We start from the raw sequence: 1153433 nt of genomic DNA, 5'->3' as shown, positions 1-1153433 counted from the left end.
ATCATTCTCCACCATCAGTATGCATCTTTACGCCATTTTTAAAGACAAAGATAAGTCATCTGAAATGTCAGTGTAATCCTAAACAGAATGATACCCAAATCATTCACTCCAGTAGAATTGGAAGGGTATAACTCTGCTAAAGACTAGGGGTATGCAAAAAAAAAAAAATCAGAATTAATTGGATTCGGAAATATACGGGACAAAATATTTGGAATAACGTATATTTCTGAATACCGGTATTCAGAATAGTTGTATATACGGAAGATATACAGCTATTTCCGAATATACGGCCCCATTACACCCCATGGGTCATTGAAATCAATGGAAAAATAGGGTATATTGGAAGATGCCTGGAGGAGAGGGGTTTGAAGGAGAGCCCCAAAATTTGCAGGGGACTCTCCCCTACAAACTCCCCAAGTCCCAAAAAGATTGAGCTAGAGGTTCCCATTCCAGGGGCACCCAAAGAGGGTGCCCCTATCGCATCATTATACGCCATGAGCCATTGAACTCAATGACAACATAGGACATAATCAGAGGCTACTGCGAGGCAGGGGGTTTGAGGGAGAGCCCCCAAAACTGCATGGAACCTGCAGGGGACTCTCCCCAACAAAACCCCCAAGTCCCAAAAAAGATTGGACCAGTGGGTCCCTGTCTTTGGGCTCCCCAAAAGGCCCATTGCCACCAATGCTGGGGAAAGCCCAATTAGCCACTTCCTCCACTATAATTGATGTGGGGAAAGTGGCTCTGGACAGAGGGAGTGGCTCTGAGGAGCAGGGGGTTTTGAGGAGAGCCCCCCAAACTGCTGTGCAGCTTCAGGGCACTGTCCCACACAAAACCCACAAGGCCAAACAAAAATTGGACCAGGGGGTCCAATTCCTGGGGCACACAAAGCCAACCCTAACTTCACACCAGAGAATCTCTATAGGAACCAAATGCACTACATCCAGCTGTCTACTCTATGAACCCTGTCGGCCTGGAACCAATATAAACCAAGTTGCCACGTCACTGGCACACAAAACACAATCTGCTCAAGGTCTGCTAGCTCTTCAGCCCTTCCAGAAACAATGCGGGGACAGCTGCCCAAGCATAACAGGCATGCTGGTTCTGGGTCTCTCACCCAGATGCCAGCTTCCCTGCCACAATGCACAACCTACAGATGCCAGTTCTCCAGCTCTGCCCCAAACAACGTGGGGAGAGCTGGCCAAGCACAACAAGCATGCTGGTTCTGGGTCTCTCACCCAGATGCCAGCTTCCCTGCCACAGAACATGCAATCTACAGATGCCAGCCCTGCCCCAAACAACACAACTCTCAAACAAGAGAAGTGGTGGACCACCACACCTAGCTCCACATCATTCTGTATCTGACACAAAGCAAGAAGCATTTAGACTTGCCTTAAGTGATGGATGGTTGGCTGGTCCAGGCTCTTTTGCGTTACCCAGGGTGTACCACGAGGAGGCGAGCCAGAGTTGCACCCCAAATGAGGAAGATCACTGGGAGGGCCTCAGATTGTATGAGAGGAAAGGAACTATTCCTTCTCTCTCAGCTCAGCAGCAACACACCAGCTATCACTGTCCCATTAGAGGGACCTCAGCATTGATATGGCTGCTAGCTGCCTTTCATCATCACTGGCATCTCCCTCTTTCTTCCTCCTGCCCCTGAAAAAAACCTGGGTTATCCTGGCCAGGCCTGTGGGTGCTGTCAGTTACAGTTGGGGTCTGCAATGGCCCTTTCAGTATTATTAGGCATGTGTGGATGGGGACTGGGAAATTTGGATTGCTTTGCATATTTTAAATCAGCATTCACTTTTGGTTTGGGGATGGATGACGGGTGTGGGGGGAGGTGCACTGCCAATCAATTTGTGAGTGAGTTTTTGGGCTGTCTTTGAACTCTAGTCTATGTTTAGTGGAAGAGCGTTTTACAACCACCTTCCAAGCGTAGACCAAGAGAGGTTGCAGGCACTAGTAGGTGCTCACTTCATTCACTCTCAAAGTCTATGTTTGGGGAGCCGAACAGAGGCAAGTTGACCTTCAGGAAGACCAACTGCTCAACTGTCCAGGATTGCAAGCAATTGCGATGTGGGCAGACAATGTCGTCCATATGTGAAAAGATGCACTCACTCTGCAAGCTCGTCAGTGGGCATGAGAGGAATGCCTTGGCCATGGAGGAGAGGGCTGGCCAGACCGCCTCCTTTGCAACCCAGTAGTCCAAAGGAGATGTTTCCTGCAATTCGTTGGGCTCTGAAAGATAGTCCCTCACCATCGCAGCACCTGTCTCCGCTCTCAGGGGCCTATCGCTCCCAGAGGAGCCAACGATCCGCCCGATTAGTGTCATCTCGGCACTCTTATTGGCGTGAGTCTGGTGAGAAACATTGCCAAGCTGGAGAGGTTGCGGATGAACAGCAGTGGAAGTGGCAGATGAGCTGCTTTCACCCCCCTCCTCATCAGCTACCAGCACTGGACCTGCTCTGACTCTGGGAGAGCTCGACTCACCAGCAATCGAGCTCGTTGGCCCACTCGGTGATCGTGCCCTTAAGGCACGGGTATAGCATGGTTGCCATCATGTAGACCTTATCCCGGGTGAACTGAAAACAGGTCTCAAGCCCTTCCTGCAGCCTAACAACCAGGGCGCACACTACTGGAAGAACGTTTGCAAGGCCTTGAGCTGGCACTAGAAATGAGACCAAGTTCTCAAGGGCCATGTGGGCCCTGGGGATGACCAGTGCGATGCTCGCCATGTCAGACAAGAGTATTTCTGCTTTTCTAGGACTGGAGAAGCGCCTAGTCTCTTCTGCATGTGTGATTGATAGGACTGCTGGGAAGCCCAAATAATATTCCAGTCGCAACTGACGGGCCATGTCCTTCGCTAGTTTGAATCTTTTCCTGGCCTCCACAATATGTTTTGCATAATCAGGAAAGATCATAATTTTCCGTTCATTTGCCCCCCAGCACAGAGGCTCCTTAGCAGTATACTGTCGAAACTTAGCCAAAATATCGTCTCGGGTTGCAATTTTGAGAAATTGGACTGAAATAACTTGTATTCCCTCCCCCTCACGATGGGGGGAGAAGAATCTATTTACTTTTTCAATGTCCAAGGGGTATGCTTGGTCCAACTTGAAGACTTGCCTGAAAAAAAGGTCCATGAAGTCTACCCACTCGGCGTTGGTTCTTGCCTCCACACCAATCAACCCGAGTACCTTGAGAGAACGGCGCCTCAGTGCAGAGTCAAATTGATCCACCCGACTAGTTAATGAGGCAATTTTTTCATTGCATGATGTCTCGTGGGTGGCAAGTCTTTCCTCCACTTCAATGCATTTGGCACTCACTGACTGGAATTTTTCTTGCATGGCAGAAAGTTCAATTTTTAGCTCTCTGATATCAGCTCGAAGCTGTGTAATATAGACTGGTATATCTTTCAAAGGCTTGAGTTCTTGCCGCATAGTTTCTAACATGGCCGCTAATGAGTCAAGTGTAGCAGAAGGAGCTTCAGCCGCCTCCCCAGGCTTATCTTTGTTGTTTTTCCCCATTCTGGCTGCGCTCCTAGTTCCAGACGCCACCTTTCCAAGTTCTTTCCAAGTTCTTCTCAAAACCAAGAACAGAAACAGAAACAGAGACAGCCACCTCACTGGGTCTTAACTCCAACAAGGACGAGTCAAACAGCACAAACGGCCAGCTCAGAACACAGGAGCACAGAAGCACCAGAAGCACCAGAGGAAATTTAACAGCTCGCAACTTAAACAGGTTGCCAGGCGGCTATAAATCACCAGATAAGCGCAACTAGGCACTTAAGCAATTCATCACTTGTAAACTGTGAGCAAAAAAGTTCAATGTTTTCTTTTCGGGCAGTACAGCTGGAGAAAGCTTTAAACTTTACCGGAGCAGGGAGTAGACGCGTCCTTCTCAGCCCGCCATAGACCGGAAGTCTCAATTAAGTCAGATTAAGGACCAGTCTTAACATGTCCTTAGTCTAACTAATGAGAGTATTAATTCATTTATTAATCTATTAATTATTTGAGTTTCTGAGTCTCTAGGGATTTGTTATTAAGTGTAAAAACTGTTATATGTATATATATGTGGAGGGCAAATGAATTAAATTAATTAAGCATTTAAGTTGCCGGTTGGGTAAAAGAAAATGGGTATTTATGAAAGCAGATTTCTAATTTAAAATGGAGTGTGGCAGATCTAGTAGCGGGGAAATATATATATATATGGTGTGAACTGTTTTTCTGTGTATGAGTTGGGCAGCAAAAATAGCTAAACAGCTGGAGGTTTTATAGATACTTCTCTAAGGGGGTAGGGAGTGGCAGAGATCCTGGAAGCACCCCATATAATCGGAAGTCCTTGGGAGTATCACAGGGGTGGGTCAGGGGTGGGGGGGAAAAACACACATGTATTAAACAAAATGAAATTGATAGGCTTAAACACTATATGGTTAGCTTTAAGTTCTAGAAATGGACAGAAACAAGAAAGAAGGCACTCATCTAATATTATAATCTATGGTATATACAAGATTAAGTTGAAAGTATTGTTTCTTTGTTTACATGTTTCATAATTAAGAATAAGGGTGATTTAAGATGGTAAAGATTCTAACGGTTAATATACATGGCGCTAGGACTACAAAAAAGAGAATGTTGCTCTGGCAAACGTGTAAGTCCATGGGTGTAGGGATAATATTTATTCAAGAAACCCATACCTTAAGTTCGGAATGTAGTTGGTTCTGTCAGGAGAAAGGAACTCAGGTTTTTTCCACCGATTATAATATTAATTCACGTGGTGTGGCAATTCTAATACGCAAGATTGCTAATGTGTCAGTTCAACAAGTCATCTTAGATCCAGAAGGAAGATATATTGTGTTGCATACTCATATGTATGGAAAAAAGGTTTTATTGATTTCAATATATGGTTCAAACCGTGATCAACCTGCTGTTCTTCATAAAATAGGAGAAAGTATCCAGAATATGGAGTGGGATGACATTGTTTTTGGTGGTGACTTCAACGTAACTATGGACCCGCTTCTGGATAGGAGCGACGCTAATATAAATAGACTCCCACAAGTTAGAGCAGTGTTGAGTGGCTATATGAAGGATTTGAGGTTGACTGATATATGGAGATTGTTACATCCTACACTCAGGGAATACACATTTTATTCAAGGGTTCATAACCTGATGTCTAGACTTGATTTCTTCTTGTTATCTCCCGATTTAATTTCAAAGGTGAATACTTGCGAGATAATCCATTCAACAATCTCTGACCACAATATGGTCCTGTTAGATATTCACTTGGCTCTTCAAGAAAAACCAAAAACAGCTTGGTGCTTTAATGCTACTTTGTTAGCGGATGACACATTTGTATCACAAATGCGAAGAGAAATCAATGAGTTCTTTGAGATAAATGAAGGCTCGTCATCTTCTAGATCTATAGAATGGGAAGCATTTAAAGCAGTGATTCGTGGGAAAGTTATTACCTATACTGCACATAAAAAAAGAACAAGCGAAGAGCGGCTTGTATCTTTGGAGAATGAGTTAACTCAGGCTTGGACAATAATGTATCAAAGCCCAAATGTGCTATCCTATAAATTGATCCAAAATTTGAATTATCAAATTAATTTATTAAAATATTATACACTTGAGCAAATCATGTACAAATCTCGTCATCAGCACTGGGAGTCAGGTGATAGAATAGGAAGAATATTATCAAATAAATTAAAAAGGGAAAAAGCTGATAAAAAAATCATTGCGATTAAAAATAGACAGAATAAGATCTGCATAGATTCACAGGAGATTGTTAACTCTTTCTTTGAGTTTTATCAACAATTATATAATATCCCACAGATAGCAGAAGAGTCACAAATATCTAGCTTTCTGAAATGGGTAGAACTAAGTAAATTAAATAGTGAACAAAAAGTGGATCTTGCGCAAAAAATAACTAGTCTAGAGATTAAGGTCGCAATTGATTCCTTAAAACGCCGTACAGCCCCTGGCCCAGATGGTTTTATATCTGAATGGTACCTTGAATTTCAGGATGTGCTGATTCCTAAGTTACATCAGTTATATATAACTCTTGGTATCAAAATGACTCTATACCAGAAGTAATGAATGAGTCTTTGATAATCGTGATCCCGAAACCCAATAAAGATCGGTTGGAATGTACTAGTTACAGACCAATTTCTCTAATTAATCTTGATATAAAAATCTTAGCAATAATTTTGGCTAATCGGGTTAAGAGAGTAGCGGGGTCTTTGATACACAAAGGCCAAACAGGATTTATGTACGGCAGAAATGGGCAGGACAATATCCGGTTGGCATTAGACATAATTGATCTGCAAAGAGATTCTATGGAAAACTCAGCGTTAATCTCTTTGGATGCTGAAAAAGCGTTCGATTCAATCCATAAGAACTTTATTTTTTCGGTTTTATCACATTTGAATTTTCCTCAATCATTGATAAAATGGATTAAATTACTATACCATAATCCATCATCCCGATTAAAAATTAATGATAATTTATCACCTCCTATTCGATTAAATCGCGGTGTGAGACAGGGGTGTCCTCTCTCACCTCTTATTTTCAATTTGTGTATTGAACCTTTAGCGGCAGCCATTAGAAAATCTAAGGACGTCATAGGGATTAAATTTAAGAGTTTGGAATATAAACTTGCTTTATACGCAGATGATCTATTGCTGTTTGTGTCGAACCCTGAGCACTCTATCCCAGCTGTAATGACAATAATTGACAATTTCGGCAAGTTAGCTGGGTATAAAATAAACTGGTCTAAATCTGAGCTGATGCCATTAGGGCGTGGAAGTTTAGATTATAGCTCTTTCCAGTTAGCAGTTACAATAGGGCAGGTGAAATATTTAGGCCTTTTTTTGCCCAACGATCTATCGCAGCTAGTTAAGATTAATTTAGATAGGGTATTAACCAATATAACGACAGATCTAGAAAGGTGGAAGGGCTTGACCCTGTCATTATGGGGGAAAATTAATACTTTAAAAATGTGCATATTTCCAAAATTAATTTATATTTTGAGAGGCATTCCTATTCTAATCCCTAAGAAATGGTTCAATAAAATCGATGGGATCCTATCTAAGTTTATTTGGGGCTCCAGTCGACCTAAGATCTCTATGCTTAAGCTTCAGAGAGAGGTGAAGGAAGGTGGTTTTGGGGTTCCGAACCTGTTATTATATCACAGAGCCCTTTTATTAGCTGCAGTTAAATGGTGGAATCTTGTCAGCTTGGATAACGCACCGACCTGGGCATCGCTTGAGGGCGCAATGATATTTCCATTGGAGGGATGTTATGCACTAGGTTCGACGTTCTCTGTGATAAAACATCCACTGAGATCAATTACTTCAGCTAGAAAAGTATGGGAGCTGACACTGAAACTGGTTAACGCTGACCCTTTCTCGCATGAAAAAGCCTCTTTGTGGGGCAATCCTTTAATTAAGATAGGCAATAAGCCGGTTTTTTGGCTTCGGTGGATGCACGCCGGTATTGTTTCTTTGGATCAGTTAAAAAATCAAGAGGATGAGTTTATTGCACACTATGAACTTCCAACTCAAATAACATCTTTACCATTATATCAGTGGAATTTTATGCAAATAAAACAAGCCTTGCGAACTGTGTTCGGGCCTGATGCGTTGGCGGCATCACAGTGTCCGCCATTGTTTGGTCAACTGTCTGAGGCATTTGAGCAGAAGAAATCCAATTTAGTGTTGTATAATATACTGAAGGAGATTACAATACCTGACCTATCTGCACTAAATCAAAAATGGAATCTAGAGGTTCAATGTCACGTGAACTTGGACCAATGGGAAGATTGTTGTAATAAAATTAGGAAGTCCACTCTGGACATCAGGTTGATAACTATACAACAGAAAGTATTGCATAGAGTCTATTGGACCCCACTTCGTATGTTTAAGAGAGCAATGCTATCCTCAGCAGAGTGTTGGAGATGTAAGAGCAGAGAGGCGAATCTCACACATATGCTATTTAACTGTGAGGTGATTCAGAATTTTTGGCAACAGGTGTTATTGAAAATAAAGGATACAATTAAACGTCAACTACCATGGCAAGATAGTCACTTAATATTAAACTTTTTTCCGAAAGAATGGAAATTAAAGAAGGGGCAAAAATTATGGTTAGGAAGGGCTCTGTTGATAGCAAAACGCCAAATTCTTAAACACTGGAAACAAAATGATGTAATTTCAATTCTTCTTTGGGAAGATGACTTATTGAAACTTGCAGCTTTTGAAAAAATATCGTTTTCTGGTCGTAGACAAATGTGTCGTTTTAATGAGATTTGGAGTCCATTTATGCAAATGATGAATGTTTAGCTGATTTGATTTGATATCGTTGTAAACTGTATCGCTTTACTTTTCTTGTATTCACTATATGAATGTTAGGTTGATGTTCTTCTTTCTGATATTTATTAATGTTTAACTTGAGTAACTATTGTAATTTTATGCACTGGGGTTTCACATGTGGGGTTTTTAAAACAACAATAAAATTTAAAAAATTTTTTAAAAAAAATGTCAGACAAGAGTATTTCTGCGTGGGTCTTGAAGGGCCCAAGAACCTCTACAGTCTGAGAAATGACCACCCAATCCTCTTGGGTGAGACAGTTCTCATCCTGAAAGACCCTTGTCTCAGAGACAAAGGTATCCACGACTGCTCTCTGCTCCACCTTGCACAGGTGGAGTTCCATCGTGTGTTGACATCACCAATCAGGCAGTGCCCTGGCACACATGTTGGTGTCTGTTTCTCACACAGCAGATACGAATCCGTATTGCTGTGTGAGAAATGACCTGTAATGTGCCAACACTTCTGGAGCAGAAGTTGGTACTCATGGGTCGCTGCTAGATACCGAAGATCCTGACTTTTCATCTGGCCGAATGCGTCCTTAACCATGAGGTGGAGAAGGTGGGCCATGCAAGGAAGGCGTTTTAGGCCTGATGCTGGACAGCCGCCTTGATGTTGCAGCCACCATCAGTCACCACGAAGCCTGTGGCGATTTCCTTGCCTACTCAGCCCTCTAATTTCCATGAGAGGATGGCTCTGAGCGTGTCCGCTGTGTGTCGTGCATCAATTGCTTCGGCGTGCTGCAAGGCCCAGCAATAGCCGGCCTGGCGGCCCTGATCCTTCCAGCCGCTACTGCCACCCCCACCCTGCAGCTCACTGGGTTGCCAACAATGCGCAGTCAAGGAGAGATACCCCTGGAACGCATGTTGGGAGCTCCAGATATCTGAGGTGAAATGAACTGTCCCTCAGACAGCACCGGACAAATGCTCCTTCACCACAGATCTGGTGACCCTGAAAACAAATGGCACAATGGTCCTGCTAATCGTGGTTCTAGCAGGAATTTTGTACCAGGGTGTCAGGTACTCGAGCAACTCTAGCACCCCAGGATTCTCAACCACTAAAAATGGAAGCTCATGGGTGACCAACCTGGCGAGGTTCCAGGCAATCATCCTCCTGCCGTACCTGATTCCCCCTCTTGGCACACAGGTGCCACCCCCACCAAGCATCTCAGTCAGAGATGCCTGGCATCCCTGCCCTGTCGTGAAACTTTCCTGAAGAGCTCTGGAGGTAGTCGCAGTGGAATGGACCTCCTGGCTGGGTTGTGTTGGCTGCTTGGGCACCCCAGCACCAGCCTGCTTCTCTCCCTTAAGAAGCACCCCCGGGTGGAGCTTCTGCAGGTGGTTCTGCATCCCCCCGGAGTCAGGTGGGCAGGGTCCCACCCATGACTGATCCAGGCCCTGCACAGCTAGCACTGCGCATAGCATGGATCCTCTGTAAGTCGGAAATGCTTCCAGACTTTGGAGGTGTATGGCTGCCCAAGCTGACTGGCAGCTTGGGTGTTCGGAGTCACCTCCTGTGATGTGCTCGGGGCAGACACATCATGTCTCGGGGTGGCAGGAGGGACTGGACACTGGGGAAAAATGGCTGGAGATGGAGGCACCTCTCCATTTCTCCCCCCTCCACCTCATGCGGCCTCCTGTCCTGGCCATCCCCCAAAAGACTGCTGCTGCCTGAAGGAACCGAAGAAGGAGGCTGGTCCTCCTCAACCAATATCTCCTTCAGCTCCTGCACAAAACTCTGCACCCTCCTTGGGGTGATTGTTTTGGACAGAAAACTGTCCCCAAAGCTCATCTCCAAAAAGGGCTGCTCTTGTTGCCCCTCTTCTGGCTGCTGAGGTTGAGCAACATCAGCTGGAGGAGAGACTACCTGAGCAGCAGACCCCTGCTCAGTGCCAGCAACTAATGGCACCTCTGCTGGGGGCGCCCCAGCAGCAGCCTTGATGAAGGGCTCAAGGCGGGACTTCTTCATCACACTCCAGTCAGAGATTGGAGTATTAGAAGGCAGCTGTGGAGTGGCCCTAAGCACAGGTGGGAGGGAAAACTGGGTCCTCCCCCTCCCCTCCACTCCTCTAGTCTTCTCCTTGGCCTTGCCCCCGGTGCTCCTCTTCTGCTAAAGTTTAGGAGACTAGGTGATCCTGCCTCTACCTGGCTACAGTTTTTAAAAGGCTACCTTGAGATGAAGGCAATCCTTGTTATATCCTCCTAGTTAAATTTCTCCTAACTAGATCCTAGGACAGACCGGATTTCCATGCATAGAAATCAGGTGTCCCCTATAACTAGAGAGAAGCTGTGGTTTACCCTATGGAAACCTAAGAATGCACCGGCTTTCAGTGGCTGAAAGCAAGATGCACTGCTACCCTAGTCTCTTTAAAAGGGAGCCTGATGTGGCCTAGTAGTCACGCTGCCTTTTATGAGAAACCTAAAATCTTTTTAAATTCTCCCTATCTGACCTAGTTGAATTTTGAAAGAAGATAAAGCCATAAACTGGATTAATTTTTTTTTAATTTCAAAAAACACAATCCCTAAAAGCACCCTTATTAGTGGGGCAGCCTATTTAGTGGCCCTAGCCAAATTGAAAGCACCCTCAGACTCCAAAAATAGCTCTATAAAAACATGAAAGTGACCCACTCCTCACAGCCCACACACCAACCAGAGGTAATTAAAAAAAACCCAAAACATGACAAAAAACCCCTTAACTTTTAACGCCCCCCCCCCAAAAAAAAACAGAACCAGGAAAAGAGACAACAGGACAGGATGCAAAACCAACAGCAACAGATCCAAACAAATCCTACTGAGAAAAGGCCAACAAACTCAACTGTTAAAAAACTGAATTTTTTAACAACAAAAAACCTCAGGCCAAATCAGTCAACAGCCCCCCCCCCCCCAAAAAAAAGGAAAAGAAAACCAGAACCAGGAAAAGGGAAAGCAGGACAGGATGCAAAACCAGTAACAACAGATCCAAACAAACACAACTAAGAAAAGGCCAACAAACTCAACTGTTAAAAACTGAACTTTTTAACAATAAAACTTAGGCCAGACAGCTCCCCCCCACCAAGAACCAGAACCAGAAGAGAAAAGAAACAACAGCAGCACAACACAGCAGCAACAAATCAAACACAGAATCCTCTTAAAACAGTAAAAAACTTGACTTTTAACAATATAGAAACTTAACCAACCCCTCCCCCACAAAAAACCTTCACCCTAACTCCAAGAAATCCAAGCCACCCAAATCAGGAAAAATAAAAGGACACTGCACTTTTAAAAGGCCTCTCATTAAAGTAAAATATAGGCAACTTGGCAACCCCCCCACCCCAGGCCCCCACCCCCAGCAGAACCCCCTAACCCCAAATAAGCTACCCACCCACCCAAATCTGGATAAGTAAAGGGACTCTGAGTCTTAAAAAGCCCTTTTACTTTTATCCTAACTACAATAAAAACAAGAACCCCAAGACTGTCTTACCTTAGATGTTTTCTCCAGGCAGGTCAGGCAAGGCTGAGAGACAGCAGCAGCAGCTGAGGCCAAGGGCCAGCGCAGCACAATCTCTCTCACACACCAACACCAACAGAGCAGCAATGGAATGGAGTCCAGCCAGGCAAACTCCTTAAAAAGGTTCTCTGGCCCTACACAGAGCAGTTTCAAAAAATACCACTGCTCTGCAATTGGCCAGAGAACACTGTTTTCTTGGATACCCAAGTAAACAAAAGAACAACAATGTTGCTGATGGCTGGGGGATTAGCCCAGCCACCATATGAAGCTGCCTTATACTGAATCAGACCCTCAGTCCATCAAAGTCAGTATTGTCTTCTCAGATTGGCAGTGGCTACACAACAGCCTTGCAAAGCATGCAGTTGCAATGCATTTTGCAAAAGCATGCTTTGGATTGGCTGCTGGGGCTTCTCTCCCCCTCCCTCCCTGATTCCAGGGAGGCTATGGGAGAGGTGGGAAAAGGCTTTCAAATGTGGGAAAGGAGGCAAGCAGCTTCCCTGAGGCTGCAGAAGCTCCTTTTCCGCCTTTTACATTGAGTTATGTATACTTCCAAATATTGATTCGAAAGTATTCAGGGAGCCCTATATGGCTCCCATATAATGCATGCGAGCTGGATTTGGAGGTATACTGCGTTGTATACTTCTGAATCAGGGGGTATTCGGCGGTCTATTTGGTTCAGCTGAACCGAAAACACATCTCTACTAAAGACACCATAGTTTATGTCTGATCTAAAGAAGAAGTGCTATGACAATGGAGTTGGCTCATGACATCAAATTTTATTCAGCAGTAAATAAAAATTATGCTTTAAATTCTTCTTAGGAAGAAACTTTAAAAAAATTGTTGGACATACTGGAAAATCTTACTCATGGCTATACTTGAACTCTGATGGCAGATTTTAAGCAAACCAAATGCTTTAAAAAAAATGTTCCATTTATCCATTAAAATGGAAAAGGTGACACTAAAGAGAAGTGAATCTGAGATGATTTCTGAAATATAAGTGATTAGAAAAGACTGAGAATACCAAAATATGCACAACATGTCAGACAAAATTCTTTTTAGCTTCCATCTGTGATAGTTCATTTTACCATAGTATAACAAGAAATAATTATAACCATTGAGAGTTAATTAAAATTTTCCAAGAAAACTGATGATGACTGAAAATACATGAATGATGCCATAATAATAAATTGATAGATTTACATGAATGATTAGATAAGAACATAAGAGAAGCCATGTTGGATCAGGCCAATTTTTTAAAAAATCAGTAGAGATACATCAGGAAAAATGTAATATTTTAGGACTTAAATATCAAGTTTAAGAGAGTACCAATTCACTTATGCTCCAAAAGGCATAGAAATCTGTAAGCTGATGCTTATGCATTAGCTTCATTGTATGGCACATAAGCAGTGAAGCATTATATAGTTTCACCTACTGCATTCTCTACTGTACATATCTACTGTTGCCTGCCTCCAGATTCTAGGAAATGGGGTGAAGCCCTCAGTGTTACTGACCTTTTATTTATTTAATAGATACATTTATTTCCTTTGTTGTCTTCTGTGATTGTATTCAAGACAGCTTACAATTCAAAATAACTGTGTATAGCATAATACACAAAGTGGAAGAAAAAGGGGGGGGGGTGAAATGAAAGAAATTAATCAATAACTGCCATAACATAATCACATGTGATCTTCTTCTAAGAAGCAGTTCTGGAAAACTGAAGAGACAAATGACAGTTGCTCTCAAGCAGACAGAGGGAGAGAATCTTGTCTGCCTCTTGGAATTTGAGTTCTTAATCTAAAGACAACAGCCATTGTACATTTTATTTTCTAGACCATCTGAGCATGCTTAGAAGAAGTTAGTAGAAGCTAGGACTTTAACATGAGACCTAGATGCTTTTGAAAAATGGTACATTCCATATCAGCTCTCCATGTTAACACACCTTTTTACCACGGTATGTTTTAGGAAGGGAAAGGAACAGTGCGAAAGATATGAACTCTTCTCAGTTAGATATTTTCTCAGAAGAAGCTAAACGGGGTTTTTGGGATATACACAGAGAAAAGTTTGGCTCATGGAGATGATTAACGTTTTTATTTTTAAAAGTATAGTTGGAGGCCTTATGACATAGCAACCCTGCTAAAATTAAACTGGTTAGAATTTGGGTGATCCAATGTGTCTAATGCTGAATAGAGTAATGATGATTAGGCTTTTGATTATGAGTGACCCCTGAGGAATCTTGAATCTGGAAGAGATAAGGACTCTGCAAAGTAATGCCTGAACAATAAATTGTACTTTAATTTGTCTGGCTTTATTTATTTAAAACATTTGTATGTCATCTTTCCACTCAACTTAAAGTTCTCAAGGTAGTGAAAAATAAAAACAGCATTTAAAATACAGACAAATTCTATATTTGTGTAATATATACAAGGGGGGATATTACACTGGAGAACCATGGTCACTCTGAGTAGATCAAGGCAATGCCCAGCCATTTAATGTTTTCCTAGGGTCAGAGCATTTTTTATTTTTTGTTTATATTTTTAGTTTTTGCTGTGATCCTTATGCTTTTTCTTGATGATTTATTTTAACGACTGCATTGCCAAATCTCACTATTTCCCCACCTTTCCATTTTAAACAAAATATTTCAAGAGTTTTAAGCAGTTTTTTTTTTTTTTAGCAGGAATGCACAAGAATGCAGTTCTGGCTGGCTTGGTGTCAGGGGGTGCAGCCTAATATGCAAATGAGTTTTCTACTGGGGTTTTTCTACAGAAACAGCCCTGTGTGAAACAATGGTGATGGCAGGGGGTGTGGTTGAACATGCAAATGAGTTCCTGCTGGTCTTTTTCTACAAAAAAAAGCCCTGGTTTTAAGCATGTTTGTATTTTAAGTAAAAAATAATATCTTTGTGTCTGTCTGTAGCCTTTGTAAAGTTTATATCTCCACTATCTGGCATTACATTTTATGATACACATGGTCTGGCCTCACAAAGTCCCATTTATGTCAGATCTAACAAATGAGTTTAACACCCCTGCCATAAGGTTTACAAGAAAAGATACATGATTTGCCATTGCCTGGCTTTATGTAATGACACTGGACCTTCCTTGGTGACCTCTCATCCAAGTATTAACCAGGTCCAATTCTGTTTAGCTTCCAAGATCTGATGAGATTGGGCTAGACTGGGCCATATAGGTCAGAGCAAGGGAAGTGTGCAAGCATCAAAAGAGTCCTTGTGTGACCACGGATTCGAGGGAAGCTCTGGCACCCCCTAGATGGCTAATTGCATCACACACAAGGGCTGCTGTGACTGGTTGCCATCATGTGATGTGTGCTTTGCCTTTTAAAAACCTCAAAGCAGAAGGAAATGAAATTCTTCCACTACAGCGATTGCTCTTCCAGAAAGCTGTTCATCACCATGCGCTAGTTAAGTGGCAGTGAGGCAAAGGGATTCCAGGCTCAGTTTGTCAATGATTGCAGTATATTTTTCTTCTGAACAAGTTTGGTGTGAAATATATGGCATCCCTAGTTGAAGTACAGACCAAACCCAAATGTTTTATGTTTCACTCTCCTTAAACAGTGATTGCAAAGTTTACATAGAACTGACTTAGTGATTGTGGAATTTTTTGAAAACTACAGTTACTATAAAGGGTACAAATCCAAATATACTCACTTCCTATGGCATAATGAATGATTTTATTTGAATATGACAAGAAAATGTGAATAAAGACCAGGCCTATTTTTAAAGGGTTTTTAGAGTTACCCTTTAAAAAAAAACCTGTTTAATATAACAGTATATGACAAAATATTTGCAATCCCACATACATTTCAAAATGTAGTTGGGTAAAATTGGCACAGCGTTGTGAAGTGTCATTTTCACAAAATAATCAAATGTGTTCTAGAAAAGCTGTTACTGCTCTTTCATTTAAATCATGGTGTTTTGTTCTGTTTTGTTTTTAAATCCCAGCTGGGCACTATTATAAAAATCAGCATTCTGCCATTTCATTACCTACCTTGTCACTATTTGTGTGAATGACAAAGGAATGCAGTTGCCTGTTCTCACACTAAAATATATTCACTTTTTATGAGCCATATAGTATTTATAGGTACATTATTTATTAATAAAAGGATTTATATCCTACCTTTTCTTTTGGTTCAAGGTGACTTACAATAATAGTTAAAAAATCCCCAGTTAAAACAAAAAATAAAATAGGAAGCTTCAAATCCCTCCCCCCTTAAAAGATGTTGGCCATTCAAAAGCTCTAGCAAACAAACATTCCTAGAAGTGCCTTCTGGAAATTTCCAATAAGGAGGCTCCTCTCACCTCTTCAGGAAGCCCATTCTTATTGAGCCATAGCAGCTATGGGAAATGATGGGGCTCTGGTCAATGCCAGATGGACCACCTGAAGTGGTACAATAGCCCACAAATGGCTTCCTGATGTCCACAGCTGGTGCATAGGAACATACAGAAGGAGATGCTCCTTCAGATGAGGGTCCAGGTTATGAAGAGCTTTAAAGTCATTATCAGCACCTTTAACTGAGCTCAGAAAAAGACTGGCAGCCAATGTAGCTGTTTCAAAATAGGCAATGTACATTTCCAGTGGCAGGTCTCTGTCAACAGTTAGGCTTCCACTTTATGTACCAGTTGTAGTTTCTAGGTTGTCTTCAATGGTAGCCCCATGTGCGATTATCTAACCATGAGGTTTCAGAAACATGGGACAGCATGACCAGATCAGTTTAGTCTAGGCAATGAGAAAGTTGGCAAATCAGATGCAGCTAATAAAAGGTGCTTCTGGCCACCATGCCATCTGCTTTTCAAACAGCAAGGCAGAATCCATGAGCACTGCCAAAGCTCTAAACCTGCTCTGAAAAAGCCAACATTCCATCTAGAACAAGAGGATTCAGTCTCTCTAGAATAGCTGGCTTCCTCACCAGCATTACTTTTGCCTTGTCTGGATTCAGCCTTACTTTATTCTACCTTCATCATCTGACTACAGCCTCAAAGCACTGGTTTAGAATCAAGATGAATACACCTGGAGACTTGGATAATGAAATATAGAGCTAGGTGCTATTTGCATATTGATGATGCCCCGAAACTCTGAACAATCTCATTCAGCAGCCTCATGTATATCAAAGGACATGAATAAGAGACTAGAACATTGTGGTACTCCACAAGATAAATTCCACTCAGTTGATTCTGCGTTGCCCCCCCAGTCGGAATGAAGAGGCAGAGACAGGAATTGGGTTTAAAACCGGGCCGCTTTATTAAACACATAACCTTTAACTGGCAGGGGGGGAAACCTGAACCAGACAAGCCCTGGGGTCAACACCTGGACCCCGCCTTGTCCAAAGGGCGAGCCACCCTGCCCCCAGCACAAGCCCGCCGTATTCGGGTTGTAGCTGAGCGGCCAGGCCACCAGCCATCACCATCTGGGCTGGCATCAATCCCCATGGAAAGATCCAACCAGGTGAGGCTCCCTGTGATCTGCATTCCCCGCACTGAGCCGTGTAGCCCATCTACGGTTCCTGCAGACCACCGCACCGAGGTGCTAGGCCATAGGTGCTCCCCTGGAAACCCTGTGGCCAAACCTCCTCCAGCCTGCGACCTTAACCATTACCAATAACAAAACTAACCTAACTGGCAGTACAAGGTAGGCAAAAAACACCCCCACAATAGCCAATTGCGTGGAGATGAAAAAATTCCTACCTGGCCCCTAATAAGGCGACCGGCATACGCCTGTACTACCGAAAGGGACGGGTGGGCGGGCAGAGAGCCAAAGGAACTGCGTGCAGAGAGGGCGGGGGCCGAGGCTTATATAGCCCCGGCTCCCGCCCACAGCAAACACCCGTATGTGGTGTGATGCTGCCCCTCCCTCCTTCCGGGGCGGCAAAGGCGGCCCCCAGCCTGAACGCCGGCAAGCCGGCTTGGCTGGGAGGGGCCGGACATTGCCCCCCCAGTCGGAATGAAGAGGCAGAGACAGGAATTGGGTTTAAAACCGGGCCGCTTTATTAAACACATAACCTTTAACTGGCAGGGGGGGGAAACCTGAACCAGACAAGCCCTGGGGTCAATACCTGGACCCCGCCTTGTCCAAAGGGCGAGCCACCCTGCCCCCAGCACAAGCCCGCTGTATTCGGGTTGTAGCTGAGCGGCCAGGCCACCAGCCATCACCATCTGGGCTGGCATCAATCCCCATGGAAAGATCCAACCAGGTGAGGCTCCCTGTGATCTGCATTCCCCGCACTGAGCCGTGTAGCCCATCTACGGTTCCTGCAGACCACTGCACCGAGGTGCTAGGCCATAGGTGCTCCCCTGGAAACCCTGTGGCCAAACCTCCTCCAGCCACCGCCAATGCCAAGCCTCTGCTTAGGCATTAGCGCCCCACCGGGTGGCCCAGAGCCAACCGAACCCCCTGCCGTACCACTAAAAGGCCCGGTTGCCCAATCGAAAATTAAAAACCATCTGGCCGAATGGTTGGCCTACTAGAACAGCAGGGGCGTGATCCCAAGGCCAGCACAGCCCCTGACAACCCAGCCAAAACGGCAGCCCAAGCCGGGGTCCACAGGAGACCGTCGGCAAGAACTCTAATAAATCATCTGCTCTGTCTCAGATGGCCTGGACTGCTGTCTCACCCAGACTTCTCTCAGTCTGATCTCCTCTGGAGCTAAACAGGAACTCAACTGAATGACAACTCAGTCTGCTCTCAACTGAGGAGAGTTCTCTTTCCCTGCCTTCTTTAACTTATAAAAATCATATAACTTTTTAACTTATAAAAAGATTAAATAAAACATATTATGTTTGCTAAAAAGATGAAAGCATATCTCTTGAGAATAAATATGGAAAAAATAGAATATTCAAAGTAATTAATGTATGAATGATGTAACAGCATATTTTCTATAGTTTTTAACATACTAAACAGTAAAATAATTGCAAGCTAACTATATCATTTATTATACAGACCCAAAGCATATAAGTAATCCTGTTAGTTCTGGTTTACATGCTAGTTGAGGTAAATTCATTGCAGTGGCATGGTGACATTCAAGGGAACAGTGCCAACCCCACATATCCATCTGTTTCCATGAATGTTGATATGCCTGCCTAAGTGACACTGGCCATCTCCCCATCTCCCTCTGTCATAATGAAAATGTTTCAGATGAGTAGTAATTTTTGTTTTATAAGAGAGAGCTAGGGTCAGTGGGCAAAGGAGACCACTTGGATCTTGTAACACCTTTTCCCAGTACCTTAGGAGAACTAAAATTAACCTTGTCAGAAATAAATGATGGCACAGGTAGCAGTTTAAAGTTCAAAACAAAGAATAAGGTTTATTATGTACAGAAAGGCTTGGGAGGCAATAATATCAGAAGTTGGTATATTTAAAACAATGAGCAGGCAGGAAATCAAGCTATAAAATGCACAAAAACGCTTTTTGTGTTGGCAGGCTGTTATTAAAATATAAAAACAGACAGTGTTTTCCTCACGCAGGATAACACTCAAATATGGAAAGACTTTTGACTTGGATTTAGCTTCTCAAATATCTCCACACACACTATCTCACTCCCAGAGAGGACTGTCTCAACTTGTGACAGAACTTCCCACCACAGACCCTTTCCCTAGCAAACTCGGTATCCCCTTATCTGAAGAGCTATACCCTGGACTGTGGCACACTTCACACTGACACTTCACACTGGCCCTTCACACTGACACTTCATTCATTTGTGCCAAGTCCTCTTTAACTGCTAGGGTCTCTGTCTGTCTTCTGGAATCTTCACACAGCCACAAGAACCTTTTGTCCCTCTCTCAATGTGTGTTTTGTGATCTTTGTTATTACAAGGAGCCTGTCCTTGTTGACTCTGACAGATCTCCTTAGCAAAGCCTTAAAATCTCACTCTGCGGCGGCTGTGAGGCGCAGCGAGGCTGAAGCTGTATTTGGGGCTTGGTCAGGAGGCCGGGTCGGGAGGCGGCGCTGCGGCTTTCCCATTGCGCGGTTGTTGTGGGCTGATCTCGCAGCGTTTTTTCTTGGGCCGGAACCCTCTGCCATTATTGCTTCCTTGGCGGGGCAACGCACAGCGAGCCCTCGTTTAGGAGAGCGCAGGCGGCTGGCCATTATAGGGCGGTAGCCTCTCCTGGGTCGTGGATCCAGGGCTGCCCCCCCCCTTTTTTGGAGGGGAATTAGAGCTTTTGTTGCCAGTGGTGTATCACTCCCCCCCCCTCTTTTCTTTTGGTGGTGAAGTCGTGGCCATCTGTCTAACCGCTGGTGGCTGCTTGGTGCTGGGGCTTGTTTTCAAGTCCCCCCCCCCTCCCTCCACCCTTCCTTTGGGGGTAGGGAGTTAGTAGACTTGGGGTGGCTGTTTTGGGGCGGTGCAGGGCCCCTTGTTATCAGACTGGTGGTCTGCTATTGTCCCCAGTACCACACTTCCCTCCTTTCATATTAGCGTAGGTGGGGGGGGCGAGAGGGGCCTCTGGGAGAGCTGGTGGCGTGTAACCCTCCTTACAACTTTTGGCCTGTGCTCGAGCCCTAGCTGGGCAACAAGTCTCCCCCCCCTTTTTTCCACCCCCTCACCCCCACCCCAGGCAGGCAGTTCTAGCTTCCTTTCGGGTGGGTTGTTTAAAAAGCTCCTTGGGCGCTTGTGGTATTATACATTGCTATCTGGTGATTTGTTCAGGATGGCTCCAAAGAAAGGCCAGGGCAAGTCGAAGGGAAAACAGCCCGCCCGCCCACCCCGTGGGCGGGGCCGGCAGGGTACTCCAGTCGAGGAGCCTGGCCAAGGAGAGAGGGTGAGGCTCGCTATCATGAGCCAGCTGGATGCTTTAGAACACAATAGATTGGCTAGGGGCGCTCCCATTTGGGGGGGGGGGGCGTCGCCGGGCCTCCGGCCGTTCGGCGCGCCCGACTTTTGAGGCAGAAGTGCTTGCTCGTTTATCTGCTTTGCAGGGTGGGCCACCTGAGCCTGAATTACCGACGGTATTGGACCAGGAGGAAGATCCACAGGAAGGTCCATCAGGTACGGCGTTGGTTAGTGGTGCAGCCGGAGGTAGCGGGCAGCGGCCCTCTGGAGGGGCTGGCTTTTTTCCCGGTGACGGTGGTGAGTCTCCTCTCCTGCCAATTCAAGGGTGGCCATGGGGTCCCATTCGACTTCCTCCCCCCACGGGGGCCCCGAGTGGGGCGGCCTGGGGTATGGGGCAAACGGGAGTAGTTGCACAGCCGGGTCCTGTCCAGCCTTGGGCTTGGGTTTTTCAGGGAACCAACCCACTCCCCGGTCCGGTTTCTTCCACAAGCGGCCAGTTGGCAGGCGCTGCGGCGCCGCCCACGGCCCCTTCAGTCCCGCCCACATCGGGTTTTTTGCCATGGGGCGGTCAGCAGTTGGCGCCTCAGAGTAGCGGGTGGTTTTACCCCCCCAATCCATATGCTAGTATCCCCTTTCATGCCCTTCCATACGGCGATACCTCTCTGCCGTTGGGGGATCATTTAACGGCGGCCACGCGCGAAAAAATCCTTCGTGGCGAGTACGTGGACGTTTTCGGTCTCCTTTTCAGAGAGCTCGAAAAGAAAAGCAAAGATGAGCTCGATGACAAGGAGAAGGAAAAGCTGAAACGTCGGAAGGTTGATAGGTCCTGGGCGAACTGGTTGCCTGGATTTTTGATTTACGCCGGAGTAATTGCGAGAGCGCAGCCGGCTCGGGCGGCGGCCCTTTTTCAGTATATAGACATTGTTTATAGGGCTTATACGGACTTCGTGGGCGCAGCTTGGCTGCAGTACGACGAGGCTTTCCGTATGAGGGCCGCCGTCAATCCAGGGATGCCGTGGGATCAAATAAATCAGCAGCTGTGGCTACAGCTGATGTCCCCGGCGAAACCAAACGCCGGAGACAGGTCTGACAGTGGCCATTTAGTGCAGAGGTTGCAGCAACAACAGTGCTCTTCAGGGGCCTGTGATACCTCGGGCCAGTCAGTTCAGTCCCGGCTGTTATGTTGGGAATTCGCATCCAAGGGTGCATGCCCCAGGAAACCAATATAATAAGTTAAAGAAGGCAGGGAAAGAGAACTCTCCTCAGTTGAGAGCAGACTGAGTTGTCATTCAGTTGAGTTCCTGTTTAGCTCCAGAGGAGATCAGACTGAGAGAAGTCTGGGTGAGACAGCAGTCCAGGCCATCTGAGACAGAGCAGATGATTTATTAGAGTTCTTGTCTGTGAAAGTTCCTGTTTGTTAAAAGGGGCTAACAGTGGCCTTTTTTTGAAAAGAATCTCAAGTCTGTGGCACAGAGTGTCACAAGGCAGAGTGAGATTTTAAGGCTTTGCTAAGGAGATCTGTCAGAGTCAACAAGGACAGGCTCCTTGTAATAACAAAGATCACAAAACACACATTGAGAGAGGGACAAAAGGTTCTTGTGGCTGTGTGAAGATTCCAGAAGACAGACAGAGACCCTAGCAGTTAAAGAGGACTTGGCACAAATGAATGAAGTGTCAGTGTGAAGGGCCAGTGTGAAGTGTCAGTGTGAAGTGTGCCACAGTCCAGGGTATAGCTCTTCAGATAAGGGGATACCGAGTTTGCTAGGGAAAGGGTCTGTGGTGGGAAGTTCTGTCACAAGTTGAGACAGTCCTCTCTGGGAGTGAGATAGTGTGTGTGGAGATATTTGAGAAGCTAAATCCAAGTCAAAAGTCTTTCCATATTTGAGTGTTATCCTGCGTGAGGAAAACACTGTCTGTTTTTATATTTTAATAACAGCCTGCCAACACAAAAAGCGTTTTTGTGCATTTTATAGCTTGATTTCCTGCCTGCTCATTGTTTTAAATATACCAACTTCTGATATTATTGCCTCCCAAGCCTTTCTGTACATAACAAACCTTATTCTTTGTTTTGAACTTTAAACTGCTACCTGTGCCATCATTTATTTCTGACAAGGTTAATTTTAGTTCTCCTAAGGTACTGGGAAAAGGTGTTACAAGATCCAAGTGGTCTCCTTTGCCCACTGACCCTAGCTCTCTCTTATAAAACAAAAATTACTACTCATCTGAAACATTTTCATTATGACAGAGGGAGATGGGGAGATGGCCAGTGTCACTTAGGCAGGCATATCAACATTCATGGAAACAGATGGATATGTGGGGTTGGCACTGTTCCCTTGAATGTCACCATGCCACTGCAATGAATTTACCTCAACTAGCATGTAAACCAGAACTAACAGGATTACTTATATGCTTTGGGTCTGTATAATAAATGATATAGTTAGCTTGCAATTATTTTACTGTTTAGTATGTTAAAAACTATAGAAAATATGCTGTTACATCATTCATACATTAATTACTTTGAATATTCTATTTTTTTCCATATTTATTCTCAAGAGATATGCTTTCATCTTTTTAGCAAACATAATATGTTTTATTTAATCTTCCATATATGTATGGCTGAGATAACAAAATATTACTATAATGTCAGTGCATGTTACACATCCAGAGAATACAAGTGAGCTGGAATCATTTATTAGCCTGCTAGAATGGAAAAAAAACCAGACTGAAAATAGTTGGTGAAAAATGAATAAGTATTGTTGGGTACAAAAATGTGGAAATAAAAGGTTGAAAATTAGATCATTTATGAAAAACTCTAGACAATATCACTCCCACATAATGGATGCATCTTAAGACAGCTGTTGCTAAATAATCTCTTAGGCATATTTTTGGAGAGTGAATAAAAAGTTGTTTTGTATTATGGAGTTTGTGCCAAATGAGTTCAAGAACACTGTACGTCTGGCTTTTAGCACAGTATCTCTTCCTACATAAGCATGTAGTCATATATAACCCTATTACTCCTAGGTCATGAAGACTACTCAGCAAATAGAAATGGAAGATCTGAAGCTAAATCCCACAGCTAATGCTGGTCACATTGATGGTCATATTCAATAACAGGTAACATTTGAATCCAGCAGCTGGCCAGTGGTGCACCTAGGTAACTTTAGAATCTAATATAGCCTGTTCCCCATTGCCATAGAGCCTGTGAGCTGAGCCCTGGAATTCTGCCTGAAGTTCAACTTTGATGGCATCACTGTCAGTGGCCTTATACTGAGGTTTGTATGTTTCTTTCATTATTAATTACAATGAGTATGAAAATGACTTGTGTTGTAATTATCAAAAATAACGTTAAAACAATCACATTCCTGGTCTAACTATTTAAACTATTTTCTTTTGTTCTCTTTCATTCATTGTTGCAGTCTTGCCTTTCTCTTATTCTACTCATTTATAAGGTAGATTTTTCCTAATAAGGGCATAAACTATGTTCCTTAAGGAAAAGGGGAAGATAGATGCTCCATGGAAATCCTAGCTATGAATCTCATTCTGTGAGAGCAGCTTATCAGCCATGGCACAATTGTCCCCAGTGAAAGGGTTTACATGGGCTTTGAAATTAATTTCTCACCTATAAGTGGATGTAATCATTCATCAGTAATTCTAAACTGCTTCACTCATCAAAGTTAACATTTTTATGCCAAGCGTATATTACTGGGAATTTAATTTCACACAGATTCTCAAACAATGATTTTGTAACAAAGTAATTAAAATATGCAGTTTGGCTGTCATTTTTTAAAGGAAAACAATGTTATAAGTATCATAAAATTGTTATACACAGCACCATCTGTTGGCTGAGGTATTTGGAACACACAGAAAATTCCTGATGAGGGTTGGACAGTGCCAATATTAGATGGTGAAAAAGGCAAATGCTTAAATGTGAATTGGAAGAAAGTGTGGATTTCTGAAATCTGTAAAATCTGATTCATATATACACTCCCCATAACAATATAAAACTTGTAATTTATTTGCAAGGATGCAGAAATAGATATGTAAAGATTTATTATGTATGAACAAGTTTTTTCAAGCAAAAATGGAGTTTATCATTATACAATAGCCATTTTCCCCCTCCTCAGTGAAGCAGCTATATTATACCTACTTTGAATTTTGTTTGCAAGTTTCGAACATGGCGAGTCAATTTAGGGTAGTGGCTCTTGAACTTTGACTGAGAAGACCTTGGTTTAAATCCCTGTCAGCTCTGCTGCTATCTTCAGTAAAAGACACTCTCCATGTAGTAAAGATAAGCATTTATTTTGAATAATAGATGACAGAAACTTCCAAGGAAAATGTCTAAACTGAGAAGGGATAGGGTGTACCCAGGTTATATACCTTTATCTGCAACCATTACTTCCCCCTAGAATTCAAGCAAGAAAAGCACACCTTAGCAAGACAAATATTTCTCACAAGAAAATCAGAGAGAAACAGTTACATACACCATGAGATATCTTTAAGAGCCAGCTTGTGCTAGTGTATCTGTGGGGCCCAGCTTGTTTTGATACTAGTTATACACGGTGGGCATTTTCCCACAGAGCTTACCTCGGAGCGACGTCCTTCTTCACCGTGCAGCGTCTGCGCGGATTTCCCACCAACTGCTCCGCATAACCAGGAAGTGCTGGACCTTTTGCGTCGCAGATGTAAACTGCTAAAAACCAGTTTACGTTAGCGACACAAAAGCCACGGCTCTTCCTGGTTATGCGGAGCAGTTGGTGGGAAATCCGCGCAGACGCTGCGCGGTGAAGAGGGACGTCGCTCCGAGGTAAGCTCTGTGGGAAAATGCCCAATATCTGCAAAGCAAGCAAGCAGTCTAAAATGCATAATAATACAGAACATGGCAAGGGATCTTGACAATCCCCTCTTATCCACCAAGTGCACAAGGTGATCCTGGGCCAGTCTTTTTTTTTTTTTTTGACTGAGCTATCTTACAGGCCTATTGTGCAGGCCGTGCAGGATAATTATAATAGACCCATCAATTGTATTAACACTGCTATCACTTTAAAAAACATGAGACCTCTGCTGAACGGGTTGTGGAAGTTCTGTTAGTGTTTGAGACTGGAACCTATTTAACACTGTACAAATTGCTCTTGATACAGATTTCTTTTTGATGATAACTGAGCAGCTCTGCATGTTCATACATAGCCTTTCCCATACACAGCAATGCAGTGAGGTAGTTTTAGATTTGACTTGATCTGGGCTTGATGTTCTTATAGAGTATCCCCTTAGAATAGTTCTGTATACTTCTGAAGCAAACTACAATAGAGCCAACAATTTTATCTTAATTTCATTCCATAATATTTGGACACCAAGCAACAAAGCAGGGATGTAACTCTGTTTTATTTGTGTCACAGTTCACAAGTTATCCTTTTTGAAAACTAACCATACAACTTCTGCCTTCCCTAGAAGGATGCCTGGTTTGCTTTCTAAACAGAAGTATCGGCTGCATAGTCATAGCCTGCAACAAATATGAACATATATTGCACATCCCATCAACTCCCCAGAAAAATGAAACTTTGTACATTGAATTGTATGCATACTTACTACAAAGTATGTTCCATTGTGTTCCATGGAACTTTCTATCTACAGCCTGAATTTGAGGCTCCACTGCTAAGCTCATAAGAAGGGAGCCCCGGGGACTTCCACCCAGAATCCAGCCCTCTAAGCTGAGTTAGTGTGAGCTAGCTCACAGTTTTTTAGCTTCTTGCTTACACATTTTTTGTCTTAGCTCAGGAAGGATGGCCCCAGAGCAAAATAATTTATGCAGTAGCCGAATTGCTCACTCACAACTTTAATGCTAGTAGCTTCACAGCTTAGACACTGATCCAAACCTGATAGCACCATTGCTCATTTGCTTCATAGAGGAAGGAGTTACACATATGCAGCCATTTGTGCTTATGGAACTGTTCCCTTAACTGACAATAATGGGAACCTTAGTGACTAGAAAAGTCACATAACATGTGGGCCATGTGCATCATAACATGTGGGCCAGATGTAATCACTGGATAAGAGTGAAAGCATTGAGGTCACTCACAAATGAAAAAAAAAATGCTGTTCTCATGTTAGTATTAAACCAAAGAACCTTAAATTCAGAACCAAATACACTGCATTTAAGGGATTATTAACCCAGATATGCTCTTAAGGTAATTCCTTTAATGTACAGTATTAATATTTGTAATTGCATTGACTGATTAACTGAACTAATCTGAAGAGCAGTACTTTGAAATGGAGAATGGTTATATTTGAAATGGAGAATGGTTGTATAGGATAAAAGGCCTATCCATCCTGGTGCTTGAGAGGCAGTGTGGTGTGGGCCCACCTTGAGTTGGCAGTCCTAATTTGATTTGGTATGAGAATAGTTATGGCACTGTTGACACTGTAGTTATCATATAAGAGTCAAATGTCATTTCCCCCTGGCATAACAAATGGCACTCAAGAGGTACAAAAATGTCATGCTTTGATGATTGTTTTGATGACAGTCAATACAGACATTTGATTTAGTCCATCAAATCATGATTTAGTATCTATCAGTCAAAAGAAGTCCATAATGAAGTGAGAAAGTTAGATCTAGTTTGCCCACCCCACCCCCCAGTTGGAATAAAGAGGCGAAAACAATGTTTTGGGAATAAACAGGGCCACTTTATTAAACCATTTAAATGGCATGGTGGTAATTAAGCCCGGCAAGCAAAGGGGTGGTCCCACCCCACCTTGCCAGGCATAGGATGAGCCACCCTGCCCCAGGCATGAGCCATACTCGATGGCTAAGGCCTGGCCAGCTGGGGTAATTGGATGCCCTCCCCCACCTAGGCCACACTTGCCCAGAAGGAGCCTTCCTAGGAGAGGGCAGCCCCATGGTGGGCGCCCCCCAGCAGAGAACCATGTAACCCAGCTGCCAGTTAAGCCCACCACCTTTCCCGTAAAACCAGGATGGCCCCTGGGTGCTCACCGGTATGAATTCACATGCCCAAAACTCCAGCCAAGAGACTGAACTTAGGTTCCACACCTCAAAATTCCACACCTAGCAAGTAGTGCAAGGTAGGTGAAAAACCCCCAACATGGCCAATTAGTGAAGGTGAAAAAATTCCTACCCGGCCCACAAAACAGGCAACCAGCAAAGCCTGCATTACTGCAGGGTGAGAGGGTGGGCCAAAAACTCAAGAGCAACTGCGTGTTCTGTGGGCGGGGCCAGGGCTTATAAAGCCCTGGATCTCCGCCCTCCCCACATTCCCAGATGACTGGGAAGGCTGGTTAGCCTCCGTTCCTTCTGGGGAGGCAAACCCGGCCCCTGGCCTTAGCCACAGAGGTGGCCAGGATGTGAGGGGGCCGAATTGCCTCCCCAGTCAGAATAAAGAGGCGAACACAATGTTTTGGGATTAAACAGGGCCACTTTATTAAACCATTTAAACGGCATGGGGGCAACTAAGCCCGGCAAGCGAAGGGGTGGTCTCACCCCACCTTGCCAGGCATAGGGTGAGCCACCCTGCCCCAGGCATGAGCCGTACTCGATGGCTAAGGCCTGGCCAGCTGGGGTAATGGGATGCCCTCCCCCACCTAGGCCTCGTTTGCCCAGAAGGAGCCTTCCTAGGGGAGGACAGCCCTGTGGTGGGTGCCCCCCAGCAGTGAACCGTGTAGCCCAGCTGCCAGTTAAACCCACAACCTTTCCTGTAAAACTGGGATGGTCCCCAGGTGCTCACCGATATGAATTCACATGCCCAAAACTCCTGCCAGCGCCAAGCCTCAGCTTAGACGCTAGTGCCCACTGAGTGGCCCAGAGCCACCCAGAGTCCCCGCTGTATGTCCTGCAAGAAGGCCCTGTTTCCCTCCAGGGACAGGTGGACACCGTCCTCCTTGTACAACTCCGCATGCCCAACCTGTATTGCGGGATGCGGCAGAAAAGTGCCCAAACCCCCGTCTACAGCTCTTTGCAGGGCCCTATTGGCCTTGCGTCTCACCCACTCAACCCCTGCTGGGTCCCATGTGGCCCGCCAGACACGGGGCAAAATGGCCAACCTAATAATTTGCACCCCGGCCACCTGTCCCGAATGACTGGCAGGTCCACCAAGTCCTGTAATGGAAGGGGCTTCCCCTTCAAAAGGCCTAGGTCATTCCTACCCACGTGGATGAGCAGAATATGAGGTGGAGGGCCTTCCTTTCCCTGAAACAGCAATGGCAGCAAGCCAGTCCAATGGAGGCCACGGCGCCCCTGCCACTCCACCATGGCCCATTTGCTGAGCCCGAGCTGCGACCTCACTGGCATCCGCCGGGCCTGATGGGCTACCCAGAACACCATGTTATGCCCAGTGATGAGCACTCTTCACCTCTCCTGCCAGGCCACAGCACCTGAAAAGAAATAACAGTCAGAAACAAGAAAGAACGAGCGCAACGGGGCAACACAGCGAACAGGGCAACCAATCATGGATTGCCCAAAGGACAAACGTAAGAATGATACTCTGCAGACCGCCAGCACCCGACCCGCTGGATTGCTTGGCTTGAGTATTCCATGGCTGCCGTGGTAGATGCCACCCCGCTGTGGAAAGAGTGGGTGCCAAACGACCCCACCCAATCCCAACTACTCGAGCGCCCTGGTTGTGACAGCCCAAAATTGGAATTTGGTCTAGGAGGAGCCATCATTATGATGGAATAGCATCCCAGGGGAACCCCCCCCCCCAAGCTGCCATATAATTCTGCAATGCCCAGACTGGGCAAAGGTCCACTAGAGCACAAGGGCCTAATGTAACCACTGTGCTCCTACCCCTCTCATCCATCTTAGATAATTGAATCGTCAGGGTCAACTGCTCTCCACTGAACCTAATGTCACTTGAGGTGAGCATCCTGCCTGACAGGTCGTTCCATGACTGCACATCCAGGTTGCTCACCCGCAGGGCACCAAAAAAGGCAGAAAGGGCTGCAGTGTGAAATAACAAAACTTCAAAATTGTCAGCACAAACCTCAGGCTACATGAGGTATAATACCTGCAGGAAAGTGGGGGATATGGGCTGCCTGTCATCCACTCTCCTGCCTCGCTCCCTCTTCCACCCTTCCAGCAATTTCTGAATGCGGAAGTCACTGGTATTTCTAAAAGACACTGGGCTTTGCTAAGGAAGGCCAATGCTGCCTTCCTTAGCAAAGGAAGGGACCTGATGGTTTTTACCTGAAGGCCCCTTTCCTTTAAAAAGTGCATTAACTGTGGCATTGGGATGGGTCAAGATTCCTGCAGCTCCACCTGCGCTAGAAAGGCCCAGAACTGTTTAGCTGCCCAGAGATAGGATTGCCTGGTGCTCAGGGCCAGAGCTAACTGAATCATCCTTTCTGCCTCGGCCCGCCAAGCTGCCACAGCTCTGGGGGCATACTCACCGGTTTGAGGTCGGCTTCCGGGGCATGCTGGTGGAAATTCTCCATCTGTCGACAAGACAGAATAGCCACCATCCCGTTACTCACTCCCGGGACGTGTTTGGCCAAAAAGAGCAAGTTCAAGTGCATGCAATGCAGCGTAAATACCCTAACCAGGTTCATCACCTCTGCGGACTTAGAGGAGAGGGTATTTATTACGTGCACCACAGCCATGTTGTTGCACCAAAAATGCACGACCTGATTCACCAGCTTGGCTCCCCACAGCTGTACCGCCACCACTCTAAAAAGGTCACATTTTGAAAATGCTGCTGACCTACCATTCCAGGGGCCACTCTTCGGTGCACCAATGTCCGCAAAAGTACACCCCAAACCCTATTGACCCAGACACATCTGAAGTGATCTGCAGGTCAGCCTCAATCAACATATCCTCCCCCCAAAATAAAACACCATTAAACGAGGCCAAAAACCACTCCCAGACCTCCAGATCATCTTGCATGCCCCTGGTCAAACGGATTCTGTGATGAGGCAGTCGCACCCATGGCATCACTAAGACACTGGATAAATGCCCGACCCGGTGCAACCACCTTACAGGCAAAATTCTGGTGGCCCACAATTTGCTGCAACTCCAGAAGGGACACCTTATTTTTTAGGTTTCCCAAACAGGACCCAAGGTCCTCGACCTTCTGAACCAGCAGCCGTGAAGCCTGCTGGATGGTATCCAACTCGATACCAAGAAAGGTCAGGACTGTGGCAGGGCCCTTGGTCTTCTCGTGAGCCAATGGAATGCCCAGGTTGCCTGCCAGTTTAATGAATGAACCCAAAATATGGGCGCACTGCCCTGTCCTGGAAGCACCAGAGAACAAAAATCATCTAAGTAATGAACCATGTCCGCTGACCCCGCCCAGGACCGAAGGGCCCACTGAAGTGCTCAAAGGCCGAACATGACATGGAGCATCCCATTGGGAGTGCCCTGTCCATGTAAAACTTGCCCTCAAAGGCAAACCCCAGCAATTCAAAGTCATTGGGGTGTACCGGGAGCAGGCGAAAGGCTGACTTAATGTTGCATTTTGCCATCTCCTCACCCCTACTACAACGCTGCACCACTTTGACCGCCTGGTCAGAGGAAGTATAGCGCACTGAACACAGGTGATCAGGAATGGCATCATTCACTGACCCCCCTTCCCCCCAAGGATATGAAAGGTGGTGAATCAATCTAAATTCACCCGCTGCCTTCTTTGGCACCACGCCCAGGGGGGAAACTCACAGATTTGGAACAGGCCACGCTGCGAAAGGACCAAGGGCCCGGCCCTCGGCGCACTCCTTTGCAATCTTATCCTGCACTACCTGTTCCATACCTACGACAGATCGGAGCTTGGATGCCATAATGGGACTCCATGGGCCCTGAAAAGGAATCTGAAAACCAAAGGCAAAGCCCTCCAACAGGTAATTCCTGTCGGCAGACCTGGAGTATTCTTGGAGAAGCTCCCTAAGTAGCTTCAGCCTGATGGGACTGGGCCCCTTTTCCAATCTGCTGCGAGGGGGCTTAGGCTGCTTACCTCCACCCCTGGGCTTTGACTTGTTACACACTGAAAATGCGTGTGCCCCAACGCACAGCGGGCATTCATGTTTATACTTACACGTCTTCCGTGCACATACCCCTTGTGAGGTGCATTCTTAGCATAGCGGGGTTGAACTGACTGCCCTGCTGTAGCGCGGGGTCCCTGGGTGTTGGCCTGCTTACTGATCAGGTGCCCACTGTCAGACCTATCTCCAGCATTCGGCTTAGCCGGAGACATCAGCTGCAGCCACAGCTGCTGATTGATCTGATCCCAGGGGATGCTGAGGTTGAGGGCCACCCTCATACAGAATTCCTTGTTGTACTGCAACCATGCAGTACAACATGAATTAAAACATGCAGTACAATACAGAATTCCTTGTTGTACTGCACCCACAAAATCTGTGTAAACTTTGTAAATTATATTGCAATATTGGAACAGTGGTGCTGCCCGTAAAGGCTGTGCATGCGCTATTACCCCTGCATAGATAAGGAAGCCCAGCAGCCAATTGGCCCAGGTCCTATCGACCTTCCTACGCTTCAGCTTTTCTTTATCTTTATCGTCCAACTCTTCTTTCTCCTTCTTTTCCAATTCTCTGTAAAGAAGGCTGGACACTTCTACATACTCCCCCCTCAGAATCTTCTCCCTGGTTTCACTGTCAGGTGATCCCCTAATGGCATGGCCGTTTCCCTAAAAGGGCGATATTGAAAAGGAATGGCTCCATAAGATCCCGGGGGGAAATCCCATGGCCCCCACTGGGGGCAGGGCCAACCCTGAGGCCACTGCATCGGTGTATACATCCCCCATGGTAAGGTCCCATGGGCGGACTGGCCAAGCTTGGTGTGTGCATTGCCGCTGGGGGCCAAAGGCCCCAACACCATGCCCTGCTCAGCTGTGCCATGTCACCCCTACCTTCCATCTCCGACGGCTTCACCACCACTGCCACCAGTGTGGCTTCTGCACCTCTCCTGGGCCTGGGCAACAAGTCCAGGGCCTCACCTTCTTCTCCCAGTCCTGGATCCTCCTCCTCCATGGCGCCAGGCTCTCCCTCGGCCTCTTGATTGTCCTTGTCCACCAACCCCTGAAATACAAATAAGCGGGCGAGAACCTCCTTTTCAAAGGCTCTAATGGAAGTCCTGGCCACCTTCCACCCTTTTGCTGCCAGCCCCCACACCCTTGTCCCTTTCCAGGGCCTCAAGCTGTTCCATGATGGCCTGCCTAGTGCGGGACTCCTCCTCTCCAGGGGTGGGGTTACTCAATGGCCATTTAGGAGGCCTGGGTAAGGGCTGCTTGCCCTTGGGTGTGCCTTGCCCCTTTTTGAGTGCCATCCTCAAGCTGCTCGCTAGGCCCTAAAGGCTTCTGCACCCAACTATCCCCCCTGAAAGCCAAGCTCCTGACTGCCCAAGGTGCAGGCCTGTCATGAGGTCCTCCCGCTGCACCACTCTATGGTAGAAAAAGGAGGGGTGGGGAGAGGCAATGACCACTCTCGCTACCCGGGCCTCAGCCACCCTGATCGCTATCCTGCTCGCCCAGCAAGGCCCCCGCAAACCACTGCCTTATGCTGCCAATGGCCGCACCGAGTCCCACGCTGCCTCTGCTTGCTGCCTCTGATGAATCCCATGATGCCGCCGTGTGCAGTAGCTGCCGCTCAGGCGCACCCGCTGGCGCACGAATGCCAACGCTCCTCTCGGGGCCTTCCTCGGCCCCCGCTCCCGGTTCCACCCTCGGCCTGACGGAGGACTGCCAAAACATGTCCTCCCGGCCAAAAACTCAGGAGCAACTGTGTGCTCTGTGGGCGGGGTTGGGGCTTATAAAGTTCCAGACCCTCACCCTCCCCACATCCCCGGATGGCTGGGAAGGCTCATTATCCTCCCTTCCTTCAGGGGAAGCAAACCTGGCCCCCAGCCTTAGCCACGAAGGCGGCCAGGCCGGTTGGGGGCCGAATTCCTATAATTCTTTTGGCTGCAAAAGGAGACCTGCTGGAAATGCATTAACAGCCCCACTCTCTCCACATCTAACTAGGTATCATTAGGATCTACCAGTATGCTGGCAGGGCAGTCCTAGGAGGTGCATGCTCACAGTATCAAGAATGGCTGGAAAGGGAAAGCTTGCTATACCTTTTTTAGTCTTTCTTGGGGTTCTGACAGCTCCTTTCTGGGACTACTCCTCAAGGATGGGAACAAAAGTGGGTCCAGACCCACCATGCCTCTTGTCCCTTCAGTGGAGTCAGCAGAACTGCCAGAAGAACTCTACACATTCCTGCTACTGGGCACTGTTAGCCTCCCTGTTTCCATCATTATCATTGCTGCCACTTACTTTGTCTGTTTGCTTGGTTGTTTAAAGTCTGCCTTTTTGACTGAGACACAAGGCAAATTGCACCGTGTACATCAATGCAATCAACAGGATAAGATGTCTAATAAGCAATGTATTAGAACTAAGATTAGAGAAATTTGGAACAAGGACAGAATATTAGACATGATACAGAACCATTATACTTTGCAGAAAAATTGTATTACATCACTAGAGAATAATGCAGTGACAGACAATGCATACAGCAAAGAGTTAGAACGAGTCCCCATAAGGCTTGTTCCGGCGTCGGAGCTCTCCTCCCCCCCAACACTTCTATCCAATTTTGCACACATTGCCTCACAGCTGCAACTTGGCCCACCTCTTTCCAGCGACAAGCAGAAACTGGTTTTCAGAAGATCTTGCTTGTCGCAGGAAAGAGGCAGACCAAGTTGCTGCAGCGTGGCAGCTTGTGCAAAATGGGATGGAAACATGGCGGGAGGGGGGGGAGAGCTCTGATGCTGGAACAAGCCTAGTGGATAATTGGTCTCTCTCTTCCTTCCCCTAACTGCTTCAGCACCTGCTCTTCTCCTGTTTCTGGCTTTCTCCTTTCCCCCAACCCTTTCACTGCTGTTTTCTCTTTCTCCCCTTGGCTGCTCTTTTCTTGTGTGTCTTTTCAGTGACCAGTGGCATGAGATTGGTTTCTGTGTTTGCATGAATTATTTTGCCTCTGTGGGTCAAAGGCTTTGCTTTTGCCACAGGTTTTGAAATTCAATTTCACCATTAATTGTTTTATTTTCTTCACCATACATTGAGACAGCATGACTTCCCCACTTTCAGCCAGTTAGTAATGCAAATAGCAGGAGAAAGGCTAAAAAGGTGAGAATCTCACATCCAAAATCTCTTTAAGTACCGTACTTTGTATAGAATGAAAAAAAGAAGAATGTCCTACAAAGAATCAGATTATTTGAACCACCAGCAGTTAATAGATAGAACTGTTTGGTTCCTTCCTACTAAATGTCAGTGAGGGTAATGAGGTCATGCACAAATGCTAAAACCCAATATTCTAAATAATGCCAAAGTTCAATAGTATCATAGTTTAAAAATGTCTCTAGCAGTACTTTTATTTTTCACAGTCCTATTCAGACAAACAACTAATACTTAATAAGTATCCTGTTTGCAATGACCAAACTCAAATAGCATTGGTGATATTAATAGTTTAGATTTTAAATGGCTAAGAATTAATCTACTTGTCAACCAGACAACCATATTATATTAAAAAATATTTCATACATTTTGATGTAAAAAAGAACCACTAAATATCCTCTCATTTTCTTTTCATATCAGACACAACAGCTATTTGTCAATGGTGGCCATCAGATTTTAAACAACTTCTACTGTTGCATCAGATTCTGTCCCAGAACCACCACCATTGAAGTCACTTAAGTGAATACTGCACATCGAGCAAAGCTCAATGTCAAGGTAGAAAATCTATTATTAATTTCATTGTTGGCTGGGCAAGATAGTAATGCTCTATTTTCCATTGTAGTGTGAATAAAATACTCTTGTAGACACTACAAACAGTAGAAATTCTGCTTATGAGTAACAGATCTAAGAGTACATTTGTAGACATACTGCTATAACAACACATTAATTTTCATATTTCAAAACTGATGCTTGCATCACATATTCTATAAAGCAAATCACTTGATTAATTTGTATGGATACACAGAGAGACACACCACATATATATCTAATTCTGAAACAGGCCATAGAATGAGGATTAATAGATCTGCAAAATGGAGGTAGGAACAGATTGGGAGGAACTTCTCTACAACCCTGAAGGAAGTACCAGGTTTGCAGAAAAATCTGAAATATTTTTTTTTAAAAAACACGATGGGATTAAAACTCCCAAATAGAAGAGAAACAACACCTGTAGCTTTAAGAAAACAAGACTCACTGAGCTCTTCATCACCATTTTGGAGATTGCTACACAATCATAACAATATAGTTGAGACTTAAAAGCCATGGTTTCTGTAAAGATGCATGGATCTTTGTACAAGGTGTCCCCAGTTGTCTTCCATTGTTTCATAGAGGAAAAAGAATTACAGCTTTCTCCAGGGCTAACAATAACCAAACACATGAAAGCAACTGTTGGCTAAAAGCCTCCCTATCAAACACAACCAGCAAGCCCAAAGAACCAATACAGAACCTGGAAATCCTAGCAGAAGCATGGTCACTGTGGCAAGCCTAATACAACAAACATCAAACCAGAGAGTCAAAGCAATGTCAAACCAGAGAAAAGTCAAACTTTGCTGAAGGAAATCTGCTGTAATCTCAACAAATCTCAAACCAGAGAATTCATGCTATGATGGCTCCATCCACTTCCTTCCCTCAGAGGCGAGATTTTCCCTTCATTTTACTTTCCCTTTCTGACTGAGCAGCTCTAGTGATTTGTTTTCTTTTTTGCTGAAGAACTTTGACTGTCCCACCCAGCCCTGAAGTCTAAGGGAAGGGTTGAGATTGGCCTTTTACTTAACCCACTGAAAATGGCACTTGAGATGTTTTAATGTTCAAAATTAACAGAATATTTTATTCAACAGAGGGAAATGGTCAAGTGAAATCAGGGGTTGAGGTAAATTCTCTGAGGTAACTCAATATGGTAACTCTGAGGTAAAACCAGTACATGCATAGACTTTTGTTCTTGTATTTCAGGCTAATTAATGCTTCTTAAACTATTCACAGTTACTTAAATCTTTATGTTGAGAGACTTTTGTTCCAGAGTTTCCCCAAACAGCCCATTTAACTTTCTTTTAGTATTATCTGACTCTTCTGGTTTCCAGAAGGCTGGTACACTCTTTCCAGTACCCAAATCCCTTCTCTTGAAACACCAGAACTCATTTTGATTTTTTAACTGACTCAGTTTCTAACCACATTAGACCAGGGATCTCTGCACTATTCAGAGCTAACTCCCTGTTGGACTGGGTAAGGAAATTCTTCTCTCTGTTTCCTTTCCTTGGCCCAAATGGGAGTCTCCATCTAATTACCCCCTGATCTCCAGTTCTCCTGACTGTGTTAAACTGATCTCAGTCAGGGCTGAATTCTGAAACTGTCCATACTCAACTCTTCTCAGCTAGGGCTAAAATCAGACATAATTCTCCTCAGCATCCAGTTCAGAAGTCTTTCTCTGCTCAGCTGATGCTAACTAATCAGATCTCTTGCAACCAATCAGATCTCTTGCCTGTCACTCAAGGGTCTCTGACTCTATGAAGAATAAACTCTTTGCATCCCTTTATGTTTACACAGTACTAAGCTTTTAAAAGTGCAGTCTGTCACATATGCCAATCTCAAACTAGAGAATCCATATGAATATCAAATGCAAGAATTCAAAGCAAACTAACTTTAGCAAAGAACACAATGTTGCGACTTGAAAGACCAACAGAACTAATTTTAAAACATAGAATCCAAACTAAACCAACCTGGCAAGCTGATACCAAACCCTGGCGATACAACAGTAAAACAGACATATACAAAATTAAAGTAGGGGGTGGGGGGATTGTGGGGTTTTTTTAAACGATTCTCTCTCTCTCTCTCTCTCTCTCTCTCTGTATATATATATATTTGGACTTTTTTAAATTAAAAAACCAAAATATATATGGACCAGAAAATGCACATCTTGAGAGTATGTTTAAAAAATCAATCAATACAGAATTTGGTCATTGGTAGTCATCTCACCCTGGTTTGATCTCACAATATTGTTTTTCTGGAATCACTATCACACAGTATTTCAGAAACTGCCAAGAAGAAGAGGAACCATCTGTGAATTTTTTGGTGGGGTTTATTCCAGATTTATTCAGTGTGTCCCAAGAGGCTGCCTGATCATATAAACCTGTAAATATTTAGTGATACATGCAAACTTAATATTGCTTGTTGAAAGGTGTTTATCTATTATTAAGGAGATACATAATGCAAGATATTTGGGTTTTATAGTGTTGTTGAGGAGATCCTAAGAACTATTGACCTTTTATATCCTTCAAGACCTCTTTGAAACCAGAACTAAACTAACAACAACAGATTCTGGCTGAATAAAATTATCGCTTTGTCCACCAAGCATTCACTAAGAAAGCAAACATGAATTGGAGAGAGAGTGGGGTACATACTTGGGTGAGTCAAGTTAAAATACATTCCTAACTAAGATTACTTGGGTCAGTTACTAACCTAACCTGACCTAACCTACATCACAGAGGTTTTATGAAGAAAAAATGAAGGGGAGCATATTTTTACTACCTTTTACTACCTTCTTGAGTTTCTTATTTTTTTTCCTTCAAGGTTTTTTCTTGTGTGTGTGTATTTTAGTATAGAAAAATGTCTGTAGTTTCATTCCATATGTTGCTACCTTGGAATTAAGATCACAGGAAGAGTCCCTCTTGATTGTCATACCAATCTAGGAAGCTCATTTGTTGGGAACACAAGAGCGAGTCCTTTCTGTAGCAGCCTACAATTATGGAATAACTTCCCCAGGGATGTGTGACAGGCTCCCTTACTTTCAATCTTTAGGAGGCAGCTGAAGATGATTTTATTTGATTAAGGCAGTCCTAAATTATGATTTTATTTTTAAATGCAACATAAGTGAATATAAGAAGAGCTTTGTTGGATTACACCAGTGATCTGTCTAGTCCAGCATACTGTTTCACTCAGTAGACAACCAGTTGCTATGGAGGGACAATAAACAGGCCAACAAATTGTTACTGCTTCCTCCCATTGGTATTCAGAATTTTCCTGCTTCTTATTATTCTGCCCTCACAACTGCTGTACTTTGATCCTTATAGGTTTCATAGATATTTTCCTGATTCCTTATTTCCTGATGTATCAAACTAATTTGCTACTATACATTTTGTTTTGTTTTGGATTTTTTAATATGGCAAAATATTAAATGCAGTTTTTTTAATGTGGGAAAATATTAAATATAAACATATACAGACTGCTAGGATATATTTCAACAGGCAAAGGAGTCAGCATTAGAACCAGAAATTTTGTTTGTTTGTAGATTACACAGAGTGAGTCAATAAAATCAACAGGTTTCATACCCAACAATCACAATTTACTAGGAAATGGTCATATAAAATACAAATTGTCATGACTATTCTTGAGGCAAGAGGTTCAGCAGCAGAGCAGGCTCAATTCCAGCATCCCATTTTAAAAGATCACTAAGTAGGAGATGTGAAGGACACTGGAGACCATTTCCAGTCAGAGCAGATTATAGTGGCTTTCTGAGACCAGGCATCTAAACTAAATACAAAAGAGGTTCATGTGTAATAATTACAAAACACTGTTGCTATATTTTGTGAATGTTCCCTTAATTCCATTGAATCTAAAATTAGTTCTATGATCCAACAAAAATACGTGCACTGGGGAAAGGACAGATAACTATACATATGTCCAGAGCTTTCTTTGAAGTGGCCACCTCAGCTAGCCACAGTGCTGAAATGACAAAGTTCATTTAAAACTGGAAAGTGACTTGCCTCTTCAATGCAACATGCAGCTGCCATGGAAATGCCAATGAATGTTGCTTCTATGTGTGCAGCTCTTCCCAAGAGAGAGTTTTGTTGAATCACAGACATTTATAATTTATTTCCAACTGCTGTTTTATTGCTGTTATTTTTTTAAAAAAAGTTGTAAGACACTTTGAACTGTCAAAAAGAATTTAGAATAAATAAATAAAATTAAAATTGGTAGAGAATTTATAGTCATTTCTCGCTCAGAGAGCTATACTGGTGCTATGTAAATTTAATTCAGGTTTGGTTCTCAACAGCAACATAATATGAGCCTCTTACCAATTTTTTTATTTCTATTTCAAGTTTATGGAAAGTGTGGGATCTGAGTTACCTTCTTAGTCATCACAATATGGCATACTTCTTTGAATGCCATATTTAGCTGATCTTTGGGACATGGAAATGAAAAATTTCTTAGAGCTAGGGAATGTAACTGCAATATATTTTTGGCAGTGGTCACTTTGTATTACATTATGGTTATTTTATTACAAAGTATATCACAATAGCATCAACATTCTTGAAAAACATCCCAATATACCAGAAGGACTTTACTCCAAGAAAATAAGTATTTGTAACATAACTGCTGGAGGACTATTATCTAAAGTAATTAAATTATGCTTAACAATTATACAATGCAATATGTAATCTGCCAATTATAATAGATGGCAGAGAAATAATTATTGCAACTATTGTAATATTGTTACATTTCCCTATGAAAATAAAAGTGAATAAATCTAATTTCCAATGCAGGTGAAAATAACCTAGCTTGAGTTTTGAAGGTATCTCTAGCTTTAGTGTGTATCAATGCAATTCCATGGAAAAGAATAATATCAGGGTTTTGTTTCTTTGTTTAGGAAAAGAAAATCACTAAATAATTATGACTTTTTCTGTTCTTATGTTTATAATAAATTGTAATCTATCAACTAAATATGTATCTGCTATTATATACAAGTCCAATGATCAAGGCACCAGTATGTCTATCATTTCTTCACACCTACTTTTACTAAATGCACTAAACTGTTTTGCATATTGTGATTTAATCTCACAGTTAATGATATACTAGAAAACCCAATATGGTGTATCCAAAAGTGTGTTGGACTTGCTTTGGGAAGATCTGGATTACGTAGCACACTATTAGCTAGGGATGGGCACAAAACCACATTTTTGCAGTTTGGTTTGTGGTTCATGGTTTACAAACCAGGTACCAATACGGCAGTTCAAAAACCAAACCCGTTCATACTGGCTTGTGAGCCATTTAAACTTTAAACCCCTACTTTCTGCTCTCTGCAACTTTTCATGAGGATCAGGAAACAGCTCCGAGCCATTTAAACCCTGCTTCCTGATCTTTTGTTTTTTACAGGGAGAAGAAACAGGGTTTTCCAAATGGTTGAGCAGTGAAGACCAACATTCAGCCATTTGAAAAGCTGTGGGGAGTAGAAAGCAGTGGTTTAAATGGCTGAGCTTAGCTGTTTGTTTGTTGTTGTTTTTTTGTGAAAAGCAGAAATCAGGGGTAAACCCCTGCTTTCTGCTCTTCATGAACTGTCACAAACAGCATTAACATTCATGGCAGTTTGTGGTGGTTCACAAAAATCACTTTGCAAACTGGCCAAAATTTATGACAAACTTTAATTTATCAGCTGGTTTGTGCCCATCTCATATTAGTTCTCAGCATTTGCTGTATCCTAAGGTTACAGTGATAATAATATTGAGCGACCTCATGTGCACTGCATTGAGTTCCTTGGAATAATAGGTATGACAAGCAAACAATATATTCATTGCAGTGGTGCCATCAGGGCTGGACTTAAGGAAGTACATATTGGGACCAAGCTCAGAGTCTCAGGGAAGGAATCCTCAAAAACAGTCCATAGCTTTGCATTTTAAGGGAGCATGACACAATTCAGTATCTAAAATTACTAAACTGCATCACTGAATTATCACAAATCAATGAACCCTGGTATGTTACTGGTGAGTCAGAGGTGTTCCATGACTTCATATATTCTTTCAGAATCAAGGGATTTACTTTAAACACTTCCAACTGATAAGAAATATGCAAGCATATAAATGAAACTAAGTCCTCAGAGCCAGATGAACTGCATCCAAGAGTTCTAAAAGAGCTTGCGGATATAATTTATGAGCCTCTGACTATTATTTTTGAGAATTCTTGAAGAACAGGAGAGGTGCCGGAAGATTGGAGGTGGGCGAATGTTGTCCCCATCTTCAAGAAGGGGGAAAAAGAGGATATGGGTAACTACTGACTTGTCAGGTTGATGTCTATACCTGGAAAAGTTTTAGAACAAATCATCAAACAGTTGGTCCTGGAACATTTAGAAAGAATGGATGTGATTACTAAGAACCAGCATGGGTTTCTCAAGAACAAGCCATATCAAACTAAACTGATCTCTTTTTTTTTTTTTTTGAGAAAGTGACTGCCTTGCTGGATCAGGGGAATGCTGTAGACATTGTTTATCTTGATTTCAGTAAGGCTTTTGATAAGGTTCCACTATCCTTGTTGACAAGTTTGTAAAATGTGGTTTGGTTCCTGTTACCATTAGGAGGATCTGTAACTGGTTGACAGATCGCACCCAAAGAGTGCTTGTGAATGGTTCCTTGTCCTCTTGGAAAGGAGTGACAAGTGGAGTGCCTCAAGGATTTGTAGTAGGACCTGTTTTGTTCAATATCTTTAAAAATGATTTGGATGAAGGAATAGAGGGAATGCTTATAAAATTTGCCAATTATACTAAATTGGGAGGGGTTGCAAATACAGTAGAAGACAGAAACAGGATACAGGATGACCGTGACAGGCTGAAAAACTGGGCTAAAGCCAATAAAATGAATTTTAACAGGGATAAATTTAAAGTTCTGCATTTAGGTAGGAAAAATCCAGTGCATAGTTATAGGATGGGGGAGACTTGTCTTAGCAGTAGTATGTGCAAAAAGGATCTAGGGGTCTTAGTGGATCATACACTGAACATGAGTCAACAGTGTGATGCGGTGGCTAAAAGGGCAAATGCAATTTTGGGCTGTATCAATAGAAGTATAGTGTCCAGATCATGTGATGTGATGGTATCACTTTACTCTGCTTTAGTAAGACCTCACCTGGAGTATTGTGTTCAGTTTTGGGCACCACATTTTAAGAAAGATATAGACAAGCTGGAACGGGTCCAGAGGAGGGCGACAAAGATGGTGAGGGGTCTGGAGATCAAGTCCTATGAGGAAAGGTTGAAGGAGCTGGGGATGTTTAGCCTGGAGAGGAGGCAGCTGAGAGGTGATATGATCACCAACTTCAAGTACTTGAAGGGCTGTCATATAGAGGATGGTGTGGAACTATTTTATGTTGCCCCAGAAGTTAGGACCAGAACAAATGGGTTGAAAATAAATCAAAAGAGTTTCTGGCTCAACATTAGGAAGAACTTCCTGACCGCTAGAGTGATTCCTCAATGGAACAGGCTTCCTCGGGAGGTGGTGGGCTCTCCTTCCTTGGAGGTTTTTAAACAGAGGCTAGATGGCCATCTGACAGCGATGAAGATCCTGTGAATTTGGGTAGGTATTTGTGGGTTTCCTGCATTGTGCAGGGGGTTGGACTAGATGACCCTGAGGGACCCTTCCAACTCTATAATTCTAAGCAGGGAACCTGCAAGGACTTGTGGAAGCATCTCATTCCCTTCTTTCCCACTCTTTTCTTTTTACCATAGCTTTTTCCTGCTTCCTTCTCTCCTTTGCACCCACCATCCAAGCTACCTTTCTCTACCTCCTCTCTTCATTTGCCCCTCCTTCCTCCCTCTTGGCAGACTCTACCAGGAAAAGTTTGCTTCAGTTGTGTACCCAGCCACTGAGGAACCTGTAAAGAATTGCAAAGAGCTCCTTGCTTTCACTTGTATCCCCCTCCCTACACTATTTCTCTACTCCTGATAACCCCATATCTTCATCTTTCAATATTCTGTTTTTTTCCTCACCACTCACCAACCTACCTGTTATGTATTGAACATAAGTGGCCGGGCCGCATGGCGATGGCCACCGAAAGTGACCCTCAGGTGCCAGATGTGGCTCGCCAGATGCCCCACCCCTCAACATCTGTGGCGGGAAGTTTAACCAACCAGTATTGGCCTGGTCGAACCAGGGGGGCTGTCCGGGGAATGTATATATGCGGGACCCCAGCCCGCGTGCTCTTTCTCTTGTAATGTGCTTCCATTAAAGTATGTTGCCTTCAAACCGTCTCGGTTCTCAGTACATTACACTACCTTTTACCTGCCCTCTATCTTCATCTATATTTATTACTTATTTACATCATTTATACCCCAATTTTCTTCAAAATGAGGACCCAAGCAGCTTGCATTATTCTCTCTTTAATTTTATCCTCATAACAAGTATGTGAGGAAGATTAGTTTGAGAATGTGTGACAGAGTTATCCAGTAAACTTCCACTAATGTGTGGAAATGGGCAGCTGAAGTTTTTCAAGGCATGGTAATAAATAATATACTCTATTAAAGGGATGAGATATTTTTTCTTTAGGTGGTTGATAACTGTAACTATCTGGTTCCTCCTGGCTATGACACAGGCTTTGCTTTGCTTTCCATCTCCATTAATCCATGTCCCCTCTCTTTCTTAATCCCTTCATCCTCCCTTCCCTTTCTTCTCTGTTTCTAGACTGCTACCCGTGATAGCCACAAGTAAATATGCAGGGGAGGGAAAATCATAGAGTTGGAAGGGACCTCCAGGGTTATCTTGTCCAGCCCCCTGAACAATGTAGAAAATTCACAGATACCTATCCTCCACACATACATCCCCAGTGACCCCTGCCCCATGACCAGAAGATGGCAAAAACCTTCTTTCATCCAAATCATTTATGAAGATATTGAACAAAACAGGTTCCAGGACAGATCCTTGAGGCACTCCACTGAGCTTCCCTGAACCTGCTGTGATGGGGAGGGTGGGATATAAATAAAATAACTAAACTAAACTTGTCACTCCTCTGAAAGAGAATGAGGAACCATACAAAAGCACTCTTCTGTTGTGATCTGTCAACCAGTTACAGATCCACCTAATAGTAACAGATACCAAACCACATTTTACCAACTTGTCAACAAGGATCAGGCCTCAGATTCAACAGAAGATAACAGGAGCACAGCCCCTGAACCTTTTTGAGGGTTCCCCCTCCTCCTCCCCACCTTGTCCATTGAACAGTAGGTGCAGCTGCGTAACAATCCCTGGATGAGTTCCACCACCTGTTTTTCTACAAAGTGACCCCTGATAAGGATAGTATGTGGAACCTTATCAAAGGCCTTACTGAAATCATGATAACCTATGTCTACAGCATTCCCCTGATCCAGTCAAGGTAGTCACTTTCTCAAAAAAAAAAAAAAAGAGAGAGAGATAAAGTTATTCTGACGTGGGACTTCCAGGGTTGGGAAATGGAGAGCTGACATGCTTCTTTCAAGAGGAGCGGACCAGATCCTTTGTTTTGGGCATAAAAGGCGACCCCAATGCCTGCTGCCTACTTTTTCCAGAAAGGGAACTACCTAAGACATGCTTGAAGAATTTTGAGGGGGTTTACTTTGGTGGATGAGAAGTCCCAGTGGGATTCCTTTTCAGCTTTGAAGAACCCCTGGTGAAGAATTGCATTTCATCATCTACAAAGGGTCTCTGGAGTCATTAATTTGACATAAGTTCATCCAAATTCCAACTTCCTATGGATTACAATAACATCTGAAAGGGAAGAGATCGGTGCACAGGAGAATAGACGTTCATTAAGGTAAAGATTTTTATCTACCACTCCGGGACTGAAATAAACTTTTTAAAATTAAAAGATTAAGATCGGGGACTAACTGTGAGAGCATAAAGTTAAGAAGAAGAAGAAGAAGAAGAAGAAGAAGAAGAAGAAGAAGAAGAAGAAGAAGAAGAAGAAGAAGAAGGGGGTAAATTTGGAACTTTTTGGGACCTAAAATAAACTGAAAGTGCAGAAAAATAACTGTTGTTTGACATACCTGAGGTTTTGAAACACCCCCCCCCGACATAACAGAGTTGCTGTTCTTCAAGATAAAACAGGAAGTGATGTTTTACAACTATCGTGAGATTATAAATCATTGAGAATGTGACTTCACGGCCAGAGAGTCAGGAAGTAGAAGCTGGAAGAAGGGAAATCTTCAAGCCTCCAGAGACATCTCTAGAGCCAAAAACCATAGAGAAACACCGGCAGCCATTAAAGAAAGGTCAAAGGTTTTATATCTTTAAATAAAGAACAGGACTTTAAAAGTTTTTAAAACCAGCAGGAATTATCCTAAAGAGGAGAGAGATTTTGAACTATATGAGTAAAACTAAATTTTAAGCATTATTGAAAAAAGGAAAACTTTTTTAAAAAGGGGCTTGGAAAAATCATGGCCGCCATTTTGGATTTTATATAAACTTTAAAAATTAATATCTTGAGCTAGGAAACTCAAAGGTCAGCGGTTTTGGGCTTGTTGGAAAGGACATGCCCTAATTTATTGAACTCTGTACTTGGTTTGCTGATTGGTGAGAGTCAGAGCCTATTTTATGCAATGGGAGGAAAGTGATGTCTGATCAAAAGCCGGTAACACGTTTGAGATCAGGCTTATATGAGGAAAGGAAAAATGGGAAAACAAGTTCAAGAGCAACTGGATGCAATGGAGGCAATATTGGCGAAGGTGATGCAGGATTTGATAATTGGAAGTGAGAAGAAATTAACTAAAGAAATTAATTCTAGTGCTGAAGAAGTCAAGAAAGAAATTTAAAAAGAGATTGAAGATCTCAGGAAAGAGTCACAAGCAACAGTGCAGAAGACACAGGAGATTGAAGCTAAAGTTAAAGACCAAGATGTTATTATTAAGAAGATGCAGGAGAAGGCAACATTACAAGATTGCAGATTAATGGAAAACTTGATTCGTTTAAGAGGTGTTCCTGAAAATGAACAAGAAGATTTAAAGAAGTACATTTCAACAATCATTGCTGAGTATATGGGAGAATACCCTGAGGGAATGGGACATTTATATGACTATGTTTACAGGGTTAACTCTGAATTTGCTAGAAAACGTAAGCTACCAAGAGACGTGGTAGTAAAATTTGCTACAAGAGATATGGTGGGAAGGCTCTTAAGTCAGCAATTTGAAAAAGCAATGGTGGTGGAGGAAAGCAGAGTAACAATAATGAAGGAATGCGCATGCTCTAGAGGAAGAAGCCTTGGCTTGTCCCTCTCTGAGACAAGGAAGAGATTAGGACCAAAAGGAATGTAAATATTGTGATTACGGGGGCATAAATAACCTGTAGAGTTGTTAAAGAAGCAAAAGGTGTCCTGAGACAAGAAATAGCAGTTAGTAGAGAGTATTTGTGTAAGTGAGATAAAGCTATACGGGTGGTGATTAACAACTCAGAAATGGCTGCCACAATGGTTAAACAGCTTTAAGAACAGATAGCACAATTTCAGGCGTTGATGTTAGAAGCTAATAACAAGATACAAGAGGCCATTGACGAAATAAAAAATGAGGTTAGTCAGTCAAATAAGGAATTAAAAGATGTTAAAAAGCTGGCTAGCCAGGCAGAAAAGACGGCTTCAGCAAATAAGCAGGACATAACTTATTTAAAGGAACAGCTCAAAGGGCTGTCAGACAGGGTGAGGAGGGCGAATTTAATTTTCCATGGCATTTCAGAAGATGTTGATTCATGATAGTTGGAAGATGCTATGATAAAATGGATTTCAGAACAAGAGACAGGAATAATGATTAACGCTGACCACGTGGAAAGAGTTCACAGGATAAGGAGTAGGAGGACTGGCGGGAAGCCCAGACCAGTAATAATTAAATTTGCAAGAGAAAAAATTCAGCAACAAGTGTTCCTGGCCTTGAAGAAAAAGAAAGGATTGGAATTTAAAGGGGGAAAAGTATTTATAAGACAAGACTTTTGTAATGAGACACTGGAGGAAAAAAGACAAATGAAGCCATTTGCAGACAAGCTTTTTCAGAACAAGATACTGTTTACATGGGCTTACCCAGCCAGTATTGTGATTTATAAAGAAGGCAAAAGACTTATAGCAAGGAATCCAGCTGAAGCGGTGAAACTCCTGGGGAAGCTGGGTCTTGACCCAGGGGAAATAGGAACTCAACCAATGGAACGGTCAAGCACAAAGGAACCAGAAGAACAGCCTTCTACACTCCAGGAGAAACGACAAAGGACGCGATTATAAGATGTTCAAGGGAGGAGGAAGAAGCTTCTAAGAAAGGGAAGTACCCGATAAATAAGAGGGAGGGGGTCTTACGGTCTTAAATGAAGGAAAGGATAGAGAATATGGGAGGGGGAGGAGATGTGCCCACCCCAAGGTACAGGGAGGGGAGAGAGAGCCCTATGACAGTGTGTGCGTGGGAAGTTCACCTGTATGAGTAAACTGAAGAGTGCAACTCCAGAAGCTGTGACAGAAAGACAAACTCCAAACAACCAGTCAACAGTTATATTTGGGTAAATACGTTAGAGGCAGTCACAGGCAGTCCAATGTTTCATACACATGAAGCAGTCCTTCCAAGATACAGTACCAAATCAGTGTCCAGTTAGAGAAGTCAAGAATCCAGTCCATACATTACATAAGCCAGTTTTATCCAGTCCTCCAGAATAACAGTATAACAGCCAAGATGTTTCTCCTTCTCTCACGCACCATCCTTATCCTCCTTATCATCATCCCACACTAGCTGAGAGTAAGGCTTGTACTATTATAGTGCAGCTATCCAATCCCCATCACTGATTGCTAACAAGCTGCACCTGTTACTCTCGTGACATTCATCACTCCTGTATAGCTTAGTTACATAATCATTACTCAGCAGTTTTGTTCCCTTAAAGAACCTAACTCTGACATTCTCCCCCTTATGTAACTATACATGCTATACAGTCATATAAACTATTTAACATTCATAGTCTATACACAGCCTTATACAGTTCTGTAACATTGTAGTATTGTTGCCACTTTACTTCAGACCTAGCCTTAGACAATTCTCTCTATGCTTTACATGCGTCTGAGCTTTAGTAAAGATATCTGCAATGTTGTCATTAGTAGCACAATATTCAAGAGTGATTAACTTATCCTCTAAACATTGTTTCACATTATGAAATCTGACATCCGTGTGTTTTGATCTTGCTTTCACACCAAGATTAGTAGCTAGTTTAAGAGCTGCCTGATTATCTTCATAAACAGTTATTGGTTCAACATAATATAAACCAAGGTCAGATAACAATTGTTTATACCAGGTAAGTTCACTGCACACTGTACTAAGTGCTGAATATTCGGCCTCACAGGTCGATAACGCTACGTTTCTTTGTTTTAATGACCTCCATCCCACCAGTACTCCACCTAAGAAAATAGCTAAGCCGGTGGTTGACTGTCTGGTGTCTTGGTCGTTGGCAAAACTTGCATCAGCATAGGCATGTATTCTTAGTTCTCCAGCAGGAGTTATAAACAAACTAACATCTAAGGTTTGTTTCAGGTACCTAAGAATATGTTTTGCTGCTATCCAATGGCACTGTCTGGGCTGTTTCACTGCTCTGGCCAAATGGTTGGTTGCCATCGCAATATCAGGCCTAGACCAGTTAGCTATGTATAACAGACTACCAATCAGAGATTGATAAATGCTCTGATCAAACAATGGACTCTGATCGTTATCAGCATCATAGTTTTGTAACATAGGACATTGAACTCCTTTGCTTTGATCCATTTTATAACTCTTCAGTAGCTGAGCAATTTTGGCTCTTTGTGAGACTCTATATCCACCATTTACACTCTCAATTTCCAAGCCAACATACTGTCTAATGTTGCCAAGATCCCATACTGTAAATTTTTTAGAGTAGGGTTTTTAGAGTATCAACAATAGTGTTCAAAATTTTGGCACTTTTACAAATGATTGCCAGATCATCAACAAATACAAGTATCATGCATTGCTGCTCCCCCTTTCCCTTGGTAAAGATACATGGGTCTGCTACACCCTGTTTGAATCCCAACTTTTTCAAACTGTCTGTTAAATACTGGTTCCACTGGTGACCAGATTGTTTCAAACCATACAATGATTTCTTTAGCTTCCAACATACATTTACATTACCATTCCCACCAGAGGCACCTGGTGGTACTTTCATGTACATTGTGTGTTCAAGAGGAGCGTGTAAATATGCAGTTTTAACATCAAGATGTTTAACAAAACAATTATGCTTGGCTGCCCAAGTCAAAGCACAATAAATTGATGTTGCTTTGAGCGTGGGAGCGAACGTTTTGTCGTAGTCTTGCTCAGTTTGCAAGAACCCTTGTGCAACAAGCCTAGCCTTGTACTGCACATTGCCATCTGCCCCAGATTTTAGCTTATAAACCCATCTACAGCCTATGAGTCTTTGGTTTGGTGGTAAAACAGTTTCTTCATAGACGTGTAGACTTTTCAATGAGTCAAGCTCCGCTCTCATAGCAGCTGTCCATCCTGCTTGCTCATCTTGCGATAAGTGTTTGATGCCTTCATAGCAAGAAGGTTTCGCAAGAACTGCACATGCTTGCCCCGGGCTGTAACGATCTGGTGGACGTGACTCTCTAGAAGACCGTCTGAGCACCGGTTCTGTTGCCCCGTCTGACACAGCCTGCTGATCCGCCGTCTGCTGTTGCTGAGACACTCCAGCTGCCGACGATGGAGGGGTTACAGGTTCTGGTTTGATTGTTCTGCTGCTGGGTGAAGGACTCCGCCTCTCGCCTCTAGATGGCAGCTGCGTGTCAGTTTTCACCGCTGTTGGCAGGAACACTGCAGAAGACGTTCTTTGCCAGCCCACAGAATTTTCCAGAAACTTTGCAGAACTGCTAGTGGTTATTTTCTTCTCTCCTACTTGAGAAAATCTATAAGCTTGGTGGTTATTTGCATAGCCCATAAATAACAACCTCACAGCTTTATTTTTCCCCTTCCTTTGAAGCTCTTTTGGGATATGAACATAAGCTGGTATCCCAAAGATTTTAATGTGTTTAATGGAAACTTTCCTGCCATACCACACTTCTGCAGGTATTTTCCCAGTAGCTGAAGACCAAGTTAAATTTAGAACATGGGAAGCGCACATAATACTCTCACCCCAATAGCTCATTGGGAGCGCACTATCTCTGAGCATAGAGATACACATGTTGTATAAAGTCTGGTTCCGCCACTCACAGAATGCGTTATGTTGCGGTCTGTATGGAGCTGTACGCTGGTGACTGATACCATATCTCCTAAATAGAGAAAAGATTTTCTCGTTACAAAATTCACTCTCATTGTCAGAAATAATAGATTTTGGAACCTTATTTGTCTTCCTCTTCACAAAACGAAGCCAGTTGTTGAATGCTTGGTACGTCTCTGCTTTTGATCTGAGAAGAAAACAAAAACCGTACCGGGAATGGTGATCTTCTATACACAAACAAAACTTTGCTCCGCCCACACTTCTGGTTGGAAAAGGGCCAATCAGATCGAGAAATACAAGGTCCAATATTTCTTCCATCTGGAATTTTGTAGGAGATATTGTAGGAGCAGCCTTTGATTTTGTTGCTTTACATATTTCACAGTCAACAAAACAACCACAAGACTTGGGGGTAATTCCAGCTGCTTGCAAGGTTTTTTTCACAGCTTGAAAATTAATATGCCGCAATCTTCTATGCCACAAATGAATACACTCATCGTGAGGAGGCTTGTTCATACTCACATGGTGTACTACATTTTTTTTCTCCAGGAAATAAAGATTATCTTTCCTCTTTGCCACAACAGAAATGCCTTCTGCACATATCAAGCAGTTTTCAGCTGAAAAAGAAACTTTAAAACGTTGCTCAGTCAAAGCAGAAACAGAAAGCATGTTGTATTTTATACTTGGCACATGAAGCATATGTAGTTTCCTTTTAAGATTAGGAATGTCAACAAGACCACTGCCAGCTACCTTGGCACAAATCCCATCTGCTAGTTTGACACACTGACCTGAAACGGGGGTGTAAGTGTCAAAAAGATTCCTGTTTTTAATTATGTTGACCGTAGCCCCGCTGTCTATCAGGAACTGCTGGTTGCTGCAGGAAGAGTTGTTAATAACAAGGTTCACATGCTTTCCTCCCTTAGGAGTAACAGGAGACTGTTTCACTTTGATACGATCACATTGCCGTTTGAGAAGCTTAGTGCTATTACACACATAACATTTCCTCACTGAGTACGCCTTATCAGCTGCTGCCTTAATGTCTGCCCCTTTAAAGACCTCCCGGGCAGGAGACTTTGCTGAATGAGCTGGAGACTCCCGGAAAAGGGCTGCGTCACTCCTCCTCATGGCCTCATTCAGCAGCTGGTGAGCGATGTTGGACACTGTTATCTCAGTCCTTGGCAGCAGTCAAGGTTAGCCACAAACTGGTCATAACCTTCATCCAGGGAACAGAGGATAATATATGCTTGCTGCTGTGGAGAAAAAATTACTTCTTTTTCTTGCAGCTGGTGCAAGGTGCGTTGCATGCATTCTAGGTGGTTACTCACATCCCCACCTGACTCATATAGTGCACTAAGGAGCTTTTTCATCAAATAGATATGGGACCCCACACTCTCCCTCACATAAAGAGCTTTAAGAGCGTCCCAACATGACTTGGCACTGTTGGAGGTTTTTATATGGATAAGCTGAGAGTCTTCCAGAGTAAGCCCAATTAAGGAATAGGCTTTATCATCGTTACTCTTGTGCTTAGCAATTACGTCTGCATCAGCAGCAGCGTTTAAAGCAGCTAAGTTGGGTGGATTCACCACATACTACCACAAACCTTGAAATTTGAGCAGCATAGTGACCTTCTCTGACCACGTACTGTAGTTCTCTCTGTTGAGCCTCTTGATAAGGAAACCGGAGACTTGTACACAGGACTCCATTGTGCTGACCTATGTATATACAAAACTGCCACACCCAAATAACGGCTGTTTACTCATGAGTAGACCACAGGAACTGTTGGCACAGACAAAGCTTACTCTCCAGGAGACCATGCTGGGCCCATAACCGATGACAGTGTGTGCGTGGGAAGTTCACCTGTATGAGTAAACTGAAGAGTGCAACTCCAGAAGCTGTGACAGAAAGACAAACTCCAAACAACCAGTCAACAGTTATATTTGGGTAAATACGTTAGAGGCAGTCACAGGCAGTCCAATGGTTCATACACATAAAGCAGTCCTTCCAAGATACAGTACCAAATCAGTGTCCAGTTAGAGAAGTCAAGAATCCAGTCCATACATTACATAAGCCAGTTTTATCCAGTCCTCCAGAATAACAGTATAACAGCCAAGATGTTTCTCCTTCTCTCACGCACCGTCCTTATCCTCCTTATCATCATCCCACACTAGCTGAGAGTAAGGCTTGTACTATTATAGTGCAGCTATCCAATCCCCATCACTGATTGCTAACAAGCTGCACCTGTTACTCTCGTGACATTCATCACTCCTGTATAGCTTAGTTACATAATCATTACTCAGCAGTTTTGTTCCCTTTAAGAACCTAACTCTGACACCCTATATCTGAAGAGGGGAGTGGGGAGGGGGATGAGGGATAACGGGGAAAGGGGGAAGGAGGGGATAGAGAGAAGGGAGAAAAGTATATCAGAAGTAGCTATTCAGCCAGGGAAGGGAGAGAAGGGTTACGAATATGGTTAGAGTTTTGAAAATGCTCTCACTGAATGTCAATGGGTTAGGTTCAGATTTGAAAAGTTACAGATTAGCAAGATTTGCAAGGCAACAAAATATAGATACAATATGTGTACAGGAAACACATAAGGCAAAGGATGACATTAAACCATTGATCAAGCACCCAGGGTGGAAGGTGTTAGCTGAAGCAAGGAGTAGGGTTAAAGCGAGAGGAGTAGCAATTTTAGCATGTACAAGGATTGATATCAGGCTACTAGATTTAGTTAGTGATAGGAAGGGAAGATTTTTGTTCATTAAAAGCAAGTTTCAAAATAGGGTGATAACCTTGATAATTATATATGCCGCAAATACAGGACAGAGGAAATTTTTGAATAAGGTAATGCAAAAAGTCCAGAGATTCTCAGAGGGAGAGTCATAATAGCAGGAGACTTCAATATAGATATTACTAAAGAGGGGGTAAGGCAGTGGAAAAGGAATTTGATAGAAGCGCATGAAGCTTTGAGTTTAGTCCCCAAGCCGACACACTTTTCAAGTAGACATAAAACAGCTTCTTGTATTGATTATATATTTCTTTAAAAAATCAAATAATTGGGAACTGAGAAAAATAACCCATCCAATATGGATTTCGGATCATGCCCCACTGATTATAGAATTGGAGACAAGAGATGAGCAAATTAGAAGGATATGGAGATTTAATAGTATGGTTTTAGCAAAAAAAGAAGATAGACATTATATGGAAAATCAGGTGAAGCAATATTTCAGAGAAAATAGGGGAACAGTGGCCACGGATATTCTGTGGGAGGCGGCAAAGGCAGTACTAAGAGGACAATGTATGATGAAGGAGAAAGAAATTAAAAAAGAATGGTATGCTAACAAGACACAGAAACTCCAGGAATTAGGTGCACTACAGAGTAGTCAAGGTATAAGATTTTGCCCTGAAAGGAAAAAAAAGATTGAAGAGATTAGGAAGCAATTGGACTCCCTTGACTTTAGGACACTATGGAAGAAGCAAACTATGGTTAGGAACGAGTTTCAAAGGGAATCAATAAATTCTGTTAGGGGATTGGCTAACTATTTTAAGACTAGGAAAGAAAAGCAAAGGGTGAAAAGTATTAGAACGCAAGGAGATATTACGCAGAATCCGAGAGAAATCAGGCAAGCATTTCAAGAGTTTTATAAGACGTTATATGCCAGAAGAGACATAACAGATTTTATGGAAAGAAAAGGGGAATGTTTGAAAGACTTAGATAAAGAGAGTTTGGAGAAGGAAATCACACTTCAGGAAATAGAGGAGGTAGTGAGCAGTTTAAAATTAGGCAAATCCCCGGGGCCAGATGGATTTACTGTGGATTTTTACAAAGAAATGAAGGAGATATTGATCCCGGAACTACAACAGGTGTTCAATATGGTACTGAAAGGAGGGAAGGCTCCCAACTCTTGGAGGAAGGCCGAGATAACTATAATATTAAAACCTCAGAAAGACCCCCGGGAAGTTGGATCATATAGACCAATAAGTTTACTTAATCAGGATTACAAAATATTTGTTAAAATATTAGCAAATAGACTACGAAATATATTACTGTGCATAATAAAAGAGGATCAATATGGATCATGACGAATAGGAGTATAGCACATCCTATAAGGAATATACTAAATGTACTTCATCATAGACATTCTGGGCAATTGGGATTGCTTAAATTGGATGTATATAAGGCATTTGATACGTTGTCCCATGAGTTCCTGTGGTCCACAATGACGAAGTATGGGATAGGTTCATTATTTTTAAAAGCTATACAGGAGGTTTATAGGGAGGGTACAGCAGTAGTAAGGGTAAATAATGAATACACGGAACAATTCCCAATTGGGAGAGGGGTAAGGCAGGGGTGCCCGCTATCCCCAATCTTATTTATAATGGCAATAGAAGAATTGGCAAAAAGAATTAGGAATGCAGGTAGAATAGAAGGTTGTAGGATAGGTAAGGAGGAAATGAAAATTAACTTATTTGCAGACGACATCATTATGATAATGTCAAACCCGAAAGAGGCTATTAGGGAAATTAAAATTATATTGGATAATTTTGAAGCATAGTCTGGTTTAAGAATTAATATGGAAAAATCAGAAATAATGTATTTTAATGTTAATTGGGAGGAAAGGAAAGAAATTAATAGGTTAACTAATATGGGGATGGGAGTTAAGAAATTTAAATACTTAGGAATAGAAATATATAAAAATATTAATAAGATAGTGGAGGGTAATTATAAAAAAGTGTGGGAGAAGATAGCGAAGGATATGCAGCAGTGGGGGGCAAGACATATGAGTCTGACTACTAAAATAAGAAGTGTATTGATGTTTTGGATGCCAAGGTTATTATATTTATTTCAAATGATACCATTGGAGATTGATAAACAAAAAATGAGTAACTGGAACACTAAAATAAGGGAATGGATATTTGGAAATAAGAAATTTAGAATTGCGAAAAAGCTAGTATACAATCATCAATCGGATTTGGGATGGGGAGTTCCGGATATAACTAATTACTATGAAGCTTGCCAGCTTAAAGCATTGTTAGAGATAGAGAAGGAAGATGATCAGAAATGGGTAAGGTTTGAGAATGAGGCTAATAACGGAGTAGGAAAATATGGTATCTTTACGAATATGGAGAAGAGGGACTTTAATTTAAATGAGGGTCCAAGGAAGAGTGGGTTAATGGTGTGGGAGCCAAAATGGTTAAATCGGGTATCTAGATGGACACCATTAGAAACGTTAATGGACGAAGACAGGGACTATAGGTGGAGGGAATCACTCAATCTTAAAGGATATAGAAGGGTAGAAGATTTGTTAATAATGGATAGTTAAAACCATTACAAGACTTGCAAGAAGCAGTAGGGGTACAACATTGGCTTAAAGCTGTAGGATTGTATACTAAAGTTAAAAAGAAAGTGGAAAAAAGTAATTTAAATGAAGAGGAACCTATGGAAAAGATTTATAAATTAATGGGTAAAACAAAAAAAGGAATAGTAAGCATTTTATACAGGTGCATGACCTCAGACATCGAAGGAGTAATAGGTTACCTTCAATGGATATGGAGTTCAGAAGGCCAGATAACAAAACCAACAGTAGAAAAGTTAATAGAAGGCTTAAAAAAGGTTAAAATTTATAAAGTTAGGGAAATGGAATTGAAATTCTTTACTAAATGGTATAGAACTCCGGCTACCTTAGCGAACATGTTTCCTGGGTTGAGCCCTAAATGCTGGCACTGTAAGAAAGAGAAGGGATGGTACACCCACATGTGGTGGGAATGCCCCGAGGCTAATAGATTATGGGAAATGGTAGTGGGAATGATAAAGAAGTTCTTTCAAGTTGAACTGAGAATAGACTTTGAATTGATGAAGATGAGTATACTAGGGAATGCGATAATAGGGAAGAATAATCAAGACCTATTAAAAGCAATGATATCAGCGGGTAAAGCGGTAATGGCGGTAGGATGGAAAGATAAAAGTAAATGGAAGGAAAGAATTTGGCATGATTATCTTTTTGATTTTGTTCAGTCAGACATAGCCGCCATAATGACTCAGGAAGGGTCATGGAAGGACAGAAGAACAAGGATTAAGGAAAAGTGGCTGATCAACCTGAAGTGGGCAAAAGAAGAAAAGAAGGCAGACATTCAGTGGAAGCTCCGAGTCCTTTGTCCCTGGCTGGAAGACGACGTATAGACTAAGGGGGGTGGGATGGGGGAAAATATGTTAAATGGAATGAGAAGAAGAGTGTAAGAGAAATGGACAATCAATAATAGCCCTCTGTATTAGGTTAGCAAGGCTCTTAATAAACACCTTTTTCCCTACCTCCATGAGGTGCAAACCATCTCCTGATAGATCTTCATCTCAAAAGTATAAGCCATGGTCCAAAAATCCAAACCTTTCCTGATAACCCCATCTACATAACCAGTCATTTATGAGCAGTATTCTTCTTTCCCAACCTAAGCCACAGCCTTCAACAGGAAGAACTGATGAAAACACAACTTGTGCTATCAGCTCCTTCACCTTCTGACCCAGAGCCACATAGTCTCTTTTAATACGTTCCAGGTTGTGACAGGCAGTAACATTTGTTCCCACACGGATCAGTAAGAAAGGATAATAATCCATGGGTTTGATCAGTCTTCCTACCTTTTCTGTCACAACCCAAATGTGTGCACCCAGAAGACAGCATACCTCTCAAGATGACAAGTCTGAGAAGCAGGACTCATTAGGCAAATTAGGTGGCTGCCTAGGGTGTAACCTTCAGGGGCACCAAATTAGGTGCTCCGCACATGATTTGATTTATTAGATTTATATCCTGCCTTCCCTGCCGAAGCAGGCTCAGGGCGGCTGAGTTGGGGCAGAAGCAGTGGTGGACTGGCAATGGAGTCAGTGGGCAACCATGGGCACTGGGACAGGCCTGGGGACTAGTGGAGAGAAGAGCCTGGCTGCCTTTCTGGCTGCCAAGGAAGGAGGAAGGGAAGGAGCCTGGCAAGTCAGGGCCCCAGGTGAAGGAGCAGCATGGGAGCCACCAGCAGCTGAGGGGGGTGGGGGGAGCAGCAGGAATCTGCTGCTGGCCTGGACTTTTCTGCAGGGTGCCGCTGCCACGCTCCCTCCTGGTGCACTGCCCTTTATGCTATATGGGTAAATCTTATACTGGGGAGTAGATTAAAAGAATTGTAAATTGGGGTCTGGTGTTTGTTAGTTAGTGTTAACTGGGCTGAAACAACAAATAAAGCAGATTGATGTCCATGTATTAAACCCATTAGTTAGTTTTCCTGAAGTTACAATCCTGAAGTAACATTACAACAGTCATTTATTGCACTTCACTTCAGGATAACTAATGGGTCTAGTACATGGACATCAATCTGCTTTATATTACCTTTCGTTGTTGTTTCAGCCCAGTTAACACTAATTAACAAACACCAGGCCATCACATGAGACCAGTGTGTTGGCACCCACTCTCCCTGTGTGTTCTGTGAACCCATGGGGCTGTTATGTAAACTTGGCTTCTGCCCCCATCTCTCACCTATGTTTCTCTCTGTTATTTGCAGGAAAGAAAACATTCGAGTTTCTTTAATAGAAGTTCAATTAATGGAAATTGCCAGCTGAAGATTTTCACGGTGTGAGGTTAGATAATGTTACTTGGTAATTGCTTACAGATCAAACTGATATTAAAGAGGAGAGTTAAAGGGACCATCTTAAAAGTTGGCAATCCTGTGTGTTGTGCAGGTTTCACAAGCTGTTGTGTGATAACTTATGTTTTTGGCACTTGTTAGTGAGTCCAAAACTGTACTGAGTCCTTGGGTGATGCTCTTGTGGGATGTTTGTGGGATGTTCTTAGTGCCCCCAAGGAATCTTTTGTTAAATTTGGTTATCTATTTGTGTATTTAACAATATTTCCTCTCCATTTTGTCTGCAATAAGATCTCAGTCAGAATGAGTAATGAAGCTCTATGCCATCATTCTATCATTCCCAATTTTGTGTTTTAGAGCATGGTTTCCTGGAACAGGTTACTGCATTCGTCTGAAATTCACTTTATTTCCAAGACAGAATGAATTGTGTGCTTGTATACAGTCTTGTCTGGCAAGTGGAGGCAAAAGATTTGTCCTTTCTATGTTTGTTTTGAAGTTGTACATGAAAAAAAGCTTTTAAATCCTGGTAATGATTTAATTTGCTTCCTGTGTCCCTAAAGAAAGGAAGGAAGACAAAAGTTCCAATAGATAATGCTTTATGGAAACATTCATGATTCTAAATTAGAAGTCTAATTAAATAATAAAAGACAATGGAATGTAATCTGATTCAGTATGACTGGAATCATTTAACTACCTGGCTAATAAGAGTGCAAATGGAGTTCACCACAGATTCAAATGTACTGGTAAATTCTAAAGTAGAGAACAATGCGAAATTAGATAAATGTAGTAACACAAGGTAACAAATTGACAAGGAAACTGGTTTGAGCAAGATAGATGGGAAATAAGATATTAAAAGCCATCAGACTGTCAACTGCAATGAAGAAATCACCTGGAAACATGGCTAGAAAAAAAAAAAACACAGCAGAAATTTAATGTAGAAGGCACATTATAAAGAGTTCTGCATCAGTGCTTACCATAGATGTAATTGCCTGGTACAAAACTAAATTTCCCAGATTTATCTAATCAGAAAATATGAAGAAAATTAAACTCTTTCTCCTTGGAAAAAAAGGAAAGAATGTTTATAATAATGTAATTTTAAGAACTCTAAAGTCAATTGAGAATATTGAACATCATACACTAAGGCTTTAATCTTAAACCCACTTTCTGAGCTAAGTCCCATTTTAAAAGGTGAAACATTTCTGAATAGACCTGCTAAGGACTGCTCCATAAAAAGCACTTTCCTGGGAGTGGGTCCCATTGAATAAACTTGAATAGGATTCCAAGTACACCTGCTTAGGATTGTTAAATGTGGTTCTGTATTAGCAATTTTTCCAGTCAATAACCTATAAAAGAAAAATGGATTAAGTATCTCCTACTCTAATCTGCATTTTACCAAAAATAGTTAATTCCAAATGACTTCTAGCTAAGGATTGAAATTTATCCTTGTATTAATTTTACATGTGTGAATTAACAGAATCTTTGCACATTTTTAAAAGTAAAATTGAAAAGGATAAAAACAATAAATTGTAACAATGTAGGTTGCACATCACAAGGAGCTAAGCTTCTGCCTTTTTTCTAGAAAATAATGATCATAGAATCATAGAGTTGGAAGAGACACCCAGGGTCATCTAGTCCAACCCCTGCATAATGCAGAAAATTCACAAACACCTCCCCCTAAATACACAGGATCTAGAATGTGTCCTAGAAAATGTGTGGCTCAGATTCAGCTGGCTCAGATTTTCCCAATCCATGGTAAATATACTGCAAGAATTGCTTTTCTGCTTCAGAGCTCTTGCATGCTCAACTCTGACTTTTAATTATTTGTATTTTGCAATTCAGTGCTTCAGTCATAAGGTATTATAATGAATGAGAATAAAAGAGTCTTGCCAATGCAAGCTATGGTGAATTCCCCTGACAATTCTTCTGCTGAGTGCAAAGTACATGATAGAAGGTACAGCATGGGTCCCTCCCGGGTTCAATCCCTGCTATGTCAAGTAGCAAGTGATAGCAGAAACTCTGCCTATACACAATACAGAGCTAGATGGATCAGTAAAGGGTAACTTGTCTCTTTATCATTTCATATAGTTGTTTATTTGCTCCTAGAACATGTCAGCCTGAACAGCCTCCAACAGTTTGCTATTAACAACTATTCATATTGAAGACAGTAATAAACAGAATTAGGGTGGTGGTACACCAATATCTTTTTTTAAAAAAAATCTCTTACTATAGACAAAGATGTTGTGATGATTCAACATTTCTCCAAACACTACTTGTTCTGGCTGCTGCAGTTTCTTCCATTATTGTTGGTTAGGTAAGAGTGCTCTTCTACTTGGTCGAGATGCTGTTGAGCAGAGTTGGACAACACATGGTGCTATTCCTCAGAGTTGTACACAGAAGTGGGGCGGGAGGGGAGAGGCTCCTCTATAATAGACTTTGAAGCTATACACACACACATGCACACATGCAAGAGGTGTTTGATGATCTTATTTAAAAATATAACCAGTTCTGTCAAGACACTTAGTAGGCATGCTTTTCTTCAAATTTGCAAACATGATGCTAAAATTACAACATGCCTAGTAAGACTGAATCATAAACCAAAAGAAATAGTTAATCACGACCACATGCCATAGTTACTAATAATCTATGTGCCTTTTTACAACTTGTCTCTGGCCTTTCCCACTTTTTTAAAGGTCAATAGGCTGTATACGCCATGTGCAGATTGCTCACTGACTCTGCAGCTAGATTTATAAGGGCTGAATCTGGGCTTGCAGGTGTCTTGTTCAGAAGTGATAAGAAATATTTCTGCCTTTTGTCAAGACTGGCAGAATTACTGCCGGTAAATTGCCAGACACATTGTTTAAAATTGCCAGATGGATAAGTATTCTGTTGCTGTCACTCAGTATAATTTCATGGAACTCAGTACTATCTTTTCTTTAATGTTTTTTGCCTGCCTATTTTTCTTACTCCAGGAATAACATGTGGTGTTCATCTTCCTTGCACTGATGTCTTGAAGTTTCCAAGCTAAATACAAAAGTTCAAAAAAGTTCAGCAGACAACTTCAGTATGAAACTGAAGTGTTAAATCCTCAAAGGCAAACCAGAAGGCAGAGCAAGGGCTTAACTCTTATTTACTTGGGCCATCAAAAGAAGGATTCTCTTTTATTCAGTTCAGTGCAGGTTAAGTCAGGCTGCACAGTTATTGTCATTTTTGTTTCAAAAACTGTTAATTTGCATTTTTAATTAGAGATGGGCACAAACCAGTGCATGAAGCAAAGTTTGCACTTAACTTGGGTTGGTTAGGGGTTATGAAGCAATGTTCATGAAAGCATGTGTGTCATGAGTATTTCCTGAAATTTGTGGACAGTTCAGGGTGATTTGGGAAATGAATACATTTCCACAGGCCATAGCTATAGTGGGCCCTGGGGCGTCCAGGCCCCACCAATTAAACCCCCATGGAAACTTTATGGTCTCACCACTCCTTGCCACTCCATTCAAGCAGCACCCGCTGCCACCACCAGCACTCCAGGCTTTGAAGCCAGATGGGTTTTGTTGGGTGGGGGTCTCCTTTTGTGCCACTGTTCCTCTGTAGTCTGAAGACCTACAACTGACATAAGGGTTAATTTGCCAGGCACTGCAGTGGTTGCAGGGAAGACTTACTTCTGAGTAGACCCCCACAGGTGTCATTGTTTCCTGGGGGATCCAGCTTTAGTGCTGAGAGCCCTGGCCCCTCTAAAGAAAAAATTCCTGCCTGTGGCCCAAATCTGAAATCCTGGCTATGGCCCTGTTTCCCAGAAAACCTGGCATTAATTGAGCAGACTCAAAGGCAACAGTGGGGGCAGAATTCTCTCCAGCCTTGGAAACACCAACAAGGACTTTCCATTTGACAGGTACTGCTTGCTGCCAGTCACAGAGCTTCAGTTAGGTTCTATGGGATCTGAAAACTATATAAACCCCAAACCGCAGCCTAGATCTCTTTTGTTGGGTTTTGCAGTGAGTTGGAAAGGATCAGGATAGAGAGTGTTATAAGGAAGTTGATCAGCTTTGCTGGGCAGGGGATTGCTCTTTGCTCTGCTCACATTGAACAGTGGACTTCACTTCTGCTGTGGGTTCCTCTGAAGAGGGCCTCCATTTCTACTTCCCTAAGCCCCCTTTTTGTGATCAACTCTCTGGGCTGGGATTTAGGTGTATGGTGGGCTTAGATGTCAGGATTCAGGGGTGGTCTAAAGGTTTCAGTACCAAGAGGGTGAGAGGTGATGGAAGGGGTGGTCATCATGGGGGGAAGAACCCCTCATCTTTTTGTGTACCTCTGGTGCATTCCCATCCATTGCCAGAAAGCAGCTGTGCTTCCCACTTCTTCAAACTATGACCATGGGGTCATATTTCCAGGCTACTGTGTGGAAATACTTCCACACCTTCCCCAGTGACCCCTGCGGTGGAATGCCAGGTGTGCCATGACCATGCTAAGAGAGGCAGGGGCACTCAACAACTATCTTCCACTGTTCTTTAGAGATATCTGCAAAGGGTACATCCCAGTGTGTTGATGCCAGAGGAAGGAGTGGCAGCCAGTGGGAGGCTGAGGAGACCCTCTCCGTCTCAGCAGGGAGAAGCAGGAGGGAACAGGAGGTTAAACGCCTGGGGCTCTTTAGCTTTGAGAAACGTCGACTGCGGTGTGACATGATAGAGGTTTACAAGATTATGCATGAGATAGAGAAGGTAGAGAAAGAAGTACTTTTCTCCCTTTCTCACAATCCAAAAACTCATGGGCATTCCATAAAATTGCTGAGCAGTCGGGTTAGAACTGATAAAATGAAACACTTCTTCACCCAAAGGGTGATTAGCATGTGGAATTCACTGCCACAGGTGGTGGCGGCTACAAGCATAGACAGCTTCAAGAGGGAATGGATTTTTATTTTATTTTATTCGATTTATATCCCGCCCTACCCCACCGAGGGTGGCTAAACATATAGAGCAGAGGTCCACCAGTGGTTATTAGCCACAGCGTATTGTTGGAACTCTCTGTCTGGGGCAGTGATGCTCTGTATTCTTGTGCTTGTGGAGGGGACACAGTGGAAGGCCTTCTAGCCCCACTGGTGGACCTCTTGATGGCACTTGTGGGGGGGGGTGGATTTGGCCACTGTGTAACACAGAGTGTTGGATGGGCCATTGGCCTGATCCAACATGGCTTCTCTTATGTTCTTATGCTTTGAGCAATCAAGTCTGAAAGACTATATCTGGGTAACAGCATATGTTCCCATTTCAGTCCCTGTTATCAAAGGCTAGGAATTGCTTCAAAATTCTAATAGAAGACAGATTTGTAAAAAAAACAAAACAAAAAACCCAAAAAGAAATGTGTGTGTGTGTGTGTGTGTGAGAGAGAGAGAGAGAGAACAAAAGTAGTGGAACCCATTGAAACACAACCAAGCAAAAAGCCATGTTCTGCTTTTAATTTTATGAATGAGTTAACTGTGAAAACAAAATCTGTTCATTCATTATGTGTATTTCTCCAAGGCACAGTTGAGAAAAAGTCATTTAAACTAAAGAGGGTATCAGTAAAAAGGTAGCAAATTCAGTTGCACAAGACAAATTTGATGTTTCTAAAAATTCTAGACAAAAGGAAATGGCATTGTTAAGGTCAGACAACTGCAATATTCAAATATAGCACTATACTTACAGATATCCCTTTGGAATTGGTAGTTTGAGTATTGTCTTAAGTTTAATTCTGGGTATAAACTTTTGTGGGAATGCACAATTCTTCAGATGCCATGGAATTAAACTTTGTTGGTCTTAAAGGTGCCACTGGACTCAAACTTTGTTCTATTGCTTCAGACCAACGCAACTACCCACACTTCAGTCTAGTTATCTGTATGTGGATATGAAGCTCCCTCCATTTCACATGTATAAAATTTAGGCTTATTTTTGCCTACTGATTCCTTCTCACTGAGAGGGTGCTGGTTTTAAAGGAGGAGAAGATTGGATTAATACCCCACCCTTCACTACCTGAAGGAATCTCAGAGCAGCTTACTATCTCCTTTCTCTTCCTCTCCCCAGAACAGACACCCTGTGAGGTAGGCAGACCTGAGACAGTTTTGACAGAAACTGTTCTTGAGCAGAACAGCTCTGCAAGAACTTGTGACTGATTCAAGATCACATCAGCAGGTGCAGATGCTCTTATCGGTTCTCCCTGATAAGAGTCCATGCACTAAACCACTACACCAAACTGGCTCTCACTCCAGTCTTGTTACTCTTTAACTGAGTAACAAGCCTCTGGATATCATCCAGACCCCCAGAATTGCTTTTTCTTTCTGTGTACAGAATACTTTATTATATAACCATTTGTTTTACATTGGTATTATAACTGATGGTCTTTTGGTTTTGCAAAGGTCTACAAAATCATATATCGAAAGTTTCAAACGAACAACAAGGAAACATCAATGTAGCAAAATAGGACCTGCTGTAGTTGTAGGACCTGCTGGCATACAAACATTAGTACTACTTGATCTTTATATCTATATGTGTTTTCAATGTTCTAATTGTTGTGCTGTTTTGTAAAAAAAAAGAAGAAAAATCCAATAAACAGAAATTGAAATAAGCCCAAATTCTTTACTATAGGTAGATAAAGGGAAACTGCTATTTCTATCAGCCTTCCGGACCTTACTGTTAAATAAAGGAAATTAGGCCATAGTACAATCTTCTAGGACAAAAGGGTTTACAATCATCCCCAAGCTGTTGAGAAATTTCTCTTTGTTAGTTCACTGAGGCCCTAGATTCTAATCTAGAAATTTTTTAAAAAGGGCTTTACTGAAGACATCTGCCTATCTACTATATAGTGAGTCCAGCCAGCTTGAGGTAAGCAAGAATGTTTATTGAACAACAACAGAACTGAACACAAGCAGGCAACACCACTCATGATAGATATTTGGCCTGAGTTAAACATGCCCCCTTATGTGGGCAGCAATCCACCCTATTGGTCTCTCCAGGATCCTTCATTTGCATTTCCTGAGAGAAATGCCTCAAATCCTGATTGGCTGGTTCTAAAAGAACAGCCATTAGAATGTAGACATCAGGGTCCTGGAGGGCAATGAAGTACGCTTCAAGGTCAACTAACAGACATAACAAACCAGCAGTCAAAACAACCAATACACAACACTATCTGTCTGTCTGTCTGTCCGTCCATCTATCTATCTATCTTGTCTGTCTGTCATCTATCTATCATCCATTTATCTCTGTCTGTGTCATCTATTATCTATCTAATTTTACCATACTCTTTGTTCAATGAGCTCAAGGTAGCATACACAATTTACCCTTCCTCCATTTTTTCACACCAAATCTTGCAAGACAGGTTAATTTGAGAGAGACAATGAGGGTTCGAGAGAGTTTTAGGGTTAAGTGGTGATTTTGACATGTCTAATCATATATAATATACTGGCTGTCTTTAAGAAGAAATTACTTTTTCTACTTGATATTAGTAAAACTCTTTCAAGCATTTACTATCGGTAAAGTCTATAGTCTGGTCTCCCCATTTAATGTCTGGTTCATGCTTCGCCAAACAACCCACTCCTAATACCACTCTAAAAGATGCAGAAGCGGCTATTACCTCCAGGAGGATTGGCTACATCAGGGATGTGTGGCCTAATATGCAAAGGAGTTCGTCCTACAAAAAACAAAGCCATGGTTGTGCCCTACCCTGAGTCCACTTGCGAGGTGGGTGGGATTGAAATCCAAATAATAAAATAAAATATTAATAAATAATAATACCTGATACTTTTGATCCAAATACAAATATCTTGTATCCAGTGTGAGTTTAGTGGTTTGAATGTCAAGCTAGGATATGGGAGACCCAGTTTGAATCTCCATTCTGCTATGGAAGCTTGCTGAATGACCTTGGATTCGTTACACTAAAAAAAGGCAAGGTAGTCAGTCCCCTGTGCAAGCACCAGTCGCTTCCGACTCTGGGGTGACATTGCTTTCACAAAGTTTTCACAGTAGACTTTTTACGGAGTGATTTGCCATTGCCTTCCCCAGTCATCTACACTTCCCCCCAGCAAGCTGGGTACTCATTTTACTGACCTTGGAAGGATGGAAGGCTGAGTCAACCTGAGCCATCTACCTGAACCCAGCTTCCACTGGGGATCGAACTCAGGTCATGAGCAGAGCTTAGGACTGCAGTACTGCAGCTTTACCACTCTGCACCACGGGGCTACATTCAGCCTAAACAATCTCACAAAGTTGTTGTGAGGATAAAATGCAGGAGAGGAGAAAAATGTAAGCCACTTTTGGACTTTGGATATGTGAACATAAGAACATGAGAGAAGCCATGTTGGATCAGGCCAATGGCCCATCTAGTCCAACACTCTGTATCACACAGTGGCTGAAAATGTATACACACACACACATATACATATATATATACACACTGTGGCTAATAGCCACTGATGGACCTCTGCTCCATATTTTTATCTAACCCCCTCTCGAAGCTGGCTATGCTTGTAGCCGCCACCACCTCCTGTGGCAGTGAATTCCACATGTTAATCAAAGAAATTGAATGAAATCGAAATAAAATAAAATCACCCTTTGGGTGAAGAAGTACCTCCTTTTATCCGTTCAAACCCGAATGCTCAGCAATTTCATCAAATGCCCACGAGTTCTTGTATTGTGAGAAAGGGAGAAAAGTACTTCTTTCTCTACCTTCTCCATCCCATGAATAATCTTGTAAACCTCTAACATGTCACCCCGCAGTCGATGTTTCTCCAAGCTAAAGAGCCTCAAGCGTTTTAACCTTTCTTCATAGGGAAAGTGTTCCAAACCTGTAATCATTCTAGTTGCCCTTTTCTGCACTTTTTCCAATGCTATAATATCCTTTTTGAGGTGCGGTGACCAGAATTGCACACAGTATTCCAAATGAGACCGCGCCATCGATTTATACAGGGGCATTATGATACTGGCTGGTTTGCTTTCAATTCCCTTCCTAATAATACCCAGCATGGTGTTGGCCTTTTTTTTTACAGTCGCACAATGTCTTGACATTTTCAATGAGTTATCTACCATGACCCCAAGATCTCTCTCTTGGTCAGTCTCTGCCAGTTCACACCCCATCAACTTGTATTTGCATCTGGGATTCTTGGCCCCAATGTGCATTACTTTGCACTTGGCCACATTGAACCTCATCTGCCACATTGACGCCCACTCACCCAACATCAACAGATCCCTTTGGAGTTCTTCACAATCCTCTCTGGTTCTTACCACCCTGAACAATTTAGTATCATCCGCAAACTTGGCCACTTCACTGCTTACTCTCAACTCCAAATCATTTATGAACAAGTTAAAGAGCATGGGACCCAGTACTGAGCCCTGTGGCACTCCACTGCTTACCGTCCTCCACTGCAAAGACTGCCCATTTATACTCACTCTCTGCTTCCTATTAATTAGCGCGTTTTTGATCCACAAGAGGACCTGTCCTTTTACTCCATGACTCTTGAGCTTACTAAGGGGCCTTAATGAGGAACTTTATCAAAAGCTTTCTGGAAGTTAAACAATATCTATCGAGTCTCCTTTGTCCACATGTTTGTTCACCCCCTCAAAGAAATGTAACAGGTTAGTGAGACAAGATCTTCCCTTACAGAACCCATGCTGAGTCTTCCTCAATAACTCGTGTTCATGAATGTGCCTACTCAGTCTGTCCTTGAAAATGGTTTCTACCAACTTTCCTGGTATTGAAGTCAGACTGACTGGCCTGTAGTTACCCAGATCTCTTCTGGAACCCTTTTTAAAGATGGGGGTGACATTTGCTACCTTCCAGTCCTCAGGAACAGAGACAAATGTCAATGAAAGATTACAGATTTTTTTCAGAAGATCCACAAGTTCAACTTTGAGTTCTTTCAGAACTCTTGGATGTATGCCATCCGGACCTGGTGACTTATTAGTTTTTAATTTGTCCATCAGTTGTAGGACCTTTTCTCTTGTCACCTTAGTCTGGCTCAGGTCTTTCAACACCCCTTCCAATAGAAGTGGTTCTGGAGCAGGCAAACACTTCTCATCTTCCACAGTGAAGACGGAGGCAAAAAAATCATTTAGCTTCTCAGCCATTTCCCTATCCTCCTTCAGTAATCCTTTGACCCCCTGGTCATCCAAGGGCTCCACTGCCTCCCTAGCTGGCTTCTTGCTTCTAATATATTTGAAGAAATTTTTTATTGTTGGTCTTTATGTTTTTTGCAATATGCTCCTCATAGTCCCTTTTTGCCTGCCCGATCACAGTCTTGCATTTGATTTGTCATTGCCTGTGTTCCCTTTGATTAATTTCACTTGGACTAGCTTTCCACCGATTAAAGGAGTTCTTCTTACCTTTTACAGCTTCCATTACTTTGTTTGTTAACCATGCAGGCCTTCTCTTATACCTGTTTGTACCTTTCCTAACTTGTGATATATATTTTATCTGTGCTTCTAGAATTGTAGTTTTAAATAGCCTCCAAGCTTCCCCAAGGGTTTTCACTGTATTTACCTTTCCTTTCAGTTTCCTCTTCACATGCCTCCGCATCTCAGAGAATTTACCCCTTTTAAAGTTAAACGTGGTTGTGCTGGTCTTTTGGGGCAACTCCCTATTTATACAAATAGTGAAATCAATAACGTTATGGTCATTGCTCCCAAGTGGTGCGATCACTTTTACATCTCTCACCAGGTCTTGGGCATTACTTAGGACCAAATCCAGGATTGCCCCACCCCTGGTAGGTTCTGTGACCATCTGCTCTATAGCACAGTCATTGAGAGCATCTAGAAACTCAGTCTCTTTCTCTCGACCAGAACACATATTGACCCAATCAATCTGCGGGTAGTTAAAATCACCTATGACGACACAGTTTTTTTGTCTAGCCACCATCTTTAAGCCTTCCATCATATTATAGTTGTCCTCTGTCTTTTGATTTGATGGGCGATAACAAACTCCCATAGTTAAATTGCCTTTTGGGCCCTCTATTTCAACCCAAAGCATTTCTATAAGGTAGTCTAATTCTCTGACCTCAGTCTTACTGGACCGTATGCCCTCTCTGACATACAGAGCCACCCCACCTCCAACCCTTCCCTCTCTATCCTTCCGGTTATAACTTATATCCAGGAATCACCGTGTCCCACTGATTCTCATTTCACCAAGTTTCTGAAATTCCCACAATGTCTATGTTTTCTCTCAACACTAAACATTCCAACTCTTCCAACATTCCAAACTTTACATTTACTTTACATTTGGTAAACCGACAATTTTGGTGACCACATATGAAAAAAGATATCTTGAGTTGTGTAGCCACCTGCCCAATGTGCATAATGGCTAAGAAAAGGGGAGGAAAACCCCCAGGATTACTACAACCTTTAAAAACTCCCGGGAGACTGTGGGCAGTAGTCTTGATGGACTTTATTGTACAGCTCCCAATGTCCCAAGGAAAAACCGTAATATTGGTGGCAGTGGATACTTTCTTGAAACAAGCCCATTTGATTCCGTGCCCACAACTGCCTAATGCAAAAAAGCTAGCCTACCTGTTTTTCCAACACATAGTTAAATTACACTCTTCCCCTGATAAGATTATTAGTGACAGAGGACCACAGTTTGTTGCCAACTTCTGGCAAGAGTTTTGTAAGTTAATAGGCATGGAGCAAGGTCTGAGCTCAGTGTACCACCCTCAGACGGACGGACAAACAGAGAGAGTGAATGCTCTTCTAGAACAGTATTTACAGTGTTATGTAAATTACCAACAATCTAATTGGGTAGATTTGTTTCCATTTGCAGAGTATGGATATAACAACAGTGTCCACATTTCCACAAAGACCTCTCCTTTCAGAGTAGGGAATGGTTACGAAGAAAAACCTTTCCCCCTGTTACCAGGGGGAGATGCCCCAGAATTACCCTCATCCTTTGAACATTGGTGGGGAAACATAGGAAAAGTATGGAAAGTAATACAAGAGAACTTGGAAATGGCTAAAGACACTTACAAAAGACATTATGATAAAAATCATGTTCCAGTATGGGACTTCAAAGTAGGGGAGACCATTTTCCTATCAACTAAGAATTTACCATTGTCTCAGCCTTCAAGGAAACTAGCTTACAAATTCCTGGGCCCATTCAAAATAAAGAGAGTCATCAATAAAGTTACTGTGGAACTAGAGCTACCAAAAAATGTTTAGTAAAATCCATCCTGTCTTTCATTGCAGCCTGTTACTCCGGGATCCTGGAGCTACGTCTTGGCACCCTCGACCACAAGCTCCACAACCTATCCAGATTGGGAATCAGAGTCACCATGAAGTTCAAGAAATTCTAGATGCCAAATTAAAAAGAGGGGTGTTGTACTTTCTGATTAGATGGAAACATATCCCACCAAGTCACAATGACTGGGGGAGGCTTCAAATGTGAGAGCAAATTTGATAAAGAAATTCTACAAGTTAAATCCAAATAAACTCCAGAAAAAGTCTTAGGGGGGCAGTATGTCAAGCATGTTATTTTTGTGTATTAGATTAATACCATTATTGTGATCCAAATCCTCTCTCTCTGTTCTAAAATCTCCTCTTTTCCAGAGTTGCATTTCAAAGCTTACTCCTGCTTCACTTCTTCTCACCTTTCTTTTCCTTTCTCACCTCTGGGAAGAAAATGTAGGAATGCAGATAATTTTGATGATAGAAAGAAAGGAGGCGCCTCTCCCGAATCGCTCCCATTCATGCCGCTTATCAAGAGAAGCAAGAATGTATGGAAACCAGGGAAGTTGTAATCACTTGATAGCAGCAGGTAGTATTTTTGAATATCTGTAGTAATTCACATATGTATGTTATGGCTTGAAGCTATCTTTTCTATTGCCTTTGAAGTAGCCCTTAAAACACTATGCTGTGTGAAACTCTGTATCACTCTCAGGATATCCTACCTTGAGCCAACAACGGATTATCAATAAAACGAGGTTTTGTATCAAACAACTGCTTGTTTATTCGAAATATCGATGCTTGACAGTTCATGTATATGAAGTTAAGCAATAAAATCAGGAAGTTTTAGATATTACAATTTTGTAGGCACAGGTTCTACAACATCATGGTAAAAAAACCTTGGCAACCCCTTTTAATCAGATCTGAAAGAAAGGGGATTAACTACTACACATTCCTTCCTCCTCCTGTCTATCCCTGTCTACAGTTTCTCAGAGTGGGAGGCAGAGAGTTTCTTCATTGGCTGCCTCCTAGCTTTTTTCAAAGTGTACACAAGAAGCTGTGTATGTCTCATGGAGGGGTCCATCCTTTTGTACATGGATGAGATCAGTCCCAAATGTCTACAGTATTGACTTTTTAAAGAGAGACTCCTGAGATCTTTGAGTCTTTTATCCCCTGCTAAGCATTTTTTTCTTCCCCCAATTAAAAAAAAAGTGCAATTTTCTTCCACATAGGAAGTGAACCATTCAAAATTAAAATGTCATCAAAATGTAGGGGGGGATAAACAAAAATAGAAAAAGTGGATCTTCTTTTGTTGTTACTGTGGGGCAAAGTACACAAAGTGTATTGATAAAACTGAGAACAAGTGTACCCCAAATAGCAGCCATATGAAGTCTGCTTTAAAGTGTCAATCATCGGACCAAGATATATGTTACATTTTTTTTAATGAGACAACTCACTTTCCCCACAGTTGCATAACAGCTACAGGAAAAGCATTTTTTTAAGTCTGCAGGAGTCCATTTCATCTTAGGACAGAGGAACAGGGAGAGGAAAGGTTATGTCATACCCTCTACACTGTTTTCCTGAACTGAAATGACTGGGTGAAACAATTTGCTCATTTTTGGAGCTCCACATGGAAGATTCTCAGACCAAACTTTTCAAAAAATGTAATGTTATTTCACCTATAGTGCAAGCCCTCGGCACATTAACCAGAGCTGTTTATGAGTCACAGCTTGACATCTGAATTTCTTGCATTTATGACAAACCTTTGTTTTATTGCCCTCACTGCAAACCTTTGTCCTGATGGGGAGAAAAATTATGCAACATTCAAGAAAAACCATAGCAGATAAGCATATTTCTTGGTGTGTTTTCTGAGTGCTAACTGAATATTGTATTTCACACACTTAGGATTAGAAGATGTCCAAAGATGATCACTGGAAGAAATTCCTGTCATTATGACAGGAAAAAGTGAAAGCAGTAGGAAAAGAGGAAGACCCAACATGAGATGGATTTACTCAATAAAGGAAGCCACAGCCCTCAGTTTGCAAGACCTAAGCAAGGACACTTTGGAGGTCACTAATTCACAGGGTAAGTTGGAAATGACATACACAAAGGTAATCAGGATGCATTTTCAGTTTCTCCAGATGAGACTACATCATCCTAATCATAGGTGGTCACTAACAGGCAACCATATTTTTTTCAGGCAGCCACAATGTAATCATTTGTACCTTGCTCCATTTGAATAAAAGTGTAATAATGGGATATTATTCCTTCTCTCATTTTTTGGATTTTAGTTCCTCTGAATCAATGCAGCATAACAAAAATATGATCTTTCGTCTTTTCCAAATTCAAAGTGCCTTATAATGCCAGCTGGTTCTGTAACTGTTTCCATGGCAAATATATGGTGAAGTACCCTTCCAGAAGAAAAAAACCCAAAAATCAATAGCCATTATCTTTGTTATTTACCATCATCAGAATCCATCATCTGCTGTTGTTTCACACTATGTTTTTGAAGCCAAGAGTGGGCGTGCAATTCACAGCTGATGAATAACTGTGAATTACTGTTCCAGAACTACTGAGCTTCTGCAGACCAATGTGGTTGGATCCTGAAAGATTCCATCCCAGTGGCCTTTTACAAAGATTCTCTTCCAGCATTTCATTATTTTTTTACCCTCATTTGATACAAGGTGCCAGAGTAATTATTCCAAATGAAAGCTTCAACAAGAATATGTGTAAAGGCTGAATAATTTCATGGCAGTGGCTACTGATGCTTTTACCAATGACAGAGTAACAGATCTCAGACTGCCTTTGCAATGCCTAGAAAAAAACACAACACCGTTTCTAATGTGGAAGATTGGGGTGTTGCCCCCACAGACGAAAGGAAAAGATAGACACAAGGTTTTGGGTAACTAAGGGCCACTTTATTATTAAATTAACAACAAGGGCTATAAACATAACAGGCAGCATGGCAGGGCCAGGGGACGAAATACCCTTCCCCTGCCACATGAAGGGCAAGCCACCCTGCCCCTAGGTATAGTCAAAATGCATGGCTAGTACCCGGCCGGCCTAACAAAGGTTATGCCCTTGAGTTCCAGCCCCCATCTGCACAGCTGAAGGGCAGATCAATCCATGCAAACCCAAGGGAGTCTGCTTCATCACTCAACTAGTCCACACAGGCCAGGAATGATTTAGCTAGAACCCATGCCCAAAACTGGGGTGCTATTTGTGCTCACCGAGCTGCATAATGGAAATGAAGCAAAAAACCCAGCCAACCTGAAAGTGACCAGCCTACTTAAACCAGCCGCACACTAGTCAATTCCACAATTCCTTCTAAAAGCAGTGTGAGGTAGGCGAAAAACACCACTGCCAACAGCCAAACAGGAAGAGATGAAAAAATTCCTACCCAGTCCCCTATAAATTAAGAGCAACCAGCTATCACCCACACTGCCTCAAGGGCAGGAGGGTGAGCCGAGCACGAGACGAAGACTGGGAGGCAGAAACTGAGACAACTGTTAAGGCATGCCTGCTCCACCCTCACCTCCCATAATGCCCTGCCCACTCCTCCTCCTCATGAAGGGGCTAAACGGCCCCCGGAGACAAGGCTGTGCAGCCTGCCTGCTATCGTGTCCAAGGAAATGGACAGCATGCCTTGTGATTTTCAAATTTGATTCAAAGTTTCAGGAATCTCCAGCCTGGAGCTGGCATCCCAAAGCTCTACTTACAGCCAGTCCTTCTCTGCTAGAGAAAATCCCCTGCCTGTAAACTGCCCTAATACTAAGAGATCTCCTAGATTAGAAGCTTGCTTTCTGTTACTTATTTTTGCTTTACCTTTTAAGTCTTAATTTTTTTTCCTAGTGACTGGTACCCATCTCCCCTATACTTAGATTTTGTAGGTTTGATTTTAAGGGAAACACTTTTAAGAAATTGCTCCTCAAAGTCTATTGGGCATTCCCAGTGCTTTGCTTTGCAATCTGTGGACCCTTTGTTGGGCATTGGAGCTCAGAAAATTTTATCTCACAAATTTTGGTTCCTACAAGAAGTACAGAACATCTGTACACTCCCTTGGGGTAAAATTACCCTCTCCCTGTGCTTTTTCTCTCTCAAGCCTCAAGAATTAATACTCTTGTTTTGACAGAATTCCTGAAGGTTTTTGGTCTCCATTAGAAATTTGGATTCCTCAAATGTACTTCAACTATTGATATCTTCATTTTCTCTCTGAATGCCATTTGCATCATCAATCTTCCCTTTTAGCTATTTGGTGAATCTTGAGTTTTAATTTTAGTTTAATCCAGTCTGCCTGCGGAAAGAGGTATCCACATGTTCTTAAGAGGCCCCACTTTGTGGGCTCAGTGTCTTTTTTTTTTGGTCTTAAGCAATATAATGACCAATGAATGGTTCTGCCTCCACCTACTGTATATTTTGTTAGAACTAGACTCTTTCTGAGTGAAAACCCTTTTCTATTTTCCCATGTTCTCAAGGAAATGAGCAATAACCTGTTAGATTCTTAACATAGATTCCCCAGGGTTCATTTCTGATCATGATTTTCTTCTTGCCACTAAATGTCCTTTGTGTTATTTTTGCATCTATAACCAGTTGACTGAGCCTATCAAGGCTCCCCAATTTAAGTCTTGTTGTATTATGCTCAAATTTTGGTCTACTTGGTATTTCTGACAGCATGTTGCCTTCCAGCAACACATTCTTTGCACTCTGTGTATGCACAGAGGAAAATCGTTCTCTGGCACAAGCCTTAAACCTGGAGCATTGTGCCATCATCCTCGTTCCGCCTTTTATTCCATGAAAGGCTTCTTCTTCAGGGGATATGCTTTCGTGCTTCCAAGTCTTTCTTTTGACTTGTCCTTGCAACAACTAAGCATTTTCTCTTGGTACCACAGATGCCTTGCCACATCTTTTCTCTTTTTATGAATTGTTTTAGTGTGTTTGTCAAGGTGAATTAACCATAATTTGATTTCTAGGATTTGTTTTGTTAAGTTTGCTCATCTTTTCTTTCAATATAGATGTGCAGGGAATCTGGACCTGCAAATCAAGCCTAATGCATGCTCAGTAGTTCTAATTGTTGATAGTCCTGTTAAGAATTGTTTTATGTATGTGTAACCATTATGTTGCTTTTCAGAATTCTTGTTTTGTTAAGTTTTTGTTGAAATCTGTGCTCACATGTGAGATCATTTTAGCTGAACTAGCCTAGAGAAAAACTGGATTTAGTGGGACCTGATCACCTCACTTATGTCCAGGTTTTAATTTCTCTGCTCTAGCTCACCTGTCATTTGGGGTATGATCCCTCTCATATAAAGCTAGCTAGCATTGTTCTATTGAGGCCTCAGTTTTTGTTTTTGAAGTTTTATATTGTTTTGACAATTTATTATATTCCAAGGCTATAGCAAAAGTTTTCTTTTGTCTCTTCTTTTTGGAACTATTTTCATCATATGGGGGACGCCCCAAACTATGGTCATTTTCCTGGATTGTGCACAATGTTTTATTTTAAGTTTTATGTTGCAACAAAGAATATTTTGGGTTGTGTTTTCTGAATTGTGTATATTCCTTTCCTTCCTTGACAAGGAAAAAGCCTCCTAAAGTCCTGAATGCTTAGTGTAATAGGCAAACTGGCCCAATGCAGGCCCCTAACATGACATATGTAAGCTTGTGACGTAAAAGCTCACTGGTCACCATACTCTGGACAGGAGGACACTTCACTAATAGCTTTTTAAGATTCCTTTCTTCATGGTTGAATGTATGCATTTTTGATCTGCTTTCACTGCTCCCTACAATGGTACAGAATCATCTCTATGTTGTCATGTGAATGTTTACGGTTCCTTTTTGGTTCTTTCCTCAAAGCCCACTGTTGCTCTATGGACCATCAGTGAGACAGGAATAAAAGCACCATTGCCAATTACATGCTGGGTTACAGGAAGACTCCCTTTTAGCAACAATAAAGACAGATTTCGCTGGGTGCTAGGGGGGGTGGGAAGACTCTTTAGTTCACCCTCCACTAGGACTTTCACATACCCAATAGGTACCTGGAAGGAGATCCTCTTCAAACCCCAGTATAAGAAGCTTATCAAGGGGGGGAGAAGAAGAAAAGAAGACTCAAGATTAAGATATGGATTCACTTGTAACCATGAACTCTAATGTACCTGTGTGTTTTCCTAATCAATTATTGTCATGATTGTGTGTGATTTATAGATCAATTCTTGTTATTTATCTGGTTTAAATGGCAGTAATAATTTTATGAACTCAACTTTTATTTCAATGGTTGTAACCCTGTGTTTTAATACCGTATGCCCTGCAACGTTGCCAATGCCTGTTATCCCTGCATCGTAGTATTCAAAGGAAGGAACCTTTGGCCTATTGGAATGTTTTTCCAAATTGATTTTTGAGTAGTTTAGATAGTGGCTCCAACCTTTTTAGATAGACGGTACACCCCGGTAGACCCCTGAAGCTACGTGGACTCGCCGCCTGTCAACTACAGATATGGACATTGTGTTATTGCAAGACCTCGCCACCAGATGGTGACATAGGTCTTGAGGGGGGGAACTGTGAGGAAAAGCCCCCTACTTTTCATACATGTGAACATCATGATCACCAGCATGGTTGCCAGGGTGCCTGGAGATTTGACTCTTACACCTCTGCTCTAAGAAGTGGACTTTGCTTGCAGTTTCTGGCTTATGTGGATACCATAAGCCTCAGCTTTGCATTCTACGTCTCTGAAGAGTGTTAGCCAGAAATACAGACATGCTCCAGCTGCTCCTTGTGTGCCCAGTCTTGGCCACTGCAGTGGAAGAAGCCACCATGTTTCCAGCCTGGCTCCATGGACCTAGAGCTAACAACAGCAGAAATCCATCTTGCTTTCCTGATTCCATCTCAAGCATCTGCTTCAGCTTTTGCATAAGGCAATCAAGCTTGTCCAAGCATACCCTGCCAGGCTGGAGACTCCATTCCTTCCTAGTGGGAAAGTCACAGGTACACACCCTGAGCCTGCAAGCAACCCATTAACTCATGAATGGATTAATAGCTCAACTGTTGATCCTAATTGCTCAGCAATACCAGAACAATTACTCTTGCCCAGCAGAAGATGAGAAAAGAGGAAGGACATCTCCTGTCTTCATCAAGTCTTTTGTCTACACCGGGTGGTACCTAGGCCATGTATTTTATTCCCTATTGTCACCCTCCTAGTTAATCCCATTTAAACTTAAGTACCCAGCCATTCCCATTCTCACTCCAGCCTAAGTACCCTGGGGCCAACCCAGGCAATATTGCAGCTTGGAAATTTCCAGGTCCACTGGACTAAGGTGAAGTTCATTGGCCAAAGCAGGCATCCAATTAGGTGTCAGTAAGGAATGTCCAGCCCTCTTGAACCTCCCATCTCTCCTCCCTTGGACCTCCCAGTCCCAAGGGTCTGAGGAAGCCTATTTAACCTCTGACCCAACTCCACTCATGTGTGCTTTCTATTCAGCAACCCCTATTACCCGCTGTCTAGATCCATCCCCAATTCTGGCCACAGTGTTGGGTCCATTTCCCCTGTCCTCTTAAGTCGCCATTGGAAACCTTCCTGGAAGACTACGATGGTAAATATTACCCTGTCTGTTTATCCATATATGTTCCCCTATTGATCTATCTATATTTCCTAGACCTGTGTGAATGTGTGAGTGTTTTGTATTTTTACCTTGTATGAAAGAAATATTATTCTAAATAAATTACAATTGGTTTTTACTAAATTAGAGTCTCTTATTGAGCATTGACTCTCTGAACGGTTGAGCCTGGTATACAATTGATAACAAAGATTCCTTTTTGGGGCTAGCTGTCTCTCAGTCTAATTCCCCCAAGTTATTTTGAGAGCAGTTTCCCTAACATGCCTCTGGTTGGGAGCTGCATTGCCTCCATAGACAGAAGGAAGAGATGGACACAAGGGTTTGGGTAACTAAGGGCCACTTTCTTTATTATTAAATTAACAACAAGAGCTATAAACATAACAGACAGCACAGCAGGGCCAGCGGATGAAATACCCCTCCCATGCTGCATGATGGGCGCGCTACCCTGCCCCTAGGTATAGCCAAAATGCATGGCTCGTACCTGGCGAGCCTAGCAAAGGTTATGCCCTTGAGTTCCTGCCCCCATCGACATGGCTGAAGGGTGGATCAATCCATGCAAACCTGAGACAGTCTGCTTCATCACTCAACTAGTCTGCACGGGCCAGGAATGATTTAGCTAGACATCGTGCCCCAAAACTGGGGTGCTATTGGTGCTCACCGAGCTGCATAACGAAAGTTAGCAAAAAACCCACTCACCGTGAGGTCAAGCCTCTGCATAGGCAGCTGCGCCCACTAAACGCCTAGCACTTCCCAAAGTTTTAAGTCATCCAAAAAAGCGTCTTTTCCCTTATCGGAAAGATGGATGCCATCAATCCTGTATAAATCCATGCAATCAGCATGGATCCTAGGATGAGGGAGAAAGTGGCCTAACCCCCCTTCAAGGGCTTTTTTAATTTCTAAATTGGCTTTGCGGCGCACTCACTCAATTGCCCATGGATCCCATGCCCAACGCAATTGCCCATGGATCCCATGCCCCACGCCATGGGATCATGGCCGACCACACAATCAAAACCTAAGGCCAATGACTCCTAATGACTTGAAAGTCATCCTTGGCCTGCAGCACAAGGGCTTTACCCTTGAGCAAGCCTAGATCGTTTCCTCCCAAATGTATCACCACAACATGTAGTGGCAAAACATGAACATTTTCAAAAAGCAAGGGCAATAGACCCGACCAATGGAGACCCCGCCGTCCACACCACTATATGGTAGCCCACTTGCCACCACCCTGCCACAGCTGTGACCCGGCCGAAGTCCTCCAGGTCCTATGGGCAGCCCAGAACACGCAGCTGTGCTTGCATATGAGAACATGTCGTCTCTCCTCACAGACAACAGCACCTGAGAAAAGAAGACAACAGTGAATAACTACACCCTCAATAACCTGATGCCAGTTACTGCAGCGCCAACAGGCGGACATAGCCTTTATAGGCCGAGGAACGCCACCTACCAAGCTTCTGAATGGACAGTGGGGAGTAACCCCGAGACACTGCCGTAGAATCTGCCGCTATGCAGAAAGAATGAGTGCCAAACTTAACCCCCACCAGGCTAAGCCTGGCGAGAGCTTTGACAGTCAGAGATCAAAACTGATGCTTCGTCAGCAGACTACTGCCCCCATGCCAAAACAACAGACCAGCCCCAGAACCATGGGCAGCTAGATAGCATGTTAAAGCTGCTGCAGGACACAGTTTCCCCTCAGAACAGGCACCAAAACGAATAGGGTTCCCCTGCAATAACTGGTCAGTCTTAGAACTACACGCTGTGATATATGCCGCTCCATCAGCAATGTGGATGACTTCGGCCAATAAGGCCCTTCCAGAAACATCCCCTCTGGACTGAGCTACCAGCTCACTTACCCGGAGAGCCCCAAAAAATGCCACAAGGGAGGCAGCATGAAAGAGAAGTGTTTCATACTCCGACCGATACACCTGGCCCCAGACTGACCATAAACCCCTAAGAATTACGGGTGAAATCGGCTGCCTTGCATCTGACCTAACCCTGGCCTCTCTGGCGCACCCTTTGAGCATCTTCCAAATGCGGAAATTCCTAGTCAGTTCCTGTAACCCCATGGCTTTACTAGAAAAAGCCAAAGCAGACAACCGGCCCTGAATGGATCGAACTGCCAGGCCCCTGCGCTGCAATGATACGCAATAGTGGAGTAAATGCTCCACTGGAAGAGGCTATTCAATGCTGTAACCTATGGTGCTCCTAAAATTCTCAAACCGGCTCACTGCCCTTGTGTATGATTTTCTAGTGCTAGGAGCAATAACGATACTTATTGCTCTGCCGGCCTTGACCCGCCAATCATCCAAATCTCCAGGGGCATCCTTGTAGGAAGAAGATCTGCCTCTGGATCTGCCTCAACACCTAGGAATGTCAATTGCTGGGTAGGGCCCTCTGTCTTCTCATTGGCTCACATGTTGCCAGCTCAGCACCCATCCCACAGAGCCTCACCATGTGAACTGCTGCATCAAAAGATGTGTACCGCATGGTACACAATACCTCAGGTATGGCATCATTCACCGACCCCCCACGAGGGTAAGATAAATGGTGGATCGATCTAAACTCCCTTTGGGTCTTTTTAGGCACAACGTCCAAAGGAGAGACTCGCAGAGAACTCACAGGAGGTGCAGGAAATGGACCAATCACCCTGCCCTCAGCCAATTTTTTCCCTATTTTTTGTCGAACTATATGCTCCATACCTGTAACTGACTTCAGGTTATTGGCCATAAACGGCCTTCTGGATCCCTGACAAGGAATTCTGAAACCGAACTTAAAACCGTTGAACAAGTAAACTCTTTCCTTGACCTTAGGATAATTACGGAGCCAGGCCTCAAGCACTGTCACCCTTATTGGGTTGGGGCCCTTTTCCAAAAGGCTTATTTGTCCCACCAGAGCCTTCCCTGCACAGCCCCCTACTGGGTTTCCCCTGGGAACAATTCGTAAAGGAGTGAGACCCTCCACACAGAGGGTCTTGTGCTTAAATGGGCAGTTTTTCCTTCCACACACCCCCTGCGACCCAAACTCCCAGCAGAGCAAGCGGGGCTGAACCACCTGCCCCTCATTACTACGGGAACCTGAAGCAGCAGCTGCGTGCTACACAACATGGCCACTGTCTGACCTATCTCCAAGATTAGGTCTCGCTGGAGACATAACCTGCAGCCACAACTGTGGCTGAATTTGATCCCATTGAAGGGATGGGTTCAAGACAGCCCTCATCCTGAATTCCTCGTCATACTGAAGCCAGGCAGGGCCATTAAAGCTGGTGTAGTTCTTGTAGAGCGGAGCATAGGCGTTAGGCTCCGACGAATTCAGTATTTAATATCAATAAGCTATGGAAATATAACAGGAAACATCAGCAGTAAGAACATCGGAACGACTGGAGCGACTAGAAAGAAGAAACCAACTTACACCGAAGTAGCGGTGGCTTTCTGTCGCGGGTGAAACAAGCTGGGAGCTGGGGCGTTGCACTGACCGAGCCGGGCTGACGCAGGCCGACGCGGAGGTGAGACGTGGCCACGGGCTGGAGTCGTAGAACGACCCGAGAAAATGCGGAGCTGTGGGCTGGAGTGCACGGAGTAGCCGATAAGAACGAGAGGCGTGGCGGTGAGAGGTAAACAGTGACGAAGGCGAGACGCAGCTCGACTGGCTTGTTCCAACCAGAGCCAACGGAAGCTGTGGGGGCGACGCGACTGTGATCGCTGCCGGGGTGTGAACGAAGCGGACAGCCAGACGCCCGCAACCAGGAGGCCCTGTACGGGGCGAATGGTGCACGGAGACCTGGTGAGCCGAGCACAAGGGACCAGACTACACCCCGAGGCAGCGACAGCGGAGCCAGAACCCCTTCTGATTCAGCCCACTAGGGCTCAACCCGGGCTACTGGGGCAATACCGGGGGAGTTTTAGCTCTCCTGGGCCCCCTAGCCGCTGGAGAATATTGGACCCTGGACAACAGACAGACTGTGCCAACAGAAACTCCAGTCGGAAGCTGTGAACATTTAAAGGCACTAGCACTTTAAGACCTGTAAGATCACTACCCAAACTAGTAGCTTTGTCTACCACTCCCCACTGAGTTAAATTTTATATTGCCGGTAATTTAAAAGATTAGATTGTTAATTAGTTATTTAATTGGTGATTTTACTAATTGCTTAGCTTGATTGATTGTATATTTATTATTATTGGCAGATTAATTGAGAGGTTTAATGGGGGGGATATATTCATTTATTTATTAATATGCCATAGATGATCAAAGTTTTTAGCTAATCAAATTAAGGAGATAGGGTTGGGGTTAATTTAAGTAACTACAGACTAAATTAATAGAGGACCAGGCAATTCGGAATTGTGAAATAGAGGAGGGTGAGGGGGGTGAAATTCTGGATAAGACAACTGGGTAGCAAGCTAACTGACACTAGTGAAGGATCAGGTACAGAGTGGATGTCTGGCCTAGGGATCCCAGTGCTCATGGGGAGAGGAAGGTATGACGGTGGGAGCAGACGGAACTATATGGGAAGGAGGCGGAGACAAAACAGTGCTCGGCCCTCTTCCGGTCTGCGTCCCATCCCGAGGGTGGCAGGTAGTGGGGCTAAGAGGGAAAGCCAGTCTCCGTCATTGGTGTTATGTAATGCCAGGTCCATAAATAATAAGACCTCAATCCTCAGGGATTACCTGCTTAAGCAGGATATGGACCTGGCTTGCGTGACGGAGACCTGGGTGCGGGATGGAGAGACGGTGGCTCTCTCCCAGATGGCGCCCCCAGGTTACTCGGTCTTTCACCAATCACGGACAACTGGCCGGGGGGGGAGGGGTGGCGCTATTCATACGGGAGGGTTACTCCTTTAGGGCTCTCCCGGCTCCAACGATCGATGGCTTGGAATGTGCCGGTCTGGCGTGGGAAGTGGGGGAGGGGTTGGCGATTTGGTTGGTGTGCCGTCCGCCTAACGCACCAGCCAGCGCCTTACCAGCCCTGATGGAGGCGGTGGCGGGCTGGGCGTTGGAGTTCCCAAGGCTTATGGTCTTGGGTGACTTCAACGTCCATACAGACGACATGGCCTCCAATCAGGCACTGGACCTAATGTCTTCCATGGCGACACTGGGACTCTCCCAATTTGTTACCACCCCCACACATCAGGCCGGGCACAAGTTAGACTTGATCTTTGCATCCGGGATTTTGGTGGACGGTATCGCAGCAGAAGCGGTGCCATGGTTGGACTACCTAGCCCTCAAGGCTCATGTGGGTGCGCCTCCTCAACCCTGTATGGGCGGCGAGCCTATTTTGGCTCGCCCGCAGAGTCAGATGGACCCTGAGCGGTTCCAAAGGGCTCTGCGGGACCCCTGGCCCCCTAGCAATTCCCTTGATGACCTGGTAGATACCTGGCATGACAGGCTATCCAGGACCATCAACGAGATTGCACCCTGGCGTCCTCTGCACCCCTGAAGTAGGCTGGCTCCTTGGTACACCTCGGAGCTACGCCAACTGAAACAGGGACTCAGATGACTAGAGAGGCGGTGGCGGCATACTCGTGACGAAGCGACAAGAACATCCTATAGAACGTTTATGAAGTCTTATGAGATGGCAGTCAAAGCCGCAAAGAAGGATTACTTTGCGGCTAGGATTGCATCTGCAAATTCGTGCCCGGCACAATTATTTAAGATAATTGAGAATTTGACCACTCTGCCTCAAGGCAGACCAAACATGAGAGAATTGGAAATAGGCTGTGAGGCTTTTGCGAAATTTTTTGCAGATAAAATCTCGTCGCTCCGCCAGGACTTTCCTGCCACATTGGATGCAGTACAAGAACCTGGGGCTCCGTGCCTGTCTTCTGATGTTATCTTGGATCACTTCGACGTGCTTAGTCTTGGGGAAGTCGATGAAATCCTCTCAACTGTACACCCTACAACTTGCGACCTTGACCCATGCCCCTCCTGGCTAATTAAATCTTGCCAGAGGGAGCTTAGATATCCTGTACGGGATATCATAAATAGATCCCTCTTGGAAGCACAATTTCCAACTTCTTTGAAAGAGGCCATGGTCCGCCCTCTCCTAAAAAAAGAGTACAGCAGATCCGGCCGAATTGGTGAACTACCAACCGGTCTCGAACCTACCATTCTTAGGTAAGGTTATAGAGAGGGCAGTGGCGTCACAGTTGCAGAGTTTTTTGGATGACACTTCCGCCTTAGACCCCCACCAGTCCGGCTTTCGTCCGGGTTATGGGACGGAGTCAGTGCTGGTCGCCTTGGTAGATGACCTCCAGCGGCATCTGGATCGAGGCGGCGTGGCGGTGCTGATGCTGTTAGACCTGTCGGCCGCATTTGACACGGTCGATCATCAGCTACTGGCCCGCCGGCCCGCCGGCTCGCCGACTCAGGGATTAGGGGGTTGGCCTTACAGTGGCTTTCCTCCTTCCTTGATGGACGGGGACAAAGGGTGGCTATTGGGGGAGAGCGGTCCCGGAGGCATCCACTAGTGTGTGGGGTGCCACAAGGGGCAGTTCTCTCCCCGATGCTGTTTAACATCTATATGCGCCCCCTTGCCCAGATTGCCCAGAGGTTTGGGCTTGGGTGCCATCAATATGCTGATGACACCCAGCTCTATCTACTAATGGACGGCTGGCCTGACTCCGTCCCAGAAAACCTGGACCTAGCACTGCAAGTCGTGGCAGGTTGGCTCAGACTGAGCGGGCTGAAGTTGAATCCAATGAAGACAGAGGTCCTTTGCTTGGGTCGCGGTGCTCTGGGAAGGGAAATCCCCTTGCCGGTCTTTGACGGTGTGCTGCTGAAAGCAGCCCATAAGGTCAAGAGCTTGGGGGTTCTTCTGGAGCCTTCATTATCAATGGAGGCACAGATAGCGGCCGCTGCCAAGTCTGTGTTCTTTCATCTTCGACGGGCGAAGCAGTTGGCCCCCTTCCTGGAGCGCCGTGACCTAGCAATGGTGATCCATGCTACGGTCACCTCGAGACTGGATTACTGCAACGCCCTCTACATGGGGCTGCCCTTGTGCCGAACTCGGTGGCTGCAGCTGGTGCAGAATGTGGCGGCTAGGCTGTTGCTGGGGTACCCAAGGTGGGAGCACATACAGCCGGGGCTATGCAGACTGCACTGGCTGCCAGTGGTATACCGAGTTCGCTACAAAGTGCTGGTTATCACCTTTAAAGCCCTATATGGCCAAGGACCTACCTACCTGAGGGACCGTCTCTCCCCATATGAGCCCCAGAGAGCGCTGAGGTCAGCTGGAAAAAACCAGCTGAATGTCCCTGGGCCAAGGGAGGCCAGATTGAAGGCCACCCGGGATCGGGCCTTCTCTGTCGCAGCTCCACTGCTGTGGAATCAACTCCCTGAGGAGGTGCGGGCCCTAGATAGATAGATAGATAAATTTCATAGGGCCTGTAAGACCCACCTTTTCAAGATGGCCTTCAACTAATGACAAAGCTAGGAAATGCTGCTGAAAATGCTTTTAGTTACTGAATTCCACTGAAGATCTAATGTTTATAATGCCACATTGTTAAATGTTAATTTTAATAATCTATAATTTTGTTTTAACCATGTTTTTTTAAGTATAATTGATGTACAGTGTATTTTATGTTGTGAGCCGCCCTGAGCCTGCTTCAGCGGGGAGGGCGGGATAGAAATAAAATAATAATAATAATAATAATAATAATAATAATAATAATAATAATAATAATAATAATAATAATTATTATTATTATTATTATTATTATTATTATTATTATTATTATTATTATTATTATTATTATTATTATTATTATTATTATTATTATTATATCAAAAGGGAAGTGGCCCTCCATGGATGAGACCTGGAAATTATTCCAGCGTAAATAATGAAACCAGGCACCCAATTTGCCCAGGTCCTATCAACTTTACTCCGTTTGATTTTCTCCTTTTCCCTATCATCAAGGTTCTCCTTATCCTTTTCCTCCAGCTCCCTGTACAGCAGAGGAAAAAAGGTCCACAAATTCACCCTTTAATATTTTATCCTTGGTGGCTGGCAAAAGGTGATCCCCTAAGGGAAGAGCCAGATCATCAAAAGGTAAGGCCTTAGCAGGCACCGAAGTGTATGATGGGCCCCAGGGATAAGGGAAACCCCAGCAACCGCAAGGGACCAAGGATAGTCCAGGAAACTGGCCAGGCAGGCCACCCCAAGACACTATAGAGGGTTAGCCAAATAAAAACCCCAAGCCCAAGGCTGAGGATTAGTAAACGCTGCAGACTGGCTATTAGCCACAGGCCCAAATGTATCTGACTGCCCCCCACGGCCCCCAGGGTCAAGCTACATTAGTGTGTTGTACAGACTTGCCCCTACCAAACTGCACACCTTGCCAGGCTTCCACATCAGAAACTTCCACCGGAAGAGGGGACACTCCATCCACCTCAACAGGGCCAGACCTGCTCTTAAGAGAAGACAAGTGGTTAAGAATCTCTTCTTACAATCGTTTCCTATCAGCAGCCTTGACAGCTTTGGATGAAATGCCCTTCTTACCCTTAACATCCAAAATAGGGGGCTTGCCACTAGAACCCTCCAAAGCAGCCAACCTAGCTAATACAGACTGTTCAAAGGAGTCAATGGAGACGACATAGGCTGAGGTGCTGGGCGCTTATAAGAAACTGGCCGGCGAGGCTGGGATTTTGGTGCAGGGCACTTGCCCTTTGATTTTTCTTTGCCCCTTAGGCATGGCTAGCAAGCCCAATATCTAGCCTGTAAAACTGGGGGGAGGGGGGGTGCTTCCTGCAGAGACTACTAAAAAATGGTTCCAGAGAAAGATAGCTGCCGCCCTGCCCAGCAACAGGGGTGTAAAGAGTAGAGAAAAATGGCCACTGCCCTGCCCAGCAACCGGGAAGTAATATGCAGAGAAACAGTCCTTAAAATGGCTGCCCAAAGACAGTCACAAAATGGCCTATGCCTCACCACAGCAACAAGAGGGGGAGGCAAAAAACCTCCTTTAAAATGGCCACCCAAAACAACCGTGTAATGGCCGACCTAAGAGCATTGCGGACTTCCCCTCAACCAAGGACAGGGACAGGGGGACTGAAGAGAACCCAAAGCTGGACCCCCCAAAACGGCCAGGACAGCTGCACTACAAAAGAGAATATTAGTGGGGAGTGAGGGGTTGCAGAACCCAGGTTGGCCTTAAAGCAAAAAAGCGCTGCAAGAACTGGCGAACCGCCAAGCCCAGTGCCAACGTTCGACAGCAGGCCTGCTCCTGCTATTCCCCAGGGAGAGGGAGGGAATATGTAACAAAACACTGGTTGCGCTAAAAGCCCAGCCAGCAGCAAAACGCTGCACCAAAAGGCGCTCCTGCTCTGTACCTCGACGCTCTGGAGTGCCGCGGCTCACTTAAAAGCGGCTGTGGCCACCAGAAAACTGACCTGAAGAGGTTTGGGCAGAAGAAAGAGCACCGCCACGGCTCAATCTAAGTCAGCTGCGGCAATGCTAAACTGATGCCAAAAGGCCCCGTACCGGAAAAGACAGGAGGAGCTCGCTGAAGCTCTCCATTCCCCAAGTACGAGGCGAAGACTGGGAGGCAGAAGTGGAGACAGCCGTTAAGGCATACCTGCTCCACTCTCACCTCCCATAATGCCCTGCCCGCTCCTCCTCCTCACGAAGGGGCAAAACGGCCCCCGGAGACAAAGCTGTGCAGCCTGCCTCTGGTTGGGAGCCACATTACATTTATTAATTGACTGATTGATTGATTGACTTATGCTACCTGTCCTAGCTGCTCTGTATAAGCTCAGGCTTTTTAAATTTCTTAGAAATAGTTTCTTCCTTTATGTCCATTGCAAGCTTTAAAAATTATGAAAACGATCCTGTTACAACTACATACTAACTATTGATGAAAAGGCAAGTGAAATAGCATTCTTAATATCTTCTCAGTAGTTTGGAACTGTCAGTACAATCCTAAACAGAGTTATACCCTAAATCAGTTGAAGGGTAACTCTGAGGCTCCCCTCTAGACAGGCCAGAGCCCGGAACAGGCTTGCTCTCCAGCCTGTTTTCTTGTGTTGGCCTGGGATGAGCCTCAGATGTAAGCCGAAATGCCCTCAAAATGAGGTTGGGGAATTAGTCAGGTGGGCACCTGGCTCACTAGGGATCGTTTTCCCAATGTATACAAGATTAACCAACCAGAGAGTAATGCTTAAATAATGGGGACTCTAATTTAGCAAAACCAATTATAATTTATTGAGAAAAATATAGTCTTCCATACAAGATAAAAATACATATACAATCACACATACAGTCTTAGGAAATATAGATAGATGGATAGGGGAACATAAAGGGTAGACACACAGGGTAATATTTACCTATCGTAGTCTTCGAGGAAGGCTCCAATTGGCAACGAGTGAGGAAGTGGGTAAGGGACCTGAAACTGATCAGGAATTGGGGATGGATCTGTGCAGCAGAAGGTGGGATACTGATAGAAGCACACAAGAGTGGAGTTCGGTCAGAGGTTAAATAGACTACCTTAGACCCTCAGGGGCTGGGAGGTATGAGGGAGGAGAAAGGGGAGGCTCTGTAGTGACCATAAGGGCTGGACTTCTGCAGTAGCCAATAGCAAGTTAATTGGTGGCACCTAATTGGGTGCTTATGACTGGCCAATGAACAAGCTTGGTCCCGAGTAAACTTTCAGTTTGAAACGGACCTGGGGGAGGCTCCAAAATGACAGTTGGGAAGAACAGAAGTGATTACTGGGTGGGGAACACTTAAGATTATATGGACTTATCTAAAAGGGTGACAATAGAGAGTCTAATTGTGGCCTAGGTAACACCCAGCATGTACAATAGAACTTGGCTCTTGGCTGAAGATGGTCTTCCTCTTGTTCAGTCTTCTTCTTGGCACCAGTCTTTGTCTTGAGCTCCATTAGACAAAGGCTTGAGTGGTCTGGCAGGATATGCTTGATTGCCTTATGCAGAAGTTGAAGCAGCTGTTGGATATGGAGTCAGGAAAACAAGATGGATTCTGGTAGTGTTAGACTTTGGTTCATGGAAACAGGCTGGAAACAGTCTGCCTGTACAGTTCATGGTGACATGGCTTCTTCCATTGCAGCGGCCAAGACTGGGCACACAAGGAACAGCTGGAAGCTCGTCTGTAGTTCTGGCTAACACCCATGCAGAGATGTAGAATGCTGCTGCAAAGCTGAGGCTTATAGGATCCACATAAGCCTTAGAAACCATGGACAAAGTCCACTTCTTAGAGCAGATGTGTGCGAGTCAAAACTCCAGGCACCCTGGCAACCATACTGGTGATCACGATGTCCATGTGTATGAAAAGTAGGGGACATTTTCTTACACAGAAGTGTGAGAGGGAGGGGAGTTCACCTTCACTCCAGTCCCTCTCTCTAAGCTGCTGTCTTCTTCCAACTTGCTGTTCTTATTGAACTCTCCCTGGCCAGCCATTTAAAGAGTAGCCTGGAATTGGGCGAGCAACCTCTGCTAGTCTCCTCAACAGGGCCTGGCACCAGTGGCATCCTTGACACCCCCCAGTCTTTGCTTCTCTTACCATATCTTTCCTCCTACTTGACTCAAAAGGACATATACTTGGCTTGCACAACCTCTAGACTGCCTTCCTCTTCATGTTGGGTTGTCTCTTGGCTCCTGCCATGACTGCAGCCAGCATAGCCACTCTTGGAGCACCCCCTGGAGCCCTCTCTCCGGTGTTGCCCTGCTGCCACCCCCTGCTATGTGCAAGGAACACTTCCCCTGGGAGCCGCAGAACTCAGAGAGTGAGCCGCTGGGCATGCATCCATTTCGGCGCCCCCCCAAGTGCCCAGCGCACAATAGCTCTGTACGGTTGGGTAGGCCATCAACCTGGCAGGCTGAGGGTTGGCACACACCCTCCCCTGTCCAGCCACATGGGGGGTAGCGTGGCAGCTCATAACCCATTCCCCCCCCCAAGAACCAAGTCTGCCCACCCTCCCAGGCATTCCCTTGGAGAGGCCACTGATGGGGGGTTGCCCCGAGAACGTGCAGCAGATGCCAAGAAGGAGAGACAACAGAGGGCACAGCTCAGACTTTATTTTTCCGGAATAGAGTGGAACAGTTTTCAGAACAGAGCGCGCTGGGCAGTCTCACTGTGGGCAGGGCTCCATTCCGAGCGGCAGGCAGAAGCAGCTGAGGGAGTGGAGGGTGCGGTGGAGCAACACACGTGGAAGCTTCTGTGTTGCATTCCCACCTGCAAAATGGAGACAGAGATCAAGAGCACCTGCAGGGGTGGCAGTTGGAAGAGCAGGCTGCATTTCAGCCAGGTGCTCTCTTAAAGAGACAGTCTTTGACCCACCTCCCTGCATCGGGGCAGCTGCCACACCCCCCCATGCCCTTCCAGGGGTTGGGAATGCAGCAGAGGGCAGACCAAAGGGAAGGGAGCAGGCAGCAGCACAGGGGAGTGGGGTTAGCAAATGCCCCCTGCTGGAGCTCACTGCCAGGTTCAAGTGCCAGAGACTCTCACACACTGAGTGGTCAAGAGCAAGGGGAGAGGGAAGACGCGGGGGGGGGACAGTGGAACTTACCCAGCCATGGGCAATAGTCCTCGTATGCAGAGCCTTTGGGAGCCCGGAACCTGTGGATACTTGGAAACAAGAGCAGTTAGCCCCAGGGGAGAGACCTCTCTCTTCCCCTTACAAGTCAAAGATACTGTCAAAGCAACCATGCGGTGCAAAACCCATCACCAACATGCCTGCCTGTCCCTCACTCTAAGTCTGTATGGCCGGGAGCTCACTAGCAGAGCTTCCCGCCACACAAACCTGTCCCTAACAACTGAGTTGTGTGAAGCAGAGCGGAAGTATTTCTAGGAGGAGGGGCGGTGATTGAGTGCCAGAGAGGAGGCTTGCCAGGCTGAGGCGCGAGGGGATTGGTGAGGCAATCACGCCACTCCCTAAGGGGTTTGCAAGCTTCCGCAGCGGTGGAGACAACCTTTGTTTTTGGTTTCAACGAGTGCCTATGGGACACGCCACTGTTTTTGCAGGCGTAACGTTGCACCTCTCGGGGGGGGGTGCATCATGGGCCAAATTGCTTAGGAAGCCACCTAAGCTTGGCCATGCCCCCGACTCCACCCCCTCCTCCACCTGAACGGTGCAGTCCCCCTCTCTTCCGCTTGCACTCGAGCACAGCCCTCAGGCGCTTCCCATGTTACTGTGCCCATGTAACACCCTCCACTGTGGTGGTGTCGGTCGTATGTTGGCGCAAACCCTTCCTGTGCCCACGTAGTGACTGGTCTGCTCCCAAAAGACTTTCTACCCCCCCACTGATTGTGCTGTAAGTTCTTAACCTGTCCTCCTATGCCTTAACGGATAGGGAGAGACAGGTTTTAAATTTAAGTTGGGTTTTGTACCTACACCAGGTTATGATCCGTTCCAAACTAGATTAGACTTGTACAAGTTTATATGTCACATTAAATTGAAGGATTTTTTTGCATCTACAAGGAATCAGATCAATGAAATGGTGCCTTTTAAAAGTAAATCTACATTTATGCCTCCTCACTTTGACCCGGCTATTATGGTGTTTGAGAAATTGGTTTTGCAGGAAATAGAGAAAATTGAACAGACTGCTAATTCACGATGGTGTAACTTTTTGAAAGCTAATGGAGCTTGTTTGGACAACTTAGCTAGAAATGACCACATTGTAATTAAAAGAGCAGACGAAGGTGGGAGTATCGTTATTTTAAAATAAGGAGGATTGCATCAAAGAGGTTGAATGCCAATTAGCAGACACTTCTTAATATAAACGACTGGAACAAGATCCAACAGAAAAGGTATCCAGGATCATAAATGTCACTACGATAGAAGCTAATGAGATGGGAATTATAAATGAGAAGGATAAAAACTTTTTGATTAATAGATATCCCAAGGTACCTATTTTTTACATTCTATTGAAGGTACACAAACTGGGCTTGCCACTTCCCAGTTGCCCCATTGTGTCGGCCATAGGCTCTGTACTGAAGCCTTTTAGTCAATATATAGATTTTTTTTCTTAAAGCCCTTTGTTCAACTAATACCTACTTATATCAGAGACACTTCTGATTTTATTTTAAACACTGAAGGACAGGAAGTTGACTTGAAAGCCGTACTAGTATCTATCAAGCCGTACTAGTATCTATGGATGTCAGTGTGTTATATACAAATATTCCTCATTAGGATGCTCGTTTGGTCATCCAGGATACCTTGGACCATCGGGAAAACTTTGAACCACCCATTGAGTTTCTTATGGAACTAGCAGATATTATTTTGGACCATAGTTTCTTTAGATTTCAGGACAAATTTTATTTACAAACCAAAGGGGTAACTATGGAAAGTGTTTTTTTTGCCACATGTGCCATGTCTATTTATGGACAAATTGGAAAGGGTGCAGTGTAACAGTTAGAATGTTGCACTAGGACCTGGGATGGCTGGTTTCAGTTCCCCTGTTCAGCCATGGAAGCCTCCTGGGGTGACCTTGTGTACATCACAAACTCTCAGCCTAAGCTATCCTCTTAAGGTTGTTGTTGTGAGGATAAAGTAGAGGGAGGAGAGCAGTGTGAAAAGCCATTTTGGTCCCCAATCAGGGAGGAAAGTGGGATATAAATTTAAAATACAATAAAGCATGACTAGGTGGATCTTAAGAATGCAGAAGAGAAGGAAACATTCATCTGATCACACAATCTCATTGTCATATAATTTTCCAGCAAATTGTGGGACACTTTACATTAGCATGCTTTGAAAGCTCTTCTAATCTTGCAATGGAACAATCTGATGACCTCTTCTCTGTGCAGCTACTGGTATTTCAAAATGGACATTGTGGGGTTAAAGTAAGGTTTCAGTCACATATTTAGAAGTAAATGATCTGGGAAGTGGTGTATTATAGAATATTTTTTGAAAGGTTTAAACTTACTTTCTTAATTTTTAAAAACTTCCTTTGTATGTTTTAAAAGGTTTAGGATAAAGACTTTCACAGTATGTTAACCACGGCTTAATTACAGAGCTACATTGCTTCACTTGGGCCTTTTCTGCTTTTGTGTTTACTATGGCTCTCACCTCCCACCTCCATCACTTCAAAAACTTGCTTCCATAGTCACTCACACACTCACCCCACTCTCCCATCAGATTTTGAAATTCCTTCCACATCATTTCCCCAGCATTCTGCTATCACTCCGCTGTATCTCCGTAGTTTCCAAGAGTGGCTTTTCAGAGCAGTATTTCCAGCTGATGGGGAATTTTCTTTTTTTTTTTAATAGACAATCACTTTTTCTTACCCAAAACAACCAGACACTCCCAGGATCTAATACATAAGACCCAGTAGCTTTTCAAAAACAACATATAAGCTTTATTGTACTCCAGTTTTCTCTCAGGACAGCATGCTTAAAACTATATATAAAAAAGCAAAACTTAGATGGCAAACTCACTCTCATAGTTTCCTATAGAATAATTTCCAGTTTCAGTAGTTAAACTTACAAATGTTATGTCTTTAGTTAGCAAATTTCATACAGTCTGATACCTGCTAAGATTCTAAGTTTTCTAAAGTTCTAAAAGCTCCCAATCTTTGTTAGAGATCTCTAACCCAGTTTATGGCTGACCTGCCCAGAGACACAGTTTGGCTCTCTGATACAAGCAGCAAGATGGTGGGAAATTTCTGAAGCTTATATAGGTTCTTGCCCTGAGAACTTCTCATTTATCTCTGATAGATATCTCTCTTCTGGGTCAATCTGACACTTTTCTCAACAGCTGCAACTGCAGATGGGCTCTCACACTCTGGCCAATGTCCATCCATCTTTAGATCTCAGACACTGTCCAATGAGAACTTCTCCTTTTATCTTATTCTTCCCATTTACTAAATCAAAACATCTTTCTCACCAGAATGGTTTTTTCACATCTAAGATTGTCCTCAGATAAACTCTCTCTCACTGACCTAAATTCAAAGCTTTTGCATCAAGCAAGTTATCAAGTGCTTCAAACAGTGAAAAATTACAAAGACCCTTCATAGGTGGCTTTCATAAGGGAACCAGCTCTGATTTTTCCCACAACTCCCCCTCCTCCTCTTAATTTGCTTCCAAGCATTTAAAAGTAGAAATATTTCCTCTGATTTTTCCTGTCCCCTCCCCTGGCAGGCTAATTGGTCTGTTCTTATTGGTCAGTTTCACACTAGGCATGATTTTTTTGAAATAGGAGATTAGGTAAATTATTGCCTTTGTTTGACTCATTTGCAAGAACATCAAGTTATTTTGGTTGGTTAAGATACTGAGCTATTCCATGCAACTTTGATTCTTCTTCGGGATAATTTTCCTTTTAAATTGACTCTGACCACAAACTTTTCAAATGTGAGAATAATGCTGCAGAACCTGCTTTGTGGCAGCAGCAACCTCTTCTCCTTTTATCATCTCATTCTAAATAACAATGGGAGGAACTCAGGCTGCGAAGCACTGACGTCTCCACCTCCCCCCTCTCTCACTAAATTCTTAAAGCAGTGTCTGCCAGTGGTTTTTTTTTTTCTCCAGCAAACTTCTTGACTACTGATAAGGGGGAGAGGGACAGTAATGGCAATTAACCAGGTTTTCTTATTGGTATGTAGAATATATACACTGCAATTCTCAGTAGAAATCAGAGAGAGAGAGAAAGATGTAGAATGCAGACACAGCATTCAAAGTAAACCCCTACCAGCTGAACTTCAGTGAAAATCAGAAGTAAGCTGTATATGCATAATGGACCTTAGTCTATGTCTTTCCTTGGTGTCTCTGAAGCTAGAAAGGGAGACTTTTTTCAGTTCACTAGGTGATAATACTGGACCATTTTTATGATGCTAAACTTAGCCATCAAAAGAGACCCTTTTCAAACCATAGACTTTATAGAGAAGGGCTCTAGTTCATCAAAGTACTGAAACAGAAGACATATATGTAGGCCATTACTGTATATGACCTTAGCACTAAGTGATCAGTAGATGAAAAATCATTATAGTTCTATAGACCAGAGTCTTTTTGCTACATCAAATATGGCTTTTATAAGAAATGGCTACTTTTCAAATCTAAGAAGGGCAATATATGTAATTTACTCCTTATATTAGCCATTTTTCATGTGCTGTGACAGTGAAAGTTTCTTTCCACCCGCTTGGTTTTATTTATACCTGTGTAGGAAGTAACAAATAATGTTCAGACCATACTCTGTCTCCTTGGCAATGAGTAGGTGTCTATCATAGATTATATAAATAAGATGCTGACTTTTATCTTATACACAATTTAAGTTTTAGAAACTTTTAGTTGTTCAGTTTAGAAATAAAATGTCTCGATCCATCCAGACCAATGCTATCCAGGCCAAATGTTCTCTCAAATTGGATTTTAACTTTGTACCACTTCGCATTCTAAACCACTGCCCACCAGCTATATGCAACTCTGCTCACTGTACCTCATTCCTTGTTTGAAGAAGTATGCATGCATACGAAAGCTTACATTCTGAGTAAAACTTCATTGGTCTTAAAGGTGCTACTGGACTCCTACTTTGTTCTAATGTCTTGATGATCACTGCTAAATGACAAGTGAAAATATTAAACATACTGTGACCTGAAGAGCAGAGCTCTGGCCTTAACAATACAGAGAACACTTAGCAGCTCTTCCTGGGTTCCAGACTTCTGCTCCAAGTGGTAATTTTGCCACTGAGAGAAAGTGCATGTCCATTAGAGCCAGAATCTCTATTGGGAGTATGACTGTGGGCTCCAGGATGCCATTCTGTCAGTAAGGAGCAGAATTGCTTCCTGGAACCAAGGTTTGCATGCCCAGCAGTGAATCTGGCACCTACATAAGTGTCAAAATCTCTGCTGAGTGCAGTTTATGGGCTCCAGGATGCAATGTTACTTGTGACAGAAGATTCTCTGTGTTACTTGTGACATCTATCAGCCCATAGATATACTTCCTGCAGTTATTTAAATGCTAGTATCTCTTCTGTAAGCACTGACAACTAGTGTTCACTCTAAGCTGATTTAGTGTGAACTAGCTCACAGTCTTTTACCTTCTGGCTCATGCAGGTTTGCCTTAGCTCCGGAAAAATGGCCCCAGAGCAAATTAATGTATGCAGCGCTCACAACTTTAATGCCACAAAGTAGAATTTTTGCTCACAAGACAGCTTATAGGGAGCACTGTGTGACAACTAAAACAGGTGCAATGTAGGGTAGTCCATACTGCGAGCTTCCAAGGGCATTAGTTCAAATTATTTCCATGATGCAGGGGTGTGTGAAGTTTAGTCCATTCCCCATTGTGCTTTTGTGACCTGAAACAGTTCACAGAGCTGCTCTTTTTCCCAATGAGTTAAATATACAACTCCTGAGACAGCCCCGCATGTTAGCTAATATAAAAAGGGGGGGGGGGAAATGCTTTCCCATGTTTCCAACTTTCCACTTGGGAGCTCAAATACTTAATCTGGTCTGTCCATTGAAGAGTGTGTTATAAGTGCCAGAATGCTTGCTAAGAGCGCAGTTGTAGACTCCAGGAATCAATCTGTCACTTACAGAAGGCTTTATAAGTGGCAACATCTCTGCTTGGAGTGCAATCCTGGGCTTAAAGAATGATTTCTATGTTTTTAAGGAGCATACTTGTAAGATCTCAAAATGGAATAGGTACCTAGACAAATGAACACATGTTGCTTCTGCAAATTTCATTCCAAGGGAAATGACAAAAACACATTTACCAAAGTGACTAAACTATGAGATCACTCAAGTCCACTCTCAAATTAATTAGAAATGTTTTTCAACATTGTATACAGAGTCTGCAGGAACTGTAGGAATATTAGTGAATTTATTTGGAATGTTCATCAGCAATCTTCTGAAATCGGATTTGATCACATAAGCTGTCCAAAACAAGGAAGATCATGATTCAGTTGCAAAATATAATTGAACTGGCATCTGGACCGAGGAGGCTCGGCGGTACTGATGTTGTTAGACCTATCGGCAGCGTTCGATACGGTCGACCATCGGTTGCTGACTTGCTGTCTTGCCGACGTGGGGATTCAGGGGTTGGCTCTACAATGGTTTACCTCTTTCCTCAAGGGTCGGGGATAAAGAGTGGTGATTGGGGGTGGACTGTCCCAGAGGTACCCGCTGGATTGCGGGGTCCCTCAGGGAGCAGTTCTCTCCCCGATGTTGTTTAACATCTACATGCGCCCTCTTGCCCAGATTGCCCGGAGATATGGGCTGTGTTGCTACCAGTATGCTGATGACACCCAGCTCTATCTACTTATGGACGGCCGGCCTGCCTGTGTCCCAGAAAACCTGGACCTGGCATTGCAGGCCATATCTAGATGGCTCAGGCTGAGTGGGCTGAAACTAAATCCGTCGAAGACAGAGGTCCTTTGCCTGGGTCGCCGTGGTCCGGGGAGGGAGATTCCCTTACCGGCCCTCGATGGTGTGCCTCTGTCAGCGGCGCACAGGGTTAGGAGCCAGGGGGTGCTATTGGAGCCTACTTTAACTATGGAGGCCCAGATAGTAGCCACTGCCAAGTCCGCATTCTTTCATCTTAGGCGGGCAAGGCAGTTGGCTCCTTTCCTGGAGGACGACGACCTGGCAACAGTGATCCATGCAACGGTCACCTCGAGGTTAGACTACTGCAATGCCCTCTACATGGGGCTGCCCCTGTGCCAAACCCGGAAGTTGCAGCTAGTGCAGAATGCCGCTGCCCGGCTGTTGTTAGGGCTCCCTAGACGGGAGCACATTCAGCCGGGGCTTCGGAGACTGCACTGGCTGCCGATAACATACCGAGTTGGGTACAAGGTGCTGATTATGACCGTTAAAGCCCTTTATGGCCTGGGACCTGCCTACCTTAGGGACCGTCTCTCCCCACATGTTCCCCAGAGAGTGCTGAGATCGGGGTCTCAAAACCTTCTTACAATCCCTGGGCCAAAGGAGGCCCGTCTGAAAGTGACCAGAGACAGGGCCTTCTCGATTGCAGCTCCCTGTTGGTGGAATCAGCTCCCGGAGGAGGTAAGGGCCCTGCAGAACCTTGAACAGTTCCGCAGGGCCTGCAAAACAGCCCTCTTCCGGTTGGCATATAATTAATTGTTATCGGAATGCCTGAATATTCAAATCTCGAACATCAGATTTTTAATACTCGAATACTGAAGAATTGATTTAAGGAAGGTAGCATAGTACATACCGAAGTGAGTTTTACATATTTTTATGTATTTTATAGGTATTTTATGTATTTTATTGTACAATTATAATTATTAATTTATTATTAATATATTTTAAATTGAGTTTGTTAGTTTTTTGTGTTGTAAGCCGCCCTGAGCCCACCTCGGTGGGGTAGGGTGGGATATAAATCGAATAAAATAAATAATAAATAAAACTGGGTTTCACAATCATCCCTACATTGAATTACCTCTATATGACGCAACTACCTCTACACAGGAAAAATATTCCTTGTCACTATTAAGACTTTGAGCAAGTCAGAATGCTCAACAGGGGCAGGGGTAGTTAAAGATGTTATTTTTATCCAAGGAAGGCATTCATGATCAGTAATTAAAACCTTTTGCATTTAAAGCCCATTATCGTTATTCGCCTTAAACAATACTTTTTGCTAAATATTCATAGCCACTAAAATACAAAGACACTTGGTCTTGCTGGCCAGAGGCTGCTTGTATTTTCTGTTGCTTAAAGTGAAATCACTGGGTTTTCATTCATTTCTTTGCAGATCCACCTGGAATTGTGATCTCCCCCTCCAGTGTGGAAGGCTGGCAATGGCCCAATTGTGTTCATCATGAGATGACTATGGCTATAGACAGACTCCAAGTGTTCTAAAACTGTTGTAAAATGATGTAACTCAGTAATGCTGGAATGAGACATAGTGCCATAAAGCTTAATAGCAGCAGGATCAGAGATCCTGAGAACTTCTACATAAACATGATTTAAGATAAACTTACTGAGTTAGAACTCATTCTTTACATGTGAGTCAAACATGTGAGTGCCTTGATGTTGTTGTTTGAAGTTCAGCTTAAATAGCATGCTGAGAAGCTTTGCAGCTGTGTGGAATCTGCTTGTGCTCCAGGGCTGGTTGGGTCATACCTTGGAAAATAAACTGCATTTGGAATTTATTTGCTGCTCCTTGTGGCTGCTTTTTGCACCAGTGCAGTTGCAAACTAAAACTTCTTGATTATGAGAGAAGGTAGCCCATGACCCTCATGTCCGGGGGCCTTCATGTGTCCTGCATTGTGAGAAGAGACTCATTGGGTGGTTTCACACAGGAGATTTGACCTGACCTAGGAACGCCTCCCATTCGATTCAAAAATGCACGTTCACACAAGCACATCTGCCCTCCAAGCCCACCTGCTCCCATCCCCAGCCAGTTCCCATCTGCATTTAAAAGCTACCTGGATTGTCCCAATAGCATCCCCCTGAATTGATTGTAGGTCACATAATTGGCTGCTGTCTGAATGTCCTGGTGCGACTCATGAGCGGAAGAGTTGTGTGATTGTGCCAAGCTGTTTCCAGCACAGCCAGGGTGTTTTTTGTTCTCTAGCCCCTCTCCAGTTTGGTGTAGTGGTTAAGTGTGCAGACTCTTATCTGGGAGAACCAGGTTTGATTCCCCACTCCTCCACTTGCAGCTGCTGGAATGGCCTTGGGTCAGCCATAGCTCTGGCAGAAGTTGTACTTGAAAGGGCAGCTGCTATGAGAGCCCTCTCAGCCCCACACACCTCACAGGGTATCTGTTGTGGGGGAGGAAGATAAAGGAGATTCTGAGCCGCTCTGAGACTCTGAGATTCGGAGTGGAGGGCAGGGTATAAATCCAATATCATCATCCATGGTGCGCTTGTGCACTTCTCTGCATGAGCGCACACCCAGGGATCCCTCACAGAAAAAACACCCTTTCCGCACCAGAGGGGGGCTAGCAGCATGAAGAGGGAAGCATGGACTGCTGCCGGGATCCTGCCGCTTCAATGGCAACTGTCTAATCTCTCTTAAATGGATCTGCCTGAGTTGGGGGTTTTCGCCGCAGGATACTATCGTGTCAATTTCCCAGTGTGATAGCACCCATTGTAGTTCAGGAAGCAATGTTGCTTGTTACAGTTTTTATGCCTATGCAGTCAGATGCATTGCTTAAGTGACATACAATTGATAAGTTGTCTATGAGCACATGTTCATCTGAATTTATCCCAGTCAGGAAACTTTGGCTGCTTTTTGTTGTCGCTATTAATGCAAGTGTTCTGTGTGCCAATGCTACTACAGCAACAAAATCCTGAAGCAACTTTTTTATTAGTCAAAATGTCTGAAAAACAATTTGTGTGTGTGAATGTAAAGAAGAAGAAGAATTGCACTTACCATGAGTCAATGCAAGAAAGCACATATGTGATTTCAGATGCATGCACTTCAGCAGCCATTAGCAAATATCAAGTGGCTTTGCCACAAGGGACACAGAAACAGCACGTGACCAGGAATTACATCTCAGCAGCTATAGAGAGAATGATCTGTTATGCAAGGATGTTTTCCCTTGTTTTCTCCATGAATGTCTGTCAGGTTTTCTTTGTCATTCTGCATTGGTTTTCCTCCCTTCAGTGCTCAGTTCACTTTCTGGTTGCTGTTTCTGTGGGTTTTCTGAAAATGCTCTTGTGCCAATTTTCCCCTTGTTTTACTTCCAAGCCAAAGGTAATTCAAAAGCATACAGACTCCCTCAGATTTCCCCCAGTCCTTTTGCTACGCCTCAAAGGTCACTCTCTGACCACATTGAGGTCATTCCACCCACTCTGCACCTTCTGCCATCCTTCCCTTTCATTGGTGTACAAGCTCCATTAGTGTACAAGCTCTTGTTTTAAATTTTTTTTTAAATGGACCTGAGTCTAATGATATGAGACTATCACAAGTTTTGAATCACAGAATTAAATAAATTGTTAGCTGCCCTGAGCCCATTTGGGGAGTGCGGGATATAAGTGCAATCAATCAGTCAATCAATAAAACAATGGGGGAACAATTAAAAGATGCTGTGTGATGTTTAGTTCCCTGCTGGTATTGACTTGAAAGGGGGAATTGAAGAGGAGGCAAATGGCAGCATCCCCAGTGTAAAAATAAAAGGATTTCAGTTCTGCAAGCAAACAAAATAAAGGGGGGGGATCATCAGTATGGAATAAAATTGACATGAGATGTAAAGAGAGAGAGAAATCTTTTACAGTTTTACAGTTTCACAGGGCCTGTAAAATGGAGCTGTTACACCATCCTTTTGCTCCTGGTGCTTCTCACCATTTTCACGCAAGCTGCTGTGAAGCTGCAAGTTGGCATGCCACTTTCCTGCAGCCAGCAAGATCCTCTTGCAAGCAGTTTCTGCTTGCCACAGAAAAGCAGCGTGGCAGCTTGCAAAAGGGCTCTCCACCTGGAACAAGCCTAGTGAAAAATCGGTCTGTGAAAAAAAAAAATTAGACCTCCATCTTGTTTCTAGGGACTAATGTTGTTGTTTTAAAGTAGTTCTATACTTGGTTCTATGGTCTTCCATGTTGTAACCTGCCCTGCTTTGAGGAAGGGCAGGATAGAAATTAAATAAATAAATAAACATTTCCCCCCTTTAACACTTTAGTGAACAATATTGGTGGGAAACATTTTGGCAGTCTCTGGAAGCCTAACACCTCATGTACCTTCTGCAAACTGCTGAATTTAAGAATTGCTTGGAATCTATCCATTTGGAGAAAGAATGCAACCCACACTGGATAGGCTTTAAAAAATTGCCAAGATCACAACCAGTGTGCAGGATCAAATTAGAGAATCACAGAGAAAACAACACAAATTTGCAAGGAAGAGCAGGAAATTAGCATTACTAGGCAGCTGTGCTAAACCATCAGCAAAAATACCCCCTTCATTTTTTTTCAATTTAGTGGCACAAGACTAATAAAGCTCTCCAGAACTTCTGCGAGAGGTCTCCTCCCCCCATACGAATTTCAGTCCTGTGCAAAGCATGGTGGAGTTGCTGCTGACTTTGCACAGGTACACACACACACACACACACAGACTTGCACACACATTGCCAATGATCACAGCTTTATTTTATTTTATTTTTGCAGGCTTGCAATGCCAGTGTCAGTGAGCTCTGCCATGCATTCTGTAAACTCAACATGTTTTCCCATATTATGAGACTGTGTGATTCTTTCCCATTTTTCACAGTGACTGATAACAGAGCAGATAATCCCCTAGTACTCTGCAGCATGGAAAATGCTGTGCTTTTCAGTTTTTAAAAAAAGTCTTGTTAATTTCAACACTGGGTTTCCCCCTTTGCTTGTGTTCCTTTCTGTTCCCTTTCATTCAATGAACTACCACTGAAATGCATGATGGGGGGGATTTAATTGGAAGGAGCTTGATGGACACTAATGTGCAGGTGCAATAGGGCAGTTGCATAATTTAAAATAAAAAAAAAACTTTGAACACCACCCCCACACATCACAAGTGACATCCCACCCCAATTTAGAAGAGTGCATTTTTTAATTGTAGCTGTAGAAGAAGATATTGGATTTATATCCCGCCCTCCGCTCCGAAGAGTCTCAGAGTGGCTCACAATCTCCTTTACCTTCCTCCCCCACAACAGACACCCTGTGAGGTGGGTGGGGCTGGAGAGGGCTCTCACAGCAGCTGCCCTTTCAAGGACAACCTCTGCCAGAGCTATGGCTGACCCAAGGCCATGCTAGCAGGTGCTAGTGGAGGAATGGGGAATCAAACCTGGTTCTCCCAGATAAGAGTCTGCATACTTAATCACTACACCAAACTGGCTCTCAGAATAAATACATCGGAAGAAAAGAATGGTATGTAAGGCAAGTGCAGACTCTGAAATCAAGATTAAAAGTTTACTGCTCTGAAAATTTTCAGCATCCATGAAACAATGGCCCACAAAAGAAGCCATTTTAAATCAGTCCCATAACTTTCCATAACAATATACTTCCCATAACAGTATGCAATGATAGAAAATTCATATAGAACTCTTTTTTTCCTCCTGTGGATGGAGTGGAAAGTAGAAATATTTGAAAGGAGCTTTCATTTTATTTATAATATTTAATATAATAATACAAAATATGATCAGTCTATACATAGAACACTTACAATAGAGAAAAAACTCAAAATCCCTAATTTCAACTGATAACTATTAGATAATTATTACCATAAATAAATCTCTACCTTCTTTCTCTAGTCCAAAACTAAGGAATATTCAGTCATGACTAACTTGTCAACACTTATCCTTCCTGTAATTACATCAGTGCCAGTTTCATAGTTCTTAAATATCTACACCATCCCAGTGACAAATCACTCCACAGTTCATAGAGCTACCACCTGCTAAAGCGTATTGCATTAAGACATTTGGGTCTTTAGCACAATATCCTATTTAGATATCAATGTTCCGAATTCCTTTGAGAATAACTTAAAGAATTACAAAAGTACCAGAGAAATGGCAATAGAGATTTAAAGGGAACAGCAAAAAGAAATAGAGAGAGCATGTTGTTGGGAGTGGGGCTCCATTTTTCATTTATTTCTCCTTCTGAAAAAAAATACAGCACTTGTCTATCAGGCAGACATCTTGGGCCAGTTTAGGGCATGATATCTATGAGAAGGCATTAAGCTTTCAGACACAACTGTCACAAGATGATGCATAGAAAAAGTAATCATTGACAGCTTGCCACAAAAGTCACTGAATCAAGCTAACCTCAACAGGTCACTCAGTATGAAACACAGCACTGGGCTTCTGTAGAGGTCTCTTATCTCATGTAAATAATGCCATGTTATATGACAAAGAAACACTAGAAAGAATAAACATAATGTGTTATCATTTATATTACTTAGTATCCAAAATCCAACAAAAGTCTATTTGCTCTTATTTACAGTAGGAGAAAAAACCCCAAAAGCTGTAATTTCAATTCACAATACTCCAATAAATAATTACGATAAATAGCTTTACGACTTTTTTGTTAGTTCAATGTATAAGAAATTGTCTCAGATATTTGACCTCTTTAACACATTTCACCATTCCTTTCTGGAAAGTATGTATATCTCAGTTTCAAGAAAATTAAATGTCCGGCCTCTTAGTCTTCATGCACAAACAGTTGGAAGGCCACTTCTTTTCCAATATGGAGTAACTAAAATCCCAGCTGCCGTAAATAAGTAATAAATATTTTCAATCTGCTGCTATATTGCTAAATGTTTTAAGACTCAGGGGTATCAAATATGCGACTGTGGGCCAGATCAGGCCCCTGGAGGGCTCCTATCAGACCTGCAAGCAAGTCTGCATCCTTCTCCCTCTCTCTTGCTTCCTTCTGCATTACAGCTTGCTTAGTCAGGATTTCTCAGTCCCATAGGAGCTACAGAGTAAAGCCTCTATTTTCTCCACTGACTGAGGCTCCTCTCTTGAGCAGGGAGGGAGAGTTTGCTTTGATACTGGCCACAATACTTAAAACATGTTTTATTTTAGTTTTTTTTTAAAAAATCTTTAATTGTGCCTGTGTTTGTCCTTTATAAAGTTTATATATCCGCTACCTGACAATTCATTTTATGTCACACATGGCCCGGCTCGGCAAGAGCTTATTTATGTCAGATCCAGCCCTCATAACAAATGAGTTTGATACCCTGTTTCAGCCTCGTAGCCAGTATTTGAAGAATTGGGGGGCCCTGATTTTTTCAGGGGGCATATAGTGGCCCCAACCTCCATGGCCTTCTCTCCTACCACCGCTGGGGAGGAAAGCTGCCAGCTTGCTGTCAGAGATTTCTTCCAGCCCCTAAGCAAGCAGAAGCAACTCGGAGCTTAACTTTCAGTCCTGGGCACTGAAAGTGCTCCATTGTTTCTGCTTGCTGAGGGGTCAGAGATTTCTTCCAGCCCCTAAGCAAGCAGAAGCAACTCGGAGCATAACTTTCAGTCCTGGGCACTGAAAGTGCTCTGTTGTTTCTGCTTGCTGAAGGATCAGAGATTTCTTCCAGCCCCTAAGCAAGCAGAAGCAACAAGGAGCTTAACTTTCAGTCCTGGGCTCCGAAAGTGCCCCATTGTTTCTGCTTGCTGAAGGGGTCAGAGAATTCTTCCTGCCCCTAAGCAAGCAGAAGCAACTGTGTATGATCACGTCCCCTAAGCAAGCAGAAACAAAGGTGTATGACGACAGCAGAATGGAGAAGGATGCAGCTGAGGCACTGGAGGCTGGTTAGGGGCCCCAAGTCAGGGGGCCCTGCCTATAAGACAGGGGGCTGTGCCCCCACAGGCCCCCTCGTAGTTACGGGCCTGTTTTAAGTGGTCCAAGAAGAATAAATGTGGGATCTTTATCTTTAAACTTATTTTTTCCAGTTATTAATTTCCAGAAATACTGGATCAAAGAATGTGTCCATAAAATACAAACTATACAATTTTCTAAATGCCCTAGCCAATATTTTGAAGATACGTTTAAATATATTTTAATTTCTCATGGAGTGAGATACCATTGTTCTTTAAGTAATTTTCTGTGAATAATACACAAGATGGCCATCCCATTCCAAAATGCATAACCAAAAGCTCTAGTTCATGTTTTAGCTAGATCTTTCCCTCATTTTTACTGTTTCCTTTTTTATCTGATACAGAATTTAAAACATGATAAAAAAGACAAGACACAAGAAGACAAGCTATGGCAGGAGAGAAGCTTCATGAACTTGATGATTTAGGAATAGATATCAGTCAGACAGACTCGGGTAGGTGATGGATATGATAGGTGAAATTCTATAATGTATGAGAAATAGTGGTGCGCACTTCAAAATTATAATTTTACTTAAGTTTCAGAAATTACAGAAAAGCTTGATTATTGTTTTCATTAAATTCATTGTTATTGTTATCATTCTGGAAAGTCATGCTGGGAAGAATTTCCATTATTGTTGTGCTGTTGTTGTTTAAATTTAATTGATCACCCACCCCAGCTCACACCAGGCTCTGAGTGATTTACAACATATATAAACATACAGGCCGTTTTCACACTAGCGTTTACTCCGGCGTAGCACCCCATTTACCTCCGGATCTTTTCCTGGTTTTCGCACCTGTTGCTCCGGCGCTGCGTCTTGCTCCGGTGCTGCAGGGGTTTCACGCCGGAGTATCTAGATCCACCTCCTTCCGGAGTTTTTGAAAACCTCCGGATCCACTCCTCGGAGTTTGCTGTGGGAAATCCATCCACGCCGGATCGACTGCTTTGTGGGCGTCACCCTCTCCCTTTCCGTCCTCCCACCCCATCCACCCCCTTGGCCAATCATCAGCCGTTCGCGGCGCTTCCCAAAAGTGCCCGCACAGCCATTTTTTTTTAAACTTCATCTTTCTTGTGTAATAGCGATATTTCAAAATTAACAAATAGAAAAAAAAACCCTCCTGAAGCGGCGGGTATGTGAGGTTGCTTTTCCGCTGTTGCGTTATTTCGCAACTTCGAAATTGCATTATACATTATACATTGTTGGGGGGGGGAATCTAGTGCCGGCGTGGGCCAAAGCATTCATGTGTGTGTGTTTTAAAAAGGCAATGCCTCCCTCAGCTGTGCCACCAGCATTTCTGGACCTGCACAAAATCGCCATGTATAAAATGGGAAGTTGGAGTCCTGCATTCTCCTCCCTGGCTACATTCCGCTCGGTTAGAAAACAGACGCGAGCTCGCTCTTCACACGCGCCACAGAAGGGGAAGGAGAGAATGGGGCGGGGGGGGGGAGCTCTGGCAGCAGGAGTCAGTCAGGTCCCCGTTGCGGCTGCAAGCGCCAGCCGGGGAAGAGGAAGAGCGCGGAGGAAATCCCAGCTTCACCACCCGGGAGGGAGCGAGGCTGGGAAAGGAAGAAGCTGCCACATACACACACACACACACGCAACTCTGGAATTTGTGTTGGGGGGGGGAATCTAGTGCTGGGATTCTCCACTGTGAATGCTTCTGTTAATACATAAAGGGCTGTGGAGGATACTACAGCTGCAGCCACTCCATAAGCAGAAGCGGCACACGTGATGCGGTTTACGTTGTTACGTTGTTACGTTGTTACATTGTTACGCAATTAGACTTGCGCTTAAAAAAAAAATGATTGACAGGGCATCGAACTCAAGTCGATGCTAGTGCAAAAACGATTTGAGCCGGGGCTTCATGGAAAGCGACTCCACTAAAGAGGCAATGTGCGAAAACGAGGAAAATGATCCGGACATAATTGCGCCGAGGAATAAGGGGAGCAAACGCTAAGTGTGAAAACGACCACAGATTAATATTCAATTTAAAACAGCATATAACTTAATGAAAATTATAAAACACAGATGGTGTCCTATAGATTTTTCTATATCATTAACTGCCAGGGTGCCCTGCTGAGAGTGGAAGGAAAACTTTAAAAGTGTCTGGTGGGAAGGGGGAATGGAAAAGGAAGGTGCCAGCCAAGTAATAAACTATTGCTGCCCTCAACTAAAAGCCTGGCAGAACATTTCTGCCTTACAGGCCCTGCAGAAATGCATAAGGTCCTGCAGGGCTCTGGTGTCATCTGGCAGAGAGTTCCACCATAACATGAGAACAATATTTCAGATTAGTGAATATGATAATAATGTCCTTACTGAATTTAGAATAGGAAAAGAATAATATAATTTTGAAGTGCCTCCTCCTACAGAAACAGAAGGAGCAGGGAAGGAGAGAGAGAGAAATATACCCTGGCTTCTAGCAGGTCTATGGTTTATCAACCCTTTAAATGGTCACAGTGCCAATGGACCCCAGAAGGCATGTTTAAAGGGCATTAAATGGGCTGATGCTCCATAATCTAGCTGAGGAGCACTTGTCTGTCTCTCTGTGACCCTCCCCCCCACTTTCTGCAGTATTGGATTGCACACCTGTAATAATAAATGTCAAAATGTCTTTAAAGTATATTCATTTCAATTGTTTCAAGATTAGGATTAACACAAATGTTGTCCAACAGACATTTCAAATGCAAAAAGTGAGCTTTCACAGGGGACCAAATGGTTCCTTACTGAAAGACATTTTTATTCCTTTCTTTTCTACCCTACTTGACTGCTACTTTTAAATTAAGTATAACTAATGAAAACCTTACAAAGCTTATATGAAAATTAAAAATCTCAAGGGAATTGGGCATCCAATGTAGCCAGTACAATTCAACCATGAATCTATATCCATTAAAAGATAATTTCCCCAAGTAATGTCCAAACATTCTGTTTCATTTGGCAAAATTAGAACTTTCTGAATTTCCTTATTCACTAGAAACAAGCCCACCTCTTTTCAAATTTAATCAATACTTTTGTCTTTTCAACAATATAAACATGAGTTAAAATTTTCACACTTTCTCTTATAAGCAGCTGACCAAATATAGTGGCAAGGCTTTGATTCAAATGCAGAACCACAGATGGCCTGAAAATTTTTGAAGACTTCTATCTAAAGCTATCTGAGGTTTCCTCAGAAAGTATTTATTCAAAACAGTTAAATAATTTCCACAGCTATATTAATATTTAAACATTCTGTTCCAAGGGTGTATACTCATTTATCTGTCTGTTCTGAATTCCTTCTAGCAGCAGACTTCCTAAATCCATTAAAGCGAATTATTGAAAAAACATACAACAGAAACATCTCTACTATCCTCTGATGCTGTGAGTTAGCTGTGCTGGTTGGAGTTATCCTAGCATGATTTTTGTATACATACACACACATCACTTGGATCAAAATTACAGAGGCGCAACCAAATGATTAAGCTCTGCCATGTATAGCATTATATCAGCCTAGGGTTACCAGGTCTGACTCAAGAAATATCTGAGGACTTTGGAAGTGAAGCCAGGAGACTTTGGGGGTGGAGCCAGGAGCAAGAGTGTGACAAACATGACTGAACTCCAAAGGGAGTTCTGTCAATCATATTTAAAGGGATCACATACCTTTTAAATGCCTTCTCTCCTTTTGGAAATAATGAAGAATATGGGCACCTTCTTTGGGGGCTGAAAAAATTGGAGCCCCTGGCCCAATCTTTTTGAAATTTGGGAGGGTGTTTTGTGGAGAGGCACTGAATGCAATACTGAAAATTTGGTGCATTTACCTCAAAACAAGCATCCCCCTCCCAGTCCCAGATACCCACAGATCAATTCTCCATTATACCTTATAGGAATTGGTCTCTATAGGGTATAATGGAGTGCCCAGCAGACATTTCCCTCCCCCTGCTTTCTAATAACCCTGAAGTGGGGGAGGGCCTCCAAACCAGGTTATCCCCTGTCCCCAACTGGGGATTGGTAGCCTTATGACAGCCAATTTGTCAATTAGAAAATAAGTGATGGTAACTGTTACCAAGCCTAGAATTCGCTTCAGATACATTTGGTCTCTATCTGTGCTCTTTTCCCCCTCTTTCCTTTGATTTCCAATGTTAAGCTGCTACGTACTCTGGTTTCCATTTCATCTGTATTCATGGTTTGTTTGTTTTTCCCAAACAGAAAGTTGGAGCCTTGGTAAGCACTTCAAACTATTTTTCATTCAAATGCATATTTTTTCACTTTTTCTAGCTGTATTACAGAGAAGCCATAATAATTTTCATTTCCTTGTTGATTTCCCTCCTGTGTCATAATGAAACCATAATTTGCCTTTCAAACTCCTACAGGCTATTTTGTGAGAAGTTTTGTCTTTGTTTATTACTTTAACAATTTCACACATACATATTGTCATATGATCACAAGAGACTTGTCCTTCCCTCTACCATCAACAATGGTACTAAAGGGAGCTGGTGGGAGCAAAAGATCAAATGTCTGCTTTTGCTTTCCTGTTGCTGTTAGTATCCTCTGTTTTGCTTCTCAGGGGTTATCTTGTGACTGGTGGAACATTTTATGTCAATGCACCCCATATGTGGTAATGCAAGCTGCACAGTCCAAGCAAGTGTGAACTCTTATTCTTCTTACAATAAATTGAATTATATGTGCATTATTTTAATACCAGGATACAAGGAAGGAAGTAGCAGAAACTGTTGGGATTTTAAAGATGGGGGCTCCTTATGTATAAAATCAGTGTTATTCTGAATGAAGCTCATTGGCCTCAATCCCCAGGAAGAAGCACTGGAAAGCGATCTGAGTTACCCATGAAATCCCAAGTTTATCAGAAGAGTACACCAAAGCTATAATCAGGGAAGTCACAGCATCCCTACCTCAGCCATGTCCTAAAAGTAAAGAAACAATGGAAGCAAGGGCCAGATGGAAATAACCTGGCTTCAACTTTATGCTCGATGATGCATTCGCTGAACAGACAATTGTACACCAAGAGCCATCAATTCAAAATTGTAGGTTGAATCTAGGAAAGCCATATACACCACTAGCACAAAGCAAAGAAGAAGATTAAACAAGGAAGAGATGATAAAGACCAAGACCAATTTCTCACTAGGCTTGTCCCGGTCTCAGAGCCCTTTCCCCTCCCAACACTTCTGTCCAATTTTGCACAAGCTGCTGTGGGGCTGCGACTTGCCCTACCTCTTTCCCAAAACAAACAAGATCCTCTAAAAAATGTTTTCCGCTTGCCATGGGGACAAGGGTTCAGAGATCAAAACAAGCCTAGTGAGAAATCGGTCCAAGAATCACGTCCTATTACCATTTACGAATTTTACATGAAGGCTGCATGTTAAATACAATCATCTGAAAGATTCTCAATTATTTTAACACACTTTGGCTAAGAGTTTTGTGGCCTGTTGTGATTTGTTTGGAGAGTACTTTTTCTCAGACAGTAGCAGTTTGTACATAGAATTAGTATAATGCTGAAGATTTGACATTTCTCTTTATTAACACTGGAATGCACTGAGCTTCTTGATTAAATTGCTCCTTGTCTCATTTGAACATGTTTCCATAGGCCTATTTAAAGCTGAAGGATGCAGTTCTGAATACTGTAGACAGGTCTATTTGTTCATGTGAACTTGAATTTATAAAACACTATATACAGTCTAGTGTTTGCCTACCACTTCAGTTACAAGTCATTTCAATAGTTCTTATATGTTAAGGAATGCTATGTTTCCCCATTATCAGAATCTAGTGTCTCACAATTGTTCTTTTGTATTCCTCTTCCTTGCACTGGAAGCATAAGCCTAAGCAGATGAAGTCCCAAATCTGTCTGCATTCCATTTTCTCACAATTTGAGAAAATCACTAGCTGCTAACCTAACAACATATATTGACCAAGGTCTGTTAATAATTTCCTGGCAAGGAAGCAGAAGAGGTGCGGATTCCACAGCTGTTATGACAAGTTGAAAATTCTGTTGCTTTACTTTTAAAAAATGATGCAGTTTCCAAATCATTCCTAAGGTTTTCAGAGACACAAAACATTCTTTCAAAATAGTTATCATCTTTTTTCTAAAGTGATAATTGGAACTTTAAGCCTACACATAATAGTAAAACATTTTTAATAAAATGCTTTTAAGCCTTTGAAAAGAACTCTGATTCTTTTTCACACTGGGCTTCAAAAACATTAGAAACACTAATAATGTTTTAATTCAATTAGGGATGCTCCATACAAGTTTATTTACATATGGAAATGAAGGGGTAAGTAGGGATGAGCACATTCCATAACTGATCAAAAAATCATTTTAAAAAGGGACTTCCGGGGAGGAAAATGCCGAGCTGAGCTGCTTCTCATAACGGGAGCAGGCTGGAACTTCTGTTCGGGGTAGTGAAAGGCAAATTAATGCCTACTGCCTACTTTTCTCAGTTAGAGATTAGTCCAAGATATGCACAGAAAACTTTGAGGAGATTTACCTTGGCTAAAGGGGAGTCCTGGGCGGGGGGCTCCTTTGAGGCTTTGAGGGGTCTCCGGAGAAGAGTTGCATTTTCATCATCTGCAGAAGTTCTCAGAGTCATTTATTTGACATAAGCTCAACAGAATCCTAACCTTCTTGGACACTGCTAAACATCTAAAGCTACACAAGACCAGTGTGGATCTGGATCTGGCAGAAAAGGTACAGATTACTATCTTTCATTCCGAGACTATTTATGATTGAACAGAATAAATTCAGAATGTGGGAAATGGAAATCTAGAAAGCTTGGAAGAAGAAGGGAGGAAGAGGTGAAATTTGGACTTTGTAAATTAAAAGGACAGTGCTAAAAAGTGCGAAGGAATTTATTGTTTGATCTACTTGCCGTTTTGAAAAAAGAGCACCATCGTCACAGACCTGCAGCATATACAATCAACACAAGAAGTACGTCAAGTATCGTGAGATCTCTTTACCTGAGAAAATGAGATTTGGTGGCAAGCAAAGCAGGAAGTAGCAGATGAAAAGCCTACTCTAGGACTATAATACCATAGAGAAACATCGGCAGCCATTGCAAGGAGGTTAAAATTAAAATAATATTTTTAAAGTGTTCAGGACATTAAAAATTGTTGGAAATAATTGAGGTGATGATAAGATGAAGTTCTATTGGACATATTGTTTATAATGGACTTTAGAAGCCTTTAAAAGGAAAAAATCTTTAAAGAGAAGCAAAAAGTCGTGACCACCATTTTGAAGGATTTTAAAAAAAATAAAAATTAATATCTCGGTCTGGGAAGCTCTGAGGATGGCGAAATTAGGCTTGTTGTAAAAAGCAAGCTCTAATCTTTTGAACTTGATAGTCAAATTTGAAATTGGTGAGATCAAAATTTTCAGTGTTTTTAAATGTCAGAACACAAGCAAACCCGTGCAAGGGCTGCTTCATTGGAGAAAATGCAGGATCAATTAGAGGCAATGGAGGCCAGAATGATGAAAGGCATGAAAGAGATGACAACTGCATCTAAAAAAGAAATTATTGAAGAGATTTAAAAAAGATATGAAAGATCTCAGAAAAGAGACAGAGGAAACATCTAAGAAAGTGCAGGAGGTAGAAGCGAGAATGAAAGTACATGACTCCACCTTGTTGAAAATTAAAAAAAAGTGACAATCCATGACTGTAAACTAATGGAGACTCAGATACGTCTGAGAGGAGTACCTGAAAAGGAAGATGACGACTTGAAGGAATATATAATAAAAATAAGATGACAACTTGAAAGAATATATAATAAAAATAATTGCAGGATTTTTAGAGGAAGATCCTGAAGAGACTAAAAATATGTATGATTATATGTACAGAGTGAATTCACTCTATGTAAAAAAAAAATAATTTACCAAGAGATGTTGTCATAAGATATATGACAAAAGAAATGGTTGAAATGATCATGAACAAAAACTTTCAAAAGACATTGATAGTGGGGGGCAGCAGAGTAAGAATTATGAAGGAGTTGCCAAGGTAAGTGATACATGATAGAAGAACATATAAAAAACTGACAGAAAAATTACGGGACAATGAAATGAATTTAGATGGATTATACCTGAAGGTTTGAGCTTTGAACTTCAGGGGAAAAGAATCACAATAACAAATGCACAGGAACTGCGTAGATTTTATGAAGAACATAAAGAATTTGCACCATGATGGATTACAAATTATTGTCTTGGAATGTAAATGGACTAAATTCACCACAAAAAAGATTTTAATTCACCACAAAAAAAGATTTTAATTGGATTAAAAAGCAAAATTGTAATATAGTTTGTTTACAAGAAGTGCATATTAAACAAAAGGATTACAAATGTTTATGGAATAAACAATTGGGACTAGAATTTTATTCATTCGCTGAACAGAAGAAAAGGGGAGTGATTTTTTATATTAAACAAGAATTGGAGCTAAAATTAGTGTTTAAAGATAAAGATGGAAGATTTGTAGCAGTAGAGATAATATTAAATGCAAAAAAACCTTTGTTATTGGGACTGTATGCACCTAATGGTGCAAAGGATGCTTTTTAAAAAGACATTATACAACAATTTGATGAACTGACATATGACCAAGTTTTGATAATGGGAGACTTTAACGGAACAATTAAGAATACACTGGATAGGTCTGGGGGAAAAAATAATAATAAAGAAGGAAAATTGCCAGTCTTTTTTTGAATTGGTCAAACAAGAAAATTTGGAGGATATATGGAGGAAGTTTAACCCTGAAGTGCGGGACTACACTTTTTTTTCAGCAAGACATAAAACTTTTCCCAGAATTGACATGTTGTGGGGCACTAAAGATTTAGGTCTTACAACAAGGAAAATAGAGATTTTACCTAAAATTGGGGCTGATCATAACCCAATAATGTGGATTACAAAATTGTCTAAAAAATTGAGAAGATGGAGATGGAATGAAGATTTACTACAGAATAAAGAAATAGTGACATCCCTAGAAAATGAAACTAAATCTTTCAAATGAATGATAAAGAGGATATTGAATTTCAGACGGTCTGGGATGCCTATAAAGCAGTATTGAGAGGAATATTGATTACTTTGAATAATAAAGATAAGAGAGCAAAAGAAAAACAGTTGTTGGGCATTCAAAATGAAATAAAGAAAAAAGAAGGGGAGTTGAGAAAAAGGCCACGGAAAAAGAAAATTATAAGGGAAATTACAATACTACAAATGCAAATGAGACATTTGTTAAATAAAGAATTGGAATGGAATTTGAAAAGATTGCAGCAGAAATCTTTTGAGGGGGCAAATAAACCTGGAAAATATTTGGCTTGGCAACTGAAGAAAAAGAGAGAAAATAAAATTATTAATAAAATTGTGGTAGATGGAAGAGAGGTGGTTAGCCAAGAGAGAATAAAAAGAGATTTTTTTAAGTATTATGCCAAGTTGTTTAAAGGTGTTAAAATAAAGAAAGAAACATGGATGAGTATTTTCAAAAGATAAAAATAGAACCCTTAACAGAAAATATGCAAAAAGTTTTGAATGATCCAATTGAAAAGATAGAAATTGAAGCAGCAATTAACACAATGGAAAATGGAAAGGCACCTGGGCCAGATGGATATACAGCTAAATATTTTAAAACTTTTAAAGAGGAGTTAATACCGAAGTTGCAGAAGTTGATGAACATGATAAGAATAAAAGGGAAAATACCAAATACACGGAAATAAGCTGTTATTTCATTGATTCCAAAGGAAGATAGAGATGTCACGAATGTAAAAAAATTACAGACCAATTTTGCTTTTAAATAATGATTATAAAATACATATGAGAATCTTGGCAGAATGGCTTAAACAACATTTGATAAATTTTATAAAGGAAGATCAAGCGGGGTTTCTTCCCAGAAGGCAAATAAGAGACAATATTAGAACTGTTGTAAATATTGTAGAATATTATGAAAGACATCCAGAAAAGGAAGTAGCATTATTCTTTGCGGATGCAGAGAAAGCATTTGACAATTTAAACTGTGACTTTATGTTTGCAGTAATGGAGAAAATGGAGTTAGGAGAAAGCTTTATGATAAAAGCAATATATACTGAACAACGTGCAAGGCTATGTATAAACACAGATCTTACAGAAGATATGATAAGTATCAAAGGTACAAGACAAGGGTGTCAGCTTTCCCCATTATTGTTTATAATGACTCTTGAAATATTACTGGTGCAGATTCAAGAAGATAAAGAAATAGAAGGATTAGAAATAAAAGGATTTACTTACAAATACAGAGCATTTGCAGATGATATAATGTTTATAAATGAAAATCCTATACACGTTACACCTTTGCTGTTAGCCAAAATACAAGAATATGGGGAGTTTGTAGGACTTTGTATTAACAAAGAAAAATCAAAAGTTTTATGTAAAAATATGCAAACAAATAAGCAACAGGCCTTACAGAGATTGACGAGCTGTGAAGTTACCTCCAAGGTAAAATATTTGGGTGTGGAGATAACTATGAAGAATATTGATTTGTTCAAAAATAAGTATGAGAAGCTATGGCGTAAAATGGATGAAGATATGTTAAAATGGAATAAACTTAATTTGTCATTGCTGGGTAGAATAGCTGCAATTAAAATGAATATTCTACCAAGAATAATGTATCTGTTTCAAACTATTCCTATTGTGAAAGATAGTAAATAATTTTATAAATGGTAAAGAAAAATTTCAGAATTTGTGTGGGCTGGGAAGAACCCAAGGATTAAAATGAAAATTTTGACAGATGCAAAAGAGAGAGGTGGATTTCAATTACCGAACTTAAAATTATATCAAGAAGCAGTTTGTTTAGTGTGGATAAAAGAATGGATAATGCTGTTAAATAAAAAACTCTTAGGGCTGGAAGGTCATGGAAATAAATTTGGCTGGCACATGTATATGTATTATGGAAAAAAGAAGATGGATGGATTTTTCTCTCACCATTATATAAGAAATAATTTCCTAAATACATGGATGAAATACAGAAATATGGAGATGAGAGAAGACCGTTATGGATAGTGCTAGCTGAAGAAATAAAGATAACAGCTGAGATAGGTGAAGAAAAGTGGTTGTCATATAATCAATTATTAAAAATACAAAGTGGCAAAATAGAATTGAAAACTGTTGAAGAGCTGAATAATAAATATGATTGGTTCCAAATGCAACAAATAAAGAGTTTGGTGGATAATGATATCAAAACTGAAGGAATAAGAAAAGAACAAACAGAAAAGGAAAAAGTTCTGCTTGGAGACAATGAAAAATTAATTTCAAAAATATATTAATTACTTTTAAAATGGTCTATGGAGGATGAAGTAGTGAAATCTCAAATGATTAAATGGGCAATTAATGTAAATAAAGAAATACAGATGGAAACTTGGGAATACTTGTGGAAGAATTCTATGAAGCTTTCGACGTGTCATAGTATTAAAGAGAACTGTTTTAAAATGATGTATAGATGGTATATGACTCCTAAAAAATTGGCAAAGATGAGCAACAAGATGCCAGATAGATGTTGGAAATGTAAAAAACATGAAGGTTCTTTCTACCACATGTGGTGGACTTGTGAAAGAGCAAAAAAGTATTGGCAGATGATTCAACAAGAAATTTCTAAGATCTTGGGATATGAATTTAAGAAAGTTGCAGAGACTTTTCTGTTGGGATTACAAATGGAAAAATTTCCAAAGAAGATAGAACTATAATTTGGTACTTGCTTTCAGCTGCTAGGACTCTGTATGCGCAGTTGTGGAAGCAAGAAAAAATACCAGAGAAATGGGATTGGATTGTAAAAGTTATGACATGGAGTGAAATGGAAAAATTAACAAGAACTTTAAGAGACTATGATTTAGAAGTTTTTAAGATGGAGTGGAAAAGTTTAGAAGATATGTAGAAAAAGAATGGGAAATAAAAGGACATTGGACAATTTTTGATAATGATTAAGTTTTAGAAAAAAGAAGAATATTAATTTTTGTTTTTATTAGTTAAGGGTACCTTTAAATATTAGTATTTTAAGTAAATAACACCGGCGGGGTCAAGTAACGGGGGGAGGGGTGGGTAAAAAGTAATATATGGGATAGATAAGAACATAACAACATAAGAGAAGCCATGTTGGATCAGGCCAACGGCCCATCAAGTCCAACACTCTGTGTCACACAGTGGCAAAAAATTTTATATACACACATACACTGTGGCTAATAGCCACTGATGGACCTGTGCTCCATATTTTTATCTAAACCCTTCTTGAAGGTGGCTGTACTTGTGGCCGCCACCACCTCCTGTGGCAGTGAATTCCACATGTTAATCACCCTTTGGGTGAAGAAGTACTTCCTTTTATCCGTTTTAACCTGTCTGCTCAGCAATTTCATCGAATGCCACACGAGTTCTTGTATTGTGAGAAAGGGAGAAAAGGACTTCTTTCTCTACTTTCTCCATCCCATGCATTATCTTGTAAACCTCTATCATGTCACCCCGCAGTCGACGTTTCTCCAAGCTAAAGAGTCCCAAGCGTTTCAACCTTTCTTCATAGGGAAAGTGCTCCAGCCCTTTAATCATTCTAGTTGCCCTTCTCTGGACTTTCTCCAATGCTATAATATCCTTTTTGAGATGCGGCGACCAGAACTGCACACAGTACTCCAAATGAGACCGCACCATCGATTTATACAGGGGCATTATGATACTGGCTGATTTGTTTTCAATTCCCTTCCTAATAATTCCCAGCATGGCGTTGGCCTTTTTTATTGCAAACGCACACTGTCTTGACATTTTCAGTGAGTTATCTACCACGACCCCAAGATCTTTCTCTTGGTCAGTCTCTGAAAGTTCACACCCCATCATAAAATAAGTTATTAATGATGTAAGAAATATAATTTGTTACCATATGTTACAAAATAAAAATTGTTTTAACACAAAATATTCATTTTAAAAAGCATCTCATAATATGTGTCTAGGCTTAGAAACTGTTGTGCTGCTTCTCTAAGCTTAAATTACACATTCCTCATGAACAGTCAAGTGGAGGAAGGAAATAAAAAGGGTCTTGGTCTAAAGTTTTATCTTATCATACCAGGGTCAAGATACTACAAATACATTCCTTCTTGTATATCCTTATACACCCTAGGCTCACAAAGCCTAGATGTAGAAAGCTGTTTCCATGAACAGACAAGAGATTAAAAAAAATAAATCTGAAGAGCCCCAGGTGGCCATTATTGTGGTTTCTAGACAACCACAACAGCTTTCAAGCCTAGTTTTTGGAAATCAACAAATGGTAGGGGAGATCAGGCCTATTTGCATTTACTGCAGAAAAATCAATACCAAATTCAGACAACGTCCAGTTCATTGTGCCAGTAAAATGTGTTTCTGATGTCTCTTCATATTATGCTGATCATGATGAGAATCCCAGTGTTTGGTTTTTACTTGACTTATGTCATCATGACCCAGTGAAAGTGCCTTAGGAATTAAAGGACAGCATTGCCAAAATTTTTGAAGAGCAATCTAGATTGTTGAAAAAATTGATCTCACTATTGTCATATAATTTCAGCACCAACTTATATTCTTATATTTTGAATATATGCTACTTTTTATTTCAACATTTAAGTATAATGAATTATTAATTATTAGGAATAAGTCCTGTTGTGAGGAAAAATACAACAGACTCTAGAAAGAGGCTGTAGTAGAGTACCCTCCCTTACCGTCTTCCCACCCACCCAAGGCAGTTGTTTTCTGTAGGGGAATTGATCTGACTTCAGCGTTCCATCTCCCCCCCCCCCCGCAGCCTCTACCTAAGAAAAATAGTGGGGACCAAAGCAGTGGGGACCAAAGCAGCTTACATCATTCTCATCTACTCCTTTTGATCTGCACAACAAACCTGTGAGGCAGGTTGGGCTGAAAGTCTGTGACTGGTCTGGGATCACAGTGTGGCCCAAACCAGGAATAAAGCAACCTCAGCAGGGTATAATGACACAGAATCCAGCCTGCAAAGCAGCCATTTTCTCCAGGGCAGCTGATTTCTGCCACCTAGGGAGTATTTATGAGTGATCTTCAGCCGCCACTTGGAGATTTGCAACAATGTTTGCCCGAGAGGAAATGGCTGGTTGGCTGCTGCTGAAAAGCAGCAAGCAGCCAGGCCCAGGGTAGCCAACCTCCAGGTTGAGCCTGAAGATCTCATGTTATCACAACTGAACTCCAGTAAACAGATCTCTCTCCCCTGGAAAAAATAACTTTTTTGGAGGGTGGACTCCATGGCATTATATTCAGCTGAGGCCTCTCCCCTCTCCAAGCTCTGGCTTCCCTTGACTCCACCACAAAATCTCCAGGAATTTCCCACCAATCTGGAACTGGCAGCCCTAGTCAGGACTATGCCCAATGAGTTCTCCCTGAAAGGTCAAAATAGGACTGGAAAGGGCCTCTTCCCCTCACCTTTTACAGGCAGAACCAAGCTTGGGTGAAACACACAATCTAATCAAATCCATGATTTTAATAAGATATTTAGTTTGATCATTGAAAATGAAATTTAACAGTCAATAGGCTGGATTCAAAGAAAGTGTTGTTTGAGCAGATGGTGGGGGGGCATTTTTGTGGATTTTCCACTTCACATGTAATCCTTGTGTGTTGCATCCCACTGAATTACTAATGTTTGCTTAAACCTCAGAAGCAGCTTCTAAGGTAATGCTGGCAGTAGTTGTGCATGAGAGGGGGAAGGATGAAAAACAATTGTACAATTGTACAAGCTGAACTCCAATTTACATCTCTTAGAATTCAACAACAACCCTTTGGTCGGATCATGCTGACAGTCAAATGTATTGCATAAACTGGAAAAGCTGCAGGAGTTGTGGTGGGGGAGAGTTGTTGGGGCTGTGATGGGGGAAGGAGGTTTAGGAAGTGATGGGAGGGAACGTGGCAGCCAGGGTGATGAATAGGTAAAGGTAAGTGGGAGGGAAGGAAGGAAGAAAAGCCTCAACTACCCCTGCACTCTTGGCACTCCCCTGCTCTTCTACCCATGACCTTCATTCATCCTCCGCCATTGTTGTATTCCTCTCACACCCAAACCTTGGCATTCACTCACCCCCCACCCTGTCTTCCCACCCAACTCACAGCTGAAACAGATGCTGGCTTCCTACTCCCCCTGCATGTGTGTGTGTGTGTGTGCGTTTGAGAGAGAAAGAGAGAGAGAGACCCTGTGTCTGTGGTGGTTAAATACAAATTAGCAAAATTTGGCTGGCTTGCCACAAGAATAAGGAAAACTCTAATAATTCAGTCAGGAAATGGCTAAACATCTTTGCCAATCTGTTTGCTGTAACTGCCATGTTTTGTTATATGTGTAGCTTTATAACAGTATTTTATATCTTTTATGTATGATTTTATGGTCAATCAATTTTAATTTTGTATGATTTTACTGCTTTAAATGCTGGCTTAGGTAGTGAATAAATTATTTATTAAGGGAAGAAACAAAGAGGTCTAGACAGGGTTTTTAGTTTATCCTTGGTTTTAACACTAATTTTACATCTTCAGTGTCTTAAAGTCTGTATTCGTATTTTATGTATATTTTAGATAGTACTATTTTAGTATTGTATAATAATTATTGTATATTTATGTCACCTTTTATTGGTTATGAATTGGACTTTTATAAATTGTTTGCTGGTATATGACTGTTATAAATAAATAAATGTGTGTGTATGTGTTTGAGAGAGAGAGACCCTGTGTCTGTGGTGGCTCAAAGCCCTGAAACAGGCACAGAATGGAGAGGACAAATAATTATGGGATGTGGGGGACACGACAATGGTCAAACAGATGCTGAAGCTCAGCATTCCTTTTGTTTACTTTTTATTTGTTTACAGTTTATTGCTGCATTTTCCTGTCATATTCAGCCTTGCGGCATTTAGCATCAGCTTGTGATCTGTGTTTTTTGGCCTGGCATGGTGGTGTTATGGTGGTATTAAGGTATACCATAGAGTATGCCCCTCAAGGCAGCCATTTTCTGTAAGGGGACTGGTCTGACTTCAGCATTTCATCTCCTCCCCCCCCTCCCTGCAGCCTCTACTTAAGAAAAGTACAGTCTTTCTCTGCAAAGCAGGAGGAATTGTCTCAGCAGGGTATATGACACAGAGCCCACCCTGCAAATCAGGTGTTTTCTCCAAGGGAGCTGATCTCTGCCATTTGGAGAGCAGTTGTAATTCTGAGTAATCTCCAGTCCTCAACCGGAGATTGTCAACGATGTCAAAGATTGTCAACGATGATTCTCCAGGCAGAAATGGTTGATTTGGAGGATGGTGTCTATGACATTGTACCTGTCTGAGGTCCCTTCTCTCCTCAAATCCCATCCTCTCTAGGCTCCACCCTCAAATCTCCAGGAATTTCCCAACCTGACATTGGCAACCTCTCTCCTTTTCAGTGAACTATCAATTTAACATTATCTGAGTTCAACTTTCCATCTCCTCCCCCATCCCTGCAGGCTCTACCTAGGAAAAGAACAGTCTTTTTTCACAGTGGGGATCACAGCAACTTACATCATTTTCGTCTCCTCCATTTGATCTGCACAACAGCCCTGTCAGGTTATCCCCCAGTCAGCTTCCACAGCAAGAACTTGGGTCTGGCAGATCCTGCTCTTAATCACTAACTGCTACATCACACTGTATGTCATAGTGGGGCTGCTGAACAGTAGCACACAATGTCAAGTCAATTAACAAACACAATCACTGTGACCAAAATTTAATATGGATAATTGCTAATAATAGAACATTAATTTTATTACAATAAATGCCAAGCAATATCCGAAGTCCAGTTCATACAACAGTCATATTCAAAATGAGTGCAAAGTTAAGCAAGATCAAAAATCATTGGCAAATGCCACGTATACTGAAAGCTCCAATGTGTCAAGCATGCGGGTTCAATGATGAGTCGAAGTTGATACAAAGACTACGTTTATTGATAGACCGATACTTTCTGTGTAACAGGTTATTGAGAGTGATGCTGCATATACATTGATACAATACTTTTAAGGCTTACTTCAAAAGGATTCCAAAGGATGGGCGTGCGGGGTAGTTTTCACACATAAACTATCATAAATGTCTACATTCTCATAGTGTTATCAGAACTCTGTCCTTGCTTTCCCCAGATGTGTCGCACTCCCTACCAGTAATGTATGGGAAGGTGCTGATTATTTCTTCTCAAGTTAGTTTCATTTCTCACTACTTCTACTTTTCAGGCAATAAAGAAGGGGGGAGGGAAAGAATAACAGAGCTAGCAAAGCTGGGTCCTCCGTGATACTTCACAGACCAGTGTTAGGCAGGACCCTATAACAATCAATTATCAATGGAATTTCACCATGCTTGACACAATGATGATATCCATCCAAAGTCAAAGATATGACAAACATATTCCTTTAATCCCATGAATATGCAACAGGACTGCCAGCTTTCTTCACCTATTTTCAAAAATTATTTCCTCAGGCACAGGATTATTAAAACCATCAGACAATACACAAATTATGCTCACACTTTCTCAATCCAATATTGACAATGGCAATTAGTAGTCTCTGGGACACAAAAGTCTCCACAAGTTTCTCAATTAGGCTAATGTTGCTGCTGAACAGCAGCAAGCAACCATGCCCAGGGTAGCCAACCTACAGGTGGAGCCTGATGGTCTCCTGTTATCACAACTGAACTCCAGACAACAACTCTCTCCCCCCTGGAGAAAATAACTCCTTTGGAGGGTGAACTCTAGCATTATATTCAGCAGAGGCCTGTCCTCTGCCCAAGCTCTGGCTTCCCTAGACTCCACCACAAAATCTCCAGGAACTCCCCACCAACCTGGAATTGGCACCCCTAGTCAGGACTGTGCCCAATGAGTTCTCCCAGAAAGGCCAAAATAGGCCTGGAAAGGGCCTCCTCCTGCCTGTTACTTACAGAATCAAGCTTGGTTGGCTTTTATTGACAAAAGGATACTTGGTTGCCTAGTAACAGCCATTACCAAACAGTTTCCCCAGTGGCCAAGCAGGAAATAGACAGGAGTGGACTCAACCTATAGGAGGTAAGTACAGTTGACTGACAGTTGCCATGCCAGTAGCTGATATGGTACGCTCATGGGCCAAAGGAAAGAGCCTGAAAGTGCCAGAACTCAGTTCTTTTATTATTTATGATAAGCTCTAACAAGGATTTTCATTTTTAATCATATTCAGCAATTCCAAACCATACCCCAGCACAGAAATATACATTGAGAGCATGTAGTTTAGCTTAACGTAAAATATCCTTTCCTATATTAAATCATTATTTTTACTTAAACCAGCATAACACATATGCAGCATGGAGCATGAAAGCAACTTAAGAACAAAACAAGCGGCATATGTATCTCACTAATTTTCCAGGAAAAACAGTAGCAGAGCACATTAAAAATTGGCCAAAAGGTGAGCTGATAGGAAAAGGCCTGACCTCCATGAGGCTTTCCTTCAGATTAATACCTGAAAGGCAGGAAGTAAGGGAGAGAGGTTTGGATCCTTTTCAGCTGACTTCCATTGGATATTCCCTCTAGCCTTATACTCTATTTGGCTCATATGCCCACTTTCCTAACCCAATCAGATTCTTACAACTATTCTTGGATTTCTACAAATTTGGTGTCATATCATTATTGGCAAAAATTATTGTATGGTCATGAAAAAGATGTGTATCCTATCTGGGTATCCTCTTGCCAAGGTCACCCAACTCTACTGGGTCAAGTTGCCTTGTACTGGAACCATTCCCATACCCACTTCTACTTTGGCCCTGTACTGTCAACTTGGAGTGTGCATTTGATTCAGCCAAACTGAAGACAACCCAGAAGAACAGCTGAATAGGCTGTATTTGGGTCATATACAGCTGAATCAGATTCTCTAATCTGGTTCAGCTGCTGAATGCAGCAGCCACAAATAGCCACCAAAATTTGGCAGCTATTCAGGTCCATTATACCCTATGGACCTATGGGCCATTGAAATCAAAGGCAACATAGGTATAATCTAGGGGAGATGGAGAGAAGGGATTTGAGGGAGAGGCACAACATTTTCTGGGCTGCTGCAAGAGCCTCCCCCCCACAGATCTGCCAAGTTTCAAAAGGTTTGGACCAGGGGGTCCAATTCTAGGGGCACCCAAAGAGGGTGTCCCCATCCCACCATTGCTCCCTATGGGCCATTGAAGTCAATGGCAAAGAGTACTGCATGGGCAATGGGAAGGGGGGGTGGAGGGAGAGGTCCTAAATTGGAGGGCAGCTGCAGGAGCCTCTCTCCCACAGAACTCCAAAGTTCCAAAAAGATTGGTTCAGGGGATCCCATTCTATGGGACCCCAAAGTGGTTGCCCCTCTTCCCCATCATTTCCTATGATGGGAAAAATGCAAACACAGGCAGCAGATTCTCCCCCTAGAGAATCTCTGCAGTGGAAAGTCAACTGTGGTGAAGATACTTGTTTGCAAGGAGTATAACAGTGCTATGTGCCGTGTAGAACTAGTTCCGCTGTGGCAGTGGCAGTGCCACACACAGGACCTTAGTTGAAATCGGAGAATCTCTGAATTACAAACTGGGAGATGCTTTCTTCAAGGACTGCAACACAGAAACAGTGCATTGAATGCACTGGTGATGAGCAGCAGAGCCCTGTGCCAACCTAATAGTGACTAGCCCAGTGCCACAACCCTACCAACTACTGCCCAGCAACTGAACCCAGTGCCCTTGTGGCCTGGGTATACCAAAAGATGAATGGACACAAATTTGACATAAAATTTCACAAAGCTTAGCAACCTGTTATACTGCAACGTCATTTCAGAAACAGACTGGAACAAGTGATTGCTGATTTACAATAATTACAAAACTCAGGACAATGGAACCCTCAGGGCCCAACAGAGATATTGGATTCTCATCTCATTACACAAGTTCTTGCTTATACACAGAATTTTAACTTTGTTAGTTTTAAAGGGGTCACTGGACTCAAATTTGGTTCTCAGACCTGTTTTTAACTCCTTCATTATCTATCCATTTGCTGCCATTTACATGTCTCAGCAAATATGTTATTCTAATCTTGACTGTGTTTATTGCTCTGTTACTTATGCATAGTAACTCTGATCAGCTCTTTCTGGCTAGTAACCCACTCCCACCTGTATGTAATATTTGTAGAACTCTGATTTACTGTGTGAACTTGGGTGCATACATTTTTATTGCAGTGTATCTGAGGAAGTGTGCTTGCACACAGAAGCTTATACTTTAAATAAAAATGTGTTTGTCTTAGAAAATCATAGGAGGCTATGGAGGAAATGGGGGTAACCTCTTTGGGTGCCTGGGGATTCCATTGACCTGAATTTTGTGATGAGTGTAATGATTTAGAATTTAGCAATCAACTGTTCTAGTCTGTTTCTGAAATGATGCTGCAGTAAAACAGGTTGCTCAGCTTTATGACTCTTGATTTCAGATTTGTGTCCATTCATCTCTTGATATACCCAGGCCACAAGGGTATACACACCCATATTAATAACATGACTGAGAACAAAGTTTGAGACTAGTGACACTTTTAAAACCAACAGAGTCTGAATTCTGGGAAGAATTAAGAACTGAGCAAGCAAACGTCTTTTAATTTCACTGGAGAAGATCCTGATTTCTTTCCACCCCACCATCATAAGGGAAAAGGGCCCTCTTTGGGTGCCCCTAGAATTGGACACCGTGGTCCAATCTTTTTGAAACTTGGGGGTTCTATTGGGGAGTTGTCCTGCAAATTTGGAGCCTCTACCCCAAACCCCCTTCACCCCAGCCACAGTTCATTATATCCTATTTTTCCAGTGACTTCAATGGCATTTAGGGTATAATGGGGCTGTATTAGCTGGCTCAAGGTTGACTCAGCCTTCCATCCTTCTGAGGTCTGTAAAACGAGTACCCAGCTTGCTGGGGGGGGGGGAGCGTAGCTGACTGGGGAAGGCAATGGCAAACCACCCCTTTAAAAATGTCTGCTGTGAAAAAGTTGTGATGCAACATCACCCCAGAGTGGAAAACGACTGGTGCTTGCACAGGGGATTGCTTTTACCTTTTTATATTTGGGAATAGCTGAATATCTCCTAAATCTGATTCAGCTACTGAATGTGCTATTAGAAGATATTCACACACACACACACACACCTGAATTTTTAAGCCCTGAATATCCCTGAATCTGAATTTTCCTGATTTTTTTTGGCACGCCCCTACTGATCATGTGGTCTGTCTTCTAACAGCAACCATTTTAGAATTAAACCTTCTATGATAATAATTACTCTTTATTCCTTTCTTTCCCCAAAATTATTCCTTCAGGAATTCCAGGTTACTAGCAGTAATTGATACTATAGTGTATAGTGTGCATACTATAAGTAAGCATGTATAGATGTATAACATAACTTTGCATGGCATAGCATAGCTTCACAATTTGTGGTTATATGCATGTGGCATTCAAAATACATCACAAATAAATTTCAAACAGATAGAGGGTGGAGAGAGAGACCTGTGTGTTGTTCTGCTTTGGTCAATGTTCAACTCTGTCCCCAAAACCTTCTCCTCCTACCTTGCTATTCACAACTCCAACATCAGCTGTCTGGTCATGAAGACTTTTAAGGAAACTAAAGCCATTTCTTTTGGAGAAAAAACTTTAATTTTTTCTTACTTCCCCATTCTATGTTGAATCAGGGATTTTCTTTAAAAAACCCCAAACCTTTAAAAGGTTTGAAATCTGTTTTAGTTGGCAAAGTTTCACTCTCTCTGGCCTGGTTCCTGATGATTAGGTAAGTTGATGTTGTAGACCTTGCTAACCTGTTCTTGCTTCTCCAAAAGCGTGTCTGATTTCTATAGGGATAATTAAACTATAATTAAGGTACTATGGTGGCTAAGTGAGCTTCCTTTTCCCTCTTCATTTCTCTGTCCATTTCTTCAAAGTACTTGTTGAACTCCTTAAGGTACTTTAGAAATATATGTTAGCATCAGGCACTTTAAGATGAAAACTGCTGATGCAACAGTATGTAACTCCAACTATACTAGCTAATGAGAGGCATGTGAAGCTAGTTAAGTGGGGTGTAACATGATTGGCCAGCTGCACCATAAGAACAAGGAACCTAACTCTTAGTCTTTGTTGGGTTGATGAGGAGGAAGGACGTGTTGGAGAAGTGGAGAGCTATTGTTATCAGAGACTGTTATTCTGTCCGTTTGACTGATGATGGTAATGACCCTGGTATGTGTAGACTATTCTCTGGATTTGTGACTGTGTACTTCTGACCTGGATGAACTGAACTAACTGTGCTTTGACTATCTTGGACTGCCTTTAACTACTCTTTTGCTGTAACCCCAATACAACTGTTTCAACCGGCTTACTGAAGTTGTGTCTTTGTAGACTTTTACTAGAGGCTGCACTTATCAGCATACTCATACTGCAGAACTCCCACGCACTACTGACAATATATGCATACTATATAAAACTATCATTCTCATTATCTACAGCCTCCCCCATTTCCCTGATTAGGGGCTTTTGTTTTGTTTGCAGTGATTCCTGCTGTTTGTGTAGCTCAGAGTGATTTGTTTGCAAGAGCTTTCGACTTCAAACATTGTGGGTCAACTTGGTCTGGAGTCCCAGCCAAAATGTATATTGGCTTTGGTCAGATGGAACAGTGAAAAGTTTCACTCTTGTCTCTTTACAAAAATGGCCTTTGTCAAGGAAAATGGCTTTTGGTCTTTCTTGTTGGTATCAGGCCTTCCTTAGTCTAACAAGAATAATACCCTGGATTCCACCACCCAATAAAACATCATCCAAATCACAATCACACCCCAGCCCTGAGCAACCCCAGGTCATTGTCTACTATCCCAGAAACAGGGCTGACCACAGCTATCTGGTACTCAGCAGTACACATGCCCTCCAGCACTATGGCCTCATTGGTAAGGCCATCCCCATAGGCCACACTGGAGAAATGGGGGGGAAGTGGGAAGGGTAGCTGCAATCCAGGCATAGGTAAGAATTTTGAAACCCAGTGATATCAATATATAATCATTGCTTAATTTTCCCAGCTGAATCAATGAGACAACATGGTGAACCATGTCTATAAATTACAGTCATGGAATTGTTGAACTTGTGTCAGCCATACATTATATGTAGTTCCTCGTAGGTGAAACTTATTGCTAAATAATAACTGCAGTATAATTTACATGAAGAATTCAATAATTGTGGTATTTTTCTGTAATTCAGTAATATCTAATTAGACCAGGAGTTGTCCTTTAAAATCAATTTATTTGAAAATAAAAAAAGGATCCAGATACTGTTGATAGCTAGATACATTATGGCTAATAATGTTAAGGTGCTTCATTACACTTACAAACTCCACAGAAATCATTTTTCCTATAATTTTTTTCTAAATTTAATCATGAACATCCCACTTATTCTGCATTATTAGCCCCTAAACACTGCAATCACACAAGTTCTACCCATAAAATATTGAAAAAATAGATTTTACTGTCCTTTCCCCACCACACTTCTAAATCAATAGTTCACTAGCTAAGTTTACTTTATTTTGTTTTAATTTGGTTCATGTTGGGCTTTTCAAACAAAAGAAAATTTACATCATTTTTGACCCTGCTAGGTAATATTATACTGTATTCTCAGCAAGGTTTTTTGTTTGTTTTTTTAGCAGGAATGCACAGCAACACAGTTTTGACTGGCTTGGCATCAGGTGTGGCCTAATATGCAAATGAATTCCTGCTCTCAGCCATAGCTATATGAAGAAGGCTATCTCAGGAGTTCTGGGATTCTGTGGTAACTTTATACATTCCTCTGAAAAGCCAGTCCACAAAAGAGAGAGAGAGGTGCACAATATTACAGGGAGGGTATAACATTCCATAAACTCAAAAGAGGAATTCAAGAGGTATTCAGTGTCTAGGTGTCAGACCATTCTAGCAGATAGAATCAGATGTGTTTGCATGACAAAATATTGTTACTGTTAAACTGATATGATTATTACAACTGTAGAGAGTAGTAACTAATTCAGGATACATAGCAGATCCATCCTTCTGAATCAAACCACCAATTGATTCAGAAGGATGGATCTGCTATGTATCCTGAATTAGTTACTACTCTCTACAGTTGTAAGGAATTGTATTGTTGACTCAGTGGAAGTTATTATATTCCTATAGCTGAACTCTCTCTATATATACACACACACACATACAGTCTTTCATACACAGCTAATACGTGTTTACTTTGTACATATACATACACAAAACAAGTCTACGTTTGTCATAGAATAGGATGCTTAGATACACCAACATCATCAAACCAATATTCTCATTGCCTTATTTGTTCAATTATAGAGTAAGGATGTTTTACATCAAGGTCACAAACTTGAATTAACTCAGTAGTGATTAATGACCATATGGAAATCATGTTGGTGGGCTTAATCCAACTCTTAATGTACAGCTGTCCACCTAGCAAAAGCCATCTGTAAAACAGATACTAATCTGGCATTTCTTAGACAGAGTTCAATGATTATGTGTATATAGCATATTGCCCCCAAATGGGCACATCAGTTCTTGCTTCTGATTAATACGAATTCACCATTTTAAATGTTTACTCATTTTTTATTTAATAATGTTTGTATAAACCTAGATTTGTGTGTGAGTATGTGTATTAACTACCTTTAAAATATTTGCCCAGTAGTAGGGTTCCTTAGTAACATTTAACTAGCTTATACCTAGAATTAAAGTGGAAAGATATCAATGCTGTCACAAAAGTCTTTCTGGTTGTGGCATCAAAACTTTAGAAGTCTCTCTATGAGGAGATTCATCTGTCTCTCACTATTGGTGTCTTCTGCCAGAGGGTGAAGACTTTTTTTGTTTTATAGTAAAGTAAATTTATTTTTATATCCCGCCCTCCCCCACCAAAGCGGGCTCAGGGCGGCTCACAGACATGGAACACCATGATTAGGATAAAATACAATGTAAACAAGAATTTAAAATACAATTCAATTATATAAATTAATTAAAATAGATAAACAGGTGCTATAAGGTGCTATAGGTCACAATCATACCTAAGATGGCTAGATGGCTACAGGTCAATTTCAATTTAGCCAGGTTCTGTCTTAAAGGCAAGCTGAAAGAGAAAGGTTTTGCAAGCCCTGCGGAACTGATTCAGGTCCCGCAGGGCTCACATCATCTCTGGAAGTTGATTCCACCATCGAGGGGCCATTGCTGAAAAGCCTTGCTCCCTGGTTGTCTTCAGTCTAACTTCTCTTGGCCCAGGGATTTTTAAAAGATTTTGAGAACTAGATCTCAGTGCTCTCTGGGGGACATATGGGGAGAGGCGATCCCTAAGGTAGGCAGGTCCTCGGCCATATAGGGCTTTAAAGGTAATGACCAGCACCTTATAGCGAACATGGTACACAACCGGCAGCCAGTGCAGGTCTCGCAGCCCAGGCTGTACGTGTTCCCACCGAGGTAGTCCCACCAGCAGCCTGGCCGCCACGTTCTGCACTTCCAAAAACAGTTACTGACCCTCCTAACTAGATCAGGCATTTTTTGTTTATGTGCTTTTACAGAATTATTTTATAAATAATTTTATAAATTTAAATGTTTCAGTGTTTTTATATTTGCTGGCTTGGAAACCCTAATCAGGAAAGGCAGCACATTTTTTAAAATAAACACAGTGTCGCATCTCTTATTTCCACAATGTGATCCGTCATGCAAATGAAGAATTGCTCCAGCATCCAAATGAAGACTTGACACAATATTTTATATTCTATGTTGTGCTTTATTGATCATTAGCCGCCCTGATCCTGTTACAGGGAGTGCGGGATATAAATCCAATTTAATTTATTTTTATTAACTAGTTTATTTAAATGTACTTAGATCTGCTGAGCTATGAGGGTGTACAATCCCAGCTGTGTCCTGATTCTACTGCCTGCGACCTTCTACTGGTCCAGACTATGATGGAATATCCCAGGACTAGCACTCTGACTGAGCTCCTCAGTATTCCTGGACTTGAAAAAGAAAATCAAGCTGCTTATCTAACATAGGATGTGTAAGCTTTTACTTCCATTTCTCCATTCTTTGAATATCTTGATCGAGCATTCTAAAGCTGACTGCCGTATGTGCCACACCTTTGTGGAATGAATAAGTGCCATATTCCACTACTAGTATGCCTGCTGCTGCAAATGCCTCTGTTGATCATTAGTGGGATACTGTTGGCCTGCTGGAAAGGATAGCCTGAACACAAGCACCTTAACACCAAGAACTCAGGCAGCACTCACACCAACCATAATTGGGTGCATCTGTGTTCCCAACTACAGCATGCCCCTACCATGCTGAGAATGAGTCAAGGGCTGAGCTACAGCAAATAAAATTTGTATAAAAGGAAATATATTTATTATATGGTATATACGATAATACAATTAAAAATTTAAAAGCCTAGGGCCTGGATATCAGGTTACATTAAGTATAATCAAGAATAAACTTTACATAAGCTGTTACATATAATAAGCTATTATAAATTCCTATACAAAGTCGATGAAAATATCAAATGACCAACACAAGACAATGAAGGCCCTCCTCAGTGGTCGATAGTATGCAACAAAGATTTTAAAAACACATCCAGAAAATAAGCAGTATAAATCAATCCTGACCAGGTGATGATTTCTCATATATTGTGTGGTTTGATGCTATACTATAATCTGATATAAAGTTCCAAGGATTTCCAGATGTGTGTATCATCAACAAGCAAATGAAATCCATTGTTGGATTTCCATTTGCTTGTTGATGACGCACACATCTGGAAATATTTGAAACTTAATTCCAGATTATAATATCAATGGATGATTTATGTGGAAATGCAGTTACTATGTGAAATGATCCATGGTCTGCTGTATTAGCTTACATCAATGGTGGTGTAACTTGATGAGTGAACTCAGAATTCATTTAAAGTTTAAAAACATTTTGAACTTCATTATACCCTATGGGGATGGTCCCCATGGAATATAATGGAACTGAATAAATTTGCTTTTCCAAATTCGTATACAATACTGATATTGGGATTCAGGAATATTTTTTTGGGTTCAATAGACCCAAATTGGGGGGGGGGGATGTGTACACTCTTAATCAGCATACAGACATCTCCTGCAGCCAGCTTCAAATCCACCACTTGCAGAGTTGTCCGTTAAATATTCCCATGCAGTGCCTGCAGCAATTCTGTAGAGAGCTGCATAGAACACTGTTAAACTCCCACATAAGATCCCTAAATTAAACTCCCTAAAACCTACTGCCCCAGGTAAATCTCATTGCTGCTAGATAACCCTTGAATACTCTAGATGCCAACCTTTATCCTTATACCTTATACTCTACACTATACCTTCACTATACCTTCCTGGTTGTGAAAAGATTGAGAACCCCTTACATTGCTTCCCCTCAGCCATCCTTGTGCAAAGTGCCAATGAGGTCATTATTGCCTGCCACACTTCAAGCTCCCAAGATGCCCAGGCTTAAGTGGCATTGGCATCCAGCCATGGTCTACACACATTGCCAGCTCTCTAAAACACTGCTTCTGAAAATGAGATAGCACATCAGCAATTCTGTTATCAAGACTGAGAACATGTTTTGCCTTGAACAAGATATTAAGCTCTAAGCATTTCCAAACCAATGCCCCTGTCCGGATTCGAGACAGGGGCAGCCCCAAGTAGAGGGCATTACAGTAGTCCAATCACAAGGTGACCATTGCATGGATCACATTTGCCAGGTCGCCAAGCTCAAGGAAGGGGACCAACTGCCTCACCCACCTAATATGGAAAAATGCGGATTTATCAGTGGCTGCTATCTGAGCCTCCATTGTCAAGGCAGGCTCCAACAGCACCCCTAAGCTTCTGACCTTGTGCACCATTGTCAGTGGCTCACCATCAAATGCTGGTAAGGGAATTTCCCTGCCCAGACCACCATGACTCAGGCAAAGGACCTCTGTCTTCGTTGGATTCAGCTTCAATTGACTCAGCCTTAGCCATCCTGCCACGGCTTGCAGCGCCAGGTCCAGATTTTCTGGGACATAGCTAGGCCGGCCATCCATCAGCAGATAGAGCTGGGTGTCATCAGCATACTGATGGCAGCCCAGCCTGTACCTCCGGGCAATCTGAGCAAGGGGGCACATGTAGATGTTGAACAGCATCAGGGAGAGTACCGCCCCCTGAGGCATCCCACAATTAAGCACATGCCTTCGGGACGACTCTCTCCCAATTGCCACCCTTTGTCCCCAACCATCTAGGAAAGAGGAAAGCCATTGCAAGGCCAGCCCCTGAATCCCTGCGTTGGCAAGGCAGCAGGTCAGCAACTGATGGTCGACCGTATCGAACGCAGCTGATTGGTCTACCAACATCAGTACCACCGAGCCACCTTGATCCAGATGCCATTGGAGGTCATCCACCAGGGCGACCAGTACCGTCTCCGTCCCATGACCTGGGTGGAAGCTGGACTGGTAGGGGTCTAGGATGCAATTGACACAAGAAATAATATTAGCAAATGAAAGGCTGACTGTCACATTTTACGTAATTGACACAAGAAATAATGTTAAAATGGAATATATTTAATAGGATACATTTATTATGAGGAAACAGAAAATGGCATGAACATACTTATGTGTTGACTTCCATAAATGGATAGCAAAAACTAAACAGGGCCTTTGAGTTGAAGCAGTGGGAAATCTAGTAGCATCCTTAGTCGGACAGACTTAGATATGTTTTAATCATACCTTGAGATATTAACTAGGTTATTCCTTTGACCATTGTGCTCACAATCAGATTTACTTCTACAAGCAGATGATGCAGCAAATCATTTATCCACAGAGGTCAGCTATTTTGAAACCATGTATATACTATTAAAAGCTTATTCAAAAGCATCAAACAAAAACCTATTCATCTAGCTGATTGATCATGCAATGTTTGTTTCAACATTTCACCTTGTTCACCAACATTTCACCTTGTTCACCAACATTTCACCTTGTTCACCAACATTTCACCTTGTTCTGATAAGACATAGAAGTTTTCAATGGCTTTGTGGGCTTAAAACTTAGAATATTTTCAAATTAAATTTGGAAAATGGGGTATGATTTTATAGCAAGAGAATTTTTGCTTAGGGAATATTATTCTAAGTGCTATCATTGCTCTATAATTTTCCCCTTGAGAGTCTCTTACTTTTCTTCCAATGTTTTTTCTTTCACCTTTTCTTTTATGCATATTTTGCTTGCATGCACGTTTCATGAATGCATGAGGATAGTTCTTTAATACAAATTTTGGCATTATTAGGACGCACATGTTTATGAAGTTTGCAAAGGTAATTTTTCTTTCATAACATGTTTTTATTTAAATCCATGGACCCACTCTTGCTGGTCAAATAAAATCTCCTGCAGACCAACAGCCTTATACATAACTAATCAGATTTCTGGGCAGTCCAACTATGGTAGGGCTGGTAAGTACTTTTATGCAGTTTCTGATCATCATTGGAAGGTATATTATTTTATTTATTATTTATTTCTGGGATTTCTATCATGCGCATCCTGCCATGGCAGGCTCAGGGTGGGTTAGAAGGTGGTCCTGTGTGAGAAATGAATTATAAGGTCAACTGGGAGACCAGAAGAGCTGATCAATAGGGATGGGCACAAACTGAACCCAGAAGAAAAATTCATCATGAACTTTCATAAATGTTTAAAGCAGTTTGTGGTGGTTAGTGTATGGAGTAGAAAGCAGAGATTTAATGGAACTCCAAAAGCAGCTGAGAGGAAGGGTTGCTGTCCTACCAGTGGGTGCAGTCACACTCTAAATAACATGCTTTGCAACTGGATTTTTACTGTGTAAGAATAGTAAAATCCACTTGTAAACAGTCATAGTGTGAAAGGACCCAGTCTCTGTTCTGCCTCAAATGTCCTTAGACCTCATAGACCATTCTTCTTTCTTTCTGCCTTAGCATTCCAATCATGGGAGTCTTTCCATTAATGGTCATCTTGACACCCATTGATTCAGATCCTGTGACTCAGTGGGGTAATCTTGACTCACAAATATTCTGGAGCGTTGTTATCATGCGCCTTTATTCATTGGATCTGGACTTTCCTTTTTCCCAGGTAGGGAGCTGATAATAGCTCTTTTCTAATAACTAGGGTGTAGTTCATCAGGGTCCTTTCAGTTGGTGCGCTCTTCAACCCTATCACCTCTGGTCTTTGTGTGGTTTACACCCATGCTTCCATTTGTTTCATCATTCACTTAGTGGGTATTGTCAACCATACCCCCTGTTCACTCAACAAACAGTCCATTGGTCATCATTGGTTCCGTTTATTTAAGGCTTCAGGTAGTTCAGACAGGTCAGACCAAGTCCAAGTTAAGACTAACATACATTGGAGCATTAGGAGTATTATACTTTTGAAAAAATGAGATAGCATGCCCCCTCTACTCTACTTCCCACAGAGCCTTTTGCTTTGGGAACAATAGCGGTTCACACTACATTCCCAAGGTTACATTCTTGATAACCATTGCTGCAATGGGACATCTACTTTTAGTCTAAACAGCAGGTGCAAGATGTGGGAATGTCAAGAAGCAAGAGAAGCAAGATAAGGCCACAGTATAGTATTCACAAGCAGACATTTCTCAAGTTGAACTCTATCTTGGCAAGGCACTTGACAGGTATCCACACCTGAACAGATCAGGTACTTATAAATTGAATAGATTATATAGTTACATGAGATTATTTATTTATTTATTTTATTTGATTTATAACCCGCCTTCACCACTAAAGAAGGCTCAGGGCAGGGAATGAGAATGAGATGAGAATTACTTTTCAAGCCTCATTTCATAATCCGGCCCCTTCTCGCCCGATCCGCCGTTCGGTGGCATAGGGTGGGGGCCGCGTTTGCCTATCAGGATGGAGCCGAGGCAAACAGACCCCCACCCATCCAGGGACGTGTAGGGGGGCATGGACTGGGGCTTTATTAGCCCAGCCACACCTTCCGTTGCGCAGTTTCGCAGGTGATTTCGGTGTGGTTGGGAGCGTTTTTCAATGCTCCCGGCTTGAGTGGCCTATCTTCGTCGTCGGCCCGTGTTCGGGGGAGAGGCTTGGCTGCAAAGTGGAGAGGCGTGCTGTCGCCGGCTTCTCCTCCCTCCTCTGAAGTTTTCGCTGGCGGCGTGGCCTTGGTTTGGTCCCCCCCTCCCCCTTTAGTGGGAAGATTTGGCTCCTTCCTCCCTCCTCGTCAGAGGGTCTTGGCAGGCTGTCCGTGCGGCGACGTGGCCTCTGTCTTGTGTTGTCTTTGTGTGGGCGGTGAAGGAACCTCCCCCGCACCCACCCCCATCTCCTCTCATTATATCCTGGGAGTTAAGCAGGGTCAGCTCTGGCTAAGTGGTTGGAAGGGAGACCACGAAGGAGGTGCTAGGTTTTTGGCCGCTGGGATTAATTAGTGAAGGAAGAGGTGGTTGTGATTGATGTTATTCTTTCCACCCCACCCCCCCTCCTTTCCCCCCTGGGATTGGGTGTTTGAGGGGACACCTTTTACCCCCCCACACTACTAGTTGTTAGCGATGCCCCTCCCACTCATGGGTGTTGTTCTGAGGGGTGAAGGGTGTGCTATGGCTCCCAAGAAGGGGCAGGAAGTTTCTAAGGACAAGCAGCCCATTAAGGGTGCGCATAAGAGGCACACCCCCACTGAACCCCCTGGGGAGGAGGAGGAGGTGCACACCAGGAGTGCTATCATTGAACAGCTTGCGGCTTTGGAGCGGCAACAGGGTTTGGTCCCTGGGTCAACTGGGCTCGCGAGGGGGCGTAAAGCGGCAAGGACTTCTACCAGGGCCTTCAAGCCAGAGGTTCTGGCCCGTCTTTCTACTTTGCAGGACTTGGCAGGTCCTTCAGGTGTGCCGACATAGGATCCACCAGACAACAAGTCCGATTCGGATGAGGAAGCTAATGCTCCAGATGGGGCAAGTCTTTCTGGTGGCGGCGGGGGTTCGGCTCTGGTTGTTTTGGCGGTTAATGTTCATGACTTGGATGGTAAGTATGTAAATCCAGGTAATAGCGGGTGGCCATGGGGTGGTTGGGGGCGCCTCGGCACACCGGGAGCAGCTGGCTCCACGGCTATGTTTGGTCACGGTGTTGTTAGGGGGTCACCTAACTTGCCTGGTGTATCAGGGGCTTGGAACCCTAGTGCCATTGGGCAGGCTTTACCTTGTGGATCTAATCAGGTTGCTGCAGCTGTGGCTATTCCATCTACCTCTCAAGGGCCTGAGTTGCAGCAGTCGTCAGTGGGGTCTTTACCTTGGGGGCATCAGTTGGGTGGTCAATGGCCAGCTGGTTGGCCGGCAACCCATTGGGGAGATTGGGGTTGGGCTCCAACTCCTTATGGAGCAGTCCCTTTTCAGTGTCGTCTGTTTGGTGACCCCGCCATGCCCCTAGGCGATCATTTGACGGTTGCTACCAGGAAAAAGATTTTGCGGGGGGAGTATGTGGATGTTTTTCGCCTTCTTTATAGGGAACTTGAGAAGAAGGACAAGGACGAACTTAAGGATAAGGATAAGGAGAAACTCAAGTGGAGGGAGGTTGAGAGGAATTGGGCTAATTGGTTGCCGGGGTTCTTGATTTATGCAGGTGTAATAGCGCGGGCACAGCCTTTATGGGTGGCTCTGCTGTTTCAATACTGCAACATCATTTATAAAACTTATATGGACTTCGCGGGTGCAGCGTGGTTGCAGTATAACGAGGAGTTCCATATGGTAGCATTGAACCCTGCAATTCCTTGGGACCAGATTAACCAGCAGCTCTGGCTGCAGCTTATGTCCCCAGATAAGCCCAATACTGGTGACAGGTCTGACAGCGGTCACCTTGTGAGTAAACAGGCAAGTGTATCAGATCCCCGCGCAGCAGTGGGGCAGTCGGTTCAACCCCGGCTGCTGTGTTGGGAATACACGTCACAGGGGGTTTGCAATAGAAAAACCTGCAAGTATAAGCATGAGTGCCCGCTGTGTGGGGGTTCACATGCATTGTCGGCATGCAATAAATCCAAGCCCAGACCAGTTGGTAAGCGGTCGGGCGGCAGTGGGAATACCAGTCAGCTAACAAAGGGTCCCAGCCCCATCAAACTAACGGTACTTAAGGACCTTTTGGCTGAGTATCTGAAGACTGGTGACAGGGAGTATTTGTGGGAAGGATTTCTTTTTGGGTTTCGGATCCCTTTTCAGGGCCCTAGAGGACCCTGTATGGCAAGAAATTTACGCTCAATTCATGGAATGGAGCAGGTGGTGAGGGATAAAATCGAGAAGGAGTGCAAGGAGGGCCGGGTTTTAGGCCCTTTTGATGCACCCCCTGTTCCTAATTTGCGGTATCCCCTTTGGGTGTGGTGCCCAAAAAGGCACTGGGCGAGTTTCGGCTTATTCACCACTTGTCCTTCCCAAAAGAGGGGTCGGTTAATGATGCCATTCCTGACTTCCTATGTACAGTTAGGTATACCTCTTTTGACCAGGCGGTCAAGGTTTTACAGAGTTGCGGGATTGGGGCGGAGATGGCGAAATGCGACATTAAGTCGGCATTTCGCCTTCTGCTGGTGCACCCTGATGACTTTGAACTTTTGGGTTTTATGTTTGATGGTAAGTTTTATATGGACAGGGCCCTGCCGATGGGCTGCTCCATTTCCTGTTCAGCTTCTGAATGTTTTAGCACTTTTTTGGAATGGGTCCTGCATAAACAGTCAGGCTCTGCTAATTCAGTTCATTAGCTGGATGATTTTTTGTTTGTGGACCCGCGGGGGTTGGGCCAGTGTGCCCGGCTGCTGCAGTCTTTTTACGGTTGGCTGAGGACCTTGGGGTCCCACTGGCGCATGAAAAGACCGAGGACCCTTCTTTAGTTATTACGTTCCTGGGTATTGAGCTGGACACTGTGCAGCAGTCTTCACAGCTGCCGGCTGAGAAAATCAGGGGTTTGCGGCTGAAACTGGCATCTTTGAAAGGTAAGCAGAAGATTTCGCTACTTGAGCTCTAGCAGATGGTGGGCCATCTCAAATTTGCATGCAAAGTGGTAGCCCCTGGGAGGGCATTTTTAAGGCTACTGTGTGACGCCATGGGGGCATTACGTATGCCCCATCACTGGATTAGAATTAGTAATGGAATGTGACAAGACCTCGAGGTATGGGACCAGTTTTTGTCTTCATTTAATGGTGTGTCCTTTTGGCGCGAGGACATGAGAATTGAGGCTGATCTTCAGATTACCTCGGACGCTGCGGGGTCCATTGGTTTTGGGGAACACTTCCGAAGGCATTGGTGCGTGGAGAGTTGGCCCAGCCAATTGTTGGGCAGCGAACTTTGTCGCAATTTAACCTTTCTTGATTTTTTTCCAATACTTGTAGCTGTTCAGTTGTGGGGCAATGAGCTGGACAATCATGTTGTGCATTTTTGGTGCGACAACATGGCTGTAGTTCATGTTATCAACACTTTGACTTCTAAATTTGTCTTGGTCATGAGCCTGGTTAGGGCATTTACTTTACGCTGTTTACGTGTGAACATTTTATTTCTTGCTAAGCATGTGCCAGGTGTGTGCAACGGTGTGGCGGACACTCTGTCTCACCAGCAGATGGAGCGATTTCGACAGCTCGCACCGGAAAGTGACCTGCCGACACGGATGCTTCCAGAGATTGGAGAGTTGAGGCTGACCGGGCAATGATGTTGGCACTGGCACCCAGTACCAGGAGTGCTTATAATCGCTCGGTTAAGCAGTTCCATGCATTTAGGGAACAGGTAGGGTTGGGCAGGCTTTGGCCCATTCCAGCATCTCACCTCATGCAGTTCTTCATCTATTTGAAAGGTAAGGGGCTGGTAGTTAAGTCCATAAGGGCTAAGTTGGCAGCATTAGCTTTTATGAGTAAAATAAACGGTTTGGTGGACGCTTCTGGCGATTTTAGGCTTTGCAAGATTTTGGAGGGTTGGGCCCAGGAGCAGGGCCCCTGGCCCGACACCTGGCAACCCTTCTCGCCGTCTGTTTTAAGGGGATTGCGGGCTGTTTGGCCTGGAGTTTGTTCCTCAAAGTTTGAGGCGTTATTATTTCACGCTGCAGCTTTGACAACCTTTTTGGGGGTGCTCAGGGTTAGTGAGCTGGTGGTTAGCTCGCGCCATGATTCTTCTGGCCGTTCCCTTCAATCTGGTGATTTAAAAATCAAGGACGATGGTGTATTTATTAAGATACAACGGTCCAAGACTGATCAGAAGCAGAAGGGTACTGTTATCACCTTGGGCCCATGTCTAGATCCAGGAATCTGCCCCGTGCTCGCCCTGAAGAGGTACATTGCAGTAAGGGGTGATCAGGCAGGTCCCTTATTTTGCCATGAAGTCCGGTCACCGTTGACCAAGTTTCAGTTCTGGACCATCACCAGCAGGCCTTGGATAGGCTAGGGCAGGGTGGGGTCAAGTTTGGGACTCACTCCTTTTGCATCATGGTGGCGTCTACTGCAGCCGCCATGGGTTACCCTGGACAGGTCATTCAGCGGGTGGGCCGCTGGCGGTCCTCGGAATATAAGGGTTATGTTCGCCCTTTGGATGCACAACAGGCTGAGGTTTGAGGCTCCTGCCTCTCCTTTTCCAGGGGAGGAATGGTCCTCCGCCTCACGTTTTAGTTATCCACCTTGGTGGTAATGATCTGGGCTTGCTGAAGGGAAAGGCCCTTTCACTGCAGGCGATCAAAGACCTCAAGGTGATACGGAACAGGTGGCCCAAGGTGCTGATTTTATGCTCCGCCATCCTTCCTCACAGGGTTTGGAGGGTGGCCTGAGACCCTGCTGGGATCGAAAGGGCTAGGCGCAAGGCCAATAAGGCGATCAAGAAAGCTCTGGGTGGAGGCCTGGGTATTTACTTGCCTCACCCTGCTATTAGGTTGGATTTGGCGGATCTGTATAGGCAGGACGGCGTCCACCTGTCCGTAAGAGGCAACAGGGCATTTTTGCTCAAACTACAGCTGGGGCTGCGGTTGGCTTTCGGCCAACTGGTGGGCCCAAGTGCCTACGCTGAGGCTTGGCATTGTGGTGGCAGGAGTTTGATTTGGGCTATGTAGGTAACCAGTGAGCTCCCTCGGTTTTCCCTGTTTCAGGGGAAGTAGCGGGATTGGACGGCAGCTGACCTGTATGATTCTCTGCTGTGGGGCCCGCTATAGGGTTCCCTCCTCTGGCTGGCCGCTCCTGGGTGGGCGGCATTGCCATTTGGGGGTATTCCCAGCCTTCGTCAGCCTGGCAGTAGCCAGTATAAATTGGCTGCTGCCGGGGGCTGGGTGGCTCGCCCATCCGGACAGGGAAGGGTCAGGGGTTTTCCTTGGCCTGTCCAGTAGTTTTAGGTTGCCCCATGCCGTGGTTGTTCAATAAAGTTGCCCTGTTTGTTTACCCAATATACCGTGTTAACTCGTTCTTCCGACTGGGGGGTGGGGCAAACTACTGGTGCTTATTGCAATATTCTTTTGCTCTGTTCCTTCACCAGGAAGTAAAAAAACAAATAGCTAGCTGTGCCATTGGTTACATGGTACATTTATTTTCAGCTTCTGCTTTTGTAGGTCCCTTAGCTTTTGGCATGAAAGGCATTTAAAACTTTGCACATATTTGGCTGAAGGTTATTAAAACAATGGGGTCCAAATTTTATATTCCACATTTGGGAGACTACTGCTTCATTTGGTTCCATCATGCATCCTATGGTGTTTAATATCAAAGCAAACAAACAAACAAAAATCATTTTGGGATCAGTTGTCCATTTCATTAGTCTTCTTATAATATTCACCTCTATCTGCCTTTTTATCAAGCTCAGGGTTGTTGTCACTGACTAGTGCATGGGTGGCCAAACTGTGGCTCGGGAGTCACATGTGGCTCTTTCACAAATATTGTGTGGCTCTTGAAGCCCCCACTGCCCCATCAGCTGGCTTGGAGAAGGCATTTCTGTTTTAAATCACTTTTCTAAGCCAAGCCAGCTGGCGGCTTGGAAAATGCATGAAAAGTTAAAGTTGCTTTATTTACACCTCACCTCCTTCAAGGATCCAAGGGCTCCAAGGATTGAAGGTATTGAATGTGCCGGTCTGGCTTGGGAGGCTGGGGAGGGGTTGGCGATCTGGCTGGTGTACCGGACGCCTAACGCACCAGCCAGTGCCTTACCATCCCTACTTGAGGCGGTGACAGGCTGGGCGTTGGAGCACCCAAGGCTGGTAATCCTGGGTGACTTCAATGTCCATGCTGATGACCTGGCCTCTAGTTAGGTGACGGACCTAGTGTCATCCATGGCGACGCTAGGACTCTCTCAATTTGTCACAACCCCCACTCACACATGTTAGACTTGATCTTTGCAGCCAGGGTTACGGTGGACAATATAACCGCCAAAGCGGTGCCATGGTCGGACTCGTGTAGATATGCCACCTTAAACCTGTTTAAGCGACGAACTTATTATGGCTCGCCCACGGAGCCAGATGGACCCGGAACGGTTCCAAATGGCTCTGTGGGATCCCTGGCCCTCTGGCGATTCTCTCAATAGCCTGGTTGAGACCTGAAATAGCCGGCTCTCTAGGGCCATTGATAAGATCGCACCTCGACGCCTTCTACGACCTCGGATTAGGCTGGCTCCATGGTACACCCCGGAGCTACGCCAGCTGAAACAAGGTCTCAGACAGCTAGAGAGGCAATGACGGCATACTCGTGACGAAGCGACCAGAACATCTTACAGGGAGTTTATGAGGTCCTATGAGATGGCAGTCAAGGCCACAAAGAAAACATACTTTGCGGCTAAGATTAGGTCTGCAAATTCGTGCCCAGCACAATTGTTTAGGATAATTCGGAATTTTACTACATTGCCACAAGGCAGGCAAATGTTAAGGAATTGGAGATAGGCTGTGAGGCTTTTGCAAATTTTTTTGCAGACAAGGTCCAGTCGCTCCGCCACGACTGCCCTGCCATATTGGTGAACTCGAGGCCCCGTGCATGTCTTCTGGTTTGATCCTGGACTGTTTCAATCCACTCAGCCTGGAGGAAGTCGACAGAATCCTTGTCACTGCACACCCAACTACTTGTGATCTGAACCCATGCCCCTCCTGGCTAATTAAGGCTTGCCAGGAGGAGCTAAGATGTCCTATATGGGACATCATAAATAGATCTCTTTCGGAGGGCTCTTTTCCAACACCCCTGAAAGAGGCAGTGGTCCGCCCTCTCCTGAAAAAGGTCACATCAGATCTGGCCAAAATGGCTCACTACTGGCCGGTCTCAAATTTGCCCTTTTGGGGCAAAATTGTAGAGAGGGCTGTGGTGTTGCAGTTACAGGGTTTCCTGGATGACACTTCCACCTTAGATACATACCAGTCCGGCTTTTGCCTGGGCCACGGGATGGAGACAGTGTTGGTCACCCTCATGGATGACCGCCGGCGACATCTGGATCGAGGCGGCTCAGCGGTATTGCTGTTGTTAGACCTATCGGCTGTGTTCGATATGGTCGACCATCGGCTGCTGACCCACTGCCTCGCCGACACAGGAATTTGGAGGCTAGCCTTACAGTGGCTTTCCTCCTTCCTTGAGGGTTGGGGACAAAGGCTGGCGATTGGAGGAGAGCTGTCCCAGAGACACCTACTTAATTGTGGGGTGCCTCAGGGGGCAGTTCTCTTCCCGATGTTGTTTAACATCTACATGCGCCCCCTTGCCCAGATTGCCCAGAGGCATGCCCAGTACGCTGATGACACCAAGCTCTATCTATTGATGGACGGCCGGACTGACGATGTCCCTATAAACCTGGACCGGGCGTTGCAAGCCGTGGCAGGTTGGCTTAAGCTGAATCCAGTGAAGACAGAGGTCTTTGCGTAGGTCGCGGCGGGCTGGCAGAGGAGATCTCCCTACCAGCCTTTGACGGTGCATCACTGATACCAGTGCGCAGGGTCAAGAGCTTGGGAGTGCTACTGGAGCCTTCCTTGACAATGGAGGCCCAGATAGCAGCCACTGCTAAATCCGCCTTTTTCCATCTTAGGAGGGCGAGGCAGTTGGCTCCCTTCCTGGAACGTAGTGACCTGGCAACAGTGATCCATGCAACAGTCACCTCGAGGTTGGACTACTGTAATGCCCAATGGTGGAATCAGCTGCCAGAGGAGGTGCGAGCCCTGTGGGACCTCAATCAGTTCCACAGGGCTTGTAAAACCATCCTCTTCCAACTTGCTTTTAAGGTGGAATCCTGGTAATGACATCTAGCCATCTTTATATATATGTATTGAACTGTAGCACCTTCAATTTATACTGGTTTTAATTTATTTACTTTATGAATTTGTAATTTAATTGTATTAACTGTATTTTATTGTAATCATGGTATGCACCATGTCCTGTGAGCCACCTTGAGCCTGCCTCGGAGGGGAGGGTGGGATATAAATAAAAAATTGTTATTATTATTATTATCTGTTTGCCTGCCTGCCTGCCTTCCCTCCCTCCTGGCTCTCAAACATCTGACATTCATGTCTTGTGGCTCTCAAACATCTGATGTTTATTCTATGTAGCTCTTATGCTAAGGAAGTTTAGCCAGTCCTGGAGTAGTATTTTGAGATCAGTGAGGGAATAGGTATGGGCTAACAAACAGAAAATTTTAAAAAATGGTATATTGTGGCCAATGGGGTGGCTGTTGTATGTTCAGGTGTAAAACCTGCTTTAGATGGGTGTTCCTTCCCCATGAAACATCAGTTCACAATTTGGCACTGTTATGCACTATCTCTTCTGGGTATACTATCACTGGCTATAAGCAATTTGCTGCTTCAGACAAATGTACCAACTGTACCATGCCTAGAGAAGGCAGGTTTGGCCGTTGGCACACATGCCTTGGGGAACGATTAGATCATAGTAATACATAAGATTGCCTTTGAAGAGTTTTCAGACAATCTCTTTTGAGTAAAGTATGTCAGCTAGAGTTTCTTTTTCATATTATATTATTCAGTTATTGTATCATGTTAATTAGCTACTAGTTAATTTCCAAGGTAAAGTTTAAGAGCTTAATTACTTTTTAAAGCCTCAGTCATGATACTTTTCCTCCCATATATTTTGTTCTTTTTATTTATTAAAGAAGATATGTATCAATCTGTGCTAGCACAAGTTCTCCAAAGCTAAAATTTAAAAACAGTATAAATAGGCAATACATTAAAAATAGCCTCATTGCATCTCATCAAAAAGCAACTAACATTCCAAAACATTTTTTAAAAGAATACATTAACAATGGCATTAAAAACACAGGAACAGCCAGATCCATGATTTCACAGCACAACCAAGTTAAACTAATTACAAGCCAAAGGGGACCATCTTTGCATTCAGCAAAAAAACAGTGGGGATGGGGATAGCCAGAGCAGCCTTGCCTAAAGATCCCAGAGTAATAGTGCCACGATTTAAAAGGTCTGTCTTTCCACCTACCATATTTCATGTATTGGACATGCAGAGAAGGAATTCTAATGATTGCCTCTTCTCAGTGCTCAGGGAAGTTTATATGACAGGATGGAATTCTTGATATATTGTCCTAAGACTATTTAAATGGCAAAGGACTATTTAAATGGAAGGGTAGAACTAACATGCTTCTGACAGTTTATCATTACTGACAGTATGGCAGTCACATTTTGTATCACCTGGAGTTTAAATATGTTCCTCAAAGTCAACTACATGGAGAACATTACAATAATTTAGTCTGGGTATTGCTTAGATGTTAGTATCACAGCTAATTCATTCCTCTCTAGAAAGGAACACAGCAAAGCCATGAAAGTTGATTAACAAAGCAATCCCGAGGGGGAGGGGGTGGAAAATTTTTTGGAAGCAGATGAGCTGGTACGTGGGTGCAGGAAGGGTTTGTGCCGACGCATGACTGATGCTGCCACAGAAGAGGGGAGGTATACGGGTGGGGGGCCGCCCGAGCGTCGTTCCATCCAAGCGCAGCAGTGCCTGAGGGCTATGCCCAAGTGTGGGCGGAAGTGAGGCAGAGCGCAGCATTCAGGCCGAGGAGGAGGTGGAGTTGGGGGCACGGCCAGGCTTAGGTGGGTTCCTGAGCAGTTTGCCCATGACATGCCTCCCCTGAGAGGCGCAACCTTACATCTGCAAAAACGGCAGTGTGCCCCATAGGCATTCGATGAAACCAAAAACAAAGGTCGCCTTCACTGCTGCAGAAGCTTGGAAACCCCCTAGGGAACGGCGTGATTGCCTCGCCAATCCCCTTGCACCTCAGGCTGATGAGCCCCCTCCCCAGCACCGAATTCTGGTCTCCCCCCTACTAGAAATACTTCTGCTCTGGCCTTGCACAATTCAGTTGTTAGGGAGAGGAGCATGTGTTGGGAAGCTCTGCCAGCGAGCTCCCGGCCATACGGACTTAGAGCAAGGGACAGGCAGGCACGATGGTGATGGGTTTTGCACCTCGCGGTTGCGTTGACGGTATCTTTGACTTGTGAGTGGGAGAGAGAGGTCTCTCTCCTGAGGCTCAATGTTCTTGTTTCCAAGTCTCCACAGGTTCCAGGCTATGCATGCGCGGACTGTCATCCATGGCTGGATAAGTTCCACTGCCCCCCCCCTCAGCCTCCCCCTCCCCTCTCTCTCAACAGCTCAGTGTGCCAGCATCTCTGGCACTTGAACCAGGTAGTGGGCTCCAGCAGGGGGCATCTGCTGACCTCGCTCCCCTGTGCCGCCTGCTCCCTTCCCTTGGTCTGCCCTTTGCCATGTTCCCAACCCCTGGCGGGGCACGGGGTGTTTGTGTGTGGCAGCTGCCCCGTTGCACAGAGGTGGCTCAGAGACTGTTTCTTTAAAAGAGCGCCTGGCTGAAACACAGCCTACTCTTCCAGCCGTCGCCCCTGCAGGTGCTCTTGATCTCTGTCCCCATGTTGCAGGTGGGACTCCAACACAGAGGCTTCTGTGTGTGCTGCTCCACCATCCCCTCACTCCCTCAGCTGCTTCTGCCTGCCGCTCAAAGCGGCGCCCCACCCACAGTGAGACTGCCAAGCACGCACCAGGAAAACTGTTGCACTCTGTTCTGGAAAAATAAAGTCTGAGTTGTGCCCTCTGTTGGCTCTCCTGCTTGGCATCTGCTGCACGTTCCCAGGGCAACCCCCTCCCCCTCTGTCAGTGGCCTCTCCGAGGGAGTGCCTGGGAGGGTGGGCAGACTTGGTTCTTGGGGGCGGGGAATGGGCTATGAGCCACCACACTGCCCCCCGTGTGGCTGGACAGGGGGGTGCCCCCCCTCAACCTGCCCAGGCTGATGGCCTACCCGACCACACAGGGCTGCTGTGCGCTGGACACTTGGGGGGGGGTTGCTGAAGTGGATGCATGCCCGGTGGCTTATATTCTGAGTTCTGCAACCCCCAGGGGAGGTGTTCCTTGCACATAGCGGGGGGGGGCAGCAGCAGGGCAACACCAGGGAGGGCAACACTGGGGGGGCCTCGGCAATGGGCCAATGGCGTGCACCTGGGTGGAATCACTATGGCAATGGGTTCTCTCTCGTTCATCGGGCCCCTCTTCCCTCTCCCAGCATGGCGTACCATGTTCCCTTTGGAAGTCAATGAGCGGCGCCGTAAATTCGCCCATGCCCAAGCCCAAGCATCCACCAACCACATATGTCTGGATTGCGATGTACGGTATTCATTAATGCCAACCAGCTATCCAGAAGCAGTATTTAGAAGGACTGGTCTAAATGTGATGGGCACAAGGCAAATGAATGCTTCTTTGTAACTTGTCAGGCACCCAGTATCTGCTACCTATGCAAAGGAACTATGGATGCTTAACTAATAGTTAGGAATATTCATTCACCCATTAATAGCACAATTTTAGGCAAATGAATGCCCTTCTAATTCTATTGAAGTCAATGGACCCATTTTTGGATTACTTCAAAACCAAAGTGATATAGAGCATGCCAAACCTCATTATAGCTGTATTCTTCACTATGGTGTCTCATGTTCTTGCTAATAAATTCTATTTTTATCAGAATAAAAATAATAAATTCCACTTTTATCAGAATTTGAGGCAGATTGTTCTCATTAATGGGAAAAGATTTAATTTACATACTGCAATGGAAAACTCCTTTATTTAATCAGGATCTTGCTTAAGTAGCAAAGGCGGTTAAATCAGTATAGCAAAATAAAACTATATTTCATATTACTTTTGTTAAGTGATCATTAAATAAATTAGTGACAATAAGATCTGCCTTCTACCTCCTGAAGCTTTTATGTTATTGCAGTAGATTTAATTTGATGTTGTGGATATTCTTGAAACTGTTCCATTCTAGTTCAATTTGGTAGATTTTAGTGGGTTCCTCTTCTCTGATTCTATCATTTTACTCAAAGACCAACAAGACCAACATTTTATTCCAGTCTTGATGATGTCTCAACACTCCTGTTTATTTTTGCTGCAAGAGTCTAACATAGTCACCCCTCTGGAGTTACCATTTTAAAAAAAAAATTAGCATCACCACAATTTCTTTGCAGTCAACCACCACTGCATCTATAATAACTAATCAATTTGTTCAAAAGCACTTTTGTGATTGGAACTTATCTCCACCACAGTGTCTTGTGTATCTATTACACAAGCATAAATGTTAAGGTATATTTCACTTAGTAAACATGTAATCAAAGTGTATCAATCAAAAGTGAAAATGTCATGGTTTAAAGCAGGGGTGTCAAACTCATTTGTTATGAGGGCCAAATCTGACATAAATGAGACCTTGTTGGGCCGGGCCATGTTGGATTGGGTCGGGCCGTGTCAGACCAGGCCATGTGTATACCTATATAAGATTAGGTAGCAGAGATATAAACTTTATAAAGGAAACAAACACAATTAAAACATGCTTAAAACGTTAGCACTCATTGGTTTAAAGGTGCTTTCTTTGTTTTTCTCCCATGGGATCCAGGGAACTGGGCAAAAGAAGCTCTGGTTCTTTCTTCCTTTCCCAGGGGATCAGGTGGGGGAGGAGACTCAGCCAATAAAAGGAAGAGAGGCTTGGCTCAGTAGCTCTGCTGTGCGATTGAGAGAGCCTGGCAAAGCAAGTTCTCCCTCCCCCCCTTCCTCCCCAAGGGAGGAGCCTCAGCCAATGGAGAAAATAGAGGTTTTGATCTGTAGCTCCGGTGCGATTGGGCAAGCCTTGCAAAGCAAACTGTGATGCAGAAGGAAGCAAGAGGGAGGGAGAAGGAAGCAAATAACAGCCAGTTGCTCGGGGGCCTGATAGGAGCCCTCCGGGGGCCTGATTCAGCCCCCGGACACCCCTGGTTTAAAGTCTCAGTTTAAATGCAAACCCCGCCCCCCACCTTAAAATATACATCTATGTTATGAACTGTATAGTTTTTGTTCCAGCAAACAGATAGAGGTTAGTTTTATGTTCAGCTATGTGGGGTGAAGGTGGTTTTTGCGATTAAAGGACATTATCAAGCTTAGCATTCAGTTTCCTCTCTGTAAAAGATTGCTGATGGAGCAAATTTATTCAATCTGTCAGTTGTTCAATTTCCATAGCTATAAAGGCAAGATATGAAATGTCCTATTCTAGTGAGGCAAAATGCACAGTTTATTTTTCTTCTTTGTCTTTCAAGCCATCCAGAGATAATCTAGGGCTTCATACTATATGCATAAAACAGGCTTCATTCTTTCATAATAAACCAAAGCTGTATATGAGTCAAAGGAACAATTCATAGACTAAATATTCTGTTCCTAAATAGTATCTGGCCCCTTCCCGCCCGTACCGCGGATCGGCGGCATAGGGCGGGGGCCACGTTTGCCTCCCCGGATGGAGCAAGGCAAACGGACCTCTTTCCATCCGGGGATGTTTGGGGGTGTGGACTGGGGCTTTATAAGCCCAGCCACGCCTCTAACTGTGCAGTTCTTTTGCGCTTTCGGCTGGAGCGGAGCGTGTTTCATCGCTCCGTCAATCGGCCTGGGTGCTAGCAGCATCGGCGGTTTTCTGCTGTGTCAGCCGAGCGGAGGAGCATGCCTCCGCCTGCCTTTCTCTTCTTGCTCCCGGCTGCTGTGTTGAGGGGTCTGAGGCTGCTGGTGGGCCGCGCGTTGCTGCAGTGATGGGTTTGATTACCCCCCTCCCACCTCCTCGGCTGCGGTGTGACAATTGGGGGCTAGGCCAGGGGCGGGGTTGATACCACTCTACCACCCTTCCCCCCCTCGCCCATCCACTGGAGTCCCTGGGTTTGGGTGGGACCTTTGAGGTCTGGAGGGTAATAGGCAGCAGTACTGCAATACTGGGTGTTGAACCTTGTTGATTTTCTCCTCCCTCTCCCCCCCACCTCAAGATTAGCTATTGGGTCACCTGTCCTCTTTAGGTACCAGTTAAGGTGTTCTTTGTGTACCTATGGCCCCTAGGAAGGGTCAGGGTGGGTCTAAGGGCAAGCACCCTCTTAAAAGAGTGCTGGGGCGGCGTGCGCCCAATGAGCGCCTGGGGGAGGAAGAAGAGGCATGCACCGGGCGTGTGATAATTGAGCAGCTTTCTGCATTGGAGTGGCAACAGGGTCTGGTCCCAGGGTCAACTGGGCTGGCTAGGGGGCGTAAAGCTGCTCGGACCTCTACTAGGGCATTTGAGCAGGAGGTGCTGGCCCATCTTTCTACCTTACAGGATATGACCACGCAGCCTGGTCCTCCTGGAGTGCTGAGCTGTGAGCCATCGGACAACAATACAGATGATGAGGAAGAGGTCAATAGTCCGGATGGGGCAAGTCTTTCGGGTGGAGCCGGAGGTCCGGCGCCGGTGGTGCTAGCTGTTAATGTGGATGACTCTGATGGTAAGCATGTCTGTCCTGGTGATATTAGGGGGTGGCCCTGGGGGAGTTGGGTGCCCCTCTGCACTACAGGCTCATCTGGCTCTACGGCTATGTTCAGTCCAGGTGGTGTAGGGGGGTCACCTAGCTTCCCCTGTGTTTCAGGGGCTTGGCCCCTGGGGGTCATGGGCAGGTTTCACCTTGGGGACATACTCAGGTGGCTTCTGCTGCTGCTATTCCATCCACATTGTCTGGGGTTTCGACCCAGCATTCGTCGGTTGGGTCCTTACCGTGGGAAGAGCAAATGGGTGGGCAATGGCCCAGTATGTAGATGTCTTTAGCCTTCTCTATAGGGAAGGTCGAGAGGAATTGGGCCAACTGGTTACTGGGGTTTTTGATTTATGCAGGGGTAATAGCGGGGGCACAGCCTTTATGGGTGGCTCTGCTTTTCCAATACTGTGATATTATTTACAAGGCTTATATGGACTTTTTGGGTGCTGCGTGGCTACAGTACGACAAAGAGTTCCGTATGAGGGCAGCATTGAACCCCGCAATTCCCTGGGACCAGATTAACCAGTAGCCGGGGCTGCAGCTCATGTCTCCGGCTAAGCCTAATACGAGTGACAGGTCTGATAGTGGTCACCTTGTTAGTAAGCAGACAAGTGTAGTGGGTCCCCGCGCAGCAGCAGGGCAGTCGGTTTAACCCCCGGCTGCTGTGTTGGGAGTATACGTCGCAAGGCGTGTGCAACAGAAAAACATGCAAGTATAAGCACGAATGCCCGTTTTGTGGGGGTTTGCATGCGCTATTGGCATGCAATAAATCCAAGCCCAGGCCTGGGAGTAAGTGGGCTGGAAGCAGCGGGAATAACCAATCAATTAACAAAGGGGGCCAGCCCCATCAAGCTGATGGTACTTAGGGACCTTTTTTGGCAGCATACCCGAGTATTTGTGGGAAGGATTTCTTTGGGGGTTTCGTATCCCATTTCAGGGGCCTAGAGGACCCTGTATGGTGAGGAATTTGCGTTCAATTTGGGGGATGGAGCAGGTGGTGAGGGATAAGATAGGGAAGGAGTGCAAGGAGGGCCGGGTTTTAGGCTTTTTTGATGCACCCCCCCATCCCAAATTTGCGGGTATCTCCATTGGGGGTGGTGCCCAAGAAGGCACCGGGGGAGTTCCGGCTGATTCACCACTTGTCCTACCCAAAAAGGGGGTTGGTGAACGATGCCATTCCCAACTTCCTATGTACAGTTTGGTATACCTCCTTTGACCAGGTGGTCAAGGTGGTACGGAGTTGTGGGATTGGGGCGGAGATGGCAAAATGCGACATTAAGTCTGCATTTCGCCTTCTGCCGATGCATCCTGATGACTTTGAACTTTTAGGTTTTATGTTTGAGGGTAAGTATTATATGGACAGGGCCTTGGCGATGGGTTGTTCCATCTCTTGTTCAGCTTTTGAACGTTTTAGCACTTTTTTGGAATGGGTCCTGTGTGAACGGTTGGGTTCTGCTAATTCAGTTAATTATCTGAATGATTTTTTGTTTGTAAGCCAGCGGGGGTCGGGCCAGTGTGCTTCAGTCTTTCTTACGGTTGGCTGAGGACCTGGGGGTCCCATTGGCCCATGAAAAGACAGAGGATCCTTCATTAGTTTTGACTTTTCTGGGTATTGAGTTGGACACTGTGCGGCAGGCTTCACGGCTGCCAGCTGAAAAAATTAGGTGTCTGCAGTTAAAGTTAGCATCTTTGAAAAGTAAGCAGAAGATTTTGCTACTGGAGCTCCAGCAGATTGTTGGCCATCTCAACTTTGCATGCAAAGTGGTGGCCCATGGGAGGGCGTTTTTGTGGCGACTGTGTGACACCATGGAGGCTTTACGAATGCCCCATCACCGGATTAGGATCAGCAGCAGAATGCATCAGGATTTTGAGGTTTGGGAGCAGTTTTTGTCTTCATTTAATGGGGTTTCCTTTTGGCGTGAGGATATGAGAATTGAGGCTGATCTTCAGATTACCTCGGATGCAGCGGGGTCCATTGGTTTTGGGATATACTTTCGAGGGCATTGGTGCGCTGAAGGTCGGCCCAGCGAATAGTTGAGCAGTGACTTGTGTCGTAATTTGACCTTTCTTGAGTTTTTTCCAATAGTTGTAGTGGTGCACCTGTGGGGAACAGAATTGGCCAATCATGTTGTGCACTTTTGGTGCAACAACCTGGCTGTAGTTCATGTTATTAATACATTGACTTTTAAATCCGTTCCAGTTATGAGCCTGGTTAGGGCATTCACCTTACACTGTTTATGTTTGAACATTTTATTTCTTGCTAAGCATGTGCCAGGTGTGTCCAATGGTGTTGCGGATGCTCTGTCTCGCCGGCAGATGGAGTGATTTCGACAGCTTTCACCTGAAACCGACCTCCTGCTGGCCCGGATGCCCCCAGAGATGTGGCGGCTTGGAGAGTTGAGGCTGATCGGGCAATGATGTTAGATAGATAGATAGATAGATGAATTTATTGTCATTGTTCTCAACAAAAAGAGAGCAACGAAATGAGGTGCTCTTCCACAAACATACCAACACATCAAACACACATATTCATAAACCATTTAAATACATCTGAAACCATTAAACCATTTAAACCATTAAAACCATTTAAGTTCTGGCTCCCAGCACCAGGAAGGCCTATAATTGCTCTGTTAAGCAGTTCCGTGCATTTAGGGAAAAGGTAGGGTTGGGCAGACTTTGCCCCATTCCAAGGTCACACCTCATGCAGTTCTGTGTTCATTTGAAAGGTAAGGGGTTTGTAGTTGTCGATAAGGCCAAGCTCTCAGCATTAGCATTTACTAGTAAAATAAAAGTTTGGCAGACGCCTCGGACAATTTCAGGTTGCGTAAGATGTTGGAAGGTTGGGCCCGGGAGCAGGCAACCCTTTTCTCCTTCTGTTTTAAAGGGATTGCAGGCAGTGTGGCCTGGAGTTTGTTCCTCAAAGTTTGAGGCTTTATTATTCCAGGCCTCAGCTTTGACGGCCTTTTTCGGAGAGCTCAGGGGCAGTGAGCTTGTGGTTAGCTCGCGCCATGACGCTTCTGGCCGTTCCCTTCAGTCTGGTGATTTGAAAATAGAGGGTGACTGTGTATCTCTTAAAGTTCGATGGTCTAAGACCGACCAGAAGCAGAGGGGTACTGTTATCACCTTGGGTTCCTGCCATGATCAGGAAATTTGCCCTGTGATCACCCTGAAGAGGTACATTGCAGTAAGGGGAGATGAAGTCGGCCCCTTATTTTGTCATGAGGACCGGTCACCTTTGACCAAGTTTCAGTTCTGGACCATCACCAGCAGGGCCTTGGAAAGGCTTGGATTGGGTGGGGTCAGATTTGGGGCCCCTCTCTTTCCGCATTGGGGCTGCTTCTACTGCAGCTGCTATGAGGTATCCTGGTCCGGCCATACAGTGGGTGGGTCGTTGGCGGTCCATGGCATATAAGGGTTATGTTCGCCCATTGGATACCCAACGGGCTGATGTTTGATACATTCTTTCCGTTTGGTTTGGTTCACTTTGTTCTTTTCTATTTTTTAAGTGCTGTGGCACGGCGAGAGAGGCAGAGGATTCTGATTGCTGGCTACAGCATGGTGTTTTGGGCAGCCCACCAGGCACGGCATTCACCAATTGGATTGCAATTGGGGCTCAGCGAGTGGGCTGTGTTCTAGTGGCAGGGGCATCATGGCCTGCGGTGGTCCGGGCTCCTGCCCTTCCTTTTCTGAGGGAGGAATGGTCCTCTGCCTCATGTTTTGGTTATCCATCTTGGTGGTAATGATCTGGGCTTGCTGAAGGGGAAGGCCCTTTCACTGCAGGCGATCGAGGTCCACCTGTCCGTAAAGTGAAACAGGGCATTTTTGCTTAAACTACGGCTGGGGCTACGGTTGGCCTTGGGCCAACCGGTGGGCCCAAGTGCCTAAGCTGAGGCTTGGCATTGTGATGGCAGGAGTTTGATTTCGGCTATGTAGGTAACCGGTGAGCACCCTCGGTTTTCCGTGTTCAGGGGAAGTAGCAGGATGGGACAGCAGCTGGGCTGTACGGCTCTCTGTGGTTGTGCCCACTATAGGGTTTCCTCCTCTGGCAGGCCGCTCCTGTGTGGGTGGCATTGCCATTTGGGGGTAATCCTGGCCTTTGCTGGCCTGGCAGTAGCCGGTACAAACTGGCTACTGCTGGGGGCTGGGTGGCTCGTCCTATCCGGACAAGGAAGGGTCAAGGGTTTCCCTTGGCCTGTCTGAGAGTTTTAGGTTGCCCTATGCCGTGTTTTGGTTCAATAAAGTTGCCCTGTTTGTTTATCCAATATACCGTTTTGTCTCGTTCTTCTGACTGGGGGGGCAATCCGGCCCCTTCCCGCCCGCACCGCCACTTGGCGGTATAGGGTGGGGGCCGCATTTGCCTTCCCGGATGGAGCGAGGCAAACGGACCTCTTTCCATCCGGGGATGTTTGGGGGCGTGGACTGGAGCTTTATAAGCCCAGCCACGCTTCTAACTGCGCAGTTCTTTTGCACTTTCGGCCCACCCTCCCACCCTGCAATAGTACAGGCTTCTCTGGTCGCTTTTTTTTCTGGGGCCAGATAGGAATTTTTTCATCTCAACCTATTGGCCATGGTTGGGGTGTGTTTCGCCTACCTTGTACTGTTTGCATTTGGGTTGGGGTTTGGTAACTTTAATTGGCAGGAGTTTGATTTGGGCTATGTAGGTAACTGGTAAGCACCCTCGTTTTTCCCTGTTCAGGGGAAGTAGCAATATGGGACAGCAGCTGGGCTATACGGCTGTCTGTGGTTGTGTCCGCTATAGGGTTCCCTCCTCTGGCAGGCTGCTCCTGGGTGGGCGGCATTGCCATTTGGGAGTATTCCCGGCCTTTGCCGGCCTGGCAGTAGCCAGTACAAACTGGCTACTGCTGGGGGCTGGGTGGCTCGTCCTATCTGGACAGGGAAGGGTCAAGGGTTTCCCTTGGCCTGTCCGGGAGTTTTAGATTGCCCCATGCCGTGTTTTGGTTCAATAAAGTTGCCCTGTTTGTTTATCCAATATACCGTGTTGTCTTGTTCTTCCGACTGGGGAAGCAAAAGCTGATTTCATTATCTATTGTAAGTCAAAGCTAGAAGGCTTCTTAGCAGGAGTATGCTAAATTGGTGCCTTGTAGAAATAAAATCTTGTTTATCTGGAGAGAATCTGTGCAAATCCTTACCCACCTGCCCAGCTTTTTGACATGCTACTAATGTGAGGTTGGCTTCAGACAACTGTGCCAGAGATGGGGATGGGGTGTATTTTACCTGAACTGCTAGTGGTGACTGCAAAAGGAGAGGGCAAACCTATTACTTGTCTTGCTCGCAATATGAAAGAGTCCATAGGATATCATGTTTGGAAACTTTCACAAAATTTGTTTAAAAGGTAGTTTGATTATACTTCAATTGGATATGCTTGACCAGTCACCCATTCAGCTCATGTCCTATTTGCCAGTCATTAATGGGAAGCTAATTTTTCAATGGACTATTCATATGTTTGTTGACTCATTGTGGCTGCCTTGTAAATTGTTTCAGCATCTTCCTTCCTAACAAAGCAGTATAACACAATTAGCTTTCCACTCATGCATATTCTCACACAGCCTGGTTAAGTTTTATTTCTCCATCTTTATTGTGCTACTGCTTGCTCACCAGACACCTACTTCCCCTATCACCATCACTAGAAGGCTTTTAAAAATTAGCAAATATTAGTTCTTAATAATGCAGTAACATTATACCAATCTATTTCCATGATTGACTAGCTGCTTTGAATTCCTAGCTTACATTTTGTAAAAGTCTATAGCTTTTTCCATTGTGGATATATAAGGAAAGCAACTTTCCCTTTGCAATGCTAGAGTGGGATGTGATCTAGCAATTTCTCGTTTTTAAAAAAAGTCTTGAAAAAGCCATCCAGTGGCATGGGATGAATACATAGATAAGTAATGAATTACAAATAATAAAAAGCAATGATAAATAAATGTGATTTAAAAAAAAAATCCTAGAATTCATCAGTATAGTACTTAGCTACTTTAATGGTTTGGCACATACACAGTTTAGAAGAAAAAAGATATTAACCTGTTCAGTACTCCCAGCCCCAAAGATCGAGGGCATTGAATGTGCTGGCCTGGCGTGGGAGGCTGGAGAGGGGTTGGCGGTCCGGCTGGTGTACCGTACGCCAAACGCACCAGCAAGCGCCTTACCGTCCCTGCTTGAGGCGGTGACAGGCTGGGCGTTGGAACACCCAAGGTTGGTGATCCTGGGTGACTTCAACGTCCATGCTGATGACCCGACCTCTAATCAGGCGACGGACCTAGTGTCTTTCATGGCGACGCTAGGACTCTCTCAACTAGTTACAACCCTCACTCACCAGGCCGGGCACATGTTAGACCTGATCTTTGTGGCCGGGGTTATGGTGGATGATATAACCGCCGAGGTGGTGCCATGGTCAGACCACCTCGTCCTCAGGGCCCGTGTAGATATGCCACCCCAAACCTGTTTTGGCGACGAGCTTATTATGGCTCGCCCACGGAGCCAGATGGACCCGGAACGGTTCCAAATGGCTCTGCGGGATCCCTGGCCCTCTGGCGATTCTCTCAATGGCCTGGTGGAGACCTGGAATAGCCGGCTCTCCAGGGCCATTGATGAGATCGCACCTCGACGCCCTCTACGACCTCGGACTAGGCTGGCTCCATGGTATACCCCGGAGCTACGCCAGCTGAAACAAGGTCTTAGACGGCTAGAGAGGCAATGGTGGCGTACCTGTGACGAAGAAACTAGAACATCTTATAGGAAGTTTATGAGATCCTATGAGATGGCAGTCAAGGCCGCAAAGAAAACATGCTTTGTGGCTAAGATTGCGTCTGCAAATCCGCGCCCGGCACAACTGTTTAGGATAATTCGGAATTTTACTACATTGCCACAAGGCAATCCAAATGTTAAGGAATTGGAAATTGGCTGTGAGGCTTTTGCGAAATTTTTTGCAGACAAGATCCAGTCGCTCCGCCACGACTGCCCTGCCAATTTGGATGCAGTAAGCGAACTCGAGGCCCAATGCGTGTCTTCTGGTTTGATCCTGGACTGCTTTGACCCACTCAGCTTGGAGGAAGTCCTTGTTTCTGCACGCCCAACAACTTGTGATCTGGACCCATGCCCCTCCTGGCTAATAAAGGCTTGCCAGGAGGAGCTAAGATGTCGTATATGGGACATCATAAATAGATCTCTTTCAGAGGGCTTTTTTCCAACACCCCTGAAGGAGGCATTGGTCCGCCCTCTCCTGAAAAAGGCTACATCAGATCCGGCTGAATTGGCTAATTATCGGCCGGTCTCAAATTTGCCCTTTTTGGGCAAAATTATAGAGAGAGCTGTGGCCTTGCAGTTACAGGCCTTTCTGGATGACGCTTCCACCTTAGATCCATGCCAGTCCGGCTTCCGCCCGGGCCATGGGACGGAGACAGTTTTGGTCGCCCTCATGGATGACTCCGGCGACATCTGGACTGAGGCGGCTCGGTGGTATCGCTGCTGCTAGACCTATCGGCCGCATTCGATATGGTCGACCATCGGCTCCTGACCCGCCGCCTCGCTGACACAGGAATTCGGGGGCTAGCCTTACAGCGGCTCTCCTCCTTCCTTGTAGGCCGGGGACAAAGGGTGGTGAGTGGAGGAGAGCTGTCCCAGAGACACCTACTTAATTGTAGGGTGCCTCAGTGGCAGTTCTCTTCCCGAAGTTGTTTAACATTTACATGCGCCCCCTTGCCCAGATTGCCCGGAGGTATGGGCTGGGTTGTCACCAGTATGCTGATGACACCCAGCTCTATCTATTGATGGATGGCCGGACTGACGATGTCCCTATAAACTTGAACCGGGCGTTGCAAGCTGTGGTGGGCTGGCTCAGGCTGAGTGGGCTAAAGCTGAATCCAGCGAAGACAGAGGTCCTTTGCGTGGGTCGCGGCGGGCCAGGAAGGGAGATCTCCCTACCAACTTTTGACGGTGCGTCACTGATACCAGTGCGCAGGGTCAGGAGCCTGGGAGTGCTACTGGAGCCTTCCCTGACAATGGAGGCCCAGATAGCTGCCACTGCCAAATCCGCCTTCTTCCATCTTAGGAGGGCAAGCCAGTTGGCCCCCTTCCTGGAACGTAGTGACCTGGCAACTGTGATCCATGCAACGGTCACCTCGAGGCTGGACTACTGTAATGCCCTCTACATGGGGCTGCCCTTGTACCGAACACAGAAGCTGCAGCTAGTGCAGAATGCAGCGGCCAGGCTGTTAGTGGGACTACCACGGTGGGAACACATACAGCCTAGGCTGCGGGAACTGCACTGGCTGCCGATTGTGTACCGAATTCGTTATAAGGTGCTGGTTATCACCTTTAAAGCCCTATATGGCCAAGGACCTGCCTACCTCAGGGACCGCCTCTCCCCATATGTTCCCCAGAGAGCACTGAGATCTAGTTCTCAAAACCTACTACGAATCCCTGGACCAAGAGAGGCCAGATTGAAGGTAACTAGGGAGCAGGCCTTCTCCACAATGGCCCCCAAATGGTGGAACCAACTACCAGAGGAGGTGCGAGCCCTGCGAGACCCAAATCAATTTCACAGGGCTTGCAAAACCACCCTCTGTCAACTCGCATTTAAGATGGCACCCGGAGATGACACCTAGCCATCCTAATGTATTGATGGATTTTAGTGTAATCATGGTGTAAACCATGTCATGTGAGCCGCCCTGAGCCCGCTTCGGCGGGGGAGGGCGGGATATAAGAATAAATTTATTATTATTATTAGTAGTAGTAGTAGTAATTTGGATCATTCAGTGATTGATAGACCTGGTGATCAGCTCATGTATGATTATCACAGCTGAGCAAGATGAGTGAGACTGTGGAACACATTTACACACACAATTCAAAATATTAGGCCTAACAACCTTTATGCATGGGATTCATGAATCTAACAGAAAATAGTTCCAAATAAGCATTCCTAGGACTGTCACCATATGATACCTTATGATGTTACCTCAGTGATGCTGGCACTATGGCATTATGTCCCACCCACCCCAGTACAGTAACATCAGAAAGGCAACTAGTTCCTATTCTAACTTCATACCACCCAAGGGAACACTAATGTTAATGAACCATGTCAGAGATTTCTAACATGTGAACTGAGATCTCCACATACACAGCAGCAAAGGAAGGAGACACAGTGTAATGGGTGTATCAAAATCTAATTTGCATTTTATTTGTCATATTAAGTTTTTATAATTTTGGTTATTCTTTATTCTGATAGTACTTCACCCAAGGAATCCTCTGAGCAAGAAATGGTCCCTGTTTTATAGGGTTACATCCTCCCTTGCATGATAGACCACGAGAAGACATGACAGCACTGTGATATGAACTTTGCTTCCTTTTCTGGGATCCTCAAATATATGGTAGGGGAGGGTTACAAAAATGAGTTTTCTTTCCTTATTGCATTCAGCTGATTACAGGATTTTTATTCCTGCTTTCTTCCAGGCATCCTGAGAGAGATGTTCTTCAAGGAGCAGAATACTAAAGAACAGGAGGGAGGCGTGTGTAGGGGAGGGGCTTAGGCCTTAATTGCCCTTTTTTGTGTTTTGTTCCTGCAATAAGCAATCTGTCCTATGTAACAAATTAAAGGATCGATTTTGTGCATATTAGAATTTTCAAGTTTATTTATTTATTTAGAATTTATATCCTGCCCTTCCCACGAATGGCTCAGGGCGGGATATAAGGGTTTTAAAGTTGGGCTGTAACCAAAAAAGTAAAATGTCCCATTTTAAATCACCCCTTTTTTCAGATTCTTTTCATCCTCCACCAAATGGCATTTCTCTTGTAGCAATTGTGCCCTTGAAAAACACACCCCATCACAGCTACTTCCATGTAGTGATTGTAATCTGGAAAATGGAAAATGCTCGCAATGGCTGCTTTCAGTCTGAAGTATAACTGTGGAAGATCTGATTATGAAGAATTCAGTGTCATTTGGCCTTCAGACAACACCCAAATCAAAGCTTCATTGTAACCTGATATTAGACTAAATCACCAGACATTTTGGATATTCTTAATAGAGGTTACATTGGTTACATACGGTCTAACTTTGACAGCCAAAGGGCTGGTAATTGCTTACACAATGAAACCATTTACAATGTACAATTCCTGACCTAGCATTAAACATAGGAAATCAGATTCTGAAATGGTCTGTAACTCCCTACCATAGATCTTGGATAAAAAGGATTCATTTACTTCTTCTTGAATAAAACCTTATACACTGCTTTAAGAGGATAATGAATAAATTACTGTAAAAGAAAAAAGTCAAAAGAAACAAAAAGTACTTGAATGTGTGTCTCTACCTAATGAATATTTTGTCTAGCTTTACAGAAAGAAGCAAAAGAATACTGAACTTCTAAAGATGTATGGCTAAACCTAGCCCTAAATGTTAGTACCCTGGCTCTCTGCGATTACCTCCACGATCATAAGAGCAAAGTCTCTTGCCTACCACATTCCCTGGCTCAACCTCTTGCTCAGAAGCTCCCCTTTGTCTAACTGACAATTTGAGCTCTATAGGGTAGGAACACTAGAAGGACAAATCTACACATATCTGCTTCCTGCAATAGTTGGGTCCATAAATTCCCAGAGTTTCTGTTCCCAGGAACAGTCCTTTAGTAGTTGTTGTTACATGCCCCTAATAAATCGCTGTGTCAATTTTTTTGCTATTTGTGGATACCTTGTGAAACATTTGTTGGTGTGAGAACCTATATATAGTTGTCATAGTGCAGGTTTTCCCCCAGAGTTTCTAGAAGCTAAATTTCTGAGTAGGAAAGGAACACATCTTACCTTCAGTGCATATTCATCCAAACATATTCATCCATATTCATGAACACTAAGACACCATACACATCCTATCATTTTACACACTGCCACTACTGAGATACAGTCTGAACTGCTGACAGCATTTTTAGCATAATTATGATTTTTTAAAACTATGTTATCCCCCACCCCGCACTCTCTTTGTGGATTTATCAGTGTACTGTTTTTCCATCAGCTCTTACCTTATCTTCAGATGATCTATAGATTCTAAATAAATTAGAAAAGAGTGAAGATTTCCTATTGTGTTTATTTTTGCTTTGGTGTATAATTCTGTTGAAGTTTTCCATTCTGTTTATACTATGTGGATGTTCAGTTTTTATATGAAATGTGTAAGGTATTTCCAAATAACAAAACATATCATTTATATCCCTAATGTGTGTATAACATAGTTTCAGTGGGTAGATATGTTGGTCAGCAGTAGAACAACTAAATTTGAATCCAGGAGAACCTTAGAGACCGACAAGATTTTGGGCATACAAGCTTTCAAGACTATCTGCTGAACCACTCAAATCCTGTTGATCTCTGAGGTGCTACTGCACTTGAATATATGTGTATACATACCATATATACAATGCTGATTTATTTATGCACAAATACATTTAAAACTGAGTCATTCTAGGGAAATGTTTTGGTGTGAGGAAACAGAAAACGGCACAAAAATAAATTACATGTTTCATTCAGATAAAGAAGAGGTGGGGATTTGGAGATGAAACAATATGTATGATCAATTTGAAACCCTCCCTGTAACAGATATACAGGTATATATTACTTCCATTTTTGAACAACAGTCTTGGCACTACTATAGAACTAACTATGATCATAAATATGACAGACATATTCTGATCACTATATGTTCTGATCACTATTTGTTCAGGCAACCCACAGGGAATTGAAGCTCCGACAGCCTGCCGCCTCATGGCTAAGCTGTCAGTGATCTTTTGCCTCCCTGGAGGGAGAGCGGACCGTGAGGTGCGCTTTAGGCGTTTCTTTTTGGGGGCGGGGCTTAGGCGTGCCTTTTGCAGCCTCCGCACCCCTCTCACACAGTCCCTTGACTATCGTTGGTAAAAGAGCATCGTATGCAAGCTCTTGACCAGCGTGGGGGATTGGGCTCTTCATCAGGTGGCTGCTGGCTTCATTGGATCGGTTTAGCATCGGGTTGAGGAATCACGGCATTTGAATCACAGGCTTTTGATGCTGTTTTGTTGGTTATTGATAGGGGTGTCGGGGGTTTCTTTAGTGCAGCGTGGCTGGGTGCCCAGGCCGGTGGGGGGCTTGAATTTAGGGGCCTTTGTAGATGATCCTTTCTGGTTCTTACCCCCCCCCCCCCAAGCCTTCGTTGAAGCTTCTTGGCCAGTATTTTTTTTTTAAATCATCCTGCCAGTTATGAGGGTGATCTGATATCCTGGCATTTGCATTAGAGGATTCCAATTTTATTCAGGCCATTTTAATTGTACAGGGGGGGGGCGGTTAATCCTCACCTCAGTTTGACACATTTCTTCAGGGGGCATTTTGAATTTAATTTCTTTGCTCGGATACAGCAGCTCTGTAGGCTGTTCTTTGGTGGCCATTTTAATTTAATTTCTGCTCGGATACAACAGCTCTGAGGCTGTTATCTCGTGGCCATTGTGAATTTTAATTTTTCTGTCTGAATACAGCAGCTCTGAGGCTGTTTTGGGGCGGACATTTTGTGCGAAATTGGGGCAGCCATTTTAGGTGGGGTTGTTGGGTCCTTGTTCATATGCCTCTAAGGAAATTAGGACCAGCTGGGTTTGTGGTGCATTTTGAAATGTCTGGTAAAAAGGGAGCAGGGAAGTCAAAGGGGGAGCAGCTGGCGCGTAAGGCGCCTAAGCCCGTGCAGAAGCGGCCTCTGCCGCCTTCATCTTTGGATGAGGAGGGGGAGGATGAGGTAAATGCAGCCATTGTTTTGAGGCTGCGGGCATTGAAGCAGGCGGCGGGGTTGCCACCTTCGTTAGTTCCTCAGAAGGGGGAGTTTCAAAAAGGGCTTTTCAAGCTAGTATTCTAACAAGATTGTCCATTCAAGAGGGCAGGTCTGCTGCTGGTGCTGGTGGAGTCGTGGGTGTTGATGCTGGAGCAGGTCCTTCTTCTTCAGTTGTCGGAGCAGGTGCTGCTGTGGTACCTGCTGGGTTGCCAGGTAAGGCTGGTGATGGTTCCATGGCATATTCAGGTCTTGTTTGGCCATGGGGGCCTTTCGGACTTGCGGCTCCCAATAGTGTAGGTAACGTGGCTGGGGGCTCTAGCACCCCTTCCGCTTTGGGTGCAGGGTCCCAGGCTAGCTGGGTGTGGCATCAGGGCCAGTTTGGTCCTTGTGAGAATTGGACTGGAGCTGGGTAGCAGGGTGCGGCTCCTGCCCTAACTGGGGGCTGGGGTTTCCCATCCCCATATGGGGCGGTCCTGTTCGGAGCTATGTCTTTTGGTGAGGTTGCTTTGCCTTTAGGAGATCACCTGTTGCCAGCCACTAGGGACAAGATCCTCAAGGGAGAATATGTGGACATTTTCTCCCTTTTGTTTAGGGAGCTAAAAAAAAAAGGATAAGGAGGATCTTGATGAGAAGGAGAAGCTAAAGAAGAGGAAGGTTGATCAGACCTGGGCCAATTGGCTTCCAGGGTTTTTTATTTATGCAGGAGTGATAGCGCATGCTCAGCCCTGGCGGGCGGCAGTGCTGATCCAGTACATGGACATCATGTACAAAGGGTATACGATGTTCAGCGGCCTAGCCTGGAGTCAATATGACCAGGAATTCAGGATGAGGGCCGCCTTGTACCCTTCCCTTCCATGGGATCGGATACATCAGCAGTTGTGGCTGCAGGTGATGTCACCGGCATGGCCCAATTTGGGCGACCGTTCCGACAGTGGCCATTTAGTGGCTAAGGCTTCCTCTTCTCCTGCTACCTCTTCAGCTTCAACCCCGCTTGCTTTGTTGGGAGTTTGGATCACAGGGGGTGTGCAATCGGAAAGGTTGCACTTTCAAGCATGAATGCATAAATGAGTGTGCACACTCATTTAGCAACTGTCCAAGAGTTCGGCTGCGTAAGGGTCAAAAGAGGCAGGGCGAGAGTGGGGGTTCCTCCCAAACTGGAAAAGGGTCCCAGCCCGGTAAAGGCTTAATAGGTACCAACATAGGGCTGACAGTTTGTATTTGTTTGAAGGTTTTACATTGGGTTTTAGAATTCCTTTTCAGGGTTCTTGGGTGCCAACTTGGTCTCGAAACCTAAGTTCGGTTAAAGGTTTAGAACATGTAGTGGAGGCTAAGATTGCCAAGGAATTGGCTGAGGGCAGGATTTGGGGTCCATTTTCTAGTCCTCCAGTGGTTAACCTTAGGGTTTCTCCTTTGGGGATGGTACCAAAGAAAGCGCCTGGTGAATTTTGTTTGATTCACCACCTTTCTTACCCCAAGGGTTCTTCCGTTAATGATGGGATTCCTGGGGAACTATGCTCAGTTAGGTATACTACCTTTGATCAGGCCGTGGGCGTCGTTCAACGCTGTGGTCAGTGGGCTGAGCTGGCAAAATGCGATAGCAAATCTGCATTTCACCTTCTCTCTGTCCATCCGGATGATTTTGAGCTGTTGGGTTTCTCTTTCGCAGGGAAATTTTACATGGACAGGGCGTTGCCTATGGGCTGCTCTGTCTTATGTGCGGCTTTTGAGTGTTTCAGCACATTCTTGGACTGGGCTGTGCGCGAAAAAGTGGGCTTACAGGATGTGGTCCATTATTTGGACAACTACTTGTTTGTGGGTCCTTTAGGGACTGGGCATTACGCTCAGTTGTTGTCCGACTTTATTGAGCTGGCCGCTGAGTTGGGTGTGCCTTTGGCCGAGGAGAAGACTGAGGGCCCAGCCCGATGCCTTGTGTTTTTAGGTATTGAGTTGGACACCCTGGCACAATCATCTAGAATACCCCTGCAGAAGCTGGAGGATTTGAAGAATAGGATTAGTATTGTCCTCCTTAAGAAGAAAGTGACACTGCTTGAGCTTCAGCAGTTGGTGGGGCATCTTAACTTTGCTTGCAAAGTGGTTGCCCCTGGAAGGGCCTTTCTTTGCAGGTTCTGTGATGCTATGGTGGGCCTTCGCTTGCCACAGCACAGGACTAGGGTTACCAGCAGCATGAGGGAGGACCTGCGGATGTGGCAGGAGTTTTTGGAATCCTTTAATGGGATTTCTTTTTGGAGAGAGGACATGAGACTTGAGGCAGAGCTTCAGGTTATGTCCGATGCTGCTGGGTCATTAGGTTTTGGGGTTTACTTCCGTGGACATTGGTGCATGGAGGTTTGGCCTGATTCATGGTGCAGGCTAGTTTGAGCCGGGATCTCACTTTTTTAGAGTTTTTTCCAATTTTGGTTGCGGTTTAGTTGTGGGGAAGTGATATGGCTGATCACACCGTACATTTTTGGTGTGATAACATGGTGGTGGTTCATGTTATTAATTCCCTTTCATCCAAATCGCAATGGGTTATGAGGTTGGTGAGGGCCTTCACTCTGCGTTGCCTGCGGCTTAACATTTTGTTTTTGGCCAAACACGTTCCTGGGGTGAATAACGGGGTGGCTGATGCTCTCTCTCGTAAACAGATGGAGAGGTTTCATCAGCTGGCCCCGGAGGCCAATCAAGACGTGGCACCAATGCCCCAGGAGCTATGGCTGATTGGAGAGCTGAGACCTGCAGAGCGATAGGCCTAGCCATTGCGCCTAGCACCAGGAAGTCTTACGAACGTGCTGTGCGGCAGTTTGAAGACTTTAGGGCTGAGGTAGGGTATCGCATTGTCTGGCCCCTCCCGGTGGAGCAGTTGCTCCGTTATTGTGTTTCCTTAAAAGGTAAAGGATTGGCCGTGCAGTCCACCAGAGGATGCCTGTCTGTGCTGGCTTTTGCTAGCAAGGCGTTAGGGTATAAGGAGGAAACAGCAGACTTTCGTCTTCGAAAGATGCTGAAGAGGTGGTCCAGAGAGGTTGGGCCTAGTTCGAACAACAGGAACCCTATGTCCCCCGAGATGCTCAAGGGTTTGAAGGGGGTTTGGAGTGCAGTTTGTGCATCTCATTTTGAGACTGTTTTGTTTCATGCAGCCTCTTTAGTGGCATTTTTTGGGATGCTTAGGATAAAGGGTCTTAGCTTGGTTGGGGTTGTCTGGAGTGAATTTTGGTACCCACTCCTTTAGAATTGGGGCGGCCTCTACGGCCGCGGCCTTGTGCTATTCTTCTTTGTCCATCCAGTGCCTTGACCGTTGGTGTTCTTGGGCTTATAAATGTTATATTCACCCTTTGCTTTGTTATTGGGAGGTGGGGTAGTTTAAGGTTTGGTTTTATAACTTGTCTGTTTCTCTTTTTAGATGCTGTTGTTCCTGGCCGGAGGAGCCGAGTTCTCATCTGCGGGCACAGTTATGTGTTTTGGGCAGCACATCAAGCTCGGAGAACTTCTGTTGGCTCTCAGCTGGGGCTCAGCCAATATGTTACTGTGGAGTGGCGGGGGCGCTGAGGTCTTCAGTGGCCTGGTTTGCTTCCATTGTTGTTTCATGAAAGTGTACTCCCTCCCCCTCAGGTTTTAATTATTCACCTGGGGGGGAATGATCTCGGGCTGATTAAAGGCAAGGCTTTGATCTTGCAGGCTCGAGATGATTTCAAGTACATTAGGAAGAGATGGCCTGGTACCATCATAGTCTGGTCGGCTATGATTCTGCATTTGGTGTGGTGCAGTGCTTGGAATCCTGCTGGGATAGAAAGGGCTCGTTACAGAGCAAATAAGGAGATTCGTAAGGCATTGGAGGGTGGTTTGGGCCACTATTTGCCCCATCCAGATACTTCTTCGGAATATCCTGACCTTTACAGAGAGGATGGTGTGCATCTCTTGAAAAAGGGTAATATGCTTTTCCTGAGGGATCTTCGGCAAGGGCTGGTGTTGGCTTTGGGTGCTAAGCCCTAAGAAGAGACTTAGCCTTAGTTGTGGCAGATTTTACTGGGTTTATGGTACCATGTGGCCTGGGGAGGACCAGTTAGTCTCCCCCTTTTGGGGAGTTAGGGGTCTGGCAGGATCAACCTCTGGATATTGGTGACCCAAGGTGTGTGAATGCAGACTGTCCTGGAGACTCAGTCGGATGGGTGCCTTTTGCTGAGATGCATGTCTGGTGACTGGGCCCTCCGACATGGGCCTCCCTGACGGGAGCTGTGATACACAGCTCCGGCTAGGGGGCCGGGTCTCTCACCTGTGAAAAAGGCAGGGGAGCGGTCTGTGGTGACCCCTGGCCCTGACCTGGCTGCAGTTGGTTGCCCTTGCCATTGTTAGGTTATTTAAATAAAGTGTCCCATAGTTCTACAAATTCACTTGTGTCTGCCTCTTTATTCCGACTTGGGGGGCAATGGATATTTCTATCAATCCCTGAATGAGACCTTCTTGAGGCAGCTGGTAGAATCCCTTTCTGATGAAAACAGAATAGAAGACTAGATTGTTAAATCCACCATGTAATTTCTGAGTTATTAGCACTCTTTTTGTGGCATATTAACTGAAATACATGATTACAGAAGAAAAAGATACAGATGATATATATCTCTGTAGCCTTTATGAATAACAGTGACCCATCATTCTAGGGTTTTGTATGTATTTCTGAGATGGTCTGTGTGAAGTGATCTCAGCACTAAGTTGATGACAAGGATTCTACACAAGACTACTTCCATATTCACTTAGCTTGAGAATCACAGATGTTTTTCCTTAAAATATCCTATTGAGCAGCAGGCTTTTTTCATTTCAAAATCTTATCAGTTGGTGTAATGGCATAAAATATATGTTTCATTCAGGCAGCAAGAAATTAGTCTTGTCTGCCATTTAGTCAGTATTTCTCATTATCTGATTGGCTAGTCATACACAGAATTAATAATTGAGGGTTATAAGGCAAAAAACCTGTATTACTACCATATTTAAAAATCATGCCTCATATACACTGGTATCCTTTTAAACAACAGGCCTGAAGCATTATGAGTAGTTTGAATCATGAGCATTTTTTAAAAAAAGAGCTAGGGGACAGAATTTGCTATAGGAAGAATATCAAAATGCTTATTTGAAATCCTTCTCTAAGTGGTGGAAAATTCATGACACCTTTGGCAAGGTAATGGAAATTCCTCAGTGTCTAGTGTCCTGTAATTACCTGTTTACAATTGTAAAGGTATAATAGGCATTACCGGGTTTGAAGAAGCAAGCATATAGGTGTTCTTTACTGGTTCTACAGGAAGATCTTTCCAATAAAACAAACAAACAAAAACAAATAACTTCTATCAACTATAATCCAAAATCTTGCTGCATAAATTCTTCCCAACAGTCGGACAAATCAGATTTTATACTTCCACCTATCTTTGTAGATAGATGCAACCTTCTAAAAATGTTTTAAACTCAATTTTTTTTTATTTTTCAATATTACTTCAAATTTCAAACACACACATTTTAGATACAAGCAGTAATACAAAATATAACATTAAAGAGGAGAAAAAAAGGGGGGGAAGGGGAAAGAACCCACCTACGGCCTGTTATTACTCCAATACCCACAGCCGGGCACGAAGGTCTCGCCCTAAAGAAATTATACATCCTAAAATAGAATGAATTTTAAATATTTTCTTGGCATTTCATTTTTCTTCGATGAATTAGCATTTACATAATCAAAGAAAATAAACCATTTTTCCATAAAGTTTTCGGCTGCACTAGGGTTGTCTGTAAAGATAAGTTGTGAGGTTATTTTATCTTGAATGATTATATCCCACACTTTCTGGAACCATAAGGTGAGCGAAGGAGTTCTAGCAGCTTTCCAGTATTTTGCTAGCAGAGTTTTCCCTGCCAGTATCAAGAGAGCAATTAGATCTTTCTTTTGTTTAGTAAAGTTGTTGTTTGGCCAGAAATTAAATAGAATAGACTCAGGGGTACGGGGAATTGATTCATTTGTAATGGCTTCAATTTTGTTTATCAAGGCATTCCAAAAAAATTGAAGTTTTGGGCAAGTCCACCAGCAATGAAAGAAGGACTAAACATCTAAAAATGTTTTGATGTTTGTTTAGATATACAATGGCCTAAGAAAATATTTGTGAACACTGCATTCAGGAACTCAAAATCTACTATCCATAACTGGACCAAGGGAGGCCAGACTAAGCTCTACACGGGCAGGGCCTTCTCAGTGGCAGTACCAATGCTGTGGAATGCTTTCCCTGAGGCCATAAGAGCCCTGCAGGACCTTGCCGAATTCTGCAGGGCTTGTAAAACTGAACTTTTTAAACAGGCTTATAACAACTGGGGGAAAATGCTGCTGCTTTTATGCTGCTGGGCAATTCCACCAGAAGGACTACCAACAGATAAATGGAAGGTTTAGTATGACCTCAGCTGCCTATGTTTTAACATTCTGTATAGCACCAATACCATGTTTTAAATTGTTTAAAATTGTAAATTGTTTATGTCTTATTGTTTTATACCTGAAATAGACATGTTGGTTTTATTCTGATTGTTAGCTGCCCTGAGTCCGTTTTAAATGGGTGGGATATAAATAGAAAGTAAGTAAATAAATAAATAAAATAAAATAAACCATTGAGCCCCATCAAAGAACAGGAAAGAGAAGCAGAAAAGTACCGTGTTTAGATTGCTTATATTAACAAAACTGATAATGTTGAATTCCACCACTTCAAATGTGTAGCTTTAGTCCAGAGGAAGATGCTGACTTAGTTGAGCAGGATGGTAGGATCTAGACCAGAGGTATCAAACTCTTTCGTTACAAGGGCCAGATCTAACATAAATAGGGCTTTGTGGGGCTGGGCCATGTATGTCACAAAATGTAATGCTAGATAATGGAGATATAAACTTTATAAAGGATACAAAAACACAATTAAAGATTATTTTAAAACTTAAAATACAAACATGTTAAAACTCTAGTGGTATTTTTTTTAGTGGAAGAATAGTGGGCTTTCGCAATGCAATTTTAAGAATAAAACATCAAGAAAAAGAAGAAGAATCACAGCAGAAACAAAAAAATATAGTGCGCTGAGTCTAAGAAAACGTGAAATGGCTGGGTATTGCAAGATTCTTTCCCCACCTGGGTCTACTCAGATTGGCAATGGCTCTCCAATATAATGTCCCCCTTTGGCTGTAGGTTCCCAGGTTAGAATATGCAGTTCTCAAACCCATTCAGCAGAGACAAGCTGGCACGCCCTTTATTTTCAAGAAGATAACTCCAGCAAGCAACAGCTTCAACTGGCCATACAAAAGCTGGAAAGTGAAACTACTTGACCTCTGATCCATTGAAATATATTGCAGCACAGAGTAGTCTATCTGGGCTCAGAGACCTTAATGGAAAATCCATTCTGCATTTTCTTTGCAGTTTTGCAAGCCCAGAAGAGCTTCCTGCTGAAGCAAGCAAGGACAAGGCAGAAGGAACCGGGAACTTTGGCAGCCTCAGAGCTGCAAGGGTGAGGACAGGGGGGGTGGGGGTGGGGGAGAAAAGTAAGGATGAAGTAGCCCTCTCTCCTTACTATGCCTTTTGTAACATGTATTGCCAGGGAACAGAAATCAGACTTAGCATTCAAGTTGTAAGTTTAATACAAGAATCATACACTCATTCCAGATTTCTTATAGGTAGCAGGACTGCTAAAAAGATGGAAAATAAAACGGCAAACTGTAATCCATCTCACCCTTAGACTTGTCCCTAACTGATGTAATTAAAGGAACAGGCACTTTATTCTTAGAGTACCAGCCTTCACAGAAGTTCTATTACCTTGAATTGAAAGCTTGGGATTCATTGGGTGGCTACACATGCTGAAAATGGAGTCCAAGTGAGTCATAAGAACATAAGAGAAGCCATGTTGGATCAGGCCAATGGCCCATCCAGTCCAACACTCTGTGTCACACCATGGCAAAAAAAAAAAAATTATATGACACCATCTCCTATGGCAGTGAATTCCACATGTTAATCACCCTTTGGGTGAAGAAGTACTTCCTTTTATCTGTTTTAACCTGACTGCTCAGCAATTTAATTGAATGCCCACGAGTTCTTGTATTGTGAGAAAGGGAGAAAAGGACTTCTTTCTCTACTTTCTCCATCCCATGCATTATCTTGTACACCTCTATCATGTCACCCCGCAGTCAACGTTTCTCCAAGCTAAAGAGCCCTAAGCGTTTTAACCTTTCTTCATAGGGAAAGTGTTCCAGCCCTTTAATCATTTCTGCACTTTTTCCAATGCTCTCATCTCACCTCGAGATTAGATTACTGTACATGGGGCTGCCTCTGTGCCGAACCCGGAAGCTGCAGCTAGTGCAGAACGCGGCTGCCAGATTACTGCTGGGGCTCCCAAAGTGGGAGCACATACAGCCGGGACTGCATGAACTGCACTGGCTACCAGTCACTTACTGGATTCGTTACAAAGTGCTGGTCATCACCTTTAAAGCCCTATATGGCCGAGGACCTGCCTACCTTAGGGACCGTCTCTTCCCACATGAACCCCAGAGAGCACTGAGGTCAGCAGGGAAGAACCTGCTGACTATCCCAGGGCCAAAAGAAGTAAAACTTCAAAGCACCCGTATCCGGGCTTTTTCTGTTATGGCCCCACAGTTATGGAACCAACTTCCAGAAGAAATGCGGGCCCTGCGGGACTTGGAGCAATTCCGCAGGGCCTGCAAGACCATTCTGTTTCGAATGGCCTTCACAGACTAGACCTGCTAAGCAAGTTCGCCGTCTAGGTAATAGCACAAAATAATTTTACTGTTTTAGAATTTTAATAGTTTTAATTAATTGTGATTTAAAATGTTCTTTTTTATTATGTATACTGAACTCTGTTGTTAGCCGCCCTGAGCCTGCTTCGGCGGGGAGGGCGGGATATAAATAAAAGGTGGTATTATTATTGTTGTTGTTGTTGTTGTTGTTGTTATTATTATTATTTTCTCCATCCTATGCATTATCTTGTAAACCTCTATCATGTCACCCCGCAGTCGACGTTTCTCCAAGCTAAAGAGTCCCAAGCGTTTCAACCTTTCTTCATGGGGAAAGTGTTCCAGCCCTTTAATCATTCTAGTTGCCCTTTTCTGGACTTTCTCCAATGCTCCAACGCTTTTTGAGGTGCGGCGACCAGAACTGCACACAGTACTGCAAATGAGACCGCACCATCGATTTATACAGGGGCATTATGATACTGGCTGATTTGTTTTCAATTCCCTTCCTAATAATTCCCAGCATGGCGTTGGCCTTTTTTATTGCAAACGCACACTGTCTTGACATTTTCAGTGAGTTATCTACCACGACCCCAAAATCTTTCTCTTGGTCAGTCTCTGCCAGTTCACAACCCATCAACTTGTATTTGTAGCTGGGATTCTTGGCCCCAATGTGCATTACTTTGCACTTGGCACACTGAACTGCATCTGCCATGTTGACACCCACTCACCCAGCCTCAACAGGTCCCTTTGGAGTTCTTCACAATCCTCTCTGGTTCTTACCACCCTGAACAATTTAGTGTCATCCACAAACTTGGCCACTTGACTGCTCACTCCCAACTCTAAATCGTTTATGAACAAGTTAAAGAGCATGGGACCGAGTACCAAGCCCTGCGGCACCCCACTGCTTACCGTCCTCCACTGCGAAGACTGCCCATTTATACTCACTCTCTGCTTCCTATTACTCAGCCAGTTTTTGATCCACAAGAGGACCTGTCCTTTTACTCCATGACTCTCGAGCTTTCTAAGGAGCCTTTGATGAGGAACTCAAGGTAAACAACATCTATTGGGTCTCCTTTGTCCACATGTTTGTTCACCCCCTCAAAGAAATGTAACAGGTTAGTGAGGCAAGATCTTCCCTTACAGAACCCCTGCTGAGTCTTCCTCAATAACCCGTGTTCATCAATGTGCCTACTCATTCTGTCCTTGATAATGCTTTCTACCAACTTTCCTGGTATTGAAGTCAGACTGACTGGCCTGTAATTTCCCGGATCTCCTCTGGAACCCTTTTAAAAGATGGGGGTGACATTTGCTACCTTCCAGTCCTCAGGAACGGAGGCAGATTTCAATGAAAGATTACAGATTTTTGTCAGAAGATCCGTAAGTTCAACTTTGAGTTCTTTCAGAACTCTCAGATGTATGCCATCCGGACCTGGTGACTTATTAGTTTTTAATTTGTCTATCAGTGGTAGGACCTCCTCTTTTATCACCTCAATTTGACTCAGGTCTTTCAACACCCCTTCCAAAATTAGTGGTTCTGGAGCGGGCAAAAAGTTCTCATCTTCCACAGTGAAGACGGAGGCAAAAAATGCATTCAGCTTCTCAGCCATTTCCCTATCCTCCTTCAGTAATCCTTTTACCCCATGGTCATCCAAGGGCCCCACTGCCTCCCTGGCTGGTTTCCTACTTCTAATATATTTGAAGAAATTTTTATTGTTGGTCTTTATGTTTTTTGCAATATGCTCCTCATAGTCCCTTTTTGCCTGCCTGATCACAGTCTTGCATTTGATTTGCCACAGCCTGTGTTCCCTTTTACTAATCTCACTTGGACTGGTTTTCCACCGCTTAAAGGAGTCCTTCTTACCTTTTACAGCTTTCATCACTTTGTTTGTTAACCATGCAGGCCTTTTCTTATGCCTGTTTGTGCTTTTCCTAACTTGTGATATGGCTTGGTGGATTGTGCAGATTTTAGGGCACTTTGCTTTTCCTTGTATCTCTTTTTTACTTCATAGAACTTAGGGTATAATGATGTTGAATCAAAAAGAAAAAGAAAAGGTAACTGCTTAATATCCAGCTTTTGTAATGAGATTTTTCATGTAGGAGTTTGTGCAATGCAATGCAACAATATCCTCCTCATTTCTGTGTAGCTCTCATTTTGGGACATGAGAATTGCTTGTTTAACTAAGCTGCCCCTTGTCTATAAACTGAAGGGCATATTGAACAATGATCATTTTCAAATTACATGGTTGGCAGTTTTCAGTTCCACTGGATTTACAACTGCTTTCAGATTCAGTGAACTATGTTTGATAAGGCTGTATTTGTCCAGAACCTTTCTTTAAATGCCTAATTGAAATTGTTCTACCAAATCTGTTTCATTTCTTCACATACAATTATCTCTCAGCCATTCAAAAATACCTGATCTTGCCATGAACATTTAGCTATGAAATTATCCATTATTAGTTTGCTTGTTTTGATTTTGTTTTTGAAGCACTGGCATACACTGTAGATGCCTTTATGGAAACCAGGATACATCTCGGCATATAAACTGCCTGTTCCAATATACATGAAATTTCATGGTGTTATGATAATAAATTTAGAAGCACAGATGTCACATAAAGAGGTAGGTCAGCCTATCTGCACCCATTTAGAGAATGGCAGGTGTCTGATAAGACACTCAGCAAGGCTTTTTCCATCTGTCCAACCATCTACAGTTTTTACAGTCCTCTTCCAATAGTAATGCTGTGATATATCTGAGACCTTAAAAGAGTAATATGAATGCACAATTATGTCAAAGGAACGTTGTGGGCATATTTTTGTGAGTTATACTCTCCATGTGATTTGCTTACTCATTCAGTTGGCCTTTCCATAATAATCTGAATTTATTATCCGGCTGTATTAGAGACATTGGTTTCCCTTGGTGATTCCTAGTCTTCTTCAATAAAAGTTGTTAGATGAAAATCAAGAACCAGCTTCTGTTCACCATATTTCAGAGGAATGAACAATGAAGGCCTTATTGGGTGGAATTTTGCTTGTTTATTTTTCTAACTTCCCTATCAAGATGTACAAGTAGAAAAGTGGATTATGGTATTACATGCAGACAAATTAAATGACTTAAAAATGGATGGAGTACTGTCTTTAGATCACAATCATTAGAAATGTCATAGCAGATCAGCCAGCTTCTGAAATAAAAATATGAATCCTGGAAGTTTAATACAGCTTTCTATACAAAGAACATTATATAAACTTTATTCAATTGTAGAATGTTTTATTCTCATTATAATCAAATTGTTCAATCCATTCAGCTGAAGGCACAAAACATTTGAAAATCCAAGGAATGAAAGGATCCTATAACAAGACCATGGGTTTTCTGCTGTATCCATAATGGTTCATGTCAATATTTCTTATTATTGAATCCAAATTGCTTCCATTCATTTATTTATGGCATGACTAATTTGTATTACATTGCTTAAAATGTGAAGAGATGGGAAGACAGCTGTTCTTTCACATAGACTGAATTCATCTATAACTCTATAGCTACTGTTCATAAAATAAATACTCCCTTGAAACAGTTTTTTTTTTAATTACCATTTTTCCTGAGATTCTGATTAGTGATTAACAGGCACTAAAATTTCAAAATTTATGAAAGTTTTCCCTTGTTGCTCTTCTTTTGCTCACACATGAAGAAATGATTAATGATTTTACAAAACTGTCTGTATAAGTCATGCATCTTTTTGTTCATTCCCTGATGCACACATTTGACTAAGCAAGAACTGTTTGAAAATATACACCATTTCATTTTATTTCAATGAATATTCATGAATCTGAGCTTCAACCTGATATGCCATTTATTTTATGACAGTTGAAGTCAGTAACGTGAATGCTAGTGGAAAGTGAAAAGAAGAAAGTTGCAAATATGCTGAAATATAGATTTTACTTTCTAAGGGATTTCCATAGATCATTTCCTATTGTGCTCAGAAATAGCTGCCAGCCATTGAAATGGTTGGAGAATCTAGACCTAATCTGCCATGTACTATGATGCTAAGAGAATCCAAAAACATGGCTTACAAGAAGGTTTATGTCTAGGGATGGGCATGAACAGAACCATGAAGTAAAATTTGTCATGAATTTTGCCCTGTTTGTGGTTCATGAACCAAAGTTGTGATGGTTTGTCAGGTTCTGCATTCCAAGATAACAAAGGCAAGGGGGTTTTTGAAGTCCATTATCATGCAATCCAAGATCAGAGTTTTCAGAGTTCAATCAAAGCAGTGTCATTCAGTCCAAGGTCAGGGGTTCAGAATTCACTCAAAATTCTACCCAGAGTTAGGTTTCCAGAAGTCAGTTAGGCAAGTAGTTCAGTTTCTCTCAGTAGTTCTTTATAGCTGAACACCCAAATGCCATGCTTCCAGCCAGCTGCTCAGGAGTAGTCCTGCAAGGATTCATATTCATAATCAGCAGGCAGATGGTGGTGGGTCAGGAGGTGTGCACTTATCATCTGACCTGTAGTTCAACTGTCAACCTTCTGTCCCAGCTGTTGGCTAGAAGTCCTGGCATGGCAGCTCATTTTCATACTTTGTCAGCTTTTGTCGACTATGGGCTGCCTACACAGGATTCCTCTTCCTCTGAGGAGACCTCACTATCATGGGTTAGCCCTGGCTGACCCATGACACTCAGTCCCTTTAAACCATTCCTTTCTGTTCCCCATGAAAGCTGTGAAAACAGCTGAGCTTTTTGGGCTATAAAGCCCAAAACAACTGAGTGGCAGGGAGAAGACTGATCCTTGCCTCTCAGATGTTTTTTGGGCTTTCTTCAAACCACATTTAAGGGGACTGTGGTTCAGTTTGTGAACTCGTTCAGTTTGCAAACAAACCTCCTGGTTTGATTAGGTTCATAGTTTTGTTTGCGGTTTGGCCATGAACCAATATGAAGCACATTTTTCTGATCCTGGAACCAACCCTGGTCAGTAGTACCCAGGGCATTTCCAGAAGCCACTTCAGTGTCCAGAAGAACTTTGAGAGATCAAAATGTCTCTCATCCCTTGGACTTCACTTACTCAGACTCAGAACCCTCTTACCCAAAACTATCTACAGGCCCATAGGGATGTCAAATCCCCAAACCTCAGTAACATCCCAATCCCACCTCATGATAAAATGAGACATTTCTAATTTACAACAGAGAGAAGCCTTGGACACATATACCTTCTTGTAGGACCACTGTAGCCTCTCAGTTTCCAGCTGGAATAGCAAACTAAAGTTCCTACTGGCCTGCATTCAGTTTCAATGATCCTCAGTTTGCTTTGCCAGGCTGTTCTGTAATTTGCCATTTTGCTATGTCTGTCTATTCTGTGGACCTCAGCCTAGAATGGGACAAAACCAAAGTTTTACCTATGTGTACTGCCAAAGTACTGAATAAAATAGGTCATTTCCCCACCATTTCCTAAATTTTCATTTGGGTATTAACAATTTGAGCAAAAACTAGAATTACCCACTCACTAAACATTTTGCTAATTTACCTTAACTAGTGAATGATCTCTGTATTTTCATTGAATTTTACATAATTTGAATTTTACATAATTACATTTCATAAAGTACTTTCTGGATTTCACAGCCCCTTGACCTTGCTGGTTTTAATACATCCTGCATAAAAGTCTGCTCATTGCATCTGAAGAAGCAGGATTAGTCCCTTAAAATTTATGCTGGAATAATATTTTGTTAATCTTTAAGGTGCCCAATTTATTCAGACTAACATAGCTACATATGTTTTATGCAGTTATGATGTATAAATTATACACACTATAAGTACAGATTTGATACAGATTGTGCACAAAGGCCTGCAACATATGTACAGTATATCATCTACAGAACTAGCAATGAAAAGTAGAGAATTGAAACTTTGCAGAGATATAAAAAATACTAAAATAAATTAAATAGAAAACAGGTGTTCATTGCTAATCTATCTGGCAAAACAAGGAACATCTGGGATATGTTGAAAGTCTAAAGCAGGACTAAGAATAAGGAAATTGTCTTGTTTGCTTTCACTGAAACCTGATAAAATACCCTTTTCCCATCTCTGTTTTGTCAAAAGAAAGTAAGTACAACCCATATTTAAGTCACAAAACTGGTATAGTATAGTCACAAGTATAGCCACCTTCAAGAGGGGTTTAGATAAAAATATGGAGCACAGGTCCATCAGTGGCTATTAGCCATAGTGTGTGTGTATATATAAATTTTTTTGCCACTGTGTGACACAGAGTGTTGGACTGGATGGGCCGTTGGCCTGATCCAACATGGCTTCTCTTATGTTCTTATGTATTTAAAATCTATGATTGGGACTCTTGGAATGTGGGAAATTTTATTTGGGGTTATCTGGTTGGCCTCTACTGCAGACAGAGTGCTGCCCACTTTGTCTCATCAGATAAGGTAGTAATATGTTCTTATCATGACACTTCATACTTGAGAAGAGACAGATGGAGCATAACAACAGGTTCTTAGTTAATTACTCTCAGCATTCCACAATTAAGAAGGGTACATTTACACATCTTCAGTTTTGATATATTTATTTGCTTCACTATGTTTCCCCCTGGAATTAAGTCCAAACAAATGGTGACCATATAAACTAAGCTTGTTATTCCAGTTTGGTCTTTGCATCTGTTAAACATTTTTATTATGTTGTATGCTAATTTATTGCTTGCCCTCTACCTCTATGTATAGAGTGGTAACTCATTTCAGTATATCTGAAAAACTGTGCGTGCACACGAAAGCTTATATCTTGAATAAAACTTTATTAGTCTTAAAGATGGCACTGGACTCGAACTTTGCTCATATGCAATAACACTCTTCCAAACAACAGTATTTCAAGAACTACTCATAGAAACAGATAATATGTAAATGAACAAACCATCAATACAATATGTTTTTGCTTTATTCCGCAACAACAAATTACAGACAATATCCATCAAACTTTAAATATCATCCAATATGGCAAATTCCAACCATATGAATTATGTATCTTGCCTTTAGACATTGAGAAAGTTTTCGATAGCTAAGAACCCACTTACTTATTTTCAGTTTTAAAAACCATCGGATTTGGCCCTAAATTTCTCACAATTATAGATTCTTTTTATTCCTCGCCAAAAGCTATGCTACATATCAATAGGGTCTCGACACCCAATTTTTCTCTTTCCCGGAGGACCCGTCAAGGGTGCCCCCTATCTCCTCTGTTGTTCTCTATAGCTATCGAGCCATTAGTGAACTATATCAGACAATTTTCATCAATCCTAGGTTTTAACATCAACAATACTGAATACAAAATCAGCCTGTTCGCTGACAACATGGCTTTTTATTTGTGAGACCCCTTAGTGTCATTATCAGCATTGCCTTCTTTCTTCTCAGAATTCAGGAAATACCTGGTTTGTCATTCAATTTATCTATGATTTTCCCAATGAACATTTCCCCAGCTACTCAATCCTCTCTTACAGCCTCTTACCTTTATCGCTGGATTAGCTCCTCTTGGTCATACCTGGGAATATAGATTCCTGTGGATCTTAAAGATCGTCTTAAGTCTAACTATTCCACTGTATATCACCAAATCTAAACAACTCTTAGTTCTTGGAACTCTTTAGCTCTGTCTTGGATCGAACAGATTAAGTCTTTTATTTTTCCAAAATGTCTCTATTTATTTCGGGCTCTCCCCATTAATATCCCTTTGTCTCTTTTCAGAAGTGGCAGGCTTTATTGATGAATTTCATATGGGGTGATAACCCCCCAAGAATCCGCTTTACCACTATCTGGAGACCTAAAAGTAAGGGTGGGCTAGCTTTCCCCGATTTACGGTATATCTTTATTATAAAGCTTCTGTTCTCTCTTCCATGGTAACTATACTGTATACACAACCATGCCCATTGTGAATTCACATTGAAGAGACTCTATCTCTCTGTACAAATACCACAAATTTTTGCGGTTAAAGAAGAAAGATCGTCCCTCCTGGGTTATAATCAACCCATTCAGTCAGGCTCTAATTAATATTTGGGACCAAGTCCAGACGGTTTTGGCCCCAGATCTATCTATTCTCTCCTTTTTAAAACAGCCTTGGTTCCCTCCAGTTCTCCATTTGTCTTTTTTTTAACATGTGGGAGTCTGCTTCATTGGTCTTTCTTTTTCAACTCTTCAGTAATAATAAAATTAAGACCAAAGTACAGCTTGAAAATGCTGCATCTATCAAGATCCCATGGTTTGAGTACCTACAAATCTGTCATTTTCTTAAAAGCTCCCTTTTCTAAAAGACCTAAAGCTGATTTTGAACATTTAATTTCTCATTCCTCTTTAAAGACCAGGGGTCTCATTTCTAAAATCTATCATATTCTCTTACAGCATTTTTATATTTCTTTGCCCTCTTATTGTGACAAATGGCATCAGGAATGTAAGGTCACACTCACAGTCATACAATGGGAGGCTATATGGGAATCCGATGCTTGTAGAACTAAATCTATAGTCACGTTTCAACAAAATTACAAAGCAATGTCAAGATGGTATCACACTCCTGTGCACTTTGCCTGCATAGACTCTCGTAACTCCCCTCTCTGTTGGCGAAACTGTGGCCTGATGGCCTCTCCAGTCCATTGTTAAGGCATCGCTTTCCAAGTTATCTGTTATTATTTTGCTCATAACAGCTGCCAAAACTATAATTGCTCAGAACTGGAAATCCACACTTAATTTGTCTATAGACAGTTGGATCCTTCAAATTTGGGATTTTATGATGATGGAAAAAATCACTGCTGATATTGACATTTTAGACCCGGTAAAGGCAGCTCAGAACTTTTATGCAAAGTGGTATCCAATTTTGGATAAGATAGATGTTGACATCACTCTTTCTTCCTCACTCAACCAGAGAAACCATAAGAAAATTATCTTTTCTTGACTGTCTCCTCTCTAATAATTATTTATTAATTATATTTATTTTTTGTGTGTGTGTGTGTGGGTGAGTGTAGTGAGTATTCATGTATTGGTTATTGTGACTGTATCTCATTGTTCCCTAAGTATATCTTTGATATTTCTTATATAAATGTGTTGAAAATGTGTTGAATATAAATAAAAATAGTTTGTGAAAAAAAACAGATTTATAGAGCTGCTAGAAACTGTAAGGTAGTATTTGATTGTTTTATTTGAGAGAAGGTCAGAAGGTCAGAAGGCAAACAGAAAAGATGTGAAGAGAATTGAGTCCGGGAATAAATTAACTGCAGACATGAGGTTACAGACGGTGGAATCAGCATGGGAGAGTATTCTGTGTTCCTACAAATGGGGGAGGGAGGGAAAGGGAAGAGAACAGGACAAGGTTACAAGGTCAGTGAAGAGTGATGTAATACTGTAAATCAGTGATATAGTCTTGCTTCAGGAGATGGGAGGGGCCATATGCAAAAAACAAAATGAGTAGGTATAATGAACAGTCTTGCTTCATAGGATTAATGCCCTTGTGTTGTTCTTGCCCTTTTGCCTCCCATTGACCTAGCCCAGGAAACTGAGGGAAGAGACAAAAATCACCTTCTTATATTCTGCTTTTGAAATAGCACACAAGAGGCTTGTGAAAATTCCAAATAAAATGTTTTAGTTATCTTGGAGGATAAAAGTTCAGATGGAATCAGGTGTAGGATGTATAAGGTAAACAGATAATAAGACTGAAGTAACTTTGTAGTCACACAAACACCAGATAATTTGTTAACAACAATTAAGTGTTTTGGCTATTCAACAAGGTCTTTAAAACTTTGAGGAGAGAGGCTTTCTTTTCAGTTTTTGCTTATACATTCAAACATAGGTTTCTGAACTTCACTGACACATAAAACCAAGTTCCCAAAATCATATACAGACCAGGGATCACTCCTCTTTCCTAGAAGCTATTTCCTTTTGTAACTGGTCAAGGATCACTTATTTTTATTGCAACCTGTTTCTCTTTTACTAGAAGCGATTTCCCTTTGAATGAGGATACTCTTTGATCCACTCATTCATAACTTGACATGGAACTTGTATTCAGATTGCATATCATTGTATTACTCAATCTCTTAAACTATTTCTTCTTAGATCCAGCTTTGTTTTTATCTCAGTGAAACACAACATGTTAAGTTTTCACTTTTCAAACTGAAACCAGAGGCTTTGGTATACATTTTTTTGCAGCCATCTTAACCATGCTTGGAGAAGAGGGGAATCTTTTTGCATACACAATGTAGACTTAAATTCTTCCTCCATCAAATCCCTTCAGAACACAGTACAGAAGCATGAAATGAACCTGAACAAATAAATACAGCTCTGCAGCCATGATCACCTGCAGGAGTTATTGCCCCATGGGGAGAAAGTGCCTTTTTGGCAGGAAATTCAGATTGCACCTTTTGTCTGCCAACTGTCTTCCTATGGAGCTGTAACACATCCAGGTAGCCATGAGTGCATCCAATAAAAACAAAGAAAAGGCAACATTCATTCTACAAATTGACCCTCAACCTGAGGATAGTCTGTAATGACCAAATATTAGAATTATTATCAATATTGCCACATCTGAAACATTTTAAATACATATTGGCTAGACTGTGTACCATTGTATGTACCATTTACTGCCATTTGTTCCCCAAAGCTAGGAGCCTATGTAATACTTTTTTATATAGCTTCGTGGAATGTGTGTTTTACTTCCCTGATTTTATTTTATAGCAGTATTAAATGTTCTGAAAATGGAGACACATCTTCAGTTTAATTTTTAATGTAGTGAGCAAGTTTTAATGATAATTGTAGCTCTCCAGTAGATCATCCTGAGACTGTGTATATATTTAGTGGAAACCTTCCCATTAGTGAATACAGGGGTTTTATATCACTGAAGGCAGAAGGAGGAGGAATGGAACCCAAATGATTCCTGCAAATGAGAGCAACAAAATTAATCTCACACTGTACAAGTCTTGGAGGGTATCCTTGAAAACCATTAACCTCTTCTGCTGCAGAAATATCAGTACTGACAGGTTCCAAGAAATTTGTATTAATTGTTTTGGTTAAATTTTGTTTAGTTGTGAAGCAAAAGGAGGGAAAAAAGGTCACTGAGGATGATTAAAGGGTGAGCATACTTCCTGATATATAGCTGATTTTCATTTACTGGACATCCAGGCTAATTGAAGTTCACCCACTTTGAGATACATTGAGATGTGTCTCCATTTTGGGATTAAGAGAGATTTGTTGCTTGAAGGGGGGCATAAAGGATGGAGCTACTAGGAGAGAAACTTCTAGATGGATTTGAATTGAAACAAATTTTTGCAGCTACTGCCTGATTATTCTAACTGTGACACAGAGAAATTCACTGTTACAATGACTCCCTCTGTTCAAACAAGGTCAGTGTGAGATCTTTTTTTTAATGGTCAGCATCCTTTGTTAGCTAGTTATTTGTTTTAATGGACTGCTGGTGTTTTTCTGCACATGACATTTGCTTTTATTCCACATAGTAACTGTTTATTTCCCCATTTACTTCTCATATTGGGGGTCCAGAGATATGGAACTAGACTCTTAACAGCACATGGAATTGTAGTTTGAACCTGATATGAAAGTTTTGTTGTTTTATCTTACAATTACAAATTCCATGCACAGGTTTTTAAACAAGGCTTTTTAATCTTCTGAACATTCCCTTCCTGGAATCAGAATCACAGAGTGGTAAAGAACCATACAGACCATCTAATCCAACTGCCTGTTCAATGCAGGATCAGCCTAGAGCATCTCTGACAAGTGTTTGTCCAGCCACTGCTTAAAGGTTGCCAGTGAGGGTGAGCTCACCACTTCCCTAGGCAGCTGATTCCAATGTTGAACAACTCTTACTGTAAGAAATCCCCCCCCCCCCCCCAATATCCAGCCGGTACCTTCCCACTGCTAATTTAAAGCCATTATTGCTAGTCATGTCCTCTGCTGACAACAGGAATGGCTCCGTGTCCTCTGTCAGCCCTTCAAATTCTTAGAGAACAATCCCCCTCAACCTTCTCTTCTCCAGACTGAAAATTCCCAAGTCCCTCAGCCTTTCCTCATAGAGCTTGGTCGCCAGGCCCCTATTCATCATCATCACTCTCCATTGCATCTGCCCCATTCTGTCCACATCCTTATTTTTTTAATATTTTAATAAAGTTTATTAATAAAAAATACAATACAGAACATAAGAACATAAGATAAGCCATGTTAGATAAGCCAATGGCCCATCCAGTCCAACACTCTGTGTCACACAGTGGCAAAAAAAAATTATATATACACACACACTGTGGCTAATAGCCACTGATGGACCTCTGCTCCATATTTTTATCTAAACCCCTCTTGAAGGTGGCTATGCTTGTGGCCGCCACCACCTCCTGTGGCAGTGAATTCCACATGTTAATCACCTTTTGGGTGAAGAAGTACTTCCTTTTATCCTTTTTAACCTGTCTGCTCAGCAATTTCATCAAATGCCCACGAGTTCTTGTATTGTGAGAAAGGGAGAAAAGGACTTCTTTCTCTACTTTCTCCATCCCATGCATTATCTTGTAAACCTCTATCATGTCACCCTGCAGTCGACGTTTCTCCAAGCAAAAAAGTCCCAAGCGTTTCAACCTTTCTTCATAGGGAAAGTGTTGCAGCCCTTTAATCATTCTAGTTGCCCTTTTCTGGACTTTCTCCAATGCTATAATATCCTTTTTGAGGTGCAGCGACCAGAACTGCGCACAGTACTCCAAATGAGACCGCACCATCGATTTATACAGGGGCATTATGATACTGGCTGATTTGTTTTCAATTCCCTTCCTAATAATTCCCAGCATGGCATTGGCCTTTTTTATTGCAAACACATACTGTCTTGACATTTTCAGTGAGTTATCTACCACGACCCCAAGATCTCTTTCTTGGTCAGTCTCTGCCAGTTCACACCCCATCAACTTGTATTTATAGCTAGGATTCTTGGCCCCAATGTGCATTACTTTACACTTAGCCACATTGAACCGCATCTGCCACGTTGACGCCCACTCACCCAGTCTCAACAGATCCCTTTGGAGTTCCTCACAATCCTCTCTGGTTCTCACCACCCTGAACAATTTAGTGTCATCCACAAACTTGGCCACTTGACTGCTCACTCCCAACTCTAAATCATTTATGAACAAGTTAAAGAGCATGGGACCCAGTACCGAGCCCTGCGGCACCCCACTGCTTACCGTCCTCCACTGCGAAGACTGCCCATTTATACCCACTCTCTGCTTCCTATTACTCAGCCAGTTTTTGATCCACAAGAGGACCTGTCCTTTTACTCCATGACTCTCGAGCTTTCTAAGGAGCCTTAGATGAGGAACTTTATCAAAAGCTTTCTGGAAGTCAAGGTAAACAACATCTATTGGGTCTCCTTTGTCCACATGTTTGTTCACCCCCTCAAAGAAATGTAACAGGTTAGTGAGGCAAGATCTTCCCTTACAGAACCCATGCTGAGTCTTCCTCAATAACCCGTGTTCATCAATGTGCCTACTCATTCTGTCCTCGATAATGGTTTCTACCAACTTTCCCGGTATTGAAGTCAGACTGACTGGCCTGTAATTTCCCGGATCTCCTCTGGAACCCTTTTTAAAGATGGGGGTGACATTTGCTACCTTCCACTCCTCAGAAACGGAGGCAGATTTCAATGAAAGATTACAGATTTTTGTTAGAAGATCCACAAGTTCAACTTTGAGTTCTTTCAGAACTCTCAGATGTATGCCATCTGGTCCCGGTGACTTATTAGTTTTTAATTTGTCTATCAGTTGTAGGACCTCCTCTTTTTTCACCTCAATCTGTCTCAGGTCTTTCAACACCCCTTCCAAAATTAGTGATTCTGGGGCGAGCAAAAAGTTCTCATCTTCCACAGTGAAGACGGAGGCAAAAAAATCATTCAGCTTCTCAGCCATTTCCCTATCCTCCTTCAATAATCCTTTTACCCCATGGTCATCCAAGGGCCCCACTGCCTCCCTGGCTGGTTTCCTACTTCTAATATATTTGAAAAAATGTTTATTGTTGGTCTTTATGTTTTTTGCAATATGCTCCTCATAGTCCCTTTTTGCCTGCCTGATCACAGTCTTGCATTTGATTTGCCACAGCCTGTGTTTCCTTTTACTAATCTCACTTGGACTGGTTTTCCACCGCTTAAAGGAGTCCTTCTTACCTTTTACAGCTTCCATTACTTTGTTGTTAACCATGCAGGCTTTTTCTTATGCCTTTTTGTGCCTTTCCTAACTTGTGGTATGTATTTTATCTGAGCTTCTAGGATTATAGTTTTAAATAGTCTCCAAGCTTCTTTAAGCTTCCCCAAGAAAAACATAATGAATGCAATTTAAAGTAAACAAAAACAAAATAAATTTAACTATTAATAATATATGGCATAGCTTATCATAAATTAAAATATAGTATAACTTCCAAAGCATTACACATTTTGAATTAACTAGAGTATCCTCAATACAGGTACCATTTATTAATTAAATTTGGAATCTCACCCTGAAAAGTTAAGTGTTCTAATATTGGGAACCAGATTGCTTCAAAATTTATAGGAAAAACATTGTTAGTTAAAATTTTTATATTTGCTGTTATTTTGTTCTTTGTATAAAGGTTCCATAGTTTTTTTGTACCAGATGTCTTTTGTAGATTTTCTTTTATCTTTCCATAGTAGGGCAATTGTAGCTTTCGCCGCATAAAGTAACAGTGCTATAGTTTTTTTTCACTGTATTGGGAATCAAAATAGATGAATATATATTTAACAACAATGATTCTGGGGACTTCTGGGCTCTGTCATCTTGCCTCCAGAGGTATCCACAGATCATCCTCCTGTGGCGCATTTGTTTCTGGCTGTTGGAGGGGTGTCACCGACATAGTGCCCCCATAGAAAAGCCCTGGAGGGGTTTTTCTTCGGCATGGGACTTTTGTGGGGAGCTAGGGGTACAGCGGCTGCTACCCCTGTGCTTCCTGCATGTCCCGAGGCTCCATAGCCATGAAAGCTGGCACACCAGCAGAAAAAGATGAACACCCGATTGCTTTCTTTCTTTCGCTTTTCTCAGTATGCCTTTGATCTTTCTACTCCTAATGTGGCAATTCTACTTGACAAGTAAATGATTTTTCAATACTGCTGGCTAATGGGTCACTTTGCATATCAACGAGAGGCCAACTCAAAGGAAGAGAGAAATGAGGCCTCGAAAAGTCTATGAGCAAGCTTAAGTTTCAGTAACAATTTAAAGTGGATTGAATACAAATACTGAAATCGACCCAGTTTATAATTGGACATATACTAAAGAGACTCTTATTAGGCTGCAAAATGTTCTGAACATAAAGCAGATATATTTTAGAGAGATCTTTCTCTGTTGCCTGACTGTATTTGAAATGATAACATTTGAAATCTCAGCTGGACAGGATCTTGAAGCTACTTTTCAACTTGGATTAAGAGACTGAGTTTGCTGTCAGAGAAAAATGGCACTGCCTAGCGAAATGTCTTATAAAAAAGATATCTTATGGAATATTAATTCTCTGAGACAGGATCTTGGCTCATTAATGCAGCTTATTAGAAAGCAAATGGGTTTTCTTATGCTGAAAGCTAGTGAAATTGCAAATTTACAGGAGTTGAGTGCTAAAGAGATTCTGCTGATGTCCGTGGAATTGGAATACACTCCGAAACAAACAACCCCCCCCCCCCAAATGGATCCCTATGTCTCAGCAGTAAAACAAGACCGAAAATTAAGATTCAGTGAAGTCATGCTGAGAGGGAAAAATGGCACTGAATTCTTCCTCTCATTATCAAGGGGGCAGGCCACGTTGGGAAGAGAAAAGGTACATCCTGACCAGCAAATTAAGATGTGAAAAGCTTTCAAGAAGGATCTTGAACTTTTCTCATTTTTGTGGATGGCTGGATATAGAACCCTCATTAAGAGTGACATGTGATTTCAAAAGACAAAGTGTGATGTTTGGGTCACATTAAGTGGGTTGTCTCTGGTGTAATATGAATATAGAAATTAAAGGGATCCAAAAGTTTTTATTTTGGGAAGAAGAATTCCTGAACTTTAATTTTTCTTTTTTTTTTTTGTTGGTAAACAAATATGCAATTATTAATAATGAATAGATATGTGATTTTAAAAGAACAAGGGAGATTCTAAAGAAGGAAGGGAGTTGTTATTTTTTTTAAATATATAGTTAATTTGGATTAATGCTAGTGTGCAGATAACACATTTTTTTATATAGCAGTTATTCATAGTATGTTTATTTGGTAAAAATGATCATATTGATGTAAGAGTTGGATTAATTGCTGAAAAGGCAGATAGCACAATTGTTTTGTAATCTGGTAGATTTGTTTCTAACATGCCCCTTTGGAGAAACTGTTTAGACTGAGATAGACAAATTATTAAGTTGTATCTTTTGTAATTTGTTAAAGATAAAGATATGATTTTTATGTGTTTATTTTAATAAGGATTTTGTTAAATCAACAATATAATTTCTGCTTATAATAGGGTTAAGCTAAATCAGACAAAATTGGTGTTGAGATGGTTTTGAATTTTTTTAAATTTTATATACTTATTTGTGTTCAAGAAGAATTGTTTAGATTCATATTGCTAGTATTAGTTTACTAAAAAAATTCTGTAATGAAAGAAAGGATGGTAAAATATATGGAGATCTTTATACTTGCAGGCAGAATGATCTGGGTATTTTATTTGGAGGTAGAATTATAATTTATATATTTGTACTTTTTTCTGTTTCTGCTTTTCCCATTATGTAAATGCCCCTTTTTGTGTATCTTTTGCACTGCTTTTTCTTTTTGTAGTTAAAATCAATAAAAATTATAAAATCCTAACAATGATTCCGGGGAGATCTCAATTACATAGCCTGTAATATTTTTGATTATTTTTATTATACTTTCCCAGGAGGATATACTGATGGACAATATATCCAGCAGTGTGTATAGGATCCCTTTTCATTACAATTTTTCCAAAAATTAGTTGAAAGGTGTATTATAAAATAAGATAATTGACTAGGAGTGCTGTGCCAAAAGGTCCTAATTTTTAAAGTTTGTTGTCTGATTTCTAAAACTGATGTTGTAGCTTCATAAGATTTCCAAATTTGTTCCCAATGATCAGGGGTAAGTTTTGTTTTGCAAATAGTCTGCCTCTTTTTTTTTTTTTTTTGATACATAGTCCTTTGGTTGTCTCTAAGGCTGAGTACTGTTTAATATATTTGTGATAAAAGTCCTTTAGAATTGCTATATGGCTTGGATGTTTTTTTCTAGAGAAGTTAGTGGTTGTTTAATTATTGTTTCTAGTTGGATAGAGTCACACAAACTTTTCATTTGAAGATAGGAAAGCCCACATAGTTTCAAGCCCAGTCTTGATTCTAGTAGTGTTTTATCCATTAGCTTTCTTTTATGGCACAAGTCCAATAGTGTATTTATTCCAGCTTTACGCCAAATGGAGCATTGCTGAAGGTCTTGTGCTGGTAGATACCATGTCTGTCCAATAAATGAAGAGAACATAGATATTTTTGGTAGTAATTTCATTTGGGCTTTATCCTAGATATCAATTGAGGCCATTAAAATTACTTTAGTTTTTAGCCAGTTTGGTGTAGTGGTTAAGTGTGCGGACTCTTATCTGGGAGAACCGGGTTTGATTCCCCACTCCTCCACTTGCACCTGCTAGCATGGCCTTGGGTCAGCCATAGCTCTGGCAGAGGTTGTCCTTGAAAGGGCAGCTGCTGTGAGAGCCCTCTCCAGCCCCACCCACCTCACAGGGTGTCTGTTGTGGGGGAGGAAGGTACAGGAGATTGTGAGCCGCTCTGAGACTCTTCGGGATATAAATCCAATATCTTCTTCTTCTTCTTCTTCTCTTGTGGCCTTTCTTTTGAATTTTTGCCATATTATATCCTTTATATGATATGGTAGAGAATATGTTATCATTATATTAATCCAATCAGGAGTATTGTCTTTTTTAGTATAAGTAAGAGTTAAGTGCAAGACCTTATAGTAGCCCAAGAGTGATGGAAAGTGCATGCCTCCTTGTGTTAGTCTTCGACATAATGTTTCATGTTTTATTCTATGCCAGTTATGAGCCCATAACAATTATTTAACATTTTTGCCAGATATTTAATTGTTTGAATGAGATTTGTATCAGAATGGTACAAAATAAAAATATAATTTTTGGCATAATAAGGCTTTTATTAAATGATATCGTTCCATCCAAGTAAATTGATTTTTCTCCCATTTCTGTATTTGTAAAATAAGTTCATTTTGCCATTTTAAATAGTTATCATTAAATGGATTATTTAAATTTGATGGCAATTGAATACCTTGGTAAGGAAGTTTATTTAACACTCACTGAAAGAGGAAGGTGTTTTTAATTTTTTGATTTTAAACAATTTTATTGATAACATATGGTAACAATATCCATTTATATCATCTCTATCTTTAACCCATATGATATTTTCTAATCCCTCATTGCACCCTTCTTAAATCTTCGTTCGCGAAGTCAAGCCGAGAGAGAAATCCCCCCTCCCTCCATTTCTTCCTGTTGTGCTAGGCCCCAAATCTTGTTCTCAATGGTATCCAAAACTCACAGTCTTTGTTAGTCTCATTTCAGTCTTTTCTTCTTCTCTAGGCCCCAGTTCACATTTCGAAGTAGACTCTCAGTCTACTGAGTGTCTTTTTGAGGTTTGGGGATTACTGTGATGGCAGCTTGTTTCCAAGATTGAGCCATACTGTCTGTCGTTAATATGTAGTTGCAGACATTGAGCAAAGGTTCTGTTAAACTGGATGCAGAAGCTTTATAAAAACTAGCAGTGAAGCCATATGGGCCTGGTGCCTTATTAATTTTAAGTGATTGTATAGCTGCTAAAGTCTCTTTCTTAGAAAAAGGTCTTTCCATAAATTCTTTATGTTCTTTCATTAAAGTTTTGGGTTGAAATTTTTCAAAGAACTTGTTTTATGTTGTTGTTGTGGGATATCATTGGATGAATATAAATTTTTATTGTAGTCAAAAAAAGTCCGGCATATTTGTTCAGTTCTATTTAGAAGTTTACCTGATTTTGTTTTTTATCACATACATTCAATTAATACCTTGTCGTTGTTTTGCTAAATTTTTAAGTAACTGGGAGAATTACATCAATTTTCTTGTTTTAATGTCAATAAATCTTTTGGAATTTGTTCCAAATCCAATATTTCTAGCCGTCCTCTTTTGGCATTTAATTGTTTAAATATTTTTGGTACATTTTTTTAATGCTTTGTTTCAAGAATTTGAATAGATTTTGTTAATTCCTTGTCTATTTTCTTTATTTATATTCTTTCTTTATTTATATTTTCTTTATTTATTTAGATGAATATGAGATGACTTAGCCTCTAATAGTTGGTTTTAAAGTGTCCCAAAGTGTCAAAGGAGTGATTTCCTCAGATGTATTTTCCTTAAAATAATTTTGTATTTGTTTTGTTAGCTCCATTTTATATTGTTGATTTAACACTAAAGATGAATTAAATGTCCAGGTTCGTGTATGGTGTGTTTCCTTATTTAAGGGTAATATAGGGTAACCTGAAATCTTTGATAAGGGTAATATAGTTTCTACCCAGGCGTGATTGCTCCATAATTTAAAACCTATCTGTGCTGAAATTAAAAAGCGTATTAGACGTTGGGAAATCAATATATAGTCAATGAGAGTATGTATTGCATGCCTAGTTGAATAAAATGTGAAATCTTTTTCTTTTGGATTTAATGTTCTCCATGAGTCAATTAAACCAAATTTTGTCCGAAGTTGAGCTAATTTTGTATTACTATTTTCCTTCTTTCTTTTTTTATTTTCTGCTTTATAAGTTTTGTCCAATTGATAATTTATTATATAATTGAGATCTCCATCAGCTACTAATTCACCTTTCCTGATTTGATCCATTTTTTTCAAAAGTGTCTTCTAAAAATTGCATTTGTTCCTGTTTAGGAGCATACAAAGAACATAAAGTAACTTTTTTATTCTCTAATAAAATAAATCTTTATTTTTATTCTCTAATAAAATATTCACAAAAATAAATCTGTCCTTTTGATCTTTTAGCATGTCTTCACAAACAAAATGTACATTTTTTGACAATAATATCGCCAATAATATCTTGTCCAATTCCCTCCGGAAGCCCACTGACAGAGTGGCGAAGGAAGGACACAGAGAACGTGAGGCAGACGCCAAGCAGAAGAGACAAAGGAGGGCACAGCTCAGACTTTATTTTTCTGGAACAGAGTGCAATGGTATCCTTTGGTGCACATCGGGCAGTCTCGTCGGGGGCGGGGCTCCATTCAGAGTGGCAGGCAGGAACAGCTGAGGGAGTGGGGGAGGGGTTAGTGCACCACACACAGAAGTTTCTGTGCTGGATTCCCATCTGCAAAACAGAGACAGAGATCAAGAGCACATGCAGGGGTGGCAGCTGGAGGAGCAGGCTGCATTTCAGCTGGGGGCTTTCTTAAAGGGACAGTCTCTGACCCACCTCCCTGCATTGGAGCAGCTGCCAGACCCCCCCTCATGCCCTGCCAAGGGTGGGAACACGGCAGAGGACAGACCAAGGGAAGGGGGGCAGCAGCAGCACTGGGGAGTGGGGCCAGCAACTGCCCCCTGCTGGAGCCCACTGCCTGATTCAAGTGCTGGAGATGCTTGCACGCCATCCAGCCTTGAGTGAGGAAAGAAGGAGGACAATGGGGGTGCACAGTTGCATTTACCCAGCCATGGGTGACCATCCTCGCACGCTGAGCCTCTGGGAGCTGGGAACCTGTTGAAACCTGGGAACAAGAGCAGTTAGCCCCAGGGGAGAGATCTTGCTCTCCTCCTTGCAAGTCAAAGATTGTCTAAGCAATCGTGTCTTGCAGTGCCTGTCACTAATGTGCCTGTCCCTTGCTCTAAGTCCACGTGGCAGGGAGCTCCCTGGCAAAGCCCCCGCCCACATGGCTGTCCCTAACAAATGGGTCATGTGAGGTGGGAGTGGAAGTATTTCTAGGAGGGGGGAATGGTGATTGGGTGTTGGGGAGGGGGCTCACCCAGCCTGGGGCATGAGGGAATTGGCGAGAAAATTACACTACTCCCTAAGGGGTTTGCAAGCTCCTGCAGGGGCAACCTTTGTTTTTGGTTTCAACGAGTGCCTATGGGATACACCACCATTTCTGTGGAAATAACTTTACACCTCTTGGGGGGGGGGCATGTCATGGCCCAAAGTCCTTAGGAAGTTGCCTAAGCCTGACTGTGCTTGATTCCATTCCCTCCTGCATCAAAATGGCTTGCTTTGCTGCACTCCCACCAATGCTTGGGCGCAGCCCTCAGGTGCTGCTGCTCTTGGGTGGGGCGGCAGCCCCATGCCCACATAAGTCCCCTCCGCTGCAGTGCAACTGGACTTACGCAGGTGCAAGTGCAGTTTGCGCCAACGTGGGGGATCGTTCACTCCCAAAGCACTCCCCCTCCATAGGATTGTGCTCTTAGATGGGTTTCTTGAAGAAAAAGTATATTCGGATGTAATTTTAATAAACTAGAGTAAACCCTTTTACGTTTAATTGGATTATTAACATCTCTTGTGTTCAAAGAAAATACTTTAGATTGTTGAACCATTCTGATTAATAATGAATTCTACAGTATGATTGATAAAATGAAATTATATTGCTATTAATACAAAGATAAAACAAAGACATTATAATTTAAATAAGCAATCACCTGTTATTTTTGTAGTTTCTCTCAAATCACCAAAATCACTAAATAATAAATTTTAAATAGCAAAACATAAAAATTAAATATTGTTTTATTTCACACAATTAAATTATGGTTACACTATTCTAAAACTATTTGTTCTATTATATCTAAGCTATGCCTTTATAATTAACTATCCTTATCTACAATAATAATATCCTATCACTAAACTTATCATATAAACAACAAACTATCTTATACCTAATTCTAATTTAATATCTATCAGTCCTAATTAATCTCTTATATTCTATTATAAACTTTAATTCTAACCTTTCTAGACAATTCTATTCTAACACAAACTAGTTTTAAACCTATGGCTCCTGTTAACTCACAGGAGTGTAAAAGCTAAACTTTTACTACCAATTCTGGGTTTAATTAAAATAAAATGGAGGGCTTTCAGTTAAACAGTAAAAAATTTAAATCCCTACTTCTGACTAATGTAGAAGAGATATATATAGTCTCTCTTATACATTTTATCAGATATGAAGTACAGTTGCATATTTTAGTCTTTTTCAAGTTACTTTTGATTTTGGAGATAAAGGCACTGAGATTCTGCTGGTTTTGAGTTTCGGTGCAGTCTCTTCCTTTTAGAGTCTCTTCCTTATCTTCCTTTGCAGTCTCTTCCTTTTAGAGATTTCCCTGGAGATATCCAGAGGTTCGGTTAAATTCAATTTCTTTTCTTTTAAAATTCTTTTCTTTTTAAATTCAGTCCTTTTCTTTTAATATCATTAAGCTGGAATCAAAATCTAAAGCTTGGAGCCTGATATTATTGTAGATTACTTGGAAAGTGTCCGGTCTAGTCCATTTATATCTTTGCTGCGCTTTTTGAAGTTGTTATATGATAGGTTTCAGTTCCCTCCTTTCGGTAATGGCATTAGGGGGAGATCTGGAAATGCTTCAGTTTTGAGATCATGGTGTTGAAATACCTTTCTTTGACTTGCTTCTTGGAGGATTCTATTTTTGACTCTGTAGTCTAGGAAATAAACTATTATGTCTCTTGGTCCTTTTCTTTTAGGGTTGATTGGAGGTCCTAGATGATATGCCATAGTTATAATAGGCACTATATCTTCTTCTAAGCATAATTCTTTCACTATCCAATGTGCCATGAAGGATTGTAAGTCCGCCATTTCTGCCAAATTTTCAGTAAAACCTCTACATTTTAAGTTATTCTGTCTGATTTCAGTCTTTAGCAGTAGTATTTTATCTAGTTTCACAATTTATTAAGATTTTAGAATAAGAGAATTTAAAAAAAAAAAAAAATTAAACAGAGAAAGAAAAGCAGAAAAAACCCACATTCAAAATTGTAACTATAACCTTACACATTTCTCCATCTGCTAGCTAGATTTCCCTTTATATTTTTCCAGCTCCCAACAAACAAGTCCTGAGTCTTTGCACTATTCATCTTACATCAACTACATTACATTATTGCTGTGCTTTTCAAGCCATACATAGAAAGGTGACCATATTTCTTTTAAGTTTGTTTTTACTATCTTCCATCAATAGGTCTGTGAGCACATCCATCTCTGCAGTCTCCAAAAACTTCATAATTAGTTCTGCTCTCATTGGTATATCTGGTTTCTTCCAAGTCTTTGCATATTGACTTCTTTCTGTAGTAGTCAGTGTAGACATACATGTTGCACACCCTTGTCAGTTACATCTAACATCATATTCAATAGAAAGAATTCAGGCTTAAAAGGGATTACAATATTATACATTTTTTGAATGATTTCATGAACTATCGCCCAATATCTCTTGGCCTTCCTGCATGTCCACCACATATGGTAGAATGATCCCTCCTTTGCCTTACATTTCCAACATAGTTCAGAGACCCCCTTATACATTTTGGATAGTTTGACCGGTGTTACATACCATCTAAAAACATGTTGTATATGTTTTCTTTGAGTGTTACAGTTTTTGTCATTTTTATATTAGTGGACCAGATTTGATCCCACTGATGCAACTGAATATTATGCCCCAAATTTTGTGCCCACTTTATCATGGATTCTTTTATTATCTCATCCACCATTTTCATTTGTAGCAGAAAGGCATAAGTTTTCCTAGCAGTAGTATTTTAGAGGCCATTTGTTCATGGTCCTTTTGAATCATTTGATTCTTCTCTTGAATAGTTTCAGCGAGGGTCATTGCACCTTCTGCCGTTTTACTGACTTCTAAGAGTTTGTTTTGATTGCTGCCAATTGAGTCTGCATTGACTCAAATAACATTTTGATTTTTGTTAAAAGATTATTTTCCAGTTCATTTAAGACAGTTTTATTTATTGGGGAGAGCTCTTCCTGCACATCCATCATCCCGTCCATCATTTTGTTTTCATCCCTTTCCCAGCCCACTACTTGTTTTCCAAGGGGATTTTTGTAAAAGTAATTGCTTACCAGCTACGATGTTCTTTCAGGTCCGCTAGTCTTTTTTTCCATTCAAGTGCTCTGAGAGTGCTTTTTAGCTGATTATTGTCGAGTTTGGGAATGAGTGGTTTCTTTAGGTGTCCGTCTTGTCAGCTCCAATGTCACACCGACCCTGTCCACATCCTTCTTGAAGCAAGGCCTCCAGAACTGCACACAATACTCCAGATGTGTCCTGATCAGTGCAATCTACAGTGGGACTAAGACATCCCAAGATCACATTAGCCTTTTTTGTCACTGCATCACACTGGCTGCTCATATTTAATTTACAGTCCACCAGTACCCCAAGATGTTCACACAGACTTCTACCCAGAAATGTACCTCCCATCCAGTATGTCTGTTGCTCATTTTTGTTACCCAAATGTAGAACTCAGCAGTATCCTTGTTAAATTGCATCTTATTTTCCAGTGTGTTCCGATCTCATTGATGTCTCTCGCTTATCTTCTGATGTGCTCCCAATTTGGTGCCATCTGCAAATTTAATGAGTAGCCCCTCCATGATAACCAGAAAAAAGGCCACAGGAAAAAAATGTGACAGACAAAAAGTCCGCAGAAAAAAGCCCACTGTCATAAATGTTCACAGGGAAAAAGTCCACATGGGAAAATGTCCACATGGGAAATATCATGTCCACATGGGGAATACCATTTAGAGAGGAGTAGCACTTTCTGCTTTCATGTTTTTCCTCATTTTGCTTCTGGCAACAATTGCTGTTTTTTGAGGACAGGAGTCATGACAATGTTCTGTCAGTTCCTGAACTATGTTGCCATCTTTTGTTTTTATAATTGAATGGCACTTTATAGAGCTATTCTGTCTGCATCTCCAAGTCACCACTCCATTGATAGTGCAAAAAGAGAGATATTCAAATCCCAAGTAAATCATAACTTTGTTGTTCTTCTGGCTTCTTGAAAGCTCCATTGTTTGCACTATGAGAAACCACAGAGTAACCCAGGAGTTGGAAATAAGGGCAAGTTCAATGTTAAGACCAGGGATGTCAAACATGCAGTCCAGGAGCTGAATCAGGCCTCCGGAGGGCTCCTATCAGGTCTCTGACAACTAGAGTTTCTCCATTTTCACCCTAATAGCTTTCTCTACCATTTGATGATGGAAATTATTCAGTAGATAGGTCAGGAACATATGTCGCTGTGGATGTTTTGCAGAGTTTGTCTCCTAGGACACATCAGGAAAGTTGAAGTCACCCCTAGCTACCGGGTAATGCTGTTTGGATACCCTGTCAAGCTGTTCAAGGAGGGCAGCATCCTGGTCAGGAGGTCTGTAGCAGACTCCAACCACAATACTATTTATCTTTCCTCCCCTCATCCTAACCCAGATACTTTCCACTGGGCTGCTACCCTCCTCCTCCAGTGTTTCCTGACAAACCTTCTGTTCACATACAGTACCACTCCACCTCCTCTTCAACCATTTTGGTTTTTCTGGGCATGGTGGTCTCTTTGCCATGATTAAATATTGTGCTTGCAACATTATATTACAGGTTTTATTTCCATCTGCATCTTACATTAAGGAGCATTTTTTAAAATAAATTAGACTGAGAAAATGACAGAGTCAATGACACTTCAGACAGTTCCTGGTTATACAGGAATCTGAACTCTCAAGCAAAGTTCAATTTTAGTAGGTGCTATCCTATGCACTTTCTTTTACTACAGATATATTAAGGTATGTCTATGTGTGAACTCTCTGTTATCATTCTGTGGCCCAGCACACCAAAGGGTAGTAGAAGTTTCTCAAACATGTGCATTACATAGTACAGGTGCTGTAACATCATTATACTGATTAGCTTCTTAGCTTATGGCAACTGTATGACTGTGTAGGTCTTATTCCACAATTCTTATCTTTTGTGTGAAATGTCAAAGGAGCTTTAGTATATGCAATGCAATATAAAACACTGAAAAGTGCATCTGAGATCCAAAGAGGGAAATAAAATCATAACTTTAGAACTTGGAAGCAAGTGTGATTAATATTATGAAAAATGCTGCTTATATTGAAACCAGTTTTTCACCCACTGTAACATAACCATAGCATCCATTTTAAAAAACACATAGCAAAAAAGCTGATTTCTGAGGAGTAATAATTTGTACAGTGAAGTCAGTTTTAAGGCCAGTTTTTGCTTCAATAATTGCTTCAGCAAATAAATGGTCAAGAGGAGTTACAGTGACATCTGTACTATATAAAATCATGACCTGTGGCATTGCAGTGGCTCCCCCCCCCCCCCCACAAAGCAGTCCTTGGAACACACACCAAAGCATAAATGCTGGGCCAGTGTTTCTCTGCTGAAAATCACCTGACAGATATGGTGTTGCTTACACTAGTATGTGACAAAGAAATGCGTAAAAATGAATGCAGTGGCAAGGAAAGGACTGGGTATTCTGTCTCCCTAAGGCTTCTCAGGCAACATAGAGTTAACTCGGTATAATTTTGTCCATTAGGTATTGAGCAATAAGAAGTTAAAATGAGGTAGCCATGATCATGATGCTTGGCCTTGACTCATCTGTCCTTAGGGATGATTAAACACCTGCCAGTTTGGATTGCACCAGTGATGATCAGGCAGCCAATTAAACAATGGGCTGTTCACAACAAGGTCACATCTTATTCACATGAACAAGCTGCTTGCAGCCATCAAAAGCCAGCTCCCAGCAGATGAAGGATCATCTCTCGTCTCTTGCTTGGAAAATTTTGCTTTGTACAAAGCAAAGTGGTTTTGGGTTTTTTGTTAGTTTGTTTGTTTTAAGATAGAGAGGAATCTAGAGAAAACTAGCAGCTGATTGCAGGGATCAGTTGAAAGTCAGATTCATCTGATATTTCAGCCTGAAATCTTTGCTACATCCCAGATTTGCTGATCAGAAGATTTGCTGTTTCCCCTCTATCCTCTCCTCTCTGCACTGAAGGGATTAGAAACCAATTGATCCTGATCTTCATTTTCAGTCTAGCAGTCTAGCAGTCCAGTCTGTGAGTCAGCTTTTTAGTTCCCCCTGAAGCTTTCCTATTACAGATGTGCAACAACAACAACAACAACGGTAAATTCAGATTCAGGTATTCAGGGGCAAAAATATTCAGGAGGGGGGTGGAATATCCCTGAATATCAGGTTTGGTGCCTGAATCTGATTTAAAAGATATTCAGTTGTTCCTGAATATATGGCTCTATTATACCTTATGGCCATTGAAGTAAATGGCAAAACATAGGGTGTAATGTCTGGGGGATGGGGGACAAGGGTTTAGGTAGAGGCACCAAATTTGCAGTGTTGCTGCAGGCACCTCTCTCTCAAAGACTCTCCAAGTTTCAAAAAGATTGACCCAGAGGGTTCAATTCTAGTGGCAACCAAAGAGGGTGTCCCCTTCCCACCATTGTTTCCCATGACAGGAAATAAGTAATCTGTCAATTTTCCAACTTTAAAAAACCAAACCTTCAAAAATGCCTTCAAAACCTTCAAAACACTACAACCACAACTGCAACCACAACAAAAACAAACCACTAGCAACTAGCAAGGAAAGCAAGCAGACCCACAAGGCAACCAATACTCCAGCAGCTGCTCTCCAAAGCCAACAAGAGGACCAAATATCAAAGGAAACAACAGTCAACTTGTAAGAAATATAAAAAAAAAAAAAATCAGAACATTAAACTTTGAAGTCACTACCACAGGCTGTGAACAAAACTTTAACTACACAATTAACAACAGTGAACAACAACACCCCACGGTTCCCCCACCAAGCAACTATAAGGAATAACAACAATCCAACAATATTCCAATGCTAAAAAGAAAAACCATCTTTTAAAACATTTGGAACAACTTTAAGAGAGTAAGCCATCCCCCACCCCAACAGAACTCTACCTAACACACCCAAAGCAAACCATCCACCCACTCCAAACAAGATAAGTAATAAGGGCAAGGCCGGCCTGCCCACTAGGCAAATTAAACATTTGCCTAGGGCGCTGGGAGAGGGAGCACCGAATTAAGCTTTCCTCCCCTCCTGGTGCCCTAGACAAATGTCTAATTTGCCCCCCCCAATGCCGTTTAGTTGCCCACCAGCCAGCAGGCCAGCAGGTTATTTTCCACACACACCCCCCCATGCTGCACTGTGGTAAGGGCATGCTCTGAAGAGTGAAGCTAGCGTGTCCTTGCAGGCTCCAATGGTGGACTTCTGACTATGGTGCTCTCTCTAAGACTGCACAGACTGGGAGAGCCTTGCCCCTTCTCCCTTCTAGTTCCAGAAGGGAGGGGGAGTGGAGCTCTCATGGCCTGCATGCTTTTAGAGACAGCACTAAAGTCAGAGCCCTGTCAAAGCCAGTAAGGAGCCTGCTAGTGTCGCTCTTCTGAGCATGCTATGTGTGTGTACGCACGCGCTCTCTCGGCAGGGCACAGCACCTTGCAGTACTACAAACAAGAGCAGGGGAAAGTGGGGGAGGGGAGGCAGTGCAGAGGAGGCAGTGGAGCCAGGGAAGGACCCCGCAGCCCTCAAGTCATGGGGGCCCCATACTGCCATGGGGCAGCCCCACGGAAGGGGGAAACAGGCAGTGAGTCTGCCAGGGAGCCTAGGGCTGACCCTGAATAAGGGACACTGTTTTAAAAGGTCCTTTTACTCCTTAATCCTCCTTTAAAAAAAAAATCCCCAAAACTTACCTGTCCAGGAGTCCAGTCCAACACAGTCTTCACAGCCAGGCAGGCCAAGGCACAGAGCAGCAGCAGCAACTGAAACCATGGGCCAGCAGCTACAGTCTCTCAACCAAGCAGCCAGCCAGCAATGGAGTCTTGCCATTAGGCAGCAGGACTCCATATGCTCCCTGCCCACGCACAGAACATTTTCAAAAAAGAATACTGTCCTGTGACTGGACAGAGAGCATTGCAACTTGAAATTCTACTGGCAGAATTGCAAGTTTTCGCTCTCCCCTTCCAAACAAGGTAGGTGGTGCCTAGCTGGGCTGGCATAGCCCAGCAGCAACACCAGCCTCACAAAGCTGCACATGCCTTTTACAATTTGCAAATGTGTGGCAGTGATTGGCTGTCAGGGCCCCTCTTCACCTCCACCTCCCATCCTAATCCCAGGGAAGCCTAGAAAGAGGTAGGGAAAGCCCAGAATCAGTGGTAAAGGAGGTAAGTGGCTTCTCTTTCCATTTTAAATCCCCTTTTCTTCCATGATTCAGGCAGCTGTATTTAGCAACCAAATAACAACAGAAAATCTGATTCAGCTGCATTCAGTGCCGAATACAGCCAAATCAGCTGATATTCAGGGCTATATTTGGTTTGGCTGAACTGAATGTAGACCCCTATTTCCTATATCCAAGCATAACATGGTTAGAATACATGGAAGTGCTGCGAGACCAGAACTAGTCAGCTATCATTTGGTTTCTGACAAAGAGGCGCCTGCAACGAGGTTTGCCAGCTGTTCAAGATGTTTCATGAAATACACATTAGGGTTGGGTATGAACTAGGAAAATGGTGGTTCATGTCAGTTTGTTGTTCATTTGATTGCATGAACCACAAACTTATACGTACAATTTTTTTTTTCTGGTTTGTGGTTTGTTTGGTTCAGGACATGGCAGAACAGCCCTCTTGCAAGTTAAAGATGCCAAAATCAAAGGGAGTCTTCAGCAGGCTCTCTTCCACCCATTCTCCAAGTCTGGCAAAGATTGGATTTGGGATATGAGTTATAGCCCCCCCCTCCCAGCAAGTGCCCCCAGGAAAGTTCTGCTCTAGCTTCAGGTTGAGTTCTTGAAACCATAGCAAGGAACACCTTCCAAGCTAGGAGAGGTATTTTAAAAAAATGTCTCACTGTATGTGAAAAAAAGGAGTCCTTCAAATCCTCCTCTAATCAGACACACTGCAAACAATTCTTCTTCTGCTCTCACAACAGTGAACTATTCTCTCTTTGTGCTGCAAAGTGAAAGCAGCTGAGTCAGGATATGGTATTATACTGGTTCAGAGCTTTTTTTGTAGCAGGAACTCCTTTGCATATTAGATCCAATGTTCCTGCTAAGATGTGGAGTCTTGTGAGTAAAAATTCTACTTTGTGAGCAACTGGCATTAAAGTTGTGAGCTACTGCATCAATTAGTTTGCTCTAGGGCCATTTTTCGTGAGCTGAGACAAAAATGTGTGAGATGGAGGCTAAACAATTGTGAGCTAGCTCATACTAACTCAGTTTAGAAGGAGCACAGACACACACCCCTGATGTGGCCAATCCTCCAAGAGCTTTCAGGGCTCTTTGTACAGGGCCTACTGTAAGTTCCAGGAGGATTGGCATCAGGGCTGTGTGGTCTAATATGCAAAGGAGTTCCTGCTACCAAAAAAAGTCCTGATACTGGACTGCTCCCCTACAGCAGAATGTTAGTTCCCAGAGCTGCCAATCAAGCTATGGACAACTGCTTTGGGTGTTTCTAGGGCTCTCCACGAGTCCACCCCCAGCTTTCCCAAAAATATTGACTGAATCAGCACCAGGCTGTTTGGAGAACAAACCACAAAAATAATCCACCCAAACCTCCATGGGAAAAAGGTGGTTCATTTTTGGGTTCAGGAATGATGCAACCAAATGAACTGGCCCTGTTTGTGCTCAAACCATGGCTCATTTTTCAGTTCATGCCTATCCCTAGTACACATATATTCCTGACTGGCTTACAGTCTGATTATGTTCAGATTTTTACTCTGCCATAGAAGCTTGATCTGGGTCCAGCCACACACTCAGCCTAATCTACCTCACAAGTTTGTCATGAGGGTAAAATGGAGAAGGGGAGAATGTTGCAAGCCACTTTGGGTCCCCATAAGGAAGGAAAATGTGGTGGGAGTTGGTGAGAAGTATGGTGGGAGTTGGTGAGAAGTATGTCTTAAGCAACTCTATATTCGTTAAATGTCTTCTTGACATAAGCAACAACAACAACAAAATAGATACAGTGTTAGAGCCAGGACTGCATGTTTCAGCTATTTAAATTTCTATTAACTGCAGCTATAGGATACCTTGAATTGGATGCTAGCTGTACAATGTCCTTCTCTGCCCACCCCAAGTAACTAGCCATTTAAGAGGAGTGATTTATATCAGAAAAGAGAGCCAGCCTGATGCAGTGGTTAGGAGTGGCAGGCTCTAATCTGGAAAACCAGGTTCAATTCTGCACTCTGACACATTAAGCCATCTGGGTGACCTTGGGTCAGTCACAGCTCAGAGCACTCTCAGCCCCCACAAAATAAATCTAGCTTGCAAACACTAAAAAAGTTTGAACTTATGGCTCCCAGACAGTCTTTGGATCTCCTGACTGTACCATGCCATTTAACAATTAATTCATTATATAAGAAAAAATGGTTCAGGGAAAAGAGCTAGCCACCCACCCACAGTATTATCTGTTTCAGTGCAATTCTTCCCCCATTCACTATTTCTAGTAATAAACATATAAAAAGGCAGATTCACTCAGGGATCTCCAGCATCTTGACTACATTGCTTAGGGCACCAATTGTATGATGTCTGAGCCCTAAAAATTGTCAGTTTAGGTCCATCTTTCTCTTGTTTCCTCCCTGAAGGAAAGCAAACTGAGTGATATCTAAAGCAGTATTCCCAGGACACAAATCCTAACTATGGGGTGAGTTGAATTCTTCTCCGTTATGCTTATGAACCATAGTTGGGTGACACCACTCTTCTTGATGGTTTTTTGCAGTAAAACACTATTCTTGAAGGCTGTTAAAGTCTTATATTGAGACATACTGGAACACCAGCAAATGAATGGATCTTTTCTGTTTTATTTAACTTTATTACAATGTAACATGTCAGAAAGCTCTTCATAGCAACCAGTCCTGGAAAAAAAATAACCTTAGGAACTCAACTTCTCTAAGAAAACAAAACCTGACTTAATGATTTTCATATGCGTGTCTTGGCATATCTAATTACTTCAAAAGTGTTTTACAAAGGGGCTCGTTTTTAAAAGCAAATCTTTGTTATGACTGAAAACACTGATGTAACAAAATTAAACCAATCTTCAAATTGATGCATTTGGCAAAGAAAACTAATAAGATGGGCTTTTTCATTGTCTAAATCTTGTTTCTTTACATCTATATATTTTGATCTGTGGGGAGCAGAATATGTGGGATATTTTCTAAACCCTAACAACAATAACAGATTGAAATGACGTATAAAAATAACTGGAAAATATCAGGTTTTTAAAAGATTGGTATAACTAATTTCCTTTGTGCTTCAGTTTTCATTTAAATATAGGTTACATTTTATTTTTTCTCACATAGTATAGAGTGAATAAGAAGAAAGAGAATTCCATTTAACATTATAAAGATATTTAAATTCATCTTGTGACCTTTTAGATCTTTCATTGCCCTGGTTAACATATGACTGTTATTATGTTTCATAGGTTGCTGGATGTGATTCACAAAAGTTATGCAGATAGCACATTTTAAAGCAACCTGGTTGATAGCGTCTAGCACACATGACATTTTAATCAAGTCCAGCCTATTTAATGGAGCTGCAACTGTGCTTAGCTATTAGGCAGCTGGATTCTGCAAGAAAAAAGAGAGAGTGCTGAAAACATCTTGCCAATGGCACCAAAATCTCCTGTATTCTCCACTAATGTTCTTGAACCCTAACCTGCAGTAATCATAGAACTGCACACTAAAGGTAATGAAGTTAATGCAGTTTCACTTCCTTCAAGGTCGCCTTCACTTTACATGACATAATAGGTTTTATAGAGCTGAAGGCATGTCTATCATAGTCTAAATGAAAGTGGGGATAAGTTTACTTTCTCTTCACTGTGAGGGACCACCGGAAAAAAATGATCAAGGAAGCAATAGACTAGTCTTATGGACTTGGATTCCAGGGTCAAGGCATATAGAATTATTGCATAATAGGTAGCAAACTATCCTCCCAAAAAATCCTCAGACCAAAACCAAACTGTTTGTAGAAGGAAGGGAAGTACAGACTGAAACTTGTAAAGTAAAAATGCTATATAGCTATAGAGAGAGAAAAATAAATGCCTATACACTATATTATGCTGGCCATCTATAGATTAGTACTAAGCCCGTAAATATATTATCTTGAAGCTGACTCGGAAAGTTAAATAAAATGAAGTTTTGGCCTTCTTCTAATTCAAAATAGAGGATAACAATCTTAAGGATTTTTATTCTTTTTTATTCATTTTCCTTAGAAATTTCAAGGCAGCTAAGAAACAACATGGGCATCAAAGATATTTTGCTCAGAATGCATTCTCCTCTAGCTCTCTATTTCTAAGATATATAACAGCAGGGAGTAGATATGCCCTGGAAATGGTTCAGTGAACCTTAGCTGTGGCATTTTAACAAGCTGAGATGATTTAAAGTTTGCACAGAGCTTGTTATTTGATTGGATGCAATTAGTAAGAGGGAAGCGTTGCTGGAGTGCACTGAGTTGTGATCTCTTCTGATCTGACCCATTGGAGGTGGTGCTACTACAAGGCACTGCATTATTGCAAGCAGATAAGGACATTCATTACTTTTAGTGATATCTGTGAAAAGAACACGAGGGAGGCCCTCGGGTATTGGTGTTCTCCTCCCCTGCTTTTTGTCCTGACTGTCATCTATATTGAATTTTTCACTAAGTCTGAGAGTTCATAGACAATGAACAGCTAACAAGTAATCTGCTCCATAATTAACATACAAGACAAGATGAACAAAAACTATCCAAGCTAATGTTACATTGTACAGCATTACAATATATCATTATGCCATTTTTTTTTTTTAAAAAAAAATATTGCTTTCTCTTTTCAAGCATTAACCTAATTTTAGACTCTGGGAGATTCAAATCTTCTTTGTTCCCAGTTGATGTTAGAAACTGAATGCTCAAATAAAGTCTGCAACCATGTTCATATTCACCACTACAGTGGTGGCGGGCAGGCGAGCACCGCGCCAGGGGGGTGGGTGGAGCACTGTGCCAGGAGGGCGCTGGGGGGCCACCTGCCTAGGGTGCTATTCACCCTTGAGCCACCACTGGTTATATGGAATATTACATACATAATTGATATCAACTGCAGTCTCTTTATCACATTTTGCTACAATACTGCAGAGAGGTATAAATTTAGATGGCTTAGATAGTGCATAATTCTCCAGTAACTGGAAGAAACATAAAGAAGTAAAAACATACATTGGTCATTTCAATTGGACCAAACTATATTGGTGAAATTATATTTCCAGCTTCCTGGGGAAGGTAATGGAATGAATGCAGGCTAATAAACTGAAGCTCAGTTCAGGTAAGACTGAGGCGTGTTGGTCCTTGACAAAGTTGCTTGAGGACTTCAGAATCATCTTGTTTTGGAGAAGACTGCAGTTTCCTTGAAGGAGCAAGTTCATAACTTGGGAATATGGATAGATCCTTACTTACAACTGAAGGCTCAAGTCATAAAGCTGATACATCAGCTACAGTTCTTCCTCAGAAAATATTACCATGGTAATCCAGTACTGATCATATCCAAGTTAGATTACTGTGAAGTGCTATATGCTGTGGCTAGGGATGTGCATCTAAAAATAGTATTTTTCAGATTTGGATTTTCAGACAGGCATAAATACTGGGGTATTAGGGTTCCTTGATACCATTTGTAGATTTGGGTTTGGGGTTCTTGGACTCTAGAATTATTTGAATTCCACTATTCCCTATGGGAAACGGGGGGGTTTGTGGGGGGTGGGTGGCTATTTTACCACCAAATAAAACCAAAAATGCAAGGAAGGTGGTCATGTCTGTCTACTAAAGACCCACTAAGTTTTTCAAAAGATAGTTTTTTATTTCAAAAATGGAAAAAAATACAATATCTCATTTTTTTTCATTTTGAAACAACTCATCCTCAACAACACAAATTTGAATAATTACGTTATAAATACAAAATTTAAAGTTTGATTATATAACAATTAATTAATGCTCAGTCTTGACTATTTACTCATTTCCATTATCCTATTTAATGTAAAAGTCAAAACTGTATGTCTAGTGCCATATTTAGTTCTTGCTTCCAAAAACAGATCTCCAGCAATCAGGAAAATATATTTAATATGATCATTTCTTAGTTGAACAAGTTCTGACAATTTTGATAGTTTCATAATACCCCATACTTTTTGAATTCAAGATGTGATTGCAAGATGTTTACTAGTAATCCAGGTTGTTTGCTAATAGCAGTTTTGCAGCTGTACCCATGTCAAGAATCATCCTTACATTAACTTATGGACAATATGCATTAACTAATCCTAGTAATATCACCTTAGGATCTAAAGAGATAGTAATATTTATAATAAAATTTTTGTAAGAATCCTAGGCCAGAATCTTTCACCACTGATCCACCAAGTTTCAAGAAAACTGGATCAAGGGGTCCAAGTCTACCAGTCCCTGAAAATGGTACTCCCAGCCATCCTATTTGTCTCCTTTCCTATGGGGAAAAAAATTAATGAATTGTCCAGGGCAAAGAAATCAGTAGTCAAATACACAAGAGCTACTACTGGCTAAAAGCCTCCTAAAGCAAATGGAACCAACAAGCCCCAAACATTTCATATTTATTTGGCAAAGAGCTTTAATCTCTATAAATCAATTAACAATTACACCAATTAATACAGGTACATTAATTAAAATAGTACAATGATATAATAAACATCCAATAAAATCCTGTATAATAATAAAAACAAAACAATAATAAGGGGACAACTGATCTCTCTTGCTTCATTCTGCAAAAAAGAGAGACAAGAGTTAAGAGAAGAATTAATCACCAATATTAAATCCTTAGAACTCTGATATGCAAAGCATGGAGGGGGCAAATTGTTAAGGCTACTTGAACAAGAGCATCATAAACTAGATCTAATGGAGACAGCTCATATTCAGAAAACATTAATGGAATTTAGACAAAAATTCTTCACTAAAACACCAAGATCACTTAAATGTAGGGCTACCCAGAATGTAACTTCCAATCTTATTCATGTAGTACGTAATTCACAAGGGCAAATGGTATATACTTCGGCAGGAATTGTTAAAATCTTTCATGACTACTACTAGCAACTTTAGGAGACTGACCAGCCAGATAAGTCTAAAATTCAACAATACCTAGACAATATTTACAAAATAAAATTAACTCCAGACCATTACCAATATTTAGAGCAAACAATAACACCTATGGAACTTTTAGAAGCAATAATGAAACTTAAGAACAATAAGGCCCCAGGTCGGGATGGAATCCCTAAAGAATTTTACAAGAAGTTCAAATTACTGCTAGTGGATCCTCTGGTACAAACCTGCAATTCTATTAGGGAAAACAGACCTGCAATTCTATTATGGAAATGGGCTCTATGCCGAAAACGTGGTCAGATTCCAGAATAACGGTTATCCCCAAACCAGCGAAGGACAAATTAACCCCAGCCTTGTACAGGTCAATATCAGTCCTGAATCATGATTTTAAAATCTTTTCCACCACCCTGGCAAACAGATTTAATAAAATAGTAGTTGATTATGTCAACATGGACCAATTGGGTTTTATCCCTACTAGGACCATCACGGACAATATAAGGAAAACTCAAAACTTAATTCATCATGGCAAGCAACAGTCAAGTGAATCAATCCTCCTTGCTATTGATGCTGAAAAGGCATTTGATAAGGTAGAGGTCCCATACTTACTAATGGTCCTACAACATATGGGCTTTGGCCCCAAATTTTTAACTTCAATCTCATCAATTTACAAAGCTCCACAGGCACAGATCTCAATTAATAATTTTAGATCAGCAGAAATTCACCTTAAGAGAGGGACAAGATAGGGTTGCCCTCTTTTGCCCATCCTGTTTGCCCTGTCAATAGAACTTTTGGCCCATGCTATTTGGCAAGACAACACTATTACTGGGTTATGTGTGGGGAAGGAAGAATACAAAGCAAGTCTTTTTGCAGATGACACAATTTTTTTATTTAACAAACCCTGTACAGTTGGCAACAGCCCTTTTGCCACAAATCAAAAAGTTTAGTCTTGTATATTAACATTTCAAATGGGGTTACAATAAATTATTCAAAATCAGAACTGTACCCACTATACAGCCACTATAGAGCTCTTGCAGACCTTCCCATTTAAATGGGTACCAAAATCATTGGGTACCAAAAAAGGGGGGTGGGGGGGGGTGGGCTCCCTCTGGGAATCCTACCCCCCCAGGGAAAGTGCATGCGCAATACATAGCCTCTCCTCTCCCGGTGTAGTGAACGCCGCGTGGTCACTGTCTGGCTATGCCTGGCAGATGGTCACTGCAATGGCCTCTCCTGCATTACTGCATCCGTAGCAACACCTTCTCGCTGGTCCCCCCCGTTTTCACAGAGTTTGCTACGTCATGGTGCGACCGAAGTGTCCGGCGGTATAACCGGTTGGGCAGGCTGGGCCCACCAACCTCGTCAGCCTAAGAGAAGGAAAACTCTAACATCAAACCCGGGCAGATAGAGCTCGTTAATGTAACACCTACCACCTGGAGGACTCACTGCCGGCGTCCCGGCTTACTGGGCCATGGCAGATGACCCCCAGGTGAAAGGGTGGAGCCAGTACCGCGCACACTGCGCTTCACCTAAAAAATTCCTCTGCGCAGGCCTGAAGGGCATATCCACACACACAACTCACAACGCATCAAGTCCTGCAGCGATAGGCAAGGGGCGAAACGGCAGGTGGAAGGTGCCACTGGAAGCCGCAGTCCCGATCCTGCATGTAGGCGGTTCAGGATATTGGTCGCCTGATGCTAACCCGGAGACGAAAGCATCTTTCGGCAGCACCCTGAATGACCAAGCAGCCTTATCTAGGGACAGCACTGCTTGCTCCACACGGAGAGGGGCCTAGAAAAGGTGGCCTAAACAAAGCTCGTCTCCCCCACCCCAGTTGGCTAGCCGCGGTCAACGGGCATCCTTACTTGCGGTCGAAAAATAACAACATAGAAAAGGCATGCACCTGCCTCACAAAGTGTGCAAAGACTAAAGCTTGCGTGTTGGAACATCAGAACCATGCTTGACACAGTAGGCAGTGGTCGCCCTGAACGACGCTCTGCTCTAGTTGCCCATGAACTTCTCAGGTTGAATATCGACATAGCAGCTCTCAGTGAGGTCCGTTTCCCTGAGGAAGGTAGTCTTCAAGAACACGGTGCTGGCTATACCCTCTACTGGTCGGGTAAGTCAAAGGCTGAGAGCCGCCTTTCTGGCGTTGGCTTCATGGTCAGGAACTCCATTGCCTCCAAACTCGAAAACCTTCCAACAGGTCACTCAGATCGCATCATGTCCATGCGCCTCCCACTTCAAAACAAGCAGCATGCAACACTCTTCAGTGTGTATGCCCCAACCCTTCAAGCAGATCCTGCAGAAAAGAACAAGTTCTATGCTGATCTACGCAACCTCGTACGGAAAACCCCTACAGAGGACAAGGTGATCATCCTTGGCGACTTCAATGCCAGAGTAGGTAAAGACTCGGAAGCCTGGAAAGGAGTACTTGGCAAACACGGCATTGGCAACTGCAATGACAACGGGCGCCTCCTGCTACAATTCTGCATGGAGCACCAGCTCACCATCACCAACACTATCTTCCAGCAGAAGAACAGTCTGAAGACAACCTGGATGCACCCACGGTCCAAGCATTGGCACCTTATCGACTACATTCTGGTGCGCCAGAGAGACCTTCGAGATGTCTTACACACCCGAGTAATGCCCAGCGCAGAATGTCATACGGATCATCGTCTTGTACGCTGCAATCTCCGTCTTCACTTTAAACCCACACCCAGGAGAGGAGGTATCCCTCGGAGGAAGTTTCAGGTTGGCAGCCTCCAGTCAGCCGAAGTTAAAGCTGCCTTCCAGGCAAAACTCCAGTCAAGAATTGAGGACCTCAGTTGCCCCACAGACCCTTCTCCAGAAGCACTCTGGGAACACCTAAAAACTACCGTCCTGCAGATCTCTGAAGAAGTCCTCGGGTTCTCCACAAGGAAGAACAAGGACTGGTTTGATGAGAACAATCAAGAGATCCAAGAATTACTGGCAAAAAAGAGATCTGCCTACCAAGCACATCTTGCTCAGCCCTCCTGTCCTGGGAAAAAAGCAACCTTTCGCGCTGCATGTAGCAACCTCCAGCGCAAGCTTCGAGACATTCAGAACGAGTGGTGGACCAAGCTTGCAGAGAGAACCCAGCTGTGTGCAGACACTGGTGATTTAAGAGGGTTCTACGAAGCCCTGAAGGCAGTATATGGTCCATCATATCAGGCTCAGAGTCCCTTGCATAGTGCAGACGGCCAAGTGCTCCTCACAGACAAGGCATCCATACTGAACCGGTGGTCAGAGTATTTTCAGGTTCTCTTCAGTGCCAACCGCGTAGTTCAAGATTCAGCAATCCACCTCACCCCACTTCAACCGGTGAAAACAGAGTTGGATGAGATCCCCACCCTAGAAGAGACTGTTAAAGCCATCAAGCAACTGAAAAGTGGCAAGGCAGCAGGAGTTGATGGAATTCCACCAGAGATCTGGAAGCATGGGGGCACAGTACTACATAGCTCACTTCACAAAGTACTTGTCACCTGCTGGGAACAAGGCAAATTACCACAGGACTTTCGCGATGCAATCATCATCACCCTATACAAGAACAAAGGGGAAAAGTCTGACTGCTCCAACTACCGGGGGATAACCCTGCTCTCCATCGCAGGCAAAATCCTTGCCAGAATACTCCTGAACAGACTGGTGCCCACCATTGCAGAAGAACTCCTCCCAGAGAGCCAGTGTGGCTTCAGAGCTAACAGGAGCACCACCGACATGGTATTTGTTCTCAGGCAGCTCCAAGAGAAATGCAGGGAACAGAACAAGGGTCTGTATGTGACTTTTGTCGACCTTACCAAAGCTTTCGATACCGTTAGCAGGAAAGGCCTGTGGCAAATCTTGGAACGTTTAGGATGTCCCCCAAGGTTCCTCAGCATGATCATCCAGCTACACGAAGACCAGCGAGGCCAAGTCAGACACTGCAACGACCTCTCGGAGCCCTTCCCAATAGGCACAGGTGTAAAGCAAGGCTGCGTTCTCGCGCCAACTCTCTTTACGATCTTCTTTAGCATGATGCTTCAAAGAGCCGCAGTAGATCTAGATGAGGACGATGGTGTCTACATCCGCTATCGCACCGATGGCAGCCTGTTCAACCTGAGGCGACTAAAGGCACACTCCAAGACAATGGAAAAACTCATCCAAGAGCTACTGTTTGCTGATGATGCTGCACTCGTCTCCCACTCGGTATCAGCTCTGCAGCATATGACGTCCTGCTTTGCAGAGGCTGCCAAGCTATTCGGCCTAGAAGTTAGTCTGAAGAAGATAGAAGTTCTCCACCAGCCTGCACCCCAGGAAGATTATCACCCTCCCTGCATCACTGTGGGTGAATCAGTTCTGAAGACAGTCCAGCAGTTCAGCTACCTGGGGTGCATCATCTCCTCAGATGCCAAGATCGACAAGGAGATTGACAACAGGCTGGCAAAGGCAAACCGTGCATTTGGCCGACTGCACAAAAGAGTGTGGAACAACAAGCATCTGAAAAAAGGCACAAAGATCAATGTTTACAAAGCGGTTGTGATGACAACCCTCATCTATGGCTCCGAATCGTGGGTTTTATACCGTCATCACCTGCGACTCCTTGAGCGCTTTCATCAGCGCTGCCTTCGCACCATCCTCAACATCCACTGGAGTGACTTTGTGACCAACACTGAAGTCCTCAAGCGGGCAGAGGTTACCAGCATCGAGGCACTGCTGTTGAAGACGCAGCTGCGCTGGGCAGGGCATATTTCTAGGATGGAAAACCACCGCCTTCCCAAGATTGCCCTGTATGGCGAACTCTCCACCGGCCATCGAAATAGAGGGGCACCAAAGAAGAGGTACAAGGACTCCTTGAAGAAATCCCTTAGCACCTGTCACATCAACCATCACCAGTGGTCTGACCTAGCCTCAGATCGCAAAGCATGGAGGCACACCATCCACCAGGCTGTCTCTTCCTTTGAGAACACACGCATAGCTGGTCTTGAGGACAAAAGGAGATTGAGGAAGAATCGCACTGCTACAGGACCAACCCTAAATCAGACTTTTCCCTGCAGCCGCTGTGGCCGGACCTGCCTGTCCCACATTGGTCTTGTCAGCCACCAGCGAGCCTGCAGCAAACGTGGACTATTGCACCCTTCTTAAATCTTCGTTCGCGAAGCCAAGCCGAGAGAGAGAGAGAGAGGGTACCAAAATCATTACAGCACTTGGGAATAACTATACCTCTAAATCTATAAGAGCTTTACAGCTCCAAATTCACTCTTTACAACATACTCATTGAACATAAGACTCCAAAATTACAAGCTCTTCTCCAGATGATATTTAACCCCTAGGAAAATGTTTCTCTCTAGAATGAAACACTCACATGAGTGTTGGAAAGGCTGTAAACAACAAGGTTCTTTTCTCCATTGTTGGTGACTGCCCAGGAATCAATGCCTTCTGGAACACAATAGTAAAACTAAGTCAGCCCCCTCCCAGCCAAGTGGCATCGCCGCTTTAGGCTGGGGGCCGGTTTTGCCCTCCTGGAGGGAGGGAGGATGACGCAGCTTCCTTGTATATGGGAGCTTAGAGGGGCATGGCATCGGGGCTATAAAGCCCCGCCCCGAGCAACGCAGTTCTTTTTTCGTCTTTCGGCACTCCCTCCCTCCCTTGCAGTACAGGTTTTAACCGGTCACCTTATTAGGGGCCAGGTAGGAATTTTTTCATTTTCAGTGGATTGGCTTAAGTGAATTTGTTTTTCGCCTACCTTGTACTGCTGGTTAGTATAGAGCTTGGGGAGGAGTTGTTAGTTGGTCGCTTGGCAGGATGAGGTATTGGCTACAGCATTTTTGGGGAGCACCTATGGCTCGGCACCAGTCGGTGCTGGTGGTCTGTACGGACTGCAGATGGGCTTTATAGCTCAGTGCGGGGAGTGCAGATCACGACAAAGCCTCACAGTGGCGGATCCTTCCAGTAAGTTGGATGCCGGCCTAGGTGGAGGTGGAGTTTGGGCCTGGCTGCTCAGCACCAGCCAGATGATATTTGGCTTGTGCTGGGGGCAGGGTGGCTCGCCCTCCCAAGACAAGGCGGGGTCCAGGGTTTGACCCCACGGCTTGTCCTTTTAGGCCTAGACCTCTTGCCATTCCTGCTCATTCAAGTTGTGTTTAATAAAGCAGCCCGGTTTTCATCCAACATTGTGTCAGCCTCTTCTTTCCGACTGGGGGGGGGGCAATAAATAATATGTTAAATTGTGAAATACCTTGTGCCTCAGAGGCAATTCTCCTAAATTATTGGCCAAAGTTGAAGCTTACACCACAAAAAAAGGACTTAGCAGCCCTATTATTAATGGCTGCCAAATTTATAACAGCCAAGCAATGGAAGACAATGCGGTCATGGACAAAATAGCAATACAGATCTATGTAACAGAAACCCCTACTTATGAGAATAATTTTGTAGAAAAATGGTTCCCCTTTTTTGAATATATTAACACCAGTACAGAAATTAAATCTTCTATCCCTAAAAAAAAATCTCAATTTTTCATTTTTCTGACATTGCCTTCTATGACATTGATATGGGTTTCATTTTTGTGCATAGTAAACAATGATAATGGTAAGATACGATGGTAGTGCTTTGTGAGTTAGTTTATATTTTTATTATTATTATTATTATAAAAATGTTCATTACCACTATGACAAATTATTGTGAAGAAGACAGTTGTATTGTGTTGTATATTTTTGAAAAATTAATAAAGAAATTATGTATTTTAAAAAAAACGCATAAAACCAATCAAATGTCATACCTAAAGCTGTGGGGACCCCTGCAAGTAACATTAAATATTAAAATACCTACAAGTCAACTATATAATAAAGATACACTATGAATCAAAAGCATGCCAGAATAATTCTGCCTTACAGAATCTCAGAAACATCATCTGATCCTGCTGTGCATGAATGTCTTCTGACTGTGCATTCCAGAAAGAGGGTGCCACAATCATGAAGGCCCTCCCCCTTAGTGGAAGAAAATTGTGCTGCCTTGGGTCCCAGGACCACCAGCAAGTCCCATGAAGATGAATAAGAAAGAAGAAGTTTATACCCAACTTTTCTCTACCTTAAGGAGTCTCAAAGCAGCCTACAATTGCCTTCCTTTCCCACAACAGGCACCTTGTGTGATGTAGGTAGGGTTGAGAGAGTTCCTAGAAAACTGTGCCTGGCTGAAGGTCACCCAGTAGACTTCATGTAGAAGAATGAGGAATCAAACCCTGTTCTCCAGATTAGAGTCTACCACTCTTAACCACTACACCATGCTGGATGAAGGGACCAAAGCAGCCAGTCAGACATGGCAAGACACGGACACAGACATGCTAACATCACTTCCTGAAGGAAGGCCTCAGAAAATGAGAAGGAGGTGGTGTGGGGCACCCAAGTTCTCCTCTGTGATCAACAGCCTGTGCTGTTACTGGCTCAGAGGAGCATAGAGACAGGGCTTCAACTGCCCTTCATCACATGTGCTCCTATTCTTTCCCCTCTCCCCCAAAGAAGAAACACACAAGAGCAATGCAGCATGCATGAGCTTCATTTTAGGTGCCTGTGTATCTTATTTTTGTTTTATTTGACATACATTGTTCTCCTGTAGGCATCAGGCCAAATGTTTTTTTGGGACAAAAAAAAAACTTGGGTTGCCAGTTCCTCTCACCACTTTGGCAGCAGGGGGTATTCCAGAGATGGGCAGGGACATTGTGCAATAACATAACCTCCGGGTGATGTAATCACATCAGGTACCTCACATGGGAATGTCCCTGTTTAGGGGATAAGCTTCCCCCACTGGCCAGCTGGTCTGCAATGGGGAAAAGCCCCCAAAACTGGGGGATCCCCTGCTGGAATGTGAGGACTGGCAATTCAAATTTTATTTATTTTTATTTTATTTATTTTATGATTTTTATCCCGCCCTTCCCAACAAGTGGCTCAGGGCGGCTCACAGCACAAAGTTCCACGTAAGTACAATTTAAGCATAAAAACTGTTAAAATAATTAATACATTTAAAATTTTAAGACATTTAAAACATTTAAAACATTTAAACCATTAGGGACAGCAGCCTCTATTATAACTACACCTGGTTTCTTGTACCAGCTAGTGATAAGCCAGCCGGAAGAGGGTTGTCTTACAGGCCCTGCGGAACTGGGCAAGGTCCCGCAGGGCCCTCACCTCTTCCGGCAGCTGGTTCCACCAGGAGGGGGCCATAACAGAAAAGGCTGGGTCCCTGGTAGATTTTAAGCGGGCTTCTTTCACCATGATTCACCATGCCCAAATTGCATCCAAGTTTTATTAATTAAGGGCTTATATAGAGACTCTGTCCTGTGCATCTATGTATATCTCCCACCCAAGCGATCCAAAGCCCATAACAAATGTAAGTTATGGGAACAATTATCCAAAACACTAGAAGCACTGGTGTTTCAGTATCCTTGTGCCAACATGATCCACGGGGGGATTTCAATGCCAGGATTGGGCCAGGAAATTATGAGATCTCTATGGATATTAACACTGAAATTGCTGTACAAGCATTCTTACTTGAATGCAGTTCAATAGATCCAGTAACTAATAAACCGGGTTTAAAGTTTCTAGAGTTACTATCCTCATTTAATCTATATATGGTTCAAAATTGGATATATCTAAAGGCCCTTTTACGTACCTATCAACTAAGTCTGCCAGTATGGTAGACTACATAGCCATTTCCCCTGTATTGTTAGAACAAGTAGATTTCTTTATAGTTGGAGAAAGTGCACTTAGTGATCATAATCCACTGGAATTAGTACTAAATTCCAAAGATCCTGTCTTTTTGGCACTTTCTCCTGAAGTTTTTTTTCCTCTCAAACCTTCTGGCCAAAGAAGATATAAATGGTCAGACCATCTACAAATAAAAGTAGATGAACCCCTAGAAGGAACTGAATTAAGGGACAAAAGACAACCTCTTCTTCAAACAGATGCCAATACCATCCAACAATATGATGAGATTGTTCAGTCCATCAAGCCACTCCTTACTAAGGATGAACTCAAAATTTACTTGTGCCCTTTGAACAAATGGTATGATTTGGAATGTAGAAACCTAAAAAAAATCATAAACAAACAAATGAGAAAAACTAGACAAAGCAAGTTGGTATGCCACCTTCAGGAATTAAATATAAGAATCTAATTAAAAGAAAGAAGTATGAGCATGCTAGGCAGCAATGGAATGAACTAGCCCATGCTACCTCCAAAAAGAATGAAACCTGTTTCTGGGAACTAGTTTCACGTAATCTAGGAAAAACTCTTTCAACTCTGGAAGCCCAGATAAATGGGAACATTTGGCTGGAGTATTTCACTAAAGTCTACGAACCCCTACCCAGTCCTACATCTGATGGAGCTAATGTAAGTCTCATTACTACTCTGGTTCCTGAAAAATGTCCTGGAAAAGACGTGATTCCAACCAATCTCATCAAGTCCTTTCCTGGATGGTGGACTCCGGTATTGATCAAAGCATTCACCCAAATTAGTAATTCAGGTATATTCCCTACAGGGTGGAAAATTAGTATCATGATCCCCATTTATAAAAAGGGGGATAAGTCAAACCCATAAGCCTCCTAGTTACAGCATCCAAACTTTATGGGAAGCACCTGTTGAGAAAACTAGATGATTGGATCCTTGAAAACAGCATTATTTATCCCCATCAGGCAGGTTTCAGGGAAAGCCTAGGTACAATAAAACATTGCCTCCCCAGTTGGAATAATGAGACAGATACAGATATGGATTAAAGGGCCACTTTATTAACTTAATTCAATGGCAAGGGCAACCATGGGGACAGGTCAAGCCAGGGGTCAAAACCAGACCACCTCCTTAACCTGAAAATGGGTGAGCCCCCAAAGCCCCGAGTGTGAGCCAATCCAACGGCTCAGACGCGGCCAGCCCAGCAACATGATGGCCGCTCACCTAAGCTCCACCGTCCCCAAAGCCGTACAGCCTGGAATGTGGACACTATCCATGTGACGGGATCCTCAGGCTCCCTGGAGTTAACCTTGGGCTGTACAGCTTAATGGTTACCACAGGGAAGCCATTTACCACAAATGGTGGGATGCCACGGGAGCTCACCAATACCCCACAAACATATACCCAACAGTAAACAGCCACTAACAGTGCCAAGCCTCTGCTTAGGCCACTGTACCCAAACCGCCTAAAGTCTGCACCAGCACTTGCCGTAAGCCGGCCAAAAAGGCCTCATTGCCCTTTTTTGAAAGATGGACCCCATCCTCCCTAAACAAATCCTCAAGACTAGCCAGAATGGAGGGATGAGGCACATATCCTCCCAGACCTCCACCAAGGGCTTTACGCAAGGCCCTGTTGGCCTTAATCTGAGCGCACTCCAAACCCGCTGGATCCCAAGCGGCCCGCCATTCCCGGTGTGGCAGCTTGGCTGACCACAGGATGAGGACGCCCGGCCACCTTTTGCCAATCAAGGTGATATTAGCCTGGGCCTGTATCAAAAGAGCCTTTCCCTTCATCAGGCCCAAATCATTCTCTCCCAGATGTATCACCAAAATCTGTGGAGGAGGACCCCTCATGCCCCCAAACAGCAGTGGCAGGAGCCCCAACCACCTCATGCCCCGGCGGCCCTGCCACTCAATGATGGCTCTGTCACTCAGACCCAGCTGCAAACCAACCGGCGTCCATCGGGCCTGATGTGCCGCCCAAAACACAATACTGTGGTCACATATAAGGATCCTTTTCCTTTCAACACCAGCCACAGCACCTAAAAGAAAAAAGCCATTAACTGTTGAACAATAAAATGAACGTTAACACAACAACTGGGAAGTAAATGGCAACAAATCAAGGAGGGGCCCCGGCTTCACAGCCACAACAGCCAAACATATGCTCGATAAGCACCAGACCTCCAACGTCCCACGCAACGAATGTCCTCACCCTTGTAACCCATCGCTGTGACTGTGGAAGCAGCTCCAATCCTGAAGGATGCAAAATTTTACCCCCCCCCCCAAGCCCTAGCATTTTCAGTGCTCGGCTTGTGATAGTCCAAAATTGATACTTAGTCAATGGTGACATATCTGCATGGCAAAAAAGGGGGCCCACCGACACAACTCGCAGCTCCACATAATGTCCCAGTACAGCAACTGGGCATAACTCCCTCTCCGAACAGGGCCCTAGTGTAACCATACACCCCCACTGCTTCTGATCCGTCTTTGACTGATGGACCCGTAACCACTTGGTCGCCGGAAAATTTTAAGTCCCCGACAAGCAGGGCCCTTGCTGAATCATCATTGCGCGAGAGCGCCATTAACTCAGACACTCTAAAAGCCCCGGAAAAAAGCTGTCAATGCGGCTGCATGAAACAGCGCCTCCTCGTAAGCAGAAGCACAAACAGATGCCCATGTGGCATGCAGCCCCAAGAGGATCGATGGGAAAATAGGTTGCCTAGCATCAGCCCGGTGACCTGTCTCCTGTGACCAGCCCTCCAACATTTTTTGAATAAGAAAATCCTTAGTCGCATCCTGATACCCCCGTGCCTTGCTAAGGAAAGACAATGCAGACATCTGCCCCTTAATGGATTTTACTGCGAGGCCCCACTCCCTTTGCCAGACACAGAATTGCAACAGCTGATCAACGGGGACCGGCCAAACCTCCGGCAACCTGGCCCCTTCCCTGAAAGTTAAAAACTGACTGGCCACCTGGTCATATGACCTTTTAGTGCTGGGCGCTATGGCGAGGTGGATTGCCCGGCTAACTTCATCCCTCCAATCTGCCATAACTCCGCTGGGATGCGCACAAGAAACAGGTCGGCCTCTGGAGCTAACTGCCGAAAGCACTCCATCTGTTAGCGAGACAGGGCATCCGCCACACCATTACAAATGCCGGGAACATGCTTCGCCAAGAACAAAATATTTAACCTCAGGCAGTGCAATGTAAATGCTTTAACCAGCCTCATCACTGGGGGGGGGGGACTTAGATGTCAAGCAATTAACAACATGTACCACTGCCATGTTGTCGCACCAGAAATGCACCGTGTGATTGGCCAGAGAATCGCCCCAGAGAAAAATCGCCACCAGTATAGGAAAAAACCGCCCCCTGAGGCACCCTGCAATCAAGCGTGTGTCTCTGGGACAGTTCACCCCCAATCGCCACCCTTTGTCCCCGACCTTCAAGGAAAGAGGAAAGCCATTGTAAGGCCAGCACCTGAATCCCCGTGTCGGCGAGACGGCAAGTCAGCAACCGATAGTCGACCGTATCGAACGCTGCCGATAGGTCTAACAACATCAGTACCGCCAAGCCGCCTCGATCCAGATGCCGCTGAAGATCATCCACCAGGGCAACCAGCACTGTCTCCGTCCCATGACCCGGGCGAAAGCTGGACTGATGGGGTTCAAGATATAGCTCATAAACTGCTTTTCAAATTCTGTAAGTATTTTTTCTTAACTGGCTATTAAACTCTTTTTTAAAAAAAAGATTCCTTAATGCTGTAAATACCCATAGTTGAATTAGACTGAATAACGTTTTTCCATATTCATAATGTGTTTTTTTAGTCTAATCTAACTGGGTATTTTTATCTTTGCAACCCCATGGCACAGAGTGGTAAAACTGCAGTACTGCAGTCCAAGCTCTCTGCTCATGACCTGAGTTTGATCCTGGCAGAAGCTGGGTTCAGATAGCCGGCTCAAGGTTGACTCAGCCTTCCATCCTTCCGAGGTCAGTAAAATGAGTACCCAGCTTGCTGGGGGGAAAGTGTAGATGACTGGGGTAAACCACCCCATAAAGTCTGCTGTGAAAACATTGTGATGCGACATCACCCCAGAGTCAGAAACGACTGGTGCTTGCACAGGGGACTACCTTTACCTTTATTTTTATCTTTAGGAATCTTTTTTTTTTAAGTTAACCTGTTAGAAAAAAATTACTTATTTGTCACTTAGTGGGCAAATTACCAGTTCTGGTCCAAAATGCCCAGTTTTTGTTTTAATTAATATTTAACATACAAGGAACTCACTAGCACTTGTGACAAAATAATTATCCTTCCTCTTCTAGCTACCAAAACAATCTTCTATGTTGCTTTTATCTATTGCTAGCAAGTGCCTTCAAGAATGACTGTGGGTGACCATGTAAAAATGAATTATTATTGTGCCTTTTCCATCAGATATTAGATGCTTTCATAGAATTTGCTACACCATATGTATCAAAATTACAAATATAATTAAGTAGCAGAATGCTTGTCCAAATGTTACACCAAGCACAGGATGACACTTGGGAACCCGAATCCCCCGCAAACTCAGTGCTGCAGAATGATGGCATTTGCTCCTAAACACTGGATTTCAAATTGTGCTGTTAGCTGATTTAAATGTTCAGGAGGTCTAATCCTTTCCAGAAGTTAATCAAAACATTCTTACTACATCTCAATGCTGGTGATATGATAAAAGTTTTTAATTAAATCTTGTGGAACTTTAAAAGCTAACAAATCCATTGTGGCATAAACTTTATTCAGGTGTGGTAAAATGGGCTCTGGTTCATGACAACTTGTATCACAAAAAGTCCTATGTTGTGTGCTGTTTTCAAATCCTATGAAAACAGCACACAAGCAGGATATCTCTTCTGTTCTCCTAGTCCTCCAGCACTACTCTATGACTGCTGAAACACCAGAACTGGCAGTGAGGAGACCATCATAAACAAAATGTCATGGAATATGGAGGGCAATTTCAGCTAAGCACCTTTCCTTAATGCCCACAACCACCATGGCTCTTGAGAATTTGGCTATGACAATGCCCCCCTCCCACAGCACTGTCTTTGCAGGGATCAAAGATGGTTCCAGGAAAAAAGCTCACAGGAAAAAGCTCACAGAAAAAAAACACAGTCATAAATGCTCACAGGAAAAAGTCCATACAGAAAAAGCCCACAGAGAAAGAAGCCCACATGGTCATAGTCACATGCAACAATTTGTGTTGTAATTTTATCAAGTATAATTAAATAATAATTTTACTAAGTTATTTGTATATTTAACAGACCGCAGATATCCTGGCTTGCCCATGACTGGCATGTGGGAGTAGGAGAGGTAACTGGCAGTCTGGGGCACCACCTCACCTAGGGGCGCTGCCAGGTGTCCCCTGCTCCCACCCTGCCGCTCTTGGTTCCTGGGTCACAGCAGGACCAGCAATTGCGGCACCGCACTGATCTCACCCCACAACAAGCTCTGCCTTCTGTAAAAACCCCAGATTTGAAAAACAAGTTTCCCTGACCTTGCAGCCATGCTTCCATAAGTAGGAAATAGTTTTTTGGGGTGTGTGAACTGCTGGTCTGGGAGTCTGTGGTTGCTTTCTTCAGCTGGAGCACAGGGCAACCCAGCTAAAATGCTATTCCAGTGGGTTCCAGCTCAAAAAAAAGCCCTGTTTTAAAGTATGTTCTTATAAGAGATACAGTTGTTCTAATTTTACTGACACAGCAAGAACCAGGCTCTGGCTTATGCTTTATAGCTCAACAAAACTGTATTTCATTTATTCAGTTTATACCCCGCTCTACTGTAAAAATGGGCTATCTTTGTAGTCTATGCCACTGTTATGGTTTCCCATACCACCAAGCACATATCATTAAGGCTAGGATAGGGTTGTTAGCTCCAGGATGGAAAATACCTGGAGATTTTGGGGGTGGAGTCTGAGGAGGATGGGGTTTGGGGAGACTTCAATGTGGTATCATGCCATTCCAAAGTAGCCATTTTTTTCAGGTAAACCAATCTCTGTCACATGGAGATCAGTTGTAATAGCAAGCAATCTCCAGCCACCACCTGGAGGTTGGCAACCCTTGGCTAGGGCCAAGCAGAGCGGCTTCTACTTCCATTAATACACCACAATTGGTTACTATTGTAGCGGGAGGGCTATACGTTACCAATTTCAGTTGGATCAATCACAGAGGCAGCGTGAGGCAAAGTCAGGAAACACAGCTTCTTTATTTAACGTGCACGGGCCCTGTACACAAGCTACAGGCTCTCAGGAGAGACTGAGCAACAAGCACAGAAACTCACAGCCTTTTATTCACTTTACCGGTAGTGATGCCTTTTATACTAGTGCCAAAAATACCTCTCACATGACCCCTTTACATCCATACTACAGTATACATCTCCACTACACAATACATCACATGGCCCCCCTTAGAACATCACATGACCCCCCCTTAGAACATCTTCCTGAGACACCTTCCTATATGTGGACCTGAACAGTAGGGATGCCTTGCCCATATTTAGTTAGAGGAACTGAAGCCACTATTCTGACTTGGTGTTACTCGGTGTTACTTGGGGTCACTTTGTGGTTGGGTATCTGAACCTGTCTGGTTTTAACCGGTTTCTTCCCATGTACTTCAATAGTATTCAGAATTACTACCATGAGACAGTATCTCATAAACATTCAGAGTTACTAACAAGTAGCTCAGGCCATATAGGGACTTCCCGTTAGCAGGGACTTTCCATGGGCCGAGCACGAGCTCTTCACGGGCCTGTTTCCTTTGCAGTAAACACCTGTGGTATGTGGTTTAGCTATGTATCCTATGTAGCAATCATTTTAGCAATCAGTGTATAGCTTGCTAGGTTAGTTCCTCTTTTCGCTCTGCTGAAGCTCTGCCTCTTAATAAAGCTCTTATGTTTGCCTTATCAAAGCTTGCGTTACTGCTTTCTATATTGATTATATATTATTAAATCATTTATTCTGGGGTTCCGCTATACTATAACATTGATGCATGATTTTGTGCAAGTTATAGCATTTGTAAACTGGGACTGAAAACTGGATGTAGCTGAGGAATTCATTAATAATAGAGTGTTTAATAAATAAACCTATTCAAATGTATGCAAAGCAGTGATACCAAAGACTATTTTTCAATACTGTTTATGTTCTTGATAAAATGAGCACTTGAAAGTATATGTAGATATTTCTGCAGTCTTAGATTTCCCATTTCAATCATTGCATTACAAACAAGCAGCTGGAAATGCTCCCTTGTAAGTGACTGTTTCATACTAAACGTTCTCTTCATGGTCCTATATCTAGGTACATAATTATATGGGGAAAATGATATATGCTACATGATTCTTGAGTCATGCTTAGTGTTTTGTACTTAATAAAGGGCAGAGAATTAATTATGGGCTGAGCATGAAGACTTTGCACACTACATATCTATTTCTTTCACAGTGAAATTTACTGGTTATGTTAAAAGCCCAAGAAAACAGGATACACAATGGGAACATAAATGCTGACAGTCTTAACTATGACTTCTTTGATAAAGCAAACTTTAAAAAAAACAACCCTTTTCCATTACATTTAAACCAAGTGTTTTCAGAGGCATAAATCAGGGACAACACTGATTATATTCTTATTCGGCTGCAATGCATCCTGAGATTTTTTTTAAAAAAGATAAACAATTCTGAAATATTTATCACAGTTCACAGGCATTAACTGCTATAAAAGGTGAGCAATGGGGAAAAAGGCTTTGTGTCTATGCACATGCAGTTGGGAAAATAAATTGTTAATCTGTATTTGCTGGTGTTAGTTTGCAAATCAAATATTTAGTCCTGCAATTTCAGTTGTAGATTTCTTCATCCCCTTTTCTGTAGTACATGGAATAAAAAATAAGGATTTTTTTTAAAGAGTCAACACAGGAGCTAGCATAAATTGTCTGTAGTTCCAGAACTTTTTAATAAAAGCAGGAACACACAGGAAGGCAGGAACATACAGGAAGGCAGTTCCAGCTGGCTGGGTCCCCGGGGTGTGGCCTAATATGTAAATGAGTTCCTGCTGAGCTTTTTCTACCAAAAAAAGTCCCGTGTAGCTCCATAGAAATCAGTGTGAATACACCAGTTAACACTAGTTTAGGTTTCAGTGCAATGCTTTATTTATTTACTTTGAGTATTTTTACTCTGCTCCAGAATCTGTTCAAGGTAGCTACAATTACAAAACAATAAATAATGCAAACCAAAACAATAATGTTACTGTAAACAGCTGGAAGCAATTCAATATCAATAAACTGTCCATCAGAAAGCCACCCTGGTCTGTCAATTACACCAGTAATCAATAATAAAAAAAGGAAAATCACCAGCATAAAACAGCCCAGGCCATAAACCAGTGGTGAAGCAGTGAAAACAGGGCAAGATCTATAAAACAGCAAGAGGATGAGATGAAGTTTCTAAAAGCCTGAATAAACAAGTGCTTTACCCTAATGCCTAAACACCAGCAGAAAACTTCTGAGGTGATCTCAGTGGTTTCCTTGACATTAGCATCTCATCCTGTGATTATAAGCTATATGTCAGAAAAATTTCCTTCTGAGAAAGAAATGCCCTGTCTTTGGTCCAGGCTTATCTCTCGCTCTCTCTCTCTCTCTCTCTCTCTCGGCTTGGCTTCGCGAACGAAGATTTAAGAAGGGTGCAATAGTCCACGTTTGCTGCAGGCTCGCTGGTGGCTGACAAGACCAATGTGGGACAGGCAGGTCCGGCCACAGCGGCTGCAGGGAAAAGTCTGATTTAGGGTTGGTCCTGTAGCAGTGCGATTCTTCCTCAATCTCCTTTTGTCCTCAAGACCAGCTATGCGTGTGTTCTCAAAGGAAGAGACAGCCTGGTGGATGGTGTGCCTCCATGCATTGCGATCTGAGGCTAGGTCAGACCACTGGTGATGGTTTCTTCTTTAGCATGATGCTTCAAAGAGCCGCAGTAGATCTAGATGAGGACGATGGTGTCTACATCCGCTATCGCACCGATGGCAGCCTGTTCAACCTGAGGCGACTAAAGGCACACTCCAAGACAATGGAAAAACTCATCCGAGAGCTACTGTTTGCTGATGATGCTGCACTCGTCTCCCACTCGGTATCAGCTCTGCAGCATATGACGTCCTGCTTTGCAGAGGCTGCCAAGCTATTCGGCCTAGAAGTTAGTCTGAAGAAGACAGAAGTTCTCCACCAGCCTGCACCCCAGGAAGATTATCACCCTCCCTGCATCACTGTGGGTGAATCAGTTCTGAAGACAGTCCAGCAGTTCAGCTACCTGGGGTGCATCATCTCCTCAGATGCCAAGATCGACAAGGAGATTGACAACAGGCTGGCAAAGGCAAACCGTGCATTTGGCCGACTGCACAAAAGAGTGTGGAGCAACAAGCATCTGAAAAAAGGCACAAAGATCAATGTTTACAAAGCGGTTGTGATGACAACCCTCATCTATGGCTCCGAATCGTGGGTTTTATACCGTCATCACCTGCGACTCCTCGAGCGCTTTCATCAGCGCTGCCTTCGCACCATCCTCAACATCCACTGGAGTGACTTTGTGACCAACACTGAAGTCCTCAAGCGGGCAGAGGTTACCAGCATCGAGGCACTGCTGTTGAAGACGCAGCTGCGCTGGGCAGGGCATATTTCTAGGATGGAAAACCACCGCCTTCCCAAGATTGCCCTGTATGGCGAACTCTCCACCGGCCATCGAAATAGAGGGGCACCAAAGAAGAGGTACAAGGACTCCTTGAAGAAATCCCTTAGCACCTGTCACATCAACCATCACCAGGCTTATACAATGGAATGATTAACAGACATTCTCACATTTTGACATATTACTGTTTTATTGCTTTCTCATCCTCACGCTATCCAGATCAAAGGTTTGCTCAACTGGTTAATTTTACTATTCTGTCATTGGATCTTAAATTGTACCATTTTGCATCCTAAACCACTGCCTACCAGCTATATGCAGCTCTGCTCATTGTACCTGATTTCTCATCTGATGAAGAGTGCTTGAAGCACACGAAAGCTTACGTTCTGAATAAACCTTTGTTGGTCTTAAAGGTGCACTTGAATCCTACTTTGTTCTATTGCTTCAGACCAACATGGTTGCCCATTTGGATCTACCTTTGTAATAGTGTATTTATGTATGAATTGCAATCTGAATTCAAACACAGGACACAATTTTCTGAACGGAAATACTTCTTGACAAGTCTCGCAGCCCCCTCACCAAAAATTTTATCCCCTAGGCCCCCCACCTGAAATTTTCTGGCTATGGGCCTGATTTGCTAATGTTCTGTTCTTCCAGAATATTATTGTCTACCATCTGCAGCTACTTTGTTGTAGCGGGGTAGAGATTTTTGGTCTTTTACTCAGTTCTAAAGCATTCAGGCTGCCCCTCATGCAGGCCTGCAGCCATGGGGGAGAGCACGGGGAGCATGGCCCCTCTATTAACCCCCCTTCCCCATGTAGGGCCCTCCATTAAGCACCATTGAACTTGCACCCCACCACCACCATGCCGCCTGCCCACCACCTGTGCCTCCTCTGCCGGGCCCTTGCTGCTGCTCGCCCCTCCTTTCCTTTCCTTTCCTTTCCCTTCCCTTCCCATCACCTTCCCCCCGGTACAATCATGGCAGGGCCTAGGAGCAGTGTGCTCTGATCACGCATATGGGGGGAGGGGAAGGGAAAGGAGGGTGGGTGGCATGCTGGGGGGGGGGTACAAAGGGAAGGGAAAGGAGGGGTGGGTGGTGGTAGCAGTGGGCCGGTGAGGGAGGCATGGGCGGTGGGAGGGCGGCACATTGTGGGGGCATGAAGGGAAGGAGCAGGTGGGCAGGCACCACACCTGGGGGGGTGAAAGGAAGGGAAGGGAAAGGAGGGTTCAGTGGCGGTCGGCAGAGGAGGCAGGGAAACTCGTGAAGTTTGCGCAAAGTTTATCCCCTGGGCCCCCCACCTGCCCCCCTCCGTGCAAATGGGGCCATCTGGCCCTGCTCCCCCTCCATTTCTTACCTTGCAGGCCCCTCCACCCAAAATTTTCTGGCTACAGGCCTGTCCTCATGGAATGATGTCTTGTTTCCACATACTGGTGCTGCGATCTAGTTCCTGCATGGGAGCAAGCAGAGCTATGAGTCTCACTGTGAAAGTTCCTCTTTCCTTTGCAATCACAACTATGGCATGTGATAGGCATTTATAAGACTGGCCAAACTGCAGCTCAAGGAGGCACATGCAGCTATTTCATGTAGATTGCATGGCTCCCAGAGGTTGAACAGGAATTTAATGCAGGCTTACTCTCAAGTAAGCATACTTAGCATTAGGACATCAGTCAGCCTCTGAGCACTGACCCATAGGTAGGCAACTATTTCTACTGTGTGTGAAGTGGGGAAGGAGAGGGAAATAGGCAGACTTGCAAGCTCTTCTTCTCCACCACAGAGGTCACCCAGAGACCTAGAGTAGGGAAAGACAGCACAAGAGCTGAGGGAGCCACTGGAATGAGGGACAGAATTAAAGAGGGTGGCACAGGGACCCCCTTCATTTCAGATATTGTAGAAGCTGTATTTACTAACCATGGTGTCAAGGCAAAGAGAGATGCATAATGATGCAAACTGTGGTCAGTGATTTATATGGTACATTTATATTTCCTTCTCCCATTGGTGCCAAAAAACAATTCCCTAATCTTTCCCTATGCTAGACTTCTGGAAACTATTATTCCCAGCTTGTTTTTTTTATTATTATTATTATTAAATCTCCTTCTAGCATGGTCATGTATAAAGTGCATATATATGCATTTTATTTTTATGTGCAAAGAAAGTATCAAGCATTTTAATAAAAATGTGTGTAATATTTGTTCATGTCTTGCAGCTCTCAAACATATGATGTTTATTCTATGTGGCTCTTGCATTAAGCAAGTTTGGGCACTCCTGCTCTATGCTCTGTGCTTTATGTTCCTAAACCAGAAAGAGTATGTTAACCACAGATTCAAACCCTCCTCCAATGCAGCCCAAAATGATACAAATTGGCTTCCACAGATTGTCAGGAAATCCTATATACCAGCAGAAAAGAAATAATTATAATTCAGTTTTCATACATCCACCCAATGTTTGAAAATCAAATTTATCTTACTGGTAATGATTGTTTTCTCTCAAGCGGACTGTCTCATACAATTACACTGATGAATGGGTTGTCATTTCAAGTGATCTCAAGATTTCAAGGACTTTCTTGTCCTTTTTAGTGGTAGCATTCATCAGTCTGAGGCATTTATCAAGCCACTGCCTGCACAGAACTACACTTCCAAGGCATCACCGACAACTGTGGGCCCCTTCCAACTGTATGATTCTATGATAATGTCTGCAAACTATCTGTGCTTCAATTTAGAATACTGGATGAACACAAATACATACAGATAGATCCAAGTTGGCAGCCATGTTGGTCTGAAGCAAAGAACAAAGCAGTAGACAAGTGCACCTTTAAGACCAACTATGTTTTATTCAGAATGTAAGCTTTCGTATGCTCTTAAGCATATTTAAGTAAGAGCATACGAAAGCTTACATTCTGAATAAAACTTAGTTGTTCTTAAATGTGCACTTGTCTACTGCTTTGTACAAATATTAACAGTTTCGGGACATGCCCAATGGACAAAACAGGAATGCTAGTGAATCATGCCATATGGCTTCCCATCCACCCTTCACCTGTAACAGACAAACTAAGAAAATAACTTGCTCCTTAGATTATTTTTTTCCACTCCATGGTCTGACCAGATGGTAGATGGGAGGGGACAAAAACATTCAGAAAAGCAATGGTAGAATGTGTATATGCAAAATATTTAGAATGCTATTGAGATAACTGAAAGTATTTGGTTACAAGAAGCCCAGGCAAGCCCAATCTCATCAGCTCTTGGAAGCTAAATAGAGTTTACTGTGGTTAGTACTTGAATGAGAGACTTTGAAATGCCCAGGGAAAATATGCATATTGTTCCTGTAGGTAATTCTCAGTGGTTCAAATAGCAGTTCTAAGGATGGTCATTTGCAGACACCAAAATGGTGGTAAAAAGGCATTCTTGAGCCACAGTCCATTTATAGATATTCCCACACTGGATATGTCCTACCCCTAGCAATCCCCTAAACTCAATCGTACTGCAAAACATGCAACTGGGAGCTAAGAAATGATTGCCAGAGCTGACTTGAGTATGGGCCTGGCAACAGCATGACCTCTTATGGCTGAGGCATAGACCAGAGGGACAACTGGCCTCTCAGGTCCTCCACTGGCTAGACCCTCTATGCCAACCCAGGCCACCAGCAGTTGGCTGGCTGAACACCAGCACACTTAGAATTTGGAACATTCCTCACAACCATTTAAAAAAAAGGATCAGGGGGATCTGGGAAATTAAAAGCTAGTTAGCTTAATGTCTGCTCTGGGTAAATTGATGGAAAGCATTATTATAGATAAAATTGTCAAGCATATAGAAGGGCAAACCCTGAAGAATTAGAACCAACATTGCTTCTACAAAGATAAGTCCTGTCTCACCAAATTTTAGAATTTTTTGAAAGTTTCAGGTTTAAAAAAAAATATTTGTGCATGTGTATGCGCACATGTGAGCGTACTCCTGGAAGTTCTGGTGACTGACCCATACTAGGGCGTGTAGGGAAGATATTCAGAGAGGTGATCCTGCTCCTGCCTCCAGCTCTGGTATTCTAAGAAGGTAGCCCATCTCAGTGCTTAGCTTCAAAGATCTGATTGTCAATAAAATGTGTCTAGCCAATGATTTTATGTTATTTGGTTGCAATGGCTTTATATTGATTCTTGGCATATATAATGTGGGTTGCCATGGCTATATAGGGAAGGTGTTTAATTCAAATAACCTTAAGAACCTTCCGAGAGTCTTCATGAGATAAACACCGCATCCTTTTTCTCTGACCTTGAATACCAGACATTTATCAGAACTGTTGGAGAAACAGTTTTAAGTTTCACTTTCAGTAGAAAGATACCTAGCAGCTGTGGTGTGTGTGTGTTATGGGAATATGTTTGAAATGTTTTTGTCAGTTTTTCTTGCATATCTAGAAATGCTTGCGTATGTTAATGACCATGCATAGTGTATAAGTACCTGACCCTACCTTAGGTGGGCAGTTCTAACAAAAATGTCTTATGCTATGAACATGTCTCTTTCAATAAACACCATATTTGATATGAATCAAAGAGGCTGAGTTAATGAGAACTGCACATAAGCTGACACTGACAAGACTGGGCTTGCCTGGGCTATCCAGGCCAGGGCAAGTTCTTTGAAAGTTTCAACAAGCAATAAATGGAATGAGCCACTAGAAATTTTATATTTGACTTCTGAGCAAACTTTAGAGTCATGAAATAAGAAGACAAGACCTTTTCTGGATTGGAAATTAGCTAAAAAACAGGAAGCAGAGCACAGGAATAAACAAGTGGAGACCCACAAGAAACTTGCATGGAGGGGGCATTCCACAACCTTTGGTTTCTTCCCTCTCTCCCTTCTTTCCATTTCTTTCTCTTACCAAGCCAATAATTCCTTCTTCTTTCCCCTTCTCACTACCAAGTCAACCCCCTTCTTTCCCTTTCTCCCCAATACTCCCCCTCTTTGTTTTCTCTCCCACCCCGCCAATCTCTCTTCTTTCTCTCACCAAGCCAATATCCCATTCCTTTCTCTCTTCCCCCAAGCTAATCTCCCTTCTTTCACTTTCTAAGCCAATCTTTCCTCCTTTCTCTCTCTCTCTCTTTCCACAGTCAACCCCCCATTCTTTCTCTCCCCAAAGCCAATCTGTACTTTTCTTCCTTCTCTCATGCCCCTTTATTTCCCTCTTTTTATTTTCCCCTACTTTTGAAGTGGCTGCAGTCATGTTACCTGGGAGATGTTCCAAGCATGGAGTTGTTCCTGGTAGTGGCCAGGTCCAGAACCTCTCCTGGTAGGTTGCCAAGTCCAATTCAAGAAATATCTGGGGACTTTGGGAGTGGAGCAAAGTTGTGACAAGCACAATTGAATTCCAAAGGGAATTCTGGCCATCACATTTAAAGGAACCTCACACTTTTTAAATGTCTTCCCTACATTAGAAATAATGAAGGATAGGGGCACCTTCTTTTGGGGCTCACAGAATTGGACCCCCTGCTCCAATCTTTTTGAAACTTGGAAAGCATTTTGAGAATAGTCATCAGATGCTATGCTGAAACTTTTCTGCCTTTACCTCAAAAAAACAGTCCCTCCAGAGCCCCAGATACCCCCAGATCAATTCTCCATTATACCCTATGAGAATCGATCTCCATAGGGAATAATGAAGTGCCTAGCAGACATCCCCCCTCCCCCCATTTCTGATGACTCTGAAGCAGGGGATTGGCATCTCTAATCATGAGTTGCTGAACTTCCAACTTCTTCAAAGTAACACAGAGCAACCAAAGGTTCAAGTTTACCTTGCCTATGCAAATGGCCTCTGAAAATATTGTTCAACCAACAGAGGGTCTGGGCTGCTATCACAGCCACTGGGAGCAGCCATGCTGTTCTGCCTCCTTCCCCCACCCCCATTCAGCCTTAAAGATACAGACACATCATCCAAAAAGGAAGCTTTTCCAAGTGGAGTCTGAAGCCTCCGGAGGTGGAAAGGCACATGGTGGCTGTAAGGGCGGGGCTTCCCCCCACTGGCCAGCTGACTGGGAGCGGGAAGGAGTCTGGGAAAGTGGGGGAACCCCCGCTGGGATCTGGAGATTGGCAAGCTCAAGGAAGATGTTGATCCAGTGTGCTGCTGCCATGGGGGTGGGGATCTCATGCTTGCCATCACTACAACAGGAATAGAGAATAAAATTGCTTCCATCATACATCTATTATACAAATCTATGATGAGATCACACTTGGCATATTGCAAATAGTTGGTCACTGCACCTAAAAGGATATTGTAGAGCTTGAAAAGGTTCAGAAAAGAGCGACCAAAATGTTCAGAGATCTAGAACAGCTGCCTTATGTGGATAGGTTAAAACACATAGAGCTGTTTAGGTTAAAAAAAAAGATAAGGGGAGATATATTAGAGGTCTATAAAATTATGACTGGTGTGGAGACAAGGACAGGGCTTCTCCCTCTCCCATAATACTAGAACCTGGGATTATCTACTGAAGCTGAAGATTCAGGACAGACAAAAGGAAGCATCTTTTCATGCAGCATATATTTAATTAGTGGAACTTGATGCCATAGGATGTGGTGATGGCCGCCAACTTGGCATGCTTTAAAAGAAGAGTGACAAATTAATGGTTGACTGGGCAATCAATGGCTGCTTGTCATGATGTATATCTGCTCCACCCAGCACCAGAAGCAGTATTCCTCTTACATCACTTGCTAGAAAGCATGGGCAGGAGGATATCATCCTGCTTGTGGACTCTCCTAGAGGTAGCTAGTTGGCCACTGTGTGAATAAGATTATGGCCTTGAAGGGCCTTTGGTCTGATACAATATTGTTCTTCTTATATTCTTATGTTCTTACTCTATGAGCAGAAATCCTTGCATCCCTTCTATTTGATAAAGTTCAGTTAAAGATTTTTCTTTCTCCTTTCCCCTCAAAATGTTGCCCCAAGTACACACTTTTATTTAGATTAGATTCCAATCCAAGGTCATAAGCTACACATGGAGGGATGCCTATGTAATTCCAACTTTGTGGTGCTGGTTGGACAGTAACAACTAGTCTGACCTTTAGCAAACTCTAATAAGTTACAGAGGAAACACAGAATATGCTGCAAGCATTAAAATCCCTATAAATTACATTAGAAAATAATTTGTTTTCAGGAAAAAGTGTGACATTACCAGATTTTGCTTATGTATGAGTAGTAGCAAGATAATAAAATTGTGCCAAGGTTTTATTTTTCTGCATGTGTACATGTGATCAGTTGGCTGAAGAAGCCAAGAACTGAGTCAGTAGCAGATAGCTTCACTATCTATACTTGAAAGAAAGTGGAGGTTAAAACAAAAGTGGAAATTTTAACCCGTGTAATAAAAGAAAGGGCAATCACCTTTATTATGTAGTTTCTGGAGAAAGTAGTTTATGAGGAATAATTTTGTTACAGTATATGCTTGCTTGATGGATTATTTTGATACCAAAATATTTTATAATTCATTCTACTAAATATTCTATTGAGATTTCATCTTTTATATGGTGCGCTGGTGCTCAGATATTCATTGCAATAACCCAGATAGAAACATATTTGGTGGAGAGCAAATATTAACAGTTCTATAAATCTTCAGTTCATAGAACCCCCTCCCAAAATTAAAAATTAAAGCTTTTCGTATTTTTCAGACCCATTTCAGAAAGGCATCTTGAAACTATAGGGTGTTTTTACACTGACTTTCTATCACTACATTGATAGAGACTTTTACATTGGACTCTCTATCACTGCGTTGGAAACTCACTTTTTACATTACCTAACATTCTCACAACTGTTTTGCATTGTTGCTGCCCGAAGCATCTACATTTATCAGATATTTCAGGTTTTCACAGCTGGTAACATCATTGGGGTTTGCCCCCCAAGGACGAAATAACGAGACAGACACCAAGTGATTGGAATAAAATTGGGCCACTTTATTAATTAACCTAACAAACAGCAAGGGTACCCCACATGTGGCCTGGCCAGGGCTAGGGGTCACCGCGACCGCTCCCCTGCCATAACGGGCGAGAGACCCAGCCCCCCGGCCAGAGCTGAGCGCCTCAGCTCCCTTCCAGAGGGCCCAAACCCAGATGCACGTCTCACCAGAAAGCACCCTCTAGCCGAGTCTCCCGGCAGTCTGCAATCTCCACCCGGGTCTTCAAACCCTAGGGTTGATCATGCCAGACCCCAAATTCCCCAAAAGGGGATGCTTCACAGTCCTCCCCTGGCCGCATAGTGCCCTAAACCCCAAAAACCTGCCACTACTAAGGCCAAGTCTCTACTTAGGGCTTAGCGCCCACCGAGAGGCCCAAAGCCACCCGCAACCCTTGCTGCAAATCTCTCAGGAAAAGCACATTACCCTTTTCAGAGAGATGGACCCCATCCCCTCTGTAGAGGTCAAGACATCTCAGAATATCCGGATGGGGCAGATAGTGGCCCAACCCTTTCTCGAGCAGCTTTTAAAGCTCCTTATTAGCCTTGCACCTGGCCCTTTCTACCGTTGCGGGGTCCAAAGCACAATGCCATACCAGGCGGGGCAGCATGGCTGACCACACTATGATGGTCCCCGGCCATCGCTCCTGAATGTGCAGAAAATCATCATGGGCCTGCCAAACTAAGGCCTTGCCCTTCAGTAACCCCAGATCATTACCTCCCAGGTGAACTATTAAGACCTGAGGAGGAAGACCCACTCTATCACGAAACAGTAAAGGTAGCAGGCCTGACCACTGAAGGCCATGGCGCCCCTGCCACTCAATTATGGCATGCTGGCTGAGTCCCAGCTGAGAGCCCACCGCAGTTCTCCGTGCTTGCAGAGCGGCCCAAAACACGTGGCTATGGCCGCAGATGAGAACTCGGCTCCGGCTCTTCTGGCCAGGAACAACAGCATCTAAAAAGCAAAAAACAGTTAAACACCAACCGAACAGAACATTCCCTGAAACCCAACTCATTCACGGCCTAAGCAAAAGCCGCACAGAGGCCTTATAGGCCGATGAACGCCAGCGCCCCAACCTCTGAATAGAGGCAGAAGGATACCCCATTGCAGCAGCAGTAGAGGCTTCCCCGATTCTAAAGGAGTGGGTCCCAAACCGCACCCCTGACAGCCCCAACTCACCCAAGGCCCGAGACATCACAGCCCAAAACTGGTGCTTCGTCAAAGGGGCACCCCCAGAATGAATAAACAAAAACCCATCCTGACTACCCCGGACTGCCACATAAGCAGCCAAAGCTGACACGGGACACAAATCAAGCCAGACCCCAAATCATGCCAGACACGGGACACAAATCAAGCTCAGAGCAACTGCCCAGCTCCAACACTGTACCCCGCTGCAACTGATCCATCTTAGAACGACGGACAGTAATAAATGCCTTATTCCCAGACAACCGTAAATCCCTCAACCGCAGTGCCCTACCAGAAACATCGTTCCTAGATTGGGCCACCAACTTGCTGACCCTAAGCGCCCCAAAGAAAGCCACCAAGGACGCAGCATGAAACAAGCATGCCTCGAATAATGAGGAACATACCCCATCCCACACCCTCTTCAAGCCACGCAGAATCAACGGCGACACCGAATTCCACGTATCAAACCTAGGCCCAGCCTCCCTGGACCAACCTTCCAGCATCTTTCGAATACAAAAATCTGCTGTATCCTCCCTATAACCTAGCGCCTTGCTGGCAAAAGCCAGCGCCGACAGGCGCCCCCTAATAGAACGCACCACTAACCCCTTACCTCACAGCGACACACAGTAATGGAGCAAATGCTCCACCGGGAGAGGCCAAACCCTGCGATACCTTACCTCTGCCCGAAAGTCCTCAAACTGCCGCACAGCCCGTTCATAAGACTTCCGAGTACTAGGTGCAATGGCTAGACCTATCGCTCTGCACGCCTCGGCTCTCCAATCAGCCATAGCTCCTGGGGCATTGCAACCGGCTCTCTGTCGGCCTCCGGGGCCAGCTGACGAAACCTCTCCATCTGTTTGCGAGATAGAGCATCAGCCACCCTGTTACTCACACCCGGAACATGCTTGGCTAAAACAAAATGTTAAGCTGCAAACAGCGCAGAGTGAAGGCCCTCACCAACTGCATAACCCGCCCAGATTTGGATGTAAGGGAATTAATGACGTGGACAACTGCCATATTATCACACCAAAAATGCACCGTGTGATTGGCCATATCCTTCCCCCCAGCCAAACCGTGACTAAAATGGGAAAGAACTTAAGAAACATGAGATCTCGGTTCACACCCATCAGCACCCAGGAGTGAGGCCAACTATCCGTGCAACAATGTCCACGAAAGTAGACCCCAAAACCTAACGATCCCACAGCATCAGACATGACCTGGAGCTCAGCTTCAAGCCTCAAATCGTCCCTCCAAAAAGAGACTCCATTAAAGGACTCCAAAAATTCCTGCCAAACCTCCAAATCATCCCTCATGCTGAGTGTGACCCTAGTGCTATACTGAGGAAAGCGTAAGCCTGCCATAGCATCGCACAACCTTCTAAGAAAAGCCCTACCCTAACCACGTGCTCTAAACCCAGCACAGACTTAAGGTTACCTGAAAGAAACGGAACTCTAGGCCCCTGAAACAGGATCCTAAAACCAAACTTAAAACCATCCAACAAATACAAACCATCGGCCCTTCTGGGATACTCTGCCAGCCACCGTTCAAGAGGTCCCACCCTTATCGGGCTGGGGCCCTTTTTTAGCTGGATAGGCTCCTCCACCTCCCCCCGGCTTTTTTGGGTTCTTACGCCCCCTGGCTCTGGGGCAGCTGTCAAAGGAATGCGTGCCCCTGCACAAGGGGCATTTGTGCTTAAACTGGCACGCTTTCCTGTTGCAAACCCCGAGGGAACCGAACTCCCAGCAGAGCAAGCGGGGTTGAGCCTGACGCGGGGAGAGCCTGACGAAGCTGACACAGCGGAGGACCTATTTACCAAATGACCGCTGTCAGAGCGGTCACCCAGATTAGGCCTAGCAGGGGACATAACCTGCAGCCAAAGCTGCTGGTGGATCCTGTCCCATAGAAGAGACGGATAAAGGGCAGCCCTCATCCAAAACTCTTCGTCATACTGCAGCCACGCTGGGCCACTAAAGGCCGTATAGCCCTTATATATAATATCTAAATACTGAAAAAGGGCTGCAGCCCTCCAAGGCTGGGCCCGGGCGATCACCCCTGCATATATACAGAACCCTGGAAGCCAATTGGCCCAGGTTCTGTCCACCTTACGCTTCTTCAATTTTTCTTTCTCTTTTTCATCTAAATCCTCCTTGTCTTTTTTCTCCAATTCCCTAAAGAGCAAGGAAAATATATCTACATACTCCCCTTTTAATATTTTCTCTCGCGTTGCAGGGAGCAGGTGGTCACCCAATGGTAGAGCAACATCTCCAAAGGGTAAAGAAGCAAAAGGCACCATCCCATAAAGGGAAGGTGCCCCGCTGAAAGGGCTGGCCGTACCCAATTGACCAGCACCCGCACAAGCCCCGCAAGGCCCCCCTTGCCCACTAAACCCAGGCCAGGTAACAGGGAACCCAAACCCAGAGGCAGAAGGCATGCCTGAACCAGATGAGGGGCACCCTTGTCCTGCCAATAAGGTGGGGCCACAAGGACCCCATGGACAAGCCTGACCACTAACCACCTGTAAATTTCCGGTCAACTTACCAGCCCATCCAGAAGGAGCAGCCGCGTTCCCAGACCAAACGCTCCAGCAGCTGCTGCTGCATCCACCCCACTGGACCCAGCATCCATAGATGCACCAGCAGACCTGCCCTCAAAGAGAGAAAGCCTAGATAAAATATTAGCTTGGCGACCCCTTCTGGATGTCCCAGGACCATCTAGCCCCCCAGGACAAGGCAGACCTGACACCTGCTCCAGCGCCCTCAGTCTGCTCATAATACTAGCCTCCACCACCCCATCACTCTCCTCATCAGACGAATCTGCAGGAGGAGGAGGTCTCTTAGGCGGTGCCCTAGGTGCCTTGGGCGCCGGCTTCTTGTCCTTAGACTTCCCAGACCCCTTACCACCAGCCATGATGACAACACAAAACTCTTAAGAACTTTACACAAACCCTTCTAATGGATGAGCCCCAAAATGGCCAATGCCTTGTTACCGGGCAAATTGGAGCCTAAAATGACCGACAGCCCTGTTACCGGGCAAAACCGCAACTTAAAATGGCCGCCGCCACCCCCACTGCTGAATAAGCCCAAGATGGCTGACAGACCTGTTGCTGGGCAAAATGCTGCCTAAAATGGCCGCCGCCGTCCCTTCAATTGAATAGACCCAAGATGGCGGCCCGCCCTGTTGCCAGGCAGAAAATAAGGACCACAATGCCCGCCTGGAAAGCTCTAATGGTACTACCAGGCCACACCCTAAAGGAGCTGCCTAAAAGGCCACAAACCAGTCCCCCAGCCAGCAAAAGAATGGAAGGCTGAGTCAAAATAATTAAAGCAGAACAGTGGCAGGCAATTTGAAGACTCTAAAACTCTGGATCAAACTGAATGTAAAAACACCCATAATGATAATCCTAATGGGTGTGATTTAAAAACAGAAAACTTCCACCAGGCAAAACTGTGACTGAGTTCCTGTTCGGCTGTAAAGCTCCAAAGGTGTCACTGAATGTGTCACTATCTAGTTAACCTACCTGATAGAACTGTTGTAGGCCACCTTGATATTATTCTAGGACAAAGGGTACTAAAGACTATGAATTACCTCTGTCCAGCTAAAAGTAGTTATCATCAAGTTTCATTGAAAGCAATTGATTTAAAATTAGTCACAAGAGGTATCCAATGCCTGAATTTAAAAAACAAACCAACCCAACAACCATGTTTAGTTTGGGCATCCAAATTCAGAATAAAGGTGATAACACTGAAGTAAGGCTGTGAAAGCCAGAGAGAAAGAAATTAGGAGACATGACAAGACCATGAACCAATTGTCTAAGGCCAAACTGAACATCTGCTTTTCAAAAGAGTTGAGTCTGGGTTCTTCAGACTCAACTTAGGCCCCAATGTCTGCAGGGAACAGCTATTAAAAACAAAGCAGATAATGTTTGGCCTCAGAACACTGCCATTGGAGGAGAACACTGCCACCCTCCCACCATTTTCTGCTCCAAAACAGTGCTGGACTGGGGAATCGGCATGCAGAATGACTGGAGGAGGGGAACAGGAGCCCTTCCTCCTCCCACAGTGGTATTCAAGCCTAAACTGGCTCCATTTTATGTTTAATGGTTATTCCCTGCAGCTGCTGTGAGGCTGTGGAAAATCCAGGTTGGGTCCTGAGCTGGGGAACTGCCCCAAGTCAAGTTGTTAAAAAGCAAACATTTAGTTTGGTTTGTTTCTCTCTTGTGAGCCCCATATTCATTTGTCATTTCTTCATGTGCAACACTGTTAACAATTCCTCTCAATCCTCTTGGCTATAAGAAACAAACCTAAGTAAAGGCAAGGTTTATCAATTTCTGCTGGATTCCTTCACCCCACTTTTTGGAAGGGTTGCATCAAATGGAGTTGATATGTGATATATGGTGCACAGAGATGTACATGCACATTCATGGGCTTTTTGCAAGTTTCTTCTGCCTTTAAATTCCAGCTTGCAGCCAAGGGTTTCCATACTCCCTCTGATTGTGAATACTTCTTTGTCAGACCCAAATAAGAGCTGCCTGAAAAACATCTGCCCATAATGCAGCTCACCTTTTGATCTCAACACCCATTTGGGTCTCTTGAGAAGGATCATGGCTTGGATAGGTCATTTTATGAATCACTATAGTCATTCTTTGTTCTCCAACAATCAAGGGAAGCTAATTTTCAACAAAATGTTTTCCTCTGATATCCGTGTGCTATATTTAATATTATCTTTATTAAATTCTCATCTTCCAACATTAGACACTTTATAATCAGTTTGCAATATAGAAGACAATGGAGGGAAAGTCACCATCCAAAACGGGGGGGGGGGAGGAGAGGGGGGAGATAATCATTTATTGCATCCTTTGAGGCTTAACAACTTGTTATAAATTTATTTTCCATGTAAATGTGTTCTTTAAAAAAAAGATGAAGCCATGTGCTATGATTGTTATTCACTTCAACATCAAAAGAATTTCATGCTTTGACTTCCCCTATTATTATTAATTCTTTCCTTTGAAATAACCTAATTTTTCATCAGTGTAAGATATTTGTATTATGAATTTTATTGTTGTATTACTGTAATTATGTATTTATGTCATGTAAGCCGCCCTGAGCCTGCTTCGGCGGGGAGGGCGGGATATAAATTAAAAATAATAATAATAATAATAATAATAATAATAATAATAATAATAATAATTATTATTATTATTATTATTATTATTATTATTATTATTATTGGCTTGCCTGACAAAGCACAGTTCACATGCAGAGATTTAATAAGAACACCTCAGTTTACTGGATATTTAAAGCCCCAAAGTCCACTATTTCAGAAGAAGCAGTTCATATCAGCAATTGAAGGTCTCAACATTTTTTACCTTTGATGGGCAATCCAGCTTTCTAGAATCCTTCCAGTTACTGTAATGTAAAGCTTAATTTCTACTTCACTCAGCTAATTATGCAGCTCCACCATACGTTTTGGTTCTTGACAGTTCTTTCTAAACATACCTTGGATAATACCTTTCTTCATATCTGATTACCCATATTTTAATAAGAGAAAAGCCATTCTTAGATTGGCTATAATCAAGTAATTAGACCAACAATTAGACCAGTAATTAGATACAATAATGTGAAATTTGAATGGAAAATCTGTGAAGTTACAGATGGTCAGGGCTGGCTCTAGACTGCCTTGCACCCTAGGCAAGGCTAACTTCTGGTGCCCCTTCCCGCACTGATAACATCACCAAGACACATGGGAGTGCCCAATTCAGTGCCCCAGAAGGCCGGTGCCCAAGGCAATCTCCTAGTTTGCCTAGTGGCAGGGCCAGCCCTGCAGATGGTAACGGAGTTTTTAGAAAATACAAGCAGAAAATCTACAAAGACCTGATGAGTCAGAGATCAGTTCATTTCCCCCTGAAGCATCTGGGCCTCATTCCATGCCCCCTCACCCTGCTGGTAGGGTTAGCAAGAGAGACTTCAATAAGCTTGACCATGTTCAGCTCATCATTCATCCATTAAATAGGAACCCACAAAAGAGGAAAGTGGCTTTCACAAACCTTTACTTTTGTAGTTTCATACAAGGGTTATTCAGGGTGGTTCTACTCATTCTCTTTCTCCAACCACCTTCAGTCACTCCCTTCCCTTAGGGGAGGGATGGTGGCTCAGTGGTAGAGAATTTGCTTGGGAAGCAGAAGGTCCCAGGTTCAATCCCTGGCATCTCCAAAAAAGGGTCCAGGCAAATAGGTGTGAAAAACCTCCACTTCAGACCCTGGAGAGCCGCTGCCAGTCTGAGAAGACAATACTGACTTTGATGGACCAAAGGTCTGATTCAGTATAAGGCAGCTTCATATGTTCATATGTTCCCCACACTCACATTTTACCTTCCACAGAGCTGGGACATGTTATATGCCCCCACTTTCAGCTACCAAACTGCACTCCAGATTGTGATATCATCACTTCAGATCCAAACACAATCCAGAGCTGTGTTTCAGGCCTGGCTTGACTGTATTTCTCCATTTGGGTTGGAGCAAAGGGGTGTTGAGCAAAATGGTCTAATGAGCTGCCAGCTGCCTACCCTGATATAGGATTATGCTTCTAGTACTAGCATGACAGAAACCTTTTTTTAAAAAACTTCTTGCTTGAACTGTAACCAGTTAATGCTTCTTGGTGCTGTAGCCCATAAGAGCAGGTCACAATGTGAGAGGTTAATAAAACAACAGTAACTTTACTAGCCTGTTATTTTTTTGGATAACACATTATCTTGGCATCTTATATCTCTCTTCTTATTTTATGGTTAAAGCTCCAATAATCTCCACCTTTTGACAGAAAGCGTGGTGCCTTCTGTATCACATTTGATAGCATATAGTGGAGTGGCTGCCATATACATTTATAAAACAATCTATGTAAGTTTATGTGGGTTTATTCCATAACCTTAACATGATGAAATGATGGTGTAAACATTGTCTGATTTCTGTCTATTTCTGCCAGTACCTACAGAAGAGTCAGTAAAGATTCATGATCCATTATGTGGAAGATCACAGATAGATGTAATTATGTTAGCATAGCCATTTTTATCTCTCTATGAGAGAGAAAAGATATATGCAGCAGCATAAAAAACATTTTAATTTTAACGAGTTTTATTGATTCAGCATAAAAGTTATGTAAGAGACAACAAGCTGAAGAAACAGAATAGAACACATAGTACAACAAATAAAAAGATAAATGAAAAACAAAAATGCAAGATTATAACAGTAATTGACATCACATGAGTATTGCATGGTATGAAACATTAGAACTTGCATTTACAGTTGAGACTTTTTCAATAAACGGATGCCTTTTCTCCAAAAAGAACGAAGAAGCAGTTTGTTGAGGACGGTGGGAGTCTATGTCATAGGTAAATTTATCTAAAACAGAGTAATCCCATATTTTCAGCCACCAAGCACGTTGTGATGGGGAAGAGTTCTGTTTCCAGACTGTGGCTATAATAGACTTGGCAGCCACTAACATGTATGAGATCAGTTCTGCTGCAGGTTTGGGAGTGCTAGAGAAGTCATCAAGGCTTAGGAGAGCATATTCAGGCATGAATGATGGTGAGTGTGATGTGAGTGTGCATATTTAATTAAATCCCCCCCCCCCAAAAAAAAAGCATTGGATGATAGGACACGACCACCATGAGTGGAAGAATGTACCCCTGTGGCCACAATTCTTAAAACAAAGAGGTGAGACAGAAGAAGAAAAATGTGAGAGCTGCATTGTGGTTCTATACCAACGTGTGAAGACTTTGAGAGCTTGAAGTTGTACGTTCATCGCCCTGGTTTTGTATATAGAAGAGCTCCAAATGGCCTGCCACTGATCATTGCTTAAGTCTATCTGCAGGTCATGGTGCCAAGCCATTTGATAGGAGTGAGGTTTTTTGTGAAGAGGTTGAAGTAGGATTTTATAAATTTTTGAGATTTTATAAATTTTTGAGAAATTTTAATGATTTTTTTGATAAAATCCTTTTATTGGGATTAAATCACAGTATAAGAGTCTTTCAAAACCTCCTTCGGCTTTTGTGCACCATCCCCTAGGTTGGTTTGGGTTTCTTTTTTCTCATCCATTTATTGTTCATGCACATGTGTGCCCATGCTCTTGGAAACAATAGAAGTGGCTTGGGGTGGCCTGGCAGGTTCACACTACCAATGTACCTCACATGTGGTAGCCTTTGAGTCACGGCAGAGATGCCTAAGGATGGGGTGAGTATTGGAGCAGGACAAGAGGCATCATATTGGCTATCATAGAAGGGCTGCTGCTCCCTCCTTCCTTTTACTATACTATACACACCATTGGAGAAATTTACTCACCAGAGTTGCTGAATGTAACTGTCTGCTTTATTTTAACCAATTTCTTCAGACTAATGGGAAAATGAAAGGGTAGCAGCCTCGAGGGTGGAGCATTCCTCCATCCCATAATCATGTTCTAGTTACCTCTTTACTATCCATTTTAATATACTAGTATGATGTAGCTCTGAACGTAGCAGCCCCGTTGCTGCCAGAGAGCGAGAGGGTCGAGAGGGAACAGGGCACCATGCTGAGGACAAGGGGAATGCGCCCTCAGAAGGGACCTCTTCTTCGGTTGGTGAGCGGGAATCCTTTTGTGCCAAGGAACCATCCCTGAGCAGGGGGAGAGGGGGGGTTGGTAGTTGGTGATTCGATCCTTAGGCAAGTAGACAGCTGGGTGGCGAAACCGCGTACTGACCGTATGGTGACTTGCCTGCCTGGTGCGAAGGTAGCGGACATTACGCGTGTAGTAGATAGACTGATAGACAGTGCTGGGGAGGAGCCTGTGGCCGTGGTGCATGTTGGCACCAACGATGTGGGGAAATGCAGTCGTGAGGTCCTGGAGGAAAAATTTAGGCTGCTAGGCGGGAGACTTAAGGCCAGGACCTCCAAGGTAGCCTTCTCGGAAGTGCTACCTGTTCCACGTGCAGGGCAGGAGAGACAGGCACAAATTAGAAGTCTCAATGTGTGGATGAGACGATGGTGTAAGGAGGAAGGGTTTAAGTTTGTTAGGCACTGGGATGCTTTCTGGAACAAGCGGGAGCTGTACAAAAGAGACGGTCTCCACTTGTCCCCGGATGGAACCAGGCTGCTGGCGCTTAAAATCAAAAAGGTGGCAGAGCAGTTTTTAAACTAAATCTTGGGGGAAAGCCGACAGGAGATGAAATGTCTCTGATTTGGGAGGACTCGTCTCAAAGAGATGAAGGGTTGGCTGCTATTTTTCTACCGGGTAACAGACCAGAGTTGTCCACTGTGAAGGTGACAAACAATATGGACTGTCTGCCAGAGTCTCGAGGTGGCAGGAGGAAGGTGGCGGGCCTAGCTCGCCTGGGAAATTATAGATGTTTGTATGCAAATGCTAGAAGTGTTCGAAGTAAAATTGGTGAATTGGAATGTTTAGTGTTGGGAGAAAACATAGACATTGTGGGAATTTCAGAAACTTGGTGGAATGAGGAGAATCAGTGGGACACGGTGATTCCTGGATATAAGCTGTATCGGAAGGATAGGGAGGGAAGGGTTGGAGGTGGGGTGGCTCTGTATGTCAGAGAGGATATACGGTCCAGTAAGACTGAGGTCAGAGAATTAGATTCACTTTTAGAAATGCTTTGGGTTGAAATAGAGGGCCCAAAAGGAAATTTAACTATGGGAGTTTGTTATCGCCCACCAAATCAAAAGAGAGAGGACGATTATAATATGATAGAAGGCTTAAAGATAGCGGCTAAATGTAAAAACTGTGTTGTAATAGGTGATTTTAACTACCCGCAGATTGATTGGGTCAATATGTGTTCTGGTCGAGAGAAAGAGATTGAGTTTCTTGATGCTCTCAATGACTGTGCTATGGAGCAGATGGTCTCAGAACCTACCAGGGGTGGGGCGATCCTGGATTTGGTCCTAAGTAATGCCCAAGACTTGGTGAGAGATGTAAAAGTGATTGCGCCGCTTGGGAGCAGTGACCATAATGTTATTAATTTCACCGTTTGTATAAATAGGGAGTTGTCCAAAAAGACCGCCACAACCACGTTTAAAAGGGGTAAATACACTGAGATGAGGAGGCATGTGAGGAGGAAACTGAAAGGAAAGGTAAATACGGTCAAAACCCTCGGGGAAGCTTGGACGCTATTTAAAACTATAATCCTAGAAGCTCAGATAAAATACATACCACAAGTTAGGAAAGGCACAAACAGGCATAAGAAAAGACCTGCATGGTTAACAAACAAAGTAATGGAAGCTGTAAAAGGTAAGAAGGACTCCTTTAAGCGGTGGAAAACCAGTCCAAGTGAGATTAGTAAAAGGGAACACAGGCTGTGGCAAATCAAATGCAAGACTGTGATCAGGCAGGCAAAAAGGGACTATGAGGAGCATATTGCAAAAAACATAAAGACCAACAATAAAACTTTCTTCAAATATATTAGAAGTAGGAAATCAGCCAGGGAGGCAGTGGGGCCCTTGGATGACCATGGGGTAAAAGGATCACTGAAGGAGGATAGGGAAATGGCTGAGAAGCTAAATGAATTTTTTGCCTCCGTCTTCACTGTGGAAGACGAGAACTTTTTGCCCTCCCCAGAACCACTAATTTTGGAAGGGGTGTTGAAAGACCTGAGTCAGATTGAGGTGACAAAAGAGGAGGTCCTACAACTAATAGACAAATTAAAAACTAATAAGTCACCGGGTCCGGATGGCATACATCCGAGAGTTCTGAAAGAACTCAAAGTTGAACTTGTGGATCTTCTAACAAAAATCTGTAATCTATCATTGAAATCTGCCTCCGTTCCTGAGGACTGGAAGGTAGCAAATGTCACCCCCATCTTTAAAAAGGGTTCCAGAGGAGATCCGGGAAATTACAGGCCAGTCAGTCTGACTTCAATACCGGGAAAGTTGGTAGAAACCATTATCAAGGACAGAATGAGTAGGCACATCGATGAACACGGGTTATTGAGGAAGACTCAGCATGGGTTCTGCAAGGGAAGATCTTGCCTCACTAACCTGTTACATTTCTTTGAGGGGGTGAACAAACATGTGGACAAAGGCGACCCGATAGATGTTGTTTACCTTGACTTCCAGAAAGCTTTTGATAAAGTTCCTCATCAAAGTTCCTCCTTAGAAAACTTGAGAGTCATGGAGTAAAAGGACAGGTCCTCTTGTGGATCATAAACCGGCTTAGTAATAGGAAGCAGAGAGTCAGTATAAATGGGCAGTCTTCGCAGTGGAGGACGGTAAGCAGTGGGGTGCCACAGGGCTCGGTACTGGGTCCCATGCTCTTTAACTTGTTCATAAACGATTTAGAGTTGGGAGTGAGCAGTGAAGTGGCCAAGTTTGCGGATGACACTAAATTGTTCACGGTGGTGAGAACCAGAGAGGATTGTGAGGAACTCCAAAGAGATCTGTTGAGGCTGGGTGAGTGGGCGTCAACGTGGCAGATGTGGTTCAATGTGGCCAAGTGCAAAGTAATGCACATTGGGGCCAAGAATCCCAGCTACAAATACAAGTTGATGGGGTGTGAACTGGCAGAGACTGACCAAGAGAGAGATCTTGGGGTCGTGGTAGATAACTCACTGAAAATGTCAAGACAGTGTGCGTCTGCAATAAAAAAGGCCAACGCCATGCTGGGAATTATTAGGAAGGGAATTGAAAACAAATCAGCCAGTATCATAATGCCCCTGTATAAATCGATGGTGCGGTCTCATTTGGAGTACTGTGTGCAGTTCTGGTCTCCGCACCTCAAAAAGGATATTATAGCATTGGAGAAAGTCCAGAGAAGGGCAACTAGAATGATTAAAGGGCTGGAGCACTTTCCCTATGAAGAAAGGTTGAAATGCTTGGGACTCTTTAGCTTGGAGAAACATCGACTGCGGGGTGACATGATAGAGGTTTACAAGATAATGCATGGGATGGAGAAAGTAGAGAAAGAAGTACTTTTCTCCCTTTCTCACAATACAAGAACTCGAGGGCATTCGATGAAATTGCTGAGCAGAAAGGTTAAAACGGATAAAAGGAAGTACTTCTTCACCCAAAGGGTGATTAACATGTGGAATTCACTGCCACAGGAGGTGGTGGCGGCCACAAGTATAGCCACCTTCAAGAAGGGTTTAGATAAATATATGGAGCACAGGTCCATCAGTGGCTATTAGCCACAGTGTATGTGTGTATATAAATTTTTTTGCCACTGTGTGATACAGAGTGTTGGACTTGATGGGCCATTGGCCTGATCCAACATGGCTTCTCTTATGTTCTTATGTAGCAGTTAGTGCTTCAGAGCAGGGTCTGCCAGACTCAGGTTCTTGCTGTGGAAGTTGACCGGTGATTTTGAACCACTCACAGACAGCTTAACCTACCCCATAGAGTTGTTGTGCAGATCAAAAGAAAGAGAGGAGAATGATCTAAACTGCTTTGGTCCACCCTGCAGAGAAAGACTCTTCTTATCCTAGGTAGAGGCTTCAGGGAGCAGGGAGGAGATGAAAAGCTGAAGTCAGAGGGGCAGCTAAAGGTAGGTTGTTGGTTGACTGGGAAGGAGATAGGGTTGCCAATTCCAGGTTGGGGAATTCCTGGAGATTTGAGGAGTGGAGCCTGGAGAGAATGGGTTTGAGGAGGGGTAGGACTCCATCCTCCAAAACAACCATTTCCTCATGGGGAACCATTGTTGCCAATCTCCAGATAAGGACTAGAGATCACTCAGAATTACAACTGCCCTTCAGATGGCAGATATCAGTTTCCCTGAAAAAAATGGTGGATTCTGTGTTATTATTCTCTGCCGAGGTGAGTCCACCATGACAGTCAGTGTGACACAGCAGTTAGTGCTTCAGAGCAGAGTCTGCCAGACCCAGGTTCTTGTGATGGAAACTGACTGGGTGATTTTGGACCACTCACAGACTTTCAGCCTAACCTACCTCACAGGGTTGTTGTGCAGATGAAAAGGGGAAGAGGAGAATATTGTAAAACGCTTTGGTACCCATAGCATCTGTGTGACTGTTGTCATGCCCCCCCCCCCCATTATTCTTCGTTATCTCCATTCTGGGCCTGTTCCAGGGCTTTGAGCCATCACAGACATGGGACACACACACAAAAATGTAGGCAGGGGGAACCAGCATCTGTTTCAGCTGCAGGGTGGGTGGGAAGGCAGCAAGAGTGGGGGGTGAGTGAATGCCAAGAGTCTGAGGGGGGGAGACAGCAAAGGCGGGGAAGTGAGTAAAGGCCGAGAGTTAGGGTGAGTGGGATGACAGCGAGGGTAGGGGTGAGTGTATATTGAGGGTGGGGGAGTAGTGGAGTGTCAAGGATGTGTGGATAGTTGAGAGGAAGAGGTGGTTGGAGGTAGTGGTTGTAGGGGGTGGGAAGACACCAAGGATGGGGGGAGTGAATGCCTTCACTTGGGTGGATGGATGGGAAGATAGCAGGGGTTGGATAGTGCTCACTCAGAGCCTCTTCCTAGAGCCCATTGTATTTTTCTTCACAATGGGCCTTATTCCTAGTCATAAAATAATGATCCAACCTTCTGTACCAACCAGCTTTCCCTAATTCCTCTTTCCATTTTATCATAGTGAGAACAGTTCTCATAGAATATCTCGGCAAAAGATCTTTCACTCAGATCTTTCACTCAGATCTTTCACTCAGATCTTTCACTCAGATCTCGGCAAAAGATCTTTCACCTTCCTATAAAAAATAAAAATTAATGGAACTGGCCTGCATGTAGCTTTTTGAAGGCTGAATACTCTGCAATGGAAAAACTGAAATGGCTCAGGTTTCCATGCTTTTGCCCAATGTGTTGTATTTTGTGTGGCATGACCATTGGTCAGGAGGTGAAGGCAGCACTGAATAAAATGAGACTTACTTCTGAGAAGGCCTGCTTAGGCATGTTTCTGAGGACACTTACTTGACTAGTTGGATGCTTGTGGTTTCTCAAGTACACTTAACAACTCTCACCATGACTATCATGTTTAGAGTGACTTATAGGATATAAAACAAAGGGCTTTTCCACATGCTTGACTTAGTCCTGATTTTCTTGGGAGTTGATCTACAAGCACTGGAATCAGTTTGAGCAGGGTTCTTTCCCACATCTGCCCTCCCTATGCATTTTCATAGTTGTGGAATTGTGATGGACTAAAGCAGTTAGCATGGGTGAGTGTGTAACAACTCACTCTGATTGGCTGAGTTGCTTCCATGGATATGGAATGTATCCATTGGAAGAAGGCTAGCAGTGGGGTAAATTGGCTCACAGTTCAGTTCAGTTTTAGTTTTGAAGGAGATAGATTGAGGAAGGAACTAAGAGCAGTCTATCAGCTCAGTTCCTTGAGAAAGAACTGGTGAATTAAAGATTCTGTCTGAGAGAGTTTTATTAGTGAGAAGGGGCAAAACCAAGCCCTTACTGAGGGGAAAAACTCTCCGAGGTGTGTCACACTGTGTCACTGGAGCAGAGGTAATTTGAAGGCTCTGCTGAGGAGTTCTGTCAGTGCTACAGAGCAGACTTCTGGTTCAAACACAGAATACAAACATACTAGGAGAGGGGCTAGATATCTTGTGGCTGTAAGGAAATCCCAAAAGTCAGTCAAGGAGACTAGCTGTGTGGGACTGAACACAGGGAATTGAGGGGCTTGTATGATAGCACTCAAGGGTGTTTGTCCAGGATATTACTCAACATCTGGAGTGCACCCGTATGCTAGTGGAAAGTGTCTGTGTAGGGATATTGCGGTTACAAGTCTGACAGTCCTCTGAGTGAAAGACAAAGAATGCATGGATTTTATATTTAATAAGCCTGAGCATAATTTTATAATCTTTCCCTGATAAGTGTGTTTTCTAGTGTTGAGGAAACACTGCCTGCCTGTTGTTTGTTATATTTGTATATTACTTCAGCCTGCTGACATCTCTAGTGTTAAGAGATCCTTTATTATTTTAAATCCTGCTTGCCAGATGATTTAATAACCAACCAATAATTATTATTTACTCCCTTCCTTGCCTTCTGTAAATTAATAAATGTAATGTTTTGGTTTCAACTTTAAAACATCTTGGTGCTTTGTTAATTTCTGACTAGATCTTATTCTGTGTCTGAGGTACTGGGTGAAGGTGGCAAAATTTTTATAGTGGTCCTTCTTTCAACGCTGACCCTGACTGTTTCTCAAAGGAGTCAATTATGTTGTTCCGCACATACCTTCAATAATGAGAATTTTCAAGAGAGGATTCAATTGTCGTTGATGGTATCACAGCATCCCCTTTTAAAAAATTGCACTAAAATAACTGAATTCCCAACTTTTTTTTTTTAATAGTAAATTTCTAGTTTCTTCCCTTATGGAGATACAAGGAAAAACCCATCACTCATTTTCAGGTGGAATGGGAGGAAAAGGGATTGTTGCCCCCCCAGTCGGAATGAAGAGGCAGACACAAGTGTTGGGTTTTAAACCGGGCCGCTTTATTAAACAATTAACAACTGTAACTGGCAGGGGGAGAAAAACCTGAACCAGACAAGCCCTGGGGTCAACCCTGGACCCCATCTTGTCCAAAGGGCGAGCCACCCTGCCCCCAGCACAAGCCCGCTGTATTCGGGTTGTAGCTGAGCGGCCAGGCCTCCAGCCATCACCATCTGGGCTGGCATCAATCCCCATGGAAAGATCCACCCAGGTGAGGCTCCCTGTGATCTGCATTCCCCGCACAGAGCCGTGTAGCCCATCTACGGTTCATACAGACCACTGCACCAACGGTGCTAGGCCATAGGTGCTCCCCTGGAAAACCCTGTGGCCAAACCTCCTCCAGCCTGTGACCATAAGAAATACCATTAACAAATCCTAACCTACTAGGCAGTACAAGGTAGGCAAAAAACACCCCCACCTGCCCAATTGTGTGGAAGTGAAAAAATTCCTACTTGGCCCCTAATAAGGCGACCGGCATACGCCAGTACTGTCAAAAGGGAGGGTGGGCGGGCAGAGAGCCAAAAGGAACTGCGTGTTAAGGGGGCGGGAGCCAGGGCTTATATAGTCCCAGCTCCGCGCCCCAGCTCCGCGCCCCAGACAAGCACCCGTATGTCGGGTGATGTCGCCCCTCCCTCCTTCCAGGAAGGCAAAGACGGCCCCCAGCCTAAGCGCCGGCAAGCCGGCTTGACTGGGGAGGGACCAAACCTTTTAACCATAACGGTCCAGTCCTCAAAAACTGGGATGGAAGTGGTTGAGAGTAGGATGGACAAGGAAACTGAGACTAGCCATGTGGGACTGAACACAGGGAATTGAGGGGCTTGTATGATAGCATTATGCACAAGGTAAAGGCTGACTTGAAATCAGCTTCCAGAAAGAAAGAAAGATCAGGGCAAAGTGGTCTCAAAAGAACCAGGAAAAAACGGGAGGTTTTTAAAAACACAAAGAGAAAACTAAAGGCACAAAAATGCATGCGATAATCAGAGGATAAGCTAAAGCAGTTTGGGGTCAGAACTGATAAGCAGAAACATGTGGAAAAGCCCAAAGTCTATGGAACATTTTTATTTTAAAATTCAGGTATCATAAACATGACATGTGCCCACTAATGAACAGCTCTGTATCATCATTCATTTTTAATATATTTAGGTGCAATTATTTGCTTTATTTCAAGAACTTTTTTTTTACAAAGAGGCATAAAATATTTTAAATAATTTTTCTGCTTCTTTTTCCTATTATATAGCATATTATATATAGCATAGTTTCTTGCTCGTTGCACTGCAGATTTTGTTCTAGACAATATTAAAGAATCTCTAAATGTGTTAGTTTCCTTTTCACATGCACACAATATGAAATTATTGCAATTTTTTTACATTTTTACTATTGCACATGAACTACATTTCAGAAATACTTATTAATTCCCAAATCCATAAATAAGAGCTATCAGCTGGTCCAAAAGAAACAAAACCAACATACTTTGTAACAAGACAATCTCAACTATAAGAAATTGTGCAGATGTTTCCTAACTTACTGCAAACATACTGCATATTTCTCAGATGTTCAGTGTTCTTCAAGGTTACAAGACAACTATCATTACCTGAAATAGACCTAGTGGAAAAGCAAGGAGTTCCTTTACATCTGCTCAGTCTGTTTGTGCAAGACATAATTAATTCCCACAGTTTTAAATCTTTCTTCCTTCCTTCTTTTATTTCTACACAGCATATTCTCTTAACAGAGAACCAAAGTTGCTGTATAATTTAAAATGTAATGTAACATGTATATATTTAGAAAGGTATTAACATCTGGAATCCACTACCAGATGATGTAGTGATGACCACAGGAACAGACAGCTTTGAAAGGGGATTAGATAGATTTATACAGGATAGTTCTATGAATGGCTACTAGTGTTACAGGCAATGCTTTAAAGTCTCTTATTTTAAATGGAGAAATTAGTTAAGAGACTTGGTAGAGCGAATTAGGAGCGAAGATCTTTGCTTTCAATAATACGGAATTCGGGTTTTCAGCCAAGAATAGTCTAAGCAGTTATATTTTATAGTGCTTACTTAGAATATATAGCAAAAGGATTTACAGAGAGAGAGAGAGAGAGATGTTTGTACAAGCAATCAAGAGACTAAGAACATAGAGGTTATCAATAGAGGAATTCATGGGTTGTTGAAGTGGGTAATATTCACCTGATCCAGAAGAAGAGATGTCCGTTCAATGGGAAATACACGGAGAGGAATGCAAACGACCAGCGTAACACACCCTATAGACCTAATTACAGGGGTAACGGGTGGTACAGACTGCAATGGCACCCTACAGAATGCACACCGAGGTGGGTTTTTGACCCATACTATATAGGGGTTCGATGGATGAGGGGGTCGTTAGTTACCAAGGGGCTTTGATGTTCCATTGATGGCTATCTTGAATTGCTATGTTGGGAAACTTTGCACATTTTGCTAGGATGATAAGCTTGGAGGGACTGCACAATTTGTTACCGGGTTTTGGCTGACACTCGGAAAAGGGATCAAAGACTTTTAAGGGTAGGATCAATCAAATTATGCATTTGATTGGATTTAGCAAGGTAGAGCTGATAGACTGGAGGAAGAGACAATTGTCAAGTAGCAAAAGATCAGAGTGAGAGTAGTATTTACCTGCAGTTCCCATGTTATTATGCGTCTTGTTTGGGCGGAGGCGCTAGAGAGGGAATGGGTGAAATTATACTGAGAGACAGACTGCGGGCATCAACCAAAACAAGCTCTCTACTGGGTCCACTCCACCTGTTTAGATGGAGTGTTTTCTTGGCCTGTCTTTGGTCAGACTCCATTTTGTTTAACAGAAGTAGGAGACCCTCTCTCTTTATTTGCACTGGGGCACTCCATTTTATCAGGCAGTGCCTCTCAGTAGCACTAGGCATGGTTACTGAAAGGAATTTCCATGTTCAGAGGCAGTTAGATAAAAAAATAAAACTGAATTTGTATTTTTAAATGCTGGATAATACTTGTTTCTAGCTCTTCGCAAGGATCAGGTAGACCTTTTCAGACTGAAACTTCCACTCCCAGTTCCTGCATTAGAATATTAACCTTCTCTAGTGCTGACACCAATCATGGAACCTTCTGAAGGGTCCAAGCCAATCAGCCTCTGAAGTGCTGGCAGATGGGGTCTAAATTAGCTTGCTCTTGACTGCCAGTGGTCCAGTGGGAACATTCCCTGGAAGTTAAATGGCCAGTCCACCTCTTCCCTATGACCATAATCAAGAGAAGTTTCCAGTTGTGTGGACCATAGCTATTATCTGAAACCTGATCTAGATATGCGAGGTCAAATAAACATAATTCCAAACACAATGGGACTTTCTCCCCTCCAAACACAATGACATCTGGCTACACTGTTGACCTGGAAAAACCACAGTGTTTGGAAAGGATGAACATAACATTTTGCATATATAGGAAAAGCCAGCTTTATTTCACTTAGCTTCAGTCCTGAGATCACATTATGAGCCATTCTTGCCTTCTAAACACATTGCAAATGTAGCAGCACTTAGCTGTTTCAGCAAAGATATTGGCAAAAACCTAGCTTCATCTAGATTTTGTTAATATCCATGTTATGTGGTACTCATTTATTCCAACAAAATGTATCATTTACATAGAAATGAAAAATAGACAAGTTTAAATTGGAGGATAATTAGTTGAAATGTAGGACTGATGAAAAGGATCTGAGAGCTAAAGCTATCGTTAACTGAATATAAGTAAGCAGTACAATAATGTCAGAAAGAAAACTAACATTGCTTTAAACTGTATTTGTTGCAAGCATCATAGTGAAGATAAAGGAAGTAACTACCACTTTACTGAACACTGTTGAGGTTGTCTCTGAAATTTTGTATCCAGTGTTTTTGAACTCCCTTTCAAAATGGATATGGATAACTTACAGCTCTTTGAGGCTATTATTTCATTGTGCAATAAATGTTCAGCTGTTCCTCAGTTGCTTTGTCAGATCCAGATGTCCTCCCCCAAGCTAATGCTTTTGTGGATATATCACTTTTTCCTAGTAGTCAAAGCACTTTCTCAAAACTTCTTGGGAAAATACAGTGTCCAGCCCCAAAGTTAACATATTTATTGTAATCTGAGGTGATGTGTGAAATGTGGCACCATATGGAATTAAAATGCATAGCATAGGTAGATTCTGTAGACAGGCTATGGGACTTGGCCATAAATGTCCACTAATTCTACATATGACACTGCTTCATTGGGTGTTCTTGTGAAAAATCATTGATTCATATGTCATCTAGGGATGGACACAAACCACAAAGATGTGATTCAGTTTTGTTCATGAGTGAATCACAAACCAAACCATAAGCCCAGTTGGCTTGCATACAAAACCAACTCAGGTTTGTGAAGTTTGTGCCCCAAACAGCTGAGCAACGAGGGTAGACTGCTCCTACAGCTGTTTAAAGGGACTTTCTTGGATAGTTAGCCCCAGGGTTCAGCTGGGCAAGAAAGCCCCTTTAAACCGCTGAGCACAGGGGAGCAACCTGCTTCTTTGGCTCAGCTGTTTAAAGGGGCTTTCTTGCCCAGCCCACCCCAGGCTTGGAGCCATTTAAATCCCTGCCTTCTGATTGCCACAGCTTTTTGCAGGAAGCAGAAAACAGTAGTTTAAATGGCTCCAAACTTTTAGTGAAGAGCAAAAAGCAGGTGATGAAAGCCTTCCTTTCTGCTCTTCACGAGCCACCATGAACTGCATCATAATTCATGAAAGTTTGTGGCCATTCTTAAATTTGCAAACATTGCTTTATGAACTATGAACTGGCCAAAATTCATGAAAAACTTCATCAGCCAGTTCATGCCCACCCTAGTGCCATCTGTGAATATCAACACTATGGCCTAACAAATCTCCTGTAAATATGGATTAAAACATCTCACATAAAATGTGAGAAAGAAAAAAAAATCATCCACAACATTACTCTTTTATCACTGGCAAGTGCCAATTCTACCTTTGGCAATTCCAGTGGAAATTATTGTGTTAGAATGTTGATTGTGTTGATTTCCACATGGGAATGGGCTTGTTTGATTTCCCCGTTACCAATGTGGCTGCTGCTACAGTGCAGTGGCAACAGGGCTTCCACATGGCAGGGTTCCCTTCCCTGCTGTTTCCCTGCCTTAATCCTCGAGCAGCAGCCATTCTCCTTCTTTCAGGCCACTGTAGCTTCTTCAGGTTGTTAAAGCCTCTAAAAAGTAAACCTCTATTCCCTTTCATTGTGGAGATACATGTTTCCCTTACATCTCCACAATGGAAAGAACTAGGCACTTTTTTAAAAAAATGAAGGGTAGGAATGCACAGAACTTGTTATACATATTGTTATAACAGTATGAAAATGATTTTTTTTTTCAAAAAAGCCCCTATGATGGGAGTAGGAAAAGGTCACTGTGGGAACATGATTAGGGAAAATGACTTCCATATGGGTCGAGAAATCCAAACTTTTCCCCACAGAGCAGCCATCCCAGCTTTGCTGCAATATTGTGGGAAAGACTGTAGTGGGAGAATGACCAGATAAAAGCCATGGAAACCATGGGAAGTGGATGAATGCACCATGATGCTGTAAGGAATTGGGGGCCCACTTCCCAACAGCATTGAACTGAGATTGACAACCCTTGTGGATATGTCCCATAGAAGGTTGGTTAAAGGCTGAAAAATAGTCACTCTTTTTGTTCAAAATAGTAGGATCCAAACCTGGGTGGTATATTCATCCTAGGTTCTTGTTAAATGTTAGAGAGAGAAAGAGAGGTGACCTCCTTAGTGCCAGTACTTTTTACTCAGCTCATTTGCCCTGGGAAGCTATATGATCTTTTCTCAGTATTCTCTGTGGTGCCATCAGGCAAAAGTAAGATGAAATAACTTTCTTCTACCTTGTGGGTGAGTTGAGAAAAGTACTTTGAGAGTTGGCTGCACTTTCATGAACATGCATAAATTCAGCCTTGGGAAGTAAAAAGAGAGGGTAATACCAAACCATTCCAATGTTTTGAAAAACTGATCTTAAGAGCAAATATCAGTAGAGTACATATAAATTTAACTAGTTGCAACTGGGAACTCTTAAGCTCATACTTAACTCTCCTACTAAAACTAATAGGACTTTCACTGGGTCATGCTCATTACCTTGATGTAGGGCAGTTAACTTGTAATTTGCCAAATACCCCTTTGCTCCCTACCCCAAATATCAAAAAGCACTGCAGTTTTTCTCTTTATTGCATCTTATCTTTTATCTATAAATGGTGGTACAGTCTTCTAGTGGCAACACAACATTTAAGAATTATAGACTGAAAATATAAGATTACTGAAAGGAAGAAATATAAACTATTTCTTTCTTACATGGCCAGGGACTATTCCTTTTCTTACACATCCATGGAAATGCTGATTGCCACTTTGGGGTCAGTCAGCAATTTTTTCTCCAGGTCAGTTTGGCAAGGGATCCTGGAGATTTTTGCCATCTTCTGGGGTCACTAGGGATATATGTGTGGGGTGGGGGGTTGGGAAGGTATTTGTGAAGTTTCTGCGCTTTGCAGTGTGTTGGACTAGATGACCCTGGAAGTCCCTTCCAATTCTGTAATTCTATGATTTAAAATGTTTAATAAACAAAAACAGTGAACTAGTTTTTTTTAACAGGATGCAATATAACAAAATAATCAAATAATTAACACTGCATAGAATCATAGAGTTGGCACGGATTCCTAGGGTCATTTAATCCAACCCCCTGCATAATACAGGAAATTCACAAATACCTCCCCTAAATTCACAGAAACAGTTGTCAGATGGTCATCTAGCCTTTGTTTAAAAACCTCCAAGGAAGGAGAGCCCACCACCTCCTGAGGAAGCCTGTTCCACTGTGGAACTGCTCTAACAGGAAGTTCTTCCTAATGTTCAGCCGGAAACTCTCTGATTTAATTTCAGCCCACTGGTTCTGGTCCTACCTTCTGGAGCAACAGAAAACAATTCCATATCATAGAGGACAGCCCTTTAAGTGCTTGAATATGGTGATCATATCACCTCTCAGCCACCTCCTCTCCAGGCTAAACATGCCCAGCTCCTTCAACCTTATTCATAGGACTTGTCTCCAGACCTCTCACCATCTCCGTCGCCCTCCTCTGGACCCGTTCCAGCTTGTCTATATCCTTCTTAAAACGTGGTGCCCAAAACTGGACACAATACTCCAGGTGAGGACTTACCAGAGAAGAGTAAAGCAATATCATCACATCACATGATCCGGACACTATATTTCTGTTCATACAGCCCAAAATTGCATTTGCCTTTTTAGCCACCACATCACACTGTTGACTCATATTCAGCATATGATCCACTAAGACTCCTAGATCCTTTTCACACAGACTACTGCAAAGACAAGTCTCCCCCATCCTATGACCATGCATGTGATTTTTCCTACCTAAATGCAGAACTTTACATTTATCCTTGTTAAAATTCAATTTATTGGTTTCAGCCCAGTTTTCCAGCCTGTATCCTGTTTCTGTCTTCTATTGTATTTGCAACCCCTCCCAATTTAGTATCATCTTCAAATTTACTAAGCATTCCCTCTATTCCTTCATCCAAATCATTGATAAAGATGTTGAACAAAACAGGTCCCAGGACAGTTCCTTGAGGCACTCCACTTGTCACTCCTTTCCAAGAGGATGGGGAACCATTCACAAGCACTCTCTGGGTGTGCTCTGTCAACCAGTTACAGATCCACCTAACGGAAACATGATGATGATGATGATGATGATGATGATAATAATCTTTTATTTATACCCCGCCCTCCCCGCCTAGGCAGGCTCAGGGCGGCTAACAAGACATGGTAAAACCATGATACAATAAAACAGTATATAATATAATTAATAATTTAACAATAAAACTAATAAAGCAGTATGACATTATGGTACAATCAAATTATGTATAAGATGGCTCGGTGTTATTGATATTAACAGGAGTTCCATCTTAAAAAGCTAGCTGAAGAGGCAGTTTTGCAGGCCCTACGTAACTGGTTAAGATCCCATAGGGCCCGCACCTCTTCCGGCAGTTGATTCCACCATTGGGGAGCCTTTGTAGAGAACGCCTGTTCTCTGGTAGTTTTTAATTTGGTTTCTTTTGGCCCAGGGATTTCGAGGAGATGTTTTGAGCTTGATCGCAGTGCTCTCTGGGGGACATATGGGGAGAGGCGGTCCCTAAGGTAGGCAGGTCCTTGACCATATAGGGCTTTAAAGGTAATGACCAGCACCTTGTAACGAACCCAGTAAACAATTGGCAGCCAGTGCAACTCCCGCAGCCCAGACTGCACATGTTCCCACCGAGGTAGTCCCAATAGCAGCCTGGCTGCTGCATTTTGCACTAGCTGCAGTTTCCGGGTTTGGTACAAGGGCAGCCCCATGTAGAGGGCATTACAGTAGTCTAACCTCGAGGTGACCGTTGCGTGGATCACTGTTGCCAGGTCGCCGAGCTCCAGGAAGGGGGCCAACTGCCTCGCCCGTCCAAGGTGAAAAAAGATGGACTTGGCAGTAGCTGCTATCTGGGCCTCCATTGTCAGGAAGGCTCCAGTAGAACTCCCAAGCTCTTAACTCTGCGCACTGCTACCAGTTGTGCCCCGTCAAAAACTTGGAGAAAGACCCCATTCCCTAAACCACCGTGACCCAGGCAAAGGACCTCTGTCTTCACTGGATTCAGTTTCAACCCACTCAGCTTAATCCAGTCTGCCATGGCTTGCAACGCCCGGTTCAGATTTTCCGGGGCATTGCCAGTCTGGTCACCCATGAATAGATAAAGCTGGGAGTCATCAGCGTATTGATGACAACCCAGCCCATATCTCCGGACAATCTGGGCAAGGGGGCGCATAAAAATGTTAAATAGCATCGGAGAGAGAACTGCTCCCTGTGGCACCCCACAATTAAGTGAGTGTCTCTGGGACAGCTCTCCCCCAATTGCTACCCTTTGTCCCTGACCCTCAAGGAAAGAGGAAAGCCACTGTAAAGCTGACCCCTGAATCCCTGCGTCGGCGAGGCGGCAGGCCAGCAGCCGGTGATCGACCATAGCGAACGCAGCCGATAGGTCTAACAGCAGCAAAACTGCCGTGCCGCCTTGATCCAGATGTCTCCGGAGATCATCCATGACAGCGACCAAGACTGTCTCTGTCCCATATCCCAGGCGGAAGCTGGACTGGAATGGATCTAAGGTGGAAGCGTCCTCCAGAAAACTCTGCAGCTGCAACCCAATAGCCCTCTCAATAACTTTGCCCAAAAAGGGCAAATTTGAGACCGGCCAGTAGTGTGCCAATTTGGTCGGGTCTGATGTAACCTTTTTTAAGAGAGGGCGGACCACTGCCTCCTTCAGAGGGGCAGGAAAACGGCCCTCTGAAAGAGATCTATTTATGATATCCCATATAGGACATCTTAGCTCCTCCAGGCAAGCTTTAATTAGCCAGGAGGGACACAGGTCAACATCACAAGTTGTTGCACGTGCAGCAAAGAGGACTCTGTCAACTTCCTCCAAGCTGAGCAGGTCGAAATGATCCAGGATCAAACTGGAAGGCAAGCACGGAGCCTCGAGTTTACATACTGAATCCAATATGGCAGGGCAGTCACAGCGAAGCGATTGGACTTTGTCTGCAAAATATTTCGCAAAATATTTCGCAAAATGATCCAAATCACATTTTACCAACTTGGACAGCAAGTTTATCAACAAGGACAGCATTTGGAACCTTATTGAAAAGCCTCACTGAAATCAAGATAAACTATGTCTACAGCATTCCCTGGATCCAACAAAGTAGTCACTTTCTCAAAAAAAGAGATAAATTTAGTCTGACATGACTTGTTCTTGAGAAACCCATGCTGGCTCTTAGTAATCACAGTCACCCTTTCTAAATGTTCCAGGACTGACTCTTTGATGATTTGTTCTAAAACTTTTCCAGGTATAGACATCAAGCTGACAGGTCAGTAGCTACCCGGATCCTCCTTTTTCTCCTTCTTGAAGATGGGGACCTTACCTGTTATCCAAGAATTCTCAAAAATAATGGTCAGGCTCAGAAATGACACCACAGTTCTTTTAGTACCCTTGGATGAGGAAAAGTAGGAATTGAGCAGTTCTGCCCTTTCTTTGTCACCTGTTTCTTGTCCCTGCAATGGGCCTACCATGCCCTTGCTCTTTTTCCTAGCATCTTTTGCTAGCTTAAGCTTATATTAAGCTTTAGCTTTCTTAACTCTTTCTCTACAAGCGCTGGTTATTTATTTATATTCATCCTTGGTTATAAGGATCTCCTTCCATTTCCTAAATGAGTCTCTTTTTAAATACCTTAATTTGGTTGGAGAAAAGGTACATACAGGGACACAACTCCCACTGCATGTATTTGCTGTCCAGTTGTAACTGACATATGGCAACCAGAGCAAGGAGCTGAGTTTTGCTCAGTGGTCTTCTATCCAAGTACCAACATTGCTTAGCTTCTAAAATTTGATAAGGCAAATCCCCAGTGATAGGGCAAAACCCTCACATCTGGGATAGGAAGAGTTAAAAGATCTATAAGGCATGTCAGAAGTGCACAAGCCAAGGAACAAAGAGAACAATGGAGAAGTCTGCCATGACCAGACTTTATTTTCAAAGTTCTGTCAGGCTTGCACCTGTTCCAGGGAAGGAAATGCCAAGGAAGCACCAGTGATGGCACAACTTAGCCTCATGTTTGATTTCTTCTCTTGTCCGTAACACCCTTTACTGATTTGATATAGTTCCCAGAGCCTTGTTTTCTAGTGAATTGAGATTGTATAGAGATTTTTTTTTCTTTTAGAGATTTCAGACAATGTTCAAAGATCTCATCTAGGGCACTGACTGCTTATCCATGCAGTAGAATGAAAATTCTAGACTGGTTTACAGACAAGTAACTGGTCAGGGAGGAGTGTATGTGTAAAGCAGCAAACAGACATGCACACACAGCCCCTGTCAGTGCCTCAAGTTTCAGACAGAGAAAGAAAAAGCATAGCTTGAGTTGTGGTGGGAAGACTCCAAATACATTCACACAAATTTCCCACTGCCTCTTAGGCAGAAGCAAAGGAAAACCCCATCTTAAAAAGCCCCAGGGGAAACTGGTGCCCCAGAATCTTGTCCTTCTGGTTCCTCTCTTGGAAGTTCTGATACTATAAGGAACATTGACTGTTGTATTAAATAATGACTTAATGGGTGCATTCACACACACTATGGCTGCATTCAAATGGACTGACACAGCTACCCAACCCCCAGATTTAAAAGTTGCATTTACATGTGCACACCTGGGCCCTGAGCTGCAAGCACACCCACCTTGTCTTCCCATGGCTCTGCTCCACCTCAAAAAGCCACTGACTGCTTTCCAGTGGCAAACTGCTGAAGTGCTTGCATGGTGCATTTCCAGCCAGCCTAGGCATGCCATGCAAGTGCCTTCCAAGCACATGAGCAGTGCCTCTATTGGCAGCTGGGCATGTGCCATCTGCTCATGGTGGGGTGCCACAAACTGCACTGGCTTTTTTTAAAGCTGAGACACTGCTGTCGCAAGCTACCCATCTGAATCCAGCCTAAATAATGTGCTTTGAAACTGGATTTTTACTGTGTTAGAATACCAAAATCCACTTGCAAGCAGTTGCCATGTGAAAGCACCCAATGTTAGGACATCCTGAATCATTCAGACCGCCATTTTATTTCAGAATACTTTGCTTCTGGTTCTGATAGTGTAGTGCTGTTCTTATTGTATTTACTAAAAATAGCTTCTAATAATGAAGAGCAGTGAGACAGATTTTACAAAATGTCTGCTGTACAACATTATACTAATAAGACAATTTTATTAACTTAAAACATTACTGTGGGTTCTTTTCCCCACCACTTGGTGCTACCCCCTTGGGTTTCTACCAATTTAAGCCTTGATAAGCATCATTCTGTAGGTTACTGATCGTTTCACTGGAGAATGATCATAAATCAGCTTTGAAAATAAGAACAGGGCTTGATGGGATTTAAATGAGATTCACTAAAAGCAAAGATAATGAACCAGCTTTCCAACACTGTAACAAAAGGACTTAGAAACCAATAAGGTGATCATTTGAGGAGAAGTTTGCAGAGAGCCCACATCTGCAAACCAGCTGCTCATTGCAATACACAATGATGATAAAGCTAATACCTTGCATTTTGATATCTTGTTACTTCAGGGATTTCTTTATCTTTTAAGAATGATTCAGGGTAGGAGTACATCACAAATGCCTGGAGGACATTAGATATAAGCCACCACATGTTTTTGTTAATTATAATTAACTTTTAAACTTACAAAAATTGCACCATTTAACCTTAAAGAGCCAGTTTGGTGTAGTGGTTAAGTGTGTGGACTCTTATCTGGGAGAACTGGGTTTGATTCCCCACTCCTCCACTTGCACCTGCTGGAATGGCCTTGGGTCAGGCATAGCTCTGGCAGAGGTTGTCTTTGAAAGGGCAGCTGCTGTGAGAGTCCTCTTAGCCCCATCCACCTCACAGGGTGTCTGTTGTGGGGGAGGAAGGTAAAGAAGATTGTGAGCCGCTCTGAGACTCTTTGGAGTGGAGGGCGGGATATAAATCCAATATCTTCTTCTATCTTCTTCATCTTCTTAAAATCAGCTAGTACTATTAGCCTGTTACATGATTTTTTAGAACAATGCTACCAGTTGTTTATTGGGCTATAGTAAGAATATAAAGCTAAGCACTAAAACTTGCTCAACCAGATTAAACTAATTAAACAAGTCTAATATTGTAATTTTCCAAAGAGTGGGCACTTTGAGCTCCAGCACTAAAGATTAAAAACTCCACTAGTTATTTCACTTTAAAAATGGGTCTAAATTCTTTATTCAGACAGCTCAGTTCAGCAGTGATCAGCTGGATTTAGTTTAAATTCAGAGTAAACATTTAAAAGAAGGTCAATTTATTTTTAGTTTCTTGGGGCATAAGCCATTTTAAGAAATATACTGAAATTTGATTGGTGGTATCCTACAATGTTATAACAGTCAAAGCTAGTGGGTCTTTCCATCTTTTCCTCCCCGCAACTACCCTCTGTGATTTCAAAGATGGCACTGATGAATCAATGAACAAAAATACACCAATAATTGGGGGGGGGGGGGTGTTACACTGAGGAGAGGAACTGGGCATCATATTCCCTACCGTACACTTGGACCAAAGGAAAGTTTGTTTCACCATACTTCCTATGCCAGAAGAAGTTTGAGTGGCAGTCTATTTTACCTGAATCCTGCTCCTCATTTTAGCCCTCCCTAAACCCAATGAATTTTTTTGACCATCATGTTTCCAATAATGTCTTTCCAGAGATCAATAGTGGGTACTCTATGAAGAGAACTGTAGGGAGAATTGTCTTCTGCAAACATTCTTTACTCATCTAACCATGTTTTCAACTGATGCACGTGCTTCCAGTTGAAATAAATAGGGCTTATTTTGTTTTGCCTGCACCTTTATTTTGTCATTTATAAAAAACTTAATTGTGGTGTAAAGTGTTTTGTTATCCTCCTGATTTCAGTATGCATCCTAGTAACTCAATTTCTTTTTGTATAATCTAATTATATCTAGGGATGCTGGAAGATGATGCTGTGTGTACATATTACTGTCTGAAACAACTACAGCCATTGAATAGTTCATTCATAAAACATATATTAGATTGATCTTACACTTGCAACTTGAAAATCTTCAGTCATCCTTGCATGAACTATGAAAATTAGGTCAAGGATCTTTATAGAACAAGGCTTGTGGATATGAGTAAGAGGTGCCTCCATAAGGACATGCACTGCTGCATTTTGAATCAGTTGCAGTTTACAAGTCAACCTCAAGGGCAGCCCAGCATACCTGGAGGTGACCATCGTGTGGATTGCTGTGGCAGGGTCATGAGGAGGGAGATAAGGAACCAGTTGTCTGTCCAGCCAGAGGTGGTAGAAAACTGTTCTGGCAATGGCCATGACTCGGGCTTCCATAGAAAACAAGGCATCCAGGATCATGCCTAAACTCCTTACTATCAGTGATGGTGTCAACAGTGCCCTGCAGAGGGCTGGAAGTTGGATCACTAAGTCCACCCCTCTGTCTTTGATGGGTTTAATTTCAGGTGGTTTCTATTGCCCTGGCCAGAACCTCTGGGATGGTGTCTAGTTGGCCATCCATATATATACATATACATATACAGATATAGCTGGGTGTCATCAGCATACTAGTGGCCCCGTGGCACAGAGTGGTAAAGCAGCAGTACTACAGTACTGTGATCTGAACTCTCTGCTCACAACCTGAGTTCGATTCTGGCGGAAGCTGGATTCAGGTAGCCAGCCCAAGGTTGACTCAGTCTTCCATCCTTCCGAGGTCGGTAAAATGAGTACCTAGCTTGCTGGGGGGGAAGTGTAAAAAGCTGGGGAAGGCAATGGCAAACCACCCCGTAAAAAAGTCTGCCGTGAAAACTTTGTGAAAGCAACATCACTCCAGAGTCGGAAACAACTGATGCTTACACAGGGGACCTTTCCTTTCCATCAGCATACTGGTGACAATCCAGCCCAAACCTCTGGATCAACAGAGCAAGGGGGTGCATGTAGATTTTAAATAACATAGATGGAGGATTGCCCCCTGTAGAACATCACACACCAAAGGGTATTTCCCTAATTGCCACATTGTACCCCTGTGGATGGAGAAATGAATGCAGACCCATATCCCCACCTCAGCAAGGCAGTGGGTCATAAGGTCATAGTCAACTGTGTCAAATGCTGCTGTTAGATCCAGTAGCAATAGCAACAGCAGTGTTGATCCACCTTGGTCAAAGTTTCTCTGGAGGTCATCCATGAGGGCAACCAGAGCCATCTCTCTCCCATAGCCAGGGTAGAAACTGGACTGGAATGGGTCGAGGATAGAGGAGGCATCCAGGAATGTCTGGAGCTGCTCCACTACCTTACCCAGAAATGGGAGTTTTGACACTGGGCGGTAGTTGGTCAGATCCTGAGGATTCAAAGATGGCTTTTTTCAAGAGCAGTCTCACCACTTCAAAAACCCTGGGAAGATCCCCGAACTCAGAGACAAATTGATAAGATAACCCAGGAATGCCCATGTTCTGTCACCACTGGCCTTCACTAGCCACAGACACAGGATAAAGGGGCAAGCAGTGGGCATACCAGCATCCAGAATCATGTTCAGGGGTCATTTTGTAGAAAAATAGGTGGTGGAACACATTAGCATATGCTGCCCCCTACCATCCAACAGCCACCCTTGAAGACAAACTGCAGATAGCTGTTCTTATTTGCTGCGAGATGGAGCCTTTTGGGGAAAATAGAGAGCTGGGGACAGGAGCACACAAAATTCAAACCCTTGTCCCAATTCACTTTGGGGGTTCTTTAGTAGACAGGCAGCATCTATTTTGCTGCAGTTTGATTGAAATTCAGTTGAAAAAACAACTACTCCAGCTCCCTCGTAGGAAATAACAGAAGTGCATTACAATGACTGTGGGAAGCTTATTCAGGAGATCATAGAATTTGAAGCCTTGATCCAATTCATTTGAAACTTGGGAACTTAAGTAGACAGGCAGTAACTACTCTTCTGCAATATTTGTATCAAGTGATTGAAAAAACAACTATTGCAGCCCTTCCCACCAAGATTTCCCTTCAGAAATAATACCACACCAGTGGGAAGCAATAGGGGTGTCCTGTGAATCAAACCACTCATTTTGTGGAAAAGATCAGATTATAATAAGGAAGGATGGCAAATGCAATTTTCAGTTTTGTCTGTCAGTCACTGTAAGAGTAGTAAAAAGAAATGAATGCAGACAGACAGGCATTTTAATTAATAATTTTTAATTCATTTATGTCCTGCCTTTCTTCCCAATGGGGACCCAAAGCTGCTTACATCATTCTCTTCTCCTCCATTTTATCCTCAAAATAACCCTGTGAGGTAGGTTAGGCTAAGAAAGTGTAACTGGCCCAAGGTTACCTAGTGAGCTTCCATAATGAGTGAAAATTCAGATTCGGTTAGGCTGCTACTTGATTGTCATTTTAGGGATCAATAAAGAACTGTAGCTGCCCAGAGAGCCACTATTTTGGTGGTCTGTTAACCCCTTTATTTAATCTGCTTGAAATAAGAGGTCTTTAGGCTAGTAGGAGAAGAGTGCTGAGTGTGAACTTGGTGCCATTTTCTTTATATTCTGCTGACCTAGAACTTCATTTGGTATGTCCCCAGAAGGGTGTACTGAAAACAGCTTACTGGTGATTCCTGGCACTAAAGATATCTGGCTGATCAAATGATGATTAGCAGACAACCTAACATCGAAGACCACCGCCAATAAGGGTGTCAAACAGGGTTGCATTTTGGCTCCCTTTTTATTCAATCTCTTCCTTAATGACCTGGCTATTCAGTTGTCTGGTCCTGATTGCCATAGTCCAAAACTTGGTGCATTACACGTATTCTTGTAACTTTATGCTGATGATACAATATTGTTGTCCTGCTCTAGAGTGGGCTTAAGACATCTGTTGTCCCATTGTGTTCTGTATTTTACTAGTAATAAACTCCAGCTCAATTATGAGAAGTCCAAAATCTTAGTTTTCTCAAAAAAGTGGAGACTTTACAAATGGGTTATTGATGGTAAATAGATAGAGGAAGTCAAGTATTTTAAATACTTAGGTGTTTATTTTCAATATAATGTGACTTGGTCTACCCATCGCAAGTATGCAGTGAAGATAGCTAACAGTGCATCTGCCATAGCTCACTTTTTTTAATTGCAGAGGTAACCAATTTGTGCCAGGTGCCATAAAAATATTCAAAGCCAAAGTGATTTCGCAACTTTTGTATGGCATCCCAAACTGGATTGGATCTTATGAAGATGCTATCGAACGTGTCCAATCCAAATTCTTGTGTAAAATTCTGGGCATGCCAAAATGTGTCCCATATGCAGTTATCTGCTTAGAAACTGGCATGTCTTTAATGGTTACTAGTGCATGGCTCATGACCTTCAAATTCTGGCTACGCTTGCACTACAACTCTGAACCGGGGAGGTATATCTCTCAAATGCTCTCTGAATTTAATTTGTCAAATTGGTCAGCACAAATTGAGAGAAAAATCAAAGCAATGGGTTTATCCCTAGAACTATTGTCCATGCAGTCCTTCACCACCGCAGTCCAACCAATTAAAAACAGGTTGCTAGATATTGAGCACCAAGACCTATACAGTCTGGCTAAGAAAACTTGTTCCCCACTGAGTTTTGAGATCTCTCTTAGTACTGGGAAAATGGCCTCATATCTATCTGTCTTGAAGGTGCCACAGCAGCATAGAGCTTTTTCCTTTGCAGATGCAATGCCATGCCCTCTGCCATTCTTTATGGCAGATTTAACAAGACAGCCTACTCAGTTAGATACTGTCTCTGTAAGCAAAAAATGTGTGGAGTCAGTTACTCATATTCTTCTTTATAGTAATTTAGATACAGATCTTTGTCACAAGTATTTACATCCTCTTTTAGTTAGCATAGTTGATTGTTCTGATGCACTTAAGGTCTATAATCTTTTGAACAATACTTCATCTAGTGTCACTGAGAAAGTGGCTAAGTTTCTTTATTTTTAGGGCTTGTAGAATCTTTCGGGCTCAAGTGCCGTGTTCTACTGGAGAAAGTTTTTCTTCCAGACGTTTCGTTCTCAGCTGCGGAGAACATCCTCAGTGGTGTTGCAGCCGGAGCAGGCGCTCTGACCTTCTTGGCTGCTGTGCATTGAGTGGGGCCAGGGCTGCTGGAGAGCTGCTATTTCTAGGCTGGAGGGGGTGTGGTGAAAGGGCAATTGGTTTGTGGATGTGTCCATTGTTTGGTGGGGCTTCCTGGAAGGGTAGTGATAAGGAAACTGGCTGTTGAATGTGACCATTGTTCTGTGTTAATTGCTGGGAGGGTTGGAAGGGGTGTGAAGATAAGGAAGATGGTTGTTGACGGTGCTGATTGTTCTGTGGAATGTTCTGGTTGTTCTGTGACTTTCTGCAATTTATAGTCTGTAGGGTGTTTTGCAGAGCTGAATACCAAGATTGGTGGATGAAAATGCCTTCTTCCTTTCTGTTAAAATTGTACTGGTGTTTGTAAATCTCAATAGCTTCTCTGTTCAGGCAGGTATGATAATGTGAGACCGTAGAAAGGACTTCAGTTCTTTCAAAGTGGATGACGTGGTCTCCTTCTTGAAGTGCATGTTCAGCTACAGCTGATTTTTCTGGCTGAAACAAGCGACAGTGTCTCTTGTGTTCGGTGAGGCGGGTGTTGATACTGCGTTGGGTAGTGCCAATGTAGACTGCACCACAGGAGAAGGGTATTTTGTAGACTCCAGGGGTTGAAAGTGGATCTCTCATATCTTTGGCCAAGTGCAGCATGTGGCAGATCTGTTGTGTGGGCTTGAAGACTGTTTCAACATTGTGGCGTTTGAGAATTTTGCCAATGAGGTCAGTGACAGATTTTATGTAGGGCAGGAAGGCTGTACCTACATTTGTGTGTGGCTTGGGATTTGGTGTGGATGGTTTCCTGGGATGCAGGACTCTTCTAATTTCTTGTTGGGAGTATCCATTGGCCTGCAGTGACTGGTTGAGGTGGTGTAGTTCCTGCTGGAGTTGGCTTGGTTCACAGATGCATGATGCACGGTGAATGAGGGTTTTTACAACTGTGCGTTTTGGCGAGGATGATGATTGGAATTCTTATTTAGATAGCGGTCGGTGTGTGTGGGTTTCCTGTGTGTGGCCGAGTTTTCCGTCATCTTTCCTGGTAATGAGGACGTCAAGAAAGGCAAGTTGACCATTGTTTTCTTTCTCCACGGTGAACTGGATACGAGGATGGACTGAATTCAAATGAAGGAGAAAGTTATTCAAAGCAGCCTCTCCATGACCCAGATGGCAAAAACACATATCGGAGCCAGCAACATGGTTTTAGGAGGGCAGATCTTAGTGCTTTATCTTCGAAGGTTTCCATGTAAAAGTTAGCGATGACAGGGCTAAGGGGGCTTCCCATGGCAACTCCATCAATCTGTTCATAAAAGTTATTGTTCCATTGGAAGAAACCCTTGTTCAACTACAACACATCTTTCCTGATGACATCACTGCCCTATTCTACCACGTGCTCACCACTACCTACTTCCAATGGAACAATAACTGTTAACTGTTAACCTGGAAGAGTTGCCGGCCAGTTCCTCAGCTGAACAAACAGCAGCTGGCCCATCAATCATTCTCCAGACACCAGTGTCAGCTGTTGACAATCAATCTCCTCCAAGCTCTCCTCCCATCTCAAGAGTTCGAAGCAGGCTCCAGAAAGAACTTTCAGAGCAAAGACATGAGGCACATCAATGCTTCTGATCTCTCAGTCCTGAGTTCTAGCAGAGTCACTGCCACCCAGGGAGCAGGCTGATTGAGACTCCCATATAGTTCCCACCCAGGACCTGGTAACCTTGTGGAAGCAACAAGTCTATTCTCCAGCTTGCATCCACGTTCCTTCCTGATTCCTGATCCTGACCTGCTTGATTTCCTTGGCACTCTGACCTTTTGGTTTTTGGACATTGACTTCTGATTCTGGTTTGTGATTCTGCATTGGTGACTTGGCTCCTGCTTGACTTCCTGGACTCTGACCTTGAACTGGCTTTGGACTCCTGCCTGCTTGCACCCTGAAAACGTGACAGATTGCTTCCACCCACACACTCACTCCACAAGATGGATGAGGAGGCAGGCAGAGGCTCTGAGCAGCTAGCAGCCTTGCTCACTCAGCTACAGCACCTCACTCAAATGGTGGCTCACCTGCAACATCAGCAAGCCACTATTGCTGCCACACCCAAGTGCTCGGTGCTTTCCCCAGAGAAGTTCACTGGGAAGGTGAAGAAGTTTCCTGCATTCCTGGCACACTGCAAACTGTATATTGAACTACGTGCCAGAGACTTCCCCAACGACAAGACCAAGGTATGCTTCATTGTCAGCTTAAAGGGGCAGGCAGCTAAATGGGCTACCCTCTTGCTTCTAGCCCTATCACCCCTGCTGACTGACTACCAGGGCTTTCTGGATCATATGGCGGTAGCTTTTGCTAACCCCCAGCAAGCAGCCACCGCCAATCAGAAGATAGGGACCCTGAAGCAGGGTAGAGACTCGGTTTCCCAGTACTCCACTGAGTTCAAGCTTCTGGCCCAAGACCTGAGTTGGAATGAGGCTGCCCTCATGAACCAGTATACAAAGGGACTGGCTGATGAAGTTCTTGATGAGCTGGCACAAGTAGACCAACCGACCACGCTGCAAGGCCTAATCACGCTGTGTCTCTGTATCGAGGGCTGCCTGGAAGGCCGCCACCAAGGGCAAAGCAGCACCCATCCCTCTCAGCTGCCCCACCACCTAGCGACGGTGACAACCCTGATGTACACCAGTCCTGAAACTGACGACCCCGAGTCAATGCAACTCGGGGTTGCACAGCCGTGGCTCACCCCCAAGGAAAAAGCACAGTGCCGCTCACAGAATCTCTGCCTGTACTGTGGAGGAGCGGGGCACTTCTCCTCTGGCTGCCCCACCAAATGCACCCAGCCCAGTACCATGCCACCACCGCCAGTTCATCCCTGCCTATGCCAATGTAACCATGCCTCTGACCCAGCTGCTCCAGCCCAAAGAGCCATTTCACTGGACTCCAGAGGCAGACCATGCCTTCACCACCCTGAAAACCTGCTTCACCACCGAGCTGCTCCTGCGTTACCTAGACCCACAGTTGTTGTTCACAGTAGAGACCGACGCCTCCAGTGTGGCCCTTGGCGCAGTGCTATCTCAGCGGGAGGACCCCTCCCAGCTGCTACAACCCTGTGCATACTACTCGTGGCAGCTGATGCCCGCAAAGGGCAACTACACCATCTAGGAGCGGGAACACCTGGCCATCAAGGCTGCCTTCGAGGTTTGGAGGCATCACCTTGAAGGGGCCCGCCACCCTGTCCAGGTCCTGACCACCAGAACCTGGATCATCTACAGACTGCTTGAAGCCTCACCCAGCATCAGATCCGCGGGTTCCCATGAACGGTCCTCTTCTTTTCCTGGTTTGACTTCTGGATTACCTACATCTTGCAGAACCAGAACCAGAAAGCGGATGCCCTCCCCCAAAAACTGGAGTACGCTGTGCCTCTAACGGAGGAGACCCCAACTAGGCTCATCTTTGCACCCTCAGTCTTTGCTGCCACCACAGCTCACCCAATATTGGCTGCAGACATCCAGGCCAGCCAGGCCCAAGACCCCTCAGCTCAGCAACACCTCCTGGAAGTGCAAAATGGCATGGCCAGAGACTTCTCTACCCGCCAAGGTCTCTTTCTGTACCGTGAGCGCCTATATGTGCCTCCAGGACCCCTCCGAGCTGATGAGCTCTGCCTGTCCCACGACTCCCCTCCTGCGAGGCACTTTGGCCAACACAAGACCCTGCATCTGCTCATGCTGGAGTTCTGGTGGTCTCGCGTCCGTGTCAACATGGCCCACTATGTCGGTTCCTATGAGGTCTGCCAGTGGGCCAAGGATATACTGGTCAAACCCCCAGGGCTTTTGCATCCCCTACCCACGCCTGCAGGACCCTGGGACACCATCTCCCTGGACTTTATCACTGAGCTTCCCAGGTCCAAGGGGTATACCTGCATCCTGGTGATGGTGGACCTCTTCACCAAGATGGCTCACTTTGTTCCATGTCCCAAGCCGCCCACGGCTCTTGAAACAGCCCAGCTCTACCTCTGCATCTTTCCAGCCCAGCTCTACATCTTTTGCCTGCATGGGCTCCCGGCACACTTGATCTCAGATCAAGGCCCCGAGTTCACCTCCCGATTCTGGCAAGCCCTGCACTCCAGCTTAGGTACCCAGGTGCATTTGTCCTCAGTGTATCATCCCCAAACGGATGTGCAGACTGAACGCACCAATGCCATGCTGGAACAATACCTGCATTGTTACACCAGCTACCAGTAGGATGACTGGGCTGCCTTACTACCCCTGGCCAAGTTTGCCTACAACAACGCCATACATGCATCCATTCAACAGACCCCATTTGCTGCCACCTATGGGTACCACCCTCGCTTCTTCCCTGCAGTCCTTCCCCCCACAGCAGTCCCTGCTGCTGATGCGCACCTGCAGGAACTCCAGGTTCTCCAGGACTTGCTCCAAGAGCAACTCCAACAGGCTAAAGAGGCCTACAAGACAGCCACCGACCGAAAGCAACAGGTGGGGCCCCCACTGAAGCCCGGGGACCATGTCTGGCTCTCCACCCATTATCTGCGTTGGCCTGGCTGGTCTCGCAAGCTGGACCCTCGCTTTGCGGGGCCTTACCTGATCATGGACCAAATCAACCCCGTTGCTTTCCGGCTACATCTGCCGGCCACCCTCTGCATCCACCCAGTCTTCCACCGGTCCCTCCTTGTTCCTGCTACACCACTGGATCCCATTTGACTGCCACCTCCAGCACCTCTTCCTCCTGTCCTGGTCAATGACAGGGAGGAATATGAGGTCCACCAGCTCCTGGACTTCCGAATCCACCACGGGGACCTCCAGTACCTCATGGACTGGGAAGGCTATGACCCCAAGGACCGTTCATGGGAACCCGCGGACAACCTACACACCCCTGACCTCATGCAGCAGTTCCACATGGCCTACCCTGACCGGCCTGGCCCGTCTGTGGGTGGGAGGTCCTGTGGGGGGGGGGGTAATGTCATGAGTCCTGAGGAGGAGGAGCTGGAAGGATTAACAGACCTGGAAGAGTTGCCAGCCAGTTCCTCAGTTGAACAAACAGCAGCTGGCCCATCAATCACTCTCCAGGCACCAGTGTCAGCTGTTGATAATCAATCTCCTCCAAGCTCTCCTCCTCTCATCTCAAGAGTTCGAAGCAGGTTCTGGAAAGAACTTTCAGAGCAAAGACATGAGGCACGCCGATGCTTCAGATTTCTCAGCCCTGAGTTTTAGCAGAGTCACTGCCACCCAGAGAGCAGGCTGATTGAGACTCCCATATAGCTCCCACTCAGGACCTGGTAACTTTGTGGAAGCAACAAGTCTATTCTCTGGCTTGCATCCACGCTCCTTTCTGATCCTGACCTGCTTGATTTCCTTGGCACCCTGACCTTTTGGCTTTTGGACATTGACTTCTGATTCTGGTTTGTGATCCTGCATTGGTGACTTGGCTCCTGCTTGACTTCCTGGACTTTGACCTTGGACTGGCTTTGGATTCCTGCCTGCCTGCACCCTGAGAATGTGACACCCTGCTGTTTAGATACGCCCCCGAGCCTTTCTTGAAGACTATGATAGGTAATTGTATTGTCCTGTTTGTCCAGCCTTTGTGTTACCCCTGTAATTTTTCATGCTTTATTTCTTAGGCCTGTAAGTGTGGTGAATAATTTTAGTCCCTTGTATGATTGTCTTTATTTTATAATAAACACCCTTGATAATTAGACAACACCTCCTTGTTATTGGGTGGCTTCCAAAGGAGACATCTTCTGTATACATAGATCCTGATTTTGCTAAAGCCCAGTTGCCCACCAAACTAATTCCCAAAACCTAATTTTAGGGCAATTTGACTAACACTTTTTTTTAAATTGTAGTTAAGTCTAAAAATTAAAGGCCACTGTGATCACATAGCAGTCGCACTATTTTCATCTCTCTTTATACATCCATCTGTCTAGATTTGTAGACATTAAAAAAAATCTCTAAAACAATCTTCCCCAATCAAGCAGGAAAAAACCCTCACCAAATTCACAGAAATTTCTGTCTTAACCTTGATCTTCAAAAGCAGTCCAAATAGGGTCTTAAAAAGCTTTTAAATGTGTGTAGCCTTGAACTTTTGCAAGTCTATAGAGGATGGCAATTCCATAGTTGAAGGACAATCATAAAGAATGGTTCTACTAGTGGCTTGCTGTGTGAACCTGATGGTCTCATTTAAAGTGTGGACCATTGTGGATCTCAGAGATTTATTATGGGATTACAGGAGGAAATTTTACTAAGACCTAAGTAAGAGGGTTGAAGGGAAAAAAAGAGATCCATTTTAAATAAACTAGACCAGTTCTTTTTCAGTCTTCTAGATTCTAAACTGGATGACTCACATTATCCAATAACTCTCCAATCTGAAACATAATTTGTGAACTTTCATTTGTTTCAACAAAGGCGTAGCTCACTAGATTACTGCTGTGTCTATCATCTGTAACTCAGGACTTAATGCAATTCTGCATTTAATTCTGGAACATGTAGTTCACTTTGTTATAGTATAGGAATTTTAATATAGCTATGCAAAAATGTGTGTCTACATTGTCCATTAATTGTGTGTGTGCGCACATGCATTAATAAATTCTGAATTAATAAATTCTGCTACTATGCAGACTCAACAAACAGACCTATGCAGTACATACAATGACAGTCATTTAAAGGGTTCATCCAATGAGTAGATGAACTGCAAGTAATCCTGTGCTTCACAAGTAGGTAAGAGGGTGTCAACTAGGTACCCCTTAACCTGTGGAGTTCCTCAGTGGGCAATCCTCTCCCCAATGTTATTTAACATCTATATGTGCCTACTTGACCAGCTAGTGCAGAGTTTCAGGGTGGGGTGTCACCAGTATACTAATGACACCCAGCTATACCTGTTAATAGATGGCCACCCAGATATAGCCCTGCATAATTTGGCTGCAGGCTTGGAGGACATGGTAAGATTGTTAAAAGAAGAAGAAGAACCAGTTGAGACTGATCCAACAGAGACAAAGGTTCTGTGGTGGTGGGGCTTCAGGGTTGGGGCAAAAACTTCTCACCCTTGACAGGGCATCAATGACAATGGAGCAAACAGTTAAGAGTTTGGACATGATCCTGGATACCTCCTTATCCATGGAGGCCCTGGTCAGGAATGCTGCCAGGCTGGTGTTGTTCCATCTATGCAAGTGTGGCAACTAGCCCCATGCAACAGTCACTTCCAGGCTTGACTACTGTAACTCACTCTATGCTAGCCTGCCCCTGAGACTGACCTGGAAACTCCAACTGATCAAGAATGTGGCAGTGCAAGTCCTGATGGGAACATCATAGTTGTCATATATTCATCCTGTGCTGTGCAAGCTACACTGGCTTCCAGTGAAGTACTGAGTCAAGTTCAAGATTTTGGTGTTGACCTTTAAGGTCATGAATAGTCAGGGACCCAAGTATCTTCAGGACCACGTCCTCTGGTATGTCATCTGAAAAGTATTATGCTCTGCAGAGAACAATCTGATGGTGATCCCTGGTCCCAAAGACATCTGGATGTCCTCATTCAGAGCCAGGGATTTTTTGGCCTTGGCTCTGACCTGGTGGAATTCTCTGCCAAATAACATCAGGGCCCAGTGGGATTTAATGCAATTCTGCAGGGCCTGCAAGACAGATGTTCCACCAGCCTTTTAGTTGAGGACAGCAATGGGTTTTATCATGGCTTGCACCACCGTCCTTTCTTTCATCTTTTCTTTTATCTTGGTATCCTCACTACTCTACCTGTGAGGCAGCAACACAGTCTGGAACTGGCTAAGAATATGATTTATGGATGCCATCTGGGAACTGTTTTGATATCGAATGATTTATTATTTTGACAATGATATTTATATTGTATTTTATTTACTGTTGTATATTGCCCAGAACCCTGTGAACTCAGGGATTGGGTGATCCATAAATTTAGTTTTTAAAATAAATAAATTTAATAACCAGATCATAATCCCAAGGGATACATGTAAGCTAAAACCCTGTAGCCAATTGTGCTATTTGTTACTTATTACCAAGGTACAACCTTGGTAATAAGTAGTGTGGTGTGTAGTGTCGAATGATCAAATACACAGAAGTTTCAGTATCTTTTCCTTGAGGCAATCCAGTTAGGAGCTCAGCTCATATGAAATCAAGAAATCTCAATCAAAATGAATTGACCTGATGATCAGGATCTTGTGGAAGTTCTCAGAATTCTTAGTTTGATTCAGTTGTCAATAAATTCAGGTGTTACTCCTTAGTAGAACATGCCATGCATGTCGAGTACTGATGCACATGAAAATGTAGTCGGTCAGGGAGTCCTCAACAAGCTAACTTCCTAGATTCAGAATGTTTGTTGGTTTGTTTAAATGCAATCTCTTTCTTGTGGATTATCTGATTATGATGGACTTTTAAATACTCTTACATTGTCATTCTGCTTTTGACACTGAGCAGTTTTGTGAGCTCTCTTACAGAAGTATACATATCTTGAACTAGAACTAAATAGATGTGAGAGGGTTATTTTGAGTTCTGATCCCTCAATGACCCACACTATCTCCAGTTACCATCTATTCACTTGCAAATCAGGAATATGGTACTCAGGTTCCTACTATTAGATTCACATGGCAGAAATGGGTGCATTCTACACAACATGGACATATTAGCAAGCGAATACAGGGATCGGAGCAACTGGTTTCAGCACAAGGGGGCTTGTGAAGTCTAAGGAGAAGCAACACCCAGTCTGGCCTCTACTCCATGAGATTAAACCAACACAAAAATATCAGAGGGGGAGGAAGACTGTTCCATTTTAATGTATACAATAAATGCATCACAATCTATTATATGATTTTAAGATGGCTGGTCAGACATTTGGAAATGTAATATTCACACTGAATTATTACTTTGTGAACTTTTGCAAAAACAGGAAGAACATAATCATAAAACTGGAAGAACATGGAATAACTAAAGACTAGTTGACTACAAATTTATATAAAAAAAGAATTGGTCTTGAATACAGTTTGAAAATTTTTATTGATTTTTCTAGAAAGTTAAAGGGAACGGGTAAGGGGGAATAGAAAATTGAAGTTACAGATATCAGTATTATTATGATCTAATCTGCATATAGTATACTTTCTTAAGATACAGATATTATCACGTTATTATCTCTTTACATTAAATCATCAACGTCTAAATAATATGTTTTAGTGATTGTAAGTCTTCTTGTTAAAATGTCTATTTAAGCTTACGTTTCCAATAAAAATGATATTATAATAAAGAATACAGGAGAAAGGAGATAGAAATTCACACCAAAGAATCTTAAGAGTTTTGAGCATCTAGCCAAGCATATAGTTTCACCCAATATTTTTTTGCTTCTTCCTTAGATTTCCCAGCCAGCAACTGGGATAAATAGTCCAGCTCAGCCATTTCCAGAATTTTCCCCACCAAGTCCATTCTCGTGGGGATCTCCTAAAGCTTCCATCTCTGTGCCAAAGGAATTCTAGCTGCTGTGTTAATTTGCGCCAACAAATGTCTCATCTCTTTAGAATAGTCACTAGGATATATGTTCAATAAAAATAGTTCTGGTTTAATGTATCTTCAGAATTTTCTGTAATAGTTCATGGACCACCTTCCAATAGTCTTTCACCACCCCACAGGGCCACCACATTTGATAGAAGGACCCAACATGTTTAGTATATTTCCAACATTTGTTAGATTTGTTAGTATACATCTTACACAGTTTCTGTGGAGTTATGTACCATCTATAAAACATCTTGTACAGATTTTCTTTAAAAGTTACTGACTTAGTTAGTTTGATATTGAATTTCCATAGCATCTTCCATTCTTCTAGCATAATATTACGCCCCATATTTTTTGCCCATTGGACCATACAGTCTTTTACAATCTCATCTTTCATCTTCATCTGTAATACGTATGAATATAGCCTGGAAATTAATTTTTCTTGAGGACCTAAAAAGATTTTGTCAAATGGATATTGTTCTGTATTAAAGTCTGTTATCTTGTCTTTGGCATATCTAGATTCAAATTGTGTTCTCAACCACCAACTCATTTTAATGTCCATAATTTCTAGCTCTTCCCTGGTTTTCAGTTGGTCATCATTTTTCAACAGTTCTTCATATCTATAACACTGGTCAGGTTTCAAAAGATTTGGAGGAGTGAATGCTTCCATTGGAGATATCCATCTTGGAATTTTCTGATAGATTCTCGGTTTTAGCCACGACCTTGTATGATACAGTGATTTCTGGAACCAATGGTTTTTAAAGTAAGAGTATCCTTCTAGTCTTAGGTACCATAAATACTCATGCCAATCCAAATTAAGGTTATGACCCTCTAACAACAACTGTCTCCTGTCATTCAGTAGCACCCAGTCTCTTACCCAAGGAAGCACAGAAGCTCTATAATACAATTGCCAATCTGGGAGACCCAAGCCCGCTCTCAGTTTAGAGTCTTGCAATATCTTTAGCTTAATTCTTAGTGTTTTACCTTGCCAAATATATTTAGAGATCATCTTATTCAGTTCTTGAAAAAACACACTAGTTAAAAGTACTGGAATAGTTTGAAATAAAATAAGTCTTATATACAATAACAGACTGCTCTTATATACAATGGAACAGCAATTACCAGAACCTTCATTCACAGGAGTCAGGTTGCAGAAGGCAGCCTTCTTTCTCATTGTGGATAAAGCAGTGTTAGTGTTCCTTGTGCAATTGGCAGACTGCAGAGACCTATTGTAACAGAATACCACTCACTGTTTAAAACAGATTATTGAAAAATGAATAATGGCTGCTCAAGGCGCAAGTTATCTATTCCTGCAATTAGTGGAGAAATCTTGCTGTAGGATTCATTTTGAGCATCAATTTTAGTGCCACAGAAAAGTAACAATGTATTTTAGCTGTGCTTGGCTAGGAGCCTGTCAAGCTTTCTATTAAGAAGGGCTCTTTTTCATACCCTTGTAATTCCTGTAATTCCTAGAGCTGCACCCCATTAAGCTACATTCAACATCACTGGTCTACATTTAGAACTCTTTCCATCCAAACGGGTTCATTACAGGAAGATTTTTAGATCTTTTGATTGCCTCTAATTTTTTAAAACACAATCTGCTTCAGATGTCACCAATATTGCATAAAAACAAGCCTTTTATCAAAACACCATCAGAAAAACAATGAATTTTAGGTTTGTATTTTTCACCTAGAGTAGCTTGGAGATGAGTTCCAATGTGCAATCAAAGAATTTGGCCCCTTCCCGCCCGCGCTGCCACTCGGAGGTATAGGGCGGGGGCCAAGTTTTCCTCCCCAGATGGAGCGAGGCAAACGGACCTCTGCCCATCCGGGTAGTTCTGGGGGGCGTGGACTGGGGCTTTATCAGCCAGGCCATGCCTCCAGAGGAGCAGATCCCGGGCATTTTTGGACTGACTAGGAGCATTTTTCGATGCTCCAGTCGGTCTGCTGGGGCTTTGCTTCGGCGGCAGCAGCGGCAGCGTTTTTAGTTGTGAAGAATGTGCAGTTGGCTGCTTCACTCCTTCTTCTGAGTGGGCTGAGGCATTTCGGGAGCCATGCGTTGGCGCGGTGTCAGGTTTCCCACCCCCCCTTCTTTCGGCCTTGAAGCTGCGGGGCCTGGGGCAATTCAGGGGTGAGGTGAGGAGCAGGGCCTCGGTAGTGCAGAGGCAGCATGTCAGGTTTCCCCCCTCCCTTTTCAGCCGCGGGGTCTGCGTGGTCTGAGGTGATTCAGGGGTGAGGAGCAGGGCCTCGGTTGTGCGGAGGCAGTGTGCCAATGCATAAGGGGGAAGGTCGTGATTTTGGGCCTCACGTGGAGCCGGCCTGGTCCTTTTTTGGCACACACTCGAGGCCGGCCCCTTATTTCCACCCCCCCTGGCTTTGGAGTTGGGCGTGGCATTATTTTGGGGGCAAGTTACACGGCTGTAGTTCTGCGGCCTGAACTTTCTTGTTCCCCCCCTCCCCCTCATCCCCCTAATAAGGCTACCCTTCTACTGTTTTGGGGCATTACAAGTAAAACGAGTATGGCCCCTAGGAAGGGACAGGGAGGGGTCTAAGGGTAAGCAGCCCCTGAAAAAAGTGCCCGGGAAGCGTACGCCCCTGGAGCATCCCGAGGAGGAAGAGGAAGCACGCACCCATCGTGCTATAATAGAACAGCTTGCAGCGTTAGAACGGCATCAAGGATTGGTCCCCAGGACAAGCGGGCTGGCTAGAGGGCGTAAGGCTGCACGGACATCTACCAGGGCCTTCGAACAGGAGGTCCTGGCACATCTTTCTACTTTGCAGGATATGGCCGCTCGGCCTGGGCCTTCAAGTGTGCTGAGCAAGGATCCACTAGACTCAGATGTCAATAGTCCGGATGGGGCGGGTCCTTCTGGCGGAGCTGGGGGTCCGGCACTGGGGGTGTTAGCTGTTAATGTGGAAGGCTCTGATGGTAAGCATGTCTGTCCCAGTAATAATAGTGGATGGCCCTGGGGGGGGGGGTTGGGTCCCCTCCTGTACTGCAGGCGTGGCGGGCTCTCTGGCTATGTTCAACCCATGCGTGGCACGGGGGTCCCCTAACTGGCCCGGGGCATCAGGGACTTGGTCCCCTGGGACTCAAGGACAGGTTTTACCTTGGAGATCTACTCCGGGGTCTCCAGCGGCTGTTATCCCATCTACTTCGTCCGGTGCTTCAACCCAGCAGTTGTCATTTGGGCCATTACCGTGGGGACACCAAATGTCTGGGCAATGGCCAACCGGTTGGCCAGCTGCCCAGTGGGGGGGGGGGGTTGGGGCTTGCCCCCAACTCCCTATGGGGCTGTTCCTTTTCAGTGTCGTCCATTTGGTGACACCGCCATGCCCCTTGGGGATCATTTGACAGTGTCTACCAGAGAAAAGATATTACGTGGGGAGTATGTGGATATTTTTAGCCTCCTCTATAGGGAACTTGAGAAGAAGGACAAAGAAGAAATGGATAAGGATAAGGAGAAACTCAAGCGCAGGAAGGTCGACAGGAATTGGGCCAACTGGTTACCGGGGTTTCTAATTTATGCGGGGGTAATAGCACGGGCACAGCCTTCACGGGCGGCTCCGCTATTCCAATACTGTGACATCATTTACAAGGCTTATACGGACTTTTCGGGTGCTGCGTGGCTGCAGTACAACGCGGAGTTCCGTATTAGGGCAGCATTGAACCCTGCAATTCCCTGGGACCAGATTAACCAGCAGCTTTGGCTACAGCTCATGTCCCCGGCTAAGCCTAATACCGGGGACAGGTTGGATGGACATATGGACATATGAAGCTGCCTTATACTGAATCAGGCCCTTGGTCCATCAAAATCAGTATTATCTACTCAGACTGGCAGCAGCTCTTCAGGGTCTCAAGCTGAGGTTTTTTCACACCTCTTTGCCTGGACCCTTTTTTTTTTTGGAGATGCCAGGGATTGAACCTGGGACTTTCTGCTTACCAAGCAGATGCTCTACCCACTGAGCCACCGTCCCTCCAAAATAAGGGCTATCTTGAGACTCAACACATATGAACATATGAAGCTGCCTAATACTGAATCAGACTCTCGGCCCATCAAAGTCAGTATTGTCTACTCAGACTGGCAGCAGCTCTCCAGGGTCTCAAGCTGAGGTTCTTCACACCTATTTGCCTGGACCCTTTTTTAGTTGGAGATGCCGGGGATTGAACCTGGGACCTTCTGCTTACCAAGCAGATGATCTACCACAGAGCCACCGTCCCTCCCCAGTCATCTTGTGAGCAAACAGGCAAGTGTAGTGGGTCCCCGCGTAGCAGCGGGGCAGTCGGTTCAACCCCGGCTCCTGTGTTGGGAATATACGTCCCAAGGTGTGTGCAATAGAAAAACATGCAAGTACAAGCACGAGTATCTGCTGTGTGGGGGTTCACATGCGTTATCGGCATGCAACAAATCTAAGCCCAGACCAGGGAATAAGCGGTCAGGTGGCGGTGGGAACACCCCTGCAGCTAACAAAGGGGCCCACGCCCATCAAACTGATGGTACTTAAAGATCTTTTGGCTGAGTACCCGAAGGTTACAGATAGGGAGTATTTGTGGGATGGATTTTTTTGTGGGTTTCGTATCCCATTCCAGGGCCCTAGAGGCCCCTGTATGGCATGGAATTTACACTCTATTCAAGGATGGAGCATGTGGTTAGGGAAAAGATTAGGAAGGAGTGCAAGGAGGGCTGGGTGTTAGGCCCTTTTGATGCACCCCCTGTCCCAAATGTATGGGTTTCACCTTTGGGTGTGGTGCCCAAGAAGGCACCGGGGGAGTTCTGGTTGATTCACCACTTGTCCTACCCAAAAGGGGGATCGGTGAATGATGCCATTCCCAATTTTTTATGCACAGTTCGGTATACCTCCTTTGACCAAGCGGTCAAAGTGGTACGAAGTTGTGGGATCGGGGTGGAGATGGCGAAATGCAACATTAAGTCTGCATTTCGCCTTCTGCCGGTTCACCCTGATGATTTTGAACTTTTGGGTTTTATGTTTGAGGGTAAGTTTTACATGGACAGGGCCTTGCCAATGGGTTGTTCCATCTCTTGTTCGGCTTTTGAACATGTTAGCACTTTTTTGGAATGGGTCCTGCGAGAGCGGTCGGGCTCAGCTAATTCAGTTCATTATCTGGACAATTTTTTGTTTGTGGGCCAGCGTGGGTCAGGCCAGTGCGTCCGGCTGCTTAAGTCCTTTTTGCAGTTGGCTGAAGATCTGGGGGTACCCCTGGCTCATGAAAAGACAGAGGGTTCCTCGTTAGTTTTGACTTTTTTGGGCATCAAGTTGGATACTGTTAAGCAGACTTCACGTTTGCCGGCCGAGAAAATCAGGTGCCTGCGTTTAAAATTGATGGCTTTGAAAGGTAAACGAAAGATTTCGCTTTTGGAGCTCCAGCAGATTGTGGGCCATCTTAACTTTGCATGCAAAGTGGTGGCCCCGGGCAGGGCATTTTTGCAACGACTATGTGATGCCATGGGGGCGTTGCGCATGCCCCATCACTGGATCAGGATTAATTCTGGAATGTGCCAGGATTTTGAGGTATGGGAGCAGTTTCTGTCTTCATTTAATGGGGTTTCCTTTTGGCGTGAGGATTTGAGAATGAGGCTGATCTTCAGATTAACTCGGACGTGGCTGGGTCCATTGGTTTTGGGGTATACTTTAGAGGGCATTGGTGTGCTGAAAGTTGGCCCAGCGAATGGTTGGGCAGTGAACTATGTCGCAATTTGACCTTTCTCGAGTTTTTTCCAGTAGTGGTAGCTGTTCAGTTATGGGGTGCAGATCTGGCTAATCATGTTGTGCATTTTTGGTGCGACAACATGGCAGTAGTCCACGTCATCAATACGTTGACTTCTAGATCTGTTCCAGTTATGAGCCTAGTCAGAGCATTCACTTTACATTGTTTAAGTCTAAACATTTTATTTCTCGCTAAGCATGTGCTAGGTGTGAGCAACGGTGTGGCGGACGCTCTGTTCTCGCTGACAGATGGAGCAATTTTGACAGCTTGCACCTGAAGCCGACCTCCTGCCGGCCCGGATGCCCCCAGAGATGTGGCGGCTTGGAGAGTTGAGGCTGACTGGGCAATGATGTTAGCTCTGGCGCCCAGTACCAGGAAGGCCTATAATTGCTCTGTAGAGCAGTTCCATGTTTTTAGGCAGCAGGTAGGGTTGGGCAGTCTTTGGCTCATTCCAACATCACACCTTATGCAGTTCTGCGTCCATTTGAAAGGTAAGGGGCTTGTGGTTAAGTCTATCAGGGCCAAGCTCACTGCCTTGGTGTTTACAAGTAAAATAAAGGGTTTTATGGACACCACAGGCGATTTTAGACTTCATAAGCTGTTGGAGGGTTGGGCCCATGAGCAGGGCCCTCTGCACAACACTCGGCAGCCCTTTTCACCTTCGGTTTTGAAGGGATTGCAGGATATGGCCGAGAGTTTGCTCTTCTAAGTTCAAGGCTTTATTATTTCAGGCGGCAGCTATGACTGCCTTTTTTGGGGCGCTCAGAATCAGCGAGCTTGTGGTTAGTTCTCGCCATGACTCTTCAAGCCGTGCCCTGCAGTCTGGTGATTTGACAATCCAGGGTGATAGTGTGGCTATTAAGGTTCGACGGTCTAAGACCAATCAGAAGCAGAGGGGTATTGTTATCACCCTGGGTTCGTGTTGAGATAAGGAAATCTGCCCGGTGATTGCCCTGAAGAGGTACATTGCAGCAAGGGGAAATGAGGCCGGCCCATTATTTTGTCACGAGGATCGTTTACCTCTGACTAAGCTTCAGTTCTGGACCATTACCAGCAGGGCCTTAAATAAGCTTGGGCTGGGTGAGGTCAGATTCGGTACCCACTCTTTTTGCATTGGGGCGGTGTCCACAGCGGCTGCTAGGGGGTATCCTGGTCCGGCCATTCAGAGGGTGGGCCGTTGGCAGTCTAGGGCATATAAGGGCTATGTTCACCCTTTGGACACCTAAAAGGTTGATGTTTTATTTGTGTTTACAGTTTGGTGTGGTTCGCGTTGTTCCTTTCTTTTTCATTTTAAACAATTTTATTAATAACATATGGTTACAATATTTAATTATGTCCTTACTATCTCTAACCCCTATGATATTTTCAACCCCCCCTCCCTCCATTACTAGACTTCCGCCGAAGTTATATACTTAAGTTCAATTAAAAAGGCACCCCTAACCAATCAAAAATCAATGTCTTTCTTTTCTCCCATTCACATTAAAAAATTGTCCAATGTCTTTTTACATTCCACTCTTGCTTTATGTATTCTCTAAATTTCTTCCACTCCTTTTTAAACAGATCCAAATCATAGTCTCTTAAAGTTTTTGTTAGCTTGTCCATCTCACTCCACGATAAAACTTTCACAATCCAGTCCCATTTCTCTGGTATTTTTTCTTCCTTCCACAACCGCGCATACAATGTCCTAGCAGCTGAGAGCAAATACCAAATTAAAGTCCTATCTTCTTTTGGAAATTTTTCTATTTGTAGTCCTAGCAGAAAAGTCTCTGGAACTTTCTTAAAGTCATATCCCAAAATTTTAGAGATTTCTTGTTGTATCATCTGCCAAAACTTTTTCGCTTTTTCACATCTACGTTGTTCCTTTCTTTTTTAGGTGCTCTGGCACGGCATGAGAGGCAGAGGATTCTGATCGCTGGCCACAGCATGGTGTTTTGGGCTGCCCACCAGGCCCGGCATTCACCAATTGGATCACAACTGGGGCTCAGCAAGTGGGCTAGGGTCGAGTGGCAGGGATGTTGGGGCCTTCGGTGGTCCGGGCTCTTGCCTCTCCTTTTCTGTGGGAGGAATGGTCCTCCACCTCATCTTTTGGTTATACACCTTGGTGGTAACGATCTGGGCTTGCTGTAGGGGAAGGCCCTTTCACTGCAGGTGATCGCTTCAGGGTGATACGGAGCAGGTGGCCCGAGATACTGATTTTTGTGGTCTGCCATCCTTCCTCGCAGGGTTTGGAGGGCAGCTTGGGACCCCGCCGGGATCGAAAGGGCTCGGCGTAGGGCCAATAGGGCAGTCAAGAAGGCTTTGTGTGGTGGCTTGGGTATTTACCTGCCTCACCCCACTATAAGGTCAGAGTCGGCGGACCTATATCGGCAGGACGGCATCCACCTGTCCATAAAAGGCAACACGGCATTTTTGCTTGAACTACGGCTGGGGCTTCGGTCGGCTTTGGGCCAACCAGTGGGCCCAAGTGCCAAAGCTGAGGCTTGGCATTGTGGTGGCAGGAGTTTGATTTGGCTAGATAGGTAACCGGTGAGCACCCTCGGTTTTCCCTGTTTTTAGGGGAAGTAGCGGGATGGGACGGCAGCTGGGCTGTATGGCTCTCTGCGGTGATGCCCGCTATAAGGTTCCCTCCTCTGGCTGGCCACTCCTGGGTGGGCGGCTTTGTCACTTGGGGGTATTTCCGGCTTTTGCCAGCCTGGCGGTAGCCGGTACGAACTGGCTACTGCCGGGAGCTGGGTGGCTCGTCCTATCTGGACAGGGAAGGGTCAGGGGTTTCCCTTGGCCTGTCCAGGAGTTTTAGGTTGCCCCATGCCGTGTTTGGTTCAATAAAGTTGCCCTGTTTGTTTACCCAATACAACATGTTGTCTCGTTCTTCCGACTGGGGGGGGCAAATGCCAGTAAGACTATGATTAAGGCACTTTTAAAAAATATAAACTTTTTTTCTGAATAATAGACCTGCATGATTACAGGATAATCAATACAGAAGTATGAAACACAGATCCTGACTCTAGAGTAAGTGCACAAGCCATGCTCTTGTACTGGAAGTATGGCTTGCCCCAGCCATTATAAGTGTTATAAGTCACCTGCTTACCTGAACTCTTTATTATGGCTGTCCTTTGTAATTCAGAAACACCAGCCTGGTTCAGAATAGGGAGGGGAGTGACAGAAATAATAATGTCATGTAGATAGATCCAAATGGGCAGCCATGTTGGTCTGAAGCAATAGAACAAAGCAGTAGACAAGTGCACCTTTAAGACCAAATAAGTTTTATTCAGAATGTTTCATATGCGCTTAAGCAGACTTCATCGGACAAAACTGGAATGGCAAGCCATCTTTAAATATAGAGAAAGTGGGCAGTGAGTTGGTATGTAGAGTCATGGGAATGTTTTTAGCAGATTAAAAGAATCACAAATTGGGGTCTGTGTTTGTTTGTTTGGTATTGTTAACTGGGCTGTAACAGCAGTGGAGGGTGATAAAAAGCAGACATGTCATAGGTGTGAATTGCCATAAATCTGGGTGTCATTCTGGCTTCTTAGTTGTGGGTTTAAATGGAGGGCATTAATATCTCAAGAGGTTATAACATCATTATAGTTTGCCATTAGAAGAAAAGAATGCATTAAAATATAGTGGAAGATGGGTTATTATATGTAATAAGATAAACAGCCAATATCCCTATTTGAGTATGTCAATACAAAAAATCAAAATATTCTGATATACTGTTCTAAAAGAGAAATACATTCTAGTTTGCCATTAGAAAAAAAGGGTACATTAAAATATAGTGGGAGATGGGTTAGTATATGTAATGAGATAAAAAGCCCATATCTCTTATTTGAGTATATCAATACAAGGGAAAAATATTATTCTGATACACTGTTCTAAAAGAGAAATACATTGGAATACTGTGGATGTATAGCTATACTCAGTGAGAGTTGGTTTAATATATGTAATGAGATTAAAAAAAAAAAACAATATCCCTGTTCAGTCCTGGGGAGGTATTTGTCTCAAGTTTCATAATAATTTGTAATTCAGCAATTTCTCTCTCCATTCTGTTCTTGAAGTTCCTTTGCAGTAAAACAGCTACTTTGAGGTCACCCACTGAATGCTCTGGAAGGTTAAAATGTTCTCCAACTGGTATCTCAGTTCTGTAATTCCTGATGTCAGATTTGTGTCCATTTATCCTTTGGTGTAGGGTTTGTCCTGTTTGCCCTATGTAGAGAACTGTTGGGCATTGTTGGCATTTAATGGCATATATAATGTTGGAAGATGAACAAGTGAATGAGCCTGAGATGGTGTAGTTAATGTTGTTGAGTCCAGTGATTATGTTGTGTGGGTATGTGGCAGCAAAGTTGGCACTTGGGTTTATTGCAAGCTGTGGTACCAGTGTTCATGCTCAGATGTGATGTTGTATTGTTGTGGGTGAGGAGTTGTTTGAGATTGGGGGGCTGTCTATGTGCAAGAAAAGGTTTACCCCCCCTGTACTTTTGAAAGAGAGCTGTCACTGTCCAATAGAGGTTGTAAGTTGTTGATGATACGTTGAACTGCTTTCAGTTGAGAGTTGTGTGTGACCACTAGTAGTGTTCTGTTATTGTCTCTTTGGGGTTTGTTTTGTAACAGGTTTTCTCTGGGTATCAATTTGGCTTTGTTAATTTGTTTCTTGACTTCATCAGGTGAGTACTTTAGTTCCAAAAAGGTTTGTTGTAGACAGTACTGACAGAGATTCTCACCTGAGGGATCTACAACAAACCTTTTTGGAACTAAAGTACCCACCTGATGAAGTCAAGAAACAGATTAACAAAACCAGATTAATAATGTCATATGCTATTCTATAAATTCACATATGCCAGTTTCAACTAAGGAGCAAATTGGCTCCTCCTGAACCCTGATACATTTTCTGTAGGCAAATCAATTGGGCAAAAATTCATTTCAGACATACCATGATCCTATGGTTTAATTAAACTAGCTATAATTAATGTGATTCAGGTCCCTACAATAACTCGGGCTAACTAGTGTCCATTAAACCAGAACCTGTAATCATCGGCTGAAGTTAGTTTACCTATGGCTTCTTGTGATATACAAGCATTGAGGACAATGAAACCAGCATTTGTTGATGAATATCAGGATACAAATGATCATCTATGAGGCAGATTCTAGTTTTATATAACCACACTTAAAATAAACCATGGTTTTGCATTGTCTTAAATGAACCGTTCACTCTATTCCATTTGCTAACATAAGAAAGGGAATACCACTTTAACAAATAATCTCTTAATAAAGAGACACAAGTCTGCTCAGGCAGCATTACAATTTTAAAAATCTCCTCTTATGAAGACCCCTTGCTTCAGTGCTGCTTTGCCATGAAGTGCCTAAAGGAAATGGTGCCTTGGGGCAGGGCTTAAGGTAAACTCTCTGGCTATTAGATCTCTTAGCTGCTATCCACACATGAAAATGCTTTAACTATTTATGAAGTAATTATTATTTTGTATTAATTTCAAGCCATTGCAGAGGCTAAAAATTTAATTCCTGTTGCTGGTGGACTTGATCAGATCTCCGAAGTATAGCTTGGGATCCATGATCTGTTCTGTTATACTGGGCAGTTAATTCCTCTGTTTATACTGAAAGGTAAATTGCAAAGCATGTGAGACAAGCAGCAGGCTGAATACCGAAAGGGAATCTACAATTACAAGATCTTGTAACATCATCTCAGCATTTAATACAATGTGATGTGATTTTACCTTGGAGAAAATCTAATACAACATGATGTTCCCATCTTATTAAGTGACATCACAAAGTATTAGGTTTTCATAAAATATACTAGTGGCTAGGTAGACTTTGGATGTATTATATCATTCCAATTTCAAATTTATACTAAATGAAAAACCATACACAGTACTTTTAGTTCTTTATAATTGTATTTCCACAATTTACCCTTGACCTGAACATTTAAAATTGGCCTGCTGTATATTCTAGATGAAAGGATAAGTTAAAATCAATGGGTGAAATCTTTATATCTATGTTCCCTGCATTGGTTATGGCAAAATCCATTTTCTACCTGTAGGAGCAAATTAGAGTTTGAGGTGATGGATTTCGACATATCCTTCATTACTGAGAATCACAAGCCCATCATGTACAAAAGAGAGTTACGTGAAATAAAACTATTCATATTTACTTTCCAGATTGCAGTAAAAAATTCAGTCCTAGAAGCCAAATTTGTGTCCTCCCTCCCCAGAAAATAAATAAATAAATAAACAGGATTGGGGAAGATTTTTCCTGGAACAGGAAAGCAGTAAGTTTGAAACTGTCTGACCCTATGCATAGCTGTTTAAAAGTACAATGGACAATTATTAGCTAAGTATGCTTTGAACTGCAGCGTAAAGTCCAATTTCAATGTTTTCTAGGAACTAAATCCAGTGTTACTCAATGGATCTTGTTCCCAAAATTGTCCAGGGTTGCAGTAGAAATAAAAAGAGTAAGACAAAGAAAAGTCACTTTTTCCTTTCACTGGTGTCCTGAATAAACATAGTTTTATGCCTATTTCCACTGTGAAACAAATGATTCCATTATAACAAGATTGTAATGCCTTTATATACAATTAAAGTGGATTTCCAGTTCCTTTGTCAAGCTGACACAATTATTGTAATTAGATAGTATATACTTGAGGTTTTAGATCCTTAAAGCATGTCCAAACAGGAGATTCTCAACAATCACACAGATTGGGTACTATGGGGAACATATTACCTTTGGCAGATCAGGCAGCTGGCACCCTATTGCCAGGAAGTAGCTACAATGACCCATGCAATGGTCATTTCCAGACTGGACTATTAGAACTCACTCCATGTGGGCTTGTCCTTGTGGCTAATCCAGAAACTCTAGCTGGTGCAAAATGCAGCAGCACATCTGCTGACAGAGCTGTCTGTGGACACATGTATTCAGCCAACACTTCACCATTTGCACTGGCTACCTATTGAGCACTGGATTTTTTTTCAAGGTCTTGGTACTAACCATCAAAGCCTTGTGCAGCCTGACTGACATAACTGTATGTGCCCCAAAGGGCTTTATACTCAGAAAACAAACATCTACTGGTTTTTCCCAGCACTAGGAATGTCTGCTTAGTCTTGACTAGGGCCAGGGCCTTTTCTGCCCTGGCCATAGCCTGGTGGAACATGCTCCTGTTAAAGGTTAGAACCCTACCAGATTTGCTACCTTTTCACAGGGCTTGCAAGATGGAACTATTCCACCAGGCCTTTTGAATGAGGCAGCAGGCATCCAAACTATGTTAAATCAGCCTCTCTCTTCAATGGCCCATTTGAAATATGACATCATTGATTTATTGCCCAGCTGGAAAGTGCACTAATTAAATCATTTCTGTCTCCTGCTCTCCAGCCAGGAGGTTTAATTGTTTTAATGTATTGATTTTATTGGTCCTAATGTAACAATTTAACTGTTTGACTGTGCTGTAATCCACCCTGATCCCTTTCATGGGGTAGGTCAGAATATAAAATTACTAAATAAATAAATAACATCACAGCAAATATGGCACCTCTGGGGATGGAAAGTCTTCCTGGCCCCACCCATAGTGGTCTCAGCTCCAGGGGCTTTTGAAAGAGACTTATTTTCTGGACCATTTCAATCTGGCTTTAGGTCAGGCTTTGGAACATAGACTTTTTCAGTTTTATTTGATTACCTCTTCCAAGAACTAGGCAAAAGGAATGTGACCCTGCTAGTTCTGCAGAATTTCTCAGCAGCCTTCAATACCATTATCCATAGTATCCTACTGAGACACTTCTCAGTACTGGGACTAAGGTGCATTGTGTTACAGTGGTTCAAGTCCTATCTGGGAAGTTGGTCCCAGAAAGTGGTGCTGGAAGATTCCTGCTCTGTCCCACGGCCATTGACCTGTGAGTTCTTTTGGGTTTGATATTATTGGTCACCAGACCTACCTTTTCCCCCCACCTAATTCTGAAAAATCTGTTCATGTTCTAAACCAGTACTTGTAGTCAGTAATGGGCTAGATGGGCTAAAATTTAATCCTGATAAGGCAGTGGTTCTGTGGGCTAGTAGAATGGTAAACTTGAGATTTCCCTTATCCTGGATGGAGTTATGCTGCCCTTGAAAAGCCAGGTTCACAGCTTGGAAGCGCTGCTTGACACAACAGTCACCTTTGAAAACAGGTGGCTGCTGCAGTTCAAAGTGCTTTCAACCTTCTTTGGCTGGTGTACTATGTGCATCCATTCCTGGTTCAGCCTGATCAAACCACAGTGATTCATGGCTTAATTGCATCTAGAGTAGACTACTGCAGTACTGTCTACTTGAGGCTACCCTTGATGAGTGTTCAGAGGCTGCAGCTTGTGTAGAATGCTGGTTAGGAATACAAACAAAGGAAAATCATAGTAATAAAGCTACAAAGCAAAATCGAAACACCTGTGGTTATAAAGTACTAACAACTCATGGCTTCACACTGCATAATAAAATACATGCTCTGTAAATGATATAGAATGTATTTCATAAAGTTCTGCTCAACTTAAAGTCATAGAAAAGTAAAACACAAATCTCAGAATGTTGACAAAAGTCTCAGTAGAATATAGAAGTCCACACAAATCCAATGTATTCCTAGTAAATCTTATGTCTTCCAGTTGGGAATCCAGTCTTCTCACATGACTTCTGGATTTAAACCCCACGTTTTGTGATTCTTCTTCAGAGAAGGCTCCCCAAAAAGTCACATTCATAAGGGATATACATAAATCCTCAGAAATACAATGTTGATCTAGCAAGGTTTCAATACCCGAACATTCTAAGATGGCTGCAGCTCTCGTACGTCAGACAGGATTGAATAAACCTCTGAATTGAAACCTTACTAGATCAACATTGTATACAATACAATACGATAGCTCATCTCCCTTTTTAAAATCCAACAGCCATATTTTTAAAACAATGGTCTTTTATAATTAGGGATGGGCAAGAACTAGTTCACAAACTTGAGTTCATAAGAAATTTTGGCTGGTTTGTGGTTTGCATGAATTTTACATGAGCTTTTTGTTTGTGGTGGTTCATGGCAGTTTGTGAATTGATACATTTCCAGACCAACTGTTTCCACTCAATCCAAATGTTTTCAAAATATCAAAGCAATAGGTGGGTGGAACTTGGAGGGTACGCAGAGCAGCATCTGGGGGAGGTCCCCTGCACTTCGATGTCTCTAGTTTGCACAGGATCCACATTATACACTCCTGAATCTTCACCTGTCGAACTGTCATTTCCCTAGAAAGCACTTTCTTGGGGGCACCTTCTTTGGAGGCCATAATTTGGACCCCATAAATCCAGTCCTCACCAAATGTGGGAGGCAGGAAAAGGAAAGTCAGCTGGAGATCTCCTGTGAGTTTAGTAACTTTGGCATGCTTGGCATGGGGGACTCTACCAGGTCACAAACCTCACAAACCAAACAAGTTCATTTAACTCCCAAAATGTTTGTGATGGTTTATGGTTCACAAATTGGGCATGCCACAAAATTAATTGTATTTTCCTATCATAGAAATGGTGGTGCCAATGCATAGTTAATGGCTGTGTCCATGCACTGTGTCCACTGATGCTCATCCTTGTATTTCTAGGCACAAGGTGATGAAGAAGGGCAGCAACTGCTCCTATGAACCTCAAACAGACTGCATGTATAGGTCTCAGATGATCATGAGTTACATGTGGGTTTAAGTTGCAAGTAGGATGTGTGGTAAAGTGATTATATTAAAAACAAGCCCAGATGAAATCCTTTTGCTGCACACTGGAGAGACATTCAGGCTTCAGCTTTGTTTCCTAAGGAAAGAAAATACAGTTGTGAGATAGCAACCAAGCATGGATCTCATTATGGCTCCTAAGCCCTGACTAACACAGATATGTTATCTTAAAAAATGGACATCTCTGCCCATAAAAAGTTGAGTAGAAAGTGTGTTTTATTATTTACTTACTTTATTTAATTTCTATCCTACCCTTCATGCAAAACAGGTAGAAGGTCTTCTGCAGAGCTTCTGATTCAAGGGCTATTATGTATAAAGTGTGTGTGGGGGGGGGGGGCAGGAATCTGTCCTCAAGTTTGTACCTCGAGGACTAAACCCTGAAAAAATCCTGACCACAGCCTTCTTATTACAGGATATTACTCAAAATAACTGTTGCTGACTTCAGAAGCCACAATTTACAGGCAAACAAAATCCAAGAGCACAAGCACTGTCCTGGAACTATGTCAGGTAACAGCTAGACTGGCAGCAGTAGAGAAAAAAAATGATATGATCTAGGTGTACCTAAAGCTGCAGAGCAAACATTCCCCTGATAATCTGCTCCTTCAAATATATGGTTGGACACAGACCATTGATATCCAAGTTTGACTTTTTGAGCAGGCTTTGAGCAACTGCAGAAATGAACCATGACATATTTTCATGAAAACTGTATCTCTTACTTAACTTTATGTTCTCTTTTAACTATGAACAGAAAATAGTATAGCAAACTATCTATAGGAACAAATACATACAATGGTTTTAATTATTAAAATATTTCTGCAGACAGAATATGTTTTCACAGAAAGCAACTTTTTTGCATCCCCTTCCTGCAGCAGCTTGAAATACTCCCCAAAATCTTTTTCCTGACTGTCAGGAACAGAATTTCAGGGGCATTTCAGGCTGTCACAGGAGGGGGAAGGAAGAAAATTGCACTACAAGAGCACTCTGACTCCCCTGGCTGACAGCCATATGGCCAAGAAGGTGCCTTTGCCTCTTCCGAAGGAGGGAGAGGCATCTGTTGGTGGCTATGCTGCATCTGGGAGTCAGGTAGGAATTACTCACCCTTTCTGAATCGACCTACTGGAAGGGGTGCTGTTGCCTACCTTGTACTGTTGCAGTGGATTGGGCAATTGGCATGGGATGTTGTTAAATAGGTTGGTCAATTTTCAGGTTGGCTGGATTTTAGTGGGCAATAAATGCAGTTTGGTAAGCTACAACTGAATAAACCCATTTTGGGGACAGAAGTCTAGTGAGTACAACCCTTGGGGTATAAAGCTCTGGGCGAGGAAAGCAAACTGCCTTCAGGGGATCCCTTGGATTGAACCTCCCTTTGAGTTATATGGCATGGGGCAGAGAGTTCCAGGGTGATTTCCCTTTCACTGAGCTGGCCAGATTTGAACCATGTCCAGATGGCTTCTGCTCAGGGCAGGGTGGCTCAACCTTTATATGACAGGGGAAGGCTTTGGGTAACCCTTGGCTTTGTTCATACTGCAAGTTAGTTGGCCCTTGCCATTTCACTTAATGTTAATAGCTGAATAAAGTGGCTTTTTAGTTAACCCAACACTTGTGTCCATTTCTTTCTCCCAACTTGGAGGGGGGGATATTTTGTTGCCCATAGAAATACTCTAGGGGATCTAAGCAAGTATTTATTATGTTAAATATTCATGTTATAAGAGCAATGTATTAAGTCCTCAGTTAACATTATTATATGCCATATGTATCCAACTAAAAATTAAATATTCTCATAATGTTACAAACTTATTTGGTTATGAGTATCATATTTGTATCTATATATAAGATATGATTCCAGGAAACAGTCCAAACCATAAAAACAGATTGCAATAAAATAGTTGAGTTAGTGACTGGTTTTTAAATCATGTATTTTCTGATATGTCCAAGTTAGACATAATTTTATCCACTGAATCCCTGTCCTGCTGTGGAAGCTTGCTGGGTGTCCTTGGGCCAGTGCTTGTTATACCTCATAGGGCTGATGTGAGGATATAATGTGGGAGAGAAGAATGATGTAAGCCACTTTTGGTCCTTAATGTGTAGAAAGGTGGGAAATGAATTAACAAGAACAAATAAATATTGTTTTCTTAGAAAGTATAAGGTGACTTTTTAACTATTATTTTGCTATGGTGGCATTAAAGACAGCACAGCAGATTTTTATACTTGATTATAGACAGGGGTCATTTTGTAGAAAAAAAGGTGCTGGAGCTCATTAGCACAACTTATTTGCATATGCGAAACACCCCTAGCATCACTGGAAGGTGTACTAAATTATATCAGCTCAGCATCTACCTGAAAATACTTCTTGAATTGTAATTGTCATAATACAACCTTACTCTCGTTATACTTTTAAAATTGCTTTCTCCTATGTGGCTACAGTGGCATGATGAAGATTTTCATCTGTTTGCTTTATGTTTTGGTTATTTTCCCATTTTTATGGGGAAAATATTAGAAAGTTTAGCGTTCAGCAAAATTCTCACGAGGAGGATTAAACAATGGAGCCCAGAAGCAAATTTTTCAGGAGGGGAGGAGAAAGAAAGAGCACAATAAAATTTAGAGGTTCTGGAGCTCCACTCCCATGAGCTCCTGCCCAAAATGAGGCCTGATTATAGACAATGGTCATGCTTTAAAAATAGAACAAAGCATTACATAAATTAAATTAACTATTTTAACTGTCTCAGTATACTAGAGCATAAGAAAGAAGAATCTTCACTTTCCAGATCTGAAGATCTGCTTATTATAACATTATTTGTCTCTTTCTTACAATTGCCCACTAACTCTGCCATGCCTCTGGCAGCCCATTAGGTAGGTGCCTACACTATGCATTGGATATTAAAATGCTCAGATCAGTTTAAGAAATAAATCCTAGCTGAACCCAAGTTTGTTTGTGATGTCTTTATTTTGGGGAGAGTAGGGCAAAGAAGTATTTATTTATTTCATTTCATTTCATTTGTATCCCCCTCTACCCTGCAAGTGGGCTCAGTACATGAGACCATGTCTGTGAAGGAAATCTTTCACATAGTATTTATATTTTCTTCCCATTTCCCTCCCTTAAGCTCTAGTCTCTTATATATACCTCCTGACTTACCAGATGTGTTCTCTTTTTACTATATATTCTTATATACAGTGTTATTCTCCAATCCTGACAGGCCTGACTAGTGCAGAAATGGTTATGTCCAGATTTACTTGATAAACTACCCTTTACTTCTTATTGCTGTCTCAAAGTGAGAACAGAAAGCTCGGTCTTAGTCAGTTACAAAACATCTTAGTCCTTTGCTCAGAGCCATCTGTTAAATATTAAGCTTACATGCCATAGATCTCCAGGCTCAGGACCATTGATAAGCCCAGAATAGGGTTTAGAAAGGCCTGGTGATTTGTACATAAACAATGGTTTATGACTGATCTATCTTTAACAAATGGTGGTTATTATGATTTATGTAACCTAAGTAGGACTGAGAAATAAATTTATTCAATGATTTTATTTACAAAACAGGGGACAGCAAGGAAACCCCACCCCATCTTTCTTTTTAGTTTTTTATAAGCTACCAGCAGGTGAAAAATAGAAACCAATGACACCTCCTGTGGCAGCGAATTCCACATGTTAATCACCCTTTGGGTGAAGAAGTACCTCCTTTTATCCATTCTAACCTGACTGCTCAGCAATTTCATTGAATGCCCACGAGTTCTTGTATTGTGAGAAAGGGAGAAAAGTACTTCTTTCTCCACCTTTCTCTACCTTCTCCATTCTCCAAATGTATAACTGGATCTCTTTATGGATTGTGGCCATTTTCCTTTAGTTGCTTCTACATTATTTCTATAATTCAAAGCTGCATTCTAAGTAAAAGACTTATTCATTTTGTCATAGATGCAAAAACCCCCATCCCCGTTTAGCCTTGTTATGGAACCACTTGTAAATCTGAGTTAAATCCTCCCTTGAGACAAACAAAAGGGAAATTTCAGCCTGAAATTTTGAACCCAGTTGTATTAAATTCCTGTTATGCCCTTATAATCCTATATGATGAATCTTATCTATTTCACCACATTTGGGAAGCTTGGATTTACTGTAACATTGAAGTCCCAGGCTAAAATATTCCATAATCCTATCAATAAACATTTGAAGAACAAAAACAAAATCCTGTTTATGACTTGGAAGAACACTGCTAAGATAATCACTTGCCCCGCAGATGGATACTTAAAACATTTCAAAATGCTTTCATGTTGTTTCAGATAATCTGACAGTAGACTGCAGGCTCCCCTCCCCCTTAGCCTGTAACCTCTGATTATTATTTTTTTTCATATGTTAACTTCTGTAAATGTAAAGGGACATAACAGGAAAGATCAGAGCTTTGGCTGAGCTAGCATTGCAATTCTCAACAGTTCTACTTGAAATGTTCAAGTTCATGCTATATTAATAATGTAAGCTTTGTATCCCATTTTAAAATTAAAATTAGGTTTCCTAGTATGCTATGTTCGAATGTGGGTAAGGAAAGGAGATTTCTCACAGGCACAGGGAACAGCTTGATCAGGCTTCTAGATGTTTCACAACCCAATTTAGGAAATTATTGTGATTCCCCTGGGTTTTGGATAGCTTTTATCCTCTTCAGTCCGTTTTAGCTGTTCTTAATCAACCCTAGACATGCAGAAGACACCAAAATGACAACCACCATTGAAGAAACTACCACTGAAATCAAAAGAACTGTTAGCTTGTATCAAGTCAAACATTCATCTGCCAAATGTCACCAAGAAGAGCAGAAACTAAAGTCTCTTTTTCTTCACCCATTTGTACAGAGTACGCTGAATCTGAAGAGCTTCCAAAGAAGGAACTGTGGAATAGCTAAAAAATCTTATCAATTTTGATGTTCAGTATGTAATTTTTGGTTCATTGTATTTGGGGTATGATGAAATGGTTGTAGAAAAGATTATAAGATTCGATAAATGTTATTCATTCCAGTAGTCCATTAACATCTTTAGTGCGCCAGCGGGCTGGCAAGATAGGTGTATGCAGGGGGTGGAGGAGTTCTTCTCTACATGACAAGCATCTCAGTAGTCCATATACTTCATTAGGATAACCTATTATGGATTTCTATAAGTATATTTTACTGTATGTGCACACGATGCAGTTTTCATACATATTTCACATGCATGTAATACATTTTCAGTATTGTTCAAACCATATCGCCACAGTACTTCTAAAATGCTAATACATACTCCAAAGCATATTAACTGCATACCCTCACCTCCTCCAAAAAACACAGTACACACCAATTAACATGGTTAAAAGTAATATGTATTCAGTTCCATTCATCACTTTCCCCACACGAATAAACTAATGTTTCCATCACACAGCAGCCTATTATCAAGGAATCAGAAGAACAGCTGTCTGTTTTATGTCATATCTTCTATAAATAAGTTTCTCCCAGAGCAGCAATACATTTACACAGTCTTTCTGCAAGAGGAGTATTCTTTTTAAATTGATAGAAATCAGTAGCCCTTCAATATAATGAGAAATGAGTACTTGGGCTCAAAAGGCACACAGCAATTTGAATTATACCGTAACAATGTGCCATTTTTATATTCTATGGCCAGTTGTTACACATTCAAAGACAGCATAAGAAAATCATGTTTCTTTAAAATACTTGTGGAGAGGAATGATGAGAAACTGGGTGTGCCTATGGGGAGAGATCTATATAAAGAACAATAGATTCAGGCTCTTGTTTTGTTTTCTTGGTAAAATATTGACTGAGTTTTGGTTTATACATTTTAAAAATGTAAGCAGACATGAGATCAGTGGCATAGTGCTCAGAGAAAAACTTCTGTAGATTGCTCCAGAGCCATTCTACTATAATGCAGACCAGTTACAAATGTTTTCTGACAAATGCTCCTAAATATCAAGTAAATATTAAACATATTTAACCAACCCATTTTCCTTTGATGGAATTCTGCAGTTCCCAAGAATTCTGCAGTTCCCAGGCCCCAAACTCTTTAGACTTGAAAAACTTAATCAGTTCTGGGACTGGTTCTTGACTAAATAAAGCACCTTTAGGGTTGCCAGCTGTGGATGGAGAAATTCCTGGAGATTTTGAGGTAAAGCCTGGGTAGGGTGAGATTTGGTAGGGAAGGGACATAAACAAGTACAGTTCTATAAAATCCATCATCCAAAGCAACAACATTTATCGAGGAGAACTGATCCATGTAGTCTGGAGATCAGCTGTAAGACTAGGAAATCTCACATGAAGGCTGGCAACCCTATTAAGAAATTGCTTTCTTCTCTCAGATAAAGGAGGGGTATTAATAGGGGTGGACACAAACTGGGAAAATGTGGATTGTATTGGGTTGTGGCATGCCCAGTTTGTGAGCCACAAACCATTACAAACTTTTAGGTGTGTAACAAACTGGTTCAATTTATGAGGTTTGTGATATAGTAAAATAGCACCATTGAATGCTAGAGACACCAAATCATGGAAGATCTCTGGCCAACTCTCCTCTACCTGACTTCCAAATTTGGTAAGGATTGGATTATGGAATCTGAATTACAGCCCCCCAAAGAAGGTATTCCCAGGAAAGTGCTTTCTGGGGAAAGAACAGCTGCAGGTACAAGAGGTTCAGGAGAATGGATCCTGTGCAAGACATCAAACTCACATTGGACCTCCCACTGATGCTCCTCTATATACCTTCCAAGTTATGTGCAGATTGGATTTAGGAGATCCAAGTTATGGCCCCCAAAGAAGATGCCGCAGGAAAATGCTTTTGGGAGAAATGTCAAGCACAGGTTCAGAAGTGTATAGAATGGATGCCTTGCAAGCTACACACAACAAATGCACAGGGAACATCACCCTGCCACTCCTCCCCTACAATCTCTACATGTTGGGGGTGGTTTACATTTTTGCAATCCTAGTTATGGACCCTCCAAAAAGGTCTCCCCAATTCTGTCTCTGGAAAAGACAACTGCACTTACAGGAGTCTATAGAATGGCACAAGAAAAAGCCAGTGACACCAAATTCTTAGGAAAACTTCACCTGGATAGATTGCCCCCCACCAGACACTAGCAGCAATGACAATTCTTAACTTAGGGACTGGATATATATTTCAGATGCATTGCTAGATTGTTCTCTAATACTAACATCTAAAGCAGCCCCCCTGGTTTACACTAATCAAATCTGATCATCTGAGATCCCCATACTTGGTTAATATCGCCAGATTTAACATCAGAATTTCCTTCACAGCTCTCCGTTTTCAGGCTATGCAAACAACTCTGTTAACCAGTCAATATTCTCAGACCCCACCAGGACAATGTTTCTGCATTTGTGGTTCATCTATGAGAGAAGCTTTCTCATTATATCCTATCTTACCTACTCTACAATGCACCCAGAGTCAAATTTCTGGATGGCTACTAACCACCTTAAAAACACTTTCAGAAACTCAAACGATTATATTTCTGTTATCTGATAATTATGCTTGAGTATCCTATAGAGTTTTTTTGTTTGCTCTTGCAGCTAAGAAGATAACAGCAAGAGTGATACTGAACATTGTAAATTCTTGAGGTTGGTAATTCTGGGAACTTTTAAGATTTTATCTGGGAATTTTGTGTTTGTTTTCTGTTTTGTAATGGCTATACACAATAAAATTTTGACTGACTGACTGAGCAAAGTAATAGAAATACATGTCGAGCTGGCAGGACCACCTCCTAAGTCTCCAAAGGCAAGTTCTGAAGGACAGAAAGGCAGATATCCCAAGAGATAGAATCATAGAGTTGGAATCATAGAATCATAGAGATATCCAGGGTCATCTAGTCCAGCCCCCTGCACAATGCAGCAGAATCACAAGTCCCTCCCCCATCTTCCTTTTCATGATCTGCCTAAGCGCATAGAATCAGTATTTCTGTCAAATGGCCATCTAGCCTCTGTTTAAAAACCTAAAAAGGAGAGTCCACCACCTCCTGTGGAAGCCTGTTCCACTGCTCTGTCAGAAAGTTCTTCCTAATGATTAGCCCAAAACTCTTTTCATTTAATTTCAACCCCCGTTGGCTCTGCTAGATCTTCTACAGCAGCAGAAAGCAACTGCACATCATCCTCTGTATGACAGCCTTCAAGTACTTGATGGTGATCATATCACCTCTCAGCTGCCTCTTCTCCAGGTTAAACATACCCAGCTCCTTCAGCCTTTACTTATAGGACTTGGTCTCCATACTCCTCACTATCTTCATTGCCATGCTTTGGACACCTTCCAGCTTGTCTATATCTTTCTTAAACAGTGGTGCCCAAAACTGAACACAATACTCTAGATGAGGTCTAACCAGAGCAGAGTAAAGCAATACCATCACTTCACTTGATCAGGATGCTATACTTCTGTTGATATAGCCCAAAATCACATTTGACTTTTTAGCTACCACATCACACTGCAGACTCATGTTCAGGGTATGGTCCACTAAGATCCTTAGATCTTTTTCATATGTACCACTGCCAAAACAAGTCTCCCCCATCCTATAATTATGCATTGGATATTTCCTCCCTAAATGGAATACTTTACATTTATCCATATTAAAATTCATTTTATTTGTTTTAGCCCAGTTTTCCAGCCTGTCAAGATAATCCTGTATCCTGACTCTATTTTCTACTGTATTTGCTACCCCTCCCAATTTAGTATCATCTGCAAATTTAATAAACATTTCCTCTATTCCTTCATCCAAATCTTTTAGTAATAATTCTCCAGCCATGGTGGCAAATCTCATCATTCTGATTGGTTGGGGCTTGGTGGGACTGTGGGGCATCAGTCTTTGCCCATCAAACTATCAATCAAGAGTACTTGCATGCCATTGGTTGAGTCCGCTCCTCTCTCCTGCCCGAGTAGCTGTTGTTGATTCTGTCAGTAAAATGCAACCAACATTAGTTCTGGCAGTTACTGTGGGAACACACTATTGACTCATCACATGTTGGTCATTGTCTCTGGCCTCCCATTGGCTGACTCCCCTGTGCCTACTGCAGACCCAGGAATGTTGAATATCTGCCAAAAGCAGTCTTATCTCAGAGACAGCCACATCTCCAACCCTGCGTCCTCTCTGTCAACTGGCCTCAGAAAGGGCTGCAGAGCTACTGCAGCTTCACAAAAGACTTCCCACCACACACAGCCTGCAAGAGCCACAGAAATAGCCAGGGAGGCCGGGCTCTGCTGGGAGTGTTTCTTTAGAGCCCATAGCTGCCTCCTGGGAAATGCTAGTCAGAGGCTGTTGCTAGGCAACCCAGACTGCTTTTATTTGGAAAGGGAGAGGTCTTGGGAATATAATACCATACAGTCCATGCTTCAAATAAGTTATTTTTTCCAGGATGGAGAGAGAGATCTGTTGTCAAGAGTCCAGATGACACAGATCAGCTCCACTTGAGGTGGGTGGAAGTAAATGCCTTCACTTGGGTGGTTGGAAAGACAGCAAGGGGGGGGGCACTCACGCAGAGGCCTTTAGTGATACTTTTCTGGGTTGCTGGGAAATCCCTGGAGATTCTGTGGTGAAGTTTGAGGATGGCATAGAAGTTAGGGCTTCAGAGTGGGGTTTGCCAAACCTAGGTTCCTATTATGGAAACTGCCTGGATGATTTCGGACCAGTCACACACTTTCAGCCTAACCTGCATCACAGATCGCAGGGGGAGAAGAATGATGTAAGCTGCTTTGGTTCCCCCCTCCAATGTGGACAAAGACTGTGCTTTTCCCATGTAGAGGCTGAAGGGAGGGGGAAGGCCATGAAAATCTGAATTCAGAGGGGCAAATAAGGAGAAATAGGGTTGCCAATTCCAGGTTGGGAAATTCCTGGAGATTTAAGGGGTAGGGCCTGGAGAGGGTGGGGTTTGAAGAGGGATGAGTCCTCAGACAGGTACATGGCCATTTCCTCCTAGGGAACCATTGTTGCCAATATCCAGGTGAGTGCTGGATATCACTCAGAATTACAACTGCTCTCCAGATGGCACAGATCAGCTCCCTTTGAGGTGTTGGAGGGGAGTGAATGCCTTCACTTGGATTGGTAGGAAGACAGAAAAGGTGGGGAGGGCATTTGCCCAGAGCCTCCTTCTACAGTCCATTTTTTTCACAACAGGCCTTACTCCTAGTCATTAAACAAAGTATTAAACAAAACAGCACAGATCCTTGAGGCACTCTACTTGTCACTCCTTTCCAAGAGGATGGGGAACCATTCACAAGCACTCTTTGGGTGCAATCTGTCAACCAGTTACAGATCCACCAAACAACAACAGGAAACCACATTTTACCAACTTGTCAACAAGAATATTATGTGGAATCATAATCCTTACTGAAATCAAGATAAACTATGTCTACAGCATCTCCTGATCCAGCAAGGTAGTAACTTCCTCAAAAAAAAAGAGATCAGGTTAGTCTGACAGGACTTTGTTCTTAAGAAACCCATGCTAGATTTTAGGAATCACAGCCATCTTTTCTAAAAGCTCAAGGACTAACTGCTTGATGATTTGTTCCAAAATTTTTTCAGGTATAGACATCAAGCTGACAGGTCAGTAGTTAAATAGATCCTCCTTTCTCCCCTTTTTGAAAATAAGGACATTTGCCCGCCTCCAATCTTCTGGCACCTCATCTGTTCTGCAAGAATGATAAAAAATAATGGACAGACTCTGTCAAGCTTGCAGTTTTCAATGACGAGTCAAGTGGATACAAAACTACGTTTATTGATAGACTGATATGTTCTCCTGGTACAGGTTCTTGAGAGTGATACTGCAAATACATTGATACAATTCTTTTAAGGCATACTTCAAAGGGTCCCCAAAAGTGAGGGCTAGGAATGCTGCAGAGTCAGGGCGGGCTCAGTGCTGGTAGATGAAGAGGAGGGGGGTGGAAGCAGCTCATCTGCCACTTCCACCGCTGTTCATCCCCAACCTCCCCAGCTGGGCAGTGTTTCCTACCAGACTCACACAAAGTAGAGTCCCAAGATGAACTCATCAGGCAGCTTGTTGGCCCCTCTGGGAGCGGTAGGCCCCTGAGAGCAAAGACGGGTGCTGCGATGGTGAGGGACTATCTTTCAGAGCCCAGCAAGTTGCAAAAAATGTCTCCTTTGAACTACTGGGTCATGAAGGAGGGGGTCTGGCCGGCCATCTCTGCTGTGGCCAAAGCGTTCCTCCCATGCCCACTGACAAGTGCGCAGAGCAAGTGCGTCTTTTCAAATATGGGCAACATTGTCTGCCCACATTGCAATCGCCTGCAACCCTGGACAGTTGAGCAGTTGGTCTTCCTGAAGGTCAACTTGCCTCTGTTCGGCTCCCCGAATGTGGATTTTGAGAGTGAATGAAGTGAGCACCGATTTGTGCCTGCATCCTCTCTTTGCCCATGCTTGGAAGGTGGTTGTAAAACACTCTCCCACTAAACATAGACTAGAGTCCAAAGACAGCCCAAAACCTCACTCACAAATTGATTGGTAGTACATCCCCACCCACCCATCATCCATCCCCAAACCAAAAGTGAACGCTGGTTGAAAATCTGCAAAGCAATCCAAATTTCCCCAGTCCCCATCCACACATGCCTAATAATACTGAAAAGGCCATTGCAGTCCCCAACTGTAACCGACAGCACCCACAGGCCCAGCCAGGATAACCCAGTTTTTTTTTTTCAGGGGCAGGAGGAAGAAAGAGGGAGGTGCCAGTGATGATGACAGGCAGTCAGCAGCCATACCAATGCTGAGGTCCCTCTAATGGGACAGTGATAGCTGGTGTGTTGCTGCTGAGCTGAGAGAGAAGGAATAGTTCCCTTCTTCTCACACAATCTGAGGCCCTCCCAGTGATCTTCCTCATTTGGGGTCAACTCTGGTTTGCCTCCTCATGGTGCACCCTGGGCAATGCAAAAGAGCCTGGACCAGCCAACCATCCATCACTCAAGGTAAGTCTAAATGCTTCTTGCTTTGTGTTAGATACAGAATGATGTGGAGCTAGGTGTGGTCCACCGCTTCCCTTGTTTGAGAGTTGTGTTGTTTGGGGCAGGGCTGGAGAGCTGGCATCTGTAGATTGCGTGTTCTGTGGCAGGGAAGCTGGCATCTGGGTGAGAGACCCAGAACTAGCATGCTTGTTGTGCTTGGACAGCTCTCCCCACATTGTTTGGGGCAGGACTGGAGAGCTGGCATCTGGGTTTGCTGCAGCCAGGACTGCAGAACAGACCTTGAGCAGATTGTGTTTTGTGTGGCAGTGATGTTGGCAACTGGGTTTATATTGGTTCCAGGCCAGCAGGGTTCATAGAGTAGATAGATGGATGTAGTGCATTTGGGTCCTATAGAGATTTTCTGGTGTGAAGTTAGGTTTGGCCTCGGGTGCCCGAGGAATTGGACTCCTTGGTCCAATTTTTTTTTGGGGGGGGGGGCTTGTGGGTGCCTTGAAGCTGCACAGCAGTTTGGGGGGCTCTCCTCAAAAAACCCTGCTCTCCAGAGCCACTTTTCCCACGACAATTACAGTGGGGGAAGTGGCTCTAATTGTTTTTTTCTCACCATTGGGAACCGTGTTCCTTTTGGGGTGCCCACAGATGGGTGCAGTCTTTTTGGGCCAGGGGAGTTGCATGCGGGGGAGTCCCCTGAAGGTGCCCTGTCTTTTTTGGGCCTCTCCCTCAAACCCCCCTCTGACCAGAGCCCCTTTCCCCACAGCAATTATAGTGAAGGAAGTGGCTAATTGGGCTTTCCCCAGCATTGGTGGCAATGGGCCTTTTGGGGAGCCCAAAGACAGGGACCCCCTTGCCCAATCTTTTTGGGACTTGGGGGTTTTATAGGGGAGTGTCCCCTGTGGGTTCCCTGCAGTTTTCAAGGCTCTCCCTTAAACCCCCTACCCCCCAGCAGCCTCTAATTATGCCCTATGTTGCCATTGATTTCCATGGCCCATAGGGTATAATGGTGGGATAGGGGCACCCCCTTTGGGTGCCCCTGGAATGGGACCCCCCGGCCCAATCTTTTTGGGACTAGGGGGTTTGTAGGGGAGAGTCCCCTGCAGGTCTTCTGCAAATGTGGGGGCTCTCCCTCAAACCCCCTCCCCTCGAGGCTGCTTCCAATATACCCTATTTTGCCATTGATTTCAATGGCCATAGGGTATAATGGGGCCGTATATTCGGAAATAGACGTGCATCTACCACATATACAGCTATTCCGAGTACCGGTATTTGGAAATATAAGGTATTCTGAATTTTTTTGCCCCATATATTTCCGAATTCGATTAATTCCAATTTTTTTTTTTGCACACCCCTAGACACCTGTCAACATATTTCTTTCTGCCTACCTAATATTTTTAGAAAATAGATGGGGCTCTTGTCCAGCAGGAATTCTGAGTGGCCATTGGAGATCTGATTGGCTGTACAGATGATACGAACTTTGATTCAGTTGCAGCTGCCCCCCGGTGTTGGTTTTATTCTCTCTCACCAGTATATTTTTAAATTACTCCTTTTTCCTCTGCATTTGAGCTTCCTTTGTGTGGTTGGCTTCACCTTCTTCAGCAACCATTTTGTAGTTGTGCCAACTTTCCTATGTCAGAATTCAGTTTTCAAAAATTTTATTGGTTTCAGAAAGAGTGAGGGTAGGGGATAGGGGAAATAGAAAGCACAATACATTTTGACCTTGTTCTGCATAAAAATACTTTCAGAAAGTACAAGCTTAATTCTACAATACTTTCTTTACATAAATTGTCCCATATTATTATGTCTAAACTAAACGTCATCCACATTTTAAAATTTTATAGCATAAATCTTTTGTTAAAATTATCTATTAGTTTTGACAATTCCAGTAAAGGTAATTTTATAATATAAAATACAGCGGGGAAAAAGGAGAAATTAGTTCACACCAGAGAATCTTAAGAGTCTTGAATGTCTAACCAGGCATAAAATTTCATCCAGTATTTTCTTGCTTCTTCTTTAGATTTCCCAGCCACCAGCTGGGATAGAAAGTCCAGCTCTGCTGTTTCCAGAATTTTTCCCACCAAGTCCATTTTCATGAGAATTTCCTGAGATTTCCATCTCTGTGCCAAGAGAATCCTAGCTGCTGTGTTAAAGTGTGCCAACAAATGTCTCATTTCTTTGGAATAGTCCTCAGGAAATATGTTCAATAAAAATAGTTCTGGTTTGAAATGGATCTGTGTCTTCATAATCTTCTGTAATATTTCATGCACCATTTTCCAATAGCCCTTCACCATCTCACATGTCCACCACATATGGTAAAAAGAACCAACCTGTTTAGTGCATTTCCAACGTTTGTTAGACATATTAGAATAAATCTTACACAATTTCTGTGGGGTCAAGTACCTCTATAAAACATCTTATACAAATTTTCTTTAAAAGTTACTGACCTAGTTAATTTAACGTTAAGCTTCCACAGTCTCTACCATTCTTCTAATGTAATATTATAACCAAAATTTTTTGCCCATTGGACCATACAATCTTTTACAACTTCATCTTGTGTTTTCATTTGAAGTAGATGTGTATATAATTTGGAGATTAGCTTTTCTTGTGGACCCAAAAGAATTTTGTCAAATAAATATTGTTCTGTATTGAAACCTGTCACCTTTTCTTTGGCATATCTGGAATCAACTTGCATTCTCAACCACCAGTTCATTTTAATATCCATATTTTCCAGCTCTTCTTTGATTTTCAATTGATTATCTTTTCCCAACAAGTCATCATACCTATAATTCTGATTTGGTTTTAGGAGATTTGGATGAATAAATGCTTCTACAGGAGAAACCCATCTTGGAATTTTTTGATAAATTCTGGTCTTTTGCCATGACTACGTATGGTACAAGGATTTTCAAAACCAGTGATTCTTAAAATAGGAATGGCCTTCAAGTCTTTGATACCATAAATATGCATGCCACCCCTTAGTAAGATCATGTCCTTCTAACATCAATTGTCTCTTGTCATTCAGCAGTATCCAGTCTCTTACCCATAGAAGCGCAGAAGCTTTATAATAACAATTGCCAGTCTGGAAGGCCCATACCTGCTCTTAATTTTGAATCTTGCAGTGTCTTTAATTTAATTCTAGGTTTTTTGCCTTGCCAAACATATTTGGTGACCATCTTGTTCAGTTCTTGAAAAAATCCACTATTTAAAAATATTGGAATAGTTTGAAACAGGAATAGTAACCATGGGAGGATATTCATCTTTATTAAGGCTATTCTTCCCATTAAAGATAGGTTCAAGTTGTGCCATTTTTCCAAATCTTTTTTTAATTTCTTTAAGTGGTTTGTCATAATTATATGTTTTTAAGTTGCTACACTTATTTGAAATAACAACGCCTAGATATTTAATTCTTCTTTTCATACAAAACCCCTGATTTTTGCTGGAAGGATTGAATTTGTTCTATCGTCATATTTTTGTCAAAAATTTTGTTTTGTGGTAATTAATCATTAATCCTGCCCAGTAACCAAATTGTTTAATCTTCTTTATAAGACAGTCTATTGAGTCCAAAGTAGAGGTGACAATGGACAGCCTTGTCTTGTACCTTTTTGAATGTTAATACATCTGTTAGTTCGCCGTTCACTGTCACCCTTGTATTTTGTGAAGAATACATTGCTTCTACTGCTCTCAAGAATTTTCACCACATTCCTTACCTTTCAGTTGCTGTAGCATAAAGTGCCAACGAACATTATCAAAGGCCTTCTCAGCATCTAAACAAATTAAAGCCAGTTGTTTCTTTGGATGAGTCTCAAAATATTCCAAGATATTACAAACTGTTCTGACATTATCTTTCAAATATCTTTTAGGAAGGAATCCTGCTTGATCATAATGTATTATAGACTGTAGAACTTTCTTCAAACATTGTACCAATATTGCAGCAAAAATTTTATAATCTACATTTAAAAGGGAAATTGGACAATAGTTTTTAATATCTTTCAAATCATTATTTTCTTTTGGGATCAAAGATATTGTAGCTTATTGCCATAAAACTGGTATTTGGCCTTCCTCTTGAATCTTTTCAATAAAACGCTTAAACGGTAAGAGTAAAGACTCTTCATAAGCTTTGTAGAATTCTGCAGGTAATCCATCTGGACCCGGAGTTTTACCATTCTTTTGAGATGCCATTGCACCTCCAAGTCCCCTTATTGTTATTGGCTCATTTAAATTTTTTTGTTGTTCTTCTGTAAATTTATTGAGATTATTTTGGTTGATATATTCTTCTAAATCTATTTTATGAACTTGCTTTTCTTCATATAATTTTCTATAGATCTGTTCCGCAATTTGACATTCTTCTTGCTTTTGAGTTTTCTCTTTGTTGTTCTCATCTTTCAGTGTTGTAATTATTCTTTTGGCCTTTTCTTTTCTCATCCTATAAGCCAACCACCTTCCAGGCTTGTTGGCATGTTCAAAAAATTTTTGTCTAGCATATCTCAATTTAATCTCCATCTCTTCCATAAGAATTAAATTCAATTTGTGTTGCATTTCTTTCAGCTTTTTTGAAATTCATATTTTGTTGGCTGTTTAAGGTTCTTTTCAGCTTCTCCAGCTTGTGACATTAAGTTTTGAAAATTTTCAGTTCTTTCTTTCTTTTTCTTGATACTATATCTAATTGCAAGGCCCCTATAATAAGCTTTAGCAGTGTCCCAAACTACTTGCATCTTTACCTCTTGTGTTATGTTCTGTTTTAAAAAGGATTCCATTTCCACCTTAGATTCTTTGAGAAAGTCTTTATCTTTCAAAATTGAAATATTTAGTCTCCATGAACTTCTCGTCCATGGGCCTTTGAGCTTTATCATTACAGGGCTATGGTCTGAAATAACTCTTGTTTGAATTTCTGTATCAACTAAGTCTTTAGTCATACTTGCAGAGAGCCAACACATATCGATTCTTGACCAAGTTTGGTGGCTATAGGAATAGGAAGTAAAGTCTTTGGAGTTGGGGTATCTTGTTCTGCATACATCAACCAAATCCATTTCTTCTGCTAATTTCCAAAACCTTGTTGGCAACTGAAGACATTTACTTTTCATCTGTTTGTGCATTTTTTTTTGTCCAGTTGTCCATCAGAAACTGCATTGAAATCTCCTATTAGACAGTATTCTACAAATTTGATAATTTAAGATGTAAATCTTGAAAAAATTTCTCTTGATAATCATTTGGGGCATAGATATTTGCAAGTAATTTTTTTTATTATTATCCACTGTAATTTCCACTAACAGAATTCTTTCATCTTCAGAAGCGTATTGCAATTGTGGGTTAAATTTATCTTCAATATATTGCCACTCCCTTTTTCTTCTTGTTCATGTCTGTTGATGTAAATAAATTACCAAGTTTTTTTATTTTTCAAAAAATGTTGATCTTTAGTTAAAATCTGAGTTTCTTGTAAGCAAATTATGTCCTTTTCCATTTTTGTCAAATATCTAAAGGTCTTCCTCCTTTTGGCAGGAGAGTTGAGTCCATTCACATTAATTGAAACTATTAAAGCCATTATGGGTTTTGCTTATCATTATCTTTCTTATCTTTTTTGGAATGCTGTCTTGTATGGTATCTCTGTGGTTCATTTGGATTTTCTTCACCAGAACTTTCTTCTTCCTCCTCATCCCTTCTTTTCCTTTCCTTCTTTTTCCTTCACTCTATCCAGAAAATTCTGAGCTTTAAAAATTGAGTTAATCCTGTATCTGTTCTCCTGGTAGGTAAAAAGAAGACCTTCTGGCATTAGCCACATGTAGGATATTTCTCTTCCTCTCAAAAATCTGTTAAGGCTTGATATTCTCTCCTCTTTTGTCTCACTGACCAAGGTACCTCTCTTAGAATTTTCACCATATTTCCAGCTATCATTATAGGTCTGTCTCTTACTTGCTTCAAGTTCTCTTTCTTGTGAGTCTCAAATGAACTTCACTAGGTAATTTGTTTCATCTTGTATAGCATGATGGCACCCGTCTAACTTAATCAAATTCTTCTTTCATCCTCTGAGGAGTCACCTGTAAAATTTCAGCCAAGGCTTCACTTAAAATTTTCTGTAAATCTTCATTTTTCTCTTCTGGTATATTTTGAAACCTCAACATATAGGCGGCTCTGTCTACTTCCAGCTGCAAGAGTCTAGAATCCTGTATGTTCTTTTTCCAAATGTTCCACCTTTTGGCTATTTTCTATCACCTGACCATCAAGTACATTTAAGACTTTGTTGGTCTCAGCTGTCTGTCTGCTATTCTCCAAAAGCTCTTGTTTAATCCCTGCCATCTATTCACCAATATTGTCTACTTTACTAGTCAGCTGTGTTATAGCAGTCATTAAAACAATTTAAAACAATTGTAGGTAAAACAATTCAGTGCACTACAACAACAACAATTCACTGTTACAAGTCGTCTAGCAATGCTGATTCAGTTGAAATCCAAATCACCACAACATCTTTCAAATAACTTCAAATTTCAGAAACTTCAAGGTGTAAATTTGTAATCCAATGATGAATGCCCTATTTGTAATCCAAGAGTGAGATCCAAAATTAAAAATAAGCCAATAATCCAAACAAAAGAGAAGGAAAACAGGCACTCCCAAAAGAAAAGGCAAAAAATAATAGAAAATAGGAAAAAGTTCCCCTATTTGGTGATAGAAAAATGAATGAAAAATGAAAGGTGCATAAAAAAGGAGTCCAAAACCAAAAAAAATATTTAAACCATGTCAAAAAAATATTCCAGCCACAGATAAAAAAGGCAAAGAAAAAATAAAAACAAGTTTAAAAGGTTATATCCATATCCAACAAGAATAGATAAAAATCCACTTTGGAAATTTGTAGAGGTATTCTTCTTACAGCCAGAGATCCTGTTATGTCTTATAAGTCAATATCAAGTACCCACCAGCCTTTAGAAGTTAATTAAAATTCTTATAAATTCATTCAGAGCATTAGGGTTTGTAGAATCTTTCGGGCTCAAGTGCCGTGTTCTACTGGAGAAAGTTTTCCTTCCAGACGTTTCGTTCTCAGCTGCGGAGAACATCCTCAGTGGCGTTGCAGCCGGAGCGGGCACTCTGACCTTCTAGGCTGCTGTGCATTGAGTCTCAATGCACAGCAGTCAAGAAGGTCAGAGCGCCCGCTCCGGCTGCAACGCCACTGAGGATGTTCTCCGCAGCTGAGAACGAAACGTCTGGAAGGAAAACTTTCTCCAGTAGAACACGGCACTTGAGCCCAAAAGATTCTACAAACCCTAATGATGTTACCAACCGTGAAAACCTGAAATCATTCAGAGCACTTCAATTTAAGCTTCAAAGTATTTTTAAGTCAGCTATCTTTCACATCCATGTACACTTGTAAGCAAACATCTTTTCCAAAATCCAAAGCATTTTTCTCCCCCAAAGGGGGTTTAAAGTAGATCAGATAAATTCAGCCATCAAGTCTCTTATAAACCTAAAAGTTGGTGTGATCTCCTCATGCAGGTATTTTCAATGTTATCAGGTTAGGCAGAAACTTTTGCAAGCCTTGAAAAAGAATGAGGGAGAGTTTCTCCCCCCACCCCTTCTCAATCTTTTGCCCCACTTGAGATCTGCTTCATTCCTGATTCTTCTCTTTCCTGCTTGTCAGAGATGTTACCATTCAAAAAAATAGTATAGGAAAAGAACACTTACAGTAGTAGGAAGATCACTGTCACTTATCTTGATATTAAAAGGTTTTAAAGTCCAAAATGTAGCGTGCTGAAGAAAAGGGAAAGAAGCCAGTGGCTGACCCTCTTGCCATTTAAAATGGTGATCAAGGTGATGAAGCTAGAGACAAGTGGGATCGGGGAGTAGCCGCCTTTGCTAACACCCCCGATCTACCGCTCAAGCCCCCTGCCTTCTGGGACCCTTCCTGGGTCCCAGAGTCGAGTCATCCTTCGGGGGCAACCCCTCAATTGACCGATTTGAAAGTGGCTCTGGACACGTCGGTCCGAGCCGCTTTTAGCCGCGCATCGCTGAAACCAAAAGTTCCTATGTCAGAATTCCAAAGCTCAAAAAAGTTGGGGAGGGGACCCCTGTCATAGACTTTTCATCAAGCATTTGTAGGCATACACTTGGGGAGAAAAGCTCCAGGCTGTTCACGTATAGGAAAATGTGCTATATGAACTGGACCTGTGATTTTGAGTGTGTGGAAATATCTTATAGTTTTCATTTTAAGTCATTTCCAATATAATGTGCGCCCAGATTCAAATAAACCCTATGGCAATGAGGCACGCTGCTGATTTTTTTTCTCTGCCTTATAAGATAAATAATTATGAAAGGGACCTTTCATTTATGTTAGCAGGCACTTACAGAAAAGAGAGACTTCTAAATTCTGTTTTGACAAGAACTTTGAATGGTTCATATTAAAAAGAAAAAAAAACTGCTGTGTTTTCTGTTGGTTTATTTGTGTGAGCCATTTCAATTTGTTCACTAAAAAAAATAGATGAAAAGTTTCTTTTGTATTTTGAGCTAGATGGCTTTAGTCATAGGTGTGGTACCTCAAAGTCATGTGCACAGAAGAGTGCCAAAATATATACTAAAAGCCTCTTTTGATTATTGCAAGTACAGTTCCATTCACATATACATGATTCTTTACAAGCAAGAAATTATACATTAAAATAAGATAAACAGGTTTGGAGACTTACATTTTATATTAAAATCTTTATATAATATATAAAAATTATATTAAAATCTTCATTTCTGAAGATCTGGTGGTTAATTTCAAGAAGCAAATATCAAACTTCACATTCTTACTCTATAATACTTCAGAAATGTGAACTTTTAGACTTAGTAATCTGAATATCCTCTTTCATAGACACAAATTTTTAAAATTCACCATCCAAGAGAAACAATGATTACTAAAATATCACATGCGGTGGATTCAGCAGAATTTTTAGCTTTTTAAGTTTTACAGTATTAATATTTCATTATAGAAAATGTAAAATCTAATTGATCATTATTGGATATCAAAGGAATGTAAACATTTTGTAACATTCTCATCTGAATCTGCTAGGGGGGAAATGCATGATTCAGAAACTATGTTCATGCGTCTCTAAACAGGTCAGTCTACTTTGCAATTTCACTTGCTCTAAGACAACCATTTTACCATTTGGTGCCCAGGGACACATCAATAACATGCTGTTTCAGTGTATGTTTTAAAATATAAATAGATTTTTAGCAGTTAGTTCCCAATGCTTTGGAGTTAACAACTACAAATCTGGCCTGGATAATACTTGGGAGGGGAGATCTTTGTATTACTTCCAACTGCTCTTTCCATAAAAAGTCTCTAAAATACATCTTTGATGTCTAATGTATGAGCCAGAGGCCAAGGTTAACAAGGGGGGTATCTTTTTCTTTTTCTGATGATGACTTCTATAATTGTATAAACTCAAAGGAAATATGATAATGTCTACTAGTAGAAGAAAAGAGATCAGAATTTTGGAAGTAATGTTTATAATATAAGAGCTAAGTATAGACACTAGTAATGTAGGCATATACTGTTCTTGTTAAAAAAGGTAGATCCTAATTTTATAAATGTAGTTTAAATTACATACAGAAGGCCACATTCATTCCAGATGTTGATCATGTACTGCAAGGTATTTCTTGACAGTACTGTTCACTGTTCTCCAGACATCATATGTGAATATACAAAGCATTTGCATCAAGAATGAATTAGGCAGCCAAACTTGCATCTATCCAGTACAATTGTAGTGGAATTTTTATGGCATAAGATAAACAGCCATGCACACACAATATCCTGAAACTATGGTCTTATTGATTTTGGTTCTCTTAGGTAGTTGCAACCAGTATCATTCTGCAACAGTCTACACAGGGCTTTGTTTATAGAAAAAGCCCAATAGGAATTCATTTGCATGTTAGGTTTCACCCCCTGACATGACTGGAAGTGACATCACCAGTTCAGGAGGTTACTTTCTGCATATTGACACAGAACAGTACAGTGCCCTCAGCTGCATTTCATGGATGTGTGTTCTCACACAGCCCAATGAGAGACCTTGTTTCGCTCCCCTCCCCCCACATATAGCCAGAGAGAAAAAGCCATGTGTGGTGGAGCATGCAGCAGTAGGTCCAGCTTCTCTCGGGAGGAGGCACTTGTGGGTGGCTCCACATCTCTAGCTCTCTTCACAAACCCATTGGAGGCTGGAGGTGGCAGAGAGGATGGACTGCATGGTCTGGGAGAGCGTGGCTGTCCAGTGCCTTCCCTCTGCTGGAGACTTTTTTTGAGCTGGACCAAGCTAGCAGGAACTCCATTTCTGTGCGTTTCCTGCTCAAAAAAAAAGTCCTGAGTTGACATATATATTGAGACAAGCTATCTAGAAGAACCTAGCATTCCAGATCTGTCCATTTTTCTTAAACAATAAAAGCAAGTTAAGGTTTGTGTGATAGAAGTTCTGTTCTATACATGCAAATCCCATATTATATTTATAGAATTGTTAGATTGGACTGAGAATTTTAAAGTATTTCAGCATTGCCCCATTGTTTTTCTATTAGAACTCACATGCAGATTTTGAATCCATGGAAATATATCTGAAAGAAGACTGTTGAGAAATTTGACACAGGGGGTGTAGCCGTGTTGGTCTGAAGCAGCAAAACAAAGTTTGTATTCAGTAGCACTTTTATGACCAACTATTCAAGGTATAAGCTTTTGTGTGCATGGATACTTCTTCACTTAAATTGAAATGGAAGTTATCAGTCCTTACATATAGGTATATATATAGAGAGGATATAGAGGATGAGCAGCAAATTAGATATAGAGGATGAGCAGCAAATTAGCATACAGCATAATAATAACATAATAACAGATGCATAATAATAGCATACAGCATAATTAACAGATGCGAGGACCAAACTGGAATAACAAGGTTAGTTTATATGGTCACCATTTGGTTGAGTTTAATTTCAGGGAAAAACATGGTAAAGGAAGTAAATATATCACAGTTAAGGAGGATGCATTTGCCTATCAAACTCCAATTTTGCATCTATTAAACACTTTTGTTATACTGTATGCTAATTTGCTGCTCACCTTCTACCTACATGTTTTGTTGTTCAGTTGCACTCTTTGCGACCCCATGGACAAAGTCACGCCAGACCCTCCTGTCTTCCACCATTCTCTGAAGTCTGCTCAAATTCATGTTAGTTATATCAGTAACACTGTCCAGTCATCTCATCCTTGGCTGTCCTCTTCTTCTTTTGCCTTCTGTCTTTCCCAACATCAGGATCATCTCTAGTGAATGCTCCCTTCTCATTTGGTGATCAAAGTATTTGAGCTTCAGCTTCAGCATCTGACCTTCCAGGGAACAGTCTGGGTTGATTTCCCTTAGGACTGGCTGATTTGATCTTCTTGCAGTCCAAGGAACTCTCAAGATTCTTCTCCAGCACCACAGCTCAAAAGCATCTATTCTTCTATGCTCAGCCTTCCTTATGGTCCAACTCTCACAACTATACATTACCAATGGAGATACCATCACTTTGACTATATGAACATTTGTTGGCAGGGTGATGTATCTACTTTATATTATACTGCTTAGGTTTGCCATAGCTGTCCTCCCAAGGAGCTAATGTCTTTTAATTTCATGGCTACTGGGGAAGAGCAGAAGGCAAGTACTAGTAACCACAGAAAGAGTGAAGTGGCTGGGCCAAAGCTGAAAGGACACTCAGCTGTGGATGTGTCTAATGGTGAAAGGAAAGTCCGATGCTGCAAAGAACAATACTGCATTGGAACATGGAATGTAATATCTATGAATCAAGGTAAGCTAGATGTAGTCAAACAAGAGATGGATGTAGTCAAACAAGAGATGGATATAGTCAAACATTAGATAGCAAGACTGGGAATCAGTGAACTAAATTGGATGAGAATGGGCGAATTTAACTCAGACGATCACTACACCTATTACTGTAGGCAAGAGTCCTGTAGAAGCAATGGTGAGGTCTTTATTTATTTATTTATTTATTTATTTATTTATTTATTTATTTATTTGGGATTTATATCCCGCCCTTCCCACGGATGGCTCAGGGCGGCTTCCAACAATTAATCAAACTTAAAAGTAAACAATTTCAAATGTAAAACAATTAAATAATTTAAGCAGTTAAAACATTAAAACAGAGTAATTCAGTTTCCTGTGAACAGATGGCTGGCCAGTTTCCTCCGGTTGTTATCCTAGCTAAATGTAGGCTAGGTATAGGCTAGCCGGAAGAGGGTCGTCTTACAGGCCCTGCGGAACTGCGCTAAGTCCCGCAGGGCCCTCACCTCTTCCGGCAGCTGATTCCACCATACGGGGGCCATAACGGAGAAAGCCCTTTCCCTGGTGGCTTTCAGGCGGGCTTCTTTTGGCCCGGGGATAGTGAGGAGATTTTGTGTTCCTGACCTCAGTGCTCTCTGGGGAACATGTGGGGAGAGACGGTCCTTCAGGTAGGCAGGTCCCAGGCCATATAGGGCTTTAAAGGTAATAACCAGCACCTTGTACCGGACTCGGTATATCACTGGAAGCCAGTGCAGAGTCCGAAGACCCGGCTGAATGTGTTCCCACTTTGGGAGACCCAATAACAGCCGGGCCGCGGCATTCTGCACCAGCTGCAGTTTCCGGGTCCGAGACAAGGGCAGCCCCATGTAGAGGGCGTTGCAGTAGTCCAACCTTGAGGTGACCGTAGCATGGATCACTGTTGCTAGGTCGTCGCGCTCCAGAAAGGGGGCCAGCTGCCTTGCCCGTCTAAGATGAAAAAATGCGGACTTGGCAGCGTCTGCTATCTGAGCCTCCATCTTTAAAGAAGGCTCCAATAGCACCCCCAAGCTCCTGACCCTGTCCGCCGCCATAAGCGGCGCACCATCAAAAGCCGGCAGGGGGATCCCCCTCCCCAGGCCGCGGCGGCCCAAGCAAAGGACCTCTGTCTTCGTAGGATTTAACTTCAGCCCACTCAGTCTGAGCCACTCAGCCACGGCCCGTAGTGCCTGGTCAAGGTTTTCCGGGGCGCAGACAGGTTGGCCATCCATCAGCAGATAGAGCTGGGTGTCATCAGCATACTGGTGACACCCCAACCCATACCTTCGGGCAATCTGGGCAAGGGGCCGCATGTAGATGTTAAATAACATCGGGGAGAGAACCGCCCCTTGGGGCACACCACAATCAAGTGGGCGCCTCCGAGACAGCTCCCCCCCAATTGCGACCCTTTGTCCCCGACCTTCCAGGAAAGAGGAAAGCCACTGTAAGGCCAACCCCTGAATCCCTGCGTCGGCGAGGCGGCACGTCAGTAGCCGATGGTCGACCGTGTCGAACGCCGCCGACAGGTCTAACAACATCAGCACCGCTGAGCCACCCCGATCCAGATGCCGTTGAAGGTCATCCACTAAGGCAACCAACACTGTCTCCGTCCCGTGTCCCGGGCGAAAGCCGGACTGAAATGGGTCGAGGACGGAAGTGTCATCCAGGAAGATCTGTAACTGCTTCGCCACTGCCCTCTCAATAAGTTTACCCAGAAAGGGCAAATTTGAAACCGGCCGATAGTGTGTCAATTGGGCCGGATCTAGAGATGGCTTTTTTAAGAGGGGTCGGACCACAGCCTCTTTAAGTGGCGTTGGAAAGTGCCCTTCCGTTAGGGATCTATTTATGATATCCCGCACGGGATATCTAAGGTCCCCCTTGCAAGATTTAATAAGCCAGGAAGGGCATGGGTCTAATTTACAAGTTGTTGGGCGAGCAGATACAAGAATCCTGTCAACTTCCTCCAGACTGAGGGGGTCAAAGCCATCCAGTATATAATCCGAGGACCGGCTCGGGGCCTCAGGTTCGCTAACTGTCTCCAAACTGACAGGGGAGTCGGGGCGGAGTGATGCGACTTTATCCGCAAAAAATTTCGCAAAAGCCTCACAGCCTATTTCCAATTCAGTAGAATTTAACCTGCCTTGCGGCAGCGTAGTAAGTCCTCTAATTACGTCAAATAATTGTGCCGGGCGCGAAGTTGCGGATGCAATCTTAGCCGCAAAGAATGCCCTCTTTGCGGATTTGATTGCCATCTCATAGGCCTTCAAACTCTCTCTATAAGATGCTCGGGTCACTTCATCTCGAGTACGCCGCCATTGCCTCTCTAGTCGTCTGAGCCCCCGCTTTTGTTGCCGCAGCTCCCGGTTAAACCAGGGCGACGGTTTCGGGCGGGGGCGCAGAGGGCGCCTGGGTGCGATCTCCTCGATGGCCCTGGAGAGCCCATTGTTCCAGGACTCTACCAGACCATCCAGGGAATCACCAGTGGGTCAGGTATCCCGTAGAGCCATTAGGAACCGTTCCGGGTCCATCAGGCTCCGCGGGTGAGCTAAAATACGCTCTCCGCCTAAACGGGTTTTGGGTGATACCTCCATACGGGCCTTGAGGGCAAAGTGATCTGACCATGGCACTGCTTCCATAGCAATATCAGTCACTGATATTCCGGCCGCAAAGACCAGGTCTAACATGTGTCCCGCCTGATGGGTGGGTGTTGTAACAACTTGGGAGAGTCCTAGTGTCGCCATGGATGACAACAGGTCCATCGCCTGGCTGGATGCCGCGTCATCGGCATGGACATTGAAGTCACCCAAGACCAAAAGCCTTGGGTGCTCCAAAGCCCAGCCCGCCGCGGCCTCCACCAGGGATGGTAAGGCGCCGGCCGGTGCGTTAGGCGGTTGGTACACCAGCCAGATCGCCAACCCCTCCCCAACATCCCACATCAGGCCAACACATTCAACACCCGGGATCTCTGGAGCCGGAAGAGCCCTAAAGGAGTAAGCCTCTCGTATGAAGAGTGCCACCCCGCCCCCCCCCCCCGCCCGCTAGTCCGTGACTGGTGAAAGACCGAGTATCCCGGGGGAACGGTCTGGGAGAGAGCTACCGTCTCCCCTTCGCGCACCCAGGTCTCGGTCACACAAGCCAGGTCCATATCCTGTTCAATCAGGAACTCCTGCAGGACAGAGGTCTTATTATTAATGGACCTGGCGTTGCATAACACCAGTGACGGAGGTGAGTAATTCAACCTGGCCCCACTACCTGTCACCGTCGGGATGGGACGAAGGCTGGAAGGGGGTCGAGCACTGTTGCGTCTCGATCTCCTTCCTTTATAATGCTGCCTCGTCCCACCGTCATATCTTCCCCTCCCCAGGAGCACTGGAATCCCCAGGCCGTTCATCTCCAATTAATGTCCCCTTAAATTGATGGAACCGTCCAGCTACCCTCTCTTCCGCCCCCTCCTCCCAGCTGATCTATCTATTTTAACTAATCTGCCATTTACTAATCAGCTATTTTAACTAAATCCGCTCTAAACTTCTCAACAATTATTAGCTAAATTTAAATTAATTTAATCTACAGGCTTATTAATTATAAAACCCTCCCCAATAATTATCTTCCCTAATCAATTTGCCACAGATCAATTTTTAATATCAGAAGATCCTTAATCATAAAAAACCCTCCCAATAAATTCTTCCTTAATTAATTCGCTATAATCAACTCTCACTTTAGCCAATAAATAATTTCCAATTTAAATAGCCTATAACCACAACTAATAATAAATAATATCTCTCAATTGGCAGTTCAGATCTGATGGGACAGGGGTTGGGGGGACAGAGGGATGTAAACAGTTGAGTAACAAGCAATGATTTTAAAGTGCTAATGCCTTTGAGCAATGGTTTTAAAGTGCTAATGCCTATGAGTGCAGTGTTCTTATTTTTGCCGTGTTCTTATCCTTTTCCTTCTGGCGTACTGGTATCCATATGGAGCCTGCTTCTTGTCGAGCGGTAGGGGGGGGGGGTTGCCGAAAAATAGATAGCTGGGTAAGGGTCATTGGAATGTTCTTATGTTGGTCAAATGGCCGACTGGCCGACCGGCAGACTCGGGCAACTCTCCGTGCAGACTCAGGGGGCCCGGCGGGTATGAGCCCTCCGCGTCCCCTTCTTCCCACGGCCTCCGCCCTAATCCGCCTGTCAGCAACTCAATTCAGCCCTTCCAATGTTCTTCAGACTCTCAGTCACCAATCCGTCCCACACTTCCCCCAGTCAAAGTCACACTCCCATACAGGGAGGGGGTGAGGGGGACAGTTAGTCCGGCGTCTCTATTATCTCCCCGGCTCACAGTTCAAACTCGCGGCTCGGCTCCTCCAGCCCTCCACTCCGCCTCTCAGCCTCCGCGACCGCCTCAAAGATGTCCGGGTACGGTCCGGTCGGCTCGGCTCCTCCACCTCCGCGTTCACTTCAGTTGCGCCCGGTTACGGCCCCGGCTGGCTTTGCTCGCTTCTCCTGCAGCACACACACCGCCCACAGCAGGTCCCGTCGCCGCCGCCTTCCCACTCTACTCCGCGGCGCGACTCGGCCCGAGCACCCCAGGCAGGTTAGTCCGTTTCAAGGGGGGGGGAGGACGGATTGATGGTCTTCAAAATCCTCACCTCCCTTTCTCAGCTGCTTGTCCCTCCGTCTAGGTTAGAAAACGAGTAGCTTGGCTTAGCTTGTATGGCGGTGAGAGCTGTTTCTCAAGGAGCTCTAGCGCTAGGGCTCCTCCACCGCCGCCATTTATAATTAACAAGAGATTGGGGAAGGCAGTAATGGGACACAATCACAAAAATAACAGAATGATCTTGGTCCATATCCAAGGCAAACCATTCAATATCACAGTAATACAAGTCTATGCCCCAACCAATGACACAGAAGAAGCTGAAGTGGACGAGTTCTATGAAGATCTTCAACAAATTCTAGAACTAACACCAAAAAAGATGTCCTCATCATCATAGGGGACTGGAATGACAAAGTAGGAAGTCAAAAGGCAACCAGAAGTGAAAAGTTTGGACTTGGAGAATGTCATGGGTGCTGGGGACCCTGCAGAAGAAACCGAGCCTGCAGAGCCTGCAGAAGGAACTGTGCCCCTGCCACCTGCACCAGTGCCCCTGCCTCCTGCTGAAGAAGATCCAAGCCCCCCTGCCTCGCCCTCTCGGGTGGCTCGTGTGCGTGACCGCCTTCGTCAGGACCTCAGGGATCGGAGGAGGGCGGCACGCTCACAAGCAAGACGCTCCCTGAGCCCTGAGTGGTGAAAGGATTCTGGCCCTTCTAAGTGTGAGGACGCTTAAGTTTCGGCAGGATCCTGGCTGCTGCTCTGAGACAGCAATTAGCCCAAATGAGCAACAGGCAGCAGAGGGCTATATAGCTGTGGGCTTTGGGAGGAGGCTTTGTGGAAGCAACTAGTCACATACCTGACATCCTAGCATCCACTCCGGCTCTTGACTTTGGCTTTTGGATTCCTGACTTTGGCTTGGACCTCTGGACCCCCTGACTTCGGCTTCTGAACCTCTGACCTGTGATACCTGGATTACGATTCTGTTTTGGCGCCTTGGACCCTCCTTGCTCACGAGTTGCCGACCTTGGACTGCCCCTGGACTTTGCCTGACTCAGCCCCAGCTCGTGACAGATTGCTTCCACCCACAACCAACACCCATTCCACAGGATGGATGCTGAAGCAAGTGGAACCACAGGACTACTGGCTGCGCTCCAAGCCCAGGTACAGCAGCTGACACAGGCAGTAGTACACTTGCAGCAACAACCTGTGGCCAGTGCTCCAGCCAAGTGCCCAGTTCCCCCACCTGACAGATTTGGGGGTGCCGTGGAAGAATTTCCTGCTTTCCTAGCGCAGTGCCGGCTGTACTTCGAACTAAGAGCTCGGGACTTCCCCGACGACAAAACAAAGGTGTGTTTCATCATCAGCCTGTTAAAGGGGCAGGCGGCCAAATGGGCCACACCCTTGCTGGCTGCGTCCTCTCCCCTGCTGACTGATTACCAGGGGTTTGAGGCCCACCTGTCTGCTGCCTTCTCAAACCCAGTCCAAGCAGCCACAGCCAACCGGAAGATCAGGGTGCTGAAACAAGGCAAATCCTCAGTGGCTCAGTATGCCACCGAATTCAAGCTCCTGGCCCAAGACTTGGCGTGTAATGAGGCTGCCCAGATGGACCAGTTTACCGAGGGGCTGGCAGAGGAAGTCCTGGATGAACTGGCCAGGGTGGAGTCGCCACCCACGCTCCAAGGACTTATCACCCTCTGCCTCCGCATTGATGGCCGCCTGGAAAGTCGCCGCCAAGCCAAGACCAGAGGGCGCCAGCTCCCTGCGCCGTGCCACTTGGCTCCTCGCCCATCCCCAGTTAGTACCAGAGCCAAGGAGGAGCCTATGCAGCTTGGAGCTGCTCGACCCCGCCTGACTCCAGAAGAAAAGGCCAGACGCCGCACGCAGAATCTGTGCCTTTACTGCGGTACGGCAGGCCACTATGCCTCTGGCTGCCCTGCTAAGCATCGGATACCCGGACCCTCGTTGCCACCGCCGCCAAAAGAGCAGCCCCAGGCGTAAGTGGGCCCTCCAGCCTGGGGCGATTAGCTGGGTCCTCCGAACAACAGACTGATACCCCGGGCCCATTCCTGCTACCAGTCAAGCTCCGTCTGCCTGATGAACGCTGGCTGTTTGTGTATGCCATGCTGGACTTGGGAGCGGCCCACTGTTTTGTAGATGCTGCCTTTGTAAAGCAGCACCAGATACCAGTGCAGACAAAAGAGACTCCAACGCTGGTGGAGGCTATCGACGGGCGCCTCCTCCGTTCTGGCCCCGTCACCCAGGAGACCTGCCCCATCACCTTCCACGTCCAGCAGCACCAAGAACAGCTGCAGTTTAATGTCGCCCGCATGCCTCGCTTCCCGCTGATTCTGGGCCTTTCCTGGCTGAAGCTGCACAACCCCATCGTGGACTGGGCCCAGCAGGAACTACGTTTCCGAGACCCATGCCCCCATCTGACTCCTCCCACCACTCTAGCAGCCGGCATCCCGAGTGGTGGTCCTCAGCTCCCTCAGAAGTATGCGGACTTCGCCGATGTCTTCGAAGAGACAGGAGCGGATCAGCTTCCCCCTCACCGGCCCTATGACTGTGCCATCGACCTAGTACCTGGGGCACCACTCCCGGTGGGGCGTCTGTACCCGATGTCGGAGCCTGAGTTGGCAGCTCTGCGAGACTACCTGGACAAGAACCTGAAACGCGGATTCATCCGACCCTCAACCTCTCCCCTGTCTGCTCCAGTCCTCTTCGTGAAGAAGAAAAGTGGGGAGCTGCGGCTGTGCAATGACTACCGGGCCCTGAACAAGATCACCATCCGCGACCGGTACCCTCTACCACTGATCCCTGAACTCTTGGATCGCTTAAAGGGGGCCCAGATTTACACCAAGCTGGACCTCCGTGGAGCGTACAATTTGGTGCGCATACGGCCCGGAGATGAGTGGAAGACCGCGTTTGGGACCCGATACGGGCAGTACGAGCACCTGGTGATGCCCTTCGGATTGACCAATGCCCCCGCTGTCTTCCAGAAGTTCATGAACGACATATTCCGGGACCTGCTCGACCGCTTCGCGATCATATACCTGGATGACATCCTAATTTACTCCCGCAATCCTGCCCAGCACGCCGAGCACGTCCGCCAGGTCCTGCAGCGCCTACGAGCCCATGGCCTCTACGCCAAGCTGGAGAAGTGCGACTTCGACCTGCGCTCCGTCGAGTTCCTTGGGCACATTGTGTCACCGCAGGGGATCCTCATGGACCCGAAAAAAGTAGAAGCGGTCCTGACCTGGCAGGCTCCTCAGTATCGCAAAGACCTGCAGCGGTTCCTTGGTTTTGCCAACTACTATCGGCAATTCATCCCGGCCTACGCATCCCTGACCACACCCCTGACTCAACTACTCCGCCCCAAAGAACCCTTCCGCTGGTCCCCAGAGGCCGATAACGCCTTCTCCACCCTGAAGACTCGCTTTGCCACCGGGCCACTCCTGAGATACCCTGACTCCCAGCTTCCCTTTACGGTGGAAGCTGATGCCTCCAACGTGGCCCTGAGAGCAGTGCTGTCCCAGCGCGAGGAGCCGTCCCAGCCACTCCAGCCCTGCGCCTATTACTCGCGCCAGCTCACTGCTGCAGAGAGGAACTATACCATCTGGGAGAGGGAGTTGCTCGCGATCAAGGCGGCGTTTGAGGTTTGGCGACATTACCTCGAAGGGGCTCGCCACCCTGTTCAAGTGCTCACCGATCACCGGAACTTGGAACACCTCCAGACCACCCGCCGTCTCAACCAGCGCCAGATCCGGTGGTCCCTATTCTTCTCTCGCTTCGACTTCCGGAGCTCCTACATCCTCCATACCCAGAACCGGAAAGCAGACGCGCTCTCCCAGAAACCGGAATACGCCCCTGCCTCAACTGAGACCGTGCCCGCTGCTCCAATCCTGCCGCCCTCAGTATTTGCAGCCACCTCCACTTCACCAGCACTCGTGGAGGACATTCGGGCTAGCCAGGCCAATGATCCCTGGGTCCAGCAACACCTCCAGGCTCTCCAAGATGACCCAACAGGTGAGTTCACGACTCGAGGCGGCCTCTTGCTACACCGCGAACGCCTCTATGTGCCGCCCGGGCCCTTGCGAGCAGAAGTGCTACGCCTGACCCACGACTCTTTACCCGCCGGGCACTTTGGACAGCATAAGACCACCCACTTGCTGACAAGGGAATTCTGGTGGCCACGAGTTCGCGCTGATGTTGCCCGTTATGTCAGCTCCTGTGACGTCTGCCGACGGGCCAAAGACATCCCAGCCAAACCCTCAGGGTTGCTACAGCCCTTGCCCACATCTTCAGGACCCTGGGAGACCATCTCGATGGACTTCATCACGGAACTTCCGCGCTCCAAGGGTCAGACTTGTATCTGGGTGGTCGTTGACCTATTTACCAAGATGGCCCACTTTGTTCCGTGCCCGAAACTTCCCACAGCTCAGGAGACGGCCCAGCTTTACCTGCAACACATCTTTCGTCTGCACGGACTCCCAGCCCATCTGATCTCCGATCGGGGCCCTCAGTTCTCCTCTCGGTTCTGGCAAGCCCTCCATTCCAGCCTGGGTACTCTAGTGCACCTGTCCTCAGCCTACCACCCACAGACAGATGGCCAGACAGAGCGCACCAATGCCACGCTAGAGCAATATCTCCGCTGTTACACCTGTTACCAGCAGGATGACTGGACCACTCTATTGCCCCTAGCGGAGTTTGCATACAACAACGCGGTCCATTCATCCACCCAAATGACCCCGTTTGCTGCAACCTACGAGCACCACCCTCGGTTCTTCCCGGCAATCCTACCACCCACGAATGTCCCCACCGTCGATGCCTACCTGCAAGAACTCCGCGCCAGCCAAGACTTGCTCCGAGAGCAGCTACAGCAGGCCAAGGAGGCATATAAACGGGCTGCGGACCGAAAGAGGCAAGAAGGCCCTCCAGTGCAGCCGGGGGATCAGGTGTGGCTCTCAACTCGCTACCTGCGCCGGCCTGGTCGGTCTCACAAGCTGGATGCACGGTTCATTGGACCCTACCCCGTCGTAGAACAAATAAACCCCGTCGCCTTCAGGCTCCAGTTGCCACCCCACCTCCGCATTCACCCTGTGTTCCATCGCTCCCTCCTTGTTCCAGCTGCACCCCCTGACCCAGCTCGGCCTCCTTCCCCACCGCCGCCACCACCAGTGTGGGTGGATGACGAGGAAGAATATGAGGTGCGCCAGATTCTGGACTCCCGGTACCATCGTGGAGGCCTCCAGTACCTTGTGGACTGGGAGGGATACGGCCCAGAAGACCGGTCCTGGGAACCTGTGGACAATCTTCATGCCCCGGACTTGGTGCAACGATTCCACAGCGATCACCCCGACCTCCCAGGCCCCTCGACGGAGGGGGGCCCTGGGGGGGGGGATAGTGTCATGGGTGCTGGGGACCCTGCAGAAGAAACCGAGCCTGCAGAGCCTGCAGAAGGAACTGTGCCCCTGCCACCTGCACCAGTGCCCCTGCCTCCTGCTGAAGAAGATCCAAGCCCCCCTGCCTCGCCCTCTCGGGTGGCTCGTGTGCGTGACCGCCTTCGTCAGGACCTCAGGGATCGGAGGAGGGCGGCACGCTCACAAGCAAGACGCTCCCTGAGCCCTGAGTGGTGAAAGGATTCTGGCCCTTCTAAGTGTGAGGACGCTTAAGTTTCGGCAGGATCCTGGCTGCTGCTCTGAGACAGCAATTAGCCCAAATGAGCAACAGGCAGCAGAGGGCTATTTAGCTGTGGGCTTTGGGAGGAGGCTTTGTGGAAGCAACTAGTCACATACCTGACATCCTAGCATCCACTCCGGCTCTTGACTTTGGCTTTTGGATTCCTGACTTTGGCTTGGACCTCTGGACCCCCTGACTTCGGCTTCTGAACCTCTGACCTGTGATACCTGGATTACGATTCTGTTTTGGCGCCTTGGACCCTCCTTGCTCACGAGTTGCCGACCTTGGACTGCCCCTGGACTTTGCCTGACTCAGCCCCAGCTCGTGACAGAGAACAAAATGAAGCTGGTCAAAGGCTAATAGAGTTTTGTCAAGAGAACAAGCTGGTCATAGCAAACACCCTCTTCCAACAACCCAAAAGACAACTCTACACATGGACATCACCTGATGGGCAACACAGAAATCAGATTTATTATATACTCTGCAGTCAAAGATGGAGAAGCTCCTTACAATCAGCAAAAACAAGACCTGGAGCTGACTGAGGCTCAGATCATGAGTTACTCATTGCAAAATTCAGGCTTGGATGACATACTCCTGCAACAGATTCCAAAGTTCTCCAAGATAAGGGATACAGTGATCATGGGAGATTTCAGTTACCCAGACATCTGTTGGAAGTCCAACTTTGCTAAAAATGAAAGGTCAAATAGATTCCTGGCTTGTCTTGCTGACAACTTTCTTTTCCAGAAAGTGAAGAAGGAAACAAGGGGATCTGTTATCTTGGATTTGATTTTCACCAACAAGGAAGAATTGATTGAAGAAGTGGGAATAGTGGGCACCCTGGGCAGTAGTGACCATGTGATTTTGGAATTTACAGTCTTAGGGAAGGGGAAAGCTATACATAGTCAGACTTCTAGGTTGAACTTCAGAAAGGCAAACTTTGATAAACTTAGAACTATGCTGGGTAAAATCCCATAGTCAGAAATACTTAGGAAGTAGGGGGCTCAGGAGGGGTAGGAGTTTCTTAAAAGTGAAATACTGAAAGCACAATCACAGATGATTCCTATGAGAAGAAAAAATGAGAAAAGCCTAAAGAAGCTGAAGTGACTCCATAAACAGCTCTCTAAAGACTTGAGAAATAAAAAAGACTCCTTTAGGAATTGGAAGGAGGGCCTTTTAACCAAGGATGAATATAAACAGTGCTTGTAGAGAAAAAGTTAGGAAATCTAAAGCTCAGTATGAGGCTTTACAAATAGCTGAGGAAAGAAGGAAAATGAGGCAAAGGTGAAAAAGAAAGATTCACCCAACTGAATGCAGATTTCCAGAGAACAGCAAGGAGAGATAAGGAGGCTTTCCTGAAGGAACAATGAAAATCAATAGAGGAAAATAATACAATGGGAAGGATAAGAGATCTCCTCTAGAAAATTTAGAGAAATCAAGGGGACATTTCATGTAAAGATGGCCATGATAATGGACAAAAACAGTAGGGACCTAACAGAAGCAGAAGAGATTAGGAAGAGGTGGCAAGAAGGATCTCAGTGTCCTTGAATAAGTACGGTATCCCAGTTGAGCTATTCAAAGTCCTATAAGATGATGCTATTAAAGTGATGCACTCATTATGTCAGCAAATTTGGAAAACGCAACAGTGGCCACAGGATTGGAAAAGGTCAGTTTATATTCCAATCCCAAAGAATGTTCCAACTATCGCACCATTGCAATCATTTCACATGCCAGCAAGGTAATGTTAAAGATCCTACAAACTAGGCTTCAGCAGTATGTAGACTGGGAAGTACCAGAAATTCAAGCTGGGTTTCGAAGAGGTAGAGGAACTAGAGATCAAATTGCCAACATTCGCTGGATTAGGGAGAAAGCACGGGAGTACCAGAAAAACGTCTATTTCTGCTTCATTAAAGCCTTTGATTGTGTGGATCACAACAAACTGTGCCAAGTCCTTAAAGAGATGGGAGTACCAGCCCACCTCACATGTCTCCTGAGAAACCTGTATAAGGATCAAGAAGCTACTGTCAGAACAGGATATGGAACAACTGATTGCTTTAGAATAAGAAAAGGAGTTCGACAAGGATGTATATTGTCACCCTCTTATTTAATTTATATTCAGAGTACATCATGCAGAATGCCAGCCTGGATGAAGCACAAGCCAGAATTAAGATTGCCGGGGAAAACATCAACAACCTCCGATATGTAGATGACACCACTGTAATGGCAGAAAGTGAAGAGAACCTAAAGAACGTCTTGTTGTGGGTGAAAGAGGAGAGTGCAAAAGTAGGCTTGAAACTTTACATCAAAAACACTAAGATCATGGCATCTGGCTCCATCACACCTTGGCAAATAGAAGGGGAAGACGTGGAAGTAATGACAGACTTCACATTCCTGGGATCCAAGATCACTGCAGAAATGTGGTTCAGTGAGGTTATGGTAGAGGTGTGCAAAAGAAAAAAATTCAGGAAAATTCAGATTCAGGGGTATTCAGGGCTAAAAAAATTCTGGAGGCCGTATATCTCCTAATAGCTACTGAATCTTATTCTGGAGATATTCGGCTATTCCTGAATATACGGCCCAATTATACCCTATGGGTCATTGAAATCAATGGCAAAATAGGGTATAATAAAAGGTGGCTGAAGGGGAGGCAGTTTGAGGTAGATGCTCCAAATTTGCAGGGCTGCTGCAGAAGCCTCCTCCCTATGTAACCCCCAAGGCCCAGAAAGATTGGGCCAGGAGATCAAATTCTGTGGGCTCCCAAAGGGGGTGCCCCCATCTCTCCATTATATTTCATGGGCCTTTGAAGTCAATGAACCTCTAAATTCCAAAAATATTAGACCAGGGGTTCCCATTCTAGGGGTATTCAAAAATGCCCATTTATTAGCAAAGGTGATATTTGCATGCCACTTGGCATGTCAGTCAAAGTCCCCTTGAGCAGCCTTGATTTTTCATTAGCTTCTTTTAAAACCCAGTGCCTAGTTTCCAAGTTTTCTTTCAATGACAAACAAGAAGTAGAGTGTTGAGGGATTCCACACAGGTATTACTTCTGTGGGACTGTGGTTTAGTGGGCAGTTGTTTAGTTATCAGCTTTTCACAAAAAACAGATTATATTGGTCTTAAAGATGCCACTGCAGTCAAACTTAGTTCTCAGGCATGTTATTAACCCCATCAGCACCTGCTCTGAGTCCAAAATTGCAGGTTTTTTGCTCTTGTTTAATATGTTTATTCACTTCTAGCTGCAGTTACCACTCTGCCATTTTGGCGTCTAGATTCTCATGGTGCTTCCTGGCAACAAATCCCCCCCATATGAAATATGAGGGGACACCCTTTTCATTTAATCTCATAGAGCTCTGGTGTTGCTTAAACCACCTAGCATTGTCCTTTGCTTCTCTTGAGGTGCCACTGGCACACTTCTAAATGTCAATCTCTCACATTTACGTGTTCAGGTTTGTAGTTGTATGCTGCTGTATTCTTCTCTTGCTCCATTCTTAGTTGTACTCAGTGAACACCCAGGTCTGTGTGGGTAGAAAGGTGACATACAAATGTTTTAAATAAATAAATATATCTATCATCTATAGACTTAGAAGGCAAGCCCTTATGCAAGAATGCTGAGGGCCTTGGAATGTTCTGCCCTTTCACCTCCTTCCTGAAATACACATTTGGGGTAAAAAGCTAAGGTAAACATCTGTCTTCTTATTTTGCATACCTCTAGTAAATGATTGTGCAAAGAAAAGTGTATAAAATAAACGACCAGCACTGTCACACAGACAGAGACAGACTGGTGCGATGAACCTCAGCCCTGAGTTGTGTGACATTCCTACACTGGGAAAGTTGGTAAAAAGCATTATCAAGGACAGAATGAGTAGGCACATTGATGAACACAAGTTATTGAAGAATACTCAGCATGGGTTTTGTAAGGAAAGATCTTGCCTCACTAACCTGTTGCAGTTCTTTGAGGGGTGAACAAACATATGGACAAAGGGGACCCAATAGATGTTGTTTACCTTGACTTCCAGAAAGCTTTTGATAAAATTCCTCATCAAAGGCTCCTTAGTAAGATCGAGAGTCATGGAGTAAAAGGACAGGTCCTCTTGTGGATCAAAAACTGGCTAATTAATAGGAAGCAGAGAGTGAATATATATGGGCAGTCTTCGCAGTGGAGGACGGTAAGCAGTGGGGTGCCACAGGGCTCAGTACTGGGTGCCATGATCTTTAAATTGTTCATTAATGATCTGGAGTTGGGAGTAAGCAATGAAGTGGCCATGTTTGCAGATGACACTAAATTGTTCAAGGTGGTGAGAACCAGAAAGGATTGTGAGGCACTCCAAAGGGATCTGTTGAGGCTGGGTGTGTGGGCGTCAACATGGCAGATGAGGTTCAATGTGACCAAGTGCAAAGTAATCAAAGAGCACGTGCCAAATTCCCAGTATGATCCCACCCAGTCACTTTCTCAGAATAAGAAGTTTACTTATAGCTTACACTTGTGCTGCAATGCAATCAATATTTTTGATTGCTTATTTAGTAAAGAGATCTTTTCTTCCTAAGAAAGTCAGCATCTTAAAGAGAATATTTAATAATATACTAATGCACTGGGTTCAGAGGCTTTGAAGACTAGCTCTCTACACATACACTTTCAAATACAATAGTAAACATTTTTTTCCCTTTAGATAGAGAGGTATTAAGCAGTAAAACTCAGTGTTTTCTTTCAAATAGAAATACTTTCTACACCACTTCTGTCACAGCTTCATCTATAATTTTACCACATTTTAACAAACACTTCTGAACAGTAACATAAATTTTACAGGTTTCTAGAAAGATTAGCCATATATTCTATATATCCCCTTCTCCTCCAGCTTTTGTGCCCCTCCACAATTTAAATTTTGCTTATTCGTTTTATTTTATTTTTTAAAAAAACTTTATCTAAAATATGATTCTGAAGAGTCTGGGGCTTTTCAGTTAAGAAAAAAAGGGGACAATAGAAGTTCATAAAATTGTGCATGAGGTGGAGTATCAAAGATTTCAGAGGGGGGGGAGTAACCCCTCACACAGCAGCTGTTTTTATTGTTATTATCACACAGCAGCTGTTGTTATTATAAGTTAGCAGCCCAGATGCTAACTTATAATAATAAACTTAATAAAATACTACCTAGGTTCTTTCTGGTCAGGGTGTTACCAGGTCGCAGGTCTACCAAGTAAAAGACAAACTTATAGAAAAATATATAAACTTTATTTACAAGATAAAGGGAAAGGGAAACACAAAATGGGATGATAAAACACAATTAAAACAAACATACTGTGCACAAAGGAACACTAAACAAAACCCTAAGGCAATTTGCCTGCCTCCCTACACTGGACTGTGTAGTAATTGGCTAATTCCCTAGACTAATACTCACTAATGCTTTTATGCTGTCAGGCCCACAACACCGGAGAGACGTCTTGGAAGTCTCGTCCTCTTTAACCTTCTTCTAGATCCCCTGAAAAAGATTCCTGACTTCTGGCTTGGAAAAGTAGAAGCTCCACCTTTTGTGGGCACCTAGCCTGATTTTATCCAGACTGGCTGATTGCTCAGCCTATCGCTGACAAGATCCAATTTAAAAGCTGTCATCTAGCCTTGACTCTAGATGCTAACCTGTCAAAGCTAGGTCTTAAACAATCTATGTCACTTTTGGGCTGACTTCACAGGTGTATCCAGTTAGTCTCCACCTGTACTTAATTAAGTGCCTATTATCTTTGACATACTGCTGGTGCAAACTTTGAATGACTTAGAACACTCTGAATGACTTAGACATTGAAACTACAAACACTTAAGTGTCTCACAGTTTCTTGACATGGAGAAGATGGACAGGAAGATTTTTTTTTCAGGCCTCTCATACTAGAACTTGGTGGCAATAAGTCATGTTGGTAGGCAATAGATTCACAGCAGACATCAAGAAATATTTCTCTACTTACTGAATAATTGTACTGTGGGATTTACTGGGAGAGAACATAGTGAAAGTCATGAATATAGATGGCTTTAAAGGGGGATTAGATAGATATCATGGAGTATAGGCTCATGAGTGCCTACTAACCATGGTGACTGAGACAGTATATCTCTGAATACTGATGCTAGTAGGCAGCTAATTACTGATTGCTATTGGGGGGGTTGACTAGCCACAGTGTGAAAAAGAATGTTGGACCATATGGACCACTGGTCTGATCCTGCAGGGTAACTTATGTTCTTACATTCATTATGAAGTCATTAAAACATGATATATCATCTCAGTGGTTTATTTTTCATTTGAATATGTAGATATGCGACCTTTGACATTTAGCACATTATTTAGTACTGCTTTCAATTAATTAACCACAGTCTAGGTCAGAACATAGTAAATATCTATTCATGCAATAATTTAAAATACAAAGAACAATAACAGGACTATGATCAACTGTGACTGGACTGCAACAAATCTGGATGAAAAAGTTAGCACTGGACACTCATTTTATGTATATAGAATTTCTCCTGGTTAAATCAAATTCCATTTATTTAATGAAAAGGATGCCCAATAAGAAGAAAGGAGAGGCCTGAACTCAACTCAGCAGTCTGCATTGTGTTAAATCATTAGTCATTAGTTGCTGTTTTGCCTTTTCAAAGCTACAATCAAAGCTATATTCAGTAGGTTTGGTCTAAGAGTCTTTTTAAAAAATGAAGCTTTTTTCTGTGGAAGCATGAATATTCTTAGCAGTCTTAAGCAGTTGTCTGTTGAGATATGTCAACAGCACAGTAGTGAATGCTGCTACTGTTGTTCCTTGCATCACATATGAAGAATCACATGATTTGAGCATCTCCCTTGTCCTTGCTTTGAAACATACAAAGAAAGAGATCTTGAAACAAAACTAGAACTGCCCAACTTGAAATTTTGTGTCACTCTTCTTCCAAAGTAAGAAAATGTATCCTTCTACATGTCCTGCCCACTAGAAGGGACAATAAAGGAGCAACTGTTCATTCCTTAAATGTATCGAAATGCATTTCTAGCCATTTTAGATATTTAGCCATAGAACATATATCACTGGAACTATCACATCAAATAATATGAAAATCTTAGGCATTAACAGTTTGTACTGACCAATTTCTTTAATGACATATATATATATATATATATATATTGTTATAGACGTAGGTTTAGGAAAAACACAAAGTACTAATCCATGGTTCTGCTCTGATTTATGAATAATAATTGAAGAATTCCAGGCCACAGCCCAGATTTTGAAGTAAATTCAGTAGATAAGATCATGTTATATTATCAAACACTTTCTCTGCATTCAAAAATAAAAACACTTTTTTTTCTTGCTTCAAAGATCTTTATTTGATTTTTAGGAACAGAGAAATAATGAAAAAAAGGATATAGTAAAATTGAAATAGAGTATAAATGTACATAGAGATCCCCCCTTTTACAATTACAATTTCAGTAGGTATGGGCACAGACCAGAAAATGCTGGTTCGGTTCATGAACAGAACCAGACCGGTTCCTGGACTAGTTCGCAAACCGAGCCACAGCTTGGTTCATGAACCAGTTTGCGAACTGGTCTTTTTTTTTTAAAAGCCTCCCACAAGGCTTCGAGGCTCCAAAATGGCAGGTTGTCTCCAGATCACTCTTCTCAAATGCCCACCAAGTTTTGTCCACATTGGACTTTGGGGGGCTGACCCCTAAAAAAGGTCATTCTGTGCAATGCTTTTCAGTGGGATGTCACCTCTGCTGGTTCAGGAGTGACAAAAACTGACCTGGGTGAGCTAGAGGCCTTCAATGCACACAATTCCTCCCTGGGATGACCCTCCACATGGCCCACATATGTTACATACATGTCAGATTTGGGGAGATCCAAGTAGCAGACCACCAAGCAAGGTGTCGCCAGGAAACTGTTTTGGGGGGAGTTGTCCAGCATCAGTTTGAGACACTACAGTGTGAACCTGGCTAAGCTATAAGCATCAGACTCCCAGAGTACTTCCCCAGGGACCACCCACATGGCTGCAGGTGGCTGTGTCATCTTGGGACCAGCCACCCAGCCCTGGTGACATGATGACTGATTGGGGCCAAGCCTTTCATCCTACCTGGGAAGGTGACAGAGACAACCAAGCCTGGCTACTGGGACTCACTGAACAGCTGTGGGAGGGGGCACTGGTGGATTAGCTAAGAGAATGTGTGGAAATATGTGGCAGAGAAGAAAGGATGCTTTTTTGGAGGAGCAAAAAGAATACCCCACAGCCAGGGAAGAGGGCAGTTAGCCAAGCCCCCCAGAAATCTGTAGGTAGTTTGGGTGCCTGAGTGGGAGAGGAGAAAGGATATTCAAGCAATGCAGGAAGAAACGGGGTGCTTTTTGGAGGAGCAGAAAGGGGGCCCCACAGCCAGCATTCAGAGAAAAGGGCAGTTTTCAGAACTCGCAAAAGTGAACAGTCCACCCCCAAATCAAATCAAAAACATGTTTTAAATGAAAAATATCTATCCATGTTTCCCACTCCTCATAGCAAAGAAAAAGATGGCTGGGGGGCAGGGAGAAATGTAGCTCTGAATGCAAGGAAAGGAGAAAAAAGAGAAAGGTGATGCTTTTACTCTGGCAGTTTGTATAGAGGCCAGGAGATTCAACAGGTTTCTCCACCCACCCCAGTTATCCCCCCCTCAATCCACTAAAAGATATTCTTTCACATGCAAGAAGAGCAAGACTTGCAAAAACCAGTCACAAACAGAGTACAGGAATGTGCCTCCAGTGATTATATACATCCCCACCCCCATCCTGAGGAAGTCAGATCGATGCCTGTCTTGGAAATCAGACTTACCTGTCAACTTCAGACTGTCACTATTGGTCCCTCGATGACTGGAAATATCCCACCCATACCCACTTTTCAGCACGAAACTCCATGGGTGGAGTTTCTTTGCCAAGAGTGCACAAGAGGTTCCAAACTGGGCAGAAAGTTCGGATACTTCCTGGTCTGAACATGTGACTTTCAAACTGAGTTGTCCAAACATTGAACTAAGTAAAGTCTGGGCCAGATTTTAGTTAGGGTTCGGGTCTGTGTCCATCCCTAAATTTAAGCACAGCTTATCCAAACACTAACAATGCATTTAATTATTGTCATAATATTACAAATCCACTCTTCTAAATCTTTAGTTCCTCTTAAACACAGTTTGATAGCATTATTTCCTTAATTCCATTATTATAATTATCATAATTTTCTTCACTATTACTATCAATCTTGATCAGATCTTAAAAAATTTAAAACATTTTTTAAAAAAAAAACCATAGGAGCTTCTATAAACTAAAGTACATTTTTTTATACAAACAAACTTATAATCCAAGATTCCATTTATATATGAATAATATGTTTTATATTCTCTACCAAATATATATATATTGTTACACATTTTACATTTCCCCCCCATTTTTTTTCAAATTCTCTAATCAGCCTCTTATTTATGTAGGTAGTTAATTAGGCCATAGGCACATATTCCACCATTCTGTCTTTCCAACTTCTTTGTTCATACATTCCTCAGCTTTCCACTTTGCTGCCCATACTATTCTAGCTGCAGTCATGCAACTGGACAGTTCTTGAAGTGTGTATTCCATCATGTCTGGTAAAATTCCTAGTAACATCATCTTCAGTTTCATTTCAAATTGGATTTTTAAAATTTTCTGCATCTCTTCATGAATGTCTTTCCAGAATTTTCTTGCTTTTTTTGCAAGTTAAGTACATATGATAGAAAGAGCCTTCCATCTCTTTGCATTTCCAACAGGCACCTAAGTTTGTTTTTCTTACTTACAAATTCAGTTGTATCTATTATAAATTGTATATTGTCTTTCATATACCTCTTTAATACAAAACCCATTTGGTCCATATGTATTAAACTTGGTATGCATTTTCTTAATATTTCTGCTATTATTGTAGTGAAGATTTTATAATCTACATTCAATAAAGAAATAGGTTTATATGGCTGTGGTAGTGTTGCATCACTGCCTTCTTTATATATTAAAGTCAGGCCTCAAATTTAGTGGGAGCTCACAGGAGCACAGCCCCTGAACCTTTCTGAGTGTTCTGCTCCTCCTTCGACAGTTCCACCTCCTTGTCCATTGGATAGTATATGCAGCTGCATAACAATCCCTGGATGAGCTCCACCACCTATTTTTCTACACAATGACCCCTGATTAAAGTTATATACATCTTTTGCCATGTTGGAGATATTAACTTTCCTTCTTTTATATCATTCATAACTTATTGTAATGTATCATTAAACCTTCTGTAAAGTGTTTATAATAGTTTGCTGTCAGCCCATCCAAGCCTGGTGCTTCATCCTTTTTCATATTTTTATTGCCTGGGAGATTTCTTGAATTGCTATTGTTTGATTTAATTTTGTGTGTGTGTGTGTTCTGGCATAAACTTTGTAATTAGGATATCTTAAATATTCTCTTATTCCAACTTCTGAAACAGACTTCTTTTTATATAATCTTGTAATTATAGTGGGAAAGGTGACTCGGGGGGGGGGGGGGAGGTTTGAGTGAGAGCACCAAATTTGCAGGGCTGCTTCTGGTACCTCTCCCCCACAAAACCCCCAACTTCCAAATGAATTGGACTAGGGGATTCAACTCTAGAAGCACCACCTATGATGGGAAAACCTACCCTAGACAGCAGTCAAATTCTCCTACAGAATCTCTGCAGTCAACTGTGCTGAGGGTGCTAGCTTGCAATGAACATAGTTGTCCAGCAGAACAAGTGCTACTGTGGCAATGGTAGTGCAATGCACAGGACCTTAGTTCAAATTAGAAAATCTCTCAGTTTTAAAAATTGGGATGGAGGCTTTCTGTTGAGACTGCAGCACAGAACCAGCACATTGAATGCACTAGTGCCAAGAAGCAAAGATGGGGCATGGACTTTTCACATGCAAAGGAGTTGCATACTGAATCACAGTCCTAAAAAAGAAATATCTGTGAGGAATCCTGTAACACTGCAATGTAAGATAGAAAATTTTGGAAACCAGGACAGTACACTTGGATTTTAAAAGAAACTTCTGAGAAGTCAAAGCTGCTCAAAGGGAACCTTAACTTACATGGCAATAAGTTGCACAAATATCACCGTTAGGCTTTGGCGGGAAGGGTGGGATATAAATACAAAACATAAATAAATTAATTAAAAGCAAGTAGTCTGGGAGCCTGTCATTGCACCATACTTATTCCAGTTCTTGGTTCTGGCATGGTACACACCTGAAGAAAGAAGCATTCCGATCTATCATGACAAATATCACCTCTAGTCTTCTTTTAAAAGCAAGTAGCTTGGGAACCTGTTACTGCACCGTATTTATTCTAGTTCTTAGTTCTGGCAAGGCATGCATCCAAAGAAAGAAGCATTCCTTTCTATCATAACAAAGCCTAGGAACCAGTCACCACAAAAATGCTCAAGACACAGGAACCCCAAGGATTTAATAGAGATATTGGCTTCCTATCTCAGTGGACACAATAACTTGCTCAGCTCTTTTCTCAAAATTCAGACTCCGTTGGTTTTAAAAGTGCCACTGGTCTCAAATGTAGTTCTCAGGCATGTTACTAATAGGGACTGGAACAGAAGATTGCTGAATTACAATAATTACACTCATCACAAAACTCAAGAATCCTTGGGAGCTCTGTATGGGAGAGAGTCCTGGAGCTGCCCTACAAATTTGGAGATTCTACCTCAAACCCCCTCTCCCTCCTCAGCCACAATTCATTATACCCTGATTTGCCATTGGCTTCAATGGCCCATAGAGTATAATACTGACATGGGGCACTCTCTTTGGGTAACTCTAGAATTTGACCCCCTGGTCCAATCTTTCTGAACCTTGGGGGTTCTATGATGGAGAGGGTCCTGCAGCTTACCTGCAAGTTTGGAGCCTCTTCCTCAAACCCATCTCCCCCAGCTAAAATTCATTATACCCTATTTTGCCATTGACTTCAATGGCTCATATGGTATAATGGGGGCATATATTCAGGAATAGCCAAATATCTCCCAAATCAGATTCAGCTATAAAATCTGCTATTAGGAGATCCCCCCCAATTTTTAATACCCCCAAACCTGAATTTCCCTAAATTTTATTTGTTTGCACACCTGTACTAGCTTCACTTTTTTTGCAAGACTGAAGCAAAGGATTAGTTATTGTGTTGCATTGAGATGAAAGTCTTTCCCTTTCTTTTCCTTATTTTTTCTTCCTCTTTTTAGTTCTTTTTTCTTTCAGGTCCCTCACTAACTTTTCTGTGCCCCCCCCCCCCAATTTATTTTCAAGTTTTGGTCTCAAATCCTTTTCATTCCTATTCTACTCCTATTCTACTTGGCAACAGAATGTACTAATGGTAGTATAGTAGCAAACATTTATTAATATTATGAAAGGAAAGGAGGGTAAAATTTTCTCACAATGTAACAAAGTAGTAAAAGGATGCTTTCCCCCAGCTTCACCCTTTATATGAATGGTAATTAAACATCAATCTGTTTCAGTAGTTGTACTTGTGGAACAGAAGTTAGAACTCCCAGTTCAGGCACTGGGTTATTATCATTATTATTGTGTTGGTGAAAGATCTAATAGCCCTTTGCAAAGACTACTTTGCTATATGACAAATGATATAATCTTTTTATGGCATTAAAAATTAGATTTATAACAAACAAAAGACTCACGTGAGGGGGAATCCCCTATTCCCCCCATTGCTGTGCCAGTGTGGCTCCAGGCCCCATCACTAAACACTGAGCCCAGCAGCCCACATCTACCATCACCACTCCTGGGCCAGAAGCTGCTACTGGCATCTGCTGCCACAGCATTTGAACCTGGAGCAGCTGCCAGTGTTCACTGCCACTGTGCTTCAGCCTGGAGTGGCTGCCAGTAGTGTTCCCCCTAAGCTGAGTTAGCATGAGATAGCTCAGTTTTTTAGCCTCCAGTTCACACATTTTTGTCTTCACTCAGAAAGGATGGCCTCAGAGCACAATAATTTATGCAGTAACTCACAACTTTAATGCCAGTAGCTCACAAAGTAGAATTTTTGCTCAAAAGATGCCACAGTTTAGAGGGAGTATTGGTTGCCGGCATCCTCATTTCTTGATGTTGGGCTCACAGTGGCTATCAGCACCTGCTGCTGTGGTGCTCAGGCCCTCAGCAGTTGCCAGATCTTCTGTTGTGGCTGCGCTTGCAGTGATTGCAAGTGTCCCCTTCCGTAGGCTTCCCAGTCCACAGGTCCCGATGGGAAATCCCCTGGTTTTGCAGACTCCTCCCCACTGCTAGCCAACTGGCTGGCAGGGGGAAGCCCTGCCCCAACAGCCACAATATACCTTTCCACCTGGGAAGGCTTAGAAGAAGCTTGGAAATACCTTGTATTTTGGAAGAGGTGTGTGCCTTCAGTAGAAGCAAGGCTGAATGCACAGGACAAGCCAGCAGAGTCACATAGGTCTTCCTGGTAAGTCTGGGAAACTGTGAGGAAGTAGCCTCCATTTGTTTTGTATTCATTTTAGAAGTTGTTTCTAAAACAGTAAAATCGATAGTAAACTAGAACCTTTCATTTTCCTATGTTAGTCTGAAGAACTTGGTTGAAATACAGCAGATGGTTACATTTGACAACTCCTGTGAGTAAATTGCCCCATTGAGATCACAAAAATATGTGTGCTTGAAAACTATTTTGGCTATTTTGTAAGTGTGCGTGTTCATTTTCATTTAGTGGCTGTGGAGCTGCTAGGGGACAAGGAAATGAAGTCTGTATTTATGGGAACTGCACTGCCATATTTTTATTTATTTAGGGAATCGGAAAGTCTCCTGGCTCCACCCCCAAAGTCCCCAGGTATTTCCTGAATTAGACCTTGTAACCCTACTCTGCCATCTGGCCTGCAGCAGCTGTTAGTGCCCACTTGGCCCAGAGCAATGGTTGGAATCTTCTTTCACCACAGTCACCTGCTGGAGTGTTGTCCATAAGTGCATTGTCCATGCATGCACAGACAATGCAATTTTATTTTTGAGGGATTTAACCCCCCCCCCATTTGTTTTATTTTTTAAAAGATCTTTCTGCAAACCTGCGGTGTACCCAAAGTGTAAAAAAAAAATCTGTTGAGCCTATGTGTGGCCCTGATCCATGGATTTAGCTAGCCACAGATTTTCTTCCTAGTGGGGACCCCAAAGCAGCATTGTTCCCTTGTCCTCCATTTTATCCTCACAACAGCCTTGTGAGGTCGGCCTGGATGAGAGTTCATCACCCAGTAACCTTCTATGGTGAACTGGGGATATGAGTATTAGAGACACATTACAGGTTGCTTAAAAGTTCTCCTATTACATGAAGCTGAACACATTGACACATAAATCATAGCACTGGTCCATCAAGGTAAATATTGTCACTCAGCCTGGCAGCAGCTCTCCAGAGTGTCAGATAGAGGTCTTTCACATTACCGTTTAACTTCAGATGCTGGAGACTGAATCTGGGACCTTCTGCATGCAGAACAGAGGCTCTACCACTGAGACGTAGTCCCTCCCCTACATGTTGCCATTTCTGAAGATATCCTAGTTCAAGGAGTTCAAAGTCTCTTCATTTTTGGTACTGCAACTTCCTTCATCATTCTGGGGTTGGTGGCCAGTTTTCAAATGTGTAGCATTATTTTCTGCTGAGTTATTCCTACCACAATCAGAGACCTTTAGCTTCCATTGCAAATAGCATGACAGATATCTCGCCTGGGCTAGAATATTCCCATGCCCTTCAGTTTTGGCCCTGGAACTCCCACAATCATCCTAAAGTTGGTGGCCAGCTTTGAATCTCCTAGCTTTATTATGTGATGAGTTATGTCTCACATAAATGGACAGAAGTTAATTATTTTAATACTATAGATGAATGGCAATAACAAGTCAATTTTTTTTCATTATGTTCTTTGGTTTGGATCAGTGTCATATAGGGGGGCCAGGGGGAATGTTTGTCTGAGGGCTCTTGGATCCTCATATGAGAATTACAGAAGATATATTGGAGATATGATTTTGTCCAAAGACTTAGCAATCATCCCCAGTTCCCTGTATCTTTGTTGGATTCTGGTGTATAGTTAATTCAACATAAAATTGTACATTGGCTTTATTGGATGCCTTTGAAACACAAAATAATAGACTTTCACTGGTTAGCAAAAGAATCCAAGAAAGCTACTTTATAATAGTCCTTTGGGGATATTGCCAAAAGATACTGCTGAGAACCAAATACAATTTCACATATAAAACCATATGTTGGAGTATATTACCAGTATGTAAAACATATAATGAAAATGAGTGGCTTCTTTAGGCCTCCATAATGGTAACACATCTGATGTCACAACAATGGTCTGATCTAACAGGAGGAAAATGGGTGATTTACAGTGCAATCCTATGCAGTTATACTAGAAGAAGAAGAATTGCAAATTTATACCCCACTCTTCTCTCTGAATCAGAGACTCAGCGGCTTACAATCTCCTTGGCTTAGCCATAGCTATTGCAGTGGGTGTCCTTGAAAGGGCAGCTGCTGTGAGAGCCCTCTCTCCCCACAACAGACATCCTGTGAGGTGGGTGGGCCGAGAGGGCTCTCACAGCAGCTGCCCTTTCAAGGACAACCGCTGCAATAGCTATGGCTAAGCCAAGGCCATTCCAGCAGGTGCAAGTGGAGGAGTGGGGAATCAAACACGCTTCTCCCAGATAAGAGTCTATGCACTTAACCACTACACTAAACTGGCTCTCACTAGTCTAAGTCCATTGAAACCAATGAGTTCAGACTGGAGTAACTCTGCATGGGGTTCCACCATTAGCTGGTGATACTAGCTCCAACATTAGAAAATGTATAAAGCAGTAAGGTAGGTCAGTTTAGTGTAGTGGCTAAGTATGCAGACTTTTATCTGGGAGAACCGAGTTTGAATCCCCACTCCTCCACTTTGTTAGGGAAACTGCTCTCAAAATGAGATTGGGGAATTAGACTGAGAGACTGTTAGCCCCCAAAAGGAATCTTTGTTATCTGTGTATACGAGGCTCAACCGATCAGAGAGTCAATGCTCAATAAAGGATTCTAATTTAATAAAATCAATTGTGGTTTATTTGAAACAATAGTTCTTTCATCCAAGGTACAAAATCAATCACACATTCACACAGGTCTAAGAAATATAGAGAGATCGATAGGGGAACATAAAGGATGGACATACAGGGTAATACTACCTCTCGCAGACTCCAAGGGAAGGCTCCGATGGCGACGAATGAGGAAATGGGGGAAAGGTCCCGAAACTGATCAGGAATCGGGGGTGTAACTACACAGCGGGAATGGGGGTTACTGAGTAGAAGGCACACCTGTGGGTAGCTAGTCCACAGGTTATATAGAGTCACCTTAGTCCTGAGGGGATGGGAGGTGACTGGGAGTGGTAATGGGAGGTTCTGCTGATGACCAAGAAGGCTGGACATCGGCTGGACCAATGGCGAGTCAATGGTGACACCTGATTGGATGTGTGCTTCAACCAATGAACATCACCTTCATCCTGGGCATCCTGGAAACTTCCAGGTTGCGACAGGGCCTAGGGCGGCTCCGCTGATATCAATATGGGAATGGTTGGGTGATTGGGAACAGATGGGATTAACTGGGAAAGGGACAATAGAGAATCAGATATGAGCCTAGGTATTCCGGTGTAGACAAAAGGGCTTGGATGTGACAGGAGAGATCCTTCCTCTTTCTCATCATCTCATGGGCGAAGCCTGTTGTTCAGGATATTACTTGGCAATCAGGATTGATTGTGGAACCATTAATCCATTTATAAACTAGATAGGTTGCTTGCGGGCTAGGAATGACTCAAGGTGTGTACGTGAGGTTCCCACTTAGAAGGAATGAGATCCAGCCAGGCAGGAAGATGGCTACATGTGGTGTAAGCGAAACACAGTGGTTTCCATGCTTAGCGCTTCAACACCGTCCGCCTGGATAGCTCCGTTGCGGCGTAGCCTCCTCCTCGCCATGGCGGCTTCCACGCGGTAGCGGGGAAATGTTTGTGTGCGGCTGCAGACACTCTGTGCCCGTCTCAAGCACTTGTATAATTAGTAATAGGTACACGGGAGTCTTACACAGTCCCTGGATAGCTTTGCTCGCAATCACTGGCCAGGCGGACGCAAGCTTACTTCTCCAGGCGCCCTGGCAACCATGTTTGTGACAGAGGGGTCATTTTCTCACAACTTGCAGCTGATGGAATGGCCTTGGGTCAGCCATAGCTCTTGCAGAGTTTGTCCTTGAAAGGGCAGCTTCTGGGAGAGCTCTCTCAGCTCCACCCATCTCACAGGGTATCTGTTGTGGAGGAGGAAGATAAAGGAGATTGTGAGCTGTTCTGAGACTGATTCAGAGAGAAGGGCAGGGTATAAATCTATGGCCTTCTTTTTCAGTATATAATATCTGGTGGAATTTCTGGAGCACAGCCATGTACACACACAAACACACACTCCTTCACATTTTCTATGAAAAATGCTACAATGCAAGTTAATTGCAGGATGCTGTATTTCTTTCATGTACAAAAGCAGTTCAGTAGTGACTTGTTTACGTGAAAGTTACAAAGCTGCACACCAGCACTGCATATTGCTTAAGTCTCAGGAACCATAACATAATAACACTGATGTAACTCTAACTGATGTACAACTCTTGCAAAGCAAAATGTTCCTATGCCTTTGTGAGAAACAGCTGGGTGCTGATAGGGAGGGAAGTACAAGCATTTTTAATAGTGCATAGAAGAATATTGTCTGGGCTGAGTATTCCCTTCCCTACCATTTACTTAATAACAGCTAGTTACATTCAACTTGGTTGTGGGCAGAATTTTTACAAGATTTTTACAGAGCTGCTCGCCAACTTTCAACAAATGTGCTTATGTAGTGGGAGATAATTATGTGCACTTTTCTTTTTTTAATGAAAGATAAATAATTTGGCAATGCTGCCTTGGGTAGTACTCTCTGTTTCTGTACAATGCATTATTTAGATACTGGTGTATTCTCAGAGTGAAATTGTTATACATTATAAAAACTGCTTCTTAAATCAATTCTGAAATCTGGAACAGCAGAATAAGTCCTGGACTTCGCAGCTGCTATTAATATTATGGCTGTATACCACAGTATTAAAGACTAACATTACACTATTCTGAGTTTATAAAGGTGTAACTTTTTTGTTTAAAATTAATGTTATTTGCTATGCAGGCAGAGCATAGGGAGGAATAGGGGAAGAGCAAAAAGCACATAATGAGGGGGAGCTTTTTACTATATTTTGTTGCTTTTTCATCAGCCTTTGCTCTTTCATTAGTAAATTTCATTACACTTAATTTTCCCCTTTTCATCAAGATTGTAAAAGAAAAAAGTTGAAAAAAACTGGGAATATGAATAGTAGACAATTAGTACTTATATTATATGAGGGCCAAATTACATCCCTGATCAGTTTACTTGACATTTTTTTATTTTTTAAAATTAAAAGCAGCTGTGGAAGACTCCAAACTGGATTTCAGTGGTTCTTTGACATTTAGTATCTGTAGTGTTTTTCCTATATGTACCTGAATTTCGCCCTGCATTTTGCCTTCACATATCAGTATTTTTCCCCAAGCAAGGCCTTTAGAGCTTCATGGTAGGTAGCATTCAAATGAGGAAAATGGTGCAGGGAAAACTGGAAAATTAGATAAATGTCTTCTCTCTTAACATCACTGCTCAGGACCTAAAATTTTCTCCTGTGTCATCCAGAGATAGAACTTAATTAGATGTTTAGTGTAAAGCTTGCTCAAGATAAAAAATAAGCTAATTGGCCTGTAATTAGCAGGATTAGTGTGGTCACCTTTTTTAAAGATTTTAAAGCCATGCTGAGGGGATTATACCGGTTCTGTTTATGGTTGTAAACAGGGATGCAAGAGGAGAGTCCCACCAGTCTGGGTCCAGTTTCAGGATTTCAGAGGGGATGGCATTGGGGCCGGCAACCTTTCCTGGTTTCAGTTGCGCTATCAATTCTTTGATTTCCTCCAGTGGCACAGGATGTCAGTCAGGTAGCTCTGCTAAAGGGAGTTCAAATGGTTTGGCACAGATTGGTTCTTGATGAAACAGAATTGAAAAATGCTGGAACCATACATATTTATACCCTGTTTTAGCCAGTATGATCGACTGCTCTGATGCACTTAAGGTCCATAGACTCTTGAATGATTTTTCTATCAATGTTACTGAGAGGTCAGCCAAGTTTCTGTACTCTGCTCTATAGTTGCGCCAAAGGATATCAAATAAATAATTTCTGTTCATACAAGTGTACATGAAAGTTGTGTTTCTACCCTGATTTACACTATATTAATTTCTACTGTTATTTAATGCCAATAAAGGCTGACTTGACTTGACTTAACATCAACTGCTCTAACACCCATACACATATTTTTGGGCTAGAAATCAAAATGAGAGGTATGATCATGGCTATTCCATGCAATGTATAGTTCAGTTTTGTTGTACTAAATACTTTGAAGCATATACTTAATGCACAAATAGTTGTGCATTATATATAGGTGCCAACATCAAAGTCAGGGAGGGAGAAACTGGGAACATCTGGAGAAGCAGAATAAGTCCTGGGCTAAGCAGCTGCTTCCTTCCCCTTTTGCTGCTAGTTCTGACTACTGTTCCCTCTAAGCTGAGTGTGAGCTAGCTCACAGATTTTTAGCCTCCGGCTCACACATTTTTTGTCTTAGCTCAGGAAGGATGACCCCAGAACACAATAATTTATGCAGTAGCTCACAACTTTAATGCCAGTAGCTCACAAAGTAGAATTTTTGCTCATAAGACTTTATAGCTTAAAGAGAACATTGGTTCTGACTTGGCCAGAGGTACAAGCTTTTGGCTTTACAGTATGCAGGGCCGGCCCTGCCACTAGGCAAACTAGGTGATCGCCTAGGGTGTTGGCCTTCTGGGGGTGCTGAATTGGGTGCCTCAATGTGACTCAGTGATGTTATCAGTGCAGGGTGTGTGTGCCAGAAGTTAGCCTTGCCTAGGATGCCAGACAGTCTAGGGCCAACCCTGACAGTACACTGCTTTATAGGGATGGCACTCATAATTGGAATACTAGGATAGAAGGATACAACTTATTTAAAAGGGACAGACAAATATGGAAGGGCAGAGGAATAGCATTATGTCTAAAGGAGGTATATACTTGTGAGGAAATATCTGAATCTGAGTGTGGAAGTTCAGCTGAGAGTCTCTGGGTAAAAATAAAAGGTGTAAGAAATAATAGAGATATTATGGGAGTGTCTGCTATATACCACCAAACCAGACAGAGCACTTGGAGGAGACATTCCTAGAACAGATTACAAAGTTCTCAAAGAGATGATGCACAGTGGTCATGAAAGATTTCAATTGCCTGTTGGCTATCTCTTGAAAGTCCAACTCTGCTAAAAATGAAAGGTCAAATAAATTCCTGACTTGTCTTGCTGACAACTTCATTTTCCAGCAAGTGGAGAGGGAAACAATGGGGATCTACTATCTTGTACTTGACTCTCACCAGCAGGGATGAACTTGTTGATGAGGTAAAAGTAGTGGACACCCTGGGTAGTAATGACCATGTAATTTTGGATTTACAGTCTTGGGGAAGAAAAAAATACTGTACATAGTCATATATACAGATTGGACTTTAGGAAAACAAATTTTGACAAACTTAAAAGTTATTCTGGGTAGAATCCCATGGCCAGAAATACTTAAAGAGAAGGGGGTTAAAGAGGGGTGGGAGGTTCTTAAAAGCGAAATCTTGAAGGCACAATCACAAACAATCCCTATGAGAAGGAAAAATGGGAGGAGCCTAAAGAAGCCAAAGTGGCTCCATAAACAGCTTTCCAAGCATTTGAGAAATAAAAAAGACTTGTTTAGAAGATTGAAGGAGGGCTTTATAGCCAAGGATGAATATAAACAAATAACTAGTGCTTGTAGAGAGAGAGAGTTAGGAAAGCTAAAACTCAATATGAGCTTAGGCTAGTGAGATATGCTAAAAACAACAAAAAAGAGTTATTTTCCTATATTCCAAGTACAAAAAAGAGCAAGGACATGGTAGGGGGCAGAACTGCTCAATTCCTACTTTTCCCCAGTTTTATCTTGCAATGGAAATGGTGCTCAACATGGAAAACATAGAACACATGATGAGGGAAGGGAGTTGTAGCCTAGGATCAGTATGGGGTAGTACATAAACACCTAGTTTCTTTAAATGAAACTAAGTCCATGGGGCCAGAGGATCCAGTTAACTAGTACCAACCCATCAGCTTGCATCTATACATTATGGAACAGGGGATACAGGGATGGGAGGCATTTTTGAATTTCCTGCATTGTGCAGGGGGTTGTACTAGATGACCCTGGAGGTCACTTCCAACTCTATGATTCTATGACCCTTAATATTACAGACATATGTCCTGACCTGGATAGACCCGGCAGGCCTGTTCTCAACAGATCTTGGAAACTAGGCAGGGTTGACTCTGGCAAGTACCAGTACTTGAATGGGAGACCTCCTTGGAATACCAGAGCCCAGAGACAGGGACAGGTTTTATTCGGCCACCTCTCTGAATATCTTTCATGCTCCTAGTAGCGGTCAATCACCAAAAGTTGTCAGGACTTCCAGGTGCACACACACACACACATAAAATACAAAAATAAAAAATATATATTATGGACATCTAGCATTCCTAACCAAATAACCAGTTCTCCAAACAAAGAAGAAAAAAATATTCCCTGAAACATCAGTGTTCAGTTAGGTAAGTGACAGTGTGGCAGGGCTACTGAAGAGCAACCTCCAGAATTTCAATATCATATAAGCATTGTCTGAATGTCTGATTTGCAGTTGGATAGGATATTCCCATCAAGATATACTGTCCATGGGAAGAATTACTTATACTAAGTGCTGTTCAGTTTACAAGCTAAAATGAATTCATAATCTCTTATGTTTGGGCTATTTGCTTTTATGATCTGTAGGAACTAGAACATGTATTTGCATCCATATGTATTAAGTGTATTTATTAAAATATTTATACCCAACCTTACTATGGGGACTCAATGTAGGTCAGACATTCTCAGTCTGCTAAATGTACCAAATAAAGACATTTCTCTGTCATCTGTAGAATATTTTAAATGGTCTGGTACCTAATCTTCACATGATGCTTATTTATTTGATGTAATTTTCCATACCAAACATTGCCATCCACCCAGTACCTGAAACATTGTAAAACATGATGACAAATACAAGCCGCTACTGCAAAACAATTCTTTCAAAAATCACTAAAAACTATGCACAGTTAGAAAACAGCCCAGAACAAAAACTGAGAACATCAGCATGGCTATGGCTATGCAGCTGAATAAACCCCTGGATTAAAGCACTGCTGTGAAGCAGCCTCTTGTACATTAAGTCAAGCTGTGTTGCTTCATGCTGGATAAGGAAATTCCAGACATGTAGTTGCCTAAGGCCACAGTCAGTCTGAACCAAGCTAGTGATGAGGAGGTTACAGAAAAGTCAGTGAAAAGAAAAACAGCCCTGTTTGGGTGATTGACCAGCTAATGTCCTGCTGCTCAAAGACATCATTGTTCCTGGTGGTCATTTTCAAAGTTGGGTTTAAGGTTTCAATCTGGAGAGCATTAAGCAGCAGTGTGTGATGGGGGTGTGCTTTTACTCTTTGAAAGCCTTGTATTAGACAAAATCTGTTTGGATAAATGAACCTCAGTCAAGCACATATTTTAAAATGAATGTAATATATTATAAAATGCAGAACATTATTTGGAAGAGATCTGAGGAATATATTCAAGGAAACTGAATGGAAGAGCACATTTGTAGATAGGGAATACAGTAATTAAACACACTCAAATATCCCACAGAACCTTATTTTTCAGTGATCAGGAAGATTTAATCTACGTTTTCCCAGAGTCATTCCTGCTTGTCCTGTGCCACCTTGTATTTCTTGTATGTCCTGCCATCTAAAGCATCTTTTCCACCTGCTCCTTGTGCATTACTTTAACATTCTTGCAGTATTTTCACTACAATAGAATTTAAGAATTCTGGGCACATACTAATCCTTTTGATGCAGCTGACAATGGGTGCATGAAGTCTTAAGCAGCTGAGCATTGATTTTGAATGGAAGCATCAAACTGACAACAGCTGCAGAGACTTTATTCAGCCATTCCTAAACCCATGTAAATTCTAAACCCATGTTTCCTGATAAACTGCCAGGTTGCAATAGATTTTAACAAGCAAGAAGTTTGATGGAAAGCCATCTGCTTTTTGACTTGGTGATTACCCAAATAAACATGCATGCCCACCTCAATCAAAGTAGAATCATTTACTTCCCTCCAGCATTTATAAATCTGAAAGTTCATCAGAAACTACACTTCACTGAATCTGTTTGTTACGACTTCTGCACAAAAGTGAGCTTTCTATGTACATGAGAAGTTTTCTTGCAATTGTCTTTTGCATTTCCCTGTTGCATTTGAACCATTTTTTCCCAGTCATCTTTCATATCCACTGTGTGCTCCCAGCCAATCAAGTAGTGAATGTGATGATGTCATGGAGTCAATTAGATATGGCTGTTGAACAATGTCTCTGAAGGTAAATGAAACCTCTCCTTGTACCCATTCTGAATGGGTGTAAGAGGAAATGTGCTTTAATGTTCAGGCAACAGAGATCTGCAGCCAATCTCAGCATGCTAATGAATGCACTTCCACAATATGTATACTCTGTCAATCACATATCTTTTACATTCACATCACATCTTTATTTTATTTTACAATTTTAGATGTACCCCTAATAAATATAATAAATGGCATGGCCTTAGGGTTATGCAAGCATTTTTAGGCAAAACCAATGACCATATGCTTTTCCGGAAAACATTCTTATGTTTTATACTTGCTCTCAGTACATTTTTTTCATTTATATTCATAAATTTTAATACATATATGGCTGTATACACATAACAGTAAATATATGGCAAATGAGACTCAGTTGAGTTCTATTTCTAGTGCTAGGCTATAGAATTTGAGAGATAGCTTTCCAATAATGTCCCAAAAACCTCATTCCGGGCTATCTTCAAAGGAAGCGTCTTCCCAGCAATGTAAAAACCTTCAAGGTTGCACTGCCACTTGGAAGCAATGACATTGCAAACTTTAAAAGCATTCCCAGTGTTGTAGTGGGGTTTTTTTAACTTTAAAAAAAGACTTTGAACTTGCAATTTGCTAAAGGAATAGAAATCCCTAAGTGACAAGAAGCCTTTACAGCAAAGGCTTGCAAAGTTTAAGAATGAAATGGAGGCTCAAAGGTTAGGGAAGGATAATTGGCATTGTATTTAAACTCTATGATTTAGACCTGGCTTTTAGTACTGTGGGGCAAACTCATTTTCTTTCATTGAAAGAAATGCCTCCCATTTCATACTTGCGTTGGATTCATGTAACTTTATTAAAAAGAAAGAGAGAAAGCTAGAAAATGAATTTCCAACGCAGTTAACTATTTGTGTTTGTGCGCATTTGTTCACCTTTGTGAAGGAATAAAAACATTTTTAATAGGCAAAATGAAAAACAAGAAAAAAATAAAGTCAAAATACTAAATGATAATAAAATTACTGTTCCATCAACAACAGAAGTTAAAATAAGCAGGAGAGTGTTAGGTTTACAATTTTTGCAATTGTAAGGCATTTAAATACGAACACAGAATTTAACAAAGTCTACATTTAAATGCCAGAGCCTTGTTAAAAAAAGGAGTAAATTTGGCATTCTGCTTTGTTATTTTGGCTTATGTTGTTTGGTACTTTGACTTTCATTTTCTTCTCTGTTTATCCTCTTGATTCAGGTGAAGTCATTCTAGGACACTGTCAAGTCTCACTTTCTAAATCCATTTTATTTGACAACCTTCTCCTTTCCTGAGTTTTCAGTAACTGTTTCCAAGAGTTTAACCTAAAAGAACTCTTTTAGGTTAAACAAACTATTGTCATATTTTGTTACTGAAACATTTCCCACCAAAACAAGAGTTCCTGGACAATCTTAGCTTGTGTTTTATGCTTTCCAGACACTGCAAGGAAAACAGTGGAAATCAATTGGCATTCTAATGGGTTGCTCAGGCATTACATTAAAACTCCTTTCGGAGACTGTGTTGCTTTCTGTGTTTGACACATCTTCTCAACTCTTTGAAGTTGGATAGGCACTGGAAAAGAGTCAGGGCCTGAGGGAAACGTTTTCTAAAAGTGCTTTGCCTTTTTGTTTGTATGTGGGGGGGGGGGGGTTGGGGAGTGGAGTGGAAAATAGCTATCCCTATTGCCATTAATAGAGTTCTGTATATTCAGAAATTCTGGATCTTCTAAATTCTGAATTCCAAATCTGAATGGTCCTAATTCCAAATTAGAAATCTGGATTTTGCTGCTAGTGCACATCCTTAACTAAAATATTTCTGTTTCCACAAATCTATTTGTTTGGATAGTGCAGGGCATGCATGTGGCTTTCTTTTGATTTATTTTAACTTCATTTTCAATTTAGTATGTTGAAGACATAGCATTATCCACTCAAGTCGATAGTATTTTAACTACATGCTATTTGAATGTGATTTTTAAATTTGTTTTACTATTGTTTATTTGACTTTCTTGTTTCAATAAGTGATAATGAAATTGTCCAGACATTTGTGGCAGGGTGTCATCAATGTGCTGATAACATTCAGCTCTCTATTTTGCTAGATTTAGAACAATCCTATTTAGAGTTGATCCAGTCTAACCCATTGTTTTCAGTGGGCTTAGACTGCAGTAACTGTGCATATAATTGCACTGCAAGCCTTGAGAAACAGCTGTCACTGTTCTGGTTTGATACCTAGATTCTGTAGTCAAATGGCTAAAAGAAAATAAGGTGGAGGCCAATGACAAGAGAGGTAATACTGGTCAGAATGGAGCCTCCAGCAGCCCACTGCATCACGGCGTGGCTGCCGGGGAGATTTTGCCCCCTCCAGAGGAGAGAGCGGGCAATCTAGTGCGCTTTTGGCGCGTTTGCAGGGGGCGGGGCTTTTGTGTGCCTTCGGAAGCCTCCTCTCCCTTCCTCGCAGTCCTTTTGAGTTGCTCGGCGAGAGGAAGCGTTCTTTCGACGCGGAGGATTAGGCCTCCCTCTTACCTTGGGAGGCTGTTCATCAGCTTGACGTTTAGTCACGTCGTGAGGGAAATTGCATCATGGGACCCTGGTTTTTAGGAAGGCTCGTTCAGTAGAACGCAGCTTCATATGTTTGATCTGGGCCCTTGAGGGAGCCACTATTTGCAGAGCGTTCTCCCTTCACTGGCTGTGTTGCAGCCCTTGTTTTGTTGCCCTGAGTAGCATGGGCTGCATTTTTAGTTTCAATTTTGGGAGAGGGATGGTGGTTCAGTGGTAGAGCATCTGCTTGGTAAGCAGAAGGCCCCAGGTTCAATCCCCGGCATCTCCAACTAAAAAGGGTCCAGGCAAGTAGGCATCAAAAACCTCAGCTTGAGACCCTGGAGAGCCGCTGCCAGTCTGAGTAGACAATACTGACTTTGATGGACCGAGGGTCTAATTCAGTATAAGGCAGCTTCATATGTTCATGTTCAATCTTTTTCCTTGTTTGTGTTTTTTTGGGGGGAATTGAAGGGGCATTTTGTAAGGGCGGCGGTGCGCTGCCTTGTTGGAGGGTTTGAATTGGTGTCTCCCCCCCCCCTTCCCCCCAATTTTAAAGTGTATAATTTCTTCTCTGCATGGCCTCATGGGCTTAGTGGCCATTTTAGGTGGGGTTTAAGACAGGGGCCATTAGGTGTGTTAGATTCGGCCATTTTGGAAGGTGCTGGTGCTTCTTCCTCGTCTCTTGTTCTTGGTGGCCGTTTTAACTTGTCCTGAGATGGCATTTTGTGGGCTTCAGCCATTTTAGGTGGGGGGAATAAAAAAAAAATTCCTGCCTTTGGCTGAGTGATAAGCTGCTTTACAGCAGTTCAAGCTCTTCTTCATTCTCTTTGGGCGCATTAATCCCTTAGGGTTGCGAATATGTCAGGGCATAAAGGTGGTGGAAAATCAAAGGGGAAGCAGCCGGCGCGCAAGGTTCCTAAACCGCCCCAGAAGCGTCCTCCACCCCCCTTGTCTTCAGATGAGGAGGGTGAGGATGAGGTGAATGCGATCATTTTCCAGAGGCTGCAGGCCTTGGAGCGAGCATCTGGACTTCCACCTTCTCAGATGCCAGGAATGGGGTGGGTTCCTAAGCGAGCTTTGCAGGCAGATATATTGACCCGTTTGTCTATTTTGGAGGGCAGGTCAGCTGCGACTGCTAATGGAGGAGCTGTGGGGCTCGTTGGCTCAGATGCTGGATCTGGCCCATCATCCGGTGTGGTTGGTGCGGGAGCAGCATTGGTGCCTGCTGTTCCTCCTGGTAAGTCAGGGGATGGTTCTTTACCTTATTCTGGGCCTGTGTGGCCCCGGGGGCCTTGGGGATCTGCTGCACCCAATGGAGCCGGTGCTGCTTCAGGGGCTGCTGGGACTCCGTTAGCTTCAGGTGGGGGACAGCAGAGTAGTTGGATGTGGCCATATGGTCAGCTTGGCTCAGTAGGCAACTGGCCTGGGGTAGGGCAGCAGGGGTGGCTGCTTCTTTAACTGGTGGTTGGGGTTTCCCATCTCCTTATGGGGCGTAAACAGATGGAGAGGTTTCATCATCTGGCCCCGGACGCCGATCAGGAGGCGGCGCCAATGCCCCAGGAGCTATGGCTGATTGGAGAGCCGAGGCCTGCAGAGCGATAGGCCTAGCCATTGCACCTAGCACCAAGAAGTCTTACGAATGTGCTGTGCGGCAGTTTGAAGACTTTAGGGCTGAGATAGGGTATCGCATTGTTTGGCCCCTCCCAGTGGAGCAGTTGCTCCACTATTGTGTTTCCTTGAAAGGTAAGGGATTGGCCGTGCGATCAATTACGGGGCGCTTGTCTGCTCTGGCCATTGCTAGTAAGGCGTTAGGATATAAGGAGGAGACAGCAGATTTTCGTATTCAAAAGATGCTAGAAGAGTGGTCCAGAGAGGTTGGGCCTGAGCCTGATACCAGGAACTCTATGTCTCCTGAGATCCTTAGAGGTTTGAAACGGGTGTGGAGAACAGTTTGTGTGTCTCATTTTGAAGCTATTTTGTTTCACGCAGCCTCTTTGGTGGCATTCTTTGGGGCTCTGCGGGCACAATTATGTGTTTTGGGCGGCACATTAAGCTCGGAGAACTGCTGTTGGCTCTCAGCTAAGGCTCAGCAAATATGTTACGGTTTAATGGCAGGGGCGCCGGGGTCTTCAGTGGCCTGGCCTGCTCCTCCTTTTGTTTCATGGGTGTGTGGGCCCTCCTCCTCAGGTATTAATTGTTCACCTGGGAGGGAATGATCTCGGGTTAATTAAAGGCAAGGCTTTGATCTTGCAAGCCCGAGATGACTTCAAGTACTTAAGGAAGAGATGGCCTGGTACCATAATAGTTTGGTCGGCCATGATTCCGCGCTTGGTGTGGTGCAGTGCTTGGAATCCAGCTGGGATAGAGAGGGCTCGTTACAGAGCGAATAAGGAGATTCGCAAGGTTTTGGAGGGTGGTTTGGGCTACTATTTGCCCCATCCGGATATTTCTAGGGAATGTCCCAACCTCTACAGAGGGGATGGGGTGCATCTCTCGGAAAAGGTTAATATGCTTTTCCTGAGGGATCTGCGGCAAGGGCTTGTGTTGGCATTGGGCCTTTCGGTGGGTGCTAAGCCTTAAGTAGAGACTTGGCCTTAGTTATGGCAGGTTTTACGGGGTTTATGGCACCATGCAGCCTGGGGAGGACCAGTTAGTCTCCCCCTTTTGGGGAGTTAGGGGTCTGGCGGGATCAACCTTTGGGTGTGGCCCAAGGTGTGTGAATGCAGACTGTCCTGGAGACTTGATTAGATGGGTGCCTTTCGATGAGACTCGCGTCTGGTGTCTGGGCCCTCTGGTGCGAGCCTCCCTGCTGGGCCTGCCTGATGAGAGCTGTGGCACACAGCTTCGGCTGGGGGGCTGGGTCTCTCACCCGCTGAAAAGGCAGGGAAGCGGTCTGTGGAGACCCTTGGCCCTGACCTGGCCGCAGTTCGGTTGCCCTTGCCGTTGCTATGTTATTTAATAAAGTGGCCCATAGTTTTTACCAATCTAATTGTGTCCGCCTCTTTATTCCGACTTGGGGGGGGGGCAAAGGCTAATATTTTGGAAACAGCTGTGTTAATTACTCTGGTTAGGTTGACTTTATCATGGGCAAGGTAGTGAAGAGCCTGAGGTAATTTTGGATCTGGCTCTGCTAATGGACAGGCAGGTCATATTGCTGCCAAAATACTTTTCTCTACATCTTCTGTGCATATTAGGTCCGTCCTAAGCTCATCTGAGACAACTTAGAAATACCAGTTAGTTCAGAATACAAATAGCTGTTTTTGTTAAATACACTTTGATATAATTGCATTGGCTACATCTGAACTCAATTTAAATACTGGATGTGACTTTGATGTATTTCATGGCCTAGCACCTTCTTATCTGAAGATATTTCCCAGTGTAATACATTGATTTTTTTATCAATGTTCCTCTGAAAGAGAGGTTAAATCTGTGATGATTTATTTGTGGTTGCTTTGGCTGCCAATGGAAATCAGGACTGTTCTTCCCCAACCTGCATTCAGGAAAGCCTGTCAAACAATTTTGTCCCAGCAGGATTTCTGCTGCATTTCTTTTTGTAATTTTTGTAGACTTATATCCTGCTCTGGAAACTCCAGCGGGTGCAGAACGCAGCAGCCCAGCAGGATCGGGGACAAAGGGTGGCAATTGGTGGCGAGCGGTCCTGGAGGCGCACACTGGATTGTGGAGTGCCTCAGGGGGCAGTTCTCTCACCAATGTTATTTAACACCCAACTCTACTTACTGATGGACGGCCGGCCTGACTGCGTCCCTGAGAATTTAGACCGGGCCTTGCAGGATATGGCAACATGGTTGAGGGGGAGCGGGCTGAAATTGAATCCAGCGAAGACAGAAGTCCTTTGCCTGGGTCGGGGCGCCTGGGAAGGGGAAATACCTCTTCCGGTCTTCAACGGGGCGCCGTTGAAAGCGGCACACCGGGTTAGGAGTCTGGGAGTCTTACTGGAGCCTTCATTATCTATGGAGGCTCAGATTGCAGCCACTGCCAAGTCAGCCTTTTTCCATCTAAGGCGGGCAAGGCAGTTGGCTCCCTTCCTAGAGCGCCAAGATCTGGCAACGGTACTTCATGCAACGGTCACCTCAAGGCTGGATTACTGTAATGCCCTCTACATGGGGCTGCCTCTGTACCGAACCCGGAAGCTGCAGCTGGTGCAGAACGCAGCGTCCAGACTGTTGCTGGGGCTCCCTAAATGGGAGCACATACAGCCCGGGCTGCGCGAGCTGCACTGGCTGCCAGTTATATACCGGGTTCGTTACAAAGTGCTGGTCATTACCTTTAAAGCCCTATATGGTCGAGGACCTGTCTACCTTAGGGACCGTCTCTCCCCATATGAACCCCAGAGAGCACTGAGGTCAACTGGAAAAAACTTGCTGACCACCCCCGGACCAAGAGAGGTGAAGCTGCAATGCACCCGCAACCGGGCCTTCTCCTCTGTAGCCCCGAGCCTATGGAACCAACTCCCAGAGGAAATGCGGGCCCTGCGGGACCTTGAACAATTCCGCAGGGCCTGCAAGACCTTCCTCTTCCGACCGGCCTTCGCTGAAGAAAGAAGCTGCTAAGGATAACCGCCATCACAAAAGAACGAATAGCAATAGCACTTTTATTAATTTAATTTAATTGATTGATTGATTTTAAACTTGTCAGAATTTTGAATGCTGGATATAACTTTGTTTTTATATAATGCTGTTAGCCGCCCTGAGCCTGCTCCGGCGGGGAGGGTGGGATACAAATAAAATTATCTAATCTAATCATCTAATCTATTAACATCAAGGCCTATATGGGCACAGATGCACCTGGTGCTGCGTGAACTGCACTGGCTCCCTCTCAATACTGGATCCATTCCAAGATGTTGGTTCTCACCTTTAAGGCCCTTTACGACCAAGGGCCTAAATATTTACAGGACCGCCTCTCCCCATATGAGCCCCCCTGGGCTATGAGGTCTGCCTCACAACATCTACTTGTTGTCCCTGGGCCTAAGAATGCTCGACTGATTTCAACAAGGACCAGGGCCTTTTTGGTCCGGGCCCCTACTTGGTGGAATGAGCTCCCCTTGGAGATTTGAGCCCTGTGGGACTTGTCAAAGTTTCAAAGGACTTGCAAGACGAAACTCTTCCACCAGGCTTTTAATTGATCTGGTGGGCGTCCCTTTGAATGGCATCATTTCCTCCACCATTTTACACTCATGGTGCTTATATAGAGCTGACAGTCATTGGCCATACATGCTGTTATATGTTTGTCGCTTATACCTGAAATAGTGTCTGTTTCTTCTAAATATGCTGTTTTGACTATTGAAACTGTTTTTATGATGTTTTACGATGTTTTAATTCTGATGTTTATTTTTTTGCTTCTGTAAGGCGCCCTGAGCCCACTTGCAGGATGGTGTGGGGTATAAATTAAAATAAATAAATTAAATTAAATTAAATATGATGATTTTAGCCTCATATTTATTGCAGTCATGAGGTTTTGTGGTTTTATCATAGTGCACAAGCTTTTTTTGTAGAAAAAGCCCAGCAGGAACTCATTTGCATATTAGGCCACACCCCCTGACAGCACCATTGTTTCACACAGGGCTTTTGTAGAAAAAGTTCAGCAGGAACTCATTTGCATATTAAGCCACACAAACCATGCCAATCCAGATGGAACTGCATTCCTGTGAGTTCCTTCTCAAAAAAAGTTCTGATAGTGCATCCTTTCTGCATGCTTTTCTCCAAAGAGTGATCTTAAAGTGATTTACAAAAATGGTCAATAGATATTTTAAATTAGGGGTCATTTCATGGAAAAAGAGGTGCCAGAACTCATTAACACAACTCATTTGCATAACTCATTTGCATATGCCACACACCCCTGACCACACCAACTAAATTATATCAGCTCAGCACTTACCTTAAAATGCTTATTGGATTATAATTGTCATAATAAAACCTTACTCCCATCATACTTTTTAAATTACTTTCTCCTATGTTGCCATAGTGTCATGATGATTTCCATCTGTCTGCTTTATATGTTTTGGTTATTTTCCCCATTTTTTGTGGGGAAATATAGTAGAAAGTTTATAAAATCTTAGAGTTCATCAAAATTCTCACAGGAGGTTTAAACAATGGAGCCCAGAAGCAAGTATTTTGGGGGGATGTGGGGGGTAAGAAAGAAAGAGCACAATAAAATTTAGAGGTTCTGGAGCTCTGCTCCTGTGAGCTGCCCAAATTGAGTCCTGTTTTAAATGAATAAATTATACATTTGTGGCTGTTTCAGCTGGATCATGTAAGCAAGCAGGATAGAGAGCAAAAATAAAACAAAACATATTATTATTATTTGACCTGCCCTGTTTCCTTTCATCTTTGCAGCTCAGCCAACATTATTTGCTTCTTGAATATAACCACTCAAAAGCAAAAAAAAGTATTTTGTGCAAGTACTCTGGTGACAGTAGAAACTGGTGTGTGTGTGTGTGTGTGTTTTGAAGGTCTATGGGGAATATATGATAATCAATCACTATCCTGCAAATGAAATTGCCCCTTTATACCATTCGATTTTAAAAGTTCCATTTTACTCTGCAGGTTCTAGGGAAGGATTTAGAAGAACAAATTTCATTATTTATTATAGTATCATTTGCAACTAAAATGACTTTCTCCCTCTTGCTTTTCAAAAACGGTCAGATTATTTGTTCAGCTCATATTGCTGCATTTAGGTTCCTGGATGACAAGTGAAATCAAGTAATAACAAAAAATAAAGAAAACAACATAATATGTAGAAAAATAATGCCTCAACCAAGCATAGAATAAAGAATTTTAAATCCTCAGAATTAATTTAATGCAAGCATGAAAAAAGCAAATTTTGATGGCATGCATTTGGTACAATCGGGATTAAATGTACCACTCAAAGTGATGCCCATACAATGTACCCACTTCAAAACAGCTGCAGTGACTTAACCACAAGTCACTGACTGAAATTAAAACCAGACATAACAAAAATGATGGAAGCTGGAATGAAAAGAGCTTTCATATAAACACAATCATCCTCTTCACTCTCTGCATACATTTTTCAAATGGAATGCAAAGTTTTCATAGATGTATGCTTCCTGTTAGGATATGAGTGCTTATTTACACATTGATATTGGTTTCACCAGATACAGGGTAGCTTATAAAATCATACAGAAGCTTAGAATGCTTCCAAAATGAAGCTTATCCAAATTTCTGTCTGGATCTTGGATTTCTAAATTACCCTTTAAAAAAAAACATTAACTGGAGCTAATGTGTCTGAAGCCCTTTATAGTTTCACCTTTTGTTTTCAATGTTTGTATAGAGTGTTGTGCATGTGGAACATGCCTCCATGCCCAAAATGAAGACTCAAGATAATTGTCCTGTAATTGTGTAAGACACAACTGTATTAGATAACTTATCTGTAACTTATGTTCCTCATTAACATTGAATTTGTTTTGTGTAAAATTAGCCTTTTCTTCCTCTAATATATCCCCAAAATAGTATGAAAAATAGTAGTTGAAACTTGGTATCCAGTTGTTTGTTATTTGACTCAACATGAGATAATATATAAAAAACTCATTGTATCATAATATGATATTCTTTTAAGTTAATTGATGTAAAACACAGCAATTTAAGATGTTTTAGGTTGATCAGAATTATTCCTTTTGTATAATTTGTTATAAGATTTTATAAATTGATAGAATATTATCTTGTATAAACATTGTAAAACACTTAAAATCGTTAATAAAAATTGAATTCATAGAGACAATGGAATGCATCCAACCACTTGTGGACTCTCTGGAGGAGATCTTTCCTGTTTCCTTTTTCACTGCAGTTCCTTGGAAGTCTGCCAACCTCCAAATCCCCAATTTTGTTTCTAGGGGGCAGCATCTTTCAAAGCAGCATCTGGAGAAAAGTGAGATCTGTCATAACAGTGATTCTTAAGTGCCACTATCAGTCTAATCCTTGGTGGGGGAAGGCAAAAATCACTCAGGGTACCAACCAGCATCTATGCTGATATATCTTTGAGATACACCAGAACTGCTTGACATGGCACTGCTTGGCATGGCAATACCACAAATCTACACATGAAGCCAACAGGTTCTGTAGCTCAAACACATTGCCTCCCCAACCCTGCTGCCACAGCCAGTGCTGACTTCTGGAATCCAATCTAAAACTTGGTTCATATGCTAGTAGTCCAGATGCCAAGTCACAGAGGACTTGGCTACATCAGTTGGCCCCATAACTATGGTAATACCTCACACCAAGTTGGTGAATCAAACACACACTTGGAGACTGGGCACACCATATGGGAATAAACTCACCATATGGGAATAAACTCACCAACAGGACAGAATTCGTTAGAACCAGGCACTGGTGAGTTGATTTCCCTCATGGAGGATACCAGTTGACACTGTAGCCAGGAGGCGCTGCCTGCCTCTTTGGCAGTACCCCATAAGTAGTGGAACCCCCAGTTCCTTAACTAAAATGGAAGCTGCTTATCAGAAAGCAGGCCAAGTGAAGCCACTCTCTGGAAAAGAACAGAGAAACTTGCCTGGGTTTGTTCTGATTGCCTAAAGATTACAACATAGGCATCTTCTTGGCAGGCTCCTTTCCCTCTCCCAATGGAATGTATAGAACAATAGGGTTTTCAGATAATGTATTATTCGTGTCTTAATCTCTGGCTAGCTACTAATGGCCAATCTTCCCATCTTCCTGTCACAATTCAGCATGTTTTGTCTTATCTGTATGCTAATGTAGACCCTGTTGCATAAATCTTTTGTCTTCATTCCTGACTCCTCCTCAGAGTATTGAAACCAAATTGATACCTAACATAAAGTCCATCATGGCCCTTCCTGACAGACTTTAAGGGTCATTCTCATCTTTTGTCGTGAACTGGGAATCTATTCAGGTACTCAGGAAAGACCCATCAACAACCACTAAGAGTCAGCATAGCACTGGAAGGGTCTCCACCCCTCCAAATGCTATAAAACATGAGAGCAAACCACACCTCAAACCACACTCAATCTGGGCACATAGGTTGTTTCCCCATTACTCTAAATTACTGGCCTCTTAGATGTGGCACAATGGATGTGCACATTTCCATCTTTAATTTCTAAATGGATGTCTTCACATCTGGACAGGTAGTATTGCTTTTATAATTGCCAATCGAGACAGAAGTCCTGTATCTGACTTCCAGGATTGGAAAATGGTGAGTTGAGCTGCCTTCCTTAACGGGGCAGGCTAGCACTTCTGTTCGGGGTAGTAAAAGGCAAACTAATGCCTTCTGCCTACTTTTCTCAGCTAGAGAATTGTCCAAGATATGCACAGATACTTTGAGACTTACCTTGGCTGAAAGGGAGTCCCGGAGGGGGCTCCTTTGAGGGATCTCCGGAGAGAAGTTGCATATTCATAATCTACAGAAGTTTCCAGAGTCATTTATTTGACTTAAGCTCAACAGGATCCGAGTCTTCTTTTACAACTTTAAACATCTAATCTACAAAAGACGTGTCGATTTGAATAAACTACAAAAAAAAGTTATTGATGGCTATCTTTTCACTCCGGGACTAATTAAAGCTAAACAAAACAAAATTAAAAGGTAAGAGTTGGATATAATGGAAACCTGAAAGGAGGAGAAGAAAAGGGGCTAAATTTGAACTTTGTAAATTTAAAAGACAGTGCTAAAAGGAGAAAGGAATTTATTGTTTTGTCTATCTGCGGTTGAGGAAGTAGCCCCATCGTCATAGACCTGCAGCACTCACAGTCAACACAGGAAGTACGTTAGACATCGTGAGATTTCTCTACCAGTGAAACGAGATTTGTTGGCAGGAAAATCAGAAAGTACCAGAGGAAGAAGAAGGAAGCAAGAGAAGTAAACAGTCTACTCTAGGATTATAATATCAGAGAGAAACATCGGCAGCCATTGTTGGGAGGACAAAGTTTTAACAACGTTTTTAAAGTGACTGGGACATAAAAAATTGGTGGAGTTAATTTTGTTGGTAATTTTAAATAAGAACTATTGGGCAGTGGTGAAGAAAATTTGAATTGGATAAAGGGAAAAGAAGGAAAATTTTTAAAGTGAAGCAAAAGTTGCGTCTGCCATTTTTGGGGAAATAAAAACTTTAAACATTAATATCTGAGCCTGGGAGGCTCAGAGGATGGCGAAATTGGGTTCATTGGAAAGGGCAATCTTCACTATTAAACCTGATGGTCCATATTTAATTTGGTGAGATAAAAATCTCACCTTTTTTACATGTCAGACCCAAAGCAAATTCGTACTAGGTCTGCTTTGATGGAGAAAATGCAAGCCCAATTAGATGCAATGGAAGCCAGAATAATGAAGGGGATGAAAGAAATGATAACTGCCTTCAAAAAAAAAATAAGAAAAGATATTGAGCACTAAAAAAAAAAAGAATTAAAAAAGGGATCGAGAATCTCAGAAATGAGACTGTAGTAATAACAAAAAAAGTACAGGAGGTGGAAGAGAGAGTGAAAACACATGATTCCACCTTATTAAAATTTCAAGAAAAGATGATAATACATGACTGCAAGTTGATGGAGATACAGATTTGTCTGAGAGGTGTACCAGAAGATGAAGAATCCGATTTGAAAGAATACATAATAAAAATAGTTGCAGAATTTTTGGAGGAAGATCCTGAAGGGAATAGAAATATGTATGACTATATGTACAGAGTGAATTCACTCTATGCAAAAAAGAACAATCTGCCAAGAGATGTGGTCATAAGATTTATGACAAAAGAAATGGTGGGAAAAATCATGAACAAAAATTTTGAAAAGACATTGATAGTGGGAGGTAGTAGGATAAGAATTATGAAAGAGCTGCCAAGACAAGTGTTAACTGACAGGAATGCATATAAAAAACTGACAGAAAAATTATGTGACAATGGAATGAGATACAGATGGATAATACCTGAAGGTTTGAGCTTTGAACTTCAAGGAAAAAGGATTATAATTACAAACACACAGGAACTGCGTAGATTTTACAGAGAAAATAAAGAATTTGCACCATGATGGATTACAAATTAATATCTTGGAATGTAAATGGACTAAACTCACCACAAAAAAGAAGAGCAACATTTCATTGGATTAAAAAAACATGTAATATAGTTTGTTTACAATAAGTGCATATTAGACAAAAGGATTATAAATTTTTATGGAATAAGCAATTGGGACAAGAATTTTATACATTGGCTGAACAGAAGAAGAGAGGAGTAATTTTTTATATTAAAAAAGAATTAGACCCAAAATTGGTTTTTAAAGGTAAAGATGGAAGGTACATAGCAGTGGAAATTTTATCGAATGCTAAAAAAACTTTGTTGTTGGGACTTTATGCTCCAAATGGTGCAAAGGACATTTTCTTTAAAAATATTATGCAACATCTTGATGAAGTGACTTATGATGGGGGACTTTAATGGAACAATTCAGAACACAATAGATAGATCTGGGAAGAAAAAAAATTGACAAAGAAGGGAAATTGCCAAAGTCTTTTTTTGAGCTGGTTAAACAAGAGAATTTGGAGGATATGTGGAGGAAGTTCAATCCTGAAGTATGGAACTATACCATTTTTTCAGCCAGACATAATTGTTTTTCTAGAATTGACATGTTTTAAGGTTTTTAAGGTTTTTAGGTTTTTAAATGTTTGATTTAAATGTAACTATCTTATTCTGATTTTATTGTTTTATTGTCTGTTGTAAGCCGCCCTGAGCCACTCGTGGGAAGGGCGGGATATAAATCCCGGAATAAATAAATAAATAAATAAATAAATAAATAAATAAATAAATGTTGTGGGGTACCAAAGATTTGGGACTTATAACAAAGAAGATAGAGATTTTACCCAAAATAGGAGCTGACCATAACCCAATAATGCGGATTACAAAATTGTCTAAAAAGTTGAGAAGATGGCGGTTAAATGAAGATTTACTACAAAATAAAGAAATAGTGACATCTTTAGAAAATTAAACTAAAGCTTATTTCCAAGTCAATGATAGAGAAGATATAGAATTTCAGATGGAATAGGATGCCTATAAGGCAGTAATGAGAGGAATATTAATAACATTGAATAATAGAGATAAGAGAGCAAAAGATAAGCAGATCTTGGACATTCAAAATGAAATTAAGAAAAAAGAAGGTGAATTAAGAAAAAGGCCAGGAAAAAAGAAAATTATAAGGGAGATTACAATATTGCAAACACAAATAAGACATTTGTTAAATAAGGAAATGGAATGGAATTTGAAAAAAATCACAACAGAAATCTTTTGAGGGAGCAAACAAACTTGGAAAGTACTTGGCTTGGCAACTGAAGAAAAAGAGAGAAAGTAAAATTATTAACAAAATTGTGATTGATGGAAAAGAGATGGTGGACCAACAAGGAATAAAGAGAGAATTTTTTAAGTATTGTGCTAATTTATTTTAGGGGTGTTAAAGTAAAGAAAGAAAGGATTGAAACGTATTTGCAAAAGATCAAAATAGCACCCTTAACTGAATATATGGAAAAAAATTTGAATGATCCAATTGAAAAAGTAGAAATTGAAGCAGCGATTAATGTAATGAAATCTGAAAAGGCTCCTGGACCAGAAGGTTATACAGCAATTTTTTTTTAAATGCTTAAAGAAGAATTAGCACCGAAACTGATGAGTGCGATAAGATCTAACAGGAAAATACCAAATACATGGAAAGAAGCTGTAATTCCATTGATTCCAAAGGAAGATACAGATGTCACAAATGTAAAGAATTATAGACCAATTTCATTATTAAATGATGATTATAAGATATACACAAGAATCCTGGCAGAACAACTTAAACAATATTTAATACATTTTATAAAGGAAGATCAGGCGGGTTTTCTTCCCAAAAGGCAAATAAGAGACAATATTAGAACTGTTGTAAATAGGAGAGACCGGAAGATGGCGCAGTGAACGGAGCGGATTCCCATAGCTAGGGGAGATGCTCCGAGTTTGCAGGTCTTAGAGGGGGCCCGCATTTGGGGGTGCCCCTTAAAGGAGTGTCAGAAGACACCCCAAAGCCAGGAGAGCGAGTGGAGACACGGGGAGAGCGGCGGAAGCCTCTTTCTCCGAGCTCTGCTTATCTCTGGGCCAAGGCTGCAAGTGCTTATAGCACCAACTGGGCTGCCGGATTAAGGGACGTAAGAAGATTTAAGCGACTATCTATCACTCAAAAAGCTACCCATATTCAGAAGAGTGGCGGAGAAAAAACAAAAACAAAGGAAACACTTACTGGTGATTGACGGAGAAGTTGGCATGGAGGAGCGGCAGAGCGGCAGACGGGGAGAGCGGAGAGAATGGCAGAGAGGAAGGAGACGAGGTGCATGGCGGTGTGGAGATAATTGGGCGAGACTGAGTGACTGAGAATAAAACGGAAGGCTTGGATGTGCTAAAGAGACGGTCGAGAGGTGGTGAGAGACAGAGATAAAAGGAAGAGGGGACAGGAAAGTCGTTGAAGGACTGAATGGAAGTCGTTGAAGGATTGAATGGAAGTGATTGGGGGCTGGGGGAAGAAGAAGTGGAAGGAGGGGGGGAGTTATTCATTGACTGAGTTTGAATGGACAAAAGCTAAACTTTTAATAAAGCGTGAGAAGAGAGATGGAAGAAGGGAGAGGGAGAGGGAGAAGAAGAAGAAGAGTGAAGAAAGGGGGCAAAGAAGGGGGAAGTGCAAGACTGTGACGTCAAAAGAGGAAAGCAAGGACTGAGTCTGAAGAGGAGGAGGAGACAGTTTTTAGCAGCAGTTTCTCTGCTGCGGCTGTCTCCTTCTTGAAGAGGGGTTTGGAAATACTACAGGAAGGAATTTTGTTCGTGAGACGTGGTTTGGACCTTAAGACATAAGACGTTTAATAAATGAGTTCATCACTCTGGACTTAGATGGGCTATTTTCAAGAGAAAATGGAGGAGGCTCTGGTTGTATAATACTTGCTTGAGCTTGCTGCGAAGAAGAAGGAGGGGTCAGGTGAAGTCTTAAAGGGGCAAATTATATTTGGTTACAACTATTTAAAGGTACTGGTGTATTAAGTAATGGGAGGGAGGTAAAAAGGTGATTGTTAGAGATATATGCTTCTATTTCCTTTTTTGACTGTTTTTTGACTGTTAAGTATTTCTGTAGTGTGATTAAGTATGAATTTAGAGGTAAAAATTGAATTGCATTAACAGGTGAAATTTTGAGGGTACTGTGGTGAGAAGTTTTGAGTATAGTGGAAATAACACTGAGATTAAATTCAGAGTTTAGGGCTAGAAATAAGATAGGTTTAGAAGGAATAAGTTAGTTTAACCTGACTAGAAAATGGAGACTAAAGCTAAAAAGATAGCCCAAGGCACATTCCCAGGTTTAGGGAAATCAGTTACTGCAACTATAAATCAAGATGCAATAGAAAAATTACAAAACATCATGGTTGCTGGTTTTAAACAAAACCAAGAAGCACTTGATGAATTAAAGATGGAGTTGAAAGAAGAAATAAGAAAAACAAATGACAAAGTAGAAAATTTCCAGCAACAACTACTGGCCAATACACAACAAATACACAAACTAGCTGCAAAAGTTGGAGTAGTGGAAGAACAAGGGAAAGTGGCTGCTTCTAGTTTGAGAGAATCTAAAATTCAAGCCCTGCAATTAGAAGATAGAATAACCAAGATAGAATGGGACAAAGCATTATATAATTTAAGGCTGCAAAATATACCAGAAGAAAAAGGGGAAGACATTTATTAAAAAGTCATAGAAATTCTAACGTCAGGTGAGGAACAAACAGATGTAAAGGAAATGGAATTAGAAATAGACTGGGTCAGAAGAGTGACATCCACGTACACGAACAAATTCAATTTACCTCGAGAAGTACACATTAAATTTATGAGAGCATCCACGAGTGAGAGAATTTTGAAGGTCACAAGAGAGGAGGAGCTGATATGGAAAGGACATAAAATAAAAGTGTTGAAGGATGTTCCATGGAGTCTGAGGCGCAGGAGAACAGGATACAAGAAGCTAACGGCTTGGCTAATGGAGCAATCTATTCCATTTAAATGGCTAGTCCCGGAGGGGGTCTTCTTTACCTACCAAAGTAAAAGGTTCAATTTAACATCATTAGAAAAAGTGCAAGAGTTTTGGAGCAGATATGTTGAACTGGATAGTCAGGAATCTGAATTGGAAGATAATAAAGAAGAAGAGGACTTGAATAGAACTGAAGAAGAGGAAGCCCCAAGAAGGAAAGAAGATAGGGTAAAGACTAGATCACAAGTATCCAAGGAAAAAAAATACTAGATAGTAATAAGGCGAAGGAAAATGAGTAAATCAGGCTTAAAAATTACATCGATAAACATTAATGGACTTAATGAACCGAAAAAAAGAAGAAAGACTTTCCTCCAACTCAAGAAAACACATTCGGACATTATTTGCATACAAGAAACACATATTAAAAAAGATGACTCAAAATATCTACAAAACAAAAATTTGGGACAGGTGTATCTATCCGCAGACCTGAAGAGAAACAGAGAGGTCGCTATTTACATTAAGGAGCATATAAAATCGAAATTACTCTATAGTGAGGAATTTGGAAGGATCGTTTTGGTAGAAATAGAGGTTGACGACAGAAAAATAATAATAGGGAATATGTATGCTCCTAACAACGGCCAAGAAAAATTCTTCGACACATTGCATAAGAAATTGCTGGAATTTGGGACTGCAAACTATTGTATTTTAGGTGACTTCAGTGCGGTTTACGATGCACATAAAGATAGGAAACCGGGGAAGAAAAAGATTAAAAAGACAAGAGGTGTCTTACCAAAATCCTCCTTTAATATGATGGAAGAGTTAAGTCTGGTGGATGCATGGAGAACAAAAAACCCTACAACGATGGATTTTACTTATTTTTTGCATGTGCATAACTCCTGGTCCAGGATAGACATGTGTTGGTTGTCAACACCCTTAGCCACATTATTGAACCAAGCAGACATTTTACCAGGAACTTATTCAGATCACAGCCCAATACAGATTATTTTACATAAAACAGTAACTAGATCACGTTGGACATTAAATACCCAAATATTGAAAGAGCAAGAATTCCTAAAAGAGGCAAAAGAAAAGATTAAGATGTTTTTCGATCTTAACCAAAAAGAAGACTCACCAATACAAGTAATATGGGACGCTTTAAAAGCCTTTTTCAGAGGTATTGCCATTAGTTATTCTGCCAGAAGGAAAAAAGAAAGATTACGAAAGTATAATGAATTATTGGAGAAATTAGAAAAACAGGAAAAAGTGCAGAAGGAAAGAAGTACGGAAGAAATTAAAATGAAGATTCAGAAGACACAACATTAAATTAATTTGCTTTTGGCGGAAGAATTGGAGAAGAAACTAAAGTGGACCAAGCAAAATTACTTTAAAAATGCAAATAAGACTAGCAGATGGCTAGCATATAAATTGAGAAAGCAAAAAGAGAAGAAAATAATTGGATCTCTGAAAGATGAAAACCAGGTGGAAGTGACGCAGAGGGAGCAAATAGAAGAAATCGTTAAGAAATTTTTTCAGAGGCTCTATAAAGGACAAGAATTATCAGAACATCTGCAAAGAGAATATCTAGAACAAAGTAAAATGAAACAGATATCAGAAGAGCAGAAAAACTCATTAGAAAACTCAATATCTATGCTCGAGATAGTTGAGGCAATGAAGAAGCAGAAGAAAAATAAAGCTCCAGGTTTAGATGGCCTACCTATCGAATTCTATACATGTTTTGAAGAACTATTGATGGAGCCATATAAAAGAGTCTTGGATGAAATATCAGAGAAATCAAGGATCCCTGCGTCATGGGAGGAAGCATTAATATCATTAATTCATAAAGAAGGATCAGACTCAACAGAAATAAGAAATTATAGACCAATTTCCTTACTAAACATAGATTACAAAATTTATGCGACTATTTTGTCAAACAGATTGAAAAAAATTATACCAGATATTATAGAAGAAGATCAGACAGGCTTCATTCCCGGAAGAGTGATGAGACAAAATTTAAGAATTATACTGAATGTGTTGGAATACTATAAAGAGCATCCAGAAAAACAATTTGCAGCGTTTACTTTGGATGCTGAAAAAGCATTTGATAATGTAAATTGGAAATTTATCTTAAAGACCTTAAAGTCAATTGGATGTGGAGATGGATTTGTGAAAGTAATAAAGACTATATATACTAACCAAAAAGCAAGGATTAATATTAATGGATCCGTTTCAAAACAGATAACAATAGAACAAGGCACGAGGCAAGGCTGTCCGCTTTCTCCTTTGCTCTTCGTATTATCATTAGAACCTTTCTTAAATGTGATAAGAGAAGACAGGAGATCACGGGAGTTAAAGTGAAAAAAGAAATTTATAAAACACAAGCGTTCGCAGATGATGTTTTGCTTACCCTTGAAGATCCTAACAATTCGATTGAAAATTTTAAAAGAAGATTAGAACAATACAGGGAAGTTGCGGGGTTTAAAGTAAATTATCAGAAAACTAAATTTATTACTAAAAATATGACAAAAGATCAGATTGCAGAATTGGCAACAAAATCGGGATTTTCCTACGAGAAGACAGTTAGATATCTTGGCATTCACCTAACTGCGGATTTGAAAACTTTATTAAGAGATAACTATGAAAAAATATTAAAAGATATAAGAGCTGATTTAGAAAGGTGGTGCGATATGCAAATCTCGTTATTAGGAAGAGTCGCCTTGGTAAAAATGAACATCCTACCTAGGGTATTATTTCTGTTTCAAATGATTCCAATCTCAATTCCCCAGAGCTTTTTCCAACAACTTAACAAATTAGTGACAAAATTCATTTGGCAGAATAAAAAACCAAGGATCAAATTAAAGGTTATGCAAGATTCTAAGCAAAGAGGAGGATTTGCGCTTCTGAACTGGCAGATGTATTACAAAGCATGTGCCTTGACTTGGGTGAGAGATTGGCTACTATTAAAAAATAAAAAAGTGTTAATTTTGGAAGGTGCTGACTTGACAAGAGGATGGCACTCTTACATTTGGTATAGCCCTCCAGCAAAGGATAGCAAATTTCTCAGACATGAAATAAGAAGAGCGCTTTTTAAAGCTTGGTGGGAAATAAAAATGTTGATATATAGATATACACCTAAATGGCTCTCGCCGGTGGAAGCGGCTTTACACCCAAATCTTTACTTTTGGGAGGAAAGCTATACATATGAATGTTTATTAGACTCGAAAGGAGAATTAAAAATTGAGGAATATTCTAAATTAGACTGGTGGTTAAAGGTACAAATAAAATCCAGGTATAAATCCGATAAAGAAAAAGGCTTCTCGAACAGAGTAAACGAATTTGATGCAATTATTTTTGAGTCAGATCGGAAATTAGTCTCTAGAATTTATAACTGGTTACTAGAATATAAAATGCAGGATGAAGTGGTAAAAGAAGCTTGGGTGAGATGGATGAAAGATTTCGGATGCAGTATTGAAATTACCGAATGGGAAAAGATTTGGAAAGAAAATTTGAAATTGACGAAATCTGCTTTATTTAAAGAAAATTTGTACAAATTGATTTATCGCTGGTATTATACCCCAGATAAACTGTCCAGAGCATATCCAGAGGTTTCAAATAAATGTTGGAAGTGTAACAAAACAAAAGGTTCTCTCTTCCACATATGGTGGCTCTGTGATAGGGCAAAGAAATACTGGATTCAGGTGTCCATATGGATTCAAAAGATATTTAAAAAACAAATCCCCCATCTACCCGAACTTTACTTATTAAATGTCTGTAAAATTGATGTGTCCAAATCAGAAAAAAAAGTTCTGCTCCATATACTAACTATTGCCAGAATTCTGTACGCCAGATATTGGAAGACCTACAATATTCCAAATAGGAATGAGTTTATAGTTAAATTAATGGAGACTGTAGAAATGGATCTCTTAATCACGAGGTTGAGAGATAGTAATATTACGGAATGTAATGATACTTGGAAATCGGTTTACGAATGGGTGGAACATTTAAGATTTGAATAGATAGAATAAGATATAAGTGTTAGAAAGTTAACTATACGTTCCTTTGTAAATGGTGGTGGGTATGTTGAATTCTCTGAGTATGTATGTTTGGCTATGTTATATGTTGTATGTATAATATAATAAAACAACTTATTTTTCTGGGGGGAAAAAGAACTGTTGTAAATAATTAGAATATTATGAAAGACATCCAGAGAAGCAAGTTGCACTATTTTTTGTGGATGCAGAGAAAGCATTTGATAATCTGAAGTGGGACTTTATGTTTGCAGTAATGGAAAAAATAAAGTTGGGGGAAAATTTTATAAGAATGATAAAGGCAATATATACTGAACAACATGCAAGGTTATAAATGAAGATCTCACAGATGAAATGAAAATTAGCAAAGGTACAAGACAAGGTTGTCCGCTTTCGCCATTGTTTATAATGACTATTGAAACCTTATTGATGCAAATACAAGATGATGAAGAAATAGAAGGAATGAGAATTAAAGGTTTACCTATAAATATAGAGCATTTGCAGATGATATAATGTTTATAAATGAAAATCCTATACAAGTAACACCTTCGTTGTTAGCTAAAATACAAAATTTTGGAGAATTGGGGGGACTGTATGTTAATAAGGAAAAATCAAAACTTTTATGTAAAAATATGCAAGTAAATAAACAAAAGGAACTGCAGAGGCTAACGGGATGTGAAGTTACTTCTAAAGTAAAATATTTGGGTGTGGAAATAACAATGAAGAACACTTATTTGTTTAAAAATAATTATGAAAAGTTATGGCGTAAAATGGATGAAGATATGATAAAATGGAACAAGCCTAATTTGTCATTGCTTGGGAGAATTGCTGCAATGAAGATGACTATTTTGCCGAGAATACTGTATTTATTCCAAACTATCCCGATTGTGAAAGACAGCAAACAATTTAATAAATGGCAAAGAAAGATTTCAGAATTTATATGGGCTGGAAAGAAACCAAGGATTAAAATGAAAGTTTTAACAGACGGTAAAGAAAGAGGAGGATTTCAATTACCAGATTTAAGACTATATCATGAAGCAGTTTGTTTGGTGTGGATAAAAGACTGGATGATGTTATCGAATAAAAAACTTTTAACGTTGGAAGGTCATGGAAATAAATTTGGCTGGCACGCTGATATGTACTATGGGAAGAAAAAGATGGATGTTTTTTTCTCTCACCATTACATAAGAAGTAATTTGCTAAATATCTGGATGAAGTATAAGAAATATGGTGATGAGAGAAAAACACTATGGATAGTGCCTGCAGAAGTAATAAAAATAACAGCTGAGATAGGAGAGGGAAAATGGATGTCATAAAATCAATTATTAAAAATACAAAGCGGTAAAATAGAGTTGAAAACTGCTGAGGAGCTGAATTATAAGTATGATTGGTTTCAAATGCAACAAATAAAGAGTTTGGTGGAAAGTGATCTTAAAACTGAAGGAATAGGATGAGAACAAATGGAAATGGAAAAAGTTCTGCTTGGAGATAATGAAAAATTAATTTTGAAAATTTATAAGTTACTTTTAAAATGGTCTATGGAAGATGAAGTAGTGAAATCTCAAATGATTGTGGGCAATTAATGTAAATAAAGAAATACAGATGGATACATGGGGATATTTGTGGAAGAACTCTATGAAACTCTCAACATGTCAGAGTATCAAAGAAAACTGTTTTAAGATGATGTATAGATGGTATATGACTACTAAAAAGTTGGCAAAGATGAATAATAAAATGCCAGACAGATGTTGTAAATGTAAAAAACATGAAGGTTCTTTCTTTCTACCATATGTGGTGGACTTGTGAAAGGGTGAAAATGTATTGGCAGATGATTCAACAAGAGATTTCTAAGATCTTGGAATACGAATTTAACAAAGTTGCAGAGACTTTTCTGTTGGGATTACAAATGGAAAAATTTCCAAAAGAAGATAGGACTTTAATCTGGTACTTGCAGCTGCTAGGACACTGTATGCGCAGTTGTGGAAGCAAGAAAAAATACCAGAGAAATGGGATTGGATTGTAAAAGTTATGACATGGAGTGAAATGGACAAGTTAACAAGAACTTTAAGAGACTATGATTTAGAAGTATTTAAAACGGAGTGGGAAAAGTTTAGAAAAAGACTGGAAAATAAAAGGACATTGGACAATTTTTGATAATGACTTATAAGAGGGAGGAGGATATGAATTTTGGTTCTTATCAATTAAGGATACCTTTAATACTAATATCTTAAGTATAGTACACCGGTGGGGGTCTAGTAACGGGGGGAGGGATAGGTAGAAAGTAATATATGGGATAGAGCTAAAAATAATTAATGATGTAAAAAATTGAACATACTACCATATGTTACTAATAAAAATTATTTGAAACATAAGACAGAAGTCCTGTACCTAAACCATGGGGGACTAGAGTTGGACCTCTGACTCCCAACCCTGGATGGTGCATCTCTTGTGCCAGTTCAGAAGGTGAGGAGTCTGGGGGTGATACTGGATGCCTCACTTACTATGGAGGCTCAGGTCACAGCAGTTGCTCGATCTGCCTTTCACCATCTTCGACAGGCCAGGCAACTGACGCCCTGCCTATCCCCCCAGGATTTAGTTATTGTGATCCAAGCAACCGTTACTTCCAGGTTGGATTACTGTAAGCTCTACGCAGGCTTATCCTTGCGGCTGATCCAGAAACTCTAGCTAGTGCAGAATGCGGCAGCACAGCTGTTAACTGAATTGCCTTTACGGGCAAGCATTCGGCCAGTGTTGCGCCAACTGCACTGGCTACCTATTGAGTACCAGATCCGCTTCAAGGTTTTTGTACTGACATTTAAAACCTTACGCGATCTGGGACCAACATACCTAAGGGACCGCCTTTCCCCATATACGCCCCAGAGGTCATTGTGATTGGCTACGCAACACCTCCTGACCATCCCTGGCCCTAAGGACATCTGACTTGCCTCAACCAGGGCCAGGGCCTTTTTAGCCCTGCCCACTACCTTGTGGAATCAGCTCCCTGTGGAGATCTGGGCCCTACCTGAATTACTGCCATTTCGTAAGGCCTGCAAGATGGAGCTGTTCTGCCGGGCCTATGGTTGAGGCAGCGGGCTCCCTATTACTCCATCATTTGGCCTCCCTTGTGATAACACATTCTTATTACAGTGCAACTGGTTATTGATATGCTGTGCCCTGTCTGCCAGTGGTGCGTTTTATTTATTGTTTTTACTGTTAATTTTAAATTGGTATTTTAACTTTGATATGTAGGTTTTTATTGCTATTTTTATATGTTGTGATCTGCCTTGAGCACATTTAAGGGAAAAGGTGGAATATAAGCCTATTAAATAAATAAATAAATAAATAAATAAATAAATAAATAAATAAATAAATAAATAATCAACCCTAAAAGTCCCTATCTCTCACCTCTATTTTCCTAGCATCTTGATTGTATGTGTATTCTGATTGTTTTATGTGTGATTGTATTTTTACATATTTTTTCTAAGTAAACTTTAAAAAAAAACTATTTTAACTCTGAAGTCTTCCTTCTGATACTGGACCTTCATATTATTGGTAAAAGATCCCTGCAATAGCTCTAACCTAGGTCTACCTCTTGCAAATTCCCCCATCAAAAAGAGGAGACCCCCCAGCAACACTGCAAGGGCATACCCTAGATATTTTCCACACCACACTTACCCAAAGCAGCTAAGGCAGCAGGCCATCAACCAACAGCAGGATCACAAACCTGTGCACACAACAAGGATGCCCCAGCGCTGACCCAAGTTCATTTAAAGTAACCCAGTCTGTGCTAGTCCCCTTCCACACCACCATCCCAGCCAGGGGCAATGGACGCACCTGAAGATCTGCAGCAAACATTTCCAAGGCAAATGCTGGCACAGTGTTGAGCCATTGGGAGTTGCCACTGAACATAGTCACCAGAGGTGCCAGACTGAGTCCCACCCACTACTGAGCTAGAGCCCCTATATAATAGGGGCCCTACTCAGCCAATTCTCCAATGCCCAGCCACAGCCAGGCTGCGGTTTCAATGAAGGCCATGGGGTTATGCAGCCACATATCCCCAAGGGCCCAGCACTGTTGGCCTATTGCCCTTCAGGTGGGGCCTGTCCAGCTATCTGTCCACATGCTACAAAGCAGCTGGCCATGGTAGGAGAAAGACCAGACCAGCCTTGGGTCCACCAAGTGATGCTGTAGCTGGTAGATCAGGGGTGTCAAACATGCAGTCCAGGGGCCAAATCAGGCTGCTAGAGGGCTCCTATCAGGCCCCCAAGCAACTGACTGTTCTCTGCTTCTTTCTCCCTCTCTCTTGCTTCCTTCTGCATTACAGTTTGCTTTGCAAAGCTTGCTCAACTGCACAGGCGCTACAGAGCAAAGCCTATATTTTCTCCATTGGTTGAGGCTCCTCCCCCTCCTGGTTTCCTGGGGAAGGAAGGAAAGAAAGAGCCAGAGCTTCCTTTGCCCAGTTCCTTGGATCTCATGGGAGAAATACAAAGAAAGCGCCTTTAAGACCAGCGAGTGCTAATGTTTCAAGAATGTTTTATTTTAAGGTTTTTGTTTTTGTTTAAAAAAATATTTAATTGTGTTTGTGTTATTTTAAAGTTTATATCTCAGCTATGTAATCTTAAATAGGTACATACATAGCCCGGCCTGACATGGCATGCTCAGCCCAACAAAGTCTAATTTATGTCTGATCCGGCCCTCATAACAAATGAGTTCAACACCTCTGTAGACCAAGCAAATGGGGCAAGGCAAACTGTGTGACCCACCTCATGGTTGAGTCAACATAATACACAAACATCAATAAACAATCAAATTTAATGTGAACATATGAACAACAGTGTTTAACAATAAGTATAACATGGACAACCTAGAAATGCTTGGAGCCCTAACCTCAGGGAATGACAGGCCAGGTCACATTGATGTCCTCTCTTAAACGTGTCCTCTCGCAGGATACTGTCTCTGCAATGCTTATCACTCTATGGTGCCCCAAGGAGGCCTAAGAGTCTGCCCCTGGTCCCACAAAGCTGGTGTAAATACCTACTATGTTCTAGAGACCCATAGACCTATGACCTGCAATGGCTGCCATGGGGCTGCTTATGTGCTGCTCCATCTCATGCAAGAGCATTTACATTTGGCCACTTCCAAGTCCAGGTGCTTCTGGATGGTTGCCATCTGCTCTAGCTGTGCCTGTAATCACAACAGGACCACCAGTACACCTGTGAGCAACATGGTTTGGGAGAAGAAAGCTTGAAGCAGCAGAATGACACCTTTGGGCCAGCTCAGAGGCATGCACATGCCCTCATGGCTTAGAGTATTTTCTACAACTGAATAGTGGTTGAACATCTGTCCGGTGCTGAGGCTATGGTGTGTTTGGTGATTCCACCCATTACGGTGGGTAGCTGCAGCGCTGAAGGCCTGTCTTGTGGGTATGGTTGGATACATGCCAATTCCTATACCACTAGATGCATGCATTTGAGCAGGAAGATATGTGAAATATAATGAACCACTCTGAGGATTACAGGTCAGTGCTTTATCATATTCAAGGTACTCAGTTGTCACCTTTTGTAATGGCTTTTGGGAAACATACTAATGTTCAAAGACAAGTTAATTTCATCTTTTGGATACGTAATGTTATACTGGAATCAGTCTTCAAACTGTATCCAATATGTGCAATCAATTATTTTGCATGAAACAATCCAGTGCCATATGGTGATAAATGTCCTGAGGGACTTTGTTTTAGATGGCAAATCATGGAATGAAAGCTAGTTTAAATATGTTTTTTTCCCACATTGGCATCCCAGTTGTTAGCAGTTAGACTCCTCCTTTCACTGAGGGGCAGTTTATAGCTTAGAGAGGCAAAAACACCCTTCTTAATACATCACTCCCCAAAAATATAAGTACAAGACACTGCCTGGCCAAAATGAAACAAAATGGATGACTCACCCTTGGACTAATCCCATCAATTCGAACCTGCACCCACTTTAGTGGTAATTTAGCAATAATTAATTCTATCAATTTAAACCATTAGCCATTCCTGCCAGGTACTTATAAGGTCACCAAACCTCTCACACATCATTGTCCACCACAGAAAAGCCCAGTTAATTATTACTTTTCCAACAAATACATCATTTTGAGATGATTTTGCTCTATAGCAGAAGTACTGTGCTTCTCAGCAATGTGTGTGCCTTAGATCCTCCACGTATACCCCTACTTCACTAGGATCTTTTCCCGTCTGGTCATTTTGCTGCTTCCACTGGTCTTTTTGCTGCTTCCACTGACCTTTTTCTTTGAAACTGGTAGTTATCACCCTACCCTAAGATCACTCTCCCCTCTTTGGAGTAGTAGTTTGATGTAGTGGTTAAGTGTGTGGACTCTTATCTGGAAGAACTGGGTTTGATTCCCCACTCCTCCACTTGCAGCAACTGGAATGGCCTTGGGTCAGCCATAGCTCTCATAGGAGTTGTCCTTGAAGGGGCAGCTGATGTAAGAGCTCTCTCAGCCCCACCTACTTCAGAGGGTGTCTGTTGTGTGGGGGGGGAGGTAAAACGATATTGGGACTGCTCTGAGACTCTGAGATTCAGAGTCTAGGGCGGGATATAAATCCAATATCTTCTTCAACATCTTCTTTCTGTGTTTCTCTTAGATAGCTCTTGTATGTGTGTTTATTGAATGCATTTTGTTTTATTCTTTTTTGCGCTTTTTCTTGATGCTTTATTCTTAAAAAGTGGATTGCCAAATTCCACTGTTTGCCCATCTCTCCATTTTATGCAGTAGGGTTGACTATGTACCCTCTGGTCACCATTGGGGGATGGTGGTTATGTTTGCTAGCTCCAGGTTGGGAAACTCCTAGATATCTGGAGATGAAGCTTGGGGAGGACAAGGATCTCAGTGGGTTACAATGCCATACAGTCAATCGTCTAAAGCAGGGGTGGCCAAACTGTGGCTTGGAAGCTACAAGTGGCTCTTTCACACATATTATGTGGCTCTTGAAGCACCCACTGCACCATTGGTCAGCTTTGAGAAGGCATTTCTCCCTTTAAATCACTTCTCCAAGCCAAGCTTATGTTTTATGACACACATGGCCCGGCCCGACAAAGTCCCATTTATGTCAGATCTGGTCCTCAGAACAAAAGAGTTTGACACCCCTAATCTAGTAGATAGTTCCCCCACACACAAGCAAAATGTAAATGTGTCAGTTCACCCCCAAATTTAATTGTATATGAAATATTTTATCATCTCCAACAGAATCAGAGAGGTCATCTTAACCAGCTGGAACAAAAGTACATGTCTCACTGGTACACTCCAGTGGGCAAATGATTCATAACCCAGCATCCCAAATGTTAATGCAATATTAAATGGACAGAGAAATTATCATAAGAGGAAGTCAATGGCAAACGTAGCTTGAATTTCTGCTATATGCCTCAAAGGTTTATTTTCCTTGCTTGCTCTTTTGCTATCAATGGGATTTTTTTCATTTGTAAATCTTAGATTCATTTGTTTCATTTTCAGTACATTTACATATCTCATCAGGTTTTGCATTTCCCTATATAACCAGATTTATACTCCTTTGAGCTTCTGTAAAAGCCACAAAGATAGAAATGTGTGTATTCGTTGAATAGCGAAGGTATCTTTCATTTTTTAAGAAGCCCCAATCTATTTGTATTATTTGAATTGCTGAAAATGTAGTTTGAACATTAAACGTTTGTTTAGTTAATAGTAAATGCACACAGATTTCACATACAAGGTAATGAGTTGTAATAATGTAAAGTTGCCAATGAGAGTTTCCTGAACATGAAATTGGAGAAAGCTAGAATTTGAAGAGAGGTGACCACTAGTGATATTTTCAGAGTGTTTCTGTACATCCATATGATCAGAAGCATAACTTAAAGGGGGGGGGGGGTTGTAGCAGGAACTTCTTTGCATATTAGGCCACACACCCCTGATGGAGCCAATCCTCCAAGAGCTTACAGGGCCTACTGTAAGCTACAGGAGGATTGGCTAAATCAGGAGAGTGTGGCCTAATATGCAAAGTAGTTCCTGCTACAAAAAAAGCCCTGATAAATTATATTTTCAATATAAGGTGGAAGACATTGCTGGTCACTTAAGTCTCACACTTGGACTCAACAAATCCCCGCTTTCACAACCATTTCAAAGATAAGTACTTATTTAAAAAAAAAAATTCTCAGTGGATCTTCTTATGCCCAATCTTAACACAGCTCTCTACTACTTTTTTATGCCTGACATAATGTAGCTTCCTTCATTTCTTTAATAAGAATAAAATGATGTGTTTTTGCTCTAAACGAAGCATTGGGCAACTTTCTGTAGAACCAGGCAAATTAGTCTAGACTTGTGCAAATTAAAATTATATTAATAATGTATAAATATCAAGGATAAGATTCAATGGCAAGAATGTTTGGCCACCACCACCTTCATCCCCCTTCTCCCGATTTCATACCTACTTGTCTGGCTCAGTATTAGAATGGACTCACCAAAATGTATCTCTACATCTAGGCTTTGCTCAGTTGTTCCCTTCTCTTCATTCTTTCTCTGAATAAAGTGTCATTTTCTCAGCATGTAAAACCGTATGAAGGTCCATGATGGCTGAAAATGATCAGTTGGTAATAATAATATTTTCAGAAGATCTCTCAAACTTGGATTTTGAAGTTTCTTCAGACAACAGAATGCGTAAAAAAGAACCATGGATCAAATAAGCACTGAATTGGTGAAAATGGCTTACAAGTATTTTAGGAAAACCAAGAGATCTATATCTTGCACTGCTGAAACAGTCTGAGATGACCCTAGCAACTGATCTAAATGCAGTTAATAGCACAGAGGTCTGCTTTAGCATACACAGGGTAGAATTCAGAGTAGACCAAAATTAGCCTGGCCTTCCTACTGATTTTAAAGGTTGTGTCCACAGTTCCTAGTTATTATCTTGGAATTTCATATAACTTTTTTGCTTGTACTGTTTGTATTAAGTACCATCAAGTCACTTCAAACTTAAAGTGACTCTATGAATTAATAACCTCCTAAACATACAACAGCCTTGCTCAGTTCTTGCAAATTGAGGATTGTGGCTTCGTTGACTGAGTCAATTCATTTCATATGGCATTTCACTCTTTCCCTCCTACCATCAACTTTTCCTAACATTATTGTCTTTTTCCAGTGAGTCTCTCATCTCATAATGTGACCAAAATATGATACCATCAGTTTGGTCATTTTAGCTTCTATGGAGAGTTTGGGCTTGATTTGATCTAAAGCCTTCTTACGTGCCCTTCTGACAGTCCACAGAATACATAAAGCTTTCCTCCGATACCACATTTCAAATGAATCCTGCATTTGTACTACATTAACATAAAACAACAAAAATATTTAGGAAATTCAATTTCTAGTTATTCTTTCACCAAAAATATTACATACAATCATCCAGCCTACAGTTATTGACTATGCATATATTTCTTGTTCTTGAGAGCCAGTTTGGTGTAGTGGTTAAGCGGGCCTCTTATCCGGGAGAACCGGGTTTGATTCCCCACTCCTCCACAAGCACCTGTTGGAATGGCCTTGGGCCAGCTATAGCTTTCATAGGAGTTGTCCTTGAAAGGGCAGCTGCTGTAAAAGCTCTCTCAGCCCCACTTACCTCACAGGGTGTCTGTTGTGCGGGGGAAAGGTAAAAAGAGATTGCGACTGCTCTGAGACTCTGAGATTCAGAGTGCAGGATATAAATCCAATATCTTTTTCTTTGTTTGTGTACTACTCTGAATTATGGCAGATTAATAATAGAGACATACCTTCTTCTTGAGTTAGAATTCCACTTTTGAGCAGGTCTCTTCCAAGAATAATAAACTTTAATAAAACTCAGGGAGGATAAAATTCCAGCTCTAATGAGAGTGAGATATGCACAAATACTGTTAAAGAACAGGAAAAGAGAGTAGTGGGACAGATAACCAGAATTAGCAGAAACCAAGTGGAGGGACTGACTGATGTCCATTGTCTGAAAAGGACTTCCTTGCCTGGCATTTAAGCAGAAATGGGTATTTGGAGATGTAAGGGAGAGGAGGCAGATGCTAGGATGAGACATGTCTTAGACTTCTAAAGGGATAGATGAGATTCCTTTAATAGAACATAAGACAAGCCATGTTGGATCAGTCCAATGGCCCATCCAGTCCAACACTCTGTGTCACACAGTGGCCAAAAAAGAAAACAAACAAACAAACCCAAAGTGCCATCAGGAGGTTCTCAATTTGGGCTAGAAGCCCTTCCACTTTGCCCACCCCTCCCAAGCACCAAGAATACAAAGCATTACTGCCCCAGACAGTTTCAACAATACACTGTGGCTAATAGCCACTGATGGACCTCTGCTCCATATTTTTATCCAGTCTCCTCTTGAAGCTGCTATGCTTGTAGCCGCCACCACCTCCATTCTAACCCGACTGCTCAGCAATTTCATTGAATGCCCATGAGTTCTTGTATTGTGAGGAAGGGAGAAAAGTATTTGTTTCTCTACTATCTTTATCCCATGCATAATCTTGTAAACCTCTATCATGTCACCCCACAGTCGATGTTTCTCCAAGCTAAAGAGCCCCAAGCGTTTTAACCTTTCTTCATAGGGAAAGTGTTCCAGACCTTTAATCATTCTAGTTGCCCTTTTCTGGACTTTTTTCCAATGCTATAATATCCTTTTTGCGGTGCGGTGACCAGAATTGTACACAGTATTCCAAATGAAACCGCACCATTGACTTATACAGGGGCATTATGATACCGGCTGATTTGTTTTCAATTCCCTTCCTAATAATTCCTAGCATGGCGTTGACCTTTTCCTATTGCAATGGCACACTTTGCGATATTTGCAGTGAGTTATCTACCACGACCCCAAGATCTCTCTCTTGGTCAGTCTCTGCCAGTTCACACCCCATCAACTTGTATTTGTAGCTGGGATTTTTGGCCCCAATGTGCATTACTTTGCACTTGGCCACATTAGCCTCATCTTGTTGGTGTAATGAATCTATGTAAACCCAGTCTGACAGCTATGTTTTGACAGCTGGTGATCTAGCAGGCATGCTAGGTCACAATGACCTTATCAGCAGGCCGGTTTGAGCCGGCAGAAGCCAAGAGAAGAAACCTGCTGAGTCAGCATGACAGTGCACAGCCAGGATTGGCTAGTAGGACTATAAGAAGACTGTGTGTGGACCACACAGGTCTCTCTCTGAGAGTTGGTGTGTAGGCGGAGCATTTTGTCTGTTGGAGTAAGATATTGGACTGCACTAGTGAGCACTTATTGTATATATCTGTAAATACACTATTTTGGCACTAGTTGCAGGTGTCTGGCTGATTTCTTTCCTGGAGCCCTGTGTCGGGCAGGTCACCAAGCTCACTCTGCTAACTCCCGCACCGACACATCTGTCATGTTGATGCCCACTCTCCCAACCTCAACAGATCCCTTTGGAGTTCCTCACAATCCTCTCTGGTTCTCACCACCCTAAACAATTTAGTGTCATCTGCAAACTTAGCCACTTCACTGTTTACTCCAAACTCCAAACCATTAATGAACAAGTTAAAGAGCAAGGGACCCAGTACTGAGCCCTGCAGCACCCCACTGCTTACCATCTTCCACTGCGAAGATTGCCTATTTATATTCACTCTCTATTTCCTATTAATTAGCCAGTTTTTGATCCACAAGAGGACTTGTCCTTTTACTCCAAGACTCTCGAGCTTACGAAGAAGCCTTTGACGAGGAACTTAATCAAAAGCTTTCTGGAAGTCAAGGTAAACAATATCTATTGGGTCCCCTTTGTCCACATGTTTGTTCACCTCCTCAAAGAACTCTAGCAGGTTAGTGAGGCAAGAGCTTCCTTTACAGAACCCATGCTCAGTCTTTCTCTATAGCTTTCTCAATAGTCCAGGCCTCTTGCCAAACCAAGTTTGAAATGGAATGAAACCTGTTGATTTTGAAGGTATTCTATTGTGCAGGTATTGCTGTATTCACAGCTTCAGCCCATAGACCTTTAGGCAGTCCAAAATACATTAACATAGCCCTGGTCATTTCCTGCAAAACATGATTAAGTGTCTCTGAACACCCGTTCTGTTGAGGGCTGTATTTTGACTTGCTTTCTGTAAAGGTTACAAAGTATTTATTTTGTCCATTTGAGAGTGATAGAGGACCTACTAGATCACTGTAAACAGTTTCCATTGATGTGGTCACTCCTCTGCATACTTTTTGCCCCTGTACCAACTTGGCTCCTTTGTATTCCTTGGAGCTGAGGTGGATAAAATTGGGGCTGTGTTGCCACCACCTTCTTCACTACTTTACGCAGGAATAGTAAATTTGATACTGGGTGGTAGTTACTAAGAACCGTAGGATCCAGATACGGTTTTTTTTAGGAGAGGGCGGACCACTGACTCCATTAAGGCCCCTGGGAACACCCCTAATGACAGGGGTGTGTTAACAATCTCACACAGGGGAATCCCAATTTCCTCACCTCTGGCTTTAATCAGCCATGATGGGTAGGGATCAAGAGGGCAAGTGGTCGGTTTCACAGCCACCAGGATCTTGTCAACCTCCTCTTGAGAGACCGGGCTGAGGTGGTCCAAAGTCAGAACCAAAGACAGACAGGGGGCCTTCAGTTCACATATTATATTAATCTTGGCTGGGACTGAAATTTTATCTACACATTGATTCACAAAAGCCTCACAGCCAATAGCCAATTCTCTAGCATTTGGAATGCCCTGGGGCAAAGAGGTCAAAGATCAAATTAATCTAAATAATTGGGCTGGGCGCAATTTTGCAGATGCAATGGAGGCTGCATAGAACTCCTTCTTCGTGGCCTTTATGGCCATCTCATAGGTCTGAACTAAGAACCTGTAGGATGCTCTCATAGCCTCATCATGAGATCTTTGCCACACTCTCTCAAGCTTTCTTAGTTCCTGCTTCATTTGTCTCAGCTCCATGGAATACCAAGAATCTGAATGATCATGAGGACAAAGTGGGCACCTGGGGGTGACCACATCAATAGCCTCGGAAAGATGAGCATGCTAGGCCATCTTCCACTAGGCCATCTAATGGGCCACCAGGGTGAATTGGATCCTGCAGGGCCTTTTGGAATGCCTTATGGTCCATCAAACTCTCCAGACGAGCATAAATGTGCTTGCTGTCTAAACAGGGAGAGGCAAAGTGGTCCCACCATGGCACCATATCTGTGGAGATACAGTCCACTATAATCCCTGAGGCAAAGATAAGATCCATCATGTGTCCTGCTTGGCGTGTAGGAGCTGAAACAAATTGCGATAGCCCTAATGCTGACATGGATGGCATTAGGTCCTTAGCCTGCAAGGAGGTTACATCCTCCACATGGACATTGAAGGCTGGGATACCTCAATGCTCAGGTGGACACCGCCTCCATCAGGCCAGGCAGGACATTGGCTGGGGTATTAGGCAGATGGTACACCAGCCAAATGGCCAAACTTTCCTTGGCTTCCCACACTAGGCCCACACATTCAATACCAGCAATCTTTGTATCAGGGAGTGCCCTGAAGAAATAAGAGTCCCAGATCAACAATGCCATGCCCCCCCAGCCCTTCTGTCCAAGACTGGTGGAGGACTGAGAAACTGGGGAGGGGGGGTGGCCAGCTGCCGCAAGGCAACCGTTTCACCATCCTGCACCCAGGTCTCGGTCATGCAAACCAGGTCTATCTCCTGTTCCACCAAGTAATCCTAGAGAACTGAGATCTTATTATTGATAGACCTGACATTGCACAGCAGCAGTGTTGGAGAGGGGTGATTGTTCCTATCCCCACAGCTTGCACTTCTCAGGATGGGATGAAGGCTGGAACGGGACCAAGCATATCCATATCTTTGCCCCCTTCCAACATTATGCCTTCTCCCACAGCTATATCTCCAATGTCCCACCAGAACTGGGATCTCTGGGCCTGATGTTCCTTCCCCCATTCAATTTATTTGCCAACAGGCCCTAAACCAACCAAAATAACATACCCAAAAACCTCCCTGAATGAAGGCAACTAAAGAAGATTTACTTATTCACTAAGCTCATCAAACCATCTCCTTGCTTAAATACAACTAAAAAAAAAAATGTAAACAATATTTAACAAAATTTAAACTGATCCCAACTACTCATGTTATATTAACAAGCTAATTAACATTAATTTCCCTCGCTCAGATTCCTTCACCCACCCCTTATTTAATCAACCCAACCCAACTCAACCTTCCTGACTGGCTAACTGAATAGAAAGTTCTATAGACAAACAATGGAAAGGAAAGGAAAGGTCCCCTGTGCAAGCACCAGTAGTTTCCGACTCTGGGGTGATGTTGCTTTCACAACGTTTTCATGGCAGACTTTTTACAGGGTGGTTTGCCATTGCCTTCCCCAGTCATCTACACTTTCCCCCCAGCAAGCTGGGTACTCATTTTACCGACCTCGGAAGGATGGAAGGCTGAGTCAACCTCGAGCTGGCTACCTGAAAACCTAGCTTCCACTGGGGATCGAACTCAGGTCGTGAGCAGAGCTTAGGACTGCAGTACTGCAGCTTTTTAGTTGGAGAGATGCCGGAGATTGAACCTGGGACCTTCTGCTTACCAAGCAGATGCTCTACTATTGAGCCACCGTCCCTCCCCTTTAACACTCTGCGCCACAGGGCTCTTAGCCAAACAATGGCCATTCATAAAAGAGTACCTGTTGTTCTTATTTGGCCTACACAGTGCCCACCATTATGGTTGAAGTTGCAAAGAAGAAAGTAAATCAAAGTATTGTGAATGCTGTATCCTGGATACTTCACTGGGGAAGAGAGCAAGAGAGCAAGATACAAAATGACTTAATCCAGAAGCAACAGTTCTGCAATACTGTATGTCAAAGAGGTCGATAAGGATAAAGGTCACATGTGATGGAAATAAAAGATATTGCCTTTTCTTGTAATGTCACAAAATGGTCTATCAGGATTAGCCTTTTCTGAGGGTAAGATTTTATATACTAGCAAACTGTTTTTAATCTCATGTTTTCTCTGTTCTTAATTTTTCCTCTTTTCCAGTTTCTGTTTCTTAAACTTCATCTTTTCTCAGATCACTTCAAAACAGCTTTCAGTCTCTTAGAAATAACAGGAAAAAACAATTCCCACACTAGATTCTACATGAAAGGGGATAATCCTCAGCTAAGTATAAATGAAGCATGGAAAAATAATATATGATCACAGCTTCCCCGATATTTAAGAAGTCAAAGGTGACAACTAAGCGACATATGTTTCTCAGAAGCATATGAACAGCTAATCAAAAGCAAAGTGTAAATCAAAATCCACCCACCCAGGTACATTAGCAATGCACTTTAATTGTTCCACTGTGAATAAAGTGGCATTTCTAGCAATGCATTCAGCCAAGTCATTGGATTGCTATGAACTGCTGTCCAGATTTAGCCATCAAAAAACAGAAGTCCACAGGGAGGATATAGAAAAAAGACTGGATATATTTCCCATCAAAAAATATCCAAACCCATGGGATGAGATTTGCCTCTAAGGGAAAATTACAAAGAATCCTTTAATCCCTAGAAAATACAGTTGAATTTGGTTTAATTTATTTCTTGACTAGCGTATTTTAAAATTAATATATTTTATCATTAAAAATTTGCTAATTTTTTTCTCCTTTTTTGTCATTTGTGCCTTCAGAACTTTGTAAAGGCTGAATGCCACTGGAAACATATGCATACCTTAATTCTAACTGTGCAAAAGAGAACACATGCATATTTTTACTGCTTTGGCCCGGCTAGCTGAGTTGGTAGAGCATGAGACTCTTAATATCAGGGTTGTGGGTTCGAGCCCCATGTTGGGCGCAAAAACACTTCTTTGTCACAAGACACCAGATTAAAACTTCATGTTACCATCATATTTGTACAGACAGAAATCATAATGCACATACTTGAAAGCATTTTTACCATCTTTTATTTTGTTCTTAAAAATGAGATTCAGATTCAGTGTTAATCTCATGACATTTGGTAATGGAGCAAGTAAAACATCAAACTTGGGGGGTGGGGTGTCGCTTGACAATGGCGGACGCATACTTTTGAGTGGGCTCCCACTTTCCCAGCATTAAATCAAACTGCCATAGATCGGACCGAGAGAGATGAATAAAAACAAACACAGGAAATCAGCAGTTAAAAAGAACGCCAGAAACTTACGACCAACAACAGTTAAAGAATTCTTTTGGCCTGAGGAGCAGGGAAAATCTCAACCCCCCTCTACACAAGAGCAGTTAAAAATGGCGCCAACCATTAACGAAGAAAACGACGGAGATAAAGAGCAAACAATGCAAGACTCCAATACCCTTACAAAACAAGATCTTAAGGAGCTTAAGGAGGACCTGCGTTTGTACATAAAAGAAGCAGTCGATGACGTCCTGCAACCAGTTAAACTGGATATAGATCACTTAAAAGCTGCAATGCATGAAACAAACCAAATGGCAGAGCATGCAACGGAAATCAGCCAAGCAGCAGCATCCCAAGTACAAGCACTTCAAAGGTCAGAAAAAAATCTTGCAGACAGACTTTTAATTGTGGAGAACAGATGGAGATCGTGTAACCTTAAACTAAGAGGGGTGGAGGAGGACGTGGATCATAAAGGAGATTTAGCAAGCTATGTGTCTGTGTGGCTTGGAAAGGCGATTGGTGCGGAAGACAGGGTAGCTCCAGCCATTGTCAGAGCCTATAGACTGGGGGTCTTAGCTAGAGCGAAAAGGAATAGGCCTCGGGATATTTTGGTGCAATTCTTATACCCAAGAGCAAGAGATAAGATCTTAAAAGAGGCCAGGAGAACCGGAGGTCTTTTACATGAGGGAAGGAAGATACAGGTCTTACTGGATCTTCCCCCAGAAGCAATTCAGAAACGTAAAACTCTTAACTTCTTTGCTAATAAGCTTTTTACATCCAATGTGAGATTCAGATGGAGTGCGTCTTCAGATATATACGTCTTTCGCAATGACTCTCTCATGGAGGCTTCGGATGTCGCTTCAGGAAGAAAGCTATTGAAAGACCTGGGGATTGTACTCACGCCAGAAGAAGAAGGGAAGATACCCAAAAACGTCCCAGAGGATAAGTGAGAAGTGAAACACTGACAACTTTCTTTTAATAACAATGAGACTGTACTTAATGTGATGTCTGCAACATGGCTATATATTTTGTTTTAAAGTATTTTATGTTACCACCTACAGACTTTAGATATGACTTTCAATAATATTAGACTTTGGAAAAAAAAAACCTTCTACTGATGATGATACTTCTGCAGCTGGAACACTAATGAAATGAACAGCGTGTATAGGATGGGAAGATACATAACAAGAAGCTTTCCTTCTCATGTTTTTATTTTTATTTTTATTTTATTATTATTATTATTTTACTTATAGGGTGACATACTACAACTCATAGAAGCAACTGTTAAAGATATGATGATGTTAAAAATGAAGATATCTTATAGTATAAATATCTGACTAGTTTAAGTGCCTGATGTGTGTGGATGTATATATGAACATATGAAGCTGCCTTCTACTGAATCAGACCCTCCTGGGTCCATCAAAGTCAGTATTGTCTACTCAGACTGGCAGCGGCTCTCCAGGGTCTCCAGCTGAGGTTTTTCACACCTCTTTGCCTGGACCCTTTTTTGGAGATGCCAGGGATTGAACCTGGGACCTTCTGCTTACCAAGCAGATGCTCTACCACTGAGCCACCGTCCCTCCCCATGTGTAGGAGTATGAATGTGTGTGTGTGTATATATATATATGGGTGTGTGTGTGTATATATACATATATCGTGTGTGGGTGTATATACATATATGGTGTGTGGGTGTATAAACCAGTAATGAATTAATTGGATAACTACAAAATTAAACTAAAAAAGAAATGAATTGATATAAATTAATGATAAAAGGTTTTATCCCCCTCCCCATTTCTCCCCCCTTTTTATTTCCTTTTCACGCCTCATTTCTTTTACATAGGTTTCTCCCTTTCCCTCCCTCCTTTTTTAACCCCTTCCCCCTCCCCTTTCTTTTTTCTTCCTTCTCTCTCAGCCAACCCTCTCTAAAGGCATATGTGAATGGATAATAATAAATAAGAGTGAACATATGAACATATGAAGCTGCCTAGTGCAATGAGAGGGCTGGGTGGTGTGAATATTTATAGAAATAGATCCATATAAAGACGCATAAAACTCATAAGGATAACTGGTACAGATATTATATGGAGTTATTGGACATTATAATTATCTGACTAAAGTGTTTTAGATATATTCAAATTAGAAATGAATTAAGTAGGTAATTAAATACTTTGTGCTAAATTGGAATGAATTATCACAAATTAATGATGAATTATGTTTATTCTCTCCCCTAACTCTTTCTGTTTCATATTTTCATTTTTACTTTATTTGGCCTATGGACTTGATCTTTGATATTTTTGATACCTATTTATTTATTTATTTATTTTATCTCTTATTGCTTTCCATCAGTCCCTTTCTATGGAAAGATACGTAATTGATTAGTTAATTGAATTTCGATGGGAAGGTTGGTGTTTATATCATTAAGAATAAAAACATGCATGGAAATATAAGTAAAGGCAGAATGTATAGAAAGGAAAATATAGGTATGATAGATTATTGTTATTCAAGTATTACAGTTGCTAAATATAATTATAGATGTAGGTGGGAACGAAAGTTTAAATATGCATATAAGGTTTAAAGGACATTAAATGTAATGTAAATGTGTAGGTTTTATTAAAATGTCTTATAGGGTCTTATATAGTATTGGTATATTTAAGAGGTTATTGGAAAATTTATGAAAGTTTTACAAAATTCTTAAAATTCTTAGAAGGTTGACGTAGGCAGTAATAATACTTCTGTAAGAGCAAGGGAAGGTAGAGGACTTAACAAAGCAACTGGTTTATTTGTTTTTTATATACATAACAAAATTAAATTGCTTGAAATAAGCCCCCCTGTAGGGTAGGGTAGGGTAGGTTAGGTGAGATATTCTTTTCAGACAAGGAAGTTTTTTACTAGCTTCCTTTCTCTCCCCTTTATATAGGGAAGGAATTCTGAGAAGTATCCCTATTTAGGGGAACCACGTTTGAAGTTTTCGTGTTAAGTTGTGTTAGGTTATAATACAGTTGAGTACTCTTAAGCCACATTAAAGATGGCACATATGTACAAACTTCTTAGTTGGAACTGTAGAGGTCTTAATAACATTGTAAAACGCAAAAGGCTTCTTAACTCTATGCAAAAGGAAAAGGCAAACATTGTATGTCTTCAGGAGACACATCTAAAAAATGCTAATGAAAAACTGTTATCCTCCAATTGGTTTACTCAAAGTTATTTGGCTGCAGGGACTTCAAAATCCAGAGGTGTAGCAATTCTGTTCTCAAAATCAGTACCTTTTCATTGCCAAAAAATAAAGTCGGATCCTAAGGGTCATTATATTTTTGTCAGAGGGGAAATAGAGGGTCAGCCACTTACAGTAGCATCCCTATATGCCCCAAACGTAAACCAGAAAAAATTCATAAAGGCCACTCTTAATCTCCTAGCAGAATTTCAAATTGGTGAAACCATTATTGGGGCAGATCTAAATTATATAATGGACCCTACAATGGACAAAACACACAAAACAGGAAAAAAAAGCAACAAAAAGCACTGAATTATCAAATATGATTGAGTCATTTAATTTGGTAGACATATGGCGTTTATTGAACCCGGAAGTTAAACAATACACTTACTATTCTAGTTTACATAAAATTCATACCAGAATTGACTATCTTCTTATAACTAAAAGGCTAGCCAATCAGATACAAGAGGCAGACATTGGCCCCCGCATAATCTCAGACCATTCGTGGGTAACATGTACACTTTCCACTCAAAATGATGACACGCAAGGATATCATTGGAAATTGAATAAATTGTTATTGCAAGATGAAGGGATATGTGAAAAAATAACAGCTTCAATACAGGAATACTTTAAATTTAATTCAACCAACGATGTATCGCAGGAGACATTATGGGACGCATTCAAAGCTGTTATAAGAGGGCAGTTAATAGCAATCGCATCCACCTATAAAAAAGAGAGACAAGCACTACTATCTGAAATAACCAGTAATATCAGGCAGTTGGAACTACAATATGCTAAAAAAGGAGGTAAAAATTGTTAAGAAAGCTAGAGCAGGAGCGTAGAAAACTAGAACTATTAGAGACTTCTTAAATACAAAAAAATTTAATGATAATCAGAAATATTTTACTAAAACACCAAGGTTCATTAGGTTACTTAGGCAGAGGACCATCCAAAAAAAGGTATCTCATCTTATTTATAATATGCGTAATCCTCGAGGACAACTTGTTAATAAATCTAAAGAGATAATTCAGATTTTTTATAATTATTACCAACAGCTGTATAAATCAGAGGAACCGGATCGAGCCAACATTAAAGAATACCTTAATGCTATAAACTACAATGTCAAAATAACACCTGAACATCTTTCATTTCTAGAGCAAGAAATAACACAATTTGAGCTGGATGAAACTTTAAAGCACATCAAAAACAATAAGGCACCAGGTAGAGATGGTATACCCATTGAATTCTATAAGAAATTCAAATCTGTGTTATTAGCTCCCTTAGTACAAACTTGTAATTCAGTAATGGTTAATGGAACTATACCTACTACATGGACAGAAGCTAGAATCACAGTGATACCCAAACCAGGGAAGGATAAACATTACCCTGCTTCCTATAGACCCATTTCTGTCTTAAATAATGACTTTAAAATATTCTCAGCTGTAATGGCTAACAGATTAAATAAAATAATTGCATACTACATTCATAGTGACCAATCAGGTTTTATTCCCACTAGAACTCTTACAGACAATTTCCGTAAAACTTTAGATTTAATCTTTGTAGGAAAGCAAAAAAAAGTGGAATCAGTTCTGTTGGCCATCGATGCGGAAAAGGCCTTTGACAACGTGGAGGTCCCATATCTACTTACTCTATTACAACATATGGGCTTTGGACCAAAATTCATGACCTCTATTGAATCCCTGTATGCTAAACCAAAAGCACAAATCTATATTAATAACTATAGATCGGAGGATTTTAATCTACATAGAGGCACAAGACAGGGTTGCCCCTTATCCCCCATCTTATTTGCCCTCTCAATAGAACCATTAGCGTTTGCTATAAGAAACGATAAATTAATCAGTGGTATTCAAGTAGGAGAAGAGGAACATAAATTAAGTCTTTTTGCGGACGATGCAATTTTCTATTTAACTAAACCCTTTCAGTCAATTAGCTCATTACTCCATCAAATCAAAAAGTTCAGTGTGGTATCCGGATTTACTATAAATTATACAAAATCCGAATTGTACCCTATAGTTCTGTTGCCAACCTCCAGACGGAAATTAACAAACGCTTTTCCTTTTAAATGGGTACAAAAGTCTTTTAGACACTTGGGAATTCAGATACCATTGAATTTACAAGACCTTTATTCTGTAAATTATAAGCCTCTTGATAGCTCTATAAAATCAAACATGGAACAATGGGGTAAAATTAATCTTTGTACTTCCTAGATATTTATTCCTATTCTATAACTTACCATGTTATATCCCTTCTAAAGAATTCAAGGATAAACAAAACCTTATTTCTAAATTTTTATGGTCACATAAAAAACCTAGATTTCAATTTAAGTTAATGACTAGACCAACAAAACAGGGTGGGTTAGGCTTGCCTAGTTTAGAGGCTTACTATTTGGCTGCTAACTTAAAAAATATATTATGGTATGCAATGAAGGACTGTGATAAAGCTTGGGTGAATATTGAAGCATCCTATTTATTAGGGGACCAACTGTGGGAAGCCATCTGGAATACTCCAAATGATAGGCACTTCATTTCCAAGGACAATCCTTATTTAACCCTAACATTAAAGATATGGGACAAATACAAAAAAACTCTAATACCATCTATTTCACCGATGGCAAGCTTCCTAGGACAATCCTGGTTTAAACCAGGTCGGGGTATATATGATTTTAAAATCTGGAGGGAGGCTGGTATACATCAGTTTCAAGACATTATTAAAAACAAACGAATGTTGACTAAAACGCAACTAGAAACCCAATATAACATAAATATACCATGGTTTCAATACCAGCAACTTCATTATGTCCTACACAATCCTAGGATCATAGATATAATAGATAGACCGTTAACACCATATGAAAACCTGTTAAAAAGAAGTCCCAAACAGGCTAGAACTTTAACTTCAACTATTTATAATCTTCTTAATTTTAAAAGTTGGTCCGAAATTACTAGTCAACAAAAGGCTTGGGAAAAGGATTGTGGTATACCATTTACTTTAGAACAATGGCAGACTATATGGGAATCCCCTCTCTATAATACTTACTCTTTAAAATTAAAACTTCAGAATTATAAACTCTTCTCAAGGTGGTATCTGACGCCTAAGAAGCTATTTCTGTCACATATAAAACCCAACCCTGAATGCTGGAAACACTGTAGGCAGGAAGGGTCCTTTTTACATATTATACCTATGACACCAAGTGTATCACTAATAAATACATTAATTGATGAAGGTCCTACCCTGAATATCATTCCTATACAGCAATGCCTCCTATAATGCTAAATATATGTTTAGGAAATTTTCTGGTCAACATAGCATTATGTGAAACTGCAGGAGTTAATTGCAGTGCTGTTCTCACAGAGATGTGTTCACAGTATTTCTAGTTCTTGTGTGAATGACATAATAGGGCTGAGCAGAGGAGTCAGAAACCATTGGTTAACTGCTTCTGTTAGATTCCTGTGCTATAGCAACCCCAGGAAATGTCCCTGGCTGTATGGTAGAAACCAATTTTACCATAGATTTTTTTGCACCCCCAGACGGAATAAAGAGGCAGACAACTGTAGTTGGGGAAACGGGCCACTTTATTAACATTAACATTAACGAGACAAGGTGAACAGAGAGGACGAGCCCTGGGGTCACCCCTGACCCCGCCAAGTCCTGCAAGGGCGAGACACCCAACCCCTGGTCCTAGCCATCCTCATGCGGGGGCGGCAAGGGATGCATGAACCCGATCCGTATTCCAATGCATTGAGCCGTCAAGCCCATCTGCCTATCATACGGATCACACGCACAAAACAGGTGCCAAGGCCTGGGTGTTCACCGGCAAGGTCTGAATGCCATGCAAATTCCGCCACCGCAATGCCAAGCCTCTGCTTAGGCATTCGCGACCCCCGGGAGGCCCAACGCCTCCCGAAGACCTTGCCTCAATTCGGACAAGAAGGCCCGGTTCCCGGTGTCGGACAGATGGACTCCATCTGGCTGGTACATCTCGGCATTATGAACAATAATGCCCGGGTGCGGGAGGTAAGTACCCAGTCCTCCATCTAGGGCCAACTTCAGGGCCCGATTCGCCTTTCTCCTGGCCCGCTCGAGCCCAGCCGGGTTCCAAGTGGACTGCCAGTACCTGCGACGCAGAATCGCAGACCAGATGATCCTGACCCCGGGCCACCGCCTCTTGATGGCCCGCAGGTCCGAGATCGCTTGCAATGAGAGGGCCCTGCCTTGCAACAGGCCCAAGTCATTCCCACCTAGGTGATGACAAACACATGGGGCGGGGAACGGGGTCGACTGTCAAACAACAGTGACAGCAACTGGGCCCAACGGAGCCCCCGTCTCCCCAACCATTCAACCGTGGCCCATTCGCTCAGCCCAAGTTGCGAATCGAACGACGATCGTCTGGCGAAATGGGCCGCCCAAAAGATCATGCTGTGCCCGCATATGAGGATCCTCAGCCTCCCATGACGAGCCACAGCACCTGTAATGCAAAAAACAACATCAGAACAACATAACAACTCCCCCCCCAAGGGGGCAACAATGGTCTCACATAGGTGCGGTAAGCAGAAGACCTCCACCGCCCTACCCTCTGGATGGTCGGCCCTGGATAACCCATGGCCGCGGCAGTCGAGGCCGCCCCAATCCGGAAGGAGTGGGTGCCAAACCTGACTCCGCCCAGACCTAGTTTGCCAAGTGCCCAAGTGGTAACTGCCCAAAACTGGTACTTAGTCAACGGGGACCCGCACTCGTGCCAGAAAAAGGGGCCCTGGGCGGTACCACGGGCCTGAACATACTCCAATAGGGCTTGGACCGGGCAAAGCCCAGGCTCAGAACATGGGCCAAGCTTGACCGTCGTGCCCTTTCTAAGTTGATCCGTCTTGGACCGGCGGACCTGGAGCAACACGTGCCCTCCCTTGAAAGAAACGTCACCGCTTTGCAGAGCGGTGTCCGAAGTGTCCCTGCGCGAAGCCTGTACCAGCTCGCTAACCCTTAATGCGCCGAAAAAGGCCGTAAGGGCCGCGGCGTGAAACAAGGCCACTTCGTAGCCAGAACTACAGACTTCAGGCCAGACAGCACCCAGGCCTTTTAATATAACCGGGGATATGGGCTGTCTGTTGTCAGCCCCAGCCCCATGCTCCCTGGTCCAACCCTCAAGCATTTTCTTAATTCTGAAGTCCTCTCCTGCGGCAGGAAAACCCAAGGCTTTACTTAGGAACGCCAGTGACGCCAACTGGCCTCTAATGGTTTTTACCTTGATCCCCTTGGTCTTCTGTAGAACACAAAACTGCATCAGATGGGCGACCGGGATGGGCCACACCTCACCCAACCCTGTGTTGCGGCAGAATACCTTAAACTGTGAAGCCGCGCGCTCATAAGCCCTCCGCGTGCTTGGGGCCAGTGCTAAAAGGATTGCCCTCCCGGCTTCGACCTGTCAAGTTGCCAAAGGTGGGGTGGCATCCGCAGAGGGTGGGCGTCGGCCTCCGGGGCAAGAAGGCGGAATCGCTCCATCTGTCGGCGAGACAGGGCGTCCGCCACCCCGTTATTCACACCCGGCACGTGCTTGGCTAAAAACACAACATTTAAGCGAAGGCACCGCAACACGAAAACTCGGGCGAGTGACATCACTGGCTTAGATTTCGACGTCAGTGCATTAACTACGTGCACAACCGATAGGTTGTCACACCAGAAATGCACTATTCGGTTGGCAAAATGTTCACCCCACAGGAAAACCGCCACCAGAATAGGAAAAAATTCCAAGAAAGTCAGGTTCCTGCAAATCCCGGAGCGCTGCCAGTCCTCAGGCCACTGTTCGGCACACCACTGCCCCCTGAAGAAGACCCTGAAACCATTGGAGCCGGAAGCGTCGGACGAGATTTGAATATCCGCCTCAACTTTGAGGTCCTCTCGCCAAAAGGAAACCCCGTTGTAACCCTCCAGGAACATCTCCCAAACCTCCAAGTCCCTGCACATGCTCTCAGTTATCCTGGCCCTGTGGTGGGGGAGCCGGAGGTTTGCCATGGCGTCGCATAGGCGCCGTAGAAATGCCCTGCCCGGGGCTACGACCCGGCAAGCGAAATTCAAGTATCCCACGAGCTGCTGTAGCTCAAGGAGGGACACTTTATGTCTCACTTTCAATGCTTCCAGCCTGACCCTGAGCTGCCGGACCTTATCGTCCGGCAACCGAGAAGTTTGCTGTTCGGTGTCCAATTCAATGCCTAAGAATGTGATACGCATTGCCGGGCCCTCGGTCTTTTCGTTGGCAAGTGGAACCCCCAACACCTCTGCCAACCTCACAAAGAGGTCAAGCAGCTTGGCACAACGGCCGGACCCAGGGGCGCCTACAAACAGGAAGTCGTCCAGGAATGAACCACTTCGTTGCAGCCTGACTCGCGTTTAACCAGCCATTCCAGGAAAGAGCTAAAACGTTCAAAGGCTGCGCAAGACACCGAACACCCCATGGGAAGCGCCCTGTCTACATAGAAACTGCCCTCAAACTGGAAACCTAATAACTCAAAGTCATCTGGGTGGACCGGCAGACTTGATGTCGCACTTAGCCATCCCCGCCCCGGCCCCACAACCTCGGATAACTCTAACAGCCTGATCAAATGACGTGTAACGTACTGAACATAGGTGGTCAGGGATGCCATCATTGACCGATCCCCCTGCGGGATAAGACAAATGATGGATCAACCGGAACTCGCCCACAGCTTTTTCAGGGGCTACACCTAGCGGTGAGACCCTAAGGTTGGGAACAGGGGGCGCTTCAAAAGGGCCAAGGACCCGCCCTTCGGCGCATTCCTTCCGAATTTTGTCCCTGACCACGTGCTCCAAACCCACAACAGAACGCAAATTGGACGCCAAGCTGGGTGCCCGGGGGCCCGAATAAGGGATGCGAAAACCAACATAAAACCCTTCAACAAATACTTCTTATCCGCGACCCTTGGGTAGTCCTCAATAAACTGTTCAAGGACCTTCAGCCGAATGGGGCTGGGGCCCTTTACCCAGCGGCTGGGAACCGCCACCGCCTCCGGGGTGCTTGGGCCCGCCCTTTGGCTTGGCCTTACTGCACGCCGAGAAGGCATGGGAACCACCGCATAACGGGCACTCATGCTTAAACCTACAGGCTTTCCACGAGCAGACTCCCTGCGGGGTGTACTCCCAACACAACAGCCGGGGTTGAACCGGCTGACCCGCCGTAAAGCGGGTTGTTGGGTTAATCGCCTGTTTGTGGACCAAATGCCCGCTATCGGCTCTATCCCCGAGGTTCGGCTTAGCCGGGGCCATCAGTTGTAACCACAACTGTTGATTAATTTGATCCCAAGGCAATAGAGGGTTGATGGCCGCCCTCATGCGGAACGTCTCATCATATTGTAACCAAGCTGACCCCGCAAAGTCGGAGTAGGCCCGGTAAATGATGTCGCAGTATTGGAAAAGAGTGGCGGCCCTGTTCGGCTGGGCCCTAGCAATAACCCTGGCGTAGATGAGGAAGCCTGGAAGCCAGTTGGCCCAAGTCCTGTCCACCTTCCGCCTCCTGAGCTTCTCCTTCTCATCTAGCTCCTCCTTGCTCTTCTTTTCCAATTCCCTGTACAGGAGACTAAAGACGTCCACATACTCCCCTCTCAAAAAATTTTTCCTAGTGGCGGGAGTCAGGTGGTCACCCAATGGCATTGCAGGGTCACCGAACGGGATAGACAGAAGGGGGATGGACCCGTAAGGGTTCTGGGAGTAACCCCAAGGGTTGCAAGCCACCGCCGGCCACCCAAAAGGATAGGCTCCGGGCATTTGACCGCCCCAAGGCAGAATCCCCGTAGCCGTGATGGCCGCCCCCGAGCCAGGAACAGCTGGCATCCCCCGGGGCACAGGCAGTGACTGACCCCAGTATGCCAGAGGGGACTGCCCACGCCCCGGCAGGCAACCGCCCGCTGCCCACGAAGGCCCTGGTGTTGCTGGAAGCGGCCCCTGTCCGCCTTCGGGAGAGGTGGGGGCCCGTCCACGCCCACCAGTCTGTGGAGGCGACGTAGGCCCCCACACCCCCCAAGGCCAGTGTGAATGTTGTGTAGGCATCAACGCCCTACCTTCCTCAGATGCAGGAGTCACTGCCACAGCCAAAGGTGGCTCAATCTGCTGGTGTTCATCAGCTCCCTCTTGTTCACCGCCCACACCGCCAGGCGCCACCTCCTGGTCTGTCTCCACTTCTTGTGCCTGCTCCGGCCTAGCTCCGGCGACCATGTTCTCCTGCAGGAAAGAAAGCCTGGCCAACAACTCACGCTCAAAAGTGATGGTCCCTGATCTTCCCGTGGCACTGTGGCGCCCCAGCCAAACTGCCTGGGAACCGGACGCCCCTTGTTCGTCCTCCATCACCCGGACCCGATCTAATATAGCCTGGCGTATAACAGTGGTGTCCAGATCTTCGCCAGGGGGGTCAGAGCTCCTTCGTTTAGCCGCAGTCTTGGCCGGCTGTTTTCCCTTAGAAGGGCCCTGGCCTTTCTTGGGTGCCATGTTAGGGTGGCCCAAAAACAAAGCTAAGCCAATGGGCAAAGCAATAAACTGCAGCCAGGCTCTAATCCCCCACTCTGCAATAGTAATTACAGCTCCACAATAATGTGCAACAGAAGAGGATGGGGGTGGGGGGGAGGCGCTATGTTCCCTTAAAGAACAAGAAAATGGGGGGGGGGAGTGATGAGCCTCTGACCCACGCAATAACAGACAAGGGGCCTGCCACCCAGCCCACAATCCCCAAAAGCTGAAGAAGAGCGCTCCTTAATAGGTGCCGCAAAGCAGCATCCACCAACCCTCTTTCCGCGCTTACAGCCCAGCGAGAAAAGAGAAAAGGGGGGGGTGAAAACCGCCCGCTCACAAGCCCTCCCGACAGCTGCGCCGCGCCCCACAAGCCTTTTGCATCAACAAGGTGTGCTCAGCTGAGCCGGTTCCAGGAACCACGTCGCCGTCAGCTGTCTCCTCCCGGCCGCAGACCCCGCAAGGCGCGTCCTCCTCGCGTCGCTCCAGGCGTCCTTGCCACCGCAAGCCAGGCCGAGCCGATGACGCAGTTCCAAGGAGCAGCCGCAAATGCTGCTCCCGTCCCAACGACTCCACGGAACTGCGTGGAGACGCCTGGGGCAGAGGCTACTTAAGCCTTTGCCCCCGCCCCCCAGTAAAGTCCCCAGATGCCCGGGAAGCTGCTCTCTCTCCTGTCGGGGCTGCAAAAGACGGCCCCACGGCGCACAGCCGCATTGCGGCGCGGCCGGGGGGGGGGCGAATTGTCCAAATAACAGAGTATCACTTGGAAATCACTAGCATGGTAACATCCCTTCCTGTGTAGGGTTGCCAAGTCCAATTCAACAAATATCTGGGGACTTTGGGGGTGGGGCCAGAAGACTTTGGGGGTGGAGCCAGGAGCAACAGTGTGACAAGCATAATTGAACTCCAAGGGAGTTCTTGCCATCACTTTTAAAAGGACCGCACATCTTTTTAAATGCCTTCCTTCCATAGGAAATAATGAAGTATAGGGGCACCTTCTTTTGAGGCTCATAAAATTGGGCCCCCTGGTCCAATCTTTTTGAAACTTGGGGAGTAGTCTGGGGAGAGGCACTGAATGCTATATTGAAAGTTTGGTGCCTCTACCTCAAGAAACAGCCCCTTCAGAGCCCCAGATACCTGCAGATCAATTCTCCATTATTTCTTAGGGGAATAAGTTTCCATAGGGAATAATGAAATGCCAAGCAGACATTTCCCTCCCCCCACCCATTTCTGATGACCCTGAAGTGGGTGTGGGGCCTCCAAACTGGGGATCCTCTGCCCCCACCTGGGGATTGGCAACCCTAACACATACTAACTTGCTCTGAAACGAAAGCAAAACAAATGGAGGAAGGCTGCTGCTGGCCCTTCCCAATGAAGTACTTCCTGCTTCCTGCTCTTATTTAAAGGCACACACACACACATTTTAAAATGGAACCTATTTGCAGGTTTCTAAAGCTGCTGGAGATCTACAGGTAGGTGGTGACTGGGGGGGGGGCAGCTTCCCCCCACTGGCCAGCTGACTGGGGGCGGGTGGAAGCCTGTAAAACTGGAGGATCTCCAGCTGGGACCTGGGGATTGGGAAGCCTATTCCTGTGTGACACCAGCAGTGTGACATAGGCCTTCTTTCTAGTGGTAAATCCCCCCACTGGCCAGCTGATCAGCAAATGGGGGCAGGGCCTGGAAGTTGGGACCCCCACTGGGAAGATCTAATAACCATACCTCTGACCCATATCAGAGTAGGTTTGCAAGTTTTTTTCTAGGGTCAGGGGAATTGCTTGCTCCCAGCTACCATTGCACATCACTGCTCAGCTAGACAGTAAAAGGAAATGCACAGATGAATGGGGGGGGGGGGGGCTGATCGACATCTCTGTTGTGACTATGTCACTTCTAGTATGACCCAGAAGTGATATCATTGTAGAGGGAGACACTCTAGCATTTACTAAGATTCCATGGTTATGTCAAGCATACAAGTTATTCCTAATATAAAGCTGTATTATTCGTGTTGTTACTTTGCTACTGCTGCATATCAAAGCTATGTAAACCCTTCCTTAGTTCTCACCTTCTGTAACAAATGCAGGAATGCCTGCTTTGAAGCCTGGGACTCAGGATGTTTCTAACCGCAAAAGAAGTAGTAGGACCAACCAAGAGAACTGTGGAAGCCTTATCAACCAGTCTCTACTGAGGCCACATTCCTTGGATGCACAGATCTTTTATGGCCCTCTGAGATTGGGGAATGGGGAATAACTATCCCACCCAGGGCAGCACCTTGCCACTTCCACCCACATCAGACGTTTATAAAATACCAGGAATGAGGCCTCACTACAAGTTGACAGAGAAAGCTAATACAAGTGTCCCAGTAGGAAAGTTGATATAGATGGTAAGCCAGAGAGGTATCCAGAATACTTCAGCACAAGAGCTTAACCCCCATTTTCAGTCTATGAGTGCTGTAATGAAAAGTGCAATCAGAAGCAGCTCTGTATGAAATTTTCTAGTAATCACAAAAATGAGATGAAACCAATATTCACTTAAAAAGTAAATATCTGGCAATTTTCATATATTACAAAAGAATTCAGACTGAGATTCTGACAACTGTATGGTCAAATGTAGACCCATTTATACCTGATTATTCCAGAATGATAGCTTATACCTGCCTGTTGCTTTTATTGTTGTTGTTATTATTATTAGAGGAGGAGGAGATTGGATTTATACCCTGTGCTTCACTTGGAGTCTCATAGTGGCTTACAGTTTCATTCCTCTCTCCATAACAGAAACCCTGTGAAGTAGGTAGGGCTGAGAGAACTCTCAGAGAATTGCTGAGAGAAAAGCTCTGTGATCGTTGTGACTGACCCAAGGTCTCCCAATTGGCTACATATAGAGGACTGGGGAATCAAACCTGGTTCTCCCCAGATAACAGTCTGCACATTTGACCACATTGTTGTTGCTGCTACATCATCATCATCATCATCCCCTGTGAGCAGGGCCCAGGCTAGCTTACAACAGGACAAGAACAATACATACATTGAAGTTAAAACCAAAGATTAAAATTCCAATAGCAGATCAACAATAAAACACTGCAAATTTCAAGACGGCTATGAAAGCTTTACACAAACCCTATGCTGAAGTTAATTTGCCCCCCAGTCTCCTTGCATTCTGTTACTGAGAGACAGTGCCGGATATAAACAGAGTATCCCAGTGCAAATAGAGAGGGTCTCCTATTCTTGGTAAACAAAATGGAGTCCAACCAAAGACAGGCCAAGACAACACTCCATCTAGAATGGGTAGAGTGGACCCAGTAGAGAGCCTGGTTTGGTTGGCGCCTGCAGTCTGTATCTCAGCACAATCTCACCCATTCCCCCTCCAGCATCCCCGCCCAAACAGGATGCATAATGACATGGGAACTACGGGTAAGTAGTACTCTCACTCTGATCTTCTGGAATTTGCCAAATGTCTCTTTCTCCAGTCTATCACTTCTACCTTCCTAAAATCCAATCTAATGCATAACTTGATTGATCCTACCTTTAAGTCTTTGATCCCTTTCCGAGTGTCAGACAAAGCCTGGTAACAAATTATGCATTTCCTCCAAACTTATCATCCTAGCAAAATGTGCGAAGTTTCCCAACAAAGTGATTCAGGATAGCCATCTATGAAACATCAAAGACCCTTTTGTAACTTCCAGCCCCCACCCTCATACCCCTATAAAGTGTGGGTCAGAATCCCGTTTCGGTGTGCATTCTATAGGGTGCCATTTGCAATCTGTACCATCCGTTACTCCTATAATTGGGTCTATACGACGCGTTACACTGGTCATTCGTGCTCCTCTTCCGTGTATCCTCGGGACGGACGTCTCCTCTTCTGGATCAGGTGAATATTACCCGCTTCAACAACCCTTGAATTCCTCTATCGATAACTTCTATTTTTCTTAGACTCTTGTTTGCTTGTACAACATGTTTGTGTGCGTGTATAAATTCTCTTGATAAATACTCTAAGTAAACGTTATAAAAGATACAATTGCTTGGTCTATTCTTGGATGAGAACCTGAACTCCGTATTATTGAAAGCAAAGATCTTCGCTCCTAATTTGCTCTACCAAGTGTCTTAGCTAATTTCCCCATCAAAATAAGAGACTTAAAGCACTGCCTGTAACAATTCCAGACACCAGTTTTTCAATAGCCTATGCTCATCCACCCAAATCTGTCTTGACGCTGCAAGCAGAGAAAGGCAGGATAGATAAATATGGTCCCTACATTAATTCCATATTCAGTGAAAAGTAATGGTGTAGGTCATATATAGAATGCATACATGCATTTAAGTTATAACACAAAGATCCTGACTGCTGCTGTAGTATGAATGCATGGGAATTAGGGATTGAGCCCCTAGGCCCAATTCCTCCTCCATGCACTTTGATACAAAATTAACATGTACATATAACAACTTCTCTTCAAAGCAGTGTAAATATGGAAAGGCCAGTACCCTCATGCTTCAAAAGGAGCCTAACTAGAGTTGCTAGCTATGGCTTGGGGAATATCTGGAGATTTTGGGGTGCAGCCTGGTAAAAGGGTGGGATTTGTGGAAGGGAGGATCTCAGCAGGGTATAATAATATAGAGAATCCACCTCCAAAGTGGCTATTTTCTCCACCAGAATGGAACTTGATCATCTGGAGATCAATTGCAATAGAGGTAAATCTCAGATGCTACCTAGAATTTGCAGTCCTAAGACTAACAGACAGCCCATGCAGTTGTGTTTGTGGGTTGTATAAAGGCATATTGATACTTTAATTGCTTAGTCAGCTTCGGCTGTGAGATACTCAGGATCAGATACTCAGGATCAGAGCCGAAGGCTGTACTAGGCCACTAAATTTTATTTATTTTCCATGCATCTTTAAATTTAATATGCACCACTTATTTTGTTTCACTATTTCATTCTTTAACACTCTTTGGGATACAATTTGACTGAAATATGCAATAAAGCATAGTGCCTTGGGTAAAGTTTTCCCAGTCTCTGAGTCCAATTTATATTGTTTACAATGGTGATTATATATAGGCATTTCTTTTCCTGAGGCAAAGGAAAGTCTCGGTGCAATATTATTTTGGCATCCATATGTCTTCTGTTTGTTAGCTTAGATAGATAAACTTGCTGAAAATAGGATAGTCTAAAGAAACTCTAGTCTATACAATCCAATATCATTTCTATAATCACAGCTTAAGTCCTTTGACTTCATTTTGACTGACCATGCTTGATTCAGAGTCAGAAGCATTTAAATAAGCAAAGCAGTTAGAGACAGGGGTTTTCTGAGAAGTAGCAGCTGCCTACCCATGAGTTACAAAAACAATTACATTTAATAAATACCACAATTCAAATATGGCTTAAGCACTGTAACAGTTCATAGACATTCTTGACTTATGTTTGTCCATTATCACAGCTGCTCACCTTATGACCCTCTCAGGCAGGCCTGCCTGCTAATAAGTAACTCATACAAGTCTCTGAAATCTTTCCTCCAGAGGGAGAAAAAAAGAAGTAGCAGGGGAATTGATGCAAAAATAAAATAGAATCAGTGATTCATGGCTAAACTATGAATGCAAACATCCCATCTGGAGTAGTCAGCCTTGCAAGAATCAGTGACCCCCTTTCCCCAAATTACAGTTGTTCTGAAGAATGACAGTCTAAAGTCTGAGACAGTGTAATAAAAATATCATTGGAATTCAATGACTAAGGAATGATTAAAAAAACGAACATAAGAATTATTCATGTTCTTTTTTATCAAGCAACGAACAGAACATATGAAGGAGAAGGCAGCAGATATGATCCACAGCCCACTGGGTGTATGCACAGGTGCTTCCACTTATATGAAGAAAAATGCTTTCCACATATTAGAAGGAATGAGAGAAAAATAGAGAGACTTCAGCAAAGTGCACACAGACATCACAATCACAAAGAGACTTATCCAGAAAGATTTCAGAAAAGGTCATAGGTTAAGACATACATTGTCCTATGAATGCACAAACCTGGGCAGCACCAATTATTTTTAATTTCAACAATGGTTTTAAATTTAATATATTCGATATGTATGTTGCAACTGACTTATAGAGAACCCAGCAAGGGATTTTCAAGGCAAGTAGGAAGCAGAGGTGTCATTGCCTTCCTCTGTAGACTTTATCTTAGTGGGCACTCATTCAAGTACTGACCTGGCTTACCTGTTGAGATCTGATGAAAGGCTATACTATTCCTTTTCAAATCCCCAGTATATTCAACATATCTCAACAAATTAGTGGAGGGAAAATCCTTATCTGTGTTGTTTCAGTGATGTTTACATGTTCTGTTCACTTGGCTAGATCCAAGTGGGTAGCCCGTGTTGGTCTGAAGCAGTTGAACAAAGCAGGAGTCAAGTCCATCTTTAAGACCAACCAAGTTTTATTCAGAACATACGTTTTCATGTGCTCTCTAAGCACACACTTCATCAGATGAAGGGATCAGGTATTTTGGGCTGAAAAGACCAAATGGACAAGCCACACTGTTTCACCAAGTGATCACAGCCAGTTAGCCAACTTAAACAATGGACTGCATGTATTTCATCTGATGAAGTGTGCTTAGAGAACACACGAAAGCTTACGTTCTGAACAAAACTTGGTTGGTCTTAAAGGTGCACTTGACAGTGCTTTGTTCACTTGGCTGTTACTAGTTTTGGTTCATTTTTCTCATTTTTCCTCTCATTTATTAGCTGTCATGCTACTTACAAAACTCAGGGTGGCTTACAATTAGATAAAATACATAAAAAGAATACATAAAATGCATAAAAATAAAACCACTATTTAGCAGTAAATTTAGCCAGTAAATTAATTAAATGTGGTCCTAAGTAAAACAATCTCCAAATACCTCTTAAAATAAAGATCAGGGTGGTCCTAGTCCCTTGAGAGGTTGTTCCATAACTGTGGGGCTGACACTGAAATTCACTTGGTTTTGTTAGCAGTCATCCATAACTTCACCATCACAATGACACTGACAGAACTGTGTGAGTACTCACAGCCAGTTGGATTTATAACAAGGGAAAATGTAATTTAGGAATTGAAGACAAAGAAGGAAAAAGGAAATGGGAAGAACAACAATGAAACAATTAATGAGTATATTCAAAATGAGCATAAAATCACTTTAAAAGACAGATACCTGTTAACACTCACAGTAATGGCCACAGAATAAGACAAGCAGTTTTGGTTCAGTCTAATCTAGAATAGACTTTTACCTATGGCATCTTTATAATGTTCTTCATAAAGGAACTCAGAGTAGCGCAACAAGTCCCTCAGAAGCACCCTGTGAACAAGGTTACACTAAAATGGAAGATTGGCAAGATTTATGCCTGAATGGAAATTTTAACCTGGGTCTTCCAATTCCTATATTGCCACATCTGCATCATAAATATATAATCCCATATTTCTTTGTGTATATTGTCCTCCTGCCCTTGGACCAGTAATTCACAGGCATCCCAATGTTAAAAAACTATAAAATACTCACTTCAAAAGACTAAGAAACCACTCAGCATAGGAGTTTATAGCCAGAGGCCTTGAAGAGACCTTTTAATTTCTTCCTAAGATCTACCAGACAATGGATGAGTCAAACAAGAAAATAATTTAGGCAACACATACAAGGACATTTGAGGTCTGCTATATGAAGGCAGAGAGAGTCATCTTTTTTTCTTCTATAAAACAAATCATATTCTCAGAGTAAAGGAATGCACAGATGCGTACTGGCCTTCAAATATGTGAACCTGAACTTCTGAGAGCCACAGAGAGCACAGGACTATTCAGCTTTGCGGAAAACAAAGAAGAAGAAAAACCAGCTCAAGCATAGGTGACCTCTACTGCCCCACTCTGTCACATAATACTCTATCTGAACAAGAGATTTTAGGCTTAGCAAGATAAATTTGTGCTGACTATGTTGCCTTTTCCCTATCAAAAATATATTTTCTTTTCAGATGACCTGCAACTACTTCACCCCAAATTGTTTCTGCACTATTGCGTTCGAAGCTGTATTGCGTTTGAAGCTGTTACCCATGCTGAGGGCTGCTTCTATGATTTGTGTCTTTGTGCTGAATTAGTATAAACTGGCGCAACTGACTAGTATGCTCAGTTTTTTTTTTGTGTGTGTGTGTAGCTATTGGTACGGTGAACCAGTGTCTCAGTTTATAAATTCTACCCTGTTTCATCTAGATTTTCCCATGCCAGAGCTGTTTGTGCCAATGAGTCTGGAACAGGCAGACAATGAAGAGGCTGATACTTGATGCAGCAACCTTTTCAATTTCAGTTGTTATAGGAAGCTCCACAAGTATCAATCTTTCATCAACTGTACACAATTGATCAGCTTTAGTAAAAGAGCAACTTCACTTTTGTACATTTATTGTAAAAAATCCAGAAACCACAGATATTACAATTGTTCTGCATAATATCCAACAAGGATGAATGCAGTTCTAGAAGTAGTGGTTCTTGAAAAGGGTTACCTAGCATATGACAAAGGCAGACAACTTTAAAAGCAACTTTATAAACTTATATATTAAAGCTATGTTAAATAGATGTCTGGGGGACAGGACAGCAAGAATGTGTTCTTCCTGTGACTAAATATCTGAAGGCTAGAGTCACCAACCTCCTGGATATCTCAAAGAATGGCAGCTGATTACCAGATAAGAGATCTGTTTCCCTGATAAAAAAGCTTCTTTGGAGAGTAGACTCTATGGCATTATACTATGCTGAGATATACCATCCCCAAACTCCACCTTTGCCAAGAACTGCCCATTAACTCTCCAGAACTTGCCCAGCCTACAGTTGGCAACCCTACTTAAAGGCAGTTTGGTAAGGTAGATTGGACAAACCAAGACTTCTTTAGCCATTAAGTTCTACTGAATTGCTGAATGGGCCAGTCAACAGTCATTGTGTTCAGAATTACTCTGCTGAGAACCAAGTAATACTCCTAGAAGAGGAAGGCACAGGTAAGTATAACCAATGAAAAAATGACAAAAGATCCTGGAATTTTTTCAAGTCAAAACTGAGACCCCAATAAAAGGTCAGATAGAAGAGAAGCAATTACTTTCTCCTTGGGGAAGAATTAAAATACAAAGCCAGAGCCATAAAGTTTCAGTGGATATGATTTCCAAAACCTTTCAAAAAGGTAGATTATGGTGGTTCTGATGAGACATAGAGGTGGAAAAGCATTGGAATAATATATCACTTGTCAAATGCTATCCTATGCATAATCTTGATATTTAACATTGCAAATTAATAATATTAATATTGCTTTTGGACATCTGGCAAATGTGTAAGCTTGCATAATATTGGTGCATTCACAAAAATAAACAATATATTTTATGTATTTTCCCTTTACTTGGGGTTTTTATTAATGAAAAAAAGATTTTAATAAAACCTAGAGGACAAGCTGAAATAGGTTACATATATATGTGTGGAACCTATCTACAAATATTGGCTGCAGGGAATAGAATCCAATATCCGCAAAACAGATACATTTAATAAAGTACCCAATGCAAACAAAACGCTTTATAGACATATGTTATATCATTTTTCCTTTTGCTACAAGCAAAAGCATTCACCCATTACAGACAAAGAAAGTTCAGCTTAGTTCTGTCTGCTAAGTCAAACTGTTCTTTTTTTGTATGTACACAAGAGAGAATTATGTTCCACATGGCAATGTTTACTTTTTTATTTTAATTTGTCACTTACCCTAGAGATAATAGGCTTGTCTTTGTTCCAGACCCATTTTGCAATAATTAAAGCAAATGAAAATGTTTGCAGCTGAGCTCACAGAAAACATTTTTACTAAAGTGATCACAACTTGTTTGTTCAGGTACAGAAATTCCAACCTGCCATCCTTTTTAGTTGTTAAATACATAAGAATTTATTCTCAACAGTCAACCATCACAAAAATAAAGTATAGATTATTTCTTACAGGAATATTTCATTGTGTGTTCATCAGAGCAGCTAGTAGCTATAAATACTCTTGCACCAAGATCAAAGGCAGAATTAGATTAATCCCAGCAGAACCTAAACATTCTATCAACAGAAGAGAGGGAGTTCTAGACAGAGTCATGAAGTGGGCTCAGATATCTAATTTGCCATCTATTAAGTATGCTTACTTATCCCTTTCCTTTGTGTTTCCTAAACATCTTTTGTGAAATCCCCTCTGGCATCTCAACTGATTCATAACCAAAAATGAAGCTTTTGGTCAGGGCAGTATTTACACCTCAAGAGTTGATATTAATACTTTCCTGATTTCTTTTATGTCACTTCTTTGAATAAACTGGGTGGTGGAGAGGCTTAATCTAGGCTTCCCAACCCCCCCCCCCCCCGCTTTGGCGGGAGACTTCTGGGTTCGCAGCTTCATCCCCCGGTCTCCAGAAATCAGGAAGCAGGGGGGTGGAGGGGGGAGGAGAACATACCTGTAGGGTTCATGTTGGTGTAGCAGTTTGTAAAATGTCTGTCCTGAGCAGTTTGTAAAATGTCTGCCCCTTTGAGGCTGGGCAGGAAGGAGGAAACAGGAAGGGCTTCGGAGAACGGCCCCTCCCTTTCTTTGCTTTCGTTTTCACAGCAGGCAGAGGGAAGAAGACCAAGTACGTATTTGTGTGTGTGAGAGACGGAGGGGGCAGGAAGGGGGGATTTCCTGGTATGGAGGCCCTCCCCCCTTTAGAAAGCGTGTGTGGGGGGGGAGGGAAATGTCTACTAGGCACTCTATTATTCCCTATGGAGAACAATTCCCATAGGGAATAATAGGGAATTGATCCGTGGGTATTGGGGGCTCTTGGGGGGGCTATTTTTTGAGGTAGAGGCACCAAATTTTTTAGTATAGCATTTAGTGCCTCTCCCCAAAATACCCCCCAAGTTTCAAAACGATTGGACCAGAGGGTCCAATTCTATGAGCCCCAAAAGATGGTGCCCCTATCCTTAATTATTTCCTATGGAAGAAAGGCATTTAAAAAGGTGAGCTGTCCCTTTAAATGTGATGGCCAGAACTCCCTTGGAGTTCAATTATGCTTGTCACATCCTTGTTCCTGGCTCCACCCCCAATGTCTCCTGGCTCCACCCCCAAAGTCTCCTGGCTCCGCCCCCAAAATCCCCAGATTTTTCTTTAATTGGACTTGGCAACCCTAGCTTAATCCCTTCCAAAGCAGATTAAATTTTGACAGAACTGAATATGGCAGCAATGACAATTGCCGCACCATTAATTTTTAAACTAGAATTTTTTTTTCTTAGATGCTGCATCAATTTACAGTAGAATTCTTTCAGAGGCTCACTAAAGGATTACTGCGTGGTTGTTTTTACAACTCCATTGAACCCTGGCTACCTGAGCTAAGGACAGCCGGGTGAGGAAGGCCAGGAAGGGGAAGCAGCCAGGACCAAGGTGGATCATTCTGACACAACCAAGAACAAGGCCAGAAGCCAGTCAGCAGTGGGGAAGTATGGTCAGAATGCAAAACTAAGCCCATAACTGGGGAAGGACAGGATGGAGCTAAGAGACAACCCACAGCAGCAAGGGGAAGGAACTGGACAGAGACACAGGCAACAAGGGGAAAAGTCAGGGCAGGTTTCTCTTTCCTTTTTCAGCCTCCCAGGTGGAGCAGGTGGAAGGGGATTGGATTGCAGGCTGAATGGGGGAGAGGCCATAGAATCCCATAAAAGGGAAGGCACCACACTTAGCCATGGAGGGAAGCTGGGACTGGACTCTCAGAAGATGAGAGAGAAGACCAAAACAAGCCAGTGCAGGGAAGGAAGAGGATCAGGGTGCCAGAACCCCATCTCCTTACAACTGCTCAATAGCAATTTTCATATATTGTGTAAATATACATAACACAACTTTATATTTGACTGGTTTTGTCTAAGTAAACTAATGCTGCTATTTTATGCTGGAAAACTATTTTATTTAACAATTTTAATTTTCATCTTGTCTAAGTGCTTTAAGAATAAGAAACATATGTAAGACTACTGCTTCTGGATTATTATGGACATTAACAATGGGCACAACAAGAAGTATAAGAGAGAAGAAAAATAAAAAAGCAGCTCTATTCAATGTATTCCAGTAAATAGCTATAGCTAATCACTACAATACATGGGTTTTTTTTTTTCCTGGGGAAATGTGGTGGAATAAAGTGCTAAAACCTCTCCATGGAAACAAAATTCTCAAAAATTGCTTAGAGGTTCATGAGGAGCACCTATGCGTTTCTTCTTCACTTCCCTTGAGAGTTCCAGGGGAAAAAAGCACTACTGTAATACAAATGTTTGTGTTCTCCAAATCAAAAGATGTTGCAAATCCTTGGAGCCTATTCTAGGATTGAGTAACTTTGGGAAGGAGCATAAGTACTTTACAGGTGTTAATGTAACCTAGTCTGTGGAAACATCCTCTGAGGGACTCCATTACTTCCCATGGTGACTTGTTCTTCTAATAATTTATCACGAGGTAAGTCAGTCAGTAGAACAAATTACAAAGGGAAGCCCATCAATCTGGAATAGATGTGATTAAATTCAAGCCTATGGAATGTACTGTTTTCACTGGTGTACCATAACTTGTCTATTTATAGTCCAGCACAGCCTGATACTGAATTACCATAACCAGGGCTTTTTTAGAAGAAAAAGCCCAGCAGGAACTCATTAGTATATTAGGCCACACCCCCTGCTGCCAAGCCCGCCAGAACTGTGTTCCTGTGCATTCCTGTTCAGAAAAAGGCCTGAGCATGTGTATATACAATCCAGAGAGAGATATTACCCATTGTCTATTTTTAATTCAAATATGCCTCAAATATAATAATGCAAGAGGAATTTATTATTTTATTTATTTATTTTTATTTACTTTAAATTTCTATCCCGCCCTCTCCACAAGTGCACGCAGGGTGGCTAACAACATTCATATTTACAAGTTAAAACTAATAACATATAGTTACAATTTAAAACCATTTCATGGTGCTGTACCACTGCAATATAAGCGAGTTCTTCTTTTCTGATGGTGATCACATAGTAACTCTATAATGATGTGGGGTGGCAGTTCTCCCGGCTAGATATCAAAGGCCTGTTGGAACAATTCAGTCTTACAGGCCCTGCGGAAAGTAGAAAGATCCTGCAGGGCCCTTATGGCCTCCAGAGAGAGCATTCCACAGTTCTGGTGCTGCCACCAAGAAGGCCCTAGCCTGTGTCAACCACAACCTAGCCTCCTTTGGTCCAGGGATGGACAGTAGATTTTTTGTCCCAGAATGCAGTGCTCTCTGGGGAATATGTGGAGAAAGGCATATTGATAAACACAAGTTATTGAGGAAGACTCAGCATGGGTTCTGTAAGGAAAGACCTTGCCTCATCAAAGTCTCCTTAGTAAGCTCAAGAGTCATGGAGTAAAAGGACAACTGCTGTGGATCAAAAAGTGGTTAATTAATAGGAAACAGAGAGTGAGTATAAATGGGCAATTTTCACAGTGGAAGACAGTAAGCAGTGGGGCAGGACTCAGTACTGGGTCCCATGCTCTTTAACTTGTTCATCAATGATTTGAAGTTGGGAGTAAGCACTGAGGTGGCTATGTTTCCAGATGACACTAAATTGTTCAAGGTGGTGAGAACCAGAGAGGATTGTGAGGCACTCCAAAGGGATCTGTTGAGGCTGGGTGAGTGGACGTCAACATGGCAGATGAGGTTCAATGTGGCCAAGTGCAAAGTAATGCACATTGGGGCCAAAAATCCTAGCTATAAATACAAGTTGATGGGGTGTGAACTGGCAGAGACTGACCAAGAGAGAGATCTTGGGGTCATGGTAGATAACTCTCTGAAAATGTCAAGACAGTGTGTGATTGCAATAAAAAAGGCCAATGCCATGCTGGGAATTATTAGGAAGGGAATTGAAAACAAATCAGCCAGTATCATAATGCCCCTGAATAAATCGATGGTGCAGTCTCATTTGGAATACTGTGTACAATTCTGGTCACCGCACCTCAAAAAAGATATTTTAGCTTTGGAAAAAGTGCAGAAAAAGGCAACTAGAATGATTAAAAGTCTGGAACACTTTCCCTATAAAGTAAGGTTAAAACACTTGGAGCTCTTTAGCTTGGAGAAACGTCGACTGTGGTAGAGGTTTACAAGATTGTGCATGGGATAGATAAGGTAGAGCAAGAAGTACTTTTCTCTCTTTGTCACAATACAAGAACTCATGGACATTCAATGAAATTGTTGAGTAGTTGGGTTAGAACGGATAAAAGAAAGTACTTCTTCACCCAAAGGGTGGTTTACATGTGGAATTCACTACCACAGGAGGTGGTGGCAACTACAAGCTTAGCCAGCTTCAAGAGGGGATTGGATAAACATGTGGAGCAGAGCTATTAGCCACAGTGTATTGTTGGAACTCTCTGTCTGGGGCAGTGATGTTCTGTATTCTTTGTGCTAGGGGTGGGGTGCAAAGTGGAAGTGCTTCTAGCCCCATTTGTGAACCTCCTGATGGCACTTGGGTGGGTTTTTTTTGGGGGGGGGGACCACTGTGTGACAGAGTGTTGGACTGGATGGGCCATTGGCCTGATCCAACATGGCTTCTCGTATGTTCTTAAATGTGCCTGGGGAGAATCCCAGTTACGCCGTCCCCGTTCATAGTTCGCAACTTCCGGAAAAGGGGGGTCGCTGTCCTGGGGGGTGGGAAAGGTCCATGTAAGATACGGCAAGTTCTCAAGCAAGTTCCCCTTATTGTAGTGGAGGGGGGTCTGTGTAGGTAACATTTAAATGAATAAACTTACAGGTTAAGATAAGTTTTGAGGTAAGGAAGAAGGGACCAGATCAGTAACTTTTTTATTCCTTTGCCCTGAGACAAGTTCTCTCTCTCTCTTAAAAATGGTTTATGTACTAAAAATGCAGACATAAGATAAGTTTGTAACCTGCTCAGATATAAAAAAGAAAGCTCTACAGATACTTGTTAATCTTCAGATCCTTCAACCTTTAAACCTCTTCTTTTAAAGAGTATAGTAAAACAGTAACTAGAACATTATAATACAGTTAATGTTAAGCAGGATATACTGCCATAGATTCCACCCACCAATGCAGCCATTTTCTCCAGAGAAAATTATTTCTATGGTATAAAGATCAGTTGTAATTCTGAGAGATCTCCAGACCCCACCTGGAGGCTGGAAACTCTTCCCAGTGATCATGTCTGTCTTTTAAAAGCTCCCAGGAACATATGATGCAGTCATTGCATGTAGCCTGTTGCTCTTTGCTCACTTCTGCTGTTCCTTGCTCTGGGATTACCTGAATCGTGCTTGCTATGACATTAGGGGGTGTGTGTTAAAAAAAAACTGCTATGATATACTGTACCCATGTTTAAGGACACAGACTATAATAAAACTATAGTGATGAAAAATAAGTTGTTATAAAGCATAAAATACACAAAAGGAGGAGAAAGAGATGTCCTAAATGAGTTATTATTAGAGTAAAAAAAAAAAAAGCTATTACTTCCAGCCACCTGTGTAGTTTCTACCTATGCAGTAATGATCACCACCACCATTATTATATGTGCACTGATGCCATAAATGTGAGGCTTTTAAACCATCCATTAGTCATGTACAAAAATGAGAGGCGAGACCTGTGCAGATGATGTGTTCATTATAAATGAATAGAAGGAAATGGGATTGCACCTACTAGCCCTCCTAACATCCGCCCATACAGCTGAATAGCAGCTAGCACTGGGTCCTAAAAAGTAGAAATGATGTCGATTCTTCCACTTTAAGCAACTTTCCTAATTGCATGGAACAACCTAAGATTCTTCATATGTAAGGCCTACAGAAAAGTTCAGCTCCTTCATACATAAGGCCCACTGAGAAGTTCAGCTGAATCTGTGAATATTAGAAGTGGAGCCAGGACTGAAACATCCGGGTTTTGGTCATGGTGGATTGAGCTGCTCTTCAGTTGAGGAGCAGATCAGAATCTCTGTTCTGGGCACCTGCTGCCTACTTCTTCCAGGAAGGGAGAAGGCCAAGATATGTATATTAAGTTCTGAGGGGATTTACTTTGGCTGACGAGGGACTCTAGTGGGGTTCTTTTTGGCTTTGAAGAGTCCCCCAAGAAGGACTGCATTCAATCGTCTACAGAGGATCTCGGAGGTCATTAAGTTGGCTTAAATCCACCAAGATACAAAGCTTCTTTGGGACTAATCAACATCTAATATCTAAAGGAGCAGTGCGCAGAAGGATATCAGAATTGAAGGTAAAAGATCTATATCTATCACTCCGGGACTAATATAAGACTAAATTAAAAACAAAGGTCTGGATCTAGATATACCATCTCAAATTAAGGAAGATAAAGGAGGGGCTAAAATTGGGACTGGTGTTATTGGAGAAATAAGATTAAAAGAGGAAAAACAAATATTGTTTGGAATACCTATGGTTGGGAAGAGACAACCCCCTCTGAGAAGAGCTGCTGACTTGATGAATACAACACAGGAAATGGTATCATTGAAATAACATGAGACCTTTTAACCACTGAAAACGAGACTTTGTGTCAAGAAAAGAAGGAGGGTAAAGGAAGGAGCCATTAGGAGAAGGGAAAAATAACAAGCCTCCCAACCCTCTCTAGGACCTAAAATCATAGAGAAGTACCAGCAGCCATTACAAGAAGGTCAAAAGTTTAAAAACTAATTAAAAGAAAACGGGACACTGAAAAATAGTGGAGCTGGCATATATTGTCATTAAAAGGTAAATTCTATTGGATTATATAGTTAGAATTAACTTTGGTACCATTTTGGAGAAAAAAAAGGAAAAAACTTTTTAAAGGACAAAAAAACCGCAGCCACCATTTTGAAGAAATTTTTTTTAAAAATTAATATCTGGGCCTAGGAGCATCAGAGAACAGCAATTTTGGGCTTATATAAAAGGTCTAATCTATAGGACTGTGTATTTGAAATTTGAATCTGAGAGGTCAACTTTTGAGCCTATTTAAGCAATAGGCAAACAGTGATGTCAGAGCAAAGACCAGCAGCAAAGCAGATCCAAATGAGGGCTGGGTCACTTTAAGAAGAAAAAATGGCTAAATGGCAAGATGAAATGGATGCTATGGAAGCAAGATTGGCAAAGAATTAGAGAAACAAAAATAGAAATAAAAAAAGAATTAAAAAAAGATATTGAGTCCAGCACAGAAGAAATTAAAAAAGACATCAAAGATCTCAGAAAAGATACTCAAGCAGCATTACAGAAAGTGCAAGAGGTGGAGGAAAAGGTGAAAGGCCAAGGTAGGAGAATGAACAAAGTGGATTCCACTATTCAAAAAATGCAGGAGAAAGCACTATTACTAGACTGTAAACTAATGGAGAACCAGATACGGTTAAGAGGGGTGCCTGAATCTATTGAGACTGACGTAAGGACATATATAATTAAAATTATTGCTGAATTTCTAGAAGGAGACCCAGACGAAACCATTTTTATGACTACATCTACAGGGTATATTTGAAGTACACCAAAATAAATAAGCTACCAAGAGACGTGGTGGTGAGATTTGTTACGAGGCATATGGTGGGAAGGATTCTTAATAAACAATTTAAGAGCACACTGGAGGTGGATGGCAGTAGAGCAAGAATCATGAAAGAATTGCCAAGGAAAGTCATCAACAACAGGAGACTTTATAAAAAGTTGACAGAAAAGTTGAGAGAGAAAAAAATGAGATACAGATGGGAACTTCCAGAGGGTTTAAGTTTTTAATTTAAAGGACGGAGGTTTACAATCACAAATACTCAGGAAATGACAACGTTTTGGGGGGAGCATAAGGACTTTGGGGGATCAGATCAAGAATAAAAACCATTATGGATTACAAATTAATATCTTGGAATATAAGTGGACTTAATTCACCACAAAAAAGAAGGGCAACTTTCATTGGACTGGGAAACAAAAATGTAACATAATTTACTTGCAAGAAGTACATATCAAACAAACAGATTACAAATTTTTATGGAACAAACAGCTTGGTATGGAATTTTGTTCATTGGCCAAGGAGAAAAAAAGGGGTGTAGTTTTTTACATCAAACAAGAATTAGACCCAAAATTAATTTTTAAAGATGATGATGGTATACATATTGAGGAGGAAGTGACGTTGAACTACAAAAGAACGTTGCTGGGAATATATGCTCCAAATGGAGCAAAAGACTCTTTTTAAAGATATTATGCAACAATTAGACCAAGTGGTGCATGAACAAATTATGATAATGGGAAACTTTAACAGAACAGTAAAAAATACTCTGGACAGATCTGGGGGAAAAAATAATGAAGGAAAATTACCAAAGTCATTCTCTGAATTGGTAAAACAAGAGAGTTTAGAAGACATTTGGAGGGAACTAAACCCCAAAGGACGTGACTATACTCACTTTTCAGCAAGGCACAATTCTTTTTTAAGAATTGATATGATATGGACTACAAAAGATCTTGGACTACTAACAAAAGAAATAGAGAAACTTCCCAAAATAAGGGCAGACCACAATCCAATAATGTGGTCTGCAAAGTTAGGGAAAAAGACTCCAAGATGGCGGCTAAATGAGGACTTGCTACAGAAACAGGAGATAGTGGTGTCTCTGGAAAAGGAAACTAAATGCTTCTTCCAAATAAATGAAAATGAGGATACTCGATTTCAAATCGTGTGGGATGCTTATAAAGCGGTAATGAGGGGCATTTTTATTATACTGAATAATAAAGATAAAAGAGTCAAAAATAAGCAAATGATGGACATTCAGAAAGAAATTGGAAAAAAGGAGAAAGAAAAAGCAACCTGGAAAAAAGAAGATTATAAAAGAGATTACAATATTACAAAGTCAACTGAGACATTTGCTGAATAAAGAAATGGGATGGAATTTAAAAAGATTCCAACAGAAATCTTTTGGAGCGAATAAACCTGGAAAATATCCTGCTTGGCAAATGAAAAAAAAAGAAAGGAGAATAAAGTAATTAATAAAATCATGTCGGGAGGAAAAGACATTGTTGATCATGAAGGAATTAAAAGGGAATTTTATAAATATTGAACCAAGCTGTTTAAAAGTGGATAGAAAAAAAAATTGATGCGTATTTACAGAAATTTAAGGTAAACTCTCTCTATCCTGGACGATGTACAGCCGGGGCTGCGGAGACTGCACTGGCTGCCAATAGTGTTCCGGATTCGCTACAAGGTGCTGGTTACTACCTTTAAAGCCCCATATGGCCGAGGACCTGTCAACTTTAGGGACCGTCTCTCCCCATATATTCCCCAGAAAGTACTTAGATCTGGATCACAAAACCTATTAGAAATTTCCGGGCTGAGGGAGGTGAGATTGAAGGCTACCAGAGAATGAGCCTTCTCTATTGCGGCCCCCCACTGGTGGAACCAACTTCCAGATGAGATTAGAGCCTTGCGGGAACTTGTCCAATTCCGCAAGGCCTGCAAAACAACATTATTTAGAATGGCCTTCAACCAAAGTACATAGCTGCTCAACATCATGGAATGGAACTCAGCACCAAAACTGTATTAAAATTGTATTAATAATTTTAAATTTTAAATTGTTTAATTTTAACTGATATTATTGTAATTGTTTTTATTGTTCTATGGTTTTATGGTTTTATTGTTGATATTTGGTGTTTTTAGACACCCTGAGCCTGCTTCGGCAGGGAGGGCAGGATATAAATATGAAAAATAAACTAAATTAATTAATTAATTAACAGAAAACATAGAGAATGTGTTGAATAAACCAATTGAGAGAGGAGAAACAGAGGAGGCGATTAATTCAATGAAGTTAGGAAAAGCACCCAGTCCAGATGGCTTTACAGCAAAATTTTATAAAGTTCTCGTGGAATTTGTATGGGCCAGAAAAAAACCAAGAATGTTCTGTTTCCTGTGCCACGTTCTAACGTTTTAGTACTTTCCTGGAATGGGCATTACGTTTTAGAACGGGGATTCAGGACACGGCTCATTATTTAGATGATTTCCTTTTTGTGGGCCCCGCGGGTTCCGGGCAGTACCTTTCATTGTTAACGGCTTTCGTGAATTTAACCAAGGAACTAGGAGTACCGCTGGCTGCTGAAAAAACCAAGGGCCCAGCTACGGTTCTTACCTTTTTGGGCATCGAGCTTGATACGGTGCGTCAGTTTTCAAGGCTGCCCGAAGACAAGCGAGTGAGCCTGTTAGCCCGGGTCCGTTCGGTGTTGGTTAAGCGTAAGGTCACCTTATTGGAGCTGCAGCAGCTTGTGGGTCATTTGAACTTCGCTTGTAAGGTCGTGGCTCCTGGCAGGGCCTTCTTGAGGCAATTCTGTGCCGGAATGGTCAACCTGCGCTTGCCACACCATTTTACCCGCGTTACGAGGGAGATGCTGGAGGGCCTTGCAGTCTGGGAAACATTCTTGAAGGACTTCAACGGCATTTCTTTTTGGCGTGGAGATATGCAGCTTGAGGCCGAGTTACAGATAGTTACGCTGGTTCCATCGGTTTCGGGGTTTATTTTCGGGGGCACTGGTGCGCTGAGCCATGGCCACAAGACTGGTTGGGTTCTGAGTTGTGCCGGAACTTGACGTTCCTGGAATTTTTTCCGATTGTTGTTGCCGTTTTTCTTTGGGGCGAGGCCCTGGCCAATTGCACAGTGCACTTCTGATGCGACAACATGGCCGTTGTTCATGTTGTCAACAGTCTGACATCTAAGTCCCCTGCGGTTATGCGGCTTGTCAGGGTGTTTACTTTACGCTGCTTGAAATTGAACATCTTGTTTTTGGCTAAGCATGTTCCTGGCATTTGTAACGGGGTGGCGGACACTCTGTCTCGCCAACAGATGGAATGTTTCCGCCAATTAGCCCCGGAGGCCGACCTGTTGCCCGAACGCATCCCGGCAGACTTATGGCAGATTGAAGGGAAGAAGTGAGCCTGGCGATTCATCTCGCCATTGCGCCCAGCACTAAAAGGTTGTATGACCGGGCGGTTAGCCAGTTTCTGGTTTTTAGAAAGGGGGCAAGATTACCTGATGTGTGGCCCGTACCTGTCGAGCAGTTGTTGCAATTTTGTGTGCATCAGAAGCAGCGGGGTCTTTCAGTTAAATCTATTAGAGGTCAGATGGCGGCACTGGCTTTTATGAGTAAGGCCAGAGGGCATGGTGATGCAACTAAGGATTTTCGCATACAAAAAATGCCGGAAGGTTGGTCCCGTGAATCTGGACCCCGGGTCGATGGTAGGCAGCCTATCTCGCCATCTATTCTTAGGGGGCTTCATGCCTCTTGGGCCCTTGTTTGTGGGTCAGCTTATGAGGAGGCTCTCTTTCACGGTGCCGCATTGACGGCCTTTTTGGGGGCCTTTAGAGTATCCGAGCTGGTAACACTCTCCCGCAACGATGTTTCTGCAAGGGCTCTCCAGTTTAGGGATGTTAGTTTATCCAGTGACCAGGTGGCGTTTAGGGTCCGCCGTTCAAAGACAGATCAGAAGCAGCATGACTGCACAGTGATGATTGGAACTTGCGCCGAGCAGGAGTTGTGCCCAGTGGCTGCAATTAAGCATTACATTGAATGGCGTGGGGTATCTGACGGCCCTTTGTTTCGCCATGTCGATGAGGCCCCGTTGACGAAGTACCAGTTTTGGGCCATCACGAGTAGAGCTTTGCAACATTTAGGACTCAGGGGTCACAAATTTGGTACCCATTCCTTCAGAATCGGTGCGGCTTCCACAGCCGCAGCGCTGGGCTATGGGGGAGAGGACATTTGTCGAGTGGGGCATTGGAAGTCTGGGGCTTATCGAGCTTATATTCAGCCATTGCAGTCTTAAGGATGATCTTTCTACCACCATCACCTCGGGGAACGTTTGCTGCGGTTTATGTTATATTACTAAGAAAATAAGAGAAGCCATGTTGGATCAGGCCAACAGCCCATCAAGTCCAACACTCTGTGTCACACAGTGGCAAAAAATGTTATATACACACATACACTGTGGCTAATAGCCACTGATGGACCTGTGCTCCATATTTTTATCTAAACCCCTCTTGAAGGTGGCTATACTTGTGGCCACCACCACCTCCTGTGGCAGTGAATTCCACATGTTAATCACCCTTTGGGTGAAGAAGTACTTCCTTTTATCCATCTTAACCTGTCTGCTCAGCAATTTCATCGAATGCTATTCATTCATCGAATACTAGTTCAACAGTTTTTAATAGTTTTTTCTTCTAGGTGCTATGCGGCCACAGCATTGTTTTTTGGGCGGCACACCAGGCCTGATGGACGCCGATCGGTTCGCAGCTGGGCCTGAGCTGTAATTACATGGCATGGCCGCCGTGAGATGAGGTGGCCTGGGCTCCTGCCTCTGTTGTTCAGGGACCTGGGTGGCCCTCCTCCACAGATTCTGGTAATACACCTGGGAGAGAACAACTTGGGCCTGATGAAGGGGAAGGCCCTTTCGATTCAGGGCCAGTCAGATCTGGCTTTGATCGGCAAAAGGTGGCCGGGCGTCCTTATTCTGTGGTCGGCCATGTTGCTGCGCTGTGTTTGGCGGACAGCTTGGGACCCAGCTGGCTTGGAGCGTGCCAGAATAAAGGCCAACAGGGCCTTGCGCAAAGCCCTTCATGGCGGACTCGGGGGTTATGTGCCCCATCCTTCCATTCAATCTAGTATGCTGGAATTGTACAGAGAGGACGGGGTCCATCTGTCTGAGAAGGGCAACGAGCTATTTTCAGCTGACTTGCGGCAAGGGCTGGTTCGGGTTTTATAGTTTGGGGTACAGCGGCCTAAGCAGAGGCTTGGCGCTGTCCGTGGCAGTTTGTGGTTGGGATTATGTTTTGGGGATTGGTGAGCTCCCGTAGCATCGCACCATTTTGGTGCATGGCTTCCCTGGGGGACCGTTAAGCTGTACGGCCCAAGGTTGGCTCCAGGGAGTCTGGGGATCCCGGCACGCGGAGAGTGTCCGCATCCCAGGCTGCACGGCTGTGGGGATGGCGGAGCTCAAGTGAGCGGTGATCATGTTGCCAGGCCAGCCGGGTCTGAGCCGTTGGGTTGGCTCATACCCGGGGCTCTGGGGGCTCGCCCAGTTTCAGGTCAAGGAGGTGGTCGGGTTTGACCCCTGGCTTGATCTGTCCCCATGTTTTGCCCTTGCCGTTAAGTTAAGAAAGTGGCCCTTTAATCCAATCCGGTGTCTGTCTCGTTATTCCGCCTGGGGGGGCAATCTTCAGCATAAGCTGCCCAATAACCAGCTTTGCTCCAGAAGTTCCAGCTCTTCTTCCACCTCTCCATCTGTATTCATCTATGTTCATATGAAATGGTCCATTCTGCTTCAGCATAGAACTAGCAGTATCTAAGATATGACTTGTCCGAAGCAAAACATTAAATATTTTTTAAAGCACAATTGTTCCAGGTAATGCTACAGTCAATTTCCTTTTCTACAATTGATTTTATTATACCCCATAGTTAGGCACCTTTAATGAATTTAAAGATTATCAGCAATATATATTTTTGGAAGCAAAACTCGTGCAGTCTTTGAAGTAGTTCTGCTGGCTCTTCCTGTAAATACAATTTACAATTAAATTAATACAATTTAATATGCCCAGATTAAAGGAAGTGTCTCTGTGCATTTAAAATGCTGAGAAAAGCAAGATTTTGTAATGAACTAATAAATGATAAACCGTACAATGATGCTTATAAAAAGACCTATACATTCATCTATGGTACACAGCTTAAAAGGAAATTGAACTGAATTATTTGGAACACCTTGTTCTGGGAAATCTCCTCCATGCCATTTATATGCATGCTATTCTTTATTCTAAAAACAACCTTGCCTATTCTCTGACTCCATTTAGACAAAGGAGCTACATATGAATAAGGATAAGCAGCAGAACAGACATCATTTCAATTCCCTTTCACAGCATTAAAGCAGACAAATTGCTCTTCTTTAACCCCTACATTCAAGCAATCATTCAACAATGGATTTTTAGACAACCTTGGGGAGAGCTAGGACAACCACATCAGTGTCTTTGCCTTGGGCTCATACACAAAAGATAAAGCACTGAATGGAAGAAGTAATGACTGTTCAGGAAAATGGCTTTGTATTACACTAAATATGTTTTAAACAGGTGATTTCTTTCTGATTATTAATGAGTGATTGTAGTCTGGCTCACATATCACTCATTGTATGGCTGTAAACAGTTGCCATGTGATCACTGCTTTCTAACCTACAATGATGCACATATGGTAAAGAAGCTAGCCATATAGCCAATTGGTGAAACAGTTTCACACATGGGGAAAACTCTATGGCAGAATAGATACCAATGGCTAGGGTGTCTGGGAAAATCATAGATTTTTCCTGGAAATGCCTAGAGTGGCCACCGCGCAATGTTGGCAATGCAATGACATCATGACTGGGTGACATCATTGGGGGAGGTGGGCCGGTAGTTTGGGAACTTCCTGGGTGGGGGAACCCCCACCCGGACTGGGGGCTTGGCAGCCCTAACCAGGTTTGATTCCCCACTCCCCCACTTGCAACTGCTGGAATGGCCTTGGGTCAGCCATAACTATCACAGAGGTTATCCTTGAAAGGGCAGCTGCTGTGAGAGCTCTCTCAGCCCCACCTGCCTCACAGGATGTCTGTTGTGAGGGGAAGATAAAGGAGATTGTAAGCCATTTTGACTCTGATTCAGAGAGAAGGATGGGGTATAAATCTATGGTCTTCTTCTTAAAAAGGAGGGTATAAATATAATTTTAAAAATAGATCACATATATGGAGTGACATGGTTACTGACACTGCTCCTGCAATTGCGCCAAGAATGTTTGGAATCACAATGCAGTTCAATATTCAGGAAATTAAATACACTCATTATATGTCTCCCAGGAAGAAGGGGATCCCTTACATGTGGGGTAAACATGTAATTGAAATGTGATAGACGTACATTTTTTTTAAAAAAATAAGCAGAATAATGTAGTAATAGGGGAGATATAAATGGGGCTTCATTTTAGGATTACCAGTCAAAGCTTTGCAAACAGCAGGAAGGTTGAGGACAGGGATATGGGGGGGGGGGGGCACAATATTGGCTTCATTGCACATCACTTCTGTAAAAAAACTAGATGTGGCAGAGGGTAGCTCTAGGAACCGCTAGATACTCTACATACCATAGAGTTTTCAGCAATTACTAGAGCTATCTAATATCACTTGCAAGTTTTCTACAGAAGTGATGTAGCAATACAGCTGACATTGCCTTCCCCCTTCTGCAGTTCCTAACAGCAGCAGGCAAGTAGAGCTGCCTATGGGAGGCCTCTGCACTTCCACCAATTATGCCATTGGAAAGAGTCTGTAAGCAACCAATATCACATCACTTGGTGACATCACATTGAAAAGTGTTGTGTTTACAGCAATGTTAAATGATTAGAATGCTTAGTCTGTAATTTGTTTGACTTTTCAACACTGGAATACCCTGGCATACCCCAGAGGTGCCTACTCAGCCAAAGAAAGTTGCTATTTCATTAATCAATGCCTGGTTCCTTTTCCCCTTGTTTTACTCAATCAAGAAGGGCACTGATGTCATTGATTATGCTCCATCATGTTTCAGGAGTTACCTTGACTCACTCAGACTTTTGTTTCATGGCAGATCTGACTCACTTCATCCTAATTCAAATATGTTAATCATGTTGCCTCACCTAGGCTCTTTGTGCCCATTGGGGATGGCAAAAACCAGCCCCATAGCCAGAACATTTTGAGTGGAGGGGCCCAGGATATAAAAAGTTTTGTTTTTTTTTTTTGGAGGGTAGGGCATGGGGCTCGGCTGCTTCTTCCCTCCAGCAGCCAGCCCTCCTGGCCCCAGCTCTCTCTCCCACCCCAAAAAAGAAAAAAAAGGTGGGAGGGAGAGAGTTCCTGTTGTGTGCTTGACACCTCAAGAAATAAAAAATGGGGTGAGGGGGGTGGGGCAGGGGGGTTACTTTACAGTGTGTCTTCTGTCCTGTGGACTGTTCATTTCTGATTGGACCCCAGGCTCTCTCTCTCTCTTGCTGTTCCTCTCTCGCATTTGCTTTCTCCCCCCTCGCTGTCACACTCTCCGTCTCTCTCTGTTTGCTCTCTATCGCTGCTGCCCTTTCACAGTTTCTCTCTCTCTCTCTCTCTGCCACTCACCAGCTGTTTCTCTCTCTCTGCCTCTCTTTCACTCTTCCCCTTGCTCTCTCTCTCTTTCTCTGCCACTCCCTTGCTGTTTCTTTCTCTCTCTGCTGCTCCCTCGCTGTCCCTCATGCAGTCACTCTCTCTTGCTGCCACTCTTTCGCCATTTTCGCTGTCTCTCTCTGCCGCTCTTTCACTCTCCCCCTTGCTGTCGCTCTCTCTCTCTCTGCCACTATCTCTTGCTGCTGCCCTCTCACTGTTTTTTCCCTCTCTGCTCTCTCGCTGTCCCCCGTGCAGTTGCTCTCTCTGGCTCTCTTGTGCTCTCTCTCCCTCCCTTTTCCTCAGGTTCAACAGAGAAGCCCTACAGAGAGAAGGGGGGGTTAAATAGAGCAGCCTGGCCCCTCCTGCCCCCCCCCCCCAAAGCTACAAGCCTGGGACAAACTGACTCACAAAGTCTGTTGTGAATTTTGGCTGGTTTGTGGTTCATGAAGCCATATTTGAAAACTGAAGAACTGCCACAAGCTTCCATGAATTTTGATGTAGTTTGTGGCAGTTCATGTAGAACAGAAAGAAGGGATTTAAATGACTCTTGTTCTTCATGAAAAACAGCTGAGCTCCCCAGTGTTTCTTGCTCCCCACTAAAAGCAGTGGGGAGCAGAAAGCAGAGCTTTAAATGGCTCTGAGCCATTTAACCCTTTACCTTCTGCATGCCATGGCTTTTATCAGTGAGAAGAAAACAGGCGTTGAAATGGATCTAAGCCATTTAAACCTCTGCTTTCTGCTCCCTGTCATTTTTTGCAAGGAACAGTAAGCAGGGGTTTAAACTTTAAATGGCTCACAAACTGAAATAAACTGATTTGTTTTGCAGAGCAGCCTATCAGTTTGTGGTTCAGACTGGCCTATTGGTTTATGGTTCAGCTGAGCCACACCAAGCAAGCTGCTTCCACAGTTCAGCTGTTTAGATGGGAAACAGCCAAGCTTTGGGGACAGCTTGTTCCTGGGGCTTGGTTTTTTTGCAAGCCAACTGAGTTCACGGAGTTTGTAGTTTGGTTTGTGGTTTGCCCATGAATCAAACCTTTTGTGTCTCTGTATGGTTTGTCCCCATCCCTATGCCCAGGGCTTTTTTTGAACAGGAAAGCACAGGAATGCAGTTCCGGCTGGCTTGGCATCAAGGGATGTGGTCTTATATGCAAATGATTCCTGATCCTGTGGGAAACAATGATGACATCAGGGGGTGTGGCCTAATATGCAAATGAGTTCCTGCTGGGGGGGTTTCTACAAAAAAGCCCTGCCTATGCCTAATAGTTAACACTGAGCACTCTGAGAAGTACAGTTCCCAGAATACATTGAATAAAGGAGGTGGAGGAACAAAGAAAAATGTAGGAGAGTGGAGAAGTATGCAACATGCAGTTGGGACCCTCCCCCATTTTCATCATAAAGGCTCTGATGGCACCTGTATGTACTACTGTGTTGCAAGTTTGAGATTCTAATGTCCTGATTTTTAAAAATATTTTTAAAATATTTCATCACTTGGTGTTATACCTTTCCCCTTAGATTCCTCTGTATCAGAAGTTCCTTGTCTCAGCATTTAATAATATCTGTGAAAAGTTTTGTTTTTAAAAAATAGTATTTTGATAATTGCCTTCATAAAGTCAAGAAGGTTAATTTATTGCTTATTCTAATTTAGTCAGTAAATGAAGCATTTGCATCTTCAGTGAATCTATGAGATGCTGCTGGTTGCCTAGTAATTGCAGCTTATTAGGAAGCAGGAGGCAAGACAAAAATGTAGGCATACTTTTTTAAAGAGAAGTTTACCTTCCTCCAGAAGCAAATGAAAGGGCAAAGCCATGACATAATTTCTCATTTTATAATGGCAAATTTAGTCAAGGTCATTTTCCTTACCATTTATCACTGAGGACACTGCTATTAAAAATCACATTTTCTACATAGATATCCCTAACATTCTTTAAATTTCTAAGATGGCCCATGCATATTATTCTTCATTTCTCTGGCTTCTCATTAACACAAATGGAGTTATTTGCACTACTAAAATTAATTTATTATGCTCATGTTTTCAGAAATATTCTGGGAGTACTGGTGGTATTATCAGAATGAAAATAGACCCCTTAAATGTACAGCATATTTAAGTATTAGGGGAAGAGGAAAAACTGAACTTTCCATTTACAATTGTTCCATCCTAAGCAGGGCTGCATCCTTCAAAGTCTGTTTAAATCAATGGGGTTAGAAGGGGTTAACTCTGCTTAGGATGGCCCTGCAAATGTACTGGTAAAGTGAACAATTATTTTTCATTGTGTTCTTGACAAAAGATCAGGGACTGCATAAAACCATAAAAAGGTTTACTAATGGGAGATCTATGACACATTCAGGTAAACATGACACTTTAATTCCCTTGAAGGCAAAATGATCTTATAACCCTAATGGATTGGTGACACACATATTTATAAACATGTTCCTTTTCCCATCATTTTTTATACAAAGCCTTTATTACTGGATTGCTTGACTGGACTGCCAAATTTCAACTGATATTGACAAGATATTTTAATTTACTTTAAAATGGTTTCCTCTTTCACAGCTTTTTATGTCATAATGGTCCATTGAAAATTCAAAACTGAAATACATTCCTCTGTGGATGGTTACATTCCTTCCTGTGCCATGCTTTTTATTTCCAAGGAAATCCTCATCCAGAATAAGCCAGTACATTTTACTTTGGAAAAACACAGCATTAAAATGTTCTGTGAAACTTCATTTTTTGGTATAACTTGTCCCATCCCATCATTAAGATGTAAATATTCTGCATGCCTTTGCACAATTTTATCTCCTACAGCTTCTCATGGAGATAGATTCATGAGGCAGATTCCATTAGAGAGCCAGTTTGGTGTGGAGAGCCAGTTTGGTGTAGTGGTTAAGTATGCGGACTCTTATCTGGGAGAATTGGGTTTGATTCCCCACTCCTCTGCTTGCACCTGCTAGCATGGCCTTGGGTCAGCCATAGCTCTGGCAGAGGTTGTCCTTAAAAGGGCAACTGCTGTAAGAGCCCTCTCCAGCCCCACCCACCTCACAGGGTGTCTGTTGTGGGGGAGGAAGGTAAAGGAGATTGTGAGCCGCTCTGAGACTCTTCGGAGTGGAGGGCGGGATATAAATCCAATATCTTCTTTTTCTTCTTCTTAGTGGCTGCAAACCATGCTGAATTAAAGAATCTCCATATCCAAAGTAGTACACCTTTGAATATCAGTGTTAGGAAGCAACATCAAAAAAGAATCTTATTTGTTGGTCTTCCAGGGCAACTAATTTGCCACTTTGTGAAACGGATGCTGGACTGCATTAAACACTGGTATGATCTATCAGGACTCTTATTATGGTCAAATATTTCATTTCATAAAATAATAATATAACAGTAGTGTGTACAAGGATAGGATTGGGGAAACTGTGCCTTCTAATGCTGTTACACATTTGCCAAGCAGCGTGGTGGCCTTAAGAGGCTACACTGGCAGGAGGTGGGGATAATGTTCTCTCTTTGGTGCAGCTTCATATCCCCCCTTGGCACTTGGAACAGAATGTTCTTTTAACCCCCAGCCTCAGTTTAAAGAAAAAGGGAAGGCAGGAAATGTTTATGACAGTCTTCCGTTTGTGGTTGGTGCAATCCAAATTATATTATATTTAATTTTATACATATCAAAAATATTGTAATCTTATCAGCTCAGAATAAAGTTATTTTCATTTGTTGTTTTTAATATAAATATTTGTGCCTTTAGCATGCACCTCTGTGGGCTGAATTCTATGGAAATTTCTACTAATGGTGGTGTTTTCCTCCAGCCATACTAAGCAAGCAAAAGTTTCCTTATACAAGATGAAATGACACCATTACAATAAAAGTTCTATTGAATCCAGTGCTATTTTTACTGTCTATGAAAATGTTTATGAGGTCTTTAGTAGTCATTCAATGTTCATAAGCAGTGAACTGGCCAGATAGTTGGGTAGGGGAAGGTTCTACTATCCTCTCTCTATATATACTGCCAATGAACTTACAACTTGTTGACAGAACTGCGGAAATAAACCAGTCCCACACAGGCAGAGGTGCATTCTGTAACCAACATTTACTACTACAACAGGAAGGAGAAGAAGGAATCACAAAGCAGCTTACAATCTCATTCCCTTCTTCTTCCCAAAACAGGCATCTTTAGAGGTAGGTGGGGCAGAGAGAGTTCTGAGAGAACTATGACTCACCCAAAGTCTCCTAGCAGGCTTCATGTGAAGGAGTGGGGAATCAAATCCAGTTCTCCATAGGGTTGCCAGGTCCCATTTTATCCCTGGTGGTGGGATTTGGGAGTGTTTCAGGAGACGGCAGGGACATCCCTGAAATGATGACATCACACAGAGTGATGACATTATATTGAGAATGCAGCACTGTGTGTGCACCCTCTACTTTCCCCCAACCATTTAAAGAGCACTTACTCTTTAAATGGTTGGGGGGAAAGTGGGCACCACGTATGCCTGTCCTACAAGCAGTGAATTCAGTGCTTGCAGGTAGATGCAAGTGACAAATTTGCTGCTTGCAGGACAGGTGTGTATGGCCCCCACTTGAAAATAGCAGGACTCCCACACGCCTGCCTTGCATGCCACAAATTTGCCACTTGTGGAACAGATGCACATGGTGCCCACCCTTTTCAAGTGGGGCCCTGGAGGACTTTTGGGGGAGTGGATTCCCCAACAGCCAGCTGGCCAGCATCTGGGGGGGGGGCTGAAAAATTGGGGAATCCCCTGCCCCCACTTAGGGACTGGCATCCCTAGTTCTCCAGATTCAAGTCCAGCTCTCTTAATCATTACCACATTGTATAGTGCACTGTAGGCCTTCCAGTACATGAGGCATCCGTACACTGTAGACCTTCTAGCGCAAGAAAGACATTCAGGCTATATTGAGCTGAAATGAGACAAAATTTTCCAATAGCAGAATGAAATTTTTCTGCCTTCCACAAAATCTTCATCTCCACAAAAGTCTCCACTTTTTTGCACACTGCTTTGTGGGGGGTGAGGGCCCTGAAGAATTACATGAGGGAGGTCTGCAGCAGGAAGGAAAAACTGCCAGTTTGGTTAAAATCAAACCCATTACTTGTAGGCACACAAGGAACACAACAGAAAGCAAGATAAAACAAATGGAACATTCAACAAATGCTGAACAGTAGCAAGAATAGATTACAGATTCCCCTGGATCTGGAATGGACTAAACACACTCTGTATTAGGATATCAACCTGCCCACATGCTGTTGCTTCTCCAAAACTACCATTATCTCTTTTATATATATTTATAATTCCACCAATGAAGCTTTACCAATAAGTGTGCTGGTTTAATTTTCTGTAAAGAAATTGCTCATAATGTAAAATGGTCACCACAAAAGCTTGGCTGTCTACTTGTGAAATGAAGAATAAAACAAACAGTGGTGGCAGACTTCAATTAACTTTCTGAATCCACATGGGGAAAACCTTGAATGTAAAACATTTGCTAAAAGAAACAGATGCTGACATTGGCACTATGAAAGTACTATTCAGTTTACCTCCTTGGTCCTTCTTGTGGTTTCAGAACTGGTCTCAGCTGCTGAATGGGTTATTCTTTTCCCATTCATAAAGTAACACTGAATACTGCATTATTCCATGAACTCTGGAACCTAAGCTTGGCTAAAGACATTCAAATAACAATAATGAATGAATCTGAAAGGTTTTGAATTTGACTCAAATTGCAGTGTGAAAAAGTGGAACTCATACTGACAGTGTGACAAAGCAAATGCATCACTTACTGTGCAATATTTATATTAAGTAAACACAGACTTTTCATTTACAAAAAAAATCAGTACCATGTACTACTTACTTATTTTATGTCCAGAAATGTGAGAAAAGAATAGGCTTGAGTATAATGCATTGGAAGTTCAAAATTTCTGATTTCTAGGCTAGAAATATCTCTCTTTGAGAAAAACAGTTTTAAATACACCATTTCTATGGGCTTTCCCAGGTGTTTAAAATAGATTCTTTATTTACATGAGTGTAAATCATGGCTGGTAGTGTGATACCCTGCTCTACTTTGAATAGAGTGATGGAGCACAACCATTCTCCTTTTGTTATTTATTTCTTGAAGAGGACAAATCTGCATTCCAAAATTAATGTAAGGAACTGCACAGCATTCAAGGCAAAACATTTAAAAAGGAAAGGGGCAGCAAAAGGCAAGAATACATGAAATATGTGACTGACAGGACATGAGTACCCAGGGCTATTTTTGCAGAAAAAGCTCAGCAGGAACTCATTTGCATATCAGGTCACACCCCCTGACATCACCATTGCTTCACACTGGACTTTTTTGTAGAAAAGCCCAGCAGGAACTTATTTGCATATTAAGCCACACATCCTGACACCAAGCCAGCTGGAACTGCATTCCTCTGTGTTCCTGCTCAAAATAAGCCCTGTGAGTATCTGATGCAACTTCTGATACAGGCCAGTCAGTCTGACTTCAATACCGGGAAAATTGGTGGAAACCATTATCAAAGAGAGAATGAGTAGATACATTGATGAACACAAGCTATTGAGGAAGACTCAGCATGAGTTCTGTAAGGGAAATTCTTGCCTCACTAACCTGTTACAGGGGTGAACAAATATGTGGACAAAGGGGACCCAATAGATGTTGTATACCTTGACTTCCAGAAGGCTTTTGATAAAGTTCCTCATCAAAGGCTGCTTAGTAAGCTCGAAAGTCATGGAGTAAAAGAATGAGTCCTCTTGTAGATCAAAAACTAGCTAATTAATAGGAAACAGAGAGTGGATATAAATGAGCAATTTTCACAGTGGAAGACAGTAAGCAGTGGGGTGCCGCAGGGCTCGGAACTGGGTCCCATGCTCTTTAACTTGTTTATTAATGATTTGGAGTTGGGAGTAAGCAGTGAAGTGGCTATGTTTCCAGATTACACTAAATTGTTCAGGGTGGTGAGAATCAGAGAGGATTGTGAGGCCTTGAATGCTGTGCACTTCTTTGCATTAGTTTTGGAATGCAGATCTGTCCTCTTCAAGAAATAAATAACAAAAGGAGAATGTTGAGGCTGGGTGTGTGGGCACCAATGTGGCAGATGAGGTTCAATGTGGCCATGTGCAAAGTAATGCACATTGGGACCAAAAATCCTAGCTATAAATACAAGTTGATGGGGTGTGAACTGGCAGAGACTGACCAAGAGAGAGATCTTGGGGTCGTGGTAGATATCTCACTGAAAATGTCAATGCAGTGGGCAATTGCAATAAAAAAAGGCCAATGTCATGCTGGGAATTATTAGGAGGGGAATTGAAAACAAATCAGCCAATATCATAATGCCCCTGTATAAATCGATGGTGCAGTCTCATTTGAACATATGAAGCTGCCTTATACTGAATCAGACCCTTGGTCCATCAAAGTCAGTATTGTCTTCTCAGACTGGCAGCGGCTCTCCAGGGTCTCAAGCTGAGGTTTTTCACATTTATTTGCCTGGACCCTTTTTTGGAGATGCCAGGGAATACTGTGTACAATTCTGGTCACCGCACCTCAAAAAAGATATTTTAGCATTGGGTAAAGGGCAACTAGAATGATTAAAAGTCTGGAACACTTTCCCTATGTAGTAAAGTTAAAACGCTTGGGGCTCTTTATCTTGTAGAAAAGTTGACTGCGGGGTGACAGGATAGAAGTTTACAAGATTATGCATGGGAGAAGTACTTTTCTCCCTTTCTCATAATACAAGAACTTATGGACAATCAATGAAATTGCTGAGCAGTCAGGTCAGAACGGATAAAAGAAAGTACTTTTTCACCCAAAGGGTGATTAGCATGTGAAATTCACTGCCACAGGAGGTGGTGGCAGCTACAAGCATAGCCAGCTTCAAGAGGGGATTGGATAAATATATGGAGCAGAGGTCCATCAGTTGCTATTAGCCACAATTTATTGTTGGAACTCTCTGTCTGGAGCAGTTATGCTCTGTATTCTGGTGCTTGGGGGCGGGCACAGTGGAAGGGTTTCTAGCCCCACTGGTGGACCTCTTGATGGCACTTGGTTTTGGGTTTTTTTGGCCACTGTGTGATACAGAGTGTTGGACTGGATGGGCCATTGGTCTGATCCAACATGGCTTCTCTTATGTTCTTATTTTCTTGTCACACATAGGACTGTTACAACTCACACTGAAAGTGTTGTGCTGCTCTTTGTGTCTCCTAAGCACTCACGGGGGGAGGAGGAGCAATGCTGCTTTTGTCACTGGACACATGGATCCCAAGAATGGAGTAAATAACTCCCTCCATGGTGCCCATTTCTGCTGGCAGTGATCCTGTGTGTTGGGTCAGGAACTCATATACCTACTCATTATATACATAGACACACACCACATATTGTGGCCCCAAACTGTGAGGCAATGCTGCAGGCATAGTAGGATTAACAACTTGGGGCTGGGAAGTTCCTGTAAATTCAGAGGTAGAGCATGGAAAGGCCAAGGCTTGTGAAGGGGAGGTTCTTCATTAGATAATGTCATAGAGTCTACCCTCAAAAGCAGCTATTTTCTCCAGGGGAACTTATCTCTGTTAGCTGAAAATCAGGGCAATTCTGGAAGATCTCAAGACCACACTGGGAGGCCAGTGACCCTCAGACCTAGATATGTGGCATTATCATAGTTCTGGTTCTTCCTGTTTCTCAGAGCTGCCTAAGAAGTCATGGAGAGATTAATAAATGAGGAAGCTTCTTACAAAGCAGCAGTTTATGAGTCTATTCTAAAATGGCTGCTGCTTTTTCTTCAATATATAGATAATCTTGAATAGATAGTATTTTTCTTGTTAAAAGAGCTTGAGGAGCTGTTCATATGTTGGAGTTGTGTAGTGTATTATGTGATATGTATTCAGCCTAAACAGAAGGTTTTTTTGTTTTGTTTTTTAAACATATTGACTTCTGTAGTTGGAAGTTTGGCATTTGAAATTTAAAAGCCCAAGGATAAATTTTCTTACACAAAAGGTCAATCAAACAATGAGGTTTGGCTCCTCCAGACTTAAGAGAGCCAGTTTGGTGTAATGGTTAATTCTGCAGACTCTTATCTGAGAGAACCGGGTTTGATTCCCCACTCCTTCACATGCACCTGCTCAGACCTCAGATTCAGTGGGAGCTCACAGGAGCGCAGCTCCTGAACCTTTCTGAGAGTTCCACTTCCTCCTTCCCACCTTGTCCATTGAATAGTAGGTGCAGCAGCATAACAATCCCTGGATGAGCTCCACCACCTATTTTTCTACAAAATGACCCCTGCACCTGCTGATGTGACCTTGGGTCAGCCAAAAGTTCTGTCAGAGCTGTTCCACTCAAGAGCAGTTCTGGGAGACCTCTTTCAGCCCCTAGTTCACAGGGGCCGTTTTCGCACTAGCGTTTGCTCCGTCGTAGCGCCCCATTTACCTCCGGATCTTCTCTTGGATTTCGCACATCTTGCTCCGGCGCTGCGGTTTGCTCCGGCGCTACAGGGATTTTACGCCGGAGTATGTTTTTCAGCATGTTGCCGGAGTTTCCGAAAACCTCCGGATCCACTCAGCGGAGTTTGCTGTGGGAAATCCATCCACGCCGGATCGACTGCTTTGTGGGCGGCACCCTCTCCCTTTCCGTCCTCCCACCCCATCCACCCCCTTGGCCAATCATCAGCCTTTCGCGGCGCTTCCCCGAAGTGCCGGCGCGGCCATTTTTTTTTTTTTAAACTTCACAGTTTTGCGTAATAGCGATATTTCGAAATTAACAAAGGGAAAAAAAAACCCCTCCTGGAATAGTTGCGTTATTTCGCTGTTGCGTTATCCCCCGCCTCTTCTCCCTTTAGGGGCCCCGGTGGGGGGACCGCGGCAGCCCCCCCAGCAGGCCTTTTCCAGCCAGTTCGTTTCGGGTCTAGTTTGGGGAGGGCGAGCGGGAAGGAGGCGGTTTCAGCGGGCCGGCGGAGGGGCCCCGGCAGCTTCGACTCTCCCCAGCTCAAACCCCCCCACTTCACTTCCATTTGCGCCCCGCTTGACCCCGCCGGCTTCCCGCTGCCGCCGCCGCCTTGGCAAAGGGAGCCCAGCCGCCCAGAGACATTTGGCGGCGGCGGCGCTTCTCCATTGTTGGGGGGGGGAATCTAGTGCCGGTGCGGGCCAAAGCGTTCATGTGTGTGTGTTAAAAACGGAATGCCTCCCTCAGCTGTGCCACCAGGATTTCTGGACCTGCACAAAATGGGAAGTTGGAGTCCTGCATTCTTCTCCCTGGCTACATTCCGCTCGGTTAGAAAATAGACGGAGCTCGCTCTTCACACCCGCCACAGAAGGGGAAGGAGAGAATGGGGCGGGGGGGGGAGCTCTGGCAGCAGGAATCAGTCAGGTCCCCCGTTGCAAGCGCCAGCCGGAGAGGGGAAAGAGAGCGGAGGAAATCCCAGCTTCGCCACCCGGGAGGGAGCGAAGGGAAGAAGCTGCCACACACACACACACACACACGCAAACCCCTCGATTTCTCTCTCTTCGTTATTGCGATATTTCGCAAATTCAGAATTTGGGGGGGGGGAATATAGTGCTAGGAATGCTTCTGTTAATACATAAAGGACTGTGGAGGACTCTACAGCTGCAGCCAATCCATGAGCAGCAGCAGCACACGTGATGCGGTTTGTCCACGAAATGAAGGGGAGGGAACAGCTCGATGTTACGTTAGTACGTTAGTACGTCATTACGCAACCAGACTTGCGCTTAAAAAAAAAATGATTGACAGGGCATCGAACTCACGCCGATGCCAGTGGGAAAACGATTTGAGCCGGGGCTTCAGGGAAGGCGACTCCGCAAAGAGTCACTAGTGGGAAAACGAGAAAAATGATCCGGAGATAATTGCGCCGGGGAATAAGGGGAGCAAACGCTAAGTGGGAAAACGGCCAGGGTGTCTATTGTGGGGAAAGGAAGGGAAAGGAGATTATAAACCACTCTAAGACTCCTTTGGGTAGTGAAGGGTGGAATATAAATCCAATCTCATCTTCTTCTTAAAAACATACCATCAGAGTGCAATATTAGCCACTTTAGTAAAATTCCATAATCGTTCTTATCTTGTAGGGTGAAAGCATGTTGAAAATTTCTGTTTGATGTCACAAACCTGTCAGGAAATATTATGGATCAACCAAGGAACTAAGTATTTCATTCCACTTAAAAACATCCTTTTAGAAGACATGCTCCAAGACTGGCAGTAAAATAGAGCCCTCCTTTCCCCACCCAGGATGGGCACAAATTAGAGAGAAAGGGTGGTTCACTTAATTTTGTGGTTTGTTCAGTTTCACAAATCCAAATGAAAACAAACCACCAAAATCCACAAAACCTGAAACATTTGCAGTTTGGGGATTCATGGTTCCTTATGACTGGGATGGGGGCATTTAAATGCCACCCCTTCCCTTCTCCAGGCCAAGAGCTCTCTATTGTATCCTATAAGCCAGCTTTAAACCCCTTCTCTAGCATCACACCTTTGCTGCTGCCTTATCTGTCCATTTTACACTATAGGCCCATAGGATACAATAGAGAGATCGCTCCCCAATCTTTCTTCCTTTCCCCTGCCAGCCCTAACAGGCTAGCTGTGGAAGCAAATAATCAGGGGGGACCTCTTCCCAGTTCGGGCTCTGCTGGGGTGCCCCTTTGAAATTGGGCACCCCAGCAGAGCCTAAAAAACAGCTGATCCCGTGGAGAGAATAGCCAGCTCTGCTATGCTGCCTGACTGAAACTGAGCACACAAGCAGAGCTCACAAAAGAACCAATCCTGCAGGGAGAGCTGTCCCCCACAGGATCAACTGCCTTCCCTGGAAGCCCCAGCCAATCCCACAAGGAGGGCTCTCCCCGCAAGATCAACTGTTCTTTAGGCTCTGCTGGGTTTCCCAGTTGAAACTGGGCAGTGCAGCAGACCCAGCAAAGCAGCCAATCCTGCGGGAAGACTTCTCCTTGTGGGATTAGCTGGGGCTCCCAGGGAAAGCAGCTTAAACTGCCTCCTCTTGGCTTCCTCAGGTGTTCTGCAACTTCTTGATGCCTGTAGAAGCAAAGTGGGCAGGAACTGTCCCCAAACCATCCAAACCTCCCATGGAGGTCTGGGAAGTTCAGGGGCAGTTTGTGGGATGCATGATTCAGAACTGAACCACGAACCAGCCAAAATCACAGTTCATGGTTCAGTTCTTTCCCACCCCTATTCCCCAGCCATATCCCCACTTTTAGATAAACAATGGTTTCTACCAGGGCAAGGTTTATCTTCCTTCCAGACTTGGCAGAGAACACAGTTAACCAGATTTATAGATATCATTTCTCATGTATCCTTGAAAGAAAAAGAAAAATTAGAAGAATATTAAATTATCCTTCCCTGGTTCAAATACCTCCAACTAAATATCACCTTACTACATGCCACACACTCGATTCATTCACCATATATAGAATTTGAAAAACTATTAGTAAGTGAATTACTACCTAGTTAAGGACACACTTCTGGAATCTATAAGATGCTTTTGGAACCAAACAATGCCAAATTGTTATTCCATCAAAAAGCATGGTGTGCTAACTTCTTAAAGCTGTTTGACACACAATGGGATCAGATTTGGAACACTCCAGCCTATACCTCTAGACATCTTAACATTCAAGTTTTTAAATTACAATGTCATATCACATTGGTACTTAACTCCAGTAACTCTCATGCACATTACCTCATCTGATCCTCCAACCTGTTAGAAAATCTGTGGGAAAAGTGGTTCCCTGATTCATTGCAGGTAGGAATGTTCTGAAATCCAAAAGTTATGGAATATAATTACAGACCAGATTAAGGAGCATAAGGGATATGATATCCCAAGGTCACCAGAAGCAGTCCTTCTCAGTATCTGGGAATACAGATTGATTTCCAAACCCCCAAAAGAACTTGTCATGACAATACTGACTGCTACTAAAGAACTCATAGCTTCCTATTGGAAAAAAAGATAATATCCCTAGCTTACAACAATGGTGATCTAAATTGCTAGATTGTATATGTTTGACATAATTCTATATGTTTGACAGAATTCGTTGCTAGCAGCCAGCAGCTAGGCTGCAGGGATGAAATTTGCCTCCCTGGAAGGGAAGGGAGGATTGGCAGCCCGTTTGGGCGCGTGTTGGAGGGGGCAGGGCTTGGCTGTTAACGGCTGAACATCCACCCACCCAGGTTCAGTCCTTATCGAAGATCAGGTTGGCGGGAGCATTTTCTGTCACTTCTGGCTGGCTTGGGGGGGTTTTGGGATGCTTATCAGCGATCGGATGCTGATAAGCGGGGAAGCAGGGGCGCTACAGACTGCTGAGTGCTGGGCTAGCCTTGGGCTAACAGTCTGGGCATTGGGCTTTGTCTGAGGGAGTGAAGCTCCATTTGATGGCCTGTTCCCAATCTGTGGTTATCGCCCCCCCTGTTCTTCACTGAAATTGTGTGGGGTTAAGTGTCTTCCTTTTGTTGAAGGGAGGGGGTGGTTTGTCCTTTTCCTTATTTTAAAGGGCAAAAGGGGGTTTGAGTGGTGATTTCCTGGTGGGGGTTGGGTGTGAGCAGAGTCAGCCATATTTTGTTTCTCCTTCTTTGTGTGGGATGACGGCCATATTGGTTCCCTTTCTTCTTGGTGGGGCGGTGGCCATTTTCACAATTTCAGTGAAGAACAGGGGGGGCGATAACCACAGATTGGGAACAGGTCATCAAATGGAGCGTCACTCCCTCAGACAAAGCTCGTTTAGGCGGCGAGCGTATTTTAGCTCGCCCGCAAAGCCAGATGGATCCTGAATGGTTCCAGATGGCTCTACGGGATCCCTGGCCCTCTGGCAATTCCCTCGATGACCTGGTGGAGTCCTGAAATGATAGGCTTTCCAGGGCCATCGATGAGATTGCACCTAGACGTAGTCTGTGCCCCCGCCTAAAGCTAGCACCCTGGTATAACCAGGAGTTGTGGCAATTAAAGCGAGGACTCAGATGACTAGAGAGGCAATGGCGGTGTACTCAAGATGAAGCGACTAGAGCATCTTATAGAGAGTGTATGAAGTTTTATGAGATGGCAGTCAAAGCCGCAAAGAAAACATACTTTGCGGCTAAGATTGCATCTGCAACTTCGCGCCCGGCACAACTGTTTAACACAATTCAGACTCTTATAACGCTGCCACAGGGCAGCCCAAACGCTAGCCAACTGGAAATCGACTGTGAGGCTTTTGCGAATTTTTTTGCAGATAAAGTCGCATCGCTCCGCCGCGACGCCCCCCCCCCCATATTGGAGACAGTATGCAAACCCGAGGCTCCTTGCCTGTCTTCAGATTGTGTCTTGGATGGTTTCAGTGCTCTCAGCCTGGAGGAAGTTGACAGGATCCTCCTGTCTGCATGTCCTACAACTTGCAATTCGGACCCTTGCCCCTCCTGGCTTATTAAAACCTGCCAGAGAGAGCTTAGGTATCCTGTACGGGATATCATAAATAGATCCCTGATGGAAGGGCAATTTCCAACACCTCTTAAGGAGGCAGTGGTCCGCCCCCTCTTAAAAAAACCAACACTAGACCCGGCCGAATTGGCACACTATCGGCCGGTCTCGAATTTACCCTTTTTGGGTAAACTCATTGAGAGGGCATTGGCGTTGCAACTACAGAGTTTCCTGGAGGATGCTTCCATCCTCGACTCCCATCAGTCGGGCTTTCACCCGGGTCATGGGACAGAGACAGTGCTGGTTGCTCTGGTGGATGATCTTCAGTGGCATCTGGACCGAGGCGGCTCGGCGGTACTGATGTTGTTAGACCTATCGGCAGCATTCGATACGGTCGACCATCGGTTGCTGACCTGCCGTCTCGCCGACGTGGGGATTCAGGGGTTGGCTTTACAATGGCTTGCCTCTTTCCTCGAGGGTCGGAGACAAAGAGTGGCGATTGGGAATGAACTCTCCTGGAGGTGCCCGCTTGATTGTGGGGTCCCTCAGGGAACAGTGCTTTCCCCGATGTTGTTTAACATCTACATGCGCCCTCTTGCCCAGATTGCCCGGAGATATGGGCTGGGTTGCCACCAGTACGCTGATGACACCCAGCTCTATCTACTTATGAACGGCCGGCCTGCCTGTGTCCCAGAAAACCTGGACCTGGCGTTGCAAGCCATGTCTAGATGGCTCAGGATGAGCAAGCTGAAACTAAATCCAGTGAAGACAGAAATCCTTTGCTTGGGTCGCCGTGGTCCAGGGAGGGAGATTCCCTTACCGGCCCTTGATGGTGTGCCTCTGACAGTGGCTCACAGGGTTAGGAGCCTGGGGGTGCTATTGGAGCCTACTCTAACTATGGAGGCCCAGATAGCAGCCACTGCCAAATCTGCATTTTTTCACCTTAGGCCGGCAAGGCAGTTGGCCCCTTTCCTAAAGAACAGCGATCTGGCAACAGTGATCCATGCAACGGTCACCTCGAGGCTGGACTACTGCAATGCCCTCTACATGGGGCTGCCCCTGTGCTGAACCCGGAAGTCGCAGCTAGTGCAGAATGCTGCCGCCCGGCTGTTGTTAGGGCTCCCTAGATGGGAGCACATTCCACCGGGGCTTCGGGGACTGCATTGGCTGCCGATAACATACCGAGTTTGGTACAAGGTGCTGGTTATGACTAAAGCCCTTTATGGCCTGGGACCTGCCTACCTTAGGGACCGTCTCTCCCCACATGTTCCCTAGAGAGTGCTGAGATCGGGGTCTCAGAACCTCCTTATAATCTCTGGGCCAAAGGAGGCCTGTCTGAAAGCGACCAGAGACAGGGCCTTTTCGATTGCAGCCCCCTGTTGGTGGAACCAGCTCCCGGAGGAGGTGAGGGCCCTGGGGAACCTTGAACAGTTCCGCAGGGCCTGTAAAACAGCCCTCTTCCGGTTGGTATACAACTGACCGATACCGGGATGCCTGAATATTCAAACTTATGAACATCACAATATTTGAACACTGGAATACTTGAAGAATTGACTTAAGGAAGAGGTAGCATAGTATATTGATGTGTGTTTTATGTATTTTATTGTATAGTCATTAATGTATTTTAAACTGATTTACTGTTAGCATTTTGTGTTGTAAGCCGCCCTGAGCCCGCTTTGGTGGGGTAGGGCGGGATATAAATCGAACAAATAAATAAATAAATAAATTTTAAGAGGATTTTGAGGGGAAGCCATTTTGTGGGTCTGCTCTAGTTTGAGACAGCTTCGCATAAGCAGGCATTTTTTACAGGTGCCAGGGGCTGCTATTTTAGTTGTGTGAGGCAGTTTTGTGAGGGGCCATTTGGGTGTATTTTGTGTACCATTACTGGCCTTGGGTATTGCAAAGATGTTGGGTAGAAAGGGGTCTGGAAAATCTAAGGGTAAGCAACCTGCGCCGAAGACCCCTAAGGCCCCGCCGAAAAGGCCACCACCACCTTTATCTTCTTCCGATGATGTGGTCAAGGATGAAGTTAATGCAGCTATTATACAAAGGCTGATGGTGCTTGAGGAAGCATCTGGTATTCCTCCCTTGGAGAGCGTAGGATTGGTAAAGGTGTCTAAAAGGGTGCTTCAGGTGAATTTGTTAACCAGGTTATCTATTCTCGAGGGCAGGTCTGATGGAAACATCGTTGGCAGTGTCATGGGTCTTGGCAGTCAGATGGGGGATCAGTGCCATCGTCGGGAGCTGCTGAGCCTGGGTCAACGTTGGTGCCTTTTGGATCTGTAGGTAAGGTTGGGGACTTTCCGCAGGCTTATTCTGGGCTGGCTTGACCTTGGGGTCCATGGGGGCAGGACACACCTGCTGTGCCTGGCATGGCTGCTGGGAGTTCTGGTTTTTCTCCCCCCACAGGAATTGGCTCACAGTCAAGTTGGTTTTGGTCACCTGGACAGTGTGGCCCTTATGGAGTTTGGCCAGGAGTGGGGCAGCAGGGTTTTGGAGGCTCGTTTATGGGGGGTTGGGGCATCCCTTCTCCTTACAGGGCGGTCCCTTTTACTGCCTTACCTTTTGGGGATGTAGCATTACCTTTAGGTGATCATTTGTTGCCTGCAACAAAAGATAAGATTTTAAAGGGTGAGTATATCGATATCTTCTCCTTCCTGTTCTGAGAGTTGGAGAAGAAGAATAAGGAGGACTTGGATGACAAAGAAAAATAAAAATTGAAGAAGCGCAAAATGGATCGGACTTGGGCCAACTGGCTGCCAGGGTTTTTTATTTATGCTGGAGTGATTGCACGTGCCCAGCCTTGGAGGGCGGCTGCGCTTATCCAATACATGGATATAATTTATAAAGGGTACACAATGTTTAGTGGGCCTGCCTGGATTCAATATGTTGAGGAATTCAGGATGAGGACTGCATTGTACCCTTCCATTCAGTGGGATCGCATTCACCAGCAGCTGTGGCTACAGGTCATGTCTCCTTCGTGACCAAATTTGGGCGACTGCTCCGATAGCGGTCATTTGGTGGCCAGGTCAGTAGAAACCTCTTCAGCTTTGGCAGCCTCTTCCCGCAGTTCAGTGGGGCAGGTGGTTCAATCCTGCCTGCTTTGTTGGAAGTTTGGTTCCCAAGGAGTGTGTAGTAGAAAAGCTTGTCAGTTCAAGCATGAATGCCCCGTGTGTGGCGGCTCTCACTCCTTTAGTAACTGCCCAAAAACCTGGCTGCGTAAAAACAAAAAGAATCCAGGAAGGGGTGGAGATAATTACCAAGATGGAAAAGGGCCCAGTTCGATAAAGGTAGGACCTCTTGAACACTGGCTGTGCAGGTATTTGTGAAGTGTTGATAGTGTTTACCTGCTGAAAGGTTTCAGGTTTGGATTTAGGATTCCTTTTGAAGGGCCTCAGGTCGCATTTCAGTCCGAGAATCTTAGTTCTGCTAAAGGTTTAGAGCAGGTGGTCAAGGATAAGATTGCCAAGGAGTTGGCTAAGGGCAGGATTTTGGGCCCATTTTCTAATCTCCCTGTGCCTAACCTTAGGGTTTCCCCCTTGGGCGTGGTGCCTAAAAAGGCGCCTGGGGAATTTCGTTTGATTCACCATCTATCCTTCCCCAAAGGGAAGTCTGTTAATGATGGGATTCCTGAGCATTTATGTTCAGTTAGGTATACCAGCTTTGATCAGGCCATGGGCGTGGTCCGATGCTGTGGTAAGGAGGCAGAGTTGGCCAAATGTGATATTAAATCCGCATTTCGCCTTCTACCTGTTCATCCTGCTGATTTTGAGGTTTTGGGGTTTTTACTTTGAAGGTCAATTTTACATGGACAGAGCATTGCCTATGGGCTGCTCCATCTCGTGTGCAGCTTTTGAGTGTTTCAGCACATTCTTGGAATGGGCTGTTCATGAAAAAGTTGGTTTGCAGGATTTTGTCCGTTATTTGGATGACTATCTCTTTGTTGGTCCTGCAGGAACTGGGCGTTGCGCACAGCTGTTGTCTGGCTTTATCGAGCTGGCTACAGAACTTGGGATTCCATTGGCTCAGGAAAAAATGGAGGATCCAGCCCCAAAATTTATCTTTTTGGGGATTGAACTGGATACCCTGGTGCAATTGTCCAGAATATCTTTTTTAAAAATAGCAGATTTAAGGAATAGGATTCCTTCTTTTTACTTTGATTGAGTTGCAGCAGCTGGTTGGGCATCTTAACTTTGCTTGCAAAGTGGTGGCTCCGGGATGAGCTTTTCTTCGTAGGCTATGTGAAGGTATGGCAGGCCTATGCTTGCCTCAACACAGAACACCGGTTACCAGCAGCATGAGGGAAGATTTGAGGGTTTGGCAAGAATTTTTGGCGTCCTTTAATGGGATCTTCTTTTGGAGAGATGACATGAGGCTTGAAGCTGAGCTGCAGGTCATGTCTGATACTGCTGGGTCTTTAGGTTTTGGGGTTTATTCCGCAAACATTGGTGCATGGATATTTGGCCAGACTCATGGGTTCAGGCAGGTGTGAACCAAGATCTTACGTTTCTCGAGTTCTTTCCTATTCTTGTTGCAGTTTGGCTGTGAGGGAATTATATGGCCAATCGCACAATTCATTTCTGGTGCAATAACATGGTGGTGGTCCACATCATTAATTCCCTTTCATCCATATCTCAGCGGCTTATGAGACTGGTGAGGGCCTTCACTCTGCGTTGTCTGCGGCTTAACATATTGTTTTTAGCCAAGCATGCTCCTGGGGTGAATAACGGGGTGACTGACGCTCCCTCTCATAAACAGATGGAGAGATTTCATCAGCTGGCTCCAGATGCCAATCGAGAGCCGGAGTCAATGCCCCATGAGCTATGGCTGATTGGAGAGCCAAGGCCTGCAGAGCGATAGGCCTTGCCATTGTGCCTAGCACCAGGAAGTCTTACGAACGTGCTGTGTGGCAGTTTGAGGAATTTAGGGCCGAGGTAGGGTATCGCATTGTTTGGCCCTTCCCGGTGGAGTAGTTGCTCCACTACTGTGTTTCTCTAAGAGGTAAGGGACTGGCCGTGCGATCCATTAGGGGGCACCTGTCTGCGTTGGCTTTTGCTAGCAAGGCACTGGGATATGAGGAAACAGCCGACTTTTGTCTTTGAACGATGCTGGAGGGGTGGACCAGAGAGGCTGGGCCTAGGCCTGACACACGGAAACTTATTTCCCCTTTGATTCTTAAGGGCCTGAAGGGGGTTTGGGGCACAGTGTGTGCTTCTTATTTCGAGGTCACTCTGTTTCATGCAGTGTCCTTGGTAGCCTTTTTCAGGGCCCTTAGAGTCAGTGAGCTAGTGGCAAGCTCCAGAAATGCTGTTTCTGGTAATGCTTTGTTGCTACAAGACCTGAGGTTAGTAGGGAAAAAGGCAGTCATTACCGTCCGTCACTCTAAGATGGACCAGCGTCAAAAAGGTACCATGTTGGAGCTGGCCACCTGCTCGGAGCTGGAGTTGTGTCCAGTTTCCGCTTTGGCTGCTTATTTGGCAGTTCGGGGGCCCAAGGAGGGGTTTTTGTTTTGTCACATTAATGGTAGCCTGCTGACAAAACATCAGTTTTGGGCTGTGATGTCCTGAGCTTTAGCTAAGCTCGGGTTGTCCGGGGTGTGGTTTGGTACCCACTCCTTTAGAATTGGGGCAGCCTCTACAGCTGCTGCCCTGGGATATCCTTCCTCCTCCATTCAAAGCCTGGGCCATTGGCGCTCATTGGCCTACAAATCTTATGTTCGACCTTTGCTCAGTTCCTAGCTTTGTTTGTTTGGTTGAAAAGTTTCCGGTTCTTATGCTAGTTTGACTGTTTTTTTCTTTTTAGATGCTGTTGTTCCTGGCCAGAGAAGCCGAGCTCTCGTCTGTGGACACAGCTATGTTTTTTGGGCCTCTCATCAGGCTTGGAGAACTTTGGTTGGTTTTCAGCTGGGACTCAGCCAATATGTTTCTATCAAGTGGCAGGGGCAACAGGGTCTTCAGTAACCTGGCCTGCTGCCTTTGTTATTCCAGGGGATTGTGGGCCCTCCTCCTCAGGTTTTAATCATTCACCTGGGAGGGAATGATCTTGGGCTGGTAAAACACAAGGCTTTGATTCCCCACTCCTCCACTTGCACCTGCTAGCATGGCCTTGGTTCAGCCATAGCTCTGGCAGAAGTTGTCCTTGAAAGGGCAGCTGCTGTGAAAGCCCTCTCCAGCCCCACCCACCTCACAGGGTGTCTGTTGTGGGGGAGGAAGGTAAAGGAGATTGTGAGCCGCTCTGAGACTTTTTGGAGTGGAGGGCGGGATATAAATCCAATATCATCATCATCATCATCATCATCATCATCATCATCTTGCAGGCCCATGAGGATTTTTGGCACATTAGGGAGAGATGGCCTGGGACCACCATAATTTGGTCAGCTATGATTCCCTGCCTTGTGTAGCACAGTGCTTGGGACCCTGTAAGTATAGAGAGGGTCCATTATAAAGCTAACAAAGAAATTAGGAAGGCATTGGAAGGGGGGTTGGGCCACTATCTGCCCCATCCAGATATTTCTATGAAATTTCCTGACCTCTACAGGGGGGATGGGGTGCATCTCTCTGAAAAGGGTAACATGCTTTTCTTGAGAGATCTCTGGCAAGGGCTGTGGGTAGCCTTGGGCATCCCAGTGGGTGCTAAACCCTAAGTAGAGACTTAGCCTTAGTAGTGGTAAATTTTACTGGGTTTATGGTACTATGCAGCTAGGGGAGGACCATGAAGCATCCCCATTTTGGGGAGTTAGGGGTCTGGCAGAATCAACCTTTGGGCTTGATGACCTGGGGTGGGAAAATGCAGACCGTCCTGGAGGCTCGACTAGAGGGTGCCTTCCATTGAGACGTGCGTCTGGTGGTTGGGCCCTCTGGGGCGTGCATCCTTGCTGGGCTGGCCTGGTTGGAGCTGTGTCACATGGCTCCAGCTGGGGGCTGGGTTTCTCACTTGTGAATGGCAGTGGAGCGGTCTGTTGAGACCCTGGCCTTGACCAGGCTGCAGTTCTAGGTGCCCTTGCTGTTTTTATTATTATGCTTAATAAAGTGGTCCATAGTTATACCAACATCTTGTGTCCGACTCTTTATTCCGACTTGGGGGGCAATTACAAATCCTATCAAATTGAACAGACTTAGTTGAGAAATGGCAACCAATTTTACAGATTTTGTTTTGTCAGCTTAATGTAACCTGACTTCTGTTATTTAACCTATCCTGATAATGTTATTGCTTAAACTGATAATCTTGGAACTATAGCTATATTTACTTGTATTTACCTCTCCCGTGTTAATTACTGCACTGAGTTAGGTAAATTATTAGTTAAGAAGCAGGGCTTTCTTGAAGCTGGAACACACCGGCATGCCATTCTGGCTGGCCTGAGCCACGTTCTGGCTCAGCCCAGGCAGCTCCCCCAGCTAGTTGGAAGGGTTTAGGAAGGCCAGCTGCACTTGCACAGGGACCTCCTGACTTCCCGCTATCCCTTGGGGTTTGGGGACACCAGCTGCACTTGCATGGGGGCCTCCTGACTTCCCGCTGTCCTGTGGGGTTCTGGGAGGCCAGCCGCACTTGCGCGGGGGCCTGGCAACTTCCTACTGTTCTGCGAAGCTTGAGGAGGCCAGCCACATTTGCCTGTCAGCCTGGCAACCTCCAGCTGTTCTGCGGGGCTTGGGGAGGTCAGCCACAATTGCACGATGGCCTGGCAACTTCCCGCTGTCCCACAGAGCTCTGGGTTCTTTTTCCTTTCTATTTGCTTTTATTCCCCACCCTGTCAATCTTTCTTTCTTTCTTTCTGAACATAAGAGAAGCCATGTTGGATCACACCAATGGCCCATCCAGTCCAACACTCTGTGTCACACAGTAGTCAAATACACACACACACTACTGTGGCTAATAGCCACTGATGGACCTCTGCTCCATATTTTTATCTAACCCCTTCTTGAAGCTGGCTATGCTTGCAGCTGCCACCACCACCTCCTGTGGCAGTGAATTCCACATGTTAATCACCCTTTGGGTGAAGAAGTACTTCCTTTTATCCGTTTTAACCTGACTGCTCAGCAATTTCATTGAATGCCCACAAGGTCTTGCATTGTGAGAAAGAGAGAAAAGGACATCTTTCTCTACTTTCTCCATCCCATGCATAATCTAGTAAACCTCTATCTTGTCACCCCGCAGTCGACGTTTCTATAAGCTAAAGAGCACCAAGCATTTTAACCTTTCTTCATAGGGAAAGTGCTCCAAACCTTTAATCATTCTACTTGCCCTTTTCTGCATTTTTTCCAATGCTATAATATTCTTTTTGAGGTGTGGTGACCAGAATTGTACACAGTATTCCAAATGAGACTGCACTATCGATTTATACAGGAGCATTATGATACTGGCTGATATCTTTTCAGTTCCCTTCCAAATAATTCCCAGCATGATGTTGGCCTTCTTTATTGCAATCGCACACTGTCTTGACATTTTCAGTGAGTTACCTACCACAACCCCAAGATCTCTCTCTTGGTCAGTCTCTGCCAGTTCACATCCCATCAACTTGTATTTGTAGCTGGGATTCTTGGCCCCAATGTGCATTACCTTGCACTTGGCCACATTGAACCTCATCTGCCACGTTGACGTCTACTCACCCAGCCTCAACAGATCTTTTTGGAGAGCCTCACAATCCTCTCTGGTTCTCACGACCCTGAACAATTTAGTGTCATCTGCAAACTTGGCCACTTCACTGCTCACTCCCAACTCCAAATCATTTATGAACAAGTTAAAGAGCATGGGACCCAGTAGTGAGCCCTGCGGCACCCCATTGCTTACCGTCCTCCACTGTGAAGACTGCCCATTTGTACTCACTCTCTGCTTCCTATTAATTAGCCAGTTTTTGATACACAAGAGGACCTGTCCTTTTACTCCTTGACTCTCGAGCTTATTAAGCAGCCTTTGATGAGGAACTTTATCAAAAGCTTTCTGGAAGTCAAGGTAAACAACATCTATTGGGTCTCCTTTGTCCACATATTTGTTCACCCCCTCAAAGAAATGTAACAGGTTAGTGAGGCAAGATCTTCCCTTACAGAACCCATGCTGAGTCTTCCTCAATAACTCGTATTCATCAATGCGTCTACTCATTTTGTCTTTGATAATGCTTTCTACCAACTTTCCCGGTATTGAAGTCAGACTGATTGGCCTGTAATTTCCTGGATCTCCTCTGGAACCCTTTTTAAAGATGGGGGTGACATTTGCTACCTTCCAGTCCTCAGGAACGGAGGCAGATTTCAGTGATTAGAAGATTACAGAGGTCTGATAGCTGAGACAGCTGGAGAAATTGCTGAGAATTTCTGAGTTTTGAAGGACTTCATTCCAAGGACTTCATTCTAAGGTTTGTGGGGCTGCCTAAAATTCTAAGGTGTGATAGCTGGGGAACTGCTCTTTGTTTGGTTGACTGCTCTTTGTTTGGTTGACTGCTCTTTGTTTGGTTGACTGGCCTAAGGATGAAAGAGATTAAGAGTGATTGCTGCTGATTGCTGAGGAGTGCCTCTACTCCACCCTCTTTGCATTTTAAGCTGCGCCTTGCCAAAGCTGAGCACATCTCACAGAGGTCTGAGAGGAGCAGAGCAGCTCTGATAGCTGAGACAGCTGGAGAAATTGCTGAGAATTTCTGAGTTTTGAAGGACTTCATTCCAAGGACTTCATTCTAAGGTTTGTGGGGCTGCCTAAAATTCTAAGGTGTGATAGCTGGGGAACTGCTCTTTGTTTGGTTGACAGCTCTTTGTTTGGTTGATTGCTCTTTGTTTGGTTGACTGGCCTAAGGGTGAAAGAGATTAAGAGTGATTGCTGCTGATTGCTGAGGAGTTTCTAAATTAACCTCTACTCTGAATTTCAATTTAATCTAGATCAGTAGTGGCCAAACTTGCTTAATAAAAGAGCCACATAAAATAAAATAAACATCAGATGTTTGAGAGCCACAAGGCATGAACATCAGATGTTTGTGAGCTGCAAGGCAGGCAAATAGATGGGGGAAGGGATGGGGGTAGAAAGAAAGCAACTTTAAACACATTCTCCAAGCCGTCAGCTGGCCTAGCTTGGAAAAGTGATTTAAAGAGAGAAATGTCTTCTCCTAGCCAGCCAATGAGGTGGTGGAGTATTCAAGAGCCACACAGTATGTGTGAGAGATCCACATGTGGCTCACGAGTCACAGTTCCTTATCTAGATGTATGTGTACTCAAGCTGCAGCATCAACTACTAAGAAGTTCTCTCAATAAGGGACAAGAATTAGAAGTTCTTTTCATCTGCCATAACAAGCAGAACACTGCTGTTGTGGATAAGCAATTTGATCATGGGGTCTCACCAGTGTTCCCTCTAAGCTGAGTTAGTGTGAGCTAGCTCACAGTTTTTTAGCCACTGGCTCACGTATTTTTGTCTTAGCTCAGGAAAAATGACCCCAGAGCAAACTGGGACAAAGAAGGGACAAAATTTCCATACTCCTGAATGCTGAACAAAATGTCAGAATCTGTCCAGAGTACAGAGGAACCAAGAGTTGTAATTGCATCAGCCTAATGAACCTAAGACACATGTGTTCTTTGTATGCTTAAAAGCTGGGATTGGCTGCTGTGTGTGTGTGGTGCAATTGTCCTGCAATACAAGCCGAAATGTTGTAGCATTTATTTATTAAAACATTTATATCCTATTTTTTATCATAGTTCAAGGCAACTTAAAATTAACAAAATTATTCATGGTCTGACTTATGCTTGTGATGGGAAAGGGTGTGTGTCCCATCAATGGTTTTTAATGTGCTCTCCCCCTTGCAAGTGATATATTAGTGTGGGAGCTACAGAATATTGCTTACCAAATATTTCACTTTCAAGAAAAAATTCAGGAAATAAAAAAGAGATTGGGCCAGCGGCTCAAGGCTGCTTTTATTCTTGTATGATACATATTCTGAGATTCTCTCAGTATTGTATGACTTCAAAAAATATCGATCTTTTATGACTGGACTCTTCTGCATTCTGATATTTATCGAGTACAGAAGATTTTGCTTAGAGAATTGTGGTTTCAGGGAGTATCCTACCGTTTCGCTAGCTGGAGCTGAACAAGAGCAACTTGTGCCCTGAAATTTTGCAGACACTCTCTCATTTTCAAAATTGCCACAGTCCCACTTTTAAGGAGGTTGATTTCAAATGTGTCCTTGAAATGAGCATTTGTCCCTGTATAGGACCTCCCAAGCAATACTTTCTCTAAGCTGTGTAAGCTAGAATTCAATTTTGTGAGCTACTGGCATTAAAGTTGTGAGCTACTGCATAAATTAGTGTGCCCTGTGGCCAGTTTTCCAAGCTAAAATAAAAATGTGTGAACCAGAAGCTAAAAAAACGGTGAGCTAGCTCACACTAACTCATCTTAGAGGTGGATGTGGCTGGATGACCGTACTTCTGGTGATGTCTGAGGCGTGGCCTAACATGCAAATGATGTTGATGTCAGGGGTGTGGCCTATTATGCAAATGATGGTGCTGCCAGAGGTGTGGGCTATTGTGCAAATAATGGTTATGTCAGAGGTGTGGCCTAATATGCAAATAATGTCAGAGGTGTGGCCTTGAATATTAATGAGTTCCTGCTGGGATTTTTTTTTTTACAAAAAAGCCCTGTTAAGAAGCTTCAAGATATCAATTCTTATGCTACCTCCATTGGTATCATTGTTTATATACCATTTATTTATTGTAACTCTTGTTAAGCATAATAATAATATTTTTTTAAAAAATTAAAAAAAACTTTTACAGTTCACAATGCTAGGAGTTCTTTATCTCATCACTACTTGTGCAATTACATTTCACAAACCAGTTGCACCTAGGAAAGATGTCCTACCTGCTAGGAATATTGTATTTTTGCCAACAAATAAATATTGCAGCTAGACTATATCAACAAATGCATTACTTGAACAGTGAAATCTGTATCATCCACAGAAAATGAACAACTATGCAACAACATGATATTTTTCTGTGATATTTTCCAGCTACCAATGGGGAAAGGAGTGGTAAGGGTACATAAGGAAATGTTACAAGAATTAGAACATCAGTTATGTCATTACCTAGTGGTATGTTCAATCTCCTTTCTCTAGATGATAAATCTCTCAGTAATGTTGCTACCAAACGTGTCAACTACAGCTGTCAGAAGATTCACTGCTGAGATGTGTAAATGAGATCTCTCTTTCATTTCTATGGTAACCTCACAGTGTGAATAGAATTCATATACTCCAAATATCTTGGCTGATCTTTTGTAGACTGATCTGCTAACCAAAAGGTGTGGAAATAATAAAGCAAGAAGTGCAACATCTAGCAAACTTGATACATCAGTCAAAAGTAGCTGATCATCTAAAATGTGCATGTATTCACAACCTTATCAACAAAAAAGTAATTCAGCCTCAGGCTTCCATAAGAGCTTTTAACGCCTAAATAACCATAATATATTTGATTAAAAATGGAATGTAGAAAGAAATTGAGAGACAGGTGGGGAGAGACAGACAGACAGAGATTAAAAGTGCCCTTTTATGAAGGACTTTCTGAATACCTAGTAGTTCAGCCATTTAACAGGTTCTATGCATTGCAATAAATTGTTTGAAAAGATAGGTTAAAGAAAGAAGGGACAAAATTTCCATACTCCTGAGAACAAGATAAATATCTCTGCCTGAAGAGAAAGAGCAGTGTCCTGAAAACTGTTTTGCCACTGTGGTTAACTTCTGTCCCACCATCCTAGCAGGCGAGAGCAAAGAGAGGCAGAACTCACCAGAATCAGTTAGGTGTTCTGTGAGGCAACCTACTTCTAAGTGTGGTTTGTGAAACATCTGCCAGCCAGCTAGGGCTGCTGAAAGCCACCATAGACCCCAAGACAAAGAGTCCACCTACCTCCCTAATTCAAATAAAATATTGTGACAGAACAAATCAAGGAAGTTGAAGTCACCCATAACTACCGGGTCATATTGTTTGGATTCTCTGTCACGTTGTTCAAGGAGAACAGCATCCATCTTCTCATCCTGGTCAGGAGGTCTGAAGCAGACTCCAACCACAATACTATTTATTCTTCCTTCCCTTATCCTCATCCAGATACTTTCCACTGGGCTGTTGACCTCCTCTGTATTTCCTGACAAATGAACTCTCTCCTCAAATACAGCACCATTCCATCTCCACTTTGACCCCTTCTGTTTTTCTTGAACAACTCATACCCACCTACTGCTACATTCCAGTCATGGGAATCATCACACCAAGTCTCTGTAATGCCTACTAAATCATATCCCTCTGTCTTCATTAGAAGCTCAAGCCCTTCTTTCTTATATAGACCAAGCTTTGAGCATTGGTAGATAGATACCTGAAGCCCTGCACTTTTGGCTTCATTAGACCTGGCTCCCCCAGGTGGGACTCTGTTGTTTGGTCTCCTTCATTTAATCCTTAAATTGGTCATCTCCTTCTCCCCATGGTGCCAGTATAAAGCCCTCTTCATTAATCTTTCCAAGCTCATGCCAAACACATTCTTCCCTGACCATGACAAGCAAAAAAATAAATAAATAAAATAAAACCCATGTAAGGGCTGCAGCTTGAGGGCTGGCTTCAGGGGCCTTTCAGTTGACTTGGACCCTGGGCATTTGTTACCAGCCATGCACCCCCCCCACCCCACCCCCAGCTGCCCTGCAGCCACCCAAGTCCATACTACAGGTCTGCACTGCAGGCATTGTTATTTGGATAATTTGTTATTTTGAGCCCACAGAGGATGCTTTGATGTGGAGTTATCTTGAAGCTATGGGATGTTAAAAATTACAAGTCTCATTTGCAAACCAGCATCATCTCCACCCTGTCTAGATTAGGGATGTGCATAATAATAATAATAATAATAATAATAATAATAATTTATTTATTTATTTATATTTATATATATTGGAATTTATACCCCGCCCTTCACACCGAAGTGTCTCAGGGCGGCTTACAACATAATAATTTAATACTACAATTTAAAACACTTACAAGTAGAATTAAAACCATAAATTAATAAAAACAAGATAGATAAAACCGGCGGTCTACAGATGCATTTCGTTCCATCCAAAAGATTTCCTTGTCAGTCAGTATTATAGGCCTGCCGGAAGAGGGCTGTCTTACAGGCCCTGCGGAACTGCCCTAGGTAATAATAATACTGCACTATCCAGATTCAGAAATATTTGGGAGCAAGGTATTCAACATAGCTGAATACTTCCAAATATTGTATTCAAAAATAGCCGAATATATGGGAGATATTTGGCTATTCCTGAATATATGGGCCCATTATACCCTATGGGCCACTGAAGTAAATAGCAAAATTGGGTATAATGAAAGGCAGCTGGAGCGCAGGGGATTTGAGGTAGAGGTCCCAAAAGTGCAGGGGAGCTGCAGGGGCCTCTTCCCTACAGAACTCCAAGTCCCAAAAAGATTGGACCAAGGGGGCAAATTCTGTGGACACCCAAATAGGGTGCCCCCATCTGTCCATTATACTCTATGACCCATTGAGATCAATTGCAAAATAGGGTATAATGAAAGGCAGCTGAAGGGCAGAGGGTTTGAGGGAGAGGTCCCAAACTTTCAGGACAACTGCAGGGGCCTTTCCCCCACAGAACCCCCAAGGCACAAAAATATTGGACCAGGGGTTCCCACTCTAGGGGCACCCCAAAAGGCCCGTTTCTCTCAATGGTGGTGGTGGGGAAATCAGTCACTTTTCCGACTGTGATCTGTCCCTGAGCAAAATCAGTGCCAATGTGCTACTGCCATTGGCACAAACAGTACCTTAGATCAAACCAGAGAATCTCTCTTATTCAAAAATTGGGGTGGTGGCTCTCTGCAAGGACTGCTGCACAGAACCAGTGCATTGAGTGCACTATTGTAATGCAGCAGAAATGGGGCATGGACTTCCCATGCGTGAAGCATCCATCCACTGAACCACAGCCCCACAGAAGAAATACCTGAGTAGTAGCTTGTTGTTTGCTGCTGAAAGAAAATCCTGGGTTTTAAGAGAAGCTGATGAAAAATCAAGGCTGCTCACATGTCAACTAGTATGCAAATATCACCTCTGCTCTTCTTTTAAAAGCAGGTTTCCTGGGAACCTTTCACTGCAACATACTTATCCTACATCTTGGTTCTGGCATGTCACATTCACAAAGAGAAGCATTCTCTTTCTATCACAACAAAGCCGAGAGACCAGTCATCAAAAAAGCAGTCAACACAATGGAATCCCCAGTACATAAAAGAAATGCTGGCTTCTATAAGAATTAATAATAATAATAATAATAATAATAATAATAATAATAATAATAATAATAATAATAATAATAATAATAATAATAATAATAATAATACCTTTTATTTATATCCCGCCCTCCCCGCCGAGGCAGGCTCAGGGCGGCTCACAACATAAAATACATTATACATCGACAGTTATACTTATAAAATCATGATTAAAAATAGATTACAGGTTATATTAAAATTAACATTATGGTGCTATAAACATTAAATCTTCAATAGAATTCAGTAGCTAAAAGCAATTTCAGCGGCACTTTCTTAGCTTGTCATTAGTTGAAGGCTATTTTGAAGAGGTGGGTCTTACAGGCCCTGCGGAATTGATCTAAGCATCGCAGGGCCCGTACCTCCTCCAGGAGTTGATTCCACAGCAGTGGAGCTGCAATAGAGAAGGCCCGATCCTGGGTGGCCTTCAATCTGGCCTCCCTTGGCCCAGGGATATTCAGCTGGTTTTTTCCAGCTGACCTCAGCGCTCTCTGGGCTCATATGGGGAGAGATGGTCCCTCAGGTAGGCAGGTCCTCGGCCATATAGGGCTTTAAAGGTGATAACCAGCACTTTGTAATGAACTCGGTATACCACTGGCAGCCAGTGCAGTCCGCGTAGCCCCGGCTGTATGTGCTCCCACCTTGGGAGCCCCAACAGTAGCCTAGCCGCCGTGTTCTGCACCAGCTGCAGCCGTCGAGTTCGGCACAAGGGCAGCCCCATGTAGAGGGCATTGCAGTAATCCAATCTCGAGGTGACTGTAGCATGGATCACCGTTGCTAGGTCACGGCGCTCCAGGAAGGGGGCCAACTGCTTCGCCCGTCGAAGATGAAAAAACGCGGACTTGGCAGCAGCCGCTATCTGTGCGTCCATTGATAATGAAGACCCCCCAAGCTCTTGACCCTATGGGCTGCTTTCAGCAGCACCCCGTCAAAGACTGGCAAGGGGATTTCCCTTCCCAGGGCACCGTGACCCAAGCAAAGGACCTCTGTCTTCGTTGGATTCAGCTTCAGCCCGCTTAGCCTGAGCCAACCTGCCACGGCCTGCAGTGCTAGGTTTAAGAACTAAGTTGCTTGGTTCTCAACTTTTCACAGAAATCTGACTATGTTGGCCTTAAGGGTGCCACTGCAGTCAAACTTAGTTCTCAGGCATTTCATTAACTCCACCAGTACCCAAAACTGCAGCTTTTTTTGCCATGTTTAATATGTTTACCCACTTCTAGCTGCAGTTATCACTCTGTCACCTTGGCATCTAGATTCTAATGTTCAGTTCAGTTCAGTAAAAATTTATTGTGTAAAGCCATTGGTCATTGCAATTACAGCAACTTACAAGTTAAAAGGCTAGACTCTAATGGTGCTTCCTGGCAACAGATCCCCCCACCCACATGTAGTATGAGGGGACATCCCTTTCGTTGAAACTCATGGAGATCTAGTGTCGCTTAAACCACCTAGTGTGACCTTTGCTTGTCTCAAGGTGCTACTGGCTTGCTTTTAAATGTTATTCTCTCTCATCTAAGTGTTCAGTTTTGTGGGTATATATGCTGCTATATTTTTAATCCTGCTCCAATCTCAGCTATACTCTATACTGCACAGTGCACACACAGTGCATCTTCACTCTAATTGGTTTTTCCTGACAGTCAACTAATCTCCAGTTTGCACTCTCTGCATAATGGTTGAATACTAAATTAACCTTTCTTATCTTAAAGATGGCAGTGGATTCTAACTGTGTTCTTATCTGTGATGGAGGCATAGCTCTTTGGCATTACCCAGGGTATACCACAAGGTGATGAGCTAGGGTTGCACACTAATTGAAGATCCCAGGAAGGGCCTCAGAGAGTGAAAAGGAGGGGGATGATCCTTATCTTTCTGCAGCAGCACACCAGCTGTCATAACAGGAACCTTAGCCTAGGTGTGGCTGCCCATCATCAATGGCCCACCCTCTCCCTCCTCCCACCCCTGCAAAAATAAAACACCCTACTCCTGGGACTCCAGTTGGAGTCCAACCATGCCCATTTCATTATCTATGCTTGCATGGGGACATTTTACATTTTTTGCCAATTTTTGAAATCAGCATTCAACTTTGGTTTGGGAATGGGGTGAGGGGTAGGGGATCTACCAATCATTTGAGTGGTTGCTGGGCTGTGACTCCATCTTTGGGATCTAGATTTAATTTTTGAGACAGTGTTTTCAGCCCAACCTCCTAGCATTGACTGAGAGAGGATGCAGGCACAAATAGGTGCTCATGTCAAGAGTCCTATCTTGCCATTAATGTATGACAATGCTTTGCACCTTTAACTCTATTTCTGTTTTGACTGCCACGTAAAAGTAACTGTTCCACCCTGGGCAACAAGCAGGCTTCTCACAGACAGAGTGAATTGCTTCCTTTCTTGATGACCATGTGATATCTGCTGTGCTTCCCAAGTTCTGTTTTTAGCATATTGCTTTGGGAGGGGCCTTCTTTCTCCTCCGGGGAAAGTGTTTTGAATCTTTGTTCCTGCTTTGCATGAGAGGAACACTTGGGTCATGGCAGAGAAGTCTGACCAGACCACCTCTTTCATGATCCAGTACTTTAAAGGACACATAGGTCTCCAAAAGGTAGTCCCTCACCATTGCAGCACCTGTTTCCTCTCTCAGGGGCCTACTGCTCCAATGAACCACCTGATGAGTGTCATCTCAGCACTCTTTGTGGCAGAAGCCTCATGGCAAACACTGCCTAGTGGGGGACATAAGGGATGAACAGCAGCAGCAGTGGCAAATGAGCTGCTTTCACCCTCCTCCTCCTCAGCTCCTGGCAATGTGCCCCTCTTGACCCCTTCTGTGCTTGACCTGCCATGAGAGCTTATCTGTTCAGCAATCAAGCTCATTGGCCTGCTTGGTGATCTTGCCCTTGATGTGTGGGTCACACATGGTTGCCAACATGTATGCCTTCTGCTGTATGAGAGGCTAAAAGTGGACCTTGAGCCTTTCCTGCAGCCTAACAACAAGGATGCACACCACTAGAAGCAAGTCTGCACAGCCTTGAGCTAGCACTAGAAATTAGGCCAGGCCATGTGGACCATGGGGACAACCAGTACCACACTCGCCAAGAACCTGCACCATGTGAGAAATAGTCACCCACACCTCCTGGGTGAGGCAGTTCTCTTCCCCAAAGACCCTGGTCTCAGACCAAGGTTTCCAGGGCTGCTCCCTGCTCCACCAAGCACTTCAGCATGGCAAAGATGGAGTTCCAGCATGTGCTGATGTCACTGAACAGGCTGTGATCTGGCACGCCCATCAGTGTCTGTCTCTCATGCAGCAGATTCTCAGTCACCATGAAGGGAAGCCCATGGGCAAACATCCTGGCAAAGTTCCAGGTGAGCACCCTCCTGCTGTACATCGTTGTTCCTCTTGGCACACTAGTGCCACTCCCAACAAACATCTCTGGCAGAGATGCCTGAGGAAGTAGATGTATGTGAAATTCTCTGGGAGAGCTCTGGAGGTGGTCACAGAAGGACTCACATTCTGGCTGGGTGGTGGAGGCCTCATGGGCACCCCTGCAGCAGCTGGTCTTTCCTCCTGATGGAGCTCCACCTGGTGGTGCTTCTTCAGGTGGTTCTGCATCTCCACTGGACTCAGGTGGGAAGGGTTCTGCCCATGACTGATCCAGGCCCTACACAGCTGGCATTGTCCATAGAGATGATCCTCCATCAGCTGGAAGTGCTTTCAGACTGTGGAGGTGAATGGATGTCCCTGCTAACCAGGAGCTTGGGTCTGCAATGAAGCACCTTGTGTAAGGGCTCGGGGTAGACACAGCATGTCTTGGGGTGGCAAGAGGAGATCACCACCTGGGAGAAGGGGGCTGAAATGAGGGCACCTCATGCATCTCCAACTCATCCCCCTCCACCCCCTGCAGCCCCCCTCCTGGTCATCCCCAGAAGCCTTCTGATGGCCAGATGTACTGAAGAAGTGGGTTGGTCATCCTTGGCCAGCTACCTCTCCAGCTCCTTCACCACACTCTGCCTCCTCCTTGGGCTGATCTCTTTGGACAGAAAACTGCCCCCAAAGCTCAGTTCCAAGGAAGACTGCTCTTGCTGCCCCTCCTCCAGCTGCTGGAGAGACTGCCCAAGCAGACCCCCCCACACCTAATGCCAGTACCTATGGGCACCTCTGCTGGGGCCATTTTAGCAGTAGCCTTGATGAAGACCCCAAGGCAGGGCTGGAGTGGTGAAAGGTGATGGTGAAGTGGTCCTGTGCACAGGTGGAGGAAAAACCACAGTCCTCCCCTCAACCCTTCTAATCTTCTCTCTCACCTTGCCTCCAGGGTCCTTCTGCATCTGCTTCCTGTTACTCAAGTCATCCTTTGGCCAAACTCTACCTTGTCTGAAAGTTGGGGTTTTAACACACCTAACTCACTATGCTGAACCCTGGACCAAAGAGAGCCTTTCTTCTTTTAAAAAACCCTCCCACCAAAAATCTGGTTAAAATAGGTCCCTAACCTGTCCTGGGGGTGGGGGTGGTGGTTTGAGTGGTCTGGTTAAAGAAACTAAGTAATCCTGCCTCTTCCTGGCTACAGTTTTAAAAGGCTACCTTGAGATGAAGGCAAACTTTTTTAGAAGCACTGGTGTGTTCTTTGTTAAACTTCTCCTGACTAGGGTCTGAGACAAATCAGATTTCCTTGCAAATTAGAAATCAGGTATTCTCTATGACTAGAGAAAAGCTGTGATTCACCCTAGGAATGTAAAAGTGTGCCACCCTTCAGTGGCTGAATGTCAAATGCACAAACACCCTGGTCTCTTTTAAATGGAATCTGTATTGGCCTAGTTACACTGCTTTTTAGAGAAACCTACATTCTTTTGAAAGTCAGTTGAGAAGAAACTGAAGTCCTAAACAGGGCCGGCGCATGGGAGTAGGCCAAGTAGGCAGCTGCCTAGGGTGCCACTTGGCCTAGGGCGACCCCTCTCCCCGCGCCTGCTGCCATCCACCTCCCCATGGCCACCGCTGTCCGTCTCCCCACACGGTTGCTGTCCACTGCTCTCCCACACCTTTAGCATTCTTGCAGCAGCCGACTGGAAGCCCCACTAGCGGCCACACAGGGGAAAAGCCCAGCTGGAGGGTCACACCAAGTGCCGATGGCGCAGGGGGAAGAGGGGAGTTTGGTGCACCATGGACCCGCCCAGGCGCACTCGGGAGGAACCTCCCTCCTGCGGCCACCTGGCCCCAGCCAGCCACACTCAGCTCCGCACAGGCGCAGCCATCTCTGGAGGTGGCAGAAATCGGATAGCTGCCCTCAGGAGGAATCTCCCACAGCCACTTGGCCCCGTGCAGCCATCTCTGGGGGCGGCGGGACCCGGCCAGCCATGCTCGGCCCCACATAGCCATCTCTGGAGGCAGCAGAACCCGCATTGGATTTGGCAGGGGTGGCAGATATGATGACATCATTATGATGTCATTGGCGCATGCGTGCTTCATGTGCACGAAAATTACAATGGGGGTGGAGGGGCGCAGGCACCCCCTTGTCCTAGACTGGATTACTTAGACTTGTTTCAAAGAAGAATACAATTGCTAAAAATAACCTTATTAGTTGGGCAGCCTATTTACAGGTCTCTCTCTCATCCATGGAGGAACATTCCTTAAATGTTTTCTGGTCATGTGCAGAGCAGTTTCAAAAAAGAACACTGCCCTGTGATTGGACAGAGAACATTGTTTACTTGCACTCCATTGGCAGAATGCTAGTAAATAATGTTGCTTCTTGGCTGGGCTGGTATAGCCAACAGCCAACAGCCACAACAGCCTTACAAAGCCACATGCAGTTTGCAGTTTGCAAATGCATGGCTTTGATTGGCTGCTGGGGACCTTTCTCCACCTCCCAGTCCCTCCCTGATCCCAGGAAGACTTTGAGAGAGATGGGAAAAGGCAGGAAATGGCTGGAAAGGAAGTGAGTAGCTTCTCTTTGATGTTAAACCTCCTTTCCGATCACTATTCAGGAGTTCTGTATACCACCAAATATTGATTTAGTGGTATTTGGGGCTGCTGTATTTGACTCCTAAATAACAGCAGGAAATCTGATTCAGCTGTATTTGGAGCCAACTTTAAAATGACTAACTTCAATACCATTTTAACATTGAATGCATGTTGAAACAGAACATGCCAGCTGAAATAGCAACAAATAAAGTTTACGCTTACCTAAAGATTCTGAAGTTATCTTTGTACCATTCAATATTGTGTGGATCAAAGCATCTGCACAGGTTAAAACAAACAAAAAAGGAGTCTATGCCCCTTGTGCTTACCAATTGTTACTAACTGCTATGAAATATCTTTTGAAATTGCAAAACTATAATGCATCTTGATTTCTGGGCAGACTGAAAGAAAATGGGAGAGGGGTGGAAAATTTCTTCTTCTAAAATGTCCTGATTTTGGGAGGAAAAGACCAATAACAGTTGCTCATTCAGCCTTCCACAAGCTTTAGCAACAATAATAAGAGCAGCAGCTTCATCATATTACAGCATTTGCTGTAGTTAATGAAGCATCATGGCAAGCTGTAAGTATAATGAAGAAGAAGAAGATATTGGATTTATATCCCGCCCTCCACTCCGAAGAGTCTCAGAGCGGCTCACAATCTCCTTTATCTCCCTCCCCCACAACAGACACCCTGTGAGGTGGGTGGGGCTGAGAAGGCTCTCACAGCAGCTGCCCTTTCAAGGACAATCTCTGCCAGAGCTATGGCTGACCCAAGGCCATTCCAGCAGGTGCAAGTGGAGGAGTGGGGAATCAAACCCGGTTCTCCCAGATAAGAGTCCGCACACTTAACCACTACACCAAACTGACAAAAGCACATCTGGAATACAGGATTTCTCACATGTGATTTTGTTCTTGGCCTGTAAATTTCATAACATAACTAATGACATTTCTGGGTGGATTGGTGGGAGTGAAGTGAGACCCCTAGTCTTCCATCTCTCCACTTCACCTTCCTTTTTCTTGTTGTTTGCTCTCCCATGGATATTTCTTTCTTCAGTCCCTTTACCTCATCTCTGCCTGGTTCTTTCTTTCCTCACTTCTACCCAAATCCTCAGGCTTCTCTGGCTTCTCTTTCTCCTCACCCTTCCTCTTTTCCACAGTTTCTTCTTCTTGCTTAGAATATAATTTTCATTCTAAAGCCTGTCAAGCTTCCCTTCTATCCATCTGCAATGTTTTTTTTTTCTTATTATGGATACAGGACATGGCAGCACAGCAGGACAGTACTGAGGAACTGGGGAGAAGGAAGCCTCACCCCTTTCACTTGTCATTCTTCCATTTATATCATTTTTAGTACTGTTTTCTCTCCTGAATGGAGAAGTGATGCATAGCGACAGAAATGCAATCTTAAAGCTGGCAAATTGACTATTAGATGATTGACAGACAGGTACCTAGGTCAGTACATTAGGTTTATGCCCTTTACCTGTGAACAGCATTTGTGCATGACTAATATTAATACAATCCAAACATAATTGCATTATTAAAACAAAATTAAGTTGTAATAGTTCTGCTCTCAGTTTTTTTCTGCCCATTGTATGGTTAAAGCTTTTTTAAAAAATTATGCAACACTTCATGCATGACAGTGTTGGATCCACTTTTTTCAGTTTTGGCAACTGTTATGTTGTTGCTGCTGCTGTGATTGTTTAAAAAGTTGATTAAACCACATCCTAGGCTGGTTCTAGATCTACTGGGCCAGCTCACTCAATGCCAAAGACTGCAAACCCTTTGGTTCTTGCTGTTCAGCTCAATATCAAAGTGTTCATACATCTGGTTATGCCCAGGCTTAAGTATCTGCAAACAGGAAGGAAACTGAAGATCATCCTGGATATTATACTGCTGCCAGCAATATTCCTAAGAATAAATCTCCATTGCCAGTACAAGTTTGAATGGTATATCTGTAAGCATTTCTACCTTGCAGAAAGTCTATACCATAACATTTTTATGCACATAAGCTCTACACTGTTAGGCAAAATACACATAAGAGATAGGGCTTGTGGCCATGATCCCACTCATCTGTCAATGCAAGTTGTCTGTACACAGTTACATCACATTGAAAGAGTTATTTTGTAGGTCTACATATGAGAATAATATAAACCAACCTTCAGATATTTGCAAACAAAATGTAAAATGAAAACTTGCATCACCTGATATCTGAAACAAATATTCCTTTCTACCTTTCTGATAATCACTTTATAAATGATGCTTATTTTTTCATATTCTGTATCTTTTCCTCTAGCATTGTTGTATTTATATTTTGAAATATATTTATATTTTGAAATAAATGTTAAATACATGAATGTCAAAGAATCTTCCAAAGATGTGAATACAAACACAATAAAGCATTGGAAAAAAATGCATTGTTAGCTTTTTGAAGCCTTTTATAGAAATATTTTTCTATGAGATACAGGTGATAAAGCTACAGTAAGTAATAAGAGAATCCAGAACCATTGTATTGTGCTGCATGCGTACAGGGGAGAAAGGACTTTTTCTAAGAAGGAAGGTCTCTGGGGCCCCTTGCAAAGCATGTTTACAGGAAGAAAGAGCAGAAAAACCCCAGCCTTGCCAAGTTCTCAGCTACACATCCAGCATCACTGGATATATAATGCTCCATTGACAGAAAGGAAATCCCCCCCTTGTGGGGGAAGCATCCAGCATGAAGCTATATAAATATTTGAAGCACAAAGAAAAATGAGACTGAAAACATAATCCATTGAATCAAAATAGTTTAAAGGCAACTTTATTCTTCTTCCTTCAATGTATTGTCTCTCGGAAGTGAAATCTTTATGGTATCTGAACATCATTTTTCCTATTCCTCAAAGCAGTTTCCAGCAGAGACAGTCATTTTAAACAAACCCAAAATTAAAACATCACAAATAAGGACAAAACATTACAATAATTTAGGGGAAAACTTCTTTTAAAGTTATGCTTTTTGAAGAGTGCAAGTAATGTCAGCCTTCATTTCACTGGGCAGCCTATTCTATTTATTTCCACAGGAAAAGCCTTGTTGTGATCTCCCACTGATCTAATTTACTTGGCTTTCTATTTTATTATTTGCTTTACGACATTATCTTCTATGTGCATTTTGCTCCTCTTCTCTATTGACTGTTCCCTTACTGACTTCTCTCTGAATATTGACTACTACTTTATTAGATATCCTTCTGTTCTTTCTAGATTATTTATTGCTGGTTTCCTACCCTTTCCATATTTATCATCTGCCAGCTGTCCTGATTTTACTATATTTGGAAATGCCTCTGCAGTTACACAGTTTCTCTCTATATACATGTTGTTGGATGACTGCCCTTTGGAAGTTGACTGTGTGCTAATTGTCTAAGATTATAGTTTCTCAAAAGAAGTTAATATTATACAGACATTATCCTGAATGGGCAATTTAGCTGATGGTGAGATGGGAAACTGATGCTCTGCAGGGCTGAGTGTGTGAGGGGGAAAAATAGAAACAGCCGGTAGTTTTGAATTTTGAGACAGAAGCAGACAACTGAGTTTTTACTTTGAATTGACTAGACTGAGAACAGATGTGGAAAGGGAGTGCTGAATTTGCTTTGAGAAATCTGAAGCAACATCAGTAGTTGTTCTACCCTTTGTGGGTGTTTATTTCCATTATAAGAGCCCTGGGAAAGAATCGCACTGCTACAGGACCAACCCTAAATCAGACTTTTCCCTGCAGCCACTGTGGCCGGACTTGCCTGTCCCACATTGGTCTTGTCAGCCACCAGCGAGCCTGCAGCAAACGTGGACTATTGCACCCTTCTTAAATCTTCGTTCGCGAAGCCAAGCCGAGAGAGAGAGAGAGAGAGAGAGAGAGAGAAAGAGCCCTGGGGCAGAGTAGTAAAGCTTCAGTACTGCAGTCGGAGCCCTCTGCTCACGATCTGAGTTTGATCCCAACGAAAGCTGGTTCAAGTAGCCGGCTCCAGGTTGACTCAGCCTTCCATCCTTCTGAGGTTGGTAAAATGAGTACCTAGCTTGCTGGGGGGATAGTGTAGATGACTGGGGAAGGCAATGCCAAACCACCCTTTAAAAAGTCTGCTGTGAAAACTTTGTGAAAACAATTTCACCCCAAAGTCGAAAATGACTGGTGCTTGCTCAGGGAACTACCTTTACCTTTACTATTTCCATTATGCTGTATATGTATATATATTGTGAAGGGGTGTGCAAGAAACAGCTCAACACTTATACCTGAGTGCTGCTGAAGCAGGAGGGGGACAGAACATCTTTATGGGTCATTATTGAGAGTCAGCAATGGATTTTCCAAAAACATGGCTGCAGCAATGTCTAGCTATTAGGTAGCTAGCACTATGTATCATGGGGGTAGGAGATGAAATCTCTTGGTGCAGCCCTGACTTAGCAAAACAAGCACATGCTTAGGGCATCCAGAGAAAGGGCCACCACAGTTGGGCACTTGTTGCTTATGTTGCTTACTGCTATTTAGTGTTTTTAAAAGTCTATATTTAAAATAGTTGTGTGCAGTGCTTTTTTGTAGCAGGAGCTCCTTTGCATATTAAGCTACACCCCCCTGATGTAGCCAATCCTCAAAGAGCCTACAGGGCTCTTAGTACAGGGCCTACTGTAAGCTCCAGGAGGATTAGCTACATCAGGGTTGTGTGGCCTAATATGCAAAGGAGCTCCTGCTTAAAAAAAAAAAAAAAAAAAAAGCCCTGGTTGTGGGACCTGGCCTGTAGGATGACCATGAAGAAAACTGAATTTTCTGCAAGGCCTGTAAGGCAGAGATGCTGAGCCAGGCCTTTGGTTGAGGATAGCAATGGTTTGTCATCAGCTGGCATCTCCTCTTTCCCACTCGCCCTCCCCAGACACTCTGTAAGTTTTTCTTCCCTCCCAGTATGATCCTCTGGCAGTCCAAAATGTAAACAAAAACTCATAGGGTGCCGTCTGAATCTTTTGAATCTTTTTTTGAAAAAATTAATTTATTGTGTTGGTTTTAACTTATATATGCTTTTATAATATCTGTTGTACACCGCCCAGAGCTTGGCATGAGCCAGGATGGGGCGATTAACTATTAGTACGACTGCCACCACCACCAATAATAATAATAATAATAATAACCAGTATCATCTCTTATTTTACTTTAAGCACTTAGTCAGTCTTAATGACTTATCAGTTAAGCAATGGAAGGGCTGAGGGGCACCACTGTTGGGCTGTGCTTATAGAGTATCACTTAGTCTTAATCTGGCCCAGTCTTGGACGGCCAGCCCAGCTCCGCCCCGGGGAACCTAGATCGGGCCTTGCAGGCTGTAGCGACGTGGCTCAGATTGAGTGGGCTGAAGCTGAACCCAGCGAAGACAGAGGTCCTTTGTGTGAGTCGCGGCACCCTAGGAGGGGAAATAGCTCTCCCAACCTTCGAAGGCGCACCATTGAAATCAGCGTGCCAGGTAAAGAGTTTGGGTGTTTTACTGGAGCCTTCATTATCAATGGAGGCCCAGATAGCAGCCACTGCCAAGTCAGCATTCTTCCACCTGAAGTGGGCAAGGCAGCCCCTTCCTGGAGCGTCGCGACCTCGCAACAGTGATCCATGCAACGGTCACCTCAAGATTGGACTACTGTAATGCCCTCTACTTGGGGCTACCTCTGTGCCGGACCCGGAAGCTGCAGCTGGTGCAGAACGCATCGGCCAGGCTACTATTGAGGCTCTCGAAATGGGAGCACATACGGCCGGGGCTGCGTGGACTGCACTGGCTGCCAATTACCTACCGAGTCCAGTACAAAGTGTTGGTCATTACCTTTAAAGCCCTATATGGCCGAGGACCAGCCTACCTAAGGGACCGTCTCTCCCCATATGAACCCCAGAGGGCACTGAGGTCAATGGGAAAAAATAAAATGACCATCCCCGGGCCGAGAAAGGTCAAGCTCCAAAACACCAGAGCACGGGCCTTTTCAGCTGCGGCTCCTGCACTGTGGAACCAGCTTCCGGAGGAAGTGCGGGCCCTGCGGAACCTTGACCAGTTCCGCAGGGCCTGCAAGACTGTCCTTTTCAGACAAGCTTACATTGATATCGACTGCTGAGTTGCTAGGGATAAAGGAACCACCAGCTATAATACTATTATGGAACTATTTAAACTGGCAGAACCAGCGGCAGAATATTTTTATTGCTGCCAGACACATTTAACTTAACTTAAATTATGTATTTTAATTCTATTAACGGGTTTTTATGTTTAATTTTTAATTGTTAAATTTAAAGTTTTACCTATCTATGTAAATGTATGAAATGTTGTTAGCCGCCCTGAGCCGCCTAGGCGGGGAGGGCGGGATACAAATAAAATCTACTATTATTATTATTATTGGTGGCACTAGGTTTTACACTTGTATGGTGCTGCAACCATGGTGCTGACTACTCCTTCCCCTTCCATTGTGCTCATTGATGGGGAGTGGAATTTCCCCATGACCCATTCTGCAATCTACCACTGTTTGTAAATGAAACAGATATTGCAAGTATGAAGTAAATCTCTACAGTGATTGTATCTAAAGGAAACTAAACCTTTTAGTCTGCCCATGACTTCTCACCGTTCATGAAAGCTATTCAATATTTATGTATACCTCTAGGAGAGATTTTGTATTCCCTTGTGAAATTCATTGCAATACATTGCAACTAATTTGTGGTAAAGAGGCAGCAACTTGCACATAGTTATTATTCAAACTCATTTTAGAATGCATTGAATAATGATAGCAAAGTCATTATGAATATTTCACTAGATTTTGTCTGGATTTATATAGCTTGAACTTTCACATTCCAAAACCAGAAAAAAATGTTTCTCTCTGGCCTAGTTTTCATGTATGGTGCTGTGTACTGTTATATATTGTTGTATACATCGCATACATCACAAGCATTTTGAAATTGGCAATTTATGTCTATTCCATGCTCATAAGTAACCTTGACTAAATGCAAGGAGCTTTGGTGTAATGTTCAGAATGTTTTAAAAACTGTTGATATGCTTCCTCAAGATCCAAAGTCCAAGTATAATTTTATTTGATATGTATGTATGTGTGCATGTGAATGTATGTGCTCATGGAACTCAGGACAACCTCTGTTGACTGACCCCTACAGGAGGCCTGGAGTATATTCAGAGAGACAGCTGAATAAGGCTGAAATACCACCTCTGGTATTTCAAGGATATTTCCCATTGAAGTTCTTGCCAGAGTTGACCCTTTGCTTTGCTTCTGAGATCTGACAAGATTGTCTGAGCTATCCAGGTCAGGGCAAAATCCAAGTATTATTTTAATCTTATTTATGTCAGTTAATATATTTATCTTATTTATGTCAGTTAATATAATTTGTCCAGTTGATCTTATTAATGAGCTTAGTACAAAGTAAATCTCTACAGTGATCATATCTAAAGGAAACTAAACCTTTTAGTCTGCCCATGACTTCTCACCATTCATGAAAGCTATTCAATATTATTATTTGTCCAGTTGAGCTTATTAATGCTTTATTATTTTGGGCACTATCCTAGGCCCTGAATGTGAAAACCTCCAAAAATCCCCATGCAGTCTTCCCTTTTTACTTGGTGTAAATTGTTAATTGTTTCTTATTTATTTATTTATTTATTTATTTTATTTATCTGGGATTTATATCCCGCCCTTCCCACCGAGTGGCTCAGGGCGGCTTACAACATATATAAAACTAACATAAAAGTATAAAATTACACTTTAAATTAACATTTCACAATATATAATTAAAATCAAACATTTGTTTGCAGCATGAATGCAATTATTAGAGGCATGCACAGACCTCCCATTTCCCTTAACAGGGAAAGTGGTAGTGAAAATATATATTTTGAAAGATGGATAGCAATAAGAATAGGTTTCCTGCATATGTCTACCAAGAATAGGTTCCCTGCATGTCTACCAAAACATGCTTCAGAAATAAATTGTAACTTTATAAGAACATAAGAGAAGCCATGTTGGATCAGGCCAATGGTCTATCCAGTCCAATACGCTGTGTCACAAAGTGGCCAAAAAAACAGGTGCCATCAGGACGTCCCTCAGTAAGGCCAAGACACTAGAAGCCCTCCCACTGTGCCCCCCTCAAGCACCAAGAATACAGAGCATCACTGTCTCAGACAGAGAGTTCCAACAATATGCTGTGGCTAATAGCCACTGATGGACCTCTAATCCATACGTTTATCCAATCCCCTCTTGAAGCTGTCTATGCTTGCAGCCACCATCACCTCCTGTGGCAGTGAATTCCATGTGTTAATCACCCTTTGGGTGAAGAAGTACTTCCTTTTATCAGTTCTAACCTGACTACTCAGCAATTTCATTGAATGTCCACAAGTTACATTGTGAGAAAGGGATAAAAGTAACTTCAACAGAGTAAATCCCGCCCAATGCTGACACTGTTTACAACAATACTTTAGGCGTATAACTCAGTTTTTCAGCATTAATTTTCGTTAGTCAATTCTTCACAAAATAAGAATAATTTAAACTGCACTTGTTTATGCTTTCAAAAGGCCCATACTTCTTCCTTGGTGGTTTAAAATACCCACTGAAGGCTTTGGTTCTTTCTCCTTTTCTCAGTTTCCTTCTCTGTCCATTTTTACTATATGTTATTTTTTGTAGTTTTTTCTGTAGTAACTTTTATCATCCAAACTTCCTTCTGATGTTAAGTACCAGACAAGTTTTCTTATTGCTATCCATCTTTCAAAATAAATATCTTCTCTACCACTTTGAAAATAATCAGAAATATATTACTTTTGAAGTCTTTCAGAGAAAAATATGAACTCTCTGTTCTAATATACAATAAAATATATTGACCGATGATGATATGATGATGATGAAGAAAAAGTAGATAGATGATGACAACGACAATGATGGCGTTGATGATAAATGAGCACCTGGAGCATAACACTCCTAATACAACAATTGTGTTTATGTGGGGTAATAGGATTTGGATAATTGACACTGCAATCCCAGGAGGCAACAGAATAGAAAAGAAACAACAGAAGATCACAAAATACCAAGACCTACAAATAGAGTTAGAGCACCTCTAGTCAAAGAAAATTACCATTGTGCCAGCTGTCATTGGAGTCCTTGAAGTAGTACCTGGAAGTCTCAAGAAACACCTAGACATTCTGGGCATTGAACAAATAACACAGTTCCAAAAGGCAGAGCTGCTTGGAAAAGCAAGAATCCTGTGAAAACACATCTGCAATTTCCGGGAACTTGACTAGATCTCGAATTGCAGAACACCATCTACAAGTCAGATAATTGATTGTGACCATTCAAAAAATAATAGTGTAGAAATGCTTTTTTTTTCCCCCTTTGAAGATTTGAACTGAGCAAAACCCTCACCTGGAGTTTCAAAAAGGTTCCTCTCTCTCTCTCTCTCTCTCTCTCGGCAGAGAACAAGCAGGAATGGTGAAGTCAATTGCTTTTCAGCTTCACCTCAGCAACCCTTTTAGAAATGCTAATTGATCTAGCTAAAGACAATGGGATGGTCCAGTCCTTCCTTCCTCCCCAGCAAGGTAGGTGATATCTGGCAGGGAACATAGATTTTGAGAAATTAAGTGCTAGAAAGATTTCAGGAAAAACTTTCCTGGAAACTTGAGGAAAAGCTTTTTTTACTTTAGGAGCATGGAAGCCCATTTCAGATTGGGACCATGATACACAGGGTGGGAGTTTTAAGTCATCTTTCCCATTTTCCAAACCTTTACTAGCCACAGGGAGCCACTGTTTATTATGTTCTAAACTTACTTTGTTGCTCCATTGGAGGAAGTGTTTCCCCACAGCAAAATGGAATCATTGGATCTCAGTCCAAAGTGGGAGGAATGGCAACCATATCTGAAGAGACATACTAGAAATACTGCAGGTGAAGAGGTTTTTTGCCACTCAGATAAAAGTCAACACAGAGGGTTTTTCCCCTTTACATGATGTTTTCAGGTTCTATGTTAGATAATGTACACATATATGCAACAATCCAGAAAGCCCAATAGGGTTGCCAATTGCAGTTTAGAAAATTCCTGGAGATCTGGGAGCAAAGTCTGAGGAGGAGAGGGAGCTCCACAGGAATGTGATGCCATAGAATCCATCCTCCAAAGCAGCTAGTTTCTCCAGTGGAACTGATACCTGTAGTCTACAGATCACCTGTAATTTCAGGAGATCTCCAATTCCTACCTGCAGTTTGGCAACTGTACCCAAGTATTAATAATAGTTCATAGTGGTGGTAGCTGTTGAAGATCACATTGGTGACTGCAACAAAAAGTTTACTGTAAATGCTCTCAACAGCACTAGTACATACTCTTATCTGAGTAATATCCATAAAATAGTTTGAACATTTCAGGTGTTTGAACTTCTGAGTCCATTACTGTCATTTGTAATCCATAGCTATAATACTATACACAAATCTCACTAAAATAGCAGCCATAAAGTTCTTGTCTGTATGATCACAGCCTAAAGTCTTTAGTTATTTGAGTTTCAGTCAGTGCTTTTTTTGTAGAAAAAGCCCAGTAGGAGTTGATTTGCATATTAGGCCACAGCCCCTGACCTGGGAGCACATGACTGCTGAATGGCGGGTCAGGAGCCTTCACTCCTGTAGGCTCCAGCAGGAAAAAAGCCCTGGTTTCAGTTATTTTTTTCACAATTTTTTTTTATTACTCCATTATGAAATCTCCCAAACACTGTATCCTACAAAAAAGATATTAAAAAAACACCAATAATTTTTTATCTTTTCATTGATTAAGCAGTTTTTCAATCCCAGCCTTATTCTCACCTTTATTCTGTTCTGTAGATTTTAAGGGGATTTACTTTTAAGCATAAATAAGTTGGCAGCTATGGTCAAGTGGTAATGGCCCACAATTTGAACCAATATTGGATTTTCTCACACCCCATTATTATATGAAGCATTAATAAAGATTGTTACACTTTTAAAGGATTGTATACCTTTTCTTCCACTTGTCATGTTTTTATACTTTAACCAATAACAGATGTCTTCTACGTAACAAATTTTCTAATCTATTTTCCTTCTTCCAGTCTAATATATGGTACATATTATGTTTGGCTCCATATGGATTTCACTGAGGGGAAAATATATTGTAAACTTTCGATGCTGAATATAGCAATAAGGAAGGCGTAGAAGCAGTCTAGAAGCTTTACTAATTATTGAGTAATGATAAGATAGACAAAATAGTGGCAATGTGGGGAAGTTGTGATTTCTGGGTCTTTATAACCAAACAGTTATAAATGTATGAAATGTATATTTCGATGGAAAAATAAAATACAGTGGTTTTCATGTTCGTCTTTGCTGCCAGTGCCCTGGTGAAGCAATGTTGACAGATTAATTGACAGCAGGCTTTCAGAAAGAGCCAAGAATTCTCCTTAAGGTGTCAGATAATAGACATCTGTACTGAAAGAAAAAAATTACAAATCATAGAGAAAAGTTGGACCAAATTTTTTGTGACGACTTAAACATATCAAACCAATGCACATTTTAGGAGAACACCTTATGCTAATTCAGGCAAAAGATAAGTTTCCACAGTTAGTTCATTTTCAAACTGGCATAATCAAAGACTCATGAAGCTTAGCCCTAGCCTCAATGCCTTTTAGTGGAAAACTTCCTTGGCTAGAGGTTCATCTGCAAACATTCTGCCTTTCCAGCTATTTCACATGCAAGGAAGTGATGAGCAATTTACTGACACATGAATGCAGTATCACTCCCACACAAGACTGACCTTTGGCTGAATTTCAATAGAATTAGATGGGATAGATCTACTATTCAGGACTACCTAAGGAAATACAGGGGCAGAGAGAGAAAGTTGAAAGAACATAAAGCATTCAAAAGGATTCTGTTTTTCATCAAAGATCACACAGGCCCCCTTACTTTTTATTAAAATGAAGGTGCTTATTTCTAACAGCAAAACATATTAATTAAATGAAAATCTTTTCCACATTGTGAGAAATATCACAATGTTTTTTTACACAGCATCCTTGACTGGCATATTATCATATGTGTTTCTGTTGGGGTTTTGATGCAATTTTATTTCCTGTTGTCATGAGTTAATTAAGAGTTTGTATATGCATGCTGATGTTTAGCCAGTGAGTTGGTAGAGCCAATGAGAGTGTTTGCACGTATTTCCCTCCTAAGGCTAGGTGTCAATATGCATAGTGACCATTGAGAAAGAGCCGTAATTGGCTAATCCATATATTCGGGTGGTGGTCTAGGGGAGAACATTTGGGGTGAGGTCAGGCGTTCATAAAATCCCGCTACGGGCATGAGTGGAGTCCAGAAGCATGTTGGATTTTAAGTGGTTGTCCAAATGTCAGCATTTGCGAATGGTGGTTAGCTCGTTCGAGTCCCGTGTTGAGACGACTGGGGTGCGGACTAATTTGATACTGCTTTAAATCCAGAACAAAATTCTTCTGATGGTTCCTGAGCAGAATTTCTCTGTTTGAATGTTCCATCGTTGGCGACTCGTTGGAAGTGCACCACCACTTCCCTCCCAAAGCCCCCTGCAAGTGATATCACTGCGTCAGTTAATGAGCAAGCGAATGTTGGCTCGATAAATCGTTTACCCACCCCTATGTCCAGAAACAAAACTCACTTTTGAAAGTAGATGTGAACTAGATGTGAACTGATTTGAATTCCTGGGTTTTTTTCTGCATGCATAGTGCTCATGCTGGAAAAGTAGTACCAATAGACTAGCAAAACTGTGAGTGATCTGACCCATTTAAAAGCAACGCGCTGCAAATAGCGGGCATCACTGAGCCTGCGCTAATGCAGATTGACGTCTCATGAAACAAGGTCCAGTAGAGCACTCTGACTGACCAGCAACGGGACCCACATGGGATAGAATGGGAGCCTGGCTGTTGTCTGATCAGAAAATTAGTTGTGCGGATTATAATAGTTGCAGATGGATTTAATGGTGGGTGTGACTGAACCCTTGGTCAGTTTTACAGCCCTTTGTTCCAAACCCTTAGATCTCCATGCAGTTGAAGTTAAGACTTGAAAGAGTCAAGATGTAGTTAGAAGCTAGATAGAATATTGAATCCTTTCTTTGTTTTTTAGAAATCCCAGTCATCCCTTTCCTCATTAGTAAAGTAAACTACTTTTATTCATAAGCTAAAACTTGTGCCTGGCTGTTATTTTGTGGTTCTCTCCACGTTACTCTGCTAATCGTATCTCTAAACCCTAACAGCTTCTGACAAAGAGGTGAACTTTATGTCCCTGTGACTTTCTACAAGACTGCAGGAGTCTGAGTGTATGGGCAAAGTAGATTTTGTTCTGCCATACAGACTCATCCCCTGATATGATGCTGGAGCACCAATGCCCAGGAACATTGCTATGGAACTATTTCACTCATAATTACACAGATAATCAGATAAATCGACAGAAAGGGGTAGGATCTTCAGCACCCTCATACAGAATCCATGTATACTGCTTTGAAGGGTAGGAAAGGAGTATAAAAACATTTAAGTCCCTTTTAATCTTGGAAGTGTCCAGAGGGTTGAAAGTATTTAATATTATATGTTCACCTACACTCCATGGCAGACTTTTTTGATGCTCCCATCAACCTCAAAATAGGTTTATACACAGCACAGAAGTAACTGTTTATGAAGGAAAAGTCCAAACTTCCCTTGTACACAAAGAACAAATGTTGTGATTTATTGGTTTATTATTTATGTTATTTATAGCTTGTCTTTCTCATTGAGACAAAGGTGGGTTGTACTGTTTAAATCCATGCAATCAAATAGCATGTGACATCTAATAAGCAATGCAAAATGGGTTTGTCTGTGTCTATTATAAAGTTTATATTTATAAGGTGACAAAATTATAAGCAATAAAAACAGTAATCGAGGCCGCAACAGGCTGGGCATTGGAGTACCTAAGGCTTGTGATCCTGGGTGACTTCAATGTCCATGCTGATGACACGGCCTCTAGTCGGGTGCTGGACCTGGTGTCATCCATGGCGACACTGGGACTCTCCCAATTTGTGACATCGCCCACTCACCAGGCAGGGCACATGTTAGATTTGATCTTTGTGGCCGGGATTATGGTGGACAATGTAACTGCTGAGGCAGTGCCATGGTCGGACCACTTTGTCCTTAAGGCTCATGTGGATGCTCCACCCCAAACCTGATTGGGCGGCGAGCCTATTTTGGCTCGCCCATGGAGCCTGATGGACTCAGAGCGGTTCCAAACGGCTCTACGGGATCCCTGGAGATTCTCTCGATGATCTGGTTGATTCCCAGCATGGCCGGCTCTCCAGAGACATTAATGAGATTGCACCTCGGCGCCCTCTGCACCCTCACACTAAGCTGGCCCCGTGATACACCCCAGAGCTGCAACAGCTGAAACGAGGACTCAGACAGTTAGAGAGGCAATGGTGGTGTACTCAGGATGAAGCGACTAGAACATCTTATAGAGAGTTTATGAGGTCCTATGAGATGGCAGTCAAAGCCACAAAGAAGACTTACTTTGCAGCTAAGATTGCATCTGCAAATTCGCGCCCAGCGCAATTGTTTAGGACAATTCGGAACCTGACAGCACTGCCGCAAGGCAGGCCAAATGCTAAGGAATTAGAGATAGGCTGTGAGGCTTTTGCAAAACTTTTTGCAGACAAGGTCACATCGCTCCGCCATGACCTCCCTGCCATATTGGATACAGTAAGTGAACTCGAGGCTCCATGCCTGTCTTCTAGTTCAATCTTGGATCGCTTCAACACACTCAGCCTGGAGGAGGTTGACAGAATTCTCTCTATTGTACTCCCTACAACTTGCGATTTGGATCCATGCCTCTCCTGGCTAATTAAAGCTTGCCAGAGGGAGCTTAGGTGTCTTATACGGGACATCGTAAATACATCCTTCTCGGAGGGTCTTTTTCCAACACCTCTTAAAGAGGCAGTGGTCCACCCCCTCCTAAAAAACATTACATCAGACTGACTGAATTGGCACATTATCGGCCGGCCTCAAATTTACCCTTTTTGGGTAAAATCATTGAGAGGGCAGTGGCGCTACAACTGCAGAGTTTCCTGGATGACACTTCCGTCTTAGATCCACACCTGTCTGGCTTCCGCCCGGGCCATGGGACGGAGATAGTACTCATCGCCCTCATGGATGATCTCCAGCAGCACCTGGATCGAGGCGGTTTGGCAGTACTGTTCAATACGGTCGACCACCGGTTACTGATCTGCCGCCTTGCCGACACAGGGATTCAGGGGCTGGCCTTACAATGGCTTTCCTCTTTCCTGGATGATCGGGGACAAAGAGTGGCGATTAGGGGAGAGCTGTCCCAGAGATACCCACTTAATTGTGGGGTGCTTTAGGGGGGCGGTGCTCTCCCCGATGTTGTTTAACATCTACATGCGCCCTCTTGCCCAGATTGTCCGGAGGTATGGGCTGGGTTGCCATCAGTATGCTGATGACACTCAGCTCTATCTACTGATGGATGACTGGCCTGGCAATGTCCCAGAAAATCTGGACTGGGTGCTGCAAGCCGTGGCAGGCTGGCTCAGACTGAGTGGGTTGAAGTTAAATCCAGTGAAGACAGAGGTCCTGTGCCTGGGCCATGGCGGTCTGGGAAGGGAAATTCACCTACTGGTCTTTGATGGTGCACCACTGAAAACAGTGCACAGGGTCAAGAGCCTGGGGGTGCTACTGGAGCCTTCCTTGTCAATGGAGGTCCAGATAGCAGCCACTGCTAAATCCGCCTTTTTTCATCTGAGACGGGCAAGGAAGTTGGCTCCCTTCCTGGAGCGCGATGACCTGGCAACAGTGATCCATGCAACGGTCACTTCGAGATTAGACTACTGTAATGCCCTTTACATGGGGCTGCCCCTGTGCCAAAACTGCAGCTAGTGCAAAACTTTAATTTCTATCCCGCCCTCTCTGCAAGCGGACTCAGGGCGGCTAACAACATACATTTTTACAATTTAACCAATAAAACTACAATTTAAAATTATTTAAAACACTTAAACATTAAAACATTCCATTGCATTTTTGGTGCTGTATCACTATGATATAATTTAACATAAATATAAATGTAAATGGTGATCATGGTACTCTTTAATGGTGTAGAGTGGCAGCTCTCTCCCAAATTAGGTTAGATCTCAAAGGCCTGTCGAAACAGTTCGGTCTTACAGACCCTGCAGAAAGTGGAAAGATTCCGCAGGACCTGTCTACTTTAGGGACCGTCTCTCCCCATATGTCCCGCAGATAGTGCTTCGATCTAGCTCGGAAAACCTGTTGACAATCCCTGGGCCAAAGGAGGTCAAATTCAAAACAACAAGAGAGAGGGCCTTCTCGACTACAGCTCCCCGCTGGTGGAACCAGCTACCAGAAGACGTGCGGGCCTTGCGGGACCTTAACCAATTCCGCTGGGCCTGTAAGACCGTCCACTTCCAGCTGGCTTTTTAATGTGGAATTATTATACCATCACTATGCAAGCTATGCTATAATCTGCAGTTTTAAATTTTGTTCTATTGATGTTTTAATGCTTAACTGAATAATAATTGTAAATTGGGATTTTTTATTTGTTTTATTATTTTATTACTGTAATGCTGTATTTATGTTATGTGAGCCACCCTGAGCCTACTTTGGTGGAGAGGGTGGGATATAAATTAAAAATTATTATTATTAATCAGATGTGATATGTTAAACCAGGGGTGTCAAACACATGGCCCGTGGGCCTAATCAGGCCCACCCAAGGCTTTGATCAGGCCCGCAGGGCTCTTTTTCCCCTCCCCCTCCTGTCCTTACCCTTTGAAGCTCCCAGGCCCTTATAACTCCTAGACTCTTTGAAGCTTCCAGGCTGAGACTTTCAGTTTCAGTCTGGGAGCTTCAAAGGCTCTTTGAAGCAGCTTTTGAAACTTGCAGGCTGAGTTCCAGGTTCTTCCTGCCTTTCTTTGCTGGCTGCTGCAAGGAAAACATGGGGTGGATTTTAAGATCCATTCCACATTTTCCTTGCAGCTTTGTCTGTACACTGCAATGGTTTCAAATGGAGTGGAGATGGTTACATTTTCAGCTTTCCTATAGCTAGCTGAAACTCATGCTTCCTGGAGTTGTGTCCTTGCAAACAAGGGTTGATACTTTCAGACAGCTTATCTCTCCTGAATGGATCTAATCTAGTGAGTACTTTAATGTGGGAACCCACAGCCAAAGGGGGATATACTGGAAAGGCTTTGCCAATCTGAGTAGAATGGTGGGGAGAAGTTTACAATTCCATTTAATTGTTTCCACAGAATCAGAGCCTTGTGCTTTTTCTTGATGTTTTAGTTTAAAAATTGCATTGCCAAATTCCACTAGTCCACCACCTTTCCAACTTAAACCATTGGAAGAGTTTTAAGCATGTTTGTATTTTAAATTTAAAAAATCTTTAATTGGGTTTGACTGTGTCCATTATAAAGTTTATATCTCCACTACCTGGCATATTTTATGACGTGGAAGAGGTGAGGGCCCTGCGGGAAGAGGTGAGGGCCCTGCGGGACCTTGCCCAATTCCGCAGGGCCTGTAAGACAACCCTCTTCCGGCTGGCTTATGACTAGCTGGTACAAGAAACCAAGTGTAGTTATACTAGATGTCTGCTGTCCCTAATGTTTTAAATGGTTTAAATGTCTTAAAATTTTCAATGTATTAATTATTTTAACTGTTTTTATGCTTAAATTTTATTTATGTGAAACTTTGTGTTGTGAGCCACCCTGAGCCACTTGTTGGGAAGGGCGGGATATAAATCATAAAATAAATAAATAAATAAAATGACACTTATGGCCCGGCCCCACAAAGTCCCATTTGTGTTGGATCCAGTCCTCCTAACAAATGAGTTTGACACCCCTGTGTTAAACAATGCAGAAAATGGCATGCAAAGTAGACAAGAATGCAGAAAAATTATTCTTGGGATTCCAGCCTTAGTACATATAAGCATTGTATAAATTCAAATACAGTTGGCAGGTAATCATGTAGGTAGTGTATGTTCTGAATATCTCCAATGTAGAAATTCTTATCTAATGTGAGAGCAGATTGGATGGATCCAATGATTCTCTTATGGCAAGCAATGGATTTCATCCTATAGAAGGAGCCTTCCTCTAAGGAAAGAACATTGGAACCAATACTGTTGTTTGACATACTCTGACCAACATTTTGGGTTAGAAAGAAAGAAGTGATTAATGGTGCTGCATGAAAATACTGGGTACCTCAAGAATGTTTTGAATTAATTTACAAGCAGATATAATGTGGTTAGCTTATAATGCTGACTTAAATGGGACCATTTGGATAGAAAGAGTACAACCAATAGCTTTCAACAATCTATGTGAGCTTTCCAAGGTGGTATCAGCAGTAAACTCCCAGAGTAAAAGCACCAGATGCTTTTCACTTATGTCTCTTGAGTCTGTATATACCCACATGTTGTTGCTAGAACTCTAAGAATTATTATCTCTCATGAAACCAGTAATTGTGCAATGTGATGTTTGTCACAGATGAGAGAGAGGACTACTCCAGCCTACCATTTCTATACTGAACAATTAATTGTGGCTGTCTCAAATTTTCTACATTTAAATCTTAAAGTTTTAAGACCTTGAATATAAAGATTCTACTATCTAGTGCACAGTTTAAAGATTCAGTTCTACACTTTCATGAATAACCCTCTCCCACATACATGCTACATTGGCAACTGAACTGGGAAACAAACTGCATATGCAGCCCAACTGTACATGCTGTTCCTCATTCAGCTAGAGATACAAGCTTCTGCTAAAAAAAATCCTTGGGCGGCATGTGTGACTTAAGATATCTTATAAACTACTGTAATGGTAACATTAGCCTTCGGCTTAATGAAGAAATTGTCTTAAGTGCAGTTACACTTCTAAACTCTTGTTAACATAGAAAAAAGTATAAACTAACTAAGATTAGTTTCCTGCATCTAGAGTTTGAAAAATTGTGCAGGAGAATGTGTCTAATTCTTAGTTATTGTTAATGTATGAGATAAGATTAATGCTGTGTGAGACATGAAAATTAGATGCCAAAAAATGTTATAATGCCTCATATATTTGTCAAGTATATTGCCTTGACCTTTTCAGTATTCTGAACTGCTATTGGTTTTAACATCTCCTTGGCAACCACTGGAAAAAGCTTGGAATGGCTGAGCAATCTACATACATGATGATACTAAGCATAGAAAATGCAGAATAAAAGAGGGAATAAATATTTATAGAATCCTGTTTCCAATAATAGATAGGAACAGGCATAAAACCTGGAAAATATTAAGTTCTTTGACAGAATTACATATGGGAGCCTACAAAGACTTGCAGGAGGCATCTCATTTCCCCCCACTATTTCTCTCTTTTCCTTTTCTGAAACCCCCGTAGCCTCTCCCCATTTCTGGCTTCCTTTTCACCTTCTAGGGCTGCCAACCACCTGACGGGGCCTGGAGAGCTCCTGGAATTACAACAGACCTCCCAACTACAAATATCAGTTCTCCTTAGTGTTTAAGCTCCAGGTTTTTAAATTCTTGGAGGTTTGGAGATGAAGCTTTGGAAAGGTTAGGTCTGGGGAGAGGAGGAGGAGGAGAAGGAGGATATTGAATTTATATTCCGCCCTTTACTTTGAATCTCAGAGAGCAGTCACAATCTCCTTAACTCCCCCCCCCTCCACAGACCCTGTGAGGTAGGTGGGGCTGAGAGAGCTCTTACAGCAGCTGCCCTTTCAAGGACAACTCTTATGACAGCTATGGCTGACCCAAGGCCAGCAGCTGCAAGTGGAGGAGTGGGGAATCAAACCCTGTTCTTCCAGATAAGAGTCCGCACACTTAACCACTACACCAGGGTATAAAGTCATAGAGTCCACCCTCCAAAGGGGCTATTTTCTCCAGGGAAATTATTCTAAGCATCTGGAGAGCAGGTGTAATTTCAGGTGATCTCCAGTGTCTCCTAGTTTCCCTGGAGGAAATGGCTGCTTTGGAGGGTGCAGTTTATCATATTACACATTTCTGAGGTCCCTCCTTCAAACTCCACCCTCCCCAGGCCCATTCCCAAATCTCCAAGAATTTTCTAATCTGGAGTTGGCAACCACATCTTCCCACCCAACAGCCAGCCTACTTTTATCTGTCTTAAGCTTCCCACATACGCACACACACTGGCAGCCTCTGCCTAGGAAAACTGTGGGCTAGTTGTGTAGTGTCACAGTTCCATCCTCTCCTTCTCAGTCATTCACCAACCTACCTTTTATCTGCCTCCTATCTTCAGCTATATTTATTCCTTATTTACTTCATTTACACCCTGACTTTCTCCACAGTGGGGATCAAAGCGGCTTATGTTATTCTACTCTCCTTTTTATCTGTGCAACAACCTTGTGAAGTAGATTAGGCTGAAAGAATGTGAGCAGTCCAAAATCACCCAGTGGGATTCCACAGCAAGATGGGGATGTAAACCTGGGTCTCCCAGGCCCTTCTTGAAAACTCTAACTGCTATATCACGCTGGCTTTCATAGGGTGACTGCTGTTGAACTGTAGCAAGCAGCCATGTAAGGTTGCCACTTTGGGGTTGAAAAATACCTGAAGATTTGGTGTGTGGAGCTTGAGGAGGGCAAGGTTTGGAGTAGGAATTCAATAGCCAGTTTGGTGTAGCAGTTAAGTGCACAGACTCTTACCTGGAAGAACCAGGTTTGATTCCCCACTCCTCCACTTGCAGCTGCTGGAATGACCTTGGGTCAGCCATAGCTCTTGTAGAAGTTGTCCTTGAAAGGGCAGCTGCTGTAAGAGCTCTCTCAGCCCCACCTACCTCACAGGGTGTCTGTTGATGCGGGGGGGGGGGAGTAAAGGAGATTGTGACTGCTCTGAGACTCTGAGAGTCAGAGTATAGGGCGGGATATAAATCCAATATCATCATCATTGTCTATAGGGTATAATGCTATAGACGCTACCTTCCAAATGGACTATTTTCTCCAGGTGAACTAATCTCTTTCACCTGGTGATTAACTATAAAAGCTGGAGATATCCAGCCACTAGCTGGAAGCTGGCATCCCTGCAAACAGGCCTAGTTGAGTCATACAAGTCAGGTGGTATCAAGTCCTTTCCCATCCCCAAACCCTGCCCTCCTCTGACTCCACCATAAGATCGCTAGGAGTTTTCCAACCTAGAACTGGCAACTCTAGTTCAGGCCTAGCCAAAATCATTCCTCCCTCAAGGGCCCAAATAGGTTTGAAGAGGGCCCTGCTCCCTCCCCCTTGTATTTTACTCATTTGAAATACCTAGAATTCCATGGTTGCCTTAGCAACAGCCACAGAGGTAATCTGTGGCTTAAAGCTACAGGTGCTCCTTTTTAGAAAGATGTCTTGTCTTTTCACAGCTTCAATTACCAGACTTAAGTATTCAAATATTGAAGTATTTAAAGTTTTCCTGATTTCACTATTATTGCATACATGAATATGCAAATCATGTTCATCTTATTCTTTGTTGGTAAATGACAAGATATTTCCTTACATTTTCAGAGTTTCCAAAATATGTGCTACTGCCATTGAAATCTGAGAAGTTCTGAAAATAATATATGTAGTGGTAGCGAAAAGTACCATGATGTTTCTCCCTGCAGGGTTTTCAAGGCAAGAGAACTTGCCTGCTTCTGTGCAGGAACTCTGCACTTCCTTTGTGGATTCCTATGCAAGTACTAAACCAGGACCAACCTTGCTTAGTTTCCAAGATCTGATGAGATCTGGCTAGCCTGGGCCATAAGAATTAGGACAGTATAAACACATTGTGATTAAATCTTTTACATGCAATGTAACTATAGGATGGATGAATAAACCATTCACAATGCTGTAGGAAACTTTGGAAAAATAGTCTTATTTTAATTTTAAATCCACAACCAGGTTTTCTTGAGCTTTGCCAAGATTCAGTATATCTTATAATAAACTTAACATCTTATAATACTCTTAGCAGTTTCCATATATAATCAATGTTATAATGAGTGGTATTTCTCTCTTGCTCTCTATAAGGACAGTCCTATCAACTGTAATATTTTTAAAAGTGTAATCAAAAACTATGTTGGTTCCCATTCTCAGCTGGATTGTGGGTTCTGCATTTTCAAAAGTGAGATGCTGTCACAGCATTTTTAAATTGCTTTAAAATTGTGGTGGTGTCCACAGGTGGAACACGCGGACACCATGTCTAGTTTGGCCCTTCAAAATATTTATCTACAATTATGTAAAGTTATTTCGAACAGCTGCCCAACAAATGACATCAAATGGACAGTGCAAATAAGCAGTACACTATTGTAGACTTCAGTGGATTTAGAAGGATGTAACTCTGTTTACAATTGAACAAAGCAGGAGTCAAGCTGCACCTTTAAGACCAACCAATTTTTATTTAGAACGTAAACTTTTGTGTGCTCTTAAGTACACTTCATCAGACGAGGAATCCAGCACAGTGAGCAAAGTCATACATAGCTGAGCAGAGCCATACATAGTTGGTAGGCAGTGGCCCAGAATGCAACATGGTACACATTTAAGAACCAATGACAGTGAAGTAAAATTATCTGATAGGCAGTGATTTAAAATGTAAAATGGTGGGGCTTCCAGGTTACGTTATCTTGCCTTCAGGGGTGTCCACAGATCATCCTCCTGCAGCACCTCTGAATCTGGCTGTTGGAGGGGCATCACAGATGTGGCACCTCCATAGGAAAGCCCTGGAGAGGGTTTTCTTTGACATGGGACTTTTGCAGGGAGCTAGGGGTACAGTGGTGGCTGTCCCTGTGCTTCCTCCATGCTCTGAGGCTCCACAGCCATGATAGCTGGCGCAGCAGCAGAAAAAGATAAACGCCTGACTGCTTTCTTTTACTTTTCTCAGCAAGCTTTTGATATAGCGTCTTTCTACTTCTATTGTGGTAATTCTACTTGACAAGGGGGCTTATGGATCATTTTACATAACAATGAGCGGTTAGCTCAAAGGAAGGGATAGAGGCTGATTATATCCCTACTTCCTCTTGCAAATGAGGCCTCGAAAAGTCTACGAACAATCTTAAGTATCAGTAATTACTTGAATTGGATTGAATACAAATACTTAAATCAACCCGGATTATAATTGGACATATGTTAAAAAGATTATTATTTGGCTGCAATATGATCTGACCATAAATGAGATATATTCTAGAGAGATCTGTCCCTGTCGTCTGATTGCATTTGAAATGATAACATTTGAAATCTCAGCTGGAGCTGATGTGGAAAGTTGATTTAACAGGATCTTGAAGCTACTTTTCAACTTGGATTAAGAGACTGAGTTTGCTGACAGAGAAAAATGGCACTGCCAAGCAAAATGTCTTATAAAAAAGATATCTTATGGAATATTATTTCTCTGAGACAGGATCTTGGCTCATTAATGCAGCTGATTTGAAAGCAAATGTGAGCTTTTAAGCTGAAAGATAGCAAACTTTCAAATCTACAAGAGCTGAGTGCTAAAGAGATTCTGCTGACATCTGCGGAATTAGAATGGGAAAGTGATCTGCTCTAAAAAGAAAAAAAGAAAACCAAAATGGATCCCTATGGCACACTTACTAAACAAGACTGGAAATCAAGATTGAGTGAAGTCATGCTGAGAGGAAGAAATGGCATTGAATTCTTCTTCTCATTATCGAGAGGGCAGGCCACATTGAGAAGAGAGAAGGTGCAACCCGACCAGCAAATTGTGGAAATCTTTCAGGAAGAAGGACTCTTGAACTTTTTTCCCTTTTTGTTGAAGTTTGGATATGGAACCCTCAATAAGAATTGACATGAGATTTTAAAAAGCAAAGTGTGATGTCTGGGTTACAGTAAGTTGTGTTTCTCTGGTGTAATATGGATATAGAAACTAAAGGAATTCAAAAGTTTTTAAATTTTGGGAAGAAGGATTCCTGAGTTTCAGTTTTTCTTGTGGATAAACAAATATGGAATTATTAATAATGAAATGATATGTGATTTTAAAAGAACAAGGGAGATCCTAAGGAAGGAAGGGTGTTGTTAAAATTTTAGTTAAATATACAGTTAATTTGGATCAATGCTAAAGAGTGCAGACAACACATTTATTTTTACATAGCAGATTTATTCTTAGTATGTTTATTTGGTGAAATTGCTCATATTGATGTAAGAGTTGGACTAATTGTTAAAAAGGCAGATAGCACAATTATTTTGTAATCTGGTAGATTTGTTTCTAATATGCCCCTTTGGAGAAACTGTTTATACTGAGACAGACAAATCATTAAGTTGTTTTTTTTAATTAGTTAAGGATAAAGATATGATTTTTATATGCTTATTTTTATAAGGATATTGTTAAACCAACGAATTAGTTTGTGCTTATAACAGGGTTAAACTAAATCAGACAAATTTGTGTTGAGATGGTTTTGATTTTTTTTTAACTTTATATACTTATTTGCGTTCAAGAATTGTTTAGATTCATTTTGCTAGTATTAGTTTAGTAAAAAAAAAATTGTAATGAAAGAAAGGATGGCAAAATATATGGAGTTTTTGATACTTGCAAGTAGAATGATCTGGGTATTTTATTTGGAGGTAGAATTATAATTGATATATTTCTATTTCTGTATTCTGTAAATGCCCTTTCCCACCTTTATGTATCTTTTGCTCTGCTTTTTTTCCTTTGTAGTTAAAATCAATACAATTATAAAATCTAAAAAAAAAGAATGTAAAATGGTACAATGACAGAATAGCAAAATTAACAAATTTAAAATTAGCAAAACGACACCTCAAAAAAGATATTCTAGCACTGGAAAAAGTCCAGAAATTTATATATATATATATATATATATATATATATATATATATATATATATATATATATATAGCCATCCCAGAAAAAAAAATCAAATTCCAGCACACTACTTGATCACAAGAGCCAGCATGGTGTAGTGAAGAAAGAAAGAAAGAAAGAAAGAAAGAAAGAAAGAAAGAAAGAAAGAAAGAAAGAAAGAAAGAAAGAAAGAAAGAAAGAAAGAAAGAAAGAAAGAAAGAAAGAAAGAAAGAAAGAAAAGAGACAGGGGAAAAGACTGACAGAAAGAGAGAGACAGAGAAGGGAAAAGGGGGAAATAAGGCAAACAGGGAAAAAGAAATATTGACAGAAAGACTGACAGAAAAAAAGAAAGAAAGAATGGAAGAGTGGAAAATAAAACAAACAGACAGAGAAAAGAAAGACTGACAAAAAGGAAAAATGAATGAATGAAAGGGGGGGAGAAAGAAATAGAGAGAGAGAATAGAGATGGCAGCAACTAACCTGTAAAACTGCTGACTCACAAGCCCTGTGGAGTCCTGCCGGCACACGCATTGTTGGGAGGCCTCCACGAGGGTGCAGCTGGACCTCTGGAGTCCCGCTGGTGTGCACGACATCGGAAGGCCCCCGCAAAGGCACGGCTGGGCCTCCAGAATTCTGCTGGAACACGCAACGTTTGAAGGCCCTCGTGAAGGCATGGCTGGGCCTTCAGAGTCCCAAAAGTGCACGCGACATCAGGAGGCCCCCGCAAAGGTGTGGCTGGGCCTCCAGAACTCTGTTAGCACATACGACGTCGGGAGGCCACCGCAAAGGCGCGGCTGGGCCTCCGGAGTCTCGCAGGTGTTCACGATGTCAGGAGGCCCCCGCGAAGGCGCGGCTGGGCCTCTGGAACTGCGCATGTGATGCGATATCGAGAGGCCTCCACGCAGGTGCAGCTGGGCCCCTGGAGTCCCACTGGTACACGCTACATCAGGACATTGCCCAACAAACGCTGGTCGGCCCCCTGAGCACTGCAAGCTATCTGGGAAGCGAGCAGGAATGCTGGCCTAAGCAGCCAGAACACTACCCGGGCCAGCCGAAACAGCGTTCCGGTGCATTCCAGCTCAAAAAAAGCCCTGGTTAGAGGTGATATCCTTGAGTTTGTCAAGCTGAAGATTCTTTGCATTACAGTGCTGGTGACTTTTGCAAGGTTGTGAATAATTTTATAACTGGTTTGAATTTTCATAATATGCAAGGCTTTGATATTTCCCAGAGTATCTGAAAATACAAAGTAATGAATGAGGTATTTACACATCTAATCCTTCTTTTACTAATTTCCACCCCCTGCACTCCTCTGGCCTAATGCTTGAAAACAATGTTAATGAAGTGTACGGATATTGTGGTTTGATGCAGGCTCCCTGTGGTATTTCTTCGAAATGCTCCGATACTGCAGCTAACTCTCCCTTTCTTGTTTAGCCCAGTTTAGCAAAAACCTTGCTGCTCATTGTAGCCACACACTCAAAGGGAAACATGAAAGTGTAGCTTTAAAGGTCTCATTAATTTCTTTTGTACTCCAAACTAGCAACATTAAAATTCTGATACCCAGAATCCATTCCAAACTCAAAAACTCATTCCAATTTCCGTGCTATTTAGATCAAAGAAGGCCTGAAAGGGATGCACAAGAGAATTACATTCTTGTGTTGAAAAATTAATACATCATTGACACTGACCCATTTTTCTGATTTATGAATTTTTCAAGCATTTTTACTTGTAAGACAGATCCATGCTTAAACATGTTTCAGGGTATTGTCCCCTGAAAGATTAAACAGCTGAGTCTACTGTGCATTTGGAGTATTGATATGGCATAAAATAAAAACAGAGACTCTTAAAAAAAGAAAAGAAAAGGACCTTCACAGTTCCAGTGTCTAGACTCCTTAAATCTCAAGGGCTTATATTAACAAATAAACAAACTGTACACAAAAACATTAATGAAACTTATGGTGCAATTTCTCATTATACCTGTCTAAAACAAAGTATCATTCACCCTAATGCAGGGGTGGACAACGGTAGCTCTCCAGATGTTTTTTGTCTACAACTTCCATCAGCCCCAGCCAATGGCCATGCTAGCTGGGGCTGATGGGAGTTGTAGGCAAAAAACATCTGGAGAGCTACTGTTGGCCACCCCTGCCCTAATGGAATGCCTACTATATAGCAGTTAGATAAATGGAGTATTAGGTCTCTGCTTTTGTAGAGTGCTAACTGATCCTGTTTAGATACTAATAATACCTAAATATTTTTCAGCATCATAATGGTGAACCAATACCAGAATTAAAAGGAATGAGATATATGGTGGCTTCCTAGAACAGTATCTCCATTTGTCATCTTCTGTCTCCTGGTTATATGCCATAGCACAAAACATGATATTCTTCTTCACAGTGCATGTGACAGCCAATGAAGAGGAGTGTTAATGAGGAAATACTCAGTGCAGTGATGTCACATACATCATCTATTTTATATTACTAAAAGTTATTTAGAGACAGAGAAGGAAAAAAAAAATATGTAAAACAGCAGTATTACATCTTCTGTAACATCTAGCTCAAGAAGAAGAGTTACATATCCCTGTAGAAAGGTATGGGAGGGGAAATAGAGGATATTGTAATAGAAGAGCCTGTTCTGGGAAAGGTGGAATATAAATTCAAATAATAAATAAAAATAAAATAAATTGTATTCTTCAAAATGGCCATTGTCTGCCCTTAATTTATGAACTCAAGTTTAGAACTAAGAGGAAACAAATAGCCCTGAGAAATACATTTGCATGGGTCACAAACCTGGTTCTAAGAGAAAAGTTAAGATTTACTCTTCATAGATGAAAACACTTCAATTTTTATTTCAACAATTTTCAGAAAGAAAGGCAGGAATCTCCTGAGGGGAAACACAATTAAGATACCAGTTTTGATTTCTCAACAGCAAGAATCTCCAGAGTACAGAGGAGCAAAAATACAAACTTAAACCAACTAATCCTTAAAGTTAACAGTAATGGTAAGCCAACTAAGCCAGCCAACTAAGCCCTGAAGTACACTAATTGTACCATGTGAACTGGCAGAGACGGACCAAGAGAGAGATCTTGGGGTCATGGTAGATAACTCACTGAAAATGTCAAGAGAGTGTGCAATTGCAATAGTTTCAAGTTTCAAGTTTATTTAAATTTATATCCCGCCCTTCCCACTGAAGTGGCTCAGAGTGGCTCACAACACATAAAAATCTAACATAATTTTTGAATTTAAAACATCTTACACAGTTAAAACAGTAAAATAACAGTAAAATAATAAAACATATAACGGCGGTCTATCAAAACTACACTCAGCTTCCAAAGCCAGTTAATTATAAGCCAGCCGGAAGAGGGCTATCTTACAGGCCCTGAGAAACTGGCCAAGGTCCCGCAGGGCCCTCACCAATAAAAAAGGTTAACGCCATGCTGGGAATTATTAGGAAGGGAACTGGAAACAAATCAGCCAGTATCATAATGCCCCTGTATAAATCGATGGTGCAGTCTCATTTGGAATACTGTGTACAATTCTGGTCACCGCACCTCAAAAAGGATATCATAGCACTGGGAAAAGTGCAGAAAAGGGCAACTAGAATGATTAAAGGGTTGGAACACTTTCCCTATGAAGAAAGGTCGAAATGCTTGGGGCTCTTTAGCTTGGAGAAACATCGACTGTGGGGTGACATGATAGAGGTTTACAAGATTATGCATGGGATAGAGAAAGTAGAGAAAGAAGTACTTTTCTCCCTTTCTCACAATACAAGAACTCGTGAGCATTCGATGAAATTGCTGAGCAGACAGGTTAAAACGGATAAAAGGAAGTATTTCTTCACCCAAAGGGTGATTAACATGTGGAATTCACTGCCACAGGAGGTGGTGGTGGCTACAAGCATAGCCAGCTTCAAGAAGGGGTTAGATAAAAATATGGAGCAGAGGTCCATCAGTGGCTACTAGCCACAGTGTGTATATGTGTGTGTGTGTGTGAGTGTGTATATATATATATAATTTTTTTGGCCACTGTGTGACACAGAGTGTTGGACTGGATGGGCCATTGGCCTGATCCAACATGGCTTCTCTTATATTCGTATGTTCATGTCCAACAGACTGTTTTGAAGGGAAAAATCTGAAAGATTGTCCTGGTCCTTAGTCAGATCCTGCCCTAAATGTTTTAGTCAAAAATGGGTGGGGTTTATTTTTGGGGGGAGGAGGGAGGGAGCACAAGGGATTTTATCTCTTGTTTTACTTAAATTGAACACTGGTTTATCAGCTGGAACAATCCAGTCCCCCACAAGAAAGTCCGTTGCTTGTATATTTCAGGGGGAGAAAGAGAATCATACATGTGTAGAGTGTCAGGTGAGGACAAAGCAACATTTTCCATAATAGAGAAGGAAAGAAGTACAGATTTTTGATGCAGCTGCACCAAATTTTAGCCCTCAAATATTTTTAAGGTGAAAACATTGCGTTATATAATGCAAAGTGGACTTCAAAAATTCCTTCAGCCTTCTGTTGCTTGTACCCAAGGTCTTCTTTTTTCTTTATTATGTGCCAGCTGCGGATTATGTAGTGAACATGACTACACCATGGAACTATGCAATTAATCAGATCTGGCTGTTAGAAGAAATCAGTGAGAGTAAACAAAGCCACATTACCTTTACTGAAATCCCAATCAAGTTATAAGGATACCAGAGTATATGACTGTATTTGGAATGAACATTTAGATCCACAATGTAGTCTGGATAAATCACACAGCATTCACTTTCAAAGTGCATTGGATTCACATGTGCTGTTGCAATCAAATGTAGAATAACTGACAGTCCTGGACTGCAGCCACAGGGCAATGGAACAGGTTAAAAAAAACAGCTCCACTTCAATGGCAACATCAGGCTTGGTGTCAGCCAAGCCATAGCGAAAAGCAACTTGTGGAAGCTTCCTCCTTGACCTCTCCAGTTGCCAGTAGGCTGGTTTGCTTCTGGGTGTGGGGCTGCAGCAAACATGGGAAGCTCAGTTTTCAGTCTGGTCCACTGAACATGGTGGTCATGGGAGATTTCAGTTACCTGAACATCTGTTGGAAGTCCAACTCTGCTAAAAATAAAAGGTCAAATAAATTCCTGAGTTGTGTTGCTGACAACTTCATTTTACAGCAAGTGGAGAGGGAAACAAGGAGGATCTTCTATTTTGGACTTGATTCTCACCAACAGGGAAGAAATGGTTGATGAGGTAGAAGTAGTGGACACCCTGGGTGGTAGTGACCATGTAATTTTGGAATTTGCAGTCTTGAGAAAGGAAAAGCGGTACATGGTCAGACATATAGGTTGGACTTCAGGAAAGCAAATTTTGACAAACTTAGAGTGATTCTGGGTAGAATCCCATGGCCAGAAGTACTTAAAGACAAGGGAGTTCAAGAGGGATGAGTGTTTCCTAAAAGTGAAATATTGAAGGCACAATTCCTATGAGAAGGAAAAACAGGAGGAGCCTAAAGAAGCCAAGGTGACTCCAAAAGCAGCTCTCTAAAGACTTGAGAATTAAAAAAGACTCATTTAGGAAATGGAAGGAGGGCCTTATAGCCAAGGGTGAATATAAACAAATAACCAGTGTTTGAAGAGAGAAAGTCAGGAAAGCTAAAGCTCAGTATGAGCTTAGGCTAGTGAAAGATGCCAAAAACAACAAAAAGGGTTCTTTTTTTTATGTTCAAAGTAAGAAAAAGAGCAAGGGCATGGTAGGCCCATTGAGGGGGCAGAAAAGTGTAATTGAAGAGAGGGCAGAACTGCTTAAATCCTACTTTCCCTCCATTATCTATTATCTTGTGAGAAAAAGGTGCTCAACCTGACAAAAACAGAACATATGGTGAGGGTAGGGAGCTGCAGCCTAGGATTAGCATGAGGGTAGTACATAAACACCTAGTTTCTTTAAATGAAACTAAGTCCTCAGGGCCAGATGAACTGTATCCATGGATATTAAAAGAACTTGCAGATGTAATTTGTGAGCTTCTGGCCATTATTTTGAGAATTCTTGGAGAATGGGTGAGCTGCTAGAAGACTAGAGGTGGGCAAATGTTGTCCCCAACTTCAAGAAGGGAGAAAAGGAGGATCTGGGTAACTACTGGCCTGTTAGCTAGATGTCTATACCTGGAAAAGTTTTGGAACAAATCAAACAGTCAGTCCTTGAGCATTTAGAAAAGATGGCTGTGATTACAAAGAGCAACAAGTATTTCTATGGATCTTGGGCCCTGTTACTTGTCTTTGTTTTTGGGAACTCTCTTCTATGGTATCACTAGATACTAAATAACCTAATTCTTATTCAGACTAAATCAAAATAATAAATCCCATGCCCTAAATCCCAGGGTTTAGGACACTTAACCAAAAATTATTCAAATGAGGTGCTTCCACTCCATAAAATTCCTATGGATTCAATCCTTTGCTTCTGGCTATTGGAAAAGCATCTTACCTTTGCTTAATGTTACACTAATTTCAAGAACTCACTAGATGCAAAGCAGCTGTCAACAGAGCTTCCTTAAAGACACAGGATCATAAAGATCAGATTAATGCTGAACTTGATTTAACCAATTTAGTGTTAATATAGTTAACCTGTGTATCCAAGAAGGGTTCTTTGCACAATAAAGTTTTCATTGTATCCATTCTAATAAAAGGATGTGATGTAAAAGTTTCTAGTATTGCAAATTTAAAACCATCTGCCCTGTCCCAAAAGTGTTGCACTTATGGAGAATGAAAATGTTTATTTTTAATTTAAGCGATGTTTGATCACACATGTCCTTATTGCATGTGTGGATACTCCAACATATAGTAAGTCACAGTCACATAATAATAAATATACTGATTTTTTTATAGCACTTGTAGTCCAAGTTGAAAAAGATTTTTCAGAATTTAAATTAGGTAAGCAGATTTTGTCTGTTTCCCAAGCCAGTGGACACACGGAACACCTCCTATATTTTCTGTGCCCTATGATTGAGGCCTTCTCCCTTCTATGTTCTATGTCAATGCTTCAATATAATTTTTTTTAACAATGCCTGATAGCAGAGTGTAATTAAAGGCCCACTTTTTTGTTTTCCCTCTGGACTTTTTGATGACTTGTAAGGAATCCCTGCCTATCCATACACTGTAACCTCCAAAATGCTGACTGTATTATTTCTGTAGGATAACCTTGCTCCTGAAATTGGCCACCCAATTTATTACTCTCCTGTATAAAATTCTGTTCACGGGTAGAGTTCCTTTTCAGGAATTGCCCATATGTTAAATTTTGACAAAAATGACTTACATGAAAGGATGAAAAATGTAGGTAGGAATTCCTGTCTGTAGCCTTATTGTATGTTCTAGTAGCCAATTGTCCCTGCTCCGTACCATAGTCTCTGTACGGGCAAACTGAAATTTACTGTGCACTTCAGTAAATTCAATGGAAGAGTGCACTTGATTCAGCCAGTTCAAAAAATCAGCAATTTTAGATTATTAAATAATAAAAAAAGATGTAATCAATAGATCTTTGCTAAAGAATCACTTCCTTCATAGAATGGGCTATGCTGATAGTTTATGTGGTTTCTTTTTTTCCAAATCTGCCATAAACAAATTTGCCACTGATGGGGCAGAGGTGGTCCCTATGGCCTCTCTACTAGTTTGAAAATACAAATCATGTCCATACCCAAAATAATTGTTATCTAATAAAAAATGTGTCAGAGGATGTTAAATGTGTCTACTATCCAAAATCTATGATAATAATAATACTTTTTATTTATATCCCGCCTCCCTGCACAAGCAGGCTCAGGACGGCTCACAACATATAAATGCAATACAATAAAATCATACATAGCAATAAAATCATCATAAATCAATTTACAGATTATTTTTAAAATTAACATTATGGTGCTATAATAGGTCTTTCATAAGTTCAGTGGCAAAAAACATATACAGCAGCACTATCTTAGCTTGGTATAGGTGAAGGCTATTTTGAAGAGGTAGGTCTTACAGGCCCTGCGGAATTGGTCTAAACATCTCAGGGCTCGTACCTCCTCCGGGAGTTGATTCCACAGCAGTGGAGCCGCAATGGAGAAGGCTCAATCCCGGGTGGTCTTCAATCTGGCCTCCCTTGGCCCAGGGATATTCAGCTGGTTCTAGTGCAAGCACTCCCTGGCCTCACTGGACTTCTGTCTTACTATTTATCAAATTGCCATTATCACCACCAGAACCATGATTAGAAATATTTGTTCTAGTTGGAAGACGAACCACAAAGATGTGTATTTTACTAAGTCAGTTCTCACAAACACTTGTTATTTGTCTGTAGAATTTTACCACAGTAATTTTAGAAAGGTGTTCTTGATATATTAAAATGGATTAGATTGTTTTGACAGCTTCACTTCTGCTTAGAGAGTCTTACAGTTGCTTTTCTGCAGTAATCAATCTCCAGTATGAAAGACTGCAAGGCTGAGATTGGAAAGGGAAAAAGATGCCAAGAAGCATTCTGAACTGAAATGAAGCATACTGTGTCAGTCTGCTTAGTACACTCTCATAGCCTTCAAGAAAGCAAGAAAAAAACCTGCCACAAAATTAGTTGCTTTATGACCTCCAGTTGACTGAGGATAAGTTTATTAAGGAGGATTAAGGAGGATAAGATATGTGAATTGTTAAATGTAATGCACCTGTTTTTTTAAAAAGGAATTAGCAGGACTGTCAAAAAATGAACTTAATTTTTTTATATGTAGCATCACAGTGCAAGTATTTGAAAAGCATATATTTAGTTATATGTTCTCCTGCAGTCTGGTTAAAGAGAACCAAAAATATGAAGTTTATAAAATTTTATATAGAATGTGTTACATTTGCCTCCTACTAACTGATCAAAACAAATTTTATATGAGACATACTTAGGGTTGTCAACCTCTAGATGTCCTATAGTGTGCATGTGTTCAATGCCATCCAGTCACTTCTGACTTGTGGTGACTTTATGAATTAATAACTTCCAAAACATCCTCTCATTAGCAGCCTTGTTCAAGTCTTGCAAACAGAGGGCTGGAACTTCTTTGACTGAGTCGATCAATCTCATCTTGAGTATTTAACTTTTCCTTCAACCTTTCCTAGTTTTATTGTCTTTTCAAGTGTCTTCTCATAATGTAAACAAAGCAGTTTAGTCATTTTAGCATATATGGACAATTCAGGCTTGATTTGGTCTAGAGGCACAAATTTGTCTTTTTGGCCGCTCACAGTATCTTAAATTCTTTCCTCCAACAAGAAGTCACCACAAGTAAAAAGCGACTGGATGGCACTGAACACACACACAAGCTACAGGCTCCAACAACTGCATTTCAGTGAGGAGCCTAGAGACCTCCTATTATTATAACTTGAAGTAAAATGGATAGTCAAGAGTTGATTGGAACCAGATTGGAACATACTTAGGGTTGTCAACCTCTAGATGGAGCCTGTAGCTTGTGTGTGTGTTCAGTGCCATCCAGTCACTTTTGACTTGTTGTGATTTCTTGTTGGAGGAAAACTTGGAGGAAAATGCCACCTCTCTTTTTGCTTTCAGTTCTGTTTTAGTCTGAAGTTGGTTGCAATAAAGCAGTTGTTTTATTGTCATTGCCATTCCGTTACTTATGTGAGTACCAAGATTTATTTAATTACCACAGTGAGATCACAAAATAACTGATCTGCAGATGATCAGAGATAATCTACTGGAGAAAATGCTATTTAAGATTCAATTGTAAACAGATAGATCCAAGCGGGCAGCCATGTTGGTCTGAAGCACTTGAACAAAGCAGGAGTCTAGTTGAACCTTTAAGACCAACCAATTTTTATTTAGAATGTAAGCTTTTGTGTGCTTTTAAGCAGGAACCCAGCACAGTGAGCAAAGCCATACATAGCTGGTAAGCAGTGGCCCAGAATGCAACATTGTACAGATTTAAGAACCAATGACAGTGAAGTGAAATTATCTTGTAGGCAGTGGTTTAGAATGTAAAATGGTACAATGACAGAATAGTAAAATTAACAAATTGAGCAAACCTTTGATCTGAGTAGCATGAGCATGCGAAAGCAACAAAACAGTAGTATGTCAAAATGTGAGATTGTCTGTCAATGACAATGGGAGATGGGTTCAATATATGTAATAGAATAAGCAACTAAAGTCCCTGTTTGAGTGTGTCAATACAGCTAAAAGAGAAATACATTGGATAGTGATGTTCTTGTCCACCTAATTTAATTTTTAACATGAAAACATAATTCTAGTTTGCCACAGGAAAAATGAATGCAATAAAATACAGTGAAAATGGGTAAAGCATATGTAATGAGATATACAGCCAATAACCCCATTTTGAGTATGTCAATACAAATAATTATACTGATATACAATTCTAAAAGAGAAACACATTGGAATACTGTGGATGTATAGCTATACTCACTGAGAGTGGGTTTAGCATCTGTAATGAGATAAAAAACCAATATCCCTGTTCAGTCCTGGGGAGGTGTTTGTTCTAAGTTTCGTAATAATTTGTAATTCAGCAATTTCTCTCTCCATTCTGTTCTTGAAGTTCCTCTGCAGTAAAACAGCTACCTTGAGGTCACCCATTGAATGCTTTGGAGGGTTAAAGTGTTCTCCCACAGATTTCTCAGTTCTGTGATTCCTAATGTCAGATTTGTGTCCATTTATCCTTTAGTGTAGGGTTTGTCCTGTTTGCCCTTTGTAGAGAACTGAAGGGCATTGTTGGCATTTAATGGCATATATAATGTTGGAAGATGAACAAGGGAATGAGCCTAAGATGGTATAGTTAATGTTGTTAGGCCCAACGATTGTGTTGTCTGGGTGTATGTGGCAGCAAAGTTGACACTTGGGTTTATTGCAAGCTCTGGTACCAGTGTCCATGCTCAGATGAGATGCTGTATTGTTGTGGGTGAGGAGCTGTTTGAGGTTGGGGGGCTGTCTGTGTGCAAGAAAAGGTTTACCCCCCCAGTGCTTTTGAAAGAGAGCTGTCACTGTCCAAAAGAAGTTGTAAGTTGTTGATGATAAGTTGAACTGTTTTAAATTGAGAGTTGTGTCTGACCACTAGATAGTTGATTACGTTGAACTGTTTTAAGTTGAGAGTCGTATGTGACCACTAGTGGTATTCTGTTAATTTCTCCATTGTATACGATCCATTGTATACAGCCAGGCTCTATGCTACAGTCGCATTTGCTCCAATCCTGCTGACAGAGATTCTCACCTAAGAGATCTGCAACAAACCTTTTCGGAACTAAAGTACCCACCTGATGATGTCAGGAACCTTTTTGGAACTAAAGTACCCACCTGATGATGTCAGGACACAGATCAACAAAGCCAGAATGATACCCAGAGAAAACCTGTTACAAGACAGATCCAAAAGAGAAAATAACAGAATACCACTAGTGATTACACACAACTCTCAACTTAAAACAGTTCACCACAGCTCAAAAAGGATATTCTAGCACTTTTGGTGATGTGAGAGTTGTGGCCTGGTATGCAAATAATGGTGATGTCGGAGGTGTGGCCTAGTATGAAAATGATGGTGATGTTGGAGGTGTGGCCTAGTATGCAAATGATGGTGATGTTAGAGGTGTGGCCTCGCATACTAATAATTTCCTGTTGGGCTTTTTCTACAAAAAAAGCCCTACCTCTAACTGATTATCTTATTCCATAAATTGGTCTTAGAAATTTACTCTTCACTCCTGACTTTTCGGAAGTGAAAATAACAAATAAGGTAGCAAGGGAAAGTATGCTCCCCAGATGAAGTTTAAAGAATTGCAGTTTAGTAATAAAGTGGCCACAATCATCCCATAGATGAGCATAATTATGGCCTACTGATTTCATTAGGAAAACAAGGTATGCACAAATCTGAACTGAAATTTAAGAGATCTTAAAAGCATCCCCCCCCCTCAATTTTATTCTTTTTTCTCCCAATGACTTGGTTTGTTTCATGGTCAAAGGGATTTGTTACTGCGTATACATGAACAAATGTTTGCATTGGTCGTTTTCGCACTCACCTCCAGCCGGCGCGACCCCCCTCTTCACCGCGCAGGATCTGCGCGGATTTCCCACTAAATGCCGCGGAGCAGCCTTTTGCGCCGGAAACTCCCGGCGCAAAAGCCGCTCAAACGTAAACCTCCAAAAAGCAGTTTCCGGCGCAAAAGGCTTTTGTGACGGGAGTTTCCGGCGCAAAAGGCTGCTCCGCGGCATTTAGTGGGAAATCCGCGCAGATCCTGCGCGGTGAAGAGGGGGGTCGCGCCGGCTGGAGGTGAGTGTGAAAATGACCATTGTTTATCTGTAACATTATTTGAGAGCAGGTAGAGTATTCTCAGAATTCCTAGTCTAAATTGAATATAATATGTGGACGTCCTTTACAATCAAATACAAGCATTTTTTTCATTTAATGTTTGAAAAGGCCATCAAAATAGTGCAAAAAATAATAAAGTTGGTATGAAGTATGTGAAAAACACTGTCGGATCTTCTGCTTGCCTTGCAACTGTCAAACCTGAGCAGCTGCTAAACAGCTTTGCAGAAGTGCTGTACCTATGCTAATAGAGTTTCATTCCTTTTGCCTTGTAGCTACCTTTTCATCCATGCTGTAGATGAAATTAATTCTCACTGGGGATCATGGATGGTTTAGTCAAATAATTAAATGACATGGAATAACAACTGTTCCTCCATGCACATGCACAAGATAACATCAGACAGTGGCTTAAACAGATCTCAAATGGTAAGATTATTTTTACAAGTGTTTATAAATGATCGATGGTATCACTCATTCTTTATTATGTGCATTTTTGTAATTAGGTGGGCACACAGAGCTGCAAGAATACCTGCATAGAAGGAAATATGGCTCACAAAGGGCTGGATGCAAATGTGAAAGTGTGATTATACTGTACTATACTGTGCTGTTTAAATGCACAGAAAGAAACCACCTAGAGAATCTTGAGCTGCTTATGAAAAACTGGCTAAGTGAAAAGCAAAGGACAGAACTAATTCATAACAATACAAGCAAAAGAGGCTTTTTTGAGCAGGAATGCACAGAAATGCAGCTCCATCTGGCTTGACATAAGGAGGTGTGGCCAAATATGCAAATGAGTTCCTGCTGGGCTTTTTCTACCAAAAAAGCCCTGCAAATAAATATATGAGAAATGTAAATAGGGAATATTCATTTATAACTATGGTACTTTTTGGTAATGAAACGAATATACTGGTAAAATATTCTTAATACAAATCAGACAACCACTTGGGGAGAGCCAGTTTGGTGTAGTGGTTAAGTGTGTGGACTCTTATCTGGGAGAACCAGGTTTGATTCCCCACTCCTCCACTTGCACCTGCTGGAATGGCCTTGGGTCAGCCATAGCTCTGGCAGAGGTTGTCCTTGAAAGGGCAGCTGCTGTGAGAGCCCTCTCCAGCCCCACCCACCTCACAGGGTGTCTGTTGTGGGGGAGGAAGGTAAAGGAGATTGTGAGCCGCTCTGAGACTCTTCGGAGTGGAGGGCGGGATATAAATCCAATATCTTCTTCTTCTTCTACTACTCCCACATAGTGGAGCTTTTCTTTAAGACATCAGATCCATGACATACCACAACCATAAGAGAAGCCATGTTGGATCAGGCCAACGGCCCATCAAGTCCAACACACCAGCACACCACTACTTTAATCAAGTCTCACAATAGTGTTTTCATCACCAATTCTATTTATTACAGTTTATTAACTTGGATATAAAATCTGAGGCCCAAACCAGACTTGAAGAAAAAGACCCATAGATGTGATTTTCTGGGGATTATTAATGCTAAATTGTAGCCCAACTGGATGCTTTGAAGACAGGGGAAGGATTATCAGGGGAAATAAATGCTTTATCTTTTACTCCCTTGCCCCTTCCATCATTTAAAATGTCTTTCCAAAACTGCAGCTGATCTTGCAAGAAAGGACACAGGGTTTTTATTTTGGGTGTGTGGGTGAGACTGAATCATTGTATTTTCCTGCAAGAGCCATTTAAGACGTGGAAGAGACATGGGAGGAAAGGGGTTAAAACTCTCTTCTCCCCCAATCAACATCTCAAAAAATGCCTATGATTAGCATTAGCAGCCCTGACATATGGGTTGTTTGCATAAAGTGTGGTTTGGCCTTCAGACACATACATTTTTAGTAAAAAAAAAAAAAAATCATCACTCTGCCCTCTTTTCTTGCTTCCTTTCTTTTATGAGCGAAGAGGACCCTGTAAATACAAATTATATATAATAATTGCCACATCAAAATCAAATAAAAAATCTGAGTTAGAAAGAAACTGTTCAAAAGTAATGCATGTGGTAGATTGCAAGCTGGACCTGAATTAATTTAATTCATGAAAAACAGTTGGGAGACATGCAGCCATTTATGGGCTAAGATTATCAGCATAGGTGGAGGGGGCAGAGCAAGCAGCCTTAAATGGTCGGTTGACCATCAGCTACTGACTAGCCGCCTTGCGGATGTGGGGATTCAGGGATCTGCCTTACAGTGGCTGACCCCCTTTCTCCAAGATTGGGGACAAAGGGTGGTGATAGGGGAGGAAGCTTCCCAGAGGCACTCTCTTAGTTGTGGGGTGCCGCAAGGAGCGGTCCTATCCACGATTTAATATCTATATGCGCCCCCTTGCCCAGATTGTCAGGAGGTATGGACTGGGTTGCCATCAATATGCGGATGACACCCAGCTCTATCTATTGATGGGTGGCCAGTCTGACTGTACCCTGGAAAATCTAGACCTAGCGCTACAAGCCGTGGCTTCTTGGCTCAGACTGAGTCGGCTGAAATTGAATCCGACGAAGACGGAGGTTCTCTACCTGGGTCGAGGCAGTCCGGGGGGAGAGATCCAGCTGCCGGCCCTTGACGGGTACCACTGATACCGGTCCCTAAGGCCAAGAGCTTAGGCGTGCTTCTTGAGTCCTCCCTTACAATGGAGGCCCAGGTGGCAGCCACGGTTAGATCTGCCTTTTTTCATCTTTGACAGGCGCGGCAGCTGGCCCCTTACCTGGAGCACAACGACTTGGCGATGGTAATCCATGCTACGGTCACCTCAAGAATAGATCACTGTAATGCTCTCTACATGGGGCTACCCTTGACGCTAACCCGGAGACTACAACTAGTGCAGAATGCTGCGGCACGACTGTTAATGGGGCTGCCGCGATGGGAGCACATTCAGCCAGTGCTAAGGGAGCTGTACTTGTTGCCTGTTGTGTTCCGAGTTCGCTTCAAGGTGTTGGTATTAACCTTCAAAGCCCTTTATGGTCAGGGACCTGCCTATCTACGGGACCGCCTTTCCCCATATATCCCCCAGAGAGCACTGCGATCAGGGACAAAAAATCTGCTGTCTGCCCCTGGCCCAAAAGAAGCCAGGCTGTGTGTGACGAGATCCAGGGCTTTTTCGGTGGCAGCACAAGAACTTTGGAACACCCTTCCAGAAGCCATAAGGGCTCTGCGGGATTTGTCGGCATTCCGCAGGGCCTGTAAGACCGAATTGTTCAAACAGGCTTTTGCGGTTTGAAAAAGGGCTGCCACCGGACATCTTACAGAATGCTGGCAATCACAGTCGAGAATTCGATACCGCCTATACTGTACTGAAATAGCGCCATAGAAGGGTTTTAAAGTTGATATATGTAAATTATGGTTTTATATGCTTTATTGGATTGATTGTATTTTATGATGTTGTAAGCCGCCCTGAGTCCGCTTGCGGAGAGGGTGGGATATAAATTGAAAGTAATAAATAAATAAATAAATAAATAAATAAATAAATAAATAAATAAATAAATAAATAAATAAAGCATTTTAATAGGTTTATATTTAAGAAACAAACAGTGCAATGCTAAGCAGAATTATACTCTCCTAAACCCAATGATTTGGGCTTCGATTCAGATTTAGAAGGCTGTTTAGGATGGCATTTAAAATATTGTAAGTGTGCAATGGGTAATTATTCTATACTATTTTAATTGTTCCTGAAAGACTATTTGTCATTCAGTTTGTGTAGCTTTAGTTAATGTTCTGCACTTTGATACCAGTAAAAGAAATTGTACCCAACTGATTCAATTGTACAGTCTTTCTACAGTAGGGGTGTGCAAAAAAATGGTATTTTCGAGTATATTGAACCCAACAAATATTGGTATTTCCTAGTATTCCCAAATCCCAATAGCAGTAAGGATTTGGGAAATATTCAGGAAATCCAATAATTTTTTTGCTACCTTATACCTGCTGTTTTCTGGGTTCACTTGCTGAATTCACCCTCTTTAAATACCTTCACCAAGTTGGGCCACCACAGCATGACTTGGCAAATGAAAGGCATTTAATGAGACCAGTCCTTCTCCAAGCCATGACACCACAGCGGCATGATTTGGTGAGTAAATTTAGAAGCCTCATAGCTGCACCCAAATAAAAGTCAAATATTATCAGCTTTTATTTGGGCTCAGCTATACTGGTAGCTGAAAAGAAAGTTTGATTTCTTTTTGGCTAATCCTGCCCCCCCCCCCCAAAAAAATCCTGGTAATAAGATATTTTTTTCAGAGAGTTTTTTTTGTTTGAGTTAATTGAATGCACACCCCTATTCTGCGGCTTTCATATTGTTGAACATGATTTACAACTAATCTATTGGATGTTGTTGCAGTTTTCAATACTATCAATTACAGTTAGTGAAAGTGCCAGTCCAGTCATTCATTGATGCTGTTCAGGTTAGTGATCACAATGACCAATGATGGCTAATAATTATTGCTGGGTTTCCTTTACAGGATTCTGTAGATTCTATCTTTTGTAGATTTGATGTTATGACACCACTTTTCTTATGGTCATCATATCTCCAAATTGCTATCAAATAGTTGAAGTCTTTCTTTGCTTAAAGCCTTAAACTGCTGGACCTTTGTTTCCCTGGAGAGTTTACAAGGCTCAAACCTGAGCATGTTTTGATAGCTGGCCAAAGTGAAAGGAGAATGAATCAGGTCCCCTTTACTTTATTTAAAAGTAAAGGGGACCTGATTCCTTCCCCCTTACTTTTAAATATAGTTTATGTATCATTTTAAATTTTAACCCATGCCCAAGAAATATGTATTTGGTGGACGACAAATGGATGTACATATTGTAAAAATAAAAGGAGGTGATTGCATCTGTAATTCAGAATAAGAGAAAACAATGCACTGTAGAAAAAAACTGCAGACTTTAACAATGGAATCATGCAAACCGACATATTTTTAACTAGTGTGGACAAGACATATACTTCCCCCTACACACACCTGTGAAACCCTTTTTCAGAAGCGCTATCCTTCTAGTCTCTTATAGCGGCTCCTTCTAATACATCCCACTCACATACGCCAATCTTCTCCTCTGCCTTGCCTGTTGCATTTAAAACAGAGGGACTGGAAAAATGAACATTAAAAGAAAGAACAAGGCCAGTGAAACTGTCATCAACATTTTATGTGGAATTACTATTTTAAAAAAAAACTGATGCGGGAAAACCAATGAATGCACAGAGTTTTGTTTTCTTGTTCTTTTTCAATTGCCTTAATTGGGATTCATGTGGTAGAAGAGATATTTTTAATTTCAGTTTTGTTTCTCATGCACAGCAAATGCCTGGATGCTGTGCTGAGCACATGCAATCAATGAATGTTAATTTCAATAATGAAAGAAAAGGAGGCTTTATGTTCCTTCTTCTCTTTGACATGGAGACCTCATGCAGTATGAATGCTTTGCACTGAAATCAGAAAGCCACAGCCATTCCTGAAGTTCTGATGACTTCGTGCTTATTACAAAGACTGGTAAATTATCTGAGACAAGATGATTAGAAATATGCTTACCCATTATAGTTATGCAAAAATTAGCTTAAAATAAATCTAGCAGCATTTTTTAAAAAAAATAATAATATAATTATTTGGCTTAACATCACTAAAATGGTTTCCAGTAAGACAAAGCACATTATAATAAAACAAGATGAGCCAATGCAATGTCCCTGCATTATATAGTTTCTTGCTTTTGATCAAAGGAGTATCTCCATTCTACTTGACTACTCTGAAATATTTTTTTTAATTAAACCATGGCTTATGCTTCATGGCTTTTGTTCAACACGGTATGCAAAAATCAAAATACTGACAATCAATAAAACAAAGAATAAAAAAACATAAAATCAAGGCACAGTAAAAATAGTGATCAAAAAGAGAATTTTTGGGCATTATAAACTGCACTATCAGCTGTACTACCACCAATTTTAAAGCTGTGTAAACAGTAATATCAACCCAGCATCACATCCACAAAATTTGCAGCCAAAATACAGTTGAAAAAGAAATGTCTTACAATCTTTATGAAAACAAGATAAAGAATTAGCTTTTCTTACAGCCTTTGGAACTGACTTCCAAAGAACAGGACCCTTCATTGAGAAAGCCTTGCCTTAGATGTTTGATAGCAGATAGAAGGCACCAGCAATAGTTCTTGTTGACAAGCTCTTAACAGACACACGGGATTATATGGAGAGCAGTTATGCTTTAGGTGTGAGGAACTTTCCCTTCAAACCTGAATTTTGGCATCTCAAATTCTTATTGTTAATTGGTTCATTATCTAACTCCGTGAACAATGCATTTGTTCTATATATGCATTCTTCTAACAATATTCTATACTGCATACCCATTTGGAAAACTCATGGTTTGTATTTAGAAAAGAGGTTATCTAACTTATAATAAGAGATCATCCAATTTATTAATTTTATGTTGCACAAAATATTTTTTTTCCAGAAAATAAATATTGACTTGCAAAAGACTGCTAAGATCCCAGAAAAACCATTTTGATCCATCACTGTACAAGGGCAAAGGTGATGTTAAATTTATCTATGAGAGTTTTCAAAACTACATTCTGAAGTCCCCTGCAAGTCAGTGGACTGAGAAAATGTAGTTATGGACTACTTTACAAACTCAACACTTATATTAGCCATATTCTGCTGTTCCTTTGAATAATAAAAAAATATAGTCTTCATCTTAGGTGCTAATAGTAGAGTTCGCCAAATCTGAGGACACTTTAATCCAGTGATCTGGGCTATGAACAGGCAAGACAGATCTTCTACAAACCTGAACAACACCTCAGATTTGCAGAACAATCTGAAATCTAAAAATAATAATAAAACATGGGGTTTTAAAAACCCCAGAGTAGTAAAAAGGAGTACTTGTAACTTTAATAAATGGATTCCTTCAGTGGCTGTTGCTAGGCAACCACAGCATTCCAAGGCTTCCTTTCTATGAGTAAAAGGCAAGAAGAGGTGGGAAGAGTCCTTTTCAGGGCTGTTTTTCCTTTGAGGGAAGACTCATTGGACCAAGGCTTGACAGAAACCATTGGATGACTTGACAACTCCTTATTTGTATTACTAACCTACACATGGCCGCTTGCTACTTTTCAACAGCAGCCACCCTATGAAAGCAGGCATACTGTAGTGGTTATAGTGGTTTCTGAATAAGGTCTGGAAGACCCAGGTTTGCATCTCCATCTTGCTGTAGAAGCTGACTGGGTTATTTGGAGCCAGTCACATGCTTTCACCCTAATCTACCTCACAGGGTTGTTGTGAGGAGAATAAAGGAGAAAAGGAGAATAATCCAAGCTGCTTTGGTTCCCACTGTTGCAAAAGGTAGGATATAAATGAAGAAATATGGGACACAGATAAAAAGGAAGGTTGGGGGATGACTGAGAAGGCAAGAATGAAGCTTGGAAAGGGGGGAAGATCTGTCGGTTGACAGAAAGAGGGAAAGAGGAAATGGTGTGGGAAGGGAAATACAAGGAAAAGTTAGGTGTCCCCCTCATAAGTCCTTGAGTTTTCTCTGCCATGCAAGTCACCTGATTCAGGGGCCAGCACCACAAAACTGGACCTAAGTAGAGCTGTTCTTAGGGAAAAAGCAAACCTGAAGACAAAAGGGGAAGATAAATGTAGATCAGCTATTGGGTTGGAAGGGGAGAAGGAAGCAATAAAAGAGGCTCTGGAAGTTTTCAGGAAAGGGAAAGAGGAAATCATGTAGGAGGTAGAAATGAGATGTCCCCTGCAAATTCTTGCTGATTCCTGCTTATACATTTAATTAAGTTGTCTAAATCTGAAGATAGTTAAATCCAGTGACTGGAGCTGTGAAGAGATAATACAGATTTCTACAAACCTGAGAAATGCCCTGGGTTTTCAGAGGAACCTGAAACCTATAAACAACAACAACAATAACAAAACATTGGGGGGTTAAAAAAAAACCCCAAACAATAAAATGTATGCTTATAGCTTTTTTTTTTTTAAAGGAAGCCCTCAGTGCCTGTTGCTTGGCAACCACAGCATTCTAGGCTTGATTTTTTTACAGTGAAAGGCAAGGGGAGAGGGCAGGGCCCTTTCAAAGGCTGTTCTGGCCTTTGAGGGAGGACATATTAAGGCAGCAACCACCTGATTTGTACAATGTACCTATGCTTAGCTGTGAAGAATAAAATAAAATGAAGTGTTTAAAATAATCGGCTATGTGTTGAGAGATGATGAAGAAAATACAATGTACAATTCATGTATGTGATTTAATACATGCAATTATATATGTGGATACATTACGTTACAGAGAAAGGATATTGAAAACCAGAAAGTACGCTTTGACAGCTTCAGTCATTTATGTAATTGTGTCAGCTTGGAAAACCATGTACAGTTGCAGTTATGTAGGGCTGAAATTCTGTTTACAGGTATAAACCAGCCAGGAGATAAAGACACTTTTGTTTATTTGAGGAGAAGAAAATTATGGCCCACAGTACCAGTAAAGCTTTGCATATAATAACAATGGTTTGCCATGACAAAGATTCATCATAATCTTCAAATAAGTTCATTCCACCTGCCTTTTCCCCCCAGCTGCTCCCCATATTATTTCACAATGGCCCCTCAAGTGCCCTGGACTATGACAGAGATTCAGCACTAGCTATTTTTTCTTTCTTGTTCTGAATTTACAAAATTTATTTACTCTTGGCAACTTCTGCATGTAAATTGTACAAACACAACCAGACATTACACTAACAATCTTATCACTAACAATACAAACTAGCCATGCTCATTCCATAGTGCTTCATATCCTCACAGTGGATGGAAGAGTTATTGATCAGGATTTTTGAGCATTGTAAATGACAACTATCTGTTGGTGTTATAGCCCTATTTGGTGTGAAATATTTTGCCATAAACAACTATTTCACATATCCTACCTGATAACCAACAGGCATCATATGCCCCTTCCTAGGGAAATATTTTTAGGGTGCTAAACTGCTCTGCACCTAACATGTATAGCCATAGCTCAGAGTCAGTAGCATAGCACAGTTTTCATGGATAACTCGTCCAAAGAGTCACAAGTAGCAGGTGCTCAGAAAGATGTTTGGCTGAGTACCTGGAGAGCCATTGCCAGAGTAGCCAATGGACTAATTGTTTGATTCAATAAAAATCACACATTCATAACATTCTAGCAAGAGTCTCTCCCTCTCCCTCTCTACATCCTTTTACCATGAGATCCAGAGGACAGTTGATCTTGCACACCCACATAATGGAACTGTAAATGAAACCTCTGTGCAAGTTGATTCAGCAATTGATGATGTAGATGATTTTTCATCTCTCAAGCAAAAGAATGGGAAAAACAAATTCAAGCTTCCAGCTGGGTTTGATATTGACTAGATGCTGGAACATTTTGAAGTGACTGTTGTTAAACCCATCCACAAATGATTTTGTGACTAATTTTATGACAGTCTGAGGTTTTAAAAAACCGTTTTCCTTTTTTTCTCTCCATTACCCCATCTCTTCCTTCCCTAAATGGTATTTCTGCTGATTGTTTTCCTTTTCCCTCCCTTATTCTTTCCACTGCCCTTCCCAAAGGTCATTTTTTCTCTTGGCCCAGATTGGAATTGGGTTTTGAAACTGTTCCCTTTACACACTGGGGAAAGTGGAGTTGGACCATCTGCAGGGAGAGGGTAGATTGTGACTTGTGTAGGGTGATGGGGTGAGGGTAGGGAGTTCATGTGTATGGAGGGTGCCTTGACTTGTTTTTTCTTTAGTTGTCTTCATGTTCGCCTTAGGGAGGTTTGGAACTTATATCATCGATTTGGAAGAGGGAGGCTAAGGGTGAGAGGAGTGTTATGATTTTGTTTAACACCACTTAAAGGATGCAATTCCTTATTTTGATATTTGGAATTGTTGTGGTTGGTGATGAGTGTCAACGCTGCAAAGGAAATTTCCCTTCATGCAAATATCTGTGTGTGGGGGGGGGGGGGGATTCAATCCAAAGGAGCAACAGTTTGGTGTAGTGGTTGAGTGCAGACTCTTATTTGGGAGAACTGGGTTTGATTCCCTTCTCCTCCACTTGCAGCTGCTGGAATGGCCTTGGGTTAATTATAGATCTAGCAGAGTTGTCTTTGAAAGGGTAGCTTCTGTGAGAGCTCTCTCATCCCCACCTACCTCACAGGGTGTCTGTTGTGTAGGAGGAAGGTAAAGGAGATTGTGAGCCACTCTGAGATTCATAGTGAAGAGTGGGATACAAATCTAATATCATCATCATCATCATCATCATCTGTGGAGTACTTGGAGAGGGGACAACTTTATCATGGTAAGGGGGGAGGTATTGATTTCATTTCTTACTCAAACTGCTTAGAAATGAAAACAGGGAAAGAGGTACTATACATTTTAGGTTTTAATGGCTTGTATCTATGTTGTACTGCATATTTGTAAATAAATTTGAATTATTTTAAAAGACCCTCTTCTTTAGAAACTTTAATGGACTGTTTTTAACATGTTCTTACACAATAACCCTTTAATTCTGTTATCCTTCAAACTGCCTTTTTCATAATTAACAATAACCGTTTTTGCAAACTGCTCACCTCCGAGTCACGTCCCTCTTCACTGCACAGCGCCTGCTCGGATTTCCCACCATCTGCGCCGGAGGAGCAGGAAGAGCCGCGGCTTCTGCGTCGCAAACGGAAACTGGGTTTTAGCGATTTCCGTTTGCGACGCAGAAGCCACGACTCTTCCTGCTCCTCTGGCGCAGATGGTGGGAAATCCGACCAGACGCTGCGCAGTGAAGAGGGACGTGACTCCAAGGTGAGCAGTGTGCAGAAATGGTTAGTATTTACCCTGCTTTATTCCATTTTGGTTTATTTATTACATTGAGAGATACTACAATCTCTGCCCTCTCTTCATTCATTCTAACTACCCAAGCAGTTAAAGTCAACCCCCCCCCCAAAAAAACCCACCTGATTTAAGATAACATGCCTCTTTGCTTTTATCTTCTCTCTAGCTTTTCCCTACTGTAACTATCTATGTAATAACAAAGAAGATGGTTTTCTTTCTTTCTCTTGTAGCTGAGGAAGTGAACTCTGACTCATGAAAGCTCACTCTGGAATAAATATTGTTAGTCTTTAAAGTACCATTGGAGTTCTGCTTTATTTTGCTATAGCAGACTAATATGGTTACCCCACTGGAATATTCTGACAGACATGAATGTTTAAACTAGAAAAGTTGGAAGAACTAGAATAAGAGATAGTAGAAATTTAGTCTAGGGCCCTATGCTCATGGTATGCTACTGGACCACTATTGCATTGCTTATATAACACATATTATGGTGAAAGAAGCATTTGATCAGCAGCTAAGAGTTAATTATCAACACAAAGTCCTGACACACACCTCCAAAATGGTAGTGTTGTTCTTAGGAGAGACCTTACCCTGCATGTTTAATGATCTGTACATAAAAGCACAATATATGCTTTATTGCTCCAATTAAGAGTTGGCTTGCATTTGGGAAAATGCATAACCGTGTGCTTAATTTTAAGCATATGGCCCACTTGCATTGATATATCAAGACTTCTAAGTTTCTGCTTACTCAACATTTATTTCCACAAGACATTCACCTACAGTAAGTTTTTCATTATCAGCAGCTATTTCTCCACCAAGTGTGAGAGAATTTATTGCTCATGAAAGTGAAGGGCTAGTAGCAATCTGTCAGGAGAAGCATCTTGTGTTCAAGAACTGCTGTTCAAGCTTGCCCATAAACTTTGTTGGTAATACACAGCACTCCAAACCAGGAACACTTCTACGGCATTTCTCAAAAGACTATCAGTTTGGGAATCAAACAGATGAGCATTGCTTTTGAATGAGAGCATCATATTAATTTCCTTGTCTATAAACTAAGGTGAGGTCTTTATTAAATTTGTCAGAAAAACATTTTATTTGCATATATGCTTCCCAACATGAATATTTTCCAATAAATTTCTTTTGTCTGCCTCTTTAAAATCTTTTTATTCCTTCTGGAGATGTTAAAGGAAGATTGCTTGAAGGATATTTTCACAGTTCATGAATCTGACCCAGCATCATGCCAAGTTTCTCTTGTGATCCAAAAAGAAATGCACATTGGGGCAAAATACTGAAGCTACAGTTGGTTGACAAAGGATGAAAATCTCCGCAATAGCTCAATTGTAATCTGTTTCACCAAGCCAGAGTTCGAATTGTCAAACAGGTCTAGGGGGTCTGGGCTATGCCCCCTCAGACCTTGAAGGGGAGGTGAAGAAAAACAGATGTTAATTTAAAAATTGAACCTCTACCTTTAAGAAGGACTGGGTTCTTATGGTCTGGTTGACTTATCAAATAGTAGCCCATTTACAAATACTAAAACAAAGCTTACAAAATAGAAATGACTTTATTTACAAAGGGATGGGCAACACAAAGAAGGACTACAGCAATACAAAGAAAAACTAAAACAATACAATATTACTAAAGCAATACAAAGAAAAACAGTGTTTAGAGATGAGGGAAAAATGCAAAACAAAAAAGCTACTAGCAGCCAGCCAGACTAACTCCTCCACTCTGTTACTAAGCTACTTGCCCCAGCCAGTTCCTGGTTCACTATAACACAGAACACTGGAAAGTATTTTGCACAAACCCTCTTGTTAGAGGAATGCAGCCTGTTGCCTTCTGGAGTTCATTGGCAGAGCGTCGAACCCTTGCTCAGCCTCCCATCTCACAGGTGCAATATCACAGTCTGACAGTAGCAAAGCAAAATACTTGCACTGCAGAAGACATTGGTGTTTTTACATTCAGTTTGATCCAGAGTTTTAGAGTCTTCAAATCGCCTGCCACTGTTCTGCTTTAATTATTTTCCTTTTACATTTAAGCATTTCAATTTGAGGGGGGTGGTCTCTGATCAGAGGGCAGCCGGAATACCAGTGCTTAGTTAAATGTATACCATTGCTTGGAAATCATATCAACACTGAAAAAACAATACAAATTTAAATTATTAGATGAGGCAAGCAATGATATGTAAACATTTCAAGTGCTTTCAGTTCTCATGCAAATTACTGCACCTTGTGGTGGCTTTTGGAGAAGTCTTTTAAAATGCATGAAAACTTCTACAATACAAGTTTGAAACACCTATAAGAAAAGACCAGATCAAAACTAGTGTAGAGAAAAACATTGCAGCAGCAACTCCAAAACTCATCTCACCAAAATGAATGTAGATGCTTCAGGCAGCAACGATGCAAAACAGTTGTGAGAATGTTAAGTAATGTAAAAGGTGCATTTCCAATGCAGTGATAGAAAGTGACAAATTTTCAGTGTAAAAACACCCATCAGCTCACTTCCCTGTATCTCCACTCCTTGGAATAATTCTTGGCCAGGCACACATTCAAACAGACAGAACTTCACCTCCTCTTCTGGACAACAAAGAATCTCCTTTCTTCCATTTCGGCATAGCCTCTGCCCTGGCTATATCCTAGGTGTTGGCACTAACTATCTTAATTAGGTAGCCAATCTGGTGCATGATCTAATTAGGCTGCCACAACAGTTTCCTCCAGGTTTCTAGTTGTCAAGCATAGATCCTGGTGATCTACTGTCAGATAGTTTGTGGAACAGGTGAGACCAATAAGGTTTATACTTAATGAAATAATTGGCCTCTGCCCAAAGGACACTTTAACAAGTACTGGTCTTTACAAACACTTAAACACATGGATGAGTAACACAAACACTTAGATTAGGAATTAGTTTCTTCGTACAAATACTAGCCTTTTTCACATTTACTGCTTGTACACATTTCAAAGCTGTGGCAGAATTTATTTTGGGTTGACCGTCTTTATCATAGAATCATAGAGTTGGAAGGGACCTCCAGGGTCATCTAGTCCAACTCCCTGCATAATGCAGGAAACTCACAAACACCTCCCCCTAAATTCACAGGATCGTCATTGCTGTCAGATGGCCATCTAGCCTCTGTTTAAAAAACTCCAAGGAAGGAGAACCCACCACCTCCCGAGGAAGCCTGTTCCACTGAGGAATCGCTCTAACAGTCAGGAAGTTGTTCCTAATGTGGAGCTGGAAACTCTTTTGATTTAATTTCAACCCATTGGTTCTGGTCCTACCCTCCGGGGCCACAGAAAACAATTGCACACCATCCTCTATATGACAGCCCTTCAAGTACTTGAAGATGGTGATCATATCACCTCTCAGCCATCTCCTATCCAGGTTAAACATCCCCAGCTCCTTCAACCTTTCTTCATAGGACTTGGTCTCCAGACCCCTCACCATCTTCGTCGCCCTCCTCTGGACCCATTCCAACTTGTCTATATCCTTCTTAAAATGTGGTACCCAAAACTGAACACAATACTCCAGGTGAAGTCTTACCAGAGCAGAGTAAAGCAATACCATCACATCACATGATCTGGACACTATACTTCTGCTGATACAGCCCAAAACTGCATTTGCCTTTTTAGCTACCGCATCGCACTGTTGACTCGTGTTCAGCATATGACCCACTACGACCCCTAGATCTTTTTCGCACATACTACTGCTAAGACAAGTCTCCCCCATCCTATAACCATGCATTGGATTTTTCCTACCTAAATGCAGAACTTTACATTTATCCCTATTAAAATTCATTTTATTGGCTTTAGCTCAGTTTTCCAGCCTGTCAAGCTCATCCTGTATCCTGTTTCTGTCTTCTTCTGTGTTTGCAACCCCTCCCAATTTAGTATCATCTGCAAATTTAATAAGCATTCCCTCTATTCCAAATCATTGATAAAGATGTTGAACAAAACAGGTCCCAGGACAGATCCTTGAGGCACTCCACTTGTCACACCTCTCCAAGAGGATGAGGAACCATTCACAAGCACTCTTTGGGTGCGATCTGTCAACCAGTTACAGATTCACCTAACAGTAACAGGAGCCAAACCACATTTTACCAGCTTGTCAACAAGGATAGTATGTCAAAAGCCTTACTGAAATAAAGATGTCTACAGCATTCCCCAGCAAGGTAGTCACTTTCTCAAAAAAAGAGATCAGGTTAGTCTGACATGACTTGTTCTTGAGAAAACTATGCTGGTTCTTAGTAATCACATCGTTTCTTTCTAAATGTTCCAAGACCGACTGTTTGATTATTTGTTCTAAAACTTTTCTAGGTGTAGATGTCAAGCTGACGGGTCGGTAGTTACCCAGATCATCTTTTTTCCCCTTCTTGAAGATGGGGACAACATTCGCCCGCCTCCAATCTTCTGGCACCTCTCCTGTTCTCCAAGAATTCTCAAAAATAATAGCCAGAGGCTCAGAAATTACATCTGCAAGCTCTTTTGGAGAGCCAGTTTGGTGAAGTGGTTAAGTGCGCGGACTCTTATCTGGGAGAACTGGATTTGATTCCCCACTCCACTTGCACCTGCTGGAATGGCCTTGGGTTAGCCATAGCTATTGCAGGACTTGTCCTTGAAAGGGCAGTTGCTGTGAGAGTCCTCTCAGCCCCACCCACCTCACAGGGTGTCTGTTGTGGGGGGAGAAGACATAGGAGATTGTAAGCCACTGAGTCTCTGATTTAGAGAGAAGGGCGGGGTATAAATCTGCATTTCTTCGTCTTCTTCTTTTAGAACCCTTGGATGCAATTCATCTGGCTTTGAGGACTTAGTTTCATTTAAAGAAACCAGGGGTTTATGTACTACCCCTATGCTGATCCTAGGTTGGAACTTCATACCCTCCTTATATGTTCTGTTTTTGCCATGTTGAGCACCGTTTCCCTCAGAAGAGAAGACTGAGGAAAAGCAGGAATTGAGCAGTTCCACCCTCTCTTCATTAGCCATGCTTTTATGAAATAAGCACTAAGCTCTTCAAACATCTTAGAAGCCTCTATATTGCTCTATGATTTGTGGCTGCAGTTATGAACTTGGCCACCAGAGTTCTAAGCTAGTCAGCACTATCATGCATTCAATACAGGGCAGCAGAATAGAAAAAAAAAAACTAGAGTAAAGTTGAGAGTCTTCTAGGGACAAAAATCTCCCTATATGGTAAAGATCCTTATATGGCAAGAAGGAAACAAAATGGTGGATGCCTGCCCCTAAGTGGGTTAAAGGTAATGGTTGTCTGAGGACACTCTCAGCCATGATTGTTTTGAGTTAGCTCTGATTGTTGATAGTTGGCCATGAAATTGTTTACAGCTGTGTGACCCGGTTGATCTGATATGAGATCTGTTGGAGCCTTTATAAACCCTGCACTTTTGAACAAAAGGGGCTGACCATTTGAGAGCAGGGACCTCTTTGTCAGTCTTGCCCAGAAATTAACAATCCTTGTTAATTTCTGTTTGGGGCCTCAAATATGCTTAAACATTGAACACAGAGCATAGCTCTGATAGAATGGGACTTGGGACTTAGATTCTAAATGGGAAAATGTAGACTAATAGGGGGAAGTCCCTATTGGGATTTCTATTTTTCAGTATACGCTCTGCTTTATTGTATTTTATGTTTTTCTACCTGTGTAACTGTGTAACTGTTTTCTGTTTGCTTTTCTATCCATATATCTTAAGTTGTCTATCTAAAGGAGAAATTGAAATGTACTAAGTTTACCTAACTGCTTTGTTTTCTATCCATTTGAAGCCTTCTGTCTGAAGAAGAAACTTCGAGTCTAAGAAAGTTTATCTACAAGGTCTTAAAACTTATTAGTGAGTAGGTATTAGCCTTCTGATAACTGCAGGTTGTTTTGGTAACTGTAGGTCCTAATTTGGGGGGGGTTATATTGTTAGGGATACAATAGAAATCCCCCAACAAAAGCCAATCCCTGGAACTCTCCCTTCATGCTAATTTGGTGTCCCTGAAAGTAAAATAAGAGACACATACTTTTTAATAAATTTGTTGGATTATACAGGTAGCAGAGTGTTCAAAGCATATAGGACAGCAGAGCCTATCTGAAGCATGTGAGCTATAGAAACAAATTTACACATGGAGCCTCTTTATTTATGCAAAACTAATATGAGTTTCTTATTTTTATGGAATTCCATTCTAGATAAGATAACATAGAGATAGTGTAGTGTATCGCAAGCCAGGATTACCGGTAGGCGCTCATCGAAGTGATGCAGCACCGCATTGGAGACCAGAACGTCCTTCACTGCCTGGAAGGCGGCGGCCTGTCGCTTGCCCCACACCCAAGGAGCTTTTTTGTCCAGCAGCCGGTGTAGGGGTTCAGCGATGGCCGCTTTGTGGGGTATGAACGTGTGATAGAAGTTAAGCACCCCCAAGAAGCTCTGTAGCTCCGCTTTACTGGTGGGAGCCGGGGCTTGAACGATGGCCCGGGTTTTTTCCTCCGTCGGGTGGATGCCCTCAGCGTCCACTGCGAATCCCAGGAACTCCACCCGCGGTACTCCCAGCAAGCATTTCTCCCTCTTCACCTTTAGCCCAGCAGCTTGAAAACGACGGAGCACTTCCCTGAGGCGGTTGCTGAACTCCTCAGGGTCCGGGGCGGTGATTAGAACGTCATCGAAAAAGGGCTGGACTCCGGGGATCCCTTTGAGGAGAGCATCCATTATACTTTGGAAAATCCCCGGAGCCACGCTGACCCCAAACTGTAGCCTACGCACCCTGAAAGCCCCCCTGTGTGTCACAATAGTCTGGGCCTCTGCCATTTTGGCATCCACCGGGAGCTGTTGGTAGGCTTGTGCCAGGTCCAGCTTCCCGAAAATCTTTGATCCCGCCAGGGCCGCCAATACGTGGCTGACTACAGGCACTGGGTAGGGGTTATCCTGGAGTGCCTTATTTATTGTGCACTTGTAGTCTGCACATATCCGCACCTCCCCATTTGGTTTGACCGGGATCACTATGGGGGTTTCCCCGATGCATCGCCGTATGGGGTGGGCGCAGTCCTGGGGCACCAGCTACCGGACGGCAGGGAGGTGCCGGTCGCTTACTACTCCCGCACACTTACATCCGCAGAGCGTAATTACGCTGAAATTGACAAGGAGGCTCTGGCCATCGTAGCGGGGGTCCACAAATTTAACGATTATTTGTACGGGCGGAAGTTTACAATTGCCACAGACCACAAGCCGCTCTTGGGTCTGCTGGCCCCGGACCGCCAAACACCCCAAATCCTGTCACAATGCGTGTTGAGGTGGAATCAATTCCTCAACTCCTACATGTATACCTTGGTACACAGAGCGGGCAAGGCGATGGGCCATGCGGACGTGCTCAGCTGCTTGCCGCTCCTGGACACGGGCCCCGACCCAGCCCCAGCACACCACATCATGTCGGTCAAGTCACTCCCGGACCAGCCACTCCACACCGCGGAAGTGGCCAAGGCCATCGGGAAAAACAGGACACTGGCAAGGGTTCTTGACTGGGTGGTGAGGGGGTGGCCGGAAGGGAACATGGGGGAAGAATTCAAGCCCTACAAAACTAGAAGGGATGAATTAGCAGCCCACAAAGGGTGCCTGCTATGGGGGAGCCGGGTGGTTGTTCCCCCCCACCCTCTACAGAAGCGGGTCCTGGAATCGCTCCACGAAACCCACCCCGGCATAGTTAGAATGAAGGCCTTAGCTAGGAGCTATGTTTGGTGGCCAGGAATGGACGGGGAGATAGAGAACTGGGTCCGGAGATGCAGCGCGTGCCAGGAGTCGCGGCCAGAACCGCCCAGCGCCCCGGCCACACGGTGGGAAACAACAAGGAAACCTTGGTCCAGGCTCCACATAGACTTCGCGGGGCCCTTCCAGGGACAGATCTTCCTGATCATAGTAGATGCATACACTAAATGGCTAGAGGTCATTCCCGTGGGGTCCACCTCGTCCGCAGCCGCGATCCGAGTGCTGCGCAGGGTCCTGTGCACCCACGGCATCCCGGACACCCTAGTCTCGGATAACAGGACTGCATTCACCTCGGGGGAATTCCAGGTGTTCCTCCAGAGGTATCTGATAAGACACATAAGGTCTGCCCCCTTCCACCCGGCCACCAACGGCCAGGCGGAGCGGATGGTCCGCACGACCAAAGAGGCCCTGGGCCGAATCGTGCAGGGCGACTGGGACCACAGATTAGCCGCGTTCCTCTTTGACAACAGGGTCATCCCCAACCCAGTCACGGGGGTTAGCCCGGCTGAGCTCCTCATGGGGCGCAAGCTCACTACGAGGTTGGACAGGTTGCACCCCGACCGAGCCTTGGATGTGCGCGGGTCCCCCGAGGTCAAAGATGCAGCTAGGGGGTTCTTCGCGGGGGATCCAGTATTCACCCGCAACTACGCTAAGGGACCGGAGTGGCTAGCGGGGCGGGTACTGCGGGTCGTGGGATCCCGCCACTACGAGGTGTCCACAGAGGGGGGCCAGATCCTACGGCGGCACAGCGACCAGATGCGCCGCCGGACCCTACTGGAGGTACCAACTGAAGCGGGTGAAGAAGCAGGGGCCGGGGAGCCGCCAGTGACCACCGCACCAGCACCGTTACCGCCCCCACCAGCGGAGCCGAACCAACCCACCGAACCAGACCTGCCGCCCACTGACGCTTCAGCCCCCGGAGGAACCCCAGAAGCCGAAGCCGCCCCGACACCGCAAGCAACCCCAAGACGGTCAACATGGGAGCGCCGGGCTCCCGCCTACCTGCAGGACTATGTACAACAACTAGGGGGGGAGGAGTGTAGTGTATCACAAGGCCGCCATAACGGAATAACGCAATAACGAAATGGCAGCACTGCGCTACTAACGGCCAGGTGCGGTAATAACAGGGGCTGTCCCTTATCGGAACTACAGAGTGCGCGAACGCTCCACCAATCACCTACTAGGGCGGGAAGCCCAAACAGCCTGGATAGGGCTGGCCAGACCGAGAGGTTGTCCTGGGTGTTGTATATATAAGCGGGACCCGGCCCGCGTGTCCCTTGTTCCTTACCTTATAATGTACCTGCAATAAAGCATGTTGCCCTACTCTCGTTTCTCGTCGTGGTACATTATAGATAGGTTCCTAATCTAGCCTAACAAACTAGAATGGTTGGAAATGTGTCCTGCTGTCATGGTGCCAAGATGGAGGAGAGTGGCAAAGTGTGGAGAGTGAGGGTGAAGTTGAAAGGAAGGAAGTTTTCCCCAAGAGTAGCAACTAGTGCAGAACGCTGCGGCACGGCTGTTAATGGGGCTGCCGCGACAGGAGTACATTCAGCCAGTGCTGAGAGAGCTGCACTGTTTGCCTGTTGTGTTCCGAGTTCGCTTCAAGGTGTTGGTATTAACCTTTAAAGCCCTCTATGGTCAGGGACCTGCCTATCTACGGGACCGCCTTTCCCCATATATCCCCCAGAGAGCACTGCGATCAGGGACAAAAAATCTGTTGTCTGCCCCTGGCCCAAAAGCCAGGCTATGTATAACAAGATCCAGGGCTTTTTCGGTGGCAGCACCAGAACTTTGGAACACCCTCCCAGAAGCTATAAGGGCCCTGCGGGATTTGTCTGCGTTCCGCAGGGCCTGTAAGACCAAATTGTTTAAACAGGCTTTTGCGGTCTAATTGAAAAAGGGCTGCCACCGGACATCCTACAGAATGCTGGCGATCATAGTCAAGAAGTCAATACCGCCTATACTGGACTGAAATAGCGCTATAGAATGGTTTTAAAGTTGATATGTAAATTATGGTTTTATATGTTTTATTGGACTGATTGTTTTTATAATGTTGTAAGCCGCCCTGAGTCCGCTTGCGGAAAGGGCGGGATATAAATGGAAAGTAATAAATAATAAATAAATATACCCTTCAAAGGGAAGGCCCCTTGGACTGCAAGAAGATCAAATCAGTCAATCCTAAGGGAAATCAACCCAGACTGTTCCCTGGAAAGTCAGATGCTGAAGCTGAAGCTCAAATACTTTGGCCACCAAATGAGAAGGGAGCACTCACTGGAGAAGATCCTGATGCTGGGAAAGACAGAAGGCAAAAGAAGAAGGGGACAGCAAAAGATGAGATGGCTGGACAGCATTACTGATGTAACAAACACAAATTTGAGTAGACTTCGGAGGATGGTGGAAGACAGGAGGGCTTGGCGTGACTTTGTCCATGGGGTTGCAAAGAGTCGGACTCCACTGTGCGACTGAACAACAACAAAAAAGGAAGGGTGGTCAGTCCCCCTCCTGCCCCCCCCCTCGTAGTCTTACTCTGCAATCTGAGACAAGAGGAAACATAAAGTCCTTCACTTCCAACAAAAATAAATGCCTTCAAAACCTCTGCCTGACACTAAAACTTTTTTCCTAGCTAATCCCTACTGGCCAACATTGTAATTTATTATGATTACACACCAAAAGCACTTTTGCTATTCTGTAAATCCCATCACATAAATATAAAAAACTATCCAATCTTGACTTGAAGGGTAAACTGGTTTACAGCAAATCCATTCTTGCTGAATTCAGTCATTGTTATTTTAAGAAACATGATGTGACTGTTAATGAGAAAGATGTGAGCCATACATCTGGTAGCCATAGGAAGCTCTCCTCACTGGAAGTAGGAGTTAAATGCATTTATAATTCATATCTAAGGCTGTAATCCAAATATATTTACTAGAGAGAAAACCTACTGAACACCATTATATTTACATTCATAAACAGGCATATGAACAGACTGTACATCTTGTGCTAGAACAAATATGCATTGCTTCATTTATTTAAATGCATTATTGTAAGTGAACAGTGTTATTACAAAGAATTTACTAATGAAATAAAAATCTGGAACCTGAACATCACTGGTCCACATTCCAATGTCAGTTATATGGTTTGCAATATAACTAAATCACACACTTTTCCTTTTTGGCATGCAGTTCATGGCTTTGTAATCAATATATATACTCAAAAATATAATCCAGAACTGCAGATACCTCAATTCAGGGAGTAAGGGACAACACTGTGATTACACTTGTATTTAAAGAAATTCTGTCATTCATATTGTATTTTTAACAAAAGTCTCGCATTGTCTGTGCCAGTGCTCTCCCTTAATACTAAGGTGCAGGGTAATTTATTTACATTTGTTTTAGTATATGACTATATTTGGTGTCCCTTCCTGTTGTTGGGTGTCTGTATGACACCAGGCTCCTTCTGAGTAAGATTTATGGACTTTCTGGGGATTTCCCCTTTGAGATGGATCAGGAGAAAATGGTTGTTGATCCAGCTCACAAGAGAAAATGGGGGGTGGCTGTGAGCAGAGCAGCCTCACATAGATGATCTACTAAAAACAAATATAGGGAGGGGGGAAAGAGATGAGCTTCAAAATAGTGGAGTTAAGTTCTTCATTCCTCCCCTCCCCCCCGCCCCCCCCTGGCCTTTTAATGTTTTTTCCCCTCTTTCTCAGCTGAGCTGGAGCATAACTTCACTGTGCATTTCAACTGAGAAGGGGAGTTGTCACACTGGCTGCAATTGTGGGCTTTGCTATTAATATTTTGTCTTTTATCTTTTTAAAAACATGTGTTATTTGAGTAGGCTAAATGAAAGGTCATTTGTTTAGGTTTTATAGTTAAAAAACTTTCTTTGAACACATGAAGCTACTCTGTTGTGAATCAGATCCTTGGCCCATAATAGTCACTAAGGTCTATTTAGACCAGCAGCAGCTGTCCAGGGTCTCAGACGTAGGTCTTCCACATCACCTACTATCTGATACTTAACTGCTGGGATTTGAACCCGGGAACTTCAGCATGCCAAAGAGATGTTCTACCACAAAACAACAGCTCTTCGCATGTAGATACGTTTAATTTCTTAGGTAGTAAAGTCACCAGTCATCCTTGAAATCAGAATACCTGTTTTCCATTCAGACAAAGGTACAATGATATGAAATTTTCATTATCTTTCATTATCTTGAAAGAAAGCTTTGTGAAAACTGACAAGAACTGTTTTCAGAAGCATAGTTCCACTGGCCTTTAAAACTACATATGAACAATTTCCACACACATGATTCAAACATATTTTTTAAAAAAATTCTGAGAGGTAAGAATGACTGCTTGATCTAAAATATTTCAGAACAGGAAATATAGAATGAAGGGGGTTTCAGAAAGCTAGATTCTTTAGTTTTATTAAAATGTATGCAAATAGTGCACACTGACAGGAAAATTGTGGCTCAAAGGCTGTTCAGGCCAGACTAGAAATAGATTTTTGATCCAATACTACGGCATTCTTTCCACTATCCCTCTTTTTTTCCCCTGACACAGAGTTAAAAATATTGAAAGACTATCCCACTTTCTTTGTGTGTCCAATAGAGATTGATTGTTTCTGTATGAGATGCCAGTTACAGGAAATAGATTTTGGAAATCAGCAGTCAGCACACAAGAGAAGCCAGCTAGCAGCAATAAAAACACCACCACATTTCATTTCCAAATGAAGAAACCAGGATGACTTTTTAAATATATATATATATTTGCTGTATATCTCATCCACTGCACAACATTCCTAGCTCAGATGAATATTATGGAGAATAAAATGTGATGGTTTCTGTCAAGACAGGGGCAGTCAAAAAGTTAAATATAGTTGGAGATTACTAAGGATCTTTCCACACCAACGATCAGCATGTGATAGGACATTCTAGCTGAAACAGAGATAGAATGCCTTTGTTTTATTTATTTATTATATTTCATCCCACTATTCAGTCAAAAACAGGCTGTGCTCCCAAAGAGACTCACAGGACTCAACATGTAATATGAATGACAAAGTTGAATAAGAAATGTTCCTGGGTGAAGAGATTCTCTGTGGACTGGGATTCAATCATGGTGAAGAAGTGGCTGGCAGCTTTTGCCTCAATAAATATAAGATTTTTCTTTTCCTTCCAAATCCTTTCACCTCATTTTATCTCTGGACTATGAGCTTGCAGAGAAAAGTAGTGCACAATAATAAGGACAATTATATTTACATTTTTGACAATGAAAATGACAAGATTTTGAGCTATGCATAGCCCATATGGAGGAAGGTTTGTTGTTTGGTCCTGATGTTGCTATTCATTTTAGCATAAGGATTACTCAGACCAATTTACCACCCAATCACCATGTTACCAGGTACTGGTCAACTTCTGGGCATGGGCAGCCTACCATAAGATAATTTATTAATGAACAGTACTCTCAGGGAGAATATATTGTACATGACACAAAAGGAAATGGGTATAGCATAGATTCTAAAAGGTGTAGCAAATTCGGAAAGAGCTAGAGAAAACCTTCCCTTGATTGGCTGAAGGAGGAGGAGGGAAAGAGCCAGAGAGAACCTTCCCTTGATTGGCTGAGGGCTCCTCTCTCTCCTCCTCTGGAAGGGAACCAGTAAGAGTCAGTGTGTCCTGTGGCAGCAAACCATATACAGAGGGAGAAATAGGGAGGGGGATGGAGAGGAGGAAAGCAAGAGAAAGAGAGAATGAAGTCCTGTACTTAAGACTAACAACATTATCAGAGTGACAGTGTTGGTCTGAAAGGCCTTTGAGGGAGAAATCATTGGGGCCAGTCCTGACTAGGCATGCCAGTTCCACATTAGTGGGAAATTCCTGGAGATTTTGTGGTGGAGTTTGAGGAATGGAGAATATAATGTCTGCTGAATGTAATGTCATAGAATCCACCTTCCAAAGCAGTTATTGGAGGAGACATCTGTTATTTGGAGTTCAGTTGTGATACCAGGAGTTCTTCAGGCTCCCCCTAGGCCTAGCAGCACCCTCTGGGTGACATGATGCCACCTGAATGGCATGACTTACCTAGGCCTGGCTTTTTGCTACTGTTCAGCAGCAGCCTACGACAGCCAGTGTGGCATAGGAGTTAGGGCTTCAGAACAGAGTCTGCCAGACACATGTTCTTGATGTGAAAGTTGACTGCATGATTCCAGACCAGTCAGAGACTTTCAGTCTAGTCTATCACAAAGGGTTGTTGTGCAAATCAAAGGGGAGAGAGAAGATTGATGTTAGCTGCTTTGCTTCCCCCCATTTTGGAGAAAGACTGTGCTTTTCCTAGGTAGAGGCTGCAGGGAGGGGGAGGCAATGGAAAGCTAAAGTCAGAGGGGCAGATAAAGGGAAGGAAATAGAGTTGCCAACTCCAAGTTGGGATATTCCTGGAGATTTGAGGAGTGGAGCCTGGAGAGGGTTTGAGGAGGGGTGGGACCTCAGACAGATCCAATGTCATAGACTCCACCCTCCAAAATAGCCATTTCCTCCTGGGGAACCATTGTTGCCAATCTCCAGGTGAGGGCTAGAGATCACCCAGAATTACAGCTGCTCTTCAGAGAGCAGAGATCACTTCCCCTGAAGAAAATGGCTGCTTTGCAGGGTGGACACTGTGTCATTATACCCTGCTGCTTTGGTCAACACTGTGATTTCAGACCATTCACAGAGTTTCAGCCTAATCAACCTCGGAGGGTTGTTGTGCAGATCAAAAGGTAGAGAGAAGAATTATGTAAGCTGCTTTGGTCCACACTGTGAAGAAAGATTGAACTTTTCCTGGGTAGAGACTGCAGAGATGGGGGAGAAGATAGGAAGGTGAAGTCAGATCAATCTTCCTACAGAAAACATCTGCCTTGGGTGGATGGGAAGACAGCAAGGGTGGGGGAACCACTCACCCAGAGCCTCTTCCTAGCGCCCATTGTATTTTTCCTCACAATGGTCCATTTCCAACATGGCTACTGCCCAATGCACTTAAAAAAAAAGAGGTACAACAATACACTTGGGGAACAATCACAGGAAAGGCAAGAAACATTTGAGTTACCGCTTTCCAATCTTCCCTGCCAGATGTTTGTAAGATCTTGGCTTGGGGGGTGGGGGGGAGTAGGGGATAGGCTGTATTTTCTAAGTGCCTTTTAAGGCAAATAAATTTGCAGTGCTGCACCTTCACGTTTTCCCTTTAGCCAGAGAATGGGGAAATGTGGAGCTAAAAATGTACAGGACATGCATTCATTTCAGGTCTTCCTGAATTAACTGGCTAGCAATGGCCTTTTTGGGAGGACATGGAGCTGAAAGCCTATGCTTCCAACTCCAAGCCTTCCTTTATCAGCTGGTCACTAGTAGGAAGGGAAAGGTGGCTTGGAATTGAATATATGCATGTCTGGATTTCTACTTTAAGCCTCACAATCACCACCACCACTGCCCACATGAGCTTAATCTGCCTCTTCACCCTGTCACCTGCTATCTGATTCTTCGCCTGCTACCAGATTCTTTGCCTTTTCTTTTTCACTTTTCTTTTTCACCCCTGCTTTCACTTTCTTCTTGGCCTCCAGATGACCTCCTCCTTCAACATTGGGTCTTAGGGGGTCACTGGGCACTTCTCCACATAGAATCATAAAGTTGGAAGGAACCTCCAGGGTCATCTAGTCTAACCCCCTGCACAATGCAGGAAACTCACAAATACTTCCCCCTAAATTCACAGGATCTTCATTGCTGTCAGATGGCCATCTAGCCTCTGTTTAAAAACCTCCAAAGAAGGAGATCCCACCGAGGAAGCCTGTTCCACTGAGGAACTGCTCTAGCTGTCAGAAAGTTCTTCTTAATGTTTGCTGAAAACTCTTTCGATTTAATTTCAACCCTTTGTTTCTGGTCCTACCTTCTGGGCCACAGAAAACAATTCCACACCCTCCTGTATATGACAGCCCTTCAAGTACTTGAAGATGGTGATCATATCGCCTCATATCATGGTAGCTGAGGTCTTGCATTGTAGAGTTATTTTTTGCTTTAACTCTGGTGTGTTTTTTGGTGAAAAAATCTTTTAACATTCTTACAGGAACTCATAATAGTAGCAGGTCAAATATTTCATAAAAGAGATTTGAACAGCAGTTAAATGGGGCTGACATGGAAAGAGTGAGCAATGAGTGGAGCTGAGCAACGAGTGGAAAGAACATGGACGAAATAAAAATTCAGTCCATCTGGTATGAAAGGAAGCTGTATAATTTTTACAGTTTGTGTAATGAGGCAAAATATTAAAATAGACCATGCCGGTTTCATGTGACAATGGCCTGATAATGGGATGGAAAGGGGGTGTATGAAGGCAGAAGAAATAACTCCAAGAAAAGGATGAAGCTAGATGACGAAAGACAGAAAAGACAGTATGTATTTGTCTGAAATCTGTGGGTTTCAAGATCACATAATTCTACTCACATGTATAAAGTATTGCTTAACATGATGTGTGAACCCTACTGTTTTAAAGAGATATTAACAGAACTGAAAGCAATCCTTAGAGGAGGCTTACAATTCAACAAAGCTAACACAATATGCATTCTACTTTAACCAATAATCCAAGACCTAGTTCAGTCATGCACAAGTCAAAATATTAACAGCCTTTGTTGAGTTCTGTTTGTGCAAGATCTAACAATATCTAGCAGTTTCCTTCCTCTGCATTATAGTGCCCAGAAATTTATAACACAAGACTTGAGCAAACAGAAGGGCAAGTGGGGATACAATAAATCTGAAAGCTAGTGGCTACCATGATATTTTTTCTTGCATTTGCAGTTTCCTAGAGCTCTGACACAAGCTGGATACAGCTTCAGATCAATAAAGTATTGTTGAATTTGGATTAAAAACATAAAAACATAAGAGAAGCCATGTTAGATCAGGCCAATGGCCCATCCAGTCCAACACTCTGTCACACAATGGACAAAAAAAAAAACCCAAGTGCCATCAGAAGGTTCACAAGTGGGTCTAGAAGCCCTTCCACTTTGCACCCCCCCAAACACCAAGAATACAGAGCATCACTGCCCCAGACAGTTCCAAAAATATACTATGCCTTATAGCCACTGATGGATCTCTGCTCCATATTTTTATCCAGTCCCCTCTTGAAGCTGTCTATGCTTTTAGCTGCCACCACCTCCTGTGGCAGTGAATTCCACATGTTAATCACCCTTTGGGTGAAGAAGTACTTCCTTTAATCCGTTCTAACCCGACTGCTCAGCAATTTCATTGAATGCCCATGAGTTCTTGTATTGTGAGAAAGAGAGAAAAGTACTTCTTTCACTACTTTCTCCATCCCATGCATAATCTTGTAAACTTCTATCATGTCACCTCACAGTCAACGTTTCTCCAAGCTAAAGAGCCCCAAGTGTTTCAACCTTTCTTCATAGGGAAAGTGTTCCAAACCTTTAATCATTCTAGTTGCCCTTTTCTGAACTTTTTCCAGTGCTATAATATCCTTTTTTGAGGTGCGGTGTCCAGAATTGTACACAGTATTCCAAATGAGACTGCACCATCGATTTATACAGAGGCATTATGATACTGGCTGATTTGTTTTCAATTCCCTTCCTAATAATTCCCAGCATGGCGTTGACCTTTTTTATTGCAATGGCACACTGTCTCGATATTTGCAGTGAGTTAGCTACTACGACCCCAAGATCTCTCTCTTGCTCAGTCTCTGCCAGTTCACACCCCATCAACTTGTATTTATGGTTAGGATTTTTGGCCCCAATGTTCATTACCTTGCACTTGGCCACATTGAACCTCATTTGCCAAGTTGACGCCCACTTACCCAGCCTCAACAGATCCCTTTGGAGTGCCTCACAATCCTCTCTGGTTCTCACCACCCTGAACAATTTAGTGTCATCTGCAAACTTAGCCACTTCACTGCTTCCTCCCAACTCCAAATCCTTAATTAACAAGTTAAAAAGCATCAGACCCAGTACTGAGCCCTGCAGCACCCCACTGCTTACCGCCGTCCACTGAGAAAATTGCCTATTTATACACACTCTCTGTTTCCTATTAATTAGCCAGTTTTTTGATCCACAAGAGGACTCGTCCTTTTACCCCATGTTAGAGTCCTTTTACCCCATGACTCTTGAGCTTACTTAAGAGCCTTTGATAAGGAACTTTATCAAAAACTTTCTGGAAGTCAAGGTAAACAACATCTATTGCGTTCCCTTTGTGCACACGTTTGTTCACCCTCTCAAAGAACTCTAACAGGTTAGTGAGACAAGATCTTCCCTTACAGAACCCATGCTGAGTCTTCTTCAATAATTGTTGTTCATCAATGTGCCTTTTAATTCTCTTTCTAATAACAGTTAGAGAGTTTCAACTAACTTTCCTGGTATTGAAGTCAGACTGACTGGCCTGTAATTTCCCGGATCTTCTCTGGAACCCTTTTTAAAGATGGGGGTGACATTTGCTACCTTCCAGTCCTCAGGAACGGAGACAGATTTCAATGAAAGATTACATATTCTTTCAGGAGATCCACAATTTCACCTTTCAGTTCTTTCAGACTCTTGGATGTATGCCATCTGGCCCTGGTGACTTATCAGTTTTTAATTTGTCTATCATTGTAGGACCTCCTCCCTCGTCACCTTAATCTGGCTCAGGTCTTTCAGCACTCCTCCTGAAATCAGTGGTTTTGTAGTGGGCAAACACTTCTTATCTTCCACAGTGAAGACAGAGGCAAAAATGCATTCAGCTTCTCAGTCATTTCCCTATCATTCTTCCATAATTCTTTTGCCCCTTGGTCATCCAAGGGCCCCACTGCCTCCCTGGCTGGTTTCCTGCTTCTAATTTTTAGAAGAAATTTTTATTGTTGGTCTTTATGTTTTTTGCAATATGCTCCTCATAGTCCCTCTTTGCCTGCCTGATCACAGGCTTGCATTTGATTTGCCAGAGCCAGTGTTCCCTTTTATTAACTTCACTTGGACTAGCTTTCCACCACTTAAAGGAATCCTTACCTTTTACAGCTTCCCTTACATTGTTAACCATGTATAGGCCGTTTTCTATACCTATTTGTGCCTTTCCTGACTTGTAGTATATATTTTATCTGACCTTTTAGGATCATAGTTTTAAACAGCCCCCAATCTTCCCCAAAGGTTTTGACACTATTTACCTTTCTTTTCACTTTCCTTCTCACATGCCTCTTCATCTCAGAGAAGTTACCCCTTTTAAAATTAAAAGTGATTGTATTGGTCTTTTTGAGCAACTCTTTATTTATACAAATGGTGAACTCAATAACATTAATGTCACTTTTATATCTCACACTAGATCTTGGGTATTATTTAGGACCAAGTCCAGGATCACCTCTGCCCTGATAGGTTCTGTGACCATCTGCTCAATCACACAGTCATTGAGAGTGTCTAGAAACTCAATCTCTTTCTCCTGACTTGAACACATATTGACCCAATCAATGTGTGGATAGTTAAATTCACCTATTATGACACAGTTTTTGCATCTAGCCACTATCTTTAATTCTTTCATCATTTTATAATCACCCTCTATCTTTTGGTCCAGTGGGTAATAACAAACTCCCTGAGTTAAGCTTCCTTTTGGGCCCACTATTTCAACCCAGAGCATTTCTAGAAGCAAATCTAATTCTCTGACCTTCACAATCTTACTGTATACCCTCTCTTTCTTGTTTTGCCAAAAGCCAGGTCTGATTTGTGAGATTACAGGTCTTCTGGGAGTTCTAAAGTCTACTTCTGCATATTCTACAAGTGATAAATGTAATTTTTTTATGTAACTGGGATGCTTTCTTATATCGGCCTACATCTGGAAAGGCAGGATCCATTCAGCAAAGCATACAGTTCTTGAAAATTCCATCCTTATTGGATAGAAAATAGACATCACAACCAGAAAGGCCGCTTGCCTTCAGCTGTCAATAACATTGGTGCCTAAAATTGCATCAATTTTCTATTCAAATGTACTTCCAATTGAAACCAATGGGAAATGGAAATAAAATTTGATTTTTTTGTGTAATGGATGAAATGAAAATGAATAACTTTTTTATAAAATAAAATCAATAAAAATCACATCCCTTCACTGGAAGTCATGAAACTCTTGTGTGAGGTTCTATAAGATTAGCAATCTCTAGGCCTCAGAAAATCCTGGGAATTAGGGAATTATCTGTCAAGCATTGTTTAGTTGCTCTAAGATCCAAAATGATCTCAGCTAAAAGAGAATCACTGTATTACTGGCTTCTTGCTTTAGTCCAGTCAAATGAGTTTATAGGCCTTTCCATTTTTTAAAAACATGGCGAGAATTTTAAGCATGTTTGTATTTTAAGTAAAAAGAAATAATGTCTTTGTGTTTCTTTGTATCCTTTATAAAGTTTATATCTCTATTACCTGGCATTACATTTTATAATATGCATGGCCTGACCCCACAAAGTCCTATTTATCCAGTCCTTGTAACAAACGAGTTCAGCATCCCTGAGTAGAGCTCATTGCACCCAAATACCTTGCAGCAGGGCTTTTCTGTAGAAAAAGCCCAGCAGGAACTCATTTGCATATTAGGCCACACCCCCTGACAGCAAGCCAGCTGGACCGCATTCCTGTGCATTCCTGCTCAGAAAAAGCCCTGCCTTGCAATGGTACCTGCTGCACATAGTTTTGGCTAACCTTGGCTCAGGCTTTTAAATTTGAGAACTGCTAGAAAACAGCAGCATAATCTTTTCACAGTTCACTTAAAATTTTATAGGTACTCTAGACTGCACAATATAGTGCATCAAACATTTCCAAACTGGCTTATTATTGTGTTTTATTATTTAGCCATGTGATTTGGGTCAACACTGTAGTATCATTCCACTCACTTTATTCTTTTAATAAAGTTAGAGAAGACAAGCATTTATAGCTCACTTATAAAGGTGCTGTGTGAGCAGCAGGCTGTGTAAAATGCAATTACTCTAAAGTCAGTGTGTGGGACATGTTATCCCAGGCATCCTCATTATGCATGGCCCGATATCACTCCAAAGGAATTCAGAAGCAATTTCACATCTTACCTCCCACTGTGCCACATCCTTTGCAGAAACCACACAGTGTAATATTTCATTTTCCTGGGGATGTAACCATTTACTTCAAAGTCAAAGAGTTCAAATGTTACAAGCAACTTATGCAGGGAAAGCAGGGAGGGCATGTCCTGGGGACACAGTGGTGTTGTTCTGTTTATTTCAATACTGTGTTTTTAATATATATGCACTCTGTACTCAAACCTAAGGCCAATGCTATAAATGCCTTTAGTCTGAAGACTGCAAATCTCCATGAAATGCTAAAGTCTTTATTTGATCTGCTGCTTCTATGAAATGTGGGAGTCCTGACCTATATACATAATCAGCATCCCCCCCATCATTAATTTAGGCCTGAGCATTGAGGAATAAATGTTTAGATTGAGGAACTTTGAAGGACAAAACTCTTCATTCTTCAAAAGTGCTTCATTCTAACCTGCACAAGAAATATACACATTCTACTGTAGAAAAAAAAAAATGCTCTAAAGGGGTTTTGAGCTCTCAAGGACAAACAGTACACTGATATTTAAGCTCTCTCTCTCTCTCTCTCTCTTGCTTTACAAAGCAAGCAGTAAATTATATATCTGATTGTTGCACAGAAAGCCTGTGCTACATTGTGTTTCCCCAGCCCAATAAAGGAACACACGGGTAGATCCTGGAGAGAGAGAGATAAAACTAGACAGTTAATTAATAAGATACCAGCGCTGATAGGAAAAGCTTGAGCCCACAGAGTGCAAAAGGACCCCAGGACATCCCAAACTCCTCAGAGAAACAAAGGGTTACACAAACTTTTGTACCATCTGTGATGCATGAATACATTAAATATTCAAGCAAACATTATTGGACCCAAAATAAGTCCTCATAGCTCTAGCACCTTTTCATTGGCAGGTCTTAATTGGGGTGGGCTTGGTGAAACCAGATCTTGCTTTCCTCATCCAGGATAAATGCTCTGATACCCTAAAGAGGGCAATAAAATCACCTGCCTTCCTGTTTTCCTCTTGATCTCTGGACCATTTGGTGACAGCCCAGCTCAATGTCCTGTAAGGATGTTTTCCCATGTTTCTGTATCTCTAAATTGCCCTGTTTCCCAGGAAAAGGTGCCATCGTTATTGAGTTGCTTAGAAACCTCAGCACCTCTGTCAACTGTGGAATGCACTTTCAGTTCCTTTAGTCAGGGTAAGATGTAAAACAAAATGCTTTTCTTAAAAAGGGCCTAATTCTCTAAAACTATATGGCCTCCTATGTTCTACCCACATGCATTGCTACTAATTCTATTGCTACAAATCAAGATTGTCACAGCTGGTATATAGATAGTTATAGGAAATATCAGAATAAAGTATCAGAATGTGCTGGATCTGTCTCTCTCGGCTTGGCTTCGCAAACGAAGATTTAAGAAGGGTGCAATAGTCCACGTCTGCTGCAGGCTCGCTGGTGGCTGACAAGACCAATGCGGGACAGGCAGGTCCGGCCACAGTGGCTGCAGGGAAAAGTCTGATTTAGGGTTGGTGCTGTAGCAGTGTGATTCTTCCTCAATCTCCTTTTGTCCTCAAGACCAGCTATGTGTGCATTCTCAAAAGAAGAAACAGCCTGGTGGATGGTGTGCCTCCATGCTTTGCGATCTGAGGCTAGGTCAGACCACTGGTGATGCTTGATGCGACAGGTGCCAAGGGATTTCTTCAAGGAGTCCTTGTACCTCTTCTTTGGTGCCCCTCTATTTCAATGGCCGGTGGAGAGTTCGCCATACAGGGCAATCTTGGGAAGGCGGTGGTTTTGCTCAGCCCTCCTGTCCTGGGAAAAAAGCAACCTTTCGCGCTGTATGTAGCAACCTCCAGTGCAAGCTTCGAGACATTCAGAACGAGTGGTGGACCAAGCTTGCTGAGAGAACCCAGCTGTGTGCAGACACTGGTGATTTAAGAGGGTTCTACGAAGCCCTGAAGGCAGTATATGGTCCATCATATCAGGCTCAGAGTCCCTTGCGTAGTGCAGACGGCCAAGTGCTCCTCACAGACAAGGCATCCATATTGAACCGGTGGTCGGAGTATTTTCAGGTTCTCTTCAGTGCCAACCGCATAGTTCAAGATTCAGCAATTCACCTCACCCCACTTCAACCAGTGAAAACAGAGTTGGATGAGATCCCCACTCTAGAAGAGACTGTTAAAGCCATCAAGCAACTGAAAAGTGGCAGCAGGAGTTGATGGAATTCCACCAGAGATCTGGAAGCATGGGGGCACAGTACTACATAGCTCACTTCACAAAGTACTTGTCACCTGCTGGGAACAAGGCAAATTACCACAGGACTTTCGCGATGCAATCATCATCATCCTATACAAGAACAAAGGGGAAAAGTCAGACTGCTCCAACTACCGGGGGATAACCCTGCTCTCCATCGCAGGCAAAATCCTTGCCAGAATACTCCTGAACAGACTGGTGCCCGCCATTGCAGAATAACTCCTCCCAGAGAGCCAGTGCGGCTTCAGAGCTAACAGGAGCACCACCGACATGGTATTTGTTCTCAGGCAGCTCCAAGAGAAATGCAGGGAACAGAACAAGGCTCTGTATGCGACTTTTGTCGACCTTACCAAAGCTTTCGATACCGTTAGCAGGAAAGGCCTGTGGCAAATCTTGGAACGTTTAGGATGTCCCCCAAGGTTCCTCAGCATGATCATCCAGCTACACGAAGACCAGAATTTGAAGAGCTGTCATATAGAGGATGGTGTGGAGTTATGAATCTTCTCACCCTGTGCCTCTCAGGAGGCTCCCAAGAGGCACAGCAGCAGGGGCTTTCTCCCTACTTTTGCACTCCTGGGGTGCAAAAGCAGGGAGAAGATCTTCCTACCCTGTGCCTCTCAGGAGACTGGGTGCAAAAGCAGGGAGAGGATCTTCCCACCCCTCATTCTATCCTATGGGCCCATAGGATAGGATGGAGGAATCAGGCTGCCTCAGCGGCACAGTGCTATAGAAGGGGGTGTCAAATTTTAAAATTTCTATAAAATTACGAGAAGGAAATATACAAGAAGATTTGGCAGCCACTGTATGATTGGTTGGGTGCAGTATAAGTTTGGAATTTGGGACAACTAAGTGGCAACATATTTGTATGTAAGAATAGAAGATAAGGAGTGAGTACTGAATAATATATATACTGAATAAGTGAGTAATATACTGAATAAGATGGTGCAATTATAAGAAATTTGTAAGCCAAAGTAATAGTTATAAAGAGACAGAATGTTATAAGAGACAAAATGGAAGCTACTACTTGTAAATGATATATAGATAAATTGAATTAGATATATTTGTAATAAGAAAGAAAATGTGAGCAAGAGAGACCTTTGTTCTCCCCTTCCAGCCCTGATTTTCCTATATTTCCCTGTAGATTCTTCCCTTTCCCCTTTTCCTATATCAGAAATTCAATAAAACCTTTAATTTGGAAAAAGAAATTCCCATGGACACTGTGTCCCTTCTCTTTGAGGGTGCAGTTTTAGGAGCTGTAGGAGTATCTCATCTATCTCTGCCTGGCTTGATGGTCTGCAGCAAACCTCCACCAAGATATCTGTTATTTCTTACTCTTTTTCATTTTTACCTGAAGACTCTCAACTGAACTGCCATGCTCAGATTCACATAGTTTCCCACAAGTATATGCCTCCTTCACATATAATGCTATGCTTCCACCCTTCTTGATTTGTCTGTCCCTTTTAAATAAATTGTAATTCTCAATTGTGAGTGTCATCCCACCAAGTTTCAGTAATGCCCATTAGGTCATAGTCCCCTTCCTGTATTAGGACTTCCAGTTCCTCCTGCTTGTTTCCCATACTCTGCACATTGGAATCCATGTTTTATGCATCTTGAGGTTTTTGTTTTCTTATATACCTTTGAGTTAATGTTACCTAGCATATATGCCACTACCAACACAACTTCAGCTTTCTTATCTCCAGTTATTGGCCTGACACTAGGCTTTGAATTATTGTCTGGCTCCCCCTTACAATTTAAAGTCCTCCTTATTAGGTTAGCAACCAAACACCATTTTTCCAATCTTTGTGAGGTGTGAACCATCTCCTGATAGAAGAGCCTCATCTCAAAAGTGTAAGCCATGGTCCAAGAATCCAAACCTTTCCTGATGACACCATCTAAGTAGCTAGTCATTTATTTGCAGTATTCTTCTTTCCCATCCTATGCTACAGTCTTCCATAGGAAGAACTGATGAAAACACAACCTGCACTCCCAGCTCCATCACCTTCTGACCCAGAGCCACATAGTCTCATTTAATATGTTCCAGGCTGTGCCAGACAGTATCATTTGTTCCCACATGGATCAGTAAGAAGGGATAATAATCCATGGGCTTGACGAGTCTTCCTACCCTTTCTGTCACATCCTGAATACATAAACCGGGGTAGACAACATACCTCTCGAGTTGACAAGTCCAGTGAGCACACTTTGGGCTCTACCTCTTTGAGAAGGGAATCCCCAATTATCAGCACATGCCTCTTCCTATATTGGGGAGCAGAAGCTTGAGTCTTCTCATCCATGGGGTCCTGAGAAACTTCCTTCAAGCTTCATGGAGGCTCTGGAAGTAGTCATTGTTCTAGTGGTTTAGAATTGCTATCCACAGCAAGATCCTGGAACTGATTGCTTAGCAGCAAAGGCTCAGAATATCTCCTGATTTCCCTGCTCTTATGGATTACATTTTCCCACACATCCTCCTCTTGGAATCCTCTTGTATTGGGTTCTCTTTCTCATTAGTTATATATTTGTCATTTTTCAAATTTATTGGCATGAAGCATTACAAAAGTACTGAACATTTCTAAGTATTATTCCAGTTTTGCTGCACTGTTTTGTGACACTTTAAATGTCGTTGTTACTGAAAGATAATAAACAGGTAATTTAATAAATATTTATAGTACATGTTAGTAATAGGGTTGCCAATCCCAAGGTGGGGGCAAGGGTTCTCTCAGTTTGGAGGCCCTCTCCCCACTTCAGGGTCATCAGAAAGCAGTGGGAGGGGAGGGAAATGTCTGCTGGGAACTCTGTTATTCCCTACAGAGACCTATCCCCATAGGAAATAATGGAGAATTGATCTGCAGGTATTTGGGACAGGTATATTGGCTGTTTTTTGAGGTAGAGGCACCAAATTTTCAGCATAGCATCCAGTGCCTCTCCCCAAAATACCCACTAAGTTTCAAAAATTGGACCCAGGGGGTCCAATTCTATGGGCTTAAAAAGAAGGTGCCCCTATCCAGTATTTCCTATAAACCTGCATAGTTTATTCTCCAGCCTAGGCCAGCATTTAAAACAGTAAAATCATACAAAATTAAAACTGAATGACCATAATATCATACATAAAAAGGCATAAAATACTGTTGTAAAACTACAAATATAACAGAACATGGCAGTTATAGCAAAAAGATTATTTCCTACGGAAGGAGGGCATCTAAAAAGGTGTGCGGTTCCTTTAAATGTGATGGCCAGAACTCCCTTTGGAGTTCAATTATGCTTGTCACACCCTTGCTCCTGGCTCCACCCCCAATATCTCCTGGCTCTACACTCAAAGCCCCCAGATATTTCTTGAATTGAATTTGGCAACCCTAGTTAGCAACCACACTTCTGTTTATTTTGGGACCTAACAGGTACATTTAAGAAATTAATTTCTGTATCTCACAAAATAAAACCCCCACATCAATACATAGCAGCAAGTACCAGAGCATAAACAGGACCTAGCCATACCCTTTTCTTGTATTCTAAACAGAGATTCACTTACATATTATTTATTCACCTATCCACGCAACACACACATACAAACACCCTCTAGGAACTGTTCATTTTGCTCTGCCCTTTCACAATTTTTGTAAGATTGAACTATACATTTGTTTGATTCTGTGTAAGTTCATTCTTTAAAGTACTCTACAAGCTGATTACTTACATTGCTTAATCACCCGAATATGCTAAATAACTATGAATGGTCATCTTATAATTATAAAAGAATATACCAAAAAAATAGTGACCATCTTCAATAAACAGTTGGAAAGTACATCATCCTACCTTTCCCATAATTATTTTAGATTATCTTAAGTTATTAGAAATTATATTATAAAATGTGCTTACAATACATGCCCAAGCATCAGATACTAGTCATATAGTAAAATCTTACATAGTTTCCAAATTATGTGCACTGTAGTGCTTCAGAAGAAAGAAGTTCCGTATGTGGGACAGCTACTGATAACGCTTCACTATGGACCATTTCCAGGTTTTGTGCTTTTGTACATGTTGTGGTAGAACATAAATGCTTCCCGTCTTACCACATCTATATGATATGTGGACTGGACCTTTGTAGGCATTATTAGTACAATACCATCAAGTAGGAGTTTAGGACAAGATCATTCTAATTATGCTTTTATGTGGCTTGTGATTGCTGAAATGGTAAGGACATCGAGGCCACCGAACCATAAGTACAAGTATCTTTTGGTTAATGTGGTTTCAACTGGGCCTGTCCTGAGAACATGGTAACATGATAGCACAAAGACTGTCCACAGACCCTGGAAATTGTACTTCTGTTCCACATAAAAGCAAACAAAAAACTTCACTACAAAATAGCTCCTGAAAAACATAAGACCATGTTAGAGAAATAGTGGGTAAATACAGTTGATTCATGATGATAACGTCTGGAACTCTCATTATAACTGCATGTACAAATGATGTCAATGGCACTGCATTTGACCAGTGTGGAGCCACTCTCTTACGGAACGTATGATTTTGCCCTGGATCTTTTTTCAAACTGAATTTCATTTATGGAATTTATAGCAAAATGATTACAGATCTGATCCAAAAGAACTTCTGCTGATGTCTTTGTTTTGCCCATCAAAACTTTCATCTCTTGAATGTTATTTTTCAGAAAAATATTATTTTAATATGTTGCCTACATCACTGAGTGCTGCAGAAATCAATTTCAAATTGCTATCAAATTGTTATAGAGATGAACATTAAATAAGTTCAATATTTTAATTCCTGAAGGAATTATTCATTGGTACATCATATGTTTAAATTGAGAACAGGCTTATAGTAATAAAAATTAATCATCATTGCATTTTAATTGTCCTCTTTCAGCTTGGCTGAAGATTGCAAACAGACCTTGGAAGTATTTCTGAAAAGAAGCTCCACTATAAATTAATGTTTAGAAATGATTTGAGTACCTACATTATTGTATCATACAAGACCGACTAATTTGTCAATTTAGGCACACACAAAACTGACAGGTTGCATTCGGTTTTCCATTTTATTCTCCTTTCCCTCAACAGCAGATATCTGAGGATTTTCTGCAATTTTTGCTAAAAATTGGTTGTTATCAATATTTTACAGCATACTCAGATGTGAGTAACGCAATGGGACCCACACCCAAACATACCTGTATAGTAGGTGATCTTTATGCAACTTTCACTTATGGTCACCCAATATCAGTGGTTTTGATTAAATCCACAGGTTGATTGCACAGGTGACCATTGATCATCTCACATACATGTGTTTTGCTCATGAAAAACTTCTTTTAGCTGACAATTTTTGTCAGTGGTTTGGTGTGATAGCCTTAAGGTAGATTAATCAAAAACATGGCATATTTTGGAATAGCATTTGAACATTTTTTAACTAAATCTGGAAATAGTTGAACTATGACTTCCATCCTGAATTGATTTAAAAAAAAAACCTGGCAAGTTGTGGGGGGTGGGGGAGTCTAGAGTACAACACAAAATTCAACTAAAATGCCAAAGAGATTGGAATGGCATTTGGTCTATGGGCCTGCAGTGGTTCACTTTCCAGAAACTTTCACAAAATTAATAGTTACTAGAAAGAAAGCAGAAGTTGTGTCACCAATAATTTCTAATTCCAGTCATGGGTGTATCAGGAAAGACTTGCTTTCCCAGTATGTGTAAATTCATCCAAATAAGGCTGAAGCCTATAGCATGGTGAACTGTTTGCAGTGAAGTATATTTAGTTTTATGCCTGTTCCAAGGGGAAACCATAATGGACACAACTGCCAATCCAGCTGCTGCTGCTGCAGTTACAAAACTAGGATACTTTAGAGAACAGAAAGGATATAAGACTTAAAAAGGTAAAGGTAATCCCCTGTACAAACACCAGTCATTTCTGACTCTGGGGTGATGTCCCATCACATTTTCATGGCAGACTTTTTTATGAGTTGGTTTGCCATTGCCTTGCCCAGTCATCTACACTTTCCCCTCAGCAAGCTGGGTACTCATTTTACTGACCTTGGAAGGATGGAAGGCTGAGTCAACCTTGAGCCAGCTACCTGAACCCAGCTTCCGCCGGGATCAAACTCAGATCGCGAGCAGAGATCTTGGCCTGCAGTACTGCAGCTTTACCACTTTGTGCCATTCCAAATTCAATGTAATACCTTTGTAAAAACTGCTTAAGTTACACATGCTGCAACAATAAATCCAAACTTAATCCAAAGGAGTTCAATGCATCTTAAGTCATATACTTCAGAGTATATATTGGGCTGTATTTGCAAACATTACTGTAAAAACAGCTGAAGGATAATCAATAAGGTAGATCAGGGGCTTGTGGAAGGAAATACATTTAAAGGAAAGTGATCTGCTCTCCTGAATTCTTATTAATCAAATTAGCAGTAGATAGTTACAAAGAGAAATACTAGGTTTTAGAAGATTATTTTGGATACTATAAATGTTAATTTAAATGAGAAAAAGGAGACTACTGATATAGTTTGGCAGCTTGTTCAATTAGGCTTTAATGAAATTCTGAAATCCTCTACATTTACACTGGAAGAAAGTTAGAAAAAAACCCCACCTTTTCTGAAAAGAATTCCAGTATCAGATCAGACTGTGTATTCCATATATTTCTTACATTTTTTCAATTGCCATATTTTACAATGAAATCCTATTGGTATCATGCTTTAAGGTGGTGATAGGAAGAAGAAGAAATTGGATTTATATCTCACCCTATACTCTGAATCTCAGAGTCTCAGAGCTGTCACAATCTCCTTTACCTCCCCACCCCCCCCCCAACAACAGACACGCTGTGAAGTAGGTGGGGTTGAGAGAGCTCTTACAGCAACTGCCCTTTCAAGAACAACTCCTATGAGAGCTATGGCTGACCCAAGGCCATTCCAGCAGCTGCAAGTGGAGGAGTGCGGAATCAAACCCTGTTCTTCCAGGAAAGAGTCCGCACACTTAACCACTACACCAGGGTATAATGCCATAGAGTCCACCCTCCAAAAGGGCTATTTTCTCCAGGGAAATGATTCTAATCATCTGGAGAGCAGGTGTAATTCCAGGTGATCTCCAGTGTTCACTGGAGGTTGGCAATCCTAGTTTCCCTGGAGGAAATGGCTGCTTTGGAGGGTACAGTTTACCATATTACACATTTCTGAGGTCCCTCCTTTCATCAAACTCCAACCTCCCCAGGCCCAGATCCCAAATCTCCAAGAATTCTCTAATCTGGAGTTGGCAACCACATCAAATCCGGTTCTCCCAGATAAGAGTCCGCACACTTAACCACTACACCAAATTGGCTCTCTCACCAAACTGGCTCTCTCAATCATTATTATTTATCTTTGTGCCTTCACAGAAGTCGAAACTGTATTGATATAATGGATTTACAACAACATTACACTGAAAGTAGGTGCAATTTTTGTTAAATCTGTGATGTTTAGATATACTAGTACAATGAGAAAATCTGGCTGGAGTTGAGTGTGGTAGAGAGGAACAGGACTTAGTTCAAAACCTATGTGCCATACTAGTCAGATTGGACATCACAGATATCCCATAATCTTTTAAAAGAGTTGTGTGGGGTCACTATATGGACTGGGGTCATGCAAATAAGGGGGCAAAGTTTAACCCTTCCACCACTGCACCCACTGCACCTCCAAACTTAGCTTTCACAGTTTTTTTTTCTGATGGAAAAAAAGAAAGAAATATCATTTTCTTTAAAATGCCATCTTAAAAGAGCTCTAACAGCCCTTCTTTAAACAGCTATAACAGCATTTGGGGAATATGCTGTTCATAGGTGAAAGCAAGAGATCACACAGCATGGTATTGTAGCATAGGGGTACATCTACATAAAAAAGGTGAATATTAAGGTATAGAAGATAGAGAAACCTTCCACCATTCCTGCCCACTCCCAAACCAAATCAGATTTCCACATAGTTTATTTATTTATTTATTTATTATTTTATTTATTACATTAAACTTCTATCCCGCCCTCTCCGCAAGCAGACTCAGGGCGACTTACAACATTCAATTACACAAATTAAGAACAATAAGTCAATAGTTGCAGTCCATCTTAACACTGCCAGAGGATTCAATCTCATGTCTAAAAGGAACCCTGAAACCATGGCTGTATATCAGGAAAGGTTTTGAGGGGGGGCCACTATGGGATCTGGGTGATTCACTCATGCATTGCTTGTAGGAATAAGTGTGGACTGGCTTCTGTGACACTGCCATCCTTATTATTCTTAATTAATTCTATGTAGGTGTACCCCTATGCAGCAATACCATGCTGTGTGATCTCTTGCTTTCACCAATGAACAGCACAGGAATAACCAATTAGCTTCCACTTGATACTATAGAAAGAAGGAATCCATGTGGACTCCCCTGAAGACTGCAACACCACTGTTCTCTATCTAGAATGCTTCCACCACAGAGGCCAAGCTGAAATAATCAACAAAAAACACTGTTCAAGATGCAGTCTCAGATGCACAGAGAAGAATGCCACAATTAGACTGAAAAACAATCCAGATATTATAATAGGGGTGGCCAAACTGTGGTTTGGGAGCCACATGTGGTTATTTTACACATATTGTGGCTCTCATGGCCCCCACTGCCTGTCAGCTGGCTTGGAGAAGGCATTTGTCTCTTTAAATCACTTATCCAAGCCAAGCTAGCTGGCAGCTTAGAGAATACATTTAAATTAAAGTTGCTTTCTTTCCTCCTCTTCCCCCCATCTATTTGCCTGCCTGCCTGTTCTCAAACATTTGATGTTCATGTTTTGCAGCTCTCAAATATCTGACATTTATTCTATGAGGCTCTGACATTAAGCAAGTTTGGCCACCCCGTAATAGACCAAGCTGACAAGAAAGAAGCCATCATCATAATGGACAAAGCAAACTATACATGAGTAGCTGAGTGACAACTCTCAAACTCTAGTTTCTACTAGGGTGTGAATTTGGTTTATCCAAGCCAGACCTCCCCCCAAAAAACACCTTACCAGTATTTTTCAAGTATTTTTTCAGCTGGATAGCAGATGGGGTATTATCTAGCTATTCAGTGTGGCTGAGCCCGTATTTGTGATTTTTTGAGGCTGCCAAAGAGCTGGAATTAATGGGTGTCTAAAGGGATTGCAGTCCCTTTAAACATCTTCCTGGTGAAGCCACAGCTTGGAGAAGGCATTTAAAGCAACTGTGAGCCCTTTAAATGCCTTCAGAGTTCAGCTGCAGCTGGCAAAAGGCATTTAAAGGGATCGTGTTCCCTTTAAATACCTTTCCCCTCTCCATTGGAACCAATCAAGGATAGGGCACCTTCTTCTGGAGCCCATAGAATTGAACCCCCTGGTCCAATCTGTTTGAAACTTGGGTGGCTTTTTGAAGAGAGGCATCGGCGGCTATGCTGTGAATTTGGTGCTTCTATCTCAAAAACCAGCCCCCACAAAGTCCCAGATACCCCTGGATTGATTCTTCATTATACCCTATTGGAACCATTGCTATCTTCAGACCCCACACAGGAATACCAGTGAGAATTCAATAAAATCATGAAGAAATTACCAACACACATACAGGAACAAATGTATATGGATATATCCCAATAACTTCAACCAGGCACTTTCTACCTCCTCCCAAAGATATATAAACCTGACAACCTTGGACATCCTATTGTCTTTGCAGTAGTTTGTGTGAAAAGGATCTAGGAGTCTTAGTGGACCATGCACTGAATGTCAGTCAGCAGTGTGATGGCTGGCTGTCAGCAGTGGCTAAAAAGGCAAATGAAATGTTGGGCTGTATCAACAGAGGTATAGTGTCCAGATCATGTGAAGTGATGGTATTGTTTCACTCTGCTCTGGTTAGACCTCAGTTTGGGGCACAACAATTTAAGACAGATATAGACAAGCTGGAACATGTCTAGAGGAGGGCAACAAAGATGGTGAGGAGTTCATACCAAGTTCTATAAGGAAAGGTTGAAAGACTTGCCTGGGAAATTATAGATGTTTGTATACAAATGCTAGAAGTGTTTGAAGTAAAATTGGGTGAGTTGGAATGTTTAGTGTTGGGGAAGAACATAGACATTGTGGGAATTTCAGAAACTTGGTGGAATGAGGAGAATCAGTGGGACACTATGATGCCTGGATATAGGTTATATCGGAAGGATAGGGAGGGAAGGGTTGGAGGTGGGGTGGCTCTGTATGTCAGAGAGGGTATACAGTCCAGTAAGACTAAGGTCAAAGAATTAGATTCCCTTCTAGAAATGCTTTGGGTCGAAAAAGAGGACTCAAAAGGAAATTTAACTATGTGAGTTTGTTATCGCCCACCAAATCAAAAGATAGAGGACGATTATAATATGATGGAAGGATTAAAGATAATGCCTAAACGTTAAAACTGTATCATAATAGGTGATTTTATCTACCCGCAGATTGATTGGGTCAATATGTGTTCAGGTCGAGAGAAAGAGATCAAGTTTCTAGATGCTCTCAATGACTGTGCTATGGAGTAGATGGTCACAGAACCTACCGGGGTGGGGCGATCCTGGATTTGGTCCTAAGTAATGCCCAAGATTTGATGAGAGATCGCACCACTTGGGAGAAGTGTCCATAACATTATTGATTTTACCATTTGTATAAATAGGGAGCTGCCCCAAAAGACTAGCACAACCACGTTTAAATTATCTGAGATGAGAAGGCATGTGAAGAGGAAACTGAAAGGAAAGGTAAATACAGTCAAAACCCTTGGGAAAGCTTGGAGGTTATTGAAAACTACAATCCTAGAAGCTCAGATAAAATATACACCACAAGTTAGGAAAGGCACAAACAGGTATAAGAAAAGGCCTGCATAGTTAACAAAAAAAAGTAATGGAAGCTGTAAAAGGTAAGAAGGACTCCTTTAAGTGGTGGAAAGCTAGTCCAAGTGAGATTAATAAAAGGGAACACAGGCTATGGCAAATCAAATGCAAGACTGTGATCAGGCAGGCAAAAAGGGACTATGAGGAGCATATTGCAAAAAACATAAAGACCAACAATAAAAATGTCTTCAAATATATTAGAAGCAGGAAACCAGCCAGGGAGGCAGTGGGGCCCTTGGATGACCAAGGGGTCAAAGGATTACTGAAGAATGATAGGGAAATGGCTGAGAAGCTGAATGCATTTTTTGCCTCTGTCTTCACTGTGGAAGACGAGAAGTATTTGCCCGCTCCAGAACCACTAATTTTGGAATGGGTGTTGAAAGACCTGAGTCAGATTGTGGTGATAAGAGAGGAGGTCCTACACCTGATTAACGTATTAAAAACTAATAAGTCACCAGGTCTGGATGGCATACATCCAAGAGTTCTGAAAGAACTTATGGATCTCCTGACAAAAATATGTAATCTTTCATTGAAATCTGCCTCAGTTCCTGAGGACTGGAAGGTAGCAAATGTCACCCCCATCTTTAAAAAGGGTTCCAGAGGAGATCCGGGAAATTACAGGCCAGTCAGTCTGACTGCAATACCGGGAAAGTTGGTAGAATCTATTATCAAGGACAAAATCAGTAAGCACATTGATGAACATAAGTTATTGAGGAAGACTCAGCATGGGATCTGTAAGGGAAGATCTTGCCTCACTAACCTGTTACAGTTCTTTGAGGGGGTGAACAAGCATGTGGACAAAGGGGACCCAATAGATGTTGTTTACCTTGACTTCCAGAAAGCTTTTGATAAAATTCCTCATCAAAGGCTCCTTAATAAGATCGAGAGTCAAGGAGTAAAAGGAAAGGTCCTCTTGTGGATCAAAATCTGGCTAATTAATAAGAAGCAGAGAGTGAGTATAAATGGGCAGTCTTCACAGTGGAAGACAGTAAGCAGTGGGGTGCCACAGGGCTCAGTACTGGTTCCCATGCTCTTTAACTTGTTCATTAATGATTTGGAATTGGGAGTAAGCAGCGAAGTGGCCAAGTTTGCAGATGACACTAAATTGTTCAGGGTGGTGAGAACCAGAGAGGATTGTGAAGCACTCCAAAGGGATCTGTTGAGGCTGAGTAAGTGGGCATCAACGTGGCAGATGAGGTTCAATGTGGCCAAGTGCAAAGTAATGCACATTGGGGCCAAGAATCCCAGCTACAGATACAAGTTGATGGGTTGTGAGGCAGAGACTGACCAAGAGAGAGATCTTGGGGTCATGGTAGATAACTCACTGAAAATGTCAAGACAGTGTGTGATTGCAATAAAAAAGGCCAATGCCATGCTGGGAATTATTAGGAAGGGAATTGAAAACAAATCAGCCAGTATCATTATGCCCCTATATAAATCAATGGTGCAGTCTCATTTGGAGTACTGTATGCAATTCTGGTCACCGCACCTCAAAAAGGATATTATAGCATTGGAAAAAGAACGCTTGGGGCTCTTTAGCTTTGAGAAACATCGACTGTGGGGTGACATGATAGAGGTTTACAAGATAATGCATGGGATGGAGAAAGTAGAGAAAGAAGTACTTTTCTCCCTTTCTCACAATACAAGAACTCATGGGCATTCAATGAAATTGCTGAGTAGTCAGGTTAAAACGGATAAAAGGAAGTACTTCTTCACCCAAAGGGTGATAAACCTGTGGAATTCACTGCCACAGGAGATGGTGGTGGCTACAAGCATAGCCAGCTTCAAGAGGGGATTGGATAAAAATATGGAGCAGAGATCCATCAGTGGCTATTAGCTACAGTGTGTGTGTGTGTCTGTGTGTTGGCCACTGGAGTGCTGGACTAGATGGGCCATTGGTCTGGATGTGCTGGACTGGATGGGCCATTGGTCTGATCCAACATGGCTTCTCTTATGTTCAAAACATTCAAAAACCAGTGTGTGTGTGTGGGGGGGAGGTGTATTTTAACCTTCCAAAACATTCAGTTGCTGACCTAAAAGTAGAACTTCTCTTAAAAAGGAATTTTGAAGGGAGATTAGAAAAAGAGACTGCTGAATTGCAACTGATAATAAAACTCAAAACAATGTAGCCTCCTAGAATGAATCAAGATCTAGATTTCCTGTTCATTCCCAATGCTGATTTCTCCACACCTACTACCCCTCTGCATATCACACCTAATCCAATCATGCCTGCTATTGTCAATTGCCTGCTACTGTCATTTGGCACCTGAAATCACTCCAATCTCCAAGATATACAAGACCTTATGCAATTCCATAGGCCCCTGAAAACCAGGCTTTTAGTTGAGGTTACAGCAGTATCAGGACCATGGAGGGTGAAATAGCTATGGAATTACACAACAGAGAATGAAACTCAATGAATATATATATATATCGATATATAATTCGATTAATATATATATAATTCGATTTTTAGCCCGCCCTTCCCGTAGAACAGGCTCAGGATGGGTTACATCATAAAAACAGTCAACAATAAAAACAGTAAAAGACTAGTTTAAAATCTAAAATTAGACAGACTAAGATGACAGATTCTGCCTCACAGATGTGACCTATTGTCTAGGTCCAGAAGATCTTGTAGTGCTGGGATGGAATGAAGCAGGGAGGCCGATAAAAAGTGATGCCCACTGCCTCAGCTGAAAGCCTGGTGAAAGAGCTCTGTTTTACAGGCCCTGCAGAATTGAAGCAGATCCCACAGGGCCCGGATCTCCAGGAGCTCATTCCACCAGGCAGGGGCCAGGGCTGAAAAGGCCAGATGGACGTCTCTGGGGCCGGGTATTACCAAAAGTTGTTGGTTTGCTGGTCATAAGGATCTATGGGGCTCATACAGGGAGAGGCAGTCCCAAAGGTATGCTGGCCCCTGGCTGTATAGGGCTTTAAAGGTAAGTACCAACACCTTGAACCAGATGCAGTACTCAGTGGGTAGTCAGTGCAGTTCACGCAGCACAGGATGGATCCGTGCCTGAACAGGTGACGAAGTCAACATCCATGCAGAAGTGTTCTGCACCAGCTGGAGTTTCTGGAGGATGGTCAATGGCAGCCCCATGTAGAGAGAGTTACAATAATCTAGCCTGGAAGTGACCATTGCACGAGATACGGGACCAACTGTCTGACCCGCCTCAAATGGAAAAAGGCCGATCTGGCAGTAGTGGTAACCTGGGCCTCCATGGTTAGAGAGGCATCCAGAAATACCCCCAAGCTCTTCACCCTTGATGTAGACATCAATGGAGCCCCATCAAAGGATGGGAGTCTGATCTCTGATCCCAGTCTCCTATAACCTAGGCACAGCACCTCCATCTTCGATGGATTCAGTTTCAGCCGGCTCTGTTGCAACGAACCAGCCATGGCTTCCAATGCCCTACCCAATTCCTCTGGAGCCAAATCCGGGTGGCCATCCATCAGCAGATAGAGCTGGGTGTCATCTGCATATTGATGACACCCCAGCCCATACCCCCGGATGATCTGGGCAAGGGGGCGCATGTAGCTGTTGAATGACATTGGGGAGAGAATTGCTTCCTGTGGCACACCACATTGTAATGGGTGCTGCTGAGATAGTTCACCCGCAAGTGCCACCCTCTGTATCCCTGCGTCAGCAAGGCCAACACTTCATGGTTGACGGTATCAAATGCTGCTGACAGATCAAGAAGAATCAGTGGTGCCGAACCGCCTCAATCCAGATGCCTCCGGAGATCAAGGTGACCAACACTGTCTACATCTGATGGGCAGGGCAGAAGCTGGACTGGAAGGGATCCAGGACAACAGCATTCTCCAAGAAAGCCTGAAGCTGAGTTGCCACCACCCTCTCCACTACCTATAAATCCACGGAATAAATAAATAAAATACCTTGCCCAGGAATGGCAAGTTTGAAACTGGGTGGTAGTTTGCTAGGACTGTAGGGTCCAGAGATGTTTTTTTTTTCAGGAGAAGACGGACTACTACCTTCTTCAAAGCCCCAGGGAATGCCACCATATATCATAAGACATATAACATAAGACTGAGACAGCGCTAATAGTTTTAAATTGATAAGTAAATTATGGTTTTATATGTTTTATTGAATTGATTGTTTTTATGATGTTGTGAGCCGCCCTGAGTCCACTTGCGGAGAGGGCGGGATATAAATGTAAAGTAATAAATAAATAAATAAATAAATAATAGGAAAAATACAAAAGGAAAGCTATGTCAGTCAAACATCACAGCTACTGTCCATATAAAGCAAGAATTGCCAAAGTCACGTTAGTGTCCTTGCAGGTAGTCTAATGGCAGGCCGGTTCAATTATGAAAACCATTTCAGATGGGAAATCCTTCTTTTCAGGACCATTTAAATTATTCACAGAATTTCAATTGGTCCAGTAGTGCCAAATTCATTCAAAATTCCTTTTTCATTGCTCCAGGATTCCTCCAATCTGTATACAATCTACAAGATGCTGTTGTTAATTACCTTCCATATCAGCATTAATTACCTTCCATATCAATGCTCTATTTGAAGAAGTGAGCAGTGACTCATGAAAGCTCATATATACTGCCACAAATTTTGTTAGTCTTTAAGGTGCTACTGAACTCTTGCTCTTTTCTGAGCAACACTGATAATGATGGAACATTTTGGAGAATGTTAATTTATAGGGTTGCTTGCCATAAATTGGAAGTGACTTGATGGTACTTAACATACATGCACACAAATAGGGTCAGCCATGGTAAGTAATTGATAGGAGACCACAAAGGAGGTTCAGATTTGCTACACCATGTCAGGCAATGGCAAACCACCTCAACTCTTGCCATAAAAACCCTACGAGGTCACCATAAGTCAGCTGTGACTTGATAGCACTTTCCATCAGCATTGCCAGCATTGCAAGGGCATAACAGCCACAATGCACTAGTACTGCAGGATCAGGCAAACAACATGGATACACAGTTTGTTTTAGATTTTAAATGAGAGGACTGTTCTTTGTTTTCCAATGTAAGACTACCATTTCCTGACTTCAAGACAATGCCTACTGCTTTGGACATTGCAAAGACCTCGAGACAGTGATTCCTGCCTCATTGAGTCATTTAGCAGCTGTCTCCTGACCATCTGTATCAATCATATCACTGCTCCTGCCCCACAGCAGGCTATAGAAAAAGGAAGATAAGCAATAAGATGCAAGAAGCAGTGATATGATTGATACAGATGGTAGATAGCTATAACATACCTGCCAAAGCAACAGGTGTTTTCTGTGGGTCATGAGCAGGATAGTCTCATCCACTAAAGCATTACGAGCCTCTGGCATCCTGCAGTTGTGAAAAGAGTTGGTCTGGCACAATCAGTAATACACCTGACAAGTTAATAGGGAGAATAAAACATGCAGGATAAAATAGTTTAGTACTTTTTCATACACTAGATTACATTGTTTTGGTAAATTCCAAATAGTAGAGTTTTGCTTTATTTTTTAACATGCTTCTAGGCTCCTTGGTTTATGTCCTGAAGCAATAGCAACACATTTTTTCAAGGCAAATCTGTAGAAAGGGAGGGTGTTTTTCTATATCTCAAAACTCCTGGAAACAGAATACATTAAAAGCCATGGCCAAAGCTTTTTGTTGTTTCTTCCCCCCCCCCAATTGGAAGAATGAGACAAACATGATATTTTGAGTAAAGAAACAGGGCAACTTTATTAAACAAACACGACATGTGGCAACCTAAAACTACCGGACAGGCCAAAGGGAAACCCCCTGACCCTTCCCTGTCTGGATGGGCGAGCCACCCAGCCCCCGGCAGTATCCAGTTTGTACTGGCTATTGCCAGGCCGGTGAAGGCCGGGAATACCCTCCAAATGGCACTGCCGCCCACCCAGGAGCGGCCTGCCAGAGGACGGAACCCTATAGCGGACACCACAGCATAGAGCCGTACAGCCCAGCTGCCGTCCAAGCCCACTACTTCCCCTGAAACAGGGAAAACCAAGGGTGCTCACCAGTTACCTGCATAGCCCCAATCAAACTCCTGCCAATAAAGTTACCAAAATCCCGACCTCAAAACAACAGTACAAGGCAGGTGAAACACATCCCAACCAAGGCCAATCAGTTGAGATGAAAAAATTCCTACCTGCCCCAAAACATGGCAACCGGAGAAACCTGTACTATTGAAGGGTGGGAGGGTGGGCCAAAAACGCCCATGATCTGTGCCACGGGAGGCGTGGTTGGGCTAATAAAGCCCCAGTCCATGCCCCCCGAACATCCTCGGATGGTCTGAGGTCCGTTTGCCTCAGCTCCATCTGGGGCGGCAAACGCAGCCCCCGCCCTAAGCCGCCGAGCATCAGCATGGGCGGGAAGGGGCCGAATTTCCCCCCCAGTCGGAAGAACGAGACAAACACAATATTTTGGGTAAAGAAACAGGGCAACTTTATTAAACAAACATGGCATGGGGAAACCTAAAACTACCGGACAGGCCAAAGGGAAACCCCTGACCCTTCCCTGTCCGGATGGGCGAGCCACCCAGCCCTCGGCAGTATCCAGTTTGTACTGGCTACTGCCAGGCCAGCAAAGGCCAGGAATACCCCCAAAACGGCACTGCCGCCTACCCAGGAGTGGCCTGCCAGAGGAGGGAACCCTATAGCGGGCACCACAGCAGAGAGCCATACAGCCTAGCTGCCGTCCAAGCCCGCTACTTCCCCTGAAACAGGGAAAACCAAGGGTGCTCACCGGTTACCTGCATAGCCTCAAACAAACTCCTGCCACCACAATGCCAAGCCTCAGCTTAGGCACTTGGGCCCACCGGTTGGCCCAAAGCCAACCGCAGCCCCAGCCGTAGTTCATGCAAAAATGCCCTGTTGCCTTTTACGAACAGGTGGACGCCGTCCTGTCAATATAGATCCGCCAACTCCGAACTAATAGCCCGGTGAGGCAGGTAAATACTCAGGCCTCCACACAGCACCTTTTTGATTGCCTTATTGGCCTTGCATCTAGCCCTTTCTATCCCAGCAGGGTCCCAGGCCGCCCTCCAAACCTGGCAAGGCAAAATGGCAGACCACAAAATCAGCACCTCAGGCCACCTGCTCCATACCACCTTGAGGTCTTAGATCGCCTGCAGTGAAAGGACCTTCCCCTTCAGCAAGCCCAGATCGTTACCACCAAGGTGGATAACCAGAATGTGAGGCGGAGGACCATTCCTCCCTTGAAAAAGGAGAGGCAGGAGCCCGGACCACCGCAGGCCTCGATGCCTTTGCCACTCGATCACAGCCCACTCACTGAACCCCAATTGCAATCCAATTGGTGAACGCCGGGCCTGGTGGGCCGCCCAAAACACCATGCTATGGCCAGCGATCAGGATCCTCCGCCTCTCACCCCGAGCCACAGCACCTCCAAAATAGAAAGTAACAAAGTGAACCGCCAGCACAAAAACAACATCAAACATCAGCCAGTTGGCTGTCCTTATATGCCGAGGACCGCCAACGGCCCACCCACTGTATGGCAGGTCCCAGATACCCCATGGCAGCCGCGGTAGATGCCGCCCCAATGTGAAAATAATGAGTCCCAAATTTGACCCCACCCAGCCCTAGCCTCACCAAGGCCCTGCTGGTGATGGTCCAGAACTGAAACTTGGTCAACGATGACCGGTCTTCGTGACAAAATAAGGGACCAACATCATCACCCCTTGCTGCCATGTACATCTTCAGAGCGATCACAGGGAAAATTCCCGGGTCTAAACATGGTCCCAAGGTGAGGACGGTACCCCTCTGCTTCTGATCAGTCTTAGACCGTCGTACCTTAATAGATACCCCATCACCCTCGATTTTTAAATCCCCCAACTGAAGGGAACGGCCAGAAGAATCATGGAGCGAGCTAACCACTAGCTCACTAACCCTGAGCACACCCAAAAAAGCTGTCATTGCTGCAGCATTTTATTTATTTGGGATTTATTTATTTGAGATTTATATCCCGCCCTTCCCACGGATGGCTCAGGGCGGCTTCCAACAATTAATCAACATAAAATTTAAACAATTTCAGGTATAAAAACAATTAAATATTTAAACAGTTAAAACTTTAAAACAGAATATTTCAATTTACTGTAAACAGATGGCTGGCCAGTTACATCAGTTGTCATTCTGGCTAGGTATAGGCTAGCCGGAAGAGGGTCGTCTTACAGGCCCTGCGGAACTGCGCCAAGTCCCGCAGGGCCCTCACCTCTTCCGGCAGCTGATTCCACCATACGGGGGCCATAACGGAGAAAGCCCTTTCTCTGGTGGCTTTCAGACGGGCTTCTTTTGGCCCGGGGATAGTGAGGAGATTTTGTGTTCCTGACCTCAGTGCTCTCTGGGGAACATGTGGGGAGAGACGGTCCTTCAGGTAGGCAGGTCCCAGGCCATATAGGGCTTTAAAGGTGATAACCAGCACCTTGTACCGGACTCGGTATATCACTGGAAGCCAGTGCAGAGTCCGGAGACCCGGCCGGATGTGTCCCCACTTTGGGAGACCCAGTAACAGCCGGGCCGCGGCATGCTGCACCAGCTGCAGTTTCCGGGTCTGAGACAAGGGCAACCCCATGTAGAGGGCATTACAGTAGTCCAACCTTGAGGTGACCGTAGCATGGATCACTGTTGCTAGGTCGTCGCGCTCCAGAAAGGGGGCCAGCTGCCTTGCCCGCCTAAGATGAAAAAATGCGGACTTAGCAGCGGCTGCTATCTGAGCCTCCATCTTTAAGGAAGGCTCCAATAGCACCCCCAAGCTCTTGACCCTGTCCGCCGCCATCAGCGGCGCACCGTCAAAAGCCGGCAGGGGGATCCCCCTCCCCAGGCCGCGGCGACCCAAGCAAAGGACCTCTGTCTTCATAGGATTTAGCTTCAGCCCACTCAGTCTGAGCCACTCAGCCACGGCCCGTAATGCCCGGTCAAGATTTTCCGGGGCGCAGACAGGCTGGCCGTCCATCAGTAGATAGAGCTGGGTGTCATCAGCATACTGGTGACACCCCAGCCCATACCTTCGGGCAATCTGGGCAAGAGGCCGCATGTAGATGTTAAATAACATTGGGGAGAGAACCGCCCCCTGGGGCACACCACAATCGAGTGTGCGCCTCCGGGATAGCTCCCCCCCAATTGCGAACCTTTGTCCCCGACCTTCCAGGAAAGAGGAAAGCCACTGTAAGGCCAACCCCTGAATCCCCGCGTCGGCGAGGCGGCACGTCAGTAGCCGATGGTCGACCGTGTCGAACGCAGCCGACAGGTCTAACAACATCAGCACCGCCGAGCCACCCCGATCCAGATGCCGTTGAAGGTCATCCACTAGGGCAACCAGCACCGTCTCCGTCCCGTGTCCCGGGCGAAAGCCGGACTGAAATGGGTCAAGGACGGAAGTGTCCTCCAGGAAAGTCTGTAACTGCATCGCCACTGCCCTCTCAATGAGTTTACCCAGGAAGGGCAAATTTGAAACCGGCCGGTAGTGTGTCAATTGGGCCAGATCTAAAGATGGCTTTTTTAGGAGGGGTCGGACCACAGCCTCTTTGAGTGGCGTTGGAAAGTGCCCTTCCATTAGGGATCTATTTATGATATCCCACACGGGATATCTAAGATCCCCCTGGCAAGATTTAATAAGCCAGGAAGGGCATGGGTCTAATTTACAAGTTGTTGGGCGAGCAGATACAAGAATCCTGTCAACTTCCTCCAGACTGAGGGGGCCAAAGCCATCCAGAGTATACTCCGAAGACAGGCTCGGGGCCTCAGGTTCGCTAACTGTCTCCAAACTGGCAGGGGGGTCGGGGCAGAGTGACGCGACTTTATCCGCAAAAAATTTCGCAAAAGCCTCACAGCCAATTTCCAATTCAATAGAATTTAACCTGCCTTGCGGCAGCGTTGTGAGTCCTCTAATTACGTCGAATAATTGTGCCGGGCGCGAAGTTGCGGACGCAATCTTAGCCGCAAAGAATGCTCTCTTTGCGGATTTGATTGCCATCTCATAGGCCTTCAAACTCTCTCTATAAGATGTTCGGGTCACTTCGTCTCGAGTACGCCGCCATTGCCTCTCTAGTCGTCTGAGCCCCCGCTTTTGTTGCCGCAGCTCCCGGTTAAACCAAGGCGACGGTTTCGGGCGGGGGCGCAGAGGGCGCCTGGGTGCGATCTCCTCGATGGCCCTGGAGAGCCCATCGTTCCAGGACTCTACCAGATCATCCAGGGAATCGCCAGCGGGCCAGGTATCCCGTAGAGCTGTTAGGAACCGTTCCGGGTCCATCAGGCTCCACGGGTGAGCTAAAATATGCTCTCCGCCTAAACGGGTTTTGGGTGACACCTCCATACGGGCCTTAAGGGCAAAGTGATCTGACCATGGCACTGCTTCCATTGCAATATCAGTCACTGATATTCTGGCCGCAAAGACCAGGTCTAACATGTGTCCCGCCTGATGAGTGGGTGTTGTAACAACCTGGGAGAGTCCTAGTGTCACCATGGATGACACCAGGTCCATCGCCTGGCTGGACGCCGCGTCGTCGGCATGGACATTGAAGTCACCCAAGACCAAAAGCCTGAAATAATAACATCTTGAACTTTGAGGAACAAACTCCAGGCCACACAGCCTGCAGTCCCCTCAAAACAGAAGGTGAAAAGGGTTGCCGGGTGTCGGGCTGAGGGTCCTGCTTGCGTGCCCAACCCTCCAACATCTTACGAAGCCTAAAGTCACCCGAGGAATCCACAAAACCCTTTATTTTACTTGTAAATGCTAAGGCTGCCAGCTTAGCCCTTATAGACTTCACTACCAGCCCCTTACCTTTCAAATGTACATAGAACTGCATAAGGTGCGCCGCTGGAATGGGCCAAAGCCTGTCCAGCCCTACCTGCTCCCTAAATGCTTGGAACTGCTTAACAGAATGATTATAGACCTTCCTGGTACTGGGTGCCAGAGCTAACATCATTGCCCGGTCAGCCTCGACTCTCCAAGCCGCCACATCTCTGGGGGGCATCCGAGCCAGCAGGAGATTGGCTTCTGGTGCAAGTTGTCGAAATCACTCCATCTGCTGGCGAGACAGAGCGTCCGCCACACCGTTGCACACACCTGGCACATGCTTAGCAAGAAATAAAATATTCAAACGTAAACAGCGTAAAGTGAATGCTTTAACCAATTCCATAACCAGAACAGATTTAGAAGTCAACGTGTTGATAACATGAACTACCGCCATGTTGTCACACCAAAAGTGCACAACATGATTGGCCAACTCATCACCCCACAACTGAACAGCTACCAACTCAAGAAAGGTTAGGTTGCGACAAAGTTCACTGCCCAACCACTCTCTGGGCCAACTTTCCGCACACCAATGCCCTCAAAAATATACCCTGAAACCAATGGACCCCGCAGCGTCCGAGGTAATCTGAAGATCAGCCTCGATTCTCATATCCTTGCATCAAAAGGAAATACCATTAAATGAAGACAGAAACTGCTCCCATACCTCAAATCTTGACACATTCCGCTGCTGATCCTAATCCGATGATGGGGTAATTGTAACACCCCATGGCGTCACACAGTTGCCTTAAAAATGCCCTTCCCGGGGTCACCACTTTGCATGCAAAGTTGAGATGGCCCACAATCTGCTGGAGCTCCAGTAGCGAAATCTTCCGCTTACCTTTCAATGATGCCAGCATCCCTCGCAGGCCCCTGATTTTCTCAGCCGGCAGCTGTGAAGCCTGCCACACAGTGTCCAACTCAATACCCAGAAAAGTCAGAACTACCGAAGGGCCCTCTGTCTTTTCATGCGCTAGCAGGACCCCAAGGTCCTCAACCAATTGTAAAAAGGATTGAAGCAGCCAGGCGCATTGGCCCGACCCCCGAGGGCCCACAAACAAAAATCGTCCAGATACTGAACAGAATTAGCCAAGCCCGACCGTTCACGCAGGGCCCATTCAAAAAAAGTGCTAAAACGTTCAAAAGCTGAACAGGAAATGGAGCAGCCCATTGGCAATGCCCTGTCCATATAGTACTTACCCTCAAACATAAAACCCAACAGGTCGAAGTCATCTGGGTGCACTGGCAGAAGGCAAAATGCTGACTTAATGTCGCATTTAGCCATCTCTGCCCCGATCCCACAACTCCGTACTATTTTGACCGCCTGGTCAAAAGAAGTATACCTGACTGTACAAAGGAAGTCGGGAATGGCATCATTCACCGACCCCCCTTTAGGGTAGGACAAATGGTGAATCAGCCGAAACTCGCCCAGTGTCTTCTTGGGCACCACACCCAAAGGGGACACCCGCAAATTTTGGACAGGGGGTGCGTCAAAAGGGCCTAACACCCGGTCCTCCTTGCACTCCTTCCCGATCTTATCCCTCACTACGTGCTCCATTCCCAGAATTGACTGTAAATTCCTTGCCATACAGGGTGCTCTAGGGCCCTGGAAAGGGATCCGAAACCCATAAATAAATCCTTCCAACAAATACTTCCTGTCCCCGGCCTTCGGATACTCAGCCAAAAAGTCCTTAAGTACCATCAGGTTGATGGGGCTGGGACCCTTTGTTAGCTGATTGGGTATTCCCGCTGCCACCTGAATACTTACCACCAAATCTGGGCTTGGATTTATTACATGCCAACAACACATGTGAACCCCCACACAGCGGGCACTCATGCTTATACTTTCATGTTTTTCTGTTACAAATGCCCTGCGATGTATATTCCCAACACAGTAGCTGGGGTTGAACCGACTGTCCCGCTGCCGTGCGGGGACCTGATACGCTCGCCTGCTTACTCAAAGATGCCCGCTGTCAGACCTATCACCCGTATTAGGCTTAGCCGAAGACATAAGCTGCAGCCACAGCTGCTGGTTAATTTGTCCCAAGGAATTGCGGGGTTCAATGCTGCCCTCATATGGAACTCCTCGTCATATTGCAACCACGCAGTGCCTGAGAAGTCCGTATAAGCTTTGTAGATGATGTCACAGTATTAAAACAGCAGGGCAGCCCGTAAAGGCTGTGCCCGTGCAATTACCCCTGCATAGATCAAAAATCCCAGTAACCAGCTGGCCCCATTCCTCTATACCTTTCTACGCTTGAGTTTCTCTTTATCCTTATCCTCAGGTTTGTCCTTGTCCTTCTTCTCAAGCTCCCTATAGAGAAGGCTAAAGACATCCACGCACTCGCCCCGCAAAATCTTTTCTCTAGTAGCCACCGTCAAATGATCCCCAAGGGGCATGGCGGTGTCACCAAACAGATGACACGGAAAAGGAACCGCTCCATAAGGAGTCAAGGCAAAACCCCAACCCCCCCCAAAGGGTTGCTGGACAACTTGCTGGCCACTGACCACCCAGCTGATGTCCCCAAGGTAAAGATCCAACTGACGACTGCTGCGACGAGACCCCTTGCGAGGTAGATGGAATAGCAGCAGCTGAAGCAAGTTGACTGCATCCCCACGGGAAAACCTGCCCCTGGGCACCAGGGGCCCAAACCGAGGAAACACCGGGCAAGCTAGGTGACCCCTCAACACCACCGGGATCGAACACAGCCGTGGAGCCGGCCGCTCCAGGCGTGCAGAGGGGCCCCCAACTCCCCCAGGGCCACCCTCTAATATTACCAGGACTGGGGTGCTTACCATCAGAGTCATGCACATTAACCGCCGTCGCCAGACAGACTTGCCCCATCAGGAGCATTGGCTTCCTCCTCTAAATTGGAGTTGTTGTCTGGTGGATCCCGATTCGGCACTCCTGAAGGACCTGCACGGGCCGTCATATCCTGCAAAGCAGAGAGACGAGCCAGGACCTCCTGCTTGAAGGCCCTGGTAGAAGTCCGCGCTGCTTTACACCCTCTAACGAGCCCAGTTGAACCAGGGTCCAAACCTTGCTGCTGCTCCAAAGCCGCCAGCTGCTCAATAATAGCACGCCTAGTGCGTGCCTCCTCCTTCTCCCCTGGGCGCTCAGAAGGGGTGCCCCTCTTAGGTGTACCCTTAAGGGGCTGCTTGCCCTTGGAAACACCTTGCCTCTTCTTGGGAGCCATAACACCAGCCTGGACCCTCTGACAAAAAATGAGGGGGGGGAAACCCCCCCTAAAACAAATCAGTGTTGTCTACTAGACTGGCAGCGGCTCACCAGAGCCTCAAGCTAAGGTGCTTCACCTCTGCCTGGACCCTTTAAGTTGGAGATGCCGGGGATTGGACCTGGGCCTTCAGCAACCCAGCAGATGCCCAGCCTCCAAGCCACCATCCCACCCTTAGCCAGCCAGTAAAAAAAAGGGGGGGGGAGGGAAGGTTGGGAAAAACGGAGTCAACAACTCCACCACCTGCTTCTCCGTACAATACACCCACCGTCTCTAATGAGGAAGGGGGGTGGGGGGAAGGGAGGCCCACTCTGCCCACCAAATGACAAAACCAAACTGAGGCCACGCCGCGCGGACCGAATGAAACGGGCGCTTCCACTGGCACTTCACAAGAGAAAGGGGGAAGAGCGGGCAGAAGCACACTCTTCCACGCTGCCACCAAGCCTTTCCGGAGAAAACGAAGGCCTCCGATGCAAGCCCACACTTGCAAACACTGGGAGCGACGAAAGACGCTCCTTTACAAGCCAAAAACGCCCGTGATCTGTGCCACGGGAGGCGCGGTTGGGCTAATAAAGCCCCAGTCCATGCCCCCCGAACATCCCCGGATGGGCTGAGGTCCGTTTGCCTCGGCTCCATCTGGGGCAACAAACGCGACCCCCACCCTAAGCCGCCGAGCATCAGCACAAGTGGGAAGGGGTAGGATTCTTACATTTTTCCCCCTAGGTCTATTTGATAGAGACCGTTTTCGCACACAGCTTACCACGGGGTCACATTCCTGTTCTCTCCGCAGTGTCCGTCGGATTTCCAATTATCTGCACTGAAGTTACAGGAAGTCCCGCGGCTTTTGCGTAGCAAACATAAACCACTAAAACCCAGTTTATGTTTGCTATGCAAAAGCCGTGGCACTTCCTGTAACTCGGACGCAGATAATGGGAAATTGGACAGACGCTGCTAAGAGAACAGGAATGTGACTGTGTGGTAAGCTACGTGCAAAAACGGTCAGATATCCATAACCTTGAATGTTCAACCACATCTGAATCAGCTTCAAACAGTCTGATACTTGTTCATTGCTACTTATGATACTCCAGTGCCTCATTGACCTTATATCATAGTGTGATTTGTTCCCTTGGGTGCTGTATAGCAACAGTTAGAGTGTGAAGTTCAACAAAATAAGCTCCTAACACTTTTTAAAAAAGACATTATGCTGGAATAAAGTCTTCAGCAGCAAAACAGAAGGATAGCAAGCAGCATGCCCTTGCCTTTAGCAGTCTGTTGGGTTTACCAGGGAAAGGCCAGCCAAGATGAAACCTCAAGTCTTTCAGAAGGATCTTGACAGCACTAAAGCACCTTAAAGCATCCTTGAACATGTTAATTTCACTTCAATGGAAAGAAGTAGTAATTTGAATCACACTTGGGACACATCCATAAGGCAGCTGCCCATTCTGCAGTGTTTGCAGGTAGCTGTTTTCACAGGACATCACTATTCCCCACACCTACAAAAATGTACTTGCCATGCATGCTGCATAGCTAGTTATGGTTCCCACAATCATAGTTGTCCACTGAAGGAAGCAGTAAATTACCAAGTATATGTGGACAGTATGGGTCTAGGATGATGTACCTGATCCTCAAAAATAATTGGTATGCAAGCATTCTGCTGTGCCTTCATGCTGCACTATGGAAGTGCAGCTGGCCTCTTCACTTTTGATCTTTAGGAAGCAGCTGAAAACAATTTTATATAGGTTCATGTTTGGTTAAGTTTACTAGCAGTTCTAAACTGTGATTTTCAAACTTTCGTTTTAATTTTTTTATGGATTTTATGTTGTAATCTGTAGCAGCAACCTTAGCTGCTGGTGGTCAGGCAGAAACAAGGCCACAGGCAAAATCAGGAAGTAACAGCGGTTTATTTAACGTGTACACGGGCCCCAGACCAGACTCATGTCTGAACACATTTGGGAGCCCCGATTACAGGAAGGTCTACAGTTTTATAGTCACAGACAATCATTTCCAGTAAACACTCGCCCAATTACAGGAAAGGACAACCCCACATCCTATACATCATTATAAGCGTCATATTACTAAAGGAACAAGGAGGAGACAGGGAGGGTCTTTCCATACATGGCATTGATGTTGCTAACACTTTTGCAGCAATATCCTTCATAAAAAATACATTTGCCCCTTTAACCTGATCCCAAGATTTTCCAAGGTATACGACTCAATGCTTATTCCAGCAAGCTTCTAGCTCCTCTTTGCGGTGAACCAGTGGGTCAAAGATTAACTTCCTCTTTTGCTGCCTTACGCTTCTCTTTCCCTACTTTCGCAATCTTGAAGGATTATTTCAGAGACACCTAGCAAGCACTTTAAAAATCTCTTTGCCCTTTTGCTTTCTTGCCCTTGTGCCTAATTAATGGCCTTCAATTTACCTTATTTAATATATTTTTATTTCAGCCCTGCTTCATTCCCCCCTTTCAGGCTTACCTGATTTATCATGGTATTGCCTGATCCCATACACACCTTTCCCGAGTTGACCTCATCATCTCATATACTGGATCCATAGGTACTGTTGTGTGAGAAGTGGTTGAAGCTATGCAACCCATCCCCAGAATCTTCATGCATCCAGGCATACACCGGGCACACCCACAAAAGACCACACACATTAAGACTAAAAAGATAAAAATAATAAACCCTTCACGCAACCAGCTGAGATCTGGGAGCCAGCTGACCAACCAGTTGAATAACTCTGCTCCCGAATTAAAAGCTCTATCTGCACCCTGTGCTTCTTTAACCAAGCCCCTCAGGGTTTTTATTCCTGTGAGGAGTTGGCCAGACTCATTAACATAGAAACAACAAACCTCTCCCAGATAAGCACAGCTTCCACCCTGTTCTGAAAGCAATTGATCCAAGACCCTTCAATTTTGAAGTACTACATTTGCTATACTGTCTACCTCTTCCTGCAGAGTCGATGCGGTCCTCTCGAGTCCTTCCTGCAAAATTCTAGATAGGTTTCTCGTATAAATCTGCAAATCATGGACTCCCCATCCCGGTATTATGGACCGTAAGAAATCCAAAATCCCTGAGCCCCTTCCTGACGCACTCCGACGCTTCCTGGGCCTAGGGCCTTTAGGAGCAGCTGGGTTCCCAAGATTCAACACCTCATGTGCCATGATATCTTTACAGTGATATCCTGCAACCGTTAAGTGCGCCACGGAACACATAACCTTCCAAAATATGGGCAAATACTTGTACCCCGTATCTCCACACACCCAATAGACACCTGGCAGGTCGATATAAATACCATCAACCAGGGCATAAGAGGCATTACACCAATTATGAAACAGGGCCATTGTTGTGGGGTGAGTTGATGTTTTGCAAACCTGTAGGTATGTGAGAACCCCAAACCAAATAGAGGCATATGAGCCTTTCCATGTGGGCGGATTTTCACTAGTCAACCACATCATATCCCGAGTATTGAGTTGTAAGGTATGGTTACGCTCCCCTGTCACTGAGCAATTAAGGCAAATCTGTGCACTATTCCATTTACCTTTCCCAAGATTCTCCCTAGTACAATCATCCCATGAATCGCTGTGTTTGCACCTAGTGTGTAAATATGCAAAAGATCTGGAGCCATTGGTTTGCCATCCAGCCTTGTCTGGGTCCAGGCGGAGGATATATTCACAATCCTCAGCCTTTAAATATCCTACATTTGGACCCGTGCCATCACCTATCATACACCAAGGGTATCATTTCTGGTGCTTTGCCACAATTGGGTGCAAATCAAACGCTACCCCATTTGCACCTTTCACTCGAAAGCTATCATGGGGGTTCCAAAAAGCCATATTTCCACCAGAGTTAAACTCTGTGTCATCTCTCTTCACCAGGCTTCTCAACCTTTTACTTCAGTTAAAAGCTGACCAGACTCATCTGGAATCTACAGTCTCTCTCATACAGTCTCCCACACAGAGTAGTATAGCAAATATCAAACAACCACTTGCTCCTCCAGCCAGCCACATACACAATACTACCTACAGCAGACATCTATTTGTTAAATCTACACCTCCAGCACAAGTTATTCCATTGAGGGGGCCTTCCACACATATCTACATCTGGGTGGGGCAACCTCTCTTTGCCTTAAAACTCACCAGAGTTTCCATTTGCTTCTGGTATCCACATCGGGGATACTTTTGGCTATATAACAGAAGCACAGCTATGGCAGGTGCTTTATAACCCCAAACCTGCATGCAGTAATGGGGACAAAGTTATTCCTGACTCTCTAAAACCAAAAGGTCTGTGTTTGGCGAGGCTGTAGGTGTATTTAGCCAAGGCTTACTCAGAGTATTGAATTGGGTTTCATGATCCCATTCCTCTTCATCTTTTATGAAATGTTTATAAGACAATGACATTCCCCATCCACTCCAGTTCACGGGGGTCTAACTCAGCTTTAATAATAATAATAATAATAATAATAATAATAATAATAATAATAATAATAATAATAATAATAATAATAATAAATTTATTTTTATATCCCGCCCTCCCCCGCCAGAGGCGGGCTCAGGGCGGCTCACAGACATGGAAATTCCATGAATTAGATAAAACAATATAAATAACAATTATTAGATATAGTTAATTACATAATAATTTAAAATGAATAAAATAGATAAAAATAGGTGCTATAAAAATACTGTAAGTTGTAATATCCACAAGATGGCTAAATAGCTACACATCAGATTAGCCAGGTTCTGTCTCAAAAGCCAGCTGGAAAAGAAATGTTTTACAAGCCCTGCGGAATTGATTCAAGTCCCGCAGGGCTCGTACCATCTCTGGAAGATGATTCCACCATCGAGGGGCCATTACCGAGAAGGCTTGCTCCCTGGTTGTCTTCAGTCTAGCCTCTCTTGGCCCAGGGATTGTTAGAAGATTCTGAGAGCTAGATCTCAGTGCTCTCTGGGGAACATATGGGGAGAGGCGGTCCCTTAGGTAGGCAGGTCCTCAGCCATATAGGGCTTTAAAGGTGATAACCAGCACTTTATAGCGAACACGGTACACAACAGATAGCCAATGCAGATCCCGCAGCCCAGGCCGCGCATGTTCCCACCGTGGTAGTCCCATTAGCAGCCTGGCTGCTGCGTTCTGGACTACCTGGAGTTTCCGTGTTCGGTATAAGGGCAGCCCCATGTAGAGGGCATTGCAGTAGTCTAGTCTCGAGGTGACCGTTGCATGGATCACAGTTGCTAGGTCGCTGCGCTCCAAGAAGGGAGCCAACTGCCTCGCCCTCTTGAGATGAAAGAAGGCGGACCTAGCAGTGGCAGCTACCTGGGCCTCCATTGATAAAGAGGATTCCAGCAGCACTCCCAGGCTCTTGACTTTGCGCACTGGTATCAGTGGCGCACCGTCGAAAGCTGGTGGGGTAATCTCCCCTCCCGGTTCGCCGCGGCCCACGCAAAGGACCTCAGTCTTCACCGGATTCAACTTCAGCCCGCTCTGCCTGAGCCAGTCAACCACGGCTTGTAACGCTCGGTCCAGATTTACAGGGACATCGCCAGCCCGGCCGTCCATCAATAGATAGAGCTGGGTGTCATCTGCATATTGATGACAACCCAGCCCATACCTCCATGCAATCTGGGCAAGGGGGCGCATAAAGATGTTAAACAACATCGGGGAGAGAACTGCCCCCTGAGGCACACCACAATGAAGTGGGTGTCTCTGAGACAGCTCCCCCCCAATTGCCACCCTTTGTCCCCGGCCTTCAAGAAAGGAGGAGAGCCACTGTAAGGCTAGCCCCCGAATTCCTGCGTCGGCAAGGCGGCGGGTCAGCAGCCAATGGTCGACCATATCGAACGCAGCTGATAGGTCTAGCAGCAGCAATACTGCCGAGCCGCCTCGATCCAGTTGCCGTCGGAGGTCATCCATGAGGGCAACCAAGACTGTTTCCATCCCATGGCCCGGGCGAAAGCCGGACTGGCATGGGTCCAAGGTGGAGGCGTCCTCCAAAAAATCCTGTAACTGCGACGCCACAGCCCTCTCAATAATTTTGCCCAAAAAGGGCAAATTTGAGACCGGCCAGTAGTGTGCCAATTCGGCCAGGTCTGATGAAGGTTTTTTCAAGAGAGGGCGGACCAATGCCTCTTTCAGGGGTGTTGGAAAAACACCCTCTGAAAGAGATCGATTTATAATATCCCGTATAGGATATCTTAGTTCCTCCTGGCAGGCCTTAATTAGCCAGGAGGGGCATGGGTCCAGATCACAAGTTGTGGATCGTGCAGTGCCAAGAATTCTGTCGACCTCCTCCAAGCTGAGTGGGTCGAAGCAATCCAGAGTTAAATCAGAAGACACTCATTGGGCCTCGAGTTCGCTTACTGCATCCAAATTGGCAGGGCAGTCGTGGCGGAGCGATTGGACCTTATCAGCAAAAAATTTCGCGAAAGCCTCACAGCCAATCTCCAATTCCTTAGCTTTTAAATTGCCCTGTGGCAATGTAGTAAGGTTCCGAATTATTCTAAATAATTGGGCCGGGCGCGAATTTGCAGATGCAATCTTAGCCGCAAAGTATGTTTTCTTTGCGGCCTTGATTGCCATCTCATAGGACTTCATAAACTTCCTATAAGATGTTCTAGTCGCTTCGTCACGAGTACGCCGCCATTGCCTCTCTAGCCGTCTAAGGCCTTGTTTCAGCTGGCATAATTCCGGGGTATACCACGGAGCCAGCTTAGTCCAAGGTCGCAGAGGGCGCCGAGGTGCGATCTCCTCGATGGCCCTAGAGAGCCGGCTATTCCAGGTCTCAATCAGGCCATCGAGGGAGTCGCCAGAGGGCCAGGGGTCCCGCAGAGCCATCTGGAACCGTTCCGGGTCCATTTGGCTCCGTGGGCGGGCCAAATCCCGATTGCTAAAATACTTTCCCTTAGTCTCTAACCACAATCCCAACGATTCAAACTTGGAACAGCAATATTTACAGAAAAATCCTGTTCTCTCAAAACTCTTAACTTTCACTCAAATGTGGCCAAATCGCAGAATCCAGCTCCAGTATCTGCCTAAACACAAGTAAAGAACAAAAAACCCACAAAACATTAGCTAGGCTTATTATAGGTCTTCAGCTTGATCAGCTAGTTGCTCCTTTGATGGCTTCTTCCCCCTGAGCGTTGAGCACGTCAGCTAGCGTGACAGCAGCTAGGGGTTGTCTAGTTGTCTGTGAACCCCACCATTGCCGATAAGTGGGGCCCAGAGGTCGGTTGTCGGGTAAGTTTCAGGCCCAGGAACAGACTGTACCTGGGGAAGCTCATTTAAGATGAGTCCAGGTTGGAATCTATGCATAAGATGGTGCACCTGGAGAGGGAGAGTTTCTAACACATATTTAGACACAGCATGCATAGCTCTTCCTAACAACTGAATCTCTTGAAATCACACAAGAGTCCCTACTGGGGCTGGGTCTCCTTTACTCCCTGTTACACAGGAGGGCCTTCCATGAATAATCTCTTAAAGAACTCAATTTCCAGCCCTTTCCTGGGTAAGCATCTCAGTATGAACAAGGCAATGAGCAATGTGCAGGCTACTTAAAGCTAGTCCTCTGACACATTTTAGCTACTTAATTCTTCCAATGGACCAATGTGCCCTCTCTCCTTCTTCTGGGGCCGATATCATAGAGGCTTTCTTGGTTCTGATGGGAAAGATCTTATTCCAATTGGAGTAAGCACACAAAGACTAGTGAGTACTCAGTGATCTGGGCAGCTCAGTAAAATCACTATCATAAACTTAAATGGGGTAGTTTCTACATGCTGCACCCCTGGGGCCAACTTAGGCCCTGTCTTGGATTATTTCTGGCACAGGACACACATCTGGTTGCAGTGGTAGCACACAGTCCACAACACCTGTCTATCTAGTAGCCTAGCTTTGGCAGAATCTCTTATAATGTGTTCTCTTATAAATTTGCTGCACTAGGGCCAAGCTATAGCTCTGGGGACAAATAAGCATGTTATCAGATAGCTGTCTTCGGTAGATGCTCCCTGGACTTTCCTTCCTTCTTCTGGGTATAATGGTGAAACCACTCAGATAGCTTGACTTGAAACACTGGGCAGACAAGTTTTCTGCTGCTGCTGAATGGCCTCGATGGCTGTACTAAGAGTCCAAAAGTCTCGGGATCTTGGGGCCATATTCAGTAATCTCTTCTGCTGTGTGAATTAATTCCTTCTCATTAGATGGGGCTTCTTAGTTATAGAGGGTCAAAACATATATGTTGAATTGGTGCAGATGCTTGCTCTGGCTTCAGCTGCTAATTCAAGTGTTCTGGTTAGGGCAATTGGCTCTGCCTTCGCAGGGTGACCACAGCATATCCTGCCTGGCGCACTTCACCTGGTACAGAACTCCAACGGCAGTCCCATATTTTCAGGAATGAGGAGGGTGGCAGCCTCGCTGACATCGGTAGCCCTAGGACCGGAGTTTTAACAACAGCCTTTAACTTCTTCAAGGTCTGACGTTATTTAGTGTCTCACTTCACCCCCCCTTTGTAACTTCACACAAGGGTTTGGCAATTGGGGCTTTCTTTCCCTTGGGGAGGCTCCTGTAGGCACACACCATGTTCTGGCAGTGGGCCAGCTGCTTCTTCCGTGCCTCTACTGTTTCCTTGGCCATCTCTCTCTGGTGCAATTTCGGCTTCAACCTTCAGGCACGAGACTTTATTGATGCCAGCCAGTTCCCCTTTGCGGATCTGCTCGATCTGCGTGCTGCTGGGCAGCATTCCTTCTGCCAACTGCTTGGCCTTCTTGTAGACACCCAGGAGCTCAGACACCTCATACATCGAGACCTTCAGATGACCCTTCGCTTTTCCATCTGGACCTGCACCTCTGCTAGGGTATTCTCTCTTATCTTTTGCAGCAACTGCACAGGAAAATGCTATTGAGGGAAGCACTTCAGCCCACAGCTTCCTCTGAAGGCCTTCCACTTCTTGGGCCAGCTGTTTGGCTTGATGCCCATAGCCTTCCATCTCACTGGCTGAACAGCAACCCCTCTAATCTCCTTCAGGCTCAACTCAGCCTCCTGCTGCCTTCACCTGATACCTGGAGCCAACTGAGCCGCAAAGGCTGAGCACCTGCGACTTCGTGGTTGGTGGGCAAATAGATTCGATGGGCTTCACATAGGCGCTCCAAAAAGGCATCTGGCTTCTGGAGGACTTCTGCTACCTCACACGTATTAATGGGTTTCGTGGCCACCTCCTTCATGCCTGCTGGTAGAGCCTGCCGGTATTGGCTTAATAGGCAGATGGGAGCCTCCCTGTTGGCATCCCACTTGAGGACAGTTCGAGGAAAATGAATTGTAGCCCATCATGGCCCAGGAATTGGGAAGCCTGGATCTGCCGGAGGGGCATCACATGGCTGACGGGGATTTCTTCTGAGGTGGCAAGCTGGCCAGAGGCAGGGGACTTACTTCTAGAGAACTCCTCTCTAGGGGAGCCCATAGATCTGGAATTCTTTGGTCTTAACTGATGTAGGGGGCAAGGGTGAAGTCTAAGTAAGTCTAAGTGGCAAAAGGGAAAGGCTGGGAGCTTTGCGTTGGGCTTAAAGGACCAGCTCCCTGCAAGGGGCAACAGAGACACTGCCCTATGTCCTAATATCTGGTTCCTGGGGGTACTTTGGCGTAGATTGCCTTGGCCTGAGACTGAGATGCCTGTCCAAGAGTAGTGTATCTTGCAACCACGTAGGTGGTTTAAAAACCAAATTATAATTAAAAAAAAACAATATACAAAGACTAGTCTAGGTGATCAGGATAACTCATAACCTTTGTCACATGAACCCTCAGATGACTGAACAACACCAAATGTAGGTCATTCTAAAATCATAGAATCATAGAGTCATAAAATCATAGAGTTATAGAATCATAGAGTTGGAAGGGACCTCCAAGGCTATCCAATCCAACCCCCCGCACAATGCAGGAACACACAAACACCTCCCCCCCAAATTCACAGGATCTCCATCACTGTCAGATGGCCATCTAGCCTCTGTTCAAAACCCTCTAGTCCATAAAATGTTACAAACACTTCAGAAGCCCTATCTATACCATAGTCTCCACTAAAACCTATGTCAGAATTTGCAATCATGCAGTCAAGGGCATCCCCCAGACTGTGATCCTCCCCTGGTTAACCAGACAGACAAGACATTCTTAGAAACAAAAGGAAAAAGGGAGTGGGTGAGAGAGCGGTCTTGACACAAGGAAACACATGCTGCTTTGTAACAGCTGCTGCCTTCAGCAAATGTCACATCACATTCACACACAATCTTACCACAAGCCCCTTCCCAGTTCCAGTACTAGGCTAGCACAGCTTCAAGGGCACTGGTGGGGAGAACTACTTCCCCCTTTTCAGCGAGCTTTACAAGTGTGCAGCTGAGAGGTGATCATGCCCTCCTTTATTTTTATTTCAGCCCTGCTTCAAAGCCACCTTGAAAATGGCTAATAAAGGTTTTTAATAAATAACAATGGAAGGGTAAGTAATTAAGTTGTCCTACTTCTTTTTAATCTGGTACTTAGACACACAACACAAAACAGACAAACAAACAAACAATAAAATGAGTGCACACAATAAAGGTATTATTTATCCCAGCTGGCTTTCAAGGGTAACCCTTTCTCAAGATTATACACACACTACTTCTGCTTCCATTTCTAGGGCTGCTGCTCCTCTTATGGGGAGGAAGGAGAGAGACAGAAAACAAAGTTGGAGTTCCCTGGCAGCTTTAAGACTAACCACATTTTATTCCAGGTATAAGCTTTTGTGTGCATGCACACTTCAGAAAAAAAAATAAGTCCTATGAAGAAAGGTTGAAGGAGCTGGAGGGGAGGCAGCTGACAGGTGATATGATCACCATCTTCAAGGACTTGAAGGGCTGTCATATAGAGCAGGGGTGGCCAACGGTAGCTCTCCAGATGTTTTTTTGCCTACAACTCCCATCAGCCCCAGCCAGCATGACCAATGCCTTCCCTCAATAGGAAATAATGAAGGATGGGGCACTTTCTTTTGGGGCCCAGATATTTCTTGAATTTGATTGGCAACCCTATTCCATGTGAGCTTCTTTCCATGTGGGCCTTTTTCCATGTGGGCATTTTTCCTGTGAGCATTTATGTCCATGGGTTTTTTTCTTTGGGCTTTTTTCCTTCTTTTTTTTTCTTTTGGGCTTTTTCCCAGGTACCATGGAATTAAAATGGCCATTTCAAGAGAATATCCAGTTATGCCTTTGTTTCAAGGAGCACTATATACGTATGCTGTGCTGGATGGGGGAAGTTGGATTTAACTTTTTTTCCTGTTTATGAAAGAGATCTCTGCTGTTTCTTGCCTTACCTTGCAAGTCATGGATCTGACACTGGTTTACTTTGCTTTCAAGGGAGAAATAGATGATATCTCTGGTGAGGGCACTGGTGGCAAGCCAATGTTTCCATCTATATTTTAATTACATATAAGCATGTGGAAAGTTGGAAAAATTGTAGGGCAGCTGATAAAAAAGTGGGTAAGGAAGGCACTGAGGAAAGGAACATCCACATTCACAATCCATATGGCCACACAATAGACTGTCTGGCCAACAGTAAAGGCCTTTTTTTGATTCTGGTCTTCAATGACTTCCTTGTCAGAGTAAAAGAAACATTTCATTAAAGGATAACGGGAAATAGAAAGGACATTTATGCCTTACATGCATTGACAGCCTTTCAACCACAGTTACTTACTGCCTGACTATAGCAGAAAACTTTCACGCCAAGGCGAACAGTGGCAGTTTTCCAGATCCGGCTTTAGAGTTATATTCTAACCACATGAAAATTAGAAAGTCTGCCATTTCCTGCTTCTATAATCAATTATATAGTTGCCAGCTTGCCAGAATATATGTAAATATTAAATATACTGCAACAGCATTGTGGTGATCTTTTATGCAATTGACCTCCTCCCTTTTATGCAAAACAGAATTTTAATCTAATTGCAGGGCTTTTTTGTAGCAGGAACTCTTTTGCATATTAGGCCACACACCCTGATGTAGCCAATCCTCCAAGAGCTTACAGGGCTCTTATTACAGAGCCTACTGTAAACTCTTGGAGTACTGGCTACATCAGGGGTTGTGGCCTAATATGCAAAGGAGTTCTTGCTACAAAAAAAGCCCTGTCTAATTGTATCTAATTCCTGCATAACTATAAGTTATGGGGACTATCCATGATATAGCATATCCACAAGAATTTGATATTCTTTAAATTAGTCTGCAATGTTTTAAGTAGCCTGATATATCACAAATATTGTGGTATGTTCAGTGCCTGAAGGTCTGGGCTACAAATAACACTGAAAAATATTATCCATGCAAGACCCAACAATGTGCTAAGAGCATCTGAAAAGTTAAAGTGGGTTCCTTGGTTATACACTAAAGGGTGTGTGTTTCAGATTCTTCAGAAGCCACTAGAAAGGTTATGAGATTAGACATACAGACACAGTTTATCTTCCAATAAATTAAAACCTGTTTTAAGAAGCATGCACATTTGTGAGTAAACATTTTAACTGCCAAAACTTGACAAGGGTAAACTGCAATCTCATTTCACTGATTATCAGCTTGAAAACATCCCTAATATTTGCCACTTCTAGCCTAACACAACAAATCATAGCACAAGAGGTAAAGTGCACCAAATAGCTTTCACACAAAGGTGCCATATTCTTACAAAGTTAATCATGTTAATTTTAAGGGCTGGGATCTAGAGGGTTACTTTAAGCATACCCAAGGGTTTATTTTCCATGAAAAGCAAACTCCCACACCACATTGCAACCTGCTTTTTTGATAGTTTTAACAAGTAGTTAATGTTGGAGTCCAGTGGCACCTTTAAAATTTAATTCTGCTTAGAGAGTCAGACTAGGAGGTGAGAGACCCACATCTGAATCCCTATTAGGGTTGCCAAGTCCAATTAAAGAAAAATCTGGGGACTTTGGGGGTGGAGCCAGGAGACATTGGGGGTGGAGCCAGGAACAAGGATGTGACAAGCATAATTGAACTCCAAGGGAGTTCTGGCCATCACATTTAAAGGGACAGCACGCCTTTTTAAAAGCCTTTCTTCCATAGGAAATAATTAAGGATAGGGGCACCATCTTTTGGGGCTCATAGAATTGGACTTTCTGGTCCAATATTTTTTAAACTTGGGGGGTATTTTGGGGAGAGGCACTAGCTGCTATACTAAAAATCTGGTGCCTCTACCTCAAAAAATAGCCCCCCCAGAGCCCCCAATACCCATGGATCAATTCCCTATTATTCTCTATGGGAATCGTTCTCCATAGGGAATAATAGAGTGCCTAGTAGACATTTCCCTCCCCCCCACGCTTTCTAAAGGGGGGGAGGGCCTCCATACTAGGGAATCCCCCCTCCCTGCCCCCTCCCTCTCTCTCTCACACACACACAAATACTTACCGTACTTGGTCTTCTTCCAGCAGAATTTGCTCGCTGTGATAACGAAAGCAAGGCTGCACAGGAAAAGAAAGGGAGCGGCCGTTCCTGTTTCCTGTGCAGCCTTAAAGGGACACATTTTAAAAACGGATCCCAAGCTGTAAAACAACATGATGCCTACAGGTATGTTCTCTCTCCCCCCGCCCCCAGATTTTTTAAGAGTGGGGGAGGAGGCTGAAAATTCGGGGGTCCCCCGCCAGAGCAGGAGGGTTGGGAAGCCTAATCCCTATTCTGCCATGGAAACTTGATGCATAACTTTGAGCCAGTGACTCTCTCTCAACCTAACATACCTCAGAGGGTGGTTGTTACTGCGAAGACAAAAATGGAGGAGAGGGGAATGACGTCATAAGCCACTTAGGGTCTCCACTAGGAAAAAGTTGGATACAAGTATCTAAAATACATAAATAAACATGTTTACATATAGCTTAGATTTCCCCCTTATGCTTCAAAACAATGGAGTCCCCTTCCAGGCATAACCCCCTCCCATCTAGATATTTTTGTTGTACACATGGAAGTCTACATGTGCTATATATACAAGGATTGTCTCATTCTCTTTAACATGATCCCATTAATAAAGCTGTCCACAAACTCCAAAAAGAATTCTGCAGCCCCTATTCATAAAGATTTTGGATTGCCCAGAAGAATCCTGTGGACCTGTGTGTCAAAACTGAGGTTATCAATTTTCACAGTTCCTGGCAAGAAACTCAGTTTACTCAGCTGAACCTGAAATGGCCATTGCTGTAATAAAGTCCAGTGAAATAAAAATGCATGTAATTAGCTCAAAAATGTTAAAATCTGCTGCAGTATGTTTAAATATTTCCTGCTCTGAAGCAACAAAAATATTCATTGGTATTTTGTATTTTTTGTGAGAAAGGATGCTAGTCCTTTTTAGGACTGGTATTTTAAGACCGGCATTGCATTGATATGGTGATCCCCATCTTTGCCAATAAAAATGCAGAAAATCAGTGTCAAAGGTAGTGGTCGTGCTGCTCCAGGCTCTGCCAAAAATGGCAAATGAAATGTTTGGAACCGTATCTGCTTGCTGGGTTAGAGGAGAGCAGAGGTCGTTAACACTTTATTGATATGCTTTATACAATAACTTCTGTGTAAAAGGTTTAGGTTTTTTAAAATGAAACCAACTGCATACACCAGTAAACATTAGGCCTGCCACTTAAGAAACCATGTAAGTAGGTATTTCCTGCCATGAAAATGTATAACTATTGCATGGATGGACAATACATCACAACATTCCAAATTGTGTGGGAAAATTTCAGAACAAAATCCAGAGCTATTAAAGCAGGAATGACATTTCCCGAACAATGTGCCTCCACACAGCAGGAATTTGGCCTGCAGAATTTTCACTGATGTTTCTGTTCCTTAGAAACAAAAAAAGATTTGTGTTTGCATTCATGCATGCATGACAAAGCATATAAATGGTTGGCAAGCATGACCCAGATCAACAGATATATGCAATTGCATTGCTTTCCATTAATCATCGTAATTGTCTTTCTTCTGAGAACTTTAAGCAAATACTTTTGTGAAGCCATTGCATACTCTGCCTACACAGATTCCTATTCATCACTATTTATCAAAATAATACTCTAGTCCACCTTTCTCACCTATCTCCTGGAGGCTTCTCAGGCTGTTGGAAAGGCTGCAGTGTGGTAGGTTCTTGCTGGTATAGTTGTGGCTCTGCCCAACTATCGCTGAGTTCTGGTAATCTGTCTTATCTTGAATCACTCAGATCACTGGGCAGGTATTACCATTCTCTCCTCAATTAATTTTACTAAATATTGGTGATGAATTTAAAGTCTCTACTCCACGGCATGAGCTACTTTCCCTGATGCTTACAGCTGCGAAGTATGTTGTTGCACTAAAATGGAAATTGACTGATCCCCCTTCTATTCGGACCTGGGCATCAAAACTGCGGGAGTATTATCTCTTGGACAAAGTGGTGGGCTTTCATGGCTCTTCATTGCACCTTGGACATAGAAAATCACTATTACGGAAGTGTGAACCTCTTCTGAATTGGAAATTCGGTCCTTCCTGCACCTCGTCTTCATTAACCCAAGAATACCTCTCATTTTTAGTCTTATGTTAAGTCACCTTAGATAAAAATGCACCTAGTTTTCCTTGGTTTTATTTCTCTTGTGTTATTTAGATGGACACACTAGCTCCTCCTGACATCTAAGCGATTTCTAACTTTTTCCGTAACAGCACCCTCGTCTATGTAACAAATAGGCAAGCTTATGGTTGCACGCATGTTTTGACTCTCATTTTGATGTAATCCATTTTTTACTCAATAAACTGGTTTATATCTGGAAAAAAATTCATCACTATTCATTAAGGAAGACTAAGTGCTTACTTATGAAATTAACTGACATTTTCCATCTTTTTATCTAATTATTTATATTTATTTATTTAGTATATCTCTATATTGCTTTCCCTGAATAAATTCAAGGCTATGTTAGAACAAATGATGCAATAAATATGCTTTAAAACCTATATCCTAAATTCACTAAGGTCCAAGATAAAACCCATACTTCAGCAAGGCCCTTCTGAATAGCTCTGCCTTGGCTGTGATCAGACAAGCAGTTTGGCCTGATATAATTGCTGTTCCTTTATGGATTAAATGGACTTGGTCACACAACCACATCTGGTGCCCATTTCCCAGTTGCACTCACCATATCATATAATGAGTTGGATGTGGAGTAAACAGCTACCAGAGAAAGCCCAGTGCTTATGAATGTCTGCACATCCATCCCAGTTTACAGATGTCTGAACTCCCCTCTTGCAAAGTCAAGCCATTTGGGAAGTCTGAACCTTCCCTCCATTTCCACCTACTTTTTGTTTTTCTTTTCTTTGGGATCAGGTAGTGATGTGTGCATATATGTTCAGCTTTACACTCATTCATCTGTCAGCTGTTCATAGTTACATAGGACCCCCTTTTATACCCTTCTGATTATGAACTTCTTTCCCCTGCTGGGTTTGGATGCTAGCTGAACTCAGGACTCTGAGCCAGCCTGCCTCTCTGCTCACACTGAGTGGTGGGACTTAGCTACTAGGTGCCTTGGCTAAATGAATACCCACATTTTACCCTCCTGATTGTGAACTTCTCTGCCTGCTATGGATTGGATGTTAGGTGGACTCAGGGCTCTGAACCAACACATTTTCTCTGCTCATGCTGAGTGCCTTGACTGAGGACCCACATTTTATACCCTCCTGATGAACTCCTCTCCCCTCATGGGGTTTGGGTGTTAGGTGGATTCAGGGCTCATGGCCATACAAGAGAGGTCAGGCAGATGACAGCCTTGTGTGACCAGTACTCCAGGGGATTGGCATTGGTGGTCTCAGGGAACTTGGTAAGGTATTTCCTCACTGTCACCTTTGCTAAATCCTCTGCTAATGCACGTTTGGCATCCCTGCCACTGCTGACCTCCCGGTTCACTACTGACAACCATAGTGGGGCTTCTCCGTACTTGGGCTCTTTGATGATCTCCCATCACACTTCTTTGATACAGAGGTGCTGGGGCTATGGCTCCTCAGCCTCTTTCACCCACTGTTCCCTCTGACTATGTCTGTTGGCCTGTTGCCTCCACAGTTTTTGCAGAACTCACACTTCCAGTGCAAGAGCTCTGCATTCCAAAGAACAATGCTGCTTTTTATCTGGGTGTCATAGTCTATGCAGGCCAGCTTGTACTCCCTTTTATTGCAGAGAGGATGCAACCTAGTGGTGATGCCCACCTGCAGCCTCTCTACCCATAGGAGAAAGTTAGCTCCAGTGTGGAGGCCAGCAGTTGCCCAGCTCTTGAATCAGAGGGATGACTTACCCACAGCAGGTCATATGGGCACACAGCACACTGGTGGTATCTTGGAAGGGCTTGGGGACATGCACCATTTGGGAGAGGGTCAGCCAGTCATTGGGGCTGATACTGAACTCCTCTTTCCAGTACAGGATGCCATGTAGGAGATTACATCATGCATCATCTTCTTCTGCTCCACCAAATGTTCAATCATGGTGTTGGGGAATTGCTTTTTTATATCCTGTTATAATTACACTGATACTTTCCCTTACCACTGTTTCTCAAAACAAAATTTTCTCCCAGCATCTAATCAAGAAATAGAGTCGCTGTTCCACACACAACTGATAAGGCTTTTTTCCAGCATATTCAGGATACTTGTAAAAGAAGCAAAACAATTTCCAGTTATAGATAACAAAACTTACACAATATGCTCTTATAGTTAAAAACTCTTATAAACTATACTCTTATAGTTAGAACAATTTCCAGTTATAGTTAGAAGCTTTAAAAAGCCCTTAGAATCCTTTTTTTCTATACCTGCTAGAATCTAAGCATTTGAGAAGCAAAATTTCAAGGCTCTCAAATTTTCTAAATGCTATCAACTCATATCTGTTAGAAATCTCAAAAGACATTTTTTTTTCTTGACTGACACCCCAAGGAGCAGTTCAGCTCTCTGACATGATAGCAAGAAACTGGGAAAAACCAAGGGCTTATACAGCTTCAGCCTTATGAGAACTTTCACTTCTCATGAGACCCCTCTCTTTCCACATGCTTACCTTTGATAAATATCTTGCCTACTAGTGTCACTTTGACATCTTTCTCACCACCTGCTAATGCAGATGGACTCCCATTCTGGCTAATGTCCATCTCCCTTAGATCTCAAGCTAGGCTCAGATAAAGTCCAGTGAGAAATTTTTGCTATCTAAAGTTTCCCATTTTCAGTTAAGTAAAACATCTTTCTTGCTAATTTTCTTTTTTCTCATCTAAGATTCCCCTCAGATAAACACTATTGCCCTAAAATCTCCTCTGACAGCTAACTTCTACAGGCTTATAGGCAACAAGTGATTTTAAGTACTTCAAACAATCTATGAATAACCTGCAAATTTTAAGGGTTGTTTTCATAAAGGGGTCAACTTATAATTTTTCTGTGACACAAGGCATAGATGGAGTTCCTCATCCCCCTCTACCTGCCTCTTGCATAGCAGACAGGCAGACTTGATGCTACATCAGTGGGTGGCCAAGGACTGGCAGGTCTCCAGCAAGGACTGCATCCTGAGAGGGCAGCATCCCAGGTTCTCTTGAGAGTGATCCCCATCCCCTGAGTATCCTTCCCCACCAGCTGAAGCATGTATATCATTTTATCTCTGCCATCCTGCCGGCACTGGTGTCTGTGACATTGTTAGTGCTTCCACACCATTCCCCCAGGCTTCTCCGTATCACATGGCCATCAGTGGTGCTAGGGTGCCGGCCCAAGGCCAGCACCCCAGGCAAGGTGCCTCTGCCGCCCTGCCGCCAGCACTGATGAGAGCGAGTGCATCAGCAGCAAGGCTCCCAGTCTCAGCGTGTGTGCTGCTGCTGCCCACCATTGCTCTGCCTCTCGTGTCTGCGATGCAAAAGGGAGAATGATGGCAAGCAGTGACACACACGCTGAGACCAGGAGCCTTGCTGCTGCTTCCAAGCAGACTATTTCAGTCCACTTGGAAGCAAGGGAAGGTAGGAGGGCCCTGTGGCTGCCTAATGGACATGCCAGGCCTGCACACAGCAATTGCACAGTCCCCTGCACATGGAGCAGAACCACTTTGTAGCCCAGTGTCAACACTGTCACCTCCTCATGGCCTGAGCCATGCTCTGACAGCCCTGTTATCTGCTCCAGAGGTCTGCCATGAAGTGCATGGTTCTGCTTTGCACTCTGGAGAGCTGAGCCTTGACCATCATCACTGCAGCCAGCAAAAGGTGATGTCCTCCATGTGGGAGAAGGGATGGCCTTCCACAGAATCATCTAGCTAACAACAAGGTGAGTGACTGCTTCTTGGGCCCTCCACATAGCCCTTTTGACTTCTTGGAGGGTGGCCTACCTTGATGTCCCACCCACAGCAACCCAAATGTGGAGGACTTTCTTGGAGGGGCCTCCTACTCCCCCCCTCCACTTCTCCCTGCTGAAAGGGAGTAGGTGTCACGTCTCGGGGCACAGGCAGGAGGGAGTCTACAGCCGGTCTGAAGTCAAAGTTCAAGGAGTCAATCAAGAGCTGAGACACCACAGAAAAATCACAATCCAGAAGGAGGTCAGTGTCCAAAGCCAAAGGGTCAGGGTGCCAAGGAATTCAAACCGATCAGGAAGGAGCATGGATGCAAGCCAGGGAATCAACTTGTTGCTTCCATGAGGTTGCCAAGTCCCGGGCATGAGTTATATGGGCACATCAATCAGCCTACTTCCTGGGTGGCCATAGTACCTCTAGTAATCAGGGCTAAGAGATCTGGAGCATTGGCGCGCAGCATGTCTGTTCTCTGTCAGTGTCTTTCAAAGATGCATATTCTTGAGATGGGAGGGGAAGAGTTTGGAGGAGACTGATTGTCAACAGCCAGAGTGGATGCCTGGAATGTGGAGGATGTGATTGACGGCCCAGCTGTTGGTTCTTCCTGGTCTGTTAACCCTTCTATCTCCCCCTCCTCAGGGCTCATTATAGTGGGCCTCTTCTTCCTTCCAGTGGCTGCCACTCTTTCCTTTGGGGTATGTAGGTTGCAAGGATCCATTCTATATGCTTTTGAAACTGTGCCTAATACTTCCACCACAAGCACTTTCCTGGCTTGACTTTAGTTCTGTTGCATTTGCACTGCTACAATGGCACTGGTTCTGCTAGGTATATTGCACTGGTTCCACTAGGCTTACAAAAATGCCTCCCACCTTCAGTTTCCACTGCTGAGATTTTGGGGGCCTTTGATTCTGTTCTGTGGGGCCTTCTATTGCCCTTGTTTTTTTCTGTTTTTTCCCTCCACTGGAAACAATGGAGGATGGGGCATTTTCTTTGGGAAGCCATAAATCAGACCTCATAAATTGAATCATCACCAAACTTAGTGGGCAGGTAGAGAAGATTCATCCAGAGAATTACTGCTAGTATGGTGTCTCTAGTTTCCACAGAATTTGTCCTATACACTCCTGAATCTTTTCAGCCTGCCCCAGTCATTTCCCCAGAAAGCACTTTCCTGGGGTCACCTTTTTTGCGGGGGGGGGGGGGGGTTGTAACCCAGACTCCTTAAATCCAATCCTCACCAAACTTGGATTGCAGGTAGATGAGAGTCAGCCAGAGATCCTCTGCAAGTTTGATTTCCCTAGCATAGGGGTCTCCAACCCCCGGTCCATGGACCAGTACCGGTCTGTGGCCTGTTAGCAACCAGGCCATGCAGGACTTCACCACCTCAGACTCCCATGGCACTGTGTGGTGCCACGCCCCCCACACTGCCTCCTGCTCCCTCCATAATTCACAATATTAAGGCCCAGGAAGGGGCAGTGAAGTGCCACCTTCCTGGGCTCTTTAAAGGTCAGAACCCCCCCCCCCCCGCCGATCACTGGATTGATGGGAAAAACTGTGCTGAAGGCTGGGCTACTATGCCCCTATGGCACTCTCATGATCAGCGCTGGGGGCAGCAGTGGCAAGCGACCCACTGAACAAGAGGTGCCGACCTTGCCTCCTCCCCACTTATTTCGCACGCCCAGGAAGGAAGTGGGAGGAGGCAAAGGTGGTGCCGCTTTTTCAGTGAATCATTCACCGCTGCTGCTCCCAGAGCTGATAATGAGCACGCCAGAGGGGCATAGGAGTCCAGCCTTCAGCATGGTTTTTCCCACTGATCAGCTGATCAGCAGGGAGGGTAAGCCTTTAAAGAGCCCAGGAGGTGCTTCACTGCCCCTTCCCTGGCCTTAAAATTCTGAAAAACAAAAGAAGGCAGAGGCAGGGGAGGCAAACAGGGATTTGCCTAGGGGGTGGGGCGGGGCAGGAGGAGGCTGATTTGCCTAGGGGGTGGGGCGGGGCAGGAGGAGGCCCTGGGGCTGCAGTGGGCGGGCCAGCCCTGGGGCTGGTCCCTGGTGTCAAAAGGTTTGGGAGCCACTGCCTTAGCACACAGGGGGGGCATTCTTCCACATTACAAACCTCATGTACTGAACCTCATCTAACCTCAAAAAGTTTGACAGGCAGTGGTTTACAAACTGGGCATGCCATGAACCAAACCAATTTTTCTCTGTTTGCGCCTATCCCCACAAACAATGGAAAACCACCCATTGCTTAAATCACTTACAGGGTCGCCATAAATTGGCTGTGGGTGGCTTGACAGCATTTACACACAGGCCTCTACAGTGAAAAGAATAAAACAGCTACTTCTCCCTCCTCTGCTGATGGAGCCACTAGCAGGAGAAGGAAGAGAAAGCTATTTTGCCTAATTCCCCTTACCTCTTCAGCACCCCCTACTGTCATGCATTTTGTCGATGAACTTCTCCTAAACCTACAAGAGGGTTTCAGTGGCAATAGCAAGCTGTTTACAGAAGGGAAAGCAGGAAAATATTTCTTCCCTCAATGCCTTCCTCAAACAGTTCTACTGGATCCAGCTCAGATTCTTTGTGGCACATACTCCAACACAATAGCTCCTTGAGACAGGCTTCATCATTCACTTCAGTGTCATGGACTCTTCCATAGACACACAGTGCTTGGGACCTCAACCTATTTGGGCACTATTCCATCCTTTTCATTCTTGCCAAAGAACACAAAATGATTTCCATGTCTGAGTCAGGACTGGAATCAAATTATTCTTCAACCACACTTGACTCTCCAACCATTGTGAGCCACTCTGAGACTCTGAGTGGAGGGTGGAATATAAATCAAATGACTTCTTCCTCTTCTTCATTGTGTAGCTATAAGTTCTGTTAGAATTGCAGAAAGGGTCTGTATTACTTGTACTATCTTTAGAACCTTTGCAGTTTTGATAACAGAATAAAAATATAAAAGGCATAAATGCACAAGTCCATTAATATAAGTTTCTATTCAAATAATATAGTAGTATATATGACTGGTAATGATCTCAACTGGTAAACATATTTTGCAAGAAATCTGGCTCCCAGCATACATTTTCTATCTTCATTCAAATATATGAACCACTAAAATGCATAACGCTGTTGTAAAACTTTCTTGAAAGAAAAGCATCTTGGCCAAATTTTAGAAGTACAATAAGTTTTCTTTTTGAAAATATGCATCACCACTAGCATGCATACCAGATAGGCAGCGGTAGAGAAATTAAATGTCAGCTTTGTAAATCTTTTGAATGGTTATAATGTTAAACTTAAATGCCAAGTGACTAATCAACGCAGCATTTTTTTTTATTTACAAATGTTATTCCCTTTCCAAAGTCCCCAAGAGTGATCAGCTGTTGTGTTTCAAACCCTCTTCAAATGTTATCTTTTGAAAATACATTTTTTAAAAAAATAGAATGTATGCAAGTGTCTTGGAGAAAACCAATATGTTTACACAGATTTGTGAGGAATATATGGCACTGGGGCTTGATTTCCCTAAGTAGAAACAGAATGAAATAAGTTCCCTCTGGATATAGATAAATTCAGAGCCAACAGGCACACAATATGAATGCTTTTCTACAGGTCAATATGGTGCGCTCTGGCTTGGATACCACAACACACAAGTTTTCAAATCACTAGTCCCAGTTCTATCTCTTTTATTCTACACCAGAAAATGCATGAAGTGGCTATAAATAGACACAAAGAACTCCAATCCTATGAGCAACTTCTAATAGAAAGTATTTCTGTCCATTTGTCCTATGCTTCCTCCACGATACTCATGATGTCAAGATTAGTATTATCTCCTTTATCATTACAACCCTATAAAGAAGCTAGATTTTCGACAGTTAAGCAAGTATAAAAGCTCATTTTGTACACTTGTGTCAAAATGTCCTAGCCTTAGTTACCAACAAAGAAAAAAGGATATTGCAAATAATATGATTTTAGACTGTTCCCATTTTTTTGGTCCATTTTGAATTTCTGACTCTTAGGACTGCATTTCCCATGAAGCTGTGCATGTCAAATAGGAAATATTATGAAAAAGGAGGAAACTGGAGTTTTCTCTGAGCTGATGTCACACCCTCATTGATGTTCTAGGGATTTCCCCAATCTGGAAAATTCCTAAAGCATCACAAAGGATCTGATATAACTTTGTTGAGGAGGTTTGAAGGATGTGATGTCACTCTTGGGTGACTCTTTAGGAATCCCTCTAATGCCTATGACCTTTACCTTGAAAACTGGGGAAATTCCTACAGCATCCCAAAGATGCTATCCTCCCAATTTGCTGCTAATGGCAAGGCAAGGATTGGGTGATTTTCTTCATTGCATTCTAAGTATCCCCCAAAGGATTATGGTCCTCTTCAGACAACACAAGTAAGGTATAAGCAACTCACATAGAAAGGGAACTGCAGCAAGAGAGCTGATATTGCTCTCTGCCTCCAGCCCATCACCAGAACATAAGAAAGGTGTTCACATTCATCTAAAATGTATGCATATACTTTCCATCCCTGTGATTTGGAATACTGCCTTTTTTATTAAAACGGAACTGGCATGTCTGTATACTTAGTACAGGCATGTTCATTTTAGCAATCATAGATGTTTGGTTGGTGGGATCAGTGTGATAGTTCTCATTCCCCTTCTATGTGCATTGTTATCACTCAGAATATATTGTTGGGAGAAGGCTGTGTTAGGAGAATATCTAAAAGTATGAATGTGACTAGAAGTTTTGATATATCCCTCCACAGGATTCTCAGTTTAAGTTTTATTAGTTTCAAAGAATTAGAAATAGGGAATAGGAAGGGATGAGAAATAAAGATTACAAATCGTTTTAATCTGCATAGAGAATACTTTTAAAGAATACAAGTCTACATCTGCAATACTTTCTTAAAATACATAAATTGTCACATATTGTTGTCTCTAAACTGTATATCATCAACATTTTGATATTTGTATTATAAATCTTTTTGTTAAAATAGCTATTAAATTTGACATTTCCAGTAAAAACAATCTAGTAATACAGAATACAGGAAAAAGGGGATATGAGTTCACACCAGAAAATCTTGAGTCTTGAGTATCTAGCCAGGCATAAAATTTCAACCAATATTTTCTTGCTTCTTCCTTAGATTTCCCAGTCAATAGCTGGGATAAAAAGTCCAGCTCTGCTGTTTCCAGAATTTTTCCCACCAAGTCCATTCTCGAGGGGATTTCCTGAGATTTCCATCTCTGCGCCAAAAGAATCCTGGCTGCTGTATTGAAATGTGCCAACAAATGTCTCATTTCTTTGGGATAGTCCTCAGGAAATATATTCAATAAAAATAGTTCTGGTTTGAATTGAATCTGTGTCTTCATAATCTTCTGTAGTAATTTGTGAGCCATTTTTCAGTAGTCCTTCACCAACTCCCATGTCCACTACATATGATAAAAAGAACCCACCTGTTTAGCACATTTCCAACATTTGCTAGACATATTAGTATACATCTTGCACAATTTCTGTGGCGTCAAGTACCATCTATAAAATATCTTATACAAGTTTTCTTTAAAAATTACTGACCTAGTTAATTTAATATTGAATTTCCACAATCTCTCCCATTCTTCTAATGTAATGTTATGACCCAATTTTTTCGCCCATTGGCCCATACAATCTTTTACAACTTCATCTTGCGTCTTCATCTAAAGTAGGTACGCAAATAATTTAGAGATTAGCTTTTCTTCAGGACCTAGGAAAATTTTATCAAATGGGTATTGTTCTGTGTTAAAGCCTATCGTCTTGTCTTTGGCATACCTAGATTCGACTTGCATTCTCAACCACCAATTCATTTTAATGTCCATATTTTCCAGCTCCTCTCTGGTTTTCAGTTGATTGTCTTTTCCCAACAGATCATCATATCTATAACACTGGTTAGGTTTTAAAAGATTTGGATGAGTAAATGCTTCCACTGGAGATAACCATCTTGGAATTTTTTGGTAAATTCTCGTTTTTAACCATGACCATGTATGATACAAAGATTTCTGAAACCAATGGTTCTTAAAATAAGAATGTCCTTCAAGTCTTTGTTACCATAAATACGCATGCCAGCCCAGAGTGAGATCATGTCCCTCTAACAGAAGTTGCCTCTTGTCATTCAATAGTATCCAGTATCCTACAGGAGCACAGAAACTTTGTAATACAATTGCCAGTCTGGGAGGCCCATACCTGCTTTCAATTTAGAGTCTTGCAATATCTTTAGTTTGATTCTAGGTTTTTTGCTTTGCCAAATATACTTAGAGACCATTGTGGCGGAACCGGCCCGATTCTGCCTTCAGACGCGGTCCCGTCAGCTCCCTATTGAGTCGCCAACTCCTGGAGGGAGCTATTTCTCCTCCTGCCCCTTGGGCGCGCTGCCACCACCTGCTCAGTCCCGGGGTTCAGATTGAGAGGAACAGGACTCCCAATCCCCCTCTCCAGCTATGAGGCTGGGCCTCCAGGTCCTCTGCCACCCTGCACTTGGGTTTCACAGAGACCTCAGCGCTTCTTTGGGGCACCCCTGGAGGATTGGCACCTTATCCAACTGCATGCCTTCCCCCTTCCCCGGGGCCCCCTTCTCAACACAGCATGGTCTAAAGCGGTTTGGGGATCTATGTGGTACAGAGATTGACTGCCAGCATTTAAACAGTAAAAATATATTTATTCAAAAAGAGAAAAGGATAGGGGAAGAAAAACAAAACAAAAACAGTTGCATTTAAAAAAATAGCACAACACAGCACAGCACAGCAAACAGCATGACAAAGGAAAGGTGTTTATAAACGCTTTCTACTGTCCCTGGTCTAAACTTGTCCTGTCTTGAGAATTACTTACTTGGTCTGCCTGCCTGGGCCCTCCCAGGCAGGAGCCTCCATGCTCACCACATGCTCGCTCGAGCCCCAGTTCCAATCTGGCTTCTCTTCCTGCCTAACACATGCAAGGAACAACAGCACTTCCTGCCTCTCTAGGAGATTTTCCCCCTAGCGTTGTTGGTTTGGCTCTGGAAGGGAGGGGGGAGTGAGGGGAAGGCTACAAAGCCTGCTGAGGGATTTACTGACCCCTGCCAAATGAAGCACCACCACTGACTAAAATGGCGTTTCTCCACAACCATCTTATTCAATTCTTGAAAAAACCCACTATTTAAAAATACTGGAATAGTTTGAAGTAAAAATAATAACCTTGGGAGGATATTCATCTTTATTGAGGCTATTCTTCCCATTACGGATAAATTCCAATAATGCCATTTTTCCAAGTCTTTTTTAATTTCTTTAAGTAGTTTATCATAATTGTCCATTTTTAAACTGCTGCACTTATTTGAGATAAGTACACCTAGATATTTCTCTGGATGGGTCTCATAATATTCCAAGATATTATAAACTGTTCTGACATCTTTCAAGTATCTTCTAGGAAGGAATCTAGCCTGGTCTTGATGTATTGTAGACTGTAGAACTTTCTTCAGACATTGTGCCAATATTGCAGCAAAGATTTTATAATCCACATTTAAAAGAGAGATTGGACGATAGTTTTTAATTTATTTATTTATCTAAGATTTATATCCCGCCCTTCCCACTAGGTGGCTCAGGGCGGCTTACAACATATAAAACTAACATAAAATCTAAAATTAAGCATTAAAATCAACATTTCATAAGTTATAGTTAAAAATCTAAACATTTGTTATATACATAGACATTAAAATCACAAAGCGGACCTACAGCTACACTCATCGATTGCATGTTCAATATTCGATGTTCCGTGTTCGATGTTCAGTACTTAGTGCTCTGTGCCGATTAGTTGTGGGCCAGCCGGAAGAGGGATGTCTTACAGGCCCTGCGGAATTGGGTAAGATCCCGCAGGGCCCTTACCTCTTTTGGCAGCTGGTTCCACCAAGATGGAGCCATTACGGAGAAGGCCCGGTCTCTTGTAACTTTCAAACGGGCTTCCTTTGGCCAGGGGACGACCAGGAGGTTTTGAGTCCCCGATCTTAGTGCTCGCTGGGGGACGTGTGGGAAGAGACGGTCCCTCAGATAGGCAGGTCCTAGGCCATATAGGGCTTTAAAGGTAATGACCAGCACCTTGTACCGAACTCGGTAAGATATTGGCAGCCAGTGCAGAGCCCGAAGTCCTGGCTGAATGTGCTCCCACATTGGGAGCCCTAATAACAACCGGGCGGCGGCATTCTGCACCAGCTGCAAGTTCTGGGTTCGGCACAGGGGCAGCCCCATGTAGAGGGCATTGCAGTAGTCCAACCTCAAGGTGACCGTAGCATGGATCACCGTTGCTAGATCGTCGCGCTCCAGGAAGGGAGCCAGCTGCCTTGCCCGCCTAAGATAGAAAAATGCGGACTTGGCGGTGGCTGCTATCTGGGCCTCCATTGTTAGGGAAGGCTCCAGAAGTACCCCCAGGCTCCTGACTCTGTGCGTCGCCGTCAGCGGCGCACCGTCAAAAACCGGAAGGGGTATTTCCCTTCCCGGACCCCGACGGCCCAAGCAAAGGACCTCTGTCTTCGCTGGGTTTAGCTTCAGCCCGCTCTGCTTGAGCCACCCAGCCACAGCCTGTAATGCCCGGTCCAGATTTTGTGAGGCGCAGACCGGCCGGTCATCCGTAAGCAGATAAAGCTGGGTGTCATCAGCATACTGGTGACAACCCAGCCCGTACCTTCGGGCAATCTGGGCGAGGGGACGCATATAGATGTTAAATAACATCGGGGAAAGAACTGCACCCTGAGGCACCCCGCAATCGAGCGTGTGCCTACGGGACAGCTCGTCCCCGATAGCGACCCTCTGTCCCCGACCTTCAAGGAAAGAGGAAAGCCATTGCAAGGCTAACCCCTGAATCCCCGTGTCGGCGAGGTGGCGGGCCAGCAACCGATGGTCGACCGTATTGAACGCTGCTGATAGGTCCAACAGCATCAGTACCGCCGAGCTGCCCCGATCCAGATGCCGTTGTAGGTCATCTACTAGGGCGACCAGCACCGTCTCCGTCCCATGGCCCAGGCGGAAGCCGGACTGAAAAGGATCAAGGACGGAAGCGTCATCCAGGAAAGTCTGTAGCTGCATCGCCACTGCCCTCTCGATAAGTTTGCCCAAAAAGGGCAAATTCGAGACCGGCCGATAGTGTGCCAATTGGGCCGGGTCTAATGATGTTTTTTTCAAGAGGGGGCGGACCACCGCCTTTTTAAGCTGTGTTGGAAATTGCCCTTCTGTGAGGGATCTATTTATGATATCCCGTACAGGATATCTAAGCTCCCTCTGGCAGGATTTAATAAGCCAGGAGGGGCACGGGTCCAATTTACAGGTTGTTGGGCGTGCAGATAAGAGGATCCTGTCGACTTCCTCCAAGCTGAGAGGGCTGAAACCATCCAGGACATAATCCAAAGACAGGCCCGGAGCCTCGGTTTCGCTAACTGCCTCCAATGTGGCAGGGAGGTCGAGGCGGAGCGACGCGATCTTGTCCGCAAAGAAATTCGCAAAAGCCTCACAGCCAATCTCCAATTCTTTACAATTTGGTCTGCCCTGCGGCAGTGTTGTTAGACTCCAAATTATATTAAATAATTGTGCCGGGCGCGATGTTGCGGACGCAATCTCCGCTGCAAAGTATGTTCTCTTTGCGGTTTTGATTGCCACCTCATAGGACTTCATAATCTCTCTATAAGATGTTCGAGTCGTTTCGTCTCGAGTACGCCGGCATTGCCTCTCTAGTCGTCTGAGTTCCCGCTTTAATTGTCGCAACCCCTGGTTATACCAGGGTGTCGACTTCAAACAGGGGCGCAGAGGACGCCTAGGTGCGATTTCTTCGATGGCTCTGGAGAGTCTATCATTCCAGGACTCCACCAGATCATCCAAGGAATTGCCACGGGGCTCGGGATCCCGCAGAGCCGTCAGGAACCGTTCCGGGTCCATCAGGTTCCGCGGGCGAGCTAAAATACACTCCGCCTAAACAGGTTTGGGGTGGCACACCCACACGAGCCTTAAGGGCATAGTGATCCGACCATGGCACTGCTCTGGCAGTAATATCGTTCACTAGAACTCCCGCAGCGAAGACCAGGTCTAGCATGTGCCCCGCGTGATGGGTGGGCGTTGTGACAACTTGGGAGAGTCCCAGTGTCGCCATGGATGACACCAGGTCCATGTATGTATACACACACATACACACTGTTGCTTCTTGCCAAGAAGCTGGTATTTGGCTTTCATCTTGAATCTTTTCAAGGAGACGCTTAAATGGTAACAGTAAAGACTCCTCATAAGCTTTGTAGAATTCCACAGGCAGTCAATCTGGATCTGGGGCTTTACCATTCTTTTGAGATGCCATTATGTCTTTAAGTTCCCTTATTGTTATTGGTTCATTTTAAATTTTTTGCTGTTCTTCTGTAAATTTGTTAAGATTGTTTTGGTTAATGTAATCTTCTAAATCTGTCTTGTGAACTTATTTATCTTCATATAATTTTTTGTAGAATTGTTCCACGATTTGACATATCTCCTGTTTTAAGCTTTCTCTTTATTATTCTCATCTTTCAAGACCGATATTATTCTTTTGGCATTCTCTTTTCTCATCCTATAGGCCAACCACCTTCCAGGCTTATTGGCATGCTCAAAAAAAAATTGTCTGGTATATCTCAATTTTATCTCCATCTCCTCTATGAATAACAAGTTCAATTGATGTTGTGTTTCTTTCACCTTATTTTGGAACTCCTCTCTTGTCAGTTGTATTTTTAAGTTCTTTTCAGCTTTTCCAGCTTGTGACATTAGTTTTTGAAAATTTTCAATTCTTTCTTTCTTTTTCTTGGCACTATATCTAATTGCAAGGCCCTTAAACTATGCTTTAGCAGTATCTCAAACTACTTGCATCTTTACATCTTGTGTTATGTTCTGTTTGAAAAAGGATTCTATTTCAACCTTAGATTCCTTGAGAAAACCTTTATCTTTCAAAACTGAGGTATTTAATTTCCATGATCTTCTCATTCGTGTACCTTTGAACTTTATCATTACAGGACTACGATCTGATATGGCTCTTGTTTGAATTTCTGTCTCAACTAAATTTTTGACCTAATTTGTAGAGAGCCAACACATATCTATTCTTGACCACGTTTGGTGACTAGGAGAGTAATAGTCTTTCAAATTTCGGTATCTTGTTCTCCATACGTCAACCAAATCCAATTCTTCTGCTAGCTTCCAAAAACTTATTGGCAATTGAAGACTTTTACTTTTAATCTGTTTATGTGTTTTTTTGTCCAGTTGTCTATCAGAAACGGCATTAAAATCTCCTATTAAACAGTATTCCACATATTCCAAATTTGATAGTTTAAGATGTAAATCTTGAAAAAATTTCTCTTGTTGATCGTTTGGGGCATAAATATTTGCCAGTAGGATTTTTTTATTGTCCACTGCAATTTCCTCAAATAGGGTTCTTCCATCTTCAGAGGTGTACTGCAATTATGGGTTAAATTTATCCTTAATATATATTGCCACTCCCCTTTTCTTTTTATTCATATCTGTTGCTGTGAATAAGCTACCAAATTTCTTATTTTTCAAGGGATGTTGGTCTTTAGTTAAAATATGGGTTTCTTGTAAACAAATTATATCCATTTCCAATTTTGTCAAATATCTGCTCTTCCTCCTTTTAACAGGAGAATTGAGTCCATTCACATTAATAGAAATTATTGAAGCCATTATGGATTTTTCTTATCACTATCTTTTTTAGTCTGCTGTCTGGTTTGGTATCTCCGTGGTTCATTTGGATTCTCTTCGCCAGAGCTTTCTTCTTCCTCTTCATTGTCCTTCTTTTCCTTCCCCTCTTTTTCCTTCACTCTATCCAGAAAATACTGGGCTTTGAAAATGGAGTTTATCCTATACCTATTCTCCTGATAAGTAAAAAGAAAGCCTTCTGGCATTAGTCATGTATAGGGTATTTCTCTTTCTCTCAGGAAGCCTGTTAAAGCTTGGTATTCTCTCCTCCTTTGTCTCACTGGTCATGGTACCTCTTTTAAAATTTTCACCATATTTCCAGCTATCATCATAGGTTTGTCTCTTGCTTGCCTCAAAATGTCATCTCTGGTCCTCTTTCTTGTAAGCTTCAAGTGAACTTCACTGGGTAGTTTGTTTCATCTCGTGAAGCTTGATGGCACTCATCTAACTTAATCAAACTCTTCTTCTAACCTTTGAGGAGTCACCTGTAGAATTTCAGCCAGGCTTCACTTAGTATTTTCTGCAAATCTTCAGTTTTATCTTCTGGTTTGTTTTGGAACCTCAGCATATAGGCAGCTCTGTCTATTTCCAACTGCAAGAGTCTGGAATCATGTATGTTCTGTTCTTTTCCCAGTTGTTCCACCTTTTGTGTATTATCTGTCACCTGGGCATCTAATACTTTTAAGGCTTTATTGGTCTCTGTTGTCTGTTTGCTGTTCTCCAGAAGCTCTTGTTTGATCTCTGTCATCTGTTCTCCAATATTATCTACTTTACTAGTCAATTGTACTATGGCAGTTAATAGAGTATTTTGGATATCTTTCATATCTCCCTATATGGTCGTAAATTTCCCTGGCCCAGATGCGGAGCTGGGTGAAGGTATTGGTGGTTTTCCTTCTCGATTTTTTTTTTACTGTTTCGTTAAAGCCAGTCGCAGCTTTATTTTCCATTCTTATTAAAGTAAATGCACTCACAGCCACCAGGTCAGTATACTGCCCCTTCGAGGTTTGTTTTGGAATTCAATATTCCTGTTTATAACAGATAAGCTAATCTCTGCCAGGCAGCACCATTATTATGGAATGATTTTAAAAGGAAATCAGCCTTCTAGCTTCTATCAACAATTTGCCATACCCAAAACAATAATAAAACTAGTGATAAACAGAGGCTTTTTAGTACAACACCTTTAGTACCACTTAGCCAAAACAATGCAACTCACTAAAACAGAAACAGTTCACTATAACAGGTCTTCTGCCAATGATAGTTCAATTGAAATCCAAGTCACTACAGGATCATCCGACAACTTCAAGGTATAAATTTGTAATCCAGGGCTGAATGCCCTATTTATAATCCACAAGTGAGATCAAAATTAAAAATTAAACAAATAACCCAAGAGAAAAACAAAAAACACAAGTTGGACCAGGCACTCCCCCCCCCAAAAAAAAAAATAGTAGCAGAAATACAGAAGACTCCAAATTTGGTAAATAAAAGGAGGGAAAAGTGGGAGAATAAATCCAAAGCCAAAAATATTCAAACCATGGATTAAAAAAAAAAGCAAAATTAAAGGGTTATATCCATAACATCCACCATCAGAGAATTATAATCCACTTTAGAAATTGGCACAGGTGTTCTTCTTTCAACCAACAATCACGTTATAATTTATAATCCAGTATACAATGCCCACTAAGATTTAAAAGTCTCGTTGGCGCTCATATAAATTTGTTCAGAACACTTCAGCCTAAGCTTAAAGTTACTTCTTAAGCCAGCTATTCTTCACATCCATATATGCTTGCAAACAACTTTCCCAAAGTCAGATTTTTTCCCGCTGTCACCCCATTCAACCATTCGAGCTCCCTGCCTTCCAGGACCCTTCCTGGGTCCCAGTCACCCCTTGTGAGGGACCCCTCTGAAGTCCGATTTAGAAGCGGCTCTGGACACGCCAGTCTGAGCCGCTCCTAAAGATGCATCGGTGAAACCAGAAGTCTCCCTCTTCCACAGGATTCTCAGTTCAGACTCTAGCATTAATTCTAACTCTAGAATTTTCTTTTAAATTAGCTGAATTTTCTCTGGAGTCTAGGGCAAGGTTTTAAAACATTGATGGAAGAACATAAGAGAAGCCATGTTAAATCAGGCCAACGGCCCATCCAGTCCAACACTCTGTGTCACACAGTGGCAAAAAATTTTTATATATACACACACACTGTGGCTAATAGCCACTGATGGACCTGTGCTCCATATTTTTATCTAAACCCCTCTTGAAGGTGGCTATACTTGTGGCCGCCATATTTATTTGCAATTTTTGCAATTTCATACCACTCCTGATTAATATACTGGAAAAGAGGGAAACATCTATTCCTTACCTTGAAATTTACAAGAAACTGTAAAGCTACTGTATCTATTTATGCAGATTTTTTTTTTAAAAAAATGACCTATGTTCTGCTATTAATATTTGATTTTACATTTAAGCGTTAATATATCTTGGGAAACAGAGCTACAGGTTAGCTCCAAAATCCAGAATTTATTTTAGCAGGAAGAAATTATCCATAATTCATTTGCCTCTGCAGAGACTAACAGGCTGTGAAGTTACCTCCAAGGTAAAATATTTGGGTGTGGAGATAACAATGAAGAATATTGATTTGTTCAAAAATAATTATGAGAAGCTGTGGCGTAAAATGGATGAAGATATGTTAAAGTGGAATAAACTTAATTTGTCACTGTTGGGTAGAATAGCCGCAATTAAAATGAATATTCTACCATGAATAATGTATTTGTTTCAAAGTATTCCGATTGTGAAAGACAGTAAACAATTTAATACATGGCAAAGAAAAAATTCAGAGTTTGTGTGGCCGGGGAAGAAACCAAGAATTAAAATAAAAATTTTAACAGATGCAAAAGAGAGAGGTGGATTTCAATTACCAGACTTAAAATTATATCATGAAGCAGTTTGCTTAGTATGGATAAAAGAATGGATAATGTTGTTAAACAAAAAACTCTTAGCGTTGGAAGGTCATGGAAATAAATTTGGCTGGCACGCTTATATGTATTATGGGGAAAAAAGATAGACGACTTTTTCTCTCACCATTATGTAAGAAACAGCTTGCTAAATACATGGCTGAAATATAAGAAATATGGAGATGAGAGAAAACCGTTATGGATAGTGCCAACCGAAGTGATAAAAATAACAGCTGAGTCGGGTGAAGAAAAGTGGTTGTCATATCTCTCAGCTTGACTTTGCGAACGAAGATTTAAGAAGGGTGCAGTAGTCCACGTCTGCTGCAGGCTCGCTGGTGGCTGACAAGACCAATGCGGGACAGGCAGATCCGGCCACAGTGGCTGCAGGGAAAAGTCTGATTCTTCCTCAATAGGCTGTCATATAATCAACTATTAAAAATACAAAGTGGCAAAATAGAATTGAAAACTGCTGAAGAGCTGCATAATAAATATGATTGGTTTCAAATGCAACAAATAAAGAGCTTGGTGGAGAATGACATTAAAACTAAAGAAATGAAAAAAGTTCTGCTTGGAGACAACGAAAAATTAATTTCAAAATTATATAAATTACTTTTAAAATGGTCTACGGAAGATGAAGTAGTGAAATCTCAAATGATTAAGTGGGCAGTTAATGTAAATAAAGAAATACAGATGGAAACTTAGGAATATCTGTGGAAGAACTCTATGAAGCTTTCAATGTGTCATAGTATCAAAGAGAACTGTTTTAAAATGATGTATAGATGGTATATGACTCCTAAGAAATTGGCAAAGATGAATAATAAGATGCCAGACAGATGTTGGAAATGTAAAAAACATGAAGGTTCTTTCTACCATATGTGGTGGACTAGTGAAAGAGCCAAAAAGTATTGGCAGATGATTCAACAAGAAATTTCTAGGATCTTGGGATATGAATTTAAGAAGTTGCAGAGACTTTTCTGTTGGGATTACAAATGGAAAAAATTCCAAAAGAAGATAGAACTGTAATTTGGTACTTGCTTTCAGCTGCTAGAACATTATATGCGCAGTTGTGGAAGCAAGAAAAAATACCAGAGAAATGGGACTGGTTTGTAAAAGTTATGACATGAAGTGAAATGGAAAAATTAACAAGAATTTTAAGAGACTATGATTTAGAAGTTTTTAAGATGGAGTGGGAAAAGTTCAGAAGATATGTAGAAAAAGAGTGGAAAATAAAAGGACATTGGACAATTTTTGATAATGATTAAGTCTTAGAAAAAAGAAGAACATTAATTTTTGTTTTTATTAGTTAAGGGTACCTTTAAACATTAGTACTTTAAGTAAATAACACCGGCGGGGGTCAAGTAACGGAGGGAGGGGTGGGTAGAAAGTAATATATGGGATAGATAAAAGAAGTTATTAATGATGCAAGAAATATAATTTGTTACCATATGTTACCAAATAAAATTGTTTTAACCATAATTCATTTGCCTCAATTAAGTACCTGGAGCACGGAACACTGCACAAAGGATTTAAATGATGCAGCAAGCTGGAATACTCCTGTCTTGATAACTTTTCTTTTCAATAATTTCTGTTATAAACATCGTGTTTCTTTCTGATAAATCTACTACTCTTATATCATACTCATTTCATACTTGGCATTCTTGTTTTTACATATCATGTTGGAGTTCTCTATAATTTATTTTTTAATTCTTCCAGTTATTTGCAATATCCTCCCAAATTTAGTTTTATTTTTCATTTTGTGAGTGTGCATGCTTTTAATCTGGATTTTGGCTTTCAGAGACATTGACAGCCTGTTTCTACAAAATTACAAGAGTTTAGCTATCTGTACAGATGGCAAAAGCAGTTTTGTGTGCTTTCATTCATTACGGGTTTCTGTCTTTTTATAACAGGCCCCAAAGCTTCCAGATCTTATTTCCATTGCTTTTTTTCTGACATATTGTGAGTGGTTTGCAACTGGGATTTGGAAGCAAACACTCCATTAGAAACTACTGTGGAAATGGGTATTTTAACATTTCTGCTACTTCAGTCTTCAGTTCAGTCAACCTTGTGAGAAGAAATGGAAGAACCAGCTAGCCTTTCCCAAGGTCCTAACTTGCCATGTCAGACCGTTCTCCTGAACTGTGTTTCATCTCTGGCTACTTAGGAAAAGAAAGCATAATGGGAAATTGACAATTCTGATGACTTCATTATTCATTTGGCTGCTTTTAGGTGGTTTCAGGTGGTTTTTCTGCTTATCACCACCAGCAAACCCATGCTTAAAAGACAGAACATGTTAAATAATCTCATAGAAATTCATAAGTACTGGTGCTTTCCAGGGCTTTTTTTCTGGAAAAAGACGTGCTGGAACTCTCAAGAGGGATATGAAGGAGAAACACACAGGTGCCTCTCATGAACTTTTAAACATTTTGGGGGAATTTTGTTTCCCCAAAGATGTTCCGGAACTCCATTCTGCCACATTCCCCCAGAAAAAAAGCCCAGGTGCTTTCAAATTGGCCTACAGAACCACCCATAATTACACATCTCATGTATCTACCTTGGGATGATGACATACTCTGTTCAACCATCCAGAGACCTGGATCTGGCACCACCCCACCAGATCCTGCTCATAGAGGCCCTTCCAGACTACCCAGTACATGCCAAGGACATCACCATGTTCTCCACCAAGGACAAGACCCTCTCCCGAGTTCTGGACTGGGTGTGCCCAAATTTTACAGCATACACATCACACCGGGACAAACTCTCAGTAAACAAGGGGTGTTTGTTGTGGGGGAGCAGGGTGGTGGTGCCCCCAGCCCTGCAGCAGAGAGTCCTTACCACGCTGCATGAAACTGACTCGGGGATCGTGCACATGAAGGCTCTCACTTGCAGCTATGTTTGGTGGCCAGGTATCTGCAGGAGCAGCGCTCATGCAGTTCCCTGCAGCTGGTGCACTCTTGAGCTGGTGCAGTCCCAGTAACACATGGCGGAGGGCACTTTGGGGCTGCCTGGTGAAGTTTGAGGGCGTCATCCCTGTTGGAGTCCTCGGATGCAGAGGTGGCAGCAACGGCCTGATGTCTCCCAGTTGTGTGTCACTCCTTATGTGATTTCTCATACGCTGCAGCCTTGCTGAGCACCTCTGTGAGTGCGAGATCCTCATGGACCACCAGCTTCCACTGCATCTTTTCATCCCAGAGGCCTGTTATGAAACAGTTGAGGAGGGCTTCCTTAAGGTTTGAAAAACCGCAATCCAGGGCTAGGCGACAGAGTTCAGTGAGAAAAATGGCAGGACTGGCAGTGGGCAACCCAGGATTTGATTGCGGCCCGGAATCGATGATGTGATCGAATCCTGGGTCACCCACTGTCAGCCCTGCCAGGAAACCCAACTGGCACTGCCCTGCATATCAGTCCAACAGTGGGAGTCCAGACGCAACCCCTGGTCCAGCCTGCATCTGGACTTTGTGGGATCCTTCCAGAGCAAACTTTCTTCCTTATTGTGGACTCCTACTTGAAATGGCTCGAGGTAATTCATGTGGTTTCTACCTCCCCCCAAGCTGCCATAAGGTGTCAAGCATGTAGTTTCAATGACAAGACAAGTAGATACAAAACTACGTTTATTGATAGACTGATATGCTCTCAATACATGCTCTCGAGAGTAATGTCAAAAATACATTGCTACATTACTTTAAAGACATACTTCAAAGGATTCCCAAGGGTGGGGGCAAGCGGGGCGCTCTAACACATAAACTATCATAAATGTCTACATTCTCACAATGTTATCAGTATCTCATTCTTGCTTTCCCCAGATATTTCACACTCCCAAGGAGGAATGCATAGGAAGGTGCCGATTGCTTCTTCTCAAGTCAGTTTAGTTTCTTTCTATCCTACTTCACAAGCAATAAAGCAGGAAGGGGGAGGGGGAAAGAATAACAGAGCCAACATACCTTGGTCCCCCTGATATTTCACAGACCAGTTTTATGGGGGACCCTAAACTAATTAATTACCAATGGAATTCTACCATGCTTGACATACTGCCCCCCATTTAATCAATGTTGGGGTTTCTGAGGGAAAGTCTTATAGAATTTATTAATCAAATCAGGTGCTAAGACATTCTGTTTTGCTACCCATTCATTTTGGCTGGCTGGGAAATGCTTCCATTTAATCAAATAATACAACACTCCATGTTTCACTTTTGCATCTAAAAGCTTGTACTTCATGATTACTCTGATTCCCAATCTGGATAGGTTGTGGAGCTGATGGTTGAGGGTGCCAAGGAGTGCCACACAGATCTCTTCTTAAAAGACTGCAATGAAAAACAGGGTGTATTTTACTAAACATCTTGGGTAACTCCAGTTCTACTGTTTCTTTGTTGATCACCCTCTTTATTTTGAATGGTCCCACAAACCGGTAGGCCAGCTTCTTTGAGAGTTGATTCAAGTGGAGATTTTTGGTGGACACAAACACAGAATCACCTACTATAAAATCCCATATGGGGACACGTGATTTGTCATACTGCTTCGTGTACGCTTCCTTGTACGCTTTCTAGGTTCTCCTGTATTCCCTTCCAGCTTTTCTCCAACTTTCCCCACCATTGCTCAAATGTTGTGGGGTCCCTGTTTTGCTCCCCCCCCGGTAACAATGGGACAGGCTTACCTTCATACCCATTCACGATTTGGAATGGGGAGGCTTTGGTTGAGCTATGAACACTGTTATTATAACCATACTCAGCAAACGATAGTAGGTCCACCCAGTTAGACTGTTGGTGATTCACATAGCACCGTAAATACTGCTCTAGAAGAGTGCTCACTTGTTCCGTCTGCCCGTCGGTTTGTGGATGGTATGCTGAACTCAGACCTTGTTCTATACCCATTAGTTTGCAAAACTCCCGCCAAAAGTTGGCAACGAACTGTGGGCCCCGATCACTAATTATCTTGTCTGGGAATGAGTGATTTTTCACAATGTGATGGAAAAATAAGTAAGCTAATCTTTTGGCGGTAGGCAACTGCGCACACGGGATGAAGTGTGCTTGCTTTGAAAAGGTGTCCACTACTACCAAGGTTACGGTTTTCCCTTGAGAAGCTGGCAGCTCTACTATAAAGTCCATGGACACTACGGATCAGGGCCAGGTGGCCATTTCCAGGGGTTTCAATAACCCGGGGGGTTTCCCTCCTCTACTTTTGGCCATCAGGCAAATAGGGCAGAAAGCCACAAACTCAGAAATGTCCTTTTTCATAAAGGGCCACCAAAATTGCCTGTTAACTAGGTGCAGCGTCTTCACATACCCAAAGTGCCCCGCCAGTTTGTTGGAATGGCAGAACTACAGAACCGCTGAACGCAGGCTCCTAGGGACATATAGTTTGCCATCTTTGTACCAGAGTCCGTCCTCCCCTTTCTGCACCTCACCCAGCCGATCTTCCCCTTCATTTTCTGTTTCAACGGTCAGGTGTGTGTCCCCCCCCCACTTCTCGGCCTGTGGAGGGTGCCATTTTGCCTTAGAGCAAGTGGTTACTATAACAGCAACCTGGGAAGGGGGGATTAGTGAATCCACCACCGCTTCCTTTTGGCTATTATGCTGAGGAAGGCACAAAAGGGCGTCCACCAAGAAATTTTTCGTCCCTGGGATATGCTTCAAAACGAAGTCAAATTAGAGCCAAAACTGATACTCAAAGATAAAGAAGGAAGATATATTGCAGTAGAAGTGACAATGGAGGCAAAAAAAACCCCTTGTTACTTGGATTGTACGCGCCTAATGGAGCAAAAGGCAAGTTCTTTAAAAACATCAACCGACAGCTGGATGAAATGTCATACGACCAGATTTTGATGATGGGAGATTTTAATGGGACAATACAAAATAATATTGATAGATCAAGCCAAAAGAAAAAAGACAAAGAAGGAAAATTACCAAATTCTTTTTTTGAGTTAGTTAAACAAGAAAATTTGGAAGATATTTGGAGAAAATTTAATCCTGAAGTAAGAGACTATACCTTCTTCTCAGCAAGACATAATTCTTTTTCTAGAATAGATATGTTATGGGGTTCCAAAAACTTGGGCCTCATGACTAAAAAAGTAGAGATTCTACCAAAGGTTTTTGCAGATCACAACCCAATTTGTTGGACTACAAAATTGCAAAGAAAAACAAGAAGATGGAGAATTAATGAGGACTTACTACAAGATAAAGACATTGTGGCATTTTTAGAGAAGGAATCTGCAGCGTTTTTCCAAATAAATGAAACTGAGGATGTAGAATTTCAAACAGTTTGGGACACTTACAAAGCAGTAATGAGAGGAATACTAATTACATTGAATAATAAAGATAAGAAGGCCAAAGAAGAACGGTTGCTAGCTTTACAAAATGAAATAAATAAAAAAGAGGGGGAATTGAAAAAAAGACCAGGGAAAAAGAAGTTAATAAAAGAAATTACAATATTACAATCTCAAGTAAGACATTTGCTGAACAAAGAATTAGAATGGAATTTAAAAAGTTTACAACAGAAATCGTTTGAGGGTGCAAATAAACCTGGGAAATACCTAGCCTGGCAGTTGAAAAAAAAGAAAGAAAATAAAATCATCAATAAAATTATGGTGAATGGAAAAGAAATAGTAGATCAAGACGGAATCAAAAGAGAATTTTTTTAAATATTATGCAAAATTATTCAAAGGCGTGACAAATAGAAAAGAAAAAATGGAAGAGTATTTACAAAATATCCAAATAGCGCCCCTGACTGAGTACATGAAAAAGATTTTAAATGATCCAATTGAAAAGATCGAAATTGAAGCAGCAATAAAAGCAATGAAAGAAGGTAAGGCTCCTGGGCCAGATGGATTTACATCTAAATTTTATAAAACCCTCAAAGATGAGATAACACCCAAACTGCAGAAACTGATCAATATAATAAGAGAAAAAGGGATAATTCCAAATACATGGAAAGAAGCTGTAATTTCGTTGATCCCTAAAGAGGATAAAGATGTCACAAATGTAAAGAATTATAGACCAATTTCATTATTAAATAACGACTATAAGATCTACACAAGAATTCTAGCAGAACGATTGAAGCAATATCCGATAAACTTTATAAAAAAAGATCAAGCTGGATTTCTTCCTAAAAGGCAAATAAGAGACAATGTAAGAGCTGTTATCAATGTTGTGGAATATTATGAAAAACATCCAGAAAAAGAAGCGGCTTTATTTTTTGTAGATGCGGAAAAAGCCTTTGACAATTTGAACTGGGACTTTATGTTTGCAGTAATGGAAAAAATTAATTTAGGGAAACATTTTATAAGAATGACGAAAGCAATATATACAGAACAGCAAGCAAAATTGTGCGTAAATGCAGATCTTACAAGAGAATTGATGGTAAGCAAAGGCACAAGACAAAGATGTCCGTTATCACCATTGTTGTTTATAATGACTCTTGAAATTTTATTACAAGTGCAAAACGACAAAGAAATAGAAGGATTAAAAATTAAAGGATTCTTTTATAAATATAAAGCTTTTGCAGATGACATTGTGTTTATTATAGAGAATCCGATTCAAGTAACACCGTTGCTTTTAACCAAGATAAAAGAATATGGAGAGATTGCAGGACTATATATAAATGCAGAGAAGTCGATGTTTTTATGTAAAAATATGCAACCAAATAGACAGATTGAATTGCAGGCACTGATGGGGTGTAAAGTTACTTCTAAAGTAAAATATCTTGGCGTAGAAATAACTATGAAGAACATAGATTTATTTAAAAATAACTATGAAAAGCTTTGGTGCAAGATGGACAAAGATTTGATAAAATGGAACAGACTTAATTTGTCTTTATTGGGCAGGATTGCTGCAGTTAAGATGAATATTTTGCCAAGAATAATGTATCTGTTTCAAACTATCCCGATTGTGAAAGATAGCAAACAATTCAATAAGTGGCAAAAGAAGCTCTCTGACTTTGTATGGGCCGGGAAGAAACCAAGAATTAAGATGAAAATTATAACAGATGCAAAAGAAAGAGGAGGCTTTCAGCTCCCGGACTTAAGATTGTATCATGATGCTGTTTGTTTGACGTGGATCAAGGATTGGATAATGCTGTTGGATAAAAAACCTTTAAGGTTGGAAGCTCATGGGAATATATTCGGCTGGCACGCATATTTGTATTATGGGAAACACAAGATGGATGGTTTTTTTTCTCATCACTATATCAGAAACACTTTATTAAATACTTGGATAAAATATAAGAAATATGGTGATGAGAGGAAGCCGCTTTGGATAATGCCAGCAGAAGTAATAAAAATAACAGCTGAATCTGAGGAAGAAAGAGTGATGTTATACAATCAATTGTTAAAGATTCAAGGTGGGAAAGTTGAATTAAAGTCAGCAGAAGAGCTAAATAATAAATATGACTGGTTCCAAATGCAACAGATAAAAAGTCTGATGGAAAACGATATGAAATCTGATGGAATTAGATGTGAGCAAACAGAATTGGAAATGGTTTTGCTTGGAGACAATGAAAAATTAATATCAAAAGTATATAAACTATTATTGAAATGGTCTACAGAAGAGGAAGTAGTAAAATCTCAAATGGTTAAATGGGCAATCAATATAAACAGAGAAATCCAAATGGATACTTGGGAGCACTTTGGAAGAACTCGATGAAGATATCAACATGTCAGAATATCAAGGAGAACTGTTTTAAAATGATGTATAGGTGGTATATGACTCCGAAGAAACTAGCAAAGATGAGTAAAAAGATGTCAGACAGATGTTGGAAATGTAAGCACCATGAAGGTTCTTTCTTTCATATGTGGTGGACCTGTGAAAAAGCAAAAAACTTTTGGCGGATGATACAACAAGAAATTTCTAAAATTTTGGGCTATGACTTCAAGAAAGTGGCAGAGACCTTTCTGCTAGGATTACAAATAGAAAAATTTCCAAAAGAAGATAGGACTTTAATTTGGTATCTGCTCTCAGCTGCTAGGACATTGTATGCGCAGCTGTGGAAACAAGAAAAAATACCAGAGAAATGGGACTGGATTGTGAAAGTTTTATCGTGGAGCGAGATGGATAAATTAACAAGAACTTTGAGAGACTATGATCTGGAAGTGTTTAAAAAGGAGTGGAAGAAATTTAAAAAATATATAGAGTTAGAATGGAACGTAAAAAGACATTGGACAATCTTTTAATATGAATGAGAAGAAAAAGACAGTGTGTTTTGATGGGTTTGGGATACCTTTATATTTGGATTTAAATATATAACTTCGGGGTAAGTCTTATAACGGAGGGAGGGGGGATTGAAAATATCATATGGGTTAGGGATAGAAAAGATATAACTAAACATCGTAACCGTAGGTTATTAATGAATTGTTAAAATACAACATTGGAGGGAGGGGGGATTGAAATGTCATACGGATTAATATTGAGATAATTAAGAAATAACTAAGTTGCATAACCATATGATATCAATAAATTGTTAAAACACACAAAAAAAACACAAACAAAACAAACAAAACGAAGTCAAATTTAGAGAAAAACCCTGCCCACCTAATTTGCTTTTCAGTGAGTTTGTAGCGGCCAGTGAGCGCCTCCAAATTTTTGTGGTCTGTCCAGATTTCAAATGGCAGTTTGGCGCCTTCTAGCCAGGACCTCCAGGTTTTTAACGCATAGGTCACTGCAAAAGCCTCTTTATCCCATACCGACCAGTTTCTCTGCTCCTGGGAGAATTTCTTTGAAATATAGGCACACGGCTTTAGTCTCCCTTCCTCATCTCTCTGCATGAGGATGGCTCCGACAGCGACATCGGAAGCGTCACATTGCACAATGAATGGTTTTAGTTCGTTGGGGTGACTTAGGACTGGTTCACTAGTGAACAGTCGTTTGAGCCTCTTGGCATTTAGGCGTCCAACTTAGTTTTGCCCCCGATTTCTTAGCATCCAGACCTTTCCCCTTAGTCTTCAGCAACTCAATAAGGGGTAGCATGGTATGAGCAAACCCCGGTATGAAGGTGAGGTAAAAATTTGTGAATCCGAGGAACAATTGGAGCTGTCTACGTGTCCTCAGGGGAGCCCAATCCAGTACCACTTGGACCTTACTCGGGTACATGGCCAGTCCCTGTCCGAATACCCTGAAACTCAGGTGATAGAGTTCGGTTTTGTGGAACTCGCACTTAGACAACTTGGCATACAGTTTATGTTTCAACAACGTGCTAAGGACTTCCCGTACCAACTTTACATGCGACTGTAGATCTTGGGAATAATTATGTCATCCAGGTACACCTCCACCCCCTTAAACAAGCCGTCCCTCAGCACTTCGTTTATAAAGTTCATAAAGACCCCTGGGGCCCCTTGCAACCCAAATAGCATCACCAGGTATTCAAACTGTCTCATAGGTGTATTGAAAGCCGTTTTCCATTCGTCCCCCTCCTTGATGCGCACTCTGAAATACACGTCCCTTAGGTCCAACTTGGTAAAAATCTTCCCCTCCGACACCGTATTGAGTAAGTCCTTGATGAGGGGTATCGGGTATGCATTAGAGGTGGAAATCCCATTAATTCCACGAAAGTCAGTGCAAAGTCTGAGCAAGCCGTCCTTCTTCTTCCGAAAAAGGACAGGGGCAGCATGGAGGGCTGTGGCTGGTCTTTAAATTCTTATCTAAGAATTTCCTTAGTTCCATCTTTTCAGCCCACCCCATAGAGTACAATTTCGCTTTGGGTAAGGTTTGCCCCGGAATGAATTCAATGGCACAGTTAGTGTCCCTGTGGGGTGGGAGTTCATTGGCTCCCTGCTTGCTAAACACCCCCCTCAAGTCTCGGTAGGCTTTAGGGATTGCTTGAACTTCTTCCACTGTCAGGCAAACTTTCTCATTTCGGGGAGGCGGGTTTGGCCCCCACTCCCCTTTCCACTGATGTGTCTGACATCTCACATCATTAAATTCTATTGTTTGGTCCCCCCCTCGGATGTCCGGCTCATGCTTTGCCAACCATCCCACTCCTAGAACTACATCGTAGGAGGAGGAGGGGGCTATCATGAAGGCCTCCAGGTCCCAGTGGTCTTTAATGCCTATGGGCACCAACTTTGTCTCCAACATGCAAGGCTCCCCCCTCATCACTGACCCATCCATTTGTTCAAACTGGATGGGGTGGGGCAGGGCCGCAGTGGTCAGACCCAAAGCGTCCACTAGTTTAGGGGTGATTATGACTCTAGTGCACCCGGAGTCAATCATGGCCTTCACCTGGATGAACCGCCTGAGTTTGCTGTTTAGCAATATCACTGGGACAAAAAACAATGACCCCATTACTCTAACCCTGAGCGGTGCCGGTTCATCAGTGACCTGCTGGTTGGCACCATTTAGAGCAGGTCATCCTCGTTTCCCACCGGCTCGTCCTCCCAAGACATCTCACTCAGCTTGTCGATGACGATGGTCTCCTCCTCCAGGGTTGAGCTCACCGTGGTGTTGCTCTTTGCCGCATCCTTAGGGCGGCTGTTCTGCTTCTTCGGAGTTGGTATACTCGCCTTGGTGCTTGTCGATGCCAGCCTGGGGGGGTTGGGGCTGTTGCTAGCCAGATGGTTCGGATCCCCACAACAGAAGCATGTATGTGTTACCAAGGACTTCACTGCTCCTCCCTCCACCTGGGTCTCCTTCTGTCTTCACCCCCGCTTTCTGGTCATGGCCCACTTTGCTGTTGGCGTTGTAGGGCCACCCTCTTCATGCTTGTCTCCACTTCCCCAGCCAGCTGTATCCAACCTACCAAGGTAGTTGGTCTCGCCTGCTGTAGGGCTCGATCCAGAACACTAGCATTCAGCCCCCGGGTGAAGTGCTCCATCTTCATTAGCTCACTCCACCCCCTCACTTTAGCCATGTTGGCACAGAACTCGGCCGCATACTGATGGATCAACTTAGATCCTTGCTGTATGTCCCTCAGGGTGGCCAGCATGCATGCCTCCTGCAGTGGATCCTCATACTGGGTCAGCAACGCCTGAAGGAAGGTGGCCACATCATCCAGCTCCAGGCTCATAGCCTTGTACAGACTCATGTACCATCATTTAGCCGCCCCCTTCAGCTTTGACCCCAGGTAGTCTACTTGGCTAAATTTGTTGGGGAAGCTGTTTCCCCAGTAGTGCATATAGCTGTTAGCCTGAATAGTGAAATACTCCACCTCTTCAGGATCCCGGTCAAAGGTTGCCTCCAGCTCTCTTACTCGACCACCCTCTCATGGGGGTGGTGGCCCCGTTGGCACCCCAAGCCCCTCAAGAAGGTGGTCGAGGAAGGGAGTTGGAGGCCACCTTTGACAGGGACCCTGAGGAGGTGGAGTACTTCATGATCCAGGCCAATAGCTACATGCATTATTGGGGGAACACCTTCCCTGACGAATTTAGTCTTCATTAGCTCACTCCACCCCCTCACTTTAGCCATGTTGGCACAGAACTCGGCCGCATACTGATGGATCAACTTAGATCCTTGCTGTATGTCCCTCAGGGTGGCCAGCATGCATGCCTCCTGCAGTGGATCCTCATACTGGGTCAGCAACGCCTGAAGGAAGGTGGCCACATCATCCAGCTCCAGGCTCATAGCCTTGTACAGACTCATGTACCATCATTTAGCCGCCCCCTTCAGCTTTGACCCCAGGTAGTCTACTTGGCTAAATTTGTTGGGGAAGCTGTTTCCCCAGTAGTGCATATAGCTGTTAGCCTGAATAGTGAAATACTCCACCTCTTCAGGATCCCGGTCAAAGGTTGCCTCCAGCTCTCTTACTCGACCACCCTCTCATGGGGGTGGTGGCCCCGTTGGCACCCCAAGCCCCTCAAGAAGGTGGTCGAGGAAGGGAGTTGGAGGCCACCTTTGACAGGGACCCTGAGGAGGTGGAGTACTTCATGATCCAGGCCAATAGCTACATGCATTATTGGGGGAACACCTTCCCTGACGAATTTAGTCGTGTGGACTATCTGGGATCGAAGCTGAAGGGGGCTATGAAAAGATGGTATGTGAGTTTGTACGAGGCCATGAGGCTGGAACGGGACAACATGGCCACTTTCCCCCAAGCCTTGCTGGCCCAGTATGAGGACCCCCTACAGTAGACCCATGCGTTGGCCACCCTGAGGGACATACAACAAGGGGGTGGAGTTAGCTGATGAAGATCGAGCATTTCACCCGAGGGCTGAATGCTAGTGTCCTGGATCGAGCCCTGCAGCAAGCGAGGCCAACCACCCTGGTGGGGTGGATACAGCTGGCGGGAGAGGTAGAGACCAATATGAAGAGAGTGGCCATGCAGCACCAGCAGCAGAACGGCAAGACGGGCCATGACCAGAAACCAGGGGTGAAGATGGAGGCAAAGAAGACCCAGGTGGGGGGAGGAGCCGGGAAGTCCTCGGCAATTTGCAAGTGTTTTTGTTGCAGGGACCTGAACCGCTTGGCCAGTGGCTGCCCTAACCCCCCTAGGCCAACATCCACCACCACCAAGACAAGCACTCTGACTCCAAAGAAGCAAACCAGCCGCCCTAAGGATGTGGCGAAGAGCAGCGTGGCTGCAAGCTCAATGCCTGACAAGGAGACCATCATCATCGATGAGCTGAGTGAGATGTCCTGGGAGGACGAGCCAGCAGGAAACGAGGATGACCTGCTCTAAATGGTGCCAGTCAGCAGGTCGCCGATGAACTGGCACCACTCAGGGTGAGAGTAACGGGGTCGCTATATTTTGTGCCAGTAATTTTGCTAAACAGCAGACTCAAGAGGTTCGTGTAGGTGAAAGCTCTGATTGACTTGGGGTGCATGAGAGACATAATCACCCCTAAACTGGTGGACACGTTAGGGCTTCCTACGACGGTTTTGCCGCATCCCATCCAGTTTGAGCAAATGGATGGATCAGTGATGAGGGGGGGGGGCATGCGTGTTAGAGACTCAATTAGTACCGGTGAGCATTAAAGACCCGTGGGACCAGGAGGCTTTTGTAATAGCCCCATCCTCCTCTTATGATGTAGTTTTGGGAGTAGGATGGCTAGCCAAGCACAAGCCAGACATTCAATGGGGAGACCAGACCATAGAGTTCAATGATACGAGGTGTCAAGCCCATCATTGGAATAAGGAGTGGGACCCCAATCCGCTGCCCCAAAATGAGAAGGTTTGCTTGACAATGGAGGAAGTTCAGTAGATCCCTAAGGCTTATTGAGACTGAAGTGGGGTGTTCAGTGAACAGGGAGCTGATGAACTCCCACCCCATAGGGACACGGACTGTGCCATTGAATTGACTCCGGGGCAGACCCTGCCTAAGGCAAAGCTGTACTCAATGGGGTGGGCTGAAAAGGTGGAACTGAGGAAGTTCCTAGATAAGAACCTGATGAGAGGCTTTATACAACCCACAACGGCCCCCCATGCAGCCCCCGTTCTCTTTAGGAAAAAGAAGGATGGCTCGCTTAGACTTTGTACTCATTTTCGGGGGATCAATGGGATTTCCACTTCCAATGCATATCCAATACCCCTCATCAAGGACTTACTCAGTACTGTGTCGGAGGGGAAGATCTTTACTAAGCTGGACTTGAGAGATGCGTATTTCAGGGTGCACATCAAAGAGGGGGATGAGAGGAAAACAGCGTTCAATACACCAGTGGGGCAATTTGAGTACCTGGTGATGCCATTTGGGTTACAAGGAGCGCCGGGAGTATTTATGAACTTTATCAATGAAGTGCGGAGAGAATATTTGTTTAAAGGGGTGGTGGTATACCTGGATGACATAATTATCTATTCACAAGACCTCCAATCGCATGTGAAACTAGTGAGGGAGGTCCTCAGCACACTGCTAAAGCATAAGTTGTATGCTAAGTTGTCAAAATGTGAGTTCCACAAAACTGAACTCGACTATTTGGGTTTCCAGGTATCCGGGCAGAGTTGGCTATGGACCCAAGTAAGGTTCAAGTGGTATTAGATTGGGCTCCCCCGAGGACACAGCTCCAATCGTTCTTCGGGTTTGCAAATTTTTACCGTACCTTCATACCGGGGTTCACCCAAATAATGTTGCCCCTCACTGAGTTATTGAAAACAAAGGGGAAGGGTCAAAGGAGTCTCAGAGCAGTTTACAATCTCCTTTCCCTTTCCTTCCCTTCCCCTCCCCACAACAGACACCCTATGAGGTAGGTGGCACTGAGAGAGCTCTTCCAGAACTGCTTTTGAGCAGACAGCCTTAAGAGAACTTGTGCTGCTTGAAGGGCACTTGGTGTAATTTGTAGACTGATCAGAGCCACCAAGTAATACACCATGACCGTTTTCGCACACAGCTTACCACACAGTCTCAATCCTGTTCCCTCCACAACGTCCGGTCGGATTTCCCACCATCTGCACTGAAGTTACAGGAAGTGCCGCGGCTTTTGAGTAGCAAACGTAAACTACTAAAAAGCAGCCGCTTTCTTAAAAAGACATCTCTCTAGATTTTGATGACATTTCAATTCCTTCTTCAGTTTTAACGGCTCAATTGTTTAGGAACTACAATGATAATAATAATTACCAACCAAGGTTTAAACAGAAAAATATACAAGTTACACTTTAACATATCAAAACAATAATTATACATTCTCTAATCACAGCATTAAGCTTCTCATTTTCATTGTGAACATTGGGCTCTTTCATTAAGGAGCCTACCTCTCCTTGGTTTATAGGGATATTAGCTGGTGTAGCCAATGAAATTTAGATAAATGCTGTATATACTATCTCCTTGTTGACCATATGGTTCATATTGTCATGAGCCCTGACGAAGAGGTGCTGGAAGGGTTAACAGACCTGGAAGAGTTGCCAGCCAGTTCCTAAGTGGAACAAACAGCAGCTAGCCCATCGATCACTCTCCAGGCACCAGTGTCAGCTGTTGACGATCAATCTCCGCCAAGCTCTCCTCCTTCCATCTCAAAAGTTCAAAGCAGGCCCAAAAAGAACTTTCAGAGCAAAGACATGAGGCACGCCAATGCTTCAGGTCTCTTAGCCCTGAGTTCTAGTAGAGTCACTGCCATCCAGGGAGCAGGCTGATTGAGAATCCCATAAAGCTCCCGCCCAGGACCTGGTAACCTTGTGGAAGCAACAAGTCTATTCTCTGGCTTGCATCCACGATCCTGCCTGATCCTGACCTGCTTGATTTCCTTGGCACCCTGACCTTTTGGCTTTTGGACATTGACTTCTGATTCCAGTTTGTGATTCTGCATTGGTGACTTGGCTCCTGCTTGACTTCCTGGACTTTGACCTTGGACTGGCTTTGGACTCCTGCCTGCCTGCACCCTGAGAATGTGACACATATGTTTTAAATATAAATATAAATTTCGCATCCATCTGTAATAAAATCTTTTTCACATCCTCTTTTTTTTTGTTTTCTTTGTTTTTATATACATAAATTACACAGAATCTCATGTCCTCTGGGCTATGCCCCATGCTGATGCAATGATCTTTCATTGGGGCATTTTCCACGCCCCTGGAAATTCTGGCCCGATGTTCTAACACCCATGTGTTTACTGCACATGTGGACATGCCTGTATATCACATCCCACATTTGCAAATGGCCTGATATATGATGTTCTGGTTTTTGTGGGGGGGTTTTTGCATCCTGCAAAGAAATCACATTGGATATTAAGTTCCTTCATTTTATTCAAAAATCTGGAGGGGACAGCAAAAGGACTACAACTAGGAAATACATGTCCTTTTGTGATTCACCTAGATTTTCAGAAACACCAATTGGCAGAGGACTTTATTACCTTTTATGGCTATCCAGACCAAATGGCCAAGCCACACTGGTTTACCATGTGATCAGTCTGCATACTTAATCAACAAACTGCTTGTATTTCAGCCGATAATACCTGATCCCCTCGTCTGATGAAGTATGCTTAGAGAGCACATGAAAGCTTACGTTCTGAATAAAACTTGGTTGGTCTTAAAGGTGTAATTTGACTCCTGCTTTGTTCAACTACTTCAGACCAACACGACTGCCCACTTGGATCTATCTATATGGCTTTATATTTCTGAACTTTTTCCAATGCTATAATATCTTTTTTGAGGTGTGGTGACCTCAAATAAGATATTATAGCACTTTTGGTAATATCAGAGGTGTGGTCTTGTGTGCAAATGATGGTGATGTCAGATGTGTGGCCTCGCATACTAGTGAGTTCCTGCTGAGCTTTTTCTACAAAAAATGCCCTGGACTGGCCTAAGGTCATCCAGCAAGCTTCCATGGCAGAATGGGGATTTGAATTAAATGTGTATTGTTCCCTTCCATTCAGCTATATCTTGAATATTTTCCTTTATTTTTCAAGCCTGTTACATATGAACAAGCTGTGCAAACACTCTTAAGAGTCAGAAATTCTGTTTTATACCACCTTTCCTCCAGTTGGCTCAGGAGGTGTGAATGGTATATATCTTAGAATACTTCCTCTATCTTGTGAGAATAACTTGTGAAAAAGGTAAGACTAAGATATATCCAGGGTCACCCAACGAGCTTCTTAACTGACTGGGATTTAAAGGAAATTTTTCCTTGGCCTAGTCTGACACTCTACACCACCTTGAATTATATTATCTTGACATTTCCTCTCCCTTGCAGCCCTTAAAGATTCTCTTTCCCTGCTTTCTTTTGCCCTTTCATTCTTCATTCCCTGAATTTTGCTCTATTTTTTATATACTCCCTCCCCCCTGGCTTTGCTTTCTTTTCAGCCCCATCTTCTTTCTTGTCTTTCTTGTCTCTGTACATAATAATCTCATGTTTCAAACTGAGACTGCAGCAGGCACTCTGGATTACCTAGGCAACCACAGACTCTTGTCTGCAGTTGCCTAAGCAAACAAAATGGCTGCCAAGTATTATGATCTTGGCATCTTAAAACTTTCAAAAAAATTACATTACTTTCTTTTAAAACGTTTAATATTTAACAGCAAACCCAGGTTTCTCCTACATTTGTTGAAAATGAAATATCTCTTCTTTGTGTACCTGGCCACATTGTACATATTTTGTGATCCACATTCTGTGGCCAGGTTCTGGATATATACCACAGAAATATTTGTAGAATATTATATTACCTGTATGGTGAAAAAGTAATTTCAAGTGACTCATTAATATAAAGTTAAATAAACACAACATTTTGCAACAATTTCTAATTTTGTTCGTACAAAACTGTTCCAGAAAATCAAATTGAAGAGTTTAAAATCACTAATACCTTTTAAAGGTTTAAAAACAGAATGTTTCCATCAATGTTAAAATAAAAATTGCCTCAAGAAGAGAATTCCTAATATAGCAAGTTGCAGGAAATTCAGACTAAAGACCTGAAAAGTAAAATGGTCTTTTAAAAATTGCTAAAACAGGCAAGTCCTTTCTGAAATTTAATCAGCATAGCTAAAAAAGGTCATTTGAATGAGTACATCTGGACTGTGAGAGATGGTGACATAAATTTAGCTCAATTCATTTAAATACAAATTCCGTGTGTGCCAGCAAAAAAGGGCTCTTTTATGCCTAGTCATTTGGTGACAACCTCCAGAAAGTTGACAGTTTCTAGCCTCTGCACTAGCAATGAAAAGGCATTTAGATATTCCATATGCATGTGCTTCTTTATTGGACATAACTCTAAGGGTGGATTTTATCAGCACTTTAATTTACACACATTTCTAAATGAAAAACTATTCCAGTTATTCCTTTCTGCATAGGAAATTAATAATTATCCTTCAGCAGCAAGCATGAACTCCAAGTGGAATATTCACAGAATGCTAAAAGGCTCTACCAAATGTCTGCAGGATTCTGTTGTGTAAGAGTTTGGAGGAGTAGGGAGGAGAGGACATGAAGGTGAACAATAACATAAAGCCATGTTATTTAATAGAGAGGTTATTTTAAAACTTTTAACAGGTATTTTCAAAGTTTTAAAAGACCTTTACTTAACTGGCTTACCTCCTGCTGAATAATGAAGTGGTAGAGTGCTGAGGCATGGATGGGGGTGAAGTGGGCATTGCCATTGTGATTGTTTTACTATATTTTTTTTTTTTCCATAAATAAAAATACCAGCATATATGGAAGAATGGTTCTAGACCAGTAAGAAGTGTGTGTGTGTGTCTATCTGTCTGTGTTTAATATCATAAGAAATGTGATTCTTCAACTTACTAGGCTAGCTTCTTGGCCTTCAACCCTGTCTCCTGCTGGCACAGAAAATAGGAAGAGGCAATTCAGTGCCACTAACATTGAATGTCACTTCTGGAGTGAAACTGGAAGTGATATAATTGCATCAGGGTGATGCTTAGGATTCACTCCAAACTAGAGTTGTGGGTAGATCCTAGAGCATCCATCCAACATGGTGATGACATTTCTGGTTTTGTATCATGTGCTGGTGCAAAGCCAAATCTCTTTCCCCCACCTCCTGAATTCCCCTGCCAGTGTGTCAGCATTAACCCTAACATTTGAACACATTTTGCACTTTATAAGTGCAGAAGGACAGAGCAGCTAGCTAAAATAATATCAGCAAAATAAATGTTTGAACTAGCATTCTAAGAACATAAGAGAAGCCATGTTGGATCAGGCCAATGGCCCATCCAGTCCAACACCCTGTGCCACACAGTAGCCAAAAAAAACCAGGTGCCATCAGGAGGTGTCAAGCGCACTCATTTCTTGACTATTTTTTACTATGTAGAGAGCACGTCGCCAGGCCTACTCTCCTCCATTATTTACAACCCAGAGGGCACGTAGTAAAGCCATCTGGCCCTGGGATGTTTATGGAGTAGGCTAGCAGTTGGTACCTCAAGACATCCTTCCCCTGGTTTCACACAGACAACACTTATCTGTTCACAGAGCGGTGTGAGAATGTTTCTGAAGTTCTTCAATGGCCTAGGATGCTTTAGTAGTAAATAGATAGTTGCTTAGTAACGTTTGAACCCGTGACTCAAGTATACATCTGTATTGTAACTTTTGATGATATCCTATATAGCAACTTTGTAACGCTTCGTACCCCATTACTCCCAAGGCTTGTGTCCTTGGTAGAGCTCCTGAGTTTCCTGAAATAAAAAGATCTTTTAATTCAAAACAAAAGGACTCTATTATTGGGAAATATCGATGCTTGACAGGAGGTCCATCAGTGCGACCAGGACACTAGAGGCCCTCCCACTGTGCCCACAACAAGAATACAGAGCATCACTGGCCCAGACAGAGAGTTCCAACAATACACTGTGGCTAATAGCCACTGATGGACTTCTGCTCTGATACTATACAATCCAATTGACATAAATGGTGAAGTCCTGGAGCTGGAAGAAGTTCAGCCTGGGAATAAGGCAGGAAGAATAACAAACACTGCACTGCACCCATGATTTGCAGCCAGGTCTGTGCTCTGTACTCAGGACATGGTTCATTGCTTGTAAAGTCTACTGGCAGACCACTTCAGGAAAGGTCATTACACAAAACAAAAAAAGGTCTGGCAAAATGGAAAGTTGGTAAAGTTGCTTGAATTTCAGGACATCCATGAGAAAAGTGGACAAGACTCCAGCCAGGCTTTCAAAAAGTTCAATACTTCCTGAATTCAGCAGCCTTGACACCGTGTGTCATGCCTGCCCCTGACCCAGCCCCTGCTAGCTCAGAGCAGGCGCCTTTAACAGCCCTGGACGTAAGTCCCGAAGAAGCAAGCCGGCAGCAGGAGCCACCTGGAACTGATCAGGCCGCGCCGGGCCCCAGCTCATCCCCTCCGGAATCACCACCACCTGTTAGCCGGCTCCGTGAAAGGAGACGACAGGAGATACGAAGCAGAAGAAGTGAGGCACGCATGCGGGAGAGAAGAGATCTAAGCCCGGCATACTAATGAGTTAACAAGCCAGCACAGTATATCTGTAATCTTGGCCCTAGGGCAAACTGTGCTGGCAACGAACGATCCTACTGGGATGTGACCATGCTCTGCACCCTCTTGCTTGCTGAGAGAACCCGTGTACTCCTGACCCGGCTTGAACCTTGGACTTGGAACTCTGGACTCTGACTCTGCTTTGTGGACTGGCTTAGGTATTTTGACTGTATTCAGCTTTGCTTTCTCTGGCTTCTGACCCTCTGCATTCCTGTGACTACGCTCTCTGTTTCATCCTTCGGCCGGACTGATTTATGGTGTTGACTAATTGGACTGTTTACGATACCCCCTGCGCTACTCCTCAGCCGGCTGCAAGAGTTCTAGCCAGCTGCCGGGACGTTGGCAGCCGTCGTTCCTTATCTGAGACTCGAGCCGTGACACCGTGAGGTCTCTAGCTTTAGTCTTGTTTTTTTAACTTGTTAGATTAATGAGAAAACAATGGACAGATATTATGAAGAAATCACAAAAATTCATTGTCATCAGTGAAAAGAAATACTTTTTGCAATGTTTTCATTTCAGTCCCTTATCTGGTTTTTCATCTCTTGTTTAGTCTCTCTTAAAAGATGTACAGACAGGCATTGGTAAATTATTATCCTTGCCAAGAAAACCCAATGGACAGTAACAAAAGACTAAAAGATATGGCGCTGGAAGATGAGCCCCTCAGGTCAGAAGGTGCCCAATATGTTACTGGGGAAGAGCGGAGGGCAAGTCCAAGTAACCACAGAAAGAGTGAAGCGGCTGGGTCAAAGTTGAAAAGATGCTCTGCTGTGGATGTGTCTGATGATGAAAGAACAGTCCGATGCTGCAAAGAACAATACTGCATTGGAACGTGGAACGTAAGATCTATGAATCAAGGTAAGCTGGATGTGGTTGAACAAGAGATGGCAAGACTGAACATTGACATCTTGGGAATCAATGAACTAAAATGGACAGGAATTGGTGAATTTAACTCAGAGGATTGCTACATCTATTATTGTGGGCAAGAGTCCCATAGAAGAAATGGTGTGGCCTTTATAGTTAACAAGAGAGTGAGGAAGGCAGTAATGGGATACAATCTCAAAAATGACAGAATGATCTCAGTCCATATCCAAGGCAAACCATTCAATATCACAGCAATCCAAGTCTATGCCCCAACCACTGACACAGAAGAAGCTGAAGTGGACCATTTCTATCAAGATCTACAACACCTTCTAGAATTAACACCAAAAAAAGATGTCCTCCTCAACATAGGGGACTGGAATGCCAAAGTAGGAAGTCAAAAGGTAACCAGAACAACTGACAAGTTTGGCCTTGGAGAACAAAATGAAGCCGGTCAAAGGCTAATAGGGTTTTGTCAAGAGAACAAGCTAGTCATAGCAAACACCCTCTTCCAACAACCTAAAAGACAACTCTATACATGGATATCACTTGATGGACAACACAGAAATCAGATTGATTATATACTCTGCAGTCAAAGATGGAGAAGCTCCTTACAGTCAGCAAAAAACAAGACGTGGAGCTGACTGCGGTTCAGAGTTACTCATTGCAAAATTCAGGCTTAAACTGAAGAAAAAAGGGGAAGCCATTAGGCCATTCAGGTTTGACCTTGATCACATTCCTTATGAATATACAGTGGAGGTGAAGAATAGATTTAAGGAACTAGAGTTGATACACAGAGTGCTTGAAGAACTATGGACAAAGGTTCATGACACTGTACAGAAGGCAGCAATCAGTACCATCCCAAAGAAAAAGAAATGCAGGAAAGCAAAGTGGCTGTCTGATGAGGCTTTACAAATAGCTGAGGAAAGAAGGAAAGTGAAAGGCAAAGGTGAAAAGGAAAAATTCACCCAACTGAATGCAGATTTCTAGAGAACAGCAAGGAGAGATAAGGAGGCCTTCCTGAACGAACAATGCAAAGCAATAGAGGAAAATAATAGAATGGGAAGGACAAGAGATCTCTTCAAGAAAATTGGAGAAATCAAGGGTACATTTGTGACTGAGAGGCGCTGCCTGTTCATATGGAGCACCCCAATAACTAGAGAGAGAAAGTGGGGCTCCTATTCCTAGATACAAAATGGAGCCTGACCAGAAACAGGCCAAGAAAATACTCCATTTAAAATAGAGTAGACCCAGGAGAGAGTTTGCTCTGGTCACCACCTGAAGGCTCCCTCTCAGCGCAACCTCACCTATCTCTTCCACCTCCACCCAAACAGGATGCATAATAACAATGGGGACTGCTGGCAAGTATGGCTCACACACGAATGCTCGGATACTCATCAATAGCCTCTCCCTCTGGCTCATTAATCCCACTTAGCTATTTCTATTCACTCTTATGATACCGCCCATCCTGCTTTGTCTGCCCTATTGAGCTGTTTTCTGAGTGTTGAGCCCAAACCAGTACCAAACCACCCAGGTACATCCTGGCCCACCCTTTTGGTAAGGATATGAAAATTATAATCTATTATTTCCAACCGGGATCCTTTCACAAGGACCATCATCAGGCCATTAAGAACTCTAATTAAAAGGTCCTCCACCCCTCAGAACTCTATATAACCAAAGTGAACGCCCCAGGTCGGTGTGCATTCTGTTGGGTGCCATTTGCAGTCTGTACCCCCGTTACTTCTGTAATTGGGTCTATAGGGCTTGCTACACTGGTCGTGCTTGCCCTCCTCTTCAATTTTCCTGCTGAACGGACATCTCCTCTTCTGGATCAGGTAATATAACCCTCTACAACAATCCCTAAAATCTCTATTGATAACCTCTACGCTTCCTATCTTCCTTGAGCCAGACATCCTGGAATGTGAAGTCAAATGGGCCTTAGAAAGCATTACTAACAACAGAGAGAGCGGAGATGACGGTATCCCAGTTGAGCTATTCAAAGTCCTAAAAGATGATGCTGTTAAAGTGATGTACATATTATGTCAGCAAATTTGGAAAACACAACAGTGGCCACAGGATTGGAAAAGATCAGTTTATATTCCAATCCCAAAGAAGGGTAATGCCAAAGAATGTTCAAACTATCACACCATTACACCCATTTCACATACCAGCAAGATCATGTTAAAGATCCTACAAGCTAGGCTTCAGCAGTATGTAGACTGGGAACTACCAAAAGTTCAACCTGGGTTTCAGAGAGGTAGAGTAACTAGAGATCAAACGGGAGGGACGGTGGCTCAGTGGTAGAGTATCTGCTTGGTAAGCAGAAGGTTCCAGGTTCAATCCCTGGCATCTCCAAAAAAGGGTCCAGGCAAATAGGTGTGAAAAACCTCAGCTTGAGACCCTGGAGAGCCGCTGCCAGTCTGAGTAGACAATACTGACTTTGATGGACAAAGGGTCTGATTCAGTATAAGGCAGCTTCATATGTCCATATGTCCAACTGCCAACATTTGCTAGATTATGGAGAAAGCACGGGATCATCAGAAAAACGTCTATATCTGTTTCATTGACTATGCTTTGATTGTGTAGGTCACAACAAACTGTGGCAAGTCCTTAAAGAGATGGGAGTACCAGCTCACCTCACATGTCTCCTGAGAAACCTGTATAAGGGTCAAGAAGCAACGGTTAGAAAGGTATATGGAACAACTGATTGGTTTAGAATAGGAAAAGGAGTTCTACAAGGATTTATATTGTCACCCTGCTTACTTAATTTATATGCAGAGTACATCATGCAGAATGCTGGCCTGGATGAAGCACAAACCGGAATTAAGATTGCCGGGAAAAACAGCAGCAACCTGAGCTATGCAGATGATACCACTCTAATGGTAGAAAGTGAGGAGGACCTAAAGAACCTCTTGTTGAGGGTGAAAGAGGAGAGCACAAAAGTAGGCTTGAAACTCAACATCAAAAAAACTAAGATCATGGCATTCGGACCCATCACACCGTGGCAAATAGAAGAGGAAGACATGGAAGTAGTGACAGACTTCACATTTCTGGGATCCAAGATCACTGCAGATGGTGACTGTAGCCATGAAATTAAAAGACATTTGCTCCTTGGGAGGACAGCTATGGTGAACTTGGGCAGTATAATAAAAAGCAGAGACATCACCCTGCCAACAAAAGTCTGTAAAGTCAAAGTGATGGTATTCCCAGTAGTAATGTATGGCTGTGAGAGCTGGACCATAAGGAAGGCCGAGTGCAGAAGAATAGATGCTTTTGAGCTGTGGTGCTGGAGAAGAATTTGCAAGAAGATCAAATCATTCGATTCTAAGGGAAATGAACCCAGACTGTTCCCTGGAAGGTCACATGCTGAAGCTGAAGCTCAAATACTTTGGCCACCAAATGAGAAGGGAGCACTCACTGGAGAAGATCCTGATGCTGGGAAAGACAGAAGGCAAAAGAAGAAGGGGGTGGCAAAAGATGAGATGGCTGGACAGCGTTACTGATGTAACTAACATGAATTTGAGCAGACTTCGTAAGATGGTGGAAGACAGGAGGGCCTGGCGTGACTTTGTCCATGGGGTCACAAATTGACCAGAGGGGAGATTGGGTTGGGTTATTAAATTAATTAAATTAAGATATAATTAGTGAGTTAGCAGCTAAGAACAGGAGGGGTTCATAAGGGGGAGATAGATTAAATGACAGGTAGGGACAAATTGGGAGATCAACTGTGAGAGGTTATATTGAGAGCTATCCAGGTAAGTGCGGATGTCTGCCCAAGGGATTCCAGTGCTCCTGGGGAGGGGAAGATATGACGGTGGGAATAGACAGATATATAAGAGAAGGAGACAGAGACAAAATGGTGCTCGGCCACCTTCCAGTCTACTTCCCATCCCAACGGTGGTAGGTAGTGGGACTAAGAGGAAAGGCTCGTCTCCGTCACTGGTGTTATGCAACGCCAGGTCCATCAATAATAAGACCTCGACCCTCAAGGAGTTCTTACTCCAACAGGATGTGGACCTGGCTTGCGTGACCGAGACCTGGGTGCGGGACGGAGAGACAGTAGCTCTCTTCCAGATGACCCCCCCAGGTTACTCGGTCTTTCACCAGTCACAGAATAACGGGCGGGGGGAGGGGTAGCGCTGTTCATACGGGAGGGTTACACCTTTCGGGCTCTCCCGGCACCAAAGATCGATGGCATTGAATGTGCCGGCCTGACGTGGGATGTTGGAGAGGGGTTGGCGATCTGGCTGGTGTACCGCCCGCCCAACGCACCAGCCGGCGCCTTACCATCACTATTGGAGGCAGTGGCGGGCTGGACATTGGAGTTCCCGGGGCTTATGGTCCTGGGTGATTTCAATGTCCATGCCGATGACATGGCCTCCACTCAGGCGATGGACCTAGTGTCTTCCATGGCGACACTGGGGCTCTCTCAATTTGTCACAACTCCCACGCATCAGGCCGGGCACACATTAGACCTGATCTTTGCATCCGGGATTCTGGTGAACGATATCGCGGCTGAAGCGGTTCCATGGTCGGATCACCTAGCCCTTAAGGCCCGTATGAAGACGTCGCCCCAACCCTGTATGGGCGGAGAGCCTATTTTGGCTCACCCCCGGGGCTTGATGGACCCGGAATGGTTCCAAACAGCCCTGAGGGATCCCTGGCCCACTGGCAATTCCCTCGATGACCTGGTGGAAGTCTGGCAGGGCCAGCTATCCAGGGCTATCGATGAAATTGCACCTCGGCGCCCTCTGCGCCCTCGTAAGAGGCTGGCTCCATGGTATACCTTGGAGTTACGCCAGCTGAAACAAGGGCTCAGACGACTAGAGAGACGGTGGAGGCATACTCGGGACGAAGCGACGAGAACATCCTATAGAACACTTATGAGGTCTTATGAGATGGCAGTCAAGGCTGCAAAGAAAGAATACTTTGCAGCCAAGATTGCATCTGCAAAATCGCACCCAGCACAATTATTTAGAGTAATTGGAGATCTTATAACATTGCCACAAGGCAAACCAAATATTAGAGAGTTAGAGATAGGCTGTGAGGCATTTGCAAAATATTTTGCAGATAAAATCTCGTCACTCCGCCAAGACCTGCCTATCACATTAGATACAGTAAGTGAACCTGAGGCTCCGCGCCTGTCTTCAGATTTAATACTGGACCACTTCGACCCGCTCAGCCTGGAAGAAGTTGATGGAATTCTCTCTGCTGCTCGCCCAACAACATGTGATCTGGACCCTTGCCCCTCTTGGCTGATTAAATCTTGCCAGAGGGAGCTTAGATGTCCTTTACGGGACATCATAAATAGATCCCTCTTAGAGGGGCATTTTCCAACGCCTCTGAAAGAGGCCTTGGTCCGCCCCCTCTTGAAAAAATCTGCAGCAGACCCGGCCGAATTGGCAAACTACCGACCGGTGTCTAATTTACCATTTTTAGGTAAAATTATCGAGAGGTAAGTAGCGTTGCAGCTACAGAGATTTCTAGATGACGCTTCTGTCTTAGACCCGTGCCAGTCTGGCTTCTGGCCGGGCCACGGGACGGAGACGGTCCTGGTCGCCTTGGTGGATGACCTCCAACGGCAACTGGACTGAGGCGGTGCGGCAATACTGATGTTATTAGATCTGTCGGCTGCATTCGATACAGTCGACCATCGGTTGCTGATTCACCGCCTCGCCGACATAGGGGTAGAGGGGCTGGCCCTACAATGGCTTTCCTCCTTCCTCATGGGTCGGGGACAGAGGGTGGCGATTGGGGGTGAGCGATCCCAGAGGCGCACACTAGACTGTGGGATGCCCCAGGGAGCAGTTCTCTCCCCGATGTTATTTAACATCTATATGCGCCCCCTCGCCCAGATTGCCCAGAGATTTGGGCTGGGTTGCCATCAATATGCAGATGACACCCAGCTCTATCTACTAATGGATGGCCGGCCCGCCTCCGCCCCGGGGAACCTGGACCGGGCTTTGCAGGCTGTTGCAACGTGGCTCAGACTGAACGGGCTGAAGTTGAATCCAGCGAAGACAGAGGTTCTCCACGTGGGTCGTGGCACTTTGGGGAAGGAAATATCTCTCCCGGCCTTTGACGGGGCACCACTGAAGACGGCACAACGGGTAAAGAGCCTGGGTGTTTTACTGGAGCCTTCATTATCAATGGAGGCCAAGATAACAGCCACTGCCAAGTCAGCTTTCTTTCATCTGAGGCGGGCGAGGCAGTTGGCCTCTTTCCTAGAGCGGCAGGACCTAGCAATGGTGATCCATGCGATGGTCACCTCAAGACTGGACTACTGTAACGCTCTCTACATGAGGCTGCCTCTTTACCGGACCCGGGAGCTGCAGCTAGTGCAGAATGCGGCAGCCAGGCTGTTACTTGGTCTCCCAAGATGGGAGCATATACGGCCAGGGCTGCGCGGACTGCACTGGCTGCCGATTGTATACTGGATCCAGTACAAAGTGCTGGTCATAACCTTTAAAGCCCTATATGGCCAAGGACCGACCTACCTGAGGGACCGTCTCTCCCTATATGAGCCCCAGAGAGCACTGAGGTCAGTAGGCAAAAACAGACTGAATATCCCTGGGCCAAAAGAAGTAAAACTGCAAAGCACCCGCACTCGGGCCTTTTCCTCCGCAGCCCCACAACTCTGGAACCAGCTCCCAGAGGAGGTGCGGGCCCTGCGGAACTTAGACCAGTTCCGCAGGGCCTGCAAGACCGCCCTCTTCAGACAGGCGTTTACTAATGATTGTACTAATGTTTACGGCTAGATTAATAATACTTACCGCCACTGTTAGTTTAGGAATGTTTTAATTACTGATTGGTTTTAATGTGATTTTAATGTTTTATTATTGTATTGTTCATTTTAAATGTTGTAAGCCGCCCTGAGCCTGCTTCGGCGGAGAAGGGCGGGATATAAATAAAATTTTACATTACATTACATTACAAAGAGTCGGACTCGACTGTGCGACAGAACAACAACAACATGTCCTCCTTATACGGTTGATGATACAACAATTAACTGAAATACCACACCATCTCTTTCACTTTTCCTCAAGTATTTTCTTGAACTCCCATTCTCCTCGGTTATGTAGAAGATTAGGTCTGCTCAAATTATTTAGGTTTGATGGATTGGCCAATAATCTGCCAATCCATCCTTTATATCTGAACACAGCATCCTGACTTAGGTGCCCCTTGTAAAATCTGCCCTTTGTGTTTAACCTTTATAGGCTGAGTTCTATTCCTTGTGACTTTAACTGCATGGAAGATTGATGGCATATTGTTGTACCTAATGAAATGTAAAATTGCCTTTGAAATAAATAGAAGAAAAAATGTTAAATCATTTTTAAAAAGAGAAATATGTTGACTATTAGACTTTCCTTTGGGGGCATGGCAATGTGCTCTGTAAGACAGTTGTGCTCTGTAAATTTGCTCTGTAAGACAGTTTGTCCTTTATCGTAATTGTTATGACTAGCTGGATTGTCCCTTGATTTTTCCATACAAACAAAATCTTTTATATGAAAATTCCTGCACTCAGATTCAATATATAAATAAATTTGTGTGGTTACTGATATGGAAGAACCAAATTGGAATTTCAGCGGCAAATACCTGGAACAAATATCTAGTGTTCATAAGCACTTGGGGAGTTGCCACATCTCCATATTCTTGGAAGCCTTGGAGAGAATTGAGAAGCTAACTTTTTCCAGTGGTGGCACATCAGCTCTGAAAATCTCCACAAAGTTTGCCAATATTTGTTTAATTTGAAGTGGCAGGCAGGAGAGCTTCCTTTTCACCTAGGTTTTTTGTTGCTTTTAGCTGTTCTCATTGTCTAGTTGCTCTTATATGGTGTTTTATGCTGGGATTTACTGCTTATTTTATTGCTATACTGGATTAGTTATTTTAGTAGCACTGTAGGATTTTTCAGGAATCCTGATTTTTAAGTGTATCTTCAAATTTAGACATTGTGATTTTTTGTATATTGTTTTTATTGTTCTTTACTGATGTAAACCACTTTGGAAGCCATTGCTTTAGAACTACTGTCAATAACAGGCTAATTAAGACACCAGTGGTGGCACATTGCAGCTACTGGCATAATTGTGTGACAACAGACTGTGTGTGTGTGTGTGCGTGTGTGTGTGTGCATGCACGTAGTGCCATCAAGTTGTAGTTGACTTATGATGACCCCATAGGTTTTTCAGGGCAAGTGATTAAGCATAGGTGTTTCCCATTGATTTCCTCTGCAAAGTTTTCCTTGGTGGTTTCCCATCCAAGTACCAACCCTGTTTAGCTTCTGAGATCTGATGAGATCAATCTACACTATACCATTTCACATCTTAATAGACAATATATCTTATGATTTCTCTGCAAAGGGGAAATAAGTGAAAGACATCACATTTCTGAGAACATAGCAATTAGTCCATAGAAGCCCCCACAAATCATTTTTTTAGGTCCAGCAGAACCAGTGCAATGCACAGAGTGCCCATCAGTACCAGTGCAGACACAGACCCACGAGCAGAATCCAGTGTCATTGTGACAATGCAGCTCAACAGGACTGATGTCAACCACAGAATCACACTCCAAGCAAAGGGAGGAACTGCAAACCCAGCAGTACCAGTGTAATGTACAGTGTCTAGAAGAATCCAGTACCTTTCTGGCAATGCTAGCTCAATGGAACTGATGTCAACCACAGAATTACAATCCAAGCATGGAATTTTTTGCAAACTAGCACACCCACTTTAGTGTGCAGAATGCCTAGCGGAACCCTGTGCCATTGTGGCAATGCAACCAAAAGAGGACTAATGTCAAACCAGCGAATCCCTGCAGTAAAAGCTGATGGGGAGGGGAAATTTTTTCATGTCCAGCACAACTAGTTAAAGTGTGCAGAATACCCATTAGAACTCAATGCCACAGGCTTTGTAAGCTCAAAAGAACTGATATCAAAGACATATTAAATCAAAGCAGGCTTGTGTGATTCAGTAAGTTTTCGAGTTCTACCCCCCAGGAACTTCAGCAAATCGCTTTCAAATGCTGGATTGGGATGTGAAAAGAAAAAAAAAAAAAAAAGAAAGGTTGGGCAGTTTAAATCCTGGCCAACTGATACAGCTGGAGATTATTGGATTTTTGTGTGAGAAGGTTTAGGAAGACTGATGGTGGGGCAGGGAGTCCTTTAGATACTTTAAAGATAGGTAGGGTTGGGGTGATGTTCCTGTCAAAAACAGTGAAAAGTGCACTATGAATTGAGTCCATCCCAATCCAAAGCCCTGATGGGATCGCCTGCAAAGAGCTAGGACTTGGGCATGAATAGTAATGTTCCACAATAACAATGAGTGGGATCCACAATGATGCACACGAATGATGCTCTTACATTTTCGCTTTGAAGTGTGGAGACATTCCTACATGATAGAATGCAGCCTGGGGAAACATAATGTAGCTAACAACTGCCAGGAGAATAACATTTTACCAGCACTGGTGGCATGATGTGAACTGAGGAGGCTTAGGATGCTAGCTAAGCCCAGCTCCTGACATAACCCTGCTGTCATGCATTTCTGTGCTGCTGCCAGGGTTGCACCATCATGGCACAGCACAGATGAGCACTAATGTATATCAAGATAAGCTGTACTTGCACTAGCAAAGAACTTGGTCACCATCCTAAGGTGTTCAGTGATAAGGCATTGTAAATCCTGAAAAATGTGCTCCATTCTTCAGCTTCATAGAGCACTCATAAATAGTGATGCAGAGGTAACTTTAGGGACAACCACATATAGGTAAATCACATTATTTTCAGGTCTGTCGTGAAAGAAGAAGGCATGGATCAGATTTTTTTTTAAAAAAAAATTCCCCATTCATTGAACACAGAAAAAGGTAATGACTTTGGGCATGACAGCAGGCCACATTCATTCTTAAATTCGGCATAGTAAATGTGAACACATTTTTTGCTTCCTGTTTGCCATATTCTCCTTTGCTTATTGATTTGTTTTTATGCTGGAGGGAAAGAGTTAGAAAAGAGGTCCAGGCTCAGTATATGAGATTGTTAGCAGGATGGCTTAGGTTGAGTTGACTGAAGCTGAATCCAATGAAGACCTCAGTACTTTGCCTGAGTCATGGTGGTCCTGGCAAGGAAATTGCCCTGCCAGCTTTTTATGATGCACCACTTATGAAGGCACCCAAGGTCAGATGCCTAGGGGTGCTACTGGGGCCTTCAGTAACAATGGAGGCCCAGATAACAGCCACTGCCAAATCTGCCTTTTACCATCTTAAGCAGGTTAGGCAGTTGGTTCCCTTCCTCCAGCGCAGTGACTTGGCAATTGTGATCCATGCTACAGTCATCTTGAGATTAGACTACTGTAATGCCCTTTACATGGAGCTGCCTTGGCCCAAAACTGGAAACTGCAGCTAGTGCAGAATGTGGCACCCAAGCTACTATTGTGGCTCTCCATGCGAGAGCACATACAGCCTGGGCTGTGGATGCTGCACTGGCTGCCGGTGGTATACCGGATTAGCTACAAGGTGCTAGTTATAACCTTTAAAGCCCTATATGGCCGAGGACCTGCCTACCTTAGGGACCATCTCTCCCCACATGTTCCTCAGAGGGTACTCAGATCAGGAAGCCAAAACTTACTATTGATCCCCAGGCCAAAGGAGGCAAGACTCAAAAAAACTAAAAAAAAGCTTTCTCAATCACCACCCCTTATTGGTGGAACCAACTCCCAGAGCCTGTCAGAGCCTTGTGGGACCTTGCCCAGTTCTGCAAGGCCTGCAAGATTATGCTATTTCAACTAGCATTTAACTGAAAGGATGACCATTGCCGAGGTATTAGATCTGAATGGATGTTTTAAGACTACTGAATGCCATCTTTACATTGTACTGAAATTAGCACCAAATTGTTTTAATTTAATGTTTTAACTTAAATATTTTTATTGTTGTTTATTGTGAACTGTGAGCCGCCCTGAGCCTGCTTCAGCAGGGAGGGCAGGTTATAAATCAAATAAACTTAAAACTAAACCTTAGTACTTTCCATGGGCCAATTTGATACATCACACCAGGTCAAAATCCATGGAGAATGTTGAAACACCCCCCCCCCCAAGTATTATTACCATGAAGACATACAGTGTAATGGATTCAAAATATTATATTGGTCACAACTTAGCATGTCTAAGGTTTGGGACAAGTTATATTCTGAAAGAAAATTCTGTTGATATAAAATGTAACACATACAGCTGCACAGACAAGAAGATAGAAGAAGCTTAGAGTGCTGAATAATTTATCACAGAGTTCTTTTTATTGTTCATAGAGTTTTTGTGCACAATATTTTATACACCTATATGTGAAAGAAGAGACAAACTGAAAAAGAGGAAAAATTAATGGTGACATTGGGAAGCACAGATTTTTAAAAAAAATATATAGAAGATTTGCATGTTTGAAGATAATTTACTCCACATCTTTTCATCACAATGATCTGCTGGCCACCTACTTTGCTTCCAGGCTTCTGACAATGATGCCCTCAGAAAAGTTGCACCCTTCTAAAATGTGTAACTCAGTTTAGGATTGTGCTATAATTCCATGTTACTTGGGAATATTCTAGCCTGCAAATATGGAAAAAAAGACTTCTACTACCTGAAGCTTTGGATATTTAATATTTTACATTTAACTCTTCTAACAGTTCTTTCCTTCCATTGTGGTATAATGCGCTATAATGAAAATATTCAACAACTACTTTTCATGTATCTGCATTTCATACAGTACATTCTCCTCCTACTGACACACTGCTCAGCTGATGATCATGAACTGGCTTTAGACAGGACAAAGTAACCTTGCCTGCACTGCAGTTTATTTCATTTTATGCACAGGCCTGTGTTTGTGTTCTGTAAATAATCACAGAGCAGATCAGAAAGCGTTTTCTATTGCTATGTACTTGACATGCACATAAATTATTCATTTGGTTCAACCACTCTATGACAAAATTATAACATGCAAGTAAAGGTACTATTCCATAATTTTCTAAGAAAAATGAGTCTAAGAGTGTTAAAGTCTTCACATCTTTTGTGAGTTAAATCTTCTGCAATTGTTATATTGCAGGGTCTACAGTGTAGAGCTATCAGAAATCCATCTTGGGTACTTCCCATGAGAATATTATGCTGCATTTGTAGTCTTTCAAGTGATTTCTGATGAAGCTGATTGACCTTTAGAGCTCATTCAGACATCTGCCTTGTTAAATCCTCAATCTTCCATTGTGACAGGCCATTTCTCTTTTTTCCTGGAACACATCTCAAAATGCTTTAGTGGCGTATCTAGCACACCTGTGATACAATTCCAATACTTTTAAGCATCCCCAGCTTCCCTTTACCCTAAAATAAATTCTCACTTAGCTTGTGATGAATCTCAAGTACAAGGTTGCATTTGTGTGACAGGCTTGTGATGGTAGCATCTATTCATTTGTCTTTCCATTTAAACAAAATTGCTTTCTGATAAACTATACCTGGGGAGCTAGATTGAGCTGTACTAAACTGGAAATGTTTATAATCTGAACATAAAAATCATACCAGGCATATCAAAAATAGAGCATGCAGAAGCTGAAAGCCAGCCTGTCAAAATTCTTAAAGAATAGTGAATCCTCCTGTGAGTAATATCCTGCCATTTTTTCACAAAGTATTACTTTCCAAAGCACCCCCCCCACACACACACACACACCAACTAAAATAGGGAGAAAAAAGCTGTGGCGTTGCTATATGAACTGACAGGGATAAATCATCTCTGGCTGAAATGATTCTTTTCCCTTGAAAAAGCAATGATCTCCACAAGGAACTAGGAAATCCCAACTGCCTTGAGCATGTTTCAAAGTGTTCATAAGAACCTTCTAGGAAAATACAGGTTCTATTGAACACCTTTCCACTGTGTGATACTCATGCAGAGATATAAACATAAACCTCTTAAGTTACTTGGAGAAAAACTAGGTTAAGGGGCAATCACTTTTGCCTTCCAGTTAGCTGTGAGGTGCAGACAATGTCCACTATCGGTTGGAAACCAGCATTCTTTTTACCAACACTGTATATTACTCTTAGCAGCCTGGACATCTGGATAATGCCTTGTATTTATATCATTTTTGTAAAAAAAATGTGCTCGCATTCATTATGAATATGCTATAAGTATAAAATTGAGCTATCAGCACAATATCACCTTCCCCCAACACACACACACACACAGTTAACACACATTTAATTCAGACAAGACTAATGAAATGGTGAGAACTGTTATAGGATAGTCATACAGTCCTTAATGACTGTTGGCCTCCTGTGAATATTGTGATCCACAGTCTTAGATTACTTCTGGAGCTATCATTGTACCTGCATTCTCTGACTGCACAAAACTTAGTCATGTTTCTCCATCTTAGTGAGCCAGATGTTTGACTTTAATTGTGATTCAGTCATCAACACAAGATTATTTAATGAAAAATATTTACATGGGACTATGAATATCTACAAGGGTTACAACTGCATAAAGAGGCCCAAAAGACAAAGGAAGTGACTCTCTACTAACACATTAAAGAAGCTCTCAAGACTATGTAGAGTCATATTATATTATTCAGGACAAATTTAAAACATTGGTTTTCACTAGTAAACTGACTGGACTATAAATAATTTTGTGTTCCTTTTGTTATTAATTGCAAAATACGTACAAAAATGGGTTGTTTCATAACTACTGTAACTAATACGAAAAATGAAACAGATTGCCCATCTAAACAGCATTTTGAGCCGGCACATGGATGGTACACAGGCAGACCAAAAAAGAGCGAACAAATGTGCATGTCTCCTGCCTGTCCCACTCCCACCCCCAACCTGTGCAAGGGTTATCCCTGTTGCGCTGCAAAAGCTTCCACCATGGGAGGTTGGGAGCGGGATGGAAGGTGGACGCATGTGTTTGGTTGTGCTTTTTTTGGTCCGCCCATGTCCCGTCCATATGTCGGCTCAAAATGCCAGTCGGGACCCAGCCCATGTGTCACCAAATGCCCTTGTGCTGTCAGTATGCCTCTTTCTCATGCTGCTATCTTTCAAGTTTTAAGATGCTTGTTGCTCCATACTCTTTTGTGCAGTCGGCCAATTGCACGGTTTGCCTTTGCCAGCCTGTTGTCAATCTCCTTGTCGATCTTGGCATCTGAGGAGATGATGCACCCCAGGTAGCTGAACTGCTGGACTGTCTTCAGAACTGATTCACCCACAGTGATGCAGGGAGGGTGATAATCTTCCTGGGGTGCAGGCTGGTGAAGAACTTCTGTCTTCTTCAGACTAACTTCTAGGCCGAATAACTTGGCAGCCTCTGCAAAGCAGGACGTCATATGTTGCAGAGCTGATACCGAGTGGGAGACGAGTGCAGCATCATCAGCAAACAGTAGCTCTCGGATAAGTTTTTCCATTGTCTTGGAGTGAGCCTTTAGTCGCCTCAGGTTGAACAGGCTGCCATCGGTGCGATAGCGGATGTAGACACCATCATCATCTAGATCTACTGCGGCTCTTTGAAGCATCATGCTAAAGAAGATCGTAAAGAGAGTTGGCGCAAGAACGCAGCCTTGCTTTACACCTGTGCCTATTGGGAAGGGCTCCGAGAGGTCGTTGCAGTGTCTGACTTGGCCTCGTTGGTCTTCATGTAGCTGGATGATCATGCTGAGGAACCTTGGGGGACATCCTAAACGTTCCAAGATTTGCCACAGGCCTTTCCTGCTAACGGTATCGAAAGCTTTGGTAAGGTCGACAAAAGTCACATATAGACCCTTGTTCTGTTCCCTGCATTTCTCTTGGAGCTGCCTGAGAACAAATACCATGTCGGTGGTGCCCCTGTTAGCTCTGAAGCCGCACTGGCTCTCTGGGAGGAGTTCTTCTGAAATGGTGGGCACCAGTCTGTTCAGGAGTATTCTGGCAAGGATTTTGCCTGCGATGGAGAGCAGGGTTATCCCCCGGTAGTTGGAGCAGTCTGACTTTTCCCCTTTGTTCTTGTGTAGAGTGATGATGATTGCATCGCGAAAGTCCTGTGGTAGTTTGCCTTGTTCCCAGCAGGTGAAAAGTACTTTGTGAAGTGCGCTATGTAGTACTGTGCCCCCATGCTTCCAGATCTCTGGTGGGATTCCATCAACTCCCGCTGCCTTGCCACTTTTCAGTTGCTTGATGGCTTTAACAGTCTCTTCTAGGGTGGGGATCTCATCCAACTCTGTTTTCACTGGTTGAAGTGGGGTGAGGTGGATTGCTGAATCTTGAACTACGCGGTTGGCACTGAAGAGAACCTGAAAATACTCTGACCACCGGTTCAGTATGGATGCCTTGTCTGTGAGGAGCACTTGGCCATCTGCACTATGCAAGGGACTCTGAGCCTGATATGATTGGCCATATACTGCCTTCAAGGCTTCGTAGAACCCTCTTAAATCACCAGTGTCTGCACACAGCTGGGTTCTCTCTGCAAGCTTGGTCCACCACTCGTTCTGAATGTCTCGAAGCTTGCGCTGGAGGCTGCTACATGCAGCGCGAAAGATTGCTTTTTTCCCGGGACAGGAGGGCTGAGTAAGATGTGCTTGGTAGGCAGATCTCTTTTTCGCTAGTAATTCTTGGATCTCTTGATTGTTCTCGTCAAACCAGTCCTTGTTCTTCCTTGTGGAGAACCCGAGGACTTCTTCAGAGATCAACAGGATGGTAGTTTTTAGGTGTTCCCAGAGTGCTTCTGGAGAAGGGTCTGTGGGGCAACTGCGGTCCTCAATTCTTGACTGGAGTTTTGCCTGGAAGGCAGCTTTAACTTCGGCTGACTGAAGGCTGCTAACCTGAAGCTTCCTCCGAGGGATACCTCCTCTCCTGGGTGCGGGTTTAAAGTGAAGACGGAGATTGCAGCATACAAGACGATGATCCATATGACATTCCGCACTGGGCATTACTCGGGTGTGTAAGACATCTCGAAGGTCTCTCTGGCGCACCCGAATGTAGTCGATAAGGTGCCAGTGCTTGGACCGTGGGTGCATCCAGGTTGTCTTCAGGCTGTTCTTCTGCTGAAAGATAGTGTTGGTGATGGTGAGCTGGTGCTCCGTGCAGAATTCTAGCAGGAGGCGCCCGTTATCATTGCAGTTGCCAATGCCGTGTTTGCCAAGTACTCCTTTCCAGGCTTCCGAGTCTTTACCTACTCTGGCATTGAAGTCGCCAAGGATGATCACCTTGTCCTCTGTAGGGGTCTTCCGTACGAGGTTGCGTAGATCAGCATAGAACGTGTTCTTTTCTGCAGGATCTGCTTGAAGGGTTGGGGCATACACACTGAAGAGTGTTGCATGCTGCTTGTTTTGAAGTGGGAGGCACAAGGACATGATGTGATCTGAGTGACCTGTTGGCAGGTTTTCGAGTTTGGAGGCAATGGAGTTCCTGACCATGAAGCGAACGCCAGAAAGGCGGCTCTCAGCCTTTGACTTACCCGACCAGTAGAGGGTATAGCCAGCACCATGTTCTTGAAGACTACCTTCCTCAGGGAAACGGACCTCACTGAGAGCTGCTATGTCAATATTCAACCTGAGAAGTTCGTGGGCAACTAGAGCAGAGCGTCGTTCAGGGCGACCACTGTCTACTGTGTCAAGCATGGTTCTGATGTTCTAACATGCAAGCTTTAGTTTTTGCACACTTTGTGAGGCAGGTGCATGCCTTTTCTTTGTTGTTATTTTTTGACCGCAAGTAAGGATGCCCGTTGACCGCGGCTAGCCAACTGGGGTGGGGGAGACGAGCTTTGTTTAGGCCACCTTTTCTAGGCCCCTCTCCGTGTGGAGCAAGCAGTGCTGTCCCTAGATAAGGCTGCTTGGTCATTCAGGGTGCTGCCGAAAAATGCTTTCGTCTCCGGGTCAGCATCAGGCGACCAATACCCTGAACCGCCTACATGCAGGATCGGGACTGCGGCTTCCAGTGGCATCTTCCACCTGCCGTTTCGCCCCTTGCCCATCGCTGCAGGACTTGATGTGTTGTGGGTTGTGGATATGCCCTTCAGGCCTGCGCAGAGGAATTTTTAGGTGAAGCACAGTGTGCGCGGTACTGGCTCCACCCTTTCACCTTGGGGTCATCTGCCATGGCCCAGTAAGCTGGGACGCCGGCAGCGAGTCCTCCAGGTGGTAGGTGTTACATTAACGAGCTCTATCTGCCCGGGTTTGATGTTAGAGTTTTCCTTCTCTTGGCTGGCGAGGTTGGTGAGCCTAGCTTGCCCATCCAGTTATACCGCCGGACATTCGGTCGCACCATGACGTGGCAAACTCTGTGAGAAACGGGGGGGGACCAGTGGGAAGGTGTTGCCACGGATGCAGTAATGCAGGAGAGGCCATTGCAGTGACCATCTGCCAGGCATAGCCGGACAGTGACCACGCGGCGTTCACTACACCGGGAGAGGAGAGGCTATGTATTGCGCATACACTTTCCCTGGGGGGGGCAGGATACCCAAGAGGGAGCCCACCTTCCCCCCCCCCAACCCCCCCATATACTTATACATATACATATATATATACACACACTGTGGCTAATAGCCACTGAAGGACCTCTGCTCCATATTTTTATCTAACCCCCTCTTGCAGCTGGCTATGCTAGTAGCCGCCAGCACCTCCTGTGGCAGTGATTTCCACATGTTAATCACCCTTTTGGTGAAGTACTTCCTTTTATCCTTTTTTAACCTGACTGCTCAGCAATTTCATCAAATGCCTACGAGTTCTTGTATTGTGAGAAAGGGAGAAAAGTACTTCTTTCTCCACTTTCTCCATCCCATGCATAATCTTGTAAACCTCTATCATGTCACCCCGCAGTTGACGTTTCTCCAAGCTAAAAAGCCCCAAGCGTTTTAACCTTTCTTCACAGGGAAAGTGTTCCAACCCTTTACTCATTCTAGTTGCCCTTTTCTGGACTTTTTCCAATACTATAATATCCTTTTTGATGTGCGGTGACCAGAATTGTACACAGTATTCTAAACGAGACCGCACCATCGATTTATACAGGGGCATTATGATAATGGCTGATTTGTTTTCAATTCCCTTCCTAATAATTCCCAGCATGGCGTTGGCCTTTTTTATTGCAATCGCACACTGTCTTGACATTTTCAGTGAGTTATCTACCACAACTCCAAGATCTCTCTCTTGGTCAGTCTCTGCCAGTTCACACTCCATCAACTTGTATTTGTAATTGGGATTTTTGGCCCCAATGTGCATTACTTTGCACTTGGCCACATTGAACCTCAGCTGCCACGTTGACGCCCACTCACTCAGCCTCAACAGTTCCCTTTGGAGTGCTTCACAATCCTCTCTGGTTATTAAAACCCTGATCAATTTAGTGTCATCTGCAAACTTGGCCACTTCACTGCTTACTCCCAACTCCAAATCATTTATGAACAAGTTAAAGAGCGTGGGACCCAGTACTGAGCCCTGAATGAATGAACGGTCATAGACCAATATAAAAACTGTAACACATCATGTAAAAACCCTCCTAAACTACATAAAATACAATAAAATACATAAAACTTTTCCGCACCTATACAGGTCAGGGATAACTAAAATATAATTTAACCAATTTTAAAATCCAGAATCAGTTCAATTTAATACAAAATCCTTTACATCAGAATATATAAAATCGTTTATAACCTAAAATTCAAACAGATCATACAAAACCTACAATTTCTTGTTTCTGCCCACCGACACACCAGCAGCGGAAGCCGTGCCGCCGCCACCGGACCTCCCCTGACGGTCCACCAGGGAGCGCCGACCTCCCGCGTACCTTAAGGACTATGTTCATTAACCAGGGGGGAGGGGTGTAGTGTATCAGCAGCCATACGCGTCCACACGCAGAGGCGACTGGGCGGTCCCAGGCGCCTCCAGCGTGGGGCGCGGAGTCCCCCGCCAATCACCAGCTGTGGCGGGAAGTTTAACAGGTCAGAGTTGGCCTGACCTGTCCAGTAGGCTGTACCGGGGATTGTACATAAGCGGGACCCGGCCCGCGTGTTCTCTCTCTTGCAACGTGCTCCTAATAAAGAATGTTGCCCTACTCGCGTCTCCCGATCAAGTACGTTACACTTAGTATGGAACTTCACAAGGTAATGGCAGAATTTAGCTATCTGTCTAGAGATAGATGGACTTGCATCCACCAAACGTTTCTCCAAACACGCCCTGTCCGCAACTGCTATTGGTTTGACTACAAACGGGGAAACAAACCTTTCCCTATATGCTTGGTGGAATGGGCATCGAAAAAACATATGAGTCATCGACTCCACCTCTCCCGTAGCACAAGAACAACGTCGATCTTCGTACAGAACTTTTCTATATTTTCCTTCTAACACTTTTGAGGGCATGGCTGCGCATCGAGCCAATGTAAAGGCTCTTCTGTGAGCTGATACCTCCAAATAAGAAAAGTACTTGGCCATCCTCATAACATATTTGGTCTCAGTAGATGCCAAAAAAGAAGGGGCCTGTTCTAGAGCCCTTTGTCTCTCTATATCAGATTCTTTGTTTGATAATACTTTTTGCTTTGGCATTACTCTCCGTCAAGAGGTTTTCAAGTGAGAATCCTATACTTTCCAAATTGCTTTCAACCAATTGCAGCCACCTTGGCCTATAGAGGTCTTGAATTATTAGAGGAAAGCGGCCTTTTTTGTTTGTATAGGTTCTTAGCCATTGGTATGCCGAAGATAACATAATTCTGGCCCCAATTCTCATTTGCCCAGTTTCTAGTCGCAAAAGGGCATTTGGCATACCTGGCGGGAGCTGCAAGATGTTACGGAGAAATTTAGATTGCACTTTCTCAAGAGCCTGTAATTTTTTAGCCGAAATGCCCAGGTTAATACCATAGAGCAATTGTGTTAAAACTTTATATTGGAACAGTTTCAGTGCTGCCGGAACATAAAAGCCCCCCTTAGAACGAAAAAATCTCAGGATAGCATAGTACTGAGCCCTGCGGCACCCCACTGCTTACCGTCCTCCACTGCAAAGTCTGCCCATTTATACTCACTCTCTGCTTCCTTCAACTTTGTTGAACTCCTTTTCCTATTCTAAACTGATCAGTTGCTCCACATCCTGATCTGACAGTTGCTTCTTGACCCTTATATAGGTTTCTTGGGAGACATGTGAGGTGGGCTGGTACTCCCATCTCTTTAAGGACTTGCCACACAATCAAAGGCTTTAGCATAGTCAATGAAGCATAAATAAACATTTTCTCCCTAGTACAGCGAATGTTGGCAATTTGATCTCAAGTTCCTCTACCTCTCCAAAACCCAGCTTGAACTTCTGGTGGTTCCCAATCTACATACTGCTGAAGCCTAGCTTGTAGGATCATTAACATGACCTTTCTGGCATGTGAGATGAGTGCAATGGTACAATAGTTTGAACATTCCTTGGCATTAACTTTCTTTCGGATTGGAATATAAACTTACCTTTTCCAATCCTGTGGCCATTGTTGCATTTTCCAAATTTGCTGACATAATGTGTGCATCACTTTAACAGCATCGTCTTTTAGGACTTTGAATAGCTCAACTGGGATACCGTCATCTCCGCTCACTTTGTTTTTCGTAATGCTTTCTAAGGCCCATTTGCCTTCACACTTCAGAATGTCTGGCTTGAGGTCAGCTATTTCACTGTCATGGTTGTCAAGGACATTGAGATCCTTCTTGTATAATTCTTCTGTGTATTATTGCCACCTCTTCCTAATCTCTTCTGCTCCAATTAGGTCCCTACAATTTTTGTCCTTTATCATGGCTATCTTTGCACAAAACGTTCCCTTGATTTCTCCAATTTTCTTGAAGAGATTTCTTGTCCTTCCCATTCTATTATTTTCCTTTGTTGCTTTGTCATTTGATGTTCATGTGCAGAGTTGCCTTTTAGGTTGTTGGAAGAGGGGTTTTACTATGACCAGCTTGTTCTCTTGACAAAACTCTATTAGACTTTGACCGGCTTCATTTTGTTCCCCAAGGCCAAACTTGTCAGTTGTTCCAGTTATCTTTTGACTTCCTACTTTGGCATTCCAGTCCCCTATGATGAGGAGGACATCTTTTTTTCGGTGTTAATTCTAGAAGGTGTTGTAGATCTTCATAGAAATGGTCCACTTCAGCCTCTTCTACATCAGTGGTTGGGGCATATACTTGGATTACTGTGTTATTGAATGGTTTGCCTTGGATACATGTTATGAGCCGCCCTGAGCCTGCTTCGGCGATGAGGGCGGGATATAAATAAAATGTATTATTATTATTATTCAGACCAAGATCATTCTGTCATTTTTGAGATTGTATCCCATTACTGCCTTTCTCACTCTCTTGTTAACTATAAAGGCCACACCATTTCTTCCATGGGACTCTTGCCCACAATAATAGATGTAGCAATACTCTGAGTTAAATTTGCCCATTCCTGTCCCATTTTAGTTCACTAATTCCCAAGATGTTGATGTTCAGTCTTGCCATCTCTTGTTTGACCACATCCAGCTTACCTTGATTCATAGATCTTACATTCCACGTTCCAAAGCAGTATTGCTCTTTGCAGCATTGGACTTTTCTTTCAGCATCAGACACATCCACAGCTGAACGTCTTTTCGGCTTTGGCCCAGCCACTTCACTCTTTCTGTGGTTACTTATGCTCACCCTCCACTCTTCCCCAGTAGCATATTGGGCACCTTCCAACCTGAGGGGCTCATATTCCAGCGCCATATCTTTTAGCCTTTTGTTACTGCCCATGGGGTTTTCTTGGCAAGGATACTGGAGTGGGCTGCCATTTTTTTCTCCAGTGGGTCACATTTTGTCTGGGTTCTCAGCTGTGGCCCGTCCATCTTGGGTGGCCCTGCATGGCATAGCCCACGGCCTCATTGAACCATGCAAGCCCTCTTGCCATGTCAAGGCGGCAATCAATGAGAGGGATGCACAAGTTTACTACATACTTTAAAGAGCACATTGTCTCTAAAAGTAAAGGTAATCCCCTGTGCAAGCACCAGTTGCTTTCGACTCTGGGGTGACATTGCTTTCACAACGTTTTCATGGCAGACTTTTTATGGGGTGGTTTGCCATTGCCTTTCCCAGGCATCTACACTTTCCCCCCAGCAAGGTGGTTACTCATCTTACCTACCTCAGAAGGATGGAAGGCTGAGTCAACCTGGAACCGGGCTACCTGAACCAGCTTCTGCCGGGATCGAACTCAGGTCGTGAGCAGAGGGCTCCGACTGCAGTACTGCAGCATTACCACTCTGCGCCAGGAGGCTCTTACATTGTCCCTAGGTTTCAATATTTTACCTGACCTAGATTTTCTTGTTTATTCATAATAGAGTAAATGTTAGACTCAGGTAAATGTTATTCAGCTCTTTTTGTTTTATTATCAACAATACTGTAGAGTGCTCTGAGCTACAATAATGTGACAGAAACAAATTGAAAGATATATTATATAAACTGTTTTCAACTTTCCCTGTGCCAGGTAAATAAGGATATCTGGGACATGGCAGGTCAGTCTGACAACAGAAGCTGTGTATATTCACAGCATGAGTAGCTTACACAGGAATGAGAAGTAATCAGTATAGAATGGGGAAGCAGTTGCTCTAGATATCCCTCAAGGGCTCTCCATCAAATACAATTATTTGGTTCTCAAAGAATATCTCATCCCTAAGATTCTAACTACAGAGATCAAGATCAAGATGCAGTCCCATAAAAGAACATAGCATATGCCCTCATAAAAATATGAATAATCTCTATGTAGTTTAAGAAGATCCAGCCAAGAACAGAAAGATAAAGCAAGGGACTGAATTAAACCCCTCTTGTACATATGTTTCGTTTTCTGTTTAAAAATAGACAACAGGATCTGTGGAAATCAAGATTAAAGATGAGAAATCCAGCTGCCCCTTGCTTTCATCCTGTGATATCTAAACTCAGTGGTATTTTCTAGGTCTGGCAGAAGTACATGATTTTTAAGTAAAAACAACCTGACAAAAACAAATATGCTGTTACTAATAGATGTCAGAATGAAAAACTTTGTTATTGTTTCATTTGTATAACTGGATATATGGTGAGAACTGAAAATATAAGTCTGCATGTTTGTTTTTTTGTGCATACAAGAAGGCAACCCACAAAGACTTGCATGGGGCATCTCATTTCCCCTTCTATTTCATCTTTTCCTTCCCTGAAAGCCCCTAGCACTGCACAACTGATTTGGACTTTTCTGCCAAGTGGAGGGAAGGAGGGAAAGTTGGAGACAGGGAGACAAATAAAAGTAGATTGGTTAGCAGCTGGGAAGGAAAGAAGTAATCAGGAAAAGGGGAGCAGATATGAGGGTTTTCAGGAAGTAAATAGTGGGAGAGGAGAAAATTATATCCCCCCAAAAGTCCCCCACACCTTTGTTAGAGATATTGATAATAAAGCTTTAAGTTTGCTTAGCAGATGTAGCAGGCCTTATGCTAGAATATTTTTCTATGACACAAGGTATCACTTGGCATGGGTACAATTTGAGGAAGAAATCCTCCACATATATTTTGATGTGATGCAGTCCCATAAAAGAACATAGCATATGCCCTCATAAAAATATGAATAATCTCTATGTAGTTTAAGAAGACCCAGCAAAGAACAGAAAGATAAAGCAAGGGACTGAATTAAACTCCTCTTGTACATATGTTTTGTTTTCTGTTTAAAAATAGACAACAGGATCTGTGGAATTCAAGATTAAAGTTGAGAAATTTGCTAAGATGTTCATTCACACTTGCTGGTGCCTGATCTTCATGTGAAAATTTTAATTGCCTCTAAACTGAAATGTTTTACCCTATCTATCTGGAATCAGGCACTGCCAATCTCCGGATAAAAGCGTACAGTCTTTGAATTTTTTTCATCTGAACTGATTGGGAAACAAAGCAAAACAAAAATCCAGCCAGGGAGGTCCTTTCCATTTAACCACACCAATGGAGCTAAATAAATGATACAAACATGAATAGCAGTTTATAACAGAGAAAATAATTATTACCAAACAACATCAATTCAATCTGAATAACAATTTCTGCTCATATCCGGAAACTGTAATATACACATAAAACTTCAAAAGGAGAAGTTAAACAGAATAAAGCACAACTTAAACCATTAACAATGTCAAGATATCAACAGAGAGATTCTGTTCCAGAGTAAACTAAATAGAATTTAATGTTTGACATGGAATCTCAAAAATATACACAAACTATACTTCAATAACTGAAGTGCTTAAGTCAACCAACTGAATATAAAAAGAAGGGATCCACAAGACTTATGGGGGGATCTCATTTACTCCTTCCCTGGCAAATGTGGCTGTGGTGATGGTTCCAGCTCTTCTCTTCTTTTACCCACTCTCCCAAAGACTCTAGAGGGGATCTCTTCCTTCCTCTCCTCTGCAGCCTAGCCATTCATGTAGTCAAGTGGTTGGGAGTCAGCAGCTCCTGGTTCTTCCCCATCCATCTTACCACCTCCTCAGTGGCAATGACTTTCAATCTTCCTCCCATCTGCCCATCTCTGGTGGGAGGGTAGGGTCAGCTCTGGCAGGTCCTTCTCCTGTTCCCCAATTGCTGGCCTGCAAAAAAGAGACAATGATGGAGGGGTTGTAATTGGTAGCTATGTCCAGGCATGTGGACCTCAGCTGCCTCACCTCCTCCTCCCCTGCTTCAAGGTAAATGTAGGAATGTTGTGTGTACAAGCGGTTAATTCTCTCCTCTTAGGGGGAGTTAACACCCCTCTTTTTTTGGGGGGGGGGTTGTTTTTGCATTTTTATGCAAACCTGGTGCTTTGGACCTTAAAAGCAGCTTTAAAAAATGGAACATTAAAATAAAAGCTCATGTAAAGAGAGGATGGTATTCCATGAGCAAGGTGCCTCTACTGAAAAAGCCCCTTTTCTCATTGCAACCCACTTTTCCTCTGAAATGTGTCTGTGTTTGATGACAACCCATTTATGTAAAAAAAAAAAAAAAGCTCACTGACTTCCAATAACATGATGAAAATGGAATGTTTTGCATTAGCAGCATCTCTAAAACAAATGGTTAGTCTTTGGTACTTATGCTATGACCCAATTATGTTCTTTATTACTAATTCTGTCCTCTCAAAGTTGATCATCAGAACACAATGGATTCCAACTGTTTGTTCCAGCATACAGGAACCCATTTGTCATGATATCACCATCTTCAAGTACTTGAAGAGCTGTCATACAGATGATGGTGTGCAATTGTTTTCTGTGGCCCCAGAAGGTAGGACCAGAACCAATGGGTTGAAACTAAATCAAAAGAGTTTCCAGCTCAACATTAGGAAGAACTTCCTGACCATTAGAGCAATTCCTCAGTGGAACAGGCTTCCTCAGGAGGTGGTGGGCTCTCCTTCCTTGGAGGTTTTTAAACAGGCTAGATGGCCATCTGACAGCAATGAAGATCCTGTGAATTTAGGGGGAGGTATTTGTGAGTTTCCTGCATTGTGCATGGGGTTGGACTAGATGACCCTGGAGGTCCCTTCCAACTCTATGATTCTAGGACACATTTCCAGTTTCTGTAACTCAGAATGCAGAGGAACACATCTCTATTATGTTCTTATTTTACATCACTAGGTCAGTTTCTACATTTCATTGCCAAACCGTGACAAAAGGCTACCAAACAAACCAGAACACATGTAGATACACTTGATGAAGGTCTGATGTAAAGCTTATTTCTAAAGGTTTTAACCTCAAAATTTACCAAGGAACAAAGGATAAGATTTGACATACCCTTTGTGGAAAATAATTGGTTCTTTCAATATTCTTCTTCCTACTTTTATTTTTTAATAAAACTCGCACACAATGAGGGCCAGTTTGTTGGTTATCAGCCAGTCTTGTGCCTTAAAATAGTATAATCTTATTGATATGATGGGTGAACTCAATTGCCAATGGTATTTTTATCTGTTCAAGAAACAATAGAGCTCTCTATTTAACAAAATACAGATAACATATTCATGTGACATGCCCATAATAGCTATCTACACAATTCAGAGCAGCAACAGATATATAAAAGTTATATTCCTTTTCCTCTCAACAACTGCAATATCATTTCCATTATTTCTCAAGGCTCCCATTTGGAATTCAAAGCAATTTACCTGAAGTTCAGATGCTGTCAATGTGATTTAGTTTCAGTTTTATGGCAACTGCAGGTCTCTAATAAGTATGCTCCTTTCATTGATTTTGTTCTCCTTCAGCTGCCGCTGTAAATGTAATTGAAATTTTTGTTTTTTTTCCACTGACCTAACTTCTTTGTACTGACAAAGGAGCAACCAGGAGAGTGTCCTATGAGTTTTATATATCCTATTAATAAGAAATAGCATTCCTTCTAGAAATAGATTTCTATGAATGTACTTTAATTTAGCAAGACATAAATATTTGATATGGCATAGTTATCATAATGTTGCTTAATTTTTCTATTTATATGTTGTCACCTTGGTAGGACTTCCATGTGGATTTTGCCATCAAGATTTTACAACAGTGATACTACATGAATATAATATACATTATTCTTGCTGGTCTTTTGACCATAATAAACCTGATTTGGATTTGGAATATACATATGTGTGTGTGTAACTATGCTGTTGAAAAGCTATGAATAATCAGTCCAGATCTTTCCAAATATAACTTATCCTTCACTCCTCTCAGAGGAAGCTGGGCTAAAACCAGGAAAAGCTATCTGGGAATGATAGGTGTACTGCTCAGGAGAGAATACAGCATGGAAAGGGATATTTAATAACAGTCTGACTTGATAGATGGGCTGTAAAAGGTTTCCACACTAGACAAGGCAGGTTTACATATGTAGAACCTCATCTTTAAATTGTTGCCTTTTTGGTAGAGCAGATCTCTCTCTGTCTGGTTGGGACTCCAACTTTTCTGCTCAAAATAAGAAGAATTCCTGTGCCCTGCTTTTCAGTTTTGCCCTTCATGACCTCTATGACCAGTGCTTGCTCACAGATATATGTAAGTCCATCCTTCAGCTTTCTCCTTGGCTTACAATTTGATTTTTGACCAACTTTCTCCTTCACGTTTCTCTAGTAAGTACTCTGCTGAAGTCTAGATTTAGTATTTCTTACAAGATGCAATTTTGAATAAATATGTATTTGATAAAGACATTGTGGATTGCTGAGTGAATCTAAGTCGGAGATTTCTGTGACCCACTGTTGGGTTCTGAGACACTCAAGCCTAGGAGTATTTTGCATCTACAATGCAAACTTCAAAATTATTCTATAAGGTTGCCTTGAAAACTAACAATTCATCTCTGGAAAATTAATAGTAGATAGTCTGGGCTGGCAATGAAAGAAGAATGCTATAGCCCCTCTCTATGGAGGATCACCCTTTCTCCAGGACCTAATTCTGGTGATCAGCCCCAATTGGTTGAGCATCCTGGAAACTGAGAAGTCTTATATACTTTCCAATAGAAAGTTATTCCTTTCTCAAAGAAAAATACTGGCATCTCATCTCAGGCTGAGAAGGCTCATGTACCTGTTCTCTTACACAAGTCTCATTTCTGTCACAGCAATACCATTCATCTTCTGATTCTCAGTATCCATGTTTCATATCAAAATAATGACAGGCTTTTATCATTTCTTTTATACTTCATTATTTAATTAATGGTTCTCTTTCAGAGCTCCTCTCTTTATTGCTTTGAAAACCTGATGAAGTAGGATCCTTCTTCAAGAGGCTCATGCCACAATAAACTAGTTGGTCTCTGGTTACTTAAGGTAATCCTTGCCTCTGTATAGCATCAGATTTTTCTAGCAAGCATTGTAGAAATACTAAAATATCAAAAAAGGCACTTAATAATGTATACGTTTTAATGGGACCTTGGGTTATCTCTTACATAAGCATGTTTGTGTCAACAGAGTGTACCTTAATTATAATAATGAAAACAAACCTGCAAACACACATCAGTGGGGATGACCTTTTGCAAGAAGTTTTTAAGGCTCAACTTGAGCCATTTATGTCAATTTGTCAGCATCTCTAACTCAAATGTACCAAGAGACTTTGCTGGTTGAACTGGGATAGCACGCAGCCAATTAAAAAGCTTCAACAGATTCCCATGCAGGTGCTTTCCATACACTGCTGGCCTACCCAGCCTCCCATTTGGAGCAACATATGCTTAAGCTGGTCACTCTTAGGGACCAAAAAAGAATTTTTATGATCTCCTACAAATGAGCTATGAAAGATCTTTTTTGTCTGATGTATGTTGTTCCTGTATGTTGCTATAAATAAGACTGTTATCCAAATAGGTACCCATGCAGGGGCTATAATATGCCAAGCATCCTTTACATGTTTAAGACTCAACATACATCATCTGTGCAATGAACTTTGGGTTCTTCTGCCTGTGTGAACCAGGTTGTCTCTTTAGGGTCTTTTATCAATGTATTCCATAATAAATTCCAGCAGGGGGCTGCCTACTCCCTTTTTAGAAGGCCCTATGGAGTCCTGACAGTTTCAGCCCCCCCCCCCCCCCCAAGTTAATATCAAGCTATACAGTTTATCCAGCTATATAATCTCTGGTAGTCTGTCCAGAAGATTTTTAAAGGGTAACAATTATGGGGGTCCCCATCTGGGGGTCATCTTGTAGGTATCATAGTTAAGCCATAACTTCAGATGAAGTTAACAAGAAGTAATGTGGTTGCTAAGAATACATGTAGAACTAATTGATACGCACCCTGAGGCATGATGAAAGACCATCACTAAAACAGTCCATCATTTGCTGAGGTAGTGGGATGAATTGTGGAAGGTACTGAGTGGCATCAACTACCCTGTTAATTGGTGAAGTAGCACATTGGGAGAGGATGAAGTCTGACACCTCTTGGCACAGTTAATGCACAAGCAAGGATAAACAAATTCCATGGTGGTGTTAACCAACCTTGGAGTCACAGTGGTGTTCCCCAGTGTTGATAGTCAGTGCACCATCTTAGTCACATGTAAAAGTTTATTTGCAGTTTGATAATGCAGACCAGCCATTTAATAAAAATATAGTTTAACTCATTTAGTGTTGTGTCTTCATCTAAGGGATGATGGTAGAAGAGAAGCCACAAAATTAAAATGTTGAAACCTAAAAGCTAAAGTAGAAATACCATTTATACCAAGTTTTTTTGTCATATGGATGTTTCTTGACATTGTAAGCATGCAAGAAGAAAAAGACCCAAACTTCCTATATTTTATAGCAGTAAACAAAGATATATATTATAAACAGCACTTCTTTCAAAGAACACTAGCTAGATTATTGTCTCATAAGTTTTAAAGGTTTTTACATTGATGCATATTTAATACATTGATTCTAGACCATCTTTTCTTCAGATCGTACTGAGTTTGCACTGCATGAAGATCTACCTTTGGCTCTCAATCTGTGCTTCCCAGGAAGAAGTTATCTTTGACAAGGAGGCTGACAGGCTGGCTGTTATTATCCCAGACCTAAGCAATTCTATTTTAAAAACTTCTAATACTTGGATGAAGAGAATTCTAGTGATAACTCAGACCACTCTAGATTTTGTTTTCTTTATACAATAGCTGTCAAAACTTTTTTAAAAGAAATAATCAAATAAATAACGGCAACAAAGCATATAAGTGGATCCAATAAATGCTTTAACACCAATTAGTAAATGTAGTTCCTTGGTTCCTAGATTTTTGAAATGCCTTTAAAAAAGGATAAAGCAATGCCTTAAAATAAGAAAGGAAAAGGAAGGAAAGGTCCCCCGTGCAAGCACTAGTCGTTTCCGACTCTGGGGTGATGTTGCTTTCACAACGTTTTCACAGCAGACTTTTTACAGGGTGGCTTGCCATTGCCTTCCCCAGTCATCTACACTTTCCCCCCAGCAAGCTGGGTACTCATTTTACTGACCTCAGAAGGATGGAAGGCTGAGTCAACCTCGAGTCGACTACCTGAAAACCCAGCTTGCCACCGGGGATCGAACTCAGGTCATAAGCAGAGCTTAGGCCTGCAGTACTGCAGCTTTAACACTCTACGCCATGGGGCTCTTATAAAATCAGAAAAGGCACCCTCATATCTGGTTTTTTCCCCCTGATTCATATAACGGGGATGCTACATCTTTCTCTCACAGTAACAATGTATCCTGATTTCATGGTCAAAGGAACTTTGGAAGAAAGCTCCACAGGGATAGTGTCCTTTACTGAATCATCTAGAGCAGTGGTGACGAACCTATGGCATGGGTGCCAGAGGCAGCACTGGGAACCCTTTCTGTGGGTACACATGCTTCCTCGCCCCCCCACCCCTGCGCACGAGGCTCTGGAGTCATATCTCTTTGAAGCTCCTTCTCTCCCCAAACTCAGGCTCCTTCCCCCAAATCTCCAGGTATTCCCAACCCAAACCTGGCAACCCTAACTGAGCCTCCTTCAGAGACACAACAGGGCATTCCAGTCTTTTTGAGCTCATGGGCACCTTTGGAATTCTAACATGGGGGGTGGGTGCAACCACAATGCAGCCCCCAAGCACAACACACAGAGGAAAATTCCTTGCAGGTGTTCCTGCAGTTTTAGGGAGGGGGTTAGATGAGACCCACTAGGGCAGGGGTGGCCAAAGTTACTTAACATAAAAGCCACATGGAATAAATGTCAGATGTGTGAGAGCCACCAGACACAAACATCAGATGTCTGAAGGAAGGAAGGAAGGAAGGAAGGAAGGAAGGAAGGAAGGAAGGAAGGAAGGAAGGAAGGAAGGAAGGAAGGAAGGAAGGAAGGAAGGAAGGAAAATAGATGGGGAGGGAGAGAGAGAGGTGGAAAGAAAGCAACTTGAACTTTAAATGCATCCTCCAAGCCACCGTCTGGCTTGGCTTGAAGAAGTGGTTTAAAAAGACAAATGCCTTTTCTGGTGGGGGCTTCAAGAGCCACACAATGTGTTTGAAAGAGCCACATGTGGCTCCCGAGCCACAGTTTGGCCACTCCTGCACTAAAGAGATGGGTATAAGGAAGCGTCACATTTTCATGTGGCCAAGACCTGGTTGTGTTTCATATTTCAAGACTGTTGTGGCACAGTCCAAATCAAAGGGAGGAAGAGAGCATGGGTGTGTGGGGATGGGGAGGGAGATAAGGACCTTGATTCAAGCACATTTTTAAAGGGATGTGGGTTTATTACAGGAAATGTTGGATCCCATTAATCTGGCAGAAACAACGGCCGGGGTTGCCTCTGGTTTAGGAGTGGAAAGGGAGGAACTGCAGGCTTCCTTGATTTCAGATACAATGCTTCTGATAGCAGTATCTGAGCAGAGATCTTTCAAGCTACAGGGGCCATAAGGCAAATTGTTGATAAGCTGTTTTTGAACTGTTGCACTGCTGTCCTGGTTTTCCAGAGCATCCCTGACAAGTGTTTGTCCTGCTGCTGCTTAAAGACTGCCAGTGAGGAGGTCGATTGCACTGTTGAACAACTCTTACTGTTAAAAAATTTTTCCTATGCCAGTCCTCTCCTCTGCTGCCAGCAGGAACAGCTTCCTGCCCTCCTCTAAGTGGCAGACCTTCTAATACTTTAAAACAGCAATCATGTCTTCCCCCCTCAACCTCCTCTTCTCCAGACTGAATATCCCCAAGTCCCTTAGCCTTTCCTCATTGGGCTTGTTCTCCATGGTTACTTGAAAGTAATCTACAGTGAGCACTGTGGCACCTACTCTCTACACATGCACAGGATTGCAGTTTTAAAGAAAGAAGATATTGGATTTATATCCCGCCTTTCACTCTGAATCTCAGGGTCTCAAAGCAGCTCACAATCTCTTTTATCTTCCTCCCCCACAACAGACACCCTGTGAGGTAGGTTGGGCTGAGAGAAGCTCTCCCAGAAGCTGCCCTTTCAAGGACAGCTCTGTGATAGCTATGGCTGACCCAAGGCCATTTCAACAGCTGAAAGTGGAGGAGTGGGGAATCAAACCTGGTTCTCCCAGATAAGAGTCCATGCACTTAACCTCTACACCAAACTGGTCCTCCTTTCTCACATCAGACTTTTTAGTTAATAAAGTTCAGACTATCCCTGAAATTTCCAAGGATAGCTGTTCTGGTCCATAGTAGAACAACTAGATTCAAGCCCAGTAGCACCTTAAAGACCAACAAGATTTGGGGGAGGGGGCACAAGCTTTCCAGCATTAGAGCTCCCTCGATTAGCTAAAAGGAGCTTTGACTCTCAACAATCTTGTTCTCTAAGATGCTGCTGGACTCAGATTTATAATGTATGTTACATGTTCAAAAGTAAATTAGGTGTACAGGAACATCTCTGGGAAAGGCATGTTCTCAATTTAACCCAGACTTGCAAGCAACAGAGCAATGAACAGCCTCCATTTATTGCCTTATGACACTCTCACCATCATTCTCCCATTCTGACATGTTACTATTTTGTTGGTTTCCTAAGCAAATGCTTTCCAGACCAAATGTTCTTTCAGTTTGTTAATTTCACTGAGTTGTTTTTTTTCTAAACTAAAACCTCAGTATTCAGGTTAAATTGCCATGTTGGCACTTTGCAATAAATAAGTGAGTTTTGGGTTGCATTTGGGCACTTGGTCTCTAAAAGGTTTGCCATCACTGATCTAAAGTATGAGAAATTATGTACAAGGCCTGAATTCCATATGGAACCACAACCAATGGTGAAATACACAGAACTTGGATGGGTCTGCAGACATAGCCCTCCCTTATCTGTTTGTCAGTTTTTTTGTTTGACAATATTCTATCAACTACCAAGAAGCCTCAGATTATGAGACATCTTGTGAAAATGTGGGCCTGTTGCAGATTTTAATTTTAAAGCATTGTTTAAGAAGTACTGGCAGAATAGACACATGAGTTTTCTCTTAGATGTAAATCTTCAAAAATCCATTTTTTCACTGTTTTATTTAATTTGACAGTTTTCAACCTTGAAGGATAATTTATCAATAAATAGCTTTATGAGTACAATAAATTCTAGAACAACTGGAACAGAGTTTGCAACAATTCCTTGGGATGCTGACAGATAACACATATCAGAGGGTTTAGTAAAGTCATCTGCCTGTGTAATAGCTGGCCACACCCTATAGCAGGGGTGTTGAACTCATTTATTATGAGGGCTGGATCTCACATAAATGAGATCTTCTTGGGCCAGGCCATTTGTGTCATAAAATGTAAAGGACACAGACAAGCACAATTAAATATTTTTTTAAAAAATCCTTTAAATAAAACATGCTTAAGACATGAGCACTTTTGCAATATTTTGCTTATTTAACAATCTCTGATAACTGACACCTCTTGTTCTAAATTATTGTATCAAAATCCAGAGACAATGTCTGTGCTGTAGCAATCTTGAGTAGATTGTTCAGGTGTGTGTCTGTAAGTTGCAAACCTACTTTTGATTTATTGACATTCATTGCAGAAATCTCATGGTCAGTGCTTTGAGCCTAAGATCCAGGGGAGGAACATGAAATGGCTGGGCATTGCAAGCTTTTGTACATAAGTTGCTTCATGTGCTGGTCAGCAAATGGAGAAAATAGATGCTTTATAGCTTGATTGAGCAAGCCTGGCAAAGCAAGCTGTGATGCTAAAGGAAGCAAGAGAGAGAGAAGGAAGCAGATGACAGTGAGTTGCTTGCGGGCCTGATAGGAACCCTCCATAGGCCAGATCTGGCCCCTGGGCTGCATGTTTGACACCTCTGCCCTATAGGCTCTGAATCTCTCAGATGTGGAATTCAGTGAGATATATTTTCCCTTTTTTGGAAAAGGTCTGAGTGAGAAACTTCTATAAGGTATGCCAGTATTCTGTGTATCTATTTAATGTTTTGGTTTATCAAATATAGAGTGATCATATTGTTTTGAAATAAAAAAATAGGTTATTATGTTTACTGTTTCTTGGCTGAGAAATGCACAGTTTTGTGTTGAATCTGCAACAAATAAATCACAATATCTTCCATAGAGATTAGGAATTGTGCTTTGCAAAGACTGGATGTTGTAAGGTGCTTAATGCTTAATTCAATCAAAGTGGTTTAATTCAGTCAAAGAGGTTTTAATCTTTATGTAGCTGTTTAAACTAAGGCCATCTCACTTGTGGGTCCCAGTGATTGCCATAGGCCTATAACCTAGGGCCAAACTAGATGTTACAGTTTTTACCGAGTAGGGTCTGGGTTGCCCAGGCCCAGCTTGTACTCCCTGCAGCTACAAAATAGCTGCAGGGAGGGCTTCTAAAAAGAGAAAGAGAGCCCAAAAGGGCTCAAAATAGCATTGAAAGGGGAGGAAGGGCTCTTGCCTCCCCCAAAGCTGTTTTCTCATGTGAAAATGTGTGAAAACTGGCGGGGGGGGGGAGTTATTTTCCCAATTTTGCTTCTCCACATGGAGTATCTATGCTGAACATACAGTAGTTCTGTGACTGTTCGAGTAGATGGCGGTTGTGAATGTGGCTCTTGTAAGCTATGAATACCACTAACCCAGAAAGGGGGTTTTTTTGGTAGTATTTTCTATTTCTCTTGCAGCAGTTATTGGAAGTTTTTGTTTGAATGAATTACTTTTCAGATTTTGACATCCACCTTGAGTCTCAGTGTTGAAAGTGGGCCATAAATGAAGTTGTTGTGGTGGTTGGTGGTGGTTGTCTTTTTTCCACAAACAATTTATTATTTTTTATATTTTTTACAAATAAAGACAGACATTTAACATTGTTACAACTGTGTCTCTTCTTTGTCCAGTAACATACTCTCCCATCGTTTGTCAAACAGGTATAATACACATGAAGGTTACAATATAAAACATCTCTCCAATACAGATCAAGACAGAATAATAGTCTTATATATTTCACATTTGTTGACTGAATCAGTATACCAGGGGTCAATGTCAATTTTGTCCAAAACCGGGTACCATTTAGCATAGAATTTCCCAATTGCTTTGACAGGATCATGGACGTCTATGTCAGCAGTAATTTTCTCTCAAGTAATCCCATATCTTGTGCATTCAGCTGCCCATGCTCAGGGACCAGTGGACTTCCAATTCAGTGTTATGACGGCTTTAGCCGCTGTTATGAGTGAAATAAGTAGTGAGGTTTTGGACTCTGATGCCTTGTCCAATTGCAAGTTATTTAAAAGAAGAACCTCTGGCAGCCTGGGAACCTTTATGCCTGTAATGTTTTCAACTAGGGGCAGGATCTTATTCCAAAAGGTTTGGTAACCAGGCAGTCCCACCAACAGTGAGTGGAGGAAGCAACAGTTCCACATTGTTGCCAACAGAGTGGAGAATACAGAGAATTAATATGGGCTAGTTGGCATGGCGTGCGGTACCATCATGCCATTACTTTATAGTTTTGTTGCAGGATATTGATTGAATTCGTTTGAAAGGCTGCTGTTTCCCAAATGGAGTCCCATTGAGAACTAGTTAAGGAGATTTTGTTTTCCTGCTGCCAATGTGCACAATATGAGGGCAGGGTCTCGCAGGCTTTGTATAATAATATGTTGTAAATTTGAGAAATAAGGCCTTTAAGTTTAGGACAGGTTCTGAAAAAGAGACTTTCAAATTCTGTCTGGGGGCGAGGTGACCTCTCGACCTAAGGGACTATTCAAAAAGTGGCTCAACTGCAAGTATTCAAACCATGGAATTTTGGTCACTGTTTTTTTTTTTTCCTAATTGAGCTTTAATTAACTTTTTCTTTGAGAAAAGTTGGAAGATAAATGTAACTGATGCCCTTTTCCAGATAGGAAATGATGCAGAGTGTTGTGCCGGGGGAAACCATGGTTGTCCTATAAAAGAAGCTATATAAGACAAATCAGGGGCTAGGTCTCTATGAACTTGGTCCCAGACTGCAAGTAAGGCTTGCATAAATGGGTTGATAAGTTGCCAAATTGGTCTTTCCTTTTTCTTGAGCCAAATAAATTCAGAGTACTGAAAAGGCATTATGTGTGTCTCCTCAATATGTACCCATGGCGGGTTTGGGTGAAAATATAATATTTTGGCCATAGAGGCCAGTACAGAGGCCTTGTAGTATAGGCTAAGATCCGGGAGTGCCAGCCCATTTTTGATTTTTGGCCTCTTTATATTGTCGAAACTGACCCTATGGGATTTGTAGCTCCAAATGAAGTTATTTAGAAGTGCTTGCCATTTGCGTAACATAGGCTGAGGAATAGCTATAGGGAGAGGACGAAATAAGTAAAGAAATTTTGGGAACATAAAAGACTTAATGATGCTTATCCATTCTATCAATGATAGAGTTAGGGAGTTCCAAGACTGGAGGGTCAGCTTGATTTGGTGGTATACTGCATTAAAATTGGCCTTAATCAAGTCTTTTCGGTGTAAGGGTATAGAGTCCCCTAGGTAGGACCAGTGATTGGTAACTCAACGATATGGGTATTTGTCTTGTAATAATCTTTGCATTTCTGGACTTAGTGAGATTAAAAGACAGACCTGAAATTTGATGGAATTCAGTAAAAAGTGGAATTAAGGCTTGTAGTGCCGCACATGGGTCTTGCAGAATGAGGACCATGTCATCCGCAAATAAGCTTACTTTGTATTCCATGTGCACTATTTGAAAACCAGGGATTGAAGCTGATTGTCTGATCCAATTTGCCAATGGTTCAATGGTGATGGCAAAAAGTAAAGGGGAAAGGGGACATCCTTGACGCGTTCCTCTAGAAAGAACAAAACCTGGGGTTGAGACTCCATTAATATTGAGAAGGGCTTTTGGGTGAAAGTATAAGGCCTCTATAGTGGAAAGGAATTTTGGGCCAAACCCCATTGCCTGCAGGACCGCTATTAAATATTTGGGTTCGACTCTATTGAATGCCTTTTCCACATCCAAAACTAAGGCACAAGATTCATAGGGTTGGTATTTGCCATATTGAATGAGGTTGAGGACCTGCTGGATATTGTCCATTATTTGTCTCTCGGGAATGAACCCCATCTGATTTTCATGTATATATTAACCGACGAATTGGTTGAGTCTATTAGTCAGAATGGAGGTGAAAAGTTTATAATCTGTGTTGAGGAGTGAGATGGGTCTAAGAGATTTCGGGTCTAATAAATCTGTCTTTTTTGGGAATAAGAACAATTTTGGTCAAAGTTCAAAGGTAGGTAGAGTCCAGAATGTGATTACAAAGCTCTGTGAAGTATGGAAGAATACTGTCCATGAACTTTTTATAGAAGTCTGATGGAAAGCCATCGCAGCCTGGGGATTTATTAATTTCTGCATCCTTGATGGCTTTCCATACTTCTAGGGGCATAATTGGGGAATCAACCAGTGTCTTGTGTATGTGTGCTATTTTAGGGACAATATTGGGCTGCTTAAGGAACTTACAGATTGATGATAGATTTGGGTTGTCGGCGGCATATAACGTTTGGTAAAAGTTCTGGAAAACTTTTATTGGAAATTGTATAAAAACAGGAGATCTTAAAGCAGCCTCAAGAAGAGTATATTGAGAAGGTTAAGATCAAACAATTAACAAAAGAACAACAAGAAATGTTAGAGAATCCTATTATAGTACATGAAATAATCGAAGCAATTAAAAAACAGAAAAAGAACAAAACACCGGGTCCAGATGGACTTCCAGTTGAATTTTTTAAATCATTTGAGGATGTCCTGTTAATCCCATATAAAAAGGTGATAGAAGAGAGCAGAGCAGCTTTGATAGCTGAGACAGCTGGAGAAGTTTCTGAGAATTTCTGAGTTTTGAAAGACTTCATTCTGAGGTTTGTGGGGCTGCCTAAAATTCTGAGTTGTGATAGCTGGGGAACTGCTCTTTGTTTGGTCTTTGTTTGGTCTTTGTTTGCTTGAGTGGGCTAAAGGTGAAAGAGATTGAGAGTGATTGAGAGCGATTCCTGCTGATTGCTTAGGAGTGCCTCTGCTCCACCCTCTTTGCATTTTAAGCTGTGCCTTGCTAAAGGCGCGAGCCTTTGGTGTGAGCCTAAGGGTGAGAGCTAAAGGGCTCTTGGCCTGTGGCTCTTCGCTTAGGGGCTCCCTAAGGACCAGGAATCCAGATCTCTAATTTCCTTGTTCTCCCAATAAAATAAGTTGACCCTCCAGAAGGGGAGCCACCTAAGCAAACAGCATTTAAAGAGGACTGTATATTTTAATATCTATCTATCTATCTATCTATCTATCTATCTATCTATCTATCTATCTATCTATCTATCTATCATGAAGACAGAATGCCAGCAGGAGGTTGGGGGCTTTCCAGTGTTTTGCACTGAGTGTCACATGTACGACTATCTGCCCAAAGGACAGAAGTCTTGGGTGTATGCTCGATGCAAGGAGCTCCTGGTCCTCAGGGAACGAGTTCGTACCCTTGAGGCCGAGGTGACAGCCCTGGAGAAGCAAAGACAGTCAGTTAGGCACCTGAGGAAGACGCTCGGGGGTGATTTAGATGAGCCCCACTCTGAACGTATCAGCCCCGTTGCTGCCAGACAGCGTGAGGGTCAAGAGGGAACAGGGCACCGTGCTGAGGATAAGGGGAATGCGCCCTCAGAAGGGACCTCTTCTTCGGTTGGGCAGCGGGAATCCTTTCGCGCCAAGGAACCATCCCTGGGCAGGACGGGGGGTGGTAGTTGGTGATTTGATCCTTAGGCAAGTAGACAGCTGGGTGACGAAACCATGTACTGACCGTATGGTGACTTGCCTGCCTGGTGTGAAGGTAGCGGACATTACGCATGTTGTAGATAGGCTGATAGACAGTGCTGGGGAGGAGCCTGTGGTCGTGGTGCATCTTGGCACCAACAATGTGGGGAAATGCAGTCGTGAGGTCCTGGAGGAAAAATTTAGACTGCTAGGCAGGAGACTTAAGGCCAGGACCTCCAAGGAAGCCTTCTCAGAAGCGCTACCAGATGCAGGGCAGGAGAGACAGGCACAAATTAGAAGTCTCAATGTGTGGATGAGACGATGGTGTAAGGAGGAAGGGTTTAAGTTTGTTAGGCACTGGGATGTTTTCTGGAACAAGCGGGAGCTGTACAAAAGAGACGGTCTCCACTTGTCCCCGGATGGAACCAGGCTGCTGGCGCTTAAAATCAAAAAGGTGGCAGAGCATTTTTTTAAACTAAATCTTGGGGGAAAGCCGACAGGAGATGAAATGTCTCTGGTTCAGGAGGACTCATCTTCAAGAGATGAAGGGTTGGCTGCTATTTTTCTACCAGGTACTGGATCAGAGTTGTCCATTGTGATGGTGACAAACAGTATGGACTGTCTGCCAGAGTCTCGAGGCGGCAGGAGGAAGGTGGCGGGCCTAGCTTGGCTGGGAAATGATAGATGTTTGTATGCAAATGCTAGAAGTGTTCGAAGTAAAATAAGTGAATTGGAATGTTTAGTGTTGGTAGAAAACATAGACATTGTGGGAATTTCAGAAACTTGGTGGAATGAGGAGAATCAGTGGGACATGGTGATTCCTGGATATAAGTTATATCGGAAGGATAGGGAGGGAAGGGTTGGAGGTGGGGTGGCTCAGTATGTCAGAGAGGATATACGGTCCAGTAAGACTGAGGTCAGAGAATTAGATTCACTTTTAGAAATGCTTTGGGTTGAAATAGAGGGCCCAAAAGGAAATTTAACTATGGGAGTTTGTTATCGCCCACCAAATCAAAAGAGAGAGGACGATTATAATATGATGGAAGGATTAAAGATAGCGGCTAAACATAAAAGGACAGGTCCTCTTGTGGATCAAAAACTGGCTGAGTAATAGGAAGCAGAGAGTGAGTATAAATGGGCAGTCTTTGCAGTGGAGGACGATAAGCAGTGGGGTGCCGCCGGGCTTGGTACTGGGTCCCATGCTCTTTAACTTGTTCATAAATGATTTAGAGTTGGGAGTGAGCAGTGAAGTGGTCAAGTTTGTGAATGACACTAAATTGTTCAGGGTGGTGAGATCCAGAGAGGATTGTAAGGAACTCCAAAGGGATCTGTTGAGGCTGGGTGAGTGGGCATCAACGTGGCAGATGCGGTTCAATGTGGCCAAATGCAAATTAATGCGCATTGGGGCCAAGAATCCCAGCTACAAATACAAGTTGATGGGGTGTGAACTGGCAGAGATTGACCAAGGGAGACCAAGGGAGAGATCTTGGGGTCGTGGTAGATAACTCACTGAAAATGTCAAGACAGTGTGCATTTGCAATAAAAAAGGCCAATGCCATGTTGGGAATTATTAGGAAGGGAATTGAAAACAAATCAGCCAGTATCATAATGCCCCTGTATAAATCGATAGTGCGGTCTCATTTGGAGTACTGTGTGCAGTTCTGATCACCGCACCTCAAAAAGGATATTATAGCATTGGAGAAAGTCCAGAAAAGGACAACTAGAATGATTAAAGGGCTGGAACACTTCCCTATGAAGAAAGGTGAGGAACTCCAAAGGGATCTGTTGAGGCTGGGTGAGTGGGCGTCAACGTGGCAGATGCGGTTCAATGTGGCCAAGTGCAAAGTAATGCACATTGGGGCCAAGAATCCCAGCTACAAATACAAGTTGATGGGGTGTGAACTGGCAGAGACTGACCAAGAGAGAGATCTTGGGGTCGTGGTAGATAACTCACTGAAAATGTCAAGACATTGTGCGTTTGCAATAAAAAAGGCCAACACCATGCTGGGAATTATTAGGAAGGGAATTGAAAACAAATCAGCCAATATCATAATGCCCCTGTATAAATTGATGGTGCGGTCTCATTTGGAGTACTGTGTGCAGTTCTGGTCGCCGCACCTCAAAAAGGATATTATAGCATTGGAGAAAGTCCAGAGAAGGGCAACTAGCATGATTAAAGGGCTGGAGCACTTTCCCTATGAAGAAAGGTTGAAACGCTTGGGACTCTTTAGCTTGGAGAAACGTCGACTGTGGGGTGACATGATAGAGGTTTACAAGATAATGCATGGAATGGAGAAAGTAGAGAAAGAAGTACTTTTCTCACAATACAAGAACTCGTGGGCATTCGATGAAATTGCTGAGCAGACAGGTTAAAACGGATAAAAGGAAGTACTTCTTCACCCAAAGGGTGATTAACATGTGGAATTCACTGCCACAGGAAGTGGTGGTGGCCACAAGTATAGCCACCTTCAAGAGGGGTATAGATAAAAATATGGAGCACAGGTCCATCATTGGTATTAGCCACAGTGTGTGGGTATATATAAATTTTTTTGCCACTGTGTGACACAGAGTGTTGGACTGGATGGGCCGTTGGCCTGATCCAACATGGCTTCTCTTATGTTCTTATGTTCTTAACGTTGAAATGCTTGGGACTCTTTCGTTTGGAGAAATGTCGACTGCGGGGTGACATGATAGAAGTTTACAAGATAATGCATGGGATGGAAAAAGTAGAGAAAGAAGTACTTTTCTCCCTTTCTCACAATACAAGAACTTGTGGGCATTCGATGAAATTGCTGAGCAGACAGGTTAAAACGGATAAAAGGAAGTATTTCTTCACCCAAAGGGTGATTAACATGTGGAATTCACTGCCACAGGAGGTGGTGGCGGCTACAAGCATAGCCACCTTCAAGAGGGGTTTAAATAAAAGTATGGAGCAGAGGTCCTTCAGCGGCTAATTTGCCACTGTGTGACACAGAGTGTTGGACTGGATGGGCCATTGGCCTGATCTAACATGGCTTCTCTTATATTCTTAAGGTATACAAAAAACTGCGGTGAAGCCAACATCTTGGAAAGAGGCATTGACCTCATTAATTCATAAGGAAGGGATGGACCCATCTGATATCAAAAACTACAGACCGATCTCACTTCTAAATAGTGACTATAAAATCTTTGCGGCAATTTTAGCGAACAGGCTTAAAAAAATAATCCCTACCATAGCACATGAAGACCAAACAGGATTTGTACCGGGAAGGCTGATGAGACAGAATGCAAGATTTATTTTGAACATCATAGACTACTACAGAGAACACCCCGAGAAGCAATTTGCAGGCATAATGTTAGATGCAGAAAAGGCATTCGATAACGTTAATTGGGGTTTCATCTTAATATCCTTAGCAGTGATCGGTTGTGGAGAAAATTTCAGAAACTTAGTGGAAGCCATCTATACAAAACAAAATGCGAAAATAAATTTTAATGGTTGTACTACAGATTTGATTGATATAAAGCAGGGCACTAGACAAGGATGCCCCTTGTCTCCTTTACTTTTTGTCTTAACTTTAGAATTCTTGACAAAAGAAATAAGAGAGGATGTTAAAATCAGGGGTACTAAAATTAAGATTGAAGAGTTTAAAATTCAGGCCTTCGCAGATGATTTATTATTCATATTGGAAGATTTTAATTCATCTATTGTATACTTGAAGGAAAGATTAAAACAATATGGGGAAATATCTGGATTTAAAGTTAATGTACAGAAAACTAAATTTTAACCAAAAATATGGATAAAGAATAAATTGCTCAATTAGAAAGCAAATCTGGGTTTAAAAATGAAAAGAGAATAAAGTATTTAGGAATTCACTTGACGAATGATTTGAAGATTCTATACCGAGATAACTATGAAAAAATACTAAAAGAAATTCGAATTGACCTAGATAGATGAAAAGACTCCTGGGGAGAGTTGCCACGATTAAGACGAACGTATTACCTCGAATCTTGTTTCTATTTCAGATGTCTCCTATTATTATTTTTTTCAACAGCTCAACAAAATGGTCACGATGTTTATATGGCAGGGCAAAAAGCCAAAGATAAAACTAAAAGACCTACAAGGGTCTTTTAGTTTTAGGGTTTGCATTACCCAAAGGAGAGGAGGGTTTGCATTACCCGAATGGAACTTATATTATAAGGCGTGTTGTATGGTTTGGGTAAAAGACCGGCTAATACTGGAGAACAAAAGATTATTGTTACTTGAAGGAGCAGGACTAGCAAAAGGTTGGCACGATTATATTTGGTACCATAGCCCTTCGAAAAACAATATTTTCTTGAGACATGAAATAAGAAAGTCGATTTATAGAGTGTGGATGGAAGCTAAAAGTATGTTGTCTTCTTATACACCATCCTGGTTATCACCTGTAGAGGCCTCTATGCATCCAAATTTGTATGATTGGGAAAATCAGTATAACTACAGACTTTTACTAGATAATCAGAATAATTTGAAACTAGATGATACTGTAAAACTGGATTGGTGGTTAAAATGTCAAGTAAAATCGAGATACCATATTGATAAAGAAAAAGGTTTCCTCAATAAATTAAATGATTTTGATACAATAATCCAAGGTAATCAGAAACTTATTTCAAAAATTTATAATTGGTTACTTCAAATTAAAATGCAAGATGAATTGGTGAAAGAAAGTTGGATAAAATGGCTAGAAGATTTTGGTTTTAATATCAATTTGGTAGAATGGGAAAAAGTTTGGGGAAAAAAATCTAAAATTGACAAAATCAGCGGTTTTTAAAGAGAATCTGTACAAAATGATGTATCGTTGGTATCTCACCCCGGAAATATTAGCTAAAATATATCCAAACTATTCAAATAAATGTTGGAAGTGTAAGAAAAATAAGGGGACTTTATAACACATATGGTGGCAATGTGGGCCCGCAAAAAAAATATTGGTCTCATGTTAATAGCTGGACCCAAAACATCTTAAAAATAAGGTTCCATCATTCGCCAGAGTTGTATTTATTGAGTATCTGTAAAGAAAACATCTCCAAATCAGTGAAAAAATTATTACTCCATATAGTTACGATTGCTAGAATTTTATATACAAAATATTGGAAGACTGCCAAAATACCTAATAGAGAAGAATTTCTATTAAAATTATTTGAAGCCGCTGAATTGGATACTTTGACTACGAGGTTACGGGATGGAAATTTGCAAGAACGTAGAGAGACATGGGAACCAATATATGTATGGGCGAAAAGTATGGGATTTGTTATGAGAAAATAGAAACTGTATATTGATAAGCCTTTAAGCTCCTTGTATGGATGGGTGGAAGGGTGGTGGTGGATGATGGTGTATGTTAGCTACCAATGTTTGTTGTGTGTTGTGTATTGATTAATAAAGTTTCAAAAATACAAAAAAAAAAGTTCTGAAAAACTTGGCGGTAAAATCCGATGAATGGCAGGCGATGAGTGGACTTTCCCCAGGGGGTCTCTAATCAAATAGATCTGCCTGTCCGCAATTTCTGTGCGTAGTTTCCACAAAAGGAGGAAACAACCTAGCATGGCAGTACCAGTATTTCTGCTTGGTGAAAATAAGATGTTTTTTAATATTGTTAAATTCGAGTAAATCTAATTTTTTTTTGCTTTCAATTAATAGTTTGCTATAAGTTTGGCGGAATCTGTTTGTTTGTGAGACTTCTCTAGTGTGTGAATCATGTCTAGAAAGGCTGATCTGGCCTGCTGTTTTTTTGTATGTTCTTTTTTTGTATGTTGAGCTTAGAGAGATGCATTTTCTCCAGAGCACCACTTTAAATGCATCCCATACTGTCAGTTTTGCTACTACGTAGTCTGAGTTATGCTTGAAATAGGTTTTGATTTCTTGTTCTATCTCTGTGCAAGTGGCTGAATCCAATAAAAGTGATTTGTTGAAAGACCATGACTTGGTGGGTTGCTCTTATGGCGTAGTTTTAATGCTGCATTCCACCAAGGCATGGTCTGACAGCGTTCAAAGGCCTATGTCCGAATGACAAATTTGATGAATCAAAGAATTAGAAACAAAAATAAATAAATAAATTCAAGTATGAATGTTGAACCAAGGCGAGAAATACATATAATCACATGTTCCTTCGTGAAGTGTACGCCAAATATCACAGAGCTGATATTGCTGCACGAGGGAGTGCAATGGAGTTAAGGAGTCCTTGGACATCCTCTTATGAGGATAAGAGCAGTCCCAGGTGTTGTCCATTATAAAATTGAAGTCCCCTGCTACCCTGTCCCTCTTGGAATAATGATAATTTTGCCAAAACGTCCTGCAGAAACTGGAGCTGATCATCGTTGGGGGCATAGAGGCTTACTAATGTAAAAAGAGTGTAATCCAAACGTCCCTTTACAAATATGTACCATCCAAGAGGGTCCACCTCTTGAGCTACAAATGTGAAATGGACCCTATTGGAAATTAAAATAGCAACCCCATGAGATTTAGAGGAACCTGCTGCCTGATACTGAAAAGAAAAATGGTTAGATAATAATATGGGTTGGTTTACATTTTTTAGATGAGTCTCCTTTTAAAAAAGCAGGTCAGGTTGAAGTTTTATTAGCGCAGATTGAAGCTTTTTTTTCTTGACAACATTGTTTAAACCCCAACAATTCAGAGAAATAAATCTATTGCCTCCGGTCATTTGTTCTATTGGATTTTAAGAGTATAATATTTAGGAAATCACCATATAGAATGCTTGGGTGCCTGCCTGTGGACTCGTCTTTAGGCAGGGCAGCGTATTTTTCAAATAGCATAGGCGCGAGATGCAATTTACAGGGGATCGCCATATAGAAAGCTTAGGGTGCAGACCACCAGTCTGTATTGGGGGAAACCATATATAGAGCTGGGGGGGGGTAGCAGCCCCTCTAGCTTGAAGAGTGCCATGTGTCCAGCGAGAGGGAGTGCCAACTCCTTGGTACAGGGGAGAACCATATGAGAAACCCGCTCTAATTCAGGAGAAGAAGAGGAGTATAATTGGAAGACTGCTGACTTCCAAGAGATCCTGTATTGGCAGAAATGAACTGACTGTGGCTCCCATAATGAATACCATGTTATAGCTATTAATAATATCCAGCGAGTAACCATCGCTGCTTGGAAAGCAAAAAGAAAATTAACAGTGAAAGTACCTGTTACAATAACGAAAATCACTGAACACCCACCCCCTTCCCACCCCCCTTACCTCCTCCCCCTCCCTCCTCCCCTCCCCCAACCCCATATAAAAAAGAATGCTAGGGCACTAATATTGCCCAAGCGAACATTTGTCAACATTAGCTTCTGCAAAAAAACCAAGAAAATGAAACCCAGGGGCACACCCTCCCCCAGATCCAGCAACTTTAAATTGCAAGAGGGAAACTGCCATCTCTAACTCCATCAAGATAAACAAAAGTTTTTAAACATTCCTCCGCAGGGACCAAACTGAGTAGGTTACTCTAGCAAACCAGTTGAGAACCATACAATGGCCTGTCTCCAAAGAAGTGCAGTGAACTCAGCGTGGTGACCAACGATTATTTCTTGTCCCATTGCCCAGGCCACGCTGTGGAGGGGGAAGAGTGGTCTGATGAAGAGGAGGGTGATCTAGGTTGTTCCAAGTCAAGGGCTAGGAGAAACTCATGTCCTGAGGGAAGGTCTGAAGCCAAGGGTCTCTGTCCTTGATGGACCACAGGGAAGTGGGTCAACGAGAGCCATCAGAATTGAATTCTATTGTCCATTAAGCAGTTTGCAATAGGTTTTAGCACGTTATGATGTTATAAAGTTTCCAAAGCAAGGATCTTGTTTCCCTCTAGTACAAGGCCATCGAAGGAACGTGCTTTGGCTACTACTTTATCCTGAGTACTAGCATTTGAAAAGGTAGCAATCACATCCCTGGGAAAGTCCTTCACACGTGGAGTCAGGGGCCCAAGGTGGTAGGCTGCCTCTAGGATTGGCGTGGCGCAGTCTCCTAGGTCCAACATTTTCGCCAGCCATGAAGTAAAAAACGACCTTATATCTTGTGGATTTTCCGATTTTTTGCATATCCCACAAAATTGTGTTTTGTTTCCTTAGTTTCCTTAGTTTGTTATCCAACTTGTTTCCTTAGTTTGTTATCCAAAAACATAATTTTCTCCTGCGCCCACTTCTCTGCCATGGTTAGAGCCAAGATATGGGACTGCGCCTGAGTCACCATTTCATGAGCGGCGTTTGCCATTTGCATGACATTGGCGAGAGTTTCATGATTTTTTTTTTTAGTTCCTCCTGTATAGGAGATGTGGCTTGTGCAATTTTGGAAGCAATATTATTTTCTAGTTTTTCGATGGCATCAAAAAACGTCTGATTCGACAGGGAATTGCTCCCGTTGGCCTGGGTAGGAGTTTCGCCCATCATTTAGTCAGCGGTTGCGACCTCATAGGCCCGATAGGAGTAGTGGCATTTTTCTCCTTGTTTATGGAATTTAGAGAGATTTTGGGTAGCCCAGGAGGATCTGGACTTACCCTTCACTCTTCCAACCATCGGGTTGAGGTGAGGAGTGGTCCCTAGCTGGGAGGAATGTGTGCTTTGCGTGGATCAGAGAGGCAACAGTTCTTTCAGGCGTTCGCCATGTTCCGCGATGCCCCACCTTCCACCATTGGTTGTTGTTGTTGATGGTGATGATAATTCTTTTTCCTCCTGCACTTCTTTTGGAAGGGGCTTTGAATAACAATGTAACATGTTTTCCCACTCTCAATATCAACACACATTCATATAGAAAGAGAACTATTCCAAGATACTCTGCAAAGATATTAAATGGATATAAGACCTCTTGGGAAAACTTTAATTTGCTGCACGCTGTTTGATGTGGTTAAAAGAATGGATAATGTTGAAAAATGGAAGACTACTTGAACCGAAAGGACATTAGGGTTTGTAGAATCTTTCGGGATCAAGTGCCGTGTTCTACTGGAGAAAGTTTTCCTTCCAGACGTTTCGTTCTCAGCTGCGGAGAACATCCTCAGTGGCGTTGCAGCCGGAGCAGGCGCTCAGACCTTCTTGGCGCTCAGACCTTCTTGCTGTGCACAGCAGCCAAGAAGGTCTGAGCGCCTGCTCCGGCTGCAACGCCACTGAGGATGTTCTCCGCAGCTGAGAACGAAACGTCTGGAAGGAAAACTTTCTCCAGTAGAACACGGCACTTGATCCCGAAAGATTCTACAAACCCTAATGATGTTACCAGCCTTGAAAACCTGAAATCTTTGAAAGGACATTACTTTAGGTTTGGTTGCCATGACTATCTTTGGTATGAAAAATTCAAAGTAAATGTAGACTTCAAAAGTCACTGTGTTAGACAAGCATTATTGAGGATTTGGAATAAATATAAACCTAGGTTATGTCAAAAAACACCACTATGGACGTCTCCACAAGAAGCATTTTATAGATGAGAAATGTTGCCAAAGGAAGAATGGATAGCTTACTGAAACTTATTAGAGTTTACTCAAGGTGATTATAAAATGAAATCAAGAGGAGATTTAGTAAAAGGTTATACTTGTCAATGGTTTCTTTATGTGCAACTGTTAGAGATATTCAAAATAGTCGGACATTCATACGGTTTTGAAGAAAGAAAGACTGTATTTGAAACAGGCCTTTGTACAGACAATGCTCATGTTACTGCTAAAATGTATAAATTATTCTTGAAATATGAAACAGAAGAACAGGTGAAAGACTGTATGATAAAATGGGCTAAGAATTTTGGACATGATATATCAATGGAACAGTGGGAAAGATTATGGTTGAAAAGACTCGAGTTTACATTAAATGTTAATCTAAAAGAAAAGTTTTATAAGATGATGTTTTGTTGGTATATAACACCAGATAAGCTGGCTAGAATGTATAAAAGCACCTCAAATAAATTTTGGAAATGTGAACAGCATGAAGGAACATTTTATCATATGTGGTGGACTTGGGATAAAGCCAAACAATTCTGGATACAAATACATTTACAAATATAGAATTTTTTTAAAAAAATGAATATACAAATGAAACTGGAAACTTTTTTGTTGGGACTGATAGACAATTTCAAAACAGACACAGAAGTTTGTTTTTATATATGATTACAGCGAGGTTACTCTATGTGCAGAATTGGAAAACTTCTAAAATACCTACAGTAGACGAACAGTGGTTCAAGATGGAGTTAGCAGAAATGACTAAACTTACTACTTTGATTAAAAAAATACATTATTTATCCTAATTGCTAGTTGAAAGCCTCTAATTGGCTTTCTATATGCCAAAGGGGGGAAAAAAGAATATAAGAGAACCATGTTGGATTAGGCCAATGGCCCGTCCAGTCCAACACTCTGTCACATAGTGGCCAAAAACCCAGATGTCCTCAGGAGGTCCACCAGTGGGGCCAGGATACTAGAAGCTCTCCCACTGTTTGTTTATTTATTTATGTTGCCCGCCCCCTCCTCCATCACCAAGAATACAGAGCATCACTTGCTCCATCTATACTTTGTGGCTAATAGCCACTGATGGACCTCTGCTGCATATGTTTATCTGATACCAGAGTGCTGTCGAATATAGAGAGTGACCCTGGAAACCTTGGGCTACCTCAACCAAGTCTGTGTGCCCCCAAAAGGTCCCATAACGGAGACCAAGAAAACTCCATATTGGAAGGCTGGGCTGCATAGGCAAAGAATGCCTCTGGGTGACCTCCCCCCCCCACCACTTCTTCTTCAGATGGGCGCAATAGAAAAATACTGGAATGAGCCAAGTGTGAATGGATAATCCTTTCAATGTCTCTCCCCTTGTAGTGATTCATCTTTGCCCTGTCTTTGTCAATATACTATGTGTTACCTCATTGTGTTGTTATTGCATTGTTTCCTGGGAATGTCAAAACTAAATTGTCACCTAACGGCCTTTCCTGAGTGGTCATACAGATACAATTTTCACCTTTTGTTTTACCTCTGGACACCTATTGTAAATCTCCGATAAGGCCATCAACGCCCTTCACCCAGCCATCTAGCCCCCGCTGTGACATTTCCCCCTTCCTACCGTATAACTGCCAAGGTCTTGAGTCATAGGGTGTGCACTCTGTATGCCACCCCTTGACAGTTTGCATCCCCCAATACGCCCTGTTAACAGGTCCCCTTTGAGGCAAGTCTTGCTGGCTATGCTTGGCTCTGTCTTCTTCGTTTCTACAGACGTCCTTCAGCTTCAAGAAAGGTAGTATTCAGGAAAAGAGAGGTAGTATTCCCCCGTGTGTCTTCCCTTGTTCTCTGCTATGCTTCCTTTATTTTTTAGGTCTTGTGTGTGTATGTTTATATGATTTATGTATAAAGAGTAATTGTATCACAACACCTACATTATTTTAAGTAAAACAGTTTCAATTGCACTTGTGCGTGGAGTTATTTCTGGGGCATCCGACCTCCGTATTATTGGGAAAAGATTCTAGCTCATTAAAGCTCAGCTTGGGTATTCCAGCTAATTTCCCTGTAAGGAAAAGCCCTCTACTTTTCATACATATGGACATCATGATCACCAGTATGGTTGCCAGGGTGCCTGGAGTTTTGACTCACACACATCTGCTCTAAGAAGTGGACTTTGCCCACAGTTTCTAAGGCTTATGTGGCTACTATAAGCCTCAGCTTTGCAGCAGCATTCTACATCTCTGGATGGGTGTTAGCCAGAACTACAGACGAGCTTCCAGCTGCTCCTTGTGTGCCCAGTCTTGGCTGCTGCAGTGGAAGGAGCCATGCCACGATGTTTCCAGCCTGTTTCCATGAACCAAAGGCTAATACCTGTCAGCACAGGGTTCATTAAGGCTTCAACAATGATAGGACTCTTTTCTTTGAAAATAAGTTTCATTTATTGAATACACAATGTTACTCTTGCAGAAGGTCTTTAAAAGTGATAACATACAAGGAACAAGCACTAGCATTTAAGGGGGTACATCAAAGCCGGGGGGCTTTAAATCATTCTCATAATAAAGTTGCATTCTACTTTCTAAGGTGTTTGATTCACACGCCTGTTATCTCTTTAGCTGGACCATTTCCACTCCCCCACCTGGCTGATGTCCTTGCGGCGCCTGGGAAGCGGCGGCGGTGTCTCTTTCTGCGCTCACCGCCCATTTATTGCCTTTGGCGCCTAATTCCCTCCCACCTTTCCTCTTCCCCCTCAGGCATGCCTAGAATTCTACTGAGGATCACTAGGGTTAGTCCTAAGCAAATAAACATTATAGGCAATGTGGTTAGTATCAATTGAACACAAGCTGACAATACCACCAGAATCCATCTTGTTTTCCTGACTCCATATCCAACAGCTGCTTCAACTTCTGCATAAGGCAATCAAGCTTATCCTGGCATGGATCCTGCCAGACCACTCAAACCTTTGTCTAACGAAACCCAGGACAAAGACTGGTGCCAGGAAGAAGACTAAAGAAGAGGAAGACCATCTCCTGCCAAAGCCAAGTCTTTTGTCTAAATCCGGATGTTACCTAGGCCAACATTTGATTCTCTATTGTCACCTTTTTAGATAAGTCCATTTAATCTTAAGTGTTCCCCACCAAGTAATCACTTCTATTCTTCTTCCCAACTGTCACTTTGGAGCCTCCCCCTGGTCCGTTTCAACCTGAAAGTTCTCTCAGGTATCCAGGATCCAGGCGAGTCCATTGGTCAAGAGCAAGCACCCAATTAGGTGCCACCAATGAACTTTCTATTGGCTACTGCAGTAGTCCAACCCTTATGGTCACTTCAGCCTCCCCTTTCTCCTCCCTCATACCTCCCAGCCCCTGAGGGTCTAAGGTAGTCTATTTAACCTCTGACCCAACTCCACTCACGTGTGCATCTAGCAGTACCCCAGTTCCGCTGTCTAGATCCATCCCCAATTCTGGCCACAGTTTTGGGTTCATTTCCCCCGTCCTCTTACGTCGCCATTGGAGCCTTCTTGAAGACTACGATAGGTAAATATCACCCTGTTTGTCTACCCATGTGTCCCTCTATCTCTCTATATATATTTCCTAGGACTGTATGTATGATTGTATGAGTATTCTATCTTGTATGTATGCCTATATTTTCTAGAATAAATTGTAATTGTTTTACTTAATTAGAGTCCCTATTATTTAAGCATTACTCTCTGGTTGGTTAATCTTGTATACATTGGGAAAAAAGATCCCTAGTGAGCCAGGTGCCCACCTGACTAATTCCCCAACCTCGTTTTGAGGGCATTTTGGCTTACATCCCCACTTAACAGGAAGCCCAAAGCACTTCCGGTAACAAAATCACCTCTTGAAACCATCTATGCTTGTAGCTGCCACCACCTCCTGTTGCAGTTAATGACTTGATGATTTGTGGCGTTGAAGAGTAAGGGTTTGCTATTAAGTTTATATAGTATAGATGGAAAATGTTGGGTTAAAGATTATGATTAAGAGGAATAAGTTGGACTGTGGTAATAAGTGATTATATTTTGCTTTGCTGGCAAGTTATTTCTTGAATTTCGTTAAACTGTAAAGATATCTTTCTCCGCTTCCCCTTTCCTTTCTTTTTTTTCTCTTTTTGTTCTTATTGCATTTATAATTTTCTCAATTTTCTTGTTCTTTTTAATGTATATATTTGAAAAATTCAATAAAAATATTAAACCAGAAAAGATTTTTTGGGAAATTTTCTATCACCATGCAGTATACAGTTATCTGTTTCAATGAGACCAATACAACTTCCAATTGACAAATAACTTGAGATTTCTATGCAATGCTATTGCAAATGAAATTTCATCACTCAATATTCTTTGGAATATTTGAAGAAGGAAGAAATTAAAGTTATTTCATTAAGATAAAATTCAGTCCCTGAAAAGTGTGTTGCTGTACTGTTCCATGAAAATGCAATTGATGAAGTGAAGCAAACTCATTTGAGGTATTGGTTCTATTAGCTTTCCGTTATGTCAATATATCTATCACCTCAACTGGATGTTGGCTGCTATGATATCTATAATATTAATTAAATGCTGAATGCCCTATTTGGTTGCAGTATATCACAGAATGATTTTCATTTGAAATCTGTGTCTTAATGTCCCATTTCCATTATACTTAATACACATGCCTAGATCCTATTTGCTGGCAACAAATTGACTCATCTAATTCTCTTCACTAATTCAACACAAAGATTAAGTAGGAGTTGTGCCTACAAATAACAACCACTTCAAAGTTATCTCCAATTGCACACACTGATCCACCACCATGCATAGAAAGATTAAAACGAGAAACAGCTCTCAAAACTGTTTTCACAAGAACTCCAAATAAATGAGTTCCCTTAGAAAATAATGTGCTGTCTCACTCCACCCTTTCCCTCCATTATGCTTATGCAAATTTAGTCCTGTTTGTTATGTCTTCATTACTTCTATAAATCAGAGTTCGATATCAGTATAAACTGGCATCAACTTGACTCGGTGAAAACTTTCTCAAAGAGGCATATGTGTAGCAGCACCCAAAATGAAAACAAGCTTTTGATCTGTATTTGACAAATATTGAAATTTAAATTAGAATGTATTAATTATCTATAAACCTTTCCCTAAATTTGAATGTAGGTTTCTGTTTACCAAGAAGCCAACAAGACTTCCAGCATTTGGGTCACCCCATCTCGACTCCAAATTTGGTCAACACTCTCTCAAGTTTTGTTTCCTGGGCTGCTCATAAAACAACAGTGAAAGGTACTGGGAATCATCTCTTTTCCCTCCACATGCTGCTCAAGCAACTAAATACTTGGTTGAGTGTGGTCTCCAGTTGCCCTTCCTATACTATGATGTTGCAAAAACATCCTGCCCACCTAGTTATGGCCTGACCAGTCTAAGGCCAGGCAAAGTCAAGTTATCACCAGCAACCTAGGACCTGCCTACCTGAGGGACCGTCTCTTCCCACACGTTCCCCAGCGAGCACTAAGATCAGGAACCCAAAACCTCCTGGTTGTCCCCGGGCCAAAGGAAGCCCGCTTGAAAGTTACAAGAGACCGGGCCTTCTCCGTAATGGCTCCATCTTGGTGGAACCAGCTGCCGGAAGAGGTAAGGGCCCTGCGGGATCTTACTCAATTCCGCAGGGCCTGTAAGACATCCCTCTTCTGGCTGGCCCACAACTAATCAGCACGGAGTACTGAATATCAAAGACTGAACATCAAATACTGAATTTGTAACTGATGAGTGTAGCTGTAGGACCGCCATCTGAGTTTAATGTGTATGTATATAACAATTGTTTAGATTTTTAACTGTAAATTGAAATGTTAATTTTAATGTTTAATTTTAGATTCCATGTTAGTTTTATATGTTGTAAGCCGCCCTGAGCCACCTAGTGGGAAGGGCGGGATATAAATCTTAGATAAATAAAAAATAAATAAATAACCTGGAAAGAGAAGTGAAAAGCCTGCCTTTCTATGAAGGGAGGCTGTTTAGCTCCATAATAGGTGACTGATTAAGCAGAAAGCATGCTGAGAAGAGGAAATACAAGATTAAATAGCCACAGCAAAATTCTCCTTCTACCATTGGTCAGATTGTATGAAATTTTGACAGCCCAATCCCATCAAACTGGGGTCTTAAATATTTGAAAAGGAGGCTACCCCAGAATGGCACCCCCAAACCAATGGATTGTGAACTGGTCAGCTAAAGTGTCTCTCTGTATGCAACTTTTTGAACAGAACAAAAAAAAAGAAAGATAGGAGTATTTTATTTGTAGCAAGAAGGATGCTTTTAATATTTCTGTTTCGAATCGCTGCTCCCCCCCCTGCAGGTGTAGAGGCTGTGTGTGGGAATAGAAGATTTCGTGAGAGATACTGATGATGCTTTGCCAGATCTGATAAATGAAGAGTCTGTTACTCATATAGTGAGTAATTACCCTGAAAAGTAGCTTGTATCTTTGAGTTGCTGGATTTTAAAAGAAAATCTATTGCTAAACTGGCATAGGCAGTCCCAAGGCTGTCTGATGAAAAGAGAACTTAGCTCAGGGTGGTGACCTCTAGGGATCTGTGAGCTCCTTTACCTGGGCTGCTCTTTGATACAGATAAAGTCACAGAAGAAGAAGGCCAAAGAGCCACAGCAGAGTTCTCAGTGCTTATCTTTACAACCACAGAGCGTCTCTTCATATGTCCTTACAGAGGCTATTTGCCATCCTGGATACCCAAATGACAGGCTAGTAGGCACCTGAGGAGGACAACTTTTGGATCTTAATTTAGTGGAAGTGTTGAATTACACAAAGGAGTTCCAGAAAGTCATACTCACTTCTGAAAGCTCCATTTTTCCTTCCTCGATTCTGGCTCAGAAATCCAACTTGAGACTTAAAGGGATTTGTCCAACAAGAGTATTTACTAATTCAGAAATTATCCTTCTACCTAATCTATGCCTTACAACAGCATGCAAAATGGCACATAGCCTTCAAGATGAATGAATGGAAGTGACTCATCAAGACTCAACTGTTTGGAATGAAGCTTCTGAATTAATTGCCCTGGATGAGGTATCAGATCAATTATCATCTGAAGTAGAGGTTCTCAACTAGACAATTCTGTAGAGACAGAATTAATAAGTTCTTTTGGAAGCCCTGCTCAAGAGGACCAGTTGAGAATTACCAACAGATTGGAAGATTTATTTTCATTTCATTTTCATTTTATTTGATTTATATCCCGCCCTACCCCACCGAGGCAGGCTCAGGGCGGCTCACAACACGGAAATTCTAACAATAGGATCTAAGAATTAAAATACATAATAATTTACATAATTAAAACAACTAAAATCAATGTCAGTGTGCTATCTTCCAATCTTCCTTCAGAATATTTCAATGCCAGTCAGTCATAAGCCAAACAGAAGAGGACAGTCTTACAGGCCCTGTGGAAAGAAACTGTTGGAAACAATGATTTCTCCATTTACATAGGACTTGTGTTTTTCCTCTCCTGTTAATTGGAATTCCACAATAACTGTCTCATTAGACTATTCACTTTTATCATCAAAGATACTAGGGTGTAAGGAATATCTCTTTGATTTGGTACAGTGCAGGTCCCAACAAGAGCTTAATTCAGAAGGACTATGACCAGCATTAGGGCATGCAGGGCCTTAGGCAGGCCTGCCCCTGCCAGCCGCACACTGCCCCCTACAGCACCACTCCATGGCACCACATCCTACCCCCCACCCCCATGGCACTGCCCCGTGGCACCCCACCCCCCACATGGCAAAGTAGGGCAGGGAGGGCACTCAGGAAGGGAGGCAAAGGCATGCAAGGGGGCATTGGAAAGGAGGTGGAGCAAAGCCAGCAGTTGTGTAACAGCCCACTGACTTTGCTCCACCTCCCTTCCAATCAGAAGGGAGGCAAAGTGAAGCCAGTGGGCTAGCAAGCAATTTCTGGCTTTGCTCCACCTCCCTTCTGATTGGAAGGGAGGCAAAGCCAGGTGGCCACTTCTGGCATTTGCTTAGGGCACTGGAGGGGAGTGCCTAATTCAGCACCCAGCACCCTAGGCAAATGCCTAATTTGTCTAGTGAAGGGCCGGACATGAGAAGGACACCATTCTTTAATAGTGGGAAATAAGACTGAGGAAAATAGGACTCTTTCCCCAAATAGGTTGCCTGGAAATAATGGTTATATCTTTCTGGACAAAAAGGGGGGATTGAACACTATTTTGGCAATGGTGTGACTAGATAAACTCGATGAGCCAGTCCCCCAAAATGTGTATGCCACGTCTACTAGAAATGAGGTTCTTTCTTTACTATAGTGGAATCTAAGATGCTGGCACTGTAGAATGAGGGAGACTAGCACTACTGAAAAGGAAAAAAAACCCCTACATATCAGGAAGTTTTAACCATGTCTTAACCATAGACAGCTAAATTAAACAAAATAAGTTAAATGGTGCAAAAAATGAATTGAAACCAGGATCAAATAAAAGGCTATGAAGTCTTTTCACAGCTTCTTTGGGATTAATTGGGTTTTCCAAATCTTTCTTGGAAATGTTTTATTTTTGTCCATCATTACTCAGAGGAGTTAATACAAGATTAAAGCTGCTGAAGAAAATAGGTATACTTTGCATCTGTTTTTAGACAGAAAAAATAGCTTCAACATTTCTGAAATTTAATTAAAAAGCTGGTCAATGCCATTCTACATGGAAGTTTACAGTAAGTCATATATAATTATTGAGAGTGGATTGGTGAATACAGAAAAAGAATGTGATGTAGTCCATTTGGGCTGTACCACAGAGTGCAGTTGGGGATTTAAAGATAAAAGGTCTCTTGTCATGGAAACGTAGAATACTAGGGGGAAGGAATTAAGTCAAACCTTTCTGAAATGTTCATTTTGTTGTTCCCATGAGGGAGAGCAGAGAAGAATGCTGACTTCCAGCTACCTGCAGCAAATAAGTATGACTGCTTGCTTACTTCACCCAAGAACTATGATTTTATCACTTTTATTCTGCCTTTCTTTTTCCTTTTATTTGTTAGCTTCTTTGACTAATGGCCTTAAGCTTAAGATAAAACAAGATAGTAAATACAAAACAGATTACAAATAATTTAAAACCAAAAGGAGGAAACCAAGGAGGAAAACCAATAATCATAATCTGCCTTTCATGAAAGAGAACTAGGCAATGAAGACCATTAGTTGAGAGATATGATAAGTCCAAGTGAGTTTCATGGTTGAATGAGGTTTCCATACCCAGGTTTCTGTCGTCAAAGCCCAGCACTACACACTACACAATAATGGTATAGTACAGAGTATTACACTTTCAGAAACATTGTGCAGACAAATTTCAGTCCTGAAGAAATATTGCAGTCTCTATGATCAAAGCATGCGGCACATTTAACATGCAGTATGTCATGTCAAATCAGCTTCCAAACTCATGACTCAGAAAAACAAGTAACTAAAGCTGTGCTAGCAAGTTTGGCCACATACAAAATAGAATCCAAACCATATGGGTCTTTTTTTCTTAGTGCATTGTTTTCATATAAAATCACAATACACCGAATCCTTAATTGCCCAGAGAGTCAAATGTATGATAAATGTTCACACTCATATTAGTTTAATTAATAATCATCTAGACAGTCAGTTTTGTAATGATCACTCTCAAACACTGAAATATAGCAGTAGAAACAGCCATTTAAGTAAATGATGGCATTGTTGTTCAAACTGCAGAGTGCCTTAGAAACCATAAATCAAAGCTAAGTGGTTTTGAAACAAAAGAGATTATGATTAGCCATGGTGAACACAGGTCTTTAAAGTAATCATAAGAAAAATACCTCCACAATACAAAATGAAGAAAATAATTGTCATCTATTTTTTCCTGGCTTCTTCCAAACCATCTAAACTGACAACAAAGAGTCAAGTGAAGAGGGTGACCAATTGCGCACCACCAGTTTACTGAGGGCAAGTGGGAGGGAATTTTTTTTAAATAGTGGCATGCCAACAGAGTGATGTTACTTCCTTGAGAGCCATAAAATCTCACACTGGCAATGTGACATCATTTCTGGGTATTTCCAGAAGCTACTTGTGCCACTGGTATGGCATCATTCTCCCCCATGCTCTTTCCACACAGACATTTACTATATGCTGCTCTCCTACACTTTGGGGCTGAGCAGGAACTGGGAAGGATATTCTGTGATATTTAATAGGACCATCAAATCACCTGTTTCATATTGTCTGGGAATAGGTTGGAATAAATAAGCCTGGTCATGTGTCCAGTTAGGCCATAAATAATTTGATACGGAGGGGTGGGATACTAAAGATGTGTATATGCTAAATGCTGTCAAATCACTTCTATTTATAGTGACCTGTGAATTAATGATGTCCAAAACATTCCATTATTAACAGCCTTGTTCAAGTGTTACAAACTAAAGGCCATGGCTCCCTCTGTTTAGTCAATCCATATCATGGTGGGTCTTCCTTTTTCCTGTCTGCCTTCAATTTCTTCTAGGATTATTATATTTTCCAGTGAGTCTTGTCTTCTCATAATTTGACCAAAGTACAATAGTCTCAGTTTAGTCATTTTAATGTCTAGGGAAAGTTCAGGCTTATTCAGAACCCACTTATTTGTCTTTTTTGGTGGTCCACAGTATGCATAAAACTCTCATCCAACACCACATTTCAAATGAATTAACTTTGCCCCCCCAGTCGGAAGAACGAGACAACACGGTAATTGGGTGAAACAGGGCAACTTTATTGAGCTGTGCAGCCTGGGGCAAAACTAAACTGGAACCGGACAGGCCAAGGGAAACACCCCAGACCCTATCCTGTCCGGATGGGCGAGCCACCCTGCCCCCGGCAGCAACCAGCTGGAGCCGGCTGCAGCCAGGCCGGCGAAAACCAGGCATACCCCCAAGGCGCGGCCACCCACCCAGGGACGGCCTGCCAGAAGAGGTTACCCGATAGCGGGCAAGACAGTAGAGGGCCGTTGAACCCAGCTACCGTCCCATCCCGCTACGTCCCTAAATCAGGGAAAACCGTGGGTGCTCACCGAAAACTCAAACCTACTAAACACCCGCCAACAAAGTTACCAAAAACCTGACCCACCTAAAAGGGGGAATGGAAAATAGTACAAGGTAGGCAAAAAACATCCCAGCAATGGCCAATAAGCTGAAATGAAAAAATTCCTACCTGGCCCCGCCAACCGGCGACCGGAAAAAACCTGTACTATTAGAGGGAGGGAGGGCCAACAATGCAACGAAGTGCGTGCTCTCCCGCGTGGCTGGGCTTATAAAGCCCCAGACCACGCCTGGCAAATGCCCGGATGGGCGGGGACCGTTTGCCTCGCTCCATCCAGGAAGGCAAAACTCAGCCCCCTCCCTAAGCCACCTAATGGCGGCGCGGGCGGGAAAGGGCCGGATTCTTACTGTCAGATTTCTTCATGGTCCAACTTTCACACCCATACATAGTAATGGAAAACACTAAAGTATGGGTTATCTTGGTTTTGGTCACCATTGACAAATCCTTACATTTAATGATCTTTTCTAGTTATTTCATGGCTGCCTTTTAGACTCCCGATTTCTGAGTTTCAGTCTCCCTTTGTGTTGATGATGGAACCAAGGAACAGAAAATCCTTAACAATTTCAATCTCTTCACTGTCAGCCTTAAAGCTGTGTATTTCTTAAGTAGTCATCACTTTTATCTTCTTGATGTTCAGCTGTAATCCTGCACTGGCACTTTTGCTTTACCCTTCATAAGGAGTTATTTCAAGTCTTCACTATTTTCTGCCAGTAATGTGGCATCATCTGCATATCTCAGATTGTTAATATGCCTTCCACCAATTTTCTACACCTTCCTCTAAATCTAATCTAGCTTTCTTTATGATATGTTCTACATACAACCTGAAGAAATGGGGAGATAAAATATATCCTCATGTGACACCTTTGACAATTGGAAACCATTTGGTTTCTCCATAATAGTTCTAACAGTGGCCTCTAGTCCAGAGCATAGGTTGAACATCAAAACAATCAGATGCTGCAGCATATTCATGTCCTTTAAAACCAGCCATAGCTTTTCATGTTGCACACAGTCAAAGTCTTTTTTGTAATTATGAAATACAAGCTGTTTTTTTTCTAAAATTATCTCATAGGCTCCAATAACAAATGTGAATTTGCAATTGTCACAGAACTAAGGGCCTCAAACAAGGGATCTTCTGTTTTACTACTTAGGAGTCACCCTCCGTAGATCCTCATTGGCCTAAGACTGGTGCATAAATGAAACAATGTAACAATCTGTAAGCCGCCCTGAGCCTGCCTCGGCGGGGAGGGCGGGGTATAAATAAAATTTTTTTATTATTATTTAATTAATTCTTGACACTACAACTGCTATTTATCTCCCTCTTCAGTGTTGAAACTACCTTAATTCTAACCCCAGCAAGTATGACAAGTCCACTGGAGCACCAGGCAGCTCTGTTGCTATCGTTGTATAGAGTAACTCAAGCTTGCAGTCCTTTCTTCTGGAGTATAGAGTTCTCCTGTTGCTCCAAAGCTGCCTGTGTCTTTCTTCCCATGTTTTCTTGGAAATCAGCATGCTTTGCAGTGCTTCTTGTGCTCCACATGTGGTGTATCTCCCCAAATTTCACCCCAGTTTCTGGCCCCTGCCCAGTTTCCTTGGGCATTACAACAGATACCTGCTTATGAAATCTGGGTTGACTTGCTGTCCAGTTCCTGCTAGCTGTTCCCCTGTTCTAAGGCTCCCCAGAGAAATGCACTAAAATACATAGAATATATAACCCTTTTTAGTTCTGGGGTGTTTGTTCCCAGTGTTGTAATAACTTGTAATTCATCAATTTCCAAAAGAGAAATGAAAGGAAAGCAAATTGTGATGCAGTTTAAATTCCAAAACCTGTGTTATGCAGTAGTTTGTAATCTTCTTCTCTCCTAACCCTGTCTCCCTCTCCCCGGTATTTAAAGGTCATAATAATTAGTACTGCTCACAGCTCTGTTGTTCTTTTTCCCCTTCAACAAAATTTGTCAGCACCTCAAATGAGAAAAGGAAAAAGGTGGTGGAGTTATATTCTTACGCCTTGAATAAAACATTTTTGGTCTGAAAGGTGCCACTGGACTTACAATAAAATGAAGGTGCTTGTTAAAAACGACTTAAATAAAGCCAAAATGATAGTTTCATCTCTGATCAGTTCTCCTTTTATTGAACTGAAAGCATTGATTCAACTGATGCATCTCTGAAAATTCTAAAACAATGATTTCCCAAAAATCTTCCATCAAAGCTGACTTTTCCAGGTTTGCAAATGACTGCTCCAGCTTTAGTAATTCTAATACTAGGAACAGCCTAATCATTTTAAAATGGCAGACAGTAGAATCTGGAAATGGTCAATGGAGACTTGACAGCTGAGAAGTTAAACAAGTAAAACAAATTTTCATGCTTAACTGTCCTTTTAGAAAGCCTATTTGCATGTGCTACTAAGATTAACCAAAAAAGTAGGTGAGATTTTGAATGCTGTCACATTGAGTAATTGAAAACTAATGCAGTCTCAATGTTCATGTAGCCTTCAGACTGTCACAGGGTCGTAACCAGAAATTTAAAGGGGGGCTTTTTAAAAATTCAGGGGGCACCTGAATTTTTGAAAAGTCCTCCCCCCACCGAAAAATCAACTGGAGGTGCAGCGAGAGCAGCCTCCAGGAGCAATTTTTTATATATATATATTTTATTATTTCCTTTATAATATTCAAATTACATCCTACATCTTAATAAAGAAAAAAAAAGACAAAATAAAAATACATATCTTACAATTTGTACTAAAAGAGGTAGATCATGGCTAAGATAAGCTTTCAGAGATCCTCCAACACTCAACAGTTAAAGTTTTACAATCCAGCAATATTTATATATAAAATATAAAAAGAAAATAAAAGTTTCTTAACTCGCTAAATAATTCTTATTCCCTATTCTTATTTAACCAATTATAAAATTTTCGCCATCTTTTGTCCGCATCTGTTTTTGGCGTCCCTCTCAGTAAGTTAGATAAAATATCCATTTCTGCAGCTTGGATTATCTTATCTATCACCACATCTTTCCCCGAACATCTATCTTGTCTCCAATAATTGGCATAAACTATTCTTGCCGCTGTGATAATGTATATAGCTAAATATTCATCCTCTTGCGGAATTTCATTTCTAACAAAGGATAATAGCATCAACTCTGGTTTCAATTTTAAATTTATGTTTAGAATCTCCTTCAACATTTCATGGATTTTAATCCAATTTTTTTTTTTTTTTGAGATCTTACACATCCACCACATGTGAAAGAAGGTACCTAACGCTAATCTGCATTTCCAACATTTAGGTGATAGTGCAGGAGCAATTTAAAGACCCCACCAACCAACTGGACCACCTCCAATCTATATAATCAGCTTGTCATGAGCCCTGAGGAGGGGGAGCTGGAAGGGTTAACAGACCAGGAAGAACGGCCTTCCAGCGCTTCAGCCAAAGAAGCGACAGCTGACCTATCAATCACTCTCCCCAAATTCCAGGTACCTGTGACGGCTGTTGACAATCAGTCTCCTCCAAGCTCTCCCCCTCCCATCTCAAGAATGCGGATCCATCTTCAGAAAAGACTCTCAGAAAGCAGACATGAGGTGCGCCAATGCTTCCAATCTCTTAGCCTCGAATACTAGGATAATTACGTCCACCCAGGGAGCAGACCGATTGAGGCTCCCATATAACTCACACCCGGGACTTGGCAGCCTCGTGGAAGCAACAAGTCAATTCCCTGGCTTGCATCCATGCTCCTTCTGATTCCAATTCCTGACCGGTTTGAACTCCTTGGCACCCTGACCCTTTGGCTTTGGACACTGACTTCTGCTTCTGGTTTGTGATTTTCTGTGGTAACTTGGCTCCTCTTTGATATCCCAAACTTGGACCTCAGACCGGCTTTGGACTCCTGCCTGCCTGCGCCCAGAGAACGTTACACATCTCCCTTATTCCCAAGGGACATATGAAGCTGCAGTATTCTGAATCTGACCTCCTGGTATTATTGGACAGGGAGGAAAGGCTCATTCTCTGTTTGCTGTACACCATGCATAATTTTGCAGTCTATTATCATGGTATTTCTCTCTAGACTTGGTTATTTTTAAAAAAATTTACTAGTTATTCACTATTAAAATTATAACTCAGAAAAATGCAAATAAAATTCCAGTTCTATACATCTCAAAAAAGCTAGGCAACATCACAGAGTACTTCATATAAGAAGCTTTTTCATTTAGAGTAGGAGAAAAACTTGATCAGCAGGAAGGAAGTGACATTTGAGTCCAGACAGGCGGCCATCCCTAAACAGAAATTGTTACATTGCTCTATTAAAGGAATTTGCATTCATGAAAAGATGAGGCCTCAATGAGGGAATATAAATGGCCATAAGTAGATTTATAGTAATATAATATCATTTTACTAATCCTCTCCTGTAGCTGTATAACTACCTGTCAGAAGCTAAATTAATGCTTATCTACCTCTCAGAGGTGTCTTAATGCTTAAGTACTCAAATGTTTCTAATGCACTTTGAGGTCCCAAGGTACTGTATAAACTGCAATAATTTACCCTTTATCCAGAGCATGGATGCCTCTGGTCTGTCACAATGTTGTTAAAAAGGAATTTCATAAGGAATTCCAAAAATTCTGATGTAAGGTTGTTTACATTGTTATTATTACTTGTTCACATCTTGAGCAAAGTTTGAATCCAGTCACACTTTTAAGACCAAAGAAGTTTTATTCAAGGTATGAACTTCTGTGTGCATGTACACTTCCTCATATACATTGAAAGACAGTTACCAGTCCATACATAAAGGTAGAGGCTGAACAGCAAATTAGCATATAACTTAATTAAGATATTTTAACAGATGCAAGCAGGAATAAGAAGCTAAATTTATATGGTAACCATTTGTTTACATTTAGTTCCAAGGGAGAAACAGTGAAGCAAATAAACATGCCAGAATTGGAGAAAGATGTATAAATATATCCCTTTTCATTCTTGTGCTAAGAGTAATTAACTGGGACCCTGTTGTTACATTCCATCCATCTTCTCTCAAGCATGGACATAACTAACCCTTTTCTTTGAGCCTGCTTTGGCGAGGAGGGCGAGATAAAAATTAAAAATTATTATTATTATTATTATTATTATTATTATTATTATTATTATTATTATTATTATTATTATTATTATTATTATTATTATTATTATTATTATTATTATTATTATATAAGGCAGACAGATGCCACTCTGGCCACATAGGAGAAAGTTATGATGGGAGCAAAGGAGAAAGTTATGATGGGAGCAAAATCTCCCATTGATGTCAACTCAGATTTTGTCCAATTAATAAAATATCCAGACAAGTCTCCAAAGGCTATTGTCTTATTCATTAACATAGGAAAGGAAGACTGAGGTTCCAAAATAAATTTAAAAGATCATCTGTATAAAGAATAATATTAAATTCCAAAAAGTTATGTTAAAAGCCATGAATATTATTATTTTTTCTAATACAAGCCAAAGGTTCCAGATGTAAATCAATAACATGAGAAGTAAAAGGGCAACCCTGTACAGTACCCTGCTAAGGAAGGGATGATGCAGAAAATACACCATTAGTTAGTGTTGTGGGATTTTTTTTGTACCCCCAGCAACACAAACCCAAAACCTGCAGTTATCAGAAGGCTAATACACACACACTAATAAATTTTAAGACCTCATAGATAAACTTTATTAGACTCCAAGTTTAGAAAAGCAAAACAGTTTATTAGACTCCAAGTTTCTCCTTTAGACAGAAGTCTTCAAATATCTGGATAGAAAAGCAAAACAGTTAGATAAACTTAGTACATTTAAGAAAACAGTTACACTAAAATGGGACAAGCTGTGTGGATAGTAAGACTAGCATCGCCAGCCCAAGGCAGATAAGACTTTGGAGGTGGAGCCTATCTGATCAGCATCATGGTCACTTCCAGCACAAACTGACAGCAACATTACCATGTTATGGTGATGCTCTAACATGCATAGAGTTTGGAGTGAATGCTGAAGTGTCCCCTTGATGCATTGAAGTCGCTTTCAGTTTGTGCCAGAAGTGACATTATGATGTTGGAGCAGGAGTTGCCGATTTCCCCTGGATTTCCCCCAACAGTCACTTGCAGGGACATGGAAGTTATGAGACAGAAGTCTCTACTGACTCACCTAAATGAATATTCAGTGGTTGCCACTGTGCATAACACCAGCGAGTTCTCCTCCATCATAGAATGAATTTATGTTATTCATTTTATATCTCGCTCCTTTCTCTGGTAAGCAGAGCTCAGGGTAGCTTCCCACAATATCAAACTATAATTATATCAGATATTATAGTTAAATTACATATTAAAATCTAAATTTTACAGTTTAAAAACATAACGGTCAATTTACTATCTCAGATGGCACCCCAAACAATCCAGCTGAGGAAGTAGCCTGGAAGGAGGAAGGCTAACTGGTCTCCCTAGCCATCACCATCCTCAACCATATGCCTGGTGGAACATCTCAATCTTACAGGTCCTGGAGAACTGAACCAAGTCCCACAGGGCTCGGGTCTCATTTGAGAGAGAGTTCTACCAGCTTGAGGCCAGGACCAAAAAGGCCTGGTCATGGCCGCGGACAGCCAAACTGCTTTGGGGGCAGGCAGCAGTGGAATTCTAGCAGGAGCTACTTTGTATATTAGGCCACACACCCCTGGTGTAGCCAATCCTCCTAGAGCTTACAAAAAAAGAGCCTTGTAAGCTCTTGGAGGATTAGCTACATCAGGGGGGTGTAGATTAATATGCAAAGGAGCTCCTGCTAGAATTCCACCCCTGGGGGTAGGGATTATCAGTAAATTGTTATTCTATCAGCATAATGCTCTCTGAGGGATATTTAAGGAGAGGTAGTCTATCGGTATGATGGCCCTGATAGTGTTTTAAAGTTTTAATTGTGTGCGGGAGTGAAAGAGGGGAATGAATGAATTGGTGACAGAAAGAGTGTATGTGCAGAGCTTAGAAGTGTGTGTGGAGAGAGAGAAGGCAGAAGCCAGTTTGTTAATCAGCAGTTAATAGTTAGTTGTGGTCAGTCAGCAGTCTATAGAGTGTAAGAAGCAATCTTCTGATCAGAATCCCATATAGTGCTGTGAAAAGTATTAAGATTCTATAGAATAGAAGTAGAAATACTTAGATGGCATATTAGGGGCCAAAACGTAATATTATCAGAGTATTATAAGAGTGTGAGAGACAGAAGCTGACAGGAATTGGAATTAGGAAAAGAAAGGAGAGTGATGAGTGTGTGAAGTGAAAGAGTGTGGCATGCCAGAAGTTATTATTATCCACTGAAGAGTTAAGTTATAAACATCTTGAAACCAACATACTTCTTGTACAAATTAAGTTTTTTTTTATATTTAACTTGGTGTCCTATTATATGTTTATATTTAACTTGGTGTTATATTAAAATACAAGAGTCTCATCCTAAGGACCACATAGTCCAATGATGGAGCCTTAGAGCTTGGGCTCAATAGTGTGGGAAAGGTTAATAAGATCGGAATTCAATTCCTGGTGGCAGCATTACAAACCCAGAGAGAGAAATAATAAGATAATTAAGATAATTAAAAGATATGCCATATTTACGCACACAAATTAAAAGAGAAGGTGTGACAGTCCCATACAGGGTATTTTGGCCTCCAAGTTTATTCCTGCTCCCCCATGGCTTTGCTATACAGATAGCAAGATCCGGAAGGTTCAGTCAACAATATTGTGACTTTCTAACAACATACAAAATAGTGTCTGAGAGTTCAGTGGTCATTCTTAAAGCTACAGGCTTTATCTCTATTAGTTTGGGAAGTTTTAATGAAATCCTGGGAATTCCATTGCCTTTTTAGAAAAATCCCCCCATCTACCCCTAGTTCCATTTAATGGATGTTACTTATATCCACTATGACATGTATAGACCGTCAAATAGTGATATTTTGACTTTTCCTTCTATCCCCTTTTTTGTGGAGTGGGAAAAAAAATAGTGAGGAAATGGGAAATGAAGCTTTCAAAATTCATGTTGCCTGTGCTTGGAATATGAACTTCAGTGACAAATAATGCTGCTTTCAATATGAAGGTATGCTTTTTCACAACCTTAAATTATATTCTGAGCTGGAAGAGGTCTTGCCATCCCCTCCTTCTTTCAGTCCTTCCCCTGATCCCTAGGAGTTGCAGATACATTAGTTGTGTGGAAAGAAAAAGAAAAAACTTTGTCCTAACTTTTGTCTGTTTTTTTCTCTACCACGCATAACCTCTGATGCTGTTCTGACAGCATTTAATCCTTGAAAGCTCTGAGTTATACACTTGACATTTATTGAGCCTGTATACTGGGCCTTCTAGGAAATTCCTATAGTGGTAGTGGACAATGAAGGCCCAATAAAGTATGAGTAATTTAGAAAACTGTGAATGTGATGTATTGAACATAAGTTACCCGGCCGCATGGCGATCACTACTAAAGGCGACCCCCTGGGTCCCCGGATGGAGCTTGCCATTCGCCCCGCCCATCAAGATCTGTGGCGGGAAGTTTGACCGACCAGGATTGGCCTGGTCGGAGGAGGGGGCTGTTCCGGGTACTGTATATAAGCGGGGCCCGGCCCGCGTGTTCTCTCTCTTGTAATGTGCTACTGAATAAACTATGTTGCCTTCAAACCATCTCGGTTCTCAGTACATTACAGTGAATAAATCCAATGGTTGCTTCCATTCATGGGCATATTTCTAGGTATAACATCTTTCTCTCTCTCTCTCTCTCTCACACACACACACACACATACACACCTGGGATGAGATTTTGAGACTATATCTGTCCAGCCCCATAGCTAGGAATTTTTAAGTTGGGGGGCTTTTAAATTCATCAGGGGTCACTAATTACATTAATTAAAATTAATTTAACTCACAGAGATTCTCCAGGCCATTATTGCATGTTGCATATGCATCATCCTAGACTTTGCAAACAGTGCAGCAATCGCTTCCCTCTTTTAGAAAGTGTGGCTATCCCACTCCCCATCCAGTAGAACTATCCAGCCTCCTCCTCCATTTTCCACCCATCAATTGGGTTGCTGAGATCAGGATATATGGCCAGCTCTCTTCCACCCACATGGGTCTCTTGCTTTCTGTTCTGGGACAAAAAGCCCTGGGGGGAGCTCCAGCCTCCCACCTCCCCTCCTTCCTCTCTTCCCTGCACTCGGTACTGCCTCCAAATGTTGCACTTGGTAAGGAGTAGTGCAAAGTAGTGAGAGGTGAATGAAATAAATGTGGGGAAGCTACTGTGTGCTAAGTCTGCTGGGTCTTCCCCACCCCACCCCGGCTGGCTTCCTACAACCCGCCCCCCTTCTTTCCGGGATGCCTCCTCCTGCTCCTCCTTCTCTCCTTTGGCCATGCGGGGCTTCTCCCTGAAGGAGAATAGCTGAAAAATAATTAAATACACTGCCTTCCAAGAATGGATCTCTGAACAGCATTCAAGAGATGATCACTTGGGTGATCCATCTACCACCCTGCTCCATCTCTGCTTCCAAATATAAAATCTCCTCCAAATGCTAAGCCCCAAACAAAATGCAAAAATACCCAAACACTGAGGTGGCAGTAACATTACCAAAACATTTCTCCTTTTTCTGCATAAGTTGTTTCAAGGACTTCCCTGCATCCCAAATAGCTCCTTCTCCCTGAAGAAAGCCTGAAGTGGCAAGTGTGTGGTTCTCCCCTCCCTAGTTTTTGGGTGCAAAGAAAGGTTAGTCTTGCGAGCAAGAGGCACCAAGAGAAAGCAAGGAGGGCTATTGTGTAGAATACTTTGGAAAGGGAGTGGCAAGCACTGAAGTTCTGCAGTCTGGGAAAGAAAGGAGAGGCTGTGGCAAGATGCAGCAGAGGGGGAGTTCACCTGGGGTGCCAAGTCTTGCCAGATGGGAGAGGGCAATTGAAGGCCCCCAACCAACCTTCTCTCCCCTCCTCTGCCACAGCTTGAAGGTCTCTTCCTATAAGTTCCACTGCATGAGGGTTTCTTGCTTTCAGGAGTATGCAGAAGTAGATGTGAGCCTCCCCCCCCCCACTCTTTAAAGGCCTGCCAATGAGCTGATTGGTGGGCTTTTTTTTTTGTACATCCCTTCCATGATTTTGTGGAGGGGGTGGCCCTCAAGCAGATGCAGGAGCCATGGGGGTGGTGGTGAGGGAAGGCAGCAGGTTGGGGTGTCTGGGTTGGGGACCTCACGTGGAAGTCAGGGGCCAGGGCCCCCACAGGCCCCCTGTAGCTACAGGCCTGCATCTGTCAGTCACCCAAATGTTCCCCCCTGTGAAATTTCAGGTATACAGGTGCTCCTATTGTAGAAAATTAATGTTTTCACTGATACACTGGTGCAGATTTGAAGTGAATTTTCTCCCTCCTTTCCCAGGCTCCTAAAGGTGTAAGCAGGAACTCTTCTGTTGTCGTCATTATGTTCTGAGACCCACTTCAACACTGGGAGCCAGCCGGGCTGAGGGGAAAGTTATGAAGGCATCAGATTAAGATTCAGCATGAGTCTGGGGTTAATATAAGAAATATGTTTGAGCATGCTAGGCAAGAAGAGAAGCATTTGGTTCTTCTGATCTGCATATTCTAAATTTGTCTAATTTTGTCTAAAACTTAAGCATATCGACATCAGCACTTCTACCCACCTTTTTTTCTTTTTTGCATGTTTCTCTTTTTTCCTGCCAAGACTAACAGCAGGAAGAGGAAGAAGACAGTTTTATCCAGAGGGAAGAATGCTGCTTAGGGTTGGGGGGGGGGGAGGTTGTTGTATGAAATAACATACATGGAGAGAGATCTAGAATCAGCAGTTCTCCCTCACATAACATGATGTGATCTTTTGCATCCAGTTGGTCAAATCTGTGTTGTTTTCCCCATTGAGGGCACAGAGTTTTCTTTGCCTATATACTCCACTTTGTTTTTGTTCAGTCGCACAGTCAAGTCCAACTTTTTGTGACCCCATGGACAAAGTCACGCCAGGCCCTCCTGTCTTCCACCATCCTCCCAAAGTCTGCTCAAATTCGTGTTAGTTACATCAGTAACGCTGTCCAGCCATCTCATCTTTTGCCGTTCCCTTCTTCTTTTGCCTTGTCTTTCCCAGCATCAGGATCTTCTCCAGGGAGTGCTCCCTTCTCATTTGGTGGCCAAAGTATTTGAGCTTCAGCTTCAGCATCTGACCTTCCAGGGAACAGTCTGAGTTGATTTCCCTTAGGACTGGCTGATTTGATCTTATTGCAGTCCAAGGGACTCTCAAGATTCTTCTCCAGCACAACAGCTCAAAAGCATCTATTCTTCTGTGCTCGGCCTTCCTTACGGTCCAGCTCTCACAGCCATACATTACTACTGGGAATATACTCCACTAGTCTGTCTGAAAGACAGTCTGCTTACCATTCACATTCCATAAAGCCTGACTCTCTTTCTTCTCCTGCAGTCCGTGCAGTTCTGCCCACTGGCAACTGGCTTTCCCTTTGATTCACACAGAGCATGTGGACTGGATGTTGCTGCTTACCTGTCACAGACTGTACCTCCCTCCTATTGCATTCAATTGGTACAGTCCTCCCTACCAGCTAGCGCAAGCAAAATATTCCATTGTTTCTCCCACAGGCCATTTAAAATGGCTACCACAAGTAGGGAATAAGCAATTACTTTTCTCTGCTTTATTTCTAAGAGATACAAGCAAAACTTTATTCATCACTGATCATTGTGTGGCAGTGCAAGGGAAAAGCCTCAATATCTGCCTCTATTTCTGTCCTTTCTAAAGCCAACCTATGCATGTTCCCTGGAATGCTGACAGCCCACACTATGACAAAATGGAACCTGACAAGAAGCCTCAGAATACCTGTCAGATCAGAAGTTTTCTGCTTGATTCTGATCTTCAGAGATAATTTTGTTTTGATTTAAACAATTCTCAATATAGATCACAATTTAAATATTTTACTGTGCATAATACAAACCAAGTAAAAGCACATGTTTTATTAAATACTCTTCATATTATCATAAACTGTCTCCTAATTTCCAGAGGTCATTTGTAAACTTTTTAAACTAGTAAATTTCAATCCCTTAAACTGTTTTCATTTACAAAACTATTTTTTTTATTTTCTCCAAGTCAATTTTTAAATTTTAAATTAACAATCTCAAATGAAGGAAATATTATCGCTCTCTCTCTTTGCTGCAAAAGCTACTGATGCGAAAAGTTGATCCAGTATTTGAAGGAATTCTGATTTCAACAGCTAAATGAAGGACTTTCACAGACTTTCAATCATTCAGGAATGATTTTGTTAAACATCATCAGCAAACATTAGGAAAATATAATATAATGGGTTCAATAGAAAGAGGTGACGCAGTTGCAGTGATCATAGATCTCTTTATTAGCTACAGCATAGTAATGACTGAACTAGAAGACCACTTTGCTGGGCCAATGGGGCCAACTATATACAGTTCAAGGTTCCCGCGCTAAGATGCCACTGGATCACTTAAACCAGTCTGGGGCCTGTGATTGGGGCAGGGTAGCAAGGACTTGGATCCCACTGCCCATTGTTCCCTAGTCCCCAAGCTCAGACCTAAAGGTTCCAATGAGCCAGGCAGGAACACAGGTAAAAACATTATCAGCCCACATGCACAATAGAAAGGCTTTGAGTAAATTGATAGAGGAGATGCTCCCTCCTTGGCTGTGGTTTATCTGGCATCTTTGATGCTTACCAGGTATTTTGTTATCTGAATGCCCAGTTTTGATTGTATGTACCTGATGCTGTAGACTTTGAATAGAACAGAGATTCTGTTGATGTACTACCCATTCCACCACCCTACAGTCTCCTTATCTTTAGAGCCAGTTTGGTGTAGTGATTGTCTAATCTGGAGAACTCTTTAATCTGGAAAATCAGGTTAGATGCTCCACTCCTCCAGACCTCCATGTGTAACCAGCTGTTTGACCTTGGGTCAGTCACAGTTCTCTCAGAGCTGTTCTCTCAAGAGCAGTTTTTAAAGATCTCTCTCAGTTCTACCTAACTCACAAGGTGTCTATTGTGGGGAGCAGAAGGAAAGGAGATTATAAACCACTCTGAGACTTGAAGTGAAGGCTAGGGTAGAAATCCAACTTCTTCTTTTTCTTCTTCACTGAGCTGACACGGCCAGGGCCAACCTAATGGGAGCTGACACATTCATGCCAGGGCCAACCTAATGGGAGCTGCTCAAGATTTCATGCCTGTCATGACATCCATGGGACTGTCCAGACCATTCTGGTTCTCTCCATATTCTGGAACATATGCTTGGGTTTCTCAGGGAAGAAAGTTCATAGTTTGTTAATGAAGGAATTTTTCATTCCTTTGTTCTAATAGACTTACCATTACCCAGGGCTTTCTTTGTAGAAAAAGTCTGGCAGGAATTCATCTGCATATTAGGTCATACCCCCGACCTAAGCATTGTTTCACACAGGACTTTTTTTGTAGAAAAAGCCCTGCATTAGCCTATTTGCATATTAGGCCACACACCCTGATGCCAAGCCAGCCAGAACTGCATTCCTGTTTGCTTCTGCTAAAAAAAAAAATTCCTGGTATTACCTGATAAGAAGAAGACTGCAGATTTATACCCCACCCTTTTCTCTGAATCAGAGATTCAGAGCGGTTTACAATCTCCTATTTCTTCTCCCTGCATAACAGACACCCTGTGAGGTGGGTGGGGCTGAGAGGGCTCTCACAGCAGCTGCCCTTTCAAGGACAACTCCTGCAATAGCTATGGCAAACCCAAGGCCATTCCAGCAGCTGTAAGTAGCAGAATGGGGGAATCAAACACAGTTCTGCCAGATAAAGAGTCCACACACTTAACCACTACACCAAACTGGCTCCGAATTATATGGCCTTGGCCAACCAGAACCTCTGCAAGTGTGTGCAGCTGGTCAGGGGTTTAAATTCTGTCAAATGTATTAACTGTTTTTTGTGATTGGAATTTGAAATTAGCTTAGTCCAAGTGTTCTCTTCTAGGATAAACTTTCTTACAAAGGGTACTACAAATCTCTTTTGCATTTTAACAAATGCTTGATTTTCTCTGAGTCAGATAAAGTTAATTTCCTTTGGCATTTTGTAATGTTTTCTCTATATATGAAAATAAGTGAGGGATCTTAGCTGCCCCTTTTCCTGTTTTCTGGGGCAGCCTGAGGCACTAGGTGTGTATAGAAGTGCTGGCTAGCAGTGGACAGAATTTCATTACTGGACAAGATGCACGAATGAGTATTGACTTCAGGCAGTCTTAGACAAGACATTATCTGAATGCATTTCAATCTAGATTCAGGAACAGGGTCCCCAACTTACATGAGTGACGGGGAAGTATATCTCTATTGGTTCTCCTGGATCTGTTGCAGATCAATCAATTTATTGTTTTAGAGAAGTTGGCTGAATTGGGAGTGGGGTTACCATGCTTCAGTAGATTTGCTCTAACGTGGCCAACAAGTGAAATAAGGAAAAAAGATCCCAGGCAACAGTTTTACTACTATACAAAGGCTTTGTATAACAATAATGTCATCACCTGGCTTCTTTTTTTCCTTATCTGGCTTGCTGGCATGTTGCCTGGTGTAGCTCTATTTTTCTTTCTCTGACTTTCCAGATGCAGAAGGAAGTACTGGGGGACTGCTGCACATCCTCTAGAATTTAAGTTGTAGAATCCCAAAGAGATCCATCTTGTCACTCCTGCTGTTCAACTACATGAACCCACTACATGAACTCCAGAGACTATCTGGAGTTTGGTGCCAGGGGCCACCACTGTGAAGATCTACTTGTCCTTAACAGCAGAGTTGGGTGTCCTGAACAAGTGTGTGTAGAAGTTTAGGGTATAGATGGGGGCCAATAAATGAAAGCTTGCAGAAAGATCTGTCTTACCTGTTCATCAATATCTACAGAGAGGGCAATTTGGAGAATCACTGGGAATACTCCTGTGTGTCAGCTGCTTCATAATTTGGCTAATAACAATTAATAGCCATGCACCAATGTGGATTGGCCTGATTAGTTTCCTTCTTATCATAGTCCTGGTGGCAGCAGCATCTGGTGTCACTGGTACTCTCAATAGTGTTTATGAGATTAATGTTTTATGCTGATTGATATGGCTAGCAGCTTCTATATAGCAGCATAAATATCAGCCCTTAGAATTTCTAAGTATCCTTTAAATGCATTTATCAGTGGTCTGTTGAGGTTGGGTGAGTGGGCGTCAACATGGCAGATGAGGTTCAATGTGACCAAGTGCAAAGTAATGCACATTGGGGCCAAAAATCCCAGCTACAAATACAAGTTGATGGGGTGTGAACTGGCAGAGACTGACCAAGAAAGAGATCTTTGGGTTGTTGTAGATAACTCACTGAAAATGTCAAGACAGTGTGCGATTGCAATAAAAAAGGCCAATGCCATGCTGGGAATTATTAGGAAGGGAATTGAAAACAAATCAGTCAGTATCATAATGCCCCTGTATAAATCAATGGTGCAGTCTCATTTGGAATACTGTGTACAATTCTGGTCACCGCACCTCAAAAAGGATATTATAGCATTGGAAAAAGTGCAGAAAAGGGCAACTAGAATGATTAAAGGTTTGGAGCACTTTTCCTATGAAGAAAGGTTAAAACGCTTGGGGCTCTTTAGCTTGGAGAAACGTCAGCTGCAGGGTGACATGATAGAGGTTTACAAGATTATGCATGGGATGGAGAAAGTAGAGAAAGAAGTACTTTTCTCCCTTTCTCACAATACAAGAACTCGTGGGCATTCAATGAAATTGCTGAGCAGTCAGGTTAGAACGGATAAAAGGAAGTACTTCTTCACCCAAAGGATGATTAACATGTGGAATTCACTGCCACAGGACGTGGTGGCAACTACAAGCATAGCCAGCTTCAAGAGGGGTTTGGATAAAAATATGGAGCAGAGGTCCATCAGTGGCTATTAGCCACAGCATATTAGTGGAACTGTCTGGGGCAGTGATGCTCTATATTCTTGGTGGTTGGGGTGGGGGCAAAGTGGAAGGGCTTCTAGCCCCACTTGTGAATCTCCTTTTTTTTTTGGCCACTGTGTGACACAGAGTGTTGGACTGGATGGGCCATTGACCTGATCCAACATGGCTTCTCTTATGTTCTTATGTCAACAACCCAAATATGTCAATGAGAGCTCATAAACACATAGTCTTCTACTTCTTTTACAAAACAGAAAGATTACAGTAAGTGTAACATATTTACATTGTACCAGGATTATAAATGATATGGATACCAGGTAAGCAATACTTGCTTAGAGCCCTGATCCAAGTTTACCTTTCACAGTGAGTTGGCTTCTTCCATGTCCACCCAGTTTGAACCAATGTCTGGCAGTCATTTGTGTATTTACTCACATTCTATATTCCTGCTCATGCGTAACTATTCATATAAAAGTGAAACAATCACAATCAGTGGCAGACCTATATTTTTGGGGTCCTGAAGCTTGAATTGTTATTGAGGGCCCTTCTCAACCAACAACAATAGGGCAACATCTAACAAGGTCCAAAGGGCCGTACTAAATGTCAGATAATGGGGAGGGCCTTGAAAATTAACTGTAGAACTATTAAGCCATGCACCAACAAAGGATTTGTGGATCCAGATGTAAAAATGTAGGCTATGAATAGATTCTGGTGAGCTCAGCAAGCCCATACAGCAGGGAGTTCGGGTGCTGCAAGCCCCCAATAAAATTTTGAAATTTAACCAATTACAGGGATATTTTGAGGGCACATGGAACAGGTATTGGAGCATATTATAAGGTCAATATTAAGTACTTCAACCCATTGGCTTATGATTCTGTACTAAAATAAACTTATTTTAATAACAAATACTTTAAAAACTTGAAAAATTCACTCATTAAAAAAATGCTTCAGGGCTCCTCCAGAATTAGGAGCCCTGAATCTTAAGCATCATTAGTGCCATAGTAGATCTGCCCCTTGATCACAGTGTAGTCTGATGCAGAGCTACGCACCCTTCAAAACCATTGATGTCTAAGGGTTTCATAATTGTTTATGGTTGCACTGTCAGAAACAGACATTCTGAAGAGAAATATTTCATAAGAGAAATATATTTACTTGACCATCAGGTTGCCAACTCCCAATATGTAAATTTGTGAAGACTTGGAGGTGGAGCCTGGGGAGTACCCTCAGTTGGGTATAATGTCATAGGATCCATCCTCTAAAGCTGCCATTTTCTCCTGGGGAATTGATCTCTGGGCTGGAGATCTGTTGACATTATGAGAGATCTAAAGGCCTCACCTGGAGGTTGACAATCCTACTTAGAATCATAAATCATAGAGTTGGAAGAAACTTCCAGGGTCATCTAGACCAACTCTCTGCATAATGCAGGAACTTCATAAATACCTTCCCCCACACACACACACACACACACACACACATTTCCAGTGACCCCTGCTCCATACCCAGAAGATGGCAAAAACTTCCAAGATACCTTGCCAAACTGGCCTGGAGAAAAATTGCTGACTGACCCCAAAGTGTCACTCAGCATTTCCCTGGGTAAATGAGAAAGGGCCACAAAAACAAAGCACTGATACAACCCATTCTGCCCTCGTTCTCATGATCAGGCTAATTTGCAGGATCAGTATTGCTGTCAGATGGCCATCTAGCCTCTGTTTAAAAACCTCCAAGGAAGGAGAGCACACCACCTCCTAAGGAAGCCTGTTCCACTGAGAAACCACTCTAATTGTCATGAAGTTCTTCCTAATGTTTAGCTGGAAACTCTTTGATTTAATTTTAACCCGTTGGTTCTGGTCTGACCTTCTGGGGCAACAGAAAACAATTCTGTTCCATCCTATATGTGATAGCTCTTTAAGTACCTGAAGATGTTGACTATATCACCTCTCAGTCTCAGGTGACCAGCTGTGATATCATGATTTGAATTAGGTTGTGAAAAGTATGTGTATTAATTGGTTCAGAATCAGCTGTAGAAGAGGGTATCTGCAAAACAAGTATTTCCATGGTCACTATTTCCGTTCCCTGTTCTGTAGATTAAAAAAAGAATATAGGACAATTTTTTCATAAATCTTACATTGACCCAGATCACCATAAAAGCTAGTGACCTAAATGTAAGAGTAATTTGCCTGTATGAATTGCTCTGTGTGCATGAAAGACAGAGAATAAGTGTGGCAAAGTAGGCTTGGGAATAGACAATTTCCTTGAATTTATAGCTAGCTTGTTAAATAATTTAGCATATAACATTGATTGTTTGAATTAACAGAACCTATGTATCACTCAAGTAATATTCTTGGGAGTATTTTCACATCAGAGGTCACATTGTACAGCTCTAATTTAGTTTTTATTAGCAGGATAGGCGTTGTGAGATACATCTGTAGGAAACTGTAAAAGACCACATCTATAGCATGCATCCGTTAGCTTAATAGGAGGACAAAATTTGCAACTAGGCTATAAGCGTGATTAAAATAGAGATCTTGAATACAATTTGGCTGAAATCAATTATGTTTTAAGGCCATTGCATGGAAATGTTTTAATAATGAGCTTAGCTTTTTGAAGTCATTTGTTTTTAACTTTGACCAGAGTATATCTAGCAACAATACAACTCAAGAAAGACAAAAGGCCATCACTTATCAAAAGCAACAATAGATACATTCCACTTAAAATGAAAACCTTCAAAACGATAGTTTATAGAAATGTAACATAGAACAGGCACAAAAATCATAAATCCAACATTGTTTTGGGTATTCAATGTCTTTTTGGCTCTGTAAAAAAACTTGCTATTACAACACATTATGGGGAAAATGAGTAAAATATTCTTAACTGTACAGACTACATGTTACTGGAGAGATAGTTTATACGATCCTGCATATCCAGAGAAGCTTCTACCTTCCTTATTGCAGAGGAAAACCATAAGGAACACATAGATATCGTTAATGATAAGACCATTCTTTGGTCAGTTGTAAAAGTATATTTTTATTTACTATCACCAGCAGCCTGGTTTCCTTTTGGTTCAAGTGAAGCCTGTCTCTTTTGTATAGGTTCAGCTTTCCCAGAAAGTTTCCCCATGCCTTACAAATGTAAACCCTTCCTTCCAGCACCTCTTTCTCATCTACACATTGAGACACTTGATCTGTGCCTGTCTAGCTGGAATTGGCAGCACTTCTGAGAATGCTGGCCTTTAATTTTTTGCCTAGTAATCTAAAATATCCTCCAGGATCATACAACTATTTGGAGTAGGGATGCTCAAACACTTAGCCAGCCAACTAGTATACTGACCACACCATCCCCTATCACCTCTGTCTTATCTGGATTGAGTTTAAGCTTATTCATTCTCATACAATCCAAATCAAGGATATGATGAAAAGCAGAAATAGAGGTGATCATTTTCAGTTGACTGAGGACACCTCAGTCCATATCTTTAAACAACCTCTTCCATCTGTTTCATGTAACATAGGAGAGAGAAAAAAAATAATCTTACAGAATTATTTCCTAATATCACCAGCTAGAACCTGACATTGAGGAAAGACTAATGCCACTGCAAAGCAGTATCCCCTCATCCAACCTGAAGGGACAAATCAGAAGGATAACATGGTCATTGGTATCAAAAGCCACTGAGAGGTCCAAGAGAATCAAGTACATCAGGAGACAATTATCCATGACTTCTGGAAATGCAATGAGCAAACTTTTATATACTTCCCTTTCCCAGATTTCCAAGCCATTGTGCAATAACTGCAATACTCAGTGTTTGAGGAGAAGACAAAAATTATCAGGATAACAATTTTAGGGTTAGTTCCTGCTCTTCATCACCTATTTCCCTATCACTCTTGCATGGACTGTGTAGGGCACTGTTTAAATAAGTATATAAATCTTACAGTATACACTTACTTTCATTTGAGAACAATCGTTTTTTAAAGATTTTATTCATTATACATTTGACATGACATCTCCACAAGTATTAGCAGCATATTCTGCTTCAAAATAACTCATCAGTCTCTGCTTAACAGTGTCACAAAAAGTTCTCTAAGAAGTTGATGAAAAGAAGCAAAATGATAATACAAGATGGGTCATCAGCAATGCTGATCCAATTTTTTTTATGATTAGAATATGATTTGTCTATTAATATCACTAAATAGGAATAAAACTGTATATTATGATGGGATCGGTATACTTTAGAAATTGCTAAAATGCTGAAGAAACCAGATGGCAAGGAAACAATGTCCATTAAAGGATTATAGGAGGATTGCACAGGATGATGTTTTTCTACAGGAATGCAATATTTGAGAAAGTATTTTATCAGCAGGGGAGAACATTTCAGTTCTGTTTTATTATAGAAAGAATTTAAGATTTCAAAGTAAAGCTCTTTTCTAAAAGTACAGATGTATTGCCTCAGAGGCTGGGTATTTTGATCTATCAGTGATGTACATAATTGAGACAAGGCTTATCTGGGCTGGGCATGGCATGAACTGGCTCATGAACATCATGAATTCTAGGTGATTTGTGGTTCATGAAGCGATGTTCATGGAAGGGCAATGGGCACAAACATTTCACAAACTTTGAATTGGAAGTACAACAAATAAATCTATTGGAAGTACAACAAATAAATAAAAATGTACTATATATTTTCACTAGAAACGTTTTGGTATTATAAGTAAAGTATTGTCAAACTTTTAGAAGCTTTCATTCTCTTTTTTGTATTCCTAAAGACTGGTTTCTAATAGCTCAAGGATTGTTGTGAACTGCCCTGACCCCACGTAAGTGGGGAAGGGTGTCAAAAAGTCTAATAAATAAATAAACTAAGGACTATGCACTCAGAACTGAATTTAGATATGTACATGCAAACGGCATAGTTACCTCCAATTTTCCCTCTAAGCTGCAGTGTCTTGTGAGCTACTGGTATTAAAGTTGTGAGCTACTTAGGGTTGCCAAGTCTAACTCAGAAAATATCTGGGGACTTTGGGGTGGAGCCAGGAGACCTTGACGGTGGGGCCAGGAGACTTTCACATTCCCTAAAACAAATAAGTAAAAATACAGCAGTGCAGTTCGCTTGAATACAGCCTTCATTTCCTCATACCCAAGCAGCCCATGTCCCTGTACTCTCTCTCTCTCACACACACACACACACACACACTCACACATACACACACAGAGCAGCCAAAATAAACAGTCTGTTTTAGCAGCACCCCACCACTTTCGGGTTGAAAGCAGCCAAGCGACGCCCTCATGGAAAGGCGCTGCTTGTCCGCTTTCATCCCGAAAGTGGTGGGGTGCTGCTCAAATGCTGCTCAAATGCTTCAGACAGTGGACTGTTTTAGCGGCACTCCACAGCTTTCAGGTTGAAAGCGGCCAAGTGGTGCCTTTCCTTGAAGGCACAGCTTGGCTGCTTTCAACCTGACAGTGGTGGGGTGCTGCTAAAACACCTCACTCTTCAGAGGCTTCCAGGAAGCCTCTGAAGAGCCATGTCACCCTGCAGGATGATGTCATTTTGTGATGTCATTGTGCCGTGCACATGCAGAGTGGGGGGGAAGGTGCAGTGCAGGGAGTGGCAGAACCCCTAGTGCCGGGCCTGAGTCTCCCAGGGGTAATTCACTCATGAGTTGCTGAAGTTCCAAGTTCTATCAGACTAACACTGGGAAAGCAAAGGTTCTAGTTCCTCCTTTACAATGCAAACAACTTCTAAAAGGAAGGTCTCTGGACTGCTACAGCTTCACAACTAACTGGGACCAGCCATCTTGTTCTGCAGGCTCAGCCCACCCCCATTCAGCCTGGCTGGGTCCTAGATTTAAAGGCACAGACACACCAGCCAGAAAGCAAGCCTTTCCAATGTTCCTCTAATTCTAAAGTGGAAAGGCAGGTGGGGGTTGTGGGGGTGGGGCTTTCCCCCACCAGCCAGCTGACTGGGGGTGGGAAGGATTCTGCAAAACCAGGGGATCCCCCGCTGGATCCTGGGGACTGGCAAGCCTAGAGCTACTGGCATTAAAGCTGTGAGCTACTGCATACATTATTGTGCTCTGGGGTCATCCTTCCTGAGCTAAGACAAAAATGTGGGAGCTGGAGGCTGAAAATCTGTGAGCTAGCTCACACTAACAGCTTAGAGGGAACACTGGTTACCTCTTCAATAAAAGTGTGTCTTAAATTTGTATCCACCTCATAAATATGCTAACAGTTATGGGAGGCCAATCTGTGGATAATTCAGAGTGTGTGTACATCACCTTACAGTCTATAAGTAACTATAATTATATGAATATAATCCTATAATTTCTTGTAGGAAATTTAGCAGCTGGGACAACTCAGTAGCATTATTAGTTAAAAAAAGGCAATGCTTAGTTTAAAATTATGTTGACACCTGAAAGTAATAATTTTTTATAAACTGTAATTACTTTAGCAGTATTTTGGTTACATCTGAGCAGTGATGCATAGATATTCCTAGCAGTCTGATTCAAGTCTTATAAATTATAAATATATCAGTAAATAACATGAATTTATAATGCTGCGGAGCACCAATTTTCATTTGTTTAACATTTTAAAATTGTAAAGCATGATGATATCAAGTGTTCATCAAATTATAAAGTAACAAAGGACAGAATTAAGCCAGATTTGATCACCTGTTCAGCCACATCACGACTAATACCTCTCAGAAGAAAACTACGGAAGTACCAAAGACCAAGGGCTAATTAATTCCATAAATGATTTACATGGGAAAGAACTGTGAAATTATTTCATTAATGTAGATGAGCTTTCTCAGTTCCCATCACAATAACACCAACATTATTTAATCAGCCAACAGAGACACTGCTTTATAATCTATTAGTATGGCTGTCTACCTTGTATCTCACACTTCAGCCCAAACAGCTGGTCACCTTGGGAACAAATGCTTCATGTACTGGCAGAAAGCAGCATTAGATGTTCATTTGTTTAGTGATGAATTCAAGAAGACAAAGAAACCAACATATAAAAGGCAAAGAGTTTCAGAAAAATCAAGAGGCACTGCCAAAACTATAAGCTTCTCCTGAGATGACTCTGGCTCAGAAAATATGGACAGATGGTATATATCTTATCTAATATTTTAATGATCGAGGATTGTGCACAGCAACATAGGAGGCTAAACTGGATCTCAGAAAAACAACCAAGACAACTAGAAAAAAGACAATGCTTGGCAAAAGAACTATACAATCAGAAGGGCCAAGAACTTCATTATAGATGTGATTAGTATCTTAGTTTACCACAATCAAGCTTAGGGCTTCCGATCCCCAGGTGAGGGCAGGGGATCCCCCAGTTTGGAAGCTCTCCCCCCACTTAAGGGTCATCAGAAAGCGGGGGGGGGGGAGGGAAATGCATGCTGGGCACTCCATTATGCTGGGCATTCCATCTGACAGCAATGAAGATCCTGGGAATTTAGGCGGAGGTGTTTGTGAGTTTCCTGCATTGTGCAGGGGGTTGAACTAGATGACCCTAGAGGTCCCTTCCAACTCTATGATTCTATGATTATTCCCTATGGAGTCCAATTCCCATAATGGAGGATTGATCTGCGGGTATCTGGGGTTCTGGAGGGGCTGTATTTTAATTTTGGAACCCCAAAAGAAGGTGTCCCTATACTTCATTATTTTCAATAAAGGGAAGGCATTTAAAAGGTGTGTGGTCCCTTTAAATGTGATGGTCAGAACTCTCTTTGGAGTTGTTATGCTTGTCACAACCTTTCTCCTGGCTCCACCCCCAAAGTCCCCAGATATTTCTTGAATTGGACTTAGCAAACCTAATCAAGCTTCTCTTTTACTTACAAATCAAACCTCCTTAGGGGTGCCAGGTCTGTGTTGGAAAATACCTGGACACTTTGTGGGTGGATCTGGGAGAGGGCATGGTTTAAGGAGGAGAGGGACCGCAGCATGATACAGTGCCACAGCATCCACCCTTCAAAACAACCATTTTCACCAGGGATGCTGATCTCTCACAGTGTGTGCCCTTCAAAGCAGCCATTTTCACCAGGAAGAGCTAACAGTTCTTTCTGTTAACAGTTTCACCAGGAAGAGCTAACAGAAGAGCCGGTAGCAGCAAATCAGAGCATGCGTGGATCCATGTTGTAAAGAGTAGAACTGTGGCTCCATGTAACGTCGGGAGAAAGAGGCTGAGGAAGAACTATTGAAACCATAAGGAGTCCTTTAAAAAGCAGGTCTTATTCTCTCTGTACCATCACGAGTGGAACACTAAGAATTTAAAGACTTCACCCACGTCTTCATTAAGTCCTGTTTGAGAAGGCTATCATTCTTTGTGACTGTTGAGAGACTTTGTGAGAAAAATTTCAAGAATGTTCAATGTTTCTAAGTTTTGTTTTCATTTTACTTCACTAAAAATGCATATTTATGCGCTTTGCGTGAAAGTTTTATTGCTTCCAGTGGTTATCTGATATTGCTTATCTTCACACCAGCTCCAGTTGTATTTACTATTTTCACCAGGGATGCTGATCGCTACCAGCTGGAGATTAGTTGTAAAAGGGGAAGATCTCCAGGCTCCACCTGGAGGCTGGCAACCCTAACCCTAACCCCCAAATGAGATTATCTTGATTTTTTTTGCTCAAAATCCAGCTGGAACACTATGCTGAATAACTTGTAACTTGTACAGGTGCTTTTTAGGTCAAAGCCAGGTGAAGTCTTGGAAAGAAAGCTACATATGTAACTTCCCAACTGCTGCATGCTGTAGTCTTGTGATCACTGGAGAAGGAAGGAAACATCTCCCTGTGGGAAGATTGAGTCTAGTAGTGCTGCTGATAGTGGTAGTGCTGAAAAAGTGAATATTTCCATGTGACCAATGTGGAAAAATCCATTCCTATGGCATGCACAGTAATATTTCCAGTTCACTGACTTAGTGCTGTGAGTATGACACATATGTATTTTTATATTTTATGTATATCTTCATTTCCCAGGTGTCAGCATAACATCTTAGCATGCACATAAATACCAAGATAACTTTTAAAGTCCAAAAGGTTTCCTGGGGCTCATATCTAATTTTAGACTGCTAATTTAGACAGCTTATGGCATATCTAGGATACAGACATCACCATATGCTTAGACAGCTTAAAAGCTTTCCCCAGCTGGACACAGTTATGCTAGATTCTGACCATGTTGTGCCATGTTGACATTTCCCATGTGTTCAAGGCTTACTCTATCAGATGTATTTTTAATGAGGATTCAGCTCTTATTCAAGGCATCTGGACTATTTTGATGTCTACATACTTTTGCTTAACAAAACTCTGCATCCAGGTTCTTCCTCAGCACTTCTATAAAACTGCATCTGCTCCAATACACTGCCAGAATACATTCACTGCGCCTGAGAACTAGCCTGTAAGTAACTGAAATGAACAGTTATGCTGAAACAATAATTTAAAGGAACTTATTCTGTGATAAAGAGCAAACATCTCTAGATTTTCTTTTTGCTTGATAATAAAGATAGTAAAAATGAAAAAGAACTGCATATTTAAAATAAATGCCACTGGTGTATATAATTGAGAAAAATAGATTTTATTTTAATTTATCAAAGCTCTCTTACAGGGCCCATCCTTCACCTTAACACAGTCCATTTAACACACATAACTTCAAAAGGCAAGTCGTAAACTATATGGGAAAAAGTAAATGAAGGCAATAAAATGGAACTGGACAATTCTTTGAATCAAAAAATTTGACTTAACAGTAAGTAGGGAATGCTATTCAGCAAGACAAGTATGAACATTCCAACTATCATTTCGTTGTTTCTCAATTGGAAGCTAAATCTGAAAGCAAAATGAAAGTGAGGGGTTTTATATGTCTTTCATAAAATGTAATCGTTTCATTATTTTTCTCCCATAACATTTTACTCTTTTTTAATTAGATATAATTGCCATACTGTCAAGCCAAAGCTATTGCTAGAGTAAATAATACTATACATTCAGACATCTACAGAAAGAAGGAGCAATCAGCAAATTGTGCAATATTTCAGCAGGTAAAACTCAGTTCTTTTTGTGTAGGGAGACTGATGATAAATATGCTAGTCATGAATAATTTTGATTATAAACAATACTTCAATCATATTTTACTTTAGTTGTATATATATAAAAATTCATACCAGTTGATGTTATTACATCCATGCCATGACGGAATGTAAAAAAAAAAGTTAATGTTTATTTTTTGAAATGAAATATAAATAGGTATAATTTCCAAACCTGAAATATAGGTTTGGAAAAAATTATCCTGAAGATCTTTGATTGTGAATAGAATAATAGAATCATAGAGTTGGAAGGGACCTCCAGGGTCATCTAGTCCAAGCCTCTGCACAATGCAGGAAACTCACAAACACCTCCCCCTAAATTCACAGGATCTTCATTGCTGTCAGATGGCCATCCAGCCTCTGTTTAAAAACCTCAAAGGAAGGAGAGCCCACCACCTCCCAAGGAAGCCTGTTTCTGAGGAATCTCTCTAACTGTAAGGAAGTTCTTCCTAATGTGGAGCCAGAACCTCTTTTGATTTAATTTCAATCCATTGGTTCTGGTCCTACCTTCTGGGACAACAGAAAACAATTCTGCACCATCCTCTATATGACAGCCCTTCAAGTACTTGAAGATGGTGATGGTGATCATATCACTTTTCAGCCACCTTCTCTCCGGGCTAAACATCCCCAGCTCCTTCAACCTTTCCTCATAGGACTTGGTCACCATTTTCGTCACCCTCCTCTGGACCCGTTCCAGCTTGCCCATATCCTTCTTAAAATGTGGTGCCCAAAACTGAACACAATACTCCAGATGAGGTCTTACCAGAGCAGAGTAAAGCGATACCATCACATCACGTGATCGGGACACTATACTTCTGTTGATACAGCCCAAAATTGCATATGCCTTTTTAGCCACTGCATCACACTGTTGACTCATGTTCAGTGTATGATCCACTAAGACCCCTAGTTCCTTTTCACACATACTACTGCTAAGACAAGTCTCCCCATCCTATAACCATGCATTGGATTTTTCCTACCTAAATGCAGAACTTTACATTTATCCCTGTTAAAATTCATTTTATTGGTTTTAGTCCAGTTTTCCAGCCTGTAAAGGTCATCCTGTATCCTGTTTCCGTTTTCTTCTGTGTTTGCAACACCTCCCAATTTAGCATCATCTGCAAATTTAATAAGCATTCCCTCTTTTCCTTCATCCAAATCATTGATAAAGATGTTGAACGAAACAGGTCCCAGGACAGATCCTTGGGGCACTTCACTTGTCACTCCTCTCCAAGAGGATGAGGAACCATTCACAAGCACTCTTTGGTAGGCACAAGAATGAAGAAAGAAGACATGGGCAGGCCTGGCACTTGGGGTTCTGCTGCTCCCAGCAGATCCCTGCACCACGCCCCCCCCCCAGCTACCTTTCATTTTTTCTTTTTGCACGCAAGGCACACACACAGTGCAATGATGTCACTAGTAACATCATCATGCAGGGTGACATGGGAGAAGCCCCCAAAGAGTGTGGCAGCTGCTTTCGGCTTGAAAGTGGCCAGGTGGCGCTAAAACACCATGCTTTTCAGAGGCTTCTAAGGGCGACTTCCGGGGGAGGAAAATGTCGAGCTGAGCTGCTTCGCATAACGGGAGCAGGCTGGAACTTCTGTTCAGGGTAGTGGAAGGCAAATAAATGCCTACTGCCTACTTTTCTCAGTCAGAGATTAGTCCAAGATATGCACAGGAAACTTTGAGGAGATTTACCTTGGCTAAAAGGGAGTCCTGGGGGGGGGGGGCTCCTTAGAGGCTTTGAGGGGTCTCTGGGAAAAGTTGCATTTTCATCATCTGCAGAAGTTTTCAGAGTCATTTATTTGACATAAGCTCGACAGAATCCTAACCTTCTTGGACATTGCTAAACATCTAAAGCTACACAAGACCAGTGGGAACTTGGATAATTGGAAGAGAAGGTACAGATTATTATCTTTCACTCTGGGACTATTTACAGTTTAATGGAGTAAATTTCAAAGGTGGCAAATGAAAATTTAGAAAGTTTGGAAGAAGAAGGGAGGAAGAGGTGAAATGCAAAGAGGTGAAATTTGGACTTTGTAAATATAAAGGACAGTGCTATAAAGTGGAAAAGAATTTATTGTTTGATCTACTTGTGGTTTTGAAAAAAGAGCACCATTGTCACAGACCTGCAGTATATTCAAGCAACACAGGAAGTACGTCAAGTATCGTGAGATCTCCTTACCAGTGTGAATGAGACTTCGTGGCAAGTAAAGCAGGAAGTAGCAGATGGAAAACCTACTCTAGGAATATAATACCATTGAGAAATAGCAGCGGCCATTGCTTGGAGGTCAAAATTAAAATAAGGTTTTTTAAGTGTTCGGGACATTAAAAATTGTTGAAATTAATTGAGAAGAGGATAAGTACCATTGGACATATTACTTGTGTGGATTTTAGGTGTTTTTAAAAGGGAAAAAAAGTAAGAAGCAGCAAAAAGTTGCGACCACTATTTTGAAAGATTTAAAAACTTTAAAAATAAATGTCTTGGCTTTGGGAGCTCTGAGGATGGCGAAATTAGGCTTGTTATAAAGGACAAGTTCTATTCTTTTGAATCTGATAGCTGAATTTGAAATTGATGAGGTCCAAATTTTTGCAGTTTTTTAAATGTCAGAACACAAGCAACCCTGTACAAGGGCTACTTCATTGGAAAAAATGCAGACCCAATTAGAAGCAATGGAGGCCAGAATGATGAGAGGTATGAGAGAGATGATAAATGAATCCAAAAAAAGAAATTATTGAAGAGATTAAAAAAGATATGAAAGATCTCAGAAAGGAAACAGAGGAAACATCTAAGAAAGTGCAGAAGGTAGAAGGCAGAATGAAAGTATATGATTCTACCTTGTTGGAAATGCAAGAAAAAGTGACAATCCATGATTGCAAATTGATGGAGACTCAGATACGTCTGAGAGGAGTACCTGAAAAGGAAGATGGTGACTTAAAGAATATATAATAAAAATAATTGCAGAATTTTTAGAGGAAGATCCTGAAGGGACTAAAAACATGTATGACTATATGCATAGATTGAATTCACTTTATGCCAAGAAAAATAATCTACCAAAAGATGTTGTTATAAGATGCATGACAAAAGAAATGGTGGGAAAGATCATGAGTAAAAACTTTGAAAAGACATTGATAGTGGGAGGCAGCAGAGTAAGAATCACGAAGGAGTTGCCAAGGCAAGTGATAAATGATAGAAGAACATATAAAAAACTGACAGAAAAATTACGGGACAATGGAATGAGGTTCAGGTGGATAATACCTGAAGGTTTGTGTTTTGAACTTCAGGGGAAAAGAATCACAATCACAAATGTACAGGAACTGCGTAGTTTTTATGAAGAACATAAAGAATTTGCACCATGATGGATTAAAAAATTATTGTCTTGGAATGTAAATGGACTAAATTCACCACAAAAAAGGGCAACGTTTCATTGGATTAAAAAACAAAATTGTAACATAGTTTGTTTACAAGAACTGCATATTAAACAAAAGGATTACAAATTTTTATGGAATAAACAATTGGGATTAGAGTTTTTTTCATTGGCTGAACAGAAGAAAAGGGGAGTGATTTTTTTATATCAAACAAGAACTGGAGCCAAAATTAGTGTTTAAAGATAAAGATGGAAGATTTGTAGCAATGGAAATAATATTAAATGTAAAGAAAATGTTATTGGGATTGTATGCGCCTAATGGTGCAAAGGATGCTTTTTAAAAAAGACATTACACAACAATTTGATGAACTGACGTATGACCAAGTTTTGATAATGGGAAATTTTAATGGAACAATTAAGAACTCTCTGGATAGGTCTGAGGGGAAAAAATAACAAAGAAGGAAAATTGCCAAAGTCTTTTTTTGAACTGGTCAAACAAGAAAATTTGGAGGATATATGGAGGAAATTTAACCCTGAGGTGCAGGATTATACCTTTTTTTCAGCAAGACATAAAACTTTTTCCAGAATTGACAAGTTGTGGGGCACTAAAGATTTAGGTCTTACAACAAGGAAAATAGAGATTTTACCCAAAATTGGGGCTGATCATAACCTAATAATGTGGATTACAAAATTGTCCAAGAAGTTGAGAAGATGGAGATAGAATGAAGATTTACTACAGAATAAAGAAAAAGTGACATACCTAGAAAATGAAAAAAAAGCTTTCTTTCAAGTGAATGATAAAGAGGATATGGAATTTCAGATGGTCTGGGATGCTTATAAAGCAGTAATGAGAGGATTATTGATTACTTTGAATAATAAAGATAAGAGAGCAAAAGAAAAACAGTTGTTGGACATTCAGAAAGAAATAAAGAAAAAAGAAAGGGAGTTGAGAAAAAGGCCAGGGAAAAAGAAAATTATAAGGGAAATTACAATACTACAAATGCAAATGAGACATTTATTAAATAAAGAATTGGAATGGAATTTGAAAAGACTGCAGCAGAAATCTTTTGAGGGAGCAAATAAACCTGGAAAGTATTTGGCTTGGCAACTGAAGAAAAAAAGAGGAAATAAAATTATTAATAAAATTATGGTAGATGGAAGAAAGGTGGTTAGTCAAGGGGGAATAAAAAGAGAATTTTTTAAGTATTAAGTCAAGTTGTTTAAAGGTGTTAAAATAAAGAAAGAAATGATGGATGAGTATTTACAAAAGATAAAAATAGAACCCTTGACAGAAAATATGCAAAATAGAAAAAATTGAAATTGATGCTGCAATTAATGCAATGAAAATTGGAAAGGCACCTGGGCCAGATGGATATACAGCTAAATATTTTAAAACCTTTAAAGATGAGTTAACACCGAAATCGCAGAAGTTGATGAACATGGTAAGAATAAAAGGGAAAATACCAAACACATGGAAGGAAGCTGTTATTTTGCTGATACCAAAGGAAGATAGAGATGTCACAAATGTAAAAAATTATAGACTAATTTCGTTATTAAATAATGACTATAAAATAGATACAAGAATCTTGGCAGAACGGCTTAAACAACACTTGATAAATTGCATAAAGGAGGATCAAGCAGGGCTTCTTCCCAAAAGGCAAATAAGACACAATATCAGAACTGTTGTAAATATTGTAGAATATTATGAAAGACAACCAGAAAAGGAAGGAAGTAGCATTATTCTTTGCGGATGCAGAAAGCATTTGACAATTTAAACTGGGACTTTATGTTTGCAGTAATGGAGAAAATGGAGTTGGGAGAAAGCTTTATTAGAATGATAAAAGCAATATACACTGAACAACATGCAAGGCTAGGTATAAACGCAGACCTTACAGAAGATATGATAATTAGCAAAGGTACAAGACAAGGCTGTCCGCTTTCCCCATTGTTGTTTATAATGACTCTTGAAATACTATTGATGCAGATTCAAGAAGACAAAGAAATAGAAGGATCAAAAAAGAAGGATTTACTTACAAATATAGAGCATTTGCAGATGATACGTTTATAAATGAAAACCCCATACAAGTTTCACCTTTGTTAGCTTTGTTGGCACCAACGATGTGGGGAAATGCAGTCGTGAGGTCCTGGAGGAAAAATTTAGGCTGCTAGGCGGGAGACTTAAGGCCAGGACCTCCAAGGTAGCCTTCTCGGAAATCCTACCTGTTCCACGTGCAGGGCAGGAGAGACAGGCACAAATTAGAAGTCTCAATGTGTGGATGAGACGATGGTGTAAGGAGGAAGGGTTTAAGTTTTTTAGGCATTGGGATGCTTTCTGGAACAAGCGGGAGCTGTACAAAAGAGACGGTCTCCACTTGTCCCTGGATGGAACCAGGCTGCTGGGGCTTAAAATCAAAAAGGTGGCAGAGCAGTTTTTAAACTAAATCTTGGGTGAAAGCCGACAGGAGATGAAATGTCTCTGGTTCGGGAGGACTCGTCTCAAAGAGATGAAGGGTTGGCTGCTATTTTTCTACCGGGTAACGGATCAGAGTTGTCCACTGTGATGGTGACAAGCAGTATGGACTGTCTGCCAGAGTCTCGAGGTGGCAGGAGGAAGGTGGCGGGCCTAGCTTGCCCGGGAAATTATAGATGTTGGTATGCAAATGCTAGAAGTGTTCGAAGTAAAATTGGTGAATTGGAATGCTTAGTGTTGGGAGAAAACATAGACATTGTGGGAATTTCAGAAACTTGGTGGAATGAGGAGAATCAGTGGGACATGGTGATTCCTGGATATAAGTTATATCGGAAGAATAGGGAGGGAAGGGTTGGAGGTGGGGTGGCTCTGTATGTCAGAGAGGATATACAATCCAGTAAGACTGAGGTCAGAGAATTAGATTCCCTTTTAGAAATGCTTTGGGTTGAAATAGAGGGCCCAAAAGGAAATTTAACTATGGGAGTTTGTTATCACCCACCAAATCAAAAGAGAGAGGACGATTATAATATGATGGAAGACTTAAAGATAGCGGCTAAACGTAAAAACTGTGTCGTAATAGGTGATTTTAACTACCCGCAGATTGATTGGGTCAATATGTGTTCTGGTCGAGAGAAAGAGATTGAGTTTCTTGATGCTCTCAATGACTGTGCTATGGAGCAGATGGTCTCAGAACCTACCAGGGGTGGGGCAATCCTAGATTTGGTCCTAAGTAATGCCCAAGACTTGGTGAGAGATGTAAAATGTTTGCGCCGCTTGGGAGCAGTGACCAGAATGTTATTGATTTCACCGTTTGCATAAATAGGGAGTTGCCCCAAAAGACCGGCACAACCATGTTTAACTTTAAAAGGGGTAAATTCTCTGAGATGAGGAGGCATGTGAGGAGGAAACTGAAAGGAAACGTAAATACGGTCAAAACCCTTGGGGAAGCTTGGAGACTATTTAAAACTACAATCCTACAAGCTCAGATAAAATACATACCACAAGTTAGGAAAGGAACAAACAGGCATAAGAAAAGGCCTGCATGGTTAACAAAAAAAGTAATGGAAGCTGTAAAAGGTAAGAAGGACTCCTTTAAGCGGTGGAAAACCAGTCCAAATGAGATTAGAAAAAGGGAACACAGGCTGTGTCAAATCAAATGCAAGACTGTGATCAGGCAGGCAAAAAGGGACTATGAGGAGCATATTGCAAAAAACATAAAGACCAACAATAAAAATTTCTTCAAATATATTAGAAATAGGAAACCAGCCAGAGAGGCAGTGGGGCCCTTGGATGACCATGGGGTAAAAGGATTACTGAAGGAGGATAGGGAAATGGCTGAGAAGCTGAATGCATTTTTTGCCTCCATCTTCACTGTGGAAGATGAGAACTTTTTGCCCACACAAGAACCACTAATTTTGGAAGGGGTGTTGAAAGACCTGAGTCAGATTGAGGTGACAAAAGAGGAGGTCCTACAACTGATAGACAAATTAAAAACTAATAAGTCACCGGGTCCGGATGATTGAACTCAAAGTTGAACTTGTGGATCTTTTGACAAAAATCTGTAATCTTTCATTGAAATCTGTCTCCGTTCCTGAGGACTGGAAGGTAACAAATGTCACCCCCATCTTTAAAAAGGGTTCCAGAGGAGATCCGGGAAATTACAGGCCAGTCAGTCTGACTTCAATACCGGAAAAGTTGGTAGAAAGCATTATCAAGCACAGAATGAGTAGACACATTGATGAACACGGGTTATTGAGGAAGACTCAGCATGTGTTCTGTAAGGGAAGATCTTGCCTCACTAACCTGTTACATTTCTTTGAGGGGGTGAACAAACATGTGGACAAAGGAGACCCGATAGATGTTGTTTACCTTGACTTCCAGAAAGCTTTTGATAAAGTTCCTCATCAGGCTCCTTAGAAAGCTTGAGAGTCATGGAGTAAAAGGACAGGTCCTCTTGTGGATCAAAAACTGGCTGAGTAATAGGAAGCAGAGAGTGAGTATAAATGGGCAGTCTTCGCAATGGAGGACGGTAAGCAGTGGGGTGCCGCAGGGCTCGGTGCTGGGTCCCATGCTCTTTAACTTGTTCATAAATGATTTAGAGTTGGGAGTGAGCAGTGAAGTGGCCAAGTTTGCGTATGACACTAAATTGTTCAGGATAGTGAGAACCAGATAGAATTGTGAGGAACTCCAAAGGGACCTGTTGAGGCTGGGTGAGTGGGCATCAACGTGGCAGATGCAGTTCAGTGTGGCCAAGTGCAAGGTAATGCACATTGGGGCCAAGAATCCCAGCTACAAATACAAGTTGATGGGGAGTAAACTGGCAGAGACTGACCAAGAGAAAGATCTGGGGGTCGTGGTAGATAACTCACTGAAAATGTCAAGACAGTGTGCGTTTGCAATAAAAAAGGCCAACGCCATGTTGGGAATTTTTAGGAAGGGAATTGAAAACAAATCAGCCAGTATCATAATGCCCCTGTATAAATCTATGGTGTGATCTCATTTGGAGTACTGTGTGCAGTTCTGGTCGCCGCACCTCAAAAAGGATATTATAGCATTGGAGAAAATCCAGAAAAGGGCAACTAGAATGATTAAAGGGCTGGAACACTTTCCCTATGAAGAAAGGTTGAAACGCTTGGGACTCTTTAGCTTGGAGAAACGTCGACTGCGAGGTGACATGATAGAGGTTTACAAGATAATGCATGGGATGGAGAAAGTAGAGTAAGATGTACTTTTCTCCCTTTCTCACAATACAAGAACTCGTGGGCATTCGATGAAATTGCTGAGCAGACAGGTTAAAACGGATAAAAGGAAGTACTTCTTCACCCAAAGGGTGATTAACATGTGGAATTCACTGCCACAGGAGGTAGTGGCGGTCACAAGCATGGCCACCTTCAAGAGGGGTTTAGATAAAAATATGGAGCAGAGGTCCATCAGTGGTTATTAGCCACAGTGTGTGTGTGTGTGTGTGTGTATAAAAATTTGGCCACTGTGTGACACAGAGTGTTGGACTGGATGGGCCATTGGCCTGATCCAACATGGCTTCTCTTATGTTCTTATGTCCTTAATTAAATAAGCAACAAGAATTACAGAGACTAACGGGCTGTGAAGTTACCTCCAAGGTAAAATATTTGGGTGTGGAGATAACAATTAAGAATATTGATCTATTCAAAAAACAATTATGAGAAGCTATGGCGTAAAATGGATGAAGATATGTTAAAATGGAACAAACTTAATTTGTCACTGCTGGGTAGAATTGCTGCGATTAAAATGAATATTCTACCAAGAATAATGTATTTGTTTCAAACTATTCCCATTGTGAAAAAAAGTAAACAATTTGATAAATGGCGAAGGAAAATTTCAGAATTTGTGTGGGCTGGGAAGAAACCAAGGATTCAAATGAAAGTTTCGACAGATGCAAAAGAGAGAGGTGGATTTCAACTACCGAATTTAAAATTATATCAGGAAGCAGTTTGTTTGGTGTGGATAAAAGAATGGATAATGCTGTTAAACAAAAATCTCTTAGTGCTGGAAGGTCACGGAAATAAATTTGGCTGGCATGCATATTTGTATTAAGGAAAAAAGAAGATGGACGGTTTTTTCTCTCACCATTATATAAGAAATAATTTGTTAAATACATGGATGAAGTACAAGAAATATGGGGATGAGAGAAAACCGTTATGGATAGTGCTGGCTGAAGTAATAAAAATAACGGCGAAATAGGTGAAGAAAAGTGGTTGTCATATAATCAATTATTAAAAATACAAAGCGGCAAAGTAGAATTGAAAACTGCTGAAGAGTTAAACAATAAATATGATTGATTCCAAATGCAACAAATAAAGAGCTTGGTGGATAATGATATCAAAACTGAAGGGATAAGAAAAGAACAAACAGAAATGGAAATAGTTCTGCTTGGAGATAATGAAAAATTAATTTCAAAAATATATAAATTACTGTTAAAATAATTTACGAAGATGAAGTAGTGAAATCTCAAATGATTAAGTGGGCAATTAATGTAAATAAAGAAATACAGATGGAAACTTGGGAGCACTTGTGGAAAAATACTATGAAGCTTTCGACGTGTCATAGTATTAAAGAGAACTGTTTTAAAATGATGTACAGATGGTACATGACTCCTAAACAATTGGCAAAAATGAGTAACAAGATGCCAGATAGATGTTGGAAATGTAAAAAACATGACGGTACTTTCTACCATATGTAGTGGATTTGTGAAAGGGTAAAAAGTATTGGCAGATTATATGAATTTAAGAAAGTTGCAGAGACTTTTCTGTTGGGATTACAAATGGAAAAATTTCCAAAAGAAGATAGAACTGTAATTTGGTACTTGCTTTCAGCTGCTAGGACATTATATGTGCAGTTGTGGAAGCAAGAAAAAATACCAGAGAAATGGGATTGGATTATAAAAGTTATGACATGGAGTGAAATGGACAAATTAACAAGAACATTAAGAGACTATGATTTAGAAGTTTTTAAGATGGAATGGAAGAAGTTTAGAAGATATGTAGAAAAAGAGTGGAAAATAAAAGGACATTGGACAATTTTTGATAATGATTAAGTTTTAGAAGAAGAAGAATATAAGTTTTTGTTTTAATAGTTAAGGGTACCTTTAAATATTAGCATTATAAGTAAATAACACCGGCGGGGGTCAAGTAACGGAGGGAGGGGAGGGTAGAAAGTAATATATGGGGTAGATAAAAGAAGTCATTAAGATTTAAGAAATACTTTTGTTACCATATGTTACCAATAAAATTGTTTTAAAAATTCAGAGGCTTCTAAAGAAGCCTCCAAAGAGCCCAGCGGCACCTTCCAGCTGGGGAAGGGGCAAGGGGAGTAAGGGGGCAACTGGTGGTGCCCCCAGGTGGGATAGAGCCCTAGGCAGCCTTACCTACTCCCACGTGCCAGCCCTAGACATAGGTAGGGGAAGGACTGTGATTCAGTGGTAGAGCATTTGCTTGGCATGCAGAAGGTCCAAGGTTCAATCCCTGACATCCATGGTTAAAAGGACCAGGCAGTAGGTGATGTGAAAGACCTTGGAGAATTGCTGCCAGATAGACAATATTGACTATGATGAACCAAAGGTCTGATTATAAGGCAGCTTTGTGTGTTTGTGTATTCATGTGATATACTTTAATTAATTATTGTAATGAACCCGTGCACCAGGATGGACTTAGGAGCACAGTCCTCAGATGATGACAAAATGATTTCCAGAGTCCATGTTTGGAGGGGGTGGCATACACATTTAAGGTAAATAAATAAAAATAAATAAAAAGAGGAGTCAGAGTGCATTCTAAGGGAAAACCAGGAAGCTCAGAGGACACCTGATACCACTGGATCTACCCTTCATACCCTCCAGAATAACCCTAAGCTCTGGACTAAACAAAGATTCTTGCTGGTTCAACCAGTTTGTATGTCAGCTTGCTCCAATGCTAAGTGGAAAACTGAATCCAGCTCCCAGTTACTGAACCTTTGTCATGGAAGAGCTAGCTGCCACCTCCTCTTCCCTGGAGGAATCAAAACAAACAGGTTCTCACACCAATGGAACACCCAACAGGGGGAGCATCAGGAAGTGAAAGCCAAGCATTTGCACAGAGTGATTTTCTTGAGGAGTCCTCTGGGCAAATGCCCCCCTCCCTGCTCAACCTTCCTGCAGCGCGGAAAAGTCAAGTGGGGCCAGATCACTTGGCCCTTCCCTTCCCCAGTGGCCTCAGAGGATGCTGGGAAAGGGAAACGCCACTCTTTCAGCTCTGAGAGTTCAGGGGAGTTCCTCTGATCCTTCAGAGTCAAGAAAAAATGAGTGGGAGGCTCAGGGATGGTGTAAGCGGGGAGGGGGTGCCTGCCCCCACCTCTGCTGGGAGCTGGCACCCTAGGCAATCGCCTAGTTTGCCGACTCCCATGTGCCGGCCCTGGGTCTTCGACAAGTCCTTGCAGGTTCCCACTTGCATTTTCTTATTAGTCACTGGATGTGTCTCTCAGTCTTTTGATAAGAAAAGGGGGATGCAGGCATTGGACAACAAAGGAACATACAACGCCACAGTCACCTGTAGAAAATTAATTGACTTCTGCTTACTTCTCCCAACATTTTACTATTCTATTTGAGACTTTAGCAACATTCTGAAGCACAAAATGCTATCAAAACAACAATTTACCCATTGAACAGAATATAATACTACAGTCAATAAAAGCTTAATCATTAAATAATGTTTAGAAAGACAAACTTCCTTTCCATAGCAGCAATAGAGCAATATTTCTGCATATAGTTCTTGGCAAGAAACAGCTTGCTAAGTACATTTATTGGGTGCTCTCAATAAACTATATTTAGTTCAGGTTTCAGTTGTTAAATTTATATTTATCCTTACAAATAAATATAGTTCTATATTTGTCTGGTTCCAGAAGAGCTTATACAGCAGCTTGAATTATACACAAATATTATTTGGTATTAGCTGACTAAAAAATTAGTCAAATTTCTCAGTATTATGCATGCCCCAGTTCAATAATCCCTTATATGCATAAAAGGTTAAAGGCGATGACTCAATTCCCTTGTATGCCAAGCTTTCCAGTTCATTTCAGAGCAGCTACACATCCATATTCCCATTATGCAACTGTCCTGATACAGAAACGAAGAAGGAAATTCTAGAGATCTGCATAGAGCACCATGTGTTCACAAGCAGAGCTATGGCATTTATTTTCAGGACATGATTTTAGAGTTGTAGGCCGAAAAATTAACCATTTGATTTAGTAAGTGCTGCAGGTTGGATAACTTACTGCATATATCTGAAACTGACATATGATCTTTATAAATAAGTTTTTGTTTCTCTGCTGGAACAAGACTTTTGTTCTACAGTAGATATTGACTCATTTTGCAACTTTGAAATATTTTGCAAAGTGTGAGCCACAATGTATCAGACTTAGGTATACCAGATGGGATCTGGTCCTACAGTGTCTTACTGTTTTGCCCGTTCCATTAGATTTAATTTTATTTGACAGTGAAAAACCAAATGAGAAACTCCAGAATATTTGTTTTTAAATTGTCATCAAATATCTGTGTTGAATCCTTTTTCTCCTTTTAAAAAAACAAAAAAAACCCTGACTTGTTCTCCCAAATATTTAACAAGACCTCCCCCAAATGAAAACCAGAAACTATTATGTGTTCATCAAAAAAAAAACAGACAACCCTCTCATCAGCATCATTCCAGTGAAAAAAAAAGGTGAAAAAGCCGGGGAGAGCAGAGAAATGTAGTCTCATGCTTTGAGTCCTGTTGTCTGAGGTGTTCTGGCTGATGTTTATATAGTTAATAGAAAACCTTATGTTAATATTTATTTATTTAAATATTTTATCTCACTTTTCCAGCCAATTAGAGCCCTCATGACAATGAACAATTGAAAACATATTAATAAACTAACTAACAATTAAAACAACATAAAATACTGATATCTAAAACAGAAAGTAAAACAAACAGTAAGAGTCAGTAAGGGAATAAAACACAAAAAGTTTCACTAGCTGTTTAACAGTTTCACTAACTGTTTAAATAGGCTTTTAACATCTAAATGGAGGCGACCAGTACTTCACCACTCCACAGCATTAATGTCTTAACCCAACCCAAATAGAATGTAAGGCACGCAATAATATTCAATAACATCATGGTAAACAGTGCTAATCAAGAATTAATAACAACGCCATCTAGGGATTAAAACTGTATATGTTTGAGATGTTCTAATAATTTACCATGTTTTTATTGTAACAATTTAATTTTATGTTGTTTTAATTGTTAGTTGCCCTGAGCCTGCCAGTGGAGGGCGAGATATAAATATAATAGAATAAAAAATAAAATTAATATAATATAATATAATAATAGCTGCCAGGAGACCATGGGCCAAACTAGACATGTTGGTATCCACAGGACAAATCTGTGGATCCCCAGAATTTTAAGGCAGTTGTAGTGCAGCATTCTGAGGAGCTCTTGTCACTCTCCATGCCTTTTCAAGTACCAAAACAGCCATAGGGCCGGAGTCAGCAGCACCTGCAAGGTTTGAGAAAAACAAGAGCTCCCCAGACAGCACACTGTGGGTCAAATCAGAATCAGGCCCTCAAGGCATTTTTATTACAATAGAGGCAGCTTCCACAGATTGGATCTGTGAACACTGCTACATCTAGTTTGGACCTATGATAGAGGGTGGCAGTCAAATCACCCTGGGGAGGTGATTGAGGCATGTGAATCAAGGCCCCTGAAAATATCCATAATGTTTGCTTAGGTTAATATGAGAGCAGGTGGTTGGGGAACATATGCTGAGGGGTCTCAGGATACAACAGCGGGGCACAGAGGCCAAAGTCTTCCACTGATGTTACCTCCTGGCACTGATATTCAGAGATAATGGCAGCTGTGTCCCCATCAAGTTCATTAAATGGCCTTTTCTACTATTCAGTTTCAGTTCCTTTCCTAATAATCCCCAGCACTGAGTTTGCCTTTTTTACAGCTGCAGCACACAGGGTTGATGTTCTCATTGGCCTTAAGACCCCAAGGTCTCTTTGTCTGTCATTCTCACAAAGTTCAGATCCTATTAGCATATACTTAATGCTGGGACTTTTTATTCCAGTGTGCATCACCATACATTGATCTACATCACAATTCATTTGCCACATTGTTATGGATTGATCAGATTTGTAGAAAGCCTCCTGGAACTCTTTGAAGTTGACCTTGGTTTTAAACCATCCTGCATAATTTTCACTAACCTATAATAATTTTCATATTGTGTGTGTGTGAAACATAATTCAGTAATATTGCACATTTCACCAGCTTATCCGCAAGTTACATCAGCATGGAACTTAGGGATAAACTAGATATGGCAGTGTCCTCATGGCTGTCATGAAGATGCCACTGCCATTTATTTATTTGTTTGTTTGACTTTTTAACTGCCCTTCCTGATAGCCAGGCTCAGGGTGGTTCACAACTTACAATTCTAGACAATATAACATTAAATTAAATAAGCAGTAAAAAACATTGCCGTTCTCCAAAAGCAAGATGGTATCAAGTCCTGGTGGTGCCACTATCTCATGGGGGAAGTGGGAGTGCCAAATGAAAACCATAGCTGTCCTCAGCCAAATACTCTGCAGAACATCTCTGCCTTACAGGCCCTGTGCAATGATAGTAATTTCCACAGGGTCCAGATGGAATTTGGTAGAGTGTTCCACTGGATTGGGGTCATGGCAGTAAAGGTCCTGGCCTTGGTCAAGGTCAGCTGAATGTCTCTCAGGCCTGAGATCACCAGCAGAAGTTGATCAACAGAGCACAAGGCTCTCTTGGCGGTATACCAGGAAAGGTGGTCGCAGAGGTACATGGGCCATAAAGGTTGGTACCAACACCTTGAACTTAATCTGGTACTCCATTGGGAGCCAACGCAGCGCCTGCAGCACAGGGGAGATGTGAGCTGGCCACAGGGTCCCCATAAGGACCCAGGCTGCTGTATTTTGCACCTGCTGGAGTTTCCAGGTCAACCTCAAGGGATGACCTGCATAAAGCAAGTTATAGTGATCCAGTCTGTAGGTAACTGCTGCATGGATTATAGTGGCTAGGTTGGGGCAAGACAGGTAGAGGGCCAGCTAGCTGACTTGGTGTAGTTGGTAAAACATCAGCCTGGCAACACTGGAAACCTGGACTGCCATTGTCAGTGAGGCATCCAGGATCACCCCCAAACTCTGGCTAACTGGTGCTAACTTGAGTGGCCCACCATTCAGAGTCAGGAGTTGAGGCCTCACACCAGCATCCCAATGACCAAGCCCTAGAACCTCCATTTTAGAATGGTTCAGTCTCAATTAGTCCTGCATTAGACATCTGCATTCTGCATTGAGATCCTGGAGAGCCGCTGCCAGTCTGAGAAGACAATACTGACTTTGATGGACCAAGGGTCTGATTCAGTATAAGGCAGCTTCATATGTTCATATGTTCATCCCATGATGGCCTCCAATCCCTCAGCTAAATTAGCTGGGACAGTATCTGGCCTGCTGCTCAACAACACATAAAGCTGGGTGTTATCAGTATATTGATGGCAACCCAGCCAAAAGTTATGTGCCAGTTGGGTCAGCCTCAAGGGTGTTAAATAACATGTTAAATTATATTGGAGAGAGGACGGCTCTCTGAAGCACACCAAATATCAGGTGCCTAGGGGACATCCTCTCTTATTTCAAAATACCTTAATAGTCCAGCCCACAGCATGGCGGGCTGAGGAACTCTTACACCTTATGTCTTTTTAAGAACCAAAATAGCCGCATTCCTACACACCCTGCAACTGTTTTTGCATTTGAAAAGGGGTGTGTGGGGGGAAACAAGACAGCCAGGTGCCAAACTGCCAGTCAGGATCAGGTCCTCACAGCATTGTTAAATTACTTTTAAATAACAGCTGTATCCTCATGGCAACCACAAGATGCTGTCACATCTAGTTTGGCCCTTAATTGCTATATTAAACAATTTACAGACTGGTTTTCAGATTCTACCCTCCATAACTATTTGACATAATTCTTTTTCACTGTTAACTCAAAAACTTACAAACAAAATCATAGAATATTTGCTAGTGTTATTTAGTGTCAAATATTTTCAAAAATTGCTTAACAAACAGATTCTTTGGGGAATCTTTTTTGGTTTTGATCATTATAATTTCTGTCATTAGTAGGGCAAATTGACAAATTATCAATAACATATGTATGCTACTGTTGTCTTCTACTGGCAGACAAAATATGGGTTCAACAGTCTTGAATTACAATATGTTAAGAATATCTTGTTGTTTGCCATCTGCTTGTTTACACTGAGCACTACATAAATTAAACCATTTTCAAATGTAGCCATTACTTTGCTTATGACAAGGAAAATGCATGGATGCAGGAGATTAGGCTGTTGAGGGTTTGGACAATATATTCCAGTGTGAATAAGTTTTATTTTGATAATAGCACTTCACTTGTATGTGAAATGCATGTATTCTAAGAGTACCTAATTTTGTATTTTCCAAATGCTTGATCTGTTGAAAACTATTGAGATTTTCCCAAAATGCCCTCTGTGCTCCCAAAATGGAAATGAATGTTTTTAGAAAAAAACTTCAGTAGAGTATAATAAATCATGTAATTACCTCTTAAATCTGACAAAATGAAGTCTTGAAGCATCCTTTCAATCACTGCATCTTAATTATGCCCTTGGTAACTTGTTACTTCTACAGGTGTCTTAACTTATGAGAATACAAATCTTTTCCTCAATGAGTTGCTTGTGGATTAATTAAAGTATCTTCCAGCTGTCCTATTTTGCTTGACAAAATAATAGGAGTATGATCTATGCAGTGAAACTGGCCTGGTAAACACAATGGTCTGTTATGCAGGAGTGTTTTCCATCACTTTCACCATGCATATCTATCGTGTTTTCTTCTGCACTGATTTTCCTCCCTTCAGTGCTCAGTTCACTTTCTGGTCACTGTTTCTCCAGGTTTTCTGAGAGGGCTTTTGTTTTGCTTCCAAGCTGAAGGTATTTTTCAAAATTAAATTTTTATTTCAATTAAAAATGTATATAATCAGGGGAAAAAACAGACAAGGGAAAGAGATTATTACACTTACATAGTAAAGGGAAGGCAGGTCCCATACTCCAGCTTTTAGGGGCATTAAGTCAGTTCATAACCCCAATAGAGAAACTGTTAATAACCATACACTCAGAAATAATCCCAGTCCCAGAAGTGTACATTAAATGGAATAATAATAATAATAAATTTTTATTTATATCCCGCCCTCCCCGCCGAGGCAGGCTCAGGGCAGCTAACAACATTTCATAAAATTATACAGGGTTTAAAATCACATTAACTTTAAAACATTCCAATTAACAGATTTCCAGGTGCTAATTCCATTTATAAATGATAATAGCGAAGTCACCCACAGCAATCTCTCAGCCAGCAAAGGCCATCCTGAAAAGAGTGGTCTTGCAGGCCCTGCGGAACTGGTCAAGGCACCTCAGGGCTTGCACTTCTTCTGGGAGCTGGTTCCATAGGTGTGGAGCTGCGATGGAGAAGGCCCGTGTACGGGTGTTTTGAAGTTTGGCCTCCTTTGGTCCAGGGATAGTCAGCTGGTTCTTCCCTGCTGACCTCAGTGCTCTCTGGGGTTCGTATGGGGAGAGACGGTCCCTCAGGTAGGCAGGTCCTCGGCCATATAGGGCTTTAAAAGTAATAACCAGCACTTTGTAACGAACCCGGTAGGTAACTGGCAACCAGTGCAGTTCGCGTAGCCCCAGCTGTATGTGCTCCCACTTCGGGAGCCCCAATATCAGCCTAGCCGCCGCGTTCTGCACCAGCTGCAACCTCCAGGTTCGGCACAGAGGCAGCCCCATGTAGAGGGCATTACAGTAATCCAATCTTGAGGTGACCGTTGCATGGATCACTGTTGCTAGGTCCCAGTGCTCCAGGAAGGGAGCCGACTGCTTTGCCCGCTTCAGATGGAAAAACGCCAACTTAGCAGTGGCTGCTATCTGGGCCTCCATTGATAGTGAAGGCTCCAGTAGAACTCCCAAGCTCTTGACCCGGTGCGCCGCTTTCAGAGGCACACTGTCAAAAACTGGGAGAGGTATTTCCCTCCCCAGGGCGCCGCGACCCACGCAATGGACCTCTGTCTTCGTTGGGTTCAGCTTCAGCCCACTCAGCCTAAGCCAAGTTGCCACGGCCTGCAATGCCAGGTCCAAATTCCCTGGAACGCAGGCCGGCCGGCCATCCATTAGCAGATAGAGCTGGGTGTCGTCTGCATATTGGTGACACCCAAGCCCATACCTCTGGGCAAGGGGGCGCATATAGATATTGAATAGCATCGGGAAGAGAACTGCTCCCTGCGGCACCCCATAATCAAGTGTGTGCCTCTGGGACAGCTCACCCCCAATTGCCACCCTTTGTCCCCGACCCTCGAGGAAGGAGGAAAGCCATTGTAGGGCTAGCCCCTCAACCCCTATGTCGGAGAAGCGGCGGGTCAGTAGCTGATGGTCAACCGTATCGAATGCGGCCAACAGATCGAATAATATCAGCACCGCCACGCCACCTCGGTCCAGATGCCACTGGAGGTCATCTACCAAGGCGACCAGCACTGTCTCCGTCCCATGACCTGGATGAAAGCCGGACTGGCAAGGGTCTAGGACGGAAGCGTCATCCAGAAAACCCTGCAACTGCAACGCCACTGCCCTCTCAATAATTTTACCAAGGAATGGTAAATTAGAGACCGGTCAGTAATTTGCCAATTCGGCCGGGTCTGCTGTACTTTTTTTCAGGAGGGGACGAACCAAAGCCTCTTTCAAGGGTGTTGGAAAATGCCCCTCAGAGAGGGATCTATTTATGATGTCCCGTAAAGGACATCTAAGCTCCCTTTGGCAGGATTTAATCAGCCAAGAGGGGCAAGGGTCCAAATCACAAGTTGTTGGGCATGCAGAAGAGAGAATTCCGTCGATTTCCTCCAGGCTGAGCGGGTCGAAGCGATCCAGAGCGAAATCGGAATGATCTCATTCTCAGCTAAATATTGCAGTATTGAGATCTACAAAAGTGCTGTTCATATAATCACAGGAGGGAGAGTTTCCCATCACAGATTGTGACCATAGTTTATCAAATCATAGTTCTAAACTTGGTGCTTTCTTTGCTTTCCATTTGGAAGCAATGGCTAACCTTGCCACTGCCAGTAAAAGAGAAATCATAACTTTCTTACCCTTAGTCAGGGAGAAGTCAGACCACAGTTCTAGGAGAGCTAGATCCAAGGTAGGAGGAATGACCTGACCTACTAGATTACCAATCCAAGTTAAAACATTTTACCAGAATCCCTGGACAGTCCCACTAGCAGTGTTGGAATGTGCCAATTTGGTCGCATCCCTTCCAACAGCCATAGGTAATTCAAAAGCATACATATTCCCTCAGATTCCTCCCTGCCCTTTTGCCTCCCCTCAAAGGTCACTCCCACACTCACATTGAGGTTCTTCAACTCACTCTAGACCTTCTGCCATCCTCCCCCACCACCCTCATCAGTGTACAAAGTCAATTTTCCCCTCATTTTTATTTATTTTTTGCAAGTGGCATGAGGCAGAGACTATTGCTAGTCTCTACCTTCATGTCAGCACATGTTCAACCTGTGTTCCACCAGGTCCACTGGCTCCAAATTGAGTACTGGATCCACTGCAAGGTTTTGGTATTGACCTTTATAACCCTTAGTGATCTGGGGCCAGCATACTTGTGAGACCATCTCTCCTGGTATGTTTAAGTTTAATTTGATTTATACCCTGCCCTCCCCGCCAAGGCGGGCTCAGGGCAGCTTACAACAGATCATAGAATAACGATCGCAATCATAAAATCAATAAAATCAGTAAAATCATTAAAGAATATAAATTAAAAACAGTATACAGTTGGAGCTAGATTAGATGTTACTCATTCTCAAGACAACAGTTGTTCCAGGATTCTTCAAGGATTCTCCTACAGTCAACTGAAGGCTTGCCGGAAGAGAACGATCTTGCAGGCCTTGCAGAACTGATTGATGTCCTGCAAGGCCCTAACCTCTTCTGGCAATTGGTTCCACTAGGAAGGGGCTGCCACTGAAAAGGCCCAATCCCTGGTGGTCGACAGTCTCGCCTCCTTCAGGGGATCACTAGGAGATGTTGGGATCCAGATCTCAGCACTCTCTGGGGAACGTGTGGGGTCCCTCAGGTAAATGAGTCCTTGGCCATATAGGGCTTTAAAGGTAATGTCTCCAGAGGAGCTTTGTGCTCAAAAGATCAAAATCTACTGGCAGTCCCTGGCCCAAGAGATGTCTGGCTGTCCTCAACTAGAGCCAGAGCCTATTGACACTGTGCTCTAACGTTTCAGTTCCATAGGGCAAGCAAAACAAAGATGCCCCACCAAGTCTACAGTTAAGGATAGCAACAGTTTTCTTCTGGCCTCATTATGGCCTTTACCATATCAGGTTCATGCCCTGCCCGTGGGAGGGAGCATAATTTTATGTAGGCCATCAATAACTAGATGATGTGCATTCCACTGAACTGTTCTATTGTTTTAACTATTGTTTATATTGTATTTTAATCTTCGTATTCTAATAAAGTCGCACGCCAACCTGAGCCCTCCAGAAGAGGGTGGTTTATAAAGTCAGTAAATAAGTAAATAATAGTCTTAGATCACTGAATTAAGACAATTAAAATGATTGGGGGGGAGGGGGTTAAAAGGAGCTGTGTGAAGTTTAGTTCCCTGCTGGTGTTGACTTGAAAGGGAGATCAGAGAGGAGGCAAATGGCAGTGTCCCCAGAAAAAAAAAAAAATCATTGCTGCATGCAAACAAAATAAAGGGGGGATCATCACTGAAGGATGGAATTGACATGAGGTATAAAAAGAGAGAAACACTGGAATGGGAACCCTAAAGCTCTGAAAACATTTTTCCCTTTCATCCTTTAGTGAACAAAGTTCAGGAGTGGACCATTTGGCAGTCTCCAGAAGCCTACCATTAACATGGCAATTGAGCTACATGGACCTTCTGCAAACTGTTGAACTTAAGAATTGCTTGGGATTGATCCATTTACAGGACAGAGTGCAATCTGCACAGAAGAGGCTTTTAAAAACTTCAAAAATTACAACCAGTGTGCAGGATCAAATTAGGGAATCACAAAGAAAAACATGAAAATTTGCAAGAGAGGGTAGGAAATGAGTGTTATTATTCAGCTGTGCAAAGGCATTGGTGAAAATACCCTTCCACATTTTTTCAAATTAGTGGCACAAGACTAAAAAAGTTTTCCAGATTTCTTCTAGCAGACTCCTCCCCCATACAAATTGCAGGTCATATAAATTGCAAAGATGGAGTTGCAGCTGACTTTGCACAGATGCACATGCACATGTTGCCGATGATCACAGCTTGCTATGCCAGTGTCAGTGGGTTCTACCATGCATTCTATACACACAAATGTTTCCTTATATTATGAGATTGTGTGAGTTATCAGCTTCAGAGTTATCAGCTTCAGAGCTTTCAGTTGTATGAGTTATCAGTTATCAGAGAGCCAGTTTGGTGTAGTGGTTAAGTGCATGGACTCTTATCTGAAAGAACCGGGTTTAATTCCCCACTCCTCCACTTGCACCTGCTGGAATGGCCTTGGGTCAGCCATTGCTCTGGCAGAGGTTGTCCTTGAAAGGATAGTTGCTGTGAGAGCCCTCTCAGCCCCATAGAATAGAAACACAGAAGGTTGCCAGTGAGGGGGAGCTCACCACTCTACATAGCTGATTCCACTGTTGAACAACTTCGACTGTACAAAAGTTTGTACAGAAATATCCAGCCAGTACCTTCCCATCCTTAATTTAAACCCATTATTGTGAGTCCTCTCCTCCACTGCCAACAGGAACAGTTCCCTAAGTGACAACCCTTGAAATAAATTATAAATTAATATATCTTTATACTTACTAAGTATATACAAGTTGTTTGGTTGGCGTGGAAGGGCAGAAAGTACTTAAGAACATTAGAACATAAGAGAAGCCATGTTGGATCAGGCCAATGGCCCATCCAGTCGAACGCTCTGTATCACACAGTGGCCTATATATATATACACAGAAGGTTGCCAGTGAGGGGGTGACATATATATATATATATATATATATATATATATATATATATATATATATATATATATATATATATATATATATATATATATATATATATATATATGTCACCCCCTCACTGGCAACCTTCTGTGTTTCTGTTCTATGGGGCTGAGAGGATGAATCCACGTGATTTCTGCTTTGGATAATAATAATAATACTTTTTATTTGTATCCCGCCCTCCCTGCAAGCAGGCTCAGGATCCTCCCAGCCTCACCATCTATTCTTATATCATGTCCATGGGCAGAGTTTGCACCACAGAAACCGTGGATCCACGGCTTTATGGCAGCGCCAGGGACCAAAACTTGGTTTTGGATCACGGATCCTCATGGATGCACATGATATTTGCTTTGGATCCCCCCATCCTCACCATCCAATCACATATGTTCTAGGGCAGAGTTTGTACCACAAAAATCGTGGATCCACAGCTTCATGGCAGCATCATGGACCAAAAACTTGGTTTTGGACCACGCATCCTCATGGATGCCATGATTTTTGCTTTGAATCTCCCCAAGTTCACCATCCAATCACATATCATGTCCATGGGCAGAATTTGCACCACAGAAATCGTGGATCCACGACTTCTTGCCAGTGCCAGGGACCAAAAACTTGGTTTTGAACCATGGATCCTCATCATTTTTGCTTAGGATCTCCTGAAGCTCACCATCCAATCATATATCTCCGTGGGCAGAGTTTGCACCACAGAAATCGTGGATCCATGGCTTCGTGGCAGCACCAGAAACCGAAAACTTGGTTTTGAACTACCAATCCTCATGAGTCCACATGATTTCTGCTTTGGATCCCCCCAGCCTCACCATCAATTCTTATATCATGTCCATGGGCAGAGTTTGCACCACAGAAATCGTGGATCCACGGCTTTATGGCAGCACCATGGCCCAAAAAAATGGTTCCAGACCATGGATCCTAATGATTTTTGCTTTGAGCCACCACACAGCTTAAATCATGGATAGATGGCTTTGTGGCAACACCAGTGAGCCAAACCATGGTTTTGAAGCATGTTTTCTCATGGATCCTCATGATTTTTGCTTTGCATCACCCCAAGCTCACCATCCAGTCTCATATCGTGTCCATAGGCAGGGTTTGCACCATAGAATTTATGGATCCACAGCTTATTGTCAACATCATGGAGTCAAAATATGGTTTTGAAACATGGATCCCCTTGGATCCTCTGGGGTTTTACTTGGAGTCACCACAACATCACCATCAAATCTTGTATCATATCCATGGCACAACTTGCGCCACAGAAATCATACATTCACACTTTCTTTGAGAAGCCATGCTGTAAAAACATGTTTTACCATGGATTCTCATTGATCTTTGGAGTTTTTGCATTGGATGACCCCAATACCCCTTCATATCACATATCATGATGATGGCCATGGTTTACATCAGAAATGTCTTGGATTCATGAGTTCAAGATGACACCATTCTGCCAAAAGATGGTACTGAAGCACAGTTCTTCTTGGATCCTCAGTCTTTGCATTCAGTCACCCAAACATACCATAAAACACACCATAAGATATGATGTCCATGGGCATAGCTTGCTCTACGGCTTAGCGACAACACCATGGAAAAAATGCATGGTTCCAGACCATGAATCCTCAGGGATTCTTATGATGTTTGCACTGGTTCAGAAGAAATGCACCATTAAATCACATAGTGGCCCCCCAAATTGTATTTTAATTCTGTATAGGAGATAGTGAATTAATTAATTGAATACCTCTTGATTACATTATGGATTTGGATTGATTGACTGGATTATCTTTATATTATTCTTTTATTAATCAAACTGGGGTATTAGAATCATAGAGTTGAAAGGGACTTCCAGGGTCATCTATCGGGAGATAGTTTGCACCTTACGATGGTAGGGAAAAGGGTGTTTGGTAACAGCCTTGCTAACCTAATAAGGAGGGCTTTAAACTAAATTATATGGGGGAGCGAGACAATAATTAAAAGCCTCATATGATGCCAGAAACTGGGGATAAGAACATTAAAGATTTGCAGAGAGTGGCGCATACACTAGGTGATGTGAACTTGCAGGTTTGTACGAAAAATAAACCCTCAAGATGCATAAAACGTGGATTCCGATGTCTCTACACTAACGCACAGAGTATGGGAAACAAACAGGAGGAACTGGAAGACCTAATACAGGAAGGAGACTTTGACATAATAGGCCTTACTGAAACTTGGTGGGATGACACTCACTACTGGAATATTAGGATTCAGGGGTACAACTTATTTAAAAAGCCTGTACCAACAGAAGTATAGTGTCCAGATCACGTGAGGTGATGATATCTCTTTACTCTGCTCTGGTAAGACCTCAGTTTTGGGCACCACATTTTAAGAAGGATATAGACAAGCTGCAACGGGTCCAGAAGAGGGCGATGAAGATGGTGAGGGATCTGGAGACCAAGTCCTATGAGGAAAGGTTGAAGGAGCTGGGCATGTTTAGCCTGGAGAGGCGGCAGCTGAGAGGTGATAGGATCACCATCCTCAAGTCCATGAAGGGCTGTCATATAGAGGATGGTGTGGAATTGTTTTCTGTGGCCCCAGAAGGTAGGACCAGAACCAATGGGTTAAAATTAAATCAGAAAAGTTTCCAGCTCAACATTAGGAAGAACTTCCTATTAGAGTGCTTCCTCTCTGGAACAGGCTTCCTCAGGAGGTGGTAACCTCTCCTTCTTGGAGGTTTTTAAACAGAGGCTAGATGGCCAGCCGACAGCGATGAAGATCCTGTGAATTTAGAGAGAGGTATTTGTGAATTTCCTGCCTTGTGTAGGGGGTTGGATTAGCTGACCCTGGAGGTCCCCTCCAACTCTATGATACTATATGGAGAACAGCATGCATATTGAGAACATCATGTAAAGTGCCAGCTCTGGACTGGGGATTCCAGTTATCCAGGGCAGAAGGAGGTATAGCGGTGGGAGAAGGTCTTGGCATGGAAAGAAACAGAGATATGGACATGCTCGGTCCCCTTCCAACCTTCGTCACATCCCTCGAAACTTTGGTGGGAGGGCACAGGTTATATACTCCCCTTTAACACTGATGCTATGAGGGCGGGATATAAATTGAAAGTAATAAATAAATAAATAAATAAATATAAAGCTACATTGTAGCTCAGTAAGTAGACCTGGCTTGTGTGACCGAGACCTGGGTTCAGGAAGGGGGAACAGTCGCCCTGAAAGAGCTTGCTCCACCAGGTTTTTCGGTCTTGCATCAGTCTCGAACACGGGGCAGTTGGCTTTGCTCATCCGTGAGGTTTTTTCCTTCCAACCACTCCCCATTCCAAAAATCACTGGAATTGAATGTGCTGGCCTGGTGTGGGAGTCAGAGGTGATTCTGGCCATCTGTGTGGTGTACCAATTGCCTAGCTCACCAGCAGATGGCCTTCTGAGCCTGCTGGAGATGGTGGCCGGGTGGGCCTTGGAGTTCCCACGGCTATTGATCTTGGGAGACTTCAATGTCCATGCAGACAAGCCTGCCACTTCTGTTCAGGCTACAGAACTAATGTCTTCCATGGCAGCACTGGGACTCAAAAAAATCATCTCAGGCCACACACATCAGGCATGCCACACATTGGATTTGATCTTTAGTATGGGGTTGAATGTGGACCTAGTCTCAAAGGAAGATGTGCCATGGTTGGATTATTTGGTTTTGAAGGCCTGGCTGGACATTTCCGCTCTTCCCTGTCTGAGTGACGAGCTGGTTTTTACTTGCCTGCGGAGACTTATGGACCCTATTGGGTTCCAGAACACTCTGCAGGATCCACAGCCCTCCTGCACCTCCTAAAATGAGCTGGTAGGGGACTGGAATTCCCATCTCACTGAAGCTATCGAAGAGATTGCACCCCGATGTTCTCTGTGCTTCTGTGCAAAATCATCCTCCTGGTATACAGAGAAAATCCAGAGGATGAAACAGGAGCACCGACAACTAGAGCGAGTTTGACAGCGTACTTGTGACGAGACAGCTTGAACAACTCAGGATGTTGGTGAAGTCCTATTAGATGGCAGTTAAGGCTGCGAAGAGGGAGCCTCCATTGCATCCACTTCGCCGCTGGCAGTGACATAATTGTACCGGGCACGTTGCTCTGGGGACGCTCTACGAGTTGTGGTAAAACTCTATGATACCATAGAGCAAGATGAAAGAGTCACAGCCAGAAACCAGAAAGAGTCGCACTGGAAACGCTCTAGTATTTGCGGTAAAACACTACGGTGCTATAGTTTTTGCTGCAACTCCTAGAGAGTCCCTAGCACAATGTCTCCGGCGTGATGACATAACTTATGGGTGATGTCATCATGCCAGGGACAGCACATGATGACAGGGTTCTTTGGGTACAGGGATCCCTCCAGCAACCTGCTTCCTGCGGCCGAATTGGGGCCTTCCAGGCTGGGGGATCCCCTGCTCCCTATGGGAGCTTGGCAGGCCTACTCACACCAAGCTCAAATGTTTAAAATAATTTGGTCACTAAGATCCCTCACAACTAGAGACTCAAACAGAGGAAATAATTTGGCTATTAGTTCTGAAGTGTTCATGAGCATTTTCACGGATAAAGTCTTGTTGCTCCGCAATGACTTACCTGCCAATTTCGATACAGTGAATGAACTGGAGGCCCCTTGGCTGTCTTTGGGTTCAGTATGTGACTCTTTCAACTTTCTCTCTTCTGCTGATGCTGACAAGGTCCTGGGAGCTGTTAGACCTACCACTTGCTTACTAGACTCATGTCCCTCGTGACTGGTTAGGGCTGGTGATGTGAGGATCCAGGGCCATGAAAGAAATTATCAACCTGCCCCTAGAAACTGGGATGTTTCCAGAGGACCTAAAGGAAGCAGTGGTTATACCACTCTTAAAGAAGCCTTTGTTAGATCCTGTGGATCTGGCCAGTTACCACTCAGTATCAAATCTATCGTTTCTGGGAAAGGTAACTGAGAGAGCAGTAGCTGAGCAGCTCCAGGGCTTCCTGAAGGACACATCGGTGCTAGATCCATTCCAGTTGGGTTTCCACCCTGGTCACAGGACTGAGATTGTTCTGGTTGCTCTAATCAGATGACCTCTGAATGCAGCTGAATCAAGGCGGGTTGGCAGTGATGTTATTATTGGCTCTCACAGCAGCGTTTGATACAGCCGACTACGATCTGTTGACTCACTGCCTTGATTACATGGGAATACATGGCTTGGCCTTACAATGGCTGCAGAGATTTTCAGCAGAATGGGAGCTGTAGGTTCTGTGTCGAGAAATCACCATAGGAGCCAACTTTGGATTGGTAACACCATGAAAAGGGAGAATGAGCTTCATCGTTCTCCCTTTCCCCTTTTTTGAGCCATCATTGAGAATGAGCTTCATCCTTCTCCCTTTCCCCTTTTTTGAGCCCAAAGAGCCACAGCCAGCAGAACTTGCAGAACTGGGTAGGTTGAGCATTCACTGACATGCTACATGATGATCCATGTTTCTACCAAAGTTTCTTTATAAAGTTGGATGTCACAAACTGGTGTTTTTTGTGCCAGTTTCTGGACCCTGCTGTGAAATGTGATTCGATGTTGCATTTCAGAGGGTCTAATCATAAGTATGAATCTATGAGAGATCTGTACTTTAGATATCCGATTTCGTAACACGGTGGTGTGGAAATGATTGAGTAAATTTCCGTGCCATAAACAGTGGCCAATGATGCGATGTTGAGTTTGTGGTGCTCACACACAGTTTCAAAAATTCATTCTTTGACATTCTGAGGATCCATGAGGATCTATGGTCTGGAACTCTGTTCTTGCTCCATGGGGTTGCCACAAACCCATGGACCCATAACTTCTGTGGTGCTGACTCTACCCATGGACATGATATGTGGTTTGATGTTGATGTTCGGGTGACCCCAAGCAAAAACCATGAGAATCCATGAGGCTCCATGGTGCAGGACCATTTATATCTCCATGGCATCACCACAAAACTGTGGATCCATGGTAATGGGATATAGGTTGTGGCCATTGACATGATATATTACTTGAGGGGGAGCTTGGGATGATATGAAGCAAGAACAGAAAAATCTATTAGGATCCATGGTGCAGGACCAGTTTTTGCTCCAAGGTGTCACCAAAAAGCTGTGGATCCATGGTTTTAGAATATAAGTTGTGGCCACTGACATAATATATGACTCCAGGGGGAGCTTGGGGTGATCCGAAGGAAGAACAGAAAGATCTATTAAGATTCGTGGTCTGAAACCAAGTATTTGGTCCCTGGCACTGCCACAAAGCCATGGATCCACAATTTATGTGTTGCAAACTCTGCCCATGGACATGATATGTGGCTGGATGGAGGGCTTGGGGGGATCCAAAGCAAAAATCATGTGGATCCATGAGGATCTGTGGTCCAAACCAAGTTTTTGGTCCCTTGCGCTGCCACGAAGCTGTGGATCCACGATTTCTGTGGTGCAAACTCTGCCCATGGACATGATATAAGAATAGATGGTGAGGCTGGGTGGCTCCATAGCAAAAATCATGTGGATCCATGAGGATCCGTGGTCCTAAATGAAGTTTTGGTCCCTGGCACTGCCACGAAGCCGTGCATCCACTATTTCTGTGATGCAAACTATGCCCATGGACATGATATGTGACTGGATGGAGGGCTTGGGGGGATCCAAAGCAAAAGTCATGTGGATCCATGAGGATCCATGGTTCAAAACCAAGTATTTGGTCCCTGGCACTGCCACAAAGCCATGGATCCACAATTTATGTGTTGCAAACTCTGCCCATGGACATGATATGTGGCTGGATGGAGGGCTTGGGGGGATCCAAAGCAAAAATCATGTGAATCCATGAGGATCTGTGGTCCAAACCAAGTTTTTGGTCCCTTGTGCTGCCACGAAGCTGTGGATCCACGATTTCTGTGGTGCAAACTCTGCCCATGGACATGATATAAGAATAGATGGTGAGGCTGGGTGGCTCCATAGCAAAAATCATGTGGATCCATGAGGATCCGTGGTCCTAAATGAAGTTTTGGTCCCTGGCACTGCCACGAAGCCGTGCATCCACTATTTCTGTGATGCAAACTATGCCCATGGACATGATATGTGACTGGATGGAGGGCTTGGGGGGATCCAAAGCAAAAGTCATGTGGATCCATGAGGATCCATGGTTCAAAACCAAGTATTTGGTCCCTGGCACTGCCACAAAGCCATGGATCCACAATTTATGTGTTGCAAACTCTGCCCATGGACATGATATGTGGCTAGATGGAGGGCTTGGGGAGATCCAAAGCAAAAATCATGTGCATCCATGAGGGTCCGTGGTCCAAAACCAAGTTTTTGGTCCCTGGCGCTGCCACAAAGCTGTGGATCCACAATTTCGGTGGTGCAAACTCTGCCCATGGACATGATATGTGACTGAATGGAGGGTTTGGGGAAATCCAAAGAAAAATCATGTGGATCCATGAGGATCCGTGGTCCAAAACCAAGTTTTTGGTCCCTGGCGCTGCCATGAAGCCAAAGATCCATGATTTCTGTAGTGCAAACTTTGCCCATGGACATGATATGTTACTAGATGGAGGGCTTGGGGGGATCCAAAGCAAAAATCATGTGGATCCATGAGGGTCCGTGGTCCAAAACCAAGTTTTTGGTCCCTGGCACTGCCACAAAGCCGTGGATCCATGATTTTGGTGGTGCAAACTCTGCCAATGGACATGAGATGTGATTGGATGGTGAGTTTTGGGGGGTCCAAAGCAAAAATAAAGTGGATCCATGAGGATCCGTGGTCCAAAATCAAATTTTTGCTCTCTTGCGCTGCCATGAAGCAGTGGATCCATGATTTCTGTGGTGCAAACTCTGCCCATGGACATGATATATGACTGGATGGAGGGCTTGGGGGGATCCAAAGCAAAAATCATGTGGATCCATGAGGATCCGTGGTCCAAAACCAAGTTTTTGGTCCCTTGTGCTGCCATGAAGCAGTGGATCCATGATTTCCGTGGTGCAAACTCTGCCCATGGACATGATATAAGAATAGATGGTGAGGATGGGGGGATCCAAAGCAAAAATCAAGTGGGTGCATGTGGATCCATGGTCCAAAACCAAGTTTTTCGTCCTTGGCGCTGCCACGAAGCCTTGGAACCACGATTTCTGTGGTGCAAACTCTGCCCATGGACATGCGATGTGATTGGATAGTGAGCTTTGGGGGATCCAAAGCAAAAATAATGTGGATCCATGAGGATCCGTGGTCCAAAACCAAGTTTTTGGTCCCTTGTGCTGCCATGAAGCAGTGGATCCATGATTTCTGTGGTGCAAACTCTGCCCATGGACATGATATGTGACTGGATGGTGATCTCGGAGTGGCCCAAAGCAAAAATCATGGGGATCCATGAGGATCCGTGGTTTGGAAACATGTTTTTTCAGTGCTGTGGCACCACAAATTTGTGGAGCATGATTTTTCTGGTGCTGCCTATAGTCCAAGAGAGGATCTACAACATGATGTTGGTTTGATTTCATTTCACCATAAAAATCATATGCATTCATGAGGATCCGTGCTTTGGAACCCTGTTTTTGAACTGCTGAGGTGCCACGAATTCGTGGAGGCATGATTTTTGTAGTCCTGCCTATAGTCTAAGACAGGATCTACAGAATAATACTGGTTTTATTTCATTTCAGTGTAAAAATCATATGAATTCATGAAGATCTGTGTAGATACGACTTTTACCCAGACCCTATAAATTTTAAATAAATATTTTGTCTGTTTAAAAAGGTAGTCCCTCTGTACCACATAGGTTCCCCAACCGCCTTAGACCACGCTACTGAAAGAGGGGAGTCCAGGGAAGGGGGAAAGGCACACAGTTGGCAAGGGTGCCAATCCTCCAGGGGTCTCCCAAAGAAGGACTTTGGTCTCTGTCATAACCAGGTGCTGGGTTTGCAGAGGACCTGGAGGCCACAGAACTGGCAAGTGGGATTGGGAGTCCTGTTCCTCTTGGTCATGAACCCCCAGATTGAACAGGAGGTGGCAGTGTGCCCTACTGAGGGGAAGAAAACAAGCTTCCTTCAGGAGTTGGCAACTCAAAAGGGAATTGATGGGGCCAGGTCTGAAGGCAGAATCGGACCGGTTCCTTCACATCATAATATAATAGGGCTGCCAAGTTCCTGGACCAGGCAGGGATTCCCCTTCCTCAGAGGTTCTTAACCTGCCAGCCTGCATTGGGCTGGGGGGGGGGGGTTCTCCTCCAACATCTCTGGTGTGATGTCATTGCACCGGCAACATCATGCACCTGCCACTTTAGGAGCTTCCAGGGAAACTCTATGGTTTTCCCAGACGCTCTAGCAATTTGGGAGGGAAAACTCTAGGATACCTATTGTACCTATTGTATTGCCAGAGGCTGCGGGGGACTTGGCACCCTATAATATAATGAGATGTGTGAACCACCTATGCTAATCATTCCTTGTTCCTTTGGCCATTCAGCTGGATATTTTCCTTGTGCCTTGCTACATTATCAGTACCAACATAAATTCTAGTGATTGGAATGAGAAACTCTGGTACTAGATTATGGCAGGGATTTCAGGTGGTTGTCTCTGTTAGCTTTGGTATGGTGAACTTTTAAAACATGGATGATGTAAAGTACTGGGTTTGGAGATGTTCAGAACGCAACATGCTTTATTGGCGAGTACATCACAAAGACAAGATGGCGGGGCCAGGTCCCCTATTATATACATTCCCTGGAACAACCCTCTTTCTGGTCAGGTCCAATCCTGACCAATTAAACTTCCCGCCACTGATTGTCATAGGCAGATTGCATTCATCCCTTGCAGTCAGATGACCCGCGGCTTCCTGCTGGTCACCTCAACGCACGTAGTCGCACTTTGGTGTAAATTCAGGGACGAAATGCAAGACACAACAGATGAACAAATGTTCGTTCTAGTTCAATGATAATAGATTGGAAGCCACATGTAGCTCTTTGACATACCACATATCTTTTCTGCCACCAGTTTTTGCCTGGTGTAGCCAGTTTGGTGTAGTGATTAAGTTTGCAGACTCTTATCTGGGAGAACCGGGTTTGATTCCCCACTCCCCCACTTGCTGGAATGGCCTTGGGTCAGCCATAGCTCTGGCAGAGGTTGTCATTGAAGGGCAGCAACTGTGAGAGTCCTCTCAGCCCCACCCACCTCACAGGGTGTCTGTTGTGGGGGAGGAAGTTAAAGGAGATTTTGAGCCACTATGAGATTCTGAGATTCAGAGTGGAGGGCGGGATATAAATCCAATGTCTTCTTCTTCTTCTTCAGTCCCCAATCTGACACCTGCCTTATGTTCTAAGAAGACAAGGCCATTGCCCAGTAGTGCATGTGGTAGTCAAGTGGTTCACAGCCAGAGAAATTGGAGGATGGATAAACTGTGAACTTCTCTGAGCTGTGGGTCATCTGCAACAGATGGAAGTAAAGGGTAATGTTCACCAATGGCCCCCATACTGTTCTTCACAGCCTCTGCATTTTCATCCCAGCACCCTGGTGGCTTTTCTCTGGCGACAGAGAAGAGGGAGTAAACCACCACCAGCAGCATTATGGCAATCATCAGGGCAAAGAGAAAGTTGGCCGAGTGTAATAGTAGTAATGGTGGTTTTACTTCTTTTTCTCCACAGCCATCTTTCTGTCCTCTGGGAGGCTTGACAATCTCATTGTCTTACCCAACCTCCTGTGCCTCGTGCTAGAGAGAGAATAGTAAGGCAAAGCAAGAAGGCCTTCCCTCAGTCCAGATACACAAGGACTAGCTAAAGTTCATCAACTATGGGGAGAGAAAATTCTACATGTGCAGAGATATTCAGGTAATTTAAAAGGTTATAGTTATACATTTTATATCAATACTTAAATTATTGTATGTGGATGTGTTGTGTCATACAGGATTTATGTGGCTCTTTTTGTAATCATAAATCTGGTTCTTCCCAAACCTCACCACTTCTCTAGGTTACCTATAATGTCAGTTCTTTATTTTGCTATTGTGTTAAGTAGATTCATACGGGTGGTATACGCTATATATATTTTCTAATGTTGTACATAATCCTGTATACTTTTCATCTGCAATTTATATTTTAATATATAGTGTAATGTTGATTTATTGATGCAGAATTAAAATTAAAATGCTTGCATTTTGTGAGGAAACAAAATGGTGGAAAATAAAGCATCTTGGGTTTGTGTTAAAGGGAGCTGAAGTTTGAGTTGTAGGAAATTTTAAGGGATAAGAAATCATCCCTGTTTAACACCAAACGTTCACAGGAAGAGGTAAGCTGGAAGGCACAAGATCAGAGTTTAGCAGGAATGTTCCCAGAAAGCATTATTAAGGATAATGACAAACATGTTACCAAAACCCTTTTAACATGGTAAAATATTTATATGGTAAACTATTTCTGTTAGCATGGATCAGAAATATCAGAACATATTAGGCCAGGTAATGAGTAGTAAACACTAAAGAGGGATTCCAGGAATATATAAATGCTGGACTTGGGCATCTTGGTCCAAATAAATGTATTAAACTATTTTGGATTATTCTCTCATGATTTTAAAAGTCTGGCACAATCTAATCAAAGTGCTATCTTTTCTTCTTTAATATTGCTACTCTATTAAGCTATTTATAGCAAAAATTCATCACTAATTCATTCATAAATTCATTATTCATTATAATCTGATGTTTTCTTCTCAAGACATATTGCCTATTAGATACTGGGTATGAAATAAAAGTGGACTTGTACTCTGCCAAATAGTCTCTGCGACAACCACCTTCATCAGAGATGTTATCTGGCTGTTCCACGTAGCATGCCATATATATATACCTCTTTAGCTATTCGTTCTAGAGGTGGCACATAAAAAGGCAATGGTGATGAGAGTTTATGTCTGACATCAATGGTAAATGTTCACTGGTGCATTGCTCTCTTTTTATGTAAATAGACAAGGCATTATAATCAATGACACCTATTTCCCAGACTCTTCCCAAGATCCACATTACATATCATACAACTGCATAAAATAGAAGTTGCAGCAGAAATGAGAAAAGTAACAGGTTTGTCTTTAATCCCCAGAACTCAAAGGAAAAGAAGAGTGAGGAAAAGAGAAATAGATCTTTCACAAGACAGTGAGAATGCAGGAATTCTAGCAGTATCTTAATGCCATCTGTGTAAAATGACAGTTATACATAAATTATGTAGATGAAAAAAAATCACTTTTATAGGAATATTTTCCATGTGATTTTTTCTCCAAGAGCTAATTCCACTTTTACTTACCAGGAGCAAATCAGAACTGATTCCTCATAATTTAATAGTGTTGTATAAGAACGGCAAAAAAATAAACATAAATACTCTTATGGTTTGTCCTTATGTCATGTTTGAAGTGCATTTTTACAAAACAAGAGAATATTTTATAGATAGACAGACAGACAGACAGACAGACAGACAGACAGACAGACAGACAGACAGACAGACAGACAGACAGACAGACAGATAGATAGATAGATAGATAGATAGATAGATAGATAGATAGATAGATAGATAGATAGATAGATAGATAGATAGATGAATAATTCCATTTTTCCTTCCTTGCACATTATCCACATACTGTGTTTGCTGCCACAGGGTACCACATTTCCTATGGCCTTCCTGCAACTGGCCATCTGCTCAGAAATAAGATTTTCCCTACTTGATCAGCTGTCTGATCTAGTCATTTGTAATCTACTAAATCAAAGGAAGTTCTTCCTCAGGCAGACATCCTCCTGCTTGGCATGTGGCTGTCTGCATTCAAAGACTTCAGGTACAAAAATTGGAACACTGGAAACAACTGAGCAAAGAGACAGAAGCTGTCCAAACATCTAGCAGTGGAAGTTTCCAACTGGCATCTCATGTCTAGTGTGAACAAAAGACTGAATTCTGTATCTAATACTTCATCTGTTACTTAAAAAAGAATGGGAAAAAGCCTTCTTCAAAGTATAAACAATTAATTTAATAAATGTGTTATAGAAAGATAGCGACATGGCTCCCATTCTATTATACACATCCAACAGCTTCTGAGTGTCATTGGCAAGGTACTTCCTACCATTTATTTCTTCAATAACAACCTCTACAAGATCTGGCCTTTGATGAATGTTAAATCTGCTAGTGATGTAATGTCATGTGATTTCCAGTGACTGAACACTTACAAACTGAGCAACACGAACTGAAATTATGCACAATCTCCTAGACCTATTTTCTTAGAAGTCAGTCCGTCTGGGTTCAAAGGAGCTTCCAAGTAAATGCATAGGATTTCAGCCTTAAAAGACATTTCCAAAATCATGGCTCTCAAGAACACAGGGCCTTACCAGGAGATACACTGGGAGGTCTATGTCAAAAGCAATGCTCCCTCTGTGGAGCTGTGAGTAAAAATACTATTATGTGAGCTACTGGAATTAAAGTTATGAGTGAGCAATTTGACTACATAAATTTGTTTGCTCTGGGGCCATCCTTCCTGAGCTAAGACAAAATTGTATGAGCCAGAGGCTGAAAAACTGTGAGCCAACTCACATCATGTCAGCTTAGAAGGAACACTGGTCAGGAGCCTGCAGGGGCTTTGGCACAGAATGGTAAAGCTGTAGTACTGCCGTATGGGCTCTCTGCTCACAACCTGAGTTCAATCCCTGTGGAAGCTGGGTTCAGGTAGCTGGCTCAAGGTTGATTCAGCCTTCCATCGTTCTGAGGTTGGTAAAATGAGTACCCAGCTTGGTGCGGGGAAAGCATAGATGACTGGGGAAGGCAATGACAAAAAACCCCGTAAAAAAAAAAGGAAACGACTGGTGCTTGCACAGGTGACTACCTTTACCTTTATGTAATGTGAGGCTGTCTGATTGTGACAATGGTGAAAGCGGAAGGAGCATTAAGCCTTTCCTCCCACATTGCAGTCACAATCTAAAATGACCCTGGGGGTTCCGTTTGGCCCAGGTGCATGAAGAAGCTGGAGTATACATTTTGTCAGACAGATGATAGATAGATAGATAGATAGATAGATAGATAGATAGATAGATAGATAGATAGATAGATAGATAGATAGATAGATAGATAGATAGATAGATATCAATATCTAGCCTGCTGGAAAAATGTACGTGTAATGGTATCAGTACTCACAATTTTTCAGAGTGGCACAAATAGCATCCCCAGAGCCATTTTAGATTGGGACTACTATGTGACATGAAAGGATTAATCCCCACACACCTTGCATCTTTGTCCCAATCAAAATTGGACACTACACACATTTAATTAAACACTGGGAGCTGCTGGTATAAAATCCCCAGCACATCATTTAGTTAAGCAGCAGTTGCAAAGATATGCAATTTCCTTGGAGAACAAGGAATCAATAGTTTCCAAGTAAGCTTGGAACATAAGAGAAGCCATGTTGGATCAGGCCAATGACCCATCCAGTCCAACACTCTGTGTCACACAGTGGCCAAAAGAAAAGAAAAAAACAAGTGCCATCAGGAAGTTCACAATTGGGGCTAGAAGCCCTTCCACTTTGCCCCTCCCGCCCAGGCACCAAGAATGCAGAACATCACTGCCCCAGAAAGTTCCAACAATACGCTGTGGCTAATAGCCACTGATGGAACTCTGCTCCATATGTTTATCCAATCCCCTCTTGAAGCTGGCTATGCTTGTAGCCGCTGCCACCTGCGGCACTGAGTTCCACATATAAATCACCCTTTGGGTGAAGAAGTACTTCCTTTTATCTGTTCTAACCCGACTGCTCAGCAATTTCATCGAATGCCCACAAGTTCTTGTATTGTGAGAAAGGGAGAAAAGTACTTCTTTCTCTACCTTCTCCACCCCATGCATAATCTTGTAAACCTCTATCATGTCACCCCACAGTCGACATTTCTCCAAGCTAAAGAGCCTCAAGCGTTTTAACCTTTCTTCATAGGGAAAGTGTTCAAAACCTTTAAATCATTCTAGTTGCCCTTTTCTGGACTTTTTCCAATGCTATAATATCCTTTTTGAGGTGCGGTGACCAGAATTGCACACAGTACTCCAAATGAGACCACACCATCAATTTATACAGGGGCATTATAATACTGGCTGATTTGTTTTCAGTTCCCTTCCTAATAATTCCCAGCATGGCGTTGGCCTTTTTTATTGCAATCGCACACTGTCTTGACATTTTCAGTGAGTTATCTACCATGACCCCAAGATCTCCCTGCTAATTTTGGAAGGGGTGTTGAAAGACCTGAGTCAGATTGAGGTGACAAGAGAGGAGGTCCTACAACTGATAGACAAATTAAAAACTAATAAGTCACCAGGTCTGGATGGCATACATCCAAGAGTTCTGAAAGAATTCAAAGGTGAACTTGTGGATCTCCTGACAAAAATATGTAATCTTTCACTGAAATCTGCCTACATTCCTGAGGACTGGAAGGTAGCAAATGTCACCCCCATCTTTAAAAAGGGTTCCAGAGGAGATCTGGGAAATTACAGGCCAGTCAGTCTGACTTCAATACCAGAAAAGTTGGTAGAACCCATTATCAAAGACAGAATGAGTAGGCAATTGATGAACACGAGTTATTGAGGAAGACTCAGCATGGGTTCTGTAAGGGACGATCTTGCCTCACTAACCCCTTCCAAAATTAGTGGTTCTGGAGTGGGCAAACACTTCTCATCTTCCACAGTGAAGATGGAGGCAAAAAATGCATTCAGCTTCTCAGCCACTTCCCTATCCTTCAGTAATCCTTTTACCCCTTGTTCAAGCTGCAGTACTGCTGTCGGAGCCCTCTGCTCATGACCTTAGTTTGATCTCAGCGGAAGCTGGTTCAGGTAGCCGGCTCCAGGTTGACTCAGCCGTCCGCTGGTTCAGGTAGCCGGCTCCAGGTTGACTCATCCTTCCATCCTTCCGAGATCGGTAAAATGAGTACCCAGCTTGCTGGGAGGGAAGTGTAGATGACTGGGGAAGGCAATAGCAAACCACCCCGTAAAAAAAGTCTACCATGAAAACGTTGTGAAATCAATGTCACCCCAGAGTCAGAAACGACTGGTGCTTGCATAGGGGACTTTTCCTTCCTTTTCCATCCAAGGGCCCCACTGCCTCCCTGGCTAGTTTCCTGCTTCTAATGTATTTGAAGAAATTTTTATTGTTGGTCTTTATGTTTTTTGCAATATGCTCCTCATAGTCCCTTTTTGCCTGCCTGATCACAGTCTTGTATTTGATTTGCCACAACCTGTGTTCTCTTTTATGAATCTCACTTGGACTAGTTTTCCACCGCTTAAAGGAATCCCTCTTACTTTTACAGCTTCCATTACTTTGTTTGTTAACCATGCAGGCCTTTTCTTATATCTGTTTGTGCCTTTCCTAACGTATGGTATATATTTTATCTGAGCTTCTAGGATTGTAGTTTTGAATAGCCTCAAAACCTCCCCAAGGATTTTGACTGTATTTACCTTTCCTTTCAGTTTCCTCTTCACATGCCTCCTCATCTCAGAGAATATACCCTTTTTAAAGTTAAACGTGGTTGTGCTAGTCTTTTGGGGCAACTCCCTATTTATGCAAATGGTGAAATCAATAACGTTATGGTCACTGCTCCCAAGCGGTGCAGTCACTTTTACATCTCTCACCAGGTCTTGGGCATTATTTAGAAATCCAGGATCGCCCCACCCCTGGTAGGTTCTGTGACCATCTGCCCCATAGCACAGTCATTGAGAGCGTCTAGAAATTCAATCTCTTTCTCCCGACCAGAACACATATTGACCCAATCAATTTGCAGGTGATTAAAATCACCTATTATGGCACAGTTTTTATGTTTAGCCACTGTCTTTAATCCTTACATCGTATTATAATTGTCCTCTAACTTTTGATTTGGTGGACGATAAACTCCTATACCTAAATTTCCTTTTGAGCCCACTATTTTGACCAAAACCATTTCTAGAAGAGAATCTAATTCTCTGACCTCAATCTTACTGGACTGTATACCCTCTCTGACATACAGAGCCACCCCACCTCCAACCGTTCCTTCCCTATCCTTCCAATATAATTTATATCCAGGAATCATCTTGACCCACTGATTCTCCTCATTCCACCAAATTTCTGAAATTCCCACAATGTCTATGCTTTTCCCAAACACCAAGCATTCCAACTCCCCAATTTTACTTCGAACACTTCTAGCATTTGTATACAAACATCTATAATTTCCCAGGCAAGTTATGCCCGCAACCTTCCTCCTGCTGCCTCGAGACTTTGGCAAACAGTCCATACTGTTTGTCACCATCTCAGTGGACAACTCTGATCCATTACCCGCTAGAAAAGTAATGTTTCAGCTAACCCTTCATCTCTTTGAGATGAGTCCTCCCGACTCAGAGACATTTCATGTCCTGTCTGTTTTCCCCCAAGATTTAGTTTAAAAACTGCTCTGCCACCTTTTTGATTTTAAGTGCCAGCAGCCTGGTTCCTTCTGGGGACAAGTGGAGACCGTCTCTTTTGTACAGCTCCCGCTTGTTCCGGAAAGCATCCCTGTGCCTAACAAACTTAAACCCTTCCTCCCTACACCATCATCTCATCCACACATTGAGACTTCTAATTTGTGCCTGTGTCTCCAGCCCTGCACATGGAACAGGTAGCACTTCCGAGAAGGCTACTTTGGAGGTCCTGGCCTTAAGTCTCCTGCCTAGCAGCCTAAATTTTTCCTCCAGGACCTCATGACTGCATTTCCCCACATCATTGGTGCCAACATGCACCATGACCACTGGCTCCTCTCCAGCACTGTCTTATCAGCCTATCTACAACACGTGTAATATCCGCTACCTTTGCACTAGGCAGGCAATGTCAAGTCTGCTATAATGTATAAGTAGTTTAGTGCTAAACTTTGGTTCAGGAAAAGGACCCTGGGTAAAACCACTCTGTATTCAGATGCTGCTAGCTCAAGCTCTCCTTCCCCCCCTCCTCTCCTTTGTTATGTAGCAATGTTTGGAACTGGGAATATGGGAACAAGATTGTGGTGCCTTCTCAGAGATAGCCGGTGCTAAGGAAGCGCCCAAGGCCAGCCGGTGCTTGAGAACGATAAAATAACAACAATGTGTGAATGTGCCCTGCATAGAGTGCCCCCTCCCTCAGGAATCCCTTTGATGTATACCTTAAATATTTGCTCTTTGTGTATGCTCGCCAGTCTCTCAATCTGCTTCTACAGTCTTGCAACATGTTACAATAAACTAGAAACTTTTTTATCAAGAAGGTCTCATTATTGAAACATCAGACTTGACATTTTGAGAGACTCCCTTTTGGAGTTCAACCTTTCCGGCAACTTGAAAAGCCCGGTGGCCGACCAGATTCCAGACAACAGAGAACTCCCACTGGAGGGAGCAACCCCTTGGCACGTCTTAGACCCAAGAAGAGCCGCGGAGTCTCCCCCCGAGTTCCAGCTGGTGTTGTCCCCCCGGCAGTATCAACCAAGGACCTCGACCACCATCATGGATCAGGCCCCTCTACGCTGGGAAGCCATCCTGAACCGCCACACCAGGCCGATCCACGGGGCAGGGACAGAGACCGCAAGCCCAAGCTCAGGGGAGACGGGCGAGGCGGACAGCATCCTCGTCGTGCGAGTTGGGGAGGACGAGGATGGAGGAGCAGGACGCTGGGGGGCGGACAGTGGGGAGCCAAAGCCCAAGGACCCGTACGAGGAGGACTATCAGATGTTCCACTCGATGGTCCGCAAAGAAATCGATGGGGCCCTGGGGAGCCTGAAGGATGAGGTCCGCGATGTGACGGTCCAGCTGGGGAGGGCCCTGGGGGGAGCAACCTCCCGGAGGCCCACGGTGGTCCAGGCAGGGGCCAGGAGCCAGCCAAGCCAACCGGTGGCGGCGCCAGCCCCTGTCCGGGCAGGAGCCACGCCAGCCCCTGCCCCCCAGCCACCGACCCCACCCGCGGGGCCACGCCACTTGGGGCGAGAGCTAGATGCCACCTTCGATGGGGACCCGGAGGAAGTAAACTACTTTAGGATCCAGGCGAACAGCTACATGCACTACTGGGGCCACGCGTTCCCCGACGAGTTCAGCCGGGTCGACTACCTAGGCTCAAAGCTGCGAGGGGCCGCGAAAAGGTGGTACGTGAGCTTGTGCGAGACCAGGAGCCCGATCCTGGACGATGTGCACACCTTCCTGCAAGCCCTGCTGACCCAGTATGAGGACCCACTACAAGAGTCGCGGGCATTGGTGGCCCTGCGTGACATGCAGCAAGGGGCCAGGTCCATCCGTGAATATGCAGCAGACTTCCAAGCCAACATAGCCCGGGTGAGAGGATGGAACGAGTGATGAAGATAGACAAGTTCACGAATGGGCTGAACGCAAGCATCCTGGATCGGGCCCTCACCCAAGCCCGACCAGCCACCCTAGTGGGGTGGATCCAGCTAGCTGGGGAAGTTGAGAACAACCTCAGGCGGGCGGCTATGCTGCGCCAGCTCCAGTCCGGGAAGTCCCAAGCGAGGGGGAGCCTCGCTAGAGTCGAACCCCCCAAGGGGAAAAAACCAGCTGCCGCAGTACCAGTGGGACCCCGCCGGTGCTTCAGATGTGGGGACCCAAACCACCTGGCCTCCAACTGCCCGCAACCCCCGCCGGCGAGAGCATAACCCGGGCCCCCCAAACCAACCACGCCTGCCCCAAAGAAAGCCCCCGGCCGCCCTAAGGATGCGGCGAAAAGCAGTGAGGTGGTGGTGCAAGAGGAGCTGCAAGAAGAGGAGGTGCTCCTGTCCGCGGAGCTGGCCGACCTCGCGTGGCTGGAAGAGCCGGCGGGAAACGAACCCGACATGCTGCTCTGAGGGGTGCCCACCAGCAGGTCGATCGAGACGAGGCACTGTTGATGGTGAGAGTGACGGGGAGATTGTATTTTGTGACTGTAAATCTGCTGAACCCCAAATTGCAGAGGTTCCTGCAGATAAGAGCCCTCATAGACTCGGGGTATAACAGAGAACTAATCTCCCCCAAAGTGGTGGAGGCCTTGGGACTAGAAAGCTCGCAGCTGCCCCACCCGATGCTGTTTGAGCAAATGGATGGGTCCGTGATGTGTGGGGAGCCCTGCACACGGGAGACGCAACCATGCCCCATGGGGATCGAGGAACATTGAGATCAGGAGTTCTTTGTGATAGCCCCCTCGTGCTTGTACCCGGTAGTGTTGGGGGTGGGTTGGCTAGAGAAGCATGAACCCCTGATCCGGTGGAGGGCACAGACCATCAGGTTCTTGGATCTGGGCTGCAAAACCCATCTCTGGAACACGGCATGGGGACCGAAAGCCCCCGCCGCGAAGGAGAGGGCGTGCGTGATGGTGGAGGAGATACACCCGATCCCGGAAGTTTACTGAGACTTAATGGAGGTGTTTAGCGAGAAAGAGGCCGACCAATTACCCCCCCACTGCAGCACGGACTGCGCGATAGAACTGCTCCCAGGGGAAACCTTGCCCCGCGCCAAACTGTACCAGATGGGGTGGGTGGAAAAGAAGGAACTACACAAGTTCCTAGACAAGAATTTGGCTAGGGGGTTCATCCAACCAGCCACAGCCCCCCACGCCGCCCCCGTTTTGTTTAGGAAGAAGAAAGACAATACGCTTAGACTTTGTACTGATTTTCGCGGGATTAACGCGATTTCCATGTCAAACGCCTACCCCATCCCCCTCATCCGAGACTTGCTAAGCACGGTGGCGGGGGGGAAGATTTTCACCAAGCTGGACTTACGAGACGCATACTTCTGGGTGCGCATCAAGGAGGGGGATGAGTGGGAAACGGCTTTCAACACACCAATGGGACAGTTTGAATACTTGGTGATGCCGTTTGGGCTGCAAGGAGCCCCGGGGGTGTTCATGAACTTTATTAATGATGTGTTGCGGAAATACCTGTACAAAGGGGTGGTGGTTTACCTGGATGACATCATTATTTATTCACAAGATGAGCAATCACATGTGAAATTGGTGCGGGAGGTCCTCAGCACTCTGCTGGAGCACCAACTGTATGCTAAACTGTCCAAGTGTGAGTTCCATCGGACGGAACTAGATTACCTGGGGTTTCAGGTGTCCGAACGCGGTCTGGCCATGGACCCGGCCAAGGTCCAAGCAGTACTGGAATGGGCTCCCCCGAGGACACGTAGACAGCTCCAATCTTTCCTCGGGTTCACAAATTTTTACAGACAATTCATAGAGGGGTTCACCCAGATCGCCCTGCCCTTGACCGATCTCCTAAAGACCAAAGGCAAGGGTCCAGAGGCCAAACGGCCCGGGGCCGGGTTAAAATGGACGCCCGAGTGCCAGAACGTGTTCGACCACCTAAAGCGCTTGTTCACGAGTGAGCTGGTCCTAAGCCACCCGGACGAGCAGAGGGCCTTCGTGGTCCAATGCAACGCTTCCGACGTGGCCGTAGGAGCAATACTCATGCAGAGGGATGGGGAGGGAAAACTCCGACCCTGCGCCTTCATCTCCCGAAAATTTTCAGACGAACAACGCAATTGCTCTGTGTGGGACAAAGAGCCATTTGCCGTCATGTTCGCACTGAAAACCTGGAGATCTTGGCTAGAGGGGGCGAAGCTCCCCTTCGAAGTGTGGACCGATCATAAAAATTTGGAGGCATTGACTGGAAAGCGCAAATTGAGCGAGAAGCAAATTAGGTGGGCCAGGTTCTTCTCCAAATTTGACTTCACCCTGAAGCACATCCCCGGAACCAGGAATTTCTTGGCCGATGCGCTCTCGAGGCTCCCGCAACACGAGAGCCAGAGGGAGGAGGTGGTGGACTTGTTAATCCCCCCGTCACAAGTGGCGGCCATGGTCACCACCCGCTCCCAAAAGAAGCGAAAGCTGGACGGGGTCAGCCGGGAGCGCAGAGGGAGGGAAAACCGAGAGGGAGGGAAAGGAGCGACCCGAGGGGGTGCAGAAGGGGAAAGACGGGCTGTGGTACAAGGGAAGCAAACTGTACATCCCAAACTGTCTGAGGAGGGAAATATTGCAGCTCTGTCACTCTTCCAAGCTAGCAGGGCACTTTGGCTATGTAAAAACGCTGCACTTAGTGAACCGCCAATTCTGGTGGCCCTCCCTGCGCAAAGATGTGTCCGAATTTGTCACAGGTTGCCCAGTGTGTATAATGGCCAAACGGCGAGGGGGGAAACCACCCGGACTTTTACAACCCCTCGAGACAGCTAAGCGGCCCTGGGCGATAGTTTCCATGGACTTTATAGTGGAATTACCCCCCTCCCGAGGCAAAACAGTCATCTGGGTAGTAGTGGACACCTTCTCCAAGCAAGCCCACTTCATCCCTTGCACCCAGTTACCCACAGCTAAGAAACTAGCGGCCCTGTTCTTTGACCACGTGACAAAATTACACTCATTCCCAGACAAGGTCATTAGCGACCGCGGGCCGCAGTTCGTTGCCACCTTCTGGCGGGAGTTCTGCAAATTGGTGGGGATGGAACAGGGCCTGAGCTCCACCTATCACCCCCAGACGGACGGCCAGACGGAGAGGGTGAACGGGGTGCTGGAACAATATTTACGGTGCTTCGTAAACCAGCGCCAATCAGACTGGGTGGACTTGCTCCCCTTTGCCGAGTACTGCTATAACAACAGCATGCAAAGTTCTACCAAAGCCTCCCCTTTCTCCACTGTGTTCGGCTATGAGGGGAAGCCTCTCCCCTTACTACCCGGGGGGGGGCAGAAAAGACACTCCCACTGCCTTCGAACAATGGTGGGGGGGCCCAGTAACAACTGGCCGGTCATAAAAGAAAACCTAGAGGCAGCCAAGGAATCCTACAAGAGGCAATATGATAAGTCCCACATCCCGGCGGGAGAATACGAAGTGGGGGATTCAGTGTACCTGTCAACTAACCCCCCCCCCCCCCCGCCCTTAACCAACCCTCCCGGAAATTGGCTTACAAATTTGTGGGACCTTTCAGAGTCAAGAGAATAATCAATTCTGTGACTGTGGAACTAGACCTACCAGCCTCCCTGGGTAAAATCCACCCTGTGTTTCATTGCAGCTTGATTCATCGAAACCCCGGGCCGTCCAGTTGGTACCCTCCACCCCCGGGGCCCACCCCTGCCTTGGTCGACCGCTGCCGCAGCACACAAGACGCCCTGGAGTGTAAACCAACCAAACTCCTTCCCCCTGCGGTGGAGGGGGCTTAGGGGGGGCAGTATGTCAAGTCTGCTATAATGTATAAGTAGTTTAGTGCTAAACTTTGGTTCAGGAAAAGGATCCTGGGTAAAACCACTCTGTATTCAGATGCTGCTAGCTCAAGCTCTCCTTCCCCCCCTCCTCTCCTTTGTTATGTAGCAATGCTTGGAACTGGGAATATGGGAACAAGATTGTGGTGCCTTCTCAGAGATAGCCGGTGCTAAGGAAGCGCCCAAGGCCAGCCGGTGCTTGAGAACGATAAAATAACAACAATGTGTGAATGTGCCCTGCATAGAGTGCCCCCTCCCTCAGGAATCCCTTTGATGTATACCTTAAATGTTTGCTCTTTGTGTATGCTCGCCAGTCTCTCAATCTGCTTCTACAGTCTTGCAACATGTTACAATAAACTAGAAACTTTTTTATCAAGAAGGTCTCATTATTGAAACATCAGACTTGACAGGCAAGTCACCATACGATCAGTACGCAGTTTTGCCACCCAGATATCTACTTGCCTAAGGATTGAATCACAAACTACCAAGACCCCCCCCCTCCCTGCCCAGGGATGGTTCCTGTGCTGCGAAAGGATTCCCGCTCACCAACTGAAGAAGAGGTCCCTTCTGAGGGTGCATTCCCCTTATCCTCAGCACAGTGCCATGTTCCCTCTCGACCCTCACGCTCCCTGGCAGCAACGGGGCTGCCATGTTCAGAGTGGGGCTCATCTAACACGTCCTCAAGAGTCTTCTGCAAGTGCCTACTGTCTCTGCTTCTCCAGGTCAGCAACTATCACCTACAACCCACTCAAAACAAACAAGCAGCATTTCCCCAGCAACCACCACACCAACCACACAAACTCAGAATTCTCAGCAATTTCCCCAGCTGTTTAGAAAGCCAAACCTCACCCTTACAGTCCTGCTCTTTCACAGAGCTCTTTCAACTGTGCAAGTGAAATTGCAGAATAACCACAATTCCACAAAGTTGAGAAAGACTGTGAATGAGGAAAATATTAAATCTGAACAACAAGGAAAATATTAGCACTGCTCAAGTGCCATTTTAGCTTTTTGCATAGATTCCAAATAACATGTGATTTAAGTTGTCTTTTATTGTGTTTACCAATGCTCCAAACTTGTTATTGCATCCCAGCAAGCACTACATTTTACTTCAGCCATATAATAGACATACAGGAAAGGATGATTGGAACTGGCATTTCAGAGATGTCAAAGCTGCAGCGAGTTTCCAGTGCAGTTCATCAGTACATTCTTCTTTATTGGACATAATATTAACATATCCCAAGATTTTGATTTTATAAATTATAGCTACCCTAGGAAGCAGAACTTAAATATATCCTTCTGCAAATATTTGTTTGAACTGAAGATAGAAAAAGTAGAAGAAGAAGAAGAAGAAGAAGAAGAAGAAGAAGAAGAAGAAGAAGAAGAAGATGATGATGATGATGATGATGATGATGATGATGATGATGATGATGATGATGATGATGATATTGGAGGGGTCGCCAATGGTAGCTCTCCAGATGCTTTTTGCCTACAACTCCCACCAGCCCCAGCCACTCGCCATGCTGGCTGGGGCTGATGGGAGTTGTAAGCAAAAGAACATCTGGAGAGCTACCACTGGCCACCCCTGTGATATTGCATTTATGTCCCACCCTATACTCTGAATCTCAGAGCAGTCACAATCTCCTTTACCTTCCCCCCCCACAACAGACACCCTGTGAGGTAGGTGGGGCTGAGAGCTCTTGCAGCAGCTGCCTTTTCAAGGATAATTCCTGTGAAAGCTATGGCTGACCCAAGGCCATTCCAGCAGGTGCAAATGAAGGAGAGGGGAATCAAATCCGGTTCTCCCAGATAAGAGTCCGCGCACTTAACCACTACACCAAACTGACTCTGAGTAAAAGTGAGCAAATAAAATTTCTATTTCTGGCCTAAAGAAAAAAAATATTTCCAGTGAGGGCTATACCAACTGATAGAAAACAAAAAGGGTGGATGAATAGAAAGGGTTTCATCCGGAACCTATGATAGGAGGCATCAGGAAAATATCTGTTGGGATGACATTCCACCAACTGTTGAAAAAGAACCCTCTCTAGCCTGCAGCTGCAAAAACGCTCTTGCACATTAGAACTAATGATTGGTCTAAAGTTATCAAGCAAGCATCATATCTGAAGAGCAATCTTAATCCTAGTCTCCATCATCCAAGTCCAACTCTATACTCTATACATCCAACTCTATACATTTATTTCATAGCCTTGAACAGGAATCTGAGTGTGAAAATATGCATCTATCTACAACTCCCCTGGCAGGATGGAAACCTAGAATTCTTAAAAGAATAGTGGTGCAGATCTTCTAGATGACATTAAGTCTACTTCCCATCTTCTATGATGACATTCTCCTAACCTAATTTCCAGTTATAGCCTCAGCACCTCAAAAAGATTCAATGTCACCTTGAATTCTCAAAAACTGTTGAGTCAAAATGATAAACCAATCCTTTTGGTACCTGAAAAAAGTAATAACCTGATTAAAATCCTCACATTCCCTCACTGACATTGCTTTGCCAAGTCTTTTCTGCCCTGTTCCTTGATTATCACCTACAACAGAAGGAGTTCAGAAGAGATCCTAGAAAAAAATAAATATAGATAGTGTACACTGATGAGGAAATGTTAGTTGCAAACACAAGATGTTATCATATTTCATCTCCTTCTTGTGAGTCATTACACTGATTTCCCATAAAGTCTAGAAATGAGGTAAAAAAATCTGTTTTCAACCTACAAGGTCCTTCATGGTTGCAGAATGCCCTGGTTAGCTGATCTTTATCTTCCTTTAGTTCCTATTCAGATTTTGTCATCTTTAAACCTGCTACTTTATCCTGTTATTTAAGAGTGCTGCAAACTGATGAAATAGCAAACTGTCAGGACCTTTATTCATTACATCTCCAGAAGGTATGAGTTCTTGGATCCCCATACTACTTTTGCATATAACATTATATCATTTGATAGGGTAGTAAGCTTTATCAATTAATTGGTTCTATTAGTCAGAACACTTTCATCATGAATTAAAAAACTAACCCTGATTAAAATTTGCCCACCAAGCAAGGACTTCAAGATTTGGGACCCTATCATATAGCTAGAAATATGCTGTTCTGAGTTGAATATAATTTTCTTTTAAACCTCTTTCTGTATAGACTTCCTATATTTCTAATGCGGAGGTTGAACATAGCTACTATTTGCTGATACTACCCAGATACTAGCAGATTTTCCAAGTGTATATTATCTTGCTTGCTGTATTCTAATTATCCCAGACATTGGCAAATCATTCCAGAGTTGTATCATGTTCATAAAACAAGCCTGAATTTGCTGTAGTTTCTGCTTTTACCTTCCTGGATAACATTATGCCCTCAAGCTTGACAGGTTCTCCAATACATAGACAGCAAGTCTACAGTTAAGTTCAGTTAAATCTAGGGAAAACTATGCTAACTGCGCAATATTTCTTCTGCCAAAGAAAAAGAGAGGAAATTAGATTTATAATTGTTCCTTATCATCAATCCAGCAATATGGTGAGGCCAGCTAGGGACGTAACCTCAAGAAATTGGGGGTGGTAGATACAACTTGCCTGAATTACCAAAGTGTCACCATCATTCCATTTTTCATGTCACTGACTCTTCTACTACTTGCATCAAGCTCAATAGGACTGATGTCTAGCACAGAATCATACTCCAAGGGTTAGTAGTCCAGCAGAACCAATGCAATGTGGCAATGCCAGCTCAACAGGACTGATGTCAGGCACAGAATCATAATCCAAGAAAGGGAAGGCTAGAAGCCCAACCGAATCGGTGCAATGTACTAGAGCTCAGCAGAATCCAATGACAATGCCAGCTCAATCAGAATTCCACCAATAGTACCAGTACAATCACAGAATGTCTAGCAGAAGCCATTGGCATTGCAAGCATAAAAGGACTGATCTCAAAGCAGAGAGTCAAAAATCTAAGCAAGGGGGGTGGGATTTTGCAAGTGTGCAAGAAAATTGGAAGTGAACACAAAGGAACATAGCAAACAGCAGCAGCAGGAGGAGGAGATTGGATTTATACCCCACCCTTCAATTGGAATCTTTTTGTTTGAGTGGAAACAGTTTGTTTGGAGATGTATCCATTCACAAACCTCCACAAACTGCTTGAAAGTTTGTGCTGGTTAAGCTGCCATGAACTGCAGTTTATGAACCAGGAACCAGCCAAAATTTGTCACAAACTGTAGTTTATGAGCTGGTCCATGCCCATCTCTATCAAATAGCTGGGAAAAGTACAGAAGAGGGCAACCAAGGTGATTATGGAGTTGGAGAACCTTCCCTATGAGGAAAGGCTGAAGAGTCTGGGACTTCTCTGTTTAGAAAAGAGAGGAAGCCTGTTCCACTGAGGAATCGCTCTAATGGTCAGGAAGTTCTTCCTAATGTTGAGCTGGAAACTCTTTTGGGGTGAAATTAAATCAAAAGAGTTTCCGGCTCAACATTAGGAAGAACTTCCTGACCGTTAGAGTGATTTCTCAGTGGAACAGGCTTCCTCAGGAGGTAGTGGGCTCTCCTTCCTTGGAGGTTTTTAAACAGAGGCTGGTATTTGTGAGTTTCCTGCATTGCGCAGGGGGTTACACTAGATGACCCTGGAGGTCCCTTCCAACTCTATGATTCTCTGACTGAGGGGGGGGCATGATAGAGGTTTATAAAATTATGTAATGAGTGGAGATAGTCAATAAAGAAAACTTTTTCTCCCTTTCCTAAATACTAAAACTTGAGGGCATCCAATGAAGTTGATGGGCAGTCAACTCAGAATAGACAAAAGGAAATACTTCACACAGCAAGTGATTAAAATGTGGAATTTGCTGCCAGTGGATATAGTGATGGCTACAGGAATAAACAGCTTTCAAAGATCCAACAGGTTCATAGAGGATAGGTCTATCAGTGGCTATTAGCCAAGGTGACTAAAGGGAATCTCAATGTTCAGCAGCAGCCAACCTCTGAATACCAGTGCAGGAGGCAAAATCAGGGGAGGCCATGGCTGCTATGCTCTGTTGTTGAGTCTTCAGAGAAACTGGTTAGTCACTGTGTGAGACAGGATTCTAGACTAGATGGACCCCTTGTCTAATCCAGCTTTGTCATAGTTCCCCCTCACCCCAAGCCAGGGAGGAGAAGAAACCTTGGGTCAAAGAGCAAGGCAAAACAAATTATCAAACTACTGGAAGCAAAATGGCTCTCACTCTAGCCTAAAACAGTATCTGCCACCAGGCTCTTCTTGCATATTTCCCCCCAGCTTCATAGAAGCCTCTGAGCTTCTCTGGGAATTAACAGAAATCTCAGCCCTGCAAGGTAGACTTGCAATCTGAGTTTCCATACTAAGATGTAACTAGTACGTGGACTTCTGGATTTAGTTTTGAGGCTACAGGAGACAAGAAACTATGCCAGGCTAAAAGATGTAATTGTTTTATTTAAAGTGAAAAATGACTTGTAAAGGATAAAACAAGAAATCTAGGCTTAACCAGCTAAAACAATATTCAATAATTACCAGAGTACTTCACAAAGTTTCCCAAGTTCAGCATCAGCCTCTGGTTCTCAGAGACAAATCAAGGCTTCAGCCCATTTCAGGAACAGCAATCAAAATGGCTTCCAAGCCAGGCTGAGTTGGGCTACCACTGACATGATGCTTGCCAAGTGATCACCAAGCTAACAGGCAAGGCAAAAGGGCCGACAACAGACGGCCAGCTCAAGGTGAGATCAAGCCGCCCCAGAAGTAAGCCAGCCAGAAAAGGAGTGGCCAAGAGCCTTATATTGCTGTGGAAAGCCATATGGATCTTTGAATACATCTCTGTTGGGCCTGTGCTTCTCAGTCCAAACTGGATTTTTCAGCAAAAAGCAGAGACTGTACTGCTCCTGGGTCAGAATGAACTCAGAGCAAACATGGCAGAATAAACATGCTTTGGCAAACATTCAGCAGAGAACTGAAATATCAATCTGTCGTGTTCAAACAGTGAAGTTTTGTGCCAAGACACAATAGAAATTCTTCTTATGAAGAGGAAGGGGGTGAAGGAACATTTTGGATAATGAGGAATTAAACTTCTTTTAAGCTCTTAATTATACACCCCAATAATGCTCTCTGGAAAATGAAGTGGGAAAAGAATGGCACCAAGTTTTAAACTCTAATAACAGATATATTGGGATAAATTTAAAGAGGGCAGCAATCCAACATGGTTTTGGCATGGCAAACTGAGAAGGAGGGGAGAAAGAGAGAGCTTTTTGGATTATTTTCTCCAGACTGTCTAGACTGAGGTCACAGCATGTAAGAGGTCACAGCACAACTCATGCTGAAACACAGAGAAACACATAAGATTTATATAAGAATTAATTATAGCTGGTGTAAGAGTTATCTAATCATACGTAAGTACTTATTACTAAGAGAAAGGTGATCATAATATGTTTTAGAGAACTATGAACTGATCTGAAGTAATTAAAGGTAATTAGGAATGCTGTTAAGCTATCTGAAATGTATTAAGAAAATGATTGCTAAGGGAATCTTAGGATTCTGAGTTAGGATTTTTAGGTAGTAGTAGAGAATACATATATTCACATACATTTATCACATTTATTCATAGTACTTAGTCATGCTCTTTCATTACACACCATCTGTTCAAGCAAGGAAGAGGCCTAGGACACTCTAATGGTATAAATTCAGCCCGCCTGTTCTAGTGGAATTGTGTTCATGATAGGTAAATGAAAGGGAATGTATTTTAAGCATAGAATGTGTTTAAAATGGTCATGTTCAAAATGGATTCCCTGATATAAAATGGAGTCCTCTGACAATCTGTAGAGATGCCAAGAAAGATGGGAAAAGAGGTTTGGAAATACTCCAAAACTTAGGGTGGCATTTTGGCTGGAAAAGAGCTATCTCTGACGTGAAAGAACTTTGATACTGAATTAGTAATGGGAATTCCAGCCAAGATTGACCCTGATTGGGTGGTCAGAAATTTCAGAGAGATGGATAAAAGGAGGGGAGAGAAGGCCACTAGGGCAGGACAAGCCTGGAAAGGTTTTCTCTTCCACCTCATCTTTGAAGACAATCATCAGAAGATAGGTGAGATACAAAATGCTACAATGCTTTGCAATGGGGAAATGCTCTGCTGGTATAGTAGGCTAGACACTGTAGCCAGTATAGCCATAGAAGGTTACAATCCAGCAAGAAATTCATTGTAATTTCTCATGAAAATCTGTGGACTGTAATGAAATTCTGATTTTTGAATTATGTATTAGCAATACTTAAAATAAACTGTCACGCATCTAAAGACTTGGAGTCTGATGTGCTAATTTATCTAATGATATCTTCCCAGAGTCTTGGTTAATGATCCCCTCTCGCAAATTTGCGCTGTGGCCCATAAACCACAGAGGTTAACAACATGGCCTCCCCTTGAACAGGGGTGGGCTCTGTGCACTCTAGAGGAGCTTCCAGAGCACTTGTGCGCCTCTTGGATACTCTCCAGGGGCTTCCCAGCTGTCCAGATGGCTGGGGAAGTGCCTCAGAGTGACCTCAGAATTTAGGTACCACTTTGTAAGTGGTGCCTTTCTGAGGCAGCTTTAGTCTGCCTGCCTCCCATCCCTGGGGCAGCTCAAACCACCCGTCTGTTATCACCCAAGGCTAGGCGACTTATAGGAAAGATTCTGATGGAGCCTCAGGCCCTGAGGTTCAATCCAATTCAGAGAGATGATGTCACTCTTTCCCGTTTCTGAAACATGTGACAGCCTACAGCCAATTAGCTGTTCAGTTTCATGGGTACCAATGTCATTCCTTCAGGTGGTAGGAGTTTGCCAATTAAGAGGCCTAAGCAAGGCTAGTACCTTCCCTGGGCATGTGCAACCAGTTAGCCTGAAAGTCACACTCTTGTTGTTCTAACTATCTCTGTGAGAAAGTATTTTGAAGGCCTAAAGCCTGAGCCAAGATTTTTTACAATGAGCAAAACTTGTAGTGATCCAATATCCTTTACAGACTCTTATGATATTTTGTTCATATATTGCCTCGAAATGTTTGAGAGCAAACAGTGCAGGTCTAATATTTTTATTCAGAACTTTAACTTGAACAACCATCAAATACTAATTGTTTCCCAAAAGTGACAGTTTTTAACAATGTGATGAATTGGCTATTAGGCTACTGTAAAGATAAAGTCATCTAACTAGAGTAGCTTGGATTTGATCCGTTCAATGGGAAATAATTAATTCCCTTTCCCGACCTTCATTTCAATGGCCAGTTTTGTCCTTCGTTTCATTTTTAAAATCAAATCACAACCTCTGTTAGCAGAATACTGTTGATTTTAAAGAGAGGAATCATGCTTTCTGGGGTAAAGTCCTCACTGTCCCATTTAAGTTGGAAGGAATGAGAACTATATTTTAAATTGCTCTTAGCGTTTTAAAAAAAATCTCTACTTTTATTAGAGATAACTTTAAGATACAGACTGGTGGTTTTTATAATACTTAATGGAGTAAAAAGGAGAGTCTTGCAGGTTTAATCATATGTGTTTATATTGGGGTCCAATTAATCTAAAACTTAGAAACTTATGCATTAAAATCTTTGCCTTTAAACCATCCAGATATGCATATTATATAAAAATAAACAATGAACCTCAAAATGCTCTTTTCTTGCTCATTAAATAGCAATTGTTTCAAGATGAAAATGCCAACTTACATACTAAGGCTAATGGCTAGCTCTTCTTTAATGGACCAATATATGCAGCTCTAAATCTCTTTATAAGAAAAAGAAGGAAGAATTCTAATTGTGGCTCTCTTTAAATAGACCACTGGTCATAAAATGAGAATTCAGAACTCATACAGTGATAACTCTTTTATGCATGATAGTTGGTTTTCCAGACCTGTTTTTCAAGGTTTTGATATTTGTCAGTTTTTCATAGTGAAATTAAATTTTCTGACCCTTTCATTTTTCAGAGGCTCTTCATTTGAATGAAGCTTTTATCAAAGCTTAATACTTTCCATTGTCTCAGTCACAAAGGGACAAGCCAAAAATATAGAAATCTGATGCACAATCTCTTAGCAAATGCAAAGTTACAGTGAACAGTTAAATTCTTCTGACAAATCACAGCTCTGGAAGAGACCAAAGACTATCTATTCTAGTGTCTATTCCTGGCTGCAAGTCAGCAGCTACTAGTCCACCTCAGATCAACACAGTCCATATCCAGTGTTCTATTAATGGTAATAAAACTTGCTCTTTTACAGACATCAGGGCAGCTGAGACTAAAGGATGAAGGGGACATTGACCATCCATGCAACCAAGCAAGTCATGTGATTTGCTTTCATTTGGTTTAGATCTATGTGATATGAGAAGGCACCAGAGGAAATCTTTGTCTGTTGGCAGTTCTGACAAATAGCATTCACAAAATTGTTAAAACATAGGTCATTATTATTACCTTTTTACAGTTGGAAAACTAGTAGAAAGCTAGGGCATGCCACCCAACATTTCACAGTTTTGAACAGAAGCATGTTTGTAACAGTCAGTTCTCATACTAAAGATCCTCAGCTTTCAAATATTACATATTACTGAAAGCTCTATGACATCAACTATATGCTGCATTCATTTCTCTTCTGTAGATTTTAATGCTAGGTGGAAGTTTGTTCTTTGTGTTAATGTAGTCTAAAAAAATAAATCCTGTTCAAGCATTCAAAAACACAAAGAGGAGAGCAGAATTACATCAATAATTATGCCCTTTCTGCAATCAACATTATGCATGTACATAAAAACATAAGAGAAGCCATGTTGGATCAGGCCAATGGCCCATCCAGTCCAACACTCTGTGTCACACAGTGGCCAAAAATTTATACACACACACACTCACACACATATATATATATACACACTGTGGCTAACAGCCACTGACGGACCTCTGCTCCATATTTTTATCTAACCCCCTATTGAAGCCGCTACCACCTCCTGTGGCAGTGAATTCCACATGTTAATCACCCTTTGGGTGAAGAAGTACCTCCTTTTATCCGTTCTAACCCGACTGCTCAGCAATTTCATCGAATGCCCACAAGTTCTTGTATTGTGAGAAAGGGAGAAAAGTACTTCTTTCTCTACCTTCTCCACCCCATGCATAATCTTGTAAACCTCTATCATGTCACCCCACAGTCGACGTTTCTCCAAGCTAAAGAGCCCCAAGCGTTTTAATCTTTCTTCATAGGGAAAGTGTTCCAGCCCTTTAATCATTCTTGTTGACCTTTTCTGCACTTTTTCCAATGCTATAATATCCTTTTTGAGGTGCAGTGACCAGAATTGCACACAGTACTCCAAATGAGACTGCACCATTGATTTATACAGGGGCATTATGATACTGGCTGATTCGTTTTCAATTCCCTTCCTAATAATTCCCAGCACAGTGTTGGCCTTTTTTATTGCAATCGCACACTGTCTTGACATTTTCAGTGAGGTATCTACCATGACCCCAAGATCTTTCTCTTGGTCAGTCTCTGCCAGTTCACACCCCATCAACTTGTATTTGTAGCTGGGATTTTTGGCCCCAATGTGCATTACTTTGCACTTGGCCACGTTGAACCTCATCTGCCACATTGATGCCCACTCACCCAGCCTCAACAGATCCCTTTGGAGTTCCTCACAATCCTCTCTAGTTCTCACCACCCTGAACAACGTAGTGTCATCTGCAAACTTGGCCACTTCACTGCTTACTCTCAACTCCAAATCATTTATGAATACGTTAAAGAGCACAGGGCCCAGTACTGAGCCCAGCGGCACTCCACTGCTTACCGTCCACCACTGCGAAGACTGCCCATTTATACTCACTCTCTGCTTCCTATTAATTAGCCAGTTTTTGATCCACAAGAGGACCTGTCCTTTTACTCCATGACTATCGAGCTTACTAAGGAGCCCTTGATGAGGAACTTAATCAAAAGTCCACATGTCCACATGTTTGTTCACCTCCTCAAAGAAATGAAACAGTTTAGTGAGGCAAGATCTTCCCATACAGAACCCATGCTGAGTCTTCCTCAATAACTTGTGTTCATCAATGTGCCTACTCATTCTCTCCTTGATAATGGTTTCCACCAACTTTCCCGGTATTGAAGTCAGACTGACTGGTCTGTAGTTTCCCGGATCTCCTCTGGAACCCTTTTTAAAGATGGGGGTGACATCTGCTACATCCAAGTCCTCAGGAATGGAAGCAGATTTCAGTGAAAGATTACGTATTTTTGTCAGAAGATCAACAAGTTCAACTTTGAGTTCTTTCAGAACTCTTGGATGTATGCCATCTGGACCTGGTGACTTATTAGTTTTTAATTCGTCTATCAGTTGTAGGACTTCCTCTCTTGTCACCTCAATCTGACTCAGGTCCTTCAACACGCCTTCCAATATAAGTGGTTCTGGAGCAGGCAAACACTTCTCATCTTCCACAGTGAAGACGGAGGCAAAAAATGCATTCAGCTTCTCAGCCATTTCCCTATCCTCCTTCAGTAATCCTTTGACCCCTTGGGTCATCCAAGGGTCCCACTGCCCCCCTGACTGGTTTCCTGCTTCTAATATATTTGAAGAAATTTTTATTGTCAGTCTTTATGTTTTATGCAATTACTCCTCATAGTCCCTTTTTGCCTGCCTGATCACAGTCTTGCATTTGATTCGCCACTGTCCGTGTTCCCTTTTATTAATCTCACTTGGACTAGCTTTCCATTGCTTAAAGGAGTCCTTCTTACCTTTTACAGCTTCCATTACTTTGTTTGTTAACCATGCAGGCTTTCTCTTATACCTGTTTGTGCCTTTCCTAACTTGTGGTATATATTTTATCTGAGCTTCTAGGATTGTAGTTTTAAATATCCTCCAAGCTTCCCCAAGGGTTTTGACTGTATTTACCTTTCCTTTCAGTTTCCTCTAAACATGCCTCCTCATCTCAGAGAATTTACCCCTTTTAAAGTTAAACGTGGTTGTGCTGGTCTTTTGGGGCAACTCTCTATTTATACAAATGGTGAAATCAATAACGTTATGGTAACTGTTCCCAAGCAGTGCGATCACTTTTACATCTCTCACCAAGTCTTGGGCATTACTTAGGACCAAATCCAGGATCGCCCCACCCCTGGTAGGTTCAGAGACTATCTGCTCCATAGCACAGTCATTGAGAGCATCTAGAAACTCAATCTCTTGACCCAATATTGACCCAATCAATCTGCGGGTAATTAAAATCACCTATGACGACACAGTTCTTACATCAAGCCACTATCTTTAAGCCTTCCATCATATTATAATCGTCCTCTATCTTTTGATTTGGTGGGCGATAACAAACTCCCATAGTTAAATGTCCTTTTGGGCCCTCTATTTCAACCCAAAGCATTTCTAGAAGGGAATCTAATTCTCTGACCTCAGTTTTACTGGACCGTATGCCCTCTCTGACATACAGAGCCACCCCACCTCCAACCCTTCCCTCCCTATCCTTCTGATATAACTTATATTCAGGAATCACCGTGTCCCACTGATTCTCCTCATTCCACCAAGTTTCTGAAATTCCCACAATGTCTATGTTTTCCCCCAATACTAAACATCCCAACTCACCAATTTTACTTTGAACACTTCTAGCATTTGCGTACAAACATCTATAATTTCCCAGGCAAGCTAGGCCCGCCACTTTCCTCCTGCCGCCTTGAGACTCTGGCAGGCAGTCCATTCTGATTGTCACCATCTCAGTGGACAACTCTCATCCCATTACCCGGTAGAAAAGTAACAGCTAATCCTTCATCTCTTTAAGATGAGTCCTCCCGAACCAGAGACATTTCATCTCCTGTCGGCTTTCCCCTAAGATTTAGTTTAAAAACCACTCTGTCACCTTTTTGATTTTAAGCGCCAGCAGCCTGGTTCCATCTGGGGACAAGTGGAGACCGTCTTTTTTGTACAGCTCCCACTTATTCCTGAAAGCATCCCAGTGCCTAACAAACTTAAACCCTTCCTCCCTACACCATCGTCTCATCCACACATTGAGACTTCTAATTTGTGCCTGTCTCTCTAGCCCTGCACATGGAACAGGTAGCACTTCTGAGAAGGCTACCTTGGAGGTCCTGGCCTTAAGTCTCCCGCTTAGCAGCCTAAATTTTTCCTCCAGGACCTCACGACTGCATTTCCCCACATCATTGGTGCCAACATGCACCACGACCACTGGCTCCTCCCCAGCACTGTCTATCAGCCTATCTACTACATCCCTAATGTCCATTACCTTCGCACCAGGCAGGCAAGTCTCCAAACGTACACGGTTTTGCCACCCAGCGATGTACTTGCCTAAGGATCGAATCACCAACTACCAAGACCCCCCCCCTCTCTCCCTGCCCAGGGATGGTTCCTTGGCGCGAAAGGATTCCCGCTCACCAACCGAAGAAGAGGTCCCTTCTGAGAGCGCATTCCTCTTATCCTCAGCCTGGTGCCCTGTTCCCTCTTGACCCTCATGCTCCCTGGCAGCAACAGGGCTACCACGTTCAGAGCAGGGCTCATCTAACACGTCCCCGAGAGTCTTCTCCGAGTGCCTAACTGACTGTCTCTGCTTCTCCAGGTCAGTCACCTCAGTCACCTCAGCCTCAACTTGTTCCCTGAGGACCAGGAGCTCCTTACATTGAGCACACACCCAAGACTTCTGTCCTGTGGGCAGATAGCCATACATGTGACACTCAGTGCAAAACACTGGAAAGCTCCCACCCCCCTGCTGGCATTCTACCTTCATGATAGCTTTTTAAAAATATACAGTCCCCTTTTAAACCCTGTTTGTATATGTTGCTCTCCACCTGGAGAGTCTACTTACCTTACTGGGAACACAAGGAATCTCAGTTCCTGGTCCTTATAAAGCCCCCAGGCTAAGAGCCACAAGCCAAGAGCCCTTTAGCTCTCTGGCAAGGCACAGCTTAATAATGCAAAGAGGGTGGGGAGCACAGCCACTCCTAATCAATCAGCAACAATCACCTTCAATCACCTTCACCTTCAGCACTTCACACAAACTCAGAAGTTTTCAGCAACTCCCCCAGCTACTAAGACACAAACCTCATGCTTGTAGCACTTCTCTGCTCTATCCCAGAGCTCTCTGCAATGTGCTCAGTCTCTGGCAAGGCGCAGCTTAATAATGCATGTAGGCTTGTACATGTGTTTGGGGCACAACACAAAAAGGCAAGGTCTTGATTGCTCAAAGAACGCCTACTGTTGCAATTAATCTACATCGTGGCATATGTCTCTGAGTCCCAACTATCTTTAAAACAAAAGTAGATCCTCTGCCAGTCATACGAGACCCAGAATCAAGTTTTGGCCCATCTCTTAGACAAAGGCTAAGAGGCAGCAAAAAGAAAACCAGATCAGGCATTATCCCACCTGTAATCTCATTACACGTGCTGGAAATAATAGAAGATGAAGAGAAACTATGCCTCTCCCTTACCAGTGTACAAGATCATCAGTCAGGGATAAGGTTGTCAATAACTGGAGGGGAAACATGCCCTGCACCTTTGACACAGACTTAATGGGATATGACTCACTTGATGATGTTTACTTATCTGCACTGAAAAGTTTCAACTGCCCATTCCTGTACATTATGCCTTTGTTAAAGTGGCAAGATCCACCACCCCCCCCCCCCCCCCGCCGCCCACTAAGTCAGAATAAAGAAACAGACACTGAGGAGTTGAGTAAACTAAGGACCACTTTATATTTACATTTCTAGTAATGGCAAACATTAACTGGTGGCATGATCAAGGACAGGGGTCATTCCTCCACCCCTACCTTATTGAACAGTGGATGAGACACCATGCCCCAGACTGAGCTAACTCCAATTGGCTCATGTTCAGAAGGCATCTTACTTGGGATAAGCCCTAGAGATCCTCCCCCAAACCACACAGCTTAAGTGGTGATCAATCTCGGCTATCACCTAGGACAGGGGTTCCCAACCTCCGGACCATAGACAGGAAGTGGTCCATGGCGTGTTGGCAACCGGGCCGTGCAGCTCTGCTGCTCTGCCCCCCCATGGCAACACACAGCCTCACCACCCCTGCCTGCCCCCACAGCGCCTCCTCCTCCCTCCATTTGTACAACTTTAAGGCAGGAGAAGGCAGTGGTGAAGTGCCTCCACAGCACTTTAAAGGCTGACCCCTCCCCCCGCTGAGGAGGAGGTGCCGCCGCCGCCCACCCCCACAGTGCCTTCTCCTCTCTCCATTTGTACAACTTTAAGGCAGGGGAAGGCAGTGGTGAAGCTCCTCCCCAACTCTTTAAAGACCAACCCCTCCCCCCCCCCCCGACGATCAGATGATTGGCAAGGAAACTGCAGCAACAGTGCGAGTGACTGGCTGAAAAAGCTGTGCTGCCCTTGCCTCCTTTCCACTTCTTTCCCACACCCAGGAAGTGGGAAGGAGGCAAGGGCAGTGCAGTTTTTTCAGCCAGTCGCTCAAGCTGCTGCCGTGGTTTCCCTGCCAATCACCTGATCAGTGGGAGGGAGGGGTTGGCCTTTAAAGAGCTGGGGAGGTGCTTCACTGCCACCTTTCCTGGCCTTAAACTTGTACAAATAGAGGGAGGAGGAGGCAATGCTGGGGGAAGGAGGAGGCATCACGGGGAGCAGGGAGGAGGAAGCACCATGGAGGGGCTGAATTCGGTGCCCCCACTCTGCCGGCCCTTGGGCCATAGTGGGTGGGCCAGCCCTGGGACTGGTCCCTGGAGCCAAAAAGGTTGGGGACCACTGCCCTAGGCAGTCTGCATACTCCCCCCCCCATGCTTCAGAGCCCTAGGAATGACCCTGCAAGACCCTCAAGCCCAAATGGGGCTGCTGCATGGTGTTCACTGAGTCACCAAATCCAATGCAACCAGAATACTGCCATAAAATGACTGACCTATTCAACAACAGCACCCAAGCCAGTTCCACAATCTTCTGAACCACAGTGCAGGGTAGACAAAAAAAGGGAAAAAATTCCTACCTGGCCCCCTTTGAATTAAGCAACCAGCAGAGCCTGCAGGCACCTTTTCAAAAGCCGCTTTGACAAAGCTGTGGGGAAGAGGCAAATTTAGTGATGACACCAGCATCAGCCACACCAGACAAGTTGAGCAAAGAGTGGCTCCGTTGCTGGCTGCTTATGCAAACTGGGAGGGCTGTAAGCAGGGGGGAATGGGGGGGGAGCTAGCCCGGCATGCCTAAGACATGGGGCCCCATAGGCCAGTTCCTACTTGGCCTAATTGTTAATCCAGCCCTGCCCTTTCCCACATGACTTTTGTACAGAGGTCCACTGATCCCCAACACAGCCTTTATGTGAGGTTAAGGGGACTAAACGTTGGCTGGATCCAACACATCATTTGCATCATCATCAGAAATTCCCAAAATTAAAACCATTCATGGAATATGCTGTCTTTCAAAACACTATCAGGTGTTACAATATGACTCTACATACCAACTCACTACCCACTTTCTCTATATTTGGGACTGCTTGCCATTCCATTTTTGTCTGATGAAATCTGTTTAGAGCATTCAAAAACTTACATTCTGAATAAAACTTAGTTGGTCTTAAAGGTGCCACTTGTCTACTGCTTTGTTCAACATCCAGTGGAGGAACTGGAAAACTTCAGATTTATGATTTACATAATGGAAAATTCATCATAACCACTAATATGGTTTTGTTTAATAAGGTTTCAATTTCTTAATTCATTCTATCATGCTTTCTTTGCATCTACAAAGGAGAAATTAGTTGAAAAAGCATGTGACCACACAGTGCTTATTCCCTTCCATGTTCTCTTCATGGTTGAACTTGAAAATAATATTCTATTCAAGAACATTAGCCTACCTGTGTAAAACTAATGGTCAAACATATCCCCGAATACCAAAATTATAAATTCCTGTCTGAATAAGCTTTTAAAAATTTCACAGAAGGAACATTAAGATGACTTAATACTGATGGTACTGCTTCCTTCCTACCTTGCCTCATAAATCATCTCCATTGAATCATTCTTTGAAAGAACTTTCCTCATGCTCTCCCTTGAAGTTTATTTTACCTTGTGCTTCATTTTGCGCAGTTCTCCTTCTGTACCTTGTTCAAATAATCCTAGTTAACTCTCAAGCATTAGAGCTACAATGGTGCTGTTTCCCAACAGCAGAGGGTTGGGAATGGCTAGCTGGAAAGAAAAGTGCTACATAGTAAAATGTCACTTTACATATAATCTTATTTTAGTCGAAAAATGATTACATAACAGAGATTTCATAGGTCTCAGAAGCTGCACAGAAAAGAAATAGTGAGTGGTTTGAAGCAGGAATGTCTAACACAGGACCCACAGGTATTAGCAAGTCTTTCTGTGGTACCTTCACTGTCCATACAAATTATGAATACTGATGAAGAATTCAAGTAAATCTGACATTTCTCAAGTAACATTATGTAGATGGTAATATTTGGCATGAAAAATATGGGTTTGTTGTGTCTGCGATTTTGTGCATAACACTCCTGAGATGGCTCATTGGAGCTGACAGACTGAGCTTGGAACTCTCATAACAAAGGAAGCAGGATCCTAGTCGTTGCATTCCCTGCTGGTTCAGATGTACCTATGGCACACCAGTGTGGGAACCCAGGGTGTATATAGTTGGCCCCATTGACCCCTTGACAACACAATTCAGTTTCTAGTTACCATGCTGTAATCATAATAAAGATGCTGATCACTTCACTGAGTGTCTTCCTCTATATCACACCCAGTATGTAACAGTTTTATGTCTCCCTTTTGTAGAGAATATCCTAATTATAGAAAAAAAATCTAGTTGCATGAATGCAAGAAGCACAGTAGTATCTCCTACACAATATGATCTTACAGGTGCTACTGGACTCCAACTTTGTACAATTGTTGATTTGTTACTGGAAACAAAGCACAGGGGTCGTTTTCGCACTCACCTTAATCAGCAGCGACGACCCTCTTCACCGCGCAGGATCTGCGCGGATTTCGCACTAATTGCCGCGGAGCACCCAGAAGAGCCGGAAAGTCCCGGCGCTTTTGCGGCGCAAACGGAAACTGGTACTCTAATAAGTAATCATACAGAACGATTCTAATGGAGATGTGTTCACAGCATCTCCATTTCTTGTGTAACAATGTCGTATGAGGGGCAACAGGAGAAATGGCAAGCATCAGCTGACTGTATTTTTTAGGCTCCCATGCTGGAAATACCCAGGAAATATATGTCTCATTTTCTTTACTGAAATTTCAGCAGTCTTCTCAGTAGGCCTCACATCTTCTACTGAGGTCTCGTTCTTCAACAGCATGTCTTTTACAGTCTTCTGATATAGAAATGTCATTTTCAACCTATGGTAGAGATCTTTAGAACAGATAAAAGGCAAACACACTGTGAAAATAGCAGCATTTATATATTCTATTAGACAAAACATGCATAACACTAATAAGTGGTCCACAAAACCATAGCGTCAAAGATTCCAAAAGTCCAAATGAAAATGTTCACCAAAAAGGTAAGTTGTTAAGTCCAGTATCCTTATACAATATCCAGGTTCTTGTTGTCAAGTCTTTAATCTTGCCAGAAATATCTTTGTACGATTCTTATGGAATTGCCTGAAAATCACGGAAGTAGATTCCAAACTTATAGAACTTTGAGACAACTATATACCAGGCTGGCAGAAAAATAATTAAGCAGCAATCAGGCATAAACCAATGGCAAAAATGACCATGATCTCATTTGCCTTTGATTTCATCATTACATCACTGTGGTCCCTTATTTTCTGTAGAGATCTTTAGAAGACCCTTGAGAGCCAGTTTGGTGTAGTGGTTAAGTGTGTGGACTCTTATCTGGGAGAATCAGGTTTGATTCCCCACTCCTCCACTTGCACCTGCTGGAATGGCCTTGGGTCAGCCATAGCTCTGGCAAAGATTGTTCCTCAAAGGGCAGCTGCTGTGAAAGCCCTCTCAGCCCCATCCACCTCACAGGGTGTATGTTGTGGGGGAGGAAGATAAAGGAGATTGTGAGCCACTCTGAGACTCTAAGTGGAGGGCAGAATATAATTCCAATGTCTTCTTCTTGTGGATGAGGAATGAGGTCTGAGTAGGAACTGCACAGCTGATAGAGAATTCTGCCTCATCTCTCCCAGAATGAAACCTTGATGTAGAGAAAGGGCCATTTGGATATTTATAACATCATTCGTGGGACATACAAAACAATCAACTTAAAAAACAGTGCTCCACTGAGGGAGAACGATTCATGCCAGCAAAATTAATGCAAATAATTGTTTATCTGAAATCATGAAGGAAGAGCCTAATTTGACGTGCACACACACCCCGGCCCGCTGCCTAGGCAATTGCCTAGGTCCAAGGGGGGGGGGGTTGTAGAAAAAGCCCAGCAGGAACTCATTAGCATATTAGACCACATCCCCTAATATTAGCATATTAGGTCACACGCTCATTAACATATTAGGCCACACCATCTGAAATAATCAAGTGCAAATTGAACTAGTGGTAACTGGCTCCCACCCCGCCACCCCCTCCCTCCATGCAGAAACTGCAGCTGCTCCTAAGGCACCCACATACCTCAGCAGCAGTCCTTCACAATGCCCACCACTTAGGCTCCACAGAGAGTCTGAGTCAGGCCCTGGGGAGGCCGCTGCATAGTGCGGCTGGGCCCCACGATCCTTGCAGGCCAGCTGGGCCCCAGGGTGGTTGCCACATGGCTCGACTTGGCCCAGCAATCACTGAGGGCCAGACCAAGTGATCTTGAGCTGGATATTCCCCACCCCTGATGTAGAGGGTGACCTGGAGAGGCCTCCTAGAAGAGTTACCCTTTCCCACCAATGATGAGGAACAATAATAAAAAAGCTCTATAGGAAGCAAAATTGTACAAGGTTTTGATGTAACTAAAAATAGAAGGGCAGTCACAGGCTTCTATAAATAAACTGAAGAGGATCCATACAGCCTCTTAAAATAGGGCCAGTCAGTCAGTCAGTTTATTTATTCAGCACCAAGCCAAATCCAAATTCCAAATACCTTTATTGGCATAGAAATAAAAAGTGCAGCATAGCAGATTTACATGGAGTTTCAGCTATAAAAACCAGTCAAACATCAAGAAGGGGAGCTAGTCTTTTGCTCCCTGATTGTTATGGCAGCCAAAAGGTTCTTTGCAACTAGGCTTGTGATATGGGAACATTGGTCAGATAATAGGGGGAAAAAAACTAACTTCGCTTCAGGTAATCCATACAAATTAGACAGAATAGGTTTGATTATACAGTCCCTCACTTCCCCATAAAAATCACAGCGAAGTAAGACATGGGGGACTGTTTCAAGGTGCCTTCTATTACATGGGCAGACTCTATCCTGATAAGGGATTTTGGCAAACCTTCCAGACAGTACCGCTGAGGGTAGATCATTGACATAACATAAAAGAGCGGCGTAACGGGGGTGAAATAATCTGGGAAAGGTAGGCTGCAGGCAGCCCATGATCTGGGAAGATACCAAATGCTAAAGGGGAACAAGTTTTATGTCCAGAAGAACAAAGGGACTGTTTCTCAATATCTAAGATCTTCTGTTTCAGGATTCTGAATGCCTGCGTTTCACTTAATAAATACACTGCCATTTTTGGTGGAGTTTTTGAATGCCATTATTGGGAGAGGAGCCTCTGCGGATAGATGTAATAAATCATCAGAACTGGAGATGATTTAGGGCTCCATTGAGGATAGTGGAGTATAATCAGTATCGTGGGAGGATGGGTAGATTCCAACGTCATGACATGGGGATTTAACTTGCACTTCCATACAAGGGACCAGTGAGATCAAAGTTGAACTGGGCTCGGTAGTCAGTGTACAATTGTCATTCACGCCAATACGAGAACTGTCCTGCAGGGCCGGTCGCAGTTCTGGTACAGACTTACTTGCATTACCAACCCCTTAAGTGGCCCTCCATCTGGCTCCTGGTTAGAAAGAACTGCAGTAGGAATAGTGCAGTCTGCCTCCATGCTCTCATGCAGGGTAACATATGCAAAACTAGCATGTCGGTTGTGCTCTGATCTGCACTTGAGCAACTGGATTTTCAATAGCTCTCTTAAAATCGGGCCAGTCAGTCATTTTATTTATACAGCACCAAGTCAACAAAAATCCTAATAATTAGACAAATTTAAACATCAAAATTACCAAGGTTAAGTCAGGATAATAAAATTAATAAAAATATCAATAAAATCAAGAGATATATGCCTTTTTAATACAGAGACAAGCATTGCAAAACTTAGCTACCTGTTTTGTTATATTCTGATTGGCATCTGAGAGGAGATAGATTACCTGAGCAGATTCTTTTAGCCCTGGTTTAGCCTTAACCCAAGGGAGAATATATTTAGCATGGGCTAAACTATACCAGGGACATCTTAGAAATATGTGTGATTGTTTCTATTTCTTGCAACTCACACTGGCAAAGTCTCTGAGCAAATGGAATTTTCTTATACTTTCCTTCAAGAACAGCAGAAGGAATGGTTGAACATCTTGCCAGGGAGAAAGCTTTCCTCATCTTGTAATCCTCTAAGTTAGTAAGATAGTGGAGTGGAGCTAGTTAAATCAGAATTCTCACTGAACTTCCAGGTTCCGGTCTATCTTCGGAAAGACGCCAGGTTTGGGCTCAAGCTTTTAAACTTTTAAACGTAACAAATAGATGCCTAAAATTTGTTAGTGCGATTGTTACAAGAGATAACAGGTGGCTGCACTTCCCTGTTATTTTACATTCGTTCTGAAGTCTTGGAATACTAACTCCTTTCAAACTACTGTGCCTGGTCTTATGGGTTATGTCGCCTTGAGCTCAGTGGGGATCTGCAGATTGTCTTGTCCATGGCCCCTCTGAATAAGGCTGGTGGAGGGGTGCCACTGACTTGGCACCCCCAAGGAGACCCTGAAGGGGTTTTCTTTTGGCATGGGACTTTTACAGGAAGCCAGGGGCACAGGGGTGGCTGTCCCTGTTCTTCTTGTATGCCCTGAAGCTCCTCCGCCATGATAGCTAACACAGCAGGAAGAGGTGAATGCCCGACCTCTTGCTTTCTTTTCTTTCAATAAGCTTTTGATGTATCGCTTCCCTACCTCAAGCATGGTAATTCTACTTAGCAGGTAAGTGTGCTTTCAATATCACTGGCTAATGGGTCGTTTTATATAACAACAAGCGGATCAGTTCAAAGGAACGGAAAGAGGTCAATTCCATCTCCACTTTCCCTGGGAATGAGGCTTAGAAAAGTTAAAGAACATATTTAAGCATTGGAAATAATCTGAATTGGACTGAATATAGATACCTAAATCGACCCGGACTATAATTGGATATGTGTTAAAGAGGCTATTATCTGGCTGCAATATGGTTTGAACAAAAACGGGATATATTCTAGAGAGATTTCTCTTTGTCATCTGATTGCAACTGAAATGGTAACATTCAAAATCACAGCTGGAGGAGATTTGGAAAGGCGAACTAACTGGGTCTTTGAGCTACTTTTCAACTTGAATTAATAGATTGAGTTTGTTGACAGAGAAAAATGGCATTGCCAAGTGAAATGTTTTATAAAAAAGACATATTACATAGCGTAAATTCTCTGAAGCAGGAACTTGGTTCATTAACAGAGTTGATTAAGAAACAAATGGGAGCTTTTGTGCTGAAAGCTAGTGAAATCTCAAATCTACAGGAGCAGAGTGTTAAAGAGATCCTAGTGACGTCTGTGGAATTGGAAAGGGAGAGTGATCTGCAGGGAAACAAACAAAAGAAAACCAAAATGGAACCTTAAGGTGCAGTTAAAAAGAAAGACTGGAAATTGAGACTGATTGAAGTTTTGTCGAGAGGAACAAATGGTGTGGAATCCTTCCTACTTTTACTGAGAGGGATGATTGCATTAAGGAGAGAGAAGGTGCATCTCAACTAAAAAATCAAGATGTGGAAATTTTTCAGAAAGAAGGGTTTTTGAATTGTCTCTCTCTCCGTGGATAGTCGGATATGGAATTCTCAATAAGAACTGACATGTGATTTTAAAAGGTTAAGTGAGATTTTTGGGTTATATTAAGTTGTTTCTCCTAGAGTAATATGGATATAAGAGCTAAAGGAATGAAAAGTTTTGAAAAGAATTTTATGTAAAAAATAGTTAACTTAGATTAACTTTTAAGAAGGCAGACAACATAATTATTTTGTAATTTGGTAGATTTGTTCTTAATAGATAAATATATTTTTTTCTTATGCTCATTTTAATGATGATATTGTTCGTGTTTAAAGAATTTTATTAATAACATATGGTAACAACAACAACAACAACAAAATTTTATTTGTATCCCGCCCTCCCCGCCGGAGCAGGCTCAGGGCGGCTGACAGCATAATTCAAACCTTAATTATACAAAGATGAATAAAATTACATTTAAACAGTTTAATTAAAATTCTGATTAAGTTTTTAAAATTAATTAGTAAAAGTGCTAATGCAATGTTTGCTTTTATGATGGCGGTTTTTCTTAACAATTTCCTTCTTCTTCAGCGAAAGCCGATTGGAAGAGGATGGTCTTGCAGGCCCTGCGGAACTGTTCAAGGTCCCGCAGGGCCCGCATTTCCTCTGGAAGTTGATTCCATAGGCTCGGAGCTATAGAGGAGAAGGCCCGGTTACGGGTGCTTTGCAACTTCACCTCTCTCGGTCCGGGAGTAGTCAACAAGTTTTTCCCGGCTGACCTCAGTGCTCTCTGGGGTTCATATGGGGAGAGACGGTCCCTAAGGTAGACAGGTCCTCGACCATATAGGGCTTTAAAGGTAATGACCAGCACTTTGTAACGAACCCGGTATACAACTGGCAGCCAGTGCAGTTCGCGTAGCCCAGGCTGTATGTGCTCCCACTTGGGAAGCCCCAACAGCAGTCTAGCTGCCGCATTCTGCACCAGCTGCAGCTTCCGGGTTCGGTACAGAGGCAGCCCCATGTAGAGGGCATTACAGTAATCCAGCCTCGAGGTGACCGTTGCATGAATCACCGTTATCACCGTTGCATGAATCACATTATCCATTAATAACTTTTTTATCTTCCCCATATGCTATTTTCTAAATCCCCCTCCCCCCGTTACTTGACTCCCGCCGATGTTATAAACTTAAAATGTTAACACTTAAAAGTACCCTTAAACCATATGAACCATATAAGCCTAGATTCATGTTCTTCTTTTTTCTAATACTTAATCATTATTAAAAAATTGTCCAATGTCCTTTTATTTTCCATTGTTTTTCTACATAACCTCTAAACTTTTCCCACTCCTTTCTATAAACTTCCAAATCAAAGTCTCTTAAGATTCTTGTTAGTTTATCCATCTCACTCCATGTTATTACTTTTGTAATCCAATCCCATTTTTCTGGTATTTTTTCTTGCTTCCATAACTGCGCATACAATGTCCTAGCCGCTGAAAGCAAGTACCAAATCAAAGTTCTATCTTCTTTTGGAAATGTTTCCATTTGTAATCCCAACAGAAATGTTTCTGCTACTTTCTTAAATTCATATCCCGAGATCTTAGAAATTTCTTGTTGAATCATCTGCCAATACTTTTTTGCTCTTTCACAAGTCCATCACATATGGTAGAAAGAACCTTCATGTTTTTTACATTTCCAACATCTATCTGGCATCTTATTGTTCATCTTTGCCAACTTTTTAGGGGTCATATACCATCTGTACATCATTTTAAAACAGTTCTCTTTAATACTCTGACATGTTGAAAGTTTCATAGAGTTCTTCCAAAGATATTCTCATATATCCATCTGTATTTCTTTATTTACATTGATTGCCCATTTAATCATTTGAGATTTTACTACTTCATCTTCTGTAGACCATTTTAAGAGTAACTTATATATTTTTGAAATTAATTTTTCATTATCTCCAAGCAGAACTTTCTCTCTTTCTGTTTGCTCTCGTCTTATTCCTTCAGCTTTAATATCATTTTCCACCAGGCTCTTTATTTGTTGCATTTGAAACCAATCATATTTGTTATTCAACTCCTACACGGATTTCAATTCTATTTTACCACTTTGTACTTTTAATAGTTGATTGTATGACAACCCTCTTTCTTCATTGGTCTTAGCTGTTATTTTTATCACTTCTTCTGGCACTATCCATAATGGCTTTCTCTCATCACCATACTTCTTATACTTCATCCATGTATTTAACAGATTATTTCTTATATAATAGTGAAAGAAAAAACCTTGCCCCAGCACTTTTTAATCTTTTTAAAAATGATCTAGCCCCTGTTTTATACGCAATCGATGGGCATGCCCCTAAAATTGCTCACCGTCACGTTCCCATCCTTTTATATGTGGATGATGCCGTCTTATTGTCATGTTCCCAAATTGGATTGAGGCATCTATTATACCAAGTTATGACCTATCTCAATAACAACGAGTTAACCCTGAATTATGGGGAAACAAAGATTTTAGTTTTCTCTAAATCTTGGAAGCAGCTATTATGGTCAGTCCAGGGAAACCCTATTGAACAGGTCAAAACTACCAAATATCTGGGGATTAATTTTTCCTATAATGGGAGCTGGGCAACCCATCGCAAGTGCGCTCTAACAGTGGCAAGAACTAGTGCCTTTGCTATTGCCCGTTTCTTTTATCTTAAAGGGAACCGATATGTCCCTTTGGCCCTAAGAGCTTTTAATGTGAAATCTAGCCCCCAACTTTTATATGGTGCCCCCATATGGATCAGTGCCTTCGATCACACCACTGAAGGCCTACAATCCTTCTTTTTGAGGAAAATTCTGGGACTACCCAACTGTGTTCCTTATGCTGCAATTTGCATGGAAACTGGACTGTTGCTGCTGGAAACTCGCGCCTGGCTTTTGACCTTTAAGTTTTGGCTGCACCTTTTATTTAATTCTGACCAGAATTCTTTCACCTTTTTGATGCTGATGGACCATCATGCATCCAAATGGTTGACCCTGATCCAAAAGAAAATCACATCCATAGGAATTTCCTTGGATGCATTTTATCTGTCCTCTGCTTCTGCGGTATTTCAATCCATCAAACGTAGATTACTAGATATCCAGTTGCAACGTCTAACTGAGGCAGCTCAGAAAACTTGCTCCCCAAGCTATCTGGGTTTACTTCAGATTCCTGGGCTTTTAGCTCCCTATTTCCTCTTTTTAACTGATCCTCACCAAAGAAGAGCATTCATGCTGGCTAGATTTAATGCATTACCATTGGCCATCCTTTTTGGAAGATACCACAGAATCCCCTGCAATCTTAGACGATGCCCTTGTAGTCAAGGAGTCATCGAAACGGTCCCTCATGTTCTTTTGGACTGCCCTTTTTATAGCAGTCCACGTGCAAGATAGCTAGATGCACTGCTTTCTGACCATCAAGGCCTTTCTGACAATGCCAAGGTTCGTTTTTTACTCCACGGGAAACACAACTTTGTCAGTACTCACGTTGCTTGCTTTTTACAGGTTGCGATCCAAATCAGAGAGTCTTTTACTCATGCATAGCCTACTGCTATTTTATGTCATTTAACTTTAGCTGGTTTTTTAAGGTTTTATTATATTTTATAGTGTCACTGTTGGTTTTAAAGTATACTGTATTCTTGTATTAATGCCAATAAAGGTCTATGGTATGGTAAAGGGAAAGAAAAAACCATCCATTTTTTTTCTTCCCATAGTACATGTAAGCGTGCCAGTCGAATTTATTTCCATGACTTCCAACATTAAAAGTTTTTTATTTGATAGCATCACCCAATCTTTTATCCATACTAAGCAAACTGCATCATGATATATTCTTAAGTCTGGTAGCTGGAATCCTCCTCTCTCTTTAGCATCTGTTAAAATTTTCATTTTAATCCTTGGTTTCTTCCCAGCCCAGACAAATTCTGAAATCTTCCTTTGCCATTTATTGAATTGTTTACTATCTTTCACAATCAGAATTGAAACAAATACATTATTCTCAGCAAAATGTTCATCTTAATTGCAGCTATTCTACCCAACAATGTCAAATTAAATTTATTCCATTTCATCAAGTCTTCATCCATCTTATGCCATAGCTTTTCATAGTTATTTTTAAACAAATCAATATTCTTCATTGTTATCTCCAAGCCCAAATATTTTACTTTGGAAGCAACTTCACATCCCGTCAATCTTTGCAATTCCTTTTGTTTGTTTGCTTGTATATTTTTACATAAAAGTTTTGACTTTTCTTTATTAACATAAAATCTCGCCAATTCACCATATTCTTGTATCTTAGTTAATAACAAAGGTGTTACTTGTACAAGATTTTCAGTTATAAATATTATGTCATCAGCAAATGCTCTATATTTGTAAATAGATCCTCTGATTTTAGCCCTTCTATTTCTTTATCATCTTGTACTTGTATCAGTAAAATTTCAAGAGTCATAATAAACAACAGTGGTGAAAGCAGGCAACCTTGTCTTGTACTTTTACTAATCATCATATTATCTGTAAGGTCTGCATTTATACACAACTTTGCCCTCTGTTCCGTATATATTGCTTTTATCATTCCTATAAAGTGCTTTCCAAGTTCTATCTTTTCCATAACTGCAAACATAAAGTCTCAGTTCAAATTTTCAAAAGCTTTCTCTGCATTTGCAAAGAATAATGCAACGTCCTTTTCTGGATGTTTTTCATAATATTCTACAATATTAACAACTGTTCTTATATTATCTCTTATTTGTCTTTTAGGGAGAAATCCTGCTTGATCTTCCTTTATAAAGTTCATCAAATATTGTTTAAGTCGTTCTGCCAGGATTCTTGTGTATATCTTATAATCAATATTTAATAATGAAATTGGTCTATAGTTCTGTACATTCGTGACATCTCTATCTTCTTTAGGTATCAATGAAATTACAACTTCTTTCCAGGTGTTTGGTATTTTCCCTTTTATTCTTATCATATTCATCAATTTTTGTAATTTTGGTACCAATTCTTCTTTAAATTTTTTTAAAAAATTAGCCGTATATCCATCTGGCCCAGGAGCCTTACCAATTTTCATTGCATTAATTGCTGCTTCAATTTCAATTTTTTCAATTGGATCATTCAAAATTTTCTTCTTATTTTCCGTTAAGGGTGCTATTTTAACATTTTGCAAGTACTCTTCAATCTTTTCTTTTTTTATTTTCACACCCTTAAATAAGTTGGCATAATACTTAAAAATTATCTTTTTATTCCTTCTTGATCTACTATCTCTCTTCCACCAGTCACAATTTTACTAATAATTTTACTTTCTCTCTTTTTCTTCAGTTGCCAAGCTAAATACTTTCCAGGCTTATTTGCACCCTCAAAAGATTTCTGTTGTAATTTTTTCAAATTCCATTCAATTTCTTTGTTCAGCAAATGTCTCATTTGAGTTTGTAATATAGTAATCTCCCTTATAATTTTCTTTTTCCCTGGCCTTTTTCTCAGTTCCCCTTCTTTTTTCTTTATTTCATTTTGAATGTCCATCTGTTTTTCTTTTGCCCTCTTGTCTTTATTATTCAAAGTAATCAATATTCCTGTCATTACTGCTTTAAAAGCATTCCATACCATCTGAAATTCTAAGAAAGAAGAAAAGAAAGATTGAATTTTGGACTTTGTTAAAAGAAGGATATTGCTAAAAACTGGGAAAGAAGTTATTGTTTGGATTATTTGCGGTCACTAAAGAATGTATCATCGTCACAGCTTTGCATTCCCTACAAGCAAAACAGGAAGTACGTCAAAGATCGTGAGATTTGGATATCACTGAGAATGGGACTTGGTGCCTAGCAAAGTAGGAAGTAATAAGGGAAGAGAGACTAACAAAGATCACGAGATTTGGATACCTTTGAAAACGTGATTTCGTTCCTAGTAAAGAAGGAAGTAATAAGAGAAGAGAGACAAACAAGAAAAAGGCCTACACTAGGATTTTTTACTATAGAGAAATTGCGTTCACTATTTTGACAAAAAATAAACTTTTAAAATTAATATTTGAGCCTAGGAAGATCAAAGAACAGCGAAATTAGGCTCATTTAAAAGGGCAAGTATTAAGCTATTGAATCTGATATTTGGATTTTGATTTTAAGACATGTAAATTTTTGTGGGTTATTTTAATGTCAGAATCAAAAGTAACACGTGCAAGAGCTCTTTCCTTGGAAAAAATGCAAGGCCAACTAGAAGCAATGGAAGCTAGGATAATGAAAGGAGTTGAGAAGATGTTAACGGCCTGTAAAAAAGAACTTTAAAAAGACATTGGAGACCTTAAAAAGGAAATGGAAGACTTTAAAAATTAGGTGATGGTGGTTAAGGAAAAAGTCCAGGATGTAGAGGAGAAAGTTAAAGTGCATGCTTCTACCTTGTTAAAGCTGCAAGAGAATGTGACAATCCATGACTGCAGACTGATGGAAACCCAAATTCATCTGAGAGGAGTACCTGAGGAGGAAGGAACTGATTTAAAGGGATATATTGTGAAAATAATTGCTGACTTCTTGGAGGAAGATCCTGAAGGGACTAGAAATATGTATGACTTTATGTATAGAGTCAACTCATCATATGCCAAGAACAAAAAACTGCCAAGAGATGTAGTCATAAGATGTAGTTCTTTATGACAAAAGAAATGGTAGGAAAAATCTTGAACCAAAGTTTTCAAAAGATTCTGACAGTAGGAGAGAGTAGAGTTAGAATAATGAAAGAGTTGCCAAGGCAAGTGATAAATGACAGGAAATCTTACAAGAAACTGACAGAGAAACTGCGTGTTAATGGAACAAGATACAGATGGATAATACCTGAAGGTTTGAGTTTTGAGCTACATGGAAGAAGGATTACAATTACGAATGCACATGAGCTGTGTAGTTTCTATGAACAGAATAAAGACTTTGCACCATAATGGATTACAAATTATTATCTTGGAATGTAAATGGACTAAATTCACTGCAAAAAAGGAAAGCAACATTTCATTGGATTAAAAAGAAAATTGTAATATAATTTGTTTACAAGAAATCCATATGCAACAAAAGGATTACAAATAATTATGGAATAAACAATTAGGATTGGAATTTTTTTCATTGGTGGAACAAAAGAAAAGGGGCGTGATTTTTTAATATTAATCAACAATTAGAGCCAAAATTGATATTTAAAGACAAGGATGGAAGATATGTGGCGGTAGAGATAATGATAAATGCAAAGAAAACATTGTTATTAGGACTGTATGCACCAAATGGTGCAAAAAGGGTTTTTTCAAAGACATTACCCGACAGCGTGATGAAGTGACTTATGATCAGATACTGATGATGGGAGACTTTAATGGAACAATACAGAACAAAATTGATAGGTCCGGACAAAAAAGGAACAACAAGGAAGGAAAACTGCCAAAATCTTTTTTTGAACTGGTTAAACAAGAAAATTTGGAAGATATCTGGAGAAAATTCAACCCGGAAGTAAGAGACTATACTTTTTTTTCAGCGAGACATAACTCTTATTACAGAATTGACATGTTATGGGGTACTAAAGATTTGGGCCTCATAACTAAAAAAGTAGAGATTTTACCAAAGATAAGTGCTGATCATAACCCAATATTATGGAATACAAAATTGCAAAAAAACCCAAGAAGATGGAGATTAAATGAAGATTTACTACAGAACAAAAAGAAATAGTAACATCTCTAGAAAACAAAACTAAAGCTTTCTTCCAAATAAATGATGATGATATTGTTAAACTAATAAGCTAGTCTGTATTTTTAATATTGTTGAGTTAAGCAGCAAAAATTAAGATGTGGAAATCTTTCAGGAAGAAGGATTTTTGAACTGTTGTTCCCTCTGTGGGTAATTGGATATGGAATTTTTAATAAGAACAGATATGTGATTTTAAAAGGGTAAGTGAGATCTTAAGGATGGAAAAGTTTTACAAAAAAATGTTATATAAATAAATAGTTAATTTGAATCAATTGTTAAGAAGGCAGACAGCACAATTATTTTTTAATTTGGTAGATCTGCTCTTAGTATGTTTGTCTGGAGAAACTGTCTATATTGAGATAGATAAACTATTATGTTTTATTTTTAGTCTATTAAGGATAAAGATATTTGTTTTAGACTGCATTAAGGAGAGACAAGGTGCATCTTAGCCAAAAATCAAGATGTGGAATTTTTTAGGAAGAAGGGGTTTTTAATTGTCTCTTTCTATGGGTAGTTGGATATGGAACTCTTAAGAACTGACATGCAACCTTTAAAGGCTAAGTGAGATTTTTGGGTTGTATTACGTTGTTTCTCCTAGAGTAATATGGAAATAATAATAATAATAATAATAATAATAATAATAATAATAATAATAATAATAATAATAATAATAATAATAATAATAATAATAATAATAATAAACTTTTATTTATACCCCGCCCTCCCTGCCTAGGCAAGCTCAGGGCGGCTAACAAGACATGGTAAAACCATGATACAGATAAACAATAGATAATATAATTAATAATTTAAACAATAAAACCAATAAAACAATATGACATTAAAATACAGTCGAATAGCATATAGGATGGCTCGGTATTACTGATCTTATCAGGAGTTCTGTCTTTAAAAGGTAGCTGGAAGAGGGCAGTTTTGCAGGCCCTACGGAACTGGTTAAGATCCCGTTGTCAAGTCTGCTTTTAACTTTGGTCAAGCCTGCACTCTATCACTGGTTCAGGAGAAAAGCATCCTGGGTAAAGCCATACTGTATTCCAATGCTGCTAGCTTGAACTCTCCTCACCCCCTCCTTCCCTTTGATATGTAGCCTTGCTTTGAAATGGGAATATGTGAACTGGTTTATTGTGCCTTCTCAGGCTTGGCATCGGGGGAGGTTGGAGCCAAGAGACGCTCAAGGCCAAACCAGGCCGGAGAAAGAAATTGTAGCATCAATGTGTGATTGTGCCCTGCATAGTACCCCTCCTTCAAGAATCCCTTTGAAGTGTACCTTATATGATTGCATTCTACTGTATGATCTTTAGTCTTTCAATCTTACTGTAGTCAAAAACCATGATATCAATAAACTAGATACTTTGCTTTAACGAAGACTCATTATTGAATCTGCCGACTTGACACCCGTAGGGCCCGCACCTCTTCCGGCAATTGATTCCACCATTGGGGGGCCTTTGTAGAGAATGCCTGTTCTCTGGTAGCTTTTAATTTAGTTTCTTTTGGCCCAGGGATTTCAAGAAGATTTTTTGAACTTGATTGCAGTGCTCTCTGGGGAACATATGGAGAGAGGCGGTCCCTAAAGTAGGCAGGTCCTCGACCATATAGGGCTTTAAAGGTAATGACCAGCACCTTGTAACGAACCCGGTAAACAATTGGCAGCCAGTGCAATTCCCACAGCCCAGACTGCACATGTTCCCACCGAGGCAGTCCCAGTAGCAGCCTGGCTGCTGCATTTTGCACTAGCTGCAGTTTCCGGGTTCAGTACAGGGGCAGCCCCATGTAGAGGGCATTACAGTAGTCCAACCTCGAGGTGACTGTTGCGTGGATCACTGTTGCCAGGTCGCCGCGCTCCAGGAAGGGAGCCAGCTGCCTTGCCCGTCTAAGATGAAAAAAGGCGGACTTGGCAGTAGCTGCTATCTGGGCCTCCATTGTCAAGGGAGGCTCCAGTAGAACTCCCAAACTCTTAACTCTGCGCACTGCTACCAGTTGCACCCCATCAAAAACTGGGAGAGAGACCCCATTCCCTAAACCACCGCGACCCAGGCAAAGGACCTCTGTCTTCGCTGGATTCAATTTCAGTCCACTCAGCTTAATCCAGTCTGCCACGGCTTGCAACGCTCGGTCCAGATTTTCCGGGGCATTGCCAGTCCGGTCACCCATCAATAAATAGAGCTGGGTGTCATCAGTGTACTGATGGCAACCCAGTCCATGTTTCCGGGCAATCTGGGCAAGGGGGCGCATATAGATGTTGAATAGCATCGGAGAGAGAACTGCTCCCTGCGGCACCCCACAGTTGAGTGAGTGTCTCTGGGACAGCTCTCCTCCAATTGCCACCCTTTGTCCCCGACCCTCAAGAAAAGAGGAAAGCCACTGTAAGGCTGACCCCTGTATCCCTGCGTCGGCTAAAGGAAGAGCTAAAAGAATGAAAAGTTTTGAGAAGAAATTTATGTAAATAAATAGTTAACTTGGATTAATTTTTAAGACAGACAGACAATATAATTATCTTGTAATTTGGTAGATTTGCTCTTAATAGATAAAGATATTTGTTTCTTAGGTTCATATTAATGACGATATTGTTAAACTAATAAACTAGTCTGTATTTTTAATATGGTTGAATTAAGCAGCAAAAAATCAAGATGTGGAAATCTACCAGGAAGAAGGGTCTTGAAACTGTTGTTCCCTCTGTGAGTAATTAGATATGGAATTTTTAATAAGAACTGATACGTGATTTTAAAAGGTCAAGTGAGATCTTTGGAAAAGTTTTACAAAAAATGTTATATAAATAAATAGTTAATTTGGATCAATTGTTAAGAAGGCAGACAGCACAATTATTTTGTAATCTGGCAGATCTGCTCTTAGTATGTTTGTTTGGAGAAACTGTCTATACTGAGACAGATAAACTATTATGTTTTATTTTTAGTTAGTTAAGGATAAAGATATTGGTTTCATATGCTTATTTTAATGACGATATTGTTAAACTAACAAGTTAATCTGTGCTTTCAATGTGGTTAAGCTTAGCCAGCCAGTTCTGTGTTGAGATTGCTCTGCCTCTTTTATACTTATATGTATCGAAGAAGAATTGTTTAGACTTGCATTTCAAGTAATAGCTTAGTAAAAAATCTATAATAAAATATAAAGATGGTAAAATATATGGGGAGAACCTCATACTTGCAGGTAGAAAGAACTGGGTATTTTATTTGGAGGTAGAATTGTAACTGATATATTTGCATTCTTCTTTGTTTCTGTTTTTCCCACTTTGTATGCACCCACTCTTTAATGTATCTATGCTTATGCCTTTTCTTCTTGTAGTTAAAATCAATAAAAAATATAAAATTCAAACTACTGTGCCTTCAATTACTCCAGCCATCTTAACTTTATTATTCTACCTTAGAAGAGATAAGCCGATATTGCCCAGCTATTGCTGTGCTGAGTTTTGTGAATACTGACTGAGACTAAAATTTTGAAGACAACCTCCAGCTCTCCTTTTTAGAAAAAGAGGGAAGAACAGTGGATTAAAGGGATTACTCACTATGCACAGAAACATGAAACGCTGCAGAGGCAGCTTACTACAAGATTCCCCAAATTCTCCTTTGCCTAAAATGTTAAAATTTAATTCATTATTGATTATTGACTGATTTTAATGTGAATTTTAATGTGAATTTAATGTTTTTATTACTGTATTGTTTACTTGAAATGCTGTTAGCCGCCCTGAGCCTGCTTCGGCAGGGGAGGGCGGGATATAAATAAAAAATTTTACATTACATTACATAAAGCAATTGAAAATTAATGATCTTTTAGCTAATGACCTTGACTGTGTAACTCACCAACTCATTCCATGCTCAGCAAACAAATTGAGCCCTCTTGCTAGTCAAAGCACACCACAGTCGCTGAATTTTTCTTTGCACCAGCTAGAGCAAGTTCAGACTTTCTTAAACCCTTTGAGTGAGTCGATAGTCTCTGAAGATGAGGTTTGTCCCATCCCAGGGTCCTCCTTGACTAATGAACCAGAAAATGGTCCATCGAAGGCTGACATAGTCAACCTTATAAGAGACCAATGCTTATTAACAGCAAAAACAATGATTAAAATATATGAGAACTTAAATATAATTGAAGATAAGCTACAGAAGATGAAATATCTGCTTAAGAAACCATTAGTCAATCAATCTTATGGCATGGCTACTGAGAGGGGAATGCACACCTACCAGCATTATGAAAAGACATTGGTGCCAAATGCACCAGCCATTGGGAAGTATTAAGGAATAATATGATAGCTCTTTAAATAGCTAAGATCTCAGTGAATTTTGGCAAATGGGAGAAGTGGACTACTATCAAAAGATCTCTTGGTGTTTTACTTAAGGTTGACAAGGATGATGTTGATCTCACTCAGATGGAATTCCTTCCCCCTACTGCAAAAGAGAAACATTCCTTCCCCCTACTGCAAAAGAGAAACATTTATTATTATCCTTCAAGAACTCAGTTATTCCTCTCATGCTTCTCAGAATGAGGAAATTTCTTGCTTCCTTTCAAATTGTTCTTAAAATAGGGTTGCCAGGCCCAACACAAGAAATAACTCAGGACTCTGGGGGTGGAGCTGGAAGACATGGCGGTGGAGCTGGGAGACTTTCCCATTTCCTAAAATAAATCAAAATACCGCAGTGCAGTTCCACTGAATACAGTCTTCATTTCCTTATTCTCTTTTTTGCCTTTTTTGTTCCTTTGTGTGAACACACACACTCACAAAGAAGCTAAAATAAACAGTTTGCATGCCTTTTGTGATCTCCCTGGGGCAATGGCTGTTGAGTAGCTATACTCAACAGAATTGCTCAATGTAACGATCTGCTGTATTTAAACTAACTTAAGGAGAATGAGCTTTAAGAGGTGGAGTTTTCCTCTATCCCACAATCAGGTTTTAGTTAACTCTTTACTATCCCTTTCACTAAACAGCTTCTGAAAGGAATCCAAAATGAACAGAGGGACTGTGCTCTCTCTCTCTTTCTCTATCACACACATGGTTTTGCCTGCTTGCCCTGCCCCCATGGGATTCAGTCTCTCTGAGATGTAAAGGTACACACATATACACCTGCCAAAACACAGTCTGCTAGCTTCTAATCCTGCCTGAGATCTAAAGGCAAATTGTGGTTGTTGGGGCAGAGCTTCCTCCCCAAAGCCAGCTAGCTGGCAGAGGGGATAAGCCTGAAAACCTGAGAATCCCCTGCCCACAGGACCAGTGCATGGAAGTAGGCAAAGCAGGAAGTCACCTAGGGCGCCATCTGGCCTAGGGGGCACCCTCCCTGACTCATGACTCTGGCTCCTGACCACTGTCACCTTGTCCTCTCCCATCACCATGGTCGGATCACTTTGCCCTTAAGGCTCGTATGGATGTGTCACCCAAAACCTGTTTAGGCGGAGAGCGTATTTTAGCTCACCCGTGGAGTCTGATGGACCCGGAACGGTTCCTAACGGCCCTACGGGACACCTGGCCCACTGGCGATTCCCTGGATGATCTGGTAGAGTCCTGGAACAATGGGCTATCCAGGGCCATTGAGGAGATCGCACCCAGGTGCCCTCTGCACCCCCGCTCGAAGCCGTCGCCCTGGTTTAACCGGGAGCTGTGGCAACTAAAGCGGGGACTCAGACGACTGGAGAGGCAATGGCGGCGTACTCGAGACGAAGTGACCCGAACATCTTATAGAGAGAGTTTGAAGGCCCATGAGATGGCAATCAAATCCGCAAAGAAAGCATTCTTTGCGGCTAAGATTGCGTCCGCAACTTCGCGCCCGGCACAACTGTTCGATATAATTCGAGGACTTACAACACTGCCGCAAGGCAGACCAAATTCTATTGAATTGGAAATAGGCTGTGAGGCTTTTGTGAATTTTTTTGCAGATAAAATCGCGTCACTCCGCCCCGACCCCCCTGCCAGTTTTAAGACAGTTAGTGAAACCGAGGCCCCGAGCCTGTCTTCGGATCATATTCTGGATGGTTTTAGCCCCCTCAGCCTGGAGGAAGTTGACAGGATTCTCTTATCTGCTCGCCCAACAACTTGTAAATTGGACCCAGGCCCTTCCTGGCTTATTAAATCCTGCCAGAGGGACCTTAGATATCCTGTACGGGATATCATAAATAGATCCCTGATGGAAGGGCATTTTCCAACGCCTCTCAAAGAGGCTGTGGTCCATCCCCTCCTAAAAAAAACATCTTTAGACCCGGCCCAATTGGCACATTACCGGCCGGTCTCAAATTTGCCCTTTTTGGGCAAACTTATTGAGAGGGCAGTGGCAATGCAGTTACAGACTTTCCTGGAGGACGCTTCCGTCCTTGACCCATTTCAGTCCGGCTTTCGCCCGGGTCATGGAACGGAGATGGTGTTGGTTGCCCTAGTAGATGACCTTCAATGGCATCTGGATCGGGGTGGCTTGGCGGTGCTGATGTTGTTAGACCTGTCGGCTGCGTTCGACACGGTCGACCATCGGCTACTGACATGCCACCTCGCCGACGTGGGGATTCAGGGGTTGGCCTTACAGTGGCTTTTCTCTTTCCTTGAAGGTCGGGGACAAAGGGTCGCAATTGGGGGGGAGCTATCCCGGAGGTGCACACTCGATTGTGGTGTGCCCCAAGGGGCGGTTCTCTCCCTGATGTTATTTAACATCTATATGCGGCCTCTTGCCCGGACTGCCCGAAGGTATGGGCTGGGGTGTCACCAGTATGCTGATGACACCCAGCTCTATCTACTGATGGACGGCCAGCCAGTCTGCGCCCCAGAAAATCTCGATCAGGCACTACAGGCCGTGGCTGAGTGGCTCAGACTGAGTGGACTGAGACTAAATCCTGCGAAGACAGAGGTCCTTTGCTTGGGTCACCGGGGGCCGGGAGGGGGAATCCCCCTACCAGTTTTTGAAGGTGCGCCGCTGACGGCGGCGGACAGGGTCAAGAGCCTGGGGGTACTATTGGAGCCTTCTCTAAAGATGGAGGCCCAGATAGCAGTCGCTGCCAAGTCCGCGTTCTTTCACCTTAGACGGGCAAGGCAGTTGGCCCCCTTCCTGGAGTGCGACGACCTAGCAACAGTGATCCATGCTACGGTCACCTCGAGTTTGGACTACTGCAATGCCCTCTACATGGGGCTGCCCCTGTCCCGAACTCGGAAATTGCAGTTAGTGCAGAATGCCGCGGCCCGGCTGTTATTGGGTCTCCCAAAATGGGGACACATTCGGCCGGGTCTTCGGACCCTGCACTGGCTTCCAGTGATATACCGAGTTCGGTACAAGGTGCTGGTTATTACCTTTAAAGCCCTATATGGCCTGGGACCTGCCTACCTGAAGGACCGTCTCTCCCCACATGTTCCCCAGAGAGTACTGAGGTCGGGAACCCAAAATCTTCTCACTATCCCTGGGCCAAAAGAAGCCCGCTTAAAATCCACTAGAGATAGGGCTTTCTCTGTTATGGCCCCTACATGGTGGAGTCAGCTGCTGGAGGAGGTGAGGGCCCTGCGGGACCTTGTTCAGTTCCGCAGGGCCTGTAAGACGACCCTCTTCCGGCTAGCCTACACCTAGCTGAGATGAGAAACTCAATGTAGCTTGCCAGACTCCTGTTATATATATTTTTGGAATGTTTACTGGTTTTTCAGGTTTTAACTGCTTTAAATGTTTAACTGTTTATATATTTAAATATTGTTTAATTTTATGTTTGAGTAATTGTTGGGAGCCGCCCTGAGCCACTTGTGGGAAGGGCGGGATACAAATAATAAATAAATAAAATAAAATAAAATAAAATAAAATAAAATAAAGCTGCCCTCAACAAAGCCAAGCCACCTCCCTCTCCCCGATGTGTGACTTGGCCTCCCACCTCATCCTATCCTGCCACCTTCCTTCCTGACATGGCCAGCAAGCACTTATTCTCACATTTTTTTTATAATATCACATTTTTTTTGAAAAAATTAAAATTAAAAAACAGTAAATTAAAAATGTAAAAAGTTTCAAATTTGGCGCTCTTCAATTTCCCTATATTTTTTAATAATGGGGGGGGGGGCACTAGTGGATGATTTGCCTAGGGAAACAGAAAGCCTAGCACCGGCCCTGCCTGCCCAAACCTGGGAACTTTTGGGGAACTAGGCCTGGCTGAGGCACTAGAGCTAGTTAAAGTGAATTCAGATTACAAGTTTTATCCAGGGTATAAGCTTTCAGGTATCTGAAGAAGTGTGCATGCATACAAAAGTTCATACCTGGAGTAAAACATTGCTGGGTTCAAAGGTTCCACTGGACTTAACCTTTGTTCTGCACTTCATTCTGAATAAGTGTGATCTATTTACACACAAGACACAAACTCATCTGAGAGTTTATTTTACATCTCTGGTATTTTCTTGTACTTCACTGATTAAATACTAAGGTGATTGAGCTTGGGATGACTTCTTTTTCTGGAAAGGATCCTTTATCTTAATAACATATGACAAGCAGAAATTCAATAGCAGGAGCTGCATTAGGATGTAGGTTCAGTGAGTTCTTCAGCTTCTTTGCATTCTTTACATAATTAGGGAATGATTCAGAAGCTGAAGTAAGTTGTAAAAAGAAAAAAGCTCCATCAAGAACAGGGAATCCTCATGCACAGATAAATGTTACAAGTCCCAGATGGGTGTTGTTCATAATCACATCACCCTGATCTGTAAGTGATACAAGAGAGTGTTGGGAGAGTGTATACCAGAACCGTCTTGGGACAACTTGTTCATATGTTTCTATGAAACCCATGGATCTCTGAAGGCTTATTATAGAAACAACCCCCCTGGGGCTTGGTTGCAAATACTGTTTGATTTCAGATTTTCTGCTCTCACATTCTTGAAACATATCATGACTCGTGATAGGTTCAAGAGAATGCCAAGAGACCACTAAGACATCAATGGAAGAAAGACTTGCAATAACAACAAGGGTTTCTTCCTCACTTTCAAGAGATTCCTGCTTGTTAGAGCCTCAGGGTACAAATCCCAGCAGTTCCATAGATAGTTCCTATGTAATGGAACAACTTCATGCGGTTAGTCCATCTACATGAGAACATGGCTGGAAGCTTGTCACTGGCCCTGCATTTAACTGGAGCATTTAACTGGAGGTTGTGATCATGTGCTAATCAGCCTTCTAAAGCAGAATATGTTTTTAACTGTTTAAGTGAAGCAAGATGTTCTATAATTTCTGTCTCTGCTGCAACTTTATAACATGCCTTCTTCCACATGATGTAGCTACCAGGAAGTCACATTTTCTCACCTGGATTTCTGAGGCATATAGGGACAAAAAGTCCTATCCAATTCACTGCCCCAGAATTGCTTTGGTCTCCAGGTCAGAAAGTGTTAGTAGGAAAACGTAAGAAAAAGAGGGCAACTCTCTGCCTAGCCAGAAAGTTATGCTTTGTTTATACACAAAGTGCATTTTTCTTTACAACTGGTAGCTAAACTACCATGAACTGTTCATAACCAGCTTTCTGAGGTCTTTTCAATGTCTACTATGCCTGTATGTGGCAATGCTCACTAGATCTGCTGAATGTTACCACGTGCTGAGAGTAGGTAAACACTTCAAGTTGTTATATTCATGTCTGCTGCATTCCACTGAATACCATAATTACTATTTTGAAAAGGCCTGGGATTGATTTTGGTTTCTCAGAACTTGGGATCATTTCAAAAACAGGCATATGTATCTATTGATCCAAGAACAGGTGGATAATATCTATCCAAACTTAAGCTTACAGAATTTGTGCTATTTTCCTCCATAGTAAGTCTATAGCTTAGATGGTATTCATCCAGTTATGCACAACTATTTATTAGGGGGTTTAAACAGGAATATGGATAAACTGAGTTTTTCTGCACAATGATATTGATACATACAACTTGAAGACAAGAGAGTCCCCCTGTGTATGTGTAATTGCTGTCTAGAATTTCCTGCTTTCAGAGTTGGTAGACTCCTTCTGAGGCCATTGATCTATGTGAAGCTCTACTTTGTAATAAAATAGGATAAATTTGAAGTCAAGTAAAGTGTCATCTTCATATGAACAAACTGCAACAGTTTAAGTCCACTGAAACAAAAACATTCAAGTGTTTAACTTTACATTGGGTTGTGGCTATATCCATATTTTTATCCCTTGAACTGATTGTTTACAAAAGTCTTTTCCTCCAGCAAAGGCTTTGCATGTATATTTTCTCAGCTATATTGACTGTCTCTGTGCTTTTCTCATGAGCAACAATTTGAAGAAGAATATTAGAGAAAACAAGTGGACACCTGTGATCAGGGGTCGTTTTGTAGAAAAATAGGTGATGGAGCTCATTAGCATAACTTATTAGCATATGCCACCTCCCCACCAACTAAAAGCAACTCAAGAAAGGAAAGCCCTGGGCAAGCGAGGCCTGCTTGGGCTGGCTAGAGATCCAGCCAGCCCAAGCAGGCCTCACTCAACTGGGGCTCTCCTTGGTGCCCCCCCCCCCATTCAAAAGGCCAGCAAGCCACCTGCCATCCAAAATCACAAAACGTCAGAACATTCATAGTGCCAAAATACAATCTAAGCAACATTCCTGGAGAGTTTTAAGACCATGTAAAGAAAGATTTGCATTAATGAGTTCAATTGAATGTGAACCAGAAGAACTGTGTGTTGAAACCAAAGATATTATCAAGGAAGAATGTGTAAAGATGATTCCTATAGCCAAAAAATAAATTAAGAAACTTCAATGGATGACTTAAGAAATGCTTAAAATTGCAAAAGATAGACAAGAAGCAAAAGTAAAAGGTAACAAAAATAGAATCAGACGTCTAAATACAGCATTAAAGCAACTGGCATGAAGAGACAAAGAGAATTACTATTATAATCTGCATCAAGAAATAGAACAACAGGAAGAACAAGAGATCTTTTTACAAGTTCCAAAAAATCAAAGGGAAATTTAAAGCATTGTTAGGCAGACTGAAAGATCAACATCCAAGGAATGAATGAATGAACATGTAAATGCATTAACTAAACAGGAACAAAGAGAAGAGAGGAATAGTACACTGAATAATTATACAGAAAAGATTAAAGGATGACAGATTCCTTCAAAGAAGAATCTTTTGAAGAAGAACCTGCAATTGTAGAAAGTCAGGTGAAAGCTTCACTCAAAGCAATTGAGAGAAACAAGCCACCAGGAGTAGATGGGGTATCAGCAAAGCTATTCCAAGGCACAGAAATGGAGTCCATTGAAATCTTAACAATATGTTGACAAATATGGAAAACAAAACAATGACCCACAAACCGGAAATTCACAATCTACATTCCAATTCTGAAAAAAGGAGATGGCAACGATTGCAGCAACAATCAGACCATCACATTAATTTTTCAGCCAAGTAAAGTGATGCTCAAAAACAATAAAAAAAACTCTTAACATACATGGAAGGAGAAATGCCAAATGTTCAAGCTGGATTCAGAAAAGGAAGAGGCACTAGAGATCATATTACTGTAGCATATGAGAGAATTTCAGAAGAAAATCAGGTGTTTCATATATTACAGCAAAGCTTCTGACAGTGTGGATCCTGAAAAGCTATGGTTGGTTTTAAAAATAATGGGTATTTCAGTGGCATTAGAGCTGGTGATGGGGCTTTTCCCATTCTGAGTCTTGGCAGTGGGGAGCCTGGCATCAGTGATGGTGTTCTTCCTGGTCCGAGGCTTGGTGGCATGGGGGCCAGCAGCTGGAGGCTTCGTTGGGAGTCTGTAGAAGCTTTATCAGTGAGCAGGGCTCCAAGTCAGGCTTGGGTATAACTGAGACACAAGTATGTCAAAATATATAAATAAATATATCAAGGAGATTGATGGGCAGATGTATCCTTAACTGTGGAATATTCAGCATTCCATAGTTAAGAAGGCTACATCTGCTCATCAATCTCCGATTTCAATGTATTTTTCCCTTCACAATGTTTTCCCACCAGAATTAAATGTTTTCCCTCCAAACAAATGCTGACCATATAAACTAAGGTTATCATTCCTCTCTAAGGCTGGAGGGACTGCAAGGGAGATGGAGCCTTTGGAACACCATCTGGGTAGTCACAGGCTTCCACCTGTTTCCCCATTTTAGGTGGCCTTCTTGGTATCAACCAGGGCCTGTACTTTTTCCACTGAAGTTCCCACTTTGTTAAAAGTCTGTTTGAGAAGATGAGGGGAACACTGTCATTAGAAATCTTAGGAAGCACTGAAGGCTGGGACTTATTATGGGCTACAATGTGCAGGAATCTTTTGAGGGGTATATAGGTTGGTTTTAAATTGTAATGTTTTACAAGTGACTTGAAAGCCACCTTGAGACATGAGAAAAGAAATTTAGATATTTAATAAATAAAATACCTTCTGAGCCCCCAAGGTGGAGGCTGTGCATTCAGGTAATGAGCAGAGCCTGAGTAAGGGAATGGGAGAAACAGGAGAGGGACAACAACCAGGTTAAGCAGGCTACTTAGCTCAGGCAGACTCCAGTACCGGAGAAAGAAGGAAAAGACTCCCAATGCCACCAACACGTATACACCTTACGGAAAAGTCTGCCTTAGACGATTAAGAAGGCCCTATGCTTCTATCATTTCACAAAATGCACAAAATGGAATTGTTCAGGAGGACATTCTTGTAGAGAGAGCTGAGTTGTTGTGTAGTGTATCGGCTCAGGTGGCAACTTCTATTAGGGATAAAGTTTTTCTACATTGATTGTCATGTTGCCTTGTTTGCGTGTGTTTTTCCTCCAGTTCTTCAGTCCTAGTCCCACTTTGTTATATTGTTTTTACTAGGAATCTTTACTAGGTCATTGTATTTTATAATCTGTTTGCTGATGGACTGGATTTTTTATCATATGCATAGAGTTCTAGTGAAAAGGTGGAAGAGGAAAAAGAGGAGGAGGAAGGGGCCATAAACTTCTGTGTCCTTTGTCCTGTTAGATTTCATTCTCCAATCGGATCAGTATCACACATGGACCCACTTTAGTGTTCTTTTTTACATGGCTTTTTCAAAGTCCTAGTCTGCCCCTGTGTAAAGCATATTTAAGCATCTGAGCAAGGCATTTCAAACAACTCATGCAGGGTGAGTTGATGTGAAGCAGCTTTATAAGTTTAATTGGCATTTACTTTCACCAGGTGAAATTAATTTTTCTTAATGAAGCAATATTTATACTGTTATCAAGCAACAGAGTGGAGCAAATCTAACGTACACTTTCCCATCCAAGTGTATAAGGTCATTTCTGTACACTTCAATAAATCAGAATGAGATCAAACATTACACTGATCATATATTCCGTGGTGATTGTCATTTTTTTTAATGTCTGGTTTATGGACCTTGCCAGGCAGCATTTAGGGAAATGAAAACTAACTGTTTAAAAAAAAAACACCTGCATGGTTTAGCATTTTGAAATAAATGGCTGCATTTGGTATAGCTGGAACACAATATATTTTGTTAGGTATTGTATTTATTTCTTCTTGCCCTATGTTTACACTGTTACAGATTTTCCAGCTACAACCACATATAACTCAATCAAAAGTCTATAAAATAAAATACAAATAATGAACACAAACCATTACCTGTAATCTTATTTCTAACCAGCAACACTATAAAAATTTGGACTAGCCTATGCAGTTGCTAGGGACTAAACAAAGATGCCAAGGTCTAAGCAAGGATGTCTGGATTGTGTCACATTCATGGTAAATGAGGCCAAAAACACAGTATAACATGTTATGTTCTTAGAACCTAAAGCAAGCAGATTTTTATCAGTCTAGGGAGTAAGATCATAATTTTCAAGCACTCCTCAGAGGCTGGCTACATGCCAGTCAATTCTCTGGGCAGACTTTCACCAAGTGAAAAAGTTAGTGATATTTGGCTCAGGTCATATACCATGAAGTCTTCAAAATGAGCAACAAAGGTATCATTTTCCCTTCATCCATCTTTGTACAAATTTGTAATAATGCAATTATTTTTTTCACTGTAGCCTTTGTCATGTTACAGTGTATGCACAATGGATTGCTAACAGCTTGGGAAATTCCTGGAGATTTGGGCTAGGGACCAGTGGAGGAGGGAAATTTGGAGAATTCATCTAGAACCTACAGTATAAAATAGTGTTTGTCCTCTGAAGTTGTCATTTTTCCCTTGGGGAACTGATCTCTGTAATCTGGAGATCAACTGTAATCCTGGGAGAACTTCAAACCCACCTGGAGGATGGCAACCCTAACACATGTACAATCTGTGCTGATACACTTTATTTTTCTTGATATATATATTGAATAGGTTTCTTAATGTTCTGTTCATGCATGTACAGCTCAACATGTGATTTAAGACCCACAGTTATCCAGGTCTCATCCTCAGTTTCATTTATCAAGTGAATGCATATTGGCTGATTCTTACAGACACATTCATGCAGGATATGCATGCATTCACTCTAACATGTGAACAGGGTTTGTGACTTAACAGCTAGTTTCTAAGCACCACACTAGACAACATACAATTGGATCTCATGTGTTTTGTTTAAAAATAACTATGGTCAAAGCAGCGGGAGGGAAGGAGGAAACAGAGTCAGAGTAACAGCCCTAGGATGAGCTTTTCAATGCTTTCCTGCAGGCCAATTTTCCCAATTAAAATAGATCCCCCCCCCCCAAGATCCTGTTTGCTCTGTGGGAATAACAAACAAGCATATTTTCAATATTGTGAGCCCTCAGACATTTTTTACAGAAAGGTAGTCAATAAATATGGTAAATATATAATAAAGTAATTTTCTGTGAAAAGAAAAAAAAATAAAACAGTATGAAATAAATAAAATGCATCCACATTGCTGACAACATTAGTTCATAGAGTTTCCAACTGCCTGAAGAAAAAAAAAGTTCTGTCCCTTTAATAACAGTATAATAATATGTTACTACCAGGTGACGTTTACATCTATGCCATGAAAAGCTTTAGCTGCACATTTCCACATAGAGGTGCTATTGAAAGAACAGGACATTTCTCTCCAAGCTTTTCGAAACCTTTCTAGTTCACTGGAAACAGCCAAGATACCTTGTCTGTTTGCTTGCTTTTTTAGGAAGAGTATTTCATACTTGGCCTTTCCATGCTATTTATGGCAGCAGAAAAGTCAGAGGTAGAAACAATTTGCAGAGTCCTCCTAGAGAGCGGCAGAACTGAGCCAGCTGGACTAGGAGATAGAATTCAGGAGAGAGTTGCTTGGAAGGTGAGTGTTTTTTCCCTTTCCTAAACTGCCAAATTACTGAGGATTATAAACTGGTTGCTTAGTAAGAGGACAGAGTTTGAGGGTGAGTGAGTGCTTATAGCCTGCTCAAGGGCAGCACTGGGGTTTTTGCCACGACAGGCCACCGCCCCACCCATGCCCCTGTCTTTGCACTCCATGGAGGGTCTTTAAATGAGGGGGGAGGTGGGGCTGCTTCTGCCATCTCCCCACTAGGGAGAAGTGGCAGAAGCAGTTGATCTGCTTCCCCTCTCCCATTTAAAGACCCTCACCAATTGGCAGTGGTATTTAAATGATGAGAAGGTAGATTACTACAGTGCCACCTCTTTTATCTGCCTGCTCCCAGGCGGGCAAAAGAGGTAGCACAGGGCCTTGCCTCACTCTGAGGATACCTTTCCACAAAGGGGAGGCAGCCTCAGAGTGAGGCCACACCACCTCTTTTATTCGCCTGGGTCTCAGGTAGGCAGAAGGTGCAGTGAGGCACCTAGCAGCACCGCATAGGCCAGGCAGTGCCCCAGGCAGCCCCTACATGGCTTACTCCCATGTGCCAGCTGTTTTTGTCTGGGTCTATTGCTCATTGAGCAAAGTGTGTTTACCTGGGGCTAATTGCAAGCCCCACCCTTTGCTATTGCTTCTGGGAGGTGAGGGCTGTGAGTCTTTGAACTATAAGGCTCTTCCAAGGTAGAGGCCTTCAGTGCAAGCCAAAGAGTAAGAGTCAAAGAGCTCTTAGCCTGGGGACCCTGCATGACTTTAATTACCATTAAACTACTAACCACCTATGAAGCTAGGAAGCCAGCAGAGGAGTAGGTGTTATCCAGCGTGTTAGAAAGAGTGTCACATGTACAATTATCTACTTATTGGGTGGAAATTGTGGATATGTGCACAATTACGGATATGTACACAAGAAATAGTAATCCATCTAAGTGTTTGTGTATTCAATATCTTTGTATGTATGTAAATTTGCCAGGATTTGCACTAGCATATGGCTAAGATAACGAGCATTTACCAATTAAAGCCAAAGATAATCTGTCACACCTGTGGAGTCAGCCCAAAGTGAGATAGATCATTTAGATCTATCCTTGACAGTTTAGCATCTAAAGCCAAGGCTAGATGACAGCTCCTAGATTAGATCACGTCAGTGATTGGCTACCAATTGACTAGCCAGGATATAATCAGGCTAGGTGCCCCCCAACATTAGTCAAGTCAGAAGACTTCTTCAAGTCAAGACATCAAGAAGAAGGTATCGTCACAACAGAACAACAAGATCAAGGAGGATGGGACTCTGAGATGTCTCCTGGTGTTGTGGGCCTGACTATATGAGCGTCAGTGAGTACAGCACAGGTAACTAGCTAAAATAGACTACATCAGAGTTTCCCAAACTTTTCTTTCCCGTGGCCCAGTTATTTTTACACTTCACCTTCGTGGCCCACTAAAATCTGGAGGTGGAGCCAGGAGACTTTGGGGGTGGAGCTGGGAGACAGGAATTGTATCATTTCCTGTGGTGTTAAGGGCCAAGTGATGTCACTTCCGGGGCACACTGAACCAAAACTCCACCTTTTCCTGTGATGTCACTTCCAGGGCACCCCCCCCAAAATTTGTGTCATCTTCAAAAGTAAATACATTTTCAGAAAAATCTCTCTGAAAACTATGCTGAGCCAAATTGGGAGTGGAAGGTAGGCAGTCCTCTCTTTTCACCCCCACACCTGCATGCACCTGTTTGTGTATTCTTCTCCAGCTTGCAAGGACTCCTAATGCCCATCTTCAATTGCCTGCACCACCTACACATCCCTTCCTCAACAGCACTGGCCAGTGTATGCAGTTGTGAGTGCTGTTGCCATTGCCATCAGGAATACCAGCACTGTGTACCACCCACATTGGGCCCTAGCAGTTGCTCTACCTCAAAATATGCTGACACATTTAGTAGGCCCTTCCTTCAGTTGCTACTACTGGAACCCTATCTCAAGCTACAATCAAGCTTGCTAGGTTTCAAGAAAATCTTTTGTCAGCTATTTTTCATACTTTTCTTTGGTTGAAACACTGGGAAATTGCTGTGAAAGTTAGCAGAGAATTGTACTGCAATTAATGAAATAATTTCAAGTTATATGAAGTTCATATAAGCATTTCTTCAGTTATCCCAAAAAGGATATTTATGAGGGGCTTGCAGCTTTTTACTGGCTGTGTTTCCCATGCCTTTAAAAGCAAAATGTTGTGCAGATACTTAGCCAGTGAACTACTTTCATCCTTTTAAATATGTACAGAAGGAGGTAAATTTTGGTGTCAGACAGCTATTAAAAGCAGGACCAGTAAAATGGTGCCAAGTTCATAGTACCATCTCTTCCAGTGCTGTTGAGATATACCGCAATAATCTCCAATAATCTCTTTCTGCCCCACAGCTCTTACTCTCACTCACTCACTCACACAGAAATCTCATAGAAGACCACCTGGCTACAACTGGGGATGCCAACTTTTCATTGGCAGAGTTCCTATGTCTGCAACAACAGTATGATGAACAGAAAAGTTTCATCCAGCAAAAATGGAAGGGAAAGGGAAAGGGGGGGGAGGGAAAGGAAAAGGGGGAAAGGGGAAGGGGAAGGAACATAAGAAGAGCCATGTTAGATCAGGCCAGTGGACTATCCAGTCCAAAATTCCCTCATACAATGCCCCAAAAGCACCAGAATGTCCACCAGTGGGGCCAGGGCACTAGAAGCCCTCCCATTGTTGCATCCCCCCATCCCAGCATCAAGAATATAGACAGAGCATCACTTGCAGGGAAAGAAAAAAAGAAAGAAGAGAGGGCAAAGGGAAAAATAAGCCTTCCTCACCATCAGATGACCCTAGCCAACAAAAATTCTGCCCAGGTGTCATTTGGTTAAAAAAAACAGCTACTGGAATGCCCACTCCCCGCCCCTCCTGGCTGAAAAAAAAACACACCCCTTTCTTTGCCACCCAGGCCTCTCCGGGAAATCTCCCCAAAAGAACATACTGCAAGGCACATGAAAGCTCATACCTTGAAGAACACTTCATGGGTCTAAAGTGCCAATGGATGCCAGCTTTTCTCTCAAACACTGGGAGCAGGGGAGAAGGATGGAGAGGCAGCCCTGCTTCTCTCTGCACAACACAGAGATGGGGTGGGGCCAGCTTTGTTGGGGGTGGGGCTAGCTTTGATTGGGTGGGGCTAGCTTTGGCTTTTCCTGTGGCCCAGTGCTTTTGTGGAAAATGAGAGTCTTGCGGTTGGAGGGCATCAGCATGAGGAGGAGGAGGGATGTGATCCTTTAAAAGGGATCACTTCCCAGCATGACAGACAAATGTCTTCTCATACCAAAGATACCCTTGGGGCCTGGTGTGAGGTGGGCTTCTGGCTGTGAGTGATTCAATCATCATGAATATAGAAAGTGGGGTCTGTGATGGGGTTTTGGACAGCATGGTGACTTGCCTATCTGGTGCAAAGGTTGCAGACATTGCACACTGTCTAGATAGCTTGATAGATAGTGCTGGGGATGAGACAGCAGTCATGGTGCATGTTGGCACCAATGACGTTGGGAAATGTAGTCATGTGGTGCTAGAAATATCACACTTTTTGCTACAGTACAAACAGCTCTTTAATGAGTGCAGTTCAAATTGTATATATAGATTTATTTGATTTTATTATCTAAATTACTGCTTTCAGCACAATTACCGGAACATTTCTGCAACTTCTGCCAAAGAACACTCCAGTCCAACTAATGTGAAATGTGGGAGCGCTCACAGCTCTTTCCAGTTTACTCGATGCAAATGAATGCTTTAGGCCTGTTTGCTGTGTGTTACCTCATTCTGGTGGTATTTGTTAATTGGCTTCACACAAGGCTCATTTAAAATATTGGGCTTTCATTTGCAATTTCTCAGCACTTTCTTTTGATAACACAACTTTGATAAAATAAGAATGAGCAGTGCAAAAAAGTGACACAATGTGTTACCAAGAAGGATTAATTTGTTACTCTGAAAAACAAATATGTAACTGAAGGAAAATTTTAATGAGAACTTTGCATCTGGAATGTTATTTACCCTGATGGCTGACCATGAAAGAAACGTTGCTTGGTTATGATAATACTCCTTTTCTTCTTTATTTAAACATTCCTAACAGTATGCTAATATAAAAGAGAATTTTACTGAGATTATATCAATATTTTTTTAAGGATTCTCTTCTCTGACACTTTTATCTCCCATAGGTAGACATTCAGAGAGGTAGGCACTGGAACACTTTAAATGGTTTTTCATTGCAACAATTATTTAAATGATGGCAGTGCCACTTGCTCTGTCTGCAAGAGAAATGAACCACTTTAAACATTCATAACAGTTTCTCTGTAAAGAAGACAAAGCCTTTATCTGATCTCGATTCCCTGTAGGAACAATTCTATTGACAGAAATCAACATTTGGAAACAACTTACAATTGAAATACTGAAGTAGCGAACTGAGAAAAATGAAGTTTATTAATATGGTTTTAAACTTCATACGGTGTTTCCCACTCAACAACATCCCTCCAAAGCTTCATTTTCTGAAGAATACAAGGAAAGATATTGCTGTATGCTCCCCATTTCACCAAATGAAAAAATAATCTAGGGGCAGTTTGACAGTTTCATGGTTTTTGAAGTGAAATGATTAGAGACTTGAAGGTTTTTGTTTTTGCTTTTTGTAATAGTTGCTTTATGTACAAGTTATGACTTCTATTTGCATGGTAGCCACAGGCAACCTTCTGTACCACCCTCATTTCTGATGAATTCTAGCAATGGGTGAGACATTGAGTCAATGGTGATGCTCTAGGAATTTCCCTATAATAAAGACTGTAGAGACTGAGAGAATTCCTAGAGGGGCATGGAGTACGTGACATCACCTTCAATCTCCACTGTCCCCAGACACTACCTTCTAAATATCCTACCCTTTGCCAGGGCAGGGCAACCAATGTCAATATGAGAAGGCTATAATTCTAGATATCCCCCCCTCTCCCCCAAAACTGCATATTGTTATGTTCTCTCTTGCTTTGGAAGTGGAGCCTTGAGAAGGCAGTGTTTGGGGAGGGAGGGCTACAGAGGAGTATAATGCCATAGACTCCACCCTCCAAAGCAGTCGTTTTCTACAAGAGAATTGATATCAGTAATTTGGAAACCATATTTAGTTACAGGAGATCTCCAGGCAACCCTATTTTGTAAACCTGCCCAGACTAGTAGCTTTCAGTGTCCTTTTGCTATTGCAGAAACCAACAAGTGCTAAAATTATTTAGTTATATTAATAACTGGATTTTATTCAGGCAGAACAGTTTTTAAACAATTCAAGGATTGTTTAAACTGAAGATATCATCCATCAATTCCTGGTATTAGCTGTAAAAACTTGAGTCTGAACTATATAATATTTCAGAATCCTACCTATTTTATATGAAAAATTCCAAATCCTGAAATTTACATATTTTCTAGAAAGTTGATTACTTATATTTCTGATTTATCATAAAGCTGAAAGTCAGGTTCTATTACTCATATTTCTCATTACTGGCTGGTTACAATTCTTACAGTTATAGTATATTTTAATTTTCTTATAATACCAAACAACCCCCATTTATAAGTGCCGTTCATTCTCAATGATGTTTGGTTTTGTGACTAAAAGATATAAGAGGATATTTCCCTTCCAGAACATCCTCAGAGCTAAGAAAAGACTAGCCCAGCCTTATCATTGGAGTTTGCTTTTTCCCCTCCATAGCAAAAAACAACAACAAACCAACCCCTGATTCAACTGCTAGTTGCCATGATATTGGAGAACACGAGAAATTACTCCCTGGCTGGATACAGATGGCCAGTATAAGCCACCACAGAGACGGCCCATGTCCGAATAAAAAAGGTGAGTTAAAACATGCACATCTGGGTCCCGCCCTGCTCCTGCCTTTACCTCATTCCCTGCCATCGCCATGCCACTCCAAAAAAGCTACCATGTCGGAAGTGGTAGCAAATCACTGAAGCACTTCTCAGGTGCCTTTCCAGTCATCTGAACAGCTGGGGAGCACCCGGGAAGCAGCATTCAATTGTACAAGTGGTGTGACTACTCCTCCAGGTTTGCACGCAGCCTGTCCCTGTTCCAGCAGTGTGCTGTGTGCCGTCTGACCACCCCGGAGTGCTTTACATTATTCCGGCTTACTTCCATGACAGGTGGCTGCTGTCCTGAGCTGCCCATCTGTATCCAGCCACTATCACTGACCAAAAGGGTCATAGGATAGTGGGTGTTTTCATATGGTGATGGTTCAGAAGTGGATTTTGCTATTCTTACACAGTAAAAATCCAGTTGCAAAGTGCATTATATAGTGCACCAAGTCTCAGCATTTTCATCAAAACAAGATCAGCCTGGGAAGGATCAGTGTTTGTTTGTGTGTGTGTGTATATTCCAACTTCTAAACTTGTATCCCTTTCTTGCTATTTCCCTCCACTCCTGTTATGTATGTGGACTCAAGTGAGAACTGAATTGGGTGTTCCTGCCTGGCTCATTGGAGCCAGACGACCAGAGCTTGGGGACTACGGAACAATGGGCAGCAGGATCCAAATACCTGCTGCCCTGCACCAATCACAAGCCCCCTGCTGGTTTGAAGGATCCAATAGCATGCTTTTGCGGGAAACCTGAGTTGTATAAAGTTGGCCCAGTTCATCAGTCTTATGCTTAGCCTGAAATCAATAAAAGCTGATGTTTCACTACCACCTCGCCTCATCGATGCGTAGAACCCACTATATTATAACTCCTCTTCCGCTTGTATCTTGTCTTGTAAGGCTAAAAGCAGGTCTCTTTACTAATATAAACCACTTTGGGAGAAGAAGAAGAATTGCAGATTTATACCCCGCCATTCTCTCTGAATCAGAGACTCAGAGCGGCTTACAATATCCTTTATCTTCTCCCCCCACAACAGACACCCTGTGAGGTGGGTGGGGCTGAGAGCGCTCTCACAGCAGCTGCCCTTTCAAGGACAACCTCTGCGATAGCTATGGCTAACCCAAGGCCATTCCAGCAGCTGCAAGTGGAGGAGTGGGGAATCAAACCTGGTTCTCCCAGATAAGAGTCCACACACTTAACCACTACACCAAACTGTCAGAAAAGTGGGATATAAATCCAATGAACAGAATTTTATTTCTTGGATTTATTTTATTGTACTTCAGCCACTGATCACAATGGCTTGGTGTAGTGGTTAAGAGCAGCAACTCTAATCTGGAGAACTAGATTTGATTCCCCACTCCTCCACATGTAACTGTTGGTGACCTTGGATCAGTCTCTCTAAGAGCTGTTCTCTCAAGAGCAATTCTCTCAGAGCTATCTCAGCCCCACTTCACAGTGTGTCTGCTGTGGGGAGAGGAAGGGAAGGTGATTGTAAGCCTCTCTGAGACTTCAAGTGAAGAGCAGGATATAAATCCAAATTTTCTTCCTTCTTCTTTTTGAGGACATAGGAAATGGTGGTCCTTCTCTGAATATCCAGATTGTTATAAACAGTGTAATATCTTGGCTATGTCCTCACAACTTCAGTGATACAGAAGACTAATACACTTTAATGTCAAATTAAATATTAAGTAAGGGTAAAAAATGTGAACAAGCCAAATCTGAAAAATCAGAATCTCATTTCATCTCTCTCATTCTGTCTATGCATACCGATAACTTTCCCAAATTAATTTCTAAGGCACTGTCAATAATACAATACAAAGTTAATCTTGCATAAGGAATTTGTTGGATTCTAACCACTGTACTTCTTTCACTTTGTGAGTGACGTTCTTCTTTCCCACCCCTGCTCCCATCAGCTGAATGGTTTATTTTGCTTGTAATTATCCTATATATTTGCTATCACAGCTACTGCTTGTTATATTATAAAAATATACCAATGTGCCACATGGAAAGTGCAAGAAACAGATAGGTAACAATGTGCTATTTGGGGCAAAAAGCTTATTAGCAATTTGTGTCAGATTCCTTTATTGGAAAAAATATCCTGAACACAGCTCATTAATGGTGACAACATCATAGAAATCATTTGTAAATTCTTTCTGGGTCTATTATGGGAGAATAAATAACAACAAAAGAAGTACCTGAACAAGGAAAAAATAATTGGTGGTACTTGTTTCAAAATAAAATGCTACATACACAAAAAATAACTGTCTTACATGTGTCTCTGTTGCAGCTCTGGAGAAAAAAAAGAATGATCCACATTTTATGGCAGAAACTCAAGCAACTGATAGTGTTCTTGTATCATTTTTTAATGTTAAACAAACCCTCTTTGGGATTTAGCTTTTGAAAACTAATCAGACCTTGTTCTGGACCTAAATAACTGCCTATTTTCTGAAATACTTTATTTTTAAAGTATCTTCTTTTTTCCATCTTGAAAAAAATGGTAGGGAAAAAACCCTACTCACACTAATCATAGTAAAATTAATCACTGTGGATTTGTGGAGGTTATAGCTAAGAATCCTTGTCTGAAGTTATTAAGTGTCAAAAGGCTGTCCAACAAAGTCACAGGCATAATCAGCGGGGCCCTTTCTACTTGGGCAGTGTGGAAAATGTGGAAAAGAGTTTAATGGCAATTAAATTGCTTCTTGCCCTCTTCTACATTTTATTCTATGGCAGTGACTTCATTGTTGGTGGAACTGCCATAGTTTTCACATCTGTTATCATTTATGGTGAAGCATGTGTTTTGTAATAATTTAACTTGAGTAGTAGTTCACAAAGTACAAAAATACTTTCTCTATTTCCCAGGTGTCTTACAAAAATTGGATTTAAAGGGGGACAAAGTGGCCAGAGCTGTGAATTTATTAAACAAGGTGATTATGTAGTGAAGGAAACTTTACAAAGCTCCTACACTCTTCTGAAGCTCTGGTTAAATAAATACCACATCAAACTCTGAAATGTGTCTTCTATAAATATTTCTCTGGAAAAATTATTTTCCCCGCATGTATCATGCCTCTTTTAGCAAAGTATATGCTAAAAGTTATCTTTTCATGTCCCTGAACATAACGCATTACATAATTTTTTTACAGAGTGACATTCAGATTTAATTTACAAATTAAAGAGTTGCCATTGGGAGGCTTTGCTCCACACATACTGTTACCATTGACTTGTGGAAAACAAACATACACACATAACTTTTTTCCCATGGTAGTTATATAATTTATAAAGTCTTTGAACTATTTGCCTTGAAAAGGAGGAATAAATGATTGAGAAGCAACAAGAACTGTAGGCTTCATCTAAATGAATAACCTAAATGAATGTACACAATGGGGATCAACACGCAAGAGGGTAGGAAACCCATGATCCTGACTCAGTCAATTCTTGAATGCTTGCCAGATATCCCAAATGTTTTATATGTGAACAAAGTGTCATACAGCTAGAAATGCACCTAAAGAGGATGCTCCTTTAAAATACTTTGTGAATGCCCTGGCACTAAAGCAAGCCTAGTGAACTTAAAATAGCATATCCTAATCTTAAGGCTACAGTGCTATCTAAGGAGAGTTACACTCTTCTTAACCCACTCATGTCAATGGACTCATGGGGTAAGGGAAATCTCATCCTCCTCATTTGTCTTGTCTTGCTTAGCCACCCAACCTACTTACCGCCAATGATACCTCCTTTTCCCAATTCTCCCACTGGTGCCTCCTACTTGTACTCCTTCATTGGCATCTCCTACCCTCATCCTTCTTCTGCTGCCTTCTCTTCTTGTCTTCCCATCCTCTGTCACCCTTGCTGCAGGTGTGCACATTATTTCTCCATTTGGGAATTAACCTGATGATGAAGACGACAATGATGATGATGGGTCATTTCATAGAAAAAGTTTTTCAGGAACCCATTAGCATAACTTATTTGCATATGCCATACCCCCTGACATCACTGGAAGTGTGTCAGAAGGCAACACCCACTGCTCAGGCTCCATCCCAAAATCTCCATCCCAAAATTTCCTAACTCAGAGCTGGCAACCTGGAGAAAAATTGCCTAAGCTACAGAATGCATCTCTCTCTTCAGTCCTCAATATCTCAGCACCGTGATACAGCAGTGTGCATCACGCAGAAAACAGCAAGAAATTACTTCAATCAAAACTATATCCCACAGCAAAAATTCAATTTTCCCTTACTTTCCTGAAGTTTTTGAACTGTTTCTATTCATGAGATCCTATTCTGACATACAAGATCCAGAAGCAGTCACTGGAAAAGCAAGAGCAGCTCACCTGTCACAAACAGCTTGGCTCCCATTGTATTCATTCAACAGCCACCACTACAAACTCTTTCACAGAGAGATGCATTTGACAAGCAATAGCTCCCTCATTTTGAGACAAATAGGGGAGGGGAGGGAGAGGGACAGGTGGGAGGAAAGAGTGAAAGAGGTGGGAATAGAGAGAGAGAGAATAGATGGAGGAAGGAAGGAGAGACTTGAAGCAGCTTATAGGGAGGAAGGTCTTGGCCTTGCCTCCTGGGGGGGGGGGGGAATCCCCATGAGAAGACAAAGGATGTATGCCAGCCAGAGGGCATGCATGGCCTGTCAAGTTACTTTTGAGGGGGGGGGGAAGATAGGGGACAGAAGGCAGGAGGAGATAGAGAAAGGAAGGAGGGGGGGTCAGAGAGGCTTCTCACTCTGCACTCCAAACCTTTGTGACCCACATCCCAGGGAGATTATCTGGCTGTTAAGTTTGCAACAGCTCTTGAAAACAAGAGAGTCTTTTCTGGAGAGTCTTTTAGGAGTCCAGAAAGTCAAGGCTGGTTTCTCTGACTGGGACTTGCCACTTCTTTCTGGCTTACACCATTTTGATTTCATGGTTAATTTTATGTTGCACTAATTTGATTCATTCAGTAAAAGGCCTTACATTGATTTTGTTCTTGCTTCTGTAACTTTATTTTGCCAGTACGGCTGTACACACACACAAAAATTCAGTAATATCCAGATGCAGAAATTTTCAGGGCCAAAATATCCGGAATTCCAGATATTTCCGAATACCAGTATCCAGTATATCGAAATATATAGGAGATATCCAGATATTTCCAGATATTTGGCTCCATTATATCCTATGGACCATTAAAGTCAATGGCAACATAGGGTATAATGGAAGCCACCTGAAGAGGAGGGGGTTTGGAGGAGAGCCCCCAAAACTGCAGGGCAGCTTTAAGGGACTCTCCCCCAAGGAACCCCAAAGTCCCAAAAAGATTGGACCGGGGTCCCATACCAAGGGCACCCAAAGAGGGTGCCCCTATCCCATCATTATACTCTATGGGTCATTGAAGTAAATGGCACAACATAGGGCATAATCAGAGGCAGCTGGGGAACAGAGGTTTTGGGGAGAGCCCCCAAAACAGCAAGGCAGCTACAGGGGAATCTACCCCAAAGAACCCCAAAGTCCCAAAAAGATTGGACCAGGGGGTCCAATTCCAGGGACACCCAAAGAGGGTGTCCCCCATCCCACCATTATACCCTATGGGCCTTTGAAGTCAATGGCAAACATAGAGTATAATGAAAGGCAACTGGCAGATGGGGGGGGGGTTGAGGGAGAGTCCCCAAAATTTCAGGGCAGCTGCAGTGGATTCTTCCCTAAGGCACCCCCAAGACCCAAAAAGGCTAGACCTATCTGGGGGCACTCCAAAAGTTGTTACAAAGGCACCCAACACACACCCAACACAGCCTGAAAAAACAATAAAACACCACCAGCAATTCAACAGGTCAGATGACCACCAGGCCTGGCCAAACTTGTCTCAGGCTCCAGAGAGGAACAGCCAAGCAAAGGCCAACCACCCAGAACCCAAAAGCTGTCCACACACATATACCCCAACACTCCAGAAAAAAACAGTAAAACACCACCAGCAGTTCAACAGGCCAGTAAATCACTACAGCCTGACCAAGGGAAAACAGAGGAAGAAATCAGACCCCACACAACCAGGTCAACCAAAGCATGGCAGAAATTTAACAGGCAATTAAAAAAAAATCAACAGACAATTCCAATTTTTAAAAAAACCCAGAAAAGATTATAAAAATAACACAGATTAAGATAAACACTTTAAGCCAGGTCAGGCCAAAGCTACCCCCCCCCCCCAGCAGCCCAGCTCCCAACAGAAAACCAACCACCCAAAGCAGGAGGAAAACTCAAGGTTTTCAAAAAGTTAAAAATAAAAACCTGCTTCTAATCTGAACAGAAATCCCCCCACAAACACAAAAAAAGAGTCATCTCACCAGATGAAGTCCTCCAGTCCAGTAGTACAACCAGGAATTCCAGCAGCCAAGGCCAGGCCACAGAGAGCAGAGCAGAACACAGCACAGGAGCTCACTCACAATCTCTCTATGGCAAGTTGGCAACATAGCAGCAGTAGCAATGGAGATCAGGTATGCCCATTTCCCCTTCCTTGCTGGAGCACATGACAGCCCTGAACCATGCATTTTGCAAAATGCATGGCCGAGATTGGATCAGGAGCCCCCTTCTCCCCTTCCCCCAGCCAGAGTGGGTGGGGCCAGATGAGCTAGCTGATACTGTAGCCTGTGAAGCTCCAGCAGTCTGCAACAGCAGACTTGGAGAGACCGAGAACTTCACCATGTGCGTGGCCTTATAAGGTAAAAAATAAATAATTGTATCTTCTCTTCCAGAACGTTGTTCCTGTGTGTTCCCCCTGGAAATGAGCCATGATGATGGTAGTGGTTGCTGTAGTTGGATTTTTCCACAATCCGAGGAGTTCCATAGAAACATCTCTGCTTTTGTAGCATAGGGTATTTGTATTCATGCTCTAAGATAAAGTTCAGATTTAGACATATGGTGAGAGATACCCTTGTCCTACTAATCTGAAGCCTTTCTCCAACCTAAAGATAATTTGTTCAATTTAAGAAGCTCTTTCTCCAACAGAAAAGCCACTTAGGCTAGAGAAAGACTTCTTGGAGGGTGGTTGAATCCACCACGTTAAAAATGACAGTAATAAAGAATTAGACGTAGGAAACTTGATATCCAGTATCTGATTTCACATATATATACTAATCCTCATTCTTTTCAGGTTTTGGGATGTTTTGACAGTTTAACTGAGGAATTTTAACAGTTCTGATGTTTTTTCTTAACCATTCAGATCAATATCAGTGTTTGTTTTATTATGCCCATCAAGCACAAACTGTAACTGACCAAACATTAACTGCAAAAGGTGCAAACTCAGTTTTCCTCATTTGAGGACTTTCTAGCCTGTTGGATTATACTTTTTTCCCTCCCCAGCTATGCTGGGGGAAAGAAGACTGCATCTTCCTGCCTCACTGCAAGATATGTTTGTCTCACTGGTCATAGGCTCATATCACAAGGTCAACTCCTAGACTGTATGAAGGGATTCAAACACACTTTAAAGGCATATGTACACTTGATATTTTGTGTCTTATTCAGATTTTACATTCATATGAGTATGTAGGTGGAATTACTATCAAGTCTATGTAGGTGTATGTTGGTGGAATTGCTATCAAGTATAGATTACATATCAGTGTGTCTTACCAGGTTTTCTTGTTATGAAGGGTCTTCAGTCTTAGCTTTATGTTAGGGTTGCCAGGTCTCACTCAAGAAATATCTGGGGACTTTGGGGATGGAGCCAGGAGACTTTCCCATTTCCTAAAATAAATAAATAAAAATTCAGCAATGGAGTTCTGCTGAATACAGTCTTCATTTCCTCCCCAGCACCTTCATATTCACTAAACAAAAGTGAACACACACACACACAAAGCAGCCAAAATAAACAGTTTGCTAACTCACACTTTTGTGGTCTCACTGGGGCAATTTATCCACTGAGTTGCTGAATGTAAACATCTGCTGTATAGTCAACCAAGTTCTTCAGACTAACACAGAGAACCAAAAGTTCTAGTTTACCCTTTACTATGCAAATGACTTCTGAAAGGATTCTAAAGCAAATGGAGGGTCTGGGCTGCTTTCCTTTATTTTCTTACAGCTTCACAACTCACTGGGAGCAGCCATGTTGTTTTGCCAGCTCACCCTGCCCCCATTCGGCCTGGCTTTTACAGATTTAAAGGCACACACACCTTCTAAAAAGCAAGCATTTCTAAGCTTCTTCAAGCCTTCTAAAGTGGAAAGGCACATAGTGGTTATTGGGGAAGGGCTTTCCTTCACCAGCCAGCTGACTGGGGGTGGGGAGGAGCCTGCAAATCCAGTGAATCCCCTGCTGGACCCTGGGGACTGGCAAGTCTAGATTATGTGGAGAGTTGCACAAATGGCATGTTTACATATGGTATATTAGTTGCTATGGAATCAGTAAGTCCATTTGAAGATTCAGTGAATAGTTTCATGTTTTAAATATATAAGTACATAATTCCAGTTCTTTCTACCATTCCAGATCAATTTAATTGAGAATTGATTTAAGTATGAATTGAATCAGTATGAGTTTAGACTGGTCAAAGATGCGAAAAACAACAAAAAAGGGTTCCTTTCTTATGTTCAGAGTAAGAAAAAGAGCAAGGACATGGTAGGCCCATTGCGAGGGCAGGAAAGTGAAATTGTAACAGGTAATGAAGAGAGGGCGGAACTGCTCAACTGCTACTTTTCCTCAGTCTTCTCTTCTGAGGAAAACGGTGCTCAACATGGCAAAAACAGAACATATAAGGAGGCTATGAAGTTCCAACCTATGATTAGCATAGGGGTAGTACATAAACACCTAGTTTCTTTAAATGAAACTAAATCCTCAGGGTCAGATGAGCTGCATCCAAGGATTCTAAAAGAGCTTGCAGATGTAATTTCTGAGTCTCTGGCTATTATTTTTGAGAATTCTTGGAGAACAGGAGCGGTGCCAGAAGATTGGAGGCAAGCGAATGTTGTCCCCATCTTCAAGAAGGGGGAAAAGAAGGACCTGGGTAACTACTGACTCATCAGCTTGACATCTATACCTGGAAAAGTTTTAGAACAAATCATCAAACAGTCGGTCCTGGAACATTTAGAAAGAATGGATGTGATTACTAAGAGCCAGCATGGGTTTCTCAAGAACAAGTCATGTCAGACTAACCTGATTTCTTTTTTTGAGAAAGTGAATACCTTGCTTTATCAGGGGAATGCTGTAGACATTGTTTATCTTGATTTCAGTAAGGCTTTTGATAAGGTTCCACATACTATCCTTTTTGACAAGTTGGTTTGGATCCTGTTACTGTTAGGTGAATCTGTAACTGGTTGACAGATCACACCCAAAAAGTGCTTGTGAATGGTTCCTTATCCTCTTGAAGAGGAGTGACAAGTGGAGTGCCTCAAGGATCTGTCCTGGGACCTGTTTTCTTCAAAATCTTTATCAGTGTTTTGGATGAAGGAATAGAGGGAATGCTTATTAAATTTGCCAATGATACTAAATTGGGTGGAGTCGCAAATACAATAGAAGACAAAAACAGGATACAGGATGACCTTGACAGGCTGGAAAACTGGGCTAAATCATTAAAATGAATTTTAACAGGGTAAAATGTAAAGTTCTGCATTTAGGTAGGAAAAATCCAATGCATGGTTATAGGATGGGGGAGACTTGTCTTAGCAGTAGTATGTGCAGAAAGGATCTAGGGGTCTTAGTGGATAATACGCTGAACATGAGTCAACAGTGTGATGTGGTGGCTAAAAAGGCAAATGCAATTTGGGCGACGAAGATGGTGAGGGGTCTGGAGACCAAGTCCTATGAGGAAAGGTTGGAGGAGCTGGGCATGTTTAGCCTGGAAAGGAGACGGTTGAGAGGTGATATGGTCACCATCTTCAAGTACTTGAAAGGCTGTCATATAGAGGATGGTGTGGAATTGTTTTCTGTGGCCCCAGAAGGTAGGAGCAGAACCAATGGGTTAAAATTAAATCAGAAAAGTTTCCAGCTCAACATTAGGAAGAACTTCCTATTAGAGTGCTTCCTCTCTGGAACAGGCTTCCTCGGGAGGTGGTAAATCAAAAGCGTTTCTTTTTTTTTTTTTAAACTTAAGAATGCTTTATTGAGTTAAGAAGTGCGATACAGATATAACAAACGAAAACCATGAGTATGCATCAAATATCAAAACATGACACCATGAAACATTACAGAGTGCAGTTATGAAAGTAATTGACAGGACATCAATATAGTGTGGTATGAGGCATTGGGGATTCTATTATCAGCATAAACTTTATCAATGAAAGGTCGCCATTTTTCTATAAAATTTGAGGAAGCAATTTGTTGGGAACGATGAGGGCCTAAGTCATAAGTGAGCTTATCCAGTGCAAAATAATCCCACAATTTTAACCACCAAGTTTGTCGTGAGGGGGGAGAGTGTTGTTTCCAAACTAGAGCTATTGCAAATTTAGCAGCCACAAACATGAGTGAGATCAATCCCTCTGCAGATTCGGGGATATTTGAGTTATCTAGAAGATTTAAAAGGGCAAATTTGGGCGTAAATGGAGGAGAGTATGATGTGAGTTCTTGTACTTCTTGATAGATTTGTCTCCAAAAGCTATTTATGATTGGGCAGTGCCACCAGGAGTGGAGAAAAGTGCCCCTCTGTCCACAGTTCTTGAAACAGAGGGGTGAGATGGAAGACGAGTGCGCTAGCTGCACTGGGGTACGGTACCATCGTGTGAGGACTTTAAGGGCTTGAAGTTGGACATTCATTGCTTTCGTTTTATATATGGAAGAACCCCAGATGGCTCGCCATTGCTCCTCAGTTAGTTCTATCTGCAAATCTCGAGCCCAGGCACCTTGATAGGAGTGCGGCTTTGCATTAAGGGGGCTGAGTAGCAATTGATATATTTTTGATATCAGTCCTTTGATCGGGATTGAATCACCAAATAGGATCTTTTCAAAGCCAGCAAGGTGGACGCGCAGAGGGGGACTGAAGGAATGTGTATCTAATAAATGTTTAAGTTGAAGGTATTCAAACCAGGGTAGTCGAAGGTCAGAGTCAGCCTCCAGAGTCACTTTATCTTTCAGTACCCCCTTAAGAAGAACATCAGCAAATCGGGTCAGTCCTATCAAAAGCGTTTCTGGCTCAACATTAGGGAGAATTTCCTGACCGTTAGAGTGATTCCTCAGTGGAACAGGTTTCCTCGAGTGGTGGTGAGTTCTCCTTCCTTGGAGGTTTTTAAACAGAGGCTAGATGGCCATCTGACAGCAATCCTGTGAATTTAAGGGGAGGTATTTGTGAGTTTCCTGCATTGTGCAGGGGGTTGGACTAAATCCCCCTGGCAGTCCCTTCCAATTCTGTGGTTCTATGAATAGCTCAGAAGCTAACAAAAACATGCTGTACTCAGGGTGTTCCAGTATGTGCAATTGCACATAAAAACTCCACATTTCTCAGAAAACTTGCATGGCAGAAGAACATGTCTTGTTCAACAACCAGAAACAGACCGTGAGCCAACAGGGATATGGTCAGATTGCATCAAGCAATCACTATCAGATAGTTGCCAAACACTAAATTTGCAGCTCTTTGTTGGCCAAAAGCTGACTCCAAGCTGATCAGGGAACTGGAATCTCATCCACCCCACCCTCTCAGCAAAAAAGCTACACAATGAAGTTTTACTTCCAAGCTGGATGGTGACAGATGAAATGCTTTTAATTTTCTCATTGTAAAAAGTGAGGGAGGAAAATGAGCTAGTTTCTCTCATTTTCTCTGCAGTCAACTTTGACAGCCTGGATTGGGGGCAAGTCTGAACTTTTGATAATCAAAAACATACCCTAAATTTGCAAGTCTTGGAGTCAGCAAACAATGGGAGATCAGATGAGTCTGACTAATTGAACATCAGCTGGAATTCAACTCCTGATTCCCCCACCCCAAAAAACTATGCCCAGTATAAAGCAGAATATATCCAGCTGGAGAGCAGGAACTGACTCCCATCCGATCCCTCAAAACCTGGGAGTCAGCTTCTGGTGGCTACAAGTGGCTTGTTCCTACTGAATACATGAACAGTCAAAGAGTTGATTGATATATTGGCTGCTTGATCACCGCTACAAAATAGCAGGTAAGCAGAACAGGTTGGTGTTTGATCAAGCCACTTGGAAACATTCTTTTACTACCAGCAGGGCTTTTTTTCTGGAAAAAGAGGTGCCAGAACTCTCAAGAGGAAAATGAATAAGAAACACTTAGGTGCCCCTCATGGACTTTGAAACCTTTTTATTTTGAGAATTTTGTTTCCATGATGAGGTTCCAGAACTCCATTCCACCATGTTTCCCCAGCAAAAAAAGCCCTGACTACAAGTATACTTCTGGTCTAGATTTTGAGAATAGTGGCTATTTAATGTATTTGGGGGAAACTACAGAAACAGAGCTATTCTGCTGCATGTTCCATCATCTCTTACTCATAAAGGGGTGGGGGAGAGGGGGAAAAAAGAAAATAAAGAATTAAAGATAAAAACCAGAACCCAGCCATGGAAATAAAACATGTTATACCACAAGTTAGGAAAGGCACAAACAGGCATAAGAAAAGGCCTGCATGGTTAACAAACAAAGTAATGGAAGCTGTAAAAGGTAAGAAGGACTCCTTTAAGCGGTGGAAAACCAGTCCAAGTGAGATTAATAAAAGGGAACACAGGCTGTGGCAAATCAAATGCAAGACTATGATCAGGCAGGCAAAAAGGGACAATGAGGAGCATATTGCAAAAAACATAAAGACCAACAATAAACATTTCTTCAAATATATTAGAAGCAGGAAACCAGCCAGGGAGGCAGTGGGGCCCCTGGATGACCATGGGGTAAAAGGATTACTGGAAGAGGATAGGGAAATGGCTGAGAAGCTGAATGCATTTTTTGCCTCCGTCTTCACTGTGGAAGATGAGAACTTTTTGCCCACCCCAGAACCACTAATTTTGGAAGGGGTGTTGAAAGACCTGAGTCAGATTGAGGTGACAAAAGAGGAGGTCCTACAACTGATAGACAAATTAAAAACTAATAAGTCACCGGGTCCGGATGGCATACATCCGAGAGTTCTGAAAGAACTTAAAGTTGAACTTGTGGATCTTCTAACAAAAATCGGTAATCTTTCATTGAAATCTGCCTCCGTTCCTGAGGAAGGTAGCAAATGTCACCCCCATCTTTAAAAAGGGTTCCAGAGGAGATCCGGGAAATTACAGGCCTGTCAGTCTGACTTCAATACCGGGAAAGTTGTTAGAAACCATTATCAAAGACAGAATGAGTAGGCACATTGATGAACACGGGTTATTGAGGAAGACTCAGCATGGGTTCTGTAAGGGAAGATCTTGCCTCACTAACCTCTTACATTTCTTTGACGGGGTGAACAAACATGTGGGCAAAGGAGACCCGATAGATGTTGTTTACCTTGACTTCCAGAAAGCTTTTGATAAAGTTCCTCATCAAAGGCTCCTTAGAAAGTTTGAGAGTCATGGAATAAAAGGACAGGTCCTCTTGTGGATCAAAAACTGGCTGAGTAATAGGAAGCAGAGAGTGAGTATAAATGGGCAGTCTTCGCAGTGGAGGACGGTAAGCAGTGGGGTGCCGCAGGGCTCGGTGCTGGGTCCCATACTCTTTAACTTGTTCATAAATGATTTAGAGTTGGGAGTGAGCAGTGAAGTGACCAAGTTTGCGGATGACGCTAAATTGTTCAGGGTGGTGAGAACAAGAGAGGATTGTGAGGAACTCCAAAGGGATCTGTTGAGGCTGGGTGAGTGGGCGTCAATGTGGCAGATGCGGTTCAATGTGGCCAAGTGCAAGGTAATGCACATTGGGGCCAACAATCCCAGCTACAAATACAAGTTGATGGGGTGTGAACTGGCAGAGACTGACCAAGAGAGAGATCTTGGGGTCATGGTAGATAACTCACTGAAAATGTCAAGACAGTGTGCGTTTGCAATAAAAAAGGCCAATGCCATGCTGGGAATTATTAGGAAGGGAATTGAAAACAAATCAGCCAGTATCATAATACCCTTGTATAAATCGATGGTGCGGTCTCATTTGGAGTACTGTGTGCAGTTCTGGTTGCTGCTCCTCAAAAAGGATATTATAGCATTGGAGAAAGTCCAGAAAAGGGCAACTAGAATGATTAAAGGGCTGGAATACTTTCCGTATGAAGAAAGGTTGAAACGCTTGGGGAAACGTCTCCTTTAGCTTGGAGAAACGTCGACTGTGGGGTGACATGATAGAGGTTTACAAGAAAATGCATGGGATGGCGAAAGTAGAGAAAGAAGTACTTTTCTCCCTTTCTCACAATACAAGAACTCGTGGGCATTCGATGAAATTGCTGAGCAGACAGGTTAAAACAGATAAAAGGAAGTACTTCTTCACCCAAAGGGTGAGACACAGAGTGTTGGACTGGATGGGCCATTGACCTGATCTAACATGGCTTCTCTTATGTTCTTATGTTCTAAAGCTGTTTCAAATACCCTGAAGCAAAATTTAGACAGAATAACCACGCTTTGGTTTCTACAGAATACAAGTCAAAAACCAGTCATTCTTAAGCCTTGCAATATAAATTGATGTTCCTTACAGAAAGATGGTTGGGTATCTGATTCCTGCCTGGGTAAGCACCAAGATTGCCAAAAAGAAAAATAATAGCTCCACTACCACTACCAGCAGCAACATGATATAATAATGCAAAGTTTTGGATCGCCCAATGCATAGTGTTTCAAAATTATTAGTCATTTCATACAAAATTTATTTTTGTACATAGATGTATATCAGTGACTTCAATGGGCTTAGATAGTTGTAATTATGCTTAGCATGGCACTGATAACACGTAGCAGCATGTACAGAATTCCTTCTTTACTTCATGTGGGAAGCATGTAAAATGGGATGCAACAATTAGGAACCCTCAGTAAATTCAATACTTAGTGATACCTTAGATACCTTTCCTAGTGGAATAAATGAACATGGTAGGCATAATTATTCTGTAGGAAAAACTGGATTCAAGTTGTGTACTCAGTTTTGACAGCCATCTCTTTCAAAAAAAAGCATTTGTTCAGCATTAAAGAAATAATAACAGGGATACACTCATAACATGATTATCTGATATAGTTTCAATGGCTATACAAAGTTTCAATTCAAATAAGAAACTAGGAAGAGTTTACAAATGCCTTTGATTCAATCACATTCTGGAAATAAGATTTTAAAACCTCCTTTTTGTTCTCAGTGTGGTAAATTAACACTCAATGATTTTCTAAAATTGTGATGTTAATTTACTCTTCATGCCCTGTTCCAGCCATTTAGAACCAAATACTCTAGTATTATTATTTAAGAACTCGGCACCAATAATTATTGTCCCAAACCTAGAGATGGCATTTGCACCCCCAATCAAAATGACAAGACAGACACTAGTTTGGAATCAAACAAGGACCACTTTATTTAAATTCATAACTAGGCAGCAAAGGGGGTGGGAAACTTTTTCGGGTGCAAAATAGGAGGGGCAGGTGTTGCTCCTTGACCAGTCTCCTTGCTTACCTTTGGGTGAGCCCCTAGCCCTGACTTTGAGCCATGCATTTGGCTCCTGGACAACAACCTGGCAAAACTGGTTGCTGTCCTGGAATGCTACTGTGAAAGTCCTACAGCTTGCAGGTATAAACCAAACCAGGTAGTTCCCAGCAGTGGTCCACATTCCCAGCCCTGGGTTATAAATACACAAATGCCATTTCTGAGGAACCCCTTATTCCATTGGGAATATGCCTTAAGAGGCTCACCAGTTCCGCTTTCAAACCTGCCCTACACTGCCAAGCGACCAACCTATTTAACAGCAACCACCACAGCAAAATTCCAAATCCACTGTTCCAATGCAAGGTAGGTGAAAACACCCCCAACCACAGGCCAATCAAGAATGGAGGTGAAAAATTCCTACCTAGCCCCAAAAGGTGACCAGCAACAGCCTACATTGGAAACAGGGCAGGAGAGTGGGCCAAACATGAAGTGAAGACTTGCTGGTGACAGTGGAGTCTGGCCTCTGTCAAAACTGGCTCCACCCCCCCACACACACCAGTCACAACAAACAGCATCACAATGCTGGTACTACCTCATCCCTCTTCCAGGGCAGCAAAACAGCCCCTGCCCTCCAGCAACATTGCTGCACAGTGCAAAGGAGTATCTGCTTAGTATATGAGTGAAAACTGAGAAAGAACAGTTGTGGGCTGTGCCCTAATCTAATTATGGGAATCTGAAGATGACAATGTTTTGTGATTGTGTCAAAACCAAGTAATGTCCATTTAGGGGTTTACTGAAACTAGACAGGCTTAAAGAAAGGTAAAGGCTGTCGGTAGCCAGCATGAGGAACAAAAGAAGCAAAATTCCCCAGGTTCTCTGACACATGAGCAAGCCTGATGCAGAAATTTTAGGCATTTAGAAAGTAACTTATGACACACTTCCTTGCTGACCTCATTATAACAATATCCTTTGACAGACCTGAATTCCTTCTAGACATCTCTCAAACTTGGGTATTGCTGCTGACTTGAGACCTGAAAGACTGTGGGAAGCTTAGGTTTACTTGTCACTCATATCTGGCCATACTAAAAATGTTAAAATTATGAGTAAGCAATCTTACATCCTGAACAAACCATAGGATGCTTGAACATTCAGAGGAACACAGCCTGAAAACACTGAAACAGCAGGTGAATGTTCGTTTTTTTTCTTTTCAGTGCAACACATAGTCAAGCAAACCCCTTGGATAAAGGGGAAAAAAATTAGAATAACATTGATATAAGTAGAGAGAAGAGCTTTCTTAGCATCACAGTGCATTCTGCAAGAACACTTTTATACATTTGGATTTAAAAACAAATATTTTCATACCAAGTCCTCAGACAATAACATTGTAATCCTTTGGATTTTCAATTTCCTGAATGTTTACATAGCAAAAATCTCAGTGCTAATATAAGAACAATTCCAATACCACTAATAGTTATTACTAAGATATATTGCAAAGACTCCAGGGAATAACATTTTTACATAAGCAACACATTTCTTTTTCACCATCTGTGGCATCAGCTTTGTCTATAAAGAATAAAGTTGCATGATGTAATGTAACTAAGTCCCTTAATGACCATGCAGAAATGCAGCCATAAGGAAAGATCATGCTACTATACCTCATCAGACTGTTGCTATGTAATACTTTGACAAATTTGAAGACTACCAGATGTTGCAAAAATTCAGAAACAGCAAAGCCACTGTCACCATTCCAAGTATTCAATCCTTGGACAGATTTGTATGTTCTTAAAGGGAAATGAGAGCTATACGGCCTAGGACCCTATATGGCCTAGGACCTGCCTACCTTAGGAATCATCTCTCCCCACATGTTCCCCAGAGAGTACTTCGATCTGGATCACAAAATCTATTAGTAATCCCTGGGCCGAAGGAGGCCAAACTAAAGACCACCAGAAAGAGGGTCTTCTCGGTTGCAGCCCCCCACTGGTGGAATCAACTGCCAGAGAAGGTGAGGGCCTTGCAGGACCTTACTCATTTCTGCAAGGCCTGCAAGACTGCTCTCTTCCGACTGGCTTTTAATTGACGCACAGCCTACATCGTAGGAATTTGGAGAAATGCTGTCGCCACCGGAAATATGCAACATCTGATGACATTAGCACCAAATCTATTTGAATTGTTTTAAACTGTAGAATTTGTGATTTTATAATATAATTGTTATTATGATTTTATGTTGTAAGCCGCCCTGAGCCTGCCTTGGCGGGGAGGACGGGATATAAAATAAATCAATAAATGAAATAAACTGTCAAGTCTGATGTTTCAATAACGAGACCTTTTTGATAAAAGTTTCTAGTTTATTGTAACATGTTGTTAGACTATAGAACGAGGTTGAAAGACTGGCGAGTGTACAAACAAGGCAAGCATATAAGGTATACATCAAAGGAATTCTTAAGGGAGGGGTACTCTATGCAGGGCACATTCACACATTGATGTTACTATTTCGTTCTCAGGTTTGTGTCGTCCTTGGGCGCCTTCTTGGCACCAGCTTCCCCCCACGCTCCTCTGAGAAGGCTTCCTAATCTTGTTCCCATATTCCCATTTCAAAGCATTGCTACATAACAAAGGATGGGAGGGGGGAGTGGAGAGTTTGAGCTAGCAGCATTGGTATACAGTGTGGTTTTACCCAGGATCCTTTTCCTGGACCAAAGAAGTGATTTAGCTACACATAGAAATCATAACAGACTTGACATGCTGCCCCCCCTAAGCCCCCTCCACGGCACGTGGCTGCAGAGGAGGCTGAGTGGTTTTACAATCCCCGGCTTCTTGGCTGATGAGGCAGCAGTCGACCGGTAGGGCAGTGAGGGCCCCTGATGGGGGAGGATGCCAACTCGACGGCCCGGGGTCCCAGCGAAGTAAGCTGCAATGAAACACAGGGTGAATTTTACCTAAGGTGGGTGGCAAGTCCAGTTCCACGGTTACTTGGTTAATCACTCTCTTAATCCGGAAGGGTCCCAGGAATTTGTAAGCCAGCTTCCGGGAGGGCTGGTTGAGGGGCAGATTTTTGGTTGACAGGAACACAGAATCCCCAACTTTGAACTCCCCTGCAGGGGCGTGTGATTTGTCATACTGCTTTTTGTAAGATTCTTTTGCTGCCTCTAAGTTCTCCTTGATGGTTGGCCAGCTGCTACTCGGCCCTTGCCACCATTGTTCGAAAGCCGAGGGGATCCCCTGGCTATTCCCCCAGGTAGCAAAGGGATCGGCTTCCCCTCATAGCCGAATACTGTGGAGAAAGGGGAGGCTTTGGTTGAACTCTGCATGCTGTTGTTGTAGCAGTACTCGGGAAAGGGGAGCAAATCTACCCGGTCGGACTGACGTTGGTTCACAAAACACCTTAGATATTGCTCCAGCACCCCGTTCACCCTCTCCGTCTGTCCGTCCATCTGGGGATGGTACGCTGAGCTCAGCCCCTTTCAATTCCTACTAATTTGCAGAACTCCCGCCAGAAGGTGGCAACGAACTGTGGCCCGCGGTCGCTAATGACCTTGTCGGGGAATGAGTGTAATTTTATCACGTGGTCAAAAAACAGGGCTGCTAGTTTCTTTGCCGTGGGCAGGTGGGGGCAGGGGATGAAATGGGCTTGCTTAGAAAAGGTGTCCACCACTACTAGGATGACCGTCTTCCCCCGGGAGGGAGGAAGTTCCACTATAAAGTCCATGGACACCACCACCCAGGGTCATTTTGCGGTTTCTAGCGGTTGTAGGAGCCCGGGAGGTTCCCCCCCCCCTCCGTTTGGCCATGATGCACACTGGGCAGCCAGTGATGAACCCCGACACGTCCTTTCGTAGGGACGGCCACCAGAATTGTCGATTCACTAGATGCAGAGTCTTCACATAGCCAAAATGCCCCGCCAGTTTGGAAGAATGACAGAGTTGTAGAATCTCCCTTCTCAAGCATTCCGGGATGTAAAGTTTTTCCCCTTTGTACCACAGCCCGTCCTTCCCCTTCTGCACCCCTTCGGGGCGCCCACCTCCCTCCCTCTCGGTTTCTAGGGCGATGCGCTCCCTGCTGATTCCCTCCAGCTCTCTTTTCTTTTGGGAACGAGTGGTGACCATAGCCGCCACTTGGGACGGCAGGATCAGGGAGTCCACCACTTCCTCGTTCTGACTCTCGTGTTGCGGGAGGCGTGAGAGCGCATTGGCCAAGAAATTTCTCGTCCCCGGGATGTGTCTCAGGGTGAAGTCAAATTTGGAGAAGAACCCAGCCCACCTAATCTGCTTTTTGCTGAGTTTGCGCTTCCCTGTCAATGCCTCTAAGTTTTTGTGGTTGGTCCACACCTCGAACGGTACTTTGGCCCCTTCTAACCAAGATCTCCAGGTTTTCAGAGCGAACATGACAGCGAACGCCTCCTTGTCCCAAACCGACCAATTCCTCTGTTCGTCTGAGAATTTCCTGGAGATGTAGGCGCAGGGTCTCAGTTTCCCCTCCCCATCCCTCTGCATGAGAATGGCTCCTACGGCCACGTCGGAGGCATCACATTGGACCACGAAGGCCCTCTGTTCATCCGGGTGGCTTAGGACGGGTTCACTAGTGAACAGGCGTTTCAAGTGGTCGAAGGCACTCTGACACTCGGGGGTCCAGTTTAGGCTGGCCCCCGGCCGCTTGGCCTCTGGACCTTTCCCCTTGGTTTTTAGGAGGTCGGTCAGAGGTAGAGCGATCTGGGCAAACCCCTCTATGAATTGCCTGTAAAAATTGGCGAACCCGAGAAATGATTGGAGCTGTCTACGTGTCCTCGGGGGGACCCACTCTAGCACTGCTTGGATCTTTGCTGGGTCCATGGTAATCCCCGCTCGGACACCTGGAAGCCCAAGTAGTCTAGCTCCGTTCGGTGGAATTCACACTTGGACAGTTTGGCATACAGTTGGTGCTTCAGCAGCATGCTGAGCACCTCCCTCACCAATTTTACATGCGATTGCTCATCCTGAGAGTAAATAATGATGTCATCCAGGTACACCACCACCCCCTTGTACAAGTATTTTCTCAACACATAATTGATAAAGTTCATGAACACCCCTGGCGCCCCCTGCAACCCAAAAGGCATGACTAAGTATTCAAACTGCCCCATCGGGGTGTTGAATGCCGTTTTCCACTCATCCCCCTCCTGGATGCGTACTCAGAAGTAAGCATCCCGCAAGTCCAATTTGGTGAAAATCTTCCCCCACCCCCCGCCACCGTGCTTAGCAGGTCTCGGATGAGGGGGATGGGGTAGGCGTTTGACATGGATATCGCGTTTATCCCGTGAAAGTCTGTGCAAAGTCTAAGTGAGCCATCCTTCTTCTTTCGGAAGAGCACGGGGGCGGCGTGGGGGGCCGTGGCGGGCCTGATGAACCCCCGCGCCAGGTTTTGATCCAGGAACTTGCAGAGTTCCTTCTTCTCTGCCCACCCCATCTGGTACAGTTTAGCTCGGGGCAAGGTCTCCCCTGGGATCAGTTCTATGGCGCAGTCTGTGCTCCGGTGGGGGGGGGCAACTGATTGGCCTCCCTCTCGCTAAACACTTCCATCAGATCGCAGTAAGCACGGGGGACTGGGTGCACCTCTTCTACTGACACGCACGCACGCTCCTTGGTGACGGGAGCCTTTGGGCCCCACGCCGCGCTCCACAAGTGTTTTTTGCACCCGGGGTCCAGGAACGTGATGGTTTGGGCTCTCCAGCGAATCAAAGGTTCGTGCTTCTCTAGCCAACCCACCCCCAGCACCACCGGGTACGAGCACGAAGGGGCAATTACGAAAAACTCCTGGTCCCAATGTTCCTCGATCCCCATGGGGCAGGGCTGCGTCTCGTGCGTGCAGGGTTCTCCGCACATCACTGACCCGTCCATCTGCTCAAACAGCATTGGGTGGGGTAGTTGCGAGCTCTTCAGTCCCAAGGCCTCCACCACTTTGGGGGAGATTAGCTCTCGGTTACACCCTGAGTCTATTAAGGCCCGTATTTGCAAGAACCTACGTAACTTGGGGTTCACCAGTTTCACAGTCACAAAATACAACCTCCCCGTCACTCTCACCATCAGCGGCGCCTGGTCTCGATCGACCTGCTGGTGGGCACCCTTCAGAGCAGGTCGGGCTCGTTTCCCGCCGGCTCTTCCACCTAGGCGAGGTCGGCCAGCTCCGCGGACAGCAGCACCTCTTCTTCCAGAAGTTCCTCCTGCACTGCCACTGCGCTGCTCTTCGCCGCATCCTTAGGGCGGCTGGGCGTCTTCTTGGGCCCGGGGGTGACGGGCTTCGGGGGAGCCAGTAGAGCATGAGGGGTGGGGGGTGTGGGCAGTTAGAGGCAAGGTGGTTCGGGTCCCCGCATCTAAAGCACTGGCGGGGCCCCACCGGTATTGCCACGGCTTGCTTCTTCCCCTTGGCAGGCTCGGCTTTCCCCAGCCCAGCCTTCACCTGGGACTTGCCTGACTAGTCCTGGCGTAGCATGGCCACTCATTTGAGATTGTTCTCCACCTCCCCCGCCAGTTGGATCCATCCCACCAGGGTGGTTGGGCGAGCTTGGGTGAGGGCCCGATCCAGGATACTCGCATTCAGCTCGTTGGTGAACTGCTCGATCTTCATCACTTCGTTCCACCCACGGACCCTGGCGACATTGGCTTGGAAGTTGGGCGCGTACTTGCGGATGGGTCAGGCCCCTTGCTGCATGTCGCGCAGGGCCGCCAATGCCCGGGACTCCTGCAACGGGTCTTCATACTGGGTCAGCAAGGCTTGTAAGAAGGTGTGTACATCATCCAGGACTGGGCTCCTGGTCTCGCACAGGCTCACGTACCATCTCTTGGTGGCCCCCCTCAGCTTCGAGCCTAGGTAGTCGACACGGCTGAACTCATCTGGGAAGGAATGCCCCCAACAATGCATGAAGCTGTTCGCCTGGATCCCAAAGTAGTTCACTTCCTCGGGGTCCCCATCGAAGGTCGCATCCAGCTCCCTTCCCACGTTCCGCAGTGCCACTGGGGGGGGTGGGAAGTTGGGGGGCTGGTGCTGGGGTTGCTCCGGCTCTCGGTGGGGCTGCTGTTGGGGCCGGTTGACTCGGGCGACCGCGGGCCACTGGTTGGGAAGCCGGCGGTCTCTGGGACACTGCCCCCCCTAACGCGTTCCCCAGTTGAGCCGTCAGGGTGTGGACCTCGTCTCGCAAACCCCTGATCGCTCCGTCAATCTCCCTGCGGACCATCGAGCGGAACATCTGATAGTCCTCATCATAAGTGTCCCGAGGCTTCAGCTCTCCGCTCTCGGTCCCCTTGCGCCTAGCGCCTTCGCCCTCGTCCTCTCCGACTTGGACAACAATAATGCTGTCCGCCTCCCCCGTCTCTCCAGAGCCCGGGTTAGCGGCTTCAGCTCCCGCCATCTGGATCGGCCTGATGTGGCGGTTCAGGATGGCATCCCAGCGGAGTGGGGCCTGATCCATGATGGTGGTCGAGGTCCTCGGTTGATACTGCCGGGGTGATAGCACCAGCTGGAACTCGGGGGCGACTCCGCTGCTCTCCTCGGGTCTAAAACGTGCCACGGCGCAGCAGTCCCCTCCAGTCCCGCATCGGGTGGGAGTTCTCCGTTGTCTGGAATCTGGTCAGCCATTGGGCTTTCAAGTAGCCGGAAAGGTTGAACTCCAAAAAGGGAGTCTTTCAAAATGTCAAGTCTGATGTTTCAATAACAAGACCTTTTTGATAAAAGTTTCTAGTTTATTGTAACATGTTGTTAGACTATAGAACGAGGTTGAAAAACTGGCGAGTGTACAAACAAGGCAAGCATATAAGGTATACATCAAAGGAATTCTTAAGGGAGGGGTACTCTATGCAGGGCACATTCACACATTGATGTTACTATTTCGTTCTCAGGTTTGTGTCGTCCTTGGGCGCCTCCTTGGCACCAGCTTCCCCCCACGCTCCTCTGAGAAGGCTTCCTAATCTTGTTCCCATATTCCCATTTTAAAGCATTGCTACATAACAAAGGATGGGAGGGGGGAGTGGAGAGTTTGAGCTAGCAGCATTGGTATACAGTGTGGTTTTACCCAGGATCTTTTTCCTGAACCAAAGAAGTGATTTAGCTACACATAGAAATCATAACAGACTTGACATAAACTCTTTCCATCTCGCTGGATTTTGCATTATTCCTCTTAGACATGTGAGTCAAGATAATGACATAGTGCCTTCCTTTGGTAATGTTATGAATTGACTTAAGATTGTACCGCATGGCGAGCTCTACAGAAGGCGACCCCTGGGTCCCCGGATGTAGCTCGCCATTTGCCCCGCCCACCAAGACCTGTGGCGGGAAGTTTGGACTGACCAGGATTGGCCTGGTCAAGCCAGGGGGGAAGTTCCGGGCAATGTATATAAGCGGGGCCCGGCCCGCGTGCTCTTTTGTCTGGTTATGTACTCCCAAATAAAGAATGTTGCCTTCAAACCGTCTCGGTTCTCAGTACATTACAGGTAAGATACAAATAAAGTATTTGAATACAAGTGGTTTGTTCCCTACTGCTGTGTTTCATACCTGAGGCCAGTAGGTCACAGGAAAGGCCCCCTGATGATTGGGTTTGGTGGACAGTCCAAACTATAGTCAGTTCCAAAGCAGGAGGCTGGTACACCAATGGCAGAAACCTATGCTGAGGTGAGTTCCAAGAGATGTAGTCAGGTCTGGTTTGAAGTTTGAAGCACAGGGAGTCAGGAATGAAATGTGAGTCCGAGAGGTGTAGTCAGGTCTGGAATAAAGGTCAAAGCACAAGTAGTCTTAATGCAAGACTGATCTAAGGGGTCACAGGGAAAAAACAGGGACTGGGAACAGAAGTTGTTGCTAATGAGGAACTGGCTGTAACCTTTAAGTATTTATGGGACCACAGCAACCTATCTCCATCCAGATATTTCTTGTCCCTTAAAAGGAGCTGGTGTTTTCCCCAATGGTGAACACTTAAACCACATTCTCTTCTGCCTTTGTCTCTTTCCCCTTCAACTCTATAGCAGCAAAGGTGGGAAGATTTTCTACTTCTCTGAGGTGAGCTGTAATTCCAGGGAAGAGCTTGTACTTATGGACAGCTCCAGCTGTAATTTTTTTTTTTTTGGGGGGGGGGTTGCTTGATGGCTCTGGCTGTAAACTTTTGGGATAGGGTTACCAGGTCTCCCTGGCTACCGGCAGGTGATGGAGGTAGGGTTGACAGCTTCAGGGTGGGAAACACCTGGAGATTTGGAGAATAGAACCTGGGGAGTATATGGGCCTCAGTGGGGTACAATTTCATACAGTTCACCCCCCAAGCATCCATTTTCTCCAGAGGAATTGATTTTTGTCATCTAGAGATGAGATGTAGTTCTGGGAATTTCCCAGTCTCACTTGGAGCTGATATCCCTACTTTAGGATCATCTGCATCTGTCAACCACCCAGACATTTCCTCCACTAATGGGTTAAGGAATTCCTCCCCTGCTTCTTAGTTATCGTCCGCTGGACCTGGCTGAGGCACTAGACAGACAGACTGGACTAAACAGTGAGTCATGACATCTACTTTACAAATGGCGAGATGTTTTATGAGCAGTGCTACAAACCAAGGTTTCCAGGGCCGGATTAAACCCTGTGGAGGCCCCTAGCCAATTGAAATCTTGTGGCCCCCCTCACAAATTATTTCAAGAGTTGGAGCACCCACCCTACTGCCTGTGGCCCTCGCTGCAGACTGCATTCACCAGTGGCTAAAAAGGCAAATGCAATTTTGGGCTGTATCAACAGAAGTATAGTGTCCAGATCATGTGATGTGATGGTATCACTTTACTCTGCTCTGGTAAGACCTCATCTGAAGTACTATGTTCAGTTTTGGGCACCACATTTTAAGAAGGATAAAGACAAGCTGGAAGGAGTCCAGAGGAGGGTGACGAAGATGGTGAGGGTGGTGAAGAAAGGTTGAAGGAGCTGGGCATGTTTAGCCTGGAAAGGAGGTGGCTGATAGGTGATATGATCACCATCTTCAAGAACTTGAAGGGCTCTCATAAAGAGGATGGTGCAGAATTGTTTTCTGTGGCCCCAGAAGGTAAGACCAGAACCAATGGGTTGAAATTAAATCAAGAGTTTCTGGCTCAATATTGGGAAGAACTTCCTAACAGAGCAGTTCCTCAGTAGAACAGGCTTCCTCAGGAAGTGGTGGGCTCTCCTTCCTTGGAGGTTTTTAAACAGGATTGCAAAGAGTCAGACTCGACTGTGTGATTGAATAACAGATGGCCAACTGACAGCAATGCAGATCCTGTGAATTTAGGGGGAGGTATTTGTGAATTTCCTGCATTGTGCAGGGGGGTTGGACTAGATGACCTTGGAGGTCCCTTCCAACTCTATGGCTGGTGAGGACTGGGAAACTTATTTTAAAATTTACTATATGCCACATATATGAGAATATGCTTACATTTCATGTTGAAGATGAATAGTTAGCACATAGTGACTAACACAGAACAGAATTCACAATATCTGGCATGCACTGGAAAGTAAGTGTGGAAGAGGGAGCATCAACCATTTTGTGACTCTTTACCTACCCTGATTTGGGGGGGAGGGGTTGGCTCCCTCTTGGGTATCCTGCCCCCCCAGGGAAAGTGTATGCGCAATACATAGCCTCTCCTTTCCCGGTGTAGTGAACGCCGCGTGGTCACTGTCCAGCTATGCCTGGCAGATGGTCACTGCAATGGCCTCTCCTGCATTACTGCATCCATGGCAACACCTTCCCGCTGGTCTCCCCCCCCCCCCGTTTCTCACAGAGTTTGCCATGTCATGGTGTGACCAAATGTCCAGCGGTATAACCGGATGGGCAGGCTGGGCTCACCAACCTCGCCAGCCAAGAGAAGGAAAACTCTAACATCAAACCCGGGCAGATAGAGCTCATTAATGTAACACCTACCACCTGGAGGACTCGCTGCCGGCATCCCGGCTTACTGGGCCATGGCAGATGACCCCAAGGTGAAAGGGTGGAGTCAGTACCGCGCACACTGTGCTTCACCTAAAAATTCCTCTGCGCAGGCCTGAAGGGCATATCCACATCCACAACCCACAACACACCAAGTCCTGCAGCGATGGGCAAGGGACGAAACGGCAGGTGGAAGATGCCACTTGAAGCCGCAGTCTCGATCCTGCATGTAGGCGGTTCAGGGTATTGGTCGCCTGATGCTGACCCGGAGACGAAAGCATCTTTCGGCAGCACCCTGAATGACCAAGCAGCCTTATCTAGGGACAGCACTGCTTGCTCCACACGGAGAGGGGCCTAGAAAAGGTGGCCTAAACAAAGCTCGTCTCCCCCACCCCAGTTGGCTAGCCGCGGTCAACGGGCATCCTTACTTGTAGTCAAAAAATAACAACAAAGAAAAGGCATGCACCTGCCTCACAAAGTGTGCAAAGACTAAAGCTTGCGTGTTGGAACATCAGAACCATGCTTGACACAGTAGACAGTGGTCACCCTGAACGACACTCTGCTCTAGTTGCCCACGAACTTCTCAGGTTGAATATTGACATAGCAGCTCTCAGTGAGGTCCTTTTCCCTGAGGAAGGTAGTCTTCAAGAACATGGTGCTGGCTGTAACCTCTACTGGTCGGGTAAGTCAAAGGCTGAGAGCCGCCTTTCTGGCGTTGGCTTCATGGTCAGGAACTCCATTGCCTCCAAACTCGAAAACCTGCCAACAGGTCACTCAGATCGCATCATGTCCATGCGCCTCCCACTTCAAAACAAGCAGCATGCAACACTCTTCAGTGTGTATGCCCCATCAAGCAGATCCTGCAGAAAAGAACAAGTTCTATGCTGATCTACACAACCTCGTATGGAAGACCCCTACAGAGGACAAGGTGATCATCCTTGGCGACTTCAATGCCAGAGTAGGTAAAGACTCGGAAGCCTGGAAAGGAGTACTTGGCAAACACGGCATTGGCAACTGCAATGATAACGGGCGCCTCTTGCTAGAATTCTGCATGGAGCACCAGCTCACCATCACCAACACTATCTTCCAGCAGAAGAACAGTCTGAAGACAACCTGGATGCACCCACGGTCCAAGCACTGGCGCCTTATCGACTACATTCTGGTGCGCCAGAGAGACCTTCGAGATGTCTTACACACCCGAGTAATGCCCAGTGCGGAATGTCATACGGATCATCGTCTTGTACGCTGCAATCTCCGTCTTCACTTTAAACCCACACCCAGGAGAGGAGGTATCCCTCGGAGGAAGCTTCAGGTTGGCAGCCTTCAGTCAGCCGAAGTTAAAGCTGCCTTCCAGGCAAAACTCCAGTCAAGAATTGAGGACCCCAGTTGCCCCACAGACCCTTCTCCAGAAGCACTCTGGGAACACCTAAAAACTACCATCCTGTTGATCTCTGAGGAAGTCCTCGGGTTCTCCACAAGGAAGAACAAGGACTGGTTTGACGAGAACAATCAAGAGATCCAAGAATTACTAGCGAAAAATAGATCTGCCTACCAAGCACATCTTGCTCAGCCCTCCTGTCCCGGGAAAAAAGCAACCTTTCACACTGCATGTAGCAACCTCCAGCGCAACCTTCAAGACATTCAGAATGAGTGGTGGACCAAGCTTGCAGAGAGAACCCAGCTGTGGGCAGACACTGGTGATTTAAGAGGGTTCTACGAAGCCCTGAAGGCAGTATATGGCCCATCATATCAGGCTCAGAGTCCCTTGCATAGTGCAGACGGCCAAGTGCTCCTCACAGACAAGGCATCCATACTGAACCGGTGGTCGGAGTATTTTCAGGTTCTCTTCAGTGCCAACCGCGTAGTTCAAGATTCAGCAATCCACCTCACCCCACTTCAACCAGTGAAAACAGAGTTGGATGAGATCCCCACCCTAGAAGAGACTGTTAAAGCCATCAAGCAACTGAAAAGTGGCAAGGCAGCGGGAGTTGATGGAATCCCACCAGAGATCTGGAAGCATGGGGGCACAGTACTACATAGCAGACTTCACAAAGTACTTGTCACCTGCTGGGAACAAGGCAAACTACCACAGGACTTTCGCGAAGCAATCATCATCACTCTACACAAGAACAAAGGGGAAAAGTCAGACTGCTCCAACTACCGGGGGATAACCCTGCTGTCCATCGCAGGCAAAATCCTTGCCAGAATACTCCTGAACAGACTGGTGCCCACCATTGCAGAAGAACTCCTCCCAGAGAGCCAGTGTGGCTTCAGAGCTAACAGGAGCACCACCGACATGGTATTTGTTCTCAGGCAGCTCCAAGAGAAATGCAGGGAACAGAACAAGGGTCTATATGTGACTTTTGTCGACCTTACCAAAGCTTTCGATACCGTTAGCAGGAAAGGCCTGTGGCAAATCTTGGAACGTTTAGGATGTCCCCCAAGGTTCCTCAACATGATCATCCAGCTACATGAAGACCAGCGAGGCCAAGTCAGACACTGCAACGACCTCTCGGAGCCCTTCCCAATAGGCACAGGTGTAAAGCAAGGCTGCGTTCTCGCGCCAACTCTCTTTACGATCTTCTTTAGCATGATGCTTCAAAGAGCCGCAGTAGATCTAGATGATGACGATGGTGTCTACATCCGCTATCGCACTGATGGCAGCCTGTTCAACCTGAGGCGACTAAAGGCTCACTCCAAGACAATGGAAAAACTTACCCGTGAGCTACTGTTTGCTGATGATGCTGCACTCATCTCCCACTCGGTATCAGCTCTGCAGCATATGACGTCCTGCTTTGCAGAGGCTGCCAAGCTATTCGGCCTAGAAGTTAGTCTGAAGAAGACAGAAGTTCTCCACCAGCCTGCACCCCAGGAAGATTATCACCCTCCCTGCATCACTGTGGGTGAATCAGTTCTGAAGACAGTCCAGCAGTTCAGCTACCTGGGGTGCATCATCTCCTCAGATGCCAAGATCGACAAGGAGATTGACAACAGGCTGGCAAAGGCAAACCGTGCAATTGGCCGACTGCACAAAAGAGTGTGGAGCAACAAGCATCTGAAAAAAGGCACAAAGATCAATGTTTACAAAGCGGTTGTGATGACAACCCTCATATATGGCTCCGAATCGTGGGTTTTATACTGTCATCACCTGCGACTCCTTGAGCGCTTTCATCAGCGCTGCCTTCGCACCATCCTCAACATCCACTGGAGTGACTTTGTGACCAACACTGAAGTCCTCAACAGGGCGGAGGTTACAAGCATCGAGGCACTGCTGTTGAAGACGCAGCTGCGCTGGGCAGGGCATATTTCTAGGATGGAAAACCACCGCCTTCCCAAGATTGCTCTGTATGGCGACCTTTCCACCGGCTATCGAAATAGAGGGGCACCAAAGAAGAGGTACAAGGACTCCTTGAAGAAATCCCTTGGCACCTGTCGCATCAACCATCACCAGTGGTCTGACCTAGCCTCAGATCGCAAAGCATGGAGGCACACCATCCACCAGGCTGTCTCTTCCTTTGAGAACGCATGCATAGCTGGTCTTGAGGACAAAAGGAGATTGAGGAAGAATCGCACTGCTACAGCACCAACCCCAAATCAGACTTTTCCCTGCAGCCACTGTGGCCGGATCTGCCTGTCCTGCATTGGTCTTGTCAGCCACCAGTGAGCCTGCAGCAGACGTGGACTACTGCACCCTTCTTAAATCTTTGTTCACGAAGTCAAGCCGAGAGAGACCTACCCTGATTGCAACTTCAAGTAGAAATAACTTTCAACAGATATGTATCCTATTTAAAGGTAAGCATGAACATATTCTGTAGGAAGGAAGTGCTCTAAAACTGCACTGAACATTGGTTCTCATATTGGTATGGGTCACATGTGCCCCATTTCTTGTAAAAGGTGCCTCATATTCAGGTGAGAGTATTCTATGTACTACAGGGTACTTTCTATTTGCATTTTAAAGCATTTATAACTTACCTTTCCTCCTAAGGTAATCAGTAACATATTTCTAAAGACATCTTACATAAAACTTGTCAGGTGTCAAAAAACACACAAACCCCCCCCCCCCCTTCATTTAAAATGTCCACAGAAACAAAAAAAAATGTCCTTCTGAAGACCAACAGCAATGTGATCCTTATTAGCTCCACAGAGAGCTTATTCCACAGAAGTAGTAGATAAAGGTACCCAATCAGATGCTCATGAACTTTTTCTGGCTCCACTTCTGCATATCATAAGTGGTATTACAGCTTCAGTTTTTAATTTTGTATTAATGTTGACTTCTCCCCACCTTTAAATGAAAAATGAACAGTGTGTCCGGTCACAACTATACAGCTTATACATTATATACTATACAACTATACAGCTATACATTATATCAGGACCATCCAATCCTGTATCAGGCCCATCCAATCTGACACTCTGTGTCACACAGTGTCAAATACACACACACATACGCACACATTGTGGCTAATAGCCTCTGCTCCATATTTTCATCCAATCCCCTCTTAAAGCAGGCTATGCTTGTAGCTGCCACCACCTCCTGCGGCTATATACACACACACATTGTGGCTAATAGCCTCTGCTCAATATTTTCATCTAACACCGCCCCCCCCCCCTTGAAGCTGGCTATGCTTGTAGCCTCCACCACCTCCTGTGGTGGTGAATTCCACATGTTAATCACCCTTTGGGTGAAGAAGTACTTCCTTTTATTTGTTTTAACCTGTCTGATCAGCAATTTCATCGAATGCCCACGAGTTCTTGTATTGTGAGAAAGGGAGAAAAGTACCTCTTTCTCTGCTTTCTCCATCCCATGCATAATCTTGTAAACTTCTGTCGTGTCACCCCGCAGTCGATGTTTCTCCAATCTAAAGAGCCCCAAGTGTTTTAACCTTTTTTCATAGGGAAAGTGTTCCAAACCTTTAATCGTTCTAGTTGCCCTTTTCTACACTTTTTTCCAATGCTATAATACACTTTTTGAGGTGCGGTGACCAGAACTGTACATAGTATTACAAATGAGTCCACACCATCGATTTATACGGGGGGGGGGGCATTATGATACCGGCTGCTTTGTTTTCAGTCCCCTTCCTAATAATTCCCAGCCTGGCGTTGGCCTTTTTTATTGCAATCGCACACTGTCTTGACACTTTTTTCAGTGATCCCAAGTTCTCTCTCTCTCTCTTGGTCAGTCTCTACCGGTTCACACCCCCATCAACTTGTATTTGTAGCAGAGATTCTTGGCCCCGATGTGCATTATTTTGCACTTGGCCACGTTGAATCTCATCTGCCACGTTGTTGCCCCACTCACCCAGCCTCAACAGACCCCTTTGGAGTGCCTCGCAATCCTCTCTGGTTCTCACCACCCTGAACAATTTAGTGTCATCTGCAAACTTGGCCACTTTGCTGCTTACTCCCAACTCCAGATCATTAATGAACAAGTTAAAAAGCATGAGTTGTATCGACACGCAACCTGATGCAACCTGATGTTAAAGGGACATGTTACACATATAAGGTTAGCAGTGTTCGGTTTTAAAGCCATCATTTTATCCGTTGGGTATGTCTCCTCTCCAAACTATGGCCGCTTAGAACCGTTGCATCTCCACAATTCTCTAAATAAGGTCTGTGTTGCAAAACACGCTTTTCCCCCAAACAATATGAAGCCTGCTACACCAGTGGCTGACCCTCCTTTCCCCCTTAGGAAACAGCCAGCATTCCTTGGGCGAGCGTATCCCTATCCACCCCCTCGAGGACTGTTGCGTCACTCCCCCATAAGGAAACATACTGCGTTCGTTTTTGTGTGTGCGTGCGCATGTGTGGGCGGGGCAGCTGTCACTTTGGAATGTGGCTTGATGATGATAGGATACCCTTATCTACTACTCACAGAAGTGGAGCCAGTACAGAAAAAGTTCATGAGCATCTGATTGCCAGCACTGTCACTCTCAGGGAAGGCAACACTAACCAATATTGATCTTAGAAGCACACTGATGGCATGTGGATTCACAAGACTGATGTCTTTCAGATATTCAGCATCACAATGCTAACCATGACTCCTAGCCTTTTAACATGGTCTACTAATGACTATAAAGCAGCTTACATCATTCTTCTCATTGCTTAACATAAGAGCCACAAAGAACAAATGTCAGATGTTTGAGAGCCACAAGACATGAATGTCAAATGTTTGAGAGCTGCAAGATAGGGAGGAAGGAAGGGAGGGAGGGCAGAATCTTTGAAGTAGGTGACAGTCCTCATCTAGGATGCAAAAACAATAGCCGCATTATACTTTTTGTTAGGTTCAACCCAAATGACTCCCAATATTGCTCAAGCTTTCTCCAGAATTCTTCATCAGTGAACCTCAAAAGCTCACACATTTTTTGTTTCATTTATTTACTTAAGTTATATCCTATCTTTCTCCCCAGTAAAGACTCAAAGCAGCTTACATCATTCTTCTCTTCTTCATTTTATCCTTACAACAATCCTGTGAATTAGGTTAGGCTGAGAATGTGTGTGTAACTGGGCCAAGCCAAGGTCACCCAGCAAGCTTCCATGGCAGAGTGGAGATTTGAACCCAGGTCTCTCCGAACCTAGCCTGACATTCTTAACCACTACTCCACACTTGCAGTAAATAAAAATAAATAAAGGAAGGAAGGAAGGAAGAATGCACAAAGGCAGTGCTTTCAGCTGCCATGGAGAATATATGCATTGATGGTGCCAGACTTCCTGAAAGTAAGTCCCATTGAATAGACCAGAGAAGTATTCTGAGCAGACCTGCTTAAGACCCAGAGTCACTGTCAGCTTAACCTACCTTCACAAGTTGTGAAGATAAAAATGAAGGAGGGAAGAACAACACTGTGAGCCAGTCTGAATCCCCACTGGGGAGAAAGGTGGCAAGGTATATATATTACAGGAAGTAATGATAGGGAGGAAAGTCACAGTACTGAATTAGGGCCTCTGTCAGGGAGTTGGAGTTCTCTGGGAAAGACAACTGATCTCCAGAATTTACCCAGAGTAAATGGCCACTTTCAAGGGTGGATCTAGGGATCCATTCAGCTCCCTGCTGCCTGAGGCACAGCCCCCAGTCTCCAGGAATTTCCTAAACTGGAACTGGCAAACCTACTAGGGCTTACTCCCAAATGAATTTGGGGGCGGGGGCAGGGGGGATAGGATTGCTTCCTGCTGAACTCCAGACTGAGCATTTTAAGTCCTGGGCCTCCCATTTTTTATTTTACAATGTCAACCTTTCATGCCTAATTTTGGCATCTTTTTTCCCCTGTTGCCCCATCGCTAATGAAATATTCCCAGGCAGGCTAGCCTGGCCCTTTTTCATGATACTTTTGGTCAATGAGCCACAGGTGCAGAAAGTCCAACTCGGCCATCCTCGCACTCCAAGGAGGGCAAAAAAGAGCACCAAGCCCAAGGGACAGGTGCATTCCAAGGGCCCCCCCTAAGTTTCCCTTTCACACCACGAGGGAGCCAGCAGGAGAAACCAGCTGGCTTTTCCTCCCCACAACACATGAAAGGAACCTGCTGCTGGTGAGCTCATGTGCCCCTCCACCTGCGCCATGCCAGGCACTGGGTCCTAGTGCTCCTCGACATCTTTCTGTCTCTCCACACCTTTCCAAACAAGCGCCCAGTCCGCCTCCCCTCACCTCTCTCTCACACACACACAGAGGAACACACGGATGGAAGGAGGCCAGTGGGTGCTGTTGCAGGGGTGGCAAGGAGCTGTGCTCAGCTGGAGGAAGAGGCACGAGGAACACCCCGGCTATGAAAACTGGGGGGAGGGGGGAGCTGACCTGGGGCCCATAGACAAGCACGTAGTTTGCCTAATTGTTAATCCGGCTCTGTTTTAGGTATGATAGTGACGTTGACTTTGTAATATTGTCTTTATTTACCAATATGCAAGTATATCACATATGGTAAAACTTAATTCTTGCAGGGAAACAGATTCACAATCAGATTCCCAGAGAGAGAGAGATCCTGAAACCACAGGAAGATCTAGTTTCAGACATAGCTCTATCTCTCAAGAGCCTGATTAGGAAACCTCAACCCCACTTGCATTTACCATGATACCAATCGAGTATCAGGTTCTGACCATCCCTGGCCCAAGGGATGTCCGGCTTGCCTCAACCAGGGGCAGGGCTTTTTCGGCCCTGACCCTGACCTAGTGGAACCAGCTCCCTGTGGAGGTTTGGGCCCTCCCAGATTTGTTGCAATTCCGGAGGGCCTGTAAGACGAAGCTGTTCCGCTGGGCCTTTAGCTGAGGCAGACAGACGTCCTTATTATCTAAACCGGCCCCCCTGCACTGATTGCTGAAAACCGACATAGCTGAGATTTTTGAACATCTTGGTTGGGACAAGTATGCCTAATTGATCTGTTCACACTATCCATGCTGCCTTAATTAATGTGAGCTGTGGCTTAATTGTTTTAATTTTAAACTGTTTTAATTGTTTTAAACTGTTTCGATTGTTTTATTATGTTGGAAGCCACCCCGAGCCCACTATGGGAAAGGGTGGCCTATAAATCTACTGAAATAAATAAATAAATAAATAAATAAATAAATAAATAAATAAATAAATAAATAAATAAATAAATAAATAAATAAATAACTATACTTGAAACTTGCCTTTAAAATAATGTGGGGTGGGCAAATCAGTTCAGGAGCATATGTAGAGGCAGGAGGGGTTTCATCATTCTCTTTCTTGCACCCAGTGTGCTTTCACTAGTGGAAAAGGTCTGAGGGGTGGGTGATTTGCCTTACTACTGGTTCCATGTGTCTCTTGTGCAGACACAAGGAACTAGCAGTAAAACAATGGCTGTCTACTATCAAAAGTGCATGGGGTATAAAAAAGGAAAAGATGACACTCCTGCCACAGCCTATGCTTGGTGGCTGATAATTTGCATCCCTACACACACTATTTTAAAAATGTGTTGGGTCACACATTAAATATGAATTGGATTGGGTTTTCCTCAACCCAGTCCAAGTTTAATTATTGCTAATCAGTCTTCCAATACTTCCAGTCTCCTTAACAGTACCTTTTCCCAGCATATCTGCACATATATATCTGTCTCCCCTCATTTCCCCCTCTCTACTTCTAACTGGAAAGACATCATCTTCTGCAAGTTCTGACAGGGTTTTGAATGACTAAATACTGATTATTACCTCCTGTCAATCAGCTATCATTGACAAAATATCCACAGCCATTATTGACCACAAGCATACTTTTATCACAGGATTTGATTCCCTTCATATGTGTGTTTTAAGTCAAACCATGGTGATACACTGATGCCCTATTAATCATACAGAGTATCTAAATGAAAGCATGCCAGAGTTAACTAATCTATAGTTTTGCTCTAACTACTTCAGAAGTGCTGCCAAATGCATCATGGGCCCTCAAAAAAAAAAAAAGCCTCCAAATCTAGGGTTGCCAAGTCAGTGTTGGAAAATACCTGGAGACTTTGGAGTTGATCCATGAGAAGGCAGGGTTTGGGGAGGGGAAGGGCCTCAGCATGGTGCAATGCTATAGAGTCTACCCTTCAAAGCAGCCATTTTCTCCAAGGGACCTGATCTCTGCCAGCTGGAGTTCAGTTGTAAAAGTGGGAGAGCTCCAGGCCCCACCTGGAGGCTGAGCAACCCTAGAGTATCACAGTGAAAGGCAAAAGCAAACAAATAACTGACAAATTAATGAAAATTATTTCAAACACAATTCAAAAACAACTTATAATAATATAATATCACTACATCACCTACAATACTATAATCACAATCCTAAAACGCGTTTGCTTCTGTTTCTAGGGAAAACCCTTCTTCAGAGAGGCATGTCCCATTCTTATAATTTGTCATAGGATCACTAGCGCACAGCACCCAAGCTGAAGAAATTCATATGGGCGTTTGAGAAGAGCTTGGAAGTCATAAAGATCGTTTGTGACATAATTTTTGGAGCATCAGCACTTTAACAATACCTGATGAGGTGGGTGAAATTTCGTGGATTTTAAAAGTCTGAAGTGGACATCTGTGTTAAACTGGAATGAACTGAGTAAACTTTGGACTGTTATCTTTTGTATTTTGTTTTAGGGTTGTGATTATAGTATTGTAGGTAATAGTAATTGATGTAGTGATATATTGTTATAAATTGTTTTTGAATAGATTGTGTTTGAAATAATTTTCATTAATTTTTCACAGTTATTTGTTTGCCCATCTGGAGGCTGGCAACCCTATCTCAGTGTATTACAGTGCACAAATATTAAGTACTTCAAACTCATATAATTACAATGCAGGGGTGGGTTGCCCTAGGCCTAAAAGCATTTGAGCATGACAGAGGTGCCCCACCCATTGAAGTTAATGAAGGAAATTATTTTAGACTGGGGAGTACTATATGACATCATCATCCATGCACATATGGGGTAATACTCAGTGAAAATAGGAAATAGGTAACAGGTAGTGTTCTAGTGCTGGTGGACAATACGGAATTCATACTCAGCATTGTATTTCATTAAAATAATACAGGCAGTGTGTGGAAATTATTAAATGTGAATGTTTAGCACACTTGTACATTATGTGGTATGTACTCACTTCAAGTTCTTGTTTAAAAAAGTGTGACTCCTGAAAAGCAAGAAACAAAATTCAGTTAAAACTTTCTTGTGCAATGCTTCATTAATCTTTTTAATCCCCACACAGCATTACAAAACATTGGAAATCAAGATCAATGATACGCATGAGGATCTAAGTGTGGTAGGCAGGGGAAAGCCTGCCTTGTTACCATTTGTCTGGATATAATGAAAGTTGTCATGGTCAGAATAAGCATGTCTTGATCTAAGTTAAAGAAAACAACACTGGGTTTTTTAATCATGGAAAGACAGACACTTTATGAAATTCAAGAAGACATGTACAAAAAATGTTCAATGAGTTGAAAACAATTTTTAAACAGCAGCTAATTTTAGTTTATTTCTGCAACAGATTAGATTGTTAGAAGTATATGGAAGCTAAAGTTTTCATAATATGCATGCAAAAATGATTTAGTAAACAAGAAAGTGGGGGAGGGGGAGCTTTCAAACATAAAAAATCTAATCCAGGCATATAATATTCTAAACTGAGATGCATGAATTCAGAACACTATGTATGCAACCAGTGTAAATTCAGACCTGCTTCTATGTCTGACAATCCTGAATGACCTGATTCACATTTCACAGAAGTTAAATGGAAATACTTCCACTGAATGCAGCATACTTGGAATAAAGATATTACTAAGCAGAAGGTATGAGTTTTCCTCTGCATGTTGACATACATGCAGGCACAAAGAATAAAGCCCAGTAAGCCATCTAAAGGGTTTATAAACACACAAATACTTCCCATGGTTTTTTAAATCAAAAAAATTTGAAGAATTTTCATTCTGCCTGCCTGCTATTGATGTGATCAGGTGGGTACAAAGTGTCCAGGAAAAGAGGGATTCTGTTTTAGTTGATAGAGTATTGGTCTTAGAATGAGATCACCATAATAAAAATCTTATGCAGCCATGATTTCATTTTGTTTGCAATTGCTGTACCACAACCATCAAAGTTTGAAAAGTATGCCATTATCCACCAACAGTGAGGGTGGGGGGGGGGTTGAATACATAATACACAGTACTGTTTTTTCTTCAGTTGTACACTTATCCTTTAGTCATAAAACCGAAGCCATGAACACAATTTCCAGCATCCTGATTAATTGAAATCACTGGGACTGTACTGCACCAACTATTGGCTGATGCTCTGTCTGTCGCTACTTCTCACTACCATTGGGTAGCCCCTCTGTCACCTGTCCACTGCAGCCTTCCCCACATACCTGCAGGATTGGCTTGCAATCCATCTCTGCCATGCCATTGGCTGATTCTGCCCTCCCCCACCCACCACCAGCCGTGTCAGGCAAGAACAGCATTAGATGGCCACTGACGTCTGAGGGAAACTTCTCTGCTGGCGGCTTACTGATCATTACTGCCTCTCCTGAGGGCCCTATCTATCTTCCTTCTAATTTTTCTTTCTCTCACTTCTTTCTCTCCTTTTTTCTGCTTCCCCCTGTTCTATCTCTCATTTTTTTCTCTGTTCTCTGTCTACCTTCCTCCCTTTAATCCACACAAACACTAGCAATTAACATCTCTTCAATTGACAAGGAATGTTTGTTCACAGCAGGGAGGGGCCACTTCAGAGGGAGTGAAAGGGAGGCTTGCAATGGCTTTCTTCACAGTGTCAGCTGCCTGATGCTACCAGACATTTTCTTCCAAGGAACCACTGTTGACAACCTCCAGGTGCTTAGTTTCCCACACACACACACTGTGAAGAAAGACTGTCCTTTTCCCATGTGGAGGCTGCCGGGTTGCCATCTCCAGGTTAGGAAATTCCACATGGCAGAGATCATCTCCCCTTGAAGTGTGTGTATGTGTGTGGGGAAATTAATTTCACTGGGGGGAGGAAAGACAGCAAGGCTGGGGGGCCACTCACCCAGAGGCCTAGTGCTACCTTTCCAGGTTGGTGGGAAATTCCTAAGGTATCACTAGAGGCCTTTCCTCCCAGGGACCACTGTTTCCAGTCTCCAGGTAAGTGCTGTATATATATATTTGATCTTAGCCAAAAGGCCGAGAAGCGATGAGTGCTGTATAAGTTTACTCGGTGATTTCAAACCAGTCACAGACTTTCACCCTAACCTGCCTCACAAGGCTGTTGTAGCTCCTGTGCAATTGAGCAGGTCTAGCAAAGCAAACTGTTATGCAGAAGGAAGCAAGAGAGAAGGAGAAGGAAGGAGATGACAGCCAGTTGCTTGGGGGCCTGATAGGAGCCCTCTGGAGGCCTCATTTGTCCCCCAGGCTGCATGCTTGACACCCCTGATCTATACCGTCTTCCAGTCTGGTCCTGGGCATAATTCTAGTTACTGGTATTTCAAATCTCTTTCTAATGAGCTTCTCCTGCCTATAAGCACTCTGGGACAAAGTAAGCCTAGCAAGCTAGTAAACAGAGAAGATACATCAACAGCAGTTACACACCATGCTACCTATTACTAGTTTCTAGGTTTATTGGCATGCCAGGCATACACATTGTAAGCTACTTTCAGCCCCCCTTTAAGGCAGAAAGGTAGGATGTAAATATTTTCTAAACACATGATGAGCATATCATCAAGGTGATCAATCATATAAAGTGATTAATGCGACAGAAAATTGACCTTTTGAATGAGATAACTCAATTTTCAAAAGTGATGGAGAGGGAAGCAACACGGAGGAGGTGGGGCATGCAAATGAAGAGGGAAGTGACAAAGAGGGAAGTGATGGGAGGTGGCAGGGTGGCCAGACAAAGAGGGAAGCGACAGGTAGAGCAGGCAAGCTGTGGAGGAGGGGGAGGGACCGGGTGTGTGTGTGGAGGAAGAGGCAAACTAGTGATTTGTCTAGAGCATGGGAGGAGGGCTGAATTTGGCGCCCCCACCCTGCCGGTGCCCTAGGCTGGCCCAGTATCACACCTATGAAACCTCAAATAGAGTTCTCGTATAGCATACAAAGTTTGAGAACACAGACTATTCATCATTGCCTGGTGCTCCAGTACCTACAGCACGGTTTTTTGGGAGGGGACTGTTTGGTTATCATTCCTCTTTATCTTGCCATTACAGTCACACAAAAATCACTTCGTTTCTAAGCTACAGATGGTTATTTGGCTGTATTCTTGACCTCTCTTTGAGCAAATGTTAGTTGTGATTAGCAGCATTGATGATGGCAATAAAACACATCTTTAGTAATAATTCTCCTATTGTGGTGGCAAATCTGACCATCCTGATTGGTTGGGGGTTGGTGGGACTGTGGGATATCAGCCTTTGGTCCATCAAATTATTAATGTATGGCTGTGAGAGTTGTACCATAAGGAAAGCTGAGCACAGAAGAATAGATGCTTTTGAGATGCGGTGCTGGAGAAGAATCTTGAGTCGCTTGGACTGCAAGAAGATCAAATCAGCTAATCCTAGGGGAAATCTACCCAGACTGTTCCCTGGAAGGTCAGATGCTAAAGTTAAAGCTCAAATACTTTGGCCACCAAATGAGAAGGGAGCACTCCCTGGAGAAGATCCTGTTGCTGGGAAAGACAGAAGGCAAAAGAAGAAGAGGACAGCAAAAGATGAGATGGCTGGACAGCGTTACTGATGTAACAAACACAAATTTGAGCAGACTTTGGAAGATGGTGAAAGACAGGAGGGCCTGGCATGTCTTTGTCCATGGGGTCGCAAAGAGTCAGACTCAACTGTGCGACTGAACAACAACAACATCTTGCATGCCATGGGTTGAGTCCACTCCTCTCTTCCACCCAAGTGGGTGTTGCTAGCCAGCAAAGCTGATTCTGTCAGTAAAACACAACCAACCTAAGTTCTGGCACTTAATGTGGGAACACACTATTGGCCCATCACATGTCAGTCACTGTTTCTCACCTCCCATTAGCCAACTCCCTTGCCCCACCTCCTGCAGGCCCAGAAATGTTAAACACACTGCCAAAAGCAGTCTTACCTCAGAAAGAGCCTCATTTCCAACTCTTCTTTATGTCCTCTCTGTCAACTGATCTCAAAAAGAGCTGCAGAGCTACTGTGAGCTCACGAAAGACCTCCCACTGCATGCAGCCTCCAGGGACCCCAGAAATAGCAAGGGGAAGAGGGGGACTTCCAGGATCGGAAAATGGCGAGCTGAACTGCTTTCCTTAACAGGGGCAGGCTGGCACTTCTGTTCGGGGTAGTAAAAGGCAAATTAATGCCTACTGCCTACTTTTCTCAGCTAGAGAATTGTCCAAGATATGCACAGATACTTTGAGGAGACTTACCTTGGCTAAAAGGGAGTCCTGGGGGGGGGGGCTCCTTTGAAGCTTTGAGGGATCTCCGAAGAGAAGTTGCATATTCATCATCTGCAGAAGTTTCCAGAGTCATTTATTTGACATAAGCTCGACGGGATCCGAATCTGCTTTTACAACTTTAAACATCTAATTTACAAAAGACTGGTGTTGATCTGGATAAACTACAAACAAAAAAGGTACTGATTGCTATCTTTTCACTCCTGGACTAACTAAAGTTAACCAAAACAAAATTAAAAGGTGAGAGTTGGAAATAATGGAAGCCTGAAAGGAGAAGAAGAAAAGGGGCTAAATTTGAACTTTGTAAATTTAAAAGACAGTGCTAAAAGGAGAAAGGAATTTATTGTTTAGTCTATCTGCGGTTGAGGAGGCAGCCCCATCGTCATAGATCTGCAGCACTCATAGTCAACACAGGAAGTACATCAGACATCGTGAGATTTCTCTACCAGTGAAACAAGACTTGGTGGCAGGAAAAGCAGGAAGTACCAGAGGAAGAAGAAGGAAGTTAGAGAAGTAAACAGCCTATTCTAGGATTATAAGATCAGAGAGAAACATCAGCGGCCATTGCTGGGAGGACAAAGTTTTAACAATGTTTTTAAAGTGATTAGGACAATAAAAATTGGTGGAGTTAACTGAGTTGGCAATTATAAAATAAGGACTATTAGATAGTGGTGAAAAAGATTTGAATTGGTTAAAGGGAAAAGAAGAATTTTTTTTTAAAGTGAAGCAAAAGTCGTGACTGCCATTTTGGAAAAATAAAAACTTTAAACATTAATATCTGAGCCTGGGAGGCTCAGAGGATGGTGAAATTGGGTTCATTGGAAAGGGCAATCTTCACTCTATTAAACCTGATGGTCCAAATTTAATTTGGTGAGATAAAAAATTTCGATCTTTTTTACATGTCAGACCCAAAGCAAACTCGTGCTAGGTCTGCTTCAATGGAGAAAATGCAAGCCTAATTAGATGCAATGGAAGCCAGGATAATGAAGGGGGTGAAAGAAATGATAACTGCCTCTAAAAAAGAAATAAGAAAGGATATTGAGGACTCAAAAAAAGAATTAAAAAAAGAAATAGTGAATCTCAGAAATGAGACTGTAGTGATAACAAAAAAAGTACAAGAGGTGGAAGAGAGAGTGAAAACACATGATTCCACCTTGTTAAAATTACAAGAAAAGGTGATAATACATGACTGCAAGTTGATGGAGACAGATTCGTCTGAGAGGTGTACCAGAAGATGAAGAATCTGATCTGAAAGAATATATAAAAAATTAATTGCAGAATTTTTTGAGGAAGATCCTGAAGGGAATAGAAATATGTATGACTATATGTATAGAGTGAATTCACTCTATGCAAAAAAGAACAATCTGCCAAGAGATGTGGTTATAAGATTTATGACAAAAGAAATGGTGGGAAAAATCATGAACAAAAATTTTGAAAAGACATTGACAGTGGGAGGTAGTAGAATAAGAATTATGAAAGAGTTGCCAAGATAAGTGTTAACTGACAGGAATGCATATGAAAAACTGTCAGAAAAATTACATGATAATGGAATGAGATACAGAAGGATAATACATGAAGGTTTGAGCTTTGATCTTCAAGGGAAAAGGATTACAATTACAAACACACAGGAATTGCGTAGATTCTATGGAGAAAATAAAGAATTTGCACCATGATGGATTACAAATTAATATCTTGGAATGTAAATGGACTAAACTCACCACAAAAAAGAAGGGCAACATTTCATTGGATAAAAAAACAAAATTGTAACATAGTTTGTTTACAAGAAGTGAACATTAGACAAAAGGATTATAAATTTTTATGGAATAAGCAATTGGGACTAGAATTTTATACATTGGCTGACAGAAGAGAGGAGTAAGTTTTTATATTAAAAAAGAATTAGACCCAAAATTGGTTTTTAAAGATAAAGATGGAAGATATATGGTGGTGGAAATTACATTGAATGCTAAAAAAACTTTATTGTTGGGACTTTATGCTCCAAATGGTGCAAAGGACAATTTCTTTAAAAATATTACGTGACATCTTAATGAAGTGACCTATGGGCAAATTTTGTAGATGGGGGACTTTAATGGAACAATTCAGAACACAATAGATAGATCTGGGAAGAAAAAAAATTGATAAAGAAGGGAAATTGCCAAAGTCTTTTTTTGAGCTGGTTAAACAAGAGAATTTGGAGGATATATGGAGGAAGTTCAATCATGAAGTACGGAACTATACTGTTTTTTCAGCCAGACATAATTGTTTTTCTAGAATTGACATGTTGTAGGGTACCAAAGATTTGAGACTTATAACAAAGAAGATAGAGATTTTACCCAAAATAGGAGCTGACCATAACCCAATAATGCGGATTATAAAATTGTCTAAAAAGTTGAGAAGATGGCGATTAAATGAAGATTTACTACAAAATAAAGAAATAGTGACATCTTTAGAAAATTAAACTAAAGCTTATTTCCAAGTCAATGATAGAGAAGATATAGAATTTCAGATGGTATAGGATGCCTATAAGGCAGTAATGAGAGGAATATTAATAACATTGAATAATAGAGATAAGAGAGCAAAAGATAAACAGATCTTGGACATTCAAAATGAAATTAAGAAAAAAGAAGGTGAATTAAGAAAAAGGCCAGGAAAAAAGAAAATTATAAGGGAGATTACAATATAACAAACACAAATGAGACATTTGTTAAATAAGGAAATGGAATGGAATTTGAAAAAGTTACAACAGAAATCTTTTGAGGGAGCAAACAAACCTGGAAAGTACTTGGCTTGGGAATTGAAGAAAAAGAGAGAAAGTAAAATTATTAATAAAATTGTGGCTGATGGAAAAGAGATGGTAGATCAAGAAGGAATAAAGAGGGATTTTTTTAAGTATTATGCTAAATTATTTAAGGGTATTAAAGTAAAGAAAGAAACAATTGAAACGTATTTGCAAAAGATCAAAATAGCACCCTTAACTGAATATATGGAAAAAATTTTGAATGATCCAATTGAAAAAGTAGAAATTGAAGCAGCGATTAATGTAATGAAAATTGGAAAGGCACCTGGACCAGATGGCGATACGGCAATTTTTTAAAAAAAGCTTAAAGAAGAATTAGTACCAACACTTCAAAAATTGATAAATGTGATAAGATTAAAAGGGAAAATATCAAATACATGGAAAGAAGCTGTAATTTCATTGATTCCAAAGGAAGAAAGAGATGTCACGAATGTAAAGAATTATAGACCAATTTCATTATTAAAATAATGATTATAAGATATACACAAGAATCCTGGCAGAACGGCTTAAACAATATTTAATAAATTTTATAAAAGAAGATCAAGCGGGTTTTCTCCCTAAAAGGCAAATAAGAGACAATATTAGAACTGTTGTAAATATTGTAGAATATTATGAAAGACATCCAGTGAAGGAAGTTGCATTATTTTTTGTGGATGCAGAGAAAGCTTTTGATAATTTGAACTGGGACTTTACGTTTGCAGTAATGGAAAAAATAAAGTTGGGGGAAAATTTTATAAGAATGATAAAGGCAATATATACTGAACAATGTGCAAGGCTATGTATAAATGCAGATCTTACAGATGAAATGGTAATCGGCAAAGGTAGAAGACAAGGTTGTCTGCTTTCACCATTGTTGTTTATAATGACTCTTGAAATCTTATTGATGCAAATACAAGATGATGAAGAAATAGAAGGAATGAGAATTAAAGGATTTACCTATAAATATAGAGCATTTGCAGATGATATAATGTTTATAAATGAAAATCCTACACAAGTAACACCTTTGTTAGCAAAAATACAAGATTTTGGAGAATTGGAGGGACTTTATGTTAATAAAGAAAAATCAAAATTTTTATGTAAAAATATGCGAGTAAATAAACAAAAGAATTGCAGAAGCTAACAGGATGTGAAGTTACCTTTAAATTAAATTATTTGGGTGTGGAAATAACAATGAAGAACATTGATGTGTTTAAAAATAATTATGAAAAGTTATGGCGTAAAATGGATGAAGGTATGATAAAGTGGAACAAGCTTAATTTGTCATTGCTTGGTAGAATAGCTGCAATTAAGATGAACATTTTGCCGAGAATAATGTATTTATTCCAAACTATTCCGATAGTGAAAGACAGTAAACAATTTAATAAATGGCAAAGAAAGATTTCAGAATTTATATGGGCTGGAAAGAAACCAAGGATTAAAATGAAAGTTTTAATAGACGCTAAAGAAAGAGGAGGTTTCCAATTACCAGATTTAAGATTATAACAGAAGCAGTTTGTTTAGTGTGGATAAAAGACTGGGTGACGCTATTGAATAAAAAACTTTTTAATGTTGTAAGATCATGGAAATAAATTCGGCTGGCACGCTTATATGTACTATGGGAAGAAAAAGATGGATGGTTTTTTCTCTCACCATTACATAAGAAATAATTTGCTAAATATATGGATGAAGTATAAGAAATATGGCGATGAGAGAAAACCACTATGGATAGTGCCAGCAGAAGTAATAAAAATAACAGCTGAGTTAGGAGAGGGAAAATGCATGTCATACAATCAACTATTAAAAATACAAAGCGGTAAAATAGAGTTGAAAACTGCTGAGGAGCTGAATTATAAATATGATTGGTTTCAAATGCAACAAATAAAGAGTTTGGTGGAAAGTGATCTTAAAACTGAAGGAATAAGACGAGAACAAACAGAAATGGAAAAAGTTCTGTTTGGAGATAATGAAAAATTAATTTTGAAAATTTATAAGTTACTTTTAAAATGGTCTACGGAAGATGAAGTAGTGAAATCTCAAATGATTAAGTGGGCAATTAATGTAAATAAAGAAATACAGATGGATACATGGGAATATTTGTGGAAGAACTCTATGAAACTCTCAACATGTCAGAGTATCGAAGAAAATTGTTTTAAGATGATGTACAGATGGTATATGACTCCTAAAAAGTTGGCAAAGATGAACAATAAGATGCCAGACAGATGTTGGAAATGCAAAAAACATGAAGGTTCTTTCTACCATATGTGGTGGACTTGTGAAAGAGCAAAAAAGTATTGGCAGATGATTCAACAAGAGATTTCTAAGATTTTGGGATACAAATTTAACAAAGTTGCAGAGACTTTTCTGTTGGGATTACAAATGGAAAAATTTCCAAAAGAAGATAGAACTTTAACCTGGTACTTGCTCTCAGCTGCTAGGACATTGTATGTGCAGTTGTGGAAGCAAGAAAAAATACCAGAGAAATGGGATTGGATTGTAAAAGTTATGATATGGAGTGAAATGGACAAGTTAACAAGAACCTTAAGAGACTATGATTTAGAAGTATTTAAGATGGAGTGGGAAAAGTTCAGAAGATAAGTAGAAAAAGAGTGGAAAATAAAAGGACATTGGACAATTTTTGGTAATGATTAAGTACAAGAAAGAGGAGGATATTAATTTTGGTTCTTATTAATTAAGGGTACCTTTAATATTAATATTTTAAGTATAGAACACCGGTGGGGGTCAAGTAAAGTTAATAAATATTAAAATACATTAAATAATTTACAGCAGTTAAAACAATAAAACAAAAAACAATCTAACAGTGTGCTATTCTACAACCTTCCTTCACAGTTTTTAGGTATCAGTCAGTTATATGCCAACCGGAAGAGGACTGCCTTACAGGCCTTGTGGAACTGTCCAAGGTTCCGCAAGGCCCTCACCTCTTCCAGTAGCTGGTTCCACCAGCAGGGGGCTGTAATTGAAAAGGCTCTATCCCTGGTTGACTTCAGACGGGCCTCCTTTGGCCTGGGGATTACTAGCAGATTTTGAGAACCAGATCTAAGCACTCTCTGGGGAACATGTGGAGAGGAACAGTCCCACATCTCACAGAGGTCTGAGAGGAGCAGAGCAGCTCTGATAGCTGAGACAGCTGGATAAATTGCTGAGAATTTCTGAGTTTTGAAGGACTTCATTCTAAGGACTTCATTCTAAGGTTTGTGGGGCTGCCTAAATTTCTAAGGTGTGATAGCTGGGGAACTGCTCTTTGTTTGGTTGACTGCTCTTTGTTTGGTTGACTGGCCTAAGGGTGAAAGAGATTAAGAGTGATTGCTGCTGATTGCTGAGGAGTGCCTCTACTCCACCCTCTTTGCATTTTAAGCTGCGCCTTGCCAAAGCTAAAAGGGCTCTTGGCCTGTGGCTCCTCGCCTAGGGGCTCTCTAAGGGCCAGGAACCCAGATCCCTGATTTCCTTGTACTCCAAATAAGGTAAGTTCCCAATAAGGTAAGTTGAGGTAAGGTAAATTGACCCTCCAGAAGGGGAGCCACTTAAACAAACAGCATTTAAAGAGGACTGTATATTTTAATATATATATATCATGAAGATAGAATGCCAGCAGGGGGTTGGGGGCTTTCCAGTGTTTTGCACTGAGTGTCACATGTATGACTATCTGCCCAAAGGACAGAAGTCTTGGGTGTGTGCTCGATGCAAGGAGCTCCTGGTCCTCAGGGAACGAGTTTGTACCCTTGAGGCCGAGGTGACTGCCCTGGAGAAGCAGAGACGGTCAGTTAGGCACTTGGGGAAGACTCTCGGGGGCGGATTAGATGAGCCCCGCTCTGAACGTAGCAGCCCCGTTGCTGCCAGAGAGCGAGAGGGTCGAGAGGGAACAGGGCACCGTGCTGAGGGCAAGGGGAATGCGCCCTCAGAAGGGACCTCTTCTTCGGTTGGTGAGCGGGAATCCTTTCGCGCCAAGGAACCATCCCTGGGCAGGGGGAGAGGGGGGGTTTTGGTAGTTGGTGATTCGATCCTTAGGCAAGTAGACAGCTGGGTGGCGAAACCGCGTACTGACCGTATGGTGACTTGCCTGCCTGGTGTGAAGGTAGCGGACATTACGCGTGTAGTAGATAGACTGATAGACAGTGCTGGGGAGGAGCCTGTGGTCGTGGTGCATGTTGGCACCAACGATGTGGGGAAATGCAATCGTGAGGTCCTGGAGGAAAAATTTAGGCTGCTAGGCGGGAGACTTAAGGCCAGGACCTCCAAGGTAGCCTTCTTGGAAGTGCTACCTGTTCCACGTGCAGGGCAGGAGAGACAGGCACAAATTAGAAGTCTCAATGTGTGGATGAGACGATGGTGTAAGGAGGAAGGGTTTAAGTTTGTTAGGCACTGGGATGCTTTCTGGAACAAGCGGGAGCTGTACAAAAGAGACGGTCTCCACTTGTCCCCGGATGGAACCAGGCTGCTGGCGCTTAAAATCAAAAAGGTGGCAGAGCAGTTTTTAAACTAAATCTTGGGGGAAAGCCGACAGGAGATGAAATGTCTCTGGTTCGGGAGGACTCGTCTCAAAGAGATGAAGGGTTAGCTGCTATTTTTCTACCGGGTAACAGACCAGAGTTGTCCACTGTGAAGGCAACAAACAATATGGACTGTCTGCCAGAGTCTCGAGGTGGCAGGAGGAAGGTGGTGGGCCTAGCTCGCCTGGGAAATTATAGATGTTTGTATGCAAATGCTAGAAGTGTTCGAAGTAAAATTGGTGAATTGGAATGTTTAGTGTTGGGAGAAAAGTTATTTGTATCTTTCTTGAACTTGTGTTAAGTTGTATGAAGAAAGGTTAAAACGCTTGGGGCTCTTTAGCTTGGAGAAACGTCGACTGCGGGGTGACATGATAGAGGTTTACAAGATAATGCATGGGATGGAGAAAGTAGAGAAAGAAGTACTTTTCTCCCTTTCTCACAATACAAGAACTCGTGGGCATTCGATGAAATTGCTGAGCAGAAAGGTTAAAACGGATAAAAGGAAGTACTTCTTCACCCAAAGGGTGATTAACATGTGGAATTCACTGCCACAGGAGGTGGTGGCGGCCACAAGTATAGCCACCTTCAAGAGGGGTTTAGATAAAAATATGGAGCACAGGTCCATCAGTGGCTATTAGCCACAGTGTATGTGTGTATATAAAATTTTTTGCCACTGTGTGACACAGAGTGTTGGACTTGATGGGCCATTGGCCTGATCCAACATGGCTTCTCTTATGTTCTTATGTTCTAAGGTAGGCAGGTCCTAGGCCATATAGGGCTTTAAAGGTGATAACCAGCACCTTGTACCGAACCCGGTATATTATAAAATAAAAAATAAATAATTTTTTTATTTATACCCCGCCCTCCCCGCCGAGGCAGCCAGTGCAGTCCCCAGAGCCCTGGCTGAATGTGCTCCGACCTGGGGAGCCCTAATAACAGCCGGGTGGCAGCATTCTGCACTAGCTGTAACTTCCGGGTTCGGCACAGTGGCAGCCCCATGTAGAGGGCATTACAGTAGTCCAACCTTGATCACTGTTGCATGGATCACTGTTGCATGGATCACTGTTGCCATGGATCACTTTTGCCAGATCGTCATGTTCCAGGAAAGGGGCCAACTGCCTTGCCCGCCTAAGATGAAAGAATGCGGACTTAGCAGTGGCTGCTATTTGGACCTCCATTGTCAGGGCAGGCTCCAATAGTACCCCCAAGCTCTTGACCCTGATGGCAGAGATCAGCTACCCCTGAGGTGGGGGTGGGGAGTGAATGCCTTCACTTGGGTGGGTGGGAAGAAAGCAAGGGTGGGGGGCACTTGCCCAGAGGTATTTAGTGATACCTTTCCAGGTTGGTGGGAAATCCCTGGAGATTCTGTGGTGGGGTTTGAGGAGGGCATAGGAGCTAGGTCTGCAGAGTGGGGTCTGCCAGAACCAGGTTCTTGCTGTGGAAGCAGTCTGAGTGATTTTGAACCAGTCACAGACTTCCAATCTAACCTGCCTCAAAGGGTTGTTGTTCAGATCACATGGAGAGGAGAATGATGTGAGCTGCTTTTGATTCTCCTATGTAGAGGCTGCAGGGATGGGGGAGGTGATGGAAAGCTGAAGTCAGATAAAGGGAAGAAGATAGGGTTGCCAACTCCAGATTGGGAAATTCCTGGAGATTTAAAGGGTGGGGGTTTGAGGAGGGATGGGACCTCAGACAGGTACGATGTTATTTCCTCCTAGGGAACCATTGTTGCCAGTCTCCTGGTGAGTATAGTGATGTTGTATGTTAGTTGCAGAATATTATAATCCATGCCTGAGGAAAAGCAGTATTGTATGTTAATTGCAGAATATTATAATCCATGCCTGAGGAAAAGCATTATTGAAACAAGAACTGAAATACCGGCTGTCCTGTTGCACACATTATATTTTTCATGAGATTTATGGAGATGGAACATTTTTACATGTATGGGATATATTGATATCTACAGGAATATTGTGAATTCTACAGGAGTACTGTGAACCATATTCAGAAGGATTGGACTGAGAATTTCTTTGTGTGAATATTACCTTTATAGTTTGCCTATCTTTATTGTGATATATATTGTATGATTTTTAGTCATTTTGGTCACAGTAACCTTTGGCTTTATGTTGTTAATCTCCAGGTGAGGGCTGGAGATCACTCAGAATCACAACTACTCTCCAGATTGCACAGATTAGCTCCCTTGAGGTGGAAGGGGGTGAATGCCTTCATTTGGGTTGGTGGAAAGACAACAAAGGTGGGAGGCACTCTCCCAGAGCCTCCTTCTAGAGCCCATTGTATTTTTCTTCAGAATGGGCCTTACTCCTAGTCACCAAATAAAGATCTGTGAATATTCATAATTCTACCCAGAGACCAAATATGAAGACACCGTCTATACCAGAATTTACATCTGAAGATGTAACAAAAGACATTTCACACTGGACCAAATGTGCACCCACATCCCCTAACAGTTGAGTTGGGGTTAAAGACACTATACTGTATCTAAATTACTTGTATCTAAACATAAGATCAAGGCTGATAACTTCTGCTGTGTTTGCTATGTAAGATGGTGGAGATTGCCATGTACAATGATGTATGGGATTTCTGTGTGGGATTTCTGAATTGGAGTCAGTGATAGCAATTCTGTTTTAATAAGTCAGAAATTCAGTTTTTCTCATTTTGGACCATTACCTCTTACTTTCCCTCAATCTCAGCTTGTCTCCACCTACATGCCCACCCACTGATTCCAGCTTGCCTCCCTCTGTTCCCTTCACCCTATCTTGCTTTCTCCACAGCCCCCACACAGACCCACTAACCCCCTCACCAGCCAACTTCAGCTTCCCTCCAAGTCTGCTGCCACCAAGTGTTCATGAACCACTTTGCCATCCAAACTCTGAAAGAATGTTTGCTATGAACTTATGATGAAGTTCTACTCTCATTTTAAAAAGGTAAATGTAGTCCCTGTGCAAGCACAGTGTTGCTACTGACCCATAGGGTGACATCACATCATGATTTTTTCTTTTTGGCAGACTTTTTACACGGTGGTTTGCCATTGCCTTCCCCACTTCAGCTCATGTCTAAGAGCAACATTTTTCCTACAAACCCAAAGGTTCTCCTGTGTTTGCTGAAGACTATGTCATAGTTGTGAATGTGTTGATTTGACTATCTACATGGGAGTCAGCTGTTGGATATATAGATATCTACTGTTTGTAACCATGACCTATTGTTTGAAATAATTTAATTGAATTATTTCTGTTTTATTCCTGTGAGTGGCCTTTATTGGATAGAAAGATACAAAGGAAAGATACAACTATTGTTTAACTGTTTCATTTTTAAATTGTTTATTTAATTTTATCAGGCACTACGTTTGGCATCTCCAATGAAAAGTATCTTATGAGTGTAAGACAAAATACAGATGTTCACAGAATATTTTGATAATCTTGTAAATTAAGGGAAACCAAAATCTAGAAGTACAGAAGAGAAAAACAATATAGAGTGTGTAGATCTTGGTATTAATGGATACATTATCAGCTTATCAGTGACTTGAAAACTGTCCTGTCAGCATATGCGGCAAAAGGAAGCCATGCAGACTGGAAACCATCACTTTTCTTTTATTGTGATGTGAGATATACTAGCAGACCTAAAAACAAAACAGAGTAACCACAACCATATTCCAGCAATCCACAGTATGCTCCAGTCTTAATAAAGAACCCAATAGAGATTTTTCCCCTCTTTAGCAGGTGGCCAGATGGCTTGTCTGGCTCTCAAGGGGTGACTGACTGGCCTTCTTCCCTAATTGTGCATTTTAAGGAACCAGCTGGTAGGCCTAATTCCCCTGAAAATTCCCAGTATGGCATGTTTTATGGAGGCGGCAGGATCTCCTGTATATGACAGTGCACTCTGGAGCAAACGAGCTCCTTACATTCTTGAAAAGGTGGAAGCAGCTGCTGCTGCAGTGGAATGCTGGAGAGGACAAAAAAAACTCTGCTCAAAAAAGAAATTTCTTGCCACTGTACTTAAAATTAACTAAGTGCAGAGCAATGCCAGGAAATATCTGGGTGAACTTAAGAATCCAAAGGAAAGATTTGATCTGGTTCAGACTTGAATGCAGTCTGAGGATCCATGGTGGGAGGGAAATTCTAATTTTATCCCAAACTCATTCATCTGTCTGCCTCCTAAACTAGAATCAGTTTTAATGCATTAACTTCTATTTGTGCACTATTAATATACAGCAACAGATTGCTTTATTGATGACTTGGTGCTTATTATTTTAAAAGCCTAGTTCATGGCCACATACCAGCATTTTGGACACAAATGAGTAAGCCCATAAATAAATTGAATCAAATGGAGGCAGAAGAGATTTGATTCCTTCTTCCAATAAACAAAATGGCATTATCTACCAACCACTTGCCTCTCCCTCCCTTGATATGTATTCCCAGTAAAAGACAATCAGATGTATATCATTTCAAAGGGTAGCCATGGTGGTTTGTAGTAGAACTGTTCATTAGCATCAAGAGAACAAGATTTTAAGGGTATGAACTTTCAGAGTCAAAACTTGCTTCATCAGATACAAGATGGGATGGAAAACTCTTGAGTTCTTCTATCCCAGTCAGAAGGTAGGGGGGTATTGCAGAGAATGAACTCAGGATGCAGAGGTATAGTGACTAGATTAGAGCAGAGGAGAAATTCTGGGGGGCATAAAATTAGCATCTGTAGTGAGATAAGAATCCTATGTACATCTTCAGCCCTGGGGAGTCCATTGTTCTGAACTTGTGAATGAACTTAATCTTAGTTGTAATTTTGATGACTGCCCCTTTAAGGTCAGCATGGAATGACCTGGAAGATTTAAACGTTTTCTCACTGATGGTTAAGCATTGTGGTTTTTAATGTCAGATTTATGTAAGTTTATATTTGACTAACCAAGGGAGCTTGATGGGCCCACTTGGTGGCTGGGGAATCCAAGCCAGAGGTGAGCCTCAGCTGTTGGAAGAGAGATGGGGTCCAAAGGACAGTCAGGAACTTTAATGCTGAAAGGGGAGAGGTGGCTGGAGAGTCAGCAGCAAAAGTTGGGAAAGCTGAAGACTGAAGAAAAAGGAGAGGCCCAGGAAGGGCAGAGAACTGGCTGGTAAGATTTGGGCTTGTGTAAGGACTTGTTAACAGGAACAGAGGACTTTGGGGACAGGATTTTAAAATTTAAAATACTTTGAAGAGATGCTGGAAACTGGGAAGCACCAGGGAGAGTCTGGTGGGAGGAATTACTGGGAAGGCATGGAAGTCCAAGATTTCAGAAATTGGAGGGGGCTTGCTGGACATGTTTGTTTAAGAAAGGCAGCCCATGAGGAGCTGGGAAAGCAGTTCCTGGACTGTGTGCAGGGATCCCTTGTTTGAGGCTGCACATATTGTGACAGTATTATTTATGTAGGGGTTGACCTGTTTGTTCAATGTAGAGGATGGAACATTGGAAGATGAAGAAGTGAATGAACCTGAGATGGTATGGCGGGTGTTGTTAGGTCCAGTGACTGTTGTCAGAATGAATATGGAGACATAATTGACTCCTAGTCACAGAGTCCATGTTAGAAAGGGCATTGTTGTGGGTCAGAAGTTGTTTAAGGTTAGGAGGCTCCATTGGCAAGAAAACGTTTGCCTCCCAAAGCCTGTGGGAGAGGAGTATTGTTGTCCAGCATAAATTGTTAGTCATTAAGGATGCATTGAACTGGTTTGAGCTGAGAGCTGTATGTGAGTGTCAGTGTGTTCTGTTCTTGTTTCATTCTGGCCTCTCTTGTAGCAGGTTATCATTTGGTATCATTCTGGCTTTGTATATCTGTTTCTTTACTACATCAGGTGGGTATTGTGATTCCAAAAATTGGTGTAGATTCTGCAGGTGAGAATCTCTGTCTGAGGGATTGGAACAGATGTAGCTGTAGCAGAGCTACTTATTTGCAACACCCCATCCCACCTTCTGACGGGATATAAAGATTCAGAGATTTCTATTGCAACTTGTATCTGACCAAGGGAAACTTTGACTCGCAAAAGCTCATACCCTGATAATCTTGTGGTTCTCTAGGCTGCTACTAAACTCATATCTGGATGTATTTAGGTCAGAAACTCAAAAAACCCAATGAAAAATGTTTGGCTGTGCAAGCTAAAATCTACATGCTTCTGGACCAGCCTGTGTTGGCAGAGTAATTAACACAGGAAAGGTGTACAGCCGGAATAAAGTGTAGATAAAGGTTTATTTAGGAATTAACATATTTGATAGTAAAGAAGAGAGACAGAAATAGAGTCCCAATTGCATCATTAGCTGAAAGAGAGAGACTAAATATGGAGCTTCTGAAATGAAGCAGGATATTGCCTAAGAGTAGCTTTCTGGAAACAGACAGGAATAGGGTTGCCAAGTCCAATTCAAGAAATATCTGAGGACTTTGGGGGTGGAGCCAGGAGACTTGGGGGTGGAGCCATAAGCAAAGTTGTGAAAAGCACAATTGAACTCCAAAGGGAGTTCTGGCCATCACATTTAAAGAAAACACACACCTTTTAAATACCCTCCCTACATTAGAAATAATGAATAGGAGCACCTTCTTTTGGGGCTCATAGAATTGGACCCCCTGGTCCAATCTTTTTGAAACTTAGAAAGCATTATGAGGAGAGTCATCAGATGCTATGCTGAAAATTTGGTCCCTCTACCTCAAAAAACAGCCCCTCCAGAGCTCCAGATATCCCCAGATCAATACTCCATTATACCCTATTGGAATCGATCTCCATAGGGAATAATGAAGTGTCCAGCAGACATTCCCCCCTCCCCCCATTTCTGATGACTCTGAAGTGGGGGATTGGCATCTCTACAAACTTCTAACTTCTTCAAAGTAACACAAAGCAACCAAAGGTTCAAGTTTACCTTTCCTATGCAAACGACCTCTGAAAAGATTGTGCAACAAACAGAGGGTCCAGGCTGCTTTCACAGCCACTGGGAGCAGCCACGTTGTTCTGCCTCCTCCCTCCACTTCCATTCAGTCAAAGACATAGACACACCACCCCAAGAGGAAGGCTTTCCAAGAGGAGTCTGAAGCCTCCAGAGGTGGAAAGGCACATGGTGGCTATGCGGGCGGGGCTTTCCACTGCTGGCCAGCTGACTGGGAGCAGGAAGGAGCCTGGGAAAGCAGGAGAATCCCCGCTGGGACCTGGGGCTTGGCAAGCCTAGACAGAAATGCCACTCAAAAGGAGAGAAGGTGCTGCCCTCATTATCCTATCAAACTGTTACTGATTCCGCATTTAGCACTTGCCATGCAAGACTTCTCACAGCAGCTCATAAACAGAAAAGGATTTTCTTTTATTAACTAAAAAGAAACAAAATTAAGTGATTTGCAGGACAAAATGGAGGTTTACAGAAAGGAGAAATGCAATGTTCCCAAAACTTTTTCCTTTATAACATACTAAGATATGGTCAACAAATATGGGAAAATCAAATATTGGCAAGTTATTAATGAAGAAGGAAAAAGGATGCTTTGGCTGGTACAGATGGGTGGTTTAAGCTGCCCCAGGGATGGCAGGTGAGCAGATGTAAAAAGCACATCCAAACACCCATGGACTGTCCCTGTTCTGAGGGCTGGCCACATACCATTTGCATGCTCCTGGGTGCTCCTTTTCTGACTTGATGCCGCACTGAGCCAGCAGTGCAGACACAGCCAACAGGACTTTTTTTTAGCAGGAACACAATTCCAGCTGGCTTGGCATCAGGAGATGTGACTTAATATGCAAATGAGTTACCGGGTTTTTCTTCAACAAAGCCACACGTAAAACAATGGTGATGTCAGGGGTGTGGCCTAATATGCTAATTAGTTCCTGCTGGACTTTTTCTACAAAAAAAAGCCCTGACAATGGTTAACATATCTTCAACTTTCATCAAGGCTTAAAGAAGATAAGCAGCAAGAAGGAGATATATTAAGGAACTTAACTCAATTTGAAAAGATAGTATTGAATTAAAAAGTTAATCTTTTAGGACATATCTACAAACTTCTTTTACAATGATACAGAAACAGAACAAGTCGACATGTATGGTGAAATGGTTGCAAAATATCAGGAAGGAGATTTTATTCCAGCAATGGGGAAGGCTACAGACAAAAGATATAAAATTCACAGCTAGTCAAGCACTTAGATAAAATTGGTAAAAAAATATGTTTCATTGTTGGTACAGTACCCCAAAAGACATTGAGAAAATGGATAAAAACTACAAAGGATTCTGTTGGAAGTGTAACAGGCAATACCTTTTACCACATGTTGTTGTGGTGTAAAAAATCTAACAAATATTGGATGTAAATATATACTGAAATTCAAAATATTTTGAATATCAACTTTGCTATGTCACTAGAGACAATGCTACTGGAATTCTACCAGTAAATGAAGAAAGAACAATGTATGAATTGTTCAGATACCTGTTAACTGCAGCAAGAGCATTACTTGCAACAAAGTGAAAAATCAAGGGTTGGCCGGCTCTTGAGAACTGGGTAGATGATGCAAGAATCCGGCCCTTTCCCGCCCGCACCGCCGTCAGGAGACTTAGGGCGGGGGCCGCGTTTTGCCTCCCCGGATGGAGCGAGGCAACAGTCCCCGTCCATCCGGGTGATTCACTGGGCATGGTCTGGGGCTTCATAAGCCCAGCCACGCCCGAAAGCACACACTTCACTGCGTTCGTTGGTAGGAGCAAGTGCGTGCTCTCTTCGGTTCGGCTTCTGATGAGGCCTGCGGCAGCGGAGTCGGGACGCACCTGCTGGAGCTTCCCTTCCTGATCGGCAGGCTCGGCGCTTGAGTGTGCGTCGGGTCGGGCGGCCCCCTCTGGACGGCGTCGATCCTTTTGGAGGCGGTAACAGCAGCTTTTGAGCCATGGGCGGGGCCTGCGTTGCGGCGGGGGTTCTTAGGGCCTATGCAGTGTCCTTTGGGCCCTGAGGGGTCTTGGCGGTTTGCCTCCCTGCTGCTTCTTCGTACTTTTCCCTCCTATCTTTTTCGTTGGCTGGGCAGGGGGTTGTCGCCCTTTACTCCTTTCCTACCTCCCTTCGTTTTTTACTGAGGGGTTGGCTAGGGTGTGACGTTGCTCAGCGGTAGAGCATCTGCTTGGTAAGCAGACGGCCGCACGTCATAGGCCCTAGGTCCTGTATCCAGCTATAAGGCTCCAGGCAAGCAGGCCTTGAGAGCCTAGTGGAGTTAGCTGTGCCATTGGGTGCGAGCCTGTTTTTGCAATGGCTCCCAAAAAAGGCCAAGGGACCTCCAAGGGCAAGCAGCCTGCGAAGGCCCCTGGCAAGAGGCCTGTACCTAGTAGGCCTGGGGAGGATGAGGAGGCTCGCACCAGACAGGCCATTGTAGACAATTTGGCTGCGTTGGAGCGCCAACATGGCTTGGACCCAGAAGCATCTGGGTTACCCCGAGGGCGGAAGGCCGCACGGGCGTCCACCAGGGCTTTCGAGCAGGAGGTCCTGGCCCGTCTCTCTACTTTGCAGGACATGGCTGCCCGCCCTGGCCCGTCCGGTGAGCCGAGTCAGGCACCTGTTGAACCCACCTCGGATTCCGAAGATGGGGGCGTTCCTCCAGAGGGCCCGGATCATGCTGAGGATCGCAGTGGGTCTACACCCGTCGTGGTCGCGGTTGGCGTGACTGGGCAAGAAGGTAAGCATGGTGGGCCTGGGTCCTCTGGGTCCTGGCCTTGGGGAGGTTGGGGACCCCTTTACCAGCCTGCAACTTCCCTGCCATCCTCTTCGGTTGGCCTGGGTGCAGCTGGTGGGTCCTTGACTCCAATGGCGTCAACTTGTAGTTGGGGTCCTTGTGGGCAGGGCCAGATATTGCCTTGGTGCGCCACGCCCGCCTCTGCAGCGGCTGGCGCCCCTTACACATCCCAGGGCACGGTTCATCAGTCCCCACAGGGTGGATCGCTGCCGTGGGGTCAGCTGTGGGGTGGTCAATGGCCTCTGGGTTGGCCTAGCAACCATGGTAGTTTGAGGGGTTGGGCCCCAGCCACGTTGGGGTCGGTCCCTTTTCAGTGCCGCCCTTTCGGTGACATGGCCATGCCGTTGGGTGACCATTTGACGGTGGCCACCCGTGAGAAGATACTTAGGGGCGAGTATGTCGACGTCTTTGGCCTTCTCTACAGGGAGCTGCAGAAGAAGGACAAAGACGAGCTAGATGAGAGGGACAAAGAAAAGATCAAACATAGGAAGGTTGAAAGAAATTGGGCCAATTGGTTGCCCGGATTTCTAATTTATGCTGGTGTGATAGCGCGTGCACAGCCTTTACGGGCGGCACCGCTATTCCAGTACTGTGACATCGTTTACAAGGCATACACGGACTTCTCGGGTGCTGTATGGCTGCAGTACGATGAGGGGTTCCGGATGAGGGCTGCTCTCAACCCGGCCATGCCTTGGGATCAAATAAACCAGCAGCTCTGGCTGCAGCTTATGTCTCCCACTAAACCCAATGCGGGGGACAGGTCTGATAGCGGGCACCCGGTAAATAAGCAGGCAGGCACGTCTGGTCCCCGCACTGGTGCGGGGCAGCCGGTTCAACCCCGGCTTTTGTGCTGGGAGTATACGTCCCAGGGAGTCTGCAACCGTAAGACCTGCAAATGCAAGCACAAGTGCCCACTGTGCGGGGGCTTGCATGCTTTGTCTGCATGCACCAGGTCCAAGCCCCGAGGCGGACCTAAGCGGACAGGGGGCGGGGCCGGAGCCCATGGCTCTGGTAAAGGGCCCCAGCCCCATCAAGGTGAGGGTTCTCAATGAGATGTTAGCAGATTATCCCAGAGTAAGTGATAGGGCATACTTACGGGATGGTTTTTTGTTTGGTTTTCGTATTCCATTTCAGGGTCCACGCGGACCCTTTATGGCTAAGAATTTACCGTCTGTTAAAGGGATGGAACAAGTTGTTAAGGAAAAGATTTTGAAGGAGTGCAGAGAGGGCCGGGTCTTGGGCCCTTTCGAAGCCCCCCCAGTTCCTAATTTGCGGGTATCGCCTTTGGGTGTGGTCCCTAAGAAGGCGCCGGGTGAATTTCGGCTAATTCATCACCTCTCTTACCCCAAAGGCAGGTCGGTGAATGATACCATCCCGGACTTCCTGTGCACGGTCCGGTATACTTCCTTCGACCAGGCTGTCAGGGTCGTTCGGCGCTGTGGGATTGGTGCTGAGTTGGCGAAATGCGACATAAAGTCCGCATTTCGCCTGTTGCCGGTACACCCGGATGATTTTGAGCTCCTGGGTTTCACGTTCGAGGGTAAGTTTTACATGGACCGGGCCTTGCCATGGGGTGTGCTATTTCGTGTTCAGCCTTTGAACGCTTTAGCAGTTTTTTAGAATGGGCTCTTTGTGAGCGGGTTGGGTCCGCCAATACCGTTCATTATCTGGATGATTTTTTGTTTGTGGGCCCTAAAGGTTCGGGCCAGTGTGCCCAGCTTCTTTATTCCTTCCTCCAGTTAGCTGAGGACCTTGGTGTCCCACTTGACCACGAAAAGACGGCGGGCCCCACTCGTGTTTTGACCTTTTTGGGCATCGAATTGGATACAGTTAGACAGGCGTCTCGCCTGCCGGCTGACAAAATCGATGGCCTCCATCAGAAGCTTGTTGGGTTGAAGGGTAGGCGTAAGATTTCGCTTCTCGAGCTTCAACAGATTGTGGGCCACCTTAACTTTGCCTGCAAAGTGGTGGCCCTTGGAAGGGCGTTTTTGCGATGCCTCTGTGACGCTATGGGCGCATTGCATCTTCCCCATCATCGTGTTAGAGTCAGTCGGGGAATGCGGGAGGACCTTGAGGTATGGGAACAATTCCTTTCCGACTTCAACGGGGTTTCCTTTTGGCGGGAGGATATGCGGATTGAGGTCGATCTGCAGATCATGTCCGACGCCACTGGCGCCATTGGTTTTGGGGTCTATTTCCGCGGACGGTGGTGCGCGGAGAAGTGGCCTGCTGTGTGGTTGGATACGGATCTTTGCCGTAACTTGACATTTTTAGAATTTTTTCCAATAGTGGTTGCAGTCCAACTGTGGGGTGAGGAATTAGCCAACCATGTTGTGCACTTCTGGTGCAACAACATGGCTGTGGTTCAGGTAATTAATACCCTCACGTCCAAATCTGTCTCGGTTATGCGCCTAGTTAGGTTTTTTACCTTGTGTTGTTTACGGTTAAACATTTTGTTCCTTGCCAAGCACGTGCCCGGTGTGTGCAACGGGGTCGCGGACGCTCTGTCTTGTCGGCAGATGGAGCGGTTTCGACTTCTCGCAGCGGAGGCCGACCTCCTGCCGGCTCGGATGCCCCCAGAGATGTGGCGGCTTGGAGAGTTGAGGCCGACCGGGCAATGATGCTGGCTCTAGCTCCCTCTACCCGGAAGGCCTATGATCGCTCCGTTGAGCAGTTCACGGCTTTCAGGGAGCAGGTAGGATTGGCCATCCTATGGCCAATTCCAGCAGCTCATCTCATGCAGTTCTGCGTTGAGTTGAAAGGTAAGGGGCTTGTGGTTAAAACCATCAGGGCGAAGCTGGTGGCACTGGCTTTTATTAGCAAGGTAAGGGGCCTAGCTGATGCTTCCAATGACTTTAGACTCCGTAAAATGTTGGAGGGCTGGTCCCACGAGCAAGGCCCGTGGCCAGACACTCGGCACCCCTTTTCACCTGAGGTATTGAAGGGTTTTCGAAGAATATGGCCCGTTGTTTGTTTTTCTAAGTTTGAGGCTGCATTGTTTCAGGCAGCTGCCATGTCCGCCTTTTTTGGCACGCTTAGGGTCAGCGAGCTGGTGGTCCGCTCGCGTAATGATTGTTCTGGTTGGGCTCTCCAGGCTGGAGATGTAAAGATTACAGGGGATTGTGCAACCATCAGGGTGCGCAGGTCCAAGACTGATCAGAGTCATTGGGGGTGTAACGATCACCTTGGGTGCGTGCCATGATCTTGATATTTGTCCGGTTTTGTCCCTGACGGATTACATTTCAGTTCGTGGTGATGATGCCGGCCCCTTTTTTCGGCACGAAGATGGGTCCCCTTTGACCAAATTCCAATTTTGGTCGGTTACCAGCCAGGCCTTGGATAGGCTTGGACTGTCTGGTTTCTGGTTTGGGACCCATTCGTTTCGAATCGGGGCGGCATCGACTGCTGCGGCCATGAGGTACCCGGGGCCGGCCATTCAACAGGTTGGGAGATGGCGGTCTTCGGCGTACAAGGGCTATGTCCGCCCTATTTTGCCTGGCAAGTATTAGCTGGGTTGGTTTTAACATTGTTACTTTGTTCTTCTGTTCTAGGTGCTGTGGTGCATGGCGAGAGGCAGAGGATACTGATCGCCGGCCACAGCATGGTTTTTTGGGCTGCCCACCAGGCCCGGCGCTCAAGTATTGGATCACAGTTGGGGCTTAGTGAGTGGGCAGTCATCGAGTGGCAGGGTCGCCGGGGCCTCCGTTGGGACGGGCTCCTGCCACTCCTGTTTAGGGGGAGGAACGGTCCTCCGCCCCACATTTTGTTAATTCACCTTGGAGGCAATGATTTGGGCCTGGTGCAGGGGAGGGCCCTGTCACTTCAGGTAGTCGAGGACCTCAAGGTGATCTGGAGCAGGTGGCCCGAGGTGCGGTTACTATGGTTCGCCATCCTTCCACGGCGGGTGTGGAGAGCGGCTTGGGACCCTACGGGGTTGGAGAGAGCCAGGCACAAGGCCAACAGAGCAATTAGGAAGGCGCTTTGTGGTGGCCTTGGCTTGTATGTGCCACACCCGGCCATTAGGTCGGATCAGGCGGACCTGTATCGGCAGGACGGCGTCCACCTGTCCGTGTCTGGCAACAGGGCGTTTTTGGGTGAGCTGCAGCTGAGGCTTCAGCGGGCTTTAGGCCTGCCGGTGGGCCCAATTGCCTAAGCTGAGGCTTGGCATTGGGTTGACGGGTGTTTAAGTTGGTTTTCAGGTTTCGGTGAGCACCCACGGTTTTCCCTGATTTAGGGAAGTAGCGGGATGGGATGGTAGCGGGGTTGTACGGCCCTCTGCTGTCTTGCCCGCTATCGGGTCACTTCTTCTGACAGGCCATTCCTGGGTGGGCGGCCGTGCCATTGGGTGTAAACCTGGCCAGCGCCGGCCTGGCAGCAGCCAGTTCTAGCTGGCTGCGGCCGGGGGCAGGGTGGCTCACCCATCCGAACAGGGAACGGTCCAGGGTGTTTCCCTTGGCCTGTCCGGTAGCAGTTTAGTTTTGCCCCATGCTGTTTAGCTCAATAAAGTTGCCCTGTTTTCATCCAATTTATTGCGCTGTCTCGTTCTTCTGACTGGGGGGGCAATATGCAGTTATGGCAAAACTGACAAACTACACTAATCAAAGAATGAAAGATGAATTTGAAACTAACAGATGAGCTTTCTATTATTGTTGTAACTAATCTCTTTAGTTATACATTTGAATTGTTTAATATTATACAATAATACTATAAGAGTTTTAATATGAAATATTAAGGGTATGGTTTTATGTCACTTCCATTATAACAAACTTTTGTGCAAAAAAATTATAAAACTCTCTGAGGTTACTTATGTTATATCATATAATAGATAAGATTGGCAAGTTAGGGGGAAATGATATCTGGATCTGGATAGAGGTGGCTCAGCAGTGCTGATGTTGCTAGACCTGTCGGCAGCGTTCGACATGGTCAACCATCAGTTACTGACCTGTCACCTCATCGACACTTGGATCCAGGGGTTGACCTTGAAGTGGCACTTCTCCTTTCTCCATTGTCAAGGACAGAGGGTGGTACTAGGAGACGAACTATCCCGAAGACACCCACTTACTTGTGGTGTGCCCCCTTGCCCAGATTGCTCAGAGGTATGGGCTGGGCTGTCACCAGTATGCAGATGACACCCAGCTCTATCTGCTGGTGGGCAGCCAGTCTGACTCCACCCTAGAAGATTTGCCCACAGCAATGCAAGCTCAGGTTGAGTGGACTGAAATTAAATCCAACGAAGACAGAGGTCCCGTATCTGAGTCACTGTGGTTCGGGACCAGAGCTCCATTTACCAACCTTCGATGGAGCGCAGCTCATGCTAGTGCCCAATGTTAAAAGATTAGGAGTGTTCTTGGATCCTTCTTTAACAATAGAGGCCCAAGTAGCTGCCACTGCCAGGTCAGCCTTTTACCATCTGTAGATGGTAAGGCAGTTGGTCCCCTTTCTCGAACGCGACAACTTGGCAACAGTGATCTATGCTATGATCATCTCAAGACTGGTTTACTGTAGTGCTCTCTCCATGCCCTTGTCCCAAATCCGGTGACTCCAGCTAGTGCAGAATGCTGCAGCCAGGCTGCTTTTGGAAGTTTCTTTATGGGAACACATTCAGCCTGTGCTGAAAGCACTGTACTGGCTACTGATAATGTACCAGATTCGCTTCAAGGTGCTGGTTATTACCTTTAAAGTTCTATATGGCCAGGGTCCTGCATATCTTAGGGATTGCCTTTCCCTGTACCTGCCCCAGCGAGCACTTCGGTTCGGGTCTCAAAACCTGTTGACAGTTCCCAGCATCAGAGAAGCAAAGTTCAAAACAATGAGAGCCAGGGCCTTTTCCATTGCTGCCGCTAGCTGGTGGAATGAGTTGCCAGAGGAGGTTAGGGCACTGCGAGAGCTCTTACAATTCTGCAGGGCCTGCAAAACGGCACTCTTCCACCAGGCATTTACATGAATGTAACATCTGCAGCAATGGGACTGGCCCAAAAGAACACCACCAATTGCCTACTTCACTATGCTATGGCGATCCTGAGACCTCTGAGTATAGCTAACCAACAGAATTTAAATTGCTGCCTGAAATTATGATGATAATAATAATAATAATAATAATAATAATAATAATAATAATAATAATAATAATAATAATAATAATAATACTTTTTATTTGTATCCCGCCCTCCCCGCAGGGCAGGCTCAGCGCGGTTCACAGCATATGAATACAGTACAATAAAATTATAAAATTATACATAGTACTTACACTTATAATTATAAAATCAACATAAATTCATTTACAAATTGTATTAACATTAATTATGGTGCTATAACTTAGATCTTTGATACATTCTATGGCTAAAAACATATCCAGCGACACTTTCTTAGCTCAGCATTAGGTGAAGGCTATTTTTGAAGAGGTAGGTCTTACAGGCCCTGCGGAATTGATCTAAGCATCACAGGGCTCGCACCTCCTCCGGGAGTTGATTCCATAGCAGTGGAGCTGCAATTGAGAAGGCGCGATCCCGGGTGGTCTTCAATCTGGCTTCCCTTGGCCCAGGGATATTCAGCTGGTTCTTCCCTGCTGACCTCAGCGCTCTCTGGGGCTCATATGGGGAAAGACGGTCCCTCAGGTAGGCAGGTCCTCAGCCATATAGGGCTTTAAAGGTGATAACCAGCACCTTGTAATGGACTCGGTACACTACTGGCAGCCAGTGCAGTCCGCGCAGCCCCGGCTGTATGTGCTCCCATCTTGGGAGTCCCAATAACAGCCTAGCCGCCGCGTTCTGCACCAGCTGCAGCCGCTGAGTTTGACACAAGGGCAGCCCCATGTAGAGGGCGTTGCAGTAATCCAATCTCGAGGTGACCGTAGCATGGATCACCATTGCTAGGTCCCGGCGCTCCAGGAAGGGGGCCAGTTGCTTTGCCCGTCGAAGGTGAAAAAATGGACTTGGCAGTGGCTGCTATCTGTGCCTCCATTGATAATGAAGGCTCCAGAAGAACCCCCAAGCTCTTGACCCTATGGGCCGCTTTCAGCGGCACACCGTCAAGGACCAGCAGGGGGATTTCCCCTCCCAGGGCAACGCGACCCAAGCAAAGGACCTCCGTCTTCATTGGGTTCAACTTCAGCCCACTCAGCCTGAGCCAACCTGCCACGGCCTGCAATGCTAAGTCCAGGTTTTCTGGGACGCAGTCAGGTCGGCCGTCCATTAGTAGATAGAGCTGGGTGTCATCTGCATATTGGTGACACCCAAGCCCAAACCTCCGAGCAATCTGGGCAAGGTGGCGCATGTAGATGTTAAACAACATCGGAGAGAGAACTGCTCCTTGTGGCACCCCACACGCTAGTGGGTGCCTCCAGGACAGCTCTCCCCCAATTGCCACCCTTTGTCCCCGTCCATCAAGGAAGGAGGAGAGCCACTGTAAGGCCAACCCTCTAATCCCTGCGTCGGCGAGCTGGCGGGCCAGTAGCCGATGGTCGACCGTGTCGAACGCAGTCAACAGGTCTAACAGCATCAGCACCACCACACCGCCTCGATCCAGATGCTGCTGGAAGTCATCCACTAAGGCGACCAGCACTGACTCCGTCCCATGGCCCGGACGGAAGCCGGACTGGTGGGAGTCTAAGGTGGAAGCGTCTTCCAAAAAACTCTGTAACTGTAGCACCACTGCCCTCTCAATAACTTTACCTAAGAATGGTAAGTTCGAGACCAGTCGGTAATTCGCCAATTCGGCCGGATCTGTTGTACTTTTTTTCAAGAGAGGGTGGACCATAGCCTCTTTCAAGGATGTTGGAAATTGCCCTTCCAAGAGGGATCTATTTATGATATCCCGTACAGGATATCTAAGCTCCCTCTGGCAAGATTTAATTAGCCAGGAGGGGCATGGGTCCAGATCGCAAGTTGTAGGGCGCACAGTAGAGAGGATTCCGTCAACTTCCCCTAGGCTGAGTGCATCGAAGTGGTCCAAGATAAGATCAGAGGACATACACGGAGCCTCGGGTTCTTGTACTGCATCCAATGTGGCGGGAAGGTCCTGGCGGAGCGACGAGATTTTGTCTGCAAAACTTTTTGCAAAAGCCTCACAGCCTATTTCCAATTCTCTCATATTTGGTCTGCCTTGAGGCAGAGTAGTCAAATTCTCGATTATCTTAAATAATTGTGCCGGGCGCGAGTTTGCAGACGCAATCCTAGCCGCAAAGTAATCTTTCTCTGCCATCTCATAAGACTTTATAAATGTTCTATAGGATGTTCTCGTCGCTTCGTCATGAATATGCCGCCACCGCCTCTCTAGTCATCTGAGTCCCTGTTTCAGCTGGCGCAGCTCTGAGGTGTACCATGGCGCCAGCCTATTACGAGGGCGCAGAGGACGCCGGGGTGCGATCTCGTTGATGGCCCTGGATAGCCTGTCATGCCAGGTCTCTACCAGGTCATCAAGGGAATCACTAGGGGGCCAGGGGTCCCGCAGAGCCATTTGGAACCGTTCCGGGTCCATCAGACTCCGCGGGTGAGCCAAAATAGGCTCGCTGCCCACACGAGCCTTGAGGGCTAGGTAATCCGACCATGGTACCGCTTCTACAGTGATATCGTCCACCAGAATCCCGGACGCAAAGATCAGGTCTAACATGTGCCCGGCCTGATGTGTGGGAGTGGTAACAAATTGGGAGAGTCCCAGTGTCGCCATGGAAGACACTAGGTCCAGCGCCCGATTGGAGGCCATGTCATCCGCATGGACATTGAAGTCACCCAGGACCATAAGCCTTGGGAACTCCAATGCCCAGCTTGCCACAGCTCCATCAAGGCTGGTAAGGCGCTGGCTGGTGCGTTAGGCGTACGGTACACCAGCCAAATCGCCAACCCCTCCCCCACATCCCACGTCAGACCGGCACATTCCAGGCCATAGATCGTTGGGGCCGGGAGAGCCCTAAAGGAATAACCCTCCCGTATGAATAGTGCCACCCCTCCCTCCCGCCCGTTTGCCCATGATTGGTGAAAGATCGAGTAACCTGGGGGCGCCATCTGTGAGAGAGCCACCATCTCTCCATCCCGCACCTAGGTCTCGGTCACGCAAGCCAGGTCCACATCCTGCTTAAGCAGGAATTCCCTAAGGATTGAGGTCTTATTATTTATGGACCTGGCATTACATAACACCAATGACAGGGATGGGCTTTCCCTCTTTGCCCCGCTACTTGCCACCGTCGGGATGGGACGCAAACCGGAAGAGGGCCGAGCGCTGTTTTGTCTCCGCCTCCTTCCCATATAACTCCGTCTGCTCCCACCGTCATACCTTCCCCTCCCCATGAGCACTGGGATCCCCAGGCCAGACATCCACACTTATACCCGGTCCTTCACCAATGCTAAATTGGCTTCCTCCCCAGTTATATTATCAAAACCTTAATCCCCTCACCCCCTACTATTTCACAAGTTGCCTGGTCCTCTATTATTTTAATCCGTAGTTATTTAAATTTAAGCCCCAACCCTAAACCTCTTCTAATTAGCTAGCTAGAAACTTTAATTCCTTCAATAGCACAATAAACATACCCTCCTCCGGTTTCAGCCCCTTAAATTAATCTGCTAATAAATATATAAATAGTTAAACTCTCAATGCTAACAATTAATAATATCTCTAATTAAATAACTAAAACAATTTCCAATCTCCTAGTTACCGGCAATGTAAATCGATTATCTCAATAGAGAGTGGGAATCGAGGTTACCAATTTGGGTAGTGATCATACTATTCTTAAAGTGCTAGTGCTCATAAAGTCCTTAACTTACGGCCGGAGTTTCTGCCAGTGCAATCTGTTGTCCGAGGGCCCAGTTTACTCTAACGGCTCAGGCGACACAGAGGAAGTTAAAGCTTCCTCTGTGTCCTCCCAAGCAGTCTGGATTGAGCCCTTGTGAGTCCCAATCAGAGGGGGGGGGGGTTCTGGTTCCTCTGTCGCTGCCACATGATGTAATGTAGCCCCCTTATGCCCGGCTCACCAGGTCTCCTCGCACCGTTCGCCCTGTACAGGGCCTCCTGGTCGCGAGACGTCTGGTTGCCGGTCCCAGGTGCACTCTGGCAGCAGTCACAGCGGTCACAGCAGTCGCGTCGCCCCCACAGCCTCTGTCGGCTCCGTCTGCAGCACGCCAGTCGAGCCGTGCCCTGCCTTCATCGTCGTCCACCTCTTGCTGCCATGCACGGCGGCCCTCACTCTCTCCAGCCTCGTTCTCTCTCGCTCTCTCCGGCCCTCGTTCTCTCTGGCCACTCCGTGCGCTCCAGCCCGTGGTCCCTCCGACCACTCCACGCACTTCCGCTCACGGTCCCTCGCCCTCTCCGGCTGCTCCACGTACTCCAGCCTGTGGCCGCGTCTCGCCTCCGCGCTGGCCCAGTCGGCGGCAACGCCCTCGGCTCATCTCCCATGCAACAGAAGGCCACCGCAGTCCTGGTATGATTTTATGTAGTTGATATTCCTTCCTTTCTAGTAGCACAAGCAATTGATACTAGCACAAGCAATTGTTTTAAATTATTTTATGTTTTATGTATTTATTGTTGTTTATTGTATTGGTCACACTAATGTGTTTGTGTCGACCCTTGGTTTGTGAGCCGCCCTGAGCATGCCTTGGGTGGGGAGGGTGGGATATAAATTAAATAAATAAATAAAATAATATACTATGAGAGAACAATAGAATATAATGAGTAGGTTGTCATATGGATTTTAAGCTATTATGACATATGTATCTTTAAGCTATCATGCCATATATATTTCTAAGCCACCATGCCATATATATATTATGTCACATATTTCTTAAACTATTATGCTATGTACTTTTTAATATATACACATATATTTTGGCCAAGGAATGTCCTTAATATCTGTAAAATTGCCCTTTAAATTGTATTTCTGGTAATTATATATCTTATGCATTTTTCCCCACTCCCTTTTTCCCCATTCTGTATTTCCTTAAAAACTCAAAATAAAATCTGGGGTGGGAAGGAGAAAGAGAGTTTGGGTTGAGTTGATGATAAGGGACTGGACTTGGCTACTTCCTAGGAGATCTCAGTTGTGGACCGTCTGGCGAGCAAACTTCCTGGCTTTATTGCTAGCCAGATTGAATAAGAATAATAACAACAATATTATCATTATCACTAATGTTATTATCATTATCACCACTGCTATTGTTCATTGCCCTAATACAACTCAGAATCATTCTCAACAACATAGGCCTAGGATACCAGCTCTCAAAGACAGGGCTTGAGAATGTATGGAAAGATATCAAGATTGATTCTTTACAAAATATAGATTGAATAGTCAGAAAAACTATAGCAATGGAATTTGGCCTTGACAAACGTGCAGCATTGGAGATTAATAGAGGAAAGATAATCGAACAAGAAGAACTCAAACTGCCAAACAACAACAATATCAAAACACTGTGCTTTGAAGAAAACTACAAATATCATGGAATTTTAGAAGCTGACAACATTAAATATACCCTGTGTGAAGAATCCAGCCCTGCCCTGTCCGGGCCGCGAAAGTGGCTACGTGCCGCGGAGCTGTTCTTTGCAGCCCCGAATGGATCCGAGGCTTTCCAGAGCTTCCCAGCCATCCAGGTCCTGCAGGAGGATGGAGGGTTGAGGCTATATATAGCCTCAGCCCCGCCTGTCCTCGCAGTTGGAAGAAAGCTCTCGGCTGGGTGGGAGGCACATTCGTGCTCCTCAGCCGAAAATGCGTAGTTAACGCTTGGGCTTGGTTCCTTCGAGCCAAACATGCGCGGGGAATTGATGAGCCGGCGTTGAGGCAGCGGCTGTCATTGTCAATGGCGGTGTTCGTTGCCAGACCCCAGGAGGGGCAAAAGTAAATGGAAGGGGGTGGGGGCGCCGGGGAGCGGCCTGCGGTTTTGCATGGGCCTTGGTCGGGGGCCTTTTTTCCCTTATCACAGAGTGGACAAAAAGGGGGCTGTTGTCAGATGTGTAACTTGCTGGAATTGAAATGTAGAATAGAATGCTTGACATGACTAACGCCATGATATACCCTGGTATGAACCCTGCTTTACTAACCCTGAAAGTTGTAGCAGATGCCTTTCCTCCCCCCCCCCCCCCAGCACATTGTAACCGCAAGAGTGAAATCTCACCCCTATACGAAAAGCCAGCTGCGGCTTTGAAGTCCACATCCTCAAGGACTCTTCCTCTGGGAAAAAGATAACACCCTGGGAAGAGCCGGCTGTCTCTGGGTGTGTGAAAAAGACTGTATTGTTTCCCGCCTGTAGAAACCTAGAAAAGACTGGCCCCAATCTTGGGCCGGTATCAAACTCAATCTGCCTCCATACTGTATGTGTGTTCTCAATAAATGGATTAATTGTTAAAGCAACATGGTCCGACCTTGCTTGAAGTTCCACGTCTTGACATTTTGAGTTTGATCACTCCGGGAACTTATCCGAACTGGAAACTTGGCTGGATGGCCGCCAAGACACCAGATACCGAAGAGCCCATCGAGCCGATTGAAGAACCGACCATCCCGAAGGGAGTAACAGTGGTGCGGAGGAAGGTAAAGTCACCGACACACTTTTTGACCCTACTCTACACCCCGAAGCAGTGGAAGCCGCGGACCTCAATGGCATTGATGGACGAAGCGGCGGGGCACTACACAGCACTACTGACCGTGGCAGAAGGAGCGGATGCCGTCGCGGGGAGGAGCGGGGACGAGGAGGAGAGAGAGAGGCCGCACCGGGGCGAGGACCTGCAACTCTTATGCAGTGAGATGCTCCTCTGGGCCAGGGAGATTCAGAACGAAATCCAAGCCAGCCACCTCCAGATCACCTGAGAGATCCAGGAGCAACTGGACGTGATCCGGAGGCAGGTCAGAGCCATCCGCAGAGAGGAGCCCAGAGGTCCGCCCGGGGGAGAGCCGGGCGAGGAACCCAGAGATGAACCGGAGACCCCACCAGGGGGGGAGGAACCGGCGGAGCCGCCGGAGGGGCCACCGGACATGGCGGCACAGCCAGTACGGCCGGTGCCCGCCCCACCACAGGCGCCCATCCGACCCAGGGGACCTCCGCCACCACCTGCGCCAACTCCGTGGGATGGCGCGAGGGGAAGGGAACTCCAGATCACCTTTGATGGGGATCCGGACGAGGTGGAATACTTCACGATCCAGTGCAACAGCTTTATGACCCATTGGGGGGTGACCTTCCCCACCGAGGCCAGCAGAGTAGACTACCTGGCCTCCAAACTGAAGGGGGCCATCAGAAAATGGTTCGTTAGCCTCTACGCCGCAAGTGGCCCTGCACTGGGCTCGGTGTACAAATTTCTACAGGCGATGCTCCGCCAGTTCGGGGACCCACTGCAGGAGACGAAAGCCCTGGCCCAACTGTGCAAGATCGAGCAAGGACCGAGGTCGATCCGAGAGTATGCGGCGGAGTTTCAGTCACTCTGCTCCAAAGTGAGGGATTGGAGTGAGCGCATGAAGTATGAGGCATTCATGAACGGCCTCAATGCGAGCGTTCTCGATTGCTGCTATACCCAGGGCCGGCCCGAAACGCTTGTAGGATGGATCCAGTTGGCGGGCGAAATTGAGACAAACCTGCAGCATGTAATAATGCGCCGCCAGCAACAAATCAGCAGGAAGGGGGCCTGCACCCTCAAGACCCCCCCTAGGGTAGAGGTGAAAAAGGCCCCGACCCCGGTAGCGAGCTCCACCTCGAGTGCGAGGAGAAGGTGCTTCCAACCCCAGGCACCTAGCTGCCAACTGTCCTGACAAGCTGCAAGCCGCCCCTCCCTTGGCGAAGGCACCGGCAAGCACCCCGAAGAAAGGAGCAGGGAGACCTAAAGAACCCAGTCGGGGCAACGTCGCCACGTCGGTGGCGATTGATGAGGATATTATGACCATTGAGGATTCCAGCGAAGAATCATGGGATGTCGAGCCGGCGGGAAACGACAGCGACCTGCACTGATGGGTGCCAAGACGCAGGTCGTAAAGCCACCAGCACCAATCACGGTGAGCATAACGGGAGAATTGATGTTTATACAAGTAACGCTCCTGAACCCCAACCTGAAGCGATTCATACATACCCGGGCACTAATAGATTCAAGGTGCACCAGGGAGATAATTACACCCCGCCTGGTGGAGGCCCTTGGGTTGGCCAGGACCCCCCTCCCTCAACCCATCCAGTTTGAGCAAATGGACGGGACGACAATGAAGGGGGAGCCTTGCACGGAAGAGACTCAGGCGGTACCGGTGGGGATGAAAGAACATTGGGGGATCGAGATCTTTGTAATAGACTCCCTCATTCCCCCCTCGGCCATCGCAGGAGGGGTGACGACCCGGTCAGGGAAAAAGACCGACCTTGAGGGACTAGGGGGAGGGGAGAAACTGAAAGATGAAGTAGAAAAAGAAGCGGGGAACCTCCCCGACGGGGTCGAGAAAGGGGAAAAGGGATACTGGTACTATCAGGGGAAAATCTATGTGCCCCAGAGCCTCCAGTCTGAAATTTTACAGCATTGCCATTGTAACAAACTGGCCGGGCACTTCGGGTATGTAAAAACCCTGCATCTAGTAAGCAGGCAATTCTGGTGGCCACAAATGAAAAAGGATATTTCAGAATATGTCAGCTCCTGCCCGGTCTGCATTATGGCAAAAAGAAGGGGGGGAACCCCCGGGGCTGCTCCAGCCTATTCCAACGGCAACACGCCCCTGGGCCGTGGTCTCCTTAGATTTCATAGTGGAGCTACCCCTCTCCCAGGGCAAAACGGTGATCTTGGTGGTAGTGGACACTTTTTCTAAGCAAGCCCACTTCATCCCATGCAAACAACTCCCCACCGCGAAGAGACTAGCATACCTCTTCTTCCACCACGTGGTACGGCTCCACTCATTCCCCGAAAAGGTAATTAGTGACAGGGGGCCACAGTTCGTTGCCAACTTCTGGTGGGAGTTTTGTAAAATAACCGGGATGGAGCAAGGGCTGAGTTCCGCCTACCACCCTCAGACGGACGGACAGACGGAGAGGGTTAATGGGCTGCTGGAGCAGTACCTGAAGTGCTTAGTCAACTACCAACAGACCAACTGGGTGGAGCTGCTGGCCTTTGCTGAGTATGGGTATAACGATAGCGTCCACAGCTTTACCAAGGCCTCCCCTTTTCAAATTGTCTATGGATACGAGGGGAAGCCTTTCCCTGCCTTGCCGGCCCAGAATGACTCGCCCGTCTCGAACACATGCCAACAATGGTGGGAGGGAATCCAAAAGGGGTGGAAGCTGATTCAAGAAAACTTAGAGAATGCCAAGAAGACTTACAAAGACTACTTTGACAAGAAGCACTCCCCCCAGTGGGAGTTTAAGGTAGGCGAGACGGTGTTCCTGTCCACAAAGAACCTGCCCCTGCCCCAGACTTGTCACAAACTGGCATACAAGTTTTTAGGACCGTTCAAAATAAAATGAGTCATCAATCAGGTTACTGTGGAGCTAGAACTGCCTAAGATGTTTAGTAAGATCCACCCTGTTTTTCATTGCAGTCTTCTTCGGAAGGACCCTGGGCCCACATTTTGGCACCCCCGCCCTCCAGAGCCACGTCCTATTCAAGTGGAGGGCCAGAGCCACCATGAGGTGCAAGAAATCCTGGACTCCAGGGTCCAGCGGGGGATCCTGTACTATCTGGTTCGCTGGAAGTATTTTCCCCCCAGCTGCGATGAGTGGGTAAAATCGGGAGACCTACGAGCCCCTCAACTGTTGAAAAAGTTTTACCTACTGCACCCAGACAAACCCCGAGTGAGAGCTTAGGGGGGCAGTATGTCAGACGTGTAACTTGCTGGAATTGAAATGTAGAATAGAATGCTTGACATGACTAACGCCATGATATACCCTGGTATGAACCCTGCTTTACTAACCCTGAAAGTTGTAGCAGATGCCTTTCTTCCCCCCCCCCCCCCAGCACATTGTAACCGCAAGAGTGAAATCTCACCCCTATACGAAAAGCCAGCTGCGGCTTTGAAGTCCACATCCTCAAGGACTCTTCCTCTGGGAAAAAGATAACACCCTGGGAAGAGCCGGCTGTCTCTGGGTGTGTGAAAAAGACTGTATTGTTTCCCGCCTGTAGAAACCTAGAAAAGACTGGCCCCAATCTTGGGCCGGTATCAAACTCAATCTGCCTCCATACTGTATGTGTGTTCTCAATAAATGGATTAATTGTTTAAGCCACATGGTCCGACCTTGCTTGAAGTTCCACGTCTTGACAGCTGTGCGTGCTCATTACTCCCCTCCCTTCTTCACCCCTGGGGATTTTTTATAACCCCCCTCCCCCCTTTTTTCGGTGGTGGTGCTCATAGTGGGAGGTGAAGACTGCCCCTATTCTGTTATTTTCATTACCCTACCCACCCACCCAAAGAAGTTTGTGGGTGGGGTGCATTAGGGCCTGTGATATGGGTCCAAAGAAGGGCCAGGGACCTTCCAAGGGCAAACAGCCGGCTAAGGGGATGAAGAAGTGGACCCATCCAGGGGCACCGGGGGAGGACCAAGTGGATGGTGTTGACATGAGGCAGGCTATAATGGATAACCTGAATGCTCTAGAAAGAGAATGGGGTGCATTAGGGGCATTAGCGGTGTGGCCTGGGCGTCACAGCGCTATGGGGCGCTCTGTGACTTTCACTTTTGAGCGTGAAGTGTTGGCAAGACTTTCTGCTTTACAGGGCGGTATGGCTCCTAGGACGACGCCCAAGCAGAGTCAGGAGGTGAGTACGAGCAGGGATGTGGTGCAAAATGATGAAGTGGTGGAACAGGAAGTTGCGGACGACGGGCAACAGACGGCACAGCCAGTGGCAGTTGCAGTGACACCGGCAGGTGCTGAAGGTAAAAGGGGAGTGACACAGCAGTATGCTACTTGGCCTTGGGGTCCTTGGGGCCTCGGTGTATTGCCAGGGCCCATGGGGGCGGGGCCTGGATCTGCATTGACTGATCAGGGGGGACAGTGGGTTTTACTGGCCCAGCCAAAGCCATCATGGGCATCAGGGAATCCTGCTGTGGGTCGGGTTCAGGGTGCCCCTATTGTTTGGTGCCAGCCACCCACTGCTTCAGTGGGATCAAAGGTTGCCCAGGGGGCGACGACATCAGCTGCGGCAATGGGGGTTTTACCCTGGGGGAGGCAAATGTCGCTTGCCCAACCTTCAGTATGGCCCAGTGTCCCTTGTAACCCTTGGGGTTATTCTCCTAACCCTTACAGGTCAGTGCCTTTTTGGGCTCTCCTGTTTGGGGACTCGGCAATGCCCTTGGGGGACCACTTGACCCCAACGACTCGGGGAAAAAAATTGAGGGACAAATACGTGGATGTATTTAGTCTCCTTTATAGAGAGTTGGAGAAGAAGAGTAAGGAGGAAATGGACGAAAAGGAGAAAGAAAAGCTCAGGCATAGGAAGGTGGACAGGACCTGGGCCAATTGGCTACCAGGTTTTCTTATTTATGCGGGAGTGATTGCTAGGGCGCAGTCAGTGAGGGCTGTGCCATTGTTTCAGTATTGTGACATCATTTATAGGGCTTACACCGATTTTGCGGGGGCAGCCTGGTTACAATACGACGAGACTTTCAGGATGAGAGCAGCAATTAATCCAATGTTGCCGTGGAACCAAATCAATCAGCAGCTGTGGTTGCAGCTAATGGCCCCGGCTAAGCCCAACTTGGGTGACAGGGCCGATAGTGGGCATTTAGTGCATAGGCAGCCTGGAACCTCAACAACCCACTCCACGGCGGGTCAGCCGGTTTAACCCCGGCTGCTATGTTGGGAGTTCACTTCCCAAGGAGTATGTTCACGAAAAACATGCAAATTTCGGCATGAGTGCCCATTGTGTGGTGGCCACCATGCATTTTTGGCATGCAATAGGGCCAAACAAAAAGGGGGGGCAAAGCGCCCCAGGGGAGGGGGTAATCTGCAGGCACCTGGTAAAGGGTCCCAGTCCCATTTGACTGAGAGTTCTTAGGTGCTTCCTGGAAGGTTATCCCAGAGTTGCAGACAGAGTCTACTTGTGGGAGGGGTTTAGCTCTTGATTTCGGATACCATTTCAGGGGCCTAGGGCACCCTATATGGCATCTAACCTTCATTCCGTTGTAGGGCTGGAACATGTTGTTAGAGCTAAAATAGCTAAGGAATGTGAGGAAGGGCGAGTTATCGGTCCTTTCGATGCCCCTCCAATTCCATGTTTGAGAGTTTCCCCATTGGGACTGGTTCCTAAAAAGGCGGTGGGGGAATATAGGTTGATTCATCACCTGTAATACCCCAGCGGGGGGTCGGTGAATGATGGAATTTCCGACCATCTTTGTTTGGTAAGATACACTTCTTTCGATCAGGCGGTCAAGGTTGTTCAGGGGTGCGGGCCGGGTGCGGAAATGGCCAAATGTGACATCAAGTCGGCATTTCATATGTTACCAGTGCACCCTGATGATTTTGAGTTGTTAGGGTTTAAGTTTGAAGGTAAGTTCTATATGGATAGAGCATTACACATGGGGTGCTCTGTATCCTGCGCTGCCTTCAAGAGGTTTAGTTCCTTTTTGGAATGGCTGTTGAAGGATAGATCTGGGTGAGGCAAGATCGTTCATTATTTAGATGACTTCCTGTTTGTGGGCATGGCCGGGACTGGCCGTTGCGGCAAGCTTTTGGAGCTCTTCATGAAACTGGCAGATGAGCTTGTAGTGCCTTTGGCACACGAGAAGACGGAGGGCCTGGCCATTTGGCTCACTTTTTTAGGTATTGAATTGGACACTTTCCAGCAAGCTTCGCGACTGCTGGCGGAAAAGGTTCAACAGCTGAGGTACAGGCTGGCTACCCTGAAGTGAAAACGTGAGGTTTCACTTTTGGAGTTGCAGCAACTAGTTGGGCATCTCAATTTTGCCTGCAGGGTAGTAGCCCCAGACCGGGCATTCCTCCGGCGCTTTTGTGATGCCATGGGGTCCCTGCGTTTACCTCATCACAGATTGCTCATAACAGCGAGTATGCGCAGTGATTTGGAGGTTTGGGAGAGTTTTCTGGAGTCATTTAACGGGGTTTCTTTTTGGTGGGAGGATACGAAGGTCAAGGCCGACCTCCAGATATCCTCAGATGCTGCAGGTTCTTCCAGTTTTGGTTTTGTGTTTAGGGGACATTGGTGCGCTGAGCAGTGGCCTAAGGATTGGCATACCAGTGGCATTTGCAGAAACTTGACATTTTTAGTTTTTTTCCAATTGTGGTGGCAGTCTGTTTATGGGGGGAGCACTTGGCTGACCGAGTTTGCACTTTTGGTGTGATAACTTGTCGGTGGTGCATGTCATCAACTCCTTATCCTCCAAGTCAAAGCTAGTGATGAATCTGGTTAGGGTTTTCACATTACGCTGCCTTCGTTTAAATATTTTGTTCTTAGCCAAGCATGTTCCAGGGGTCAATAATGGGGTAGCGGATGCTCTGTCTCGCCGACAGATGGAGCGCTTTCATTAGTTGGCCCTGGAGGCCGATCCTCAGCCGGTTCGGATGCCTCAGGACCTGTGGCAGCTTGGCAGTCTGAAGCCGGTAGGGCAATTCTTTTAGCTTTGGCCCTAAGTACCCGGAAAGCTTACGAATGTGCGGCCCTACAGTTCAGGGTATTCAGGAATTCTGTTGGGGTGGGGGATAGTTGGCCCATCCCAGTCTCACACCTGATGCAGTTTTGTGTGCAGCAAAAAAGTAGAGGGCTGATGGTTAAATCTATCCGGGGTTAGTTGGCCGCTTTAGCTTTTATTAGTAAGGTGCAAGGGTACCCGGTGGCCATAGACAATTTCAGGGTTAAGAAGATGCTCGAGGGCTGGTCGAAGGAACGTGGGGTGCAGGGGGACACCAGGCAACCCATTTCCCCTTCTATTCTTAGTGGGTTAGGTGGCATTTGGCCCGAGGTTTGCAGTTCTAATTATGAAGCTGCGCTTTTCCATGCAGCGGCACTTACCGCGTTTTTTGGTGCTTTAAGGGTAAGTGAACTAGTTAGGCTGTCACGGTGTGACCAGTCCAATAGCGCATTACAGTGCAGTGAGGTATAATTTAAGGGCGGACGCATGTTTTTGCATATACGGAGATCCAAAACGGACCAGAGGCAGATGGGCACCACGGTGGAGCTTGGTCATGCGAAGGCTGGTTTGTGCCCTGTGCAAGCATTACAGCAGTATGTTGCTATTCGAGGGGATGCCCAAGGTCTGTTTTTCTGCCATACAGGTGGGGTTCCCCTCACCAAGTATCAATTTTGGGCAGTGACATCACAGGCACTGGATAAGTTAGGATTGGGGAGAGTCAAGTTTGGGACCCATTCCTTCTGAATTGGAGCTGCATCAACCATGGCAATAATGGGCTATTCTGGACCGGCTATCCAACGGGTGGGACATTGGCGACCAGCTGCTTACCGTTCCTATGTCCGCCCAATGTTGTTTCCCTGATGGCTCTTAGTTAATGGTTATGTATTTTTAGTTGAGTTCAGTTCTTAATTGTTTCATTCTAGGTGCTGTGGCTCATCATGGGAGGCTGCAGATCCTCATATGCGGGCACAGTATGATTTTCTGGGCTGCCCACTTTGCAAGGAGATCACCAATCGGCTCACAGTTGGGGTTGAGCGAGTGGGCTATTGTTGAATGGCAGGGGCGACAGGGGCTAAGATGGTCTGGGCTCCTGCTTTTGCTGTTTTTTCCCCACCTCACATTCTCATTATTCACCTGGGTGGTAATGATTTGGGTTTGATGAAGGGGAAGGCCCTGTCCCTGCAGGCGGTGGCAGATCTTCGGGTCATCCTGCGGAGGTGGCCCAGAGTTTGTCTGATTTGGTCTGCTATCCTGCCTCGGAGAGTCTGGTGGGCCACTTGGGATCCAGCGGGGATCGAGTGGGCCTGCAGGAAGGCAAATTGGGCCCTAAGGAAGGCCTTGGAAGGGGGGCTGGGTACCTTTCTTCCCCACCCTGGGATCAGAGTGGGGATGGTCGAGTTGTATCAGTCAGATGGTGTCCATCTTTCAGATACGGGGAACCGGGCCTTTTTGAGCGACTTGCGGCAAGGTCTACAGGCGGCTCTGGGCCTCCAGGGGGGCATGAATGCCTAAGCGGAGGCTTGGCATTTGCGGTGGCAGAAGGAGCAAGGGGTTTATTCCTTGCTGGTGAGCACCCTGGCCTCTGCACCTGTTTAGTGCAGTTGATCCGCAGGAACAACAGATGGGCTTTATGGCTCAATGTCGTATAATGCAGATCGTATTCATGCCTCCCCTTATTAGCCTCCTTCTGGTGATCGGGGCTCAAGTGTAAGGGGAGGATAATTTGTGGCCTGGCGCTAGCCACATTGGTATGGCTTGCGCTGGGGGTGGGGTGGCTCGCCCATTTATGGACTTGGTGGGGTGGGTGGAAGACTCCAGGGCTTGTCCTATAGCTGTTTACCTTGCCATGTTTGTTTTGAAGTTAATAAAGTGGCCCATTTCCCAATAATCATGTGTCAGTCTCTTTATTCCAACTGGGGGTGCAATCCGGCCCGGCCCTGGCTGGGCCGCAAAGCAGCCCCGGATGGATCCAAGACTTTCCAGAGCTTCCCGGCCATCCGGGTCCTGCAGGAGGGTGGAGGGTTGAGGCTATATATAGCCTTGGCCCCGCCCGTCCTCACAGTTGGAAGAAAGCTCTCGGCCCACCCTTCCACCCTGCAGTAGTACAGGTTTTGACTGGTTGTCTTATTAGGGGCCGGGTAGGAATTTTTTCACTCTCAGCTGATTGGCTGGTGGTGAAGTGTTTTTCACCTACCTTGTACTGTGAGCAGTGGTGTGGCTGTTAGGTAGGTAGGTTTAATTTGGTCACTTGGAAGAAGGAGCAAGGGGTTTATTCCTTGCTGGTGAGCACCCAGGCCTCTGCACCTGTTTAGTGCAGTCGATCCACAGGAATGGCAGATGGACTTTACTGCTCAATGTTGTATAATGTGGATCGTATTCATGCCTCCCTTTATTAGTCTCCTTCTGGTGATCGAGGCTCAAGTGTAAGGGGAGGATAATTTGTGGCCTGCCAGCCTGGCGCTAGCCACATTGGTATGGCTCATGCTGGGGGCAGGGTGGCTCACCCATTTATGGACTTGGCGGGGTCGGTGGAAGACCCCAGGGCTTGTCCTATAGCTGTTTACCTTGCCGCGTTTGTTTTGAAGTTAATAAAGTGGCCCATTTCCCAATAATCATATGTCAGCCTCTTTATTCCGACTGGGGGTGCAAATGCATTTTCTCCCTTTTAGGTCTAAGATGAGCAAATCCTCCCCTTTTGTGCTTTAACAATTTTTTTTCCTCTGGGAAAAAAATGTTCTTGTTTTTTTAAGTCTTGGTCAGGGGTGTCAAACATATGACCCTGGGGATGGAACTGGCCCATCCACAGCTCTTATCCAGTCCATGAACAACTGGTGCAAGGAAGGGAAGACAAAAGGCTGGAGGGGCAGTGGGCATATGCAGTGAAGTGTGTGTGGTCAAAGCTGTCAAGAAATAGAAAGGAAATTGCTAGTGGGCAGAACTATGAGGCTGATGTAAAATAGATGGCAGCCAAGATGGAGAAAGAGGAGATGTGGGTTTTTTTCCTGCCAAACTCCTCTGACCACAGCTCAGTGGTGATTGGAGGACTCACAACATGGAGGGTGGAGCCAAGTGGCTAGCACTACCACTGCTTCATCAAATGGTGACCATGAGGGGGGCTGGTGAGAGAAGGCATGAGGAGTGGTGGTTTGCCAATTAAGAGACAGAACCAGCAGGGGAGAGAGGTGGAGGCAACTGGTATGCCTTGTACATGCCACTCTGAGGGAAAAATGTTCCGGCCTCAGAAATGATTGGGGGAGTGAAGGGAAAAAAGGACACCACTGTTGTCATTGCATGTTGGAACAGCTGCAGAGCTGGGAGGAATAGTGAGTGTCAGAGAGGATGGGGGATTGTGACCTCCCCTCTCCTCCAGGCTGTACTAATTCTATGACTGAAAACAGGTTGCAGGAGGACAAAAAAGCACCCCTTGGAGGTTTCAGAAAGAGCTTCTCCATCAGGCTTTCCCCTTAGCCTTGCCACTTCTGTGGGAAATGTTGGAGGAATGAGAACTCCTAGTGGGGGGATCTAGGAGAGCCAGCTTTAGACCTCCCTCCAACTCCCTGAGCTAGGACCCTTTTGTGTGGGTCACCTGGGCCAGTTACAGCAAGGATCACCTTACAGGGTTGGTGGGGGGGATGGCGTGATGGAGGGGAAAGTCTGGTGTGCTTCCAGTGAGCCTCCTCAAGATCCTCAGAAGGGGGAAGAGATGAAACAAAGTGCAAGAGATGGACCAGCTGAGGCTAGTCATATGGGAGGGTGCTGGAAAGCTACTTTATTTACTTGCAAGAAAGATGACATCTCCTGAAAGTGCTATACATACAAAAAGTAAGTAATTTGTATGAAAATATTAGACATCCTCCCCCTTTCATGGTATCCCATGAGAAAAAAGCTAGTCTTGCATATGATTAAATGCATTTATTGGGGCTTTTGTGGGTTTCTCAGTAAATTTACTCCTAAGAATCAATTACTTTAGTTTGTATTTTGAGTAAAAATAATATCATTAATTGAGTTTGCCTGTGTCATTTATAAAGTTTATATCTCCGGTATCTGGCATTACATTTTATGGCACACATAGCCTGGCCCATCAAAGTAACATTTATGTCAGATCTGGTCCTCATAACAAATTTCAATACCACTCATAAATGGTCATTTATCCAGATCAGTGTGGTCCAAAGCAGAGGTGTGAAGCAAGAAGGGGATCCATTGTGGATTTCTCAGACTTTCCTAGGACTTGGTCTCCAGACTTCTCACCATTTTTGTTGCACCCCTCTGGACACATTCCAGTTTATCAACAATCCTTCTTAAACTGTGGTGCCCAAAACTGAACACAGTATTCTAAGTAAGTCTAACCAGAACAAAGTGATATTGTCACTTCATGTGATCTTGACGCTATACCGTACTTCTGTTGTTGCAGCCCAAAATTGCATTTGCCTTTTTAGCTAGTGCATCATACTACTGACTCATGTTCAGCATATGATATACTAAGACCCCTAGATCTTTTTCACCATGAGTTCCTACCAAAATACATCTTCCCCATCCTATAATTATCTATTTGATTGTTCCTACCTAAATACAGAACTTTAAATTGATCTCCGTAGAAATTCAGTTTGTTAGTTTTAGCGAAGTTTTTCAATGGCTGTTTCACTGATTTAAAGTAGAATTCTAATTCATCATAATTACTGCTTATGTAATGATGGAATTAATGATTTAGAGACAATTCCTTATATTTAATCATGTTAGGTACTGGTAGTTTGAGGACCTTCCCCATGATCACATAACCTTAATCCGAGAACAAAAACATGTCCTGCATAGTCCCTTTGCTTTTGATGTGTACTAAATTCAGGTTTCTGTTCCTAGGTATAGTGTTCCTTTGAGCTTTTATCTATATAACACAGCAGACCCTTTTTTAAAAAATTTAAAACCTGTGTTTTGTTAGAAAATTTATTCAGTCCTATATATCTCTTTCTATTTTGGACTGGATCCTATGAATAAGCCCACCATCAGCCTCCTGAGGCCTCTCATAAACATGATACTGAAGGTCACAGGACTGTAGTATTGGGAGGGGCAAAACCACAGCCACTTCTCTCAGCCAAAATGTGCCACAGCTGGTAATGAGACTTCTTGCACCAGCAGAAACTTCACCAGTAGAAGACCAAAGTAAGGGAATCCTACCAATTACTTAATCACAATGCAGACCTCCCACCCATGGCATATTGTCCATGAGGTGCCTACAGCTTCCGCTTTTTGGAAGTCTCAGGGGTCACTCTGCAGAAAAAGGGGAGATGGTAAAAGTCAATATCTGCAAGCAAGCACTTGTGTTTCATAGTGCCTAGTCTTGTGTCACCTTGCATGTTATCTAACATAATTTTATTCTTGATTTCCAATGTTTATTTAATAATGGCTTTATTCTTGTGTTTGTGTCCTTTTTCATTTTGGCTTATCACAGTATCTTTCTGTGAATGATATACTGCTGCAGATCCAGTAAGTCAATAGATGAATGAAGCAGCAGTTTGGAAATAAACATGGTAATTACCTGAGGGAATCACTGCTGCTGCAACATCGATGTTGTGTCAATAGTGTACAGCGGTACCCTTGAATTAACATTTTTATATCATGTACCACTATTCATAGCAAATCCTGCTCATGATATTGTGTGCCTTTTATGGTACTAGGACCAGGGCTAACCCAATCAGTAGGCAAAGATCAATGGATTTATTAAATCAACTGAAAAGGAATATGGGAGCTGTAACTATTCTTTCTATCTCCATGCTCATTCCCACACTCTGCATCCAAATCCTGTCCCCAGATCTCAAAGCCATCTCATATTGGTGTTAGCTAAGTCAATAGCTATGGACACCTTCTCTTCAGGATGTACTCAATCAATTGGGTCTTTTTTTGTTTTTGAGCCACAATGCAGCAGAAAGTCTTCCAGTGCCTCACTTGGTCAGATGGTCACCCTGTATCCATATGCTATAACAATTATTCCAATGTTTAGCAAGAGCAATTCATCTCATCATTTTTAAAAATGCATTGTCTTACCCAGGGATGGAGAGAAGGTGGGCAAATGGGTGTATGACACCTCCCAGAACACCATCTTAACACCTAAGAATTTTATCACTATCATCCCCAAATAGATTTTGCAGTTTATAACTTTTCAAAAGTCACTAATGCTTTAGAATTAAAAGAAAAGGACTATAGACATTTCTGTTCATTCTGAGTCAACTGGATTTCCATTAATTTATTTGCAGCTACAGCTCTGCTTTCACTACAACATTTAACACAATCAAGTATTTGTAAAACCTACAATGCAATATAAAATCTGTAAATATTAGTGCTGTCTCAAAGGAGGCCATTGTCTTGAACCCAAGATATATATATATATATATATATATATATATATATATATATATATATATATATATATATATATTTAGTGGTCCAGAGATCACACCAAATTCCAAGGCTCCACACTGGGGAACAGAATAAAATACACTGCCTGCCATTCGGCACATTCTCAGTTCCCCAGTTAGAATGTTCAATAGTCTGCTAAAATAAAATAGCCTCAGCTATTTTTCTCCCATAGAATCATTCAGCATAGAAAAGGGAAACATAAATGAGCTTTGGTTTCAGTTCACTGTGAGCAGATGTGCAGGGTTTTATCATACCACACAGAGATATTCTGCATTTTTACTGCAGATACCTAAAATGCCAATATAGCTCATTGCATTGGAACTTGAGCTGTGTTTATCCATATAACTGTAATAAAGGGGACTGAAACACAAAATTCTGTTATCACAAATTATAACTGCCATGCTTCAGTTGGAAAGCCAATAAGTCTAAATCTTATCCCTTTCATTATGACAATCAGTAGCAAAAAGTCTCTTGCAATTTAAAGGCACCGAAATTTATTACAGTTGCAATAAAGAAGAATATATTGCTTCAATGTTCATGCAAAGAATTATATGTTTTAAATATTAGGTTTCCAAAAGAAGGCTTTGTTAGCACTGCTGCTAATTTATAGCAACACATTTGATCTGCAACCATAGACTCCCATAATAAATAAGCAAAAAAAAAAGTGCAAGCTATTTTGTAGCTAAATTAGGGGGCAACTGCACAAGGGTTAATAACAGGCCCATAGCTATGAGGGGGCCTGTGGGGGCACAGCCCCCGACTTCTGGGTGGGGCCCCAACCAGTCCCCAGGGCCTCTGCCATAGCTCCGGGGACTGCTGCTGGCCCCACAAGCAATTTGGCTAGCCAGGGATAGAATCAGTCTCAGCCTCCCCCTGGAGTTAAAGAGCCAGCAGATCAACTGTTTCGCAGGCCCTTTAACTCCAGGGGGGAGCTGGGGTTGCTTTTGCTGGGGCTCCACCGGCTGTTTTAGTGGCGGGAAAGGAAGGGAGGATTGTGACCAGAGTGACAGGGAGGGAAAATAAGGGTCTTTTCTTCCCTCCCTGCTGCTCTTGCAGCTGCCCTCCCTTCCTTGCCATTAAAATAGCTGTGCTGGTGAGGCAGAAGCAGCTGCCCACCTCCCTGCACCAGTTAAAGGGCCCGATGATCAGCTGTTTCACAGGCCCTTTAACTAGCAGGGGGGCTGGGGTTGCTTCTGCCTCCACCCCATGCTATTTTAATGGCGGGGAAGGAAGGGAGGGTGGTGGTGAGGGGCAGGCAAGGAAGAGCTTCCCTTCCCTCCTCTCCCTGCTCCTTTCCCCGCCACAACACTCCCTTCCTTCGCAGCCACTTGCCCCTTCCCCTCCCACACAGCCTTTATCACAGCAGCTTCTCCTGGCCCCTTCCCCTCCCTCCTAGCCCCAATCACCACTGCTTCTCCTTGCCCCTTCCCCTCCCTCCCAGCCCCGATTGCCACTGCTTCTCTTCGACTCTTTCCCTCCCACCCAGCCCTGATCACAGCCTCTTGCTTGTCCCTTCCCCTCCCTCCCAGCCCCAATCGCAGCAGCTTCTCCTCGCCCCTTCCCCTTCCTCCCGGCCCCGATTGCCACTGTTCTCCTCACCTATGCTGCCTGCCTCTCCCCTTGCCTGTTCCCACAAGTAGCCCCATGCCTGCCACCTACTTTCAGGGCTACTCATGAGTAGGCAGCAGATTCGGTGACTGGAGCAGGGCAGAACTGTGTTGCTTAGCCAGAAGGGCTAAGGCTGGCCCTGCCTGTCACTAGAGGGAAGGTCATGTGGGGCGCTGGGGGGCATCAGTGCCCCCCAAAAAATGTAAATGCCCCCCAACCTTCCAAATCTTGGCTACGGCCCTGGTTAATAAAAGTCCAGTTCCATCTCTATGCACCAGCACAACACTCTGAAAACACTTGATTTATATTAAGCAGCAGTGTTGCCTGCTTCCTTGAAATTTCTTGTGCTAAGCAAAAGGCTTCAAGTGTAGGATTTTAAATAAGCCAGGGAGTTCTAGAAATAAATACCTTTGCTGTTAATAAAGAGGAGTGCCATGAATGACATAAAAATGTTTACTAAGCAACTTCTCCACCCCAACCATATAATGCTGGAAGAATAGCCTATCAAAGGAAGAGGATGTTTTTCAATAAATGCATGAAGCCATTTCCTTTTTCCTATTGTCCCTACTTCTAACCACCATAATTAGAAGCAATCTGTTAGTGAAACCACACAGCATGGATATACTGTAATTTGCTTTCTTTTTTTCATTCTTGATTTACTGTTTTAATACAAGTTGACATAAAGCTAATTATGCCTCCAACTCATGGTTTTGTGTGGTATTGGCAGGTATTCAATATGATCGCCTGTAAGTGGCAAACTTGTAGTATTCCCCTTAACTGAGAAATAAGACAAAAGGAAACTGTTTCACAGTGAACATTTAAAATCCCTAAAAGCCACATGGATTCAGGCCCCCTGAGCACTGAAGTCAACCAAGCCATAGTTAAACCAAGCTATCTTGGATAAGCCCATTTGGGAAGGGCAAGATAGATAGATAGATAGATAGATAGATAGATAGATAGATAGATAGATAGATAGATAGATAGATAGATAGATAGATAGATAGATAGATAGATAGATAGATAGATAGATAGATAGATAGATAGATAGATTTGCATTGTAAAAAACTGCTGTAAACTGCTTTGAGCCTATGGGACAGAGTGGGATATACATCTAATAAAGAAATGTATAAATATAATAGAAAGAAAATTAGAAGGTGAAGTTAAGTAGAATCAGATCCCCACTTATTAGCATAATAATAACATCTTGGTTGAACAGCAATAGGTGAAGAATTACCTATTCTTCCTGATACATATTATTTTGTGCCACATAATTAATAATAAAAGTTGTCAGCTTAGAGGTCCCTACACAACAGGCAATAACTATAAAGGAGAAGAAAATTATTAAAACCAAGCATGCTAATGTTCATGCTATAGAATACAAAAATATACAAGGTTACTTGATAACCTCCAAAAATGTTTGCCTCAGTAACTAATACTCAAGTATTATTTCAACATAGTTGGATATTCAGTAGATGATGTTGTTCTTAAAGTGTCTCTGGCTGGGTGATAGAGGAGCAGCAGAGCAGTCTCATGATAAGTTTTATGTACAGCTCTGTCATACATTGAGTAAGATAACAGGCATGCTGTCAGACCAGGATATGGGGGGGCTCAACCATGCCGTGACACTTAGTTTTGTGATCTTGGACTAGTCCTATCACATTCTACCTAAAAGTCAAAGTCAAATAGTGGAAGTCAAATAGTGTGGTGTATGGAATCCTGAAGTCTTCCCTGAGCTCCTTGCAGGGAGGATGGAATTAATATTAATATTGTGAATGAGAAATCACTTAATCATATGGTTATATTCAACTATTTCAAAAAACACGTGGTTAAGGTTTATTTTTTTTCAATGTAAGAGGGAGGAGCCTGGTTCCACTCTCCTGTGGCTCAGAGGTGAGACAAAAAGGAGAGGGGTAGCATCTGAGTCCTCCTTCTCCCCTCTCCAGCTTCTCTCCTCCAGTATCAGAAAAGAAGGACTGGCATATTATCATAGGGCTGCTATGTCTCTTTGTTGCTCCAGCAGGGAGAATTGGAGGGCATTCTGGGGGTGGGCAGCAATGTCATGCAACATCCCTGATGTAATGATATCACTTAAAGTGAAGACACTCTTGTTTTGGTGCAAACTCTATGGTAAAATTGGGCTTAAACTATAGAGTTTGCCCAAAAACCAGAGTGTTCCTGCATGGTGTCCCTGACACAATGCTGTCACTTCCAGATAATATCATTCCATTGGGGACATCTCACAGCAATGTCCCTGATTATAAATAAAATTGATATGATATGATATGTTTAGAGGTGGGGTTTCCTCCACCTGCCAGCTGGTGCATGGTGGGGAAAAGCCCCCAAAACTGGAGGATCCCCACTGGGACCTGTGGGCTGGCAACTCTATCTCATTGATTGTGGCTCCTTTGTTTTAAATGCAGCCTGCAGGCTGTGCCAGTCTCCCTATCCTCCCATGGGATTAGAATCTCCTGTATGTGTGTGGGAGCTAATTTCAAGGTGCTGACTTACATGCCCTGGGAAATGCCAGGGTTTAAAATAGAGGTCACTGGGGGTGTAGGGGTAGGTACTTGTGAATTTGCTGTATTGTGCAGCAGGTTGGACTAGATTACCCAGGATGTCTCTTCCAACTCTATGATTCTATCGTCCCATTCTATCAGGGCATCTTGTCCTCCCAGCCAACCTGCTATGATGTTGGTGGGGATTTAAAATTAATTGGGGCACCTGCTGTTAGCCTGGAAAGACCCAGGCAATGCCACCTTGGGCTCAACCCCCCTTCCCCCTCTGTGTCACACAAATAATCTGCATGGCAGGAAGGTATTTAATGTCCCAGGAGCATCAGTACCTGCTGGTGTTGCAGCAAGCTCTTCTGCCATCAGCCAGATATTGCAGCATAAAAATAATCACATTATATCAATTTCCAAATCTCAAATGTAATTTTTCGCAATAATCTTCCAAAAGTATATATTCCATAAACAATTCATATGTTAGCCATTTACAACACCTAGTAAGGTAAATTCAATAGTCCATTCTCAATCATTCTTAAGGTGGATTAAAGTGCTTGTAGTACTCCTATGATCAATTAAAGTGCTTGTGCTGAACGTGGGAGAAATTTTCTGTTATGTATATAAAACTGTGTGTACCAAATGGTGTTTCTGCCTGGCTCATTGGAGCCTGACGGACTTAGATTGGGGATTTAGGAACAATGGGAAGTAGGATTCAAATCCCAACTGCCCTGCTCCAATCACAGGCCCCCTGCTTGTTTGAATGACCCAATAACGTGCTAGCGTGGGAACCCAGTGTTGTATATAATTGGCCCAGCGGTCTTAGTTCTCCAGTTCAGTTAGTGCAGCCACCACTATGCTGTACTCAATAAAGAGCTTGTTATCACTATCACCTCGCCTCTTCAATGCCTAAGAACCCACTATGTTATATTTCCCCTTCTATATTTCATAAACACTTTCCCAAACCACAATTCCCAAACAATATGGGATTCCCATAGAACCAGTACATGAGACCCAATAGCAGATTTCATAACTGATAACTTTATTGTACTGCAGATCTTCTCACAGGAGCAGGCTTATACTATTACAAGGAAAGCAAGAACAGTTAGCAAACAAAGCCACATTACACTTCCAGTTAGCTCTGGTACATCATTTTCAGTTAGGATAAATTCTTATATAGGTAAAATCCAGTTAATACAATTAAAAGACTTTTCCTGTTTCAGTAGCTAGCAATCTCAGTAGTTAGACTTACTCTATGTCTTAATATACTTCTTATATAACCATATACCTGCTATTTCTAAATTCTCTAAAAGCTCTAAAAATGCTCAATATCTGTTAAAGATCTTTAACACAGTTTTGTGGCTGACTTGCCCAGAGATACCATTTTGGTTTTCTGACTCAAGCCACGAGCTGGTGAAAAAATTCTAACACTTATATATTTTTTTCTAGCCTGAGAATCTGAACTCTTAATCCTTAATAAAATCTTTTCCCATATTCTGCTACCAGCAGGGCACACACAGATGGTGCTGGCTCATGCCCATGGACCATCTTACCTATATCTCCTTCAACTTCAACTCAGCAAAACCCTGTCCTGAAGTAACTTCTCTTCTACTGATCTAATTTTCTATTTCAGCAGCTAAAATCTAGGAGCTTCTAAGCATTAGTGCTTCTAAATGTTCTAAACAATATAAGAACATAAATTGTGAAATAAGTGAACCAATTTTAATTTTTTTTTTTTTGCAACACAGAAGTAAACAGTCTCTTGTCTTTTTGTTCCTTTAAATTCAATGTCTATGGATCAATGTATGAACGTGCCCATTGTGCCCCTGATGGAGCATTTAAACCTTTGGTTCTGTTTTTTCCCTGCCTTTTCAAAGAGGCACAAGAATGATGTCCACATATTCAAATTATCTACAGTACAGAACAAGGCATTCCATATTTACAGTTTTATGACACTGCAACAATTCATAAACAATTTCAAAATGCCTACCATCCAAAAAAGAGACAGCATTCCATCAAGTGCAGTTTTCAGAGAGCAGAATCTCATATGACTTAACAAGCACATTCCTTATAACAACCACCAACTAACTGCATTCACAACACCTGTATCATTTCTTAAAGTGACACTTAATACAGAAACTGACAGAATAAACCTACACAATTTTTAGTCTATAAGAAACAAGAATAATCAATTTGAGAATTTAAGCCAGAAGTAGCTAATGAATTTAGCTTACATATTCAGAAAGTCTCTTCTCTAAGTAATGTCTTGTGTATATCTACATACACCTCAGGATCACCCTTGTACTTGGATATCACAAAAAATTGTGTCATATACTGTATGACTGTATGATAGGGAGAGAATATGCAGAGAGGAAGTTGAGCTGGAAAAGATTTTACAGAGTCTGTTCTGCTGTATTGAAATAGGTGTTTGAGTAAGCCTGTCTACAGAATTGTTACCTCTGTTTGTATACATAATAACATAAGAGAAGCCATGTTGGATCAGGCCAATGGCCCATCCAGTCCAACACTCTGTGTCACACAGCGGCCACCTCCTGTGGTAGTGAATTCCACATGTTAATCACCCTTTGGGTGAAGAAGTACTTCCTTTTATCCATTTTAACCTGACTGCTCATTGAATGCCCACGAGTTCTTGTATTGTGAGAAAGGGAGAAAAGTGCTTCTTTCTCTACTTTCTCCATCCCATGCATAATCTTGTAAACCTCTATCATGTCACCCCGCAGTCGACGTTTCTCCAAGCTAAAGCGCCCCAAGCGTTTTAACCTTTCTTCATACAACTTAACACAAGGTCAAGAAAGATACAAATAACTTTAATTGGAGGACAAGGAAGAAGAGGAGGAGATTGGATTTTTACCCTGCCCTTTACTATCCAAAGGAGTCTCAGAGTGGTTTACAATATCCTTTCCCTTTCCCTCCCACAACAGACACCCTAAGATGCAGGTGAGGTTGAGAGAGCTCTGAGGTAGGTGGAGCTGACAGAGCTCTAACAGAAAGGATAGGATAGGAACAGCTCTGTGAGAACTTGTGACTAACTCAAGGTCACATCAGCAGGTGGACCTGGCTTGTATGACGGAGACCTGGGTCAGGATGGCGAAACTGTCACCTTAAACCAACTTACCCCACCAGGGTTTGCCATCCTTCACCAGTCTCAGAAAAATGGGCGAGAGGGAGAAGTTACTGTGTTCGTTTGAGACTCTTTTTCTTTCAGGACACTCCCTGGCTCGAACATCGCTGGCATAGAGTGCACTGGCCTGGTGTGGAAAGCTAAGGAGAGTGTGGCGATCTGGATGGTGTGCCAACTGCCAAACACACCACCGAAGAGCTTACCTGCCCTGCTGGATGTGGTGTCCACCTCGGCATTGGACTTCCCCAGACTTTTGGTTGTGGAGGATTTCAATGTCCATGTTGATAATGCAGCATCTTGGCAAGCTCAGGACCTGGTGTCATCCATGGAGACACTGGGACTCAACCAATTTGTATTGGCTCCCACACACCAGGCTGGGCACATGCTGGATTTGATCTTCAGGGCAGGGATATTGGTGGATCTGGTGGCAGCAGATGCTGTCCCATGGTCAGACCATTATGCCGGCTGGACCTGCGACTCCCACCCTGTTTAGGCAGTGAGCAAATTTATACTCGCCCGCAGAGCCAAATGGATCTAGAGTGGCTCCAGGAGGCTCTGCAGGATCCAATCCCCCCTGGTGAGTCATAAGATGAGCTTGTGGAGGACTGGTATTCCCAGCTTTCCACTACCATCGATGACATCGCCCCATGGCGCCCTCTTTGCTGTTGTACCAAGTTAGCTCCTTGGTATTCCCTGGACCTGCTAAGGATGAAACCACAGCTTAGACGGTTAGAGCAAGTGTGTCATGGGTGCTGGGGACCCTGCAGAAGAAACCGAGCCTGCAGAGCCTGCAGAAGGAACTGTGCCCCTGCCACCTGCACCAGTGCCCCTGCCTCCTGCTGAAGAAGATCCAAGCCCCCCTGCCTCGCCCTCTCGGGTGGATCGTGTGCGTGACCGCCTTCGTCAGGACCTCAGGGATCGGAGGAGGGCGGCACGCTCACAAGCAAGACGCTCCCTGAGCCCTGAGTGGTGAAAGGATTCTGGCCCTTCTAAGTGTGAGGATGCTTAAGTTTCGGCAGGATCCTGGCTGCTGCTCTGAGACAGCAATTAGCCCAAATGAGCAACAGGCAGCAGAGGGCTATATAGCTGTGGGCTTTGGGAGGAGGCTTTGTGGAAGCAACTAGTCACATACCTGACATCCTAGCATCCACTCCGGCTCTTGACTTTGGCTTTTGGATTCCTGACTTTGGCTTGGACCTCTGGACCCCCTGACTTCGGCTTCTGAACCTCTGACCTGCGATACCTGGATTACGATTCTGTTTTGGCGCCTTGGACCCTCCTTGCTCACGAGTTGCCGACCTTGGACTGCCCCTGGACTTTGCCTGACTCAGCCCCAGCTCGTGACAGATTGCTTCCACCCACAACCAACACCCATTCCACAGGATGGATGCTGAAGCAAGTGGAACCACAGGACTACTGGCTGCGCTCCAAGCCCAGGTACAGCAGCTGACACAGGCAGTAGTACACTTGCAGCAACAACCTGTGGCCAGTGCTCCAGCCAAGTGCCCAGTTCCCCCACCTGACAGATTTGGGGGTGCCGTGGAAGAATTTCCTGCTTTCCTAGCACAGTGCCGGCTGTACTTCGAACTAAGAGCTCGGGACTTCCCCAACGACAAAACAAAGGTGTGTTTCATCATCAGCCTGTTAAAGGGGCAGGCGGCCAAATGGGCCACACCCTTGCTGGTTGCGTCCTCTCCCCTGCTGACTGATTACCAGGGGTTTGAGGCCCACCTGTCTGCTGCCTTCTCAAACCCAGTCCAAGCAGCCACAGCCAACCGGAAGATCAGGGCGCTGAAACAAGGCAAATCCTCAGTGGCTCAGTATGCCACCGAATTCAAGCTCCTGGCCCAAGACTTGGCGTGGAATGAGGCTGCCCAGATGGACCAGTTTACCGAGGGGCTGGCAGAGGAAGTCCTGGATGAACTGGCCAGGGTGGAGTCGCCACCCACGCTCCAAGGACTTATCACCCTCTGCCTCCGCATTGATGGCCGCCTGGAAAGTCGCCGCCAAGCCAAGACCAGAGGGCGCCAGCTCCCTGCGCCGTGCCACTTGGCTCCTCGCCCATCCCCAGTTAGTACCAGAGCCGAGGAGGAGCCTATGCAGCTTGGAGCTGCTCGACCCCGCCTGACTCCAGAAGAAAAGGCCAGACGCCGCACGCAGAATCTGTGCCTTTACTGCGGTACGGCAGGCCACTATGCCTCTGGCTGCCCTGCTAAGCGTCGGATACCCGGACCCTCGTTGCCACCGCCGCCAAAAGAGCAGCCCCAGGTGTAAGTGGGCCCTCCAGCCTGGGGCGACTAGCTGGGTCCTCCAAACAGCAGACTGATACCCCGGGCCCGTTCCTGCTACCAGTCAAACTCCGTCTGCCTGATGAACGCTGGCTGTTTGTATATGCCATGCTGGACTCGGGAGCGGCCCACTGTTTTGTAGATGCTGCCTTTGTAAAGCAGCACCAGATACCAGTGCAGACAAAAGAGACTCCAACGCTGGTGGAGGCTATCGACGGGCGCCTCCTCCGTTCTGGCCCCGTCACCCAGGAGACCTGCCCCATCACCTGCCACGTCCAGCAGCACCAAGAACAGCTGCAGTTTAATGTCGCCCGCATGCCTCGCTTCCCGCTGATTCTGGGCCTTTCCTGGCTGAAGCTGCACAACCCCATCGTGGACTGGGCCCAGCAGGAACTACGTTTCCGAGACCCATGCCCCCATCTGACTCCTCCCACCACTCTAGCAGCCGGCATCCCGAGTGGTGGTCCTCAGCTCCCTCAGAAGTATGCGGACTTCGCCGATGTCTTCGAAGAGACAGGAGCGGATCAGCTTCCCCCTCACCGGCCCTATGACTGTGCCATTGACCTAGTACCTGGGGCACCACTCCCGGTGGGGCGTCTGTACCCGATGTCGGAGCCTGAGTTGGCAGCTCTGCGAGACTACCTGGACAAGAACCTGAAACGTGGATTCACCCGACCCTCAACCTCTCCCCTGTCTGCTCCAGTCCTCTTCGTGAAGAAGAAAAGTGGGGAGCTGCGGCTGTGCAATGACTACCGGGCCCTGAACAAGATCACCATCCGCGACCGGTACCCTCTACCACTGATCCCTGAACTCTTGGATCGCTTAAAGGGGGCCCAAATTTACACCAAGCTGGACCTCCGTGGAGCGTACAATTTGGTGTGCATACGGCCCGGAGACGAGTGGAAGACCGCGTTTGGGACCCGATACGGGCAGTACGAGCACCTGGTGATGCCCTTCGGATTGACCAATGCCCCCGCTGTCTTCCAGAGGTTCATGAATGACATATTCCGGGACCTGCTCGACCGCTTCGCGATCATATACCTGGATGACATCCTAATTTACTCCCGTAATCCTGCCCAGCATGCCGAGCACGTCCGCCAGGTCCTGCAGCGCCTACGAGCCCATGGCCTCTACGCCAAGCTGGAGAAGTGCGACTTTGACCTGCGCTCCGTCGAGTTCCTTGGGCACATTGTGTCACCGCAGGGGATCCTCATGGACCCGAAAAAAGTAGAAGCGGTCCTGACCTGGCAGGCTCCTCAGAATCGCAAAGACCTGCAGCGGTTCCTTGGTTTTGCCAACTACTATCGGCAATTCATCCCGGCCTACGCATCCCTGACCACACCCCTGACTCAACTACTCCGCCCCAAAGAACCCTTCCGCTGGTCCCCAGAGGCCGATAACGCCTTCTCCACCCTGAAGACTCGCTTTGCCACCGGGCCACTCCTGAGATACCCTGACTCCCAGCTTCCCTTTACGGTGGAAGCTGATGCCTCCAACGTGGCCCTGGGAGCAGTGCTGTCCCAGCGCGAGGAGCCGTCCCAGCCACTCCAGCCCTGCGCCTATTACTCGCGCCAGCTCACTGCTGCAGAGAGGAACTATACCATCTGGGAGAGGGAGTTGCTCGCGATCAAGGTGGCGTTTGAGGTTTGGCGACATTACCTCAAAGGGGCTCGCCACCCTGTTCAAGTGCTCACCGATCACCGGAACTTGGAACACCTCCAGACCACCCGCCGCCTCAACCAGCGCCAGATCCGGTGGTCCCTATTCTTCTCTCGCTTCGACTTCCGGATCTCCTACATCCCCCATACCCAGAACCAGAAAGCAGACGCGCTCTCCCGGAAACCGGAATACGCCCCTGCCTCAACTGAGACCGTGCCCGCTGCTCCAATCCTGCCACCCTCAGTATTTGCAGCCACCTCCACTTCACCAGCACTCGTGGAGGACATTCGGGCTAGCCAGGCCAATGATCCCTGGGTCCAGCAACACCTCCAGGCTCTCCAAGATGACCCAACAGGCAAGTTCACGACTCGAGGCGGCCTCTTGCTACACCGCGAACGCCTCTATGTGCCGCCCGGGCCCTTGCGAGCAGAAGTGCTACGCCTGACCCACGACTCGTTACCCGCCGGGCACTTTGGACAGCATAAGACCACCCACTTGCTGACAAGGGAATTCTGGTGGCCATGAGTTCGCGCTGATGTTGCCCGTTATGTCAGCTCCTGTGACGTCTGCTGACGGGCCAAAGACATCCCAGCCAAACCCTCAGGGTTGCTACAGCCCTTGCCCACATCTTCAGGACCCTGGGAGACCATCTCGATGGACTTCATCACGGAACTTCCGCGCTCCAAGGGTCAGACTTGTATCTGGGTGGTCGTCGACCTATTTACCAAGATGGCCCACTTTGTTCCGTGCCAGAAACTTCCCACAGCTCAGGAGACGGCCCAGCTTTGCCTGCAACACATCTTTCGTCTGCACGGACTCCCAGCCCATCTGATCTCCGATCGGGGCCCTCAGTTCTCCTCTCGGTTCTGGCAAGCCCTCCATTCCAGCCTGGGTACTCGAGTGCACTTGTCCTCAGCCTACCACCCACAGACAGATGGCCAGACAGAGCGCACCAATGCCACGCTAGAGCAATATCTCCGCTGTTACACCTGTTACCAGCAGGATGACTGGACCACTCTATTGCCCCTAGCGGAGTTTGCATACAACAACACGGTCCATTCATCCACCCAAATGACCCCGTTTGCTGCAACCTACGGGTACCACCCTCGGTTCTTCCCGGCAATCCTACCACCCACGAATGTCCCCGCCGTCGATGCCTACCTGCAAGAACTCCGCGCCAGCCAAGACTTGCTCCGAGAGCAGCTATAGCAGGCCAAGGAGGCATATAAACGGGCTGCGGACCGAAAGAGGCAAGAAGGCCCTCCAGTGCAGCCGGGGGATCAGGTGTGGCTCTCAACTCGCTACCTGCACCGGCCTGGTCGGTCTCACAAGCTGGATGCACGGTTCATTGGACCCTACCCCGTCGTAGAACAAATAAACCCCGTCGCCTTCAGGCTCCAGTTGCCACCCCACCTCCGCATTCACCCTGTGTTCCATCGCTCCCTCCTTGTTCCAGCTGCACCCCCTGACCCAGCTCGGCCTCCTTCCCCACCGCCGCCACCACCGGTGTTGGTGGATGACGAGGAAGAATACGAGGTGCGCCAGATTCTGGACTCCCGGTACCATCGTGGAGGCCTCCAGTACCTTGATCAGTTCCGCAGGGCCTGCAAGACCACCCTTTTTAAATTAGCTTATGAATAACTGAAAATCCGCCATCAGCATCAACTAGAAGAGTGTCAAGGATAGCGTCATAAAATGTTTTAGTTAATTGTTTTAATTCAGGCTTTTAAGGTTAGTTTAATGTTAATTTAATGTTCCTAGTGTAACTGTTTTATTGTTGGTGCACCATTGGTCCTAGTGTAACTGTTTTATTGTTGGTGCACCATTGGTCACCGTATTGTTAGCCGCCCTGAGCCTGCTTCGGCGGGGGAGGGCGGGGTACAAATAAAATTTATTATTATTATTATTATTATTATTATTATTATTATTATTATTATTATTGTGGACTGGGAGGGATACGGCCCAGAAGACCGGTCCTGGGAACCTGTGGACAATCTTCATGCCCCGGACTTGGTGCAACGATTCCACAGCGACCACCCCGACCTCCCAGGCCCCTCGACGGAGGGGGGCCCTGGGGGGGGGGATAGTGTCATGGGTGCTGGGGACCCTGCAGAAGAAACCGAGCCTGCAGAGCCTGCAGAAGGAACTGTGCCCCTGCCACCTGCACCAGTGCCCCTGCCTCCTGCTGAAGAAGATCCAAGCCCCCCTGCCTCGCCCTCTCGGGTGGATCGTGTGCGTGACCGCCTTCGTCAGGACCTCAGGGATCGGAGGAGGGCGGCACGCTCACAAGCAAGACGCTCCCTGAGCCCTGAGTGGTGGAAGGATTCTGGCCCTTCTAAGTGTGAGGATGCTTAAGTTTCGGCAGGATCCTGGCTGCTGCTCTGAGACAGCAATTAGCCCAAATGAGCAACAGGCAGCAGAGGGCTATATAGCTGTGGGCTTTGGGAGGAGGCTTTGTGGAAGCAACTAGTCACATACCTGACATCCTAGCATCCACTCCGGCTCTTGACTTTGGCTTTTGGATTCCTGACTTTGGCTTGGACCTCTGACCTGTGATACCTGGATTACGATTCTGTTTTGGCGCCTTGGACCCTCCTTGCTCACGAGTTGCCGACCTTGGACTGCCCCTGGACTTTGCCTGACTCAGCCCCAGCTCGTGACAAAGTGTGGCGGCGTGCTCGTCATGAAGAGTCTAGAACCTCTTATAGAACGCTTATGAAAGTCTATGAGAAAGCTATGAAGTGCACTAAGAAAGATTTCTATGCGGCCTCCATAGAGTCTGCGAAATTGCACCCAGCTCAATTATTTAGAGTGATTCGATCCTTGACAGCTCTCCCATCGAGAAATCAAAAAGATAGGGAATTGGATATTGGTTCTGAGGCCTTTGCAATGTATTTCGCAGATAAAATCCTGACTCTCCACCAGGACCTCTCAGCCACAGTTGATACAGTATGTGATCTGGAAGCTCCTTGGCCATCATCTGGTTCTATATTGGACCTCTTCAGTCAACTCACATTGGAGGATGTAGACAGGATCCTGACTGCAGTGAAGCCTACCACCTGCCCCCTGGATCCCTGCCCATACTGGCTTGTGTAGGCTTGCGAGGATGATGTTAGAGACTCTCTTGGTGATATTCCCAGAGAAATTAAAGGAAGCAGTGATTCAACCGCTTTTGAAAGAGCCATCGCTGGACCCTAGGGTATTAGCCAACTACCACCCAGTTTCGAATTTACCATTCCTTGGAAAGGTGGTTGAGAAAGTGGTGGCGGAGCACTTGCAGGTTTTCCTGGATGAAACATCTGCCCTGGACCCATTCCAGTCCAGTTTCCGCCCAGGCCATGGGATGGAGACAGTGCTAGTTGCCCTCACAGATGACCTAAGACAGCATCTGGACCAAGGCAGGTTGGCACTGCTGATTCTTCTCAATCTGTCAGCAATGCTTGACATGATCAATTATGACCTTTTGACCCACCACCTCACCATCACTGGAGTACAGAGGGTACCCCTGCAATGGTTCTCCTCCTTCCTCTGCAGACGGGGACAAAGGGTGGTAATTGGCAAGTAGACTTCCGTGTGGCACCCACATATATGGAGTGCCACAAGAGGCTATCCTGTCACCAATATTATTGAACATCTATATGCACCCCCTTGCCCAGATTGCCCAAGGTTTTGGACTGGGTTGTCACCAGTACGCTGATGACACCCAGCTCTGTTGATGAGCGGTAGACCATCTTCCAACCCTGAGTGTCTGTCCGAGGCATTGGGAGCCATGGTGGGATGGCTACAGCAGAGCCAACTGAAGTTAAATCCAACTAAGACAGAGGTCCTGTGCCTAGGTCAAGGGGGGATGGAGCCATGCATCCAGCTCCCAGCCTTGGACAGTGTTGCTCTAGTGCCAGCCCAACAAGTGAAGAGTTTGGAAGTGATTCTGGACTCCTCTCTTTCCATGGAGGCTCAGGTCATGACAGCTGAGGGGTCTGCTTTTTACCACCTCCAGCAGATCAGGCAGCTAGCACCATATCTATCCCCCCAAGACTGGCTACAGTAATCCATGCAATGGTCACTTCCAGATTAGACTACTGTAACTTGCTCAATGCTGGCTTGCCCTTGAAGCTGATCCAGAAACTGCAGTGGGTGCAGAATTCGGCAGTTCGCCTGCTGACTGCATCGCCTGTACGGGTGAGCATACGGCTGGGACTCCATGGCCTACACTGGCTGTCTATAGAATACTGGGTCCATTTCAAGATGTTAGTCTTGACTTTCAAAGCCTTGCGTGGCCTGGGACCAACATTTCTACGGGACTGTCTCTCCCCATATATGCCCCGGAGGTAGCTTCGTTCAGCCTCCCAAGATGTTCTGACCGGCCCCAGCCCAAGAGATGCCAGTCTTGCCTCTACCAGGGCCAGGACTTTTTCAGTCCTGGCCTCGACCTGATGGAATCAGCACCCTATGAAGATCCGGGCCCTACCTGGCTTGATAGCCTTTCGTAGGGGCTGTAAAACAGAGCTATTCCACCAGGCTTTTAGATGAGGCGGTAGGCATCTACATGTTTAGATCAGCTCCCCTCCCCTCCTGCTATATCACACTGCAGTGCTATCTCATTATACCATCTAGATGGATCTTCCTGCTATACAAAATTGGAACTGATTTTACTGGATTTTTGTAATTTTATTGTGATTGCTTTATTTATATTGATGTAATCTTTTCTCATGTACTCCGCCCTGAGCCCCCATGGGGGAATGGGTGGAAAATAAATAAATTGATGATGATGATGATGATGATGATGATGATGATGATGATGATGATGATGATGATGATGATGATGATGTGAGGAGTGGGAAATCAAACCTAGTTCTCCAAAATAAGAGTCTGCACTCTCAACCACTACACCAAATTGGCTCTTTATTTGAACTTTATTTGCATTGGATGATGCTTGAGGCGAAGAAGGTCAAGCAGACTCCTGCAACAGAGAAGAGGCTCAGATTATTGGACTGTGCTTACTAACATTGATGTTTATGTCTTTCTGAATATACAGAAATGTATTAATGTTTATCAAATACTTGGGAAATTTACTCAGTCTTTTGTAAATATATCATGGTTGTTACTAATTACTTTCTATCCATTAATCATGTGATTTTCCTTTGGTTACTTTAACCTCCAGATGGGAGCTGGATATATCCTGGAATTACAACTGATTTCTTGGCAACAGATATCAGTTCCACTGGAGAAAATGGCTGTTTTGGAGGGTGGGGGCTGTGGTATTATACCCTGTTGAGGTCCCTTCCCGCCCCAAACCACATGTTTCCCTGGCTCCACCACACACAAAAAAAAATCTCTAGAAATTTCCCAACCCAGAAATGGCAGCCCTACTCATTCAGGTAGGGTTTCACCCATCTCTGTGACACTCATTAAAAGGGATTAAAATGACAGTGTAATCCTAATGTAGTAGAAGTCAGCAACTAGAGCCAGGGCCCTTTTATCCCTGGCTCTTGCCTGCTGGAACTCCCTACCTGGTGACATCCATGCCTTGCGGAATCTTGCTCAGTTATTCCAGACATGTAAAAGGAAATGTTCTGCCAGGTCTATTGTTGAGGACAGCAATGGCTCAAACTGTGGCCCTCATTATGGCCTCCTCCATGAGTGGTCCCTGATCCACCTAAGGGAGGGAGTGAAGCACAATTTTATGCAATCATTAAGTCTTGCTGTTTTTATTGCAATCTGATATTAATCTGATATTAATTATTCTTTAATATCCTTTAACCTGTTTCCTTTAACCTGTTATGTATTGCCTTGAGTCATTCAGGGAAGGGTGGTCTATATTAACAATAATAAGTTTTATTGGACCTTTCTGTATTTCTTTTTACTGCTCATCTCTCCTTACATTTCTGTTGCTTCAAGATACACTCCCACATTCACTTCAATTTCCAATAAGATTTTAGTTTTCCTTCCACATCTTTCTTCAAGCATTCTGCAGTCACATTGTCGTTTGTCTGTCATTTCCCGTGGTTGTTTTTCAGAGGAGTATTTTCCTCTCCTTCTTTTAGTTCACCTCCAAGCCTTTAAAAGCAGAAACAATTCCTAGGACTTTTCCTCCTTTTCCTCAGTTCTTTGAGGGGGTAAACAAACATGTGGACAAAGGTGACCCGATAGATGTTGTTTACCTTGACTTCCAGAAAGCTTTTGATAAAGTTCCTCATCAAAAGCTCCTTAGAAAGCTTGAGAGTCATGGAGTAAAAGGACAGGTCCTCTTGTGGATCAAAAACTGGCTGAATATTAGGAAGCAGAGAGTGAGTATAAATGGGCAGTCTTCGCAGTGGAGGACGGTAAGCAGTGGGGTGCCGCAGGGCTCGGTGCTGGGTCCCATGCTCTTTAACTTGTTCATAAATGATTTAGAGTTGGAAGTGAGCAGTGAAGTGGCCAAGTTTGCGGATGACACTAAATTGTTCAGGGTGGTGAGAACCAGAGAGGATTGTGAGGAACTCCAAAGGGATCTGTTGAGGCTGGGTGAGTGGGCGTCAACGTGGCAGATGCGGTTCAATGTGGCCAAGTGCAAAGTAATGCACATTGGGGCCAAGAATCCCAGCTACCAATACAAGTTGATGGGGTGTGAACTGGCAGAGACTGACCAAGAGAGAGATCTTGGGGTCGTGGTAGATAACTCACTGAAAATGTCAAGACAGTGTGCGTTTGCAATAAAAAAGGCCAACGCCATGCTGGGAATTATTAGGAAGGGAATTGAAAACAAATCAGCCAGTATCATAATGCCCCTGTATAAATCGATGGTGTGGTCTCATTTGGAGTACTGTGTGCAGTTCTGGTCGCCGCACCTCAAAAAGGATATTATAGCATTGGAGAAAGTCCAGAAAAGGGCAACTAGAATGATTAAAGGGCTGGAACACTTTCCCTATGAAGAAAGGTTGAAACGCTTGGGACTCTTTAGCTTGGAGAAACGTCGACTGCGGGTGACATGATAGAGGTTTACAAGATAATGCATGGGATGGAGAAAGTAGAGAAAGAAGTACTTTTCTCCCTTTCTCACAATACAAGAACTCGTGGGCATTCGATGAAATTGCTGAGCAGACAGGTTAAAACGGATAAAAGGAAGTACTTCTTCACCCAAAGGGTGATTAACATGTGGAATTCACTGCCACAGGAGGTGGTGGCGGCCACAAGCATAGCCACCTTCAAGAGGGATTTAGATAAAAATATGGCGCAGAGGTCCATCAGTGGCTATTAGCCACAGTGTGTGTGTATATATAAAATTTTTTGCCACTGTGTGACACAGAGTGTTGGACTGGATGGGCCATTGGCCTGATCCAACATGGCTTCTCTTATGTTCTTATGTTCTCCCCTGGCAGAGTAGTTGGTCTCTCTCCTTATTGATCAGTTTTGAACCAGGCATGTCTTTTGAAATAGGAGATTAGGAAAGTAATTGCCTTTTTCTGACTTGTTTGCAGGAATGACCAGTTAGCAGTGCTATTGACTGCAAGGTTTTTAGTTTGATTGTCCTTTTGGGCAATTTTGTATTTGGGAAAAAAAAGTATCCTTTTCAATTGACTCTGAGCACAAACATTTCAAACATAAGGATAATGCTGAAGAAACTACTTTAGGGCAGCAGCAGCCTGTTTCAAAAAAAGAAATAGTCTAACCCATCTCAGTATCTCATCCTCCCCTTTTGTCATTGCATTTCTAAATAACAATGAGAGAGGGACTCAGGATGCAAAGCATTGACATCTCTACCTCCTCCCTCATGAATCACCTGCCAGTGATTTTTTTTTTCCATCCTGGATTAACATTAAACTCCTTGACTATTGATAAGGGGAGCAGGAGAATACTAATAGTGATTCCACAGTAAATTCAGCAGAAGAATCTCCTATTTCAAAAGACATGCCCAGTGCAAAACTAACCAATCAGGAGAAACCAACCACAGAACACTCATATACACCACAGTTCTCAATAGAAATCAGAGAGAGAGAGAGATGCAGAAGACAGGCACAGCATTCAAAGTAAACCCCAACCAACTCAACTTCAGTGAAAATCAAAAGTAAGCTGTGTATACAGAAATGGCTGTTATTGTTATTGTTAACAAAAATTAAATCTTCCTAAGTCCATTAAACTCAATCAGTTTAGAAGGATATAACTTTATTTAGAATTACACAGTAAGTTTAGTGAAGATTTTACAAATACTGACCTCCATTGCATTTAAATATAGAAAATCAGCAAAACAGCTGCATGCAGAAAGCAGTTGTGCAATAAAAGCATGTGAAAAGATGAAAGTCTAGAGTAAAGTTTTAAAAACAAAGAACATTATCCCCTTAGTATACATTTTTGAAAGATAGTATAGTTTAAATATCGGAACCTGAAAAAAGCATAAAAGTACAAAGTTCAAGGTTAATGATCAGCAAGATTCCTTTGAGACAGAATATTTGAACCCATTTAGGAAATCACCTCGTCCTCCCCACCCATGCAACTTTCTTAAACTGACTCAGACTACAGAATCATGGGAACCAAAGTTTCATCCAACTTTGTGAGTAAAAAGATGGTGACTGACGGCAACATCCTTGCCTCTGCTGGCTCACAATCAAACAGGACCTCTATAGAAAGGGACACCTTTAATTAACAATCATGGATCTGTAACAAAATGATGCATTCACAGGAAGGCATCAATCTGCGCTTTATGCCAAGATTGCACAATGTCCTTCTTGAGAGCTTCTTTAACAGGATGGAGAAAAGCTTTGCAACACAGAAAGATGCTCTGTATATCCTTCACTTACTCCCCCTCCCCCCCAACCCTCCCAAGTTCACCAAAAAGGCTTAGCCATTTACACAAAGAATTAAGATAAAGCAGAAGTCTAACAAGATCTGAAAAGCTGGCTGCCAACATGCAGAAAAAGCATACAAAGAATGTGACAAAACAAACAAACTGACTGAAAAGCCATTGCAACCCCATAAATGAACTATTTCAAGGTTGGGGGGAGGAGAGGCAACTTCCAAGACATTTGCAAACTGACGACTTCACTCAAAACACCACTAGTTTCCATGATTCTACCACTTTCTTAACGCTGAAATTTTTCTTACACCCTCTTTCGCAATGCTTAAGAGTATTTCCTGATTTGAAAAAGTATTTAATAGATTATTGAACTACCGCCTATCAAGGTGTAATGGAAAAAATAATCCACTTTAAAAGAAACTTCCATTAGGAACAGAGACAAGTGGGGAAAGCAATATTTTGTTTATTTATTAAGATATTTATATGCCACCTTTCTGGCCCACCACAATGGTTCAAGGTAAGCAACTGGCCGCAGTCAGGGTAAAGGGGGATATGGGGGAGCACCATTGGAAGATGGCACAATGTCATTTCTGACAACAAACCAAAAACTATCAGAATGTATACGAATTATCCCACCTGGAAAGAATGTTCATACAGTTTATACAACAAACAGATAGTATTGGGGTTTTCTGTACCACTTCATGGAGAGCCTTCTATCATCTGCCACCCAAAACGTTTTGTGCTGTGGCTGATCACACAACTTAAAGTGAATGTTCATCCAAGAGGATGCCCATGTGCACTTTTTTAAAAAAGGACAGAGGGCCCCCTTTCAATAGGAGAATGAGTCTATCAAAAGGAATCCCTCTATATTTGCAGAAATACTCAGTTCTTCTCCAGTTGTACCAACTGAGTATTGTCCTCATGCTATCTGAGGGAAATAATTTCATTGGCTACATGGAAAAAAGCATAGCTCACTTCCCTACAGACAACTCAAAGAACCATCAGTCCAAATGGGTCTTTTACATGTCAGCAGAGGTACCAGTCTCCTTCAGGTCCTGTTACATTACAAATCAGTTTGCCTCCAGATGGCTTCAGAGAAGCCAACTTCACACCTAGTGTTCAGCTGTGATGCTAGGCTTGCCAGGATCCTCTGGCATTTTAGTTCTGTCACCCACTTCACCAGTCTCTCAAGTTTACAGTGCAAGAAAAACACAAACAGCCTCATCCTAAGGCCTACTCTGAATGGCTTTGGATGGCAGCTAAGCCCTATGCCAGTGTAAGTAGAAGATATATTGATGGAAGATGAAGATTTGCAGACACCAGGCCTTAACAGCACTGCATGGGTGTAATTGCTGCTCCAACACAGAAATAGACACTGCAAGGGATGTATGGGAGCAGAATGCAGTTTAGCAGCATTCTAGCTCTTCCCAGATGGTTCTCATCCCTGGTGCCAGTGCAATGTTATCCTTTTGAAATTAGGCAGGTGGCAACCTGAGAGACAGCCTTCTCAATCTAAGTTCAGGAACTCTCTCCCTAGGAAAATTCATTAGCTCCATTCTATTGCCATCTTCCACCAGTGGGTGAAGACATTTGACTTCAAAAAGGGGCCCAGTGATAACAAGATATCCAGCCAAAATGGCTGGAAATGCATTTTCTATAGTTTGTTTCATAGTTATGGCAAACCTAGGCAATGTAATAAAAAGTAGAGACATCACCCTGCCAACAAAAGTCCATTTAGTCAAAGCGATGGTATTCCCAGTAGCAATGTATGGCTGTGAGAGTTGGACTATAAGGAAGCCTGAGCACAGAAGAATAGATGCTTTCAAGCTGTGGTGCTGGAGAAGACTCTTGAGAGTCCCTTGGACTGCAGGAAGATCAAATCAGTCAGTCCTAAGGGAAATCAACCCAGACTGTTTCCTGAAAGGTCAAATGCTGAAGCTGAAGCTCAAAAACTTTGGCCATCAAATGAGAAGGGAGCACTCACTGGAGAAGATCCTGATGCTGGGAAAGACAGAAGGCAAAAGAAGAAGGGGATGTCAAAAGATGCGATGGCTGGACAGCATTTCTGATGTAACTAACATGAATTTGAGCAGACTTAGGAGGATGGTGGAAGACAGGAGGACAGAAGGATAAAAAAATTATGGAAAATCAGTTAAAATTATATTTTAAGGAAAACAGGGGGACAGTGGCCACAGATATTCTTTGGGATGCAGCCAAAGCAGTAATTAGGGGACAGTGCATAATGAAGGAAAAGGAAATTTAAAAAGAATGGTTTTCTAATAAGACAGGGAAAATACAAGAATTGGAAATATTACAAAGACACCAAGCAAGAAAATTTTGCCCAGATAGGCAAAAATTAATTAAAGAACTTAAGAAACAATTAGATTCTCTTAACTATATGGCACTTTGGAAAAAACAAACCACGGTAAGGAATGAATTTCAGAGGATCACAATAAACTCAAATAGGAGACTGGCAAACTATTTGAAGGATAGAAGACATAAGCAAAGGGTGAAAAGTATAAGAATACATGCAAATACAACGCAGAATCCGAAGGAGATTAGAGAAGCCTTCCTTGATTTTTATAAAACTTTATATGCAAAAGAAGATATAGTTGAATTTTGTGGAGCAAATTGGAACAAATTTAAAAGATCAGAATAAAGAAAGTTTAGAGAAGGAAATAACTATTTAAGAAATAGATAAGGTAATAAAAGGGTTAAAAACTGGCAAATCTCCGGGATTAGATGGCTTTACAGCAGAATTCTATAAGGAAATGAAAGGAATATTGATCCCAGAACTGCAAACAGTGTTTAACACTATTCTAAAGGGAGGAAGGACTCCTAATACTTGGAGGAGAGCGGAAATAACCTTAATAGTGAAACCTCAGAAGGACCCTCAAGAAGTGGGTTCATACAGACCAATAAGTTTATTAAATCAAGATTATAAAATTTTTGCTAAAATATTGGCAAACAGATTGCGAAATGTAATACCCAATATAATAAAAGAAGATCAGTATGGGTTTGTGAAAGGTAGAAGTATAGCTCACCCCATAAGGAATATATTAAATGTAATATGCCATAGCCAGGGGAAGAAACTAGGATTACTTAAATTAGATGTATACAAAGCATTTGATACACTGTCCCATGAATTTTTGTGGTCCATAATGTCAAAATATGGAATAGGCCAGCCATTTATAAATACAATTCAGGAAATTTACAGAGAAGGTACAGCAGTTGTAAGAGTGAACAATGAACATACAGAACAATTTCCAATCTTAAGGGGAGTAAGGCAAGGGTTGTCCACTTTCACCAGCCTTATTTATAATGGTGATGGAACAACTGGCTGAAAGAATTAGGAATTCAGGTAGGATAGAAGGATGCAGAATGGGCAAGGAGGAGATGAAAATTAATTTATTTGCAGATGATATAATAATGATTATAACAAATCCCCAAGAGGGAATTAAGGAAACAAAAATTATACTAGATGATTTTGAAGCGATATCAGAATTAATATGGGGAAATCAGAAATAATGTATTACAATGTGAACTCAAAGGAAAGGAAATAAATTAATAGGTTAACCAAAATAGAATTGGAAGTCAAGAAATTTAAATATTTGGGAATAGAAATTTATAAAAATGTTAATAAGATAGTGTAAAAAAATTATAAAAAGGTATGGGGAAAGATAACAAGAGATATGAATGGATGGAGGAGGAAGACCATGAGTATAACTGCTAAAGTAAATAGTGTTAAAATGTTTTGGATACCAAAATTATTATATTTATTTCAAACAATACCATTAGAAATGGACAAACAAAAAATGAGTATCTGGAACACAAAAATACGAGAATGGATTTTTGGTACTAAGAAATTTAGAATTGCAAAAAAGGTAGTATATAATCATAACTCCGAACTAGGATGGGGAGTACCAGATATAATAAATTATTATGAAGCTTTTCAACTTAAAGCATTATTAGAAATAGAAAGAGAGGGGAATCAGAAATGGGTTAGGTTTGAAAATGAAGCTAACAAAGGGGTAATTTGGTATTTTTACAAATATATGGGCTAGAGGTCTTAAATTGGATACAGGACCAAGGAAAAATACATTAATTATCTGGAAAAAGTGGCAGCCAAAATGGTTAAAACGGATATCCAAATGGTTGCCTTTGGAAACCTTGGAAGAGGAAGGTATAGACTATAGATGAGGGGAACTACTTAAACAAAAAGGATATAGTAGAATACAGGACTTGCTATCTGCAAATATTTTAAAACCATTTCAAGCTCTTGGGGAAGCAGTAGGTCCAAAATACTGGTTAAAAGCTGTAGGCTTATACACAAAAATTAAAAAAAATAATTGAAAATAGTGACATAAATACAGAAGAACCTATAGAAGAGATTTATAAATTAATGGAAAAAACTAAAAAAGGATTGGTAGGTGTAATTTATAAGAAAATGACCTCAGATAAAGAAGGAATAATAGCCCACCTTCAAAGAAAATGGAGTAAAGAATTTCAAATAACGGAGCAAAAAGCTAAAAAATTAATGGAAGGAATTAAGGGAATAAAAATACATAAGTTTAGGGAAATGGAGCTAAAATTCTATACCAAATTGTACAGAACTCCTGCCACCTTAGCCAATATGTTTCCAGGATAAGTCCAAACTGCTGGCATTGTAGAATAGCAAAAGGATGGTACTCCCATATGTGGTGGGAATGCCATGAAGTTAAAAAAGTATGGGGAAATATAGTAAGAACAATAAATAAGCTTTTTCATGTAAAGCTAAATATAGATTTTGAGTTGATGTTGATGAGCACTTTGGGCAATGCAATAGTAGAAAAAAAAATCAAGATCTATTAAAAGCAATGATATTGGCCGGTAAAGCAGTAATGGCAATAGGGTGGAAAGATTAAAAACAAATGGACAGAAAGAACTTGGTATGATTATTTGTTTGAATTTGTTCAATCAGAGATAATGGACATAATAAACCGAGATTTGCCATGGGAAGATAAAACATCAAGGATCAAAGAAAAGTGGTCGCTCTATCTGAACTGCATGTAAGAGGAACAGAAGGAAGACGTTCAATGGCAGCTTCAAGTCCTATGCCCCTGGATGACAGAAGAAAATTAGACTGAGGGGGGAGGGATGGGGATGAAAAATGTATATTGGAAAAATGAGACAATGAAAAATTGTATATTTTAATTAAGAAATAATAAAAATATGGGAAAAAAACTTTTATTAGCCCATTTGAACCAAGGCCAGCCCAATACAAAGAAGCTGAGTCATTTTATTTGTTTGTTTGTTTGTTTGTTTCTTTATTGTCACACCCCTGCCACCCCCCCTCCCGAGGTCTCCTCGCAGCCAGCACCCCCGGTGTAGCTCTTGGTAGTCAGCTGCAGAGGTCTCAGAACTGGGAAGGGACTGGGTTACACCACCCAAAGTCTCCTATCCCTGGTGCTGAGCTGGGCTCCTCGTCCTCTCTCTCTCTGGGTAGGCAGCCCTTTCCTCGCAACCACAGCTTTCCCTCCTCCTCGACCTCTCTGCTTGGCTGCCTTTTATTCCCTCCCCCTGGGCTGGCCCCACCCCTCTTTATAAGCCCTGACGCCGATCCACGGCGTCTTAGGGTGTTTCCCTTTTCCTGGTTCTGAGTTGACTTCCTGGGGGGCTGCATCTTAGGGTGCTGCCACAGCTTGAGGGGGCCTCCTCGGCTTGCTGCTGCCCAGGGCCTGACTCTACATGCGTTGGGCAGGTCTCTCCACATCGGGCGGCCGCGGGACCTGGCGCGGCCGCCACCTGGCTCCGGGAGCTGCTCTGGGGCATTCTGGTGAGTGGGGGAGCCTTGGGTGGTCTCGGTGTCCGGCGCAGGAGGGCCCTTGCTGGTGGGGCTCAGCTGGGTGGGTGGCCGTGGGGGCGACAACCCCCCCTTCGGCAGAGTCCCGCGGCGGGACACTCATATTTGTATCTTGCTCTCCCTGCAAGCAGGCTCAGGACAGCTAACAAGCCAAAATGATGTCTAAAAAGACAACAAATTAATAAAGACAACAAAATGATGTCTAAAAAGACAACAAATTAAAAGACCACTAATATTGGAAGGGGTGTTGAAAGACCTGAGTCAGATTGAGGTGACAAAAGAGGAGGTCCTACAACTAATAGACAAATTAAAAACTAATAAGTCACCGGGTCCGGATGGCATACATCCGAGAGTTCTGAAAGAACTCAAAGTTGAACTTGTGGATCTTCTAACAAAAATCTGTAATCTTTCATTGAAATCTGCCTCCGTTCCTGAGGACTGGAAGGTAGCAAATGTCACCCCCATCTTTAAAAAGGGTTCCAGAGGAGATCCGGGAAATTACAGGCCAGTCAGTCTGACTTCAATACCGGGAAAGTTGGTAGAAACCATTATCAAGGACAGAATGAGTAGGCACATTGATGAACACGGGTTATTGAGGAAGACTCAGCATGGGTTCTGCAAGGGAAGATCTTGCCTCACTAACCTGTTACATTTCTTTGAGGGGGTGAACAAACATGTGGACAAAGGAGACCCGATAGATGTTGTTTACCTTGACTTCCAGAAAGCTTTTGATAAAGTTCCTCATCAAAAGCTCCTTAGAAAGCTTGAGAGTCATGGAGTAAAAGGACAGGTCCTCTTGTGGATCAAAAACTGGCTGAGTAATAGGAAGCAGAGAGTGAGTATAAATGGGCAGTCTTCGCAGTGGAGGACGGTAAGCAGTGGGGTGCCGCAGGGCTCGGTACTGGGTCCCATCCTCTTTAACTTGTTCATAAATGATTTAGAGTTGGGAGTGAGCAGTGAAGTGGCCAAATTTGCGGATGACACTAAATTGTTCAGGGTGGTGAGAACCAGAGAGGATTGTGAGGAACTCCAAAGGGATCTGTTGAGGCTGGGTGAGTGGGCGTCAACGTGGCAGATGCGGTTCAATGTGGCCAAGTGCAAAGTAATGCACATTGGGGCCAAGAATCCCAGCTACAAATACAAGTTGATGGGGTGTGAACTGGCAGAGACAGACCAAGAGAGAGATCTTGGGGTCATGGTAGATAATTCACTGAAAATGTCAAGACAGTGTGCATTTGCAATAAAAAAGGCCAACGCCATGCTGGGAATTATTAGGAAGGGAATTGAAAACAAATCAGCCAGTATCATAATGCCTCTGTATAAATCGATGGTGCGGTCTCATTTGGAGTACTGTGTGCAGTTCTGGTCGTCACACCTCAAAAAGGATATTATAGCATTGGAGAAAGTTCAGAAAAGGGCAACTAAAATGATTAAAGGGCTGGAACACCTTCCCTATGAAGAAAGGTTGAAACGCTTAGGGCTCTTTAGCTTGGAGAAACGTCGACTGAGGGGTGACATTGTTGAGTATCGGACTCTGCACCCGCGCCGCGCAAGCCGGGACGTCCTCGGGTTACCTGGCGCAGCGCGGGAAAAGTCACCGCCAATCAAGACCAAGCGCGGGAAGTTTAACTGGCCAGGATTGGGCTGGCCAGCAGGGGGGTTGATCCGGGGTGCATGTATATATTAGCGGACCCGGCCGCGTGTTCACCAGTTCTGTAATGTACCAGCGATTAAAGACCAATGCCTTTACCACGTCTCGTCTCCCAGTACATTACACTGGCGACGAGGATGGGATCTAGATAGGTCCGGCCGGAGACGAGGAAGGCGAGAGACCGCAGGATCGGGCAGCCCGCCGCCACCATGGCGAACTCGAGCGTAACGACGGGCCATCTTGCGGAATTCAACCCGGAGCACCCCGAGAGATGGGAGACCTACACCGAAAGGGTCGAGTGCTACCTGCAGGCGAACCTGATCGACGATGACGAGAGAAAGAGAGACGTCCTGCTGAGCGTCTGTGGCGAAGAGACCTTCGAGATCGCACGAGGTCTCTCCGCTCCAGCTAAGCTGACGGAGAGGACCTACCTGGAAGTCGTGAGGCTCCTCACGGGCCACTTTTCACCCCAACCGTCCATCGTCGCCCGCCGATTCCTCTTCCACAAGAGGGACCAAAAGTCGGGGGAGACAGCGGCGGTCTACCTGGCGGCCCTTCGGCAGATCGCCGGAAATTGCAACTTTGACAAAAGGGACGAAGCCCTGCGGGACCGTTTCGTCTGGGGCCTCCGCGACGAGCGATTGCAGCAGAAGCTCTTCGCGAAGGAGGAGCTAACGCTACAACAAGCCTTCAACGAGGCAACGGCCTTCGAGAGGGCCACCAAGGCGTTCGGCCAGCCACGAGGTGAAGCAGTCCACCAAGGGGAAACGGAGCCAGAAGACCGAACAGAGGAAGAAGCGTTTCAACTCCGGCGGCCCCAAAGAACGGACACAAGGGCCCCCACTAGACAGCGAGCGACGGAGAGGGCCACCGCCACCACCGGTCCCAGGTGCGCCAGCTGCGGCGACCCCCACGAGCGCCGGGACTGCCCGTACCGCAACCTGGACTGCCGCAGCTGCGGAAAGACGGGCCACATCGCTCGGGCTTGCCGGGCCAAGAACAGCCGCCGACAACCATCAGCGCATCACGACTCCCTGGACACCCACACGACGGCATCCACCACTCTGCAGGTATTGAACTTGCCCCTATCGGCCCCAGACAAGGTCAAAATGTCGGTCCTAATCGAGGGCGCCCCCTGCACCATGGAAGTGGACTCGGGTTCCTCCATCTCCATCATTTCGGAGGAAACCCTCAAGAAACTATGCCCCCACCGCCGCCTTCAAACGAGGCCAGCGGACTTCGTACTGAGGGACTTTCAGAAGAACCCAGTACACATCGTGGGGTGGGCCCGGGTGCATGTGGAAAGAAGGGGTTTCAGAGGGCCCCTGGACATCCTAGTGGTCAAGCGCCAACTGACCACACTTCTAGGGTTGGCTTGGTTCAATCCCCTGGGGATCCAGCTGGTGGGGGTGGACCACTTGCAGGCAAGCAATTTCGACGGGGTCTGCCGAGAGTTCCCCGAGGTCTTTGATGGGTCCTTGGGGAGCTATAAGGGTCCGCCCATCACCCTACCGATTGACCCAATGGTCAGGCCCATAAGGCTTAAAGCGAGGCGCGTCCCGTTTGCCCTTAAGCCGAAAATAGAGGCAGAACTGGACCGCCTAACGGCCCAGGGCGTCCTAGAACCGGTAACATACGCGGAATGGGAAACCCCCATAGTAACGCCCGTCAAACCCAATGGGGAGGTGAGGATCTGCGCTGACTACAAGTGCACGATCAATAAGGCGCTACAAGACAACCCCTACCCAGTCCCGGTGGTCAGCCACGTCCTAGCAGCGCTAGCCGGGGCGCAGGTTTTTGGGAAGCTGGACTTAGCACAAGCATACCAGCAACTGCCGGTCGACGCTAAGACAGCGGAGGCGCAGACGATCGTGACCCACAGGGGCGCGTTCAGGGTTAAACGGCTGCAGTTCGGGGTCAGTGTGGCTCCGGGGATATTCCAGAGCATAATGGACTCTCTCCTTAAAGGGATCCCCGGAGTTCAACCCTTCTTTGACGACGTTTTAATCGCCGCCCCCAATGAAGGAGAGTTCTGCTGCCGCCTGCGCGAGGTCCTCAGGCGGTTCCAAGCGGCGGGGCTGAGAGTCAAAAAGGAGAAATGTTTGTTAGGGGTCCCGCGAGTGGAGTTCCTGGGGTTCGCCGTGGACGCGGCGGGGATACACCCGACGGCGGACAAGACCAGGGCCATAGTCCAGGCTCCTGCGCCCAAATGCAAGGCAGAACTACAGAGTTTTTTAGGATTGTTGAACTTTTATCACACGTTCCTACCGCACAAAGCCGCCGTAGCGGAACCGTTGCACCGTTTGCTGGATAAACAGGCCCCGTGGGTCTGGGGCCAACGCCAAGCCGCGGCGTTCCAAGCAGTGAAGGACCTCTTGGTCTCTAACGCGGTACTTCACCACTACGACGAAAACCTACCCCTGATCCTAGCTTGCGACGCCTCCCCCTACGGAGTAGGAGCGGTTTTGGGGCACCAACTCCCGGACGGGAGGGAAGTGCCAGTCGCGTACTATTCACGGACTCTATCTCCAGCGGAGCGGAACTACGCTCAAATTGACAAGGAGGCCTTGGCGATCGTGGCGGGGGTGCACAAGTTCAACGACTACCTCTACGGTAGGCGTTTCACCATCGCCACGGACCACAAGCCGCTCCTGGGCCTCCTAGCTCCAGACCGTCAGACCCCCCAAATCCTATCCCAGAGGGTCCTGAGGTGGAACCAGTTCCTGAACTCCTACACGTATGAACTGGTCCACCGCCCGGGTAAAGCCATGGGACACGCCGATGCCCTCAGCCGCCTGCCGCTCCCCATGACAGAACCGGATCCCGCCCCTGCACATGGGGTAATGCTCATTGAATCGCTCCCCGAGCGCCCCCTGCACGCGGCGGAGGTGGCTCGGGCAACAGGGAGGGACCGCATCCTGGCACGGGTCAGGGACTGGGTGGGGAGGGGGTGGCCATCAGGCAAAGTCGAAGACGCGTTCAGGCCATTCGCGTCCAGGAAGGACGAGCTATCAACCCACAAGGGGTGTGTGCTTTGGGGCAGCCGGGTGGTGGTTCCCCCCCCCTTGCGCAAGCAGGTGCTGGAAGACCTCCACGAGACCCACCCGGGCATCGTGAGGATGAAAGCCCTGGCCCGTAGTTATGTGTGGTGGCCGGGCATGGATGAGGAGATAGAGGGGTGGGTGAGGAGGTGCCAACCCTGCCAAGAATCCCGGCCCGATCCCCCATCAGCCCCGGTCCACAGATGGGAGTCTAACAGGCGACCATGGTCCCGCCTCCACTTAGATTTTGCAGGCCCGTATCAGGGCCAAATCTTTTTTATACTTGTGGATGCCTACACAAAATGGCTGGAGGTGATTCCAGTAGCCTCGACCTCCACAGCAGCAGCCGTCCGGGCACTCAGGAGGGTCCTATGCACGCACGGGATCCCAGACACCCTGGTGACGGATAACGGTACTGCATTCACCTCCCGGGAATTCCGGGAGTTCACGGAGAGGTACCTCATACGACACATAAGATCCGCACCCTTCCATCCGGCCACCAACGGCCAGGCAGAGCGGATGGTGCGGACCACCAAGGAAGCACTGGGGAGAATAGTACAAGGGGATTGGGACCACCGCCTCTCAGCCTTCCTGTTCCACAACAGGATCACCCCAAACCCTATAACGGGATCCAGCCCCGCAGAACTGCTTATGGGGAGGAAACTGACAACACGCCTAGACAGGCTGCACCCCGACCGGGCCCCCGAGGTCCGCGGGTCCCCAGAGGTCCGGGAGGCGGTGCGGGGGTTCTTTCCGGGTGACCCGGTATACGCGAAGAACTTCGCAAGCGGTCCCGAGTGGGTCGCGGGGAGAGTCCTTAGGGTGACAGGTTCCAGGTCATACGAGGTGACCACCGAGGGGGGCCAGGTACTAAGGCGGCACATAGATCAGCTGCGCCGCCGCACCTTACCCGAAGAAACAGAGGAGGTAGGGAATAGGGAACCGCGGGCAACCGAAGGTCCGGAAGGGCGCTCGCCAATACAGGAACTACCCACTTATGACGCCCCCAGAGACACCGAACCAGAGCCGGAGCCTGAAACAGACCCCAACATCCCGCAGCCAGAAGCAGCATCGCCCACAACGGAACCAGCCTCCGCACCAAGAGCGACCCCGAGGAGATCGACACGGGAACGGAGAGCACCGGCGTACCTCCGGGACTATGTGGTTTAAACTAAGGGGGGAGGAGTGTTGAGTATCGGACTCTGCACCCGCGCCGCGCAAGCCGGGACGTCCTCGGGTTACCTGGCGCAGCGCGGGAAAAGTCACCGCCAATCAAGACCAAGCGCGGGAAGTTTAACTGGCCAGGATTGGGCTGGCCAGCAGGGGGGTTGATCCGGGGTGCATGTATATATTAGCGGACCCGGCCGCGTGTTCACCAGTTCTGTAATGTACCAGCGATTAAAGACCAATGCCTTTACCACGTCTCGTCTCCCAGTACATTACAGACATGATAGAAGTTTACAAGATAATGCATGGGATGGAGAAAGTAGAGAAAGAAGTACTTTTCTCCCTTTCTCACAATACAAGAACTCGTGGGCATTCGATGAAATTGCTGAGCAGACAGGTTAAAACGGATAAAAGGAAGTACTTCTTCACCCAAAGGGTGATTAACATGTGGAATTTACTGCCACAGGAGGTGGTGGCGTCCACAAGCATAGCCACCTTCAAGAAGGGGTTACATAAAAATATGGAGCAGAGGTCCATCAGTGGCTATTAGCCACAGTGTGTGTGTGTGTGTGTGTATATATATATATATATATATATATATATATATATATATATATATATTTGGCCGCTGTGTGACACAGAATGTTGGACTGGATGGGCCATTGGCCTGATCTAACATGGCTTCTCTTATGTTCTTATGTTCTTAAATTGTAAAACATTAAAAAAATTGAGACATTAAACATTAAAACACAATGGTGCTATAAATCAGATAAAACAGTAATATATTTGGGGAACAAGGTGATGTTCTTGTGATTCTCTTCAGTATAAAATAGTATCAGTCTTTGGTTCTCAGAAAGTGCAACATTAATTTGAAATTGTGAAATAGAGGAGGGCGAGAGGGGTGAAATTTTGGATAAGACAACTGGGTAGTAAGCCAACTTGACATTGGTGAAGGATCGGGTATAGAGTGGATGTCTGGCCTAGGGATCCCAGTGCTCATGGGGAGGGGAAGGTATGACGGTGGGAGCAGACGGAACTATATGGGAAGGAGGCGGAGACAAAACAGTGCTCGGCCCTCTTCCGGTCTGCATCCCATCCCAAGGGTGGCAGGTAGTGGGGCTAAGAGGGAAAGCCAGTCTCCGTCATTGGTGCTATGTAATGCCAGGTCCATAAATAATAAGACCTCAATCCTCAGGGATTACCTGCTTAAGCAGGATATGGACCTGGCTTGCATGACCGAGACCTGGGTGCGGGATGGAGAGACGGTGGCTCTCTCCCAGATGGCGCCCCCAGGTTACTCGGTCTTTCACCAATCACGGACAACTGGCCGGGGGGAGGGGTGGCGCTATTCATACGGGAGGGTTACTCCTTCAGGGCTCTCCCGGCCCCAACGATCGATGGCTTGGAATGTGCCGGTCTGGCGTGGGAAGTGGAGGAGGGGTTGGCGATTTGGTTGGTGTACCGTCCGCCTAACGCACCAGCCAGCGCCTTACCAGCCCTGATGGAGGCGGTGGCGGGCTGGGCATTGGAGTTCCCAAGGCTTATGGTCTTGGGCGACTTCAACGTCCATGCGGACGACGCGGCCTCCAATCAGGCGCTGGACCTAGTGTCTTCCATGGCGACACTGGGACTCTCCCAATTTGTCACCACTCCCATGCATCAGGCCGGGCACATGTTAGACTTGATCTTTGCGTCCGGGATTTTGGTGGACAGTATCGCAGTAGAAGCGGTGCCATGGTCGGACCACCTAGCCCTCAAGGCTCGTGTGGGTGCGCCTCCTCAACCCTGTACGGGCGGCGAGCCTATTTTGGCTCGCCCACGGAGTCTGATGTACCCTGAGCGGTTCCAAAGGGCTCTGCGGGACCCCTGGCCCCCTAGCAATTCCCTTGACGACCTGGTTGATACCTGCATGACAGGTTATCCAGGGCCATCAACGAGATCACACCCCGGCGTCCTCTGCGCCCCCAAAGTAGGCTGGCTCCTTGGTACACCTCGGAGCTACGCCAACTGAAACAGGGACTCAGACGACTAGAGAGGCGGTGGCAGCATACTCATGACGAAGCAAAAAGAACATCCTATAGAACGTTTATGAAGTCTTATGAGATGGCAGTCAAAGCCGCAAAGAAGGATTACTTTGCGGCTAGGATTGCATCTGCAAATTCGCGCCCGGCACAATTATTTAAGATAATTGAGAATCTGACCACTCTGCCTCAAGGCAGACCAAACATGAGAGAATTGGAAATAGGCTGTGAGGCTTTTGCAAAAAATTTTGCAGATAAAATCTCGTCGCTCCGCCAGGACTTTCCTGCCACATTGGATGCAGTACAAGAACCCGGGGTTCCGTGCCTGTCTTCTGATGTTACCTTGGATCACTTTGACGTGCTTAGTCTTGGGGAAGTCGACGAAATCCTCTCAACTGTACGCCCTACAACTTGCGACCTTGACCCATGCCCCTCCTGGCTAATTAAATCTTGCCAGAGGGAGCTTAGATATCCTGTACAGGATATCATAAATAGATCCCTCTTGGAAGGGCAATTACCAACATCTTTGAAAGAGGCCATGGTCCGCCCTCTCCTAAAAAAGAGTACAGCAGATCCGGCCGAATTGGCGAACTACCGACCGGTCTCGAACCTACCATTTTTAGGTAAGGTTATAGAGAGGGCAGTGGCGTCACAGTTGCAGAGTTTTGGGGATGACACTTCCGCCTTAGACCCCCACCAGTCCGGCTTTCGTCCAGGTCATGGGACGGAGACGGTGCTGGTCGCCTTGGTAGATGACCTCCAGCGGCATCTGGATCGAGGCGGCGTGGTGATGCTGATGCTGTTGGACCTGTCGGCCGCATTCGACACGGTCGATCATCAGCTACTGGCCCGCCGGCTCGCCGACGCAGGGATTAGGGGGTTGGCCTTACAGTGGCTTTCCTCCTTCCTTGATGGACGGGGACAAAGGGTGGCTATTGGGGGAGAGCGGTCCCGGAGGCATCCACTAGTGTGCAGGGTGCCACAAGGGGCAGTTCTCTCCCCGATGCTGTTTAACATCTACATGCGCCCCCTTGCCCAGATTGCTCGGAGGTTCGGGCTCGGGTTCCATCAATATGCGGATGACACCCAGCTCTATCTACTAATGGATGGCCGACCTGACTACGTTCCAGAAAACCTGGACCTAGCACTGCAAGCCATGGCAGGTTGGCTCAGACTGAGCGGGCTGAAGTTGAATCCAACGAAGACAGAGGTCCTTTGCTTGGGTCGCGGTGCCCTGGGAAGGGAAATCCCCTTGCCGGTCTTTGACGGTGTGCTGCTGAAAGCAGCCCATAAGGTCAAGAGCTTGGGGGTTCTTCTGGAGCCTTCACTATTAATGGAGGCACAGATAGCGGCCGCTGCCAAGTCCACGTTTTTTCATCTTCGACGGGCGAAGCAGTTGGCCCCCTTCCTGGAGTGCCGTGACCTAGCAATGGTGATCCATGCTACGGTCACCTCGAGACTGGACTACTGCAACGCCCTCTACATGGGGCTGCCCTTGTGCCGAACTCGGCGGCTGCAGCTGCTGCAGAACGCGACGGCTAGGCTGTTGCTGGGGCTCCCAAGGTGGGAGCACATACAGCCGGGGCTACACGGACTGCACTGGCTGCCAGTGGTATACCGAGTTCGCTACAAAGTGCTGGTTATCACCTTTAAAGCCCTATATGGCCGAGGACCTGCCTACCTGAATGACCGTCTCTCCCCATACGAGCCCCAGAGAGCGCTGAGGTCAGCTGGAAAAAAACAGCTGAATGTCCCTGAGCCAAGGGAGGCCAGATTGAAGGCCACCCGAGATCGGGCCTTCTCTGTCGCAGCTCCACTGCTGTGGAATCAACTCCCAGAGGAGGTGTGGGCCCTACGATGCTTAGATCAATTCTGTAGGGCCTGTAAAACCCACCTTTTCAAGATAGCCTTCAACTAATGACAAGCTAGGAAGTGCCGCTGAAAATGCCTTTAGTTACTGAATTCTACTGAAGATCTAATGTTTATAGCACCATATTGTTAATGTTAATTTTAATAATCTGTAATTTGTTTTAACCATGATTTTATAAGTATAACTTGATGTATAATGTATTTTATGTTGTGAGCCGCTCTGAGCCTGCCTCGGCGGGGAGGGCGGGATAGAAATAAAAAGTTGTTGTTGTTCTTGTTGTTGTTGTTGTTATTATTATTATTATTATTATTATTATTATTATTATTATTATTATTATTATTATTATTATTATTATTATTATTATTATTATTATTATTATTATTATTATATTAAACAGCAATCAGTTCCAGGCAGTTTGGCAGCCTTCTCCTTAGTTGTTATATGCTTTGCAAAACAATTCAGTTTTACAGGCCCTGCAGAATTGGGAAAGGTCCCACAGGACCCTGATATCCTTTGGGAGTGCATTCCATAGCAAAGGCAGCAGCAGCAAGCCTTTATTGGCATAAAACAGATTTAGCAGTAAAATAGCAATATAAATAATATAAAATCCTAGATAATAGAGTACGTAGAGAGCCAATATACATAAAATAAGTAATATATGTATATATGAGTCAAGTTTAGCCAAATTAAATAATTAAAACAAATAAAATGTGGTCATTGTCAGAACTTGAAGAACTTCAAACGAGGGCCATTACTTTGTTGCAAAAGTATAAGGCATTTATTGAGAACTGCGTTCAGGGAAGGCACAAGTTGACTCTGATAACAGGCTCAGCGATTGATACATTTTTTATGCAGTTGTTACCAAAACAATAAAACCATTTCTCACACTCTGGGAGACAGTTGTCTGTTCCCAGGGTCCCTTATCTCCAAAAGGGGGAAGGAGTCCTGCTGCGATGCTCTGGTCGGTCAGCTTCAAAGGACACCTGCAGATGTTTTCCAGAGGCTATCTGCCACCCTTCAGTGGTTACAGTTTGTTTGAAATGCAAAGCATTTAGTTAGTGGCCCTAGCTACAAGGACATGGGATTAGTATACAGTTACAAAATGGAGTCAGTTAGGCTAACATTACCAAGCTCAGCATACATAACAGATACAAGTTCTGACAGTCATTCCAGAACCATTTTCTGTCGTATTTCCATGGCCTGTTGAAGAAATCTAGCAACCATTAAAGTTACCTCAGAACAAGTGTCATTTAAAAGTTTATGGACTTTGCCTGAATCAGCACAGCGCAACATATCTGCTAAAATATCTTTCAGGTATATACAACGAATATCATCATAAAGGGGACAGTTCAATAATACATGGGAAATAGTTTCAATACACTTGGGATTACAAAGACGATGTCTATTAGAGTACTCAATCCTGTTAAATCTACCAAATAAGATAGCAGATACATTAACGAGAACGCATGCCATTGCTGTGGAGCTTGCAGAGAGGAGAAATATGACGCTAATTCCCCTACTGAGAAAGGAAGTTCGAAATTCAGCAGGAAGCAAGACTTGTTGGCCAGGCTATATAACGTTTGCATTTCAATATCTAGAATTCTGAGCTTAAGTTTCAAAAATGCATCTTTTAGGGATAGCATAAGAAGTGAATCTAAATCAATGCCCATAGATTTAATTTTCCTCTCAATAAATACTAGCCAATTTGGCATATTAGATTCTGAGAGTTGATATAAAAGGCTCTCTGAATCAGAGTGGAAATGTAGCCGAAACCAATATTTAAGTGACATTAGCCATGCTTGTGTTTCCACAAGATTTGTCCCTGTTTCTAAACATAAAACTGCATATGTTATGCACTTTGGGAATCCCAGGATTTTCCATAGGAATTTTGATTGGACACCTTCAATGTTGTTATCCAGGGCTGTGATACACACTGGGACCCCATATATAGGCTGCGGTATCACTTTAGCCTTTAAGATTTTCAGCTCGTCTGGGATAAACTGATTGCCTCTGCTGTAAAAGAAACGCTGGATAGCTGCAACGTTAACATTGACTGACTTAATTATACAGTTACGGTGATTAGTCCGAAGTATGTTATATTGGAAATGAATTCCTAGGTATTTATAGTATTTTACTTGTTCTATCTCTTTGCCATCTATTGACCATTTAGTTGGTTTCCAAGATTTGGAAAATACAACAATTTTAGATTTGTCATACTTCAATAGGAGCTTATTGTTGTTAAGAAAGATGATACAGCGAACAAGCAAACGCTTTAATCCAATTCTGGAACTAGATAGTAAGACTGTATCGTTCGCATATAACAGTAAGGGAATGTGTCTGACACCAAGTTTTGGACTATGATGGTCAGTATCTGACAAAAAGCAGCAAGATCATTAAGAAAGAGGTTAAACAAAAAGGGGGCCAACACACAACCTTGTTTAACCCCCTTTCTTAACAGGATTTTTGATGTAAGATTGCCTGATAAAGAGCATTTGACTTGACAAAAGTTGAAAGTATATAATTTTTTAATGAGCATAAGGAGTCTTTTATCAATACTTGTTTGTTCCAGTTTGGCCCAAAACAGGTCTCTGTCAATTGAATCAAATGCTCCCTTTAAGTCTAAAAAGGCTACATATGATTTCATCTTTTTCCCAATAGTGTATTTGAAAATTAGATGGGACAAAGTATTACAATGATCAAGAGTAGTTTTGCCTTTACAAAAACCCAGTTGTTCGTAACCAAGGATTTTTTCTCGTGTCATCCATTGTTCAAGTTTCCTCAGCAGATACTTAGAATATAATTTACCAATGGTAGATAGGAGACTAATCAGCCTGTAATTATTTGGAATGGCGGGATCTCCTTTTTTATAAATTGGAACCACTATTGAATTAAGCCAGGCTTTGGGAATTATGCCTGTTCTGTCAATACTAGTGAAAAGAGATGCGAGTGGAGTAGCCCACCAATCTGGATCTAACTTTAGGATTTTAGAGGGAATAACATCTGGTCCTGCAGCTTTATCTGATTTCAATTGCAAAATTAGATCTTTAACTTCATCAGAGGTCACAGAGGGTCACTCTGGAAGATCTACCTGAGAAAGTTCAGAGGGTCTAGAAGTGTATAGTTTACTTTGGGAGAACATAGAGAAGAAATATTGGTACCAGACATTGGGGAAAATAGCAGACATAGAAAGGGCATCAGCTCTATGGGCACCTGATACAATAGACCAGAATTTTTTAGAGTTCTTCAAGATTATGGCCTGGTATAGCTCCTCCCATTGAAGTTTAGCTTAATCATTCTTTTTGTTTATAATAACCTGGGGCAGCTGATTTTTAAGATCAACGTACTCTGATGGTAAAGAAAAAGCCCCAGAGTCGCGGTAACATCTGTAGGTGTTGCGCAACCGAGTTTTAACGGCTCTATATTCTCTATCAAACCAGGGCTGCAGAGATTTTATGTTTCTTTCCTTTTTTATATTTTTAGGTTTAACATTTAGTGAACTAAGAATGTTAGATACTAGGGAATCATAGGCTGTTATTAACACTGAAGAATTCGTTGCAGTGGTTAAAACCCTTCTAAGATTCAAAAGGGAATGAGAATTTAAAAGTAACTGAGCTGCTTGTTTAGTCTGACTATTCCAGCAGATTTTTGGTAAGGACGTAGACTCCGTCAAGTGTATAGAGGCATTAAGGGAAAAGTCTGGGGAAGACTCTGTATGAAGGGTCAAAATAAGTGGAAGGTGATCACTGATAATGAGATCACCTATACAGAAATCTTTTATATAAAATTCTAGTGAGAAAGGGACAGTAATATAATCAATTATACTGCAACCTTTCTTAGAAATGAATGTAAAATCCCCCAAATGAGAAAACCTTTCCAAGCCATTAAGCCAGACCCTATTATATTGGATACAAAATTTGGCAAAGCAAATGCCTGCCAAATTTGAATAGCTATCTTTAGATTGCCTCCTATAGAAAAAAAAAGGTAGTAAGATATCATCTAGATTGAGGTTAAGGGCCTTAAAAAAGATTTTATCATCATTGCCCACTCTTGCATTAAAATCTCCTGCTATTATTATTTCAGAGGAGGAAAATTTGGTTTCCAATTCACTCACAATTACATTCAAACGTTCCCAATGATGTAAAAGGGCTGATTTATCTAGGGCAGGAGGGATATATATGTTTACCAAAATCATAGAAAGATTCTCATAAACAAGCCTGATAGCTTGTTCCATAACGCTTCTAGCCTGTAGGGGAATGGCTACAGAATTATGAAGAAGAGACACAAATATAGACAAACCCATTTGAAAATGGCCTCTTGAGTTGGTTCTAAAGGCTGGGAGAGAATAGGACTTGTAACCTTCAAAATGAATCGGACTTTGGGACCAAGTCTCCTGGAGTAAGATGACATCAAAGTTCTTAAGGAAACTGATAAATTCTGCATCTTTGGATTTATTCCACCAACCAGCCACTTTCCATGAGATGATCTTAATATACGATAATGGAGAAATATTTGGAATTGAAGACACTGAAGAGGATCTCAGTCAGTCATCTTGGGAAAATTGGTTTGGCAAGCAGGGAGAAACAAAAATCATACCTTCGTTTTCGAGGCCCCTAGAAATATTTTTGCTAAGTTCACAAAGGCTTGGCCAGATGAAATTATCCTTAGGATTGATGGAATTGTCCATAGACGTGGTGGGCGCTGGATGGATTTCAGCAACGACCAGCCTTTCCGAAGGCTGCCTGATTACAGGTTGGGGGTAAGTGGTTAGTGAAATCTCAGATGGAAGAGTAGATATCGTATTATCCACTTTTGAGTTTGTTAAAGAAGGGCAAGTGGAAATTGAAGAGTGAGGAAGATCTTGTTGATCTAGGTCAATCAAAGGCACATCTTGAAGCTCTCTCAACTCAATAGAAGAAGTCCCAGGAGAGCTCTTTTGCTGCCCACTCTGCTTTAATAAGAGGCTTTCTTTCAACAAGTCTAGTCTTTTTAAAATGTCTTGTTGATCATAAGTCTGGAAGGATTGGAACTGATCCCTAATATTGTCTTCCAAGATGTTGGTGCGGGAGGGCCCTTGCTGGTGGGGCTCGGCTGGGTAGGTGGCCATGGGGGTAACAACCCCCCCCCTCGGCCGAGTCCCGTGGCGGGACACTCATATTTGTATCTTGCCCTCCCTGCAAGCAGGGTCAGGGCAGCTTACAAGCCAAAATGATGTCTACAAAGACAACAAATTGTAAAACATTAAAAACATTGAGACATTAAACATTAAAACACAATGGTGCTATAAATCAAATAAAACAGTAATATATAAAGAAACAAGGTGATGTTCTTGTGATTCTCTTCAGTATAAAATAGTATCAGTCATTGGTTCTCAGAAAGTGCAACATTAATTGTATTAAACAGCAAATAGTTCCAGGCAGTTTGGCAGCCTTCTCCTTAGTTGTTATATGCTTTGCAAAACAGTTCAGTTTTACAGGCCCTGCAGAATTGGGAAAGGTCCCACAGGGCCCTGATATCCTATGGGAGTGCATTCCATAGCAAAGGCACTGCAACAGAGAAAGCCCGGGTTGTGGTGGCACTCAGCCTGGCCTCCTTTGGCCCAGGGATAGACAGGAGGTTCTGAGTCTCTGAATGCAGTACTCTCTGGGGAACATGTGGAGAAAGACAATCCAGCAAGAAGACAGGTCCCAGGCCATATAGGGCTTTAAAGGTTAACACCTTGAAACACCTTGAACCTTGAAACAGATCTGGAATGCAACAGGCAGCAGTGCAGTGCTTTCAGCACATGTTGAATGTGCTCCTGTATAGGGAGCTCCATTAACAATCTGGCCACAGTATTCTGCACCAACTGCAGCTTCTGGATCTGAGTCAAGAGCAGCCCCATGTAGAGGACATTACAGTAGTCTATTCTTGAGGTGACAGTGGCATGGATCACCGTCGCTAAGTCGCTATGTTCAAGGAAAGGGACAAACTGCACTATCTGCCAAAGATGGTAAAAAGCAGGTTTGATAGTGGCTGCTACCTAGCCTCCATAGATAAAGAGGACTCCAGGAGCACTCCCATGCTGCTAACAATTGGTGCCAACACCAGTGACACTCTGTCAAAAGCCAGTAAAGGGATCTCCTCTCCCAGACTGCTGCAACTTAGGTAGAGAACCTCTGTCTTCATCAGATTCAACTTCAGTCGGCTCAGCCTGAGCTATTTCACTACAGCTACAGGTTTTCCAGGGCACAGCCAGACTGGCCACCCATCAATTGATAGAGCTGGGTGTCATTTGCATATTGATGACACTCAGCCCATACCTCCAGACAATCTGGGCAAGGGAGCACATGTACATGTTAAACAATATTGGGGATAGAACCGCCTCTTGGGGCAACACCACATATCAGTGGGTGTCTCTGGGATGATTGCTCCCCTATCACCACCCTCTGTCCTCAGCCCTGGAGAAAAGACAAGAGCCACTGTAAGACAGACCCCTGAATCCCCATGTCAGTGAATTGGCTGGACAGTAGCTGATGGTCAACTGTATTGAATGCAGCTGACAGATCTAATAACAGCAGCATTGCCAAGCTGCCTCGATCCAGATGTTTTTGGAGGTCATCCATGAGGGAAACCAGAACCGTCTCCACCCTATGACCCAAGCAAAAGCCAGACTGAAATGGGTCCAATATGGAAGCATCATCCAGAAAACTCTGCAACTGTGTCACTACTGCCCACTCTATGATCTTACCCCAAAAGGCTAAGTTTGACACCTGCCAATAGTTTGCAGGATGGTTTTTTCAAGAGAGGGCAAACCACAGCCTCTTTAAGAGATGTGGGGAAGATCCCATCCATAAGGGATCTGTTGACAATGACCTGTAAAGGGTCTTGGAGTTCTGCCTGGCAAGCTTTTATCAGCCAAGACGGGCACAGATCCAAAGCACGGTTAGTAGGATGCACAGCATAGAGAACTCTGTCAATTTACTCTAGGCTGAGTGGAGTGAAGTGATCCAAAATCAGACCAGAAGACGTGCTCAGAGCCTTGAGCTCACTTATTATTTCAAATGTGGCAGGGAGTTTGTGGCGGAGCAACAAGACCTTTTCTACGAAAAAAACTCACAAAAGGCTCACAGCCAATGTCCAATTCCACAGCATTTGGTTTGCCTTGTGACAAGTTGGTTAAAAACCTAAATAGTTGGGTCAGGTGCAAGGTTACAGATGCAATCTGGGCCGCAAAGTAAGCCTTCTTTGTGGTTCTAATTGACATCTTATAGGTCCACATAAACGACCTATAAGATGTTCTAGTTGCCTCATCGTGAGTCCACCACCACTGCCACTCTAGTCATCTAAGCCACTATTTCATCAGCCACAATTCTGGGGTATACCAAGGTGTGAGCCATGAACAGGGGCAAAGAGGATGCCAGGGAGTGATCTTATTGATGGCCACAGAGAGCCGGTCATTCCAAGTCTCCATGAGTTCATCTAATGAGTCACCCGGGGGCCAGGGATCCTGCAAGGCCATCTGAAACTGCATTGGGTCCATTTGACTTCACGGGTGAGCCAAAACATGCTTGTTGCCTAAACAGGGGTTTGGTGGGATATCCATACCGGCCTCCAGGGCATTGTGGTCCAACCATGGCACCGCCACAGTAGTTATTCGGTCCACCCAAAAACCTGTCGCATGTGCCCAGCCTGGTGTCACATATTGGAAGAGTCCTAGCACCACCATGAATGACACCAGGTCCGTCATTCGGGTAGAGGCCATGTCATCAGCATGGATGTTGAAGTCACCCAAGACTATAAGCAGAGGGTGTGCCAGCGCCCAGCCTGCTACAGCCTCCATCAGGGATATATGTTGAGCTGCCATTTGCCACAATGACATTGAGTTCTGATGCTGGGCAGCTGCTACTGCACTGGTTCTACTGTTTCCCTCTCCCTTGCTTGGATTCTGTGCTTGACATCAGTCCTGTTGAACTGGTCTGGCATTTTCCACAATGGCACTGGATTCTGCTGCTGGATTCTGACTTACTTGCAGAAATGCCCCCCTTGCTTCAGAGATTCTCAAACATTATTTTAGTCCTGTTGGGTTTTGGCACTGCCACAATGGCACTGGGCACATTGCACTGGTTCTGCTGCTGGCCTTGCAAAAATAACACATATACACACTTCACTTTCAACTGCAGAGATTTTCTGAGACATTCTGCTGGGCTTGTATTGCCTTGCTATCCTCCCCCCCAATTGGAAATGATGGAGGATAGGGGCACCCTCTTTGGGTGCCCATAGAATTTGACCCCCTGGTCCAATCTTTTTGAAACTTGGTAGTATTTTAGATTTGCCTGATTCACACAAGTTGCTTTTTCTGCTAAATAATACTGCTGATATCATTGAAACTGTGACAAAGTTCCTTCAAGCAGCTCTACTTATACGTAGTGCTATGATAACCTAAACTATTTTATAATTATTTAATTCATAACTTATTTTAGAATGGAATTGAAATGGAATTGAGGGGAGGGACGGTGGCTCAGTGGTAGAGCATCTGCTTGGTAAGCAGAAGGTCCCAGGTTCAATCCCCGGCATCTCCAACTAAAAGGGTCCAGGCAAATAGGTGTGAAAAATCTTAGCTTGCGACCCTGGAGAGCCGCTACCAGTCTGAGTAGACAATACTGACTTTGAAGGACCGAGGGTCTGATTCAGTATAAGGCAGCTTCATATGTTCATAAATATGGAGTATGTTTTTATACATGTGTATGCTTCATTTCTGCATCTCCTTTTATCCTACTCTTATCTATGCTAACACTTTTTATAATGCCAATAAAGGAAATTGCTGTGTGTGCGTGCATGCCAAAAAGGCACGATTCAGGTATTAATTTGGCTAAGAACCACCAAATGTACATCCCTAGTAAGTAGCCAGTTGGGCAGCTAGAAAGGCCACCTTCAAGTGAACAGAGAAAGAAGCTGCCATCAATGTAAGGCGGATTATAACTTTTCTTCTCTGTGCTATCCAAGAACCATGAATAATTAGCATAAATATTTGTGAGCAGGCTAAAAAGCTTTTGGATGTTCATGCAAGGCAATGTTATGTGAAACAATAGGTACATTGGGGGGAGGTTTATATCAGATTACTACAACCTCCAGTTGTCAAGTGATTATAACCAGTACATCACTGTTTCCTCCCCAGAGCCAGTTCCTTTGTGAGTTGCAATGTGTATACAGATCTCTCCAGCTCTGAAAACAGAATGACCAAGTACACAAGTATGGAAAATGAATAGGTAATCAATGTGGTAAGAAGAGGATTGGTTGAGTAGCATAGCAGCACCCAGACCCTCGGCCAGCTAAAATACATTCAACTGTAGTTACACATTCAACAGTAAATAGGTATTTATTGATCTGTTCTTTATTTCATAGCTTTACTTCAAGACTATGTGAAAATAAGATTTTGCATCAAGCTGAATTCTGCATCCTTTGCCCCCCAAGTCGGAATGAAGAGACGGACACAATTAAATTGGTGAAAATATGGGCCACTTTTATTAAAATAACTAGCAACGGCAAGGGCAACCGAACTGCGGCCAGGTCAGGGCCAGGGATCTCCTCAGACCGCTCCCCTGCCTTTTTCAGCAGGCGAGAGACCCGGCCCCCCAGCCGGAGCTGCGAGCCACAGCTCCCGTTAGGCAGACCCAGCAGGGAGGCTCGCACCGGAGGGCCCAAACACCAGACGCGAGTCTCAGCGAAAGGCACCCATCCAATCGAGTCTCCAGGACAGTCTGCATTCACAAACCTCGAGCCACACCCAAGGTTGATCCTGACAGACCCCTAACTCCCCAAAAGGGGGAGGCTAACCGGTCCTCCCCAGGCCGCATGGTGCCATAAACCCCGTAGAACCTGCCCTAAAAAGTGACCAAACTCTACCAAGGCACCAATCCTAAGCCAATTCCTCAATCCACTGAAATGCTATGCAAGGTAGGCAAAAAACACCCCCCAGTCACATGCCAAATCGCCGGGGAGTGAAAAAAATTCCTACCTGGCCCTTCCAAACGGAAGCAACCAGCAATTGCCTGCATAACAAACAGGGCGGGCAGGTGGGCTGAAAACGCCGGGAGACTGCCGCGGTGCCGAACGGGGCTTCAGCAACAGCGCTGAAGCCCCGCCCCCTCAGGACGCGCTCAAAAGCGCGCCGAAGATTCCGCTCTCCCTCCAAGGGGGGGCAAAACTTCCCCTTCAGCCATGCTGCGATGCAGCGGGCTTCAGGAGGCTTCTTTGCCCCCAAGTTGGAATGAAGAGACGGACACAATTAAATTGGTGAAAATATGGGCCACTTTTATTAAAATAACTAGCAACGGCAAGGGCAACCGAACTGTGGCCAGGTCAGGGCCAGGGGTCTCCTCAGACCGCTCCCCTGCCTTTTTCAGTGGGCGAGAGACCCGGCCCCCCAGCCGGAGCTGTGAGCCACAGCTCCCGTTAGGCAGACCCAGCAGGGAGGCTCGCACCGGAGGGCCCAAACACCAGACGCGAGTCTCAGCAAAAGACACCCATCCAATCGAGTCTCCAGGACAGTCTGCATTCACAAACCTCGAGCCACACCCAAGGTTGATCCTGACAGACCCCTAACTCCCCAAAAGGGGGAGGCTAACTGGTCCTCCCCAGGCCGCATGGTGCCATAAACCCCATAGAACCTGCCACAGCTAAGGCCAAGTCTCTACTTAGGGCTTAGCACCCACAAAAAGACCCAAAACCAACAAAAGCCCTTGCCGCAAATCTCTCAGAAAAAGCACATTACCCTTTTCCGAGAGATGCCGACCATCCCCTCTGTAGAGGTCGGGACATTCCTTAGAAATATCCGGATGGGGCAAATAGTGGCCCAAACCACCCTCCAGAACCTTGCAAATTTCCCTATTCGCTCGGTGGGCAATCGAACTGCGGCCAAGTCAGGGCCAGGGGTCTCCTCAGACCGCTCCCCTGCCTTTTTCAGCAGGCGAGAGACCCGGCCCCCCAGCCGGAGCTGTGAGCCACAGCTCCCGTTAGGCAGGCCCAGCAGGGAGGCTCGCACCGGAGGGCCCAAACACCAGACGCGAGTCTCAGCGAAAGGCACCCATCCAATCGAGTCTCCAGGACAGTCTGCATTCACAAACCTCGAGCCACACCCAAGGTTGATCCTGACAGACCCCTAACTCCCCAAAAGGGGGAGGCTAACCGGTCCTCCCCAGGCCGCATGGTGCCATAAACCCCCAGGCACTGCGCCACACCAAGCGCGGAATCATGGCCTACCAAACTATAATGGTACCAGGCCATCTGTTCCTTATGTACCTGAAATCGTCTCGGGCCTGTAAGATCAATGCCTTGCCCTTAATCAGCCCGAGATCATTCCCTCCCAGGTGAAAAATCAATACCTGTGGAGGAGGGCCCCCAGACCCATGAAACAAAAGGGGGAGCAAGCCAGGCCACTGAAGACCCCGGTGCCCCCTCCATTCTATCATGACACGTTTGCTGAGCCCCAGCTGAGAGCCAACAGCAGTTCTCCGAGCTTGATGTGCCGCCCAAAACACATAACTGTGCCCACAGATGAGAACGCTGCTTCTCCGGCCAGGAACAACAGCATCTAAAAGGAAGAAACAGACAAGTTAGACAACCCAAACCTCAAAATACCCCAGCTCCTAACCAAAACTTGTTAGCGGAGCAAAGGGCGAATATAACCTTTGTAAGCCTGAGAACGCCAACGGCCCAGGCATTGAATGGACGAAGTAGGATAACCCAAGGCAGCAGCCGTAGAGGCTGCACCGATTCTGAAGGAATGGGTACCAAACTTCAATCCAGACAAACCGAACAAGGCTAAAACCTTTTGACGTCACAACCCAAAATTGATGCTTTGTCAACGGACTGCCCCCAGCGCGACAAAACAGCGATCCTTCGCAGCCCCCCCGTAAAGCCAAATAGTCGGCTAATGCGGAAACTGGGCAAAGCTCCACCTCCGAACATGGACCCAACTCTAGCACAGTCCCCGTGCCCTCTGGATCAGTTTTAGATCGCCGGATAGTAAGGGCCACCTTACCCCCCAGCAAAGTAATATCCTTCAATAACAAAGCCCTACCCAAAACATCACTCTTGGAACTTGCCACCAGTTCACTAACCCTCAGAGCCCCCAAAAAGGCTACCAAAGAGGCTGCGTGGAACAAAACTGCCTCGAAATGAGACGCACGCACTGCGCACCAAACCCCTTTCAAACCCCGAAGAATATCAGGAGACAAAGGACCCTAGTATCAGGCATAGGCCCAGCCTCCCTGGACCATCCTTCCAGCATCTTTCGAATACGAAAATCTGCTGTTTCCTCTTTAAACCCCAAGGCCTTGCTAGCGAAGGCCGGTGCAGACGTGCGTCCCCAAATTGATCGCACGGCCAACCCCTTACCTCTCAAGGAAATACAATAATGGAGCAACTGCTCCACTGGGAGGGGCCAAACAATGCGATACCCTACCTCAGCCCTAAAGTCCTCAAACTGCCGCACGGCACGCTCATAAGACTTCCTGGTGCTAGGTGCAATGGCTAAGCCTATCACTCAGCAGGCCTCGGCTCTCCAATAGCCATAGCTCCTGGGGCATTGGCACCGCTTCCAGATCGGCATCTGGGGCCAGCTGATGAAACCTCTCCATCTGTTTACGAGAGAGAGCGTCAGCCACCCTGTTATTCACCCCAGGAACATGCGTGGCCAAAAACAAAATGTTAAGCCGCAGGCAACGCAGAGTGAAGGCCCTCACCAACCTCATAACCCGCTGCAATTTGGACGAAAGGGAATTAATAACCTGAACAACCGCCCTGTTATTGCTCCAAATGAACAGTGCAATTAACCATATCACTCCCCCACAGCCAAACCGCAACTAAAATGGGAAAAAATTCCAAAACGTGGGGTCCCGGCTCAAACCGGCCTGCACCCACGACTCAGGCCACTCTTCCATGCACCAATGTCCCCGGAAGTAGACCCCATGATTTAAGGTTCTTGGACCAAGTTGGTACTCGAGGGCCTTGAAAAGGAATTCTAAAACCCAAAGTGAAACCGTTCAACAACTAACAACTGTCCTCCCTACGTGGGTACCTACGAAGCCACTTCTCAAGAGGCCCCACCTTTATCGGGCTGGGACCCCTTTCCAGTTTGAGAAGGATCCCCGCCTGATCTTTTCTGGCCCTTACGTGGTCAAACTAAAGCATAGCACTAAAGGGGACCGCCCCGTATGGAGATGGGAAACCCCAACCTCCTGGCCAAGTCGCTGCCAATCCCTGCTGACCAACCCCGGGCCAATTGCCAAACGGACCAAACTGACCCTGTGGCCATATCCAGTTCCTCTGCTGCTCTAAGCCTGGAGTAGAAGGAGCCCCAGCACCGCCCAACGGAGCACCCGCCCCACCAGGACCAACAGGCCCCCAAGCCCCCCAAGGCCGCACAGGCCCAGGATGAGGCAAAGAGCCGTCCCCAGACTTACCAGCCGATAAAGCAGGCACCAAAGCTGATCCAGTACCACCTGCACCGAACGACGTGCCCGCACCAACATCAGAGCCAGCGGGCCCCACAGCTCCTCCAGCAGCAACTGCAGCAGATCTGCCCTCCAGAAGAGATAAGCGGGTCAATACGTCTGCCTGCAAAGCACGCTTGGACAACCGACCCTTCTTGGGCAACTGAGAAGGTGGAAACCCCGATGCCTGCTCTAGTGCCCGCAGCCTCTGAAAAATGGCTGCATTAACTTCATCGCCCCCTTCATCGTCCGAAGACGAAGGGGGGGGGCTTAGAAGGAGGCTTAGGAGCCTTAGGGGCAGGCGGTTTTCCTTTTGATTTTCCACTGCCTTTGCGACCCGACATGTTCGCTAAAGAGCACAGCAAACAGCAGACTTTCTTTAACTAGCTTAGCCAAACCTGAGTCCAGCAAAGGAATAAAAGGGGGAAAACAGCCCTCAAAATTGGCCACCACACCAGTGAACTCTAAAATGGCTGCCGCCTAAACACCTCGTAAAATGGTCGCCCCAAAAGCAAGGGTGTGATGAAGAAGAAGCAAGGCCAAAATGGCCCCCAAGCACTAGGGAGAAGTACAGCACCTCAAAATGGCCGCCCCAAGCACACGGCTTGAGGGAGAAGAAGCAAAGCTAATAATGGCTACCCAGCCTCAGGGAGAAGTACTCTTACCAGCACCCCTGAACTTAAGCATCTCAAAACGGCCGCCCAGCCCCGCTGTTCCCCCCAGTCTTGGTCAAATGGCCACCCCGTCCCCTGACAGCACCACAGTCCTGAGTAAGACACCTGAAAAAGTCTGCTGTGAAAACGCTGAGAAAGCGACGTCACCCCAGAGTCAAAACGACTGGTGCTTGCACAGGGGACCTTTCCTTTCCTCCCCTCCAAGTGCTAACCAGGGCTGCCCCTGCCTAGCTTCCAACACTGGGCTAGTCTGTTAGCCAGTAAGAAAAGAGGGGGGGGGATCCCAATGGACTGCTCTTTACCCCCAAAAGGCGATGTTCCTATAGTCAAAAACGACTGGTGCTTGCACAGGGGACCTTTCCTTTCCTCCCCTCCAAGTGCTAACCAGGGCTGCCCCTGCCTAGCTGCCAAAACTGGGCTAGTCAGTTAGCCAGTAAGAAAAGAGGGGGGGGATCCCAATGGACTGCTCTTTACCCCTAAAAGGCGAAGTTCCTTTAGCCCCTGTGCAAAAAACCAACCCAGAAAAACACCCAGCAACAGCCCACAAGACAAACTATCTCCAGGGCACACAGCAAGCCCTGGTAATCAAACTGTTTAAAGGAAGAATGATCCCTCGACGCTCTCAGCTCTAGTCGATCCACCCGACTCTCCACAAACGGCCCAGACAGCCCCGACGCGTCAGGAGCTCACACACAAGCTCCGAGCCATCCGAAAACGCCGGGAGACTGCCGCGGCACCGAACGGGGCTTCAGCAACAGCGCTGAAGCCCCGCCCCCTCAGGACGCGCTCAAAAGCGCGCCGAAGATTCCACTGTTCCTCCAAGGGGGGGCAAAACTTCCCCTTCAGCCATGCTGCGATGCAGTGGGCTTCAGGAGGCTTCTTTACACATTTTGCATAGGAAACCAATCTGCATAGTTATATTTCTTCAGGTTATTTAAATTATTTGGCCTTTGGAGCTGACTAGCAATCACTGGAAATCTTATGTGGCAATCTTTCTGGCCCTGAAATTACCTGTACAAAAATTTGGAATTATTTTTCATTAATCATGGAAGAACATATCTGAATTTTTAAAGTGGAAGCTAATAATGTTGAAGGACCCTGTTTTTTTCTGCTTTTCCTGGGTATGCACTGACTCATAAAATATTCACATCTTTATACTCTCACTTTACCTATAATAATTTAATGTAGTTTACAGTATTTTTTAAGAACCAGTAGAAGCATATCATCAATAAAAACTATAGTAAAAATTACAGAGATCAGGATAGTTATAAAAACAATATAGAGACATTAACACACTGGCCTTGTAAAACCATGAAAGCATCCTAAAAGCCTTGCTTTAAAAGTGGGGTACATTACTCCTCAAAAGATAAAAGCTCTAATTGATAAAGGACTCTTTGAAAAATATGTTCTGCAATCTGAAATTTAAAGGCAGATTTAAAAAAAATGATTGCTTTATTCCCATTAGAAGACCAGCTGGGAAAAGATAATATTTAATATTTGTGAAAGAGCTGAACTGTTGCTGCACTCATGAACCCAGCCTTACTGTTTGAAAAACAGTTTGGCATTGTGGCTAAAAGTGCTTTTTATCAGCAGTACTAGTTCACCAACCCTCTTTTCTTTGATTCAGCTGATCTGACCATGCAATCCATGCTTTTGTGACTTCATGACTATTGGTAGTGGAAACTGCCATCAAGTCATAGACAATTAATGGCAACCTCATGGGGTTTTCAAGGCAAGAGGCATTCAGAGGTGGTTTGGGATTGGCTGCCTCTGCATAGTGACCCTGGATTTGGTGGTCTCCCATCCAGATACAAATTAAGGCTGATCTGGTTTGAGTTATGAGAGCTGGTTAAATCAGGCTAGCCTGGACCATCAAGGTCAACCTCATGGTTGTATTCCTGTAATGTTCTCTGCAGTGAACTGCCCTTGTCTGAAACTGAAGCTAATTCATAATGAGACAGGCTGATTATTGCTGGGGTGGCCAATAAAAACATGTATCATTTATCTTAAAACAGCTACATTTGCTGCCAGTTTATTTTTTTTTAGTTCAGTTCATGATTATGACCTATAAAGCCCTTCACAGTCTAGGATCCACATATGTCAAAGAAACCTGGTGGGAAGGGCGGGATATAAATTACAAATAAATAAAATAAATAAATAAAACCTCCTTTTATATGTCCCCATGCACCACCCTCAGGCTGCCACCTACTGGCTGTTCCCCCACTTGAGGTAGCCCACTCTGTATCAACCGGAGCTCATGTCTTTCCCATTGTAGCTCCTACTTTATGGAAGGGTGTGTCTGAGGGGGTAAGGGGATGCCATCTTTAGAAATTTCAGGAGGCATTGCAAGGCCATCTTCTTTTACAAAATTTTTAATGAGGGTAAGCAACAGATATCTTTGAGGGAGGGATTAATTGGGGTTTTGTTTTGTTGTTTTAAAATTGTGATGCTTAAATTACGGTTTGTAAGCCACCTTGAGCCACAAGGAGGTCAGATATAAATGTTTAAACAATTAAATAAATAACTCCCAGTATTAAATGATAACTCCACTTGTAGCGTGCATATAAAAATGAAGGAAAATGACAATGGCATTCCTTCATCAACAATGTTATTTGTTCACATATACAGAATTTTTAAAATAAATAGCTTGTTTAAAGTTATGTTCTCTGTTAATTTATCTTTTTAGAAAGGTCAAGTAGATCACAACCAAGAAATAAAAGAGGCATAAAAAACATGCATGGCTTCATCTAACACACAACTTGATACTACCAAAAGGGAAATAAATCAGTGAGCTAAGGTTTGATAATTGTTTTCTTGATAACATTAGCTGTTGGGTTTATACAGCCCCTGAGGAGTAGAATCTAGTTTTCTTTGCTTGTGCAATTCATGTATTAGTTTCAATTTACACCTGTCAGCATAGATTTATGGCAAAGAACCTAAACAGACAGTCATTTATCAGGTTTCAAGGGCATGCAGTTAAAAACCCAAGAGACAGAAATTTCATCATAAATTGTTAATTTCAGTCATATTGCAAGGAAATTTCTCAGCTAACAACTGTGAATTTGGTTTTTTTTAACCATATATTTGGTCATTCTTTTGAACAGTAATCAGTTCTATCAGCATACTGTCAAACGTGTAACTTGCTGAAACTGAATTGTGGATTAGAAACGCTTGACATGACTAACGCCATGATGTACCTTAATATGAACTCTGCTTTACTAACCCTGAGAACTGTAGCAAGTGCCCTTCCCCAAGAATATTATAACTGCAAGGAGTAAAATCTCACGCCCAGCCAAAAAGCCATCTGCGGCTTTGAAGTCCACATCTTCAAGGACTCTTCCTCTGAGAAAGAGATAAAGCCCTGAGAAGACCCGGCTGTCTCTGGGTGTGTGAAAAGGGCTGTATTGTTTCCTGCTTTTAGAAATGTAGAAAAGGCTGGCCCCAACCTTGGGCCGGTATCAAACTCAATCTGCCTCTCTGCTGACTGTTTGTTCTCAATAAATGGATTAATTGTTACAACACTATGATCCGTCTTTACTTGAAGTTCCACGTCTTGACACATACATCTCATACATCTCATAGAGGAAGAAATGAAATGTTCAGTTTTGAATGTAGATGTTGAAATCCTGATTATGAATCCTGACACATAAACTCATTGGATTAACTTGTATATATAACAAGCAGCGGACCTGCAATGACGGTGCATGCACCTTTGCATGCATTTATATATTTATATCCTGCATTTCTCCCCGGTTAGTATTTAGGGCAGCTTAAAATATAATTCTCCTCTCTTCCATTCTCTGACAAATAATAATAATAATAATAATAATAATAATAATAATAATAATAATAATAATAACAACAACAACAACAATAATAATAATAATTTTTATTTGTATCCTGCCCTCCCCGCCGGAGCAGGCTCAGGGCGGCTAACAGGACATGGTATACCATGATTAATTATACAATTCATTAAAAATACAGTTAAAATACAGTTTAAAACTTACATAAAAATTATAAAACCATAATAAATTAAAGGTGCTATATTCAGTAGGATGTCTATCCAGATGGCAATTTGTCACATTCAGAATTCCCTATAAGCTTGTTGGAAGAGGGTAGTTTTGCAGGCCCTGCGGAACTGATTAACGTCCCGCAGGGCTCGCACTTCCTCCGGTAGCTGATTCCACCAGTGGGGAGCCATTACTGAGAAGGCCTGCTCCCTTGTTACTTTCAGTGTGGCCTCCTTTGGTCCAGGGATTTTTAGAAGACTTTGGGAGCTGGATCTCAGTGCTCTCTGGGGAACATATGGAGAGAGGCGGTCCCTAAGGTAGGCAGGTCCTCGGCCATATAGGGCTTTAACGGTAATAACCAGCACCTTGTAGTGGACTCGGAATACAATTGGTAGCCGGTGCAGTTCCCTCAGCCTAGGCCGCGCGTGTTCCCACCGGGGCAGTCCCACTAGCAGCCTGGCCACCGCGTTCTGCACTAGCTGCAGTTTCCGAGTTCGGCACAAGGGCGGCCCCATGTAGAGGGCATTACAGTAGTCTAATCTCGAGGTGACCGTTGCATGGATCACTGTTGCTAGGTCGCTACATTCTAGGTAGGGAGCCAACTGCCTCGCCCTTCTAAGGTGGAAGAAGGCGGACTTAGCAGTGGCTGCTATCTGTGCCTCCATTGTCAGGGAGGACTCCAGTAGCACCCCCAGGCTTCTGACTGTGCGCACTGGTATCAGCAACGCACCGTCAAAGGCCGGTAGGAGGATCTCCTGTAATCTAGGCCTGGCTGAGAGGTAGAGACAGGCCCAAGATTACCCAGTCAGCCTCCATGGTATAAGTGAATATTCAGACCTGAGTGACCCAAGGTCCTAGTCTGCCACTTTGTCTATTACACCACACTGGCTGTTGTGGAAGGCATGTTATTTTCCTTTCCTCATGATTTCCTCTTTCTCTTCTCTGAAAGCCCCTAGAGCCTCTTGCCTTTCCTTGCTTCCTTCTCTCCCTCCTACTGTTCAGTCAACTTACCTTTATCTGTCCTCCCCCATTCAACTTTCCCTCCTGGAAGTCTCCTTTCCTCTTCTAGATGGCCAGTTTGGTGTAGTGATTAAGTGCACAGACTCTAATCTGAAAGCACTATATTTGATACCCCACTGCTCCACATGCACCTGCTGGTGTGACCTTGGGTCAACCAGAAGTTCTCAACAGAGCTGTTCTCTCAAGAGCAATTCTCGAAGAGCTCTCTCAGCCACACCTACCTCACAAGGTAGGGAGAGGAAGAGAAAGAAGAATGTAAGCTACTCTGAGACTCAGAGTAAAGGGCAGGCTATAAACCTAATTTCTTCTTCTTTTCCTCTGCGGGAAAATTGTATGTTCTACCCACTAAGCTAAGTCTGGCCCAGTTGTATAGTTTGAGCAGTTGCCTTTGTAAGGCAAAGCACCCCTGGCCTCCCCTTAAGAGTTAATGTGAACAGTAATGAACCTGGTCTATCCTGTAGGTGTTACTAAGTGGCAGGGCTTTTTTTGTAGCAGGAATTCCTTTGCATATTAGGCTACACCCCACTGATGTAGCCAATCCTCCAAGAACTTACCAGGCTCTTTTTATATGGCCTACTGTAGGCTCTTGGAGTATTGGCTACATCAGGGGGTGTGGCCTAATATGCAAATATGTTGCTATAAAAAAGGCCTGCTAATTGGCTTCTCAGTCTACATGTCTTCTAACATTTTCAAGTCCAGAGATGGAAGTGTGGTGATTAGGTTCTCATGAGACCCTGTAGTCTGTGTGATGGGAGGGGGAGAACTGGGGATTATGAGGTAATCTTCTAGAGGCTTCTCCGGAAAACATATTCCAATTGGATGTCATCCTCACCCAATGTTTCTGGGCCCAAAACTATAATTGAGCTAAGGCCCTGAAGAAGAGAGACTAACTGGAATTTTGAAAGACTAAAATCATTCAACAATCATTCAGACCAATTTCTCACTAGGCTTGTTCTGGTCTCAAAGCCCTTTCCCCCTCGGCATTTCTGTCCAATTTTACTGCCACAGGGCTGCAATTTGCCCCGCCTCTTTCCTGCAGCAAGCAAGATCCTCTGAAAACTGGTTTCTGCTTGCTGTGGAAAAGAGGTGGGGCAAGTCGCAGCCCCATGGCAGCTTGTGCAAAATCAGACAGAAGAGCCGGGGGGAAAGGGCTCTGAGACCAGAACAAGTCTAGTGAGAAATTGGTCTCAGGGTTGGATAATTTAGGTGCTGGATACCTTTGATAATATAGACTCTCTTTTTAACTTCTTTGCAGCTGACATAAACACCAGCCCTACCCAGCAGTACAATCCTCTCAAAGCTTAGTGATACCCAGATCTGGTCCTATCATCTATGGTGTAGAATTATTTTCTGTGGCTCTGGAAGGTAGAATCAGAACCAATGGGTTGAAATTAAATCAAAAGAGTTTTCAGCTCAACATTAGGAAGAACTTCCAGGGCTTCCGGGGTTGTAGCTTGGTGAGCTGACCTGTCTCCTTGTGTGGAGCAGACCAAGATCTTTGTTTTTGGACAGAAAAGGCTTTATAGAGCCTACTGTCTACTTTTTCCAGTAAAGGAACTTGTCTATGGCATGCATGTTTATTTCGAGGGGGATTCACTTTGGCTGACGAACGATCCCAGGAGGGGTTTTTTTTTCGGCTTTGAAGATTCCCCCGATGAAGAATTGCATTCTATCGCCTACAAAGAATCCTTGGAGTCATTAAATTGACATAAACTCACTAAGGCTTCAACTTCCTATGGACTATAATAACAACTTCCTATGGACTATAATAGCTTGAGACCCTGGAGAGCCGCTGCCAGTCTGAGAAGACAATACTGACTTTGATGGGCCAAGGGTCTGATTCAGTATAAGGCAGCTTCATATGTTCATCTGAGATAAAGTGGACGGTATTCGGAGACTTTATACGTTGTTAATAAGGTAAAGATCACTATCTGCTACTCCGGGTTTAATTAAAGCTTGTTAAAAGGGAAGATCTGGGACCCAGAACTATTTTTCAAAGTGCAAAATTAAGGAGAAGTGGAAGGGGGTAGAAGTGATTTCTTTGGACTCAAAAGAAAGCAGAAAAGTACAGAAAAATACTTGCTGTTTTGGATTCTTGTGGCTTCGGAAAAAAACCCCAGTCATAACAAAGCTGCAGACTCTTTCCTTAAAACAGGAGGTGACGTTTTATGCAATCATTGAGAGACTCTAATGCTAGAGAGTCAGGAAGTAAGTGTGGAGAGAAGAGGAGCATCTAAGTATCTGGATACTTGCAAGAGTCAGTAACCATAGAGAACCATTGGAGGCCAATTACAGAAAGGCCAAAATATTTTCACTAAATAACTTGAAAGTGGACTATTAAAGGATTCAAAACATACATAAACATTCCCCTAGGGGCTAAATAACATGGACTATGTGCTTGAAAATGGAAAATAAGCCCTAGAGGGTAAAAGGAAAACTTTTTAAAAAGAGAGGCTTGGAACTTTAAAAATTAATATCTTGAGCTAGGAAGCTCTGAGGACGGCGTTTCTAGGCTTGTTGAAAAGGGCAAGATCTGTTCTGTTAAATGCAACTATCAAATTGGGGATTGAAGATACCAATTAAAAACCCATTATATGTAATGGGCAGTCAGTAATGTCTGAGCAGAAGTTGGAACCAAGAGTTACAAGGTTAAGAGCTGCCTCACTGGGAGAGGGTAAAATGTCTAAACAAGTTCATGAACAACTGGACGCTATGGAAGTGAGAATTTTGAAGGCAATGAGGAATTTAATAACTGGAAGTGAGAAGAAATTAACTAAGGAAATAAACTCCAGTTCTGAAGAGGTAAAGAAAGAATTTAAGAAAGAAATTGATGACCAAAGGAAAGAGTCTCAAGCAATAGCTAAAAAGACTGATGATATAGAAGTGAAAATTAGAGATCAAGATGCCACTATTAAGAAAATGCAAGACAAAGCAATACTACAAGACTGTAAGTTGATGGAGAACATGATTCGGCTAAGAGGAGTGCCTGAGAATGAACAAGAAGATGTGAAGACTCATATTGTCACAATTATAGCTGAATTTTTGGAAGAAGATCCGGAAGAGATGGAGCGTTTATGCGACTATGCATATAGAGTCAATTCAGAATTTGCCAGAAAGCGTAAATTACCCAGAGATGTAGTAGTGAAGTTTACCAGGAGAGACGTGGGGGGAAGGATCTTAAGCAAGCAATTTGAAACCCCAATGGTGAGGGAGGAAAGCAGAGTACGAATAATGAAGGAGCTGCCGAGAAAGGTCATTAGTGACAGAAAACAATTTAAGAAATTGACGGACAAGCTAAGAGAGAAGAACATAAGATATAGATGGATTCTACCAGAAGGTCTGAGCTTTGAATATAAAAGACTGCGAAAAGTAATAGTTGACACTCAGGGAATGAATGAATTTTTGGTGGACAATAAAGAATTTGAAGATACAGAATAACTGAGAAAACATTATGGATTACAAATTAATTTCTTGGAATGTAAATGGATTTAATTCACCACAAAAAAGAAGGGCAATTTTCCATTGGATTAATAAACTGCAACTGAAATCCACCAGGGATCAGGCCTTCTCGGTAACGGCGCCTTACTGGTGGAACCAGCTGCCGGAAGAGGTGAGGGCCCTGCGAGACCTAGGGCAGTTCCGCAGGGCCTGTAAGACAGTCCTCTTCTGGCTGGCCTACAACAACTAACTGACACTGAGAATTTCTGGATGGAATTAGAATACATTTAACAGACCACTGGTTTTTATGTTTTTTATGTTTTATGTTTTATTAATTTACTGTTTTAATCCTTATTATGTAAATGTTTTTAAGATAAACTTATGTAAGTTTGTGTGTTGTGAGCCGCCCTGAGCCGCTTCAGTGGGAAGGGCGGGATATAAGTTGAAATATAAATAAAATAAATAAAATATAATTTGTTTACAAGAAGTTCATATTAAACAATTGGATTACAAATTTTTATGGAATAAGGCTTTGGGAGAACATTTTTTTTCATTAGCTAAAGAAAAAAAAAGGGGAGTGGTTTTTTACATTAAAAAAGAACTAGAACCTAAACTGGTTTTTAAAGACAATGATGGCAGATACATTGCAGTGGAGGTGTTGATAAATGAAAAAAAAAAAACGTTGTTGTTGGGCTTGTATGCCCCTAACGGGGCGAAGGATGTTTTCTTTAAAGACATTTTGCAACAACTTAATCAAGTGACTTATGAACAGGTTATGTTATGGGAGATTTCAATGGAACCATCAACAACTCTCTGGATAGATCTGGAAACAAAAAGAAGAAAGATGGGACGCTAACAAAGTCCTTCTTTGATTTAACAGAGCAAGAAAGTTTGGAGGACATTTGGAGAAAGTTTAATCCTAATGTATGTGACTATACCTTTTTCTCAGCAAGGCATAACTCCTTCTCAAGAATTGATATGTTATGGGCCACGAAGGACCTGGGACTTATTACAAATAAGATGGAAATTCTTCTGAAAATAGGTACAGACCACAATCCACTAATGTGGTCAGCGAAGGTTATGAGAAAGAGCAGAAGATGGAGACTAAATGAAGATTTGTTGCAAAAAGTGGAAGTAGTGAAGTCTCTGGAAAAAGAAACTAAAGCTTTCTTCCAAATAAACGAAGACCAAGAGGTTAAAACACAGACCGTTTGGGATGCGTATAAAGCAGTGATGAGAGGATTACTAATCTCATTGAACAACAAAGACAAAAGAGCTAAAGAAAAACAATTGAAAGACTTACAAACAGAAATAGGTAAAAAAGAAAAAGATCTAAAAAACGACCGGGGAAAAAGAAAATAATGCAAGAAAACACAATTTTGCAGAATCAATTGAGACATCTATTGAACAAGAAGGTGGAATGGATGTTAAAAAGGTTACAGCAAAAATCATTTGAAGGTGCCAACAAACCAGGGAAATATTTGGCTTGGCAACTTAAGAAAAAAAGGGAGAAAAAGTTTGTAAATAAAATTTGTGTGGAAGGGAAAGAAATTGTAGATCAAGCTGGAATTAAAAGGGAGTTCTTTAAATTTTATGCCAAACTATATAAAGGTCAACAGGTAAAAAAAGAAAAAAAAGATGCCTATTTGCAAAGATTAAAAGTGAAACCTTTGAATGATAATATGGAAAATTTTTTGAATAATCCAATTGAGAAGGTTGAAATTGAAGCAGCGATTTGTTCAATGAAATTAGGGAAAGCTCCGGGTCCAGACGGCTTTTCAGCAAAATTTTACAAAGTCTTGGCGGATGTACTAGTACCCAAAATGCAAAAGCTGATGAACTGTATTAGAGAAGATGGGAAGGTACCAGATTCTTGGAAAGAAGCTGTTATTTCATTAATACCGAAAGAAGAAAGAGACTCCACGAATGTTAAGAACTATAGACCGATTTCACTACTGAATAATGATTACAAAATATTTGCTAGAATTCTAGCGGAAAGACTCAAACAGCATTTAAACATTTCTATTCAGGAAGAACAAGCAGGCTTTCTCCCTAGGAGGCAAATAAGCGATAACATCAGAAATGTAATAGACATTGTTGAATATTACGAAAAACATCCAGAAAAGGAGGTGGCTTTATTTTTTGCGGATGTGTAAAAAGCTTTTGATAATCTTAACTGGGACTTTATGTTTGCAGTTATGGAGAAAATGAAATTAGGAGATGATTTTATAAGGATGACCAAAGCAATATATACAGAACAACAGGCAAAACTCTGTGTGAATACTGACTTAACTGGACAACTCAAGATTAGCAAAGGCACAAGACAAGGTTGCCCTCTATCTCCATTGTTGTTTATAATGACCCTAGAGGTCTTGTTGACTCAAATTGATGAAGACAGTGAAATAGAGGGACTGAAGTTGAAAGGCTTTTCCTATAAATACAGAGCCTTTGCAGATGATGTGATGTTTATTAATGAGAACCCAGTATAAACGATGCCTTTGTTGTTAAAGAAAATTAAAGAGTACGGTGAGATAGCTGGCTTTTATATTAATAAAGAAAAATCGAAAATCCTTACTAAGAATATGATACTAAACAAACAGAAAGAATTACAAAATGCCACTGGATATGAAGTTACTTCCAAAGTAAAATATTTAGGTGTGGAGATGACGATGAAAAACATTGACTTATATAAGAACAACTATGAAAAGCTCTGGCATAAAATAGAAGGTGATATGTTAAAATGGAATAAACTAAACATATCTATGCTGGGGAGGATATCTGCAGTTAAAATGAATGTTCTACCAAGGATGATGTTTTATTTCAAACTATCCCAATAGTGAAAGATAAGAAACAATTTAACCTGCGGCAAAGAAAGATTTCAGAGTTTATCTGGGTGGGCAAGAAACCAAGAATCAAAATGAAAATCTTAACAGATGCGAAAGAAAGAGGCGGCTTCCAATTACCTGATTTAATGCTATACCATGATGCAGTTTGTTTGGTATGGATTAAGGAATGGATGACCTTGATTAACAAAAAATTATTGGTACTAGAAGGACATGGAAATATCTTTGGCTGGCATGCGTATATGTATTATGGGAAAGAGAAGATGGATGGGTTTTTTCACATCACTATATAAGAAGGAGTTTGCTGAATACTTGGAAAAAATATAGTAAGTATGGAGATGAGAGGAAACCACTTTGGATTGTGCCAACAGAAGTAATAAGTATGCCACAAAGTGTAAGGGAAGGGAAATGGGTATCATACGAACAACTGCTAAAGTTTAAGGGGGGCAAAGTTGAAATGAAATCGGTTGAAGAACTGTAGGACAAATTTGATTGGTTTCAGCTGTTACAAATTAAAAGCTTGATAGAGAAAGACATTAAGAGCACAGGTATAAGACGAGAGAAAACAGAAATGGAGAAAATGCTGTTGGGTGAGAATGAAAAATTGATCTCAAGGATGTATAAACTGTTATTGAAATGGTCTACAGAAGAAGAGGTGGTGAAGCCTCAAATGATTAAATGGGCGATTATCTTTAATAAAGAAATACAGATGGAGACGTGGGAACACCTATGGAAGAATTCAATGAAAATATCAACGTGCTATAACATAAAAGAGAGCTGTTTCAAAATGCTGTACAGATGGTACATGACACCTAAAAAGCTAACAAAAATGAGTAATCAAGCTTCAGATAGGTGTTGGAAATGTAAAAAACATGAAGGTTCTTTCTACCACATGTGGTGGACTTGTGAAAAGGCGAAACAATTTTGGACAATGATTCAACAGGAGATTTCGAAAATCTTGGGTTATAATATTAAGAGAGCACCAGATGTCTTTCTGGTGGGATTACAAATGGAAAGCTTTCCGAAGCAAGACAGAACATTGTTGTGGTATTTGCTTTCAGCGGCGAGAACATTGTATGCGCAAATGTGGAAGCAAGACAGAATACCTGAAAAATGGGACTGGGTCTTAAAGGTTCTTAACTGGAGTGAAATGGACAAACTTACTAGAATCTTAAAAGACAACAATTTGGAGAAGTTTAAAGAAGACTGGAGTAAATTCCAAAGTTACGTGGAAATACAATGGAGGGTGAAGAGTCATTTAGTAGTTTATAACAACATCAATTGAACTTTAAATGATAATGAACAATCGTGATTATTGAGTTAGTAGAATATAGTTACATGGTAATTATGCATATATGAGTTAAGATAAGATTAAGACAGCTGGAACTCCGGAGTTGACTTTATAACTTTGAGCTTTGTGTTTAATAAATACTAAGTGAATTATAGAGAAAGGGCTATTGAAAGATAACTCTTTGTGTAAAATTTTTATAACGGTGAAAAGATATTTAGTAGTTCAACATTAATTGAACTTTTAATGTTAAAGAGGTATTATGATATTGTGATAAAAGTATTAGTAGAACATAGCTATTTGGTAAATATATATATATGAGAGTTAAGATAAGACTAAGATAGGGGGAACTCTGGAACTGAATTAATAATTATGAGCGTTGTGTTTAATAAGTGCTAAGTGATTATTAGAGAAAAGGTTAGTGAATGATAATTTTTTTTTCTTTCTAAAGATTTTATAATTGTGAATTTACCTTTAATATGCTTTTAATTTGTTTTTAAGTACCGGCGGAGGTCATGAATAAGAGTGGGGGGGGGAGGGAAATATGTAATGTATTGGAGAAGTAAATTTGAATAGATGAGTAGATGAATTTATTCCAATATATTGCAAAATAAAAAGTTTGGTTACAACATTAGGAAGAACTTCCTGACCGTTAGAGCGATTCCTCAGTGGAACAGGCTTCCTTAGGAGGTGGTGGGCTCTCCTTCCTTGGAGGTTTTAAATAGAGGCTAGATGGCCATCTGACAGCAATGACGGTCCTGTGAATTTAGAAGGGAGGTGTTTGTGAGTTTCCTGCATTGTTCAGGGGGTTGGACTAGTTGGCCCTAGAGGTCTCTTCCAGCTCTATGATCTTTACATATAGCATTGCAGTTATTTGTTTTAAATTCAAAGCAGTAATTTAACTAAAACTCAACATTGTGAGATTTCTGTTTACAAATTTCAGGCAATATTCAATCCCACCCTCAAAAAAAACATCAGTCATGGTTTACAGATGGCGGGGCGGGGGGGTGCATTTATTTTGATTCTGCCCTGCACCCTTGTAGGCTTTGTAAACAGGGCTAAGTATCAATTTGCTGATGTTTGTGTAAAACCATTTTGCACATTAAGGCAGCTTTGCTAAAGAAAGTTAAAGCATGTTAGGAGGAAAATGTATTTTTGGTACAATAAAGCATTGATTGCATTTTACAACAGCAGTAATTTCCCCCAATAATTACCTCAGCTTTGTCCAGCTTGTTAAGGGGTTGACTGAGCTATAGGTACAAATCGATTTGCTGCAGATTGTTAATAAGGACCTGTTTTAAAAAACTTATAGCTGTTTCTTCCTCTCTAACCCCCTTTCTTATAAACCTTAATTCCTTTCACAAATTGGCCACTTAATTAGAGGATGAGTCAGGGCTTTGTTTTATTAATCAAAGTGTATTTCTGCTTATGAAACTGTGATAAGAATTACACAGAGTACTTTGTAGAAAAATAAATGCATTTTTAAACTCTAATACTGCTATTTTAAATGGTAATTTGAATCTGCAGGAAAACTGGGCAGGTAGATTTGGAACAAAATCCATGTAATACCTTTTATCAGGACTGAGCAAAATGACAAATTGTTAGAAGGAATTTGTAATAAGTCTCAGAGGCTTTTTCATCTAGCTCTATTAATTTGCTACCTTCAAAGGGAACCTTGGGTTTACAATTAGAAGATCTACTGGTTTTAGTTAAGAGATGATGCAGGGAATGCGGTAACAGTTTTTTTCCACAGTTCAAGTGAAGATGGAGCATTCACAAGAAAACAATACAGAAGTCATATCTTGACGTACATGAACTGCCTGAAAAATACTGATGGTCAAGTAACCAGAAAAGAAAGAAAATCTCTGCAGTTATGGGATCTGAAACATTTCAGAGAGAATTATTGGAGCCTAATCAAACATTTAGGAAGACATGGTTCACTCTTACTGGCATGTAACTCAAAAAGGCTTGGAACCTGCCAAAATTTACCACATAGAGAGTTATTATGAGAGACAGGGGGACCTCCTGCAGAAACAGCTTTAGGGAGAATGAAGAGACCTACCACAGGAAAGGAGAAAAGGTGGAAATCACCCCCTGCCCCAGTTGCATGAGCATATCTGTTTGATGGAATCCAACCCTGTTGTGTCTTGCATTTCAGTCCTGAAATTACAACACTGCGAATGCTACAGAGGTGACCAGTGGGAGTCCACTGGTCACCGGATGTAGCTCACAAATACGCTCCACCAATCAAGATTTTTGGTGGGAAGTTTAACTGGCCAGGATTGGACCTGGCCAGGCAGAGGGTTGTTCCGGGTTGTGTATATAATTGGGGACCCGGCCCACGTTCGCTCTCTTGTGATGTACTCGCTAATAAAGCATGCTGCCTTCAACACATCTTGTCACTCAGTACATTACAGTGGTGACGAGGATGGGATTCTAGCCAGGTAACTCCCCAAGCAGGAATTCACTGACCTGGCCGGAGAGGAGGAAGGCACACAGTCTAGAGAGACTGAAGCGCCCGCAGCTGCTGCCATGGCTAACCTGAGTGGGATGACAGGTCACCTTGCTGAGTTCGACCCCGCCAACCCCTAGAGGTGGGAGACCTACATGGAGCGGGTCAACTGCTACCTACAAGCGAACATGATTACAGATGACAGCCGTAAGAGAGACATTCTCCTGAGCATCTGCAGGGAGGCCACATTCGAGATAGCCAAGGGTGTCTCGGCCCCCGCGAAGATCACCAAGAAAACGTACAAAGAGGTGGTCAGACTCCTGACCGGGCATTTCTTGCCCCAGCCATCTATCATCGCCCGCCGATTTCTCTTCCACAAGAGGGATCAAGGGGTGGGAGAGATGGCTGCCGTGTACCTGGCTGCCATCCGCCAAATTGCGGGGAACTGCAGCTTCAACAAGCTGGAAGAAGCCCTGAGAGATTGATTCGTCTGGGGCCCCCGAGATGAAAGACTGCAGAAAAAGCTCTTCACAAAGGAGGAGCTCACCCTCCAACTCACCTTCAACAAAGCCACTGTGTTTGAGAGAGCAACCAAAGCTTATCACAACCCACGAGCTGAAGCCGTCCATCAGGAGGAGATGGCACCAGGCAACCCAGAGGAGGAGGAGGCACACCAGCTCTGCCGCCAACCAGGAATGGGGCCGAGAGTGGCCACTCGACCACGTGCGACAGAGAGAGCAGCCAACACCAAGTGTGCCAGCTGTGGAGATCCACATGAGCGACGGGACTGCCCTTATCGCAACGTGGACTGCAGGAACTGCGGAAGAGTGGGCCACATAGTGCGGACTTGCCGAGCCAAGGCCAACCGCAGACTCCAGTCCACCCACCACGACTCAACCAATGCCTACTCGACCGCATTGACTAGCCTGCAGGTAATGAACTTGCCCCTCACCACCCCCGATAAGGTCAGGGTGTCAGTCCTCATTGAGGGCACTCCATGCCTAATGGAGCTGGACTCGGGCTCCTCCATCTCCATAATTTTGGAGGAGTCTCTAAGAAAACTTTGCCCCAGTTGCCGGCCCAGGTTGCGACCGGCTGATTTCATACTGCGGAACTTTCAGAAAAACCCTGTACAGATTTTGGGTTGGGCCACTGTAAGGGTAGAGTTTAAGAACTTTAAGGGCACGCTGGACATACTCATGGTCAAGCGCCAGCTCACCACATTGCTGGGGCTGGCCTGGTTTCAACCGCTGGGCATTCAAATAGTGGGGGTGCAACAGGACTTTCGGGGTTGGAAAATGCCGAGCTGAATTGCTTTTCAGAAGGGGAGCAGGCTGGAGCTTCTGTTTGGGGTAGTAGAGGGCAATTTAATGCCTACTGCCTACTTTTCTCAGTCAGAGATCAGTCCAAGATATGCACAGGAAACTCTGAGGAGATTTACCTTGGCTAAAAGGGAGTCCTGGGGGGGGCTCCTTTGAGGGGTCTCCGGAGATGAGTTGCATATTCATCATCTGCAGAAGTTTCTAGAGTCATTTATTTGACATAAGCTCAACAGGATCCTAACCTTCTTTGAGACTGCTAAACATCTAAAGCTATACAAGACCGGTGTTGGATCTGGATAACTGCAGAAAAAGGTACTGATGACTATCTTCATTCCGGGACTATTTAAAGTTAAACAAAATAAAATCAGAAGGTGGGAAATAGAGATTCAGAATGTTTGGAAGAAGAAGGGGAGAAGGGGCAAAATTTGAACTTTGTAAATTTAAAGGACAGTGCTAAAAAGTGGAAAGGAATTTATTGTTTTGTCTAATTGTGGTTTTAGTGAAAAAGCCCCATCGTCACAGATTTGCAGCTCTCACAGTCAACACAGGAAATACGTCAAACATCGCGAGATCTTTTTACCAGTGAAAACGTGATTTGATGGCAAGAAAAGTAGGAAGTGTCGGATGGAAAAGGGAAATCATTGAAGCAGCTAGCCTACTCTAGGACTATAATATCATAGAAAAACACAAGTAGACAAAGTGCTGGTCATTACCTTTAAAGCCCTATATGGCCGAGGACCTGCCTACCTTAGGGACCTTCTCTCCCCGTATGAACCCCAGAGAGCACTGAGGTCAACAGGGAAAAACCTGCTGACTATTCCCGGGCCAAAAGACATAAAACTCCAGAGTACCCGTACTCCGGCTTTCTCCGTTATGGCTCCACAGCTGTGGAATCAGCTTCCAGAAGAAATGTGGGCCCTGCGGGACTTTGAACAGTTCCGCAGGGCCTGCAAGACCGTTCTCTTTCGAATGGCTTTCACTGAGTAAACTGCTAAGTAAATTCACCATCTGAATAGCACCAACATATTAACATACTAACATTAACTTATTGTTTTTAGAATTTTAATAGTTTTTAATTACCTATTGGTTTATATTGTTAGTTATAACTCAATGTATTTTAACTCAATGTATAATTCAATGAATTTTGTTGTGAGCCGCCCTGAGCCTGCTCTGGCGGGGAGGGCGGGATATAAATAAAATGTGAATGAATGAATGAATCGGCGGCCATTGCTAGGAGGTCAAAATTTAAACAAAGTTTTTAAAATGTTTGGGTCATTAAAAATTGGTGAAGCTGACAGAGGGGACAATTATAAGGTAAATACTATTGGACATTATCGCTGATAATTATTTTAGAAGCCTTTTGAAAGAAATTTTTTTTAAAGGGAAGCAGAAAATCGCGACCACCATTTTGGAAGAAATAAAAACTTTGAAAATTAATGTCTGAGCTCATGAGGCTCTGAAGATGACGAAATTAGGCTTATTGAAAAGGGCAAGCCTTACTCTATCAAACCTGATAGTTTCAATTTAATTTGGAGAGGTCAAAATTGTTGGTGTTTTTTTTTAAATGTCAGAGCATAAGTTAACCTGTGCAAGGACTGCCTCAATGGAGAAAATGCAAGAGCAATTAGAAGCAATGGAAGCCAGGATGATGAAAGGGATGAGAGACATGATAACTGCTTCTAAAAAAGAAATTAGAAAAGACATTGAAGTGCTAAGGAAAGATATAGAAGATCTCAGAAATGAGACTGTGGTAACATCAAAGAAAGTGCAAGAGGTGGAAGAGAGAGTGAAAGTACATGATTCCACCTTGCTAAAACTGCAAGAAAAGGTGGCAATTCATGACTGCAAATTGATGGAAACCCAGATCTGTCTGAGAGGAGTACCTGAGGATGAAGAGACTGATTTGAAAGGCTATATAATAAGAATAATAACATCTCTAGAAAATGAAGCTAAAGCTTTCTTCCAAATAAACAATAAAGAAGATATAGAATTTCAGATGGTCTGGGATGCTGTGATGGAAAGCTAGGGGTTAACCAGAAACTGAAGACGCACAGGGCCTGCGTCAGGTGACCTGAGGGTGGGGGCAAAGTGCTCGGAACTCTCAGGGAGGGAAAGTCTGGGAGTGACAGAAACTGCTGAGGCAGTCATTCAGTCAGTTGGTGTCTGACAGAGTTGGTGCCTGTCAGAAGTCTGTCAGAGTTGGAGCCTGACAGAGACTGAGTGGGTCAGTTCGTGCCTGACCAAGGCTGAGAAGGCAGCTGATTCTGTGAAGGAGCTTGAGACAGTGGCGGGAAAGTCTTCCAGAGACTACAAGCTCGACAAAACCAGCAAAGAGGGCTGTGTGTGTGAGGAACCAGTGTGAGTCAGTCAAGACCGAACAGTCACAGACACCTGTATACACCTCTGGAGATCTAGTGAGGTGGTTGAGGGAGCGGATGTGGGTCTGAGACACCAGAAGAGCTAGGAGCAGAGGCTCTAGTCGAGGGGTGAGACTTGGCACATCATTCCCAAGAGGCCAGACCTTGCTAGAGGTGGAGAGTGTGTTATATAGAAACTGTGAACGATGAAGCTGAGAGACTCAAGAAAGGAAAAGTTATTGTAAAGCCTGAAACAACTGCGCAACGTGTTAGCCTGTGTAAATAACTCCCATATCCCCAAGTTAAAGACTTCGTGTTATAATAAATCTGTGGTTTGAGTTAAAGTTCTTGAGAGCCTATATTTTTGGGGAAAACAAACAAAGCTGATGTGGTCCCCTATGAAGTGAATGCTATTTCCATCAGAGAACAAAAGTAAAATACCCCGAAGAGACTGATAGTAAGAGATCCAGTGAGGCCGTGAGGCGGGTGCTGCTATAGATGCTTATAAAGCAGTAATGAGAGGAATATTGATTACACTGAATAACAAACATAAGAGGGCAAAAGAAAAACAGATGTTGGACATTCAAAATGAAATAAAGAAAAAAGAAGGGGAACTGAGAAAAAGGCCAGGGAAAAAGAAAATTATAAGGAAAATTACAATATTACAAACACAAATGAGACATTTGTTAAATAAAGAACTGGAATGGAATCCGAAAAGATTGTAACAGAAATCTTTCGAGGGAGCAAACAAACCCGGAAAATATTTGGTCTGGCAACTGAAAAAAAAGAGAGAAAGTAAAATTATTAATAAAATTGTGGTGGATGGAAGAAACGTGGTAGACCAAGAAGGAATAAAAAGAGAATTCTTTAAGTATTATGCCAAGTTATTTAAAGGTGTTAAAATAAAAAAGGAAAGATGGATGAGTACTTACAAAAGATAAAAATAGCACCCTTAGCAGAAAATATGCGAAGTTTTGAATGATCCAATTGAAAAAATAGAAATTGAAGCAGCAATTAATGCAATGGAAAATGGAAAAGCACCTGGGCCAGATGGATATACAGCTAAATATTTAAAACCCTCAAAGAGGAGTTAATCCCGAAACTTCAGAAATTGATGAATATGATAATGGAAAATACCAAATACGTGAAAGGAAGCTGTTATTTCGTTAATTCCAAAGGAAGATAGAGATGTTAAGAACGTAAAAAATTATAGACCAATTTCATTATTAAATAATGACTATAAAATATATACAAGAATCTTGGCAGAATGGTTTAAACAATATTTGATAAATTTTATAAAGGAAAATCAAGCGGGGTTTCTTCCCAAAAGGCAAATAAGAGACAATATCAGAACTGTTGTAAATATTGTAGAATATTATGAAAGCCATCCAGAAAAGGAAGTAGCATTATTCTTTGCGGATGCAGAGAAAGCATTTTACAATTTAAATTGGGATTTTATGTTTGCAATAATGGAGAAAATGAAGCTGGGAGAAAGCTTTATAAGAATAATAAAAGCAATATATATTGAACAACTTGCAAGGCTATGTATAAATGCAGATCTTACAGAAGATATGATAATTAGCAAAGGTACAAGACAAGGTTGTCCGCTTTCCCCATTGTTTTATTTATTTATTTATTTATTTATCTGGGATTTATATCCCGCCCTTCCCATCGAGTGGCTCAGGGCGGCTTACAACATATATAAAACTAACATAAAAGTATAAAATTACACTTTAAATTAACAATTCACAATATATAATTAAAATAAAACATTTGTTATAACTATACATAATTAAAACAGCCAGCAGTCGTAAAGCTACACTCCATTCAGCTTCAGGTAAAAATTCAGTATACAATATACAGCATTCAGTAGTCGGTATACAGGGCCGTTAGTTGTGGGCCAGCCGGAAGAGGACTGTCTTACAGGCCCTGCGGAATTGGGTGAGATCCCGCAGGGCCCTTACCTCCTCCGGCAGCTGGTTCCACCAAAATGGAGCCATTACAGAGAAGGCCCGGTCTCTTGTGATCTTCAAGCGGGCCTCCTTTGGCCCGGGGACAACCAAAAGATTTTGAGATCCCGATCTCAGTGCTCTCTGGGGAACATGCGGGGAGAGACGGTCCCTCAGGTAGGCAGGTCCTAGACCATATAGGGCTTTAAAGGTAATAACCAGCACCTTGTATCGAACTCGGTAGGATATTGGCAGCCAGTGCAGCGCCCGAAGTCCCGGCTGAATGTGCTCCCACCTTGGGAGCCCCAATAACAGCCGGGCGGCGGCGTTCTGCACCAGCTGCAATTTCCGGGTTCGACACAGGGGCAGCCCCATGTAGAGGGCATTGCAGTAGTCCAGCCTCGAGGTGACCGTAGCATGGATCACCGTTGCTAGATCGTCGCGTTCCAGGAAGGGAGCCAGCTGCCTAGCCCGCCTAAGATGGAAAAATGCGGACTTGGCAGTGGCTGCTATCTGGGCCTCCATAGTTAAGGAAGGCTCCAGAAGTACCCCCAGGCTCCTGACCCTGTGCGCCGCCATCAGCGGCGCACCGTCAAAAACCGGAAGGGGTATTTCCCCCCCTGGGCCACGACGGCCCAAGCAAAGGACCTCTGTCTTCGCTGGGTTTAGCCTCAGCCCGCTCTGTTTGAGCCACCCAGCCACAGCCTGTAGCGCCCGGTCCAGATTTTGTGGGGCGGAGACCGGCCGGCCGTCCATAAGCAGATAAAGCTGGGTGTCATCAGCATACTGGTGACAACCCAGCCCGTACCTTCGGGCAATCTGGGCGAGGGGACGCATGTAGATGTTAAATAACATCGGGGAAAGAACCGCACCCTGAGGCACCCCGCAATCAAGCGAGTGCCTCCGGGACAGCTCATCCCCAATCGCGACCCTCTGTCCCCGACCTTCAAGGAAAGAGGAAAGCCATTGCAAGGCCAACCCCTGAATCCCCGCGTCGGCTGTTGTTTATAATGCCTCTTGAAATATTACTGATGCAGATCCAAGAAGAAAAAGATATAGAAGGATTAAAAATAAAAGGATTTATTTACAAATACAGAGCACTTGCAGATGATATAATGTTTATAAATGAAAACCCCATACAAGTCACACCTTTGTTGTTACCCAAAATACAAGAATATGGGGAGTTGGCGGGACTTTGTATTAATAAAGAAAAATCAAAATTTCTATGTAAAAATATGCAAATAATTAAGCAACAAGAATTGCAGAGACTAACGGGCTGTGACGTTACCACCAAGGTAAAGTATTTAGGTGTGGAGATAACAATGAAGAATATTGATTTGTTCAAAAATAATTATGAGAAGCTATGGTGTAAAATGGATGAAGATATGTTAAAGTGGAATAAACTTAATTTGTCACTGTTGGGTAGAATAGCCGCAATTAAAATGAATATTCTACTAAGAATATTCTACCATTAGGCATGGAGTGCCTTCAATGAGGACCGACACCCTGACCTTATCGGGGGTTTCAAACTATTCCGATTGTGAAAGACAGTAAACAATTTAGTAGTTGGTAAAGAATAATTTCAGAATTTGTGTGGGCGGGGAAGAAACCAAGAATTAAAATGAAAATTTTAACAGATGCAAAAGAGAGGCGGATTTCAATTACCAGACTTAAAATTATATCATGAAGCAGTTTGCTTAGTATGGATAAAAGAATGGATAATGTTGTTAAACAAAAAACTCTTAGCATTGGAAGGTCATAGAAATAAATTTGGCTGGCATGCTTATATGTATTATGGGGGGGAAAAGATAGACGGCTTTTTCTCTCACCATAATATAAGAAACAGCTTGCTAAATACATGGATAAATATAAGATATATGGAGATGAGAGAAAACCGTTATGGATAGTGCCAGCCAAAGTGATAAAAATAACAGCTGAGACGGGTGAAGAAAAGTGGTTGTCATATAATCAACTTTATAAACACAAAGTGGTAAAATAGAATTGAAAACTGCTGATGAGCTGAATAATAAATATGATTGGTTTCAAATGCAACAAATAAAGAGTTTGGTAGAGAATGACATTAAAACTGAAGGAATAAGAAAAGAGCAAATAGAAATGGGAAAAGTTCTGCTTGGAGACAATGAAAAATTAATTTCAAAATTATATAAATTACTTTTAAAATGGTCTATAGAAGATGACTTAGTGAAATCTCAAATGATTAAATGGGCAATTAATGTTAATAAAGAAATACAGATGGAAACTTGGGAATATTTGTGGAAGAACTCTATGAAGCTTTCGACATGTCGTAGTATCAAAGAGAACTGTTTTAAAATGATGTATAGATGGTATATGACGCCTAAGAAATTGGCAAAGATGAATAATAAGATGCCAGACAGATGTTGGAAATGTAAAAAACATGAAGGTTCCTTCTACCATATGTGGTGGACTTGTGAAAGTGCAAAAAAAGTATTAGCAGATGATCCAACAAGAAATTTCTAGGATCTTGGGATATGAATTTAAGAAAGTTGCAGAGACTTTTCTGTTGGGATTACAAATGGAAAAAATTCCAAAAGAAGATAGAACTGTAATTTGGTACTTGCTTTCAGCTGCTAGGACATTATATGCGCAGTTGTGGAAGCAAGAAAAAATACCAGAGAATGGGATTGGATTGTAAAAATTATGACATGGAGTGAAATGGACAAATTAACAAGTATTTTAAGAGACTATGATTTAGAAGTTTTTAAGATGGAGTGAAAAAAGTTCAGAAGATATATAAAAAAAGAGTGGAAAATAAAAGAACTTTGGACAATTTTTGATAATGATTAAGTCTTAGAAAAACGAATATTAATTTTTGTTTTTATTAGTTAAGGGTACCTTTAAACATTAGTACTTTAAGTAAATAACACTGGCGGGGGTCAAGTAACAGGGGGAGGGGTGGGTAGAAAGTAATATATGGGATAGATAAAAGGAATTAATGATGCAAGAAATATAATCTGTTACCATATGTTACCAAATAAAATTGTTTTAACCAAAAAATAGTGGGGGTGCAGCAGATGCAAACAAACAATTTCAAGCACGTGTGCCGGGAATTTCCAGAAGTGTTTGATGGATCCCTGGGGTGCTACAAGGGGCCTCCCATCACCTTATCTCTCGATCCCCATGTGAGACCAATAAGGCTGAAGGCCAGGCGAGTTCCGTTCGCCCTTAAGCCCAAAATAGAAGCAGAGCTGGACCACCTCACGGCCCAGGGAGTACTAGAACCGGTATCCTACGCTGCATGGGAAACACCCATAGTCACTCTGGTAAAGCTGAATGGAGATGTGCGCATATGCGCTGACTATAAGTGCACAATAAATAAAGCACTCCAGGACAATCCATACCCCGTTCCGGTGGTCAGCCACATCCTGGCAGCCCTAGCAGGATCTAAGGTGACTCACGGGGGAGCTTTTCGGGTGTGGCGGTTGCAATTTGGGGTTAGTGTGACTCCAGGAATCTTTCAGAGCATAATGGACTCTCTTCTCAAAGGGATCCCCGGAGTGCAACTGTTTTTCGATGATGTTTTGATCGCCACCCCGGATGCTGAGGAGTTCAGCAGCCGTCTGCAAGAGGTACTCCGCCGCTTCCAGACGGCGGGACTTAAAGTGAAGCGGGAGGAGTGTTCCCTCGGGGTGTTGGCATATTTATTCAATGGATTGAATGTTTGTTTGTTTTTGCCATCAAGTTACAGCTGACTCAAGACAACCCCATTGGGTTTTCAAGGCAAGAACTAAATAGAACATATTTACTCAATGACCTTGAATGGGTCATTGGAAACACTGAAGAGAGCATAAAAAGTTTCTGCTCAGTGGAACAAATTACCCATGTGACTTTGGCTCTTAGTTCTGAATAACCATGAAACAGGCCACAAATCTGTACTCCCTGTCTAATTGCTCTCTTGTCCTCCCTGCCACTCCTTTATGTCATGGGTTTTTGGGTTCTCCAGTGCAGCTTGCAGTACTCCAAAGAATACTCATCACAAACTAGTACATTTTCTTGAGAGCTTGGGAAATACTTTAATAGAGATTTTCAGAAATGGTACATAATGTGGAGAGAGTGGACTGAAACTTTGTATTCTCTCTGAAAGCACTAGAACTCATGAGGACCAGATCTGACATAAATGGGACATTTGAGGGGCTTTTTTTGGCCAATCTCCAGGTGAGGGCTGGAGATCACTCAGAATCACAACTGCTCTCCACATGGCAGAGATCAGTGCAGAAAATGGCTGCATTGCAGGGTGGATTCTGTGCCTGCTGAGGTCACTTCCCTCATGCTCTCCCTAGGTAGATGCTGCAGGGAGCAGGGAGGACATAGAAAGCAATTCCCCTACAGAAAATGGTCAACCTTGAGGCACACCTTGTATGGTATGCCATAACACAACGATGCCAGGCCAAAAAACACTGATCATGCCATAAGCTCATGCTGATTCTAAGTGCTGCAAGACTGAATATGACAGGAAAAGGCAGCAACAATGCACTGCAGACAAAAGGAATGATGTGCTTGAGCATATGTGTGATCATCATCATGCTCACCCCTCTCCCGCCCCAATTATTCTTCCTTCTTGCCATTCTGAACCTGTTTCAGGGCTTTGAGCCACCACAGACACAGGGACACACACACATATGCAGGGGGAGGAATGGAAATCTGGAATCTGTTTCACCTGCTGAATGGGGTGGGAAGACAGCAAGGGTGGGAAGGTGTGTGAAGACCAAGGGTTGGGGGGTGAGGGAGAAGACAGCAAGGGTAGAGGGTGACTGAATGTCATGGGTGAGGGAGTAGTGGAGTGCCAAGGGTGCAGGGGTAGTTGAGAGGAAGAGGTGGTTGGGTGTGGTAGTTGGAGGGGGGTGGGAAGTTGGGTGGAGGGGTGGAAAGACACCAAGGGGGGAGTGAATGCCTTCACTTGGATGGGTGGGAGAGACAGCAAGTGGGGGGGCATTCAACCAGAGTGTGAGAAAATGACCCCTCTGTCACAAACATGGTTGCCAGGGCGCCTGGAGAAGTAAGCTTGCATCCGCCTGGCCAGTGAATGCGAGTGACGCTACCCAGGAACTACATAAGACTCCCGTGTACCTATTAACAAGTATATAAGCGCTTGAGTCAGGCACAGAGTGTCTGCAGCCGCGCTCTAACGTTTCCCCGCCATCGCGTGGAACCCGCCATGGTAAGGAGGAGGCTACGCCGCCACGGAGCTGTCCAGGCGAACGGTGTTGAAGCGCCAAGCCTGGAAACCACTGTGTTTTGCTAACACTACATGTAGCCATCTTCCTGCCTGGATGGGATTCATTCCTTCGATGTGGAAACCTCACGTACACACCTTGAGTCATTCCTAGCCCGCAAGCAACCCACCTAGTCTATGAATGGATTAATGGCTCCACTATTAATCCTGATTGCCCAGTGATTTCCTAAACAACTGTCTTCACCCCGGAGAGTTGGGAAAGAGGAAGGATCTCTCCCGATACCACCAAGCCCTTTTGTCTACACCGGAATACCTAGGTGCATATCTGATTCTCTATTGTCCCTTTCCCAGTTAATCCCATCTCCTCCCAATCACCCAACCATTCCCACATTGATACCAACGGAGCCGCCCCAGGCCCTGTCGCAACCTGGAAGTTTCCAGGATGCCCAGGATGAAGGTGATGTTCATTGGTTGAAGCACACACCCAATCAGGTGTCGCCATTGACCCACCATTGGTCCAGCCGATGTCCAGCCTTCCTGGTCATCAGCAGAACCTCCCATTACCACTCCCAGTCACCTCCCATCCCCTCAGGACTAAGGTGACTCTATATAACCTGTGGACTAGCTACCCACAGGTGTGCCCTCTACTCAGTAAACCCCCCATTCCCGCTGGGTAGTAACACCCCCGATTCCTGATCAGTTTCGGGACCTTTCCCCCATTTCCTCATTCGTCGCCATCGGAGCCTTCCATTGGAGTCTGCGAGAGGTAGTATTACCCTGTATGTCCATTCCTTTTATGTTCCCCTATCGATCTCTCTATATTTCCTAGACCTGTGTGAATGTGTGAGTGTTTTGTATTTTTACCTTGTATGAAAGAAATATTATTCTAAATAAATTACAATTGATTTTTACTAAATTAGAGTCTCTTATTGAGCATTGACTCTCTGAACGGTTGAGCCTGGTATACAATTGATAACAAAGATTCCTTTTTGGGGCTAACTGTCTCTCAATCTAATTCCCCAATCTCATTTTGAGAGCAGTTTCCCTAACAGAAATTGGTGGAGAAAGCTTGGGCATTATCCTGTTTGTGTGAACGCACGCGAGTCGACACGCGTGTCTTCATACAGACAGACGTAAGGTTGCACCGTTCAGAAAGTCTTGCTAGCGAGGCTATTGTGTGAGTGATTGAGTGAATGAGTTCTGTGTGAACGGCTCTAGCGAGCATCTCTATATAATTGTGGGTTGGGCTACTCCCATTTCTATCATTCAGCGTTGGACTCCTCAGCCGCCCCTAGGAGGCCAGACACCTCGAAAGAGGACTGAGCCCGATAGAACGCAAGGGGGGAGTCCCGTGAAGTCTGGCCGCCGTCCCGAGGCCTTCTAAACGCGTCTATCGTGGGAGGGAATGTCAGGACAGGCTAGGATTGTTTAAGACCTGGAAAGAGCGCCCTTCCCTTCTCCCTTTTCTTTAGAGCTTAGTGCACACACGCACACACACTACATACACACTCAGACACTTGCACACACACACCCAAGTCCTTACACGAGTCTAGGCCAAGGCTAGTCTAAGGCACCCGACAGTCAAGAAGGCAGGTGGGTCGTAGGACCGCTGCAATCTGACTGCTGGGCAACTTTTTATTTTGTTTGCCCGAGACGCGATCGTTGGGTCGGCTCGTGGCTCCCTTTTGCCCGAAGACGCGACCGTTGGGTCGGCTCGTGGCTCCCTTTCGCCTGAGACGCAATCGTTGGGTCGGCTCATTGCCTAAAACTCTGCCCGGAGACGCGATCGTTGGGTCGGCCCGTGGCTCCCCTTTTTCACCCGAGACGCGATCGTTGGGTCGGCTCGTGGATTTTCCCTTTGGCTGAGACGCAATCATAGGATTGGCTCGCTGCCCAAAACTCTGCCCGGAGACGCGATCATTGGGTCGGCCCGTGGCTCCCTTTTTCACCCGAGACGCGATCGTTGGGTCGGCTCGTGGATTTCCCTTTGGCTGAGACACGATCGTTGGGTCGGCTCATTGCCTAAAACTCTGCCCGGAGACGCGATCGTTGGGTCGGCCCGTGGCTCCCCTTTTTCACCCGAGACGCGATCGTTGGGTCGGCTCGTGGATTTTCCCTTTGGCTGAGACGCAATCATAGGATTGGCTCATTGCCTAAAACTCTGCCCGGAGACGCGATCGTTGGGTCGGCCCGTGGCTCCCTCTTTCACCCGAGACGTGATCGTTGGGTCGGCTCGGTGCCCCGTAACCTTAACTGAAGCACCACCGGAGGTTGGCAGTAGGCGAAATATAAGTAGAACCAAAAAGAAAAACCCACATCCACGCTAAAATGGAGATTTTCGCAAAAAAGGAGGAAGTCCCCAAGTTGGAAAAATGGTTGTTGAAGAAAGGGGACAACCCTTGGCAAAAGGGAATCTTTGACCAAGGCCCTGATCCCCTCCAGTCCTTTAGAGACATATTTGAGGAAAATTGCAACAACAAAACAATTAGCACTGGCAAAAGAGACCTTTTTGCCACGTGGGGTTTGTTTGAAGCCCTGCGGGATAGCTCAGCCCTGATTAAACAACTCAGGGAGCAGCTTACGCAGAGAAATCAGGAAATAAAGCAGCACGAAGTGCAGGCAGAGAAGAAAGAACAAGAATTGGAGACAATTCTTAAGAAACACGCAGAGGTGCTGGAGAGGGAGTTCCAAAAGCAGACTGCTGAAAGGGAATCCATACTCCAAAACCATGCGGCGGTGATGGAGCGGGAGTTCCAAAAGCAGACTGCTGAAAGGGAATCCATACTCCAAAACCATGCGGCGGTCCTGGAGAGGGAGTTCCAGAGGCAGACTGCAGAAAGGGAATTCCTACTCCAGAGCCATGCGGAAAAATTGGAACAAGTGCAGCAGGATCACGAAATTGAAAAAGCAGAGCTGCACAGGAGACACGCTGCAGAAATAGATAGAATAGCGCAGGAAAATAATACCCTGGACCTTGACTGGCAACAGGCAAGTCGGACCGTAGAGGAGACTAAGGCTGAGAAACTCACCATAACTATAGCATATCAAGATGCCATAACAGCTCTAAAGAAAGCCCAATCGCAAGTAAAAGCATTGAGCAAAGAGCTGGAGCAAACCAAAGACCGAAATGACAAATTGCAATATGCGCTAGAATACACCTCTGAGAAAAATAAGAAGGCAAGGGAGGCAGTTAATCACGAAGCGTGTAAAAAGGAAATAGAGGCCTTACAGAAGAAATTGCAACTAAAGAAAACATTCATAGCGGCCGTCTCGGCACCTGGCCTCTATGAGTTTTCATCCGATGAGGAAAGTGAGGATGAGGAGGAAATAGAACCCTGTGAGATGGCCCCCGCCCCAGTATGCCCGGTGGTCACCCGGCAAACTACCACTAAACAGGGGAACGGTAAAGAAACGGTGCAGATAATTAAGGAGGTTAAGGATTGGAAAATTGAAAATATTAAAATGGCACACCAAATTCTTGGCCCATATAATAGAGAAACCTCCATCCGATGGATGATGCAAATGTACCGTGAATACCCAAACATAACCATCAGGGAGTTAAATCAGGTCCTGAGGTTGGCTGTAAACGGCCCTCATGTAGAAAAGGTGAGAGAAAAATTGATAGTCGCTCACACAGGCGCCATAACCACCTTGGAGTGGATAGCTGAACTATTGAGAATTACTTGGAATGAAGAGAATGTTAAATATGTGTATACCCAGACTGTGCAAGGTCCAGATGAAGACCCTATGGTCTATCTAACAAAGAAACAATTCTTAGCCTTAGTTGCCGAAGTAGTATTCCCGGAGGAAGAGGGTCAGGAGCCCGACTACGATGACGCTGATTTTATAACAGATGTCATTAAAGGCCTCAACCCAGAAACGCGGCAGGCACTGGGACCCACACATGCACCTAACCCCAAATGGAGCACACTTTATGCCAATCTGGAAAATATTAGTAGATATATGGACACGGTTGCGCAAGGGAAAAAGAGTAGTAAGAAAGACCGGGCTAAGGAAGCTGTTAATACAGTTACTTATGCTAACAACGGGCCTCACTCTCAGTATCAGAAGAGGGAAGTTAATCCGGACCCCTATAACCCATCACAGCCTCCAGTCAATCCTCCAACAGGACAAAATAAGCACGCTCAGGCGCGGAACAATGGGAAACCGGCCAGGCAGAAGCCCGGAGCGGGGGGAGGGAACCCTAACTATCAACCGAGAGCCCCTCCTCCACCCGTGCAGCCCTCGGCCCCTTTTCCTTCTCCCGCAGTGCAGCCGCCTCCGGCCCCACAGCCTAACATAATGACGGGCCCTTATGGGGAGGCATATCAAGATTTGCAGAATCAGAGTCGAGGGTACAAGCCTTCCTATAACAGAAAGGCCGAGCGAGCTCGTTTTTGGAACTCGCTACCGCCCGGAGAACAGACTCAGCGAAAAGCGCTCTGGAACTTTTTACTCCATGCAGGGTGCGACATGACCAATATGGATCTAGCACCCACTGCACTTTTGATAGAGAGGCAACAACAAGTGATGCAGGGGTGGGGAAATCAGCAGCCGTCTGCTCCCCCACCTCCACCAACCCAATCTCATTTTGCGGCACCTCAAGGGTATCCACCGCCCGTAGCTGCAGTAGTTCAACACCCACCTACTCCAATGCACCCCACCGTTCAGTTATACCCGGCTCCGATAGCCGCGGTCCAGCAGCAGACGGTCGTCAACAGTCCGGAATATGAGGAACAGGGTCTGCGCTAGGGGTGCCCGGGGCCCACTAATCTCCCCGAAGGAGTAGTGGCTAAACTTAAGCCAGACACTTGGGGGAGACCAATGGTAAAGGCAGGCATTGGGGCTCCAGGGAACATTAAACCTGCCACTCTATTAGTAGACACAGGGGCATCGATTAGCGTGCTCCATCCAACGCTAGTTACTCAGGGAACCCAGACAGATAGAACTCTGGAACTGGCTGGGTACGCGGGAGGAAGCCACCTCTCACACATCTGGAAAAAGATTCCAATCACTGTAGGGAGACTCAAAGCCACCATGAAAGCCTGTAATAACGCAGGAGAAGACGAAGGAATGATTGGGGCTCCCTTCTTAAAGAAAAACCATTTAACTGTGGATTTAGCCAACGGACTCCTGTGGCACATCCCGGGAGGACCGGACTTTATTAATGCTATACACCGATGTGCGGCTCTAAAAGCTCCCTTCCCTGTATGTTCAGTGACGGGAGATCTATGGACTCAAAAGTTTCCCGGGGTGTGGATTACTGACAAGGCGGAGTGTGGGACTGTGAGAAACGCTTGTGTTCTCATAGAGGGCAGAGATCCTCCTCCCCAGCGTCAGTACAAATACCCCGCGGAAGCGGAAGCAGGAATAGGGAAAACAATTGAGGGTCTGTTGAAGTGGGATGTCATCCTCCCAATGCAGTCCATCTGCAATGCCCCCTTGTGGCCGGTCCTAAAGGCAGATGGAGTAACTTGGAGGATGACGGTGGACTTCAGAGCCCTCAATGCAGTGACTCCCCCGGTGGCCCCGGTGGTCGCTAAATACAACGAAATCGTGGCAGCCATTGCAGCGGGATCTAAATTTTACAGCGTGGTGGACTTGGCCAACGCGTTCCACTCGATCCGCTTGCACGAATCCTGTTGGTATAAATTCGCGTTCACCTTCCGCGGCCAACAGTACGTGTTCAAGCGGACACCGCAGGGCTTCCATTCTAGCCCAAGCATCTGTCACGCGCATGTTGTACAGATGTGGGACCGACTGCTGCCTGGATCAAAGGATTGCGTGCTCAGTTATGTAGATGACGTGCTGATCCACGCAGAGACAGAGGAGAAGGTCCGGGAGGTCACTGAGGAGGTCCTCAACCTCATCCAAGAAACGGGCTTCAAAGCAAGCAGGGAGAAAGCCCAGCTAGTAAAGACCGAGGTGAAGTACCTCGGCATCACACTAGGAGCAGAAGGGAGAACACCGGATTCACAGAGAGTAGAAGTGATTTCTAAACTCCCCGCCCCCACAGACCCCCACTCACTAAGAGCTTTGCTAGGCACCTTTAACTTTTCCCGAGATTTCATCGAGATGTTCTCCGAGAAAGCCCGACCTCTTTATGAGCTCCTGAAGAAGGATGTGCAGTGGTACTGGGGACCGGAGCAGCAAAAGGCTTTTGCAGAGCTCAAAAATGACCTCACAAAGGCTCCGGCGCTTGCCCACCCCGATGTTACCCAGCCGTTTTTCATTCAGTTGGCTATCTCGGAGCACAGTCTAGGGGCTACTTTGATCCAGAGACGAGCGGGATCTCAGCGGGTGGTGGCTTATGCCTCCAGGAACCTTTCTTCCGTGGAGGAGAAGTTCTCCCCCTGCGAGAAGGTCTGCCTCGCTCTGGTTTGGAGTTTAACCCATTGGGAGTTTATAATAGGAGGAGCAAGGGTGGTAGTTCAAACCACTCATTCCCCTCTTAAGTATATTCTCTCCGGGAAAGTTAAAGATGGGCAAGTTTCGAACCAAAGGATTGCCCAGTGGACGCTGGCGTTAACTAATAGAGGGGTAGATTTCCAGAAGGAGCAAAAGGAACCGCCCTCGCCCTATGGCCTCGTAGTTGAAGGGGAAGAGCATGAGTGTCCGCTGCCAGTGGTACAACATATACCCTGGCCAGTTAATGGAGGAATAACCCTAGCGGAAGCCCGACAACAAGAGCTTGTTTGTTGGTTTTGCGATGGATCTTCTTTCCATGTAAATGGCTCAGCTCGAACCGGCTACGGCGCCATTAGAGTGCAGGATTCCCTAGTCCTTAAAGGAACCGTCCGCCCTCATTCTAGCCAAGCCGCAGAAGTGGAGGCAGTGCTAGCAATCCTCCAGTTTGAGCCTCTGGATGTTCCCCTAGCCATTTTTACAGATTCTCATTGGACGGTGCAGGCGATCACGGCCTGGCTGCCCATTTGGAAGAAACAGAATTGGCTGAATAGCGAGGGGAAAACGGTCGCGCACTCTCAGAAATGGCTGCAAATAGCGGAGAGAATAGAGGCGCGAACTGACTCCACCTACGTGACTCACGTTAAGGGACATCAGAGACAATATACAGAGGAAGGGATGTGGAACAATAGAGTAGACGCTATTGCCAAAGAAGCTGCATTCGCAGACAGCAATCCTTTCCGCTCACCCCCCACCTTTCCTTTACACCCGGTCACCACCCGGAACCAGAGCAAAGGGAGGGAAATCCTGATGGATTTGGGCGAGCTCCAGAAAGACGACCCAGAGATCCTGGAGCTTGCCAAAGCCCAGAAGGATGAAACGGGGAAATACACCATCATTCAGAAAGAGGGCATTTACTGGGCAGTAGATAGCCAGGGGGAGCAACACTGGATTGTGCCCCTGCAAGTCAGAGGGGATTTAATCAAGTTTGTGCACGAGCAGGGACACCGCGGTGCAAATCTAACTTTGGAACGGGTAAAGGAGACGGGCTGGTGGCCGGGCATGCGCCAGGAAGTCGCACAGTGGGTTAATAATTGCCTTGCATGCGCTATGGTTAATGCCGACACATCAGGACCCAAAGCTCCCATCCAGCACCAAAGAATAGAGGGACCTTGGGCTCGTATACAAATTGATTTTATCGGCCCCCTTCCCCGCACAGCAAGAGGAAATCGATACTGCCTCACGGTGATCGATCCTTTCAGCAAATGGGTGGAGGCTTTCCCTTGTAAATATAATACTGCCGCTACAACTGCTAAAATTTTATTCAACCACCTATGGACGAGATGGGGAATCCCGAGGGTCATGGACTCGGATTTGGGGTCACACTTCATCGGGGAGGTCACAAAGGAATTGTGCAAAGCCTTGGGGGTGGAACAACGGTTTCACATTGCCAGGCACCCCCAGGCATCAGGGGCAATTGAGAGGACTAACCGGACAATCAAGGAAGCCCTACGGAAAGTAGTAAAATCCACAGGCAGGGATTGGGACGAGAAGCTACCCATTATCCTGATGGCGCTCAGGGGAACTACTGCCGTCCATGGTCACACACCGCATATGGTCATGACAGGAAGGAAAATGGTGTTGCCGGAAGCCTTCTGGCTCAAAACACAACTTCCATCTGACTGGATGCCGGTGGTTGTGAATGACGCGTGGGTGCAATCGCTAGTCACGGAGGTCCACAATATCCACCTGGAGGTAGCTAAACAACTAGGAAAAACACAGCAGGCAATGGATCAGAGTCTAGGCTGGGTTAAAAATCCTCGAGTGTGGGATCCAGGCCAGCTAGTGCTATATAGGAGATTCTCGCAAAACGAGCACTCCTTGGAAGCCAAATGGTTAGGTCCAGTCCCGATAACACTGAGGATCAGCCCAGCAGTCTACCAAGTAGAAATTCAGAAAAAGAACGGGGAAACCTGGCGAAAGTACTTCCATTGTTCCCAACTCAAGGAATGGAAGGGGACTGCTCCAGCTAACCCTAATCAGATTCAGCAACCTGAAGGGGCGCCGCCGCAGAGAAGAGCCGAAATCCGACAAATCTCTGTCATGCCCTGCCCTGAACCGGTGGATTTCCCCTTAAGCGACACCTTCCTCACCCTTGGTGTAACTTGAACAAGCTCAAGTATAGAGATTCCTGAGACAGACCTGTCCACAGTAATCTAGGGGGGGAGTGCAGGAGAAAAGAACTCAGAACACAAACATGTAATTTTAGAACTGCAGCAAGTTTTTTTTTTTTCTCTTCTCTCCTGAGAAATTGCTCCTTCCCTTTCCCCTCTTCCCCCAACCTTGTCTTAGTACTTTGACTCCTTCAAGCTTATAGAAATAGCAAGAAGGGTCTACAGCGCAATCTTATCTTTTATTTTCAGGTACACAATATGGATTACCAGAAGGTGAAGGTGAGATTTGTGAGAACAATGATGCATGCAATGTATTTAGTATTGATGTTAATGCTGGAGAAATGTACAACTGATAGAGCAGTATTGCCCACTATAGTCCCATTCTCTCATTGGAGATGTAAAACAAGCCTATACCCCAAGGAAATCATGCTGTGCAAAGTCATAAAGTCTAATTATGGGGAAAATGACAGCAGACTCCCCAGAAGCAGCTACGACTTTCGCAGCTGTGATGAAGAGTGGGTCAGACCACCTAATATGATTTTGTTATGTGCTGGGACCAGAATGTTAACGCAGGAACTGTACTGTTTTTCCCATGAGGATACCATGAGACCTCTAGTGCCAATGCATTGTGTTTATGTCCCAAAGGGCCCACGGAAATTAACAACAACTCCCACAATAACTCCTAGCGCTACTCCAGCCTCTAAAGGGTTTACTGAGGACATGGGGCCATACTGTGAAATTGCAATTGTGTCGACCGCAGTATGGAGCGCAAAAGACCCTTTCAAATTTATATTATCAATTGGCTCGAGGATAGAAAAACCGCTTGCGTTCTCAATACAGACACCTAGTGGAGAGACGCATCATCACCAGCTAACCGCATGGTCAAATAAAAATTGGATCGTTACTGATTCGGAGTTAGGGACACAGGGACCTCCTGACTGGTTTATAGTAATAGACCCTCTATGCCAGCGGGAGTCCGCAATGGGAATGAAATTCACCAAATTGGGCACCTTCAATGCAGAGCTTCCATCGGAGGAAGGAAACTACACCCTCACGATAGGGAATTTTACCCAGCTCCAATTCAACCCTCTCATTCCAGACGCTGAGAGTACATTAAGTGCCAACTCTCACATAATTGGCTCCCATGTGATTAAGCGGGATATAAGGGAACAAGTTTTAATTCGCCCACAGATGGTATTAAAAGAAATCAGGGTCAGCCTGACGGGATTAAATACCATCGAAAAATTGCCACAATGTGCTCCCTACTTGGAACCCAGTAAAAAGGGTTGGGAGGCTTGGCTGCAGTTATGGGTGGGGAACACGCCTCGCAGATTGAAACGATCTGTAGGAGACTGGGTTGCACCAGTTGCTGGAGGAGTAGCGGTTTTAGATTCTATAAATATAGAAACCCTCGCTAATAAATTTGCCTACGCTACCTCTTATATTTCCCAGCTGGGAAAACCCATTAATGACTCTTTCCACACCATCTCTGAAGTCCAGCATTCCATCAGCTCCATTTTAGTAAATTGGGAAAACCAAATTGAAAGAGATTTTGCCTTACTGTTGAGAGGTACTCAATCCCTACAGTTAAATATTTCTTTAGCACTGGCATGCACCCAGGCTCAAGCTATGAATTTAGCAGTAACCATGGGCATGATCAGGCAAGCCACGGAGGGAAATATCCCCCTGGAAATCAAGCAGTTAATTAGACCAGAAATTCCCACCCCGCAACTGGAATTGGAAGCCTGGTGGACTCTGGTGAATACCTCTTTCTCAGTGGACAGGCAGGAATTGAGACTTCTCATCCTGATGCCCACTGCACAAAGGTTCTTTTATGTACACCCCGTTGTGCCACTAGGGCTGCAAGTGGGACCAACCGAAGTCTTGTATTCTTCGGACTCAGATAAATGGGCCAGGAATGACAACGGAAGTTGGGAAGCTGTGGATCTAAAGGCATGTGTACACAAAGACAACCTGGGATTTATTTGTGATGAGCAAACTCTACAAACTCACCACCCCTGCGTGAACCCCTTAAGGGACTCCCCTCAAGAATGCAAATATGCACTTAGGCAAGAGAATGCCTCCGCTTTTGTGTACTTGGGAAGAGGGTGTGCTTGCGTGAGGACATATTGTGAGTACCTCATCATAAATACCTTCCACATCCAACCCATGTTGCCAGATGTCAACAGATGTTTCTGCAACCTATCTTCCATTGTGGGATGCGATATAGAATTCACAGTCCCCATATGGACTAGGGAGGAAATCCTGCTGGCCCCTAGTCTGTTCAAATTCATTCAACCAGTTTTTCTGGGCATGGGGCTGCGGGCGATTAGATCCCTGCTGTCTCATCCCCTTTTAAAACAGACCTTGCAAGAAATCAAGAGGAGCGGAGACACTGCGTCCATGGTGGTTAAACATGATGGACAGGAAATCTCCGGGCTTTTAACACAAATCAAGGACACGGGAAAGCATTCGTTCCTTGACGCGCTCCTTGGCTGGAGCCCTACTGGGTCAGCGATACTTAACGTAGCCCTGCACCCCATTGTGGTCATTTTGGTCTTCCAGATTATACTCTGTGTTGTAATAATTGTCTTGGGGTGCTGGCTGAGAAAGCAGCTAAAGAAGGTGGACGAGCTCCAAACCATGTGGAGATATCGTCCCCTCGTCATTGAAAAGCCCTAAGTACCGCCTTGAATCCCCTCCTCACTTGTGCGAGGGGGGGGGCTCCCTCTCTTCATTCCTTATCCAAGATCTTTCTTTTACTTGTAAGGGAGGGCTGTAAAGCCCAAGGGAAAGGGAGAGGGGAGAAAGGCGACGAAACCGAACCGTGGAGTGCGGACCAGCAGTGGCAAGGTAGAACTTGCAAGGATTGCTTCCCGAGGGTTCGGAAGTCTTTATCGGAAGACTACCATCGGGCGCGCGTCCTGCTTTGCCACTTCAGGCTCCCATCTGAACTGGATCGCGCCAGGCGCTTCAGTTCAACAGGCCCGCTGGGACCCCCCGGTTTTGCAGCCCCACATGTTTAACAACAGCGGGGACCGGTCGGGTCACAGGCTAAAGCCGCCGGATCATCCCCCTCTGGTGCCTCGATTCCACCAAGTAGCTAAAGGGTCACAACGGGTCAAATGAAGGATCGGCCCACACTATATTCTAAATCCCTGCACCCTGTGCATGGGTTTGGAAAACTTCCCCCCTCCTTGCTCACCCCTGGACAAGGTTTTAAGGGTGAAGACTCCACTGCCCCGTCGCTCCCAGGTCACCCTGGATTTGGGGCATTTGCATAAATCTCTTTGGCACATGCTCCAACTTTTGGGATGGGAAACGGAGGACGATGGGAAGTGTAGTCCCCACAGCCAGCTTTTACATTATGCATGTCAGTATCTTTCAGCCCCTCGCTCTGTTCCTATGGGAAGTTCTATCTTTTACCAAGTAAAGGGTGGGCTCGTTGGCCCAGGGGGATGGGGTGAGAGGAAGCCCAAATTGAGCAGAACAAACTCAGGGCATTCTTGCAAGTGTTGGATCGCTTCTTGATGGTCTAGATAACAGTCCCACCAAGTGATCCATCACTACAAGGCCCGAAGTGACTCTGGGACAGAACCTGTTCTGACCCAGAGAGACTCCCAGCAGTCCAGTGTTTGAGCTCTGTGACTCTTCCGGCGCTCCGTGATCCTGAAGGAACACAGGGAACGGAGAGGGGAAGAAGTTGCAGACGCTCAAAGCATCAGGAACCTGGTGCAGCCACTGTTCTGACCCATTGGGACGCCTGAGCGTGCAGCCCTTACCCACATAACTGTGGAAGGGACTCAGGCTATGCATGGGCACCCGAACCGAGGAGCTTAGGAAAAGCCACCTCCCGCGGGCACCCTAGGTCCGCCAGCTACCTTTCAGATTAAAGAGGCAACGCGGGTGAAGAGCGACCTTGGGACCAGTACACCTGAACTATGGCCCTTCCACAAGCCACTATCCCCACAGGGGCGGACCGAACCTAGGTCCATATATTTGAAAAATGTTTTACAAATATCCTATTCCCAACATGCCTTGGACTTAGTTCATCTGCATAAACACACCATGCGCATGCACTAACCCAAAGCACAAGATTGGGGACATCTGGGACTTAGAGTTCCAACACCCTATGTGGGTAATGAACTGGTGTTATTAAGATTTGTCTATCTTTTACCAGAGAAGGTTGGGCCGCCGAAGCAGCCCGAGGGTTAAAAGAGGGCAGGCACTGACACTTGCCCTCCGGAGCGCGGAGCTCCAGCTAAAAGTTCCGCCCACCTAGGGTCTCAGGGGGCCAGAACAGACTCTGCACCAGGTGCCATACTTGCAGGGGCACCCTGAGTTTGTAAAGGCGCACACGAGACCAGGCGGAATGCTTGAACCCGGCCCCCACCGGGAGAGCCAAACGCGCCGAAGCACCTTTAAGTCACAGTGACTCTGGCTTTCCCCACGAGAAAGGAGTGCCCAATAATAGGAAAACCGCTGGAGTATGACCGCAAACCTTTTGGGGCGATTCTGAATAAGGGGGTGCCCCACAATGGCCCAAGAAACCCATTTCAAGGCAAAAGAGTATTTGCATGTGTGCCTCCCACTTGGTCCGCTTAACGAACTGTTTGTCATCATTGCTTGGCGCCTCTGCAAACCGCCCTGTCTAGTAATGGACGGCAGTGCGAGGCGGAAGAAAGTGACGTGGCAATGAATCAGTTGCCATCTCCCGGGCGGGAGGGGTAACATGAAATGAGGCCTTGAGTGGTTGTATTCATGTTTGTATGTTTTTAGATCTATTTTTATACCAAGAAAAGGGTGCCCGCCCTTGGGTGGGCAGGCTGTGAAAAATTAGAGCAGGCTTTTGAAGAGATTACAAGGCCGAACCAAGGAGCATGGAGTTGGAGAGCGTGGGAGCCGAGTTAGCCCTTTTTGCAGGCTATCTCATCAAGCTTTCCCAAGAAGCATCTCCGGGCACAGGCCTCTCCAATGGTGCAGGTTCGGAGAAGCCTACCCAATGGAGTAACTGGCCCAACTTGACACACTCCTCCCCATGGTCTCCACTATACTATCAGATTAGTGTGGGAAACGGCAAAAATCTCCCAAGCTGCTTTGCAAGAAATCATTTACATATCCCACGCCTACTGACGGGATATGGGCATCATGATGTGGGCACGACCTCACAGGAAGTAGTGACTACCATGCAACCTAGATCCCACCCCTGCCGGTCGAGGATTTGATTGACAGGCAGGGATCCTTGGGCCACATACCAACTTGGACCAAGGTTTCCTTGTAAGAATGTTTTTATTATTTATGTTTTCTATCTTTTACCAAGTAAAGGGGGAGTCCCCCCCTCCCAGTCAGGGAGGGACTCCAAGAGGCCCTAAAAGAGAACCACGCTTATAGCTGGTTCTCCGGAGCCCAAACGGGCTCCCGATTAAAAAGGGGAAAGCGGCCAATGGGTCAACTTCCCCGAACCTACAACATGGGAGAGGCCTTTCCGCGGCCGTGCTCCCCGGTTCGGGGTGTTGCTCCAAAGGCCTGCACTTCCAGGCGTATGCCTTCCCCCTCCGCCAAACCGGGAAGGCATGAGGAACGAGGTACTTCAAGGTTGAGGGGAGCAAGCCAAGGCCGACTGGGGAAAACTGTAACCTCATTAGGAAAGTTGGTTCTGTAAAAATGCTGTGACAGAATTTGCTAAATGATATTCTAAACATATATAAACATAAGCCAAGTATGCAAAGACTTCTCCCAGAACCCCATTGTTCCTTAAATTTGCATAAGTGCCCTGGAGATCCCTCTAGATAGGATCTCCCCAGGTCATGTGAACGGACCCCCGACGAGGTCCGAGCTACGTCGGATGTCTTCGCCTAGAGCATGCTCCGACAGAAACTTGGCTTCACTAGGGGCAGCCTGGATACAAGGGGGGGTGGGATATCTGCAGCAGACTCCTCGGCGCCGCCAGCCTCCTCCCCTCCAGAAGGAGACTACAGACAAGCCAAATGAGAAGGGAAGCCTCCCCTGTCCCCAGCGTGGAAGTTATCGAGGGGGGGAGAAGAAGAAGCCCGAAGACCAAAGGTCAGACAGATGAATTATGTACTAGCATAGTGATAGGATTTGTTTTTTTTTTATTATATATATATGTATGAAATGTAACCTGGTGATTTTAAAATGATTTGCCTTGTGAATCCGTGGGTAATATGAAATGCTTATTGCCTGTCTAATCAATTATTGCAGCCTAGCCAGTCTAGACTGCACACATGATTTCTGCTTTTAAGTAACCTTTGATTCAAATACCTTGTATTATGAAATTTTACCATGTGTTTTTATGGATTTTAATAATGCTATATGAAATACCGAATATGTACAATGTATCCCAGAAGGCCTCCCTGTAAGCATGAACGCCAAGGAAGGATCTGATGGCCCATTGGCATTTTTAAATTGTGTTTTTGAGTAGTTTTAAGATAGTGGCTCCAACCTTTTTTTTTTCAGGTAGCCGGTATTCCCTAGTAGACACCCCACGCTTCAAGGGCTTACCGCCCTCTTACCGAAGCCCCGTTTTTGTTTGTTATCAGTCGTACATACGAGACCTTGCCACTAGACGGTGACGTCAGTCTCGAGGGGGGGAACTGTGAGAAAATGACCCCTCTGTCACAAACATGGTTGCCAGGGCGCCTGGAGAAGTAAGCTTGCATCCGCCTGGCCAGTGAATGCGAGTGACGCTACCCAGGAACTACATAAGACTCCCGTGTACCTATTAACAAGTATATAAGCGCTTGAGTCAGGCACAGAGTGTCTGCAGCCGCGCTCTAACGTTTCCCCGCCATCGCGTGGAACCCGCCATGGTAAGGAGGAGGCTACGCCGCCACGGAGCTGTCCAGGCGAACGGTGTTGAAGCGCCAAGCCTGGAAACCACTGTGTTTTGCTAACACTACATGTAGCCATCTTCCTGCCTGGATGGGATTCATTCCTTCGATGTGGAAACCTCACGTACACACCTTGAGTCATTCCTAGCCCGCAAGCAACCCACCTAGTCTATGAATGGATTAATGGCTCCACTATTAATCCTGATTGCCCAGTGATTTCCTAAACAACTGTCTTCACCCCGGAGAGTTGGGAAAGAGGAAGGATCTCTCCCGATACCACCAAGCCCTTTTGTCTACACCGGAATACCTAGGTGCATATCTGATTCTCTATTGTCCCTTTCCCAGTTAATCCCATCTCCTCCCAATCACCCAACCATTCCCACATTGATACCAACGGAGCCGCCCCAGGCCCTGTCGCAACCTGGAAGTTTCCAGGATGCCCAGGATGAAGGTGATGTTCATTGGTTGAAGCACACACCCAATCAGGTGTCGCCATTGACCCACCATTGGTCCAGCCGATGTCCAGCCTTCCTGGTCATCAGCAGAACCTCCCATTACCACTCCCAGTCACCTCCCATCCCCTCAGGACTAAGGTGACTCTATATAACCTGTGGACTAGCTACCCACAGGTGTGCCCTCTACTCAGTAAACCCCCATTCCCGCTGGGTAGTAACACCCCCGATTCCTGATCAGTTTCGGGACCTTTCCCCCATTTCCTCATTCGTCGCCATCGGAGCCTTCCATTGGAGTCTGCGAGAGGTAGTATTACCCTGTATGTCCATTCCTTTTATGTTCCCCTATCGATCTCTCTATATTTCCTAGACCTGTGTGAATGTGTGAGTGTTTTGTATTTTTACCTTGTATGAAAGAAATATTATTCTAAATAAATTACAATTGATTTTTACTAAATTAGAGTCTCTTATTGAGCATTGACTCTCTGAACGGTTGAGCCTGGTATACAATTGATAACAAAGATTCCTTTTTGGGGCTAACTGTCTCTCAATCTAATTCCCCAATCTCATTTTGAGAGCAGTTTCCCTAACAAGAGCCTCTTGTATTTCTCCCCACAATGGGCCTTATTTCAAGTATCCTTATAATTCTGAATATCCAAAATTATAACATTCAGATTTGAAAATGTTTATCATATAAAATGTGGCATTATTCAGTGAAGTCTCAATAATTCAAATTCTAAATTTCACAAACCTAGCTACTATTGAGGCAAATGAAGGGATCATTGATCTTGAACCCTTTGGTGTAATAGTAAGCCCTTTTCTGTTTAAATGTCACAGAAGGATGTCTTATTATTCTCATTAATTTCTGTGTCCAGGACATGGTACAGGTAGGATGAAATCATCTGATAGAACTATATTAGTTGGAAGAAGAAGAAGAAGAAGAAGAAGGCACATTGATGAACACAAGTTATCAAGAAAGACTCAGCATGAGTTCTGTAAGGGAAGATCTTGCCTCACTAAACTGTTACAGTTCTCTGAGGGAGTAAACAAACATGTGAACAAAGGGGACCCAATAGATGTTGTTTACCTTGACTTCCAGAAAGCTTTTGATAAAGTTCCTCATCAAAGACTCAGTAAGCTAGAGAGTCATGGAGTAAAAGGACAAGTACTCTTGTGGGTCAAAACTAGCTAATTAATAGGAAACAGAGAGTGAATATAAATGGGCAATCTTTGCAGTGGAAGACGGTAAGCAGTGGGGTGCCACAGGGCTCAGTGCTGGGACCCATGCTCTTTTACTTGTTCATTAATGATCTGGAGTTAAGAGTAAGCAGTGAAGTGACTAAGTTTGCAGATGACACTAAATTGTTTAGGTGGTAAGAACCAGAGAGGATTGTGAGGCACTCCAAAGGGATCTGTTGAGGCTGGGTGAGTGGGCATCAACATGACAGATGAGGTTCAATGTGGACAAGTGCAAAGTAATGTACACTGGGGCCAAAAATCCCAGCTACAAATACAAGTTGATGGGGTGTGAATTGGCAGAGACTGACCAAGAGAGAGATTAGGGTTGCCAATCCCCAGGTGCGGGCAGGGGATCCCCCGGTTTGGAGGCCCTCCCCCTGCTTCAGGGTCGTCAGAAAGCGGGGGGAGGGGAGGGAAATGTCTGCTGGGAACTCTGTTATTCCCTATGGAGATTTATTCCCATAGAAAATCATGGAGAATTGATCCGTGGGTATCTGGGGCTCTGGGGGGAGTGCTGTTTTTTGGGGTAGAGGCACCAAATTTTCAGTATAGCATCTAGTGCCTCTCCCCAAAATACCCCCCAAGTTTCAAAAAGATTGGACCAGGGGGGTCCAATTCTATGAGCCCCAAAAGAAGGTGCCCCTATCTTTCATTATTTCCTATGGAAAGAAGGCATTGAAACGGTGTGCCGTCCCTTTAAATGCGATGGCCAGAACTCCCTTTGGAGTTCAATTATGCTTGTCACAGCCTTGATCTTAGCTCCACCCCTAATGTCTGCTGGCTCCACCCCCAAAGTCTCCTTGCTCCGCCCCCAAAGTCCCCAGATATTTCTTGAATTGGACTTGGCAACCCTAAAAGAGATCTTGGGGTCATTATAGATAACTCACTGAAAATGTCAAGACAGTGTGCGATTGCAATAAAAAAGGCCAACACCATGCTGGGAATTATTAGGAAGGGAACTGAAAACAAATCAGCCAGTATCATAATGCCCCTGTATAAATCGATGGTGCGGTCTCATTTGGAATACTGTTTACAATTCTGGTCACCGCACCTCAAAAATAATATTATAGCATTAGAAAAAGTCCAGAAAAGGGCAACTAAAATGATTAAAGGGTTGGAACACTTTCCCTATGAAGAAAGGTTAAAACACTTGGGGCTCTTTAGCTTGGAGAAACATCGACTATGGGGTGACATGATAGAGGTTTACAAGATTATGCATGGGATGGAGAAAGTAGCGAAAGAAGTACTTTTCTCCCTTTCTCACAATACAATAACTTGTAAGCATTCAATGAAATTCCTGAGCAGTTGGGTTAGAATGGATAAAAGGAGGTATTTTTCACCCAAAGGGTGATTAACATGTGGAATTCACCGCCACAGGACGTGGTGACGTCTACAAGCATAGCCATCTTCAAGAAGGATTTGGATAAAAATATCGATTAGAGGTCCATCAGTGGCTATTAGCCACAGTATATTATTGGAACTGTCTGGGACAGTGATGCTCTGTATTCTTGGTGCTTGGGGGGGAGGGGGGGTCAAAGTGGAAGGACTTCTAGCCCCACTTGTGAACCTCCTCTTTTTTTGGCCACTGTGTGACACAGAGTGTTGGACTGGATGGGCCATTGGCCTGATCCAACATGGCTTCTCTTATGTTCTGAAGAAGAAGAAGACGACTGCAGATTTATACCCTGCCCTTCTCTCTGAATCAGAGACTCAGAGCAACTTACAATCTCCTATATCTTCTCCCCCCACAACAGACACCCTGTGAGGTAGCTGGGGCTGAGAGGGCTCTCACAGCAGCTGCCCTTTCAAGGACAACTCCTGTGATAGCTATGGCTAACTCAAGGCCATTCCAGCATCTGTAAGTGGAAGGGTGGGGAATCAAACTCTGTTCTCCCAGATAAGAGTCCGCACACTTAACAACTATGCCAGACTGGCTCTCACCAAACTGGATGGGCAAGAACCACTTCACTTTGGGTTTGTGGAATCTGCAGCTAAAGTTTAGGGATAGTATGTGTTCAATTAAAGGCAGGGCTTGAATTTAGATCTCATACATCCTGTCTACACTCTTTCCTTATATTACGCTGTTTCCTCAAACTACATTTGTCTTCCTTTGCTTTTGTCCTGTCATCAGCCATTTTAGAAATTTTAAATGCAGAAATTGTATTACCTTCTAGTATAACTAAAAAACAGGTGAAACAATCTCCCTTATCCAATGAGACAACAAAGAAGTGATACTATTTCTAAATCGAGGTTACTTTGACTTTGATAACTATATTGCTACAGCAGCCTCACAAAACATGTGCAATGTTATATGAATTACAACCCAGTTTGTCCATTATCTCTGAAAGAAGGCTGGCTCATCTGAACTGTAAATTTGCTTATACTTGACAGTCTCAGTATAAGCTGTGAAGTGATGCATAATAAGACCAGTAATGCATCATGCCATATCATCCACACTGAAGTCTGTAAGGAAGGACTGAATTATATGCAAAAAGATGAAGACAAAGATTTTATTCTCTTCTGCATCCTCTATATGGCAATCTTGTCATCAAACCATTTCAAAATAATAGAAACTTAATCAGCATCCCACCTAATGACATCAGGAAAATCCAGAAATAAGGAGGATCTCAAATTTTCGTATTTCCACAAAGAACAGAATAGGGTACAGGGAAAGAACAATGAGTTTGATCAAAGTAATGAATGTGTTGTTATGCTCTGACTCTATTTACCAGAAGTAGCCCTTCTTCTTTAGCCTCCATTACTGAACATCACTCAGCCCAGTCGTTTTATTTTGTCTTGAAGGAGAGTTGGGGAAAATCTTTCAGAAATGCTGTTTAGGGATGGGCATGAACCAGTTTATGAACTGAAGTTTGTCATGATTTTTGACCATTTCATTATTCACAAAGCAATGTTTATGGTAGGGTGACCAGCATGAACATTCCACAGAATTTCATGTTGTTCATGTTGGTTCATGAATGGATACATTTCCAGACACACTGTCTGCTCAGTTAAACTGTTCCCAAAACTTTATAGAAACGGGGGGGGGGGGGGGCGGGGGGGGGGGACAACAATCAGAGCCCATCAAAGCTCAACAGGAAATGCTAGCTGACAGTAACAGAATTCCCATTCTATGGGATCAGAATGTTCTATGGGATCAGAATGTTATATATCAGCTCAGCTCTGTAGTCTCTCTTCTGTTGGCTGTTGCAGAGCACATTCATTGATTTCTGATTCTGAACTCCTCTCTCCTGCTGGGAGTTGAGTGTTAGGTGGACTCAGAGCTCTGAACCACCCTGTCTCTTTGCTCACACTAAGCAGAGGGGATTTACTACTGGGTACCCTGGCTGAGGACCCACATTCTATACCCTCCTGCTTATGAACATCTATCCCCTGGTGGGGTTTGAGTGTTAGGCATACTCAGGGCTCTGAGCCACCCCATCTCTCTGCTTACACTGATTGCCTTGGCTGAATGAGGAGTCACATTTTTTATCTTCCAGATTGTGAACTCTTCTCCTCTACTAGAGTTTGGGTGTTAGGTAGACTCAGGGCTCTAAGCCACTCTGTCCCTCTTCTCATGCTGTGTCTCAGCTGAGGACCCACATTTTGTACCCTCCTGGTTAGGAACTCCTCTCCTTTGCTGGGGTTTGGGTGTTAGGGGGACTCAGGGCTCTGAGCTATCCCATCTTTTTGCTCTTGCTGAATATCTCAGCTGATGATCCATGTTTTATACCCTCCTGGTTGTGAACTCTTCTTCCCTTCTGGGGTTTGGGTGTTTTGTGGATTTTGGCTTCATGACTTTGCAAGAGAGGTCAGGCCAGATGACAGCCTTGCATGACCAGGACTCCAGGAGATTGGTGTTGGCAGGCTCAAAGGACTTGCTATAATCTATGCTGAATCCTCCACCATTGTATGCCTAGCATCCCCACCCCTGCTGACCTCCCAGTTCACTACTGACAACCAGTAGTGGGGCTTCTCTTTGGTTGGGCTCTTTTAGGTAAAGGTGCTTAGTTGCAGCTCCTCCTCCTCCATCTCAGCCTTTTCCACCCACTGTTCCCTCTGGCTATGTCTGTTAGCCTGTAACCTTCACACTTCTTTGCAGAGCTCAAGCTTCCATTGCAAGAGCTCTGCATTCAGGAGAGCAAGGCTGCCTTTTATCCAGTGGTCACAGTTTATACAGGTCAGATTGCACCCCCCTTTGCTGCAGAGAGAATGCAACCTGGTGGTGATGCCCACCTGCAACCTCTCTGCCAAGGCCCTGACCCATGGGAGGACAGCTAGCTCCAGTGTGGAGGCCATCACCCAGTCCAGCCCTCAAATCAGGAGTATGACTTGCTGCCAGCTGGCCATATGGACTGCTGGTGTCTCTGGGCAGTCCTAACAACTCTTTTGCCTCTGTGGAGAGCCCCAGGAATGGATCATGGAAAGGAAGCTCCAAAATCCCTGGTAATGCCCTGGCTGGTAGGATGGATTTGGTTTCTAAGGATAAGGGACTATGGTACACAGGGAGTGGAAGACTTCTTCCACACACACACACACCCCCCCCCCCAAGTAGAGCAGCTAAGGAGAGAGCACTTTCAGCCTCATAGCACACAGAAGTGTTCACACTCTGGACAGGTGGGAGGGTATAAATATGGGAGACCTTTTGAGGACCCCAAAAATATAATCCACCCCTAACTTGGAGAGATTGTAGAGGAGCCAGTCATAACATCCAATATGTAAACAACCCTAGAGGCACATCTATTACTTAGGAACATACTTGAAACAATTCCTGTGCATTATTTCATAGTATAAACATATGTCAACACTTCAATGTATAATCACTTGGTTGGGCAAGACTGTAAAACATCTTAACATATTATTTCCAAGCAAACAAAAGCAACTTTTTAAAACCTCCAATGGAATTATTTCCATTATTCTACAACTGACAAGGACACAAAATAAATATCAAGTTTTAACAAGCACACTACTTCCATTCACTTCAATGGGACCTGTGTGGAGCATCCCACTGGAATGAATGGAAATTGCACAGCAGCAGTGCTTTCAGGATTGCTCATAGTACTACTAACTATGGTTTAAGTGATAAAAGCCACTCCTCTGTTTGCTTCAAATTCCATTTTGGACCAACTGAGTTTTATTTTGAGTAGTCAAAATATTAATTTTACTAGAGTAAAAATCCAAGCTCTTCAGGAACTTAGAACATGTTGTGATGTCATCAGGCTGCAGTATAGTTAATGGGGAGTAATAGGATAACAATTGGAGTTGCCAACTCCAGCTTGAGAAATTTGTGGAAATTTGAGGGTGGTACCCGAAGAGAATGGAGATTTTTTTTTTCGGTGGGGGGGGGGAGTTGGTGACATTCTTTATTCTATATGGCCTGTTTTCTGAAGTTGCCATTTCTTACAGAGGAATTAATCTTTGAGCCACCCCATCTCTCTCCTCATGCTGAGAAGTAAGGACTTAGGTACTCGGTGCCTCAGCTGAGGACTTATATTTTTGAACCTGCACCTGACATTTTCCCCAAAAGCACTTTCCTGGGGGTATCTTCTTTGAGGGGCCATAACTCAGACCCCTGCAGTACATGGGTATGCTCTGGACCTGTGTGTTTCAACCCTAGTTGGAGGGGTGGAGAGGATGAGGCTGTTTGTGACCATACTTTCCTTGGTGATGTGGTGTGGCTAGGGTGCCTGCCAGGCTGTTATTGGGTTACTTTGGGGAGCTACTGTCAGAACTCTGGGGATGTCTATATTTCTGTCTGTCATTGAGAACCTGCCTTCAAAGACTTGGGAGTGACCATGCCAGAAGTCAGCATGTTTCCATTCCTTTGCAGAGTAGGAGGATTTTTGGTGGTTTATGGGTGTGCTCTGTACCTGTGTGTTTCAGCCTGGGGGGGGGAGGAGCTGTGAGAGCTGTGGGCTTTGTGGGCACCTTCTTTGGGGGGCTATAACTCAAAGTCCCTAAGTCCAATCCCCACCCAATTTGATCAGCCAGTAGAGAAAAATCAGCTGGAGATCCCTTGTGAGTTTGGTGTCTCTAGCATACTAGGGGGGGCACTCTACTGTATCACAAACCTCATGAACCAAACCAGTTAGTTTAGCCCTGAAAAGTTTGTGATGGTCCATGGTTCACGAACCAGGCACACCATAAACCACAAACGGAACTACGTCTTCCCAGTTCATACCCCTGAATGCTGTTAGCATTTTCATCTAGGCACTAGATTATTTTTAGCTGTATGCATAAGAAGAGCCATTCCAGTTTTGGGGAGGGGGAGAATATTACCATTAAGCAAGACAAGGGCCTCTCCTTCCATTGCAAGGACATGTCCTCCAAAATCCATTAGTCATTTTTGTTGATTGATAAGGAAAAGGTTTAACAGAAAACTGAGCCTGAACACAGTTATATTGCTACAGTTCTGTCTTCTAGAAAATAAAAAACCCATCCATTTCTAAATGATAAGGATCTGCTTATATCAATTTGTGGCTCCCTGTATTTGACTAGATCTAAGCTGCAGTACGTGAAAATCAGATATACGCTTTTGATGCTACTTGTATTTTTTTCTGGCACTTGGAAAGAAAAACTTGGCTTTTACACTTATAAAAAAGGCAAATTGACAATGACAGCAGATAACAAGATAGACCAGTACATCCTCTCTGCTGCACTCAGACTGAAAGTGCTGATAAGCATTGTTCATATTTCTCTGTGTGTGCACTATAGCAAAGGAAAGGAAATTAATATTTGAACATGAGCATGCTAAATTGTCAATAGGAATCCTTGGCTCAGTTATTAGCTTTAAATGAAACCAATAGGAGCCGTCACTGAAAAAGTACCTTAATCCTACAGCCAGTTTAAATTCATTAGGGCTACAAAGAGCCCTTGAGACAACTAGAGATAAAAATCATTACTTGCAAATGATCTAAGGCAAAGAATTTCATTCTCAGCTATTAGCACAGCAAAGGCCTATATGTCATAAGGGAAAAAATAGAATTCAGACCTCCACAATTATAATCAAGTAACTCAGTCCTCTAGGCGCAAGAGATGCCATCACACCCAAATGTAGTACACTGTAAATGAGTAATGAATAGGACACAAAGACAACCATGATGAGCCTGCATGGATGTTGTGCAACATACACAGAAACCTAACAATTCTAGGAACTGCACGAGTATTGCGAGCAAAGGTCCCCTCCACGTCTAAAAACGGACATTGTGATTTCTGGCTTAGCAGGCAGGTTGCCATAAGCACATGAGACTCTCAAACATCTGAGGTGGGCATAGGCCTTACTTGGTCTAAGCCAACTGTTTCCAGGGCTTCTATCATCTAAGCAGCCAGCACATAGCTTGGACTTCATCCCGACTGCATGGACTCCCAGCTAACATCATGTTATGGCTAAAGTGCAGACGGAAAGTGCACCTACCCTGAGCTGTCCAGCTGCACAGTTTCAGCACAGCAGCTCTGACCTTGCTGTTCCAGCCTCCTGATGCAAAGGAAGCCATTACTTGGGCTAACAACAGCAGCTGTCACCCTCCTGTCTCTTTGAGAAGCCATAGAAGCAAAGCAGGAGACCCATGTACACAGAGTGTAACTCGGGTTTTGCATCAGCCCATCAAGTTCTCTGTAAAGCTGTGTCCTGCCAGACATCCTAAGCCAGATGACGAACAGTGAACTGTGTATATTACAGAAGAGACCATCACCATTGTGTTCGTTGGATGTCACTCTAGATAACAAATTTGACTCCATATTGACCCTTTAGATAAATCCTATTCTAGAATGTTAATCCCTTTACCCTTAATCCCTCTTTCCACATCATCCTGGAGCATCCCACTTTCTATATGTCATACCCGATGTGACCCTGCATCACTGCGCCCCTGACCCCATGTCACAGGTCATCTGACCTGTTCCCCCTAAAGGCATCAGGTAGTCCTTTAAAAGTCCAACACACCATTTATCAGGTGTGCTTCATACAGTTACCCTACCTTTCTGTTTGAATCCACCCCCTAAACCTGATCAGTTAAGGGTCACCAATAGCTTGCCACGCAGATCATGCTTCGCTACCCCATTCCTTTTTGTCATTTTTGGAGCTTCAAGAGAAGACTTTGAGAGGTACAGTATTCCCTTGTCTGTGTTTATTCCAATGTTACCCCTATCAATTTCATATCTGTTTTCCTAGGTCTGTATGAGTGTTGTATGGATTCATTGCCTTGTATGTGTGTTCTATTTTTATAATAAAACCCCAATTGTTTTAGTTAATTAGTCTCCTCATTAATTCAGTGAAAGTTTCTGGAGATCATCTCCTGTATACATAGATTCTGTATCCTATGAAACCATAGTTGCCCACCTTCATAATTCCCCAACCTCTTATTGAGGGCAATTTGACTTACAGTATTGTGAGATATATTCACCTTTTTTTCCTCTATTAAAAACACATGTTCTATTGCAGCTTTGGCATGGAGGGAATGTGATTGTAAGAAAAACTAATAATAAAAATAGACAAGCTTCTAGGAGTTCTATAACTGGAATTCCCAGCACTTAGCAATCAATGCTACTGCCCATATCACATAAGCCCAAATTCTTATGAGAGGGACTTTCCAGCTCAGATAAAGAGTGATCCATGAAGTTACCCCTTCCTATAAAGAGGTGGGGCTAAGATCCTTACACAAAAATATGGCAAAGGCAGGCCAAGAAATCTAACCCCTTAGATGCAGATTCACTTTAAGATGATCCCCAAGACCAACCTTACTTAAATGCAGCAGTGCTTCCCCCAAAACAAATGCTAAACTGGTAGCTTACATAGTAGTTAAAGCATTATAAAAATAGATTCTAGATTTCTTTTTGTCAAATGCTTGTCTTTTTTTGTAACTGGTCCTCTCCTTAAAAATCAGATTCATAATTTCTGCCACCCAAGTATGGCTTTCCAGGAGGCAGGGGGAGCTGGCTTTCCAAGTTTATAGTACCAGATTTTGGCAGTAAGGGTGGTATGCTACTTGTATATTGTAGCAGACATCAATACTCTGTCTATTAATGTATTTAATGTAGATCGTTAGGAATGCCTAACTACAAATTTAATAAAATGTAAATATTAAAAACATATTAAAAACTGTGCCTTTGATTAAAGTCCCAGAGTTGGCTAGTCAATTTGTATCCTGAAAGTGTCATCTAATAGTTCATAGATGTGAACTCCTGGTTGGGTTTAATGTGGAAGTGAAACTGTTTACTTTTCTGTTAAACTCTATTTTATGTATTATGTTTAAGTAAGTAAGTAAAATTTTATTTGTATCCCACCCTCCCCGCCTAGGCAGGCTCAGGGCGGCTAACAACATTTCATACATATACAGTAATAAATGAGATATTTTACATTTGTTGTGTTTAATTGGATGTTTTATTTATTGTTACTGTAATGTTGTAAGCCACCCTGAGCCTGCCTAGCGGGATAGGGCGAGGTATAAATCACAAATTAAATTAAATTAAACTGAGAAAGAATCCATGTTTGAGATCCACTAGTGCTTATGAAGGGGAAGCTTTGTGAGATTGTCATTGGTAGAATTTGAGCACTTTTTGTTTATACTGTGAAAATGTTCTTCATAAAGAAGACCAATCAAGATGGAGGATAGTAACAGAACTCCACAATAAAACCTGTTTAAGAGAAAGTTTGAGAGATTAAACTTTTGGGATGCAATCATTTTCAAACTTTATTGCAAGTCTGCTTTGAAATGTGGCTTTTGAGATTCACTTACTTATGATACATTGCATTTCTGTAAATTAAAATAAAAATAATTTTGTACATATAATGATGTGGGCAATATAAAATTTCGTTTAATTCTATGTTATGTTTGCTTAAGTTTAATTTATCCCAAAGATGCCAGAGATTTTGAAATAACTGCTCTTGACTGTAGGACGCAGATTCAGATTTGCATTAGAGCATGGACAGAGTGCCAAATAGAATTGTACTAATCCAGATCACAGAACTCATTTGCTCTAACCTACCTTGCACTCCTGTTGTATTTGAGCTGTTACCTTCAAAGTATTATACTTGCAAGGCTTGCTTTAAAAGGACATAGTGCTTTATCTCTCTCTATCCCAGGCCTAGCATAATATATATATGAAAGGAAACACATTTCCCTAGACAGAGAATGTTATCAGAGGTCTGTTAGCATCCTTTGATAAGGGAAGCATTCTCCCTGCCTCAAGGAAAGACCTCCTAGTCTGAAAGAAGCCATCTCGCCCATGCAATAGAGATTATACTTACTGACACATCCACTGGAACGAAACCAGAAACCAGGATGCCAGGAAGACGGGAAATTGGGAGTAGAGAACAAAGAACTCCCTAAGGAATTACCTCACACTGGTAGAGACGGGTTTCTTTAAGCCAATGAGACAAAAGGCTAAGAGCAAGGATTTGTAACCAATCAACGGGATCTGCTTTGTTATCAGAAACTGTATAAATATGCTATGTTTGTAAAGATGGGTTTGAGGAAAAACGCAGGAGGAGTGGTGGTATAGAGAGATACGGGTTTTCCTCCTGCCGCTAGTGGTAATAAAGGACTCTCTGGATCAACTCACTTGGAACTCTGGCTGTTGAGTCTCTTAATTTGGGCTGGAGGGACTCAACTCTCAGCACAGATGGTGTGTGCAACAATTGGCAACCCAGATGGGACAGATAGACTTCTGCTGTCCAAGGAGGCTCTACCAGGATGGGAGAAAATCAATCTTCGAGAACCCAGAGGCACCAATAGGCTGAGTTCAGCTTCCCCGGAGTTCTTTGGTTCATCTCCAGCATGCGGTGGCTCCATGGATCAGCAGAAGCAGACCAGAGGTCCCGAGGAGTGGGTCCAGAGATTAAAGAAGAAGAGTCAGCCGGCGGGTAACTTTTCTGGGGAAGGGGGAGTGCCTAAGTCCCTAATAAGCCCTTTTGAATTGGCAAGAAGCCAGGGCAGTGCTCCTTCAGAAAAAATGGTGGGAGGGGTGCCAGAGAAAGCCCCAAGGAGGGACAAGAGATGTCCCGGAGAATGGGACCCAGGAGAATGGGAAAGAGAAGGTTGAGAATTGTTAAATGTGTTTGTCTGTGTGTCAAATGTTTGGAACTGGATCCCAGGGCTGCAAGCTCTCCTTGTTAGGAGGGATTTAGCACCCTGGTAGGCAGGACCTATTTTTCCTATCCTAATCTGTGGAGTCTTGCTTTGTGCTGTTAAGCAGAGAAAGAGAAAGAGAGAGAGAGAGAGAGCTTGGACTGTGCAGTGAAGCCAGAGTTCCACAGAAGCTTAATTGCCCCTGGCAGAGAACCGACAGTACGCACCCTTGAATGGTCAGGTGATGCAAACCCCTACCCTTCCTTGTCTGTCTTTTGGCACTGTTGGAAAGCTGTGAATTCTCCTGGGGGTCAGTAAAGTAATTAAATGGTTAAAGGTAACTTGAGCTCAAGAGAGATAAAATTGCTTCACTGAGAGATACTGTGAAATTCATGTCTCTGCCACAGCTGGGCAGAGGGGAAAAGTATTATTTGGGTTCTCCCAGTCAAGCAATAAAAAATTAAATGGTTAATGTGTGCACAAGAGCAATTGCTATTTGGTACCATGGGTGTAAGAAACCTGAGTGTTTGCAAGTTTGCAAGTTTCTGTCAGGGAAGATAGCTGTAATTAAAGAACAGATGAGAAGCCAGAAAAGAAAGGGAGGTGGTGATGATTGAGACTAACTGGGATGTATCTGAGCAATGGTAGCATGAGCCATAGAATTTATTCCATTGAGGAGAACTTATTCCACTTGTTGCCACATGCCTTTTTGCTCCTTGCCGGCAGGAGTGATTTGGTCCAGAGAAAGAGATTCTCAATGGGATAACCAAAATTAAGAGATTGTTGCCAAAACAGAGTAATGATCCCATGTGGTATAATGTTAAGAAAGCAAAGCTGAAGAAAACAAACAAACAAATCAGAGCTGAGAGAGTTGGAAGACTCTAAGAAATAGGGAAAGTGTTATGTCTTGAAACATAAGCTGATGTACCACATGGCGATCGCTGCAGAGGCGACCCCACGGGTCCCCGGATGTAACTCGCCAGACACCCTGCCCATCAAGACCTGTGGTGGGAAGTTTGACTGACCAGGATTGGACTGATCAGACTGAGGGGCAGTTCCGGGTAATGTATATAAGCGGGACCCGGCCCGCATGTTCCCTCTCTTGTAATGTACCACTGAATAAAGCATGTTGCCTTCAACCCATCTTGCAACTCAGTACATTACAGTGGCGATGAAGATGGGATCCTACCCAGGTAACTCCCGAAGAGGACCTTCGCGAAGCTGGCCAGAGACGGAGAAGGCACACCGTCCAGGGAAACGGAAGCACCAGCCGCCACAACCACCATGGCTAACCTGAGCGGAGCGACAGGTCGCCTCGAAGTGTTCAATCCCGCTAAACCGGAGAGGTGGGAGACCTACACGGAGCGGGTCGATTGTTACTTTCGAGCAAACATGATAACGGACGACAGCTGGAAAAGAGACGTGCTCCTGAGCGCCTGCGGAGAGGCCACATTCAAGATTGCCAAGGGTCTCTCAGCCCCCATGAGACTCACGGAGAAGATGTATGAGGAAATAGTCTGACTCCTCACCGGGCACTTCCTGCCCCAGCCCTCAATCATCACCCGCCGGTTCCTCTTCCACAAGAGGGACCAAGAGATGGGAGAGACGGCAGCCGAATACCTGGCCGCTCTCCGCCAAATAGCAGGAAACTGTAGCTTCGACAAGCTAGAGGAGGCCTGAGGGACCATTTCGCCTGGGGCCTGAGGGATGAAAGACTACAGCAGAAGCTCTTCACAAAGGAAGAGCTCACCCTCCAGGGCACCTTCAACGAGGCCACAGCATTCGAAAGAGCCACCAAAGCTTTCAACAACCCGAGGGCAGAAGCCGTCCAGCAGAAGGAGACGGCACAGAGCCACCCAGAGGATGAGGAGACGCACCAGCTATGCCGCCCACCAGGGACGGGACCGAGAGTGACCCAGCGGCCATGAGCGACGGAGAAACCGACCAGCACCAAGTGCGCAAGCTGCGGGGACCCGCACGAGCGTCAGGACTGCCCCTATCGCAACATGGACTGCAGGAACTGTGGAAAAATGGGCCACATTGCATGGGCTTGCAGGGCTAAGGCTGGCCGCAGATGCCAGTCCACCAACCAAGACTCGACCGAGGACTACTTGACCGCCTCGACCAGACTGCAGGTAATGAACTTGCCCAGCAATACCCCCGACAAGGTCAAGGTATCGATAAGGATCGAGGGAAACCCCTGCCTGATGGAACTGGACTCGGGCTCCTCCATCTCCATAATTTCGGAGGAGTCCCTAAGAAAACTGTGCCCATGTGGGCGGCTTAGGCTGCGACCGGCTGGTTTCATACTACGGGACTTCCAAGGGTGGAGTTTAAAGGCTTTAGGGGGAAACTGGATATACTGGTGGCCAAATGCCAGCTCACCACACTGCTGGGCCTGGCCTGGTTTCGTCCGTTGGGAATTCAGATTGTGGGGTGCAGCAGCTGGGGATGCAAGGGTTTGAGCATGTGTGCAGGGAATTTCCAGAGGTGTTTGATGGGGCCCTAGGGTGCTACAAGGGTCCTCCTGTATCATTACCCCTCGACCCCCACGTGCGGCCAATACGGCTAAATTTAATGACTACCTGTATGGTAGACGTTTTACCATCGCCACGGATCACAAGCCGCTCCTGGGACTCCTCGCCCCAGACCGCCAGATGCCACAGATTCTGTTGCAGCGCATCCTGCAGTGGAATCAGTTCCTGAACTCTTACTCATATGCCCTGGTCCACCGCCCGGGCAAGGCGATGGGTCACGCAGACGCCCTCAGTCGCCTTCCGCTGCCCTCCATGGATCCGGACCCGTCCCCAGCCCATCATGTGATGCTCATTGAAACACTACCGGAGAGACCCCTACACGCCGCCGAGGTAGCAAAGGGCATGGGGCGGGACAAAATACTCGCGCGGGTTCTCGACTGGGTGGGGAGGGGATGGTCCGAGGGAAAACAGGCCGAAGAATTCAGGGCATTCACATCTCACAGGGAAGAACTCTCCTCGCACAAGGGGTGTCTTCTCTGGGGAAGCAGGGTGATAGTTCCCCCCCCCCCATTGCAGAAACAAGTGCTGGAGGCCCTACACAAGACTCATCCTGGGATTGTACGGATGAAGGCCCTAGCACGCAGTTATGTATGGTGGCCGGGAATGGACAAAGAGATCGAGGGGTGGGTTCAAAGGTGCCAAGCCTGCCAGGAGTCCCGTCCCGAACCGTCCAGTGCCCCGGTCCACCGCTGGGAAGCCAATAGGAGGCTGTGGTCTATGTTACATATTGACTTCGCTGGGCCATTTCAGGGCCAAACATTCTTCATTCTGGTGGATGCTTACACCAAGTGGTTGGAAGTTATCCCGGTAGCCTCCAGCTCAATGGTGGCGGCGGTCCGAGCGTTGCGCAGGGTCCTTTGCACACACGGGATTCCTGACACCATCGTCTCGGATAATGGGACTGTGTTCACCTCCCAGGAATTCTGGGAGTTCTTGCAGAGATACCTAATAAAACACATACGGTCTGCCCCCTTCCATCCGGCCACCAAAGGCCAAGCAGAGCGGATGGTATGCACCACTAAAGAGGCCTTGGGATGCATAGTACAGGGGGACTGGGACCACCGCCTGGCCGCCTTCCTATTTGACAATAGAATCACCCCCAATCCAGCAGAGTTGTTAATGGGAAAGAAGCTGATCACAAGGTTGGACCGGTTGCATCCTGACCGGGCCACCGATCTCCGCAGCTCTCCCGAGATCAGGGAAGCGGCTAGGGGGTTCTTTCCAGGGGATCCGGTATATGCAAGGAACTATGCTAGTGGCCCCAAGTGGGTAGCTGGGTGGGTGCTGCGTGTGACGGGGTCCCGCCACTACGACATCTCAATGGAGGGGGGCCAAATTCTGTGGAGGCATATAGATCAGATGCACCACTGCACCTTGCCAGAAGAGTCGGCTGCAGTATGGAACGAGGAGGAATCAGCAGCTGCACCGCCGCTGAGAGCTACCCTGCCCCTGCCGACTGCTCCAACCGATCGGGCAGAAGGGCCACACCAGAGCGGGGGCGAAAACCCAAGAGTAGGGACACCAGAAGAGCAGCAGGGCACAGACAACCATAGGCCGGCGTTACTCCCAAGCGGGGAAACTGCCGCCCCGTCTGCTGCAGCAGCCGCAGCCCCAGCAGCCTTGGTGACCGCTCCTACTCCACAAGTAACCCCAAGGAGGTCGACCAGGGAACGCAAGGCCCCTGCTTACTTGCAAGACTATGTGTCCTGATCTAGGGGGGGAGGAGTGTTATGTCTTGAAACATAAGCTGATGTACCGCATGGCGATCGCTGCAGAGGCGACCTCACGGGTCCTCGGATGTAGCTCGCCAGATGCCCCGCCCATCAAGACCTGTGGCGGGAAGTTTGACTGACCAGGATTGGACTGGTCAGACTGAGGGGCAGTTCCGGGTAATGTATATAAGCGGGACCCGGCCCGCGTGTTCCCTCTCTTGTAATGTACCACTGAATAAAGCATGTTGCCTTCAACCCATCTCGCAACTCAGTACATTACAGAAAGTGATCAGGGGAAAGTTATGCTAGACCCCCTTCCAGGGAAGGGAAGGCTGCTACCCCATCTAGTGCAAAAGGCTTAGATCAGATCCTGCCAGAAGAAAAAAACAAGTGAGAAAGAAACAGATCAGGGGCCAGCAGAGAAGGGCAAGTGGGAATAGCATCACTCACTGCTCTCCCCCCCCCCCTCGGCAAGAGACAAAGAAATAATGCCTTTATGGGCACCCTAGCTGTCTGGAGACAGAAGAAGGAAAAGTGGACATTAGTGAGACTGTTGGGGAACTTGTTAATCTCAACTACCCATCAAAGTTCAAGAGTGCCTATGGAGAAAGCAGCAAGACACACTGGAGAAGAAAAGGGTAGGCACCTGAACTTCTAAGACTCTGGTGGGAGGGAGCACTGCCAAAGCTAGCCTTTCTCACCTCAGCAGCTGGGGAAAAGACATACCTGACATTAACTCAATCACACACACTGAGGCATTTAGGAACAGCTACAGTCAAGTAAACACAGAGGCACACTCACTGCACCAGTCTTGAGGGTTAAGGAGAACACTTGATAGCAGATCCAGCCAGAGTGCCCCCCCCCCCGCAGAAAAGCTTTTAGGAATTCCAAAGAGGAAAGGGAGAAAACATTGACTTTCCAGCACACCTCACATGCTTAAGGTGGAAAGGCAGTGGGAGGGCAAATACAAGAGAAGAAGAAAATCCTCAGAGAGTGGGTAGAAAAGGGGATTTGGCAGGACCAAGAAGATGGGGAAGAAGGGCCAATTCAAAGAGGCAACTTAGAGAGTTCCAGGATATCTCAAGCAGATCTCAAGGAGGGATGGTGGCTCAGTGGTAGAGCATCTGCTTGGTAAGCAGAAGGTCCCAGGTTCAATCCCTGGCATCTCCAAAAAAGGGCCCAGGCAAATAGGTGTGAAAAACCTCAGCTTGAGACCCTGGAGAGCCTCTGCCAGTTTGAGAAGACAATACTGACTTTGATGGACCAAGGGTCTGATTCAGTATAAGGCAGCTTCATATGTTCATATGCCTGCATAGTAAAGGGAAAGACAAAACCCCCTCTCTCTCCCTTCCCCTGACAGAAAAGGTCCTGAACCATGAAGAAGGCTTAGAATAGACATAACAGACACAGCTTGTTTTGCCGGCAGTAAATAAATGCAGCACACACACACACACGACTCAGATAGAGAAAAGCTTGAGAGAGGAGAGGGGTGGGTGCCCAAATATACAGGAGTCCCTTCATGAAATCTTACAGGCAGCGACCATGAGATGTAACTCCCTACCGCCCTATGACACTTTTGAGGGCAGATTTCCAGTTTGGGGGGGGGGGGGAGTCACTAGAGAGAAAAAGGCCATGGGCATCCCAGCAGGCCTTGTTTTCCAGCCCAAATAAGGATTCAATTAGCGTTGAAAAGGATTGACAGAGGGAAGGAGGAACGCCCTAATATCTGGATGCAGGGAGAAAACCCCTGAGAATTGGAATCAAATCAGAAAGGGGGCACTCTGCTAGATTTGGGAATTATAGATGGTTCACAGTTCAAGATGCAGCCTCTAGTACATACAGACCTCCATGTCATCCCTAATTAAAGCTTCATGTAAATAGCACAACACCTTTGGAAACAGCTTGGCTACAGGGCTAGCCTGAAGGTGATTTTTAGGCCTGGATTGGAGCTTAATTAGAGAAATAAGCGATCTACAAACTGTTAAGTACTTAGGCATCCATACATTTCCAGAAATAAGAAAGAAGGAAAACAACTCATCTTGAGCCCAGATGGCATTACCTAAGAACCCTTACCCCAACATGAGGCAGATAGGACTTTTATAAGACAAATACCCACAGACTCACCACCGCCATGGAGAGATTCCAGTGACTGAGAGGGAAAAAAATGGATGGGAGAGGCATAACACAAAGCATAACTGGCGAGCCAGCCAGGAGATACTGATAAAGCTGCACTTTTAAATATTTTCACAGAAGGAAAAAAAGCAGATAATGGAGAGGGGAGGAGACGGATGGCTTGCAAACCGACAGACAGAAGAGAAAAAAAATTCTGGCTGCCCCCTCTTTACCCCCCCTTTCCATAGAAAGAAACATGATTTCCATGCATTTAAAGGAGTATAGATGAAATAAAGCACTGTACATTATACCCAACAGGCATATGCCGGGGGAGGGGGGGGGGAGAAAAGTAGAACTTGTCTAATATCTGAATAAAGACAAGCAGGAAACCAACTATTTGAACAAAAGAGAAAGGCCCAATAGGATTCTAACACAGAAAGCAGGTCCTACAAGCAGAGAAATCATGGCCTGCGATGTTTATTATCTGCACTCTATAGCATCTCTTTTACAGCAAAGTGGCTGACTCATGACATGACTTTTGAGGCTGCAACCGACAGAACCTTGTTATCAGAGGGAGACCTAACACACAACAGGAGGTAACATGACCTAAGAGAAATTCCCATCCAGGACCTCCCACACAAGAACTGACAGCCAGACTTATTTATTTATTTATTTATTTATTTATTTATTTTTATTTCATTCGTTTTATATCCCGCCCTACCCCACCGAAACGGGCTCAGGGCAGCTCACAACATAAAACTCTAACAATAAATCAGCTTAAAATACATTAATAATTAATACAGTAAAATACATAAAAACACATTTATCAATATACCATGCTACATTTTCCCTAAAAGTCGGTTCTTCAAGTATTCCAATGATCAGATATGCTGATGTTCATGAATTTGGATATTCAGATATCGGTCAGTTGTATGCCAGCTGGAAGAGGGTTGTCTTACAGGCCCTGCGGAACTGTCTGAGATTCCACAGGGCCCTCACCTCCTCCGGGAGCTGGTTCCACCAACAAGGGGCTGCAATCGAAAAGGCCCTGTCCCTAGTTGTTTTCAGACGGGCCTCCTTTGGCCCAGGGATTGTAAGGAGGTTCTGAGACCCCGATCTCAGCACTCTCTGGGGAACATGTGGGGAGAGACGGTCCCTAAGGTAGGCAGGTCCTAGACCATAAAGGGCTTTAAAGGTCATAACCAGCACCTTATACCGAACTCGGTATGCTATCGGCAGCCAATGCAGTTCCCAAAGCCCCGGCTGAATGTGCTCCCTTCTAGGGAGCCCTAACAACAGCTGGGCAGCGGCATTCTGCACTAGCTGTAGCTTCCGGGCTCGGCACAGGGGCAGCCCCATGTAGAGGGCATTGCAGTAGTCCAGCCTTGAGGTGACCATTGCCAGATCACCGTTCTCCAGGAAAGGAGCCAACTGCCTTGCCCGCCTAAGGTGAAAGAATGCGGACTTGGCGGTGGCTGCTATCTGAGCCTCCATAGTTAAAGTAGGCTCCAATAGCACCACCAAGCTCCTAACCCTGTGCACCACTGTTAGAGGCACACCGTTGAGGGCTCGTAAGGGAATCTCTCTCCCCGGACCACGGCGACCCAAGCAAAGGACCTCTGTCTTCGCTGGATTTAGTTTCAATCCGTTCAGCCTGAGCCATCCAGCCATGGCTTGCAACGGCAGGTCCAGGTTTTCTGGGACACAGGCAGGCCGGACGTCCATGAGTAGATAGAGTTGGGTGTCATCAGCGTACTGGTGGCAACCCAGCCCATATCTCCGGGCAATCTGGGCAAGAGGGCGCATGTAAATGTTGAACAACATCAGGGAGAGAACTGCCCCCTGAGGCACCCCGCAATCAAGCGGGTGCCTCCGGGACAGTTCGTTCCCGATCGCCACTCTTTGTCCCCGACCCTCGAGGAAAGAGGTCAGCCATTGTAAAGCCAACCCCTGAATCCCCACGTCGGCGAGATGGCAGGTCAGCAACTGATGGTCGACCGTATCGAACGCTGCCGATAGGTCTAACAATATCACTACCGCCGAGCTGCCTCGATCCAGATGCTGCTGAAGATCATCCACCAGGGCAACCAGCACTGTCTCCATCCCATGACCCGGGCGAAAGCCCAACTGGTGGGAGTCAAGGATGGAAGCATCCTCCAGGAAGCTCTGTAGTTGCAATACCACTGCCCTCTCAATAAGTTTACCCAAAAAGGGTAAATTCGAAACCGGCCGATAATGTGCCAATTCGGCTGGATCTGATGTTGGTTTTTTCAAGAGGGGGCGGACCACTGCCTCTTTAAGAGGTGCTGGAAATTGCCCTTCCATCAGGGATCTATTTATGATATCCCGTACAGGATACCTAAGCTCCCTCTGGCAGGTTTTAATAAGCCAGGAGGGGAAAGGGTCCAAATTGCAAGTTGTAGGGCGTGCAGACAAGAGGATCCTGTCAACTTCCTCCAGACTGAGAGCACCGAAACCATCCAAGACACAATCTGAAGAAAGGCAAGGAGCCTCAGGTTCGCATACTGTCTCCAATATGGCGGGGGAGTCACGGCGGAGCGACGCGATTTTATCTGCAAAAAAATTCGCAAAAGCCTCACAGCCGATTTCCAATTGATTAGAATTTGGGCTGCCCTGTGGCAGCGTTATAAAAGTCTGAATTGTATTAAACAGTTGTGCTGGGCGCGAAATTGCAGACGCAATCTTAGCTGCAAAGTATGTTTTTTTTTGCGGCTTTGACTGCCATCTCATAGGACTTCATACAATTTCTATAAGATGTTCTAGTCGCTTCGTCTCGAGTACACCACCATTGCCTCTCTAGTCGTCTGAGTCCTCGCTTTAATTGCCGTAACTCCTGGTTGTACCAAGGTGCCAGCTTTAGGCAGGGGCGCAGAGGAGGTCTAGGTGCAATCTCGTCGATGGCCCTGGAGACCCTATCATTCCAAGACTCCACCAGGTCATCGAGGGAATCACCAGAGGGCCAGGGATCCCGTAGAGCCATCTGGAACCGTTCAGGGTCCATCTGACTCCGCGGGCGAGCTAAAATACGCTCGCCGCCTAAACGGGCTTGGGGTGAAATATCCACACGAGCCTTGAACAGTAATATCGTCCACTAAAATTCCCGCCACGAAGATCAAGTCTAACATGTGCCCCGCCTGGTGGGTGGGCGTAGTAACAACTTGGGAGAGTCCTAGCATCGCCATGGATGACACTAGGTCCGTCGCCTGACTGGAGGACATGTCATCAGCATGGACATTGAAGTCACCCAGGATCAAGAGCCTTGGGTACTCCAATGCCCAGCCTGCTACGGCCTCCATCAGGGACGGTAAGGCGTCGGCCGGTGCATTAGGCGGTCGGTACACCAGCCAAACCGCCAACCCCTCCCCAACGTCCCATGCCAGATCGGCACATTCAATGCCTTTAATCTCCGGGGCCGGGAGAGCCCGGAAGGAGTAAGGCTCTCATATGAGTAGAGCCACCCCTCCCCACCGCCCGCTAGTCCGGGACTGGTGAAAGACCGAGAATCCTAGGGGGGGGGCAACTGGGAGAATCCCGGGGGGGCCACCCAGGTCTTGGTCACGCATGCCAGGTCCATATCCTGTTCAAACAGGAACTCCCGAAGAAGGTCTTATTATTAATGGACCTGGCATTGCATAACACCAGTGACGGAGGCGAGTGATTTAACCTGGCCCTACTACCTGCCACCGTCGGGATGGGATGTAGGCTGGAATAATAATAATAATAATAAACTTTTATTTATACCCTGCCCTCCCCGCCTAGGCAGGCTCAGGGTGGCTAACAGGACATGGTAAACCATGATACAGATAAATAACAGATAATATAATTAATAATTTAGACAATAAAACCAATAAAACAGTATGACATTACAATACAATCGAATAGCGTATAAGATGGCTCGGTATTACTGATCTTATCAGGAGTTCTGTCTTAAAAAGCTAGCTGGAAGAGGGCAGTTTTGCAGGCCCTACGGAACTGGTTAAGATCCTGTAGGGCTCGCACCTCTTCCGGCAATTGATTCCACCATTGGAGGGCCTTTGTAGAGAACGCCTGTTCTCTGGTAGCTTTTAATCTAGTTTCTTTTGGCCCAGGGATTTCAAGAAGATTTTTTGAGCTTGATCGCAGTGCCCTCTGGGGAACATATGGAGAGAGGCGGTCCCTAAGGTAGGCAGATCCTTGACCATATAGGGCTTTAAAGGTAATGACCAGCACCTTGTAACGAACCCAGTAAACAATTGGCAGCCAGTGCAATTCCTGCAGCCCAGACTGCACATGTTCCCACCGAGGCAGTCCCAGTAGCAGCTTGGCTGCTGCATTTTGCACTAGCTGCAATTTCCGGGTTCGGTACATGGGCAGCCCCATGTAGAGGGCATTACAGTAGTCCAACCAACGTTGCGTGGATCAGTGTTGCCAGGTCGCTGCGCTCCAGGAAGGGGGCCAGCTGCCTTGCCCGTCTAAGGTGAAAAAAGGTGGACTTGGCAGTAGCTATCTGGGCCTCCATTGTCAAGGGAGGCTCCAGTAGAACTCCCAAGCTCTTAACTCTGCGCACTGCTACCAGTTGCGCCCCATCAAAAACTGGGAGAGAGACCCCATTCCCTAAACTGCCGCGACCCAGGCAAAGGACCTCTGTCTTCGCTGGATTCAGTTTCAGCCCACTCAGCTTAATCCAGTCTGCCACGGCCTGCAACGCTCGGTCCAGATTTTCCAGGGCATTGCCAGTCCGGTCACCCATCAATAGATAGAGCTGGGTGTCATCAGCATACTGATGGCAACCCAGTCCATGTCTCCAGGCAATCTGGGCAAGGGGGCGCATAAAGTTGTTGAACAGCATCAGAGAGAGAACTGCTCCCTGCGGCACCCCACAATTGAGTGAGTGTCTCTGGGTCAGCTCTCCCCCAATTGCCACCCTTTGTCCCCGACCCTCAAGGAAAGAGGAAAGCCACTGTAAGGCTGACCCCTGAATCCCTGCATCGGCAAGGCGGCAGGCCAGCAGCCAGTGATCGACCATATTGAACGCAGCCGATGGGTCTAACAGCAGCAAAACCGCAGTGCCGCCTCGATCCAGGTGCCTCCGGAGATCGTCCATGAGAGCGACCAAGACTGTCTCCATCCCATATCCCGGGCGGAAGCCGGACTGGAATGGATCTAAGGCGGAAGCGTCCTCCAGAAACCTCTGCAGCTGCAGCGCAACAGCCCTCTCAATAACTTTGCCCAAAAAGGGCAAATTTGAGACCGGCCGGTAGTGTGCCAATTCGGTCGGATCTGATGTAGCCTTTTTTAGGAGAGGGCGAACCACTGCCTCCTTCAGAGGGGCAGGAAAGTGGCCCTCTGAAAGAGATCTATTTATGATGTCCCGTATAGGACATCTTAACCCCTCCAGGCAGGCTTTAATAAGCCAGGAGGGACATGGGTCAAGATCACAGGAAGGGGGTCGAGCACTGTCATGTCTCGGTCTCCTTCCCTTATAATTCTGCCTAGTCCCACCGTCATACCTTTCCCTCCCCAGGAGTACTGGAATCCCCAGGCCAGTCATCTCCTGCTAGTGTCCACCAAGACCGCTGAGATGGTTGAAGCTGCCCCCTCCTCAGCCCTCCTCTTCCCAGTCGATCTATCTACAAAACTAATCTGCCAATCAATCTAATAGTTATTTAACTAAAAGCCCCACCCCAAATCTTCCCGTAAAATCATTAGCTAAAATTTAATTAATTTGGTTCTACAAGCTCCTTAATTATGAAAACCCTCCCAATAAATACTCTTCCCTAATTAATTTGCAACAGTTAATTTTTTTTCTCAGTTTAGCTAATAATCAGCAATCTAATTTAAATAATCAACAAGTCAACCACAATCCATATTATTATTAAATTGGCAGTTTTAGATCCACTGGAGTAAGGGTTCGAACAGGGGATGTAAACAGGCTGAATAAAGTGCGATAGTTTTAAAGTGTTGGTGCCTATAAAGTGCAGTGTTCTTATTCTTGTTTTTGTCCTTGTCTTTGGGCGTGCCGGTATCCATATGGAACCCATTCTTTGGGGCAGTAGTTGTGAGGTAGTTGAGAGTGTTCTTGTGCTGGGCTAACAAGCCATCTGGCAGTCCTAGGCAACCTACTGCACAACCTCGGGGGCCCAGGGGTGTGTGAGCCTCCCTGCGCCCCTTTCGTCACACAGCCGCCGCCCTCAGGGACCCTGGAGATCTCAGGCGTCTTACCAGCCTGTTGACGACTCAGCCCCTTCAGATGTTTCTCCAGTCCCTTCAAGCCACTCGCCCCGGTTCGCCGTTCACAGTCGCTCACACACACAGGGGAGGAAATGGGTGGAAGATCCGAGGCAGTCGTCCTGTCCCCTCCCAAGCTCAGTCGTCGCCCACACAGCTCGTCCAGTATTGCTGCCACCAATGTCGACACCGCTGCCGGCCCCCCATTGATATCCTCCAGCCCACGACTCGACTCTCCAGCCTTGGTCACTCCCAGCACTAGGCTCACGGCCGGCTCGCACCTCCCGCGGCTCAAGCGCAGCCCGCTGCAGACCACGCCGCCCGCCGCCGCTCTTCGCTCCGCTCCGGCCCGGCACCACTGGTAACGTTTGAGATGTTTTCGAAGGAAAGATGGGGTGAAAACGTTCGAAAATTTCCCTTCACCTCCCTCAGCCGCATATCATTCAGCCTAGGAACTAGGAACATGTAGCATAGCTTGTGTGGCGATAAAAGCTGTTAATTCGAGGAGCACTGACGCTAGGACTCCTTGACCGCCGCCACCCTTTCAATTGGGCTTTCCAAAATTATTGCTTTTATTAGGTATAACATGAGACCAAGAAGGGAAGTGTTTGAGTTTGGAAGCACAGACATTTGAAATGGGGAAAAAGGTATATTATTCCCCAGAATCAACAGAAACCTGCCTATAGGTCAGTTTCTGTTATGTGGACAGGTACATTCCAGGAAGGGTTTACCAAGGTATATTTGGCAAGCTTCCTAGACTGATTATTCCCTGGAATAATACACACAGGGGGATAAAACATGCAAAGAGGATAGGACTCAAAGGAGCGTAATCCTGGATGAGAGCTGTTTACCAGGAGTTGGTGTACTCACAGATACTGAATATATGGCCTTAGCTGTCTCTTTGTTTGGGCTGCCAGGCTTGGCTGTGGTGAATGGGATAAACATATATGGGTTAGCTTGCCTGATGATAACAGGAGTAAATGAATCATCAAAAGCCATAAAAGGTCAGTGGTGAGATCTCAGAACAACAGAGAGGGCCACTCCAAAATGGCCATAGATGTCTTGCTCCTTAGAGCAAATCATGGATGTGAGGAGTTTGAAAGTGTTATCTGAACTGTAGTTCATTGTCTAAACTCAAGTGACATTCCCAAATCCCTTGATGCACTCGTGCTTAACTGAGGCCCCATCAATAAAGGAGCATTTGGGTCCTACTGGGAGATGTTGGGAATGGTTCCAAAGCCTGGGGTCAAGGGTCAGACTTGTCCTCAGGTATGCTTGCCATGCATGTATGCTTTTGCTTGTATGCGTTTGCACCTGTATTCAATGTATTCAATATAGAGCCTTGCTCATATCATGCTAGAAAGCAATGACCAGAGGTTTCCCCCACAGGGGAAGAGAACCGAGAAGAGAAAGAAATATGCACAGAGAGAGAAACCTGGAGTTGATGAAAGTGAAGTGTAGATATCTCCCCTCCATTTTCAAATCAAAAAGGAGAGAGCTGTAGGACACAGATTCCGATTTGCATTAGAGCATGGACAGAGTTCCAAACAGAATTGTACTAATCCAGATCACAGAACTCTTTCATGACTTTCATCATTCTGGCCTCCATTGCCTCTAATTGATCCTGCATTTTCTCCAATGAAGTAGCCCTTGTACGGGTTTGCTTGTGTTCTGACATTTAAAAACACCGAAAATTTTGATCTCACCAATTTCAAATTTGACTACCAGGTTCAAAAGATTAGAGCTTACTTTTTACAACAAGCCTAATTTCGCCATCCTCAGAGCTTCCCAGATCGAGATATTAATTTTTAAAATGTTTAAATCCTTCAAAATGGTGGTCGCGACTTTTTGCTTTTCTCTAAAAAAAATTTTCCCTTTTTCTTTTAAAGGCTTCTAAAGTCCATTATAAACAATATGTCCAATAGTATTTATCTTCTTATCATCATCTCAATTAATTCCAACAATTTTTAATGTCCTGAACACTTTAAAAACATTATTTTAATTTTGACCTCCTTGCAATGGCCGCCAATGTTTCTCAATGGTATTATAGTCCTAGAGTAGGCTTTTCATCCGCTTCTTCCTGCTTTACTTGCCACCAAATCTCGTTTTCACTGGTAAAGAGATCTCGCGATACTTGATGTACTTCCTGTGTTGATTGTATATGCTGCAGGTCTGTGAAGATGGTGCTCTTTTTTCAAAATCGCAAGTAGACCAAACAATAAATTCCTTTCCACTTTTGAGCACTGTCTTTTAAATTTACAAAGTCCAAATTTCACCTCTTCCTCCCTTCTTCTTCCAAGCTTTCTAGATTTCCATTTCCCACCTTCTGAATTTATTCTGTTTAACTGTAAATAGTCCCGGAATGAAAGATAGTAATCTGTACCTTTTCTGCCAATTATCCAGATCCACACTGGTCTTGTGTAGCTTTAGATGTTTAGCAAAGTCCAAGAAGGTTAGGATTCTGTCGAACTTATGTCAAATAAATGAGTCTGAGAACTTCTGCAGATGATGAAAATGCAATTCTTCTCCGGAGACCCCTCAAAGGAGCCCCCCCCAGGCCTCCCTTTTAGCCAAGGTAAATCTCCTCAAATTTTCCTGTGCATATCTTGGACTAATCTCTAACTGAGAAAAGTAGGCACTAGGCATTAATTTGCCTTTCACTACCCCGAACAGAAATTCCAACCTGCTCCCTTAATGAGAAGCAGCTCAGCTCAGCATTTTCCTCCCCCGGAAGTCGGAGGGACTCAACTCTTGACAAAGATGGTGTGTGCAACATGATCATCAAATTATCTGCCCCAAAACTTAATGGTTCATTGGTGACTTCTGAGCAGCTGAGTCAATGGGGTCTCAGGCTTTCTGACATTACAGCGTGCCTTGAAAGCTTTGGTCTAGGTGACTGACAGGTTTTTAAGTCATAGGCACAGTATGACATTAGAGCAAATCAACCAATGACTCTAAGAAAAAGAGAGCAAGGAGAAAGGGGTAATACTTTAAAAGCAAGAGGAATTTTGGTAATACTCATTCCCCACTGCACTGACTGGCACTTAATTAGTAAATGGACTACAGACTTTCTGCAATGGCATGGAGGCTATCTAATGTATATGTCATACACATTAAGAATGTCCCTGCTTAATATACAAGTATCAAACATTAAACCAACAAGAACAGACTTTATTCAAAGCTACTGTGTTAAATGTGCCTTAGAGCTAAGTGAAATGTTGAAACATAATAAGCAAAATGGTGCTAAGAACTTGGAAGAAGACCTGACAGGTAAAGCAAGATCTAGACAGGAAAGTGGCAGGAGGCTGGCAAACTTTGCAAAACTGGCCACACAACTCCTCACTCATTCATATGCTCCTCACTCATTCATATACTATTCATATGCTATTTAGTAATATAATAAGAAACCATGGAATAGCTGTCAAAAAAGCATTCTTCTGCTGCTAACTATTCCATGGATTTTTGCCTTTTCTGCTTGAGCAGAGACAACAATGTGTTTTAGAAAAACTTATATGCAATTATAATACAAATTCCTTTAAGTAATCATTCTCCACATGAACAGCCATACTGTATTTATTGTATGGATGTTTGCTTCTGCTTCCTCAGACCTTTTAAAAGATATCTTTTCAATCTGTATTTAGAGCATTTAATTGGCTACCTCAGGCTTTGGGTAATTTATGAAAAGATATTATCCATCACAGTTGAACCCTGTTAAGCAGTTCTTTCCCCAGTCAAAGGTTTATTTTCCCAGACAACTGTTTTTCTATTTCTTTCTGTCAAAACATTTCACTTCTGCTTCAGTCTATAGACAGCTACATTTTGTAGTAGCATTTTTCATATTAGCTTAACACTGGAATGGTGTGTGTGTGTTAAATAGGATTCATATTAACTTTAAAAATGTCACTGATAAATTGAGATTTTCCAAATTACAAAGTGATCTGAACAACTGAGAGCCACCTAGCCTGTTATTAGATTTCTTGAAGAAAGTTTAAAAATCAGTTTAATTTTGCTGTGTTGTTAAATTCTCATTCATAGTCTTCATCTGTTTCAGGAGTCATTCAAGCATCTTATAAAGTGAGCTTATGTCTGCTAAAATGTCTCCAATTGTCCCAATATACTTCCCTAATAACAACTCATCAGGTCATTTATTTCTTTTGACAAAATGGCCAAAGAAAGCATGCATTTGAGATGCCATTCATACATAAAAATATAGTATGACCTCCCAGAGATTACGTAACAGGTCTTCAAATTGTTTCATACATAGTAATTCTAGAATGATGATAGTGACCCTTTAAACTCAATACAGAGGGAAATGTCTTGTGTGCAAAAAAGATTAAACTGAAGTGATTACTGGGAACAAAAAGCACAAAAAGACAATCACACATTTGCATATGTGGACTAGTAAAAAAAATCATCTGTATGATTTCCCCAACCCTGGAACCATTATACGTGATCAGTCAGCTCTAATTGCTGAATTCAGATGACAGAAGATTTTTTTTAAAAAATACACAGCTCTATAAAGTGACTTGTTGTCTAGGATGTAATCATCTTCAGAATATTGAATGCTGAGTTCTGAATATTGAAGAGCACCAGTGAAGAAATGTTATTTCTGAGTAATGACCTACCACTGCATGATAAAGGACAGGCAAGGAATGGACAAGGTGTTTGCATCAAATAAACAACAGGACAAAGCCAAGGCTTTTATTTTCAAAGCAGGAAACAATTTACTACTACGTTCAATTACCATAACTTTTACATGAAGTACTCATTTTAAAAATGCATGAAAAGGATGTGTCTTTTCTGCATCCAACCATCCTCTCACCACACAGTTTAACAGTACCAGAAGGTCCCACTTTAGTTTCCTTGCTGAAAAATATATGCATACCAGGTCAAAAAAATTATACGCTGCCTTCATCGATTTGAAGGGTGCTTTTGATTCAATAGATAGAGCCCAACTATGGATCAAGCTAGGTCACCTGGGAATGGACCCTCGTCTGCTGTTTCTCTTGATGAAACTTCATTCTAATACCTTTTGCCAAGTGAAATTTTCTTCTAGCGGTGACTTGACTAGTAAAATCACAGTGTTAAAGGGGGTTAAACAAGGTTGCGTGCTGGCCCCGCATCTTTTTAATCTATTTTTAACTGACCTGGCACAATTTTTGAACCCTGTCAACGGTCATCCGCCTAAACTTGCAGGCCGAGCGGTCCCCTTATTACTTTATGCCGATGACACTACCATCCTCTCTTGTACAAGAGTGGGCCTGCAAAGGTATTTGAATGCCTTTTATGACTACTGTAATTGTAATTCACTTACTATCAATTACACCAAATCTAAAGTAGTTGTCTTTTCAAACTGCTGGCGCCCACAGAGATGGTTTATTGGCAATTCAACAATCGAGCAAACAAAAAATTTTAAATAGTTGGGGATCACTTTTAACCACAAGTTAAGCTGGGTTTCACATCGTAACAACACCGTCAACTTGGCTAAATGTTCAGCTGCTCAAATTAAACAGTTTTTCTTTGCAAGGGGCAACCAATTAGTTCCAGCAGCTATTAAAGTGTTCAAAGCCAAAACGCTTGCCCAAATCCTCTATGGTATCCCTATTTGGATCTCAGCTTTTACCAGGAAAGTGGAGGGCATTCAAGCCTCATTCTTTAGACAAATTCTTGGTTTGCCAAAATGTGTGTCCTACTTTGCTCTCTGCTCTGAAGTGGGTCAGTCTTTGGTGGAGACAAAAGCCTGGATTGCAGTGTTTAAATTCTGGCTCAAAATTCATTTTAGAACAGATCCCAACAGCCTTCTTGATTGTATGAAAAGAGACCCATATATTTCATCCTGGACAGCAGTGCTTCTGTCTAAACTCAATCAATTGGGGTTAGAGGTAGATGATTTTTCAACCGCTGATGAGTCATATATCTTCAGATGTATTAAACTGAGACTATGGGAATCGGAGGAAACGAAATTACGGCCAACTGACCCTTATATTTGCTCTCCAGCTTCCTTAGGTCTTTATGCTTTTTGTGGCAAAATGCCCAATTATCTATCAGACCTAACCACTCCAAGTCATCGCAGGGCATTTATGTTGGCTAGACTAAACGCATTTCCCTCCAAAGTTTTACAAGGGAGATATCAGCGAGTCCCTTTAGCCGACAGACTTTGCTCCTGTGGAGCAAATACCCCTGACTCAATCCAGCATATATTGCTTGATTGTTCTTTATACCATAACCTCCGTAAAGATTTATTTGGCAAGCTTTCTTTTTCTCCAGATTTGTCTATTCTGCCACCCTGTTATTATTTATTGAGTGATACTGAGGGGGTGGTCAGTGAGGCTGTGGCAAAATTTCTGGCTGACATCCTTAAATTTAATTCTGACCATGTTTGAATGCATCTGTAAGTTCGGTTTTATTTTGATTTTATCTCCAATGTTTAAATTTTTATATTCTGTGTATTTTTATCTGAATCTATTATGCCATTAAAGGTTTGGTATGGTATGGCAAAAAGTAAGGCAGCTGAAGATGAGGTCTATGGAAACATCAAGCCCAAGACAAAGGCCAAGATATTTTGAAACCTATGATAAAAAAGCAATTCAAGTCCTTCATAATTTATTTTTGTTTTTTTACTAAGAATTTATTTTTTCTTGTCTTTGTTTAACTACTGATTATGAACTGCACATATTTCTCATTAGAACTACCCTTTTTTGCATTAATCTGTATGTTAAAAATCTCCCTTTGTTCTCTTGTATATAATTTGCTTTCTAACACTTCCCATTTTAAACTGTCGCTTAAATGTGATATCCTGTCCCATGTGACATACTAGGTATACTAGGTGTCTTGCCTGGGTGAAAGATCTCCCACCAACAGCTTGATACTCCGTCCACAACTTGCTGGGGGAGAATGGGGAGAGAACTGGCAGCCCCCTGTCACTTCTTGTTCATGCCAGCTGCATGCTAGAGGGTTGCCCTGATACATTGACATCACTTCCAGTTTCCATGGGAAATGATGTTTTGATGTTGAGGGATGCTTGACCAGTACGTACCCACCCCTAAAACTTTAATCAATTGCCAACCTTGCGTTAGCAACCATGTGGCATAGTGAATAACCTTTGCTTGAGAAGTGTTAGCCTATCATTTATTTCAAACAAGGGAAAATATGTGCACTACCATACCAGAAAGGAGGAGGACCTCCAAGGTTTTTGGTTTCAACACAGTTCAAATGAACCTTGCAGTAAAAGTGGGGTGAAGTGAATCGTATGTTAGAGTTACCCACCAAATCTTTTCTGTACTAAGGTACAAACCAACCTTGATCCAGCCAAGGTAGCCAACCCACCCTAGTGACACATGAAAAATACAGGAGCTGGCAGAAAACACAGCTGTGTCCTATTCCTAGCATTTCCATCTCTGCAAGGCATGCTCTTAGTAATTCTTTCCAGCACAATGGTTCTGTAAAGAATTCCTTGTTAGAACAAAGCCTGATGTTCACAAGCTGCCTTATAATTTAGGCAGCTAAAACAGATATAATTATTCAGAAATTTTCAGAAGAAATAAACAAATCCAAGGTATACTGGTTGCATCATATTGTTGTTGAAATATCAGCTTGGAAAGCAACATTTAAAAAAAAACTTTATGAAATTTAAAGTTATGCACTTCCTGATGTAGTTTAATGGGTTATTAATTTTGAGTAGATAAAAACACATACACATAAACAGTATACTTTAATGCCCATTAATGTGCTTCTTGTTACATCTTTTAGTTTATGCATGGAAGATCTGGAACCAGGCTCCTAATAATAATAATAATAATAATAAATTTTATTTCTATCCCGCCCTCCCCACCTCAGCAGGCTCAGGGCGGCTAACAACATTTTATAAAAACATACAATAATAATAATAAAACCTTTAAATTTAACAATATAAAACATCAACAATAAACTTAATAACATTAAAACCAGTTCAATAAATAGAGTTATTCTACGGTATAGTTCTTCAACCGCGTTGGCGGCTCCTAGCCCTGTTTGTATATATTAATAAATAGAAAACAAATGAAAAATAATGGGATCCTGTGTGGACTAAACATAAACAGGTGCCTTGATGAAGTAAGCCTATGAAGTTGCCTTGTATCATGTCAGACCACATGTCAGACTAGTTCAATATGGTCTACTGTGACTGGCAGTGGAACGTCAGGGTCTCAAGTACAGAAAGGTTTTCTGAACAGATGCTATTTGAGATCCTTGAACCTGAGATTCCAGAGACATGGATCTCCACTTGTAAAGTGTAACAAACTCTCTTCATGATGATTAATCAAAATAATTGTTTAGCACTTTGGGGTCTTACTGCATTCTGGTCTCATTCTTGATTAAAACAGGTGTCCATGGCATCAAAAAATAAATGGTTTTTTCCTCAGCTCTGTCTAATCAGGACGATGGATCTCTAATTGCAGATGTTTGCTACAACCATGCTAACCTTGAAGTTAGATAACTGTAACCTGCTCTACACAAGCCTGTTCTTGAAGATGATTACAAGCTGCAGCAGGTGCAAAATGTATATTATTTGGGAATAGCCTATGGGACTATTCCACACTTATTCTGAGGGCCCTTCACTTCTTCTCATTAGTTTCTGGATGCAGTTCAAAGTATTGGTGTTCTCCTTTAAAGCCGTTCATGATCTGAGGCCAACATTATTTGTTTAAAGATTTTTATTGAAAATTTATCATCAGATACAAAGACAAACCAGTGACAATTAACTGTTGTCTGCCAAATACAGATTGTTATATTACAAAGTTACAATAAAAAGAGTTATGTATTTCACAGGTCTCAATACCACAAAAAATTAAGCCACAAATAGCTATGCCAGTTGGAAGAAATATGGGGTCAAAGGGTCATTATAAATAATCAAGTATAAATTAATTAACACAGTAAAACATCTATAACACAATTCTTATCAAAAAGGTCTTTGTTTTCAGCAATAAAATTTAAAACAGGGTACTAGAAATTATAATAACCATGAGAGACAGAGTAAGGGTCTTTATTCAAGGTTCATATCAGTATCCTTTCAATTGTGATATAATCCCATATGTTCCTGTATCAAATATTAAAGGGGGGGGGGAGAGATTTCCAGGAGGAAGTGAATGCAGATTCCACAGTGCAGTATGGTACCAGTGAGACATAACTTTAAAAAACTGGTACCATAATACTTAATATTAATGACATTGGAATAGTTAATAGAGGGATTTCAAATAGAGGACCTTTGACTATCAGATATAAGAGAAAGGCCTTCCCTATGCCTTGACATAAGAGGAAAGAGAAGAACCAGAAACTGAAATATAACACGTATATAAACCCCCTTCCCTCTCCCCAAAATCACTTTCCCACTGTAAATACTGATTACTTTATTCTCATCATAGGTGGCCCTTGTGGTCCAAACTTTTTGAAACTTGGGGGTTCTGTGGAGGAAAAGCTCCTGCAGCTGCCCTGCAAATTTGGAGCCTCTGCCCCCTCCCCCAATTCATTATACCCTTTTTTGCCATTGCCTTCAATGGCCCATAGGATATAATGGGGCCATATATTCAGGAATAGTCAAATATCTCCTGAATCAGATTTGGCTACCAAATCAGCTATTGGGAGATATTTTTTTTAGGGGGGGGGGGATTTTAAGACTCAAATAATCCCAAATCTGAATATTCCTGAAATTTATTTTATTTTTTGCACACCTCTATTATCTATGGCACGTTTTGCCATAGAATCATAGAGTTGGAAGGGACCTCCAGGGTCATCTAGTCCAACCCCCTCCACAATGCAGGAAACTCACAAACACCTCCCCCTAAATTCACAGGATCTTCATCGCTGTCAGATGGCCATCTAACCTCTGTTTAAAAACCTCCAAGGAAGTAGAGCCCACCACCTCCCGAGGAAGCCTGTTCCACTGAGGAATCACTCTAACAGTTAGGAAGTTCTTCCTAATGTGGAGTCGGAAACTCTTTTGTTTAATTTCAACCCATTGGTTCTAGTCCTACCTTCTGGGGCCACAGAAAACAATTTCACGCCATCCTCTATAGGACAGCCCTTCAAGTACTTGAAGATGGTGATCATATCACCTCTCAGCCGCCTCCTCTCCAGGCTAAACATCCCCAGCTCCTTCAACCTTTCCTCATAGGACTCTGTCTCCAGACCCCTCACCATCCTTGTCACCCTCCTCTGGACCCTTTCCAGCTTGTCTATATTCTTCTTAAATTGTGGTACCCAAAAATGAACACAATACTTCAGGTGAGGTCTTACCAGAGCAGAGTAAAGCGATACCATCACATCACATGATCTGGACACTATACTTCTGTTGATATAGCCCAAAATTGCATTTGCCTTTTTAGCCACCACATCACACTGTTGGCTCAAGTTCAGTGTATGATCCACTAAGACCCCTAGATCCTTTTCGCACATACTACTGCTAAGACAAGTCTCTCCCATCCTATAACTATGCATGGGATTTTTCCTACTGAATTGCAGAACTTTACATTTATCCCTGTTAAAATCAGGCCCGTAGCTAAAAGTGGGCCGGTCAGGGCTCAACCCCCCAACTTCTGGGTGAGGCCCCCTGACTGGATGCCCCAACCAGTCCCCGGGGCCTCTGCCATAGCTCCGGGGGCTGCCGCTGGCCCCACAAGCAATTTGGCCGGCTGGGAGCAGAAGCAGTCTCAGCCTCCCCCTGGAGTTAAAGGGCCAGCAGATCAGCTGTTTCGTGGGCCCTTTAACTCCAGGAGGAGCTGGGGGTTGCTTTTGCTGCAGCTCCACTGGCTGTTTAATGGTGGGGAAGGAAGGGAGGGTTGTGACCAGAGTGACAGGAAGGGAAAAGAAGGGTCTTCTCTTCCCTCCCTGCTGCTCTCGTGGCTGCCCTCCCTTCCTTGCCATTAAAATAGCTGTGCCGGCAGGGCAGAAGCAGCAGCCAACCTCCCTCCCAGTTAAAGGGCCCGATGATCAGCTGTTTCGCAGGCCCTTTAACTAGCAGGGGGGCTGGGGCTGCTTCTGCCTCCACCCCACACTATTTTAATGGCAGGGAAAGAAGGGAGGGTGTTGGCAAGGGGCAGGCAAAGAAGAGCTTCCCTTCCCTCCTCTCCCTGCTGCTTTCCCCGCCACCACCCTCCCTTCCTTCGCAGCCACTTGCCCCTTCCCCTCCCACCTAGCCCCGATCACAGCAGCTTCTCCTGGCCCCTTCCCCTCCCTCCCAGCCCTGATTGCCACTGCTTCTCCTCACCGCTTCCCCTCCCACCCAGCCCCGATCGCAGTCACTTCTCCTACCCCTTCCCCTCCCTCCCAGCCTCGATCCCCACTGCTTCTCCTCATCCCTTCCCCTCCCACCCAGCCCCATCACAGCAGCTTCTCCTCACCTCTTCCCCTCCCACCCAGCCCCGATCACAGCCACATGCTTGCCCCTTCCCCTCCCTCCCAGCCCTGATCGCAGCGACTTCTCCTCGCCCCTTCCCTTCCCTCCCAGCCCCAATCGCCACTGCTTCTCCTCGCCTCTACTGCCTGCCTCTCCCCCTGCCTGTTCCCATGAGTAGCCTCATGCCTGCTGCCTACTCGGAGGGCTATTCATGAGTAGGCAGCAGATCCGGTGACTGGGGCAGGGCGGAGCTGTGCTGCCTAGCAGGCTGGCCCTGCCTGTCACTAGAGGGAAGGTCGTGTGAGGGAAGGTTGGGAGGGATGGTGGCTCAGTGGTAGAGCATCTGCTTGGTAAGCAGAAGGTCCCAGGTTCAATCCCCGGCATCTCCAAAAAAGGGTCCAGGCAAAGAGGTGTGAAAAACCTCAGCTTGAGACCCTGGAGAGCCGCTGACAGTCTGAGTAGACAATACTGACTTTGATGGACCAAGGGTCTGATTCAGTATAAGGCAGCTTCATATGTTCATATGTTCATCAGTGCCCCCCGAAAAATGTAAATGCCCCACGACCTTCCAAATCCTGGCTACAGCCCTGGTTAAAATTCATTTTATTGGTTTTAGCCCAGTTTTCCAGCCTGTAAAGGTCATCCTGTATCCTGTTTCTGCCTTCTACTGTATTTGCAACCCCTTCCAATTTAGTATCATTGGCAAATTTAATAAGCATTCCCTCTATTCTTTCATCCAAATCACTGATAAAGATGTTGAACAAAACAGGTCCCAGAAGAGATCCTTGAGGCACTCCACTTGTCACTCCTCTCCAAGAGGATGAGAAACCATTCTCCATTTGGGTGCGATCTGTCAACCAGTTACAGATCCACCTAATGGTAACAGGATCCAAACCACGTTTTACCAATTTGTCAACAAGGACAGTATGTGGAACCTTATCAAAAGCCTTACTGAAATCAAGATAAACGACGTCTACAGCATTCCCCTGATCCAGCAAGGTAGTCACTTTCTCAAAAAAGGAGATCAGGTTAGTCTGACATGACTTCTTCTTGAGAAATTCATGCTGGCTCTTAGTAATCACTTCCATTCTTTCTAAATGTTCCAGGACCGACTGTTTGATTATTTGTTCTAAAATTTTCCAGGTATAGATGTCAAGCTGATGGGTCGGTAGTTACCCGGATACTTCTTTTTCGCCTTCTTGAAGATAGGGACAACATTTGCCTGCCTTCAATCTTCCGGCATCTCTCTTGTTCTCCAAGAATTCTCAAAAATAATAGCCAGAGGCTCAGAAATTACATCCACAAACTCTTTTAGATGCAATTCATCTGGCCCTGAGGACTCAGTTTCATTTAAAGAAACTAGGTGTTTATGTACTACCCCTATGCTGATCCTAGGTTGGAACTTCATACCTTCCTTATATGTTCTGGTTTTGCCATGTTGAGAACCGTTTCCCTAAGAAGAGAAGACTGAAGAAAAGTAGGAATTGAGCAGTTCTGCCCTGTCTTAGTTACCTGTTACAATTTCACTTTCTTGCCCTCACAATGGGCCTACCATGTCCTTGCTCTTTTTCTTACTCTGAACATAAGAAAAGAACCCTTTTTTCTTGTTTTTAGCATCTTTGGCCAGCCTAAGCTCATACTGAGCTTTAGCTTTCCTAACTTTTTCTCTACAAGCACTGGTGATTTCTTTATATTCATCCTTAGTTATAAGACCCTCCTTCCAATTCCTAAAGGAGTCTTTTTTATTTCTCAAGTCTTTAGAGAGCTGTTTATGGAGCCAACTCGGCTTCTTTCATTTTTTTCTTCTCATAGGAATCGTCTGTGATTGCACTTTCAGTATTTCACTTTTAGAAACTCCTACCCCTCCTGAAACCCCTTCTTCCTAAGTATTTCTGACCATGGGATTTTACCCAGCATAGTTCTAAATCTATTGAAGTTTGCCTTTCTGAAGTCCAACCTATAAGTCTGACTAAGTATAACTTTTTCCTTCCCTAAGACTGTAAATTCCAAAATCACATGGTCACTACTGCCCAGGGAGCCCACTATTTCCACTTCTTCAATCAAGTTTTCCTTGTTGGTGAGAATCAAATCCAAGATAATAAATCCCCTTGTTTCCTTTCTCACTTTCTGGAAAAGGAAACTGTCAGCAAGACAAGTTAGGAATATATTTGACTTTTCATTTTTATCAGAGTTGGACTTCCAACAGATGTCCGGGTAATTGAAATCTCCCATGATCACTGTATCCCTTCTTTTGGAAAACTTTGCAATCTGTTGTAGGAGTATCTCATCCAAGTCCTCTGCCTGGCTTGGTGGTCTATAGCAGACCCCCACAATAATATCACTGTTTTTTCTTACTCCTTTTATTTTTACCCAGAGACTCTCAACTGAGCTGTCATGTTAAAATTCACATATTTCCTCACAAGTACATACCTCTTTCACATATACTGCTAAGCCTCCGCCCTTTCTCATTTGCATGTCCCTTTTAAATAAGTTGTCCCCCTGAATCCTAATATTCCAGTTGTGAGTGTCATCCCACCAAGTTTCAGTAAGACCTATTATGTCATAGTCTCCTTCCCGTATTAAGTCTTCCAGTTCCTCCTGTTTGTTTCCCATACTCTGTGCATTAGTGTAGAGACATCGGAATCCACGTTTTGTGCATCCCGTGGGTTTAGTTTCCATACAAATTCAGATTACTTCTGAATTTGATTTTCCTGCAAATTCAGATTACCTAGCATATGCGCCACTCTCTGCAAAACTTTAATGTTCTTATCCCCAGTTTCTGGCATCATACAAGGCTTTGAATTATGTCTCGCTCCCCCATACAATTTAGTTTAAAGCCCTCCTTATTAGGTTAGCAAGGCTGTTACCAAACATCATTTTTCCTACCACTGTAAGGTGCAAACTGTCTCCCAATAGAAGACCACTATTTCGAAAGCATAAGCCATGGTTCAGAAATCTGAATCTTTCCTGATGACACCATCGACATAGCCAGTCATTTGTTTGAAATATTCCTCTCTCTCATCCTAAACCACGGCCTTCAACAGGAAGAACTGACGAGAACACAAGCTGTGCACCCAGCTCCTTCACCTTCTGACCCAGAGCCACATAGGCTTTTCTAATACGTTCAGGGCTATGATGGGCAGTATCGTTCGTTCCCACAAGGATCAGCAAGAAAGGATAGTAATCCATGGGCTTGATAAGTCTTCCAATCCTTTCTGTCACATGCTGGATGCACGCACCCGGCCGACAGCAGACATCTCGGGATGACAAGTCCAGTTGGCACACTTTGGGGCTCCACCTTTCTGAGCAAGGAGTCTCCAATCACCACCACCTTCCTCTTCCTATATTGGGGAGCAGAAGCAAGTCAAGTTAAGACAAGTTATCCTTTATTGGCATTATATATATATATATATATATATATATATATATATATATATATATATATATATATATATATATATATATATATATATATATATATATATATCAGAGCAAATTGGTTAAAAAAGATAAAATGGAACGATTGCATACATATACATCAGGATAAGCATAAACATAAACTGTTTCTATGAGAACCTCTGATGTGCCTTTAAAACAGAATAAAGAAACTTAGCCACTTTCTCAGTGACTATAGTTCAAAAGACTATAGACCTTAAGTGCATCAGAACAGTCAACCATTCTAACTAAAAGAGGATGTAAATACTTGAGAAGAAGATCTGTATACAAATTACAATAAAGAAGAATATGAGTAACTGACTGCACACATTTTTGCTTACAGAGACAGTATCTGACTGAGTAGGCTGTCTTGTTAAATCTCCCATAAAGAATGGCAGAGGGCATGGTGCTGCATCTGGCAAGGGAAAAAGCTCTATGCTGCTGTGGCACCTGCAGGATGGATAGATATGAGGCCATTTTCCCAGTACTAAGGGAGATCTCAAAACTCAGTGGGAAACAAGTTTTCTTAGACAGACTGTATAGGTCTTGGCACTCAATATCTAGCAACCTGTTTTTAATTTATTGGACTGCAGTGGTGAAGGACTACATGGACAATAGTTCTAGGGATAAACCCATTGCTTTGATTTTTCTCTCAATATGTGCTGACCAATTTGACAAATTAAATTCAGAAAGCATTTGAGAGATATAGCTCCCCAGTTCAGATTTGTAGTGCAAGCGTAGCCAGAATTTGAAGGTCATGAGCCATACACTAGTAACCATTAAAGACATGCCAGTTTCTAAGCAGATAACTGCATATGGGACGCATTTTGGCATGTACAGAATTTTACACAAGAATTTGGATTGGACATGTTCAATAGCACATTCATAAGATCCAATCCAGATTGGGATGCCATACAGAAGTTGTGACATCACTTTGGCTTTGAATATTTTTATGGCACCTGGCACAAATTGGTTACCTCTGCCATTAAAAAAGCGAGCTATGGCAGATGCACTGATGTTAGCTATCTTCGCTGCATACTTGCGATGGGTAGACCAAGTCACATTATTTTGAAAATAAACACCTAAGTATTTAAAATATTTGACTTGCTCTATCTCTTTACCATCAGTAACCCATTTGTAAAGTCTCCACTTTTTTGAGAAAACTAAGATTTTGGACTTCTCATAATTGAGCTTATTACTATTAAAATACAGAACACAATGGGACAACAGACATCTTAAACCCACTCTAGAGCAGGACAACAGCACTGTATCGTCAGCATAAAGTAACAAGGGTACATGTAATGCACCGAGTTTTGGACTATGGCAGGCAGGACCAGACAGCTGAATAGCCAGGTCATTAAGGAAGAGATCGAATAGAAAGGGAGCCAAAATGCAACCCTGTTTGACACCCTTGTTGGCAGCAATCTTCGATGTTAGGTTGCCTGTGAATGAGCATTTGTTCCGGCAGATGGTAGAAGTGTGTAATCTCTTAATAAGCAAAAGGAGTCTTTTATCCATGTTTAGTTTATCTAGCTTAATCCAGAGGAAGTCCCTGTCAACTGAATCAAATGCGCCTTTTAAATCTAAAAAAGCAACAAATAATTTCTGGTTATTTTGCACAGTGTACTTGTTGACTAGATGGGATAGGGTAATGCAGTGGTCTAAAGTGGTCTTCCCTTTGCAGAAGCCCAGCTGTTCAGGGTCTAGAATTTTTTCCTGCAACATCCAGAGATTGAGCTTGACTAATAGAAGTTTGGAGTAAAGCTTGCCAATGATGGAGAGTAGGCTAATCGGCCTGTAATTGGCAGGGTTAGTGTGATCACCTTTTTTGTATAGTGGGACCACTATTGCATTCAACCATGCCAAAAGAATTATGCCAGTTCGATCTACAGTTGTAAACAGAGATGCAAGGGGAGAAGTCCAGCAGTCTGAGCCTAATTTTAAGATTTCGGAGGAAATGGCATTCGGGCCGGGAGCCTTTCCTAATTTCAGTTGTGTAATTAATTCTTTTATTTCCTCTGGAGGGACAGGAGGCAAGTCAGCTAAATCGGCTAGGGGGAAATCAGATGTTTCAGCACAAGTTAGATCTTCATGGAATAGAACTGAAAAGTGCTGAAACTAAACATAAGAGGAAATGACAGACATAGCTGGGTCATCGGCCCAGAATGCACCCGAGACTATGGCCCAGAACTTATTAGAATTTTTTTAAGTAGTAGCATGGTATAGCTCTTCCCATTGAGTTTTAATATAATTGTGCCTCTTTTTTTGTGATAAGGTGGTGCAACTGAGTCTTAAAGTATTCTGATGGCAAGGTCAGGGGCTTTGAATTGCGGTATTGGTTGTAAACTTTACACAGTAGAGTTTTTGTTTCTTTACATTCTCTGTCGAACCATTGGTGTGTAGAGTTTACTAAAATAGTTGCACCTCTGCTTGGGCACCCTGAACTGACACTCAGTAATTCAGATATATAAGATGTTAAAGAATTGTAAGTTGATACAGATACATTAGGGTCAGATGCGCATATTAAAGAGGATCTATATTCTACAGCGGGACCAGATCTGAAGAACGGTTGGGCTTTCCAAACTGTGGAATCATTCCATGGAATTCTGGGCAATAAGTCAGACATGTAAGGTTGCAAGGACAAGTTACAGGAGGGATAAATGTGAAGACCAATTTGAAGAGTCAAAATGAAAGGAAAATGGTCACTAATAATAAAATCCCCCAATGTAAAATCTTTGACATAAGGTTTCAATAAAGGAGAGATTAAAATGTAATCAATTATGCTACAGCCCCTCGAGGAGACAAAGCTGAATTCTCCTGAATTCTCCTGAAGTTCTGTTGTATTGCATACAAACTTTGGCAAGATGGATGCCTGCTGAATTTAGAAGGCTATCCTTGGACTATCTTGGATAGGAGAAAATGGGTGAAAGGGTGTCGTCTTTGTTAAAATCAAGAGATTTAAAAAATATGCTACAGTCCTTCCCTATATTAGAATTAAAGTTGCCCACTACAATTATTTCTATGGTTGGAAATTTACTCTCTAATTCCTCCATGAGTGTGGCCAAGTGTTCCCAATATTGCAAAAGAGTTAGCTTATCTAGAGAGGGTCGTTCATATAAATTCACAATAATTAAGGAGAATTTTTTGAGGAGAAGCTTGACGACCTGCACCATAGAGATGTTTGCCTGCAGAGTGATGTGTTCCAAGAAAAATTTGAGGAGACAAGTATAGACAATCCTGCTTGAAAATGACCCCTTGTATTACTCCTGAAGTCTGAGAGGGAATAGTACCCTTCTAGTTGGATCTGGTGTGGAGTCCAGGTTTCTTTGAGTAGCATAACATCAAACCCCTTAAAATATCTTATAAACTCAGTATCCTTGGTCTTATTCTGCCAGCCGGCCACATTCTAGATCTTAATATCCAGAATGGTGAAGGGTTTGGATGGCAAGAGTATGAAAGGGTTGGTGAGTCAGTCTTCTCTAGTTAGTTGTTCAAGAGTGCCATTGTAAGAACATAAGAACATAAGCGAAGCCATGTTAGATCAGGCCAATGGCCCATCCAGTCCAACACTCTGTGTCACACAGTGGCCAAAAAAAATTATATATACACACACTTATAGACACTGTGGCTAATAACTACTGATGGATCTCTGCTCCATATTTTTATCTAACCCCCTCTTGAAGGTGGCTATGCTTGTGGCCGCCACCACCTCCTGTGGCAGTGAATTCCACATGTTAATCACCCTTTGGGTGAAGAAGTACTTCCTTTTATCCGTTTTAACCTTTCTGCTCAGCAATTTCATTGAATGCCTACGAGTTCTTGTATTGTGAGAAAGGGAGAAAAGTACTTCTTTCTCTATTTTCTCCATCCCATGCATTATCTTGTAAACCTCTATCATGTCACCCCGCAGTCGACGTTTCTCCAAGCTAAAGAGCCCAAAGCTTTTCAACCTTTCTTCATAGGGAGTGTTCCAGCCCTTTAATCATTCTAGTTGCCCTTTTCTGGACTTTCTCCAATGCTATAATATCCTTTTTGAGGTGCGGCGACCAGAACTGCACACAGTACTCCAAATGAGACCGCACCATCGATTTATCATGAAACACAGATCCATTACCCAAGCCACTCAGGATGTTCTTAATTAGTTGACATATTTGGCCACACGATCTCACTATTGCTGCTCAGAAGGTGGTTCTCAGCCATTACTGGAGACGTAAGAACTTCAGCTTGTGTTGATGACTCTAGGTTCTCCTTGAGATCCAATTTACCTTCTGTGGTGGAAATTAAATCAGAGCTCCAGGCTTCTTATCCACAGGATCCTGAGAAACTTTCTTCAAACTTTGTAGAGGCTGGGGAAGTAGCCCTTGTTTGAATGGTTCAGAATCATTGCACTAGAAAAACCTTTTGATATAATAAATATAATATAATTAATATTTGCCTACCTTCGGGACTGCCTCTCTCCATATGTGCCCCAGAGAGCACTCTGTTTGCGGTCCCAAAACCTCTTTAAGATCCCTGGAACAAAAGAGGCTCAACTGTCCATCACCAGAGCTAGAGCATTTTCAGTAATAGCCCCTGCTTTGTGGAATTTTTGTTGTTGTTCCGTCGCACAGTCGAGTCCGACTCTTTGCGACCCCATGGACTCCAGGCCTTCCTGTCTTCCACCATCCTCTGCTGTCTGCTCAAATTCGTGTTAGTTACATCAGTAACACTGTCCATCCATCTCATCTTTTGCCGACCCTTTCTTTTTTTGCCTTCTGTCTTTCCCAGCATCAGGATCTTCTCCAGTGAGTGCTCTCTTCTCATTGGGTGGTCAAAGTATTTGAGCTACAGCTTCAGCATCTGACCTTCCAGGAAATAGTCTGGGTTGATTTCCCTTAGGACTGACTGATTTGATCTTCTTGCAGTCCAAGGGACTCTCGAGATTCTTCTCCAGCATCTATTCTTCCTTATGGTCCAACTCTCGCAGCCATACATTATCGCTGGGAATACCATTGCTTTGACTATACAGACTTTTGTTGGCAGGGTGATGTTTAACTTTTTATTATGCTGCCTAGGTTCACCATAGCTGTCTTCCCAAGGAGCAAATGTATTTTAATTTCATAGTTACAGTCACCATCTGCAGTGATCTTGGATCCCAGAAATGTAAAGTCTGCCACGACTTCCATGTCTTCCCCTTTTTTGCCAAGGTGTGATGGGGCCAGATGCCATGATCTTAGTTTTTTTTGATGTTGAGTTTCAAGCCTACTTTTGTGCTCTCCTCTTTCACCCTCAACAAGAGGTTCTTTAGGTCCTCCTCACTTTCTTTCATTAGAGTGGTGTCATCTCCATATCTGAGGTTGTTGATGTTTTCCCCAGCAATCTTAATTACGGCTTCTGCTTCATCCAGGCCAGCATTCCGCATGATGTACTCTGCATATAAATTTAATAAGCAGGGTGACAATATAAGCCTTGTTGAACTCCCTTTCCTATTCTAACCAATCAGTTGCTCCATATCCCGTTCTGGCAGTTGTTTCTTGACCCTTGTATAGATTTCTCAGGAGACATGTGAGGTTGGCTGGTATTCCTATCTCTTTAAGGACTTGCCACAGTTTGTTGTGATCCACACAATCAAAGGCTTTAGCATAGTCAATGAAGCAGAAATAGATGTTTTTCTTGTACTCCTGTGCTTTCTCCCTAGTCCAGCAAATGTTGGCAATTTGATCTCTAGTTCCTTTACCTCTCCAAAACCCAGCTTGAACTTCTGATAGTTCCTGACCTACATACTGCCGAAGCCTAGCTTGTAGGATCTTGAACATGACCTTGCTGGCATGTGAAATGAGTGCAATGATGTGATAATTTGAACATTCCTTGGCATTACCCTTCTTTGGGATTGGAATATAAACTAATCTTTTCAAATCCTGTGGCCACTGTTGCATTTTCCAAACTTGCTGACATAATGTGTGCATCACTTTAACAGCATCATCTTTTAGGACTTTGAATAGCTCAACTGGGATACTGTCATCTCCGCTCACTTTGTTGTTAGTAATGCTTTCTAAGGCCCATTTGACTTCACACTCCAGAATGTATGGCTCGAGGTCAGTGATTTGGTTGTCAAGGACATTGAGATCATTCTTGTATAATTCTTCTGTGTATTCTTGCCACCTCTTCCTGATCTCTTCTGCTTCTGTTAGGTCCCTACCGTTTTTGTTCTTTTGGCCATCTTTGCACAAAATGTTCCCTTGATTTCTTCAATTTTATTGAAGAGAACTCTTGTCCTTCCCATTCTATTATTTTCCTCTATTGCTTTGCATTATTCCTTCAGGAAGGTCTCATCTCTCCTTGTTGTTCTCTGGAAATCTGCATTCAGTTGGGTGAATCTTTCCTTTTCACCTTTGCCTTTTGCTTTCCTTCTTTCCTCAGCTATTTGTAAAGCCTCATCAGACAGCCACTTTGATTTCTTGAATTTCTTTTTCTTTGGGATGGTGCTGATTGCTGCCTTCTGTAAAATGTCACAAACCTCATAGTACTTCCGGCACTCTATCAACTCTAGTTCCTTAAACCTATTCTTCACCTCCACTGTGTATTCATAAGGGATGTGATCAAGGTCAAACCTGAATGGCCTAATGGCTTCCCCAGTTTTCTTCAGTTTAAGCCTGAATTTTGCAATGAGTAGGTCATGATCTGAGCCGCAGTCAGCTGCAGGTCTTGTTTTTGCTGACTGTAAGGAGCTTCTCCATCTTTGACTGCAGAGTATGTAATCAATCTGATTTCTGTGTTGCCCATCAGGTGATGTCCATGTGTAGAGTTGCCTTTTAGGTTGTTGGAAGAGGGTGTTTGCTATGACCAGCTTGTTCCTTTGACAAAACTCTATTAGCCTTTGACCGGCTTCATTTTGTTCTCCAAGGCCAAACTTGTCAGTTGTTCCGGTTACCTTTTGACTTCCTACTTTGGCATTCCAGTCCCCTATGATGAGAAGGACATCTTTTTTCAGTGTTAATTCTAGAAGGTGTTGTAGATCTTCATAGAAATGGTCCATATCAGCCTCTTCTGCTTCAGTGGTTGGGGCATAGACTTGGATTACTGTGATATTGAATGGTTTGCCTTGGATACGGACCGAAACCATTCTGTCATTTTTGAGATTGTATCCCATTACTGCCTTCCTCACTCTCGTTAACTATAAAGGAACCATATTACTGTGGGCAAGAGTCCAATTTCTTCTATGGGACTCTTGCCCACAGTAATAGATGTAGTGATCCTCTGAGTTAAATTCGCCCATTCCTGTTCATTTTAGTTCACTGATTCCCAAAATGTTGATGTTCAGTCTTGCCATCTCTTGTATGACCACATCCAGCTTACCTTGATTCATAGATCTTACATTCCACATTCCAATGCCGTAGTGTTCTTTGCAGCATCGGACTGTTCTTTCACCATGAGACACATCCACAGCTGAATGTCCTTTTGGCTTTGGCCCAGCCGCTTCACTCTTTTTGTGGTTACTTGTAACCTCCGCTCTTCCCCAGTAGCATATTGGACACCTTCTGACCTGAAGGGGCTCATCTTCCAGTGCCATATCTTTTAGCCTTTTGTTACTGTCCATGGGGTTTTCTTGGCAAGGATACTGGAGTAGGTTGCCATTTCCTTCTCCAGTGGATCACATTTTGTCTCAGTTGTGGCCTGAGTTGTGGCCTGGCCATCTTGAGTGGCCTTGCATGGCATAGCCCACAGCGTCACTGAACTGCACAAGTCTTCTCACCATGTCAAGGCAGCAATCCATGAGAGAGCTTTGTGGAATGCCCTCCCTGAAATCATCAGGGCTCTGCAGAACCTACCATAGTTCCACAGGGACTGTAAAACTGAATTATTTAAACTCGCTTTTAGCAGCTGAAGGGTGGTAGCTATTACTCCATGGCAGCAATAATCCCACTGAATCATTATAACTGAGTCAAGAACATCAGAGTAATCAGAAATACACATCTTGGTTTTAATGATTGTAAACTGTATGATTGATTTTATTGTGTAATCCGTTTTTAATGTTTTATATGGTTTAATTTGTTGTTGTTAGCCACCCTGGGCCCATCAGGGGACGGCAGGATATAAATCTGATAAAATAAGATAGATAAAATTAATTTATATATATAATTTGTTTATTTATTTTATTATTTATCTAAGATTTATATCCCGCCCTTCCCACTAGGTGGCTCAGGGCGGCTTACAACATATAAACTAACATAAAATCTAAAATTAAGCATTAAAATCAACATTTCATAAGTTATAGTTAAAAATCTAAACATTTGTTATATACATAGACATTAAAATCACAAAGCGGACCTATAGCTACACTCATCGGTTGCATGTTCAATATTCGATGTTCCGTGTTCGATGTTCAGTACTCAGTGCTCTGTGCCGATTAGTTGTGGGCCAGCCGGAAGAGGGATGTCTTACAGGCCGTGCGGAATTGGGTAAGATCCCGCAGGGCCCTTACCTCTTCTGGCAGCTGGTTCCACCAAGATGGAGCCATTACGGAGAAGGCCCGGTCTCTTGTAACTTTCAAACGGGCTTCCTTTGGCCCGGGGACGACCAGGAGGTTTTGGGTCCCCGATCTTAGTGCTCGCTGGGGAACATGTGGGAGGAGACGGTCCCTCAGATAGGCAGGTCCTAGGCCATATAGGGCTTTAAAGGTAATAACCAGCACCTTGTACCGAACTCAGTAAGATATTGGCAGCCAGTGCAGAGCCCAAAGTCCCGGCTGAATGTGCTCCCACCTTGGGAGCCCTAATAACAACCTGGCGGCGGCGTTCTGCACCAGCTGCAATTTCCGGGTTCGGCACAGGGGCAGCCCCATGTAGAGGGCATTGCAGTAGTCCAACCTCGAGGTGACCGTAGCATGGATCACCGTTGCTAGATCGTCGCGCTCCAGGAAGGGAGCCAGCTGCCTTGCCCACCTAAGATAGAAAAATGCGGACTTGGCGGTGGCTGCTATCTGGGCCTCCATTGTTAGGGAAGGCTCCAGAAGTACCCCCAGGCTCCTGACTCTGTGCGTCGCCGTCAGCGGCGCACCGTCAAAAACCGGAAGGGGTATTTCCCTTCCCAGACCCCGACGGCCCAAGCAAAGGACCTCTGTCTTCGCCGGGTTTAGCTTCAGCCCGCTCTGCTTGAGCCACCCAGCCACAGCCTGTAATGCCCGGTCCAGATTTTGTGAGGTGCAGACCGGCCGGTCGTCCATAAGCAGATAAAGCTGGGTGTCATCAGCATACTGGTGACAACCCAGCCCGTACCTTTGGGCAATCTGGGCGAGGGGACACATATAGATGTTAAATAACATCGGGGAAAGAACTGCACCCTGAGGCACCCCGCAATCGAGCGTGTGCCTACGGGACAGCTCGTCCCCAATAGCGACCCTCTGTCCCCGACCTTCAAGGAAAGAGGAAAGCCATTGCAAGGCTAACCCCTGAATCCCTGCGTCGGCGAGGCGGCGGGCCAGCAACCGATGGTCGACCGTATCGAACGCTGCCGATAGGTCCAACAGCATCAGTACCGCCGAGCCGCCCCGATCCAGATGCCGTTGTAGGTCATCTGCTAGGGCGACCAGCACCGTCTCCGTCCCATGGCCCGGGCGGAAGCCGGACTGAAGGGGATCAAGGACGGAAGCGTCATACAGGAAAGTCTGTAGCTGCATCGCCACTGCCCTCTCGATAAGTTTGCCCAAAAAGGGCAAATTCAAGACCGGCCAATAGTGTGCCAATTGGGCCGGGTCTAATGATGTTTTTTTCAAGAGGGGGCGGACCACCGCCTCTTTAAGCTGTGTTGGATATATATATATATATATATATATATATATATATATATATATATATATATATATATATATATATATATATATATATATATATATATATATAATAAAGAGATCCCCATTTTTTGCATATGTATAGTCCCATAAGCCTGGGAAAATATGGGGAAGCCTTCTGGCTTTCTAGTGGAGATGTAAAACAGAGCTGTTCTAGGGAGCTATAGGAGCAAGGTAAGCCTGGACAAAGGGGAAAGACTTTGCTAGCTGGAGCATAATTTGTTTTTAAGACTGGAGTTAAAAGAGTTCTTTTATTGAGTTGCTTTGTATTGTTTTTATGCTGTTGTTACCTGTCTTGGGGGCATATGAGCAAAGCTTGGAGCAAACAAGAGCCAAAGAACATTCTTGTGTGCTTCAAATTCACTATATCTAGTAAAGCTAGTGATACCAGCATAGATGTAAAATACAGAACTGAGGTGGAGGAGGTTGGATTTATACCCCCCATTCACTACCTGAAGGAATCTTAGACTGGCTTATAATCTCCTTTCCCTTCCCCTTCACAACAGACACCCTGCCAGTCACTTATTTGGCATCTGGATGTGGAAGCAAAGCAGATTGGTAGTGTGAACCCGCTAATCCACTCTAGATGCTCACTAATATTCTTTTTTAAAAACTGCCCAGAGTGCATGAGCACATGAGCGCTTGTGTGCATGAGTGCATATGTGCATGACCACTAAAATGTATGGGGGGAAAAGAAACCCAAACCATGCCAAGGGAATGGTGTGCTACAGCCATCTGACTGTGCCAAGGTGCCCCACAGGCAGTAAAGGGGCCCCTTCTGCTGGAGCATGAAATTGGTTTGAGACACTTCTTTTTGAGCATGCCCAATCTGGGATGCCTCTCATGTGCCCCAAACTGCCCGTCTGTAAGCATCCCCTGTGAGGCAGGTGGAGCTGAGAGACCTCTATAATGATAGACTTCTATATGATAGACTTCTATAATGTAGAAGAAACTGTTTCCCTCAAAAAGATTCAACTATTGCTTCTGCTAACATTCAAGATTCACCATTTATTTAGGACTTCTATTTGATTAATTTAGTTTTTATTTATTGGCAGTCCTAATTGAGATTTTAAACAACCATCTTTTATGTGTTTTATTTTTTGTAAGCCACCTTATATTGTAAGGTAGAAAGGAGGCTAATAACAGTTTTAAATAAATAAAGAGATCCCCAGTATTTGCATACCTATAGTCCCATAAGCCAGGAGAAATATGGCATTCTTTTGTTTTGCATTCATTATTAAAGATGCCTGTTTGTTTGATATATATCAGTAGCCTATAAACCAGTTTCTGAACAGACATCTCTTGACTTCAGTTCCATAGCACTATCTAGAATGCTGATAGTATAGTAAGCTTGTACTCATCACTGGAACTTCCAGCTGCTTCTAGTTTTTCTTGAACCATTTCCAACACTGAACACCTTAAATCCTGCTTATTTAGCTACTTGAGTTCTGTGCCACTTTTCTCCCTGGAGGTGATAAACTAGCATACATAAAAATCCAAACTACAACGTTATGTAAGCCAATGAAACAAATTTGAAAAGCACAAACATATCAAGGAAGATCCCGGTCTACTGAGATTCATGCTGTGAGGCAAGGGTGGACAGACCTTTGGTTCACGTTTTGGGTTCTGCACAGGCTTACTACCTGCAAGAAGGGGAAAACAAATTTAGATAAAATGGAATTCAGCTACAATAACTGGCTTGCTCACTCCCCCCTCTCACCCTATTCCTCTTCAGTTTTAAACTCTACAGTCAACTTTTGAATTGCTCTTTGGTGGTAAAGGTCAATTAAGAGTCTTTCATTGGAAACAGACTACTGCTATTTATAGTTTTAGTTTAAAAGACTCTTGTGGATTTTTTAAAAAAAACAGCAGGACACTCTAACCTGTAATCAGCCAGACTGGGGATGGGGGGGGGGGCAAAATCCCCAGATTTTTTTTCAGACCATAAAATGTTTATTTGCTCCTAAAGGGATACCATACACAGCTCGCTGATAAGTCTCAAATTAGGTATCCCTAATTAAGGGTCTTTAAAAATGGCAGGGCCTCACTGCCTTCTCTTGTGTAAGATTTTTCATAACCACATCTGTCCACGGGTTATTGTTCCCACTGAAATCAATGTTTTCATTCTCTAGTCTCAGGCTGTTACAGTAGTGCTTGGCACATCATACTTCATACTTAGAGCCTGCAGACTAAAGTACTCCTTCAAGATTTCTATTGAATACAACTGGAACACTTGATTAAGGTGACATAGTTGGAGTTATGTAAGTGCTCTGCTGGACTGGATCCAGAATCCTTAGTTTCTTGCATTACAGCCTGGATTGTCCCCAACAGAACTATGGGCCTGGAAAAGATGAAGGATTTATCTGGAGATAAAACAACAAATCCCAGACACCTACCCTGTTAATTTCATCATAAAAAAAGAATGTTCTTAAAAGGCACCACATGCTGAAGTATTCTTTGTATACCATATAAATTTACACACATATATAAAATACAAAACTCCATTAGGCATACATTTTCTTCCTTGTTTGAGTTCTCTACTTGGACAGCAAAAAATATTTAACAAGACAAAAATTTCATCAAGCTAATACACAACCTGCATTCTACAAATGTTGAGTAGGCTGTGTTTAACACAATTCAATCTATATTACAATACCAATCCTGCTATGGCAGGGAGGGCGGGATATAAATAAAATATTATTATTATTATTATTATTATTATTATTATTATTATTATTATTATTATTATTATTAATTTGTGATCTGGTCTAAATAGATTGCAGGGGATTGAAACCCATTAAGTCAATCATTATGAAAATGCATCTGGTAGGCACACTGCCTTCTACCCATCCTAGCTTCAAATTAACAGGAAAAGGGAATGCACCACAAAGGAACAACAGACCTAACTAAGAATTTGCCCTCAGTACAGTTTCTTTACACCATTTGGCCAAATATGGATTTCCTATTACAGCTACTTCCAAGCTGCTGTGGCAATAGAGAATAGGTATCATTGTTTCAGGCCCTGGAAAAGCCAAAGTTTACCAGCTTTGAGCCCAGAACTTGTTGCTACTGACAGAGTCAGCTCTGCAATATAATAAAACTCAAAGTAAGGAAGTTCAAAGTGATTTTCATTTGTACTAAGAAATTACAAGGAATCCCTATTCAAATTATCAAAGCAGTCTTACAGAACAGAGATTGTGATATTTTAGAACATGAAGTAGAAGAGGAAGAAGAGTAGGGTTTTTTACCCCAATTTTCTCTACCTAAAGTAGTCTCAACTCAACGCAGCTTAAAATCATATTCCCTTCTCACAACAGTACCTTGTGAGGTAGGTAGGGCTGAGAAAGTTCTAAGAGAACTGTGACTGGCCAAAGGGCACCCAGCAAGCTTCATGTGGAAGAGTGGGGCATCAAAACTGGTTCTCCAGATTAGAGTCTGCTGCTCTTAACCTCTACATTAGCCCAGAACTCAGAATCAAAGTCAGAATTAGAGTTTATGTCACCCTTGTTTCCCTGCTGTCTCCTTTTAGGTATGTTGTACTAGGCAGCTGATAATTTTAAAAAATTGTCTCAGATCCACTGTTTGCCTTAAAGCTCTTTCTATACGTACCATTGCTTCCTCCATCATTTTGCTGTATTAAACATTCCACAATGTTTAATCCACAATTATATGATCCTAGACATGTACCCAGTCCATAGCTGAAAGCCATGTTCCAAACAATTCTTTGTTGGAATGAGAAAGTAGTTTTCTCATCTGCAAAAAGTAGTCTGGCCTTGGAAACATTAACCGAATGCATCATGACCCTGTTAGTTTCATCCTAATATTTGCAATAGTATATATGTGTACAATGTTTTCTGAATATCCGTTTGTACTATGACATATAATATTGCAACTACATCCTAAGAATTTATTTGCTGGCACAGCAAATCATAGAATCATACCTTTATCCATATTCCAAAATGCAGTATGAGCTTCCAAATTGCTCATGCAAGTTTGAATGTTTTACTCTAAAAACTTGTGTGATCATTAGTGCTATTATGGTAAATGCTCTCAGCTGGAGTAGCTAGTATTGAAAATTATCTTTGAGTGTCTGCCGGAGTAATAAAAAGATTAAGTTAAAGGATACTAAGGTCTTCATTTGCAGTCAGTAATACAGTGCTGGGCCTGAAAAAGCCTCAAATATTTCTGTTTATGCATCTGCCAATTAATGCTGCGTAATCCATAAAATTTGCAGATTGTGTATATATTATTTTTTATTTAGCGTTTAATAGGGCTTCCTGCCTCTCCTACAAAATAAATCATTAAAAAGCTGAACTAAGATTATATAATAAATGAGCAAAATGCTGAGTAAACATCCCAGAAATGCATTTTTATTAAATAAGACATTACAGCTGTAATATTATTCCTTTTGGTTAAAACTCAAAGTGCCTATGCTGATGTCATCACAGTAGATGCTAAATGGGAAAACAGCCTCACTGGATTGGCAAATGTCCCTTTAATGATTGGTGCTTCTCCAGGGCAACTATTTTGAAGATGCCTACATCTTTGATGATAGAGAAGAAGGTTGGCATGATTGACAGGAATGCTTTTTTTCAGTTAGCTTGACTTCAGAAAATTGTGTTCCATTGTGTATGCAACTGAGTTGGCTATGCTGATCCATGTTACTGTAACTTCCATGCTGATCTACTGTAGAATGGTCTACATGGGGCTGCCTTTGAAGATATCTCAGCTATTGCAAAATATGGCAGTTTGTTAAAAAGCAGTTAGCCAATGCACACATTTCACCTGTCTTAAGATCTCTTTGTTGGTACTGCAGTTTGTTTGTTGTAAGACTTTCATGACCTGGGACCCTCACACATGAGGTACCAACTCTCCTTGCCAGCTACATTCCTCACAACAACTGTTGCACTATCTGCTATGACAGTGATATCTGCCTCTTCCCATTTTTAGCCTCCCACAGTTGTACCTTTGGACCAGCCTTCCTGCAGAAGGAAAGTGACTATCCACCGTGTTCTTATTATGAATGAATTCAAGGCAATTCTGTTCAGGTAATTTAACTTGTTCTGGAAGTTAACAGTGCAATCGAGGGGGTGGGGATGCTGAAAGTGCTCAGGGAGCCAACTGACCTTTACATCAATGCATGTCTGAGACATGTCAGAATAAGAGCCATTTATGATGGTGCAGGCTTCCTGCACTACCCCATTGCTCTTGGGCATTGATGGAGGGCCACTGAGGCCACACATTGGCATAACCAAATCATAGACCCCTGTGCTGGTGTGGTTATGGGCAGTTTTGGGACATGACCAGAGTTAGTTGGCTCCCTGAGCCCTTTCAGCTTGGGAATGCCCTCTGCTAGGGGCGTAATAAAGTTACACCAACAAAAAACATGGCATAACCCATGAGTTCCAATGGAACTGAAAACACAGGTGGTATCCTCGCCATTACAACCTCACCCCTTAGGCTTAGAGGAGCCCTCCCCATGATGACCAAGCCCCCTCCCTAGCACCTGATCAAGCCCTCCCCAACATAGTCTTCAGCCAGAACATCTTACAACTCAGTAGTTAGAGCACTGGAGAATCTGAGGGTGGTGCTTCACCCTAGTGCCCCCTGTTTTGTTCTGCCACCAGCAGGGGTGGTGTGGGAGTGGCCTTGGCAATCAACAACTCAGACCTATTCCTCACTATCAGATGCCTGGATCTGCTAACAAGCATTGGTCCCTTAAGGGGGGGGGGGGGTATTCCTGAAAACAAGTGGAACTCCTGTAGCTTGCCCCTCTTCACTCCTTGCCTGAGATGGATGCTAGACTATACCCCCTTACTACAGGCCCCCTGATTGGTTTTGCAGCCCTCTCCATCACAGTACCACAACTTCCATGCAATGCCTCAACTGACTGCCATGGCATAGTTGCTATAGATGCTAGCTTGGTTACAAGCAGAAAGCACCACAAACCCATTGACTTCATCTGCTGTCCACTGTGCAACTTATGCCCTTAGGGAACAGACTAGTGTCACTGTTGTCACATGGCAGCCAGCCACCACAGAGCAGGCATGGGTCAGGATTGCTTTACCCATAGCTTTTTCATGTGGTGCCATGAGTTGATCTGTTGAGTGAACTGTTCAAAAAATGCCTGTTTTTCATTGTTTGTTGGTGTATATCCTTGTGAGATCCCTGGAAGTTGTGAGGGGGGGTGGGGTGGGGGAGGCAACAGGATAGAAATATTTTAATCAATAAATAACATTGTATTAAAATTGGCCACACTGAGGGGGGTAATTAACAATCCTGCTGCGTTTATAAAGATGTGTTTATAAAGTAAAATGTGATGAACTATTAGATCATGCTACTAATTTAATTTGATGAAAAACCAGCCGGGCTACCCACCTGCCACATTCTTTTGACACATTAGCCTTAAGAGCTGCCAGAAGATTCGTAACTGCCCAGCATCCTTCTCATCTTCCTCCTTCTTCCCTCCCCCAATTCCCAGGGACACTGGTTGCTCTTGTCTAAGGATAGCTGAATTTTTCAGAAATTCCAAGAGGCAATATATTGTTGACTACCTTACTTAATTTTCATCTTGCTTCATAAAAGATAATAGGAAGTGTTTGCTGCTGAGGAGGGCAGGGTTTGGTGAGTCCACCTTCCAAAGTGGCTGTTTTCTGCAAGTGAACTGGTCTCTGTCACATGAAAACCAGTTGTAATAGCAGGAAATCTCCAGCTTCCACCTGGAGGCTGGTAACCCTAAGATGGTCCCAGGTTTAATTTAATTTAATATTTAGATTTATATCCCACCCTATCCCACAAGCGGGTTCGATATCCAACAAACAGAAGCATGTGATGTGAAATACCTGAGACCTAATGCAAGTTACAGTAGACAATACTGTTAGACCAATGATCCTACCCAGCAAAGACAGCTTTATAGCAAAATGCCCAGTAAAATCCATTAAGGGTGCTATAGAAATTGCATCCTATGCAGCTTCCCAGAAGTTTAACTAGGACAGAAAGCTAGAGGATTCTTCCTAAAGCTAAAATCTGTTGGTTTGCCAGCATACTAGGTGCTGCTTACAATAAGAGTCTAGGACTATAATATAGTGATGATATTAGCAGTGAAAACTAAGACCTACAGACCTCTGTATCTGCCTTTACATATTTACTATTACTTCTAAGACCACAGAATTGTAAAAATGGTGATTCCACTTGCTGTTAATTTTTAACTGTTAAAGTTAATTTTTAACTGTTAAAGTTAAAAATCATAAATATATCTAGAAAGAGACACTGTGACAATTATTATTGTATTTATTATGCAACTGAAACTGCCTTGATCACCCTGGTGGAAGATATACACTAGAAGATGGATAAGGGGAGTACAACCCTGTTAATTCTCCTGGATCTCTTGGCACTTTCAGTATTAATGGTCATAGTATCCTTCTGGATCACCTTTTAGTACTTGGACACAGAAGCAGTATTCTGCAGTTATTCAAGTCCTTCCTCAGTGTTAGGCTACAGAGTATGGTACTGCTGTTCTGCCTCTTGGCTTCTGGTCTACAAGTTCTTCAAGATTCCATTTTGTCTCCCATACTTTTCAACTTCTATGAACAGCAGCTTAGAGAGGTCACTTGGAGGTTTGGTATAAATTGCTACCAATATGCAGATGACACTCAGCTCTATTTCACAGTACCATCAAATCTCAGTGAAAACTGAACAAGGTGCCTGGCTGCAGTTTTGGAATGGATGAAGGCTAACAAGCTAAAACTTAATTTCAACAAAATGGAGGTGCTATTGGAGGAGGGGGAGTGTATGACCCAAGAAATGGGTTATTCCCTGTTCTGAATGGGGTTGTGCTCCCCTAAAGGAGCTGGTTTGTATCACGGGTGCTGTTGGACCCAGGCCTCCTGTTGGGTAAATGGGTGGCAGCAGAGGGCAGAGGTGCCTTTTACCACCTTTGGCTGATGAACCAGCTGAGGACCTACCTGGGCAGAAAAGATCTTGCCACTGTGGTATATTCCCTGGAAACATCTAAATTAGATTGACATGACACACTGTGTGTGGGACTGCCCTTGAAGACTGTGTAGAAGCTGCAGTTGGTACAGAATGCCATAGACAGAGTGTTGACTGGAGTGGGCCACAGGGACCATATCACTCCAGTTTTCTTCCATCTACACTGGCTTCCAGTTTGCTTCCAGGTTCAATTCAAGTTACTAGTATTGACATTTAAAGCCCTGTTGGACCTGGAACCAACATACCTTGTGTCTTCCACCAGTGAGCAGTGAGGCTTTTTTTTTTCATTTGGCATACCCCCCCAAATAATACTGATTTGCTCTCCTCCCTGTTTTTAATGGGTGCTTTTTTTGTTTATGTGTTTTATTGCATTATTTTATCATTTTAAATGTTTTAAATTGTTCAGATATTTTAATGTTTTTTATGGAAAGGCAGCATAACATTTTAAATAAATAAATATATTTTATTGTGCATATTGTATGTACTTCTAGATTGTTAACTTGCTCACTGTGAAGTTTGTAAGCAAGAAACAGTTACTTAATTTAATGTTTCTGTTCACTGTTATAATCATATGTTTATAAAACTTTGCTGCATTGTTTTGACACTATGAAGATTTTTGAGCTGAAGAAACTCTGTTTTGTTTAATTTGCCTTTCAAATTTTATTGCTGATTTTGCCATACAGAATCCATATAGACTCTACTAGGACACCATGTTGTGAAAGTTACATGTAAGGCCAAGGTCAACCAGAAAGTCCTTGGCTAGAGAACATGTAACTTGCAGTATTATACCAGCACTGATCTGAATCCTGCTGGGGTCTGAAATAGTAGGGTTGCCCACCTTCAAGTGGAGCCCAGGGTCCTTCTAGAATTATAATGATCTTTAGAATATAGACAACGGTTCCTCTAGAGAAAATGGCAGTTTCAGGAGGTAGGCAATGGCATCTTATCCCTGCAGGTCTTCCTCCCCTTCCCAAACTTTCGCTTCCAAACACTGCACCCAAATCTCCAGGAATTTCCCAAGTTATAGTCAGCAATCTGACTCCAGGGAGATGTGTATTGTAGACCTTCCTCTTAACAGAAATTCAATTCTTGGTAAAGGGGGCAACAATTTCTTCTGAGTCATGAAAGTAATATGTCTGGAACTAAATGAGTTTCTAAGAAAGAACCAGTATTTGTGAATATTATTTGTCAGGTAACACTTTCAGAACCAAGGAATAGAGGAAGTGTGTCCCCATGGGTTTCTTCCTCTAAGGAAATTTCACCAAGAGGGCTTGCTTTAGTGGTTAGTTCCCCAAATAGTCTAAGAAATGGGTCTGTCCATTCTTTGATGTTCCCAAATTCCCTTTCTGATTCAGAGGTATTCCAGTCTGGATTCTGGGTCATGTTATGATTTATATACAACCCCATAATTTTCAGACCCTAAACTCTTTTGTACTCTCCAAGTCCTTGATCTCAAAATTTGTAACCAGTTGTGCACTGAACAGAGAGATAAAAGCTGTGGATGCAATTCAGCACAATTAATATTAGCACACATATTAACCCTACATGTAATTCTCACTTGTGAGAAATAAATGGAGCAGAAGCACTGACATTTACTTTGGTTTAAGTAATAACGCATCCACTTGAATGCACAGCATAAATAAAAGCAGATAAAAGCTTCACAGTCACCCTCAAAAAACTGCTGACATATTTCAAACCTAATTCCAGTTCTTCCTGTTCTATTTTTTCCTTGGTTCCACAGCTGAAATTTTGTCTGTGATGTACTGGCTAACAATGTTTAGCAAAACCATTTAAGAAAAATGTTTTAGAATAATATCTTTTTCTACATTACAAGAACACTAGAAATGTCCATTCACATAATAATATTACAAGAAAGGTCCATTCTCACATTACAGAGAAAGAACAGAAGGGAGAGGTAGAAAAAAGAGGCGGAGAAAGAGAGAAGGAAAATAGGGCCCTGAGGAGAAGCAGTAGTAATCAGTAAGCTCCCAGCAGAGAACTGTCTCCCTCAGAGTTCAGTAGCCATCTGATGGTGTTTTTGCCTGACAGGGCCAGCAGTGGGTGGGGGAGAGCAGAATCAGTCAATGGAATGGAAGAGACAGATTGCAAGCCAATCCTGCAAGAATATGGGGAAGACTGCAGTGGGCAGGTGACAAAGAGGCTACCCAATGGAAGCGGAAAGTGTTGACAGAGTGTCAGCCAATACTTGGTGCAGTACAGTCCCAGTGACTGCAACAAATCAGGATGCCAGAATGTGCCACCACAGCTTCAGTTTTATGACTAAAGAATAAGAAGAACTAGACCAAGGGTTCATCCGGTACATCATCCTGTTTCTCAGGTCACACAGCAGGGGCACAAGGCCAAAGCTTCCCTTTGTTCTTAGCCCCAGCACCTGGCATTCAGAGGAGTACTAACTCTACAAATGGTAAAGTTCCATTTAGCTATCTTAGTTAGTAGCCCTTGATGAACTTCCCTGAATTTGTAAAATCCTCTTTTAAAGCCATTATGATAGTGGCCATCACTATATTCTCTCATATCCTTCCTCAGTGGATATAAGTTTCAGGGAAATTTATGGCCTGTTACCAGGGCTTTTTTGTTAGAAAAAAACCCCAGCAGGAACTCATTTGCATATTAGGCCACACCCCCTGACATCACCATTGTTTCACATCAGGCTTTTTTGTAGAAAAAGCCCAGCAGGAACTCTGTTAGGCCACACCCCCTGACACCAAGCCAGCCAGAACTGCACTCCTGTGCATTCCTGCTCAAAAAAAGCTCTGCCTGTTACTATCTCTGTTCCATGTGTTGACTCTTCAGCTTCTCACTCTGCAGGCATAGGTCTTATTTAATAAAAAACAACAGTTCACACAGTGGTCAGGAGAACTTTTTTGCAGTGCATTTCTAGTTGACCTTTCGTATGGCTGCATGCAAAACATTAAATATCTAAAAAATCTGTGTCAGCAGTTCACTGGCCAAGTTAATTGGCTCATTGACAAAGTCTTATTCATGCATAAAATAATAGTTGTTGAATGGATTTTTTAAAAACAACAACAACTGTAGAACAGTACATCGCTGGAATTTTTCCCAGCAGGTCCCTTTTGCTTTCCATTCTCTCCCCCTTCTGCAGCCATTCACGTACAAGCGTAGTGCTGTTTTCTCATATACCACTGAAACAACCATAAGAGCACTTTCCTTATAGTTTAACATGCTAGGTGCTTGAACACACACCATCAAATTACAAACAATTAGAGCAAAAGAAAGGTATTTAAATGATCCATATTTCACAGTACCAATCCCTGGAAAGTCTGTTAACTTGGACAGCAATTTGCAAGCAATTGGTATTTAATATTAAAATAATGTTATAAAATGAAGGGTCATAAGGGTCTCACAGATCCATGAGCACTTGTGAAAGAAAATCTCCCAAAGCATGAAACACAACTTTATTTTGCTATTCCAGAAGTGGCACCATAGATCATTAGAGGATTACAATGTGAAAGCAGATTATCCTTGCCTTAAGGAAGCCCACTCTACCAAGTGCTGCTGCCACCTACTTATTAACAAGCATTATGAGTAGTTTATTAATGCTAGTCAAGCAATGGATTGGATGCTATTTACAGATGGACCCAGTATTCTAGTGACCCCAGTTGTTCTGTATCTAGGAAGGAGAGCCATGGAGCAGCTTGGATTGTGTGTGTGTGCGTGGTGGGGAGGGTGGTGTTAAGGTGGAAACTAGCAACTTGATGGGAAACTAAAATTATAGTCAATAAAATCTCACATGAGAGAAAACCATACTATACTACGCATTGTGAAAAATGCTATCAAGTTGGAGACAATTTATGCTGACCTCATGGGATTTCCAAAGAAAGATATCAACATAGGTAGTTTGCCATTGCCTTTCTCTCCGTAGAAACCATGGGTTTCTTTGGCGGTCTCCCATTCAAGTACTAACCAGAACCAGAATCAAGCCTGCTTAGCTTCCATGATCTGATGAGATCAGGCTAGCTAGGTCCATACATATCAGAGAAAACCACACCTACTGGTGACTATAATCTGATTATAATACCCATTCCTGTCCAAACCTTCCCCACTTTAGCATCCTCCTTGTGCTCTCCCCCAACCCTCTCTTGAGGTCCTTTAAATCTCCCAGTCATTTGCTTTGGCCTCACCCTCTGAGCAGCACTGGAAAGCCACTTCCACTCTGTTAACTTCTGGTTAGGTTGTTGGAAACTCCCACACACCCGTGGGGAACTGTAGGGCCAGACCTCCAGCCATAGAGGGTTAACAGAATTAGTGAGTAACAGAATGGTCATGTGGTTGAACATAGACAAGGTAGGATTTCTAATAGAGAATGAGCATCCAGAACAAAGAGCAGACCAATATATGAAACCATGAGTCATAACAGAAGCTTCAGTGCCAAATGTGATATTATCATCAATGAAGGGTTAATCAACTAGAAAGTCATGGAAGACCCTGACTCCACATCTTGTGTGAACTTTTGTAGTTTTTAAAAGGTCACAGACTGCTTAATTTCCTCAACTTAAGAGAAAAGTGTTCAAAAATGTCTTTCTAGATAGATGCAACATTTTTTCTTTGGGTCTCCTTTTATTCAGAGGATGAAGAATCAAGATTGCTAACTGTTGTAGAAGAGATCATGAAGGGAGTATTTGCCTGTATCGGTCTGAAAAACAAAGAACTTATCTGTTGGGTAGCTTCTGGCTTTGAGGTACTGTTTGTATTACCCACTTTCTCCTCTGGTATGGGGAAATTATCTCAAGAGAAATATTACTGAGTAAAATGAAGCCCGTCTTTGATACATCATTGTCCAGACACTATTTCCCAACACCCAATGCCGATATATTTCTTTTCACAGTACTATAAATCAACCTCCACAACAAAGTATGGATTTAGGGATTTATAGTATTATATTTTGCCATGAAGGAGATGTGGAATGTAGGAGTTATAGTATTATATCCTGTCAAGAAATAGATGTAACACCTATGCAGTCTCTCTCGTGGGGTTATATAGGCAATAAAACATATGTGTAAGATCTCTACTAGTTCAGGTAGCTATACAGTATCCACAACTGTTTTAACATAAGCACTATGGTGTGATAGAAAGATAGCCTCCAAGAAGGGGCACTTGCATCAGCAGTTTAAATCAGTCCTTACAGGAATTAACTGTCATTCCAATGAATATTATCTTCTTAACAGAAAATACAGGGTAAATCAAAAGTTTACAAATGAACAGCAGTAGATCCTTCCCCATCTGAATTACTGCCTGAGATCTATAGCCCTCTCCAGCTCCTAGTTGACTTTGTTGAATAGTCATTAAAAGAAGGGTTTTCTCTTGAACAAACAGCTGCAACACAAAAGAACTCTTAAGAATGAAAACTAGAAATTCTTGGAAGAGAGGTTATTTATTCCTTATACAGATTGTCACCAATGCCATAGTGCCCGCAATAAAATACTTTAGTTTTTATTGCTACATTTATGTTCTAAGAAGATGAGAGCATATCTGAGTTCAATTCATTGTAAAGAATGCAGACCCATTTAAATAACACAGTTCCTCTACAATATACATGGAAACATGGGCATGATTCTTATTCCCTAGTTATGTTTGTGAATATTTCAAAGAGATACAGACTCTTAAATAAATGCACACCATTCATAGTTGATGAATGATAACCTTGGTTTATAATGTGTACATAAGGGAGAATCTGAACTGATCCTCTTGAAGGAACTTCATTCTACAAGCCTTTCTCACTAATGCTACAGATCCTGTAAGCTTAGCATAATTTCAAATAACTAAGAAGTTACAAATATTGTTTTAATAGTGTCTTTTGTGCAGTGGCTTGTTGATGAGGGATCAAATAGTAAGCCTATTGCAAATGCAGAAGAATGATACTGCATAGAGTGCTCTTATAATGTGTGGTACCAGGCATCTTACCTCAAGAGCAATGAGACAGCTAGACATCACACTGTGAATGATAAAGGAGTAAGCAAGAGCCTGCTATGCCCTCAGGAAAGCAACGTTACTCCAGGCAGTAAGACAGCAAAATAAATTATTCTCCTATATGCATGCTATATGAATAAGAAGACCAAAGCTCTCTGTGTAAGTAAATACTAAAATACAAGTGAAAACTAATGAGGACTTGCAATGGGAGAGAATCTCATTTTTACTTCCTTCACTATTTCCTCTTTCCCTTCCCTGAAAGCTCTTTTTCTGCTTCCTTTTTCTGCTTCCTTCCTACCCACAATACAACCTACCTTTATCAGTCTTCAGTTTTCCCTCCTTCAGCTTTCTCTCCCTGGGAAAACTCCGCACAGTTTCAGCCACTGTATGGTACCTGGAGTTTGTTAGCCAAATAGCCCTAAAATTAGGTTTGGGGAATTAGTTTGGTGGGCGAGATCAGGATCTATGTATAAAGAAGATGTCTCCTTTGGAAGTCACCCAATAACGAGGAAATGTTATCTAATAATCAATGGCATTTATTATAAAATAAAGGCAGTCATACAAGGGAATAAAATCATTCAACATACATACAGTCCTAGGAAAACCATGAAATATACAGGGGTAACACGAGGATGGACAAACAGGGCAATACAATTACCTCTCATAGTCTTCAAGGAAGGCTCCAATGGTGACAAAAAGGGGGTTTGGGGGAAAGGATCCTCAGCTGATCAGGTATTGGGGGCGTATCTAGACAGCAGGGTAGGGGTACTGTCAGATGCACACCTGGGGGACGTTGGGTCAGAGATTATAAGGACTACCTTGAGCCCTTATAGTCCTTGAGTCCAAGGACCTGTGACATGGGGTCAGGTGAGTCATGATGCTGTGACATGTGGTACATTACCTCAGAAAAGTGGAGGCTCCAAAGTGACAGTTGGGCAAGGCATGGGTTGAGGGAATTAAAACAAGCTACACAAATTTATCTAAAATGACAATAGAGGGCCGAATTGATATCTAAGGTGACACCCAATTTACACAATAGCGCTGGCTCTGGATTAAGACTTGTCTACCTCTTCTTCCTTCTCTGGCTGGCATCATCTTTTGTTGAATGTTTTGTTTGACAAAGGCTTGGCAGGATGCACGCCCAAGATAAGCAAAATGGCCTTATGCAGATATCTGAAGCAATCACTGGATACGCGGAGCTCCCGCTTCTCCCTCATGGAGTCTGGATGTGCAGGAAGATGGTCACTGCTGGCACTAGCCTTGGAAATGGCTTCCATCGAAAAAGGCTGAAAACTGCTTGACTGGACAGCTCATGGCGATGGAACTTCTGCCAGTGCCATGGCCAAGATGGTGCACGCACGGAGAGGCTGGGAGATTGCTTGGCTTCTTGCTAGCACCCATTCAGAGATAGAGAGTGCTGCTGTAAAGATGAGGCCTTTAGTATTCACATAAGTCTGTTAGGAAACCCAAAACCCAAGTCCAAACGCAGATGTGTGTGAGCTGAAACTCCAGGCACCCAGCCAGTGATCACAATGTCCGTATATAAGTAAAAATAGGGGGTTCTCGCTCACAGGTTGCCAACTCCAGGTTGGGAATTTCCTAGAGATCTGGCAGGTAGAGCCTGAGGAGGGCAGAGTGCAGATAGGGAAGGGACTATAGAAGAGTATAAAGCCATACAAAGCCACAGAACCCACTATCCAGATCAGCCATTTGCTCCAGGGGAACTGATCTCTGTACTCTGGAGATTGGTTGTAATCAGTATTCTCTCTAAGCTGAGTTAGTGTGAGCTAGTTCACAGTTTTTTAGCCTCCAGCTCACACATTTTTTACTTTGCTCAGGAAAAATGCCCCCAGAGCAAACTAATTTCTGCAGTAGCTCACATCTTTAATGCTAGTAGCTCACAAAGTAGAATTTTTGCCCACAAGACTCCACAGCTTAGAGGGAGTATTGGTTGTAATGCTTGAAGATCTCCAGGCCCTGACTAGAGGATGGCTATCTCAGTGGAACCCACCAGGTGCATGGTGTTGAACCCACAAGGACTTACAAAGGTACCTCAATTTCATCTTTCCCATATCATCTTTCCCATAAATATTTCCTCTTTTCCTCCTCCTGGCAACCCCCATATCTTTACCTTTCCATGTTTCCTTTCTCCTTCCCTCCTACTGACCTACCAACCTTTTATTGGGCCCCCATATTTCAGCTATATTCATTATTTTATTTTCTTCCGTTATACCCCACCTTTCCCCACAATCCCTTACAATATTCTCCTCTTCTCCTCACAATAACCTACAAGGTAATGTTGCCAGAGAGCTATAATTTCCAATAACCCCCATACTTATGTTGGACCTTAATGGACTATGTACAGACTGACACTCATGCCAAACCAGTCTTTGGGCACTTGGTCAGCTTGAACTATCACAGTGCTGAGCCAAGCTAGGCACAAGGCACCCCTCTCTGAAACTATAATGCTGTAATCCAGAAAATACAAGGATTTTGGACTATGCTTCACCCCTAGAATGCCCAGAACACTGCAGCCTTGTCATCATGGAGTCAAGACCAGAAGCAGACTGAGGTCCAGTGAGGAGGAATGAGGTCCAGTGAGCAGAGCTATATATAGCTGTAGGTAGTGGTTTAGCATGCAAAATGGTACCTCTTCCTTGTCTGAAGAAGTGTGCATGCACACAAAAGCTTACATTCTGAATAAAACTTTGTTGGTCTTAAAGGTTCTACTGGATTCCTACTTTGTTCTAATCCTGATCAGTTTGGGCTAGTACCACATGTGATGCTGGTCATCTCACATTCATTCCTTCTTACTGCTAAATCTCTGCTTTTCATCGGACAAGTAATGTATTACCCACCAACAATACTTGTGCTAATGCAACTGCCCCTGTTTTTTCCTAACTATAGCTTTTTTCCTAACTAACTAGTTCTGAACTGCATGTGTTGAGAGTTTTATTTACTCTTGTATGTTTGAATTTCCTTAAATAAAATAATTTACTTTAGATACCTACCTCTCATCATTGACTCAGGGGCTCCTGGGAAATACTGACTCTAGTATACATAGATTACTGACCCTACACAATTTTTTTTTTGCATCTTGCCCACCTAAAATTCCCCAAATTCATTCAAAAAGGCAATTTGACTAACAGTAGGTTCGGCTGAGGATGTATAAGTGGGCCAAGATCACCCAATGAGGTCCGATGGCAGAATGGGGGTTCAAACCTGGGTCTCCCAATTCCTAATCTGTAAACCGCCCTGCGCCTGCCTCGGTGGGGAGGGCGGGGTATAAATAAAAAATAATAATAATCTGAAACTCTAAACAGTACCACAGTAGTTTTTGTGGGGTGGCTGCTGTTGAAGATTAACAAGCAGCTGAGTTTTATTGAGCCATAGAAGTCAAGTAATGCAATGATTTGTCCTGTTGCTTAAATAATAGATACATTTGCTAAAGAATACAGCTTATTCCTGTACATCTTTGCCTATTCCTGTATCTTTTAGAAGAGAGTTTATCTGTCTCAATCATGACAACTTGCAAATTCTCTGAGATGTATCTTCTGCGTTCATATGCTCACAAACATGCACATAAAAATACAAAAAAGAAAAAAAGAGTATGTGCCTTTTATTGTGGTTTGGATGTGAGAAGCACAGGTTCAAATGTTGCAAAGCCACAATGCTCTCTAGAAGCAGCCGTTCAGCCTAATCTGCCATTACCAGAGTTCTATTTTGAACAGAAAATTCCTATTTACATTCAATAAAAAATGGAAATTAATAGTAAATGATCAGACCACTAAATTTAATCTACTGTTGCAATTTATCTTTTACTACAAGCTTTTGCCAGGTATATAAAGTGAAAAGTGTGCAATCCATAAAATGCAGGAGAGGAGAACAATGTAAACTGCTTTGGATTCCTAAATAAATAAATTACTATCTACATATGATCAGGTGAGTGTTAACCAAATTCTTTTTCTGCTTTGCTGTGTGATTAGCTATTAGTTGATGAAACCATTATTTGCTCAGCTTTATTTGACAGCCTGCAATAGCATGCTAATATGTGTGCTATATAAATAAATCATGTGACTACTTTTTATATTAAACTAGTGTGAAACCTGTGCTTTGCTATAGTATTTAACTACCTTTAAACCACTTACATTATTTCTGGGTATATAATTTTTGGGTGTGTTTTAGGAAGAGTGTTTTGTTTTGGGAATTGGTTTTGTAATATAATAGCTGTAGGAATAAGGCCCATTGTAGGAAGAAATACAATAGGCTCTAGAAAGAGGCTCTGGGGAACTGCCCCCCTTGCTGTGTTCCCACCCACTCACCCAAGTAGAGGCATTCACTCCTCCAACCTTGGTGTCTTACCACCCACCCAAGGCAGCTGTTCTCTATAGGGGAATTGATCTGATGTCAGCTTTCCATCTCCTCCTCTCTTTCTGCAGCCTCTACCTAAGAAAAATAATTCTTTCTTCACAGTGTGAATTGAAGCAGCTTATACCAGTCTCCTCTTCCTCTTTTGATCTGCACAACAACCCTGTGAGGTAGGTTAGGCTGAAAGTCTATGACTGGTTTGAAATCAGTGTGGACCAAAGCAGGAGGGAAGCGACCTCAGCAGGGTGTAATGACACAGAGTCCACCTTGCAAAGCAGCCATTTTTTCCAGGGGAGCTGATCTCTGCCATCTGGAGAGCAGTTGTACTTCTGAGTGATCTCCAGCCCAAACCTGGAGGATGAGCAACCACACAAGAGAATCATGGTGACAGTTAAGAAAAAACCTGGAGGATGGCAACAATGGTTCCCCAGGAGGAAGTGGCTGGTTTGGTGGGTGGAGTCTATAGCATTGTATCTGTCTGAGGTCCCACCCCTCCTCAAAGCCCACCCTTTCTATAATCCACCCCTCAAATCTCCAGGATTTCCCAACCTAGAGTTGGCAACCCTATCTGCTTCCCAGCCAACCATGAGAGGAATACACTCTCTAAATGTTGGGTTTCTAGGTCCAGGGGTTTGGGCTGCACATTGATGAGTCAGTCTGACGATGGTTCTGGAGACCGTGGTTGGATGGTTGAAACACAGTAGGCCAAAACTGAAGTCAACCAAGATGGAGGTTCTGTGGCTGGTTGGTTGGGGCTTCAGGATTGAGGTATAGGTTGCCCACTCTTGATGGGGCATCACTGACACTGGTGCAGTCTGTTAAGAGTTTGGATTCCTCCTTGAACATGGAAGCCCAAGTCACACAGATTGCAAAGCTGGCATTTTTCCTCTACACTAAGTCCAGCAATTGGCCCCTTTCCTATCATGCCCTGACCTAGCCACAGTAATCCTTGCAACAGTCACCTCCAGGCTAAACTACTGTAACTCAGTCTATGCTGGACTACCCTTGAGACTGACACAGAAGCTCCAACTGGTCCAGAATGTGGTGGCATGAGTCCTGGCAGGAACACCATGGATGGCACATATACAACTTGTGCTGCACCAGCTACCCTGGCTCCCAGTGGAGCACCAAGTCAAGTTCAAAGTTTTAGTATTGACCCTCAAGACTTTGAGCAGTCAGGGATCAATGTACCTATGTGGCCATCTGTTATGTCCCCAGGAGAGCATTACACTCTTTAGACAGCAATTTGCTGGTAGTCCTTAGCCCCAAAGACATTCGGCTGTCCTCAACCAGAGTCATTCTCAGTCATGGCCCCCAACCTGGTGGAACTCTCTGCCAAATATTACTCTCAATTTTAAAAGGTTTATTAGTTTTCTGGAAATTGAATGCAAAGGGTAAGAGGGGATAAGAAATTATAGTTACAAATTAATCTTAGTCTGCATATAGTATACTTTCATAAAATACAAGTCTGCATCTCATATACTTTCTTAAAATACATAAATTGTCACACATTATTATCTCTTAACTTTACATCATCAATATTTTGATATTTTTATATTGTAAGTCTTCTTATTAAAATACCTATTCAAATTGACATTTCCAACAAAGAGAATCTTATAGTACAGAATACAGGGGAAAGGAAATATAAGTTCACACCAAAGAATCTTAAGAGTCTTGAGTATCTAGCCAAATATAGAATTTCAACCAGTATTTTCTTGCTTCCTCTTTAGATTTCCCAGCCAACAACTGGGCTAAGTAGTCTAGCTCTGCTGTTTCCAGAATTTGGGGCTTTGTCTTGAATCCTTTCAAGGAGACGTTTGAATGGTAACAGTAAGGACTCCTCATAAGCTTTATAAAATTCCGCAAGCAATCCATCTGGGCCCGGGGCTTTACCATTCTTTTGAGATGCCATTGCATATCCCAGTTCTCTTATTGTTATTGGTTCATTTAGAATTTTTTGTTGTTCTTCTTTAAATTTATTAAGATTATTTTGATTAATATATTCTTCTATATCTGCCTTATGAACTTGTTTATCTTCATATAATTTTTGCATCTTTACATCTTGAATTATATTCTGTTTTTAAAAAGATTCCATTTCAACTTTAGATTCTTTAAGAAAATCTTTATCTTTCAAGATAGAAGTATTTAACTTCCACAATCTTCTTATTCGTGTACCTTTGAGTTTCACCATTACAGGACTATGGTCTGATATAACTCTTGTTTTAATTTCTGTCTCAACTAATGGATCAACTATTGCAGCAAATGCAGCTTTGCTGCAGGCTGCAATAGCAAGGTTTGCTTCGCTGGTGAGGGAAGAGAGGATTTTTTGGTCCATTTGGATGCAAACTGGAGGGGGCGGGGCTTGGCGCTGTTAACAGTCAAGCTTCCGCTCCTCTCGGCAGTCCGTTTTTGTTGTCAGGCCTGGCAGGGAGCGTGTTGGGATGCTCTGTCGGAGAGGCCTGTGGGGTGCGTCGGTCTTCTGAGCACGGGTCCTGGCATTGCGTGTGGCAGCGCGAGGGCTGAAGAGGAGCGTCGGGGCGGCAAGGAGTCCAGGAGGCATTTCGGGGACTGGATCCTTCAATTTTACAAGCTGTATCCTGGGGGAATTGCTTATAGCCATCTGGTTGGGGGCTGTCTTTATTGGCCTGGTTGGGGGCTCCTTTCACCGCGGGAGCTGTTGAGGCTCCTGCTTTGATTCAGGGGGCTGCCTTTATTCCCTGGGGGAGCTGTGCCGGTTGGAGAGTCCTGTGGGGCTCCTGCAGCTTTTTAAAGGGAGGTATTTTGGGGGTCGTTTGTTAGCTGTTCCCCTTGGTGAGCTGTGTTGCAATTTAGGGGGCTATTTTATCTTTTTTCCTCTTGGGAACTGTGTGGTGTGGGGAGGGCTGTATCTTTTTTCTGGTGGGAGCCGTGGTCGTTTGGGAGCTGTTTTTTGTTTTTTCCCCATTGAGAGCCGTGTTATTTGAAGTTTGAGGCTCCTGCATCCTCCTAAGGCAGCAGCCATTTTTTGATAAGGTCCCTCCTAGTGGTAAGCAGCCATTTTGGGTCTCCTTCTTCCTTCAGGGAAAGACGGCCATTTTAAGTAGGCCCTCTGGGGTGGCCATTTTGTGGGTCTGCCTTAGCAGGGTTAGGGGCCCGTTAAGTGGTGTAGCTATCTTTTGGGGCAGGATGGCAGGTAAAAAGGGGCTGGTAAGTCAAAAGGCAAGCAACCTGCACCAAAAGCCCCTAAGGCCCCTGGCCAAGAGGCCTCCACCCCCACTCTCATCGTCTGACGATGAAGGCGACGAGGTGGTTAATGCAAATATTGTCCAGAGGCTTAATGCAAATATTGTCCAGAGGCACTGGAGGAAGCGTCTGGTTTGCTTCCTGTTGAAGGGGTTGTGGGAGAAAGGGCAACCAAAAGGGCAATCCAGGCTAATATATTGACCAGGCTGTCTATGCTTGAGGGCAGGTCTGGTGCACTCTTTCCTGGTCTCGGTGGTTCAGATGGTGGAGCAGGTCCATTGGCAGGAGCAGCTGGAACGGGGTCATCTTTGGTGCCTGCGGGATTTACTAGTGAGGCTGGTGAGTTTCCGCAGGCCTTTACAGGGTCTGCTTGGCCTTGGGGGCCATGGGGGCAGGTTTCGCCTGCTGGGCAGGCCTTCCCGGCTGGGGGTGTGGGGACCCTTCCCCCTCAGTGCCAGTCAGTTATCGAACTGGGCCTGGTCTGCCGGGCAGTGTGGATCTTATGGTGCCTGGTCGGGCGTGGGGCAGCAGGGTTTGGCAGGGTCCTTTATAGGGAGTTGGGGTGCACCATCCCCTTACGGGCCTTATCGTTTGGGGATGTGGCTTTGCCTCTGGGGGACCATTTGTTGCCGGCAACCAGGGAAAAAATTTTAAAGGAGAATATGTAGATTTTTTCCCCTCCTTTTTTGAGTGTTAGAGAAAAAGGACAAGGAAGATTTAGACGAAAAAGAGAAGGAAAAATTGAAGAAGCGAAAGGTGGAGCGGACCTGGGCTAATTGGCTTTCGGGGGGTTTTATTTATGCTGGGGTGATTGCGGGGCTCAGCCATGGAGGGCAGCTTCCCTTATACAATACATGGTATTATTTATAAGGGATACTCGGCTTTTAGTGGGCCCACCTGGCTGCAGTACGATGAGGATTTCCGGATGAGGGCGGCCTTGTACCCCTCGCTGCAGTGGGACCACATTCATCAGCAGCTGTGGCTGCAGGTTATGTCTCCGGCGCGGCCAAATTTAGATGACTGCTCTGACAGCAGTCATTTGGTAGCCAAGTCAGGGGTGAGCTCTTCAGGTTCAGCTAATACTTCCCGCAGTTCTGCGGGGCAGGCGGTTCAACCCTGCCTGCTTTGTTGGGAGTTCGGTTCGCAGGGGGTGTGTAATCAAAAGGCCCGCCAGTTTAAGCACCAATGCCCCATGTGTGGCAGGCCTCACTCATTCAATAGTTGCCCGAAAGCCCAGGGGTCCAAGAGTCACAAGAAGCCAGGAGGTGGGGGAGGAAACCATCAGGTTGGAAAAGGGGCCCAGCCCAATAAAGGTGGGTCCTCTTGAGCTCTGGCTATCTAGGTATCCGAAAAGGGTTGGTAATGGCTAAGTTTGGGTTTAGGATCCCTTTTCAAGGGACCCGGGTTCCATTTATGTCAGGGAACCTTAGTTCCATTAAGGGGCTTGAGCAGGTCGTAAAAGATAAGATAGCCAAGGAGTTGGCTGAGGGTAGGATTTTGGGCCCCTTCTCACACACCCCTGTGCGGAACCTTAGGGTTTCTCCCTTGGGGGTGGTACCTAAATAGGCGCCTGGTGAATTTCATTTGATTCACCATCTTTCCTTCCCCATGGGGAGGTCGGTTAATGATGGGATTCCCGAGCATCTATGCTCTGTCAGGTATACCAGTTTTGACCAGCCCGTCACCGTGGTGTGATGCTGTGGGGTGGGTGCAGAGTTGGCGAAATGTGATATTAAATCTGTGTTTCATCTTTTGCCAATTCATCCAGCGGATTATGAGCTCTTGGGCTTTGCCTTTGAGGGCCAATTTTACATGGTCAGAGTGTTAGTGCATTAGCAGAGTGCAGTTATCGAGGGCTGCTGCTGAGGAAGCGTATATCATGGATAAAAAGAGCACACACAGTTAGCAGAGAGAGACTGATTTTGGTTTATATAGAAGTAAATATATTCACCAGAACAGTGTCCGATACTTGCAGTCTTAGTTCAGTAGAAAAAGCAGTAGCTACAGAGAATAGTCCAAATACAGATTCTTAGGCCGATGCACAGTTATACCAAACAGACGGACAGCATGCTGCGCAGAACCCACAATCCTAACAAGACTATAAAGCAACGTGCTGTCCCCACTTTATACTTACGTTAATCATGCAACCTGATCAGAGATTACATCAGCCTCTGACTCAGCACATTGCATAAGCACAGGTGATGTCATCTCACCCTACAGTGCTAATCGGTTGCACCTGGAGTGTGCCTAATTAGTACTCTCTTAGAAACCTAAATGACCAGTACCTGAAATGGATTCAGTTCCACCCATTTTGGAACTGATTCCTGACACAGAGCATTGCCAATGGGCTGCTCTTTTTTGTGTTTTGCTTTTGAGTGTTTCAGCACATTTTTGGAATAGGCTGTGCGCGAAAAAGTGGGTTTGCAGGGTGTCGTTCATTATTTGGATGACTACCTTTTTGGAGGTCCTGTGGGGACAGGGTGTTGTGCTTTGCTGATGTCTGGGTTTGTGGAGCTGGCTGCGGAACTTGGGGTCCCTCTGACCGAGGAGAAAACGGAGGCTCAGAAGCTGATCTTTTTGGGGATCGAGCTGGACACTCTGACACAGTTGTCTAGGATCCCTTTACAAAAAATTAATAGATTTAAGGAGTAGGATTCATTCTTTTCTTAATAAGCGGAAGGCCACCCTGCTTGAGTTGCAGCAACTATTTGGCCACCTTAATTTCACTTACAAAGTGGGTTATAGGGAAGAAACAGCTGATTTTCATCTTCGAAAGATGCTGGAAGGGTGGGCCAGGGAAGTTGGTTTTCGGCCTGATACACCGAAGCCTATTTCCTCTTTGATTCTGAGGGGCCTGAAGGGCAAATGGGACTCAGTGTGTGCTTCAGTGTTTGAGACTGCTTTGTTTCATGCTGCGTCCTTAATTGCCTTTTTCGGGGCTCTTAGAGTCAGTGAGCTAGTGGCACGGTCCAGAAACGATGTTTCTGGTAAGACTTTGTTATTAAGTGACCTCAGGTTGGAGGCGGGTAAGGTTATCATTACCATTCGTCGGTCTAAGACTGACCAGGGTCAAAAAGGAAAGGTGCTGGAATTGGGTGCCTGCTCTGAGTTGGAGTTGTGCCCTGTTTCCACTGTGGCTGCTTATTTGGCAGTTTGGGGGCCTGGGGAGGGGTTCTTGTTTTGTCACAGCAATGGTAGTCCACTTACTAAAAACCAGTTTGGGGCTGTGACATCTTGGGCTTTAGATAAGCCGGGATTATCGGGGGTGCGGTTTGGTACCCACTCTTTCAGGATTGGTGCGGATTCTACAGCTGCTGCCCTAGGGTATCCTGCATCCTCCATTCAGCGTTTGGGCCGTTGGCGTTCTTTGGCTTACAAATATTATGTTCGACCTTTGCTCAGTCCCTAGGTTGGCTTGTTAGTGGGAATGTTATTGGTCATGTTCATGTTCTTGTTTGACTGTTTTGTTTTTTTTAGATGTTGTTGTTCCTGGCCAGAAGAGGCGAGTTCTCATCTGTGGCCACAGTGTTCTGGTCCAGAAACGATGTTTCTGGTAAGACTTTGTTATTAAGTGACCTCAGGTTGGAGGCAGGTAAGGTTATCATTACCGTTCGTCGGTCTAAGACTGACCAGGGTCAAAAAGGAAAGGTGCTGGAATTGTGTTCTGGGCGGCACATCAGCCGCGGAGAACCTCGGTCGGCTCTCAGCTGGGGCTCAGCCAACATGTTTGTATCGAGTGGCGGGGGCGCCGGGGCCTTCAGTGGCCAGGCCTGCTGCCTTTGTTATTTCAGGGAGGCTTAGGCCTACCTCCGCAGGTTTTAATTATTCACCTGGGAGGGAATGATCTCGGGCTAATTAAAGGCAAGGCATTAGTCTGGCAGGCCCGTGATGGTTTTTGGTATATCAAGGAGCGATGGCCGGAGACCACAATAGTGTGGTCCGCCATGATTCCTCGCCTTGTGTGGCATAGTGCTTGGGACGCTGCTGCTATTGAGAGGGCCCGCTACAAAGTCAACAAGGAAATTAGGAAGGCTCTGGAAGGTGGATTGGGCCACTTTTTGCCCCATCCGTATATCTCTACTGAGTTTCCTGACCTTTATAGAGGGGATGGGGTACATCTCTCAAAAAGGGTAATATTCTTTTCTTGAGAGATTTACGGCAAGGGTTACAGGTGGCTTTGGGCCTTCCGGTGGGTGCAAAGCCCTAAGCAGAGACTTGGCCTTAGTCATGGCAGGTTTTACTGGGTTTGGGTACTTTGCGGCTAGGGGGGGACCATGAAGCAACCCCCCCTTTGGGGAAGTTTTTGGGGTCTGGCATAGGCAACCTTGGGGTTTGATGACCCAGGTTGGGGAAAATGCAGACCGTCCAGGAGGCTTGACTAAAGGGTGCCTTCCTTCGAGACGTGTGTCTGGTGGTTGTGCCCTCTGGGGCGGGCCTCCCTGCTGGGCTGGCCTGGCGAAAGCTGTGTCTCACAGCTCCGGCTGGGGCTGGGTCTCTCGCCCGTTAATGGCAGGGAAGCAGTCTGCTGAGACCCCTAGCCCTGACCAGGCCGTGCTTTTGGGTGCCCTTGCCGTTGAGATTATTATGATGAATAAAGTGGCCCATAATTATACCAAAAACCTTGTGTCCGACTCTTCATTCTGATCAAGGAGGGCAAATCTTTAACCAAATTTGCAGAGACCCAGCACATATCTATTCTTGACCACGTTTGATGACTGGCAGAGTAGTAGGTAAAGTCTTTCAAATGTGGATATCTTGTTCTCCATACATCAAGCAAATCCAGTTCTTCTACTAGCTTCCAAAAGCTTATTGGTAGTTGGGGACTTTTGCTTTTAGTATGTTTATGTTGTTGTTTTTTTTGTCTAATTGTCTATCAGAAACTGCATTAAAGTCTCCTACTATGCAATGTTCTACATATTCTAGATTTGATAACTTAAAATGTAAATCTTGAAAAAATTTCTCTTGATGATCATTTGGAGCATAAATATTTGCCAGTAGGATTTTTTTGTTGTCCACCATGACTTCCACTAAAAGAATTCTTCCATCTTCCGAAGCATACAGTAGTTGTGGGTTAAATTTATCCTTAACATAAATTGCTACTCCCCTTTTCTTTTTATTCATGTCTGTTGCTGTAAACAAACTGCCAAGTTTCTTATTTTTCAAAAGGTGTTGATCTTTAGCTAAAATATGGGTTTCTTGTAAGCAAATTGTATCCATTTCCAATTTTGTCAGATATCTAAATGTCTTCCTCCTTTTAACAGAAGAATTAAATCCATTCACTTAATAGAAATTATTGATGCCATTATGAATTTTTCTTATCACTATCTTTTTTATCTTTTTTACTCTGTAATCTTGTCGGGTATTTCTGTGGTTCATTTGGGTCCTCTTCATCACAACTTTCTTCTTCATCATCATCCTTCTTTTCTTTCCCCTCTTTTTCATTTACTCTGTCCAGAAAATTCTGAGCTTTGAAAATAGAATTTATCCTATACCTATTCTAGTCATAAGTAAAAAGGAGGCCTTCCGGCATTAGCCATGTATAGGGTATTTCTCTTTCCCTCAGGAAGCTTGTCAAGGTTTGGTATTCTCTCCTCTTTTGTCTCACTTGCCATGGAACCTCTCTCAAGATTTTCACTGTATTTCCTGCTATCATCATTGGTTTGTCTCTTGCTTGCTTCAAGATATCATCTCTGGTCCTCTTTCTTGTAAGTTTCAAATGAATTTCATTAGGCAATTTATTCCATCTTGTAAAACTTGATGGTACTCTCTTGACTTGATCAAACTCTTCTTCGATCCTTTGAGGAGTCACCTGTAGAATTTCAGCCAAGGGCTCACTTAGTATTTTCTGTAAATCTTCATTTTTCTCTTCTGGTACATTCTGAAACCTCAGCATAGAGGCAGCACTATCTATTTCCAGTTGTAAGAGTCTGGTATCATGTATATTTTGTTCTTTTCCCAATTGTTCCACCTTTCGTGTATTGTCTGTCACCTGGGCATCTAGTGCCTTTAAGGCTTTGTTGGTCTCTACTGTCTGTTTTCTGTTCTCTAGAAGCTCTTGTTTGATCTCTGCCATCTGCTTCCCTATATTATCTACTTTACCAGTCAGCTGTGCTATGGCAGTTAGTAGAGTATTTTGCATTTCTTTCATATCTCCCTGCATGGTCATAAATTTCCCTGGAGCAGATGCAGAATTGGGTGACGGGATTACCTTCTTGATTGTTTTTTTTTAATTGTTTCTTTAAAGCCAATCGCAGCTTTATTTTCCATCCTTACTAATATATTTGCACTCACAACCACAAAGCTCTTATACTGCCTCTTGAGAGCTTGTTTTGGAACTCAATATTCCTGTGTATATTAGATAAGCTAGTATCTGCCAAACAATACCAGTATTATATTTTTATTTTAGGAAAACAGCCTTCTAGCTACTATCAACAATTCACCAGACCCAAACAATGATAAAACTTATAATAAACAAGATCCTTTTAGCACAACATCCTTAGTGCCACCCAGCCAAAACAGTTCAACTCACTGAAACAACAACAGTTCACTATGACATCTCTTCTAACAACGGTAGTTCAATAAAATCCAAGTCTAAACAAACTCATCCAACTACACTAGGATATAAATTGTAATCCAGGGCTGAATGCCCCATTTGTAATCCACAGGTAAAATCAAAAATTAGAAATCAAACAGCTCAAGAGAAAAAAGAAAAAAAATAGCATAAACAAGAGCAAATTAATCAAGATATTCCCAGAACAAGAATAACAAAAGTAAAAAAGAAAAAACTCCAAATATGATATGAAAACCAGAAAAAAGTGGGGAAAATGAGTATAAAAATAAAAAAACCAAAAATATTCAAACCATATGAAAAACAGGACCAGACTTAAAAGGTTATGTCCATAACATCCACCATCAGAGGTTTACAATCCACTTTAAAGGTTTGCACAGGTATTCTTCCTTCAGACAACAATTTAATTATATTTTATAGTCCAGCATACACAGCCCACAAAGATGTCTGTTTGAAGCTCACATGAATTAGTTCAGAGCATTTCAACATAACCTTCAGTTTGCTTCTTATGCCAGCTGTCCTTCATAACCATATATACCTGCAAGCAACTTTTCCAAAGCCAAGTCTTTCTCCAGAAAGAAGTTTAAAACAAGTCAGTTCAATTTAACCTTCAAGTCTTTTCTATATTAGAAACTGGTGTGCTTCATACTTCTCATGCAAGGGTTATAAACATCACCAGATTAGGCAGGAACTTTTGGAAGCCTTGGAGGAGAAAGAGAGAGAGTCTCCTCCCACCCCTTTCTCAGCCTTTGCCTCTGCCAAAGTTCCTCTTCAGTCCCAACTCTCCACTTTCCCTGCTTAGAGAAGCAATACCTCAGAGTTCAATATTAGAAAGAAAGAGAACTTACAATCTTCATAAGAATGATGCAACTTGTCCAATTCATGCAGAATCTCTAGTTGAAAAGAAGAAAGGTAGAAGTCCAGCAGTCAACCCCTGTGCCATTTAAAAATTGCAATCGGGACAGCGAGGCTTATGGCGAGCCGGAATCGGGAGGCAGGCGCCGCTGTCACACCCGTCCCACAGCTCACGCCCTCCTGGGTCCCAGAACTGAGTCTCCAAAGCCGGGGAGACTCCTCCACTGCCTGATTTAGGAGCAGCTCTGGACGCACTGATCCAAGCTGCTCCTAACGCTGAAACCGGAAGCCTCTGCCAAATATTACAAGGGCCCTATGTTGTCCTTTTTGAAATCCTCCAGGAACATGGTTTCTGCTTGGTTGTAGCTGCCTATGTCTCCAGGAAGACGGAGTTGCAGTTGTGTCTGCAGTGATTATGAAGCCAAGGGGATGAAGCATAAACTGGAGTCCTTGTGGCTCTGTGGACAAGAGCTATTAGCTGTATAATAATCCAAACAGGAGTGTTCTGAGCCTGGTTTGGCTCAATATGGCAACAGTCCATATGGCTTAACTCAGGGGTGTCAAACATGCTGCTTGGGGGCCGAATCAGGCCCCCAGATAGCTCCTATCAGGCCCCTGAGCAACTGTCTATCATCTGCTTCCTTCTCCCTCTCTTGCTTCCTTCTGCATCTCAGCTTGCTTTGCAAGGCTTGCTCAACCGCACAGGAGCTACAGAGCAAAACCTCCATGTTCTCCACTGGTTGAGGCTCCTGCTCCTCTGGGAAGGGATGGAAAGAGCCAGAGCTTCCTTTGCCCAGTCCCCTGGATCCCATGGGAGAAATACAAAGAAAGCACCTTTAAGACCAACAAGTGCTAATGTTTTAAGAATATTTATTTTAAGGGGTTTTTTTTAAAAAAAATCTTTAATTGTGTTTGTCTGTATCCTTTAAAAATTATCTTTCTGCTATCTTAAATAGGTACACACATGGCCCAGCTCAACAAGGTCTCATTTACGTCAGATCCGGCCCTCATAACAAATGAGTTTGACACCCCTGGCTTAACTGCTCATAAATGGCATGGTACGACTGCCAGTATGTATACAATCTATTACAGTCCAGTGTAAACATCAGGGTTCATCGAAAATCATAGTCCTTGGGCAACATATTGCTTGTTTTATTTGTATTTTTTTTCTGGAGCTGTACCCTGTACAGTAGCAGGGATTGGATGATTCGTTCATCATCATCATCATTATCATCATTTCAACACTTTTGTAGTATAGAAAGCAATGCAATAAATATTATGAGCTGATAAATCTTCAGTGCATTATGTTTCTGTGACCAGATGACTTCACACATTAAATATTTTATGAATGCATGCAAAACATCTTAAGTTTTCTGAAAAACTGGAATGTAGATCAAAACATAAAGCTTACTATTTTTCTCAGACTTTTGGCATTTATGGCGTTGTTTCCTGTGTCAAACTAGCACACGCTATCCCCTGGGGCAGACTGGGAGGCTGCCATAGAAATCTGTAGCCAACAGCAAGTGAGCTGGCTGCTCAAAGGAGCTGCTGTGGCCACAGCAGTGAACAAGCTGACTGGATCCCACAAGGGGATGGTGCCATCATGGTGAGAAAGCTAACCTGCTGCCAAAACAACCCGTAAACAGCTGCCTGTCTTTCCTCATTTCCACCATATTTGAATGCTGGAACTAAGGGCAAGGCCTGCTCCAGAGCCATTTCTGCCTCCCAATCTTCCCCAAGGAATGACTTGTGTTAGTCTGATGCAAGAAATGACACATAAATGCCAGAAGAGAACCCCTAGTGAGCAGGGCTTTTTTTGTAGAAAAAGCCTAGCAGAAACTTATTTGCATATAAGGCCACACCCCCTGGCATCACCATTGTTTTGCACAGGGCTTTTTCTATTAAAAAGGGCCTCATTTGCATATTAGGCCACATCCACTGGTGCCAAGCCAGTCGGAACTGCGTTGTGCATGCCAGGAAAAAAAAAAAAACCCTGCTAGGAAGAGAGTTTTGGAGCCACAATTAGAAGGCTGTCTCCTGGGTTTCTGACCACCTTATCTCAGAAAGTATGGGCACTCAGAGTAGGACTTTAGCATATGACCTCTGTCATTACATAGCTTCATCATAGGTTCTTCAAGTAGAGCTCTGAAGTTCAACACTAGTACCTTGAGTTGTATCAGAAACACACGGAGAACCAGTGTAGATAAGCCAAGACTGTGGTGATGTGGTCTGTATAATTCACTCCAGTAATCGTCTTGGTTGCAGCATTTGACACCAAGCTGAAATTCCCAGAATGTTACTCTTGTTCAAGCAATGAAAGAAGCCATTCATATGTTTCTACACCAGGACTAGTTCCCCTCCACATCAAACCCTATTCCAAATGGAAAGCTGCTAAGGTTTCTCATCTGAAGGACATCTGCTTAAGGTCTCTATCTAAACAACTTCTTTAACGTAAATTACAAGTAGAAATCCCCTGGTTTTTCTATTTTCAACTATATGTTACTTCTCAACTTAAAATTTCTACAATACTTTGATCTCCACAAACTGAATTTGAACACTTATTTGAGGGCTCTGATAATAATTTTAGAGGCTTAGCATTACAAATCTATAAATTACTATTACGCAGGATTTATTCTAAACAGTTGCCTTACCAAAGATCTTGGAATAGAGATTGTGATAAAATATTAACTGATGATCACTGGTCTGTAATCTAGAACTCAACTTTAGTTACCTTGTCTTCAAGCCACATGAAATTGCAAAACTTTAAAATTCTAACCAGTTGGTACCTCAGCCCCAGAAAAAACGGCTTTTATATCTACATCTTATCCCCCAAACTTCTGGAAAGTATGCAGCAATAACGGCTCTTTTGCACACTGCTGGTGTCAATATCAACACATTGAACTCTTTTGGGGAAAAACACTTGAACATGTCAAGCTATAGCAGGTTACAATATTCATTTTCACCTGAAATTATTTTTCTGCAATATTGGCAAGAGACATTGATTCCAAAAATTAGATGAGATTTAATTAAAAGCTTGTTAATGGCAATCAAGACTGCAATTGCATCCTCTGGAAATCATCTGCCACTCCACCACTTTCCCTCTAGCTGGAAAAATATGGGATCAACTGATTTTAGAAAAGATTACAGATCAACTCTCTTTATCTGAGCTATACCCCAGAAATACCTCTTTTGCTGAAAAATTGTTTACATTTTTAGAATACAATTTCTCTCCCTGTAAATCTTTGTTCTCTTTGTTGTTGTTCAGTCACACAGTCAACTCCGACTCTTTGTGACCCCATGGACAAAGTCATGCCAGGCCCTCCTGTCTTCCACTATCCTCTGAAGTCCATTCAAATTAATGTTAGTTACATCTGTAACGCTGTCCTGCCATCTCATTGCTTGCCATCCCCTTCTTCTTTTGCCTTCTTTCTTTCCCAGCATCAGGATCTTCTCCAGTGAATGCTCTCTTCTCATTTGGTGGCCAAAGTATTTGAGCTACAGCTTCAGCATCTGACCTTCCAGGGAATAGTCTGGGTTGATTTCCCTTAGGACTGACTGATTTGATCTTCTTGCAGTCCAAGGGACTCTCAAGAGTATTCTCCAGCACCACAGCTCAAAAGCATCTATTCTTCTGCGCTCGGCCTTCCTTATGGTCCAACTCTCACAGCCATACATTACTGCCGGGAATACCATCACTTTGACTATACGGACTTTTGTTGGCAGGGTGATGTCTCTACTTTTTATTATACCGCCTAGGTTTGCCATAGCTGTCCTCCCAAGGAGCAAATGTCTTTTAAGTTCATGGCTACAGTTACCATCTGCAGAGATCTTGGATCCCAGAAATGTGAAGTCTGTCACGACTTCCATGACTTCTCCTTCTATTAGCAAAGGTGTGATGGGGCAGGATTCTTCTTGTATAATTCTTGCCATCTCTTCTGCTTCTTTTAGGTCCCTACCATCCTTTATCATGGTCATCTTTGCACAAAACATTCCCTTGATTTCTCCAATTTTCTTGAAGAGATCTATTGTCCTTCCCGTTCTATTATTTTCCTCTATTGCTTTGCATTGTTCCTTCAGGAAGGTCTCCTTATCTCTCCTTGCTGTTTTCGAGATCTGCATTCAGTTGAGTGAATCTTTCCTTTTCACCTTTGCCTTTTGCTTTCCTTCTTTCCTCAGCTATTTGTAAAGCCTCATCAGACAGCCACTTTGCTTTCTTTTTCTTTGGGATGGTGCTGATTGCTGCCTTCTGTACAATTCAAGAACCTCCGTTCATAGTTCTTCAGGCACTCTGTATATCAACTCTAATTCCTTAAATCTATTCTTCACCTCCACCGTGTATTCATAAGGGATGTGATCAAGGTCAAACCTGAATGGCCTAATGGCTTCCCCAGTTTTCTTCAGTTTACACCTGAATTTTGCAATGAGTAACTCATGATCTGAGCTGCAGTCAGCTCCAGGTCTTGTTTTTGATGACTGTAAGGAGCTTCTCCATCTTTGACTTCAGAGTATGTAATCAGTCTGATTTCCGTGTTGCCCATCAGGTGATGTCCACATGTAGAGTCGCTTTTTAGGTTGTTCCGGTTACCTTTTGACTTCCTACTTTGGCATTCCAGTCCCCTATGATGAGAAGGACATCTTTTTTTCGGTGTTAATTCTAGAAGGTGTTGTAGATCTTCATAGAAATGGTCCACATCAGCCTCTTCTGCTTCAATGGTTGGGACATAGACTTGGATTACTGTGTTAATGAATGGTTTGCCTTGGATTTGGACCGAAACCATTCTGTCATTTTTGAGATTGTATCCCATTACTGCCTTCCTCACTCTCGTTAATTATAAAGGAACCATATTACTGTGGGCAAGAGTCCCATTTCTTCTATGGGACTCTTGCCCACAGTAATAGATGTAGTGATCCTCTGAATTAAATTCGCCCATTCCTGTTCACTGATTCCCAAGATGTCGATGTTCAGTCTTGCCATCCCTTGTTTGACCACATCCAGCTTACCTTGATTCATAGATCTTACATTCCACATTCCAATGCAGTATTGTTCTTTGCAGCATCAGACTTTCCTTTCACAATCAGACACATCCACAGCTGAATGTCCTTTCGGCTTTGGGCCAGTCGCTTCACTCTTTCTGTGGTTACTTGTACTTGCCCTCCACTCTTCCACCGTAGCATATTGGGCACCTTCCGACCTGACGGGCTCATCTTCCAGTGCCATATCTTTTAGCCTTTTGTTACTGTCCATGGGGTTTTCTTGGCAAGGATACTGGAGTGGGTTGCCATTTCCTTCTCCAGTGGATCACGTTTTGTCTGGGCTCTCAGCTGTGGCCCTGCATGGCATTGCCCACAGCCTCACTGAACCATGCAAGCCCTCTCGTCACATCAAGACAGCAATCCATGAGACGGATTGCTTTATTCTCTAGCTTTCTTCAAAGTTTCCTGATTTATTTTATTTTCTTCTTTCTATTTCTTCTAGGTCTAGGATGATTCAAGGTTGTATTCTTCACTCATTGGTAGGTTATGAATGAAGGCAAGAACTCTTAAAGTCACACCGGATCACTTATTATATGTGTCAACTCCTTTATTGAAAATCATATCTGTATAGCACTCAAGTTTGTTTAGATCATTAAATTACTAATATGCATAGTTGTTACATTTATGTCCCACATGTAATTTATGTTAAGATGGTTTTATTTTGTATATGCTTTAAATATCAATAAAATTATTTTGAAGAAGCAATTCATTTGAATTTGAATGATGTGCTGAGAGGTCCCCTCATAAAGTAGCCCTTTTCATTGCACTATCCACAAGTTAAAGTCATGGTGATACTAGGAGACAATGGGTGGGCTGGCCATTAAGGCCACTGTGAAAAGTCCCATTGAGCCACCCCCTCCTGCACTGGGACCACATCAGCAACAAGTGAAGGTTGGTGAGCCAGTGATCCTCATCCTGTGGGGAGAGTGCCCAAATCACATATGAACAATGGCATGGCAAGTAAACTGACTTCCCGAGAAGTATTTTGTCAGATTGCTGGTACATGTATTCATACACACCACAAGGGAATGAAGTGCTAAAATTATATGTTATCCACAACCATATATTTTCATGTCCACAGATCCAGAGGAGTAAGCCATGTTAGTCTGTTGCTGCAAAAAAGTAAAAAGTTCAATAGCACCTTTATGTCAGCAAAGGGTTCATTGAAGTTTCAAAATGATCAGACTTGTCTTTGTTAAAAGCTAAGTTTCATTTATTGATTACAACAATGTTACTCTCTACATGGATTCATTGAAACTGATAACAGATAGCTCGAACCATTGGCATTTATGTATACACTTCAAAGGCTTTGGGCTTTAAACTACTTCTCATAATAAAACTACAGTTGCTCCTGCAAGTAACACTTTCACACGCCAGTTTATCTCCCACCGGTGATAGTTACATTCTCCCCCTTGGTGATGTCCTTGCTTTGCTCGGGAGGCGCCAGGGTGGCTAGCTGAGCGTTTTGCACTTCAAAGGCCCTACTGGCCTCTGGAGTTTTGGCAGCCTCCATTCCCACCCCTCCTTCCTTTCTTGCAGGGCACATAGGTTAGTGGCATAGCATTTTATTCAATGATGATGTTAGCAAGCATGGATTAAATATATTCATAAAGCAAAGAGACTTCAATGAAGCATTGCCTGACATACTGCCCCTCCTAAGCTCTTGCTCGGGGTTTGTCTGGGTGCAGTAGGTAAAATTGCTTAAGTAGTTGTGGAGCTTTGAGGTCCGAGGACTTCACCCATTCGTCACAGCTGGGGGGGAAGTAGCACCAACGGACCAAGTAATGCAAGACCCCCCTTTGCCACTTAGCATCGAGAATCTCCTTCACTTCGTGATGTTTCTGACCCTTCACCAGAATAGGTTCCGGTTCGGGGTTCCGAGGATGCCACTTCGAACCACCCGGATCCCGACGGATAAGACTGCAATGGAAAACAGGGTGTATTTTACTAAACAGTTTGGGAAACTCCAGTTCTACAGTTACTTTATTGATCACTCTTTTGATTTTGAAGGGTCCTAGGAACCGATAAGCCAGCTTTCGAGAGGTCTGCAGCAGCGGGAGATTCTTGGTGGATAGGAAAACAGTCTCTCCTTCTTCGAAATCCCACCCGGGGCTGTGTTTTTTGTCAAATTGTAGTCCCTTTTTGCCTCCTCCAGGTTCCGATTCATAGCCGCCATTTCCCGTCTCAGGTCTTCCACCTGGTCCCGCTTTGGGGGTGGGGGGGTTCGATCTGGCCCCTTCCTCCGACCCGGACTCTGATAGTCCATCATCCCATTTTGGGACCCCTTGCTTATCCTCGTCCCCCGGGGGAGATTCTCCCCGGTCCTCAAGGTTGCCCGGGTTCTATGGCTCCCCTGCGTTCCTGAGGATGTTCACATGCCAGAGCGCTGCCTCATCCATCAGGGTAGTTGAGGTGCGGGGGTACCACGCCTTCAGGGTGATGAACAGCTCTTGCCTCACCCAGTGGATTTTCCGAAGCTCCAGTATGTGCCACACCGGAGTCTCCGGTAGCTCAAAAGGTTCTGAAGGCTCTTGGTCGTTGGGTGCTCTTGTGGCTCATCTGCTACAAAGTAACTCGCGCCAATAAGCCGTCTTGGGGATCAGTTTCAAAATGTCAGCAAAGGGTTCACTGAAGTTTCAAAATTATCAGACTTGTCTTTGTTAAAAACTAAGTTTCATTTATTGATTACAACAATGTTACTCTCTACATGGATTCATTGAAACTGATAACAGATAGCTCAAACCATTGGCATTTATGTATACACTTCAAAGGCTTTGGGCTTTAAACTACTTCTCATAATAAAATTACAGTTGCTTCTGCAAGTAACACTTTCACACGCCAGCTTATCTCCCACTGGTGATGGTTACATTCTCCCCCTTGGTGATGTCCTTGCTTCGCTCGGGAGGCGCCAAGGCGGCTAGCTGAGCGTTTTGCACTTCAAAGGCCCTACTGGTCTCTGGAGTTTTGGCAGCCTCCATTCCCACCCCTCCTTCCTTTCTTGCAGGGCACATAGGTTAGTGGCATAGCATTTTATTCAATGATGATGTTAATAAGCATGGATTAAATATATTCATAAAGCAAAGAGACTTCAATGAAGCATTGCCTGACACTTTAAGACTAAGAAATTTTATTATAGCATAAACTTTCAAGAAACACAGCTCGATTTTCTTGAAAGCTTATGCTACTATGAAATTTGTTTCTCGAAAGCTTATGTTACAATAAAATTAATTAGTCTTAAAAATGCTACTGGACTCTTTATATTTTTATGCATAAGCATGGAAATTGTGGAACAAGATCCATAATCCTAATAATGTCACCATTTGCAGGGGTGGCTAAACTTGCTTAACGTAAGAGCCACAGAGAATAAATGTCAGATGTTTGAGAGCCACAAGACATGAACATCAGATGTTTGAGACCTGCAAGACAGAAAGGAAGGAAGGAAAATAGATGGGGAGGGGTGGAAAGAAAGCAACTTTTAACTTTAAATGCATTTTCCAAGCTGTTGGCTGCCTTGGCTTGGAGAAGTGATTTAAAGAGAGAAACACCTTCTCCAAGCTGGCCAATGAGGTGGTGGGGGCTTCAAGAGCCACACCATATGTTTGAAAGAGCCACATGTGGCTCCCAAGCCACAGTTTGGCCATCCCTGGTCCACACAAGAATCACAACACCTGTTTTGGCTTATTATACCAACAATTATTCTTGGTGTGTATAATTTTTGTAAGATAAATAAATACCAAGATTTCCCCTCCATATTTTGAGCTTTTCCTGCATCTGTGTGCAGAACTATAAGAAGATTATTTTTCCTACCCTCTACATGCCCAAGTCCTTAGCACAAATTGATGAAGAATATGTTTCTCCCCAAATATATTTCATTCCTTAGAAAGTAATCAGGTTAGTAGATCTACAAATCAAGATTAAGTGTAGTTTTAATTAAGAGTTTTGAACTTGTGGAAGTGACACAAATTCAGATCTCAAAAATTAGAAGGCAATCAGTTTTCCTAATATATAACCTTCAATGTTTTTCATATTTTTCAATCACTGAGCAACAGTGCCATGCCAAACTGTGTTATATGAAAGATTCCATTGTGTAAACACTGTGTTTTTCAAATATAAACACTACCATGTCATTGCCAGCTATGAAACCGTTGAAGATCAGAGGAAGTTAAGAAATGTTGAGACAGAACTATAGACATCTGGGAGGGGTATTAAATTTAGCCTCCTGAATTGAAATAGAATGATTTAATCCAAACATTTGGGTTACAGTGTACTGGAAAGCAAACAGAAAAAAGCATCAAGTGGGCAATTGGTAGACAACAAGCTGCTCCTATCTCCATAAGCAAGAATAAGCATGATTACCTACTGTATTATAATATAGGCCTCACAGCATACCATAACCATGCAATTATCCTTCAGCACTGCCTTGCTGGTTCTACCTTTCTTGCTTTAAAAAGGAATCTCCATTTTCATATTTAAAATCCCCCATGTAAATTTCATGAATGCCTAATCCTGCTATAGTTCTTTTAAATATGCATTTTTCTTCACTGTCTATAGATAGAATGTGCATCCCACTGAGCACATAAGCAATTTGTGAGCAGCATGTTACCCCACCATCTTTGTACTAATAGAGCTATTACCATTCAGCTATAAAAACTAACTCTGCAAAAAGATATGGCTCCATGAATTGGATATGTGCATAACTCATGGTCAAATGCATTATGCAGAGCTTTCCATCTATACCCTATATATGTTCTCAAGCCCAATAAGGAAGAACACTTAAAATGCAATACAACACTTTTCAGATTTTTCTGAGCTTTCTATAGTACATCAAGGGTAAAAATATTGCTGTTCTCATCTTCTCCCACAATAACCTCATAGTTTTCTATGATCAAGCTGTTATCAATTTAATAATATTTGTGCTCTGTCTGCAGTCCAGATCTTGCATGACTTAGCCATAAACAAATATAAAATATGCCTTTCTCACTCTTGTCCTTGGAAAGCAGCAACCAGTTTTGGTGCTTGGTGAAGTATCAAACTAAGTACCCAGTAGGGTTGCCAGGTACCCTTGTTGATCAGGTGAGGGGATTGGGGAGGGGGGTTCTAGGGTCGATGAAGATGTCACATGACATCCCCAATGTGATGACATCACACAGAAGTGGTGCCATTGCATCACTTTGTGTGAAGGATGCTATGATTTTTGGGCAAACTCTGTGGTAAAATTGGGCTCAAACCATAGAGTTTAGGAGTGACGTTTTCCCTGCTGGCCAGCTGGACCATGGCAGGGAGAAACCCCTGAAACCAGGGGCTCCCTGGCAACATAAATATCAGTTAATAGACTGTAAAGTAATATTATCACTTTGCAGAGTGATAATTTTACAATGAAAGGTGGTACATCAATACATAATCTTACGATATTGCAGAAATCTTCACAACATCTATTATATAAAGTATATACCTTATTACAGATACTGTAATCTCCACTTCAACTGGACTTCTCTGTAAACAGTGAGTTGAAAAAATGGAACCAAAAGCTCAATGAACAAAAGGTAAAAGTTGTTTAAAGAACTCCCTTTATCAAGAACTTGTGATCCTACTCCAAGGTATAAACCTGGAACAAGAATTATTTCTGACAGAACATTACAGCCTTCACAAATTACCCAGCAACTTCTTAACATTCCGACATAGCTCCACATGGGTCACAAGCTCTTGATAAAGGGAGTTCTTGAAACCACTTTCACCAGTAGTTCATTGAGCTTTTGGATCCATGTTTTCAACTCATTGTTTCCAGAGAAATCCAGTTGGAGTGGAGATTACAGATACAAAGATGTCCATCTATACTACATGGTATACTCCTTATAAGACTCTTATTGAACAGAAAGATTTGGAAAGGACTCTATATACTTCATATACTTATAGATGTTGTGAAGATTTCTACAATATTGTAAGATTATGTATTGATGTTTATACTTGCACTACATGAATATAGGCTATTGCACTGTTGTATTTGCTTTAGTAGAGTTCAGTTCTTCCTGCGGTACTTTTGTAATTTTTTGGTCTTGACTTTACCGGGATGCCAGGTGTATTTGTTGCAGGTGCCTGCTTAGGGTAAGAGATCTCCTATGCCTGCCTGTTCTTAAGGCATGGAAGGAGGTGGGAAAGGCAATCACTGGCATCTTAACATGATGTCATCTCTGGTGCAACTGGAAGTGCATCATCATGTTGCTGATGATGGTATAACATTCAGCCAAAACTCTGTGGAACCATAGAGTTTTGGCTGAATGCTAGAGAATCTCTAGCAATATTGTGGCCTCACTTCCATCACACAGCAAGTATCACCATCAGTTCTCTATTGCAAAATTACATTGTTGCTGAGGCTCCTCCCAACAGATCAATCTCCCACCAGTTACCAGCCTCACGCTGGGAATCCTAACCATCTACAAGGTGGTTATCTAGCCATGCTAGCTAGCAACGTTCAATGTGATCTCTGCCTGCACTAGCTACCTTCCAGTTTGTTTTTAATCTACCTCCTACATCACAAATCAAAATGTCAAGAATGCACTAAGATAAGCCATCTCAATTTTCCTTTGGGATCTCTTACCTCTTCTTTGCCCCTTTCTTACCTTCCTGTGTACTTTGACATTCCTACAAGCCCTGTTGCATCTGAACAGCAAAAGTAAGTGCATCGAGGTGGTATTAGGAAGTGAACATACATCTTATTTTTGCTGCAGTTCCTCCAAAATTGATACCCTATGCAACCTCTTTGCAGCACCATAGACAGGATTTTTTTCTTGAGGGGGCAGTTTAGCATGGTGAAGCTTACTTCCAAGAAAACCTGCTAAATGGATTGGGCTGTGCAAAGGAATGGAGGAGCTGCTCTTGTTTTGTTTTAACTGAGCAGCCAACATGTGTCTATTCCAGGCTGGGGTTTGCAAACAAATTCATAGGAAATTCATATTAACTTTACTTGTAGAGTACTTTGGAGGTTTGTTTTATTCAAAACTGTCACCTTCATTTTTTAAAAAAAGTTTTCACTTGTAACATAGTTTCAGCCTCACCCAACAACCTATTAGAAATGCTAATGACCTCCCTGGCCAGATACCAATTCACACCTCCAGCTAGAAGCTGACAGCTAGCAGGGAAATGAAAATAATGGTTACCTTAAAAGGAGGGGGGGGGATTCCCCTGTCTCTCCTACCAGAGCAGACATGGCACAATCAGTCTTCTGGCTAGGCTGAACAAATTGGGGAGGGGGCATTGCCTCATGAGAATCCTCTCATAGCTGTTGGCCTGCTTCTTTGGATTACCAAATTAGTAACTATCAATTGTCTTCAAGTCTCCAAAATACAGTAACATTAAATTGGTTACAATGTGGTAACAGCCATCCGTAGCAAGAACTAATAGGGTTTTGTATAGCCACCAAAAATCTAATTCCTATCAAGGTGTTTGTTAATTAGACCTTGAGAGAAAATATTTCATACTGTTCAGCCAGGTGGCTTTGCTTGAAAAAAACATCAGGGGACAGCTGTTGCCATACTGGCCTCACAGAACAAAGAGTCAGATCACTCAAATAAATCACTACTTTCATAGAAACCCTTTCTATTTCAGTGGGACTGAGAGTTTAATTCTGGAACTAGCAAAGGAACTTCTATTTGTAGACCACTGGCAGCTGTTTTGGACTAGATAGCCAGTCCTTAGATGCCACTACAGCGGAAGGAAGGAAGGAAGGAAGGAAGGAAGGAAGGAAGGAAGGAAGGAAGGAAGGAAGAAAGAAAGAAAGAAAGAAAGAAAGAAAGAAAGAAAGAAAGAAAGAAAGAAAGAAAGAAAGAAAGAAAGAAAGAAAGAAAGAAAGAAAGAAAGAAAGAAAGAAAGAAAGAAAGAAAGAAAGAAAGATTTAACATGCAGGTGCCTGTAAACCTGAGCCCTTACCTTAACCTGAGGCTTTCTAAAGTAGTGCTTATCTGCAAGAATTTATACAAAAACTCTTTTTGTATGTTGGTTTGCAGAAATCATTACAAAATGAAACTTTTCTCTCCAGATTGTAGCTGAAGCCACTTCATAGCTTGTTATGTATACCCATGAGAGCTGCAAGGATTTACAAAGGCAAAGCACAAATAATGCCTCCAACTTTTAATAAATAATTGAGCAGCTGTGCTGGAGGTAGTAAGAGTTCATTTTTTAATAATAAACCACTGTTCGCCTAGTCTGTCACAATTTCTACCTATAATTGTGCCTAGTGTGCCAAAGTTTGTAAAGAAGAAGGGGGATTATTAAAGGGTAGTTATAACAGGAACTCCAACAAAGAAATGAAATGAAATGCTCAACTTTACTGTTAAAATGAAAGAAGACCAGGATGAAAAACCTTAAACTTGTGTCTTGAATACTGGTTTCTGTAGGCATCACAGTGACTACATATTGCCCTTCCTTTTCAAACATTTGGGGTGATTCTTGTCAACCTTAGAATGCCATAATGGCAAGCACAAAGCACCAGTGATTTGTTATCACCTGTTTCAACTGACTCACAGTAAGTATGAAATACTGAACAACAAAAGCCTTGTGTGTGTTTGCCCTCTGAAGCTGCTTTTTTATAAGCTTGTGTGTGTGTGGAGGTGCACATGAGCACACAGATCATAAATTATTGGTCAATAGATATAAATTCAGTTTTATGCTCTGAAACAGCACCACCTTGTGGTTTATTGGAAACCAATACACACAATTCCATGTAACCTTAGAGCCCATAATAATGTGAAATAAAATGTAAAGACTTTAGGGAGACAGAAAAATGTCTCCCTAAATGGCCACTTCTTATGTCAGCTTAATATAGGGATTAGTTTTAATATGCCACATGCAATGGTCTCTCCAACAACCTCTATTTTCCCAGCTTCTTCTTCATCTACTAGTCTTCCCCTGCTGGAGAAACACACTTGCAGCATATCTGGTCAGTTATCAACTACTTTTGCCACAAATACAATGTTACTATTTTTGATGTTATCACAGCAAATTTCAGCACTCAAGATTCTATTGTAGTTCTGAAGGACAGAAAGGCAGACATCCCCCCAAAGGGGTAGTCAAACAGGGGCTTGCTGGTAAAGGCAAATGTCTGTTGATGTAGATGTTTATTGAGACAGATATTATTGTTGTGTTATGAAACAGATGTTCTTTCCTGAGGTAGGTGCTGTGTTATTATGAGGTAGAATTTGATACATGAAGTAGGTGTTGAATGAGGGAGATTTTCTTTGGAGCATAAAAGTAAAGGGGGAGTATCCAGGGATTTTCTCAGTGGGGGAATTTCAGTGAGAAAGGGTTGGGTGTGGGGCTTCCTGGGCACTCCACATAGACCTTTTGGATGGCACTGTCTGTCATAAGAATATAAGAGCCCTGCTGTATCAAACCAATGGTCCATCTAGTCCATCATCCAGTCTCACATAGTGGCCAACCCGTTTTTCTAGACAACCAACAATAGGACATAGGAGCCAAAGTCTTCCCTGGATGTTGCCTTCTGGCACTGGGATTCATAGAATCAGTGCCTCTGAATGCGGAGGTTCCCCTCTGTCACTATGCCTGGTAGCCATTGGTAGACTCGTCCTCTGTGGATCTATCTAACCCCTTTTAAAGCTATTTGTTCCTGTGGCCATCATTACATACTCTGGGAGTGAATTTCACATTTTACTCATTGTGTAACGAAGTATTTCCTTTTGTCCATCCTGAACCTGCTGCCCATCAGTTTCATTGGATGCCCGTGAGTTCTAGTATTTTGGGAGATGGAGAGAAAATTTCCCTTTGTCAACTCTCTCCATCCCATGCATAATTTTATAAACCTCTGTCATCTCTTTTCCCCGCTTTCAGTTGCCTCTTTTCTGAACTGAAAAGTCTCAGTCTCTTCAGCCTTTCCCCATAGGGAATGTGCTCCAACCCCCTAACCATCTCTGCACTTTGTTGATCTTCAAGGTGTCACTGGACTTATACTTTGTAATAATGTGGAAAATACAAGAACAGAAGAAAATAGCCCCATTTGATCTTTACATTAGGTGTAAAGAATAAACTTTGCTCAGAATTACCTCTTGTTGTAAAAAGTAGTCCTGTAAAAGAAACCAGGTACTGGTGAAATTGGAGTGAAATGGGTTTGAAACATCTTGAATCGAATTATCTGTAATTTTAACCATGATACATTGAGCCCAGTTTTTTTCAGTGCCAAAGTGTTAGGGGTAGGTGGCAATTTATCTTTCCATTGAGCCACAATGACTACTTTGGCTGCTGACAGTAGGATAGAAATTCTTTCTTTACTGGAACAAGGGATGGAATTGTTTGACATGACATTTAAAAAGAGAAATTTTTAGTTCTAAAGGGATATTGTGTCCTGTGACTGTATGGATGTGTTCAAGCACTTATTTCCAGAAATTTTTGATCTTAGGGCAATATAGCCAGCAATGTAGATACATGCCCAATTCACCACATTTTTTCCAATATGGTGGATTTTTTCTGAATTGATATAAGACAATTTCAGTGGTATGAGGTACCAATGGGCTAAAATTTTGAAGGATTGGAGTTTTGTTACAACAACTGAGGAGTTAAAGGGAGGTGAGCTCCAAACCATGGACCATGTTTCATCACTAATATTAGCACTGCAGTCTCTGTGCCACAATTTTTGGTAGAGCAGGGGTTTGTCATTATCCAGATTGCATAAAATTTTATAGATTATTGAGATGATATTCCTCTGAGGGCTATGATTGGACTGACATATTCAAAATCTGTTAACAGATGTGTTAATATAACAAAGTTTGATTTAGAGACAAAGATTATTGATTTGAAAATATAAAAAGCAGGATATCTGGGAGCCCAATTTAGTTCTTAAAGTTGATTTCTCCATAAGAGTCCTGTTGGTAAGCATTGTGATTGAGTGAAGACAACCTGTCTGGAAATTCATACACGCATGAACTGCCACAAACCACTTGAAAATTTGTAGAAAGTTCATGCTGGTTGATCTGCCATGAATTTCAGGCTGCAAACCATGAACCAGCCAAAATTCATCACAAACTTTAGTTCTTGGGCTCATTTGTGCTCATTGCTAACTAGGACCTTTTTAGACTTTTCAAGAATACAGAGACCCTAAGTGCAGCTGGTTGCAATGTTGTAATGGCCTGCTCCTCCCAAAGGGTCAGGCAGGGTGTCCAGCAAACAAGGCAGTAGCAGGTATCAAAAGTCCAGTCCAAGGGTGGGGCACCAGAGAGCAGAGAGGTCAATCCAGTCCAGTGGTCAATGTTGGATAGATGGGTCAGTCCAGGTCTGAGGGCAGGGGTCCAAATCCAGTCCAAGACACAAGGGCCAAAGTAGGGAAGGAGTCAAGAGTCCAGGTAGTCAAGGTACAGGAGTAGCAGAGTGCCAAAGGCAGTTGTTGTATCCACAGCCTTTCTGTTTCTGCTGGCTGCTCTTACAGTTGATGCTAACAAGCTAGCTGCCTGGCCACTTCACTTCGCCTCCATCCTGCAATCATTCTTGTTTGACAGCTGCCAGCATGCCATAAGGCATTCACTCCTCAGTCTTGCCTGGAGTTCCCTATGCCTTTTAGCCCGGTGTTGTCTGAGGGAGTCAAAAAGGCTGAGATTAGCTTCTGCTGTCCAGCTAATTGCTTCTGAAGTCTCCTCTTTGACTCAGCTTCAGCTGTAGTTGTTTGATCTTCGGGCATGGCCTTTGGCAGCTCATGGCCAGCTGCTAGTGTTTGTCTTTGATCTGCCAGTGAGGGTTCTTGGTCTACTGATGACTGACATTTTGACAGGCTGCTCTTCGTCAGATAGAGAGCTATCAGCTGTGGGTATTTGTGTTTGACCTGCCAGCTGAAACCCAACAGGCAGCTCTTTGTCAGAGCAATCAGACTTAGGTTGACTTACAACTGTCCTGTATTGTTTAAAAATTCAGAAAGTATCATACTGACAAATTCAAACTGCTCAATGACAGATCCAAGTTGGCAGCCGTGTTGGTCTCAAGCAATAGAAAAAAAGCAGTAGACAAGTTTCACCTTTAAGACCAACTAAGTTACACTGCCCACTTTCTCTATATTAAGAACTGCTTGTCATTCCATTTTTGTCTGATGAAGACTGCTTAGAGCATACGAAACCTTACATTCTGAATAAAACTTAGTTGGTCTTAAAGGTGAAACTTGTCTACTGCTTTTTTCTATTGCTCACTGAAAAGTCAGCTTCCTGCTTGTGGCTGATGAGGAGAATAGGAAGTAAATCAGTGGAGTTTGAGCATTCCTAATGGAAATAAATGTTTAACTTAAAAAAAAAAAGCAAGGTTGTTGTAAGTACCCACACAGCCACTGGGTCAATGAAGGTCCACACGCCTTGTCTATAAATTGGAATACAAACTTCATACATAAATGGGGAAGGCACAAAGATTTTTAAAATTACAAAATGGTACTGGCATTGTGTATAGAAATGCATAAGTACAGTGATGTCATAGGCATTATAAAAAACATGTTCATACTCATGTGCAGCCCCATTCCACCCACTATAGCAATGAAAGTGTGAGCTATGAGATGTTTCACATCTTCTCAGCAATAAAACCTAGGGGAATGAATGCTAGGAATATATGCAGGTGATATTCCCATGACAGAAGCGTTACCATGAAGGATGATGTGTTGATCTCCTGCAGCAAATGAATACAATTTTTTTCTATAAGGTGATGCAGTGGAAAGACATTTCTGTCCTCTTTTTCTCTCAAACACACACATCCAGCTGGAACTTGTTAGTTCTTTTTTGCTGCAAGAGGTCTGATTAATTATGGTATAACTAAAGCCTCATAATTCTGAGTTGCTAAGAGTTGGCTTTAGAAATTAACATTTCTTTCCATTTCTTCTCAATATACACATTTCCTAACTATAATAAGATTTTACCAGTTTGTGTTTCAATAGCTCATATTTCTTTCAATGTGCATGCAAAAAAAGGGGACAGATTTCTTTTCTCTTTAAACGCTGCAGAAAAACCTGTCACAAAATACAGATTTCAAGCTGAGTTACTGGACATGTCTAGAACACATTGTTTACCATGGCTTTTCTCATCTCAGGCTGCCATATCTGTGACAGCCATGCCTCTTAATGGTTAGTCAACATGACTTTTACTCCCTTTGCCTGACACAAAGCTGTCCATTATATTCGGAGAAATTTTAATCAGTGCCTAGAACTATGACATATCAGTGAAATGTCCTTCAAAATTGTTCTTGCAGACCTTACTGGTATTCTAGCTCCTTAGGCCTGAACACAAGACATATCTAATGACTCAGAGTTGAATGTAACTCACTGAAACATTGCTCTAATGACAAATATAGATTATGTGTCTAGATGTCAGAGTAAGTGCACAGTGCATGTTTTTAATCTTCAGTGTTAAACTGAACTTCATATTTCCTCAAAGAAATCTTTAAAATATAGGAACTCTAGTCCATTAGAATATCCATTATTATGCACTGCAGGAAAGGTCCTGTACTCTTGAATTTTTATGGATTTTTATTCTTTTTTTCCCTAGCCAAGGTTTTAGAATTATTCCTATATTCATGTGCCACTCCACAAAGATCGCCACGATGTAGGCTCACAGTCAAAGTAGGTTGCCCACTTACTCTGTTAGACTCCTTCAACATTAGCTTCAGCTCAATTGAGCACTAACATTTTGTCTGTCTGTCATCTATCTAAAGAAACAAACCATTAAAGCACAAACCACATAAAAACTATCCATAGAATAGAAGTAGACCATTAAAAAGCTTATGAAATAAAATTCTAGCCACAGTTATAATATATACTGTAATAAATTCATCCTCTCGTGGAACCATATCTCTAACTAATGATAACAACATAAATTCCGGCTTGAGAGGGAAATTAACCTTAAGTATATCAACTAAAATTTTGTGGATTTCCTTCCAGTATTTTTTGGACACATTACAAGACCACCATAGGTGATAATAAGTTCCTGCTCTTACTTCACATTTCCAACAGTTAGGTGAGATAGCTTTGTTGATTTTGTTTAATAATACCGGTGTAATATACCATCTATAAAAGAGCTTTATGAAGTTTTCTCGAAGATTAACCGGCTTTATTATCTTGTAATTATTCCTCCATAGCATCTCCCATTGTTCTAACGTAATACTATGCTCCAAATTCTTAGCCCATTTAATCATCACATGTTTGACAATCTCCTCCTCAAGTTTTATATGTAAAAAATAATTATAAACTTTCTTGATCAATTTTCCACTTCTCGCTGTTATTATCATATCGAAGTCAAAATTTGTTTTTGTAAACCCCTTATTTTTATCCTTGTTAAACTTAGCTAATATTTGAATCATCGTCCACCAATCCAATGAAATCCCTCTTAGTTCTAAATCCTCCTTCTTTCTTATTTTGTCATTTTCATCTAAAAGGTCTGTATATCTTAATATCTTCTCCGAGGACCACAATTGCGGTCGCATTATAGCCTCCACAGGAGATAACCACCTCGGTGTTTTGTCATAAATTTTTCTCTTTATTTTTGTCCATACTTTCAGTAAAGATTTACGTATTAAATGACTTTGAAAATAATTTTGAGGTTTTTGGATATACCACATATTGGCGTGCCAGCCAGCTTGTAAATCAACACCTTCAATTGCTAGTAATCGGGTATCTTCTAACATAACCCAGTCTTTCAACCATAATGTTGAACAGGCGGTATGGTAAATCTCGAAGTCAGGGAGACCAAGGCCTCCATTTTCTTTTTTATCCGTTAAGTTTTTCCAACTAACTCTTGGTTTTTTTCCCTGCCATACAAAATTTTTAGATAACTGATTAAGCCTTGCAAAAAAAACATCCTTTACGGCAAAATTTGCCATTTGAAACAGAAATAGAACTTTAGGGAGAATTATCATTTTCAGTAACGACACTCGCCCCATAAATGACAGATTAAGATTATCCCATTTTTTAAACAAAGTAGCTATCTCTTTTAGTAAAGGTTCATAGTTATCTTCATAAATTGTGCTACATTTTTCCGATATAACTAATCCCAAATATCTTATTTTTCTAACCCTTTGAAATCCTGATCTCCTTTCAAGTTCTAATATTGCTTGGACAGACATGTTTTTAGTTAGAAATTTTGACTTATTTATATTAATCTTTAAGCCAGCGACTTTCCCATATTCTGCTAAATGGTTTAAAACCAGCTCTATCAATTCCAGAGGATTTTGTAGAACAATAACCATGTCATCTGCGTAGCTTAACATTTTATAGTTTTCCCCTTTAACTTTTATACCCTATTGGAAATCTAAAATCCTCCCTAAGAGAGAAGAAATAACCCAGAAAATTTTGAGTGTGGTGGAGATGGATATATATTAGCTAACATGATTAAGGGTAATTCGAAGGAAAAAGCAAAAAGAAGATGGAAAAAGGTATATTTATGGTTAGAAAATAACTAAATTGCGATGATAATAATATTATTATTAATTTTTTAATTTAGCTGTATCCGAAAGTTGGAATAGATGATAATAGTTGATGTTTGGTTCTTATACTACAGTCTCACTTCATTTGGAATTTAAGATGATGTGGTAGGATGTTGGAATCCTTTTAAGGGTATGTTTAGCTAAGATCGTTATTCGTTGACGTGCATGTATCTGTTTACCTGTTGTTCACAGATCTGTATGAATTGTTGGGTTTAATAAAATGATAAAAATAAAAAAAAAAAAGCTTATGAAATAAAAAACATGTGGTGCACATAAGAACATAAGAGAAGCCAATGGCCCATCCAGTCCAGCACTCTGTTACACAGTGGCCAAAAAACCCCAAGTGTGATCAGGAGGTCAACTGGTGGGACCAGGACACTAGAAGCCCTCCCACTGTTGCCCCCCAAACACCAAGAATACAGAACATCACTGCACCAGACAGAAAGTTCCATCTATACCATGTGGCTAATAGCCACTATAGACCTCTGGTCCATATGTTTATTCAATTCCCTCTTGAAGCCATCTATGCTTGTAGCTGCCACCACCTCCTGTGGTGGTGACTTCCATGTGTTAATCACTCTTTGGGTGAAGAAGTACCTCCTTTTATCTGTTCTAAGCTGACTGCTCAGCAATTTCATTGAGTGTCCACAACTACTGTGAGAAAGGGAGAAAATTACTTCTTTCTCTACCTTCTCCATCCCATCTTGTAAACCTCTGTCACGTCACCCCCTCAGTCGACGTTTCTTCAGACTAAAGAGCCCCAAACACTTTAACCTTTTTTTCATAGGGAAGGTGTTCCAACCCTTTAATAATTTAATCAGTGCCCAGTGCCCGAGGTAAGGCCCTGCCCCACCACCCCTCACCCTACTGTCCAAACCTTTCCTCCCTCACTCCTGGTGAGGGTGAACACTGTGGCACCTCAAAGCATGTGCACCACCTGGCCACTGTCACTCAGCCCAGCTGCCATCGTTCAAGATTCCTTAACTAGAAACTTCCAACTTGGCATCCCTCCCAGGGCTACACCCTAGGAAGTCACCTAGGGTCACCTAATGGACAGGCCCCCTCTGAGCCTGACAAAAACTTCTCCTTTCCCATATATCAGACGAAGAAGAAAGAAGACCGTAGATATATACCCTGCTCTTCCCTTTGAATCAGAGTCTCAGAGCGGTTTACAATCTCCTAAGGTTGTGGTGGGCTGATTTTGATAACTAGATGGGGCCTGATCCAGGGACATCTTTTATATTTTGGCCAGAGGTTATCTAGCACAAGATACCACCATAGAAGGGTAGAGGTGTGGGAGACAGTCATGCACACAATGTCCCTTTGAGTTCCCTACATATTGGAAAAGTATATTCACTTGTGTTCACTGTAATCAATGAAATAGATTCATCTGCTTGTTGTAGTTTGTCTTCACACAGCCATCAAGTGGACACAATTACACCCAGCTACTCTCACCCACCCATTTCTGCTTTCAGTCTAGCATTCTATGAAACAAACATAAGCTAATAAGAAGAATCACAGGCTAGCATATCATGCTACTTAAAAGAAAGCATAAATTCAAGCATTGGATTGTGCACGGAATAGAGAAGGCAGAGAAAGAAGTACTTTTTGTCCTTTCTCACAATAAAAGAACTCTTGGGCACTCAATGAAATTACTGAGCAGTTGGGTTAAAACAGATAAAAGGAAGTGCTTTTAGTTTCTCATAATGTTCCTTGCTGCAATGCATTAGGGGCAACCCTGCACCTATGCCATTACAGGGTGGAGCTCTTAAAAGAAAATTCAGATAGCTGAGGAGGAGGGGGATGGCTGGATAGGACAGCCAAAAAGAGATTAGGTGGGAGTGACTGAAACTTTTCCCTCAACCTTGTTCTGCTGCACTGAGGCTGCCTGTCCCAGGTAAGCTGGGAACTGTAGTGCCAGACAGGACCCCTGGTTCAGCACCCCCTTACAGACCTGCAGGCTCTTATCTTACAAATCTTCCAGTTCCTCTGCTGTGTCAACAGCCGTTTCAAAGTGGGAACCATGTGACAATCACAAGTCCTACAGCTCAATGACATTGCTTACTTTCCTGGAAAATGAAGTGGATGCCACACTGGGGAATAGTGCCACGAGGTGTCACAGATGCCATATCAAAGAGCCATATGTGGCCCCTGAGATACTGAGTAGCACTGGGCTTCAATACAGGTTCAAATTCCACTGAATTATGAAGTTTACAGTGTGCCCAGCCAACACTATGACAGAGTGGACGAGTACAGACGGAAGCTCCACTATGTTCATAGAAATGGCTGTTGTGAGTTGGAGATTAATCTTTATTGGCAAGTCTGTTGTATTTTTAAATTTTGCATAACAGCTAACAATTTTGAATAATTTATGAATAATAATATATGGACACTCCATTCTCTATGTTTCCCTCTTACATTCATATTCTTATATATGGGAAGGTCTGTACTAGACAAATACCCAGTTCACATGTGCGAACAACATTTTGGAAGTAGCATTTGTCTTTATAATGTCATTTCTCTAATGAAGTGCTTGCTAATGTGGCAGGATTTCTTTTGGATTGGGTCTCTTTATGAAATTGACTACAAAAGCTCTTTATGAAAGCAGCCATACTCTTTATGAAATTGGCCACAAGCATTATATTGCTAACAGACCTAGAGAATCTAGGTCAGGAGAGTTGACAGAAACTAGGGTAAACTAGGGTAAACTTGACAGTCGTCTGAGGACAGGAATCTCCTTATTTGGTTTGGACAGGAATCTCTTAATTTGGTATGGGAAAGAAGCAACTTGCCATCTGGATCTACTATCTACGGTACTGATAAGAGATGGGTTCAAGCCTTTATAAACCCTGGACTTTTGATCAAAAGAGGCTGACTACATGAGAGGCAGGGGTCCTCTCTGCTGGTCTAGCCCAGAAATTAACAACCCTTGCTGATTGCTGTTTTAGGCCTCAAACATAGTGTAACTGCTCAAACTTAGCATGTAGAGCATACACATAGCTCTACTAGAGACTTGGGACTTAAATTTCAAATGGGAAAATGTAACTAATAGAGTGAAGTCCCTTTTGGGACATATTTTTCATTATGCTCTTTGCTTTATTATAGAACTATGGTTTATACATGACTGAATTCTAACTGTGTAACTGTTTTCTGAAAGTTATCTAAACTGTTTTGCTTTTCTATCCATATATTTCTATCCATATATTTCTATCCATATATTTCTATCCATATATATATATATATATATATATATATATATATATATATATATATATATATATATATATATATATATATATATATATATATATATATATATATTTCTACAGGTTGTTTGGGTTATCCAATTGCTTTGCCTTTCTGTCTATAAGTTTAAGCCTTCTGTCTAAAGTCTATCTGTAATTAAGTGTGTATTAGTCTTCTGATAACTACAGGTTGTTTTGGTTTTGTGCTGCTGGGTAGGGATGTGCAAAAAAAAAATTTCGGGATTACACGGATTCGGAAGTACACGGGGGAAAAAATTCGGATTCCCCATGTACTACTGAATACCGTATTCGGAATAGCCGCATATACGGTAATGCGCGGCTATTTCCGAATATACGGCCCTATTATACCCTATGGGCCATTGAAATCAATGGCAAATAGGGTATATTTGAAGCCGCCTGGAGAGGGGGGGTTTGAGGGAGAGCCCCCAAATTTGCAGGGGACCTGCAGGGGACTCTCCCCTCCAACCCCCCCCAAATCCCAAAAAGATTGGGCCAGGGGATCCCATTCCAGGGGCAACCAAAGAGGGTGCCCCTATTCCATCATTATACCCTATGGGCCATTGAAATCAATGGCAACATAGGGCATAATTAGAGGCTACTGGCTGGTAGGGGGTTTGAGGGAGAGCCCCCAAATTTGCAGGGGACCTGCAGGGGACTCTCCCCTCCAACCCCCCCAAGTCCCAAAAACATTGGGCCAGGGGGTCCCTGTCTTTGGGCTCCCCAAAAGGCCCATTGCCAACAATGATGGGGAAAGCCCAATTAGCCACTTCCTCCACTACAATTGCTGTGGGGAAAGTGGCTCTGGCAAGAGGGGGGTTTGAGGGAGAGGCCCCAAAACTGCAGGGCAGCTTCAGGGGACTCCCCAGCATGCAACCCCCTGGCCCCAAAAGACAGCACCCATCTGTGGGCACCCCAAAAGGAACACTGCTCCCAATGGTGAGAAAAAACCAATTAGAGCCACTTCCTCACTGCAATTGTCGTGGGAAAAGTGGCTCTGGGGAGCAGGAGGTTTTGAGGAGAGCCCCCCAAACTGCTGTGCAGCTTCAGGGCACTGTCCCACACAAAACCCACAAGGAAAAAAAAATTTGGACGGGGGGTCCAATTCCTGGGGCACCCAAAGCCAAACCTAACTTCACACCAGAGAATCTCTATAGGCCCCAAATGCACTACATCCCTCTATCTACTCTATGAACCCCGCAGGCCCCTGGAACCAATGTAAACCCAGTTGCCAACGTTACTGCCACACAAAACACAATCTGCTCAAGGTCTGCTCTGCAGACCTGGCTGCAGCAAACCCAGATGCCATCTCTCCAGCCCTGCCCCAAACAACACGGGGAGAGCTGGCCAACAACAAAAAGCCTGCTGGTTCTGGGTCTCTCACCCAGGTGCCAGCTTCCCTGCCACAGAACACACAATCTACAGATGCCAGCTCTCCAGCCCTGCCCCAAACAACACGGGGAGAGCTGGCCAACAACAAAAAGCCTGCTGTTTCTGGGTCTCTCACCCAGGTGCCAGCTTCCCTGCCACAGAACACACAATCTACAGATGCCAGCTCTCCAGCCCTGCCCCAAACAACACGGGGAGAGCTGGCCAACAACAAAAAGCCTGCTGTTTCTGGGTCTCTCACCCAGGTGCCAGCTTCCCTGCCCCAAACAACACAACTCTAGTCTCAAACAAGAGAAGTGGTGGACCACCACACCTAGCTCTACATCATTCTGTAACACAAAGCAAGAAGCATTTTGACTTACCTTGAGTGATGGATGGTTGGCTGGTCCCGGCTCTTTCGCATTACCCAGGGTGCACCATGAGGAGGCGAGCCAGAATTGCACCCCAAATGAGGAAAATCACTGGGAGGGCCTCAGATTATGTGAGAGGAAGGCAACCATTCCTTCTCTCTCAGCTCAGCAGTAACACACCAGCATCACTGTCCCATTAGAGGGACCTCAGCATTGGTATGGCTGCTGGCTGCCTGTCATCATCACTGGCACCTCCCTCTTCTTCCTCCTGCCCCTGAAAAAAAACTGGGTGGGTTATCCTGGCTGGGCCTGTGTGTGCTGTCGGTTACAGTTGGGGGCTGCAATGGCCCTTTCAGTATTATTAGGCATGTGTGGGTGGAGGACTGGAGAAATTTGGATCGCTTTGCAGTTTTTAAACCAGCATTCACTTTTGGTTTGGGGAGGGATGAGGGGGGTGGGGGATGCACTGCCAATCAATTTGTGAGTGAGTTTTTGGGCTGTCTTTGGACTCTAGTCAGTTTTTATTGGAGGAGCGTTTTACAACCATCTTCCAAGCGCGGGCCAAGAGAGGATGCAGGCACAAGTAGGTGCTCACTTCATTCAATCTCAAAGTCCATGTCTGGGGAGCCGAACAGAGGCAAGTTGACCTTCAGGAAGGTCAACTGCTGAACTGTCCAGGGTTGCAGGTGATTGCGATGTGGGCAGACAATGTCGCCCATATGTGAAAAGACGCGCTCGCTCTGCACGCTCGTCGGTGGGCAGGAGAGGAACGCCTTGGCCACGGAGGAGAGGGCCGGCCAGACCCCCTCCTTCGTGACCCAGTAGTCCAAAGGCGACGCTTCCTGCGGCTCGAGGGGCTCAAAAAGATAGTCCCTCACCATTGCAGCACCCGTCTCTGCTCTCGGTGCCCTACCGCTCCTAGAGGGGCCAACGACCCACCCGATGAATGTCACCTCAGCACTCCTCGTGGCGTGAGTCTGGTGGGAAACACTGCCTAGCTGGGGAGGCTGGGGATGAACAACAGCAGCGGAAGTCGCAGATGAGCTGCTTCCACCCCCCTCCTCCTCAACTATCGGCACTGGGCCCCCCCTGAGTCTGGAACGCTCGAGCTTCTGGGAGAGCTCGTCTCGCCAGCTATCGAGCTTGTTGGCCCGCTCGGCGACTGTGCCCTTAAGGCGCGGGTCTAACATGGTCGCCATCATGTAGACCTTATCCTGGGTGAAAGTCTGAAAGCGGGCCTCTAGCCCAACCTGCAGCCTAACAACCAGGGCACGCACCACTGGAAGAACGTCTGCACGGCCTTGAGCTGGCACTAGAAACGAGGCCAGGTCCTCACGGGCCATCTGGACCATGGGGACGACCAGTGCGATGCTCGCTGTGTCAGACGAGAGCATTTATGTGTAGGTCTTGAAGGGCCCAAGAACCTCCACAGTCTGAGAAATGACCACCCAATCCTCTTGGGTGAGACGGTTCTCATCCCGAAAGACCCTCGTCTCAGAGACAAAGGCATCCAGGGCTGCTCTCTGCTCCACCATGCGCTCCAGCATGGCGCAGGTGGAGTTCCAGCGTGTGCTGACGTCACCGAACAGGTGGTGCCATGGCACGCCTGTCTGTGTCTGTTTCTCACGCAGCCGATACGAGTCCGTATTGCTGCGTGAGAAGTGACCCGTGATGTACCGACATTTCTGGAGCAGAAGTTGGTACTCATGGGTCGCGGCTTGATACAGACGATCCTGGTTTTTCGTCTGCCCCAATGCGTCCTTGACCACGAGGTGGAGAAGGTGGGCCATGCAAGGAAGGTGTTTTAGGCCCGCACGCTGGACAGCCGCCTTGATGTTTGAGCCACCATCAGTCACCACGAAGCCCTTGGCGACGTCCCCGCTGCCTACCCAGCCCTCTAACTGCTGTGAGAGGATGGCTCTGAGAGTGTCCGCAGTGTGCGGCGCGTCGACTGCTTCGGCGTGCAGCAAGGCGCAGCGATAGCCGGCCCGGCGGCCCTGACCCTGTCTGTCACTACTGCCACTCCCACCCCGCACCTCACTGGGTTGCCACCAATGCACAGTCAGGGAGAGATACCCCTCGAATGCATGTTTGGAGGTCCAGATATCTGAGGTGAAATGAACAGTCCCCCCGGCAGCACGGGACAAATGCTCCTTCACCACAGATCTGGTCGCCCTGAAAAGAGCTGGCACAATGGTCCTGCTAAGGGTGGTTCTAGCAGGAATTTTGTACCAGGGCGCCAGGTACTCCAGCAACCCCCGCACCCCAGGATTCTCGACAACTGAAAACGGAAGCCCATGGGCGACCGACCTGGCAAGGTGCCAGGCGATCACCCTCCTGCCGTGCCTTATTCCCCCTCTTGGCACAGAGATGCCCCTACCAAACATCTCAGGCAGAGATGCCTGGCGTCCCTGTTCTCCCACGGAACGCTCCTGGAGAGCGGGGGTAGTCGCGATGGGACGGACCCCCTGGCTGGGTGGTGTTGTTGTCCGCTTGGACAACACAGCACCAGCCTGCTTCTCCCCCTTAAGAAGCACCCCCGGGTGGTGCTTCCACAGGTGATTCCGCATCCCCCCCGGAGTCAGGTGGGCAGGGTCCCGCCCACGACTGATCTGGGCCCTGCACAGCTTGCACTGCGCATAACGTGGATCCTCCATAAGTTGGAAATGCTTCCATACTTCAGAGGTGAACGGATGCCCAAACTGACTGGCAGGTTGGGTGTCCGGAGGCACCTCCTTTGAGGTGCCTGGGGGAGACACATCGTGCCTCGGGGTGGCAGGAGGGGCTGGCCGCCGGGGGGAAGTGGGCGGAGATGGAGGCAACTCGTGTGTCTCCATTTCTTTCCCCTCCACTCCATGCGGCCTCCCCTCCTGGCCATCCCCTGAAGGTCTGCTGGTGCCCGAAGGAACCGAAGAAGGGGGCTGGTCCTCCTCAACCAGCTTCTCCTCCAGCTCCTGCACGACACTCTCCACCCTCCTTGGGGTGATCGTTTTGGACAGAAAACTGTCCCCAAAGCTCATCTCCAAGGAGGGCTGCTCTTGCTGCCCCTCCGCCGGCTGCTGAGGCCGAGCGACATCAGCTGGAGGAGTGACTGCCCGAGCAGCAGACCCCTGCGCAGTGCCAGCACTTAATGGCACCTTTGCTGGGGGCGCCCCAGCAGCAGCATCGATGAAGGGCCCAAGGCGGGCCTTCTTCTTCATCACACTCCGGCCAGAGGTCGGAGTGCTGGAAAGCGGCTGTGGAGTGGCCCCACGCACAGGTGGGGGGGAGACCTGGGTCCTCCCCCTCCCCCTCCCCTCCACCCCTCTAGTCTTCTCCTTGGACTTGCCCCCAGGGCCCCTCTTCTGCTGCCTGTCACTCATGTCACCCTTGGCCAGTCTCACAGAACCTGAACTGAGAGTGGGGGTTTTTACAAACCTAACTCACTGCACTGTACCCTGAACCAACAGGTGCCCTGACTTCTTTTTAAAAAACCCTCCCACCAAAGCTTGTTTATTTGTTTTTTTGGTCCCTAACCTGTCCTTCTTTGGGTTGGGGTAGTAGTACTCTGGTAAAGTTTAGGAGACTAGATGATCCTGCCTCTACCTGGCTGCAGTTTTTAAAAGGCTACCTTGAGATGAAGGCAATCCTTGTTATATCCTCCTAGTTAAACTTCTCCTAACTAGATCCTGGGACAAACCTAATTTCCTTGCAAACTAGAAATCAGGTGTCCCCTATAACTAGAGAGAAGCTGTGGTTTACCCTATAAAAATCTAAGGATGCACCAGCTTTCAGTGGCTGAAAGCAAGATGCACTGCAACCCTAGTCTCTTTAAAAGGGAGCCTGATGTGGCCTATTAGTCACGCTGCCTTTTATGAGAAACCTAAAGACTTTTTAAAGCACCCCTATCTGGCCTACTTGAATTGTGAAAGGAGATAAAGCCCTAAACTGGATTAATTTTGTTTTAAATTTACAACACGATCCCTAAAAACACCCTTATTAGTGGGGCAGCCTATTTAGTGGCCCTAACCAAACCGAGAGCACACTCAGATTCCAAAAATCACTCTATAACAACAAGAAAGTGACCCAGCCCACACACACCCTCGCCAACCCCCACACCAACCAGAGGTAATTTTAAAAAACCAAAACAAAACCAGCAGAATCACAAAAGGCCAAGCAAACCAACTCAAGTGTTTAAAAAGTGGCCTTTCACCAATAAGAAAAATTAAGCCAAATCAGTCAACAACACCCCCCCACACACACCCCCAAGCCAGGAAAAGTGACAACAGAAAAAAAAGGCCAAGCAAAGCAACTCAAGATTTTAAAAAGTGGCCTTTCACCAATAAGAAAAATTAAGCCAAATCAGTCAACAACACCCCCCCCCACCCCCAAACCAAGAAAAGTGACAACAGGAAAAAAAGGCCAAGCAAAGCAACTCAAGTTTTTAAAAAATGGCCTTTCACCAATAAGAAAACTCAGGCCAAATCAGTCAACAACAACACCCCCACCCCTAAAACCAGAAGGAAAAGGGGGACAAAAGTGGCCTTTTAAACAATGAAAATTAGGCCAAACAGCACCCCACCCCAATAACCTGAAGATAAAAGTAACACAGCAGCAACACAACACAGCAGCAACAAATCAAACAATGAAACAGTAAAAAAATCAACTTTTAATAATACAGGAACTCCCCACCCCCCCACCCCCCAAAAAACCCCTTCACCTTAACCCCAAGAAATCCAAGCCACCCAAATCAGGAGAAGTAAAAGGACACTGTACTTTAAAAAGTCCTCTCACTAAATTAAGATATGGGCAAATTAGCAAAAAAAAAACCCCACCCCAGGCCCCCACCCCCAACAGAACCTAACCCCAACCCCAAATAGGCTACCCTACCCACCCAGTGCTCACCCACCCAAATCTGGACAAGTAAAGGGACTCTAGTCCTTTTACCAACAAAAACTAAAACAAGAACCCCAAAACTGTCTTACCTTGTCTTCTCTGAGTCCGGGGAGATCTCTGGTAAGGCAGTGAGAGAGCAGCAGGCAGGAGCTGAAGCCAAGGGCCAGCCACCAGCAGCAGCACAATCTCTCTCACACCAACCCACATACACCAACACAGCAATGGAGGAGTCCAGCAGGAAGACTCCTTAAAAAGGTTCTCTGGCCTTACAGAGAGCAATTTCAAAAAATAGCACTGCTCTCTGATTGGCCAGACAACAGTGCTTACTTGGATACCCAAGTAAGCAAAAGATCAAAAATAACAACAATGTAGCTGATGGCTGGGCCATCAGCTACACAACAGCCCTGCAAAGCATGCATTTGCAATGCATTTTGCAAATGCATGCTTTTGATTGGCTGCTGGGGCTCCTCTTCCCCCTCCTCCCCCTCCCTGATCCCAGGGAGGCTGGGAGAGGCGGGAAGAGGCCACTAAAGGCGGGAAAGCAGCTCCTTTGAGGCTGCAGAAGCCATTCCCGCCTTTTTCTTTGACAGCTTTGACAGCCGTATACTTCCGAATAGCTATTCGGAAGTATACGGTGAGCCGTATTCGGCTGCCGCATAATAGGCGGCATTGGCATTCGGCTGCAGCCAATTCCGAATACAGCCGAATCAGTGTTGATTCGGCTGTATATTCGGTTCGGCCGAACCGAATGCACATCCCTACTGCTGGGGGTACAAAATAATTCCCGCATCAGCTAGAAAACCTCAGTGAGTTCTCCAAAAATGCAAGACTTCAGATGGGATGCACACATGAACACACAATCACTTTTTTAATCCTGTGAAAGGTTGCTTCTACATCCACAATCCAGCACTACCACATGTTGTGAATACTTTCCTGTTTTTTTAATCTCACTGTGATGATAGCCAATATGTATGCTGTCATTTCTAACTTTGCCTTCTTATATGAGGCAAAGTTTCTTCATTTAGTAATTAGCATCCACACTAAGCAGATCATTTTAAGACCTGCTTTTGCCAGACAGAGCATAGCACACATTCATTATGCTAGCAATAAAAGCTCAACAAGATTGTAGACTGTGCTATAGATCAAAGATGCCCTGTCAAACTTTATTGCAAGCAATATAAAGGGAGGCTTGACTTCAAACATTATTGAATCATTCTTAGTTTTCCCTTCAAAAACACATTATCCCAAAAGCTGGAGTTTCAGCTCAGAAATTTCAAAATATACAAACCTTCTGACAGCAACATCCAACTTTGATTACAGTTTTATCTTTTCTCCAGTTTTCCCTGTTGATTCTTTATTTTATGTTTTCTCACGCCAAATTTTCCCCATAAAATATATGTTAGTGTCCTCTAATATGGTGTCCATAGGTGCCATAGTGCCCACTGATGGCTGCTATCACCCACTTCTTGTTTTTCCCCCAAAGCAAAGGGCCAGCCCCGGCTCCAATGCACTGGGGTAGAAGATGCTTCTGAAGATCCTAGACAGCATCATGGTTGTGTTCAAAGGGAACACCCAGGGGTTGTTTTGTAGAAAAATAGGTGATGGAGCTCATCAAGGGATTATTATGCAGCTGCACCTACTATTCAGTAGGCAAGATGGGAAGGAGGAGGGGGAACTCTCAGAAAGGTTCAGGACCTGCATTCCTGTGAGCTCCTGCTCAAGCCCAGGGCTGGGGGTGGCCCCTCCTCCTCCTCCTCCCTGCCAGGTAGGCAGGCAGCAGCTGCTGCATGGGGCCAAGCGTGGCTGACCAGTGCCAGGTGGCCACGGAAGGTTCCTCCCAAGGGCGGCTGGGTGGGTATGTGGTACGCTGAACTCCCCTCTCCCCCCCCACATGGTCGGCACTTGGCATGGGAGGCAGCAGACATTGGAGGCACAGGGAGGCAGATGGCGGCAGGCATGGGAGGTGGCAGGCACAGAGAGGAAGCAGGTGCAGGGAGGCAGGAGGCCAAGGGAGTCAGATGGCAGCGGGTGTGGAGAGAGCGGGTGCCTCATGGCACCCCTAGGCCAAGTGGCACCCCAGGCAGCTGCCTACTTGGCCCACTCCCACTCGCTGGCCCTGCTTCTGCTGAATCCAAGGCCTGGGAACACCTATTTGGCAATGGCATCTTATAATGTTGGTGGAGCCTCCCAACAGTTTGTGATTCACATCTTCCTTACCATAGCAGTCATTTTGTTATGGCACTCTCCATATATTCCCAAAATCCCAAAATGCTCGCAGGTTCTACAGAGTTGGAACCCTTGATGTATGCATTTTCAAACATGTGTATAACATACAAATGCATCTACAAAAGTAACATCAACAAGTGGACAAACTAAATCATTGGCAAGATGTCAACATGTGGGAAACATTCACCTTTGTGCAATAAATGCTACAGCACTGTTCATAAGAAGATTAGCTAAATTTGGGAATAAGCATATGAGCCACTGCAAAATCAAAGTATACTTTTATCATGCCCTCTCTTCAAAGATCTCAGGGCCATGCACACTTTGTACTATTTCACATTTAATCCTCACTTTCCTAGGCAAAAATATTGATTTTTCACAAATTTGGCAGGATCAAAAAGGAATTAAAAGAGAATTTTTTAAATACTATGCAAATTTATTTAAAGGTGTAAATATAAGCAAAGAAAAAATGGAAGAGTATCTACGGAATATCCAGGTGGCGCCTTTGACGGAATATATGAAAAAGATATTAAATGACCCAATAGAGAAAATTGAAGTAGAAGCAGCAATAAAAGCAATGAAAGAGGGTAAAGCCCCTGGGCCAGATGGATTCACATCAAAATTTTATAAAACTCTTAAGGATGAAATAACACCCAAACTGTTGAAACTGTTAAATACAATAAGAGAAGAAGGGAAGATCCCAAAGACATGGAGGGAAGCTGCAATTTCTTTGATTCCTAAGGAAGATAAAGACATCACAAATGTAAAGAATTATAGACCAATTTCATTGTTGAACAACGACTATAAGATTTACTCAAGAATCTTAGCAGAGCGATTGAAACAATATTTGATCAATTTTATAAATAAAGACCAAGCCGGATTTCTTCCTAAAAGACAAATAAAAGACAATGTGAGAGCGGTCATTAATGTTGTGGAATACTATGAGAAGCATCCAGAAAAGGAAGTGGCCTTATTTTTTGTTGACGCAGAGAAAGCCTTTGACAACTTGAACTGGGACTTTATGTTTGCGGTAATGGAAAAAATTAATTTAGGGGAACAATTTATAAAAATGACAAGAGCAATATATACAGATCAATATGCAAAATTGTGTATAAATGCAGATCTTACTAAAGAACTGAAAGTGAGTAAAGGAACAAGGCAAGGATGTCCGTTATCACCACTGTTGTTTATAATGACCCTGGAAATATTGTTACAACAAATTCAAAAAAATGAAGAAATTGAAGGTTTAAAAATTAGAAGATTCTCTTATAAATACAAAGCTTTTGCAGACGATATAGTGTTTATACTGGAGAATCCGATTCAAGTGTCACCATTGTTGTTAGCCAAGATAAAAGAGTATGGAGAACTAGCAGGATTGTATATAAACAAAGAGAAATCAAAATTCTTATGTAAAAATATGCAACCAAATAAAATAAAAGAACTACAAGAGGTGACGGGTTGTGAAGTCACAACCAAAGTTAAATACCTTGGAATAGAGATAACAATGAAGAATATTGATTTATTCAAAAATAATTATGAAAAACTGTGGTGCAAAATGGACAAAGATTTGATGAAATGGAATAGGCTTAATTTGTCCTTATTGGGTAGGATAGCTGCAATCAAAATGAATATTTTGCCAAGAATAATGTATTTATTTCAAACCATCCCGATTGTAAAAGATGCAAAACAATTTAACAAATGGCAAAGGAAAATCTCTGACTTTATATGGGCCGGAAAGAAACCAAGAATAAAGATGAAGATTTTAACAGATGCTAAAGAGAGAGGAGGTTTTCAACTTCCTGATCTAAGATTGTATCATGATGCAGTTTGTTTGACATGGATTAAAGATTGGATAATGCTGTTAGATAAAAAACCTTTATGGTTAGAAGCTCACGGAAATAAATTCGGCTGGCACGCGTATATGTATTATGGGAAGAATAAAATGGATGGTCTTTTCTCTCACCACTATGTTAGAAACACTTTACTAAGTACTTGGATAAAATATAAGAAATATGGGGACGAGAGAAAACCGCTGTGGATAGTGCCAGCAGAAGTAATAAAAATAACAGCTGAATCCAACGATAAAAGAGAAATGTCATATAACCAACTGCTCAAGATTCGAGGAGATAAAATTGAATTAAAATCTTCGGAAGAGCTAGACAATAAATATGATTGGTTTCAAATGCAACAAATTAAAAGCTTGTTGGAAAATGATATAAAATTGGAAGGAATTAGACGAGAACAAACAGAATTGGAAAGGGTCCTGCTTGGTGATAATGAAAAATTGATATCAAAAGTATATAAGTTATTATTGAAATGGTCTACAGAAGAAGAAGTAGTAAAATCTCAAATGGTCAAATGGGCAATCAATGTGAATAGAGAAATACAAATGGATGCATGGGAATACCTTTGGAAGAACTCAATGAAGATATCAACTTGTCAGAGCATAAAAGAAAATTGTTTTAAGATGATGTACAGGTGGTATATGACCCCGAAAAAATTGGCTAAGATGAGCAAGAAAATGTCGGATAGATGTTGGAAGTGTAAAAAACATGAAGGTTCTTTCTTCCATATGTGGTGGACATGTGAAAAAGCGAAAGAGTATTGGAAGATGATACAACAAGAAATCTCCAAAATATTGGGTTACGATTTTAAGAAAATTGCAGAGACATTTTTGCTTGGATTACAATTAGAAAAATATCCAAAGGAAGATAGGACTCTAATTTGGTACCTGCTATCAGCTGCTAGGACATTGTATGCGCAGCTTTGGAAGCAAGAAAAAATACCGGATAAATGGGATTGGACTATGAAAGTTCTATCGTGGAGTGAAATGGATAAATTAACTAGAACATTAAGAGACTATGATTTGGAGATATTTAAAAAAGAGTGGAGGAAGTTTAAAGAATATATAGAGAAAGAGTCGAATGTAAGAAGACATTGGACAATTTTTTAGTAATAATGGGGGGGGGGGAAACGAAGAAGCAAGAAGGGGGGGAAAATATTTATATAATGAATTTTGATTAGTCAGATGTATCTTTAGTATTGAATTAGAATCTATAACCTCGGGGAAGTCTATATTGGAGGGAGGGGGGATTGAAAAGTCATATGGGTTAGTATTGAAGCAACGAAGGGAAATTAAGTTCTGTAACCATATGCTATCAATAAATTGGTTAAAACACATTTAATCCTCACAAAAACCTGGTGAAACCGTAGCCCAAGTTCACCCACAAAATTCATGGCAGAAAGGAAATTTGCACTAAATTCTCTTCTCTAGATCAAACACTCTTTTGCCCCCCCAAGTCAGAATGAAGAGTCAGACACAATGCATTGGTATAAATAATGGGCCACTTTATTAATCATCATAATAAAATGGCAAAGGCACTCAAACTGCGGCCTGGTCAGGGCTAGGGGTCTCAACAGACTACTCCCCTGCCATTTGCGAGCGTGAGACCCAGCCCCCAGCCGGAGCTGTGTGACACTCTCGCCAGGCCAGCCCAGCTGGGAGGCATGCTCCAGAGGGCCCAACCACCAGATGCACGTCTCAATGGAAGGCACCCTCTAGTCAAGCCTCCGGGACAGTCTGCATTCTTCCCACCCTGGGTCATCAAACCCCAAGGCTGATTATGCCAGATCCCAAATTCCCCAAAAGGGGGATGCTTCATGGTTCTCCCCTAGCCATGCAGTACCCTAATCCAGAAAAACCTGTCAAACTAAAATGACCAACCTATTTAACAGCACCTCCCGATAGCCAAATCCACAGTCCACTGTTTTGCTATGTAGGGTATGCAAAAAAACACACTCCAGCAACTGCCAATCAGCTGGGGAGCAAAAAATTCCTACCTGGCCCCCCAAACATGAGACGACCAGCAATCGCTTACATAACAAACAGAGCGGGCGGGAGGCCGATCGTCGTCGAGACTGAAGCAGGGAGCGGAGGTCTGGCCGTTACAATGAACTGGCCCCGCCCCCTCAAATACATGCCCAAACGGGCTGTAGATCCTCCCTTCCCTCCCAGGGAGGCAAACCTTGCTACTGCAGCCTAGCAGCGTTGCTGCAGGCTGCAAGCATCGAATTGCCCCCCAAGTCGGAATGAAGAGTTGGACACAATGCATTGGTATAAATAATGGGCCACTTTATTAATCATCATAACAAAAAACGGCAAGGGCACCCAAACTGCGGCCTGGTCGGTGCTAGGGGTCTCAACAGACTGCTCCCCTGCCATTTGCGGGTGAGAGACCCAGCCCCCAGCCGGAGCTGTGTGACACAGCTCCCGCCAGGCCGGACCAGCTGGGAGGCATGCCCCAGAGGGCCCAACCACCAGACGCACATCTCAATGGAAGGCACCCTCTAGTTGAGCCTCCGGGACAGTCTGCATTCTCCCCACCCCAGGTCATCAAACCCCAAGGTTGATCATGCCAGACCCCAAATTCCCCAAAAGGGGGATGCTTCATGGTCCTCCAATAGCCACATAGCACCTTAATCCAGAAAAAACCTGCCAGCACTAAGGCCAGGTCTCTAGTTAGGGCTTAGCACCCATCGCTACCCACAGCCCTTGCCGGAGATCCTTCAAGAAAAGCATATTACACTTTTCAGAGAGATGTACCCCATCACCTCTGTAGAGGTCAGGAAATTCCGTAGAAATGTCCAGATGGGACAACGCCCCTTCAAATGCCTTCCTAATTATTACCTTTGTAGTGTGCCCTCTCAATAGCTGCAGGGTCCCACACACCGCGCCAAACAAGACAGGAAAGCATGGTTGACCAAATTATAGTGGTCCCAGGCCATTGCTTCCAAATGTACTGAGAATCCTCACGGGCCTACAAGACAACACCTTGCCTTGTACTAGCCCGAGATCATTCCATCCTAGGTGAATAATTAAAACCTAAGGAGGAAGGCCCATGCTCCCTTGGACTAACAAAGGCAGCAGGCCCGGCCACTGAAGGCCCCGGCGCCCCTGCCACTCGACACAAACATATTGGCTGAGTCCCAGCTGAGAGCCGACCGAAGTTCTCTGCACCTGATGAGTGGCCCAAAACACATGACTATGGCCACAGATGAGAACTCGGCTCCTCTGGCCAGGAACAACAGCATCTAAAAAGAAAAAACAGTCATACAAGAACATAAACCAGTAACATTACAGTCAAACAAGCAAAGCTAGGGACTGAGCAAAGGTCGAACATAAGATTTGTAATCCGATGAGCGCCAATGTCCCAAGTGCTGAATGGAGGAGGAAAGATACCCCAGGGCAGCAGCTGTCGAAGCTGCCCCAATTCTAAAGGAGTGGGTCCCAAACCACGCCCCAGACAACCCCAGCTCACCTAAAGCCTGTGACGTCACAGCCCAAAACTGATGCTTTGTCAGCAGGTTACCCTTCTTGTGACAAAACAAAACCCTTCCTTGGGCCCCCGAACTGCCAAATAAGCAGCCAAGCAGAACTGGGCACAGCTCAAACTCAGAGTAGGTGCCAACTCAGAGCAGTGCCAAGCTCCAGCACAGTACCTTTTTGACACTGGTCCGTCTTAGAGTGATGGACAGTAATGACAGCCTTACCCTCAGTTAATCTCAGGTCCCGTCGCAACAAAGCATTACAGAAACAACTGAAAAAGGCTACCAAGGATGCAGAATGAAACAAAGTGGCCTCAAAATATGAAGCACACACTGTGCCCCAAACCCCCTTCAGTCCCCTAAGAATCAGAGGGGAAATAGGTTTCCGTGCGCCCAGCCTAGGACCAGCCTCTCTGGCCCACCCCTCCAGCATTTTTCAGAGACGAAAATCAGCTGTTTCCGCCTTATAACGCAGCGCCTTACTGGCAAAAGCCAATGCAGACAGGTGCCCCCTAATGGATCGCACGGCCAGTCCCTTACCTCGTAAAGAAACACAGTAGTGGAACAACTGCTCCACTGGGAGGAGCCAAACGATGTGATACCCCACCTCAGCCCTTAAGTCCTCAAACTGCCGCACAGCACGTTCGTAAGACTTCCTGGTGCTAGGCGCAATGGCCTATCGCTCTGCAGGCCTCGGCTCTCCAATCAGCCATCGCTCCTGGGGCAGTGACATCGCCTCTCGATCAGCATCTGGGGCCAGCTGATGAAACCTCTCCATCTGTTTACAAGTGAGAGCGTCAGCCACCCCATTATTCACCCCAGGAATGTGCTTGGCTAACAACAATATATTAAGCCGCAGAAAACGGAGAGTGAAGGCCCTCACCAATCTCATAACCCGCTGGGATTTGGATGAAAGGGAACTAATGACATGGACTATTGCCATATTATCACACCAAAAATGAACTGTGCGATTGGCCATATCCATCCCCCACAGCCAAACTGCAACCAGAATGGGAAAGAACTCGAGAAACGTAAGATCTCGGTTCATTCCTTCCTGCATCCAGGAGTCTGGCCAACCATCAGCGCACCAATGTCCGTGGAAATAGACTCCAAAACCCAAAATAGACTCCAAAACCCAGCAGCATCAGACATGACCTGGAGCTCAGTTTCAAGCCTCATGTCTGTTCTCCAAAAGGAAATCCCATTAAAGGACTCCAAAAATTCTTGCCAAACCCCCAAATCTTCCCTCATGCTGCTGGTAACCCGTGTTCTATGCTAAGGCAAGCGTAGACCTGCCATGGCATCACAAAGCGTACGGAGAAAGGCTCACCCAGGGACAACCACTTTGCAAGCAAAGTTAAGATGCCCAACCAGCTGCTGCAACTCAATCAAGGAGACCTTCCATTTAAGAAGAAAGGAATGAATCCTGTTCCTTAAGTCTACTAATTGTTGGAAAGGTATCCTGGACAGCTGCTCCAGGGTATCCAGCTCAATCCCCAAAAAGATCAGTTTTTTGGGCCGGACCCTCCGTCTTTTCTTGAGCCAAAGGAACCCCAAGTTCTGCAACCATCTCCATAAAGCCAGACAGCAGCCGTGCACAGTGCCCATTCCCCACAGGAACCACAAAAAAGATAGTCATCCAAGTAATGAATGACATCCTGCAAACCCACTTTTTTGCGAACAGCTCATTCCAAGAATGTGCTGAAACACTCAAAAGCTGAAAATGTTCTGCCCATGTAAAATGAACCCGGGGGCCCTGAAAAGGGAACCTAAAACCAAACTTAAAACCTTGCAATAGGTAAACTCTATCAGCCCTCCGTGGGTACCTGGACAGCCAGTGTTCAAGTGGACCCAGCTTTATTGGACTGGGCCCCTTTTCCAGCCTGATAACTTCCTCCCCCTCCTCCTGGCTTCTTTTGATTCTTACGTACCCGGGGTTTCGGGCAGTTATTGAAAGAGTGAGGCCCGCCACACGTGGGGCATTCATGCTTGAACTGACAAGCTTTCTACTGCACATTCCCTGAGAACCGAACTCCCAGCAAAGCAGGCGGGGATGAACCGCCTGCCCCACAAAACTGCAGGAAGAGGCTGTCAAAACTGAAGAAGTTGCAGGAGACTTGGCCACCAAATGACCGCTGTCAGAGCAGTCGCCCAAATTTGGCTGCGCAGGAGACATGACCTGCAGCCACAGCTGCTGGTGAATCCGGTCCCACTGAAGGGAAGGGTACAAAGCAGCCCTCATCCTGAATTCCTCATCGTACTGCATCCAAGCAGGCCCGCTAAACGTTGTGTGCCCGTTATAAATTATGTCCATGTACTGGATGAGGGCAGCCACCCTCCATACAATCACCCCGGTGTAGATAAAAAAACCCAGGCAGCCAATTAGCCCAAGTCCGATCTACTTTGCACTTCTTTAACTTTAACTTTTCTTTTTCATCTAGATCCTCCTTATCCTTTTTTTTCAACTCCCGGAAAAGGAGGGAGAAAATATCCACATACTCCCCCTTTAAAAAAAAATTTGTTGCTGGCAACAAATGATCCCCCAAAGGCAAGGCTACATCCCCAACAGGTAACGTGGTAAAAGGGACCGCCCCATAAGAAGAAGGGCACCCCAACTCCCCATAAAGGAGCCTGCAGTACCCTGCTGCCCCACATCCGGCCAAGCTCCACAGGGGCCACATTGTCCAGTTGGCCAAGCCCAATTTGACAATGACAAGGGGCCTTAGGGGCTTTTGGCGCAAACCAAAGCAAGGCCTCTCTCTCAGAACCCTGACAGACGCTCCTTACCCCGACCGATCGTCATTGAGACTGAAGCAGGGAATGGAGGTCTGGCCATACTATTTTGAACTAACATAGGTACATATACACAGGCAATTCAATCTATCAAAAGAAGCCAGGCTATGCGCAACAAGATCCAGGGCTTTCTCGGTGGCAGCACCAGAACTTTGGAACACCCTCCCAGAAGCTATAAGGACCCTGCGGGATTTGTCGGCGTTCCGCAGGGCCTGTAAGACCGAACTGTTTAGACAGGCTTTTCTGGTTGACTGAAAATGGGCTGCCACCGGACATCCTACAGAAGCTGGCGATCATAGTCAGAACCCAATACCGCCAGACTGGATTGAGACAGCGCAAATAATTTTAAATTGATAAGTGAATTATGGTTTTATGTGTTTTATGGAATTGATTGTTTTTATGATATTGTAAGCCGCCCTGAGTCCGCTTGCGGAGAGGGCGGGATATAAGTGTAAAGTAATTAATAAATAAATAAATAAATAAATAAATAAATATAAATGGGCAGTTGCAGATTCTCCTCTGCCACACATAGTTATGTGAGAAAGGTATAACCAGGCTGCACAGAGGTTCTCTTGAAGTGCTTCCTTGGTCATGGAAATTCCTCTCAGATTTATCTATGCACAACTCCATCAATGCTAACATTTCCCCCATATGATCATGGTGCCACAGCTGCTCAGTTAGAGCAGTTGTGGGAACCAGTTCATAGTCTATCTGGAATCCTGAATCTGCTTATTCTCCACAACTCCCAGTAGAACTATTCCCACTAATGGTTTCAGGATTTCAATTTTAGTTTGCATTTTGAATTCATCACTTGGCAATTAACTTTGATAACCAATATGTTGTGCATATAAAGTGCTCCTTCAATCTAAATTTTATTTACTTATGGAGAAGTTAAAAATATCTTTCATCAAGAAGTTTTATTACATGAACCAGCTGAGGATCCCTCATGAACATCCCTGTCAAAGTACAAACATGGATTATTAGTCAGTAGTGTAACACCTACTAGTAAAGCAATTTGTCAACAAGTGTGCAGGGTAGATAAACAGATTAAGAAAGGATTCTGCCATTCCACTTCAAACTGCTTCCTCCCCCCACCCCCCTTCCTCAGGTCTTCTTTGCACTTAGCATTTAAAACATATAACCACAAAACTTTCAGTCTTTAAGCTGTGAAAACAAACACCCTACTTAACAAGAATATTTAGTTGCAAGCTATTGCAGCCCCTGCAGGTTTCAACTGAATTCTTAAATTGTTGTTTGATCCTCTATTAGTTTTGAATAATTTCTCCCCCATCAGCTATTTAGGCTTTGCCTGAAATTCAACAGTAATAAGCAAGCAGAAGTCAAGCAAGGAAAACCAGCAGTGAATGTGCATATCGCCTGCCTTGCCTGTTGCTGTTCCCTTAGGCCGCTTCTGTCTCAAGGGTTTTAAACAGATTTATACATAATTATGTTTCCTTAATCTTTATTTTTTTATTTTAAAAAGTTTTTAAAGCTGTTTTTGAAAGCAAGGGCTGAAAATTTACTAATTCACTCTCTGTATTAGGATTTCTCCTTAACTTACTCAAGATGTATTAGAGTTTAAAACATTTATCGTTAAATTATGCCCACTCCTTTCAGGCATGTCAAAAATGACAGAATAGCTATGTCTGGCTAACTCAGGTTTAAAATGATTCTTTAAAAGGGGTTTGTCCTTTCATAGCAATAACAAATAGTGGAGAATTACTCCCAGGAAAGTATCCTTGGGATTGCGTGTAAAAGAACAAACCTAAGCAAATTTACTAAGAGCACAATCCTCGGGGGGGGGGGGGGCGAAAGTACTTTGGGAGTGAACAATCCCCCACATTGGTGCAAGCTGCACTTGCACCCATATAAGTTCAGTTGCGCCATGGCGGAGAGAACTCACATGGGCGTGGAGCCACCGAAGCGCTGCCCCGCCCAAAGGCTGCGCCCAATAGTTCGCTCCAACACAGGAGGGGGTGGAGTCAGGGGCATGGCCAGGCTTAGGTGGCTCCCTAAGGACTTTGGGCCATGACATGCCCCCCCCCCCCGAGAGGTGTAAAGTTAGGTCCATGGAAATGGTGGCATATCCCATAGGCACTCATTGAAACTGAAAACAAAGGTTGCCCCCGCAGCTGTGGGAGCTCACAAACCCCTTAGGAAGCGGTGTAATTGCGTCACCAATCACCTCATGTCCTGGGCTGGGTGAGCCCCCTCCCCAACACCCAATCACCATTCCCCCCTCCTCCTAGAAATACTTCCACTCCAGCCTCGCACGACCCATTTGTTAGGGACAGCCGTGCGGCGAGGGGATCTGCTGGGGAGCTCCCTGCCACGCAGACTTAAAGCGAGGAACAGGCACATTGCTTAGACTGTATCTTTGACTTGTAAAGGGAAGAGCAAGGTCTTTCCCCTGGGGCTAACTGCTCTTGTTCCCAGGTCTCAACAGGTTCCTGGCTCCCGGAGGCTCAGCATGCGAGGACAGTCTCCCATGGCTGGGTAAGTGCAACTGTGCACCTCCACTGTCCTCCCCTCGCTCAAACCAGGTGGTGTGCAAGCATCTCCAGCATTTGAACCAGGCAGTGGGCTCCAGCAGGGCACCGGGGGAGGGGGGGTTGGGTCTGGCAGTTGCTCCAATGCAGGGAGGTGGGTCAGAGACTGTCCCTTTAAGAGTGCCCTCAGCTGAAACACAGCCTGCTCCTCCAGCTACTACCCCTGCAGGTGCTCTTGATCTCTGTCTTTATTTTGCAGGTGGGAATCCAGCACAGAGGATTCTATGCGTAGCGCTCCAACTCCCCCACACACACACACTGCTTGGCATCTGCCGCACGTTCCCTATGTCCCCTCTGCTGCCACTCTGAAAGTTGGCTCCCTGAGGAACTTGGAGTGTGGCTACACTTGGTTCTTGGGGGTGGGTGGGGAGAGGGCTATAAGCCACCATACTGTCCCCCGCATGGCTGGACAGGGGAGGGCGAGTTGCCGCTCCCCAGTCCAGTCAGCCTGACGGCCTGCCTGACCCCACAGGGCTGTTGTGCTCAGAGTACAAGGCAGGGCTGATGGAATGGCTGCATGCCCAGTGCCTCGCATTCTGAGTTCTGTGGCCTCCGGGGGAGATGTTTTGTGCATCAGGGCGGCATGAAAAAGAAGAAGAAGATATTGGATTTATAGCCCGCCCTATACTCTGAATCCCAGAGTCTAAGAGCGGTCACAATTTCCTTTACCTTCTCCCCCACCCCCCAAACAGACACTCTGTGAGTGGGGCTGAGAGAGCTCTTGCAGCAGCTGCCCTTTCAAGGACGACTCCTACAAGAGCTATGGCTGACCCAAGGCCATTCCAGCAGCTGCAAGTGGAGGAGTGGGGAATCAGACTCAGTTCTCCCAGATAAGAGTCTGCACACTTAACCACTACACAAAACTGGCTCTCAGAAGGAGTGTCTTGCCCTTTAATTCTACCTGTTTCATTATGTGGGTCCCCATTTCATTAATTTTTCAAAATACCAAATGGTTCATTCTTAAAATAAACCTTATTTCATACAAACAACCAAAGAAAATTATCAGTACTGTTAGCCTTTCGTCATAGCTATACATAAATCATTAAGCTGTCTGAAGAAATATTTTCACTCCTTAATTTTGCTCCTGTTTATCTTTTTTGCAGGTATTTTCTGGATTCAACACAATAGGAAAACTGTAAAGTTTTGAAGTTTCTTGATTGCAAAAGGGAAGCCATCTTAGTCTCTTGTAGCACAATAAAGCAAAACTAACTTAAAAACTAACAGTTTATTTCAGCTTGAACTTTTGAGTTACAGCTCGCTTTTTTAGATATATGGCAAAGAAATCACACTACGAAGGGAATCCGACTTAAAGAGAAGATTACAGGGAGTAGTTAAGGCAGAGAGTGAATTATACCATAAATCTTTCAAGTGTAATCTTGTTTATTTTCATTTATGAATGGATGGATTTGAAACTAGGAGGCAGTTCAGATTTTAGTCTAGCTTCATCCTCATCATATTGCCTTTCTTTGGACAAGTCACCTCAGCAAATTCTCCCTTGGTTTTTCTTATGAAAGAACTAACAATATCAACCATTTATATCACACTTTTTAAGGCTTTAGGTGTTTCACATATATTTTTGTAATTCTTAGAACAACCCTATAAAGTCGATTATAATTGTTATTCCTATCTTGCAAATGGGGAGGAGTAGTGACTGCAGCTACACTACATTACACTTGTATCAACTATTTTAGACAGGAACTGAGAGAGAATGGTTTAACAAATGGCCACCTAATGTGGGTATGACACAATGAGAGCTGGCTACCTTGCAAAAGGTCAGGAAATGCAAGAACCACATTGTGACATTTCTGTGTAAAACTAATATAGAATCAAGATAAGTGCAACATCCAGATACAACAGAAATATTTGGTGATCACAGTCATTGGTGAGAACAGAAGGGGTGACATATTTTGAAATTTATCAGCATTTGTGGGGAATTCAAGGCTGGGAAATCTCACCAGGGCTGTGTTATTATTTTTTTTTTAAGTTTAAAAATGCTTAGAAAGGTTTTCAGGAAAGGCAAATGCCAGACTTCCGGGCTAGGAAAATGCCTAGCTGAATTGCTTCTCAGAAGAGGAGCAGGCTAGGGCTTCTGTTCGGGGTAGTGGAGGGCAATTTAATGCCTACTGCCTACTTTTCTCAGTCAGAGATCAGTCCAAGATATGCACAGGAAACTCTGAGGAGATTTACCTTGGCTAAAAGGGAGTCCCGGGGGGGGGGGGCTCCTTTGAGGGGTCTCCGGAGATGAGTTGCATATTCATCATCTGCAGAAGTTTCCAGAGTCATTTATTTGACATAAGCTCAACAGGATCCTAACCTTCTTTGAGACTGCTAAACATCTAAAGCTATACAAGACCGGTGTTGGATCTGGAGAACTGCAGAAAAAGGTACTGATGACTATCTTCATTCCGGGACTATTTAAAGTTAAACAAAATAAAATCAGAAGGTGGGAAATAGAGATTCAGAAAGTTTGGAAGAAGAAGGGGAGAAGGGGCGAAATTTGAACTTTGTAAATTTAAAGGACAGTGCTAAAAAGCGGAAAGGAATTTATTGTTTTGTCTGCTTGCGGTTTTGGTGAAAAAGCCCCACCGTCACAGATTTGCAGCTCTCACAGTCAACACAGGAAATACGTCAAACATCGCGAGATCTTTTTACCAGTGAAAATGGGATTTGGTGGCAAGAAAAGCAGGAAATGTTGTTAGCCGCCCTAAGCCTGCCGAGGTGGGGAGGGCGGGATATAAATAAAATTTATTATTATTATATTATTATTATTAATGTTGGATGGAAAAGGGAAATCATTGAAGCAGCTAGCCTACTCTAGGACTATAATATCATAGAAAAACATCAGCAGCCATTGCTAGGAGGTCAAAATTTAAACAAAGTTTTTAAAGTGTTCGGGACATTAAAAATTGGTGAAGCTGACAGAGGGGACAATTATAAGGTAAATACTATTGGACATTATCGCTGATAATTATTTTAGAAGCCTTTTGAAAGAAATTTTTTTTTAAAGGGAAGCAGAAAGTCACGACCACCATTTTGGAAAAAATAAAAACTTTGAAAATTAATATCAGAGCCCAGGAGGCTCTGAGGATGGTGAAATTAGGCTTATTGAAAAGGGCAAGCCTTACTCTATCAAACCTGATAGTTTAAATTTAATTTGGAGAGGTCAAAATTTTTGGTGTTTTTTTTAAATGTCAGAGCATGTTAACCTGTGCAAGGACTGCCTCAATGGAGAAAATGCAAGAGCAATTAGAAGCAATGGAAGCCAGGATGATGAAAGGGGTGAGAGACATGATAACTGCTTCTAAAAAAGAAATTAGAAAAGACATTGAAGTGCTAAGGGAAGATATAGAAGATCTCAGAAATGAGACTGTGGTAACATCAAAGAAAGTGCAAGAGGGCCTAGGACCTGCCTACCTTACGGACCGTCTCTTCCCATATGCTCCACAGGGAGTGCTGCGATCCGGCTCTAGAAATCTGCTTGTAATCCCCGGGCCAAAGGAGGCCCGGTTGAAGTCAACTAGGGACAGGGCCTTCTCAATCACAGCCCCTTGCTGGTGGAACCAGTTACCAGAAGAGGTCAGGGCCCTGCGGGACATTGGACAGTTCTGCAGGGCCTGTAAGACAGTCCTCTTCCGGTTGGCTTATAACTGACCGGCATTGAAACATTGAAATATTCTGATGGAAGACTATAAGATAGCACACTGAGACTGATTGATGTATTGATATATTAGTTGTTTTAATTATGTAAATTAGTATTGTATTTTAATTCTTGAATTTTATTGTTAGAATTTTTATGTTGTGAGCCGCCCTGAACCCACTTTGGTGGGGTAGGGAGGGATATAAATGAAATGAAATGAAATGAAAAAGGTGGGAGAGAGAGTGAAAGTACATTATTCCACCTTGCTAAAAATGCAAGAAAAGGTGGCAATTCATGACTGCAAATTGATGGAAACCCAGATACGTCTGAGAGGAGTACCTGAGGATGAAGAGACTGATTTGAAAGGATATATAATAAGAATAATTGCAGAATTTTTGGAGGAAGATCCTGAAGGAACTAGAAGCATGTATGACTATATGTATAGAGTGAACTCGCTATATGCCAAGAAAAATAATCTACCAAGAGATGTGGTTATAAGATATATGACAAAAGAAGTGATAGGAAAAATCTTGAAAAAAAATTTTGAAAAGACATTGATAGTGAGAGGCAGCAGAGTAAGAATCATGAAAGAATTGCCAAGACAAGTGATAAATGACAGGAAAGCATACAAAAAATTGACAGAAAAACTACGTGACAATGAAATGAGGTATAGATGGATAATACCTGAAGGTCTGAGCTTTGAGCTGCAGGGTAAAAGGATTACAATTACAAGCACACAGAAACTGCATAGGTTTTATGAAGAACATAAAGAATTTGCACCATGATGGATTACAAATTATTATCTTGGAATGTAAATGGACTAAATTCACCACAAAAAAAGGAAAGGCAAATGCCTCCAGACAAGATGGTGAAGCCTAGCCAAGCCTGCAGTGTGTGTTAGATGCAGAGCTGCTTCAAATGATGCTGTTTTCAAGTTACAACCTGCATTTTTAGATAAAACTAATGAGTCAATTAAATTCAACATGCCAAAACTAAGACCGATTTCTCACACAGCTTACCCCGCAGTCACATTCCTGTTCTCTGCGCGTTCCTGTTCTCTGTGTCGGATTTCCTATTATCTGTGCCAAAGTTACAGGAAGTGCCACAGCTTTTGCGTGGCAAATGTAAACTGGGACCGATTTCACACACAGCTTACCCCACAGTCATGTTCCTGTTTCCTGCGCAGCGTCCATCAGATTTCCCACTATCTGCGCTGGAGTTACAGGAAGTGCCATGGCTTTTGCGTATCAAACGTAAACTGGAACCGATTTTGCACACAGCTTACCCCGCAGTCGTGTTCCTGTTCTCTGTGCAGCATCCATCAGATTTCCCACTATCTGCGCCGGAGTTATAGGAAGTGCCGCAGCTTTTGCATAGCAAACGTAAACTGGGTTTTAGCAGTTTATGTTTGCTACACGAAAGCCGCGACACTTCCTGTAACTCCAGCGCAGATAGTGGGAAATCCGACGGACGCTGCACAGAGAACAGGAACATGACCGCATGGTAAGCTGTGTGTGAAATCAGTATGGGTTTTAGCGGTTTACATTTGCTACGCAAAAGCCGCGACACTTCCTGTAACTCCGGCGCAGATAGTGGGAAATCCAACAGACACTGTGCAGAGAACAGGAACGTGACCGCGTGGTAAGCTGTGTGCGAAATCAGTATCAGTCCAACCAGTTTCTACAATCCCTCTAAACCAGTGAGACTCAACATTTCTTTTCAGAATGCAGCACAGAAAATAGTTACAGTTATTGTATTGACTTAAGAGATACATTTTGGATGTTGCATGACTAATAGAGTCAAATGCAGCATGAAATAACAAAGCCTCCCCATCCTCCAGGGCAGCAGCCTCCAAGAGAGTTGCCATTGAAGAAGAAGAAGAAAATATTGGATTTATATTCCGCCCTCTACTCTGAATCTCAGAGTCTCAGAGCTACTCACAATCTCTTTTATCTCCCTCCCCCACAACAGACACCCTGTGAGGTGGGTGGGGCTGAGAGGACTCTCACAGCAGCTGCCCTTTCAAGGACAACCTCTGCTAGAGCTATGACTGACCCAAGGCCATTCCACCAGGTCATTGGCCAGTCCATCCACTCTCCAAACTAGTTTTATTTGTGGCTGGATGCAACCCAATGTAACGCTCAAACAAGAAAATCATGCTAAAGTTTGCTTAGACCGATTTCTCACTAGGCTTGTTCTGGGTGGAGAGCCCTTTTGCTCCTGGGGCTTCTCTCCATTTTTTCACAAGTCACCCTGGAACTGCAAGTTGGCACACCACTATTCCGCAGCAAGCAAGATCCTCTGACAAGCAGTTTCTGCTTGCTGTGGAAAAGCAGCACACCAACTTGCAGCTCCAGCGCAACTTATGTGAAAATGGAGAGAAGCCCCAGGGGCAAAAGGACTCTCTACCCAGAACAAGCCCTAGTGTGAAATCTGTCTTAGTCTAGATTTTTGATCAATGCTTTTTGCAAGATATATTCTGTTGTTAAGTAGTGGCAACATTCCAGAGAAATGCCAATCAGTTGCATTCATCAATGGCATGGAGAGCTGAACCCTAACCTAATGACTACACCGTTCTATTAGACACAAACCAAATGAATTGAACACCCGCTCTGGAGTGAACATTATCATGTCACACAGCATACTAGTTAACACAAAGACACAATTCTGATTAATAAAAGCCATTTTGATGCCATGTCTCACCAGGGATCTGGCAACACATGGACCTAGAAAATGACTTTCAACAAGATAACCTTTGTAGGATTTTTGGAACATGAAGCTTTGGTTACCAATTAACATAAAGAAAGGGACATACAACACTCAATCTGCCTCTGTTGCAATGGCAACAGAAATTGAAGTTAGCAGGTGAAAACAAAACGTCACACAGCCCCTTTGTGAGCAAATCAGCACATGTTGTTATTTCAGGCTCTGCATGAAAAATGCTAAAGCTGCTTTGCCTTCTCTTGCAACTGTCCAGCATGGCTCTTCCCAGAAGAAAGTAAGGGTGGGATTCATCTCTAGTACTGGAGACCTCTAGGCACATGAAGAAAGAGAGCAACAAGTCTTTAGAAATATCTTGAAAACACCAGATGTTTGAATAGGAAATCTCACAAAGAAAGACTTCAGTCTGCTGATTTGAAGAGACAATCTGCAGGCAGCACATCACAGATGTGTTTTGTATAGCAAACAACTCTTTGCAAAATGTCTTTTAAAAATTCTAATGAGTCCTTCGCTAGAGCTTGCAATTATAGCAACTGTATGCTCTTCCTTTCTTTAAAATTAACACAACTCTCTTCTACAGTGAGTCCAAAACATTTGGCACTTCCTCATGAAAAAGATACTAGAAATATATATTTACAGGAGAACCAGCTGCCAATTATATAAATAATTAAAAACTCACAAACACTGCCAAAATATCCAAGATGAACTCCTTACTCATTACCTTGCCCTGACACAGATTGACACAGGCCAGACTGATCTTGTCAGGTCTCAGAAGCTGTAGGGTTGGTCTTGGTTAAGATTTATATGGGAGACCACAAAAGAATTCCAGGGTCACTACACAGCAGCAGGCAATGTCAAACCACCTCTGAATATCTCTTGCCTTGAAAACCTTCAGGGTCTCCATAAATTGGCTGTACCTTGACAGCAAAAAAAAAAAAAAAAAAACCTTCCCACCATTAATTCACATTCTCAGTATTTGGGACAGGATTATTTATAACTTCCCTATTAGTTACTATACCAGCACGCCTCGCGTTCTCACTGGATCACTTCTATATGCGGATTATGGCTACCCCAGCCCCTCTTCAGCCTCAGTTCTTCCTTTAAAAATTTACCTCATGACTATAGCACTCGAGGGGTGGGTGTACTATGGATTTCTCAATACTCGTCTCTCCGGGATTTTTGTTTTGCTTTCAGATGGATATAAACTCAGTTTGTAGGGGACCACAGCAGCTTTGATAGTTTTCCCAATATACTGGCAACCAGAGAACTTTAAAGTAAACCACAGAAATTTATTAACATACACACACCGTCTTCAACTGGGAAATGGGAATTATATACATGGGCTAAATTGTATCTCAAGCAGTTAACACTTTCTTCGTAGATCAGGCTTTATAATATCAAGTTCACTTAGGTCTCTCAGGTTTCACAGATCATACAGCTTTCACTCTCCAACACTATTCTGGGTTGGCCTCTTGGGTATAATGTGCCAAGTCCCTTAAGTCGACTGGTGTCTCTTCTCCCAGCCCTTCAGACTTCTAGACCCACATCTTTCCCTCAACCACCTCTTTAGCTCTTAAGAGAAGTGTCTCTGTGTCTGTGACCTCTCAGGTCTTTTACTGTGACTCTTCTCTAGTCACACACAGCCCCTTGGCTGTCTTTATAGAGTGAACAGTGAGCTCTGTTTCTCTCGAAGACTCTCCTCAGCTCCTGTCTCAGCTCCTTCTCAGACCCACTGCTCTCTTCAGCAGTCTCCCTCAGACTCTGTCAGACACTAACTGCCCTCAGCCATTAACTATCAATCACCTCTGAGAGTTCCGAGCACTCTGGCCCCCACCCTCAGGTCATCTGACGCAGGCTCTATGCGTCCTTAGTTTTCTTGTTAACCCGTTCATTACCGTCACAGTTACTTTAGTTACTTTAGTGAAGTGGCTCAGCTGCAGTAGAGGAAGGTGCTTTCTAGAGCTAGAACAGAGCTGCTGGTAAGGTGAGTGGGTGTGATTTGCTTTTCTAAAACTGCTGGGGAGCATTACATAGGGTTGCTGTGGGAGGGAACTGTGTGAGTGCTTGGTGCCCGCTGGAGAGGGGTTTCTGAATTTAGTCTCCTTTTCCAGAGACTCTACTACCTGGAATGGTGATGGTAGATGAGCCTTGAGTGTCAGAGAATGGTTTTATTCAAGTCCTTTCTGAGCATCTTCTTAACTAGTCAGAGGGAAGGAAAAGATGTGTGTCTATACTGCTTTTTTTGAGCAGGAATGCTCAGGAATGTAGTTTCAGCTGGCTTGACATCCAAAGGTGTGATTTCCTGCTGAGCTTTTCATACAAGGAAAGCATAGCATAAAAGGAAGCATAGCGTTTTAGATTCTGGAAGAGACAAAGAGAAAAGAAGAGAACTGCTACAGGGGAGTGTGGGGATCTGAAGCATCTTGGGAGTGCAATATTTCTCACTTTCTGGAAAATGAATATGTTGCAGTAGATCTGCTGTCCTGTAGAAATGCCTCTGCTTCCACATAATTCTCAGAAGAATTTGGGGAGTGGGGAATAGGTATGCCAGAGTTGCACAACAGATGTTCTGATGTTGACATGACACTCTAGGACAGACTTGTCAAACATGTGGCCCAAGGGGTCAAACTAGCCCATCCAGGCAGGGCTGGTGCTGGGTTTTTTGCCACCCCAGGCAGGCTCCACACACCCCACCCTCCAGTGGGGGAGGGCCCTCAGCGCCAGACCAAATTGGCCTATTAGCAGGGAGGGCTCCTGGAGATTCAATTCAAATGCTCCCCTTCAGCGTGGAAAGGCTGAGCAGGGCCAGATCGCCCCATGCAAAAGCCCCCCTCAACCTTCCTGCAGTGCGGGAAGCCTGAGTGGGGTCAGATCACCTGTTTTCATGGAGGGCTCCACTCGAGGAGTGCCGAGCCACCATTTTCCTCCACCCAAGTCTTGGGTGGGAGAAAAAGTAGAGCGGGGCCTTCCCTTCCCCAAATGCAGACCATCCCAGAGTCTTCCCCCAGATCTCCAAGGATTGCTATGTCAGGGCAGGGAAGCATATGGGGTGAGGAGGGCTTGTTTGGCCACAAGCTTTGTGCAGCCAGACCCCTTGGGGCCTGTCTGCTGTTGTTGAATCAGCAGGCCAGGACACGCTTAGGGTTGCAGGTCCAACTCAGGAAATATCTGGGGAGTTTGGGGATGGAGCCAGGAGACTTTCCCATTCCCTAAATAAATAAATAAATAAAAATACAGCAGTGCAGTCCCCCTGAATACAGTCTTCATTCTCTCATCCTTTTTTTTTTTACTTACCCTGGGAGCTCCACTTCCACTAAATGAAAGTGAAATTTGTCATACCTCTCACAAGTCTCTTTGTCAGGCTTTGGAAGCATTTTGAAAGGGACACACACACACTCACAATGCAGCCAAAAATAAATAGAGTTTATAAGCCCATACTTTTGTGATTTCACTGGGGCAATTTACTCACAGCATTTGCTGAATGTACTGTATTTCAACCAGCTTCTTCAGACAGGAACAGGAAAGGAGAGCAGAATAGGGGCTAAAGTTTTCTTCTATCCTTTAATCAGGTTCTAACTAACTCTTTCCTATCCATTTTACTATAGAAACATCTTCTGAAGCAAATGCAAAACAGAGTGACTCTGTTCTCTGCCTTTCTCACAGCTTCACACACTTGTGGCTCTTCCTGCTCACCCCACCCCCTGCTTTCCTGCTGCCAAGATTTAAAGGCACACACACAATCCAAAACACAAACAGTTGCAAGCATCTTCTAAGCCTGCCAAGGTTTAAAGGCATATGGTGGTTGTTGGGGCAGGGCTTTCCCTCACCAGCCAGCTGGCAGGCAGCAGCCTGAAAAACTAGGGGATCCCTCACTGGGACCTGGGCACTGGCAAGCATAGGCATGCTGCCTACTACTGCCACCACCTCCTCTGGCCAAAGCATGTTGGGTTCCTGCCTGTGCTGCCTGGGCAGCTGGAAAGATGGATGGCTGTTCATGTGCAGCAAGTGGAATCTCTTTGGCCTGAGCCCACCCAAGTAGCTTTCCATTTGCAGGCAGCCTGGGAAAGTCTCCTGGGGGAACAAGTTCCTGTGAAAAGCTGCTGGACAACTCGCCAAACATCCCTGTTTATGTAAGTATGCAAACAGAGTAACTGGCCAGGCTGTATGTGCTGTGCACAGCAGTCTGAGCAAGAGAGAAAGGCTCAGCATTTACATAAGGGGTGCAATACATGCAGAATACCAAGGGCTGGGGCAGAGGAGGCCCACCAAACCAAGTGAGCCAGAGACTCCAAGCCTGCTGACACAAAATGTGTGCCACTCCCTCCTAGGGTTGCCAGGTCTGACTCAATAAATATCTGGGGACTTGGAGGGTAGAGCCAGGAGACTTTGGGGATGGAGCCAGAAGCAAGGGTGTGACAAGCATCATTGAACTCCAAAAGGAGTGCTGGCAATCATGTGGGACTGTGTGGCTGCCTCACCCCCTCCCCAAAGCCTGCTGATTATAACAGTTTCTTTAAGGCAGGGTTTGTTGGGTTCCCATGGCTGATGCCACTGGGCCTCCTGTCTTTGGCTGCTTCACATGCAGCAAAGTAGTGCTTCATGCTCCAGCTGATCAAAAACTTCTGAACCATGTTAGTTTTTAAAGAGCCATGGGAATCTCATGTTGTTACACCTTGATTGCCAGGCAATAGCTCTATTCTTGCAAAACTTCTTGTGCTTGCAGGCCTGGTGCTAAAGGTTCTGCTGCCCCAGGCAGAACCCTGCCCCCCGCCCCCCAAGGACTTAAATCGCGTGCGCACACAGCATGCTCTATTGGCCCAGGCAGCTCCCTCTGAAGGGAGCAGGAGGGCTGGGCAAAGGGCGAGCCAAGCGTTCTTGCTCGGCTCACTCCTCACCCAGCCCTCCTGTCCCCTTCAGAGGGAACTGCCTGGGAAGCAGCTGCCTGCACGCTTCTTCCTCCATTCCAATTTGGAACAGAGGAAAAACCATGCGAGTGGCAGCTTCCCAGGCAGCCGAGTCCCTCTGAAGGGGGGGAGTGGGCCGAGCTTGGGGTGGGCCATTCTTGCTCAGCCCACCCCTCACCCAGCCTGCCCCCTTCAAAGGGAGCTGCCTAGGATGCGTCCGTCTGCACGCTTCTTCCTCCGTTCCGATTTGGAACAGAGGAAAAAGCATGCGGGAGGCAGATTCCCAGGCAGCTGAGTCCCTCTGAAGAGGCAGAGGGGCTGGCAAGGGGTGGTTCCCCCCTCTGAAGGGGGGGAGTGGACTGAGCTTGGGGTGGGCCATTCTTGCTCAGCCCACCCCTCACCCAGCCTGCCCCTTTCAAAGGGAGCTGCCTAGGATGCGTCCGTCTGCACGCTTCTTCCTCCGTTCCGATTTGGAACAGAGGAAAAAGCATGCGGGAGGCAGATTCCCGGGCAGCTGAGTCCCTCTGAAGAGGCTGAGGGGCTGGGCAAGGGGCGGTTCAAGCGAGAATACTCGGCCTGCCCCTCGCACAGCCCACTCTCCCCCTTCAGAGGGACTCAGCTGCCTGGGAAGCTGCCACTCGCATGCTTTTTCCTCCATTCCAAATCAGAACAGAAGAAGAAGCGTGCAGACAGCTGCTTCCCAGGCAGCTCCATTGTGCGAATGGGGCAGTGAGGGGGTGCCTTCCCCTTCCCTCCACCCCCACGGCCAGGTGGTGCCCGAGGCGGCGACCTACCTGGCCTACTCTCACGCGCCAGGCCTGTGTGCTTGTTGAGCAAAGAGTGGTTAGGTGCAGAGGAGAGGTGTGGGTCAAGTCAATGGTAAAATATATCCAGTACCTGGCATTACATTTTAGGGCACACATGGCCCAACCCAACAAAGTGACATTTATGTCAGATCCAGCCCTTATAACAAATGAGTTTGACAGTTTTGCTCTAAGATTTGCCAAAATTCTGTGGTTAAATCATAAAGATTTTGGTAAATCCTAGAGCATTGTTCCCAACATCATGGCAAAATTTTTGTGGGGTTTTTGTTTGTTTGTTTGTTGTGAAAGTGACTTTGTCCACTGGTGTGACACTAGCACACCTCCTTCCCATCTTTCCTTTGAGACCCCAGCAGGTAACAAGGGGTCTGCTGGGAGGTCATAGTGGGAGACCTGGCATCCCTACCAGTGTTCCCTCTAAGCTGAGTTAGTATGAGCTAGCTCACAGATTTTTAGCCTCCAGCTCACACATTTTTGTCTTAGCTCAGGAAGGACAGCCCCAGAACACAATAATTTATGCAGCAGCTCACAACTTTAATGCCAGTAGTTCACAAAGCAGAATTTTTGCTCACAAGACTCTGCAGCTTTTAGGGAACATTGATCCCTACTGTTTGGAGAATCAGACATATGTAAGAATATAATTCCAAGACATTGTCATATTCTTCTAAAGTATTTATGAATAATAGCATAACCCAAAGAAAAATTTCATATGGATTTTTATTGGGTAATGTTGCTTATGTTTCTTATGTAAATATGGATATATACAGCTTGTGTTAAAATGATTAATAGGAATGAGCATGAACTAGAAAATCACAGTTCATATCAATTCATGGTTCATAACCAAACCACAAACTGAACTGAGGTTTCTTTGCAAACTGAACCAGTTTGTGGCTCATGGCACCACAAATCCTGTTGAAAAAGGCTGTGCTCCCTTTAAAGGAGGTTTGTAGAAAGTCCAAAAACAGCTGAGCAGTGGGGAGCAGCCTGTTTTGGGCTTCCCTCACTTTAAACAACTGCACAAGAAAGTCCAAAAAACAGCTGAGCCATGGGAGGCACTCCCCACTGCTCAATTGTTTCACTTCCTTGTGCAATCCCTTTAAAGGGCCTGCAAAAGAACACACACGTGTCAAGTCGGCTGATTCAATAACGAGACCTTCTTGATAAAAAGTTTCTAGTTTGTTGATATCATTGTTCTCGACTACTCAGAGAGACTGAAAGACTGAAGACCATACAGTAAAGTGTAATCATATAAGGTATACTTCAAAGGGATTCTTTAGGGAGGGGGTACTATGCAGGGCACATTCACACATTGATGTTACAAATTCGTTCTCAGGCCTGTTGGCCTTGGGCGAGAAACCTCCCCCGGTGCCCAGCCTGAAAAGGCACCATAATCTCTTTCACCTTCCCATTTCAAAGCAAAACTACATAACAAAGGAAGGGAGGGGGGAAAGGAGAGCTCAAGCTAGCAGCATTGGTATACAGTGTGGCTTTTACCCAGAATGCTTCCCCCTGAACCAAAGATGGAATACAGACTTGACCAGAGTTGAAGCAGACTTGACACACGCCCCCTCAAAAAGCTGACAGGCAGCAGGCTCTCCTCACCACTTAGCTGTTTCTCTTTCTTATGCAGTCCCTTTAAAGGCACTGCACAAGAAATTCCAAAAAAAGCAGCTGAAAATTCCAAAAAAAGCAGGTGCTCCCTACCACTCAGCTGTTTTTTGTGGCTTTTGCAGGGAACAGAAAGCAGGGGTTTAAAGGGACTCCCCCTTAAACCCCCTGCTTTCTGCTCTATCCATGAACCACCACAATGCTTTAAAAGTTCATGGAAGTTCTTGACTGTTGACTAGTAGTGAGCTTTGGTTCATGAACCACAAACAGGGCTAAATTTGTGACAAATTTTGATTCATGGTTTGGTTCATGCCCATCTCTAATGATGAACTATCTCTGGATACCAATTCATAGCTTCTTAAACAATATAGGAAGGAAGTCGTGATACTCTAGCATCTGTAAAGTCTAGATACATTGGGAAGCATATTTCAATTAGACTTTATTGTAAGCCCACTTGTTTTATAAGTGTCAGGTAGCATTTTAAAAACAGTTCAACGGTTTGTATAAAACCTCTGATGAGGTTTTCTTCCTGGGAGATATGGGATGTGCAGACCACCAGAAACCATGTAGGTATGTGCTGTCAAGTTACAACTGACATGGCAACCCCAGCAAGAGGTTGTCATGGCAAGTGGTGAGCAGAGATGGCTTGGCATTGCTTCTTCTGTAGACTCTTCCTTGGTGATCTTCCATCTAACTACCAACCTTGCTTAGCTTCCAAGATCCAATATGGGGCTATACCATGCTGCCTTCCCTCCCCATCAGAAACCAAGGCCCAATAAAAACTATATATTTATATGGCATCTTGAGAATGCCAGTTTGTAAGTGAAACTCTATACAGCAATCTGTGTGTATGAAGCATATTATGGTGGTGATTTCAAGCACTCTTGTATGAGGCCTTGATTACTTGTATTGGCATGCTTAAAATTGCTCCAACTTCACTGGAAGCTGCTTCATGAAGTCTTCCACTTTGAATTGCCTCCAGACAATCACATTTTCAAACAGCCATCACACAGCGGATTGGACATGTCAATCAGGCCTGTAGCGTGGCACTTTGAAATAAATAAATGTGAACGTGCTCTCTGCCCCACCTATTTATTTTTAGTGATTGAAAGGAAGCCAGAGAGCAAGACAATTATAGGGCACATTTGACCTGAAACTTGGAATTAAGATGTATTCCACCTCAGTAATCAATGCAACAGTGATTTCTCTCCTGGTCCCATTAGTTTTATTTACTACATACACTGTTAAATCTAAGAATGCCCTCAGGCACCAGTGTGAGCTGTCTAATTACTCTCATAAATTGAGGGGGGGGGGGTGAATGCCATAGCACCATACCACTCATTGAGAAAACATTAGGGTGACCTTGAGAATCCCTTCTTGCATGAGGCTCTGCAGAAGGAATTGTCTGGCAGGCACTCTGCCATTTGGCAGCACAGGTGCTGTTTATAGCACTGAGTCTTTGCAGCTTTTTGGCATGCTCTTCTTCACACCGCAAGCCTGTGCATGTGCTCATCAGGCTACATTAACCATCAGATCCGGATATGCTAAATCTGTTGGTGTCTGTCTGACTCAGACTACAACTGCTGTCTGCTGGCAAATGCTGATACTTGATGCTGATACCCAATGCTTTAATGAGGTCTCAGTAAAAGCAGGCACTTGCCTACTCCACCCGGCTCACATTTCATGCATTGATGAGATATGGAACAAGCTCTTGCAGGAAAAATTATTATATTGCTAGAGACAGCAGTCTGTGTTGTGTGCAGGTTTCAGAGGATGGATATGCAGTAAAAGAATCTATCAGCAAACTGTCCTGTTTCTCCCCATAAACAATGCCCCTCAGTCATTCCCAGCAAACACTCAATGAACCAGTCAGATGCTCAGATACCAAGCTCCACATATTTTGAGGAAATAAAAAAGCAAAAGCATCCATCCTGAAATACTCTTGTGATGACTGCTGTTTTACTTTAAAAAGCAGACTGAAACTGCATGGTGATGCTGTGTGCTGTAAGGCCAAATGCCCTCAAAATGAGGTTGGGGAATTAGTTTAATGGACACTTGGCTTTAATAGGAATCTTTTATCTATGTATACCAGGCTCAACCATTCAGAGAGTGATGCTCAATAAACATGGACTCTAATTTAATAAAAACCAATTGTAATTTATTTACAAAACAATCACACATTCACACAGGTCTAAAGAAATACAGATAGATCGATAGGGGTAACATATATGGGTAGACAGACAGGGCGATAATTACCATCGTAGTCTTCCAGGAAGGTTCCAATGGCGACTTAAGAGGACAGGGGAAATGGACCCAACACTGAGGCCAGAATTGGGGATGGATCTAGACAGCGGAACTGGGATACTGTTAGATGCACACATGAGTGGAGTTGGGTCAGAGGTTAAATAGACTCTCTTAGACCCCTTAGGTGCTGGGAGGTCTTGGGGAGGAGCAGGGGGAGGCTCTATGATGACCAAGGAGGCAGAACATTAGCAGAGCCAATGGTGAGCTCCTTGCTGACACCTAATTGGATGCCAGTTTGGGCCAATGAACTTCACCTGAGTCCGGTGAACCTGGAAATTTCCAAGCTGCAATGCTGCCTGGGGCGGCTCCAAGGTATTAGACTAGGGTGAGAATGGAAATGGCTGGATACTTAAGGTTAAATGGGATTATCTGGGAAGGTGACAATAGGGAATCAAATACTGGCCTAGGTATCACCCGGGTTAGACAAAACACTTGGTTGAGACAGGAGATGGTTTTCCTCTTCCTTATCTTCTTCCTGGGCAAGAGTTATTGTTCTGGTATTGCTGAGCAATTAGGATCAACAGTGGAGCTATTAATCCATTCATGAGGTAAATGGGTTGCTTGCAGGCTAGGGTGTGTACGTGTGACTTTCCCACTAAGAAGGAATGAGTTCAGCCTGGCAGGGTATGCTTGGGTCAGGAAAGCAAGATGGATTCTGCTGTTGTTAGCCTTAGGTCCATGGAGGCAGGCTGGAAACATGGTGGCCTGGCTTCTTCCACTGCAGTGGCCAAGACTGGGCACACAAGGAGCAGCTGGAGCATGTCTGTAGTTCTGGCTAACACTCTTCAGAGATGTAGAATGCAAAGCTGCCACATAAGCCCTAGAAACTGTAAACAAAGTCCACTTCCTAGAGCAGATGTGTGAGACTCAAATCTCCAGGCACCCTGGCAACCACACTGGTGATCATGATGTCCATGTGTATGAAAAGTAGGGGGCTTTTCCTCACAGTTCCCCCCCCTCAAGACCTACGTCACCATCTGGTGGCGAGGTCTTGCAATAACACAATGTCCATATCTGTAGTTGACAGGCGGCGAGTCCACGTAGCTTCAGGTGTCTACCGGGGTGTACCGTCTATCTAAAAAGGTTGGAGCCACTATCTAAACTACTCAAAAATTAATTTGGAAAAATATTCCAATAGGCAAAAGGTTCCTTCCTTTGAATACTACAATGCAGGGATAGCAGACATTGGCAACATTGTAGGGCATACGGTATTAAAACACAGGGTTACAATCATTGAAATAAAAGTTGAGTTCATAAAATCATTACTGCCATTTAAACCAGATAAATAACAAGAATTGATCTATAAATCACACACAATCATGACAATAATTGATTAGAAAAACACACAGGTACACTAGAATTCGTGGTTACAAGTGAATTCATATCTTAACCTTGAGTCTTCTTTTCTTCTTCTCCCCCCCTTGATAAGCTTCTTATACTGGGGTTTGAAGAGGATCTTCTTCCATGTACCTATTGGGTATGTGAAAGTCCTAGTGGAGGGTGAACCAAAGAGTCTTCCCACCCCCCCTAGCACCCAGCGAAATCTGTCTTTATTGTTGCTAAAAGGGAATTCTTCCTGTAACCCAGCATGGACTTGGCAATGGTGCTTTTCTGCCTGTATCACCGATGGTCCATAGAGCAACAGTGGGCTTTGAGGAAAGAACCAAAAAGGAACCAAAAACATTCACACATGACAACATGGGGGATGATTCTGTACCAGAGTAGGGAGCAGTGACAGCAGATCAAAAATGCATACATTCAACCATGAAGAAAGGAGTTTTAAAAAGCTATTAGTGAAGTGTCCTCCTGTCCAGAGTATGGTGACCAGTGAGCTTTTACGTCACAAGCTTACATATGTCATGTTAGGGGCCTGCATTGGGCAGGTTTGCCTATCACATTAAGCATTCAAGACTTTAGGAGGCCTTTTCCTTGTCAAGGAAGGGAAGTAACATACACAATTCAGAAAACACAACCCCAAATATACGTTGTTGCAACATAAAACTTAAAATAAAACATTGTGCACAAGGTTGGAGCTCCAGGGAAATGACCATAGTTGGGGCATCCCCCATATAATAAAAATAGTTCCACAAAGAAGAGACAAAAGAAAACCTTTGCTATAGCTTTGGAATATAATAAATTGTCAAAACAATATAAAAACTTCAAAAACAAAAACTGAGGCCTCAATAGAACAATGTTAGCTAGCTTTATATGATATGTGAGCTAGATCAGAGAAATTAAAAACCTGGACATTAGTGAGCTGATCAGGTCCCACTAAATCCAGTTTTTCTCTGGGCTAGTTCAGCTGAAACGATCTCACATGTGAGCACAGATTTCAACAAAAACTTAACAAAACAAGAATTCTGAAAAGCAACATAAGGGTTACACATACATAAAACAATTCTTAAAACTACTGAGCATGCATTAGATTTGATTTGCAGGTCCAAATTCCCTGCACATCTATATTGAAAGGAAAGATGAGCAAACTTAACAAAACAAATCCTAGAAATCAAATTCTGGTTAATTCACCTTGACAAACACATAAAACAATTCATAAAAAGAGAAAAGTTGTGGCAGGGCATCTGTAGTACCAAGAGAAAATGCTTAGTTGTTGCAAGGACAAGTCAAAAGAAAGACTTGAAGCACGAAAGCATATCCCTTGAAGAAGAAACCTTTCATGGAGTAAAAGGCAGAACTAGGATGATGGCCCAATGCTCCAGGTTTAAGGCTGGTGCCAGAGAACGATTTTCCTCTGTGCATACACAGAGTGCAAGGAATGTGTTGCTGGAAGGCAACATGCTGTCAGAAATACCACATAGACCAACATTTGAACATGATACAACAAGACTTGAATTGGGGAGCCTTGATAGGCTCAGCCAACTGGTTATAGATGCAAAAATAACACAAAAGGACATTTAGTAGCAAGAAGAAAATCATGATCAGAAATGAACCCTGAGGAATCTACATTAAGAATCTAACAGGTTATTGCTCATTTCCTTGAGAACATGGGAAAATAGAAAAGGGTTTTCGCTCAGAGAAAGTCTAGCTCTAACAAGATATATATTATAGGTGGAGGCAGAACCATCCATTGGTCATTGTATTACTTAAGACCAAACAAAGATACTGAGCCCACAAAGTGGGGCCTTTTAAGAACATGTGGGTACTTCTTTCCACAGGCAGACTGGATTAAACTAAAATTAAAACTCAAGATTCACCAAATAGCTAAAAGGGAAGATTGATGATGCAAATGGCATTCAGAGAGCAAATGAAGATATCAATAGTTGAAGTACATTTGAGGAATCCAAATTTCTAATGGAGACCAAGAACTTTCAGGAATTCTGCCAACAACCAGAGTATTAGTTCTTGAGGCTTAAGAGAGAAAAAGCACAGGGAGAGGGTAATTTTACCCCAAGGAAGTGTACAGATGTCCTACACTTCTTGTAGGAACCAAAATTTGTGAGATAAAGTTTAAAACGTTGTCCTATATTGAAAAAAAAAACTACTAGAAATAACAAAAAGAATTCTCTATTCGGTGCACCATTTCCTTAGAATAATGGAAATCATAGGCTGACTATTTTAAAAGTGTTTCCCTTAAAATTAAAGCTACAAAATCTAAGTATAGGAGAGATTGGTACCAGTCACTAGAAAAATATTTTAAGACTTAAAAGGTGCAGCAAAAATAAATAACAGAAAGAAAGCTTCTAATCTAGGAGAACTCTTAGTATTAGGGCAGTTTACAGGCCGAGGATTTCCTCTAGCAGAGAAGGATTGGCTGTAAGTAGAGCTTTGGGATGCCAGCTCCAGGCTGGAGATTCCTGAAATTTTGAATTAAATTTGAAAATCACAAGGCATGCAGTCCATTTCTTTGGACACTTATTTCCTCCAGAGGCTTAGCCTCAATGTACTGGGGAAAAGGCTATGATTTTGGGAGAGACCTCTAGGTCTCACTTGGAGACTGGCAACCTTACAAAAACACAGTAGTATGCACATCTTCCATCCAGGTATTTCTCTGGCTGGGAAGAGGCTGTCTCTGTGAGAGACTGCAATATAAAAAAAGTTTGGTAATGAAAAACTTTTGAAATTATATCTTTTTGGACCCAAAATCAGGAGATGAGAATTCAAAACAGCACAAAATATTTCCACACTATTTCCACCCTCCCCCCCCTAGATGTGAAAGGAGGGGAAGGTTTGAACAGACAAACCAAAATTCCTTCCCTCTTGGATTAAGTGAATGCTTAGCTTAACAAAAGGCTAAAACAGACACAATGGATTTGGCCAGTACTCTTATCTGACCCTGATAAGTTTTTACAAAGAAAGGTGGAGGAGGAAAATAATGAGCTTTCTGCCTGGGTGGGGCTCAAAATTGTAACTCTTTCCAGTTTCTTTAACTCAAGCTGAATTTGGCTGAGTTTAATTCAGGAGGGTCTGCATGAGATTTGCCAATCAGTACTACATTAGTTGTTGCTGCTCCTGTAGCTGGAGGTTCTACTTTCTGTACTTTCAAATTTAAATGACAGACTTGCCCATTTGAGGTTAGCTGTCTTGTGTTGCTGTGACCTTTGAGAAGGAGAGGCAACACCTCTTATATTACAAACACTGAATTTGATCTCTTCTGAGGCTCTGCAAGAAAACTTTCCTAGCCAGCCATCCACTGGAAGATACTGGGACAAAAAGTTCTTTACAAGAATGGTGGCAAACAAAAACTGTGGTTCCTCTTGCCACTGGCTAGTTATAGGTCTATAAGAAAATGAGGCTTTCTCTCAAAGACACTGAGTTGCTTGTAGCTTAAGGAGACCTGAGATAAACAAAAATTTAACTTCTCAGGGCAATGCATTTAAAACTCTATTCCTTTGCCTTAGTTACTTATCAAATCTTTACTGCCACAGATTTCCATTGAGCAAGAGGGAGAACAATTAGCATTTCTTCCTGATAGCAAGAGTGCTGAGCATTTGCACTACTTTAGCCAGCTCTATTTGGGCCAATCTGCAGGCACTCTGTACAAGCTCAGAGGCTATACCATTTAAAATTCATAGAACTGAGGCAATAAATATTTTCTGACTTTATAAGCAAGAGAGAGAAAGATGAACTTGGGAGTTTCACAGATTTTCATTCAGCCAATTTGAAAGTTAAAACTGGTCAGTTTCTTACATTTTGCTCTAAATGAACAAAAACTAGTTCAATCTCTCTTTCTCAGGTATTTGATGCTGGCATCTCTAAAGGGTTAAACTAAATATATATTACATCAAGCTCCCATTACCCTGCAGAGAAAACTAACTCTGCAGGCTGGAACCCTTGCTGGGATTCCAGGAGATCTCCAGGCCTCACCTGGAGAAATGGCCTGGTCTAATTGTAGTCCAAGTCATTGCTTGTATATTTTCTTATTTAGTCAAGGGAAAAGGTGCCCTTGTTACCTTTAAACCTAATAAAGCCAGATCTCTCTGTTTTAAGAGACATTCAAGTCTAGATGTTAGATTTTCCTTTGGGTGGGGGGAGGTTCAGAGACAAAGGAACCTTGCTTGCCCATGTGGGACTACCATTCTCTGAAGTTCCACAGAATTCTGGCTTTCAAATTCCCCAAATGGGATGAGCTAAAGACAGAAAATTTCTGGCATAAAGGGCTGATGCTTGTTCATGTAGCAGTGTCTGGAGCAAGTCCTTGCTAAAAGAAATACCTTGTGCCATAAGTGGGGAACTCTGCATAGGCTCAGAGGCCACATTTCCTTCATGATTCTGGGGTAAGAGAACTGAAATAGGGACTGTTTTCTCATTTTCATGGGGGAAAGAAGTCTGGGGCTGCACAGCTGGGTTTGCCCCGCCATATTTCCTTTTATCCAGCACTTCCAGTATTTCCAGTCTCCTCTCTGTGGCCCTGCAAGACTCCAGGACATGTTGCAGGAGACTGGCAGTTTCCTTTTCTTTCCTACTACTAGCTTCTAACTTTTGCTGAAATTCCTGGTTTTTCTCAGCAAGCTGTTGGATTTCTAAATCTTTTTCCTGAGTAAGATTTGTAAGTTTCCCTACCCTTTCCTTATTAGGGAAGTCTTCCACAGCAGTAGCCTTGGGGAAGCTATCTCCATTTTCTGCAAACCCTGTGGCATTGGGAGCCATGTGCCCTGGTGGCTTCATGGCTTCTGAAAGTGCAGCAAGTAGCACATGTGTGGGCTGCTTATCAAACTGCCTCATGTCTGCTCCAGTGGCTCTAAGCTGGGACCAAGCTGCCATTCTGACTTTGTCTCGAGGGGTCCGCTGGGCTGAGTGAGGACAGGGTCGCCTAGAAGCATAAGCCTGCTTGTAGAGGGGAACTCTTGGGGCAAGCTGGGGATGGCAAGAAGAGCTGGAACCAAAGCCACTGTTTTGGATTTTCCAGTTCTGGCTTTCTTTTCCATGCCCATCCTGTTCCTGATTCCAGTAAGCAGGGTGCTGGCCTTTTCTATTTAATTGTGCTTGAGTGAGCTGTGTTTCTAAAATAGCAACCTTTTGTTCCGAGACTTGGGCATGCTTTAAAGCATTCTCCAGTCTGCATTTGACCTCCTGGAGAGTGTGGGTTAGATTTTGTTTGTCTATTAGATACTCATATCTCTCATCCCTGAACCTTTCTACCTCCTTCTCATAAGTTTTTAACCAAGCTTCTGTCTTTCTAAGCTTAGAGGATACCTGTTTCTGCTGTTCCTGGCATTCTTTTAGCTTAGCTTCTGACTTTTCTAATTTTTGGTAGGTTTCCTTACTTATTTTGACGGTCTCAGACCCATCTCCTTTCCTAGTGGTGGTCTGTCTGGTGATTACTGGGCGGACTGGGGCTGAGCTGTTTTTATTTCCGTCTACCACCTCTTCATCCTCGCTCTCCTCGTCTGATGAAAACTCATAGAGGCCAGGGGCTGAGATGGCAGCTATGAAAGTTTTCTTAAGCTCTAATTTCTTTTGTGAGGCCGCTATCTCCTTTTTACATGCCTCATGGTTGGCTGCTTCTCTCGCTTTGCGGTTCTTTTCCGCAGCGTATTCAACAGCATGTTGCAATTTATCATTTCTGGCTTTAGCTTGCTCCAATTCCTTTTCTACTGCCTTTAACCGTAGTTGGGTCTTTTTTAGGGCAGGTAAAGTTTCCTGCTGTGCCATAGCTAAAGTAAGCTTCTCTACTTTAAGCTCCTCTATAGTCCTCTGTGCGTCTTGCCACTCGAAGTCTAGGCTGTTATTTTCCTCCGCCAGTCTCTCTACCTCTGCGGCGTGTTTTCTATCCCATTCTGCCTTATCTATCTCGTGGTTCTGTAGCAGGAGTTCTTTCTCAGCGGTATGTTTTTGGAACTCCTGATCCAGCGCTTCTGCATGCTTTTTAAGAATTTCCTCTAATTCTTGTTCCTTTTTTTCTGCCTGCACTCCTTGCTGTTCTATTTGCTGATCTCTGTGTGTAAGCTGTTCCCTGAGTTGTTTAATCAAGGCTGAGCTATCCCGCAGGGCTTCGAACAAGCCCCACATTACAAAGAGGTCTCTTTTGCCTGAGCTTATCTTTTTGTCTTTACATAGTTCTTCTAGGGTCTCTCGGAAGATCTGGAGGGGGTCCGGGCCTTGGCTAAAGGCTCCCCTCTTCCAAGGGTTATCTCCTTTTTTTATCAACCACTTCTCTAGCTTGGGGAGTTCTTCCTTTGTGGCTAAGCGATCCATTTTAGTTCAGGGGTGGATCTTTTATTATTTTACCTGGTTTTAGTTTTGCCTGATGTCGACCCAGTGATCGCGCTTCGGGCAGAAAGTTTGGGGCAACGAGCCGATCCAACGATCGCGCCTTGGCCTAAGTTTGGGGCAACAAGCCGATCCAACGATCGCGCCTCGGCCAAGTTTGGGGCAACGAGCCGATCCAACGATCGCGCCTCGGCCAAGTTTTGGGGCAACGAGCTGATCCAACGATCGCGCCTCAGCCAAGTTTGGGGCAACGAGCCGATCCAACGATCGCGCCTCGGCCAAGTTTGGGGCAACGAGCCGATCCAACGATCGCGCCTCGGCCAAGTTTTGGGGCAACGAGCCGATCCAACGATCGCGCCTCGGCCTAAGTTTGGGGCAACGAGCCGATCCAACGATCACGCCTCGGCCTAAGTTTGGGGCAACGAGCCGATCCAACGATCGCGCCTCGGCCTAAGAAAGAAATGTTGCCCGGCAGTCAGATTGCAGCGGTCCTACGACCCGTGTGCTTTCGTGCCTGTCGGGTGCCTTAGACTAGCCTTGGCCTAGGTTCATGTAAGGACTTGAGGTGTGTGTGTAAGTGTATGTGTGTGTATGCAGTGTGTGTGTGCGTGTGTGCACTAAGCTCTAAAGAAAAGGGAGAAGGGAAGGGCGCTCTTTCCAGGTCTTAAACAATCCTAGCCTGTCCTGACATTCCCTCCCACGATAGACGCGTTTATAAGGCCTCGGGACGGCGGCCAGACTTCACGGGACTTCCCCCTTGTGTTCTATCGGGCTCAGTCCTCTTTCAAGGTGTCTGGCCTCCTAGGCGCGGCTGAGAAGTCCACGTTGAATGATAGAAATGGGGGCAGCCCAACCCACAATTATAGAGATGCTCGCTAGAGCCGTTCACACAGAACTCATTCACTCAATCACTCACACAGTAGCCTCGCTAGCAAGACTTTCTGAACGGTGCAACCCTACGTCTGTCTATGTGAAGGCACGCGTGTCGACTCGCGTGTGTTCACACGAACAGGATAATGCCCAAGCTTTTTCCACCAATTTCTGTAAGGCCAAATGCCCTCAAAACGAGGTTGGGGAATTAGTTTAATGGACACTTGGCTTTAATAGGAATCTTTTATCTATGTATACCAGGCTCAACCATTCAGAGAGTGATGCTCAATAAACATGGACTCTAATTTAATAAAAACCAATTGTAATTTATTTACAAAACAATCACACATTCACACAGGTCTAAAGAAATACAGATAGATCGATAGGGGTAACATATATGGGTAGACAGACAGGGCGATAATTACCATCGTAGTCTTCCAGGAAGGTTCCAATGGCGACTTAAGAGGACAGGGGAAATGGACCCAACACTGTGGCCAGAATTGGGGATGGATCTAGACAGCGGAACTGGGATACTGTTAGATGCACACATGAGTGGAGTTGGGTCAGAGGTTAAATAGACTCTCTTAGACCCCTTAGGTGCTGGGAGGTCTTGGGGAGGAGCAGGGGGAGGCTCTATGATGACCAAGGAGGCAGGACATTAGCAGAGCCAATGGTGAGCTCCTTGCCGACACCTAATTGGATGCCAGTTTGGGCCAATGAACTTCACCTGAGTCCGGTGAACCTGGAAATTTCCAAGCTGCAATGCTGCCTGGGGCGGCTCCAAGGTATTAGACTAGGGTGAGAATGGAAATGGCTGGATACTTAAGGTTAAATGGGATTATCTGGGAAGGTGACAATAGGGAATCAAATACTGGCCTAGGTATCACCCGGGTTAGACAAAACACTTGGTTGAGACAGGAGATGGTTTTCCTCTTCCTTATCTTCTTCCTGGGCAAGAGTTATTGTTCTGGTATTGCTGAGCAATTAGGATCAACAGTGGAGCTATTAATCCATTCATGAGGTAAATGGGTTGCTTGCAGGCTAGGGTGTGTACGTGTGACTTTCCCACTAAGAAGGAATGAGTTCAGCCTGGCAGGGTATGCTTGGGTCAGGAAAGCAAGATGGATTCTGCTGTTGTTAGCCTTAGGTCCATGGAGGCAGGCTGGAAACATGGTGGCCTGGCTTCTTCCACTGCAGTGGCCAAGACTGGGCACACAAGGAGCAGCTGGAGCATGTCTGTAGTTCTGGCTAACACTCTTCAGAGATGTAGAATGCAAAGCTGCCACATAAGCCCTAGAAACTGTAAGCAAAGTCCACTTCCTAGAGCAGATGTGTGAGACTCAAATCTCCAGGCACCCTGGCAACCACACTGGTGATCATGATGTCCATGTGTATGAAAAGTAGGGGGCTTTTCCTCACAGTGCCATTTTTATTGCTGGATGACTCCTTTCCGCAGATATCAAGCACAGTTTTTATCTATTTTGGAGATCGTTTTTGTTACTGAGCAAAAGTAATGCAGTTCCTTTGAGGCTACTGAGGCTTATAAAAAGGCATTTTATTGTTTTTTCAAGATTCTGTGCTCTATCAGTAAAATTGAACGAAAATAAAAATGAGGAAAGGAAAATATAAACCCAGTAGATTAACTTTTTTGTGTTGAAAATCTTCCCCATATATGATGCTTTTTCAGCTTCTAATCTTCATAATGCAATAGCAGTCAGGAGAAGTTATTATCTCCATGAGATGTATGAATTAATTAAGATGCACTGTATATTTCTCATATGAAACATGTTCCCATTTGCTAATGCCTGTAAGGTTGTTGTTCCGGAAAAATTTTAAAAACCATCATAGAAAAGAGAATTTTAAAGCAAATTAAAGAACTTGACTGAAACAGCTGTGCAAGGGTGATTTTACACCCAGAAATGTTTTTACAGAAAAAGTTTTGGATATATATTTGTATGATAGTCAAGGAAGAGCAGGAAATTGTTCAGTCACCTATTATGAATGCAATCCATGTGACCAAACAGATCAAGAGACCCATTACCAAAGACCTGCAAAGATGTATCAAGAACTGTTTATGAAATTCATAAAAATCTCTGGAGTGTCTAAGAACCTATGTGAATTGCCATCTATCAGGAGAAGTCCAGGAGAGGCATTCAGTTAAACTGTTCATAATGAGAGTGTTAATACACAGAAACATTACTATCATGATTTTATTTAAATCTGCCTGGCTATAATACCACCTTCACAATAATAAAAATCAGTGGGGAACATAGTGACTATGACACTGACTCAACATGATTCATCAAAGTCTTCTTCATTTCCCCATTCAGATCATTTTGTTCTGATATTCTCCAAACTCTTTCTGCCTATTTATTCACCTGATTTCATGTTATTCTTCTGGGTACCTTGCTATATTTCCCCAGCTTTTGATAATTATGTTTATTCATTGATGAAATAAGTCAACCAGAAGACTCACATCTGCTTCCACTCACTAATTGCTCCCAACTTTAGGTTGTTACTCTAGCAATCTAAAATCCCTATAACTCACCAAACAAATATAGCTGCAATAATTTTAATGGATGTTTTCAACATGCTGTAGTGGTCAGGTAAGTCAAAGGCTGAGAGCCGCCTTTCTGGCGTTGGCTTCATGGTCAGGAACTCCATTGCCTCCAAACTCGAAAACCTGCCAACAGGTCACTCAGATCGCATCATGTCCATGCGCCTCCCACTTCAAAACAAGCAGCATGCAACTCTCTTCAGTGTGTATGCCCCATCAAGCAGATCCTGCAGAAAAGAACAAGTTCTATGCTGATCTACACAACCTGGTACGGAAGACCCCTACAGAGGACAAGGTGATCATCCTTGGCGACTTCAATGCCAGAGTAGGTAAAGACTCGGAAGCCTGGAAAGGAGTACTTGGCAAACACGGCATTGGCAACTGCAATGACAACGGGCGCCTCCTGCTAGAATTCTGCATGGAGCACCAGCTCACCATCACCAACACTATCTTCCAGCAGAAGAACAGTCTGAAAACAACCTGGATGCACCCACGGTCCAAGCACTGGCACCTTATCGACTACATTCTAGTGCGCCAGAGAGACCTTCGAGATGTCTTACACACCCGAGTAATGCCCAGTGCGGAATGTCATACGGATCATCGTCTTGTACGCTGCAATCTCCGTCTTCACTTTAAACCCACACCCAGGAGAGGAGGTATCCCTCGGAGGAAGTTTCAGGTTGGCAGTCTCCAGTCAGCCGAAGTTAAAGCTGCCTTCCAGGCAAAACTCCAGTCAAGAATTGAGGACGCCAGTTGCCCCACAGACCCTTCTCCAGAAGCACTCTGGGAACACCTGAAAACTACCGTCCTGCAGATCTCTGAAGAAGTCCTCGGGTTCTCCACAAGGAAGAACAAGGACTGGTTTGATGAGAACAATCAAGAGATCCAAGATTTACTGGCGAAAAAGAGATCTGCCTACCAAGCACATCTTGCTCAGCCCTCCTGTCCTGGGAAAAAAGCAACCTTTCGCGCTGTATGTAGCAACCTCCAGCGCAAGCTTCGAGACATTCAGAACGAGTGGTGGACCAAGCTTGCTGAGAGAACCCAGCTGTGTGCAGACACTGGTGATTTAAGAGGGTTCTACGAAGCCCTGAAGGCAGTATATGGTCCATCATATCAGACTCAGAGTCCCTTGCGTAGTGCAGACGGCCAAGTGCTCCTCACAGACAAGGCATCCATATTGAACCGGTGGTCGGAGTATTTTCAGGTTCTCTTCAGTGCCAACCGCGTAGTTCAAGATTCAGCAATTCACCTCACCCCACTTCAACAAGTGAAAACAGAGTTGGATGAGATCCCCACTCTAGAAGAGACTGTTAAAGCCATCAAGCAACTGAAAAGTGGCAAGGCAGCAGGAGTTGATGGAATTCCACCAGAGATCTGGAAGCATGGGGGCACAGTACTACATAGCTCACTTCACAAAGTACTTGTCACCTGCTGGGAACAAGGCAAATTACCACAGGACTTTCGCGATGCAATCATCATCACCCTATACAAGAACAAAGGGGAAAAGTCAGACTGCTCCAACTACCGGGGGATAACCCTGCTCTCCATCGCAGGCAAAATCCTTGCCAGAATACTCCTGAACAGACTGGTGCCCGCCATTGCAGAAGAACTCCTCCCAGAGAGCCAGTGCGGCTTCAGAGCTAACAGGAGCACCACCGACATGGTATTTGTTCTCAGGCAGCTCCAAGAGAAATGCAGGGAACAGAACAAGGCTCTGTATGTGACTTTTGTAGACCTTACCAAAGCTTTCGATACCGTTAGCAGGAAAGGCCTGTGGCAAATCTTGGAACGTTTAGGATGTCCCCCAAGGTTCCTCAGCATGATCATCCAGCTACACGAAGATCAGCGAGGCCAAGTCAGACACTGCAACGACCTCTCGGAGACCTTCCCAATAGGCACAGGTGTAAAGCAAGGCTGCGTTCTCGCGCCAACTCTTTTTACAATCTTCTTTAGCATGATGCTTCAAAGAGCCGCAGTAGATCTAGATGATGACAATGGTGTCTACATCCGCTATCGCACCAATGGCAGCCTGTTCAACCTGAGGCGACTAAAGGCCCACTCCAAGACAATGGAAAAACTCATCCGAGAGCTACTGTTTGCTGATGATGCTGCACTCGTCTCCCACTCGGTATCAGCTCTGCAGCATATGACGTCCTGCTTTGCAGAGGCTGCCAAGCTATTTGGCCTAGAAGATAGTCTGAAGAAGACAGAAGTTCTCCACCAGCCTGCACCCCAGGAAGATTATCACCCTCCCTGCATCACTGTGGGTGAATCAGTTCTGAAGACAGTCCAGCAGTTCAGCTACCTGGGGTGCATCATCTCCTCAGATGCTAAGATCGACAAGGAGATTGACAACAGGCTGGCAAAGGCAAACCGTGCCTTTGGCCGACTGCACAAAAGAGTGTGGAGCAACAAGCATCTGAAAAAAGGCACAAAGATCAATGTTTACAAAGCGGTTGTGATGACAACCCTCATCTACGGCTCCGAATCGTGGGTTTTATACCGTCATCACCTGCGACTCCTTGAGCGCTTTCATCAGCGCTGCCTTCGCACCATCCTCAACATCCACTGGAGTGACTTTGTGACCAACACTGAAGTTCTCAAGCGGGCGGAGGTTACCAGCCTCGAGGCACTGCTGTTGAAGATGCAGCTGTGCTGGGCAGGGCATATTTCTAGGATGGAAAACCACCGCCTTCCCAAGATTGCCTTGTATGGCGAACTCTCCACTGGCCATCGAAATAGAGGAGCACCAAAGAAGAGGTACAAGGACTCCTTGAAGAAATCCCTTGGCACCTGTCGCATCAACCATCACCAGTGGTCTGACCTAGCCTCAGATCGCAAAGCATGGAGGCACACCATCCACCAGGCTGTCTCTTCTTTTGAGAACGCACGCATAGCTGGTCTTGAGGACAAAAGGAGATTGAGGAAGAATCGCACTGCTACAGCACCAACCCTCAATCAGACTTTTCCCTGCAGCCACTGTGGCCGGACCTGCCTGTCCCGCATTGGTCTTGTCAGCCACCAGCAAGCCTGCAGCAGACGTGGACTATTGTACCCTTCTTAAATCTTCGTTCGCGAAGCCAAGCCGAGAGAGAGAGAGTGTAGCTGCTCAAATCATAACATAGGCTGCGATTCAGCACTGTGACCACTAGGGAAACTGTTTTATAGTATACTGCACTCATACAAGCTTATAACAGCTTTTTACCTGGGTGGCTTCCAGGTCACTTATAATGAGGAATAAGCAAATGGAGATTTTCCTGATCATAGTATAAAGTAATAGATTATTCTGTTTATGCCATGCAGATTTCTTCAGCCTTTCAGAAGTTCCATCAGAGTGGCCACCAATTTCTGCCTGACATTTTGCATATGTCACGCAGCAATTATAAAGACAACTGTTACTTCAGCAATGGGCAGGATTTCAGAGAAAGATTTGGAAGTTTCTATGAAATAAAGTTTTTATTATAGGCTTTTTATACCTATACCTGAATATATAGTTGCTTTGCTATTTCAGTGGTTTCTAACACAGAATAAAGTGGATTTGTTACTAGACGCCATATTTAAAATCTTTAAATCTCAGAGTCTTCTTGTCACGAGCCAGTTAGCTACCTCCTCTGATGATGAAGAGGAAATGGAAGAGTCAGGTCCTGCACCAGTGGAATGCCTGCCTGAGCAGCTGAATTTAGAGGTAGAGCTAGCAAAAGATGTGTCAGGCAACAAGGGTTGCTGATTCTGGCAGTAGACAAAAGAAATGGGACAAAGGTCAGACTGCCACTCACTGCCTGAATCTCCCAAGCCAGCTGAGAATACGAGACATCAGGTACATTTGACAGCCTGGGAGAGACTCAGGAGTGCCCAGCTAATTGCACCATGTTACAGGAGCCGGAATTGCAAGTCAATTAAGAAGTAACACCTGTGTGTCTAGGTGAATAAAAAGGACTTCTCTACCACCCCCGCTGTGAACCTTACCTGGCCTTGCTGCTTTGAAATCCTGCTTTTTATAACCTGTATCTGTTTTTCAGCTTAGGAACCTAGACCTTGCCTTTTGTTTTGAATCCCAAGTCTGGATTCTAAATTCCTGCCTTCCTTGTTTCCCCAGACCTGTGGATCTTTATGATTCGGTACCAGTTTGTGACCTTGCTTTTATCTCTTGCGCCAGTTGTTGGGTTTATATTGGTGTCTCCTGAAATTCCTGAGTAGAGTAAAAAGTGCCATGCTTTGCCCCGAATTGGACATTTGTTCATTGATTTAATTGTGTTGATGCATATCAAAGGCTCCTGGTCAGTCAATACCAGGTCTGCCGTTGAATGTGACACTTTTTTAAGAAGCAAGTTTCTAGCTCTTCTGGTTGCAAACATACACCAGTAAGTTGGGACTAATTTCTACATTACTGAGTACTCAGTTTGTGTTTGGGGTCCCACCACATTTCTTGCGCAACAGTCATATATGAATACCTCAGTTTTCATGCACACAGTGACTGATTCAGATTATGACTGTTAACATGTGTGGAGAAGGAACTTTAGTCTTCACTACCATGCTGTCTTCCTGACCCAAAATTGTCCAAGAAGCCACTATTGGATCTGCAGGGGAAAAAAACCCATATGAAAACTGGCATCTACCCCCAGAATGTTTCAGGCCAGGAAAACAGTGCAACTGAAGTCTCTTCTCCACACATGCTGTAGTCATGATCCAAATCAAGTACCACAACATAGGAATTGAGGAACTCAAAGTGCAACTGTTGCCCAGGACTCATAATGGGGACCCTGAACCAAATTTGTATAATCTGTAAAGCATAAATCAGCTTGAGCAAGTTTTATAATTAGCAGAATAAATGACCTTAGAACCCCATGTAGTCCCTCTGGTCTTCACACCATAAACCATATCATGCAAAGTACTTAAGAATATTCAGGTAGAAGGATTCTCCTTTATTGGAGCAATATTTTGATTTAAAAGCATATACAGCACTAGCTTTACATTTCACAGCTGTCTCCTTGCCCCCCACACAAAAGTGTTGGCTCCAAATAACTGTGGAGAAGTAGAATTGATTCTGCAACCTGAAGCTTATTTCACTATTTACTGAATGCCCCAGCCTTTTGATTGTATTAACTCATTCTGTTTAATCTCATTCTGTTTGAGACCCAAAACTCAGTGAGAAAGGCAGACTCTAAATAATACAAATTAAATAAATAAAAGGTGAAGGTAAAGCTCACACAATGGTAGGGAGGAACTTCTTACTGAAGTACTGAACAAGAGGGTGGGGCTGAGATAGAACATGTGGGAAAGCAGTAATGACAATGAGATTTTCTCTTCCCTCACATGTACTTAATTTATGTTATATATTCAACAATCTCAGGAATCATGTTACTGGAAATAAATTCTTACCCTTACCTGGCTATTTTCATTATATTCAATAGTAGAACAGCCTCCACACTTACTTTTATAGGCTATATGTATTCTACACTTCTCCAATAAACACCCAGGAAAAAAAGACATATTCACACATACATAAGAGAAGCCATATTGGATCAGGCCAGTGGCCCATCCAGTCCAACACTCTGTGTCACACAGTGGCCAAAAATTTTATATATATATCCATTTAGTCTTCTCTTGAGATAAAGAAAAATCCCATAATTTCCAGTTTGTTTATTCCTTACTTTTCTACCAGGGGACCCAAAGTGGTTTACAGCATTCTCATCTTCTCCATTTTATCCTTTGAGATATGTTAGGTTGGGAGTGTGTCACTAGTCACCTAGCAAGCTTACATGGCAGAAAGGGGATTCAAACCTGGTTCTCCCTGATCCTAGTCCAACATTTTAACCACTACACACACTAGGTTTTTCCAGTACTACTCTGTGTGTGTGTGTGTGTGTGTGTGAGAGAGAGAGAGAGAGAGAGAGAGAGAGAGAGAGAGAGAGAGAGAGAGAGAATTCAACATCCACTTCAAGCACACTGTGGAATAGAAATCTGTTCAGTCAGTCAATCAATCATTACTTTGCTGTCTATTAAATCTACAGAAACATCTTGTGGGGTAGGAAGAATTTTATCTGTTTCCATTATGCCTAGAATTCACACATATGAGATTTTTGTTTCTTTGTCATACAGGGCAATGTATAAGTATAGATTTTGCTGTAACTCTAGCAACATGAAACTTATTTAAGGAGATTTTCTGAAATGAAGCATGATAACTACTTGGAATTAGGCTTGCCAATCCCTAGGTCCCAGCGGGGGTTCTTCTGCTTTCCCAGGCTCCTTCCCACCCCCAGTCAGCTGGCCAGTGGGGGGAAGCCCCGCCCCCAGAGGACCATGTGCCTTTCTACCTCCGAAGGCTTCAGTCTCCGATTGAAAGGCTTCCTTTTGGGATGGTGTGTCTGTGTTACTTTGAAGAAGTTGGCAGCAACTCGTGAGTAGAGAGGCCAATCCCTCGCTTCAGAGTCACCAGAGACGGGGTGGGTGGGGAAGGGAAACGTCTGCTGAGCACTTCATTATTCCCTATGTAGAGATCGATTCTCATAGGGTATAATGGGGAATTGATCTGGAGGTTTCGGGGGCTCTGAGGGAGCTGTTTTTTGAGGTAGAAGCACCACATTTTCAGTATAGTATTTAGTGCCTCTCTCCAATGTACCCCCCCAATTTTCAAAACGATTGGACAAGGGGGTCCAATTCTATGAGCCCCAAAAGAAGGTGCCCCTATTCTTCATTATTTCCTATGGAATGAAGACATTTAAAAAGGTGTGCTTGTAAGGAAAGCCCCCTACTTTTCATACATATGGACATCGTGATCACCAGTACAGTTGCCAGGGTGCCTGGAGTTTTGACTCTCACACATCTGCTCTAAGAAGTGGACTTTGCTTACAGTTTCTAAGGCTTATGTGGATACTATAAGCCTCAGCTTTGCAGCAGCATTCTACATCTGGATGGGTGTTAGCCAGAACACTGCTCCTTGTGTGCCCAGTCTTGGCCGCTGCAGTAAGGGAAGCCAGGCCACCATGTTTCCAGCCTGATTCCATGAACCAAGGGCTAACACCACCAGAATCCATCTTGCTTTCCTGATTCCATCTCCAGCATCTGCTTCAGCTTTTGCATAAGCTTATCCAAGCATACCCTGCCAGACCACTCAAGCCTTTGTCTAACGAAACCCAGAACAAAGACGGGTGCCAGGAAGAAGATAAGGAAGAGGAAGACCATCTCCTGCATGAGCCAAGTCTTTTGTCTAAACCGGGTGATACCTAGGCCAGTATTTGATTCTCTATTATCACTTTTTCAGATAAGCCCATTTAATCTTAAGTGTTCCCCACCCAGTAATCACTTCTATTCATTTTCCCAACTGTCACCCCATGGCCTGTTCTAACCAGGAAGATTCTTTCAGGTACCCAGGATCCAGGCAAGCTCATTGGTCAAGACAGGCACCCAATTAGGTGCAACCAAGGAACTTGCCATTGGCTCTGCAAATGTCCAGCCTTCATGGTCATTGCAGAGCCTCCCCTTTCTCCTCCCTCCTCCCTCCCTGCCCCTGTAGGGTCTAAGGGAGCCTATTTAACCTCTGACCCAACTCCACTCATGTGTGCATCTAACAGTATCCCAGTTCCGCTGTCTAGATCCATCCCCAATTCTGGCCACAGTTTTGGGTCCATTTCCCCTGTCCTCTTATGTCGCCATTGGAGCCTTCCTCGAAGACTACGATGGTAAATATTACCCTGTGTGTCTACCCTTATATGTTTCCCTATCCATCTATCTATATTTCTTAGGACTGTGTGTATGTATGATTGTATGTGTATTTTTATCTTGTATGGAAGACTATATTTTTCTTAATAAATTGTAATTGGTTTTACTAAATTAGAGTCCCAAATATTTAAGCATCACTTTTCTGGACGTGTATTCTTGTATACATTGGTAAAAGATTCCTAGTGAGCCAGGTGCCCACCTAACTAATTCCCCAACCTTGTTTGGAGGGCATTTAGGCTTACATGCTGTCCCTTTAAATGTGATGGCCAGAACTCTTGTTTGTCACACCCTTGTTCCTGGCTCTGCCCCCAAAGTCCTCAGATATTTCTTGAATTGGACTTGGCAACCCTACTTGGAATACTTGAAATGGTCTATCTGGATGCTTTTGGTTGTTATTGCACAAAGTGTCTTGTGAGTCCATAGAAAATAAATAGGTTATTGTAGCAGAAGCTGTTACAGACTAGCATATGTGTGATGTGCTGTTCTCAGATCGTATATATTTATACACATGGGTACAGAGAAAAAAATAATGTAAACAGGGAGCACAAAATGCAAAGCATAGTGACAGGTTGTTGACATTTCCAAGAAAAGCCCAAATGAATCCATGATGAGAACATTTCCACTGCAGTCAATCGTGGTAATATTAGCTTTCTAGCTAGGCAATGCTAATTCAACACCTGTAGTGAGGGTGAAACCTACAGTCTCAATTAAGTCCAAATTGAACAGAACCAAATTTGCTGATATATTATACATTCGATACTTTAAATTCAGTGCATTAGTACTTTCTTTGATGTCTTCTTGTTGAAGTATAGATGCTCTGAGGGAAGCAGCAGGGTGTCCAGGAAGATTGAAATGTTTTCCCTGCTTTCTATTTCTGTACAGAGACTGGTCAGTTTATCTTAGGATATTTAGGCAGCAGACAGCCAATACTGGCAGGCAATGGGCATTGTTTGCAACTGAAGGAAGACCAGGGCAATGAGCTTAGCTTCTGCTGCTGATAGAACTATACTGTTCTGTAAACACTCAGAAGCAAACTTAAAAGCACATTTCCAGGTAAGCATAGGATTGCAGAACAAGTTCTAAATTCCAGTCTGCAAAAGCTGACAGGATGTCAATTTATATGTTAATAGAGCTATCCAGAAAAACAACAGGCCTGCTCCTAGGGCCTGTAGGGAAACAGCATGCATTCAATGCCAGTAACAGAAAAACCTTCTGGTTTTTATATGTAGTTGTGGTTTTCCACTAGTAGCAGAAGAGTGCCAGTTGGCTGTTCAGGAGAAGCTCTTTGTGAAACAGGGACCAATTTCACACTAGGCTTGTTCTGTGTGGAGAGTCCTTTTGCTCCCAGTGCTTCTCTCTGTTTTCGTACAAGTTGCCCCGGTGCTGTGAGTTGGCATGCCACTTTTCTGCAGCAGGTGAGATCCTCTTAAAAGCTTGCCATGGAAAAGCCGTGCACCAACTCACAGCTCCGGGGCAGCTTGTGCAAAAACCAAGAGAAGCACCAGAGGCAAAAGGGTTCTCCACCCAAAACAAGCCCTAGTGTGAAATCGGTCTGGGAAAACATACAGATTAGAGCACAAGAAGAGCCCTGATAGATCGACCAATGGTCCATCTTGTCCAGCATCCTGACTCACACAGTGGCCAATCAGTTCCTCTGGAGGGCCAACAATAGGACAAAGAGACTGAGGCCTTCCTTGGATGTTGCCTTCTGGGCTGGGATTCAGAGGCTTAGTCCCCTTCAGTCACCATGGCTAGTAGCCACTGACAGACCTATCCTCCATGAATCTGTCTAATCCCATTTTAAAGCTGTTTATTCCTGTGGCCATCATTACCTCCTCTGGGAGTGAATTCCACATTTTAGTCCCTCTAAAGAAGTATTTCATTTTTTCTGTCCTGAATCTACTTCCCATCAGGTTCATTGGATGCCCTTGAGTTCTAGTATTTTTGAAGAGTGAGAAAAATTTCTCTTTGTCAGCTGTCTTCACTCCATGCACAATTTTATAAACCTCAATCATGCCCCCTCATTCAGCTCTTTTCTAAACTGAAAAGCCCCGTACTCTTCAGCCTTTCCTCATAGGCAACATGCTCCAACCCCCTAATTTTGGTTGCCCTTCTCTGTGCTTTTTCCAGATCTGCCATGGCTTTTCTGTGATACAGTGACCAGAACTATTCACAGTATTCCAAATGAGGCTGCACCACAGATCTATGCAGGCATGTAATAATATCAGCCATTTTATTTCTAGTCCTTGTTCTAATAATCCATAACACAGAGTTGGGGATACAGGGGTCTGCCTTATAGTGGCTTTCCTCTTTCCTCCAAGATTAGGGACAAAGGGTGGCGATTGGGGAATTGTCATCCCAGAGGCACTCACTTATGTGGGGTACTTCAGGGGGCGGTTCTTCCCCAATGCTATTCAACATCTACATGCACCCCCTGGCCCAGATGGTCAGAAGGTATGGGCTGGGTTGTCATCGGTATGCTGATGACACACAGTTTTATCTAGTGATGGGTGGCCAGTCTGGTTGCACCCCAGTGGTTCATGGCTCAGGATGAGTCAACTAAAGCTGAATCCGATGACGATGGAGGTTCTCTATATAAGTCACAGCAGCCCAGGAAGGGTGATTCCTTTACCAACCTTTGATGGGGCACCTCTGCTGCCAGTGTCAAGAGTTAAGCGCTCGGGAGTGCTCCTGGAGCCTTCCTTACCTATGGAGGCCCAGGTAGCAGCCACTGCCAGAGCCGCCATCTACCATCTTCGGTGAATACGGCAGTTGGTCCCCTACCTTGAGTACAGTGACTTAGTAATGGAATCCATGTCTCAGTCATCTCGAGAATAATTATTTAATGCCCTCTGCATGGGGCTACCCTTGACCTAGATTCAGAAGCTGCAGCTGGTGAAGAATGCTGCAGCCAGGCTATTAATGGGGCTCCCTCAGCAGGAGCACATTCAGCCTATGCTGAGGGCACTGCACTGGCTGCCTGTTGCATACTGAATCCGCTTCAAGAAGATGGACGGTTTCTTCTCACATCACTATATCAGAAGTAATTTGTTAATTATTTGGCTGAAATACAAAAGATATGGGGATGAGAGAATACCACTTTGGATTGTGCCAACAGAAGTAATAAAATTGTATTCAGATATCAAGGAAGAGAAGTGGCTATCATATAAACAGCTTCTAAAAATCCAAGGAGGAAGGTGGAATTAAAATCGGCAGAAGAAATACAATACAAATATAATTGGTTTCAATTGCAACAAATAAAGAGTTTGCTGGAACAGGACATTAAGACTTATGGAGTAAGACAAGATCAAACAGAACTGGAGAGAATGCTGTTTGGGGAAAATGAAAAGTTGATTTCAAGGACATATAAGCTATTATTGAAATGGTCTGCGGAAGAAGAAGTAGTTAAAACACAAATGATAAAATGGTCAATAAATATAAATAAAGAGATACAGATGGAGTCATGGGAATACTTATGGAAGAACTCTATGAAAATATCTACATGTTATAACATTAAAGAGAATTGCTTTAAAATGTTATATAGGTGGTACATGACACCTAAGAAATTGGCAAAAATGAACAATCAGGTGTTGGATAGATGTTGGAAATGTAAAAAACAAGAAGGATCTTTCTACCATATGTGGTGGACTTGTGAAAAGGCGAAACAATATTGGCAAATGATTCAGCAAGAGATTTCGAAAATTTTGGGATATAGCATTAAGAAGGCGCCAGACATTTTTTTTGTTGGGATTACAAATGGGAACATTTCAAAACCAAGCTAGAACGATAATTTGGTACATGCTTTCAGCTGCACGGACATTATATGCGCAAATGTGGAAGCAAGACAAATTACTAGAGTGGTTTTTGAAAGTTACACATTGGAGTGAAATGGACAAGCTTACAAGAATCTTAGAAGAACAAGATCTAGAGAAATTTAAAAATGAGTGGGGAAAATTCCAAAAGTATATTTGAAAAACAATGGAACGTTAAAGGACATTTGGCGATTTTTGATCATGGTTAATCTCTAAAGAAACTTTATATGGATTACAGTTAAAAAATGAGATTAGTGGATTATATCTTTTTCGTTTTTTTGTGAAGGACTAAAAAAGACTACTATTAAACTGGATTACAAATATGGGGTTTTTTCCCTTTTAATGTTTTTGCTTTATGAAGAAAGATTCTTTAATAGATAGAGTTTATTACCTTCTAACAAAATTATTACATTAGCAATAGGGAACAGTTTGTAAAGGGGGTTAAATTTGCACTGCCTGGGGTCATCTAAAAGGGGGAGGGATGGAGAAAATGTAATGTATGTGTATTAATTTTTTAATAACCAATGATAATATGAAATTATAATATACTACATTATAATAAATTGGTTTTAACAACTGAATCCACTTCAAGGTTCTGGTACTAACCTTCAAAGCCCTATATGGCCTAGGACCTATCTATCTGCCAGACCGCCTTGCCCCGCATGTTCCCCAGAGAGCATTTCAATCAAGTTCCCAAAATCTTTTGGTTTTCCCTGAGCTAAAAGAAGCTAGGCTAAATTTCACCAGAACCAGAGCCTTTTCAGTGGCAGCCCCAATAATCTGGAACACCCTCTCAGTAGCCATCAGGGCCCTGCAGGACTTATCACAGTTCCTCAGGTCCTGTAAGGTTGAATTGTTCTGGATGGCATACGACATCTAAATGGGAGAGGGCTTCCACCTTACCTGGACCTATTTGTTTTAGTACCAACTGTCTAGGATTTGATGGCTTTGGAGAAGGGAAGATACAATATAACACTATATGATCATGCCTAGAACAGATGTGATAGCACCATTGTGATTTTATTGATTGTTCTATTGTTTCTACCACTTTAATATTATCAATGTTGGGTTTTTTTGTTTTTATGTTGTTAGCCATCTTGAGTCTTTGTAGAATAGGTGGGATATAAATCTAACATAATAAATAAATAATAATAGTGTGCTTCTTTTTTTAAAACTGCTGAAGCACACACTGGGTTGACATTTTCATTGAGCTATTCATTAAGACCCTGAGATCTTTTTCCCTCTCAGTCTCAGCAAGTTCAGACCATATTAGCATATATTGAAGTTGGGAATTTTTTTTGTCCCAATGTGCATCAACTTACATTTACCAACACAGAACTTCATTTGCCACAGTTTGTGATCCTTTTGAAACTCTTCACAAGCAGCCTTGGTTTTCACTATCCTGAATAATTTTGTGTCATCTGCAAACCTGACCACCACACTACCCATCCCTAATTCCAGATTATTTATGAATAAATTAAAGAGTACCAGCCCCAGTATTGATCCTTGTGGGATATCACTGCTTACTTCCCCCCACTGTGAGAACCATCCATTGATTCTCACTCTTTGCTTCATGTCATTTAACCAGTTTTTAATCCATTAAGGGAACCTGTCCTCCTATCCCATGACTGCTAAGTTTACTCAGGAGTCTTTGGTGAGGTACCTTATCAAAAGCCTTTTGAAAGTCCAACTTGCCCTGCCACTAGGCAAGCTAGACATTTGCCTATGGCACCAGCCTTCTGGGGATGCCGAATTGGGCACCCCATGTGACTTAGTTACTGCTCAGTGGCTCAGACTCAGCTGCTCAGTGGCTGTCTCACTGAGTTCCCTGCACCTCTCAGGAATCTCAGGGGTGCAAAAGTAGGGAGAAGATCTCCCCCCATTCTATGTGGGTCCATAGGACAGAATGGAGGAATTGGGCCACTGCTGTGGCGCAACACTAGAGAAGGGGTTATAAACTTTAAACCCCTTCTCTGGTGTCATGCCACAGAGGCGGCCCAATCCCTCCATTTTATACTATGGACTCATAGGATAGAATGGACTCCATTCTATTGTATGGGCCAATAGGATATAAAGGACTCCATTCTATCTTATGGGCTCACAGGAAAAATGGGGGGGGGGGTTGCAAATAGTTAGTTTTGCCTAGGGTGCCAAAGGGCCTAGGGCCAGCCAGGAGTCCAAGTATTTAATGTCTACCAGGCCACTCCTGTCTACATGCTTGTTCACTTTCTCAAAGAACTCCAAAAGGTTTGTGAGATAGAATTTCCCTTTGTAGAAGCCATGCTGATTTTCCCTCAGCAAGCTTTGTACCTCCATGTGCTTAAGAATTCTACCTTTGATTACAACTTCTACTAATTTTCCTGGGACAGGCATTAGACTGAATGGCCTAAGATTCAGGGGATCAGCTAAAGCTACATCACATGCTCTAAGAGAGGCCAACAAGATGATGAATGAAGATAAAAATCTGAACAGATCTTGAACAAAAAATCTGGAAACTTTTAGAGTTTTCTACCTACCTCTTAAATTACCATCTTAATTGGTAAGTTTTAAGACTTTTCCCCTTTAGATAGAGAGGAGTTTTTGCTAAATTTATTTTCCTTTGTTCATATGTTGTTGGTCAGTCAATTGCATGCTTTCTCTGTGTAAACACTGACTTCTTACACAACTAAAGATTTTTAAAAATGAAATTGGTATTGTCATCAGTCTCTCCTACCAACATACAAAGCCTAACTTGGTTCACACATACCAAGATTGAAAGACAAGACAGGGCGACACTTGCCTGAAATTGACCCTAAGAAGTGATATCCACCTTGATGGTGGCTTGAATTAGAGAGTGATTCTTAGTTTGGAGAGGAGACTATCAAGAGACATAAATAGAGGGCTTGGAGTTCAGGTTACCAGTCAAATGCTCCTCTGCAGTATGCCATATATTCCAAGAGTGTCTTTCTGCTTTCATTCTTCTTTGTACTGCTGAAGGGCAGCTAGTTCAGTCATGAGCAGTGCCCTGGATTTAAGGAAGAAGATCCAGGAGGACAGGGACTCCAGAGGAAAATAAATATTTAGTTTTGACTTAGAGAAGCAAAAGTCAATCTTTCTTCCACCATGTATTTCTTTGAGTGTGATTAGCATAATAATTCTTTCCTTCTAATCAGTTTCCCCTGTAGAACCCCTAATTCTTTAGCTTCTTTTCCACATCTGAAAGAATATTTCCTTTCACACAAGTTACTCAACTGTGGGGTAGACCCAGGTGGGCAGCTGTGTTGATCTGAAGCAATATAATTTTTCTTGTGCAAGTGCCTTCACTATCTGAAGAATTGTGCTTGTGCATGAAAGCTTATACCTTGAATAAAACTTTGTTGAATTCAAACTTTTTTCTCCAACTGTGGGGTGTTTTTACTGCACTCAGAACATGCCTATGGACTGTTCAACAAGAGCAATCCTGGAAGGCAAATCAAGGTTTGGTTCTAAGGCTTTGAATAAATTCAGAGGCAGGTTGCTTCCATATTCAACCCACATGTAGCAACACAGATGGGAGCAGCATTTACACCTCCTTTCCCTTCCCTTCCCCCTATCCCATAGTGGCAGGGGAACAATGCCCCCCTCATCATCACAGATACTTCTGTGATATTCTATGATATATGTTGTGAATATGTATTATGCCTCTTATATGCATTTGTGCTTTATGTTCCATGGTCTTTGGCCTCACAGTTCACATCCTTCTCCCTTCCATCCTGGTACATAAATATCCATAATCTGCAGTTAATGCTTCATACAGCCAATAAAAAGTCCTCTAATCCATAAACTTTATACCACAATAAATCTGCTAACTCTTTAAGTTCCACAGACTTCTCTTACCAGAGACGAACACAGCTATCACTTTGGAAGGCACTACCCAGTGTGGTCATTCACTAGCATAGCATATCATTCCTTAATGCAGGACAAAAGTTTATAGTACATTTGTTCTAACAACATAGCTCTATGGACCAACTAGACTCTGAAAGCACCTCAGCTGATTCCAATGTTTTAAAATGTTTTATTTCTGTAATCTTTCTCCTACTGCCTTGTGAAAGTTTAGTGCTTCTGAGAGACGAGTGCCTAGTGTTTAACAGAATTTTGAATAGATAAAAAGGTTCCTTTGTTTCACAGAAAGGAAGTTTAATTTAAAGTTCCTCAGGGCCTCTGTTGTAACAGACCCCTCAGAGCTATGTGTTTCATTTCACATTCCCCTAAAGCTGTCTCTACAATTGTGAAATATGCTGCCACTATACTCTCCTAATACTTGAAATTAAACACTGATCATATCACACAACTGGAAATGGATAGAGCAGGGAGAACTGTGTAAAAAAAGAAATGACTTTCCTTCTTGATATTTCACATAATATTTTGCATGTTTTAGCATGTTTTGTTGCCTTGATATTTTAGCATGTTTTGTTACCTTAACACTGTAGAGCACTTGAATTTCAAGGGCAGTGTTTCACAACTGTACAATGACGGAATTACAATCCCTCTGTAAGAGTATCTAAGGAAGTTGTTCAGCAAAGGCATTTTTATTCTTCAGAAGGCTGACAAGCAACAAGAATCCTCAAACTGGAAGCCCATAGTCCTTGCTTGGCTGAAGACTAAAATTCCTTCTGAGCCAAAATGATTTTTCACATCCTCACTAGACCTTTTATCCTGGTTCAGCTCTGTCCCCAAACTGATATTCAACTATTGACTCATGGAATCATAGAAAGCCACTCTATGAGTTTATAATTCCTTGATTCCAGTCTAGAAAATCAGTTTGGAGGTAGGTCTGAACCAGGATTAAAAGTCTAGTGCAGAATAGAGGAATTCATATATTTTATCTAGGCTTTTCTCCACTCTGAACATTTCTTCTGTGCCTCCACATTGCTTTTTCAGCTTAGGTGGCTATACAGTGACCAAGCACTTACGATTTTTAAAACCTTTTGACCCAAATCAAGCCTTCAGATAGCTTACAATGATTGATAATTCCCAAAGGCCTCTCTGAGCTCTCTTTATTCTATGATCTTCTGTGCTATCAGATTCCAAAGCATAGCCTTGTTCATCTGTTGAAACACAAACAAGCAGGAGACTAACACCTTTTTTTATGCCATAAGCTTTTGTGGTGTAAAGCTCACTTCATCAGATGTATGACAAGATGGTAAACTGCAGTTCATGAAAGCTGCTGCCACAATAAAAATAAATTAATCATCTAAGCTGGCACAAGACCACCATTTGGTTATATTATTCAGTCCCAATTTTTCCTCTTAAGTCCATACTCAAGAATGACCAAATTGTTTAAAAATCAGTATCTTTCAGTAAGTGTCCATATTCTTGCCTAAATTCAGTCTTGTGGAGCTTAATGGACTAAAGATTTACAATAAGAGAGCAAAGGGTTAGATTTAGACCTAAATCTGGTTGAAGTTCTAGATCAGATATGAGTTCATTAGCAAATGCTGTCTCGCCATCCTTCTTCACAATTTTAAATGTGATTAATACTATGGTTGGGATTTTCTCTCTATTTATGGCAAGGCTAAAGTTGCACTGAATGTTATCATTAGGTGTTCAACAAATACTTTCTATAGAAACATCCCATTAGTCTACTAGGTCATCTCTCTCTCTCTCTCTCTCTCTCTCTCTCTTTCCATTGTCTCCTTTTGAACAACTTTGTTGATACAAAGTGGGGACCCTCAAGAAACTTGAGGGGGATGGCTAACCCATTTCCTGCCCCTTTGCTTCCTCCCCTCCCCCCTTACTTCTATCACTTTCTCCCTCCCACCATCATTTTTCTTACTCTCTCTCCCCCATGCCTGTCACTTTCTCTTTCTTTATGCCACCCACCATATTCTTTCTCTTATCCCCACACACCCAGTCACCCACTCATCTGCTCTCCCAACACACAGAGAAGCAGTGACTCTCCCAGCTGCCCACCAACTTCCTCCCACAGCAACCGTGGTGGGTCTCCCAGTGACCAGCCCACTTCTTTCCTACCCCATCAACCAGCAAAGGCAGTGGCTCTTCAAGCCACCCAACCACTTTCTCTATCCTCACAGCAGCAGTGGTGGTGACTCTCTCAGCCACCCCATCACTTCTTTCCCATCTCCAGCAGCAGCGGTGATGGTTCTCCCAGCTGCCCACCCACTTTATATCCCTACAGAAGCAGTGGTAACAGGGCCCATAGCAGCCAGCAGGCTCCTCCAGAGCAACCACCACAGCAGCTCAGGTAAGTAATTTTTTTTTAAACTTTTGCTATCAGTGGATGTGCCAACTACACCAATTGAAACACATAATGTGGCCAGAATGATCCATGCTTTGATTACATCCAAGTTAGATTACTGCAATACACTCTATGTGGGGCTGATTTTGGATGCTCATGGATGGGGTAGTGACCAACAGTTCCTTTTGCCAACTCTTGCCCTTCTGAGACCATTTCTGCAAAACAGCAAACCCCTACATTTGCATTCTTAGATAACTGAACTATGAAAAACTTTCCACAATGGATTTTGCCTCCCCAGGAGGCAATTCAAACTTTACACCTTCTTATGTTTTCAGAACCCCCCATTTCTGCAATTTTCTTGCCTCAGGATCTGAAATCACTGTTTTTCAGTGAGAAATTCCCATATTTGAATGTGTTTTCCTGCCACTGCCATTTTGGGCCATCATTGTTGCTTCTTAACCCTGCATACCATCACACACACACCATTTGTCCCAGAGACATTCACCATAAACCCCCTCCCCATAACATTGATCATGTTATAACATTATCAGAGGATGAGAAAGAAAGCACCATGGAATGCTGGGGGGGGGGGGGAAGACAGAGGAGGATAACAGTATACATACAATATATTCACAAGCTCATTAAAAAGAGAAATAAAAGTTCTCCCATCCTTGGCTTGCAGAAACCAATATCCTGGAAACTGTATTTACTATTTTTGGAATGCTGTGCTGAGTTGCAAATCCAGTTCACTGAAGCAGTCTCTACTGTCACTGACCATAAATAACTGATTGCAAAACTAGAGCATGACCTCAGTACCATCCAGTCTCCTTCTGCAATGCCCCACCCGGATGAGGAGGGTGCTGCCAGTCAGAACCTGGAGAAGATTCCCAAGACTACTAAAGAATCAATAGCCCTTTTCTATGGTTATCCCCCATCACCAAGCACCCAAATCTCAGGGCCAGATGGATTCTCTCCCATCCATCATCTCCAGCCAGTGGGGATGCTTCTGAGACAGGAACCATGAGCTGGAAGCGGAGAACCATCTAATGCAGCATACAATGCAGGCCTTGCAGAGTGAGCTGGACAACCTGAGAGCTGATAACATTGAACCGTACAAAAAGAGCAAGTTCTTGCAGAGCTATCCTGGCCTGGGAGGAAGCAGTGACAACACAGAAATGCAGGAGCCAAGTTGTACCTTTAAGACCAACAAAGTTTTATTCAGAATGTAAGGTTTTGTGTGTTAGAAGCACACTTCATCAGACAATAGGCTGGAATGGCAAACAGTCCTAAATACAGAGACAGTGGGCAGTGAATTAGTATACAAAATCATGGAAATGTTTGTTAACAGATTAAGAGAAGCACAAGTTGGGGTCTAGTGGTTGTTAGTTTATATTAACTGGGCTGCATCAACAAAGTGGCAATAAAAGAATAGCAGATTGATGTCTATGTGACATGCCATAAATACGAATCTGTTGTGATGTTAGTTCTGTGTTTAAAATGAGGGCATTAGTGATCCACAGAAACCTGTGGGTTGTTGTGTTTCCCAGTCCAATTAAGGAACACACTGAGAGATCCTGAAAGGAGAGAAATAACTGAAAAGCTTTATTAATAAGAAAATAATGTACCAGTACTGATAGTAGGGTGGCCAGACCGTCCCGGTCTCCCGGGACATTCCCGGATCTGGCCACCCAATCCCGGATCCCGGGCTCCCTATACCGGGACCATTAAAGGTCCCGGTTTAGGCAGCCCAGGAGCCGGTGGGCCGCGGGCGCGGGCGGGGAAGGCGGGGAGTGAGGGAGGGAGCGTCCCTGCGCCTGCGCAGGGCCCCTGCGCACGCGCAGGGACGCTCCCTCCCTCACTCCCCGCCTTCCCCGCCCGCGCGCGGGGCCGGCAGCGGTGGGGGAGGCCTCTCCGCGGCCTCCGCTGGTCGCTGGGGGCCTTCCAGAGTGTCTGGAAGGCCCCCAGCGACCAGCGGAGGCCGCGGGGAGGCCGCGGAGCACCCGGCGCTGGTCCGGGAAGGCCTTCCAGAGCCTCTGGAAGGCCTTCCCGGACCAGCGCCGGCCAGCGAAGGCCTCCCCGCGGCCTCCGCTGGTCGCTGGGGGCCTTCCAGAGTGTCTGGAAGGCCCCCAGCGACCAGCGGAGGCCGCGGGGAGGCCGCGGAGCACCCGGCGCTGGTCCGGGAAGGCCTTCCAGAGCCTCTGGAAGGCCTTCCCGGGCCAGCGCCGGCCAGCGAAGGCCTCCCCGCGGCCTCCGCTGGTCGCTGGGGGCCTTCCAGAGTGTCTGGAAGGCCCCCAGCGACCAGCGGAGGCCGCGGGGAGGCCGCGGAGCACCCGGCGCTGGTCCGGGAAGGCCTTCCAGAGCCTCTGGAAGGCCTTCCCGGGCCAGCGCCGGCCAGCGAAGGCCTCCCCGCGGCCTCCGCTGGTCGCTGGGGGCCTTCCAGAGTGTCTGGAAGGCCCCCAGCGACCAGCGGAGGCCGCGGGGAGGCCGCGGAGCACCCGGCGCTGGTCCGGGAAGGCCTTCCAGAGCCTCTGGAAGGCCTTCCCGGGCCAGCGCCGGCCAGCAAAGGCCTCCCCGCGGCCTCCGCTGGTCGCTGGGGGCCTTCCAGAGTGTCTGGAAGGCCCCCAGCGACCAGCGGAGGCCGCGGGGAGGCCGCGGAGCACCCGGCGCTGGTCCGGGAAGGCCTTCCAGAGCCTCTGGAAGGCCTTCCCGGGCCAGCGCCGGCCAGCGAAGGCCTCCCCGCGGCCTCCGCTGGTCGCTGGGGGCCTTCCAGAGTGTCTGGAAGGCCCCCAGCGACCAGCGGAGGCCGCGGGGAGGCCGCGGAGCACCCGGCGCTGGTCCGGGAAGGCCTTCCAGAGGCTCTGGAAGGCCTTCCCGGGCCAGCGCCGGCCAAGGAAGGCCTCTCCGACGCCTCCCTGGCCTCGCCGCCGCCCCCGCCGCTGGACTCGCCGCCGCCGGACCCGCCGCCGCCGCCCGACCCGCCGCCGCCGCCCGACTCGCCGCCGACCGCCACCGCAGGTAAGGGGGCCGAAAGCGGGGGGGGGGCGGCCTTCCTTTCTTCCCTCCCTCTTCCCTTCTTTCCTTTCTTCCTCCCTTCCTTCCTTCCCTCCCTTCCTTCCCTCCCTCCCTTCCCTTCCTTCCTTCCCTCCCTCCCTCCTCCCTTCCTTCCTTTCTTTCTTCCTTCCCTCCCTCCCTTCCTTCCTTCCTTCCTTCCTTCCTTCCTTCCTCCCTTCCCTTCCCTTCCCTCCTCCCTTCCCTCCTCCCTTCCCTCCTCCCTTCCCTCCTCCCTTCCTTCCCTCCCTCCTCCCTCCCTTCCTTTCTTTCTTCCTTCCCTCCCTTCCCTCCCTCCCTTCCTTCCTTCCTTCCTTCCTTCCTTCCTTCCTTCCTTCCTTCCTTCCTTCCTTCCTTCCTTCCTTCCTTCCTTCCTTCCTCCCTTCCCTTCCCTTCCCTTCCCTTCCCTTCCCTTCCCTTCCCTTCCCTTCCCTTCCCTTCCCTTCCCTTCCCTCCTCCCTTCCCTCCTCCCTTCCCTCCTCCCTTCCTTCCCTCCTTATGTTCTTATGTGGCGCAGAGTGTTGGACTGGAGGGGCCACTGGCCTGATGCAACAGGGCTTCTCTTATGTGACACAGAGTGTTGGACTGGATGGGCCACTGGCCTGATCCAACAGGGCTTCTGTTATGTTCTTATGTGACGCAGAGTGTTGGACTGGATGGGCGCAGAGTGTTGGACTGGCCTGATCCAACAGGTCTTCTGTTATGTTCTTATGTGACGCAGAGTGTTGGACTGGATGGGCCACTGGCCTGATCCAACAGGGCTTCTGTTATGTTCTTATGTGACGCAGAGTGTTGGACTGGATGGGCCACTGGCCTGATCCAACAGGGCTTCTCTTATGTTCTTATGTGACGCAGAGTGTTGGACTGGATGGGCCACTGGCCTGATCCAACAGGGCTTCTGTTATGTTCTTATGTGACGCAGAGTGTTGGACTGGATGGGCCACTGGCCTGATCCAACAGGGCTTCTGTTATGTTCTTATGTGACGCAGAGTGTTGGACTGGATGGGCCACTGGCCTGATCCAACAGGGCTTCTCTTATGTTCTTATGTGACGCAGAGTGTTGGACTGGATGGGCCACTGGCCTGATCCAACAGGGCTTCTCTTATGTTCTTATGTGACAATACTGACTTTGGTGGACCCAAGCACTGATTCAGTGTAAGGGAGCTTTGTGTTTGTGACTGGAGTGGACAATACTGACTTTGGTGGACCCAAGCACTGATTCAGTGTAAGGGAGCTTTGTGTTTGTGTCTTCTGGTGCAATTTTGTTCTCAGATCCTGTATTTACTTCATCAGTATATGGGATAAGGCACTTTCTCAACTGTGCTGCATAATGCAGCCTATTTATTTTGTCCTGTTGGCTCTGTTGGCTCTATCTGCGCCACCTTCATCACTTTTGGGGTGTGGATCCCCCAGTGGGGTGGGCTCCCGACTCCCTCTGCCGGCTGTTTCTGATAGCCCTGCGCCCCCTCTTTCATTTGATATGTGTCCCGTGCGGGTGCCACCCTCCTGCCGGGAGATGCCGCAAAATGAGCCCCCTTGAGGCTTATGGCGGCAGGGCTCGGGGGAAGCAAGCTAGACTGCTGTTCTTTTGAGGGGTTATAGAGTGTTTCGAGCCCCTCCCTGTGGCATCGGTCCCATCGTTGTGGGACCCAGGGGGCCGGCGCAGCGGCCCGCTGAAGCAGCCTGTCAGTCACTTCCGCATCTCGACCTGTGTTATTAGTGACAGGCTGCTTCGGCAGGCTGCTGCGCCGGCCCCCTGGGTCCCACGACGATGGGACCAATGCCACAGGGAGGGGCTCGAAACACTCTATAACCCCTCAAAAGAACAGCAGTCTAGCTTGCTTCCCCCGAGCCCTGCCGCCATAAGCCTCAAGGGGGCTCATTTTGCGGCATCTCCCGGCAGGAGGGTGGCACCCGCACGGGACACATATCAAATGAAAGAGGGGGCGCAGGGCTATCAGAAACAGCCGGCGGAGGGAGTCGGGAGCCCACCCCACTGGGGGATCCACACCCCGAAAGTGATGAAGGTGGCGCAGATAGAGCCAACAGAGCCAACAGGACAAAATAAATAGGCTGCATTATGCAGCACAGTTGAGAAAGTGCCTTATCCCATATACTGATGAAGTATATACAGGATTTGAGAACAAAATTGTTTCCGGCGGTGATATTTGGGGGATTTTTGGGGACGTCACAGGAAGTGCTGTGAAGTCACTTCCTGTTTCCGGCAGTGGCATTTGGGGGAAATGATGCCATTTGGGGGAAATGATGTCACAGGAAGTGATGTCACTTCCTGCTTCCGGCAGGTGGCGCGGGGGAAATGATGTCACAGGAAGTGATGTCACTTCCCGTTTCCGGCAGGTGGCGCGGGGGAAATGATGTCACAGGAAGTGATGTCACTTCCTGTTTCCGGCGGTGGTATGACGTCGCCGGAAGTGACGTCGCCGGAAGTGACGTCACTTCCTGTTTCCGGCGGCGCGCGCGCACTCCTGCCTTCCCCCCCCCCCCAAGGTGTCCCTGGCTGGCCTTCAGACATTATGGCCACCCTAACTGATAGGGAGAGATCTGGGCCCATGAGGCACAAAAGGACCTCAGGACATCCCAGCTCTCCGAGGAGACGAAGGATTACCAAAGGTTTTATACTTTTGATGACATAGGCATACATTAAGCATTCAAACAAACATTATTGGATACAAAATAAGGCCTCATGGTTTTGGCACCTTTCCATTGGCAGATCCTAATATGAGGTGGACTTGGTGAAATCAGATCTTGTTTACCTATTTTGGAAAGCCCCACTGGCACCTTAGGAGAGTAATAAAATGCTCTTCCTTTCCTGTTAGTCTCTTTGATCTTTGACCATTTGGTGCTAGTTTCAGCTTTAAATCAGGGCCTTTCCCATTGGAATGTGCCAGGAGAGCAGATTAATAATAATACCAAGGTCCTGTAAGGCCCATTCTCCCATCCTCCTGCTAGCCTAAATTGCCCGGTGCTCTGGGAAAGATACCATTTTTATTGAGTCGCTAAGGAACCTTAGCACGCTTTGTTAACTGTGGAATTCTTCTTCAATTCCTCTAGTCAGGATAAGACTTAAAATAAATGCTTTCTTTAAAAGGGCCTATCTTTCTAAACATTCTATCCTATATATATGTCACAGTATGTCACAGAAGTGAGTACACCCCCTCACATTTTGTAAATATTTAAGTATATCTTTTCATGTGACAACACGGAAGAAATGACACTAGGCTACAATGTAAAGTAGTGAGTCTACAGCTTGTATAACAGTGTAAATGTGCTGTCCCCTCAAAATTATGCAACACACAGCCATTAATGTCTAAACTTCTGGCAACAAAAGTGAGTACACCCCTTAGTGATAATGTCCAAATGGGGCCCAAAGTGTCAATATTTTGTGTGGCCACCATTATTTTCCAGCACTGCCTTAACCCTCTTGGACACAGAGTTCACCAGAGCTTCATAGGTTGCCACTGAAGTCCTCTTCCACTCCTCCATGATGACATCATGTAGCTGGTGGATGTTAGAGACCTTGTGCATCTCCACCTTCCATTTCAGGATGCCCCACAGATGCTCAATAGGGTTTAGGTCTGTAGACATGCTTGGCCAGTCCATCACCTTTACCTTCAGCTTCTTTAGCAAGGCAATGGTTGTTTTGGAGGTGTGTTTGGGGTTGTTATCATGTTGGAATACTGCCCTGCGGCCCGGTCTTCAAAGGGAGGGGATCATGCTCTGCTTCAGTATGTCACTGTACATGTTGGCATTCATGGTTCCCTCAATGAACTGTAGCTCCCCAGTGCCAGCAGCACTCATGCAGCCCCAGACCATGACATTCCCACCACCATGTTTGACTGTAGGCAAGACACACTTGTCTTTGTACTCCTCACCTGGTTGCCACCACACATGCTTGAGACCATCTGAACCAAATAAGTTTATCTTGGTCTCATCGGACCACAGGACATGGTTTCAGAAATCCATGTCCTTAGTCTGCTTGTCTGCAGCAAACTGTTTGCGGGCTTTCTTGTGTATCATCTTTAGAAGAGGCTTCCTTCTGGGATGACAGCCCTGCAGACCAATTTGATGCAGTGTGCGGCGTATGGTCTGAGCACTGACAGGCTGACTCCCCACCCCTTCAACCTCTGTAGCAATGCTGGCAGCACTCATACATCTATTTCCCAAAGCCAATCTCTGGATATGATGCTGAGCACGGGCACTCAACTTCTATGGTCGACCATGGCGAGGCCTATTCTGAGTGGAACCTGTCCTGTTAAACCACTGTATGCTCTTGGCCACCATGCTGCAACTCAGTTTCAGGGTCTTGGCAATCTTCTTATAGCCTAGGCCATCTATATGTAGAGCAACAATTCGTTTTTTCAGATCCTCAGAGAGTTCATTGCCATGAGGTGCCATGTGGAACTTCCAGTGATCAGAATGAGGGAGTGAGAACGATAACCAGCTCCCCCTTCACACCTGATACCTTGTACCACTAACGAGTCACATGACACCAGGGAGGGAAAACAGCTACTTGGACCCCATTTGGACATTATCACTTAGGCGTGTATTCAGCACATTTACATTGTTATACAAGCTGTAGACTCACTACTTTACATTGTAGCCAAGTGTCATTTCTTCAGTGTTGTCACATGAAAAGATATACTTAAATATTTTCAAAATGTGAGGGGGTGTACTCACTTCTGTGACATACTGTATATCCTCCTATGTTTTTCTTTATTCACATGCATTGCTACTCATAACAATTGTATTAATACAAATCAGATTGTCATAGCTGATATGTAGGTAGTGATAGGAAATATCAGAATGAAATACCAGAATGTGCTGGATCTGAATCTCAGTAGTTTTTCAAGAGGTTTAATTAAGAATACATTAAAATATAGTGGAAGATGGGATAGTATACATGATGAGATAAACAGCCGATATTCCTTATTTGCGTATGTCAATACAAAAAAACATTATTCTGATACACTATTCTAAAAGATAAATATATTGGAATGCTGTGGATATATAACTATACTCAGTGAGAATGTCTGAATAAAACTTTGTTGGTCTTAAAGGTGCTACTGAACTTTTACCTTGTTCTCTTTTAAATAAGTACTAGTTGAACTACAGTGTGATTGTTCCCTGAAACTAGGCTTATACTTCTGGAGACTTCAGAAAATACTCTGATTTACCTACATATACAATACATGTTTTTAAAACCCATGAAATTTACTCATTTTAGCAAACTGAATAGTTCAGTTGCTACAGTTCCTTCATTCTTCACAAAATCATGTAATTACTTGTGCCAGCAGGTATTTTACTATGTTCATGTCCCTAATTAAAATATATTTATATTCCTCTTGCTGCCAAAATTCTTGAAATTTACATCTTGAAATATTTTATTCCACTTTCTATCTTATACAGCTAGCATAAGAAAATGTAGAGATAATACCACTCATATAAAATGTTGCCTGTTTCTGTTTCATAAAATAAGTTACATGAGTCATATACCTTCAGGATTATTTAGGAACAAAACAAGTATGACAAACATTAGGGGTGAGAGGTTGTAGAAATTCAGCATTAAACTAATCAAATCTGTAACCTTTAAAGAAAATCTGTATAAGATGTTTTATAGATGGTACATAACTCCACAGAAATTGTGTAAAATGTATACTATGTCTAACAAATGTTGGAAATGTACTAAACATGTAGGTTCTTTTTATCATATGTGGTGGACATGTGAGGTGGTGAAAGACTATTGGAAAATGGTCCATGAACTATTACAAAAGATTCTGAAGACACAGATTCAATTCAAACCAGAATTGTTTTTACTGAATATATATCCTGAGGATTACTCTAAAGAGATGAGACATTTGTTGGTACATATTAACACTGCAGCCAGGATTCTTTTGGCACAAAGATGGAAGCTTCAGGAGATTCCCACGAGAACGGACTTGGTGGGGAAAATTCTTGAAACGGCTAAGCTGGACTATTTATCTCAGTTGTTGGCTGGGAAATCTAAGGAAGAAGCAAGAAAATACTGGTTGAAACTCTATATTTGGCTAGATACTCAAGACTCCTAAGATTCTTTGGTGTGAACTTATATCTCCTTTCTCCTGTATTTTTCATTATAAGATTGCCTTTGTCGGAAATGTCAACTTGAAAAGGTACTTTAACGGAAGACTTAATATATAAATGTATCAAAATGTTGGTGACCTAAAATTAAGAGATGATAATATGTGACAATTTATGTAAATCAAATCAAATCAACCTTTAATGGCATATAAAAAAAGTTAAGAAACAATAGGTTAAAAGGCAATGGATAGATTAAGATACAAAATATCAGGAATAAAACACAGTTACATAGGATTACGGTTAAATAAGACAACAAAACTGGTCCTTGTCTTGACGAATCTTTTTGGCCCAGTACAGAAATGAGACAGTAACAATTTATGTATTCTAAGAAAACATACTAGATGCAGACTTGTATTCTATGAAAGTATATTGCATGTAGATCAAACCAGATTTATAACTATAATTTCTTATTCCCCTTTACCCCTTACCCTCAATTTCTGAAAATTAATAAAACTTTTAAAAAGACAAACATTAGGGGCCTCTATCAACATGCAAAAAATAATTGTGTGCACGTTTAACTGTGATTCAGATTGGAGCTATGGAGGAATGGGAAAATGGATTGAAATGTTTAGTCCCCACATGATTTTTCCAGGAGAAATTAGGCTTCTGCACTACACTGGAACGCAAGTATGTCCGGCCCCTCCCAGCCAAGCCGGCTCGCCGGCGCTCAGGCTGGGGGCCGCCTTTTGCCGCCCCGGAAGGAGGGAGGGGCAACATCACCCCACATACGGGGTTTGTTTTAGGCGCGGAGCCGGGGCTATATAAGCCCCGGCTCCCGCCCTCAACCACGCAGTTTCTTTGGCTCTCTGTAGGAGAGCCGTGCGTGCAAGCGTCCGGAAGAGGCCCGGGGGCCAGGGACTGAAGCGCCGAACAGCTGATCGGCGGCGGTTCCGTTGCTCTTTTTTTTAGAGCCGCGTGCTGTTGGGGAGCGGCGCGGCGCAGCGAGGCTCGAGCGGCGAGGGACCTCGGCGGCGGGAACTGCATACGACGGCGTCGGGTGGCGCTGGGCAGCTGCGCGGGCGGCGGCTGAGAGGCGCTGGCGAGGCTGAAGTCCCGGGTGTGCTCGGGCGGGCTTGGGTCGTCAGGGCAGGCGCGGCTGTTCCTTGCTGGGCAGCCTCTGGTCGGTCGTGTTGGGTGCGGCATTGGGCGGTTAGGGTTATTGTCGGTCACCTTTCTTTTGGTTCAACGCACAGCGGCCCCCCCCCTTGTCGGGGGAGCGCTGGCGGCGGTTTTTACAGGGCAGTAGCCCTCTTTTATTAGGCGGCGACGCGCAGCAGCCCCTTATTAGGGCGAGCGCGTGCGGCCGGCTGTTCTTAGGGTGGTAGCCGTTTGGGTGAGGGGGGCTTGGCGGTCGCAGCGCTTCCTTCCATCCCGGGCCCCGTTGTGTTGTGGCCTTCCTCTTCGCGAGGGATTGGGCCCGAGGCCGCCTGGTAGCGAGGGAGCCTGTGGTCCCCACACACTTTTCTTCCCTGGCTGGGATAGCCCGGGGCCCGCCCCCTCAGGATTGTTGGTGGCTGTTTGGGCTGGGACTGGTCCTTTGGCTTCCCCCCCCTCCCCCACCCCCTTCTCTTCCCTTGGGTGCGGGGAGCCTGTGGACACAGGCGGCTGTTGTGGGGGTTTTGAGCAGTGGTTCCTCCCCCTTTTGTTTGTGCGACGCCATCAGCTGCACGGTCCCTTCACCATACTGGTTGTGGGTGGGAGGGGCAGAGAGGGAGTTTTGACCATCCCCTGTCATCTTGCAGCTGGTGGATAGCAGTTGTCAGGATGGCACCAAAAAAAGGGCAGGGCAAGCCAAAGGGCAAGCAGCCCGCCCGCCCACCTCGGGGGCGGGGCCAACAGGGAACTCCAGCTAACGAAGCGGGGCAAAGTGAACAGGTTAGGCTGGCTATTATGAGCCAACTGGATGCCATCGAACAGGACAGAGTTGCCAGGGGCGCTCCCGTCTGGGGGGGGCGTCGCCGTGCCACCGGCCGGTCGACGCGGCTTATTTTTGAATCGGAGTTGCTCGCCCGGTTATCTGCGTTACAGGGTGGGCCGTCCGAGCCTGAAGCACCGGCGGAACCCGGTCAGGAGGAGGATCCGGAGGAAGGCCCTTCGGGCGTGCCATCGGGTGGCGGCGCATCTGGCAGTGGTGGGCCACAGACCCCTGGAGGTGCTGGTGTCTTTCCGGGCGATGGTGGTAAGCCTCCCTTTCCGCCAGTTCAGGGGTGGCCTTGGGGCCCCATTCAACTTCCTCCCCACCCGGCGCCGGTGGGCGGAGCAGCGTTGGTTGCCGGACAGCTGGGAGCGGGGGAGCAGGCGAGCTCTGTTCAGCCGTGGGCTTGGGGTTTTCATACGCCGAGCCCGCTGCCTAGTTCAGTTTTTTCCCCAGTTGGCCAGCAGGTGGCCGCTGTGGCGCCGTCTGCTGCCCACGTCCCCCTGGCCACTCCTGGCGTTTTGCCATGGGGAGGTCAGCAGCTTGGACAATTTCAGGGGGCATGGCCAGCGGTCCAGGGCAGTGGGTGGTTTTACCCCCCCAACCCTTATGCGAACATCCCTTTCCATATCCTCCCCTATGGTGATACTTCCTTGCCTCTGGGGGATCACCTGACAGCTGCCACGCGGGAAAAAATTCTCCGGGGGGAGTATGTGGACGTGTTTAGCCTCCTTTTCCGGGAGCTCGAAAAGAAAAATAAGGACGAGCTCGATGATAAGGAGAAGGAAAAGCTAAAACGCAGGAAGGTAGATCGGTCCTGGGCAAACTGGTTGCCTGGTTTCCTCATTTATGCCGGAGTCATTGCGAGAGCGCAGCCGGCACGTGCGGCGGCCCTTTTTCAGTACATAGATATTGTTTATAGGGCCTATACAGACTTCGTCGGTGCAGCATGGCTGCAGTACGACGAGGCCTTCCGCATGAGGGCCGCTGTGAATCCTGGGATGCCCTGGGACCAAATAAATCAGCAACTATGGTTGCAATTGATGTCCCCGGCAAAACCAAATGCGGGAGATAGGGCCGATAGCGGCCATTTGGTCCAGAGGTTGCAGCAGCAGCAGTGCTCTACAGGGGCCTGTGATACCTCGGGCCAGTCAGTCCAGCCCCGACCGTTATGTTGGGAATTCGCATCTAAGGGTGCGTGCCCCAGGAAACCTTGTAAGTTCCGGCATGAGTGCCCGCTCTGCAGCGGGGCCCACGCACTTTCGGCCTGTAGCAGATCTACATCCAGACCGGGCAGCAAGACCCCCGGGGGCAGCGGGGGCGGGCAGCAGCCACCTGGTAAAGGTGCCTACCCCCATCCGCCCGATGGTACTCCACCATCTGGCACATGAGCAGGTGGCGGTCTGCGGCCGGCCGAACTTATATTGCCCTCCGGTTACCTCCTGGTGGGTGGGGGCTCTTTTGGTTGTATTGTTGTTTATGCTGACTGCTGTTTGTTTTTCAGACGCTGGGCTCGTGGTGAGTGACGTCGGTTCTCATCTGCGGGCACAGCACGGTTTTCAGTTTTCCCCCTTTTGCCAGACGATCTGGGGGGGCACCTAACATGGCCTCAGGCGGGGCTACTGCTGGTCTTGGATCACACCCCTGATGTTTTAGTAGGCTGACCGGTATCGGCCAGATGGTGTTGATTGGGCAACCGGGCCTGTTAATGGCTAAGGCAGGGGGTTTCGGTTGGCTCCGGGCCACCCGGTGGGGCGCTAATGCCTAAGCAGAGGCTTGGCATTGGCGGTGGCTGGAGGAGGTTTGGCCACAGGGTTTTCCAGGGGAGCACCTATGGCCTAGCACCGTTGGTGCAGTGGTCTGCAGGAACCGTAGATGGGCTAAACGGCTCAGTACGGTGATGCAGATCACAGGGAGCCTCACCTGGTTGGATCTTTCCATGGGGATTGATGCCAGCCCAGATGGTGATGGCTGGAGGCCTGGCCGCTCGGCTACAACCCGAATATGGCGGGCTTGTGCTGGGGGCAGGGTGGCTCGCCCTTTCGGCAAGGCGGGGTCCAGGTGTTGACCCCAGGGCTTGTCCGGTTCAGGTTTCACCCCCTGCCAGTTACAGTGTTATGTGTTTAATAAAGCGGCCCGGTTTTAAACCCAATTCTCGTGTCTGCCTCTTCATTCCGACTGGGGGGGCAATGTCCGGCCCCTCCCAGCCAAGCCGGCTCGCCGGCGCTCAGGCTGGGGGCCGCCTTTTGCCGCCCCGGAAGGAGGGAGGGGCAACATCACCCCACATACGGGGTTTGTTTTAGGCGCGGAGCCGGGGCTATATAAGCCCCGGCTCCCGCCCTCAACCACGCAGTTTCTTTGGCTCTCTGCCCGCCCACCCATCCCCTCGGTAGTACAGGCGTATGCCGGTCGCCTTATTGGGGGCCAGGTAGGAATTTTTTCATCTCCACACAATTGGCTATTGTGGGGGTGTTTTTTGCCTACCTTGTACTGCCGGTTAGTTTAGTTTTGTTAATGGTCACGTTAAGGTCGCAGGCTGGAGGAGGTTTGGCCACAGGGTTTTCCAGGGGAGCACCTATGGCCTAGCACCGTTGGTGCGGTGGTCTGCAGGAACCGTAGATGGGCTAAACGGCTCAGTACGGTGATGCAGATCACAGGGAGCCTCACCTGGTTGGATCTTTCCATGGGGATTGATGCCAGCCCAGATGGTGATGGCTGGAGGCCTGGCCGCTCGGCTACAACCCGAATATGGCGGGCTTGTGCTGGGGGCAGGGTGGCTCGCCCTTTCGGCAAGGCGGGGTCCAGGTGTTGACCCCAGGGCTTGTCCGGTTCAGGTTTCACCCCCTGCCAGTTACAGTGTTATGTGTTTAATAAAGCGGCCCGGTTTTAAACCCAATTCTCGTGTCTGCCTCTTCATTCCGACTGGGGGGGCAATATCTTAGTTGTGTCATTGTATTTCACATGTATAACTTACAGCATTTAGGGTTTGTACTACCAAGTCTGCCTTTGTTGTATGGATTATCCCACTGAATGTATTTAGACAATTAATTCTTTCTCTTGCAAAGTGTCTGAGAAGCAGTTTCATTTCAATCTGTGTCAATGAAACACTTGATAAATGGTTCTTCTTAGAACCATGTATATCTTTGGATTTCAAAATTTAACATTCCAACATAGACATATTATGCTGGAGGGTTTGTTTTGCTTCTTAATGTCATGCTTGCAGTTATAGATATAAGCCTGAAATGCACATGATACACAATGTAGAATGCTTCTCTCTTACACTGTGCTTACTTTTGGGAGAATTATACAAATCCAGGGGTGTGGTCAGATGTTACACTAAAAGCGGATGCATCAAGCTCCAATGTGAACTGCCCAATTTTGTATCGGCACATTTCCGATCAGACGACCACTCCCGAAAGAGAGCAGTCCCGCACTGGTCCCGTATTTGAATGATCAGACATCGCAGACCTGTATCGCTTTTTCCTTGTGCTTGAAATAACAAGTTCCAGCAAAACCTGGAGCTGAGAGAGAAGCAAACATGCGCACACACTTAGAGGGGGGGGAGATGAAGAGATCCCAATTGGCTCTTTCCCTAGGAACCATTAGTTGGATTGCACGCTGCACCTTCAGCTAAAAGCAGCATTCCCAAATTCCCTTTTTCTCTCCCCCCCCCCACCAAAATGCACACACATATACACACACCTCCTGCGGTGTGGGAGGGTTGCAATCTCTTTGTCGATATGATTGCTCTAGAACTCAAGACATTTGTAGATGGATAGCAAGAGAAAAGGACATGGGTTCAGACCCTGGGCAGTGGGGGGGGGCTCTTTCTTGCTTTCCACGACTCCTGCAACCCTTCCCCCCTCCCGTTATCAGTGTTATTATTGATGACAGGTCACTTTCCAAGAAAGAACAGCAGCCCTTTCCCAAACCTTTTTAAAAAGAGAGAGAGTCAAATCTGGATGATGTTCTTTCATTACAGGGCGAGCTGAAGGATGCAGTTAAACTTTTGGAAGAGAGTGTGTGGGGAAGAAGGAGCATTTCCTGGAGAATGACAATTTCAGTGCGTGTGTTTGAAAAAAATAAAAAGCCTGAGGTAGTTGCAATGCATTTAGTGCAGTTGAAAAAGAAGCTGTTGTGGGAAGGGATCCTCGTGAGGGGAGTGGGGAGAGAAGCCTAGCCAGATGCATTCAAACTGCTGATCAGCAGAGAACTACTTTCAGGGAGAGGTGGGACTTGACATTGACACATGGAGATCCCACATAATGGGGATATTATATTCCAGTTCCTCTAAAAAAGAAAGATTCTGCTCCCATGTAGCCTATATTGACAGGGAAAATGCAAAACTCTGCTAA

The 1153433-nt window shown here is 43.6% G+C and overlaps 1 non-coding gene across 1 annotated transcript; it reads left to right on the top strand.

The window, feature by feature from the left end:
• Positions 1-388798: 388798 nt before the first annotated feature.
• TRNAK-CUU (transfer RNA lysine (anticodon CUU)) lies at positions 388799-388871 on the top strand. Its single transcript has one exon. It is a non-coding gene; the product is annotated as a tRNA-Lys (tRNA).
• The last annotated feature ends 764562 nt before the right edge of the window (positions 388872-1153433 follow it).

The sequence above is a fragment of the Heteronotia binoei genome, chromosome 4 (assembly GCF_032191835.1).
Source record: "Heteronotia binoei isolate CCM8104 ecotype False Entrance Well chromosome 4, APGP_CSIRO_Hbin_v1, whole genome shotgun sequence".
Classification (NCBI taxonomy): Eukaryota; Metazoa; Chordata; class Lepidosauria; order Squamata; family Gekkonidae; genus Heteronotia; species Heteronotia binoei.
The sequence above is the reverse complement of the archived record's forward strand: the minus strand, read 5'-3'. Positions and strand labels throughout refer to the sequence as shown.